The sequence below is a fragment of the Epinephelus fuscoguttatus genome, linkage group LG15 (assembly GCF_011397635.1).
Source record: "Epinephelus fuscoguttatus linkage group LG15, E.fuscoguttatus.final_Chr_v1".
Taxonomy (NCBI): Eukaryota; Metazoa; Chordata; class Actinopteri; order Perciformes; family Serranidae; genus Epinephelus; species Epinephelus fuscoguttatus.
Window position 1 is genome coordinate 7,398,383 of NC_064766.1, and position 987,255 is coordinate 8,385,637.

At 40.1% G+C, this 987,255-nt stretch overlaps 10 protein-coding genes across 22 annotated transcripts; 6 read left to right on the plus strand and 4 right to left on the minus strand.

Annotated features, from left to right (window-relative positions):
• The first annotated feature begins 45,997 nt into the window (after nt 1-45,997).
• astn1 (astrotactin 1) lies at nt 45,998-614,464 on the plus strand. 3 transcript variants are annotated; one of them, XM_049597470.1, is made up of 24 exons: nt 45,998-46,396; nt 140,937-141,118; nt 166,373-166,623; nt 167,041-167,183; nt 174,091-174,240; nt 198,693-198,842; nt 200,353-200,505; nt 207,116-207,283; nt 223,321-223,405; nt 228,912-228,986; nt 238,246-238,383; nt 256,205-256,355; nt 287,510-287,676; nt 298,976-299,170; nt 314,793-314,920; nt 360,137-360,241; nt 374,306-374,494; nt 540,994-541,271; nt 544,435-544,568; nt 545,132-545,283; nt 585,005-585,140; nt 588,098-588,198; nt 590,871-591,054; nt 610,432-614,464. In XM_049597470.1, the coding sequence occupies exons 1-24, from the start codon at nt 46,090-46,092 to the stop codon at nt 610,667-610,669; spliced, it is 3,960 nt and encodes a 1,319-aa protein (XP_049453427.1). In that variant the 5' UTR covers nt 45,998-46,089; the 3' UTR covers nt 610,670-614,464. The 3 variants fall into 3 exon arrangements, with proteins under 3 accessions (XP_049453427.1, XP_049453429.1, XP_049453430.1); XM_049597472.1 differs by having other exon boundaries at nt 200,356-200,505; XM_049597473.1 differs by lacking the exon at nt 198,693-198,842 and having other exon boundaries at nt 200,356-200,505.
• Nucleotides 396,658-397,219, plus strand: LOC125901668 (60S ribosomal protein L37a-like). The gene has a single exon (XM_049597474.1). It carries the CDS (start codon nt 396,658-396,660, stop codon nt 396,892-396,894), a length of 237 nt encoding a protein of 78 aa, XP_049453431.1. The 3' UTR covers nt 396,895-397,219.
• Nucleotides 614,465-615,943: 1,479 nt separating the features above from the next.
• Nucleotides 615,944-726,761, minus strand: pappa2 (pappalysin 2). The gene is made up of 27 exons (XM_049597469.1): nt 724,666-726,761; nt 717,400-717,632; nt 715,138-715,365; nt 714,352-714,950; nt 698,154-698,302; nt 692,201-692,340; nt 691,740-691,893; nt 690,202-690,394; nt 689,181-689,314; nt 683,418-683,600; nt 681,864-682,167; nt 677,032-677,160; nt 676,843-676,928; nt 669,825-670,021; nt 667,141-667,254; nt 660,003-660,138; nt 659,670-659,844; nt 657,561-657,626; nt 657,377-657,473; nt 656,356-656,533; nt 651,186-651,399; nt 648,866-649,034; nt 646,740-646,872; nt 643,822-643,943; nt 635,467-635,538; nt 621,141-621,239; nt 615,944-617,556 (listed from the first exon to the last, which is right to left on the minus strand). Exons 1-27 carry the CDS (start codon nt 725,654-725,656, stop codon nt 617,410-617,412), a joined length of 5,442 nt encoding a protein of 1,813 aa, XP_049453426.1. The 5' UTR covers nt 725,657-726,761; the 3' UTR covers nt 615,944-617,409.
• Nucleotides 726,762-735,108: 8,347 nt separating this feature from the next.
• cop1 (COP1 E3 ubiquitin ligase) lies at nt 735,109-753,432 on the plus strand. The gene is made up of 20 exons (XM_049598450.1): nt 735,109-735,817; nt 735,959-736,018; nt 736,762-736,859; nt 737,498-737,562; nt 737,690-737,809; nt 742,072-742,140; nt 743,168-743,227; nt 743,391-743,470; nt 743,723-743,786; nt 744,170-744,284; nt 745,196-745,331; nt 745,485-745,628; nt 746,219-746,327; nt 746,479-746,560; nt 746,660-746,776; nt 748,860-748,977; nt 749,499-749,623; nt 750,769-750,929; nt 751,655-751,699; nt 752,349-753,432. Exons 1-20 carry the CDS (start codon nt 735,468-735,470, stop codon nt 752,364-752,366), a joined length of 2,136 nt encoding a protein of 711 aa, XP_049454407.1. The 5' UTR covers nt 735,109-735,467; the 3' UTR covers nt 752,367-753,432.
• A 2,595-nt stretch (nt 753,433-756,027) lies between these two features.
• On the plus strand, nt 756,028-787,609 carry xrn1 (5'-3' exoribonuclease 1). 2 transcript variants are annotated; one of them, XM_049597913.1, is made up of 41 exons: nt 756,028-756,246; nt 757,402-757,634; nt 758,348-758,445; nt 758,833-758,942; nt 759,078-759,188; nt 759,278-759,363; nt 759,478-759,565; nt 760,430-760,598; nt 760,824-760,891; nt 761,229-761,366; nt 761,514-761,662; nt 761,875-761,964; nt 764,020-764,176; nt 764,341-764,460; nt 764,571-764,740; nt 766,408-766,525; nt 766,734-766,829; nt 768,427-768,530; nt 768,937-769,071; nt 769,785-769,947; nt 770,844-770,957; nt 771,663-771,761; nt 771,907-772,022; nt 772,384-772,530; nt 773,300-773,389; nt 773,895-774,030; nt 774,189-774,245; nt 776,158-776,290; nt 776,452-776,521; nt 776,747-776,942; nt 777,099-777,188; nt 777,300-777,371; nt 777,991-778,035; nt 778,271-778,351; nt 778,576-778,725; nt 781,057-781,183; nt 781,312-781,484; nt 781,645-781,755; nt 783,251-783,356; nt 783,704-783,885; nt 784,020-787,609. In XM_049597913.1, exons 1-41 carry the CDS (start codon nt 756,172-756,174, stop codon nt 784,371-784,373), a joined length of 5,127 nt encoding a protein of 1,708 aa, XP_049453870.1. In that variant the 5' UTR covers nt 756,028-756,171; the 3' UTR covers nt 784,374-787,609. The 2 variants fall into 2 exon arrangements, with proteins under 2 accessions (XP_049453870.1, XP_049453871.1); XM_049597914.1 differs by having other exon boundaries at nt 781,315-781,484.
• Nucleotides 787,610-791,225: 3,616 nt separating this feature from the next.
• On the minus strand, nt 791,226-859,332 carry col15a1b (collagen, type XV, alpha 1b). 5 transcript variants are annotated; one of them, XM_049597663.1, is made up of 44 exons: nt 859,166-859,332; nt 858,820-858,884; nt 827,942-828,129; nt 827,079-827,288; nt 826,513-826,665; nt 822,645-822,719; nt 821,978-822,076; nt 821,129-821,255; nt 819,233-819,267; nt 818,892-819,074; nt 818,752-818,778; nt 818,596-818,658; nt 818,000-818,077; nt 816,196-816,258; nt 815,961-816,110; nt 811,830-811,883; nt 811,410-811,445; nt 811,116-811,253; nt 810,876-810,935; nt 808,946-808,981; nt 808,744-808,785; nt 808,400-808,462; nt 806,443-806,478; nt 805,505-805,588; nt 805,331-805,399; nt 804,944-804,979; nt 804,522-804,584; nt 804,320-804,409; nt 803,780-803,815; nt 803,571-803,624; nt 802,784-802,840; nt 802,480-802,539; nt 801,838-801,882; nt 799,060-799,141; nt 798,931-798,956; nt 797,795-797,893; nt 797,467-797,611; nt 797,271-797,335; nt 796,850-796,981; nt 796,444-796,542; nt 795,324-795,398; nt 794,921-795,118; nt 794,533-794,648; nt 791,226-792,782 (listed from the first exon to the last, which is right to left on the minus strand). In XM_049597663.1, exons 1-44 carry the CDS (start codon nt 859,174-859,176, stop codon nt 792,560-792,562), a joined length of 3,846 nt encoding a protein of 1,281 aa, XP_049453620.1. In that variant the 5' UTR covers nt 859,177-859,332; the 3' UTR covers nt 791,226-792,559. The 5 variants fall into 5 exon arrangements, with proteins under 5 accessions (XP_049453620.1, XP_049453617.1, XP_049453616.1 ...); XM_049597660.1 differs by lacking the exons at nt 858,820-858,884; nt 859,166-859,332 and adding an exon at nt 833,464-834,142 and having other exon boundaries at nt 821,129-821,252; XM_049597659.1 differs by lacking the exons at nt 858,820-858,884; nt 859,166-859,332 and adding an exon at nt 833,464-834,142.
• Nucleotides 859,333-871,877: 12,545 nt separating this feature from the next.
• LOC125901767 (solute carrier family 12 member 7-like) lies at nt 871,878-916,681 on the minus strand. 5 transcript variants are annotated; one of them, XM_049597664.1, is made up of 27 exons: nt 915,873-916,681; nt 905,380-905,471; nt 904,665-904,796; nt 894,452-894,598; nt 891,324-891,378; nt 887,024-887,154; nt 886,805-886,929; nt 886,565-886,669; nt 886,049-886,260; nt 885,690-885,857; nt 883,804-883,902; nt 883,515-883,572; nt 883,247-883,421; nt 882,156-882,274; nt 881,952-882,050; nt 881,726-881,845; nt 881,451-881,555; nt 880,072-880,240; nt 878,900-879,092; nt 878,094-878,263; nt 876,560-876,691; nt 876,289-876,396; nt 874,893-874,988; nt 873,927-874,093; nt 873,666-873,680; nt 873,174-873,307; nt 871,878-872,953 (listed from the first exon to the last, which is right to left on the minus strand). In XM_049597664.1, the coding sequence occupies exons 1-27, from the start codon at nt 916,015-916,017 to the stop codon at nt 872,862-872,864; spliced, it is 3,363 nt and encodes a 1,120-aa protein (XP_049453621.1). In that variant the 5' UTR covers nt 916,018-916,681; the 3' UTR covers nt 871,878-872,861. The 5 variants fall into 5 exon arrangements, with proteins under 5 accessions (XP_049453621.1, XP_049453623.1, XP_049453622.1 ...); XM_049597666.1 differs by lacking the exon at nt 874,893-874,988; XM_049597665.1 differs by lacking the exon at nt 873,666-873,680.
• Nucleotides 916,682-936,429: 19,748 nt separating this feature from the next.
• Nucleotides 936,430-958,253, minus strand: LOC125901983 (cysteine-rich secretory protein LCCL domain-containing 1-like). Its single transcript, XM_049598050.1, has 15 exons — nt 957,999-958,253; nt 956,933-957,243; nt 949,862-949,980; nt 948,248-948,380; nt 946,642-946,757; nt 946,302-946,402; nt 944,189-944,356; nt 944,017-944,077; nt 943,456-943,522; nt 942,521-942,651; nt 942,335-942,378; nt 942,155-942,227; nt 940,404-940,473; nt 939,841-939,974; nt 936,430-938,274 (listed from the first exon to the last, which is right to left on the minus strand). The coding sequence occupies exons 2-15, from the start codon at nt 957,197-957,199 to the stop codon at nt 938,223-938,225; spliced, it is 1,536 nt and encodes a 511-aa protein (XP_049454007.1). The 5' UTR covers nt 957,200-957,243; nt 957,999-958,253; the 3' UTR covers nt 936,430-938,222.
• A 7,551-nt stretch (nt 958,254-965,804) lies between these two features.
• On the plus strand, nt 965,805-972,211 carry LOC125902335 (uncharacterized). Of its 2 annotated transcripts, none has more exons than XM_049598594.1 (3): nt 965,805-966,365; nt 967,232-971,316; nt 971,628-972,211. In XM_049598594.1, exons 1-2 carry the CDS (start codon nt 965,905-965,907, stop codon nt 967,704-967,706), a joined length of 936 nt encoding a protein of 311 aa, XP_049454551.1. In that variant the 5' UTR covers nt 965,805-965,904; the 3' UTR covers nt 967,707-971,316; nt 971,628-972,211. The 2 variants fall into 2 exon arrangements, with proteins under 2 accessions (XP_049454551.1, XP_049454550.1); XM_049598593.1 differs by having other exon boundaries at nt 965,811-966,365.
• A 10,167-nt stretch (nt 972,212-982,378) lies between these two features.
• On the plus strand, nt 982,379-985,223 carry LOC125902774 (uncharacterized). Its single transcript, XM_049599363.1, has 2 exons — nt 982,379-982,932; nt 983,179-985,223. The coding sequence occupies exons 1-2, from the start codon at nt 982,577-982,579 to the stop codon at nt 983,450-983,452; spliced, it is 630 nt and encodes a 209-aa protein (XP_049455320.1). The 5' UTR covers nt 982,379-982,576; the 3' UTR covers nt 983,453-985,223.
• Nucleotides 985,224-987,255: the final 2,032 nt, after the last annotated feature.

Below are 987,255 nucleotides of genomic sequence, written 5' to 3' on the forward strand. Positions count from 1 at the left end.
AGCAGCTGCCTTGGTGAGTCTGTGATGAATAAGTAAGTGGTTGAAGGGAGGCTGGAGAGTGGAGTGCATGTTGAATATGCTGCCCAGGGGCGTCGGGAGGGAAATAAGTAACAGCCTGTAATGGGAGCAAATGAGGTGGGCCGGATATTGCGATTGTTGTGGCGCAACCGCACATGTTAGCGGGAGGCGGCAGACAAAAAAAAAAATCGCTTGACAGCTCCTGGGAGAGGCTTTGATTGATGGCGACGCTCCGGGGAGTGTTTCAATATGAACTTGGTTAACTCGGAGCCACATGAAGCATTCATCACTAGCTGCCATGCAAGAGTGAGATGCTCACCACAAGCTAGGCAGCATTTTATTTAGAAAGGCACCTGGGGAGCATCCTCACAGGCGCAGCAGCTACCTATTTGCAGCTATTTTAAGGCTCACATCACCAAATCTCCAACACTACCTCAAATCAGAGTATCAACAACCTGACTGCTGCCAGTCGCTCTTTAAGAAGGATCCAAGGGCAGAGCATGTCCTATGTTGTATACATTGCCAAATGAGACAAATCTTTAATCTTGCAATTTATAAACAAAAAATGTCACTTGACTTCTAAAAGGATTTAAACTGGAGAGGGACAATATATCATATATACATATATATATCATACATACTTAATGTATCACGGCTTGTTCCATGTGGAATATATAAAATTACTTTATCACAAACATCGAGTAAAAATGTTCACTTCATTTTTGATGCCACCTGCACGAGACTTATGTGTTTCGATTCTCTCACTCTCCCCTGTGGCTTTCTCCCTCTCACACACACACACACACACACACGCACATGCACGCACACAAAGAAAGACCTTACAAACATGACACATTACACACACTCCTCCACCCATCCAGATCACTTTCTCCTGGGCCAAAGCACATGAGCAGGTGAGACATGTTTTTGTATCTGCACGGCTCCAGACTGCTATTATTTAGTAGCTTTTTGCAACCCTGGAGCACCACTGTGACCTGCTAATATTATGAATATATGGACTGGAGAGTTGTTAGTTTGTTTCCAGTTTACAGTGAATAGATCTTCATGCTTAACAGCCCCGCTGTAACATTTAACAATAGCATAAGCAGAGAAAGTGTGTATGTTTGTACCTGCAGGGCTCCAGACTGCAACTACTGAGTCACATTTTTGGACCATGGAGCACCAGTGCAACTTACAAATACTATCAATTTATGAAGTGAAGAGCTGTTAGTGTGTTTCCAGCTCACCAAATAAATCCTCACATTTAAAGGTGTAGTGGCAACATTTTAACTCTGTACTAACTGCAAACATCTGGCTGATGACCAGAACCTTTACGGTCACATCAACATTTCTGGTCCGATCCAAGCCAGGTACTTCAAGATAAAAACACCAGTGGTTCCGTGATTTATTTATTTATGATAATACTTAATTCAACTTTATCATAACATTATTTCATCTAACTTTATTATAACAGTACTTTATTTAACTTTATTCTAACAGTACTTTGTTTAACTTTATCATGACACCAGCCACTGTACCTCCTACAGTACTGTAGAGGAGCTTTCAAAATATGTCACAATTCAGCCTTAAAATATTTCTAAATTATTTCTAAGTCATATTGGTCATCCCTAATCTTGACCTTTATATTGACAATATTTACATCAATATGTCAATATGTCATATTATTATGTACCCCATGTACATGATCATTATTAGTTTTGGGGTAATAGTAGATGCTAGCTGGTAAACATTCTTTATACTGCAACACCATGTGTGCATTATGAGACAATAGGCCCCTGGGCACAGATATGCAAGGACCCATAACCTCTCCTACAGATGAGCAAGGTAAACAGTTTGTGGTCAGTTTGCCTCTTTTTTGTTGTTGATGTTGTTGTTCTTTTACATTTCTTTGTAGTTGTTACGTGTTTCTCAGAGGTATTTTGTGTCTTTTTTGATTGTTTTGTGTCTCTTTGTAGTTATTTTGTCCCTTTTTGCAGTTCCTTTGCATCTCTTTGTGGTCTTTTGTGTCTCTTAGTGGTCTTTTTGAGTTTCTTCCTGGTTGGTATGTTTTAATATGAGTGACAATTTGCAGGTGAAGGCCAAAGGGGCCCCCAGACACAGTGCCCTGGGCCTGTACCTCGTAGGTCTGTTCAGTAATCCATCCATGCATAACCCATATCACAATCACGATTAGTTGAAGCAAAGTTTCTGTATTTTTCAACCTGTAGCCTATTTTGTCGTGTTTTTGTGTCTAAATGATTAATGGGGACAACAATTTTTGAAATTGGTCCAGAAATTGAGAGAGAGCGCTGCAGCTGCACAACAGGAGGCAATGGAATCCCAACAGGCAGCTGTGCACCATCAATGTATGTCCACTAAAAGTGCTTGTTTCTGCCTTTTGACAAGAACAGATTATTATTGTAAGTGTCTGACAACATTATGAAAAGGATCCCTACAGACAACTGAAACATCTTCCTTTACCTTTCACTTGATCCAGTCTGTTTGTTATTGTGTCTAACCAAGTCTCGCTCAGCTACGCCCCCCTTATTATCAACGGGTCCTTACTGGAGAGGGTGGACAGTTTCAAGTGTCCACATCACAGAGGGCCTGACCTAGGCACTGCATACTGACTCAGTGGTGAGGAAGAGAAGGCAGAGACTGGGTATCCCCTCAAACACTGAGGAATTTCTCTTACTGCACCATAGAGAGTGTCCTGACGGGGAGCATCACTGTCTGGTATGGAAAGAGCACCCAAAGGGCCCTGCAAAGAGTGGTTCATTCAGCTGAACTTATAAAAGGCACTGCTCTGTCTAAAGGATATTTACACCAGGTGCTGTAAGAATGGCCAATAGCAATTATTTAAGATCCCAGCCACCCAAATAACTGCTTTTTCTGCATGACGAAATCAGGAAGATGGTACCTGTTACACCAGGCCAGCACTGAGAGGCTCAGGAAGAGCTTCTTCCCTCAGGCCATAAGGATCCTAAATGAACTGCCCATCGTTATATTCATTATTATCGTCTTTGTTAATGCACCAATTGAAGGCTTGATTGGGATTCCATTTCATTGGAATTGTGTCTGATGTGATTTAATGTGAGAAATGAATTGATTGATTGATTGATTGATTGATTGATTGATTGATTGATTGATTGAAGTCTAATTTTGAAGTCTTGCATTTTCGCCAATGTCTTCCTGCAACAACTCAACTCTTGTGTTCTCGCTCAACACTAGACTGACTGTTCTTCCCATTAGTCACTAAAATTAGTACAGACAGACAACACATTCTCACTCCAACCTTGTCACATATCAACATTTGGTCATGGACTTTCCAGGTTCAGATACAATGTGCAAGATACCCTTACATGTTATATGCATTGTCTTCTTCCAAAATACACTGTTGTTTTCACAGGAAATTTACTGTGTACATACAGTCTCTTTCAAAATAAATGCACTAAGTTGGTAAAACACCACAAATAGAAGTTTTTTTTCCCTTCAACAACAAAAAGCAAATGGTTGAGTTTAGGCAACAAAAGTGGCTTTGGCTTTATAAGCCTACAGGACATGAACACTGCTCTCCCAAGTAAGGGTCTATGTTTGTTGGACCCATCCATCATTTTTGTCCAGTGGAAAGGAGGCTGTAGACACAAAAACATGGGAAAACACAATCCAGGTTGAAAAATACGAAAGTTGCCCCTTAAGAATGGTTAAATAAGTAACTTGACACCAGTAATAATAAATAAATGGACCTTTTTCACAGAACTTTGACTGAAAGAGAAAATGTAAACAATGATGATTCAGTTCAGTGAAGTCATCAAGTAATTCAGTCCACTGAGTTCTCATGCACAATATCAGGACCCTGGAACTGGGGCAACTAAAGCCTGATTTATGGCTGGGCACTCAACAGTTTTGATGAGTGTCACTCGACAGAAATGACGTATTTTTGATGGTATTTTATGTCACGGACGTAGTACAAAGTGAAGTAGCAAGGATACATTACACAGTATTACAACAGTATTACATTGATAGTGATTTTGACATAAACTTTTTACTGTTGGCAGAACTATGGGCTGGTTCTAAGTAAGTGTTTCTGCAGTTCCCTCATGTAGTTCATTACCATTACAAAGATGTATTTCTAATGTCCTGTTTTACACTTGATCCTATTTTAGTAAGAATACTTTTTTTTGCTGATCTTCCCCCAATTCAATTTACTGTTAATGCAAACTTCACAGTCTTTCACTTTGACGGGTTTTTTTTTTGTTTGTTTGTTTTAAATTCACTGTTTAGCTACCATCAATGAAACCAGCTCCTTCCTGCACGGATGTCTCACATTAAAAGCTTTCCAGCAGCTCAAAGGGCATAATCCCTCCAAAGTAAAGTAGAAGGGATTGGAAATAATTAGTGGATGAAAACCATATATCTTTTAAAAAGAAAATCTGCAGATTGGTTCGTATAATAATAATTTGTGCTATAGAAATCTACATTAAATTCAAGTGCAGGTAGCGTACAGATAACTCCTAAATCCTACCCCCTTTAACTAGCAACTATATCCATTTCCACTTAAAAGAAACCGAGTCTAACACACTCCCTAAACAGTACATCATCCCATTCTTATTTAGCATGGAAGTGTGTATAAGTTTCCACACTAACTTCTCATGCAGTCAAAAAAGACTTGCTTCTCCAGTGAGCAACCTGCAGAAGAGAAGTTAGTTATATATGGACTGACATCACAGGAGGCGTCCAGGCCTGTTTGACAGAGCAATAAATAAATGGACGCCTGCAGCATGCACCCGAAGGTTTGCAGCTTGAGAGGGACGAGGATATTGGATGGAGTCTCAAGCTTGAACGGGATCAGATGTGCAGAGAAAGCAGTGTAAATTTAAATCGTGTTTCTGTCAAAACAGTCACAGCTCACAAAAAAGAGAAGCTATCCAGGCGTTGTTTTTATGTCTATTGACATGTATACAGGTGCGCGCACACACACACACACACACACACACACTGTGATGCCCCTCCCAATATCTTTGAGAATGTTTCATCCAGTCTCATCAGGCAGTTGGCTGACATGGGAGGGTCGTTACCTTGATTAGGCTCACCTGGGCTTCCAAGCTGTAAAAGCTGCCTAATCTGTTCATTTGGTCTCTCCCTTCCTTTCAGCTTACATCCACTGAGCATCTTTGGTTTTGGTTTGCACCTTCAACACCTCCACAGAACATCTGACACTCACTCACGCATGGCTTTCATGACTGACTTTGCTGATCTACACACTCCACTGATTATTAAGTTAATTTTAGTTTAATAAATTTGGCTTGTTTTAAGTAAATCTTTTGTGTGGACTCCCTAATTGTCACATACTCTGAGCCAGTTTGTGAGACACACACACACACACCAGTACTGAGGCAATTTCTGCAAACACACTGTCCATGTTTAGTTTCTACCTCTTATTATTCACATGCTTTGTTCTTCTTGGTGAATTGGTGATGCATCTGTTCATTAAAAGCACTTTAAATATAGATTATAAATATAGATTTGTACAACTGTACAAACAGAATTTTAAAGTACACCCCTCACCTCAGTTTATGTACATGCAACAGAGCCAAGCCCTCATGGCTGACAGCTATAGGAGAACATTTTATTGGCAGGATGAGCAGGTTAGAGCGAAACCATTTGCATTTTGTATCACTGCGAAAGCCAAGTGTGCTTGTTTATGTCTCCTCATCAGGTTATGCAGTGTGGGATTGCTCACTCCTGCTCTTGTCATACTTCCATTCCTCCCCCCCTTTCTTGAAACAAATGAGGGATTAAAGCAGAGACGTCTAGAACAGAAGACTGTGATGGGAGCAGAGCAAGAGGATGACAGCAGCTCACTGAAATCCACAGGATATGTATTTCTTTTGTGTCAGGGCTTAGAAAGTACAACACCCACTCAGTAGCTCAGCTTGATCTCTATTTTTTTTTTTAATTACTTGCCATTTTTTCCTGTGCTGTGATGTTAAATACTGGACAGCAGGGACATCTTCTCATGCATTCAATGGTGATCACAGCTGAAGGATGTTCACGTCTGTTTTAGCACATACAGGAATCTCTGATGGCTGTTATCTCAGATGGTTATGAAGACAGATGCCCTACCTGTGCCCCAGTGAAATGCCAAAACTTGAGAAATGGAGATTAAAGCAGGATGCACGATCAGATAAGTCCCTTATTTAAAGTGTTAATGGGAAAATCTGAAAATGTCTCCAAAGACTGGCAGAGGTTGGCAGATTTGTAACTGTTAAGGAATAAAGTGAAATCCTAACCTTATTTTGATCACATCACATCAAACATTTTTTGTCAGAGACACCCATGTTGAAAATAAAATCTTCTATGAACAATATGACAACATGAGCTTCTGTAAAAACACACAATGAAGCACACACAAGGAAGTCACACTGTGGATTGAGCACAGTGTCAAAGCAGTGAGTTTTAATGCAACTGTGAACTCAATTGTGTCCATTCCTATATTTAACTTCCTTGATGTCCTCTGACAGTCCCTTAAGGGTCTTGACCATTCAGCAATTTCTTTCAGTGACATTTAGGAAGGATTTCACAGCTGGAAAGATGGTCTTTTCACAAAACTGGGCTGTCTGTGCAATAGAAAGGTGCAAATACTTTTGAGTGTGGTGCCACATGACCACAGAAAACAGAGGGAAAGGGCTGTGCCATTTGTTTTTACTCAAAAGATAAAGAAAAAAACCTACAACTACCAGAATGCACTGTACCCCACTGGTTTGTATGCATTTGATTGTGTTGTCGATACAGTCTACCAGTTTCCCTCACTGAATGAAAAACATAGACTACCGCCATGTGCAGGTGTGGAGAATTATTTCCTCTCATGTAGGTGCAGGGCATACATGCTAACTGGCCGTTAGCTGTAGTCTTTGCCATGTGTTCAACTTTTCGGCAGAGACACATGCAATGTAAGGCGATACAGCAGGGAGCTTTCGCCACTACTAGTTCGGTTTGGTGTGTTGGGGCCTTAACACAGATTTAGAGAATTGTACTGACACAATATTTTTAGTAATATAACACTGGCATTGTTATTTCCATGCACATATGTATTTTCTGTTAGAATTGTAGTATCTGTCGTGCCATATTATTTGATGTCCTGGGTCTGTTATGATCAGTTAGGGGCCCAGGTCAAGACTTTATTATGGCCCAGGTCAAGGATAGATAAGCTAGGTTGAAAGGTTGGATTCCATCTGGTTTGTCTCTCTGTCACCTGTCACATTTTGTCTCAAAGTTCACAAAAACAACCAACCTATATAGGCAGGGTAGTTGGAGCTATTATTCAGAGCAGTTCATATTGGTTTCGAACCCTCTCTCAGGCATCCTAGGTGTTTGATTTGATGCTGTACTTCTTGTAATAAACCTTTCTAATACAAGCAAGATGGTGTCAGCGGAGTCTCCTTCATCACCTTCACATCATCGCTATTTAATAACACAATAAACAAAGTTATCGAAATTATAATTCATCACAATTTTAAAACAATTTTACAATATGTTGGCTTAGTACTGTCCCTTTTAGCATTAGTATTACATATGCACAAAGTAGGTCTACACAATATAAAATGTTGTTTATCTTATTATTTGTACATTCAAAGGAAATAAGCTTGTTTGAAAATGACAGCCAATAAAAATATCCTTGATTTAACAGAAATGTATCTTGATTTGTTCTTATTTCAGTTTTCTCCATGTGATGGTCACCGTGTAATCAAATTAATAAAAAAAAAAAAAAATCATTTTCATGAAATACTGAAAGGCCTTTATCTTACAACAAATAATTGTATTTATCATAAATATAATGGGTGTAGCTACCGTGAAGGTGCCCATTTGTTTGTGTACTTGGAGCCAGAAATTGTCATATTTTGTTGAGAGCAAGGGGTGGATCTGACTGAGAAGCCGAGGACACTATCTGCAGGCAGCCTTTCACTGAAATCAGCCTAAATAAATTGAAAATGTGTGAGTTATGAAAAGAAATATTCATCCTTTGCACAGTTGACATGAAGGGGGTAATTAGCTAAAGAGACCAAAACCATTTTTTTGCACCAGGCTATCAACGTGTTTTTTTCTGCTGGAAAGTTGGACTTGGATTTTAACATGGCGGTCTGTGGGGACTACCTGGTTTCTGGAGTCAACTTCAAGTGGCCATTCAAGAAACTGCAGTTTTGGGCATTTCTGTCCTGGCCTCATTTTTCAGCCTTAGAAGTAGTCTTGCCACTAGACCATCAGAGATCTCCGCCTTCTGATAGTCTGGGGACACTCCTTTCTAAAGTGTGTTTAACACACCGGCGAAAACGGCCGGCAACAAATCAACGCCTCTTGCATTTTTGAAAAGGACACGCCTTCTTGGAAATGTGCGCTCCCCCTTTTCTCGTCCGCAAGGAAACAAACACACAGAGAGCTTGAAAATGGATCCCGAGAGATTTAACTCTGTTTTATCAAACGTGTGCTCATCCGTGAAGAAAATATTTTTTTCCAGCGGATGTCTTAGTTACAACATTGTTGAGCTAACTGGAGTAGTTTCACGTCGTATCCAACGGGAGGCTTTTAACAGATAACGTCCTGTTGTTAGCTTTGTTGCTAGTGTTAGCTGACCCTGTCAGCTGCAGCCACTGATGCTTTCTAGACATCGTGATTTCCCAAAACTGAATAAATACCACACATAGCAACACAAAACTGCTTCGCTAGCTCAATCATGTTGCAACTAAGATATCCACTGGAAAAGATATTTTTTTCACAGACCGTTTAATGAGTTATTACCTATTACAGACACTGCTAACGGCTAACAGGGCTAACAGGGCTAACAGCTAACGGTTAGCCCAGCTAAACGTGCACACAGAAATAGTAATGTTTGTTCAATCATTGTGTTTATAGACTTTACAAACATCGGATTAGTCCAAACGGTGATACAGTGATGTGAATAAAAATGTGATATATAGGTTATATATAGCTAATATATAGCTAAAAGCTCTGCTGGTTTTCTACCCGGAAGTATTTGTAAACAACAAGGCGATTCCCTCTATAGGCCATAGTCCGACTGGACGGATGAGTCATGGCCTTGTAAAAGATTATGTTTGTTTCTTTTAGTTGGCGAGAATGTGTCGCCACAAATGCGACAAACATCCACTAACTTTGACAGCGTTTTCTGCGAGCACGGCTGAGCCATTTTGTACCGCTACACGTGTTTCTAGTGGGACTATGTTTATGAGCACAAGAGTTCAGCGAGCCACCGAAGGACCGCCCTGCAGATTTACTATTGGTTCTGCAACGTAGGGAGTTTTTTCAACTCTGAAATTGTATCCGCCCATCTGAACACAAAATCAGGGAGAAAGTCATCAGTCTTTAGTTAAGCAAAGCGTCTAAAGACTGACTTGTGAGTCTACCTTAGAAGATGCCACTTGGTGGCATAATGTGTCGTTTGTATTTGAAGTTAATAGTAGATCTAAATTAAATTAAAAATTACGCAAGTTTAAATGTCCAAAATCTGGCTCAGGGACAGAGGATGTGTAGCCAAAAACACAAATAGAACACCACTTTTTATTAAAAAAAAAACAAAACAAAAATAAAATAAATAAATAAAAATAATAATAATGGGGCGGCACGGTGGTGTGGTGGCTAGCACTCTCGCCTCACAGCAAGAGGGTTGCCGGTTCGATCCTGGGCAGGGGAGCCCTTCTGTGCGGAGTTTGCATGTTCTCCCCGTGTCAGTGTGGGTTCTCTCCGGGCACTCCGGCTTCCTCCCACAGTCCAAAGACATGCAGATTGGGGACTAGGTTAACTGATAACTCTAAATTGTCCGTAGGTGTGAATGTGAGCGTGAATGGTTGTTTGTCTCTATGTGTCAGCCCTGTGATAGTCTGGCGACCTGTCCAGGGTGTACCCTGCCTCTCGCCCGATGTCAGCTGGGATAGGCTCCAGCCCCCCCCCCTCAAGAGGATGAAGCGGTTAGATGAATAATAATAATGACTGATCTATCTTTAAATTTTTGTATGTTCCTTTCAGGCAGTAGAGTAACAGCAAAATGTGTCATCCAATAGAAATTTGGCTGGCAGGTGAGCAGAGAGATGTGGGAGTTGGCAAGATTGGGGAAATTTACCATAGTTCATTTATATATACTACGACCCACACTGTTATGATACAAAGCTGATTGAAATTCGGCAAAGTATCCCTTACAGTGAGTCATTTGGATCATAAAAAGGTGGAAGCTGCGGCAACTTGCAGTGACTCATCAAGTGACGCCAACAAATGTGCTCATAGTTGGTTATATTACTTTTTTTTCTTTTACTTTACTGTGTAAAAGTGCTTTCATGTACCAACTCTGGACCAACTCTCGCATGGGTGTATGATAGGCTGTACGAGCATGGGCTTTTTGACCAAGTAGCTCCAAATACGGAGGAAACCAGAGGAAATAATCTCAGGAACTACAGTCAAACCTCAAAGTCCCTTTTGAATATTTCCTGTATGTGTTTCCACCTCATCTGCAGAACCGTGAAGATTAGGCAAATTAGATCTATGGTGGATTAAAAATGATGGTTACATTTTAAAAACAATTTTTTACACATTAGAAACAGCAAGACGGATTAATCCTGTTGTTTGTATTTACTGTTATTGGATTCCGAGTTAGAAGCTATGAATGAATGAGTGAAAAGGAGACATGCAAAGGAGGAGAAGGAGACTGAAAACTAGATAGCACCTATTTCCACAGCAGACAATCTGATGGTTATTTATTTTCTCCTTTAGAACGCAACCGCCATGAAACAGTCAGGAAATAAAGTTTTATTTCTCTCCCTCACTCACTTTGATTTCTCATCACCACCCCTTTCTCTTATTCACTCCAACTTGCTCCTGTTGTCAGCTCATTCGTTCTCTGTCTCTTCCTCTCATTCTCTTTTGTTTTAAATGGGTCGCAAAGCAGACAGCAAAGCCTAACATTTTTTTTAACGCCAATGACCCACAAAAAGTGTTCCACCTATTATTTTTACTGGGGAACCTATTATTGAGCTTTCCTTTTTTTTTGTGAATGACGCAGTTCACGGGTTGAAGCAGCAATAGTGTCTGTGTTTCACCAATCAGGGACGGTCAGCCCTACAAACCCTGCACTTAAAGTTACTGAACCTTTGGAAAATAAAGTCAGGGACTTTTTGGCCTCCTGGAACAAGAAGTTTAATGTTGCCCCTCAACACATTCTCACTCCGATCTCGTCACACATTTAAGTTTGGCCATTGACTTTCTAGGTCAAGATATGATGTGCAAGGTACCCTGGTTGTTGACATTCTGGGACGCTGTGTCAGCTTCAGCCCATTACATGCATTGTTTTCAAAATACCCTTCAGTTTTAAGTAAATGTACAGTTTGCATACAGTTTCTTTCAAAATAAATACACTATGTTGGTACAATACTGGGCCTAAGTACATTTGTCATTTGTTCTAAATTGTTCATTTCCTTTGTCAATAGATAATGAATGATTAATCATTATAGCAATTTACCAAAAATGCCAAACATTTGCTGCTTCTAGCTTCTCAGATGTAATGATTTGCTCTATTTCTTTGTTTCACTGTAAATTTCTTATCTTTGAATTTGGAAATTGTGTGGCTTTTTGAGGTTTGTCAGACATATTCTCACATTTCTGAGCAAAAGTATATATACACAGATCATGAGATGATGAAAATAATAGTTACTGTACAGCGCTACAAATACAACACACTTTGGTGTTTGATAAAAAATACAGCAAAGCACAAGCATCCGAAGAAATGAACAGAAGGGTAAAAACAAAAAATTAAAACAAAAGCAATGTCAGAATTTGAACACAGTCAAAGAAAAAGTCAGCTCTTACGAAATGTAGAAAGTTGTCGGTGAGTCTGTGAATCTCTGAGCCTCAGGCAAATCATCCCTTCACCCTGGGGCTCTGATAGCAAAGACCCGTGAAGTCACCTTTGCAGTCTGGGCCTGCGGGCTATGAAGAATTTTCACTCAATTGTGAAAACTTTGTTGCAGTCAAACAGGCACAGATGTGGAAAAATAAATATATTAAATTTTATATTTCCTCCACACAATATGACATTTTTACTGAAATAAACCTGAAATCTTGCTCCAGTGATGGCTGTCACTGTGTAAGTTTGCAAAGTGAGTGAACAACAACTGTCTCTTCAGCACAGTCCACGAAAAACCAATACCCTCAATTCTGGAAGTAATTACTGAACAGCTTAAGGTAACAGCCAACACTTGGAGTTTGATTTCTGACTTTCCTTCCTGTTGTTTAATGCAGATGTATGTGTGTGTGTGTGTGTGTGTGTGTGTGTGTGTGTGTGTGTGTGTGTGTGTGTGTGTGTGTGTTTGACAGCTTTGAAAGAGTGAAGTTGCCCTGAGCACTACCGGGGCAGATCTGCAGGATCACAAAAACGTCTACGATTGAGTTCAGTCAAAGTGTGATGAGCACAATGTTAAATAATTCAAAGCTCGAAATGCAGACACACAAGGCTGCAATTTTGTTACACTTTACTAAGCAAGCAGCAGCAGTAAATTCTGCTTCAGTGTAGCTTTAGCTAACAATTCAAGTCAGTTTTGCTGGTCACCAGCTCATATAAAATTTGCATTAATGTCAATCTGTCTGCCTCCTGCATTTTAAAACTTGACAGAAAATAAATTACACCAAGTTATATTTGGGGTGTTACAGTTTATTGTCTCCATCAAATATTTAGATAGTTTCAAACTAGCTGGGTATAAGACTGAATTCTTCGTCCAGAAGTTAGGGGATTTTTATTTATTTATTTTTTTTGTGCACATGATAAAAATTATTATCATGGGCGCCAAAGTTAATCATCTTGTTGAAACAAATTATTTTCTTCTTGTGCGTACAACTTGTTATTATCCTGTGAATAAAAATATATATCTTGTGCACATAATGTAATTATCTTGAACAAGTTATCATCTTGTGGGAACAGATCATCATGCATATCACGCTGGTTCTTTATGATTAGGAACCAAAGCCCCGTTTCCGGCAAACACTTTCGGTTTGGTACCTTTGAAACCAAAAGTAACCCTTCAGACATGGTACCTAAACCCTTGTGTTTTCCACTGCAAACAATACCCTTAAATGTGGGCGGGGTTGTTGTCACTCACTACTCCGTCCAGTATTCACTGTTTTGCCTCATTACCAGTGACCAGATGGAAGTCTGCACCTTGTTCATGGTCCACAGAACGAGGTTGCATGCCGACATTTTCAGAACAAAATAAAACAGGCTGCAGTGAGAGTCTCTCTCCATGAGATATTTAAAAATAGCAGCTTTGTGCATTCAGTCCTTGTGAAGCAAGCTCAGGGGTTTAGTGTTGCCGTAGCCCACAGGAGCGCCGCACCGCAATACTTTGTGAGGATTAGGATATATGCAGTTCACACGATCCGATCAAAATTGATATATGTAAACGCTTTAAGGTCCACTGATTACTAAAAGCGTATATCATATAAAAACTAGAGTAATGGTCAAAGTTGTCATAGTGAAATTTAAGGTGTGTTGATTGATTCATGTCTTCACCTCATGCATCGAGTGTCATTACAAGTTCACATTCCACCTTAAAAGTTTCCGGCAGTCAGCCCAGTGAATTAAGTAATTTTCTCAGACTCCAGCTGCTGCAAGAGGCAGCAAAACATCCTTTCATTTTAAAGTTTCACTAATAAAACTCTCCACAGTATGAACAGTAGTTACATGAGCTTCAAAACCAGCCACAACTCAGCCCTGAGCAGAGTGACCATCTGCTATTGGCCAACAAGCAGACTGCAGTGTTCACAGCTCCATCTTTTAGTACCAGATCTGGGTGCTTGGTACCCCAAAAGAGGGGTGACCAAAAATGGTAACTGTACAGAACAGTTCCATTGATACCATCCACAACTTTTCACAGTGGAAACAGAAAGAAAGTGTACAAAACTGAGTGCATCATACTGCACGATGGAAACAGGGCTTAAATATATTCACATGCAGTCAAGAAAAGTGATTCACTGGATTTTTCTCATTTGCAGACAACCAATAAACGGATTTCAACATGTGAACAACAAAAGATACAGATGTTGGAGGATCACTGAGCAACAGGGATAGAAGCGACATCAGCCACTCCACTGACCCCTGCAACGATGTGCAGGCAGCATTAGAAAGAGGAGGGTGAGTGATGACAGAGAAATGCCCACTAAAAGGATGAGGACATGGAGAAGTGTCAGTGGAGGAAAACCAGATCGAGAGGGGGAAGAGACAGGCCAGTGATGATGCTGGACCACCTGACGAAAAGTCCAGGTGTACTGTCAAAACAATGTGGGTGACAATCTGCTGATGACAATGTGGGTTCTCTGCTGCGAATCATTATCACATATTCTGGTCTTGCCTATTATTAATTCCTTTCTGGCAGGAGATTCATACAGCTTTGCAAGAAGTATTCCAGGTGGACATTCCATTTAAACTCGAGACCCAATATTCAGGAACCCTGCCTTTGGACAATGTTGCCTCTAATGAGAGGATCTTAAGTGCAGCCAGCAGGAAAGCCATTACTAGAGAGTGGCTAAAACCAGCAATACCTACAGTTTATGATTCAACCCAGTCTCGCTTAGAAGTCTTCAAAAAACAGTGCTTGGTCAGTGACCTCCGGCATCGAACACCAACAAAAAAGCTGTCCTTTTATGTCGGCATGATATGCAGCCGGCCGCTATTTTCATTAATGGTGCCCTGTGGCGTCAGGACGAAACACAACGGGACCACAGTGAAAGTCAAGGCGGCAGAAGTACAAGAAGGACGGGTGGGAGGGGTGGTGGATGGGTCCAAAACCACTGACTTTTCAATGGGAGGCCCATTGTAAAGCTAAACCCTGTTCTTTTTTCCTAAACCCAACTACGTGTGTTTGCTATTAAAGGAGTAGTGCCAACGTAGTGCGTTTATTTTGAAAGAGACTGTCTGCAAACTGTACATTTCCTGGGAAAATGGAAATGTATTTTGAAAACAGACAATGCATGTAACAGGCAGAACTTGACACAACATCCCAGAATGTCACAACCAACACACCTAGGGTACCTTTCACATCATTTCTATATGTGGAAAGTCCATGACCAAACGTCTATATGTGACATGGTTGGAGTGAGCGTGGATTGGATGACTGGATTGACATTATATATGATATCTTTAGGATGGAACGTTCTCAATAAGACTTTTTCAGGACCTGCAGACTATATGCAAATAGTAAACACTTAAGACCTTTTTTTATAACGGAAGGAAAGTGGGAAAAAAGCACATTATTTGAGGTCCAAAACAACAACAAAGACTAAAGACTGAAAGGATAACTGATTTAGTTGATGAAACTGAGACAATGGACTTACAACTAAAACTGTAACTCCCAAACAAAAACCTTTTTGTGCTTTGCCTTGCCATTAGACAGCCCTTTACAGGAAACTGACATCAGTACATGATGCTTTCCTCGAAGCCACCAATCTCCATTGGCAGACACAGCAGTTTTATTCCACAGAACCCAATGAGTCGCTGGTCATCTGCTGCTAGGTAGCTAGTGTTATTGGGTGACTTCTGGAACTGGCCTACCCATGCCAATTATCTTGTCTCTCTGTCCAAACAAGAAGTGTAAGATCACTAACACACAATTCTCAACAAAGGCTCAGTAGCGAAGGACGCTGTGCAGCATCTTCCTTACTGCTCATCCCGCGCCTGCCCCTGGCCCAGCTGCTGCCTGCACAGTGCTGCTGCACAAAAGGAGATGATATAAACTCAGCAGAGGAGCCACAGACTGTGGTTATTCTACACATTTCATGTTTTTAACCCTGATAGTCTGAAAAAGTTGTTAGTTTTGTCACTAGTCAGGGCATCGGTGGCTTAGTGGATGGAGCAGGCGCCCCATGCACATAAGACTCATCACTGCCGCAGCAGCTTGGGCTCGATTCCAGCCTTTGCTGCATGTCGTTCACTCTCTCTCTCTCTCCACCTTTCACGCTTAACTGTCCTATCAATTAAAGGCAAAAAGGCCCAAAAAATAATCTTAAAAAAAAAAAAAAAAGCCACTAGATGCTTTTAGAAACAACATTGCTAAGAAGGTCTGAAAAGTTGCTAAATCTGGTGAGAAAGTTGCCGAGTCGGCAAGGCTGGCGTAGTTGTTGGATCATTATTGGAGCTGGCCAATGCTATGCCATGACTGGCCAGTATGCTTTTAAGGGGGGAGGGGGGGACTTTACAAAGGGTCAACTGGGAGGCATAACTACAGGGTAGTGCTCCGTTTATTTGGATTAGTGGAGTTGACAATATCACATGCTAATCTGAGAGGGAGAGGCTGCAGCACAGTGGCTCAAAAAACAGTAGCAGAAAATTAGCTCCAGGCTGGGTAAACTGCAGAAGTTACTATCTATCTGTCACAACTATTTATTTCCATAGAGTATCAGAGTTATCAGAGTTAATCAAAGAATAGTAATTGTAATGAGAAGGAAGATGCTTCCCAGAGTATACTCATAATCACCTGCGCAGAGTAATGAATGTGTTAAACTGCTGAGTGGTTGTGATGCCTCGTTTTCACTGCCACCTCTCTGGGCTCCTTTCTGAGTGTCAACACAATACAAGTGTGATTCCACCACAGTGAATACTCTGTAAATGCACTGAAGCCATCGCTTCTCTAATTACTCCAGAAATAGAAAATGATGGCACACCTGCTTTTCTCTCTTTACTCCCTCCCCTCTGAAGGCAACATTCCACTATAAACCAAACCAGAGGGCCCACAGAGCAAAAAATGAAAACAAAATAATCATTGTTATTATTGCTAATATTAGTCCTCAGGTACTAACATTAAAAGTGATCATTACATGTGTTAACATTTTCTTATCATCCTCCAAGCTGCTGAGTGGGTGTACATGTGTGACTGACTTCAGGGCAAACAGCAGCACAGAGCTAATCAAGGACAGAGTTGATTTTAGTTGAGTTAGTTAACTTCAGTTTGACTTGATTTTCCCCTTAACTTTTTTTTTTTTTTAACTCTTAATAATTATATTAAGACATCACAGACATCACAGGCATCATTTGTGCATGGCATGATGTAGAGACATCTAGTAACATTCCAAGCAGCCTTTAACTACTTACCATTGAAAATGATAAACACTGGGCTACCCATGGAGGTAGGTTAACACAGTGAAACAATTTTACTTTGAGAAACAAACGGATATATACTTGAGCACATTGTGACATAATGGGCCCCTGGGCCCAGACAAACAGAAGGCTCCAGGCAGCACCTAACAGCGAGACACACATGTTTTATAGATGTCAAGCCTCCTTTCGTTGTTGTTTGGCATCTCTTTGTAAGTGTTTCACATTGTTTTGTGGTTTTGGGTGTTTTTGTGGTCATTTTGTGCCTCTTTATAATTGCTTTGTTTCTTTTTCTCAGAATTTTGAGTCTCTTTGTGGTCATTTTATGTCTTTTTGTGATTGTTTTACACCTTTCCATAGTTGGCATCTCTTTGCAGCTGTTTTGCATCACTTTGTAATTGTTTTGTGTCTCTTGATGGTCATTTTTCGTCTCTTTTGAGTCTCTTTGTATTTGCTTTGCATCTCTTTATAGTCATTTTGTGTTTCTTTGTGGTAGTTTTATGTTGCTTTGTAGTCATTTTGTGTCTCTTTGTGATTGCTTTACCCCTTTCTCGAGTCCTTGTGAGTCATTTTGTGTCTCTTTATGGCTGTAATTTTTCATCTCTTTGTTGTTCTGTGTCTTTTGTGGTGTTTTGTGTTTCTTTGTTGTCATTTTCTCTCTCTATATATAGTTGTTTTTGCCTTCCTTTGTAGTTATTTTTTATCTCTTTGTGGTCATTTTCTGTCTCTTTATAGTTATTTTGCGTAGCTGTATTGTATCTCTTTGTAGTTATTTTGTGGGGTTTTTTGTGGTCATTTTGAGTCCCTTCCTGGTTGTTAAATGTGTCTTCTAGTGACATTTTGCAGGTGAAGGCCAGGGGGGGGACCTGGGCCTGTGCCCAGTAGCCCTGTTCAGTAATCCATCCATGGTTGCACAACTTTTGGGGAGAATGTGTTACTGCGTGTGTGTCCTCCAAGACAGGCAGGCTGCTGGCACTGCTGTGACTGCTGTCTGTATACTATCAAGCCTCTCTTGACATGATTTTGAAATACTTATGGGTGCTATGGAAAGCTTCTGGGAAATGTAGTTAAACAAGTGGCGGTGTAACCCATGTAAAATAGAGAGCAGAGGGTGTAATGCACAGAGCAGATCTGTGTACTCTAGCATTTAAATAAAACAATTTAATTTTGCCTGTACTTCAAAACGAATTAGTCAGTTAAGTATGACATTTATAACGTATGCATCAAAACCTGTACACTGTGGACCATGTAAAATAAAAAAAACATGTTTTTCCTTTTCCAATTTTTGAGCTCTTTGCATCTTTTAGTTCCATATTTATGCCTTTTGTTAATCTTCTTTACTCAGTGATGAATTTGTTCATTTAAATCCACTTCAGAGCTAAATTTGACTTGACTATGTGTAACAACGTCTTCCACTGTGTCCTCCTCACTTTCTCCCCCCCTCGCACTAAACTCTGGCTGCCTCAATGTCACGGCAGCAAGGCAAAGACAATTAAGGTGTATAAATATGTAAATATGGTCACGGCAGCTCAGCAGGAGGAACAGCGTAATGACATTTTCTGCCCTCGTTTGGCTATTCCCCAAGACACCTCCAAATTAGAAACCTTAATGACAACCAATAACGCACAGATGGTCAAACTCTGGGGGCACACCGGCCCTTCTGATGCTGCCCAGGCTCCTTGCGGCATTGCTCTTCGTGCCAACTATACACACGCACACATAGGCAAAGGGACACACAGATAAACACACGCAAACAGGCAAGCCAGCAATAGCATGCGGGGTAGCAGGGACACAAGCACATATGATGCAGAACACACATAGCGCACACACACACACACACACACACACACACACGTGTACATCACCTAGCCAGATGCCACCCGTGCCCATGGGGGTGATCATGGTCGTAACTAGAAGGTCAGGTCTTGGCAGAGCGTTTAAGGCCAGGCAGGGCTCTGCTTCAGTGTGTTTTTGCCGTATCTGTGCATGTATGTGTGTGTGTGTGTAGAGGTTATTGTTTGGTGTCTCAGGTAATATGTCCGGAGAGGCTTTGTGGCAGATGTCGACCATCCGTCTTGCAAAGAGCTGACATATAGAAACACTCCCCGTGGTCACATCTCAGGAGAGAGAGAGAGGGGAGGAGAGTGAACGCAAGGAAAGGAGTGTTTGTGTGAAGTTTATATGTGTGTGTGTGTGTGTGTGTGTGTGTGTGTGTGTGTGTGTGTGTGTGTGTGTGTGTGTGTGTGTGTGTGTGTGTGTGTGTGTGTGTGTGTGTGTGTGTGTGTGTGTGTGTGTGTGTGTGTGGCACAGAGAGAGAGTGATAGTTGAGACAGAGAGCGAGATGTTTTGGCTGGTTTCCTACAGTAATTAGTTCAACCTAGCTATTTGTTCTTCCTACCTCTATTAGATGGGAAAATGTTACTTCTGGGAGTAAGCAAGTTTTTACAGAGGGCAAAACACTGCAAAGGAAGTAGAAAGACTTGTGAGAGTTGCCAGACTCGGTCATAAAAGTCTAAAACAGAGATGCACAATAAATCAGTCAGTTCATTGATAACATATCAGGCCATGGTTGCTTCAAATATTTAGCGTATTATATGTCATACCCCTTTGATTCATGGGTTCTGTTGAATTTGACACTTGAATAATTGATGGACAAGATGTGTTTTTGATGACTGACAGGAGCACATGTCTCTTGATATTCACAAACTAAATGTTTTCACCTGAGTCAGTATATTGGGCCTCTTTATACCTGGTATTAACATACACCTTGGGTTACAGGATCAAAAACACTTAATACAACTGCATATGATCAGCAAGATGCATTGTGATCCGATCAATCAAACCACTTGCCAAGCTGGTCTCGAACACATTTGACCACATATTTCTGATGAGGAGGCATGGTGGTTCAGTGGTTAACATTGTCGCCTCACAACAAGCCTCCTGGTTTGAACCCAGGGTGGGGGGAGCCCTTTTGTGCAGAGTTTGTGTCAGTGTGGGTTTTCTCCGGGTACCCCGGCTTTATCCAACAGTCCAAAGACATACAGGTTAACTGGTGACTCTAAATTGGCCGTAGGTGGGATTGTGAGTGTGAATGGTTGTCTGTCTCTATATGTTAGCCCTGCGATGGTCTGGCGACCTGTCCAGGGTGTACCCCACCTCCTACCCCATGGCAGCTGGGATAGGAGACCCGTGACAGACAGAGGTGTAAATGGCAATGAATTTCAGTCGTCCACTTGTGTTGAGATCACCAAATGGCATGTTAATACCAGGTGTAAAAAAAAAAGGCTCATGTACTCTGGATACAGCTGTGGTGCTTGGTTGTGTCATGGCTCAACCGAGGTCTCCAATGTCCACTAATGTGTTAGAGAAGCTGAACGTCTTCAAGCAGTCCGTCCTTCAGCAGCAACGTTCCCAATAGAATTCAGTTGTTTTGTAATATTTTATGTGTTTACAAGGTCATTGAAAACATGTTTGCAGCTTAATTTTTATTGGTGTGGTAATAGATACTTTGTGCTTGCACTTTGCTGGTTGTCCTATCTTTTTTTTCCAAGAAAAATGAAAAATTAATAATACAAATAAAAGTGGTTACTTTATGTTTTATGGTTAATTTATTTTAAGATGTTTTATTTATTTATTCTCAGAGAAGGTGTGCATTGATAAACATCAATGTAAATGTTAGCCAAAGGGCTAATTCTTAACAGTGGTCATTTGGCCTGATGTTAAATTAGTCATTAAAACAATAAATAAAACACCCAACAATAAAATTAGCTAATTTGTTTAGCTACATCAAGTGAATTTGGAAGTACAACCAGCCAGCTTCCACATAAATCCACGCTAGCCCAGGACCTTAAAATCTGGTTTCTTCACATTGCAAGATCATCTAAGACCAGCCACTTGAAAAACTGATGAAACACTTAACGAAGAATTTCTACACAGCTTTTAGAAACTGTCTCAGAAATGTTCATCTCAGATCATCTCGAACAAGAAAAACACAGATGTGGAGGTCCTTGGCTGGCTCACAGGACTGATTGGATGTGCTGCCAATTTCTCAAAAATTACACTAGAGAGGGCTTATGGTTGTAAGATAAACACTCAGACAAACAAACAGTTCATGGGCAGCAGCATGCAAATGGCACGCTCAAAACTTGGAACATCTGTGGCCTTTTGTTATGTGATACAACTGTGCCTTTTTAGAGTGACCTTTAATTGTGACCAGTCCAAGACACACTTGTGTAGTAATCATACTGTTTAATCAGCATCTTGATATGCCACACCTGTCAGGTGGATGCATTATAGATTATGTTGAAAAAGTGCTCAATTACACGGTTTTAAACACATTTTTAAACAAGAGAACTAAGCCTTTTGTGTGCATAGAAAAAGTAATAGATATTTCATATGAACAACTTGGCATAACCTACTGTGGTGATTTTTTTTTTTAAAAAAAAAAGTCAGTATCAGTATTGGCAGAAGTTATTCTAATGTGGTGCATTTGAGAGCAAAATGAATCCCTGAACACTGTCTTGATCCTGAGAATCAGGTTCGTCAAGAGGCTAATTACAATCACATTTCTCCAGCAATCACCATCACAGGAGGTAGAGTCTCCAGGTGCCTCATTTCTGTTCCTCATAGTACGCTTCGTTTTGCATTTTCAAAGTGCGGCACAGAGTATACTGTACTTTACACAATCTCAAGTTAAAGCTGAAACCTTGTCGCATGTTTTCCAGTCGCTGGAGACTGAGGGAGAGGGAGAGATACAGAGACTGTACCTCTTCCACTCAGCCCTCAGGTACTCAGTTACCCATCTACCCTCCCCCACACACAAACTCCTCACACACCACGGTGATATCATATTATTCTGGGCCAGGAGGCCTCATTATACATGTGTTGATAAATTATCAATGGGCTGAACAAACTATCCAGCACTAGAATTTGTTTAAAAATGTACCGTACTCACACTATGATCTGAATCATTGCTGCTCATTACATCGTCTACCTGAGCAACAAAGCACAAGGTGTGATTCTAATAAGAAGTTACAAAGACATACTTGCTGATAGCTGTGCGATGGGGCATAAGCTGCACATACTGTACTGTGCACTGTAAATATCTGTAAAGAACACAAAACACATTTAATTGGCCTGTCAGATCAAAGCCCTCTAACAAATACTACTTACAAGAGAGCAGGATTACCAACCGTATATTTGCACAACAGTCAGTGGTTTTAGGGGTGAAAATCAAATTAGCGCTGTATAGAGAGCCTGCTGTGCAAGTCCAACCAGCACTCCTTTTCATCTGTCTTTTTCATTTATCCTGATGAAAGTCTTTCTCTTTTAATATCTAAATCCTCTTTAATAAGTGGAACAGTGGGAGTCATACATTTTGTTTGGCATATGAGAAAAAAAATGTAGCTTACAAAGCTGGAAACCTTGTTGGTGTTATAGTCATAGAGTCGTGCAAGGACACAAGTAGTTCATGAAAAGTCAGTTAATGGCAATAAACGTATTCATATATGTGGGAGATGGCAGGAATTCGCCATAATTTAAAGTATATACATGCACAACATGATTAGAACTCTAGTCTACAGTTTGCACTATTTATAATTCAAAAAGGACTTCTACAGAATCTCAAAGACATTGTCATTAGCTCAGCGTTTTTGATAAAAGTAAGCTTCATATTGTGGGCTATGTGGAGGTGGTAGGGTTTCTTGTTACCACAGCAACAAAAGTCAGCGGAGATATTCAAATCAAATGTGATTCAAATGAAACCAAAAGCACACAAAAGGTCAAACAAGCTGTCTAAATAGAATATCACTCCATTATGTCTCCCCAAACTGGAGAGAAAGCACAGCTCAACGATCCCAAGTATCGATTTCTTCTTTTATAATTGAAGCAGAAGCTCGAGTCAGGAAACACTGTGTTCATTTATTACACAAGACAGTGCTACAGCCAGACTTGACAATGCCCACTTGTGATTTCAGCTTTAAATATCCGTCTATCAATTTTGGCCTGTTTATCCTGGTCCAAGTTGTTGTGGTAACAGTCCAAATGTCTCGCTTCCATAACTACTTCCTCCAGCTTCCCCTGTGGCATCCCAAGGTGTTCTCATAATCCCTCTGGTGTGTTCTGGGCCTGACCCAGGGTCTTTTCCCAATTGGAAGCACCAAGGATACCTCCACAGGGAGGCATCCAGAAGGGGATCCTAATCAGACACCCAGACTCTCATGGCTGGTTCCTTTCAGTGCAGTCCAACCTCTGTCCAGCAGTCCAAGCTCCAGTCCTGAGGCTTCGTTCAGACTGACATTGACACTGCAGAAAAAAAAGGCTGCCCTGTCATTCATTTATTTTTGTCAAATGCCACTGTAAATTCAGGTGACTGCAATTAGTCACATTGCAACTGAAATGTTGATTGTAATTGCTTTACAGGAACACTATAAGAGTTAGGCAGATTTAGTGATGTTAAGTAGTGAGGACTTTAGATTGCAACCAGCTGAAACCTATCCCAATTAGAATATCTTCAGTGTTTTTCAGGAGGTTTTTATCATGAGCCAAATTATCTGCAGAGGTCTCTTACTCTTTAAAACAAACAGACCCAGTGTTTAAAATTGATTAAAACAAACACTGAATAAAGCATTACAAATTAATGTTTTTTCTACGCTGTTTGGCACATGGCAGACAGGCCGCTCGCGCAGCACCTGCTAATGTGTTCTTTTCTCTGATAACTTAAGCTCCAGACATTCTTTACTGGGGGCTAAATTATCTGCAGAGGTCTCCTTCTCTCCCAAACAAATGGACCCGGTGATTTAAACTAGTAGAATCCTGAATTAAACATTTCACGTTTTAAAAAAATGCATTTTCTGATGCTCCTTGATGCAAAGGGGCTTTAAACTACGGCGGCGGACAGGAAAATGTGAATGGCAGGGCAACATGGCGATCTCCATAGATGAGGACCTGCTCCTGACAAAACTGGCTCATTCTAAGGTAACAAATGATTCTTATTTTCAGGTGATTATACTTTGAAACAATACTTATTGTTTTATATTTCATTTCTGCCAGAATATCTCCCTAATCCACACTGGAACCTTAAGTGAAAGCACATCCACAGATTTTACTATGTGGATAAGTTGAAGGTGCTACCAGTTGTGCTCCCAGGAATTTTTCCCAGCGGTGGCCAGATGGGGCCACTAAATAACTTGTGGTGGCACACCGAAACCAAAAGCCATGACTGAATTTCACTAATTCTATTATGCTGTTAAAGTATATCAGCAAGATGAAAACTAAGTCAATAGGGGAATTAAGGTGTCACATACTGATATACTTTTTCTTATTTCTGATACAGTTAATAGTTTGAGTTCCACACTAATCCTGTTTTAATGTGCTTTGTATCTTTATATTCATATGTTAGGCAATTCATCATTCTTCAGATATGCCAGCTGTCCTTTTCCTTAGCAAGACAAATAGACAGCTTTAATTTGAAAGGGTGCATTGAATTTAAGGAACAAAACATCTACAGGGAACCAGCCTTCTCACATTTAAAAACACCACACAGAAACTTTCAATTATCTTTTGGTTATTTTTGCGAGCAGGGGGCAGAAGAGGGGCCAGCAATTGTATCAGGATGGGCAAGGCCTCCCTAGTCTCCTATTGGCAGCACCATTGGATGCTACAACAAAAACGCAAGGTCTTGCAGCCTTTCCTGATCATATTTTATTGTCTCACTGGTACTTTAAAATAGCTCATACTTCCCAGGTGCAGCCAATGGTGTTGTTTAGACCCAGGACAGTTCAGGAATGAGACTAATTTTGGTCTCTAATTACTTCTGTCACTACCCAAAGCTCTGAACCATAGGTGAGATTTTGAATGTGTAATACATCTATTGCTAAAGCAAGCTCCGAGCTCCACTTTCATACTTGGCTCCCTCCGCTCACAACAATCCAGTGTAAAGGCCTGGTCAAACCAACAAATGAGAGAGGGGAATTCATGGAAAATAAATCTGTGAATTTATTTATTTGAGTTCAACTTTGTTGATTGATAGAGCCATCGCAAGCTGTCCCGGATGTGCTGACCTTTGACAGAACAGAAATTGCTTTTGTAGCTTATTAGCTTTGCTGCACCATAGTTTATTTGACCTACTCTGTCAAAGTGTAAAATGCTCTATAAATGAGGAATAGTGAGTATCATTTTGGCAACTATTATAGATTTAGTCTTGAGACAAAAATGCTTACTTCATCATTTTAGTCTAATTTTAGTTGATGGATATCCAAAACCACTTAGTCGAGGAAAATTTTAGTCAACTTTTAGTCATTATTTTTTCTATGTTGTTGGGGTTTTTTTATTTTTAAACTAATCCAGTGAGGGTAATTCATGTATTTGAAGAAGAAATGCTAAAAGATTAATTGCATTGAGTTAAAGAAACTAGTGGAACAGATTCTAGACATGAAGTGAAGTTATGACTTTTGCTCTTTGTTGTTATTGACAAGTGCTAGCATGCTGGCTAGTATTGGAACTGTTAGTTAACCAGCTATGGTAGCCTGGCTGCTAGCACTAAAGAATGATAAAATCCACATAGGGTGGGAAGGAGGGGAGGTGGTTAGGTCAAACAATACAAGACTTTCACAAAGGACACAACAGTTTGTGTCCAAAGGTGAATGATGTTTTAATGTAATGTTATGTACCTACGTACTTTTGTCTCCTATTAAAACCGAAAGTCAATTAAGCAATATCACACGAGAGGGAGTAATGTTGTACTGTGATATCGTCACAACTGTGATTCGGTCGTAGACACTCAGCCTGCGGCCTCGTGCTGAAGACAATCACAGCCGTGACGATATCACAGTACAACATCAAAAGCTTGAGTGTGATATTGCTTTTATACAACAGTTCAACAGTTAAATAAGCAAGGCTGATTAAGAAATGATGAAAAATGAGGACAAAATAGATAATTTAAGCATTTTATTTGTCTTCCGCCAACAAAAATAGTTCCCTCAGGACTCCGCTGTCACCGTTGCTATGTAACGCAGACATGGTGCGCCAGGCACTTATCTTTATACACATTTATCTGCACATTTCCATTAATTGTACAGCTGGTGAAGTAAGTCTCTGGTGACTGCATGGTGGACTGTCGCTTCACAGGCACAGCCGACTCTGCCTTCTGATCTGACAGTACAGTATGTTGCTTTTCTCCAAGTCATTGAGCTCCGCTGATGAAACACTGACAAACCTGGATGTGTGCTCAGATGGATTCAGCTTCTCCTCTCCCTCATCTTCCTCTGATGACCATTCATAGTTCAATTCAAATCTTATTTTAGGAAATAAATCCATATTTTTGGCTGTTTGACAGTGGATGAATTAATTAGCCTACAACACAACTGCTGACCTAACTGACACTAACTGTCAGTTTTGATTTGATTGTTGATTGCAATCTGTGAGGCGGAGTGATACATACACAGTGAAATAACCATGATGTTGTACTCCAATATCATCACGGTTTTACTGTCTCTCGACCAATCAGATTGCAGGGCTGGAACTAACTGTTGTATAATGTCGTTTAAATGTAACATTGTGCAATTTAAGGTCAGTCATCGTGCATGTTACTCATATGATGTATTTACATCACGTTACATAACAAAGGTACTCATTTTAACCCAAAACATTAGCTTTTTTGTAATCCTAGTTTTGTTGCCTGTACCTTACTAGGGCAATGTCCCAATATAACCATGGGATGAGAATGGGTTGCACTCACAGAACTACAGAGAGAATTTTTTTTTTACAGATGAAATTCTCTGTGCTAGTCTGGTGTGACTGCACCTTTATGTCTGCATTAGTGCTACTGCTGCTTTCATTCATCAGTAATATGTACACATGCAACAAAGCAGGCTGTTCTCATGCACTGTTTGTAGGTTTTCCTGCAAAAAGTAACGACAAATTTATATATATCACACATTATCATGAGCCAGTAATTTGTACATAACCTACGTATTTTGGAAGGCTGCAGTCCTGCCAAGTGGTCCTTGTCAGGAGGGTGGGGTGGTGGATGGATCACAAAGCAAAACACAGGACTTTCCCCAGGAGACCAGTGTTCGGAACTTTTGGAATTTTGAGTCATTTTAAGGTACGTCATCACTATGTTTCTTTCCCTAAACTTAACCACGGTAACTTTAATTGCCTAAACCTAACCTCTTTAAATCTATGATAATACAAACTGTCGTGTGTACAATTTCATAGGCTATCATATAAACTGTTCTAGGAGGATACATCCAATATAGTGTTCTGTGTCACTGAAAGCATCTGTAAAACCTGCTTGTAAGTCTGGAGGGAGAAAAGTCAAAGTCAGTGTTGTGAAGTTCATGAATATCATTTCTTATTCTCTGACTTCACTAGAGGACATTAAACATTCAGATGATCTCCCCCTCTGGCCCAGATGGGTCTGTCACTATTAGATGATGTCATAATGATCCGCTGATCATATTTTAACTCTGTACAAAGTGCTCGACCTGTTCTCCAGATGATGTCCTAAAATACAGTTCAGATCAATCAGTGTCGGAAATTTGCATTTCATCAACAGATCTGATGAGAGAGTTGGGGTGTCTTTTGTCTGTCTGGCTTGACTGTATATTTGGATCCAGAATACATTTGGATACAGTGGATTACTATTTCTGCTATTTGGTTAACTTCATCAGTTTTTATATTTAATAGTCAGATAACATTTTAGGAGGATATTTTGTGTCTGTGCCCACAAAAACAGTCAAGTTTTATTTTTCATGGAATGCTGTTCAAAAATAAAACAGCCCCTGCTCCCTGCTCATGTCTTCATCAAAGTCTGGTTCCGCTGGGATGAACACCAGCATAGGAGCTGGGAGCATCAGCTGCTGCCCCCAACATGGATGCAAAAGACAAGGGGAGCGTCCCTGGAGGTGATCCACGTTGCTTGACAGAAGAGGTCTAATATTAGCTATGCAAGGGGAACCTGACCCTGGCAAGCGTCTTAAATGGTTTGTAGCCTTGTTGTTTTTCTCGGTTCTGGATCCTGAGAGTTTGGTCAGAGCATGAAATGACTTCTTTGTTCTCTGCTGTATTGTGAAGCCTCTGACACACTCCTCTCTCTTTTCTGTATACACTGTGCTCTGGGTCTTGTTTCCATTTCGGTCTTGGGCTCATGTCATCTTCATTAATCTTTTGAACAGCTTTGTTTGCCATGCTTAAGGCATTTCTTACAGTTTTGTCTCCCTAATGACAAAAGCTTTGCATGTAAGACATCCTCCTTTCAAGTATGGTATTAGCTTTTTCCCAGTGACCTTTTCTTGTCCCAGCCAGATGTTTTCTGTAAAGAGTAAATGGCATTTTCTGGTGCTAAAGCTCCTGTGGATACATTTGTCTTGTTCTTTTGTGGTGTAAGTCAGATCAGTATCAGTCATGTTGAGTCATGGTGCATGCTCTTGTCATGCTGTCATCTGGTAGCCTCACTGATATCATTCCACTGGTGCAGTACTTGGTGGCCTTCATATACAAAATGAAGACCGGTGTTTCAACTGAGAGGGAAAGCACAAGTGGCAGACAGGATTGATACACTGAAAAAGAGGAGAAAATCTGCCAATTGGGTAAGCAGTTAGGTAAAATGACACATTTAGTGAAACTAGCTTAAAGTTGAGGCTATTTCAAAATACTATCTGTCCCTAAAGGAGCTTCAACGACATTCACTACAATAGTATAGCAGCAAATGACTGTTTGGTCAATAAAAACATAGTGGAATAAGGGTATCCTGAGCAGAGAAAGCTTCCTCTGTGTGTCTAAGACTGTGGTGGAGATATCAACTTGTGCATGTTAGTGTTAATGGTCCTAAGCTAGCTAATTGCCGCCACTTTGCACAGCACTCATATGGCAGTTAGTACTGATATCAGGATGTCGTCTTCATAGAAGCATAGCGCCGACCCTCAGGTCTCCCCCAATGAGAAAAATCTTAGTTCTTTCTTTTTTCTTTCTAACAGTACTGTAAACTAATACATAAATAAAAATTGAAATTCAAAGATTAAATATAAGGCATAAAACTTAAAAAATCCATGCGTAGGGTTCATGAAGTTGTATTATAACTCACACAAACTTAGGTAATAAAACCCAAGTCAGTTATTAAGGCTCAACCAACTTGTTTCAAATATTTTTTTCTAATTAAGCGCAGTGATCCGGCTTAAATCCGCCTAGATTTTACCTCTAAATTATAGATTCTTGTGCTTGCTTACTTAGAGATCCCCTTAATGAGTATTTGATGTGGATGTGTTGTGTTGCGGCTCCAAATGCTACCATGTAGTGTGCCAGTGTCAACCAGACGCATGAGTAGAGTGACTCTTTTCTCAGCTTTACCAGTTGTATTTTTGCCAGACCAGCTTGCATCTCTGAAGCGTGTAAATTCCCCTTTTTTAAAAAGCAATTTGGAAAAATTGCTAAGGGAAATTGACAGTGGACACCTAAGAGGTGGCAGGAAACAAGGTGGGAGTTTGAGAGGGGGGCAAAAAATGATATGCAGCAGAGGTAGGCAGCTGGAATCAAACTGGAGATGTTGCTATCACAGTATGGGGTTTGTGCTTTAACCACTAGCCCACCTGGAGGTTTCATATTTTGTGACAATTGATGTGAATATATTGTGACATGATGCATTTCATTTGTCACTGGATTTGCCTTCCCATACATAAAACAAACTACTTCATACCTCATGGTTTCCAAATACAGACAAGAGATCTAATGACACAAAAACATCATTTCTGCCAATACAATTATGCATATGATGAAAACAGTAAAGTTAAAGCAGTGGCTTTTTAAGGGTAATTTACTCCATCCATCCATCCATCCATCCATCCATCCATCTTGTGCACTAACAATAGCAAATATTTTAATATAACCTAATGAATCCATCCATTATCTATTGATCGTATAAATTTTCAGAAAGTGGGAAAACAGCCACATAGTCATAAGCCCCTTAACACAAACTCTTCAAGGCGGAAATTTCATGCCGTTATGCTGCCTCGCCATTCTATATTAAAGGTACAGTCACTTCATAGGGAGGGCAGAGTTGTCTTGCCTTTAAGCCGGCATCTGAGGTAGTAGCAGCGATTCAGCGATATCTGTATAAACATGACAGTCAGCAGGACAAGATCATGGATGGCATGGGTCTGTGGATATTCTCATTTATCCAGGTCAATTCCATTTTGGCAACAATTAAATCGTAGGCAACTGGACTTTGATTTTGTCTAGAAGATGTTTCGCCTCTTATCCAAGCTGCTTCATCAGTTCTCAACGCATCGGTCTGACTAGTCCTCACTAGTCTGACAAACAGTGGAGTAAGACTCAGGTTTTTAACCTCTGTGGAGGTGTACACCCACCACCCTCATAAGACAATACTTCGTTGTGGTGGTGGGTGTACACCTCCACAGAGGTTAAAAACCTGAGTCTTACTCCACTGTTTGTCAGACTAGTGAGGACTAGTCAGACCGATGCGTTGAGAACTGATGAAGCCGCTTGGATAAGAGGCGAAACGTCTTCTAGACAAAATCAAAGTCCAGTTGCCTACGATTTAATTGTTGCCAAAATGGATGGCATGGGTGTGACATTTTGACAACATGTTATGGGTGTGACCCCCTGCGGGAGATTTAAAAAGTAGCCGATAGCAGTTTGCAGCTAATTCAAAGAAGAAGAGCAGTGGCTGAACAAATGTCCGCAAATTGGGAAAATAATGAGATCCGGGAGCTCCTTGCCCTCAGAGAAGAGGACAAGATCAGCCACCATGTAACAGGGATGTCAAATGAGTGTTATTGTTATTGCCATGTTACGCCATTACTGCCAATGCATATATTACATGTCACACTAGAGGGCAATGCTGTTGTGTTACATGTCATGCCCATCATAAGTCTTTTGGTTCTGCGATGCCGACACCTATCTGAAATCACACACTGGAGCGGCATGATGATGCCGCTCCAGTGTGTGATTTCAGACACTGGAGTGGCATGATGATGCCGCTCCAGTGTGTGATTTCAGACACTGGAGTGGCATGATGATGCCGCCACTGTCCGGTTCTGTAATGCAATCTCTGCGTAAAAAGTGACTCAAAAGAAGCTTCAGTAACTCAAAACGTATTCAACATTTTTGGGAAGAAAATAGCTACTATGGACGTGACAGATGTGCATTGCATCACATCACACTGTGCAAACCCATCTAGTTCTTAGATGTTAAGATGTCTGACATAAAGCATGACAACCATGCTATCCAAATAAAGAACTTAAAGCAAGTTTGATCATCCTTATAGAAATGGTGCATGACAAGATTTACCATCCTGAATAAGAAAAAATAAGTTTAATCATAAACATATGAAAATGAACGTACATATGGCTTTTATGAATTGTCCTGTTTTCAGTGCACATGCAGCCACTGATACAATAAGTCAGAGAGCAGTCAGTTTACTGTAATCTCTTTGTTTAATCCTATAATACGTATTATAGGATTGGACAATAATCCACGCTTGGCATGGCAAACCAAAATATGCCTTTGAGTGAAAAAGTATCTCCTGCCAGGTACTAGTGGTTCACCTTTCAAGTCCATTTCCACCACAGACCCATTCTGTGCAAAGCGATGCTATTATAAAGCAGGAATCATGATGGAAGAAGCTTCAGGATGACACTGTAACAGGATCGGCAGCAGCAGTGATGCTGAGGCTGCAAGTGCTTTTCTGCATGAATACTTCAAGTGTCTCATTGTGAAGAAAAGCTCTCCAAATATTTCCCCAGCCAGGGGTTTACACAGTATCTGTTTCTTATGGTAATTTCTCTAGTCGACCAGTCTCCGGTTACCATGGCAATCACTCACTCTGCAGGCACTGGTTGGTTGTAGAAGTTGAGCTAACAGTAACCAGCTGACACTCACACTCTATGTATACAAAAATGGCTAAATAACGGTAATGTGTTAAACCAACAGCACAGAGGAAGGTGGATGTTTTCTGAGTTGGTGAAACGCACATTGAAAGTAAGCTTTTGTTATTATAGTCAACAATATCATAACATTAAGCTAATATGTGAATGGTATCTTTCATATTAATGTTGCACACAATGTGTGCCTGTCCTTGTTAGGGCTGTTAGAGACGTCCATTTAGTCAAAGTCAAACAGCCTCTCTGTTTAGCAGACCCAGGCCTGTGTCTCATGTAAAACCAGCTCCACTGATTCAGTGCTTTTACAAAACTGCAGAGCACAGCAATAACTTACTCATCTGCAGTGTCACATTCAAACCTAATTTTGAAAGATCTGCTGACTAAAGGCTAATTCCAACATCACAAAGCTGTGCTTCACTGTGAAGAAAAAAAAAGAGCTAGCAGTTTTATTTTGGTCTTATTTCCTGGATGTACATGCTTCTTTTCAGCCCAATCTAATAGAAATACATGAAATGGACACAAACGCTGAACAACCAATTACGTGGTGGTGGGCATGAAATGTGTTAAGACTACATGCTGGCAACACAAAAACAAGGCCAATGCAAACTCAATGAAGATCTTTTGTTGTGGTGCACACACAAATTATGTACGAGCTAGGAGTCCATGTAGGCCTGGTGGAGGGCTTGGTGGATAGGTCAAACAAACATGGACTTTCAACCAGGAGCTTGCTCTTTGTGTCACCTGTCAAAACAAACATCAACGTAGTTACGTGACTTCACAAACTTTATGCAACTACAACAAAGTACTTTTCGTAGGTCTTTACATGATTACACAAAGGACATAAGTTTATGTCACTTATGTCCCATATGCAGTTGTTTTAACTAAAGCAACAATCTTTTCCAAAATCCAACCAACTATCTAGTGTTTGTCTTTCCCTAAACCTACCCATACTGCCACAGTTTATAATACAGGGTTCCCACAGCTATGAAACTCTGGAACTGGAACTGGAAAAGTTATGAAATTAGAAACTCTGTTTTCCAGGCCTGGACATGGTTTGGAATAAACAGAATGTTTTGAAAAAGTTCATAAGTTCATAAAGATTCCATAACATGTCTAATACCACACCAGATATGTTCTTGTGTTACTAAGTAAAAATCTATTACTGCGCTGCGTGACCATTGAATTGTCACTAATATCACATTATCGACATTGGTGTGTGCAACTAGCCGGCTGCGGGAATGTCTAATGAATGAGTGAAGTTAGCAAGCACTCACAGTTTGCTTTTCCCCAAATACCTGGGAAGTGCATTTTTAATAAAGTATGACTTTTGAACGAAATTTATAATGCATGGCACTGCACCAACATGTTTGACGTTGGAAACATGTTGGAAGCTGCTTTGGTCATGCTAAATATAAAGCATAGGCTAAGGACTACCAAAAGTCTGCTCAACAGACTGCCAGCATCTGAACATACGCCACACCTGGCCAGATTGCTACGACCAGCACGGCAAGCATCGCTATCACTGTAAGACAACTTCACCCACCACTCAACCAATCCATTGCTGCATCCAATGATCTGCCAACCTATTTTAAACTAAATAAATGAGTCATAAATGGGGTAAAATTATATGCAAAACTTATGGAAAAGTGTTGAAAAAAAAAACTGTCTGGGAACCCTGATAATAGACTTTGCAATGCTGTTGTTTTTGTGTTGCCAGCATACAATTTTAACAAATTTTGTGGCACCACCACATAACATGTATTTAAGAGTTTATGTCCATTTAACATATTTTTGTGTGAGACTGTCTTATTCTTTTTTGACTTTATTTACTTGATTCATCAATATAGGGTCATATTGCTATAAACTGTGTCCAGCGTGTCTTAATTGATGTGTTAATGTTTATGTGCCTATCAAGGTATTTTGATAGGTATCCCCTGTAGATCAAGACATTTTCTCCTGGAATTAGAATACTCACCATACAGCAAAAATGAGAGAGAGGTGGAGTGCTGCACTTTGGGTCAGACCAGTGCGAAAAAAATATATTAAAAATCAGGTGCTCTTCAGTTCAGGATGACAAAATGAAAAAAAACAGAGAGAGGCCTTCAAAAAAGATGTCAAGTTGGCCACAGAGAGGCAGACTGAGGCACTCTGATGGTGATAGGAGTAAAAATCCTTTATTGTAAGGGATACCAACGCGTTTTAATCGGCATGGTCTTCTTTAGAGTAGTGACCATACAGCGTTGTAAGTGTGTGTGACCTGCTGAGCCACACAATATACAAAAACAGCAATCACTTTCAGTTAATCATAACATAGTGAGCAGCAACTATGCAAGCAGAGCAGCAAAGTCCTGTACGGGTCCATTTTTGAAAACTTGCACCCGCCCATACCTGTTAATAAAAGTCCCATGACCTGACCTGCACCTGTGATTAAACACACACAGGCTACAGTTACTCACATTAAACTGGGTTCTCCGTTCATGAATTACAAATCCAGTGGAGAAAAAGTCTAGTCACTGGTTGCGCTCAGTGCCGGGATGGAAACATTTTAGCATGCTCCTTCCACCACCATAAAACATTAAAAGGATCCTTCTTGTGTGTCTTGAACTTGATGTGGTCTGCCTCCTTATCCTTGGGCTGCAAAGTTTCATCGCTGGAGTCCTCCGCTTCAGTGACAAATGTGACGGCAGTGTCAAAGGTTCAACTTGTATCAATGACTTTCAAAATAAAAGGAATTGGAGCTTGATAATTGTGATTTAGATGTCAAAATATTACACATATACTGCACATCTTTTTCATTTGTTTTATTCTGAAAAGTAAAAAAATGCATTTTTGTTCTCAACCACTCCCACCCACATGCAGTTCATTTTGACCCATACCCCTGAATTTATACACATATATATATCTTTACCCAACACAGCTTTTTGTGGGTTATCTGACCTGGTGTAGGACTCTGTAGAGCGGTCTTTTTACATCTGTTTAAGAGATATTTTGCAGGTGAACTGCACCTTTAAGGTTTTATTGTTTGTTTAAAACTTAAGTATTTTGTTGCTCAACCAACCATACCTTAAGTATCGTTTAGCCGTAACCATAATCTTTGCCTAACTATATTGTTAGGCCATTGTTACTATGTGTAGATACTGCAGACAGCAATAATTCTAAAAACTTGACAGTGATGGTTTACATACTGTAGCCCTTTGTCTTTAGACAAAAAAACATCATTTTGGACTTCAGACTCAGTATACCATATACCCATGTCTGATTATCCATTTAAGTTTGTTGCATATTCTTGATTCAGTTTCCAATAGGTGTTATCCAGATATGATCAAACCAATTCACATCACAAAGGGACAAAATACTACTTCTGTTTTTTTGTGCGTGACTTCCGGTCAGCCGCTTTCCCTCATGCTTTCCCTTACTGGAGCTAACAGTGCAAGCTATTTTTTTTTTCAATTTTCAGTTGTTTATGTTAGTCAATCAGTTAGTTAGTTAGTCTGTGTATTTTGTATAGATAACTGTGCCCACGTTTCCGTTATAACAGAAATTTATTCTCTATAAATCACACGTCAATCATAAACTATGAACCAAAAAAAGCACAATCTATCCCGAGTGAGACAAACTGCTTGATCCCCGTCTCCAGTGTACCAGCAGAGAACCTGCAGAACCGCATCAGCGAAAAAACACACCGGGCTACACAGCGTCTCTACCTGAGCAGCTGAAGCTGCGGCTCGCACCCTCGACACACGGACGGTGCTTCTGCATGCCAGCCAAACGTGTGCTCAACTGTGAGAAATAAATATGTGAGGTGTACACTGCTTTTCTATCTTTTTTTCCCTTTTCTTTCTTTCTTTCTGTACACTCCAACACAGGACGGTTGTTTTTATTGACTGAGTTGACTGAATTGATCATTAAGCCATACTGATGTGCGGATCGGCTCTGATAGCACCTGAATCAGCATGTACATCAACCATCCAGCTGTTACAACATGATTGAGCTAGCAAAGCAGTTTTGTGTTGCTGTGTGTGATATTTATTCAGTTTTGGGAAATCACGATGTCTAGAAAGCATCAGTGGCTGCAGCTGACAGGGACAGCTAACGTTAACACTAGCAGCTAAGCTAACATCAGGATTGTCATCCGTTAAAAGCCTCCCGTTGTCGGACACGACATGAAACTACTCCAGTTAGCTCAATCATGTTGTAACTAAGACATCCACTGGAGAAAATATTTTTTTCACAGGCCACTTTGTGAGTTTAGTGAGTTATTACAGACATGGCTAACGGCTAACAGCTAACGGTTAGCCCAGCTAATCTACAATAGCTGCACACAGAGGAAATACTAATGTTTGTTCAGTCATGGTGTTTATAGACTTTACAAACATCAAATTAGTCTAAACGGTGATATAGTGATGTGAAAAATGTGATATATACATATGTATAGCTAAACTCAGCAAGGTAAACAACAAGGCGATTCCCATTTACACAGTGGTAAGGAAGTGTTGCACAAAAAAACGGAAGCTTGCTGCGTTCTGTTTTGCCTCCGTGTTTCCGTGAAAAATAAGGTGGATAGAAGTCTGCAGATTGAACTTAATCTTAGTGAGTGGTGAACAATTTGCCATTTGTAACAGCCAACATCTCTGACAACAGTTTTTATTGTAAAGATTGTAAGAATTGCTTCTGATTATGGTAAAGTACAGTATAAGCACAGATTACTGCAGAGGATTGTGGAGAAATTGGAGTAAGCTTGGACTGTATATGGTTTTAAATCCATAAGTAAGCTTCAGATTTAGCTCTCTGTGATGAAAATAATGTGTAATATTATTATTTACACATCACCAAACGTGGTTGCTAGCGTCCAATCACTGCACCCTCTCACCCACTGAGCTCGCAATACACAAATACACATAAAGTTACACGTACAAGTACACAGGCACATGTAACCAACAATTTCAGGGCAATGCAGTCCTCCAGCAGTGGGTTAAAAGGCTCTACATAATCTCGCCCGCTTTGTCTGAAGTGGCACGTTTATATCAAGCACTGAGCATTTTTTAGAGGCTGTAACTGTAACTGCTGCAGGATGATTTGAACCAGTTATTGGAGCTTCAACAGCATGATGACAAAGGCCTTTTCTAGGCTGTAATCAACTTTGCAGCCCACGCAGAGACTGAGGGGCGAGCAAGCTGAAAAGATGAATCTGTTTGCTCCTGATCACAGAACAAGCCATACAGCGGGCCAAAGCCTTGCTAGTTTGGCAACGGGAAGTGTCTCAAGATTAAACAGTGAGATCTTTCTCTTGATCAGGCCCTCAGTCTGCCCTCCCCGTCGTCGCTGCACCTGCTAGTCACAGCCCCTGATGTATGTGCTCTCTTCTTTCCTTCCCTCTCTTTCTCTCTCTCTCTCAACTTTCACTGACTGTCTTTCTTCTCCCCCTTCTCTCCCCCCATTCCACCCTTTTCACCGCTTTTGATTATCGGCGGCGACCCAGAACTCATGCGAGCGAATCTGTCGGAATTTCATCTCTGCCTCGCTTGCAATCACTTTCGCATGTGCACACTGTCTCACAATCTCTGCGCGCATATATTCATTTTCTGGTCTCTCCGCACACACACACATGCTCAGAAACCTATTTTGTCATTCTCTCTTCAAGTCTTTCCCTCTTCCCTTTAATCATAAACACTGGAACTCTGCATAATCCAGACTAGAGCCAAGCTGCTCACTCATTTTCTCTGTTTATCACTGTATAATATATTGAGGAGACACTTTTCCAATTCCACAGCAAAAGTTGACGTTAAAGTCATTTTCATCGAATTAAGGACGTTTCAGGTGAGTAGTTAAATGCAGCCTAAAAATGAAATTAGTGCTAAATACCTGTAAAGTAATTGGAGAGGGGGAATAAGATATTTAAGGGATCCCTGCAGGGAAAAGCGCTGGAGCTAGCACTGACAGAGAGATCAGAGGTCTCTGTAAGGTGCAGAACAGTGCAGGTGAAGATTCAAGGACACTGCAGAGGGGCGGATGTTTGACGACACCGGGGCTTTAACCTGAGCCCTGTGGTTGAAGGACAGTTTGGCCAAAAAGCAAAGCCACGTTAGAGCCTTTAATAAATAAAGAAATTAAAGGGTAAGGCTGACATTATTCTGTATTTTTCTGACTGTCAACAAATCCCATGGAAAGACCAAAACCAACAATGCGTTACCCCCTCTCTCAATGCTTTCTGACTTTCCTACCCATTATGTGACACCCAGTCCCAACATAGATGGATTACTGTATGGGCAGGGTGGGCATGTGCTCAGGGCCCTGGAGCCAACAGGAGCCCTTGGCCTTAAGAATTATTGTAATCTTTTTTTTTTCTTTAAAGGTATAAAGAGTTTTTGTTTCTCAAATATTGGTGTCAGTGTGATTATGAAATTGTTTGAATGTAGGCCATAGGTCAAATGTCAATTTATCCTTTGCTAAGCCCACCACCTTTGCTTTTCGTAGCAGATAGTACGTCAAGCTATCAGAGCTAGCATGGAGCTACTCCCTGCTGCGCTCCCTGAAGAAATATTATACATTTTGTGACAAAATGAAAAAGTGATTTCAGAAAGAAGCAGACAGAAGGGTCTACAATATGCCTATGAAGGATGTATCCAGGATGTCAAACTCACTCAGTGGACAAAGCAGGTTAGAAAAGACAACGATAGAAGCTAAAGTCTCACCTACAAATCACAGTGTAAAAGTGAATCACCGCATGACCTGGCAATCAAGACAAAAGACAATTAAATTAAAGGGATATTAAACCAGCTTTATGTCATGTACGGTGTGTGGATTCCCCCCTTGAGGCCAGCACCTGAAAGGCAGGCAGGGAGCTACTGGGAAAGCCAAACATTGTTCATCTGCACACACTGCAATGACACATCGCTGGTTGAATAATTTTCCTTGTTCCCCTCCTGTTCCAGTAAAGAGGAGTAGGTCTTTGTTCACTGCTACAATTACTAAAATGTAAAAGCAGCATGTGTATACATTTAATAGGCTTTAACCTTAGTATCTAGCTAACTAGCTAACCCTACACTTTTCAGGTTTTGAGTTTGGTTTTGGAACAGAGGAGAGAAGTCTGTCTCCTTCCATGGTAACTACTCCTTTCTGCCTCCTGACCAAACCCTTCACTCATGTAATTATCACTGCATCCATCTGCCTTTGGAAAATGGCCATTACTCTGTGGACCCTTTAGTCAATCAATATGAGGGTAATGTAAGGTCAAGTTGTATAGAAACAAAAAAGTTGCTTTCATGTTTTCATTTATTGGGGGTGATTTTCAGTCGCTGATTGATACATATTCAGTGCTCCAGTGAGCATTTTGAGCAGCAGGATGGTGCATGTGGGATTAATTTAAGGTAAACTCCAGTGTGTTCATGGTAATAAAGGAACATGTCACCCAGTGCAACGAAGAAGATGTATCAGGCTTTGAATACAGGGGCCATTTTTGATGTGGGATCAAACCATTGTTATTTTTTGTCTTTTCATGGGATTTGTTGTCATGAAGAAAAATATAGAATACCGTCAGCCCTATCCTCCAAACTGTAAAGAGAAGTATCATTTTTCAGTTGATGCTGACACTGTGTGTAAAAATCTCCCAAATGATCATTTAAAAGTTCCTCTGGGGCCTTGAGGCACTGTACCAGAAAAGTTTCATTCTGTCCTTATCTTTGCTGTCACTTATTTCTTCTGGACTGTCCAACAGCAGAGAGGCCTTAAAGTACAAAAGGGCAAACACATCCGGAAGCAGAAACTTTATGAGTACACTTGATCTTATTTGAATACTGATGAATTTCCCTTCACCAGTGTCTTTACGAACCACCAGTCCACCATAAATAATGAATGTGTGATAGTCTGGGCACTGTTTGCTCCACTTATTCTCTTCAATCACTGCTAACTTTTTAATACTTTGCTGTGGGTGACTGGGGCCAATCCACTTGCTTGCTCTTTTTTTTTTTTAGCTCAGATCCTAAACATTGCCCTATTTTGGACAAAAAAACTGGTACTGATGAGAACAGAAAAACAGATAAATTGTGGTTAATGGGAGACCACAGAGCTGCTTAAATATTAAATGGAGGGACAGTGGTGACACAGAAAACACAATCTTCTTTTCCTACAGCTTTGGCATCCAAATCCAAATGGCAATTGTCTGGTCAACAAAATAGTCAAGGGATTTAGAGTCTAAAAGCTCTCTGCAAATTTTATCCCAGAGCAATTTCAATGGAATTCTACTCTGTATTTGTTTGTTGTCCATTTTGTTGTTGTCATTCAAGTTGTCCACAAATAAGCCAAGAAAACATGCAACAATAGTTTCATTTTTGCCATTTGGAAAATGCAGCTCTTAAAGCTACACGAGTAAGTTTAAAGGAAAGAAGATTCCCTTCTCCACATAGTGTCTTCACCTTTTTAAAGCCCCCTTCCAGACATATTTAAAAGTGTATTTATATTAATACTAATATTTTGTTTAACACGGTCTTCCCCAAAAAATCTGAGAAGGGGCTCAAAGCACATCAACTCTTTCTCCTTCACTGAGAAATTCTGGATCTTGGCTCCACCCTGCCCACCACTGCTTCATGTGGCAGGTTTCACGTTCTGCAGTGCTATGCACATGGGTAGTTTTCCTTTTAGGCTTTTTCCTTCTGAAATCTAGTCATTATAAATCAAACCACATTTTTTTTCTTAACCCTAACCAAGAAATCCCTTTCTGATAGAAAGCCCTCAAGAAAAAACTTCTCCCAAATGCCAGAGCTGCTCAAGCTAGGTTGTCTAGTGAAAAAGCAGTACGCATCAACATGGATAGCATTAGAGTTAGAGGAAGCATCTCTGTACTGACAGTTTCACGTGTCTTTGCCGTGTTGTGTCAAAGTCTGTTCCCCCATCGATATTTGTTTTTCCTGTTTTAGACAGCAACTTTCTTTTGTATTAGTGACGCACATAATCTATGTTTGAGTCTCAGATCTTAGGGTGGCGCACAGACATTGGCCCCTTCAGTAGAGGAATGTAAAAGCACCTTTCTAGTAACAAACTTTGCACCTATACAAGTCAGTATACAGTCAAGGTCAGACATATTATGGCAGTGGTTGTCAGCTGGTGGTTCGAGGTCCAAAAGTGGGTTCAGATTTATTCTGGATAGACCGCAAGTGACTTGTGAATGTGTCAAGTTTATAAAAAACACACTAGTACAATGTACAGTACAGTGAATTTCTAGTACAGAGATTTATTTTGAAGTGTTGTTTCCTGCTGTAGAGTGAGTGACTATAGCAGTAGTAACATACAGCTACTCGACAGAGCCAGCAAACTAGCACGATGACATGGGCAAAACAAGTATGATGCTAAATACATTAAACTCTGTGGACCTTAAACTAATGACCAAGGAGAAATCTGGACCTCGTGGCTGTACGTGTTTGGAACCACTGTTTTAGGGGACATAAATGTAAGATCAACACATTTTTGAGTGTAGGGGGACTTTGAGCTTATATTAATAATAATGATTTAAATAATAATATTTTTTCTTATGTCAAAGTTGTGTTTTCAGCTTGTTCTGCTGCTTCAAAGTAGCAAAAATGGCAAAGTAGCTCTAAGAATGGCCATGCTGGGTGGTTAGCGCACCGCTTGGGTCCATACTGAAATATATGGATACAATGTCTTTTGTAATCTTCCATGACAAAGAGAAGAAAATGTTAGTCTGTTCCGAAATGCACAGCAGCAATGATGATGCTCACAGCAGAGTGGAATTTAAAGTAACCACATTGTATAATTTCATAACTCAGGTAGCTGCGGCACCAAATGCAAGATGCTGTCAGAGAGTGGGAGCAGTGGGAGGCATCTCGAGTGGTAAGAGGCAAGAGAGCTAATGTGGCTTTCCATTTTGCCTCATCATGTGGATTTTTGCATTGGATTCAGTGTGTAGGATTTTTGTGCTTCAAAATCTGTATCAGATGACACTTGGTGTTGTCATCAAAATATGAATATTCAAATGAGCATTTTAATGTAAAAGTCTCATTTTGCCAAACAAACTGTAGATTTTTTTTCCTCTTGACTTTGTGAATTAGTTAATAGATGGGGTTTTTTTTTGAAAAATGTTGACCACATAATTCATTTCCATATCTGCAAACTACTGGAGACCATTTTCCCATCACAGAATTAATGAGTAGCATTTACAGCTCAAAAGCTGCATGGAACAGTAGATTAGAGACATGAAGATAACACATTTCCATATATGACATCATATGAACACTGCATAATTTCAGCTGTGGGTGTTACTGCTCAGCATTTAATTGCTCAAACCAATCAGAACATAGATCCTAGCAGGGACACTGGGATTCATTAGGTTGGGCAGTAAACAATGTCTGAAGCTCAGCTTTATATCCAGCAATATCTCTGTGTGAGTTAACTTCATCCATAGCAATCACATTCAGCTTTTTTTCAATACAGTCTAGATGAATGCATGTTCCATTCAGCCACCATCAATCCTGACTACAAATGCATCTGACAGTGCTGATGCATGACACCTTACTTAAATCATTATTAAAACCAAGAGGCATGAGTGGAACTAATGGAAAGAAAGCTCTGCATACTGGGTTCTCTCACACTGCAGTGTTCATTGTAGTTTAGTGCAGTGTAATGTATGCTCTGTCTCTGTTCATTTACATCAATTATTTCTGAAAAAGAAGGTATCAACAGAGTCAGTCCTACCATGTCTTGTTCACAGTCCTTTGTTGGATGATCAGCTGCTACAACTGCTACTGCTACATTCTACACCATCTTCTATTCTGGAGAAGGGCCAGTTATTTCTCTGAACTCAAAAGACTCATCTGAGGTGCATGGCTAAGGTTTAATCTGTGACAAAACTTTCTAAGTGCAGAGTCTAAAATATAGATTAACTTCCTAATTGACCTTTATTTAAACATATTTTATTTCAAGAGTCCTTGCCAAAGTGGCAGTGCAATTATGTTCCAAGAACCAAGACCAGCAGCAGAGTGAGAAAATTTAGAAAAAAACTTGAAATAATTTAACCTCATTTAAAACTAAAAGTAATTCAAAACTTTTTTTTCATTTTCACAGGTTGTAAGGCCAAACAGCTGCACTCAACATCTCCCTGACTCTCCTATTAGCTTTGTTGCTCTTGTTAGGACAGGACAAATTACACTTACACTAATACACTATTATCCAAATCAGAATCAGCTTTATTGGCCCAGTATGTGGACACATATAAGGAATCAGACACAGGTTTTTTTTTTCATTGCTCTAAATGTACTCACACAAAACTGACTGGATGAGTATGTACAGTATGTGCATGTATACATGTCTATATACTTTATACAGTGTGCAGGATTTATAGTGACAGTGACAGTGCACGATAATTACATGTTAAAATACAATGCAGTTTAAAATGCAATGCAAAAAAACTAGACTATAATAGGAGAAGGTGGATGTTTGGTTTTGCAATGACTCCTCATTAATATTACAGAGTAAGGTAACCTCATTTATTTAGTATAGCCCCGCCCTCCCTCAAACATGAGAGGAAGTCTTATGAGCCAGAGCAACCAAACACACCTGTGTGTGTGTGTGTGTGTGTGTGTGTGTGTTCTTGAACTTGCTACATTGTAAGGACCAAAACATAGCACCAACAAAGGGAGGACATTTTTGGACAGTAAGGACATTTTTGCCAGTCCTCCTTCTTCAAAAGCCTAAGGGTTGCGACTTGGTCTTAACATTCAGGTTAGAATGGGATTTAGGTTAGGGTTAGGATAAGCTTTGGGGTTGGGCATTTAGTTGTAAAGTTATGGTTAGGGGTGGATAGAAATGCATTATGTCAGTGAGGTATATATATATATATATATATATATACACTGTGTGTGTGTGTGTGTGTGTGTGTGTGTGTGTATGTGCATTAAAGTTTGTCAGTGTTAGAACATTGTTATATGTCTTCCTTAAAACAGATTAGCAGAACTACACAGAAGAACATATGACTAATGAAGGTGGAGAATTAGCTCAAATACATTTGCTGAATTTTAATTGGCTAAATCAGGGGTCTTCAGTGTTTTTCAGGCAAAGGACCCCTTAGCTGAAAGAGAGACAGAGCAGGGAATCCCTACTAAAATGACCTACAATAACATGTAAGGCATCCTAAAGATGGTAAATATGATACTGAGCTACTGAAATAATGATTATTGGCAGATCCATATATTTATGTATCCTGTTTTTTTCTAGGTGGACGATTTTTCATAGTGTCTTGCTCTAAAAGCTACAAAACAATCCACTGTACCTCACAAGTCTCTCCTTTCACCTGAAATAATAATACAGCTACTTGACCAATATGTTTCAGTAATACATAACTGTTAGCTAATGACAGTAGTTCGCCTTGCTGTTATGGACAGGTGCCGCACAGGGATCAACCATTTGCTAGCCAACATGATTGCGCAAGGATTTACGGGTAACAGTTAGCCTATCATCTATGTTGTGTACCGTAAATTAAATGTTTTTTGTTTGTTTTCTACTAATAATCGATTTATCTTTACCAACAATATGTTGGATTCAACGTAATGTGTATTTTCAGATATATTTTAATTTTTGAAAAAACAGAAGAAAACATAAATCAAAACTTAAATTATCAAACAATAATTTGGCAGCCCCCTGCCGTAACTCTGAGGACCCTGTAGGGTTCACAGGCCCCCTGTTGAAGACCTAGGAGCTAAATTAAAATGTTTATCTGATCAGTTTAATAATTGTTTGTTGAAATAAACTGCCCTTTTTAAGTAACTTCATATAATTAATTTAGTTCACATTTAAAATTAGCCATATTATAAACTCTACAGCTAGCTGTAATAGCCTTATAACAGTTTTTGTGTTAAATCATACATTTGAGTGTTTCAGTTCATGACCAGCTTGTTTAATTTGTGTTGTTTTATTTGTGTTCCATAAAGTTATTGAACTGTAGTGAGGTATGTTATTTTTTGTTGTTATTCAGATCATCTGCTCGGTCAGTGATAGTGAAAACAGGCATGCATCATTAGGTGCTCTAATGACTGAGTGACTGGGCACTGTGGAAGGAAGGGTGAAACTGCTGTACTGCAAATGACGTTGAGTTAAAGTAACTGCAATTTCGTGTGTGTGCATGTGGGCACACAGAAAAACTGTGATTGTCAACAATAACATATGAATGTCAAATTAACATTGTGTTTTCTTTTTAAGCTTGGTATTGGTCAACCTGTGCTTACCTACGCAGATGATAGCTTTAATTTACAATGAGTAAAAGGCCATTGAATGGATAATGGGCTATGTGAAGCTATGGGATATTACTTGTTTTCAATGACGTTTGTTGAACATCGGGATTGAGTTTAAGCCTCTGTCTCATTAACTTCAGAACAAATAAACTCCATCTTTATCTGCATTGCATACATTTCTTTTATTAGCATCCCTTTTAAAGTTTTCCAGTGCAAATTTAAAATCATCCGGCCTGTCTCCCTGCTTTGGTGGCGCTACATTCTGTGAATTTTACATTCAGCTTGTACATCTACACCATCAATTAGGCAATTATGCATGCACCCAGTCAAGTGTCCACCCAATCACAGGGGTCAGGCAAACTACTGAAGATGCTGGTGTCGCTTGGAGATGATATGCAAATGTGTACGAGGGGGCATTTGTACAATTAAATTAGAAATTGTGATGCTTTTGGTGATGGGACCCCAAGGGCATTCTGGGTGCATGTCCTGTTGGCAATCTATGCCCAGCCATTACAGAGCCATTTGGACAGTTTATCGATCAATTACAGTAAAAGGGTCAACAGCATTAAAACGCACGACAACCACACACAGTCAATGTTCAGTGTTGTATCTACAAACCCCTCGTGACTGATCATATGTGAGACACAAGGAGCGTTTGTTTTCACCACGGTGGGAGCCCGCTGGTGTATCCCCCCCCCCCTCACTCACTCCGCTGCTCTCTCATCCGCCGGGCTGAGACACCGAAGCAGCCTGCGAGAGAAACAGCGAGGAGGAGAGAGGAAACGGAGCGACGGAGATGGCGAGCATCAACATGGGGCCGAGACCGCTGCTGCTTCTGGGGCTCGCGTGGCTCCTTCTGGCCGTCTTAGCGCCTAATGTCCGGTGTCTAAACGGCGACGAGGACCAGAGCCAGGACACCGAGTGCAAGATGAAGAGCGTCACCGTGTCGGCGCTGCCGTTTTTGAGGGAAAACGACCTGAGCATCATGCACAGTCCGTCGGCCTCCGAGCCCAAGCTGCTGTTCTCCGTTAGAAACGATTTTCCCGGAGACGTAGTGGTGGTGGACGACCTGGAGAACACCGAGCTCCCGTTTTTCGTCTTAGGTGAGTCTGTGAAACACCGACGGTCTCCGCGGTTCATTAGCTGCTAATTGAGCGGATTAAAACCCCCTCACTCTTTATTATTACACCGGAACATCTGTCTACTAGCTTAGGCCTGGCTCCATACCATGTTTTCACTGCTTTGAAAAACACTATACTATATATATAAGACAACCACAGTGACTAACTAGCACAGTTAGCTGCGTTTATTTGTCATAATCAGTCCGCCAATGCTTGATAATTGATTTAGCGCCTGTTATTGATAACATTGGCGGGCTAAACTAACACTTAGCACTTATAATTGCAATAATAGGCCGCATAGCATCCTCATGCTAACAACAGTGTAGTTTTTCCTCAGTTTCACTCATGTCCAGCATTAATAGGCTACATGTGTAAAAGCAGCGTCGCCTTCATGCTTTGTATATTCTCCCTAATGTTAGCTTACACACGTGGCGCCGTTAGCTACATGCGTAGGGAACTACTTGATAGTTTTCAGACTAGCAAGTATGCCGCCAAACTACTCTCACTTTACTACAACTTTTACCCTCATCTCTTTCTGCTGTTATGTGGTCGCTTTGTGCTCTCAGGGTCATGTATGTTCTGCAGCTGATAAAAAGGCGACAGTTCACGCTCTCGTGTTGGGTTTTTGGGCTTTAGAAAGCCAACACTGGTAAAGTTTAGAGCAAAACCAAGTCCACACTGACTGGACATCTTGCTATACGTGGATAACAGAGAGTTTGGCAGAGAGCAGTAAAAGTTTGCATTGTGGAAGTTAGCTGGCTGCTGTCCATGGTGCTGATCTGCCTCTGCTGCTGCTGCTGCTGCCATGAGCATGTCCCTCTGCTACTGGGAGCACTGAAGCTCACTGCGTGGCTCTGTGTGCTTTTCAGTTTAACATTTATACACCAAGTTTTGCCAGCTTTGTGTTTTGGATGTTTATGTGAAGGTTTAGTGTTGTTACTGATGGCTCTGGGCCTGATTGTACAACTATGTATTGTTCTACCAGCCCAAGTCGGCAATCAACAGGGTAGAAGTAAAAAGCATGGCGAGTATGTGAACGTGTGTGTTTTGGCTGTTAGATCTACAGAGCTGTTTCATCTCTTTGTTGTCACTTTTCAGAGCAGTTGCTGTTTGAATTGTCTTGTCATACATGCATTTCCATGGATACTTTATTTTCCTGCCTGCAGTGCCTTTATATTTGTGTCAGATGTGTATATGCAGTTTTCACCTCGTGGCTGAGGAGAGAGGCTGCAGTTTGTCACTTACTGTATACTCAACCCTACACATAAGCATTATTTCAAGGTAGTCAGTTGCTTGTAATCAGGAGCATAGATGGCACACATGCTCTGCAGACTTTCTCATGAATAACATATCATATCGCTGTTTAATCTGTGTGGAATTTTTGAGTTTTCTCAAGTATATTGGGGGACATTTTTTATTATCTTTGTCAGCACACAGTTAGAGGCTGACAGGAAATGAGAAGAGAGAGAGATAGGGGGATGATGTGGAAATAAAAGGTCTCTGGCTGGATTTGAGCTGATTACATGTCCAGCATCTTAATCCCCAAGACCACCAGGACAACCATGGACATATGACTTTTCAGCAGGCATAGTCATATGTCATGGACATATGACTTTTCAGCAGGCATACAGTATTAGGAATTTAATACTTTAATTCTTACAGTATTCAGGATTCAGAAGAGATAATTTCTAACTGGCTTAGCTTAAAATCAGCCACATTTAGGGTTTTATCCAACCTCACCAGCTACAACAACACATGACGCAAACTACAGCATTACTTCTGGATATAATTCCAAATGAACATTCAGCACGGAACCGATGGTGGATCATCAGAGCAGCTAGTTATGGATGACAATTCATCAACCCATGTAAAGCCTTAATGTACAGAAAACTGAAAATTATTTTAAAGCATGACTTACCCTTGTGGGACACAAATTGGACTGGTACTGCAGGTTTTTAGCATCCAATCTGATGCCTGAGTTTGTACCAAAAGGAAACTATTTTATGGATAACCTAGTTTTGTTTTCACCCATTATTTTTAATTAGCGAAATATGCTAACTGCTCAATACATAGACACACAACAACAAACAAGTGATTTAATTAACATAAAGTAATGATAGCTGATATGAGCTGCTACCTGCTACCTGTTTGTCACTTTAACTGGCAAAAGTGATGGTGACTGGTCCTTTGGGCCGCACTCAGTGTCTGAACTCACTAATGCTCCCAAAAATGTTCACACTTCAATTTTCACTCTGATATGCAGTGAAATGCTCACAAATGCTCAACTTTTGGGCTGTTTACACATAGATAAAATGTAAAACCAAAAGGACAAAACAAATCATATGAAAAACAGACATTTTGCCACGGTTAATCCTTCAAACCAGAAGAGTGCTGCTGCACCGTCACTAACAGAAAAGCCTACAAGAAAGCCTTCCTTTGCATGTCACTGTTTATGCAAGCTTGTTTATTATTCGGATACTTTTGCAATATAGTGTTATAGAATTTTTTGGTGGCATGCTGTGTCAAATGTACATTCATGATGACAGTATTAGCTCAAGGATGTTCGGCTCCTGGTCCTGTTGCTTTCTGAAAATGTGATACCTTGAAAAGTATAGTTGAATAGCACTGCTGTGTTGTAAAGGAGAGCAGCACTACAGCACGAGCAGGCTGAGGACAAAACTCCTATGGTACAGTGATAAAAGGATCAGTCTGATTTCCAGAAATGCCTGAATCAGTGTGATACTGAACCCAAGCTACTTGGGACATCTCTAATTATTTTCATTTTAAGTTTGTCAGTTCATGTAGTCGTTGTTTAGACTGAAAAATATCAGAAAATAGTAACAAATTGTTTCACAATATCTTAGATTCCAAGATGAGGTCTTCTGATTGCTTATTTAATGTGACCAAAAGTCTAAAACTCAGAGATATGCAGTTGCCAATGTAAAGCCAATGTAAAACAAAGAAAAGAAGCAAATCTCCCATTTTAGATGCGGTAACGAGCAAAGTGTTGGCCTTTCTGTTTGACAAATGACTTAACTGAAACTTTTGATACTTGACGCTAAAGACACATTTAGTTTGGTACTTCAGAAGTATTGAGGTTCCATACCCAGCTCTAGACAGGAGAAACTGTCAGACTTCAAAGCAAGAAAAGAGAAAGTCCTGGCAGAATTTGACATCAGTGTTTCTCTTTTACTGGGAGGAAGAAGAATCACTTATTATGTGTCTTGCAAACATGAGTTACTTTTCCTGCCACTGTCACAACAGATACATTCCATTGCAATCGTCAGTACTTTAGAAAGCACTGCAGTATGTATAAAATAATCCCAGTCCCTATTTTAATTAACATACATATGGATTTTGGGAATAGTCCTATGATGGCCCCTAATGATGTTTGCAGTATTATCAAGTGTTTACGCCATGGTGCCGTGGTGACTCTTTGAATAGTTTGAATAGTTCATTTAACGGCCTAATTTAGACAACAGTTAATTCATTATGGGGTGGAGGGAAATAAGCTAAGGCAAATGCACAGCACAACAGATCTCTCAGGACTGGTGTTGCATATTAATGAGTCTGAATTTGTAGCTGACATTTCCTTACGTAGCGTTCTACTCTGGGATGGAAAACTTTTAATGAAATTTCACACTGGGGAGCCCAACACAATTTCGCATTCGTAGCGTGCAAATAGCATCACTGCTATTCAACTATAAACGCTGGAGCAGCTGCACCTTTTTTTATTTATTTGTTTATTTTTCTTTTGTTTGTTGCTTGATTTTCTTTGCTGTCTGACAAAACCTCTGTTGTGAAATAAAGGGGTGCCAGCTCTGAATTACAAACCAGAACTTTCACTTATTGTATATACCGTATGTCCTCTCAGAAAATCAATTTACGTTAACATTGTGCTGCTGTATTGATAACAAGCAGTAATTACATTTAAACCAGTGTTCCAGCAGCACTGTGATAAGATGCCTGCTGAATGCTGTTTGTGTAAGCACAAAACTCTTCCTAGCTGGTGTTAAGGATCCAGTTGTTGTCGTTGTCTCACACTGTCTCTCTCCGTGGCTGTTTGAGTCTGCCATAGCCTCGTTATGATTAATGTCGTACGTGGTTCCTCTCAGCATATTTCTGTTTCTTCACCAGTATACCTGGTGTGTGGGACATCATGCCACTTGCTGGCATCTGCGTATCTGAGCATTAACACATATTGTAGGCCAACTCAGCAGCAATAATGTAGCAAATATAACAGCAGCACAGCTTTCTTTTAAGTAACACAGATGATCTGATTAGGTTTGGGAGCACTTTACTGTATCTGGTTGCAGCTTCATGAGGTAAATTGGCAAGACATTACTTAGGTTTAAGGGCCTTACTGGATACAGCACAGATCTGTATTTTGTCAAAGTTGTTGCCAAGTGTCTGACAGTTTAAGATACGTGATGTTGAACTGAATTGATATTTCACCCAAAATTGGTCATTTTAGAAGTTAATACCTACCCTGTTCAGTGGGGGTGCAATGGTGCATGTATGTATCCAGAACTGTTTGGTACAGGTCATTCAAAGTTGTCCCTGACTTGTTTTAGTTTGGTATGCCCCTTGAACAAAGTAATTACTATACAGTCCTGTGGTTGTTATCCAATCTAATGTCATTTTACTTCTCTTGGCTTGAAAGTGAAAAATTCAGGAATGCTTTGGCTGTGTGTCCAATGAATAGGCTGTACAAAATAATGGACGTAGCTACTGTGATGTCACCCACTGGTTTGTGGACTCCCACTTCAAAACCTCGAGTGTGGCATTTTGCCCGTCACGATCTTGGTTATTTGGAGCCAGAAGTGACCATATTTCAATGAGAGAATTTACAACCCGTACTCTTGTCATGAATGTTGAAATGAACTACAGAGACAAAAACTGTTTTTTGTTCTAGGCTTTAAACATGTTCGTTTCTGCTGTGAAGTAGGGGTGTGTGATACGGACAAAAAATAATATCTCGATATTTTGGGGTATTTTGAAGATAACGATAATTAGATGCTATTCTTTTAAGTGTTTTTAACAGCCTGAGTTATAGCTCATTAATTGTTTCTCATGGATGATATTAATGAAAAAATGTTCTTAACATTTCTTGCTGCTTTTTTACCTGCTCTCTCTGTTTGACTCTGGTGACGGCCTTTTGTAGCGTCAATTCCGGGTCCATTTGCAACTGTTCAGATAGGCGTTTGTCCCGCAGACTCACCATAAGCCTGTCCCTCACCATCTCATCATGTGGAGCCCCGTAACCGCAGTGCTCCGCCAGGCAGTGCAGCGCCGTAATTAAACTGTCGGCTGTCTCGCTCGTTTCTTGATGCGCTGATTAAACTTTACTCTCTCAAAGATCACATTCCTTCGATTCTCTTCTGCTTGCGTCTCCAATCCAGAAGCAATGCGGAATCTGTCGAAGCGTTTAATCCATTTAGGCCAGTCTTCAGCCTTGAAGGTGAACTTTTCCGGCGGTGCCATGTTGCCGCTTCATTCAGCTAACTGTGGCTAGGCTAGGTAGCTCCATAGACGGTCTTCTGGTACTGCGAACTTTAGCCTGACAGGCTGGGACCTATCACTACAGTTGACCCACGTCTTCCGAAGGTAATGTTTGTTTAGCAGCAGGCTAACCTGCCAGGAAGGTCCCAGTGAGAGATCATGTGACCACCTAGGTGTACTGCGGCGTGCTGCTGCACGCAAGTTACGTAACTCTTGTTCGGTGAATGTGTGAGGGTTCAACCTGGTTTCAATGTGTGTTTTCAGTTGTTTTAGTGAAGTAATTTGCATACTCGATAACGTAAATTTGCACATCGTTAAAACAACAATGACGATATTATCGTTAACGATATATATCGCCCACCCCTACTGTGAAGTTGGGCATTTTAACACAGGGGTCTATGGGGATTGACTCACTTCTGGAGCCAGCCTCAAGTGGCCAGTAGAGGAACTGTAGTTTTGGCATGTCTGCATTGGCTTCATTTTTTAGCTTCAGAGGTTGCAACTTTGTCCAGCGATGACTGCTAGCTAAACCATGCAGTTTAGACAATGCAAGGTGCTCCCATTTCATTGAGATCCCCCTATTTGGGATCATAATGGTCCTTCCTTCCTTCTGGTTGGTTTGCCCTAACCAATCAATAGCGATTAACGTATCTGCCCTTTCAGTGTGATTTTTATCCAACGCAGAAGCTGTGGTAATAGTTGCTAGAAGCACTACTTGTCTTTCACAATGATTTCAGGAATTAATTGATTTATGGGAAAATTATATTTCCTGACAACGTGGGTCCAGTCTTTTGAATCCACCCTCACAGCTGAGTTCCAGTTCACTGATTTGTTTGGCGTCATGACATGAAACCTCAGGTAAGATAAAAAACAACCAATCGGGATCAATTAGCCAGTCAGAGGGGGAATAATGGGACTGTCAAGGTGTTGTCAAGCCTTGTCAAGCAGTCCGCCAGAACAAATAAGGAGTAATAACAACAATGGCAAGTGCTGTAGACAAAGTAAATGCTGCTATCGGTGCTATTCCAAATCACCATGTCTCCTCAATATCGCTTTACATTGTAGTTTGTTTCTACTTTGCTGTGCTCCACTCTTTAGGTGTGGACTTAAAATGACTTTAGATTCAGGCAGATACCTTGGTCTCTAGTGATTGCTTTGGGGAAATTGAACCCCGCTCCCCCACAGATATCAGTTGGAGTGGACGAAATGTCAGACAGAAGATAGAAACAAAGTGTAACAGAATTATATCAGATAGAATTGTAAGTTGACAGTTCTGTCTGGCAAGGCATTTCCTCGACTTAGTCATATATTCATAATTGTGGCCCCTTTCACTATGATTTGTGCTAACTTTGCATTATTGCATTAGCCACCTCTGTTGTAGAGATTCAGGAAAACACTCTAGAATGTGATAAGGAGAAAATTTTACAAATAAACTTTCAAAAACTTATGTCTGATTTTTCTTGACTGAAAGTAAATACAGAAATCGGTCCCCTGAATTTGCGATTGTAGCTAACTGCATGGGGATTTATTGGGCCAGCTTGATGGCTAACCAAACTATCTGGTGTTTATGTGTCAGGCTGTGGACTGCTGTCAGTTAAGCATAATGTTCTCCTTGAAGATGTAGTTGAAGATTTCTCTATGTTATCGTGCTTCGAGGAATGGAAAAGCTTTGTGTCTGATAGAGCAATGCAAAAAAGTCTTCTCTCAATGGACTGTTTATTGCTCCTGATACTCTCCAACAGTCTGTCAGACTGTCAGTCGGTAAAAACATAGACATTAACCATAATATGCTCAGAGTGCCTCATCCCTGCTATTTCGCAGTTATGTTGGAGCAGCACTTACATATTGTCAAGCCGTCATTGTTAATTGTGAGGTGGCAAAAGGTATCAAAACATCCACAGAAGGTTGTAAAAACAGCTGCAGTGTTATTCACTTCATCATCCAACCATATGCTTACAATACATTGGCTTTTACATTGACATAATTTTATGTTTTTCACATTTACTTTACTGATTTCTTTTAAAGTAGGATTTTTGCTAAATTTTGTTTCAGTTTCAGATCGATAGTTTTGATAGATTTGATAGTAAAAAAAATTGAGCATCACTTGCGGGTTTTGACCTCTTCAGTCAGTTTGACATACAGCACTGTAGATTATCGCACGGTGGGAACTGCCCATTGGTTCGACAGCCCATTGTTCCAACCATATTAAACTCATTGTTCTGAACTCCGTTCCGAAATTATCATGATGCCCTGTGGTTAAGGTCTGTTTAGGTTTACTCACAAAAACCACTTGGTTAGGGTCAGGAAAAGATCATGGTATGGATTAAAATAAAAAAGAAAGTGACAAATACATAAGCCGTGAGCGTGCTTCGCCTCAAGCCGGTTGTGGCGCACCATACGCCCGCCGCAAGCCGTTCAGCACCGCGGACAGTCGGCCTAATGGGATGTCGAACCAATGACATGGACCCTCGCACAGTACCCCTGATACCAACAGCAGTGAGTTCCTCATTGTCCTCATCCATGTCACATCAGGGCACCTTATCCTCAGCTAACCCCTAGTAATTATTTGAGTGTTTGAAGACCTCAGCGAGACAGAGATACAAACTTTTTAAGGGATGGTCTCAATGTTCTAGTTAGAGGCGAAACCATAAAGCTGTATGCCTCATTTTGGGAAGAGAAAAAAGAATCTTGTGATGAGGCATGCTGAGGTTCTTTTATTTTCTTTAGCCAATCAACCTCTTTGAAGTAACATCATTTAAAAAGTGTATCTGGTTTTAAATGTGCTTGTGTGTGTGCATGGTTAGTTGGCGGCAATTTAAATTCCACATTTTTTTTCCCACCTTTTACAGTAGCTCACATTTTTCTCGCCAAATTGCTTCTCTGTGAAGCATCTAAGAAGCAATTTGAAAAGGGGAGATTCCGTGACTGACAGTAAATTTTAGCTGCAGGACTGCAGCCACTCGTTAGTGTCAGAGGAGCCCGGCTACGTTATTAGAAATTTACCCTTTTGGCGTTGTGCCATAAATTGCGCGGGAGGTGAGGTAATAAAGTCGCCCTCTGGGAGAGACTCGAGCTGTATTTGCTCTGGCAGTGATTTGCACATCTGGGCCGGAGGCTTGGAAGGTAGTCAGCCCTTAACTGCCTCCCATTCAAATCATCTTTCTGGAACAATAATTTGGCTGGTACAATTCAGATCCATTCCATGCAAAGTTTGACATTGTTGCCAGTGGAGTAGCATTAGACTCCACTGGTGCTTGTACTTTACATGTTACCTTTGAGTCTTGACTGCAGTGTGCTCTTTGTGAAACTGGTATATTTAATAAAAATCTAACTACAGCAAAACTGACAGGAGCTGCAAGTTGTTTCAACTTGTTATTGTTTCATGCAGTGAAAATGTTATTGACCAACCCTGTAATGTGAATTATCCTCAAATGACCAAATTGAACACTGTTGATGTTGTTGGCGAGACAGATGCAACCTGTTAACCAGAGTATAAAATAGCTGCCAATTCAGTTTATAAAATGTCAGAAAGCAGTTAAGGCTGGGGTGGGCAAGAATATGGAAAAGGCAAAACAAAAATGGCAGAATTTGAAAAAAACACCCTCTCTTGCAGCTGTCCCCTCTCTGTCTCAACCCCCTCCCACTAGATGACCAGTGGCATATGCATGTGTTTCATACAGTAACCCAGTGTTTCCCATACATTGATTGATTTAATCTTATTTCATTGGACAGTTGCACACACCTTTCAGCCTTTCCTCCTCCCTTTGCCTTGCTCCACACCGCTGTGGACTGCTTTGCTGGCAGGAGAGCAGGTAGCATCTCTGGGGCTTCAGTCAGCGACTGTGACAGCTCAAATTTGGCCAGTGCTACACCCCCAGCCCAAGTCTTAATTGTGTGACGGCAGCAACAGAAGGTTTAGTTTAGTTTTTTTGGGGGGTATGGACATCACAGTAGCATTGGAATTGTACATCTATGCACCAGAACCAGATGCACTGTGTTTAATATTTGAAGCGAAATGCTAATTTGCAACACCTGTTCACAGGAGGCTTTTAATGGTTGAATTGGTCAGACAAAAAGAAAATGCATCCACAAGTCCATACTTTTCATACTATAGCCACCTAGCTAATGATAGTGTCAAGATAGTGTTGGCATAGAATAAACCCATGTGGAGCACGTCATTAAAAATAGTGCCCTGAGCTCTTTTTTATGAAACACTCTCCAGTGCCCTGACGACGCTTCTCTGCTGAGGAAAAACACCTTGTGGACACAGGACTTAAAGCCTGAAGTTTTCTCTCAGATTACTTGAATAACAATATTCTGAAAGTTAATTATGGGATTTTTACCCAATAATGCCTATGTAAAACTGCCTACCCCAGATTTAAAAATTAAAAATACTATCATTTTCATTTATCTGAGCCCACGATATCATGTGTTTAACAGTTTAACTGGGAGATATAAGCTACTTTTCACTTTCTGCTAGCTGTCAGTTAATCCACAGACAACTACCTTGGTAGCTACTAGCTACATGAGGTGATGACCATGCCTTTGGGTTTTTTGAACACTAAGAGACAGTCCACTCTCTGTCCTTACAGATATTAAAATATAGAGTGGTTCTTCTTCCCTCAAGAAACCATCTTTAGCCCAGTGTAAACTGTACAACTGAAAGAAAATCAAAATCAAGTGGAGATTAAAGGTTGTTTGTGTGGGCTTCCACAGGACTTAGAACTGTCGCTGTCTTGCAGAGCCCAATGTGTCGTCTTCTAAAATACTTATTTTGCCTGATTAGCAATCAAGAGCATAGAGATGATTTTTTTAATAGTATGTACAAACAAAGAAAAGCAAAGATTCCCACATTTGAGAAGCTTAGAAATATTGCTTTTCTGCCACTTAAGCATTATTAATTAAGTAATCATGTCTACTCAACATGAACATCAGTTATTGATAGCAGCTTATGGACAGCAACAGTCAATGTTCCACCACACCCAATCATACAGATTATATTATGTGTTTCAGCCTGTAAGACATTACATTCCCATAGCACCATCATGAAGACATGCAGGTAGCAACATTTGAGTCCTTTCTGTTTTAATGAACTCTGACTGCTGTCCAGCTGAAGTGATTACCTAAGAAAAAATGTTTTGGAAATCATTATCAATAATTGGTGGGAGGAGTTCCACAACTCAAATAGTAGCAGTTACTACTTGTGAAAAGGAAACCTCAGCATGGTGTTAGACAATGGGCTGGAGCTGTGTTCCCCTGTACAATTTAAATTGCCTTCATATACTCCTATCACAATGAATATGTTACAGAGAAATCTAATCACTGTACATGTATGTGTCAGGGACACTTTGCTGGGCTTAGTGAGCACACAACTCATTTAATAATTGGATTTTTGCACTGACTGAAATGCTTTTTCTCTGCGTAGGTGAGTTATATAATCTATGAACAGCTACAACCAAGTCAAGGTTTTTGGTATACAGCCTGGGATATAGCTTGGTCGTAATTTCTCTTGATAATGTTCTACTCACCAACTTCCTCGTTGTGAGTGTGTGTAAAAAGGGTCGTAGAAAAAATTGAATTTGTCTTCAGTGTGTTGGATTCTGGGTTTATGCCAAGACAAAATTGTTGTTTAATCACTTAGAGGATTGACAGAAAATTGATTGCCAGCTATTTTAATGCTGTCATCATATTCTTTGGTTCCAACTTCCAAAATGTGAGGATTTGCTACTTTTCTTTGTGTTCTGTTGTTGTGAATTTAATGTCTTTTGATTTTGTAATGTTGGTCAGACAAACCAAGAAATTTAAAAACATCACCTTGGACTTTTGACATTTATCACTTTGCTTGGACTTTTCATAGACCAAAGCATCAATCGATCCGTTAACAAAAAAATAGCAGAAAATGAGGATAATTATTAGTTGCAGCTCTACACTGGATAGATCTACATGTCATTCAGGCATATTGTCATCTTCTAAACTTTCTGCAAGGCTTGGTTTTCATCATTAAGGCTATGTGACTATGTAAAAGCTTTTATCTTGCTCCAGTCCTGGCCCCGGGGCGCAGCTTAACTTTAGGGTTGAGCTTGAAGGTTTGCAAACAATGAGGTGCGGATATGAGGATGAGGATACTTGGTGAGGTAAGATAGACAGTCGCATGTGGGTGTTGTAAAACAAACACAGGAAAAAAATGTAGTTTGGCTTCTGTTTTGGACCCTTATAGTCTACAGTACTTAAGAATATTACGATATATATCATGTACTGCGATACAGCCTAAAAAATATTGCAATGCTATTTTAAGACATGTCGCCCAGCCTTACCTTTAACGTCTGAAATACTGTAAGAGGTAAAATAAATAGTATTGTGTTTTCAGCATGCTAAGGCTCAATTTTCAAAATTTTTACATATGAATGAATTTCAAGAAACACATACTTTGTCCTGTTTAATTTATACGCACCCCATGAAACCTAATGCATCCTCCTAGACTTTATATTTATCCATGCGGTGTGATACAACTACACAGTGTGTCATGACATTGTGGTGCAGTTCCAGTTGTGTTTATGAGGATGAGTGTGGCAAAAAATAGGCAGTCAGATGTGGTTGTACAGTTTACTGCTTCTCAGATGGTTCCTCTGTCATGATTGTCGGTTTAGCACAGCTTTGTAGTGTGTCCATTTCCATTTTTTTTTGACTAGCTTTGTTTACTGATGGGTCAATAAGGCAGGCAAGGGGTCAAGCTGATAGTGAATTTTAAGGCCACAAGACATCTGAGGGGTTGTGAGATAATAAACAGGATAGGAACCAGAATACATCATTGTTTTTTCCACACAAGATTATGTTGATTATTTTCAGACTCTTCTCTAACCTTTACTGTTACTCCACTGGATAGTTTAACCTCTCCAGCACTCTGAAAAAAAAAGAATTTGTATGTTTGTAGAAGTTTTTTGTTTCTGAAAACTCTCTTCTTTTTTAATCATTGCGCTGACTGCATTTCTCATCTAGAGTATGTTCACAATGAATGAAGAAAGAGGATTAAGTCAGTCATTGTAATTTGTTGTTCGAGATCATTTTAAAATATATCCACTTTTCTGAATTCTGATCTAAACTCCTGTTACGACGCTGAAAGCTTAACGTGCAAAGAGTTGTTGAGATTCTGTTCCTTCACTTCAAATTTGTTAATTTAACTTTTTATAACTTTTCTGCTTTTCACATGACAGTAGAGCACAAAAGTTGATTACAGCATATCACTGACAGGTCAGCACATTCTGTAATGTTCTGTCATTAGGGTTTGCAGGATGAGGATTTTAACAGTTGGTAGTTGAAAGGCAACGACTTTTAGCCCGGTCATTAAAAGTGCTAATTAGCTGGCTCATGAATAAACTGCTGCTTCAGGTGTTTCCAGCCTTTTATCGTACTCTCTGTGACTAATGTAATAGCACCACAGTACACAGGCTTTGTTTGTTTGAAGCTGCTTTTAGCTGTTTTTCAACAGTTGGCAACAAGTGATTTCTAGTTGTCATGTAAGATGACAATGAGAGGCGTGCGAGGCAGTTTAGCAGAAGTGGTGCCACCTGTCTGCTCGGGGCAGTTCACTTACTTTTGGTGTTTTTGGACTCTTTTCATGGCGCAGTGGGTGCAGTTCCATCCAGAAGCTACACATAAATCTTTATGTTTGTTAGTATTGCCTCTTTATTGTTGGTATAAATACCTCAAGTAGGAGACACATTTATATGCACATCAAAACTGCGACTTTTATGTGATCAAGGCAATGATGTGAAAATGTGCTGAGATTGTTACCAGCATATGTTATCCACTTGTGGAATAACCCATTTCCATACTATACACAAATACTATGCTGTTGACATGATGACCACTTTAGTTATATTAAAATGTTCTATTTAAAAATGACTGTGCTATAACAGTATGGGGCCATATGAAATCTCATTTATTTTTCCCAGATTTCTTTTCATTTTATTTATTTATGGGGGCCAAGCTCAGTCCCATCTCTGTGGTCAAACCAGGCGATGCTAACATTGGAGACACAGGCAGAGCAGAGCAAAGTCTCATGGACAGCTGACCCAGTGTTCCCCCAGTGTCTGTGGCCCTGCTAGTGTGTGTAGAGGAGCTGAGCCCTGCCCCCAGTGAAACACCAACACAGAGAGTAGAGGACAGAAGCAATGTGTCTGTCAATGACACCAACATATAGCAGCTTGATGTGCTGTGAAACACACTTAAAATGGTGGGGAAACCCTGATTTTTATAAACCGCATCCACATATTGGCAAATTCAACGATAATCCGCATTATACTGTTGATTTCATTTTTATTATCAAATCATAGCGGCCCTATAAATGCATATTATACATGTGCTGTGCTGGTGGCCATAACTCAAACTGAGCCTCCAGAATGATACTGCTAGTTGAAAAATTCAAAATTGAATTTTTTTTCCAAGAACATATGGCTTGATTTTTTGGCTTTTCTCAGCTGTACCCAACAAGCCCTGAATGGCTCATTAATTTCTTTTGTCCTGGGTTGCAATGGAGGACATTGTGTCCATCCACACTACAGTCAAAAAACAGGTTAATATTTCGGTATATTTTGTATTGTCATTTCCAATGTTAGTGCGCATGAAGGATTGTGCTGTACATTCAGGAGTGTGCTCTTGCAAAATAAGAACTTTTTTGGCTGAAATGTAGGAAAGCTATTCCACACAGTTTCCAAGTTTGCAAATCACCACAGACATATGAATTCAGATGGTAACTTCCTGTGGATACATTGGTGAGGTAGAATGCACAACTCCATGAAAAAGCTTCACAGTATTCTAAGTTTCTCCTCTCCCTTTGCATCCATAAACTCCCTCAGGACTGCTCGACTGTGTCCTCACCAGAAATTCCAGTGGGAATATGAAACCTTCCAGGTGTACTCCTGAAACTTTACAAGATTTCTCTGAGTCATGTATGTGTTATGCCTGTTTATGATAATAATGTTTGTGGCAGCATATAGCTGTAAATACAGTCCTTTTCAAATAGTTCAGTGTAGGATTTCTTTGAAAAGACACATCTGTGAATACTCCCTATAGAAGATGAGGCAAATAGCCCAGAGTTCCCTTTTATTGTCTGTGTTCCCTCCCTTGATCCACCACAGCGCTTCATCTTGTCTTGGGTCATGCCCAGTACACTTCCGGCAGATCTCAGTTTGTGCCTTGATTCACCACAATAGAATCCTTACTTCCTTTATTGCCCTGGTCTGCCTTTGTTGAGGATAAATCTGCTATTAACATCAAGCAGAGATCTTGGTTTGTTTTGTTGTTTGTGCAAGGCAAAGACAGAGGACTGTGGAGGAGAGCGCAACAAGAAAGGACAGAGGGAGAGCAAGGAGATATAGACGGAGAGAGAGAGACTGTACGGCACATAGCTGGTAGTGAATGGTTTCCATGGCAACATGATCGAGTGCTCAGACAGGAGTTTTAAAGAAAGGTGGCATTTTTGTCATCACAGCAGGACAAGACAGGAAAGAAGGAAGGAAGGAAGGAAGGAAGGAAGGAGGGAAGGAAGGGGGGAAAGGAAGGAAGGTGAGACATTTGAGGCACCTTTAACTTCACATAGTGCTTCTGTCTGAATAGTGATAAAATAACATTAAATTATTGTATTGACTTGTATTGTCCAGCTTAAGGACAACTAGGGCTGTCCTAAATACCAGTTTTGGGGGATCAAAGCTTCAAGGGGGGTGAGGGGTGGAGGGGAAGAGAGACGAGAGGCCTTTTTTTTTAAATTAAATATTAGTATTCAGTTGTTGCATGTAAAATAATGTGACAAATTACAACGTATCCTTATAGAACGGTTCGTATGTTATCCTCGGAAAATGCACACACAACAGGTAGCATGATATCCCATGAATTAGCGCACCATGGATGATGTTACATCCTTAACATAAAATCATGTAATTAACGTAAAATTACAGAGGTTAGGCTTAGGTGATTCAAGTTACTGTGGTTAGGTTTAGGGAACAAAACATGTGAGGACGTACCTTAAAATGTTTATACGGTCCCAAAAGTATGTCTCCAGGGGAAAGTCCGTGGTTTTGTGACCCATCCACCACCACAGCCTGCCTCCTTACAAGACCGCTCGGGACTGTTTCCTTGTTTACTCCCGTCAGCGCATTGGTCATATGATTGCAGCCTTCCGAAACAAATGGGTAATGCCCAAATTAATAGCTCATGATTTTGTGGGAAACGTATACATTTGGATGAATTACATTTCATGTGAATACATACAACAGTTTATAAGAGCAACCTGCAGTTAGCCACTTGCATTGAGGTTGCTGTCATATTAGCCATAATTGTTCAAAAAAGAATACTTTATATATTTGGTCATCTCTCTAAATTCTGAAATTATTCTAGTAGGGTTGCAATGGTATGAGAATTTCACAATACGATAACCATCTCAAAAAATATTGTGGTGTCACAGTATCACAGTATGACAGAAATATTATTACTTATTATATATTATATTATTATTATTATTATTATCAGTTACAATGACACTTAAAGGGAAATTTCGGTTTATTTCAACCCGTGTCCTATCATCTTAAATTTGGTTCAAGTGACTAGTGACATACAGATAATAGTTAGCTGTTAGTCTAGATACAGCTGTAGTGTCAGACCTGTTAAAACGTAAGTGAACGGACATCCCTTCAAGTGCAAAGACCGCCTCATATCGTTAGGATAAATGTCAGAGAACATATAGAAAACGACATGTAAACGTGTTGTCTTACCTTACCGGTGTGCTGCCATGTTTGTTTATCCCTCTAGCTCTGCTTTCCAAAGCGCGGCCGAAATATCGCGAGAACAAGCAGCGATCTCATAGCGTGCCTGAACAAGCAGCAACAGCTGGAAGGCAGAACCGGACAGTCGCCTGAACGGAGGAGGAGGAGGAGAGAGAGAGGCGCAACAGGTAATGTTAGAGGACGAGAGAGGAGGAATGGCTGCCACAAGGCTGCGTAGCTCTGGAGATTGGTGGTGTACCTGTGAATGCTGTGCCCCAGTGCCCACAGAAGAGGAATGCCTCTGTTGCAAGGAATGGGACCGGTTGCAGCCTTATTTTCAAGGTCTGGATGTGACCGAGGACGAGACGCCTCCACCTGGAGTAACGTTAGTATCCAGCTGGGCTTTATCTAGAGCTGGCGAGATATATTTCGGCTGTGCTTTGGAAAGCAGAACTAGAGGTATCTGGAGATGGCGAGATATATTTCGGCTGCGCTTTGGAAAGCAGAGCTAGAGGGATAAACAAACCTGGCAGCACACCGGTAAGGTAAGACAACACGTTTACATGTTGTTTTCTATATGTTCTCTGACATTTATCCTAACAATATGAGGTGGTCTTTGTGGAAAAAAAGCTTGTTTAGTGGACTAACTTTGCACTTGAAGGAATGCCTGTTAACTTACGTTTTAACAGGTCTGACGCTACAGCTGTATCTAGGCTAACGGCTAACATGCTAACTATTATCTGTATGTCACTAGTCACTTGAACCTAATTTAGGACGATAGGAGACGGGTTGAAATAAACCGAAATTTCCCTTTAAAGAAACTATAACAGAAGGGTTTTTCTAGAAACCATTGAAACCATTTTTAATTACAGTATCTGTAAAAAAGTCTCCCCGTTGACAATGACTACAATAAAGGTGAGATTTTCAATACCGCCAAGAAGCAAATGTACACAGTATGACAATCATTAGTTTCAATACTATCCTTGACACTGGTATATAACTGAGACCCTGTATTCTAGAGACTTGACTTTATAACATCTTGCCAGTGTATCTGTAAGCCTGTCATGGATTGTCAAACTGGAGTCCCAGAACTAGGCCTTTCACTAAATTTAAATATCCTTGTCTGAGAATAACTAATAATTAACTTTAAAACATAATAAATTATGTTGGATTACAACTACTTATCTTATGGGTATTTGGGACTTTGGGGGTAGTGACATAGATAAACGAAGCATTCGAATACTGATTAGGACATCAATGACCATGGCAATGATTGACGTTTCAAAGCTTCAAAGCATTCGGGTCAGCCTTAGGACAACTTAGTCTCAGTTACAGCTTTTCACCCTCATTTTAGTTCACTAGTCTCTCTCCATAATGCCACAATCAAGTTGACAGTGCATCAGAAGTGAAGAGATAGAGGAGAACAGAAAGAGTGCAACAGAAAATGACAGAAATGACAAACTAATATCCAAATTAGATTGTTTGGATTATTAATTTTTTCTCAAACAATGTCAGCATTGGTTCCCCTGTTTTTATGATTATTACTATTATTACTATCAATATTATTATTATTAGTAGTAGTAGTAGTAGTGGAAGTAGTAAATTATTTAGTCAGATTTCATCAGTCTTGCTTATGTATTCTCTGATCAGTTCTCAGTTTGCATCAGATTTTTTCCAATTTTAAACTGTATTTTGTGTTTGTGTTTAGACATTTAAAACTAAAAAACAGTGGCTTCTTTTGTCAAGTTAAGTGAAAGCGTTTTGTAGAAAGAACATGATTATATTCTCAAAGTAAGGTATTGGAATAAGTGTCCTTCTGGTAATGTTAGGGATGGAGTTTAATGGCATTTTATCAAATCCAAATCCAGCATGGAATTCACTCGTGGAATTTGAATCCCTTTAAATCCCTTACTGAATTAAGTTTTCTAATTAGATTTTCTTTCAACATTTGCACATACCCAACATTATAAATAAGTAAAATTCAGAGATCTGTAGTCACCCTCTGGCAGCTGAGAAGGCAGAAATTGTTCCGAGTGGCAGCCTTATTAATGTTCACAACTTGTAGCTACAAATCGTGTAAACAGCATAAGGTATAAAATGTTGATTAAATGTGTCAGGCACAGCAAAATATCAGGTGTTGCCAGCTTCATTTTACATAATTTAACATAATTTTACATTATACAATATTGATATAATATGCATGGCACTATAACTGGCTGACTCTCCTGAAGTTGATGCAAGATGATGTGGTCAATTATTTCTCTACAGATCTTTAGATTTAGTCACATTTAGTCACATAGTTTGTTGGTCTTGTTGAATTACAAAAACACACAGTCCACCCGTGGTTGTATAGTGATGCTGCAGAGTGGTGGTTTTTTACCTCCAAATAGCCTTTGACTGACTAGGGAACATGTTAATGAGACAACAAAAAGTTCAGTTTAACTGTTGTGAATTAATAAGCCATAGCTGATGAAGTCTGCCACTGGTGACATTTTAACTAGCAAAAGCAATGGTCAGCACCACCTAAAAATTAAATATTGTTTTTCCTTTTCTATTATTCTGCTACTTTAAAAAAGGCGAGGGTGCAAGGATGTTTGCCAAGTAACCTGTTAGCGATGGAGCTCAGCCAATTTGGGCATCTGACCCAAAATGAACTGGGCTAACAGAACCCAACCAGATATTAGGGATGCGTGGATTGTGAACTTCTTGGCTGTTACGAATAAGGATGTTCCTGGGGACTAATTTCCCTGTCGACTAAATGAAAATTTTAACGAAGACAAGTCGACCAGTCTGTAAACAAAACACTCAGAAAACAGTCAAAATGAAGCACTTTTTTTTTTTTATTTGAAAGATTGTCCCAAAAATATTGTGTGCATTAAGAGCCCTTTGAAGCCTTTAATCACAGTCTTCAACAACCATGTTGGATTTTAAATGCCTCTTTGCGCCGTGCGGTATGAATGTGAACATGAAGGCAACTCAGTCAAAAGTTAACCACTAAAGTTAATAAATAGCCTCTGAAATATGGGGCACAATGAACCTTGCAGATTATCTGACAGAAATGATAGCAGTTCACTTTAAAGTTAATAAAACAACATTTAATTTATAATTAAATTTCAGCTGAAATGAGAGGCATTTTGCACTGTGCAGTATGAACGTAAACCCTGCACATTGACAACAACTCACTTAATTGACCTTCACCTATTACTCATTTCTGATAAATAGAGCTTGAACGCATCACAACGTACCTCAATGCAACCTTGGTCAGCTGTTAGTTCTGGCCACCGGTTGCCAACAGCTAACAGCTAATGTTAGATAGCTCTGCTGCCAATTTGAACATGGCTTTGTTGTTCACAATTTAGCATTATCAGGGGACAAATAGGGTGTATCCCCTGATGCCCGACTACTCGCTTTTGTCCTGAGGACATCAGGTGGAAGATCTCTGTTTGCCCCAGACATGTTTTCTGTTGTCCCTGTGATGACAGGATGTTGTTAGTCTCGAGCCCTGCTTCTTGGCCTGGGCAAAACTGATGTGACACAACAGAAAAACACTGGCCATTGCCATCGGTGAAAGTCATCTTCTTTGCTGATAGGCCTGTGGCAGTCAACAAGGTGAATATTGGTGGATACAGGCTGATGAATCAGTGCATCCTCAGTAGATATCCATTTTAAAACTTACGTATTGTATTGCCACCAATATTTATAAAAAAAACCCCAACAACACCAAGTCACATCTTACCGAATTAGGTCCATGCTTACGGCTGAGCAAGCCGAACTTCTAAAATGAAACACTGTCGAACACAAGCAGCCATACAAGAACAGAAAATAATCTAACAAAATGGTGTGAACATTGCCAGACATAAGAGCGAAGACATTCATTATTTATTGAAGTACCAGCCTTAGTAACACATGAGTAATATAGTTTCTTCCTAATCTTAGCACTGCTGCAATGATGAAAAAAGTGGAAAAATTCCAAGATGAATCTGATTTCCAAGAACGTCCTTTACTGAGGAAAAACAACAAGCACACATATAAATCAGCAAAAGACAACAGCAGAAAGTTACACTCAAATATATATCCATTTTTGTCGCTGCCTTGCAGCTTGTTGATATAGTTTTCAGAAATGGTACTGCTGCCCACATGTGTTTTATTAGGCTGTCGGGCTGGGGGAGATCAAGGGAGAAAGAAACTGTAATCTGTATGCAGGCTCACAGAAGCCAGTGGGAGAGGGTTAGGAGCTGGACAAACAGTCAGGCACTGGCTAGAAATATTTTTCATCCTTGTTTTAAGATTAGGGTGGAGTAATTTATGGCGACCCATGAACAGGCCGCCTTCGAGAGTTCTTAGAGCAAATAAAATGAAAGATTGAGGAATCTTGTTATTATGTACACACACAACTATGGGGAAATTCACCCATATAAAAAAGATTGGAAAACAGATTTTCAGATTAGTTTGCGTTAAGAAAGCATGCGGGGAAGATCTTATGGTGAGAGCAGCAGACTAGTTCCTCGGTTTCCCCCTCTGATGTCCTGATTTCATCACCCTGGTAGAAGCAATACATCTTAATTTGCTACTGTCATCACAGGCTGGCCTCGATCTGTCAGTTTCTCAACCTCGGGGAGAGGTGTTACACACAAGAAGGACATCGGTTCAAAGGCAATACGACATCCGTTTTTTTTTTGTTTTGTTTTTTTTTTTCTAGAGGGCTGGTTAGTCTTAGGTTTGATTGAAGTCTGTACAGTTTTGATTCTCCTGATGTTTTGGAATTTGTTTGGAGTAAAATCTCTGCAGTGTTGGACCAAGATAAACTTTGATGTCAGAAATGCATTGTGAAAAAGCTGACTTTGATCATGAGTTTAGTCAACAAAATCGAGAAAAAAAAAAAAACCCACAAAAAAACCCCTGTGTAATCCATTTTTCTCCACAAGAGACATTTTATGTGCTTATATGTTATATCAGCCTAATACCAAATACCATTTACTAATTTACCATTTTGTTCCAACTTTGAGCATTTTTTTTTGTATGTCTTGGTCTTGGCACGTTTCATCAATTATATATTTCAAACAAGATCTGGCTGTTCTCACAAATTCTTAGTAGGTTTCCCTACAAAAACCATTGCACCCAAATTTGTACATATCTCACATATTTTGAAAGGCTGCAATCACGTGACCAATGCGCTGATGGCAGTAAACAAGGGAGGACTCTCAAGTGCTTGTAAAGTCTCAGGTTGGGGTGGTGTATGGGTCACAAAAAAACCCGGGACTTTACCCTGGAGTCACGTGTTTGGATCTGTGTGAACTTTGAGTCATTTTAAGGTACATCCGCATCATGTTCCTTTTCCTAAACCTAAGCACAGCAACTTCTATTTCCTAAACCTAACCTCCATAACTTTAGATTAATTACATAACTGTACATTAAGGAACTAAAGTTATTTTCGTGGGGCACAGATTTGTAGATTATCATACGAACCATTCTATGAGAGTACGTTGACAAGATTGATGATTTGACTTTATTAAGAAATTTAAATTCATGGCTTTATATTTCTAAAACTTACTCACTTAAAGATGAGAAACATGTTTTTTAATGTTTGTGATGTCACCCCACTGATGCACATGTGTAGTAGACTACACAACGCAAACAAACCTAGAAGCTAGATGACTTTTTGGCTCACATGTTCTGCTTTCTCATAATGCATCCTTGGGCTAAACTTACTGAGCACCAGCCTTTTCAGCTTGCTCTGTAGCTAAAGCTAAGTTTTCTCATAAAAGTACACCAGCCCAACGTGATTTTATTCCTACTTGTCATATTTTGAATCCTGGGCAGAAGCCCCAGTGTTATTATAATGATGGCAGGGGCAGCCATTGCATTGTATCTTGATGCAATAGGGATTGGTCAATCTTGACACAGACTGCGTCAGTGGTTAGTCGTGTGATTCACCTCATGTTACTAAGAAAAGGTTGGCATCTAGGTTTAGGCAGTACAGTACAGTACTATTGGTTGGGGTGAGGAAGTGACTAATGATTAATGCAACTAACAACTGGCGTGACAAAATAATTCACGTTGACGTTTAGTTTCTCACGGGACTCGGACACTGGTCTCCGGGGACAAAGTGCTTGTTGGATCTGAGCAACATATTTTGATGCCCTAGGACTGAGACCAGGCTACCCATCCAGTGCATGTAATTTTAATCACCCACGACCTATACCGTGCACTAGAAATGTCAGTTTCGGTTTATTTCGCTTTCGACAGCCTGACACCCATTAACCGATAACTAAACAGTTAGTTTTTAAGGAAAAAATGCAAAATGACTCGGGAAAAACAAGAGGCACCAGGGCTCGACACTCACACTTGTCCATGGCAAGTAAACTCTGTGTTTGGACAAGTGTAATGCGTCATGCAATTGTCCAATCGGGCAAGTGAAAAATAAAATAAATGTTATGAGAGAGCGTACTGTATCGTTGAAATGGAGCTTCCCCAGCTGAGCTGTGTGCTCGAATCTGTCTCTCCACCAAGCACTGAGTTGGACTGAGAAAAATCTGACATACTGGGCACTATAGAATGTAACCCTGGGGTCACAATGTCATACATGAAACAATGTTATTCATCTTTTTTGAGCTCAGAAGCTAACGCAACTGCTGTGCCATTCCAACAAGGGCTCTGGTGCAATCATTTCCCTCTCAGTTTGCCATCTGTGATTATCTATGCATTTTTCCATGTTGAAAACAGGTATTGTTGTTGTTAGCCATCCCCCAGAAGTTGCATCATGCCACAGTTGGCACAATGTGGAGTGTGTGTGTGTGTGTGTGTGTGTGTGTGTGTGTGTGTGTGTGTGTGTGTGTATGCAAAATAACCTATAGACCACCATGAGTCAAAATATTTTCTTGGTGTTTAACCAATTAAGGGTTAACCATTGACATCCCCACCGTGTACCAAGGTTCTGTATAACATATTGAAGTGCATGAGTCTTTATCAAGGGTCACAAATGGTCATACATTATACATATTTTACCTCATTAGTCAAAGTTTATTGGTTATACTTTGTTAAAGTCTATAGTGTAACACTCTTGATCATCTCAGTTGTCTCAGTTATATATTACAGGCTCAGCAAGTAGTCTGACATTTTCCAGTTCTTTTTTTTTTGTGTGTGTAGTTTACTTGCTTGATATTTGTAGCTACCTACTGGCATATCTCAGTCTCCCTTTGGCATCTCCTGACCTTGTTATGTCAGTCTCTCAGTCTGAAGCGAGGGAAATCTGGTTGCTTAAGATCAATCAGTCAGAACCCAAAATAGGGCACAGACTTTTTCCTGTTGGCTCTCAACACAGTAAAAAAAAAAAAAAAAAGTTAAAAAATATGTTTATTGGAACCCAGGTCAGAGGTGAAAGACGACCATTTTTTATCCATTCTTTTTCTCTGTGGCCTTGATATGTCAAGTCTGACTTGTGCTTTGATTTGAAGTGGAAGCTGAACTAAAGAGTTTTAAGCAGGTCATTTTCATATTGCAGTTTTAGTTTTAAAAAGAAAAATTCCAACAGATTTTGGCTTTTCTCATACAACCAAACCCTTGTAAAGCTGTTATATAACTGTTCTCTATCATAGGATTCTGTTTTATATTTGATTTTTTTCAGTTTTTGATTGAGCCCTGTGGCAGGCTTTTTCACAGAATGGCCTGTGCTCCTGAAGGCTGCTACACTGTACATTATCATCCCTCATAGTAACATTCGTTGGGACTGCTGCCTAATTGTCAACTAAATGACATAGATTATGACGGGCATCACATTATCATACACATTCAGCGTTAATAAATTACCACATTATCAGCCATGCATGAGAAATGTTCTGATAAAGGAGCTGTCTCCTTTCTGCACCCAGATAGGAAGATTAAAAACTTGCTGTTGATCAAAGGCCGTATCTGATTGGTCAAATCGTAAAATATGCTTAAGTTCCTGACATGTTGTTCTTAATAACCCAATATTTGGAGACTTTATTGCCACAGCGCCGTCGTACAATTTTATCCGTTTTAAATTGGCTTGCAGTTAAGAAATGATTGTCCTCATTAAGCCCTTAATGTGTGAATGGAGTGGATGTATTACCTCATAAAAGTTGATGGAAAAGTTGGCAACAGGATGGGAAAAAAAAAGTTTTGGATGATTCTTGGAGGGCTTTATTTTAGTGAGTAAGGCACAACTGAAGAGGTGATTCCATTTCTCTCTCCACCCTTCCTCCCACTTTGATACTGCACACGGTATCAGACAGACAGCGCTCTATACTTTTCACAGGAAGCCTCTTTCTCCCCATTTCTATCCACTTAAGCTGCTGCGAGGAGCAAACAAAAGAAATGTGCAGTAGGGGAATGTCTCACATTTCCTTCTCACCTTTTTTATTCTGTCAAGTGCAGCACAGCTACATTTCCAGTGAGATGTCTCATGAAGTCACCTGGTCGATCGTGTCAAAGGGGTTGTAGCATCTGGAGAGTTAAACCACGTGGATAAATGGGAAAATTATTTTTTTGCACAATGTCAAGACTAGCCCGAGGCTGGCACCAGGGCTGTGCCAGACCGCTGTGAATGCAGCGTGCATGCCAGCCGCGCCATGTTAGTGAAATATTTACATGGTCATGAATTTTCAATTTTGCCAGCTATTGCTCCCTTGAGGAGCTTATCACCTATAAACCATGCAGGTGGTAAAAATAGAACCCATTTATTATAAAATGGACAATGACACAGAGGTTTGGGGATAAAGAGGGGCAAAAGTTTAACAAGGCCTTGTTGAAGCACTGCCATGAGCTAAATGTTTAAATACACATTAATGCAGTACTGTAAAAGAAACTGAGCCAAAAGTGATTATTACATCTCACTGTGGCTGAGTTTGCAACTAAATCACAATTTGTGACCTTTCAGATTTCTTTCCAAAGCAATAGATTATGCGCAAAAATGTAAAAGTGTTGAGTTTAAGCAGAACACTGGCACAGCTAGTGCACATAGATGCCCTTATCTAAGATCACATAATAACAACTTTTATCTTACAGAGATGTCTTATCTTTGCAGAAAACATGAGGCAGTAATAATGTATTGCAATGCAAATTCAAGGTGCTTTATGTAGGGGTTTGTCAGACTTTATCACAAGGTTTACCAAACGTTTGCTATTCCATAAACATTTGCACATGGCAATCAGAGGAATTAAATAGAATCAAATTTTATTGAATTAAAAGGACTTTAATCATCCCGAGGAGGGCACAAGAGTTCAATAGATAAGTAGCCTCTGTTACGAGGCTACTCTTCTCCAATTTGTTTTACATCTGGGTCAACTAAATGTTTACCAGAGGGGAATCACTTGAAGGTTTGGAATAACTTGCATTTTGGGTCACAGATGCCTGTGTTGGCCTTCTGAAAAGTGTGTTGTTGTATTTGGTAGGCACAGACACTAGACGGGGATATTGGACGCATCCTGACAAAACTGTGTGAGCTCCTCTTATTGTGATTAGTAAGAGATTGGTACCAGCAAATAATTAAAAAGTAATAATACTCTAAAGAGCAGTTGTAAGATGTTGTCGTGACATGGGAGACTAACCTCAAATGAGTTAAAACTGTAACTAAGTACTTATTAGAGCTGCAATGATCAGACGATTAATGGATTAGTCAATTGCCAAAATGAATAGGCAAATGTTTTGATAATCAATTAATTGTTTTGGTTATTTTTTAAGAAAAAATGCCAAAAAAAATCTCTTGCGTCAGCCTCTCATATAAGAGTATTTGTGGCTTTTCTTTGTCATATTTAACAGTAAATTGAATATCTCTGGGTTTTGGAATGGTTGCTCAAACAAAACATGAAAAGTGAAAACATCTTACTAGGCAATCAATAGATGAATCCAGTAAATAGTTCAATCGATAATAACATTATTCATTGGATGCAGTGCTTTTGCTTTCTCACCATTTCAACTGACTGCTGTGGATCATTGTAGGCCCAGTCGCATGCTGCTGAATAGTTGGCAATCAGTAACATGTCGCATGTGATCTTGTACATCCTCATTTGCATACATAATACAAACAAAACAAGGAACCACTCCAACCAGTGGTCAAAAGCTGAATACCTATAATGATTACATAGTATTCATCTCAAACAATCCTGAATATATATCTAACAATGCAATAAAAAAAAAAAAAATCTAAATAAATTACAGCCTCAAATAGTAATTTCACATTTTCAAGTGTCTTGGTCACAGTTTTTAAAAACAAAGTAATTAAACATTTTTTCTCAGTAATTAAATCTTATATTTATAAGCAAAAAATTCACTTTGGTTCCCCCCCTTAGCTTGTGGTGGCTGATAAGCCAAGCTACTAAACTTAAGATATTGCTGTGTAACTGATTTCATTGAATATTTACGCTGACTTTATGACTCTTACTTTTGCTAATGTTGCAACATGTTTTAGCATGACACAGATGAACATTTCATTTGTAAATTACAAAGGCAAAAAAATAAATGAACACGGTGTGGCACACAACAGCCGCTTTTCAGCAAAAGCTACATACTGGTATTCTCGTTTTAAGGGAAATACAATCTGGGTTGTCTTTGCTTCATTGACGTGTTATCAGCCTTTCATAGTTGTTGTGTTGGTGCCATTTCCTTGTTCTTTCTCAGCTCTACACCGGCGTCTTCAGCATTGATCAAATTACTTTTTGGTCTTCAGTAACTGCCAAGATGGCAGCAAGTGGTAAACTCGAATCAAGGCTGCACAATGCTTATTTAGAAACTGAGAAGTGATGTCTTTTCTAGTTGATTAGCTGCTGTTGGCTCACTAATAAGGAAATAATCTGTTTGTATTCTTTTACTTTTTCACCATGTGGCATTGAGTATGCCATTTGTGTTTCTTTGGCTCCTTCATGTAAGATTTATCAATTAGGACAATTGCTCTCTCCCTTCAGGGCAGCACGTCTTCTGAGAAGAGATTGTATGACTTCACCTTTACCTGCGTCCTCCTTTGGGCTACCCTGTTATCCTCATTCTTTCTGCCTGTCAGTCCCTGTGCTAATCAATGGCAGAGCTGCCTGCTGCTGTTATTTCCAAATAAAAGTTAAGCATCAGCCTCACATCTGTCTGCCATTCATCTTCACCCAAGTGATAGTGGCAGCCCAAGTGGCTGTGTACTGAAAGATATATTTATCACATACTATATCAAGGATATAACATATGCAAACAGAGCTCAGCAGTCTGTGCGTAGGAGGGCTCCGTCTTGTCAAGCACGCCTTTCAAGTTGCTTACTACTTGCAAAAACAAAGCTAAAGTAGCTGGAAGTTTAAGCAGCCACCCAGCCAGAAGGGAGGTGGCGTGACTGAATATGTGTGTGTGTTTTCAGGCATTCCTTAAATAGGGTGTGACGTTAAGCTGATGATTAAACCCCTCGAGGCTGACAGGTGAGGGTAGCAAGAGACAAGCGAGCAAGGTAGCAAGAGACAGCTGACGTGAGCGAAAGGAGAGAAGGTGACAGAGAAGGAGGATGAGGAGACTGAGGACAAGAAAAGATGGTGAAAGAAAGGTCAGCATGAGAGAGGGCAAGAAGTTAGGAAGGGAGGACAAATTTGCATCGGGAGGAGACTGAAAGACAAACAGACGGAGCGTGAGATGAGCCCGTCGATCTATTAGATAAGTGGCAGTAATTGTCGGCGAGTCTGGACCCAGGAGCTGCTGCTGATGAAGCTTGGCTTTGTTTGGTGCACTTTAATGTAATTAGCCTTAAGATACAGTCATTCTCGATATCCAACTGCTGAAACGTTTCTTATTTAGGGACTGTTTTGTTTTTTATCAGCGAAGAGGGGCGGCTAGGGTGTGACTTTTGTCTTTTTTTTTTTTTTTTTTTTTACCTAGACCCTCCATGGAGCAACAAATATTTTTCCTTGAGCCTTTCTGGGTGATTTGGGGAAAATGTACAACCCTTCAAACAAATTATTTGACATGCCTCCCTGGTTTAGCACCAGCCCCTCCCCACTCATAGATAAAAACAGCCCCTTACTGCTGCTGTGCCCATGAGCAGAGACACCAAACCAAAGCATTTAGCAGCTATCCAGAGGTGAAATGTGTACAAGGAGGCCTCTTGCTCCATGTAATGGGCCATTTGACTGAAGCATTCCACCAACGCCTTAGATGGTATATTACACTGCACACACTTTTTCCACTACAAAATTGTGCTGACCTTCAAAAAAGTGAATTACTGTATCCTAAAAATACACAATGGAAGTAACACATTTAATCATGCTGTATTAGAAGGGCCTACCGTGCACACAGCCCAGAAAGCTGAAGAATAACTTATTCGCCATGCGTACTGGGAACTTTGTTGGTAAAAAGCAAGAGGCATGATATATTTCTTTAGCTGTCTGAGGCTTGGAAGACTTCCGAGCTTTGCGGTGGACCTGGGCACATTTCTATTTCATTTCTTAGCAAAGCAGCCTGCTCCTCTTATGCTTTCTGCACACCTCCCGAGTGTCTTTTTCTTTGTTCTCCCCAGGCCTTTGCTGGCTGACCAAGAGTGGGCATCTTTCCCTTCTCAATGGGACATTTGCGCCAACTACAAGCCAAGTGCTGGTATACTTTGGCAGGGGTTAGAAATTTTTCACTCACTCACTGTTAGTTTTTTTCTCCCCACTTCCCCTGGCCACAATAGCCAGTGTGGAAACATCATTTGAATATTAATGATCTCCCTCATGGCTTTAGCCAAAAACATGATCCTGCAAAGATAGACAGCAGAGAGACTGGGCGTACAGAGGAGTGTATGAACAAACTCGTGTCATCATTATTGAAGTAGAACTATTCTTATAAATTACTTTATATGTTTGCTTGCCTCCCTTTGCACTTGATAAAGTCTGAAAATCATAGACTAAATATAAAGATGGGCTCCCTCCCATTGTATAAAAATTAAGCCATATTATCCTAGATATGAGTGCTGTAATCTTGCATTGGTGATGTCATTTGGAGCCAGAGTCTGTGTACTTGTGACTGGGAAATGCACATCTGCTGGACTCAGCACCATTGGCAGGGTTTCTGTTGGTGCAAGTCCACATGCTCTGGAAGATTTCAGAGTTCTGGACAAATGTTAGAAATTCTGGTCAAATATTATCTGTGTTTACTGAGCCTAAAAACAATTGACTATCAGACTATATAAGGCATGATCAAGGTATCTAGATTCATGATATTTGATATAGGAAAAACAAACAAACAAAAAAATCTTCCAGATAAATGAGTCTCGTCAACAGACTCACATGCATAATGCTGTTTTAAAGATAAATACATCTTATGCTAGCCAAGGTTCATTGGGGGCATCAGGTAACACACTTTACACTGTGTTTTGACCGAATGCGCACTGGCAACAAAATCAATGTGACTGCATTGTTTGGCCTGAGCTGAACATTTGTCAGATGCTCTGTTTTCATTTATTCCTGTTGTTTGCTTTGAAAGTGGCTGGACAATTGACGGCTGATTCCTGAAGTTAAAATGAAGCTTTTCAATGCAAACCTAAATAAGGCTGTTTGGAGGAAGATTGCCAGGAAGCTTAAAGGTTCTAGTAAATGACCATCGCTAATACTTGCTAAACCTTGGGCTACTGACACATCTCAGTTGCGTGCACACAAACTGTCAAACATAGCTGTCAATCATGACGTCATACCCCCTTTATTGAAGGTTTTATTGATTAAGTACTTAAGAAGAATTAGTTTGATGTGTACTTTGGTTTTTTAGTTTGGCCCATGTCCCATCCACTAACATGGAGGGGGCAGGGTTCATGACCTGTACTGCCGACAGCCATCATGTTGTTTATCTTTACATACAGTCTATGGTCAAAATCTATGTTTTATGTCCTTGGTAGAAAGTAGTTGTAATGTAAACTGTTCATAGTGACCTCTATGGACAATCCAAGTTTGTGCATGGTTAGATATGACTTGTAGTGTAATGTGGGTTAAGCAAACCTTTCAACAAACTCAAATCCCATGTTTCGGCTTGCCGCGAGCTACCAGGATGCTCAGATGTGTCAGTGTTATTTGAGTTTTACCATCTACAGTTCAGCAGCAGTGAACTCACTGCAGCGGACCTAATGCAGCATGTGTGTGTCACCTTCACACACTTGCCTTACGACTGATTGAGCCCTCTAATGTGTTTCAGCTCGAGTTCCACTACGTGAAATAGAAGATTATGCTATCCAAATGAGCTGACAGTGCTGTATTCCACTATGCAACTCTAAATTGTTTTCACTTTACACATATTTGCACATGGAGGCCACCCTTGGGGTTACAAATTTAATCACATGAACGTGATGGAATATTTGGTACATTAGGCACGTGTGGTAAAGCCATAAACAAAAGAAATGCATTCTTTTATGGTTTATATAATATTTTTGTCATCAACTCTGTTTTTACAAGCAGTTGTAGGCTGTTACAGCCTGTTTGAATAAAAAAAGGAAACATAGACAGGCAATAAAGTACTTGCTGACATTTTTATTTTACTGACGTAATAATTAGTAAAACTGCAGTCTTTCAAAATCACTATTTTATATGGGGAAGTGTGATGATGGCAGTAGGCATGTTTTTTGTTTTGCATTACACACAGAAATCTTTTAAATTTTATCCAAGATTTTAACACAATATGCTTTTACGCTTTCATTAAACAGAAATTCAATAATGTTAAAGCTGTTAGCTTTGCTTAGCTTCAGCAGATGCAGCACAGGCAGTAGAGAATGGATATTCTCTAGAAAAGGGAAGATAACTTTAGTGGTGATGGACCCTCTAAATTGGGATCAATAGTGTAATAAAATGACTGTACATTTAATTTAGTTCGTCATAAAAGTGGAAGTTGCTCTTTAAAGGTGATCTTATTCCAGTCTCTCCACTGGCCTTCATAGTAAAGTGAGAGTTGATATAATTTGGAAGAATGACTTTTCCAGTATAAAAGGAATAAGTATATTGTAAATCTGAATATCTGATTGATGACAAATTTTATTGATTCATTTTATATAACAATAATACTACTTCTGGAGTCAAAACAAAACAAGTCAAATAAATACAATGTCTCAAAGGATTCTGTGGTAAAAGAAGCAGTAAAAAGTTAAGGAGTAGAGTGTTTTTGTATTCTGCTGTAAAGCGATGCAGGGCCAGCTGGGTGTAGCTTTAAGCACTGTATGCATCCATACAGCTGTGCCTGCAGTGTAAAACAAAAATGCTGAACAGCCTCACACCTCCAAGCACATTATAGGTCAATATTTAGAGGATGCTCACGAGGAAGAGAGAATTTATTTCATTGATTTCCAAGAACCGTATTTGCAAACTGATGTTTTTCTTTCCAGTGGAGCAGGAGGCAGTGCACTGTAAGATGGCTGACTCTGAATTGGTTATTTGTAGCAGGCAAACAATGCAGCAGACCATCAGCCAGGAAGCTAGCTGTCAACAGCAGTGAATTCATGTGCTGAGCTGCCATAATGGCAGTAAAACAGAGTGCCCTGGTCAAACAGCACTTTCAAACCCAGAATAAGACATTTTATGTACATCCTCTATACCCTTGTCTGTTTTCTGACACTCAGCCAATGATCTGATACAAATGAAACGCCGTAAATGCTTTTGTTATAGGCTAGAAACTTAGTGACAATCTAAGCAACCTTTTAATACATGCAAGTCTTTTAAATAAAATATAGACATACTGTATTTATTTCTGTACTCAGTGAAATAAAAGAAAAAAACTCTACTCTGAGTTTTACTGTGCTGGTATCAATGTTAAAAAATGAAGGTCAGGCTTGGATTACAGGAGTATTAAAATTCTCAACTGCATCTTGCAGAGGCAGAAATTTCATGAATGATCTGTTCGGAAACAAAAGAAATACCAACACTGCAAACTAAAAATAAGAAAACGTCAAGATTATCTAGCCAGAAGAGTTACACTCAACCTTTAGCTTTCTTTCTTTTCACACATGCAAACTCTCACACCCTCTCTCACACACTCACACTGTCTCCCCCGATTGTCAAGGCGTGGGGTGAATCAGGGGTAAATCAGGCTGAACTTGCTATAATCCAAACTGAGCCTCAAGGATAATGCCACTGCAGTTTATTTCCCTATCACCATTAATGCTCATGGAATTCCAAACCCACCAGTATTTGCCACAGTTAGAAGCTCTGACTATCTGCACTGCCAGATTAATCCCAGAGTTCATTGGCTCTCATTGTTTTTAAAATAACATAAAAACTATCTCTGTAGTTTGTTGCTAGCACCACTGACTAATACGATGCATTATAAATGACCTTCATTATGTTTTCTATCATAACATTGTAAAAAACAAACAAAAAAAAAATAATAATAATTTTAATGAGATGCACAACAGTCTTCATCTCTTCTTATTTAGCTATTCCTTGCAAAACATTAGAAGAGGGTAAAATGGGGATTCAAAATGGTGAGTGAGTGGTTTGGGTATGTACAGTGATCCATGGTTTCTAAATGTGTGAGGTTTTAGGGATAGACAATTATCTTGACCTTCATTGCAGTATGTTATTACCAAACATAACAATGAAAAACCACAAATATGTAGTAAAGAGAGAATATGGGATGGACAATGAGTTCTAGGATTGCCCAATGGTCAGCATTCCATAAATCTTAGAAAACTGACCTTTATTACAATAAATGCAGTCAGAGAGGGAAAGGGGGATACATGATATTCTCTGGGGACACACAATGGTCTTGGGATGCGCAGTAGTTTTTAGGGATGCACACTGATCTGAGGTTTGGGGATGCAAAGTGGGTGCACAGTGATCCTGCAAAGTTACAATGAGCTAAAGGCTTGGAGACGCATAGGGGTTTTTGGGGATGCCGAATGGGTAAGGAACTTAGATACTCAATGGCCTGTCTTCAGTCTACATGAAATTTTTCTAATAGCACAGAATAGCATACATAACAAGTCCTCAGTGCAACAGCATGCTTTTGACAGCTACATTTGAGATTATGGGAAGCTAAACTAAAGTACAATAGCATCACTGTGGCTAATATATCAGCAGGTTTAGATTTTTGTTTGGCACAATAGTAACAAAGTCATATTGTCCTTTGAGAGACAAATGCACTCTTGGCAGTTGTGTTTATGTGGACGTTGTTCAGATAACAGAGGCAAAGAATATACATTTGTACAGTTATAATAAATGCACCAAATATTTCTTCTTTTGTACCTTTGCCCTTCCATAAGAGACAAGAAGCATTGTGGTAGGTTTGAAGTCCCCGAACATGAGGTATTTGGCTGTGATGGACTTTGCAGTGAATCTGTGGCTCATTGGTAGAAGGTTAAGTGAGCATCTGCTGGTCTCAAAACATATGGCCATTAGGCCGTTTGAATGCCAGCGCAGAAGAGGGTGGAGGCCATTACTATTTATCTACCAGGACCTCATAATATAATCTGTCCACAGAATTAATAAAAAGGGCTAGAAGGAGCCGTCCTGATTGCATCAACTTTCAGACAGACGAGGCATGGCTGTTTCCAAACAGATTGGTTTTTGAGAGTCCGCATGTAGCTGCCTCCTGATTCTAATCTCCCTTTAATTTATAGATTCATGTGTATCATTTCCTCAAGTGAATGTCACATCAAGCAGGAGGCATGACATCTATAATTCAATAGGACTTATCTGATATCTAACAGGCAGCTTTTGGAGAGACACACATGTTCAACGGAGAGCTGGGCAGCAGGCAGGTAGATGTGACTGTATTCACAAAGATGCATCTACATACATATACTCATGCACAGTGACAGTGCACAAGATGTATAGGCCTGGTTTTGATCAGCATATGATTTCTGTCCTCCATTCACCATCCTTGTTGTCATTGTTTCTGTTAGATTTACAAACCTACTCTTTTCTGATGTGCCATATGTGCTAACAGATGTTATCGTCTTGGCCCAGAGGAGGAAGACAGACGACCTGTCTTCACAACTGAAGCTGAGAAATTGTGTTTTTCTTTTTTTTTTGGGTGGTGGAGCAGCACTCACATTTACATTCCACACCACACTTTTCACTCCAGCTGCCTGCACAATAACAATGGCTTACTCTCCCTCACTGTCGGGAGGCTTGTTTTTAAGGGGGGAAGAAACATTTCAAGTTTTTTTGAGGTAAGGCGACTACCGGCTGAAGGTCTTAACTGAAAAGATACGCCTTCATTTCTGAAGTATACACAAACACAGCTCGCCACACATTGTCAAGTCGAATATGGCTCCCGGCAGCTACGACAGAATTATTTTTATGGATCAAATTATCAACAAACATAAGAAAGCACTCTTCTAAGTCCCCGCGGAGCTCTATTAATATGCCACAATCTCCCAGCATTCTTTCCGGACAATATGCCAACACTGCAATTAAACCGCAGCCTGCTTTATTTACAAGACCATCGCGTTTAATTAATGTGCCTACAATTCAGCAGCCCAAGCACCCCTCAAGAAAAGAAGTGCCGCTTTGCTTAATTACTGCAGAAATGAAATTTTAATAAAGCTAACAGAAGAACTCGACACGCAATCAGGAAGCCATTAAGTAGATGAAGGTAATCCAGCAGGACTGGAGTAAAATTAGAAATCAGCTGTGAAACAAAAAGCAGGGGAGCAACAAGGCCAAGCGCTCTGAAATTGACATTCGATTAAAGCTTGGCGAGATGTACTGATCAGACACTAAAAGCATTGTTTTTTTCAGAGAAAATTTCAAAGAGGATACGTAACTTCATCTACATATTTATCTTTAGATCTAACGACTATATCTTCAGCTTTATTTTCTCTAATAAAGCATGACAACAATATGATCACCAGAAAAGTTATCAGCACCACTGAGAGTATCACCACTTCTTTTATTTTATTGCTCTTTTGAAAACGTAACACATCACACCTAACAACGTAGCATCATCTGCTATGATTTGTATGATGTGGCCTGTTAAAAGTGGCTGTGGCAGCGCCGCTGCTGCTGCGTATGTGTCGATTAGAGCTGGTCAGGACTTGGACAAATGAGAATTTATATGTGCAATATGACAAATAACAGACATAATTAAGATGGATGTGGAGTTAGTTTGGCTTGGGCTGTCACAGTGAAACAAGCATTCCCGCACAGGAGAAAGCAAATGTGTAGCATGGTAATCATCATCTTGGATGCGAGTCATGCTTTGGCCCCCAGGATAGTATTTCTATAAACTCCACGCCAAGGATAGGATGAATTATTTGTGTGAAAATAAGCAAACAAAACATGTTTTTTTAGTTTCTTTATGAGGACAGTCATAACGTGCTCCACCGTGATGCAAACAAAAATGGGAAAATGCATATAAAAATTTTTTTTCATATAAACTGTAGCCTGCACCGCATGTTGCTTGTTAGAAAATCACAAAAACAATTGAAAGGGAGGCTGATTGCTGAAGGCACTGTGCCACTGTTGTCTCTCAGCTCTGCCAAACAGTAATTGTGAGTCATTATATGTGAATGTATGGCTCTATAATGACTGTAGCTTTAGAACCGCAGCAAATGTCTATGCTTAGTCACTGGCACTGGCAAAGTTACTTGCATTGTGACAATTTCTATGGGGCTTAACCAACATGTCAGGAAATAAAGCGTCTCAATTAAGGCAATGCTCTGCATGCAATTAACAGGATGAGGGATTCATTTCATGTAGTTTGCAGCATTAACGGTCTAGTTTGTAGGATTTAGTGGCATCTAGGGGTGAAGTTGCAGAACTGAAACTCCCCCTGTTTACCAAGCATGGGGAGCGTACCTGTGTTCCCCGGGTTCTGTGTTCCCCGAGTCCTATGTTCCCCGCTTTGTATGGGACCCCAAAAGGGTCCTATGTTCCCCGCTTTGTATGGGACCGGGGAACATAGAACCCTTTTTAATAATAAGGGTTCTATGTTCCCCGCTTTTCCCCAAAAGGACCCGGGGAACATAGGCCCTTTTTTTTTTTTTAAAAAAAGGGTCCTAACCCCTAACCCCTAATCTTAACCCCTTTTCTCAAAAGGGTCCTATGTTCCCCGGCAACAGTGGGGAACATAGAACCCTTTTTCTTAGAAAGGGTTCTATGTTCCCCAGTCCCATACAAAGCGGGGAACATATTTCCTTTTGGGGAAAGCGGGGAACATAGAACCCGGGGAATATAGGTATGACCCCCCAAGCATGTAGATGAACTATGGTGGTCGATGCAAAAACAACCTGTACGGCCCTATGTAAAGCAAGTGTTTGGTTTATCTGTTCCGGGCTACTGTAGCTCAACATAGCGGACTCCATGGAAAAGGACCTGCTCTGTAAGTAGATGTAAATGGCTAATTCTTAGGTTAAAAAAACCCCAACAATTCTTATTTTTAGGTGATTATAAACTAATGAAAGCATAATTATCAATGTTGCATTCCATTTATGCCAATAGATGCCCCTGAATCCTACACACTGGACCTTTAATGTGATCACCATGGTTGATAACAAGACCAGCCACTAATGAGCACAGTAATGTTGTAACATTACTGTCAGCGTGCTCATAGTTAATATTAGCATAGTTGTTTTGACCACAACAGTGCAAATAACATAACACAATCATCTATTTATTGTTTTATTTTATTAAATTGACATAATTTACCTATAATTGTTTTGAATCTATCAAATTTGTGAAATGTTCTGCTGTTTAGCAAGTGTCTGACAATGAATAGCCATAATTATGGTTCTAAAATAATTTCTTCAGCTTTCACTCAGGAGCAAAAGTCAGCTTTTAACTTGAAAGAAATTATTTTAATCATTGATACTACTGATATGAAACTTTTCATGATGATAACAGTATTACCCATATCGTCCAGCCCGTAGACATACTAAGTATTAACATCTGCGATTTAATTTTCCTTCTGGATTTTATCTCTAAAAATGGAATACATATAAATTAATCTCTTGACCATATGTTTCTAATTTACCCTTAGGAAGCAAATGATTATAATTATATGATAAGTGTATGTTAGCAAGCTGTAATGACCACTTATTGAGTGAGACCTGTTTACAATGTCGTCATCATGTTTCTTTTCAAAAACATAGCCATAAGGATATGACACCATTCATGGGATGCTAATTCATTAGATATCATACAAACCATTGTATTTGGACAAGTAATTTTACAGGTGAAGATAAGACCTGGGAGGGAAGTTGCAAGCTACAAAGCAGTATATGAAGTAATTCAAATTAGCTTCACCAATACTATCTGCAACACTGAAGTGATGTACAGATCAATACATAATTTAATAATATAACAAACACTATTCTGAAATAATGTTGACCTTTTTAAATGAGTATTTATTTAGTATTGTTACACTGTGATAATGTCAGAGTACTTCTCCTATCACATATTTGGCTGTGCTGACTTCAATCAGCATAAAAAAAAACAAAAGTAAACTTTCAGACGAGCTGTGTTGCAAAATCCAATTTGATCTAAAATTTTGCCAGAGTTTAAATTGCTCATTGTGAGACAGCATTTGATGTGTTTCTTGAATGAACTGTGTCATCTCACTGTCCAATTAGCAATCAGGCTAGCTGCTCTCTAACTGGCATTAGCAAGCTTGGCTGGCAGGCTATTCTGGCTGGCTAATGCTAGCATGGTACCCATTAGCCTGCCAGCCATTGTAGCTCGTCAGCAAATCTGCCACTATGTCATCAGCACCACCTATTTTATATGGACATTTGAATACATTTTGCCCTGCCATTTGCTTATCTCAGTTGAGGAGGGAAAAATGTTTTAAAGGAGGGGCAGAGGGTTTTTACACATTCTAATGTAGAATGAGGTCACCGGGAAAGATTCTTTGTTTCCCAAGAAGTTGTTAAAGATAAAGAAATGCTGCTTAGATATTTGACAAAGGAATTTCACCATTTGCAGATGCACATAATGCACATTGTGTTTTCACATACATATCCACAAGGAAACTTTAATGAACTTAATAAATGAGGACGGATTTTGTTCTAATTCAGGCATCCTCTTTAGAATAAAGCAGCTGATCTTGGTTGTCTGTGTCATTCCTCCCTAATGAGCAAAGAGGACACCAGCAGCCTGTGTGAATTCAAATTATTTACGAACCTATTAGTCATACTGATCCTGTTTTGAACAACTATAATTGCCTGAAATAATGACATTCTTGCTTGCAGGACCTCACTGTGGGTAGAACAGCTTTTCTTGATGAGGTCAGTGAAATATTAAGGTCAGTGAGCGATACTGGTAGAAAATGAAGGCAGAGCTTGAGTGAAAATCAGTGCAATGGCATACAGTACAAAGAAGAGTGACAGGGAATTATTGAGAGAGAAACACATGCAACCAGAGACTGAGTCAGTCAGAACCAAGCCAGTGCAGAAGCATTTTCTTAACTGTCATCTTCAGTGGTGGAAAAAGTATTCTGATCTTTAGTAAAAAAGCATAACCTCGATGTCAAAATAATTTGTAAGAAGTAAAAGCCTTGCATTCAAAACGTAATTACTTTTTATACAAAATGATTGTTAACATTCAGAGTGTAATTGGAGGTGATATGGAGGCAATATTTTGATGTTTTGGCTTGTCACAGTGAAGCTAATTTTAAATACTTTAATACTTGCATACTGATAGGTAGGTTAATATGGAACAATTAAGCGTATATTATAAGCTGATCATGTGTTTTTAATTTGAAATCTTCTGCATAGTAAGTCATAACTCTAGCTCTCAAACAAATGTAGTGGAGTAAAAAGTTAGAACTTTATTTATGCCGAAGGAAATTCAGTTTTATTACGAAGTAATAAATTCAGGTTTATTACTTCACACTTGTGTAAAGTGACACAAAATGGTAAACCTTAAATAATTTGATGTACCTTAGACATTTATGTACAGTACTTGAGCAAATGGCAGAGTTGAAGCGTCAGTCCATGTTACACCTCACAAGATAACATATTCTTTAAGGACCTTTTTACACCTAAAGTCTAAACCAAGGTTTGAATTTTTTGTTACATTGTATACATATGATGTGGTTAGTTTTGGTTTCACATTGCAATTATGCAAGCACACTAAAGAACTCTCTCTATGACATACCTTTGTCCTGTCGTCATCACCTACATGAGCTGATACTTGACATTGATCGGTTTGAAGATGGACTGTCCTGTCCTCTTGTAGCCCCTCTCTCATGTCCTCTTGATGGTAATTGAAACGTGTAGGAGCTTTTGTGAAGCTATTCAATCAGACTCATTAAAAGGTTGTTTCCTCACTCTGCATGTGCTATTGCAGTTTATTTTGTTATGTTGCCTTATTACCTGCGATGTACATTTACCATCACTTGACAGCTTTACTGCTAATTTCTCATTTGCTCCGATCACCAGCACCTCTCTGCTCTGAACACAGCCACCATCACTTTCTCTGTCGCTAAACCACACACACACTACGAACTGTGGTGCTACATTACTCTTATCACATGAGGATAGCCATCCACAACCTCCTCTAATTGGCCCGCAAGTCTGAAAATTCCAAAAATGTCTTTACATCAGAAATGAACCAAAGCATGGTCCAATTTGATCCTTATCAGACTAAGGTTCGGCTGTTTGGTCCAGCAGAGGTTTCACACCTAAAATTTAGGTTTCAGATAAAACTACAAAGTCCAAAGTCCAGATTAAAGGAGGTAGGTGTGAAGGGGCTCTAAATGAACTGATAATTTGTAGAATGGGACATGAAACACCTAAATAATGATAATGATAATGATAATAATTTATTTATGTTGTCGGTTAGTGTCATGATTATGATTTTTTCCATTTCCAATTTTCCAAATTTTAATTTTAGATTCAATGGTAATTTTTTAACAAGTTTGTGAACTTGTGAGGTGAAGAAAATACAAGAAACACATTTAATAGAATACAATCCACTACAAAACGGCCACAATAAAGTACATTGTCAAAAGTGACCATGCAACTGTGTCAACACAATAAGAACTAAGGGCCATTTCATAGTTTCTATGTACGTGTGTTCCAGAGGGTCCACTTTGGTCCCTGTGTAGTAAACGTGGACCCCTATGTGGATGTCAGCGTGCAGCCCATTGTTTTCTGAATGTATGCATAGCAAGTGCACTGACTGCACATGCTCCAATCTCCTGCTCCACACTCTGGTCCAGAACACTGCGGCCCAGCTGGCCGCATATGGCTCACGACGGGGAAGTTAGTTTTAAGGTGTATGTTTGACAGACATTTACTGGAGATCCAGCAGTGTCTTCTTACTTTCACCTGATGTTGGCAGTACCCTCCTTTTTACTGCTGGGGGCTGACGCAGATGCTAAATTGTACTATAATTAGATCGGTGTGCGTGACCACGTTACTGCAGCTGTTCGCAGACGTTCAGTGCAGAAAGTAAGTCCAAGCTTTAACGCAGTAAAAACAAAGATTAGATAATTTGCAGTGTATTAAATTGTACAGATATTTGTATTTTTCCTGTTCTGCTCTCTGTACTGCAGAGGTTATGTTTTTGTATAATACCATCAAATGCTGACAGTGCATTGGCTCCACAAAAATGCAGATCACTGGCACAGTTAGAAAGAGAGAGTTCACCAAAGTTGAACTTGATGCTTGACTTGACTATGAAATTGGTTCTAACTTAGTGTTCTAAGCAGTTAAACCTTTGTTTGCCTCCACTGAAGTGTTGCAACAGGGTTAATGCTTTACACTTGTTGAATGAGGAATAATTTACTCTTCAGTTATGCTTTTAGAGATGCTTATTATTTGTCATTATTGTCATGTAATGCAGAAGACACACTGTTGTTTGCATAATTAACTATTTTTGAATGGATAAATAACTAGTACTGATATGTGAAATTCAATTTCAGTGTTAGACAAAAGCTATGTAAGTCAAATTAAATCCAGAGGTCTGTGACAATATGTGTGTTAATTAGCTCAAGTCATTACTGTGTATATAAATCAGGCAGATTGAAATCTTCCAAATGCATTGACCATATTTGAGTAATGCTGAGGACTGTTGTTATTGACTTCAGCCAGGAATGTTTCCTAATTCAGGGCCAGTGTAGAAAAAGTCTTACAAATGAGCATTTGACATACACGATGCAGAAAAAAAAAAAAAAAACATTTACTGAGTTGTTTCTGCCTATTGCAGATAAACATGCCTCTATTAAAAATCACTGCAGCTAAAGTCTTGAGGCTCAATGAGGAACAAACGTGTGTGCCTGAAAAGGAGGAGGTGGAAAAAAATCTGCAGTGTGGTCATGGTCCTGACTTCTAATCTTTTACTGTGGGGAGCTCAAATTGAATACGAACTCGTTGTTGCCATATCAAAAAAGAAAATACAAAAACCTATGACACTTGGTTGATATTATAATGGTTATAGCCAATAGGGCTTGGGAATGTTTTTTGACCTGCAGCTGTGTACCGCAAGTTCTCTTTATGTTGCAGTTTATATATAGTATGTATGTGCTGGAGAACACGGTCCTATTGGTATTCTACTTGTTCTGAGCAGCTTATTAAAAGGAGATTTTAAATGAACAGCATCATAATTCCCTCATGCATGTAATGAAAGTCACTTGATAGGTTTAGTCACAGGTGACAGTTAATATGCTGGTGTTGTGTTGTTTGGATTTAGTGCCGTTATCTACACTGGTAAAGTTTTCTGTTGAGAAACTTTGTCGCATTTGAACCAATGCAATTAGCTGGAAGCACAGTTGTTTACTGAAGTTTACCTGTGTGCTGTGTGCACAAAGAAAGTCAATGAAAAACATAGTCTCCTTAAAGCTTATGACTAACTACCTTAAATGAGCCAGTGAGATGCTGCAGTGAAACTTCTGGAGACAGAAAACAAATGCACATAGAGAGAGCACCTGTGGTTGACGCCAAGGCCGTAGCCATGGAGTCAATATTTGGGGGGACCAAATATGTCAGTGGGTCTGCCCCTCTTCAAATGAATTTAAAACTTATTATCTTTTTGTATTATATTATCATAGGCAAGCTCGTCCTCTGCTGCTAACTGCTAACAGCTACTTCTTCAATCTCCCGCTGTAGGTTGCACGCATAACACATTGTCAAAAACATCACACCCCTCCTGCCCATGGTCCTGTCTGCTGGCTCTCCTGTTAATATGGACACCATGTCAGTACTGTTACTACCTCCTGTGGCGGCTTAAAGGCGATACAACTCTGTCTCTGCAGACCCAGATTGTACTGTATATACAGCATGGTGAGGCAGAATAATGGTGTGATTTGTAACACCCTTTGAGCAGGCCCTTGGTGACAGAAATTTGAATTACAATAAGCTATATTGTATATACAGTACCGTACTGTACTATAGTGTATTTGAATTATACATGGTACAGTAGCCCAATTTAATTGGTAAAGTCATTTGAAAAGTGTATGAAACAACTGTACTAAATTTTGAAACTATCAAAATAATGAGGGAGAAAAAAAACATGGAAACTTGGTTATAGTGATCCTTCACTTATAGTGATCAATTTGACCCAGACAAACGTGATCACTATAAGAGGTTTCCACTATAGGTTAGATTTCCCTGTATGCAATGACCTGTCTCACATTGGAATTTACCATCATTTCATAACTGCATAATTCAACACCAAGTAAAGAGAGTTTTGAAAGTTCATTTGTAATGGAAATTATAGTAGTTTATTTAGCCTGTCTTTGACTTTGTTTGATTCTCTTATTTGTTTCTTTTCAAGCTTTTGTCTGTTACTGTGTGGCTCCATATTTTTATTTTTCATTACTGAGCAGGAGCTAGGAACGTTGAACCTTTGTCAGCATTGTTTGCTCCCACGTCTGTCTTATCACAGATGTTCATAACTGAGATTAAAGAGGGCTGCAACTTTTCTTTTTTTTCTTGCTTTTGCTACTTTTGCTCTTGCTTTTGTGTATTATTAATTTTTAACCACAGCACTGCTGCTATTGACTTTCTGCTCCAAGTCTGTCATTGTTTTTCACTGTTTATAAGCTGCGGAGCCTGTAGCCAGCTTGTGTTGTGAAAACCAAGGTTGTATACAGTACATTTGTAAAAATGAGAAAAAGTCGAGAAGTTCAGTGAATAGGCATGTTGTGTCCTCATCAATCAGAAGACCTAAGGTCGCTCAACTGAAGAGCTGTTCAGTGTTTTTATTTTTGGAAGTTAAGACTGAGCAATGTCTGAGCAACAGCAAATACTTCGGCAGGAAAATCAGAAAGCAGAAAGCTGATTGATAATAGAGGTAGCTATATATGTTAGGAATATCTGGACATTTTTGCGGATTTTTGTCTAATGCAAAAGTGTAAGTCTTTCAATGGGTGCGGTTACATGATGGCTTCTCATTCGGAATGAAATAAATCTGAATGAAATAATTCGGAATTAAAGTTTTTCCAGGTAGTTTACATGGGGAATATTCATTCCGAATGAGGGTTTACAAGGGAGATCAGTTTAATTGCCTTTTAATCACCTTTATTCAGGTCCGCGCAAGGTTTGGGGCAGGGAAGATTTCTGATTGGATAGGGGGCGGGCCAGATGTTACGTGTTTACGTTTACCAGAAGAAAACACTGTAGTCCCCGTTCTGGATAACAAGATGCTGTTCCCTTCGCTGTGTAGATGATTCAGAAGCCATATGTTCCATTTAACCTGAGTAGTGTTGTGACTGGATGTTGCCATTTCAGAGTTACACAAATTATGTGCATCTATGTGCAGCACATTGTTCGACTGCTGTTGTTTTAAATGTGCTCTAGAAATAAATTCTGACTCGACTTGACTTGACTTGACTTGACTTGACAACGCCGTTCTTAGTGCCTTTTTCAGGCATGTTTTGCTTATATTCTTGAAACAGCAGTATGACAACAACCTTGTTCTGCTAATGCTTCGTCTGTTGAGGAGGAGAGGGGAGGTAGAAGGTCGAAGAAGGGAGATAGAAGACCGTGCTTTGGCGAATGGAAACCGGTTAGTGTATACAAGTGCGAGAAATTCTTTCATTCGGAATTAGAAACGGAATATTCCAGCCCCTTACATCGGATTGAATTTTCAATGGCATTGGCCATTTTCATTCCGAATTAGGTGTTTGTAAGATCACATTTAATAGGAATGAACTTTCATTCTGAATGAAAAAGGAATTAAAATGTCCATGTAAACGCACTCAGTGTTATAATTAACAGTTCTTGAACTTTTCAAAACTACTTTTCTAAGCTGAATGTTTTTGCAAATTTACCATCAGCATCTCTTGTTGGCTGAATAGCTACAATGAGTCTGTTCAGTTATTGCCTCCTTTTACCATCATCTCTCTCTTTAATTTACTTTTAGCACCCTGATTCTAATTGTTCTCCAGCAGTCTTTTCTTCTCTCAGCGACTGAGCAGTTGCACATCATGTCAGAGCGGAGGGAGCGAGCAGACAGACATAAGCTAGCACCTCCCGAGAGTCACAGCCAGTAAATATTAGGTTAATTGCTCAAGCACATTAGCACTTGTTCCTTATGGTCGTCATTGACTTCCATTAGCATCAATTAAGATTAGCTTTCCTTTAATTCAACAAGACGAGAGGAGACTGGGTTATGTCGCTGAGAGGAGTGGAGCTCCGCTTCCTGTCACTCAGTGGAGGCGAAGAGATGTGAACTGGTGAGGCAGCGAAATTAAAAAAAAAAAAAAAAAACATTTCAAGGACACACTGAGGAGTCATGAAGCTTTCAACACAGATTAGCAGTATGACTTCATTATATTTGACATGCTATATTGCAGTATTCATAATTTAGATTGAACAAATAATTCAGTGCAAATGTTGAACATGCAACAACTTCACAATGTTGATTAACAATCCCTCAGATTTTCATCGTGCCCTAAAACAAGAAAACAAGAAAAACAACAAAGAAATGTTTGTCTTGCATGCTTTCATGGTGAATGTAGAATCCAAAAAAGGCGAACATTCTTAATGAACTGAAGTCACTGCGGACCACATTAACATAAACATTATATTAACATAAGCAAAGTGATGTCAAAACACCTGTGTACAAACTCCAAGTCTTATGCACAGTACTTCACAAACATATGCACTATAGCTGTGTGTGTGTGTGTGTGTGTGTGTGTGTGTGTGTGTGTGTGTGTGTCCCCGCAACTAATCTTGCACACTACTGGAGCAATTAGCCTAATATTTAGTGTGCATGTTTATGACTGTATGCTCAAAAACCTCTCATGGTTGGAAAAACCTGTTTCATTGACTGCTGACTCCTCTTTTCTGGTAACCAGTTAGTAGGTGCTGCAAATCCTCAACAAAACAGCAAAAAGCCTTTTTGGAAATCAGCTCAGCAGAAAACAAGAAGCCTTACTATCTGTTGCCACATTTTGGCCTTCGCCGTGGCTCAAAAACTGACATTCATAGAAAGATTTGGTGTCATTTTGAACTAGAGCATCTGCAAAAATAATTCCACACCTGATATGTTATGATCCACTAAAATTAGGCATAATTTGAGATGAAAGAAAAAAACAAAAACTATAAAAACAAATTCGCCACCATCTTGATCCAGGAGTGGACAATTCACAGGTATGCTGTCCGGACTGGCCAAGATCAGAACTGGAAAGTTGCCACCTGGCCGAGATCTACACTCTACTGAGTGCATTTTTCTACTTTATTAAATTTATGAGTTTACTTTTATTAAACTGTATTTTACAGAGATGACACATACTACACTTTGAAGACTGATTCTGATATGAGAATGAATATATGTACATATATTTGATCTTTGTTCAGCCAATATTATAAAAGAAAGTGATTTGTATTTCTCCAGCAATTAGATTATTGCCATATCAGACACTTTGGATAGTATCTGAACATTTTCAGCAAATATGACTTAACAGCACAATGGATATATATATATATATATATATATATGTACTGTGAAAGTTTAGTTTTACAGATAGTTTTTAGTGGCTAGAAAAAGGTCTTGGGGGTTGGGTGAAGTTGCACTGTGGAAAGAAGTCTGACGACCAATAATTTGACCTCACTTGGCCCTGCTTCCATATAAACTTTGTGTTTTGAGTAGGAAGAAGTTCCAGTGAAGACTGAAAAAAGTTCACAGTCCATATCAGTCCTGTCACCTAATGTCACCATATACCATATATATATAGTATATCACCATACTCAAACATTGCAGATGTGTAATTTGGCTCTCAGTAGGCAGATTGCCACAGTGACTTAGACAGATAGAGACAGAGAAAATGTGTCTTTTTAGATATGACACTGATTTGTTAAATAGACTGTAAATTTAAGAAGTTCATCTCTGTAAGGCTCTTAATTATTCACCTCCAACTCCCAACCGTTTTTAATCAGGCACCTACCAATCGTCGTGATATCTTCTCCATCCTACTTCAATCTGTCACTCAGCGTACTAGATGCCAAAACTCTGATAAGTGGGAAGGACAGAGGGTTGTGACATTGTAGGTTACACAGGAGGCCAAAATATCTTCCTGGGCAGAAAATGCGTTTCTGTTTGACTCATGTTTTTTTTTTTGTTTTTTTTTTTTTATTGTGCTTTCCCAAACGAAGGCTATTAACAGAGATCACATAATTACATTCTATCAGTGAAGAAAATCATGTAAAATAGAGTGGTCCTGTGCACATTGCTTGAAGGACTAAAAGATGTTTAATTTTATTAAAGTAGGTGACTCATGGCTCCTTTGTCGTAAGCATAATTGGTTTTGACATTTCGTCACCCTGAGGGCTTTCATTTCATCTCTTTAGCAGTTGAAAACAGAAAAGTAAATTGGGATTCTGGGCTTTGACATCAGGGGAGTCAGTCATGTACTGTACATGCATGACTCTTTCCCAATGAGAGATTTCACACATTTTGCCAAGATGCCTATTGTGGCCATTCAGTCTTCTTGTGTGACCTGAATGTTTCCCTGCTGGCCTTTATTCTCCTCAAATGTTGCTAACTTTAACTGCAGTGTATTGGGGAATATTAATTTTATTCTCTCTGCATACTTTAACAACAAATGATTAAAGCTTATGCTAACAACACATGATAAGCACTAGCAATATTGGCAGATGCCAGCCTTACACATGCATGTGTGTTATCGATAGACCCTCTGTCCTGCCAAATGCCAGGAGTGTCCAACTGCTTGACCACCACCTGAACATCTGATTAAATACTGTGTAAGGTGAAAGGGACAGGTGTGTGTTGGTGTTCTAATAACAACAGCTAATTTGGGCTGCTTATCAACACTGTCAGCAGTTGGAGCTACAGCAGCAAGTGTGACACAGCTCATGGAGGATATTAAAGATGCGTAACACCTGGCCACATGCACCAAACTAATGGGGGACATTTCACCTCCAAGCCAACTACCAACTTAGAGCAAGGCAAGAATGCGCAAAATTTTAAACTGCTGAAAGTCTGAACTAACACTGCTATCTTATAATCTTCTCGTGTCAATTTTAGCAAGAAAACAGCCAAGCCAAAGCCATGTATTGGCGCCATTTGGAATGATTTTCAGTACAGTTTGTGTTGTCATTATTTGCACTTTTTGACAGCCTTTGCTTAAAAAGAACAGATCTTGTATTTTGGGATCTAGACCTTGAATTATCTCTGGACATATTTTGACCCTGACCAATTCCTGGATTGAGACAGTGATTTAAGATCACAGTCTTGAACAAACAACAAACAGTAACTGCCCTTTCAGACACAACACGACAACTGCACCACTGTGGAAACCGATTATTTCCAGTGGCTTCCACTGCACCAGAACACACTAAGCTAGTTAGGTGTGCACATCCCAGTTAGTTCAAGCTTTGGGTTGAGAGCGAGCCAACAGCAAGCGGTTGTGCTGATGACTTCTTATAGCCAATGAAATTCCCCCCAAAAAGGTATTCATCTTGATTAGCTTTCTTTTAAGAAAGACCATTGTAAATATAAATAAAAAATAACCAGATGGTTCATTTATTGTCTTAAAATGTCAAAAATGTAGTCTTTCTTATTAATGTAGATTTTCTAATGCTTGTTTTTATATACAAAGGTGTTCTAGATAGACATTTTGGTCTTGATCGATTTGTTTTTCCTTGAAAATTACACATTGGGTACCTGGTTAAAACCTCTTTAAAAAAAAAAAAAAAAAAAAAAAAAAAGTCCAGATAAACCCTTACAAAAATGTGTAAAATATTGATTTTCTGTAGTATGTTATCTTCTTTGAATTGTGGCCTCTTGCTATGGTCCTATTGTGTTTTCCAGCTAATAAGTCCACTTATAGTAAATAGTCTGCAGACATCTGTTTCAAAGAATGTTTTCAAGCAGAAATAACAAGCTTCTGCTATAGTGTGTTCAAACTTCTATTACGTAATACCAGTAGCAATGGCTGTTGGGAAAAAAATGAAAATTAAATTGCCACCTTTCAAAAGAGACCATGTATGTGCATGTACTTTAAGTGGGTGAGAAATGCTTTCAGGTTTCTTAGGATATGCCTTGGATAGGCGTTTTAGGCACATTTTACAGAAATTGTAAGGTACTGAAAAACTGTCAGTGGTGACTGCCCCAAGTTTGAAAAGCTCTTTTTGCTTTAGCTTTGTCTGTCTGTATTTAGATTTTAGTATGTTACATTTCATTGTAAAACGTCTTGCGACCGTAACGGAGATAGGTCAAGGTCTGACAGAAGTCTACTATTTTATAGATAATCCATGACGACCATTTTTCATGTAGATGGCTCGATAGATATATGATTTTTCATACCTGGTCATTTGAGGCAATTCATAGGTTTCTGTTCATTTCAGTCCAGTAAATGAACATCTGCTTGTGGAGACTTAAGATTCAAATAGGCCTATATGCCTAGTATGAAATAAGGTATTGTCTTTGATTATGGATTTCGTGACTTGTCAGAAGCAAGTTTATGAGCTTTGACTGCAGAGAAGAACTGTCTGTATTATCAATGGACATGCATTTATTCACAGCAAGGCACTGAACTGATGTCAAAATATTGTTCACGTTCGGCATAGTCACCAATGATAACCCGTAGCTGTGAATCATTAATTTTCTTTGTTATAACATTTCTTGTTTTAAAAAAAGATATGCAAAAGAACAGAAAGTTCAAATTTTACCCTTGGGCCAAGAGCTGCTCAGGGCAGACCGCATTTTGGCAACAATAATCTTTAATTTTGCTGTAAACAACAGCTAATAACTCAAAGTTACCAGGAGGTCAAAACCAGTTCACCTATAGTTCACAACCATACAAGTGCTTATACAAAGAAATATTGAAATAAAGTGTTGCATGTGTTGCATTCATGAGATTTTATGAGTTGCATTAGTATGATCATGTAAAATATACCACAGTCTTTTCTTGGTTTTAGAGACTGCATTATAGTAATGTAATTTTCCAAACTTAACAGACTGTTCTAGCTGATCTGTGTTTGCCTTTACCCACTTGTTGTGTTTTTCTATTGCAGCTTTTGGCCACGCCCAGTCAAACAATACCGCATTTTGGGAGCTGTAGAGGAGTTATGACTAGTTACTCCTGATGAAAACCCAACGTGTCCTTATTTTGCTGCTTCACAATAAAAGCTTTGCCTTTATTAGCTTAGTTTAGCTTAGCTTTCAAAGCTAAACTCCATCGACTCAAGACAAGCCATCATTGGTTAAAGCACACCTTTAAGGAGGTAGCCCTGTTGTAATTGAGGCGCTAATCCCTTTAGTGCTGGGCTGACATGCCGAGTCAAACCAAGCCAGCACATTTGTAAAGAAAAGACCCTAGTAGTGTAAATTTTGTATGAAAACACCAGAAATCAACACTTTAATATAGTTGCAATATCAAGATTTAGGTGTTTGGTCAGAAATATTGTGGTACTTGATTTTCTCCGTGTTGCCCAACCCTACTGCTGATAGATATTGCTTGATCCAAATGAATCGTAAACCATTTTTGTCAGACATTATTATGTGTTATGCAGTTATGCAGTTGAAACCAAAGACTGTTATGAAAAATCTTGCGCTCATGGGAAAGAAGGAACTCCTCACTCCAGTCATCAATAGAAAAACCTACAGCAAGCTTTAGATAGCGCCCTATCACCGCCCACTTCACCTTGCAATAGTAATGACTTAATAAACCACAGAATCAGATCCAATGTGGAAAATTCACATTCCAGAGCAGCTCAACTATGATGTAGCCTCCAGCAAGGCTCTGAAATCCCAAAAAAAGGAAAACTGTGGTTGTGCTGAGCAATTTAGTGAGAGTAAAACTGAAGAATTAGATAACTATCTGTTGCTATAAGGGCTAGAAAGTAGCCGAAACAGCCTGTTCTGATGAAATAAACCTGATTTTCACTTTCTCAGATGCCTCATTAAAACTGTTTTTCTTTCAGTCAGAAAGTCCCCCTTATTAGTATCTCACTCATCTGCTGTTTTGTTTATCATAATGACTTTGCTGATTAGCACTGTTAACCAATCCGCAATTAGCATTTGCAGATGTATCATAATTGAACGTGTGCTCACATGGCAAAGTGCTACAGGCATGAAATTACCTTTTAGATATCTGCAGCTTCAAACACTCGGCACACATTTTGTTTGGAGAATGACAGAATTAAAGCATCGTTTTAACAGCAGGTAGGTGCTATCTCCTCGATACTTTCCACTCATTCACACTGCAGTCTCTTTTAAAGACAGATAAACACACATAGAACATCATGTCCTCACTACAAACTCTAAATGAGAACTGACCCTTGATGTGATCATGCAGTTTGTTGCTTTCATAGCTCCTTTACTGTCAAATGATTGTAGTTTGAATAGCAGAAAAATGTGATGAAGTGGATCCATTAACTAATTACCTAAGGTAGTTTGAAATTCCATTCTTTTAATTGTTCGTCAGGATTGCTGGGGTGTTGTGAGACAGTGAGGTGTTTCAGGCAGTCAATCAACCGCTGTCCAAAAAGCAATAAAGCAGTGCTTCGCATTGATTTGAGGTTTGAAAGCCCTCTGAATTGATTTGAAGTCTCTGAATCGATTAGAAACAAGTCGAAGGTCTGTCATTGAAGATTTTTTGAAGCGACTACCTACAGCCCATGGTTTACCCAGCTTAAAAACTCTGTACATGCCCTTTTCATGATGGTCTGAATATAGAAAATGTTCTGGAGCTTTCCGTTCTGCAGAGCTAAACAAGAAATAGGAGGAAATGGTGTTGTTGCTGTGATATAAGCATGTCATTTTTGTTAGCTAATGTACAAGAGTCCTCAACACAAAGTATCCTGAGGCTAAAAGTGGCAGAAAAGAAGGAAGGGGCATGTTGGGCACATGTCTGATCTAAGAGTAATGGAAAGAATTTTAGTGCTTAGCTCCTAAGCCTCAGAGAAGGTAGAGGTAGTCTAAGGGTCTTTTCAAACCTTTTGCTCATTTGTTCTGGTGCGAACGAACAAATTGAGTGGGTGAATTGTTAAACTTGAGGCGTTTACCACTCAGTTTGGTTTCTTTGCACACAGAAAACAATTCTGTCCAATTGTTAATGCTGCTCATTGGTTAGATGTGTCTGGGGCAGGACCAGAATTTAAAGAAAGGGAAGAAGGGTCTGAAGACAGTCCTATTTACTCAGATATCATAAAGGCAATGTACTTCATTGATAGTTCCGGTCAGACCTTGACTCATACTGTGGCTATCTGCTAGAAAATGCTGATTTCACTTATTTACATCCAATTCAAAGCCCATTGGAGCCATTTAGCTTAGAGTACACCCTGTAGCTGGGTCAGATTGAGGTCAGATCATATTCCCACCACAAATTAGCAGATTTCATCTATCTATCTATCTATCTATCTATCTATCTATCTATCTATCTATCTATCTATCTATCTGTCTATCTATCTATCTATCTATCTGCTGCTCTGTCTATGCTCCTGTGTGTTGATGAATATTTTATTTCCCATTCACTGACAAAAACCAGTTACCTGTCAATCAATCACTGTAGACATAATGAGTTCATTCATTAAAAATGTTATCATCCATAGCAATGGGGTCAACCCCACCCCTCCTCTTAGCTTTGGAGTTCTCTCAGTTCCCCAGTGAAAGCAGCTTTCAGCTGCATTGGGAAAAGGTCTTCAGAAGAAACTGTTGGAACTTTATCATCATTTAAGTGGACTCTAATCTCTGGTAACAGATACTTGCATATGTATGCAGAATCTGTGGTCAACAGGACAAGATTTAGTATCCAAAGTCTTTCTATTTGTAGTCTAATTGTAGTCCAGCTAGCATTAATCCATCACGTTTGAATGGCAGGTAAACAGTCTGTTCAGGGAGGCAGAACACATTTGCCAAAATAGTTTGGCAAATCAGTCCTTGTCTGATGATGAGATAGCTTTATACTAGCTTGGATAGAGATAAGCTTAAATTATCAACTCATGGAAGATTAAGTCTTTGCCCGGATAACTGCTGGCTACATCATAGCAGCTCTAGAACTATAATGGCTTTATCGTCCTCAGACAAAAACCGATGGGTTCCAATGCTGAGAGGACTACTGGAAATATAAGATAATTTTTGCAGGCTTTTTGTTGGCTCCACATGAACCTGAAGAGTAGAGCTTGTCGAGCTAATTGGCTGAACTGTGGGCAGAATGTGTGATTTGATGAAACATCAAATCTTTGCTGAAATAATTTAACTCAGATGAAATGAGTGTTGGGTTGTAGTCAGTATGCACTGATGGGAATAGAATATTGCAATCAGTAGACGTGTTTCTCAAACTAAGTTGGACAGATGTGTTACGAGTGCATGCATTTTATTTTGGGTGGCCCCTGTGGGAATTCAACCTCTGTCTATAGCAGTGCTGTTGCAGCAAGGCGCTTCAGTGTTTCTCTTTTATTACTCACTCTTCTTTGATGACTCTCCCACAGCAGAGTGTCAGCGTGCTGGCGGGGGAACAGGTTTAGGAGCTGGGAGGATTTACTGTCATGGTGCAGGGGACAGGTTGTATGGATCAATTCTCTCAACTGCTTATTTACTACAGCAGCATCTTAAAACCAGCCCAACTACGTCAGCAGCCAAGTCTAAGGGCGGAAGAGTCCTAAAATATCTAGGTGCAGGGATATTGTTACTTATTTTACTTTTGCTAAGATCCACTGTTTATTTTATTTTATTTCATATTGATAAAAATAAAGAAAAAGTAAACTGTAAGAAATTGTGCAAATCAGAATTACGATACAAAATACATTTATAAACTATGGCACATTTTGACACTAGAATAATAATGCCAAGAAATTGCATAGCTACATTCAAGCTTGACATTTTCTGAAAAATTAGGTAGGAAAGAAGGTAAGAAGACTGATTGATGGTTGGTGGGTTTTGTTAGCTTTGGACAGAGCCAGGCTAGTTCTGTGTTTCTAGTCTTTGTGCTAAACTGAGCTAACTGGGTGCTGACTGAAGCCATCATGTTTAGCGTACAGTGGTTTCAATCTTCTCGTCTAACTTTTAGCAAGAAAAAATAAGCAAAAATCCCAAATCCCAGACTATTTCTCTTTTTTTTCTTTTTCTTTTTTTTTTTTTTTAAAAGGTAGGCTGGATCTCCCAGTGGTTTCACAGCAAACACTTGTTTTATATGATTTGAAATACATGAAATTGAAATTTTAGTGACTGCAAATAAAAAGTAAATATAGTCAAATGTATGTTACGAATAAGGTATACAAAATTATATATATATATATATATATATATATATATATATATATATATATATATATATATATATATATATATAAATATATATATATATATATAGGCATATAAACAAAACTATCGGTCTACAGTGAGGGGCAGTCTCCAAGGCTGAAAAATTAAGCCAACATGGAAGTGCCCAAAAGGCAAAAATTGTAGTTCTTTAAATGACCATTTGAGGAAGTGAGTCAGTCTCAATAGACCTTGTGTTAAAATGCCCAACTTTACTGCAAAAATAAACATGTTTACAGTCTGGTACAAGAATTAGGTTTGGTCTCTATAACAGTTATGACTACTGCATGTGGGATGAATGTTTATGTAACTCACTCCTTTACATTTTATTAAGACTTAAAGGAGAACTATTATGCCTGTCCTCTTTTCTGACCTATAAATGTTGTTACAATGTTGCATATTCATGTTAAACGATGCCAACGCATCAAATAATGAGATTCGTGCATTTGGAAGTGAGCCCTGCAAGCTGTTTGGGATGGCTCTGCACGCTGTGTTTTACAGTCTTTTTTTAAACAGTGTAGTTGGTGTGACTTTAATGCGTGCCGGACTTACTTATTTGGGCTTGCCCAGGCATGCTGGCAGTGCTCGGCAGCCCTTCGGAAGTCCTCGGGAGTGTGAACAATCACAGCGGAGTGGGCTCGGCGGGAGGCGAGGGCTGGGGGGTGGAGTAAGACCGTTTTCTCAGGATGCAGGAAATACAAGGAAGCAGTGCAGCGAGAGGCACAGCGTCCTGAAAATCTACAAAGCTTTGTGTGCAGGTAATTGTGTGTAGCTGCTCTATAGGTGTCCAGAAATCAAATACAAAGGCCTGAAAATGAGTATAATAGGTCCTCTTTAAAGTTACGCATACTTAAGGGCATGGCTGCTTTGAGTGACAGACTGTCACAATAGTAGTGTTCTTGGCTTATCAGTCAGATCCACCCCTTGCTCCTCCGCAGCTCCACCTCTTCTGGTTCCAAAAAATCAAGATGGCAATGGCCAACATAATGAACTCAAGACTTCAATCAAGGCAGTCCACAAACTGATGGATGAAGTCACAGTGGCTACGTCCATTATTTTATACAGTCTATGGTCTACAGCCATGCTAGCAACTCTGTGAGTATGTAGCCCTGCTTTACGCTAAATGCTAATGCTAGCATAGCAACACACTTACAATGAAGATGGTGACTTGCTGATGCTTGGAATTCATTTTGCTAATTTGCACTAACACAAAAGTATAGCCAAGTGTGATGGGAATGTCTTTTTTGAGGGTATTTGGTCCGGAATCAAAGTACTGGACAAATTAAAATTTTGACCATCCAACAGCTTTTAGATAATTTAAGTATCAGGGTGTCCGTGGGGTCTTAAAAAGTATTAAAAGTTGATAAATCAAATGTCGGAAAATTAAGGCCATTAAAAAGTATTAAAAAGTCTTAATCTCGATTTTATGAACTATTAAATTTTCTTGGCATTCAAGCTTTGACAAAAAGTATCCATGAATGTATAATTTATTTTCCTCCTCGCGACTATTACAAACAACGATGTGTAGGTAGGCACACTTGCACTGCCATTGGTGGGGGGGCTGAGTGAAAAAAAAAGTTAACTTAAAAATTATGGTGAAAAGGTTCTTGCAACCCTAGAATTAAGATAAAAATATTCACAAATGAAAAAACACTTAACACTTAGTTTAACTTTTGATTTAACACTAAAAATTAAAACCCTTGGCGCGCACTGCAGCACAAGCAGACAGATCTGCGACTCAGAGCAGCATGTGTCACTGACACCAGACTCAAAGCGGTGGAAAATGTCACCATCAGCATATTATTTTACATCAATAAAAAATATTTTATGATTATTTTGAGTCACATTGTTGAAAGAATTTAGTCGTCTGTGTTCAAGCAGGATAATAGCTCCATTCGTTGCACAGCGGGCTTTCTATTTCCTTGTCGGAGATGTTTTCTTTTTTGATTACATGATAGCTATTCTTACTTAAGTCACCAGTAAAGAATACCTTTGCCCATTTCAGATAACCTGTGGCAATAATAATAATATCCCTGTTTTCTGATTTACTGTGGAACTTTTTTAGGCAATTCATGCAACAATCAGACCAGATGACTTCTTTACTCGGCCTTATGGCGCCGGCCTTTATTTGTCAAGCAACCAAAAACAATCAATCAATTAAAAACACAAACTGAAACTGGAAAATGAAATCTTATATGCCTAACAGACCTTGCTTCTCGTTCTTTCAGTTTACATATGGCTAAAGGGGAAAAAACAACCATAAACGGATGGCATGATAGGTGTTGCGTTCAAGGTCCCCCCAAAAAACGGGATAAAAAAAAGGCTGAATATTCTTTTTTTTTTTTTTTTTTTTTTCCCACAATCGAATCCCGTGCCATCGAACAAAGCTTTGAAGCTTTGAAGCTTCGAAGCTTCAAATTTTTTTTGGGTCAGCCCTAAATCCCACATGCAAAGGGCTAGCCATAAGTTTTCAGCAAGTTGGCCTTGAATAGCTGATGTTGAGCTGTAGAGTTGTGTTACTTGTTATGACCTAAGGTGTATTTTAATAAACCTGCCTTTGGTTTAATTTATTCTTTCAAGCTTAATTTCTTTTCATCTTATCTGAGTTCTGTTGTATGTTTGTGCTCCATCGATTTAATTGCAAAATACAGCTGTTTAGTAAGTTAAAGATGCGTTGCTGCTAACGACAGCTTGAAGTGGCGATGAGGTCTTAAGTTTGTTTTGGAAGGTCTTAAAAAAGTCTTAAAAAGGTATTGAAATTAACCTCAGGATTCCTGCATCTACCCCGAGTATGTATGACCAAAGTGCTGGTCCAACTGATAGACAGCGCCGGCATCCCTAGAGCCATGCCATAATTATGTTTAAAATAAAATGAGTTTTGAGGACTAAGTTGTGACATTGAGAGCTCTCTTTGACACCTTTTAATCCAAGCTCAGCACAGACTCAAGAACACTCATTTAATATCTCAAAGGTCCAGACGTTTAATCCTTGTTTGAATCATAATATCCACCTAGATTAGAAAAAACAAAGAGCTGGATTTTACTTGAATTTCTATCTGCACCCATGTTCCAGTCGTGTAGCGGTCACGATCAAGGTTTTTGCTCTCAATTGTGGGAAAGAGCTGATAGCCACAGGGTGGTTCTTAACTCGGTTTATGCTTATGCAACGTCAACTCTCTCTTCCATAATTAATACAACCTCTGAACTTGAAAGTCAATTTGCTCCCATAATAATTAACATTCACCTTGGCCCCTCAGCAGGGGTCAGGTCCCACACAGATGAACCTGACATTTAGTTCAAAGGAATATTAATGTCAGGGATGTATAAAGCACAGGGTCAGTCTGGCAAATAGATGTCAGCATGCATGTAGCTGATCTGAAAAAGTGACTGAGGATGAAAAGGTGACAAATTAGATTCCCCCAAGGGATCCTGGATGAAACCTTTTTTTCAGAAAGGTTCTCTGTGTGATCATGCACAGATATTTTAGGAAGCAGAGGGAGGGTGTAGAGATGACAACCGACTTTAATGCCATACCCACCGTTGAAAGTACCAAGGTCCAGACTTTGGTATTTTTTCTAATACGTACAATTAAAGTTGTGAAATAAATGCCAAAAAATAACGTAATGTTGATGAGGCAAAGACTTTATACAACGCCAACATTACGGACCTGCTCATGTGATCACCATCATTGCTTGAAATTAAGTTTATATACAACAAATTTCAAACAGCAAATTGTTTTTTTCAAGGAACTGTAATGCTGGGCGAAGTACATTTTTTATTGACATAATGACGGCATTTAGCTTACTAACTTAGAAGTCACAAAAATGTTGATACTGAATGTATCAGCAAAACGTTCACTGCAGTCTTGCAATATACTTGTAGTGACTACCGCATTACTTTTTGTATTATTACCTTTTTATTATCATTTACCAACAATCACGTTTTTTTCCTCACCTTAACTTAGGTGCTTTTGTTGTCCAAAGCTAACTACAGACAGGAGTTTGGATGCAAGCCCGAGATGTGTCACAGTCCTGTCTTTACATGTTCACCATCCACCCTGACCACTGCCCTGTTAATTTAGCACAGCACATGAATGTAGTGTTACATGACCTTGAAAAAAAAGTCTCTGAACATATTTTAGGCAGTGATTACATTCTCACCTCCATATAATTATGAACGCAGTTTTAGTCATCAACATACATCATTTGTAGGTGACAAGGTTGGTTTGTGGGTGTGTGGTGCAGTGCGTGATCTTGTTGTTATTGAAAAATCTCCTCTCAACAAAGTGGTTCCAAGATATGTCAACAATTTGAAGAAACTGAACAGGCAGCTGAGAATGATGGACTGCCTGTACTTCATTCATTCCGAGACATTATCTAACGAGTAACCCCTGCGCAGTTGTGTTATGTTGAACAGTGGCCATCCATACTGATGCCAGCTTATAAGTTTCAATTTCACCTTTACAGCTATGTATTTTTATTTATATTGCATGATTATCTTAGTGGAGGGTGGTAACTTTTACATATAGAGTGGCAAGGTTCCTCCTGCAGTTGCTTCCTGTACAGAATGGCATCATTGCAAATTTAATTATTCATGTACTGTGTGTGACCAACCACAGGTCCTGCACAGATACTGACAGTATGTTGTGCTGTAGAGGGGCCTGACTCATTGTTTATGGCCCTCCATCATTATGGCTCTGACAAAAGCTCATCGAATGCATCACACAGTTTGTGTCGGCGTCAGTCCATAGCTGACATCTGAGGATGGATCTTGTGTTGTGGCGACAGTGCCATTTTCCACAGAGATCCATTTGTGCACAAACAGATGTACTATTTGCATAATTCATCAGCAGCTTGTTTTGTGGATAGATTAAGGTAATCATTGGTTACAAGTAAATCTGTCTACCTGTACACAGTAAGGGGGGAGCATTTGCATGATAAAACCAGATTCGTCAAAAAAAAAAAAAAATAAAGCTGAAGAGTAAAGCTCACTCTGCATCTCCATTTCCTTTACATTTATTCATTTGTGTACAGGATTTTTGTCATTGCAGAGTCCAGTGATTTAGTGCTGCAATTCCATAAGGTTTGGAGACTGTTGAGAGAGAAAAAGGAAAGAATAATCAAGATAAAAGCACCAGAGACTAAGATGTCCTAATTTTTTAACCCTATTTGCAATTAGTATGAATCTTCATGTGGATATAAAGACATATAAGGATGTGAGGAAAAATCAATGTCAGTGTAGGTGTAATGCATGTAGAATGTATTTGAAATGCTATCAGATCAGCCAGACATTTGAAGGTGGTATGGCTGCATGTGTAATTGCAATCTGTACAATGTGATGTGACATTCTAGACAAAAAATCAACCCAGCAAGATAAAGTCTGCTGAACTCTCTTTTTTTCTATGATCTCAAGCGGCCTATCAAGAAGCTACATGCATGTCCTTCCAGTGTAAGGAAAAAAATAAGTGGATCTCATACAATCAGCATCACTTCAATAGACTTTTGAAGGCTTGCAATGATGTATAAGATGTTCAAGAATTTTATGATATAGAAATGTTAAAGAAACTTATGAAGGCTGTTGTAGAGATCCTTAACTACTATAGTCAGAGCAGTATGAGGTTTACAGCTGCCCACCAAGCAAGACTGCTATCAAAATGTAGCCTAACGATACCTTGACCACCTTCTTCTTTCTCTGACCCTCACATTACATGTTGTAGAAGTCCCTCAAGAGTATCGTATGTAGCTTCCCTTGACCTGAGATGCATAATGTCTCCCAGTTGTCTCCCAATAATGTTTTTTACTAGAACACCTGTTAAAGCCCATGTCTTTCACACTCCATGCTAGAGGTCTTCACAGGTCCAAAATGACAGACCTGAACCCTGGACCTAGGTAATTTGTTCCGTCATCTGATTGGTGATAGACCAGACCCGGTGCATGTCCACCTGACAAGCCTGGTAATAACAATTACCACAAAAAACATACAACATACAAAAAACATTGCATGCATACCACATACTGTTCCTACTCATCTCAATATAAGCTGTATAGTGTTTTTCTATTGTCTCTGAGTCTGTTGTTGTGATGTGAGCTGCTGTCATGGCTTAATTTCGCCGGCTTGGGAATCAATACACTACGTGAGTTAAATGTACCATCCTCTGATTCACGCTACACACGAATGAAATAGTCTGCCACAAGTAATGCACTTTAATGCCCTAACTTTTTGTTGTTGCAAGGAGGCCCAGACAGAAAATGTGCTGCTCGGTTTAACTTCTAAATACTTACTTTCTTGTAGCTTTGCTCCTCCACTCCACTTACCTGTGCTGCTGCAGTTTTTTTTTCTTTCAGCCTAGTCCTCACGCAAGTTACAAACACACAGCGCTTATGTGTTTCTCTTGCAATCAGCACTGACCATCAGTTGTTTAGGATCCACTGGGGTATTACACATAATAGGGTTTTCCCTGGGTTTTTTCGAGACCGAGGTGGCAAAAGCCTGTGGTGGGGGGCATCTTGACAGTTGTACTTTTAGATACGGTCACCCCTCTATTAAATATGAAAGGAGGCCCCCACATGCTTGAGCTTTACACTGCTGACTTGTATAATCAGAACAGACATGTCCTGTGATTTTCAGCCTTCTATGATTATATTTACCCTTTACAGCAGGCACATCCTGACAGCTGAGAATACTACTGTCAGGTATTGTCCCCCCTCTATTAAATATGAAAGGAAGCTGAAAATCAAAGGAAATGTCTGTTCTGATGATACAAGTCAGTGGTCCTGAAATGTGTGTTTCTCCTCTATAATACACATTCTACATCTCTGAGGCGACGTCTTTCCACATACGGGCTTCCTTCCCCTTTCAAACAGGGCAGAGCTCTGTGGGAAACAGTAGGAGAGACACAGCCTGAGGGGGAACCGGGATCTGACACAACACCAGAGGGAGAAGCAGGTCCGTGGAGCTGTGCGCCAGACGAAAAAACAAGTGTGTCGCACCGAATGTGCACCGCTACAGCGTTACTTTGGGTTGTGAGCGCGCATGATGCATGTCTACAGTGAAAGTAATGGGTTTGTGCGCGCAAAAGACGCTACATCTGAACGCCCCCATGCACCCCCCTTGGCGGTGGCCAAAATTTCCTAGGTGGCCCGCCTTTGTCTTAGATAGGCAGGGAGAACCCTGCATAATGATAAACAGATCCAGGACCTGATTGACCATAACAGAATGTGCACCCAAACCTGTACAGATCCCAGGCCAGGTCTTGGTTTCTAGAGTCCATGTAGAGCTGTGAAGACCTCTACCTCATACCACCAACTTGTAACCACAAAGACATCATCTGGGTTTTTTTTTGTCTGACTGTAGACGTTCCTTTCTGAGCTACCAGTACATAGGACGTAACTTCATGTGTAAAATCAATGGAATGCCCCTTTAAATCACAGTATGCAGTTTTAAATAAACAACATGGAATTAAATGGGTATTAACATAAAAAGCAATAGAAGACAGATGAATATATTTGTTGAATGTAATTTATTTTGTTAGGTAACAGCGGTGTTATGCAGGAAAGTCACGTTCTTTTCTGTGCATTCTAAATACAGCTAAGCGTGTTGAGAGTGTGACTTTGACACAGTAGGGTGGTATCTTTGTGTAAGGTATTACTGTAGCAGCATGCCGCCATGCAGCCTTTGTTACCACCATGCTCCTGGCCAACGCCAATTGAGCAAAACAGAAGGCAAACACCAAATACAAGCTTGTTGGCAATTTGTCGTGGGATGGAGCTTTGCGTGTGATTTAGTTGTTTGCTTAATATGTTTAGACATGGTGGGTCCATACTGAATATGAGCCACGGTACAGATTATTATGAGGCCGGTGATTAGTGCTGCACAATGTTTGAATTTAGATTGGGCACAGGGATGGCTTTAGAGTAGCAGAACACAGGGTAGGAGAGTCGGATGATGATGATTATATTGGAGCCAAAATGTTCCTCTACCCCACATTTCTGATCAAGCCAAGATTGTTTAGCCCTCGTGTCATTCTGGGAGATTTGTGGGTATTTTTCCACACCGCCTGGCATAAAGCAGTTTTCTCCTTGTGAGACGGTCTGCAGGGAAACGTGAAACACTATTTTCCAGAGAAAAATACAGTTCTGAGGATCCCAAAGGCTTCATTCATGCTGCTGGCTTATACGATTATTTTCCTTTTTTTGTCACTTTCTAACCTGAAAAACACAACGTATAATTTTTTATTAGCGAATGATGTGTACTTAAATGCACAACAGACCTGAGATATGTTGATCATGTTGATTTTATTTATATATATCCCATAATAAGAGGTTTGTCACAGGTGGTTTTACAGTCTGTACAGCATAAAACATCCTCTGTCGTCTCAGGAGAGAGGCTTTTAGACAACAATAATGATTGAGAAATAGTCTTTTCATATGACACACATACTAAACTGAACTTAATGATCACAAATAACTACTTTGCCCTACTAACAAGTATTGCGTATGCATCAAAGTCTGATATATTATTCCTCTGTGCCGTAGAGCTCCATCGTTGTCCAAAAGAAAAAGAAAGAAAGAAAATCAAAAACACATCAGTGAGTCACACTGTTGCACTGGGTGACATGTTCCTTCATTAGCGAGAACACACACAGTGTAGCATCTTTTGACTCAGTCCCACATACATCGTGCTACTGCTGTAAATACCCATGGAGCCCAAATGTGGATTAATATGCAGCTGAAAATAGATACAGGAATACAAACAGTGCATTTGACAACAAGTGATGTTAACAATGCAACAGCTAGTGTCCAAACGTACACTAAAATTCCTGTTTTTAAAAAAATGAAATCATTTGTTTGTGACCTGTTGGTTCAGAAGAAATGTACAGGATTGCGGCTGGGTGCCACAGTCAGGGGAGAGTGATCAACGACAAACAAGAAGTGCAGACACCCCCCCCACCCGTTTCTGTTGCCCACTGGTTAGCAAATCACCGCAGCTTAGCACTGTGCAGTACCCAACGATGCTCATACACTGTTTATGGCTGGTAACGCTGACCTAGCCTGAGGTGACAAGACGGCCCATTAATGCTGTTAGCTCTGTCAGCAATGTTGCTGTTGTTAACACTGCACCGCTAACCGCTATTTTGGCTCAGCCACCTCCATGTTTGCTTGTGACATCCAAGGTGACAGCCATGTGCATTTACTGAAAGTTCAACAAACATGAAACATAATTTGTGTATCTGCCTCATGATTTAGATCCATTCTATGGTTTAATGGGTTCTTCCTTGGCCATACTACAGCCTTTCACCGAGTCGCGTGAAAATCGGGTCAGTGGTTTTTCCATCAAAAACTAAAAACATGACCTCCTTACATATCCTTGTTTTTGGTCTTTTAATAGGACTTACAGACGGTAATAAAAGTTTAGAATACGGACAGTCTTGCCCTTAAACCTTTATTCATTCTTTACAAAAAGTCCTACACTTTCACACCAGTGTGTTATTTTGCAGAGGCCTATATCCTGGGTCTTTACCTAGATATTTACCTGGGGGTCAAATATGTCTGTAAATACACATTAACATTAAGCCAACATATTATTAGCACAGATAAATTGACCTATTCGCACTAGTTAGCTTACCTTTACGTATTATTAGAGCATATTCGCCAATAAATTTATCATTCCAAGTGCACAGACTTTTTTTTTGTAATTTTTTTGAGCAAAATACTCTGATACACTATTATTTTGGTAGAGTTTTTAAGATCTGCAGGAACCATTTACTCATTAAATAGGCAGTATAGTGTTAGTTAGAGCAGAGCACCAAAGTCACACCTGAGCTGCTACATTCATGCATTGCAATCAGTTTCTCTGTCATTAGCTGTTTGACACCAGCTGACTAATAAGTCCAATAAAATTAATGCAGGTGTAGAGGACAGTCATTGAGGCTTCTTACTGTCATTATGTTCATGTCATTGCAACGCTGTTAGTTGCTGCAGTTCCGTCCACGGCCCCATCCTCCCTCCTCCCCTTGTGGTTTTGTTATTGGTGATTTGACTTAGATGTAATGTTCATGTACTGTATGTTATTCTTTGAAAGCTCTCTGAAAGAGCAGAGCCTTTTTCACCAGATCTAACTGCATAATAATATGCAATAAACGATCAGTTCCTCTGTGAAAGCCTTGGTAACTGAAATGTAGCATCCAATCTTATATGAGATTACAAGAAACTGTCCAAAGTAGAAATGAAGGGAAATGCAAGAATGAAAAAGGGAATTTATTACCACTGGAAAGTGCAAACAAAAATGATGCATAGATAGCAGTTGCTGATAAAATCATTGCCAGGTTTTATTTGCATCCTGAGGAATGAACAAACGTAGTGAAACATCCAATCAAAAGGTGCATATGGAGATAAACAATGCTGGGTAATGAATATTGCAGATAATGTGGTGTCCATCACACCTAAGAGATATTGCACATTCACTTCTGCTTGCTGTAGTTTTCTTATCACAACCATTTAGGATCCCAACTGGCAGCACGGTTGCTCAAGTCAAAAGAAATGTGATAAATAGCTTTAACTCTTGATTTTGCAAAGGGTAAAAGTAAAAGATTTCTTTTACCTTGACTTGAATCCAATTTCACAAGGTTCACATTCAATCTGACTTTAAATGCAAATAGGACTGCTATCATAAGACTCCTCTCAGAAAACATTCTGCACATGCACCGCCATATCCATCACGTCCAGGCAGGTAAAAAATGCTCTTCAAGCAAGCAGCGTAAACTAAGCTATGATCCACTTGAAACACAGCGAACGTCAGATCGTCTCTCTTATTACAGCCTGTCAGACTGAGAGAATGACTCTGATCCGCCAATTGCCGCTCGTCAGCGCAGTTATTGAAAATCACCTTCAATTTGCTCCAGATACCGAGATTGCGAGGGGCAAGTCGCCGTGTTCCGTTTGATGTGACGATCACTCCGATCCTTCCTCGAGACAGGACAGAGGGAGTCAGGCATGATGGGGGGAAAAAAGTCTACAGAATCAGACAGTGTGGAAATATAAAAGGCTGAGATAACGGTGCAACCTTTGAAAGTAGAACATGACTAGAGGTGTATGCATGCTAGTATACATGCCATGCATAAAATTAGGACCATTCCTACGGCTTAATTGATTGCAGAATCGTGGACAGAGAGGATATTGTGCCCAGAAATCACACCACATCAGGTTTAAAGGGCTCTGATGTTTCTAATATACAGCTCGAATGATTTCTCTGTACTGTCTGCAGTAGCCGTGAAATATCTAATATCAGTGACAGTAACTGTGTCAGAATGTAATGCATCTGTCTAGGTATTAAGGTAACCCTGCGTTTTGTTATTCTGCACGTAAAATCACATTGCATGCTTTAGAAATTGCCTGTATGAGATGGTGCTTCTTCATTTTCAGTCTGACACCTCATCTTTGTTGCTGCTTTGAAAGCTTTACAGCCAGCAAATAAACTGAGAGTCATCTTTGTTTGTATTAGGGTTTTGTCCCAAAAAAAGGAGATTTTTTTTCTGACCCTCGTTGGAACCCTCCTACTAAAACTTTTATGTATTCTTGTGGCACTGTAACCGATTCGCCAACAAAGAAAAAAGAAGGAATAGAAAAACCCTGCTGCGGGCTTGTGCAGAGCTTCAATCAAAATCCTGGAAGCTAGTTGACATGCAGGGTGTGGAGGTCCCTGCAAAGTTATTGAACTTCTTTTTCTTTTCGTTTTTTCCTTTCACCAGCAGCTTTTTATATTACCTGGCAAAACTTCTCTTTCTTTTTTTTCCCACCCTTTCTCTGTCCAAAGCCGGAGCCTGCGGTTTGAAAGGCTCACTGTCCCTAGATTAGGTTCTGCTGGTGTGTATGATCAATGAACCGGAGCCGGCTCGCGGTCAGAGCAGCGCGGCGGGGTTGCAGCTACATCCCGCCAAGTGGCTGGATGGTGATAAGTTCATTGTTGTGCCTCCTGCGTGCCCCAGATAAGCCCCAGCACGTCGGGAGCTCGCCACAGCAGCCACAACGGCGGCAGCGGCAGCCCCAGTGTAAGCCGGTTACGGCTGGTCAGACTGCAGCGTTCTGACAGATTGTCATTCCCACCTCTCAGGGTGTTTAGTGCTAATTTACCAGCCTGATTACACAGGCAAACAAGTTTGCCGCATTTAACACATGCTGCTTGGATTCTCAAAAGACATTGATGGCACACTGTATTCATACACCAGTATAAAAGTCACACGACTTGTGTTTACACACCCTATAAACAACTTAATGTATCCAGGAAACAGGCAGCTCGAATCCTAAAGTGGATGTGAAAATCAGGGGAGGGTTAGCAGATGAGAAATCCTTTCCCCACACTAACACAACTTTTGCTGAAACTCTGGAGGAGCTATCTAAAGTCTGAGAAAATAACGCTGATGGTGATGTCATCTGGGTTTTCTCTGCTTAATATTGGAGACTATAAATTTAAAACAAAGGCCTGCCTTACTTATTATAACTGTTGGCATGAAGTTTGACAGACATGACATGGAAGACCTCAGGAAAAATGCTGTTTAGTTGGATTAAAGGACATGTAAGACCCAGCTTTCTGGAGCTTGATCCATATCAGGTACTAAGGCCCCGTTTATGCTTCGTATTTACGGTACTCTTTGGAGTTTTTGGACCACTAGTAGCAGCACCATAGAGCAATGTTTTCACATGCACATATTCGTTGTTCTATTGCAGTGCCCAAGGACACAGCAAACGAAATTAAATTCATATTATTCCTATGGCTGCAAATATTGGTTATTTTCATTATCTATTAATCTGTTTTCTTGTTTAATAGATTAATCATTTGACATTTGAAAAGATCAGGGTTTCTCAAATGAGGGTATGTGAAAAAAAATGTTTAATTACTATTTTAAAAAGATATTAGTCATGCATTATGCCTAATATAATTATACTGTAATAAATTCAATACAAATATAGATGTACATTCACTAAAACGCATTTTATATTAAATATTTGTTTTTCCAATGTAATTATTAACTGCTAACTGTCACAACAAATGCAGTAACGTTTATGGTTGTGCTTGTTTAGTGTGTGTTTCTACGAAACATGTTTTGTATCTGTCAGAGGTATCTTTGCAAAAAAAGAAAGAAAGAAAATGTCGAAATGGGTTACATTATTAGATGAGCAAAGCTGAGAACCCTGCCAGTTGTTTCACAGTATTCATATACAAACATATACCTGAAATATATACCAGATGTACAGATGGTGGTAATGCTCTGAGAGACAAAGTCAGTGAAGAAGATAATTACTAGCCAGTAAACATGGATGTAAACAACGGTGGAGAAGACTGGGTTGTGCAGATGTTTTCTGTGTTAGGAAGTGCACTGTTTGTACTTAATGATACGTGTGTGTTGGAAAGTAGCAGTGAATGTAAACAGTAACTTTGTTAACAAGAAGTGTGGAGCCTAACATTTAGATGTGGTATTAATACATGTTTTTGTTATCTCAGTTTTGCCTGCAATGTGATCGCTTCTCCATATGAAAATGTGTTAGGCACGGCCGGCAGGCTTGGCGCATACCCAGGTCAAGGGAATCAATGGCATAGATAGGTGTGTCATCCATCTTTAAATCACTTTTTGCAAGGTTAACTCCTGTTACTTCATGTAGCTGCTGCTGAGCAGCTTGAGCTAACAGGAAGAGGCAGAGTTAGGTGACACTTTCACTTTCCAGACTGTGGTCACGCTGTACGGATTGCATTTACACCTGATCACAATGCATGCCAGACCACCTGCTTCAGGTGTGATTTGGCAAATTCAATCACAATGCAGATTGCCTTGTAATTGAGGGTGTAAATGAGTCTAAAAGTCAGGATATCTCAGCCTCTGCTGCACTGATGACTCTTGAAAGTCTCCTAACTTTGTGGAAGTGCTATACAAAATGTCTGAAGTACCTATTTTACCAGCACTTTTTAAGAAGGGATACTCAGTGAATGGGCAACAGCATATCATCGGAAAGGAGCATGGCACAAAGTCAGCTTTACCAGCATGAATAGATTTAGGAAGAAATAGATTTGCACCTTCTGTGAAAAGGTGCAAGCTTTGACTGTGAATGCAATATACTACCACCGTTTTTTTTTTTACAATGCAGTCAATATGTGTTAAAGCCTGCATTGCTTTTTTTATTGGAATTAGGAATGTTGGGCCTTTATTTTTGAGTGTGTAGAGCCGCCACACTCAACAGCTTACATTGTTATTCGATCCATACAGCATTGATGTTTTGTCTAAAGCCAGCCTTCCAGTGGCTGGCCATGCCTAACTGCAGCGAGGGGGCTCAACTGACTCCAGAGTCATGGATTATACAAATCGCTCTGCTTTCCTCATATCTTTGCTTTTTACTGAAGTGGGATAACACAGAATAGATAGAACAATGCATCAGTACAAGGGTTAGAGATTCACTTCTCTCCACGGGCACAGTATTGTGTTAACTTGCCCATGGTAAGATGCTCAACTCTCACTGCACATTAATAGGTAATACATGTGCTGTATCTCAGAATTGTTTTTATATAATTCTAAGTGTGTGTGCACATACATTTACAGTTTTTATAATTTATGTAGAATAGCAAATAAATGTAAATGATAGATTGGTACTGACTATATTACCCCTCTAACAATGGAAACCATTACACAGAGTGTTTTGCCTTTTTGAAGGCATATGTAGCAAATGGCACTTTTTTTTTAGAATGAGCTGTTTATTTAAGTATAAGGAGAAGGTCCTCATTTATAGAGATCACCATGTTGTGCTGCCATGTTTTTACAGTAGCCCAGAATGGACAAACCAGACTTCACATTTTTACACCAGCCACTGTAGTAAGAGGCCCATCTGCAACAAGTATCATCAGAGTTACACCAGTTTGTAACATGAAACTGCTTTATTCGGTCTTTTTACTGGTGAAATCACCAGGTCTGTTTGTTTTGGAGAGGAAGAGACCTCTGCGGATAAATTGGCTCCTGCTAAAAATCCCCTGAATGTCTGGAACCTCCTGAATGTCTGGATCAGAAAAAGGCGAGCCACCTGTCTCTGACATGCCAAACAGCTTCAGAGAAACACTGATTTGTAACATAAAACTGCTTTATTCTTTATTTTTTACGGGGTTTAACCACCTGTTTTTTTTGTTTTGGAGAGGAAGAGACCTTTGATGATAATTCTGCTTCCGGTAAAAACCTCAGTAATAGTAAACACTGCAAGAATTCTAGCCGGGAGAACTTTTAGCTGGTTGCAATCTGCAATTCACTGCTAGATGCCACTCCAATCCCCCGAAATCTTACACAATGTTCCTTCAAGCACCATTTTACAAAATATGAAATAAAGTTTTCGGCCCATGAAAGAGGTAACCTAATAGAACACACACACACACACACACACACACACACCAAATAACGTGGTAGGCACTTGGTACGTTCTGATTGTCTGCTTCCTGCATTTAAGCATGCATCTTTTGCTCAAGCCTGCCAAGATGCCCCCCCCCAGCAGCAGTACCCCCAATAGTGGTATTTAAAGAATCAGAAATTAGACTGGCTTAAGGAAAGTTATCCAAAGACCAGACAGAAGTTAATTTAATGCGTGTGCTACAAGTAGAAACTAATGAACAGCCAAAAATATTAAGTAAACTAAGAGTATGCTGCATGAGACAAAACAATGTAGCCTAATCATTTATCTGTTTGCTGATGTGTGTGCTTGAGGTCAAAAGGTCAAACTTAATGAGAAGACACTGAACTATTAGTGCAAACCATACAGAAAATGGAGGTGTGTGCAGGAGGGTTACCGACATTTAAATCAGACGTGTGGCAGCAGGTGCAGCCATCTCTGGAATCACTAAATTCAATTTATCCTGTCTGAATTTTAATAAGAGTTATTAAAGCTTTGTGCGATGTAACTGTGGAAGACAGTTAATTGCATTGATAATTAGTTTCACTATTAATATATAATCCTGAATATTAATAGTTTGAATATTAATTTTGTGACATGGATTTCATCCATACTGCCCAGATGTAATGTAAATATGACATTCCTGTCCAGGTTTAAGAAACCGTTAAGTCTGTATTGGATCAGCAGGTGCGGTAGATATTACACGACAGCATCTTTCTGCCCTGCTGGAAGTCAGACAAACAGTCCCTTTGGCCGTTTGCTCTATCAGTTGTCGTTAGCTTGAATTGCTGTGGTTTCATGGTTGCCCGTGTGTGTCTCTCAGCCTCATCTTCCTGGCTTGGGTCTTACTTTCATCATCTCTATTGGTTAGGACAACATTTACTGACTAGCTTTATATAGATAAGTTAATATGATTTAGCAACATACAGTATGTTTGGTAGACAGGGATGAACTGCTAGGGAATGCAGTGTTTTTTCACAATCAAATACAACTGAGTTTGATTAACTGAATTCATGCAGTTTTATTAGAACTGACTTTTCAGCAGTGTATTATAAAAGAGACAGGACTGTAGCTACCACTGAGTACACTGAGGCCATGCTATTACTGCTGGGGGGGGGGGGCAAAACCAGACTTGTCTGTCAAATACTCATTCATGATTATTGACTCCAGTTAGTTGAAACTGGTCACCTGAAAAGGGAAGAAATTGTTAAAATTTATGAGCTTATGCCATTTGTAAGAAGAGGAAAAAATAAGTTGTGCCGCTTCCCACCACAGGGGTAATACATTTAAAGGGTTGCTTACCATTTTGGCTGTTGCCATCTTGTTTATTTTGAGCCAGAAGTGACTATATTTGGGTGAGAGGCTAGAGAACCTAATGCTAGCTGCTAGAGTTAGCAGAGTTAGCACACTGCATTTACAGCTATGGTTATATGTGCTAAAACTGATGCTAATGCTAATTTTCGCTAGCAAAAAACAGGCTTAGAAGCATTTTATCCACCAGAAAAACTTAACATCCAAGTCTTTAGAGGGACTTTTTTTTTTACAACCACACTCTGAAGACTTTTTTAGGCAACCACAATATTAAATTTCATGAACTGAAAACAAACGGAAATAGCAACAGTTACAGCTACAGATACTCTGTGAATCTGGGGTTATGTCATGGTTACATTGCCTAACCAAGGTTGTGGCCATGTTAGGGACCTGTGAATGAACAGAACCCACCTGTCACTCAAAGCAGTCACGACCTTTATTATGTGTAACTTTAAGCCTTAATCACATTTAAACAGATGAGTAATATAAAAATGAATTGGTCATACAGTTGTCATGAATAGGTAAATTAGCTATGAAGACCAAAATATTTTTTTGTACCCGGCTGTAAACATGTTTACTTCAGCTGTCCAGTTGGGCATTTTAACATGGGGCTCTATGAGGATTGACTTGCTCTTGGAGCCAGCCTCAAGTGGCTTTTTTGAGGAACTATAGCTTTTAGCACTTGGCTTTATTTCTAAGCCCTGGATGTTGCTGCTTGTCTATGCCTCATTGGAAATACAAGGAGCCTGGGAAAATCATTGTTTTATTTGTTCTGTGGCTCTGGATGAGCTTTGTTTAGTCAGAGAAGTCGGTTTAGGCATAGGGTTCGGATGCAGCCATGCCATTGGGTTTTATGAGCTTAATCCATACAAAGGGATATAAATGTGGATATCTCTCTTGGTCATTCTTTTTCAAATCTGTCCCTTGTGTTGTAAAAATAGTAAGGATGGTCCCACAAACAGTTTCTGGTCCAAACTGAAGTGGGCAAGTTCACATTGTGGCATTGTGGTCATCCGAGTTCTGGTACCCAGACATTAGAGAGAGCTAGGAGACATTGAATTCCTTTAAATTCAGCTATGTACAACGGACTTGTTTGTGCCTCTAGCTGAGAACAGATGAAAAAAAGTCGAGTATTGGCCCAGGCTTTGGATTTATTTTGCTATGCTTGGCTTTCCAAGCCTCGGGTATATCTGGCTACAGATGTCAGCATCAGTCTCCTGACACCTGAAAGTCTTGCATTGTGTTGTTGTCGTTGGTTCAGATTAGATTGTCAGCTCTAACCCACCATACCTCAGCTTACGTGGATGAAGACAGAAACATTTACAGGCCTTGGTGTGGTTATTTGGTGGAAAATAAGATTGAATGGTCTGCAATTGACTGGCGGGGTGTTACCTTGCCTTCTACTCAGTGCATACCGGAAATGGCTTTACTCCAGAGTTCCACAGGAGATTGTAAGTTTAAATTCATGTACCCTTGCTTTCATGTATGGGTGTTCTGTTGTTTACTTTAATGTTCTAGCTGAAAGAAAAGAGGGAAACAAAACAAAGCCTCGGTTGCATTTGTTCATAATATTATTTAATTAAGTACTTTACTGGCAAAACTGCCAGCGTCAATGAAGCCTGAGGTTCTTGCTAACACTGTATATTCTTTGGAACATGATGAAGAACAACTAGTTATTCAGGCAGTGCTGAGGTACTTGTGCTGCTTGGCAGGCATGCTAAATTGCCTTTTGGGAGCGCCAAGCAATCCCCATGGAACACCATGCGTAAGTAGTCAATGTGACTTGAGTAGCAGGGTCACTTTAACTGTTTTCTCTCAGCCATTAAACTTTTCTCTTCTCAAGTGGGACTGCAGGGTACTTGTAGTTCTGCCTGATGAAAAATGGACAGGTAAATTGGCAGAGTAAGCTACTGGAAAATATTCAAGTAGAATGGTTTGGTAATACATGAAAGTAATGCCAAAAAATCCTGCAGTTGCTCATTTAGAAAGAGTCTCAGGACTTGTGTGGAGTTGATGTTGGATGAAAAAGTGTCTCAGACAACTGGTTACAAGGTTATATTTGCAAGCAAGCCTGTGGAGAAACAGAAGAGACAGGACAAAACAATGCATGAAGTATGAACAACATATGAAAGCTGATCAAACAAGGATGTGAGTGAAATGGGGATTAAGATCTTTTCCACCATCAACACACATTTCTTCATCTCTTCCACATGGAGATTAAGCTGTTTTCCATATCCGTGGCTCCGCAGAAGAACAAATGGGTTAACCAATGAGACGTAACAGAAATCGTAATTGCTATTCGTCTCAGGATAGCAAATGGCTTTGGTGCTTGTTTGGTTCGTTGCACCGCGCGTGCCTCCTTTGCGGGGGCTGACGTGCATGTTGAATTAAGTCAACATCGAGGTGAGACGACTGCATTACAGGCGAGTGGCGGCCCTGTTTGAATGGCTGCTTCGTTAATCTCATTCTACATGGAAGCGACACTTGAATTCATGGTACAGGTTGACTCGGTGGCTCTTTGTTCATGGAAGAAGGGGAAATATTATCCATTCACCATTTGGGAGGTGTGTTTTTGTGTCATTGGGAGTCTCATTTAAGGCTACATAATGCAGCACAATTGTCCTACTGAGAGCTAAAGACTTGAGAAAATGTGTTTTCATGTTGTTGTGCTTATTTAAAGGGTTGGTGCACCCAAGTTATATATTTCTTGTTGTTTATTGATTGCATGAAAAAACACCCCTTTCAAATAAAAGTGTGCCTGATACTTTGGATTTGCTAGAAATACCAAAACAGATGGCTTATATAAGCTAGTTTTCTCAGAACAAGCATCTGTAATTCAGCCTTGCAAACATCAGTGGATGAGGGGTCTTTGCAGTGCTAAGTAACTACTTATTCCACTCTGTATCCTCAGCATATAAGAACCAAAAACAGCTATAGCTGCAGAGCAAGCAGTCCCAGCTTTATTTTATTTGCCTCCACATACAGTGATGCATTACGCCTCGACACCTTTCATTTAAACAGTTTAGCAACCTGTCGAAACCATTCGTGAAACCTCTAATCTTGGCAACAGTACAATCCATCTGCTTCGCCTCGCTTTTAATGGGATTCATCGGTGTGGTTGCTTTCGCAGAAACCGTGCAGGATGTGTGACTTTCCATGAGCTGAATTTCTAATCACAGCCAAGTGGGGTCAGTCTTGTTGAATCTCATCAAACTGAGCGCTCCATGTATTTTACACGAGCTTCTGGCAGAACCTCCTGTGATCTCAGCTCACCTTGAAGTGGACCGTCCTCCCTCTTCCCCACCCCCGTCTTCCACACTCCATGTCCCATACATAATCATCCGACATGAAATTTTAAAAGAAGAACTCTTCAAGCTACCACAAATTACCATTTTCCTGCTGTCTTGGTTAATATGTGGAGTCCCATGTTGGCTAGCTTGTTAGGGTAAGGACCGACTGTGATTGATTGCGCTGTTTCCTACCCTCATTCATGTAGAAAATTGGCAAGGCCGAATGACGAACACCTTAAAATGAGCCCAGACGTGTTCCATGGGGACATGAGAGTGTTTGTGTGTCTGTGAATGACTTCTGCAGCTTTTGTTCAATTCATGCCTTTTTTGTTTTTCACTTTTCCATTCCTTACACGCAGTGCCAGCGGTGCTCAGATGTTGAAACAAAAGATGCAGCGACCCAGCTGCGTCGGTACCAGACAAATATCACGAAGAGTACCTGTTCACTCTTTTAAAATATTTTCTCCAGGCATTTTTTCTTTCACCTGCCGAAGTGTTTTATTAATGAGCCTCAGGTCTGTTGTAGCACCGACATCAAGGTTTCTCTCTAATCGTGCTGTTTACTTGCTGGTTTCTGGGAAATATCCTCAGAGTCATCATGCTGAAGAAATTGCCATAGAAGTTTTTCCACCTCCGCTTGCAGCGTCTCTTATTGGCAGCACGGCTCTGCCAACTGTGTTGTGGATGCTGGTGGTGGTGGTAGGCAGGTCTTTGATAAGGATTCTAGACATGTTTGGGCTGCTGCTTATACTTGCCTGTGTGGTTCACAGATTGGGAACTGTGTGTGGGGGCTGGGTGGTGGGGGGTAGCAGCAGTGGAGGGTTCGTACCCTGAAGTTTGAATTTAGATTCGACCTCCGATCAAAATCCCAACTCAAATGTTTTTCTTTCTCTCCGCCTCTTCATCCCATCCACCTTCTACTCCACCGCTCTCCTCATATACTCATCCCATTACACTAGCTTCGATTTTAATGCCCCCCCCCACCCCTCTTTCCTATCTTTCCCCTCCCTCCTCGCGCTAACCAGAAGCTATGACTGAGATAGGAGAGGTAAGAGAGGGCAGCTTCCCCTGACACCGCATGAGGATGTGAGCAGAATAGCTTCAGCCTTCACCCCCTCTTAGCACCACACACACATACACACATACACACACACACACACACTCTCACACACCTCTCTCTGCTGCTGTTAAATCCCAGTACAGCCACACTGCTCCACGGCCATATGGTCTCCTCCCCCCCTCCTCCCTCTCCCACTGGGCAAACAGGCCTCGGAAAAAACAGACCTCTCTCAGACCGTTGTTAAGCTGCTGATCTCCCTTAAAACAAATCTGTTTGTGAGTGTCATTACTTCTGAAAGCGACTGACGATGTCATCACATTAAACTCGCAGCCATTCACGCATGCTAAAATTTAAAACAGATGCGCACCCTCTCGTCTTCGCCTCTTGTGTTTGCTTTCACTTTGCATTGTATACTAATTTAGTAAGACACAATGCCTGCATGTCTGAAAGGGGCAACAAAATGATATGTAAAAATCATAGACTGTAAATAATTATGGAAGTAGCCACGGTGATGTCCCCCCCTGGTGTGTGGACTCCTGTTTTGAAGCCGTCTAGTTCGGCAATGTTGCGACTGCCACCTTGTTTTTTTAAGCCATATTGTGTGTATTTGAACAAGAGGGTGGAGAAACCCTAATGCTAGGTGCTAGCTTGGTTAGCACTGTGCATTTACAGCTATGGTTAACAGTTATAATGCTAATGCAAATTTGTGCTAATTAAAAACAGGCTTTAGCTCCTTAAATCAAAGTGTACTTACTGGAAAAACTAAACAATACAAAACGAAAATTATTTTATATATAATATTATATTATATAAAAATCCACGCCCCCTACAGATGTCATAACTGTAGAAATAAGCTATAGATATCAAAACAATGTTTTGGAACCAGGTTATAAATTTGTTTATTCTGCCGTAAAGTTGGGCATTTTAACACAGTCCATAGGAATTTACTTGCTTTTGGAACCAGCCCCAAGTGGTTATTTGAGGAACTACAGTTTTTGAAACTTAAAGCCCTGGATGTTGCTGCTTGGCAAAAATACACCCGTCTAACCAAACTAAATTACACAGTGGGGCTGGACCAGAGAAGAGCATGCTGTTAGGTTCAAGTCAGACACTTTATAGATTCACCTTAAATGCCTGAATTACATTCTGTTTGGGTATTGGCACTTACCCCCTAACAGGAAGTTACAAATCGAAATGTAAGAGTGAAAACAGCAGTGAGAGGGCCCTCCTGAGAAAGTCAGACTCAACAATAATCAGGCCTTTAGACTCTCTAATTCACTTCTTTGGTATAACATTTTGCAAAACAGTCAAATTGGCAATAAGAAATGTTTGTGTTTATTTTTTGATGTCACATTGCAGAATTTCTGGGCAGTCTTCAAACTAATAAAAATATCACAAGCTTTATGTGTTATTTTTTTCTATTTAAGACCAAAACTGAAACCAAAAATGAATATATCCTACTAACAAGAGTTGTGTGTGTATCCAAGGCCTTATATATCTTATTCCTCTGTGCCATGGAGCTTCGCTGTTGTCCAAAATCTATTAAAAACACATCAGTGAGTCACACAGGCTCATAATGACATGTTCCTTTTTATTTTGAACATGGACAGTTTATTTCAAGTCCATCCCACGTATGCACCATCCTGCTGCCGTAAATACTAGAGCATGGTATTTAGTGTTAATCCACAGCTGAAAATAGCCTCCAACAAATGTACTTTGTTCGAATGTTTGTGCCCTGCTGTTTTAGGAAATTACAGAGCCTTTTTAAAAGATGAAACTAAATATTTGTAACCTAGTTCTGAGTATTTACATACTCAGTATGGACATTTAAATAGCCTTGGGTGTGCTACATAAATGAAGGCAGGTTGGAAATAATTGACAGGCGTATAAATTCCCCTTTTAGTCCTTTTCACGAGAAAAGCTAACGATGAGAAAAATATAGAATAACATCAATAACCTTACGTTTGTTTAAAGATATCTTTGGGGGCATTTTGCCTTTAATTGGTAGGACAGTCAAGTGTGAAAGGGGGAGAGAGGGAGAGAGAGAGAGAGAGAGAGAGAGAGAGAGAGAGAGAGTGAGTGACATGCAGCAAAGGGCCACGGGCTGGAGTCAAACCCAGGCCACTGCGGCAACAGCTTTGTACAGTATATGGGTCGCCTGCACTATCCACTAAACCACCAACGCCCCAGCCTTATGTTTTTAAGGTTGATGTGTTAAAGGGACAGCTCACCCCAAAATCACAATTACATTTTTTTCCTCTTACCTGTTGTGCTACTTTTTAAGATAGATTGAGTTGCCCAGTGTTAAAGATATCAGCTGTAGAGATATCGACCCTCTCTTTAATATAGTTGAACTAAAAGGCACTCAATAAAATACTTTGAAAAACTCAACAGCAATGTCTCTTTCCAGAAATCATTACCTGATTTTTCAAAATAATCCACAGACCTTTCTTTGAGCAGCTTCATGTAGGAACTATTTTTTCTTTCCACTGAAGTGTACCTGCCAGCTGTAACACCGCACAGAAGGAAGAGTGCACCTGCATAGTTCGGTAGAGAATAAATAGTTCCTACGTGAAACTGCTCACAACAGGGTCTGTGGATTATGTAAAGGAACAGGGTCATGATTTCTGGAAGGAGACATTACTGTTGAGTTATTTAAATGTATTTTTATTTTGGTGTTCTGGGCACCATAAACTGATTGCAATCTAGTTCCATTATATTGGAAAGAAGGCAGACTTCTTTACTGCAACGACCCCTTTGGATTGTGGACTCCAGTTTTGAGGCCTCCAGTTTGGCATTTTGGTCGTTGACACCTTGGCCTTTTGGGGCCAGAAGGGGCCATATTTAGGCAAGAGGCAGACACTGTGGAGGAGGGAGGGGTTAATCTGACTGAGAAGCCAAGGACGCTATCAGCAGACAGCCTGTCACTCAGAGCAGTTCACCCCTAATTATGCATAACTTTAAACCTTAATGTAAATGGATTAGTTGTATAAAAATTCATCCCTTTCACAGAAGTCATGAAATCAAATTAGCTCTTGATACCAAAACATGTTTATCTCAACTGTATAGTTGGATAATTTAGCACTGGGGTCTATGGGGATTGAATTGCTTCTGGAGCTAGCCTCAAGTGGCCATTTGAGGAACTGCAGTTTTTGGCAATTCTCATTGGCTTCATTTTTCAGCCATGGAGGTGCTGAGGTGATCTGCTCACTACATTACACAGCTTCATACTAAAAGACAGACGCACAGGCACATACACAAAAAATGGAAACTTTTGAGTACTAGCTTGATAGCATTATTTTTCATCAAACAAACAATTGTATTTACATTCTAGCAAGAGTAGATACATTGGGTCTATAATAGAGGTATGTGCATTTTAACCTCGGAATTCAAGTGTTACATGTTTCTAGGGCAGGCATATCCAAAGCAACGTATTCATAAATTACCACACAAATGTATCACATGTTGATTAGATGCCCTCAAAATCACAAAGTGAAATAATCAGACTTTTATGTTGTTTTTACTCAGAACAAAGCAAATTAGAACTTTCAAAAACAAAGAAAAAACAGAAGATGCCACATCATTGTAATTTTCAAAGCAGCTACATTCATATGTAATTTTAAAACTCAAGCAAAGCAGCTCACCCCCTGAAATGACTGTGTAGCAACACTGGATAGGCCTCAGCTGCGTTTTGAAGACAAAAGAATTAAACAGGTGTCCACAGATAAAGGGTGGGATGAGAGGGTTTTTTTCTCCTCACGTGGATTGTAGATAGTGAAATACACATATTAAGGTTTTAGCAACAGGTGGTGTAAAAGAGGAGTGCTTGACAAGAATACAAAAAAGAGAAAGGACAACCTTTGCTCTTTATTGTGCTGTTCTGAGATTCACTTCTATATGTAGTTGTGTATTGTGAAGTTGTCTGTGAAAATCAATATCCAGACTTCAGTAGTTATTCAAGATGTTTTCACATTAAAGGCCCTTAAAACTCGCTTTTTTGTTGTTTTTGGGGGGGTTTTAGGGAGCTTTATTTGTTTTTATTTATTTATCTTTTTGAAAGCAGCTGAACAGACTGCATGCTGTTTACAGATGGAGCCAAATTAAAATTCACAGCACAGTGCATCATGGCCCCGACCAGCATGTTGTCAGGCTCGGGAAAACTGGTTTCTCTGCTGGGTTGAGTAATGACTCAGCATAAGATAAAACACCTTGAGCTGTATAAATCACTGCATGTGTCTGCCCTCTGTGTAGGCTGATAATCAGCACATGCTGAAATATGTTGTAAGGTGAAATTCAACTTACAAAGTAACTCTTAAAATCCACTTAAAGTCAGAGGATCAGAAACACACCACTCATACAGTATGTGCCTATTCCATGCTCCATACAAATTATATGCAGTGTTTGAATACCCAAATAAGTGACAAAACTGAGGGAATAGGTGAACATTTTGGGAAAATCCTTCTTGCTTTTGTTATCATTAACTTAGCTCCACGATGGGAGATGCAGGTAACTAACGGTCAGCGAGCTTGCTGTATCTTAATTTTTTTCAGTGATGTTACGTGTCCTGTGATGCTAATGCATTAAAAATCTTAAAGGACGCAGCTAACTCACCACTATGATGTTTACATAATGTTAATGTTTTACTTCAGTGGCTGCCATTTCCTTACCGCACATATCACGTCTCACGTGAGACCAGCTTTGTTGTTGTTTCCTGTTGTGTTTATAGTCTCAATGAGTGAAAAAAATAGATTAAAACTATTCTCAGACTGAAAAACAATAAGCTTATTTCTGAAAATGTTGAACTATTAAATTTATGCAGTAACTTTTTTACATTTTTATGGATTAACCACAGAAATTGTATTTCTATGGGATTATCACACATCACATCAGACTAATCTTTTACTGTGTAGATGATTGTGGTGCTTTTTATACTCAGCTCAAGATGTGACAGTTGTTTCGTGCTTTGTACATAGGCTGTATGTAAAGATACATACAGTTTGTGGTTTTGTAAATAAAGTTGTCAGATTCGAGATTTTTTTAACTCTCAAACTACAAACAGAAGTGTAATGAATAACAATTTATGGTCAAAAGGGGTTTAACTTTTTTTTAATAATGGCCAGACACAGAATTGTTGGAAAGATGGATAAATGTAGCTTTGTAGAAAAAAAATGTGTTTACATTTATGCATTCATTTGCATTGCAATTCATTCTTACAGGATTCAGCAATGGCTAAATATTACCGCTAATAATAAAAACCCATGTTGATAACACCCCTTGGAAATCAAAAATGAACTGAGAGATTTCAGACTGATTTAAGTCTAAGAGTTGGTCAGCCTGTTTTCAGTCTTTATGCTAAGCTAGGCTAACCACACCTTGACTCCTGCTTTGTACTGAGCACACACAATTATTTATATTGATCTTATCATCTAACACTGAAAGAAGGCAAATAAACATATATCCCAAATGAAGTAGATATAACTTGCATTTTATAGCACCTGTCAATGGGCCCAAGTATGCTTTACAACACAAGAAGATGAAGGGAAAGTAACGATAGTGGTATTTGCTGAGGGTAACAAAATTAACTGAATTCTTAAGCCTTGGTGAAGAGGCAGGTTTGAAGTAGCTTTTTGAAAGTGTTCATACATAGATGCAGCATTTTTGATTTGTGCCAAGAGAGGATATTCTTGTACATGGACGGGTTAGTGTGCATACTACACTAAAAGTGGAAATATGTTGCTTCTTGTAGGTTGGTATATGTTGCTTATATGTGGCTACTTTGCACCTGGATTTTAGCAAATATTTGAACAAATATGCAGAATAACTTCTTTATGTAGGGATGTTTGTATAGATGGATTGTTGTCTTTCTATTTTTATATTCAGTCACCTTAACTGGTGATATCAATGGGAAGTTAAGAGACATAAGCAGAAATCAAGCAAGCAAAAAAGATCCAACTCACAGCATATACTGTGTACTATTGTGTGTGGTATGGCAAAGAACACAGCTTCAGTTTATCTGCTCGATGGTATTAATATTCAGTATACTTTTTACTTTATGAGGTGTTGCGTAATCATAATCTGAATAATCTCATATCCCGTTCAAAAGAATCTCAAATACAAAGCTGAGATGTGCTGATATTACAGTATGTGCTATATTGTGGCCTACCTTATTGAGTGATAGTTTTCATGATCCATTCGAGCTTGGTTTCCATGGTGATATTGAGATTAGTTTGTCCATGCCACACATACAAACAGACATTTGCAGGAGAGGGATATCAGATAGACAGTGTATTGCAAATGAGGCCTTGACCGCACCTGTGCTCCTGTGAAACTCAACAGCGTTTGCTTTAATAATCTAATGGAAATTCTGACTTACAGATGATGTAAAAGAAACAAACACGTTTTTTAAAGGTCACAAAACATATTCTGATCAACATGTAGCCACTAAAGATAGGAAACGTAGAAGTTTTATTATAAAACATGAAGATTTTATTATGTGAATGTCATCCCCTAACCCTCTGTCGAGGCTAAAACGCTGTGTTTACTGTGTGAAATGGATACTTCACAGCCCCCTCAGAAATCAGCCTCACTTTGGTGTAGTTAGAGGACAGGCTTGAAGGACAACCTCCATGTGTTCACATTAGAATAATGATCTGGAAATTAGTACCCTGTCTCTCCTTCTCTTCCTTTCCCAGCCGCTGTGCTCTCAGCTCAAGAATGTCGTGTTCTCTTTAATAGTCGTTTATTGCTGCTAAGTTTTGGGAATTCAGAATCAACAACTGCAAAGTAATTTCTGCTTATCGCCATGCCCTCTGGTGACCGCGCAATGTGACGATTGTTATCGTCATCTCGGAACAGAGTTCAGCGAGAGAAAACACTTGTGGCTTTCCAACCTCTGTGAGAGGAAACGCAGACACAAGCTGCATTTTGTGGTGAGATTTGAGACTTAGACGTTTTCTATTAAGTTTTTAATACTGTGAACATTATCATGTATTTATACACATGTTTATATTTGATTAGTGTTAATGTATTAGATTTGTACTTGAGAATCTCAGGGTTAACTACACTTACTACTTTCTATTCCTGTTCTACCCCAGATGCATTTTGTCCCTCTCCTCCTGATTCTCCATTGGAATAAATGAGCTCGTCCTCTATAGTGGTCATCTCTTTGAGGTGGCTTCCTCTTCCCTCATCTTCCTGTTCTGTTATCACCGTTTATCATCAGTATGAGAAAAGCCATCTAATTCGTAACTTAAGGTTTGTAACATCGGCTGCTTAAAGATGCAGCAATCAAGAGATCAAGCAGCTCATCTAATGTTAAAAGAAGATTTCAGTATTTTTGAACTTGGGCTGTATTTTCCCATGTTTTTGTGTCTAGAGTGACCAATGGAGACGATAATTTTTTAATTGGCCCAATATTGAGAGAGCTGCAGCGGCAAAACAGGCTGCAATGTAATCCCTACAGGCAATTGTGCACCATCAATTTATGTCCACTAATGGTGCTTGTTTTTTGCCACTGAGAGGCCCAGACTGTCATCATAAGTGTCAGACAACATTATGAAAAGGATCCCACAGAGGAATCAATCGTTTTTCTCTACCCTTGGCTGATCTGGGCCGTCTGTTATTATGCAAACCAAATCTCGCTCTGACTTTTCCACATTTTCCAAATCAGCTAAATATTAAGCTATGACACTGAAAATCTTTTAGATAACAGTATGTTAAGCTTTCTGTACTCTAACACTCTAACAAACTCTTCCTGGCACTTCTCCCTCCAACTCTTACTAATGTTTCCACCATTGTTTTTCTTGCGACAAGTCACCTCTCATGAGAGTTCATATGACTTCTCCAGAGCAGAACTTTGTCACAATAATATGCAATCAGCAAAAGTTAAGGAAAAACGTTTCATTTCTCTTTATGTAATGTTGTCAGTTATTTTCTAATAACAGAGCCCGTCAGTGGCAAAAACAACCACTTTTAATGGTAGTAACCTTACAGTGCATAGACATTGCGTTGCTCATATTGGGATTACATTGCAGTCTGTTGAGCTGCAACACTTCTCTCAATACTGGACCAATTTTGTAAACCTGTTTTCTCCACTAATCACTTTAGACACAGAAAGATGTGAAAACAGGGTCCAGGTTGAAAAATACTCAAGTTTCCCTTTAAGTAAGAGCGACAGACACTGAGCCAGCTAGCCTTGAACATGTCTTTGGACTGCTGCTTTGCCGTAGTAATGTTACCATTACATGTTTGAGGATCTTGAGGAGTAACTTTCTTAACATTGACATCACTGGCACTGCCTTGTACACGGGGTAAATTGGTGCAGCATTCTGGCCAGTCCCCCCATTGCACATCGGTGTAAATATTGGCTGGAATTTGTTAGACATTGCTATACACGTGCAGGAATTGGTGAAATTATGTGCAATACCCACAATGCTGCACAGAAATTCAATCACACCCAAGATTTATAACTTTACTTGGACTAGCTGCTCTACTTGAAATGACTTAATGTCCTTAGCTTTTCACTTTACTCACAGCTGATGTCGTCTGTTGGTCCGACATCTGCCAATCACGTTGCATAAGCAAGGCAGAAAGTTGCATCTCTCAGACAACCAGTGATCTCTCTGATTATCAGATTTAAATGTGAAGGTTGTTACGTGGTCCTTCAAATATAGAACATGCACAGATTTGACTCAGAATGCAAATGATTATTTGTCACAGGAATAAATAACCAAGGCAAATTCGATCATCTTGTTAGGTTATAAAATTAATTTGAAAGTGTGGATGAAAATTGATGAGATTTTATTGATACAGATCCCATGATTGATTCTGCTTATCGGTCCAATCCTCTTGTTCAATTTTGTGTGTGGAAAAAAGCAGGCCTACACAGGTCTTCAGCGTACGTGCAGCTGTTTCATGATTTCATCATCTAAAATGAGAATATTTGTCCAGCATTTGTTTTCGTTTAGGTTTTCTTAGTGTAAGAAAAATCTGCTAAGCCCACCTTTGTGGCACTAATGTTATCATAAAAGGACATTTATTCGCAATAACGGACATGCATTCTGTTGGGAAATGGTGGCACTCATGTGGAGAGTGTCAAAAACATAGCATTCCTGGATTTTGAGCCCATGTTGAGTAGAAGGAGGTTTCAACATATTGCTGGTGTTTCCACCCTTACTAGAAATGATCATTTTGAAGACTAGTAGCACTGTTTCTTTTATCATGACTCCCTTATGTTGCAAGTTTCCAGCAGTGTTGAACCATGTGTATGATGTCATTGCTTTGGGCAACTGTCAGAAAAACATGCTGGCATGCATAAAAGGAATAAATACGTTCGGAGACATACAATTCTGATGGATTTTACAATTTGGAAGTCATGAATTAAAAAGGGTTAAAAAGGGTTAAAAAGGGTTCATTTTTATGTATTTTATTTCTGATTGATTCAATCCACATTTTTAAATAGCATGCAATTTTGTTAAAGACACATAATGACATATTTAGGACCTAGGACATAAAGTTAAGCCCTTGCTACTTCATAGCTAATGCTAAGTTTTAAAACTTAAGGTATTTGTGAATTGAAAAACAATGGCTTTTCTACCTTGGATGATATTATATAGGGGCTGCAGCTCTTTTGATTTCTAATAAATTAATTGGAGAGTAACATTGTGAAAGTCATTGTTTGGTCAGATTCAATAGCAGTTGTTGTAGAAGATACTCATTTATCTAAGAATGTTGATAGTAAAGCCCAGGAACAGGCTTCACATTATCTGAGAGACCAATTAAAAAACCGTCAATGCGAGATTGCAGTGAGTTGCAGCAGCTAGTGGAACGGCAGCGAGCCCAAAGGTGACGTCAGGACTCCAGCCTCTAGTCACCTCTGTAGTGTCAGCAGAAAAACTCGGAGACAGAAAACTTATAACCTGAACAAAACGATTCCACAATCTGCATGAAAAGATACCACTGGCAGTTAATTATCGAATGGCTTTTTTTTGTAAAACACATGAACTGACCACTTAATATATCATTGTAGTGACAGTAGGCATAAAAAGAGCCTGGTGACATTGTTAGCAGCAAGCCATAGCCTGAAAGTCTCAGAGGGCCTGTATGAATCTGTTGCAGCTCCAGTTTAACACTGAGCCCCTCGTCTTATCCAGAAGCACTCTCCAATAAGATGAATGATTTTATTCCACCACTGACACTTCACTGTGATGTTATTGCCTGAAACAGAACAAAACCTCCCCGCTGGGTGCTAAAATCTGACAGCGTTATATATATTGCAAGATTCAAAAAAATGTGCACGGCATGTCGCTAAAACTGCACCAGGCAGACCACTTTACCCTAATTTGTTTATTTCTATTATGTTGCATTAATCTTGCCACAATAGGTACGAAATTCCTATATTATATTATAAACCCCCCCCGTGTGGATTTTCTAATTATATCAGTCATGCTTGGATAAGCAGAAGTCTTCTTGTGACTTGGAGTTTTCCATCTCATTTTAAAGCAAAGTACGATCTATACACATGTAAGCAAACCTGGGACAGCCACAAAACACACCCTGAATTCCTGGTAATCTATCACATTCTGGCAGTCCAAGTGCTCTGTCAATCAATTAGGGAATGGAAAAATGCTTTGTGCTGTGCTCCGCGGTAGTCAGGCCCACTTGTTTACGCTTGGATTAAAGATTAGGCTTTCAGAATGCTTAAGATAGATGCTATGTCAATTTAATTCTAAAGGAATTGAAACTCCTTTAAACTAAATGGTTCAAGTGAATCTGCATTCAGAGGAGGTACACTAATAATGCGGCCTAATCAGATTACTTTGATCCATTTTAATGCTGGTAGGTGGCCACTTTCTCTTTTCTATCTCTCCCTTTCCACCACTCCCTTAATCGCCTCCGCATTTTCTTACTCCTTCTTCCTCCCCACCTCTCCTTTATTTTTCTCCATCTCTCTGTCTCCTCCTCCTCCTCCCTCCTACCTCTCTGCTGGGTGGTACTGTACAGGGTCCCGTGCAGCAAGGCGGCAGTCTCATTAATCCTGCTCTCATGGCAAACTAGTCCCCAGGGGGAGAGAGCACACTTTTTAAAAAGTGCCCTGTCACACTCTGGCACATCATTTGCATTTAGGTTAAAACCAGTCGGGACTCTTAAATCTTATCTATGGGCAGAGGGAACTCCCTCTTCACTGCGGCATGAGGGCATCAGTTATTGTCAGGCCAAACCTTGTTATACACACACACACAGACACACACACACACACACACACACACACACACACACACTGCTGTGTCACAGGAAACGCATTAAGTGTTTTGGTTTGTAAACAGGTTATAATCTATATAAGGGTTATGGCTTTTTTCCAGCATGCAAGTGTTTCCTTTGCCAGTAATCAGTGTAATGGGCTGTCTGACAAAGAAGGTGGTGTTCACTCACACAGCGGGAAGTGAAGTGCTTGCCGGGCTTGCATTGTAATCTTATGTATGTGCAATGTGTGCACAAAATATTAATGGTGTCGGCTCTTACCATGAATAGTTTAAACCAGGTAAGTGCTTACATAGAAGGTGCACACAGATTAGGCTCGCCATTTACATATAAAGCATTAGTTAGCTTGCTACTTTAGCTTGGGGGATTATATATATTTTAAAAAACTATCAGGACAAGACGGCTAAAAGTCTACAGCCACTATAGGTCACAGCATGTCTGTGATGGCTTTCAACTAGAACTAATATTAGCATTCTAGCATGACGGTGTTAGCATGCTGAGTTTAGCAGGAATTATAAGCTTGTTGGTGATGAACCTTGACAGTGGACGAGATCAGGTGGCTGAAAAGGAAGGCAGAGGATCACTCACATCCTTAGATCTGATTCTGATTTATTACAATATTATCAAATATATAGGAAGCATATATTGGTTTTGTTCGCAGTCTCCAGTCTCCAGTTGTTTTAAATATGACAGAGTAATTTATTAAAATGCTTTACAGGTAATCTGTAATTTCTGTTCATGCTTTAACCTCAATTTTACATAAATCCTCATGTACATCAGGATCATATCAGTTTACTGCTGTGTATAAATCAGCTGTGCAGACCTGTCCCCTTCAAACTACATAAATAACTTGAAAACAGTAATAGTCAAACACAGAGGAGCGAAATACAAGACAATAGCTGTCATTAAAGATCAGTCAGCTATAATCAGGGCTTCACATCTGTACAGTTGTTATTTTAAGAATCATCCTGCTTAACACAAGTGTTTGTGTTGCTTAATACTTCAATAATTAAAACTGTTTGATGTTAATATGCACCAAACTATATATAGTTTATGATCTGTAATCAAGCTGCAACCTCTGGGGCTTAAAAATGAAGCTAGCGGAGAATGCCAAAAACTGCAATTCTTTGAACGGCCACTTGAGCCTGGTTCCAGAAGTCAGTTAGTTTCCACAGACCTCCATGTTAAAATGCCTAAATTTTCAAAAGAAATAAGCATGGAGATCAGCAGTTATTGATTCTGTGCAGGCCTGGCTCATCTCGAGCAAGCCTAATATTTAATACACTACAATACCATCTGAGGATGATCGGAATGTCATTAGTTTTGCAGGTATTTGCTTGTAAACCAAAGTATCAGACATATTTTGATCTAACAATGGCACTACATGAAAAGTCAGGGAACCACATTTTAAGGTTCATCCTAAGGGCAACATGAATGTCTGTGTTTAAGTGTATGGCATTACATCCAATAGTTATTGAGATATTTCCCTCTGAGGCAAAACTGTCAACCCCTTCGCCTGTCGGGTGCACGCGACGGGTCCGACGGACACGCGCTGTGCAGGCAGCGTCTGGCAGGCACAGAGTCCTCGCTGCAACCCGGCTTGTTGTCGTCGATGTGCATGCCTGCACACATTTCTGTTGCTGTAATATGGCCAGCGCGGCTGCAGGAGGATCAGAGCAGCCAGTTTTGGTCAAAAATGATAAAGGAAAAAGCGTTCCTTGGAAATATTTAGTGAAGTGAACACAGCACGCTGCAGACGCCAGGTACAGCCCCTCCCCTCACTAGCAGCTGAGCAGCTGGTGTCGCCAGCATCAAAGTAAAATATAACTTCTAACGTTAATGTGGGAGCTAAGCAGAAAACTTTATCAGTTATACCCATCTGTAACATTAATAGACAATGTTAGTTTAACAGGACAACACAATTATGTGTGTCTGAAAAGTCACAGATTGAAGCTGAAAAACATTTGGTTTCTCCCGTAACCCCTGGTTCTAGGATCACATAGTGAGGTAGAAACAGGAGCATCCTGAGCCTAAACTACCAACTCTATTCGATCAGCAACGAAAATATACTGCCAATCAGGGTTGCGTTAACCGGATATTCTCGGTCATTGACCATTTTTTTTTACAACAATGACTGGAAAATTTAAAGGCCGTCGGTCATTTTGACCGGTTGCAATTACCACCCCTGCCCACTTGGCGGCAGAGTGCACAGTCAGTGGTTTAAGTGGCTGCCGTTTTCACACTGCAGAGAAAAAGTCATTCATCTGCTTCATGTAGCGTTGTTGACATAATGGACTGAACACACCGGACGCGGAACCGAGGCACGGCACCCAGCAGCGGAGGCAGTTTTCAGTCGGTGCCCATGTTAACCTATCTGACTGTCCACACAGGCTGCTGAGCAGAGCGGAGTGCCCGTGGAGTAGAGGCAGCGCTTCAGTTCGGCGTCTGGTCTATTTTTCACGGGATCCGCGAGTGTTTGTAATTTAAAATAACACAACAGTGCATAATCGAACACATTTTTCAATACCACTTCATTACAATTTTAATTTTGTGTCACCGAGCCTACAGGCATAACTACACGCGTCCGGTGTGTCCACGCCCTGGACACACCAGAAGCGTTAGTGCCATCCGGTGTGTCCAGGGCGAAGCCTAATGGCACAGGTGTGTGGATGTCTGTTCATCTTTTCGTTCATATCCTTATTAATGCACACTTTATAACTTGCTTGTTGGATTTATTAAAAACGAACGAATGAAAACTAAATGTCTTTACTAAATATCTTTTTTATCATTTAAAAACGAAAATTAAAATGACCGGTAAAAATAGATTATGACCGGATTTTTATGACCCTGTCGGTCAAAATGACCTGCGACAAAAAAGTCTAGCACAACGTCTGCTGCCAATTCACCAGAAGCACAGAAAATAAACAGGGCTGTAGATAAATACATTTGTATGGACAGATCTTGTTTCTGGTTGTTATTTATTTTGGGTTTTTTTTTTGTTGTTATCATTGATGTTACTGTTCTGATCTTTATTTAAAAAAAATGACATGCCTCTTAATTTTTTGCTGCTGTATCAAAAATGGTATCGAGTATTGAATATTTTCCTGGGTATCGATATCGAGTTTGAAATTTTAGTATTGTGACAACCCTACTAGTGTGTTTAAATATTTAGCTTTAAATATATGTGGAAAATGATTGTTTGTAGATGTTTACTGGCAATAAATTTAATCATGTTCGGGATGAATTTAATATTTGGCACAATAAGGGAAAAAAATCAAATTGTCTAGCATTGCCACAGTCAAGGGATTCTCAAGAAATAGATTAAGAAGCATTTCAAAATTATTCAGCATGGGTCCAGATATCCCACCGGCTCATAAAACACTAGTCCTCCATTTCCCATAATGCAAAAAAATCCCAGTCTATACACCCATGTCTTTCAAACAACACGCTCCTAGGTTGTAACACAATACTTTGATCCTTGTCTGTCATTATATGAAGGCATGAATTACAGTCAACAGACGAGGCAGTCCAAACAGGTGAAAATAGTTTAAAGTCCTGCATCAACTAAGTCCCACTTTGTGCAGGTGCAAAGCTGGTGTATCTCGATGCATGTTCCAGAGGTTTTGCACACTGTGTAAAAGCCTGTGATCAGCAGTAAAATCTTGCTTGCAACTACATCTTCGGCAGTAATCAGTGTAATGTTCTTGTGTAGCTTGGGGTTAGCCTGCATTTATATATAGATCTCTACACAGGATTTTGTAGTGATAAGTAGGTTTTGTGTAGAGAGAGCTGGATGTCTTTCATGCTTTACCTCGATGCTGCTCCGTCGCCTTCCCTTGGCTTTCCTGTCCTTGTTGTTCCCGTCCTAATTCTCATCTCCCATGCTAACACAAGTGCCTTAACTTACTGCTTGAGTCACTCAGTTCTGGGCTCTTTCTTTTGATCAGGCCTAATCCTCATTATTATTTACAGGCCGTGATTTCTCCCTGCAACCATCGTTGCGCCGCAGCACGAATCAACCGGCACATAGTATGGACTTTGATCAATTATGGACTATTCGCTAATGGACTGTGTCCCTTCAGTGCTCTCCCACCATCCTTTTCTCTGCATTGTGCTTGCACTCTTTCTCTCTTCAGTTCATTGTGACATTCGTGTGTAAAATGAGCTTTAAATTATTTGATAGCTTGTATACCAGCAGAGCTGGCACAATATATTTGGGTAATGGATTTGTGTACAGCACTGGGTCATGCTGGCAATTAGTGTAATAGTCTATTTCATGGCAGAGAGTTCAAAGTCATTCCATAAACATTATAAGGATGTGCACTGTGTACCATCCTTCACATAGCGCCATTAAATAGGACCTGATCTGATCTGCAAATTCCTAATTAGCAATGTGATAGGGAATGATGGCCTAAGCTATCAACAATGGAAACTGTAAACTAGTAATAAACAAATGCAAATACACTAAATAGCTGTTTCCTTTAAATACGCAAGTAAAAGAATGTAGCATATGCGGAGAGACAAATTTTAGCACGTTAACCACTTTATAGATAGACTAGATAGATAGAGTTAATTGTCATTCAAATCCACACTGTCATACGATGCACATAACAACCAAATTCCGTTGCATCTGACTCTCTGAATAAAATATGGATAAAACTATATATTGTAAATTCTTAGTTTCATCATCTGTTTTCAGCTTTCTGATGATACATTTTCAGATAATTGATTGGGTTTTTAAATGGTTTATTCACCTTAGAGTTTTGTCAGGACCTCTTTATTCTCCATTTTATCTGTAAATTTCAAATCACTAAGTTTTGCTAGTATTGCATGGTGATGATTTGAAAGTTACAGAAAAATAAACTTTAGAATTTGTTTTACCTTCCTCATCTATCTTCGTGTAGAATTCTTTTTTGAAGCATTTGGGAACCTTTTTCAATGTCACTAAATTGATTTGAAGAAAATGTCTCCCTCGTGTTTGCACTTGACCCTCTCTTTGAATGAGATGACAAAGCTGCACCAGCAGCCATTGACATGCACATCTTTGTTGATGCATAGAGAGATTATTCTGCTAAAAGAAGTACTTGTGTATACAGCTTATCATTGTTGTAATTGTTGTAAGGGAAGATGAGGTGAAGTGGTGGAAAACAGAAGTGTGTGTGTGTGTGTGTGTGTGTGTGTGTGTGTGTGTGTGTGTGTGAGACTGCGTGATGGACCAAAAGAACATAGTCAGTGTTAAGTGGCAAGAAATGGAGAGGGTACGATGTGTGGGCTGTATCTAAGTATACAAATATGTTATGTGTAAAATGTAAGACTCAAAAAGTAGATTTTTATGGTTGTAAACGCAAAACACAATTTAAAGAAATAAGAATTTTTTATACACTACAATTAAAGTAGATGACAGATGACATAGATGATAGTCAAGGACTGAAACATTTACTGCTGCATTATGAGCACCATTTTTGTGCACAGATAAGAAAGTAGACTATTTTTGTACTGATCCCAGCCTGTGGACCTTTGTGTGGCTTTCCAGCCCAGTTACATTGGTGTGCAGGTATTTCCTCTGCAGTCCTTTGTTGTTTGTCTGTTGTACTGACACACACAAGACAAACTTTTTTGTTGCCCCAGGTAGGCACAGTTTCACATCAGCCATAACACTATACAGTACAATTGACATAATTTCCATGTTATGTGAGACCTTTTGATATTTTTTACGCACATAATGTTTATTCTGAAAAGCTGTCAGCTAAGACTGCTTTTGCTGCTTTTATTTCCAAAGAGAGTTGTCTTAACAGAAGGTCATGCTGAATTCCAAGCAAGGCACTGTAAAAGTAAAGAACTTATATTGGTTCAAAGTGCCTCTGGAACAGAGCATGTAGCAAATACCTGTTTAGATAAAGTCCCACAGTTCAGCAGGATTGCAGAGGTGTCTAACAGACACTAAAAAGCAGATATGAGCGTGAGTGACCTCATGAATTACTGTAAGAAGTAAGAAACGTACTGGATCCGTGAGGGTTTTTGTATGTGAAACAGAAAGAAATCAAAATACTTTATTGAACTTAGTATTGCCTTGTTGAAATATGTTTGATACCTGCTTTATCTGCGATGACACTGGGGATGTAATGGTGCACAAGAGTCACGGTTCATTTCATATCCTAATTTTGAAGTCACAGTTTGGTGTGAGTTTGGAACAATGGAAAAAAAGGTACATCTCTTTTCATTTACTTTAAACATACAGTAATGTTGGTGCAGTATTTGACTCACACGACAATCAGTTTGTTGTACAAACCTCAGCACACCTCAGTGGTTGAGCCTGAATACACAAATTGCTAGAGCTCCAATAACAATAGGCAGAATCGATTGAATTTGCATTTCTATGTTAAATACAATAGTTGTTTCAACAGCATTTCCATTTCTACATTTCAATGTAGAATTGAGACGTGCTACACATTGAAATATAGTACTGAAGGTCTTGAAAATACAGTTGTGCATTACCTGTAAGTCTGAAAGACCTTTTACCCATATTTAGCTCAGTTTTTAATCTAGATGTCTAGATGTATCTTTTGACCTTCAATAACCACATCACTGCTCACTGGGTATTGCTGTAAGTCCAATGCAACTATGAAATCTGGCCAAGAATATCTGTTCCGTTCCAACAACAGTCTATTAGAGTAGCTTGTTTGCAGAGTTGGAGGTGGGATTCAGTCTGTAGTCTTGGTTGTACTTTCTGTGATCTCTGTTTCGATTTATGTCTTCCAGTCAGCGCTCTTACCTCTCATGACTTATGAGCCTGATGCATCTTTGCTACTCTTCAAACTTACATAACAGAGAATCACCCATAAAGCTCTGTCATGCATTTATAATGTTTTCCATTTCTGCACCGTGTGTGTTTTGGCGACGTACATCACTAATATTTCAAACAGCAAGGAGTGCAGTGTCTGAGGAACTGAGGTATGACACAAAGCACAATGCTTCATATGCTCCGCTGCTTCCATAAAATCACTGTTTACTCATCTTTATCTTTGGAGTTTCATCTCTTCTTGGGATTTTGTTCTTCCTATCATGGATTTAAACTCTTGCAGCTGACAGGGGGGTTTCAGGTATCAGCAGCGGTTATGGTTTGCACTGACTATTCATCAAATACAATTGGCCACCATTTATTTCTACACCCTAGCACCCAAAGATTCCTCTTGCTGTACAAAAGAGTGAGGCAATTGGAAACTGTCATAATTTTGAGCTAAATGCTTCCTGACATGCTCACAATGGTAATTTTACCATGCTAATGATTAGCAGGTGCAACATGAATCATGTTTACCAGCTATGTTTTGAGTGTCGGCATGCTAGCAGTAACTAGTCAGCACTGAACACACAAGTACAGCTGACCCTCTAGCGTGACCCCATGGTGATGCAGATTGAAAAGTCAGAGGATAACCAAAGTCATCTGGATACATCTTCATGATTGTCTATACAACATTTGTACAAATTTATCTTAGATAAGCGAAAACTTTGACCTGCTGGTGGCACTGTTTAAAAAGTTAGGGGATCATCAAAGTCATTGGGATTCATCCTCTGGGGAATATAGTTACCCATCAAATGTTATTGCGATCCATCCCATTGTTGAGATATTTCAATGAAAAATAACAAATGTCAACCTCGCAGTGACACCAGAGAAAATGTCAGGGATCAGCAAAATCATAACAGTTTGTCCTCACAGGACCATGAATGTCAGCACAATATTACATCATAATGATAAACAGAAATGCCACCCTCGTGGTTGCACTTGAGGAAATGTCAGGGATCATGAAAATTGTGAGGATTTGCCCTCAGGGGATAATGAATTTCAGTACAAAATTAAATGGTAATCTATGAAACAGCTGTTGAGATATTTCATTAAAAAAAAAAACAAATGTCAACCACATAGTGACACTACGGGAAATGTCAGGGATCATCAAAATCATAATGATTCGTCCTTAGGGGACCATGAATGTCAGTACAAATTTACATGGTAATCTATTGAGCAGCTGTGGAGATATTTACATGAAAACCAAAAATCTGAACCTTGTGTTTTCACTCGAGGAAATATCAGGGATCCTGAAAATCACAGTGATTCATCTTGACCATGAGTGTCAGTACAAAATTGCATGGTACCCTATCACGATGCAATATTAAATATTTATTAATATGAAACTAACACCATGAGATGTCTGTCTTGTCTGTCTTTCTCAAATTCCACTGGATTCACTTTCTGATTTTGGCCATTGTGGTGAGGAGATTTGTAACAGCCCCTCATTAAGTCCCCTTTGTTTGTCTGTTGTTTCTGGCAGAGATCTCTGGGAATTCAGAGGATATCCCTCTGGTGCGCTGGAGGCAGCAGTGGCTGGAGAATGGCACTCTGCTCTTTCACATCCATCACCAGGATGGCAGCCTGAACCTGCCCGAGCCAACCGAAGACCCGGCCAACGATTCTGCGAAAGAGGAGCTCCGCATCCTGCACATCTCTGTCATGGTAAAACTCTCTACTCTGGGGCTGACTGACAAAGCAGCTTAAAATGGAAACTGCTTTGACGTCCAATATTACAATATCCTTTTTTTGACATGCAGTCAAAAGAACTTTTTAATTGGCTAAAATCTTTCATTTGAAAAATTAAAATGATAAAGGCAAGAAATTGCTTTTCTCTCTTGCTGTTTTATTGAGATGGATATGGAATTAAATATATAAAGTTATTTTAATGTTGAGTTATTTTCCCTGAAGCTGAAACATTGTCAGAGATATCATCTTTGAGATAAGATAACATATCCCTTCCTCTTGTTTTTGTTTCCCTGTGTATTTCAAATGAAACAGCTGACTGCACACTTTTTCTCGGAGTAAAGGTTTTAGGGAGCAGATAAATCCTGTGGATGTCTGTCACGGTACAATAGCTGCTTTAGAGGCAAAAATGCTTCATTTACAAAATGTCTCTGTGTCTTACATTAATCTTACGGATGTAACTTTTCATTGTCCAAATGTATAAGATATTTCAGTCAAAACCTTAAAAAAAAAAGCTCTGCCGCTGTCACTCCACTGGCAGATTTGTTTAGAATGGACACATGTCGAGTGCATGGCATGCACTGCAGCCTGTTTTTCAGCAGCTTGCCACAGGGCACAGACATGTTCAACACAGCATGTGTATGTAAAGACATGGAGGAAGCGATGGACTCTTGTATTGAAGCAGTAGGTTTCCTAGTGATTAAAACATGAAAATACAGTAGATGTATACTTTTCCCCTCTTTATGTCACAGAGACATTAACTATAGGCAGAAAATAATTCTGTGTTTCTGTGTGGAACATATATTTATAAAGTTCCACATTTTGGTTGCAGAATGTAGATTTTCGCATGCCTGCACTGTATCAAACCTTATCTGCTATGTCGACAGAGTAGGAAATGAATCCTTAGATCTCGCAGCTTTCTCCTCTTGCCTGAGGAAATGTATATTTATTAGATCTTAGATATGCCACACCTACTCCCAGTGCCCTTTTCCAGCCCAAAGACATTACAACTGTGCTTTGATGGATGATTTGTATTTTCAGTCATTGAAAGCATATTATAGCTGCATACACAAATGATTAGTCAGCTTGGGAAGACTTCTGCCAGCAGCTACATCTGCTGAACAGAGGAGGGGAGCTGCACTTCGACACCCGCTGAATGTCACCGACCTTGGGACCTTGAAACAAATAACTGTCCTTGACTACCCTCTGCCTGTTTTGCATGTATTAGTGAACATCAAGCCGATCCACTGGGCACACAGGCTTGAGTGGTGACAACATTTTTATGTGGAAATGAGCTAGCACTGAGGTTCTGCTTCTTTCCTCTTTGATTTTCCTCTAATCTCACGTTTTTTACTCCCCGCTCTATCTGCGTTTCACATCCCATCAACCTCAGGTCCGTGTCTTTGTGCTCCCTGCTCTGTTAATTCCTCATCCTGAAAGAGCTGCGGCGGCAGCGCTGCCACAAGGGTGTTTTCACGAAGGTGTGGGTAGAGAAGGATTAGCATGCAGATATGAGCAGACCGTGACAACAGATGGAAGTGGTGTTGCCGCTGCGCTGCCCAGGCCCCGCTGCAGCTTGCCACCCTGCTGGAGGCCCCGACCTATAAATCCAAAGCCGTGTCACTTGTTCAGCTCCTTGTGGATACAAAAGGGTTCTGTGAAGGCTGCTTTACGGGCTTTTTAGCTCAAGCGCACACCTGTCACTGGACCTCTTTCCATTGTATGTCTTGGGAGACTGCAGGACAGCAGCAGTCAGCACAGGTCGCAGTCTGGGAGATGTGGGAGAAAACAGTGGGATACAGCTGTGAATGTCTCAAATGCTTGAGGTCTCAACATCTTACGAAATCCTTCTGGTATACTGTATGTTTATGCAGTAAACAGCAGGGAAGAAACAGGAGGAAAACAGCATGAGACAAAGGTGATTTCAGTTTAGATCAGCTTGTCTATAAGTAATATTAACACCTAAGTCATGTAAAAAAGTACCGGTAATTGCTAAGCTCTGGTGGCATTGCCACAGCAAAGTCAACAGTGCAACCTGTCTGCAGGTGCTTCTACACAATGATTGTGTAAGTTTATTGCAAGCCACTCTGTCCATGATGAGTCTCATAAATCCTTGGTTGGACTGTTTGATATCAATTTGTGGCTGTCAGGTTTTGCAATGAATCTTAACACTACCATGTGAGTTGTCAAACATGTACAAGAGCAGAGGCATGTCATCTGTTTTGCCTAAACTTGAGTAAAAAATGGCGCTTCCAGAGTGGCATTTCATGTGGCCTGTTGATTGGTTGGTTTACAGAAGTAGGTTTTAAAAGCAGACTGTGTGAGCATTTATTCATACATTTCTGCCACTGTCTGAATTTCCCTACAGGCTTTCTGTGGTTGCCAAGGTTCCAAATTGGACGTAGGTGGAGGTGTCTCACAGTGCAATCTGGAACCATTGTTTTGGATTGACGACCAAAGATTTTACCTCGTTTGTCTCATGATTGTCAACTTTCATCTCAAATAGCCCCAAATTGCTTAGTGTAAAAGGGCCTTGATTCTGACAGGGTTGTAAACAAACCAACAGATAGTCTGAACGCTTTTTAAAGGTTGAAGAGAAAGCATTCCAAGAGTCAGTTATAATCCTTATTGCATATAAAAACTGTCCATGCACAGCTATGGCAACAACAATTGGCCAAAGTGGAACCAAAAAGTCTCGTGTTTCTTTCTGTGTCTGAACTTTTGTCATCAAATAACATTCCCAATTGTGATCTGCTTTGGCCTAAAACCTGAACTTCTTTGAGGCCAAACCGGATTGGTGCCGATTTGGATACTCAAACCTGAACCAAGACATCAAGCTTTATTTTTTCTTAATATACCTGACTTAGTTTGTCGACACTCTCTTCTCCTTTCCCCAATAAGTATGCAGATGTTTGCCGTAGAAAGAGATATAGGGAAACATGTCCAGTACCTGAAGCCTTGCAAAACAAAATGGCCTTCATTATTACTGATTAATGTTCCAGTTGTTTTCTTGATTAATAGAGTTATTATTTAGTCAAGGGCTGGGAAACATAATGATATTATATTGATATTGTGAAAGAGACTAGACTTTTTTTTTTTTTTTAACATATTATAGTATCATAGGTTTTGTCTTTTCAAGGCTGCGTTACAGTAAAGTGATGTAATTTACTGAACTTACCAGACTGTTGTTGCTGTTCTCTTATTTAACTTAATCCACTTAGTGATTGTATCCACAAAACTGATCACTGTTTATCAAAAATGTCATTTTGTGAATATTTTGAGAAATAGTCAACCCTACAGTATGGTCGCAATTTTGATATCACAAATAGTGCGATATTTGACTTTATTAGTCATTGAAATGTCAGAAAATAGTGAGAAAATACCAATCAGAGTTTCCCAGAGCCCAACGAGACTTCTTTAAATGTCTTGTTTTGTCTGACAGTTGAAATCCTAAATACATTTTGTGAGAAGTGATATAGAACAGAGAGAACAATAAGTCCTTACGCTGGCGAAGCTGGAACCATCAAATGTTTGGTGTTTTACCTTAAAAAACTTACTTAAACAATAAAAATAAATGCTGATTAATTTCCTCTTGACTGACAACTAAATAACAGCGCTACATTTAGGCATCTACATTCCAAAGTTGCTAGTTTTTAAAGTGTTGAATGAAATCCTGCCTGTCCATTAATATTTCTCTTGTGGACTGTGTTTTACACCGCTGTCGCCATGTTTTTATCAGACACATGAAATGGACTTGAAATGGTCCCAGGTCTGCACATCCCACCCAGCTTGGTTCAGCCAGGAAGCAGGATGTCCAATCTGCCACAGTTCACTGCATGGCCACCGTGCCCACCACGAGACTGTTTATGCCTAATGGATGAGTTGAGACTCCAGCATTTTCAGGCATGAAGACAAGCCAGACTTATTATTAGCCTAACCCTAAAGGGGAATCAGGTTCAATGAACTGCACCAAAGTAGGTTCCGAGGCCAAAAACGTCTGGTCCTCCAGCTAGGCTTACCTGAGATCTACAGTTGTAGTGCATTTATTAAAGGCGGTACTGATGATGATTTAAAGAATATTTGAAACAAGACGTGAGTCATTTTCAACAATTGCACTCTTGTATTTTTGAAGCGTATTGTTCTAAAGTTGGAGTTTTCCTCATGCAGGGTTCAAAGCTTCTCCCCGTGCATTCATATCCAACAAGGTGACTACAGTGTCCTCCACTGGCCGTGGCTGGTCATCCATAATAGATGACTAACCTTGTGTATGCCTGTACCAACACCAGATGAGGCACTGGCAGTTCAAACGCACGTCCTCAACTTCAGCTTGAACCCTGCAGGCAGAGACGGCTGCAAAGCAAATCCCAACACTCCAGCCAAACAAAGACAAATAAAACCACCATACTGTATATTTAGAGCATCAGATATTCAATGTGGCTTGATTAGTTTATCCATTGAGACTCTTAAGCTCCAGTGTATCGTTGCTATGCACAATTCTCCCCCTTTAATTTCCAAATTTTAATCAGCTGCTGTTATGCCACAGCCTCAATGGATCAATCCAATCAGCACATACTGTACGGAGGCATCCAAACTAAACCAAGTCAATAACATTATATGAAAGACTAATACAATTTTTCAAGCTTAGGGGTAAGATTTGATGTTTTCTGAATTTCTTTTAGTGCTATTGTTTTTTCCTCAGAGGCCATAAAGCAACTTTTTAATTTCAGCAAACATCAAAGTGAAACCCAAACCAAAATGTAGACCTCCTATGACAAAAAGTCAACAAATAGAGAGGTAAAAGGACATTGTCCTGTTCTCAGCATACAGTAGAGGCACAACTCTCTATGATCATCATAAATACTGCAGGTCTGGCCCACATAACTACTCACAGTGTCTGTTTTGCTGGATGCTGAACAGTTGGGACAATATGGCCCGATTTGGTTTACCTCAGCTGTGTTAAAGCTCTTGTGGTACAAGTTTGCTGTGGATCAGTATTGTGAAACAAGCCCCTCACTGTGCTCACTCAACCCAAAAGGTGAAGAGCAGTGGAGTCTGTCAGAGCCGTATGGTGTCTGATGTTAATGGCAGCAAGTACTGCCAGGCTGCTCCATTGTTTTAGTCTGCTTTGCGCTGCCTGAAATAGGAACTTCAACAAACAGATTGTAGGTCTGCAGAGGAACGTAACACTAAATCCACTCTTTGAGTTAGTACATTACATGTACAGTCTTTTATTGTCTTATCCATTGATGCTGGTTCCTTTTTATAGTTTCTATCAAAACAGACATTTCCTTTTTTAGAGAAAATTCAGTAATTTTATCTGTTAGACATAAAAAACATTGGACTTACTTTTACTGTTTAAAACTCAGGTAAAAAAAGGCAGTGTGGGCTAATGAAACAAGAGCTTCTCCTGGTTGAGAGAGACTTTAAACCACGAGGTACATAATGAGACTACACTTCCGTGAATTCTCTGGATTCAGACATTATATACTGATTTAAATGGCTGAAATGTGTTGCTTGAAGGTAACTTGGTTATTTTTCAAGCTTGGCCCTTATGTCTATTGTTTTGTGTCTCAGTGACTAATAGGAATAACGATTTTTGAAACTGGTCCAGTATTGAGTGAGACCACTGCAGCAGGCAGCAGCAAAACAGGCTGCAATGTAACCACCTGGGACTTATGTACTGTCTATTTACTTCCATTAAAAGTGTTTGTTTTTGCCGCTGTAAGGCTCCCATTATATGATATCCTGCATATTTTACATCTACAGTAACTGGGTGAATTATAGGTTTATTTCAACCATGCAAGGGGTACTAATTTTTGTAATAGCAGGATATATTTTTTTCTGTAAATTTTGAGTGAAGTGTGTTTTACAATGTTAAAATTACTGTTGGTGATTTCAGGGCTGTTATTGGCTAAACAAAAAGGATCTTACTCTTTAACAAAAAGGTCTATGTTTGTAGGGATCCTTTACACAATGTTGACAGACACTTAGCCATGTCGCGCCAATTTGTGTTTCTCTTATCAGTTTAGACGCGCAGTGCCAGGCCGCCCGCACTCAAGTGGGTAGCTGTGGCGTCTTGCCGACTGCAGCCAACACCCGCCCGGCCCATTTCTCCCCCTCAAACAAGCCGTGTGTGTTGTGAGACTCCTTTCACCTCTGTCTGCAGGAGACCAGAGAGAAAGGTGTTTCCTAATTTTGCTGCTTCACAATAGAAATTTTTACATAACACAATAACGGGGGACTTTTATTTTTAAGACTCTATAGGAATTAACATATGTTTATTTTCGAATTAGCGAAACTTTATTAGCAGCTTTACTTCAATTAAGACAAGTCTAATAATACAGCTGGGTGGAAGAGTAAAATTAGAAACAGCCACAGTGAGGTGTTGATGAAGAGCTGCAGACAGCAGGCTCTTATTACACTTCTGCAAACAGCTCACCTTCAGCAGATAAACTTCCTTTACCTGCCCTGCTGTGGAAAAACACATGCAGTAAAAATAACAGGGGACTTTAGCAGTGGATCAGCTTGCAACTGAACATGTAGCCCACTTAGACGAAAATACTGGAATATATATAGTGTATTGTCATTCAGCCTGAAAATACATAGATATAAATTTTTGTCCATATCGTCCAGCCCTAATCTGAGCCTGCTGGCTGCAAAAACAAGCACTTTTAGTGGATGTAAATTGACAGTGCAGCCTGTTTTGCGGCTGCTGGCTGCAGCCATCTCATTCAATACTAGACCAAATTTCAATCATTTTGTTCCTGTTAGTAAAATAGACACAAAAACAGGGAAAAGATCCAGGTTGAAACTTTTCCTTTTAGGACAGGAGGAGAGATAGAGGAACACTGGAGCAAGGATCTGACAGAGAGCTTTGAGTGTCAGCGGTCGCTGGGTATTGTAGGATGGGGTGGTGTGTGGCTGTGGTGAGCGTAAGTCACATCTTTAAACAATGTGAAGTGGGAATGTTCAAGCTAAAACAAGTTGCTCTTAAAAGATCTGCATATTAGCATTATAGTCATTTTTAGATATAAGCATATGCAACCCTGTCTCCTAGAAGATGTGTTTTACTAAATACTAATTTGCAACAGGAAATATGTTTTGAAAGTAACTCAATGATGACCAGATTGGACTAGGTTCTGTGTCAAAATAATGAGGAAACATCTCTTTTAAAATAATCTGCAAACTATGAATACTGACAGCCTCTGGGAAGTTGAATATTCCTTTGATTTACTTTAGGCCAACATTAAATAAACAAAATATTCAGAATTTCCTTGCAGTAGGAAGAAGGTTTGGAACAGCACTCAGATGCTGAGTAATGTGTTTTTACAGAAAATAAATAAAATATTGGTTAATTGAATAAATATAAAATATGAAAAAAAAAAGTTTTCCAAGAAAGATCTATTTTGGAAGATGGCCATTTTATACCTATTTCAACATTACATTTTACATTTTCTATTCTAGAAATATAGATGTAATTAAAAACCTTCTTATTTGCCCAACAGCACCAAAGAGGAGGAGGATGTTGCTCCTTCAGCACAAAGGCTCTCAAGCTTTAATGACAGATGGAGGAAGAAATGAAAGTCAGATATATCATATAACAGGAACTAACAGAGCTTGTGTTATGACATGCTCCCTCTGGGCCATGCAGGTCTGTGTGGATTTGAAAAACAAATACATGGATGGCTTTTCATTTTATTAAATGATAGCTTCCAGATACATGTGTCAGATACAGTCAGCTCAGAGCATTACATCTTGATGAAACCCTCTATCTGTATAGATGAAGCAGTGAAATTTGAAAGATGTTTATCAGGATGCTTTGGTTCCTATGGGTGTACACATATCTATGGCAAAGAAGCAGGGCCGTAGCCAGGATTTAAAGAAGTCCAGTGAAAAGTCATTACATTCAGTTTCAGTGTGAGTCTACAGCAGTTACAGTGGTATCACTTTCTGCTGTACCACAGTACAATTCACACTGTGATCATTTCACAGTGATCTTTAAAAAATGCCGAACCAATAATAGGAGCAAGAGTCACAGGGATTCTCACACACACACACACACACACACACACACACACACACACACACACGAGGTGTCAGTCACTTTATGGGGTGAGATGGTCATTGTGACACAGCTTGGCTCGTGGGATATTGACATTCATGTGGTGACCCTCCTAAACCCGTGTTGATAGCATTGATCGTATAAACCTTAAATCAATGCAGCCACGACCACTTGTAAAGCGGTAGCCCCGGCTGAATCCCAGCCTCCAGAGCAGCTCCCCGAGCATCACAACATGGCGTGTTTTTGAAAAGCCTGCCGAGCGAGACAAACCAATCCATAGCTTCCCTATGGGCTGTGAGAAAGGCACACAGCCCAAGTGCCTGGCCTGTTTGTAGTGCTGAATCTCTGATGCAGACAACTGAGCACCATGGGTTGTTTTTTTTTTTAACAAAAGCACAACAAAATAAAAAATCACAGTTTTGCAGAAATACAGACCTTCTTACATTAAAGCTGTACTAATCAATATTTCTGTTTTAACAATGAATCAAATAACTATTTAAAAGTCGTAGGTTGATAGAATTTTCTTTTGACTGGAGCATTAACGGTTGCTAGGAGCAATTTTTCATGAAAAATAAGAATTATTTCCTCAAGTCAGTTTTTGACAACCTAGACAAGTGTGTCAGTCCCATAGACATCATTTTTGTGGCCATTTTTGTGTCACTGTTTTTAATGGATGTAGCTAGGTAGGTAGCCAGCCAACCAATTCTCGTTCACAGGTTGACAAATGTCGAAGCTTTGTCAAGTCCCTTGGTATTTTATAGTGCCACACAGGGCACATTTTAGCTTCTCTATAGCCTCATTTCCACCAAGCAGTCCGGTTCATTGCAGCGACTGTGGCTCAGAGGTGGAACGGGTCATCTGTAATCGGAAGATCAGTGACTAGATTCCCAGCTCCTTCTGTCCACATGTAGTGAAGAATCCTTGGGCAAGATACCGAACCCCAAATTGCTCCCGATGGCTGTTCCATCAGTGTGTGAGTGCATGTGAATGGTTACTGAGTAGCAAGAAAAGGTGGCACTTTGTATGGTAGCCTTGGCCACAGTGACTGTGTGTGTGAATAGGTGAATGTGACATGTAGTGTAAAAGCACTTTGAGTGGTAGGAAGATGAGAAGAGTGCTGTGCAAGTGCAGTCCATTTACCATTACCATTCAGGTTTGGTACATATTGTGTAAAATTGTGCAAAGTTGTGGATGGTACCAACAGAACCGTCCCCATTTTATATATATATGATATGATATGATATGATATGATATGATATGATAGATAGAGGTATGACTCTGCACTCCAGCAGCACTACACCCCTGCTGTTCCTCGGGAAGGACTCAATGCACAAACCTGGGCCCGTATTCACAAAGAATCCTAAGACTAAAAGTAGCTCTTAGTGACGTCATTCTAAGAAAAATCTTAGAATTCCTCGAATTCTAAGATTTTTCTTAGTATCTATCTTAGTATCTTAGTTTATCTGGTAAGATAAAAGTTATTCACAAAGCATCTTCAGCCTTAAGAGTGCTCCTAAAGTGAAAAACTGTTAAGAGGAGGGAGGAGGACTTTTAAGAATCCTAAGAGTGTCTTAAACAGAGAAGATGATGGAAAGACAGAGAGGAAGGAGAGATATTCTCTGTATATTGAACGACAGTGATTTAATAAGACGCTACCTTGATCGTGCAGGGATAATGTTTGTGGTTGACCTCATCAGGGATGAGCTTACTTTTCCCACCCAGCGTAGTAGCCTAACGCAATAACGCCCGCTTTGGATTGCAGCACGTACCAGCGCTTCTCACACTCATCACTTGTGCGTAAAAGGAGAGGGAACGACGCATTGATTTGTCGGGCAATGCGCTCCCAAGTCTACCTCTTCCCTTGTGCTGTGATCCCGGGACCGAACTTCCCTCTTAAAACACCTTTGTTCTCCTCCACGAGCTGTGCCAACAGCAGGCACTGCTCTTCTGTCCAGTTCGGCTTTCTTGTTCTTTTTTTCTCCATTTCGTTCGTTGTTTTGGTCATTCTGCCAAATCAAACTGCTTTTTACAAGGAGGCCAGCAATCACAGTAATTGCTGACAGCTAAGTCTGCGTCCACCATTAATATCAAATAGATTAAGTAGTAAAATTACCAGCATGGCGAGTAAACATAACAATAAGCAAATCAATATAATAATCGGCATGTGAATGAGGTACGTTCAAACATTTTGAAGCTGTGTAACAATTAATTTAATTTTGCTGAATTTCATCATCATGACATAAAATCATTTTCACGATTACACATTTCTTAATACAGTCTAAGTTCTATGATCGGTTGATTTCACTTTCCATTCATTACTAGGAGCGCATTTGTTTTTTTTGTTGTTTTTTTTCATTTTTCCTTTTTGTGACAACCAATCACAGCTTTTAGAAGACTGCGTTATACCTAGCAACAGGGTCAACCACACCTCCACACTAAGATAAAAGTTTCTGTCCCCTCCTTGCTCAGAGTTGCTCTCAGAAACTTCCTGAATCACTCTTAAGCTAAGATTTCTTGCTAGGAATTTTTAGGCTAAGTTAGGAGCTCTCTGAGAGGACTCTGAGAATCTTTGTGAATACGGGCCCTGCTATTTTTAAATATCCCATGGAAAGGGACTGTCACTCCAGTAAGTCCATAAAGGTGTACCAGGGCGCCTTTGGCATCAATATAAAGCAGAGCATTGATATTTGACCATCTGGGGTTGAGAACTGCTGAGCTAGCTATGCAGTAAGGCGACACACCCATTCTTAATCCCACCCTCAAAGAGAAGATGTGGGCAGCAACCCAGAGGTCTGGAACTAACAGGGAGTTTTCACTACACTCTGCAGTTCCCCTCAACTTTAAGAAACATGTTAAACTGTTTTAGCACATGGTTTTGGCTTGCGAATTCCAATGTCATCATCCTTGTTTCCAAAAGTAGCAGGCAGCTGTTTGCAGCTTTTGTTCTTTCTAAGGTGGCAAGAAGCACTACTCTGTATGCTAATGCCAATGTGCAAATTAGTATTAGTTTACTAATATGTTTATTTTGAAGGTATACTATGCAGGATTTTCCTAAAACCAATTATAGACTCATTCAGAAGTAAGTCCTCTCAATCATGACTTATGACCCACTAGAAGTGTGTGGTGGTGTATTTTTCTGCAGAGACTCTGCTCTCTGCCTCTATTTTCTTATTCTGACATATCTTCTTCTTATGTTGTTATGTTTGAGACCTTCCTGGGCACAGTGTGCAGGTGAGGTTGGGACTTTATAAAAAGATAGCGACCAGGTGCCAGACTGTACACAGCAGGCATCCAAGAAAAACCTGTGAAAATCCTGGGTGCAGCGCTGAAGCGACGCAGACAGCGAGGCGAAACGTCAAACAGCCAAAGCTGGGGTTGGCTTTCACTTGTGCTGGCAATACTATTTACAAACAGTAGCCAACAATTCCTGCATAGTATACCTTTAACAATTTTATAAAGTGATAGTATGACAAGGTATTTTGCTTTCAGCTTGTTTGCAGCCCTCAAGTTGCCAAGTAATGCAGCTTTAAACTATCACCAGGAGTGCACGCACAGTGTGTTTAAAACTTGGATGCTCATGTTTCTTTTTCTTCCCTTGTAGCTGAGCTAGCTAAATTGCACCACTGTTTTCAGAGTGCTCCCATCTTTCATCTACTTCCACATGTACGATATACGCTAATGGAGCTCAAAGTAAACAAGCACAGTCTAACATAAAATACCATCTATGTTTTAAGGTTCAGAACAGTGTCAGAAAACTGGGAGGTCACAGGACCAGACTACACAACCATGTCTACATATCTGTGATGTACCGGAGCATTTTTCTGTCAATGTGTTTCCTCTGCTCTTGGGTCTGTGTTGTGCTTTGAGCTGTGTCTCAGTGAGCACGCAGAAAAAGTCAGTCGGACTTGATGTGGCGCCAGCATCAAATCATTTCCACTCTGTGTTGGGATTATAGCGAGGGTCAGTGTCTTATAAAGCAGACTGCATGATTTTAATAAATCCAACTTGCACTGGAGCTGAAATGTTTAAATGCTGTCCGGCTGGTTTGTTGTTCCTTTGCATATGTATAGGACATGACACTGGCTTTACACTGAAAGAAAATGAACCATGGGCTTTCAGCTTCAATTTAATTTATTTCCAGACAACCCTGACTGAAAGAAAGGACAGAAAAGAAAACATAGCGTGCAGAGGCAGCTGAGTATACAAATGTTGCCTTTCACTCTTGTTCCATTTTCTGGCTGCTGCCATACCTGCATGATAATGTTTTGCTTCATGGCCACTCGCACCACTAAGAATAAATGGACATCTTTCTACTGCCACCTTTTGTCACAACGTCTACCTCAACCGTGTTTTTCCTACTTCCTCTTCAGTTAGATAATATAATCAGCAGTCCCTGTAGAGTGGTCATATAACATACAAGCTACATGTTTTTCAGATTTGAGTAATGAATAAGGAATAATACAAAAATGAATAACTGAATTTCCAAATGTGCATGAAAAGGCTCCTTTCAGGTGATTATCTCCTGCATTTGCGTGACATTCTATTCCTCAGGGACAAGGCGTTCTGTCGTATCTGAACCCAAGGACTCAATAATCATCACAATCCCATACACTAATAGTAATTGAATATCACAAGGTTTCATGCAAAACACCTAAGCAATTATTTTCCTCGCATTCTACCGTATATTTCTAATTTTCTGAGTATTTGTAGAAACATAGTGAATTGCTAGCTCTCATTCACTGCCACCAAATGAATTAGTCACACCTGAACGAGTGCAGAAATTAGTTTTGGATTTGTGCAGATGATACTTTGGGAATGATAGTCGTTTGAACTGGTTTAACATTTGTGCCAAGGGAGATTCAGAATATGAATATAAGCACAGACACATGCAGAAACCAGCTAAATTGAAGGAAAGAGAAAGTGTAATTTAACATGACAGAGACAAGCATTTAACATAATTGGGGTTATTAATGTATAATTCATGTAAATCACATATGGATGCTCTAGCAGTCTAGCATAGTATGGCATATTGTGGCGTAGTGAGGACGATTCAAGGAGCTGAACTTCTAGACAACTAGAAGAGTTAGTTGAGTGCAGATCCCCGCCGGGTGTGTCTGGGGGCGTGTAGGCTGGGAACAGGGAGTGCAGGACAGGCCGTGTGTCCAGCGTGTAAGCATGACAGTAGTAAAATGTAGGGGACACAATATACAGGTTATATTATCAAGGTGTAACCACAGTAGACATGCTATATGTAAATAAAGCTTGGACACAAAAAATTCACCAGCCTTAATGCTGTTCCTAAAGTGGTAATAAGATTGTCACTATGAAAACAAGATTCCAAACTGAAGCAGTTGTTGATCACTTGTGGTCCTGACCAGGAGGGAGCAAAAAGAAGCACTTTCACTGGATGTGAATTTCAAAAATTGTTGCTGTTTTTGTGTCTCATTAGTCAGACACAAAAAAAAAAGGAAAACAGGGTCCAGGTTGAAAAATAAGAAAGTTTCCCATAAAGTGCCGAAGTAGAAGTGTGCTCGAGCTTTGAGGTACATGGCTACATGTAGACTGCAGCTATTTATACGGGGCTGTTTTAGTTTTCTACAAGCGGCAACGCATCCCATCAGAATAATATGTAAGCTGTTAAAATACAGCCCTATAAAAATTCTACATATAGTGGCTTTAAAGGCAGCACAACCCCTGATGATGCACTACATTAAAAAATGTGATTTTGTAATGTCTTTTCAGCTCTTTTAAACAGCTGACTCCAGTGACTTCATTTAACTCCTACAGAATAAATGTTTACGTGACAAATGTCGCTTGCAGTTTTACATTAATGCCCTCTCACCACACAGACTCAAACACCATCACGGCTTCATGCTATATTAGCTTTTATGAAATATGCCAAATTGAATCAAATGATTCCAACGGTTCCTGTCATTAATACTCATTTCCAGTGAAGAAACCCTTGTGTGACATGTGTGAAATGGGGATGTGACTTTCACATCTGTTCAATGTCAAAATCAGCACTGGATCATAACGTCTGTTACTAATAATCCTCACAACATGAGTTTTATTTCATTGTAGGTATTAAATATTATATTTGACAGCATTAACCCTGGCTTCATGAGTTAGCATTATACCAAATGCATGAGAGCATTCAGAGTATGAAAACTGTCAATTTCCATTATTAATACTTGATATCAAATCCAATCAGTAGCCCTTTGGCTATGATAAAGAATATCATATTCAAAGCAAGAAACTTCCGTTTGCTATCTCAAAGCTGTCAGATACCCTCGATCTTTCCGCCTTCCTGCGTCTTAATGCTTCGCATCCAGAGACTAAGTGACAGATTGATAGCTCAGCTCTAATACCATGCCTGCTCTGTCAGACTGAGAAAGGCCATGTCTTCTCTCTTCCATTCAGGACTTACATGACAGGAGTGTAAGTCATAAGGAGCACTAGTGCCATTATAACATCATCCTCATCCGTTAGTAAGTGGATTATGGGGCTGGAGCGCTGGCATGCTTTGATGTGTGGTTTGGTTTTATTGGCTCCATAAGAGGACACAGTCCACTTAGTCCTCACTTTGATTCCAAGTAATGTCTGACATTAAACAGTTTTTTCCATTTGGTCTGTATTAGCCTCCTCCATGCATGGGCGCTAATGCAGGTTGATGGGTTCGAATTACATTTGTCACTGAGGTTGATTTGATTGAGAACCATTTGAAGTACTTGACTTTTGACATATTGTTCCAGTTTACTCAGGGATGAATGAAACAATGGTGCTACTTAACATTAAATCTGCGCTTTAATAGTTCTATATTATTATGCTCAGTTATCAAATTTAAAAATTCCTTAATGCTACTCTGTATTTTAACAGATTAGTAATAACAGGAGCAACAATAACAACATTAAATATTAAAAAGTGAATCATGAATTTTTGGGAAAAATGTGTCATAACTATCAAATGTGAGAGTAAAAGAGAAGTGATGAAACACGCATCTGTCTGCAATTCAAAAAACTGCATTTCAATCAAGACAACCACCCACCTACATGATTACCCTACAACCCCTGCAGCTCTGACAGATCATTGCCCTAGCATCCCTCCCTCTTTCCCCTTGACTGTCTACAGCAGGTGATTTTTAGACACATTTCTCAGTCATTCATCTCATTTTTAATCAATACAGATGTCCACAGAGGCTGCATTGTTTTTCACTCACCGTTACTGCAACCCAGCAACTGTCGGTCACATGCTTTTTATCTCTCTTTAAATTACAACTCAAAACAAAAGTTATATGTACAACTGTTTAGGCTACAATCAGAGGCATTCATTTCCATCATTTTTGCTGTCAGAAAGAATGAAAGACATCAAACAGTTGTCTTCTTGTTTTGTAGATTTGAATAGAAGGGTGTTGCCTAGATCCAAGTGAATGTGATCTTACCTTACCTCAGGGTAATGAGGGGCAATGTGGACTGGACCTAGAATCCGTTGATTGGATAATGAAGGGACTGAACATTTCAATTATTCAGTGGGAAAAGTGTATTCAGCATTAGTTTGCTTTTTAAAGCTGGATTAATATGTTTGGGTTTTTTTGCAACTGAGGGGGGAGAACACATATTTGACATATTAGGGTCTTGTAAATTTGATATTGCTGACATGTAAGCAAACTATTGACTGTATACCGAGCAAGCGGAAAGGGAGTAACATTAGCTTTCATTTGTTGTGTCCCTTACCCATGTCCAGTATTCACTCCTCTTGTAGCTCTGTTTCAATCAAGCCCCAGCCTCTGGAGCTGAAAAATGAAGCAGATGTGTAAGTGCCAAAAAGTGCAGTTCCTCGAATGGCCACTTGAGGCTGGCTCCAGAGGCAAATTAGTCCCCATAAACTCCCATGTTAAAATACCCATTTTTACAGCAGAAATCAACACATTTACAGCCTGGTGCAAAAAAGTTTTTGTTTCTAATTTCAACATTTATGACAACTGTACCATGAATTTTCAGCGTACTCACCTGTACAATTTATCAGGACTAAAAACTATGCATATTCAAAGCTGTCTGGCAGACTGGCTGTCTGTGAGGCATTGCTACAGTCTATGTGTTAAATCAACCACTACTCCTCCATTAGCTCCTCCCTCTCATTTCACCAAGATGGCAACAGCTGAAATGCCAAAATCGAGGCTTCTAAACAGGAGTCCACGAACCAATGGATGTTGTGGTAGCTATGTCCATTATTTTTGTACAGTCTATGGTTTTGGTTCACATCAAGTCCCAAGAGAAAAATCTGGCTCTTAAGCTGCTTAATGGTCTACCATATCAGCTAACTAGCTAACTTACCTGTCCGCCTAAAGTAGGTTTATTGGAGCCAAAAATAGCTGCCTGTTACAGCTGGAAACGATATTGATTGGACTGGTGAGGCTGAACTAGGGCAGGGTATTGATGGTTTAATGACAGAGCTGGGCCGTTTCGATGTTGGTGTAGGTTTGTTGGGACCATTTAATCCCTCAGTTTTGGATGTTATTCCCTGCTGCTGCTGCTGCTACTGCTGCTGTGTAAGCTTGTGCTAACAGGACAGTTGTTGAACTGACTGTTCGCTGGGAGACAGCAGCAAGAGGAAGTTTGCTGATCTGGCATTGATCAAGGCTGGCTGGCTGATCAAGCATTGTTTGACTGGAGATGTTTCAATGCTACTTCAATACTACGTACTGGGTTACCTCGGTTGATACCTTAATGGTTATGAGTACTGATACTCAGCCCAAGGCTTAACCAAAACAGTGAAGAGATGAAAGACCAAAACACTGTGTGGAGCTGAGGGCAACTGTAGAGTTTAGTGGAAATCTGTGCACTTGTCACTACGAGCAGCCCCTTTCACATCACATTAGTCATGTAAATTCTAGGGATGCACCAAAATGAAAATTTGTGGCCGAAGCCGAAGCTGAATATTATTAAACGTTTGGCCGAATACCGAGTACCGAATACCGAATATCATTGTGTAGTTTTTCAATAGTTTTTGCAGATGAACTCCTCCAGATTAGTGTTGTCACGGTACCAAAGTTGGGACCCACTGTGCGATACCAGTGAAAATATCATGGTTCTGAGTAGTATCACAATACCACAGCGAAAATGAGGCAGATGTGCCTTTTGTCATTTATGAAAAGATAAATCACTTTTCTATAATACATCACTGATATTTCAATGGAATAAATTACTTATTGACTTATTCATACTTCAAAAACAGCATCAATCAGTGATTAACATAGGGGTATCAAAATAAAATAAATAAATAAAATAAGAATGAGGTTTGTGGGCCGTTACTTCCAGAAAGAGTAATGTGAATGGCTCGTTTCTCCTCTGACACGCCACATACCTGTGTTCGGCTGGCTCGGCCGTTCAGGTACTTCTGGGCAGTCCACACGCCAAGAAGAGGATATTATTGGAACCGACTTCTCCGCCACCGGTAAGCCTGTGGCCGCCGTATTTGACAGGAATACATTACTGTCTGTGTCTGTGACCCCGTTCAACCCACAACCGGTGGGATTCGCCTTTTGTTTCTGCTGGTGGTTGAAATCTGTAGGCTGCTCACACAGCGTGCTGAATGATTTAAGCCTATTTTGCTCGCTCAAAACTATTTTTAGTCGCAAATGCGAGTGCTGTGACGGGCGGATGGCCACACTACAGACATTTTATTCCGCCCATCACGGCACGCCGTTTGATTGCGTTATCAAAACACGCCGCTATTATTCAGCCCTGCTTTTAACTTATTCCACTGAATACCGAATGTGTGTTTTTTTGCAATATTCTCCATGCAATATTCGGTTTTCCGAATATTCGGTGAATCCCTAGTAAATTCAAAACTACTGATGGTGCAACTTCAGTATTAAGTGTGTTAATGAAAACATAACTCGTATGTAAATAGACTCAGCTTCATATTGTTTATTGCATCTTAAAGGATGATTGAAGACCATATAACTGTGCACTCCCCAGGGTCAGTTCTCTGGATCTGGAGTCATATAATGTTTTATATTGTAGGTAACATACTACTGTACTTAGCGTACAGTCACTGCTTTATTTGAATAAAGGACTTCATCAGTGACTTTCAAAGTGCTGAAAATCTAATCGTTCCAAACCAAATTACTCAGGTCTCCTTTTTGACCACTGTGCATGCAGATTTACTGCATAAGTGGCCCATATCATGGTGTCATTTGTTAATGTCCTTGACTATGCAGATTGAGCAAACAACTTATGCAAATAGGCCTCTACTTTTGCCAATTTAAATTAATGTGAGCAACTGAAACCCCTATTTTTATTCAGCCTCACAATTCCCAATATGTTTGTAAAGGGATTTTTTTATGTAAATTACTGATTAAAATCCATTTTTCATTTCATCATTTCAGCTTATCTTTCCATAACTGTGCTTGTTTGACTGAAATGACACACGGTTTAATTCTAATTGTTTTTTTCTATCTGTTTTTCTAAATCAGTTTCACTTAAAGGGACAGTTCAACTGATTATCAAAACAACATATTTTTCCTCTAACTTGTAGTGCTATTTATTAATAAATGTGAGCTGACGAATGTTGGAGATTTCAGCCACAGAGATGTCTGTCTTCTCTCCGATATAATGGAACTAGACCACATAGAACAGGGGCCAGAGTAAGTGTTTGGGAACTGAACACACTATTTATTAAAGTTTTGAAGTGAAATTCTTTTCCATTTTTGCTTTATATACGACTTCAGTTTGCCAACAGTTTGGAGTCTCTGTTGTTTTTCCGCTTCAAAATCCATCATGTTCGATGGGAGGCAGGTCTGGACTGCAGGCAGGTCAGTCTAGTACCCGCACTCTTTTACCATGAAGCCACGCTGTTGTAACACATGCAGTTTGTGGCTTGGCATCATCTTGCTCGAATAAGTGGGGATGTCCCTGAAAAAGACATCGTCTGGATAGCAGCATATGTTACTCCAAAACCTGTATGTACCTTTTAGCATTCACGGGCATTCAGTATTGATTTTCAGCCTTGTCCCTTATTTTTCTAGATTTTTTGTATCTTCTGATGATATTGTGGATCATGGATGTTGAAATCTCAAAAATCCTTGCAATTGATTAGAACAATTGTGAGGAACTTTTTTTAAATCTGAACTATACCTGCCAAGATTATTGCTTGGCATTAATTGGTTACTTTTTTCATACCAATTTAGCCTTGTATCTGTCAAATCACATTAAAAAGGGAAAATAGGGGAACAATAGAAACATTTATACACACCTGGCTGGAGGGAGGACCTACACAATTCTTTTCTTTTGTTCTTATTTTAACTGTGATTCTCGGACTGAGAAGGATTCGCTCTCTTTTTAAATCCGTCTCTCGTGGCAAATCCCTGCTGTCTTTCACTTTTTGTGCTGTCACCTTGACATTTTCATAACTCGTTTTGACATTTTCCAAATTGCACAATGTATCTGATTTTGATTTCAGTTCTCAGCTGGGTAGCATCAGATTAGGGACGAGGATGTGGTAAATTGCACATATTGTACATGTAACATGGGGCCCAAATTACAACATGTCTGCGGGTTATCTCATCATTCTTGTCACTTTCTCTTAAATATCCCTTCCAGTAACCTTAAAAATGCAAATAATGGGACTAGATTTAAAAAATCAGTTAAATAAAACTGCCCACAACTCTGCTCTATATGCCTTTATTCATGGTAGAGATATGGTCTGATATTCAAACTGACAATCGCTGTCTCTCCTGTTTTTCTACAGGCTGTGTGCTTTTGACTCGCCTTGACTTTGATCCATATTCTGCTTCCTGGCAAGATTCTCTGACACTGTTCTCGCCTTTTTTTCCGCTCCCTCTTTGACTCTCCCCCGTTTGCCGTCTCACTGTCTCTTTTTCTCTCAGTTTCCGTCTGATTCTGTCTCTGTCCCCCCTGCTAACCTGTCCTCAGGGCAGGCTCAACGCCCTTCATCTGTCCATCTTGTACACGCTCCTAATCCTCAACACCCTCAGGTGCTGGTGTGGATGCTGCCGCATCACTCAACCCCGCAAACCGTCTCATAATGCATTAAAATCAGTGAAAAGATGAGTGAAGTGAACACGGTCATGTGACCTGACCTAGTCATCTGGTATCAGTGCGTACTAGAGTACATGTTTGAGCTGATATTCAAAGTTACAATCAACTTTATCTTCCATATTTCCACAGGCTTCAAGCAGAGCAGTTGTCCTCATGACTTTTTGCTCAAGCCAGAGAGACAAACAGTCTATCATACAAGTTTTAAACAAACTTGCAGCTTAGTCAAACTTATTTGGAAAAGAAAACAAGGTCAAACTTTTTATTGTAAACATCAGTCAGACTTTACAGACTGACTTACTGGAAACATCAGATTGGTCCATCAACCATGGGATCATCGTGTTTAACTAGTTATCTTTAAATGTTATAGTTACAGCTGAAAATGACAACAGAAATGAACAAGTTTGCTAATTTTACATGTCTCGGCAATTGAAATCAATTGCCACTTGTCTACCTAAAAGTACCTGTCTAGGTTATCGTAGTTTCACGTCGATTCGGTCTATAGGTAATGGTCTGTGGTTGTCAAAGAAACAACACACTTTCTGGCACACAGGTTTCCCATCTGCACAGCAGTCAGAGATTACATCTATCAGAGCAAGCAATGGAAATAACTCACTCCAATCACACTCCAAGAAATTTTCTATACATCCTTCATCTTAGACAGCTGATCCTGAGCCGGTCAAAAGAACTAACATCTGACTGTATAGTGACTGTATGCTCAGGTTAAGGCATCTAGTGGGACATGAATATCTGCCATCATCTGATTTTACAGTCAGTATTTTAGTGCCCTTTGGCTTTGTCATACCCGGAATACACAGAAAACAAGACAAAGAAATGTCAGATGTCAGTGTAGACATACCTACGGACTGAGCTCTCTTTGATCTCTCCATGCACCACGGCTTGTCATCTCCATGAGGTTGCCAAGCAACCAGTGGAGGTTCCAGGAAGTTACTGCACCCGGCCAAAACATAGTTCATCACATAACCCCTTCATTTAATCACAGCTTGTAATTTTAACACTTTGATTTTTGTAAGGATTCAAGAAAAAAAAAATTGTCCCTGTTTCCAGCCTATGTGCTAAGATAGGGATGAGTGAGCAGTTGAATCATATGTTTCCATATCTGTGCTCTGAGTGGGTGAAGTTTAAACCAGAAGGTGTGGCTTAAATAGTAAGACCTAAGCAGAAGTTGTTATTTTAAGACTGAAATTGATTTGTGTTGATCAGAAGTTGCTATATTTGTAATTGTATAGAAAACAATTTATAGAACAGCCTTGGAATCAAGCTTCAGATTATTTTTGATCACAAGAGTAAGAGAATTATTTAGCTACCGCAGTTACAGTTGTCTTTCATTGACGTTTTGGGCTGGTTTCCCATAGATATATATACATAGATGCCGCATTCAACGGCGCTCGTCATTGGAGTGATACGTCAACGCGGCCGCCATCTTGCCCAGGTGGAGCCGCGCTGCCTAATGCATGTATGTCTATTGAGGCAGGAGACTATTTATGATTAAAATCATCATTACTCGCTGAATTCTCAACCGATTTTCATGCGGTTTGGTTTGTTACAATCGTCAGACATGTAGTTATGATACAGGATACTTGAATGAAGCTTTTCATACCAAAATATTTGATCTTATGTAGATAAAGTAACAGTAATAGTTGTACAACACATTTAAACTAAACTTTCCCCATGTAATAAATATTCTTTTTTCTTACTAGATGTACAATGCCCACCACAATGTCATTTAATTATTAATTTTGACTATAAATGTTTATTCACATTTTAAGTCACACAATGTGCAAAAAATAGTGTATCAGCAGGGTTGTGCCAAGCTGCAGTGTAGTTACACATTCTGATTAACAAATGTTGGTTTTGTACAAGTGAAAATAAATGATTTAGAGCTGCATGTTTACACAAAATTTTGCTTTAATCTCATATGTATAACACCACAGTGCTCATGGGAGCCTGGACACAGAACTGTTTACATTATTAGGTCATATTTACAAAAAATACAGTGTACAGTAGCTAGTATTATTTTTAGGAGTCTGCCCAGTCCTGTCGAAGTCCTCAGGTGTGAAGTGACAGCTGCAGATGACTGAGGAGTCACTCGGGACAAAGTCCTTTCTCCTCACTGCTGCTACCCATGCCCGTCTCCTATCTGTGTTTTTTGGGAAACTACACACAAAATAAGTGTGTCAGAAAAACGCAGTTCCACATAATTTGTAGTTACATTCAGGCCACAAGTTAACTACTAACGTTATACTGCGTTATGTCACGTTGGTGCCATGAAACAGATAGTTGACAATTTGGAATAACACACACCGACATAGCTGTTTGACAAAGCATCATACTTTTATGAGTAATATTATATAAATGTTAACCTTTTTTCTTTAAGTTGTGTGACATAGCGTTAGCTTAATTTGGCGTTAGGACCAGATCAGGACAGTTACTTTAACGTTACTTGATTAACGTTAGCTTAAAAGAAGGATCACTTTTTGAGATATATATCTCATTAAACATGTTCGTAACAATAAAATATTGTAAAACAACTTCTTACCTGTGGAATGTTATTCCCTTCTGCTTGGTTTTAACACTTCTCTCGTTAGTACACCCAAATGCAGAGCAAAAATGTGGCATTTCTGCCGAGTCTGACATGGGTCTGAACCGGTCAGAGCACCTAGGCAAGATGGCGGCGGTATTGACGCAGCCCACAAGCCAGGGTGCGGCATCTATGTGTATATATCTATGCTGGTTTCCACTGAGTAATAAAGGTATGGTTGAGCTGTGTGTTTGTTTATGTCACGTCACTGAGGTGCGCACACACCCTCTGGAGTTAGTTAATGAGGTGACACGATTCAGGTGGGTGAGCGCGGCAGAGTAAAATGTTTTGCTGTCATGTCATGAGGAGTCGCCCTGTTTGAAAGTGCCGCTGAAGAGGATGACAGCCACACACAACCAGCCAACCCACAGACTATTTGAGAGCGAAACCAGTTTGTTTTTGGCTCCATTTTAACTACAAAAAACTGAACTAATGGGAAAAGCCAGGACGGAGCTCGGAGCTCGCCGCTCACCTGGAGCGCGGCCAGAGCTGGCAGTGCCTGGACTGACTGACCAGCCTCTGAATGCACCTTGCCTGCGGACCTGGTAAGCTGGCCTACCTGTATTATTTCTCGTGCCTGGCAAACCAGTCCGCTGTTCTGTTTTTTCCTCCATTTGTTTCCTTCAATGACACACTCCAGTCTGTGGAGCGAAGCCACAGAAAAAAGACGTAGCGAACATATGCGCGTGGGCATTTCATGAGAGAAGTTGTCAGTCTCGTCCGATGGTGGATTGGCCATCGGGACGCTCGGGACGAATCCCGATGGGCGGTCACCAAGTGAGCCGGTGGGGCTGGCCCGGTGAGACTAGTGAATGTTAAGTTAGTTGCTAGCTGTCAGTGCTACAATGCGCGTCCCCCCCCATGTTGTTTGTTTGCTGTGAGATGTTCAGATGGAATGTAGGTGTCAATCTTGTGTTTTGATGCTTGAAGGAGGAGATAAGAGCGGCCTCCTCCAATACGAAAGAGGCTCTCGTTTTTCTTGAAATCTGATTGGCTCAGCCGCAGTCATCAGTCATTACTCATGGCAGACCAGGCTAGTTTGACCATGAGACAGAAAACATGGATAAAGCCGGTAAAAAGAAAGGGTGGCACGGAAAAACCTCGAATAAAATAACTTAAATCTTTACAAGAAGAGGCAGCAAAGTGCTCCAAAATAACCGACCTGTTGGGCCGCGGCGTTGGTTGACGGGCTGGGGCTGCTGGTGTTGCTAACGACGGAGATGGAGCTGGAGCCGACAGTGCCATTATAGCAGATGTATTAACATTAGCTAACGTTCCTGTGTGTGTAATATGCAAGTTTGGCTTTGGCAAATTGCGTATTTCTTCTAGGTGTCCGTTTTAAGAGGCCAACTAGCCTACTAGGTATTGCAATAAGTCACTATAATTTAAAGCTGTACTAAAAGAAAATATGTGCTTGCTTTTCTTCCTGTGGATTCACGCAGTTAATGTTAGGTGGTGCCAGTCCCAAGGACAATGAAGCAAGCTGAGGGACAGACTAACCGTGATGAGGAGGAGGATGAGACCAGAAATATGACAGGTGTTACTTCTTATTTGCAGGTTATACGTTTTGTCATAAAGGCTATTTTGGTAATAGTTACGTTAGGAGTAATTTTGTGAGAGGTTTGTCTCTTTTGATTAGCCTGTTTGGTGAGTAGTTAACGGTAACCATGGAAACTTTCTCAGTAGAGGGGATTTGCGGAAGTGATTTTGGGCGCAATTAGTTGCGCAAGCTTAAGAAGGAAGATTTGCTTGCAGTAGCTCAGTATTGTGAGGTGGATATCACCCCAGAGACTAAAAAGCCAGAGATTGTGGAAACCCTCATTTTGGCATTACATCTGCATGATCCCGTACAGGAGAGGGAGCGATCAGAAAGGAAAAGAAAAGAGGAGCTATAATCCCCCTATCACTCCTAATATTGTTCAGTCCCTATATTTTTGGTACTTGGTAAACTTGTATTTTCTGAGTATTTGGCTCAAGCCTATGCTAAGCTAAGCTAATTGGTTGTTGGCTCTTGCTACACACAATATCTATCACACAGACATGAGGGTGTTATTAACCATCCAACTCTCAGGAAGCAAGTTAATACATGTAACTACTCCGACAAAAAAGATGGGAACCATGCCTTTAACAGTCTGGGCATTAACCTCAGTACTTTTCAATGAGGATGTGGTCTATAGCTGCTGACCCTTACATTCCACATGGCCCTAAAGTAGAAATTAGTAAAAAGCTGTTTTCTGAATATTTCTTATTTTGTCTCAAGGTGAAATGACCACGCAGTAGCAGGAGAGCTGCTGTCATTCAGAAACACTGTAGGTGTTATGCACTAAATTGCATCTGCAACCTCTTTCAGATTGTGCTGTTGGCATCATGACTTTGACTTTGATCTGTATTCAACTTGGCAAGATTCTGTGAATCTGGTCTCCCCTTTGACTTTCTCTTCTCTCTGTCTGTTTTTTTTCTTTTCTCCCCCTTTTTTTCTGTCCCTGCTCCAAATGCCACCCTCCTCCCCTCAGGGCGGGATGATCGCCCTTCTGCTGTCCATCCTGTGCCTGGTCCTGATCCTCTACACCCGCAGGCGCTGGTGTAAACGTCGTCGTATCCCTCAGCCCCAAAAGAGCGCCAGCGCCGAGGCAGCTAATGAGATCCACTACATCCCCTCAGTGCTAATGGGAGGCCAGGCTCGGGAGAGCTTGAGGAACTCCAGGGGTCAGGGGCCAAACTCCAGCGGTACCCTCAGCATCCGGGAGACACCGATTTTGGATGGGTATAAGCAGGGTTTGGATGGAAGGGGGATGAATGTAATCTGAAATGGTTAAACCCAAAAAAAAGAGCATGCAGTGGCTGAAAGTCAACAAATTGCGTTAGCAGAATGAAAAATATGTGGATGTGATTGGTTAGTTCACATTTTACACTGGCAATGGGATGTAAAAATTGTTTGAAATTTACTTCCTAGGAAGCAGCTGATATGATGCAACCTGTACACAGCACACTCATTTTTAAGTGCAGTAGTCTGCAATTAGTTTGGAGGATTAAGATTATAAAATGGCGTACCTTATCAGTACATCCTGTCAGAGTTTGAAATCTTGACTGCTTCATCAAGCATGTTAGCTGCTTGTGATAGTTATTCTAATTAGGTAAATCAAGATAATGTAATGCTAATTGATTTCCACCTCACCCCCAGGTATGAGTATGACATTACCGACCTGCGTCACCATCTGCAGCGGGAGTGTATGAATGGTGGTGAGGAGTTTGCCAGCCAAGTCACCCGTACCCTGGACTCCCTCCAGGGCTGTAATGACAAGAATAATATGGACCTAACACCTGGTAAGATGACTGACTCACAAACAGCCAGGTCAGGAAACCAGCAAACAGCCTTTAAGCTGCAATAATCAATCTTTTGTTATGTTAACAATGAATCAGGTAGACTAGATGTAATGTTAAAGGGTCACAGGTAGTGAGAAACACACAAAGGGAGCAACAGGCAGCGCATACCCAGCAGCAGACAGCCAAAAACGAGGCAGAAAAAGTCAGCAAAATTCCTTAAAATTTCCCTCAGGATTTTGTGGAGAGAAAACTAGAACTAAAAGGAGAGTGAGTATTGGACTTACTGACATTGTCAGGTGGCCAGACCCTAAATGAAGGTAACGTTTAGAGCCAAACCACAGACAGACAAAGTTAGCAAGAGGTGATATGTCAAATAGCTAATGAGCCAGATAAGTCGCTAAGTTTTAGTGGAGACAAAAACCAGTGAAGATGTCAAAGAATGAAAAGCACAAGTAAAACTATTTTTTAAAGAATGGCTCAGTGCCATTAATACCTGTTTACCGAGTCAAGCCATGCCACACCATTTTGTCTTTCCATTACCATTTAAGATGTGCAGAGCCATGCTGAGCCAAGCCAGAGATGAACCATCTCTGGAGTAGGGCCAAAAGCACGCCCAACCACCTCCAATCAGGTAGCAGTGACATTTCGCGGACTGCAGCCAACCCCACTTCTCTCCCTGAGACAAGCCTGTATGTTGCAAGGATCAACTCAATTATCTGTGCAGGACAGTCTTTGTATGTTCAGCTCTCAGTACTTTGTAGCCACTAACTGCATATTTTGGTTTGTACTTAAGATATCTGATTTATTTCACTGTTTCATGTTCGCTTTCAGCCATACACGAGTCTATTAAGTTACTGCTAATAAAAACCCAATATCTCCATATTATGCTGCTTCACAATAAAAGCTTTTACATAGCAAAGTAAAAGGGGACTTTAATTGTGAAAAATCCAGAGGAAATAAAATGTGTTCATCGCCAAATTACTGGAACTTTGTTAGCAACTTTTTTTTCAATTAAAACAAGTGAACTAATACAGCAGGTAGGAAGAATAAAAGCAGAAACAGCCACAGTAATATGTTAGATGAAGAGCTGCAGACAACAGGCTCTTACTGCACCTCTGCAAATGCTTACCTCCAACAGGTAAAATTCTTTTACCTGCCATGCTGTGTAAGGAAAAACACTCACTGCAAAATAAAGGGAGAGTTTAGCCTGCTGCTTTGACACATCATCACTTAAGACAAGCTGCCATCAGTTAAAGATATAAGCAGTTAGCCCTGTTGTAATGGAGACGCAAATCCCTGCTGCACTGGGCTGACAGGCCAAGTCAAACCAAGTGTCCCAGTAAAAAAACACAGGACTTTCACCTAGGAGACTGGTGTTTGCGTCCCCCATGTGAAATGATTTTTTTTTTCTTTTTATGTGTCATGTGAGATACATCACAAGCATCATGTGACATAATCATGAACTTACTTGTTATGTAACAAATATAGTTGTTTTAAGCCAAACAGTGATCTTTTATCTAAACTTCACCAAGCAGTTTTGTTGTTAAACGTAAAGAAGTTTTGGTGACAAAACCTTAATTTCTTGTGATTACAGAAATTGATTTTGAAAAGACTGGAATGGAATGAGCTGTAATTGACATGCTGTCCCTGAGCTTGAGCGGAGTAAGAACATGTGGATATTGACATTCTTTCATGTTCTTTCATGGCAGCTGTTTTACACTACAGCAGTATGACGAAGAACATGACTGAAAGACTGAAAGAGAGCTCTTAATTTGCTGTGTGTCTGCTGGATATAAACAGATAACTTTTTGCCGACATTGCCACAGTGGCTTTGTTTGTCACTGCTAACAAGTGATTACCCCCCCCCCCCACCCGGAAAATAATAACCCATTTTTACTGCTCACCACCATTTGTGTTATTCATCTGGGATATGCTGACAACGAAATATCGCTAATAATGCATTGTCAGCATAAAGTTTGTTTAATCAATGTACTAGGGAAGGATACCGAGGGAGTCAAGTGCTTCTTATTTTTGTGCTTATAAAACTTTATAATCATTTTAAATTACAAGCTAACTAGATTCTTTGGCAGAGGCTTTCACTTATCTCATTGATAGCCTCATTTATTTTCCTCCTACATAGCCATACATTTTTTAAATAAAGACAAAGTAATAAGACAGTATGTCAAAAGTTTACGTTTGCTGGTATTGAGGAAGACATAGGATGCAAATTGTTTTCCAAGCAGGGAACAGTATAATTACATTAACACAGTTGCAGTAATTTAGATAATCAGTGTGAAAACAAAGAGAAGTAATTGGATTTTTAATTAAATACCTTTAATATGTGTTATTTTCTCATATAGGTGGGAAGTAATCATCTGAATGAATGTAGACTAATGGGTAAAATTTGAGTTTCACAAATATGAAGGCTTCAAACACTTTGTCAATGTAGAACTTTTTTTTTTTTTTAAAGAAGGGGACAGCAAATGAGGCACTTGTTCCATAGTTTTCATAACCAGTGTAAGAACATGAGATGTGGGACTGACGCAGAGAGTATACCAGACATGAATATCAAACTACGAGTATTATTTCAAAGAGTTTATTCCTCACACTTGAAATAATCAAAAGGCTTATGTACCTGCCAAGAATTAGTTCTAGAAGATCTTATTTTTCATAATCAGTGGACGTTGGAGTGGAGCACCACTCCCATGAAAATTACTGTATGAAGTGGAGCAGGTTTGATGAAGGTATACCCGCTGAATTTCAATTAGCAGCAGATTCATTCACTGCGTGGATTTATCAAGAGATCGGCACTCTCACACGGTGTTCTTATAAAATCCAAACAGCCCCTCCCCAGGTGATAGAAGCAGAGTAATCCTGTGCATTATGCATTTAAAATGGTTAATGCAATGGACTAGAGAAAGGGGAAATGCAGACAGCAGGCCATGCATGGAATATTGAACAATATAAACAACAGTAGAGGTCACTCAGAAAATGGTGTTGGAAATTTGGACTGAAAGAACAGAGATTTCAGGAAATGTTTTTTGCCTGCCCAGACCTTACTTGTAAGAATAGTGGGATAGTTATGAATACGTAAACAGGTGAAAAAAAATGCTTGTTGTCAATCTATATTGCTTAATTCTTTGTTGCATTGTTTGTCTTATTTAAAAGTTACAATATAGAGAATTGGGGGCATATAATTACATTACAAAGACTTGAAATACACTAATTGAATAATTACTCAGGTTTTTTTTTTTTGTCATGGTTGGTAGGTTTTGTCTTAATTGCATTGCCTTTTCATTGTACCACTTTTTCAAGCTCCATTCTCCCCTAAGGTTGTGCATAAACATTTTCTGTAAGGAATCAGAGACAGGCGGCACGGTGGTGTGGTGGTTAGCACTCTCGCCTCACAGCAAGAGGGTTGCCGGTTCAATCCCGGGCGTGGGAGCCCTTCTGTGCGGAGTTTGCATGTTCTCCCCGTGTCAGCGTGGGTTCTCTCCGGGCACTCCGGCTTCCTCCCACAGTCCAAAGACATGCAGATTGGGGACTAGGTTATTTGATAACTCTAAATTGTCAGTATGTGTGAATGTGAGCGTGAATGGTTGTTTGTCTCTATGTGTCAGCCCTGCGATAGACTGGCGACCTGTCCAGGGTGTACCCTGCCTCTCGCCCGATGTAGCTGGGATAGGCTCCAGCCCCCCCGCGACCCTCAAGAGGATGAAGCGGTTAGAAGAAGAATCAGAGACAAACAAGACTGAGAGCCTGCAGCCATGCTAGCGGCTCTGTGAGGCTGCACAGAGGCACTTTGGTACTTTGAGCTAAATGCTAATATCAACATGCTAACAAACTCACAATGACAGTGCAAAAATGCTTGACCTAAGAAGGTATAATGTTTACCTTGTGCATCAACTTAGTTTACCTAGGCATTCTAGCTTTAGCATTAAAGACAACATTCAGCTGAGTCTGAGTTGGAATGTGGTTAGTTTGTTCAGCCAACTCACCAAAGTGGCTAAATTCATCCTGAGAGAAGCACTATGTGTACCAAGTCGCACTGGGATCCATCTATTGGCTATCGAGACATTTGACTCACAGCCATGAATGTGGACCCTATCGTAGTGCTAGAGAAAAGGTCACCAGAAACCTTCTAGAGGGTCCCCCCGAAGTTGTGTTATTATGGATCCCACTGCTTTTCTCGGCAGGACACATCACAGGAAGTATCCAAGTGCTGTATTGGCAAGATGTCCACGGTAGGCGAGACAATGCAAAAGTACTGATTCTGACCAAAGCTGTGACACTTTTTCAGACATCATCACAGGAAGTTTAATGCATTACAAAACATATTTTATAAAATGTTCATGTATGTTTAGTGTAAAAATCTGAAGGTGGTCCAGAGGCTGAAGAGGCAGTCATTGCGGGTGAGAGGAGGACCGGGGCCTGTAGAGCATGATGGAGGATCCACAACCGTGGGCATGGATTCAGCAGACCACCTTCCCTCACTCTGGTTCTCAGCATGATCTGCGGGACCTGCCTCTCCTTTTGCCCACTAAGACTACTTCCCCAGCCCCAGTGAATCCTCCAGCATGTTCTGCGGGCCCTGGCTTTCCTCTCCCTGGCTACAACTGCCTCTCCAGCCCCGGTAAAACCTCCAGCATGGTCTGTTGGCTCTAGCTCTCCTCTCACCGGCTGTGAATGCCTCCCTAGCCCCAGTAATCCTCCAGCTTGTACCATGGACCCCGGCTCGACTCTGAGCTGCCTGGTTCTATTTCACAGCCCCTAAGCAGCCTTCACCAAGCCCCACTGACACAGGCCTTGCTCTGTTCCTCTGCCAGAGAACTGGTGGGAGAGTGAAAGGCTCAGGGAAAAAAAAAAAAAAAAAGTTTCATGCTCTAACCAATCACGACACGCTAGGGCAGGACTTGCTAAGAAAAACAGTGAGGTTCCCTGACGCTCACGTTCCTAGCTGAGAAATTTTCTTGTTGTGTGTCACGGCTAAAATAAATGCTTTGTTTATTGACTTAAAAAATAAAACCTGGTTATTACATCAAGTGCAGGTGATGCAAGCCTGTTGAAACCAGCATTAAGGTTACCCCTGTAAAACCAAGCGGAACAGATTGTAATATACTGTAATATGGACTCTGGAATAGAACTAAAAACACAAACCATGTTGTAAATGCTAATGTTTGATTATAATAAATTGTATGTACCTAAAATGATATTGCCTCAAAACGTACATGCATTTATAGATATTAGAAATAATAATAAAAAATAATAATACGTCCTGTCGCATGCTGGATACACACAATCGGGACGTGCTACTTTCTCATTACATTACACACTGAACTTTGACCCTCTTGCTTTTTTATCCATTATTGTGGACATAAAACAAATACTGTCATCTGTTAAGCGGCTCGTTGATGTGAAGAATGGTTCGCTGCGCGGAGCATTGTGCATCAGAATAGCCACAAGCGCACGTTGGCTTGCATACTGCAAAATCAGACCGGATGTAGTAGAGCATCCTGGAATTTTTGGCATACTGCATTTCACATACTATGTATTGGGATATATTAAATCTTTCTACTATGGGTATTGGAAAGCAAAGATATTTTCTACTTTTTTTTTTTTTAACTCCTTCCTGCTCAGGATAAAAATGTAACAGTACATTCATTCATCTTCTAACCGCTTCATCCTCTTGAGGGTCGCGGGGGGGCTGGAGCCTATCCCAGCTGACATCAGGCGAGAGGCAGGGTACACCCTGGACAGGTCGCCAGACTATCACAGGGCTGACACATAGAGACAAACAACCATTCACACTCACATTCATACCTATGGACAATTTAGAGTTATCAATTAACCTAGTCCCCAATCTGCATGTCTTTGGACTGTGGGAGGAAGCCGGAGTGCCCGGAGAGAACCCACGCTGACACGGGGAGAACATGCAAACTCCGCACAGAAGGGCTCCCACGCCTGGGATCGAACCGGCAACCCTCTTGCTGTGAGGCGAGAGTGCTAACCACCACACCACCGTGCCGCCCGTAATAGTACATGTATTTCATTAACAATCATAAACCAAACCAACCAAATACAACAAGCTGATCTTCACCAGTGCAACTACTGATCATATTAAATGCTCACATTAAGTTGCTTCCTCCCCCCCCCCCACCCACACTAATGCCAGAGCACTTTGCTCAGCCTGTTGCTCCCGCAACCTGGCCTCGGAAAAGTTAATGAAAATGGATGGATGGATGGACAGACTAATGTTAGATACAAACGTCTTTAGATAGGGCTGAAGATAAGGTCATGCCCAGCTGTACGAAAACATTTCCCTTTTTGTGCAGCTTCCTTGGAATTTTATTTTACTTATATCGAAGGATATTGAATGAAAAAGAGTTTAATTAACAGCTAAAGTCGGAACCTTCTCAAAACAATAGGAATCATTCTTGGGGGACAATTTCATTAGAATCCACAAAATAGTTGTACAAATATTTCAGTCTGGATCAAAGTGGTTTCATTACGAAAATCTTGTTCTATAATATATTTTTTTATTGTTTTCCTGGAACTTCTTCTCTTAATATTTACCAAAATAGATAATTTCATCCTCTGAGACTTAAATGCGTTCTGTATATTCCCTTAATGAGTTTTAATTTCATGCCAGCTTTTCTCACTCTTTAATTTTGGCTGTTTGACTTCTCCCCCAGTAAACAACATGCTGGATGTGTTTCTCTTAGCATTACTATACTTAATGCTTGCTACATTGTGGTTTTAAAACCTTCAACATGCAGCCAAGAATAACACATTTTTTTTTTCTCCCAGTGGCTGTTTCTCATTTTACAGAGAAAGCTTTTAGTTGGTTCCTCTGCCTCTCCTAGCTTTTATTTCCCAGTGTTTGTAATTATGTCCCACTTCTCTGCAGTGAGTGACAACACCAAGCTGGCCCTAATGAACAAATACAAGGACAACATCATTGCCACGAGTCCCATTGACAGCAACCACCAGCAGAACACCCTGCTGCCACACAATACCTCCACCAGCCAACGCAAACGTCTCTCCAGCAACACCCGTGGTGAGTCACTCTTTCCCATACATCCACCCTTTGACAGAAAAAGAAGAAAATAGATCACTTTAAACGCCATCACTCCACGAGTCTACCCACCACCAGCAGCAGCACAGGAGAACATTGTTATATTTTTATATACAGTACAGACACTGTGATTGTCGGGTGAAAGCCTGGTGGCTTCAGCTTCAAAGATTTACCCCAAGTTAATTTTACAGGCCATTTTATTTTATGAAAGACATTCAAATTCAATTAAAAAGAAAGAAAATTATAAAACACAACAGACCTTAAAGTCAAACTGAAATTTGAATTCTCCTTGGGACTATAATGGCATAAGACTTTGCATTTTTCTAAAAAGGATAAAACAGTTGCTGGTCATATAAAAGTATTTAATGCCTTGTCTACACAGGAGGCGTTCCGTAATCAGCACGTTAGCAGAGCAGCAGCTTTAATGATACTTCATTGTACACACAAGATGAGTTTAGGCTCAATATTGACTGTGAGCCACCTGCATTTTTGCAGCACTCAGAGCACAACGATCACTGTATGCACATAAAACTAAAGAAAGTAGATGTCAAGCTTAAATATACATTTTATTATTTTTAATCAATAAAGCTGCTGTTATGCAGACTTTGTAGACAGCTGTATTGATTGACAGAGAGAGGCATATCTGTTCCTCAAGATGAGAGATGGACGACTGAGAAATGTGGTTGGACTGCCTCCTGCATAGACACACAGTAAGTCCTGAGCCTCTGGGTGGGCATTTTCCAGAGCTGGACAAATCATATTGTTGGGTTTATATTTCAACCAGAGGTGTTAACATTGTCACTACATATTATTGTTATTATTATTTTTTGTAGATCCTATTTTATTGTTTGAATACCTGATAAGTCATTGGCAGGCAGTGTTTAGGGATGCACTGATTTATCAGCTGAACATCAGTACTGGCCAATATTTGCCTTGTTGACTGCCATTGGCATATTAGCAAAAAAAGATGACATTCACCAATGGCAGCTGCCGCTGTTTTTCTGTTGTGTCACATCAATTTTGCGCAGACTGTAAAGCAGGGTTTGGGAGTAACAGTGTCACATCTTCCCGGAGACAATAGAAAATGTGTTAGAGACAAACAGAGATCTTCACTGGGACGCCTTTGGGACGGAAAGTAGAGATGCACCGAATATTTGGTAACCGCAATATTCGGCCGAATATTGCAAAAAACCACAAATTCGGTATTCGGTGGAATAAGTTAATAGCAAGGCCGAATAATAGCGGCGTGTTTTGATAACGCAATCAAACAGTGTGCCTTGACGGGTGGAATAAAATGTCAGCAGTGTGGTGATCCGCCCGTCACGGCACTCGCATTTGCGACTAAAAATAGTTTTGAGCGAGCAAAATAGGCTTAAATCATTCAGCACGCTGTGTGAGCAGCCTACAGATTTCAACCAGCAGCAGAAACAAAAGGCGAATCCCACCGGTTGTGGGTTGAACGGGGGTCACAGACACAGACAGTAATCCATTCCTGTCAATTACGGCGGCCACAAGCTTACCAGGCGACGGAGAAGTCGGCTCCAATAATATCCACTTCTTGGCGTCATGCCTGCCAGAAGTACCTGAACAGCCGAGCCAGCCGAACACAGACCGTACGTGATGTGTCAGAGGAGAAACGAGCCGTTCACGGCCCACAAACCTCACCGCACTTTAGGGACTGTTCATTACTTATGAAGGGACTGTCAGGGGAGGAGGGTGGCTGGTTGACTCTTATTTTATTTATTTATTTTATTTTTCATCCCCCCCATGTTCATCACTCATTGATGCTGTTTTTGAAGTATGAATAAGTCAATAAGTAATTTATTCCATTGAAATATCATTGATGTATTATAGAAAAGTGATTTATCTTTTTATAAATGACAAAAGGCACATCTGTCTCATTTTCGCTGTGGTATTGTGATACTACTCAGAACCATGATATTTTCAGTGGTATCGCACAGTGGGTCCCAACTTTGGTACCGTGACAACACTAATCTGGAGGGGGTTCATCTGCAAAAACTAATGAAAAACTAAACAACGATATTCGGTATTCGGTACTCGGTATTCGGCCAAGTGTTTAATATTATTTGGCTTCGGCTTCGGCCACAAATTTTCATTTCGGTGCATCCCTAACGGAAAGATGTTGTGAACTCACTATGGACGCATCAGGGCCACACCCTGTTGTTTCTCTAATAATGCAACATTGTAAACAACAAATCCCTGCTAAAATTGGCAGTAAGAGAACTAGGTAATGTTAGCTGTTAGCAACTGATCGCCTGAATTAACAGTTAGGCTTCGCAGAGGTTCCATAATGTAATGATGCATTTAAGCTTGATTCAGTAAAACTGAGTATTGGGCAAAGGTACAGTATAATGTGATCGTGATATGTTTAAATTGAATCTTGTGACAATCATTTTTTTGTACGTTTTCACAGCAATGTAAAAATACATATTTAAAAAGAGAAAATTATGGTTTATTATATATAATAGAATAGCCTTTGAAGCACTAATTTTTTTTGATGTTTTTCATATAAAGGGAGGTTATATTAAAGGTTGTTTCATAAATTTGTACATTTTAATTTGTGCTCATTCAAAGAAAACTTTAACGACTTTTAGAGCTCAATGACTTTAAAACAGTTAAGTTTAATTTTTAAACTGAAAATGTTTTTTTGGTGCAAGGGGAATAAACAATAACAACAAAAACATAATAAACAACAACAAAACAGACTAGACTATCAGACAAATTGTTATTTTATACATCAGTATATCACTCCAGAATTTCTACTAGTGATAGTAGACTTTTTTTCACGGGTCCAGATTTGGTTATTGCAAGTTGCTTTACTTTTGACCAGATTCTCAAAGCATGGCACAAGTTAACATACACTGTCACAGAGGAGCTACACAAGAGCTGAAATCACAGGCAGCAAACAATGGGTAACAACGTTGGCTACCAACTGGTTCAAACCCTAAAGGAAGCCTGCCTGTTAGGCTGTTTTGAATGTAATTATGTAACAAATTATTTTTAGTGCATAGCTACACAAGTTATTCCAATCAATAACAGTATCGACACTGCTGGTCAGTACTAAAAACACTCACACCTAATGGAGAACACCACCATGGTGACATGCTGATTTAAATTTCAGTTTGACTTTCAGGTACAAATGCTGCCTCATGGAAACCCTGACATCTGATTCCTACTTAATCCAAGTTTCTTCGCCCAGCATCATTGAAAATCTACTCAAACACTGTGGCACACTCAAAAATAAATCGTTGCAACTGTGAAAATATTTTCATAAAAATGAGGCGTGAGGCGGCGGTATTAGGTGTTCAACCTGCAGCAGCATCATGATCAATGCCCAGCTGCACATATCTTTTATCTACAAAAATGTATCTCTCTCAGCTCCATAGCAGGCAAGAAATCATGGAGAGACAGTGAATACCACCACACAGGGTTAGTCACTGACAACATCATGAATGCCCTTTGGAAAACTCCCAAGGACCCTGAGACATTTACAACTCATTGGACAATTATTGTATTAATAATACATAGAAGAATGCAAGGCTTTGTTAGAGAAAAAAACAGGATACCTCAGGTCTTTGCAGGACACTGAGGGTAAACCCAGAATTATAATCCATGTCATCCTGAGAGATGAATGCCTTTCAAATAATGAATCAATGGCACTGTTTAGAGTGACTGTGGTGTGAATGTGAAATCTCAAACATATACATCTCTTTGTTCATTGTGGTCTTTTTGTTAACATAAATCAAACTATTTCTTTCCATATTCCCCCTGATATCAATATTTATTTGTACTCACCACTGTCATCGTCACGATCTCCCAATTCTTCTCATGTTCACCTCTGCCTGTCCAAGCTGTGAGTTGACCAGAGTGTAGGAGTTGAGCTATATGACCAGAGATTGCAGAAAACAGGAAATGAAAAGAGAGAGAGGTTACAGCTGATGAAACGGAGAGACATTATCCCATTATGATAAACAAGAGGAAAAAAAGGCAGCGACATTTTCAAAATGTCATTTTGGAAATTTTCCGTTGACCTCAGACCATAATTCACTTTCCTCCACACTTGGCTGCACAGATACTTTATTCTCAGCCCAATTAAAAACAGTTCTGTGGTGTTAGTCGCTGCGGAGAAGCTTCAGAAATAAACTTTATGTCTAGCAAAGAGTACGTAGTGCACAGTAAATCAGAGGTCTTCTCCAAAATGTCAGGAAGGACTGTGATTGTAAAGCTGCGACACAGGCACGGAAGCGAGGTATCCATCTGCATGCCCCGGCCATATCCCATGCATTTCTTCAAGCAATGATTCATTCTAGGTATGTTTCATTCATGACTGGTGGAAACCCAACATGGCTCTTGGGACATTTTAGTTTCTTGATTCAGGTGGAAGCAGATTTTCTTTCTGTCTGACCTTCACTCGTTTCAGTGCACACCTGCAGCCACCACGGCTTTCCAGCTATGAGAGCTCAAATCAGAGAAATAGAGAGGAGGAAAACAACATTCAAGCAAACCCTTTTATCAATAATAGAGGGTGAGAATAAAGAGTGAATGCCCCAAACACCCAGCAGAAAGCAACACTAGGCACTGCTGGCAGCTCCAAATGGCGGTATTGGAATATTAAAAACTTCACTGCCCAGAAATGCTGTAACATGGTTTCAGTCAGCTGCAAGCAACACAGCAATGTTAATCTTCCCAGTTACTCTGTGAGTCTTTATACCAAAGCGATGAAAGAGTCAAAAAGTCTAAGGCTGTGTTCAGACATTATTCCTGCATACCCCACCCCCCTCTTCATTCATTTTAATGAAACCACTGTGTTGGCACAGCAGGGGTCCACATAAAAACGTAGGGTCACCTGGCAATGTCATCTGGTTATGTGCTGCATTGGCCAATCAAATTTTTGCAAGCAGACATATCTAGTGATTACTTTGGAATATGAATGACGTAATTCTTGTGTTTGCCCTTGCTTCCAATACTGTAAAATACTGCATTATAATATTAATGGAGGGGGAAAGAATTTATGATTTGATTTATTCCAAGTTTCAGTATGTATACATTTTCTGACAACAGCCCCTTGTGGCCCTGCACATTAAGATTGTCTCTTTGAAGCGAAGCCTGACATAGTATGAAGTTGTTATGGTACTGCAAATCCTCTTGAGGAGATCAGGACGGATGGTTGTAGTGTTGAAAGCATCAACCTCGGAGCCCTCTGTTCACATAGTGTATACCAACAGTAAACATTGTTTCTTATAACAAATACTGTAGTTTTAGTTTCTAAGCAAACCTAAGCAAACTTTAATCATTTAAGTGTCGGATAAAAACCATGAGTCATAGTCATAACAGTGATATGCATTGTAAAAGAGACTGGCAAACACTGAAACTCAGTGATGTATTTTATAAAAGACAAATTAAACTGTTTTCTTTACCTTTTACTTGATCTGGTCTGTAAACAAGTCTCAGTGAAAGACAAGTCTTGTTATTACCAGTTTTCACATTGTTGAAATCAGCTAAATATTCATCCATGACAATGCAAATCTTCTAGATAACAATAACCCATGATTTTTGTACTCTAACACATCACATTTTTTCGTGGCACTCCTCTCTCCTACTCCGTGACGTTTTCAACATCAACAACACGTCAACCTTTTGCGAGATTTTATACTTCTCCTTGTGCAAAACTAAACAAACTGCATCAAGCGTAACGTTAAAAAGAACGTTTATTTTCTCTATTGGGTCCTTTCCACACTTATAATTACAATGGGAGCTTGTCAGTAGTAGAAACAGGCACTTTAAATGATCGTACCTTGACGGTGCCAAATGCCCCGAGTGGTTACATTTCAACCTGTTTTTGCAGCTGCTGGCTATAAACCTCTCACTCAATACTGGACCAATTTCAAAAATTGTTGTCTCTTAGATACAAAAATAGGGGAACATAGGGTCCAGGTTGAAGATTACAGAAGTTTCCCTTAAACGCATGACTCTTTAAAGTCAAAGGCCTACTAATGCGGATGGGCCACCACTGGAATTTAACTAAAAAAAATCTATCTCAATTAAGGCTGGTCACACAAGTGCTCAAAATGGCAAAATTTGCCTCAAAGGGGCCAAGTAAGCGTGATGATTTCAACATAATAATTTATGTGGCTGGTTGCTGACCAATAGCAAACTGCTCTTTATAGTAACAGAGCCAGAGAGTCTTAAACTGAAGAGGTAACCAAACGAGCAAGTACAAGCTAGCAAGCTTGTCAGTGCAGAGACGTATTGTGGCTGACTTACGCTAACATGCTCTGCCTGTCAGGCATATCAGCAGTCACCCTATCAGCTGTACTAATTCACTTACTACCTTGAAGTATGTCTCTATGTAGTCAAGCGTCCATTCAATTTCAATTTGATTCTATTTATAAAGCTCCCCCAAAAAAACCCTTTAACACCACCGATTTCTTGAAAATGCACAAATTATTTTTTTTGCTCCATTTCCTGGTGTGACCAGGGTGATGGTAGTAGTGGTAGTAGTAGTAATAGTAGTGGGGATGCTATTGCAGCCAATGCTTTATGTTTAGGTAATAGGGACAAAAATTAAGTAGGTCTGGGGGTCTTGGACCTTTTGATATCCATCCATTGAATACTGGGCTCAAACAATGGCTAACTGGTCAGTTCAGACCAGTTTGGTTACAGGGGGTCCAGGTATTTAGTGATTTTTGTAGGCCAAATACAAATCACTTCCATCAAGTAATGGCACAGATCCCATCTTTGCATCCCAGAAGTAACTTGGAAGTGTATCTGTGCCAAACGCTTTTTGTTGTATTTCTCAAGTAGTCCTTTTCTTATGTCTGTTTTTTTTTTTTATCTCTCTTTCTATGACTGCATCTGTGAGAGTTTGAACCAACCCTTGGCCTGCTGTGTCCTCTCCAAGCCAGCCAACCCACCGACACTACAGCTCCACACTCAGAAATTCATTAATCTTGTTACATTTTCTTTATGTTGACTGCAAGAATGCAGAGTATGATAGCAGGAAGTAACAGAGAAAAGAAATCCCCGCACACTCATTATATTTGTCCTATCAGATGTATCAGCTTGGTATATGAAAATAGATGGGTTTGCTTCCTAATGCACTCAACTAACTGACACACACACACACACACACACACACACACACACACACACACACACACACACACACACACACACACCAATTTTGAAATTTCAGTGCTTCCAGGTACAGGTTAGTGTTCTCCAAAGCCAGCTGCATCGAAATGAGGCTGTCTAAGCAGGCAATTAGATCTGCTCGACACAGTTTTTTGAGTCGCTGTTGTTGGTGTTTCCAGTCAACTATTTTCATCTTTGTCATAAAATATGCACAGACAGAGCTATTGTTGCCCTCGGTGGACAACTTCTGTGCATGTGAGAGGAGGAGGCAGGTAAGGTAATGACGCTTTCCCTTTTTGCTGAAGATGCCCAAGTGCCTCTCTTTACTCTATATGTCAGCACATTTAATGGACTTCATGTTACTTCAAAAGCAACTGAAAGTACTAAAGATGCCAAATGGGAGAAAGCAATGTCAGATAGAGCGAAGGGAGAGAAAGGAGCAGTCCCAGGCCTGTAGGCCCCATCAGTATTTCATGATTATTACTGCTGAGCAGGTGTATAATTTATTCCTAATTAGTTTTGGACCATACAATGTAATGATGATGATGATGTCTAAATTAGTGGATAAGGTTAATGTTGAGTTATTGTACTTCTGCATACATAACAAAGGCCGCCTCATCTTAAACCCCATTTGGACAGGATTTATTCCTCTGGGCGAGTTGGGATGATTTTAACACTACCTGCACTGGTCATTGATTTTAATAGGTGGGTAGTCATTTACCCACACTCCAGTACAGTTGCAGTTACTACAGATTTGTGTGAATGCGCTTGTCCTGCTGTCATTTAAAGACCCATATTTTAAAGAGGATGTCTGTAAGAGGAGCTACTTTTTGCCTTTTTTCATAGCTCAGTGCGAAATTAGACTTCTGTGTTAAAATGACGTCAAAAAAGGTTTTGCAAATGTGATCGATGGAAACATGTTAACACCAACATGTGGGCCTATTTGGGGATCAGTGTGACAACAGAAAAAAAAGTACACCCCTCTAAAAGCTAATCAAATGGGCAGTTATGATGTATTTGTATTCTCTACAATACAAAGGCCGTATTTGTTCACATTTGGCAAATCTGCACTATAAAAAGCATGCTGAATTAGCTATTAGCAGTTCCTGGTGCAGTGTAGCCATAGATGCACAGACAACTATTACTAGGTCAGTTTTGATACTGAGGAAAAGTTAAAAACATGAGGATTCTCAGACAAGTTCTTATGTGTCTTCTTCTATAATTTCTAAATGGATTTATGGACATTTATTTGCGATAGACAACAACATTTATGAGATTCTCAGAAACTATAAGTTGCACTGAATGATATCAGTGTGTATTTCATGTCTATGTGTTAACATATGGTTAACTCTTCTGCTCCCCCTGTGGCGGGTTTTTGGTGTCTCTTTTGGCTTTGCCCTGCCCCTACAGACCATCTCCTGGAATTCCCAAGGGTTAAAGTGCTGCCGAGATTAATGAGCTAAAATGCCAAAGAGTACTATGTTCTGAATGATTGTGGTTCAGCTTCTGAGGAAGACGGTTATTATTGTCCTTGTAGGTATTTCAAATGGCAAGCACATTTATTTACATAGACAACAACATTTATGAGATTATCAGAACTATACAGGTGTAATCCTGTAATGATATAAGTAGTTACACCTCTGGTTTTATTGATATCAAGTCAAAATGTGTGTTATTTCCCAGGGTAACATTTGGAATAGGGGGCGGCACGGTGGTGTGGTGGTTAGCACTCTCGCCTCACAGCAAGAGGGTTGCCGGTTCGATTCCGGGCGTGGGAGCCCTTCTGTGTGGAGTTTGCATGTTCTCCCGTGTCATGTTCTGAATGATTGTGGTTCAGCTTCTGTCCAAAGACATGCAGATTGGGGACTATTATTGATTACTCTAAATTGTCCGTAGGTGTGAAATGTGAACGTGAAGCTGTCTGTCACTATGCGCTGACCTGATAGTCAGCACTGTCCAGGTGTACCCCGCCTCTCGCCCGATGTAGCTGGGATAGGCTCCAGCCCCCCCGCGACCCTCAAGAGGATGAAGCGGTTAGAAGATGAATGAATGAATGAATGAACATTTGGAATGTTACCTTTTGGAATGTTGTGCAACTGACTTATGTTATTTCCAATCTCAAATACTTCCAGTGTGTGGATTTAAATTAGAAACCTTTCATATAACAACTACAATACTTTTGCTGCTTTAAAATGCAGGTCAATTCCGTAAAGTCTGTTGGAGTGTTGTTTCATTTCATCTTAACATTCACATCTGTTTGTTGTTGCAGTTGTTGTTGTCTTTAGTTATTTCCTTAATTATATATCATTGCTCCACTGGAAATGCAACATTTACTCCCACTGCATTTGTTCCATATTATTTAACATCAAAGTCAATGCAATAATAGAGTAATTAGAGAATATGATCCGCTGACACAGTATAAGGAGGATGACTTACCTTCTCTCTGAAACGAAGCAACAAGTACCATCTGTTGTCGATGCTAACAAACCTTGAAACTCGTCTTTCATCCTCTGTAGTTGGTCCTCTCATTTCTGTGTAGGTTCTCTTTTCCATTCTTCCCTCTTTTGTCTTCTGACAAAAGTCTGTGTTGTTGTTTGGTATTGAAGTTAGAATTCTCCTCTTTTCTTTTATTATGTTTTATATTTTTAATTATTCTTTTATATTTTGGGTTCATTATTTCTACCATATCAAACTCCCTGCCATAGTATTATTGGCATGACAACAATCACCCAAAATATTGTCTAGTCTTCAACCTCTAAAGCGGAGACAATGGTTTCTCCTTGCAAAGTTCCCACACCAGCAGTTAAATTTTGCAGATATTTTGCAAATATTTGCAAACTTTTATGGTCCTGCAATAACGTCTACAGTTACTGTGAAGGAGAAGATCTGGGAGTGTGGCAGTGTGTCAAAATATCATGTTTTTGTGAATTACAAATTATAGAAATGTATTTTGACTGATGTGTCCTGGATTTACATAATATATACAAGGTGTGTACTTGCAGCATTCCATGCCTCTGGCAGGCGTCTTCTAGGAGACGGTGTAAATGAAGCATCACTGTTTCCAGATCCCCCCCCTTGCTGTCAACCTCATCACAAGCATAGTTGTTTGCTGCTGAGATGGAAAAAAAAATATTGTCACATATTGTACCGTAGAATTTTTTCACACTCCCAATAGTTAATTAAAACAAAGACTGAAGAAAGCTGCCAAATCATTATTGTAAGCTCTTTGAGGAAAATACTTAACCCCCTTGGTTTTAGATTGATTCTTCTGCTGCTCAGATGTTCACCAATTTCTTTAAACCTAAGATGTACTGTTCATAAACACAGGTGGTAGGCTTGACTAAAACATTTGTAGCCAAAGGTATTTTCTGGTACACCAAAAACTAAAAAATAAGCCACAGCTTTAAACCTGTTCATGACAAGTTAGAATTCAAGGATCATCACTTGTCATTTGTATTTGTTATAATACCCAAACCCACTGTTAATACCGTTATAATTTCCACTCACTATGTAATGTGATGCTTCTACAGTGCACTGCAGGCAGGTAATTGATGTATCAACAATACTGCTGTCTGTATAACTAGATCGTATTCTTTGTGGACCTTTCCATACAGAGCCCAGCAAGTGTCATGGAGGGGAAAAAAGATGCACATTACTTCTACTGCTTCTTAACAAAGTAAAACAATAGATATCTTACTATATCTTACTATATAATGACGAAAACTCTGTCTGTGGGTGTGTGGGTGTGTCTGTTCCACGTTTTTCTCCTCACTGACTTGGTCAATCCATGTGAAATTTGGCACAGTGGTGGAGGGTCATGGGAGGATGCGAATGAAGCAATATTACATCAATTGGCCAAAGGGAGGCGCTATAGCAACTGGTTAAAATTGCAAACTTTGAATGGGCATATCTCATGCCCCGTAAGTCGTAGACACATGAAACTTTGCACAGAGATGCCTCTCCTCATGAGGAACGCATTTGCCTCAAGAACCCATAACTTCTGGTTATATAGATTTCCGCCATTTTGAATTTTCTGAAAAACACTTAAAATCGATCTCTTCCTAGGAAGTCTGACCAATCTGCATGAAACTTGGTGAACATAATCTAGGGACCAATATCTAAAGTTCCCTCTTGGCAAAAGTTGGAAAACTAAAACTGAGCTTCTATAAGGCAATGAATATTGCAGAGGGCGTGGCTCATCACATAAAGGTGTATAACATCTCAAGGGTTTCACCGATCACCAAACAACTTTGTAGGCATATGACCACACATAATCTGAGGGGAGCCCTCCATTATTGACCCCATCAAACAAAATGGGGGCGCTAGAGAGCTAAGTTCTTATCTAGGCCTAACTGCCATATCGATTTTTACTAAACTGATGTAGAACAGGATGCCTCAAGGTGACTGGAGAAATTTAACTCTAATTGGCAACTGGGTGGCGCTATAACAACAGAAAAATGCTTAAAAATGGCTAAAATGCGACCGATCGCTGTGGCTCCGCCTGTGGCCCAATGTTTGTTGTTGTTTTTTTCTAATTTTTGGTATGACTAAGTCATGGTATGGTATGCTGTACATGATCACGGAAACTGTCAGTGTGTCATTCTGTCTGTCCCACCTTTTTCTACTCACTGACATGGTCAATCTATGTGAAACTGCACATAGGCATTGAGGATTGACATACTGTAGGTAGAAGGTGACAAACCTACCAATGGGTATGGACTATATATAATAAAAATAGGCAAATAATAATAATAACTTGCTTACCAAATTGTGCTGTTGTATTTCTTAATTTATTCACACAATTTAACAGCATTTTATTTCAGTAGTGATGCGAACACTTCATTGTCATGGGGTTAATTGCTTTTCATTATTGTTAACACCCTGCCATACTGCAGCAGAAGTAACTGTTTTACGTTGTTGTGGCTACAACAAAAATGGTATTGCGGAGCCTACAAATACTGACTTCCCTCCATTTTAAAAATATTATTGATCATAACATTCAGTGTATTTGTCCACCCCTTGAAATCCTTTTTATTGTTGTGAATATGCTACTAAGTATGTTTCCGAAAACAGTAATGCAGTGTTTTGGATTGATGCAGTTTGCTTTGTAAAAATTGGTTCATTGAGCACTTTTCTTTTTTTACTTGAAAGCAACTTTAATTGATTCAATCCATGGGCATCCAAATTACAGACTTTCTTTTTCCTCACTGTTCATCCTGCTTTGTATATGTAGAAGTACGTTAAATAGAACATCTTTTAAGTCATCTTAGTGCACGTAATTCATAGCTTTGTTCTCAGAAGAAATTGGTACTTTAAATATGTTATTTTTTATTATTTTCAAGTTTTGTAATTCTTAATGTTTTTAAAACCCAAGGAAAAAAAATACAAAGAATCAGTCGCACAAAGTCGGATTTCAGTATTGCACATTCAGTAGTGCATTTGCATTTACCACATTTTGCTCCTTCGCTGTCTCTTGCTGGAATCCTTTCCTCAGCTGTCCTGCATTGTCAGAGAAACTTGTTTTCTGTAAAGTCAGTTGATTAGTGTTGTTTTGGAGCAGGAAGCTCAACTTTTGCATCCTGAGGTCATACACTGCCAAAGAATTGCTGCGCTTGATCTGTGTCTTTGTGAGATTCATGTTGCTTCTTTAATTAATATAACTGATAATGGCTGTATTTCTAAGTTGTTATCATTTGCTATTCCTGATACAAGTGCTGCTGCTGATTTGATGCTGTGACATCATTATCTTGTTGAATTGTTTGTTTATGTGTCCACCTCCTCTTGCAGGACAGATTGTCATTCTGGTGCATTACCCTCTCTAACACTCGGCTCTAATACCCTTCCGTATTTATAGAGATGTGGAGCACTGGACATAATAACTTTTTTTGGTTTATAAGAAGTACTTGTGCCTGCTGTGCATGCTGAGTTGCCGGTGAGCATCATGCAGTGAATGCTTAGAGGGGTCTGTCTTGTTTTCATGGAAGCAGTGAGCGCAGCACCTTTGGCTCCAGTTTAATAGTGAAGGCTGACGAATACCTGCTGTGTGAGATTTAGTCCTAATTCCTCAGGAGGCACTTTCATTTTCAGCTGTAAGCCAGGCAGGGACACAGCATTATGTTTCAAGTGCCATTCTGGTAGAAATGTTAAGGAAAATGTAGACACCCCTGCTTCTATGATCAGACTTAACTACATGTAAACATCATGCTCAACCTGTGAGCTATGTGATACTGTTGAAATCATCTAATTTGATAAACAACAATGTCGTAAACCTTCATAGTTAATGTTGTTATGTCACCTCGTGCACTTGTTAGATTTTTTTCGAATGTCTTTTGCTGTAATTGTTATTTCAGTCATTTCCAGCTGCAGAGCTCTGTGATAGGTTTTCTTGCACTTATCTCAGAGGCTGTAAGGTACATTTTCACTTCCGAAAACAATTTTCCCCTTGTTCATCACAGAAAGATTACATGCTGTTGCACTTTGAACCACTCTAAGTTATTCCAGTGTAGTACTTTTACATTGTAGGCAACAGTTCTTTTATGTTCTCTCTTTTCTGAAACTCACGCAGCTTCAAAGCTGTCCTTGACAGCTCTGCACCATTCAGGTATTTAGAGATCCACTGAAAAGCTTCATTTTCTGAAGTAGTGAACTTAAAAATCCAAATTAAATGGCTCCCAAAAAACAGGTGGTTTTGTTGGGCTGATCTCGTTATTGAGTTGAAGTTGCAGGTTTTTGATCAGTTTAATAGAATTGAGCACGGACAATAACTTAAAGCCAAACATTTAACCTAAGGACCCTGATATAAAGAGGCTGAAAGTGGCACGTGTGCACAAAACAAAAAGCATCAGAAAAATCTGTTTTAGCTGTAAAATCACATAATAATTCTGTCCATGGTGGCTTTAAGGTGGGTTGGAGGTGGGCAAGTCAAACATAATGAACTGACTGGCAGTCTAATTAAGTCTATAGCCATGATTGTGAGGATGTACTTTGGCACAGTGGTGCTTTGAGCTAAATGGTAATGCCAGCATGCTAACACACAGTGACAATGCTAGCATGCTGATGTTGAACAGGCATAATGCAACCCAAACACCAGAATAAATCTAAGCATGGTACTTTTCTGCAAACCACAAATGCACTGCATTTGCACATTGCTATGTAGAGAATATGTTTAAAATGTATGTCTCTTTGTGTTCAGCGGTGTTGTGGTTAATACACTGAACAAAAATATAAACACAACACTTTTGCTCCCATTTTTCATGAATTCAAAGATCTAAAACATTTTCTATACACACAAAAGATCATTTCCTCACAAATATTGTTCACAAATCTGTCTAAATCTGTGTTAATGAGCACTTCTCCTTTGCCGAGATAATCCATCCCACCTCACAGGTGTGGCATATCAAGATGCTGATTAGACAGCATGATTATTGCACAGGTGTGCCTTAGGCTGGCCACAATAAAAGGCCACTCTGAAATGTTCAGTTTTATCACACAACACAATGCCATAGATGTCGCAAGTTTTGAGGGAGTGTGCAGTTGGCATGCTGACTGCAGGAATGTCCACCAGAGCTGTTGCCCGTGACATCATCCAGCATGTTCACCTCCAAGATCGTCTGAGACCAGCCACCCGGACAGCTGCTGCAACAGTCGGGTTGCATAACCAAAGAATTTCTGCACAAACCGTCAGAAACCGTCTCAGGGAAGCTCATCTGCATGCTCGTCGTCCTCATCAAGGTCTCGTCGTTGTAACCGACTTGAGTGGGCAAATGCTCACATTCGATAGCGTCTGGCACGTTGGAGAGGTGTTGTCTTCACGGATGAATCCCGGTTTTCACTGTTCAGGGCAGATGGCAGACAGCGTGTGTAGCGTTGTGTGGGTGAGTGGTTTGCTGATGTCAACATTGTGGATCAAGTGGCCCATGGTGGTGGTGGGGTTATGGTATGGGCAGGCGTATTGCACAGAGATATCGTGACGAGATCCTGAGGCCCATTGTTGTGCCATTCATCCATGACCATCACCTCATGTTGCAGCATGATAATGCACGGCCCCATGTTGCAAGGATCTGTACACAATTCCTGGAAGCTGACAACATCCCAGTTCTTGCATGGACAGCATACTCACCGGACATGTCACCCATTGAGCATGTTTGGGATGCTCTGGATCGGCATATGCGACAGCATGTTCCAGTTCCTGCCAATATCCAGCAACTTCGCACAGCCATTGAAGAAGAGTGGACCAACATTCCACAGGCCACAATCAACAATCTGATCAACTCTATGCGAAGGAGATGTGTTGCACTGCGTGAGACAAACGGTGGTCACACCAGATACTGACTGGTTTTCTGACCCCCCCAGACCCCACCAATAAAGCAAAACTGCACATTTCAGAGTGGCCTTTTATTGTGGCCAGCCTAAGGCACACATGTGCAATATTCATGCTGTCTAATCAGAATCTTGATATGCCACACCTGTGAGGTGGGATGGATTATCTCGGCAAAGGAGAAGTGCACTAACAGAGATTTAGACAGATTTGTGAACAATATTTGTGAGAAAATGGTCTTTTGTGTGTATAGAAAATGTTTTAGATCTTTGAATTCAGCTCATGAAAAATGGGAGCAAAAACAAAAGTGTTGCGTTTATATTTTTGTTCAGTGTATTTAGTAAGGTTTAGGCACAACACTCGGTTAGTTACAGTTAGAAAAAGTATTGTCTTTCTGTTTAAAATATCTGTTTTTTCCCCACTGGAAAGGCAATGATGTCTTGGTAAAAGACAATGACTTTTCTTGACACTATCGCAGCTGGAAAAGAATAGTTTATCCCCAAGGGGAAATTCAATGTCTGTGGTCATATACACAGAGGCCCGAAATACACACACACACGCACAAACAGGACCTATACATGCATTAATATTTGGGGGTTCTGTGTCTTCCTCAAGGGCACCCCGGCAGTGCCCAGGAGGTGAACTAGCACCTCTCCAGCTACCAGTCCACGTGACATATTTGGTCTGGATGGGAATTTGAACTGGCAACACAAACCCAAGTTCCTATGGACTGAGCCACTGCCGCTGACAGCAGCACAATCTCAGTAAAAATCAGCTACTTTTTGGCACTAAACCCAGTGGAAACAGCAACAGGTCACCAAAAGCCACTGGAAATGCAGCGATGACTCCTTAGAAATGTGACTTATCCGTTGTTTGCAGAAACATATAATTCCAGCATTTTCTTCTGGCAGCTGGGCTGTATAATGTTACAGTGTTCACTGCATTAGTTAATTGTGTTAACAATTAACAACAACAAAAAACAGTACTGGTAAATGGAAACAGCACTCAGTGAAAAAGACCAACAAAATCATTTTGATACATCATCTGGGAAAAATGAATGTATATACAAGGTTTTTGGTAATCCATTAATTGTTGACACATTTTTGTAAGATAACTGAAAGTGTTGACCACTTGGTTGTGTTAGAGGAAAAGTCAGTGGATCCTTAGGATGTGTCCTCTGGGGACTATGAATATCTGTGCCAAATTTGATGGCATTGATCTGATAGCTGTCAAGACATTTCACTATAAAACAACAATGTCAACAATATGGTGGCGCTACAGAAAAAGTCAGAGGCTCATCAAAGCCAGTAGAATTCATCCCCTGTGGACCATGCATGTCTATACAAAATATTGCTCTTCGTTAAACTTTTGCTTGGACAAAATAAGCAATCTGAAGATGTCACCATGGGGGGTACAAAACTGATATCCCCTTATGTTTTGACATTCTCTTTAAACATTATAATTTGATCATTAATAAAGAAGGGGAATGGTGGAATAAATGCTAATCAAAATATTGAATAATTTTCAGTACAATTAAAGTCAGACTGATATAGATTACACTGACACCAACAGCAATCATGGCCCACAAAACTGCAAACCAGAATCCAAATATTTACTGAATCCCGGCTAAAGCTTTACTTCAAGTCTCACCATTAGGATACGTCTTTCTTCATTAAGGGACTGTTTTGATTAAAAATAATTGTAAGTGCTCTCGAATGGATTTGGACTCGCTCAGATGGATCTGAGGCACTTACCTTATTAAAGTAAAAACAAAATCATTGTCTGCGTTTTGTATGCCTATGGACTACACAAAAGTGTCAGTTTTATAAATGGTGTTTCTGGGCTCCTGTCATCGATCCTGCCAGGATGTGACAGCTTCTTAATACTGGGTGATTTTTAATATCCATATTTGTTGCTCTGACATTTTTGCCTCTGACTTCTTTAGCTGGGTTTATTCATTTTACTGAGTCTGTACTCTCACTGGGCCCACTCAGTCTAGGGGACACACTCTTACATGATCTGTGTCCCAAATCACGGATGCTTTCTTTGAAGTCTGCGTTTCATCACTGAAGATATTTGAACAGACTGTCCTATTCCAAAGTCTTATTCAAATGTTGCCAATAGCTGTGCCCGTAGACACATCTCCTGCTTTCGGCCCTTGGTATACCACAGTCCATTCAAGTGAAGTTTAGGAATATGGGACCAAATCCTATTTACCAGTTGTTTGTAGTTTAGGTGGTCATGGGTCAGATTGTTCTAAAAAGGTGCCATGGGACTTGCTGTACTATTCTATTGGCCATTTGAGGCAAAATTGTTGGTGGTAAACTTGGAATCTTTCGGTTGTAGGGTACAACATTAGAAACACAACATTTTATTTGGTCTCTGTAAAGCCAGTGTCTCATTTGCGGTGTCTCGGCTAGCCCATTAGCTGTCTGTCGTCTGAAGGCAACATCTTCAAAGGCTACAGTCTTTAAAGTGGAGATGGCTTTGCTAGATGTGGGTTCTTGAAAAGCAGAAGACTACTGAGTCACTCGTTTACTTCCATAATGTTGTTTTCACCGTCAACAACCTCTCTGCATCAGGAACTTGTGGGAGAAAACAGAATCATCCTGTGACTCACTGTTTTTCCACTGCTCACATGGTAACTCTGTTGCGCCATTGTCCTAGATTACATTTAGATTACATTTCAGCTACAGTGTAGCTTATGATGTGGCTTTGGAGCCTATGATTACCACAGCTATGACTTACTTACACACCAGTGGGAGCTGTTATGCCAGGTGCTGGCAACATAGACGGGTCGATTATGTTTTTCGGGGTTGTCCATCCCATCTTATGAGAATGTGTCAGACCTTACGCTGGTGCAGGAGGCCCTGGGTTCCTCCTGGTGCAGGACAATGCCTGGCCTCATGTGGCCGGAGTGTATAGGCAGTTCCTAGATGACAAAGGCATTGATGCCAGTGACTGGCCTTCACGTTCCCCTGACCCAAATCCAACTGAGCACCTATGGGACATTGCATATCGGTGCATCTTACGCCGTCAGGTACTGACACAGACTCTTCAAGGGCTCACAGATACCTTGGTCTAGGTCTGGGAGGAGATCTCAACAAATTATTCAATGTCCATCATCAACAACAAAAAAAAATTGTTCATCAAAATCGGATATATTATTTAAGTGATCCCTTCATTTTTTTGAGCAGTGTATATATTGTACAATGCCTATAAAAATATTTACCCCATTGGATTTTTTCCGCTTTTGTTGCTTTTATACATTAAATCATGGTCAATATAATTTGGTGTTTTTGACAAGAATTTGCAAAAAACAGCTTCTATCATGTCAAAGTAAAAACAGATTTTCACAAACTAATGTCAATTAAAAATATATAGTGTAAAATAAGTTGAAGCTGTATGGGAGAGTGGCAAAGAGAAAGCCATTTTTGAAAAAAAGCTCATCTGAAATCTCGTCTACAATTCACCCAAAGGCATGTGGGAGTCTCCAAGGTCAATTGGAAGAAGGTTCTTTGGTCTGGTGAGACAAAAATTTAGCTTTTTGGCCATCAGACGAGATGCTATATTTGGCGAACACCAAACATTGCACATAACCACAAACACACCATCTTCATCATGAAGCATGGCGGTGGCAGCATCTTGCTCTTGGGATGCTTCTCAGCAGCAGGCCCTGGAAGACTTGTAAAGGTAGAGGGGAACAAGAATGCAGAAAAATATCGCCAAATCCTGGAGGATAATCTGACTCAGTCTGCCAAAAAAACTACGACTTTGGAGAAGATTTATTTTCCAGCAAGACAACCCCGAGCATACAGCAAAAGCTACACAGAAATGGTGGAGTGGCCAAGTCAAAGCCCAGATCTCAATCCAATCGAAACTTTGTGGCTCGACTTGAAAAGAGCTGTTGACCTGAATGGGTTGAAAATTTATGCAGTCATTTACCTTACCTTATATATATATATATATATATATATATATAATATATATATATATATATATATAAATTATTTTATATATATATATATATATATATATATATATATATATAATTAATTGACATTATTTTGTAAAAATCTGTTCTCACTTTGATAGTAAGGAGTTTTTTTTGTTTGTTTTTTTTTGCAAATTCTTGTCAAAAAAGCCAAATTGTACTGACCATGATTTTATGTACGTATAAAAGCAACAAAAGGGTGAAACATCCGAGGGGGGGGGGTGAATACTTTTTATAGGCATTGTATCTCTCTCTCTCTCTCTCTCTCTCTCTCTCCCCGACCATTATGTCAAACACTTGGCAACTCACAGCAACGTAGACTCAACAACAATGTAGACTGATAACTAGTCCCATAGGTATGAAGGAAAATATATATCTTTTTAATTTGGGGGTGATCTGTCTCTTTAAGTCAGCTGGCTTGTTATAATTTTGTATTTATTGGAACATATTGTATGTTTGAAGAAGTGGCTCTGTCTTCCCCAATCACTGCATGGAGGTTTTATTTGTCTTCTTTTCACCGCAGTGTTTTAACAGCACACTGAATAATGTTCCAGAGGACTTTGTTCCCTGCCAGTAAACATTTCTTGGGGGAAATTGTGCAGTGAATATTGCTTTATTATCAAATCAGTCGTGTGAAATGCTGCTGAAACAATGGTGTCATCAGAAGAGCCTTCCCACTTGTGAAGTAAAGCAACGGCAACATCTGTGCTGTCAGATAGTCATGGCTGCCAATAATATTTACACTATGCATTCATAACTCCAGCGCATATTGTTCTAAAACCAACAATATGAAAAGCTGATGAAGTTGCTGTCATGAAAAAGTCCTTCTCGGTTCGTCACATTGACATTGCTGCCAACAGTGTTTTCATTCCCCTAGTTTTTTTCGTTAGGGATCTTCTCCAGTTTAATCAAACGCTGCGTCTTGGTTGGGGATTTTAAAAGCTCTTGTCACTGAGCAACGTTAGCATGAATTTTGTTTCAGTTCACATACTGTATATCCCGCTGAGGCAGCAAATCTTTGCTGCTTTGATGGATTTTCCCCCTCACTTTGTGATTCGCAATCCGCTAACACTTGTAAGACAAGCTTCAATACATGCCCTCTAAATATAGCTAATGCCTCAGCTAAAACACACTCAGCTGAAATGCATTACAGACAGATTGAATTGTAAGAGCAGTTTTTGTGGCTCATCCTTAAGATCACATTGTAGCTTTAAATGACAGGCTCCATTCACTTGCCTCCTACATTGAAAAAAGCATGAGACATTTACTATCTCACCCAAATGTTAAATGGAGAACGATTAAATGGTATGAGTGGGATTATCTCCCCAAACAAAGCTGTGCATTCCCCCATTTTATTTTTATTTTTTGCATTTATTCTGCATCCTTTCCAGTGGAATAGAATTGTTAATGGTTTGTGTATTTTTCATGAATGGCAATATGAAAAACAGACACACTGAAAAGACAAGAGTCATGTTGGTATTGTCCAGCAAGAGACCACAGCCAAATATGTGTCATTCGTGTTTTGCTGTTTATGTCGTCCTCATGTTTTTCATCTTGCATACTGTATGTATGTCATCCACTGTTTTCCATCAATACTATCTAAATTGTTTTATTTCTGCAGCCTTCCCCAATGCCACATACCCCATTTTCTCCTAAATATTCCTAAATAACAAAATATCAGATCAGACCTACAGTACCGCCACCTGTGTTCAACATAAAGCTTGGTCAAGGTGCCACTGATAAAAAAATATTGAGAAATACATTCTGTTTAAGAGTAGATAAGACGGTACTTTCTTTATCCTGAAAGGAATGTCCAAGATCCTTCAAGATAGTAAAATAAATATCCATAGCAGCTCTGAAAGGTGTTCAAACAGTAATTTCATTAAAGAATCAATCTTATATGATTACAGTCATTTATTAAACATATGTCATATATCAAGCAAAAGCACTAAACAATAAGTGGTTCCAGCTTCTCTGATGTGAGGTTTTGACAGTTTTCTCAATTTTATTTCATCATACATGTTATTTCTTTTGGGTTTGATTGACAAAAACAAGCAATGTGAAAACATAACTTGGGAGTTTTTGCTTTTCTCTGGCTGAACAATTAACCAACAGCTGAATTACAGTTCAGTCTATATTGACATTTTTGATGTTATGGATGTTAAAATAGAATAGAATAGAATAGAATAGAATAATAAGTATTTAGTCGTCAACATAATAAAACCAAAACAATTGGTAACATGATAGCCATAGTAGATCATGATTCATGTTTACTGCTATCTAGTAAAGCTGCAACTAATAATTGATAACTGGTCAACAAAATTCCAGAAAAAAAAGTGAAAATGATCAGATTCCTGCTCCTTGCATGTGATGATTGTTTTGCTATTTTACTCCCCTCACAATAAGCTGAATATCTTTGGGTTGCAGACAAAACAAGCCATTTGAGGAAATCATCTTGAGCTCTGGAAACTGACATTTTAAAGACAAACAACTAATTGATCAGTCAAGGAAATAATCAACGGAATAACTGATGATAAAAATAATCCTTTGTTTCAGTTCACTTTTCAGGCAAGCAAAAATAACTTGATTGCATGATATAAGATTAAACACAACTGTCAATATATGGTATATTTGTCTGTCTACATATATTGTAATTGTCAAAGAGGAAAGTGTTATGTGCTTTAAACAGTATTGTAAAGAAATGTCAGAAGCGACATATCATAGGACTTTGCTGTGGGACCAAATAGAGACAAAGGGGGGAGTTATATCATTATGAAGATCATAAATCAGACAGAAGTTGGAAGTTTAAAACAGTTTGAACGAGGGAATGAAGCTGTCACTTGCAACTAACAACCAGACTGTACAGCACTCCCATTTAAAGATTAAAAAAAAAAAAAAATGTATTCAACCATGTAACCTATTCAGGTTAGAAGACTGATTAAATATTTCTCAGCTTGTGCCAGTAAGAGGTTGTTTGCAGGAGCTGTTGACACCATACATCTGTATAAACAAAGAGCGTTTAATTTACTCTTTCTTGCTTAGATATTTCTTTATCTATGTTTCAAGAGTTAAAAGACCTCTGTTTCCATGGAAACACCAGGGACAAGTACCGAACAGTTTATAGAACACTATTACTAATTCATAGTGCACTGTTATTAATTTGTGACAACACAATATCTGTGGTATATATACTGGGTGCGGTTTTCCACTTGGGTGTCGTGTGCTAAATCTCAGCCATATATTTGATTACTTCAAAGTCTCAGTGAAACGGAAAATGAAGGCAGTGTGACGATTTTGTAAAGTCAAAGACAGAAAGAAGCAATGAGTTTTTGTGTTTCAGGCAACTTAGATGTCAGCGCTCAGTTGAACCAAAAGTGGGGGAAGTCATTATAAGATAGGGAAAGTTTTTAATAAGGAGAATCCTCTTTGGTTTTCTTTTTCTGAGCCCTGTTCTTTTTTGATGCAGGACTCAAACACGGGTTGCAGTAACTATCCACGTTTTACTAACAACACAGAGAAAATGGTGAAATAGACAATTTGAAATTACAACTGATTTTTTGTGAAAAACAAAGAAACAATCCCCATAAACTGAAGTAAGTGCCCAATCACACCAAAAAATAAAGATGCTTTTAAAGTTGAATGATTTTGTGGCCATATGGATAGTAAGTTAACACAGTTAATTTATGACAATGCATTTGTACCATCCATTTCTTTGAGAAGTTTATACAGTGGAAGAACAGAGCTACGTGAAACTGGATGGAGAATGCCGCTAATATGATATAGTAGCTTCATCCATTGTGACCTTTCCAAAATTTTGGGTTGTCTCAATTCCAAGGCCAGTAATGTCAAGAAGTTTCACTTGGTCGGTGACTTAAATTTGCATGTCAAAGGTCACTGAAGTTGAACTCAAAAGCGTGTAAATTTGTGCTACCTTCATGAGAAAATACACTGGTTTTAGCTGTTCAACCAAAATAAGTTAACTTTGGTTCCAAAAATGTGTTGTTTTAAATGCTGATGTAACCAAATCCACATAGTTCAGTCTCAAACAATCCCAAACTACTGAAGCAGAAGCATCAGTATGTCCTAAAATAACAAGTAGGCAATGAAATCAATGGTAGGATTTTGTGCAATTATTTAAATTCTAACCATCCATTTATGCAACAGCAAAAAATGTACTGTATTCTTAAATGAAGCCCTGATCTTTGTTCATCACTGTTTTATGAATATGAAACTGTGTATAGTCATTTTCAATGGCATATTCCTCCCTCATGTGTCTCCTGTTAGAGAGAATTCAAATTTGCTCAAACTCGCATATTCAACTCACTTTCTACATTATTATATCACTTCTCCTTCATTGAGGGTATTTATAATATCCACCGTGAAAGGTTCACTTTACAAAGCAAACCTTGCCAGATTTTAATAAACGGCTCAAGGTGAAGTACAATTTGCTCAAATTGCATTCTCCCAAGGACTTCTTCAGCAAAAGACCATTCACTTACAAAGCACAGATCAAAGGCAAGAAGCTGAAATGTGTGGACGCTTCTGCATCTACCTCTGCTGTAAAAGTTTTGTCTGGCTTCATTTTCTATGAGGACGTCATGACAGCCAAGTCCAGGATCTATAATATTGTCCTCTTGTTGGTTCAGTAAATGAAATGGCTCAACCAAAGCTAAAGTTGAATTGCTCAAGGGGGAAATGTTGTCTTCAAGCTTTTCTTTAAATGATACATCAGCTTTTTGTTTGGCTTCCATCACCATTAGCCTACATTTCAGTTATGGCTTGAAGAAAACTTTTCTGCTCTAATCTGTTTCCATGCTAAATCCAGCATCTTTGGGTCTAGCTGCCCTTTTCCTGCCATCTCTATGAGGCCAACTTGAGGACAAAATTCCCCACCATTGGTCAAGAACTCTTGTCCTCCTCATTGTAGATGTTTTTTTTTTTATTTTTTTTCATGTGTGAATCCAACAGCGGGTTCAACTTTCTTGAACCCAGACGGTGACTCTGGAACGGAGGCAGACAGCGAGCCTCAGCTGGCCTTTTACACCGATCCAAACCGCAGTCGTCGGCGGAGTCGAGGTATGAGAAATGGTAACGCCAACAGCGCGTGGGGCTCAGGGGGTAAGGAGGACTCATACACCTACAGACAGTTTATCCCGCCGTCTGATGGTCTTACCATCGTCACGACGCATGACAAGTAACCTTTACAGTGCATATAGCAGATGGATGGCTCCAGTAGTGTGTGTGCTCGTGACTCCTAAAGGAAATACATGGAATTTGTGTACACAGTATGCACATAAATGTGTGTTTAACAGTGGTTGTGAGCATGTCACACTGATCTCAATGCATCCGCATACAATCTTGTTGACTGAAATCAAACAAGACGATGAGATCAGAGGTTTCCAGTGCAGAATATTTTGCTATGGATTGCATTTGACGACACGAAAAACACCATATTTTGAAATAATATTACACCCAAATATTATTTCTGAGGAGGATCCTGTGCAAATGCTGTCAAAGTGAAGTGGTGCAGCACGCTTTATCTTTCAGCATGCCATGTCCTTGCAGCTTTGATGTACAGTAATGGGGTGTGGAAGAGAGACATAGGAAAGAATAAATAAATAAAAAATAAAGAGACAATGCCCTCAAAATAATAGCTGCTGTCAGAAGGCGTTACAAGCCTTCACAGCGCCTCTAAGCCAATTATTCCCCCGTCATGTGCACAGGTGTCACAAACATGGCGATGCCTCCAGAAGTGTAGCCAACACCTTTAATTAGAGCGAAGCTTAAGAATAGAATAAAGTGGCTGCAATGCTGCCCTAACTATGTTGTTTACATCCAGAGGAAAGGAATGATTCATGAGGCATGACGGGAGTATTTCTTCAAGTCGGAGGAATGATGAGTGGTGAAATTGAAATTGAAAGGTGAAATTATGCCCCACATCCAGGATTTCTGGGTAAGTTCTGAACTAGCTTTATACATAATACGATAGGTCAGCTTTCTACTTGGGCTTTTGTTTAAAGGATCGCCTTGGGCAGCTTTTGAATGAGAAAGTTCTGCCTGACTAATTTAAAAGTGACAATATAATCTAGAGTTATTCTGCTTGTGCAAAAATCAAGGTCACTGTGGGTTTTTTGTGTGTGCATGTATGTATGCATGCCCCTGTGGGTCACGTTTAACACTTTCTGTGTTGCACTCTGGAGTGAAAGAGATAAGGGAAGCATTCTCGCCCTGGCAGAGAGGGAGAGCGGAGGAAAGAGGGAAGGTTGCAAAACAACCTCTGAACCACTTTCATTTAGGCCCATGTCTCCTTTTCCCCCCACATCCCTGTGTGGATGTTAATACCCTTCAAAGGTAAACCTTATTTCTGTGCCACCGAGCTATGCCAAATCTAAACCTCCCAAAGGGCTTCAGGTTTTTGATCCAAAGGTCCTTTTCATGGGCGCTAAGCCCATTTTTTGGCTTGTTTGTAAAATGACTCCCCATGTAAGCAGTGTGTGTGTGGCTGTGTGCATGTATGTCTATGATATGCAGGGGTTGTGGGGGAATGAAAAACGGTCACTGCTTCATATGTCTCTATCGTTTGTTGTTCCCACCACTCCCCGCTCCCTCCCTGTGCATTTGTTTCCAGCAGCAGGTTCCCCGCGGAGCCCCATCAATAAGACCACCCTGACTCTGATCAGTGTCATCAGCTGCGTGATCGGCCTGGTTTACTCCTCTCATATGTCCTGCAGCCTCTCAGTCCGGGTAATCCTACATGTGCCGGAGCACCTCATTGCTGACGGTAAGGCTTTACACTCAGATTGTGGATGGAGCCTCTGTGGGCGCTCAAAGCCCCAGGGGGCTGAGCTGGCATTTTTCCGCCGCCCTCCTGAGAGTTCAGCCTGCTATTTCTCTCAAACGGAGTGCCTGCGTTTTGCGGTCGAGCTGCCGATTTGCTTTGCACTCTCAAAGACAAAGGTAAATGCCAGGTCGACCACCCCCTCCCTGGGTTTCCCATGTGAGACCACACAACAGATGTGCCCTCAAAGCATCAGAGCACATTGAGGCCAGGTCGCAGTGACCACCCGCAGCAAACCCTCCATCACTCTTCCCCTTGTACTTTCTGATATGTTGAACCACCTCGCTAATGAATTTCAATGTAGCACCTGCAGAAGAAAAAAAAGCACCGTGGGGTCCAAGCACTGGCTCCTGCTTGCTCTCTGGCATTTTTCAGCTGTCACAGAAGTGAGCTGGCAGTCCAGATATATTATAGACTGTGACTAGGCTCACTCATCTATCATCTGGAGGTCTGATTTGATTCGGAGCGCTGCTGCTTTCCGGTGGTAGACGCTGCCCTGCCAGGAAGATATTAAAATTCCAGGGAGGCGTCCAGGGAGGGAACTTTGAAAGGAGAGATGAAAGATGGGGAATTCGCCTGTTGAATTACAAAACTGGGATCGATTTAGAATGTTTCCATAAATGTCTCCACAATCTCATCAGACTTGATTTGATGTCATGGTGAATCAGATGAAAATCTGGTTTCTACCACTGGGGAAAGAAGCTATTAATGCCAACAGCTGGGCATGTGTCTGCCTTCAAATACTGTGAGGGAAACCACAGAAACACAGAGTCACACCTTTTTCCTTGCCTTTCACATCAGGGAAAGTAATCATATTGAGATGTTTGTCTCTTTACACAGGATAACAATATCTACTGCTGTTCAAGATGCATAACAAAGGATAGGACAAACTTTTCTTGATGACTAACCAGGAGTCTTAAAAGGAAATTTGGCCAGGGTTTGTCATTCTAAATTGTATTTTTGTAGAAACAGGTGTTGTACTTCCATCTGTGTCTTGTCTGGGATGTGTCAAAAATGCATCTCAGACTATCATTTGGCTCGTCCCAGTGGCTCAGTGGTTAAAGGGGCATAACTAAGGCGTATCTAGGGACCTTTGTTGTATGTCATGCCTAGCTCTGGTCAAGGACCATCATACTATCGTCCTGGATGGCCATCAGCCAGAACCTGAATATTTCACTCCATCTTGAAATATCTATTTTGTTGAAAATTCAAACTCTTAGTGAAAAACCTTAGTGACTCAACCTTCAGTGACAAGCAGGCTCAGAATCTACAGCCATGTTAGCGGCTCAGTGAGGCTGTACTCAGGCAAAGTGTTGCTTTGAGCTACATGCTAACATCAGCAGGCTACGACACTTCCAGTGCTAGTACTAGTAACAGTGCTGATATTTAGCAGGTGTGGCATGTTTACCAATATCAAAAGATAGTTTAACCTGTTAGCATGCTAACAGGCTAACTTGCACTGAACATAAAGCAGCTGAAGAAGATGGGTGTGTTGTTTTTATAAATTAATTTAATTTAATAAATTAAATTTTTATACAACCTGTCACCTTGATTCCAATTTCTAATACATTAATTAGCCTAATTGGATTAATTTAAATATAAAAAAAACATACAGAAAACATAAGGACTAAAAGTTGATTAAAATGTCAATAATTTTGCCGACTAAAATGTTTTGAATTTCTGACGACTGAAACTAGAGTAAAACTATGAAGGATTGAAATGACTACAATGTGACTAAATCTAATTAACTTTTTGTCTCAAGACTAAGACTAGTTGGCTGTCAGCTGTGGTCTTTGCTGTGTGCTCACATGCAACTTTTGGCTGAGACATGAGGCAAAGCAACAGTCCGCCTTTGTTGCCACCACTTCTTTGATGTTGGTGTGGTGCGTCTGGGCTTTTAAAACCACAAATGTGAACAACTCTGTGGTGGTGGTAGCTATAGTACTAGATGCAAAGTCACAGGATCACCGCATTCATGAGGATTCATCCTATGGGAACCACGAATGTCTGTATACAAAAGCTCATGACAGTCCATCCATTAGTTAGTGGAGAGATTTCAGTCTGCACCAAAACAGAGACTACTGTCATTGCCATGGTGCCATTCTGCTTGCGTGGCTGAAAAACATTAGGAATAATGACCAAGAAAGGTCTCTTTCAATAAATTATTACAGCAAGACAACTGCTGATGAGCTACACTCCAATAATACATCCTGCTCTATCTTTTAAAAACAAACAAACAAACAAACAAAAAAAACAGTTTGTTTTGACCATAATGGAAGAGACCTCGCTTGCTCAGAGTGAATCATGTTTTCATATTTTTCTGTTACTTTGCACCTGCCTGTCATTGTTTTTTTCCACCAGAAAAGTGCCTACAATCTGGTGAATTTTTATTTTCAACATTGTCCCTGTAACAACCTTTATGAGTCACTGAAATGTCAAGGTTTCATGAAATGGCCACCTACGACTGTAATGTGATGGTGCACTCTCTTCACGTTTCCTGTCCATCTCTGCTGTCACGTGTCAAAGATAAAATGCACAAAGACTAACAAATGAACACTTACTTCAAAGGTTTAAGTCAAAAACTTACTGCTTGAATGCTTTTCTTTTCTTTTTGTTGTTTCTGTTTTGCATTGTTTTAGTGTTTCAGTTATGAAACATTTTCTACTCATAAATATCTCATGTAATATTGCTCAATTTCTGCACAACAGCCCTATTCAGACTCTGACTGAAGTGCTGTACAGTGGTGCTTCAATCGGCTATTAAGCCTGGTGCCCACTCCACCTGTTCTAGCTCTGGAAGTCCTCCAGAGAGATTCACACTTGAGGTGATGATGAATATCTGAATTAAACTGGCTCTAGTTTCATATTCTATTAACTTTTTTTTTCGTCAGAAGTCAGTTAGTACATTATTTTTTTTTCATACAGCCACAAATAACTTATGTTTAATATTAGAATCCATTTCATGATGTGAAAACAAAAATACTGCATATCCCCGATTGCCAGAGACATCAAATAGGACATAAAATGTGCCATAAAAACAGAAACATTGCTGATTGGTGTCTCAGGTCTGAAAGTTTTTACGAGCAATTTTACGACCCTCCACAATTAGACAAACAAGATGTGCCGGCCATTTGCAGTGTGTGCTCTAGTTTTAAAGGGATCATCAAAGGGGATGGCACTAACTAGGGCACACAGAGCCTGCCAAGAAGTCATTAAATATGCTTGGGTTAGCAAATGCCCAGTGCATCCCATGTTTGCAAATGGACAGGGCTTTGGTCAATGAAAGTTGCTGCTAATTTACAGAGATCACACAGTGGATAACTGTCGGTGTCAGGTATTACAGTGACACCTGCTGTATTCGGTGTCCACAAGCTGTGTTTTGGGGGCGTGGGGGTGGGGGTGGGGTTGGCTGGTTGGATTTCAAAGTATTGCATATTTTTCAAGGCTTTAAACTTTCCTCGGAAATGCAAAGTGACTTTAGGAGATATCTTCAAGTTTTCAAGTGTATTCAGCGTAACAATTTGATATCAACTTTTGAAGTAGTACTAATATCAGATAAATGTATATGCAGTTCTTGTCTCATTTTCCTCAGTTAAAGGGACCGTTAACTCCAAAACCTAAAAAACACATATTTGCCCTCTTACCTGTAGTGCTGTTTATCAATCTAGATTATTTTGATGTGAGTGGCTAAGTGCTGGAGATATCAGATATCGGAGATGTCTGCCTTCTTTCCAAAATAATTAGAACTAGATGGCACTCTGCTTGTGGTGCTCAAAGCACCAAAAAAAAAAAAAAAAAAAAAAAAAAATTTAAAAAGCTCAACAGCAATGTCTCTTTCCAGATATGGTGACCTGGTTACCCAAGATAGTTCAGAGACCTCGTTTTGAGCAGTATCATGTAGGAAATATTTTCTTTTCACCAAACTACAACAGCCAGCTGTATCACTGTGCAGAAGGAAGTGAGCATCTACTCACGCACGAGAGGCTCGTGCTCGTGACAGTGCTAGATGTTAACATTAATGCTTCCTCCTCGGCTGAGCTGTAACATTAGCTAGCTAAGTGGTCCTAGGTGAGCTAGCAGCAGATGCACACTTCGTTCTGCGCGTTGATACGGTTGGCGAGTGTAGTTCAGTAAAAGAAAATAGTTCCAACATGAAACTGCTAACAACAAGCTCTGTGGACTATCTCGTCATGATTTCTGGAAAGAGACATTGCTGTTAAGTTTTTCAAATTTATTTTTTGGCGCTTTGAGCACCCAGCCCGTTCTCATTTCCAGGTCGTCAGATACTGATGCTTTGTCGGGAACTGTAGGCATTGTGGCACAGAGGCAGTATAAGAATTATTTTTGCGTTGAGATGCACAATATTTGGTGCTAAGAGCAACTGACGTAGTTTATATGCGAGAAAATCTGCGTAAGGTTGGAGGGAGGCATGATGGATGGATAAAACAAAAGCAGATTTTTATCCAGGTGATCACAGTTCATTTTGCGTACCAATAGTCATTGTTCGAAGTACTGTTGCATAACTTACGTAGGTATTTGATGTAATTATGTCATTGATGTGAACCTAACCTAGTAGTTTTGTTGTAACCACAACTCAACTCAACTCAACTCAACAGTGTTATTACAGGAGCCAGCTGTGTGTCACATACAGACACTGAAAGGTGTCTTGTGAGTCGGTAACGCCAAAAGGGCATGCCATCTAGTTCCATTGTATTCAAGAGAAAGCAGATGTCTCTGTGGTGGATATCTCCAACACTCTGCTACAGTCTAGACTGATAAATAGCACTACTGATAAGAGGAAAATATGTTGTTTTAATTTTTGGTGTGAACTGTCCCTTTCAATTTATCTTTGCTGGACAAATGCCTGGATTTTAAAATCTACACTGGAAACAAGCAACAGTACACTATAGCTCATCAATATTGTCAAGATTCCAACTCTTTATGGTCATGCGTTTCTATTCACCCCTCATGGTGGCTGATACAAATATGGCTAGTAAACAATATGAAACAAAATGTTTATTATTATTTTATTTTTATTTATTTTTTGTCAAAGCATAAGAATTTAAATTCAAAGGGCCATTAAAGGCTGTTCACAGATGCAGCAGATGTGGTGACCTGACACTGGAATGCAACAATAATACCATCAAGTCCCTTTATTTATGGCACAAGTCCCACTAATAATGCATGAGAGGATCAAGATGGAGGTGTGCTTTTTTGTGCATGTAGCTTGGGAATTCAGGGGGAAACAGCTTTGGAACTGTTAATTTATTCGTAGCTGTTGATTCTGCTGCTAATAATCATACAAAAATATTCAGTGACATTGTTGACGTGTTTTTATAAAGTGAAACTGCAGAGTAGTCTGAACAGTTTGAGTTTGAGGAGTAAATTTTTTTTACAGACCCTCAACTTTAACCAAGTTAATATCCAGTCACAGTCACCAGGGCGTGTAGCCAATTTAATCTGTGTGTGCCATCACCCTAAACATAATCAAATTAAACACACCCTGTATGTAAAGTCATTGGCTCAGCAAGAAATACATGAAAAGGAGAGAAGTCCATAATACAATTTCCCACTGCACCAACGGGAAGGACAAAGAAGACGAGGTTTATCAGTAAACCCGCAGCCAAACAAAGGCCTTCCTTTAGTACATACAGTAAGCAGTCCAAACTACACTAACATGATTTATTTATGTTTGACATTGTGTGAACCTTCACCATTATAATCCTTGCAAATATTTATTCAAACGCCATGGGAAATGCATACACAAAATTCAAACCTCTTTTTTCTTCACTGGCACGTGTTTGGCTGCAGGGCAACAAAGTGGCTGCCTGTGGTTACTGATAATTACCAGCAGAAGTGTTAGTCTTGTTATTACAGGTATTGTTTCATTAAAATGTTTCTCGCAGTTTGAATATTTTTATCTTTTAGTTTTAGCTGTCAAGGTTTGTTGTCTTGGTTGGATCTCAGCCCTTGCTTTAATGATAATACATGCTAATAATTGGTTTTCAGATACCACAGTGGTAGCTGAGAAGGTTGTTTGAGGTTTTTAATGCAGTGTTTGTAGGAATGGGTTCATCTTGAAGCCAAATAAATCCTCAACTGATATTCCTGTGATCAAATATTTATTTTCTGCTTTTATCAAACTGTTTTATTTTGAAGGTTTTCTAACTCTAGGATTTAAGTTTTCCTCACCTCTAAAGCATCTCTTGCCCCATTTCAGCTTAGAGTAATAAAATAATCTGCTCGCTGTCTTTAAATCAGCTGCAGGTATTTGAGTTGCAAGGTCCAAAATATCTTGTGTCCTTGTCCTTCTTATTATTTTAATATTTTTAATAATTGTTAAAGTGACACTTGCCCAAAAAGGCAGTTATTTGTTTTTTGATGTGAGCTGTTTTGTACTCACTGTCTTTTCCTTCCCTCTCATACTTTCCTTCTTTTCCACCCTCCCACCATATATTCATCCACCTTCCACGTCCCTTTATCCCCTTTCCCAATTCTCTGTCTCTTCAACCCCCTATCCATCTCTCATTTCTTCCCTCATCCATCCTTCTCAGGTTCAAGGTTTATTTTGCTGCAGGGGAGCCAGTTGGATGCCTCAGACTGGCTGAACCCAGCCCAGATCTTGTTGTACTACCAGCAGAATGCCAGCGGGCCCTGGGTTAGCGAGCTGTGTGGACGACGCCTCCTGGATCCCTGCGAGCACCAGTGTGACCCGGAGACAGGTGAGCCGAGAAAACAACATAAACAAGTATCAGTTCTGCGCTCTACCTGCTCAGATTGTCACCTTGGAAACCTTATTAATTATTAGTTGAAAGGCACAAGGTGTTTGCTCTCTCGCTTGACCAGCCTCCATCACCACGTCAATGGAGGATACAGTTAGATTACAGTCATTTTTAATGCTGGCTTTCTTTTTTTTCATGCTTGCAGCTTAACCAGTAATCATACAGTAGGTTTTTACTCGGATCCATAGATACTATTATTACCTTGGTGGTTTAGCTGCTTTTACATAATGACGGGCTTCATTCTAAACTGTGAAAAAGTGTGAAGGAAATGTGACTAAAAGTAAACACTATGGTAATGGCACCATCATCAGCCCAAATAACAACCTGTGTAATTCTGACTTAGATTGGCCTTCAGACAAACAGCAATGGCCATTAAGGAGAAGAGGAGTAAGATACAGAAGTCCTTGACCTATAGGAGGGTGATGTGCTGTAGAGGGTGACATGGGAGTGGATTTTCAGTCCCGTCCCATCCCACTCCCACAAAAATAATCCCATCCCGTCCCAATCCCATGAAAAAGGAAAAAAAAAAAAAAAAAAAAAAATTATATATTCCCGATTATAATTACATTACATTGTGGTGACAACATTGTCGGGATTATTTCCAGAGACAATGTTACTTTGAGTTAATTAAACACCACATTTCTGCCTGGAATTACAGGGCATCGCATTTTGCATTTGCATTGTTTTAAAGAAGTTGTATATAAATGTAATGTGGAGGATACAGGTCTGGCCTGCACTGTTTTTTTATTAGCAACCCTAGCAGAGACTGTAAAAAACAGTACATCACTTCACACACAGCCTACCCTCTATGGTGGACTCACCACTGCTGGGTGACGGAAAACGCGTTTGTGATTTTTCTTGGGAATGTCACCACAGACACTCAGTTGACAACTTCTTAAAGAACAAAAACATTTGTTGGTCTAAATCTGTAAGAATGCACAATATTATTTGCAGCAAAGTGCCTCATGGGATCAGATTAAAAAGATTAAAAAGTGAAGGAAAGAAAATATGAGAGAATAAAGTCAGAAGCATCAATGTGCAGGTTGCAGGTGGATATTTTTACATTGAGAACATACAGTAACTTCTTTTTATTATTAATGACTCAAGGGTTTGACCCATAATTAATCGACCAAAGGATTATGTTGCAAAAAGTTTGTTCTGTAAAACAGTGAATTAGTAGTGGTAGACATTTTGGTACACAGCAATGCCTTCTTCCACATTTCCACCCTGATGAAATCTATGGACAGTCAACATTTGACAAAACAGACGACAGCAAAACTTGGCCATTAGAACCAGTTTAGAGGGTTCGTGCTTTTAAGACTTTGGCTGAGTAATAAGGGGTAAATGCTTGGTTTGCGGGACACATATTTTGTCTGACATATTACCAGAACCAAACTAGACATGCACGCACAATTTGATTGCATCAAGCAGTTGAATGTCAAGCATCCAGTAACCACACCCCCTTTCTCTTTGCATGTCTTTGCTGCCATGTTCATTTATATTGTGAAGTATAGCGTATCAGCCATAATACCTGATGTCCATGGATACTGTTTTCATGGAAATTGGGGATATTTCTAACATAAAAGGCAGAGAAATCTTTGAGAAGAAAATTGATGAGGCCATTACTGATATAAAATCAACTAATTTGTAGTGAACAACAGATACAGAGGAAAAATGTAGCAGCAGTCTTTTGGTGTGACAGTTATTGGCAAAAAAAGTGAAATTGCACATCTTCAATTCATCAAATGTGTTGGCTTTAATTATAAAAAAATAACTCTTTGTCTACATCCTAATATTTTTCATCCATCAAGGCCATACAGTTTTGAATTTTAGAATTCAGTGAAAAACGGGAAGCTCTGTCTTGCTGCATGTGAAACTGAGGGGACAATTTAAGAAAGCAGTTGCCTTTGCAAAGCTGGCTTCATGATGGCAACATGGAGCACGGTTTCATTGTGTATTCACTAGTTGCTTGTACACTTGATGTGGTAAGAGACAGAGGGGGAGTTTGCCTGTCCTGCAAAACCCCTCCAGAAGTTGCAGTGTTTATCACTCACTGTGGCTCCTCACCAGTGAATCTTGTTCCAGTGCCCAAAACACAGCCGCAGCCAGTCAGCGGCTGCATAAAGGAGCCTCTTTAATTGTTTACAGGTGTGACCGTGCCTGTGGCTCATCACACTGCAGGGCCTGAAATGGAAAATAGATTGTCTGGAGTACTCGACCTGACTTTCCCCAGGGGAGCTGTCTGCGGAGCTGATCAATTAGTTTGCATGTCTCCACTGTCAACTTCATTTGTACTCGAGGTAACAGCAGGGAGTCTGTACACAGCATCTAGTTTAAACTGGATGGGTTTTCTGAGCAATTTAGAAAAAAAGGTAATAGATTAATTAATTGTTGCAGATAAACTATAATGGAAATGAAAAGCAGTATGTGCATTGCTTTTGTCTCGAGCTACTGGAGTGGAAAAATATTTTCGGACTGAGATTTTGCAAAGGTTAAAAAGTAATTTGCCAAAATGTGATTTACCTGTCAGAGCTCCTTCAGCTAGTGTGTAATAGTAGTGTAATTGTTTTTGCCTGAATTGATTAGGTAACAATTGAATCCAAACTATCAAAGTATTTACTCGAGGCCTAACAGTCCAGCACATTTTACAGCAAAAACACAACAACAACAATGAGGTCCCAGCAACAGTTTTAATGACAGGAATAACAAGAATAGACAGACTTCAAACTGAATACCTATCAATAATAAAGAACCAATCACAGAAGAAATGAAACAGCTTGTCTGATGGATGTAACTGGGTAATTATGTCAAAACAGCTCAACCAGAGTAAGGCAGAATTAAAGATTAAATCAGAATTATAGTTTAATTAAAGTTCAACTCATAAAAGCCTTTATTATTTGGATAGAAAAAATCTGGTGGATTATCACAGTTAAATAAATTATAAGTATGAATTTTACTTTCAGAACTAAAATACACTTCCATTTAAAAGTTTGGAATCGCCTGCCACAAAAGCTTGACTGGTTACAGTCAGATGGCTGAGAGGTCTAGTCTCTTTTTGAATTGTTTTTCATGCTTATAGGTTGCACAAAGTCCTCTTTATAAATGTATATTATTATGTATGTAGGGTTTATATTGTACATAGAGAACAAAACACTGTACAATGGTTCAACCAGACTGAATGGGCAGAAAGAGACAAAGATCCCTCTGTGCAGCAGTTCAGTAAGAACAGAAGAAATCACCAGTCATTGCTAAAAGAAAGTGGAAGCTTGGCATCAAAATGTGGGCAGATTTCAAAAGGAAATGTCAAGTGCACAATAATGCCAGTAACAAGCTGGAATTAACAGTTACCACTTTGCCATAGCAAAGCAATTCTTCTTCTTTGCACCATTGGAATATTAGCTGAATATACTATGGACTGCAAATCACAGTTTAAACCTTTTCAATCTAACCACTGAGAGGACTACAGAAGGCCAAAAGAAATATGGCTTACAAAATATTTTGAACCCTATCACACCTTTGTGTTACAGTAATGCGATTCCAAACTTTTTATCAGTAATATTATATTGTAAAATAGCCTCAGCTCTGCTGCCTTTAGTTTGTGTTCTGTACTTCTCTACCTTTGCACATCTGACATGGCTCCTCTGGCAGCAGTTTCTACTGAGCTCTATCTGCTCATACAAACTGCTGTAATGTGACTGTGAAGTCACATTTTGGTCAGGGGACGGCTGACTAGGCTGAAAAACATGATGAATGTGATGTTAAATCAGTTTGAGCCACTCCTCTCCTTGATTTGGTTTCCTTAATTAATCAGTTGTGACACATATGCGATCTAATATAAATGCACTTAGTTCTTCCAACTTCAAAAACATGAATATGTGCACTATTCATATTCAGAATATGTTCAAATTCAGTTGGTAACATATTTAGTATTTACTTTAAAAAGACTAATGCTTTGTTATCAATTTTACTGTGTTCATTTATTATTTGATCTACTTTATCTTGAGCCACCATGTACACCAGTTACACTTCTTGTTTCTTACATTATAAAGTTTATGTTGGCTTGGAACAAATATTGGAATAAATCGTTTTTGTTAAATTAGAGGTAGCAGACTGCATTGTGGTCACTTTTCACTGTTCTTCATGCATCTTCTCAGACCTCAGATGTGATAATGTGGTGAGACCGCAGATGAACACCACCTCAACTGTAAAAGTAGGCCCACAATTTGTACCTGTATCTTAAAAGAGAACCTAAGTCACAGGTAGTAAAAATGGCCAGAGCCATGAAACATAACTCCCGTTGTACAGAATACTCTTCAACTTTCCCCCTGGCATTTCCAAGTGGTGTTGTGTTCACGCTGCTGGTGGTATTTTCCTTGGAGGTGAGCAACTGCCACAGATTTCACAGTTACTTAAGTTGTTCTACCATCTGCCATTTCTGCCACTGGGAATAGTACCTGCGATTCTCAACTTCCCAAACATTCTGTTGCTGCCGTTACACAGGCTAGACTCAATGCTGCTTGGCCCATTTTAACCCCTGGTTGTGTGTTACTGTGCATGTGTGTGCACATGACTGTGCGCTTGTGTTTGGGGTACAGCGAGGGCCCAAGGAAAAAAATATTTGCACAGGGGCCAATCACAATTCTGTTATTCTGTTAGCCACATTTCCTTTGTAGCCCACATGACATGCCCCGACAAACTGCACCCACTAGTACAACTGAAACAGCACAATTGCTATTATTTGAACCCTTCCACAACATGACTTTGTAGTGGATAAATATGAGGCTAATGCAACAATAATTTACTTTATAATTCATTACACATGAAGACATGATTTACGTTATTAGTAACAAGATTTAAGCCAAACCTTAATCGTCTTTCTTTTATCCTAACACTTCTTTGCAACTTAGATTTTCCTTCAGGGCTTCCACTCCAAGAACAAGAGGCGAGGGGGCCTGATGCATCCGCCAGAGCTTTACCTATTCAATAGCTACTGGGGAGAGTAACTGCAAAAAACTTACATGGATACTCTTTAGTAACTGGTGCTAGCTGCTGATTGCTACCAGAGAAAACAGAGGTGCTATCCTCTCCCTGTTTTAGGAGTGCAGTGGTTGATGCACTGCCTTTGTGCCGTAAATCAAGCCTTCATTTTCCCAGGGCATCGTACCCAGTGACAGACAGAATTACATAGTGAAAATGAGACTGATAGGGAATCAATCTATACACAGATGGTGTCATTATTCTATAGCCATTCCATTGTGCAATTAAAATGTACTGCATAATTAATAATTGAAAGCAAAAAAGGTGTCTATTTCCACTTTCAGTGTGTGTGTGTGTCTGTGTCTGTGTCTCTGTGTGTGTGTGTGAAGCAGTGTCACACAGCGTGTGGGACACTGAGGTTCCAGTGCAGGGCGTTTCACACACGGTTTTCTGCTATGGATCTGTCATCAGATGTTCACAGAGGCTTTATTTTTCATCTTTTCTGTAACATCGCAGCTGATAGTTTTTATGTTTAATGTAATTGACCTTTATTTGACTCCATACACAATGACAATCAGGGATCTGAAAATATACATACGCATCCCTACTTTCTCACTCTGCATATAGTTTGTTGTGCCTGGTAAAGTAGCATAACACTATAGATGGATGAGTGATGGCTCTGAGGGAGGGGTAGATGTTCTGTAAGCTTGATGGCATGTCTGAGATGACTGATGGATTATACTTGAGGCATGTTGAGGAAAAGCAGCATGTCAATAACTTTTGATTGATGCTACATCATATACATTTTTCTTCGTGACCTAAAAACTAAAAAAAACAAAAAGAAGTGCAGAGTGAAAAGTAAATCCAGCTTAGCATAATACTGTTGTACTTTAGCATTTAATCTTTACAGGACTCTATGATTATTTTGCTCACAATTTATATCTTTGCACTTGTTACAGTGTTGCATGCAGATGCTGTCAGCTGAATATCTAAACAAGTGATGTAAAATTCAGCTGGGGTTTTGAAAGCAGTGGCTCGGCTGTGATTGCTTGACCGACAACCCTTGGCTGAGAGATGACACATGATGCATGCTTGGTAAACACTCAAGTCTCATCCTAAAGTATGTGGAGAATCAATTTGACCTAATTGTGATTACAGAACATGTTCCTGAGATATGAAAACAGCAAACATGAGACACACCAAAAAAAAGAAAAAAAAAAGTTGTAGAATATTATATGGAATACTACTGGAATTAGGGCCATGTGCAGCTACTGTACATAATGTTTTATTCAAGCCACACACCACATTCAAAGGCCACATGATGAGAACAGCGTGCTGATAAAACAGAATTGCAGAGCATTTTGTTGTTTAACAAGCTCTTTATCGCTCTCTCCGCCAGTGAATACATTTTGATCTTCCCTGACTCCAAATTCACTATGAAGAAAATGGGAGCCTGTGAAACAGAATAATATAATACATCTTGTTGTTTTAACAAGTCCTTTAAAAGTCTTTATTTCTGCAAGTACATCACACTCCACAGATGTCACCAATACTCGTGTGCATATATTTTCAAGGGGAGCCACCGTGGGGTAATTATACACAAACTTTTATTGTTCAAGTGTCTTAAGTTCATGTTTTTAATCATTCTGAAGACATGAATACGGTAATTTAAATCCTGTCATGCATAATTTCTCAGCTTTTCAATGTCTTGATCAAAGAACAGATTCAAAGAAAGATGCTAAATATGACATGTTAACTGTCCCCTTAGAGGCGCTGATGGTAGACTTCTGCCTCAACAGCTTCTCACATATAAAAATAGCCCTGGCTTGAAGAAATAAAAGGGTGGTGCAGTGCATAACAAAGGCTAAGAAACAACAAAACTTTAAATGAGTTTCTTCATGAAAAATGCCTTAAATTTTCTTCTCATCAGATAAGTCTTAAATGAGGATCAGCAATCATGTTGTTTGCTTAAATAACAATCAGCCTGAAGGTATAAGGAGCGTTTTTTTCCTTGATTTTTAAACACAATTTTAGGACTCAGATATTACAACTATAAGTTGGTCCTACCTGCTTACATTCATATCAGAATAATGGTGTCATAATTGTTTATACAACCTTAATGAAGAAAAGAACAGAGTCAGAATGAATCATTTCAGTGTTACCTGGTGTCTCGTAAATCCGCCAGTGCGTCACTCAAAATTCGAGTGCAAAATCTCACATTTAAAGAGGAGAAAGCGTCTTCCTTGTTTTTGCATCCATTATTCAGCAGCCTAACTCTCCCCTGGGCAACACAGAGTGAGTTCTGAGACCTTTAAATGAATCAAAAAAAAGCTGGGCCAGTGTGTCTCATGCCTGCCTTTTTCTTGGAATAATTTTCAAGACTCACCCACACACCTAAATCCACACTGTGCCCATTCCTTTCAATGATGTATGGACCAGCAGGACTGGCAGCAAGGCTTCAGTAATTGCATTGTATTTTTCATATGATGCATCCGTAATGAAACCGTTCTGCATACGTGTGCTTATGCGTGTGTGTATTTGTGACAGTGGGGGTGAGTGAAAGTGTGTGTGTGTGGGCTGCAGGGAGATTGCGAAGGTGCTATAGATAGCCTAAATCCAATCCAAATTCCTGCTGGAGGAGATACTGATGAAAACCGAAATGTGCTGCAACAATATCTGTGCTGCTCCTGGAAGACATTAAACTAGATGCTGGATGTTTTAACACATGGCTCTTCCCTTCCTGCAGAGCCCTAAACCCGGCTGCTTTGGGGGCTGATGTTTACGGGCTGCTTTACCACCTTGTCCCCGGGGTAGAATGTGTATATAAACCACAAAGCGGCACGTTGTGTCTCTGGAGACACATGTTTCCACATCATAACATGCTGGCTTGATTAATGTGACTGCATAATAGATCAGTGTGTGGATATCTGCCTGATGAGCTGAATAATTTTGCGCACAAGTGACACAACAGTGCATGAAGAGAAATGTACATCTAGTGTAGCCGCTGCCGCCCACACAACAGATCAATGGTTTCAGGCTATTTACAGGCAATTTGTACATATTGCTCAGTCTGGTCGCCCTAAGTACACTTCAGTTCTATATCTTTTAAAAGGTGAGAAATAGCTGGGTGGGATGTGATATAAAAAAAATCAAAAAAAAAAAAAAAAAAATAAAGGGTGAGACTGAGAAACTGGCTCAGTGCCCGTATATTTAGCAATTAGGGAATGAAACACCTTGCAAGTGTAAAACAAGTTTGAGCTGAGTGCCGTGACCTCAGAGCGCGATGAAACGGCAATTAAAGCAAGACGAGGCGTTTAGCATTGTTCAGCAGCTATGCAGCACATTTAAATGAAATGCTACAGCCCCTGTCATCTCTCTGCTGCTCCAGCATTACTTATTTATTTATTTATTTTTTTCTGGACACAATTTAGGCTGTCATTCAACATGTAAAGTTGCCTTTCTGATGTCAAACATTTCAGCTCTTTCACTGCACATTTAACAAAGCAGCAAAGTAGCAATTATGTTGAGAGCTACGAGGAGGCGTTTTTCATTTCCTGCGGCACATCATTCAGGTGATGTTTCAGGAAAAACATTGTGCATTTTACATACATAATTACATAGGGTTGGGAGGGCACAGCATCTGTTTGAATAATGTAGCGAAGCAACTGTATAACATAATGAACTCCACCTTATTAGCAACAAGTAAGAACCATAAATATTGGATGAATATTGGAAGTCATTACCGACAGAGATTAGATTGAGTTTAAAAGTCTAATAATGATATATTAGCATTATTTGTGTGTATTCTTGGGGCAAACAAGCATTTTTTGAATAAAGATCCTTAAAATTTGGATATTACATTTGTACTTTGCAGTTAAAAAAACAACCTTGTCAGTGCTCTCTGGTGGACAAACTATGTATGGCACCTTTTGTAAATGATCTCAACCTTTGATTTTTCTGTACTGCAGTTTCTTGTCACTTAGCATAGTGGTTCTCAACCAAAAAACTACTTTGCCTTAAAACAGATTTTATTGAGTGTTTTTATGAGAATCAAAGTATGTGTGCGCATGAACACAGATAACGTGTTTCTCCAGCGGTGCATCAAAAATCCACAGTCCATGGAGCACATTGGACAACACCAAGGTGCTAAACTAAATATAAGTGAGCAAAAATGTCATAATAAACAAAGTATCGTTTATTTACATTTTTCTGATGGGCAATTGGATTGCCCTAAAGATGCTGGCATTGTACATTTTTGCAAACCACAGGTACATTTGTGCATCATATATATCCATGTTATATCCATGTTTACAGTGGATATGTTTAACTTTATGTGTCAACCACGCTGTGACTGACATCTGATCAGCTTTAGGCACAAGCTACTTGGTTATGGTTAGAAAAAGATCATTATTTAAGCTTAAAATACCTGCTCATGGTGGCATAATCCCCACTGGAAATGCAAGGATGTCTCAGGAAAGAACAGTCACTTTTTGTGGCACTATCCCCGATGGATAGTGACTTTGCAATATCTCGCTGGAAAACAACCAGTTCTGTTGTTTGTTGGTCTGGAACAGTGGTCTGCAGCTTGACATGTGTCTCGCCTAGGTGACACGCCATCCACTAAGTCAGCTCATTGGGGCTAATGAACCTGATCATTCCGGGTGGTCCCAACTGGAAAGGTTTAGAACCACTGACTAAAAGCCATTTCTCATCAGTGGGATGGTAAATGCAGCGTGGGAATATGGCAAAATCTGCATGCAAATTTTCTGCATGACGACAATGCACGCCAGGTTCGGTGTAAACTCACCACGCTGCCGTTCTCTGTTTCCCATGTTATGTGATTGAGGCCCAATTAGGGGTAGGCGATATATATCGTTAACGATAATATTGTCATTGTTGTTTTAACGATGTGCAAATTTACATTATCGAGTATGCAAATGACTTCACAAAAACAACTGAAAACACACGTTGAAAGGTTGAACCCTCACACGTTCACTGAACAAGAGTTACGTAACTTGCGTGCAGCAGCACGCCGCAGTACGCCTAGGTGGTCACATGATCTCTCACTGGCACCTTCCCGGCAGGTCAGCCTGCTGCTAAACGAACATTAGCGAGACAACATGGCAACACCGCCCACAGATGCTCCAGCAGCTTCAGAAGACATGGGTCAACTGTAGTGATAGGTCCCAGCCTGTCAGGCTAAAGTTCGCAGTACCCGTCTACGGAGCTACCTAGCCTAGCCACAGTTAGCGAAACGAAGCGGCAACACGGCACAGTTTCAAGTCTCCCCGCAGGAAAAGTTCACCTTCAAGGCTGAAGACTGGCCTAAATGGATTAAACGCTTCGACAGATTCCGCATTGCTTCAGGATTGGCGACGCAAGCAGAAGAGAATCGCAGGAATGTGATCTTTGAGAGAGCAAAGTTTAATCAGCGCATCAAGGAACGAGCGAGACGGCTGACAGTTTAATTACGGCGCTGCACTGCCTGGCGGAGCACTGCGGTTACGGGGCTCCACATGATGAGATGGTGAGGGACAGGCTTATGGTGAGTCTGCGGGACAAACGCCTATCTGAACAGTTGCAAATGGACCCGGAATTGACGCTACAAAAGGCCGTCACCAGAGTCAAACAGAGAGAGCAGGTAAAAAAGCAGCAAGAAATGTTAAGAACATTTTTCCATTAATATCATCCATGAGAAACAATTAATGAGCTATAACTCAGGCTGTTAAAAACACTTAAAAGAATATCGTCTAATTATCGTTCTTCAAAATCCCCCAAAATATCGAGATATTATTTTTTGTCCATATCGCACACCCCTAGGCCCAATTAGTATCCACTCACTAGAACAGAAGTCTTTCCAGATAGAGAATGCCGAAGGGGCAAGCATTAACTAAAGAATACATGAAAAAATCTTCTGTGGCTAGCTAAAGCAAGAAACATGAAAAGTCTAACAAAAACCGGAGTTCACGAAACTTACTTAGAAGACAAAACAAAGTCTGTTCACACTGGTTCCTTACTGAACCACTGTAGGGAAGATAAGAATATAATTAAAAAAGAATATAAAAAAGAATATAAGTTAGATTTTTTTTATGTAAGCCTTAAGCATAGCTGTGTGCTAGCCAACACAGCATGGACCATTACTAATTTAGTATATGGCATGGTCATTTTGAATCAGTCGTTTGGCTAAACTGATTAAAAGTTGATCATCTAAACCTCTGTGTTTCTTCCCTTATTGAAAGGTAATTATTAGGTATTATTATTAGAAAGGTAATTATTATTATTATCCCTTATTTAAAGGTGATTACTATCTGTTTTTGTCTTTATCTTTAAAAGAATTCCTTCATTTTTGTTTTCTAGACTCTCATGCAAACCCTCTTTAGATCTCGAGTAACTTGACCTAGTCCTAGAACTGATATGGACTCAACTGAAGAGCGCACAAAGATTCTCTTGAATATAAGTGAGCTATCAAGTATACACTGCCTCCAAAAAAACAAAAAAACAAAAACACAAACTGCGTCAGTCATATCTTTTTTTTTTTTCAAGTAACATGAGCAAGAAAATCAGTAACTCTGATTTCCTTCAGCCTGGCAGGTACTGACAGTTGACCTTTTCCATTAACGGTGGTGTATAAGACCAGGGCCTGTGCCCTTCACTTGCCTCCTATTGAGCATGAGCAGAGCATGTTGTACACGTTACCCCTGAGTAACCCTCTAAACCATAGGTGAGGCCCCATCACTCATACTGAGCAAAGTCAAGGCCTACAATTCTCCTGGGAGCTGACAGCAGAACAAAAAGCTGATGCTTCACTGTTCTTTTGCTAAAAGGCTTCACTCATCAGGAGGATGCCAACACAGAACATACACAGAACCCCTCCACCACTCAGTTGTTCTGTCCCATTGCTGAGGCATTGGACATTGCTATTTCTCTCTCTCTCTCTCTCTCTATTTCTGTATCTCTCTCTTTTTTTTTTTTTACATTTATCAAACAGATACCAGTAGATTCTCAGTGTCTGCATATCAAATGATTCCACTTTGGGTCCTGAACCCGGGGTTACAAGCAGTTTTAGATCATCACTGTGCCTCCATTTGTAGGCAGTTACAGTTGAGCAGTGTTGCATGTGATCCTATTAGCAATTGCCCCAAAATGGTGCCTTAGGCCTGAGTGCTAAGTGGATTTTGGGAAATCACAGTCCCACACAAGCTTTACTTTAGTAAATAATGACAGTGCCAAGTGTCTATTCATTAGACTAATCACTGATCTAATCACTTCCCATTTACGTAGAGGATGTCATTCAGTCAATGGGACCAGCCAGATAACTGTGAAAAATACAAACTAAGTCTATTAAACCCAGACATTTGGAGTAAGGATACAAACTTAATTTGTGTATTTACACTTAAGGATGTCTGGCAGTCCTTTGTTCACTGTGCAATTAAGCTCCAGGAACTAAAAAGTTAGGAACTACCAAGAAACCTCCAGTTGTGTTTGTGTTCCCACTACGTTTCAGGAACTGTAGAGATGGTGCAAATTAGATGGGCAACATACTAAAACATGATTTAAATTGTAATTTTTGTGGGTGATAAAACAACAGCAAAGAACCATTGTTATTCTGTTAGAAGTGGAACAATAGTTTGCAATACCAGAACATGATGATGGCAGTGTGGAGATGAAAAAATGACCAGTTGGCTCACCAAACAGGAATGGAGAACTGTCGCTCTTTTTAAAGTGTGTTGGTGTTCTTGCTGACTGCAAGATAAGAGGAAAGCTGGTTTTAGACACAAAAAGTTTTTCAGGATATGCTGTTTGGCCACAAGGAATAAGAGAACAGGCAACAGCTCTGTGTGAGACACCTCAGACAGAAAATCGAGTTGCTCTTATTTTCTTCCAAACTCTCTCCTTTCTGCTTTTTTCTTTGCTCTGTTTATTGATGGAGTCATACAACTAAGGATATCTGGGAATGTTCACTTAAGTTCAAACATCTTTAATCCTAGTGGTCCTTTTTCCCTCAATTTACAGTCCTGTGTGTCTTTTTTTTTGTTTGTTTTGTTTTGCATTCACGCTGTCTCTAAATGTTGCCTCATTTTGAAAAATGCAACTGAGGCACATAATTGGTCCATGTAACACTTAACAGTTCAAATAATCTATATAAAATAATGCCAATTAGGAAATTGGAAAATTGAATACAATTTTCTTAAATGTATTTGTATTTGTATTTGTGTGTTGGGCTGCCTGATTTGCCAACTGCTTAGCCAGTCAGACGTAAGGTGAGTCTGGCACTCCCTCTCAAGGAGTCCAACAAATACAATTCTTTGATTTTCAATTTTTTAATTTTCAGTTTTCTTCTGTGCAACAAATATATAATATCTAATTAGAAAAAATAGAAAAAAGTCTAAGTCATATATTGATCTGACAAACCTAAAATACAATTCACCACATTTGCTTTGGAAGTTTAAATTTGTGGGCAACTAAGATGCTTGTAGATGCTTTTTTGTTTTGTTTTGTTTTGTTTTTATGTGGACATACATATTTCCTTTAAAAAAATATTTACACATTTAAGAATTTCATTCAATTTACTTTTCAAAATCTTCAAAAAGTGCTGAAGAACTAAAACATGTAAAAATTGGAATTGAAGGTTTGGTGTAGAGCCCTGCGCGGGACTGTTTTCTTCATTCCGCTCCTGCCCGCTACCGCTGAATTTCTGACCATTACTGTCCGCAACCGCAACGTGTGTGTTACACTCCCACCCGCTCCCGCAATGTGTATGTCCACTCCCACCCGCACCCGCAAAACTCTGAGAATTTATGCCTGCACAGTAATAGAGATGCTTTGATTTTGTGTCTTCTCCCGTCCCGCATGAGAAAACATGTCATTTTATAGACTACAAAGAGATCCATGGGGTTGTTTGTTTCGTTTGCCTGGTCTGCATGTCTTTTGATGCACTGGTCAGGAATAGCGCACCTATTTCATTGTTTTCATTTAATTTTTAATGAAATAAAGGCTGTTTCATATTCTGTTCTCCTCCTCTGTATTTTATTTATTTTTCTACCTTTAGTTAAGGTCTCTTTTCTAAGAGAGACCTGAATAAGAAACATTAATGAAAACACAATCAGCAGATAGACAACACTACACAATAAATTTAAATATAACTTTGTTTTATCAAAAACTTTGTACCATCACAAGGCACATAAAAATAGACTGCTTTGCAAAAAATACAATATGATAAATGACATGAAAAACAGCAGTTTTAAAATTATAAGCCAGATGTCGTAGGTATTCTGTTTGAGTCTTTTTAGTTGCCAAACTATTGTCAAAGCTAACTAGTATTATGCTAGCTACCTGTGAACATGGTAGTGCTAATCAGCCACAATAGCCCAACCAATTATCCAGGTCGCTAACTGACATTTGGTGAGTAAGCTAGCTCATTCGCTTACCATGCTATTGAAAATCTAGCGGTAAGCCTGTCATGATAACACATTTTGCTGGGCGATTAAATGCGTCAGAAATCATTGTGATAAGTGATAATATTTCGTAATATTGTGCTTTTAAGACCATTTTTATTATTGTTGTAATTTTGCTGTTTTTAGACCATTTTTTAAACTATATATAGTATTGTTGTTGTATTTACTTAACAGGAATATTTAGGAATGCAAAAAAAGAAAATTTAAATATCCGAAATAAATAAATAAAGACCTTTATAAATACAAAAAAACAGACTGTCAGTCCCTCACTCTCAGGTGTGCAGGTAAGTTGGTCATATTCGCTCTTTTTGTTGAGATGGTTTTAGAACAAACCCGGCACACCGGCTCATCCAAATTACTGGGCTCCCCTCTGTCATTTGGTTTAAATCCAAAACACTCCCACACGGGGGCCGTGGCATTTGGTTAGGAACAAGTTCCCTGTCTTTCTCTTACACTCTCCTTTTTCTCCTCCTCGTCTCCCCCTCACGAAGATCGCGCGCGCGCGCGTGCGTGCGTGCGTGCGTGTGTGTGTGGCCCATAGCCCCACCTCCCCCACAGAGACTGCCAGACGATGCACGGCAGTGAACGCTCTTGTCGTCCAGTCTTTTTAGTGGAGAGAGATGAGGAAAACAAACACGCATGAATATGTCAATTAATCACGGCCGGAAAAGTTACCGTCTCCCTTTAAATTCACCGTGCAATTAACCGACTTATCGCATATCGCGACAGGCCTAGACTAGCGGTCTTAAAAACTGGTTCAAACAAACGCTAAGAAACATAAAATGCAGCTGTTTCTCCGAATAATAATGGTGTACTAAGTAAGAACTTTTCACATATGTGAGTGCTTTGAAAGGTATGAACAAATTTACGAGCTGACTGTAGGCCTGTAGCTGTAATTCAAAGAAGCTGTTATGCGTGTGCTTGTATTAGGTTTATATGTGGAGCCATTATTGGAGAAGGTCTTTGATTGGTTGCGTTGTTGCTAGAAAAGAAGAAACAAGTTGAAGACACCACAAAGTAAAACGGGCCCTTTTTTAGGCCTGCTCTGCTAAAGGGCCAGAACCTATTATGCAGAATTAGAGCCATGGATTTTTAACAACCACACATACACACCACCACCACCCGCCCAAAAAATACAGGTTATGGCAGTGTGCCAGTGTTTCACATGTGTCCTGATCAAATGTGTCAGAAAACCATCTGATGGTATGATGCACAGCAGGGAGGACCATTGCTTTTATTAGTTGCCTTTGGCCATTAACTGACATTTTTAGAGCAGCTCCTTTGAAGCGCCCCTGCTGGAAAACTTTGTGAGCTTTTGAAGTAATTTGGACAAAAATATGGCTCAAATAGCTGCAAATAAAACATGACTACATCATTAAAAATATGAGAGGATTGAGAATCCTCTAACTGCCTTAAGAGGCTAATCTTTGGGATAGCTCTCATGGAGTAAAATTAAAGGAGAGGAGCAAAGGGAATTCTCCAATGAATTAAAAAGAGCTTGACTATAATGAAAACATGATTGAATCACTGCCTTCCTGTTTGCAGGAGAATGCCTCTGCCTCGACGGCTACATGAAGGACCCGGTCCACAAGCACCTCTGCATCCGCAGCGAGTGGGGGCCCAATCAGGGGTAAGTTATGATAATCACCTACTGATGGTTTATGATTGCTCATTACCAGGCAGAGGGAAATGGTGGAAAAACAATTTACAACAGGGAAATCTGCCTTCACATCACACAAGGCCATTCATTTGGCTGAACAGATAAATCAAAAAGAACGGTGATGCTGCCAGTGTCAGTTAATATTCTGAATCAGACAAAACTGCTGGAGCACCTGAACATAAAATATAGAGTTATTATACAGTTAAATACAGTCACTGTATGATGGTGCATCTACTCATGGACGAGAGGCTTGTGCTTGTGATAGCGTAAGATGTGAACATTAATGGCGTCCTTCTCAGCTGAGCTGTAACATTACCTAGCTCAGTAGTGCTAGATGAGCTAGCAGTAGATGCACTTTTCCTTCTGCGCAGTAACACAGTTGGTGGGTGTAGTTCAGCAGAAAGAAAATAGTTCCCACATGAAACTGCTCACAACAAGGTCTGTGGATTATCTTGAGTAATTGTGTAATGCTTTTCGGAAAGAGACATTGCTGTTGAGTTTTTCAAATGTATTTTTTGGCACTTTGAGCACCACAAGCAGAGTGCCATCTAGTTCCATTATACATGAGAGAATACAGACGTCTCTACTGCTGATATCTCCAACACTCTGCAATTTACACCAAAACAATCTAGATTAATAAATAGCACTACAGGTAAGAGGAAACATTTTGATTTTGGGGTGAACTGGCCCTTTAAAATTTGAAAAACAAATGTCACTAGTAGCAGCTTTTCCATGAGAGTTGATAGCAGAAATACATTTTTTGACTCTTTGGAGGGATTTGGAGACCATCTAACATGCTTTTATTCCCCCACATCCTGACTACTGTAGCCCTTATATTTAACTTGTGTGGGAGTCATCCATATGTGGCCTGCAGCTAACTCAAAATGCAGCAGCAAGGAAGAAAGACCAAATCTCCCCTTTGCAAATACAGACTTATATTTAATATTATTTTGTTTTTAAAGCATGGCATTGACTGGCACCAGAGTACATCTCTGGTCTCCTCAGTCCCTATTCTACCCTCAGACTCCTCGGATCCTCAGATCAGATATTCCTCATCATGTTCCCAGTCAAAGTTCAGTGACTGAGCATTTTTTCATCCCTGCTCCCAGACTGTGGAACAGTTTATGTTCACTGTCAGATATTACCCATCCACTGCCAATTTTAGATCTAAAGACCTACTGTTTTACAATTGCGCTTGAGTCCCTTTAATAATTAATATAACTAAAACATTGTTTTAAATCTGTTCTGTTCTACTTTTATAATGAGACAGACAGACTGCAAAGCACTTTGGCCAACACTTGTTTTTACAGTAAATGTCTTCCACAAATAACTTTTGACTTAATTTGAATTGACTTAAACATGTTAAGCTTAAGAAAGTAATTACTAAACCTACTTACCAAATCTTACTGCCTGGCTGACCACACTACATTATTGTGCTTTGTTTATCTATTTGTGAATAATTACAGGGGTAATCCGGCAATTTAATATTGAGTTGGGGGAACCACAAGAGACAGAATTTATTCGTTTATTTATTTTTAAGAGAAACATCAAAACTGAAGCAAGAGAGGCTGAGATATTCTAACTCCAAAGATCCTGAATCCTACAATAACCACATTGTAACAAACAACACTTTTTCCATTAGATTTAATTTCTTTCAAACACTGTAATGAGGGGTTTTTGTTATAAATTTGTAGTCTCCATACCAAAGCCATCTTTATGTCTAAAATTGTGCCTCTAAACCAAAAATACTTCAAGCTGTGGACTTAAAAGACAGTTGTGTGAAATTTAGCGCTACCAATAAATCACGTCCTGGCCTATGGTGAGTCAGTAAGGTTGTGGGCGCTTTATCATGCTTTTTGGTCCTCTCATCTCTTTGGGTGCAAGGTCACTTCTTCTATATTACAATAATGATTTCAAGTGATGACTTGATATCTTTTGGCATTGAAAAATGCTGTTTCAGACCCCTGTCCCAGGAAGTCATATAAACGCTTAATTGGGTTCACATCTGCTTGTTAAAAAGTCCTTGACATTTGGCTAACACCTCAGCCACAGTGCCAACCACTGGGTGACCACTCAGGGTGAATGTGTAGGGGTGCTACTGATCCAGAAACTGCTCATACTCACATCAAAAAGAGACAGTGTCGACAGTTCCCTCTGTGACCTCATATACCATGGGATTACTGTGGGATTAGTTATTTACTTAGTTTATTAGTTGTCTTTCCCCCCTGTACTTCCAGTTTTGAAGTAAATCAGACCATACTCTGCAAAGACACACATTTAGCAAATGTCAGAGATTGTGTTATACTGTTAATTCCATTGTATCTGTGCTTTTTAAAATGTAATTAGTGCATTAGTCCATAGTCATCAATCTTCCAATTATAGCAATGGGATTTCTATGTGATTAATGTGATGAAGTACCTCAATTTGTCAGGTACTTAATTGCCAAAAACAAACATTTCCAGCTGGCTATATTTTATATAAACTGATTTTCAATTAATCTTCCAGAGAATGTATATGCAAAATAAATGTATATGTACCTTGATATAAGCTTTTATCCAATAGACCATATTTTGTGAAAAGATAAATAGTCAACCCTACAATATCATTGAAATAGTGATATCACAGTATTTAATCAGTATTTTGTAATATTTGATTTTCTCCATATTGCCCAGCCTTAGGAGTGAGGAACAAGTGAAGTAGTTAGTTAATCACTTTTGTATCTGGGGTTTAATAATCAATAAAGCCCCTTTCCCACTGCACAAAAAAACCCAGTGACGCTTGCTTACATCTGGCATTTCATTGTAATGGGAAAGGTTATAATCAGCATTCACATCTGGGTCAGATGACTTTGCAGTAGTCACGGGTATTGATCAGCTCCAGCTCTGATCGGCAGTGATGGAAATAAACCATCTGGGTGAACTTGCTAATTTCAGCCCCTTTATCGGTGAAATGCAATGAGAGGCCACCACAAAATACTGTCTGTCTCCGTAGAAACAGTGCTTAAACACTGATCCAAATTTCAATCAGGAGAGACTCATTTCTTTTTTTTTTCTTAGTAAAAAGAATATTTATTAACATGTGCACATAAGAATGACAACTATGGAAAGATTTTGGCGATTAGACCCTATAGAGATGGTATGATTTAGGGAAGGTGATGAATCCATAGTCGAATAGGGAAGGTAGAGGAGGCAGTGGAAGTGGGACAGAGAGGATCGTAAATGGATGAGCTCAAAGAAAGTCTTCCTGATTGAACTTACTCTGAGCCCCATTAGTCTGCACAGAGTTTGAAAGAGAGAGAGGCCACCATGCTGCTTTCTACTGATTACTGACCTCTTTTTTTGGCTTGTCCGTGACATCAAACATGATACACCAGTGAAAAAAAAAGGCAAAAGGGCATACTTGTCTTCTGCAGAGCTGTGTACTTTTTTCCAAGGGGGCTTGCTGGTGTTTAAAAAACCTGCATACCATAGGCATTTCACCCCTAAATTGAATCCCAGCACCCCTAAAATTTGAGAGATTTTTTTTTTTTTTTTTGCTGAGTGTCCCTTTACAAGCTAGAAAAGTGTCAAAACCATACAGTACCTGGTTGCAACGTAATATTTTAATATTTTAACAACATAAACACAGCAGCCCCCCCCCCCCTTGTCTTGTGCTTGTCTTTCACAAATGTGGGAATGAAATTGCGTTAAAATGTACACAACAGTGAAATTTATCTTGCCTGGCTGGGCAGCTCTCTGGGCGCTCAGCACCCCTAAACCTCTGATCCTAGAATCGCCCCTGCTGCATACATGCACTAATTTTGGTAGAAGACAGGTTTAAGAGGCTGTTTTTTAACAGCTGTTAGTTTCAATTTAGAATTACAACTAATACTACAGAGCACTACTATACAAATACACTAGGTTCCGACTGGTCTGAATCAAACATGACCCTTGCTAACCCATTACAGCTGGCCAATCAGAGCCAGCTATTCCTGCTCTGTAGGTTGGACTTCATTTGATTTTAAGATGGCACGCTGCTCATCTTTACATGACAGCTAGTGCAAAATGGAACCTTTAAATGTTAAAGCAGGGAATGAATGAATTATGAGATGGCATACGACAGACAGAAACATAATTGAATGGAATACTACAAAATGAAGTCAAAGTGTTTAATTTTGCTGTTTCATTTTAAAATTAAATGATTGATAAATAATATCAGTGGAAAATGAGTCAGTGTTGAATTACATCTTGTCAATTATCTTTTAAATTGGTTAAAGTCAATCACAATAAAGTATATAGCAGTATATATAGTATATTATCTCAATGGCTCATTTAGTTGTCAAATATTTGTTTTATGTTGTTGTTTTATGTTTATATATACCATACTGTAATTGTGATGACAGGTTATAAATAAACCCTAATTAGATTTATTCAAACACATCTTGCGTTATCAGCAAAACTGATAAACTGAACAGCAGTTTGAGTTGTTTATTACCACCTTAAGACATTAAGTCATGAAGTGAAGATAAGTGGTACAGATAAATTATGATAGGAGAACTAAATTCTTGTCTACGACATCACCAGCAGGCAGAGTATGCCATTTTCTCTTTATTTCCACTGTGTCTCGTGCCAGCCTCAGTGCATGTTCACAATGTGGATTTTATTTGGTCTACATATTTTGAGACATCTGAATCTTCCTGTTAGCCCACCCAACTGTGCACCTCTGAGTCTCATTTCCCTGGTGTTCTCCTTGTGTCCCCATCACTGTGACAGAGTGGGCACCCTGGGGTGACTTAAATGTTTAATGACCACAGCCTGTGGCATGGAAGCGGCTCCCCTCTTCCTCGATGTTCTTTTTGCTTACAGTAGTGTAGGAGTTTGCTCAGAATGACATCGGGCCGCTGTCACTTCTCCTCCTTACACTCTCACTTTGCAGACTGTTTAGTCCCCGAGCTGCCACTCCCCATTAATCTCCATCATTCTCCCTCTCTCACTTCTGCCTCTTGGCATCAGTCTCGTCCCCTCGATGTTCCCCTCTCTCGCTCTCTCTCTCTCTCTCTCTCTCTCTCTCTCATTCTTCCTCTTTGTCTCTGTTTTTTCATGGTCTGCTCTCTCCATCACCGTCTGTCTCTCCCCCCCTTCTCTGTGTCTCTTTCTCCCATTCTGTCTCATCCTGTCATCCTCTCTTATCCCCTCCCCTGGTAAATAGATACGAGCCAAAGTCACATTGCATGTCAGCTGCCGCAGAACACATTTTTCAATCAGCATGTTTACACACAGCACACATCGTAATGCTGCTTGTGATTTGTGGGGCTCTGGGAGGCGGGAATGACTTGAAGTGAGACACTGAAACATGGCTTATGATTTTAAGGGGTTTAGATTAGGAGGATGGGTACACTGAAAAATTCAACGCTTCTCTCTCTTTGATTTTAACACACCGTTTTATTCTTCCCTCTTTTTTGTCTCTTCCTCTGATCTATTCTTTTTTTCCACGTCAGTCCCTGGCCTTACACCATCTTCCAGCGCGGTTTTGATCTTGTGATGGGAGAGCAGCCCTCTGATCGCATTTTCAGGTAAGTGAAACTTCACAAAACTTTGTTTTCCCCGACTGCTTTTTCCATGGTGCTGCACAGTGCACGGCACGCAAAAGATCGCACAGTCCAATAACTTGTTTTAATTCTGGTACACTAGCTTTGATTTCCTCTCTCTCTCATGACTAAGGGAGGATGTTGAGCTCTGGCTGCAGAGTGCCTTCTGTAGCTGCGTCTGTCAGTTTTAAAAGTCTTATGTAATGGAGTGAAAGATTAGATTTCCAAAGAGAGGCAGAGGCACTTCATTTTCTCTCAGGTCAGATAATCATTGTGTTCTGATTAATGTTAGAGCAGCATGTTTGTTAAATTAAATGGAAAAGAGAGTTCAATTGGCAGACAGCACTAATTAAAGGGGCTGCAATAACTTTTGTGAAAGTGTGATCACATGAATCGTCTTGTTGTCTTCCGCAGTTTGAGTGCATTTATAATCTATTTCTTTTCTATGATGTCCCACCTGCGTTGACCATGCTCCAGTACAACAAGTCAGAAAAAAAAAGATGCTGTTGGCTATACCAGTTTTAGCCAGGTTAGCCATTGTTAGCAATACCAGTTAATAACAATGCATTATGCTGTATTTTGTGCATTAAAACACTGAGCAACACGTCCACAGATAGAAGTTGCACAGCCCTGTGCACAGGACTGTTTTATTGAGACACAAATTAGGCAGAACAGCTTTCACTACTGTTGATGCACATAGCAGCCATCTTGGATTTTGAAGGCGGGGTTGGTTGGGTTCCTCCGACTTTGCAAGTCAGAAATCCAACTTAAGGGGGTGTTCCATGGATGTGCTATTAGATCCGGGTACTGGATCCCAAGGCCACACCAATTCGGTCCAATGAGAACTGCTTGCCTGGCATGAACACCCAAAAAGTTTGCTGCCATGAGGCCCACTAAATATGTACAGTAGTTTTTCTTCCGCTTGCCCCCACCAACTGGTTCCTGCTTGGCTCGTAGACTTTAAATTCGAAAGAGTCATAACCTTGGTTGCAGTTTGAGGTGTCTCTTTTATAATGGTGGTCATTGTAGAAAATGCTCTTTGGGCCACAGGTTTTTTTTTTCCACACCAGTATCACAAGTGGCCGCTGGGAAAATTGGAAGCAAGGCTGAGTGGCTGTCTTGGGAGCCTGGGGTGCTCTAGTTGAAATTCCTGATTAGGAACCTTGGATTTCCAACTTTGCAGTGCAAATGAAATGCACCATGAAACCAGAGTGAATATTAACCTTTTGTAACATGGCGAAAAAACACAACTCCAAAAGAACTCCAATTCTGCCTTGTGTTTACTGGATGAGTAATTAGGCAACTGATAGGTAACGAAAGTATTCGCTAACACATTCCCCAGTTCAGCTTTTAAAAGTGATTACCAGAACATCATTCGTGTTCTGCAGCTTCTTTGCCTGCCAACAAGCAGCCAAAATCAATAAATGCTGTATTAAGTAAATAACCACACTAACATTAAGTAATAAGTAAAAAAAATTGTCTTAATGTTAAACATTCCCAGTAACTTTTTTCCCAGTGTTTCATGGCAGTAAATGTGCCTTTACAGTATATGTAGTTAACAGGATTCCCCTTTCTTATGTTCACTGCCAGCCATTTTACAAAGAAACATACAACAGAAGACTTCTCTGTGACAGAGGTTCCTAACAATGTTTATACCTGCTTATTTTTCACCAAATGATTTGTTTCCTGGATTGAGAAAGAACAGATTTAACAGAGCATGTGCAACTGCCTTCATCACAAGTCCTTCCATGACAGTACACCAGCATAAACAGAAAAAGACAGTTTTTTACCATTGCTTACAATAAAAAGGAAACCAGTAGAGAGTGTGTACAGCTCTTGCAGCTGTTGGAATTGTCTTTACGTTAGGAACAGACAGAGGAGGCTGGCATCGCACTAATATCTCCAGGAAGTGCTTTGATACATCGCCCTCCCTGCTAGGATCTTTTCTGCAAGAAGCCTTTCACTTCTCACTCCGTCCAGCCGTGCAGTTTAAAATGTCTTTGTCCTCAGACTGCTCCCACCCAGCCATCCATCCTAATTTAAATCTTTCAGCCTCAAGCTTTGAACTTCGCCAAGCAACCCTGTCGTCTCCAGGCGCCGGCAAAAGACCTTGAATATCAGCGAGCGCTCAGAGAGCCACGCCACCATCATCTTGTTTGCCAAAGCACATATTACCATTAAACACAGGAGCAAATGAGGCAATTAGAATCACAGTGGTATAGAGGATAAAGTAAAACAAAGCAAACTCGAGGATGCATGCAAAAATTCTCCCGTGTCGGAGGAGATAAATGCTGAGAGTCAGCATTCAAACACACAGCGTTTGCCGTTCGCACAGTATTAACCGCGGGGTGTTCCTCTGAGGGCTGCAAACATGTTTTCCACTCAACAACTGTTTCCTCACGGGAACTCTTAGTGTTTTCCACCTCCAGTTTCTCTGTGGGTGAACCAAATAAGTCATATCGCGGAACACTAGTCCCTAGTTGTCCATTATAAAGTAGTGCTTGTTAAGTGGCTGCTAATTTGTCGTGTGGTCACCCATATACGTCATGATGCATCACAGGGAATTTCAGTACTCCGGCTGTACACAGTCCCATAAGAGACGGTGAAATAACATATGGGAGAGGTGGTAACAGCTTCCTGGAAAATAATATGGGAATATTACCATATTAATAGATTTATTATAACTTGGTAGAGCCAGTAAATGGAAGGACAGCAGCACTTTGATCCACAGAAAACCTGACTTTGAAACAAAAGGAGTAATTGGGTGGATGTAATTAAGTGTTCCACTTCTACAATGGTTTAATCAGTCTGTTCTTAAATTGACTGGTAATGCATGCAGTTCTCACTATCTTCTGCCCTTTCCTTATGCTAAGTTAGCAATTTATTAAATGCAAATTAAACAATTGTGAATGAGGAAATGTGTTTAGTCTGCATAAAAATGGTTGTTAACCATTTGATCAACAAGTTCCCCTCTTTTGTGCTACAAGTATTCATGCATAATTCATCAGTGCTAATAATGCAATTCAGCGTGCACTGTTTAACTTAAAGTTGGAAGTATTACATTTCATCTGCAGAGTGTTTAAAAATTGATGATCTTCATTGACTCACAAATAAAGAATTGTTTTAAAGCTCCTCTTCCAGACATCTGTTGTTTACAGATTTATAGCTGTGTTTTGTCTCAGGGGAAACTCCTATTGGCCTTTTTTGTCAGGGTTTCTCATTTTGTATGCATTGCGTCCATTAGCACACAGTGTCCTTCTGCTTCAAGAAAGAGTTATGCAAAAAGGATAACTTTGCTCAAAGGTAATATAAATACCCTCCGAGCAACTCGATGCCATTATTCTAAATCATTGATGCAGCGAAAACATTCATCTTTGAAAAGTAGACATTTTGTAGTGACATGGTTGTTTTTACACAACAGGAAGACTAGACCTTGATGGAATATTAACCCTAAAGGGGGGCTGCATCAATTTTACACATGAAGATCAGTTTGTTTGTCAGCAGTAAAGAATTTGTTCGCTCTCTTGTGGAAAAGCAAAGTCAGTCTGTTGGTCAGTCTGTTGGTTGATCGACTTTGATCTTATCTGAATATCTCAACAGTAGGAATGTACACATTTTTAAATTATGGGCCTATACTGGTGTTTGAAATAACAATTTTGCCAACAGTCAATACCAATACCAATTTTTTTTATATTATATATAATACACCTTCTTGATTCCCTCTCTATTTTGTACTGCTGTGAAAACATAAGCAAATTTGTCCTTCGAACAACTGTAATTATTCTCACCAAAAGCAGCATTTTACAAGAATACATTGAACACATGATGAGAAGTTATAATTTACCTTTGTCCAACACTCATTTGTACAGAATAGAGCTTGAGCACATCATAGTGTGACTCAGAGAAACCTCTGTGAGCTGTTAGTTGCTAACTGTCAAGTCTTGCCACTACCTGCTAACAGCTAACTTGTACTAGCACTCCTCTTTCACAGATTTGTTGTTCAGAATGTATCATTATCAGGGAAACAATAGGATACGTTCCCTGAGGCGTCGATAGTGAGTTTACTGTGCCCTTTTGTCTAGATGGCGTCCCAGGGAAGATCTCTGTTTGTCCCAAATGTATTTTCTATTGTCCCAAGGATGCCAGCAGCTATTAGCCATCTCGTCAAACAACAGTGTGAATACAAACCATTTTGTCAAACAGTCATTAATCTTCTTGTACCTGTTCATTAATTTAAGCTTAGGTTTTTGGCTGCTAGTCTGGAGCCTTGCTTTTTAGCCATTTAGCCGATGCATAATTGATGTGACACACCAGAAAAACATTGGTCATTTCCAGCGCTGAATGTCATCTTATTTGAAAATGGGCCGTTGCCAGTCAACAAGGCGAATAACAACCAATACCATTGTGTAGCCAATAAATTTGTGCCTCCCTACTCCACATTGATTAGATGGATTGCCATGAAATAATGAACAGACATCGTGGATCCCCAGGAGATGAAGCATAATGACTCTGGTGATTCCTTAAGTTTACATTCAGTGCCACCAGCAGGTCAAAATTTTAACTTAATTATCACAACATCTTCTGAATGGATGGTGACAAATTTATGTAAAATGTCTTGTCAACTACTGTACAGGTTTGCCACAAAATTTAATGTAGACATCAATGCTTTGTGAATGATTAGTAATCACTTTGTTTGTCAGGTCAAAATGACAATTTGCCCAATATTGGGCCAAAACTAATGACACTCCCATCAGCCTTGGCTATACTTTGTGTTTTGTGCTAATTAGAGAATGTTAGCATCCTAACATGCTAAACCAAGGCAGTGAACATTATAAACATTATAGCTGCTCAACATCAGTATGGTAACATTGTCACTGCAAGCATGTTAGCATGCTGATGTTAGCATTTTGCTAAAGCACTGCTGTGGCTAAGAACAGCCTCAAAGAACTGTTGTGACTGCAGACTCCTGAAGGATGTCCACAAGGAAAAAGATAACTGAAACAATGACATTCTGTAGACAGGCACAGACTGCTGCTTTGGCTGTGTTGGCAGTAAATTCAGATGGACTTTGGCTTTCATTGTTTGTATCAGTGTTACTCGGGGAAGCACAAATGATGTGATGGTCACAGATATTTATTCTAGCTGAAGTTGCTTGTTATTATTTAGGGAGGAAGAAAAGGCGTTATTGGGCGGCACGGTGGTGTGGTGGTTAGCACTCTAGCCTCACAGCAAGAGGGTTGCCGGTTCGATCCCGGGCGTGGGAGCCCTTCAGTGCGGAGTTTGCATGTTCTCCCCGTGTCAGCGTGGGTTCTCTCCGGGCACTCCGGCTTCCTCCCACAGTCCAAAGACATGCAGATTGGGGACTAGGTTAATTGGTAACTCAAGAGGATGAAGAAAAGGCGTTATTGACATGTCTGTTTCTTCAAATAATTAATTTCACTTGGATGGCCGCAAGATAAAAATGCCCATTCTGTTCACAACATAGGAATTTGAATACATGAACTAGACATTTCATTTATTGCACATTATTGAAAAGTGAACGCTATAGTCTGTGCCCCCCCCCATCAAGTCACACACAGCAGGAAGCGTGCTGAGTGCTCAGGAGGCGTCAAGGGCTGGTGTAGCGTACATCAAAATGACACTCAAAACATGTAGTTTTAAGCTGTATGTGTTTCTTTCCTCAATTTGAAAAAAAAGCCCAGTCAAATTATTGAAAAAAGTAACAAGAAAACAGTTTTTTAACTTGTATTTCAGTTAATATTCATCCACTTAAGATGTAATATGCTGAATGTGTCAGCCATAGGTTTCATGGAATTTTGACTGATAAAAAGACCTGGGAAAATAAAAGTCCCCTGATATATAGTACAGGCCAAAAGTTTGGACACACCTTCTCATTCAATGCGTTTTCTTTATTTTCGTTACTATTTACATTGTAGATTCTCACTGAAGGCATCAAAACTATGAATGAACACATGTGGAGTTATGTACTTAACAAAAAAAGGTGAAATAACTGAAAACATGTTTTATATTCTAGTTTCTTCAAAATAGCCACCCTTTGTTCTGATTACTGCTTTGCACACTCTTGGCATTCCCTCCATGAGCTTCAAGAGGTAGACACCTGAAATGGTTTTCCAACAGTCTTGAAGGAGTTCCCAGAGGTGTTTAGCACTTGTTGGCCCCTTTGCCTTCACTCTGCGGTCCAGCTCACCCCAAACCATCTCGATTGGGTTCAGGTCCGGTGACTGTGGAGGCCAGGTCATCTGCCGCAGCACTCCATCACTCTCCTTCTTGGTCAAATAGCCCTTACACAGCCTGGAGATGTGTTTGGGGTCATTGTCCTGTTGAAAAATAAATGATCGTCCAACTAAACGCAAACCGGATGGGATGGCATGTCGCTGCAGGATGCTGTGGTAGCCATGCTGGTTCAGTGTGCCTTCAATTTTGAATAAATCCCCAACAGTGTCACCAGCAAAATACCCCCACACCATCACACCTCCTCCTCCATGCTTCACAGTGGGAACCAGGCATGTGGAATCCATCCGTTCACCTTTTCTGCGTCTCACAAAGACACGGCGGTTGGAACCAAAGATCTCAAATTTGGACTCATCAGACCAAAGCACAGATTTCCACTGGTCTAATGTCCATTCCTTGTGTTTCTTGGCCCAAACAAATCTCTTCTGCTTGTTGCCTCTCCTTAGCAGTGGTTTCCTAGCAGCTATTTGACCATGAAGGCCTGATTGGCGCAGTCTCCTCTTAACAGTTGTTCTAGAGATGGGTCTGCTGCTAGAACTCTGTGTGGCATTCATCTGGTCTCTGATCTGAGCTGCTGTTAACTTGCGATTTCTGAGGCTGGTGACTCGGATGAACTTATCCTCAGAAGCAGAGGTGACTCTTGGTCTTCCTTTCCTGGGTCGGTCCTCATGTGTGCCAGTTTGGTTGTAGCGCTTGATGGTTTTTGCGACTCCACTTGGGGACACATTTAAAGTTTTTGCAATTTTCTGGACTGACTGACCTTCATTTCTTAAAGTAATGATGGCCACTCGTTTTTCTTTAGTTAGCTGATTGGTTCTTGCCATAATATGAATTTTAACAGTTGTCCAATAGGAAAGAAAGTGGAAGAAATTCCACTAATTAACCCTGATAAGGCACACCTGTGAAGTGGAAACCATTTCAGGTGTCTACCTCTTGAAGCTCATCGAGAGAATGCCATGAGTGTGCAAAGCAGTAATCAGAGCAAAGGGTGGCTATTTTGAAGAAACTAGAATATAAAACATGTTTTCAGTTATTTCACCTTTTTTTGTTAAGTACATAACTCCACATGTGTTCATTCATAGTTTTGATGCCTTCAGTGAGAATCTACAATGTAAATAGTCATGAAAATAAAGAAAACGCATTGAATGAGAAGGTGTGTCCAAACTTTTGGCCTGTACTGTAAATACATGTGTAATTATGAAATAAACATCCAATAAATTGAATAAAGTAGTCCTTATAAAACAGAAAAACAAAACAAAAAAGAACCAAAATAAAATGAAAAAAAAATTGACTCATTTATATATTTATTTTCTTATGCATTTATTTCAGGATTTATTTCATAGCTACCTGTATTTATTCAGATTTCTTTTTTTGTAAATGTATACATTTATTCATTTATTTACTTATTCCATTATGGGCGGGGTTCAGACTGTTCATAAAACCAAGTTTAGTTAAAAATACAAAAATAAAAGAGAGAGTGAGATGGAAAGTACAGTAGAAATATATACTGAACACAAATATAAATGCAACACGTTTGTTTTTGCTCCCATTTTCCACAGGTTTAAGTTAAAGCTCTAAGACTATATGCGCCCAAAAGATTTATTTCTCTCAAATTTTGATTGCTAATTTCTTTATATCCATGTCAGTGAGCACTTCTCCTTTTCCAAGATAATCTATCCATCTGACAGGTGTGGCATATTAAGACGAAATTAAGACGAAAAGGCCACTCTAAAATGTGCAGTTTGATCACACAACACAATGCTACAGATGAGTTTTGAGGGAGCGTGTTACTGGCATGCTGACTGTAGAAATGTTTAGCAGAGCTGTTGCCTGTGAACTGAAAGTTCATTTCACTACCACAAGCTGCTTCCAGTGTTGATTCCATTAATTTGGCAGTACATCCAACAGGCCTCACAACTGCAGACCGCATGTAGCCACACTAACTCAGGACCTCCACATCCAGTATCTTCATCTGCAGTATTGTCTGAGACCAGCCACCTGAACAGCTGATGCATTAACTGTAAGAATTTCTACACAACCTGTCAGAAACAGTCTCAGGGAAGCACAGCTGTGTGCTCATCATCCTCACCAGGGTCTTGACCTCACAACAGTTTGTAGTAACCAACTTGTGTGTTTGTGAGGCTGGCAGGATGTACTGCCAAATTCACAGAAACACCATTGGAGACCTCTCATGATCCTGAAATGAACATTCAGTTCACAAATGACAGCTGTGGTGGACATTCCTGCAGTCAGCATGCCAGTAACACGCCCCCTCAAAACCTGAAACATCTATGGCATTGTGTTGTGTGGTGAAACTGCACATTTTACAGCAGCCTTTTATTGTGACCATTCCAAGGCACACCTGTGCAGTAATGATGCTGTTTCAGTCAGCATCTTAATATGCCACATCCGTCAAATGGATTGATTATGATGGAAAATAAGACTTGCTCACTAACACAGATTTTAACAAAAAAAGTCTCAGGTCTTTGACTCAAACCTTTGAAAAATGGGAGCAAAAAAACAAAAGTGTTGAATTACATTTTTTTTTGTATATTTCATAATCAATTATATGCCATTATTAAATCAATTTGATGTTTTGAAGGCACAACAATTCCATTGCCAGTGAATATTCGGTTAGGAAATACAACATTTGCCCAATTTAATGTGACCTCAAGTATAACCACACCTTCTGTGCGTCTTCTATCTGAATACAGATGCAGAGACAGATAATTTTGTTGACTGAACAGAAACTGATAAGAATGTCTCGCTACACCTCTACACAGCACAGCGTCTTTGATGAAACTTTCCAATCCTGCTTTAGATGGTCTTTTTTTTTTCTTAACAGATTTTGAGTGTCGTGACACAGTCGTTCTTTGTTTCCTCTGCTGTTGTCACTCGCATTCCAGTAACTGGACCTTGTTTCTTTGCTATTCTTTTTAAAAGCCAAACCTGTACCCTAACTCTTTTAATCCACCTCTCTTGTTCTCTGCAGATTTACGTACACTTTAGGAGAAGGAATGTGGCTGCCGTTAAGTAAAAGTTTTGTCATCCCCCCTGCCGAGCTCGCCATCAACCCCTCAGCCAAGTGCAAGACGGACATGACAGTCATGGAGGACGCGGTGGACGTACGGTGAGATGACATTTACTGGTACCACTTTCCACTAAACACTGCTTCTTTCTTGAGATGACATTTCAGAGACATGATGATAGAAGCTGCCACTAAAGAAATAAAAGGTCCATAAGGCTGTGAAGTAAAGCAGAGTTTTGCGGGCCACTGCACCGAACTGAGCACTGCTAGAGCTTTGCATTTCTGCGCTGAAATATTACCAGGTGCCTCTGTCCACTTTATATTTTACTGTGCCTGATGAAGCCTCACAACACAAAAAAGTACATATTGGCTTTGTGATAAGTATTTCTCCTGACCATGTTTTTAATTTGTCATCCTCCAGAATGTAGCTTCATCTCACTGATTTGTCTCCTCACTTAATCAGCGTTTGTTTTTATTTACTATTGTTGCAGTGAATCTTATGCATCCCTGTGGGGTTGATGCAGAGGTCTTAGCGGTCATGATTCAGAGGGTGATAAAAATCTAACATCTAACACAAAATCAATTATGAAGACGCAGATAAACCAGAGTAAAAAAAAAGAATGGGAAGAAAGAATTACTTAGCAATTCAAAGCCATAAAAAGCGTTTCGATTGTTAAATGGTTCATAACTCTGCTCTGTGTGCAATGACTGTGTTTGTGTCTAGGCTGCAGAGCGAGCCATAAGGGAGCCAAAACAATGCTGCAGTATTAAACTGGACTCAGCTGACAGCAGTGACACAATAGAATTACTTAGCCATGTAGCTTTCCTAGAAGAGGGGCGGGGCTTAAGGATGGGGATCTTAATAACAAGACAGCCTTGTTATGAAAGGGGGATGGAATTCATGGCTACTTTTTTTTTTGTCACTCCCTGTCCCTTTGTCTTGCTCTACTGTCAGGTCAAATGTTTCCTCTACGAACACTTTGTCTATGACTGGGTAATTTAAAAAACTAACTAACTAAAAAAAACTAATAACTGGATGTCCATGAAATGTATGAGAAAGTAAATGGAATTAGCTCTAAAGAAAAAGCCTGTTTTTCTGGTTTACAACTCGAGTGAAACGTGATCCCTTCAACTCTCTCATCCTGTTTATTTTTATTCAGACCTTCTTCCTCTTGTCTTGTCTTATCCACTGTTTTGGGTTTGGAATGATTTAACTGTAGTTTTGGGTACAGTCCCCTCTGTTATTTTACACATTAAATCCACCACAGACTCAGTGAGTTCAGTGTTGCCACTGGTGACATTGACAGTGGTCGAACATGCTCCGGACTCTGATTCACTCCATCTCTCACTTTACTGGCGGCATATGTCGGGAGTTTGGTCACATATCTTGACCTGAACAAGATGGCCTCATGGTCATTTCCCTAGAACTCTGTGCCTCCGAACAGCGCATAGCAATTGTATCCCCTTGTGGCGCAGGAGCAGGACAGCACCTCACATTCCAACTGTTACACCAATCTTTATTCACCATAAAGCAAAAAAATCCTTCCCTTCTCTCACCAGAATCCTCTGCTCAGTCAGATCAGTATAGAAAAAGAGTCATCTGGTTGAATGACGCTATCTAGGATTTAGCCAAGTTTCTGTGAAACAAAGGATATTACACTTACTGATATCCTGTAGAAAACTGAGGTGGCATGGAGGTCTTGCACTTTATTAGTCAACATCTATACAATGGCTGGCACGATGCTAGTTCAGCTGGTGCCCTTTCATCTTCATCTTTTCCTCAGTTTTCACTGATGTTAACATTTGAGTACCTCGACCTGGCTAGGAAGCAGAGTCAGCAGGAGTAGAGTTTACCGACTGGTGAGTTGAAATTATGTACAGAAAAGTGACTCGCAGCCACATGCCACCACCGCCCAATGTGGTGGCGGCTTGAACCATCCTCGCCTACATCACTCTGTCTGCTACCATGACTCTACACTCGTTTGCTTTGCCCCAACACAGACCTATTAAGCAGGTTTTGACCATGCACTGTGTTAACACTGGAAAAGTAGGCATACTAAATAACTTAAATTCTACAAATTCTTAAATTCTTGATGACACAATTTTCCCAAAATGCATTTTTAAAAGAAAATAGGGAAACTGCTGACATCTGTTGGCTGTCTAGTTTAATTAGCAGTAACATTCTTAAGTCACACTGCCACTGCCACTGACAATTGTCATTTCTTGTGTGTAAATGGTTATTTATGTTAATTTATTGTACAGTACAATAACTAAAACAAGCAGTATACTAGATTAATATACAATGTGTTAGGGCTGGCACAATATCAGATTTTTACCTCACAATTATAATGGCCAAAAAAGTTCACAATAACAATATTACCGTGATGTTTAAAGAACATAAAAAAAAAAGATAACAGCTTTAGGCAAACTTATCTTTACTCTGTCTATTGTGTGTTTTGTCTCTATTATGGGAAATGAAATAAAATCAAAATACGAGTCGGGAGGTGAAGAGAGTCTGTAGCTATAACTGAACAAAGTCCAACAAACAGAGCAGGCAACCAGATGCTGTGGGGGAGAAACACAATGCGATAAGGTAAAGAACAGACAATATTTAATAGGTGCTGGGTAATTAACACAATATTATTAACATGATTTCAACTTTTCATCTTGAAATATCACAGTTATTGTCAATTCCAGTGCATCACAACACCCCCAGACTGTTTAAGGTGGACTTCTCTCTGACATACATTGTTTTTGACTTCCATAACAACACCACAGTGCCCACCTTGTGACAATTTTTTTTTAAAAATATTATTTTCAAAAAACAGATTTTTTTTATATTTAATTTTTTGAATAATATATTATTTAATAATATAAGAAATATATATTCTAGAAATAATTACTGTCACAAATGTATTTTTTTTTCTTTTTCAGAGAATTAGCTAATTTTTCACATTTTTTTCAGATGCATAACATAGCTGCCTACATTAATGATAGGGCAGAAAAACAGTAAAGATTTAGTTTACTGTTTTTTTTTTTTGTTTGTTTGTTTTGTTTTTTTGGTATATTGATTTCAAATCTACCCCAAACACTTAAGCAACAGTTTATAACAATTAGTTTTTAATATCTTGAAATTAAGGAAAAGAAACAAAGTAAATCTGAACCACTGATATGAAAGCTTAAACCCAGCAGTTCAGAGCTGAACATTATCTTATAAAACTAACTGTAAATGATTCCAGTAGACCTTGTGTAAAGATCCAGCATCCTGGCCTTCCTTATTGTCCCTCTGTATGTCCCAGCTGCTACTACGCAGGCTGTTACCCACTCATAACCTTGCAACGGACAAACCTACACACTTTGAACCTATTTTACCCAGTGGTCAGCAGCATTAATCACCAAGAGCATTAGTGTGACTGCATGTGGTTTGACAGTATTATGTTGTAGCGTAAAGTCTGTGTGAACAGGATTAGTTTGGGAGAAGAGGTACGTTAATGTAATTAGTAGTGGGATTTGTCTTTTAGTGTATGCTGGAACATGCCCTGTCAACAAGTTAGTGTGCACAACCGTGTCAGATCCTGCCCTAATTTGCCGATGGTTATTTGCCCTGTGAAAATTATGTCAGGTAAAATTAGTCTCGCTCAAATGAATATCCCCATCATTTTTTCTCATTAGCACGTAGGCACTCAAGGAGTTTTTTTCTTTCCCTGCCAGTGGCTAATTTCAAGCCCTCGGATGAGTGAGATATGAAGTAGTCCTACAGCAAGAATGCTATGAAATAAAACTGATTAGAAGAACAGGATTTAATGCGACTGTCAGTGCTTAACGCATCCAGAAATATGTGCACTATGTTTTTCAAGCTCATTATCAAAAGGAGTGTGCAAGGTTTCTTAGAGCTGACCTTTGAAGGGACAATTCACCAGTTGTAACATTGAGATTATATTTCATTATATCTGCATATGAGTTAACAGTGACAACTGTGGTCATCATAACTAGTGATAAAACAAAAAGCATTTTTTCCACTAACACAATGTACTGAGCATGTAATGTTATTTGACTTTGATTAGAGCATTACATATATTTTTCCTCTGAACTGAACATTGAACATTACAGTTTTCACAGTATTACATGCATTTAAATGGTTACTTTCAAAACCCAGCTGAGACCAAATATTAGTGACAAGACAATGTCTTTATAGAACATTGCTAAGAAAAGTTGCAGTGGTGTGACCTAACTGGTTTCAGCTCAACTCAGCTTGCCTTGTCACAAGTGGCTGGTTTTAGAACATAAGGCACGTCACCTGTTTGAAAAGCCAATCAGCTTGTATCAAAGTCTACTGGCCAAGTCAGTAACAAACTTTCAGCAGACAGTGTGCTTACTTGCCCTCCATCCCCGCTGACAATGAATGACATAAGATAAATATATTCCAATGACTCTTTTTAAAAGTGTGTTTGAGATGAAGGTCTCTTCCGAACTGTAAAGTGGAGGCAATTTGAAAGTAAGTAAAAGTGAAAACTGAAGCTTAGCTGAAGGATGAGACTGAGCTTGAATACCATTCAGGAAAGGGCAAAATTTAATTGAATTAATTTGTCTCCTACATAGATTGATTAATTTTCAGACATGATTTTTTACATAGTGTTAGAGCCATTTCCCTTTTCTCATGTTGAACTCAGATGAATATGGAAATGTCTGGTTATTCATCAAATATTATCTGAATGTATATAGCATCAAAACATGAACAAGAATAGGCTACATAATCAGAGGAGTGTGTGTGTGTGTGTGTGTGTGTGTGTGTGTGTGTGTGATTAAAACTGCAGGTTAAAACCATTTCTCAGAACAGGGTGAAAGTGGAGAAATTAATTTATTTACCCTGTGACTCATAGCCATAGGTAATATGCTGACATCAAATTACCTACATGGTAATTTTCCCAATGTATAATTAGTGTAAACAACTGCAGATAGGAAGATCTGGGTTTGTTGGATTATCTGCGAGTGGCTTTTAAATGAGTAAAGGGACAATGGGAAGGTAACATATTTATTTTTATCTTAACATATTTTTTACATTTTGACATATTGATCCCATGACAAAACCAAAAAAAAAATAAAAATCACTAGAGTGTAGGGCATTGGTTCCCATTACTGTAGTCCAAAAAATTAAACATTAATACATATTTTATAGATTTCTCTTCTTTCTGTTACTTCCCCCATCATCTTGTGACCATAGACTGTATAATATAATGGACGAGGCTCCGGTGATGTTACTCATTGGTTTGTGGACTCCTGTGTTGAAGCCTTGGGTTCCGCATTTCAGCTGTCACCATTTTGTTTCTCTGAAGCCAGAAGTGACCATATTTTGACAAAATGGTGGAGCTGTGGAGGAGTGAGGAGTGGATCCAATTCATAGACAGCCCATTTCTTAAGCAGCATGCTGCTAAATATGTGTAACTTTAAGCATTAATAAAACGTAAACTGGACAGTTTTATATAAATTCACCCCCCATATAGTTGTCCCAAATGTTTATTTCAGCTGTAAAGTTTGGCATTTTAACATGGAGGTATGGGGGGACTGACTCACTTCTGGAACCAGCCTCAAGTGCCCATTCAAGGAACTGCAGTTTATGGCACTGGCTTCATTTTCAGACCTGGATGTTGCTGCTTGCTTGTGACCCCTTAATTTGTTTTAGGATCATGTGTAGGGATTAGGAAACACTGGGGAAAGACAATAATTATATTATTTGTTTATTAAAAAAACAAACAAACATTTTCCACACACAAATACACAGGACTGTCCTCCAAAATATAAGCACAGGTTGTTTTTACAAGCAGTAATTATGACCCATATTTATGTTTTTGGTCACGTGGCGACCTCTAGTGGCAGTAGCAGTAATTATGGGAGTAAAGGCCCTGACACACCAAGCCGACGGCTGGCTGTCGGTCAAAGTTGGGCTGTTGGTGAGCATCTGTTGCCCTAGTTTTTGCTGTGTGTCCCACACCGTCGGCACTTCTGCGTTGGCAGCTTTTCAGCCGATTGAGCATGTTGAATCGGAGGCGGAGCTTGTCGGTGAGAGAGATCACTCTGATTGGCTGTTCAGGTTTTATTTCCTCGCCCCTGTAGCGAGAGAATCTGCCTGTAGTGAAACCGGGGCTAACCAGTGCTTCCTCCTCAGGCTCCACTTCACTCAGCTGCCTGACAGACCCGCTGCTTCTTCACACTTTAATCTGAATAACAAACCGGGGCTAGCTGACCGGAGGGAAGCACAGCCAGTTAGCCTCCGCTAGCTTCCCAGCTAGCCCTGGCTCTCTGTTTGGATCCAACCAGAGCACCAAGCCCTGGTTTGTTATTCAGGTTAAAGTGGGAAGAAGCAGCAGGTTTGTCGGGCAGCTGAGTGAAGTGGAGCCTGCGGAGGAAACACTGGGACCATCTGGATGTAATAGTCTGTGGAGGTGCTGCGGTGCTCGGCTGCACAGATAGGAAACCGCTCGGTTGACAAGATGTACCACTCTCTCACTCCACTACTTTGTTTATCTCATGTATTCCTCGGACTTCCGGTTTCCCTTTTTGTGTTATTTCCTCTCACGCAGACGCAGAACGTACGTGCTACTTGGCCGTCGGATGTAGGCCGTCGGAAACTTTCTTTTTGTATTTCCCACCTCTTAACTTGAATATCTGACAAACATTGCTCTTGGAGATGATGCAGTATTTTTTGAAATATTTGAATCCTGTTTGGTTTCTCCTGCTGAAGTTCCCTTTGTTTCATACTGCATTACTGTAAATTAATTCCGCTTTGGGCATGGTTTTGCAATTTTCTACCCCCCTACTCTGTGTTTACACATTCCAATTCCCCCTTCTTTTTTAACATTTCATTTTCATTTGGCAGCTTTCTTCAAGACGTTGTGTAAATAACTCATTTCGCTCTGATCTGGGATCTGATGAACACTCTCTTCAGCTTTCCCCCGGGGCGGCAAGGAAACACTGCTAACACATCTCGGAGCTGTTGATTTACTCTGCTTTTGAGCTGCGTTGCCCCATGTTTGATGATCATTTGTCACTCTGTCTTGCTTCCTGGCAGATGGATAAATAGAGATGATCCCTGATCTTCCGTCCCTTGATTTGCTGGCTTCACGGCAGTCAAGACTGAAGAACCAGCCTTGGTTCTTGTTTTCGTAATGTGTTTATTAGAGCTTTTGTAGCATTGCCTTGAGGTTGTATACAGAAGATGATCTCTGTGGATATAAACATGTTTATTATATGTGCTTTTCTTATATTTCAAGTTGTGAGGCGAAACAAGGCACTAATTGAAAACTCAATATTCCATTTCTATTATATGCTTTATATGAAAGCTAATTGAGTGGATATTATAGGAAAAAAATATTACTGAACTTCAAACACGTCAAAGCAGTAATCTTTAGAAATACCTTTACATTAAAATCTTTTTTTCCCCTGTTCCTTGTTGATGCTAATTTCCACTTTTCACTCTGAACGAAATCACCAACTAATGCAAGTAAATTGCAGGGTATAACTTGCCATTTGAACCTTTGGTGTTACTTTTCAGTGGCAAATGGGCTGAATGAATGGTTCTTGTTTTGGCGAACATGTACTTCTAGCCCTCCCATTGTTAAGCTGCCCATTTTAATGGTGCCGATAATTGAAGCTTACATTTATTGCCTCTTTTAGCTGCATACAGCTGTCTCAGACAAAATGTTAAATATATTGCAGGTAGTGCTTCTTGCACAATCATGCCCTATATAGGTTGTCAAAATGATATGTTTACTTATTTACTTTCTATTTTAAATCAAATGTTCTTGTAACATTATAAACGTTTTCTCCTGCTGAAACTACTTTTCCAATTAGCAGATGGAATTCATTACTTTCAAGGCTGCACAACTGCATTTCACCAGTTTGGATACATGTTTACTAACATTTCTGTTAGAGCATTTTTAACTTTTGTTAAAAATGTTAAATATAAAGCTCATTCTGATGATTTGATGTGGCGATTGGGCACACATACTGCAGCATCAGTTAGGTCAGATTAACATTTTAATTAGATAAGTACACATGGACGCAGTGCCACAGCTGATTATTAGTTCGTTTTTAGTGGGTTTAAATCAGGAAGTTCCCATTATAAACTGTTTCTCAAGGACAATTAGTATTCATGACTAAATAAACGAACTCAAAGGAGAGGGGAAAAAAAAAGAACATCTCTAGATATTATTCATCAAAAGTTCGACACTCAAAAACTCAGTTAAAGAGATAGTTTGGATAATTTGAAGTGTGGTTGTATGAGGTACTTATCCATAGTCAGTGTATCACATACAGTAGATGGTGGTCGGCATGCCCCTAGTTTGGAGAAACAGCAAGAGATATGATATGAAAGCTTAGCAACATACTGCTGTTGTTGGTGGCAGCAGCAAAACATATTTTAGCCACCAAAAAAGTTAGCCATCATGAATATCAGTATCAGTTTAAACCTTGCTGTCAGACAGCCCATTCCAACTGGGAAGCTGTTGAAACCTTTAGTTCCCCAGCTATGCTTTCATTAAAACCACCAGCCTCCATTGAGGAAAACAGTAATTTTGACTTACTGATAGGGATGTCCCGATCCAGCTTTTTCCACTTTGGATCCGATACCGATATTACAGCCTTGAGTTTTGGCCGATAGCGATACCGATCCGATCCAAGCGCGTATTATACATATTCACTTATTTTGTTGTCAGTCATGTTAGAAAAGGTTTGATCAAGCGAAATTACTCTAACAAGAACAACTACTTAATCAGGTTAGCTAGAATGATCCACAACAGTTGGTATGAAAAACTGACCAGTTTATTGTTAACAGGGTTAAATAAACAAACTTTAAACTTGAACATTAACATTAAATAAAAAATATAGCTGGTTTGCTTTGGCTGCTTTGGCCCCTTAATAAATAGAAAATAAATCAACACAAGAAATCTTTAAAATGTCTAACATTGAAATTAAATTAGCAGCAAGACTCTACACACTTGTGCTTTGCCCCCCTAATAAATAATAGATTAACACCACAAGACATTGTTGGCATTTAACAAACAATGCAGCCTTTCCTTTTCAGTTATTTTAGTAGTGTCAGTGCAAGCCTGGTGCTGCTGTTTCCTGGGACCAACAGAGGGGACAAAAAACCACACACAATATTGTACAACTGTTTAAACAAGCAATAGTCCATCCATGGCTCCAGTTTCACTAATTGTGCCCAAAACAATGCCATCAGTGCTTTTTACTTAAACTGTAAGAGTGTAAACCAAATAGAAATATCACTCTCAAAAAACCAGAGCAGAAAACAAATAGTCAGTTAACTAAGCTGACCGCTACTCTTCCTACCCTTCACGTGTGTCTGCCGTCTGCACACTGGCCTGGTGGATTGATAGCAAGTGCTGGAGCGGATCACTGGAATGGACTGCTTGAATTGCAGAGCGCTGGGCTGGTCGGAAAACCTCAATCAGACTCCGTGAAAAACTGGATCGGAGTTCTTGGATCGGCATTTTTCCATGCAGTCTGATCCGATGCGATGCACGTTTTTTGCTAATATCGGCAGCCGATACCGATCCGAATATTGGATCAGGACATCCCTACTCACTGAACACACAAGCTGCTGGTCTACCACTGCCTTGATCAGTTAGTCAGTTTGTGTTGAGCCGAACTCACCCTTAAAAATGTCAAAGACGCTTAAAAACACAAAATTGCTGATCGAGGTAGCTGTAAACCATCAGCTTTTGTGTTCAACGATGTTAAATCGCTGTTTTTCTCAATGGAGTCTGGTTCAGAAGAGGGTAATGTAACCGCCTCAGTTTACCATTTTAAATTGATGTTTGACATTACATTATAAAGCTGTGAGAATATTCTAAATATAGCGTACACTTAAACTAGTATTTTTCTTTAGGTCTGACTTCTTTAGATGACTAAAATACATTTTGCTGTTGCTCCCGTCCACAACAGTACATTGCTTAGCTTCCATGCTGAACTCCAGCCTACTTCTCCAAACTAGGGCCATGCTGACTGCCATCTATAGTATATAATACACTGACTACAAATAAGTACCTCATACAGTATAACGCCACCTCAAAAGATCTAAACTATCCCTGTAACCAGCTTCATCAGAACTGTGTGGGTGAGGTTTGATCAGATTAGACCCACAGTGGTCAAACATCCCATCACCATTTCGGACAGTACAGTAATAGACTCCCTAGGATGATTGATTTTGGGTACTCCCTGACTTTTTGGCCCTACTTACACCTGATATCAATATGCACTTGGTATCTGGATCAGTCTGTATCTGTATATTTTATGTGATTAATGAGGTGTGTTACACCTTGTCTAAACAAGTTGCAGAGCAAAGGCAGCACATTTGCAGTGTAGCATCTTCAGTTCTCCAGCAGTGTGTATATGTGTCTGTTCTCAACACTGCTGTCTACTCAGATGCATTTTGACATCGCTTACAGCCCAATACACAATTACTGTAGTGATGTGCTTAAGATGGAAGATAATAGACTGACCATGCACTGCAAGTTCCATGGTTCACAGCAGGAACTGTTTTCATTTCATTTTCATTTCTCTCTCCCCTCATTTCCTGCCTACTCTCTACTGAGGACACTCTAATAAAGGCATAAAATGACAAAAAACATTGTATGTGTGCTTTCAGATGGGCATGAGACAGGTGACTGAATACATTTTGCATCCTGTACAGAGATACAAGCAGAACACATTGCAGTTATAATCATGTCAGATTGGATTGTATTGTGATGTAAATGCAGTCTGTACAGCTTGGCAACATTCTTGAGAAAAGAATCAACCAAACAAGTTGAGAGGTTATGGAAGCCTTTCCCTTTCCCAAATAAATAAATAAAAAAAGTTCTGACAACCTAATTTGCTTGTTGAGGTCCAATAATGTAAGTAGTGAAACCAAAACAATGACAAGCCGTGTTCATACCAGGTGTAAATGCAAAAGGCCTTGATCTGAGGCCTGAGGCCTCAATATTTTTCTAGGATCGTTCAATTTTGTGATAAAAGCACCAAATTTGGCAGATGTGTTGACAAATATATTTAGAACAAATCTGGATATTGGGGCAGACAATTGAATCCTACCTGCTCATGCACCCATCCCGTTATTTGGATCCACTCCAAAATGTAATGGCTTCTAAGTTGGACCATGCTACATGCCTCCACCAAGTTTGGTGAAAATCGGTTTTCATGTAATCCTCATCCAAAAAATGAATGGAAGTGAATGGGCGGCCATGTGTGGATGGCCCGTGGACACACCCCCTGAGTTGGATCAACAGCAAAATTTTATGTATTCTAAGTTGGCATGTTTTACATCCCTCCACCGAATTTTGAAAATCAGTCAGGCAGTTTTTGTATAATTCTGCTAACAAACTAATAAATTGGACAGCATAGCTAAAAAATTGTTAATTTTTGCGATAAAAACACCAAATTTGGTACATTTATAGCTTAATGTACTGGAATAGAACACTTTGGTCACCCCCCCCCCCCAAGCTGCTGCTGTTACCATCTTTTCAGCAACACAAATATAATTTAGTTAAAGTGAAAAATATGTTTCATTCGGAACAGGCAAGAGCTTTCGCTATCTTGCAGCCCACCAAATGGCTGTAGGTCTCAGACCAGAGATGTCATGAGCCCTTCCAATGCTCCATGCTTTGACAGGCCGTGACACCGTATCCAGCTTTGCTGGACATGGAAAGAAGGCAGCATGGTCAACATGGAAGTCGCTGCCAAAACTGACAGATGCACTACTGACGCTGGCAAGTGGACCAAAGGAGATCCCAGATGATGCAATGAGCATTATTAAGAGGTTTGTCATACTTCTCTTTGACAGAACCAGACACAAGAAGGAAGCTCTTTCCATGGAAAAAGTCAGTACAGCTGTGCTGGTTCTGTCAAAGGGAAGTATGACAAACCTCTCAATAATGCTCATTGCATCATCTGGGATCTCCTTTGGATGCTAAAAACAGTTTTTTAAACATTGTTTGAAGCTAAATGTGGCAAAATGTTGATTTTATTTTCAGCGTGAGCCACTTTACAAACGGCACCCCATAGAGGAGGACCATGCATGAATATCTATCTGTCTGTCTGTCTGTCTGTCAAAAAAAAATAATAGTGGATCGGATGCTCGATGCTAAAAATGTGGCCCATCGACATTATCTGCTTTTAAAATCCAGCCCAGTTGAAATTCTAATTGAATAGCCCTGACCTAAAGATTGTGTTGTTGCAGTTATTTTTGTGATGTTCTGACTTTTATTTTTATTTTTTAAAAAAAAGCAATATATGCCTGTAATATTGGTATTTCTTTTTCTCTCTTTCTCGAAAATAGTATCGAGTACCATCCTTAGTATCGGTATCGAGTTTGATATTTTAGTATCGTTACAACACTAGCACCCGTGTCAGTGTGGGTTCTCTCCGGGCACTCCGGCTTCCTCCCACAGTCCAAAGACATGCAGATTGGGGACTAGGTTAATTGGTGACTCTAAATTGTCCATAGGTGTGAATGTGAGCGTGAATGGTTGTCTGTCTCTATGTGTCAGCCCTGCGATAGTCTGGCGACCTGTCCAGGGTGTACCCTGCCTCTCGCCCGATGTCAGCTGGGATAGGCTCCAGCCCCCCCGCGACCCTCAGGAGGATGAAGCAGTTAGAAGATGAAGACAACACTAGCACTAATAGGCCAACACTGACTTTTGTTTCCACATTTATGTTTAAAATAGAAACGTTAATTTGAATAGCTTGCATGCTTGATTATCATGCAATTGACAGACAGTGTTGATATTGGCACTGGTATCAGTTGACAAGATATGTTTATAAATGGCAGTGGCAAGGCCATCCTACTCACTGTACCTTGCACATGTTTAAATTAAAAACATGAATATATGAACCTGTGTATTTTTTGAATAGCTTAGTACTGAATGCACAATAACAAGATTAGTTTATAAATGGTACTAGGTCCAGTTTAATATAAAACACAATTTAATATGTAATATATATAGTAGGGGGTCCCTGCTCCATCTTTCCATCAGTTTGGGGGTCCTTGGCCTGAAAAGCATTGAAGATCCCTGCTTTAGAGGGCATGATGAGAACCCCGATAGCAAACAAGAGCACAGTGAACTGAAAAATAACACCAGAAAACTAGATGGAGCACAATGAACTGAAAAGTAATACTGTTATAGAAAGCTACTTGAGCTACTAGAAAACACAGGGAACTAAAGGGGGTGCTGTACCAGCGGGACATAAGAGTTTTATTTTTATTTTAAAAGTTTTTGTTTTTTTTTCCATGGTTTGTTATATATTAACTAAAGGGGGTGCTGTACTAAGACATAAGAGATTGAGTTTTATTAAAACGTCTGTTTTTGCATTCTTAGTTATTATATATTAACAGAACTGTTCACTTTACACATTTTGCTTTATTGCACAATCTTTATTGTTTCTATGCAAAATTTCTCGATGAATTTGATGGCCTGAACTGTACCTGTAATTAACTGGACCTTTAATTACAGTAAAAGTGACTTTAGGACTCAAGCCAGTTGTGTTCCCCACCTCTGAAATCAAAATTTCGTCCCTGGCAATGAGCATGCTCTTGTGAAAGAGGTGTGGTTGTTAATTACGAGCAACATCATCAGAGCCATAAATGGAGTACTTCAAATGATTTAAAATTAAATGGTAATACTAATGTCCTGCAGGAATGTTTTGTTTTGGGGACAGCAAAATGTCCAACACATTCTCTCTCTAACCTTGTCACATATTGACATTAGGTCATGGACTTTCCATGTCCACAGGCAACGTGCAAGGTACCCTGGGTACTTTGATTGTTGACGTTCTTGGACACGGTGTCAAGTTCTGCCTGTTACATGCATTGTCTTCTTTCAAAATACACTTCTGTTTTCACAGGACATTTACTTTACTTTCAAAATAAATACACTATGTCCGTACAACACCGCAAATTGACGTTTTTGTCCTTCAACAACAAACACACATGGTTGGGTTTAGGCAACAAAAAACACACGGTTAGGTTTAGGAAAAAATTACAGAGTTAGGCTTTAAAATCTTACAAGACGCGAACGCCACTCTTTTGTGCCATTGAACTATAATGACAACCGGTTCTGTATTATGCCGATGTTAAAGGACACCCTTTTTTGTTGGTTTCTGATGCTGCAAGTCACTGCCCAAGTACCGGATTTTGACGACTTTGGAGTGAAACCGGGCTCAAACGTCATAGTCATCAGGATAAAAGGCTTAAAATATGTGTAGGTATTAACATATATATGAATGAAGTATAGAGTGAGGATTTCTTGCTATTTTGCTGGATGCTAAGCAAACTGCTCTGAATCTATCACATTAGAACACTTTAAAGTGCCAGACAGTTTGTGCTACCAAAGTAAAGAGTGAAAAAGTGGTTGTTGACTGATGAGTTTTATCTGACTGCAGTGTTGCATTTATAAAAACAGAAGCCAATTAACAGTGTGTTAATAACTTTACTAATGAACAACAATATCTATTTTTTTCATAACAGGTGTCTCGTGTTATTCTGAGCTGCAGTGATGGAATTAGAGTGTTAAATCAGCTATCACCCAGGGGGGAAAAAACAAAAGTAAACTGCAGCTAAAATCGTCATTATGTGTTTAGTGTTGTCAACAATCTTTTCCATTCTTAAAAGGAAATTAACCGCCTGGAACAATAAAATTATTCTACTAATGTATAAAAATATACTTTATTTTTATCTGTCACTGAGGACTTTTGTCCATGTCAGGATAGTTTTTTTCCCAGTTTTCTTAATTGGTCTGTGTTTGGGGTGCTGACAAGTTGTGATCCTGCTCTGGAGCAGGTTACCACAGTGATTTATCCCAGTAGAAAGTGAGCCAGCTTCATAGTTCTGAAAATCCGGGGTTAACCCTGAAGTGCCGCAATATCCAAAATCCTATTTTGTAGTACAGGCCTCTGATGTCATTCCTCAGATTACCAGTCCAGATACACATTACAAGTTAGTACGAGATGCATATGAAGTATTCATTTAGTGCTGCTGTCTCATCAGAGATTCCTCTTGAACAATAATCTGGTCCATGCAAAGAGTTTTAGACATTTCATTGCCAGATTTCCATTTGACTTACTGTTGAAGTTTGTCATCTCCTGGTGTTTCATCACAATATGCTTGGTTACTGCTTGACCATTTCATTAGAGGCACCATGAGAACAACATGTACACTGTTCACAGGAGAAAGACATGCTCCCAGGAGAATGTACCCTTCACATTTTGGACACTAATTTTTTTCTGGCCACATGGCTTTTCCTTTAGTACTTCCCTTGGGACAAAATGAAAATATTTTGGTTAGACTTAAAGAACTGCAAAATTTCCATTATCATGACCAGCACTTCTGTATTTTGTGATGTGATGAATGTTGTAGTAGCATGATCAAAGAGTAACCAAAAGCTGCTTTTTTGTTGTTTTCTGTGATATTTATTGTTATATTGTTTTCCATACAATCATCGGATGTGTCCTGACTGTAATTGCAGGTCAAAAATAATTCAGCATTTACACTTGCTGTGAGTTTCATCATCTGCCGAGGCTCTGTTCAATAGGTCCCCTCAGAATAAATGACAACAAAGCAATGGGCAATTATAAAAGAAAAATTGGTTTGTAAGATAACATCAAGTTGACTGTGAAAGGGAAGGAAACTCACTGTATTTTCTCATAGGAATAGAAGGGGAGTACGGGGAGTTGGGGAAAGAAAAGTGAATGCCTGAGAGGTCATCATTTGCTTTACCAAGACAAAGTTCATGGCAATGCTATTACACAAGCTCTTGTTTATCATCAGCAGCACTATTCCTCTGCAGAAATAGCTCAGTGATTTAGATTCTGTAAGAAAACACAGAGGTCCTCTCTGCTTTGTTCTTCATCTCCACCAATCCCAAACACTTACGCTGTCGTCCCTCTGTTGGATGATCTGCTTATTGACCTTGCAAGAGCTTTACAGGGAACACAAAAATCACAGAAACACAAAGTGACTGCTCGGAGCAAGGTTAGGGCAATGATTTCATGGTGCGGCTTTAGCTCAGAAGTCCCCTTCTTTGCATAGTAATTGTGCTGTGAAAAGTCATAGCTTTCCTCATGATGATTACACAGAATGAATTAAACATGCAGGTGTTTGTAATTCATGACAATAGATATCTCTTCATTAAGTGAAATAGAGAGCAGGGTGTCACAGAATGTCTTTCAAAGCAGAAGGTTGAGGGAGCACTTTGACAGGTGCACATTTTTTACCCCAGACACATGAAACATGATCTAAAGGAATGTGATATCTTAATCAATTTTAATGAAGGCAAATTGCATATTGTTGACATTTTGGCATAACTAATGAATACTGAATTTCACTCAGAATCGTCAGGTTGTTTAAAGGTGGTATAACTGACACCATGTGGGATATAAAGAAACAACTGTGCTCAAGAAAATCAAATTATATATGATTTTGTTGGCCACGTATCAGATCTCAATAAATGGCAATGAGGCGTTTCTGTTGCAGTCATATTATAAATTATACTCACTGGCCACTTTATTAGGTACACTTGTTCAACTGCCTGTTAAGGCTAATAGCTGATCAGCTAATCACATGGCATCACCTCAGTGCATGTAGGCATGTACACATAGTCAAGACGAGCTGCTGAAGTTCAAACTGAGCACCAGAATGAGGAAGAAAGGTGATTAAGTGACTCTGAATGCGGCATGGTTGTTGGTGCCAGAAGGGCTGGTCTGAGTATTTCAGAAACTGCTTATCTGCTGGGATTTTCATGCACAACCATCTCTAGGGTTTACACAGGATCGTCCAAAAAAACAGAAGATATCCAGTGAGCAGCAGTTCTCTGCAAATGCCTTGTTGATGCCAGAGGTCAGAGGAGAATGGCCAGACTGGTACAAGATGATAGAAAGGCAACAGTAACTCAAATAAAAACTCATTACAACCAACCAAGGTATGCAAAGGATCATCTGTGAACCCTCTGACTAGAGGGTTCACACAGCAAAATTGCTCATTTAACTGCTAAACAGTACACTAAAATATATTTATGAAAACATCTGAGATGAGAAATAGGCAATGCAGTAACAGAATCTTGATTCATATTTGACTAACATGATCGACAGCTATGTTAGGGACTCCTTGGCTCTGATTGGTATTTTTCAGTGTGCTGCAGTCTGATTCTAACAAATGCCATTAAGACGAGTAGGAAGATTTTTTGTTTTTCCACAGACGTGGATATAGTGACAGTTTCAGCAAATATGACACAGTGTTATTTTCATAAAACTTACCAACTGTATCTTTAACATCAATTAAAAATCTTGGTTTTCTTGAGCTCCAGTGGTTTCATTTCTCACCTTGCTGCAGGGTTGTAGAAGTGAACTCCATGATGTGTCAGCTCACCATGACATAATTACTGAATGTGATTATAGGTGTAACACTTCGGACTATACCAGCTGCAGTCTCTCAGCCGCCCAGCAAGCCTTATTAAATGGCCCAGTGTATGCTCAAAACTTAAATCTGTTCTCATTAATAATAACAGGTAAATGGAGTACATTTATATAGCAATTTCCTTGGCGACCACTCAAAGTGCTTTACACTACAGGCAATATTCACCCCATTCACACACAGGTGGCCAAGGATATCATTCATGGTGCCACCATCTCATTACATAATCACTCACACACACACACACACACACACACACACACACACACACACACACTCACTCAGAGCCATTGGGGTTCAGTATCTTGCCCAAGGACACTTTGACAACAGGGATGGAATCACTGACCTCTGATGGTAGACGACTACTCTACCTCCTGAGCCACAGCTGCCCACATGCACACGACTAAACAAGGCTCTCTTTTTTGTCACTCATTTCTGCTTTAACAGAGAGGAGTTGATGATCAGTTCGTCCTTTGACTCCCTGGAGGTTCTCTTGGACTCGTTTGGGCCTGTCAGAGACTGCACCAAAGACAATGGAGGCTGCAGCCGCAACTTCCGCTGCATATCTGACCGGAAGCTGGATTCCACTGGATGTGTGGTGAGTCATCTTTCTTTTATAAAACTCTGACTGGGAGCTGCCATACATTAGCTTCAGCAGCAGAACTTGACCTTTCCCTTAGATTTCTGTATAAATCAAACTCAGAGTACTCTACAGTAAACTACACAGTCTGCACAGATCCTTCTATGACTGATACAGTATGAGCTCATGACACTGAAAGGCATTACCTCAAACACTTGGCAGATAGGGATTTTTTGATGTGATGCCTACGTATATGGCCTCTTCACTATTAGTTCATTGTCTAATGTTATATGAATATTCTGTTATGACTATCAGTGTTAAGTCCATCTACCTTTATAAATATTCATATGAATATCTGCAGGCCAAGATGACCCATATCAAGGACAAGCATCAGACCTGCACTCTGTAATGTGTCTGAGTAGACAGTTTGACTTCGCCTCTTGTCTCATATGCCTCTTATAGGCCGACAACACATTCATTACCTCCAGGTGGTGCTTAGCAACTAGGAAATGTAGCAGCCAGGTTTGTTTTCGTCTCCATCTGTCGAGGACTCTAGCAATACCGTTCTAGTTATTTGCAGAATCTTAGCGCCGTCTGCTAGTGTTTTGCTTCTCCTAAATCCCCCCCTTCTATTGATAAGCTGTCATGCACCACCCCAACCCCCTCCCCAACAATTTAATTTCTTTTCAAGTACTTTGATGCACTTGAGTAGAGCCTTTCAGGTGGGCTGGGGAGATGCTATTTATGCAATCCAGTATTCTTCATCTTATCTCTTATAATGCACCTCTAGGAGAAGGAAACAGCTTGTGAGATGTTTTAATGGGAAAATGTTTCATTTGTAGATTAGAGTCTATGAATGTATTTCCAAGCAATAGTTTATGTATATGGTATGGTAGCGATAAGCACAGATGAGTAAAAGTTATTTTGACAGGTGTGTAAAACACATGAAGCACAATTACTTATCACTGCTGTGCTCTGTCATCATCATCTGACTTGAATCAGTAAGTCTGTAAGTGAAGGCTACGTATAACAGATTCTGTACACTGTAGAACGTCATTCAGGATTTTGAATAAACTACAAAGAGCCTGTTCGACTCATTACGTTTAGAAGGAAACATGATCAGCATAGAAACAGACTTCCCAGCATGCATTCTTTAAGAGTTACATCTCTCCAGAAACCCTTTGTTTTTGTAGTTTAAAGAAAACATACATGATGAAAATGTGATGTGTCTTTACTGCATGTTAAGATCAGTCATGGTTATTTTTTTTACGATGATGAAAAACAGTATTTACCACGATAAATGTTAGATGTAGAGCTGACTCTTGGCTGAGAAAATGAAAGCAGATCTGTCTGACTGAAGAGTTGTTGATTCTAGTTAATAATATTGGCCTGTGGACTGATTTTAAATGGCCTGTGGCTTATTGACCAGAATATTATATATGGCCAACCACAAAATATTGTTTAATCAAGAAAGATCACTTCGCATTTTTGGAAGAATTGATGTGTATTCATAAACAGATAACAGTAAACAAGCAAACAAAAGTTACATAACGGCAGACATTTACTGCTAGGTAGCAGAAAGCAAAGTAGGGGTGTGGCAGTGGTTCATTTTGTGTTGTGTTAAAACCACTAAGTGCTAGAACGCAGTGCTTTAATCTGTCTGCCCAATCTCTAAAGCCTGATTTATGGTCCTGCGGCGTACCTATGACGTACCTACGTCGTTGCCGTGATGCCGTCGTGAACCCTTCGACCTTCTCCGTCACTCCATTTCGTTGCGGTGCAATTCGCCACCAGAGCGGTAGGAGGCTGCGTTCCTTTCCTGAATGGTTATCGTTGTGTCTAGTTGATTCTTTGTTTAGCGTCCGGCTTTTCCGGTTACAGTGAACAATGGTGACTGAGAGAGAGAGAATCTTGCTGGAGTTGGAGTTGTTGGATGTCGAAGAAAGTATGTTAATACTGCAACATCTACATTGCAACAGAAGATGTTTAAAGATGGCAGGGATGGCGCAATCTGGAAATACGGAACCGGAAATACGTTGCTACCAAGCAAACCAATCACAGCCCTCTCGGTCTCCGCTGGGTCTGCGTCGCCTCGATGTGTAGTTACATTTTTTGGGAGGTGCACGTCAGGCTATGCCGGGGGCTATGGCAAGCCTCCTGCGTAGCCACATACCCTACGATGTAGGTACGTCATTGATTTAACGCAGGACCATAAATCAGGCATAAGACTGAGCCCAGCCACCCTACAGAAGAAACCAATAACAACCTACGTTGTCATTCTTTTGGTCACTACCCAAAGCTCATGACCATAGGTGAGGGTCAGAACATGTAGGACTGGTAAGTTAAGAGCTTCCCTTCTGGCACGCCTTGTACACCACAACAGTCCAGCACAATGCTTGCGTTACTGCTGACACTCCGCTAAACCACGTGTCAGTCTCGTGCTTCATTTATCCTCACTCGTGAACAAGACACTTGAAGTGTTTCGTTAGGGGCAGCAACTGCCTCTGTTCTAGAGGGAGAAATCCACCATTTTATGGCTGAGAGCCGTGGCCTCAGACTTGAAGGGAATAACTCTGATATCAACCACTTCACACTCAACTGCAAACCACTCCAGTGCGTGCTGAAGGTCACATTTTGATGAAGCCAATGGAACAATATCATCTGCTAAAAACAGAGACACAAATCTTGGGTCACCAAACTAGACATCCTCGTTCCCCCAGCTGCACCTTGAGATCCGGCTGCGCAGCTGTGCTTTAGGCTAAATGGTAACATCTGTATGGCAACATGCTCGCAATCACAGTGTTAAGAACTCCAATGTTTAGTTAATAATGTTTACATGTTTACCATCTTGGTTCAACGTCTTAGCATGCTAACATTTACTCCGAACACAAAATCTAGTCAAGGCTAATAGAAATGTCATTAGTTTTGTGATTATTTGTTTAAGTGTTGGACCAACTGCAATTTTCAAAAGTCAGGTGACCAGTAATGTTATAAGTATTTATTCTCTGCTGATCATAGATGTTTGTTCCAAATGCCATGGCATTACGCCCAAGAGTTGCTGAAATATTATATTCCAGTCTGAACTAATGTGGCAGACAAACATGCATATTAATAGATGAGTATCCCTTAAGCCACAGTTAAGTGTGTTAAAACTGCTTCACAACTGTTAACTGTAAAATTCAGCCCCCACAAGACCGTCTCTTTAAAGACTCTCTTTTTTGTCATTCTGTTGTTACTTCAGGTAGAATGTTGAACAGCTATAGTACAACTAAGCTTCATGAATCACCTGTTGGCACTTAGCTAATGCAATTATGCTTCTGAGCTTTTTGAAGGCTTGGTTGCACAGTTCACCCAAAAAAACAAATGCTAAGAAAAGCACCTTGTTTATTCCGTACAAGCTTGTAAATGTCACACACCAATGAATTAATGCTGCCTGAAAGTTCCAGCCTTTCACTGGCTGGTCTATCACAAATATCTTACTTGTCAGTCTAGCATGTTAGTAGGTAGAAATAGGACCCTGTGAATACTATCCACTATCTAAAATTGCTTTATCAGAAAGGAGTCCACTGACTTGCAACCACATTGCGCTGGAATGTGAGAGACCAAAATATCCATCCACTTGTTCATCTTGTATCAAGAGATGACAGAATGGAGATTTTGAGCCAGGGCTTTGAAGTCTCATGGGCATTTGCTTATGTGCTACTTAGTTAACACATTCACTTTTCCCCACTCTTCCCTCTTGAGGGATAGCACAATAAAAGTCTAGATATTTCGTAGTGATAGGCTTCCTTTACACATAATTACTGGATGCTTTTAAACAACAGCTTGTATTCTCCAGCATCTAGAGTGTGGCTTCTTTATGTTGCAGTGTGTTGCAAATCCTTGCCAAAAGCGTCAGTAAAAAAAATAAATAAATAAATTAAAAAAAAAAAAAAAAATCCAATTTCTTCTCCCTGAAATTAGTCTCACATGGATCCAAAAAGAAACAGTGAAAAGATTTCTTGCCAACGCTTTGAGGTGTCATGAGACTTTTCTTTTGCATTCTATTAATTATTTATTGTCCTGTTATATTCCCATCCCTGTGAGCATGTTGGAGAATACTGTGATATTTTTCTAAGAACATTTGTGAAAAAAAGAACAAAGTAAATGTCTGTACTTACTTACAGTACTTATCCTTTAATGTTTCTTTTTTTCCCCCCATCATTTTTGAACGTTTACTAAGCGCCACTGTAAACGCCAATGAAACAGAAATTCATCCAAAGAACACCTTTATGATTTCACACTTCAGTAGAGCCCCATTGAGAACGAGTTGGACAACATGTAAGACAAGATGGAAAAAGTGATGAGAGCATCACTGAGATTTTCAGAAAGACCTGGAAATACTTTTTAGAATAGGTTAGTTATAAAATACACTTCATGTAGAACAAGGAAGCTCAAATAAATGCTGTGGGAAACATTTTCCAAGTTTTGTTATTCGATCAGTAGCAATCTGTTACAAATGAAATCTATTTAGTGTCTGTATAAGCATGTATGGGCTATTACTTTGATCTACTGCATGGCACACCTGCCATATCAGAACACAGCAAATGTTCTTCATTAACCTAATGTAAAGGAACAACGAATTCTATGCCCTGTTTATGACATATCTCCCACCTGGATTTGCGCATATTGATTATCAAACAGACTGTCTGCTGCTAGTCCTGTTGCCCTGTGCACTTTGCAAGTCAACAACTATGCCTGTTACTTGTATACATGCATTTAAAGTAGGGCTGTTGATCACTTGGCTTTGATTAATTGTGAGTTATTGCTTTTTATGCCTCTGCACCGATATCAGCCACGGCGGGAAGCATCATGTTTTTAGGTGGTCCAGCCATCTCATTCTCATGCCCGACATGTCAAGAACCCCTTGAGGGAATTTCTTCAAATTTGGCACAAACAAGGGTGAGCTCATTAGAATTTGGTAGTCAAAGGTCACTGTGACCTATGTTTTCGGTCATACCTCAATAATTCATATGCTAATATGACAAAAATTCATATACTAATTGTGACCAAATTTCACACAAATGTCTAAAAGGATAAAATGTGATGACACTTTTTCTCCAAATGGTCAAAGATCAACTTCACTGTGACATCATAATGTTCTGCAAAAATACTTTTCTGGCCATCAACCTCATATCTCAGGAATAGAGGGGGAGACAACTGGCCAGATTATGAATTGGTGACACTAATCTTGGGTGCTCATCTTGAGACTGTGTTGATTGTATAGATCTTGGTGCTGCCAGATTACGTGTGTGTGTGAAGCATATATGTTTTAGAATATGTATCTTCTCTGCAGCAACATATTCATATTTGAAGCATTTTCCTCTGTCATTCATTCATTCATTCATTCATTCATTTGTTCTGCTCATGTCCACATGCAGCAAACAAAGTCACAATAAAAAAAATAAAATTATAATACACATTCCACAATCACAAAGGAGCAGGGAGAAGAGAACAACCCTATTTTACCAGCCCCTCTCTCAAAACACAAATAAATAAGAAATAGATGGTCTGTCAGTTACAGTCAACAACCAACAGTTACAGTAATATCAGAAGGAAACATAAATGATTTTTATTTTTCACACAGATAAGCTTGGATTGTTAGTATTTAGTTATACTAACTAATTTAGTTATCCAACAACATAACGGAAAGGAGAAATGAACGTCTGTGTTTACCTTTAGCTGGATTCGGACATGTTCCTCTGCCTGTTGCAATTTTAGTATGTTCTACCGAAGTAACACTGCTCCCTCTCTCTCCCCATTCGCTCTTCAATTTCAATGAGCTCTGCATCCGTGTACGTCCGTGTACTCCGTGTTCAAATAAATACGGGCGCTCATGAAATTCAAATGGCTCATCCATATCCAGTTTGTCAAAATTGGGTAAAAATTCAGCCATGACTACTCCAAACCGAGTAACTCTTCGCGTTTGTAAGGTAACTCCAGCGGTAACTTCCTGCAACAACTCAAATCTCGCGAGATGTGAGATTCCAGAGCCAGACTTTCACTCTCTGAGTGTTATGACTTGCCACAACAAGCATTTTTTGACCAACTGGATTTGGATGAGCAATTTGAATTGTCCGGAAGCCATACTGACTCTCACTCAACAAGTTATTCCTTTCAATGAAAGTATCTAATTTTTGTACAAACAATTTTTTGAGCACTCTAGAAAATTGTGAAAGCAAGGATGCTGGTCTGTAGTTACTAGTAAAGCTGTGTTCGTCTCCCATTTTAAAAAGTGGAACAACCTTTGCTACTTTCATTCTATTTGGGAAAATACTTGTATGAAAAGAAAGATTAAAGATATAACTTAACTTTTTGATTATACAATCAATAGTCTTTTTCACAATAAACATGTCTATCCCATCACTATCAGTTGATGCCTTATTTTTAGATTTTGCTACAGTGGATCTGATTTCAGTTTCACTGACCTCTCCAAGAAACATAGACTGCAGCATTTTACTTTTCCCATTCCACTGGGATTCTGTGTATTTGCCTGTCCCAGGCCCAACATTTACTAAACAAGAATTAAGATCATTCGCCGCTTCATCCATATTTTTTATAATCTCATTGTTTTCATTAATGAAATGATTAGGCGGACGTGTAGATGCAGTTTTATTTCGTATTACATTGTTTAAAAGTGCCTCTGATATTATTTATATTTTCTTTTCATGTTTTATTATAATTTTCTTTTTTGGCTCGTCTCATTATAATTGTCAACTTGTTTTTATAGTCCTTGTATTGCTTTTCAGCAGTCTTTGTTCTAAATTCTATGAAGTCTCTGTAAAGTTTATATTTCTTTTTGCATGCATTTTGAAGGCCTTTTGAAATCCAAGACTTTTTTTTATAGCTGCAATTATGTTTACACAGTATAGTGGGACAGTGTTTATCATACAATGATAGGTAGCTGTTCAGAAATGACTCATAAGCAGCATTTACCTCTTCTACATAAACCCCCTTCCATTCTTCTTTTAAGAGGTCATTTCTGAACCTGTTTATTGCTCCATCAGTTCTTACCTTTACATATCTATTGCACTGTTTCTCTTTGTTACTCTTTATTTGACAATCATATATTGCGAATACAGGTAAATGGTCACTTATATCATTTATTACTAGTCCACTTTGACTGGATTCTCCATAACATTAATAAAATATTATCGATTAATGTTGCACAATTCAAGGTTATTCTACTGGGCTTGGTGTTCGGAGGGTAGAGCCCTCTACTATACAATGCATCCAAGATGTCTGATGTTCTTTTATGTTTGGATACATTCAGGAGGTCAATATTAAAATCCCCACAAATTATATGTGTTTTACTTTCATTTAATTTGCCGGGGTCCTCCTGCTCCCTGAAGGGGCTGTCTGCCAGCCTGTTGAGTGCAGCGTAGACTCCAAGTCCAGCTCCTTGGCTGTAAGCAACATGTTGACACCGTATTCACGTAGTCCCTCTGCTGTGGATTGGGGGTTGTCAAACACCTTGATTTTTCCATTTTTCTCAAACAATTTCAGTTTTGCAGCAAAAATAATGTGTGACTTGATCTTTCTTGCCTGAAGTTGCTTCCTTCTTGTCTGTATTTTGCCCACTCCTTGAAAACTTTAGTCTTCATCAAAATATAACCTGCGTTCATTCACCCGAATCTCCTTCTTTGTCCAGGCGGCTTTAAGCACTTTTTGCTTCATAGTGTAGTTTTGGAAGCAAACTATTATTGACCTGGGACGGTCATCGTGCACAGCGTGCAGCCCTGTTGCCTAGTGTGCTCTCTCAATGTGGACTTGACCGTTTACACCTAGTTTCTCTCATATTAGGTTTTCCATAAACTCAATAATGTTATTTCCCTCACTTTTTTCAGGCACTGAATAAATTCGTAGATTCTTACTTCCATGTCTTCACAATTTTCCTTCCAGTTGTTTCTGAAGGCGCAGACTGTGGATAAGCACCTGGGTCATAGCGATTTCAGGGTCCTCATTTTCCCCACTTCTTATTTCTGCCGCATCCATTCTTGTTTTCAGTTTGCTAATGCCTTCTCTTAATTCATGTATTTCCTTCTTCAATGCTCCAAAGTTCCCAGCAGTTTCCATGCTGAGTTCTGTTATTTTTTGTAATTAATTCCATACCTTCAGGTTGATTTTCCTCACGTGGATTGTTTGCTCAGAGTCCAGCTTATCTCTGTCTTTCTTTTGTGCTTGTCGGCATTGACATTTTTTTGTTTCCCTTTCTTCCAAAGTTAAAAAAGGCTTTAACTCAATCACACGCTCCTTTGTTTCAATATTCTTTCAAAATCTGTAAATTGTTTGCAGTGCGTTTCAGGTAGCTCTAGCACCAACAGCAATCTTGAATTATCATGACTACATATGAGTCTGGACGAACATGGATAAAAACTAACTGCAACTTGACTGGTTCGTAGAGACATACAACCCTGAAGCTGCGATTCTAGTTTCTTTATAAGACTGAAGCTTGCAATAATGGATATTTTAATATGAAATCAAGGAATTGATTAGGAAGAAGATTTAAATTAAGATACCATTGTTGAATGAAATCACCTTAATTTGAACACAGATTCTTTCCTGTTTTACTGACTGTCAGTGCAAATAATTCCAGATTCCATTCTTTCTCGGTGAAGTGCCCTGTGACGTCCAAGTAGTCATTACTCACAGAAGTCCAATGATCCCCTGTGAAAACAACGTCCTTTGCTTGCTCAAGCATGTTCATCCTCCATGGCCTCTTGGCTTCATACAATGAGTGTATTCTTGACATGAGGGTTCCTCTCGAGGGTATATTGTAAGAGGTGTCTCCTAGTACAATTCAAATGATTTCTCTCAGCCAGTCATCTTCCTCTGTGTTAATTAGATGGCAGTTTTTAGCTATTAATTTAGCCCAAGCATTAGTTACCATCTCACTTACAGGTTTCAATACTTGCCCATGAAAATCACACTGCTTTATTGAAGATTGGCTAAGTGCCGTAGTTTCTGAAGAGTGTTTTGCTTTTCATTAATGTGTCAAAGATGAATTAATTCTGTGGTAGTTAAATTCAGCTTTGCAAACATTGAAGATAGTTTTCTTTTTTTTCCCCTAAAGATCTGTTGGGCAACTTTTAAAGAGAAACTTTCCTCCAAAACCTCCATCACTGTTCTTATCCGTCTTTAGCCAGTATGGTTCATTTGTCAGGAAATGTTGGATATGTTAGATATTTCAGATTATTCACAAAAATAAGCTTATTTTACAGCACTAGTAGTAAGGGACTATATTGCAAATTTTTGGTGAGTTATGATGAGTCTCTGCTGGGTTTAGCAGTTGCAAAAAAACCCCCACACATGTATTTTAAAGGAAGTTTGTCGAAGCCTTAACCTTCAACTGCTCAGCAAAGAGTCTGTGCACCACAACATGCTGAAAATAGGGACATCTAAAGAAAGATATTTAAACAAACCAACAAAAAAGCAAAACTGAATATTGTAAGTGGAGCAGGAATAACAGCAAACAGAGGGGATAGGAAGTGGTGTTTTTTTGCTCAGCTGCTCATTATACATCATGTTTACAATCTGCATGAACAGGCCAGCAATTGCATTCTTTTGATAAGACATCAGTTGCATTTGGCCGCCTTTACCTGCTTTTCTCTGTTCAGCCCTCTCTCTGTTTGTTTTCTTTTTTGCATCTTATTATGTCATTCCATTTCTTTTTCATTTTCTGTTTTTGTTGGTCATTTTGTTTTCTGGTTAGGCCATTAATGATATCAATAGTTTATGGCTGTATTGCGGTTTCCTGAGCAATAGACAGTATTTCCCAGGTGAAGTTGAACTGAGGCCTGAATAAATGAAATCATATTACTTCCTTAGTAGTTCTTAGTAGTAGCCATATTTTCTTAGCCTTGTGATCTCATCCAAGCCCTGGACTGCATTCTTCTGAGCTCTCCTTCATTTGCTGAATCTACCTAGAAGTCATTCCCAGGCGCAGCTGCTGCTGCCTTAGTAAATCAGACAGTAATTACAGCCAGATAGAGAGCACAAATTGAATGAAATTGGCAGCACAAATGTACCCTGCACTTTTATTTATGTAAATCTGGCCCCGGATGTACACAATTATCAATCACAAAGGAGATGTAGATTGGGAGAAGCAGGTGTGTTTAAGGAGTTTTCAACTGGGATGCAGATTATGTGGCTACAGGCTAATTCAGAAAGATGGACACACTGGTTGAATATTTGCTGATTTAATTAATTTTGATTTCTTGTCCTTTTAAGAATAGCTTATCACAGTTCCTAAATTGATTGGTATTCTGTTTGAATGAGACATGTGGTTATGCTGTTTGTCTAACAACCACCTCTTAGCATCATCGCAAGTCATTGATCTTCACCCACATACACACCTCCTCATCCTGTCCATCACCGCAAGGCGCAGCTCCCAGCTGCCACTGCATATATTACTGTGTGTTTTAGTAATTATCTTGTGACTGTGGAGCTTATAAATGAGCCTCTCATCCGTCTAATCAGGGTGGTAAACTGGCTGGGCCCCAGCGCTCTGATTCCACCCTAATCAATTAACACCTTGTCTGAGTCCACGCTGCCAGTAGCTGTCCTGTCTATGTTTAATATCTTTCCTTGTGTGTGAGTCGACTGATGCTGGCGGTCCGTGCTGACCGACCTGCTCCGTCTCGCTGATATATTGCACTCCTGGGGAGAGGCAGCGAGTGGCGCCTGTGGAAGTGAGAGCATAATAATCACAGGATGATTGTGAGATTAATTAGCTTCGTCTTGTCACTTTTCTCCTCTGCAAAATGGTGGAAAACAAGGATGTTGTTGACAGAGCAGATTGCTACCAGGATGGAATGATGAGATAGCTGGGCGCCATCCAAACAGCTCGTACAGTGTTTGTGGGGCTTGATATATAAACCTGCCACACGCAGGAAATGTGGATCATTGGTGCTGTTCAGGGCATTTTGTAACTGTTTGCTTACTAAGTGTGCTTTGTAGAACTACACTGTGGAGAAAGAAAGGGTTTTGTGTACAAGGTAAAGAATGCAACTGTGTGATTGTGTGTGTTGTAGCGACAATAAACATGTGAAACCTTGGGATTGATTTGAATGTTCCAAGTTCAGTAAATTACATCTTGTTTTCTTCCTGATGGATTGGACAGGATATTCACTCAGTTCCGTATTAACAGAATTGCAGAGGACAGTAAAGTGCTGTGAATACCAGGGTCTAAAAATACTTCATCACAAAAGAACTGCATTCAAAATGTTACATGAGTAAAATGCATTAGTGTTATCAGTGAAATGTATTAAAAGTATCAAAGGTAAAAGCACTCATTATGCAGAGTGGCTGCTTTTATATATTTATATATTACATTATCAGTTTTTATCACTAACAAATGTGAAATCATTTTAATGCTGTAGTTCTTCAATGTGGAGAACATATTAGATACACTGTACATAGACTGCGTCTATAAGAAGTACGGTACCTGCATAATATAAAAAGTAACTAATAACTGTATATGTCAAGTTAATGTAGTGGAGTAAAAATTATATTTCCCTCTTAAATGTAGTTGAGTATAAGTACAAAAAAGCAAAATATAAGTACCTCAAAATTGTACCTCAAAAATACAGTAGTTGAGTAAATGTACATAATTATATTCCAGGGCTGATTTTAGGTTTAAAAAGTCAAAGCAGATGATTTGCTACAACAGTGTTCTCTTTTAAAAGCAAACTAAAAACGTATTATTGCTAATAATGTTTTAGGAATTAGTATTATTATTGTTGTTATCTCCCCTTTTTTAAGAATAATGATAATGATATCACCCTCTCATTTTTTTGTTTTTATCAAGCCCTGATTGTTTTTTATATATGCATTATCTTATATGATATTTTGTTTGTCATGTATGATGTTTCTTAAGGACATTGAGTTTACGCTTGTCATATGAAATGTGCTATATGAACAAAATGACTTGACTTGCTTGTTAAAGTAATGGAAAAAAAAACCCTTCACCGACTGGCTAAAAGGGGCCTTCAGATCGGGATATTTAAAGGAGCGATATGTAAGAAATCTAAAGCAAATAGTCATAAAATTCTCCTAATATGTCACAGAGACTAAGGAATAATGTTCATATAACATACTGATCTCACCGACAACAATAGTACGGCCAGAATATTCGCATTTAAAAAAATATTTTACGGTCCGCAAATCATGTTTATGTTTTGAATTTGTGTTTTGGCCTGTTGCACCACCCACCGCCGTCTACCAGTCACGCAGTCAGTAGAGTCTCAGCATCAGTTACAGTTACGACTGAGCTACAGCAGCACGGCAAGCAGCATTAGCAGTGTCCCAGTACATAGCATTAGCAGTCTCCTCAGCTGTATCCCGGCAGCAGCGTTAGCAGCAGAGAAGCTGGACTTGCTCGAACGGTCCGCTGGAAAACTGAAGATCAAGGACGCGGCGACACGGCCTGCCACGGCAGCCGCCCGTGGGCAAACAAATCAGTCTCTAGCGTGCCGCTGTCCAGAAACCTCGAATCTGTAGGGGAGAAGGGACGGACACGACTCGCGGCAGTATTTTGAATTTGAGTGCAGTAACCGTTTTGGCCACATTCTTACATACAGCGCCTTTAAGTTTCAAGTTTGCAGTTTCAGTGTTATTGTTCGGAATAAGTACTCAAAAAGAACCGTGTGTAAAAACAGTAAGGTAAAAAACAATTTCTTTACATTTTTACCTCAAAGAAGGTCCTGTTCAGATTTCAGGTTTCTTGTGGATTTTATCCTTACTTTTGTTTCACTGTAATCTGATATCAGGAGGTGAGAAAATGAAAAATTAACATTCTTATAATTTGTGTGGATTTCACTGGAGACCATTAATATTAAGAATATACACTTACTGGGAATTCCCACTGGGACTGATTCGTAAGTGAGACATGAGCGTGGTGTAAACGACTTGTCATCCAATCCACACTGACGGCCTCTTCCGTAAATGTTAGCAGCAGCTCCCGGGGAGCTGACTGGACAGCAGCTAGCGGCTAACCTGCCTTCACCAAACTGACAGCAGAAATGTACCAAACCATAAGTAGTTCAGTAGTTCTCATGTCAGCTCCATGGGAAGAAATTAATAGTGTGTTTATGTATTGATTCATTGATTTTATTTCCCCACTCACACAGCAAGTGAGGAGAATCTGCCTGGGAGCCTTGATCAGTCAATGTAGATACGGTTCATAAGTTTAAAACACACATACCACAGGATAATTATGTGATTTAAACAGCTGTCTGCAGAGTAAGCTTTACTTAATGTGAGATAAAGGTAAATACAGACTTGAGGCGTAAAAAAATGCACAAGGTCACGGATTCAGTGTGGATTGATAGATTTAATTAAATCAAAGCCTGTCTATTCGTAGACAGAAACACCTCTAAAATGCTTTCAGTGTAGATTGGCCATGAGGAGTATAGTAGAGATTTCAGTTTGGAGTCTTGGCCAGTTTCCTGGCAACCTGCCTGTGACAACAAGGCTCTAGGAAGTTAGCATGTTTCTAGTGTTTCCAGTCTTTGTGCTTACCTATAAGCTAACTAGCTGCTGGCAGTGGTTTCATGTATACCGTACCAACCTGAGAGTGGTATCAATCTTCTTGTCTCAGTGTCTGCAAGAAAACAAATAAGTGTGTTTCACAGAATGCCACACTATTGCTTTAAAGGAAAATTCTTGTATGTTTTTTTTTTTTTTTTTTAACAAGTGTTTCTTGTCTTCTACGGCTTTCAAAATAAACTCAGAATTTAAATGAGTGATTTAAGACGCTTGTTCTTTTAGCCTGACTGAAGCAGTTGTAGCCAACTGGGGTAACCAGCTGGCTGGCCAAACTGGCTTTAGACAGAAACACCCTGAACATGTGGCTAATATCATAAAAGTGTATTATCTTTCTAATGTCCTTCTGTCTCAATAACTGTTGGGACAGTTATCTGCTTATGACTACAAATTACAACATATAGTGTCACACAATTCTACTCAGAACCACTCAGATTTTCTTGGTAATTTCTGTAAAAAAAATAATTAGTAGACCACAAAAACATTGAGTCATTAACCAAATGATTAGTGTTTTTTTTCCTACTACGTGTCACACTCAGCAATACCAGTTCAAACTAGATCATGTCACTTTTCATCCAAGCCCACACAGACCATCAGCACAATGCTAGGACAGGTTGCACACAAAATTACACAATCTAAGTACACATGATATACAGCACTACAGCAGGAGCTTTTTTAATAATAATTCTGGACAGCACCATACTGTATGCTGCAGGGTAAAGCACTTCTTCTCGCCACTTTGTATTGGCGTACTTCCCCTTAGGCAGCAAAAACCAATCTTGACCGGGATCACATTTTGGGACACTAAGCAGTGTTGAGTGGAGTCAATACCTGGCAGTGATATAGCTAGACCTCAGCCCTAAAGAGGAATAGGAGCACATTAGATTGTCACTACTGATGTTTTCTCTCCTCGGGTCATTGGATTTATGTGAGTGTGTGTTTAGACTCAGAGAGAAAAGTGTCTGCTGAAGATCAAGTACTCTAGGGGTTCATACTTATTGGGAAATTCCTGAATAAAATGTGGTTTGCAAGTACTTTTTATGATATTAGCAAAGTAGTTTTCATTTAATAAAACATGTTAGTACACTGTAAAACAGAAACACTGTTGTTTACATGGCATCTACAAGCAGTGCTGTAGGGTAACTGTGAGGGTAGAATAGTTCAGTTACAGACATAAATCTAGGAACACATAGTAATTCTGTTATGTATTCATGATATTGTTACCTTTACAGTATTCAAGACATTAAACTTGGCAGTTATTTATATGTACTACCAAGGGCATAATTCTCACCGGAGATGGCAGGAAAATGCCCCCCTCACTTTGCAAAATCCTGTTTTTGTTGTGCTCACATTTACAGTTTCAGTTTGATTTCTATCATAAAATCCCTATCAACAGTCTCCCTTGGATGCCCAGCTGATAAAATCTTGATAAGTAGGAAGAGGTGTGGTAAATGTCAGTATGCATATCTGCGTCACCATCAATCATTACCATTCACTCACAGCAATTAGGTTTTAGCGGCATTATCTAGGAGTGATTTTTGGCTCTTTTTTTTTTTTTTTTTTTTTTACCTCAGTGATTGTCTCTCAGGCAACATTGAGGTTGCTCTGTCTTAGAAATTTTCGAACCGTGAGGTTGGGAACTGGGAGAGTTGAAGGGGAACGTGTTCATCTCTTCAATGTTGCAGCAGGTAAAGAAGAAGATAGATAGATGATACATCATTGTGCAATGGTTTATAATTTTGAAATAATCAGTATCTGCAAAATAACAATTAACTAAAGTTGATAAATGTAGTGCAGTAAAAAGTATAAAGTTTCCTTCTGAGATGCAATGGAGTAGAAGTATAGAGTAGTATAAAGTGGAAATACTCAACTGAAGTACAAGTGCCTAAAATTATACTGAAGTACGGTACTTGAATGACTGTACTTAGCTACTTTTAACCCCTAAAGATGGGCGCAATTGTGTTGGTTTCTGAGGGGGCAACATGTCAGACTTTGAAAACCCTCCCTGCCCTATCTCATTGCTGGAGGTTACTTGCAGCCTGAGGAGGAAGACATGCAAGCATAAAGCCTGATTTACAGGCAGGGGTTGGAAACTTTTGATGAGTGTTGGTTGCCAGAAATTGAAGAGCTGCATGACTTTTTCAATTTGTCTTTTAGAAAAAGCTTTTAGTCTTGATTAAATGCCTCGTCCCTTTTACTAGCCTTATGTGGCTACACATTTGACAAATAAAGGCCTGTCTGAATTAGAGGCCTGGTGTGGTTGCTAAGCAGTTCATTTTTTCTTTTTTTTTTTTATACAAGTTCTTTGGAAGTATAGAACTGTTTTTTTGGCTACCTCAAATCATGTGTCCATTCCTTGATTACCCTGTAAGTTATTCATACTCCTTTGGTCCATTATGGTCCTCAGCTCAAAAGAATAAGAAGGGTTTTTCATATAAAAAGGATCCAAGTTGTGAGTATTGTTTTAACAGGATAAAGTGGTGTTGTGTCCGTATGCCAGATGCTGTAATCCTCGAGTGCCATAACTCGCACTTTCTCCGATGCGCACAATTTGATACCCAATCAAATTATGTGCTTTTTGTATTTGTGAAAATATGGCATTTTCATAGACACATCAAAATTTGTCTGGCTTGCAACTTGTAAGAAAAATGTCAAGTAAGACTCTTTTTCTGTCAAAAATGTTATTTGTTGTGCTACTGTATTTATGTCGAGCAACACTCATCAGAAGTGTCGAGTTCCCTACTATAAATCAGGCTTATTTTCTGGCCTGAAAAAGCATGTTGACCTGCGTTCAAGGGGAAAAAAAAAAAAAAAAGAGTCAGTATTTTTTTAAAAAGATGCAGTGTTCTTTGTTGTAAAGACATAAATACTATTGATTGATTGATATCAAGGAAACAAAGTATGATTTTGAGTAGGGTTAGCACCTTGATAATACAGCAGTTTACATGGCCTAGTTTTCCAAATGTTTGATTATACAACCATTATTTTGAAATTTCATCATCATGTGTATACAGTTATGTCAAGATTTGAAATGACATTCACCCGAATGTTTTTGCTGAACTTGACACTGTAGTATTTTTTTTTTTTTTTGTTCAGTGGTAAAATGTAGTCTCAAAACTATAAATGAACTGTGATAAACTGATGGAAAATTTCTGCAGTGTGGAGGTCTACTCAAATGTCTTCAACCATTTAGTGACCTGTAAAATCATGAGGCATTTAAACATTCAAAAAAAAAAAAAAAAAGAAAAGCATATTAACAGTGATTGCCAAATTATTCCAGTGAGGAGTTGTGAGAGTCCTTTACTCAGTTGTTTGTCAGTGCACACCATTGCTGTAGCAATCCCTGACCTGTATTTGACTTTGACTTTGTAACCTCAGATAATCCTGTTGAAAAGTCTGGTTCCCCATAGACCAAAGAGTGTCTGAAAAAAAAGCAGAAGTTACACCATCTCATTAGTTCATGGAACTTCAGACTTAAACTCCGACTTCAGCAGTCACTTTCCACACAGTATAAATAATGCTTGTCTTTTTCAAAGTAATATGTACCGTCTTTTTGTTAGCGATTCTGCACACAGTAACAAGGTTCTTTTTAAGTTAGCAAAGAAAGTTTTTCTCACCACTAATTTACCGAGGGAACCTTCTCTGAAATGGAAAATCTCACATTCTTTAAGTCCATAAAGATCAATAACTGACTCATAAATCACTTTTTGAAATACTTTCAGGGTAGACTTATTCTACAGTTTCAACACAGTATTTTGATCATTAAAGTTTGAGATGAAAAGTGTCAGATTTAGTGACACTGATGTTACACCATAAGCTCCAGCGTTCAGTAAATGAAAAGACCTTGGGTCATGGAATATGATCTTTCTTTTTAAGAAGGGTCTTCAGTTGCAGCGTGCCCATTTGGCCTCAGGCACCTTCCCTGTTGTGCGTTTTGCACTTTGCTGTGAAGGAGGTGAGAGAGGTTACTAAATGTCCAAGCTTTTCTGCACTCAGCTTACTCACCATAACATCCACAGGAGACCAGAGTGAGGAGCTAAGCACTCTGGGATAAGCTGACCTTTGACACGCACTGCTTATCTCATCACACTGGCCTGCGAAAAACTCTCTGAAGACAACTTTCTCTATTAGGAAACATGAAAGGAAAGTGGAAATGTTGGAATAATGTTTTAGGCTACAAAATGTGATTTCTCTAACAGACCTCTTCAGAATAGATAAGTTTCTCTGTGAACTTGACACAAACGCTCCTGTGGGCTTCTCAGTCTGCACAGCAGAAAAACCTTCTGGCAAATATATCATTCCAGTTCTCTATTTGATATATCAGTCAATACGCTTTTTAATGCTTGCATAGACCTATAACAGGCTGTTTCATTATAGCTTGAAGTTATACATGGCCTTGATATACTGTTCATGGTTACATAAGTATTGCAAAGAAAAAATAATGTAATGTACTGTAGAGCAAAATACAGTTGTGTGTGTGTTTGTGTGTTTGTGTGTGTGTGTGTGTGTGTGTGTGTGTGTGTGTGTGTGCGTGTGCGTGCCTTTGATACCATGAAACAAACAGGCCATAGTGACGTGTCCTGCCTCTAATAACATATTGAATGTGTTTGTGATGGTGAATCTTTGCATCTTGCTACATAAAAGTCATCCAAACTGCATGACTAAATATGTCATTTGTTGTTGCCATCCAAAACAAGCAATATGAGCAGTTTTGGGTGTGATGTCCTATCAGCAGTTTGACATTGTTCGTCAGTTCCACCCCACAACATTTCAAATGACAGTTACAAACATGATTGATATGAGTAGGGTTGGGTACTGATCACATTTGAAGCGATACCGGTACTGGTTCCGGGACCTGGAATTCAGTATCATTTCCCCACAGTTCCTTTTTTGGGATACGAGCAAATAAAGAGAAAGAAAAGGAAATAGACCAGAATCTGAAACTGTCACTGAAGATCAGCGCTGTAGTGGCATTTTTGGCGAGCTGGGATGTCAATTTAGTGGCTGATGGAGGGGCCAAAGGAGCAGCCATGGGGCCCCGTAGCCACCTTCAGGTCAGTTCCACTTCATGGTTGACACCCATGTTAACCGTTGATAGGAAATGGGATCGAAACAGCAGTCTTGTACAGAGTAGCAGCCCAAATCCCAAAGTTTTTTGGCATATCTAGACAGAATCTAAATTTAATTTACAAATTTACATATGAAATGTGAATTTTGAAAACCAGATCCAAAGCACATTTGGAGCTAGTTTGAAATGCTATTCCAATCGGATTTCTAAATATGTGTCTCAGTCTTGACGCTCTGACTGCTCAAATTGGATCACTTGCAATGTGCCACACAATGACAGTGTCAAAACCAAGGTGATAGATGTGCTGAGCAGAAGGTCAACATGGAGAAGAGGACAAAAGTCTATGGACAGATGCTGACAGAGTTCTGCACCATAACTTGACTGTTTGGAGGGCAAAATGACTGACCTCCATTTCTTAAGTTTCTGCAGTTAAAAACCATCACCAGAGTAGTTTCATCGTCACCGATTCCTACATTGTTACCACAGCAACCTATGCTGAAAGGTTGATGATGTTTGGACACACAAATCTGATCTAATCATTACATCAATAGTAGTGTGTTATATGTGGAAAGTCTGTATTAAAGATCTGATTTGAGAAATAAATCTGATTTGCCCACAGTCTTAACATTATCTCAGCCATATACTTTGACCATCCACCCCCAACTCCTATCTAAAGGCAAGCACTGCTTGATGTTTGAACAGCGTCTGAAACCTCTTCCTCCTCCCACACCTGTCCAAGCCAACAGGCTGGCAAACACTTGTGTCACATTTGCCAGGTGGGAGAGTATACTGGGTTTGAACTTCCCTCTTGGACTTTCTTTTTTCATTCTTTACAGGACATGCCATCTGTACAACCAAATGCGACACTACAAATCCCTTTCAGGAAACACTGATCAAATGTTTGCAGTATTATCCCTGTATTTAAACAATATTATAGGGGCTTCCTACATTCTTTGACGGCTGGCTGTTCATCTTTTCATCCCCCTTTACCAACTGTGGCAGTTCTGGTAAAGCTTAACACTGTTGCCTTCCAACATGATTGGATGACACTTTTTACAAAGAGATCTCGTTGCCATGTTTTGTTGGGGACATATCCCCAACTTAAGAGGTTTGGCAGTGGTGTAAAGGCCTCTGTATGTGCTTGTCAGATCATCTGACAGCATCTGAAACCTCCTTTCCGATGGCAAAAAGGTGGGGGCCATATTCAATAGTTTGTAACTTTCTAAAACAGACAAATGAACAACCACCCACACTTTACACAATGATAAGTCAGATGCGTGGATGGGTGAAAGTAGCCAAGATCTGAACCCTCTCAAGCTCTTTTTCCCCATTTCTCACACATGTTCTTCCATCACTTCAAAGGGACTGTCTGAAGGTGCGTGCTGTTATCCCCATTTGCATCCCCATTCATGATGGTGAAACTACAACGGCACGCAAAAAGGTGCATAATTCTTGGAGAGAGATCAGGGAAGCAGGAGGAGAAAGCTCTTATGGGCTTTTCACTTTTTAGAACAAGCATTAGAACTTTTGCTTTATGCCTTTGGAAGTGGTTGGAAGACAAGTTGGGGCCAAGTTTGCTTGAAGCATACTTAGGCCTTAATAACGGCATGCTATTGCCCTGTCTTCCCTTTTCCGCCTCTGAGAGTCAACAGTCATTATTCGCACAGCCAAATGGTGTCCTTGTCAGGTCCACGTAAACATAAGTTGCTGTAGGCCTTTCAACAAATAAGATATGCTGTCATTTTCTGGTGAGGCCAATGTCTAAATGAAATAAAACAACATAAACAGCTGAATTCTCCCAGGCACAGACATAGAAACATAATAAGGCAGTGCTACACGGTTGAAACCCTTAAGCTACTTTTGATATGACCTTTTCACTGCACATATTATAGACAAGCCAGAGACAAGTCAACATGAAGTCATTAAAAGGATTTTAATATACCATACATGTTTTAATGTTACAATAAAAGTTGAATATGTCGGAAAATAAATTATATTGAAATATCTTTTTTCATTTACTTGCCATTAAAAAAACATTGCAGACTATCCATCATCACAGCCAAGTCACCAGAGGAAAATGTTGGCATGATAGATTACTGCAAACCGCAAGTACATTAAAGTTGTACATTTCATTGGTATCATATCAACATTTCTAAAATGATATAGAATATGAGCTGACATTGTCTGGGAGGTTAAGGGGATGGTGGACACTGCAGACCACTGTTTGAGACCAGCAAACAACATAACAGATAGAACAGGATAGTGCCACTAAACAGGGCTGCTTAGCAAGATAGTGCTGTATTTTCTGCTGAGATAGTGCTACAAAAAGTGGTTTTGTTTTCAGCGAGATATCACTGTGTTTCCTGCTGGGCTAGTGCCACAAAAACAATTTTTTACCATGACATCCATGACTTGTCCAGCTGTGATTATGCCACAAAAAAAAAACAGAACCATGATCTTTTCCCAACTATAACAAAGTGGTTGTTGTGCCTAAACCTAACCACACATTAACCACAGCTTTGTTGAAATGGAAAATTTCAATATGTCAGCTACACAATAACTTTACAGTGCCAACATCTTTTTTGGCCATTGGGTTGATCATCATCTTCATATAATACATGCTGTAACATTTATTATTACTACCATTATTTCTAAAGTGGCTTCACAGTAAGTGAAAGACTTTCTTGAAAAATGATTAAACCAGATCAAGAACAGAAAATGTCATTTATTCATTTCAGGTGGTAGTTCCCAGAACACAGTTAAATGGATGAAGAGCTTTTGTAATGTCTTGATCAGAAGCCTTTGAGGAATGATCAATATTTTCCTAGACACTGAGTTACCTTGCATTACCAGTCCTCTATCATTGTAGTTCTCCACCAATCTGCCTTTCAGACAAATTTCAAAAGTGCATTGCTTATCCAAGTGCTCTCGCAGGGATTTGTTGCTGTTTGGCAATGGCACAGTACTGATTCCCTTAAGCCTCAAAAGCACTGCAGGAATTTATCTCCATTAAGAAACAGGATTAAAAGGCATGGTGGTTCAAGGGGTTTTCCAGAGCAGGCTTTGTGCTGCTAGCTTCTTCTATAGCAGTGCAGACAGTACTCTCACTCACTGTCCGGTTATTAAATGGTCTAAGATAAATGGTGATTGCTTTGCCTTCAAAGACCCTTTTGCTAGTGTGGATGGTCATTATCTAGTGTCCTGTGCATCGTTTGGAGATGAAATATGCCCTTTCCCGTCAGTTGCAGATATATACTGTAAATGCCACACTGGCGGTTACATTCCAACAAGATTAACTAGGACACACTGATCAGTACAGTCACTCACAGTCGCCTACTAAAATAGTGGAAAACATCCACAATCTGCAAGGTATCTACCTTATTCAGTTTTGGAAAGCAGATACTCTTTCACCATCTTCCCTTTGAGAATATTGTCAGTTGCTCAGAGGCTTTATAATGTGAATGTCTGACCTGAGATTGAAAGGTTGAATGTCCACAATTGAGACCTGTGAAGGTCTCAACCGGTGTTGGCTACTGCACACATCTGAACACAGTTCTCTACAGCAATCATTCAAAGGCTTTTGAATTGTGCAACATAACATTTTGACCTGCAGCAGGCAACAATACAGAAGCTTGTCAGTTTGAAAAGATGTTGATGTGTGCCACCATTGAACCCACAGTCCTGGGTTCTTTATGTCACTTTTTTATTTCATGTTGTATCTGAAGGTGCTTCTGCTTCAAGTCCACAGAGCTTTTGAACTCTAAATAATGCAGGATGCTTTGGATGGGAGGCAGGATTTAAAAGTTCATATTTTTCCTAACCTAGAGGGTTTGAGTCATAGTGAAATCGATAGCGAGGTTCCCAACCTTTTCATGTTGTAAAATGCTATTACACGTCAAATTCCAAGTGAGAGCAAATTATCTTTAGCTCAGAAACGTCACATCGTATTTGTCACATTATGGATAACATTTTAGACGAGACTGCATGATTCAAATAATGAAACAAACACAAATATTCCATTCTTTTATGTGAATAGATCACCCAGAAGCTAAACTCTAGAAAGCACCTGTGTTCGCTCCCTCCACCGGAGCCTGTCAAGCCTTTCATGTTAATCTGGATTATTTCCTCATTATGTCAGTCATGCTGACTCATTAAAAGTATTCCACCTGTCATATCCACTGACTCGGGAAGAAAAAAAAAAAAAAGATAGAGAGAACACAACCAGGAGAAGTTTTTAATCAGATAAAATTTTGAAGGATTTGGGGACTGTTCACTTGGGGAGTGGTTTTATACAGAGGATTATCAATGATTTACCCAGGATTATAGACCAGATTTGTGGAAATCTCAAGTGATAACAATCCACAGACAAAGACTCTGGCAGGCACATATTCTTAATGATTATCATCCTATGGACAGCTGGAAAATGGCCCAGAGTTATCAGTATCTCACCATGTCGGAAGCCTATTATAGCACTCAATATCTAGAGATATCTGTAGTTGGCAAGCTACACTGCAGCGACCCGTCAATACAAATTCTTCTCACTCTGCACCACGCATCCACACATCCATTGATTGCACTGAGTTTCAGTGATTTAAAGACTCAGATGTGTTAGAAGGCTCAATGTCTCATGTTTTCTTTGCATTACAGGTAATACATTTGTCACAATGGCCACCCCTCACAGAGTGACACAATCAATATCAGTTTATCAAGGGAGCAAGACCAGAGAGCACTCTTTCAACATGTGTCCCCATTCTGTACTGGTGCCACAACAAATGTATCACCGGTCCAGAGGTCTTTATTCCATAAGGTAGCAGTTATCCATTAGATCAGTCATCTCCCAGCACTTTTAGCACATGCATTTTAAAACAATTGTTACAAGTTAAATATGCATACAACAATTTAAAAACAGTATATATCAAAATTCCCTAAGGGGTAAATAAAGCATATCATGTCAAGTCAAGTCAAGTCATGTCATATTGTATACTGTCAGTCCCATTTCTTTAATATTACAAAACATGAACATGATGATTATAACCAATTTTATCTGATTTGGGTTCTTGGCCTCCAAACAATGAGAAGGTCCAGTAGTGAACTGCAGTCGTACATTTCCCTTGTGTTACAGAAATACTTAAAGAAATGTGTTTCTTGTCATGAAGTTGAGAAGTTCTACAAACTGTAACTTTTCTTTATATAGATCTGCATATGTATGGAGAAACTGTATGAAATGAGAAGTTTTTGGTAGTCAAAGCTTTCTGGTCTCCATTTGTAGTCCAGGTAGTGCTGACAAATCACATTTGAGTGGCAGGTAAACAGATTGTGTGGAGGTGCGGAACACATTAGCCCAAATGCTGTTCTGGAACCCACTGGCTGTAATCCGATTTAGCTTTTTATCAGCATTTTCAAAATGTATCTGCATTCATATGAAGGTATCTGTTTATAGAAACTAGCCAAAATGATCAGTGCACAGAAGAGAGAATCTTGGCCTGGATATCTGCTCGCTACACCTGAAATATTGGCTGTTGCCCCTACAGCAGAGATACTCAACTCATGGCTCGCGGGCTAAATCTGGCCCCTGATAGGGTGTTTGGTGGCCCCCTAACTGTTTTCTATTTGACAATAAAAATACATTGATTTACACTGGGATTTTTTTTGCACTTTTAATATAAATACAGTGCCAGAGTGCACAAAAAATCAATAAAGCAGACAGCAGAGGAACCCCCAAATCTCCCATCAATGGTCTGGTGTATGCCTCAAATGTCCTTAATTCCTAGAAACACCTCTGCACATACCTGACCTGTGCAGGGCTGCTGCATCTGGCCCCTGGCCTCCTGTTATTTCGCAAAAGTGTCCCCTGGGTAAATCAAGTTGAGTATCCCTGCCCTAGAGATGTATCGTTGTCATGCGACAGCCAGATGGTTTTCAAGATCACACAAACGATTACAGATTGAGAGACCCTCCCCCTGAATCTGAATGTATGATGGCGATACACAAGTGGTAGACCTTTTATACTTAGTCTGCAAAATAGCAATTTGTCACTATTGATACTGCCCGTCACAGTCAGGCTAAAAGCTGCAAAAACTATCAACAATTGATAAGACAAGTGGTATTTTATCTTTTTACCACTTTGTAACCACAAATAAAGTCTCATTTAGCCATTTATATGCAAGTTTGACTTTGTTCTAGGTTGCCAAGATCATCATCAACCCTGATATCAATAAATGTAACCCCTGCCCTGTCTACTTTACATTATCTTTCGTCTTCATCATGTCTGTTTTCTCTTGAATTCTCCAGAACCTGTTATTTCCCAGTTCTCCGCAAGATGTCGTTGCAGTGTTCCAGCCTTTCTCAGGCACCTGATCACCACACCCACCTACACACCTGCTCTTCATTTCCTGATTTGCTCTCCAAGCATACTGTAGATACCCTCTTTCTAGCCATAGTGCCTTGCCAGATCATCTGTGTTGCTTCCATGCTATAGCTTTCCAGACTTTTCCACCTAGATCGGCCTATCACTGTGTGCCTGCATAACCTACTACCTGGTGTCTTGTGCCCTAGTTATTTGGATTTGTTTGCATGCTTAGACTGCCTTCTTGTTGCTAAATGTAAGCCTGCTGACCATAGTTTCTTAGAAGGTCAATTTGATTTGACCTGCTCTGCATGTGCATCTATTTAGTCCCTTTTTGAGGCCTCTCCCTAACATGAATAAATGCATGCTGCAGTAGCTGATTTATCTCACTAGCTAAAATAGCAATGGTAGCAAGCATTAACTTTGTCAGCTCTATCATTAATATACTGTGGCACTAGGAACATCTTCAAAACTTTGCTCCCTCCACAGTTCCCTTTCCCTCCATCTGTTAAGCTAACGATACTTAAAATCAAAATTACTTTTAACCTCTAGGTGCTGATTTGATAAGCTTCTGTTCCTGTAACCTATAAAGCATATGAGGAGGTGAAGAAATTGAAAATGCAGTGCCCTAAGTTATGCAGGGAGGAAGAAAGTTACCACTTAGTAGATTTCACTTTTTGAGTAGTTCTTATTGTAAAGGGTTTTAAGACCTAATAAATGCAGTGATTATATTAGTGTGTAATCTGGTAAGGTACCTCACCCACACTCCGCCGTTTCCACCTTTGGATCAGTCATATTTTAGCAAACTGAAAGGGGAACTACACCAATTTTCAAAACTTGTACATGTTATTCATCAGGTTCAAGACATTCCAAACATATTAGTAAACATGAGCAACTTGATTCCAAATCCAAAAACTAGAGTGCTAAATTAAAAAAAGCATAAAGGTATAATGTCTGGGACTGCTCCGTAGACATTGAATGGTAAATGATGTTCTACATGATGCTGAGAGCACACAGGGGATTGTTATGAGTATATGGGTACATTTTCAGTTTCACAACTGAGAACACTATAATAGAATAAAGCACATTTGGGTATAAAAAGGAAAAAAAAATGTAGGTCAGCAAAATCAGCCTCCCATTCACTGTCCGTGGATCAGCTCCACACTTCATACCCCGTGAAACCACAAGTGTCTACAAGAAGCCACACCACAAAGAGCTGGCTTGAGATTGCCAGCAGAAAAACAGAAAATGTATGCTTGAATTCATCTGTCATATGGGCTCCGATTGAAAGAAATAGACAACAAAGCAAATACTCATAGGACGTAAGGTGTAATGTAACCATACAGTACAAGTAATAAGTGTCAGGTTATAATAGCCATGCTCTTAACTTACTTGAACATGATTAAACGTCAGCTGGTAGCCAAGCAACTGATGAATAAGCCAGTTAATGTGAAGCATCAGCTGAAACCAAAGCATATGCTCCCCCTTTTCCAGGCCTGAACTAATGTAAGGCTCCATGTGAATGATCTAGGATACATACTGGGCTTTAACAGGCTAAAAGAAAATGTTGATCATACTAGATCTTTTGAGATGTACATGACAAATCAGCTCTATTGCATTTAAACAAATGGAGATCATTGCATTTTATAGTTGTTACTATTGACATCTGGACTCATATTACCAGTAAAGAAGGTATAATGTACCTCCACAAAGTTCGACTGGAATCCATTGCAAGCATTAGAGCTTTATTAGCCAAATGAGCCACCTCAGCCCTCTGATGAATACAGTGGGCCTAAATAATAAAATAAGCAGATGCTGATCCCTCAGAGCTTATGAGAAATCAGCTGCCTAGTCACTGTTCTGTGGGCGCTATGCCTTGTTAAAAAGCACTCCATCAAAGTTTCCTTTGAAGTAATAGCTGACAAAAAACATAATGTGAATTTGACTTGACAGGTCCCTGAAAAAAATTGCTTGGGAAATACTGAACAAGACTGTGGAAGGAGGGAACCGGGGTGAAGTCAGGTCTCACAGCTCTTTTGTGAAGTCACTGAAGTACAGAGTGCATTTCAATTAAGAAGTTGTCCACGGCTCTGTAAAACCGTCAGAATGCATTCGTTTTATTAATTTCTTTATCTATGGCACTCATTGCTGTTTCACACATTTCCAAACTAAAGAATTTCATTTCCGTCATCAAATATGAAGACAGTCCTCTCATAGATTGTATGGAAATTGGAATTTAAACCCGTAGTATTGCCTCATCTCTCTCACCAGAACAAGGATCCTTTTAAAAAGGTTTCATTATAGATGACACGAGTTGTCTGCCATTTCATCACTGCTCTTGTCATTCCCTGTGCCACAGTAAATAATCAAGTGGCAGTGCTATGGAAAGGCTATTTCTTTTCTAACATATACAAGATAAAACTTTAAAACTCCCTTGTAAAAACTGAGTATTGATTATGCAGTCAAGAATTTACCGACTGTGGCTGAATGTGTAATGAGGTAAGCTGGGGAAGCAGCACTGCACTATGCTTGCATTAAGACACAACAATGCCACATTACCTGGAACAGTAATAATGTTGATGTTTTCTGATACTTAAGTGCCGATCTTTGTGTGTGTGTTTTATGGCTGTGCAGATGGCAAGGTTGGTTAGTCTGCCCAACACTTTGGTCCATATTAATTTACTTCAACAACCATAGTTTACCATGGCATTTTGTGCAGATTTTTACGATCCCTAGAAGATGCAACTCACTATTTTCTGTGATCTCCTGACTTTTCCTTAAGAGCCACCATAACATTGACATTTTAGTTTTTCAGTGAAATATCTAACTGTTGGATGGATTAGGATGAAACTCGGGACAGATATCCATGGTGCTGAGATGATGTTCCCTTCCAGCTTTGGTGATCCTCTGACTAAGCCTGTGGCACCACTGGCTGGTTGACGTGTGGTTTTGACTGAAATATCTCAACAACAATATGATGATTTGCTGTGGAATTTGATACAGACATGCTCCCAACAGGACGAATGATACTAACTTTGGTTGGCCTGTTCTTAATCTATCAAGTCGGAATTTCAAATTGTTTTTCCTATGACCAAGGTACAATCTGTAGACTCTTAGTCTTTTTGTTATAGATATTGCTGAATGTCTCAATGGGAAATTCAAAATCCACTTCTCAACATCTTGATCACGTGTAACAATATTGTACGAGCAGGCTGTATGTACCTTACAGCTGAATCAATTAGATGGTGAAACGTAACAGAGGCAAAACATGCATCAGTGGGTCCGCACCAGTACTACACTAGCGTATGCTGCTGTACGCTGAGTAAGTTGAATAAGTTGAGTCGACACACCATTTGACTATTTTTTTAGCTGGCAGCGGCAAGACCGGTGTATGTATTACCACGACCACATGCTCCATACAAACACAAGCAAGTCAAGAAATATTGATGAGACAGAGAGCTGATATATGTCATTCAGTCTTACACAAAATCTTATTGGGAAGATTACTGCTCATACAGGCAATAATCTGTCAACTAGGTAAGCTACAATGGCCTTTTTCCTGTAGGTGGACATTGTTGTTTATTTTTTTTAGCTGACATGGTTCCCGCCCTGGCTCACAGACTACACTCCATTTAAACAGCTTTCCTGACTGTTGCAGTTATGTGTTAAGCGGTGCACTGGCACACTGAAATGGAGCGTAACCACTGTGTCATGTTTCATTCCTTTATGGCTGAACCAGTTGCATGGTGAAACGTGATGGTGTAAACATGCGTGTCATAGTCATATTCTAAGCTAGGCTACTTCTTGAATTTTGGTGAGGATGGTTGAGCATGAGCAACTGCAGATGGATACAATTTGACAGGCACTCCCTGGTTTATAATCAAGTAGATGGAAATATTGTGACTTCTGTGAAGTTAAAGGGGAAGGGACCTGGACATGAACCACACTAGATGCAAGTAAATTCATCTTTTTTTTTTTTTTTTTTTTAATTATGGATCATTACTATATTTTAATAGTGGCAAGTAATCAAACTGTGAGAAAAAACAAAACCATGTATAAAAGTCAAGAATTTGCTGCATCAAGATGCATTGATAATTGTTTACCAGTCACATCATAGCCCCAACCCAATCATCACAACAAATGTTTGGCAGTGTACATTTCTGCAAACCACTGATACATTACATTTGTACATTATTATGTTGTGGATATGTTGCGTTTCAACAGCGCTGTGGTTAATGAGTGGTTCAGTTCAGGCTGTTCGATTGTTTGGGAAAAGATCGTGTTTTGGCTTAAAATACACAGTTTTGGGGGCACAGTCCCCACTGGGAACACATTGATGCATTGGTAAAAACAACTGCTTTTTGTGGCACTATCCTAGGTGACTCAACTCGCATTAAGTGGCTAAAAAGCTACTGGAAACAAAGCAAGGGATAGTTAGAAAACAACTGGTTTTGTTGTTTATTGGTCTTAAACAGTAGTCTGAAGCTTAGAGGGTGTCTCATCTTCTTGGCTGAAAGGTTTGATAGGGGGAATTTGAAAATATAGCATATTTTCTTCCCTACACAACACAACCTTATAGCTTTGCCCTGGATGTTGCAAATGTGATGCCTAGATGTTTTTATTTATACCTTGTGAGCATGTTCTCTTACCCTGGTCTGGGGTAAGACGTTTGACCCACCATTAACTGCACAGCTGGGCCCTGTGTCACTTGTACAATGTGTGGTCTCGGTCCACATAAAGCCTGTGGTGATGGTTGTTGCTCCTGCTGCTAGGCCTCCTCTGACTTTGACCAGTTCACTTTTGCTTGATTTGTGCAGTTGCCTACTCCAACATAACCACCAGTTACCGGTAGCTTTCTCTGTCTGAACACAGGTGTGCCCAACTCAACCCACCTGGTTTAAGTCAAGCCTGGCCAAATTTGTCAACATAATCCTGGGTTTGATTTTGGTTGGGTTTGCACTAATTTCCCTTTTTCTACATAAATTAACAGACACTTACTTTCACTTTCACTGTGTTTGGTGCTCTGCTGCTCCCTCTCCTCCAGCTCCCCAGACAGAGTGCCCAGAGCCTCTGCCACAGGTGCTCTGGATAACCAAATTGTATATTTCAACAGTGTGCTCCAGCACTTGGGAGTGCCTATGTACTAATGCATTCCATGTCACAAATGCCTGTTACCGCACTGAAATATTTTAGTTGTTATTAGTTATTTTAGTTGACTTGTATTGTCAATAATTCCAGTGGAAGTTTGGCTGTTTGATTGGGCTTGGGCCCAAAACTGCTGCCTTGGTTTGGGCTCAGGTTGAAACGATACAGGTTAATGTAGGGTTGGTCCTATTTTTCAGGCCTGATCAAAGCTCTAGTGACCAGTAATGAGTCAGATCCCTCCCCCTCTCCTTGTGTGCCGGCCCTCCGGTCTATTCTTACACGTGTCCTATTATGATAAACTAAAAATAGTTTTTATAACACACTGCTGTCACATTCCCTAATCTGAGTCCAGCTTTCTCTGATTAGAATGCACACTGCTGCACAGTTGGGCAGAGACTAACAATATAATGATGATCAATTGATCTGAAGATTTTTCTGATAAACTTGTAAACTCCAAACAGTCTCCATTTTTTAAGACCCAGTGTTTTACATACTTCCTTGTTTGTCTGACCAACTCAACGCTGTCCAACATCCTACCATATTTTTACAGTTGTAAAAGATAAACTGAAACCAACCTTGCTTACCTGACATACTTGTTTATTTATAGTGATCAACTTATTGATAAATCGGTTAGTTATTTTAGTACTCTTAAGAAACTTTTGGATTGCATGAAATTTGTTTTTCACTTCCTGTGTTCTTTATTTGAACAGAGATAAAAGCCTGTACCATTGCTCCTTCTGTTGCCGCCTCCTGCTGTTATTTAGGCAGATAATATGACAATTTTACATGAAACATCTTGCCATGTGCGGCTTTACAGACTAAGCCCAGTGCTCACACAGGCTGCACTAATGGGAACAGAAATCTGACTGTTTACATTCTGTGGCACAGATGTTATCGGGTCTGTTTACCTGTCCCATCTGGGATTAGTGTTAATGTGGCAGCTTCTCACAGTTTAGGCAGCTCTAAGGATGTAGTAAAAATCTGTAATTGCTTACATTAGTCATTTAAAAACACTTGTGCCTCCCACAGTGCCCTCCAGGGTTGAGTCCTATGAAGGATGGGACCGGGTGCTACGACCACCACATCGGCATCGACTGCTCTGATGGTTTCAATGGAGGATGTGAGCAGCTGTGTCTCCAGCAGCTGGCTCCTCTAGAGGATGACCCGACACTCTACAACATCCAGATGTTTTGTGGGTAAGAAATAACAGATTCACACTTTATATTTATGACTGTTATTATTATATTTCATAACACACTTAAGGCTGAATACTGTCTTTTACATGGCATCTTGTCATGTGAAGGAAAGGTAATACCTGCACACTTGCCTGATGCAACAAAAGTTTATTCGAGACGTTTCAGTCGTTCTTGGATCTTTGTCAGGTCAAAGTTTATGAAAAACTGAAAGCACACCTGTATTTACACATAATAGATACCAACGGGCTGACAAGCTCTGTGATGGCAGGTCTGGTTAACCATCGTATCCACCCAGGTTGGAATAAATAAATTGGAATAAAACAAAATTGGTAAACAAAGGCCATACTACAAAATATCTAACATATATCTTCATTATATTAAAATTCATCATCCCATATATTAGTCTACATCACATAGGTTCAAAAATGTATTAAGTTAGAGGCCAAAAAAGAAGACATCTTAAATACATATATAGAAATTGGGTCTTAAACGGCTTTCTAAAACATAGCTAGGTCTAATTTAAATAAGGAAAAAAATCCTACTAAGGGAAAAAATGGTATGACAAACCAATATCAATCTCTACAGTATATTATTTTCTTGATTTGCAAATGGAGTATCTTGACTACTTGACACTTAATAGGCCATTTGAAATAATACGTTTTGAGTCATGACAAAAATGTCCCTAAAATTTCAACTGCAAAGTAAAACAGCTAACCTGTGCGATTAAATTCTTCAACATATAAATGCCCGAGGTTTTCTAAAGAGTCTTATTGTACAAGAACAAATAGCGTCTCCAACATAGTTTGGCATGTCTGGCGAGGCTGTCCACCACCTGCTAATGTTTGCTCACTTTTTTTTCTCTTATAACTTCAGATCCAGACATTCAGGAGGTTTTTAGCGGGAGCCAAATTAGCTGCAGAGGTCTCTTCCTCTCCAAAACAAATGGACACAGTGATTTAAACTGGTATAAACACTGATTAAAGGAACCTCATGTTACAAACCATTAAATTTGATGCTGCTGAGTGCAGATTGGCTTCTAACTACTGTGGCTGACGTGAAAACACAACTGGCCCTATGTGGAGCCAGTGTTTGTTTTGTCCTTTCCAGGCTCCTGTAGAAACATGGCGGTGCAACATGCCGGTCCCATAAACTAGGACCTGCTCCCAGGGGTGTGCCACATCATCTCATTCACAATAATACTAGTATAATTATTGATATCATAAGAATATTACATATATATATATATATACTCACTGAGCAACTTTGCCAGCAGCAGCACAGCATTTCTTCCTCTCCTTTCTTGCTGTGCACACACGGGAGTCGGTGTTGTCAAGTGATTTTGTCATAAACCTTTGGTAATGTAAACCTACGTGACACTCATGGCTCTACAAAAAACCTACATGTATGTGAATGTGCAATAATTACTGTAGCACAATAGCCTGTCACAGGTTACAGTGTGATGATTAGAGGAGAAATGGTAGAGCATAAAGGATTTTCAGCAACTGGGGTACCAGAAGCTCAAAACAAGAGTCAGTAGCAACAGCAAAAAAAGCTGTTTAGCATTGGCAGAGAAGATTTGGCAAATTTTTCATGGGTGCAGCCCACATACTCAGCTCTGCTGCTCATCCCACAAATACATGTTCTTTACAAATGTGGCACCATTTACAAGGGAAATAAACAGGCTTTCCAACGGTGTAAGATTTATTGCCAAGAAGCATTGTTACAACAAAGAAATAATCTACCAAACACAAATTTCCTTACTTGTTGTGCTTAGTTTATTTAAGCTCTAATACGTGTCTCCCTTTATTGCATTCACAATTATTGCCACTAACTCTGGAATAAATGGCTGGTCCACTCATGAACTGTAGTCACTTTGAATGTGTCAATTGTACACACATCACTCATGGTCTAAATGTGTTTCCTCTTACTAGCTAATTGCATAAAAACATGGAATGGTGTAAAACAATGTAAAACACAATAACACCAGTGACACAACGAAAGCACAAATAAAATGAGATTTATGTCCATGTCTGTTTCAAAATTCTATACCAAAACAATATGTAAGATTTTTTTTGCAAGTCGAGAACTTTAGTTTGAAACCAGTAGTACATGAATTGCATACTATTTCCGGTGAAATATTACAGTATGCAAACACTACACACTACAGTACAGAGTCATAAATATCCCACTGTAGGTGACAGTGTTTTTAATAGACAGCCATTAAGACAGCTCTGTACAATTAATAGTGCTTCAATTTAAGTGTCAATAAAAGATTGCACTATCCTGGGCATCAAAGTTTTGTAAATTATCTTTAAATTGTCGGTAAAGTTGAGGTTGGCACGGGTAATTATGATTACATGTCTCCAACCAGCAAGGATGCTGTCAGGAATTGACATGGTAATTACAGCTCAGTGCGACCAAAAAGATTTTATACTGTTTTTTTTTTTGTTTTTTTTTAGCTCTAAGGGGTTGTGATCTGGTGGCTATTAAGGCCATAGTATGTGATGCAAATCTCTCATCAAACCACTCCGTGGCCCTGGTGCCCTGTGGGCGCCCTCTGAACCCTCTTTGAAGGCACTTATATCTTTTTTCTTGGCATCTTCAGTGACATTTCATATACAATATACGCTTCATTTGTAATGCACATCAATGCCTGAATTTCTCAAGAGTCTTAGCACAGCAACATATAACTAAGGTGTTTCAATGGTACTTCCAGCCAGTACAGGGAGTGACCCTTAAAGAATTATCCATTAAAGACCAGAGTCTGGTGCTTGGTGTGTGCTATATTAACAACCTGCTCACGCCCAGTAGTGCAATTCAATCCTGAGATCCATATATATATACTGTGGAGGTAGATTTTCCATTTTCTCACTAAATTTGCTTGGTTAGGGCAGAGCCGAGCTCAAACTTGCCTGTTTAAACCAAATAAAAAATGCATCAGTGTCACACTAGTTTGAACAAAACAAACAGACTATTAGTTAGAGAGCACCCTTAGTGGAGTTTGTAGAGTAAGGGAGCAATTTTGTGGTGGTCGGTCCTCTTGGTGGCAGCTGACAGGCGTGGAATCTTTGACAATACATCGTCCTTGTGCAGCTCCCCTTTCTGTCCTAAACCCCTTAAATTAAGTCCAGTCCTGACCAAAGATTCACAATGAGACGAGTTGAAACAGGCAGCTACTTGCAATGCGCCATCCTGTAACATTTTGAATACCTGTCTGTTCACACCAATGCAACTAGATGAGATGGTGCATCAATTCTATGCAACAATTCTTTGTGCTTCTGTTCTGATTTCCAGCTTTTCAGGCTTATTTTATGACTAAATATAAATCGTAGCTTCTTAAAAAATGAATGAGGGCAGTGATAGCGAGATACTGGCTACACTTGCATTTGTAGTAAAAACGAGCGTTAGATAGACTGTATTCATAATCAATATGCCACAATAATATAGATAACCAGCAGCAACCCACCCCACTGTTTGACTGTGAGGATGGAAACAGAGGGCGTGGTGGGGATGGGGCATCTGCCTCAGGAAGCAAACACGCCATCTGCGGTCGTTTTGACTTGACCAGCAAACTTCACTACAGGCTGATTGGCTGTAGAAACAGGTGACATCCTTGATGTTCCAAAACCAGCCAGCGATTTGACTAGCTGAGTTGCAGGTGACACCATCAGCCGGCTTGAGTTGAGCTCCAGCTTTTGCACCTTTGCAACTTTTGTCAGCAACGTTCTAAAGCGGTTTCATGTCATCGTGAATCATTTGTCTGAACCGGGCTTTAGATGACCACATGTTCATACAGTAACCCAGTGTTTCCCATACATCGGGCTGCCAGGTCCCTGGGAGCTGGGGTTCGTGCATGCTGGATTCATGTTGCTGTGGCCGCTGACTTGGAATCCATCCCTGAAGCTGCCGCCTGATCTGTAGCAGCGGGTAGTGAGGATGAGGACACAGTGCGATTCAAGGCTCTAACCTTAGTTACATGAACCGGAACTCGCGGCTATGAGCCTTTGGCTTGCAACTTTCTCTGCAAGATTCTGCCATTGAATCAGGTTTTCACTGAAGGGATGTGCATGCACAGTTGACATTTGTAGAACAGGCAAAAGGAACGCTTTAGCTAGAGCACATAATGTAACTGTAATTACTGCCGCTGTTTAGCGAAACTTAAGGTGCTGTTGGCAGTGGCCTCTCTTGCGAACAAGAGACACAGCTCTTTGCAACTATTTCATCTTGGCATTGCGGCTCATTCTGTGTGTAAGGCAACCAGGAAACTGCAACGAGGAAAATAATACAGGAGCTAATGATACTGTACAGGTATAGCAGTAGTCTGTGGTGTAGAGGCTGGTAGCATCGAAGGTAGCTGGGAGCTGCGAGTTGTGCCCTGCTGTCTGAAAGCACCTCAATAGGCCATCGTTACAACAGGATATGTAATTATGTTTATAGCTCTTGTTTGTAAAACAGATCCATATGGAGGAAGTGTGCATGTATAGAAGTGGAGGCACACAAAAAGTTCCTTTGATCATGAAGCCTAATGTAACTTTGCATAATTCCCAGGTGAACTACACTGCAGACTGGAGTCTCTGTTAACAGTGACAAATGAGCTAGCTGCATTTCTTTATAATCAAGCTTAATAAGTCTGTAAAACCTGAATTAAAGTTTATTTTCTTTGTGTTTGGTTCTGAGGCTTTGACAAGCCTAAACTCCTAAGGGGAGCACTGAATACTTATACCACAGAAACTTTAAACACTGGGTACTGGCTGAAATTCTCAGCTGACATGTTTTATACAAAAGTGAGTAAAATGCTTGTTTACACCTGCGCAACTAAGTCCATTTTCTTTCTGTTTTTACTCGGGCTGGACGCTGTTACAAAGTCCAGGTTCTTCTTTTTTTTCCTAACTTTTGTCACACAGGAGACAAGAAGTTGACAATGCATTTCACCTCCTGCTTCTGTAACCTCAATCTTCTGGTTCAAAGAAGAAGAAGGTCTGTGTTTTGCCAGAAGTCCTCTATTACTCCAGCGGCACAGACATACTGAATGCACTTTTGCTGTCTGTGAAAACAGAACACAGATGATTGGACTCATCACGGTCCACAATGTCCACCTCTGACAAATAAAGGTCATTCAGACTGAAACACCTAGTCTGGCCTTGGTTATGACACAAGCTCTGTGACGAAATAAAAACATTAACTGGACTATTTTTTCCAAACCACCACAGAATGCATGTGAATGTTCTGTGCAGTAACTAAGAAACATTTATTTTCCATGATTTGAGCAGGTGAAATACACACTTTAACAAATATCTAAATAAATATCTAAACAAAGTGGATGCAAGTCTCTTTAGAGAGTGGTTTCATATGGAGCATGGGTATTTTATGGATAAATCTAATTTTATTATTTATGCCTGTGCTTTTCTGTCACACATCGATCACACATAGATTCTGTATGTGGACACATGCCTCATAATGTAAAGCCAGTAACCATAGCTGCGTACTTATGAAACTGATTAGATCTCTTCTCTGGACTGTCAGAACATGTACAGACTGATTAACATCTTCCCTTACACTCCTGTTCGTTATTTTGCAACCTATCATTGGAGTCTGGTGATCTCACATAAATGTCGTTATTGTGCCATGTAACTTCCGTCTTAGCAGAGGTCTAATTGGCCAGAATAACTGAAATGATCTACATGGTCTGCTAATCTTTAAACTAAGGACCATTTTGAATGTTTTCACTTGATTAAATGGGCATTATTGGTGGTTATCACCATTGTAGATATGGGGTAAAAGGGTCATGCTACACCAGCTAGTAGTTTCAGGATGCTGTCATCGGTGCATTAAATAGTTTTGTTAGGTCTGACTTTCATTTTGGATTTGGGAGCAAAGAATATGGCATTAGGTTTAGAACAATAAAACATGGTTTGGCTTAAAATAAGTACATTACATGATGTAGGCCATGTGACATAAACTGTGTGACATATACTTCATGTGGCACGTTAAAATAACTCAATGGAGAATACCGGTTTGACATGGGACACGAACCCCAGTCAGCTGGATGAAAGTTGGTTCCATCCACCACCTCGACCACTTACCAACACTGACATTCTCATTCTTTATGATAACTTTACGTTAGCTGTAGAGCCATGAGAGGGCCAACAAAATCAGTCCCAACCCCACATGAACCCACACAGATTCCTGTAAGCCCAACATGAGGCACGATGTTTTGAACCCAGGCCTTATTTAAAAACCCAAATTTCCATTGTAATTGTATTTATTTTTTATCGATATTAAAACCTTTATGACAAGCTAAACTCAACTAATGTCTTTATAGAGCTGATAACAGACATCTTACTATATAATGACGAAAACTCTGTCTGTGGGTGTGTAGGTGTGTCTGTTCCATGTTTTTCTCCTCACTGACTTGGTCAATCCATGTGAAATTTGGCACAGTGGTAGAGGGTCATGGGAGGATGCAAATGAAGCAATATTACATCAATTGGCCAAAGGAGGGCACTATAGCAACCGATTGAAATTGCAAACTTTGAATGGGCATATCTCATGCCCCGTATGTCGTAGAGACATGAAACTTTGCACAGAGATGCCTCTCCTCATGAGGAACACATTTGCCTCAAGAACCCATAACTTCCAGTTATATACATTTTCTGCCATTTTGAATTTTTTGAAAAACACTTAAAATCCTTCCATCCTAGGAAGTTTGACTGATCGGCATCATACTGCATCATACATAATCTAGGGACCAATATCTAAAGTTCCCTCTTGTCAAAAGTTGGAAAACTTACTAAAACTGAGCTTCTATAAGGCAATGAATATTGCGGAGGGCGTGGCTCATCACATAAAGGTGTATAACATCTCAAGGGTTTCACCGATCACCACGCAACTTTGTAGTTGGCATATGACCACACATAATCTGAGGGGACCCCTCCATTACTGACCCCATCAAACAAAATGGGGGCGCTAGAGAGCTAATTTCTTATCTAGGCCTAACCGCCATATTGATTTTTACTAAACTTGGTAGATATGTAGAACAGGATGCCTCAAGGTGACTGGAGAAATTTAACTCTAACTGGCAACTGGGTGGCGCTATAACAACAGAAAAATGCTTAAAAATGGCTAAAATGCGACCGATCGCTGTGGCTCCCCCTGTGGCCCAATGTTGTTTTGTTCTTTTTTTTTTTTCCCCCTTCTAATTTTTGGTATGACTAAGTCATGGTATGGTATGCTGTGCATAATCACGGAAACTGTCAGTGTCTCATTCTGTCAGTCAGTCATTCTACCAATGCGCCCCACTTTTAAGTCAATACATCATATTAACACTTTAACTCTCTGCCTTTCAACGTGCTACCTCAACTACTAATGTACAGTTTTAGCCCACTAACTATCCCACTATTGGCAATGGTACTACTGTACTTTCAATAAAGCAATCGTACTATCAAATTCACAGAAACGCTGTCTGAATACATTGCTCTTCTTAATGGGTTCAGTTGACTATTTAATCTGCAATTTCCTATGACCTGTATCCCAAACACACACCATGTGAAACTGTACGTAGGCAACTGTGCACTCAATGGGTATGGACTAGTTTATGACAAAATCTCACAAACCCAACCAACCCAATAAGTCTGCCTACCCAAACCCAGTGGGTTGGGTTGGGCCCAGTTTAGTTCAGGCAGAGAATCCAAGCTTTAGTCAGTTTACTTCCTCCACTGCTGCCCATAAAGAATCATAGCTGTTTAATGCGCTGGTAATGACATTTTCACTCAGTATACTCAGTATAGCAGAGCTCCTCTAACCCATAGCTATCATGCTGATAACCACTGAAAATGCCCATTTAACCGAGTGTTAACATTTAAACTGAAATGTGAAGGTGGTGTAAAGGCATATTCTCTGCTGCTAACAAGCCATATATCTGTGTTATCACCCGCATATACGACTACAGTTTGTACCTTTTTATAGATGTGGAAATCTGCCAAGGTCAAGTTTCTCTAAGTTTTACAGGAGAAGCGGAAAAACAAGGCAGTTATTTTTGATTATCTCGGTTGTGATCCTGAAAACAGCCGTTATCTAATTGAACACAACGAGCTGCTGTTTCTGGCTGTCATCTTTACATTAAACACCATGTTGCAGCCACAGCATATATACAAACTGCTGTTTTATTTAATTCACAACAGCATTCTGTTGTTGTCACTCTCCACTGTGCAGATGTGTCTAATCCTCCACTGGTCCCACTGGAGACTGGCATTAGCTTTGAGACATTTGGCATCCAGGAGAGAGAGCTTCTCTCCGTGTAAATCCCTGACAGATTATCTTTCTCTCTTTAACCCCCAATCCCCATTTTTCTCCCTCTACTTCGCCTGCCTTTGATTCATTTCACAGAGTATATTATACACCGAGATGTCAAAACATCATCAATATGAAAGAGCCTTGAGAGGACTCTCAGAGTTGCTCTCCTTTTTTTGAGATGGAGGATTTTGTGCCAGTTGAGTAGAATTGATTTTGCTGATTCTACACTGTCGAGTTTTGAGGTCTGAGTTGTGCATATTTTGAACCTGGTGAAAATGCAGTGGAAAATATCTCAGAATGATCATTCAATCATGAGATTTAAATCAATATTTCTGACTGCTCAGTCTGCTTGTAAATATGTTTATACAGTAGTAGCATTAAGAATTGTCTCACCCTAGTGTGAGATTGGCACACCTTTGCTCAGGTTGTTGCACATGTGGGCTGCAGCATGGCATGTGTTACAGTATAATCTCATTATCTGTGTTTATCACATAAAGAATAGTAATTATTTACAGTTACAGTTTTGAGGAAAATACATGATTTCAAGTCTCCTTACCAGTCTTGAGATTTTGATTTAAATGCTTGTTGAGGTTCTTCTTTTACTTCTACACGAACATGCCTAGTTATATTTAATGGGCACAGCTGCATAACTGTCCAAAACACTGTCAAGTCACGTTTGACGGTGTTTTGATATCAGACTGATGAACCTTAATGATCCTGTTCTCTGCTCTACACTGTTGCCACGTGAGCTAACATAACATTACAGTTTGTCTACACAGGATGCGTTCAGGCACCAGTATTGAATACAAGTCACTGCCATTATGGCAACGCACAGAGGCCAACCCAATGTAGGCGCACATGTAAAACAGGAAAAAAGACTTGATGTGTTAAAATATGCTTCAGTTCACGTTTACATGTGTTGTAGTGTGATTGAAATGCAAGTTGTTATGGGGCCTCTGTTCACAGCTATTCTGGTTAAAATAGAGTATGTTTTCTGTCATATACACCATAGAAGGATGACTGAAAAACCTGTGTTGACACGCTATATAAGTCACACACTGACGAGCCAAACTGGCTCACAGGTTCACATTGAGAACCTTTTTATCATATGCATATGATATATTGTGCTAAAAGTGTGACAAAAATTCAGAAATCTGTTCCACTGTCACCGCAACTGCCAAGCTACATATTGCCAAACTGGCAGACACTGACATGATGTGGTCAACCTGGATCTTTTTACATAAAAAAAAGACTAGCCACTCCAACAAAAAGACACTCCTATTATTCTCAAACATAAAAAAAGTTTGTTACTTTTTTGAAGATAACATTTTTGTTTGGCGGCACGGTGGTGTGGTGGTTAGCACTCTCGCCTCACAGCAAGAGGGTTGCCGGTTCGATCCTGGGCGTGGGAGCCCTTCTGTGTGGAGTTTGCATGTTCTCCCCGTGTCAGCGTGGGTTCTCTCCGGGCACTCCGGCTTCCTCCCACAGTCCAAAGACATGCAGGTTGGGGACTAGGCTAATTGATAACTCTAAATTGTCCGTAGGTGTGAATGTGAGCGTGAATGGTTGTTTGTCTCTATGTGTCAGCCCTGGGATAGTCTGGCGACCTGTCCAGGGTGTACCCTGCCTCTCGCCCGATGTAGCTGGGATAGGCTCCAGCCCCCCCGCGACCCTCAAGAGGATGAAGCGGTTAGAAGATGAATGAATGAATGAACATTTTTGTTTAATGTTTCATAATGCAGATGCCGGCTGGAGAAGGTAGGCATACTGGCCAAACAAGAGCAAAGAGTTCTAACAGAATAAATCTTAATCAACTGGCGACAGCTGTCCCTATAGTTTCACCACAGTTGTGGCACTCCTGTGATCTCTTTTTTTTGGTATAAAACTCAGTCCGAGCTATTTTAAATCAGTCTTTTTCTTATGTTGATGTTTTGACAAAATCAGTCATTTAATTGAGTTTTTAGTCTGCGCTCATGCAAATGCTGAAGTTCAAAGATGTCCACACTGATGTCCAAACAGGAAGCAGCTAACCAGGTAGCCAGGTAAACATAAAGGGGACACCAGGCAGGCTCAAGAATGTGAACAAGTCATATTCTTTTAGACTGTGGAAAATGGAAAAACTGGTGGACTTGTGAAATTAACAAAAGCCTGTGTTTAATTTGGCATGTATCTGATACACCAACTGACATTTGTTTTCGTGAGAAATCTTATTTTTGAATGGAAATGGTTCAGCTCTCATTCTCACGGTCTCCTATCTCTTGTAAATGATTTCACAATTGGCCACCAAACCAGCACCCCTTTTTTTTTGTTTTTAATTATACACTTTAACCTGAAAATGTTCTTATTTTACTCACTACATACTGATTATTTCCCTTTAAAGGAATACTTCAACCCCAAAATTCTCATTTGTATGTCATTTACTCCACCTGAATGTCTGAAGAAGGTCTCGTCACCATGGTGAATGGAGAATCCAAAAAAAAGGCAAACTGTATTGATGAATTGAAGTAATAGGGGTTCACTTTCAACAACAGCAACACTATATCAAAACATCCATTTACAAACTCTCACACAACTCCAGCAGTACAATCGAAGTCTCATTTATCCAGACGTATGCTCAGTACTTCCCAAACACATGCAATTTCACTAAAACTGTCATATTAAAACATCACATCAACAGTCTCACACACAAATGAGTAAAGTTGCAGAGGTGTTTTAGCAAAAATGTTCCTTTTTGGATTCTTCGTTCACTGTGGAAGTGTGCAAAAAAACCCCAAAGTTTTCTTGATGAATTGAAGACAACGTGGGGTATGTAACTGGCATACAATTATTTGGGGGGTGAAGTGTTCCCTTAAAGAACTATGATAAAAGAATTCAGGAAATACAGAGAAACAAACAAAGTAATAGACAACAAAGGCACAACAGTTTTATTTGAAGTTATATCACAGTTCACAGGAAGGATAAAAAGATGGGAATATATGAATCACTCTAATAATTCATGTCACTTTAGGTGCATCGAGGACTACAAGCGCGGCCCAGATGGGAGGTCATGCCTGCCGCTGTCCGAGGCCTGCACCGAGGGAATAGACTGTGGGGAGGCAGCGGACATCCCTGCTAACCAGACTGTGTTCGGAGACCTTTTCTATGGATACAACAACCACACCAAAGAGAGCGCCTCCGGACAGATCCTCAAGGCCACGTTCAGGTAAACACACAAGCTGTTTGTGAAGTGGAGCATGTGGGACATCATTCTGCCATTTGTATCTCAGCAGGGAAACAGTTTGGCAGGGTTTGGGCTTCTGGCTCACACAGTGGTGATATACATGATAGAACTGTTTCAGTCATCATTCTTTAAAGTGCTTTGGGTGAAAGAGTCTGAAGTGGCAGATGCCTCATATATATTACATGTGTCAACAGTTAAAGTTGGATATGGAGTCGTGAGTACAGATATGAGCCTCATTTACACCTGGTATCTGTGTGTGGATCTCTGATGTGGAGGAGAAACACATGTAAATGTACATCTGTACTGCAGCACTGGTTGCCTTGACCTGGGAGTGGCATGGTTGTTCACCATTCAACCAGCCCTATCTACTACATTTGCACATTTAGATTTTATTGCAGGCTGATACACAATAACAAGAATGCTGATTAAATCAGGATATGTACAGGTCTTGAAAGGGCTTTAAGCATTTAATTGCATTTACTGTAAAAAAGGCTTTAGAAAGTATTGAAGGTATTGAAAGTCTTCAAAGTTTTCATGCCCTCCTGCAGTAATGCTGGTTACAAAGTTAATATTATAGAAGATGTTATGCACCTTTAAACTGAACGCTGGGGTTGTTGTGACGGTGGATTGTGTGCGTAGGAGGCACAGATTCAGGTAGCACCATCAAACCTATAGCAATTACTGTCACCACTGCCACCTACAGCGGGTAGGAGGCTCATGGTGTCATCGTGGGCAAATGTCTAATACAGTATTTACTGAATTAGTTGATCCATTCATCCATTTTCTGCCACTTCTACTGATCAATGTTGTTTCAATTGAAGTAAGTGTATCAGTAGGAATTGTTATATACGGTGCTGCTGGGAATTACAGCAGATGTGATATAATAACAGATAATTCTTGGCCATATCTTTCATCATACTTTCAGTAGAAGTATTAAATTGCATTGTGTGGTTTGAAAAGGTCTCACTGGTGAACCCTCCAGAAATTCTGACAAGGTTTAAATCCTGTGATCAGATGTCATTATCGAAATGAAGACTGCATTTTAATTCAAGGTTTAAACAGTAGAATGACAGTTGTCCGGTATGAAGGACCAGTTTAAACACACAGGAATTCTAATAAATGCCAGAAATTTTCTCCAAAATTGAATCCTTCTTCCAGGGAGTAAGAGTTCAAAATATGTCAGTGAAAACTAAGTGGCTTCATCAGACATGTAGACATCCATCACTGAATCACAGTGCAGTGGTGCATTCAAGAGGTGGAGCATTGAGTTCATAAAATCATTGTAGTGTTACAACACAACAATGCTGCTGTGCTTCAAACTACAAAAACAACACTCCGAAATAGAACACATTTTCCTTTGCTGCCCAGGTCAGCACTTTATAGGTAGTTGTAAGGTCCAATAAAACCATACAAAGATATACTGCTAAGAGGATGTGCCGAAAAACAGTTGATCAAATAATCCCTTTTTTTTGGGGGGGGGGGGTCCCTAAACCTAACTGCCTACCCAGTGCATCAAAATACAGCACAAAAGGCTACACCCTCTAACCAAGCATCACATTTTGCCAACTTGAAATGATATCACATTGTTCCTAGTATGTATACTATATTTATTGAATATAGTACTGCTGTCTTGTTCAGCTTCACTCCTGTTCAGACAGTTACGGCGCATTGGATTCTACCCAACACACTACTGTTGATGATGGTGTTATTTTCCTGAGCACTAGGGTTAGGACTAGGGTTTTGTCCCTCACGGTGTGAGGGGAAAAAAAAAAAAAAAAAAAAAAATTCGCCACTTGGGGGCGCAGTTGACTCATTTAAATAAAAAACGACCATAGGACAACAGGGTGACAGTAAAAAATTGTTTCTTTTATTCCTTACAAATAAATTTTGCAGCTTACTCAGTCAGTGCAAACAAGGGTTGCCTCCTTTGTCTGGCTCAAAGCCAAAGTGTTGCCATAGTGGCGCATTCTTTGATTTCTTTGAGACAAAATTGTCCGCCATTATCGACTCCCTGTCACTGTTAAACAAACTCCAGGCTACAGTAGAGGCCTCGGCGTATGCGCACTCGCACCCCCTAGCTCAGTCCCCGCCCCACCCCCACCCCCCTCTCTCTCCTGCTCGCTGTGCGCTTGGCGAAGAGGCAGACACAGGTCCCCACAGACTCGGGCGTACTATAAGCGGAGCGGACTCCGTGTAAAAATGTCCGTGAAAAATCCCCGCAATGTGAAAAATACATGCCGAACAGTCTTTTGTGTGACACTGGTGCGCAGAGCAGAGTCCGCGTGGTTGTGCTTTGCGCGCATAGGGCTTGCGGATGTCCACTTTTACTGGACGGACCTCTGCGTAGTCCGCTCTGCGTACGTTCCACCCAAGTATGCGGTCCGGTAGGTCTCAAAAAAAAAAAAAAAAACCCTGTCCAAGACGGAGTACTGAACCTAATTGGTATTACCGAGAACCGACCCAACCCTACTGAGCACTATGCATCACAACCTTTTAGACCCTCTCAGGCTGATATAGTTTAAATCACACAATGGTAAAATACAAACAGTTGTAGTTCATACGTAATGCAGGATGAAAAGGCATATCAGACTGAACCAGTGTATTTAAAGGTTATTTCATTATGAGGAAAGGCGTTTCAGATAGATTTTATGTCAGTTCCTTTCCAATAAAAAATAGATAGTGATAGTAAAGCCTGCTTCTGTCAGGGGTTGTCCTCTATAAAACAAGAGACATTTCCCCTAATCTCAGGCAAATGCACTGAGGAGAAATACAAAAAAACCCCCCACAAGACCTCTTTGGAGAGGCTTATGGATATTCAGCCACACGGGTCCAAAGACGTATGCCGTATTCCTTTCATGATTTGCACAGGGTTTGATATAAATGGTAGAGTACTTTGAAGGTGGTTAATTATCACTGTCCGCATGCTGCAATCATTTCCACTGAACTCAGGAAGCCAGAAGGTCAGCAAAGTCATCTGCAGTCCAAGAATTTAATTTGGGCCGTGCACGGATTCCGCCGCCCGGAGGCAACTCACCCACTTAGGGATCCACCGCTGGAGTCGTAGAGAGGGAGGGATGGGTGAGGCTGGAAAGTTAATATCATCAAGAATCTAAGTCTCAAATGCTCTGATCTCATTTGAAAGTGCTTGTGAATGGAGAGCGGGGTCTCAGGCAGACTTTGAAGAGCACCAAATGCTTCCTGTGCAGATGAGGTGGTGGGAGACGAAGGGAGACTCTTTTGGGAGGCATGGTTAATGTAAGGCCTAATTATAAGAGATGGCAGCAAATGAATTAAAGCTGACCAGGAGTCAGTGTGCTGAAATTGATTCTAATTGGACCAGATGAACGTTTGAATGTAAAATGAACAAAAGTTACGGGAAGAGAGCATTCCAAATGAACACCAAAGATCCGTCAGGGGTTTGACGTCAGTGGTGAACTCAATCTAGGAGCTTTTTCAAAACTAAGAACACAAATGAAACAGCAGAAACCATATGTGACATGTGAAAAGCAGCCTCTGGCACTACTTGTGTGGTACGTGGTGGTAAATCTGTCCCCAAGGAAACTAAATGTCAAATTTAATGCCGCACAGCAACTGCGCTGCTGGTCTGTAGCGAATGGATGAATGCTGTATTTTAAAGATGTATCAGATTAGGCTCTCCAGCATGCTGCAATAACATTGAAAATATTACATGTTAAAAGGAGTAACTGTTAAATGGGCACTCCGCTGACTGAACATGTCAATTTTCGAGTCATGAGGGGTATTACTCAACCTGTGAAACTAGTTTAATGACTTGTGTGGCTGAGTTTTTCGAAGTCACAGAAAATTATTCAAGATATATCTCTTGAAACTTTAAACAGAAAGCCTGCATGACAAGCTTGACAGATATGAGCATTAACCAGGCACAGAGGATCTAAGAAAATGCACTATGGGGTTGCATTATGGGTATTAGTACAGGTTGAGTTTTTGACATTTCATCAAATCTGAATTCAGTATCAAACAGTTTGATCCAAGTTCTTTATCAGATCCTTTTTTGGTATTTAGAAATAACTTATTGTATCAGTTATCAAAACGTAATGATTCTTTAAGTTTCATATTTACCTTTTGTTGGCTCAGAAGGTGGAATTTTTTCCCCCACAATATTTTATTTAATTTTCAACTTCAATGACAGAACATAATACAGAAAAAATAAACACCTGACAGCAGAGAGATGCAGTCAAATCACAGACCTAAGGGATGGAAAAAACCCCACACATAAACAAGCAGAAAAAAGGTATAAGAAAAAGCAGCATTGCGTTAAGGCATACATATTAGCCACAAAGACATTAAGCACAGAACTGGGAGAAGGAAATACTATTTTTTTATGACAGCAGTCCACAAATGGTAGCAACAAATCCAGCACCTCTCCCAATTGTTGGAAGGCCTAATTTTGTCCTATTAAGTTAAAGGGAAATTGTGCAACATTTTCAGTTGTTTATTGGCAAAAATTGATGTCTGTATTCATAAATATGTCATCATTGGTATACTGTTACCTCCACCAATAATCTGACTTATTCTCGTAAAAGTCATCTGGGGGGTTCCATAACGTTTCGCCATCTTGAGAATACATCCACCAGCAAGGGACATACAGTCTGGCCTTCGGCGTTTTCGTTGAGAGCCACGCCAGCGCTGCGTGACTGAGAAGCCTAAACTGAGGAGCAGGAGGCGCTTCGCTACTACCCTGGCACTACTGCAGCATAACAAAGTCCCACTCTTTGAACATAATGCAGGATCATGCATATGCAGCATCACGGGAGACGGAATCCTCATCGCCAAGAAAGTGAAAAAGGGAATCAAAAAGGCAACATGACCAGCAAATTCAAAAAACGAGGGTCAACATCGGCGTAGCCTTTCCCAGGTGGAGAGAGCTGATGAAGGAGAAAGATAAACGGCGCTAATACCTGTTAGCGGCCAGCACCACTGTTAGGTGTTAGCGCTGCTTTAAGCTGTTAGCCGTGATTGCATTATCTTTCTCCTCTGGCAGCTCTCTCAACGTGGAAAGGATACCCTGATGCATCAGTGATGCGAGGAGGGGGATGAGGTGCCACTTGTCAGTCGTCAAAAGACAAGACATGATTGGTTTGTTTCGATTTACACCCACCCCAACAGTCCTACGCTATAAACACAGCCAGCATGGTGAGGAGGGGGTCTGTCAACTCGCGTCGCGTGTGTCTGTGTAGGAGCCTGAATGAATACTCCATGAAGTTTCGGATGACATGGTTTCATCAGTGTTATCATAGCTTTTTGGTACACAGCGGCTGCCGTTGTTGCAATACGCGTTTAAAGCAGTGTGGTGCAAGAGGGTGCTATCCGTTTGAATGCAATACATGATTTAAACGTTAGATGGGAGAAATTCCTACACACTGTGGCTTTAAGTTATTCATATAAGAATAGAACTTTGACTTTAAAATTCAGACTTCTGTGACTGATGCAATGCGATCAGCGAGATCATTTTAGTTGGGGAGACTCATTACACTGTTGATCTTGTTGGACTGCAGTCATGGTCCTTTAGTGGTGTTGCAGAGCGATTTGTCCTTTCCCTTACAATTTGTGCAAGTACAAACTAACTCTAACTTTGGCCTACTGGGTAACCAGCTGGTTATCGACTACATCAGTCAACTTTTCAGTACTTTTAAGGGACAGTTAAAAATCATGAATCGGAGTGAAATGTAAATGATATTCTATAATCTTATAACAAAATAAGCAGCTGTACAAACACCGGAAATAATTTCCTAATATGAAAAATAGATCAAGCCTTAAAATATGCGTAGGTATTAATATATGTATGCCAAAGGTACAGCATGATTACTTTTTGTTGTTTAGTTGGATGATGAAAAAACTACTCTGATTATGTCATTTAAAAACAGCTAAAAGTAATGCTAGGCTTATTCTGCTACCAAAGTAAAGAATGGAAACATAGTTAATGACTAATGAGATCTTTCTGACTGAAATATTGTATTTCTAGTAATGGGAGCCAGTTAATAGTGCATGGATTATTTTTCTAATAAAAGACAATCTTTTTCAGTTCTCATCACACAGGTGTTTCATGCAAGTCTGAGCTGCGGTGAGAGAGCCACACTATCAGCTATCACTGCAGGGAGAAAATAAACTTTGCACAATTAAAATGCAGCTAAAATCATCATCATGTGTTGAGCGTCGTAAATGATCTCTCCATTTGTTAGAAGCTCTGTTTTAAAACCAGAGTGGAATAAGAAACCCTGGAACAATAAAATGATTCTACTGTGTGATTGGAAAAAAATATCAAGTACTTTTTTTTTTTTACCTGTCACTCTGGACTCTTGTCCATGTCTGGCATGTCTGGATTTTTTTTTTCAATGATGTGATTGGTCAGAGGTCGGGATGTTGACAGGTTGTGATACAATCCTCAAACTAACCTACTCCTTAGCAGGTTCAGCAGTTCAGCATAAGTTACCATGGTAATTTATCCTGGGAAAAAATGAACCAGCTTTGTAGTACTGAAAACTTAAGGTTAACCCTAAAGTTGCCTCGCTAACTCCAAATCCTGCTTAGTAGTGCAGGCCTGAGGCAACAGCTAAGTTCCTCACAGAATGAATGTTGATTAGCCAGCGCTCATTATGTGATGCCAGTCATGTTTGTCATTTTGAGCCGTAGAAGTGACTATCAGTGCTAACTTTACCTAAATGTTTGGTATGCTGCTCTATGCCAATGGAAAAGAGTTTGATAAGAGATTTGTTACTTACAGAGAAATTGAGGATTTGATTCAAATTGACACCAGCTATCAGACTTCAGCCCTAATTATAGGAACTGTAGGATCCAGTGTTTTTGAAGCTTAACCCATGGTAGGGACAAAGGCAGGACACGGGGGCTTCTGCTACATCGACTTAAACCTTTTTTTCTTTTCTTTTTTTTTTTTTCTTTTAAGAATCTGTTTCTTGCAAGAGCCGTCAACTAAATTGCTGGAGCACATTTCAAATATAAAAAAGAGCACAAGGGAAAAGTGTTCTTTCCCTTTTTAAATGCTGTACAGTAGTTTTATTGGCTTAAATGTCATTCTTCTGTTGAGAAATCTCTGAGGCTTTGAAAAGGCTGTCCTAAACACTGGACTCAATGGCTGGATATCTAAATCACTCCCACTCCTTCCACTTTCTGTTAGACAGTAACACTGAGGACCAGGGAGTGTGCGGTTAACTGACGCTGTGTTAAATGACCTCTAGTCAGAAAAGCTTTCAAACTTTGTAAAATTCTGTTATTTCTCAGAGCCTCTTGAGGCAAAAGTGCAGAGTTACAATGTACAGCCTTCAACAGTCATTGACTTAGTCACTGATAACTATAATATGTAAGTGAAATGGCACTGTGGCCTGTGTCCTCCCATATCCTTTTTATATGTACTGTTTGCCCTTGAGTGAAAGCAAGCGAGAGAAATGGAGACAGAGGGGGGAGTAGTAAGGAAACCTCCATGTGATGTTCACTGGCACTTCGACAAAAGCCCCAACCCCGCTGCTCTGGAGTGGCACAAAGCATCTGTCTCCATCATTCTGTGACGATTAAAAGTCAAATTTGAATATTGTGTAATCATCAGTGAAGTTTTTTTTTCCCCTCTTCAAACCAATGCCATGATTTTTACTTTTTGAAGATCTGTAAAACACACTTTTACATCTTCTATTGCTCTCCTTATCCCCTACCTCAAACAAAATCCCCTCCTTGTCCATGGGAAATTGAAAATTGTAAACAGTCCCTCCAAACGTATGATTGACTGTAATGTTTTATTTATTTGGGAAAAAATGCCTGCATGGGGGGGGAAATGGATCTTTGTGGCCCCTGCAAGGTTTTACTATTTAGTCCTTCTGGAGCAACAACAGAAAGAGGGTGAATAAAAGGGAAGCAGCAAGTGGTATAAGCAGGTGCCCAGCGGCAAAATCCACATGCACATGGAAAAATAGCCAGGGCACTCAGGTGTGCACCCAGCTGCATGCTAACACTCTTATACACACATGGCTGCAGTCGTTGTGCGGACCCCTTGTCTGCTGGACAGCCAAGCCCTGTCAGCTACATCTCATGAGAGTGTCATTACACACACACGTAGAGCTGGTTTGATTCTCTCCTCCCAGCATGGCTTCCTCATGGTTCATCTTTCAAGCTCAGCAGCCCTGAAATTCCTCTCATGTTTTTCGGAAGCACACCCGGCCCTCCCCGTGCAGGAAGCTCCCCCTCCTGTTCACAGGCAGACTTGTTATTGTCATTTCAAGGCTTATTTATTTGATTTCCTACCAGGTAAAATCCAGTCGTGTCATTGTCATTGTCATTGGCAGCAGACTGGTGGGGGCATGAGATGATTCTGGTTACAAAGCAACATGAGATACGAGCGCCTGTGCCCGGGAAGGAGGTCCTATCACTGTGACATCTCAGGAGCTCTGGGCACGATACAATCTGTATTCATATTACAGAGCTCAGTGGCAGGGTCTCTATCTTCCTGTCTCAGCGGGAGCCAGTGGACACCAATAATGAGATGTTAAAAGCTAACCTCCTCTCATTACTCCTAACACTGTCCCCCCCCCCCCCCCCCTTCTCTTCCTCTCTATTCCTCTCTCACACGACAAGCTCGGAGCAGCTTTTAATGAATATTTTAGCGCCCTTTGTTCTCATTCTGGTGGCTGCTCAGGATCAATGATTAAGACCAGGCTCCCACCCTGGGAGCCTGGTCTTAATCATTGATCCCCCCCCACCCACCCACCTAAACTACTTTGTGCGGGTATCTCTTTTTTTGTTTTGTTTTTTCTCCCTCTTCTTCTTTTTTTTGGCTCACCTCAGTTTACTGTACCACTCCCCTCAGGAGAAATACACTGACTCAGTTAATTAAAATATGAAATGTGTCTGAGAGGGTGGGTTGGGAACTGGTTGTTGAGGGCCGTGATTGGTTCTTATTGAAAGCTGTGAGTTTATCTAGTCACATAGTCAAGGGGATCATCGTGAGCAGAAGAGAAACTTCACCTCAGCTCTCTCTAGAAGAGACTGTGTCTTTTTTTTTTTTTGGCAAGTTTTGGCAGTTTAACAAAAGTTCTTTGAACTGTAAGAGAGATTTCCCTCTAAGAAAATGAGTTATTACATCCTTACAGTGCCAGATGGCTGTTAAATGTTACATGTCATCTTCCAACAAAATTAACTATGAAAATTGTCAGACAAGAATACAGCGACAGGAACTCAATCAACCCCTTATTCCACATGGCGTGGATCTGAGAGAGAGAAACAAAAAATTTGAGCAAAACAACAAAGATTCACTCTAACATTCTTAATTTGTGTGCTTTTGAAATCTGAAAGCTGAAAACATGCATAATTGCTTTCTGTAGTAATTGACTTCAGTGTCAGTTAAGTCCCAGCTAACCTTGTTTTTCATGGCTCTACAAAGTAATTTTGGCAATAGGTAAATAAACTGTTTCAATGCAAGTTCATAATACATATACAACGTGTAACAAAGAACAGTAACACTGAATATTCCTCCATTTTTGGATAAGTACAGTATTCCCCTCCAGAAGCCAGATGAATGGTATAAACCACGTTCTGGGAAGGCACGTTGATTTATGCCTGTCACATGCATTATGTGTTTTCGAAATACACTCTTGTTTTCAATAGAAATGTACAGCTTCTGCTTGGTGCAAACATAGTCTTTTTTAAATAAACGTATTATGTACGTAAAACGCCTCGTTTTTACATTTATTTTCTTATGTTCACGCAACAAAAGTGCAACGTCATGGCTTGGCTTAAAATAAGTACGGTTGCTACTGACGTAATGTTATGTCATGTAACATACAGCATGTGACATACATCACTACCGTAGCATGGTACACATACTAGCACACTTTTTTATGTCTGGAGTTAATTTGTCCCATCCTCTACCCCTCACTCCCACCCGATAGGGACTTTCTTGCATTTTATACTATGTACTTGCCACTAGCATTTCAAACTGCCACCGGCCGATGAGTTTCATAACCCCACGAAAGATGCCTTTGTACTTCATAATCTCACATGGACATCCACTGACAGAGCACTGGTGTTTGACGAGTTCAGTTGTCACATGCTGCTTCAACAACTGCTGCCCGGTGCGTATCATACCACTGAAAAAGGTGCCCATGTGCGTCAGCATCTCATGCTGAGATCACTGACAATGCGGTGGTATTTGACGGGTTGGGAATGAGAATGGGCTGTATTATGTAACAGACACTGTAAATTAACGTTTCAACAAAACTGTGGTTAACATAAGGTAAGATTTAGATGCAAAAATCACTTGCTATGTTTGGGAAAAGATCATGTTTTGGCTCAAAATAACCTCTTGTGGGGGTACAACCCCAGCTGGAAAAGCAGCAGTGTCTCCATACAAAAGAACCACTTTCCTTGCCACTATCCTGGCAGGAATTGCAGCAATATCTCGGTAAGAAACTATCAGTTTTATGGTTTGTTTGTCTCAAACAGTGGTCTCCAGCTTGGCAGGTGCCTCACCTAGGTTTCAGCCCATCCACCATCCCCTTCAACTCCTGATGGCGAAGACAGCTCATATACTTCATAACTTTGTAAATGTTCATATGATACATATAAAACAGAAATGTAACAAATGTATCCATTATTTGAGGGCTGTTTCAAATGAGTGCTGATTTTTGATTTCTGATTTTAAATGATGATGATTGACATTCTACAGTGGCAATGGTAAATGGTATGTGTGATGAATTAATGGTATGGCTGCCATAAATATCCACAGCCCTGCACAGTGACAGCTGCTCTGCTGTTAGAGAACCAGATGCAACACAGTCTGTGAAAACGCTTCTTTGCTGTTCTGCTCATTGACAGGTCTGATCAGTGGTGGAGCAGGACAAGCACTGATTTGCAAACAGATGTTTAAAGAGATACTTCACCCACAAAATAAACATTTGTACAGAACTTCCTGACAATTTTATCTTGAATTTGTTTTTCTCGCATGCCTCAGTGGTGAAAGGAGAATCCAAAAAGAAGGTGGACATTCTTCATTAATTGAAGTCAAAAGGGACTAGCAAAACTACATCAAAACATAAATTTACAAAATCTCACACAACTCATTCAGCGTGCTCAGGCATGCTCAGGTTGTACTACTTGTATACAGAAGTGTTTGATATTGGACATTTTTTGCAAAAATGCATGTGTTTGGGAAGCACTGAGTATGTGACAGGATAAATTAGACTTGGATTATACTGGATGAGTTTGCGAGAGATTGTAAATGGATGTTTTGATATAGTTTTGCTGTTGTTAAATGTGGACCCTGGTTTCTAAAATCACTAAAGAATGTTCACCTTTTTTTGGACTCTCCATTCAACATGGAGGCATACAAGATAAAAGGTTCTTCACAAATTTAAGGTAATGCAGTAAGTAACTGATATAGAAATGCCAATTTTGTGGGAAAAATGTTTTGTAAGGCTATTTCTACAGCAACTCATGACTAACGGTGGAAGTGGAAATGAGACTTATATGTACACTTATTCATGCATACATGTGGCTTTATGAATTGGACGAACATACATCTTTGTGCGTACGCACAGTTTTAGTCTTGAAGAAGTGTTGTCCTGATATTGTGCGCTACCACCCACCCACATCAGCAGATAAACTTTGTTTCACACCACCAGCAGCTAAGCTTGCATTGTTTTTATGAGCCCGGTTTTCTTCTAATTACTCTCACACCCCTGGTCACGCCATGACCATGCAAATACAATGTCAACAGAATGATGGTATTTGACTTTACTGTTCAGACACTATTTCTACTCCTGCCAATGGCTGCTGTTGCTCTCAAGCTGTAACTTTCCCCAAAGCAGCAGTGTGTGTTTTGTAAATGGTTGTGTATGCCTTTTAATTTTCACAGCTCAGGCCCAGAACACACTACATGAATCAAATATTATATTATGCATGGTGTATATTCACTGGAAAACTGTCACCAGTGTGAACTATGAGGACTTTTCATGCTTGTTTAATGGCTGCTGCTATGTACTGTATGTCTTAAAGGCCCAAGGCTTTTATCGCAGATTTTAATAGAAAAACACTTGTCTGGAAATGGACAGCAACTGAGAAGAACATCCATTTAGGCTAATTGCAATGCTTGAGATCTTATTTGCTTAATTTAATAGCTGGTGTCAGATATGGTTACTGGAAAGAAATCTTCTCAGCATACAGGAAGTGGTCGTTTGAAATTTGAGAGTAAAATAAACAGCTGGAAACGAATCATTCATCCAAAGATGTTTCCACTCACTCTTTTTATCTTCTCTCGTCCCATGGGTATACAATTGGTTCAGAAACTCACAGACCAGTCATGTTGGTAAACTGAGCATGCTGGATGTAGTGTACTGATGGTATATTAAAGGACAACTCTACATAATCACCAGCTAGATTCATAGTTTTCTCCTGCATGCCTATCAATGACAATAACAGAGCTAGGTGCTGAGATGTGGAAATGTGCTGAGGTTGTGGGGAGACAATCAGACAGGTGTTCAGAATAAAGACAGGTTAGCTAAGCTGACATGGAATGTTAATACCCAAACCATCCCTGTAAACATCCATCACAGTTTACAGACCGACTCAGAGCTCAGTGAGGGATAATTAGTGACATGTTATGTGCACTCGCTTTTGGTTTTATCCTTTAAATGTTGGCAATATTATTTACAGATAGCAGTGACTGTTTTGGTGAGCATTGCCTCAGCTGGTTGAAATGATGACCAAATCTGTGCAAATAGGGCCCACATTATCATAAAACTAGAACTACTGCATTGTGGTAGTATGCCTCTGCAAACCACTCAAGTAGGGTTGGGTCGGCTCTCGGTAATACCAATTCAGTTCGGTAATCCATCTTGGACCGTTTTTTTTTTTTTTTTTTTTTTTTTTGAGACTGACCAGACCGCATACTCCGGCGGAACGTACGCAGAGCAGACTACGTGGAGGTCCGCCTGGTAAAAGTGGACGAAGAGCCTTGAGTCCTCATGGACTCAAGACTAAACTGATTAGATTTAGGTGGTCAAAGGTCGACAACTAGAGGGAATTAAAGAAATACCCTCTAGTTGTTTTATTAGATATCATGTCTCAAGAATGAGATGGACAGACAACCTCCCACAGTCCAAAGACATGCAGGTTGGGGACTAGGTTAATTGGTGACCCTAAATTGGCCATAGGTGTGAATGTGAGTGTGAATGGTTGTTTGTCTCTATGTGTCAGCCCTGCGATAGTCTGGTGACCTGTCCAGGGTGTACCCTGTCTCTCACCCTAAGTCGGCTGGGATAGACTCCAGCCCCCTCGCAACCCTCAAGAGGGGCATCTCCAGCTGGCCACCCGGAACTTTTTTAAACCACTTTCATCAGTGCTGTTTCCGGTTATAGAAAGCAGCTGTTTAATGAAAAATCTCCAATAAGCACACCATTTGCCGCAGTCTTGCCACCAAAGGGCAGACTGACAAATTTTGCCACTAGCTGGTGAACATAATGAAGCATCTTGCATTGAAAGTGCTACATTTTTTTTCCCCCCTCTGGGGTAGGTGAAGACCAAAACAGAAACCAAAATAAAATGAGGCAATTTACAGCTGATATGTTGCTGGTCATCAGTTCTATAGGACTATCACATGTCAAAGGCAGCAGCTTTAAGTGACAGTATTTAATAAAAAGAAAAAAATAAATAAAAAAACTTCTGGCTGCCTAATGCAGTCACTAATGTACAAGGTTGCTTAGTACTGTACATTTTAAAATGATGAGTCTGCAGTCAAAATAATCAGAGGACTATTGATCCCTACAGTAGTAAAATAAAGATATATTCTCATCAGCTCTAGTCCCGAGACACCTGAATGACTTAAGTTTCTGATTTATTGAAGCCATTCAGTTATGGAACCTTGTTGTGAACCTAACTGGCATTGAGACAAAGCATGATGGAGTGGACGAAATGAGTGAGTTCAACCAAGAGTCACTCACAGCAACAGACAAATGAGGACATCAGCTCTCAGACAGAGGATGAGTCACGTTGCAGCAGAACAAGCAACATAATGAAAAATGTCATGCATAATGTCAGACTTTGTCTCTTCAATAAGTGTTCCTGCATAATTATTACTGTGTATTGATTTTTCCTTAATGATGTGCCAGAAAGTGTTGCTTTACAATCTCCCACTGATGAGAGGCACACTTATTTATACATCTTTGATCTAGTCTGTCCTTCCAGCCGTCATTCGTTCATTACAGTAATTCTCATCTGACTTCTTCACCTTTTATCTTTCATATAGGTTGTTCAAAAGAATTCATATTTTAGAGGAAAACACTGTCCTGTATAAGTATAATAATAATACAAAAAAATGCTGCAGCAAGTACATAAATACAAAAATGCAATGCCATCTGCATCTACAAATATTAAAAAAAAAAGGTGATACAATATTTAGTATGAGGTTTAAAGAATATCAGTAGGAGCAAACCCCCTACTATTCATGGGATTTCTAGTCTGTCATGGGATTTTTAGAGTTGAAATCCAGACTTGGATGAATTCAGTTTCTTTAATTATTTGGTGATGTTACATGTTCTTACAAGGTTTTCCAAGTGAGTCTCATAGCAAGAATGTGCTACTGTACAATTTATAACATTTTGCAATCCACTGCACACATTCTTTTGGTTTTGGTGGTCTGGGAAACAGAGGTCAGATACACGAACCGCTTTGAAGGCTTGTGACTAAATCACTGTGCACGCAAGGAGAAAGGAAAATGGGTTTAGACACTTCGCGAGAAAACGTGATTCAGTTTTTCATCAAATCAATCATTGTGACACGTGCAAGCCTGATTTCCACTCCCACAGTCGCCATGGATGTAACTGCACTTCTTCTGCTGCCTTCTCCAGCACTCTTTAAACCTAACAATGAAAGGAACAGCAAAAAAGATGAATCATTTCATTGATCTACCCATGCCACATTGGTGACACATGATCATCATGCAAGGCTGTGGCTATTTATAGAATCCATAGTGTTGTTAATTCGTCATGTAAACCATCTCTGGCTTAACTGTATGGACTGTAAAACATTATGGACCACACTGTACACAGTCATAGAAATGGGCTGACAACTTAAATAATATTTTGTTAATCATATTTTGTCTCTTCAAAGTAGACTTGAGTCACAGACATTCTTACTGAACATTTGTTGATATGGTCCATGCATGGTTTTTGTGCATTTGGCCAAGATGTTGGAACAAACAGAACTAACCACATTTTAAGTCAAAGGACAGAAGCATGAATTTTTACATTAGAGCTATCGTGTAGCAGCGGGTGGCCTTCAAATTATCAGTAGAGCGGAATTTGGGGGAGAACATAATTTTTGCTCTGCTTAATTAACTTCTAATTTTAAAATGACACTAAAAGAACTTGACTTTATATCGTTAATATAACTTCTTTTATATATGCACTGTCCCTTCTTTTTATTCCCCTGTCATTATTGTTCCTCTTTGTTTCTTTGCATCCATCTTGTTTGCCTCTTTGCGTCTTGTTTCTCTCCACTCTCTATATTGAATGACTGAGTGCTTCTGCCTCTAAATGGGACCTCCCATCTTCTCCTCTCTCGACACCAGGCAGAAGAACTTTGCCCGAGGCATTGAGCAGCAGCTCCCAGATGGCATGGTGGTTGCATCGGTGCCAACAGAGGTCCAGTGCCACGAGGAGCTGTCGGACCCCGTTCCCGACCCAGAATACCTCACAGGTATGAGACCATATTTCATAGTTCACTCTGCTAGCTTGCAGCTGTGCGATACCACTTCATCACCGGCCTGTCGGAAATCCTCATTACTCAAAAAAAAAAAAAAAAAGTCAACTTCTCAGGGCTTGAAAACCAATGTGGAATGCTGTTTGTAGCCTAAGGTGTTTGCTGATACATCTGACATTTTAGTCGTCATTTATCATGTCTGGGCAGTGCGCCATGGTTAGGGTGAAAGTGGAAAGTTATCCGGTGCTACAAACTTCATTCATATGGGCCCCAGTGTGGATAGTGTAGACCCCTAATGGGTCCAGTGAAACCCAGGACCTGATTCTGGCTGGGTCCTGGCAGGGTTTTGTTTCAGCGGGTCTTACCTCTGTGTGTTAATGTTTGTTGATACAAGTTGAGTCACTAGAGGCTGTGATCATGTGTTTCATGTTAATCATACCAGAATGTATGTTTTGAGGTAAGGTTCCTTGATAATTGGTGGAGCACCCTGCTGCTGCCAGTGTTGGAGTTCACATGATTTGCAAACCTGTCTCCTAGAAATTAGCTTTATTTATGACCAATTTGCAACAGCAGATATGTTTGAAAAGAAATAACGCTGCCCAGATATTTTTTTATCACCCAAAATAGGAAATACTGTGAATAAATGTATTTGGGAATTGTCCACTGATACACAGCAATTGGTTAAGGCCCGTAGTCTAAGTATACTTAAATATAGACTTGGTTAAATAATGTTTATCTTCCTCTCTTTCTTATTTTGAAAATGTATTTTTGCACATTACATCTATGAAGGGTTTGGGTTGGGTTATTTGATATTTTGTACTATCAAGTTAGGTTACAAGTCAGGTTGCTGTGTTTCTTCGAAATATTATTTTAAACTTCGGCTTATATTGATTAGTTTTGTTCTTTTCTGACATTAAAGTTTGGTTGCTTGTCCTGTCAGGTGAGTCAGAAGTAAAGAACAATATAACACAGGAGAGCAGAAACTTCATGCTAATGATTTTGGACTGCATTCAGAGCTTTCACTTGCAGCCTCGAACTATTGACCCACATTGCAGACTTGTGCTTTATTGTACTATGTCAGCATAGTGCAGTGTTGTCAGATATCCAAAATCATATTCTCAGAGATCAAGCTGACCGTCGGCTTTTAAAGGTGAACACAACCTACATTAAGGATTCCCATACGTTATATGGATGGTCTAGGAAAGTTCAATCAGTGTTTTAAATATGAGCTGTTCTCTGTGAAAGCTAGAAACCAGAGAAGTAAAGCCTCTTTCCCATGGCACAAAAAAAAGAATACTGACACCTGCCAACGTCCAGCTTGTATTTAATGGGAAATGTTACAATTAGCATTCACTCCTGGGACAAATGACTCAGCAGTAGTCATGGATATCTATCTGCTCCAGCTTCGATCAACTTCAATCATCAGTGATTGGAATACAACACCCTGTAGGATGCAATCCAAGCAGCGCTCGAACATCGTTCAAATTGTAATTGCCACAAAGTTTGAAAGAGAGACTGAAGATAAGAGATATAATAAAGAAGTAACCACTGTAACATTTTCACTGGCCTCCATGCTGCTTTCTACTGTTTACTAGCCTGTCTGTGACTTCAGACGTGTCTCACCAGTAACAAACAGAAAGGCATATTCCTCTGCTGCAGAGGCCACTACACAGCTCTGGTCTACTGGCAGTGGGAAGGGGGTCTATCTCCTGTTTTTCACGGATTAGCATACACATGCTAATTTTGATGTGAAAAAAGGTATAAATGTCTCGGTCTAGAGCTAATCCATGGACAATGAATAGGAGACTGAATTTGTAGACCGGAGATTGCTTGTTTTCTCATCTATACCCAAATAAACTCTTCTATTGTAGTGTTTTCAGTTCTGAAACAGAAATTGTGCCCATATACCCAGAACATTGCCCTGCATGCTTTCAGTGTCAACTAGAGCAACTTTCCCAATTTATTGTCTATGGAGCAGCTCCAGACTTTATACTTGAAAATACAAATTTGAGTTTTAGCACTTCTGAATTAATAAATGAAATCCCCCATGTCCCCCCATCATGTCCATATACTCTTTTACTATATATAGTTTGGACACACTTTTCCATTCAAGTAAATGGGAAAGCGTGTCCAAACTTTTGACTGGTGTATATATATATGTTAGATATTTGTCGACGTTAGTGGCACAAGTCGACACCCCGCAGGAGGAGTCGACAAGTCGTGTGTTTTTTCCCTCTCTCTCTCTCTCTCTCTGTGCTTACGCTGATACTTTATCCTTGACTAAGTGAACATACTCGTAGTATAAGCGGAGCGGACTCCACGAGGAATGTACGCAGTCATTCGGGCTTTCATAGTCGAGCGCACTTCCACGTTGTAATTTCCTGTAAAAATGTCCGTTAAAAATCCCCGCGATGTGAAAAATACATGCCGAGCAGTTACTGGTGCCCGGTCGTAAAATCTGAGCTTTGTGCGCACAGGGCTTGCGGACGTCCGCTTTGAGTCCGCGCGGACCTCCGCAGAGTCCGTTCCGCGTACGTTCCGGCCAGGATGTTCGGGCCTTGACAGACACACATCACATGTGTGGAGATACTTCACTTTCCTCCGCCGTGTCAATGTGATGATGTCATCAAATGACTTGTCGACTCGACTTCGACTTTATTGACAGATAAGTCGACCTGAAAAAAAAATTAAAGTTGTTAATGCCCTAATATATATATATATATATATATATACACACACACACACACACATACTATACTATATAATTAGTTTATGACTTTGTCTTGACAATGAAAATGAATTACCTGCGAGCATCACCATTGTAAAGAATGATACTCCAAGTTGTCTGCTGTTTCTCTCAGTGAGACTCACAGGCAGCTCACACTCCTCAGCTCGCCAACTCAACTCAATAATAAATGTGAAGGGAGAATAGGTAGAACATTAGCAAAATCATTTTTTCAACTGGGAAGTGTGTGTGTGTGTGTGTGTGTGTGTGTGTGTGTGTGTGTGTGTGTGTGTGTGTGTGGGAGAGGGGGGCGGGCAGTGGGTGGGCTGTACCACCACTGTCGGGATTCATTAGTCGGTGGCATCAGAAGCCATCTCGCTGTTCTCTTCATTACCAGTGCAGCACATGGCAGCAATGTTTGAGCTTCCATTAACACAGAGAAAGAAAGACAAAAAGAAGAAGAAGAAAAATCTTGGCTTGCTATATATAAAGAGATTCCAGAAGGCCAAAGATGTGTATCCGTCCATCTGGATGCCTCATTATCTTCTGAGTTTGACCTCACTTTGTTTAGCATAGTTTTACAGTCTCAGTTTCTAAATGTTTGAAATTATGCAGAGCAATCATAGACTCAAGTGTTTGATTGACTAGTTGGATAGAGAAAAAAGCTCTGTAAAGAACCGTTCCATTTTGACAGAAGCTGAAAATAATATTTCTCTTACTATTTCTCAGTGCTGGCATTTAAGTTGTAGAACATGCAGGACTTTTATAAAGAGCAGGCAGCTGTAATGGAGAGGATATCCTCCCCTGCTCTGCCTGCATAAGTAATAACCTTTTTGTTCGTGTTTGGAGTGCGGTAGAGAGCACTACAATAAAGAGTGTAGAATTAATAATTATATTTCAGCATATTTCCTGGAGATGCTTCATTCAGGCAGCCTGCTGGCGAAGCTCGTTCCAGGCACCTGTGTAACTGCCTCTGAATTGCTTTACCATGTGGAAAGCAGCAGATTGCAAGATGGGTTTATCGCTTGTTGTTGATATAACAGCGTAGATACAAGGCCAGTCAGGACAGCAATTCAAAACCACATCATCCGAGGTTACGTCTGAGGTGATGGACAATCAAATGACGACGGAGCGGCAGCGGTTCCAACCGCCATTTATTGGAACTTTCAGAGGATATTAAAACCATCTAATCTAAATGGAACTTCTGCTGTCACGTCCCTGAGCCCCTGTCCTCCCCTCTGTCCCCCTTCTTTGTGCACAGCTCAAACCTTTTTATCCCTACATCGCCCCTGGGCCCACAGCGCACAGGGGCCTGAACAGAGGCCGACGCAGCAGCACTTCTCCTCTCGTGCATTTGTGTTGGGCCTTTGCTGCAGCAGCCGTGGGCTTTTATTGAAGAGTAATATCATGAATTGAGATATCATTTCAAAGCATCCAGCAGGGAGCCACAGAAGCACACAGTGTACTCTGGGGCACAGTGGTGCAGTTTTCACTCTGTTCCCAACCAATGCTAGAAGTGAACTGATGCTAGAGGGGGGCTTGAAAATTATAATGTGGAGGTCCACAGAAAAGGGCAAAGATGTGACAATCCAGCTTATATATGTAGAGACGTCACATCTGGACCTACCTCTGTTCCATTAGCTTCTGTGTGAAAAGTGTCCTTAGAGCTTACCGTCTGTATTTAAAGAGAAATAAATACCACAGTGCTTGCAAATAGAAACTGAAACCTTTGTGATTTGAAGTTAATTAAGTTTAACAGCAATTTGTTTGTATTCAAAAACCTAAACCTCTTGTGAATTTATCCAGAGCGGTAGTGGAAGTATTAAACATTGTAATTATTTCTCCATTATTTATTATATCTACCCTCGCTCTCTCTTCTAGCTGTTATCTCTTCAGTCTGAATAAAAACAGGACATTCAGTTTCTCCTCAGCTCTCTAAATGTATTATACAGCAAACAACATGAAGTACACAATATTCATCAAAAACTTCATAAAGGTTAGGCTGAGGCGACTGATAATGCAGAACTGAAACACATTTCCCTCACGGCTTAATATTGCATTTGAAGGTGAACATTTTAAACAGCCACCCACGTCCTATGTTTGTTTTCCCTCAACGTCCATTATACTATTATTATTATAACAGCAAGCAATTAATTCAATCGATCCATTGAATGTACAACAATACGAGAAATCTCCCATGTGTTGAAGCTGCAGATTTTTTTTATTCCGTTGATAGTGATGAACATAAAAATAAAACAATGAAAATTGCTTGACAAAAGATGCTTCACTTGAGGGTGCCTTAATAGCTTGTTTTTTGTTTTTTTTTTGTTTGTTTTTTTTTCCCTTTTCCCGGAGCTTTTAACCACATCTCAAGCGGATGGAGTTTGCTGATTTAAGATAGCTCAGATGTTGTCACGTGACCAACAGCAAACAAGCACAGTGGCAGCTAAGGTAATTGTTCACTGAGGAAGCCTGTGAGATGCTGGAGAAAACACTTACTAGCAATCATTTTATGTTTGTTTTTAGATTCACGTAACTTAGGGTTTCTACTAGAACATGTTTACATGCTTTAGTGGTCAAAAACATTTATATTCCTTATACCATCTGTGCTGGAAGCTATTTTGCTTTACCAGGATTATGAAAGCATGACACGGCATGCTCTCGCTCTCATTGGCTTGTACTTGTTGCCTTCATTGGTTGGGTTGGTTAGGTTTAGGCAAGAGTTGTGAGATTGGTTCAGAGACGCTAATTCACATGCTGTAACACCTGTATCCACTCTCTCTGAAATGCTCCGTTATAGTGCCCGTCTCTTTAAGCCCCCTGTCTAAAAAATGCCCACTCCTCTCTGATTGGTCAGTGTTTTTGGGTTTCTCACACCTTGGTATCATTGCCGCCACGGCATGACTGCAGTGAAGTTGGTGGCACTTTTTACAGTGTAAAATCACCAATAAAAACGTAAAAAAGACAACCAGACATGTTCCAGCAGGGATGTGATCCAAAACTGGGAAGAAACGACATTGGCAACCAAGTTAACACATATCCCTGACGTCAACATGTAGCCTCATGCTTCAACACTTGCAGTGGCTTGCCTGGAGCAGATGACCATAGAAAGAAATCCTACATAATTTGACGTCAAACTTTAGCCAGAGTAGAAAAAAAAACAGAGTTTACTTCTACATGCGTTTGCCGCAATATTTAAAACTTGTTTAAAATGAACATCCTTCATTGTAACACTTTATATGACAAAATATGATAAAGAATAATAGGTCCTCTTTAAATTATTTTGTCAAACCACCTTTTTTTTTTTGGAAAATAATGAATGTTCATGCTCTTTGTATGTTGCTTTCCATGAACACTTTTCCATCATGCCACAGTCTCTAGTTTAAGACTTTTAAGGACTCGGCAAGAGTTGCAGAAAAAAATAGTAAATTCAGATTTTACGTGTCTACAGCTGTTGTCTGCAAATATAAAGGATTCAGTTTCTGACAATAGCTCCCTAACACAGTGTTACGGCTATGGTGTTGGATGGCGTGAGGGAAGAAGGCACTACCCGAGAGCTGTTTTATATTTAAGATGTTTCTCAATAAACTGACAGTGTCCCACTGCCTTGTCAGAAATGATGTAAGTGTCATATAAATGCCTCATGAAAGCTGACAAGCATTCACTCAGTGCACTCAGCGGTGCTTCAGGCATAACAAATGTGTTACATAGTGGAGTTCATATTTTGGCCATGCACTTATTTTTATGCAGGAGGTAAACAGAGTAACGGAAACAGCTTATGATATAATGCAGTCAGGTACAATGGCTCTCCACACCTTTCATGTTCTGCTAAGTGTCCTTCAATCTCAGTTGTGAAGTTATTTTATCACTGGTAATCTTTGCAGCTGCATTTATTTCTGTGTTTGACACATTGTTGTGATTTTCCTTCGCCACATCACATACTTTAACCAGCCCATTACTGCTGCATCAGCCACCAAGGCAGCAACAATGTTTCCTGTTTCTTCCAGAAACTTGCTTTGTGCTGCCACAGAAACTTGTTTATGAAATAATGATTGATAGATCTCTGTTATAGCTGATGCACACATACTCCCAGTTTGTATTCAATGTATGACTCATGTGTACCTGCCTATTGTGATTCATAGGGGAGGGATATTGGATATACAGTCACTAAATTGCAGTTACAAAGAAATCTTCACAAACTGGTCATATTATTTTCTCCCAAAAGTCTCAAAAATTACAATGGCATTTACTGAGCGGAGGATATCTGCCATTAGTAGAGTGATGCCAAAGAGATTGCAAGTTGTACTGCACCAGCACAGGCTGAAAAAAAGTAATATAAGCTTTACGAGTTTTGATTCATAATTTTTCTGTGTTAATTTTGGCACCTATTTTAGACTTAGTCTTTCGACAAAAAAAGTGATGTTCTAGTCAAATTTAAGTTCTTTTTTGTTCATAGTTTTGGTCCAGTTTTAGTGAAACGAAAAGTCATTACATCGATTGTTGAGTTCAGACTGTTTACATACAACACAGCTACGCTCAAAGTACACTCCTCCACCTACAGTACCTATCAGTGAAACAGCAAACAAAGGACCAGATCTGAGCAGCAGTGGCGCCCCAGAATTTTTTCAAATGGGTAGCTAGATGCCTTAAAAAGACAAATACACAGCTTCAATTTCATTAAATTAATTGTAAGGAACAAAACATATACTGAAAACAAGCCTTCTCAAGTTTAGGGGAAACTCGTGGGTACCCATAGAACCTATTTTTATTTAGATATATTGATGTGAGGGTTAAAGGCACCCCTTTAAAAATGGCCATGCCAGGTGTTCCCTTGCCAAAATTTAGCCTAAATTTGGAGTGCTGTTATTTAGCCCCCCTTCTAGCAAGCTATGCTACTGTGAGTGGGCACCTTAAGTTATTTAGTTTGACAAGATAAAACTACCTTTGGATTAGCTTAAATAATGAGCATGCCACAGCCTCCTAAAGACAGTAATAGCAGCCTCCAATTATTTTCAGTGGGGAGGCAGCAATTCCCAGGGTGGTGGCCCCTGCAGCCCCTCTTTGGGAGCACAACTGCTGCTTGGAGTCTTATTGTAATCTACAGATGTGAAGTCCATCACATACTTGCATGCTGCTGCTGCTGCTGCTGCTGCTGCTGCCATTCAGTGGCTGATAAGCGGAGCTAGCTGCTAGCAGCACCGCTGCAACCAACAAACTCCACAAATCCATCCAGCAGCTGTACCATCCACAGTCTGACACACTTTATTGCCTAATGACTGCCAAATTACAGCTGAAAACTGATGCTAACAGCTAACGTTCCCTGGTGTGAGTGCTTTGTAGGCTAGCAAAACATCCTGGGGCTGACTATTTACTGGTGTTTACTTACGTGTTGTTGTACCTTTATCAGTGATCAAATTTAGCTTGTCAACAAGGGGGATCCCTCAGAAATGTTCTTACTTTGGATCCCCAGCTATGTCCTTGCTGGCTTTAATGCAGAACATAACAAATGCTGTTTTTTTGTTTATTTGTTTACTTTTTTTTTTTTTTTTAGCTTTTCAGTCTTTCCACTTATGTGGGATGGAGCAGGTTTCAGTTTCAAGCCCAGAAAGTCTTTGAAAGCCAGCTGGAAACGTGATCATTGACTCACTGGTACTGATCAACAACCCTTTCACCCCTGCATGGATATATTATGGTCATTATGTTCTACAGGGCAGTAACAATCTCACTTATTGGCCCTTTAAAACAGATGGACCGTCATACGCTCATTGGATTTATTCTTATAAACATTTGCTACCTCTCAGCTGTGTGACAGCAAGTTCTGTGAAGGCAGAGGAAAAACTTGTTTCAGCTTAGAAATCTTGGCCGGGAAAGTGGTGGCACCATCCACATGAAGTCACCTGGGGCATCTTCTCACCTTACTGCACCTGTTCTCTTGGCCTCCACATTTCCACTGAGCACACACACAGCCATCCAACGCAGTGCTCTCCTGCCCCAGCTCACTGGCTCACCGCCATTTCCACTCGTCTGCTGGCAGGTCGTCAGCGTTATCGCTGCGCCTGCAGTTAATTGCAAGGCTCAGGTAATTGTCCGTGGGGTAGACAGACGTGCAGAGGCGGTGGCGGCAAGAGGAACGTCTGTTGAGCCGCGATGAACGCATGCCACTCCTCCGTCCCTTGCTGATTCGGCCAGGTTCGGTTGCTATGGTCAGTGTATTTGTCACAATGTCAGCACTCCTTGTTCCAGCCCTCTCCAGCCCTCGCAGGGGTGAAATCATTCATCTTCCTATTCATCTCCGGGTTTGGAAGCCATTCATCACGAGGCCAGAGACCTCCATCAATTATTCCGATGGGAGAAAGAGTGAGGAAACGAAGGCTTTGAAAGGCAAATACATCTTGATTTAATTGGAAAGCAAGTATGCTCAAGGCTGCTAAGCAGATTTCCCCTAAGATGGAGCTTGAGAGGTAATGGCACAAAAGAGACAAGACAAAGGGAAAAATAAGGGAAAAAGAAGCCAAGTGTAACAAAGATGGAGGAAGAGATGATGAAAAATTTAGTAGATGAAAATCAGAGCAAAGAACAAATATCTAGGAGAACCCAGCAAGTGAATGAATGACAGGCATTTGTCTCTGCAGTCTCCAGGCAGAGTGTGAGCTGAGCCAGGATGAGGGAATCCATTGGTGAAGGTTAAAAGGGCAGTAGGGGGGGCTTGACCCATTCTCATCTTCCACTAGCAGCCATATAATGACTCTGCCTCCGCTATCTACAACACACACACATCACATCTGTGTCTTTGAATGGGTGTCTGTGTGCCCACGTGGCTGTATGCTCAGACGGATGTAGCACAACAGAGAACGCCAAAGGTGAAATAGTCGCCCCTGACAGTCACCACGGCTCTGCAGCCGATCCCCCGTCGTTTTTCATCAAAGCCACAGATTTCTGCTTATGGTTCGGAGAAACGGCTGACACAAGAGTTTAGGTGCTCAGAAGAGAATTTTCAAAAGAGAGAGACAGATTTGAAGAGTGCTGCTCTGGATATTTTTTGGAAGTTTATACATTTTGGGAGGACACTTTTTTATGTTAAGTTTTGTAGCTCAAGGTGTAATACCAAATCCAAGGTTGGATTACCTAATAGGCAAATGGGGCAACTGCCAAGAGGCCTGACCTCGGGGGCCTCAGAGTTCCTGGTTTCTCTTTTTGGTGTTACTGGGGTAATGTAATTAATCCCAAATTTTACTGGGAATCTAGGCCAGTACATTACAATAAAACTGAAATGTTAAGGGTCCCAAGGTGTCTCCTGTATTTTTATCTAATCTTTAGACCCTTTAGATCTTTAGTCTAAAGCTATGTATCGTTGATAGTTGTGCTGCACTGTGTGCCTCTTTGTGCTGGGGTTTAACACATAGTCATATGATCACATGGTGTGAACTGTTAGATAAATTTGTGATCCCAACCCTACTGACACACAGCAGACCTGGGGCAGGGTATCATTACAGTACTGGTCAGTTTCTGAGGCTCCGTGCAAAATGTAAGAATACGTGTATGGGGCCCTCAGCTAATTGTTACCCTGAGGTAGGGGTGGGCGATATCAGACGATATAAGACGGTGGATAAACAAGACGGTCCACTGCGAGTCAGTTTCCTGTATCAGTGTCACATGGGGTTTGTGACCACCATGCCCCTTTAGGAGACTAACAGCAGGTCCTGAGTCCATTGACTTCAGTGGGAGAAATGAACGTGATTACAGATTATGGCCGATTCTTTTGCCCCATAGTCACGGAAGCAGATATTGGACCCATTTATCACAAGCCACACATCTTCAGAACATTCCGACACCAAAATGGCAAATTTCAGATGGACAAATCAGGAGAAAATTTACTTTGTTCAAGACCTGTTTCTGTCTCAACAACACACTCTCGCGAGATCTGGCAATACGTATCTCCTCTCTGGTGCTGAAATCAGTGCAGTTTCACCAAAGATACTGGATTACTAAAAATATTTTTTTCCAGCGGATGTCTTAGTTACAACATCATTGAGCTAACTGGAGTAGTTTCATGTCATATCCGACAACAGGAGGCTTTTAACAGATGATGTCCTGATGTTAGCTTTGCTGCTGCTGTTAGCTGTCCCTGTCAGCTGCAGCAACTGATGCTTTCTAGACATCGTGATTTCCCAAAACTGAATAAATACCACACATAGCAACACAAAACTGCTTTGCTAGCTCACTCATGTTGCAACTAAGATATCTGCTGGAAAAAATATTTTATTCACGGACTGGTTATTGAGTTATTACAGACAACGCTAACGGCTAACAGTTAGCCCAGCCTATCTACGATAACCAAGCAAGGTTGGGGATACTCGTCTTTGATTGGTGGTTCTCCATTGTCTTTGAGTGGGCTACGGGGGACATCGTCTACTTAGGAGACCGGAAATGTATACCATTTCATACAATGGGGGTATATTGTAGGTGGGCCATCTTGTAGTAATCTAGTATTTTTGGCGATATATATCATTAACGATAATATTGTCATTGTTATTTTAACAATGTGCAAATTGTTATCGAGTATGTAAATGACTTCACAAAAACAACTGAAAACAAGTTGAAACCAGGTTGAACCCCCACACATTCACTGAACAAAAGTTACGTTAACTTGTGTGCAGCAGCACGCCACAGTACGCCTAGGTGGTCACATGATCTCTCACTGGCACCTTCCCAGCAGGTTAGCCTAATGCTAAACAAACATTAGCTAGACAACATGGCAACACCGCCCACAGATGCTCCAGCAGCTTCAGAAGACATGGGTCAACTGTTGTGATAGGTCCCAGCCTGTCAGGTGGGAAAGGTCATGCTGTATTGTGTTGCAGGGGAACAATTAAAGGGTTGCTCAAGTACTTGAAGCCTGCGTGGTTCATGAGTGGTTTGCGGTTATACCAATAAATAACTGAACATGGTGTCAGAAGTAAAGTCAGACGCGAACAAGAGTGCTAGTGACTTAGTCTGCATATAGCGACACACAAAAGTGTATAGTTTTAGGTCGGGAAAGTTCGCAGTACTGGAAGACCATCTACGGAGCTACCTAGCCTAGCCACAGTTAGCGAAACGAAGCGGCAACATGGCACAGTTTCAAGTCTCCCCGCCGGAAAAGTTCACCTTCAAGGCTGAAGACTGGCCTAAATGGATTAAACGCTTCGACAGATTCCGCATTGCTTCAGGATTGCTTCAGGAAGCAGAAGAGAATCGCAGGAATGTGATCTTTGAGAGAGTAAAGTTTAATCAGCGCATCAAGAAACGAGCGAGACGGCTGACAGTTTAATTACGGCGCTGCACTGCCTGGCGGAGCACTGCGGTTACGGGGCTCCACATGATGAGATGGTGAGGGACAGGCTTATGGTGAGTCTGCGGGACAAACGCCTATCTGAACAGTTGCAAATGGACCCGGAATTGACGCTACAAAAGGCCGTCACCAGAGTCAAACAGAGAGAGCAGGTAAAAAAGCAGCAAGAAATGTTAAGAACATTTTTCCATTAATATCATCCATGAGAAACAATTAATGAGCTATAACTCAGGCTGTTAAAAACACATATTTAAAAGAATAGCATCTAATTATCTTTATCGTCAAAATTCCCCAAAATATGGAGATATTATTTTTTGTCCATATCGCACACCCCTACCCTGAGGTCATTTATCTGACCACACACATACCACCACAATCTGTCAAGTATCACAGGAGTTACATTTATATCTGACAATTCTGCATCTCACAATGTATATTAAGCATCACTGTTCAAGGAAACCTTGTTCCTTTGTTGTGAGGCAAAAACCATGGATTACGAGGTCAGGGTGGTGAGTGCAATGCAAGACACTGGAGTTTGTGTCCCACTGCACCTTTGTATTAACGGTCTATTGTGTAGAATTCAGTGGCATCAAGTGGGGAGGTTGCAACATCTCCCACGTCCCAAGCGTGTAGGAGAACTGGTGGTCATCATGAAAATACAAATGTCCCTGTCTAGAGCCAGTGTTTGACTTCATTATGGGCTACTGTGATATAACATGGCAGACTTGCCCTGTACGTAGATACAAACAACTCATTCTGATGTGACAAAAATAACACGATTCTTAGTTTCAGGTGATTATACACTGATGAAATCACAGTTGTGAGTATTAACTTCAATTTCTGCCAATGTATCCCCCTAAATCCTGCACACTGGACCTTCAACTGTAAACACAATCTTAACCTAGGTTAACAAGTGTATTGTAATTGCCTAATCTTAACCATATTTTGTTTTGCCATAATACACAAGATTTTTCCTTTTTTAATGTTTCACATACATAAATACAAAGCAAAAGGGGATCAAAAATATAAAAACGTGCATGTGAGTGTGGTAGAAACCTTTACAGGCTTACACGAAAACCATACCTAGAAGACATTTACCATAACCATGCTGTAGTAGCTATGCACAGTTATTTTGGAAACTAGGAATTAAACAACAAAATAATCAATTTTGCCTGGTATTGTGGCCCATTTTTGCAGAAATTTGTCAAAAGTTTTTCATTGACAGATTACAATTCTACTTGATCCGTACACCCTTCTTGAATTTTACCCTATTTTATAGGCATCATGTAATATGATGGGGGGGCTTTGGCAACCTTCACACTTCCCAAAAAGCGTGTAGCACCCCACACAAGATCGCACGTTGATAACAGCACCGCAGTCTTGATTAAAACCACCAGGCAAAATTCAGTTTCTTGAAGTAAGGCTCTTTTCTTACTGACAAGATTTGTCTTCTTGCACTGCTGCTGATTACATCACAGGAGCATCTTGCCACTGGCACATCTTTTATTCTTGTGATTCACAGTGTTTGGTATGTATCTGTGTGTGTGTGTGTGTGTGTGTGTGTGTGTGTGTGTGTGTGTGTGTGTGTGTGTGTGTGCGTGCGTGTGGGTGTGGGAAAGCAAAGGCGAGACTTGCAAAGCTTTCATGATTTTCTATCATGCATCCCCATGAAATGTGAAATCTTGCCAAGAAAGTTTGTAAATCTAATTTCTGATATCTTTTCACACCATGTTTGAGGGTTTGAATATATATGGGCCCAGAAACACACTTGAGCTGAAATGTATGAAATCACTGTTGGATGAACTTCAAACTTTTTCTATTAGAATCTGACTTGACATTTATGCTGAAAGGTTAAGACGCAAAGTTAAATGCCAATTGTTCCAAACTCAGCTCCTATCCATTAATAATACATGGTTATTGGTCTGGATTGCAGTTTAGGGTAATGAATATCATTGTAATCAGTGCATTTTAATATTTAGAGCCTTGATTGGATTTGAATTGATCACGTAATCCGTCAGAAGTGAGTCTCTTTATTTCTTTTTTTCTTAGTCAGAGCAGGCCAAGTTTTCTTCATCAAGGTCATCCTTTGTGTTACTGTATTCCCCTGGTCTTGTCATATTCAACCTGGCCTCCCCTCAGGTTCTGCCCACGGCCTCTCCGCACACTACCCACGTTACGAGCCTTTAGATATGTCAGCACAGAGATGGCACATAATCTATATTTTATAAGGCCTTGATATAATTGGTGGCAGTGAGGGAAGGTCGTGCCTTCAGGGGCCTTCGTCTTTCTCCCAATGGTTTTCAAGACAAAATCCTCAAACAACAGTCCTCTAGTCAAGATGTGGATTAGACAAGATGAGGCAGATGAAGTAGTGAGAATGGTGCCACTGTTGTAAAGGGAGTGGAGATGCAGCGGGTGCTGGAGCGCAGCAATTATTCAGCATGTATTTACTTTGAAAAACATGCGGGGGCTATAATTTATTCAGCACATTTTGGAGCAAATTCTTAAGCGCGACAACAGTCATGGCTCATGGGGCTGATTTGGTCTCAGAATCCGGAAAACAACTGGCGAATTTTGGGGGTTTTGGTGAGATGAAAGTTATTAAATGTGAAAAGTTTTTAGTCAGTTTTGCGTCACTTGTCTAGTGATATAATTGCGATGCAGTAGAGATATAACCTTTTAGTTGTGGGTGCTGTATAGAGGACAAGCTCACTGCAACAGTTCTGCCAGCTTTTACAACCACTTCATTCTAATGCTGCATTTGTAAAATTGCCTCTTTTAAAACATTAAAACCCTGTTGTGTATCTTCCCCTCTCCTCTCTTGTTTCCAAAGTAGCTTTAATGAGATTTATTGACATGGATCTGAAGAAACAATATTACCAAAGCCGTAGGATATTACAAAATTGTATAATTCAAAACAGAAAGCAGTGGATAATGTTTTTTTGACTACTGGTGGTTTAAATTGAGTGACCTTCTCTCTCTCTCTCTCTCTCTCTCTCTCTCTCTCTCTCTCTCTCTCGTCTTCTTTCCTTATCAGTTTATATTTAACTCGTATTTATTCTATTATCTTTGCAAATGAGAGATTTCTTCACATAATCACATCAAATCAGTCGCCCAGCCATTTATGTGCAGCAGTATTTAATTTGAAGCATTTACTCATCTCTGTTAAGCATTGATGTGCTTATTGTTGCAAATTAATTAAATTGAAACAAAGACATATCCTGATGTTATATTAATAAGGTGAAGATTTGAAAATGAATGGAAAAAAATGAACACAGGGCAGTTCGTTTTTCACTTAAAGTTCCAATCAACTTCATCATCCTATTTTGGCAACCACTGATGCAGAGAGCGTAGAGCCAGCATCAAACCACACAAGACTGAGAAACATACAATGCAGACTTGCACCAATACACTGTACGTATACTGTGTTTCCACAACGGCTTCTTTGAGGCAACTTTGGATGACTGACACAGTTTTACCAGATTACATACAGTAACTGTTTATTGAGGTTGTATTGGCTATCACCTGAATCCACAGACTGTATATGAAAATAGATGATACGTCTCCACTAAGCTCCACTGTACAAAATGTAAGCCAAAATATCCCAAACATGGCTGCTGCCATCTTGCACTGGCAACGTCATTTGGAGCCAGAGTCTGCACAGCCGCAATCTCCGCAGTGTCCGACTGCCTGTCCGACCAATCATGAGCAGCCCCATCGATCATGAGCACACCCTTTGGCACACAGCCATCAATCATGATGTCAGACCCCCTTTTTCTAGCATCAAATAACTAATTAAACAAGGTGACCGGAGAAATGAACACCTGGACACACAACAGCTTGACAAGAACAACGTAAAATGACAAAAAACATCTTTGGGAAAAATATATTTGATATGAATTTTGAGGTTTTAGTTTGGCCCATGTGTCATCTGCTAACAATAGGGGGGGTGGGGTTTATGACCTGTACTGCGGCCAGCCATTAGGGGGTGATCAAAGGTTTTGCTTAACTTTTGGGGAGCTGTCATGTCATCTGTCTGTACTGTGATGTATTTCTCTGTGAGAATAGAATATAAGATCAGTGTACAGTTATAAGAGGGATTTTAATCAAGTCCTTCAATGGTCTGCTTACAAGAGGGCAGGCTTAGTGTTAAGCGCAAAGCTACAGTGGAGTCTACTTCTGACCCCATCGTTGGCTCCATACACACCTCCCTCACTGTTAGAAGAAGAAGAAGAATCCTTATAAATCCCTGAAGGGGAAATCTCTTTTTTCACTGTTGTCACACACACACACACACACACACACACACACACACACACACACACACACACACAGGCCTGTAATTCACATACCTGCACATTCAGGACTATACATGCTTTTAATGGAGGGACGGGGCTGCCCATGGACAAGTGACCAGAGGAGTTGGGGGTTTGGTGCCTTGCTAAAGGGTACCTCGGCAGTGCCCAGGAGGCAAACTGGCACCTCTCCAGCTACCAGTCATAGCTACCAGGTTCATAGACTTTGAATTGGGAAAAAAGTTATAGATGACAATGAGAGAGCACCCACGGAAATGCTCTGAGTATATCAGTACATTTTCTGTTTCAGAGCTGAGGACATTACAGTACAATAAAGCTCATTTTGGTAGAACAAAGAAATCAAACATTCTGTGGGTGCACAAAATGAGGCTCTCATTTATTGTCTATGAAGCAGCTCCAAACTTTATACTTGATGACATCACAAGTTTGAGACTAACTTCTCTGGTGTCTGGCTTTGGCAGAGAGTAATTTATGTTCACAAATACTGACTGAACTTTCTTAGACCATGCAAATAACATAGTGGAATTCTTAATTTAGGTGGTGTTCCCCTTTAAATGCAGACAGACAGCTTGATTTCTGACAATATGTTTTTGGATGTCTGACAATTCTGCTCTATGCTGACACACTACAGTAAAGCACAACTCTGCAATGCGGGTTAATAGTCCAAGGCTACGAGTCAAAGATCTGAATGCAGTCCAAATCACAAGCATGAATTTTCTGCTCTCTGGTGTTTAATTAATGTTCACTTCTGACTGACCCCGACAGAATAACCAACCACACTTAAAGGCCAAAAGATGAGAATACATATAAAACTGTACATCAATGTAAGCCAAATTTAATAATAATGTTGCTAAGAAACAAAGCATCCTGACTTGTAATGTAACTTCATTGTACAAAATGACCTTTCTATGAAATGTGTGGATGTAAAATAACTCAACAGCTTTGTGTTTGAGTATGAGTTAACATATATGACTAGGAGCAAATGTCATGCACCCAGTTTACCATCAGTTTCCAACTTCAAGGCATGCAACTTAGAATGCAATCACGAGCTAAGCTTGGGTGGGTGCATTAGATCAGATCTGTGGGGAGGTGATTATGAAATCTTGTTCTAGGTGGTGGATTATTTGTGCTAGTTTGATGTAGGGAAATGCAACCGAGGCCCACTATAAAAGAGTTTTATGACAAAGTAGTAGAATCTTCTATGATTGTTTTAATGACATTATCCCTGTAGTGTCCTTAAACAGCAATAGAGGCAGCTGTAAACATATGTGTATCCCTGAACTTAAGCTCCAAATCATGGCAATGAAATCCAGTAATAATATTAATTGTTGGCTAGTCCTCCCTTTAGCGCACTGATGATATTAAGTATAATTATAATTGCTTTAGATGTCTTTGTTTTTACCTTAAGTTGAAAGGACGCAATGTCACTGTCAACAACTGACTAAGTGCTAGCTGAATTGTTGGATTGTGGATTTTTCCTAATAATTTGGGATTCACAGACACATCACTCATACAACTGTAGTCAAAGTTTTACTTCCTGTCACGTATATAGTTGTCACAGCTAATATTTGTGTTCTTCCTGGCAGTATATATGAGTGATCAGCGTGCCTCTGTGTAAAAGTCTTTTTTGGAGATATAGATGTTGAATTGAGATTAAAATTATGCAAAAACAAAGAGGAATCATCCTCAGTGACACCTGCAGTACTAATTCAGGGCAGATGGAGGATAAACGATGAAATATCTTTATGATCCTGAGCAGAACAAGTCTCTTTATCAACAGCTCCTGGTCTGAGTTGTTCATCTTCAGAGGTTGGTGAAGGGCATCTACAGCCCATCATTTCACCAGCTTTGTCATCACCTCCCCTCCTATCCACTCCCCTTCACTGCCTCCTCTCTCCGCCCTGTGGGACAAAAAGTAAACAGTTAATGCTGACATAGTAGCTTCTATGCCTTTGTATGTTTCTTCAGTGTAATCAATCAGCCTCACGTGCATACAGTATAGTCAGACATGAACACACACTTATTTTCACACACAAACACACATGTAAAATCGCTACAAACCGCTGCAGCCATCACACCTCGACTGTGCTGTGCTTTGACCCGTTGATGTTACCGCACTTTAGCCACACTTCCTCGCCAAGGGGGTTGCAACAGTGCAACACTTCCTGTCACTTCGCTCTTCGTACAGGACTAGTTTTATGCTTTGGCAGTCTCCATGGGTCTCTTCTCTTAAGTGCTCCTGTGCTTTCAACTCCCCGCCCATCTCTCTGTCGGTCTCTCTTAGTATTTTTCAGTGTATCCACAATGTTGTTTGCATTCAACCAACTACAGCATGACTAGATATTCAGAAATGCTATACAGTAGTACATAAATGCATAACTTGAATGTAGCGTGCAACAAGAAAAATAATGTATCGAGACACAATACAATTGTACTTTCCCTGTGGATGGACTTGCTTGCCTTGTGCCTGGTTTTATATTGTTAATAATATTTTCAAAGGCGACAAAGTTGCATGATATTATTCCATGATTCATTGAATATTCTGTATTTATGAGCAAAAAATGAGATGGCTAAATCTTAAACTGACTTTTAACATGACTTACATCATTTCTTATTTTATTTTTATTTTTTTTTATCCAGGCTTCTGACATTCTCATAATGAAAAGTACTGCAATGGGCAGTACTTTTCTGCCTCATGGTCAGTCAATTAATTATTCACATTGTTGTTAGGGTAATAAAAGCCTCTTTGTGGCTTACCTGTATCAGGAGCTTCACAGAAACAAAACTAGGACCTTAAAAGTCCCTTTTGCCAAGCCTGTCTCCTAGGAATGACGTTGTGAAATATGTTTTGTAAGACTCTTGATAGCTGCCAGGATTATGTTTCCTGCAGTTTGTTTTTTTTGTTTTGTTTTTGTGTTTTTGGTATTGTTTCAGTCAGGAAAGTTTTACATTTGAGTGCCAAACAGGATAAGCCAAAGACCGTGGTTTTGGTGAAACATTGAAAAAGTAAAACACTGTACTTTCTGTGTTGACTTTTTCAATATTTAACTGAAGTCTTCTAAAAAAAAGAAAGAAAAGAAATAACAATCTCCTCCTTACCATAACCAGGAGCTTTAAGTTACAAGCAGAAGAGGTATTGTGTTTCTCTCAAAGTGTAACCACTGTTGATGAGGTAGTTGTGTAAAGATGCTTGAATTGTCGTAATAAAAAAGATGCAGAGGTGGAAAAGAAGGTTAAAAATGTAACAATCTGACTATTTTTGGTCATTTATTTTTACTTTAAATTTAAAAGCAAATCAAGTTTAGTTTCTCTCATCCACTTGCCAGCTCTGTTAATCACTGGTCCCCTTCTGTCTTGCTTATACATTCAAGCTATCAGCTCATTTGCACGCATTTTTCTCTCCCTATCTTGTTTTTATATGATTTGAAAAGGTGACAGCCTAACTGTTGAGCTGCTTTGGTAACACATTATTTGAAGGCGTGTACATCAGACTAAAATGACACCTGTCATGACCACGAAGGAGTCTTTAGGAATGTTTGTATGTGTTGTCATTTAAAGGGATAGTGCACCCAAAAATGAAAATTCAGCCATTATCTACTCACCTATGTGCCGATGGAGGCCCTGGTGAAGTTTTAGAGTCCTCACATCCCTTGCGGATATCGGTGGGGGAGTGGCCAGCACACCTAATGGCAGACGGCGCCCCAGACTAACGTCCAAGAACACAAAATTGAATCCACAAAGTATCTCCATGCTGCTCATCCGTAGTGATCTAAGTGTCCTGAAGCTGCGACATAAAAAGTTGTTTCAAAAAACGTCATATAACTGTTTTTAGCCTCACTGTAGCCTGTAGCTCTGACTGCTTCTCTGTGCTCTGCGCTCGCGTGTGCGCGCTTGCGCGAGACCTGTGAAAGCGTGAGCTTTGCTTACCCGTGTTTACATCACGTGACACTTGCACAACAGGGACACAGTTACAACAGTAACTACAGAGCTAAAAGGACAGCCCAACATGTCTGAAGACTTTGAAACTGAGGAGGAAGCATTTCTTTGTTGAGCCGTATTTGTTTGAGCCCGAGTATACAGACGGAATTCAGGCTACTGGATGAAGCAGCCGCCGCAGCTCATGATCCTAACCCTCAGTCAGCCGCAGAATACCAGAGTCGAGCATTGGAAACCCGGTGGTGTAGTTGGTTCAAATGCAAAGCAATGCCAACGGATGAGGAAAGTCTTTGCTGCTCAGACTGGGAATTGGCGATGCCTGCACTTGAGAATCTGGACATCAGTACTGACGAGACTGCTGTTCTTCAGAGACCGTGCATCACCGATCACCCTGAGCGCACACACGTGAGCGCAGAGCACAGAGAAGCAGTCAGAGCTACAGGCTACAGTGAGGCTAAAAACAGAGTTCACATGACGTTTTTCGAAACAACTTTTTGTCGGGGCTTCAGGACACTTGGATCACTACAGATGAGCATGTTGGAGATACTTTGTGGATTAAATTTTGTGTTCTTGGACGATAGTCTGGGGCGCCGTCTGCTATTAGGTGTGCTGGCCACTCCCCCCGCCGATCTCCGCAAGGGATGTGAGGACTCTAAAACTTCACCAGGGCCTCCATCGGCATATGGGTGAGTAGAGAATGGCTGAATTTTCATTTTTGGGTGCACTATCCCTTTAAGCTCATTTGGTCAATTATGTCAATTTTAATGTCCTGTTAAAGAAACTAATTATCCATGTATGACATTACATTAAACTGTCATGTGTAATTGGTTTTGACATTTGCTGTCATAAGAGCATTAAAATTGTGCCATTAATATATTTCTTGACCTCAACAACAGTGGTATAATTTTAACCAATATGACATCAAATATTCTTATACTTTCAAATGCTTTAAAATACCCCACACAAGTAGATTTTTTTTTATTTAGTGTATTTGCACATCTTCATATTTCATACTTCAGAAATAATAATAATAATAACTAGTCCATACCCATTGAGTGCACAGTTGCCCACAAACAGTTTCACATGGTGTGTGTTTGGGATACAGGACATAGGAAATTGCAGAATAAATAGTCAACTGAACCATTAAGAAGAGCAATGTATTCAGACAGAGTTTTTGTGAATTTGATAGTACGATTGCTTTATTGAAAGTACAGTAGTACCATTGCCAATAGTGGGATAGTTAGTGGGCTAAAACTGTACATTAATAGTTGAGGTAGCACGTTGAAAGGCAGATAGTTAAAGTGTTTATATGTTGTATTTACTTAAAAGTGGGGCGCACTGGTAGAATGACTGACTGACTGAATGAGACACTGACATTTTCCGTGATTATGTACAGCATGCCATACCATGACTTAGTCATACTAGTAATTAGAAAAAAGAAAACAAAACATTTGGCCACAGGCGGAGCCACAGCGATCGGTCGCATTTTAGCCATTTTTAAGCATTTTTCTGTTGTTATAGCGCCACCCAGTTGCCAATTAGAGTTAAATTTCTCCAGTCACCTTGAGGCGTCCTGTTCTACATATCTACGTTTAGTAAAAATTGATATGGCGGTTAGGCCTAGATAAGAAATTAGCTCTCTAGCGCCCCCATTTTGTGTGATTGGGTCAATAATGGAAGGGTCCTCTCAGATTATGTGTGGTCATATGCCTACGACGTTGCTTGGTGATCGGTTGAGATGTTATACACCTTTACATGATCAGCCACACCCTCCGCAATATTCATTGCCTTATAGAAGCTCAGTTTTAGTAAGTTTTCCAACTTTTGCCAAGAGGGAACTTTACATATTGGTCCCTAGATTATGTTCACCGAGTTTCATGCAGATCGGTCAGACTTCGTAGGAATAGATCGATTTTAAAGGATAACTTCGGTATTTTTCAACCTGGGCTCTATTTCCCCATGTGTATCTGTGCATATGATTCATAGGTACAACTCGTTCTAAAATTGGTTCAGTATTGAGGGAGGCAGATGCAGCCGAAGCCGCAAAACGAGCTAAAACGGTAACGGGGGCAAATGCGTCCCATATAAGTTTGCGCATTAAAAGTGCTTTTTTTCGATACTGACCGGTTCAGATCGCCAGTGCTATGAGTGCTATGAGTGGACTCAACTGTCAGTCAGTGTTGGAGCAGAGAGGGGGAGGGCTGCCCCACTTGGTACTGTAAGTGAGTATGTGTGTATGAAGTGTATGTTTTTTCGCCACTGACCGGTTCAGATTGCCAGTGGTATCTCTGTAAATAGCATACTAACTTAGCCTTTCCCTTACCTCTGGGCTGTGTGATGTCACGAGCTTTGCTCCACTGTGTCTGTAGCTCTCTCTACTTGTGGGACAGCCATTTTCTTGAGGAAGAGGTGTTTCAGGATTGGATGTCTTCTTTGGCTGGCAGTAGTCATCTTGGGAGAAGTGAGCACTGCAGACCCGATGGTCTGCAAGGCGCAGTGTCTGGACAGGAGTGTTAGCATTCATTTGTAGCACAACTTGTGTTCTTGTGTTCGGGAAAAAGGCCTGTTTATTTGAGCACTCCAAAAACTCCGGTAACACTCTAGGGGGTAGCACGTAAAAGACTAGGTCTGTGGATATTCTCATTTATCCAGGTCAATTCCATTCTGGCAACAATACAATCGTAGGCAACTGGACTTTGATTTTCACTAGAAGACGTTTCGCCTCTTATCCAAGCGGCTTCAACAGTTCTCCCCTGTTTTGGTCTGAGACACCACCTATCCCCCATTTACAATGCGGCCCTTGCTGCTGTACCTAAGAGATTGAACAACAAAGACTGCCCGAAACTAACCTCTAGTGGCTCAAAGAAACACAACGACAGTCGTTCACTGGTAACCACACATCATGCCTAACGACTGTTGCTCACCAGTGGCCCCACTCACTCCTAACGACTGTCGTTCACTAGTGTGACTCACCTGACCCAAACAATGGTCCAGTGAAACTCCACTAACAAAGTATTGTCTTATGAGGGTGGTGGGTGTACACCTCCACAGAGGTTAAAAACCTGAGTCTTACTCCACTGTTTGTCAGACTAGTGAGGACTAGTCAGACCGATGCGTTGAGAACTGATGAAGCCGCTTGGATAAGAGGCGAAACGTCTTCTAGACAAAATCAAAGTCCAGTTGCCTACGATTTTATTGTTGCCAGCACGTAAAAGACTCCGTCCTCTGACTCTTCTAGCGTAACACACACACTTCATACACACATACACTTACAGTACCAAGCGGGGCAGCCCTCCCCCTCTCTGCTCCAACACTGACTGACAGCTGAGTCCACTCATAGCACTCATAGCACTGGCGATCTGAACCGGTCAGTGGCAAAAAAAAAGCACTTTTAATGCTCAAACTTATACGGGACGCATTTGCCCCCGTTACCGTTTTAGCTTGTTTCGCGGCTCCCGGTTGCATCCGCCTCCCTCAGTACTGAGCCAATTTTAGAACGAGTTGTACCCATGAATCATACGCACACATACACATGGGGAAATAGAGCCCAGGTTGATAAATACCGAAGTTGTCCTTTAAAGGGCCAGTGTGTAAAATGGGTCGAAAACAGTGACATCAGTGGTCAAATTCTAGATTGCAGGGCTCACTCGCTCATCCCTCCCGTTGGGTAAATGACGGTGGCCTCGTAGGGACAAAAAGCCTTGCGCAGACAGCGACGAGGTGAATATTTATTTAGAAATCTTAACCATGTTACGATATTGTAATGAATCCCTCACGAGCAGGAGACCAGAGTAGCGTTCGGGAAAAAAGCCCATTTATTTGAGCACTCCAGAAACTCCGGTAACACTCCAGGGGGTAAAAGACTCCGTCCCAAACTCTGACTCTTCTAGCGTAACACACACACTCCATACACACATACTCGCTTACAGTACCTAGCGGATACCCCCTCCCCTCTCTGCTCCACCAATCTCCAGCCCGCACACTGACTGACAGCGTAGCCGGTAAACAGAGCTCAGCTGTTTATTTAGCCTAGCGATATCTCCGGACTATAGTAGCTGCAATGGACGACTTTGAACGTGATTTTGAAGAGTTTCTTGTAGCGGACACAGACCCAGAGCCATACCTGTTTGAGCCGGAGCATACAGATGAGGACCTCCATGTGTTGGATGCTGAGCGGGCGAGAAGAGAGGCTGAATGCACAGAATGGGATTCGGTGCTGCCATTGTTGGGGAGATATATCATCAGGAGGAAAGTGCCGCAGAGAGTGCATCACAAGGAGTGAAGTTGCGTCTTCTTTTCCTCGCAGATGACGGTTGGGGTTCATTCTCTCGTGTTGCGTGGTAAGTGTGGTCCATTCGCAAACTTTATAACTAAAAAAAACTTTTCACTACTCTCCATCGACGAACTACTAACACTCTCTGCTGTTTCCTCCTCCTTCTTCCTTCCTTCTGCTGTCTTCGTTGGTTCATTTATACACACGAAACGCATTCTCTGGCTGGCTGGATTGTCCGCTCGGGTTGCCTTACATACATGGCGGCGCAAGATGGTGACCTCTCTAAAGCAAGGCCCTTGCTATATGTATGTATGAAAGCATAATTATAAGGCTATGAAAACCAAACAAATTTTATTTTATAGTGATTACACACTTATATAAACACATTAATGGGTAGAATATTCAGATTCAGATTCAGATTTGACAATAAACCATGCCAAATATTACACACTGGCCCTTTAAGTGTTTTTAAAAAAAAATTCAAAATGGCGGAAAACCTATATTGCCGGAAGTTATGGGTTCTTGAGGCAAATTTGTTCCTCATGAGGAGAGGCATCTCTGTGCAAAGTCTGTATGACATACGGGGCATGAGATATGCCCATTAAAATTTTGCAATTTCAATCCTTTGCTATAGCGCCCCCCTTTGGCCAATTGATGTAATATTGCTTCATTCGCATCCTCCCATGACCCTCTACCACAGTGCCAAATTTCACATGGATTGACCAAGTCAGTGAGGAGAAAAACGTGGAGCAGACACACCTACAGAGTTTTCGTCATTATATAGTAAGATAATGATAATAAAAACTTGTCCACTATAGGATTACTTGTCAATGTCAATGATAATGGTCTCATGACAGCCAGTGTCAAAACCAACCACATATTTGTGTATGTATGTAATGTTAACACATTAAGTATGTGACAGATATCTTGTCAGTTATGATGGTTTGATGACAGTGTCATGTCAGTCTGATACACAACTCTAAATATGAAGTATTACCGCTGTTTTTAACATGATACAGACATTAGAAATGTCTTTTTCTCATTCTAATTGCACAATTCGAATCATTCAGTGCTTGCTGATTGTGTGAATACAGCTGTACACAAGTTTGGGACGTTTCGAGGGCCAGGACCTGTTATTGAAGAACTTTCTAGATTATGGTTTCTGGAAAATGTATGTCTGCATTAATGAACTACTAATGTTCTTGTACCTCCAGATAAGTCAAGTGGTTTAGTGCTTAAAATGTTATATAGTCAGTTGAAGTTATTGTTTAATTAATGTTGCAACAGCTCCAGATTTTCAGCCTTTATTGTTTCTGTTCTTTATAACTTAATTGTATTTTCTATTAGTAACTTCAGCAGGTCTGAATTTTTGGCTCTTATCTGCTGTCAGGAGGCCTTTTAATTTGCAGGAATTCTAATAGAAATAGCTTGCAGTGTAAACACAAGAGCTGTTGCTATAGCCATTTCTGTTTATAACCGTAACTCAAATATAGCATCTGAAGCTCAATTAAAATTCAATTTTGAATACAGACCCTCAATGGTAATCACGTTTAGGAAGGCTTTTAATTTATTCCTTGCCGCTGATTAATTGCGTGGAATTGCTCCAGCCATTTCCTGTGTTAAACGTCAGTTAATTAGGTGACAACGTGGAATGGGATAATTAATACTGCTGGGGGTCACAGGAAGTTACCGAGGGGAGGGGGATCAGGCTGGGGGGTCCCAGTGACACAGACCTGCCTGCCGTGTAGCCACCTGCAGCCCGTGTGGGCAGGGCGCTTGTTTTAGACCTAATGAGAGTCGAGGTTTGAGTCAGAATGCTCCTCTTCAGAGCTCATTTTTTAATATTTGAAAAAGGACCGGGCTGCAGTGACCACTCATGTGCTACAGCAGCACAGTGCTGGGTGGATAAATAATGACCCCTGTGATCCTCTGTAGAGCAAGCCTCTCTATCAAAGGCTTCTGAGTATGAGTTGTTTGTCTTTAGAGGAAGGTGAAGGGCATCTAGAGCCCATCACTTACGCCAGTTTTGTCTTTATCCTCCCGCACATCACACGGACACACACACGGACACACACACACACACACACAGAAAAACTAAAGCTTTGATTCTCAGCCTGAAGCTGATTGAGAGAGGCCTAATTTCTCCTGGGTCATATATAGTATGGACAGTTTATCTGTATTTTTTACATTTTAATTCCCATGGGATTTTCTCAGGCTGAATCTATGTGCAGTGTCTTTTTTTTGTCCTGTATGTCAGACCATGTTAGTGTGACAGTGACTTGTGTGCACAAGTATGGATTCCCCAGAAGGCAAGCTGGTTTTATGCCTCAGCGCCAGCGATAGCCTTAGTTGGAGGCGTAATGTTTTCAGGTTGTCCGTCCATTCATTCGTCTGTTAGTTCCATTCTCGTGAATGCAAAGCACAAGAGTGCCTCAAGGGAATTGCTTCAAATTTGGCACAAATGTCCACTTAAATTCAACAATGAACTGATTGAATTTTAGTGGTCAAAGGTCAAGGTCGCTGTCACCTTGCATCCATCTCATTTCCATAAACGCAATATCTCCACAACAGCTTAAAGGAGACCTATCATGGTTTTTGGGGTTTTCCCTCTTCTTTGGTGTGTTATATAGCATTTTTCTGCCTCTATAATCTCTGCTAAATGGTAAAAATATAAATAAAAAATAAAAGTCCAGGCTGAGAGTTCCTGACCTGCCTGAAACAGCTCGTTTGAATTTTCCACCTTTACTTCCGCGTAGTCATTTTATAACAAAGTTCAATTAGCATGGCACACAGTGCCCTCCTGCCGGGCCAATGAGCCGCACCCCGAAACACACCTGCTCCGAGCAGAGGCGGAAGAGAGAGGCTGCGGAGTTTTAACCAATGAGGAGCTGTTGAGGAGACGCCATGTCTAGGAGACACTACTTTCTTCATTTTGACCAAAAATTACCCTTTTTTGGACTGCCAAAGGATGAAGGAACAAAGAAGTGGTTGGATTTTTTTTTTTTTAATACAGAGGTCCAAGGACATTGTAATGAAACCTTAGTGTTCAAAATTGAGTTTACACAGTTGTATCTCATTACCTGTCATAAAAACATACTCTTCTTCAGTTCTGTGCCATTAGGGTCCATAGTCATGCCTGTAAACGCTGTGGATGTTCTGTGGGGTGTATGCCTTCAAACAGTCAGGCTCCAGGCCTGGATGGTGTATCAAACATGTAGGATGAACTGGAACCTGGTTCATTACCCCAAAACCTAATAGGTAAAAAAGACACAAGGTATACTGTTTAATAAGTAAGCAAATATAGACTCAGGAGACAACATCATTGCATAGAACAAATACTGATCCAGGAAGCAACATGTGTGTTACTATGAAACTTTGATTTCATATAAATGATATGGAGAAAGTGTGATACATTGGTACATTGTACATATTGTAGATTACAAACAAAAGGTGAAGATGATTATAAAATGCAGCAACATCTTAGTAGAATGGATTCAGTAAACATGACAGCTAAGACATCTGAATGTAACCAGTTATTTTATTCATTTGTTTTTGTATAATACAGAAATCTGTCATCTCAATCTGCTGTGGTAAAATTGATGAATTCAAGGGTTAAAACATTTGTGGTTTAAACGGGGAATGTGTTAGAAGCAGAAATCATAATAACTTTGGTATTATTACCCAACACGAGCTACATTAGTCTGATCATAGATAAGGCTGCTTAGATTAAAAAAAGAGTTATGCCTTACACCACGTCATATAACAGCTGAGTGCTGCTGTTGGTGTTTCCATGTTATGTAGTAACTGACTATATTGTTAGAAACCTTTTGTACTCTGCAGCAGACGTTTTCAACTTCCGTCAGTCAGAAGACAGATATACAGTTGTTAGCATAATGTCAGATAAGTAACAGTTATCATGTTACAGCTGAAATATAAGACGACTACAAAATAAAAACGTACCTCTGTGAAATGTCCAGCTCCAGTCTTTGTTGCGAAAGTTCTTCGGAGTCTATTGGCTCGTGTTTCTTTACTCAAATTGATAATGACGGACGGCCGTCAAAAAATAAAGATTTCTGGAAGTGAAATCACAAAAGGCAAGGGGCGTGATGTTTCCTAAGCGTTGCACCAATAAAAAAAGACTGAGCGAGCTGACCAATCAGAGCAGAGGCAGAGGTGGTATTTTTTTAATGTATATATATATTTTTTTTCTGACGATGTTGGCCAAACCCTGAGTTTATATCACACATATGACATAAACTTTGAGACTGTATTAAGCTATTTTGAGGAGGAGTATGGGTTCTACGGGTACTCCAGCTTCCTCCCACAGTCCAAAGACATACAGATTAGGTTAACTGGTGACTCTATAGGTGTGAATGTGAGTGTGATTGGTTGTTCGTCTCAATTCACAGACCTGGGATAGTCTGCTGACCTGTCCAGGGTGTACCTTGCCTCTTGCCCAGTGTGAGTTGGGATAGGTTCCAGCACACCTGCGACCCCTGATAAGTGGTTATGGAAAATGAATGAATGAATGTCCATGCACACTTGCACACTTAGCCAAGTAAACTAATGACAATAAGTTCTGAAAGTGCTAATTTAATGTAATATGCATTTGAAACTGAAAAATAAAAGTGCAGTTTATTTAATACATATTATTATGAAACTTTACAGTACAAAGGATAAATAAACACAGTGGGAAGTATTTCCAGTTGCTTTCCCTAATGTGAAAATAATGTTTATGTAAACTGAGTGTTGATTTACCTTAAACATACTTATCAATCAATCAATCAATCAGTCAAACTGCACATTTATTTTTGTACACATCTCTCTTGAAAAAGAAGTCATGATCTCAGTAAGACCACTTCCAATGGCTCATGAAATGCTTCAGTGGATCTGGCTCAGGTGGGTTGGCTGGGTTCAGCACAGCTTTGTGTACACAGTCAACATTCATTTCTTTTCATTTACTCATACCAGTAAATGTTGTATATTTTCAGATTTTAATTAGGCACAGAAAAAGGTGTTAATGAAAGCAAACTGTGTTGTCAGCTGTCTGTTCAACACATGCATCAGGACTGGGTTTATTTATAAAGAGAGGGGGAGACCTGCGTGGGCAGTGTTTAAATCCAGAAGAACGGGGCTTTTGAGGCAGGCAGCGTGGCAGTGATTCATAGTTCAACCCAAAGTCCCTCTCTCCCCAAGTCCCTCATAATTAAAGTCTAAGCATATGGCCCTGTGACCATGCAAGCACAAAGGTATCTGCTGAACTTTTTTGGCATCTTATTTTGAGTCACTGGCAACTGTGGTCCCATCAGCCTTTCTTCAGCGCAGTGGAAATGAAAAGCGTGTCACCTTGAGTTGTCACAAGCCACATCTGCCACCCTAATTACCATGTGCTTAGGCTTATTGATAATGTGTTTGGCAGTTCGGTTTGTAAGTGGTTAGCTATATTTGTCAGAAGAAATGGCTCCACGGACACAGCCATCCCTGCCGTACTCTATTTAGTCATTGTTACATTTATTATACATATGCTGTGATTTTGATCTCAAACAATCAGATGAGGTTAGTTAAAGGCACCAGAAGATAAAATTGAAGGGTCAGTTAGTATAATGATGCTGTGTGCAAAATGCCAGCATGAAAACTTGCAACTTTAACATGCAAATGCTCTCAAAGTGTAATGCTCAGGATGTTCACCAATTTAGTTCAGCATATTTGCATGCTAAAATTGGCCACTGTAATTAGCATGAAACACACAGAGCTTCGACTGATGTGAAATGTCATTACCTTTGCTAGCTTTTGGTCATTAAACCAAAGTACTAAGTAGTAGCATTAGATGAGAAGTCAGAGGATCATCAACATAATTACAATTTTTCCTTTGGGGAACATGAGCCAAATTGTTGCAGTGGATCTCCTAGTTGTCAAGATTTTTTACTCTGAGCCAAAAATGTCAACCTGCTGGTTTCTTTACCAACTTTTGTGCCAACCCATAAAGAACACGTTGAGATGTGTTAATGGATAAGGTTAAAAGTTTCACCTGCTGTTGGCACAAGTGTCAAGTCAATTCAAGTCCATTTTATTTAATAGCCCAATATCATAAATATTTACAATCTGTACAGCATATGACACCCTCTCTTCTTGGACCCTTGCTTTGGATAAGGAACAGGAGGAAAAAACAATGGAAGAAACCTCAGGAAGAGCAACTGGGGAAGGATACCTCTCCCAGGACTATTGTACTGATGTGCAATACATGTTGTGTGTACAAAGAAGACCAACATAATGAAATTACAGTATAGAAAATCCATGTGACAAAATGAAACATAGAATGTGAATATACATGAAAAAGATTGATCCAGGTTTGGACCACAGCTTTGTTGCCAATCAGCTAGAGCCAGATACACACCACCTCATCTCAACCACGTAAGCTGGAAAGGAGAATAGGCTACACAAACACACATGAAGTAAAACTGAAGCATCACATTTTCACAGACTGGAGACTGGAATAAACACAAAGGGAGATGGAGACAAGGGGAGAGGCTGACAGAGATCCAGATCCAACATGTGAAATGAGGCACAGACGGCAAGTGGAAACATCTAGGGGTCATTAGCATTAATAGGTTCAATCGTCTTTGGAACATGGATGTATTCATAACTTTTTTTTTTTTTTTTTTTTGATATTTTGGTCAAAGTTTGGACTGACCTACATTGCCATCCCTAAAGCCACACTACGAGCATGGCTAAAAATCCTCAGGACACATAACACATACTGTTAAGTAGTGATCAGAGTTCCAACATCCTTTAAGTGCATAGACTGTGTAAAAATAATGAACATAGCCAATATTATGTCACCCATTGGTATGAAGCCTTGACTTTGGCATTCTGTAGTCCACTCTGCTACAGGGTGGAGCTAACCCTAATGCCTACTTGGTTGGCATTGTGCATTTACAGTCTATAGTTAACTATTGCCGGTCACATAAATGCTGTTAGGGAGGACTAGGAATGACAAAATGGCCAGAGAAAAGAAGCCAGGAAGAGTCACAGTGACCACACTGCCTGGAGGGATAAGAGGATTCACATGACATAGCTGAAACCCCTTCTTTTTGCACTAACAGTAGTTCACAGCAACCCTAATGTCAGCTTTGGACATGGTCTAAATGTTGCTTCAGAGGCCACCAAGGACATTTTCTGGTTGAGCATGGTCCATAAGAACAGTAATGTTAGGATTAGTGTAAGCATTTTGCTGAGAGTACCTGCCTGGAAGGAGTTGAGCACAAGTGGTGAAGTCTTGTATTATGATAATTCTTCACAGTAATCTTTCTTTGCCTTGAATTATGGAAAGCATTTGGCCTAGGCTCTAACCTAACCATCCCCATGGTGTCTGCTCATCGTTTCTGAGCGCCAACATTTTGTTCCAGCAATTTTTTTTTTCTTTCTTATCAGAATTGTCTGGGGAGGAAATCTGTGCTGTGCTGTATTACATTTAGTTTCCCATTAGATTAGAGAATGGGCCTGCTGGATAACTCCTACTGTTCCCCCCTCGTGTTCTTTGCTTCTTCCTCACTCACTCACTTCCTTCTCTTTCCCACTAAATCATTCATTCCCAGACTTATCCGAGAGTGAAATGGAGCACAGGCCAGGCTAGTTAATGGGGTTCTATGAGCCATAAGATTACTTTCCTACCTGAGCTCATTCCTATGAATCTTCCTTAGAGAAGCAACTACAATAACAAACCACTTCCAGCCGTATGGCAAAGTTACAGGGGGACTGTTGGGTGTTGAGGTTTCCATCAGCTGTGTGCTCTCAATGTCGAGCATCACCAAGCCCTGCGCTTGTCTGATATTCTCTACCACTACTCCCGATGGGATAGAGTCACAAATGTTAACAAGAGAACTCAATTTACATTCCCTAAGAAGCCTAATTGGAGCTGGAGCAAAGATGATGGGAGGGCTTTTTTTTTTTTTTTCTCAATGGAGATTTTCTTTTGCTGACATTTTGGTTCACATTCAACAACACTCTCTGTGTTTCATTTCCTGTCCTACTCATAATATGACCTATTTAGCAGCTCCATAAAATTGAGTTGTCTCCTTTGTTAAAAAATTTATCAGCGCTTTGGATGCTTTTCTGTGACCATGTTACTGGCTGGGACCAGACTGACTACCGACACCTGGACTGACACCTGAACTCATTACTGTTATCACTCTCACTGCCATAGCCTATTTTAATAGTGTTATGGCAACAACGTATCTATTGGTCAGGGGTTAGTGGAGTAGGATTAAATTATATTTTAATAGTATATTCATCTTTTTTCAGTAGTAAGATTCTATGGATGGATGGTGTCGTATGGAATTTAAATCAGTGCATTTATTCAAGTACTGTAGCTAAGTGCAATTTTGAGGTACTTGCTCTTTAATAAGTACTCATTACTATGCAACTTTATACTTATACTTTACAACACTTCAAGGGCTGGCACATTGTGATCTGTCGGTTGACTGGTTGGTCAATATGCTCTTTGCGACTAAATTGTCATTGGTCGGACATTCACTTGTGTAACATTAATAAGGCCATGTGTCCACCAAAGCAATTTTTTCACAGAAAAAAATAGCAGTTGTTGTTCAGCACTTGCAGATGTCATTTGTGATGGTTGGTCTTTGTGGTGTTTGTCCCACCCCTTCTCCATTGTGTTTGGATGGCTGGTGATATTGATGAGCAAAGTGTTTTACCCAAAGTTAAACATTTTCTCTCAGATATCTTTCTGCACAGCCTCAGAGATCAGTTCTTCGCATAAACAGCAACTTCTTGCCATGTGCTGTGTCATTTGAACACACCTCCAGTTTACTTGTGCCGCTACATAATGCATGTTGCAGGAGTTCCAAAACCCCAAAAGATGTGGACAAAACACAATTTTGATCAGGAAAATGCCAACAAGTAAAGTAATAGTGTAGTTTGTGTTCTTCTTTACATCACTATACATTTAAATTTCAGCTCATGCTCATTCCCAGGGCATCACATACAACTGTTTGGTCAGTGGCCGTCAGTGTCTGATTCTGATGCATGAGGCCCCCCTAGCGTCTCTAAGAGACACACTGGGTTTCTACTGGCTCCAATGTCAATCCATCCGCTGTAATAGTATAAAGCAGTATTTACCGATTTGTGGGTTGCCGTCCAAAAGTGGGTCACAGATCCATTCTGAATGGACGACAAGTGACTCATAAACATGTCAAGTTTGTAAAAAAAAAAAAAAAAAAAAAAAAAAAAAATATATATATATATTTAAGTACAGTGAATTTCTGGCATAGAGGTTTAATTTTGAAGTGCCTTTTCTGCTGTAGAGTGAGTGACTTATGGGCAGCTGTTTAACAGAGACAGCAAACACATTTGATGACATGGCCAAATGCAAGTATGACGCTGAATATACAAAACTCTGTAGACCTTGAACTCATGACTAAGGAGGAATCTGGACCCTGTGGCTGGAACAGATTGGGAACCACTCGTATAAAGAATGAGTAGGGCAGGATGGTGGTGTGGTAGTTGGGTCAAACAAACACAGGACTTTAACCCAGGAGACTGGAGCTGTTTGATGTCTCGTGTGATACATTGAGTTTTTTTTATCTGTTATGTAGTAAGTTGGGAGTAAATGTGTTTTGTGTAAATGTGTTTTGTGTATTTTGAATAAGCAGTCAAATAAACTTCTTAGAGTTATAAAAGATTTTGTGGAGGGGACTTGCCCCCTGGGACTTTTTATATAATTACACAACAAAGTCATTCTGTGTGACAAGGTGCTGGAAAATTAGAAAATTCAGGTGCATGAAGAGACTGAGAGGAAAAAACTATCTTACCTTCATGCAGCTTAACTTGGGTGTTTTATCTTTCCATTTGAACAATGAAAAAGCAGACAGGCTAACAAAGATGGATCACTGAGCAAAAAACTCCAATAGTTGGGAATTGAACTCTGGTCTTCATTGGGGGATTCATAGAGGGACTGGAGAGTTTACATCCCAATGGACTACTTCACGCAGTCTTTCACAGAGCTGGAATATTGATTCAGTTTTGCTTTGATTTATGTAACTGCTATGCACCCTAAGCCTGGCATTGTCCTGCCTATAGGAGTCTAAAATCTAAAGCTTGTAGACAGCTCTGCCTTTATTCTCTGACAGTACACTCACCGGAGGAAATAAAACTGCTTTAAAAACCCATTTTCAGCTCTTATGTATAACATGCAGTTCTGTGCCCTTCATGAGTTTTACGCTTAATATTGTCATTATTCACACAGTTAGCCTTATTAGACTCCCCCACCATGCATTTAATCTGCATTAGTTTAACTGTGACCAGTGTAGCCCATTCTTTCTTAAACTCTACAGCTGAGGAAAAGTTTTTCTGAGTCATTTTGAGCTCCAGCATTGTTTAAAGGGGGTGAGATTCATGTCATTCCCATTGTAGACTTGTATGGTACAATACATGCATCCTAAATGTATGCATCATGCAGTAAATAACTGGAAATCACTATGTAAAGTAAGTCAGGTAACCAAGCAATGAACCTACTACGATGTGATCTGTGGTCTGCCAAATCCCTATAAACAGATATCTGCATATGAATGCAGACTCTTTCATCAAGGGGACGAGATTTTGTTATTGGAAGTTGCCGTTTGTAGTCCAAGTAGTATTGACCAGTCACATTTGAGTTTGCTTTGGCTGCATGCATGTAAGAGAGCGAAAGCCAGATTCTTTTCTGGACCTGTAAGTAAGACAAAGTCTTGGTCCGGCTATCTGGTGGCTGCACCTGAACCTTCCAAATATTGACAGTTTCCTGTAGACGTGACATCATCATGATAGCCGATGCGGATTGGGTCAGAGATGGAAATTTGCTGAACCAATTTTGAATCGAAAAATTAAAGAATTACAGAAGAAAAAGCAATGATACCCGAATTTAACCAGTCTCATCAGTTCTTCCTGAGAGAATCAACCACAGTGGTTGTGCTTAGATAGTTCACTGGGTAAAAGACACAATCTGTGATCCAGCTCCTATTCTAAAGGGTTAGACCACCAATTCAAAAATTAGGTTTGCATTAAAGCCTTGTTCCCAAACTGATTGATGGATACACACTAACACTAAACAAGGACTGAATCAGTGTAGGTAATGTTTTCTAATGCTGTTAGAGATTTGTTTAGAGACACAGGAGTCATACAGACTAAAATGTCATTGATACCCAACTGACAGATTTTTTCATCAGTAACAGGTGTGAATTGTGAATATAAAGTGTACATGATTATAAACAGTGGTTGGGCATTCAAATGTAGTAAAACCAGTCCTGTAATTAATCCTATGTATTTATTGGTTCTTTAAATTGTCCTCACTGTAAAGGAGATTGTTATTCAAGGTATTTCACATAATTTTGTGTGTAGTACTTTACTGTATCTAATGAACAAAATGTTAAACATGTTAGAAATACCTTTCAATATAATGCACCATAAATGTACAGCCAGGAGGCAACACACAAACTGCTAAAGTAGCTGCTAAAGGTAGTATTTATTACATGTCTGTTGTATTGCATTGCATTACATTACATTGCATCATACAGGTGTTTGTGTGTTTCTGGCTAGTTAGGGTATTTTTTATGTTGCAGTTTGTCAAAGAATTCCACAGACTGTTGGGTATCTCAAAGTGTTACTCACACTGACATCCATGCCTTTAGTAAATGATGCGTACGCTCACCTTATTACACTGTTAATTCATCCTGGTCCCAGAGGTCTTACTAGCAAGGTAATATTCCTTTTGCAGACCAAAAAACAGTAATTCTGTCCTCCAAATATCTGTGAAAAATCTATGGCATTCCCTGGTACACCCAGCCCCCAAACTACAAGGCACAGTTGTTGTCACCTCATCATTGCCATATGGAGTTGTTTGTAAAGACAAGACGAGATAGAGTAACAGAAATACTACTATTACTACTACCAATACTACCAGGCAATACAAGTAGTTTATGTTATTATTCAGTGTTTGAATGTATTTATTTTTAAATTTGTGTAGGTGGCATGTAAAATGGGGTGTAAAATTGCTTGTTAAAATAATGCATCAAATTCATCAGCTTATGGTATGTCACAAATTCAAAAATGTAATCATTATGTTGCAATGTAGCCATCTCTATTTCCATCTGGAATATGGTTGAGTTAACATATGAGGTCTCACTGATGAAGAAAAATGTGTACTCTTGTCAATCTTAATGTTGTTGGGGAAAAAAAGTAAAGAATGATAAACTTGATGAATCCCAGTTGTTCTTGATTATCTAAATTTAATTACAACACAAATCTGGTATGAGAGAAGCCTTTGGCACAGCACCTATGCCTGGATGGAGACAGACCAAAAACTTAAAGTACAGAACAACAGTGTTTCCCATACATTGACGAGACTATGGCGGCCCGCCATAGTTTAATTTCCCCCGCCATAGTCTACAAAAATCGGCCAGATATAAAATGCCTCTGGTAAATGAACAACACTCTTTAGTGCACCGGCTGGAGCGCCGTCAAAAATAGACCCGGCCCGTATATTTAGCGGGAACTGCCCATTGGTTCGACAGCCCATTGGTTCGACATCCCATTGTTCCGACCATATTAAACTCATTGTTCCTAAGTCCGTTCCAAAATCATCATGATGCCCTGTGGTTAAGGTCTGGTTAGGTTTAGGCACAACAACCACTTGGTTAGGGTCAGGAAAAGATCATGGTGTGGGTTAAAATGAAAAAGAAAGTGGCAAACACATAAGCCGTGAGCCTGCTCCGCCTCAAGCCGGTCGCGGCACACCATACGCCCGCCGCGAGCCGTTCAGCACCGCGGACAGTCGGACTAATGGGATGTCGAACCAATGACATGGACCTATTTTTAGCGGAGTGGAGCGCCAAGCCACTTCTAGGCTGCAGCGCTTCTGGTGGAGCAGCTTATATTGACTTGAATGGCCGCGATTAGCTCCAGCACCCACGCCTCGGCCAGCTCGCGCATGCGACAGATCCAGTGGGTTGCCATAAATGGGCCTGTCCCAGAGGCATTAAACTACCAGAGGGCTTTTTGAATTCTTCTTTTTGAAGCTGTGTAAAATGCTCTGATTCAGGGTGCCATACTTGCAAATCGTGAGGGAGGGAAGCAGTAATTTGTGTCTGTCTGTGTGTAATTAATTTGAGTCTTACCTTTTGTTTTCTTTTCGTATTTCGTATTTTGTATTGTTTTGCGTATCTGTAACTGTGTTTGTGAGTTAGAGAGAGAGTTTTAAAAGAATATTTCATCTGCACATGATTTAAAATCATAAAATAGCCCTGCAGAGGCAGATCAGTACGTTAGTCATTTTTCTTTTGATTGTTGAAATGTTAAACTACTAATCCTTAGCCATATTTTAAGTGTAACCCTTCACCATAACATACCACTAGTGTTTTAATCAGTAAAAATCAGGGCTGGACTGGCGTTTTTGGCCATGGCGGCCCACTATGATTGGTGATATGCCATATGTACACACTACGCTGTTACCAAAATTAAAATAAATCTCAGTTGTACCCTACGTGCCCTGGAACAGAGTACCAAGGCTAGAAAATCAGTGTGCTCATTCACTTCTCATATATCTATCAGTGGTTTATCCATCAGCGTACGTTAGTAGGCTACGCACATAGACGTCGGAACTAGGGGTGCGGGGATTTAAACCCGACATTTTTCATTAAGTTGGCTATTATAATTAAGAGTATTAAACCACAATTCTTGTTATTTGAATGACAGAAATATCGGATCTTAATGAATGGCGCAACACGGAAGCATGATTATGTAATAAAACAGTTGTTTATTTTAGGATCCAGGTGGTGAAGGGCTGTGCATGCACAATGTCCCAACTAGTGTTGTCACGATACCAAAATCTTTGTTTCGGTACCAATACCAATATGAATTTCGATACTTTTCGATACTCTTCGGTACTTTTCCTAAGGAAAAGTCCTTTTGGATACAAACCTTTAGAACAATAAATAGTAGGGGTGTAACGGTACCAAAAAAATCATGGTTCGGTAAGTATCTCGGTACGGACGTCACGGTTTGGTAACTCAAATGTTTCACCAAGTTTGTGTTGTCTCGTGTTGTCTCCCTTTGCGAGGCAGGCTTTCTCATCTTTTGTCACGTACGCCAGCTGCCAATGTTGATACAGGTGTTGTCATACACACCACTTGTGCAATATATGCTCCAATAGGAACAAGGAAGGCGTTTGTGTGCATAAATTAATTAAATAAATGAATGAATTGAATCAATTTAAAAAGTACCGGTGTTTTCCAAATGCAGTATAGTACCGTTTGGAATACTACCATGGTACTATTTTAGTACCTGTATACTGTGCAACACTAGTCCCAACAGGCGACAGCCCTCCATTCCGAAACCCCGACGTTCCGAACGACCCCCACTCCGAAATTAATTTCAAGTCCATATCGAGTTTCCTGCATCAAACACTGCTGCCCGCTCTCCGGCCGCACTCGCACATTTCTGAAACTCGTTACACTACAAAAGCTTGAAATGAACGTTCAACTCATTGTTTTTTATTGAAAATATGTCACTGTCTTCATTTATTATGTATAATTTCTCTAGCAGCAAACACATTCAAAGGAGACACTTGTCAAGTCTTTTATACGTGCGCTGTCTGGTGCTGAAATCCCCGCTGCAGCCGCCGCTCCTGCTGACAGCAGACCGGAGGAGAAAAAAAAGACATTTCTTTGCTCTGTGCTTTTAGAAAATAACCAGGGTTAGGGGAAGAAAGACCAACGGTCTGTACAGCAGTCCCACTGTGTTTGCCAGGGCATACCAGGCTGTGTGATTATGCACAAACATTGGTTTAACGCATTGGAGCAATTTCATACAATTTCGGACATTTAACGTGATAAACTAATTTCAATTCAACATGGTCATTTGCTTAGAGGATTCAGCTGAAGCATAATGAGTGTTATATGTCATTAAGATGAAGTATTTGCTTGTTTTGTGGTTAATTATGCACATGATCCGTTTGACTCCATCATGCGTCCCTGCAGACATGGGCAAAAGGGTCAATGCGCAGCCTCCGTTTACTTTGCGACCGTCTTGTTCATACAAACTTTGTAAACACGGTTGGCATATTCTGCCATCATAACTTGGCTCTCAGGATTCACCAGATTGATGCCTTTAAATCAAATATATACAAAATACAAAAACAAAGCACACCTCCAGACCCCCCTAGAAGGTTCGGACCCCCCGCCATAGTCTCCAAAAATCCTGTGGGAAACACTGGAACAATAATTTCTGCCTGAGCCTGATTTAGGGTTGGGCATTCATGTTTGAAGAGCGTCACTCTCCAGACATTGTAGACCAGCACGACATTTTCAATTTATGCTTCGGCAAAATGTTTCAGTTGTCTCCATGGAAAGTGGATACCCCCTGCATTTCTTAAAGGCCAAGTCTGTTTTTGTTGTGTTTAGTGAAGTGTAATCTGTACAGACCGCTGTTCAAATCTCACAAATATCCTGCTGAGTATTTGTTTTTAATATTTAAACTATATATCTATTTTGATCAGCTTTAAATATTTGTTAGCCGGCAGATTTTCCCACTCACTACAAAAGGATGGGAAATAAAATCCAAGACAAAATATGACGTTGTCCACAACATAACCAAATTCTGCACTTGAAAAATGAAAAAAATGTCCTTTCTGTCAAGCGACACTTGGTGTTGAGCTTCCAACCATAAATTAATCGTTATTCAGTTAAAGTCTGACATCTTTCAGATCCTCCTTTCATCATGTCAGTAGACAAGAATCATAAGGCCTGATCCCCATACGTTCCTGAGCCCTGAGCCCTCCGTTTTGGGTATTCACATATAAGGCCTGTTTCCACCGCAGGAATTTAAGGGTAATTTTACGGGCCCGGGGTCGTTGGTGCGTGTCTCCACCAGTCTCCACTGCAGGAACCACCCCCGAAGGACAGTTAACTAGTTAGCTACTGGGACATTGTTTCTATTGATTGGTGCAATAGAGATTTGAGCCTCTAAACATGAAATTTAAAAAATATGAGGGGCACAGATGCTTCTCCTCTCAACTACATGTCAGTGCACAAATTCTTATGAGACACAGAATCAAACATTTCTCTATGATCAAAGTCCATCACACTTACAATACAGAAATACTCAGTACATATTGAGTACCTCAAAATATTGCTTATTTCAGTGTTTGAGTAGATGTCTCCAGTTAACTCACCACTCAACCAAAGGTATAGCTGTTCTGACCAGAGCTGTGCAGAAACACCGTGAGGGTCATGGCGGTGTTACGTGACAGCCATTGGCTCCACCATCAACTGCTTTTAAGCAAGAAATGTTTATTTATTTATGTATAAAACATTTTCCCGATGTGTTTTTGTTGTGAAAGGCAATTAAATGCCCTGCATTTTTACAAAGCAAATGAGTTGCAGTACACAGCACAGCCCTGACCAAGCTGCTTCCCTTAAAGGCTCTGGCACCGACTGCATGGAGAGAGACTGTGAACTTGGGATGTTTGCAAAGTGAAGTTCAGTCAAATTAATCATTCTGTCAGACAATGAGAGCAGAGCACCCCAGGGCTAAAAGGGAGACAAGGCCTTTCAGCGAGAAGAAGAATATGCTGCGCTACTGTATATGTTTTGGGCTTGTTATTCATTTTCACTAAGGGAGGCGGGGGCTGGGGATGGGGAGGTTATGTAGTGGTGTGCTCTCGCTCTCTCGGCGCCGGGGAATATATCTATCGTTCCGGGGAGCCATTTCCCATAAGAGGGGATAAATGGATGTAGCTGAAGGTGAGGACAATGCAGGAACATCACATTTAGAGGCTTATTCATCAAGTTCATAGGTGGTGTCAGGCCTCTGCGAAATGTTGCATTTTCACAGCATGCTTGTAAAGGAACTGTTACTGGCCTTGCACGCATCCCAGCACTCATCATACTTCATATCTAATTTGTGTCGCCATGTTTAAGCTAAAAATAGATACTTCAGGATTGCATTCGCCCAACTTTAACTGTTTCATGTAATTGTACCAACTTCAACCAACTTGGACCAAGAGCAACTACTACTAAACCTTGTGTTAAGTGTTGTAACTAATATTTGAGTCTTTCAAATGTTCAGACTTAAAAGGACAGTTTACCCCAAAATCAAAGATACATATTTATAATCTTACCTGTAGTGCTATTTCTCAGTCTAGAGTAATTTAGCGTGAATTAACATGGAGTGTTGGAGATATCAGCTGTAGAGATGTCAGCCTCCTCTCCAATATAATGGAAGTAGATGACACCCAGCTTGTGGTGCTTGAAGCGCAAAAAAGAAAAAAAAAAAAATGCTGAAAAGTCAACAGCTATGTCTCTTTCCAGAAATCATGACCCAGCTACTCAAGATAATCCACAGACCTTGTTGTGAGCAGTATCATGAAGAAACTATTTTCTTTTTGCAGTACTGCACCTGTCAACTGTATCACTGTGCATCTATTGCTAGCTCACCTAGCACCACTGAGCTAGCTAATGTTACGGCTTAGCTAAGGAGGACAGCATCAATGTTTACACGTCACATGTCATGAGCAGTGCAGTACTGCAGAAAGAAAATAGTTTCTATATGAAACTGCTTGAAACAAGGTCTGTGGATTTTCTTGAGTATCCAGGTCATGGCGAGATAGGGCATTCGGCCTTGGCAGAGGTCTGCGCTCTCTGAGTGCCCTTCTAGCTCTTACATGTGCTCCATGAGCTTTTGCTTTACACGTTCTGTTAGGTTTGCAGAGCTGCCTTCACCTTTTTATTGTCTTACATTCATGTCTCAATTTATCTATCTCATACATGACTGGAAAAATCTCTCAAACGCACACACATGGTCTTTCTTTTTTACCTCTTGCTCCCCTCCTCCGTGTCTGTAGAAAATGTGTCTCAGTCACAAGCATTATTCAGATACCTTCTGTATGTGCTTGTGAACAGGGTAGGGGCAGTCATAGTGATGTATTGCTGTAATCCCACCGCTGCAGTATGACACGGCTGTCAGTTGCCATAGGAGACGAGATGATAAATTTTCTGCAGCTCAGCTAATGGTCCCATATAAGTGATGTTAATGTTAAAGGCCCAATCCTGCATTCTTATGCAACAATGAGGGGGTCCTGCCTCTAAGTGGAACAAATGAAGAGAGGCACTTTCACTAGCTTGGGTTTTATAATTTGATGTTTGTGATGATAAAATAATTTTATGTTTATAGCCATTACCAAAGGGGGGGGGGATTACTTATTCAGTCTAAGTCATGTTCACTAAGAATCTGTGCTCTATCACTCCATGCTCTATCTATAATTGATCGGTTAAAAAAGAGGCTGATTGGTCCTTTAACGCTAACCCATCTTAGAGCTGCTTGGTCTCTCCCACAGCAGTGCGTGATGGATGTTTCCTCATCCTCATGTGTCCTTTTGCAGTTTAATTTACATGTCCATTTGTTGTGCTTTGTCTGCCCCTGACTATGTGTTGCCATGGATAAGATGAGAGGTTATTGGTCGGTGGAGCAAGATGCATGTATGTTGTTCGATTGACTGTGTAGTGCATCAAAATGAAAAACGTTCGTACATGGGTGACTTCCTCAGGCAGAGGAGATGGGCATTATTGATTTGAGCAGGAGATAGTATTGGTAAAAGCAAAATCAATATACTGGGCTTCAAAGGAACACTATGTTAAAGCAACACGAGAGAATACTTATAGTATGGCAGTGTTAGCTTTTGCTTAACTGAAGAGTTTTTTTGGGTGTTTTAGGTAGGGTGATAAATCTTACTGAGATCTGCTGTGATTGAGAATCAAAACCAACAGCTGAATTCTGCCTGTTAGAAATTACATCAATGACACAGGTGTCTCTGAATTGCCTGCCCTCTCTTTGCCCTCTGCGAATGATTTTTTTTTAGACCATTTAAAAATTGAGAATGCCAATGATGTTATTGCACCTGCTTGGGTTTAATCATCCTAATCATGAACAAAAAAGCAACCCAGAGAAATGCTAAATCTGTGATAACCCAGAAAAGGGAATGGACCTTTACATATTTGAAGAGACATCAACGTTTACAATTTCAGGGCTTGACGCTAACTTTTTTCCCAAGGAGCACCTGTGCTCCTAAGTTGAAAAAGTAAGGAGCGCACAAAGAGCTTTAGGGGCATAATGTAAATTGATCAAATAATGTGTTTTCCGTAATAAACGTGATGCAAGAGAGAATCTCTTGGTCTTGTTAAACTACAAAACTATGTTGCCCGCTCGTATTCATAGAGTTGTGCTGTGTGATATTAATTAGTTTGCGCTGATATAATCTGCTGCTGGCAACGTTTGTCTTTTTAACTGCTTAACTTGGAGATTAGTGCTGGCTAAAATTGAGAGGCCTGCTACCTGAATCTATTTCTTATTGCTCATCTTAAAAACAAGGAGAGAAGAGATATGGCATTGGCTTTGGATCTCAGCGAGTATTTTATCAGTTTGGAACCCGATCTAGTTCACAGAAAATTGATCGCCAGCACTTTTGATAATTAGTCATCATTTATCATGTAAAAACAAAACAAATATTCACTAAAAACTACTTGAACAAATTCTCTTAGATTCAATCTAATTGATTTTTTTTGTCTAAATAGCTTTCTCTCTCTAAAGAGAGGATTGTTGTGTCTGATTGAGTTTAGGCTGTGACATCAATATAATCAGTCCTCATTATGCATTAATCACGCCCTTCTCATTGTCAGCGGGATATTTTACATGTGATAAAATGTGAATATTCTTAATAACAGAATATTGTGAAAGATTGGAGATTCTAAATTAAGACATTATTATGCTGTTATATGGTATTACAGCTTTTTCAGTCACTTCATGATCTTTGTGAAATGTTGACGAGGCATTAAGGATCTTGCATGCTTTCATTGTGTTTTTTAATGTTTTTATCAGACATGATGAACGGCAATGATGTGCCAAAGCTTCTCAGATTCAGACTCTGCCCCATTTTCATTTAAAATATACTGTTCTCCTTTGGTTTGTACTTCATCTGAATGTTATCATTTTCAGTGTCATGCAGGAACCTTGTGCTTCAAAGAGAATGTTGCGAAAAATTGATGAAAATTGGTTTTAGATTTGACACAATTTCCTAAGAGGAAAAAGTTAGAGGCGTCTGGTTGATGTGGAAATATTCATATTTAATATAAATGTGCTGTATATTCAAGTGAGATGTTGGCCTTCACTTTCATCAAACACTGAAGACTTCAGCCTGCCTTCGACTATATCACTATTTCAGAATAGATTTTATGTTAATGTTGCTATTTCCTGTGTGTTTTTCTGAAGATCCGGCTCCACTTTGATCTAACACCGGAGACTTTGCTTGCTACTCCCACCTGTCATCTACTATAATATTAATATTTTGCAAATATTCTTCGTGGTTCTTCAGGTAAAGTGGTAAAGCAAACAAGAATGAGATGTAGAGCCACCCTTTGATCTAGTGCTGAAGACTGCAATCTCCTCCTCTATAGGAGTAAATAACACATTAATAGTAAATTTTTCTGTATGGTTTAACAGGTATAGTGGTGAACTCCCCTGAGCCACTCTTTAGTTGAGCACCAAAGTCTGCTTCAGTAACAATAAATTTGTTTTTTGTGTATTATTGCAGGTATGGTGAACTACAGCGAGGTGTCTGGTTACCCCCTCGTTCAACACTGGAGTCTTCGTTCTGTGCTGTACCACGTCAAACTCAATCAGTGGGTCCTCTCTCAAGGTAAATCACTCTGTGCTCCTGGCAATTCATTATATATATCATTTGTTATTACTGATTATTTATTTATGCTGGAGGACGCCAGGCCTGGGCCTCTGTAGCATAAACTCTCACGTTCTCCATGGAGAAAAACACCACCGTTGGTGATCAATTATTTATCACATTGTAATTAATGTGACACATCAAGGTTAGCAGCTCATCATAACAGCTTGGGTACTTAATTTTTTTTACTTTTGATCAACCTTGTGATTAACAGGCCGACTGTCATCTATTGATTTGGCAGGCAAGTATATCTTGTGCTTAAAGTTACTGTAGAGATAGTCTTGCCAAGCTAGAGCTCATTTGGGCTGTGCCAGTGCTGGAGAAAGGTATGGTTGAAAGCATCATAATTTCACACATTTTTGGGAAAATGTGCTCTGGGTAGTTTCTATTTTTGTAAACTAATTTCAGTCATCTTGGGTGGCGTTAAGCCCCGGATGCAGTGACGGTGCCCTTGGAAAAATAGTGTCAGGAGGGAAGTGGTTTTGGTTGAGAGGAAAGTGTGCTGTCATTAAATTGGCAAAAGAAAATGCCACATAAAACATGAAAAGATGTTTCTGTGTTTAGGTTGCTTGCTTGGAGGTTTTTTAACATTGTTGCATTCAGCCGGGTGCTGTCTGTGTGTGATGGCGCATGACGGCATCAAGAGCTAAGCGCCACTGGACAACAACATAAGTTAAGGGAGCAAAAGGTCTGAGTAGGGTGGGTGGGAGATGTGGTGAATGGGTCCAGCAATCACCGACTTGGTGTAAGGCTCTGGAGGGCCAGTGTTCGCTTCCAGTTTTAATGTGAAGCCACACCCTTTGAGTTTTTTCTAAATCTAACCATGTGCTTTGACTGCCTAAACCTAAACACGTGTGGATGTTAGCTAAACGTAACCTCATGCATTTGCTGTTGAAGGAAAAAAAAACATAAATTCACACTGCTGTACCAATGTAGTACATTTACTTTAAAAGAGACTGTATACAAACTGTACATACACAAGTGTATTTTGAAAAGACACAATACACGTAACAGGCTGAAGCTGACACGGTGTCCCAGAACATCAACAGCAGACATGCTCAGGCTACCTTGAAGGTCACATGGCAATGTGGAAAGTGCACGACCAAGCGACGAAAAAACAAGAAATAGGCAACACAGTAACAGAATCTTGTTTTTGTAATACATGAAACAGTATAGCACCCACTTCCTGGTCACAAATTGTAGTAGTAGTTTTACAGTTTGATCTGAGATTGTAAGAGAGAAAAGGGGGGTGGCTGTCTCTCAATATATATCTATACTCTTGTGTCCGTGGTGGCAGCAGGTATACAAAAACTAAGCACAATCTGTACTTTGAGCAGCAGCCCTGGAGTCTGCAAAAATCCGCACAATGACACGAAAAGAAATAATTTGAGTTAACACATAAGCAAGGAGCAAAGCTGGCTCAAAATTGGTGTGTGTCCCTTTAGATAAAAGCACAAAAGTACTTGATCAAACTATAATTAAAGTGAAATAAAGTATAAGTACATATGCAGAACGGTCCATTTCAGAATAATAAATATTATATAATTTAAATATTAATATGAACTATATACACTGCCGGTTAGCAGTCAAGTCTTATCTTTATCCAAAAAAATACTTCATAATGTTTTTTGTTCATTATATTTTATATGAATAGTCTTAATCTGAAAAGAAACTAGGAATGAAAGGTGTCAAATAAATGAAGAGGGAAAAAAAGTACAATATTTCCCTCTGAAGTGTCGTGGACTGAAAGTATTATAAAATGGAAATACTCAAGAAAATTATAAGTACCTCAGAATTGAACTGTTGGAAAATAAAGTACAACAGACTATTTTTTGGCAGAAGTTCTTTGCACAAGAACACGCATTTCTAAATCTGTTCTTTTCAGCAGCAGTTTTATGGCAGTAAAGTTCTTGAACATATAAAGACCATCGCCACAGGGCCCATTGCTAGCAGTTTTGTAATGTGGCGCTAAAAGGTTCAAGTTGGGTCCATTATATCAAATTAAACCCTTGTTGAAACAGTCAATTATGGAGTGATTGTGGTGTTGCTGCTCAGCTGCACTACTTAAAGAGTACCCTGAAAGGCAATAAATGGGTCGGGGTCAAGTTCCCTTTAATCACAAATTAGCAAAATGTCACTTCAAAAGGGCACAAACTAAAAAGCTGCTCAACAAGCAGCGCAGCCAAACAAGAGAGCCACAGAACTGTAAGACACGATGCCCACTAACGTCTAATTGCAACCTCAACTCCTCTGTTAATTGTATAATAACTCATAATAATTTAATAGCCAGTAGATTCAGAGACACACATAGTTGCAGGGTGCTTATGAAGACGGATGTATCTAAATGAAATGAAAATAAACCAGGATAAAAATGAGTTTCTCTCAGTTACAACAGGAGAGCTGCTCTGGATAGCACAGGTCTTCAACAATAGACTTGAAGTTGGGCTTTCCAGGGAGCAGACAAACCCAGAGCCTAATAATGGGGTGCTAAAGTTAGGTTACTGCCTCACAGAGCAAATGCAAACACCTAGTCGTTAGTGTCAGTGACTGGAGGAAATGGATGTTTCCTTTTCTTAACCTGAAATAGAAAAGCCTTAAATAGATGAACAGATTGTATAATGGCGGTAAGGAGAGAAGTGAGAGTGTCAAGAGTGTGATGAGTGATGATAAAAGACCCGATGGGACATGTTATAACCTGTGCAGAAAACAAATTCATTTTTATGGCACGTTGTTCTGTGTATCTGTTGTCATACGTATCATTTCAACATTTCTAAAATGATGTAGCCCTAATTAGATTTATATGAGCTGACTTTGTGTCGGGAGGTGGAGGTGGAGGGGAAGGTGAATTGGGGTGGCAACTCAACCCACAAAGTTGTTATATACCACCACTTGCTCAGTGATTTCGTCATCAGACACTGACAAGAAAAAGCAGCTGTTTATGGTGGTATGGTATGCCCCCATCAGTGTATAATGCTGCCGGACAGCTTGAGTTTGAAATGCTGCTGCATAACAACATGATTTCGAGAGCTGGAAAATCCCCATCAGGCTTGTATGAGGGGAGGTAGATGGATCCAACAAACACTGGGCTATACACCTGAGAGCACAGTGTTTGTTCCATATATGAATGTTAAGCCAAACCATGATTTTTTCTCTACACCAAACCACATGCTTTTGCTGCAAAAGGAAATAGACATGAATATGAGGTGTTTTACAGACGTAAGTTACCTGGTTGAGCAGACACCGTACATTTCCTGTGAAAACTGAAGTATATTTTGAAAAGACACAATGCAGGTGTAAAGTGACATTGCATCCAGGAACGTCAACAACAGACGCAGTAGGATACCTAGCATGTCATATATAAATATTACAGTCCACTGGCCAAACGGCAATGGACCTTTTTCACGGCAGACATTTTGACACGTCAGAGTAGGAGCAACACAGGTGTGTTCAATGACACTAATGACAGCTGCGTTCCACTTAGGGGAGACCCTGGTATTGTCCATGGTGGCTAAATGTTACTAGCTTACTGGGACACTGAATGGAACCCAGCCATCCTTAATGTTATCAATTTCACCCGTGCTTTTTCTACTGACACAAGTCAAAATGTCTGCTGTGAAAAAGGTCCATATTTCACGAGTTGGGAGTGAGACTGTGTTGGACAACTATAGGCAAGACAGTGCTTGGCAGACCGCAGTTTAAAACCAACAAACAACATTTTTTTTAAAGGGACATTGTGTAACATTTTCAGTTGTTTATTGGCAAAAATCGATGTCTGCATTCATGAATATGTCATCATTGGTGTACTATTACCTCCACAAATAATCTGACTTACAATATTCTCGTAAAAGGAGAATTTCAGATTTGTTTGTACATTGGGTGGATAAGTGGTTTGGGGGGTTCCATAACATTTTGCCATCTTGAGAATACATCCGCCAGCAAGGGACATACAGCCCCAGCTTCTGCGTTTTCGTTGAGAGCCAGGCCAGCACTGCGTGACTGAGGAGCCGAAGGAGAGGAGCAAGAGGCGCTTCGCTACTACCCTGGCACTACTGCAGCATAACAAAGTCCCACTCTTTGAGCATAATGCAGGATCATGTATTATACAGCATCACGGGAGACGGAATCCTCGTCTCCAAGAAAGTGCAAAAGGGAATCAAAAAGGCAATGTGACCGGTGAATTCAAAAAACGGGGGTCAACATCGGGGTAGCCGTTCCGGGGTGAAGAGAGCTGCGGAAGGAGAAAGACAATACAATCGCAGCTAATAGCGGCGCTGGCCGCTAACAGCTGTTAGCGCTGTTAGCCAGCTGTTAGCGCTGTTAGCACTGCTGTTAGCACTGCTGTTAGCAGCGCAGTGATGCTAGGAGAGGGGTGAGGTGTGTGAGATTGAGCCACTTGTCAGTTGTCAAAAGACAAGACGTGATTGGTTTGTTTCGATTTACACGTGCCCCAACAGTCCTACATTGTAAACACAGCCAGCATGGTGAGGAGTGGGTTTGTCAACTCGCGTCGCGTGTGTCTGTGTAGGAGCCTGAATGAATACTCCATGAAGTATCGGATGACATGGTTTCATCAGTGTTATCATAGCTTTTTGGTACACAGCGGCTACAGTTGTTGCAATACGCGTTTGAAACAGTGAGGCGCTAGAGTGCACCATCTGTTTGAATGCAATATATGATTTCAGCGATAGATGGGAGAAATTTCTACACACTGTGGCTTTAAGGGAGACATTGGTGGCTACCAACCAGGTATGTTAAGCCCAAACATTATCTTCTCATAACCCATTTCTAATAACATACAAATGATGAATATCTGTGGTTTTGTGGAAACAGCCAATGCCAACATTTATTTTGGTGATTGGGCTGTGGCTTCATATACTTAAGCAAGAAATACATGAAAATAATTTAAGTAGTATGGGTAATGCATGTATGTACAGCATTCCCTCACTTTACAAATTTGAATTTTTGGGCCTTTAAGTTAATTGTTTTTAATGTTTTACTCTGCACTTTAAGTGACTGCAGTATAGCTACACACCCTACAATGTTACAAACAGTGCATCACTTACAGAGGAAAGTTTTTTGCAAGTTTGAGCACTTGCCCACTGAGGTGCTTAGAGTTGTAAACACATCTATTTCTCTCCGTTTCAGCCCTCCATCCAGACTAAAATGTTGTTTTTCTAAAATGGAGCTTTTCCAAAAACAGTCTCCAGAGTGTGTAAATCTTAAAACACCAGCTTGGTATATCAGGATGTCCGCAAGAGGCAAGAGGAGCTTAGTGAGTGGGAGGCTGTGCGCCAGTCTAACTTTCTTTGTGACCGTCCATTTTAAATGTCAATACAATTGCATCAATAGCGTAGTTGTTGTCATAAACCTGGATTAATGATGAATTGGTCAGATGACATTGCAGTTCTAAAATTGTGATTTTATCACTGCAGTGCAGCAGGTTGGCATTAAATCACTATTTCATACTCTGTTCTTCGTGTTCCAACCTGTCATAATTTTCTCTTTGGCATTGTGCAAGCAAATAAACAAACGACACAAGGAAGAAAATAAGATATTGCAGAGAAACACGTCTCAGGTCTGACTTTCTCATTCTCATATATGCTTCTTTCCACCCTGTCTGTTCCCTTATCAACCAGCACTGGTAGTTTATTACATTACAGCCCAAGCACACATGCTAATAAGAGCACATCCATTATTTACTGGAAGCATGTTCATGAAAGAGTGTGTGTGTGTGCAGCTGTGTTTTTGCCTGTCCCTGAGACATACAGATTATAACAGTTGTATCACAGAAAGGAGGTCTGTGTTCAGAAATATGTACGTCATTTCATTTTCCTTGTCTTTTTCTCTGTCTCTCTGATAGCCCGTCATACATCACAAAGCTTTGTATCCATAGCAAGACCAACATATTCTGACAGCGCCTGCCATGGAAACTTCACAGAATAAGATAACTGTGGATAGGTATTTAGTCAAGCAGTACTTCCTCTGAAGGCTGCTCCTGGCTGCTGACACATCCAGGATTATACTGAGTATTTCCCGACGGGTTTCTCAGTACTAAATGTATTATTCTATGGAAATATATTTGCTTCTTTTCTTTTTATTTGCCTCACTGGATAACTTGGGTTGTTCTGTTGGCAGTGTTTTAGGGTGAAGTGAAAACCTGTTGAAATATTACATTTATTCATTATGCCTGGCTTGAAGGAAAGTGTCGTTTAATAATTTGGATTTTTGTCATGTTTTAAGTGCATGCATTATTTATAAATCCATCATAAATAGTTTCCTTTCTGATAAGTGCAGCCACCCTACTGTAAATACAACCATGACACCTCTAATGCATTTCCAATGGTGCTGCTGTGGTTTGAAAGTGACTGCCATGTCTGCTGAGGATACAGTTTCTATTTTCCCTTCGCTCAGAAGCGACTCGGCAGCCTCCGTCTTCTTCTTCTTCTTCTTCTTCTTTTTTTTTACTCCCATTTCCCACTTTAGCTCATCATATTTCAACAGCCACCGCAGGGGGGGAGGCTACTGATTTTTACGTCTGATAGCAAAGCCCCCATCGCTCATCCTCACTGCGCTCTCTGTCTCTCACTTCAGTGGCCCCCTAATTTAATTTTCGAGGAGAAGTAAGAACGAGTGGAGCGTGAGTGCTGAGATATTAATACTGCTTCTCCTGGAAATGATAATGATAAATTGCTATTGCACTTTTGCTTTCCAATATTTACTAAGATAGTATCCCAGCGAGCACATGGTCATTTTGTTATAGTGTGGTCAATGTATCATATCAGACATGCTTTCTCATGCACTTTATGTTCTGCTTCTGCAACTTGTCAGTTGGGTTCACTCAAATATAAATAACATTATGAGACGTGTTCTTTGCTTGTTTTCATTTATGTCACCATTACCCTACCTTAAGAATCTACAGAGTTCTGTGCGCTGGTTTGTAGAAGTCCTTTTATCCCACTGTTGTGGGTAAAAACCTGTCATTTCAGCTTAGGTCTCTCCTAGGACACAAAGTCCCTTAGGGAGATTCGCTGTCTAAATTAACTATAAAAAGAATCCTTAACCCTGAGGTTTTTACTGCCACTTATTCTCGTCTAAATAAAGAGGGAAACGTTAATCTTTAACCTCTGAGTCGTTCTGATGTCTCTCTGCTATACAGCAGAGGCTGGTGTTGTCATATCCAGTCAGAAATTAGGTTGCCTGTGACAAAAGTGGCATCCTTCCCATATTTGCTAATAAAGATTCAGCAGGTTGTTGAAAGACTTTTAAGGATTTGAAAAAAAAATGCACAGTTGAAGGCAGATCTCTTCCTGCCAACAGTGAAACACTCATTTTGCAGAGGAAAACTCTTATAATCATTACCAAAAAAAAAAAAAAAACACAAATAATTATTAATCAACATCTCCCAGTATGATATAATCCATACATGGTACAAATCATGACACTGATTTCAGAAAGAGCATAAAACCAGGAAATGTTTGGTTTCCTTTTAACTCCTGAGAATGCATGGTGGGAACAAAGACAACACATTCTTATCGTAACTTGTCAAATACTAAAATCTGGTCAGTGGCTGGACACGTCAAAATATGACGTGCTAGGTACTCCTCCTGTGTCAGTTAGGGATGCCCAGGGATGGCATGTCAAGTTACACTCATTAGATGCATGGTGTCTTTTCAATATACTCTTCCATTTTCACAGTAAAAGTACTATTTATGCTCATAAAATGCATACTAAAGCATATTATATGTCTTTTCAAAATACACTTCAACATAGATAATAACTTCTACTTTAAGTTTACTTCCTTAGTTTTTGGCAACAAAACCACTTGGCTAGGTTTAGGAAAAAAACATCATGTGACACTCATGTAGCATGCTACACATACCAGCTCACTACATTGTTTTTAAAACTTTCCCTGCCAGAGTAATATTTTGAAGTTTCCAGCCACTGCCAGCATTTTTGATCATATTCACTAAACTTTCAAGACCCACAGAATAATTTGTTATATGAATATGTAAACAGTATATATATATATATATATATATATATATATATATGAAACTAAAGAAGAGACATTCTGCTTCTGTCACTGTCACCGTCATTGAGATCCTGTTTCATCCCACCAAACCCGTTTGCTTATTCGTCCAATTGGATTCAGAATGTTGATCAAAACAGGAATTGTGGGAGTCATCAACTTTTCCGTCAGCGGCAGCATTTTCCGGCAGTTTTCAAGCTGCTACATCTTCTTCCAGTTTCCAGCAGATCTTCTTCTGTGTTTGTTTTTGGACATAGCAGTGCTATTCTATTGTGTAACAGCACCCCCTATCTTATAAGAGTGAACACACGGATTGCCGGAATATCTCGTCAATGGCGGGGAAGTGTTGGGAATATTTTGTATTACAGTATTTTCAAAGATTCTGGCGGTTTCACGGTATATCACTTTATGTATAATTGGTATATCATGGTATTTTTAAATGTTTTATATATTGCATGACTGGGCCTTTATATAGGTTTATAGTGCCTTATTCTACTGTCAGAACTACATAGAATACTTAAAAAGACATTTTAATGCTATCATGTATATGCTGAAGTCTTTGCTTAGCACAGGTTTGCTTGGCCCCACAAAATCATAGAATAATGAAGGAATCAGAATTCCTGAAACTGTTGTAAAATGTAAACAGTTTTTATTGTGCAAACCGTACCGTAGTAAAAACAGAACTTAAAAGTTACAAGATTGTTTTGAAACAGTAATCAAAGCCTTCAGTATATGCACAATGACACTAAAATGTTGCATCAGGAACTGCCACTGTCCGATGCGTACCATACCACTGTTAAGGGTGCCCCTGTGTGGCCATGTCTGATGCCAATGGCCACTGACCAAGCATTGATGTTTGACAATTTGGGGGTGAGACCGGGTTGGAAACAAAAGAACGTTAGTCAGGAAATGTCTAATGTGATTGCACAGATATATGAAGAGACCTCAATACATTGTTGGAGGGCCCTGTTCATTCTTATGAAAGTTTTTCAGTGGTGTATGAGGCCAAAAAAGTCTGACTTCCTATGATCCAGATCTTCTGCATCATTAGGCCCATAGAGCAAGCGCACCATGCAACTAACTTCGTCAGATGAGCCAGCTACTTCCAGTTTAGCCCTCACCTAACTCAAATGGGGATGTATGATTTAATTATGCAGCTCTGCTAGACTTTCTGAATTCAGACTGAATTTATAGTAGTACAACAAGTCATTATTTGGGGCTTGTGACACTCAAAAAAATGTATCCAGTTATTAATAGACATCTTTTTCCCAGTGACAATTTATGGGGAAAAATTTTTTTTGGGCTCAGTGGCATCATGTGCAGGACCTGAAAGTTGTAGTTACATTGTTTGGCCACTATACTAAATTGGCAACAAAGTCTGGTGCACTTCTGGGGGACATGGATAACTGTAACAAAAAAAAAAAAAAAACAACACTTGAGTGGTCACTTATTCTCGTTCGTGAAGGACAACTGTTAGCAAAGCAAGGAAAAGAATTGTTGACATAAAAATAGAGACAGAGTTGCAAAACAGAGAAAAATTGTATAAAAGTTCTCACATTCTGTTTGAAATAGTGGATGCTTAAAGCTTTAAGAAAAGTGTAATCTGTTTTTTTTTTCCTGTCACAGGTATTGCATGCTGCGTTATTTATTTATTCACACCAAATCCTGTCTTCATCAGGTGTAATGAAATCTGTTATTATACACACGCTTATACAACTCCTGAGATAGTTTTAATTTCAAGAGGATTTCACTGATCTCATGTAAGCCTGTGCTTCTTCATGTCCGTATGTGGTCACTGTGGATACTCGGCACTGTTTGGTTGAAAGGGTTCATGAATAGTAAGCAGCTGGCTCAGATGTCCGCTAAACCCGTTTAAGACACTTAGTGCCAGATGCCTGACAGACACTGCCACTTCACCGACTGTAAATTCAAATACCTACAGTATGTGCAGCTGATCAAGTGAGACAAACCTGGATTAAAAAGAATAACGGAGGTCTTTAATACTTAAGTAGACATCTGTGTCCTAAAAAAGTTTACTGCCGCAAGAAATTACATTAACGACATGTCAGTAGCAGATTATTCTCATAGTCTCTAATTGATATAAGGTGACACAAAAATGTGGCAAACAGTGATTTAACTTTACATTTGATTCAACTCTGAACCATCATATGAGACAGTTTTATACGAAGATTCAAATTACTCTGGTCTCCATGAGTACAAACATTTAGCTATGCCAGAAGTATTGCTCTGCAGCTGGAAATGTCAGTCTTGTCGATCAGTCCACAACTTCCAGACTGATATTTTAATAACTGTCAGGGAGATTGCCACTGAGTTTTGTAAAGACATTCATGGCCCTGAGAGGGTGGATCCTAGTATATCTAGGGGAACCCTGACCTTTCCTGTTGTGGCACCAGCAGATCAAAGTTTTCACTTATCCAGTGGAATATCTCTTTATCTACAACTAGTCCATACCCATTGGTAGCTTTGCCACCTTCTACCTATGCCAATCCTCAATGTCTATGTGCAGTTTCACATAGACTGACCACGTCAGTGAGTAGAAAAACATGGTCACAGACAGAATGACTGACTGACTGAATGACTGACTGACAGTTTCCGTGATCATGTACAGCATACCATACCATGACTTAGTCATACCAAAAATTAGAAAAAACAAAACAAACAAAAAACATTCGTCCACAGGGGGAGCCACAGCGATCGGTCGTATTTTAGCCATTTTTAAGCATTTTTCTGTTGTTATAGCGCCACCCAGTTGCCAATTAGAGTTAAATTTCTCCAGTCACCTTGAGGCATCATGTTCTACATATCTACCAGGTTTAGTAAAAATCGATATGGCAGTTAGGCCTAGATAAGAAATTAGCTCTCTAGCGCCCCCATTTTGTTGGATGGGGTCAATAATGGAGGGGTCCCCTCAGATTATGTGTGGTCATATGCCTACAAAGTTGCATGGTGATCAGTGAAACCCTTGAGATGTTATACACCTTTATGTGATGAGCCACGCCCTCTGCAATATTCATTGCCTTATAGAAGCTCAGTTTTAGTAAGTTTTCCAACTTTTGCCAAGAGGGAACTTTAGATATTGGTCCCTAGATTATGTTCACCGAGTTTCATGCAGATCGGTCAGACTTCCTAGGAGGAGATTGATTTGAAGTGTTTTTCAAAAAATTCAAAATGGCGTAAAATCTGTAAAACTGGAAGTTATGGGTTCTTGAGGCCAATTTGTTCCTCATGAGGAGAGGCACCTCTGTGCAAAGTTTCAGGTCCCTACGACATATGGGGCATGAGATATGCCCATTCAAAGTTTGTAATTTCAGTTGGTTGCCATAGCGCCCCCCTTTGGCCAATTGATGTAATATTGCTTCATTTGCATCCTCCCATGACCCTCTACCACTGTGCCAAATTTCACTTGGGAGGAGAAAAACGTGTAACAGACACACACACACACACACACACACACACACACACACACACACACACACACACACACATATACACACAGATTTTTTGTCATTATATAGTAAAGATATGGATTGGCACATTATTTTGTACAGACATTTATGTTTCCCAGATAATAAATCCTGTAAGTTACACCTCATCAGGTTGTACCAAATCTTCGAAGAACTTATGATAATTTAACCTCTGGGTGCAACGGTCAGTATTTTGGGGTTTCTGGTGTAGCTAGCAGATATCCACATAACTGATATTCCAGCCAAGACTTCCTCTTCCATGGGCTGGTTACTGTTCAGTAATCTCTATAAACATACATATGCATTTGATTGCAGGTAATTTTTCAAAAAGCAATTAAAGCACAAAAAAAATAGCCAAAGGGTTCTGAGACTGCATTTCAGCTAATGCGTTCCACCTCTTTTGCTCACTACACAGACTGTTTAACTGCATGAAACCAAAGTCCGTTGTAAAATGATTGATTTATGTTATTTGGACTCAAGACTGACTACAAATGGAAACCAGAATGTTTCCGATATCAAAGTCTTAAAGCATGGCCTACAGATTTTGTATTCTTATACATATTTCTGTTTATAAAGATTTGGTTTTACCTGCTAAACATTAAGCCAATTCATGCAAGACCTAAGGTGGAAGTAAGTCACACATGCAAGTCATAAGCAAGTCTCATGTCTTAACCTTCAAGTCTCAAGCAAGATCTATGTCATTGTGGTGAAAATCAAGCAAGCCGAGTCCTTGCTATAAGTCAAGCAAGTCGAGTCAAGTCATACTCACAAACTCATAAAGATAATAAAACATAAACTGCACCCAATGGTGGAATGTAACTACACACATTTACTCAGGTACTGTAAGTACAAATTTAAGTCTCTTGTTGCACTTGAAACATATGAAAGTTGTAGCGTGGGCACGGATATCAGCCAGCAGGTCCTCCGCCACTGCAATATGTGCGTCATCATATTTTAAAAACAAAACTTTTCAACATCCAGAAAAACATACATGTGAAATTAAAAACAGTCAAACTTTCAAGTCATCTGCCTCAAGTCAAAGTCAAGTGTCGAAGTCATGAATACCAAGTCGAAGTCAAGTTTAATCCATCATCAGTGTTAGTCAAGCAAGTCTCAAGTCCTCAAATTTGCGACTCGATTCGGACTTGAGTCAGGTTATGTGACTTGAGTCCCCCACCTTTGTGCAAGACTTCTGACAATCCCAACAGGCTCAGCTCTGTGTATAATGCCTGTTAGCGAATGTTAGCATGCTAACACACCAAAGTACGATGGTAAACATTGTACCTGCTTAGCATTGTAGCACTGTCATTGTTAGCATGTTAGCATGCTGATGGGACATTTAGTTCAGAACACCACTGTGCCTAAGCCTCAAAATGCTGCTCCACACAATAAAAAATAATGTTACAGATGATTATAATGATGGGGAATGGATAGTTGGAGAAAAAAAAAAAAAAAACAGCCTAATCCATTAGTTACTAAGCATTTTAAGCTGACTAAGCTTGTCTAAGATATCATTAAATTATTTTCCCCACATCTACTGCTTGCATGGTATTTGTCCAACAACCTTCTCTGGCATTTTAAATAGACCTCACATTCTAGGCTTCATTTTTTTCCCTTAATTAAAGTGACCCTTAAAGCTATAGTGCGTAACTTCTGTCGCCTCCCAGCGGATAATGCGTTATTACAACTAATAAGCCGCGGCACTTCCATGTACACAGAGTAACACTCGCCAGTCGCCACACACCGTACACAGAGTAACACTTGCCTTTGTGGTAGGATCCACTTCTGAACCGTGTTTCGGCCGCTTCTCCGCCATGTTGCTTTCTCTTTCTACCTGCGCTCTACCTCTTGTTATGACACTCTCCACTCTTCCTCCACCTCCCTTCTTGTTGTGAGGAAGCATTTCCTGTGTGCCAGCGCGGGAATGTCGCCGGTCGACATGCAAACTAAAAATGATATATATTGAAAAATACTGCAAGATGTTAGAGGAGCCGATCGACTTAATCAGCATTGTGTCATCTCCTCTAGTAGTGGCTTGGGTGAAACGGACATTTACGGACCTGTAGAAGTTACGCACTATAGCTTTAATAAATGTAGCATGCCACTGAGATGATAAGAAACTTAAGGTAATATTATACATATTGTGGGATATGTACAGTGGGAATATACAGTAATTCAATGAAGTAATTCTGGAATTTTTATTCAGTGGTGTACAATAGTTGTCGTAGGGATTCCCTTTAGCACACACCAAGCAGCACCTATATTTATCTGTGATCCATGCAAAGCCTGTGAGGCTCTACAGCTTTGTGTGCCTCAGTGATAAGACAAATCAAAAAACCTACATCTTAGAAAAAGAAAAACAAAATCAGAGTGTACCAGAAGACAGGGAGTGGCAGAGCAAACAAAAGGCATTCCTGTATTTTTCCCCCTAACCCTGAACTCCCCTTTATTTATTTATTTTTTTTTATTCCTCTCCATTATTATAAATTTTTTTCCCCTCCATCTACCCAGCCTTCAGCTCGGCCATCCATTCTCTGGACGGGGCGACGCAGCGGAGCGACTTTGTCTCCATCCTCAGGGAGTTTGGGAATCACTATGTGCAGGAGGCGGTGTACGGCTTCCAGGAGTCCTGTACCATCTGGTACCCCAACAAACAGGTCCAGAGACAGCTGTGGCTGGAGTACCAAGACATCAGCAAAGGTAGGACACACACACTCACACACAGTGAGTGCTGAAGATATAAATGAATACATTTATAGTGATTATTGGCCTTGAGCATCAAGGTTCAGGTGAACATGTGTGTGTGTGTGTGTGTGTGTGTGTGTGTGTGTGTGTGACTGTGTGGGATGCATTAGTAACATTAATTCCTGCAGTTATTTATACATTCATTGACAGGACGGATTCATAATCTGTTACCCCCACAAAATACAGTATATTGAGGCTCATAATACTGAGTGTGTCGGTGTGTATGTGTGTGTAGAGGTTGACTGGATTATTCTGCTACAAATTTAGAATTGGCAGGACTCTTGATCATACTTCAGTTGCAGAGTAAATGCTTGCCAGGAGAAATACTTAAACCTCACATGGGACCTCTTTTAACAAAGCTCTTCTCTTGTTCCCTTTCTTTTTGGTGTTACCCTGTTGTAAAGAAATGTAATGGGCTCCCAGAGTGGCAGTCTTGCAGAAATGCTCTCGAGGCCCTTGTCTGAACCTTGAGTTTATTTTTCTTTATTTATTCTTTTCTGCACTCCATGAAAGCACCCCTCGTAGATTGTTTTGTAAGATCTTTTTATCAGGTTCAGGTGGTTATGTGGGCACCATAAACCATGCAAACACACACAAAGAACCACAACATTTCTCATTTCTATTTGACCTCCAAACTTTTTAGTATTGCCTGAAATGTGTCCCTAAATTACTGTAAGCTGCTGTTGGATGGATGTCTGATAAGATTCAAAATGTTGCAAAGATGCACTTTGGTTGTTTTGATTAGATTTTTTTTTTTCACTTCATAGACACACTTTAGATTTATCACTAGATGTTAGAGGTTATTTAACCACAGCACTTCTTCACAGGGATTTTATTTTCACGGCCACCACCCATGCCCAGCCCCCTCACACAACACTCTTATCACTAAAATTGACACTAAAGTGGTCTTTGAGAATTTATTGGTCTTTGAGAAAATTGAAAAACAGATCTAATATGTATGAACTAACATCAAATAAGCATAATGTAAATTTAGGCATAATGTAAATGTCTGTCCTCAGTCAGTTGTCACTGATTTATTTAAACTAGGCTATGTTGCTGTTTAGTTTTACAGATTAATATTTCACTTAAAATCCACAAGAATTAAAAAGTGCAGCCTGCTGCCTGTCATTTCAGATTTCAGGTTTTTCTGTGTGGTGAAATATGCCTTAAAGAAGACAAAAAAATTTTTTGCAGCACTCTTGGCCCATTCTCAAAACATCTTTGGGAGCTGCTGATTTAGTCAGAGTTCATGTGCAGCTGCTTCTGTTTAGATAACGTTTGTGTATTTTGGCTTTTGGCTGGTGAATTTTTTAAAAAAAAAAAGTCCTTGCTGAAATACGTTTATATTTCTAGAAGTAAGGTGTTGTAAAGGTATTGCACCCGTACTAAAACTTTTAACTAAACTTATTCCTGTAGAGTGCTGCAGGAGTGAGTCCTGAAACGTGAAAATGAGTTAGCATTTTTGGACTCCCAGTTCCCTGCTCTAGAAGTCAACGGGTTTTTGGTTAAATGCCTGAAATGAGGTCGGTGGTTAACACAAGTTCAAAAGATTTTCATGTTTTGTTTTGTGATATTAAATACATCAGTTCATTTTATTTATTTTTATTTTTTTATTTATTTAGAGGACAGTGCACATGATGAACATTGCTGTAAATGTGCCAGTGTTAGCCAAAGGCTAAATTTTTACCCCATTGTGAATCCTGAAGCTTTTACTTGTCTTAAAAAAGGCGGTTTCTAACAGGAGGCTAAATGAGACTACAGCCACTGGACTCAGCTTTACAGCCTTATTGATATGGCAGTGTTTAAGTCATGTGACTATGGTTTGATATGTTTTGGCCTATTGACTTTGTAATTCTGGCAATTGCATTTACACTTCAAAAGTCATAATTGCGATTCTGTTTTACTGATTAGTTATTATTTATCTGTTTTGTTTTGTCCCATTTTGTCCTGTTTGGTCTAAATTCCCGTCTCCACCCACTCCCATGTATGCATTGTGTGTCACTGATTTTTTGTGCTGGCCTTTGCACCAATTAAAAAAAAGGAATATTTTAGAAATATTAAAACAAATTGGTGTTAATTTGTGAAGTTTATTTTGCTTAGCAGAATGTACAAGTGTCATAAATTTTTTGTTCTCCACAGTTCATTTTCAGCACAATCCAGCTGGCTTTTTGTCAAAGGAATCAGGGCTATGATAACTTCCTGGTTGGCCTACAAGTAAACACCATCCACACAGTGCTCTATTGGCACTATTATTAAAAACTCCAAAAAACACCCAGCCCTATTCACTAGTGTGTTAAAAAAATGTTGAAACATGTACTTACTGAGACATCAGGCTTCATCACACCTGCTCTCTGTTGTGAATACAGCTGCACTAATAGCTCTTCATTTATGTTCATTTACCAAATGAAAGTGAAGCTGGCAATCGTACCTTTAATAGTCAGACAGCAGATACTTGTTCAATGACCTGTTTCCAAGAAAAGTCACAATAAACACTCGTGTAGCAGCAGTTCTGTTAAATGTCATTAGAAAGATTAAAGTCAGCCATGTAAATGGCAGCTACACACTTTCTGCAGTTTTGTTTAGAGAGATCAAAATATGTTGGCATGTTACATCTGTGCGTTATCTACACTATGTTTGTCACACACATTATAAACCGTGCAATGGCTCAACCATCTGTTTGAGTCTCACAATGAAGACGAGTGAGCATTGTAGATCATAGCGTGTGTAGCGTTGCACTATAATCAGCATTGTTCTATCGCGAGCAATTACAGTAAACTACACACGCACTCTCCAGAAGCACTTGAAGCACTTCTACTTAAGTGAACAATCAAAGAAGCAACGTCCCTGCTTTTTGTTTTATTACTCAAAATGCCAGCATATGTCAGCCATCCGTCTTTTTGTTACCTGTACTCGTTTTCTCAGCGAGTTGCAGCAGAGATAAGTAATAGCCCGTCTCTCCCTGCCGTTTCACCTCAATGGCTCCAAACTGTCCGCAGTCGTTTCCTTTGTTTGCCTCTGCCACTTTTCTTCCCCTCCCTTACTTTGTCCAAGGACACCCCTGCTGCGCTGCACTGTCCGCTCCCAGTTACCTCTGCGCTGACAGATGGCATTAGATGACTGAGTTTTCCCACCCTCATGAAAAGTGCATTACTCTTCATTTTCAGCAGCTTCTGACACACTGGTTGCAGACGTTGCTAAATGATTCAACACAATCAAAAACTGCCATGCTCCTTCTTTTCAGCTCCTTCTTTGTAAACTGTAACTTTGAGCCCCACACACACACACACACACACACACACAATTCATGCTCAATTTTTTGCTTGGATTGGTGGAGTGAACTTGCACTTTCTAACAACTTTTCTGCAGTCTTCCATATTATATATGTCTATACACATTTACTTACAAGTTGAGAGAAGTTTATATATTTATCATATATAATATATATATATATTTTATTATTAGATATGAGCCATTTTGTACACACTTACATCAGGAATGCCCCATCTGTGAGAAAGGACTAACAGAAAAACAGACCGCCAGATTTGTATTATTGGGACACATTTAGCAAATTTTAACATGAATAAAATTATAATACATTTCTAGTAACATTTAATTTTGTAAAACATGTAGTTTTATGTGATTTTCTGAAAAGGAACTGAAATGGAACTGTGTTTTTTGGGAAGGTTTTAGAATAGAGACTGTTTTCAGTTGCTATGCATTCAGTTAATGAATTCCAATGAATTGCTGTGTAACCTATTTTTAGTTGGTGCATAGCAGGTTGGCTGAACATGCAAAAATGTGACATTTCAAGCATATGAATTAACATGTTCAGAAAAATCCAAAGTAATTTGGCAATAAATTATTAATGCATGAATATTTACTTGCTGTGGGTGAGTTCTTAAAAGTAGGTTTCTCTGGAGCAGCTGGAAACTCAGCTACTTAACTTAATGAAGTTAAATAAATTCTCAGAACTTTATATTTTCCAGTAATTAGTGCCAAATTGTAGAGTTCTTTACAGGGGGATTTCTGGGAAATTACTTCAAAACAATGGACATATGAAATAAAGCATTGCCCAATTTGCATAGGAAATTAACACAAATCCAAAAGTCTGCACATTCAGTACAATGTCCTGTAAAATCACCACTGTTAGCACTGCTTGATTTATAAAAACGCAACACAATACTTCTCCTGTTCACAGTAAGAATAATTACTTAGAATCTTAATTAGAATTTAAAATGTATGCACAGCTACTTCTACTGCATCTTTCCTTTCACCAGTTTAGACCAGTCTATGGATGTAACAGTATTTTCTTCACCCTGCATTCCTGTTGTTATCAGCCCTCATGTTGAAGCAACAATAAAAACATCAGATTTGGACCGTGTGGGACTGGAAATCTGATAGTCTGAACTGGTGCAAAATCCATCCAGAATCTATTTTTCCTGACAAACAGAGAGCACGGTGATTACATTGTGCTGTGAAGATCTGGAATGATTCAATCTAAGTGGGTAACTCTTTCAGCCCGACCCAGGCCCATCCGTTTCTATAGGAAAGGAAATAGATTCCATTGGCAAAAACTTGGAATCAGGGTCATCTTTCTTAATCTCTTCCTGGCTTCTCTGAAACGTCCTGGCCTTTTGGAGGGAGTAATGAGCTCACAGGAGAGTTTGATGATCCATGTCCTCGCCCTTTGCTCCAAATACAAGATGTGCCCGACTCCCTCCATATTCAGTGAGGAGCCGGGGTGATCATTTTCTGCATCTTAGCTGCCTGGGGCACAGCTGCTACCTGAAGTGTTAAGGCTTATTTATGAATATGGTTAATGATTATATTTCAAATGGAAACAGATTTAAAGGAAAACGATGTACTTCACAGCATACTTTGGACTGCATCAGCAGAGAAACTAAAGCCTCCTGTTACAGAAAAGTTTGTCGGGTTCACCTTGTTTGTGTCACTTTAGCACCCAAAGCCCTTCATCTGTATGAATTGCAGATATTTGGTTTATATGATGAGGAAAATCTCATTCACAAAATCAAATATTGTGTGTGCTCTTTGGAAACAAAAGGAGAAAAGCTTTTGTGAATTTCCCATAAATACAAAACGACACTGTTGCCTAAAACAGCAGCTCCTCCAGCCCGGATTTTCACTTTAATACAAAATCAATAAAAATCCCAGGTACTGTGATATTTTGTGGCAATTGTGCATCAACTGTGAATTATAGCTCAGCAGACCGGAGCTCAGCAGGTGAAAGAAGCACATAGTACGCCATGGTCTGTAAAGTTAATTGAAGACTTACACCAGTTGTTTCCTAATGAGCCAGGAACTCTAAAGCAACACATAGTGACACACACACACACACACACACACACACACACACACACACACACACACACAGAGATATATGTACACAAACACAATGCCTGACTATCATGGATGTATCAGTCATGTTGTAGACACGGGGCCATAGCTCATTAACCGTGGTCAGTCTGTGTGTGTGCCATGTGTGTGTTTGGCCATGATGCCTTGTCTGGGTGATTAATAGCACTTTTCCCCCTGCACTAGGTTGAGATATGAGTTTCCTATTGTCAGACAAATGACCTCAATTACCACGCCAGAGATCAGACACAAACAGCAAGAAAGCCACTGCTGCTCCGTTCATGTTGCAACGGTTTATTACATCGAGGAAGCGCTTTTGATTGGAAAGTTAAAGCCCTTTAAAGTCTGTTACAAACAGCTTTAGTTAGTTAGCATGTGAAAATTCAGTTATTACAGCTTGTTGTAGTCTTCACATTGCTGGGATTGGTTGAAGGGAACTTTCACATAACCCTACCCTCATATTTACTGTAAAATTGACTGATGTGGTGCTTCACTTCTGTCACCAATCTTGGTACCCATTGGCTGTCGGCTTGATGTTGATAAGGCACCTATTTTGTGGGTTTTGTTGTAGCCAATTGATATTCAGGCGAAGATGTCCTCTTCTGTGCACCAGTCATTTTGGCTTATTTCAAATAGATACATGCAAATGAATGTTATCTTTTTTTTTTCAAGAGGTAATTCAAAACTTAATTGTTGTCAGACAGTAGTCGATGGGTTCAGAGATTGCGTCTAGGTCAAAGCATTCCACTCCTTTCGCCCTCCTCGTGGACAGCTTACCTGCCACTGAGATGTGATTGGTCAAGCCTGCTTTGACTACAAGTGACTTCAGTTAGCAAAATCTAGCCCCATGGCAACTCATTTGCCATAAACAGTGTAGGAATTGTACAATTCTGCAAATGATAGATAAGGTACATATGTACATTATTATATACTGGATACATTCACCTTTATGTTTCGTTATAAAGTTATAACAACCCTGTGGTAACGTGGTTTGGTTCAGGCACAAAACCACTTGGTTATATTCAGGGAAAAGATCATATTTGTGCTTAACAGCACAATCATGGCTTGAGAGGCCATTGATATCTCATTAAAAGATAACCACTTTTCATGGCACTGTCCTGGCTAGAAAAACAGCAACTGTTATAGCTGCTATACAACACCCATGTTTGATGGATAAAAAGCAGCTGGAAACACAGCAATATCTTGCTATCTGGTTTTGTTTATTGCTCTCAAGCAGTGGTCTGACCCACCATCTACCATCCCCTCCATCTCTGGATGACAAAAACAGCTCATTTACTATGTCAGTTTAGAAAAGCTGATATGATGCATACAAAATCAACGCTTTCCACTTGCAAATGGGCTGCCTGTTACTCACAGACTCTGCATACATATGTTTGACGTTATTTATATATTAGTTTTATTTCTTCTTCTATTTGTGAGCACAGTGGATAATTGGAAATATTGGACTTACATTCATCATGTGGACAGAGACATGACTCAAAGTGATTGCTAAAACTGTATCTAATCGCAAACTGTTAGGCCAAAAAACAATTTAAGGCAGTTTTAAACAATGTCATTTTGGTGCTGTTGTAAAATAAACTGATCTACAGCCTGATGTCTATCCAGTGTTGTGTAAGGACTTTTGCACTTGCTTACTGTAGCATTCCAAATTAGATTACTAAATTAACCAAAACAGCATGGAATAGTGCATATATTGGGTGACAAAGTAAAGGAAAAACATGAATACAATTTATTAGTGGAAAAAAAACAAAGATGTTTCCATACAGCATACATCATCGAATTGTTTGGTGGGTATTAAAAAGATGATGTGAATCATATACAATGGTCTTCATTGACACCAAATCTCAAAAATGGTGCTCGAGTAACTTGCAAAGGAGCGCTGAAGCTGTTCTGGAGTTTCCATCACATTAACAAGCCTATTTATGTTGTTTATTCTTTCAAGTTTTCCCATTTGCCTGTAGTTTTTTAAAACTGAATATTTGAAGTTGATCGATCAACAAAGTGCGCCTCAAAAACTGCCACCAAACGATTTAAAACCTCTTAAAATAGAGGCGATATCATACCAATCTCTCAAGATTATATGTTTCTATTCTTATAATCACACTTATGTCATCCTACTGTGTGGGCTGTTCAAAAATGTTTCAAACTGCCTCCAAACTTCTTTAAAACACTCCTTAAATGGGGATAGTACCAAAGGCATCTCAAAGTGCCATCAGAAACACATGCAGCGGCCGTGAATATGATTAGCCCTATTTAGCTCGCCTCATCTCTCGTTCAGTTAGTGAACTGTCACACGGGAAAAAAAAATTGTGAAGACCAGTTTGCTCGAAAATAATTAGATGCTTTGGAGTTCTGTCAAAACACTCCTACAGCAATTAAAATTTGAATATGCTTCAAAAACACCAAAAGGTGACATTATGGAGATTGTTAAATTGTTAAATGTCAGATCAAATTGAAAATACCATATAGGGACAGAAATATTAGACACAAGCAAAGGTGCGTCTGCAGCGATCAGACAGCAAACTGTGTCGCTGATACTTTAGTCTCTTCTTATTATATCAATCTGTCTTTCTTTATCTACCTATCCACTCTACCTCTGTTTTTTCTCTCTGACTCCGGCTCTCCTTACTTTCTTTCTCAATTAAATCACCATGACCTCCTTCCTCAACCTCATCACCCTCCCCCACTGAGTCAGGCGTCAGCTCTTTACCAACCTCCAGCGCAGCGTTGCATGCTGGTATGTGTGTAAGTGTGATCACCCTGCCAGCAGCCAGGTAAAAATAGGTGCCTTATTTATTCTATTAGGGCCTGTCATTTTAACAAAGAAGCAGCAAAGAAAGTCTCGCTCTGGGGCAATGAAGAGGAGCACAGGGGGAGGGGGAGGAGAGTGCTGAAGAAGAGCAGGAAAGACACAAAAGAAATTATTCGCAAGTGGCCCCGACCTCTGTGACCCCTCTACACCCGTACGCAACACACACGCCTCAGACTAGCACCGCCACCACCTGCCCTGCCTGGTTTGCAGCTGGGAAACATGCAACGCTCACTGCTCTATATATACTTCCCTCTCTTTGTCTTTGTTATGTGCATCAGTTGATTGTGGTGATATATAGAAAATTCAACTTTCAGAAGCAGCGTTTGTTTCGCTAAAATGTTGAGCTGAGCGATACGGTCTAAAATCTGGATCAGTTTATTTAGTGCTTCTATCCTGATGACAACTCTGAAAGGGTATTTTCATTTTTTAATACATTAATACGTGATATTTCCTTTGTTCTGCTGGCTTACTTACATATATGTGTCTAGGTTAATTACATTATGACCAGTAAAAGATTCTTAGATGCCTGATCTGACATGGTGAAATAAATATATGCCGAATAAAGGGCTTACAGCAGCAACATTCATTATTAATTGGAAATGAAGATGAAATTATATAAAGGGGTTAAGACACTACATGTAGAAAATGACATATAGATAGGAGTAGATACTGTGGAGGAGTTACCACTTCAATCTGACTAACAATGTGTTGGCAGGGAGGGATATTTTGACCTAACCAATCAGCAGTAAGTGGCATATACGTTGCCTTGATGTCACTTTTCAGTCGACATGGAAGCTGTCTTTGCTGTTGCTAAGAGCAGTAAATGTAATGTTTGTCATGTCGTTTGACGATGTGTGTTGATTTAAGAGTTGTTATTTCTGTAATATCCCACCTACAAAGCTTTGATTGGCTGGGTAGTTTTTCCCAGCAGGGAAACAGCGTTCAGCATGTGCAACAAAAAGCTGAAGAAATGTGGATATGGGCAGTAACTCATGCGCTTAAAGATTCTGGTCTGACTGACATTTTTACAACATGGGATTCAGACTATTTATTGAAAACTTCAATGACAAGAGGCAATATTTTACTTTCAGTCCCTCTGTATATAAACAGTAACAGTATATAAATGGTTAAAGTGTGGTTCATAACTCATTTTGATGTGGTTGTAATTAGACAACTTTATTAAGGTTTATTAATGTATTTACATGACTGTAACTTGCCCTGTGGGTACTCATAAGTGGAGGTTGGTGTATAAACTTGACTCGTAAAATGCAGTAATAAGAAATATTGTTTAATATTAAACAATAAATCATCGGGATACATTATAACTGCTGAGAAGTGTAGTAAAAAAAAACACAACAAAAAAACATCTTCTTACCTAAATGACAGAATGGGCCATTGGCCAGTGACTCTAAAAAGAACATTTATGACAGTTGGAGAGTACCATTGACAGCCGCATGTACTAACGGTGTCATTTTTTTTTAACATGTGGTTTACACTGAGACACAGTCATAATTATACAACAAAATTACATTGTCAGGTTTAGAAAAAAGATCATGCTTTGGGTTAAAATAAGAAAATGTGCTACATAGTTTAGGTGATTTTACATAAAGATGTTAATTACTAGAATGGCGCGCATGCCCAGTTCACCCCTGGGTGTTTACAACCGTTGCCAGCCAGGGGTTACAGGCTTCAGTTTTCAGCGAAACCTCCGTCTTTCAATGGCGTGGTGTTTTCAGAGGCCTCAAGCGAAGCCACCCAGGCTTTGGAGAGCGATGAGAGCCTCCGTCTGTTCATGGTTTTTTGTCTGGCATAGGTCCGGTGGGGGGTCTCGTAGGCACGGCTGCTTGCCAAGCCTGTGGCATTGTAGGGGAAACACTGCAACTGTCGAACAAAATTATTTGTGATCGATCAAAATCCTTAACAATCAGTCATCGTTAATCAAAAATTGATGCCCATTCCTATGTTGAATGATAAATTATCCCAGAAATATTTGTGATAAAACATGTTATTGTCATTTGAGACCAATTTATGCCATTGATACAACAATATAATACCATAATAATGTAACTATGTCCTTTGAAAGAACTTGTAAATTGTAAGAATATTCAGACATTGGAATATAAATAAAAAATAAAAAAGTTTTTAAAGTACAAAACGCCAGTTGAAGTATACATGTGTTGGGAATCAACATATATTTACTTCACACGATGGCACCAAATATGTTGGGGTCAGCACCTTAGGCTTCACACGGAGGCACCAAATATGTTGGGGTCAACACCTTAGGCTTCACACGATGGCACCAAATATGTTGGGGTTAAATTGGCTATCGGAAATAATTAATAATTATTATTAATAATTAATAATTATGTTAAATAATGTGACTTAATTAACATTAAATCACCTCGTGGGGCACCATTCCCGTAAAGGGAAAAATGATAGCCAGTTAAAGATATCAGTCTCATAAAATACGCTAAACTATTAATTTGGAGTTTGATTAGTAATTAAATTAATGACAACAACCAAAATTAACAGTAACGTCTGAAGGATTTTGGAGTTCTTGACGCAGCAGAGGTTGACTATTCATTCACTCTTGTGCAACATTAAACAGACAGCAGGCATGATTCCAAAGAATTATATTTATTCACAAACTAGCAAAGCAAACCAAAACACACAAATTCTAACTAACTATATACAAGCTTGGTGTGTATATGTGTGTTGTGTGTGTGTGTGAGAGAGAGAGAGAAAAGAGAAAGACAAAGGCGGGTGTGGTGATCAAGTAGCCGTTTGGCCTACAAAACAAAATGGCTGACAGCAGAGAACTACCAAAATGGCCAAATCAAGGCTGGCTTCCAGTTGGGAGAGGTGTCTGTCTGACCGTGTGGTCAGGACAAAGACAAAGGAAAAGAAGCGGGAACTTTGAGATGCCTGTTTGGGTGTAGCTCTGTTGAAAGCCTGTTTGTTTATGAGTCTATGTGAATGTTGTTGCAAACGGTCTGGGTTAGTGCAGAGATTATTTAGTTGTGTGCAAGAATCTGTTTGTGAACAGTATTAGCAAACTAAACACTTAGCTGTGGCGAAGCCAATAATCAATGACCTAACTGCAATCTATCACAACAATAACTCAGTAAACAGCATCAAAGCACATACAACAAGTCAAACAGTCTCGCTTAGCCTGTAAAGCTGTGATAAGCTATGCCCAGTTGTTACATTACCGATCCTTGAGTGGATGGAAGAAAGAGTCACTTGGTGGTGTGCTGCTTTGTTAGCCAGCAGAAGAAGGCTGGGAAGATGGTTCCAGGTGCAGTCTTTGTTGGGTCCTTTGCTCCAAAGGTTCTGATCCGAGGAAGTCGGTCGCTCGGGGCGGGGTCCTTGCAGAGTTAGACGCTGGGTGCTAACTCACTTAGTTCCTTGTTGCTGGAAAGCTGGTTGCAGACCTTGTGTTTGCAACTCTACCTTTCTGTTTCAGGTCAGAGAGTCTGAGATCAATTGCCCTCCCTTTAGTGGTTTGGGCTATGGAGCAGGGGTCCTGTTCCAGGGTCCGCTGGAAAGAGCTGGGAGCTGCTGAAGCAGCTGGAGCAAGAGAGCACTACTGTGGAAGGGAGCAGACCTTGTACCGATGCCTGTGACATCAGAGTCACATGTCCTGAAAAAGGTCTTGTCCAGTCAAGTTTTGGGACTTGAGTCTCACTGAGGTGTGATGTGAGACCTCCTGTGGGATGGGTGCCGCATAGCCCTCTTTGTTTGAAGACAAAGAGAATGCAGAGGAAAAGCCTTGAAATCAGTGTTGATTTTACCAAATGATAAATCTTCTGTGGTCCTGTGAATCCCAACACATGACAGTATGAATAAAATTTTAGTACCTTTATGGGAGTAGCCCAAAATTAACCAAATTGTATTTACTACAAAATTTGGCCTATACAAAAAACAAAGTGATGCCTCTTGTGATTAATGGACAAACTTAGCAAAGCTCCAGGAAAACCGCAGTTACCTCGATAATCTGGCTGGCGCGCTGCAGTCAGCCCCTGTGGATAGATGGCTTGGGAGCTGAAGGATGAAGTTGTCGAGGATAAAACTAAAAACAAGTGACTTTTTGGCTTGTTGTCAAGGGTTCGCAAGCTAACAACTATAGGGACTGTGCCTCTTCCACTCCAAAAGAGCAGCTGCAGGCTATCAGTAAGCTACGCTGCTTTATTTTTGCTTGGGACTCGGCAATTGCTGCATCAAAGCCTTATACTGACATCAGCACAATGATTGATAAGTCAGTAACATAATTATCGTGACAGGCCTAACAACTACCTTATATTGTGTTATAGACCATTTTGCAAATTTTTGACGAGGTTACTTCTACTCAGTGCTTATCAGGGGGACTTATGGTAAAGTGTTACCATTTGATACATTTGATGTATCTTCAAATCCTAGAAATAATTCATATCAGTACAGCTTTTCACTGATGACTGTTTTTATACATTCTAAGTTACTTGAAAGTGATTGACGTGGTCTTGAATCAAATAAAGGACAGGGCTAGTTTCAGTTAAGTTCTGTGCCACCCTGCTATAACATTGGTGGCCAGTGGATTCAAAGTTCCTGTTGTATTTAGTCTGCAGATTATCAAACAGATATATAAGCAGAAATATTCTTTGGCGTTCTTCTGGTGTGTTACCTTGTTTGTTGACTGCCCTTTGAGTGCTCCCACTGCTCCCATGTCAAGCCAGGTATAACACTCAGAAAATGTGAAATGTTTTCTGACCAAATGTCATATTGTTAGCCTTTATCCTAAGGCTATGGAGTGTACAATAAATATTCTACACGTTCACCGCTAGGTCATGGTCTCCAAAGGATCGTCAGAGTCTTGCACTTCTCTGCCAAGGCCACTGTGTTGTAATATTCTAGTTTGATATCTTTTAGAGTAGATCCCCAGTTGTCAGCGGTAGACTTTTCATAGAATGTTTTTGTGGATATTTTTCCCTCAACATTGTTGCCTGCAAGCATGGGTAACCAAAAGAAAAACAGCCTCTTTCTGTAGTAAAGCAGGTAGATATTGCAAAAGCTTGTTTTAAATTCCCATTAATAAGACACACAGCAGTCACTCTCACATGGAGGAATTCTGGAAAACATTTACCCCATATAAAGAAGAAATGAGTCATTGTTTGGCTTAACAAGTACTGTATTTTTACCCTCTAATAAATTCCTTATCATATCATGTTACCTTTTTTTATCACTGTATATTCTGACAGGCTGCCACAAGCTATAGTAGATATACACCAGGGACTTTTAATTCCAGTATCACTGTAATTATCACGCAATGCAATAATAAAAGAGGTCAGCAAACTTGTCTCATAACATAAACATGATATTTCTATAATGAGTTCAATAACCACAGAATACAATAACAAGATATCTCATCTGCAGAGGCAATATTTCCGCCGATGTTTTAATAGAATCCTTATCAGATCATTACTGATGAAATTCTAAATGACAAGACATGAATGTTAAACTCTCTACAGCAGAGATGTTATTGAAACTTGTTACACTTAGATCCATTGAGCTGGCTTTGCATATGAGTTTTAACACTGGCGACCTCACAGAACACTCATTCACAACTCACAAGTTTCAAGTTCATTTATTCATTTCTTAATTTATTACTAGGCTGTGCATATCTATATTTAATTTTGTTAAAATTGTATTTTATACTAAATTTCATATTTTTATAGAGTTAACAGTATTATCAGTTTCTATGTTTGATACACTACGGCAGGGTTATTCAAATGTATCATTCAGGGGGTTACATTTTCAGAAAGCTAAGGGCCCAAGGCCGAACATTTCTCTGAGTTGTTATTCTCATTATGTTTGTACACTTGACACAACACACCACCATATTTTCAATACTTTTGTGTCATGAGATCACAATTTGCGTTCAAATTTTCAATAACCTCTATTTACGGCCTCTCTTGCTCTGTATTGTCTGCTCTGTGTAAACAGCCTGTGGTTCAGTCAAAGTATCACTTAATTTTGTCGAGTGACTGGTGGTCTCAGCCGAGTCATTCATGTCTTCCCAGTCGCACTGAGGAATGCATTGGTTTATTTTTGGCAAAATTTTAAAAAAGACATGTAGAATAAGGTAATTTTGACACGATTTGTTAAGGTACCATCTGAAATTTAAAAAAAAAACAAACAAAGGAAACATTTCAAAACCAGTTGTGCAGTTCAAAGGCAATTGGGCCTAGGAGTGTAGGAGCACTCTGCTGGGTTGAAGGGTTTGTTGTGGCAAAATATCTGTTTTTTTTGCATAACTTCCTCTTTTTTATTGTTTTAATCTTATTTATTTGTAAACAGAACTGGTCGGCGGGCCAGTCTGGCTTGATGGGGAGGCTGAGTTGGCCTGCTGGTTGCCAGTTGAATAGGCCGGCTCCATGGTAATGTCATTATCGTACTGTATTAACTTTGGTTGTGCCCAAATAAAATACAAAAGGACTGGCATCAACATTCACTTAAAGTATATATATATATATATATATATATATATATATGCATTAATCTGTACATTAATGTGGTAAAGGTAGAGCTCATTTGAATTATTTTAGCATATAATGGAAATACTCAAGCAAAGGTACTTCAAATTTGTACTTAAGAGGGATACTGTGCTGATTATCAGCCAGCTTTATATCATAACAGTGTCAGTAGTATGTGTAAATGATCTGTGGTAAACTTCCCCTCATCTAACCAGTGCCAATATTTCTCTGCTCCTCTCAGGGGCGTTGTTTCAGCAAAAGCTAAGGTATGGCAATATGACATGACGTCACAGAGCTACTGATGATGGAGTTTCAAAAATACCACTGACAGCGAGCGGACGTTTAATTATCATTAGTCATGTGTTTAACTTCACAGAAAATAAAGAAAATCAATTAATTACAAGCTCATTTCTAGAAGATAACCAAGGGGTCCGGTGTATGAAACACAGTAAAACCAAGGCCAATTTGGTACAATACTGTATAGGCAAATTTATTGTGTCTCCAGAGACCGAAAATACAAGCTTAACATGCCGACATAACCCATATACAATCAGACAGGCTTCAAGACATCATTTAGACAGGCTGTCTACAGCAGCAGAGCAAAATGCTTTTATAGCACACAGATAATTCACATAACTCACGGAGGAGCGAAGTAATAACACTCGTATTCACTGATTATTGATATTATTGACCAATTTAAGTGCAATACAATGAAAACAACCAGCCAGTGCGCCTCACGTAAGATGACTACAGAACCTCTCTCTTTTTTTTTCTCCCGATTCCAAGGTATGGCAGCTGCCATACCTCGCCATACCTAAATGACGCCTATGGCTCCTCTTCCAGCAAAACACTGCCAGATGACACAAAATATGTCATTAATCTTTATCCCTCTCAAACATAGACCAGATCTGATCAAACATTAACACTAGGCAGCGCTGATCAAAGGTAAACAAAGATTATGTTACTGCATTGCCTATTTCTCATCTAAAATGTCCATTACGCCCTGTTTAGCTGTAGTAGTGAGAGTTTCTGAACAGGAAGTGCCGTACTGTTTTTCCTGCATAGTGAAAACAGAGACCGAAAACTGACATCATTCAGTAAAAGTAGGCAGCACAGATCAAATATAAACCAAAATTCTGTTACTGAGTTGCCCATTTCTCACCTCAGATGTTTTCAGAAACATGTTTTAACTTACTGTTTAACTTTAATATATGATATTGATACCAGCTGGCCGCCATTGTGTGAAATGGGCGAGTTTGCATTATGTCACCCACCAGCAGGAGTGGTGTTGCACAGTGTATTCTGGTAGTTCTCTGTTTTCTGTGGTCATGTAGCACCAAATTCAAAAGTATTTGCATCTTTGTACTTCCAAAGACAGCCCATATTTTAAGTGTATGTAGTGAAGGTAGTGTCTTGGCCTAATTGCTGCTGGCTGTTGGTTATGTAATGTGATGGTCTGCTGTGATTGTCTGTTGTTTAGTGATGTTCACTTGCAGTCTGTGCATTCATAACCTGCTGTACTATTGAATCAGTCAATATCAGTGCAGCTCTTTGACTCCTAAGCTGATACAATTGATATAATACAGACATACTGCTAGTATGCTAGTACTGCTAGTACAAGTTACAGTCTCTCAGCACACACTTTTGTTTGACTCCCAATTAGTTTAAACTAGACATTTAGAGCATTTGCACTATTTAGTTTTGAACTATACTATGGAAAGTATGATAAAGACCATTGATTTAAAAAAAGGTTCAGTACCAGTTATTTTAGATAGCTGGGTTGGAAAAACACATTTTGGTGGCGACTGTCACAAAGGTCTGCAGTAAATTGGTTGGATAAATGGCTTGTTAGAAAAGGGCAGCGATACGGTGAGCTTTTTAGCTGGGGCGAGCATTTTCTAAATCACACGCATTCATATTGCTGCATCAGGATATTGAAGATTCTTTTATGTTTTTTTTTTTTTTTTTTTACTGATGAGGTTTTTGCCCAACCTCTGTCAGCTTACTGTAACAAGACGAAGGTCTGGCAACATGAGATTAGAAATGAAAAGGCAGAAGAAGTGGGTACTTAAGCAATGAGAAAATCTACCAGCCGGACAGGACAGCCACCGGGACTACGTATACAAGGAAGAAAAGCTCCTCCTACGTGGATTTAATATTAAGGGTAGAAAAAAAAGAAAACATGTAACAGCACCAGGCAGTTTCATAAAGAAAAAAATAAGGAAAATAAGGAGGTTTCACATTTATAGAATGGCAATTATTTGTCTCTGTTTAACTTGTTTACTGTCTTGCAGGATGGTGATTTATACAATGCATCAACAACAAATTTGATACAGGGTCAACATCAGTGTGGCTGTGGCTGATGACACCAATGTGTGTCGGACTGTGGAAAAATTTGAGAGCCGGGGCTTAATATTTTTTTCCTGACCTCTTTTTTTCACTCCTGACAAACTTACTGTGAGAGACAGATGAGGTCAAGGAGTGACAGTAAAGCATGAGTCCAGTCCAGCCTTCAGGAAAAAAAATAGGAGAGAGTGGGGAGGGCAGAGAAGAAGGTGAAAGAGGTGAGGAAAAAATGAAGTCATTAGACAAAAGATGGACAGAAGAGCTTGTTGAAGAAAGTGCAGACTTCCCAAAAAAAGGGATTGGAGAGAGTTTTATGAGACCATAAGAGGGGGGAAAGACAGAGAGAAAGAAATAGAAAAAAAGAACAGATGACAGCAGAGGAGGCGATAGGAGCAGATTAAAAAGAGTAAAGAAGAGGTATGACAAGTTGGAGGAGGAACAGTAGAGATGTTGTGGAGAGGAGGTGAACAGTGGAGCAGCTGTGATTCGGAGGCAGCAGAGAAGATCTTAGGAGGTGTGGGTGGAGGTGTTGGAGGAGATGTCATCTGCCTCTTCGAAGCGGAGGCAGGGTGATAAATGTCCTCTGCTTGTTCAGTTCACCAGACAATTACAGACAGACATGGAGCAGATGTGTGCTAACTCCAAAACGTCTTTTCTGCAAGTGTGTGTCCGCGTGCGTTTTCAAATGTCTCAGCCTCAACGTGTCAATCTGCGCATTTGTTTATGTGTGCGTGTATTGAGAGCATGTCCGTGCTTGTGTGAGCTTTGTAATTGTAAGAAAGTTTGTGTGCGATTCTGCAGCAGAAGGATAGAAAAAGAGTCTCATCCAACTCGTCAAGTCTAACGAAGTGGAACTGCTCCAGCAGTGAAAGTTGAAGTCGGAGATGAGAAACAGATTGTCCGGCCGCTCTGCCACAAAACTGGTTGATATCGAGCCTCGTCAGCACATTCACAGACAACTCGGCTCACCAGAACAGACAGAGCCAAGAGTGTATCGGTTTACATGCAGCAGGATTACAGAAATCACATTACCACAGGATTATCTGAAAATAAAGACAGACAAAGAAACATGCTACTGGTGCTGAGCAGTCACTAATCACATTATAGATACTTTAAGAGATGATGGTGCTTCTTTACATAATGTAGATTTGCAGTAAGGCATGAGACTCTGGTGCAGAAAATGAGTTTAATTTTGGCTTGTATGAAATTTAGAGTAAGTTTTACCATCTTAGAAACTTTAAGACCATCTCCTATAACCTGTTTACCAAATTGCTTTGTCAGTCCAGGAAATGTGACATTGTTATAGCACAAAGAATATACATTTATTTAGGTCAGAAGATGTCTGGGACTTGAACACGAAAGACAGGGGTTTGTGTCCTGCATCCTGTGTGTTGCTTAAGTTGTGGAATGTTCATTTACTCAAGTACTGAGTAACAGTTTCAGTTGATTAATGATGGTTATTATAAACTGATAAATAATAGTCAGCCTTTTGTAATATTCATCTAAATTCATTGAAAATTCCTATCAAAGTTATACCCAAAGTGAATGGAAAGCTGTGCTCGTTCCATTTTAGCACATGTACATGCATGGTCTCATATAAAGGTAATGCTCTGAAGTTTTTTTCCCCAACAGTCAAAATCACTGTAAGAGCTTTTGTCACTGAGTTATATAAGTTTTAACCCAGTGGAATTTTATTTTATGTTTTTACCTTTGTCTGAATCTTTTCTTAAAATGATGACTAAAACAATGGAAAAGAATATGGGATTATATCATTATCATTGGCTATCAAGGCCATAGAAACAGTATTGGAAGCTCCTATTGGCCCAAGTGAGGTGTCAATGAAAAGGTCAGGTTGTTCCCCACCATTTTGGCAGTGAATAGTCCACATATTTACATGGAAATGGAAGAAGTTATGGATACTAGGTGAAGAAATATAAATGTTTGAAATGATGCAACAACAGTTTTTGGATATCTATGGATGTAATAATGTGTTGAGACTAAATATTTTGCTAGATTAAGTGTTTTTGTGGATTGCAATGGTCTGCATCAACTGCAAGTAGCATAGCCTTTGAACAATATGTTATATAAGTAGTTTATGAAGCACCAAGTAACATTAACGGGCCCTATCATGTATTTTATTGGTGATAAAAAAAAATAGTGATTATTTGTTCACTGTTGATGGTATCTGATTGTTGTATTGAACACATTTATGAAAAGAAAGTCCACATTACATGCAACACTGCACTCAGATAAACATAGTGGGAGACAAGAGTGATGGGATTACAAAAAAAAGAAAAACAACTCAGCAGCTACAACTCTTTTTCAAAATAAATTAATGATACAATATTGAAAATGTGGGGGTAGGGGTACTTTGGGGCCCAGTTTATCAGGTGTAACTTAACAATAGCCATTCAAATAATGTTTGTTAGTCATTAAGCAATAGTAAACTGTTATGACGATCAACTGCAACATTACAATGGCCACCCAAATACCGTTTATAGATGCTCACAGTATTTATCAACTATTTAAAGGTGCAGTATGTACAGTAGTTCTGGAGAAAGATAGTTAAAGGTTTCTACCGTTTTTTTTCCCCGTTAAAGGGGTTTTTTTGGGGAGTTTTTCCTTATCCGCTGTGAGGGTCTTAAGGACAGAGGGATGTCGTATGCTGTAAAGCCCTGTGAGGCAAATTGTGATTTGTGATATTGGGCTTTATAAATAAAATTGATTGATTGATTGATTGATTGATTGATTGATTGATTGATTAAATGTTGAGTCTCATTACCAGGTCATCAGATGCTTTGGGTTGGTAGCTGGACCGAATTGCCAACCCAGAGCATCCACAGTTGACCCATCTATGAATGCCATGTTTATATGTTTATAAAAACCATTTCTGGAAGTTTTACAAACCATTTAGTAATCATTAGCAAATATTTAATATAATGAATCAAATATTATGTGTGCAACAATAACCAGTAAAAATAACAAAAAATATCATTAACCATTTCATTGTTTTTAACCATAGAAGAACTATTAACTTAAGTTTGATTAAGTATCAATCAGTCATTTACAAATGAGAGATATTAAATGTTACCAAGTATGGTATCTAAATACAATTTTGAGTTAAAAAATAGTGTCTGCTTTATTGCAGCTCATCTGGTTGCCTCTGATCTTCAATGACTACCAACTAATCATTTATCAATTGGATTTTGTTGGACTTTTATAAGGTAAGGCATGGGTGCAAGATGGTCTTGATATTTTTCAGTGAGTCACCCAAGCATTGCATTCACAAAATACACTACAGCTTGAAAGTGTTTCCTTGCTTGACTGCATATGATACAGAACGTCCTCTATACTTGTAATACATGCATTTCACTTAAACATTTTCTTTTTCAATTAATAATTATGCTAACCTGGCAAGCAAGATGGGATTTTCTGAAGTGTACATGAATATGCCTCAAAGTCAACTCAAGAACCTTGAGAAGCAGAGCGTTAGGAGCATAAATATACATGATGTAACTGTAGGGCATATACAGTGCAAATGAGAAAAAGAACTGTTTGTTCTTAGATAATTGTGTGTCTTGCCTCAGGTCTGTGCACATTTCAGATGTTATGGTAAAGAAAATCATGTGTATTACAGTATGTTTGGATTCTTAAAGCAATGGGTTGTCTGAAGTAACAGAGAATGTGACCTATTGGACAAATCACAGAATCATTTTGTCTTAATTTATGGTTTTTAGACAAATACAGCAAACTGGACCCATCATCCAAAACATTAAAACCACTGACAGGTGAAGTGAATAACATTGATCATCTTGTAACAATGCAGTGTTCTGTTGGAAAGCCTCTGGTTCTGACATCCGTATGGTTTCCACCTGACATGCTCCACCCACCTGAACACCAGTGCAGACCAGGTGTATTTTTGTATTAAATAGTACTAAATTAAATAGTACATTCTACCTTTTAAGAGTAGACCAATCATCAAATTATTGTCTCAAGTAAGGCTCACTGCAGAAACTTTCATCATATCCTCATGGAATGATTCAATCAGATTGTGAAGTCCACGTAGTGCAGATGTGGTATTCACAGGCACCTACAGTTCTGCAGATAAGCATGGATAGTTATCCCATATGCTTGTGTGCTCACACTGATGTGCACGTACATCCAGAGACACAAAAAGGAAGGGCTGCCAGCCTTAAATCTGCTATCTACCAGACAGCTGTGAGTCATTTTACCTTGCTCAGCAAAACAGCCATTTTAGACAGGTTTATTTCATCAAAAGTGGAAGCCTAAAAGATATCATAAGGAATGAATAGTCTGTCTGAGTCAGCTTAGTGTTTGATAACTTGGGGCATTTGAAGTTTGGAGGGGAAGGATAGGCCGGGTAGGGACTTGCTGCTCCTGCGGTTTGAATGCAGCATTTCACAACACCATATCAACTCTTGAAAGACATCTTGTGTATGCAGAGCTATAATGTATACTTATATGTCAATATAACGGTGGATGCAATATCATACAGTACTCTTGCACTGCATGTCTACTCACACATGAATACAGTGCACACAATTCACAGCTGTTTTTGTGTAATTGAACTGAGATTATTTAAGATATGAGGTTTCTTTTTATTCGTAATTCTTAAAGATAAGGACACTCAAATGTGCATGTGTAATATTTGTTGACATAATTCACATTTGTGTCAGTCAGTTTAACATACTTACGTAATGTCTTGCACATTGAAGCATTCAGGTGAGACCATCATCACCAGAAAAACAACAGCTCAAATCTTCAGCGCTTAAAATGTACTACACTTACAAGGCTTCTTGCGCAACCTTGCCTCAGAGAAAATAATGTACCACCAGCAAAGCGATGCCAGACAGATTATGTTTTTTATCAACATCATAGGGGAATATTACAGAGGACCGCATGTGGGTTTTGTTTCTATGACAACATTAATAGTAGCCGGGTAGTTAACAATTACACAACAAACAACAAGCTTGCAATGCATACAGTGATAGAAGGGCAGCACTCCAGCTCTTTGGACCTATGTCTTTTCTGAAATGATGGTTAAGCGTTCCAAGAATATGGAGAACATTGGTGAATATGCCACATGCTATAGCATGTCACTGAGGAAGATGGTGGAGAATATTGAAGTCTCCCAGCATGCTAAATGTACCTGTTTTGTCTGCAGCAAAACCAAGATAAAGAGAGGGGCTGGAGCTGCCTGGACTTACAACACAAGTTCTGCTGCAACAGTCAAGTCCGTGGTTAGGAGACTGAAGGAGTCGAAGGACCAGTAAACCAGTGCAATGATCACTAGTGGATTTTGGACTTCTTCTATAATTTGACCAGCAACATCCACAACTAGATCGGTCTAGAGCAAGAAACAAGAAAACAAAAGGAAGTTGATTCGGGCAACAGATCTGGAAATAATCCTGGGAAAATTTGCCAGCTCTTATGTGGATGTCCACTCGATTAAGCACTAAATTCCTTGGTGCATGCTTTATTGACCGAGAATGCTGAGGTTGGACTGCAAAATCTGTTTGTCTTCCTGCATCCATTGTCGGGATTTGATGTGACATTAACGTTGTTAGGGGGAAAGAAGAACTATGGGCTATCTCAGCTTGGAATGGGTAGTCAGGGGGCTGCTCAAAAACAGATGTTCCTTGTTATCCTCATTCGAATTCAACTTTTCCAACAGCGAAAATGGCATCCCAAGATATGAGCGGAGAGGATGAGTGCAGAGAACAAGAACAATATACATGATACATTTTGCCTAACTAGGATATTCACCAGTACACAGCCAAAGAAATGCAATGGAGAAAAGCCGTTGATGGCCTCCAATGCCATGAGGAACTGAACCAGTCCACTGCAGTGAATTTCAGCTTGGGCAGTTTTTGTTGAATGCTGTTACCAACGCCAACCTTGAGAGAGCCTATGGGTGTGTTACAATGCATGGAAGTTTTACTCCTCACCAGGACAGAGGTGTCCTGAAGACCTTCTCCAGGATCCTGAATATAAACTGGAAAAGACAGCCAAGACCAGCAGAGCGTAGAGGGCAGTAGACTATTAGGCATTTTTGTCAGCTAAGGCTATGTTTCGAAGCTTATCTGTAATGCATCCTGGTGCATGTAGGCAAGGAAACCTCAGTTTTTGTCAGTCATTATTATATGCAGAAATTCTTTGTTTTAGTTTACTACATTTTGTACCATCAACACTGATTAGACATCCATATAAAAGATGGTGATTTCCCTTAACACATATGACAAGACACTTTGTATTGGCGGTGCTTGCATTATGTAGAATAACTGACTAACAATGCAAGGCAGCTACAATTGATACAATTTATACATTATGCTGTTCAGTCAGCAACAGTTGCATCAGTATGAATGTACAAAGAGGAAAGTGGAGATATCCTCCTTCCTATTATTGCTTTATATGCAGTCTAATTTTCAATAAAACAGTGAATTGGTATTTCTTAGTAGGAAGAGCACGCACTTTGCTTTTCTTAAACTCGAGTAAATTACGCAGTAAGACAGAGTCTGACATCCCTTCACCTTCACATCCTATCTAAGATACACTACTCAGTGAAGTACAGGCGGCGAGCCAGTTGTGATTCATTATGTATTGTAGCCCTCCTTGTGTTATTCAGTATTTTCTAATCATGTCCCACATGATCTGTTTCAGTCTAGCCACTCGAACATCCACTCTTCTCCACAGAAATTTAATTCCACTCTCAGCTAGTCAAGGTCGTCCCGCAGATGAAATTTAAACATTTTATTCTCCTTGGCGGGGACACGTGGAGGAGGAGATGGAGGAGTGGAGAGGCAGCCTGCCTGGCATCACCATCACTCTCCCTCCTTTCACCACTTTCTCTCTCTTATTATTCTTGTTTTTTTTTCTTTTGCCAGAAAAAGGAGCATTTTGACCTGTTTACTTTCTTTTCTTTTCCAAAGAGTGAGCTTTTTGTTATTTCTTTTTCTTCTTTTTTTTTCATTTTTTAATCTTTTTTCCTTCCCTCCTCTCCCCTCTGAGTCCTGCCTGCAGGGAATTCTCTGTTAAATGTTCTAACTCTCGCATTCTTCACACTCCTGCATTTTTCTGTCATCTTTTTGGACCTCTTCCTATCATTTCCTCTCTGTCTTTGTCTTGCTCATGAAGATTAGACAGCAGAGAGCAGGGAAATCATTTTACATTTAGACCTAAACTCTGTTGGTACTTTTTCGGGGATGGAACACTGCACTTTCTATGACACATTTGATGCAGTTATAAAGTATGTTTTAATGACTGTTATTCAAATTTAGGAACAACTAGACTACCAGTAGAGCATGACATGAATGACATGATCCAAGGTAATATGTAGTCTAATCTGTCATAATTTAATATGGTGTGGGCTTTTGAGAACTGATATATTACATGGTATTAGAGCTTGGTATACAGGGTCTACACACAATTTAAGTGAGAGCGTATCAGCCAATATGAGAGCAACATTGATGGCAATGAGAAAATAGCACAAGACACAAGCACTAAATTAAATGCCCAATTCTTTATTTATTCTGGTTCATAAGACCTCTACTTAGATTTAAGTCAGGTGGAGCTAAGCTGGCGATTATGTGAGCTCACCAAACTCAGTGTACCAATAGAAATGCTGAAGGTGTAAGTTGTCCTAAGAGAGTGAGGGAAATGTCAATTAATGCACACTACACACAAGACTTTGAAAAGGCTTTCAAAAGACTGAAGTCTGACATCCTCTCCCATCTAAAGCAGAAGGGCCTGACTACAGCCCATAATTTTAGGAGAGAGCGCATCTTAAGAGACCAACATGTTTGACACAGGGAGTGATGAATGGCTTATCAGCTGTTTCTGACAGCGGCGACATTCAAAGATGCTCACTGACGGCCCGACACTGGTGTGTAAGGGCCTTAATATGTGCATAGACAGCCAGTTCTCATTCCGAAGTCGTCAAATACTGCCGTCTGGTCATTGATTTCTGCATCAGACACCAACGAAAAACAGGCATCCTTCTCCGGTGGTATATTACGCCATCAGGAAGCATCAGTTCATAACGCCACCAAACAGTGTTTGAAACACCACTGAACAAGAAAATAATTTAAAGACCTGGGAGGGGAAGCCCTGTCCTGTTCAGCATCTCTTTCTTGGGAATATTGTAAGCTTTGCAGTTCCGCTTGTAGAGAAGCCAGACATTGATCATTGCGAGGCTGATGGTGTGCCAGAAGATATCAATGTACCAGCAGTGCGATTTCATCAGGAACTTGTATTTTGCAGCAAATGAGTCCAACAAATCAACACCACCTATTAGGCTTGGGCACCTGGACGAATATATCGCCAATCGCCCATCGGCTGAGTCCATCACGGTTGGTTTCATTTTTGGCGATTTTTTTGAGCAATTTTTTGTCATTTTATTTTGCTAAATTAATGGTCTGTCTCCACAGAATTCAACTTGGTACATATAGTCCATAATTACTATGTAGAGCACAATTCAAAGTGTGTGCATATTGGAACTGACAGCTTCACACTGATTTCCGACGAGTCTTTCACAAAACACGTCAGTGATGGCGGAGCTGAAAGTTATGGCTGGGGCCCACCGGGCACGTCAGCGGCGCGGCATGTCAACGACCGTCGTTGACACCACTGAAGCACTAACGACCCAATGACTTTATTGGCCTTGGGAAGACCTCCCCAGAGGTTAAATACCTAGGTTTTTCCACACCAGTTTGTCAGACTAGTTCCAGCCTAGTCAGACAAGCATGAACTGATGAAGCCTCTTGGATAAGAGGTGAAACGTCTTCTAAGACAAAACTAAGTCCAGTTGCATTCAATTCAGTTGCCTTGAGATAACTATGACCTGGATAAATGAGAATATCCATGGGCATAATCAATAGAACCTAATGACTATGTAGGTAGGGTTTTTAAAAAAACATCTGTAGGTTTGTTTTTGGGACAGCTAACAGTGATGTTGTAATTTTATAACAGTGGGCCTTTCAGGGTTAAGGAATATGACATTTTTACAGTTCCTTACATGTCCACAAAAACACATAAGACTAGAAGCACAAGATACAAGGCATCATTTGTTGACAATACTCCGGTCAATTCAGCAACAGTAGAATCCATAAAGATGTATTTGCATACAAACTTCATATTTTGGATTTTCTCACCTCAGTTCGCTTCCAGCCTCCATTCGCTGCACTGTTTTAGTGGGAGAAGACTGAAAATGCAAATCGTGTAAAATACTGAGATTTTTCACAAAAATAAGTACTGTTTGGTGTATCAGGTACACGCTAAATTAAACACAGACTCTTGTTCACTCCTTAACTCTTCCTCTTCATCAGGGGAATGGAGTTCATGTTCTTGGGCCTTCCCGGAGATCCCTCCATGTTTACTGTCCACTTGGTTTGCTGCTGCTTATTTGGTGCTGGAGAGAGGGTGGCTATTGGTTGCTGACAATGTTCATGTCATTGAACTTCAGTATTTGCATGAGCCAAGATTAAAGATTGGGATTGGGATATTGAAATAGCTTGAAAGTTGTTTGGCGCAAAGCCGGGAAGCATCCATGGAGTGCTAAGAGGTCAAGACAGTATTAAGTGGAAACACTGTAGGGTGTTTTGTGATGCATTTTTCAAGTTAGCAAGTGGCAATTGTTGAACTTGTGGTGTAATAATATCTTAGAATGTTTTACACCTTACCTTTGAAATACAAAGCCTTAGTCTGGCTAATATGGTTTGTTGAATAAAATCAGCTGCATTCTCTAAGTATTGTATGTCTCTAAGTTCAGTGAAAAAGGAAAGGTTCACCGACAGCTGAAGACTTCAAACTAAACTAAGGTCATTAAAGTTTTTAATGACTAAATGCTTTTAAAGAGCAACAGTAACCTTGACTGGGAGTTCTTCATTGATGCAGTTCCTGGTGGCACATTATTGCTGCTTCTTTTGAGTTGTGCTGACACAAACTACATAAAAAGGAAAGCCTTTTGCTGACAGAAGTAATGAAATGTCAATAAGACTGCACGTCATAAATATACCTCACTGCATCGTCTGTACACATATACACGTATACATATACTGCTTCAGATAATGACAAATTTCAGTCTTATTTGCGCAGATACAGAAGAATCCACAGTGCCTTCTGCATATTAAATATTAAACCCACGCTGTGTGGAGACGCACCAGTACTGAATTAAACTCTTTGTCTGTTGCTGTGCTCCCACCTCCACCCCTGCAGTACCACACCCCATCTTCATCAGTCAACCCAATTTTCTTGACCACCGGCTTCCTCCAGGACATTCCAGTGTGTCGACACTGATGAGTGAACAGGCCGTTTGTCCTGTGCAACATGGCCCCTCTGCTGCTCCGAGCTCCAAACTGCAGTATTTATGACTTCTTTTCTCATTTATAAACCCCCCTCTCTCTGTCCCTCCTTTCTTCTCTCAGCACTTAGTCGTGCATATTTACAGTGGTAAATCTGCTTTGTTTAATAAGCAGAGGAGGATGTCTGTTTGTTCCAATCGCAGCTGGAAATGGGTCATTCCAACCTGAATGGCTTCTTATTAGGTCCACCTTTTTCATTTTAATAAAACAAAAATCCTTCACAATTTAAATGTGACTTTGTTGTTTTTTTTTATGATAATGTAAAGTCAGTGTGTTTGATGGAGTTTGATGAGAAGCACTCCTATCATAGAATTGGCATTTCCTATAAATAGCATTAATTTCACAGTGGATTTGTACAGGCTGGCAAACTGCAAGAGTTTATTGGACCCAGCCTCCTCTTGCTTTCATTAACTAGGGATTAGGCAATCCCTGTCTGTGTACTGTGCTGGATAGTATGCACGTTCATTTATGATAGTGTATGTGTGAGTGAGTGAGTGTGTGTGTGTGTGTGTGTGTGTGTGTGTGTGTGTGTGTGTGTGCTTTGAAGACATTTTCTCAACTTACAGAGTCTAGCTGGTCTATGATTTAATGAGGACGTGTGACAGGAATATCTTTCCCAGAGAGACAGAAAACGGGAAGGAAAGAGTGAGCGAGAAGTAGAGAGAGAGATATCAAGGACAGTTGGAGAAATATCTGTAAAGTCAGCTGGGACGTCTTAGTGGTAAATCCATTGCCATCCCTAGTGTCTTCACAAATGTCTAAAAGCAGCAGCTTTGCCAGCTTTGTAATCTGCTTCCTGACTTGAGTCCATTTTAATTTGCAATCAAGGCACATTACTGAGCTGTGTGTGTGATGTTGCAAATTCTGCCTTTCTGTATGGGATTTGTGTGTATCTGCACACAAGTGAACCTCGGTAATATAATTGCTTCTTTTAGTTTTCACTGTCATGATGATCAGTTATAAAAAGCAAAAGCCCCACCACTTTTACACAGTCACATATTGTTCTCCTTTTAGTATGGAAGGATTATTAAAGCCAGGCTATGTCACTTTTATATAGGACTTTGTTCCTGTTTCAAATGGAAATCCATAAGCAATAATACACACCCTTGCTCATTTCCCAAAGATCTCTGTGCTTTGTTCTTTGACTGATGTTCAATTCTGCCATCTTTCTGGGAGAATATTAACTGTGGATAAAAATATTGCCACAGCACTCACTGCTGCTCGAGCTCATTACTTTGAGCACATGGTAAAAACTGGAGGAGACTCAGATGAGTGTGTCAACATTTTTATGAACTCTGATCCTAACCTCGGGTTGTAAGAGGACAGTGCTCAGAGAGGTTTTAATTTAAAAATCAATCTTAAACTGTAAAAGGGACAGGAATAGAAATCTGGAAGGTGAGAGGGACATCTGAATCAGGTATATTGGGCTACATTTACTACAGTATTAGTACCATAATGTCTTAGCATATCGGCAACCAAACCATTTCATGTAAAACCTTATTTGCATTCATCAGTAAGGTCATAAGTTTGTCGTTGGTTGGCAGTAACAGACTGCAAGACACATGAGAGCTACAGACTTTGAACTGCTACACACACAGACCTCACCAACTGCATTAGCTTTCGCTAAGATATTCATTCATTCATCTTCTAACCGCTTCATCCTCTTGAGGGTCGCGGGGGGGCTGGAGCCTATCCCAGCTGACATTGGGCGAGAGGCAGGGTACACCCTGGACAGGTCGCCAGACTATCACAGGGCTGACACATAGAGACAAACAACCATTCACGCTCACATTCACACCTATGGACAATTTAGAGTTACCAATTAACCTAGTCCCCAATCTGCATGTCTTTGGACTGTGGGAGGAAGCCGGAGTGCCCGGAGAGAACCCACGCTGACACGGGGAGAACATGCAAACTCCGCACAGAAGGGCTCCCACGCCTGGGATCGAACCGGCAACCCTCTTGCTGTGAGGCGAGAGTGCTAAGATAACGAGACCTAATCCTAATGAGTATCCTATCATATCCCTGGCAATGTTGGGGAGTAACATGTTGCAAGTAAGGGAATTTCCAATTAGTTACAAAGTAAATGTAGCTTTAATTAGTTAATGAGAAAAATATGTAATTAAATAACCGTTACTAATCAAAATGTTGGTTATTACAAAGGGGTTACAATCATATTATATTCTTTTTCAATAAAAAGCTTAATTGTAGAACATTCACTCTGTTGCTTTGCATCTTTTCACTGTGCAGGAATTCCTTCGTATGGCATATTTCCGGAAAAGTGGGTCAGCAAAGCAATGTTGTTCACGTCTTTGTTTTACATGCTAGGTAGCCTCCTGCATTTGTTGTTGGCGTTTTGGGATGGCGTGTCAATTTAGGCCTGTTATATATATTGTGTCTTTATCAAATACACTTCTGTTTTCACATCAAAGGTAAAGTTTCTGCTCATTTGAAAGTAATTTTCAAAATAAACTAACAACGTTGGTAAAACACTTTGTGTTTATGTCTATGTCCTTGTGCAACATATGCACGTTGTTAGATTTTTAAAAACAAAACAAAACATGGAAACATGGTTTGGCTCCACATTCATACAGGAAGCAAACACCAGCCTCTCGGGTGAAAGTCCGGGGATTGTTGGACTCATTCATCGCCCCTCCCGCCTGCCCTATAGGAACTTTTGTGGCCCCTTATATTGGTTCCGGCAGCATTTCAAACTGATGCCATTCAGCAGCATATTAAACTGCTGTGACAGGTGCTGTGCGGTCCACTGGCAGTGTATGGTACCACTGGGAAAGGTTCTGTCCGGCTGCGCTACAGACTGCCTCTTGTCTGCCAATGAAATCATTGTGCACTGCTGTAAGCAACCAGGTTCTGCCATGCCTTACAGTAGAGTGTAAAACATTAAAAGGGCCAATGTCAAACCTGAGGATACATCTAGTTAATATCACTGCAATCAGCAGCATATGAAAAGTAAGCAAACATTAATTAAATGTAATAAGTTACATTACTTTGATGAAGTAATTTGAATAGTTTGATTGCTTTTTACATTTTAACCAGATAAAAAGTAATCTGTAAAAAAAAAAAACGTAATTCAACAGACACTGGTCCCTGGTTAAGTATCACTTTTTCCAGTACAACAAAAGTCACATTCCTGCAATAGTGGCACACAGTGTGCGCAGCCCACAAGCAGTGTAGAGAAGAGGGGCCAAGTTTGAATGTTGTGAAACTTAAAAACCCCTGCATAAGTCTAGGATAACGCTAACTACAACATTTTTCCTGGCCTGCAACTTTATTTGCTGAATGAGATACCTTACAAACATTCATCATGAAAAAGTGCACTGCTGGTGTCAGTTTGCAGACGAGCTTCCAGCATAAATTAGTGTATTTTCTGTATTCTTTTTCCTTCTGTGCCCCTGCCAGCTCAACTGTCACTCAAACACAGGCAGCATCACACCCACTCAGATGCTTGGAAGCTGTTTAAAAAAAAAAAAAATCCCTGTGACATGCTTTGTGACAGCAGAAATGTTTGACTAATTGTCATTTAAAATGGACTCTAAAGCCCATAACATATATAGCATCACATATATTATGTTATCAATAACATATTTGACGGCTACAGCATCTCTGTCTGTGAGGACTTTGGATTGGCGGTTCAAGCCCACCAGGGGACCAGTCAGTGCAGAGTGTGGACTGGCAGCTGGAGAGGTGTCACCTCACCTCCTGAGCACTGCTAAGGTGCCCTTGAGCATGGCACCGAATCCTCCACTGCCCGGGGTGCTACATAGCAGCCCCATCACGCTGATGTCTGTCATGGAGGCATGTTCTGTGTGTGCATGTGTGTGTATTTTGGGCCCTATACGTGTGTGTAGATTAATGAAAATAACACAGTGAACAAAACTGAATACTCCCAAGGGGGGTTATCAAAGTAGTTCTTCTTCTTCGTCTTTGTCTTCTTCTTCTTTTCAGCTTCTTTTTTGTCTTTGTCTTCTTCATCTTCTTCTTTGTCCAAGTCTACTTTTCTTCTTCTTTGTCTTTGTTCTTATCCTCTTCTTCCTGGTTGTCAACATGTCAGTCTGAGGGTTGATCCCTGGTCCTTGCAGTCCCAAGTGTCCTTGGGCAAGACACTGAACCCCAAATTGCTCCTGATGGCTGTGCCATCCGTTTGTGAATGTTGATCTGACGAGCAGGTGCCATCTTGTATGGAAGCCTCTGCCACCTGTGTATGAATCTGTGTATGAATGGGTGAATGGTGCTTATGTTGTTGAGCACCGTGAGTGGTAGGTAAGACTAGAAAGTGCTATATAAATGCAGGCCATTCATTTACCGTTCTAGTTCTTCTTCTTTTTTCCTCTGATACCCTTACAAAACAATAGGCCAAGTGACAAATTACTGGGAAGTGTAATCTCACAAAGCAAGCCAGCAGATAGCTGGTAAACACTGGGTGACACCAGTTTAGTTTCATTTTCACTTCAAACAAAAGATAAAATGCCCTGAATGCAGTTCAAAAGCATGTAGTTTAAATGTAGGCAAGGCAAACAACAATGATGCTTACTTGTACTCTCAAAAACATAGAATATTTAGTTTCGCCCTGTCAATGGTGAGATAGCGTTCCATGAATTTAAAAAAGCCTATAACAGAGGAATGGAATGATGAATGATGAATGGAACTTTCAAACCTTAAACTTTAAACCTGCAAACCTTAAAAAATACAACCTGGAACAGTGTAACAAACTTAAATAATTACCCTCTGGCACAGATACAAATACAGCACATGAAGCATGTAAGACCTGTTGCATGATATTACGCACATAAATGTCAACAGATGGAAGCACATCAGATAAACAAGAAGGCTTTCCAAACACTTTGATATTAAGATTCCCTGGATAGATAAACATACGAGCTGGATAGAAATCCATCTGATTATTCATTATTGAACATGGTTTGGCGAGGAACTTTGCGAGTGTTTACACTGCAGAGATTGAAACATCTCATCACTACAACAAGCTGTATACTATGATTTATTTATTTCAAACTGCCATATAATGGAGAAACATATTTCTGCATGCTGTTGTTGACAGCTTCAGGCACATTTAAATGAATCTATATAAATATTAAAAGGGGGCTGTTACTGCAGTCTCCAGTGAATCATTGGAGCACATTAGAGAATCACCATGTAGCATGAAGCTGAGGTTAACTAGTTTTAGTATTCTGTGTTCTTTTTCCCTCTCAGCACGCTGCATGAATGGGGAACTTGACCCTACTGTTGAACACATCCTTCACTTTTTGCTTTAAACCGAGCAGTGATTAGACAGAAGACCTCACATACACAGTGAAGTGCAGACAAATTGGCAACTGGAATTAATTAGACTGTGTTCCACATTCAGCATGTAGATTGGAGGCATTGCTTGGCAGAAGAGATTGGCCGGGAGAAGCTTGCTTCTGTCGGGTTTGAATCCCGTGGACTAAGTGCGCATAAACATGATTGTCAGTATGTGTTTGAACAAGGTGGTTAACCAGTGGAGCTGTTCAGTGATAAACAAGAAAAGACTGGTTCTGGCAAGCACCTAGTTATAATACAGAGAACCTAATACAATTAGAGAAACATTTCCTTCTGGGCTATTGCACAGACAGACATTCTTTAGGCTGATTCATCAACTGTCACACTTTAAATGTATTACAACATCATTTCACAGACTTTTCAATCCATTTTGCATAATATAATTAGATTTTTGCAGCCCTTTTCATAATCAGCATAGTTGGTGTGTGTCATAGTTGAAAATATTGCCAAGTCAGTGCCTTGTGCACACGTTCCTGCCACCCGGCACATCTAGTTGGGTCCTTTGCTTAAGCTCCAATCTGTCATTTTCTTTCACTTTTTCCAACCGCAGTTGAAAAAAAAAGTGTCAGAGTTCCACCCTGCAGTTGATCATTCTGGATGCTTTTTAAAGTCAGCATTAGGGGCAGTGCCAGTACTGGACCTTAGGTTGGATGAAAGCACTCGTCAAGTGTTGTCAGTTTGAGTATGTGAAAATGATATCAAGATATTGATCATGGATATTGATTCTGAGAGCTTCTGAAGCACTGTTCAGCACTTCAAACAATTTTACTTGCCTATGGACAGACCTGATATGAATGCATGCATCCTGCATTAAAGAAAGGATTGCACGGGTAGCAAAAATAACAACAAGGTGATATAAAGGGAGTGGTTTGTTGCAATTTATTGGATTTCTGACAGCCATTTTTGTGTGGAAAATACTCTACTTATAAAAACAGGTGCAGATGTATGTGTCGGTACAGTAAATGAAAGCTGTGTTGGAAAAGAGAACTTTTAATTAGCTTGTTTTTTAGGAACTTAAGTGGCACAGAGGAGGTGTGCCAGATGAGTTCAAAACTAAAGGTGATTGGAGTCCTGGTTGTGTGGTCATGAAACCTGAGCATAAACTTGGTGTTTACTTAGCTCCTAATGAGAAATCTTTTACTTGCATTTTGTTTACATTACTTTTTCAGTATCGCTTCCCTTAGTAAATATTTTCAGTTATTTTATTTAATGAGCATTTTCATTAGCCGTGCTACAGCCATGGCTCTATGGAAAACAACAATCTGTTACATACTGATAATATAGTGTTTAATGGAACAATACTTACAAACCCTAATGGCAGTCCCATCAACCTTAGCTGTACTTTGTGCAGTGATAGAAGAAGTACTCAGATCTTTTACTTCAGTAGAAGTAGCAGTACTACAATACTCTGATACAAGTAAAAGCCCTACATTCAAAATGTTGAATAGACGTACAAAAATATTAGCATCAAAACATACTTAAAGTAGCAAATGTAAAAGTAGTCATCATGCAAAATAACACATTTCAGAATAATGCTTATTATATTATTGGCTTTAATCAGTGGTGCATTACATCACTTTAATGTTGCAGTTGGGATACTGCCAGGTGGCATATGAAGTGTCCCTTTGGGATCAATTAAGTATTGTATTTATCCATAGTTATAGACGAAAAACTGGGCAAACGGAAATTTCCATGTAAAGCTCGACATTTATTAATGTGGATGTGAGTGGAGGTAGAAAATGGAAGCACTCACAATCACAAGTACCTCAAAATCTGTACAGGACTTGAGGAAGTTAACTTAGATACATCACATCACTGACTGTTTTAAATGCATGTCTACAAATGTTAGCATGCAAACATACTAAGATGGCGATCTTGGTAAACATAACCTGCTAAACAAAAAGCATGGTAACATTGTGTTTCTGAGCATGTAAGCATCATGACCACTATGACATAGTGCTAGTTTTTACATCTACTTCACCAAACCTTGAAGGTTTGAGAAAAAACTACCTTCCTTGATTTGTTTTTTTTTTTTTTTTTTTGGCTGCAAGCATGGCTGCTTTTCTTTCAGCAACACATTTTGATTTTTGATTTTAGACAAATGCTTTCACTGAACTGCTTCATGACAGAACATGCCTGTCAAATGCCCCCAGTCGCAGATTGTGTAATTACACAATGCAGTGGTGAACCAGATGTTAATTGCAGGTGCACAGATTGAATAAAATGCTCGTTTACATAAATCTGGCCCTGGATCTCTGTAACTCTCACTGTGTCCTCTGTTCCATGAATGCCTGCAGTGATTGTCATGTATGTATGTAATCTTCATCCATATTGAAGAGACAATTTGTGAATGAATCACTGTCAACTTTGATAGGTATTACTCTCAGTCTTGTCAAGTTCTATATCATTTTTATTGTTATTTTTATTGGGTTTTTTTTTTTCTAAATAGGTATCATGATCTAATCTTTTTAAGACAAACACTGTTTTCTGGCTTACCCAAAACTCTTATCCTAATTCTGCCACTGGTCATTTTGGACAGATTCTTGACAGCAAGAGAACAAATTGAAAACTTGAGTTGAACTGTCAAAACTCCTGCTTTGTTCCAGTCAGCCCGCTAATTAAACTAAGAATGAAACCTTTTTGCCCACATGTTAAGTAAGTTCAGGACTGCAGATTGGCTCTTTAGGTATTTTAATTACCGCTCATATGGCGAAGGCTTCACGCTCCAGCAGCGTTTTTGTTGCTGAAGATTGAGATGGTCACGGATGAAAAATTGCTGAAGTTATAGAACGCAGTATAATGGATGAGTCACATGGAAATACGATGAGATAGTAGATTATGATGATGTGTGTGTCTGCAGCTGTGTGTGTGTGTGTGTGTGTGTGTGTGTCTGTGTGTCTGTGTGTGTCTGTGTGTGTGTGTGAGCGCGGTGGTACATTAAGCTGGTTCTGGAGATCCACAGTGCAAATGAAGAGTGATGACAATGCTGCACAGGAGGTTTCATCAGTGTGTGTGTGTGTGTGTGTGTGTGTGTGTGTGTGTGTGTGTGTGTGTGTGTGTGCGTGGTTGCTTGAGGCCATTCCCACCTCCCTCATTGCTCTTCACTCAAACGTCTGTCCTCTCTTTCTGTGTTCAAATTAAGCGACAACCTCCATGGCTGAAAAATGAAGCCAGCCCAGAAGTGCCAAAAACTGCAGTTTCTCTAATGGCCACTTGAAGTTGTCTCCAAGAGTGAGTCAATGCCCACTGACCCCTATGTTAAAATGCTGAACTTTCAAGCAGAAATAAACATGTTTACAGCAAGATACAAAGACATGGTCCCTATAACTAATTGCCTGTGGGGGTCCCATGGCAACCCCTATGCAATTGCTGTGAGAATGATTGGAAGCTGACATTACTGCCTTAAAGAGTCTGCGGCACACTCATTTTTTTAGGCTAGCATGTATATCATGAAACTAAACAAACTAAGCCATCTATTGGCACCAATCATGTCACGCTAGCTTGTTCAGAAAGGGGGCTAAATAGCGCCCCCAGGTTAGGCAGAATTTTAGCGAGGGAGCAACTGACATGGTCATTTTCAAAGGGGTCCTTCAAACTCTCATCTGTAGATATCTAAATGAAAATGGGTTCTATGGGTACCCATGAGTCTCCTCTAAATTTGAGAAGGCTTGTCCCCAGTTGTTCCTTTACAATGAATGTACTCCTTCAAATGAAAGCTGTATTTAAGTGTTTTCAAGGGAAAGGACAACCAGCCTATTTGAAGAAGAAGAAGAAGAACAAGGAATCTAAATGGTCTACCATGTATACAGATACATACACATTAAAAAAGGATTGTTGTGGACTTATAATGCTAACTGTACCTGTATTAGCCTATGCACACCAGATATTTAGTACTGTATGATAGGAAAAACAAAGTATATCAGTATGCGACTCTTTAGTTTTCAACTTGTCCATATACCTCAACAGCATTATAGAATTACTGAAATTCTGTTAGGGTTTTGGATTTAGGTGTGCCACCCCAAGATTTACATTGGCCCCATCTGGCCAACCCTATGAAGATTTCTGGGGGCTCCACAGTCCGTCCACCAAATTAGTGCCAGTACGCAGGTTTTTTAACACAGGAAAACACACTAAAAGTAGTCTATAGACTGCTTTCCCATTGCCAGAGGTCTGTACACAGCTCTGCAGCAGACGAGTATGCCTTTCTGTTTTTTTTTGGTTTTGGTTTTGGTTTTTCCTACTGACAGGCTGGAAAAGCTATGAAACTTTATGGTGGTTACTTCTTTTTATTTGACTCTCAGACTCTGTGCAGACTAATTTGGAGCAATGTGTGAGCACCGCTAGGTGGACTTGGACAGCATTTGGTGGTGGAGCGTCATTGCATCTTGCCAGTTTTAGGTGCTAAAATGAGTGCATTCACTCCAGTGCTGTATTTCCATCACTACCTATCAAAGCCAGTGCTGTGCTATACGTGACTACTACAGTCATTTGACCCAGATCTGAATGCCGGTTGTAATCTTTCCCATAACATACAAAAGCCACATGTTAACAGGTTTAAGTGTTTTTCTTTTTTCTGTGAAGTGGGCAAGGGGCTCCTGCCAACCACTTAAATTCAATTTCGGCTTAAAGGTAGGCATAGTTAAGGTTGCATCCAATTTGAGTAACAGGCTTTCTACATGGCATCGCTACACTCAATTAGTCAAATCCAGCTCCACCCTTTCATCCAAATATAGTCACTTCTGGCTCAAAAAAATCAAGATGACAGTGGTCAAAATGCCAAACTCGGGTTTCAAAACAGAAGTCCACAAACCAATAGATGACGTTAGAGTGGCTACATTGATTATTTTTTACAGTCTGTGATTCAAAGTTGTGGAGAGATGTTGTAGTCCTTTATTTGGAGAAAAAAAAAAAAAGAAAGAAATTACAGCTGCAGTGTTATTGTTCTGTCCCTTTTTGTTACTGCTGCAAGTTAATAGTTTCCTGTTTCCACAGAATCAGGGACAAAATCTCTCTCCTCCCGCATTATTGTATAAAATGGAAGAATTAGCTTTCTGCCCTGGGGAGTGTGTGTGTGTGTGTGTGTGTGTGTGTGTGTGTGTGTGTGTGTGTGTGTGTGTGTGTGTGTGACAGAAAAGAAAGCCTAGAAGCCTCAAAGTGACACGCCTGAATATGTATGTCTGCACATGTGTCTGCATGACTGTGACACATTTAAGATTTCATATATTTCACCACACACACACACACACACACACACACACACTCACAACCAGTTCTATCCCATCCCATGCTGCGTTGTGAGATAAGCCAAGGATGACAGTGTCAGGTGTGTACTTATGTACCAGATGGAGCCGAGGAGGTAACGTTTCATGTTTAACACACACATTCTACAAATATATTCAAATGCATTCATAATGTAAAGCCATGTTTCACAGTAAAGTTTTGTGTGTAGAGAAGCAAAATCTAGCCAACAGTAAAACATATAAAGACACAGAGCATATGGCTGCTTTGTGTCATCAACAGGGAATCTGCCTTGGCATTTTCACCATCGTCCCTGTGGTGAATGAAGGTAAAAAAAAATAAAAAATAAAATAAAAAAAAAGATTATATACTAACAATAGCATAGATGGCTCAAACCTGTGTTTTTTCCTTGTCCTATGACAGTCAAATCAAATCTGGTAAAGTCTTTAGATTTTAATATTTGGATTTTAACACCATGTTGACTGTTTTTGTCCTGTTTTTATTTTATTTTTTTTCCACCAGAAAAAGTTTAAGGTAACACAGCTGAGTCTGTCACTTTGTTTAACAAGGAAGACAGTGTGTCAGGCTTAACAACAGCTGCCACTCGTAATTCAGCTTTAATAGAAGGGAAAGACTGATTTAAGAACATGACATTTTTTGTGATTATTCAGATAAAAATAATCACAGATGTTAGTTAGTCCCATGATTCTTTTTTTATGTCCCCCTGTGGCAGATAAAATGTTTTATTTCACCCATTAAATCCTTTATTGACAGAGTTTTATTGGTTGTTCATTGTACATATGAGTTTTTGGCCTACATTTAATGTGTAGCATATTGTGCTGGCAAAAAGAGGAAATGTCAGTTATTTTACCAGTTTCAAGAGTTAGGAAGCCTTTCTGTTTCTTCTTGTTCTTCCATGTTGCCCATTTGTGGTCCAGGACACTCTAAGAGTCAGCTTATCTTTTACCGCTTGCATGATTTAACTTACCGACTGACCTGATTAGCAGTATTATTGGTACAAGCTATCATTTCCAGCGTTGGGAGGGTTAATTTTAAAGCACATTCCTTGACAGATTATTATGTACATGCTCAAAATGTAATGTGTACGATATTCCATTGCTCAGTTGAAAATACTCTACATACTTTGGATTAATTTTGGAATACTTTAAAATCATCTTGCAGAGCTCATTTGTCTGGGTCTTATATTTCCATGCTAGAAACACATTCCTGACAATGATGGTGTCCTGCCATTGCCATGTGGCAGGCGCACTGTGGTACACAAATTGTTGCATTTTTTTTATTCATTTATTTATTTGTATATTGTGTGTGGGAAATCCTGGCTTGATTTGAATTTATGGGGAAAAATGAATTAATTAATTTATTTTATTTTATTTTTTATTTTTTTTTTTTTTTTATTTTTTTTAGAAGTAAACCTTTCAACTAATTATTTTTTTTAAATACAGTAACAGGTTTTTTTGGAATCCCACTAATTTCCCATCATATTTTGAATCTTAAATATATAACGCAAATACTTGGCAAAAAAAACCTTTTTGTTTTTGTAATATACACAGTAGGCCATATATCAACATTTAATTAATTTAAGTGAAGAAAATTAAATGAATAAGTTATTTATAAAGATCAGATTATTATTCAATATCTAAACTTTTAAAAGAATCTCACAGGATAAGGGCACGGACACCTGCACACAAGCTTAATTCACTGAGCCTCCACTCCACTGAATTTATTAAGAGGAAGCACATTAAGTTTGTGTGATTGTTAAAAATTTAAAAACACATTATACAGAGACAGAATCAAATCCTACAAATATCAGGAAAACCCATCGCTGAGACAGTATTCACAGGAAATAATCTGCTGAAAATTTATCCAGATCTCTAATTTAACACAACCTCCTGCATTTATTTTATTCACTATGTGGGTTAACTGTACAGTTTAAGTACTGTGTTACCTACTGCACATGTGTGAATGATGCACATTTTGTTGTTATGGCTGGCAGCTGCTGCTGTTGTAGATGTCGAGCATACGTTTAAGTAAAGTCTCAAAATGTAAAGCTTGTCATTAGAGTTATTGAATTAACATTTATCAGTTGTTTTGTGCTGCTATTGTTATGCATTAGAAATATGAAAAAGCCATAATATGTCACTAAGTCAGGGGTCGTTATTTTACTCTGATAGAAAAGGGCTCTCTTAGTGAAAAGGTTGGGAACCACTGACTGAAAGAATACTTCACTCAAAAATGACCATTTGTATATCAGTTACTCAGCCTGTGTTAGGTTAAATTTGTGAAGAAAACTTCACAGTGAGTGAAGAATCTAAAAATGGCAGAAATGTTTGAGGGGGACTGCGTTTAAAAACATCAAAACTAAATCCACATATCCGACGACGATCCATAGACGACCCCAGTATTCATCAGGTTCGTATAGATAGTCTTGTGGAGTGGTGTGAGAAGAACTCACTTATTATCAATGCAAAGAAGACAAAAGAAGTCATTTTTGGTCTTCCATATTTTACACCTGTCACTATCAATAACACAAATATCGAACAAGTTGTTTCCTACAAATACTTAGGCATCCATGTGGACGCTGCTCTATCATGGAGCATACACATCAATTATATCTGTAGCAAAATACAGCAACGTATATATTTTTAGGAGACTAAGATCTTTTGGTACTAGTAAGCCTATTCTGTTATTGTTCTTTCAATCTATTGTTCTCAGTGTTATGCAGTATGGAGTCAGTGCATAGTATAGTTGTCACTTAGTGCAACTTAAAGCTCGACTGGGGAGACGGCTACGTATCTGCTCAAAGATTGTAGGCCAAACACTTCAGCCAGTTTTTAGAGCTGCATATAATAGACAAATGCTGTCCCTGGCAGACAATATTTTGTCTGACCCGACACATGTTTTATTTGAAGAATACCAGTTGCTGCCATCCAACAGGAGATATAGAGTCCCTATAGCTAGATCAAATAGACAGAGGAACTCCTTTATTCCTCAATCTGTTAAAATGTTGATTCAGTCAGGTTTGTCAGGGCAGGGGGGCATTTAATAGCCGCTAGGGTAGGGACCTGGAGGCACTGCAGCCACTTTGATGAGGTTACATATAGCAAGTCACATGTCTGATGGTTGTCTCATGTCATATTTTGTTATGCTTTGTCTGATGTGACATTTTGTCTGGTTGTCTGTTATATTATGTTGTTTTCTGTCACGAGAAACAAGTGTCTTGGACGCAAGAAAATTTTCAGAAGTGATTCTGACAAATAAAGTATTCATTCATTCATTCATTCATTCATTCATTCATTCATTCATTCATATTTATTTCTGACACTCACATAGCTCATGCAGTAAATACTGAGCATGTGACTGGATGTATGAAACATGGACTGTACTGCACAAGTTGTTTGGGAGTTTGTAAACACATGTTTTGGTATAGTTTCCCTCTTATAATACGACGTCCCTCTTAAACTTCAGTGCATCAGGAATTTTCTCCATTTTTTGGATTCTTCATTACCCATGAAGGCATGCAAAGAAACAAAGTTTTCCTCACAAATTCAAGGAAACAAGACATGGGTAAATTATATACAAATGATTATTTTGTGGGTAAAGCGTTCCTTAAATTACTTAATTTTGACTCAAAGCAGGAAAATCATAAATATTGTTATATAGAAAATGTATAGAAATGTTCGGAATGCTTTATGTCTGAAAGGGATTGGGGGTTGTGACAGTTTCATCTCTGTGTTTGTTGTTGTTAAGTCATTTCAAATCATCACCATGTGAGTGGCACGGTTTGCCACTCTTCATAACTTGTCAAGTGAGCTGCGAGACTCGTGAAAGAATTGAAGTGGGAAATTACCTCTTTTGCTTGTTTAGGGTTTTACATAATCATGAGGTTAAAAAGAAAAACAGATGCAGGCAAAAGATAATGATAAAATGAAGCAGAAAACTCTTCTCTGCACGGAAGCGTGTGGATTAACACATCATAGCGAACTCAAAGTCCTACGCTGAGGGCTTGTTTTATAGGTAAGGTATATACATAATTCTGTCAGTTCATTTTTACCACACATAAGCATGCAAAAAAAGGCCCAAAGCTCCCCAGCGGGATGAAGCAAGTGTGATGATAAAATCTGTTTGACTACAGTTACATTTCATCATTGCTTCTTTGTTCATGCAGCTGCGCCAGCATGGCCATTGAGATGTTGCGCTGCCGAACAGTAACTCCCATCCATATTTCTTTTTCATCAAAGCAAACACGTCACTAACCGAGCCCTGAATTCTATTTCATGGGGTTAAGTGTGTGTGATTAGGATATAGAGCACTTAGTTTTGCAGCGGCATTTCAATTAAAACACTAAATAAAACCACCATTACTAATCCTCACCACGTGGAGCCATTGAAAAGAACACACACACACACACACACACACACACACACACACACACACACACACACACCGGTAAATTAACTTTCACTTCCATATGTAAATTGAGGCTGCAATTAATTTGTTGATGAAAAACCATTCATCTTTAATTATTTCTTGTTAGGTTGGATGTGTCAACCTCCTCCTGCCAATTGCTTTTCAGCATCCGGATTTTGCAGGAAATCAACTTAAACTCAGTTGAACACAGAAGCTTCCACTGTCACACTCACACAGCCGTCACCTTAGCGTGCACACACAGACTTGCTCTCACACACGACAAAGTATACCCTGTTAGTACAAGCATGGTGTCATGCTACTAAATTGCCCCCTACAGGCCAAAACCACCACAGCACCTTTAATAAAAGAAGTAGTGTGACTGAATATACTGTAACAGAGCCTGGAGGTGCCTCAGCCAAATCCATTTCAATGGAATTATGAATATTAAATATGGTAGCAGTCGCAGACCTCCCCGTACCCTCCCTCCCTCCTTTTGTTTGCTAACTGAGCTGTATCAGTCCTGCTAGTTTATTTTCAGGTCTAATTATCCCTGCAGAATGCAATGAGAGCCGAGACTCTCCACTCTATTCTTTTGTTTAATTACGTCTGAAGATGAGGCAGGAGAGGGGAGGGCACACACTCGTCTCAAGAAGAGGACATTTGACTTCCCAGGGCTTTCCGTTTTGCATGCAGCGCACACTCTCAGTCTGAATCAGGCACAGGCTACTTTTTTTTCCGAATCAATTTTATTGGATAATGAATATTGTCGGTGTCCTGCAGAAACCTCGTATATCTAAAATTATACGTGTTGCTGAACTAAATGGTAACAGTCTAGCATTACAGGAATATTGTGGAAAGTAAACCCACTTAGAGTTAATGCACACGCCTTTTTTGCGGAATCATGATTTTCTCATTTTGGACTAGCATAAATGTTTCTGACAGAGATTTACAGTTTATATTATATGACAAGTTGGTCTTTTTTTCTGGTGGCATTTTTACCTTTAATAGAGAGGGAGAAGAAAAGGTACAGTGTACAGCATAGGTGTAGATTTGGGGGGAGGGACACGATTTGGGGGGAGGGACACACAAATTGATTCATGCTTATATACCAGAATGCTCCCCCCGCCCCCTCCCACCATGTGGAAATTAAACCCACACCCTTGATGGCAAGACATGAGAGGAGAGAGAAAACGGTTGACATTCAATTACTACATTACAAAACTACCATAATTACGCTGTCATTGTCATAACATCTCCCAGAGCCTGGATGCACCAACCAGTAGGCTTCTAGCAGGGAAAAGATTATTATTTGAGTGTTATAGATATCTTTGTAGTTGTAATTAGGGTCGGAAATTATTTTTTTTACTATCTGTCTTTTTTTTTTCTTGTCTGCCACTCAGAAATTTTATCTGCCACTTTTGAAATCTATGCACAAAATAAAGCAATAACATTTTGATCATTTGGGCATAATTCACTGTCATCTATCATATATACACACACACACAGAAAGTTACATGCATTATAAATAAAGTCGAGTGTTTGAATTACATCATAGTTTCCAGGGGGAGCCCTATTTTTCCAGGGTGGGAGGGTACTGTACACATGTACACCCATACATGAATGCACCTTTAAAGAATATACTATCAATAAATTTCAGTTATAGAGAGAATATTTAGCTTGGGAAACACAAACATCATGTACAGTAACAGGTGGGCATGTTAGGCGATGTATTGTAGTGCATGGCACACGCCACCAGGGGTCAGTCCTTTGTTATGGAACAGGCAGCTGAGCTGAAAAAGACGACGGCTGCAAGTGGTGGGGATAACACTACAGGACTAGTAAAAAAAAAAAGAAGAAAAAATGCCTCTGCCCCTGTTTGCAAATATTGCTGCATACAGCTTAATATTGAGATGACTTCTTCCAACAACAACAGCAGCTCATTAGTCACATGATTTTATCCAACACTTCATCTCCATTCAGCCCACCGATGCGTCTTTATCTTCCAAGGCAATTAGTTATAGTGGGCCCTTGAGCAAGGGCGATTTCCTGCCTGTTCAGTATTCTATGAGCCATAAGTATAAAAACTAATTACATATTAGAAACACAGCATTGTAGGCATTGTAGGAAATGTAAAGTTCCAGCTCGTTAGATGCCTTCAGTCTTTTTCAAAATAGATTTCTAGCACTGGTTAAACACTGCGTATCTATGTTTATTTCCATGTGCAACAAAAGCACATGGTTAGGTTTAGAAAAAAACAAATCATGGTTTGGCTTAACAGGGGAATTCTGGGTGAAAGTCTGGGGTTTGTTGGAGCTATTCAACTTCCCTTCTGCCTGCTTTATAAGGACTTTTCAGCTCCTTATATTACATTGTTAGTGGCGGCATTTTAAACTGATGCCATGTTTTGTTATGAACTGATGCACCTTTTTGCGGCAGTATGATATGCCACTGGGTACCGTTGTAAAGTGACGCTGCCCACCAGCATATTATACCATTGGGAAAGGTCCCTTTTTGTATCAGTGTCAGATACAGAATTCACTGACAATATACTGGCAGTATTTGAAGAGTTCGGAATGAGAACATGTTGGTCAAGAAGGTATTAGGGTATAAAAAAAACAGATACCTCTTCAGCCTAGAGTGTAGCTCAATCCAGTTATTTCCAAAGCTAAGTAACGTGTCTTTCTGTTGTTTGTTTTCCTGTCCACCAAAATGGCAGTTGGCCTGAGGATTTCACTGCCAACAATTTACATTTGGAAAGTAGGGTATGGTAACTTTAGACTTTTGATACACCACAGTCACTAACTACAGGTTATAACTTTGACCTACTGGACTTTACATTCGGGACACAATGAAGGCCCAGAGTGCAAAAAGCAGGCACACAAGGGTGTATCTTACACTCAGGATATGTCTCCTTCTCTTTTCTGAGATCCTGAAATCCTGTTTCTTGTTCTTCTCACTTTTATTGTTCACATCAGTTTATTACTAAAAACTTAAGTTGTGGGATTGACTTCTCACTCAGGAAATAGTGTATGTCGATTTATGTGTAATTGCACAGTGAAATAATACAAGCAGCAGAGAAGAAGAGGGGCGTTCGGCCACAGTGAAAGTAAGGACAGTGAAATGTTTGATAAAATGCTGTATGGTTTATACCTTTGTGAACTGTTGTCAGCCAATTAGCCATGGTAGCTCCTGCTGGTTATGTTTACAACCACACAAGTAAATTGATCTTGGGGATTCGGGTCTGGCTGCAGCTTAAAGGTTCCCTGCGGAGATTCAGATAAATAGACAGACAGACATATACCTTATTTAACCCTGGGGGCATATCACAGCAGCAGTATATGAAGGAACCACACGGTAGACCTCTAGCAGCACTATGTCGCTGTTTTTCTATCAGTCGTTCCCTTTTCTGTTTATCTTGTTTAGGCGCATGAGGATGGTGGCACGATACACAATCATACCACCGGTGTCACATTGATCTGCAGGTTGAAGTAACACACCGAGATATGCAGCAATGTGCCAACAAAGGCAAAGAAGAAGACTGCAAGCTACTGTAGTAAAAACAGATGTAAACAATGCAGGATTTCAAATACTTTAGAAATCAGCTTTGCAAATGTTTCATGAGGGAGGAAATACATCCAACACATTTGTTTGAGCTCAAGGACACACACAATGCAGTTTGGTGAGTAACACAGAATGCAAATATAACTTCTGTTTGTTTACATGAAAACTCCACAGGGCACCTTTAACAAGCAGCCACAAGTGCTTTGTAGTTTTCTGTGCCCTGGGTTTTGCATCACAGGCTATATGCAACTTGCTCTGACTCATTGCTAGAGGTTGTTGGGGCTTTAGTGAGACTGAAGAGAAGGCCTGCAGACATTACTTAGGGCTGGACAAATACATCACAACTTCGGCATGATTTTTGCTCTGTGTGACATGTGTCCCCACATCTGAAACCAACCCACACCCTAGCAGTTATGCATGAAGTGATGGTGCACAGAGCGAATGGCGGTGTAAACTGGGCATGTGCGTACCAGTGTAAACAGGAAGCACATTGACGTCTCAGAGATTGGTTGTTAGTTACAGAAAATACTACGCAGATGGTGAAAAGCAAGACCAAAGATTTATTTGCTTGGACCGACGATAACACACTAATATAAGGTGGTCAAGGTGGCAGAAAACCGATTGGGAATCGTTACAAAGCAATTACAATGACATATTAGAGGGGTATTAAGAACATTACCCATTGCCAGGGGAAGCCATGGCAATGGGAGAGGAAGGATGAAATCACAAAAGGTATGTTAATCCAGCAATACTGTTTTGACTTGACACATCATGACTGATAAGACCCAATCAGGATGCAAACCTGGGTGTCTGTGTCATTAATTTCAAAAGCCTCACCCGGACTAAAATGCAACCCTTGAGTATTCAAACTAAAACAAGTTTCCAGAGGTCTCTGTTTTAGGGATTCCAACATGCTGGAGTAGTTTGACCAATCACATTGGCTCCTCTCATTCCCTATAAAAGAAGCACCCTCCCCATCCTGCACAGTGTATTGTTGCACAGGGTCATCAAAATACCAAACGGGTGTGAGGGTGGGAAAACCCCATTGCGCCTTGGGAATATGCTGTACGCAATGCAGCTGCATGACATTAAAATTCATAAAGTTCTTCTGTCCTTCAAATATCAACCTGAGCTCTAGCAAGAGTACCCAGCAATGTTAGTGTATGAATGATACACAACAATGTACTACAAATATTAATAAGTTTTTTTTAAAATGCACAAGTGCTCGTTTTAGCAGGTAAACTGCTTGGTTGCAGTGTCAAAGGAAGGGTTGAAGTGTGGTTAAGTATACCACCCCATCCTCTGCTGCACTACGACTCTACAACCTGCACTGGCTCTAAATTGTGCCACTGAGTGTAAAATGCTGATGCACAATAGTTGCATATTAATATAATTTGAGGATTAATTGGTTGGTCAGCTCAACCAGCAGGGCTCTGCTGGCCTCGTACCCCAACCAGCCAGCAGAATTTGTGTGGTGAGCAACAAGGGCACAGTCCCTCACTGGCTTCCCACCAGTTGTGCAGCCCAGCTGTGTTGTTCCTTTGTACCAACAAGGCACTTTATACTCTTAATTTATGCATATGACTTACAACCAGACGGTGCAGGATTTTTGAGGTCTAAACTTGTATTGGTATTTGAAAATTTGAAAAATCTGATTATGATGTATTGGGCAATATGCCCCTGACAGTTTTCTTTACATAACCTGTATCTTTTTTTTTTCCTTTCCTTATAAATGCCGATGAAGACGTGTACAGGACAGAACATTTTACAGTTGACAAATTTACTTGGTGCTGCTCTATAATGGAAATTATAAAATGATGACATAGATGTAAAAAATATCTTTTCATTTCTGCACTTCAGTTTCTTGTCATTTATAAGCTAACATATACAATGTCAATCATACTTGTAATGTATCTGTGGGTATGACATGTCTGTTTTGTGGTCATCAAATAATAGGAAGTAACTCAGAGCAAAGAGCAAAATCATGTTTACTGTTCTGTAAATTATTCATCATTATGAGGAATTTCTACATAAATGAACGTGCTTGTTGCTTCTGTTCTTATTATATGCTCCTACACAGAAGAGTTGTTGTGTAGTTTATGCTACAGATGTCTTATTTTCAGTAGAAAGGTGGTCTAGAGGTCCACTGGCCATCAACTGACAACAAGGTTATATTTTTGATTTCTTTAACAGCCGGTGTAAATCCATCTCAACATGAAAGACAGTCATCTGTTAAGATGCGAATCACTGACACTTCACTTTGCCCTCTGCGGTATGTCTGACAGCTGTCTGAAGGATGTACATTTTAGTAATCAGTATCCAGAACAATTTCAGGAGATTGTTGCAATTCTCCACTTTATGAAACTGCTGCAGACAGATTCAGGATGGAGCTGCACCACATGCTGCGTAGCTAAAAGCAGCCGAACTGATGCAATGGTTTCCTCACTGAGCAAACAACAAACATTGTAGCTGTTATTTTACTGAAATCCACTGTGAACATCACAGAAACTGAATGCTCATGTCATCGCCCTCCAGTGACACGTTTTGTTTTTGACTTTCAGAAACTGATACAAAACATTTAAAAGGCATTTTAACTGCAAAAGAGTCATTTTCATTCATAGTGTGTGCCTAGTAAAGAAGCTTTAGTGTCAAAAGCTTTTGCTTACGGTAATTCTTGCTGCATGGGACATACTGTAGATATACTTGAAGAGTGTGACAGAAACATCTTGAGGCTGTTTGGGTCACATAATCCAGCAGGCCAAAATTTTAAAGACTCACTCATAACCACTGATATATTGTGTTTACAAATAAACAGTGTGTATATTCTACAGATGTGACCTGTAAAATCTTTTTTATCTAGCTTCATGGAAAATTACATTATATGTTGAACAGGCTGGATTTGATCACATATAGATAGTATTCCCTCTGATTAAAAATAATTTGGATTTCCTTTATTATGTCAAGCAAACAATAAAAAAAAATACAAGTTTCATTCGTGGTGTGTATCTCGCCCCATGACTTATGACAATCTAATATTTTTTCTACCTAAGCCAAGGTGTCCATCAGCATGCTTTCAGTCTCTTTTAGATAAGAGTCCCCCTACTGAATCCTAACAAGCTGACTGGCCTTGGACAGAATACTCAAATTCTGAGCTGAGAGATGGCAGCTGAGATCTGTGTGTGTGTGTGTGTGTGTGTGTGTGTGTGTGTGTGTGTGTTAGGGTGTGGGTGGGTGTGAGTGAGTGTGAGGTGTGTTTTGATTAGGTTTGAAGTTTGTCATTGACTCAAACTTGCGGGGTGGTACTTCCACTTCCACTCTGTGGCGGTGATCAGCGAAATCCAAAAGAAAAGAGAGAAAGCTGCTGCCTGCAGCTGTTCGAACAGACAGCTGGATTTAGTCAGAACCAAACTCATACAAAGGAATCATGTTTTCCCAAAGGAGTGCGAGAAGATAATTTGATGTAACGAGACAAAGACTTTGATCTAAATCATGCTGTGGTGCATCATGACTTCTTTTCATTCGTGCACCAACCTTGAGTGTGACAAACCGCTGCCAACTATGACAAATAGGTGTGTGGTTTTACCGTGATTAAAGAAGCACCTGGGTTGACAAAATCAAATTCCTCTTGTCAATTTGATTGTCTGTCCTTGTAAGAAAATGCACATTCATCAAAGGCTTTTACACATTGATTTTTGTATTTCTCTGATACTTCTTTTGCCTCCTCTCCAAAAGTTTTTTTTTTTTTTTGTTTATGAAGCATGAAGTGCAGTTCTTTCCTTTCGTAAATGTTAGATGGCTGTATGGACGACAGAGTTGATAGAATTTCTGATGAGATGTAATAAGATTATATTTCATTTTATTTAATGGAACTTCAAATTATAAAGATGGTTATACAAACCAACAGTTACCTCACTTACCTCTTATATTTTCTAAGTGGTGGCCGCTGAACCTGTTGTCTCGACTCCTGTCCGTTTATTGCTCATCAGCTGCACTCAGTTAGGCAAACCCAGGACGCTCGGTTACAATACAATAGAAAGCGGAGGTAACGATGAACAACATAGATGGAAAAACCTGGCCATTTTTGTTGTTTTGATTCCTCCAATCTTTTATTACTGATTCCGATTTTGTAAAAATAACGCGATCAGTGCCGAGACATCCCTAGCTGGAAGCTAAGATTACGCTGTTGAGAAAATTGAAAACGCAGCCTGTGGCTTAAATCATTTCACTTTACAATTCTGGGTCAATTTTGGTTAAATTAAGCAACTATGGTGCTGTGTTTTGATCTCATTGCTAAAGAGTGCCTCTTCTCCATGGCAATAGGGACTCTGTCAGACCAGAGCATGTAAGCAGAGTGGAGCAGTGAGGATTTCTGGTGCTCACACATGGAGCTGTTTGTTCCCTCTGCTTCTCTGCTCAAAGCCCCTCCAGGCCACTCAACTCAAATCGCCCACCGCTCTTCTCAAAAAAATTTGCAATTACAACATGAGCTCCACAAATTCTTCTAGTTCTCTCCCAGGCTATTTTAAACATATGATTTCATTTCATTTAAAAGAACACAACTCGTATCTATCTCTTTAAGCTGAAAAAAACAGTAAGTTCAAACAATAAAATTGTTTCTTTGTTACGAGTTCTTAATTCAGACACCTCTGCCATGCCAAAATGACAGACATAACATGATTTCTCAGATACAAATTAAAAAAGTTAAAAGTAAAGTAATCCAGGATATCATTTAAAGAAAAATGTGAAATGGGAATAGAGAATGGAGGGAAACACTTGTGGTACCAGTTGCACCTCCCGCTTCAGGACTCTATGGCAATATGCAAATATCGCAACTCTTAAATGCAACAGAGGGATCCTATGGCCATAAACTGTGTGTTTTTGTGTGCTACATGCTGAGTATCAATAAGCTACACCTGAACTGACCTGGACTGAAGTCAGTTTATGTGTCACATACACCAAATTGATTCAACAACTCCATGAGGGACAAAAAAAGCACTGTATTTTACTGAATTTTAAAATGAGTAACGTTTAAAAAAAGCAAACTAGTTATTTTGTGTCACCCAATTGCCAGAATAAATGTTGGCATTGTACATTTCTTCAAACAACAGATAGTTTGCATTTGAGCATTCTCATGCAGCAGATTAATTTTGTTTCTTTACATTCTACAATGCTATGGTGAATGTGTAATTAGGCTCAGGCAAAGCTACTTGGTCATGGTTAGGGAAAGATCATGTTTTGGCTTTAAATACCCACTTTTTATAGCACTATTCCAGCAGGAATTGCTGTAATGCCTTGGTAGAAACCAACCACTTAAAACCCCACTTAAAACACAATGATGGGAACCTATGTTTGTTGGCTAAAAAGCTGCTGGAAACACAACAATGTCTTGCTAAAAAACACCCAGTTTTGTTGTTTAGTGGGCTCAATGGGGGTCTGCAGTGGTTGACAGCCATCTCGCCTCACGCCATCCATCACCCCCTCCACCCTCCAATGACAAAGTCAGCGCATACTCAGTACTATATAACTTTAGAAATGCGCTTTGCAGAAACGTACAAAAACAGCTTTTTCTTCTAATGACTGGGCTGTTTAGCATTTTGCATGCAGTCAAAGTTAGCATAACGTCAGAGTCACCATAATAATAAAACCTGCATAGGTAATGTGTAGCCATTTCTCGAATAATTAGGAAAAAAAATCACCCTTTGCAGTGTTTCTAGTACAGGACTCTAATGCCCTGTTAAATCTAATTTACTAGCCCAGTTTGCTTTGTACTCTGTTCTGCACACAAAAATACTTTTTCGTCCTGACTTGAAAAGTTTCTCCTAGAACAATTATACATTTTTCAACACTATACAGAGGGTGACATTCTCTTAGTACCAGTTAGACTAATTACTGTCAATCACACATCAAAGACAGCACCCTGTTCTGACCTTTTTCTTTTTTTAATCTGTGGTGATATTTTAAAATTCAAACATCTGAACCAGGAAATAATGATAAAAATCTGAATAAAAAACAATGTAAAAGCATGCGGCAGAAATTTATGGCTTTTCTAAGAGCTGATGGTAAGACCACCAATACAGATGCTTAGAGTAATTACTTGCAATTCACAATTTTAAGTACATTTTACAACAGGTGCTTTCAGTTTTAAGGAAGTGAGCAATATAGCAACATAAAGACAACATAAGTCAATTTTATTCATGTTTAAAATCTACATGTAATAAATAATAATGTAGTTTAGGGAGTAACAAGGGATGATTTTAGGTACGATAAATGAAAGATGCTGTATGAAAGATGCGTTGTGTACAGAAATGTGGTAATGTTTGGATCAGTTTGAGCAGGCAGCAGTGCACATGCACACTCTGGAACTTAACACTCAAGATGCACATATGCAGCAGTGAGCACACCTACCTCCAGAGGCATGGGTCCATATCACTACACATTTGTTTGACAGTAGAACTCTGGCTGTTTGATATTTCTGAGGGTTTCTGTGCAACATCAACAACTGAGGCATAAATATTTCATGCTTTTCCCTCCCGCCACCGGAATTGTGATGAGCGTTGGAGGTCCACAGGGTTCAGTTACACCATAAAGATCAAACCTCTCCATGTTTCTGCAGTCGGAGAAACTCTTAGACATGTGGACAGCACCAGAGTGAGGGGATTGTAAAAAGCAACATGAGCTGGCCTCACCTGCTCTTTCTGTTCACTCAAAGTAGTTTTAGCCAACTTTCTACCAGATGCTGCGTGTGTGTGGGTGATAACCGGATTGCTGAAGTGTGTCAGTGTGATTGGAATGTAGAACCAGTGATGTGACAAGTTCGGAGTACATGTTCACAAGCTTTTCTGTTCATATCAGTTTTCTTTCTGCCTTCATATGTTCCTTACTTTACTAGTTTCAGTTTATTTTGTGATATTAGCAATGCAGAAAAGGCCTCAATACCCATTAACACTAAAGGGCAACAAACACAGATGTTTTACACAGGTCACACATTTCTCTGTAAACCCACACACCAGTGGCTTCACGAGTCACATCACCATGTCAAGAAATGCCACTCTGTCTATCTCCCAGCATTGACGCACATTGGTGCTTAAGAAAAGCAGGAACTTTATCACATTTTCCACACACACAGGTGGCGTTCTTCAGGGATTTTCAAAGACTGGCACAGATGCCCCCCCTAAGACGAAATATAGGCATTATAATAGTGCTTTATGAACTAAAATTCCCACAATGCTTTGAGGGATCCTCTTCAAGGTCCTGTAAAATTCATCTGAATTCCCTTACAATGCCTATCCAAGGCATACCCAAAGTAAATTGAAAGCTGTTCTTGTTCAACTTTTAGTACATGTACATGCATGGTCTTATTTGAAAGGTAACACTAAGACGGTTTTCAAATATGCCAAATTAGCTATTACCAGTTCATTTTTGCTGTCTATCCATGGATGTAGAAAGTATTACTGGATGACTTTGATACCAAAGAAAAATTAAAATGTGATGCTTCTGGAATGAATTTTTTCCATGATCTATTATTGATTTTACTTAACATTATTCATAATGGAGAATATGCAGCGATAATAATATTCAGATGTGACTGCAGTATGACTTTGGGAAGGAGTCAGATGATTGATGCAAATTGCAGCAATCCAGTGACAAGGGTTTTAATGTAGTAATTGCCTCCATGAGATTGTCTCAAAGATGCTGCTACTGATCATGGTGTTACAAAAACTTCCTGTTGTTTTTATGCACATGTCCCTTTTACCTCACATGTAACTTTGCCTCACGTTTTTTCCTCCATTCTCCCTTCGACTCTCTCATGCCGCCTCACAGTTGGATCATATCCGGTGTACCTTGACTAATACCCCTGTCTGTGCTGCACATCCAGTGTGTGTTACAGATGTCCCATGATGCACATGGCGAGCTTTGGGTTGTTGACAACAGGTTTTGGCTCAAGCTCATTACTGTCTTTTATACCATTAGTGTATTTATTTTATACTAGGGTGGTAGCAAAGAAGGAAATAAACATAGCATTATTAAACTGCACTGTACAGGAGTGTATTTTTCAGATCATTCAGTGTACATCAGCCAGATGGTTTCTACAAGGTGAAATTACCTTAAATCATAGCATCCAGGCAGTGTCATGTTAGTGTGTGAATGCTTAAAGAGAACAGAAGGACTAGAACTGTCAGTCGCAGTCGTGCATGGCAGTGGACTGTGGCAGCCAGCAAAACTGAGTCACACCAGTTGGTGTTCACAACGCCTTGAACTGAATCCCAGTCTACCCAGTCTGGTTGACCAAGCATGTGGCAAGAGCTAAATATAAATGGGGAAGAAGCATTTTCCTAACCAAAAATGGACACAAACATCAAAACACAGAGAAATGCTGTGAAAATATTTTGCTTCCAGACCTCTGAATAGTTGCCCACATCAGAATTATTTTCAGCAATTCAAGGACGTCTGATGACGTGCTCACTGATGGCTGTTTTCCGAGTTGGAAACACAACCAAGCCAGTCAGATCTTTGTAGGTGGAATTAAGAACGTTGATGTCATCCCCAGAACAAAAACAACCACAACAACAGTGGACCTTTGATCTGGTTGTGTACCTCTCCCACCCTTTGGATGATCTGAATATATCCATGCTTTTTAAATTCGAAAGTGTAGTTGTTTTTGACCTTTACCTTTGTTCCTCTGTTGTCCATGGTCAGTGACACCTCAGTAGTCGGTATACTGACAAGTTGTATTCGTGTTGTACCATGTCAGGTGGTTAGAGACAGTATATCTGTGCTCTATATCTCTTATTCATAAAGTTATTTATTTATTTACAAGTTTCATAGTGCATCTCTTGCTCTGTTCCCTCTGCTCTTTTTTCTAAGAGATCATTGTGAATGCTAAAGAATAGGCTTTGCATGTGGAGTATGCTGGTGAGTGGGCTGTTCACTGTGTGCTTGCTGGTAGTATATTCAATATGATATCATATGATGACCTACAATGCAGGGAGACCTTGCTGTATTGTACTGGACACAGGGTAACATGTATTTGTTGGCTTTTTGAACCCGTGTTGAGCATTTAAAAAGATCTTTGACCCTATGGGTCAAGGCCTTTGGTATATTGTACATGTAGTGTGGATACATGGTAGCAAAAGGTTATATAGTCCAACTTTTTCCAACTGTTGCCATGACAGACTTGAAGACAACAGCAGATGAAGCGCTCATGTGGGTTGCAGTATCATGGTATCCAGGAAGGTGCTCTTTGGTCAGGAGGTGCAGTACATGTTGAAAAAAACAAAATCCAAGGCAACTCTTCTCTGGTGCAAAAGTTAAAAGGCATTTTATTAAATGGCTAGTTCATGATGAACATTAAAAACACCAACATGTTTCAGCCATGCTCACAGGCCTTCATCAGGGCGTAAAGCTGCAGGGTTCACAGGTCAGGGATCTAGCTAAAGATAAAGACATTATAATTAGAAGAGCAGACAAAGGTTCTGGTATAGTGGTACTGAACAGGGACAAATATATTCAAGAAGCGCTCAGACAGTTAAAAAACACTGGGCATAAAGCTGCAGGGTTCATAGGTGGCCTAAATGAGGCCCTACTCAGACATGGGTGACTTCATTTCTAGAGATAACCTGCTGTTACCCTGACCACTGGAGGTGCAGATGCAGCCTGTTGAGCAAGAGGCGGAGCTCTAGGGATGGCTGCTAACATTTCATTTACAATGGCATCACCCAAATGTGTCAATTAGCAGAAGGAGATAATAACACTGGAAGGCCAGTCTTTCTCCCCACAGCATTCAAGTAGCCTCCCACCACAGATACAGACAATGCCAAAGAAATAATAATGCTAGTGTTAATCGCTGCAGAAGCCAACCACATTTGTGCATACTGTAACTGCAGAGTTACAGTATGCACAGTTTAAGACCAAACATGACCTTTTCCTAAACATAACCAAGTGGTTTTTGTGCCATTGTTGAATTGTTAAGTTTCAAGGTATTCGGTACACAATAAGATACAAATGTAATATATCCGTAGTTTGCAGAAATGTACTGTAAGTGCTGCTCTGTATAAAACAATGTAAGCTGCAGTTCAAGAATGATCAACAGTTCAGAATCTTATGATGAGCAATAGCATTACATTACTGATATTTCTGTTATTTTTCCTTATTGACAGTATGCCAGTGTTTGAGTATCTTAACTGTTACAGTGAGAATTGTTGCCAATGAGCCACCTACTGTTGACTTATATTTAAAGTTCAAGAAAATCTATTCTTAAAAAGACAGAGGTTTTTTAAAGTTCACTAAATACAAGATGTTTCCAAAATCAATGTGCAATCCTAGTAAATAATCCTAATCTCAATATTGACCAAAATAATAATAATTATGATTTATTCCATAACTGTGCAGTCCTAGGCAGAGGTCAGGACCAACTAGGAGATATACTCTGGAGCAGAAAGGTTGTTTTGTTCAAATTTGCTAGCTCAAATGTTTTTGAAACAGGCAGATGCTATTTCCACCCAGGTGTCGGTAGCCAACAGTGCTATTTATAATGCAGGTGTAAATAGTCAGTGTGAGTATTTACACACCAGGTGTATACTCCTGGGCAATCTAGCAATGTCAAAATGTGACATTAACACAAACTCGTCTATTTATCTATTTAGCTAAAGTTTGTTTACACATTGTACAATGAGCAGCTTTTGTCATCCTAAAATCTGAAAATAATAAGCCTGACATTGACTTACTCAGGACTTGAATCTCAGTCTCCTGTGTGAAAGTCCTATACATCTTACTCCCTCCATAGTCCCGAGTTTCCGTCAGTACATTTGTGAGTTTTTTCTCATAAATGTACCACATTAATCTCAGAGAAAATCTGAGATTGGCCAGCACTCACCCTAGCTATGACCTCTTTGCCCTAATCCTAACCAATTTAACCTCAACATGTCAACATGATAAGTACTAGCCAATCACAGCATACAGTGGGATCCATAATAGCCTGCTGTAGGGATGGGTCTTAATAGCCAAACAGCCGCAGTGTGAATGTTCTCACCGGGCTAAAAAATAGACCCTCTGTTTGTATGTGTAATTGTGAAGTAAGCCTTAGACTGTTAACATGTTGTAATGTAAAACTATTCAGACATTCCCTTAGCAATACCTTATAGGACTCGGTTTCATTAAAAGAGTTTGTGTTTGACAAAACCCTCATGAATCTGGAGTAGGCGTGTGGAGGACTTTGAAGCTGCGGTTGCTGTCAGCCCCTTCACCCAGAATCGGCCTCTGAAAAGCACCCCGCTCCTTTTTATAGGGAAACTGTCTGAAAAACTTAGCAGCATGTTTGCTGCTCAGGCTAAGTTGTCACTGTTTATTACTGCAAAAATAAACTTTCCAGAGAACACCTGTTCTTAGACGAATGGGAGCAGAGCAGATTTTTCAGTCTTCATTTTGATTAAACCTATTTTTTCCTTCTTTTTCACTGCAACTTCTAAGTTAAGAGCAAAACTCATCATCTCTGAGAAATGTAGGGACAAGTAGATTAAAAAAAATAAAAATGTCTTCATTCGGGACTGAATGTTCCCTCGAGAATAAAGTCAGCAACATGGCTTCAAAAATGCAAATCTCATCCCAACACGAGGTAGTACATCCAACTCATGAGTTATCTAATAGTCTGTCGGTGCAACACGGAGACCTACACCTTGTGTTCATCCACCACATCTCGCCTATTAACTAGTGTGATTAATTGCCTTCTCACACCACTGTGCCAGCTTCTGAATCAGATCACAGCTACAGGGCCACAGATTGGACAAACGCTGGAAGAGGATAGATGGGAATGTTAATGAGCAGAGTACCCGCCAGCCTTGCCACCTACCTACTGTCCTGATGAGGGAAATGAAAATGAGATGGAGAATGGTAAAAAATAAAGATAACATCACCTTACCAGCAATATACAAATTCAGCTGTGGTTTCACTGTGTGCTTGAGCATGGACCGCCTGGCAGTTTGGTGTATGGAGAGGAGATCGTGCTTAATTCAGTGCCTGAGCAGAATTTTATGTTGTTATTTTTTTCACTCCTAAATCAGCAAAAATTCCTCTTACTTTACTACACGTCCCCATATTTCACAGTATATCTAGAACTCTTTTGTTTGAATATGTCCTTGCTTCTTGAGAGCCACAATTCCCAAAATGTTTTATAAAACACACAAGACTAGGATAATATCTTAAGATTCTAGCCCCGACTCCCACATTAACCTTCACTTCTGCCTTTGTTCTTACCTGACACAGTGTGATATTAAACTATGTGCATTGTGATGCAATTTGCATGAATAAACAGATTGCAGAGTTGGTGTGTAATGACCTATGAGAAGGCTGTAGGCAACATAGTCCACGGTGAGATTTGGAGGAAGTCTGAGGGCATTCGATGTTGAATAATTAAGCTGCATTATCAGGTATTAAAATGTGCAGGCATTAATGTTTAATATATCTCCATATGATGCATGAAAGAAGGCTAATGATTCTGTAAGAAGGATCTTTGCAAGGTCAGTACTTATAGTCTGCTTATCCACTTTGTGTCTTTCAATATTGCAAACAAAGGTGCTGGAGACACCTACGCTCAGCCCTGTATGTAAGACAACCCTGATTATAAGAAACCTCCCCTCATACAGCTTTCTGGTTTAAGATGAAGCCTTTAGAAAGCTAAGAAATACTTAATGATAAAACAAAGCAGGCCTGCATACCATATTTAAATAAATCATCACATTTAAAGTGACGATACATACTGTGGTTACAGTAAATCAATCAGTAACTAAATAAACCAGCCTAGTGGTCTTTTGGGTACCATAAACCTGCTGACTCAGCTGTGATTTCACCTTAAAGCCCATGAAATGCAGTTTCATATCCCAAGTATTTCTCCCTAATATTAAATATTCATGAGTGAGTAAACAACAAGTTCAGAAAAAACCCATAGTTATTATTTATTAAGAGTTTAATGCTCAAGAACTTTGCTTTTTATTTTCATCAGTAGCACTGTGTTAGCGTGGATTAGTCCAATTTGATTGACCATCAGACTTTATTTTTTAAAGTTGCTTAATCCTGATTGGTGTATGGAATAAAATGGAACCTTTAAACCAGTGATAGGGGCACAGGCAGAAAACACAAATATACAGAGGGTAAAATAACCAAAACTGCACAAACACTGGCACAAAGCCGTGTTCTCACACAGGACCACATTGTTCATAGTAAGAGAAAACCCATGTTAAGTGCCTGTACTAAAGGCTTTGATCTAGATCATGGTTGCAAGCTTTACAGATGTAGCTCAGTGACAAGACTGAGTGAGTTGGATGACTTTATGACTCTTCTTCCTTTGTGTCCTTTCTTGCAATATGTTGTAGCTTTAGTTTTCATCACCACTGCTCTCAATTAGATCACCAAATGATGTATTGGAAGTAACTCACTTAAGAGAATCCTGTAACTGCCACTTGTGGCCACAGCAGCTGCTGGTCAGCAACGTATCTTCATACAACATTTCATATAATATATTTTTTGTATGACATCTTATGAAATAGAGCCATGATATCTCGCAATTAGTGTCTCCACTAGTTAGGTTAGGTTTTGAAAATGTATCATGGTTAGGTGAGACGACGTGCCATGATGTGATGTGACGTGCTGGTGTGACATGGTGTTATGTGCTTAAAATAACTCATAGTTGACTTTTGGTTTCACATGAGACACAAACCCTGGTCTGCTGATTAAAAGTCCTGTGTTTGTTTGACGACAGCCTGCAGCGCATAGGTCAAGTGATATCTTCTTGCTGCATGATTATGTGGGTTATAAACAAATTGTAGTGCATTATTTTTTTAATGTATAAGTAAGAACAGTGACTGAGAATAGCTTGTAGTCAGCAACAGCTGTATACCTTTATAATAATTAAGGGTGCAATCAGTGTTTTTTCAACCTGCATTGGAGGGATGAGACAACTATCACGCTGCTTGCTCTGTTGTAGACAATGGTCTGAAGTGTAGTTTCATACATTTCGCTGATAAACTGATAAACCAGTGCATTACACCAAATTATACCAAATAATTACCAGAAAAAGTTTCTACACTTAACCCACTGTCTGGCAGTACACACACTTTTCTTGATCACCCATCCTGCGTACTTCTCTTCATTTTTCTCTTCACTCTCATTTTTGGCAAGTCTATTAAATGACAATTAACATAATTGAAATAATTTCTGCAACTGGTGGCAGTTCACCAAAGCCATGCAGCTTCCATGTCTAACCCCGGTCGGAAGGAGGCTCATGAAAGAGACTTGGCCGCTGCATATTCACAAACTCGCTGTTGTGAAGATGCAAGTGTTTTGCTCTTGAGTTTAGCCAGTTCTCCTTTTTGAAAAAAGGGGCATCATGGCACAGCAGTGGTTGGTGCTGTTGCCTCACAGCAAGATGTTTCCGAGTTTGAATCCACCAGAGGGCTGCAACCTTTCCATGTGGAGTTTACATGTTCTCCCCAGGTGCTCCAGTTTTCTTCCCTCCTAAAACATGCAGGTTAGGCTATTTGGTAGCTCTAAATAACCTCAGCCCGGTGGTAGACTAATAAGCTGTCCAGAGTGTACCCCACCTCTTTCCTAAATTGAGCTTGGATAGGCTCCAGCAACAACCCAGGATATACACTGTAGGTATACAGCAGATAATTGATGGATGGGTTTCCATTAAAAAAAAAAAAAAAAAAAAGATGCTGTCTTATATTCAGGCTAATGCAGAATAAATCATCACAGTCCTCTCTTCCAAATGTCTCCTTTCCCTACAACCCCCAAGAAATACTTTGACACTTGTCCAATTTGGTGCCCAGTGGAAAATCCAGACAGTAATGCCAATGATATAATGACCCTGTAGCCTTAATAACTTTCTTTTGACCACAATGATCCAATTTCTAGACCTTCTCCTACCACCTTTTTTCTTACTACATGCAATTTACATTAATATGTAGACACTTAAGTTGAAGCCACATTTGAATTTTGTATGCAATTTTCCAATAAACATTCTGGGTAAAGAAAATCCTACACTGTCACTACAGTTCACCCCAAAAATGTCTGGTAGCCATTATTACAGAAGCTAGTTGGCACTGCCTCGAAAGTATTAGAACCCTTCTGCGGGTCAGGTCATTGAATTCCTTCATTAATCCCATGCTGCTCGTTTCTTGACGTTCCTGTGTGTCTTTTTTTTTTTCTCATCTCATCAATCCTTCCCTCCAACCGTCTTTACCCATCTTCATACATTAGCATATCCTTTGCTCACATTGACCCTATACAGTGCCATAAGAATCAGTTTTCACTGTGGAGCTCCCACAGAGCTCTTTTCTCTCTACTCACAGCCCGGTGCCGTTGATTCCCTCCAAGGCTTTAATCTTTTATTCCCTCTCTTTCCTCCAACCTGCATCCTTCCTTCTCCCGTTCACCTCCATCTCCCTCCCTATTTTCCTCTTTCCTCTGCCCACATTTGCATATCCCAGGTGTGATATCTTATGTGATCGATGTGCTCTTTTACCCTAACACTAAACTGTGTCCACCTTTATGTTTAACTGTTAATATTTTAAGAAAGCACTCGTCTTGCAACTGACATCCCTTCCTTCCCTCTGTCCCCCACAGTTTTTTTTTATTTTTATTTTTTTTAATCACCCTCGTGTCTTCTCTTTCTACTGTCTGAATTCCTTCATTTCCCTCCTTCCCTCCTTCCTCTCCTCACCCTCCATATGCTGCCATTTCCCAAGTGGCTGTATCTTGGGGCCGTTGGAGCCTGAATGAGATGAGACGCTCAGCAGGTCCTACACACAGTGGGAAGGGAAACTATCCCACACCACTGATTCACACGAAAGGCATTACTCTTCTATCCTCTCAACTTCCCTCCTCTCTTCATTCTACCTAAGCTCCTGTTGAAGCTTTCAGAGTTGCTCTAGCCTCCACGCATTTGCTGCACTCCCATGCTCCTGTCCACCGAGTGATATACATCTGTATGCCAAAGGCATGAGAGGCAGAGTGTGAGAAAGGTGGAGGATTATGCCTTTCCGTACCTGTGTGTGTGTGTGCATGTAGGTTCACACTGATTCATGGAGGAGAGGAGAGGAGAGGAGAGGAGAGGAGAGGAGACAAAAAATTGCTGTCGAGAAAAGAGAATCCTGGACAGAGAAAGGAGACAAAGTGAATCAAAGATGAGATAATACAAGAGAATAGGAAGGATGAGAAAAGAGGAGAAGAGGATAGAAACCGAGAAAGTAAAGGGAGGGGAAGAGGGGAAAAGAAAGGACAGAAAATTAAGGCAGATGAGATTAAAGGAAAGATAAGAAGAGGGGAGGAAAGGAAAAAAGAAAAGAACAGATGAGTACAGGAAAGTAGTGGAGATTAAATGAAAGCAAAGATAAGATGAAAGGTGATGAGTGGAAAGATAACAAAAGGAGAGGGTAAGAAAGAAAGAACAGACAAGCACAGGTAAGGAAAGGAGAGAAAAGGAAATTAGAGGAAATCAAGCAAAGCAAACATGGGGAAAGGAAACATGATGAGTGGGAAGGAGAGGAAAGGAAAGGAGAAGTAATGAAGGAAAGCAATGGTGTGGAAAGGAAACATAAAAAAGGACAGGAGGGAAACAGAAAGGAGAGGTAATGACAGGAAAGCAAAGGTGAGGAAAAGGAAGACAAGTAGAAAGTAAGGAAAGAAGAAACAGGAAAGGAAAGATAATGAAAGGAAAACAAAGGAAAAATGATAGTGAAATAAAAAACATAAAAGAGGAAAAGACAAGGAGAGATAATGACAGGAGAGCAAGAGCAGGGAAAGGACAGAAGACAAATGGAAAGTAAGGAGGAAGAGAAATGGGAAAGGCAGAGGTAATGAAAGGTAAGCAAAGATTGGGAAAGGGAAGATTAAATGAGGAAAAACCAGAAAAGGAAAGATAAAGGGTGGGGAGGGAAAGATAGAAAAAGAAAGGAGAGGAAATGAAAGGAAAGGTAAAATGACAAGTGGAAAGTAAGGAAAGGAAAGGAGACGTAATGAAAGGAAAGCAAAGATAGAGAAAGAAAAGATGACAAGTAGAAAAATTAGGAAAGGAGAGGAGACAAAATGGAAGATAAAGAGAGGAGAGGACAGGACAGAAAAAGGAAGGAAAGGAAATAAGAGGGAAGGAAAGATGTCAAGTGGAAAGATTAGGAAAGAAACGGAGAGGAGAGAGAAGTAAAAGAGTACCAGAAGAGGCGAGTAGGGGAGGGAGCAGTAGCTCTGAAACCATAAGTAGGCCAGTGGAAATTTCAGAGAAATTGATTAGCATTCAAACAGACACAGTAGGCTGCGGGGGGTGGGGGCTGTGGTGGGGGTGAATGAATATTTATCAGAAAATGTCTTCCAATAGCTGGCACATAGACACACCCAAAGGCTGTGGAAAGAGAGAGATAGAGAGAGAAAAGACTGAAACAGCAGGACGGAGCTCCAGAAGCACAAAGAGACAGAGACTCAGAGAGAAAAAGACAAGTGTTAGAGACAGACAGAGAGGACAGGCAAGAGAGTGACTGACACAGAGTGAAGGGTGTAGAGCTGAGGGCTGGGCTCAGTTAACACATCCACGGGCTTCACCCTACTGTTATCACACTGCTAGGTGAAGAGATAACAGGCTCCAACTGACTCCACTGCACATGATCTCTCATGGTGTTCATGCATATGTGTGTGTGTTTATTACTTTCACCTTGCCCAGGGATGTTTTGTTGTATTTTTCCTCAGCGGTATCCCTCGGGTGTGCCCTTGCATTAATTAGCAAGATTCAGCTGCACATGGCTAGATGGCTAGAACCAGAGCACAGCGGCACAAAAACCAGCTCCCCATCTCTGTTCCAGCTCTGACACCCTCAGGTTTATGATGATTATATGATTGATAATGATTATATATTTGAACCATAATAACTTATTATATTGTAGTTACAATATATATATTCCCGAGGTCAGATAAACAAAAACAATGCAGCAACTGCAGTTCAAAATGAGCCATTTATCTTAACTTAGCCTGCTTTTGTGTTAAGCGTGATAGTCAGTAGCCAGTGGTGTTTGCCTTATTTGTTCAGCTACAGTAGAGAGCTGCATTTTCTTCTCATTATTTTTGCAATAAAATTGGTTTATCTTGGCGCTTGATCCCTTATAGGTTTGTCTCACCGCCCCGTTCCCCAATACCCTCACAGTTCCCAGCACCTCTGCTCTGTCAGCTGAGAAAAAGTTCATATTCTGCACATTCTTTGAAAAGTATTGCTAGATAGTCACCACAGTACGATCAACCTGTGCAGCAAACCTTATTCGTCCTTCATGTTGTAAATAATAAAGTAACTCAAACCGCAAAACGGATCAAAGTAACTCAAAAATAACTTATTTGTCCAATAAGGATGCATGTGGCTATGGTGACATATATTTGGTTATAGTGAGATGTGTGTTTTAATGTAATAGATTCGATTTTTATTTGTCAAGTCTAAAATCTTCCTAACCCAGCAGTTATGTTTTGCATATTATGTCAGTTTGTATAATGGTAAAGAACAAAGCTGCAGATTGAAGGAAAGTATCATTTACTTTGATGATGAAAAGAAGAAGAAAAAACTTTAAAAAATTAGGTTATAGTGCAAAGTACAGACAAATTCCAATTCTGATTAGCTGTATAGGTATTACTACAAAGCTAAGAATAGAAATAACCATGTGTTTAGGAGTTAAACAGTGTGTTAATACATGAGGAAGTGGTTATGTTTGTAATAGTGTAATGCAGCAGCAGTAGTTTGGATACATGTCAGTGAGCCTGGTATGAAATTAACTCCCATGGTGATTCAGTACAAGGTATCTTCTTAACATTATGTTACAATCAATTACTGTATGCATCTGGTTCAGCCCGTTCTCATTCCCAAGTCATCAGATATCGCCGTGTCGTCAGTGGTTTCGGCTGGCTCAAAAAGGCACCTTTTGTGGTGGTGTGATACACTGCAGGACAGCGTCAGTTCATAATGCTGCTGGACGGCATCAGTTTGAAAGGCAGCCGATAAAAATGTCCCTATGATACACCGTCGGGCGGTGTCCGTTTATAATGCTGCCAGACGCTGTCAGTTTAAATGCTGCTGGTAACAACTTAATATAAGGAGGTGGAAGGTCCTAACCATGAGCTTTTGTTGTTTAAACCTTACCACATACTTTTGTTGCAGAAGGAAATAAATGTAAATACATAGTGTTTTACTGACGTTATAAGTTTATTTTGAAAAAGACTGTATGCATCTAACGAGCAGAAAGTGTATGTCTTGTGAAAACTAAAGTGTATTTTGACAAGACACAATGCATGTAACAGGCGTAAATGGACACAGCATCCCAGAACATCAGCAATAGATGCAGGAGGATACCTACCACGTCATATGCTGATGTTAAAGTCCACTGACAAAACAGTGACTTGTGATGAATTGGGATTAGATGGGGTTGCCTGGTTAATTCATTCATTCTAATAGCCAAAGGGCCCGAAAACACCAGACAGACATTAAAGAACTAGTGGTGACAAAGGCCAACTGTTGTGTTGGTGTACGTCACCTGTGTCTCGGCTAAAAAGTTGCACTTGAACACTTCACAGAGATTATAGCCAATGGCCAGTTAGCATGTATGTTTTGCACATGTGTGAGAGGAAATGACCAGCAGCAGGTGGCTGTAGTTTATATTCGTCATTAAAAAAGGGAAACCAAAAGAGTGACATGATGGATGATGATATTTACTGTGCGCTAGACAACAATAACACAGACAATTATGAACTGTTTCTGCTAAAGAGCACAATGGCTAAAGAAAAAATCATACCTAAAAGATTAAGTTTGTTTCTATGTCACATCCTCTTGAGGGTTTTTTCCCCTCACTTTCCTTTCTCTTCTTTTTTCACCGAGCTTAACTGTCAATCAGACTGATTTCATTCACCAATGGGCTTTGCCGGGTCGGGCAACATTTCAACATGCTGAATGGGCTGAGAAGAAAGTAGACAAGGGTAAACTAGTGCCAAAAGTGTGGGACATACTGCAAAAACTAGTGTGACCGATTCTCATTGACAACCCGACATTGACCTATGGCTGACCATTGGCTTGGTATGACAGAGCCCTAATAATTCATTAGTTCTAGGAAAAATTCTAAGGCAGTTGATGATATAGATGAAGGTAAAATTATGCATAGCTCTGAGAAGTTCCCTTCCACATTCTATTCTCTATTATTACAGGCCAGTTTTTTCTTTTGTATCTTGCCTTTTAAGTCAAATTCACATTCAAGTGCATCACATAAAGCTCACAGCTGATGTCAAAACTTATCTAACAGTCACTTTTTTGCCAAAGGTATTTGCTGCAGCACTGATTTTACTCCCTGAGGGCAATTGTTAGGAAAATGGTGTTTGTTTTCACATCAGAAGAAATGACCTGGACACCTGTTGATTGAGATGGTTAGGGTTTTTGCAACAATATGACAGTTCATTTTCATTTGAACCAAAGTGAGCAGTTGTGGCTGCTGCAGTTTAATGGAGGATAGATGAGGCAGAGATGAAGGGTAGCTACCGTAGAGGCTCAAGGCTGAGTCCTGCTCTGTAAAGTAAACACTAAGCGGGGGGCTGTTAGAGGTGAGGAGAGACTTGCAAAAGTAGATGCGACGTAGAAAATGTCCTCCTGCTTTCCTTCCACATCACTACTCATGTCACTTCTAGATGTTTAATTTCTAAGTTTCTGGTATTGTCCAGTATGGTTCCATGTTTTTAAGGAGCCAGTGTTACCATCTGCTAGAAGCTCATTTCAGCATATTTAGTTTTGGCCTGGCAGTGGATGTGTGTGCTGCCCATGTGGATGATGGTACTCGCCAAAGTCCAGTCTCTCACAGCACCACATTTCTCCATGTTTTACTGTCTTGGATGCCTCCATGTACCAAAAGTCAATACTGGTGACTTGTGTTCATTTTACTTTTTTGGTCTCACAACTTGATGCATACTCAGCTGTAATGGTGGAGCATGCATGTTCAATGCAGCCCAGGAGATAAGGGAATAACTTTGACCCTGCAATGTCACTCTGCTGCAAATGGAGGAAGTCGTGAAACCATATTGCAAGTGTAGAAGTCAGGTAGGTGGGTGAACATCTAGCATGTATGACTGTCTTACACCCTGGCTCAGACCAACAATTTTTCAGTTATAGTTATTGCTGGCTTTTTAATTGGGCCACGATCTTTCCCTTACCTTAACCATACTTTAAGTAGTTGCCATGTGCAAATTTTGCACGAAATGAATCGACTTCAAACGCTAAACAAGACAAAAGGCATTCACACACTTTTGTGCAATTAATTCACATGTCAATGTGTTTTTTCAAAATGTTGTTTCTGTCATTTAACAGTTTCAGTATTTTAACAGGGAACGCAAATATTATGCAGTGAAAAAAGCGTTGTCTTTTTGTGTGTGTGTGTGTGTGTGTGTGTGTGTGTGTGTGAGACCAGGGTCAATCATTTTAAGCTTTCACACTGCGAATACAGGCAACAATCACATTGAGCCTATGAGTTATAAAACAACAGCAAGGGAGGCTCCATAGTCAGAACCAAGATGGCAAATTTCATTACACCTTTTAACCTTGGCAAAGGCAGGGCATACCGGGTACACTCCTTACATTCTTACCTTTCTCAGTAAAAGCCCTTGTCGTAAATACTGCTGAGGTATGGAGCTACATTTGTTTCTTTATTATTCAATCAAACAGAGTAGAAGTTTAGGATTTGCAAAGTTTTGTTTGAAAATCATAAAGTTTTGTTTGCGAGTCTTTTTTTTTTTTTTTTTTTTCCATTTGCAAGTCAAAAAGTTTTGCGAGTAAAAAATTGAACCTGGTGGGGCCTAAACTGAAAGCTGTAAGACACGTCTCAATCGGCCAGTCTCAATCGGAATGACAGCTTGCAAAGCAACATGGGAGTTCTGTAGTTCAAGGGGAATTCAGTGCGGGAGCTGTGGCAAGAATCAATGAGCAGGTACGTTTATACGTAACTAATAATAGCAAGAATATTTTATTTGAACTGGTGCATGTAGATTGCTTTTGTTTAGCCAGGGCAGAATTATTCGACGGCGTAACGGTCAGTACCGTCGATCCCCGGGGTGTAGCAGTAATGCCGACTGTTGAGCGTCTCCAGTGAGAGAGAGGGAATTGTGGGTGTAGCCTGCTCTGGAGCGACGTCAAACCCACCAATAGAAACTCTTCTCTCATACATCAGTGTAGGCCCCGCCCATTAAGTGCAGTTGAACTTGCAAGCAAAACTTAAACTCGCAAGCAAAGAGGACTGATCTGCAAGCAAGACCTTTTAACCTGCAAGCAGAGAGTTCTGATTTATAAGCAAAATAATCATATGTTTTTACTTACAAACTTGATTTGTGATTGCAGTTCAAGAAATATGCTCTCGAAACAGTTTTATATGATTGCAACAAAAAGACAAAAATACCTCCATACTGAAGTGTTTACAAGAGGTAACTCAAATACAACCAAAGCATTTCGCTAAAAGGAAAATCAATGAAATAGCTTACAGTAGTTAAGGCTATGTAACAACTTACCTTAAAAAGACTGCCAGATGCTGCTTTGAGTCAAAAGAATCCTGGTTGTTGTTGCAAATTCACATCACTGCTGGCAAATCTATTTGCATCAAAACCTTTTGTTGAACAAGTGGCCCCTTTCACACATGCACTGTAAACCTCAAATTATCTTGACATTACCCGGAGGAGCTGCATGTGAGAACACAAATGTCGGAATCAGTTAGATTGGGCATTAAACAGACTTAACCCTGCCAGTTACCTAATATAAAGTCAGTGTGATGTCTGATTGAGCCCATGTGTGAATAGAGCAGGTACCTGTCCACAGAATTCACAGTGAGCGAGTGGGCATGTGGATGACATTTCTGTTATGCCGCTCAGAAAAAACTGGAAAAAAACAAAAATCCGCGGGTAAAGAAGAAGTGTCATTTACATAAAGGTGACAACAAGACTGTCTTAGTGGAGAGATGACAAGATTCAGTAACTTCTGTCTGTCAGGGCAGACGCTGAAGTCATCAGACAAATTTAAGGGACGGCAAGAGACTTTTGCTTATAACAAAATGTCTGTCTATGTGATGGTGGTGTAATCCGCATCATGTCCTCCCCCCTGCATGCTTTCCCCAGGCGCCACTCATCAACCAAACCTGATGGAGTATTTCCAGGAGGTGAGAACGCTTTTTACACAGACAATCGTTTGTTGTGTGCTGCGTGTGTGAAATAGAAACTCCAGACACTGTCCACATCTGATTCTCTGGATTTTGTCCAGAGTTCATATGAGAAAATGGCTAGTGTTTCAACTTTAGCAAATCAGCATTGCCAGTTTAAATAACTGCAGGTAAGTATTTAATATTTTCACGTTGTTTATTCATCATCAAACTATACCTAGACACAGCAGTGCTAATATCAGCATGTTAACATGCACATGATGAAAGCAAGTGGATGTTTAGGAGGACATTTATATCTTGTTTCCATCTTAGTTTAACATGCATGCCAACATTTTCTAGTACTGAACACAAAGTGCATCTGAGGCTGATAGGAATGTAATTAGTTTTGCAGGTATTTAGTCATTAATCAAAGTATTTAACACGATGGTGGCTTTAGAAGAAAAGTCAGGCATCACCAAAGTTATTACAGTTCATCCAGATGGGGACACGAATGTCTGTTCCAAATTGTATGATAATCCATTCAGCAGTTGTCAAGACATTTCACTCTGAACTGAAAATGTCAACCTGCAAGTGGCACTTAATAAAAAGTCAGGGGATCAGCAAAGGATTGGTCTGGAATATTTTTACATAACTGTGAAACAGTAAAGCCAGTTGTTTAGATATTTCAGCACTGAAGTAACAGACCAAGCAACCCAGTGACTTACTGTCCAACCTTCCACCTGTAGTCACACTGCTAGCGTGGCTGCAAAAAGATGCTGTCATTGAACATCATCCGAATCATCCAGCATTCTGTCTGGCAGGGTTGGTTCCACATACAGTAGCAGCTCCGCAAACAGGCTTGTTAGAGCCAGTTGAAAGCTCTTTTTACATGACATGATAGCCTTTCATTTAATTTATCAAGGGAACGCTGACTGAGCATACAAGCTCTTTCCTACATCACATACTATAGGCATTCATCTCTGGGGAAATTGAAGGCAAGGTATCACAGACCCTGTGACTTTAGTACAGACTGCAGTCATTCACTTTTTCCTCCACAGGTCTGGGGGTTCACTCTTCCAATCAAAATCCCAGTTCTCTAATCCCTTGGCTGCAGCTGCCTTACTTAGCTTGTCAATCCTAAAAGCTACTGAAAAGCTGAAATAAATGATCATGTCCAGGCTTTTACTGCTCGGAGACTCTCCGCTGTATCAGTCTTTGCAGCTCACCCTTACATGAAGTGACAATATCATATATTCCATACATTAAAATGGGCTTTCTACATCCAGCATTATCAGTCTAGATGGTTTTGTCCTTTCAAATCATTATCATTGAGAGGAGGAAACATTGGTTCCCTCATCATATGGAATTGGCTCTCTGATTAAATGAGCTTTCATCATCTCCGCCACACACCCCTCCTCCCTGTCTTTGTCACTGTGTGTGTGTGTGTGTGTGTGTGTCTGCAGTCAGATCATCTTCCTTATGAAGTCATCCGGTAATGAGGCGAATCACATTAGATGAATGGATAGGCTGACTAATCGCATAAAGCCTGTTAATTGGATGCATATTGTCATGGCTAACTGTTATAGCATCATAAAGTCGGCGGCACTGTCGAGGGTGGGGCTGCTCTGAGGTCGCGTAAGCAGCACTAACATGGGAGCAAATAGGCATGACAAATAAGTGAGGGAGGAACCTACGGGCCTTATGTTGTGCGCTCACGCTCTCTCTCCTCTAACTCATCATCCCCCAATAATCATTTTTAATTCCAGACTCGAAAGCGCTTCCTGCCTGCCACTTCTCCTCTCCCTGCCCACCTGGGGGAATTTCATCAGCCTTTTCTGCTTAATTACCTCAAAGACGCTGTCAATCTCACCTAATTATAACTCAATTCTCTACATTCTGCCTCAGAAGGGCGGGCTCTGAATTGAACCGTTAAAATCCAGTTTTCCTCATGACCTCTGGAACTCCCTCGCATAATAAGAGCAGATGTTACAGTTGTCCTCAAAGGGAAATCCTTCCCTAAATGTGGTCTCGTTGCGACCCTGAACGCCTCATTTAGTGTCTATTAGCATGGATAAATAGGCAATGCTCAAGGAACCATAACACTAAAACTCCTTCTCTGACACCAAAATTTAAAGCAATTTATGCACAATAGAACAGCCCAATACACATTTCAAAATTTAGTTTTTATGTTGGCAACACTATTTTTCAACTCTACTCAAAAATCCTGCATCTTATTGTCAGGAAGTCAAAAGAACTCTTGGATTATCTGTGTTTGTCACGACAGCATAAAGTGAAGATTATGAAGTAAACAAAGTTTAGTCACAAGTTTGTGCTAGAATTCTGTTCCTGGTTACATACAACAAACATTTACAAGATAAAGCTGGTGTTATTCCTTATTTTTGTCGTCATTGTCAACAAATCTTTAGCCTAGGAACCAGATGAATCTGTGACCTCCGTCCCCCTTCTATTCAGCCAGATTTCCAGCCAGCCTACCCCAGACCTGACAAGTCACAACCATTTATCTAATATGGGACAGGTTCGATACGATGATTGACAGAAGAGAGCCACAGATCCAGATTTGAAAAGTCACATGTCATACAGTGATTGGATGTAATTACATTTGGTCCACTTCATCCACAGAAACGCACCAGGCTGATGTAACTCACATCAAATTGTCAAACTAGGCAGCGCTGATCAAACTTGAGTTTTTCTCACCTCAAACATTTTCAGAAACACATTTTAGTGTACTTATAAGCTGTAACTTGAGAGAGTTTTTGTGACTAGCACCACTTTTTTCATGCTTTTTGTTGCTGTGATTGGTTGTAATTCCATCTAATTGCGTCCACAGTCATTTTTGACTGTGCTTATTGATAATGGCCCCTGAAAATAGAACATGAACTGAGATGTCCCAGACTAAGACCATGCCAGACGAACAAATCCCATGACAAGATCTAAACCAGCAATGTGTTATCTCATATTTCAGTGCTTCCACACCCTGTCTCAGCCACAAACCCGTTCATTCTTTTTGAACATGCAAATATTTAAAAATGGTTAATTTTCCATCATCCAACCATGATTGGTCAGGGTAGCCAGAGACATGCTCCTCTCACTTGTGTGAGTATTGCAAGAGAATGTTTACTGTGGCCACACATACTAACACAAACAAAGAGTAATGACGAAAGACAAAACTAGTGCAATCCACTGTTTGGATCCATGGAAAGTGAGAACCAAAAACACACCTGCAATTACCTCGTATTGTCATTGGTGCCACCAAAGAACAAAACAAAGTTATTTCCACCACAACCATGGATTTTACCAAGCCAAACCTAACCAAGCCTTAAACACAGCATTATTCTGACAAACGGTGATATATATTTTTCTGTCTGGATGTCATTGACATATTTTGTCATCTAATGTCACCTTTGTCATGGATTCTTTATTTGTATCAAATGTATTTTTTATTATTAATAAATGCTCAGTAATTTCCTAAAACAGCTGTGCACTGTAGTTTTAAACAAACGTTACTCAAGCAGGAGCCTTATTTCAGCAGCAGATTTATACACTAGTGAGTATTTAAAGCAGTGGGATGGTGTATGTGGGTTTGGCTGAAAATAGACTGCAGTGCAACAGTGTGGCTCATTGATGTGATGTAAATAGTTTTTTGGACAACAATGGAGCTTTATGCCAAAGAATAAGATATATCAGGCTTTGGATACACACACAGTAGGTGTTAATGGGGTCAATTCGTTGTAGGTTTCGATCTCTTCATGGGATTTACTACAAAGAGAAAAGAAGTATCACCAGTAATTTCTAGAGATGCAATCCTTCAACAAAATAGACAAATGTTGCAGGAAAATCATGGAACTTTAGGAACAGTTGTCCAGTGGTGAAGTTTTGACAAGCAGCCATTTCTGTGTGCACTTAACAGCACTTGCCATTTTTAAGTATACAATCAAGAAACCTCTACGACCTTTTTTGTTTTGTTCTGCTCAGGGTAGCAAAATAGCCCCGGTGAATCAAGTTTCAGCCTCATCTCATGTTAAATTCATAGTTTATTTTATGAGAAGTAATGCGCCTCTGTTTCATATGTTATATAAATGGAGTGAAATGGAGGGCTGACCTTCTGTGACTTGAGCGCGCAGTAGTTTGGATGGGAATTGAAGGTGGAGGTCAGTGTTGTGGATGAGCACATAGATTTGCCTTCAGCTAATAAATATCAGTGAGATGTTAACCATCTTTTAAAGAATATATCCTTTACCAAAACACTGTACAGAAACTTTGAGATTGTTTAATGGTATTATTATTTTTTAATACGATAAGATTAAAAAAATGTCACTTGGCCACTTAAAACTAGGTAATTCTCGCCTCTTTTTCACATAAGTACTTTCTTGTTCATCTTTTTCATCTCCATATCAAGTGTCCCTCAGCATCGTCGTTGGAAAGATGAATAGTTTTTAACCTTGGAAACATTGCTCATTTAAAAACAGTGGGCCCATCTCTTCAACACCACTTCTTTATCTCTTCAGCCTGTTCCTGCAAAGTCTCTGCAGGAAGTCTGCCTTGTAACTGTTTGCCCTGCAGCACGGAGGCACTAAGACCTGCATTAAGTGCATGAGCATACACACATGCAGTACATCCTATACTTGTGGCATTACACCTCTGGACAGTAAATCTTTTAATAATCACTCCAATCGCTGCCATGATGCATCTGTAAATACAGACTGATAGAATTATCTAGTAGCTCCATGTGACAGATTGAATCTGCAGGAAGGTAGAACTGAACTGACATGTTATCATACATAACCCAGTCTCTTTAATAGTTGCTGCAGTTGCCAGCACCCTCGAGTTCCAAGAATAAATTAGATCCTATGCTTTTGAGTAGCCTGATATTTACTAGGAACTGTATAAGATGATTTGTCTTCCAGTCATATTAAATTAAACCGATTTCATGATATCTGAGTATCATAACCAGCATGTTTTGAAGCAGTGGATGGAGGCACTGGGGGGACTTTCCTCCAGACAATCAAAAACAAGTCAATTGTGTTAGAGAGTGATTAGAGTTAAACTTGCATTCTTCTCACTTTGTCGTGAATGAAATATATGCTATAATGATACTGCAGCTATTGTGCATGATTTTCCATTTTTACAAAGAGGATAAAAACATCTTTGGACACTGTATTATTGTATCTACAGTAGACATTTCCTACAGTATGACATCAGTTGAGTGACAGCTGAGAGCCAGCATTGCCAGAAGACTTGATATCAGCTTTAATGATGCGTTGCTAAATAGAAAATGATATTGTGTAGAATGTTGATACAGGGCATTTTTCCCCTTTTATATCACATTGGCTTTTAGCGATGTGAGCTGTCTGTCCACATAGAACAATAAACATTTAGGAGGACTTATTGAGCTGTTAAGCTTAAGTTACTGTGGTGAGAATCAAACAAGTCAAGCTGAGTCCTTGCTTTAAGTCAAGCAAGACAAGTCAAATCATTGCTCAGGTAAAGCAATGCACAGGTTTTGTAGTGATGGATGAAGTTGAATGTTGGGGTATTGTCATCATCAACATAATCCTCAAATCTAAATGTTAATATTTTGGGACTAGTCCCCTCCATGAAAGCTGCCTTGTGCATTGTACTCTACTGGTCTGCCAAGTCCATGTAGGCCAGGTTTGTGGGCATTGCGCTAGAAATAACCAATTATGTTTCAAAAACATAACTTCTCAAAATCTAGAAAAATGCAAATATTTAATTTTAAAAAAGTCGGAGTCGTCGGAGTTGTTTGGAGTCATGTAAGTCAAGTCCCAGGCTCAACTTTGCAACTCATGTCAAGTCATGTGACTCGAGTCCCCAACCTCTATAAGTTTGTACTCTTCTTGAAAAGGAGTGCATCTTTCTAGTGTTGGTTGTCTCTCTTTGATAAATCTGAATGTGGTGGTGAAAATGACCATTCACAGGTAGCCCTGTGACTTTAACTCTCTGTACATTACATTGTGATTGACACAGGAAGTGCTGAAAGCAACATCTAACAATTGGCTGGTTGACTGCCTCTGTGTTTTTTGGAATTTAAGTTAACAAAAAAAGACCTTTGACCTCTCATTCTGTGCTACGTAAACTCTGTTTTTTACACAAAGGTGAGTTGATGTCACACAACATGTGATATGTAAATAGAAAGCTGTAAGGGTCATGGTTACAGTTTGGCTAACTGAAGATCAATGATACAATGTGTATAATTAAATAAAAAACAACATTTATCAACATACTAATCATCATAGCTAGATCAGACATTAGAAGAAACCAGGGCCATCATGTTTAATGTCATGTTTCCTGATACAGAGTAAAGATGTCCAGCACAACTTCACATACATCAAGGTGCATGGAGAAGGGAGACAGACCACACTTGTGGTATACATGCACGATGTATAATTTTATTGTTAGACCAACCTAACCAATGCAAGGCTTGTGGCCTTGGATGACCCTGAGGAAGGCAACAAGCCAAAACATGTTGGTCTGACAATGAAGTTGTTCTGTATACTACAAGTGTTGCCAGAGTTTTCCTTCCTCAGATGCTTCCTGATAAAGACACTGGTTTTCTGTTCTCTGCAGAAACTTTATCTGTTATATGCTGGAGCTCTCCAGTCACATCCTGTCTGTATTTTTAGATAAGCACCCACAGCGTTTCTTAAACTAGTTGCCAGGCTATATTTATGACAAACGGACATTTCCAAAATATATTAAATGTCTAATCAAATAAGGCAGCAGATTACACTGATCCTAGAATTAGTATTTGTTGTTCTGTTGGAGGGATATCAGACGCCTCTTAGTGAAAAGACAAGTTTCAATGAGCATCAGTTTCTTGTCTCTTTTACTCAGCAGCACAGACACGCAGAACGACATGAGCAAGATGAAATTTGCGAAAAATCAAAAGGCAGTAATGAAGAGAGCTCCGCTTGTATGCCTTTCTATTAGCAATCATTAGCAATATACTGGCATATTTTCAGATTTCAAAAGAGAGTGGAGAAATCACACAGAGCAACACCTTGCGAAACACGGACCATTTGGTTTATTTACACACACACAACCCCGTTGGGGGGATTAATTTGTTAGAAACAGCATGGTTCTCAGAGGGAGACACAAACAAACACAAACAGACCTGATTAGCACATCATGATTAATGATTTTGACAGCTAATTTTGAAACTCGCACAGAAACTGTCAGTCTGCGTGCGTGGACGTACGTGTTCGCGCATACATTGATCAAAAGTTTGTTGTGACTCACAGCTGTAAGATAACACTCAGGTTTACATTTTGTGAGTGATCAGCTTAATCTAAAGCTTGTAGGGGAGAGGAAGAGGATGTGAAGTCTTGATGAAGTGTGTGTGTGTGTGTGTGTGTGTGTGTGTGTGTGTGTGTGTGTGTGTGCGCGTGCGTGCGTGCGTGTGTTTATATACCATGCATAGTAAGAAGGATGGAGAGATGCACAATGGTTAATGCATTGACACAAATGAGAATATTAGACTACCTTTGCTGCTTGAAACAGCTTTCATAATAGCATTAAGGATAATAATAGTAGCAATGATATCAGTACCACAAACATTAGCAATAGTCATAGAACAAACAGCAAACAACTACGAACTGAACTTCTACCCTATACACTTTTTTCCCTTTTTGGCCAAATGTTCTACCTTAAAACAAATGGAGAGCTGCCATAGGGAGCACAAAAGGTGATCACTTTCAAAAACAAAGCTGCACCTGCTGATTCTTTGGCAGAGCAAAGCACTTTCAAAAGTTCAGAGAATGGTTTAACTTTTCAGATCAGCTCAGAATGACAACAACAACTTTTCTCTCAGCTGACTAATCCTGATGAAAGAGATTTTGTGTGTCATGCTCGATAATAGGGTGACCAGTTCCAACACCAACGGCAACAGTGATCGAATACCCAGAGCAGATATTTGTGGTTGTTATAGTTTAATATGTGGAGATATCTTTGCTCGCCATGGTCAGATAGTGTTAAATAATGTATTTGTTGCAGGCTATGGTGTAGGCAAAGGGATCAAACGCAACAGAGCAGCAGGAGAGTCGAGTGGCCTGTTTTCATGGAAACAAAACATGCATCACTCAGTCCTTTTTCCACACAGACCTGCCATGTGTATACAGCCACACACCATGTTTTAACAAAACATGCTGTGCTTGGCATGTGATTTAAGTTATCTGCAACAGCAAGTGCCTTCAGTGCATAATCCAAACTTGATAAAACAGCAAATGGTAACAGTTCATTTTTTAGATTAGGATTTTATATACAAAACATATGAGCAAAAAAAAAATATGATGGAACTAGCAAGAAAGCACTTTTTGCTATATAAGTATGCTTTTTATATAACATATTTCATTCCAGGTGAAGTCACTACACCTGAGCTACCATGGATGTCCCAGCCATAAACCCTATGTGGATAGTTTAAGGATAGAACATTATCAAAAATAGTAAAAAAAAAAAAAAAAAAAGACATGTAAATAATACAATAATACAACCAACAGTTATAATAAATAAGACATTAAAACCATAAAAAGACTACAATAGAATTAAATCAAATAATGTTTAAGCCAACAAAATGACCCAACAGGTGGCTCATAAGAAAATAATAAACCACATGAGTAATAATTGAAAAGAATTAATAATGAAATAAAAATATAATAATGAAGACCAGCAAGCCCAACAGTGTAAAATTAGTAATAGCCTGAGCGGATCGCGGCCACTCTAGACAGTTCTTGTACTTTCCAGCAGACGTGCAATAGCATATTTCAGAAGCATCCCAAGAGCTAATAAACATGCACACCTCATCTATTTTTGACTGAGCAATGGTGCCTTGCACAGAGCAGATCAATTTCCCCTGCTAACAGGCACTGTATGTGACTTACAGATAGCCGACAGTATAATTATGAGGATGAATGGGATTTTTTTCAAGTCATTTAAAAAAAAATTAAAAACAGAAAAAACAAAAAACATATGCGAAAAACAAAAAAGTCCCACCCATGTGTAAAATATATATATATATAGATATATCTGTATCTATATATATATATATATGTGTGTGTGTGTGTGTGTGTGTGTGTGTGCATATACATATATATATATATATATATACAGTACAGGCCAAAAGTTTGGACACACCTTCTCATTCAATGCGTTTTCTTTATTTTCATGACTATTTACATTGTAGATTCTCACTGAAGGCATCAAAACTATGAATGAACACATGTGGAGTTATGTACTTAACAAAAAAGGTGAAATAACTGAAAACATGTTTTATATTCTAGTTTCTTCAAAATAGCCACCCTTTGCTCTGATTACTGCTTTGCACACTCTTGGCATTCTCTCCATGAGCTTCAAGAGGTAGTCACCTGAAATGGTTTTCCAACAGTCTTGAAGGAGTTCCCATCAGGTGTTTAGCATTTGTTGGCCCCTTTGCCTTCACTCTGGGGTCCAGCTCACCCCAAACCATCTCGATTGGTTCAGGCCCTATTGGACTGTGGAGGCCAGGTCATCTGGCAAGAACTCCATCACTCTCCTTCTTGGTCAAATAGCCCTTACACAGCCTTTAAGAGGTGTGTCAGTCAGTCCTGTTGAAAAATAAATGATCGTCCAACTAAACGCAAAACCGGATGGGATGGCATGTCGCTGCAGGATGCTGTGGTAGCCATGCTGGTTCAGTGTGCCTTCAATTTTGAATAAATCCCCAACAGTGTCACCAGCAAAACACCCCGACACCATCACAGCCTCCTCCTCCATGTTCAGCAGCTCAGATCAGAACCAGATGAAATCCATCCGTTCACCAGCACACCCATCTCACAAACAACGGCGGTTGGAACCAAAGATCTCAAATTTGGACTCATCAGACCAAAGCACAGATTTCCACTGGTCTAATGTCCATTCCTTGTGTTTCTTGGCCCAAAACAAATCTCTTCTGCTTGTTGCCTCTCCTTAGCAGTGGTTTCCTAGCAGCTATTTGACCATGAAGGCCTGAAATTTGAGATCTCCTCTTAACAGTTGTTCTAGAGATGGGTCTGCTAGAAAAGGTGAACTCTGTGTGGCATTCATCTGGTCTCTGATCTGAGCTGCTGTTAACTTGCGATTTCTGAGGCTGGTGACTCGGATGAACTTATCCTCAGAAGCAGAGGTGACTCTTGGTCTTCCTTTCCTGGGTCGGTCCTCATGTGAGCCAGTTTCCCATCGCTTGATGGTTTTTGCGACTTTAGTTGGGGACATCATTTAAAGTTTTTGCAACAGGACTGACTGACCTTCATTTCTTAAAGTAATGATGGCCACTATTTTTACTTTAGTAAGCTGATTGGTTCTTGCCATAATATGAATTTTAACAGTTGTCCAATAGGGCTGTCGGCTGTGTATTAACCTGACTTCTGCACAACACAACTGATGGTCCCAACCCCATTGATAAAGCAAGAAATTCCACTAATTAACCCTGATAAGGCACACCTGTGAAGTGGAAACCATTTCAGGTGACTACCTCTTGAAGCTCATGGAGAGAATGCCAAGAGTGTGCAAAGCAGTAATCAGAGCAAAGGGTGGCTATTTTGAAGAAACTAGAATATAAAACATGTTTTCAGTTATTTCACCTTTTTTTGTTAAGTACATAACTCCACATGTGTTCATTCATAGTTTTGATGCCTTCAGTGAGAATCTACAATGTAAATAGTCATGAAAATAAAGAAAACGTATTGAATGAGAAGGTGTGTCCAAACTTTTGGCCTGTACTGTATATATATAAAGAAATCATGAAATATGATGCACATATGGGTCAAACAATCAGAGTTTTTCAAAATGTGTGGATGCGATCATATGGCCAAAACAAATTGATAAATGTACCTTTGTACATTCTGGTGTACAAGTACGATTAAAAAAAAAAAAAAAAGTCATGTATGAAATTGAAGTGCATTTCGGAAAGATGCTGCTGCAGATCTTAGACCATTCTGTTGGATGAATGTATTTTTAACAATTAAAAAACAGCTACAAACCTTTGATCTATGTTGTTCATAAGTGAACTTTTAACAGTATTAACTTTGTCTGTAGGCTACAGCACACCAAACTAGGAAAAATGAACACAACAGACAAAAGAGGAACAATTCAACAACATAGCCCTCTTACTTATGGTAGAAGCACAAATGTCACTGCCGGTGGAATTGTCCCTCCCAGCTCACTTACAGTCAAGATGACAGTGGCAATTCATCTTGTATCACAGATCAGAACAGGTCATTTCATGTATCTAGTTTATCTGCAGATGCTCTGATTTAAAACCTGTCCCAACTTCTGTAAGGATGTCCGTTTATAAACCAAGATGAAGGCAAAAATGTGCCCTGCAACAGACTGCAGTGCTTATTATTTTTAGCCAAGTCAATTTATGGAAAACTTGCAGCCCCTACAGGCTGGTTAAAAGGAGTGAGGAGTCAGCAGTTAATGACAGTATAAAACAAGTTTTTGGTGCACACAAAATATTAGGCTGATTGGTTCAGTAGTTTGTGTGATTAGCTGCGTACAGATGGATACAAAATCACACACAGACAACCAAATGCATGATCCTCTCCAGATTTACGCCTGGCGGAGATGATCATAATTCAATAACACAGTATAACATATAAATCCTAATCATGAGTGTTTTTTACTTTTTTAACTACTTAAAGTACATTTTGCAAATGATGCTCATGTACTTTTACGTCATACCATTCCCTTAACAGGACTTTTACACTTAATTACTATGGTAAAAAGACATACCACCTCCTAAGACTACTTGTTCAAAAGGAGCTATAGGTGGGGTATAACATTTTATGTTGCTGATAGATTTACAACAATAAGTTTGTAATTGTGTGTGTGTAGCCTGTTATTTTCTGTCTATCCTTGTATACTGTTTTTATCTGTTTTGCTATTGTACTCTATTTTTTACTGTGACCTGCCAAGAGACTACAGATGCGAATTAGCTTGAAGCTATAATCTGGTATGGTGCATCAAATGGTGACATTTATGTTTGAGCTGTACATTGTCCCTTTTAAATAAAGTTAAAAAATAAATAAATAAATAAATAATGAGGCCAAAATCAGCTTTTCACACCAATCCAGCTCCACAGGGGGCTTGTTAACATCAAATTGTCTCTAGGTGTTTACCTAAATTACATAGAATATAGATGAGTTCAAAGCACAATTATACTTCAATGTTTCTGCATTAGGTTAAAAGAAAAACACAAAATAACAGTTCTTCATTACAACGGAGCAGAAGAACTAATATAATATAGCACAGATAGTGATACTGCAGGGGCTCTTATATGAAGAAGTAATACACCATCCACCAGCATACTGTGCGTCAGGATTGGTATCATAGCTTGACAATGATATCTGGAGCTTCTGGGCGGCTCAGGAGAATAGACCTCATTGTGCTGCGGTGACGCCACAGATATGAACATGGCTCACAGTTCATATTGCATGCAGCACCGTCTTTCATTTTGTGTGTCGCTTGTTGTGTTGAAACTAATGCAAGCTGATAAAAACAAAATAAAAATTCTTGTCGTATTGATATAAATAAATAAGAAAGTGCGCCGAACAGATACTCACGCTGTCTCAACCCCTGCAGAGCCACATTACAGACTTCCTCAGCAGCTGTGCAGTGGTCTCTGTAGGTATTAAATATTGATAATGGTGATGCGCACATGAATACAGTATGCTTATAACCACTGGGGATGCTTGGAGACTTTGGAACCAGGAGATATGAATCTGGGCTAATAAACAGTGGAATTGTTTTATTAATTTATTTACTTTCAGAATAAGCCCTCTACATAGTAACATCCAAGCAGTCCTATCGTCTCAGCTGATAATGGAACTTATTGCTTTATGATCACGTTATAAAATGGTAAGATCGCCTGCTCTTTTTAAAAGACTCATTAAATGAATGTCAAGTTGAAAGCATAGAGCTTCTCCTTAAGACTTCAGTCTGCAGGAGAGATGTAGATGAGTGGGAGAGGAAAGGTTAATTAAGACATATATATGTTCAGCCATGACGCACCAAGAGATCGACTGTACAGAATTAAAAAGAATTAAATGTTAAAACGCCCAACATCCCAACATTTTCCTTTTTAGGCTCAGTGTTGATCACATGTATGTAATCATTGTATATATTATCTATTGACCAGTTACAGCCATTTTATTAATAATCAGTACTAACCACAAATGATATATTTCATTGAATAGTGTGCAGGGTGGGGTACCAAACTCTGTACTAAGGTTACCAACCAAATTACATTGCTACTACCATGACCGATTCACGTTTACTCAATCAGTGCTAAATTTTGGTACTTGAGAATGCATCTGGGTGAGAGAGTATTGGGAGATTGACTGCATCTCCCCCTGTGGCTTTTCTAGTCCCAGACAGTGAATCTTTTCCTTTATAATAATCACAGGGCAAGTGCACAGACTTAAAATACATCCCATATGGCTCAGGATTGTCACTTAAAGAAATGCCCACAATAAGTAAAAACAAGTTTTTAAAGTGTGGTTTGTGAAAAGCAAGGCCGGCCAGGGCAGGTGTACTGGTTGAATAGCTTGAAAGCCAAGACCCCACAGCAAGCGCAGCTAATATCTGGCCTGCAGCTAGCGCAGAACAATTGGTACCCTCTGTGGACATGAAACTTTAAGCATGACATAGACATACATCAGGTAATTAGCTAACTAGTTTGATAAGTTGTTGTTGGAGATATATAGGCTTTGTTCACTGTCGTGGTTGATGTTAGCACAGCATTTTTACTTTACCATAGTACAAAAGAAAGGTAGTGTTGGTTACTAGTACCTGAAAGTCGGTATCGCTTCAAACGTGAACAGTACATAACCCTCATGATGTGGTTTGGTGTGTTGTGTCAGATCAAATTAGATTAGATTAGATGTTTATGTTCTAATTATTATTGTATGAGTGTATTTTTTAAAATGGGTTTTACCCACCAAGATGAAGACAATGATATTTTCATATGGCAATGAAGTCAGTCTTTGGGATATTTTTTTCCACTCTTTAAAGTGGATGCAAGATTTAGATTTCAAAAGGATGGTCAAAATCTGTGCATTTGACCTTTAGTCCCTAGTAAAACACAGATATAGTTTTGTTTTTTTTTTCCCTCTCTAATGAGCTGTTCTCTGCTTGGTAAAGGTCTCCATCTTTTAAACTCCACACTCCCAGTTTGTAACACAGAATTTGAAGTCACAAACTCAAGCCAACATGAGTCTTCATCAGTATTTTCTCAGAAGCATTTTTCACTTTAGAAAACTATATCCAGACCGACAGAAGACATTATACAACTGATTTACCTTACATTTATTTGGAAGACACTTCTTTCCTACATTCACTTACAATAGCTGCTTATGTTTTTGTCAAGCAGCAACCTCCAGGGCTGAATATTGAGACCAACACAGAAGTGTCAAAAACTGTAGTTCCTCTAATGGCCACTTTAGGCTGGCTCCAGAAACAAGTCAATCCCCATCGACCCCCATATTAATACAGTTTACAGCCTGGTACAAAATGGTTTTGGTCTTCACAGTTTTTTTTAATAACTCACCAGTTTACATTTTATCAAGGCTTACAGTTATGCATAATCAAGGGCCTGCCGCTTTGAGTAACAGGCTGTATGCCAATAGTGTCCTCTGTTTCGCAGTCAGATCCACACCGTACTCCTCCACAGCTCCACTCTCTCGCCCAAATATGGTCACCTCTGGCTCCAAAAGACTGAGATGGCAACAGTCAAGATGCCAAACTCAAGGCTTCAGTGTGCGAATTGACAAACTAATGGGTGACGTCACTGTAGCTACATCATTATTTTTACAGCATGTGGTTTTTGTTTTGGGGTTTGAGAGGAGAGAATACATGTACAAGTAGCATTTTCCTAGTTCTACCTCACAAGCATCTTGCCTGAAAAGAGTACAGACTGCTGTGCAGTATCTTGGTGTCTCATAAACCCTCAAAAGTAGACTTCCTGTTTTTCATCTTCTATATGCCCATAACTGCTTACATTTCTGGGTTTTTTTTTTGCAGTGGTGCTATTGTCCATCTTAAGGCCCCTGACTGCTGTGTCCAGGCTTACACAGAAGGTCTTAAGTTACGCAATACCAGCCCTTTCACTTCCTTTGATACTACAGTCAGTTACTGCTTTGTAGTGGACATTTTAAATCTCCCCTTTTTGTAACTTCTTCAAACAGGCAGAAGTGCACACCACGCAGCACTGTCATGTCTGTTGATTTTGGGGGTATTGTATGCTAAATAAGTATTCCCAGGTTGAGTCAAGTATGATGGGATTCAGCAGCTCAGTAGGATACAAAGAGTGTGTGTATATGTGTGTGTGTGTGTGTGTGTGTGTGTGTGTGTGCTTGTCATTCTCTCTTTCTTTTATGTTTCTTTGATGTTGGAATGAAAACGGGTCCCAGCCTTGAGCATCCCGGTCCCAGTGCTGCATTCATGTGCACTTCCTCAGTATGATGACATTTATTCTAGGAAGGTGTTTTTCCCCTAGGATTTGAAAGAAGCAGGTTTGCCTCGTTTGTACTTGTGTTTCTTTGTTTGTTTTGACAGTAGAAAGAATAAGCAACATATGGGCCGTTTGGCAGATGCCAGGGCTTTGATTGTGATTGCGTCTTTGTGGACTGTCCTTCTTACTTTTAACACTGCAGCTCCAAAATCACCTTTAAAGACAAAGGGCAACTTTGACTGACAGTACGAATAATCACTAGGGCCGTAACGGTACATGTATTTGTGTCGAACTGTTGCGACTTTCGGTTCGGCACGACCCTGTACCGAATTATTGGGCGCAGGATATTATTTTATTTTATTTTGTTTTATTTTAATTTCGTTTTTGCGAGCCGAACCATTTAAAATATCTAGTTCCCCGACAGACATAATTGAGTGATGGACCGAGTCCAACCATAAATCTCCGCGTTCACTTTGTGCAGCGCATTCTCGCATTTTGACAACATGGCAAGTGAGCCTGACGAACCTGAAGACCCACCCACAAACCTTAAGTCCTCCGTTTAGGAACACTTTGGTTTCAGGGTAAAATACGAAGATGGAAATAAACAAGTGGACAAGACAAAAGCAGTGTGCCGACACTGCAGAACAGCGGTCAGGTATGTACTTGGAAACTCGTCTAACATGCTAACGCATCTAAAGCGACACCACCCGAGTTTGAACGTTAACCGCCACGACTAGAAAAAGCAATCTGGTGCAAACTACGTCATCGTCGTCATTTAAAAAGAAAGAGCGTTTCCCTGACCAAAGAAATAATCAACGTCATTGGAGTTGAGTAAAATTGTTTAAGCTGCACTTCAGATATAAGCATGTTTTGTTTACTGCACTTTAACAAAGTGGGAAAGCTAAGTAAGTTCCTAGTAAAACTGAATCTGAGCAGGCTTTAAAGCTGACCAGCTGCACTATACTTTTTATTTTAATCGAGTAAAACTGTAGAAATGTATATTTATATTTTTTATTCAAAAAATGTGTTAAAAAAACAGCAGGATTTTATTTTTCACTTTTATATTTCTATTTTCATTCAAACAATGTGAAAAAGCAGGATTTTATATATATTTATTTCATTCAAAAATTGTGTAAAAGAGTTAACTGCTGTGGTGGTATGTTTTAATAAGGTTACCAATAAGTAAAAGATATTTAATTGTTTCATTACTGTACCGAAAAAAACCAAACCATGACTTGTGTGCCGAGGTACGTACCGAACCGAGATTTTTGTGTACCATTACACCCCTAATAATCACCCATATTTAATCATGAACATGAAGCTGATGCAAATGCCACTGAAGCCATTTTGGTCATGTTGTCTAGGTTTACATTTTGCTTCAAGTCTTCATTACTTGGTTATGCAAATACTGGCCCACAGTCCCTCTTTTGACAAAGTTTTAGAGGTGGTGTACCACAAAACCTTTTTGGGAGAAGGCTACATGTTTGTGTGTCTGACTTTGAGACCTGAGACCACATTTCCTATCTCATCTCCTACCAGTAGCGAACACTGGCTTCTTATGAACATAACCACAATCTTTCCCAGGCTTAAACAAGTACTTTTGGTTGACTTGAGAGAAAGAAATAGCAGATCAGAAAATGCTCACATGAATATTAATATGATAGTCATAACGGTACAGCAAAATGGGTTCCTCGCTATGCTATTCACCCTTCTATTCACCCTTGAGACTTTACATGACATAACACTTGCTCTGGTCAAGTGACTATGCTGATGATGTACCAACTCTATATGGCACATCGAGTAACCTGTGGCCATTCCCTTCATGATGTCATGCATATGATTGAGTTTTAACTGATTTACTCTCAGCACAATTTGTAGTAGGCCTATCTGCCTAATCTCCATGGTTTCTACATGGGTCATTGGAGGGACATACAAAATGTACCTAACTATATTATGACTATATTACCTGCATACCCTGCATTGTTTTAGCTTTTGTGATCAACTACTCAACCAGGCTAATGACGTATTGTCCAGCAGTTCCCTTAACCTAAAATTAGACAGGCTGTTCTCGTGCACTGTTCATACATTTTCCTAAAAAAATAATGCACCACAATTTGTACATATTGCAAATGATCATGAGCCAGCAGTTTGTGTCTAACCCATGTATTTGGGAAGGCTGAGGTCACATAACAGGAATAAAGACAGAAACGATCCCTTGAGGAGTCATATTGTGGTATTGGGTAGGTCACAAAACACAGGACTTTCCCCCAGAACTTTCCCTAGTAGACTAGTGTTCAAAACAGTTTGAGCTTTGATTTAAGTGAGTTATTTTTTAAGGTACATCCAAGTCATTTGCAGGTCTGCTGTCACCATGTTTCTTTTCCTAAGCCTAGCCACAGTAACTTTACTTGTCTAAACCTAAAGACGCCCAGCCATTTTTCTTTTCTTAAACCTTACCAAAGGAACTTCACTTGCCTAACCCTAACCTCTGCAACTTAACATTAAGTATATATTGTCAGTCGTGGGGTACTTATTCATAGGATATCATTTAAACTGTTGTATGAGGGTACATCGAGTTAAACAATCTTGTGTGGCGGTAAAGAAATCTCAAGTTGTTTACTGATTTCTTCAGTATTCCCTCAGCACTCAGCTCAACAGAGAGACCCAGATCCATAGTCACTCCAAGTTCCCTGCATGTTGGAGTTGTTGGTCTTGAGATTCAGCCAAGGCCTAGCTCACTATCAAAAAAACTTTGAAACATGCCATTCGTAACCATTATGCTATCTACCCCGCTTTGCATATTTTAATATTTTGTCATGTTGTGGTGTCCTTCGGGAAAGGTGAGATCCCCCTAGCATGCACTGGGACAACAGGTTTACTGTTTCTGTTTGGCAGTGCTACTGGTATTAGTGTGCATTGTTAGTGACATTTTGTTCTTTAGTGTTTCCACTCTCCCCACAGTTCATCTGTGGTTATAACACTCAGTATTAGGAACAGATACAGTTCAAATGTGAGTGTTGTGATGTGTAGCATTTGTGATTCTCTTTCAGATGTGAGTGCAAAGTTGGTCTGTTGCTGTGTCCAGGCTTTACTCTGAGAAGTTAATAGAGCACCCTGTTGACCTGGAAAGTTCGACTCGCTGAGTTCCTCTGAAAGAAACCTCAGGCTCGCCACAGTGTGTGAGGAGAGACTGCCAGTGTGGAAGTGTAAATAATTACTTTTGCTCAGTTCAAAGATTCATAGTTGGTGACGATGTGGGTCACGCAATTTTTTCCTAAGCTAAGCAATCACATCACAGTTCAAATACACTCAAGTAACGTTATGTACAACAGTGGATGGACACTGTTCAAACCGCCATGTTGTTTTGCGCTGGCTCTGACTGTCCCCAGTTTAATAGTATGTCAGTTGGTTGGTGGCTTGAGCTGTTACAGTTAGTCCAATAAAAAACTAGCCAGTACACTGTTAAAGGGCCAGTGTGTAATATTTGGCATGGTTTATTGTCAATCTGAATCTGAATCTGAATATTCTACCCATTTATATGTTTACACAAGTGTATAATCGCTATAAAATAAAAATTTGTTTGCTTTTCGTAGCCTTATAATTATGCTTAGAGAGGTCGCCATCTTGCGCTGCCATGTATGTACGGCAGCCCGAGCGGAAGAATTCAGAAAATTCGGAAATTGCGTGTATAAATTAACCAACGAAGACAGCGGAAGGAAGGAAGAAGGAGGAGGAAACAGCAGAGTGTCAGTAGTTCGTCGATAGAGAGTAGTGAAAAGTTTTTTTTAGTTATAAAGTTTGCGAATGGACCACACTTACCACACAACAGGAGAGGATGAACCCCAACCGTCATCTGCGAGGAAAAGAAGACGCAACTTCACTCCTTGTGATGCACTCTCTGCAGCTCTTTTCCTCCTGATGATATATCTCCCCAACGATGGTAGCAGTAGCACCGAATCCCATTCTGTGCATTCAGCCTCTCATCTCGCCCGCTCAGCATCAAACACATGGAGTTCCTCATCTGTATGCTCCGGCTCAAACAGATATGGCTCTGGGTCTGTGTCCGCTACAAGAAACTCTTCAAAATCCCGTTCAAAGTCGTCCATTGCAGCTACTATAGTCCGGAGATATTAAATAAACAGCTCAGCTCTGTTTACAGGCTACGCTGTCAGTCAGTGTGCGGGCTGGAGATTGGTGGAGCAGAGAGGGGAGGGGGGTCCCCACTCGGTATGGTAAACAAGTATGTGTGTAAAGTTATGGAGTGTGTGTTACGCCAGAAGAGTCAAGAGTTTGGGACGGAGTCTTTTACCCCCTGGAGTGTTACTGGAGTTTCTGGAGTGCTCAAATAAACGGGCCTTTTTCCCGAACGCTCCTCTGGTCTCCTGCTCGTGAGGGATTCATTACAATATCGTAACATGGCTTAGATCTCTAAATAAATATTCACCTCATCGCTAGATAGACCTACTCCTAAAAAACTCGTGCGCAAGGCTTTTTGTCCCTACGAGGCCACCGTCATTTACCCGACGGGAGGGGTGAGCGAGTGAGCCCTGCAATCTAGAATTTGACCACTGATGTCGCTGTTTTCAACCCATTTTACACACTGGCCCTTTAAAAGGGTTAATAGCTCAGCAGTTATCAAATCATGATTGTTTCTTTGGGTTTTGCTGACTTTAAATGGGCTTTTTACCAGCCAGTAATATACGGTATATCACACAGGTGAGCTTTCGGATCATAAGTATGGATCTCTGACTGTTGTTCAGTCAGTGGGGATTGTGATTCACAAGCTTATCAGCAAAAGAGAACTTCTGGTTATGCTATGGACCTACAGTGTACCATGAATATTTGTGCAACACCAGCCCTGTCATTGCACAAGAACACTGATAATAAACAGTTGTGCAAAACCTTGGGTTATACTTTATGTTATGTAAACTTTGTTTTTTTTATGTTGCAATAATGCTTTAGATAAAATGTGGCTAGGTTTGTTCACAAAACCATTTGGTTATGGTGAGGAAAAGATCATGTTTTGGCTTAAAATAGCTGCTTTTAGTGGCACAATGCCAGCTAGAGAAGCAACGAAGTCTATAAAAACAACTTCTTTTTGTGGCATTGCCCCAGCTGGAAACGCGGTGATGTCATGGTAAAAAAAACATCTTCCCTTGAATGGCACCATCCCAGCTGAAAACATAATGATGTCACAGTGAAAAATCATTGCTTTTGGCCACTCTACCTTGGCTGGAAAATCAGCAATGGCACTTTTATTTGCACTATCCGAGCTGTAAAGGAGGGGATGTCTTGGCGAGAGGGAAAAAAAAACAAAACTGTTTTTCATTGCACTGTCTCAACTGGAAATTTTGCGACGTCTTGGTAAAAAATAACTTCTTTTTGTGGCACTATCCCCAGTGGAACACAGTGACAGGTCACAAATGTAACATACCCATGGTTTACAGAAACATACAATGCCAACATTTTCTTCTTATCACAGGGCTTGTTCAGCTCAGAGAAGGTGCATGGTCATGGCAAATAAACTTTGGTTAGGTTAACTAAAACACAAAGTCAGGGAAGGGTTATGGGTACAATCAATAAAACGGTAAACATAACTGCAGGTTTGTGTCAGGAAGCAAATTCAGAGTCAGTCAGACATGCTACATGCCCATCCACCGCCCTGGCTGCCACTCCCTTACTTTCCACCTCACTACATAGATGGCATACTAATTCCTGCTCTTAATACTTTCACTGGATGTGCAGCATGAGGTGTGTATTTCTCTGATATGGATGTAATTCCTGAGGATACTGGCCGGCACAATCCTTGGTTTTGTGTGGTCCCAGGGAAAGGGGCTTCACTGTGAGTAGCTAATTGGTGGTACTGTGTTTTTTAATGATTATTATCCCCCCCAAACACCATCCAACAAGCACTGCCCCTCCCATATAATCAACACTGAGAAGACACCAGATGTCATGTATCTGTCAGCGCCCAGCTAGCAGGCATGTTCACATCTCAGTCTCTCTCTCTCTCTCTCTCTCTCTCTCTCTCTCTCTCTCTCTCTCTCTCACACACTCACACACACACACACACACACACACACACGCGAACATACCAGTTTATGTGGAGCGATAAGCAAGGCAGTGAAAATGGCATTAAAGCGGGTTTTGATTCCACTTCTGTTCCATCCAGAGGAAACTTACCAACACACTCATTAACACACGAAAAGATGCATACACACATGCGGTGAGTGGTGGCCAACACAAGGATAGCAACCTGCTGAGAACACACATAATTTATTAACAAGAATCTAATCACAGCTTTAAATGAGTTCCAATGGAACTCATTAAGATGGCTGATGAAGATCGGCCCAGACAATGAGACAGCATGAGGGAAGGTCGAGTAGAGGATAGATAGATAGATAGATAGATAGATAGATAGATAGATAGATAGATAGATAGATAGATAGATAGATAGACAGCTTTTGGCATTTTTTTCCTTTTCCATCCTGTTGTTATTTGTGTAGAACATCACACAGGGCTGTGTACAAGTGAGAGATATGAAACACTCTCATTTTAATGTCTTCCCACTCATGTTTTTCATGTTTTTACAGAGGCATGTCAGGCGGTGCACAGAATGAGTCGCGTTGTGTTTTGCTCCGCTGAAGTCCTGGCACCGTCTCTGCTCTGTAATCCAACATGAGAGCTGTCAGGAAACGGCTGCCTTTTGTCTCTAAACTTTCCCGGCTTCCTGCTTTTAATGTGGAATCAGAGGAAAATGTGTCGAGTGATCCTCAGCAAAAAATTTGGTTCGATTTGTCTTTAAATGGCTGTTTGACAGCAGGTAATGGGCCATGTGTGTACGTGTGACCTGGAGAATCTGCGGGGAGTATTTTCAGACATTACAAAACGTCGCCTTTTTTTGTTTTTCATGTCAAAACACAGATATCTATTTTCACTTTTTATGACTCTTGAGTGTGCAAGGCATGCAAGCACACATGCGTTTGTAATTATCAGCTAGCAGGAGACTGACCAACATGTTTTCTCACATTGCAGCACAACCTCAGCTCACACTGGTTTCCAACAGTGTAGCAGAGTGTGAAGCCCCCCGGCAGGGTTATTTTCCAAGTCATCTAAGGATAAAATTATTTAAACAAAAAACATTCAAAGCAGCTGTTGTAAGCAATGAAGTTATTTTCTTGCTACCATCTGCACCTGGATGCAGCAGAGCCTTATTAAGCCCACACTGGCCCAGCAGGGAGTCCAGCTCATCTAGCAGTTCACCCACCCCTCCTTCCACTGCTCCTCCACTTCCACCAACAGCACTGTAAATTGAGGGACGCTGTAATCAGCGGTGTGACTTGGCTGGTAAGTGACGGCATCGATCGTCTGGGATTGAAGAGTCAGTCTTAATACCGGCTGGTTTCAGGAGTGGAGTAGTGTTGAGGCACGGGTCGCCAAAGAGGCAAGAGGGGGTTTTTATAACGAGGATGGATGGACAAGGCAGACGGAGGGAAAACTGGTCTCCGCTCTCATTTGGAAACGACCGCTTCAATCAAAAGACGCCACGGTTTAGAGACTTGTGATTTAACTGTTCAATCCCTAGCCGAGGCTAGAATTAAGGTTTGAAAAGTGTTGTACTTTTACAATGGAATTGCGTTCAAAGGTTTCCTGAGTGCTGTGCCCTTGAGGGAGCGAGTAGTTTTCCAATTCTGGGGTTATAAAATACAAAAAAATCAAATGTGCCTAGTGCCTTGTTTCTGAGGCAAAGTAAGATTAAGTATGAGGCTTCTGAGAAGCTAACTTAATTTCTAAAATGTGCATGAAGATAAAGACAGACACAGACAGAGCTCAGTGTGGAACAGTCAGATTTCTGGTGCCACATATCAACAGCTAAAGTGGCAACTGTGTATTATTTTGAAAATGAGCCCATAAAGCAGCTCTAAGCAGTTATTCTTTAATCATTCTATTCAGTCCGGTCATTTTAATAGATCTATTTGATTACTCTGTATTTAATAAGCAGCAGTATAAGTCAGCAAGGCATTAGCACCAAATGTTGTGGTAATATCCCATCCACAGTGTTATTTAACCATCAGGAGAGAGCAAGTAACATTCACAATATGGCCAAAATATGAACACCTGAACATAATGCAGGACCAGACCACTTTCATTCTCAGGGCATTAAATATGGAAGCGTGGTCAGTGGCCGTCAATGCCTGATTCAAAGGCAGTAGCTTCTGTATGTGATGTTCGCTTTCAGCTGACTCCAGTGTGAACCCATCTGTCCCAATGACGACGTATAAAGAGCAAGAAAGTCCGAGTAGAGTGGGAGGGAAGGAAGGTGGATGGGTGAAACAAACATAAGACTTAACCCCACTGGACATATATGTCAATGTATGTGGTATATGTTTTATCACATACATCACATACTGTAGATCTTGTGACATACATCACATACGTCACTTGGCATAGTTGTTAATGGTTCAGTACATAGGATTTCGGGGGATATATTAGCAGAAATAGAATATATTATTCATAGTAGGGCCGGCAAAATATCAGGGCCCGTATTCACAAAGAATCCTAAGACTAAAAGTAGCTCTTAGTGACGTCATTCTAAGAAAAATTTTAGAATTCCTCGAATTCTAAGATTTTTCTTAGAATTTTCCCTTGGTAAGATAAAAGTTATTCACAAAGCATCTTCAGCCTTAAGAGGGCTCCTAAGGTGAAAAACTGTTAAGAGGAGGGAAGAGGACTTTTAAGAAGGCTAAGAGTGTCTTAAACAGAGAAGATGATGGAAAGACAGAGAGGAAGGAGAGATATTCTCTGTATATTGAACGACAGTGATTTAATAAGACGCTACTGGCTTGATCGTGCAGGGATAATGTTTGTGGTTGACCTCATCAGGGATGAGCTTACTTTTCCCACCCAGCGTAGTAGCCTAACGCAATAACGCCCGCTTTGGATTGCAGCACGTACCACCGTTTCTCACACTCATCGCTTGTGCGTAAAAGGAGAGGGAGCGACGCATTGATTTGTCGGGCAATGCGCTCCCAAGTCTGCCTCTTCCCTTGTGCTGTGATTCCGGGACCGAACTTCCCTCTTAAAACACCTTTGTTCTCCTCCACGAGCTGTGCCAACAGCAGGCACTGCTCTTCTGTCCAGTTCGGCTTTCTCATTCTGTTTTTCTCCATTTCATTCGTTGTTTTGGCCATTCTGCCAAATCAAACCGCTTTTTACAAGGAGGCCAGCAATCACAGTAATTGCTGACAGCTGAGTCTGCGTCCACCATTAATATCAAATAGATTAAGTTGCTAGGAATTTTTAGGCTAAGTTAGGAGCTCTCTGAGAGGACTCTGAGAATCTTTGTGAATACGGGCCCAGATTTTCACTACACGATTATCGTGGCCAAAAGAATTCATGATAATGATGTCATTGCGTTGTAAGATAATAGCAAAAACATAAAGGAGAGGAATTATTTAAGAGGCACAGGATTATTTACACAATAATGTCATGTTTGAGAAGGTTTCGGGTTCAAATCCACCAGCAAGGTAGGGTCACTCTCTGGGTTCTCTGGCTTCCTCCCACAATCCAAATACATGCAGGTTAATTGGTGACTCGAAATTAGCAGTAAGTTTGAATGTGAGCGCGGATGGTCATCTCTCTATGTGTCAGCCCGTTGATAGTCTGGCCACCTGTCGAGGATGTACGTCCCCTCTCACCTAATGACAGGTGGGATAGGCTCCAGCACACCTGTGACCCTGTATCAGGATAAGCAGTTACAGAAAATGAATGAATGAATGAAAGTCAAACTTGTATTATTAACATGATGTCAGTATTTGATTTTAAATATTACAGTTATCGTCAATACTGGTATATACTTACATCCCTAATTCATAACTGTGTTTTCATTAGTTTCTAATCACCTGAAAAGATCCTGTTTTTGTAACCCACGAACAAGCTGTTTGTTCGTGATTCTCCTCCATGCTCAGCACATGGGAGAAGTGAAAGTCAGTTGAAATCTGCAACCTTAACACTATATGCCACTAAATCCTATAGACCTTTAAGTTATGTATCAAGTTATTTTAACACAAACCATCTTTTTTCTAAAACCAACCTAAGTAGTTTTGATGAAATCTATGTTTCCAGTGAACATAGAAGTTTATTTGAAAAAACATTATTAGTGTAACAAGGAAAGATTGATGCTGGAGGGGTGCCTACTTTGAAGCGTAGGGTCACTGATAAGGCAGCTGTATTTGACGGGTATGGAGTGAGAACGTGTTGGCAAGAAGTATAAATCTACTCCTCTTGGAAGGTATTCCACCATATTTTGGAATCTTGCTGCAGGGATTTTCTGTTATTCAGACACAAATGCATGAGTGAGGTCCAACACTGAAGTTGCGCGACAAGGCCTGGTTTGTAATTGTTGTTTCAGTTCATCCCAAAGGTGTCAGATTGAGTTGAAGTCAGGGTTCTGTGCAGACCAGTCTGGGCTGTGTGGTGTATTAAATAGCTCCATACCTGTTTGTAAACGGGTGAGAGAATGTTTGGGTGCATATGTGTTAATGTTCATGCGTGTTTCCATATTCATATCCGTCTCAGAGGTGGTGTCTGCCAAGCTGCGTTTAGCCATTTCACACTCCAGAAGTGTCCTGGGGGTAGAGGGGAAAAACACTCCCCTCCCACACACGTTCTGTGCATACACACAAATAAAAACCTGAGATTTAATCCTAAATGCCATGACAGTCTGGGGTTTTGTTGTGTGAACAATGTGTCAGTCACACCATAAGATAAGATAAGCTAGACCATGTTGTTCCTTTGTCTTGTTTTGTATTCAACAAATAGAAGAATAAATGAACCTCCCACCCATAAAAAATTGCCAAATCCTGTGACAATTTATACTAAAAGGAATAAATCAATCTTTTTTTCTGTCGTCTTTATGTCTGTTCTATTCTTATTCTGCCCCCATTGGCTGCTCCTTTGTAACTAATATCCTGGAATGAGAATAACCAGCTGCCCTCAGATACATGCTGATGCAAACCCACATGTTTTGACAATACAGACCTATATTTTGTGCTGTGACTGGCAAAGAAATCAAAAAAAAAAGTCAACCAATTTCCTACCTTGAAATCAAACTTCTTCAGAGGATTATGTGAGTACACCCAAAACTCCAACAGTCAAAAAAGTCTGCACGACTTCTTTGAGAGATGCCATCTCCAGGTACAGATCTGAGACAAAAATTCAACCTGAAAATAGATGCCTGTCGTGCACATCAGGCATGCTTTAATATAAGATGGCTAATTTGTTTGTTTCTTCCAGCAAGGTGCAAACGAGTTCAGGCAGTGCCGCAAAGCCTTTCATGCCTGAATGCCTAAATTAGAAGAGATCCATTTTTATTTATAGAGCTTCGTTTAGTGTAAACGTTAGATGTGCTTGGTTTGATTGGGTTTAATTAGAATGCAAGCGTTTGTTTTAGACGAGTATGGGTAGAAGGGTTGGTGGTGGGATGAGAGCTGCTTCCTCAGGTTGTACAGTGGAGTTGTAATCTGGGGCGGCAGCTGTGAGGTATTTGTGTCACTGTGCTGTGCACCGCTGTATTTCCTCTCCCCAGTACTGTTCGTGAGCTATATTCAGTTTTAGTAACAAGAAGTGAGTCTTTCGCTTGTCTGTGTGAGACTGTATCAAGGTGTGGTAACAGCCCATTTCCAGATTGCATATGAAATCATTCTCTCTGACAGCACACATTGCCAGCGGGCAAATATAAATCCAAGTGGAGAAGAAAGCATTGGCGCTCTCAGCTGAGCACAGGCATCCTTAGTAAACAAGTAGAGGCCCACCAAGTCAATTTATCCAAATCAATTCAGCATTCCTTTGAGCTGTAGATAGCTGATAAGAAGAAGTTTGGTTCGGTTGAAACTCCCTGCATTCATTAATCTTACCATTTTAGATAGAATTTTATTCTTATGTTTGTCATGTGTAAATTAGCATCTACATATTTTTGACATTGATTCTTCATTTGGAGGCTTTTTAAGCACCTAGGCAGGTTTATTCTTTGATGTATTTACGCACTTGGAAAGTCTGCACTCGATTGAATGGGCGTTATCAGTGGTTATAAGCCTCATACATACTGTATGAGTTAGAAGGTGCCTGTTACACCGGCACAGTCTTACTGAGATACATAAAATGGACATGACATCTTAACAAAGCGTTACACAGTGGGCACATGTGCTAAAATTACATGGTGGCAGCACAAAAATGCCGATGCAAAGTTTATTATGAGCAGTTGCAATATCAAACATGCCGTTAATGTGGTTAAAGTTGGAAAATGGTCACAGTTTGGTTAGGTTTAGGGAAAGAATGAACTTGGATAGGTTTAGAAAAAAATTCCGGTTATCAATTGTCATTGGGAGCATAGGCGACCAAAGTAATTATGGTAGCGGCATAGTAGTTGAAGTAAGGTGGCGTAGTGTAAAGAGCAACAAGGTCTGTGTAAAAACACAGGACTTTTACCCAGGAGATTGCTGAGCCTGTTCAGTGTGAAACCAAAAGTCAACGTTGACCTATTTTTTACTGGTGTATGTAAGTTTGTCATATGTTATGTAACAGACACACTTATTTTAACCAAAACCACGATCTTTTTCTTAACCTAACAATATAGTTTTAGAGCCAGTATAACAAAGCTGTGACTATTTTAACATGGTGATAATGGCCTTCTAAACATACGAGATGTAGCATGCCCCCTCTGTCTATAACACTTATTGAATGATAACAATTGAGAGGGATGATGTATTCTATAACCAACTTAATAAAACAATGTATTGTGATCAAACATACTTATCAAGATAACTGAAAGTTCCATCCCAACAGTGGCTGATGGTCTACATCTTTGCTAAATGTCACACAAATGAACGTCAAGTACACTTTTTATTTTCAGTTTTGAGTTAGAAAAATAAGCTTCAAACATTCAGGTGTCTTCAAAGCATTTGGGGGTTGTTTTATATCTGCGCAAATGTAATTGTAAAATGTTAAAGGTTCGGGTCTTGCTTCACACCAAGACTTCTAGTTTCATGGTGGTAAATGAAAGATAAGGCCGTGGCGGTGTGTGACTGGCAGGCACATCTCCTACCTGTTATCAGTACAGCCTCTGGACAGGAAGCACAGACTGGCAGTTATTATTCTGAGTTAAGAAAAAAAAATCTGAAATTGATGTTTGGATTGCTGCAATGACATGTAGAACTAAGATGGATGTGAATGAAGTCAAAAAGTATCAACACAAAGCTGATGACAGAAAAATATCATGGGGATGTTTTAAAGTGTTAGTGTGACATTAGAAATTAAGTTCCCTGTTTAGTCGCTGTAAACCCATTCATATATGTTCTAAGCCCCCAGAAATGTTGCTGTAATATCAGACAGGGCCTGAAATGATGAAGTAAAGCACTGCTGCATGTTTTTGATTTTATTTTTTCAATTTATGAGTCAGTACTTGTTGATGGCATTGCAACATTTCCCATGCAGTTCTGTTCAATAACATATCACCTGCAGCTTTCTCTTAGGTCTTATTTAAAGCCTAATATGTTATTTTAACAGTTACTAGATTATTACTACAGTGTTACAGAATCTTACATTAAAGCTAGGGATGCTCTGATCGATCACCTGCTTATCGGTTTCAGTAGATATTCAGTAGTAATATGCGATCTGGAGATCAGGATGGATGCTTTCTAGTTGCTGATCAGTTTGTCCGCTGCTCAAGACCAACAGTAGTTTTCCATGTCTTATTTCCTGGCTCCGGAGCGGAGTGTCAAAACAATAGGTGTTTTTGGACCAAACAGTTCTGGGGACCGCCAGAGAGGAACCGTCCACTAGGGAGCTCCCTGAGATCTACATAACTTCAAGGGCTGTAACTGTAACAGTATGTTACTGTTACAGTTGGTACAGCGACATTACTTTCAAAAATCACTTTCATATGCCTGGACTCTACCTTTGGTCCATTTGTCTGGTTTCTTTTTTTTTTTCTTTCTTTTTTTTTTTTTTTTTTTTTGTTGTTGTAACAAGCTGTTTGTGTTGTCTGTTGTTTCTGTGGCTAACAAAATGGCCATTCTCCTGCTGCATTGGCTCGTGTCCAACCAGTCACTATACACTTGTCTATGGCAAGCCGTTTTAACATTTAATCGCTAGACTGGATATTCATACTGATATCTGCGACATAATTTTGCCTAGTCAAAACTCTTATTCATTCTTGTTCTTATTTATACTTCTTATTTATTCTGAATTACAGATATCTGTAATTAGAGTTTTGACTAGTCAAAATCTAATTACAGATATCTGTAATTCAGTTTTGACTAGCAAGATTCAAACTATTTTTGCCATTCATGTGTATGGGGTTTGTCATTATGGATATCTCCAATGTAGTTGCGGATATCTGCAATTCTTATTACGGATATCTGTAACTGAATTGTGGATATCTGTAATTCCAGTTTGAGATATCTACAATTTAATTTTGACAAGTCATAATTCAAGTTCAAAATATCTTTAATTATCATCAATTGAAGATATCTACATGGTCCTTTCTAGAGATCTTGAATTGAGTTTCAGATAGTCAGAATGACGTTGTAGATAACCTGAATTCAAATTATGACTAGTCAAAATGACGTTGTAGATATCTGCAACGTCATTTTGACTAGTCAAAACCCCATACACATGAATGGCAAAAATAGTTTGAATCTTACTAGTCAAACCTGAATTACAGATAACTGTAGTTTTGACTAGTCAGAATGATGTTATAGATATCTTCAATTAAAATTCATACTAGTCACAATGACATTACTACCAGTCAAAATGACGTTGTTGATATCTATAATGGTAATTCCGGAGAGTCAAACTTAGTGATTAAATGTTTTAACAGCTTGCCATACTACTACATTGTTCCTCTTGTGCTGGGAGAGCTCTTACTCTGAAACAGGAGCTTAAAAAGTCTCTGAACACAGGATTTTAAGAACGACAATCATTTGTATGTCTTTGGGACACAACAAAAAAGGGGGTTCTGAAGTGCCTCCCATGTGATTTCCAACCATGATCTGGATGCCAAAGCAGGAAAAGCGAACAGTAGGTATTCTGTTTTGCTAATACCTCACTACAACTGAATTGTAACTCCTGCAGTGAGCAGCCTCCTCCTACCTGATCCACACCACATATCCACACACTGACTGCCTACGCATGGTGGAAGTGGGAGGGAACAGTGATTACATTGCATTTTTTCAGTTGACCTTCTAGACTTACTGTAACCTACTTGCACTGCACCATGGGAGCTCTTCCTACAGTAGCTCACTGTTCTGTCGTTTGAACAAACTCTGGAAAGGCATGTGGTTGACAGACTTTTTGTGCTTCTTTAGTCATACTGCAGAGCAATTATACTTAATTTTTGGCCTGTGGGCTGAATTTGGCCCATGAAAGTGTGCAGAGTGGCCTGCCGACCATTTTACAATTTACTATAAAAATAAATTGATTCACACTGGTAATTTTTTCTTTATACTCTGAATATAAATAAGGTACCAGAGTCATGGGCGGATTATGGGACAATGGGCCCCTGGGCACAGATATGCAAAGGGCCCCACTACCTCTCCTACATACGAGCTACACACACACAGACTTTGTGGTGGTTTTGTAGTCATTTTGTGTCTCCTTTGCATCTCTTTGTCGTCTTTTCGTGTTTCTTTGTGGTCATTTTGAGTCTCCTGGTCGGTGTGTGTTAATTTTTGCAAGTAGAGGGCAGGGGGGGTCCCGTGACACTTTGGGCCCTTGGGCCTGTGCCCTTTAGGCCTGTTCAGTAATCCATCCATGGTCAGAGAGCATTAAAAAAAGCATCAATGTAGAGCTTGTTTATCAAAAGAAAAGTGCCAGGGAAGGATCCCCTGTAGTCCTGACAGTGACCAGGTTAATTATTTATATATTAAATATTAATGTTTGTTAATTAACTGGCCCCTGGCCTCCTGTCATTTTGCAAAAGTGCCCCTGTGGTAAAGCAAGTTCCAAAGTGCTACTACAAAGCATTCCAACTGACATAAAGTGTTACACAACTATCAGCTACCAGCTACCACCTGCTATAACAAAACAAAATAACAAAAAACAGTTGATATTGACCAGCTTTCATGGCTTACAGGTGATCAGCAATTGGTATCGGCAGCAAAAAAACTTTAACGGATGATCTCTAACCAAAGCCTAATGTGCCATAAATTTACAGTATAGTGCATGAAGTGCACTTTTAGCCAGTGACATGCTTCAGCCCTGATGCACAGTATGTATTATTGCATGAGCTACGTAGCCCAATTATTCTGTGTTCTGTACAGGACAGATGACAGCGGCCTGAATGCTAAGACCACATTAAATAAAGTGATGTTTGATTAGGTGTGAATGTCGTCGGCATAAATGCACCATGGGGCTGTACACAATCTGTACATGTTCTCTGTCTTCCTTCATCATGGTCTTTATCTTTGATTTTGTCAACTTCTCTCCGTCACACCCTGCCTCTCTCTCTCTCTGTACTGTAATGGAAGAAGTGATTAGTACACTTAAACGGCATGAGAGACATCCAGAGCCTTTGGGTGAATTGTTCTGCCATAATTTCTTTGTTAATTGCTTCTCTAGGGAGGCATGGGAGTAAAGGAAGCCCCGGGGTAACTAAGTCTGCCACACTTACACACTGGCCTGCTTTTGGGAGACACTCACTTCCCCTCCTCCCTCACTCTGTCCCTCCCCCCCGGCCTCCCTCTGCCCATTAACTTGTGGCTTCCTCCTCATTTTTCCAGTATGGAAGTGGTATTGAAACCAGCGTGTGATTCCCATTTTCACCTTTCCTCCCACCCATGCATCACCTCTGTTTCACACTTTTCATTCTAACCTCCCTTTCTTTCAAGTGCTCTTTTTCTCATTTCTACTTTACGGTGATTTTTCACTGTCTCCCCTCCCCCCTCCCCCCCTCTCTCTCTCTCTCCCACCTTCCTTCCTACTTTGTTATTCCAGGGGTCTTTCCCGCTGTAGTTCTTCATCCCACCTTGACAGCAAAATGTACATTAAAGCACAGCCACATCCTCGCAACGCTGATTTATGGCACTTGACAGATAAAGTATCTTTGGGCACGCGAGACAGCCGTCATGAAGGGAATGAAATGCCGCAAGGTGGCAGGCTTCATTTCTGTCTCTGCCCTGCGGTGAATTATGCACCTTGTTGCCCAGACCGAGGGAAAATGGAAGTCTGAAACATAAAGAGCACATGCTGTATCTGATCTTACTTTGATGTGTCTACTCCAACTCTTTAAGGCTGTCTTTTAGGTGCAATGCTCTGACATGTAAATCCAAAACAATATGTTAAAGAATGTATAATAATTTATCTTGAGTTACAGATGTGTCTTTGACCAAGGACGTAAAATTTGGAAGTGACAGTAAAGATATGGCCCTTCCAATTTCCAGGGACTACCGAATTTTCAAAAATCATAATTTTGATTTAAAAAATTAGCCTATAACCACTGTTGTTTTCATTTTCTAGTCAATATATTTCATACAAAAACAGTTAACAGATCTTGTTCTATAATACAATACCTGCCCTCCTAAACCAGTATTGCTAGTAGGATCGGCTTTGCCATTTGAGAGGCTGTGGCTGCATCGGGCTATAAGAAGTGCCAAGGGTCTGTCAGCAAGGTGTGCATCACTACTACAGGATGCTTCCCTCTGTAAACCGTGATGAAGCGGCTGTGAGCTACATTTTATCAGAGGTGGAGTTAACATTTATGTTGACAATAAGCCATACAGGGTGAGATTTATGCCTGATGATCGGAAATGTTTTCTGTTAGTTTCAGGTTTCCAACTCCAATGAAGAGCAGAGCACAGACACCTCCATAAACTTTGTCTAATACAAAGAGTCCCAAAGGGGTTCTGTGTCTGTCAAATGGTCTGAATAATGTTATGCACAGCAGACAATAGAGTAGGTAGATTATGATTAGGTAATATTACGACTTCTTCCTAATGAAATTACGACTTTATTCTTGTAATATAACTTTATTTTCGAAATCTCAGGGGACACGTGGGTTATGTTTTGGATAAGCTGAAAAGTTTTGAACATGAGCAGAAATCTTGTTGAAACAAATGAGCTTTTAAAGTCCAAGGGGGGTTTCAAGTAATTAAAATTGATTTATCATTGACGCAGGTGTCACATTCACATTTTAAAAGGTTACTTCCCCAAACAACAGAGAGACTTAATCATGCAAACGTGTGTTTACTCAGCAGGGATTACATTAAATGACAAAAGTTGATCTGCAGCATAAATATTTGGATAGCAATACAAAATGCCTCCATCATTATATTCCATTATATTTTTATATTTTTAATTGTCACCTGCTGCCTAAACCGTGCTTTCTTCTACATGAAAAAAGACACAGTCATCATAGACTGATGCAGAAAAGGCATTATTGGTGCACAAATTCACCAGAATGCAGAATAAAAGTGTTTGATGCTCAAACCCAAGACCATCTGCTTAATATTTGTCCACCCCAAACTTAAAAACAAAACCTGGGACCTTGCTTTGGAACAACAACAGTTAAGTATGCCTGATTGGGATTAATTCTTTCTCAAAGTTCCGGTAGGCAAACATAGAACAACAGAAGTACAGGTGGGATCTGTCCTCTGCATTTATTCCCCTTCTTCCCTCACTGCTCAGCTCTGACTGCTGTTCTGTAGTCACAGGAGTATTGTAAGACACTTTTGCTCCAACCTCTACCCTTTTTAATTTTGTTTGCGGATAATTTAGTGATTTTAAACTGTAACCTTATTATGCACTCATTATAGGGCTCTCTGGGGCATTAGCTAATTGACTTTAATGTGATCAAGTAAAATGGATTTGGTTATTAAAAAAACACAGAAAAGAAAGGAATGAAAGACATAGGCAGTCACCCAAACATTTGTTGTCATCCAAACGGTTAGAGCTTTCATTTTGCTTCCAACTGTTTTTGTTGAAGTTTCTCTGTTTGTTTTTTTGTCTACAAAGGAAAGAATCATCAGTGATGATACACAGTCCTCATCACAAATACAAAAGCACTGGACAGTTATCCATGAATGAACACAAACACATGGATGAATAGAATTATGAGTGAAAGAGTACTGTCAGTGAACTGGACTGGCTGTCATTCGTGCCGTTTCCTCGTGTGCTCTCTCAGTCACACAGATCATTCAGTGGGTGAACTGATTAGGGATCAGATATGTGTAATCGCATGTACTGTTGTTGCTCGAGCCCCTTTTTCCTGACACTTAAATGGGATAGGAAGTAAAATAGCTCATTTAATTCTAGTGTAATGAAAGCTGCTGTTATCACTGAGGTCAAACCCAGTTAGTTTCAGAAAGGGCTACATAAACAATAATTTTTTTCTACATCTGGCTAGAATGTGTCTCAAGCACTTTTTAAACACTTAAATGCTTCTTGGATGCATTTACATTTAGGTTATTCGGTATCCTATATCAGGCTATTGAGGGTTCATGTGTTTGTGCTGAGCTGTCACAGATGGGGGGTCACGGTCCAGGGCATTCGGCCGCATGCAAAATACATGTCAGGTAGAGTGATGCAAATAACGTGGAACCAAATTTCACGAGCAAAAACATGTTGAGGTTAGCACAACAAGGAATTGGCATGCAAGTCAGTCACACTATGAGCAAATGAAATGAAAACCTGGAGCTGAATGACCTGCCTGCCACCTTCTTGTCCAAATATGGTCACTTCTGGCTCCAACATAACAACAGTCAAAATGCCAAATCCTCCAAAACGGCAGTCTACAATCCAGTGGGTGACACCACGGTAACTACGTCCATTTTTTATACAGTCTATTGTTCCTGGTAAGCTACTACAGCAATGAAAATAGAGTTGTGAAAAGACAGGGACGGTGTGTCTGCATTTCTTTACCATTGTACGTTACATGAATGGAAACACATCTAACATGCTAACATACTGTCAACAACATCATAGCAAAAAGCTTTCAAGCAACCTTTAGACACAAAAACAGAATGAGGCAAAACAGTTGCTATAATTACTGTATTGGCAAAAAAAGTTATCCTTATGCATTTGTTGTTTCTCCAACTGTACCAAACACACACAGAACCGTGACTTATGTACCAGTACAACCCTGATCCTATAGCTATGGGACTGCGTAAAGTGTAACTGATGTCTTAAGGGGGATAAGGCGGATGCATGGGTCAGTGAAGTGTGTGACTTTGACATGGAAAATCAGTATGTAAGTCCTGTTTCCACACTGACAGTCAACATTGTTTAAAATATCCTAAACTTAAAGTTCAGTTTCAGTCTTTCCTAAAACTTTACCAAGTAGATGGAGTTTGCCCAATTGTACTGGAAAACTTTTTGTCTAGTTTGGAGGACTTGGATGCAGAGTTTGTTGGGGCATAAAAAATTTAACTGTTCATGTAAAGTAAAGAAAGTAAAAAAAACAAATGGCTTTAAAGTCAATTCATTCCATTCATGAAATCTCTTGCTGTACAGCAACAGAACGATACGGATGAAGTGAACAATCTGACCCCGCTGGAAGACATACAGGTGTTAGAAGACACTTTCCTGCTGCTAATAGTGTTTGGACAGGTCAGTGGATGGGAATCCGAATAAGAAGCTTGTAGGATTGCTCTCCTTTTTGATGGAAGACCTCAACTTTAAATTCGACCTATCAGGTTTGACTGACTAAAATCAACTGCTTCATTTTTCAAATGGCTGTACTGTAAATGTACTGAAGCAAATTACGTTTGGACAACTGTCACTGACCATTCAGTCTTATTCTAAAGCTTTGTAAAATCCCTAAAGTTCCATAATCCATTTCCCTGTTACGTACTGCACGTCATTTGAACGATTGACACAGCAGGATGTCAGGGGAACATTGCATCTTTGAGGTCTTGAGCTTTTCATCAAACGGTCTCCACTTTAAACCCACTAATTGTTACAGAAGCTCAAGAGTGGTGTATGAATAGGAAATTGTCAAGCTGCTGAAATGACCTTCCCTATAGAAATACTGCTGGAGCGCCTTTGAGTGAGGCAATTACCGTCCACCAGCAGAAGATGGAGGCTGTAATGGTGAGCTCCAACCTGTGAATAAGTGTGAATGGGGTGCTTGCTTTAACTTCCCCAGGCATATGAAAGGTTAAATTGGAACATTTTTCCTGAGCATCCTGTGCACTAAAAATCTGTTCAGCATTTAGGACATGTGTGGGTGGCATGGGGATTCTTTTTGACACTGTTATAGGCGTTAGTCAATTTTCACACTTCAAAAGGTCTGGAACAAAAAGCTAGAACCGTGGGGTTGAAGGAGACCGGGTCGCTCCCACTGATGGAAATACCTGCGAATAAGTTGTCAGAACTGTTAGATGTGGCATTTACCAAAAAAAGGCATGTATGATAAACGACAGGGTTGCTGTGGTGATAACCTTCCATTGGCTTCTTCTATCCCAAAGTAAATTCTAATACGTTGAAATCAGGACCTTTTAATTATGCAGTTATGTACACAGCAAATAGGTGACCTTTGGGGAGGGTAACTGTTGTTTAGTGAGATGGCAGTGACCTTTACTGGTTACAGAGGGAGAGAGCATGCATGTATGAGAGCTAAGGGAGATACAGAGCATGCACACACATTTTGTGTTGAATACTGGGTGTTTATTTTATAAACCCTTTCATAAAATGAGGGGAAAACACTTGCATAAAATCTCACACATCTGCCCCCTCCACACACAACCAAAGCAAACCAATTTGCATATATTTACTCAAATTATATGTGTGATTTAATATATGCAGTAGCACTCGTAGTATCCGACCAACAATACTCAGCACTAGCAGTGATTCAGTGTAGTTTACCAGCACCTATAGTTCTGACCATCATGCCTTAGATTAAATATATTATCATGCTCACCAAGTTAATGGCTGAGATCTGAGAGCACAAAGATACTGCTAAAGGAAATCTAGTGGGGTAAGAAATGCTGTCATTTTTTAAGCAAAAAAAGCAAACAAACAACAACACCCATTACATAGCAGTTTGTGGACCAATTGCTTTGTTCAGCTTTAGACAACAATTCATTCATTCATTCATTCATCTTCTAACCGCTTCATCCTCTTGAGGGTCGCGGGGGGGCTGGAGCCTATCCCAGCTACATCGGGCGAGAGGCAGGGTACACCCTGGACAGGTCGCCAGACTATCGCAGGGCTGACACATAGAGACAAACAACCATTCACGCTCACATTCACACCTACGGACAATTTAGAGTCTCCAATTAACCTAGTCCCCAAATCTGCATGTCTTTGGACTGTGGGAGGAAGCCGGAGTGCCCGGAGAGAACCCACGCTGACACGGGGAGAACATGCAAACTCCGCACAGAAGGGCTCCCCACGCCCGGGATCGAACCGGCAACCCTCTTGCTGTGAGGCGAGAGTGCTAACCACCACACCACCGTGCTGCCCCTTTAGACAACAATATTTGACAATATTATTAGCAATTCCTCTACTCATCATTTCTCAATTAATTTATTGTGTGGTCTATAAATTGTTCGCAACTAGCAAAACAAGACCAGAAATGTCCAACATGTGGAAATAAAATAAAATCTTGTTTTGTCTGACCAGTTATTGACTAAAAGAGATTCATTTCAGTATAATTGAGGACTAAGACAAACAGAAAATATTAACATTTGAGGAGTTGAAATCTGGGATTTTTTTCCTCCCATGTTGCTTAAAAATAGGCATAAAATCTCCCAGATTAAATGACAAAATGCGTTGTTTGTCCATGCCCTCAAGAACAAGACAAAAGTGTTCTGTGGATTAGATAATCTAGCTAAACTGTTATTGTTGTTGCTTTATTGTTGTTGTTGTTGTTGTTGTTGTTTTTCTTCAGTGTTATTGCCTGAATGGTCGTGCAATGACTGAGTTTCTGTTGAGAAATTGCTTTGTTCCAAGATCTCAGCAATTTGCAGTCATTTTGGTGAAAATTATCATCAGAATATTGCCATAATCAAATGGAAGTGATGGCCAGAACTATTCAGGTAAGACCCAGGTTGTTCTCATTCCAAACTTGTCAAATGCAGCAGTTTTGTTAGTGGCCCAAACATGCAGTATCTGCTCATCCTGCACCGAAGCTACCTGGTTAGGTTTAGGAAAGATGATGGTTTGGGTTCAAATGATAGTCATTTTTGGTTTTATATGGGACATGAATACTGGTCTCAAAGGTAAAAGTCCTGTGCTTGTTTGACCCACCCAACCCATTCTCCCTATACAGACTCTCTCGCTATTCATACTATATCAGTTGCTCTGAGCATCTAATTTTGCTGCGGATGGGTTTACATTGAAGTTAGTTGAAAGCCCAAAGAGTCTTATACAGATTCTACAGGGTGCCTTGTGCATTGGTATCAGACCCCGAGGGATGTGACAGCGTTGGTGGGCATTGGTGGACCTATTTGACAATCTGAGAATGACAGCAGAATCATTCTTGAAGCAGATTCTTCTCTAACGAGACAAGAAACATACACTTTACAGGATGTACAGTACAGGCCAAAAGTTTGGACACACCTTCTCATTCAATGTGTTTTCTTTATTTTCATGACTATTTACATTGTAGATTCTCACTGAAGGCATCAAAACTATGAATGAACACATGTGGAGTTATGTACTTAACAAAAAAGGTGAAATAACTGAAAACATGTTTTATATTCTAGTTTCTTCAAAATAGCCACCCTTTGCTCTGATTACTGCTTTGCACACTCTTGGCATTCTCTCCATGAGCTTCAAGAGGTAGTCACCTGAAATGGTTTTCCAACAGTCTTGAAGGAGTTCCCAGAGGTGTTTAGCACTTGTTGGCCCCTTTGCCTTCACTCTGCGGTCCAGCTCACCCCAAACCAACTCGATTGGGTTCAGGTCCGGTGACTGTGGAGGCCAGGTCATCTGCCGCAGCACTCCATCACTCTCCTTCTTGGTCAAATAGCCCTTACACAGCCTGGAGGTGTGTTTGGGGTCATTGTCCTGTTGAAAAATAAATGATCGTCCAACTAAACGCAAAGCGGATGGGATGGCATGTCGCTGCAGGATGCTGTGGTAGCCATGCTGGTTCAGTGTGCCTTCAATTTTGAATAAATCCCCAACAGTGTCACCAGCAAAACACCCCCACACCATCACACCTCCTCCTCCATGCTTCACAGTGGGAACCAGGCATGTGGAATCCATCCGTTCACCTTTTCTGCGTCTCACAAAGACACGGCGGTTGGAACCAAAGATCTCAAATTTGGACTCATCAGACCAAAGCACAGATTTCCACTGGTCTAATGTCCATTCCTTGTGTTTCTTGGCCCAAACAAATCTCTTCTGCTTGTTGCCTCTCCTTAGCAGTGGTTTCCTAGCAGCTATTTGACCATGAAGGCCTGATTTGCAGTCTCCTCTTAACAGTTGTTCTAGAGATGGGTCTGCTGCTAGAACTCTGTGTGGCATTCATCTGGTCTCTGATCTGAGCTGCTGTTAACTTGCGATTTCTGAGGCTGGTGACTCGGATGAACTTATCCTCAGAAGCAGAGGTGACTCTTGGTCTTCCTTTCCTGGGTCGGTCCTCATGTGTGCCAGTTTCGTTGTAGCGCTTGATGGTTTTTGCGACTCCACTTGGGGACACATTGAAAGTTTTTGCAATTTTCCGGACTGACTGACCTTCATTTCTTAAAGTAATGATGGCCACTGGTTTTTCTTTAGTTAGCTGATTGGTTCTTGCCATAATATGAATTTTAACAGTTGTCCAATAGGGCTGTCGGCTGTGTATTAACCTGACTTCTGCACAACACAACTGATGGTCCCAACCCCATTGATAAAGCAAGAAATTCCACTAATTAGCCCTGATAAGGCACACCTGTGAAGTGGAAACCATTTCAGGTGACTACCTCTTGAAGCTCATCGAGAGAATGCCATGAGTGTGCAAAGCAGTAATCAGAGCAAAGGGTGGCTATTTTGAAGAAACTAGAATATAAAACATGTTTTCAGTTATTTCACCTTTTTTTGTTAAGTACATAACTCCACATGTGTTCATTCATAGTTTTGATGCCTTCAGTGAGAATCTACAATGTAAATAGTCATGAAAATAAAGAAAACGCATTGAATGAGAAGGTGTGTCCAAACTTTTGGCCTGTACTGTATATCTCCTGACTTATCTGCCAATGATAAGCATGAAATGTTTAACCACTCTTACAACTGTCCCAAAAAATATAGTTCATCCCCTCAAACAAAAGTCAGCATGCTGCCACCTTCCTGGGTTTTGGCTGGGTTGTTGTGAACATGCAAATCAATGAGCAACCCTGCCACATTTTATGAAATAATCATATAATAATTGTACAGCGGAAGACATTTTAAGCAATGAAATCACCTCTCTCTGTTGGGGATCTGTGGAAACAACTGGTGTGTGGGCACACCCTGTAAGAGCTTGTGCCATTCTCTAACCTGCTGCAGCTCTCTGACTGCACTTTGGCGGTTGGTGCCCTCCCTGCATGACCCAAATAACAAGGCTTTTATCACCCTCCTGGTTAACCTTTGAGGCTGATGATCTGTCATACACCCAGAGGCTTATCTCTGAGCCCCAGAGGTGCTGTCTGTTCCAGACTACCACTGAGATGTCATTACTGTGGGCACAAACTATAACACAGGAACTTAGCTTAATCATTCAGGAGCTACAATTTGTAGCAGACTTGAATCGACACATTGCTGCAGCTTTATTCAATAACCCATTTGCTATTTTAAAATATGACACCCCCAAGCACAAATCAAAACAGTCTGGATCTCTATATTTATTCTCATGTTATGGATCAGATTTTTTTCATAAAGTGAACTTTACTGCTTATTCTACATGTTTCAACAGTTTACAGAGTGGCTCAAAACATTAAATAATAAGACCTTAAACCAAAGAAGAAGACTCATCCTCAGTTCATATGGTGCAGTACGTGGTTGTAATTTAGAGTTATATTAGCTGTAAACAATTCTGTCATAGCTAATGAGGCCAGATTTAGCCCAAAGATCCCTTTGACTTCAAGCCTCAGAATCTTGAAATCCTGACTTGAAGTAGCTGTTCTCAAGCTTACATTGTCAGCAACAGTCACTACTGCAGATTTGACCCTGACAGGCTGAGGGGAAAGTGCTGTGGGAGCAGGAACATTTGAGGGGCAGAAACTATGCTAACTTACTAATAATTGACCGTCTTAATCCCTATTTGTGTAATTGCTGACAAACTAATGGATCTAATACGTGACATCATACAAAATAAGCATAATTAAAGCATTTTTCAATTGTTTTTTTTTAAGGTTTACTATGGGTTTTTTGGTTTGTTTATGTTTGTTTTGGTTGTTTTTTTTGTTTTGTTTTTTTTTTTTGTTTTTTGTTTTTTTTGCAGGTTTCTTTTTTTCTTTTTTCCCCAGTTTTCTAAGATTTGGTCCCTGTTTTGTTTGTCTCGGCGCAATAGTTGAAACTGTTTCACTAACCTTCAGGTGCCAGTACTGCCCCAACACAAAACACAGAAAAAGACTGCAAGTTAGTAACAATGGATGGAAACAATGCAGGATTCAGAATGCTAAAAGAAATAAAAAAAATCAGCTTTCGTAATGTTTTACAGGAGGGGAAATACATAAGGCATGTTTGTCAGAGCCCAAGGATACAAACAATTCACTTTGGTAATTAAAAGTTTGTAGGAGATATTTAAGAGATGCCGAAAGGGGGCTGAATGTCTCTTACAATTTTTCAGGCTCTATGCATCCAAGGGATTTTAAGCTTAATGACCATTGTGAAAACATAATAGACTATTTTGTGTAGGTGTGGTTTTTTGGTTATACACAAGTATGATGTTGTACTCCTGTCTCTGTGAGCAGGGCTAAGTTTTAGATGTTCAAGGTGAGGGTATTTTCTTCATGAGGCTATTATAACATTAGGACTTGGGTTAAGAGGAAATTAACGGGGACCTATTATGCTTTTCTGTATATGGTATTACGATGAAGGATGTTCATATTAGGTGTGGCCAAAGTTTCCAATAATAAGGTAAGCATATGTAAAATTAACCCCTGGAAACAAAGACTTACAGTGACAGTGTAAATTTATCCTACACTGCTTAATGAAGCTTCATGCTAAGATCAGGGAAACACATTAAAATGGTTGACAGTGTTGTAAATTTCCCCCCGATATCGGCTCATATTCCTGCTGTAACCGGTTGTGTTCAGACACTTTTCCTGGTGATTTTTCACAGTAGAAAGTGTCACTATTCTCCATTAATGTCATGCACCAGCTGCAAATACTCGGCTAATTTACAGTCAATTGGGAAAACATTTAATCTTGGTTGCTGATGTTATTTCTACCCGATTTTGAATGGTATTCCTGCTGCCATTTTAGCCCATTAAAGCATAAAAACATGTTCTAGTAGAAATCTTAAATACATGTATGAACTTACACATGAGTAGAATTGGTCCCAGAGAGGTTAAGATGTGGGTTAGGGATATAGCTTAACATGGAAGCAGAACGGTCGGTCAGTCTCCCCAGTGGACGGTCCTCCTACGAACGTATGTATAAAAATCTATGTGTTTGTGCGTGTCTGCACTCCTCCTTCTAGGTTAGCGGCTCATAATACTGTTAATCACTCTGGTCAGAAAGCAACCATTTAACTACCCAGAATTCATTCATCTCTCCATGCCCAACCCGTCTTACAGTGAGAGAAATGACGCCATGCCAGCACCTTTTCGGTTGCAGCCCCGGCTGCATGTTATGTTCGCCTGTCAACTGAAGTCCTTGAAAGACAGGCACACACATAAATGTGTAATCAAAAAAACGTCAGCCTATAGTACGATGATTAGTGCATACATGCATAGAGAAGGATGTCGGCACCTAAGTTACACACACAATAACATATTTGCGAGCACACACACAGGCACCCAGAAAATCCATTTCTCATCCTCAAATATACTCATAGGCTCACACATATGCTCAGTCTCTGGGGACGGTGGAGTAAATCAGTGAGTGGAGTTTCGGTGAGTGATGGTGACAGTATAGACAGGATAGATAGATGACGGGAAGGAGAAGAAGATGAAAACCGAAAATGGATTTCAGAAGTCCACGCATGTACACTACCTTCTGCTTTCTGTCATGTGTGTGTCTGTGCAGGTGTGTGTATGTCTGTATGTGTGTGTGTGCGACTCAGATTTCCATTGTCTATCTACTCTGACAATGGGAGGAGAAGTGCTGGCACGATAAGACAGTATGGTAAGGGAAACACTGTATAATGTGTCAGTCAACGTACACATGCATATAAATATAGTGTATGTGTGGAAATACATTTAAAGATGCTGCATTCAAGTGTACACACATGCACAGTGTGCATGCCTTGTCTGTTTCTATTACTCTGTCGCTTCCTGGCTCTCTCTCTCTCTCTCTCTCTCTCTCTCTCTCTCAGGCTGCAGGTGTCAGAGAGCCCAGCCATCTCCAGCAGGGCTCTGAAGAGTGTCTGTCAGCCAGCAGCTCTTCTCCTTCCATAGTGAACCACAATGACAGCCACATCATTACTACTATGGGATGTGTGTGTGTGTGTGTGTGTGTGTGTGTGCGTTCAACTTGAAGACATGCTTTACTCACACATTTGTGCACCCAATTGTCAGCGTGTGTGTGTGTGTGTGTGTGTGTAGGTGTATGTAGTCATTACTAAGCCAGCGTCCATCTGCTCCGTCTTGACAAAGTGGGAAGTTTCTGACCAACTCCTCTAGATGTATTATAGATCTCTGTCTAAGAGCCTTTCATGTCTGCACAAGTCTGTGTGAGTGTCTGTGTGTAAGCATGTGTGCGTGAGAGGTGCGAGAGAGAACAAAAAGGTCCTGGAATGATGGAGAGATGGAAAAGAAAGATTAGAAAACAAGTGAGGAAAGGGATGGAAGAAATCAAACTAATGATAGACAGACAACAGCAGAAAGTGTAACCAAATGTGTGAGGAAAGAGGGTGGCTGAAGTTTGAATGGATGTTGAGACGAACACAGTTCTCTTCTGTTTAAAGGACAGACTGATTGGCCACTTGATGGACTTTTGAAAGGACAGTTAGGGTTTTTGGCTCTCTTGAAAATTACAAAAATGGACAATTCCATAAACAGTGGAGAGATCAGAGCTCCATATTGGGTTTCAACCTTCACCAAAGAAGATGGATTTAAGTCTGAGAGGTGCTTGAGGACTTGTGTTGAGAGGTTTCATAATTTGCTGAATTTTGCAAGCCTTGCCATATAATCAAGTCATTCCTCAGACCACGACTATTCAATAATAAATTCAAATTGGCCAGGTTTTAACAACAGAAGATGTAAATGGGCCAGACATTTTCAGCAGCCTTTTCAAGAACTTGTTTTTTTTTAGCCTTTGATAATGAAAAGAAATACAAATGATGTTGTAAAAAATAGCAGTGCTTGGGAAAAAAAACATAACAAAGACATATCACATATCTGAGGAAACAACACTAAGTGCTGAAACCAATTTAAAAGGTGTCATCAATGCTATCAGTATATAGAACTGTAACAAGTGGCAATAACACTATATCTTTCAACCAGTATCTCCTTCATTTCCTCTCCCTGCTCTCTCTTTCTCACACACACACACACACACACACACACACACACACACACACACACACACCTCACTTCATGACATTTTCCTTTGCAGTTTAGAAAGTGACCTCAGGTGTGAACCATGATGGCATCAGAGGGTGTCTCATATTCCACAGGTTACACAGTGAGGATAGAGAGGGCAACAGTAGAGATATTAACTGAAAAAACGTCAGGAGAAAACAACGTGCGGTGGTCTCATTAATAGTTGGTCCATACTAATTTTGGGGATAAAACAAATATCTGCAATACCAGAACAAAAGTTTGCAGGTAATCAACCTAATTCCCAATTTTGCATCTACTGTTTACTTCCATTGTGCATTGTGCAACGTCCACCATTGATTACACATCCTTGATTACAATGGTTCTGCACAAAACTGGCGGAAACGCAGGCTGGTTCACTAAATAGTACCAAGATTCCAAGAATCCCAAATGGAAACGTTCAAGAACCAGAGCTTATTTGGTGGAGGGGGTATGAGAGGTTGCTTCTGAGCCAGATGTGGCCCATGGGCTGCCAATTGAGTAGGCCTGTCTCAGATTTTTAAATCCGATAAAATAGTTGACAGAAAAATGCTAGGGTAGAGAAACCTCAGGAAAAGCAACAGAGAGTAGTGGTTCCCTTCCAAGACAGACAGAGATGCAACAAATTTACATGTACAAAGCAGACAGAAGTAGCAGTAGTAGTGCAATAACAAGAGATTTGTAATCATACTGTATGCAACACCAGAAAGTGCGTGTGCTATAGTGATGCAAAAAATAGAAATTGTGGTGCAGCAGCATGGTATAAAATGAGAAACAAAATAAAAAAAAAAAAAAAAAAAGATTATAGTCAAACTAAGTGTTGAAATGTGGAGACTGACTCCTCACCAATCATGCAAATGGATGCACACTGCACAAAGCTCCAACTGTCTGCAGGGTCACCGCAGAGCAAAATCAGCAGCCAGTCCCTGCTTCCTCTCAGTGTCTTCTCCTGTCTCACACCTTGTCCACCCCAGCTATGTCAGTCTGTTGGCTCCAGCTAGAAGTTCATTCATTTGTAATGAAGCGCATGTGTTCTCCATCTGCACTGACAGCTGCAGTGCATCTAAGAAACATGTATTAGATTTATACATAGCATGAAGCAAATTCAGTGCTTACACCTGGGCGGTTGTGTTATGCTTGTGTTTTGGCCTTCAGATATCAGATATTTGGCTGTGTACGGTATTGGATGATAAGCTTGATCTTTGCTTACATCAGCTCAACTTGATGGTTAGCTACATATGACTGGCATGTTAAATATGACAGCTGTTGGTACAGTCACAAGCTGTTTGCTGCTGTCTTAATGCAGTGATGTTTCACAACTGCAGCCACCTGCTATCACCTGTCATTTTTTTGGCATGTACCATATACATCAGCTGTGTTGTCATACAGTATAGATGGAGACAAGGAAGTGTAAGCTTTTTTTCTCCATCTGCCTTTATAGTGTTGACATCACGACTCAAGAACACAGGCTTGGAGAGTGTTTTGAGACAGAAGCTAGATTTGTGTAAACTCTGGCTCTTATAAAACAAATTCTGCAGCTTGTTTTAATATAAACTGCAAAAAAAGTCACTATAAAGTTGCTTTTTTCTGTGTAGAGAGCATTTAAGTCTTATTTTGTCTTAAAAGTGAGCAAAACTTGAGAGAGCAGTAAGAAAATCCCAGCTTGCTTCCAACACAAATCAATTTATTTCAAGTATTTTTCAAAATCAAGTGTCAGTTGACACTTTATTCTGGTGAGGCAACGTGCCCTGTTCTCTCTTCTTTCAATACACCGATTTTATTTCTGGAAAACTGAACCAGCTTCACCTGCTTCCAATTCATATCAGCCTGTCTCATAAATGTATTCATCTGCTTTGCTTCATCATACTGACACCAAACAGCCAGAACAAGTGGAGAAAAATGTCAGTGTTTCATTCAAATGGCTCCTTTTTCAGTTGTGTTTAGTAAATCAAGGGTTTAGGACTCAGCACTGGACTAAATGACTTGTTAAGGTGGATATTGTGACAGGCAGTTTCATGGCTTGTCTGGGAGCATCGGGTCAGTGTCCAATTTCCTGATACAGAGCAGCTTAATACAGACAGGGCATCATCTCTCTGCTCCTTTCTGCTTTCTCTCTATCTGCTCCCCCATCACCCACATCAGGAATTTTCCTTTCATTTGCCCTATAGCTCACTCCCTTACTCTCTCCATCGCGGCACATCTAAATGGTTTGACTCTCCCTCTCTCGCTCCCTCTCACCCCCTCTCCTTTACAATTTCTCGCCCTCCGCCTTCTTTCCATCCATCTCTCTTTGGTAATGCATCTAAACTGACTCTCTCTTTCTCTCTCCCTCTGTCTGCCTCCCTCCACCCTATCCATCTGTCCAGACTAGTGTGTCTAAAAGGCTTGGGGGTGGTGTGCTGTGCCAAGCCGAGTGCACAGATTTGGATAACCGCTGTCTGGAGATATGTCTGAGATAACAGCTATAGTCACTCACTCCTGGCCTGGCTGCCAACCATGCGTGTGTGTGTGTGTGTGTGTGTGTGTGTGTGTGTGTGTGTGTGTGTGTGTGTGTGTGCACGAGATAACCCCAGAGCCTCTTGCTCCTGTCCCAGCCAAGAGTGGTTTACAGCTGATAGTGACAGCAAGGAAATTTCACGCATTACAAAAGCGGACACCTTGAAAAATAGATATAGTGCAGAGGGAAAAACATATGGAATTTGATAAAAGTTTGACAGCTAGTCCAGGGAAATATGGTAAAGAAATACAGATGATGGTACTGGGTAAAATATATGAAGACATGTGGACTCCGCATAAAGTGCCTAATATTGAGTTTCATCCCATTTTTTTTGCCAGCAGAGCAGCTTTTGTGAGCTGGAATACAAACTCTTCAACAGGGATGTTAGCCGGTGTTTATTCAGGTGCCTTCCAGCCAGCCAGGCTTTTAGCGCGTCTCTACTTGGAGGACCTCTTTTTCTATCTCATCTCACAGATGCTTCGTTGGATTTGCATCATATGACTGGAGAGGCCACAGAAATAAGCTGATTTGACTGTCATGTTCACGGAACCATTCATGGGCATCCTCAGCCATGTGGAAGGGAGAGCTGAAAACTTTCAAGTGGCAGTTCAACTGAGTCACCACAATGTTTGCACCGGTTTTCTCAAGAGGCCTTAAATTTGTGCTTTGAAAACTCAGCATGCACTTTCACCATTCAGCGATGTTTACAAGTGGCATGATGGATGCAGGTTCTTCTCAAGCACACTGGTGAATATCAAGTCAGCCGTTGCAGAGTGTGCATGCTCAATAAACCTCTCTCAGATGCGAGGGTCCTCATCAAATTCACACTTGGCAGCTGCCCATTACAACCCCAGAGTTACACTGATGGCTACTGAGCAGCTCCACTGAGGGCAGTTGGGATTAAAGACCATGGTGAAGGGCAGTAGATCTGATCCAGGTAATATTCCAATCCCCAGAACCACATTAGGATGGGAGCTCTTATTGGTCAGCATGAACAGGAATGATTAAAGCCAGTTAGAACTGTTTCAGTGTTTATATCACAGACTGCATATAAAATGATGCATCTCCCTTTACTCCCACTATACAAAAATTAAGGCAAAATATCCCAGATACGGCCACCACGTGCACATTAGTGATCTCCACTATATCAAGTTCCTGCCCATACACCTGTCCAAGCAATCGTGAGCAGCGCCATTGATCATGAACCCCCCAATTAGCACACCAGGCTGTCAATAATGACTTCAAACACCCTTTTTATAGCATCAAGTAACTAATTAAAACTAAAATGATCTGAGCAGTTGAACATTCAGCAGCGTGATATGAACTCCCTGAAATGACAGAATCCATCATTGGGAAAAATGTATTAACATGTACTTTCATCTTTTAGTTTGACCCATGTCCCATCCACTAACACATAGGGGCGGAGTTAATGACCTATGCTGCAGCCAGCACATCAGGGAGTGACCAAGATGTTTTGCCTTGATTTTTAGGGAGCTGTCATGTAGTCCATTTTTATTATACCGTCTATACTTCATAAAGGCACCTGACTGTTGTTTCTAAGATGAAAAATATTAAGCCCGTCCTTTAAAGAAATACTTAAATACTCCAAATTACCAGTTATGTATCAAATTCTCACCCCATGTTATGTTGAATTTGTGAAGAAAACTTTTCTTGCATGCTTCTGGTGAAAGAAGAATCCCAGAAAATGAACTGAAGTAAAGGGGGTCCACATTTAACAACAGCAAAACTATTTCGAAACATCCATTTACAATAATCCAAGTCTCATTCATCCACTCATATGCTCAGCACTTCCCAAACAGAGTGTCCTTTCCGACAGTAAACTGAATGAAAACTGAAATTTATTTATGCTCTCCTCAAAACCACAGATAAGTTTCACTTTTAATTCAGTTCACCAACAGTAAGGACTGTTTGTTTGGGAAGTGATCATACAGCTGAATAAATGAGACTAAGGCCCTACAAAGCAAAATGGCTGACAACAGAGAACTACCAAAATGGCCGAATCAAGGCTGCTTCAGTTTCGGGGGAGGTGTTTGTCTGACCGTGTCAGGACAAAGACAAAGGAAAAGAAGCGGGAACTTTGAGATGCCTGTTTGGGTGTAGCTCTGTTGAAAGCCTGTTTGTTAATGAGTCTATGTCAATGTGATTTGTGTTGCAAACAGTCTGGATTAGTGCAGAGATTGTTTAGTTGTGTGCAAGAATCTGTTTGTGAACAGTATTAGCAAACTAAACACTTAGCTTTGGCGAAGCCAACTAATCAATGACCTAACTGCACACTATCACAACAATAACTCAGTAAACAGCATCAAAGCACATACAACAAGTTAAATAGTCTTACTTAGCCTGTAAAACTGTGATAAGCTATGCCCAGTTGTTACATTACCGATCCTTGAATGGATGGGAGAAAGAGTCACTTGGTGGTGTGACTTTGTTAACCGGCAGAAGAAGGCTGGGAAGATGGTTCCAGGTGCAGTCTTTGTTGTCCTTTGTTCCAAAGGTTCTGATCCGAGGAAGCCAGTCGCTCGGGGTCCTTGTTAGACGCTGGGTGCTAACTCACTTAGTTCCTTGTTGCTGGAAAGCTAGTTTGCAAACCTTGTGTTTGCCAGAGAGTCTGTGATCAGTTGCCCTCCCTTTAGTGGTTTGGGCTATGGAGCAGGGGTTTGGGTCTCTGCTGTTTCAGGCCCAACCGGGAATAGGTGGGAGCTGCTGAAGCTCCAGGGCAAGAAGAGGGGGAGAGATCTGAAGGGAGCAAACCTTGTACAGATGCCTGTGACATCACAGAGTCACGTGTCGCTGTAAAGGTCCAATCAAGTTTTGGGACTTGAGTCTCAGTGAGGTGTGAGGTGAGATCTCCCAGGGAGGTGGGTGTCACATAGCCGTCTTTGTTTGGAGAACAAAGAGCATGCAGAGGAAAAAGCTTTTAAATCTCCAGTTACGATTTTACCAAATGAAAAGTCATCTGTGGTCCTGTGAATCCCAACAATAGCTAGCTAACCAGCTGACATTATGAGGCAGTATAGTTATACTAGCTGGCGTGTTATCGTAATGTAAAAAATCTGACAATTTTGCAGAACGGGACAGATGACAGACGCCAGATAGTGTGAGCTAGCTAGCTAACAAGCAACCTGACGACGGTAACGTTAGCTGTGTATGAATGTTTTTCCCCGTCTCTTGCTCAGTGGTAGCCATGGCGACGTCTAGCCCTCGCTGACAAGTCAGCATCTGAAATCCCTCGCTCCGAAGGGCTAGTTTCATACCCTCTACCCCTCATTATGCCCCCTACCCCTACACGCAAAAAGGAATTTGGACACCCCTACCCCTCACAGGAAGGCGCAAATGTAGGGGTAGGGCCAAGGAGTAGGGCTAAGGGGGGTATTGGGATGGGCCCTTGTGTGAGAGTTTGTGAACTGATGTTTTGATATAGTTTCACTGTTAGACACAGCCCTTATGACTTCAATTCATCAAGAATTTTCTCCTTTTTTGGATTCACTGTGCACTGGGGACATTTGAATAAAACAAAGTTATCTTACAAGTTCAGTGTGACACAGGGTGAGTGATTAATATACAAAGATTTGGGGGATGAAGAATTCCTTTATTTGGAGCTGAATTCAGCCCTGGGTTGCTGTATCTTATTAATCTGGTTTTGTAATCTGGGCTCGTTTACCCATTCTGTGTGTTCAATTTCTGTGATGCAGCAGGTAGCTACTATCACTGTAGTTGGCATGACTGGTCTATGTGTGTTTACTCACACTGATGTGTCTGAGGGCGTAAGCATCAATTTATGAACACAGTGACAGTGCACCAAATGACTTATAGGTGTGTATGGCCAAAATTTTAAATATGGAAAAAATCTCATACAAGATGATTTTTTTCTATATTTAGGTCTGTGAAATATTATACTTGAGCAGGGACATTGGAAGGAAGCCTGTCACACTGCACCACTTTCTTTTCTCATACAGACGAAGTAGTGCCTGTGTATTTAATTTTGGCCTTCTTCCTGTTGCTCTGATAGCTTCATGTTTTTGTTTTTGTCGTTGCTGTTGTTGTTGTTTTTTTTAGCAGTACAGCATGGCCCGCAACATACAAATTACGCTAATGTACCATATGTACACACAAATGACTGCCATTTAGCTAGTTATTGCATAAGAGAGCTGTGTTCACCATTTGTATCCACACAGACCTAGATGAGATGTTCTTGTAAGCATCCGCATGTTCATTAATTTCTCACCAAGAACGGAAAAGTTAGCCTTTCTCTGTGTAGTTATTTTGGTTCCATACATTTATATACTTCATAAAACAGAATTTATTCAACAGATTGTGTGTCTTGGCCTTTCCCACCATTATTTTCACGTTTCTGCTGGGTTTGCTCATGTCGCCCATGTGGATACGCTTTCTAAAATTGTGACTTGTCTGTCCAATTTGTGGTCGACTCTGTCAGACTGGTTCTGTTGCCAATGGTGTCTTACTGGGTAGGAAGGCTGTGAGACTCGTTCTGGCTTGCAAGGCTACTTAAAAACTTTATTCTGGAAACTATAAATTTCTGCAAAATCCAAACAGCTCACAACTGAGCTTTGCATAATTCAAATTATTTGACTACAATCAGTCGATAATGTTGTTTAAACTGAGAAGTAACTGAAATGGGATCACAGTTAATCACTTGGCACTAGACACACTGAAGCACTGCATGTGTAATGTCAGGGAGCAAACAGTGTTCGGGAACAGGGCTGATTAAAGCGTTTGAATAGGGCTGTTGACCAAATGGCCATTTAGACTGATTATTGTCCTGGCCTCTGCACCAGTGAAACATCATCATTAAATATGTCAAATAGACCATGAAACAGAACAGAAATAGGAAATGAACAAAAATGAAATGTTGTGTTTTCCTCAAAATAAGTTGTGGCACTCTAGTTTACAAATCCTAATAAGAACCATACTTTGGTCTGTTTCTGGCTCTATATCACTGTCCAACTTTCTCAACATGAAATATTGCCTCAGGATGGAAATGATGCAGTTCAAAACAGTGAAAAAGTTTTGGCCACGGGTAGTTTAACTTGTTTTTACTTTTCCCACTAACATATACATAGACAACAGGAGTCCAGATGCCTTCAGAGAACATTTTAATGTCTAAATATTGACATCTCTGGTTTACCTCCATTTGCTTTTAGCTTGGTAATGTGAAAGTAGTAAGAACTAGAAGAGTGCACACAGTGGAGTGCAGATCTCTGCCGAATGGCTGCATTCCAGCTACCGGAGCTGACCGTGGCCACTGTAGACGACGCACACGCCAAAAAAGCCAAAATGTGGCCTTCAGCAGACAGTAAGATTGTGGTTTTAGCCAAGCCGATATCCGGAAAACCGGCCAGTTGCGAGGAGAGAGGAGTCAGCAGTCAATGACAGTACAAAACCACCATTAAAACAGTTTTTCAGCAATTCTAAATCACTGCAACCACGAGAGGTCCTTGAGCATACAGTCATAAATATGTACAACAAATATTAGGCTGATTGGTCCAGTAGTATGCAAGATTAGCTGCAGAAAGACAGACACACACACACAACTGAACGTATGATCTCCCTCAGGCTTACACCTGGCTAAGACAGTAATAGCAACTGACAGTAAATGTGCGTGGGAATCCAGTGAGGGGTCACTGTGACTTGTAGTGACTCCTACTCTTACTAGTAAGTGGGGACATAAAGGGTAGAATCAAGTGTGAATAGGATAAAGCCTTAAAGCTTGTACACTAAATAATGAATAAATCTTCCATTGTATCTAAATATTTCAAACAGTTTTGAATAATTTTCTAGGAATTTGTCTTTAAATGAGAATGAATAAGGGAGGTGGTGAACTTCAATGAAGGAAAAATTTAAGTTTGTATTTAAAAACTTGTGTTGAATTAATCAGAAACAACATGGCATATTTTGAACTAATTGTAAAATCTTATAGGGATGAGATATGCACTGAAATGGGTCTACAAAATTAGATGATAAGGTTTATGTCTTTACCCAGATAAAGACCCCAGTTCCACTGACATAGTGGAATGGGAAAACGTCACCTTTTAGATACTTTTTGGTGTCATATGAAATCAGCTCTGTCAACTTCGGGTGCAACATTTTAGTGGATAAAGGTTAATAGAATCCTCTTCATGAGCTCAGTAAATTAAGCCACCCAGAAACTGAAGGAAAGGCATATTTTATCTGCAAAGAAATCTTGTCAAAATGAATCATTTCAGCTACTGGATAATTATTCTTAAATAACACATTTTGACATTTGCATTTAATTATACAGTAAATGAGTTTTTAGAGTTTTTCTAGGTCTGGAAAAAGAAGGTATTATTATTTGGAGTGCCAGACGCATTGTACATCATCTTTGATGAAAAAGCATGATTAGGGTTTTTTTTGTCATTATTTAAAACTAGTTATTTGACACCTCAGTAGTTAACACCCTCTCTGGGTGATAGCTGCTAATGACGTGTCCACAGAGATGCAAGCTGAAATTATTCACATGTAAACTGGACGCTGCCAAAAAGAGAGCAGAGAGAAGATAATGAGTATGTCTACATTTAGACAAAAGTGTGACTTTTTTTGTGGTGATTTTGGTGATAGTCCATTATCTATCCTGTAAGTATTCACATCCCACAATATTTCCCAAATTGCTGCATTAAAACACCCTACATCCCAAGCAGAAAAACACATTAATTGTGGCATCAGTACACCATGTCAGTTATGTTCAAATGTGTATCTGTTCTTTTTTACAGATGTTACCTGTCACTTCAACTGTAGTTTTAACTATGAAAATTCCCGAGATATTGTGTGTGATCAATCACCCAGTTAAATCAAGTCTTTCTCACAGGTCATGCATATTGCAAACTTCAAACTGACTCATATAGCTCTATTATATATAAATATTTCTGTAAGTCTTTTAGTGTGTAGGTAGTGCACTGTGTGAGGCAAGCCAAGGCTGTGCTTGAATCGTGTCTGTTAAAACTCTTGAAAAGTTTGTCGAAGGCAGAAAATCAAAGTCCAATAACTTGTCGACCTCACTACAAAAAAAAAAAAAAAACATTGCTGCCTTTGATACAGCTGTGAGGGTTGAAATGATTATGCTGTTTTGTCCTTAGCAGTGAAAGAAACTTTTAATATATTCTGATTGAATTTGTATACCACAGAGAAAAAAAAATCTCAGTTTTGAGTATTAGATTTTAACTGTTTTGTGAATTTATGGTTTTAGCAGCCTGGGGGGAGTTTACATTCTGCTATTAAAAACTTTGTGGTTATTTCAGAAGTTCATCCCATTATTAAAAAAAACACATTATGTTTAAATTCAAGTACTTTCGGGCCAGAAAATGTTAACCAAAGGAAAATTCTCCACTGCAGCTCAGGAAAGAAATACTGACAAAACACAGGGAGGTAATTTCATACTCACAAGACTGGAACTTTTCTGCTCAAAAAAGCATTCCATATTGTCCCAATCCCTCACACAATAGTGTTGGTCACAATGTAGTGACCAAAATTTGTTTTAATGTAAAGTTAAGGTTGCAGTGGTATACCACTTTGAAGGTATACTCAGTTATTTTACAGTGTACATGTTGTATCTATGCTATTGAGAAAATATATGCAACTGGACAGAGAATATTACCTGCTCACCTCTTTTCATCTTGACTGCCTGTCAGATGTTTTACACATACTTATATATAAAAAATGGCTTCAAGTTTCAATTAATATCTTGTGTTATTTATTCCTTTAAGGGCCATTGTAACTGATTATGATAATTGTCTAATACTGCATCCTGTTAAACCGTGATATTTTCCAAGACGCTTATCATATTGTGAAAATCTCAAACCATTGTAACCCTGTGTACAGTAATGTCAGTATCCTTTAAAGCTCCTGAACACTTGATTTAAAGTCCAAAAGATCTATTGTTAAAGTTTTGTGGCATCTAGCAGTGAGGTTACAGATTGCAACCAACTGAAACTTCTCCCGTGTGCCAGGCATGTAGGAGAACTATGTTGACTGACACGAACACGCGAGTGGCCCTTTTAATAGCAAGTGTTTGGTTTGTCCATTCTGGACTGCTGTAGAAACACTGGTAGATTCTGTAGAAGAGGACCTACTTTGTGTGTAGATATATGTAGCCCATTCTAAGGTAATGAAAACACAACTGTTTTTAGTTTCAGATGATAGACTAAAGAAAACATAGTCATGAATATTATTTTGTATTTCTGCCAATAGATCCCTCTAAATTCTACACACTGGACCTGTACGTAGTCTGGGGCCGTTAGAGGCCGTTTTGGTAAGGAACCGGAACCAGGGCGAGTGAGACAGGATCCGGAATTCGATGGATGCGCCTTTCCGTCAAAATAAAAGCACCAAGCTAATAAAATACGGTGAAACGTTTTAATTTAAAGAATATAATTTACAAGAAAAGCCCCAAGCCATTAAGTTAATCGATTTTCTTACACCCCTCATCACCCCAAATCGATGGTTCGCCAGAATTTAAAGTTTTACTTTGGTGAACACTTTTACTTCGATGAATTTGGTGAATTCTGGATACGCTCTCTAGTCCAGAACCAGAATCCAGACAAAATTCACTTTACGTGAAGAGCCTGGTGATGCGAGGCTAACCTTTAAGTAGTTCTCTGTACAACACATTCTCACTCTGACCTTGGCACATATCGATGTTTGGTCACGGACTTTCCATGAGGAAGGTCCATGCAAGGTACCCTGAATGTGTTGGTTGCTGACATTCTGGGACAACGTGTCAGGTTCTACCTGTTACATGCATTGTCTGTTTTCAAAATAAACTTCCGTTTTCACAGGAAATGTACAGTTTGCATACAGTCTCTTTCAAACTAAACACACTTCATCAGTACAACACGACGAATTGATGTTTTTTCCTTCAACAACAAACACACATGGTTACGTTTAGCCAACACTGACAATGATTTTTTTCATCAGTGTCTGATGCCTGAAGTCACTGCCCATGCGCCAGTTTTCGACGACCTCAAAGTGAGACTGGGTTGGAGAGATCATGTATGAGCTGATGAGAGACAGTCACAGCTAAATTTTGGAAAAAGGCATCCAAAGTTGGGTGGGCTTTCTGATAGCCCCCAGACTCTCTGCCTGTACGTTGGGGTTCACCCCAGTGGACGAAAGGGTTGCGTCCGTGCGCCTTCGGGTCGGGGAACGGGTCCTGACTGTTGTCTGCGCTTATGCGCCGAACAGCAGTTCAGAGTACCCGCCCCTTTTGGAGTCCCTGGGTTGTGCTGGACAGTGCCCCGACCGGGGACTCCATTATTCTGCTGGGGGACTTCAACGCTCACATGGGTAATGACAACAGGACCTGGAGGGGCGTGATTGGGAGGAACGGCCTGCCCGATCTGAACCCGAGTGGTGTGCAGTTATTGGACTTCTGTGCGGGTCGCAGTTTGGTCATAACTAACACCATGTTCGAACATAAGGATGTCCATCGGTGCACGTGGCACCAGGACAGCCTAGGTCGCAGGTCAATGATTGACTTTGTAGTCGTGTCATTTGACCTGCAACCATATGTTCTGGACACTCGGGTGAAGAGAGGAGCAGAGCTGTCAACTGATCACCACCTGGTGGTGAGTTGGATCAGGTGGCAGGGGAGGACGCCGCGCAGACCTGGCAGGCCCAAACGAGCAGTGAGGGTCTGCTGGGAATGCCTGGCGGAAGAACCTGTCCAGATGATCTTCAACCCCCACCTCCGGAAGAGCTTCGACTGCTCCCGAGGGCAGAGGGGGACATTGAGTCTGAATGGGCCTTGTTCCGCTCTGCCATTGTCGAGGCGGCTGTTGCGAGCTGTGGCTGCAAGGCCACAGGGGCCAGTCGCGGCGGTAACCCCCGAACCCGCTGGTGGACACCAGAGGTGAGGGGAGCCGTCGGGCTGAAGAAGGAGGCCTACAGGGCATGGTTGGTCTGTGGGTCTCCAGAAGCAGCTGACGGGTACCAGCGGGCCAAGCGGAGCGCAGTGGCGGCAGTTGTGGAGGCAAAAACTCGGGCGTGGGAGGAGTTCGGTGAGGCCATGGAGAAAGTCTATCGATCGGCTCCAAAGAGGTTCTGGCAAACCGTCCGGCACCTGGGGGGGGGGGCGCAACTTGCTCACACTGTTTACAGTGGGGGCGGGGAGTTGCTGACGTCAACTGGGGACATTGTCAGGCGGTGGAAGGAATACTTTGAGGAGCTCCTCAATCCCACCAACACGTATTCCAGTGAGGAAACAGAGCCAGGGGTCTCGGGGGCGGGTCGTCCAATTTCGGGGGCAGAAGTTGCCGAGGTAGTGAAGGAACTACGCAGCAGCGGGGCCCCAGGGGTGGACGAGATTCGCCGTGGATATCTCAAGGCTCTGGATGTTGTAGGGCTGTCCTGGCTGACACGCCTCTGCAACATAGCGTGGACATCGGGGGCAGTGCCTCTGGAGTGGCAGACCGGGGTGGTGGTCCCCATCTTCAAGAAAGGGGACCAGAGGGTGTGTTCCAACTACAGGGGGATCACACTCCTCAGCCTACCCGGTAAGGTCTACGCCAGGGTACTGAAGAAGAGGGTCCGGTCGATAGTTGAACCTCGGATTGAGGAGGAGCAATGTGGTTTTCGTCCCGGACGCGGAACCGTGGACCAGCTCTTTCCCCTCGCCAGGGTGCTGGAGGGGGCATGGGAGTTCGCCCACATGTGTTTTGTGGATTTGGAGAAGGCTTATGACCGTGTCCCCAGGGGCATCCTGTGGGGGGTGCTCCAGGAGTATGGGGTTGGTGGCCCTCTGCTAAGGGCCATCCAGTCCCTGTACTGAAGGAGCACGAGTCTGGTTCGCGTGGCTGGCAGTAAGTCGGACCTGTTCCCGGTGAGGGTTGGACTCCGCCAGGGCTGCCCTTTGTCACTGGTTCTGTTCATAACTTTCATGGACAGAATTTCTAGGCGCAGCCGAGGGGTGGAGGGTGTCAGGTTCGGTGACGGGAGGATCTCATCCCTGCTATTTGCGGATGATGTGGTCCTCCTAGCTCCATGGAACAGTGACCTCCAGCTCTCGCTGGGACGGTTCGCAGCAGAGTGTGAAGCGGCTGGGATGAGAATCAGCACCTCCAAGTCTGAGGCCATGGTTCTCAGCCAGAAAAGGGTGGATTACCCACTCCAGGTCGGGGGGGAGGTCCTGCCTCAGGTGGAGGAGTTTAAGTATCTTGGGATCTTGTTCACGAGTGAGGGTAGGATGGAGCGGGAGATTGACAGCCGGATTGGGGCGGCGTCAGCAGTGATGCGGACGCTTAACTGGTCCGTTGTGGTGAAAAGGGAGCTTAGCCAGAAAGCAAAGCTCTCGATTTACCGGTCGATCTACGTTCCAACCCTCACCTATGGTCACGAGCTTTGGGTAGTGACCAAAAGAACAAGATCGTGAGTACAAGCGGCCGAAATGAGTTTCCTCCACAGGGTGGCTGGGCTCAGCCTTAGAGATAGGGTGAGGAGCTCGGGCATCCGCGTGGGACTCGGAGTAGAGCCGCTGCTCCTCCACATCGAGAGGAGCCAGTTGAGGTGGTTCGGGCATCTGGTAAGGATGCCTCCCAGACGCCTTCCTTGGGAGGTATTTCGGGCATGTCCAAACGGGAGTAGACCTCAGGGCCGCCACAGGACACGCTGGAGGGATTACATCGCCCGGCTGGCCTGGGAACGCCTCGGGGTTCCCTCAGAAGAGCTGACGGAGGTGGCTGGGGAGAGGACTGTCTGGGCTTCTTTGCTGAGGCTGCTGCCCCCGCAACCCGGATAAGCGGAGAACGACGAGACGAGACAAGACGAGAAATGAGGCATCCAGAGTTATTCGCATATTTAAGGGTAAAACAGCCAAAACTCACCTTATCTGCAATTTTGATTCTGATTTCATTCGAATACTGCTAGATTCTGCTTGGTGCAGACAAAAAGGTGAGATCACCTTTTTCCAACCAGTAAGAGAAGTATGGAGAAAATTGAAAGTACTGAAATCTATGTTCACTAAAACTTTTCAAAGCAGTTTGTTCATGGATGACACCATCACTATAAAGAGAAAATAAGAATGAGAAAATAGGTTTTTAGTGTCTTTATAAAGCAAAACCAACCACCAAATCATATCGCAGGAACCAAGGGAAACACATCTTTTAAAAACCTTCCACTAATAAACCATCTTTAACCACTCTGCTGATTTGCTTAGACTTTTGCATGTCACTACAGCTACACAGCGACAGTGTCACCAATGGTTACACGGTGACACACGGATGCACTACAAACAGATTTGCTTGTGTTTGTCCGTGTATATTGATCTACTCTGGCTGCTCCAGCCTGGCTGCCAAGGCCTTTGCTCTCTGCATATTAACTATCTGTACTTTATCACAGACAAATTAGTTGTATAAGAGAGAGCAAGCAAAGAGACAGGCTCAATGTGAAAGTGTGGCCGTGTGTGTTTTGTTTGTGCATTTGTATGCGGAGCACTGCAGCAGTGTTTACTTGAAAAATATTTGAGAGGTGTCATCTGAGCTTTGGAAACTGTGTTTGCTTCTTGTTGCAGTCGCTGTACATACTGTTTGACAAAATGCTGGAACACAGAGGAATCAGCAGGCTGTTCACAGTGACCAAGAGTCAGAAACGGCAACGGGATCTGCTCTCCTAAAAATAAAAATCACGACATAGTCTGCTGGCTCTGTAACCATTAATGAGAAATAGACAGAGCTGTCCAATGTCTCGCCCAAAGAGAGACACTAATCATCCAAGTTCAGTCTTTACCAGGAATTAATTTAAAAAGGTAGAGCTGTAACATTAAGAGTTTAATGAAGCATAGTGGTCATTTAGACCATTATGGTTTTTCTGCTGCTATTGTTGTAAGTAATTGTGGATAAGGCAGTCTGTAGGTATGCTTTAATTAAGTCGTCATGGGCATGTGTAGGCTGTTACAGGCTGTTGAATTTCATGGAAGATTGAATATTTTTGTTTTGAAAATGACTGCCTTCCAGTCTGTAATATTGCAGGCCTATAAACAAGTAGATGTCAGCAGTGTTGGGAACAGTGTGTGCTTTCCACTGCAATCGGTGAGAGAGAAGTCAGTGGTAGTATCGCTTCACCTTTCTGTCATTCCGATAACGATTTATGCTCACATTGTTTATCCTACTTCAGTTTTCCCTAAAGAAACCTGTTTTAATGTTATGCTGTTGGCCTGATATTCAGTTCAGTGTATCGAAGACCACATTTACTTGGCATTGTTGGGGATCCTTTATTTGCGACTGGAGCAGCCAAGTTTGTTACAGCATGGATTCAAACATAGCAGATTTGTCAACTAAACATTCTGTGAACTATACTTCAGCATAGTATAAATATTGTTATAGTATTATTTTCATTTTGTACTTCTGTAATTTTGTGAAACAGTGTACATCATGGGACACAAGATACATTTCTTTTCTTTTATTTTTTTGTTGACAATAAAGTGGAATCAAATCAAAATCCAAGATCCAATTCAAGATTACCAATGCTGTTAAAGACCTAATTCTACCCTACCCATGTTATGTAACCATAAAACAATAACACCACACAATTTTTGCCTCTTTTTAAATGGAATATTAGTCATCCTCAACATATGTTGTGTTATGGCTTAAGAATGTTAACAACAGTTGCACAACAGTCAGATACAAAATAGGATGTAGGCTCTAGAGGATCATTGTTTTCCTTGGGAACTTTCACTTTCCTCTCTTATAGATTTTAAGGCATGGCTTGAGAAAACAGTGCATACAGCTGTTACAAATGAGAAAAAAAACAAAGCCTATGGGGAGTATGCTCCGGGACCCTCCTAGGTTTGGGCTGAGACCCAAATGTTAACAACATCTGGCTCTGCCCCTGAAAGAAGTTATAGTAGCTGTTTCTTATACCTGTTTTCCACCAAAATTAGCACATGTATGCAGGTTTTTTTTAAACATGGGGAAACCTTTCAATGCCGTTGTTTTTTTTTTGGGTATTTCAAGTTCAACATTATGTATGGATGGCCAATGGATGGAAAACAGGTTAGTTAACAGTAGAGAGCAGCATGGAGGCAATGAAATATGTGACAGTGGTTACTTTTTTATATCTTATTTATTCTGCCTCTCTCTTAAACTCCATGCAGACTGAATTTGACACAATGTTCGAATGATGCTTTGATGGAGACAAACACTATTTTGTTGTGGCCTACCATTACATTATGCCCACCTCAGTGTCACATTTCCATCACTGCCAATTGTAGCTGATTGAGCTGGAGTTAATTAACATCTGTTATTACTGCAAAACCAAAATTAGCACATGTATGCAGGTTTTTTTTAAACATGGGGAAACCTTTAAATGCCGTTGTTTTTTTTTGGGGTATTTCAAGTTCAACGTTATGTATGGATGGCCAGTGGATGGAAAACAGGTTAGTTAACAGTAGAGAGCAGCATGGAGGCAATGAAATATGTGACAGTGGTTACTTTTTTATATCTTATTTATTCTGCCTCTCTCTTAAACTCCATGCAGACTGAATTTGACACAATGTTCGAATGATGCTTTGATGGAGACAAACACTATTTTGTTGTGGCCTACCATTACATTATGCCCACCTCAGTGTCACATTTCCATCACTGCCAATTGTAGCTGATTGAGCTGGAGTTAATTAACATCTGTTATTACTGCAGTCATTTGACATAGGAGTGAATGTCAATTGTAACCTCTCCAGTAAAAATAAAAAAGGCAGATGCCAGCAGGTGTTAGTGGGTTTTTGTCCAGTGGGAATGGGGCTTTAGAGAGAAAAAGAATTTAAATTAAAGATGTATTTCTAAAAATAGTGTTTCAAATGAACTATTCAGATGATACCCAATGCATTATGCTGTTTACAGTGGTCATACCAAACAATTTTAAAGTCCCTAGCAGGGCATAAAACTCATAATGTCATCTTCACTGCAAGGCTGTGTTTGTAGGAAATTAGCACAAGAGAAGGAAAACAAATTCCTTTCTTGTCTTTATCTACATTGATTTCCATAGTCGTCTTTGATCCCTTGTTATTTTTTTTCCACACAGACTTTTCTAAACTATAAAACCGTAAAAAATTAAAAGGAGCAAAATCAAAGCATTGGGCGTCCTGTAAGTATTTGCATATTGCTTGACAGAGCAAAATGCAAAACAAAATGTCACCACCTCAATTTTTGCAAACTTCTGCATGACTTTCATTTCAGCAGCCTCTCCCTGATGATCATTTGTGCACTCTGTAATTGCGTTTATTTGAAACACTTTCAAAGACTTAATCAATGCCTGCAAAATGCAACCATTTAAAAGGCACTGTGTCTTCACTATTCACTACTGGCTGTGTTTTCATGGAGATTTCTCTCTCCTGGAATACACATTGTCCTCTGCTCATGAATCAGCTGTCTACGCTCCGTAGTTGGACTGACAGTGACTGTCATTAAATGACAGTTACACTCAAGTTGTGCCGGGTGTCTCAGCCTGTTAGCGAGCATTCATATGGTTTGTCAACACTGGAGTAAAAATAATTTAGTTTGAGTTTGATGGCTGGAGAAAGTTCATAACAAAGATGAATTTTCCCCAACTCCTCAAGAACATTTGCAAGCATGCAGAGCCTGAAATTCAAACAGTCAAACAACTTCCTCATATTACAATATTTTTGTATTGGCTTAATTCTTAACAGAGTTTCTATGTTTAACTCTTAATTCAACCTTTTGAGCTAAACTGACTTACTAAATTCTCCATTATCTACAGTTACAGTTAAACAATGAATTCAGATAAGCAAAATGTTTTCAAAAGTCATTCTTACTGTGCATCATTTCACACACTGATTTCTGCATAATTGTACATCTCTCATTCCAACTTGTATAATCTCGAGGCAATGACCTGCAGACTCCCTTCTGATAAGATGAGATGAGAGTTACTGTTTGATTGCATTCTTTCTTATTGATCGTTTTAAGGTTCACAGTTCATTTATTGTTGTTCTGCAACATAGAGTTGCCCTTTATGCTACACAAGAAAACCAACAACCAATAAAACCAATTTTGGAGGATGAGTTTAGGAGTCTTACAACCTGAGGATAGAAGCTGTTCTGTAGCCTGGCGGTACTACAGTGGATACTTCTGTATTGCTTGCCAGACAGCAGCAGGGTAGGTGTTGTCTTTTAGTCTCCTTTGGGCTCTGCGCAGGCACCTCACTGATATCACTACTGCTCTATGGATGGGTAACAAGGATGTTCTGGGCAGGTTTAATCACCCACTGCAGAGCCCTTCTGTCCTGGAGGGGCTTTTTTGTGTTTTTAAATGCAACACTTATTTGGTTTTTATGAGGAACATACACTCCAGTAAACATACTGTGATGTGTTTCCTAATTTGATACAGATGTTTTCCATTTTGTGTGCTTCTGTAGGTGAGACTTTTGAGGCAAACATTTGGCATTATAGCATTTTGTGTTAAGAGTTTCGAAAAGTGAAAACTGCCCCAGACGAATGTGGTCCAAAGTTTCACCTTCACTGTCTGTCAGTTATATAATTTTATTAATTACAAAGTTGTTTGGAAATTTCACCACTAAGGAACAGTATCAACTAAGAGTCTGGTTCTGCATTACAAACTTATCAATAAGGGCTTTGTTTATATTCTGCTCATGTTGTACATATTTCCAATTAACATTTTATCAAATGATTATAAACTACAAGAAATCCTAGTGAAAAAAAACTGGTGAAAAAAACAGATGACGTATCCCTTTTAATGGCAAGTTCACTGTGACAGGGTAGATACACAATGCACAATGAGGTAGGGTATAGTGTTAGGGGGGTCAGTAGGGACCCAACAGGAAATTTTAGCCCTGTGGCCCTCTGATAGGTAAGTTCGGCCATGCTGTTGTCATTTTAAAGCATTGTAACTACAGTTTTGTTCATTCTAGTGCAATTTTTTTTGCTCTTCTCGGGGTTGCACAAAAAAAAAAAAAATCACTAAAATACCAAAACAAGGTTGGCTTTCATGGTTCCTGAAAAAGTTTTTATTTTGGAGGTGTATTTTTAGATGATAGATTACTCGATTGCTAAATTTGCCTTCCCATGTCAATGTTGAGCACCATTTGTTTCCATGTGTGGTCATTCCAGATGCTAAAAACAAGGCTGTTTTTCTTTTATTCCATGAAACGTTGACATATTTGAGATAAATGGTCATTGCACAACAACATACCACAATACACTGGCACAGATTTCTGTACATTCATCATTATGCAATTATATTTCCTATCCCTAATAGTATCCTCCCACCAAAAACAAGAATCAGTATCTCTGAAGACTGTGTTTATTATTGTTTGTGTATGAAATTGTCATTTGATGACAGAGCAGATGGAAATAAGAGAATAAGAGGACTGGGGATGATGAGCGACAAAGGTCACCAGCATTGTGGATATAAATCAACTTTATTGCGGTTGCTACCAATGACTCCTCTGCTAATGAAGCTACCAGTCCCCACTAACAAGCTTAACAAATGTCTCGGATATCAGGCAGTAATTGCAGGGAGACTCTTCTATCTGCCTAATTACTGATATTTCCTGCTGCACCAATTGGACCTGCAGCACGCAGGGAGGGTGGTGGGGAGAGTGGGTTATTATATTCCATTTGCTGGGACAGCTCCTGCGGCAAGGCTGCACTCTCTGAAACGTCTTCCATAGGTTATTTATAATCACTAAGATGTGGTAGAGAGAGGTTGACGTAGAGTGGGAGAGAGAGAAAGAGAATTTGTTGAACACAGAGCAGAGAAGCAAAAATGGAGGAGAGGCACAGAGAATAGAGCTACAGTGGGAGAGGTGGAGGAGTGTGTGTGTGTGTGTGTGTGTGTGTGTGTGTGTGTGTGTGTGTGTGTGTTAGGGAGAAACTGAGGTCTGGCAACTCAGCCTCTGTTCCCCCTTTCACCCTCTCAAGTCCTCCAACTCCTAATCAATTTCTCATCAATACCTCTGTGCTGTATTATCCTTTCTTTCCTTCTTTTTTCTCTCATGACTTTTCTGTCTTCTTTCTTCCTTCTCAGCTTGATAATCAGGCTCATTTGCCACTTTATTTCATTATCCACTCTTATATGGCTTGTTTATGCCCTAGCCAGTCAGTAGAGAGTGACACATCCCTCTTGCCGCTATCATTTTCTGGCCAACATGGAAGCTCTGATATTTGTTACTAAGAACAGTTTATGTTTTTCAACATCGCAGTAGAAATATGTCAATTTAACCTGTACTTTATTCTCACCCAAGCTTGGAGCCATTTTTTCTGGTAATCCTTTCATTCATTTTCTGTAACCACTTATCCTGTTAGGGGTTGCGGGGGGGCTGGAGCCTATCCCATCTGATATTGGGCGAGAGGCAGGGTACACCCTGGACAGGTCGCCAGACTATCACAGGGCTGACACACAGAGACAGACAACCATTCACACTCACATTCACACCTACGGGCAATCTAGAGTCACCAGTTAACCTGCATGTCTTTGGACTGTGGGAGGAAGCTGGAGTACCCAGAGAAAGGCCATGCTGACACAGGGAGAACATGCAAATCTGCATAAAAACTGTCGTGTCCCGTCCCGATAGTTGTAAAATGCTCAAAAAGCGCCAGTTTGCAGCTTTCCAAGGGTGAACAGGTTTATTGGTAACAGATTAAAGTATCATGGTTGGGTATGAAAGGGGCATCCAGTTGTCCACAAGCAAGGATGGCCAATTGTGGAAAAATGCATGGGCAAACAGTCCAACATGTTCTCAACACATAATTACAAGGTATTTAGGGATTTCACCATCTACAATTCATAATATCATCAAAACATTCAGATAATCTGGAGAAATCTCTGCACATCAGGGACAAGGCTGAAAATCAATACTGAACGCCCATGACCTTTCACTCCTCAGACAGCACTGCATTAAAAAACAACATGATTATATTAAGGATATTACTACATGGACTCGGGAACACTTTGGAAAAACCATAGCACACCACTAAACACAGTTAGTCTTTGCATCTGCAAATGTAATGGAAGACTCTACCATGCAAAGTGAAAGCCATATGTCACCAACTCATCTGAGATTGACCGTGCTGTGGTCTGGCGAGTTCACATTTCAAATTGTTTTTGAAATCATGGACGTCATGTCTTACAAACTAAAGAGGAAAAGGACCATTCAGACTGTTACCAGAGCAAAGTTCAAAGCCATCATCTGTGATGGTATGGAAGTGTGTTAGTGCCAATGGCATTATGGGTAACTTGTTCATCTGTGAAGGCACTATGAATGCTAATAGGTACATACATGTTTTGGAGCAACATATGCTGCCATCCAGACGACGTCTTTTTAAGGGACGTCCATGCTTATTCTAGCAAGACAATGAGACATATTCTGTAGTGTTCCAACAGCATGGCTTCAGAGTAAAAGAGTGCAGGTACTAGACTGACCTGCCTGCAGTCCAGACCTGACTCCCATTAAAATTGTGTGGTACATTAAGTAGGACAATGGAGACCCTGGACTGCTGAGTAACTTAAGTTGTATATCAAACAAGAAAGGAAAAGAGTTCACTTTCTAAACTCCAACAATTAGTGTCGTCAGTTCCCAAAGGCTTATTCGGTGTTGTTTAAGAATAGGTGACGGCAGACGGTGGTAAACATGCCCTTGTCTCAGCTGTTTTGTTACATGTTACAGGCATCACAGTCAGAATGAGTGTATGTTTCCAAAAACCAATAACATTTATCAGTTTGAGCATTAAATATCTTGTCTTCTTACTGTATTTAATTAGATATGTGTCGAAAGTCATTGCATTCAGTTTTTCACAGTGTCCCAGCTTTTTGGGAATTGGAGTTGTTTTTTTTGGTTTTGTTTTTTTTTAGTGACAGAAATAGGCTTTAATAGTTTTTCTTACCATCTTGTTCATTTTTTTTATAGATCTTTCCTTGCAACCATTTTGATTCTCCCTTTGTTTGATTATCAGTATTCACCCTTTTATTTAATCATTTCCAGTCTCCTTCCTTTCATCCTTTCTTTTTTATTTTCTTGTTCTGTCATGACAACTGTGAAATATACTGACAATAGGAAGGAAGGAAAAACCTCTGGATCTCTGTTGGAGGTTTGAGCAGCATTCTTCCAAAATATATTCTCTTATATTCCAGTATTGGAGAGCTGTCTACTCCAAAATTTCCCATTTGTGTTCACTTAGGTTCAGAATCAGCTGTAAAGTGACTGTGAAGGCCGTAGCATCCAGTTCATACTCTTGCCCTGCATTGGCTATAATTTTCCAAAAGTTTTCATTTTTCCAATTTGACAACTGTCTGTAGATCACTATACAGTATATACTAAAATTTCAAGAGTTTTAAAGGTTTTGAAGTCAGAGACTCGGATATGAACAGTTCTGCATTTTAGATCACAGATATTACAAAGCTGCAATCCACAGTCGGAACAAAATATGTGTTTTTTACTGTGGTTCTGAGGCCACAAGGACACAGAAATACAAAATGTGATCTTATATCAAAGATTTATTAAGCTCCATTTTAATGACTTACTAGCAACAGTGCCATAAAAATCACACTGTGCTAACTTAAATGTCTAACTAAAGTGGCATGAAAAACCACAATGAATTGACTCTTCCGGCATGCTTTCACACTTGCCCACATCATTATCACATAAAGAATATAAAATTAAATTAAAAGAACAGAATAAGCAAGACAGATTCTCACATGTCCATCTCCACATACACTCACACTGTGCAAACTGGGATCAAATAGCATACATTATGGGCACACATGCTCAAACCTGTAAATTATATCTGACATTAAACTGCAACAATTGATTTGACTTGCTGTAAACCAGCTATGCACAAATTAGCAGTGACAGACAGTGAGCCCATTCTTCTCAATTTCTACAGTATGTGAGGTGACATGAGCTGTTGGAGGATAATTGCTGGAGAGGCGGGCTCCCTGGGGAGGTGTGTTTTCTCCTTGCTTTGATTCTACCTACACAGCGAGAGATTTTATGTTCAACCCTATAGCTTGTCAACAGCCTTCAGCAAGCTGCTTCTGAGCCTCTGTAATGAAAAGTGATTGAAACACACCCTGGATAAAAGTGATTCTCCTCTCTTACTGCTGTGAACTTTACACAGGTTTTGTCTATGTAAACCAGGGGATGACGCACTCGATAATTCAATATTTTCAATCCCCGCTCTGTTTTTTTGTCTTTTGTCTCAGTTCTTTTCACACACTTCCAACTCGTCTACTGTCACCTAATCGAAAACACACTGCAAAAATGGCTCATCAAATTTAAGTAAAAACATTTTAGATATGAGCAGTCTTTGGCTTGAAATAAGCAAATTTGGCTGTGTTCCATTTGATTCATTTTCTAAAACTAAATAAGGATGCTGGAAAAGGATACTCTTGTTTATTGTAATTAATTTCATTTGAAGCCAATTAATACTCAATACTAGGAGATTAAAGTACTTATAATAAGATTAGTGTTAAAGGGTCTCTGTGGAGTTTTAAGCCTCCAGTAGCGCAATGGAGCTGTCTTTCTATCAATGGGTCCTTGTTTTGTTTATCCCATGCAGATGCACAATGATGCACAAGTGATTTGCAGTCCTACCAATGGTGTCACTCTATTACACTTACCAAAAGGTGCTGTTTAAACACCAAGATATGCAGCAATGCACCAACAAAGACAGAGAAGAAGGCTGCAAGCGAGTAAACATGAATGTAGACTATGCTTGGTTTGAAATATTTTATAAAACTTGGTTTTGTAAATGTTTTATAAGGAAGGAAATGTACTCAACACATTTTTTAGACCTCAAGGATGCCAGTGTTTTTTTTAGTTGAGTAAACATGACTTTTGGTAGTTTCCAGTAAATTCCACAGAGCTCCTTTAACCTTGTGTCGAGACAACAGAACACATAAGAACTCATGACTTGCGAAGTGGAAGGCATGTTTGCTTAGCTTTGAGTCACCAGCTGGTGTCTGGTAAGGTGGCTCCAGTCATGGCATCATTGATTGGTGGGTTTTGTCCAGGCTGAAATATCTTAAAGTCTGGGTAAAGTGACATTAGAGGTTACTTTCTAAACACATTATGCATGTTAGAAAATACTTGCTGAAAAATGTGAATAGAGTGGGAATTACAAAACAGTGAATTGTGGAGTTACACCTAAAAATATTTTTCACTGTTTTTGTGTCCAGGATTTTTCAAATGGGCCTCAAATTGTGGCTCAATGACCAACTGGAGCCATTCTTTACATAACCCCCATAAAAGCTAACTTTACAGTGCATATCTCAGAGTTGTTTTGTGCTTTCTAAAAGAGGCAACAGATAGCATCTTTTCCTAACTATATCAGTATGAAAATAATGTGGGTTGCACAGGGTAGTGGCCACAGTAAAATCAGACTATCAGCGTTTACATAGGTTACTTAATGGTTGTGTAATAAGGTTCTGCCACCTGTGCCGAAATTTCGCGGAAAAAATCTGCTTTACAGCAGGGAACGCGTCATGTATTGCGAAATTGGTCAGTCAGCCAATAGTTGAGTCACGAGCACAATGGCAGACAGACAGAGTTTGGAGACAAGTGAAAAATGGTCTAGCAAAAGAAAACGAGCTCCTCTGAGGAGGCAAAGAAGAGCAAAAAGGAGAGGACTGTACTGTACTGGCTGCTAGTTCATTCCTAGCTAACCAGCATCGCAAATCGCTGCAACCAGGGACCGCGTAGAGAGTGTTGGTCGGCTGACATCCTCGTTGCCATTCTACAGCAGCCCTCGGACAGTGATACCCCCCTCCCTTCCTTCTGTTCTCTTCTCATGGAGGCAGCTATCCACGGACATCGCCCAGCTAAGTTACACCCAGCTAAGTGAACACTGAACTCTGTCTCCCATTCAATTTGAGCTCCAACTGGCCACATCATTTCCATACGGTACCGTTTATTCTAGAATCTGGACTGTTTACATGTGCATATTGGTATAATTCCACTGTGTCTACTGTTGTTTGTACTGATACTGTGCATTCTGGTATAATTTACTGTGAGTTGTTTGTACTGGTACTGTGCATTCTGGTATAATTATTTGCATTACTATTTGTTTTTTTCTTCAGATAAATCTGATAATTGTTGTTCGGTCTCTTTACTCATTTATTTAGTACAGTGTCCACATACTTTCTCATTCTACATATACATAGAGATATACTGGTGGCTTTACAGACTACGTTTTATTTAATTTAGAGAGTCTAATAGAGTCATATATTATTGATTATTGAGTCATATTATTATTGATTTTTGATTATTGACACAAATCAAGCGACACAAGATTATGTTAGCATAAAATGAACTTGTAAACATAGCTTAATAGCGCTAAAACACAGAAATTACCACAAGATCATTAAGGCTTACCTCTCCCACGGGGCACAAGAGCAAAAGGGGAGAGGCAAGGCAGGGGACACCTCTTTATAGGTGGAGTACCCTCAAAGGTGAATGCAAGAGTACAAAAACATTCTGCATATTGACTTGGGAGGCCTAAGCATGTCAGAAATTTTGTGGAATTATAGTACTCAACATTACAATTGTACATTTGTCTTGTCATACATATTACTGCAGTATATTTGACCCTGTTACATATAATAACATGCAAATGTATAGTATCTCTGGTTTGGAGAATTGCACAATGCCAGCATTTATTTTGACAATTAGGTTGTTTTGATCCAAGAACGAGTTGAGAGTATATGCCCTCTGGATGGTCTGTATCAGACATGTTCCTTGTAGAACTAAACATAACCCCAAATAAGATAAGTCAAGATTTTGAATGTAAATATAAGATTATCTCACTCATAAAAATGTTTTTTTGTAGTGTACTAACTGTCTGACATTTGTACTGCTCCGTCTGAGATTAACAGGGGCTGCTATGCGGATGATTTTGTTAAGAATGGTGCCATGGTTCAAAAGTGACCAGATGCCTTTCACACGACTTTTATCCTCCATTTTCAATTTCTCTCTTAGCTTGTTTGGATGAGGCGAGAGTTTAGTGGTTGGAGCGGTGTCAGACCCCGCCGTGAAGGTCAGCACCGTGTCCGATAAAAGTAGTGCGAAGAAAACTTTCCCTCCCTTGCCCTCTCTGTAATCTCCGTGTGAAGAAAATGCCAGCTGCCAGTCTTATTTGGAGAGATAAGGGCCTAGCCCCAAATGCACCTGCATGGCCACCCACAACAGAATAACAGTGAGAGAAGAAACATGTAGATGATAAAAATTAAAGACAAAAATATGGAGGGAAACTTATAAAAATATCCCAACACATAACTCCACACCGGTAGATCCCAGAGAAACTAGAACCAGGTGTAAACCATTTTATTATATTGTGTGTGTGTGTGTGTGTGTGTGTGTGTGTGTGTGTGTGTGTGCGTGCGCGCGCTGGCTGTCGAGTCTTCACTGTAACTCCCAGTTGGCAGGGTAAAATTGATGGCCCCTGCTATAGATTTTTGGCAGACAAGTCCCCCTACAACCATCTTATATCTTATTACCAACAGCCTCAGACGCTCAAATTGATCTTTATCGGTGTAAAAAAAAGAAATCCCCCACAGCATCGTCGACCTTTATGGTCCTCACCTTTCATTGGTGAATGTTTTTCTCCTGCGAGTGTTGTGTGTATGTGTGTGTGTGTCGTGCAAGTGGAAACTCCAGGAGGCGTACCAACAAGCCTGATGGAGAGTAATTTCTAGGGCAGTCACTGTAGTAAGCATGTCCAAGGTGATAGCCCTCCAGTTGTACTTAAATAGGAAGGGAATGGGATTTTTTTTTTCTTTTCAAAATTTGAACCACAACCTTTGACTGAGTTGCATAGGAATAATCTGTCTCCTAAACACTATCATTAACATAGATAAGTTGTCACAGCTTTGGGCTTTTTGTCGTTTAAGAGAAGAAGTTGTACTTTTGTTGACAGTCACATAATTTTCGTGGATTGCTTATGAGTGGGAGAGACGTTTGTTTCACCAGCTGCAGCACACTGATTTAGTGTTGACACATCACCTCTACAAGCACTCAGAGCATCATCTGTCACACTCATGCAAAGTGGAGAGAAGTTGAAGCAAAAACACTGTTGCACATTTTTGCAAAGATTTTTTTTTTTTTTTTCCACAAAGTAAGATTGTGTGGGGAAAAAAATCAATCATCTCTGTCTTATATTACCAAATAGAGCTCTAACAGCAAGTCTATCCCATTCCTCTTTGACTGAAACATACTGTAGAATCACTTTATTTGCACTAATTATTAGAATTATAATAGTGTCGAATAAGGTCACTGGAGTGAAATACATGGTGTTGTTAACAGCCGTCAGACAGCTCTCTAACTAGAAAAACCTGGACTCACAAATAATGACATATCCTCCATCCTCCTACACAGTGATCTGATCCATTGTTGTTATGAAAAGCATTGATTGCTGCAGCTTTAGGCTTCAAGGATCTGAAAGTTGACATTCTTTTATGCCACCTTGCATGATCTGTTGGTAATAAAGTATTCGAACTTCCTAATGCAGCTTTAAAACACTGCCATCACCCAATGGTAATAAGACAAAATGTCAAAATATGGTGAACTTAAATCTGTCTATATATTGATATCTTCTTCTTTTTCTTCCTGAAGTTTAAATCTTTTTCATGTCATCATATCTTCTCTTCCACAGAAGCCACTTTGGCTTTCAACTTCTTTTTCCCTTATCTTTCTCTCGGCACTTGATGAGTCACTCCGTACTCCCCTACACATGTAGAAGGGAAATTATCCTTTTAAGAGAATCTGCAAAGATCAGCCACCTGTATTAAGTGACCATCATAAATGTAGTCATTATGGAAATTACACTTTTTATATGACTGCTCTGCTATGCTTCGCCTCACCACTCTGAGCATTTCCCTGTCACATTTTCTCCTAGCTGTTACAGTAGTGTGTTTGTGTAAAGTGAGAATTCAACATTTTGGATCTGGGACCCATTTTACAGATTGGATTTATGAATAAAAGAGTATCTGCCGGTTGGATCAATGCAAGTATCTTTAATGAACCAAGCTATTGGTCAGAGGACCTTCATCAGGGTAACAAAAGATTGGATTAAAATGCATTTCATATCCAAATCGTATCTAAAAGTGATTTAACCTGATTACATTTACACCTGGAACTAATGTGTTTCTCAAGTGTCCACATTGATATGCACCTGTGATCTGATTGCTCTGTCCAGCTCAAACAACTGAATGGTTGCATGGCAGCAGGGGTATCAATTCAGTTTCATAGGGTCCAACTGGTAAGGTTTAGGCAAAACAAAACACGTCATCATGGTTATGAAAAGATCGTATTTTGGCCTAAAAGATTGGCTTCAGGTGGCACAATCACTACTTTTTTTTGTTTTTTGTTTTTGTTTTTTATTTTGGCACTATCCACAGGAGACCAGCACATTCTCACTCCGACCTCTCGTCACATATTGACATTTGGTTTCCATGTCCACATACGACGTGCAAGGTACCCTGGGTGCATTGGTTGTTGACATTCTGAGACACCATTTGTCTGCCTGTTACTTTGTCTTCCGTCAAAACACACAGTGTCTTTCAAAATATACGCACTACATCAGTACAACACCGTGAATTGACGTTCTTTTTCCTTCAACAACAAACACACATGGTTGGGTTTAGGCAACAAAAATTACGTGGTTAGGTTTAGGCAACAAAAGCATGTGGTTACATTTCGGAAAAAAGAACAGGGTTTGGCTTTAGAGTCTTATGGCACAAGAACACCGCTCTTTCAGGTGTAAGTTGGTGTTCGTTGGACCCATCCACCAACCCTCCCGCCCGCCTTAACTTTCACCACCTTAACTCTCATCCTTGTCCCATCGTGTTTCCCCCTTGATGCCACCAGGCGCCTTCAAACTATAATGGCAAGAGTCTTCTTATCATGCCGATGTTTAAGGACAGCTTTTTTCTTTGTTTTTTGACACTGCAAGTCACTGCCCAAGCGCAAGATTTCAACACTTCAGAGTGAGACACAGTGCTGAGTCGCTAAAAAACAACCTGTTTTGTTGATTGTTGGTCTCAAACAGTGGTCTGCAGTGGTTTGCAGCTGGCTACTATCTTGCCAAGATATTAGACCATCTAATATCCACATAGGTGGATTGCCATCCACCATCCCCTCCACCTTCTGATGACAAAGTCAGCTCATACCTCACTTTAGAAATGTTGATATGCTACCTATGAAATCTGTAGTTTGCAGAAACATACAATGCCGACATTCTCTTCTGGGGACTGGGCTGATCTTTAAAATCCATAAGCTTTCTTCCTGCTTGTTAGCAGCTTAGCTCAGGTAGTAAACTCAAGTTGACTTTTGGTTTCACATGGGATACAAACAGTGGTCTCCTGGGTGAAAGTCATGACTGCTGTATTTGACACCCTTGGAATGACAGTGGGTTGTATCTGTGAACACTGGCTGGATATTTTAACCTAAGTGCAAATCTACTAACAGCAGGGCTAGAAACTGGCTCTCAATTAAAACAGATGACTCATTCTTTTCACATCATGATACCTAATAAATAAATGCTGATTTGTAAACTGCCATTGCGATGAGGCTTTAGTTGTGATCATTAAAGGCTGTCAGTCTAAAAAAACAAGACAAAAAAAAAAAAAAAAAAACGCTTTTCTTACCTGTTTACCCGTTTCTTTTCTCCTTTCAACTTTTGGTGCACTGCTGCATTAAATCAGATCTGCATATACTTGTGACATAAGAGCAGTAGCTACTTTTCTGTCTGAATGTTGTTTCTTCAGAAGCCATTTGTGTTTTCAAAGGTATCATGGCCTTTTCGCGCCACCTCAAACACGATTTCAGCGACAGTCTTCACAGTACAGTAGCTCTGTGACCTTTTGTGTGTTCTCAGGCTGTTAGTGATAAGTGGGAGGCAATGAAAATCTTTGTTCATTATGTGTTCCTAATAATGGCTTTTAATTATGTATTGCATTCTTGTAGCATGGATGTGTCTGACTTTATAATTGTTCCTATTTCATACTGTAGGGTTCTTCAGATCAATTAAGTACAATTATATGTTCTTACCTTCATTGTAATTTCATTCCCTAGTCTACCATGATTTCGACATCTTACAGGTATATAGCTATATATACATTCAAATTTGTTGGCAAGTGTTTCTTTTATTTAGTTACTTAATTATTTTTTATCATTTATTATTGCCACCTGCCGTTAAATGGGGCAACATTTATTTGGAAGTACAACTGTGAATTTTTCCTTCTCATATTTTGGACATTTTCATGTTCATATTATACATGAAAGTACATTTTTAATTGTACATTTGGGTTTTTACATCTGACCTTTTGTAAATAGAGCTCCAAGCTCCAGTGCCATTTCAAATTAAAAGCCTGGATTAAAAGAAAAACACAAACACACATTGAGATAAAAAGCCATGTCCACTTCATGTATAAATGTAAAATATATATGAATGCAGTTAAACAGAATGTGAAATTGTAATTCCTGAATTAAACATTCAAACATTTAAAGTCTGACGTTCCTGATACCGTGTATAAAAGCAAGCACAAAGAACTGATCATCAGTCAAAAAGGAGGGAGGTAGTAACAGACATTCAGGAAGCGCCATTTCACTGAAGCAAACCTGGCCATTTCTAGTCATGCTTTACTTTATTCCTCAACCACCAGCAGTTTCTTCTTCTTTCACTTCATTAAACCTTATTCAGTGTATCTCTCCTGGATCTGAGGTTCATTAAAGCCTCCTAGCGCTCCTCACATAGATACATGGATGCAACAGAGAAAGACTGGAGACCACCATCAGCTAAGGAACATTTTGCTACACTACATTACTCTGGTCTTTAGTAGCAGGCGAGCTCACACCGCTTTGTATTCTAGCCCGCAACAATTCACAGATCTGTGAGAGCGAAGAGCCAGTGGTGTAATGTTTGACTGGGAAGCATGCAGCAGGAAAAAGTGATAAATCGCTCCTAGCCAAGATCTCTCAACATACCCACTGTGTTGTAGGTTGAACAGTAGATGGGGCAGAGAGAATGAGAGGAATAGGAGGAAAAGACAGAGAAACAAGAGAATTAAATATCACTGGCAGAGTTTACATTTACATCCCCACAGTACGGTGGATACTGGCTCACACTACTGATTTTATTTGCTCTGTTAGGTGTAAGGTAGCTGGTTCAGTTGAATGATTTGCTCTGAAGCAAAATTGCATGTAAACCAAAGTTGCTTGTGTCAAGATAAGTTGTAAGTTGTTCAGTGACAACCTTCTCAGCAACCTTTTGACTGCTGCTAGCACTATTTTTATGGGTCTATAGTTGCTGGCTTTGAGGTGGTCTCTGGATTTCAAAATAAGAGTGTCAATGGCTTTTGGTTAAGGAGGACCTTTTATGCTCATTTTAATGTTCATACTTGTATTTGGGGTTTCTACTAGAACATGATAACATGCTTTATTTTTCACTTAACACCTTATTTTCCTCATACTGTGTGTGCTGGAACACCTGTATGTACCCTCTGTCTGAAACGCTCTTTTTTAGCAGCTGTCTTGTTAATGCCCCCTCCTGAAAAAGCCCAGTCTGCTATGGTTGCTCAGCGTTTCCAGGTTTTCTGTACCTTGGTGTCGCACACAAATTTTTTCCCAAGTATGCATCCGGTAGTTCCCCCTTGCTGTGGTGCAACTGGGTCATACTCATCATGTACATGTAGACACACAAGGGTCACAGCACAAGAGGGCGGGACCAGGCAGACCTGCTTAGGTAAAAAAAAAAAAAAAAAAAAAAAAAACCTTGGACAACTGGACATGTTCTAGCAGGAATACAGTAAGAAACTGGGGAGAAATTTCTAACTCTGGCAACCAAGATTATATGTTTGACATTAGCATGTAGCTACATGTAGCAGTGTAGGCTATGTGATGTGACGTAACGTGTCCAGAGCAGATGATCATATTAAGAAGTCCGTCATAAGCCAAAGTCAGCTTGCAGCCAAAACAGAATACTCTGTTTTGCCTATTCTGAGGTTTTTACTCACAGAGATTACTTATACATTCAAACTTTGGCCACGGTTTATATGAACATCCTTCACTGTAACATTATGTGACAGATAATAAGGAAAGGTATAATAGATCCCATTTAGGTTTTAATCAATTTAATATTTCCTGTTTCATGCTTCAAGTTGACTTTTTTAATTTTGAACCAAGACTGCAATCTTTTTCTAAACTTAAATAAAGTGTTGAGTGTCACCATGAAAACGTTCATGATGTTTTAGTTGTTACAAGCATTTAATTTATTTCTAGAGTGGATATTTTTGGAAGCCAAACTAAATGAGTGGTTTGTCAGGTTTTTGCAGATGTATTTAATATCAACATTTTGCAGCATGACTTTTATATTCATTACCATTTCCTAAGAATGTTGTTTAAAAAAAGTATTACTTTACCTTAGAAAAGAACTTCAGGCTTCAAGAAATACCATTACAAGCTCAAGAAGACGCTAATGCCAACTTGATCATTTTCCATGAGGTTATTATTTGCAATTCAGCTTGCACAGACAAGGACAGACAATTGAAAACATGTTTAATGCATATTAGAACCAGTGATGGGAATAACGGCGTTATAAATAACGGCGTTACTAACGGCACTACTTTTTTCAGTAATGACTAATCAAAAAAGCCGTTACTCGGCTTTACTTCAGTTCACTGAAGCGGCTTTCACTCAGACCAGCTCCTTCTCAGCGGAGCTTTAAAGTGTTTCTTCTTTGGTGAGGGCAGGTGAGGGGGAAGCATAAGTGATGATGATTGGCTTAGGGAGAGGAAAATTTCATCATAAACCAATCAGAGGCAGAGTAGGGCCGGTATTCACAAGCAGGTTTGTCAGGTCCGCGACTTTAGGCTTGTGTTTTTGTAAAGTCGCTTACAAATATTGGTAGTCACAGGTTGCGTTTTTTTGGACTTGTTTCCAAAGTGGAGTTGCTTATTTGGGCTTGCTCTCTAAACGTCGCCTTTCTCTCTATATATCCATCTAATAAGTTATTTAAACGCATGATAGTATCTCGGACTGCAGGATGTTTCCACAGCCGCACTCCCTCTCCCTCACACACACGCGCGCACAACAATGGAGTGTAGTGTATATAAATGTACAATGTTTAATAATAATGATTTATTCTATTAAGTGTCAGTTTCATTCATTTAACATATTCAATGTTGAGTTTCATTACAGTTCCATTAAGGGGGCTGTCCAAGCAATTTGACATATTTGAACATTTAATAAAAAATAGTAACGCTATAGTTACTTTTCCAGGTAATTAATTACTTTTACAGTGCAGTAACCCAGTTACTAACTCAGTTACTTTTTGGGGAAAGTAACTAGTAACTATAACTAATTAGTGTTTTAAAGTAACTTTCCCAACTCTGATTAGAACATCCCAGGTGCCTTGTTTCTGTGCCACATGGTTGATATTCATGAAGACCTTGCTAGGAAAGCTGTAAAAAAAATAAAGAGACAGTAATGCACGAAGAAGGACGAGGAGACAAAGTGAAAGGTTACGAAAGTGAAGCTGATGTACAGAGAACATGTAGAGTGGCACACTGACAGACGGACAGCATTACTGGGCCCTTCAGCGTCCATGAAGGAGATGTCACTAATAGGCCTGTCAGGCCGCGGTCAGCAGCCCTAATCAGCACTTAGACAAACAGCGTCTGCTCACAGTGCGCCATGCTCCACATACTGCTTTAAACATAAAGCTTCCATCAAGGCTTAGCGAGCCTTGTCTGCTGATGCTGCTGCAGATAACTTGTCTGTGTGTGTTTGAATGGCCAGTTGTATAGGCGGGTTGGGAAGCAGGATAAGGCAGACTGAAGGGCCCTGCCCAGCTAGGCTTGACTGTGAAAGCCTGCAAAGGTAAAAAGGGTAGGAGGGCAGGGTAATGCTGCAGATGTTTCATTGCACTAAAGCGATGTTGAACTTTAGGAGAACTTTAAGTTGTGTAGTTTCCTGGCTATGATGTAAGATCAGATATTTTCAGATATCTTCTTTATCCGTTGATCCGTACCTGAGCAAGGGGAATTTTTTTTTCTGCAATCCATTCAATCATGCATGTCAAAACGGGTCTGGAAATCTCACTCTTAACACATTTATAAATCCTTTCCATCAGCTTTTATCGCACCTCCCTTTTATTAATATGCCATCTTTTCCACCCACGCAAAGAGAAAGAAATTCTGTATTTATGATTTTTTTTTCTTGAACTCTTGGCATTTCTGTTCATTTTTTGTACACGGTAATAAAATACCCATAAAAGCAGGTGAGTGGAAATGTGTCATGGCCAGATGGCAATATTTTACCAAAAGTCAACAAAGCCTGAGAAAATACGCCACCACTTTTCCTATGATAACAGAATCGCACCATGTTTTAGCTGTTCCACTGCACAGTGTATGAATAAAACTGTAAAATCTTAGAGGGATTTTGAATGCATGCCTGTCTGAAAACTAATAACCACAAACACATTTTATAGTTTGTTCTGTACTTCAATGCCAACCAAATACGAGGGTGAAATACAGTATGACACAAGGGCACTTTTTTATCTGGTTCTCTATTGTGTTACATGAGGATCCAGTGGGTTATTTATAATACTACAGCAGACCAGTAAAAACACAAATGTATCCTTAAAGCGCCTACAAGGAACTTTCATTTTGAGTTGATTTTGGCGACCCTGTGGACAAAAGCGGTAGTGTTTTGCCGGAATGAAGCCTACATCTCCCATGAGCTCTAGCGCGTATTGTCGTAAAGACACTTACCTGGCTCGCGCATGTGTTTTTTTGGGGATGAATGAAACAACAAGTTGGGAAAACTTTGCCCCCGCTCCTATCGGGGATCCCAGCTCACCTCTGCCACACCCCAGCTCCACCTCTCCGGCGTAAGCGCCACTGCCGCCGGGGTAAACGCAGCGGTCGGCTGGTAAGGCTGAAGGCCTGTTTGGCAAGCACTTCCACGGCTTCTTGGACTGAGCATGGAGCGGTGCCTCGCCTCTTTATTTCTCGGCACTCGCTGGACCCTGTCGACACCTGGCTGGTACCTGTTGTCGGCCCGGATGAGGTGTTCCAGCCCCGCGGCCCCTGCTCTCCTCGTCCCCGCTGGCGCGGGGTGAATCTGTGCAACCTGCGGCCTCTGTGTGTGGCTCCCCGGACAGCTAATGCCGTGGACCCGCCGGCTCCTGCCAGGATTGGGCTGGTAAATGCTAAATCGCTAGCGAACAAAACGTTTATCCTGAAGGATTTCCTGACTGACCCGAGGATTGGATTTTCTCTGTGTGACTGAGACGTGGCTGACTGTTGGTGAGTCCAGTGCTTTCACAGAACTTTTACCCGATGATTGCTGCTATTTTAACTCCCGGCTGACGTCGGGTCGAGGAGGAGGAATAGCGACTATTTATAAGAGTCACTATAAATGTAAGCAGCGAGGTAAGATGACGTGTGCCGTCTGAGTGCCGTAAATCGTTTCGTCCTGGAAGCGACCTGGGGCAGACCCGGACACAGTTTCCTAAATGTATGGATATACACTATATAGAAATAGCTTATCTTCACATCGATGGTCTCATTTGCTGTTGTAGGTCACGCACAGACATCAGCAGAAATGAGAGACTTTTGCATATCCAGTTAAAAGTTCCTTGTAGCGGCTTTAAATAAGCCAATCAAGATTTAGATTTAAAGCCTTTAAAAAAGATTGTTTCAAATCTTTAGGTACCTCTCTAATCAAAAATGTGTGTTTCATATGTTTATGTCTCCTAATATGCCTGACTTTAAGGACTTGAATCTTTGCAAAGAAAGATGTTTTCATATTCCTCAACCAAAGGGGCAATGTCTTTTTCACTTCCCAAAATCTGAGATTCAGACATACAGCTTAGAAGCTAGACTCAGTACATCAATAATATAAAAGCCAATTGCTAGTATGGAAAACATATTGACAAGGGAGCAGACTCCGACACAACACCAGTAAGAAACCTGAAACCTCCAGTGCAGACTGAACTGGTCAGAGAGCAGAGTTAGCATTTGCATAGTTTTGACAGGGAACATGGTAGAGTGTGCAGTTTTTGGATGTAAACTAGACCAATGTGAACACACTAACATCTGAGCTCATAGTATTATATATTTCACAACTCCTCACGCTTTGTCAGCCATTGCCCACTACAAGCTAACAAGCTAACAAACAACATAAACAAATAAAAAATGCTCACTTACCGTTCTTAGATGTGTTCTAGTCCTCGATTTTTGCACGCAACAGATTCCTCATCTGAGTGTGGGTATGATATGTATGTCTAATGCTAACACTAGCCATCTTAATGCACATTGCTCTTTCAGTGGTCAACCGGTCACTTTGTTACATGTAAAATCAATGTGAAGACACAATTAGATGCTTATTCCTGCTAGGTGGTGCCATGGACGTGACGCGAATGATACGAAATATGCAAATTTGGCGGCGCAAATGAAGTGAGAAGCGAGTTTGCGTCATATGCCTATTCGCAAGAGTTGAAAAATCTGAACTTCTGCGACCAATTAATTCCAATCAGCACTGAGATCCTGAGAATGTATCACGCAGGCGACGTACCTGTGGAAGTTCATTTATCGATACAGTGATTTCGCACATATGACGTGAGCTGTCACAAAATATTCTTACATTCAAATTCACACAAGTAACGTGATGCGAAAATTCACACTGCATTTGGTGTGAACACAACATAATGCTGTAGCAGCACTGGAGTAAACTAAAAGAGAAACCTATGTAAACAGTGGGTGTTGGGTGGGGCGGAGCCCAGGTCCAGAATTTCTCAATGAGTCTTTCGTTGTTGTTGTTGATCTGTGTTGGTTTTTTTTTTAACATTTCTTGTGGGAAAACTATGTTTAACAAAATATTAGTGATTTAATTAGTATTTTTGCATACTCAAAATGTGTCTGCAGGTGGAGTATTTCTCTTTAATATTAAATATTCATGATTTGAATAAGGGCAGCACGGTGGTGTGGTGGTTAGCAGTGTTGCCTCACAGCAAGAGGGTTCCTAGTTCAGTCCAAGGAGGGAGCCCTTCTGTGCGGAGTTTGCATGTTCTCCCCGTTTCAATGTGGGTTTTCTCCGGGTACTCCGGCTTCCTCCCACTGTCCAGAGACAATCAGTTTAAGTTAACTGGTGACTCTAAATTGTCCGTAGGTGTGAATGTGAATGGTTGTTTGTCTCTATGTGTCAGCCCTGCGATAGTCTGGCGACCTGTCCAGGGTGTACCCTGCCTCTCTCCCAATGTCAGCTGGGATAGGCTCCAGCCCCCCGCGACCCTCAAGAGGATAAGTGGTTAGAAAATGGATGGATGGATGGATTTGATAAATCAAAAATCACAGTTAAAGTCAGAAATAGCACTAGCTAATCAGCTCCATTAGAACTGTGTGGTAGTGGTTTGATAAGATGTTTGTGTTTTATTTTTTGGGGCATTTTGCCTTGAATAGACAATGACTGTGTAGACATGCAAGACAAGCCCCACAGTTCGATCACATTTGGTCAAAAGTGGCCTTACAACATGGGCAAACAACCCCACAACTGTTTTACACACATAACATGATATCACCTTTTTCCAACTGAGTAAAACACTCTAATTTTGGCAGAAAAGGGTATTTTCATGTCTGATCCCACTGCACATTGTCAGAAGCAGATTGAGAAAATATGTTTTCAGGGGCCTTTAAAATCTCAGTCCAGTGTTTTTGGGTGATTTTATTTGTGTGTGCAGCACAAACCACTGCCAACCGAGCCATTCCTTACTTTGAGCTTCACACTGCCAGTTCAGGTGGCACAGCACCGAGCTCAGAAGATCGCTTAGCATATCTGGCCTGCAGCAAACACACTGGACCTCCTGATGGTGTGAGGCGCATCAGTCAGCACCATTCACACATGAAGCCTCTACCAACTGCAGTGCATCCTTGTGAAAACTATTGAAAACACCCAGCAGCTAAACAAGGAATATTATTGTACCACAGCAGGCCCTGTAGTTGAATAATTCCTTTAGTTCCAAACATTGAAATTTGCCAGCATTTTTACCCTTTTTTTCTGATATATTTTATTCTTTCTGGGAGGAAAAAATAAAGCAGCCAACACGTCCCATTTATGTAAATAAGCTGCTAATGTGTATGTCTTCTGAAAGTATTATTTTTTTAATTATAAAGCTGTAGATCTGTTGAGTTATTAAAGTGCCATTTGATGCAAAGTAGCCATTCTTCAGCAGTAAACAGATTAGTCATTACCAGTAAATTATCAAGCAAATGACTATAATCTGTTTCCTCAGCTTCATTCTGAGTCCGTAATGCGAGGTTAGTGATAAATCCCAGGTTAATTAGCTGCTCCAACAGTAAATTAGCGATTTGTAAATTGATACGATGGGGAAATGTGTTTTGCTCTCTGGTTGAGATGCAGGTCAGCCTGTTAGCAGCAGGGTGTTAGTGTCTTTTTAAGGAGTACTTCAGCAGTGGTGGCCACATAGGGATCAAACTAAGGCCTTTGGGTAAATGATGACCTGTTTAATTACTAAATCATGCAATTATTTTTACCGCAGTGTCCCAGCTATCATCTCCTTAAGAGGTGAATTTAAAGGTAAGTTCTAGATGGTTGCATAGATATTTATAATATATTCCACTTCCTGGGAATTTGTGAGTTGGTGCTGATTGTCTTGTTGAAGTGGGTGATTGTGCTGCTGACACAGATTCACTTGGGAGTTCAAGTGTTGTTACACTGCAGAGCGTACACATGCTAATGCATATCCTGCCACCCTACCCACACGTTTATCTCTCTGTCAGTCATCTCAACTTATCAGTTTCTCTCAAAAAAAAAAAAAAAAAATAAAAAAAATTCTCACCGCTCCTGCCTCTCCCTCCCATCCACACAAACACAATGACAAACAAATGTCTTCCCTTTGCCTCGCCTTCTTTTGCTCATATCCTCCACGCAGAAGCAATCACGCTGAATCTCAGCGTGGCTTTGCAGCCGAGGGAAAGATGCACACTTTTATTTACAATTTGCTTCAGCTGGATACGGGCAGAGCGTCGCCCCTGCTGCCGTGAATTATCAGGTACAAGCTGCATGTGGCTGCCTGGGAAGGTGCCGCTTCAAATGCGCACACACGCACAGAAAAACTGCACAACACATCTAAGAAGATTTGCCTGTCACACAGATTTGTTTAAGCACTCTGATGTGTTCCATTTTGCAGGTTTGGAGTTGAGAATGTATCACACAGACAGACACACAGCAAACCCAGAGTATTGTTTATCTGCGTCTCGTTCAGTTTCCTCTTTGCTGCCTCTAATTCTGTTTATCATTTCTCTGCTCTACATACAATAGGCGGGATCCCACCAAAACTCCCCTTTTCTAATGCAGTTTTCCATCTCACTGCTTTCCCATTTACTAAGCTACTGCCTGCTTTGATTTCCGACATTCTCAGATCAGCAGCAGCTCATGATTATGTTCCATAACCATATAATGTTCATCTCGGCCAAGCACATTTAAAAGGTTAGGTAGGATTTGCCCTGCTTTTGTCTGCTGAACAGTGGAGCATGTACATTGATAGCTCCCATTTCCAAACCTTGCTGCCATGCCAGTGATCCACTAGCTCCATCTTGTGGCTGAAAGTGAGTACTTCTCAATTACTGGAGTCAGTGGAGTCACAGTAAATGGTCTTCTACACAGGATGGAGGAGAGATTGGTTCATGCTGGGAAATGCAGGGGCACGGAGTCAGGCATTTAGTTTAAAAGCCTCAGTTAAAAAATGAGGCTGATGGTGTCAGAGGGTAAAATCATAGCTCTTTGATCACAAAGATGAATGATGATTTAATGAGTCATCGTTTCACAAAGAAGTCTGGTGAAAGGCGATATAATGGAGAGGATCCGCGAGCTGGCAAGAAACAGGAAATGAAGGCTTTCAATCCAAACGCTGCAATGTATTAATACAAACAACATGTGAAGATCACATGCTCAAGCAGATCTCTCTCCCCCATGTCTCTCTTTTGTCTCTTCTCTCTATTATCTGTAAACATTTATGGAGTTGAAAGTATATTTTTTGTAAACAGGAGGACAGACTTGAGTCAGTTAGTTGCGGATGAACAGGAGTTAGCGCTCATTGGAGAGTGTGGGAGGAAATGGTAGATGGAGAGGTATTATATGAATCTGAATAGCCCTGAGCTCCATCTGTTGTGTATGATGAGTCATTCCACTTGGTACAGCATGGGTCAAAGCGGCACCAAATCCCCAGCTTCATACAGACAAACACACACAAACAAACCCTTGGATTAACACATATCCTAATACATGTTCACGCTGCAAGTTTCCCATCATGCATCTGTCCTGTGTCTACAGTTTAGTGACGCCTATTAGGTCTCAGCTGGTATCAAAGATTGGTTCTCAGGGCATATCCAAGCCTTCTGTTGTGATGAATATCTGAAAATGTTAACTCTCACCACTACTACAGCTGTACTTTACAGTGTTAAAAGAGTACTCCAAAGATGTAGCATTGAACTCCCATAATGTTTTCAGACTCATTTAAAAATAGGGTCGAAATCAATGCAGCAGAATCAGAGATATTGTCTTTTTTTAAGCACGCATTCTTCTTACTTGTCAAAACCTGTTGCCTACATTACCCAGGCCCCAAAGAACAGTGCAAGATTTAAAGCCAATTTTACATAGTGGCCAGATGTGGAATGACAACATACTGGTCCATCATGTGATACCATGGGGCCCAAAAAGACTTTTTCCCATAGGCGTACATTGTCAAAGAGACGTCTGTAAATTGGTGGATACGTTTTTTTGAGCATCTCAACCAGGGTTGAGTACCAAAATCGGGTGCCGTTTCCATATGTCCGGTACCTAAATGGTGAATGGACTGCACTTGTATAGCGCTTTTCTAGTCTTCTGACCACTCAAAGCGCTTTAACACTACAAGTCACATTCACACATTCATACACTGATGACAGAGGCTACCATACAAGGTGCCACCTGCTACTCAGTAACAATTCACACGCACTCACACATCGAAGGAACAGTCATCAGGAGCAATTTGGGGTTCAGTATCTTGCCCAAGGATACTTCAACATGTGGACTGGAGGAGCCGAGGATCGAACTGACTATTCTCAGAGTAGTGGATGACCCTCTCTGAGCCACAGCCAGTCAAAACATAAAACTGAGAGATCTGGGGAATTTCATACTGCAGAAGTAGAGCTTTTTTGGCTTCCTGCACCACTGAGCAACTTTCTTAGGAGTGAATGATACTCAATCTCCAACACCGTATCCAGTTCTCTTGAATTGATTAACCCATAATGCAACTCCATCACTCTGTTCCATCAGAGATTTGGGTGTGTTATGCTAGCAGTGGCTAATGTAGCCTTGAGCTGCTTTTGTCAAGCAGGTATGAGGAGCAGGCTACAGAGGTCTGGTAACCTTCCTGTTTTCTTACTCCACATTCACAGATTTTTCTCATTTACAAACTCGTCTTCGGTCCGAGTTAATGCAGACTCAAGTGACATCACATGACGTGATTTATCATACTTAACCCAGCTGCCCCTGGAGCTACAAAATACTTTATACAACTTTTTCCACATAGACAGTAGTCATTTCCAACACCTGTAAAGGGACATAGCTGTATGAATTTGGTGGAGTTCCCCTTTAGAGATTACTGTTTCTAAATCGCCATGGAAAAACTAACCATTAACTTCACCCTTATCTCTAAAATTTTATAAACCTAAATCAAGTCCTGAATTCAAGCTAAACATAATCTGGAAACTGCATCAGCTGATTTTTATTTTTTTTTTTACTACTTGCAGAGCTTTAAAATACAAAGTCTTATAAAGATGTTATTAGCCATTGCCGTCTTATACACCAGCAGACACAGAAGCAAGACAAATGTAAGTCTGTTTTCACTGTCCTGTTAGCTCATTTTTGGGCACCACCAGCCCCTAAGAAAACCTGGCTCTTATGCTGCTACATGTTCAACTCCCTTCAGTGACTAGTCACTAACTTTGTCTGTCTGCTCATTGGTCCTGGCCAAGTATCTTGATTTGGTTTATTGGTTTATTAGAGTTATGCACTTAAAAAGTTCTCTCTTAAACTTGTTTGCATTCTGTTTTTGAAAGCAGCTGACTGCTGCTGTGGAAAACACGACTGATGGGAGCCGAGTTAGAGAGCCGTAAATCCAAAACAATTAGCCAAATGATATGAAATAGTGTTGTAAAGCTGAGTAGAACTTCAAAGGTGGGTTCATCTCTTCAAGTAACACCTCTCACATTGCAAGTAATCATTGGGCATTAGCTGATATGAAAACTGTTGAATAGAGGAGCTTTAATCTTAACTTTCATGTAAATATTAAGCTACAGCTTCAATGCAAAACCCAAGGTTCAGGCACAACTTTACCTCTTTAAGAAGTAAGGACTGACCAAAAACCCTTTACAGCACTTTTATAACTGAAATATGTTTACACAAGCATACAAGTATTACACGCTCAAGCTCACATAGGCTCACAAAAAAAACTCTATGCTCAAACCCCTTTGGTCATAAAGAGATCATATTTGCTAGTGACCCGCAAAGATTGGTTCCAAAATTATATTTCTGGAAGTACAGTACAAAGCAAAGGAGGAGGATATGGAGGTTGTTTTTCTGTATCTTGTCTTGTCAAGTATATGTTTCATTTAATGAGCTTGGTGTTTGCATTTATGTGTGTGTGTGAATTTTTCGAGGTTTATTCTCTTCAAAGCGATATACATTTCATTAGGCACCCCTAAAAGCGTGTGTGTGTTTGTGTGCGTGGGTTGAAGTTGACGGCAGTTTACAGGTAGATGCTTAGATAACCATGTGAATTCACCTTGTAGACTTTAAGAGAGCTAAAGAATGACAGAAGAAAAAAGGTGGAAATGAGAAAGTGAGTTAAAGTGACTAATAGGGAGAATGCAAAAGCAGAGAAAGTGCTGGGAAATGTGATAGAAGAGAGAATGGTTTTCTTGTTTTTAGTAGGGAGGTGCAGAAAAGAAATGTTATATTACAGCTCTCCTCCCCCACACCTACCACACATGTATTTGCATTGTGAAAATAGGTGTGACCGTGCTTTTTACTGGGGGAAGAGAGAGAATTGGAGAGAGGCAATGCTGTTAAAAGAGACAAAGAAAGACTGAGAATGACAAAAGGGGAAAAATGTTAGGAGAAGTGCAAAGAAGAAGATGGTGCTCTCTTGTTTTCTTTTGTGTGACAGAAAAATACAGCACGAGTATTAGAGAAAATAACATTCTTACCTCGCAGCAACAACCCATTCAGAGTAGTTGGAATTGAGACATCCATACAGTACAAAGGAAACCATACTATCCTTCACCAACATGCACACGTACCCCTTAAGACATCACATCCAGCTTTCCTGTACAAAAAGATTTATGTCCATTTAAAGGCCGGATGAGTAGCCCCTTTTTTTATTTGGGATTCCTGGTATGATTGTAGAAAGACTTAATAGGCCACTTATCAGGTGATGGACAAATGCTCAGCATCACCTCAAGACGAGCTTTATCACATAAATTGATATTCATAAAACAGTACAGCAGCCTGTCAAGAGGTAAACATTCATTAAGCAGCTACTGACCCAAGGAGTTTGATACTCCACCAGCTCTCCAGCAGAGGAGCTGGCTGGGGGAGTCTAAAGTGACTCTTGATGTGTTTCTGTGACACTCTATGTGGTCAAGAGAGGCTTTTCACAGAATGTTCTGGAGGGCCATTTTCTCTTGATGATGGAGGGAACAACAGTCATTTGCAAAACAATAGCAGTTGTGTCCATTTATGAGAAAAACAGAAACACAAGTAGTAACTTGTGTGTTATTACTGAATGGTGTTAACAAGATACAGTTAAATAAAGTAATATCCAGTGTTTGTAGTGTTACCTTGTTTTGCCGAATTACAGAAAATGGCAGAAAGTTGTATTTTGAAGTTACAAATGCAGATCATGCCAAGGACCTTGAGAGCAACAATGTTACAAACCTAACATCTGTATCGCTACATCCCTGTCTGGGATCTTCCTCTTAAAAGATAAACAAAACAAAAAAAACATTGATTTTCCTACGAAAAGTAATACACCCAAATTTGTACATATTTTACATAATCATGAGCTAGTAATTCGAGCATTACCCAGGTATTTTGGAAGGCTGCCATCACTTGACAAATGTGCTGATGGGAGTAAACGAAGCAGTCCTGAGCAGTCTGGTAAGGAGGCAGGTTGGGATGGTGGATGGGTCACAAAACCACAGACTTTCCCCCGGGACTTTTTCCAGGAGGTGCATGTTCAGAACCATGTAAATTTTGAGTGAACTTTCAGTCATAACAAGGTATACCCTCAACCTGTTTCTTTTCCGTAATCTGAACATAGTAGAGGGTTGTTTCTTCATGTGCTTTTGACTCTTTGTGTCTGTGGTGGCAGCATTAATAAATACAAAAATGCAGAAGTAAAGCATTTAGTTTGAGTAACAGCCCGGGAGAGCAAGCATAACATTGCCGGGTGACATGTTTGGCATCATTTGCCTCGTGGTGGCATTTCGCTGCAGGAAGAGGAAGAATATCTAGGCACTGTTAGATGGAGGGAGGTTTAGCACAGTGCTTTTACACATACTACATATAGTGTTTTGATGCAAAGCTGGTTGAAAATCAGCAAAGTATCCCTTAGATATGCATATTTAAGGGCGGTGAAGCTTGAGTGACAGGCTGTTTGTGAGGCATTGCTACACGCTGAGTCAGTTCCATCCCTCTCTCCTCCACATCCCTCATTCTTGTCCGAACATGGTCACTTCTGGCTCCAAAAACCAAGATAGCTGCGGCCAAAATGCTGAACTTCTAGTTTCAAAATAGGAGTCCATAGACCAGCAGGTGACATGATGATGGTCATGTCCATTATTTTTATGGTCATACCAGACCAAGTGAAGTTGTAGTTGTAGTATATGCTTTAGCATATGTCTTTTGAATTCAACTATTGGTTTGTAAGTGAATTAATGAGCAATTTCTTCTTTAAGAGCTTTGACTACATACATAATACATCTATGCTATGTAATTACCCTAAGTTCTACCCTAAGTCACTTGCAGGGGGCCAAGTATGATAATATGCCGTTGCGTATGTTTGGCCATCAGGTGTCTTCAGGCCAGGCTGCTCGTCTATTTTAATATCCCCCCGTGGTCCCAGCTGACACTGAACTAAACCAAAACTAAACTGAACTAATCATTGCCAATCTTCTTGCCCTAAAAGGCACCCAGCTGTCCTAATATAACTGCCACATTTAATTTCCATCTGCCAGGAGGTGGCAAGTGAAGATAGAATGATGAGAGCTGATTAGTGGGAAGTGAGCCAGTTTGACAGGGATAGATTAAAGTTTGGCCGGTCAGGAGTGCAAGGACATTGACATCCTTGGCAACATACTGATGAATAAGTCTGTGAATGCAAATATTTTGTGCACATGCATCTGTACACTCACACAATCATACAGCCGGGTTTTAGACTGGTTTCCTTTCTTCCTAGGTGTTTTCTCATTGATTTAGTTCTACCCACCCACTTACACAAACACAAGCCCTAATCTTCTTCTTTATTGCCTTTGATTAGTCAGGCAGAGTCACGGCCTACAAAGTGCCTCTACTTAGACATTTTATGCTCGCACACGCACACACCAACACCGCCCAGAGGTCAAGATGTGTGAACGTCCAGACTTTGATTTCGTTCTCCCCTGATGTGAGTCGCCCCTCTATCAGACCTCATTTACCTGCACATTCCACTGATTGGTAAAGGCTTATCTGTCGATTTGTCTCAGTGACCCAATCACAGGGCCTCGAAGCTGCTATCATTGTCAAGGACATGAACAAGATGCACACGCATGCAAAGAGGCTCACAACCAGAAAGGGAATAACAAATTATTTTTATTATCTTGTATGTTCTGATTTTGTTGTATGTGTGTACAGATATATACCTATACGTGCACAAATACAGCTATTTATTTGGTTTCCAGTCCATTAATGGATCCTGAGGCAGCGGTGTGATCAAAGGAGACTTCCATTTATTACACCTGACTGTAAAAAGGTAGCTTTGGTATTTTTCACTCCGGCCCCTATTTAACAAAGTGTCAAAGTGACTTATGGGAACATGTATTTTTTAATCAACCCAGTGTTGACTGGGAAGGTTGCAGATTTTTATTCTTGTCTGACAAAAGTGTCGGCAATGAAAACATTATGAAAAGGATCCCTACAGAGATAGACCTTTTTGTTAGAGAGTAAGATCCTCACCAGACTCCATTTGTACAAACAATAATTTTATCATGATGAAACGCACGTCATTCAAAGTCAACAGAATGAAAATAAAACTAGCAAAAGTCATCTTGGTTCTTGTTTCCACTGTTCCAGCAATCACTTCCTCTGGTTTGGTTGAAATAAAGCCTTAACTGACCCATTTAGATGTGAAAATATGCTGGCTCTATACACAATAAAACAACTGTTTATTTATATGGAGTGTGGTGTGTTTGGCGATGGTGATTTTCAGGCTGTTTCTGGTTAAACAAAAGGGATGTTACTCTTTAACAAAATGGTCTATCTCTGTAGGGATCATTCCAATAATGTTGTAAGACACTTAGAACAACAATCTGAGCCTGTCAGTGGCAAAGAAACACTTTCAGTGGACATACATTGTCCAAAATGTCCTAACTGGTTACTTTACAGCCTGTTTCACAGCAGCTCCCTCGCTTAATACTGGGCCCGTTTCAAAAATCGTTGTTCCCATTTGTCACATAGACACACACACACACACACACACACACACACACACACACACAAAATGGGAAAATAGGGTCAAGGTTGAAAAATTCTGAAATTACCCTTTACATTTCCTAGGTTGGTTGTAATTTGTCTTTGTTTAGCATATCAGATATTTGTAGGTTGTTCTGTGCTCCTGCTGCTCCCATGTGACATTTATTAGAATTTTTCTTTAATCTGTACTTGGTCTGGTCTAATTGTTAATTTATGCCTTTTTTGGTGCTTTTGGGGACCATTCCAGGCCGCCAACGTGTGCTTGGCTCAGGGTCTCGCTTTCTTTTTGTTACATTCCATGAGCCTGTTTTTTTCCCCAAAATGTAAGTCCCACAGATCTGACCCAGGGGCTTAAATATGAATGGGTTAGAAGCTTGCTTTTTCTGTTTTTTCCTACAAAGAAACAAAAACTTATGCCATTCCAATATTTTAGAGACACTATAAACATATACAAACTAAGCACATAGGGGCTAATTTCGTTCTTACTGCCTCTTCACTGTTTGAAATATCGTCTTACTTGTAAAGTAGAACTCTTTACAGTCATAACAGGAGTATCATCAGTTAATTCAACCTCACGCAACCTGAATCACCTCACTGTCAAAGGAATTATACTGTATTTTGCGGAGTGTTTTTTGCGGAGTAGACTCTAAAGAAACTTTATAACCCATTCCTCAGCTGAATTGAACTTACTGGAACTTGTTCATTATGACATGACTTGGAAAACCTGTAAAACGGAATGACTCAGTAGGTGTCAAACAAAACAAAGTGTGTACATCTCAGAGATGTGTGGGAGATAAAGTGTAATTAACAAGGTGTTTAATTACCAAAACACACACAAAAGTAAACACTGAATATTGTTATTGTAGTACTTAGATTCTTAATCTCTTTTTAATGACAAGTCAGTTAGTACACACACATACACAATACCTGTAAGCATTTAAATACGCTCATTATGAAACTCCATGGAGATATTCTGATGCTGCCTTTCTGGCTTTTGTTTGTTGCCTGCTTAGTTGTGTTGTTATCGTCAAAGTCAAACAGAAGTGTATTGTTTTTAATAAATTTTTAAGTGCAAAAAATAATGTACAAAAGAGTTTGGCCTTAAAAAAGTTGGGCGGGGGTGTTAATGTGGGTGTATGAGAAATGGAGTTTGTTTTTAGGTATTAAGTGTGAGGATTTGTATGTTTATCCCAACTTACATAAGTAGAATAACCTTTTTTCAGATGACTCTTCTTACAACCGTTACAGCTCAAAATACACTGATACCAAAAGGTTTCACAAACAATACATCTGTTCCATCGAATGAAAAGAAAGGGAAAGTGAAAAAGATCACCTCAAAGGAGTTACAAAACAAAAAGTAAATATTTAAGCACAGGAATTATTCATATTATATTCAGCTTTCATTCTTGTGCACATGTGTTGGTCCCTGAGCTCGTGTGCTCGCCCATGGCTCATAAACCTGAGCTGTATTCCATCAAAGGCAGCTCGCACAACGAGCCTATTCCCTAATTGGTGCTTGAGCTTTTAAATTGCCTGTGTTTTCTCACAGCCAAGCAAGTCTCCCAAAATGGTAATCTGAGCAATTCCCCCTTTTAAAAGAGAGAAATAGCATCAAAGTTCAGCATTTAGCATGTTTTCCTGTCTCAATGCTCTCTAGGTTCCCTTGCAAGTGTACGTCCCACTCTGCCTCAGGCGAAATAACACTTTTATTGGGAGTTTTTGATTTGCATTATACAAAAGTTAAACTCAACAAACTTTTCCCAAAGGGTAATAAAAAGTGCCACCAGGTTCCCGATAAAGGTCTTTGACCAAAACTTTGCATCTCTAATAAAGTCAGTGCTAATGGTGTGTGGGAGCTTTACTTTCACATGATTTCTCTTCCTATGTATAGAAGGCCATTTCCGCCAATGTAATGAAAAAAATGTCCTTTAAGTCATTATAATGTGAAAATTTCTCCAAAAAATGACCAAGTATCCCAAAATAACAAGCAGTTATCTCAAAATAATGAAGTACTCATCTTAGAATAATGACCTAATATCTCAAAATAGAGGAAGTTTCTCATTATTTTGAGATCAGTTTTTTTTTTTTTTTTCAGCTTTTCATTTTTTTTTGACATATTTATTCATCATTTTGGAGAAAGTTTCTCATTATTTTGAGATAATTAAGTCATTAATTTGCAAGTCATTATTTTGAAATGAGTAAGTTTTATTTGTGATAAACTCATTATTTTGAGATGCTTAGTCATACTGTTGAGATATTTATTTTAGTTTCACATATTAACTCATTATTTTGAGATGCTAAGTCAATGTTTTTGAGATAAATAAGTCATTATTTGGGGATATTAAGTCATTATTGTGAGATAAGTAATTTTTTTGAGAGAGTTTCTAATTATTTTGCGTCATTATTTTGAGATAAGTACAGTGTTTTTTGGGGGGGTTTTTTTGGTTTTGTTTTTTATCTGAGAAAGATTCTTATTATTTAAAGATACGAAGTCACTAATCTAAAATAAGTAAATCATTATTTTTGCTATACCAAGTCATTATTTTGAGATAAGTAATTTTTAAGTAACACTTTAAAAAAAAAAATTTTTTTGACATTGACATTTTTTTGGCACGGTGGTGTGGTGGTTAGCACTCTCGCCTCACAGCAAGAGGGTTGCCGGTTCGATCCCGGGCGTGGGAGCCCTTCTGTGCGGAGTTTGCATGTTCTCCCCGTGTCAGCGTGGGTTCTCTCCGGGCACTCCGGCTTCCTCCCACAGTCCAAAGACATGCAGATTGGGGACTAGGTTAATTGGTAACTCTAAATTGTCCATAGGTATGAATGTGAGTGTGAATGGTTGTTTGTCTCTATGTGTCAGCCCTGCGATAGTCTGGCGACCTGTCCAGGGTGTACCCTGCCTCTCGCCCGATGTAGCTGGGATAGGCTCCAGCCCCCCCGCGACCCTCAAGAGGATGAAGCGGTTAGAAGATGAATGAATGAATGAATATTAGCTCATTATTTTTGGGAATGTTTCTTATTATTTTGAGATAGGTAAGTCATGATTTTGAGATGAGTAATTTTTTTTTTTTTCTCGAAAGTCTCTCATTGTTTTTATGTATTAATTCATTGTTATAAGAAAGTTTGTCATCTTTTTTATTTAAGTAAGTCATTATTTTTGAGAGATAAGACGTTTTTGTTTTGCTTTTGTTTTGTTTTGTTTTGTTTTGTTTTGGGGGGTTTTTGGTGTTTGTTTTTTTGGTGAGAAAGTTTCATTATTTTGAGATGCTAAGATGAGTAATTATTTAGCAATATTAAGTCATTCTTGTGAGATAAGTAATTTTTGAGAAAGCTTAATGATTTTGACATACTTCATTCTTTTGAAGTATTTTTATTATAATATTATTATTATTATTATTATTTTGAAAGTTTCTCATCATAATCACTTCCAGAATCTTTTTTTAAATCACTCATATGGTAATGAGCATACATACCTTTGCACATGTCCAACAACTGTGTAAAAAAAATAACAAATATGAAAGCTAGGCTTTACGGAAGCCCTGAAAGGCAAGGTGAAAAAAAAAAAAAAAACGGGGCAATGTCAAAGTTTATCTCGTACGTACGGGATATTAAGTCATACGTATGAGATATTAAGTCATACGTACGAGATATTAAGTCATACGTACGAGATATTAAGTCATACGTACGAGATAAGTCGCAATTATTTTTTTTTTTCACTTTGCCTTTCAGGGGCACTGGCCCAGTTATTTTGGAGGGGAAAAAAAAAATGAAACGACAGGTTTTACCTTCTCAGTTACTTTGACTACAAATACCTGCTGTAAACCATAATGGGACAGAGAGATTTCTCCATAAAATATTTATATGACATAATTCTATATAGAATTATGTCATATAAATATTTGTAGTCATTTGTAGTCAAAGTAACTGAGAAGGTAAAACCTGTCGTTTCATTTTTTTTTTCCCCTCCAAAATAACTGGGCCAGTGCCCCTGAAAGGCAAAGTGAAAAAAAAAAATAATTGCGACTTATCTCGTACGTATGACTTAATATCTCGTACGTATGACTTAATATCTCATACGTATGACTTAATATCCCGTACGTACGAGATAAACTTTGACATTGCCCCGTTTTTTTTTTTTTTTTCACCTTGCCTTTCAGGGCTTCCGTAAGGCTTGCTGTGTTGTGGAGTAAAAAGTATCGTCCCACCATATATTTCTGTGTTTACTAAAATAAAAATAGGCACATTTGTGTGTAACTTATCGTAAGAAAAAAGCAAGGGAGAGACCCTGGCTTCATCTTACTGGTTTATCCTGCATCTGTCTCAGTTTCTTGATGTTTTAAAGAGTTAAATCAAGCATCCTAAACTGAGCAGAAGAAATAAATCATTAAGGTCAATAACAGCCTGTAACAGCAAAGTCACATTAATACAATCTAAATGTTTCATTGTTCAGTACAGGCCTTTTCATTCACCTTCTTGGCTGGAGGGAACCCTGAACTCTTTGTAGCTGTAGCAAATATTTACACCCCTGCTCATGTATTCTGCCTGTGATGTAGAAAAGCTAAAAAGCCTCCAGATTGGAGATATGGGAACACATTAATGCTTTGTAGTTTTGCCATGTTGCTACAGAGGAACAAAAATATTCTCTCAGTTCAGTTTTCTTTCATTCCCTTACTCCCTAATCTCATTATTAGGAACATGTGACTTCATCTATCTAGTTTATATATGTGAGTAACAATATCATAAAGCTGCTTTTGCGTCTTTAAAGCACTTTGTAATTATGTCTGGAAACACAGTCAAGTGAAGCGCTAACCAACCAATTTCCTTTCTGTCTATCAGGTAACTCACCTTCGGAGGAGTCCGAGGAGCGCGACAAGGAACCGAGGACGCTGACCTACCCTGCATACATCGCCAGTCTGCTGGACACAGGTGCAAAGCGCATGGCGGCCGGTGTTCGCATGGACTGCAACAGCCAAGGCCAGTGTCCACGCTCCTGTCACCTCTGCCACATGAGCCCGAGGGTGGTGCAAGGGAGGCAGCAGTCCGAGCCTGTCCTGCTGCAGATCACCAAGGCCGCACCCATCTATGAACTGGTGTCCAACAACGAGACCTACCAGGTGTGTAGTGTTTATTCTTAATTATCTGGGACTGTCTAATATTTGAAAGCACCAATCTCTTACAGAATCCATCCCGCATTTCTGTGATACCCTCAAAATTGGTGGCTGCATCTTCTCTTATCCTTTTTGACTGGATTACACATTTCCTGTGAAACATTAAAGGAAACATTTATTGTCTAATGCCCTAGAATGTAAACTTTTCCTCCATTTCCTCATCTAAGCAAACTTCACTTGCAGCTCATATCACAAAATAAAAAATCCCAGCCTCCATATGTTTGTGACTTTATGTGGGCGATCCATCAGAGCTGATAAACCCCGCAGTTTCGTTATGAAAGAGGTTACAGAAACAGAGAAGTCTTTTCCTCTTGGGGTATATTGCCTTACTCTGCAGGCGGCATGCTGTGCTGTACTGCCGTACTGTGCTGTGACTTATTTGACTCCATCGATACTGTGCAGTACGTCGTTACCTCTTCTACTCCTCCAGCAGGAAGAGAGGTCGATCCGGTGCTTTCCATGCTCCTGGGGGGTCAGACTTTCATCACAAGTTCAGCCAGATACAGCCGCTGTTATTGACAAAAGCTGTTTGGAGGTTGCTCGTGTTTGACTGTGCAACTGGCGGTATAGACACGATGCACAGGAAACATTTAGAATATTTAATATTTATTTATTTATTTATTTTTTTGTTAAAGCTTACATGTGTCATTATAACATATAACTGCTGGGAGTATGTATATAGCCATCTCTGATCAACTGATATGAGGATTATTTTGTTAAAAGCGCTAGTTTTGCTTACCTAGCAGTAAAACAACAATACAAAAACAATCTCAAGTGATCGTGAACGTTATGCTGTCTGTAACATCATCCAGCATGACTGCTTTGGTGATGGGTCAGTGACGGTCTGGGGAAGCATATCCTTGGAGGGTTATACAGACCTCCATGTCATAGCCAGTGGTACCCTGACTGCTGTTAAGTACCAGGATGAAATCCTCAGATTGATTATTAGACCTTAAGCCGGTGCAGTGGGCCCTGGCTTCCTCCTGGTGCAGGATAATACCTGGCCTCATGTAGCCATAGTGTGTAGGCAGTTCCTGGAAGACAAAGGCATTGATGCCATTGACTGGCCCTCTCGTTCCTCTGACCTGAATCCAATTGAGCACCTATAGGATGTTATGTATCGGTGCATCCAATGCTGCTAAGTACCGCCAGACTGTCCAGGAGCGCACTGATAGCCAGATCCAAGTTTGGAGGAGGAGATCCTCCAGGACACCATCTGCCAACTCATCAGGAGCGTGCCTAGACATTGTTGGGAGTGTATACAAGCACGGGGGGGCATACACACTACTGAGGCACATTATGAGATGCCGTGATGAAATTCACGCAAGTCGGATCAGCCTGTACGTCAACTCAACTGTATATGAGAATGCCAAATGTACAGCTGCATATCAAATCTACAAGTTCAAGTCAAACCTACAAGTACAAATACTTTTGTGCCTCATTTCATGCTTCCTCCTGAATAGTCAGTGGAGATGCTCAGATTAACACATTATTTGACGATAAAAAATCTCAATTCACTATCCAATCACGGAGACAAAATATTTGTACTTTTAGGTTTGATTTGTACTCATAGATTTTATTTGTAGCTGGAAACCTGTTATAATCAAATATACCCGATGTATCACAGCTTGTTCCACGTGGGATGTATTAAATTACTGTATCGTAAACATTGACTGTAAATTGTCAGGTCGTTTTCTTAAAGTCACCAGCATGACACATGCTTCGGTGTTTTGTCTCTCTTACTGTCTTCTTTGTCTCTCACTCTCCAAGAGACACACATGAGGAAAGTCCCATAAACATGATATGTCGCACCAACTCCTCTGCCCATCCAGCATTTTAGTTCTCTACGGTAGTTTAGAGGAAATATCGAGATATATATCGTGTATCGTGATTTAGCATAAAAATATCACCATATTTTTTTCAACCCGTATCACCCATCCCTGAACTAAGCACAGATTTGTAACTGCAAAATGCTTTTTTATAACAATAAACCTTGTGCAAATCTTCTTTTTGCACTCTGACATTGGAAATTTTTTGTGCAGATCTTTTTATTTATTTGTAAGCAAATGTTATTCACAGCTACAGATCTACAATAGGCTTTAAATATTTTTTTATACACGTCCAGACATTTGAATTCTTTTGATCAAAACATTTTTACACGTCTTCACACATTCAGATATGGTTATACACAGCTGGTTCCCTGTGGATTTTTAGACCTCTAGTACAGTAGCGAGTCCTTGTTCTGTTTGTTTCGTGCACGCCCACAACGCGATGCCAATGCGAATGTTTTCACACCACTCCACTGATCTGCAGGTGAAGGTAACACACCGAGATATGCTGCAATGCACCAGCAAAGACAGGGGAGATGAAAAACTGGGAGCTAGTAAACATGGATATACACAATGCTGTATTTTAAAAAACGTATAAAACCAGCAGTGCAAATGTTTTATGAGAGAGGAAACACATGTAACACGTTTTTTAGAGCTCAAAGACACATACAATGTGTTTTGGTGAGGAACATCAAATGTAAACGTAACTTTTGTTTGTTTACAAGAAAACACCAGAGGGCCCCTTTAATATCATGGCCAATGTGTGCATAATGTCCTGTAGCAACGGGTGTTAATGCACTGTACTTGCCCCATGTGTAGTTTCCATCCCTGACAGTGGGTAAAGAGGAGTCTGGATGGACATGCATCTCAGATTTAACCAGAGGGCTCTTTTGAACACCACCAGTTCTCTCCTGTCTATAGGATTTCTTTTTTAATAAAATAAAATATTGAATAGCAAGTTGTAACATGGGAAATGGTGTCCAAGGTATGTCTCAGGTTAAGGCATGGACCATAAAGTTGATACCCCCTCACCTTATTTCCTTTCATCTCTCTACTTTTACTTATCCAGAAAAGCCTCAAATGCCCCAAAATAATGAAAAACATGGGAAATGATTAAAGGAAAGATTTTTTAATATCCTCATTTGAACTAAAAGCTAATATAAAAGAGCTGATGTGGGAATCCAATTTCCCACTTACTATTTACATTCCGTACATTATGTTCCAATATGACATGTGCTTTAAATTTAGGTTTGTTTTTGTCTGTCTCTCTCTTTTTGTAGGCTCTTCAGGAGGCGATGATGAGCATGCTGTGGTGTTCGGGGAAAGGTGATGTAATCGACGACTGGTGTCGGTGTGATTCCAGCGCTTTTGGCACAGACGGACTGCCCACCTGCGCCCCACTTCCCCAACCTATGTTAGTAACTTAGAACAATATTACCTCCAAACACATACCATCCATCATTTTACTGGCAGAAATCTATCTCATGCTGCAGTAATCTCAAGTAAAGTGCCATAGGGATACATGTGTACACAGAATTTTATTGCGACTAAGTATTACAGCCATGGATGGATTACTGAATATTACGTGTCTGTGCCCAGGGGACCATTGTCTTATAATGTATCCATGATTATCCCGACCATTGATTTATTGCTCTTGTCCGTTTTGGGAGTGCTAATCAATGAAATGCGCTGCTGCATTGATTGGAAAGCATTAAAATCTCTGTACACACGGGTCTCAGTGCTACATAGCTTTAGATCACAGCTCCAGAGTAAGCCAAGTCAGACATCAGGGGATAAATGGCTATATTTTCTGTTGACAGAAGTGTTTTTGACATTGCAGGATGCGTTTTCATTGGGTTGCAGTTTTGCAGAACGCAAGGGATGATGTTAGCTGTCAATTACAGTAATGAGACCAGTTTGCTGACAACATCTTTCACTCAGCGGCGTGGTTTTGCATCTCTGTCACTGTGTTGCCAGGCTGAAACTGTCTTACACCTACGAGCCCAGCAGCTCATTGGTCATCATGGAGTGGAACCACACGGAGCCACCAATCGGCGTGCGGATCGTCGATTACCTCATTAGCCAGGAGAAGGTGACAGAGAGGACCGACCACTCCAAAGTTGAGACAGGTACATCGGCCCAGAACTGCCCACATCAAGAGTTTGGCTATTGATGATAAACAAGCATCAACAGCTGGAACGTTGTGAAACAGGCTTATATTGCCAGGCAACCAGTGATGCCAGCTTAAGTGGTGGTTAGTGAAACAAATGAAGTCATAAATATGTGTATTCCAGACTACCTAGATTTGCTTTAGATATTCAAAAACTCGACCATCCACTCGCTGGCGCTTGCAGTGAGCAAGTGCAAAAAGAGGTTGTTCTCTTGGATTGGTGTCATTTGGTGTCTCAGCTCACTCCCCGTGTTTTCAGTACTTACTGAACCAGCAAGAGGGACTGTTGATGTTTTGGATGTGTACCACTTTGAGATGGGTAATGAGTAAGTAAGTTGGCCTGGCTTTGTATGGGCAGCTGTTGGCCAGTGTTCATTATTTATGCTGGCTCAAACCATAAACCCACCAATTTGTCAGTACCATGTGGCCACATAAGCTTAATTTGTTTTATCTAGTCTACCACCTGGAAGAAATCTCACTCCAAAGGTGAAAAAGGAGGGGTTTCATTATATTGCACATCTGCAGTTTGCAACAAGGGCTCACTACAGGGTAGCAACATCTTGGTATCATAGGAGAAGCTTGGAACTTTAACTTTTGTGTGTGCCCTGAGGTTTGGGAAACACATCACTTCATTTGTTTTAAGGCCTATTTTAGTTGTAGTTTTTAAGGCCTCCACAAGATGGTGTACACCAGTAATAATAATACTGTAGTATTTATTTACGGTATTTAGTTTGTTGATCAGACTGAATTCTGCTTTGCGTCTTCACACTGATTTCATAAAACAATAAATGTACTGTATTTATATATGCATTGTTATCTAATGTACTTCTGTAGATGCATTCACTGTTGCACAGGAGTCTTGCAATCTTTTAAACTGGTAACGACAAATTAACCATATAACAGTATGATGTTCATTTACACCTAAGTGTTCCTCACTGTAATTGACAACACATCAAAACCAAAGTGTTAAAAATGTTACAGTAAATGTTCTTTGCGTTTTTTTTCAAGTATCTTTTCAAAGGCTTTTAAATTTTCTCACAGTTTAATCCATATGGATTCAATGATTTGCTTATTAAGGTATGTTTTCCCTCATGTTTCCACTAAAAGGAGGAAATCATATAAGCAGCCCCGGGAGCAGCAGGAGCGTGTGCAGCTCTGTCATCCATAACAGAGCGCGCAGCTTATTTGGCTCGAGCTATATGAGCGGAAGCTGGCAAAAACAGGGGCAGTTTATTTAAGCAGTAATGACCCAATCCATAACGGAGACTGTTACAGTTCCCTGTGAGTACCAAAGTTTGTTGTAGCTTAATGAGAGAATAAACTGTATTAGTCAGAACAGTGAGGGTCATTAATCAATGCAGAGGACTCAGATGGGAGAGGAGAGCAGGTGAGCACTTTTTTTATTAGTGCTGTTATAGTAAAAATGAGCTATAGGTTGAGTAGTAATGCTCTTTTTAGCTGTGAGGGGTTTTATATTCTTTTAAACTTTGTACCATATATTAAAGTGTTTATTTAAGTCAGAATTTTGGAGCTCCAGCTGCCAACAAAAGACACAGACCACTCATTCTATAGGAAAGGACTAAACTAATGCATGTCAATGGTTCTGTGTAAACCCTGCATACACATAAGGGAAAGAGGGGTTCTTGAATCCTGCAAAATCTTGAATTTTTCCCAGTACAGCAGTGTAGATGCTCATTTCTTGGATGTTACCGAATGAAAAGTAGTTACAGTACTTTTACTGCTGAGAGACAAAAACAGGCATAATATTCTTAGTCATTTTGACTGTGCGGTCACAGTATTTGTATTAAGTTTGTAACATGTAACCTGCTCTACCATTCACTAAACATTCATAAATCTGAAATGATGTGAACTGTGCTGCAGACTGTAATATGCATGGTGGAATAACAACACATCAACCTGAACGCAGCCTGACATGACATCCTGCTGTGTGTGAGCAGATTGCCCCCTACTGATAACACATTTAAGAGGGTGCAACAACAGGTGTGGTTGGGGCTTTTGTTGGTGCTTCTGTCACCTGGCCAAAAGTATGTTGAACCCCTGACTTGCACCCAGGTCCCAGGTTCTTAAGTCTTGTGGAAAGCTTTCCCAGAATATTGGAGGCTCTTTGGCAGCCCAAAGCCCACGGTATAACCCAGGGAGATTATGTAATGTATGAGTTAACAAAACTGTGCCAAACGTTGGCTGAGCATTGCTATGGAGGCTCATTATTAATGTTGAATGATGTTTTGATGCATCATTAGGTCCTGCAGTAGGTATCAGCAGTTGTGTAATGTAACTAAGTACATTTACTCAAGTACTGTACTTAAGTACAAATTTTACTTACTTTAATTATTTTATACTTTTACTCCATTTCAGTGGGAAATATTGTACCTTTTACTTCACTACATTTATCTGATAGCTTTAGTTACTAGATACTTGGAAAAAACAAATTCAGAAGTTTATAAAATATGATGTTTAGTTATTAGTTCATCTTCTCAACAAGTCCACTGAAACAATGAGTCAATTAGCTGATTGATAGAAAATTAATTGGCAGCTTTTTAAATACATATTTAAGTCATTTTCTTTTCTTTTCTTTTTTTAGAGATGTGTTTTTTGGGTTTTGGGGTTTTTTGTTTGTTTGTTTGTTTGTTTGTTTGTTTTCACTTTTCATTCTGTAAGTGTATTTTCCTGATTATACTTACTTACTTTTTACTTAAACTTTTACTGACTGGGTATTTTGACAGTGTGGTATTTGTACTTTTACTTAAGTAAAGGAACTGAATACTTCCTCATCTACTGGGCGTCAGGCGGGGGAGAAGTCATCCATCATAATATGAGTAATAATGAAATAGTCGGCGGCTAATATAATGTCAGCTACCTGATGAAAACCAGACAGACTAAAATTTTGTAATCCAATGCACCTGTCACACATTGAGGTGTGCAGCCATTTTGTATGCCACTAACAGCCGTTGCCAGAGGTATTATGCTTTCTGGTTTTTCGTATGTATGTCAGATTCTCGTGAACTAGATATCTCAAGAAGGCCCTCAGAGAATTTCTTCATATTTGGCACAAACATCCACTCAGAATGGACTGATTAGAAATTGGTCACTGTGAAAGGTCACTTTGACCTCAAAAAACCTGTTTTGGCCATCATTCAAGAATACATATGCTAATTATGACAAAATGTCACTTAAATGTCCCATACGATAAAATTATGAGGTTGTATCCAAAAAGGTCAAAGGTCAACTTCACGGCAACATCACAACGCTGCGGAGACACTTTTCTGGCCATTGCTCAATGCTGTAATTTAGGAATAGAAGGGGAGATATTTGGTCAGATACTGAATTGGTGACACTAATCTTGGGTGTCCATCTTGAAACTGTGCTCATTGTATAGATCAGCTTTGCTGCTGGGTTGATGATGTGCGTGTTTTAGAATATGTTGAGTCTCCTGCCTAGACATCAGTACAAAGTTAGATGTTTATTGCAAGTAAAACACAACTTGTAATAGTAAATACATTTTGTTGGATATTCCCCCATTTGATAGAGATTCAGTAGTTTGTTTTCAGTTTTTGTGTAAAATTTTCACTAGAGGCATTTTTGAATGGCAAGCCTGGATTTTAGTGTGTAAGGCCTGTGTTGTTTTACAGTGCTGAAGCACACCCAGCAGATTTCAGAGACAACATTATTATTTATTCTTACGCACCATGTCACTGCGTGGCTTGGTTAGCCTTCTTTGGGACCCCAGGACAAAAATAAGTTGCTGTTAATTCCCTGCACCTCTTCCTCACTGCCCTTGTGTACAGTATTCCTGTTCTAGAATATCATCATATATCAACGTTTGTTTTTTGATTGAACAGAAAGTATTGTAGAAGCACAGAAAACTTGATTTTCACACAGGGACTTCCTTCATGGTTAGGCCTCATGATCAGGTTTTAAAGGCATCACCTACAGGAACATATCATGTCAGCTGAGACTGTGCTTTAGTGTTTCCGAACAAAACTGAAGTTACAAACACATTCCCACATGAAACCTGGGGCTTTTGTGGCCCCTGGAGATGTGAGGCCCCTTTGCCAGAGTGGTAATCCAGCTTTACTGTCAAGAGTCTTATGCTGGAGCAAAGACATGGAAAGTGCACCATCAGTGGAACTTCAGTGCTAATGTATGGTGACTCCAGGAAGACAACGGCAACTTTAATGCAAGGGGAGCGTTTTGACGAGCAACAATGAAATATCGCTTTAATGGCAAATGTGACCTTTCAGTTGCTGTTTTGGAATTTTGGAACATAATTTCTTCCTGTGCCCTTTGAACAAATCGTCTGTGTCAGTTCACCATTACCACTGTGTTCCATGGCCTAACAAAACAAATGTTTGTCCCATCCCCTAATCTGTGCTGTCAGAGCGATAAACAGAGAAGATGAAAACGGTGGATGCTCAAGTATCCGGCATGACTTTCTGTGGTTGAGAGAGCATTTTGGGGCTGCAGTGGCTTGATATAATGTTTACTTAGACTCGAAGTTCAAACAAAGTTCTTATCAGGCCACAGAGTCAATCTTTCAGGCATCAGAATAGTACTTTGGTACAACATCAAAGTTTACAGTTTTTGGAAAGAGTTAATCATGATCAGACATATTGAAAGAAACGTAATTTCTTCATGACGCAAGAGGAACTGCTGCAATCTCAAATACAGATTAAGTAATTTTAGCTAAAATGACCTGCTGATGTCTCTTTGCTGTTATCAGTAAGTGGTTGATACAGCGATATAGCAGATAGTGAGGAATATTCCAATCGCATAAACAGTCTTAAAGCAAAAGGTCTTGTATCTAACAAGATACTGGAACTACCATGGAGCTTATGGCAGTGTTTTCATGGAAATTAGCATTGGTACTGGGCAAGAAACACAGGAACTGTGGCACAGGAATATTCCACTCAGTGGATTGTTTCTGTCATGCTGAGCTTTTCCAGTTTACCGATTCTGTTGCACTCTAAATAAGACAATGCATGTTTCCATGGTGTCATGCACTTTAGCCATCCTCATTAAACTAATGGAGGTTACTTTCTGACACAAGAAAACGTCTTTACTATCCCTTCAGCTCCACATCAGGATAATTTCTTTAAATCTTCCAATCAGATCAGGAGCTAATCACTAGCTTTTTCTGGGCCCTTTAAGGATGGTGTAGATATTATGCTTCGTACTTGTTGGAAAAACAACGACAATAAAACAAACTCAGTCACACCACTTGCCTGGGAGGTGTAATTCATCACTGCAGAAGAGAAGCAGGGGATGAATTTATCAGACTGTACTTGTATGTTGCCTGAAACCCCATGTTGTTCATTCTCCTCTGTAAGAAAAAAGCTGAGTATACAACTATAGTAGGTATGCTACTTGAGCATTTTTTGGATATGAGGATGCCTTTTATGTATAAAATGCACTTTAATGTCTGCCTTAGGATGTTTCCTGCTACTTTTAGCCTAGTACTTTTTCTGTTTTACAAAAGGTCAGCAAGCATGTGAAATTCTGGACCCTATTTGTGATCATAAATAATGTATCTTTATCTGTATAAATTTGAAAATAAAAGTCCCCAAACTTGGTTTTATAAAATCAAATATTATCCAGAACCTTTCTAGAATAAGGCACTCATACATGTATCATATAAGGGGACATTTTGGTATTGGCACAAAATCTTAAAATTTTAGTCTTACACTCCTTAAATCTCTTCCACTTAACATTTCAGTGCTATTTCCCACCCAACAAAAAGGGTATGTACGTTACTATGTTATTATCTATAATGCTGGACTATGCCTGGAGTATTTTTTCTGATGAAGTGAGGAGTAGTACGTGAGAGATTAGCATCTGGTCCAATACAAACAAAAGACCTGCACCTTTCTGCAGCAGCACATTGATGCTGGCGATGAATCAAGTCCACCCTGAATTGCAAAAGACCTCCACATCAGTTGAGGGCTGTTTAAAGTGCAGGGCAGCTGTTTTGACTTTGGGACCATACAGAGCTATTTGTTGTTGTGCTGTTGGTTGCAGTGCAGACAGGATCCAGCATCCAAGTTTCTTCCCTTTGGATGAAGTTGAAGCGCATCAAAGCTTCTCCAATGGGGAATAGCATTTAATGTGAGGTCCTTTTTTGGAAAAATACCAGAAAAAGTTTTTCTTTCTCAAAGAGAAAAATGATTTTGCCTCTGAAATATTAATACCAATTTTCTTGACTGTAAAACTATTTTGAAACTTCTAATGGAGTCCTCACTCTTGAACTGCTGTGCGACAATATTTGCATTTCTTTTGGGAGTTTTGGAGTTTTCTGGGGTCTCAGACAACGTGCACCTTTTACATCACAAGTGTGCAGGGCTTGCAAACATGTTTTACTGTTATTGAGTGTGTAGGGGAAACACCTCTTTGAGAATATTTGCACTTGTAATAAATTTTGGGGCACCACCCTCCTAATGAGGGTGGTGCCCTCATTAGGAGACAAATTAATTTGTCAGCACGGTTATCAATAATGAATCAATCTCAATATCTGGGTTATGAATTCTGTATACAGTGACCTCAACTCCTGTCCAAAAGATATATACACAGACAACGGCTTGGCGATAAATGAAGATTTATTTAAACTAAATAGGTAACAACTGATTAAATGAATAGCAAATGACGATTATAAGACACAACACAAAATTACAGTATGTAAATGGAATGAAATGAGAAGTAACACTCGTGTGAGTTACTTAGTTTGGCGATAGTGGGAGAGTATATTAAAATAGCCTATATTATAAATGGGGAATGCAGGAATGCGCAAAACCATTCACTTAGACCTAATGAAACTTAAATTAAAATCAGGATAATTAACTAAGCCTCCTGCTCGACCTCACTCTTCACCGCACAGCGGCTCACTCAAGTTATGGAAGTTTTGGCCTACTTTTAGCAGCGGGGATCAAAGGTGAAGCTCCTTTAGGGCCCCTGGACTGTTGCGCCGCAGCTCCCAGACTTTCCAGCAGAATGAAAGTTGTCTCACAGCAGGAAGGGGAAAGCGGTTGAATTTGCAATGTCCTGTGGGTGCTCATTGGGCTGGTTCATGCTGGAGAGGACCACTGTGGCAAGTGGCTGGCAGCCAGTTCCGATGAATCTGGAGCGAAGAGGTTGGTCGGCAGGTGCTGGTCTACTTCGTTCTGGTTACTCGCTTATAATAATAGTAACAACAACATCGCTGGCCATTTGATATTACTGTCAAAGTTATTATTACGTGCAAAAATGTTGAAAAACACTGGAGATAAAAGAAAACTGGATCGATAAAATTTAAAAGTTCATAAAAACTCTGCTCGTGAGCACAAAAGAGTTAAAAGTGTAATAAAGAAAATTACACACTGCAAAAAGGTAAAATGCGAATAAGCACAGCAGAACTCAGTACGAATAATAGGGAATAACTAATAAAAGACACAGGGCAAAAAGAAAATAGCAGATAACTAAAACGTAAAAGACACTGCTAGAATGAACGGAAAAGCACAAGAGACAAAAAGAACAATAGAGAGAAAAAAACAAGAGACTAAGAGACTGAGCCGCCCCAAGCGCACGGGTATTTGACTGGCCAAAAAGTGGGCGGCCTTAATCAGGGAGGCTTCCCTCGTGATGAAAAATAGATCACCATGAGATATATTCAAAGGAAACTTGAATGCTTTCCTGATACGAGGTCGTATACTTTGATATGTTACGCGCGAGGGACGCATACTCTTCCCACTATGGTCAACATTAATTCTTAACATCCAATTAAACATACAGATTAACATTAAATCAAAATACACTTATTATGCCATGGTATCAGCTAGCCTACGTCAAATACACGCACTGTAGATTAACTCAATGACAATATATAATGAAAAACAAAATGAAGGAGCACGTATTCATGCAACAAGTTGATTAATAATCCCCAATTATATCTTCATTCAAAATATATAAAGTTAACTTCCTTGCGGTAACTCTTCTTAACTCCGCCACAAGATGGCAGTATGGCTACATGTTAGAGAGTTGAAACTAATATTGAATTCTGCAACTTATCAATCTTTTGTTTTAACAGGGTTGAAGCAAAGTATCATTCAGATAAAAACATGATCATGTGCGTGTACAAGTCAGGATATATCAAACGGCCAACATAGAGGAACAAGAAGAATAATCTCACTTGCAGCATACATTTCAATTTTATCACACAGAAGCATTTGTTCAGCGAGGGGTAGCGTATGGTGAAATTTACAAATCCAACAGACACAGGCAACTTCAATCTTTATTTGGAGTCAGTTTCCATCATTTATTCACACTCTTCTTTTTAGCTTTATTTTTCTTACATCCTTCAAGAAAGATCTGGCTGTTTAGCAGCTAAATGCTCTACTGTGTTCACCAGTTAATCACTTTTGTTTGACTGCACTTTGTTACAGGAAAGATAGTGTACTGTGGGTTGATCAGGGCCTTTTTGCTACTGCTGGAAACAGGGCTGATGAGAGCCAAGAAACTCAATCAACTGAATTTGTGGGCAAGAAACCAAAACAAGAGGCAAAACGACAAAATAGTCTGTATGGCTGTAAACAGTTGCACATTTCAAAACACGGTTAATCTTGTGAAACAAAACTCCTTGGTTAGGTTTAGAAAAAAAACATGGTTTGGCTTAAATAAAGTATGTTAATTACTTAATATGTAAGGTTACAAATCTCATGTGACTTACGTCCCATGACATTGTACCACATTGAACGTTACATTGTTAAAATAACTTTATGTTGACTTTGGGGACCCATGGGACATGAACACTGATATCCTGGATGAAAGTCCTTTGTTCTTTTGACCAGCCTGTCCTCTTCCTCACATCGTCAAATAGAGACTCTTTGTCATGCCCCTGGGGATATGATATAGATGCCAAGGGCACCCCTTAGCATTGTTATGAGACACACCACGCTTCCAACTCCAGTGTAAAACCATCTGCGGCAATACCTGATGCTAAGAGCAACTGACATACAGTATAGAAGGAGGAAGAGAGTCCGCATAGAGTGGGAGGGAGGGGAGGTGGGTCAAAACTTTTACCTAGGAGACCACAGTTTGTGTCTAGTGTGTAACAAGTCAATGTTGTTTTAACACAATGTTACCTAACTTGGCTACTTACATGCTTTGTGAAACCAAAAGTCAGTGCTTTTTTAATATAATGTTACATAACTCAGATATGGTCATCACACATTGACGTCACCCACATGATGTATTTATGTCATGTTGAGTAATAAATGTACTGATTTTAACCCAAAACAGGATGCTTTTTCTAAACCTTACAGAGTACTTTTTTGCCTAAACCTAACCACAATTGTTTCACAACATTAACTACATGTTATAATTTCACTGTGCATCACATAAGCCCCATTTCCACCGCGCAGTACGGTACAGTACAGTTCAGTTCGGTGCCCTTTTTTCTGTTTCCATTGTGAAAAGTTGTGGATGGTATCAATGGAACCGTTCCATACCATCCCCATTTTTGGTACCCCTTTTGTTGGGGTACTTAGCACACAGATTCAGTACTAAAAGGTGGAGCTGTGAACACTGTAGTCCATTGATTGATTGGTCAATAGCAGATGGTCACTCTGCTCAAAGCTGAGTTGTGGCTGGTTTTGAAGCTCATGTAACCACTGTTCATACTGTGGAGATTTTTACTACTGTAACTATAAAATGAAAGAATGTTTTGTTGCTTGCAGCAGCTGGAGTCTGAGAAAAAAATAATTAAATACTGGGCTGACTGCTGGCAACTTTGGTGGAATGTTAACTCGTAATGTTACGGCCTATTTCCACCAGATGCATGTTGGTTGCGTCCGGAGCTGATAGGATTCAATTCTAGTCAATGTGTGTGTTTCCACCGGCTGCGGCTGTGCTGCGTTCCGGCTTTGTCTCAGCTCCGGCACTCCGGAGCCCTCCGCAACAGATATGCAGGACTTCTATTTTTGCCAGTTGCCGGAGCACAACGCAGCAATTCAGCACAGAGCAGATCGTGTGGGGCAGGAAGCCGTGCACAGAAACAAAATAAAACATCCGGTTAATTTTCAAAATAAAATACACAGTGTTCACGGTGGATCATATTTCCCTGCACTACACCTTGAAAACTACATAATGGGCAGAGGCAGGCCTGAAGTCAACAGGTCAGAGGTTTTCAGATGTCATTTCACCCTGTTGACACCATGGACGAGGAGATGTTAATCATGGCAGTGCACCGAGATGTCTTCTGGCAGAGCGGCACCGCACCGCACAGCAAATGCAGCCGGTGGATACTGACAGATGGTGGAGCACGCAGCAGATAACCAGGGCTGCCGTTCCGCAACGGACACGCATCCAGTGGAAATCCGGCGTTACTCAATGCATGAGCTGACAACGTGAATCCATCAGCACAACTTAAATTCACTGTGACAACTTTGACCATTAGTTTTTATATTCATTTTATATATATTGATATTGATTGGGAGAGCATATATACAAATCTTCACTCTGAAAAAAAAAAAAAAAGCATGGTGGAGCGTCCTTCCTGTGGGCTCCGGCAACACTAAACCCCTGAGCTTGCTTTAGAAGGACTAAATGCACAAACCCTCTATTTTTAAATATCTCATGGAGAGAGACTATCACTGGAGTTTTATTTTGTTCTGAAAAAGTCAGCATGCAAACTTGATCTGTGGACAATAAACGAGGTGCAAACTTCCTCTGTCTCACCAGTAATGAGGAAATACAGTGAGCGTTGGACGGAGAAGTGACTGACAACAACCCTGCCCACAGTTAAGACTAGTGTTTCCAGTGGAAACGCTAGGGTCTTGGTACCATGTCTGTATGGTTACTTTTAGTTTCAAAGGTACCATACCGAAAGTGTTAAGTGGAAACTGGACTATAGAGACAATAAAGGGTGTCTTGTATGTCGCTAGGAGGCACTAAGGGGCATGAAAAAAGTTGGTATTTAAGGACCTGGGAATGAGAACGGGTTTGTTTGATCTCAAGCACTGGCAGTTGAAGCAGTATGTGTCATCACAGACTATGTACAGAGCTCAAAGAGGTCACAGTAGAAATTATTAATTCATATTTGGCCAGAAACAAAGTGCATGAAATAGTTTGGCCTATATCACAAAGTATGGCTGTGAAATAAAAGAGTTCCCTGATATAGACAGAGGATGATGGAGAATTAGATGTGACCCTCTTTATGCAAATAAAAGTTTGCTGATAGCTATCCAGACGTTTCCAGCCACTGGAAAAGAATCCAAACACATAACTTTCTACTAAAGAGCAAAGAGTCAGCGCCACGTCCAGAAAAAGCTAGACTTGCAAATATATTTGAACCCCTTTACCTTCCTTTTCGTCCACCGGACACCAAGACGATAACGCATAGGTCAGAGAATTATACAGTTTACTGAGATCGCATTCTGTAACTTCTGGGTGTTGAAGTTGTCAAAACTTTTAACAGCTCCCTCTTGGTGCCATTTGGACTCTCCGATGTGCGAAATTGCCTGGCGCGGCTCTAATTACACTGAGTGAAAGTTATCCAGTGCTTAGTTGGTGTGGCTCAGCTACATTAGAGGGAAATAGAAAAACACACATACTGAAGGAGAGGTTTGATCAGAGCTTCCTACCTATGTATCTCGTCTTTAGCAGATGATTGATTTGGTGACCACACCCTTATGTGAACACAGAGGCAAAGGTGGCTGGGCATAGATGTTGTGTTGAGTTACGAAGGAGAGGGGAGGGAAGGGGGGACCACCAAGGAGAGAAGAGGAGCAAGGGAAAGAGAGAAGGAAACAGAAAGACAGGAGCGAGGTTGAGAAAGATGGAAAGATCTGGAAAGCCGGCCGTACGGTGTGGTTTTGATTTCAGCTGTCAGTCTTCTGTCATCTTGGGGAATCAGTCTCACATGAGCTGATGTATAATTCTCCACAGATCTCTCCTTGGCTGCTTCTCTCCCCCTCTCTTTGCTTTTCCTTCACCACTCCCTCATCTTTCCTCTCATCTCCTGTTCCTCTTCTCCATCGCTTCTCTCCCCCTAAAATTCTTATCTCCTCTCTTTTAATCTTTTTTTTCCTGACCACCTCCTCTTTTCTCATCCTTTTCATCCCATTTCTTCTAGTTTGCCCCTTCACTGGCCTCCTCCTTCTTTTCTGGCTTTTCCAACTACCTTTTTCTTTTCTTCCTCTTTCTTTCCCCCCTTTTTCATGTTTTCCCTTTTCCTCTCTCTTTATCATCCTCTTCTCCTCAATTTTCTTCTTTTCCCAAAAGGCATCAAGACAGGGTAAAGCACAGGTCAAACAGGATTTGTTGGATGGAACATCCACACTATATCAGCATAAAGTTAAAACATTTTCAGGCACTCATCATAGCACCCAGAAAAGGGATGTCAACGGTTATCATTAACTGGTCAACTGCCGAAAATATTTCTGACGGATTAAACATGTTGGTCTGAAGAGTAATTCTGCTACTTTTCAGGTTACTGCATCACCAGACCTAGGATGTGCAGCACCACCATGGTCTGGTGGGAGCTTACGTTAGCTAGTGGTGCCACTCATTCAAAGATTACCAATTGTTATGTTGTCCCGACTCAACATCGTTGCTGTGAAAACATTGTGCCCATCCTCCAGTCTCCCCCCAGGTTGCGCTGGTGAGTATGCAGATCAATTTAATTACTGTTAGTGCTGTTGGTAGTGACAACAGGCTAGTGCTGCTAATATGCTTAACAATGCTAAGGGGGTCCTGTGGCTTAAAGTGAAGCAGCTTACTCTCTGGGGCTACCTGGAGGGAGTCCAGATGATGGCCACCATGTTTCCACAACAATGCAATTCTGCTAACTGTACCATGTTAAAAGTGGTAATCTCTGACGCAGGTGGTGTTCTCAACAGGGCGAAAAATTACAACACAAAACGAACTGACCCATGTGAGTTGAAGCCCAAACCTGGCATTTCCTGACCTGAGCCCGAACAAGCCATTCATTCACATTCATTCCGCACGGCGCAAAGTGTCTCGTACTTCAGCTGCATTTAAAATCAGATATGGTTGTTGAAGATTGTGATTAAAGGCTTCAAAGGACTCTTAATGCCCACGAGACTTTTTGGGACAATGTTTCAAATACTTAACAATAAAAATTGTTTTCCCTTTTTTAGACTGGTCGACTAGTCTTTATTATAATTTCCATTTAGCCAACAGGATCATCCCTTGTAGGAAGGACAGAGAGCCCTGCTGCTCCCTCTGTTTCTCTACCTATTATTTTAAAAAGAGAAAAAAAATTCCACAGCCTGAGCCTTAACAGCCAATCAGCGCATAAAATAAAAGGCAAGATATTTAGTACACCAACCATAAAAACTTCACCACCTTAAAATGGACAGCACTTTGAAATGTGGCGCAAAAGCTCACTGAGTCAGTGGAGCACCAGACAAAAAGAAACAGCCTATTGTATTTCGTGTTATTTTTCTTTTTTTTTCTTTTTTTTTTGTTAAATGAATAGGTTAGTTAGCAGTTAATAGATTAAAATTAACCGAACTTGACATCACTAGCTCAGGAGGAGCTGTAAGGCCATTAAAGCAGTTTTTTAGCTTGACTTCCGTAGATAGAAGAGCTATGAATGCAGCTGGATGGACCCAGGCTGCAATTCACAACATCATGTTTTAGAGGATTAAAAAAATTAGGATTTATGATGGATGTATTGCAGTATCTTTGCACCATCTTTAATGATTCTTTAACAGGCATTGATGTAACTGCATAATGTGGTAATATAGATCAAATGGAATCCCCTCCCAAGATAAGTGACAAGGAAAATCAATCAACGAGAATATATGGACTTGTTTTCTACGATTGTGGACTTATATCAGTGGAACATATTTTAAGAAACAAATGTCTTGCCAGCTTACTGTGGTTCTGGTGATTAGAATCAGGCTCTGGATTTTAATACTGTGTAGCTTCAGTGAAAGCTGTCAACCTCCCTGAACTTTAAGATAAGTGAATCTGCTATCTGCTTTAATATCTTCTTTCTTCCTCTCTCTCTTCCTCTTTCCAGCTTTCAAAATTTGATATTTAACTTTTTCTCTTAAAGCAGAGACAGTAAAAAGAGCAAGATGTCATAAAATCAGGTCCAAATGTTGGATTGTGAAAATGGGATGGATGAGGAGACAGTGGTTGTACTACATCCAGAGATAGTGTCTGTTTTTCTATGTTTTTCCCTGTTACATTAGTTATCTTACCTCTGTGTATCTTCCCTTGCCCCTCTACCACCCACGCCAGCTTTTAGGGCTGGTGGAGGAGAAGGGGAAGTTAAATTGATATATAAGAGCACTGGAAAAGGGTAGAATCTCTACATCAATTGTTAGCACTACGATTTGCATGTCAGCCCAGTATAAATCATTTCTTTTCACACTTCTACCACTGCTCTCGAAAACCGTTTGATGCTACTTCAATATCTGAAATATTATTTCTTCCCCGAATTTAATCCCCAAATGGCTTACATGATAAATTCCAGAAGGACAGTCAAAACAGAGCATCCATTTACGGGAAAGATCTGAACAGACACTACTGATCATCTGTGAAAGAAACAAAAAAAAGACCAAATATCTGCCCTTCACTTTCTCTGAAGGTTCATTAGAAACAGATGTCAGTGTATCCCCCACTTTCTACAAAACATCCCTAAAACTGTGTTGTTTATACACAGAGCATGTACTTGCTACACGGTTGTATTTGTGTATTTTTAATCCTGTTTGTGGTTATGTAATGTGAGATAAGTCTACATACATACAGCTGATGATTATAGTGTCCAGGACTCGGCTAGATCTGGGGCTGACAACAGCTTGTTTGTGCAGTAATCTCTCCCTTAACAAGCTTCAGGCACACAAGGTGAGATCATAGCGTAAGCGAACACATACACACACGCATGTGCGCGGTCCCCCGGCACATGTGTGGAAGCCTCATGAATAGGAAGTCTGCTTTAAGTCAGGGCACCACTCGGCTTGACCAGTCTCGCTGTGAAAACAAACATCCCCTGAGCTGTGAGCAATCCAATGATGTAACAGCTTTGATCGCCCAGCGAGGGCAAGGTTTGCTCAAGGGTCAGTGGAACACGGATTCCAATCAATAAACACATTACTCACCTATCTACATCACACACACATGCATACACACAGACAATGGGAGGTGACCGGAACATGTGTGTCACCCCCAAACCTAATCCAGGCTGAGCTTCCTCTTTGCAGAAGTCACTTCCTTTGAGCTGCCACTGCTTGACCCTTCCCACCTGCTTTCTCTCTGCTCCAGAGTTTGCAGCACTGTGTCATCTTTAGCAATCAAAAGTCAGTCCTTTTGTTTTTGCGTAGCTGGGTGTAAACACAGTGAGTGTAATTTCCCCAAATCTGTGAAATTTTAACCCCTAACACTTTCTCCTGCTTTTCTGAGTCTAGGCTGCAGAAAAAGCAGAAGCCCAGAGTTTCCTTTAACAAGCCATGTGGTAGCTCCACCTCATCCTCACATTCTCAGGCTAGACCAGTTATAAAATCCCTCAAGCATGTTTTGGGTTTGCCCCCAGGTCACCCTCTAGTTGGTTACTCCCACAGGAAGGTGTATATAATGCATCCAAATTAGAAGCCTTGACTACCTCAGCTGGCTTCTATCAGTGTATAGGTGGTGTGGTTCTACTCTATGCTTGCAAACAATATGTACGCCATACCTTGTTCTAATGGTGACTCCAGACACTCTACAAAGGAAACAGATTTTTTATCCTTGCGGGAACAAGGTTTTGATTGTAAGGCAGAAATCAACGCGATATCTGTAGATCTCTGGGCATTGCATCAATCTCCTAGTCATTCTTCCAGCAACTTACCATCATTCATGATCAGGACCCTCAAGACTGGAAAAAACAGTTTGGAAAAAACAGTTCCTCTTGGGCTGCAGTAGTTGAGGAAGAGCGGGCTATTGATTCCTGGCTTCCCTCAGTCCGCATACTGAAGTATCCTTGGGCAAGATACTGCACCCCAAATTGCTTCCATGATTGTGTATAGTTAAATGATGAGCAGGTGGCACCTTATATGGTAGCTTCAGCAGCAAGTGTGTGAATGTATGTTTAAATGGGTGAATGTGACAAGTAGTGAAAAGGCTCATTTATACTCCCTGTATGTACAAAAAAAGATACGCCCCTTTCAAACATTGTAAATGTCAATGCCCTCATACTTTCATGCGTTCCTTACGATGGCATAGATACAGCCAACAGATGGCACTAGAGGACAGAGTCAAAACTTTCACACAACGAAAGAGGCAACCGTGGAGGAGGTCGTAAGATTGTACCTTTAAACAGAGGCAGCATTATAGATGGTGGTGGTCTGTGCAGCGATCATATACATCCCAACATGCGGACAGAGAATTCTTTTTACCATATTACCGATACATTCTGTTCCGCCATTATTTAAATTTCTTAATCATTTCTTACGTGTGCAAATACTGATGAAATGAACACAAAGTACTGGCATAAGGCTTTGTCCGTCTCCATCTACGTGCCCAACTGTGAGCATAAATGAGCCCTTTAAGTGCTTTGAGTGATCAGAAGATTACAACATTGCTATACAGGTGCAACTCCATTTTCTGTATTTTAACCCAGATATAGCACACGCCACTCTGACCCTTCTAGCTACTGCATGTCCCAAACTGCCCCTACAGTGCAGGAAAAGTTCCTACAAAGGTAGGACTTGAGAATCTTCTGAACAGGAGTCCAGTTTACCCCTACTGCACATTGAGCTTTATGAAGTCTAGCAGCTTCCCCAGTCATCTGATCCAACATACCACAGGTGGTCATCAGTTGACAGCTCTGCATTTCTCTTTACTGAAGTGTCCAAGACAAATGCTTAAGATGTGATGTTATGACTGCAAAGTTCATTATCAATCTTTGGCCTAGTGCTCCACTGCCACGTTCACTTGTGAAGTACCTCACAGTTTCACAAGATGTTGGTTAGCCCTTTACTAGTGCAATAACAACATAACAAATACCACTTGGTTTTATGATTCCAGGTTTCTCCATCTTTGCCAACCCTATGAAGGGTCTCCCTATGAAGTCTCAAGTTGGAACCCTCCCTAGGTCGCTGCCCAGTGCTTCCAAGCAGGCTGGGTACTCTGAACTCCTGTTCAATGCATAAACAGATGGGAATTAGAGCTTTAGCTTTCTCTGCAACAGTCAGCTGGAGGTGACTACTGGGTATCCTCACACCACCCAGTGCTTTTTTTTCTTGGACAAATCCAAGTTCCTATCAACTAGTTTGGGTCCAGAAGTAAATGTGCATGCAGGTGTGTGCAGTAGTACAAAGTCAGAACTACACATGCACCTTCCCAAAAGAGAGAGGACATTCCATGTTTGTGTCGTCAGGGTTAAATCCACCAAAGCATACACTTCTGCCCATGCCCACCTTCAAACACCCTTCCCTGGCCTACCTTCAAACACCCTTCCCTGGCCTGTGTCAGGATATGTCACTAGGCACTAATTAACCATGGGAAAATCTACCAGAGGTTCCCTGACAACACAGTGTTGCAGGGAGCCTTTAATTACATCTAATGACATCAACTGATGGGGAATTCATGATTGACATTTGACATATTCAAATGTTTTCATGTACTGTATCTGTGTTAAATGTTAAATGCTTTAGGCCATCAGTAGCTCTGTTACTTTAAACAGAGAACCAAGACTGCTGTATTCTTCCCCAAAGAACTGAGATCATGTTAACGTAAGGAATTTGTGTAATTTTCTTGCTGTGTGTCATTGCTACAAGTATCAAGGGACACTGCACCAAAACTGTAAAGTAAAGCCTCTCTTATGCATTCATCTTGCTCTTTTGCTTCCCTGATGTCATCTTTAAAGAGTGATATAAACTCTTTCTTTGCTAAACAATAGAGTAATGAACAAAAAGGTTAGTTTGATCACGAGGAAAAGTTGTGGCTGAGGTGCAATATACGATGCTGTGTAAGGCCATGTTACCTCAAAATACCCGGAATTTAAGATTTAAGAGTTTTATCAATGAACCTTAACTGTATCCTTTTAATTGCCTGTGTTTCCATAAAAGATGTATTTGAAACCTCTTCTGTAGGAGCTCCCTGAGGTGAAAGAAACAGCACCTCATCTTTGAGGAATGCCTTCCCGTCAGCGTCTCACTTTGTCTGCTGGGCATCCGGATGAAGGAATGACCTAATACATACAAAGACGCATGTGCACATACACTCCTTTTTGTATCTGTTTCTCCTGCTGGCAATTGACAATGTTAGCTTACACTGATTCACACTTTCCTCTGTGTTGGGCCTGAAAGGCCAAACTACAAGGACAGACGGATGACGGGGCAGTACTAAAAGACTTCATCAGATGCAAAAGAAATATCAATGCAGACTGTGGTGACAACTGTTACCAAGCTAATAGTGTTAGGCCGTCTTATTGTTTTATCACATATACATCAGCTATGTTATTTCCTACAGCAGCTTTGAACTGCCAATCACAAAGGGGGTACTTTGGCTGAAACCTTTATTGAAAAGCTGATGGGCCTCTTTGGGCATAATCATGAAGAAGATAAATGTAGTATTATGTCAGAGGCTAAACCACACTGGTAAATCAGTCTTTCTGGCATGTGGTCATGGAATTATTGAAAAACATTTCAGTAAAAGCATTCCGGTACTGTCTGATTCACCTCCAGCCCCGCTTATATCATTCTCCATGTGGATTTGTTACTCTTCTTGTAAATACCACACACAACCTTCTCTGTTGCCCTCTACAAACATCTTACAGTGCATGTAAATGAACAGCAGAGCGCACTGTGCTTGTATGCTCTGAAAAGTAAGGCCTTGCATTACATTTAGCTTGAGTGTTAGTTGCCATGGTGTGAGTGGATTCAAGCAAGCTACAGTGGATTCAAGCAAGCAAATCCTTACTGTTGGAGGGTAAGTGTCCAACATCGCCCAATCAAGGTTTGACAGCTTAGCCTCACAACCAACCTTGAACCTTGCTCTTAATCCAGACTGGAAAGTGCCTGTGTGTTAGAACTGAGGTACTTTCACAGTAGCTAGTGCTGCAGCACTTACCAGGTGCTATTAGTGGGTGAGGATGGTGAACCTCACTGAGGACATAAGTGAAGCATATGAATGCTGGATTTATGAAGAACAGAGTGAAATATACATAGATAGATATAACATAGATGAAAATAAATAGGAAATGGATCATGTGGTCATCTCTTTGAGATGAATTAAGTAAACAAACTACGATGATGCCCCCAGTGATGTGAGTGATGGAGCCAATCAGAGTCTGGAGCTTGTTGCAGGACATCATCATCAACAATACCAATGACATCAGTGAACTCACTGAGTCTATGGTGGATATCATTTGAAAAAAATAAATAAATAAATAAATAAAAAGAGAGGCAACTGTACCCAAAACTTCAGTTTACTCATTCCATAACCAAAATCCATGTACTACATTTAAAACTGTACTACTATTAAAATCACACTGCAGCCAGTCTGGAAACATGGACAATTATGCCTACAATGTTAGAAGAGGCAATATAGGACAATGCACAGGTTGAAGAAGCTAATTGGATCACATTTCAGTGGAGTTGTACCTTGTATGCGTTCATCATGTTACCATTGATAGATTGATTGATGTCTGTTGAGCTTAGATAAGATTTTCCAAACAATATCTGGGCAAAAAGGGATAAAATATTTAAAAAATGAACAAACTACAAACGATTTGTGTTTTAAGTTACAGCAGTAGCATGTAGATCAAGGGGTGGCAAAAGGCATTTTTGGACTAGAGGAACCTTTTTGATAGCTTTACGAACATAGTTCTGAAAAACCACCTTTTTATTGTGTATGCACCATAAGAGCTAGGAATGGTCATAAAGGGATTTCTTTAGCTCCTATTTCAGAGCGGGTACTCTACCAGCACAAGAGGAACCTTGACTGATGTAAGTGTGTGGTCACTGAGCCAATGCAGCACAACTGAGCCAGCAACCACTATTTTTAAGAAAAACCCATTAGCCATGTCAACAACAGAAATCACAAAACACAACAGCTTCTAAACAAAAAAAATGAAAAACATGGACAGAAAGTGACACCCAGGCTTTTCCTAAGCATATACATATATGACAGCAGAAATACAAAGCAGTGTTGATTTATTAAAGCAAAACAGGCAAATGCGAGTTTACGTCACTTCAGCATTCTATTGGTGGTACAAATGCAAACTGCAGAAAAGTTTTTGGAAGAGCTCCCAAGCAGGAAATTCCTCTCAGGGAGTCCCCAAAACTGTTCGGTCTGAAACATGTAACATTGGCCAGTCACGATTCCAGCACTTTGGTGCAGAGTAAGACATTTTGAGGGAAAAAAGATAAGTGAGAGTTACTTGTAAACAGTGTGTTTACTTTGGAACGAGATGCACTGTGTCTGACCACTGGTCAAAACAAGAAATAGATAACCCATTGATATTCTCAGACACTGGTCTAAGATGGTAAATGAATGGACGCACTTGTACAGCACCCTTTAGTCTTTTGACCTCTAAAAGCACTTTTACACTACGTGTCAAATTCATCCATTCATACACTGGTGGCCGAGGCTACCACATAAGGTGCCACATGCTACTTGGTTTAAACATTCACATGCACTTACGTACCGATGGTAAAGCCATCGGTAGAAATTTGGGGTTCGGCATCTTGTCCACTTTGACAGGAGGACAGGAAGAGCCAGGGATCGAATCACCACTCTTCATATTAGTGGACAATCCACTCTACTTGCTGAGCCCACTGGGAGCCTCAGCCTAGAGTTTAGAATTTTCATGATCCAACTTTAATTGCCAGTGAAGAAAAAAATAATGGATTGTCAAAAGTAAAGAAGGATGTATAACCACTAGAGACCTAAACTAACCATTGCACCAACTCCGGCCACCATCCACAAAACTAGCTGTCCTTTTATCAGCACAGCTTCTTTGGTGCTGAAAGGACAGCGGCTGACTTAACTGTCTTCACCATGATCTTCACTGTCTAATATAAGGAATACCACCAAAACTACTGGATTAATGGACAAAAATCCTTTTTACAGGCATTGTTTCTGAAGCCTCAGTGAAACCGAAAAGTTCAATGTCAAACTGTGGGCCTTGATGGATCGTTGTAGAGTCAGTTCACAAGTTCATAGAAGGTGGGAAATCTGCGTGATTTGAATGACTCATTTTGGGGATTGTGCTTCACTCGAGTCAGTGTGAACTGACACATTTGTAGAAATAGAAGTTGGTTGCGTGAGAGGAACGGCTGACGGACAGCCTAAACACTCCAGAAGCACTTAAAAAATGTTGTGAATTGCTCACAAGAAAGGGGAGCTCAATCGAGACAGCTTGTGAGCGGAAAGACAGCTAAAGAAAGAGCGAGAGGGAGAAGAAAGTAAGAGTGATGAAAGAAAGCAGAAATGTCGAGAGAAGCCAAAACCGTGACCTTCCCCATATAAACCAGATATACCGTTATGTCGACATGCAGGTTTAGTTTTACTGTTTTGTAAATGTTCAGTTGTTCACAAAGTATGACGGACATGCGCGTGTTATGGACTGTTGTATCTGCCTTTGTCCGAGGTGTTTCATTCCTTTATTGACCTAATTGGCTAAATGTACAGTTGGCATGCAAGGCGCTCTCACAGCAACTGATATCAATTTGGTCAGACGTACTACTATCAAATTATAAAACAATTTATCGCCTCTCTGAAGATGTAATGTACTATGAACTACGCTGCTGTGACATAAATGGCAGCTCGGCAGCATTCATATCAATCACAAATTGTGAGAAAGAAGTCAGAGATTGGAGGGCTGTTATTTCTTTTTCACGCAAGGCTGGTTTGGGAGTGACACTCGAGCCATCCTTCCCCTTTTTGTCATCATCTTCCTTATCTTCTTCCTTGGTCCTCCACAAGTACCTTTTCATATCAAATGGGATGTATTTCTTCAAAAGGTAAAAACAGTCATCTCTGTGTGGCCAGTCCTCATGGTCTGGTAGTGGTTGTCACCAGCGTTGACGTGCCAAGAAACAACAGTGAGGGATTTGTCGATGATCTGTTGTTGTTGTTGTGTTGCTGGTCTCTTTTATTCAATGGAAAGGTAGACAACCAAGTCCAGATGTTATTTGTTAAGGCTTTTGCCAATTCTGTGTGTGTGTGTGTGTGTGTGTGTGTGTGTGTGTAGCTGCCAATTACAGCTAGTTACAAGGAAGCTGTCTGCTTTAACAGAAGTGGATGAATTCCCAGGCAGCCCGTAGTGAAACCTGTTATAAGACAGAGAGAGGAGAACATTTAGGCTGAAGTGTTTACCATTACAGGCAGTCTGTGTGTGTGTGTGTGTGTGTGTGTGTGTGTGTGTGTGTGTGTGTGTGCAGTGGTGCGGCACCATAAACTTCCCATTAGCTCTCTCCCACTCCCTGCCTCGCTCTTGTTTTGCCCCTTCCTCTCAGTTCATCAGGTTCATGATGTGTGCCTCTCTAAGCCTGACTTCTGCTTTAGTGGATCACTGATTATACTGCAAAACATGGTGCTATCATAGCAAGAGAGAAAAAGAAAATAATTAGGCTTCAGTTTGCATTCATGTTTTGGGTAAGCATAACATTATAACATAGTAAAATAAAACTCAGTTGCCATTTTTTAAATCATATTTGTTGCACTATTGTTTTAGACAGCATTGCATCTTGGAAAATGATTTGCTTGTGTGCTTTGAGTGAGATAGAAACGTTGATATAAATCCTATGTCTGTGCGTTCAGTACAGAGCTGGAGTGGTTAGCCTAGCTAAGCCTAAAGATTGGAGGCTGTTGAATCAGCAAGCTGGGCTTTTTCCCATGTTCAAAAATACCTAACAACACCACATTGTTTCATTGTTTAACCTCTGCAGAAAAAGGAATGTAACTGTGATTTGTCATCACAGTGAGGTTGCCAGGTTTGGTACCATGATCATACCAGTACAGACAACAAAACCAAAACATACTCTCTACTGGGCAGATGGATAAATTGGGGAAGGTTGACCAAACAAGGCTACAACACATTCATTTATCAGTTTTAGGTATTTTGAACTTAACTTTTAAGCTAGCTGTTATCTATGGCACTGCCATCAGTCTTTATGCCAAGCTAGATTGCATAAGAATAATGGACGTAGCCACTGTGACATCACCCATTGGTTTGTTGACTCCCACTTTGAACATGGATGTATAAAAAGACCTGGGTACAGTATTGGAGGTGTGGCCTTGTTCACTCCTGTAAAAGTGGCTTAGTGACATATGAAGCCAAAAAAGCTCTATTCCACAGTATATAATTACCTGGAATTTCTGCATCATGGGACCTATACAGCAGAATAGTCTAACTTCTAGTTTAGCCCTTTGCTAATGTCAGTAATGTCAGTGGGGATTAAAATGATTTAATCATGTGGCACTTCTAGACTTCAGAAATGTAATCAGATGGAACTGATCAAATTCCAATAATTAAACTAGTCATTTCATGAGGGTTGTGATGCTCAAAAAAATTATCCACTGATTCACGTACTTGCACACTTTTACAATGTAAGTCTATGGGAAAAAGTCTTTTTGGGCCCTGTGGCATTACATGATAGACCCGGACATTGGAATTCCACATCTGGCCACTATGTAAAAGTGATTTCGAAGCCTGGCGTTGTTTCTTTGTACGTGGTTTTGAAGCCCCGGGTTCAGTATTTTTGCCATCGTCATCTTGGACTTTGGAGCCAGAAGTGATGATATTTGGACGGGGGTATTGTGCTGTGCAGAAACGAGAGGTGGATCTATGACTAAAAACAGCCCCGCCTTTAGTTATGCATAACCTTAAGCTGCACAAAATTTAAATGACTGATGTAATATTTTCCCCCAATACAGTTGTCATGAATGGGGAAATTAGCTATAGAAACCAAAATAATTTTTTGTACAGACTGTAAACATGTTTATTTCTGCAAGAAAGCAAATTGGAGTATTTCCTAAAATGTTTCAGAGGAACAGCATGTTTCCATTTTTAGCACGGATGTGTGTTTTTATATAAACACTGGTTTCATGTCAAAATAATGGTTTTGTTAACTTATTTTGGAAGTGCCTTTTCAAGAGCTATGAGAATGCCTGGCATGATAAAACAACACTTGTGACTTAAGATATATATGGAAGTGAATCCATTGACTATGTTATTTAAGTGTGGCCTCTTTTATTTCGATATAGTACCAGCTGATGGCTGATAGACATTAAGATTCCACAGTAAAAACATTATCATCTTTAAAGCACCTGTCCTTTCCATTAAGAAGCAGAGAAAAACAGCAGTGGATTGGCTGGAAGGGTCTATGCACACACACACACACACACACACACACACACATAAATGCACACTAAGGGTCTGCACAACTGAACTGACGACAGCAGGCAGGACTTCAAAAGGTGAGACATCCCATAACTCACATCAGTGTCTTGGCAATCCTTGATTTTTCCAACAAATCATACTTTAAGAATGCTGAGGGTAAACAACTCCAGCTGAATGACAAGTTCCTCAGAGTTGTGGCTCTCCTGCTGTAAAACTGGGTCTCCACGGTGTGTGTCATCGTATTGCTTTGCGTAGAACATGTTTTTCCATTGCAGATGGGACTCTGTGTTACTTAACCCGATAATAATCCATTAGCTTTAAACAGATGATTAATTTGGTGGAACCTTAGGTCATATTTGGTATTTTGTGCTGAGTGTTGTAATTGTGTTTCCATTGTCGCCTAATCTTATTTGCACATATGAAAACTTGAGTGTAAATGTTGAAAATTCATACACACCTCAAATTATCCCAGAAAAGTATTAACGCTTGGCTGAGGTGGAAAAGTTGCTGTATCATTTAAGCAAGATTTGACAAATTGTGATGGCAACAGAATGAAGCAGGTGACCAAGTCACTCCTATTCACTCTTTTACTTATACATGATGGGTGCTCGATAGTTTTCTCAATAGTGAGCAGTAAATTGACATTTTAGACATTTAGACATTAGACATGTCGCTAGAGGATTTGATGACCCCATAACTCTGGATAGATGATAATTCTAAAACTTGTATAATGTTTCTTGAACACCTGAAGGCTCCACACATGATATAATGCTAAAAGACTGAGGCTAAAGCTGCATATTGCATGTTTGGCTAAAGTGTAAACTTTCTTGAGTGAATAGTGTCAATACCCATGTTCTTGATGATGGGAAATCCTCATTTGGATAGCTGTGTTTGATCTCTTATACTCTTGTGATCAAAAATTATCAAAAGAGTTTGAGCTACCACCTATGAGCTAAGCACACAGGTGCAGCTAATCAGACTGATGTCAGCAGGCAACCACATCACTATAGCCAGCGAAGCACTTACATTTTGGAGTGTGCAAATCACCACAGACCTGTGGATTAAGTTAAAGGAGCTATATGTAAGAAATCTAAAGCAAATAGTCATAAAATCCTCCTAATATGTCACAGAGACTAAGGATTGATGTTCATATAACATACTGATCTCACTGACAACAATTGTACAGCCAGAATATTTGCATCTTTTGCAGTCTGCAAATCATGTTTATGTTTTGAATTTGTGTTTTGGCCTGTTGCGCCACCCACCGCCGTCTACCAGTCACGCAGTCAGTAGAGTCTCAGCATCAGTTAAAGTTACGACTGAGCTACAGCAGCACGGCAAGCAGCATTAGCAGTGTCCCGGTACATAAATCGTCCGGACCAAAAATATAGAGCGTGGACTGGTAGCTGGAGAGGTGCCAGTTCACCTCCTGGGCACTGCCGAGGTGCCCCTGAGCAAGGCACCGAACCCCCCAACCGCTTGGAGCGCCTGTCATGGGCAGCCCACTCTGACATCTCTCCACTTAGTGCATGTATAGGTCCAGTTTGTGCACGTGTGTGTTCGGACCTGTGTGTAATTGACAACAGAGTGAAAAACTGAATTTTCCCTCGGGGATTAATAAAGTATATTAAAAAAAATAAAAATAAAATAAAAAATTAGCAGCCGGCTCCTCCTCAGCTGTATCCCGGCAACAGCGTTAGCAGTGTCTCGGTACATAGTCTCGCCACCAGACAATCAGAGATCTCCGCCTTCTGATAGTCTGGGGACACTCCTTTCTAAAGTGTGTTTAACACACCGGCGAAAACGGCCGGCAACAAAGCAGCGCCTCCTGCATTTTTGAAAAGGACACGCCTTCTCGGAAATGTGTGCTCCCCCTTTTCTCGTCCGCAAGGAAACAAACACACAGCTTGAAAATGGATGCCGAGAGATTAAATTTCGTTTTATCAAACGTGTGCTCATCTGTGAAGAAAATGTTTTTTCCAGCGGATGTCTTAGTTACAACATTGTTGAGCTAACTGGAGTAGTTTCATGTCGTATCCAACAACGGGAGGCTTTTAACAGATAACGTCCTGATGTTAGCTTTGCTGCTAGTGTTAGCTGTCCCTGTCAGCTGCAGCCACTGATGCTTTCTAGACATTGTGATTTCCCAAAACTGAATAAATACCACACATAGCAACACAAAACTGCTTCGCTAGCTCAATCATGTTGTAACTAAGATATCCGCTGGATAAGATATTTTTTTCACGGACCGTTTAATGAGTTATTACCTATTACAGACACCGCTAACGGCTTACAGGGCTAACAGCTAATGGCACATTATGCACACAGTAGTAGTACAATAGTAATGTTTGTTCAATCATTGTGTTTATAGACTTTACAAACATCAGATTAGTCTAAACGGTGATACAGTGATGTATGGTCACACATATGGTCACAGGGATGTAATGTGATACATATATATATAAAAAAAGCTCTGCTGGTTTTCTACCCGGAAGTATTTGTAAACAACAAAGCGATTCCCTCTATAGTTCAGCCAGATGAGTCATGGCCTTGTAAAGGATTATGTTTGTTTCTTTTAGTTGGCGAGAATGTGTTGCCGCAAACGTGACAAACATCCACTAACTTTGATGGCGTTTTCTGCGAGCACGGCTGAGCCATTTTGTACCGCTACACGTGTTTCTAGTGGGACTATGTTTATGAGCACAAGAGTTCAGCGAGCCACCGAAGGACCGCCCTGCAGATTTACTATTGGTTCTGCAACATAGGGAGTTTTTTAAACTCTGAAATTGTATCCGCCCATCTGAACACAAAATCAGGGAGAAAGTCATCAGTCTTTAGTTAAGCAAATCGTCTAAAGACTGACTTGTGAGTCTACCCAGTACATAGCATTAGCAGCCGGCTCCTCAGCTGTATCCCGGCAGCAGCATTAGCAGTGCAGTACATAGCATTAGCAGCCGGCTCCTCCGCTGTATCCCGGCAGCAGCGTTAGGAGCAGAGAAGCCGGACTTGCTCAAACGGTTCGCTGAAAAACCGAAGATCAAGGACGCGGCGACGCAGCCCTGCTACGGCAGCCGCTCATGGGCAAACAAATCAGTCTCCAGCGTGCCGCTGTCCAGCAACCTTGAATCTGTAGGGGAGGGGACAGACACGACTCGCGGCAGTATTTTGAATTTGAGTGCAGTAACCGTTTTGGCCACATTCTTACATACAGCGCCTTTAACTACAGGGCTTGCTAAATGCATTGCAACTGACTGCAGACTTGCATTTGCAGTCCTCTGTGGGATTAATCCTTTATATGAGTAGAGAAAAACTACATTGGCTTAGGCTGATAATGTTAGCATTTTGTAAAGGGGGGGGAGTTGTAATTGAGCCAATTTTTTTAACGTTTGCAACTTTCCTAATGCTGTCATTGTTGACTTTATATAACTCGAGGAAAACTCTGCCAGCTGCTAGGCTAATTTATGTAATGTAAAATGCCATAGGTTTGCCATGTTGGATTTGTGGGAAAAATTTGCAAAAAAATTTCCAGCAAAAGTGTTTTGTCCGTGAATCTTGTACCTCCCGCCACAGGTGTCCCTTGCTACCCTTTGTCATAGGCCTATGTTTTTCTCCTGTGAGTCAGTTGGTCCAATTAGGTCCTCTATATTTGACACTTTTACAGATGTACGTCCAAAACATACCCCCAAACCCTGTATCACCTTTGTTTAGAGTAGCTCCAAAGGCGTCCCTCTCAAACAGCCATGCCCATTTGCATCCCTCCTAGCCTGCCATCTAATCTGATGGAGGGTCAGGACTCCATCATCACACGCCCATTGGGGCCAATGATGTAATAGTGTACCTAAAACTAGCATAGCCAAAACATAGCATAGCACAACATGTTTGAGAGCTGGGTTTAGCATGTGGTCAATTACTATTGCTGCTATTATTAGTATTATTGAATATATATCATCTACAGCCAATTGGAGCCAAACTAATTTACCCACTGCTGTTCCACATAAAAACCCTAAAATCTGAAATTCGAGTCTGACTGTGGCATGCATGAAAGTGCAATTTCATGGATGTTTGTCTTACTTTCCAATAGGTTTGTGGGCTCGAAAGCTTGTGCAAAAACAAGCAGATCTGTGCCTATAGCTGTAAATTTTACAGAATCAACCATTTATTTCACATAATTTATATCATTTTAGTTCAACATTCACAGTATCTCCCAAAGTGGCTGCCTGAAATCTTTGATTCCCACCCAGGAACTATCTAAGCAGATTTACTGATTTTGTTAAAAGAACAGATTTACAGCCCATACCAACTGAACCTTTTAACAGGCTATGAACCACATCATCTCAGGATGAGCCGGCTGCCCTGTGCTGTAAATATAAAATGCAGGATCATGTTCCTCAGATAGTGGGAAGCACAGCCTCTTAGACCAACTGAGAGAAAATGCATTTCAATATGTTATGAAAAACTACTCAAAATGTGCTCATTTTTTCTTGCCAGCAGTCACTTCCAAGATGGGATAAATCATCAGACCTCCATTTCCTTTTCTGATTCAGAGTGTCTTCAGCTGCTGTTTTGCCACAATCTTTAATTTGTTCACTATATAAAAGAAATATTTCTTTTTTGTGACATATTCGATCTCACTTAACAACACTTAACATCAAGACTTGAAAGATTTTAATAGATAATAATTGCTTTGGAACCCATAAAAAATGTCTTTTCCTTTTTGTGCTGAGAGTCAGTAAATCAAGGATATCCGTTTCCTGGAAAAGTTCTTGGGAAGGTTTTTGTATCAATTCAGAAGATGTGCAATCATAATGAGCAGTTTGCAACCTGGGCAGAGATTCACAATGATAAAATGGCTCAGGAATTAAGCCTATAAATGAAATAATCTGCAAAAGTTCTGAATTTCTCACATTCTGTTTTCTCAAGAATTTTCAAGTTCATAGTACCTGTCACAAGCTGGCCAAGTCAGCAGCCGTCAAGGTTGAAGTACTGCTCTGATTTGCTTCCAGAATCAATTTCATTTTTTTAAGCTGTCTGTCAGCAATCAGTGCACGAGAGAAACATTTTGTTTCTATGTATTTTTTTTTTTTTTTCACTGGTGTTGAGTCATGTCCATAAATGCCATGGCAGCACACAGTGTTCACAGAGTTACACGTCTCGTTTGAGTGAGATATTTGTTATAGTCAAGTTAGGTGCACTTTCTGTTCTTCTGGCCAGCAGGCCACCCACATAAAGCATTCCTTTCGCCATGACAGTGCACAGCGGGGTTCCTCAAACTGTTTTCACTGGGCTAGGTACCACAGTTCTGCTGCTTCAGGTGGTTAACAGGCAGGAAAGATGGAATTGACAGAAAAGATTGGATAGATAAAGAGTGGATGGCAGCTCTTGAACCCGCAGAGTAATAATGTACTGCGCCTTAGTCCACCGCAGTGTGAAGTGATCCAACTGCTCTAAGGTACTTTCATATTTTCAGACACCCATATCTGCACCAATGCTGTGTTTTAATGAGCTTATGACTTTGAGCAAGGGCTTGTTAAAGGGTTCACAGACACTCGGTTTTAAGCCAGTCTCCTCCTCCAACTGCTGCTCAACTTAACAACATGTGAGAAAAACGGTTTGGGAGTGAGAGCAGACAGGGATTTGAGTATGTGATAATGGATCATCCATCTGTACTTGGCTAACAACTTTTTAATCACAGTCCGTTTGACACTGCCAAAGGCAAAGTACGTGCCTTGACATCAGTGATTGAGGTGAGGCCAAACATGAAATATGGTTCACGAGAGCAATATAACGAATTTTCTGGACAGGAGGAGAATTCCTGTGTATCACAACTTGGGGTCTTATGTTTGTAGCTTTAGCTATTATTTTTGGTTAACTTTGTATTCAGCAAATCTCTGAGATCTGAGAACACACTAACATTGCAGCAGTGAAGTCCAAAAGAGCAAGAAATTGCCAAGTATTGTAAGTCAAAGTTGAGCCAGGAGGCCAGTCTGTAAACTGTGATGGATGTTTGCAACAAACTGGGTTGGGATGAAATCTGATTGCTCATCTCTGTTCTGTCTTTCTAATAAATTTGGCTAATCTGGGTTTATTTACAACCTGTCTAGTACTCTGATTACTTGGGTTTCTCTCAGAGCAGAGGTCGGTGTGGATGGCAGGGTGTGCAAGGTGTCAGACTGTGACCCTAGAGATCATCTCATCTCCTACCACCAGCCGATTATGGTTTCTTTTCAACATGATCATGCTAATACAAAGTTTTAGCAATGTAATTTGTTTAAACTGACATACTGCATATCTTGCAAAGTTACTGTATTTTTTGAACAAGACGCCCTGTTTATGTTTCCTTCCTCCCTGCAGCAGAGGGATGTGTTCTGCTAGTTGTCTTGTGTTTTCTAAATCAAGGCCCGGGCCTCTAACTCAAGAGCTCTATTCAGACGGGATTAGTTTTACATAGGGACGTGGGGTAAAGTAATAATTACCAGAGATTTTAGTCCTGTCCGAATGTGCCATGTCAGTAATCATTACTGCATGATGTCAGTAAAGATTACTGCGACTTTTACCTTCTGTAAAAGGGTCCCGGACAATTACCTCAGGTAATACTAATCCTGTGCGAATAGACCAGCAGTAAACATGTGTGTTAGGGCTGTCAAAAAAAAAAATCGAAGTTAGAAATATATTTGAATATATATATTTTTTTATAAGTTCGAACCTAAATTTGATAATTCGAATATCATTAATAATTAATTAATACTATCAATAATGTTGTACATCACGGGGAATCCCGTTCGGATGGAGATGGCTCGCGCACGAGCCGGGCCAGAGAGGGACGCAGCGACGGAGGGAGAGGCGCCGACGGAGGAGCCCGCTGCGCCAACACCACCCACTGCGCTGTCCGCGATGTGTGACCTGTTCGGGGAGACATACAGGGAGAGTGTTGCACCTGCTGCCTCCCTGCCTACCCTTTTTGAAGAAGAGATGAAACGTTACCAGAATGAGACACTACTACGAGCCGACCAGGATTCACTCTTGTGGTGGAAAACTACGCACTGAAGTATCCAAACATGGATACACTTCAGTGAGGTCAGAACAGGTGTTTTCATCCGAGTGTCATGTTCATATTGCGCCAGCAATAAGCATCTTATTTTTTGTGTTTGTTTTTTTTTTTGTAAAAATGAATAAATAATAATAATAATAATAGTAATAAATTCTCTACTCTACTAAATCTCTACTAAATTAATTCGAAAATATTCTCAAGTTCATGGTGCTTTTGACAGTCCTATCATACGCACATGATGGCAGGAGGGCACGGCGGTGCGTGAATGGAATTACCCCTTTTTTACTGATATTTCTTATCTCGTGCGAATTGGCCATTAATATTACTGACGTCCTGTGGTTAAGTGACATTACCTCACGTGCCCATGTAAAACTAATCCCGTCCGAATAGTGCTAAGGACACACCAAACTGACTTCAGAGAACTAGCAGCAACGAAGGCCTCCTGCTGCGTTGCCTGATGTCAGGGGGCCACCTGTGTCTAAGTCACCTGTGTCTTAGCCAAAGAGAAAACCATTACAAAGATTACAGCCGTCAGCCAACCAGTGCGTACATTCTGTGCCTACATCAGAGGAAATAACTCTCAACACCAGCAGGCAACTGTAGTCTGTATTTGTCATTCAAAAAGGGAAAAGGGAAGACTGTCTTGATGCTAGTTAGCCAGTTAGCACATTAACAACACAGAACAGAACAGAGCATATTTACCATGCGCCAGTGAACAATATCACAAACCGTCAAGAGCTCTATGACTAAAGAAAAATAATCTTACCCTATGTAACAAGTTTGTTTTGGTCTCACACCCTCTCAACTTTAGTGATTTGTTTACTTTCCTCACTTCCGTTACTTTTCTCGTGCAATGAGCTGAATTGTCAATTAGAGTGATTTCAATCACTGATGGGTCCCGCCGTCGCTGATTCAACAACAAAAGGCAAACGTGAGGAACACACTGCACCGACAGGGGAAGCAGATGCTTACCAGTGACCCAACATTGATCGACGGCCAACCGTCAGGTTGGTGTGTCAGGGCCTTCAGACTGTTGAAGCCTCATATTAGCTTTAACTAAACTTGAGAATCCCCCTTGAGAATTACCATGATTAACAGCTGTCCCATTTAACATGGCATAAGTAATTAGCTAGCAGGATTTATGTGAAGACACACCACACAGAAAATAAACTACTCTGTTCTGTGGCAGTATGGGGGCCCAAGGCCAAAATGATGTAAACTATGGGTTTAACCAGGGCCGCTGCTAGCCATTTGGGTGCCTTACGTGTAACACACGCACACACACACATACACAGCGCTCAGTCCTTGTCTGCGTCTGTGTTGCTGTTGGCAAGTGTCAGTTATATGTGGGGGATGCCCATGTAATAGCCTGTATTAATGGCAAACGAACCAAACATCCTCTTGACATTTGCAAAGGCATTGCAGGGGCGTCGTTTCAGCAAAAGCTAAGGTATGGCAATATGACATGACGTCACAGAGCTACTGATGATGGAGTTTCAAAAATATGAACGTATATAAAGCTTCACTTTGGTCTTTGACCTGTCAGAAGTACATACTGTGCTATTGAAAACTGTTTCAAAGGACATGAAGCTGTTTCTCACATTCATAATACCTCATGTCTGCATGTAATGCACAACTTGGTGAGAGCAGTGAAAACATCTGACCTATTTCAGCGCATATTTCAGCACCACGGACAGCGAGCGGGCGTTTAATTATCATTAGTCATGTGTTTAACTTCACAGAAAATAAAGAAAATCAATTAATTACAAGCTCATTTCTAGAAGATAACCAAGGGGTCCGGTGTATGAAACACAGTAAAACAAAGGCCAATTTGGTACAATAGTGTATAGGCGAATTTATTGGAGTGTCTCCAGAGACCGAAAATACAAGCTTAACATACCGAAACCCCACATACAATCAGACAGGCTTCAAGACATCATTTAGACAGGCTGTCTACAGCAGCAGAGCAAAATGCTTTTACAACACATAGATACGGTAACTCACATAACTCAAAACTCACGGAGGAGCGAAGTGGAGAACAAATTGATTCAGTAACACTTGTATTCACTAACACTCGTATTCACTGATGAGCATATTATTGACCTATTTAAGTGCAATACAATGAAAACAACCAGCCAGTGCGCCTCGAGTAAGATGACTATAGAACCTCTCTCTCTTTTTTTCTCCCGATTCCAAGGTATGGCAGCTGCCATACCTCGCCATACCTAAATGACGCCTATGAGGCATTGGCTATATTGGTGGTTGGCAAAACCCTGTCAGCAAGTGGGACTGTGAAAACCGGGGTGTTCCCTCCAGTTGATACTGTACTATGCAGGATACACACTGAGTAATGACAGGAAAGTGAAGTTTAGGTCAAAAGGGGGCGAGAGAGAGGGAGCAAGAGAGCTACATGGCATGAACAGAAAGTCAGACACAACCCGACACATAAATCCTTTTATATGTTAAGTAATCATGTATATCATGTTGCCTAAAATGGTCTAATGGTGCCTGTTGCAGTTGTGCTTCATCTTGAATTTAGATAGTTCACCATTATGATTATGATAATCATTAGCTGTTTTAGTGCCCCCTCTGGCACTTGATAGCCTACGCTTAGCATGTCATGTATGTGTATGTGGCAGCAGTGCTGTGCTTAACACTAAACATGCCCTGAAGCTTCAAGGGTCATAAGAGGTCAACCCGTTTTAATTCCCGGGGCTTCCAATACAGCAGCCTAGTCAGTGGACCTTGGCTTCTGTTACCAATGCACAAGACACCTTACAACATCAGAATGAGACAACCTGGACTTTCAACAGAACTCAACTGTAATCTCGTCTTAACATATTAGAAAGAGCGTGAAAGTCCAAACTTTAACAGTTTTGTTGCTTTAATTGAAAGTAGTTTTGCTTGTGAAACCTACATTTCCTGTGAAGACCGAAGTTTATTTTGAAAGAAAATGTAACATGTAAGGAGCTGAAACTGACACGGGAACCGGCACATCCAAAATACAACACTAGAGTGGTACCTAGAGTGTCATATTTTGAAGCATAGGGCCACTGACTAAGCTACCATATTTGTAGAGTTGGGAGTGAGGACATGTTGGACAAGCAAGAAGTAGCCCACTTATTTGAGTCTGTATGGAGATGACATGCAAATAATGTATTATCATAGACTTTAAAACCCTAAATGTATCCTTCAATTGGCAGACCACAAAGAAAAGCTTGAAAGGTTTTAACAAACCAAACAGCCATCCTTGTCATCTAAAGTGGATGATTTGTTGAGTTCAGTACATATATAGACACAATACAGTACAGGCAGCTCAATTACTAACAGCCCTGTTCAAAAAGCACTACATTGTTCAGCTGCAGTGGTCATGAGGTGAAGTAAAAAAAAAAAAAAAAAAAGGCTGCCAATCTATTAATGTATCCAGCCCCTCGAATCAGCACTCTCACAGTGAGATGTGACAGAAAAGCAAACACAGGAAATTGTTTAACCCCTTTCTGTCCTGTGTTTTTCTTGCTCTCTACTACAGCTGAAAGGGAAAATAATAATAAAAAGCTCCATGCTGCTTTCTCCTATTTTTCCAGCCACTAAAGAAATTGAATTTGTTCCACGAATGGTTAAGAAAATGAGTAAATCCATTCCGAGTTACACCTAGACTGTTTTTATTAGAGGTTTAAGTGTGTGTTATTTAGCCTCATAAAGGCCTGCAGTATGAGACAGTTGTGGTAAACACAGCCAGTGCAAAATACAGTAGCTACTATTCTTGCAAAGCCAAATTGAATAGCTTATGTTGCTCAGACAGACTGTAACTGTATATGAAGATTGATGTGAGTTGCAATTTCCCATTTGGAGTTCAACTTGCTCAGATAATAAGAGAATTACTCGACATATTTCCAAACTGTGTTCTCCGGTGAGGTTTCAAACACTGTTTCCTTTTTATACGTCTCCTTACACGCTAGACAGACATTCCAACCGGCTTTGCAATTAATATGCTAAGTGGTGCAAAGCCTCACAATGTCACTTTTCATTTACATCTCCAGCACTGTTTATATCTTTCACTCGTGTGTCAGTCTCTGTGCTGGGTAAACAGGTCTCTCTGACAGCTGCTACACACCTTTTTTTCATCCTCGGGTTCTCTCTCCATGACTCCGTGGCATTTGGCCTACTGTTTACCAGTTGGTGACACCGGCCAGGGTCGACAGGGAAGACATAGGTGACCACCTCAGAGCATCCATCACTCACACGTACACATATTTACACACACACGCAGGCACACAGAGAGGGAAAGCTCTTGTGGAGGAAAGGCGCAGGTGACCACCTCGGGGCGTCCATCACTTCACGCACATGTTGTATAAATACACACAGACAGGCGCTGCTTGTGTAGCAGAGGGTCACAGATGACCACCTCAGAGCACCCATCACTTCACACACCTTTGCACACACACACACACGTAGACTTGGCTTTTCCAAGCAAAAGGTTTTTCCCCTTACAGTGAAACACACACCTCGGTGGCCAAATGCCCTTTTGACGTATGCAGTGCCAGCTGGGAAAACATAGCTCGGTGCATGTGTCACCAGCAGCCTGGGCAGCAGGAAAGAAGTCCTGAGGAGGAGGTGATGGAGGAGGGGGAGGAGGAGGGGGAGGTGGGGTCAGAGGGTTGCTTTTCTCTCATGTGAGATTCTCAGGTGAATACAGGTGCTATTGCTAATTTAGTGGTGTGATGGTAGATTGGTATACTGTACCCTCCACCTCTTCAGCCTAAGTGCTTCATTACATGAACAAGTCTTGCATTCAGAATTTTACTAAAGTAACAGTACAGATGAAATAAAAGTTACATTATAATAAAGTTTAATCAATATTCATTATATATTTTTCTGCCTCCTTGCTGGGGACAGACATGGCTGGAGGCATCATGTCTTCAGGTGTCTACCCATCCCATTCGTGTAAATGCAAAATCTCAAGAACACCTTGAGGTGATTTCTTCAAATTTGGCGCAAACGTCCACTTGGACTCAACCATTCTGATTAGATTTTGTCCGTCAAAGGTCAAGGTCACTGTGACCTGTTTGTCATATTCTCGTGAACGTGATACCCCAAAAACACGTTGAAGGCAGTTCCTCAAATTTGGCACAAATGTCCATTTGGATTTAAGAATGAACTGATAACAATTTGGTGGTCAAAGGTCAAGGTCAGTGTGACCTCACAAACATGTTTTTGGCCATAACCCAAGAATTCATATGCTAATTATGATTAAAAAAATTCCCAGAAATGCCTAATAGCAAAAAATGATAGCATGATTTCAGTTTACATCCAAAAGGCCAAAGGTCAACTTGACTGTGACATTGATTGTTCTGCAAAAACACTTCTCTGGCCGTTACTCAACATCATAACTCAGAACAGAACAGAAGTGGAGACATTTTGTCAGATATTGAATTCGTGACTCTAATCATGAAACTCTGTTTATTGTACAGATCTTCTATGCTGCTGGGCTGAAGATAATATTTAGAATATGTAGCTTCTTTGCAATAACATTAATATTTATAGCATTGTCAACTGCCATGTCTACATATGAGTCTGGATAGACATGAATGTAAAATGTAACTACAACTTGACTGACTCACAGAAACATATAACCACAAGACGGTAATTCTAATTTTGTTATTGGATTAGAATTTCTGATGCATGTGAACAATGTTCAGTGTTGTAGGTGGCCAGCTGGACCTTTAACCACTTTATATACTATTAGGTTTAATCTGTAATGACTGTAGACTGTAACAATAATGGATGTAGATACCGTGACCTCACTCATTGGATTGTGGACTCCCATTTTGAAGCCTCCAGTTTGGCATTTGGTTGTCACCATCTTGTTGTTTTTTGAGCCAGTGGTGACCATTTTGGGCCATGAGGCAGGCGCTGTGGACGAGTGAGGGGTGGGTCTGACTGAGAAGTTGAGGACACTTTGGCAGACAGCCTGTAACTGAGAGTGGCCTGCCCTTAATCATGCATAATTTTACGACTTGATAAAATGTAAATGGGTGAGTTGAATAAAAATGAATCCTCTGCACAATAGAGACTAAAACTGGATTTGGCTGTACCAGGCTGTAAACATGTTTATTTTTGCTGTAAAGTCAGGCAATTTAACATGGGGGTCTATGGAAACTGACTGGCTTCTGGAGCCAGCCTCAAGTGAGCATTCAACACCAACAGTTGGTCTCCTTTAAATATAAGTATTGGAGTAAAAGAGTACGGAATGTCCCCATGAAATGTAACGGAGCACAACTATAAAGCAGCCTGAATTTGAAATGTTCTAAAGTACAGAACCTCAAAACTGTACAGTATTTAAGTAAATGTGCAGCTTTACTGTGTTTTCCACTACTGGTGTGTTCACAGGCCAAAACAGAGAGAATAGACCAACTTGCTTGTTAAAAAAGGTTGGATGGAGCCTTTGCACCTGTTGAGGTAACTGTGGTCTGACGTTGATCAACACTTGTGAAACCCTGTGGTGCCTCGGCTGTAACACTGTAAACAAACATTACGCCATAGTCATCATCTCCGTCTGGAGGTGCCCTTCCTCTAGTTAGCTTGCAGCTATCATTCTATCATAGTTTCATAATGTGTATGGTATGCTCATTTATATTTTCAGCCAAACTTATGCACAATGAGCTAGATCCTAGCTTGCAGGTATGGAACAATAACAAGGGAAGGGATTGAGTTGATGTTTTTTTTTTTTTTTTAACAGCACATCTTCCCAGGGAACTAAACCTATTGCTGGAAAGAAAGCTCTGCCTTAAAAGCTAAAATCAGAGAACAAAAATCCCTGTTGTGCAGTTAATGCCATAGGCTATTTGAAATATTGTAGCATGACTGGCTGCAGGGACTTGTGTATCTGTGTATTTTGGGAAGGTTTACTGTAAAACCCTCTGCCCAGAGGTGGGTATGCTACATATGCTACATCCTTGCCTTGACTCTACTGCTTAAAGCTTTTTCAGATAGTGTAAAAATAGTATTTAATTTGATTTTATTTATTTTACAAGATTTTTGTCATACGTAGATAAAGCTGATATTAAAAACTACCCAATAATTCTTTGCCCACAATTCCTTTTTTAATCATGTTGCACATGTAATCTAAAAATAGTGTATTGTAAATTTGTTTTACGCAAGAGCTTCACTTCACCTTGATTTTATTAGGGGTTTTTTAAGGTTTTGACACCTACTTAGTGCGTGTGTTGTTTTTATAACCTTGTAGATGACGTCAAAGACTTTTTTTTTTTTTGAGCCGTCAGACAGTTGCAGATTATGGAAAAGGTGTGGGAAGTAGACCCAGAGGTGAGAGAAAACTTTTAAGCTAAATCTCTGCTGGGGAAAAGTGGGTGGACAGTGAATAAGTAACACTTTTCTCTCTCAGCATCGACTGTCAGGGTGCCCTTGAACACCCATCTGCAAAAGTAAAGTTAACTGAATGGACTGTGTGACACTGAGCACGCTGTTCTTTTTGCCTTTTTCAGAGTAAATGAAACTTAATGGCTGAGTCCAAAGGTGTTTTTTCTTTCCTCTAAGCAGGTGTGAGCAATAGCCTGGTTACTGCTGTCAAATGTATCTGACCATGACTGTATCTCATCATTCAGACAGTAAAATCTCACTGTCACACATGTTTGATATCTTTTGAAGGGAGACATTCTCACCTCCAGTTGACAGACTTTCTGCTTTTACAAAACAAAATAAAAATCAGCACTAGAACTTTGCAAAAACAGCACCTGACATTTTCACTTACACAGACCAGCCCTACATGTACATATTGTACTTCAAGTCTGTGTGTTGTGGTAGAGCGGAGCATCTGGTTTACATTTTGTTAAGGTGTCTGTTTACAGTGCAGCAGTGTCTCATGTCAAGTTGCGTTAATCTAGACAAAACAAGCATATCCCTGTACTGTATATACTTTATTTAGCCCTTATCTTATCTTAATGTACCTTAAAATATTTTAATTCACTAAATCATACACAATATTTACATTTACTCAACCTTCTGATCTTGTAAAATGCAGTCCTGTTGCTAAGTCCAAATAACACTTAACTTGGACTTAAATTTAGATATTTATAACAGATTTCAAAGCAAAGTTACTGTTTGTTGAAAACTAAAATAGCAGGCAAGAAGTCTAAAGTTGTTTTGGGTACATAAATCTTACATTTCAAGTAGTCTCTCCTCAAACTGTGCATGAATCGCTTTCAACTGAAGTCACTGGGTGAATTATGACTTCTCAACACAAATGTGTCTGTCTCTCTGCCACAGAAACCCTTTTGAGCTTTGTGGATGACATCCTGTCTGGGGCCAGGTCTCCATGTGTGATGCTAGGGGATATCCCCAACCTCCTGTCCTCCTCCATCAGCATGATCATTCGTTGCCTGGAGCCTGACACCACATACATGTAAGTCACTCTCTTTTTTTCCTCTCATAAACATGTAAACTAAACAACATGATGTAAAGTAAACATACCCAGTTACTAGATCTCAGTCCAAATTAGTTCTAGAAGAAGCTTCTGCACTGACAGATATGTTTAGTTTTAGGGTAAAGCAAATCTTTGACTTACTACTTGACTGTTTTGAATGTTTAAGTATGTATTGTGTTTGCGACAGAAAAAGTTTCCAAATTAAGTATCATCAAAACTTTTGACTATGCATAGAAACAATACTTGCATTTCAGTGTGTTGCTGCTAAACACTATTGTCCACAATGCACTGCACATAGGAAATGGAGTAGGTTATCTTCTCACAGCTGGAGAAGATTAGAGTAATTGTGAATGTGGTGAGACAGCTCCAGAAAGGCCATTGAGAACAAACAAGAAATCATCTTTGGGAAAATATTTGCTTTTCTCTGTGTGAAGTTTAATTGTCAGTGTCATTCAAAGTCACCATTATTTTAATTGACATTTTATGTTGCTGACAATGCATCATTTCCTGTCAGAATAAAATGCTGCTTTATTGTATACTAACTGCAAAAACATCATATCATAAAGTAGTAAGTACTAGTAGAAGTAGTAGTATGTACAATAAGTATGTAGTATGTAATTGGGACACAGTTAAAGTCTATTGCCACAAACAGAATGTACCAACAGCAACTAGCTGTACGTAGCTAGCAACATACAAACGTTTCTGTGCATTTGTGAAGTGATTAGCCATGCTAAAGTTAGCAAAAAGACAGCAGGGGGAAATACAGTAGCTAGCCTAGCTCCCAGGTTGGTGTGTTTAGCACATGTAAAAAGCCAATCAGCATTCACTTTGTACTTGATGCACATTTTTGCCTTGTTCTATTTGCGCAAATTTGACAGCTTGAATTTTTTAGTTGACTTTATGTTTAAAAGTATGGCCAGTTTAGAGTTGCCAGAATGTGATTTGTTTTCGTATGTTTGTTTTTTTTTTGTTTTTTAGCTATCTTTTATAAAAACCCTCAACACTTCATTCACTTAGCTATCTGTCTTGAACAAATAAAGGCAAAATTTACATTGATCTTCTTATTTAAGTCAGGGTAAGACAGCAAAATGTGCTCCTTCAAGCATCACAAACACCAGAGTAGGGAAGAATCAAGTGGGATACACTGTAAGAAATTTCTCAAGGGAATTTCTTCACTTCCCAAATGATCATTTCTATATTAATTTCTCACCCCATGTTGCATTGAATTTGTAAGAAAAAAAAAAAAAAAAAAAAAAAAGAATTCTCGCCTGCCACAATGTTCAATGAACAACCCAAAAACGGAGTAAAATCCTTGATGAATTGAGGTCGTAGTGGTCCACACAGCTTGTGCAGTATAATCCAAGTCTTATTTATCCAGTCATATGTTCAGTATTTTTGCTAAAACCTTACCATTTTAAGACACTTTCACATAAACAGTCTTGAGCACAGATGAGTAGTGCGCCTGTGTAAAACATGAAGTAGTGTTTTAAATATTACAGTTTTAGTGAAAATGCATGTGTTTGGGTAGTACTGAGCATACGTCTGGATAATTGTGACTTGTGACTATACTGTACGAGTTGCGTGAGACTTTGTGAATGGATGTTTTGATAAAGTTTTGCTGTTGTTAAACTTAGACCCCTATGACTTCTATTCATCAAGACTTTGCTCCCTTTTTGGATTCTTTGTTCACCAGAGGTGTGCAAGAAAACAAAGTTTTCTTCTCAAAATCAACTTAAAATGGGGTGAGTAACTGCTAAACAAATTATGATGTGGGGGGGTAAAGTATTCCTTTAAACAGTATCTTTACTCCATGTAACTTTCAAATAGTTCTGTATTCAGTCTGTGTATGTGCAATGTAATGCAGTAACAAGATGTAGCGCATACACACAGATACACACACCAGATGCTCAGATGCTCTCATACACATGCTGACACTTATAACACAGATAGCCTGCCAAGAGGGAAGCTACACACACTTTGTAGAGAGGAAAAGAGGTAGATTAAGGTGGAGTGAAAGAAATGGAGAAGTAAGAGGCAAAGTTTGGGGTAGAGAAAGAAAAAGGGGGAATGAGTGAGAATAAAGATGGAGCGTGAAAGCAGTTTGGATGTATATGGGCTGAGAGAGCAGCTACACATGCCCTTTTAATCCCCAGCATCAGTGGGGCTCCTGCTCTCTCCATCCTGTCTGGCAGCTCATTCATCTCTTGGAGCTGAGGCCTCGTCGCAACCTTCAGGGCGCCACACGCTCCTTATATTTTCTATAAAGACAGAGCTTCTACAAAGCTTGGGATTGGTGCCTTATAGGGGGAAATGTATTGTGTGGGGAGAACTATGTATACGCTGTTATGTAAGCATGACACGGAAAACACACTCTGCAGCTGCATCAAAAGCCTTTGAAGACATATTGGAAAAGTTTCAGTGTTTAAAGTCTGTTGCTCAAAATATATCAAGTCTCTGTTTTCAGTGAAGTATGCGTACCTGTAGTCCAGTATCGTTTTTTATCTGTAAAATGAGTGAAATCCCTCTGAAATATCCTTATATATCTCCAGGCTGAGGATAAAAATGTAATGCAGTTTTTCTTTTCTTCAGCTTTCTACCTTGTGATACTGTTTCTAAACCTTTGGAGCTGCAGGTGGATGCAGTTTGTGTTTTGTTCACTAGGTGGTGATATTCATTCAGTGAAGTGACGGGTTATTAGCCCTGAAAAGGAGTGCTTATTGTCAGTCTGGCACAAGTGAAAGTTCTGTATTGATAATGCAGGCTCTCATCTCCAGCAAAGAGAGTCTGTACCTCTAATTAACATCTGCATAAAATGATCATGTGATGTTGAGACAGTAGATTCATCAATCTCCATTGCTGGGAATCTATATGGTTTTGGATCACTCACAATCAGCAGCAGCTTTTCTAAACAGTTTCATGTATGTTTATGCATCTAGGTTCCGGCTGTGGGCAGTGGACAACACAGGGCGGCGTTCCAGTCCAAGTGAGGTCACAATCAAAACTCCATGTCCAACTGTGGATGACGTCAAAGCACAAGGTAAGCGATGGGGCTAAAGTCAAAGAAGGTGAATCATCTTTCAGTAGTGATCACAGGTGGCTCACAGAGATGAGTTTCATGTTCCAACACTGTATAAATGCTTGAGGTGACTGTGACACAAAATAAGTTTAACATCTACATTTTTCTACATTTTTGTTCAGGCTTTGTGTGATTTAATATGTTTATTGTATTAAAGAGATATAGTCAGTCAGAGATGACAGTGAGGAGATAATGTTTCTCAGTTTTCTATTAACCAGATATAAGTATAGCTGATTCAAAGGACAGACATTTGCTCTTTCTGTTTGCAGGTATAATTCAAGACCTCACAAAACAGATGTTAAAGATCAGTTCATAGAGCGAGTCATAAAGTCACAGAGAGGTAGTTTTCCTCTCTGGAGTAGGACTGTTTATAGACACTAAACTACTATTCCATGAGGATATTGACTATAAAAAAATGTTATTCCATATAGTAAAAAATTAAAGAAGACTGAAAGTTGAAATGTTTTGCCACTCAGTGTACTAGAGAGAGATTTATAGCAAAGATGTTATTGCGGATCCGGTTCTGATTTGAATCAGCCATTGCGAAAATGCTCCAACCAGTGAAGTGTGATACTACTGGCTCATGCTGTTGATTTTAATGCCTGGAAACACATGAATGGTGTGAAATACAATATGCCCAACCCGTGGCTCTGTTTTGAACAGACTTTACTGGCATTGTTAACCAGGACAGGTGATTATAAAACAATTCCCCATCTGAAGAAAAACTTCAACCACTCTGGCTTTAGATGAATATGCTAATGATTTATTTATTAAAATTTGTTATTAAAATCAAGATGCGCATGTAGAGTGACATCTGTCTTAATAATCTAAATTGCAAAGTGGGGCTGCAGCAGAAATATAGAAGGGTGAGACCCCACAGATTTGTTCTATTGTTCTAGTATTTATTTTAGGGAAAAGTTCTTCCCCAAAAGGAGGTAGCACTTAAAATCCTAACAGTGTCTCTAGAGCTGCAACGATTAGTCCAGTGGCTGATTTGTTGATTGACAGTAAAGTAATCAGCAACTATTTTGATAATCATTGAGTCATTATTTAATCGTCATTGTTCAAGCAAAAATGTCAAAAGTCTCCAGCTTCTCGATTGTGAAGAATTGCTGCTTTTCTTTATTATATGATGGTAAACTGAATTTTTGGGTTTTGGACTGTGGATCTGACATACAAGACATTTTAGGACATACTCTTGGGCTTAATGAAAAGTGGATCTGCATCTTGCACTTTTTCCTGACATTTTACAGACCGTATGATCAGTCGAGTAAGTAACTGGAAGATTAATCAAGCAATCTGATGAAGGACAGGAACACTAACAACCAATCAGAATTCATCTGAGTTTACATGGTGTCATGTTCCACGTAGCAGAAACCATCACATTAGGCTCATGCTCAAATGTACTTATGGCTAAGATGGACAGGGGAGCTCCAGAGTATACTGAAGGTCCATCTCTGGAGCTGCTGTCCGCCCATGTACCGGCCAAGTAGTGTCCTGGCCGAGGGGAATGAGGTGGAGGGACCATGCGGTAAGCTAGTTAGCTAATTCAGGTCTATGTCATTGGTCCGACAGCCCATTGGTCCGATGGTCCGCGGTGCTGAACGGCTCCCAGTGGGCGTATTTCTGCTTTGATGGTGCGCCGCGACCGGCTCTGGGTCAGCTGGGAAAGGCCTGAGGCGGAGCAGGCTCACGGCTTATGTGTTTGTCACTTTCTTTTTCATTTTAACCCACACCATGATCTTTTCCTGACCCTAACCAAGTGTTTTTTGTGCTTAAACCTAACCAGACCTTAACCACAGGGCATCATGATGATTCGGAACAATGGGACTTCGGAACAATGGGTTTAATATGGTCGGAACAATGGGCTGTTGGACCAATGGGCTGTTGGACCAATGGGCAGTTCCCAGCTAATTCTTGACCTAGTTGTAATCTGATAAATGGTAAATTCATCAAATTCAATGTCCCATATTCTTATGAGACAAGTGCTGACGTAACAGCCAGTCACAACCGGGCACACAGCAGAGTGTGCCACCATCCATCCATTCTAGCATCAGCATTTTATCCGAGGCACACTGCCAAACAGTCTTTGGCGCCGATACAATTCATCTTGTCCTTACTGATGGTTTTATTTGACGTTCACCAAGATACAATCAAACTGATATTGACTCATACGATGAACAAAATTTGTCTCCAAAGACGGCAGCTCGTAACACGGGGTTAGATTCTCCTTACTCCTTTCCTCTTTTTGAAGAATGTTGTGAACCCATATCCCTCTGGTTTTCGATTTGTTTTTCTACATCCATTTTTCCAGGCCATCGACACAGCTTGAGCACATAGCGTGTGCTTGGTGCCATTGTTTACAGAACGTTATTGTTCATCAGTGTGTATGCTCACATTGAAATTGTTATAGTTACTGTAATAGTTATCATTCTTGGTGTGGACAGCCCAGACAGCAGCACGGCAGACCTATGTCCAGAAAAAGCTGAGAATTCAACACAAACCGAAAAACGTTGCTAATTACTGATATCCTTTGTGACTACACACTGACATTAAAATTGTTCATACACATTTTCACTTATAGCTGCCATGATTCTATGTGAAGTTGTCTATGATTGTGTTTACCCTTCCAGAAATAGCCGATAAAATCTACAACCTGTTCAATGGTTACACCAGTGGGAAGGAGCAGCAGACGGCCTACAACACTCTGATGGACCTGGGTGCTCCCACGCTCCACCGTGTGCTCTACCACTACAACCAGCGCTACGAGAGCTTTGGAGAATTCACCTGGAGGTGTGAGGACGAGCTGGGACCCAGGTACAGTTTTTATCATTTGACCCCCCCCCCTTTTTGTGTCTTGAAAATAAAATGATCAGAGTTTTTCAAAGAAAGACAATAAAGAGAAAATAAAGATCAAAAATGTGTACAGGGTGGAAATTGATTGGACATCTTATAAGCACATTTTGCTTTGACACTGCAGTAGGTTAAAAGGGAAAACAAGAGAAACGGTAAGACTGTCAAATGTTTGGAATTCAGTTTGTATTTCAGATGTGCCCACGCCTCTGACATGTAACCTCAGATCAGAAATATGCATTCCTTCCAGTAAACTGATCATCAACTTTATGGTCAATTTATCAGAAGGACCCGACATATACAAGACTGACTCAGGACAGCCCTGCAGCTCTGTCCTGAGTCACACTTTTACAGAATACCAAAAGACTGAGCCATTTTAACAATGTGTTGACTGTGATCACTGCAATCAGTCTCTGAAATTACAGAGATGTGTGTGTATGTCTGTGTGTGTGTGTCTGTGTGTCTGTGTGCACATTTGTGTCCTTTCTCTGTTTATGAGTTGCCCTCCCACCAAGAAATTGCAATCTGTCATACTGAACATTGAACAATAACAGTACAGCCGGGCTGCTAGATTGAAGAAAAGTGGCAACTAGACAAAAGTCTGGCTTGGTTTGGTGTGAACACCACTTGTCAACACAATTTGAGCACAAGATCTTTTCAAACATGAAATGGTGACCAGCAATGCCAAATATGTAGGAAAACCCGGACACTAGATTAGCTACTACAACATATGCTAGATTTGGACTGGACCAAAATGACATATAGGCTCCACTGATAATTACTTTACCCACATTAGTCATGTAAAACTCTTCCCATCCTGATGACTCATACTGTACTGTGTGTTCCAATACCCATACTACTATACTATTAGTATGCCAGAGGAAGATTTAGTATGTCCCAATACATAGTATGTCAGATGCGGTGTGCCAAAAATACCAGGCTGTTCTACTGTATCTAATCACATTTTGCAGTATGCAAGCCATCATGCTTTTTGGGAATGTTCCGACCCTCAGTCTTCTGTTCAGCAGAAGATACAGTATGTCACATCAGCTGAACCACAGACAGATGACAGCTTGTTGACAGCTGTCAGAGGCTGCAATGACAGATGACAGTGCACTCAAGTGACTGATGAGCAGTCGAATAGTAATAATCAGACTATCAATTGTTTAAAGGTCCAGTGTGTCGGATTTAGGGGCATTTATTGGCAGAAATGATATATGATAGTTAGGGCTGTAGTCTCCTTGTCGACTGGTCGATTATTTGGTTGATATGCTCTTGTCTGACCAAATTCTCATTGGTCGAATAATTGCCGTGTTACTTTCATAAGGAGAAAAGTGCTACATCATCAATAGCTTTCCAGAATTAATCCATTATTTCCTGCGGCGGGGGGACAGGCTAAGTTACCTGTGAAATGGGAGTATTTTCAACAATTATATTTGCTTGGAAAACGTGTTTAGTATAAGACAGTTGATTGGTCAGTGAATCTTGTGAGTTGTCATGGAGCCAAATTGAGTGCTGTTACCTTTGTTACATGTTGCTGTTGTCCCTGGTTTTATATGAGAAGAGGAAAAGATCGCTAGACGCTAGGCTAATTTACATAATGTAAAATGCCATAGACTTGTGCTAATATATTAGCACTTTGTATTGGTGGGGGAACTGTGTCCAGTGTCCAAGTGTTTGTCTGTCAATACTGCGATTTATAGTGAAGCCAGTTTGCGTACTTGTGTTTGAAATTGTCTCTATTAAGCCATATTTAATGTGTGTTTCAAATCAACTAAACTTTACAGCACTTAACACAGTCCTCCACAGCAGACTAGTGTTTTGGAGGTGTAACTACAGAGTGACAGACACACCACTGCAGAAGTAAAAATAACGTGCAGATTTTTTTTTTTTTTTTTCCCACGACTAATCGATTAGTCGAAGATTATGTACGACTTCAGTCGACCAACATTTTCTTTGGTTGACTACAGCCCTAATGATATTCATAACCATGTTTCATTGCTTTAGAATGAGGCGTTTACATCTACATATGGAGCAGGTCCTCTTTCACAGAATCCACCATGTTGTTTCTACAGTAGCCCAGAACGGACAAATAAAACACTGCCTCTAGATAGGGCCATTCACATTTTTGTGTTTTTGCATCAGCATCCATAGTTCTGTTACACACTTGGCACATGGGAGAAGTTTCAGTTAAAACTACATACGTTGCAAAGTAACAACAGCAGAGCACCCCAGGTTGACCTGTGTTTTGACTGGGTGAATAATGTTTTGTTGTGTCTCCAAGGTAACGGATATATGAGCAAGAGGGTCAAAATTTTCAAGGCATAATTTTATGAGAAGTAGTAAGGGCAGCTGGAGTACCTGCTATTCCATAAGCTACAGCTTCAGCTACAGACTCACTCACAATCTCAACTAGATGCAGAAGACTTGCTTCATAACATCATGTGTGCTGATCAAATCATAGCCTGTATTACTAAGCTGCTTGGCAGGTTTAAAGGATAGGGCTTCTGATATTCCATATGTTCCTTATTGACCACAAATCCCATTAAAAGACCAACAATGATGTAGCCTACAAACATGTACTGTGTGTGTATGTGTGTATCAAAGCCTGATGTATCCTCTTCCTCTGTGTTATAGAGCTCCATTGTTGTTGAGAAGCTAATTAGAAATGCATCAGTGAGCCACACTGTTGCACTGGGTGACATGTTCCTTCACTGCAGTGAACACAGCCTCTGTAGTTTATTTTGATTCAATCCAACATACATTGTTCTGCTGGACATGCTCGTGTAGTGAATCAAATGTGTATTGATTCTGTTCCTCAACATATACACCTGTCCTGTTGTGTGTTTGCAGCTGTTTTCAGAAATTATTTAGCATTCTTAAAAAAATGAAAGATTTATGACCATTTTTTACAATTTATGTCTTCATAGAATGAATGGGTTTGGGGCTGAGTGCCACAGACAGGTTCAGGAAGTAAGAAGCTATTGAGAGACAGATTGAGGGCCAGAGTATACTCTATCAGAACTCAAGTTCTTGCTGCCTGCTCTCCAACCACATTGCAATCAAAAGTGTTACTGGCTGTTCCAAACAGCTACACTTGAAAGTGCAGTGAAAAACTGGATGTCATGGGGCTACTTTTTTGGATGGAAGACATTTATAGTGGTGCATTTGGTTGTTCCATGAAAAGTGATAGAAGCTGTTGTGTTAAGAATTCAAACCCTGGATCCTATCTGAACCTCCACGTAGATGGCCAGTCACAGAAACTTGGAAAGTTACAGAAATTGTCAGAAAGGTTCGATTTGACCATCTGACGAAACGTTCTTACTGAGTATACTTGCTTTTTTTGACCCTGGGCAAATCACACACACCCGCACATGATGCACTGCAAGGCTTGATCACATATTTGTAACATGACTGTTCAACTGAGCTTCAGGAACTTTATGTGAATGGGCCAACTCACAGAGGCGACCCAATGAAAGTGGTGCATTGCAAAGTAAAATTTAGCCCAAAGTTCATTTTAGAACATGAGCAATATGCTTGCTCATGCATGTCATGCATGACAAACACCCGTACCTAATATTTTCTAAAGCACTTTTCACACTTGGTGGTCTATCCCTAAAATTTTCAGGAACATTTGCCGCATTAGGTTATGTGTGAATGGGAGAAGGGATCAATATTCAGGGAAACTTGTAGCACTAATTTCCCACCTCAAGACCAAGTGACATTGCAGGAACAATGGTGGTACAGCAGTGTTGTGAATGAAAGCAGTAGCATTGCAGGGACAAGCTCATAAAGGATTATGTCCATCTGACAAAAGACGCTTCCAGATGGGGTGAGCAAACCAATCACGACTCCACTGATGACATTTGAATGAGCTATTTCTCATCCAGATAGGTCATAAAAAGCATTACTGGACTCACAAATATATTGAATATTACATTCATTATATTGCCACTCGACAAAAACAGCTCCTATTCCTGAAAATAAGAGACATCTTCCGCCACATACATGTATATCAGACCTTGCCCCATTTTCTTCTTCCTCTGCCATCATCATCTGCTGGACTGTCCCTTTCCCAATCTACTCTGGTATTGCTATGGCATGTCTGAAAAGGTGTAAGGGTGAATTGTTCCTCAACGTAGTGCTTGTGTGTAAATAGCTAAACTCACTAGCAATGTCTGAAAGGTTATGACAGTAATTTACTGTGAACTATGTGTGAAAGAGGGTTATGTAAAGACCCACACACCTTCTTGACTCTCTAGAAATGCAGCGATTTTATAACTTTCACTCCCAGATCGACACACCTCTGCTACTGTACTCTGACTGTGCCTTATGTCTGATGTGTGCTACAAATGGTGTTAATATGACACCACGCAATTGAGTCAGTACTGCTGTAATTTGTTCCAAAACGCCTTCTTTCCCAGCACAATTACAAACACTTCGTACAGTGGCTCACATAGCCAAGTCTCCACGGGATCAGCCCATCCAAAGCTCCACGGTGTCCTACTCTCATTTTGTTTCTCAAAGGTGGGCAGATGTTTGACTCCCAGCTTCCAAAGTGCTGTCTTTGATTGTAGGAGGTTGTTTGTGTGAATTAGAGTTACGGGGGAAATTCATCCAAACTGACTGTAAGCTGAGTGAGCTTAACCTCTGTGACATCACCGGGTCCATTTAGTAACGCACAACCAGGGAGGGCCCCAAATTTCCCCCCAAACTCCGGATAAGTACCCATAATGTAAAATTGTAGCTTAATGTTTTATAAACAGAGCCATGTGTCTGATGTAAAATATACCTATAAACGGCAGTCTGTGGTACATGCTTTCACTTTGGCAGGTGAAACTGATTAAGCAAGGCTCCCTTAATTCTCTCTGTTTCCCTCTCTGTCTGTGGGTTCCCTCCGCCCTAAATGAAAGGTTGTTTTTAATAGGGACCATGCTGGAAAGAGTTGATGTAATTGAGGGAGTTGCTTCTGAAGTGTTCCATTAAAATACACTTAGATTAACAGCCCCCCAATTTAGTTAAAGGGAGGGGTGATTAATGTTAATAAAGGCACCTCAGAGCTGGAAAAGCAGAAGAGAAGTGCATTCAAGGTGAGGCCTGGCAACAGGGGAAGGAAGTATAAACATGTTTTGTTTAGCCAAGTCATCAAATGAACATTAGACTTTCCTATGTATCTGGTTCGGTGCGAGGAAAGACTCTGAAGCCGAAGCGGGGCTGTATGCTGTCTATTGTTACCAAGTGAGCGAGCAGTCAGAGAGGTTAATGGCCTCACAGCTCCACTGCTGTGTGTCTAAGTTTGCTGACAACTTCCCCGCGGCGTCAAACACTTTGTTTCTCTGACGTTATTCGACCACTGGGAAAAACAAATGCAGCAGATAAATGGCTGCCAGGACAAAAATACTACTGATATCATTTAATGGTCACTCAGAGTTCCTGACTTTTCAAGCACGCAGTATTGATGTTGGCCTGGTTCTGCAAAAAGCACCTAAGATCAGTTTGATCATTGTCATTCATTTGAACAAAGACTGACTGTAACAGTGGAGTCTGATCTAGAGTTGCACTTGTATTCGTATCTTAGCATGAATAAACATGGTCATATTAGGATAAAGATTGTATCCTTAAACATTTTTCTAAGCCAGTGTTTTGTTGGTATAAAGTTTCACAGTGTAGTCAGGCTGGTAAACACTGGGGATGTGGCGAGACACTACTGTTTATTCCACCCACTAAATCATTAGGGTTCCAAGCATCAGCGCTGGAACCTTGTTGTTTCTGTTGCTGTTCTGTGATGTCTTCATCTTGGTCTTGTAAGTCTTCTTCCTACATTTTCTCCTCTTAATATTACCTACAGCCACAATGTCTGGATGTTAGAATCTGAATCAAATTAAATATAAAGCACCCAATATTTCAGATAGATGTGGATCCTCACCCACAACGTGCCCACTCTAGCAAGTATTACCAATGCCAGGTTGTTAGAATGCTATTCAGGGCAGGCTATGTAGCAAATCAGAGCTGGATTCTCACGTGATCTTGTGATTCTGGATTGATCTTGTGAATCTAGCTGCCTCTCAATGTAATGTGGTATGGGCAGACATGGAGAAGGAGAGTAAAGTAATTGTTAATACAGAAACCTGTAACACTTTAAATTATTGTTCTCAGGAACCTTAAAACTTCCACTTTGGAAGAATTTTAGTTTTACTGATTTGAATCTTGAGTTTTTAGTTTGTGTTGTCTCATGTGATATGGTTGTTGTTTTTTGTTTGTGCGGAAGTTCCAAAGAAGAAGAAGAAAATTGTCAAATGTGATGACATAAAGTAAGATTATTTCAAACCATTTATTAATTGAATTTACTGTATTATGATATATACGTTACCATGATATAACATTACATATACCATGATAGAAGAAGTTTGCCAGAATCTGTGCCCAGCCCTGGCACTGATTCTTATTTATTATAAACAAATTTACCCATAACCCCTTAACCCCTAAAACTTAACAGAATTAAAATGAATATGAAACCTTTTTGTTTGTTTGTTTCTTGTGTAGCTCAAAGGCTACAACTACTACAACTTGCACTTCGTTGCGCAAACCTGTATTGTAGAATTACCATAAATTACTGGACCTTGAACCTTACTATCTTTAATTGTATTTTGTGTGGATTTATGTAAATTCTTTTAATTTTCTGTAATTCCTTCCACCATTTTGGATTGTTAGAAAATGGAATCTTAAAGAAGTACGTAAACTGCAAATTGATCATTTGTATATGAATTACTCACCATAAAGGTTGTAGTGGTATACTGGTTTAAAGGCATACTGTGATATTAAAATTGACACTTATCATACTGTGTGCATTTGCTCATCTGCGATATTGAAAAATTTGCAACAAGACAGAGAATCTCAAATTTATTTTAGTTACTTTCAAAAGGGAGACTTTGTACAGAAACTCCCTTTAAAAAATAGGGTTGCTATGGTCAGTCTCAACTTTATTTTACTTTTAACCCAAACTTTCATTTTAAAAAATGGTTTCAAGTTTCAATTATAGTAATAAAACGTTTGTTCAACCAAAAATAAGCCATCTGTTTTTATTCCTTTAAGGGTAATTTTGACTTTTGACTAATAATGATAATTCTATAATACTGTGATACCGCAATATTTTCTGAGACAGTTATCGTACTGTGAAAATCTTATGCCGCTAAAACCCTTCTCACTGTGTTGCATTGAATTTGTGAAGAAAACTTTTTTTCTTGCATGCCTCAGCACTGAACGGAGAATCCAAAAAAGGCAAACATTTTTCATTAATTGTAGTACACATGGACAACAGCAAAACTAATAAAAACAGTTTACAACCTGTCACATAACTTGTGCAGTATAATCAGAGTCTCATTTATCCAGCCATATGCTTAGTACTTCCCAAACTCATGCATTTTTACAAAGACATCAAGATTTAAAACATTAGTATGAATAGTCTCATGCACAGCTGAGCAGGGTGCCTGAACATGTATACCTTTGAACACTGCTCAAGTGGAGCTCGTACCCACACACATGCTCAGGCACACTCAGGGAGCTCTCCTCATAGGCCAAAGGGTTTTAAATCATAAAGTTTTAGCAAAAAAATGCTCCTTTGCTGTCTTGTACGCGTCCCCCATTAACTTTTATTTATGAAGAATGTTCGCTTTTTTTGGATTCTCCATTCTCTGTGGAAACATGCAGGAAAAACAAAGTTTTCTTAACAAATTCAACGTAACACGGTGATAAATTAATATCCAAATGACAATTTTGCAAGTGACGTATTCTTTTAAGACAGTAGTTGATTCAGACCAAAAATTAGAAAAGTTACATACTGAACATATAAATGATGACATCAAAGCCATGTGACATTACCAGCCTAATTGCAGTTGGCCAATCAGCTGGCACGTGGTATTTATAAACAAAATGGGGACTCAGTCAATGCTCCTAGAAGTCTAAAACTCCACAGGGAACCTTTAAATAACAAACACTACAGCAAAATCTGCCTGGAGACCAGACGGTTGTTCTCCATAACATCCCCTCTTTCACTCCCCTTTGTTTGTGGTTTGCTCTTAAATCACCATTTCTTTGGCCACTTGAGAAGGAATATACCTCTCTCACCCAAACAACACAGATCTGTGGTACTGCCGGCAGTAAACAACAGAGCAGACAGGCTCCCCTCTAACATACACACACATACATCCTCCACATACTGTCGATGTACAGGCCACAGACACACACACAGTTTCATCTTCTCAAATCAGCTCAATGTTTTCTGAAGAGAATTCCTCAGTTTCCTTGTCACAAACCATGAGGACTGAATAAGATTTTCATTAGCTCGTCAAAACACAGATAACAAGAACTCTGTTCGGGCTCTGACTCAACATAAACTCATATTAGCCAAGTAAGCAATATCTGGAAACAAATGAATGGACAAATGTGGCTTTATCTTTCTCGTGGCAGCAGTTATCCAGATCTGTTGTTTGTAGAAACATATCAAATCTCACTGACGAGACCCCTTGGCATCCTCCGGAGGACATTTTTGTTGCCTTTTTCATGCAACATCGCGTGACGTTTTAACTCGAACCATAAACTAACTGAAAGGCTGTCTCTCCAAGCCTTGACACTTCGTCTCCCGAGGGCCAGACCTTGTCATCGCCAGGGGAGTACCCATCATTTCAGGCACGCCGCTTGGCTGCTAGATGTTTTGGCTGGGCTGAGAGAAAATCCTCCATCCCTGCCGTTTCAGTCCTGACAGTGTCCTTGGTTGGACTCTGTGCCCCTTGATGAACTGAAATATATTTGATCTTTTCCTATTTTCTTTCTGTTTTTACATGACAGTCTCTCTAATCAGACGAGTGCTTGCGATAATAAGTAATTGTTATGGTTGGAATTTCTCTCAGGAAATCATAATCATAATCACAGCAGACTGTTTGCTTTGCTCTCTGACTTTTTATAGTTGAGAGAAGGACAAAAATACACACAGCCAAAGCAAAAGTGCCTTTCAGCTGTTCGTCCAACAGTGATTTATTAGTTGATACTGAGTGGTGAACAGAAACATAAAAATATTTGCATACTCTGATATAAATTCCCAGCAAAAATATCCCATTATCAATATCAGCATACAATGTTATCATGAGTTTACTTAACAACTAAAAGTTCCTCATCTGTTCTCACTAGGAAAAATCAGAAGTGTTGCTCTGTCTGATTCTAGTCAAATATAATATACAGAGAGACTTGAGGGTTTTTAGCAATTAGTAGTGACACCTAAACCATGCAGTTTATAAACCTAGAATACAATCATGAGCTGCAAGGATTAATGAGGTGGTTTTGATTAATATTTTCTTAGAAAGTTTTCAAGAAATAAAGTGGAAATTCTCAGATTCCAGCTTTTTAAAAGCTGAGCACACCACAAAATGAATTTTTGTCCAAAAAAATTGCAAGGAAATTTAAGAAAGACAGATTTTATGGATTTGTATGGGAGAAAAATGATTTAGATAAACCTCAATTTCTGCAGATTTTTGCCTTCAGAAATATAGGTTTGACCAATGAAATCCTTTGTTTCAATTGAGGTCATAACTCCAAGTCATATCTAGCTTGCTGCCCAGGTACACTGCTACATGAAGCACCATGCTAACATCAGGGAAACATGTACAGGTTGCCACTGTTGTTAATTTCTCCCAGATTGTGAATCATATTACTGCTGAAAATTTTTGATTTAAAAGTTTTTTTGTAGGGGCGGCACGGTGGTGTGGTGGTTAGCACTGTCGCCTCACAGCAAGAGGGTTGCTGGTTCGATCCCGGGCGTGGGAGCCCTTCTGTGCGGAGTTTGCATGTTCTCCCCGTGTCAGCGTGGGTTCTCTCCGGGCACTCCGGCTTCCTCCCACAGTCCAAAGACATGCAGATTGGGGACTAGGTTAATTGATAACTCTAAATTGTCCGTAGGTGTGAATGTGAGCGTGAATGGTTGTTTGTCTCTATGTGTCAGCCCTGTGATAGTCTGGCGACCTGTCCAGGGTGTACCCTGCCTCTCGCCCGATGTAGCTGGGATAGGCTCCAGCCCCCCGCGACCCTCAAGAGGATGAAGCGGTTAGAAGATGAATGAATGAATGAGTTTTTTTGTAATAGAAAATGCCACTATTATCTATCCATTACAGTAATTCCCCTGGCTGCAAGTACACTGCTACATTAAGCTACATGCTAACATCACGGAAATATCAAAACTTTGTCGGCAGTATTTTTTTTTAAAGTTCTCCCTGGTTTTGATGACATTCCTGCTGGAACATGTGGAATTTTGAAGATTTTGGTTTAAAAGCTCTTATTGGTGATTTTTCATGGTAGAAAATGGCGATACACACTGTTACAGTCATGCCATCGCCTTCAGTTATGGTGCAGAGAAGGAAACGCTGGCCATTCAGAGCAACCTAGGTCTTTAAGCAGGGGGGCTTAAAGAGACAGAGTGTCTCATTCAGTGACGATGAATGCAGATGTTTCAGCACAGACAGTATGGGAAAAATCAGTTTGTTTGTTTTTTTAACATTACAGCACATGAACATGTTCTAGTAGAGCCTCAGAATACTATGAATCTGACTATGAGCACAGTACATCCCCTTTAAACATCATTCTTAGGAGACAGGGTTAATTTTAGCGATTTTTTTCCTTTATTGAACAGCCATCAGAAGAGAGATGACAGGAAAGCAAAATTACAGTCAGTCTGCTTGGGTTGAGCAGGGTCCAGTTCTATTGTTGCAGATCTTGGATCTGTGTTTTAGTATGTCTGTTAGGTTGGACCCAAATAGACTGGTTATGTTCTCTGACCACATGGGACATCATAATCATTACAAGAGACAAATGTCTTGCAGTTGTCTGTTTGGGTAGATTTTAGTTTAGGTCTGAGTATTCTCAGTCTTTTTTCTAATCTGGTCTGTATTTTTGAAAATGATTTGTGCATATCAGGTTTGGTGGGTTTTTTGTTTTGACTGACACTTTTAAGTGTTTTTGTGTGTGTTAGTGTGTGCATGTGCGAATGCAAATTTGCCAATGCAAGTGTGAGCAGGTCTGTATGTATACAGTATATGTGTATTGCACATTACTACGTACATGCCTCTACATGCCTGCTTGCATGTGCACAGTCAAAACCACACAAGAGTTTGGGGTGAGATATTCTCCTTAAGGGGCACTCATGCTTTATCTTGGAGACCATTTTCCACTCCTATACATGCACAGGGATTTATGGTGACAACCGTTGCTATTTGGAACCTGCGAAACGTTCCTCTGCTCTCCTAAAAAAATGAAAGCATAACAAACCACATTTTTTTTCTTTATTTAAAGCAAATAAATATCCCGACTTCCTCAAACCACTGAAATCTGTGGCAAAATATTGGGAACATAAAGAGGTTTCAGAAAAATGATATGAATGACAGTATGGCAACACAGCACCAGTACCAACACAAGCGTTCCTGTCTGTAGACAGGCTGACCGAGAAGACTGACATCATTAGAATTGTTATTTCTTTCTCTGCAGTTTCCAGAGCAGAAGCATTAACTGAGCCTGTAGAAGTTGCTGTAATGGCTTTGTCCTTGTGCATATGCAAAGGGGATGCTGTCCTGCTGAGCATCCCCATGTGTACATATAACATTCAAAATACTCTCTGATTCCAAAAACAACTCAATAACGTATGCAAAGTACTTGTAATAGCCAGGTAACTGCAAAGAGGATGTCGCTTCTCATGTATCTCTACATGTAAAATAGTTTGCAAATTAGAGAGGAATGCCAAAAACAACACAGAAATATGTTGGACTAAACGTTTTTTGCCTATTTGAAAGGAATTGTGGCCTACTGTGGCATACAGAATACAGTCATTTCCAGAAATAACACTAACACATACCAGGAAATATGGTGATGTGCTATATGTTTATAGAACAGCATTTGATTTGGAGTCAGTAGATGAAATACTGTAGAAGCCACAGACCACACAGTGTCTGTATTGTTACAGTGTGTCGGTCAGTGCCAACTTTAAGTTCAAAACACCAAAGAATTGCGGCTTATCGACAAAATCTCAAATATAAAAAGAGACTTTATTTGATTGGGTGTTTGACAAGAGGATATTCCTTCGCCATAGAGACTGGGACACACAAGATATAAATGAAAAAACATCTTTTCTTACTTACTTTTGATGGTTGGTTTTATGTAGGATCAAGATCCGGATCTGGAGGAACTGCAAATCAATCCACAACGGACCATGTGTAACTTATTACATTATGTAGTGATATACTCTCTTGTGTTTAAGCATTGAAAGTATAATTGAACATGCCAACATAGTTATTAGTGCTTGTGTGTCTAGTTTCAGACCTCCTACCTTAAATCAGACTAATATTTTTACCTTTAAACCTAATCTAACTTCTGAAAGAAGAAAAAAACATCCTTCCTCTTACAAATGGAAAGTTCGTGAGCAATAGAACGCACCATTAATCATTGTGATACACTTCGTAGTTTTGCTGCTACAGCCATACTTGTTCTGGTATGATCAGTAACTAGTGGTGGCTAATGTTTGCAAACTTTCAGTCTGTATAGTTGTGTAATGAACATTACCAAGTCGGTGTTCCAGCATGCTCCTTGCAGCAACCAACACGCACTCTCCTCACTGCCAGTTTATGTGTACATGCTCTTTGATATCATTGATCTCCATCACTGGGAGTGGGCTCTGTGGGGGGTCCATGTCATTGGTCTGACAGCCCATTGGTTCGACATCCCATTAGTCCGACTGTCCGCGGTGCTGAACGGCTCGCGGCGGGCGTATGGAGCGCCACGACCGGCTCTGGGTCAGCTGGGAAATGCTTGAGGCGAAGCAGGCTCACGGCTTATTTGTTTGCCACTTTCTTTTTCATTTTACCCCACACTGTGATCTTTTCCTGACCCTAACCAAGTGATTTTTGTGCCTAAACCTAACCAGACCTTAGCCACAGGGCATCATGATGATTTCGGAACGGACTTTGGAACAATGGGTTTAATATGGTCGGAACAATGGGATGTCGAACCAATGGGCTGTTCCCCTCTGTGGGTAGAGTAGAGAAAGAAGAAGAAAGCAGATAGTGGCTATCTGTCACCACTGAATAGCACGTGTGCTTTTTATGCCTGCACAGGGTGAGAGCCGGGACCAGAGGCATTATGCTTTCAGGTTTTCTGTCCGTCTGATTCTCGTGAACGCGATATCTCAAGAACACCTTGAGGGAGTTTCTTCAAATTTGGCACAAACTTCATGGACTCACTGATGAACTGATTAGATTTCGGTGGTCAAAGGGGCTTCACTTATTGATCACTGTTCCACAGACTCTGGTTCCAAATGAGATCGCAAGCGCAAAATGGTAGCACCCATATCTGGGATATTTTGGCTTCATGTACAGAGGGAGGAAGTGTAGACCAAAGAGCCAGAGACCCAAGAGAGAGTCATCAACAAGAGCCACACAACAGGCATGTGCTGAGGCTAGAGGTTTGTAGACATGAGCTCAATGCCAGAAGCATGCAGCTAGCTTGAGTTTGCTATCAGGTTGCGGACTTGCTGCCAAATGAAACCAAAATGATCTGTATGAATAAATACTACTAGAGGTTAGGCTCAAAATATTATTTTGGGGGGGGGGGGGCTTACTGGGTGGAGTAGGCGGCCCATGCATGAAGGAAATGTTCTAGCCCTCTATCCCTCCCCCCCCCCCCTTTCACACTTGGACTGTCCTACCCAGTAAGATCAAAAAGACAGAAAAATAATTATGTATGTGTATATATATTATTAGCGCACCTGGGAAAACCTGTTCTCTGTCCGTGTCTCTCAGGCTCCATACTGTGACCAAAAAACTGACCATACAGAAAGTGCAGACTACCCATGTGTGAGTGTGTCCACATACACAGAGATCCATTCTATTTGAACTGTTTTTATTTGGAGTTTCCATAACAAAAGACCACAATAAATACAATACAGACAATAATGACATGACCTTCAGTATTATTGTTACAGTATTACATATTAACACACACACACACACACACACATACAGTAAAAGGAGAAAATTAATTAAAATAAATACATAAATAAAAAGAATAATAATAATAATAATAAAAATAAAATAAAAATGAATAAAGATTATATATATATAATAGTTATGTGCATGAAAAATACAGAATAACTTAAAAGGTCTCAGGTAGGGGTGGGGGTTCAGGAGGTATTCTAAATTGCTAGAGGGGAATTCTTTCTCAAAGTAATCCAGGAATGGTTGCCACATCTTAAAGAATTTCTGAGTGGAGCCACGTGTGGTAAACTTAAACTTCTCCAGCTTAAGGTGGGACATAACACTCTTAACCCAATGTGTGTGAGATGGAGGTGTAGTCGCCTTCCACCTGAGAAGGATGAGGCGTCGAGCTAAGAGCGAAGAGAAGACTATAGCCTCTGACTGAGAATTTGGAAATGTTACTCTTTCTGGGGCAGTTCCAAAAATGCCAGTAATGGGGTCCGGCTTAATAACTTTCCCACACATATGAGAGGATGTTTAAAAAATGGAGGTCCAGAATAATGCCAGTGCTGGGCATGACCAAAACATGTGGAAAAGCGTGACAGGTGCCTGATGGCATCTCACACATGTTGGGTCTACATTTGGATACAGTTTGGCGAGTCTATTTCTACATAAGTGTAGACAGTGAAAGATTTTAAACTGTATTAGGCCATGGCGAATACAAACGGAGGAAGAGTGAATCATCATAATTGCAGAGTGCCCGGACTCATCAGATATCTCACCTCCAAATTCCTCCTCCCAGGAACCCTTTAGGCGGTCAAGAGGGGGTTTCCCCATGTCTTGAATAATGTCATACAGTCTAGAAATCTGTCCTCTTAGACATGGGTTAATATCAAGGCATTTTCCAATACCATCCAAAGGGGGGGGAAGAGGAGAAGTTCCTGTGAGTGAAATCTCAGATCTGGAGTTACCTGAAGCGTTGCAGCCGAGGGATACACAGAGATCCATTCTAGCATAAAGTGTGCGCATTCGCACCAATATCTGCATTAATGTCCATTTTTGAGTATATCGGGGCCTTTGGGTGAGAAAAAAATCGCACTTAAAGGTCCATTTAATAGCTCTTCTGGAGCTTTCTATCATATCACATGATCCTCATCAAATATGGTTTACCCATCTGTCATGAAAATGCAGACTTTCAAATTTCCCTTTTTAAAGCACTTTAAGGGCAGAGTTTAAACTTAATTCAAGACCTTGGATGCAACAGTTGAGAAAATAACTTCCCCACATGATAAAACGTGATACATTTACTGGCTTTCCTGGAGTTTTTAGTCATATCACATCGTCTTCCCTGAAATGCAGCGTTTTCTTTTCTTTCTTTCTTTTTTTTTCTTTTTTTTTGTAATATGGGTGAACTCATCCTTTAAAAGCAGGGTTAGAAATTAGCAGGTAAAATATGCAAGTGGCTGCTAGATTTGCTTCGCTTACAGGCCAAAAAAACAATAGTAATCTATTGAGTGGCTGGTAGATTTTGGAATCAGTCAGCCTCTAGGGCAGGTGGACAAAAAAGTTAATGTCTATCCCTGATGATGAGCTCATCAACTCTATTACTTTCGCTGCCATCATCTCACTTTTCAGTGTCATCTTTTTTTCCACTCATGAAAATAATCATTTACATTACAATCTTCATCACCATCATCATCTTCATCACCATCATCATCATCATCATCATCCTCCTCACATCAGCACCAGATCTACCTCATGACTACCAGGTGAGTGAGTGTCCATGATGATTAGTGGAAGTCTGTATATTTGGGAATTCACCATCATTTGTTTTCACCTGTACACTCTGCATTCCAAGCTGATTTGAATTGATGCATTCAGGAAGGAAACCAAACAATCTGCTCAAAGTGCTGTGCATGTGAAAGGGAAAACTAGAGAATTAGAGCTACAAATAGGTAAAAACACTTAAAAATAGACAGATGCTCTTTGTTGGTTCGATCAGTAGGGTCATTAATTTCCTCTTACTGGTGCATATTGAATGTGTAGCCTGGGTGCTCTGATTTGTCATCAGTTCATCAGTATAATGTGCTGTGGCTCTGGTGACTCTGGTGCGTCCAGCAGACTTGTGGCTTGGCAGAGTGGGACAGTGTGCTGTAGAAGTGCTGGTTTGGCTGAAGAATGAGGAGAAAGTGTGTGTGGAATGAATGAAATCTTCTCCTGCTGCCATTTTCTGACTTTAGACAAACACTTGACAGGATTTCACGACAAGGGCCAAACAGGCTGCATCAGGATTAATGGTTATTTATTGCGTTCAGTGTCCCTATGAGATGTATTTATGTGAACCCTGTGCATCATATTACTAATGGAGATGATTTTTCAGCTGGCCTGGTTTGGCCAAAGCACAGCGTCAAGCATTTCATAGTCTCTCCTCTGCCTCTTCACAGTATTACAGCCATCACTTAGCCTGTTTTCCTCCACAGGACCAGCTCTTGACTTGCCACGGCCATTCACTTCTTCATTCATTCATTTTTCCACTGTTTTACTTCCATCATTCCTACACAGACCTTCAGCAGCCACTGTGTGCTTTGGGTCAAAGTTGGAATGTGTCGGTAACAGTGCACCTTACCCTGTGAGCTCCTTCAGACGAGAAGCAGTGGTAGATGGGTAGGTTTTAGGTTCTGTCGTACAGTGATGTCATTCTAAAACAACAGCAGGGCTACAGTGAGATTTATGAACTGTAGACAGTCTAATGTGTCTGAAGGCTGATTTGCATCAACACTGAGATTCCACCTTCTCTCAGATGCTTGGCATCAAGTGTTTCCCACAGTTCATTGTATTTCTAAACCTTTACAACCAATGTAGAGGATTGTGCTGTTTTTATGTTGTGGCTTTCTGTCAAAATCAAAATATGGCAGTACACACACGTGCCACAATACAAGCACGAGTAGATGTGGTAATGAGACAGCTTCCTGCCAGCTCCCTTTTTGTATTTGGATGACTTTCTATGTGACAAAACAGGAGGGGAGGTGCAGTGGCAGTCTGGTGGTGCAGTGCAATTTGGTGTCAAGAAAGACTACAGTTCACAACATTTATGGGCTGGTACAGTCAGAAAGGCAAGCATCTTATGGCTATCACCTCTTCTTAAAGGTCCAGTGTGTAGGATTTAGGGGGACATATTGTCAGAAACTGAATATTTATAATATATTAATTTTCATTGTGTACCTGTAATTGTGTTTTTGTTACCTTAGAATGATATCCTTCACTTGGATAGAAATTCTACCCAAGTGAAGTTTCAGCTAGTTGCAAGCTGCAGTCATCACCGCTAGATGCCACCAAAGCCCCATAAGTCTTACACACTGCTCCTTTAACTGGACATGATGTGAACGAATAAATATCAGAGGCCGTATTCACGTACATTCAGAGAATACTCTAAATACTCCCAAAAACTTTAAGTAAGGAGTCTTTGCTCAGGAGTGATTCAGGAAACTTCTCAGAGCAACTGTGAGCAAGGAAGGGACATAAACTTAGCTTAGTGAGAAGGTGTGGTTGACCCCATTGCTTTGTGTAATGCTTGCTTTTAACAGATGTGATTGTTTGTCAGAGACACGCACTTTTGTGAGCTTGCAAGGTGCTGTGAAAGTGTTGTCACTGTTAGTGAGACAGACCCAAGTCATCACTGCTGCACTGTTGCATTTTTCCAGTTTTCCAAATATCTTAGTGTTGTGAATTTTACTTCTGGCATTACAATGATATTGTGTTAGGTGGGAAAGGCGTGCATACCCCTAATTACTGTAGATCAACCACAAGTATTATCCCTGCACAATGTAATCTATGGCATTTCATTTACTCACTGTATTCAGTGTTTGGAGAATATTTCTCTGACCTCTATGTGTTCCCACCATTTTCTCCTCTGAAATTTTAAGCCTCTTAAAAGTCCTTCTCTCTACTTCTAAAAGTTTTTCCCCTTAGGTGCACTTTTAAGGTCTACAAGTCTCTGTGAATAACTTTTATCTTTACAAGACCCAGTCTTAACTTTCAGGGGAAAAGAAAACATCACAATTCTAAGAATTTCATCACTAGGAGAAACTCTTTGTACTGGGAAGCTTTGTGAATACGTCCCCAGATTGTTTCAGTTTTTCCCAATGAAGAAGTTCTGCTCCATGTATCAGCAAACAGGCTAAGCAACTTGTTGTTTCTTTGAAAAAACACTCACCATGGTTCTAGTTTGGTGAAATTTGGGCACTTGCTCCACCTTCAACCTATTTTTATTGGTCAAAATCAAAGACCATGTGTTAAGATGTACAAGATGCAGTCTTTATACAGTCTATAGTCAATCAATGTTGATGTTCTTGACGTTTCTGTTTTCACTCTTGTCAGCAGTGTACATAGATGAGGAGAGACTCATTTACGAAGTTGAGGAAATGATTAAAACTTAAGAAAATGACCCAAGTTATAAATAAATAACTGAGAGACTTACACATTTGCATGGAGTAAACATCATGACAATAAAAAAAACAAACAAAAAAAAAAAGAATCATATCCCCCTCTTCGTCCTAAGACATTGCTCATAGTATAACTGGAATCAGAATTCGCTCACTAGCTGTATGATAGGACGAGGTATAAGATCATCTTTCATCTTCGCCCGTGACTTAAATTAGGATGAAGATCATCTTAGCGTTAAGATGCTTTTAGGACACAAGGTCCAGGTAATCAGCACAAACGGCAAGTTCAGTCAGAGACACATAAGTCTCTGCTTTTTGTGGGACCTTTCAGAAAAAAAATAGAATCAGTAATAAATACATGAACATTAAATGTTTTCAAATTTCAAATGAACAGCACAAAACAATACCACATGAGGAGGAGGTCAGGATGGTGGATGGAGCTGCAGTAGGATATGGGGTTGAAATGAGACTCACTGAATGCGATGTTGACCTGTATTAATATGAATGGACTTTTTTAGTCACACAGCTGTGGATGAGCCAATGATTATGAAGCATGAATCAAACGGCTGATGCAGATCAGCTAATAAAAGTGTGACTTGCACTCTGCCTGAATTTAAACTGTGTTTCTTGTGTTTTAAACTATTTTTGGACACTTCATATGACAGAGGCACAACCATGTAGTAACCTCTGATATCACATTAAACGTACATGCATGTGGATGTTCATGCTGTGCTGCAGACCTGTAATAAGAAATGTCATTTATATTTTTTACATTCCATTTGGTTTTGAATGAATTCTGCTCCTACTCTCTTATTTTGACAGGTTTATGGATGCTATCAAGCCCTTGAAAGCAAACTAAAACACATTTTAATCATTTCGCCACTTTGTCCCAACAGGAAGGCCGGCCTCATCCTCTCCCAGCTGGATGAACTCTCCCCGTGGTGTAAGGGTCTGCTTCAGGAGCCGAAGATCGGCCTCCGCAGGATGTCCCTCAAGTTCCTCTCCTGCCGTTACACTGACACCAAGGCCTTTGGGTTGAACTGGTCGGACATGGGCCAGGACGTGCATAAGGCCTGTGACGAGCAGACACTCACTGTCATGTACAATGACTATGGTGAGCCCAAGGAGCTGTAAAATGATTGAAGGGTTGGATGTGCACAGGAATACAGGAGATTTGTCAAGCCCAACAAAGAAACAAATAAAATGCTGGTTTCACATTTGTTTCCATAAGCTATAAATGAAACGCCATATACTCTTATTGGCCTCACCATTTTAACGGTTAATATATTTAAAAGTCTCATCAGAGATTCCAGGTAGGAGATGATCTCTGAAGCCTGATAATCATCTAATAAAGTGGGACTCTGTTGATTCATACCTCCTTCTGAAGTCCATTCCTCCCTTGCAATGATTAGTAGAAAGTAACGCAAACTTAACACATTCTGCAGATGCTTCACAGTAAAACCCTTCCTTGTTTCTTTGCCTTTAATCATCTGTTATTTGTTCTTTTTGATTGCTGTATCACTGCATAATAAATATACATATTTTCTTTACAATACATCAAAATCCTATAGATGAAGTATGTAATGCAAGTGAAGCTTAAGTAAAGCTTTAGTAGTCAGAGGGTTGGCCGTTCAATGACCAGCTCCTTCAGTCAACATGTTAAGTGTCCTTGCAGAGAACACTGAATCCCGAGCTGCTTCTGATGGTCAGGCCAGGACCATGCATGGTCGCCCACCGCCATCAGTGTATGAGTGTTTGTGTCCATTAGTGAATGAGAAGCAAATTGTAAAGTGCTTCAGTTGAAATATAAATGCAGCCAATTACTGTGAAGCAGCTGCAGGCACAAGACAAAAGTGTTTACTTAGCCACCAAGGCGAACTTTTTGTTAATAAAGGTATGTGTTTAAATTTGAAATGTTTTTAGTGTAGAAGTATTGCAAGGTAGGAATGGACAGACCTAAAAAGCACCAAAACACCAAAAAAGATCATAAATCTTCTCGAAAATTGAAGCACCTTTTACAGCACACCATGCTAACTTTCCCCCTTTTTTTTTTTTTTAATTGTAGAATGGCATGAAAAATTCCATCTCTAAATGAAATGTAATGCAATTAGGGTAAAAGTAAAAGTATTTTACATTTTGTATTCAGTCATGACATTAAATGCAACTATCTTAGTTAAACAAATAGCTTAAAGGAACGTAAAGGAACCAAACAAAGACCATGCATTTTATTTCACTTTATTTCTTTGTTGGACTTTATTTTCAGTCAGATAATAACAGGTCAGATCTGGGATATAAAGGGTTACACATCAGCTCCTTTGTGCCTGTTTAAATCCAAACTTAGTCATATCTTTGGAAATTTGGGGAAAAATGACAAAAGGCAACTCGTGATGTCAATCAAGTGGGCAAACTGATAGTGATTGTGACTTTTTAGGCAGCCATCATCCATCCCACAGCCTGGATAGAGCTTGTTGCTTCTTTGACCTGACTCCTGACCCAAAGTCAACACTTTGTTCTCGTAAAGTTTACATGAAAGATGGATCCAGGAGTTTCTGGGTCTTGTAAAGATTTAACATTCACTGGAGCTTCAGTTTCACTGGTACATTCCAACCATCGGTAAATATTTTACAGCTTCTGATGCTTGTTGTATGCATTCATTACAAACAACTGCAACACACCCAGCAGGTGAACACTTCATGGGCTAAAACGTCATGTATCTCTTTCAGCTGTGATTTGGTATTGGCTGCTGTATTGTGCGGAGTTGCTTAAACCATTTATGAACTATCACTTCTCTTTTTACATATTTTGAATGAAGTCGTCAGCCTCATGAACTAGTACGTACAAACCTGGTTTTGTTTGTTGTTATTCAAACTTCAACTTAAAAGGTCAATGCAGTGCAACATATTTAAGGAAAATGTCATGTAGCGACGCTGGGAAAAAAGCCAGTATTTTATTACTCAGTTCAAATGTTATCAGCCCATCAAATAGCTGTTATCAAATGTCATCTGGAGCATAAAGTTGAGGTAATATGGCCCCACTCTGCCTCCTTTATTCAGGTTTATTGTTAAGCAGCAACCTCTGGTGGCTCTCGGAATTATGACTGGAGCAAAGGAGGAAGTCAGGTGACGTAGCATAAGAGCGATTATGTCCACATAGTGAGGTGGTTGGGGTTGATGGATCGGTCAAACAAACACGGGATATTGACCCAGGAGACCACTGTTCATGTCCCATGTGAAACCAAAAGTCAACACTGATTTATTTTAACTAACGTACATCAGTTATGTAACATACTTAACTTACATACGTAACTCAAGTTTTGTTACAAACATCAACCACCAAACCATGATCCTTTCCCAAACCTAACCAAGGCAACCTGGTCTCACAGAAATGCATAAAATGGCCTCTTAATACCACATTGCGTTGTGGTGATACGTAATGTATCATGAAAGTTTGCATAGCGTGAAGTCCAGAGTGGCAGATGGGTTAAACAAACCTAGAACCTTCATCCAGGAGACTGCTGTTTGTGTCCTGTGTGAAACAAAAAGTCAGTGTTGACTTCTTTTTTACTTTTGACTTTATGTACTTAATCCTTTATGTAGTTACGTGACGTATTTACGCGACTTTACAATTTAATATAGAACTGTATGTGACTAATGTAGTTATTTTAATGGGAAACAGTTTGTTTGTTTTTTTCTAAAAGCCTAAGCCTAACTGTGCTACTACTATGTAATGCAGTGTAAATAAGTGGTGGTTATTTCACATATTTTTATGAGATCAGTTGAAGCAAGGTTATGCACCTTTGCATCATCTGGGGAACTGGTACATGCGGTTTGCCTTTTAACAACTGATAACGGCTATTTCATGGGTTGATAACATTGGGAACAGGTGCATTTTAGTTATCCATGTTTCTATGAGAGAGTTGAGGTAGCATGTAAGAAGTCAAAGAGATTTTACAGGAAAGATAGAAGACAAATAAGAGAGGATGTCTCCTGGGAGTTATTTTAGTAGTATAGACATTCAAAACAAACTTGTACATAGCATTATCATAAAGTTTTAGCGATATAACCTGCTGAATGTAGTATCAATAGTTTGCATTTATAAGTAAAGCTGTTATAAAGGAGTTTTACTAAAACAGGCATCACAGAGGAAGTACACAGATCAGCTCATTTTATTTACATGTTCTGTAAAACTGCCAAACCATTTGACAGTATTTTCCTTTATCAATTTAACATATTTCAAAATCTAACCAATCAACGCTGTTTAAAGTGATAATTCGGTATTGAAAAGGCAAATTAACAGTGTCTTAATGTTTTCAACTGCTTCTCTGTATGTTTAAACTTCATGCAATAATGTCTTTAGAGAGATTTATCAGACATTCTCATTAATACCGTGTGTTTATTGTGAGTATATTTCTACTTTAGTTTGGCCTCTATTTGTTCTGTTATCATTTTCTCATTGTGCAGTGGCCATGTTGGAGATTGATGTCAAAGAAATGCAAATGTATATTAGTTGTTGATTTTTAACAAATCTCATATGTGAATACTAAAATGAACACTTGTAGATTTTTGTATAGGCGGCAAAGTATTTCATAAATGCATCACATTATAGCACAGTACAGTGTTTTTCTTCTGTATATACATGTACAACAGGTGATATTTTACAACATTGCCATGTGCTTTAGTAGATACAATATTGTACTGTTATATCTGCTGTGTAGCTTAGTCTAGCGATTGGATTAATGAAACTGGATTAGACCTTTGTCATGAACTGTAAGTGACTGGTTGGTTAAAAAACTATATATACAAAATTGGTAAAATGCCAAACTAACTGAAAAAGGCAACAACATGGAGAGCTCTTGACCTTTGAGAGAAATGTGAACCAACCATCTACTATCTGCATGATATTATTCTGTCTATACTGTCTGTGGCTATCATACACTTAACTTTTTCACTTTGATCTTTGCTACTTCAAAGAACAATAAAGAATATATTATGAAAAGTGGCTGTGTAGAAATCCTTAACCGTTTAGAATCCAACAGAGCCCAGAAGAAATCTCTTCTTATTTGTTTGCACTACTTTCTGGTGCTCTAAAATGACTTAATTCATGAACATGAATTTGTACTCTTGAGGCGTACTTTGGAGTTCAAACTTGGCAAGTTCAACTCTGGAGTCCACGCTCCTGAGGACAGGGGGATGCAGTACAATCAATCTGCAACTGGGGCAGCAGTTCGGCTAAAGTGTTGACACTTTAACACAACTGTACCTTCTGATATAATGATCTGAACAAGAAGGTTCACTAGCAGACTTTTCCAAAGAAAAAATAGCTGACAGTAAGATGCAGTGAAGAGATATGCCTGTTATCCTATCTGTAATGTATGTTTAAAACATTTATATAGACCCCGTTTATTTTTCATTTCAATATATTTGTTAATTTGTATTGAAATGTGAAATAACAACATGAACTTCATCCTACAGACAACTAGCGTGACAGCAACAAATATGGGCTTTTTATATCAAACAGCTACAGGGGGGTTAGAGCCTGAAGTAAAGGACCAAAAAGCTAAACGAAAGTGTTCCCACCGGGATAATGACGGACATAGACCAGCCAGTCCTCTCTGCAGCCGGTCTCACACAGCCAGCAGGCCCTCACATGTCAAAAAAACATCTGAACAAATGTCCAAATAGGAGTTTGTTGGATTTTTTGAATTTTTACTTTCTTACCTGAAAAAATACCAAAACTCTAAAGCCTTGTTATCATCACTGCGTGGCGCAAAATGCATTCTGGGATACTTGGTGAGCCCAATTCCAAACAACTCAGCTCCCAGAGTCTCAATAAAACCGGCAGAGTAAGAACATTTGGACTGTATTTGGCTAGATGTAGACTTTGAATTGGAACAGTGTCTGGGATGTGAGTGATGATGTTTTACAAGTCCATGGACACAAGTAGAAACAAGAATGCAGATTGAGAAAGGCCTCTGTATGACTGTTAAGTTTCAGTAGCAGTAGGAACTTAAGTCACAGGTTGTTGTTTCTACTGTGGTCAGTTAATGAGGAATACTCAGACTATCAGTAGCAGATGTGTCAAAATACTGAATTTATACCTTCACATTAATATCGTCTGTTTCTCTTTTTGTTATTTTGGTGAACTGCCCCTTTAAACTTGCTGAGGAGAATGTCCCAGTATTCATGTGTATTCATTTGTGAGTCATACAAGACATCATATGGCTAAAAGTTATACAGCAAGGCCAAAAATAGACAAAACTGTGTGTGCGTGCGTGTGTGTGTGTACTGTCAAGTCAACCACATGTTGTTTTAACATTGTAACATATAATTTGTACATGGATAGAAACCCACAAAAGACACGTCTTCTGTGCATGAACATAAATCAGACCAAGAAACACATTATAAGGGTCGATATAAAGTTGCTATTTATTTCATATAGAGTATAAAGTACTGTAAAATATCACAAAGAACATGATTACACTTTTATAGATACAATATGGGGTACTTCATCATTTCTGGCTAATGGATACCAGAACCTGACATACAAACATGCAAGCAGGAGAAGTTTGAAGTCTGTGTGCAAAAGATATGCCTAGGCTTCCCAAAAAGTCTTTTTTTATCTTAATGTTTGTCTTTATCTTTTTGGTTTATCCACTGCTGTGCCGACTCCAACATTCCAATTTCAAGTGCGTTTTTGTTTCAGTGGAAATTCAGCACAGTCGATATCTGACTTTCCCATTTAAATTTGGACGTAATTGTTTATGATTACAAATATCTGACATAATCTGTATGACATGTTTTTTTTGGTGAATACAGCTGAACACATAAAATACACTTTGGGGAGCCCTGTGCACGTGCTGTAGGGTACACATAAATGTCTGTATTATTGGATCTGTGATATAAATAGAGTGTTGACTTGTGCGACTAATTCATTAGATATGTTAGGTGATCCAAATATATTAGTCTATACATGTTAGTCTTTACAGATATGTATCCTTTTACATTTCTAACAAGCTACGTGTTGTAGAAGGATTTGATGATGAAGGTTGTGACTAATTTTATTGTTTGGGATGATTTGTTTTGGTCTGCCAGGCATCAGGTTTTTCTGAAGTAATGTTTCTGTGTCGTGGAACAGAAATCAGGTGACTCTTTCCCTCTGCCCACTTGACTTAAATTTGACTAGTCCTCATTTGCTTTTGAATAGCCATCAGACGAGTTAAAAAACTGAATTATTTTGGCCTCAGTGTGACATAATGGCGAAACATTGAAATAGTTCCATGGGATGCTGATGTTTCTCCTCTAACTGGGTGCTACAGTAAACACAGTTGGTAGCAGTAGCCCTTGCTGTAAGGGCTGTGCATGCACTGAAACAGTTTTCAGGCACAGCCAGTTCTTTTGGTTTCTTTATCCCAAGACTAATCAAGTCCAGAAAAGTACTTGAATCCATTTACAACAGTGATTTGATCCAATTATGATGACTTGATTTGTACAGGAGTGGATAAACTGCTTTCTAACCCTGTTTGAACTGGACCTCAGCATTTCCTCAGTTTGGGTCTCATTTTTTAAATAAGCTTTTCTGCTCCTACACAAACCCAGCAGTGAAGATGACCCTTCTTAACAGGAAGACAAAACAATATACTTACGTGTGGATGTTTGTGGACATTTTTAAACCACCATGACTCATATGTGATGCTTTTTAACAGTTAAGATTGCTGATGATAAAATAAAATGTCTTTTTACTGGATGATGTCTGACTTCAATTGCGTTCTCTGCATTACAAATGTTTAAAATGTAATATTTTTTTTGTTTGTTGTGGCATATAGTCTGCGGTTTGACTCTGTTTAACACAAGTTCAGCCTCTTTCATCCCTCCATCTTATTGCATTCCTCCTCCAGCTCCACCTCCTCCTCCTCCTCCTCCTCCTCCTCCTCCCAAGTTCTTGGCTTTGCTCTTATTCTCCTCGGCGTCCGGATCACGGCAAGTGCACTCGTCCTGGTTGCAGTCGGCCCCAAACTGAATGACCTGTCGGTAAACAAGCACAACTTTGAGCGCTCAGCTTCCCGGAGCCACTATAGATCTTTCAATCTGTGGCTGGATTCAAACAAAAACACAAGATGTGTCTGTCTGGTGCAGATGTCATTTTTAATGGATGACTAAACCAAGAAAACACACATTCCATTTGGTTGGTTTCCCTGTTTAAGACTTCCTGAGACGGTCTTTGATGAAATGATAAAATGCTGTGCGTATATATGGCCTGTTTCAGTGTAAGTAGGTGGAACTAAAGCCTAAAGAAGAAGGATGAAAAGCAGCAGAGTAAAGGGAAATATTACATCAGGACTTTCAGTAAAAGCAGAGTCACTGAAAAATGCACTAGTTGAGGAGGCTTCCCAATAGGATTGTTACATTTCAACTGTAGCAAAGAGCACGACTTTGAATGGCAAAAACAGACAATAAAAAATACATTTGCTTGAACTGACCTAGCAGCTAGTGAAAAATTTTGCCCCCACTTCTACACTGTTTGTGCTGAAAGGTGAGTACCGCTTAGTAACCCGAGCGTGGTCTTAGTCCACTTGTTGTATTTCCTCACAGTTTCAAAGAGAGCTCCAACGGCCCCCTGGAGGCCGATAAAGCGCATGATGTCAAATGGTTCAACGTGGCCTTTGAATGGCGAGAAACCTTGAGGGTCTTCAGGGGGAAAGGAGGGAGGAACACACCGCCGTGGAGGTGAACGGATGAACACATGTTAAGAATCAACAACAAGAGGCTGCCAGCTCTTGTCTAGGAAGCGAGCCATCACCACAGGTTGCAAAATAAACTCTGGTGCCCCGCGAAGCAGTCTGTTGCAAGAAATGTAAACATTCGCTCCTGGAGAGAAGGAGTGAGAGGAAGATTGAGAGAAAGAAAGGGAGAGGGAGAGAGGAGGGTGGGAGGTAGAGAAAGAAAATAAGGATGACTGCAAGCAAGGCGAGAAGGAGAGTGGGAGGTAGCAGCTTGTCGGCCTTCACTGCTGATTGCACTCAGTTTTGGAGGGAGACGGGGGTTGATGGCAGGGTAATAGTTTCGCTGAGGGCTCTCAACGAGCTGCAGAAGGCCCAAGCTTCACTCAAAATGCCAGCAGTCCCATTTAAGATGAATTGGCGCGGCCATTAAATGTTTCCTTAACAGCTCCATCTTGATTCATTGATGCAGGCGCAGAACAAGCCAAGCAGTACTCCACCTTTGATGCCTCCTAACAACCTTTGGAAGGAAAGAAGGGGCTTGTTTTTGCCTCATCCAGAGAAACAAAAGCCAACCCTTTTGGCGGTTTCGGAGTGTTTGGATTTGCTGCCTTCCCGCTGTTTACTGCAATATATTCATGAACAGAACTCATGTGACAAGAAAACGTTTTAAAGTGATGAATTCAACCTTGCGTGCAATCAAAACCAAAAGCTTTAAACTTTGAAAAAAATCATGTCTCGTTGTCTTCCTTCTGTTCACTCTTTGCTGCTTTTACTACTTTGGCCCTGTGTTGGACTAAAACACAGACTCCAGTTAACAAATCAAAGGAAGATTGTGTGTTTCCATAGATGGTGTGGCAGCTCAGATCTTTTCTTCTGGAGTTTTCCCCTGTTGGCCAATGACTGAATCCCACCTGAATCATCTCTCGTGTATCCCTCCTCCCTTGTCATCACTACAACTACCCCAGTAAATAAAACCAATACTGCCTGAGCTCCATAAAAAGGAGGCAGCTGGCCCCATTAGACTGATCCAGACACAAATAGATATGAATATTGATTCAAATATTTGATGTAGTTCAGATGCGGGTTACTTATCCTGCCAGATACTGGAGCAATCTGTGAAGTGGCCATGTTACTTGGAGAATGAGGTTAAAATCGAACTCGCCTCATTGTCATCTGTGTGTGTTTATAACTGGTATTTGATCAAGACTGTAGCAAATAGGCATGAAATATTCCAACTCTCAAAATGTTCTTGTGTGGCAGCAGGGGAAACTTGCGATGTGGGTCACGCTGTGTTAAAAACCTGTAATTTCCTACACCTGCACAAGTCGAGTGGTGGGGAAACAGAGAGTTCTGTAAACAAACCACCGCTCTTCATCACCCCCCCCTCTGCTTCATCGCTCTGCTGGAGCCGTGGTGGCAGTCAGGATGCTGACTCTCACAGCGGTTTAGTTCACTTCCTCAGAACGACCCCCGCTCGCTGAGCTGCTGTTTTACAGTGGCCGACTAAACTGCAGACCGTCAGACACCTCGCTGCTCCCACTCTCATACCCTCCACCTCCACCTCTCCCTGTAAAAGAGCAGTTAGTGGCAGTCTGGCAGCTCATTTATTACGATGGCAGCTACACACTCGCTGAACTCCTTCTCCTTTTAGGAAAGAGCTGCCAGTGAGTCATGGTGTGCTGCGGACATGAAGGAGACAGCCGGGACTCGGCCAACTGTAGGCCGTAGGAATTAATAGGCAGGGCCCCCTGAATGAGTGTCATGAATATGTGGCTGTACAGTAGCCAAATAGGGTATAGTGAGGAGGGGGGGTTACTTCCCAACAAATGTCTACATGGGAGAGAAGTTCTCATGAAAGCACAGAAAAATAGGAAAAAAAGATGTGTTTATGTAGAAGCAGTTGAGGGAATGAGTGGCCTGGTTTCCACCACTTGCCCGACCTGGGCTTGCTCATTATTATTCATACCATTCCTCTTAGCCACCCAATATATACAGCAATCATTTAGAGCAATTAGTGTAATGTGATGCATTTGCATTTGTAGCGAGCACGAACAAGCTATCACCAGGGAGCGTGTGTTAGGATGGATAAACATTAAGATATCCAACATATTTATCAAACTGATTAGGCCCGCATTAAATGTTTTTGGTTTTAAAATTAGATTAAAGACCTACATCACACTGCAGAGCTGCAATAGAAAAACATCTCCACTAAAGATGCTTTGGGTTTTTCAGGACCACCACTACCTGAAACTGTTTGAGAGTAAGAGAGGAAAAGAGAGAGAAAAGATATTATGTCCATAGCTATGTGTGTTCTGACGTCCTGAACCCTGACTAGTCCCGTCTGCAGTGGAGCAAAGGCTTAATATGAGAGGTGAGAAAGTGTATGGCTGCATGGGGTGGTGAAAACCTGCTTATTTACCATCTGAGTGGAAAAGCTGGAAGGCACAAGTCTCCTCTGTTGTTTTAAGTACAGATGAGGGAGACTAAATAGTCGCAGTCGTTAACAGGAGAGAGGGGAAAGTAGCAGGGATCTGTGTTTGTTTGCTTAGTGGAAGTCTCCTGCGTAGTGGCACGGCGCTCGTGCCAAAGGAGACGGCTTTCTACTACTGTAAACAGGAAGAATCTGGCTTTGAATCCTGCTTCAGCTTCTAAGCTCCATCTTGATTGCAAGATGGAGGCCTGGAGTGAGCCAAACAACACTTTGCCACCTTTTAAACAAAGCGGACAGATATTGTAAGTAATATCTGTTGAAAGAATACTCTCCAAAATATATTTATATTATTAAAACAAAAACAGATGGTATAAAAGCGATGGAAATTAGTCTTTCTCTTCCTGTGTAAATATGGCAAACAGGAGGTGTAGCGCTGGAAATGTCTGTTTGTGTACCTTTCTGGTGGAGAGTGTGGACGGGCAGCAGTCTCCTCCATCATACTGGCAGTAGGCCCGGTTGTTGATGGTGTCACACCAGCCATCCCCTCCAAAAGGCTAGACACAAGTTATAAACAAGAAACAGTGTTAATGTTCTCCCCGAAAGATCATTTTACCTCACAGCATGGAGGGCCGGGAAGGCCAAAAGAAGAAGAAGAAAAAAAGGAGAAACATCTTCCCAGAAAACAGACTTTCAATAACTGGCAGATATTGTCATACAATTAAATTGTTTGAAACAAATGTCAAAATAAATACTCGCTCAGCATTTAGCCCACTCCAAGTTGCACATTCAGTCCTTCCAGAGAGTCAGCTGCATGCTCATTGGCTGCTCTGACAAAGGTTATGCAACAACCAATGAGAAAGGGGGTGACTTCTGTTATTAAATAAGCTGGAGGCAGGTCAATTCAGTGCACAAGCAGGTCAGAGATTTGTTTAGCAAAGATATCACATGCTGTACTGTTTATGTGGGGTATGCCAAATTTACTAATCAATAAGTAATAATGCACAGTATGGGCTCTCTCAATCAAAACAATGATGAAAGAGACTTTAATGACATCATGAAGTAGCATGGGATCATGGGAGTTCATTGTTCAAACAGCCCCATTTCAGATGAAGATCTATGTGACACAACTCAGGCAGAAATCATGTTTATGGACGAGCTAATATGTTAAAGTTTTATTCAGGTTATGTTTATTCACCTTATGTCATATCATCAGACCCAGAACTCAGCAGGTTTCCTGCAGATTTTAGGAATATTGATGCTGCTTCTAAACTCAGGATGTTGTCACTGTCTCCTCCCCCTCCTTGTGCATGTGTGTGACAATCGTGTTGTATTCAGTTAGCATTAAAATCAAAGTTAGTGGTGTACTATGAGGCAATGTCAAAAATAAGATTTACTGTTAATAGACTGTTAGTAGATTGGCAAATTAATGTCTGTTCTCTCTGCTTCATATTGAACCCATCCATTCTAATGGCATTGTGTTGATTGACATTTCCAACAAATGTTAAATTTTTTAAGTATTCATGATTAAATGAATTTCTGATTAAGTTTTTACTATAATCTACTAAGAAGTCATTTTAACCTGCTTAAGGTAATTCTAGGTATCACATTAAGAGAAAAAAAAATTCGGCAGAATTCCATAGATTTTCTTTTTGGATTACTGCTAGAAATAATTACAAAATCTGCAGATTCTGTTTGGGCCTACATATCATTCTAATGAAATTGCTGCAAGTTAACTTGCTAACTTACCATTAGTATTAGATGAGCTGACTACCCCTGTAGCTTATGTTATGTAGAAATTAAGTCCTGGCGTAGCTCAGCATTGATATCCATGGTCAAAACAATCATATTAAAAATAACTTTGTAAGGGTGTTTAATGTTGTAATGTTATAACACTGCCGTATGAACTAGCTTGCTGGCTGGCTGGAGCCACTTGTCATAGTAGCACATCATAGAAAACTGGACCGATATTGACATATCACATAAATAAACTAGGTCTCTTACTGTGCACCAAAATGGCACACAATTCATAAAAACACAAGGCTGTGTGGTAGAAGAAAAGCTGCATTACTGTTATTGAGTATAATTCTGACATTGTGATTTACAACAAAATATCATCTAGTGTTTCCCATGTTTCCCTGGAATTTAAAGCAACGAGAAGGGGTGAAAAGGACATGGCAGCATTGACAGGCAACCAAATGAAACCCACCATTACGCTGAATAAAATTACAGATTTCTCTAGGCTTTCAACATTGTTGGAAAAATTTGGGATAATGTTCCGTAAAACTGCAATTAAACCCCAGTCTCTTTTACTAGCCCCGTGTGGCTACACATTTTGACAAATACAGGCCTGTCTTAATTAGTCTCCAGGTCTGGCTACCAAGCAGTTCATTTTTATAGAAGTTCTTTGGATATTTAAAACTGGACCGTGGACTACCCACTTGTGCCAACATTAGTTAGCTGTTCAGATCGCACATGTGAATATAAATGTTTAAACATTTATATATATATATATATATAAATGTATGTAATGTAAATATATGAATTTATATATATTTTTCTCTTATAATGAGCATAAAATATGGTACCAATTGAATTCATTTGCAGCCCAACAGTGAACCTCGAGCAGATTTAACAAGAGCACACTTCTCTGTGACGTTTGTTTAACGTGTGCGTTAGACGTCTTCTTCGAGTAAAACTTAATTTATTACTGTGTGATACACATTGTCCCACTGAAGCTGCATGTGTTGAACCAGGAGGCTCTCAGAAAGAGACGTGGTAATTACAGCTCAGTGCATTTGAAAAGATTCATACTAGTATGAATGATAGCACACATATTGTAAATGTAGTGCATAGTTAGTATTTTCATAATATTTAAAAGCTGAACATCAAAGTGACTCTGGGGTACGTAGGGTTTACACTCCACAGGAGTAAACAGCTAATACTAGCTTCCAGCTGTCTCTCAAAAACTAATTTTCACACTTTGGCCGTTTTACCTGTGTCTGAGTTATAACAATAACCATGTAAAGGTACAGTGACAGTGACAGGAGATATAGAGTCCCTATAGCTAGATCAAATAGACTGAGGAACTCCTTGATTCCTCAGTCTGTTAAAATGTTGAATCAGTCGGGTTTGTCAGGGCAGGGGGGCATTTAATAGCCGCTAGGGTAGGGACCTGGAGGCACTGCAGCCACTTTGATGAGGTTACATATAGCAAGTCACATGTCTGATGGTTGTCTCATGTCATATTTTGTTATGCTTTGTCTGATGTGACATTTTGTCTGGTTGTCTGTTATATTATGTAGTTTTCTGTCACGAGAAACAAGTGTCTTGGACGCAAGAAAATTTTCAGAAGTGATTCTGACAAATAAAGTATTCATTCATTCATTCATTTCCTTGGGAAAAAAAAGCTGACAAAGTGAAAATAAGTAGCTGGTTCCATCACTGTGTTTCTATGGAAGTTTCTTCTATTAACCACATGCCGCTTCTTATGTCTCATTCCCTTTGTTGTGATTGGGCAAAACAAAAGGAGAAAGAAGAGACAGATGGAGCAGAGGAGGCATGGCATTACATGAGGATCAACTTAAAGCTTCAGAAGGTCTACATTTGCCTAACATAACAGCTATCCTTCATGTAGCCACATGCTGTTCAACTATGACCAGAATTCAATAGTTTATCAAAGAATCTCATGTTGACAGTGGACACATAGGGAGAGAGGAGGAGTGAAGGAAGCTGGAGAAAGCGCAGGCACAGGTGATTTGGAGGAGGTGAGTGAGAATGGTGTGATTTTTGGAAACTATGATAGAATAAAATGAAGTAAAAATCTATCATTACTCTTTTTGGCCACCTTACATCGATGAATAAGCACACGTTCACTAATAATCTCATATTTGCTCCAGATGATTCAGGGAGAGAAGGAAAGTGAAGACAGGGCAGGCACGGGTGGTTTAGAGGGGGTGAGTGAACAGACACATTTTTGGATACCATAATGTGTAAGAATATAATAAAGTATTAGAATTGGTGTAGCTACTTGGCAAATATTGTCTACATCTACATTTAAAGGCCCTGACACACCAAACCGCCAGACAGTCGTCGCTCAGTGCTGGTCCGTCGGTAAGCGTCTGTCGCCCTAGCCTTTGCGGTGTGTCCCACACCATTGGCCCTCGTCGGCCCTTTTTGGCATGTTGAGGATAAAGCATACTGAATTGGTGTCAGAGACGACAGAGCCTGCCGGTGAATTAAATCACTCTGATTGGCCATTCATCTCACCACATGAGAAGTGGAAGTGAGGAAAGTAAAAAAAACAGCTGAAGTCAAGAGGGAGTGAGATTGAAAAAACTTGTTACATAAGGTATGATTATTTTTCTTTAGCCATTGAGCCCTTTAGCAGAAATGTTTCGTGACGGTTTGTGTTAATGTTTACTGGCGCATGATAAATATGCTCTGTTCCTTCAACACTGGATTGGATTGATATTGTGCTAACTGGCTAACTAACATCAAAATGGTCTTGATTTACCTTTTTCAATGACACTTAAAGACTCCTGCCGTCTTCTGGTATGGAGAGTTATTTCCTCTCACAGAGGCGCAGAAGGTGCGTGCTGGTTGGATGTCAGCTGTAGTCTTTGCGGTGTGTTCACCTGCAACTTTTTGGCCAAGACACAGGTTACATGAGGTGATGCAACAGTCAGCTTTCATTGCTGCTAGTTCTTTCATGTTGGTTTGGTGTGTCTAAGCCTTCAAAAACCAAACAGTTTGGGGATTCATTCAGGTCTCCACGCCAATGGTGACAGCTCGAAGAAGTAAATTAAACATAATTTTAAGTCCATGATCATAACAGCGGGCGGCACGGTGGTGTGGTGGTTAGCACTCTCGCCTCACAGCAAGAGGGTTGCCGGTTCGATCCCGGGCGTGGGAGCCCTTCTGTGTGGAGTTTGCATGTTCTCCCCGTGTCAGTGTGGGTTCTCTCTGGGCGCTCCGGCTTCCTCCCACAGTCCAAAGACATGCAGATTGGGGACTAGGTTAATTGATAACTCTAAATTGTCCGTAGGTGTGAGTGTGAGCGTGAATGGTTGATAGACTGGCGACCTGTCCAGGGTGTACCCTGCCTCTCGCCCGATGTCAGCTGGGATAGGCTCCAGCCCCCCCGCGACCCTCAAGAGGATGAAGCGGTTAGAAGATGAATGAATGAAGAAGATCATAACAGCTCAATTTCTCATGTAAGGTCACAGAAGGCATTCACTGAAAATTGTACCCCCCAGCCTTGATAAACCACCTGAGACCTGCTGCACAAGTAGAAATGGCTTTCACTTTTGGAGCCTTTTTGAAGAGACATGGAGTGAAATTTGCTTCTCTTGGCATTCCAGGATAAACAATGTGACAAACTGACACTCATTGAATTTAATTTAGCAAGAGAGGTTTACTTTAACAGCTCATTTAGCTGACCTTTTATTTAAACTAGGGCAGACAGAGTAGACAGACAGATGTCATTTGATTTGAGTGTTCAGTTATGCTTCACCTTACTAAGAATATTGATGACAGTTCCTCAAACTGTTTTTTTTTCAGTGCTCTGGCTAGAGTGGGAGTCCTTCTGGATAAACTCTGAAGTGGCACGCAAATTTGTGGAATTTAAGTTACAGAGAATCTCAAACACGTCATGATGAAAACCTTTTTAATGTTTCAGTCAAAAGCTTGAGGGTTTCCCTGAAGTGCCAGCAATATGAAAACAACTGCTGTGTGCCAAAGATACTTTTGGCTTTCTCCGATGAGCTGATGGAGTCATTTCAAAGACTTAGGGTTCTACCTGACCTGCGCAGGGGGAGAGAGCAGCTGCTGAGAAGATTTCTGCACTTCAAAGAACTCCCTACTTGACAAATCCCCTTGCCTTTCCCAACTAAACTGCCATGGCATAAATAAATCTATTTAATCGTTCTGTTTCTGAGTAAATACTTTACCAGCAATTGCACCAGATGCCTCACCCAAATCACTACTAGTGTGTGAGCATTACCTTTATAGTTTAGGACAGTCAGGCATAATGCTGACCTGCTTAACCTCCTGTCAGTTTTATTTGAATTTTTCATATTTCCATATCACAGCTTCAAAAGTGAGGTCAGCAATTGTGTACTTAGGTTTTATTACTATCATGGTGTACCTTGTATCCTCACGGGTGAGGATGTGGAAAAGGGAGATTAGCTGGCATTGTGCTGTGTAGCTCCATACAAGCCACTTTGTTTGTTTCCCATTTAAAGAACACCAGATAGTTTTTTATTTTTTGAGAGAAGGTATTTGCTGTATTTGACAAAAAATGTGTGTTGGATTAGAATCGCTGACTGCACCTTTAATGTGGGTTTGAGCTCCATTTCACATACATGTCTTTCCTTGCTAATGACCGTTAAAATTAGTGGACCCCACACGTTACCCACATGAGGTTAATTTTGAGGTCAGGGATCATGCTGGGGTTAATTGTTATTTACATTCCCCTCCAGGCAGCATATACCTAATTCCACAGACCCATGAAGAGTATTAAACCAGCCAGAGCTGACTGTGCACCTTCTTTCCATATGGGTAATTAAAAGGTCAACTGGCTTGTGTATTACCATTACACAGTAACTCCCTTCAAATCAGTGTAAAAGAGATATACAAAGCAGCAGCAGCCAACCCCACACCTCGCTAACATAAATATTCCACCTCTTAGCATTGGCTATTTCTAGGGGAACATGTGCTGTCATCAGCACCAGCCAAGCTCTTCATCAGAACATTATAAAACACAGATATGTCAAGCAGCAATATATTTATTTTTCACCTCCTACCAAGTATCTGTATCATTCTTTTAATAGCAGACATTTTATCATCTCCCCCTCCTTCGCCCTGTTCGCCACTCTTGCCCAGAGCTCTCTGAAAACAGTTGGGGGAGTGTGAGGTTTGCCCTTTTCTCTTCTCTCTGTGACTCAAAGTGTTTTTCCTTTTGATAGGAAAAACAGACCTCCCTTGATCAGTTCAAGGGAGGTTTGTATATGTGTGTGTATTGATGGTGGTTGTAGTTTGGGGTCTGGGGATTGTAAAACACAGTCAACCATAGAGTGCCAGGCATTATGGGATGTAAGCCATAGAACTTGAATCATTAATCATTGGCTATATTTATATGCTCAGACGAAAAAACACCGTGAGAACTAGGTTAAAGCATATACTGTATAAGAAACCAAAAACAAACAAAAAAACCCAACATAGCCACTGTGACGTCAGTTGGTTTGTGGACTCCTGTTTTGACACCTTGAATTTGGCACTTTGGAGGTCCCCATCTTTTTAAAGTCAGAAGTGACCATATTTAACAAAATGTAAACAGCTAAGTAATATAGAATCCCCCCCTCACCCATACAGTTGACCTAAATGAGGAAATAAGCTATAGAGACCACAACTGTTTTTGGTACCAGGCTGTAAACATGTTTATTTCAGCTCTATAGTTGGGCATTTTAGCATGGGGGATCTATGGGGTTTGACTCACCCTTGGAGCAAGCCTCTAGTGGCCATTCACAGAATGGCAGTTTTCTGCACTTTTCCTAGTCTTGTCACCAGACCATCAGAGATCTCCGCCTTCTGATAGTCTGGGGACACTCCTTTCTAAGGTGTGTTTAACACACTGGAGAAAATGGCCGGCAACAAAGCAACGCCTCTTGCATTTTTTTAAAAGGACACGCCTTCTCGGAAATGTGCACTCCCCCTTTTCTCATCTGCAAGGAAACAAACACACAGAGATCTTGAAAATGGATGCCGAGAGATTTAACTCTGTTTTATCAAACGTGTGCTCAGTCCACAAGATTGTGGAAATGAAGGACTTACAGCAACTTTGTTTAAAACTTTTAACACAGTCGGACTATGTATACGAGCACAAGAGTTCAGCAAGCCACCGTAGGACCGCCCTGCGGATTTACTATTGGTTCTGCAATGTACAGAGTTTTTTTTAAACTCTGAAATTGTGTCCGCCCATCTAAACACAAAATCAGGGAGAAAGACATCAGTCTTTACTTAAGCAAAGCGTCTAAAGACTGACTTGTGAGTCTACACTTTTCCTGTTCAATGGTGCTAAAAGTTTAAAGACAATCTACTTTCATGTAAAATAAAATGATAGAAAATGGACAGGTCTTTGGCAATAAAGTTGTTTTTTTTTTTAATATCTTCATTTATAATTGAATCTTTCCCAACATGCAAATGGGCCATTTTTACATTTTACTGTTCCTGTTGACCTCATTGTTCAGCCCTGGAGGTTGTCAGTTAGGTTAAGGTAGGGATGTACTGTGGTTGACATGTATAAGTGTGCATTATAGAGAATACAGATTAGGTCTGTAATCCTATCTAATCTTATTTCATCACTTACCATGTTTTTGAACCATGATTGTGGCTTAAGTGTGTTATAACCTACTGTGAAATCGACTATTAGAACCATGTTAAGTTGTGACTACATGACTGCCACGGTAAGGATTTTGCATATTTCAGTCAAGACCACTTTATTCAAAGAAAACTTAAGTTCCATTTGCAGTATTCTGTTTGGCAGTATGGCTCTGTCCTGGGGCCTCTCTGCCTTTTCTAAGCCTACGCAGAAAGCCTAAGGCAGACAGAACACACCTCTCTACCCTTCATGTGCAAATAAGGAAAGCCTGAGGTAGAGAGAGCAAACCTCCCTGCCCTTCCATGCACCTACATTGAAAGCCTAAGGCAGGGAGAACAGCAGCAAAGATGCAGCAACAGTAGGCAGGCCAAAGCAGTTTAAAAAGGGCACCCTGAATGAGATTTGCCAATTGGTAGTATAGCAAGGGATCATGTGACCAATCAGCTGATGCCCTTCCATCAATCAGCTGCTCAGCTGATGTAGATGGGATGAGAGCTGAGCTTGACATCGTGTCCTGCCTGAACTAACGCTATGCTCGCTTTATGGTTGGAGCATTGGACTGAAGACATAGTAAAAAGACAAGCTCTGAGGAGCACAATTTCTGCTGTGTCTGAATTATACAAATAGCCAGTGGGCTACTTGTAATCTGGCTTCCACAACTAACTGGTTGTGGAAACCAGATTATTAAATGGTAGAACTGATATTTTCCATCTCAGTTTTGGTCAGACTTTGGATTTAATTACTTGCAATCTTGGCTTTCATCCCACTTCAATCTTGTATTACTTTCCCAATTCTGGTTCTTTACCATGCACACGCGTGCAAAAAAGCCTTAAGAAATTCGGTTACCGTATACACAACCAAGCAGCCAGGTTTGACTAATCTGGCTGCATCTGTCATAATCCTTTTTAAAGGAAACCAAGTCTTCCTTTAACACGCTTAAAAAATCATGTCACTGCCAAAAATATGTGAATCATCAGATGACTTAAGAGCACATAAACACATGATTGAAGTTCAGTCCCAGCGCTTAAAAATGCCACTCACTGCCAGGTTTCTGCCAACTTTTGCTGCTTGTATTTTCATTTTAAACATGATATGTCACCAGGTCACCTGTAAAACCCCCTTTTCACGGAAGAACCACTTCTAACACATGTTTTCCAGCAATGGTCTGACTGTATGTCCCTGTGCCATCCGCTCAGTAGAGTGCATGCAGTTTACAGAGTAGGATAGGTAGGTGTGCTCTATATTTCCACCTGTAAACCACTGAAGAGCTTCTATTGTGAAGACACTGAGGTTACAAACTGAACACCACTAAGTCCCTGGTCTATGCAGAAAGATATGGGCAGTTTTGCAGTCAAGGTGAATCTTAAATCTCACAAAACATATCAAGGTTAGCAACCCAGTCAATGGTGGCATTCTGCTTTATGAAAATATAGTCGTGTACATGTCCTAACTGTCGAAAGCTTCAGCAACAGTTTTCTGGCTTCACTCAAAAACCACTGCACCAGTGGGTGGTTCCAAGCTCTAAAGCAGCCAGAGTCTTCAATACCAGCAGTAACTTTTGCTTCAAACACCCCCCTGGATTAACACATTCTCAAAAATCTCTTGCAGGACGTACAGAACTTGCTGGAACATGGGTTGATGGTTCTGGACTTTCACCCGTCCTTTAACAGCTGCCAGGTAGCCCTATATATCTTGGATTCCAGGAGAGGCTAGAGAGTTGGTACATTTTCCCGATGGTAACATCCTGATTAACTCCCTGTGGAGATTTTACAGGCAAGTCCAGCTGGAAGATTCAAGGGAGACCACAGGGAAGACCCAGAACATGCTGAAGCCCACAAACACAGCGGGACTGGAAGATGTGGCAAGGGCAACACACATTTGGAATACCTTGTTTAGCCTGTTGCAACCGTAAATTGTAGCCGGAAAAGTTACTGAGTATGGATGGATGGTTAGCAGGGGAAGTGTTCTCTTAAAGATGAATGATCTTAAAATAAATGTGTACTGTCAACCACAGAACTTGTACTCAGTGTACAGGGAGGAAACATATTAAGGAACATAGTTAACAAACCTCCTAGCTAGCGAGGCAAGCTATGGCCACATAAAATCTCTCATTGCCATTGGTTATTTAAAGATGTTATATGTGCTCACATTCACACATTTCTATCTTAGTTGATCAAGAATCCTTGACTTTCTTGGTTAGCAAGCTTTGTATTAGGAAACCCTTTCCCAAATGATTTGGGACCTGTGCTTTTTACACCATTTGTACTAATAATTGGACTTTAATTTCACTAACTGTAAATTTACACCCCCCCCCCCCCCCTCCCCACACACACACACACACACACATACACACACACACACAAAAATCATAAATTATTCTGCTGTCTAACAATTAGGGCTGTCTGAACTAACAACCTTTTCTCTTCTGGAAGCATTTAGTCCAGAGACTCATTTGGTTATTTGCTTTGGTTGTGTTTGTCTTCAGTTAAAACCACAGCATGTGTTTCAGAATAAATTACATAAAAACAGAGCCGTACATAGGAAAAAAAAAAGATTTCTTTAGCAATAGTCTAGTTTTGCAACTGTAATTACAGCAGGTGTTGGTAGAATGTTGAGTTCACTGTCAGTCCACTTTGTCTTCAATACTCTGATCTTCCATCAAAAGCAAACAGCTAACATCCAGCCTGTTTGAGCCAGTGGAGAACTTTTGTGTCAGATGTGTGGCAGAGGTTATGATCAGAACTGTTTTATTTGTGTACATATGGCCTCATGCAGAACTGTTGTGATATAAACATTACTATCCCTAATCCTCAATGGGAAACTTATTATTACCTGTCTCAGACTGGAAAGCTGCTATACAGTGCTTCATGATGTGATCAGGGGGATTAACACAGCATCCACCAACCAAATGGTTTAAATAGAGTCTGTCCTCGTTGGCTAAATGCCTCATATTAACTGATGCATGAGTCAATGCATATAATTGGCTTTCTGGTACATACGCTTATCAATTTTTTTGTCCTTATTGGTCCAGCAAGCATTTTTTATCATGCTGAAAACATTCTGAGAAAGTGTGAAGAGCATTCTAGTAAGAAACCGCAGATGCAACTCTGTCTAAGGCACCAAAGTAGATAAAACCATTACAGAACAGTCTTGGCCTGGCAGTTGTACAAGGGCTGCTGTGCTGATAAGAATCCTTAGCTGACTTTTACACATCTTGTCAAGCAGGTTTTAACGTAGAATGGAAAGACAGGCAGAATAAGAGAAAGATTGGGAGCAATGGCATCTGGATGAGATCTGGCATAGAGCATATGCAGCACATGTGGTCTGGTATAATTTACAGTGTTGTCATGGAGGAGCGGGTTATAAGCAACTGTTTTGCCTAGCAACATTCACGGGAAGGTGGAAGGGGAAAATGTAGTGCTGGCAGGTAGGAAGAATATTTTAATACCGTGAGACATCAACAGTTTATGTGTTCCATCGGTAGTTCCAGCCTTTTCTGAACCCAACATGAGTGCCAAATAAAAACTATCTGGGTTTAAGATTTTAAATGATTTACTGTCACTGCTAAAATATTACTGAGCAGAGATGGACGTTAAATTGTACCTAACTTTCAATTATGATACAAACTACAACACACAGAATATAATGAAACTCAACAAGCCCAAAAGTCTGAGGTCATGCTACAGCGGCCTCTAGAGGCCGCAGTGTTTTTTTTCCCCACACTATGAAGGCACTGGAAGGAACAGACAACATACTGATCATTGTGCTGCTCCTACCACTAAATGATGCTGGTGACAGTTACTACTACTAATGTTAGCTTGAGTGGGAGGCTGTAGGACACAGCTCACATAGGTAATGATGACAGGGCGTGGACATGTCATATATTGTCCTTTACTGGGCTGGTACAATTGCACTGTGAAACCAAAAGTAATCGGATCAAATGTGAGAAAGAAGGGATCTTGGTTCAGCTCAGTCCATAGGGAGTTAGGTTGGGAACCAGAAGGTCACCTGTTCAAGTCCCCATCCAGACCAAATATGAACTGATAGCTGGAGAGGTGCCAGTTCACCTCGTGGGCACTGCCTTGAGCAAGATACCAAACCCCCCAACCGCTCACTCTGACATCTCTCCATTTAATGCATGTATAGGTCCTGTTTGTGCATGTGTGTATGTATATGACAATAGAGTGAAAACATTGAATTTCCCCTTTAATAATAAAGTATATAAAAATTTAAATTAAAAAATTACTGGGGGACCTCATGTAATTTACCTCTGTAAACCTCTATCTTTCATGTGTGCATGGGATAAGCAAAGTCCATTTTTTCCTCAAACCTACTGACATCAGATATGATGTGCACAGTCATTTGTAAAATTACTCTACACAACACAGAAACACTACAGCACTAGTAGCAATGATGTACAGTGTTTAATTATGTTCTTTTTAAAAAATGTGGGTCAAACAAACAGAACCAATTCTGCCACACATTCTCACTGCATCCATCTCATCATCTTTTGCTCCTCTGATGGATAATGCTGTCAGAACTTTAATTTATAATTAATTTGTAATTGCCAGTGCTGCAGCCTCCATAATTCTTGACTGGGAAAGAGGTGTAGAGAAAACAAAAAACCTGTATACAACCCCAAATCAATGAGATGCCAATTCCCATGGACCTCTGTGTTTGGGAAAATTTGGTAGGTAATTTGCAGAGGAATTTTTACTTGATTTGAAGTAAAGGGAATGGCAAATTTGCACTGGATTAAGATCACAGACGACCTCCACAATTATTACAAATTTACTAGAGATGCCCAGGTAATACTAGTCTCCAACACTTTCGTCTTCCAGTATTCTCAGGAACCAAAGTTGTGTCAGAGGAGGAAATTTTGAACCAACGGTGGTGCTTTACCAGTAGTTAACAAATTCAGTAGAAATCATCTTGCTGTAAATATCCATACCAAATTGTGTACAGGTGGGATATGATCATTTGGACAAATTTAAAAGCACTTTGCTTTTCTAGTGTTATAGATAGTGACGGCATCAGCTAAGCAATGATGAAGATGAAGATCTAGATCTAGTTATGATATCTTTCATTGTCAAGACTGGAACAAAAGTGACTTATTGATGATTTAGTTTAGTAATTGACTTGCTACAATGTTTTACATATGATCCATCTCGGTCAAATATGTAGTTTGTGAAGTTGTGTACAAATTAACTAGTTAAACTTTACTGCTTAAAATATCCAGCTGCTGTTTCCAGTAAAAATCAAATTTATTTCCTTTCTGAATGTAAATTCACAAATAATTCAGATTGTGTTACCTTGTCAATAAGCATTAAACGTTATCCATCTCCCTTTGTAAAACAGTAAGAGTTCCAGCACACACTAGATAGAAGTTTTTGAACTAGCCAGAAAGATTTTAAAGCCTTGTGTCAGCCTAAATAATTCATCTTAATCTAACATAATGCAGTGATTAATTTATTTTCCTTTATCAGATAATCCATTAGTCTTGGCAGGCCTAACAACATTTTACAAAGCCAGAATCACTGTAAAAAAAAAAAAAAAAAAAGGTCTTTGGACCGATTTGAAAAGAATTCTTGTAAAGCTTTAAGTGTGAGGAATAAATATATTTTTCTCAGAGATTTATCATCATGAAATGTGAAGCACATTGCACACTGGCTCTGGTATCTTGAGTAGTGATGACAACAGGGATACAGAGATACAGCATGTTTTGCCTCATGTCTAATATTATTGGAAAAGTCTGTCTAGGGCAGTAAATGTAATGTGGTAATGCCCAGATATGGTGTAATTGTCTTAAGGATTTAGTATTCCCTGTCACGACACTAAATAAAATATCTTCGATAATTGCAGGATTGAAGCCAGAGTGAGAGCTTCCTTACCTTGATGCTTTAAAAGCAGACATAAGCACATAATAGACATGAGAACCAAATACCAGTACTGCCAAATGTTTGTAAAAACAGAGGCATCAAGACAAGAAGAAAGAGGTATCAAACACTATTTTCACAAAGCCCATTGGTGCTTAGTTACAATAAGTGGTTTTTATGTGCTGTCAGCTTGAAGGACAACAGTGTATCATGGAAACCACCAAATGTGTGGTACAAAAGGCCCATGCAGCCAAAGCTATTTTGTTGACTCTCACTTCTTTGAACTTTTCTCTTCTCACCACAGTAAAAACATCAGATCTGTAACAGGGGGAAAAAACTCAACTCAGGTATTCTCAGCTGCAGTAAATACTTTTCTAGACCTTGGCCAGATATAGTATCAGTGGAGACTAAAATAGACACTCATTTAACAGTTTCAAAGACCTTGGTGTGCGGCTGATATCTGGATGGAAAGTATTTGCACATACTCGTGTATTTGATGCAGGACTGCTTGGCTGTCTGGACTCTTACCTCACATGACTGGATGCAATGGATGTGTTGAGGGTCAGGGTACCACTTCATCATCCCTGTGCAGACTATGCTCTGGAAAACAAAGCATGTAAGAACAACGATTGAGCAATGCAGTCACAGGAAATGGATAACCACTATGTTTGCCATAGAAAACAATATCACACTCAGTCAAAAAAGCATTTTTGTAGGAGTTTTGTAAGCCAGAGGCTCCAAAGTAGTACAAGTTAAGGTAAAGCCATTGATTTAAGCTGTTAAATGGCCACAGATAGAGGATAATGCCAACCACCTCATGGACCACATCGGTGAGATTAAAACATCAAACCACCAGTCCATCCATTTTGAAATCTCTTCAAAAATGTTCCCCTATGTGTGCTGATCAACAGAGGATATTTGTTCTCTTATTCTAAAACTGGAATTAACAGTTAAAGAACATGTTAACATGTTTTGTAACTTGTTAATCATTGCAGTTGAAGTTGGGTTTTTCCAAGGTTCTAAAATTATTTTCAAGCTCAACTTTGAAGACAAGAAAAGCTCCAGAACAGCTACTAATGGATCTTGTGGTTAGACTGTTTACCAAATCCTACTCCATGTTTATTTCAAATTCAGTGAAATGTGTGAGTGACTCAAAATCTACCACAGCAACATTCATGGAAATCTGAGAGCTGTGTAATATATTATTTAGTATCCTGACACAACAATTCAACATGAAATGCAACTTGTATACAGCATGTATATACAAGGGGGAAAAAGTCATCAGGGGTGAAAAAGACTCCTCCGGTTAATTCCAGAATGAGGATATAGGAAAAAAAATCTACCCTAGAATTAATGTAATCTTACTGCAACAAAATGAATGTAGTGTTGTGGTTGTTACTCATTACCCCTTTTGTGCCAGGTACACAGAACAATCTTCTTTATAAAAAAAGCACTGAGCTTTTTTAAAGTCATTCACTCCTTCATTAAACTACCTTTGAATGGGCACAAATTGAATCACACACATTTATGAAACAACCTTTAAAACAGTTTAACCTTCTTTCACAGGCATAACATCTTTTTTTCATAACTGCCTCAAAAATATTTCACAATCCCCTCTCTAATATCTATTTTATGTTGCTAAGAAAACAGCAACAAATTTCTCCTTCAAGCAGCTGTATTTATTCGTTTCTCTCACAAAACAATACAAGATTAATTTGAACACATCATGAGAATGTTATGATTTACCTTCACCTCAAACTCATTTTACTGAATAGAGCTTGAACCCATTATGGTGTAACTCAGTGCAAGCTAAGTGAGCTGTTAGTTGCCACAACCGGCTGGTAACAATGACACCTAATGTTACCTAGTTGTTACCTGCTGCTGATTTCAACACAGATGTGTTGTTCATAATGTAGCAGTATCAGAATGTTACCGATCTATTTTCTGATTGGCCTTCAAACCACTGAGCACTCTTGCCTAGAGTATTCTATTTAAAATCCCTGCTCATCCTCAGCTCTGGCAGGTAGTGAGTTTATTGTGTGTGGGGAGATTTCATAGCAGTGGCATTAATGACTTAGCAGCAGTGCAAGGGAAAATACTGGTTAGTGTTTGCTAAATCAAAACAACTCAACCTAATCAGGCTAAAACACAGGATTGACACATCATCATATAAGCCAAGTAAGGTTATCATAACGCTACTGTACTCTTGCAGATAGACAAAAACTGACCTCATTAACTCCCTTTGACTCTGTCCTTGCGACCCCAAACTCCCCACCACCCCCTTTTCAAAAACTCATTGGATCTACACGAATTTCAAAAACAAAGGTGTCCAGTTTGCACCACTGTGCCCCTGTATGCTTAGAGTTTAGGATTTCAAAGACAAAACAATCATTTATCTTCATAATAGTTTGGACTACATAAACAGGGCTCCCACAGTCATGGAAAACCTGAGAAAGTCATGGAATTTCTTGTTTGCCAGGCCTGGAAAAGCCAGGCAATTAGTGAAATCATTAAAAGTTTTGGAGGTCGTGGAATTTTGCTGTGTTTAACAAAATTATTTGTTACAGTAATATTCTGTGGATAACTTTCCACGTTATTTAACATAAGTGCTACTTTATTTTCTGTAGCTGTTGGCGTAACATAGCATTGCTCTGCGTAGTTAAGCATTGATGTGTGACGTTTTGTTTACCATCACGTAGGTTTCTTCATTTCTCCCTGTGTCCTGTCTCTTCCTTAATGTATGCCAATTCGCTGGAAGTATTTTTGAATAGAGTTTAATATAACGCCTGACAAGTAAGGCAAAAAAAAAAAGTTGTGACTGTGATTTAACACATATGGTTATGATTCTCAAAGTTTGCACACCTGCTATACTTTTGAATGTACAGCATTTTTAAGATTGAGCAATTAACATGGGCAGCCCCAGGCTTTTTTTTTTTTTTTTTTTTTAAGCCTTTAATTGATAGGACAGATGAGCGTGAAAGGGGAGTGACATGTAGCAAAGGGCCACAGGCTGGAGTCGAACCCAGGCCGCTGCGGCAACAGCCTTGTACATGGGGCGCCTGCTCTACCACTAAGCCACCGACGCCCCAGCCCCAGGCTTTTCAGTGGTCCCCCCTTTAGTTTTGTTTTAACTGCTCTGAAGGTAAAGCCGGGTAGTTTGAAGGTTTGTCCTTTTTTTTTTTTTTTTTTTTTTTTCTTTTCAAACAACTTAACTTACTTGCCAACCTAACTGTCAACTGTGATTCCCTCACCATGGAAGCTCTACTGCTCCATGTCCGTGGACTGCCTATAATGGTATATCTAACATTTGGAGTAAAGTGTACCATACAGTTCTGTTCGTGTTATGTGAATGGTCATGGAAATTTTCATCATGGATCCTTGAAAAGTCGTGGAAAACTTTTGTCAATGAAAATGTGTGAGAGCCCTGAATACAGTTATAGTACTTTTCTGCTGTCCACTAGCACTTGACCTCCCTTACCATGAACTGTAATATAAGAATATAAAAATTCTGATTGCAGACTTGCACTTATCATATTGTCTTCATGGACATATGCAATACATCATGACACATTCAAGCTTTTGCTGCCTTTTTGCAGCGTTTGTTTGCATGAAAACGTTGTGATGGAAGAAAAATAACAGTTTTCTACAACTTAAGTGGACACAAAACTCCAAATTTTGTGGTGAAATTTGGGTGAGGCTGTGGTCTTCTGTCATTTATTTGACCCCAGGAATTTACAAGGTGGTTAGCAGATAGCTGATTGACTAACAAATATGGACAGAGAAAGTGGATCCTCCCCTGTGATTTCCTGTGCTGCCTGACCCAGCGAGGGAGACCTGATTCTGAGATTGGAGATAACACAATGCCTCGAAATCACAAGGCAGTGTCAGAGATATGGCGTAAGTAACCAGAGCTCCATCCAACTATTTGACCTTGGCAAGGGTGGATTAACTGGCTGGCTGGCTGGCTGACTGACCACCCAAAAGTAAGGCGAAACTGGAGCAGTGTTTGCGACAGCATTAACGTAGAAGCGATTTCTGAGATATGATATTGGGTAATATGACCCACCTTTAAAGCAAAACAACAGCGCTGTAACTCAGACCCAAGATCTTACATTCCTACGAGTTCGTTCACAGTGACTTGTATACACTGTGTGTGTATTTCCTAAAAGGCTTGACGTCAACTGGAACCTTTACTCTTGCTATCTGTCTGTGATTTCCAGTAATGCAAAAACACTTTAAGGATAACGAACAAGAACTCACATGAGGTGGATTTTGTTGTGTGATAGTGTGTGATTAGCTGGTGCAGCTGGGAATTGAAAAAAGTTTAACCTAAAAAATTTGAAAGATACTGTCTTGCCAGTGCTTCAGTCAAATACCTGATATGAAACACATTTGCACATTGTGATGAGTTCAAAAATCTCAGCTGCAATTTGACAGAAGGATTCACATTTAGGCATTCTCAGTTACACAGAGAGACTTTTGAATTTGAGATGATTTCTATTAAAAAAAATCAATTCTGAACTTGTAAATTCTTGCACATTGCACATTTTGTTTGGTACTCTCACTGCAAAATATGTCAATTTAGCTGTAAAAATATGACTTAAATTGGAAAGGTGTTGTTTAAAACATTTTTAAAATGCTAATAGTGATGAGATGATTCCAATTTCCACTGCAATTTTCTGTAGCCTGCACAGAAAATGTGGCAGATCGTTTCAGTAGACTCAAGGACGTGACCTGAATCCAGGAAAGAATAATAATTGATCTTTATTAGAAAGAGCTGGAAATGATCTCACCCCACTGACCAATTTCACAGTGCATTTCTTGATGACTCAAGAAGATTTTTTTTCCACTTCAGCTTACTTACTTTTGGAACTTCAATAATTTAATTCCAGTGTGACTGGTGTTAAGGGGGCCTTTGTGGATGCCTTGTGCTACAGCTAATGTAGCTCAATTTAAGACTAACTGAAAGAAAAGTCATCATCTCCCTTCATCTATTCTTTCACATAATATTAGCTCTAAACTACCAAAGCATACAATAAACCCTTTGTGTCATGTTGTTATTGGTGAAGCACTTTTTGCTCATTTTAAAACTAAGCTTGAAATGTTTCAAGTCCAGACAATGTTTGTCAAAGTGGCACCCAAGCAGCAACCTACAGGGCTGAATAATAAAGCCAACATGGAGGTGCCAAAAGCTGCAGTTCTTCGAACAGCCACTTAAGGCTGGCTCCAGAAGCAAGTCAGTCCCCACAGACGCCCATGAAATAAACATGTTGACAGCCTAGTAAAAAAAAACAAAACAAAAAACAGTTTTGGTTTCAACAACTAATTTCCGGCTTCATAACAACTGTATCGGGTGTGATTTTTTTCATTTTTATAACTCACCCATTTACATTTTATTAACATTTACATTTATTAGGCATTATTAAGGTTGGGGCGGCTTTGAGTGACAGGCTGTCCGCTTATAGTGTCCTCAGCTTCTCAGTCAGATCCCCCCTCGGGCCTTCACACCTCCACTGTCTTGCCCAAATATGGTCACCTCTGGCTCCAAAAATCCAAAATGGCATCAGCTGAAGAGCCAAACTCGAGGCTTCAGAACAGAAGTCCACAAACCAGTTGGTGGCAGTCTAAGGCTAATGAAGACCGAAGACCGGCCTGTCCAATTAGCGGCCTGTGGGCCACATCTGGCCCAGAAGCAATCCCCAAGTGGTCCAGTGCACATAAATCTGATATATGACAAAATATGTAAACTGGACTATATAGGATATAGTGTATAGAGGTAGCTAAGCCATCTCACTTTCTTCTTAAGTCTGCTAGGAGTTGCACATGCGTAGCTTTCCAAGGTGGACAGAGCTACGGGACCTGAAAGGATTCAAAACTAATGCCGACTTTGGCTCAGTTTAACTCTTTTCTTTTCAGCTTACTGTTGTCAGTTTATGCCGTTGCCAAGCACACTGTTGTTGGCAATGGAAGGATGGGCAGTTTTTTCTTGCTGGTGTTTGTTTCCCAGCCATTATATTTGCACAATGTAGCAACCCACTGAACATACTGAGCTTGACTGAGTAAGAGAATGTGCATGGAGGGGGGATTCGTAGTGCTGAATATGTCTGACTAAAAATATGAATATTAAGAGTTCTGAAGGTATCGGGTAAATAACACAGCAAGGAGATGTGATTTTTTTTTTGCATATATGCATGGCAGCAAATCATCTAGATTGTTTTCTAGTCCCCCAAATGAGTTGTCTTTCCCTTAAACTACAGTGAACTTAGCTGTGTGCCTCAGTGAGTCAGTCTGGAGCAGTAGCTCAGTGTATGCTATGCTGTTGTTCAGACCACCAGATGTTTGGATGCATTATTCATTCTGATGGGTGTTTTTGTGTAAAAATCTCTGCGCTGTTTGTCAACGGATCGCCTTTCACGGCGCTCTGGGCTGGTCGCATGGCAGCAAGTGAGCAAAACAACAACTGTTTTACGAAACCTGCCAAGAGTTTCCAAATGGTAGCAAAACCACAACCCCTTGCTCAGTTGCGGTTATTTAAACCAATCAAGCTATCTCATTTTTCACCACATCATGCAACATGAAACAGCTTAGCAACAGGTGCAACTAGTTGTGTGAGCTGATCTGTATAGCACCCCTCCTCTAAGCTCTGTTTTTTATTGAAATGGATCAAGTGAACACTGATTTGAACCATATAAGAATATGTATATATACTTACTTACTTACTTATACATACTACGACTCCTGCTAACTGCAACCCAGGAACCCACTGGTCTGACAACGATTTAGCCTCTGGGGGCAATGGCCAAGAATTAAGGAGTTCCAGTGTGGCCAACAGATATTGGGATTACGAATATCTGGGCAAGACTTCCTCTTCCATATGCTCGTCATTATGCTTCGGATGTGAGAATGGAGTTGGATACCATGATTACATGTTTGCAAATGTGTTCCACTCATAAACTATAAAATAAAGATGGACGACATGACAACTCCCTAAAATTGAAGCCAGAACATCCCAATTACCCCCTGGTGGCTGACTGCAGTATAGGTCATAAACCCCACCCTCTCCATGGGTAAAACTAAAAGATCAAAGTAAACATCAAATAAATTTTCTTAAAGATAATACAATTTCCTCTGTTATTTAAGGTAGTTCGTATCACACTGATGTGTGCTCAAGGGTTTGTTTTTCTGATTAAGTTTGTTTTGATTAGTTATTTGATGCTATAAAACAGGGGTTTGACATCATGACTGACAGCTATGTGCGCCAATCCGTGTGCTCGCAATCAATTGTGCTGCTCACAAGTAGTCAGATGGTGGGTACTCTATACCTTGGAGATCGCCGCTGTACAGACTCTGTTACTGGCACGTCACTGGCGCAAGATGGCAGTGGGATGGCATATTTGGGATATTTTGGCTTAATTTTTGTACAGTGGGAGAAAGTGGAGACGCATTGTCCATCTTTATGACTGGTTCACACTACACAACATTTCTGTCCGTTCTGACAGTCACTATGTGACATTATGCAATTGTGACTATATACGATACTTGACTTTTACACTCCCACAGACTGTTTGCATGCATGCATCCAAAACAGGCAGGCACCCCATGTACAAGACTGTTGTCCCTCCCTCTATCTCCCCCCTTCACACTTAAGCTGTCCTATCAATTAAAGGCTAAAATGCCCAAAAAATATATCAATAAAAAACCTGCTCAAATGTGATTGGTCAATAGTACTCACTACAAACGATACACAAACAGAAACCAGAGCACTTCTGATACCAAAATCTTGGCCAGTTGCGTACAGTTTCATATGCAGAGATTAGTTAAACAGCACCATAAAACTGCACTTAAGCGACCAATAGTAGGTAGTATGAATTTTCCGATATACAATATCAGCACAATGGACATGACAAAAAGCTATTTCTTGGATTAAGTGCCTGAAAAATCCTCTGAAACAGCATTTAGAACATGATGGGTTAGATACAATTTAAAGCAACAGTCATCTACAGTTCTGCCGGTTGAAATTCAAGGGCACACACCACTAATTTTATATGTAAAAGTCAATTTATAAGTTACATGGAGAACCGCTCAGCCTGTGAAAACAGATATATATGTAATGTTTGTCAAGTGTGAGAATTACTCAAGTAACATCACATGAGTAATCTCAGGTTCTGATCTCAGGTCAAAAGCTTTGAAACTGATTTATTTTACAAACTCAGCTCGCTCATGTTTACTAACTTCATGGAAGTGCAATACCAAATTGCCTGAGTTACTCCTTCATACTAAGAGGAAACAGTTGTTGTCTGGGAGGCAGTAACTTAATCTAAAATGGTATGGTATTGTTTGAAAAATGGTCGGCAGTGATGTGAACTTCTAAAGAAGGGTGGGGCAGGTTTCAGAGGTTTTACAGACTGTCAGCCTTTAAGCTGCTGTTGTAAAAGGCCCAAACTCTGTTGGTATGTCAGCAAACAAGCAGTCAGCAGAAACAGTCAGTGTACAGAAGAAGAGATCAGAGATTTGTTCCTCCAGTATGTGTCTCCTATCCATGTTCGTGTATGTGTGGCAATGTTATTTGTGTAACAGTAATAGAAAACACTCCCCTTGGTTGGCTGCTTTTGACTTTGTAGAATAAGGATGGGTTGTTAGTGGTGTTTAGTTTTGCTTAAATTCAGTTTATTAAATAAAAGATAACTGAACAGATTACAAAATACCTTTTGGTTAAATCACAGTGTATATATACACAGATTATTTTAATTAGGCATAGGTTACAAAAAAATGCACATTATTGTTTTCACTTGTGAGTATTTCAGAATTGAAGTGACCTTAAGTAAACTCAAATAGAATCGCTGCAGACAGAACAAACTTGACCCCTTTCCTCAGGCGTCTCACCTGGACTTTGGTGGGTAGCATCCAGTGCTGTAAAGAGTCAACTGTAGTGCCATTGGGCAGAACCACTGGGTCACGCAGATCCATGTCCAGTGCCACAATGCATGTTGGGTAGCAAACAGCACCTGCAAGGAAAAGGAAGAAAATAACTCAAATCAAATAACTCCTACCTCTAACACTCATTAGCATCTGATGAATTTATTCATGTTCAAACATTGAGGAAAAAACAGACCACATAACTTCAGACCACACCGTCATCTGTCATCTTTGGTCTGGACATTTGGCAGCCACCACTAAGGGGGCTTCAACTGTTTGTTTGTGTATATATGTATGTGTGTGTGTATGTCTCTTGGTTCCTCAGGAGTCTGGTATTTACTAACAAAGCTTTTAATAACAATCCACCATAAATTCAATCTAATTCAACTATAACTTGACAAACTCTCCATAACACGTGTATTGTCTGCTTGCCAGTGTGTAACATTATAATTTACTTTTCAGTTGGATGCTGCCAAGGTACTATAGCGTTGGCTGTTCAAGAAACATTAAATGCATAAATGCAAAGTGCTTAAGCATGCACTGTGCTGATTTAATTTTACACTGGGCACCCAAATGTAGAAAATGCTTCCAAACTTCATTTAGTACTATATTAAGTAAGTAGAGTATGGAATTTACTTATATTTACATTGGGTCAGTACAATGAGATGCCTAAAAATGTCTCTCTCAGATTTACACAGTACATAGCACTCATGCGTGAATTCACAAAAGGATTGTGCGGCTTTTGTGGCCTCTAACCCTACACATGCAGAGGGTGAAATGCACCTCTAACTGCACTGCCAAGCGAATAGCCTCTCGGTTCTTCTGTGCTATTTGCATGTATTTAAATACTATGCATACATTTGGCACAAAATTGGCCCCTTTCTATGGAAATTAGCCTCAGTGCAAAAACAGTCCAATTCACAAAGATCAACGCTAATAGCCACATGCACGCACAGTAATATTATTTGTATCTTCAGAGAGGTGGTGTTAACTGACGTGCATTGACACACTGGGATATGAAATCCCAAATATGGTTTCTCTCTGTCACATTTAAATTCCTGGCCTGAAGTTTTGAGGAATGCACCCTGTTGGTCAGGAACTGCAGCTCACATCTGAAAATTTTAAGGTTTTTTTCTCCCTGCGATTGTTCTGCCCAATGTGCTCCTGGTGCAAAGGCAACATTTATACTTTGCCACGTGGATAACTGCATCAGATGCATATTGCACTCAGCTGCAAAACTTTGTGGGCGTATATAATACCATTAGCACAAGGGGCCTCATTCACTAATAAATGCCTAGAAATGTTCTAACTCCACGCATAAATGAGTGCACGCGCAAAATTATTTTCAGATTCATGACGCACGTGCACCGGCCATTTTGTTATGTTAGTGCATCACAATTATTCTAAATTGACAGGCATGTGCCCGCTGCAAATTAGCATAATGCCACGCCCCCTTTTCTCTATATAAGGAAATATGTTTCCTCAATGCTGTATCATGGAGAAAGTGGTGAAGTTGTTTCTACACACACATTAAGGCAGTGACACAAAAGTGTCAGTCCGTCAGTGAGCGTCTGTGAATGTCTCGCTAGTTGTTGGCCATTCGCTAGTGACTCATTTTTCAAAAACACGGGCTGCAATATCTTCCAGCAAGGTTAGATATGCCATCTTAACATGTGCTTGGAAGTAAATCTGAATATTTTATACACCCTGCATGCCTGTTAATCATAATAATAATTTCAAGGCACCAAATATAGTTTGGAGTAGCCAATATTACAGGGAGAATAAATACAAATAATGAAAACCATAACTTTTTAATATGGCCATTCTCATACACTCCATTGTAGACTGATACGCTCAGTTGAATATTTATATTATGACAATAATTGATGAGGATGAAAGGGTGTCAAATGTATTTGTCAATTAAAGGTTTTTAATATTGTCTATAAATGAATGTGGTTCAAAAGTGTATGTTTACATTTTCTGAGACAGCCAGGTCTTCATCATTTGGGCGCTTGCATGGTCTGAGGCAGTTCTATGTTTGTTTGCAGAGTACAAACAATTTCAGGTAAGAAAATACTGATGAATCCCACATTTGCGCTTAAAACATTGGTATGCACAGTTTAAGCACAGATTTGTGCATACACGCTGTTTGTGAATGAGGCCCATTTTTTTGTAAATCGGACCTTGAGAAGGGGCAGCTGCAAGTTATGCACAATTCATCGTTCTATCAGCACCTGCAATCCATTCTTTGTGAACTTGCCAGAGTGTGTGACCTCTTCAAATTCTGCACAAAAATTCAGTATTGTAACAACAAAAAATTTTAGTTTTTTTTTAATTTGCATTTGAATACAGATCTGCATCAAAATACACACAACAGAGAGCCATGGGATATGTCTACCAAATGAAATAGCACTGTGGTGTCATTGACCACGCTTGTTTACCACCATCACTGTGGGACAAATTGGGACAAGAAACGTTGTTGTTGTTGTTGCTTTCATAGCTGGGTAAATAAGACATGACTATTTGTTATTTTAACTTCAGAGGTTATAAACCAAGCCTTTTAGTTTTTTACCTACTGTCTTCACTTGAATCTGGACTGAATCAAAGTATTTGATAAGGTATGAGCTTGTCAACCAAAAAATTTCAATAGTGGAGGAGGAATGGGTGTGAGAAGAGGAGAAACAGCATAAGTGTTGACAAAAAGATGCTCTGCTGCCAATGATTGCTTCGTCTGCTCATTGGAGTAGTGTGCAACCAGACAAGCCAAAGCCCAGGCAGGCTACTGTGTGTGGCTTTATTTTGTTTGACAGGAGGAAGAGAATATAATCAGCACTGTTTATTTTTGATGGATTACACTCTCATCCCTAAAGGAAGGTTACACTCACCGACATCCATCCCCTGGTCACAGCTGTACTCTACAGAGTTGAGATCGGGAGGAGGAGAGCATGATCCCTGGAGCTTGGAGCACATGGTGAACTCTGCGGTCCATTCACCCTCCTTAGTGCAGCGAATCTCCTTCTGGAAGCACACAAAAATATTAAAAGTCATTGTGGTCATCAATGAACTATGTGAGGCCTACACGTTTGCTCCACACACAGCTCAAGAGAAACAGTTTGGGAAAACATTAATTTAGTCAGTTTAGTTCCAACCATAATTTGGTAATCTATTATTATTTCACATTGTTTAGCAGTTACATGGGTAAACATGAAGTTCTCTATACAGACACGCATGAGATGTGAAATGAATACTTTCTTTCTCAAATTAAATGAAATCCTTCTTCATGAAAACCACTTTAAATGCTTTCATCTAAAAATCTTTTTAACACACATATTAAATGTGGCTTCAATAAAGAGATGGCACCCAGTATAAGAACACATATTTTAGAACTAGTTTGACCATGTCTGGGGAAACTTGGTGGAAGTGCGCTTTTTAAAAAAAATACATTTACAATGGCAGCCATTGTAGGAGTTCCCTGATGCTTCATTTATGCCGCATGAGTGCTGCTGGGCTATTCAAAAAATGACTCCCTTTAAAGTCTGGAATAGAAACACAACAGCAGTGCAGCAACACGAACACGACAAGGTGTCAGTGATGCATGACTGCAGCTAAAACCACAGCTGCTGGGCATACAGTTTATGTGGTGTCTGTTGTCCTGAGAGGAATGGCTGTAGAGGATCATGTCTGACATCAAACTAAACTTGATTTTATTTTTGAATGCAGACTTAGACCATTTGGATCAGTATATTTTATAAAGAAGAATGTTGATTTAAATACATTAACTCACTGGAAAGATGTTAAGGTAACTGGATACATTTTCACAGTAATCCAACCCTTTAGAACTTTGCCTCTTTTTTTCTGCGTCATGACCAAGTTTAATAGTATCCAGCATAGTGGACTTGAGTGTCTGAACTTGTCCAATTGAATATTAACTTAAAGGTCACATGACTGTGTTGATAATGATGTGACTAAAAATAATAAAAAAAAAGACTGTCCTCACCACACAACCCCAGTGGTAGTTTGTACAAGCAGCTTATGACAACCCATATTAACGTTTATTGGTATGCAGCGACCTCTAGTGGCCATAATAATTGTGACGGGAGCAAATGAGAAAGTTAGGTGAAGCAGTATAAACAAGCGACAACGTACTGGGCTGAACAATGAAACCAACGCAGAAGGGCCAAAAACTGCGGTTCCTCTAATGGCCACTAGAGGCTGGCTCCAAAAGTGAGTCAGTCCTCACAGACACCCAAAATAAAATGCCCAACTTTTTAGTACAAAATAAACACATTTAGAGCCTGGTATGAAATAAGTTTTGTTCTCTATTGCTAATTTCCCCATTTGTGACAACTGTACAAAGACTGAAATTATATAAAAGTCACCCATTTAATTTCTATTAAGTAAAGTTATGCATAATTAAGGGCAAGGCTGCTTAAATGACAGGCTGTTTGCAAGACGTCACCACAGTCTGAGTCAGATTCACCCCTTGCTCCTCCACAGCTCCACTTTATCATTAAATATGGTCACTTCTGGCTTCAAAAATCCAGCGATGGACAAGATTCCAAACTCGAGACTTCAAAACAGGAGTCTACAGACCAGTGAGTGATATCACAGTGGCTACATCCAATATTTTACACAGTCTATAGGTATGCAGAACAACAAAGTCTACATAGGGAGGAGGTTAGGTGGATGGATGGGTCAAACAAACACAGGACTTTGATCCAGGAGACCACTGTTCATGTCACGTGCAACCAACAGTCAAAGTTGAATTCTTTGAAATAATGTAACATAATGTACTTATGTTAACCTATTTTAAGCAAAATAAAACATTTGCTCAGCCTAACCAAGTGGTTTTATTGCCGAAACCACTTTAAGCATGTGTTCGAAACTGAGACCATTAAGTCATATATGTCATTTTGGGAAACACTGTTGAATGATCTCTTGTGTTGTTTAGGTATGAGGACGTGTTGTCTATTTGACCTGAGGAATAGATGGACAGCTGTGGAAATCTTACATTTTCTGTGGTATCTGGGCACTGCAGGGTGCAGAGGGTGTCATAGTACTGGCCACTGGTGCAGGTATACATGCCCTGGAATACATCAGGTAGGGCTGGGCAGGATATTGGCTCACAGTTAGTCTCCTCCCACTGCCCCCCCTCCAGGCACTCCAGCTTGAAGTACTTCCTAGAGACAACGGGAGCAAATGATGGCATCCAAATTACATTTGAGGAGTTCATAAACAACTAAAACGTTTCAGTTGCATGCATAATTGGCAAAAAACTGGTGTTAGGTGGCCCGTCTGTAGCCAGTACTGTGACACTGTTTTCTTTCCATAGAAATATCAAGTTCTTCATTGCTGGTTCATGATCAGTCCTTGACTGTTCTTTTACCAGAGAATGTTTCAGAGATATGATCAATCTGACAGATGAGTTTAGAACAAAATTAATATCCAATGGTGACTAAAGCCCTATTGCATGGGTTCTCAAAGGTTTGATGACTGAGTTGCCAATTAAGGGAGCCAGCATGTGACTGAGGGCTGCACAGGAAAAGTGCAAACATAATATGTCTTCCATCTCACTTGCACATGCAGAGTTGTCCACCAAAATCACTAAAAGCACTTCTATTAATGGCAGAACATAATTACCACGATGCTAGCAAGGTGCCACTAGTTGCCATGCAACCATCACCTTTCTACAAGTTTTCATTCCTAACCTGACAGACGCTTGTTATGGGGGCACAGTTTGATGGCCAAGAAGTGTATTACATGTAAGCTATTGAAAGTGACAGTATTGAAATGGACTGCAGATGATAATATATATGTTACTGAGGGCCGCCACTGGCCCGTAGACTGCACTTTGAGAAACAATACCCTACTGTGTTGGATCTTTGGTGAATGAGAGCACCAGAGTGGACACATTTATTACAGAAACATTGTGGATATTGAGGTTTATTATAAGAAACTCCCTGTAGAACCACATGCACTCTATACCCCTGCCCGCCTCGCTATTGTCCCATTTTACTTTTACTGTTTCAATAACAAACACATACACAGTGCTGAGGACTGCCCATTCCATTGTAAAAAAAACATCTCCGGTGTGATGCATGTAGCGTGTAAATGCAACAGTATGTGTTTCAATATAAATTTATGTGGGTACATGTGTAAAAGGTAAGAGTAAAAGTCCTGTTTAAAGCTCTTTATTAGCTACTGCTGTTCACGTTCACATGTTGGACTAATAAAGCATCAGGGGTTATTAAAATGTTTACACATATATGTTTGAGAAAGCGTAACTCATAAAGATACCCAGCTGCAAATTGATCTCTACATGAGATTTTTCACTGTACTGGATGGAAATTTAATGTATACAAAACTATAAATTGTATATTTATTACTGGCCTCATATGATAGTAAAAAACAGCTTGTTAGATATTTGATACACTGTGTTTTTTACTGCACTTCAAGACAGCGAGGAGAATACACGACTTATACGACTATATACAGTGAAATGTGTGAAGACTCCGTCTAAAGCAGGATATAAACTTACCCTAGAGGCTGTCTCTCCTTCTATTAGGAAACCCTCATCTCATTAACAACATGTGAACTGTGTTCAGTAATGAGCAGTTACCCAATGAACACAATTGGCTAAGTCCTGATGAGGCCCAGTTAGCAGCGGTACATGTTTTATTGGACCCTGATGTGAGCTTTTTCCGAAACAGAACATAGTTTAGCAGACGATGGACCGAAAAATGCCTCTTTAAATTGTACCCATCGATGTTTAACACTTTGCCCTTGAGGTTTGGGTGGTCATGTGATGCACAATTGAACTTTTTTTTTTTTTTTGCTTAAAATACCCAAATCAAAATAAATAAAATAAGTAAATCCTAATTTTATCAAGCAGTGCGTAATGGGAATCTTGTAAAATAAAGGAAAAGAAGGAATTTCCTCCATTACGCAGGGAGGCCTGTGTGATAAAACACTGCATTTACTTTGGTCTGCTGTCTACACAGATTTACTAGTATTTAAAGGCACTCCACAGCTCACACTGTGTGATCCATTGTTCTTGCAGGGTTTTTATGTCCTTGTACATAAAAAGAAATAATCTGCCTGAAAGAATTCATCTCAATGATGATTTAAAGGTGTCGATCAGAAAAGAAAACTCACTGGAAAGAAACAAAAGAGGAGATTATACAGTATTTGCCTTATTTACGGTGCCATATACTGCTATTAATACAGACATTTTTCATTTAAGTGATGCTAGTATAAATGCCTCTCAAAGCCCTGTCAGCTGTAGTACTATTTTCTGTCCACTGAGCTGCCAACAGTCCCAAAACATTTACCTCGGTGTCTTCTTTTTGAGGCTCCCGACTACATAGAAGCCTGGGTTGCATTTGTAACGGCAGACAGAGCCAACATCGTGCCCTGAGGCCAGACAGTCTGCTGTTAGCAGCTTGGCATCGGGTATGTTTGGAACCTCTGGACACTCTATCTTGCAGTAGGCCTCTGGGAAAGACCACAGACCGTCCTCCAAACACACCAACCTGTCACTGTCACCTGAGGAGGGGAGAAGGTGACTTCAATTCAACAGGGTATCAGAGTACATTTGTGGAAGAGGAAGGAAAGAGTAGCTAACACGACTGTGCTAAGAAGAAAAATACAGTTGGTAGACAATATTCCATTTTTCTATTTCTATCTCTATTATCCGAAGCCTGTATAAACCTATATTGATGTATTCAATTTGTTTTGTAATGCTATTTTGATTGATATGGTTGTATGACGTTCATAGAATCTGCTTCCCGCCAGTGTGGAATGATCAGAAGTTAGAGTTAAAGAGATATTCGGAGTGAGTTTTCACTTTTGGACAGATCTACAACATTTTGCCATCTCCTAAACCAAAGTGCAGATTGTATCAGACATTACTTTTCTTGAGACTGAACAGTAACCACTGTGAGATTTTCTTCAGTGAATTATTAGAAAGACGTGACTGGGAATGAGAGCAATGGGACCACAAGCAGGAAACAACAAACATGTTTTTCTTATTCTTTTTTTAAAACAATGGAAATGTTTCTCTGTGACATGCTAAAGTGAAGTGTAACCATACTAAGTATAGAAGATTCACGGGCTAATGCACTACATCAGCCCAAAATATTTCCATTAGGAGACGTGCTGCAGCTACTTAAATGATGCCAGTTCAAAAACACATACAAAAAATGTCCTGCAGAAAGCCAAAATAAAAACATTACAGCAATAACACTGCAAATGCAGAAACTATGCAAAGTCAAAAATACATCAACAACAGTCAACACAACAGAAGTGCTCCAGGCCTCCAGGGGGAGTGCTGAGTAAAAACAGCTTGATTTTTTCTGCCCGCTAGAGAGAGACAAGATGAAAGAATGAAAGAGTGTTTGTTTTTGAAGCAGGAAGAAAAGTGGAGCAAAGCAAGGTCCCAGGAACAGTGCCAGGCTTTGAGGCCAATTTATCATAGTGGCCAAAAGTAGAAATACACTGTCTGGGTCCGTCACCTGATGCCATGGGGCCAAAAAATTTTTTTTTTCATAGACTCACATTGAGAAAATCAGTCTGTAAATCAGTGGATACATTTTCGTTAGCGTCACAACCTAACAAAATGACTTGTTTCACTATCCGGTTGGTTTGATTACATTTTAGAAAGTCTAGAAGAGTTCATTCATTCATTCATTCATTCATCTTCTATCCGCTTCATCCTCTTGAGGGTCGCGGGGGGGCTGGAGCCTATCCCAGCTGACATCGGGCGAGAGGCAGGGTACACCCTGGACAGGTCGCCAGACTATCGCAGGGCTGACACACAGAGACAGACAACCATTCACGCTCACATTCACACCTATGGACAATTTAGAGTTATCAGTTAACCTAGTCCCCAATCTGCATGTCTTTGGACTGTGGGAGGAAGCTGGAGTGCCCGGAGAGAACCCACGCTGACACGGGGAGAACATGCAAACTCCACACAGAAGGGCTCCTACACCCGGGATCAAACCAGGAACCCTCTTGCTGTGAGGCAACAGTGTTAACCACCACACCACCGTGCCGCCCCAGTCCTGAAGAGTTATATGATTAAATTGTTTTATCACTCAGCAACTTTCATAAGAGGAGAATGCACGAGGCTCTGCCTCCAATGCTGTGTCCAGGTCTCTTTATACTTCCATAGAGTAAAGAGAAATCATAAAAAGTATGTCTTCGTTTCTACATTTAGCCTTTGTCATTTATAAAATTCTAAAAGAGCAACAGTTTAACATAATCAAAGTGTGTGAATCTGTTGTTTGTTTAGAATTGTATGGTCTCTCTCTGTCTTGGCTCAAAAGTAGAGCTGTTTTACTCAGTGCTCCCCCTAGAGGCAGAATATGCAGTGTTTTACTGTTTGCATTTGTTTTCGGGGATTTGTGTGATTTTGACTTGGCATTGCTCCTGTATTTGTAGCATGTTTGCTATTAATGCATTGGTTTTGTCTTTCTGTAGCACAGTTTTTTATTTGTAGCACCATTCCCTTTTTGATTTCTGATTTGGATTTTCTTATGTATTTTTGAATAAGCATTGTGTCTGACGCTGCACCACTTTAGCCCTTATCATCCACCGTACTTTAGTAATGTAAGTTACACAGCAATACATATCTACCTATATCTGTATGCATACCAGATCCAGTGAGGCTGTAGCAGCAAAACCCCTGGAAACCCCTTAATGCGTTGCTCATGGAATCATCTTTCCATGTCAGAGGAAAATTTCTTCCTTTGAGAGGTGCGTAGCCTTTTAGCTTTACTAAAAAATCAGTTTATAAAGGTTATATGTTCTGTTTGATACAACTCAAACCCAAAGATGTACATGGGAAAAGCACAAAGAGGTTATGGATTCATTTCTGTCCCACTAAACATTCTGGTTTCGTTTCATGGCTCTGTCTTATACAGTTATGAGAAGGAGACTATATCTTCAACGTTGCCCAAAGCTAATATTTTCTATGTATGGCCTCACATGAAGCATATGAGTGTTGGTATGTGTGGAGAATCATAACACCCTAAACCTTTCACAATTTTTAATGGGTCTATAAAATGTAATGAATCTTTAACATGGCATCACATTTTTATAAGCTATTTAAACATTGTGCTGTGATGATCAAAATCCATCACAGCTGTACTGCTGTGTAGTCTTGTGAACTGCACAGTGTGCTTTAACTGCTGAGTGATGCATGATGGCCTTCAAACATATTTCACTCAACCAAAAGCCACAAATAGAATTATTTCTGCGCAATCTGTATTTAGATCATGAATACATGGGTCTAACTGCTGACTCTACTACAACATTTGAGCGTTCACTGTGGCTTTCCGACCACAAACAAGTGTGTGGACATCACGTTTGTTCCATCTAATCACTTCAAGAAGCATACTGCATTGCGTAACTTGCATTACCAAAGAGGGGTAATGCTCTTTTACTTTAGTGTGTACCTATGAATCTCGGTGTGTGTGGTAGTACTCCTAATTATGGCTGCCACGGGCAATATTTGTTCTGACTCATTATGGTGCAAGTCCTGTTTTTATAAACATTGTGGACATCTGAGTAGAAGGCTGTGTGTGTGAAGGGAACTGGAATATGCCGTGTAGATTTCTCTATCAGTTTACATCCTGAATTTCAATAGCTTCAATCCACATTCAAAGGCCATAAAGCAAACAGAAGCACTGTGAGGAGCGAGGCTCATTGAGAGAAGGCATGGTTGTGATTTTGTAAATGGCATTTCCACTCTGATTTTATTGCAGCACTGTAGATTAGTTCCCCTTGTCTTAGCTGTTTTTCAAACTAATTTGTTTTAAACACTGTCTTTAACTATAACACGATGCGCCCTGTAAAAAACAGGCCTCCAATTTTAAACCGTAATTGTGTAAAATCAAAGTTTAATGTCCATTTCATTTTATGGACTTTAAACAATTGTTTATTGAGTGACTGGTCCCATTGTTGACCTCTATTATTAAGTAATGTGAATGATTATGAGAAACTCAAGAAGTATATCGTCAAATGAGGTTCCTCGAATTCTAAATGGCTCTTTTGTTGGTTTGATTGAAACTCATAGAATTTTGGTTGATCTCATTGGAAACAGCAGCCCATAAATAATAACAGTATCATAATCTTGAGACATTAAGGCAAATTGTTTTGGAAACTTTTGAAAAATAGTAGGGCTGTCAGCATTAATGTGTTGATCGTGATATGATTAAGATCTTAACATTAGGCATTATATTTTATAAATCATGTTAATCGCGTGCTGCTCCTTTGTCCCTTTGATGCACCCTTGCTTGTAGTCAAGCTGCCACAGGGGCTTCCTGCAGCCTGCTGCCGCAGAGATGGAAAATAACAACACCACTGTGCTTTTGAATGCCACAGTTCCCTTTAAAAAACTCCCAGACAGCTCAGTTGACAAAAGTTCTATGCAACTTGGTGGTGCAGCTAATCAGACTTCAGCGGGCAACTGCATCACCATAGCCAACAAAACACTACTCTGAAGAAGTTAACTACAGTGCTTACCAAATGGGTGGAAACTGACTACAGACCAGTTAACATCATGGGAGACTGAGGTTGGCATGTTGTGAGCACTGGTGTAGCAGTGCAGCACTGATATGAAAGAACTAAATCTAAAAATCAAGATTATGAAAAAGTTCTTTGCATTCATTTAATTGCAAAGTACTTCAAAACTGTTTTGAAATGCAAAATAATTCAAATTTAACAATCGTGATTGACTATTGAAATTCAGAGATTCATTGCAGTTTTTGTTTGACAGCCCTAAAAATAGATTCGTCTTTGCATGGTTAGCCTGATAAATGTGTTATTAAGTGTGACCATGTATTTTACAGTTGTTTGTTCATAATCCATTGATGTTGACATTCCCTAAAGGAGCTGTATGTGAGAACACAAATGTACAAATCAGCTGGATCAGACATTAACCGTACTTTATCTTCTATCCTCCTTCCTAGTATAAAGTCTACGTAATGTCCAATTGAGGCCATGTGTGAATAGCATGGGTCATTTTTCAGAGAACTCACAATGAGCAAACATGTTAATGACGTTTCAATTTTGCGGCTATTGCAAAACCGGAAGAAAAAAAAACATTCGAGGGTGAAGAAGAAGGGTCATGTCAAAAATGTCAAACTGCCGGTGTGAGCTAAGGCCAAAATTGGCAGACAAATTCAAGGATCTATTTGAGGTGTCTTTGATTATGACCAAATTACGACCCGCCTACAGGACAGCTGTACCCTGGTGCCACCTCTTGCCAAAGAGAGGTAGATGAAAACGCTTTTGACAAGGACAGTTTCCTGTTGTGTGCTACACGTGTAAAAGGGAACCTCCAGATAACGTCCAGAATTCCCCGGACATTGTCCAAAGTTCATATAACAAAATCGTTCAAGAATACACTAATAGCTAACTAAGAGACTAGACTACGAGACTAGAATAAAGCAGACTGGACTAGAATAGGGTAAAAAAAACAAATCCATGACTTACCTTGTAGTATAGCTGGTGATCCACAGGTGAAGGAGCATTGTTTGCCAAAGGTGGTTCCCCAGGGACAGCTGAATATGGCATGGTAGACAAGAGACTGATCGGGCAGGCCGCAGTCTACAGGCTGACAGCTAACTACACGATCCCACGAACCGTGGAAACACTGCAGGTGTGCTTCTCTCTGAAAAGAAGGACAGAAAGAAAGAAAGAAAGAAAATTTCAAGAAGGAATAGGGAAAAGTGGCCAACAAGCCCTGTAAACATGCCTTTTAAGGTTTGATGATACAGAAAAACAAGCCACCTGTCTTTTCAAACATCTTACTAATTATACAAAATATCACTAAAGGTAAATATCACTAAAGGTATTTATCAAATCGTCTTTGTTAAGTATTAAAAATGTAACCACAAAATTTAAAAAAGTAAAACTGATTTAACGAATTACCTATGAGATCTAGCCAGGACCGTAACAATCAATCTAATTAGCCTATTCAAGCCTTTGCGTTGCCCCTCTGTAATGTTTAGAAGTGATTTTGTTGATTAGTTCCCTAAAACACATCTTTTAGAGTTCATACATTTACCCATGTGATTCCTAAAATTCTGTCTGAATTCTGGAGACAGTTTCTTGGACTTCCTCTTTGACATGCCATGTCATCTGTGAAACTGAGCACATAAAATCTGTTTGGTTTCCTTCATCACTCCAAGGAGGTGTAATTGAGTTACCCCAGTATTTTTGGAAGCAAAAGTGGATGCGACCACAAATGTTGAGTGAGTAAAAGAAAACAAAATGTTACAAATAGTGGAACAAATTATTGTAGTACTACTCTAGAATTTGTTGGATGAAAATACGTAAAGCCCTATGTCTGTCATGTTTGTCCTTCTCCTGAAACCCTGGTGCTGCCCCTCTACATCTCTGTTAAATCCCAACACGAACCCAAATCTTTTATGCATAGTTTTTATCAGTAAATAACTGGAATATAACTTATAACTGATGTGATTTCAGCAGTGCAACACATAACAAAGTGTACCTGGTGTGGTTGTGTTCCCCTGCTGTTGAGGACAGAGATACTGAAACCACGGTGACACTGAACAGAGCAGTGAGAGGACTCCCCTCCTCCTGTACACCTACAGAGACACACTGATATATAGATAGTTCTTTTGTTTGTTGTTTCAGCTCTCTGATTGTTCAGTGTTTCATTTCAAAGGGCCTACCTGACAGAGGCATGCTCTAACTGGGGAGGACTGCAGCTGTCCATCTGACACGGCTGCCGCAAACAGCTATTTCAGGGATGGAGAGAATATGGGAGAGGGAAAAGGAGAGGAATGAGAGGCAGGGAGAGACAAGCAACTAGGAGGCTTCACTGTTTCCAGTTAAGCAAATTCAGTCACATTAAATGAATACCCCAAGGGTTAGGGAGACTGTCAGTTTTGAAATTGACCTTTTATGGTAACAGTTCACCAAAAAAAAATATAGCATACCATCCTGTGGATCTTGCTAATGCCGAGACTGAACATGTATCCTTTATACATCTTTATGTTTAAAGAAACTGCAAACGCTTTTTCCTACTATAGTGTACACTGTAAAGATGAACTCCACTGCCCTGGCATTACCCTTCTCAGTTCATTATCGATTACCAAGGGTATTATAAACACCTGCTGATCAAAATGCCTTACGACACATTTGGTTTATGCTTGCCGTAGTGTCCCAGACGTAAGGGTGCTCAAGCCAAGAATGACAAAAATTATGTATAAGCATGAAGGCTCCACAAGTTGCCAGTCATTGCATCAAACCTTAGGTAAACGGTTGTGATTGGCCTGACCCAGGCCAGGTCGGCTACAAATCTGTCTGAACTAGGGGGCAAGATGTACCTGCCAGAGCAAATACACATGAGCTTGCAGACCTGTGGGGTTCCAAACTAAACTTCACCAATTTCACATTTCAAAGTCTGATTCTAGGTCTTGGGTAATATTACTGCATATGTTAATAAATATATAATTAAAAAAGTTTAATAAGTCCTTTTGTCACTCTAAAGGGGGCTGCGTGAAATCTGATAAATTGCCTCATGTGATGTCACTTGAGTCAGCGTGAGTTGAGCTGAAGACTACAAATTTAAAAATCTGGAGTTGTGGAGTTAGAAAGAAGTGAGGTTCTTTGTAGTTCGCTCCATCTCTCTGTTTGAGGCTAGTAGCTCAATTAGCCACACAACCCGTCTAGAGCTCTGGCTAAATGGTTGAGTTGCATTGTGGGTAATGCAGGCACCTGGTTTTGACAAGGAAGATGAATGTGTAACGTAAAATAGACATTATGTCTGGTTCTGCTGCATCGATTTTCAGACTTTTAAACTGTCCATTGTGAGTGTGACAATGTTAAAGGTGTGCAATGCTAAATCAATGGAGTATTTTTTCTTTTTAGCATGGACTACTGTGACGGTACACCAAAACAATTCTGTTTTTCTATTTTTAAAACCAGTTTGTCAAACTCCCAAACACTTGACATATTCCTTTGATAATACGCATTTTATATATTGTTTTATGTTTGAATTTAGACTCAAAATTTTTCTTTGCTTAAATGAGAATATGAAAGGTCTAGTGTGAACGATTTAGGGGAATATATTGGCAGAAATTGAATTTAATATAATAACTATGTTTTCTTTCATGTATAATCATCTGAAAATAACACTGTTACCTTAGAATGAACCATTTATATATACATCGAGAGTAAGTCCTTATCCATGGAGATGCCACCATGTTGCACTGCCATGTTTCTACAGTAGCCCAGAATGGACCAACTAAACAATGGCTTTAGATAGGGCCATTCAAGTTTTCACGTAGGCCACCATAGTTAAGAGCCTATCTGCGATGAGACAGTCAGAAAAACACAACATGAAACTGCTTTGTTCAATTTTTACCAGTTTAAATTACGGGTCTGTTTGTTTTGAAGAGGAAGGGACCTCTGCAGATAATTCAGCTCCCAGTAAAAATCTCCTGAATTTCTTGATCTTAAGTTATTGTATTAAAAAGGTGAGCACGCATTAGCAGCTGCTAGACTAGCAGCTTATCTTCGACAATGAACAATGAACACTAAAGGAATTCTACCAGGGAAATTTGAGCTGGTTGCAATCTGCAGTCTGCACTGCTAGATGCCACAAAATCCCCCTACATCTCACACACTGGACCTTTAAATATTTCAGGCACTGTATGACATAGTTAGTGACAGGCTCTGTGTGTGTGTGTGTGTGTGTGTGTGTGTGTGTATGTGTGAAAGCATGCGTGTGTGTGTTAAGTAGGTAGATGTGGGAGAGCCCACCCTCTGATGCGCACCCGGTCAGGGCGAAGGTGCTGAAGTGGCAGGAAGTTCTTAGGGCCACGCCTCCGACTGCCACAGACGGGGAGGAGAAGAGGAGAATAACAGCGGCCGTGATGAAGAAGGGTCTAGAGAGGTCGTGGGTCACATTCACCACCAACGGGTTCCGATGGCATGAGAGGTCGTGTGTGCCTAGGCAGATGGAAGGGTTTCAAGTAGTCCTTTACTTTGTAACCTTACCAACAGTCTTTTATACTTTGTTGCCCATTCTGTGGTTTGATTTTATCACATAGACTTATCTTACTTTAAAAACAACCCAATACATACAAATTAATATGAGTAAAAAGTACCTAGTGAGTGGTTCTTGCCAGTTGTATCAGACAGGAGGATGGTGGCTGTCCTCCGACACTGCTCCCCAGACCATGACCCATCTGAAGCCAGGTACACCATCACAGAGGCTGCCACTCCAGGATAGACAAATCCCACCTGTCATTGCAAGAAAAACAAAGAAAAAGTCCTAATGTGAAGTTAGTATGTTGACCATAGTTGATGTATACATCCATCAGTAGTTTCTATTCAATTGTCAAGCAAATTTTCAGTGAACCTTTGAAATGTCGCAAAAAATGCAAATTAAATTATGAATTTGGTATATCATTTGTGAACAAAGCACTGTTTGATCAGAAGTTGGCGGTATTGGCTACGCTCTACGCAGGGCTGTAATCCAGAATTAAACAGAGTAGAAGAAGTAGAAGCTGTGAACTGGAAACAAAAAAGTTGCCTCGGCCATCTGACCCATCAACAAGGTCTTCAGGAATCTGTTTTAATAGGGCAAGTTTTATTTGTATTTAATTCTGTGAAGAGTTTACATGTTCTTCCCATGTCAGTGTGGGTTTTCTATGGCTTTCTCCCACAGTCCAAAGACATGCAGGTTAGGTTAACCAGTGACTCTAAATTGGCCATAAGTGTGAATATGAGCGTGAACGGCTGTCTGTCTCTATGTGTCAGCCCTGTGATAGTCTGTCGACCTGTCCAGGGTGTACCCTGCCTCTCACCCAATGTCAGCTGGGATAGGCTCCAGCGCCCAGCAAGGCAAGGCAAGGCAAGGCAAGGCAATTTTATTTATATAGCACCATTCATACACAAGGCAATTCAATGTGCTTTACAAGAGAAAAACATTAAAATAAAACATGCAAAACCCGCAACCTTTAATAGGATAGTGATAGTATCTAATCGTGATTATGGATAATGAAGGTTGAATGAAAGCTTGAGTTTTCTTTTACGTCAGCTACTAAATTGTTGTTTCATACCAACAGTGGAAACAGCTGGTCAGTCATGTAAGTTAAATTGTTAAGTTAAATGTTTGCTATGTCAAAACTTATATGACTCTTTTCAACAAAGGCAAAAGTACAACTCTATACAGCTTTTCTAGTGCAACACTTCAAAATGTACATAAAAATACAGGTCAGTCAGGAACACTTTAGTCAAAGAAAACTTTATTTCCATTTGCAGAATTATATTTGGCGGTATGGCTCTGTTTTGGGCCCCCTCTGCCTTTCCTAGGGCCTACGCAGAAAGCCTCTTCCACGCACCTTCGTGGAAAGCCTAAGGCGGAGAGAGCACACATCTCCACCCTTCCATGCGCTTACATAGAAATCCTTAAGGCAGAGAGAGCACATCTCTCTGCCCTTCTACGTGCAAACGAGGAAACCTGCCTGCTCTTCCGTGCACCTACAGGGAAAGCCTAAGTCAGGGAGAGCAGCTGCAAAGACCCCCCCCCCTCCAGGAACAGAACAGAGCCAGCATCAATGACAAACGGAAATGACATTGATAAGTCACACACAGCAAGGAAAGGAGGAGCTGGGGTGGAGGCGTGCTGCAAAGTGGCTTACAGGGGAAGTAGCAACAGCGGGCAGGCCAGAACAGTTTAAATAGGGTGCCCTGAATGAGATTTGCCAATTGGTTGCACAGACAGGAACCATGTGATCAATCAGCTGCTCCATCAGTTGATTGGTTGTTTGAGATTAGCTGATGCAGCTGGGATATGATCTGAGCTTGACATCGTGTCCTGCCTGAATTACAGTTTTTCTCAATTGCTAAAACACTAAACACTATTGTCTGAACCAAATGCTTAGTTGCCTGAACCCACTGATTGAATCAGTCACTCTTTTGGCAAAACCATAAGGACTTTTCACCTGTTTAGACACAACTTGCCAAACACATTTTCATTGTGATGCACCTGTGTTGCATAATGGTGAGCACAGGTGGCAAAAGGCAAACACAATTAAAGCACAGGTGTCACCGGTTGAACACAACAACTCAAAATTGATCACACTTGTGGCTAATGATGCGAGGGAACATATATAAGCCAATTCAGAGAGCACTGGTGTGTGAGGCACTACAATGGATAGAAATCTGAGAGGAGGAGTTCGTGTGAGAGGAGGTCGAGGTGGTCGAGGTGGTCAGCGAAGACAAAGAACAGTAATATCTGATGAAATCAAAGCTACTGTGATTGATCATGTTCTTGTCCATGGTATGAGCATGAGGGAGGCTGGACAAAGGGTACAACCAAACATCAGTAGATTCACTGTGTCCACCATAATCCGAAGATTTAGAGAAGAGAACAGGTAATTACCTTTTTTGACATTATAGTATGTAAATGTTGACAGTAATGACTGTATAACTATACTATATACTGTACCACAGTATACTTAAATATATGTTTCAGTACATCACTGTGCCAATGTACTGTAGAATTGTAATGGAGGGTTAGTCTAACTGTTTGTAGGCCTAGTATTCCATGTATATTTTTGTAACTGCATGTTCTCTTTTTGTAGAATTGAAAGACTGCCACATGGGGGTGGGAGGACAGGTATGTTCTCCCCACACCAAGAGACCCTGATTGTCGACATGGTCCATGAGAACAACACCATTAAACTGCGTGAAATTCAGCAGAAGATCATTGAGGACCATGTAAATTTTGAGGGTATCAACAGTGTCAGCCTCTCTACTGTTGATCGTGTCCTCAGGCGCAACAGACTGTGCATGAAACAGCTGTACAGAGTGCCCTTTGAACGCAACTCAGACAGAGTCAAAGAGCAAAGATTCCAGTATGTACAGGTTGGTATATATCCAGACACATTCAATGTTGATTACTGTAAGTAGTGATTTACTGTAGTGGCCTAAATCACTTTTTCTGTATCACTTACAAAACTATATCTATTTTTACAGAGTTTTTCAACTGGATGCAATGGAAAGACCCCATGAAAACATCTACATGGATGAAGCTGGGTTTAATCTCACCAAAAGGAGAAGGAGAGGCCGTAGTGTGATTGGCCAACGGGCCATTGTTGGTGTCCCTGGGTAGTGTGGTGGCAATGTCACATTGTGTGCTGCCATCAGCAATCATGGGGTTGTCCACCATCATGCCAACCTGGGGCCCTACAACACTCACCAGCTCCTCATTTTCCTCAATCACATGCGAGATGCTCTGTTAGGGCAGCAGGATGAGCATCCCATCTATGTTGTTGTTTGGGACAATGTGAGTTTTCACAGAGCCCTCCAGGTTAGAGTGGTTCAATATGAACCAAGGTTTGATCAATCTTTGCCTTCCACCGTACTCCCCTTTCCTGAACCCCACTGAAGAATTCTTCTCCTCATGGCGGTGGAAGGTATATGAACGCCATCCTTACACCAGGGTAAATCTCCTGCAAGCCATGGAACTAGCCTGTGGTGACACAGGTGTGGAGGCATGCCAAGCCTGGATACGGCATGCCAGGGGTTTTTTCCCCCGTTGCCTGGCCAGACAAAATGTGGCCTGTGATGTGGATGAAGTCCTGTGGCCTGACCCAGTACGGAGAAATGATGCTGTGGCTGAGTAATGCACTTCTCATTTGTATATTTTTGTACTTTATTTTTACGTAGGCTTACTGTATACAAGTGCTAAAGCACTTGTGCACAAGATTTCTGTTTGTTTTTGTACTGTACAAGTGCTACGAGTAAATGCACAGGATTTCTGTTTTTTGTACTTTTTTTTTCTACTATGTACAAGTGCTAAATGCACAGGTTCTTTGTTTTGCAACATGCATTTAGCCTACAGTGAACAATAAACATTTATTTCTACAGCTTCATGTCCTGAGCATTGTGTTTTCTATTTTTCTATGTAGTGTTTAGTGACTGCTCAGTAGTGTTTTTAATTTCGGGGCACGATTTGACAGCATAGTTCAGTTCTGAGCACAGATTGAACTGTTTTGAGGTGAAAGTTTGGTTTTGCAAGAAGAGTCTGAGGTTTTATGAATGTAGCTTGAAAATTGGGTTTTGTGTTCACAGTTTAGAGAAAAGGAGAGCAGCTTTCCAGAAATGTGTCTTAGCAATCGAGAGAAACTGTAACACTATGCTCAATTTTTGGTAACACGGCAAATGTGGGCCCTATTTCCCCATGTGTATGTGTCCGTATGATTCATAGGTCCAACTCGTTCTAAAATTGGTTCAGTATTGAGGGAGGTGGATGCAGCAGGGAGCTGCGAAACGAGCTAAAACGGTAACGGGGGCAAATGCGTCCCATATAAGTTTGCGCATTAAGTGTTTTTTTTCACCACTGACCGGTTCAGATCGCCAGTGTTATCTCTGTAAATAGCATACTAAACGTTTCCCTTACCCTTCACTTGCTCTGGGCTGCGACGTCATCTCGCGAGAGCTTTGCTTGTTGCCGGAAGAAAACAAGGAGCCATGCTGAGCGCCGCTCCGAGGGGCGCTGGTTGTCCCGGAGTACAGCTGAGAGTTTTACTGCATCGATTGAAAACAATGGTTCATGTTTGTGCTTATCCGAATTGCAAGAACAGGATGTCGCGCAACACGTGACAAGTTGTGGCTAGTTGTGCTACAAATGGATGCTAACACTCTTGTCCAGACACTGCGCCTTGCAGACCATCGGGTCTGCAGTGCTCACTTCTCCCAAGATGACTACTGCCAGCCGAAGAAGAGAAGACATCCAATCCCGAAACACCTCTTCCTCAAGGAAACGGCTGTCCCACAAGTAGACAGAGCTACAGACACAGTGGAGCAAAGCTCTCGCGAGATGATGTCACACACAGTCCAGAGGTAAGGTAAAGGTTTACTATACTATTTACAGAGATAGCACTGCTGATATGAACCTGTCAGTGGCGAAAAAAAAGCACTTTTAATGCGCAAACTTTTACGGGACGCATTTGCCCCCGTTACCGTTTTAGCTCGTTTTGCGGCTCCCGGCTGCATCCGCCTCCCTCAATACTGAACCAATTTTAGAACGAGTTGTACCTATGAATCATACGCATACGTACACATGGGGAAATAGGGCCCAGGTTGATAAATACCGAAGTTATCCTTTAATGTGAGTTAATTTTTTTTCATTCTTGCATTATACCTTCAACTTGCAATCAAATTGTTTATAAATAGAGAAGACCTGACTGACTCTAGTTAGATTCCTGACTCAGCTTGCTTGTGCTTCCTTATTAACATAGTGGTTCATGGTTGTGTTCTTGGTGCTTGACCTTGGTGCTGTACTAGCAGCTCCTTCTGACTGATCAGTGACTTGCACAGTGTGAAATAGAGCTTTTGTGAGATAGAGACAGAGATTATGTGAAGCTCTTGTGGAGCTCCCCGTGGCCGCTAAAAAAGTGGCGGATAATGCGTTGTGTTATGGTAGTAGCACATGTCTGTCTGGAGTCCTCCCCTGCTATTAGTAGTGACAAAAAACTGGGCACTACAAATTAGGAAAACAGGGGATTCAACATAAATAAATGAAATAAAATAAAAAAAAGTCTGATGTAGATTTGTCAGGGGGGCCACTGAGTTATCACAGGAAGAGCAAGGGGTGGGTGCTGGCGCATTATGCTGCAGGGCCGCTTTTGTAATTGTGTTAAGACTGAAATTCAATGTAACTGCGGTGATTCCAAGTCAACCCTGGCCTCTGTTTCCTGTGATGGGACTCCAACTATTCACAGCCACCTGTCAAGCCTACAGACTGTGAGTGTTTCATACTCAAAAGATGGATTTTGGAGTATCACTTTTAGAAAATGTGGAAGGGCTTCCAAATGTAGAAGCAGAACCGTTAAATGAGACGAGGCCTTTTAGAGAGCTGGCAGAGATGGATATGATAGGAAGGCTGAGGAACGCTTTTCAGATAGAATAGAGACTAGATATTTAAGGCGAGGGAGGCCTTTCAGACACAGAAAGAACACTTCAAGGAAAGAGAGGTGTTTCAGGAAGAGCTGGCAGATATGGGTGTTATCATGAAGGCTTTTCAGACGGTGAAAGAGTCTTTAGGGTGAAGACGGCCTTCCAGAGAGGTTGCAGAGATGTGCCTGATAAAGAGAGCATCCATAAAGGAAGCAGGGGATGGAAAGATGAGTCATTCAACAAAGAAGTGGAAATGATGAGAGAGAAAGAAAAAAATGAATAAATGAGTGTGAGGAAGGAAAGATGCAGACTCGTGACTGTTAAGGACCCTATAACCCAGAGCACAACGGACGAGGTTTTGAAGCTATCACTCAAATCGACAGCTAGCCTACGCTTAGTCTGGACCTGCAGAGTTGATTGTGGGAACTGTGGGTGTGGAAAGAGTAAATAATGCAAAACGACTAAATATGAGAACCAGACACAGGTCTGGAATGGAAAGCTAGGTCCAAATACAGTGCAGTACACAAACATACAGACACACAGACATCTATGTGAAGCACTGTTGGCTGGAGAATAATGGTGCTGCAAAGACAAGCAGGGCAATTAGGCATACGATCATGCCTAATTGCTTTTGTAATTCTCTGCTGACACTGACAAAAAACACAAATATCATCAATTCTATTCTATTCTATAATCACAAACAAACTATTAGCTAATGATAATGTAAAATTTGAGAATCAATTTTAAATGATTAGATAATTAATGTTTTTGTTGCTCTGCATTTTCTGAGGCCATAATAAATTCTGATTATAGATAATATATTCATTATGATCTATTTATGATTATAAAATTACTGTTATTCCTCCAGATGCCAGTATTTGAATAACTTGTGAACCTTTTAAGTATTTAATTATGAATGATGAATTAATTGTATAACACTTCCACTATTAGTTTAACTGGTCGTTATTGAGTGATTCTGTTGATTAGTACGCACTGGGTAAAAAATAGCACAGAATGCACAAGTGCAAAAAAAGAATAAGTATAGGGTTAGTCACTGTAATCATCTACAGATCATTAGTACCCATAATTCACAGTTGTCCTGGAAAATGAGTAATTAAAGTAAAAAATGAATCGTATGAATAATGCAATTGTTAGAACATTAGGAATGTGTGCGTGTGTGGAGCTTTAAAGCCAGCAGACTGTGTAAGAGGCCCTTCAACCCCATTTAAAAAAGTATTGGAAAGTGCTGGAAGCTGTTGAAGACAGAGTAGCCACCCACAGACACTCGGAGGAGGGGAAAACAGATACGTGCATGCACACACACATATTTCGTACCTTCAGCCAAAATGAATGTTCCAGGTCATTATTTGTGTCGGACTGGGCTGTGCAAGGGAACCAGGTGTCTGCAGGCACTTTCTCACTCACCTCCAGGTGCTGGTACCTGCAGAGCTTCACACAGAACCAGGGAAATACACACTAATTATATGGTACATAACTGTAGGTAATTTTGTTTATAATCCATAACATGAATTGTATCTTAACCAATCTTGTTTTACTGTCCGAAAGACAATGTGACCTTAGCTGACCTTTAAATGGGACAAATATTTTATGTAAAAACTTTATCTTTTTATCGGTTTTATTGGCTTCATCACATATTCCACGTCATGGGGTAACAATGGAAGGTTCATATAATCTTCATATAATCTGAATTACAGGTTTTGTGCTAATTTCATCAATTCTACTTGCCTATTTTGTGCCTTGAAAAGAGCCCAAAGTCTCTACTAGCGAAGCATTTGACAGGCCATGCTGGCTTTATTCATGACACTTTGATTTGTTTTGTTTATTGCACCTTTCCTCATACGGACATTGTAGCATGAAAACTCCTGGGAGATTTGCCAGCTCTGATGTGCTGGAACCAGTGTGTCTGACACCGACAATCCTCCCATGATAAAAGTGGCTTAAATCATGTTCTTGCCCAGCTGAGCTACTCTGCAACTGACCTATTGTGTTGAACAGCAAGGGTGATGTGAGCACATTTCTAAAACTGTGACATAATTTGGAAGCAGTGATGGATCTCATGTAATTGCAGACGTTTTATGGGAGATGCTGGAGCTGGAAAATGATCGATGTATTTTGTACTAAAGTTGTAAAACGAAAGAAGGGAGCTGTGCTGTACTCAAAGCTGCTGTGCTGTCATACAAAGTCCTGCCAAAATGTCCTCTAAAGTTATGTGCAAAGTCATTCCTTTTCAGGCTTGTCCTACCAACCACTGCTCAGCTTCCGTCTCTCAATACAAAAATACTTTTTTTATTAACCACTGATTCACCATCTCATTACATTCTTGCAATTCAATTCTGCCGTGTAGCTTTCTTATCCTTTTTTAGTCCCTTTTCACATTTGCTTGTTAAAAACAAGGCTCTTCTCTTCTCATCTTGAATTTTAGGTTTATTAATTTTTATGGAGTTTACTGTATCTGCACTCCATTAGAAGTCCTGAATTTAATGTGAATTCTCCAGAACTGATGGAGAAAGCACCACTCGTTATCAGGTCAATATTTCAATATTTCCCGATGTAACCAGTCGGGACTATGACATTTACAGCGGTACAATGGCCCTGCATCAGGGCTGGCAAAGCTCAGCAGCAGAACCATTCTTTCTCTTGACTGTAGCTTGCTGTTAGTAGAAAATAAAGTGCAATCTAACTAAAATGGAAGGAGTCTCTGTCTGTCTGTCCTTCGATTTTCTCAACAACTGTTCATCCAATCGACTTCACACTTGGTGGGCATGTTGCTGAGGGCCTAAGGAAGCGCAGTGTAGAGTGCAAGCTCTTGACATCTGTAGGAGATATTTAAAGTATGGCATTATGTACACATTGTGTAGTGTATTGACAGGGGACCCCTATTAACTGTTAAACCATTGAATGGCACGCTGGGTACAGCTTGCTCTGCATTGCCCGCCACAGCACACTCAAAAACCAAACCCTCAGGAACAGCATCTGGCTTTACAGCCATTCTGACACAGTGGCCAAACTATGGAATTACAACTTCCAGGTCCGTCGCTTGATTCCATGGGACCCAAAAAGACTTTTTCCATAGACTTACATTTAGAAACAGATGTATGTAAATGAGTGGATACATTTTTTTTAATGTCACAACCTCTGCAAAATGTTTTTTGTTTTTTTTTTGCTATTAGAATTTGATCCATTGGGTCTGAAGACATTTCTAATGTCTAGCAGAGCCGCATAATTAAATCTTTTTTTATCCCCATTCAGTTTAGTTGAAGGTTGAACCAGAAGTTAGCAGCTCAGCTGGCAGAAGTCTCTCTCTTGCACTTGCTCTATGAGCCTTGATATGGAAAATATTAAGGTAATTTGGAACTCGGAAATGGATGCCATATCCAGTTCTATCTATACATCCATGTCATGAACAGATGAAGAGACGGAGACCGCAGACGTTACAGTGTAGCAAACTCAAACAATTCAAGCATCAGCAATGCAACTTTCAGAATGAACACTTTTGTCCCAGGAAAATAGCCTGGTCCTAAATAGCTATCTGTGAGCAAAAGGCCCTTATAATCTAGCATTGCCAGGGAACACAACTATGTCATGGCAGGACCCAAGGAAGCAAGTGTGGAGTGAGAAGTGGTTTGGATGAGCAGTTCTCAAGAAAGCAGAGAGCAGCAGTACCCAAGGTTAGGTAAATTCCATTTTCTGAACAGGCACATTTTGAACAGGCTCTGGTACACCTCCTTCTGGTTCTGGATATTTCCCTCTATGAGGATTTAGGTGGTTGATCAAGTATTGCTATTGGTTGCAAGCAGGAGCATTAATAAACTGGGTCAACTTTACGGCCAAAATGTCAGGCTGACCCAGACCAAAACAGTACAGAGATAAATACGTACAGAAATGCAGCCAGCTGCTAACATTGTTGCTCCAGAGTTGAGGGTTTCCACAATGGCCTCCATGGGGAGTTTATTGTCATCTGGAAGTCTTTTATGTGCCCTGTGGTTCGTACTTCATACCTTGGTAAGTGATGGCTCCCCAGTGACAGCATGGGCAGGACAGAGGTTGGGATCCTGATGAGAAGCAGTGGCGGTGGATGCCCACTGGTCTGTGTAGCCCAAAGGTGTGAAGTAACCACAGTCCTGAACACTGGAACCCCGCTCAAACTCCTCACACACACCATCACCATCAAAAACATAACACTGACTGGGTTCACCTTGGGAGATGGAGAGGAGAATGAGGCAGGAGGATTTATGAAAAGATATAAAGCCTGGTTTCTTAATCTGGCAGGGTATACACTCATCCCCCACTGTTAGACTCCCATCCAAATCTATTTGTCAGTGAACCAAATCTGAGCAAATCTATTTTGTATTTTCATTGGCCACTTTTAATGTTAGCCACGTCAGCTCAACCATATCTGACTCTCTGTGCTGTCAACAGACTGTAAATTATGGTAAGAAATGAACTTTGACTTCAATTAATTATTGAAGATCACAATCATTTTGTAATGTTAATAGGCAATAAGAGAACCTAATATGTGGCTTGGCCAGTTAGTTCAATCCCAAAAGCACCTCAATGGGCCATGGGTATCTATAAGTCACCAAGTAACAACAGCAGCATTATGTGTTACAGAGAACTGTCAAAGCAAAGATCATAAACTGTTCCAAGTCAAGTAGAAAATAAAAATACAGACAGGAAGATTGCTTTTGCTATTATTGTGTCTGCTAATAAATTTAGAATTTTGTTTTTTAGCAACTCAACTTTTACCAGCTCTCAAGAATTCAATAACAAGGCAAGGGGAAAATAAGTCAGCAAATACCTGTCCATGTGGGTGGAAAGTGGCACCAGGGTAATAATACTTAATTCAATGCAACATGATACACATTTTTTATGGCATTTTGTCACTGTACTGGACAGTTGACAGTAAAACAGGAAAGAAGGTGACAGAGAACGAGGGCAGCCTCTTCTTTGTCACTTAGGCAGCCAGTTGATTCTGAGGGTGTTGATGGACAAATATGCTCTTTTGGAGATGTTTCTGCATGACTGAATTCATCTGCAGAGGGAATATCAGGAAATACATTTTTGAGGGTTTCCACTGAATTACATGATCATTAAAATGCCATCCTAACAAAGACTACTGACCAACTTTTAAGGCTTTTCATGGTATATGAAGATATGTTATGTGTTACGGAGGATTTCCACCGCATCTCATGGTCTTCATCAGTGGGTAGAGTGCTCATTTGTCATGGACACAGTTCAGTGAGATGCAGAAGCACATTTGACAGTTTGAAAGTCAATGCTGTTGTTGACTTTTATGGATCTTCTTGTTTTTCATCCTTAGTCTGTTTTAATCAAACTAATTTTTCCAAGAAGCCAAGAATAAACTTTCAAGATCAAGTTTTCATGTACTGTTTCAAAGTGGTGCCTCCAGAAATTTTTCAACGGGGTGGCGAGATGGCGCCACTGAAAACTTTGGGGTGGCACACCAAAACCAAAACCAAAAGCCATAACTGAATTTCAGGAATTCGATAATGCTGTTGAAATACATAGGCTAGCTGTTTCTAATTGTCTTATATGCATAGACTAATATGGGTACAGTTAGCATTTTGAGTTCCATAACAATCCTGTTTTCTTGTATGATGTATCTGTATACATGTTAGGCAATTCATTGTTCTTCAAATAGGATGGTTATCATTTTTTCAAAAAGACATATACAAAGCTCTAATTTGAAGGAGTACATTGATTGTAAGAAACAAAACATTTACTGGGAACAGCCATCAGACTTGTGGGTATCCTTAGAACCCATTCTCTATGGATACCCATAGAAAAGGTGAGAGTTCAAGAGACCCTTTGAAAATGGCCATGCCAGTTGTTGCCAAAATTTAAATACATTTTGAAGCATTTTTAGCCCCCTTCCCAACAATCTATGCCAGCATAGTAGCTACCAATGGATGCCTTAGGTTGTCTTGTTTCACAAGATACCATGACCTTCACTTGCTTAAAAAATAAGTGTGCCACTGCCTCTTAAGGACAATAATGTTGGCATCCAAGTATTTTCATCAGGGTTGGCCAGTGGGGTGCAGCAACTATGTCAGAGTGGCTACAACCACCCTGGCCCCCCTTTGGTGGCACCATCTCTGTCTTGATATTGTTTTATTTCGTGCACGTTATCTGTCAGCAATGTTCTCAATCTAGCTCTGCGGTGATGGAAAAATGTCAAAGACGCTTTAAGATTTTAGTAAAAGGTAAAAACAATATAGTATATGGTAAAAAACATATGGAAGTAAAATGAAATTAAATAGGTAAATGGAATGTGCTCCTTAGCCTTCAGGTCCTGCATTTTTTTCTGGATCAAAGTGCATAGGAATCTCAGATTTTACTAAGGTTGCAAGTGATTCATTCATCTTCTAACCGCTTCATCCTCTTGAGGGTCGCGGGGGGGCTGGAGCCTATCCCAGCTGGCATCGGGCGAGAGGCAGGGTACACCCTGGACAGGTCGCCAGACTATCGCAGGGCTGACACATAGAGACAAACAACCATTCACGCTCACATTCACACCTATGGACAATTTAGAGTTACCAATTAACCTAGTCCCCAATCTGCATGTCTTTGGACTGTGGGAGGAAGCCGGAGTGCCCGGAGAGTACCCACGCTGACACGGGGAGAACATGCAAACTCCGCACAGAAGGGCTCCCACACCCGGGATCGAACCGGCAACCCTCTTGCTGTGAGGCGAGAGTGCTAACCACCACACCACCGTGCGGCCCAGGTTGCAAGTGATGATATATGAATTAAAGCAAGAAAAAAAAAATGCTATACTTACCGTAACACAGTTGCACCTAAGCTATGAGCAGTGAATGTATGTGTAATAGAGTAAGGGTATTGACATAATGTGCAACAGCAGTGTATCACAAAAAGAGTGGGAAGCATGAGTCAAACAACAACTTGTAATGCGGCGGCTATTCATAAAAAGGGCGGACAACATCAAGACACTTCAGATGTTTGGCCTCATTAACATCTGGACAGCTGCAGAAGTTAGACAGACAGAGCTGTGTCAGAGAGTCAGCGCCGCACAATTGGCTTCAATTAGTCGACGGAAACATGTTTCTGATAAAAGGCAAATTGGGCCTACACAATTCAATGCCATATTGTCACCCTGAGTTCATTTGGCAATACTACACTAAGTGAACTCACCAGACACTCCACCCTTGCTTTGAAAACACCTGTGAAAATGATTAAGTCTTTTTAATTCCAAGTCTGTGTATTTATCAAGCCTCACAAAAGAGGACGACTTGACAATCTTTGACTTAACTATCTTTGACCATCTGTTTTTTATTTGAGGTCCACATGCTGTAATCATATTGTGCAATTTAACCTTTATTTAATCGGGCAGTTTCAAAAAAATAAATCATAGAATCTTTAAAAAAAACAACAACCTGAAAGTGACACTTCTTTAAGAAATCCAGCTTGTCCTTTGACGAGATAACTATAAAAGTAGTTGGTCTGGTTACTGCAGATCTATAGTCGATTCTATAAATACAACAAAGCAAGGCAATCTGGCATAGTCGGAGTTAACTGGGTCAAGCAAATGTGGCAAGAAAACCCAAACAAATATTCTGTCTATGACTAAGAAGTACAACTGAATAATTGGTTTTAAGTGTTGCAATTTGTAAAAACCTGTTTTTGCCAAATTGTTTTCCTTCCTAGTCATGATGTCTTTTATTGTAAAACAAGAGATGTAATAGCTTCAGTCACGACATGGCTAGCCCTAGTTGGGGGGGGGGGTGGGAGGGGAGATCAGTCTCCGCTTGTTTCCCCCTGACAAGCTCTCGTAACACAAGCCCTTACACCACACATGACTAACTACAGTACCATCCAGCTGCTTGTAAAAACAATACATGGCCTAAAAAGGAAGCAACTAACATATTGTCTCATCTCAGCTGACCTGTCACATCTTCTTAGCAATTTTTCGGAATATTTATGGAGTCGGATGTTATAAAAGCCATTCTTAGTTAATTTAGCTTCTGATGACTGAGGAGCGTTTCGGGCGAACATTCCTTTATACAGAGGATGAATTTAAAGGCTGTGGAGGAACACCACATACCACAACAGTAGAGCTGATTTCTCATGTCATTGTGGCTAATGCCTGCTCTCATCCAGCCCAAGCTCTTCTATGAGAAACAGAGGCACTTGAAGAGACATGGACTTGCAAGACGTGACAGACTTGCGATTTATACGAGGCTGTTAGGAGAGGCGTCACAATATAACACAATATTCAGTGTCAGAGGAAATGTAAGCAAGTATTCATCAATAAAATGCTATTATGACTAAGTGACATAATAAAATCATGCATGAGGTTCAAACTGGGAATGCTGTGTGTCTGGCTTTACTCCACCACATTGCACTTTTGAGGGTCAAGGTCAAAAACACATGTTGACAGAGGCAGTCTTCAACCTTCTGTTTACAATAGAGTGTTTTGGGTAAACTCCCCTCCGTGCCGTGTTGTGAGGCTTCTGTTGTGGCCTGTCTGCATGCTACAGACTGGGCGAGGGTGCAGACACAAAGCACTGTTGTCCTGTTGTGGAATCACAAATGATGGGGGCACCCTCTGCGGCTTCTTTGTTTGTCTTCTGCCATGTTATGCTGCATGTTTTTGGTCCTTTTTACTGCATTTTTAACCACCTGGCCGAGGGTTGACTGAGCAGCATTTCCCTTGGCTCTCAAAACTGTGTATGGGATTCATTTACAAATGGATTGCAAATTCTTTTGATATTTTGCAAAGAACTGACACAAGGATGGTCTGTAGATCAGTGTAAGGCAATAACTATTGTTCTGTACACATAATGGAAATGTGGACAGTAATGTGACTTAAAGGACGTTTATAAGATATTCACAGCATTTATATAGCAGCCAAGAATAGTGGCATCCTGGGCAGAGACTGACGTCACGCTCACTCTGTGTGTTCGCTTTAATCTGAGGTTCTCTGCTGTATGTTGTGATAAATGGTCCGGCACGTATATTTTAGCTCATGTCACCTAAAAAAAGTCTTGTTTGTGTTTAAGGAGTCGGATGTTCAGTCTTTCCTGTAGTTGCTTTTGTGTGTGTGAGAGTGTGTGTGTGTGTGTGTGTGTGTGTGTGTGTGTGGTTTAAGTCTAGATTTTACTAGCATTTTTTACTAGCATTAGCATTATCGCAGTTAACAGTAGCTGTAAATTAACGATCCTAGCCAAGCTAGCAATGAGCGTTAGGTTAACCTCTACCCTCTCTCATCCAAATATGGTCACTTCTGGCTTCAGAAATCCAAGATGGTGATGGCCAACATGCCTTAAGGCTTCAGAGGGGGAGTCCACATTACCAAGCCTATGATCCTAAACCATGGCAGAGGAAGTTTTTAAGAGGATGTGTGTCTGTGAAGCCGAAGACAAATTTCCATCTGAGTGGACAATAATGATTTGTTTTCTTTTCTATCCCACTGGTTAGCGAATTGCCGCCACTTTGCACTGGCTCATACGTTGATTAACAGTGATATCTAGTCTTTGTGGAAGCAGATTGTCCACCCATTTGGTTTGTCCCCGGTTAACACTGTTAGCTCTGTCAGCACGGTTGCTGTTGTCAAAAACTACGTAAGTTGCACCATTAACTGCTACCTGTCAGCTCAGCCACCTTCATGTTGAGAGCTGTATGTAGACAATTATACTACTATTGTATAGAGCTCCAGTAAAGGATCTCCAAAGAGCATGTGTCAGCAATAATACAGCATTACTGTAAACAGTGTGGCTCTTTATGCTCATTTGGATACAGATTGGAGGGAAAAACATAAACTAGGGCATACATAACATAAATAAAATAGAGCCTGTGGTTCAGAGTTAAAGAACCGTAACAGGTGAATCTGTTTTCAGTAACTAAATCTTGAACATCCATCAAGTTGTTTTCTGGCAGCCACATGAGTCACTGAGCTCCAAATCAACTGTTTCTCAATGTTTCTCATCTTACCACTAATCTTTGGTTGTTAATTCTCAGAACAAATCATGCCTTCTTGCCTAAACCTCACCAAATGTTAACCTGGCCTAAACCCTTACCACAGTTCTTTCCTAATTCTAAGCTTCTTGTTGGGTGGAAAAAAAAAAAAAACTTTGCCAAGAAAGGATGAGAAATGATGAGCCCCCTCCCCCGACCCCCTCTGCATGATTTGATTCTGGCGGTCAGAACTACAAGGTGGCCTCCAATCACTTTACTATGGGGTCATTGTACAACAATTGTCAGAAGCAAAGGCTTCCACAGCTGGTTATGATCTCTATCACTGGGGAGAGCTGGCCGACTGTTACAGATGTGATTTGATAATAAAAAACGTATTACTTGCTTTTGATACAGCACATTAAATAAAATGAAAAAATGAACAATGTCTAAAACACAACTGTTATTGTGAGCTGTCTCTTGCAAGTGTCCGATCCCAAATCACAACATGATACAAATCAATACACTTCGTTTATCAATATTCCCAGGCCTGTATGAATTGCTCAAAATCTTATAAAGGCCAAAACGTATTTAATAAAGCAAACATGCCTGACATGTGTTTTGAGGCTGAAGAGTTAGTGCTGAAAAGTGTTTTTCTGGTGTTCCTCTGCCAGCCTAAATGTCAAATTGCTTCAGATTTCTAAACAAGACTTGAGACTTAGCAAAGCAAAACCTTACTTTTCACCCTTCAGCTCATCTGTTTCCTCTTATGTTGCGGTGATGCTACATTAATGGTTTGTGGAATCAGTTCAAGCCAGAAGCTTTTATGTCTTGTAAATTAAATTTGATTGTCTTGAATTTTTTTCTTATTACTGCTGCATGCACAAATGAGAGATTTCTCCTCTTTTACACTAAAGGGTTTATATGGTGTTCATGTTTCACATGTATGAGAGGGCAGAGTTGGTGGCTTTGATGTTCGACGATTAAAAAAGTGTTGCTCAACATGCCTTTGGTTTAAAATGCATGTGTGTGTGAACCCACGATGGAACAGATACACATTTCTTTATAATGGCACTCACTCACCATTACAGTTGAAGCCCATCTCCTTGTGGCATTTCTTAGAGCAGCCATCGCCATCCAACAGATTACTGTCATCACACTCTTCTGTCCTACAGAGAGAAAACTATCATCATCATCACCTTCATTTCCCATGTCATCTACATTTCCAACGTGTAATTAGACATGCTAAAATATCCACTGAAGTGCACAAACCCCTCTATGAGGCCATCTCCACAGTAGGACTGTCCATGGGTGTAGAGGAGAGGTGAGGAGGGATCGCTGAGGAGACCGTCTGCTTCCACTTGGATTGTGTACTGGTACTTGACTCCTTGCCTGACCGAGCTAGAGAGGAGAGGAGAAGAGAGGAGAGGAGAGGAGAGGAGAGGAGAGGAGAGGAGAGGGGGAAAATGGTTTCGTGATTGCTTAAAATTAAAAAAAAAAAAATTGGCATAATAAAATAAAAATACAAGGTTTGTTATGTTCTTCTGCGGAGTAGTAAGCAAAGATTTTACTGCTCTGTGGTACAAACTGATCATATAATTTTTACAGGCTTGTTGATCGATACCAATGACTCATTCAATACTTGACAAAATAAGGAAGAATTATTCCTGATATTGGTGCCAGTGTGGTACATAATGACCTGTTTTTCTTGTACCATTGCTTACTTTGTGCTGTGTAGAGAGGACGCCTTGTATTTGCCCCCCAACAAATCAATTCTGCATTACTCCTGAAGTATTCTGCAAGCAGTGGCTCATGGGATCGCAGCAACAAAAGTGGAACTTGCTCTCACAGTGGCTTCTAACTGTAACCTTGCAGTATCCCGTGACCTTTAAGCCCCACAGCAGGATGTGTGTGTAACGATGATACCTTGGCTCCAGTGTCGGGACTATTGATCTGTTTTGGTGGGCTGTATCTATAAAAAGAGCCTCCTCTCTGTGCTTCTGTATCTGCCTGCTGCCAAAGTTAACCAGGAGAAGCACAAATCACTCAGTATTTGTCCGGTTTCTTCAGACTCTACAAATTTCCTTTATTAATTATGGATCAGCGAAGGAAATGAAGAATTCCCTATTTATCTGTGTCTATACTGTATCTATGCTGTATCTCTGTTTGGATATACATGTATCCTCCAAACCCCTGCCACAGGCTTTCTCCCTCTTTGCTCTCAGAGGCCTCTTCATGATAATTATGATGAGGTTTAGGTCATCTTTTCCCCATTCCACTGTTGCACTCCGCACTTCCTCCCAAAATGCCTCATTCCCTCTTAAACTATGAACTTAATTAACAAAAATCATTAAGCAATTTAGTTTTTCAGACTGAGCTAACAGCGTGCCCCCAAGAAAACTTACTTTAAATCTTCAGGCTGGTACAAAAAAATGTGTTTAAACTAAATAGCTACAATTACTAATTAGACTAATCACTCAATGCCAGTATTGTAACATGAGCAACAGTTTGGAAACATTGAGTGTGGAGATGTAATCCAAGCAAAAGAAGATGTTTTGCAACACAAATTATTTTTTTAGATCCTGGTATGCTTTAAACAAGCTAGTTCGAGCGGAGCGGCAACCTCCAGAGCTGAAAAATTAAGCCAAAACAGAAGTGCCAAAAATTACAGTTCCTTGATCAGCCACTTGAGGCTGGCTCCAGAGGCAAGTCAATCCCCACAGAGCCCCCATGTTAAAATACCCTTTGTAACAGCAGAAATAAACATATTTTCAGCCTGGTCTCTATAACAAACTTCCCCCTGCACAAGGAGTGAATTTTTTATATAACTCACCCATTTAAATGTTATTAAGGCTTAAAATTGTGCACAATTAAGGGTGTGGCTACTTTGAGTGATAGGTTGGTGCCGTCCAAGTCGCTAACATAGCAACAACGTTGGTGAAGTAACATAACCATGGTGTAACTCCGTAGCCACAGCTGTCGCTATTTTACTGTGTTTTCAGTTCATGAAAGTTAACTGTAATGTTTAGGTCACCTAACAAAAAGTCTTTTTCAGCATTTGATTGTACTAAAAGACCCTCTAAGGAGTCGGATGTTCAGTCTTTCCAGTAAGTACCTTTTTTTTAAGCATGGTTTTCACTAGTGAAAATTAGCTTTAGCATTATCACACTTAACCGTAGCTGTAAATGAACCACACTAACCAAACTAACAGCTAGCGTTAGGGTTTCTTTCACCCTCTCATTTTGGTTGAAATGGTTTTGGTTAACTGTAACAACTTACCCGTCTACAGGTTTAAAGTTACGTATATTTAAAGGCAGAGCCGCTTGAGTGACAGGCTGTCTGAAAGGTATCAATACAGTCTGTGAGTCAGCACCATCCTCTCATCCAAATGTGGTTATTTCTGGCTCCAAAAATTCAAGATGGCGATGGCCGAAATTCCAAACTCGAGTTTTAAAAACAGGAGACGACAAACCAATGGGTGAGGTTATGGTAGCTATGTCCATTATTTTAAACAGTCCATGGTTCGAACAAAGTTTTGTGAAACCACGTCTGAGGGCTGTGTTTACAGTCATTTCAAATGGCCACTCTCATTGCTGGGCCTGACGTCAAAGAGAGGGGCGAGAGTGAATCTATGAATGAGAATAATGGTACACACTTTGGATTAGTCTTTCTTCAAAGACATTTATGGTGTTGCACTCGATTGTACACAAAAAAAGTGATGGAAAAAGTTGTGTGAAGAATGACTAGAGACAGAAGTTCAAATCCCGCATATTTTCTCTCCGCCACACCTGGTTAATGCTGCATGAAGTTGGCATGATTGTTAGTTTCAGACAAAAACTGTAGGAGGCACCACCCCTTTTCCAATGTCAGAAAGATGTAGGCGAGAGGGTTAGACATCAACTTGTCAGATGGTCAAATAGCTTCGGAAACCCCCTTCCCCCTCACCTTTCCGATGTTGGATTGGGGGGCTGTGTCCAATCATTTCTGTAACTTTCCGAACAATGTGACATTCACACCCACTTCACGCTGCGATTGGCTGGCTGTGCGAAGGTGAAAAGGAGCCAGGGTTTAAACTTCTCCCTCTAGCTCCCTTCTTTCATTCTTCACAAAAATATTTGTGGTACTTTTAGTGAACGAACGAGTGCAACACTGTAAATGTAATCCAGGAGACTGTCTGAAAATGTGCGGCATTATCCCTGTATTAAAACAATATCTGCATCTCTGCAGTCCCTGTAATGGCCTTGTGTTCCCCCTTCAGACAGTGTTTCCCACTGCTGTTGGGGTTAGAGTTAGTTAGGTTCAGGCAAGGTAAGGGGAAACACATATCAATGGGGAAACAGACTTTGACAGAGTGGCTGTTCCAAACAACTATAAACGTTTTTTGTCTCCAATGTGGTCGGACATAAGTCTCAGGAACTAGTTCTGATTGTTTTTGTACAGCAAACATTATTCATTCATTTGAAAATGAAAATGATTTCCTTCAATGTGCAGTGACAGACTACCTGATTAACAAAGATGTCAGTTGTGTTTTGATTATTTGAACAGTTCCTCTAGTCCTCGTCACTCAACTCTCCCTGTCTGTGTTCTCCTCAGTCAGCCTGTGCTGACCATAGTGCGAGTTCAGCAGGAGGAAACGGCTAAGGACCCGATCCAAGCAGTCACTGGTGTTTATGGCCTCTGCTGCTCACATTTTGTTTGTGGTCCAAAAGAGAAAAAAAAATATGCCTCTGCTTACTTTGCTTCACCTCAGCTGTGTTGTCGTCTCCCCCGTCCCCTCTTACCTTTCCTCACCGCTTGCTTCTCACCTACAGTATCTTAAGTTTCATTTCTTTCCTTCAAACCTCTGCTCTTCCCACATCTCTTTTGTGTCTCACATACGCTTATCTGTATCTCTTCCAATTCCCTTTGTCTCCCCCCCCTCTTCTTTTTCATCTTCTCCTCTCTCTATTATCCCGCCCTCCCTTGCTCCCTCTCCCTTCTTTTCCAAACTCATTGCTCTCGAACACTCTCTTCTCCTCACATCAACCCCTCTCTGCCCTCCACAGTCCCACATAACTCAATTCCCACTGGTTCTTACATCTTTTTGCACTTAGACACAGCTTGTGTAACGTAGGAGACATGTTCCCTGAAAAATAAACTGTTTTTTGAAGCTGTGTCCACCTAACATCCGCCCTGCTTTGTAAAATAGCAACAGCTTCTCAGCTATTGAGAGTGCCCCAACATTTGAAATCAAGCCCCAAATCATCTTCAATCATGTGACACAACTGTCATATCCTGGCAGCTATTTAGGAAGGTTAAAAAAAACTGGCTTGTGGCTTTACATTTAGATTCCGGTAATCATTTGGACACCCCAGAATACAAGATGGGACACTGTACAAACTGATTCGACTTAGCCCCGAAATGTCAGCATGCTTTTGATTGAGTATATGCTTGTTGAAACAGATTTGGATCAGTAGCCATAGCTCGGCATCCCCATGTTGGAAACAGTTGCGGAGCTTTTCAAACAGAACCAGACCCAAACACTTTTGAGAGACAGATAACTGTGGATTAGCAGATCTGAGGACACACACACACACAGAGACAGAGGTTTGCTGTGGGACTTTAAGACCATATTAGCCCCTAAGTTACTTTTTTTTTTACCCTCAGTCTTATTTTCCTCTGAGCTGCTGATGTCTGCAAAGGCCGTGTGTGTGTCTGCATGTGTTGGTGTGCGTATGTACCCAGCATTTGCGGTTGGCACAGCCTCCAGTCAACAGTTATAAATATTCATCTACACCTGAGAGAAAACCAGACTCGGGAACTTGCCTCAGGTGGAGTCTTGGGTATTTTCGGATGGTTTGGACAGAAAATCAACACACCTGTCAATTCCCATTACGCACTGTGGTTGCCTGTACCTGTTCAGGTTATTCTCCAGCTGGGATCACTATTACAATGTGCAGCATGACTTTAAAGGTCTAAGTAAAGGCCTGAGTAAATCAATGAAATTTGCTGTTAATGCAAAACAAAAACTTTTTACCTCACAGTTCACTGAGCCTTAACTGAAGTAAAAGCAAATAAATAAAAGATTTAGCCTCAAGAAACATGTGACAACATCCAGCATCTACCTGTCAGTGAACGTCTGTTGGGTCTGAGGTGAGGGGGACTTGCTGGTGAAGGCCGGCTGCCGCTGAATCGTGTACATCAGAGGCTGGCAGCCGGAGCACAGAGGACTGCCGGAGCCTGAGGACAACATGGCAGCATCGATCTCCAACTTCTCATCAAAGGTGCAGAGTTTTATGGCAGAGACGGCGGTGTTGTGGGTGTCTAGGCGCAAGGTGAAGGGCATGTCGCAGAAGACATGCTGGGGTCCGAGGTTGATGCTTTTCCCTGTGTCGGTTATCAGCTCTATGTTGGCTATGGCTGGGTTGCCTGTGACAAGGTAATACAGACAGACTGGCTTAATATGTCAGCTGTTCCACACTTAGAGTAGCAACGGTTACATCTGGAGGCCAGGACTTTGGAAGTAAAAGTCTCATTCATGTATTCATGGACAATAGTATCTGACTACTGGTTTTCTAGCCTCTCTCTCCTGGCTCAAAATAAGTACAATATGCAAATGCTTGAAATCATATAAGACACATATTATGCTCATTTTCAGATTCATACTTGTATTATGGGTCTCTACTTGAACATGTTGACATGCTTTAATGTTTATAAAACACTTCCTTTTCCTCCTACTGTATGTGCTGGAACACCTGTATTCACCCTCTGTTTGAAACACTCCCTTTTAGCAACTGTCCTGAAAGCCCAGTCTGCTCTGAATGGTCAATGTCATTCAGGTTTTCTCTATCTCTGTGTCTCTGCACTGTCATTGCAGCCGGAGAATGACCGCAGTGGAGTACACCAGCACTTTGTAGCATGAAAAAAAAACAGCAGGAACATAATCAGAAGTTGGGGTGAAATTAACAACACAGGCAACCAATTTTACATTTTTCCCTGACTCTGGCGTGCAGCTACATGCAGCAGTATAGGCTACATCATGTAAACACTTGCAGTAGCGTGCCCTGGGCAGATGACCATATATAAAAATCTGTCACGCACTGACATCAGCTTGTCGCAAAATTAGAAAAAAATGACTGGAAACAGAGTATTCAGAACAATCTGAAGCCTGAAATTTTTATACACAGGGAATACTTTTACATTGGAAACTTTGGCCACATTTATCATGAAGATCAACACTGTAACTCTATAAATATGACCAAGAAAACAAGGAAAAGGTTCCCTCCAAAGGTTAAAAACTGTATGTATATATATATATATATATATATATGAACTACTGGATGTGAGTGCCAAGAAACATTTCAAACATCTCCATAAGCAGCAAATTTCATACTAAGGGGGAGCTCAGTAGCTCAGTGGGTCCTTGCCACAGCAGCCTATGTCACCTCACCCCCCATGCTTAATCAGTCCTATCCTAGACAAGACCTATACATGCATTAAATGGAGAGATGTCAGGGCTTGGGAGCACCAGTCCATGCTCCATACTTGGTCCATATGGGGACTTGAACCAGCTTCCCACGCCAAGTCCGTATGGTCCGAGCTATTGCCACCAAAAATGTTTTGAACACTAGTGCTATCTGACATATCTGACAAACAGATGGTATTAAGTTGTTACTTACTTGAAGAGATGTAGGTGACCCAGAGGGTAAGCGCGTGTGGGACAATAGGGTGGAGGAACCTTAGTGTGAGGGTGCAGCCCTCTGTGTCAGGACATGGTGAGGTCACATTAGTGTCGTAAAGGCTGAGCTCAGGACTCCAGGCCTGGAGGCTGGGATCACAGGGCTGCTCCACATCAGGTGGGCCTGGGGTTAAATGACATCACACACACACACACACACACACACACACACACACACACACACACACACACACACACACATTTGTATTCATTTGTATTCTCAATGATTCATTCATTGCATTACCCTAAAGCTGGGAACACACCATGTGTAGCTCAATCATAATCCTGATTCAGCTATGGCCATCATTATAAAGTTTGGTGAGCCTGCAGCGTCCCCCACAGAGCAGAAGAACTAACCACTGACAGTGATAGATTGATTTATTCAGACATTAATATGAACCCTTCTCTCACCCAGTTGGTTTAACACACTGGACTTGCTTTTCCTTGTAAACCTGCTGTGTAAATCTGACAAGAATTTGTGTGGAACATCCTCTCCTCCTGAGTGAAGCTGCTCTTTGCCCAGCGGTAAAGGACTGTGGTTGGACTGTAAAGGGTAAGGCATGAGTCTGAATAACTGTGTTACTGGCAGTGAGTGCATGTTTTTTTGCGTGTTTTTTTTTTTTTGTATGCAACGAGGATAGGGGTTGTGTGTATGTGTGGCAGTCTATCATTAACCTGTGTACATTTGTGACTCATGAATAACTCTGACTTGCTACCTGTCTAACATATCTTTCATTAACCTTTTTCATAAATCTAGAAACATATTTGTTTATGTCAAAGTATTTACCACATATCGCATGGCTGTATTGCTGGACCTGAAAACACATTTTTCCAATCAACTTTACACTATAAATGAGGGGATTCAACGTTAACACACAACCTTCTGTCAAAGTTAGGACACTTTTGGTTATTTCAACTGAGAAATATCTGTATTTCATGTCTGCCAGTGCTCTTCTCGCTGGTTTGAAGTAGCTCAGTTCAAAAAAGGTGATTTTTTTTTTAAAGATTATTTTTTTGGGCTTTATGCCTTTAATATACAGGACAGTGTGAAATGGGGAGACAGAGAGAGTGGGGGGACAACATGAAGCAAAGGGTTGCAAGCCAGAGTTGAACTCGCGTCCGCTGCAGCGAGGCATCACCTCTATACATAGGGCGCCGGCACTATCCACTAAGCTACCAACGCCCCAGTGTTTTGTTTTTTTTTTTTTTGCACCCAACAAAATTTAGTATTATTTGAATATGACAGCTGTGGGGTGGCCTTATGTTGCTAGGTAGATGCCACTGTGAATCAAATCTGATCATACCCACACAGTCCTGATGACGCAGGTTGCTTAAGTTTTAATAAATAATACCTCCAGTGAGATATTTTACTCTAAAATGTTTTTCAAGTTTTGTCCACCTCTATGTAACAGTGACCAGTTTAACCCATTTCCCTATATTACTTTTAATAACTGCCAGCAAACTCATTCTCATTAGAAACAAGAGAGAGCAGAATTTCCCAGATGAGAAAGAGTCATGCCCCCGTATTTAAATCATGGCCCACATTCAAAAATGCAGCAGTAACTCTATTGCACCAGGCAAAATGAGTTGTTAATTGTTACAGTGTTAGCGATTAACACAATGGAATCACTTTACGCTAGTTTTATTATCAGCTGTGTCCCAAAAAGCCACATAAAATCAGGATGTTAAAGAGGTGTTACATATTTCACACCCGCTGTGATCAGCCATCTGTGGAAGCTCAAGGGGTCGCCAAACTGTCAGAAAGACAAAGAACGCCAAGTAAATAAAGTCAAGACTGGTCTAAATAGGCATAAAATTACCCAATAACTGTAAATTCTGTGGGCTGCTGAAGTTTCTTAGCACCCTAAATTTTCACAACGTTTGGAGTACTAGACATGCTGATAAAATGTAGATTATAATACATGGTCATGAGTCTGAAAATAAACTCCTTGCACAGGATCAATCATTTCTCCTTTACGTCTAGCTGCACAGAAATATGGAAGAAGCCCATCCTACCCACTGCTAAACAAATTTACTTGTTAATTTCTTCTATTAAGTTCAGAAAACGTCACTTTTTTGGTGCAGTTAAAGGAGCTGTATACGACATTCACAGCGTTTCCATGATTCAGTGTCTGATTCAGGTTGTCTGCACATGGCTCTCATAATGGAGGTGTCTGAGTTTGCAGCCAGCAGCTAACGGTGCTAACAGCGTGCACAAGGTTAACAACGGCAGCAGCAACAGACAGAGCTAACAGTGTAGAGTAGGGGGGCGTTGCGCTTCTGCCGAATCTGGGTTAAGGTAGCGATTAGCTAGCTAGTGGGATGCGCACTTTTTTTCCACACATCTGTTTCAAACTGGAGGGACATGCTTTAAAAAACAAAATACTGCAAACAGAGAGGCAGAAGCTCGGACTACAACACACTCAGAGGTAGCATGACTTAATTCTCTGCTCAGGATGTCTTTACTCCACTATATCTTTACATAATAAAGAAGTGTTTGCTGCTTTATTAATGCTCTGAGTGCTGTATACAGTACCTTTAACATACCAAACTGTTTGCTAACATGTTTGCAGTAATGACTTTAGAAGGTGATAATATGTTAAGTGTTTATTTCTGGTTCCACGGCCCCCATGTGGCCAAAATTTGCATTAATGCAGCTTTAAGATTTCAAAGGCATGATCAAGCATGTGAATTGTTGTGAATTGTTTGCATCCCTAAATTGTTAGAAGTATTTTGTTAATGAAAAAAGCTGGAGGAGAATAGTCATAGATTTTTATCAAATTACTGTATCACTAGCACGGCACTGTATGTTCTGTATGACATAAAGTAATGAGCTATAATGAGTTAGGACAACAATTTCCATACAGTGAAATATAACAAATGGTAATCATTACAATCCTTACAAACCTTCAGTTGTCTGTATACTGTATACAGTATATTAATACAAACTAACAGTGTATATACATGAACTCCTTCTGCATAGCCTCTTGTAGAACCCAAAGCACACATACCACATTGTCATCACATTGTTTTACTCTTGTACTTATTTTCTGATGTTAATGTATTCTTATTATATTCTTGTGGCGGTTAGAGTTAGGGTTATATTTCTTTACAAATTTAAAGTTTAAATATTGACTTAGTTCTTCTGGTTTTCTGCAAACTAAACACTCCCCATTTTCATATTTTGCTATTGTTATGTTTAATACTTTTAATATTTTTGATGTCCTTTCTTCTTCTTTATTACTTAATTTATATAGACTATTACTTTACTGTAGCCACAACTCATTTTCTTCACAAGTATTATGCATTTCCATCTTTATTCGGCTTAGAAATGTGATATTAGAATTTCGTTACTCCTGTACAGGTATGGACTTTTCTATCCGTCATCCCCTCCTTCTACTCTCTGCAAATTGCAGTCCAGTGAACAGTCCAGTGAACACCATGATGCACCTAGTTTCTCATTTTGAATTATAAACAACTTTAATGCTTGGCGCAGCACATAAACTAATGCAATCCTTCTCAACGGGAGAACAGGCTCCTGTATCAGGCTGAGGTGTTTTCTCTCAGCCTGAAAACTCAAACCAGTCCAGACTGTGGCACAGGAAGCATTTTCAGGAGATGTAAAAGGATAATCTTGCCAACAATTCCAAGCAACAGTGTTTTGCCATTAAACTTGTGCTTTGTGTTGCCAGCCATGATATCCGCATTGAATTTGTCCAATTTCCCCTCTCCCTTTCCCCCACTGAAGGCGATATTGCCCATCTCCGTTGGCTGACAAAGTGACCCCGCGCATCATCGTCTTTAGAAGTGGGAAAGAGTGAAAAGGGAGCCAGGGTAGCCAGCAGACTGGCTGTCTCCTCAGCTGTGTGCATACCACTGTTTAGAGTAAGACTGTAATTGACTCTTTATCATCATTATGATCCCGCAGCGAAAGAGAGGGAGCCGTAATCCCCCCTGTTCCTCCTTGCCGCTTGTTTTCAAAGCATAAATTCCAGCAGAGGATTTCCACATATTTGGGTAGAGTTTCCACGGAAGAAAAGGAAAGTGTTATTGTGTTCTTGAGGTATTTCGTTCTTTCTATCTGTACATCAACTTTCTTTCTCTTTGCTTGCTTGTTTGCTTCCTTGTGTTCCTTTTTTCTCCTTTGTTTCTTTCCCCTCACCCTACATGTCCTGCCAAAGGAAACCGGGCTTCTGCAGAAATTATGATTGGAATAACAAGGACCATGTGCTTACATGAAGCGTAATGTTTCAAAGTACAGTGCTACAAGATACACTTTTTTTGGCCTTTTTGTTTATGACGGAGGTTCAATGTTTGAACAGCACCCAAACATTACCCAGAGTAGACGGTTTGCCTAATAATCCTTGTTCTCGCTTTGGCTAAAACAAGACAGAGACAGAGAGAGGTCTGTAGCTGAGGGCAATTATCATTTAATGATTTTCTGCTTTTTCCTCTTCCAGGAGCCATTAGCCTTGCACGCACCTGAAATTTACAGGGAAGAGACGTGTGTGTGTGTGTGTGTGTGTGTGTGTGTGTGGGGACGGGAGGGGGTTGATCTGCTCTGTGGAAACAAGAGACAGAAGTAGAACTCAAGGACACAAACTTAAACCTGAAACCGCCACATTCCTCACTGTCAATAATCATTGACAGAGAAGAGGGTATCAGGCGAAGCACTCAACTTAGTCAGCCGTGGATTTTAGGAGGAAAGACGGGTAATCAACAATTTGCTTCCTTACCACTAGCGGGTTTTATTTCAACTTGGCCATTATTTATTTTAATGGATTCCAGTGGTAGAGAAATAATCTATTTGGATCAAGTAATTCATCACTGACAGACACCCTCTGTCTGTGTATCATCCGATCTATCAATTATTCCATCTAATCTAGCAAAGGAAAAACACAAGAACAAGTCAATATTTTCCTTCTTGGGGGGTTTTGTCAGTTTCAAAAAGGAAAATGATTGCATTTTTTTTTCTTGTTTTTATCTTGCAGCGGGTTACTGTGCACTTCAGTCCTGTGTTTATAACAGGCTACAGTCCATCTGTCATCCCAGGAACCTGGTTATTATCTCTTATTAAATTTTCCAACATTTTTTTTTTAAATTCTTTAAAGTTTGCTTCAGTTTTCTATTTAAAATATGCTTTCTTTGAATCTGTGTGCTCCTGCGAATTAAGTGCCTGCTGCAGATCAGACTGCGCATGCCCACAAAGGAGAAACGGTACAACACAAAAACAGAATTAAGACTTGTTCTTTGGTTTTGGTTTCTCTGTTTATTAGATTACCCATTCAAGACGAAAAACAAGAAAACATGCAGTCTTTTTTTAAATTTTTTTAAAGCCTATAAAACCCAAAAAACAAAATATTGACTCGTTCTTTTGTTTTTAGTTTGCCAGATAAAATGGAATAACTGAATGATCGGATGATACACGGACCACCCTCGACTCAAAGTGTTGACAATTTAGTTGTGGCTTTACATGCAGCTCCAACAACCTCTCGCATTGTGTTCTGTTTATATTCACATTGATTTGAAAAAGGGGTGCATGTACAGTATGTTGCAACAAGAAAAGGGTGACTATTCTGAACACTGTTCTGTTTTTTGTTGGTCAGAAATATATAAATATTCATCCTTCTTTTACACACTTTTACACACACACACACACACACACACACACACACACACACACACACACTGTTTTGTGACTGACCAACTGCCTCCTCGGGTGTCCAGTAGCCTGACGTGTCACAGATGCGGGGTGAGGTAGCCTCAGAGGCGTACTGGTGGAAAACACCATCTTTCTCACAGTCTCCACAGTTGATACCAGACACATGGAAGGAGGAGCTGGGACAAAAGGAAACAGAGTTTCTTAATATGAAATATTTCATTTTGTTTGTCACCTGTTACAACAAGGCAAATGTGTCTCTATTAAGACCAGACATTTGTTTTGTTTTTTTATGGAAGCTGAAAGCAGCTGTGCTTGGGATTATATATCTCAATGCTGTTATCTTGAGATCATAAGTTAATTATTTCATCATCTCGAAATAACGAAGCTTGTTTTCTCACAATATGGAGTTCATTTATGTCAATTCCCAAGAAAAAGAAAGGCAAATTTCTCAAGAACACACAATAATTTGTACCTAAAAACAACTTTCGTTTTCTCAGGAATACGGGATAATTATGGAGAACTAGAAAATGAGTGTCTGGTTTATTTGATCACACCTGACATCAGCCTTCAAAGTCACTGTCATGACAGTTGGTGAAGATTCATAACAAAGTAATAACTCTGCCTGTGTTGGACCTTGATTGAAGTAAAGTCTGATGCATTGGTCAATAATGCAAACTCCTTGAAATGACATTTGACAAGACACCGTTCATGTATGCTGGCGTGGCATTCCTGATCTCTGATAAACGTAAAAAAGTTTTGCAATAAGTTAAGTTAGGATTGTCTTGTTATATCAAGATAATAAAGCTCATTTTCTCAAGATAACAGATAATTATCTTAAGATAATGACATTAAAAAAAAACCATTGCAAGCAAAGCCTTTCCCAGCTTCAGTAGTTTTTTACTTTAAATCGACAATGGCAGAAAGCTGAAGGATACCAAGACCAGGGCAGACAGGCAAAAGTAAAAGGAATGAGTTGCAGTAAAAGGTCAAAAATTACTCTTTTGTTGACTTGAGCTGTCTTGAAGAGTTACATAATTAGGATTAGGAACCCATGAAATCATACCTCTGATAAAGTGGGCCCCTTATAGGAGGTAACCAATAGATAGAGACTGAATCCGGACTTTGGTCTGTCACTATGGGAGCCAGAGGGATGGGGGCAGGTTGCTGGTCCGTCAGCCACTTCTGGTAGACCAAGTCAAGGTAACAGTGCATCCGGGCCACTTGGTTGGGAGTGAAATGGTTGGTGCAGTTGTCATCTGATGTGATGCAATGAAAGGAAAAAGCCCAGATTGGAGTCGCAGATCATGTTCAAACACTAGCTTTCATCTAACTTCTTTGTTAATCATATGGTTAGAAATAATTAGGTTTATTGCAGACATGAGAGAAGGGTCAGGGTCAGGGTTAGGGTTAGAGGAGCTGAGATAACACCCTGTAAATGCAACAGCAATGTCCTTTATAAATCTTTAGGAGAGCATTAAAGGAAATCTGAGTTTATCAGGCAACACTCAGATCTAATGCTGTAGCTCAGGGGTTATTTTGGATGAAAATTACCATAATGATCATATCATTCTGCTCTAAAGATACATTGACAAATGGGTGATTTAGGGACAGGTTGTCTTGAGCAAAAACTGTCATTCAGATGACAAATATATCTGCATATAAATGCAGATTCTGTAGGCAACAGAAACACATTTTGGTATCTGAAGTGTCTGGTTTTCGTTTGTAGTCTGTAGTCTGAGTGATATGTATCAATCATGTTTGAGAGGCTTTGATTGCATGCAGGTAAACAGTCCTTGTAGAGAGCAAAAAAGGCGGAACGCATTGGCTGAAATGCAGTCTTGAAACCAATCCCCAACCATCTGAGAACACTGTAGCTTTTTACTGGCATTTTTTTTTAAAAAAAAGTTTGTATTCATACGCAAATATCTCGAGATAGAGTTCAGCCAAAATGCGGTCTTGACCAATTTCTCATGTCTCAAGTTGCTAAGCGGACTGTAAACAATGACCAGCGCATGGAGAAGGAAGTCTTAGCTCAGATATCTGCTGGCTACACTGCTGAAATATTTTCGATAATACAATGTGGATACACTAATATTTGTTATTCTGACGCTGTTTTGAGAGAAAATGATGCATATGATGCTGAAATTGGCAGAAACTTCAAAAAAGTCTTCACAAAATAAATTTATAAAGTAATGCAAGTTATTTGTATGAAGTATGCACAGTAGTTGTACCTGCTTGTGTTGCTGTGTATTACACATGTCCAGAGAAACATTACTTTTCCATAACAGCCTCACATCTGTCCACTCGATCATATCATTTCCCCAACAAATGATATAGATTAAAGACTGTTGTAACCAAGAACCATGTGTTTGTATTCTAGCTGAAATCTGTCCTGCACAAAAAAGCACTGCTTCTAATTATGCAGTCGGATGTTAGACAGTACGTCTGTTTTATGTCCTCCTTCATAACTATTCTGATAATGTACAGTGTATATACAACAATGCTGTGTAACTGACTTGTTCTGCGGGTCACTGATCATTTTCAACATGTCTGACAGCATGCCTGCAAGTAAGGAAACTGAATAATGTTTATTCATGGTACCTGTGTAACTCATGTAATTGCTATACGGTGTGTCTTGGTACATGGTGACTCCACAGGTATCATTGACGGCTCCAGGGTCGTGGCAGGCTTTGGATTTGGGTGTTGGTGCAGTGTCAGCACACAGATCTCCTGTCTCCATGGATGGGGTGGTCTCCTGCAAGTGCATATGACAAAACAAATAGCAGATGATCTCAGAGAAAGTGTGGACACTTTACAGACAACAGACGAAGAACAACCCCTTTTATATTTAGCTGAACGTATATAATTCAAATGATTAAAAATATCAGCAGGTTCATATTACGCATGTGGCAAGTGTAGACATAAAGACTGAAAAAGACAGATACAGAACAATAGAAATTTGATGAGAAAAAATTCCCAAAAAGGAAATGCAACACAGCTTTGCATCATGAAAACATCGTCCTATGTAGTATTATCAAGAGGAGAAGATTTAACAGTCCTACCTGACATGGGTCATCGCAGGAGTCCCGCTCGCTCACCCCCTTGAAGACATGGTACAGTCCAAAGATGTGGCCCATCTCATGGATCATGGTGTTGTGGTGGCCCATAGTACCAAAGTAGGATGGGTTCAGCACCATCCCACCTGAGGACAATAGATCAAATTCACAGTATGGGTCATAATATTATTATTATCTAGATATTTTTCACGTTTATAAGACAGTCCATCACAGCAAATACATTTCTAGTGACTGAAAAGTGAGAAAGGGCATGTGAGTCTTCACGAGATGCAAATCTAAAATTGCTCTCTCTTTCAGATCTGCAACACCTCATTCCACCACTTTGATGTGATGGAATGATTCGTAAAACTGTTTTTCAACAACTGAGCCAGTTCAGTGCCCTTTGGCAAGACAATAAAGGAAATCCCCAGATTCAGCTTCTGTTCTGCATCTAAGAACATGAAACCATGTTCAGATGCATTACATAAGACTGCACTGTAGGTAAAAAAAAATGAAAAAAATTCAAAGCCAAGGAGGGTTAATATTCCAAGATAAAACTCTGAATTTCTGAGATTAAAGCCATAAATTTGTGAGAAAAAAAGATAGGAAATTCTCTTTGATTCATTGTAAGAATTTTTTATAAGGTTTCAGGAGCACAAAACAAATCAACTGATCCCAAACAAATGTGGTATTTTCTGTGAAAGTCCAGATCCTAGCTACCACCTGTGTCTATCCAACTCCAGGTTTAAGCCTATACTCTGTGCCACCACAGCAAGCTGGAATCTCCAAAAGAGAAACAGACCTCCATGGTAAACGACTGAGCTCTGTGACATTTTAAACCAATTAGGAATGAAGTAAAACTTAAATACTTTAATCCCAAAACAGGAAATAGGATAAGGTAAGGTGGCTACGGGTGGACATGGGTCGTTTTTGCCTGCTTTCAATATAGAGGAATGCTCTGCCGAAACCTTGTATTCAACACTTTGCCTCATTTTCCTGATAACTGGCAACTTTCACCACTGTTTTATCTTTTACATGAGAAGTTTAATGGCCTTGGAGCCAACATGTGCCACTGAAAGTGCACTAAAATATACCTACTACTCTCAACACCAAAGCCACTAAAGATGATCAGAAAGAAAACATCTAAATCAATAATATGGACAAAGATGCATTAATGTTATGAACTTCATACATTACATATATATAGAAAATAAACCACCAATATTAAAAGACTGATACTAGGCTGCATGAGTCGGTTTACGGTGCAGCAGAATGTTTAAAGTAAAGTGCTTTGAAGGTGTCATACAGTAGGTATCATAAGTCCATTTGCATATAAAAAGGTGGGATATGAATTCTGTGTGACCCACACTTAACACAATGTAATGGTAAGTAGGCAGGCTGGATTCAGACAGACAGATCATAATGAGAAAACAGAAGGAAAATCAGACATCCTGTCTAATCATGAATGGTTGCTTGGAAAAGCATTCTTTAACAAGCCTGCGTGGAAGAACACAGTGCATGGAAAAATACCATTGTTACGTTTCCATAAGCACACTAAATTACTTTTCTAATAATGATGATAATGACCTCTCTACATCCGCTCTGAAGTACAAGTCTGTGTACTAACATGCTTTTTGCTTGGATCTTGTGTGTATCCTCTGCCCCTTGCTTAAGGTTATGATTTAAGTGCTGTTTATTGGTCTGTCCGTTAGGGGAGACCAGGGATAGCTGTAACATGGGTGATAGCACCTCCAGTTCCTCCAATCAGAAACAGGCTAGAGTAATGAAACTCACTCTGCACATGCTCAGTTAGATTGCCCTTTTGCTTACAAAAAAGGAGCCACATTTGAAGCTTCCAGAGTAAGGATGTCAATGTGCTCAAACAGCTAACCACTGAGAATAATTTTGACCAGTGACTACACTATACTACTACTCGCAGCCGAGTGTGAAGCGGCTGGGATGAGAATCAGCACCTCCAAGTCTGAGGCCATGGTCGTCAGCCGGAAAAGGGTGGATTGCCCACTCCGGGTCAGGGGGGAGGTCCTGCCTCAGGTGGGGGAGTTTAAGTATCTTGGGGTCTTGTTCACGAGTGAGGGTAGGATGGAGCGGGAGATTGACAGGCGGATTGGGGCGGCGTCAGCAGTGATGCAGGCACTTAACCGAAGAGGGAGCTTAGCCAGAAAGCGAAGCTCTCGATTTACCGGTCAATCTACGTTCCAATCCTCACCTATGGTCACGAGCTCTGGGTAGTGACCGAAAGAATGAGATCGCGAGTGCAAGCAGCCAAAATGAGTTTCCTCCGCAGGGTGGCTGGGCTCAGCCTTAGGGATAGGGTAAGGAGCTCAGACATCCGGGAGGGACTCGGAGTAGAGCCGCTGCTCCTCCACATCGAGAGGAGCCAGTTGAGGTGGTTCGGGCATCTGGTAAGGATGCCTTCCGGACGCCTCCCTTGGGAGGTGTTTCAGGCATGTCCAACCAGGAGGAGACCTCGGGGCCGCCCCAGAACACGCTGGAGGGATTACATCACCCGGCTGGCCTGGGAACGCCTCGGGGTTCCCGCGGAAGAGCTGACGGAAGTGGCTGGGGAGAGGACTGTCTGGGCTTCTTTGCTGAGGCTGCTGCCCCCGCGACCCGGACCCGGATAAGCGGAGGACGACAACGACAACGACAACGACGATGACTACACTATATTTTGCTGCTCTTCAGTTTACTGCACTGCACACTACCCGGATCTGGTCGGAGACAGACAGCCGGCTCACCACATTACCAACAGAAACATACGTAGTGCCCACCCTCGGGTCTCCAGTGGTCAGCCAGCCTTGGCCACTCTGCACTGTGCACCAGCCAGGTCAGGTGGGAGCTAGCTAGCAGCAGCGCTCATTCTGCGATTACCGCTAGTAATGCCGTCCCAACCTGACAACATTGCTGTGGAAACACTGTGCCCACTTTTCAGTCTCCTACTGGGTCACCCCACCTCACAATTGAGCTGCCTATAATCGCAAATGAGTGGCGTTGTAAGCTAACTTAGCTCCCACCTGACCCAGGTGTTGCGCAGTGCGGAGAAGCCAAGGCTACCGTTAGCTAACCAACATAGAACAAACAATAGGATACAGGCACTAAGTTTCTGCATGCTAATGCAGCTAGCTGGCAGTCTGTCCGCAAAGACCTTCATACAGATTGTGCTTTAAATTGCAGTGCTAAAGCTCACAATGAGTTAATGGAAAGCCTATTTTATCTCACGCCACTTTCTGTTTTTCTTTTTTTCCTTAAAAATTAATTGGTTAGTTACTGGTTAAAGGGTGTCAAAATTAAGAGAAACTGACATCCCTATTCCAAAGAAAGTTTTTTAGAAAAAGTTTTTTTTGTTTGTTTGTTTTGTTTTGTTTTTATTTAGGTAAAAATTAAACTTCTCTATCAGTGTATTTTTTTAGATACTGTTCTGAAATTAAATTTCTAATAATCCAAGCAAGTATAATTAGAATGAGTGTTTTTAAGCTAAAATTAGAATTGACAAACATGTTAAACGAGTAGTCAGGCTTGTTGACATGAGATGAAAACATGACTAATGATACAATTATGCCTTGTTACAAATGTCCCTGGTCTCCCCTAGTTGACAGGATATCTCAAAATACGTTCACAGATCTCAATAAAATTTGGTAGGAGGATTGTTCATGCAAGAGCAAGAGATTTGTTTTGCTGTGGCTTTTCTAAAATGTTTTTTAACAGGACAAGATGATGCATTGTTGGATATTTTTTACTAATGTACCTCTCTGAACGAAATATAATTCTGTCAGTATTTTCATGCAGGCTCAGGTGCAGATTAAGACAAATCTATATACTTTATACTATTAAAGAAAAACAACAAAACAAATTTAATTAGAAAATGACGGACAAATAAAAATACAAATGATTAACAAAGTATTCCAAAGACAGCAATTTTAAAATCAGTTACGGTTTTGGGGCTATGGTGAATTCTTACAAAAATTGCCTAAAAGTGGAGATACATGTTTTCTGCAGCATGCTGATAATCGCGGAATCAAGAACAGACATGACAGTTATTGGTTTTCTAATTAGAAACAGCGTGTTCAGTGGTGGAGACTTTGAACAATGAAGACATTAAATACGAAGACACTAAACAACAGGGCCTCCGGAGACGACTTGTCATCTGCTAACTTGTTTTTAAACAGGGACAGATGCTGAGCAACAGAAACAAATGTCATGTGGGAGACATTCAGCGGAGGACTAAATTCAACAGTTTAATTCGAAAATATAACATCTACTCTGGCAATAAGACTGGTGGCATCAAATCATCCCCATTTAAATTAATAATTATCCCGAGTCCATACGTCTACAGAACAACAACATATTACATTAGATAATAATCAGTTATATTTGATTCTGAAGAAACAACAACAAGGTATGCTATTGCCCCAAAATTGAACAGCTGGACACTAGAAAAATAATGAAAAGTTTAAGCCTAATTTTGCAGTTTGATACACTGTGATCACAGGGAGCTGTGCACTGTGTGCTCCCCTTGCCTGAGATGTCCAGCTCCTCTGGTGGTGGTGTGAGCAAAAACATGTATATTATATTAATATTCAACTTTGATTACATATAGTTTGGCAAAGAGCTTTGTTCTCCCCTTTCACAACAAATAAGTCAAAAAATGCAAAGAAATTTAATCTTAAAACAGAAATAGGAAAGATCTTTTGCATCGGTGCAACCAGTTTTCAAGATCAATGGTGACAACATTTTCATATGCTAAATGCCAGTGCAAATATAAACCTTTTTATTGTTTGTTTAATAATGCAGGTGTTTTGCTTCGATTATGCCGTGTGAGCATTTTGGCACACTTTCATGGTAATTTGATTAATGTATTGTGGACATAAGACGTCACCTGTATTTTGCTGATAAGGCTACAACTAACAATTACTTTCATTAAATCAGCCACTTATGTTTTTGATTTCTCAATTATCAGTTGGGGTTTATTAAATTTCTAAACACCAGATGCCTAGGAAAAGTTTCCAGAGCTCATAGTGACATTATAATCAAAGTAAACTGCTTATTTAATCTGAGAGTCAAAAGTATAAGTATTATAAACCTAATTATATGGAACATTGGCTTAAAATATTAATAATCAATTAATTGTCAATCATAAAATCAATCACTTTTGGTGGAATTAATCTAATCATTCCATCACCAGTTTATGCAGGGTAAAACAATACAAAGCACCATTGTTTAATTTGCTGTTTCTTTAACTTAGTCATACTCAGTATCCATTATATAATGCATTCGTGACTGTGAGTAAATAAAAATCCCATCTGCTATTTAACAGCCTGTTTTCGATGCAGGGATTCACCAAGGTGCTGGAAATGCTACAAGTAGCAGCACTGCACAGATTGTGTTTGTTATGTGGGGACATGAGTTCTTCCAGTGAGATAAATGCTTCCACTGGAGGTACATCTACCCCATGAGTCTCCTACTTTGGATTCCACTCACTACTTTGTACTAGCACAAGAAGAAAACAAAGTGCATAAATAAATAAAGAACAGCTGGCAAGTGGGCATGGGTGGCAACAATGGTACAGAGCCCACACTGCCGTTTGTTTGTTTGGTTGTTGTTGGGTTGATTAGCCTTTTCCAGTGGAAAGGGCCTAATGATTGGAAGAGGAAAGAGGCAATGTGCCGGGAAAATCTCTGCCAGCTCCAATTGCTCTCCCCATCTCGTTTGGCTATCGCCAAAGCAGACAACAAAGGATGGCGGGCAAGGGAAGGGATGAAGGGGTGAATAAAAATGAGAAAGACAGAGAAAGAGAAACAGGATTAAAGAAAGAAAAACTAATGACAAAACTGGAAAAGGAGGGGGGAATAAAGAGGAAGACAGAAAACAGAGGAATAAAGACAGACGTAAGAGACGTGACGTTTATGTTTAATACACAGTATGATGTAATTTAACCTACCTTGGTGGGTAAGAGCTTCCTTTGCCCATGGCCAGGTTGCTGCTCCTGCCAGCTCTTCATGCACTGAGTTGCTTGCAAAGAAAACATTGAGTGTGTCAGTGCCGCTCAGGTGAAGCTCCTCCTTTAGCTCTTTCACACTCATGTAGGCCCTGTGGAAATGGCAAAAGAGAAAACATGAAAATATTATGACACCAATATCATAATTTTCAATATAGTTACGTTCTACTAAACATTTATAAATGCCTAGTAGACTTAACAGGTAATACCAGAGATGGGACCAAATTATTGTTTTGCAAGTCACAAGTTTCAGGTCTTTGCACTTAAGTCCAAAGGCAAGGCCCAAGTCATGGCTGACCAGCCCAAGTCAACTCCCAAGTAAAGACAGACAAGTTCTGATTCAAGTCCCAAGTCCTAAGCTTTGAAATTTTCAGTCTTAAACAAGTCATAATGTGCTCTTCATCAAATGTAATGGCATTTTAACAACAAAATTATAATGTAATCAATTCACAATAATCATAGATGCTTTTAAAAAAGTGTACTTGTTAAAACCAGTTTGTTAAATCTCTGTCTGTAATGTTCGACCATTTGCATTGCATTTTGCACACTGTAATGCATCTTCGTTGACCACCACGTAGTTATGTACTTGAATAAAATTACATTCTGTGCAATTTTTCATACTGGTGCTAAGTAACCTAACTTCATTGTTGTCTCCTGTAGGGTTGCTATGGTATGAGATTTTCACGGTACGATAACCCTCTCAGAAAATATCGCAGTTTCAGGGTATTACAGAATTTATATTATCAATCAGAATGACCCTTAAGGGAATGAAAACAGAAGGGTTTATTTTTGTAATGTTTATTACTATAACTGAAACTTGAAACCATTTTGTTAATGTTAGTAGGTGTAAAAAGTATCCCCTTTGAAAATAACTAAAATAAAGGGGAAATTCACCGTCCAATTACATTTTTTTTTATATCATAGATAAGCAAACGTACACGGCATGAAACCATCAACTTATCACAATATACCTAGAGGTGGAATCCGACTTACAAGGTGGATCTGTGGAATTAAGCGTGACTTGCTGGGTATGAACATTAGTAACATAAGCTAATTCAGGAAATAAAGGGAAATTGTGTCATTGCACATTCTTTAAATAACATACTTTTTAATCTTTAGGTTTGGAGGAAGGTATCCAAGTGAAGGCACAAGTCATTCGTGTCAAAGTCCAAGTTGAGTTGTAAGTCATTTTGGATTTTGTCAAATCGAGTCACCAAATTGGTGACTTGAGTTTGACTTGTTTCCAAGTCATGTCACTCAAGTCCACACCTCTGGTTAATACTACACAGTAATTTAATATGCAAATAATGTATGACCATAAGCATTCATAAAACTGAGTGGAAACAGTGAATCCAAAGTTATACGTGTCCTTGGTAAATCAATGGATACAATGCTCCACACTGCACACTGCATGAGCAAAACCACGTAGACACTGGCCCGAACATACTCGGGCGGAACAAACGCAGAACGGACTCTGCGAGGAATGTCTGCTGTTATTCGGGCTTCCATAGTCGAGCACACTTCCACATTGTAGTTTCCTGTAAAAATGTCCGTGAAAAATCCCCGCAATGTGAAAAATACATGCCGAGCAGTCACTGGTGCGCGCGCGGTCGTAAAATCTGAGCTTTGCGCGCACAGGGCTTGCAGACATCCGCTTTGAGTCCGCGCGGACCTCCGCGGAGTCCGTTCCGTGTATGTTCCGCCCGAGTATGTTCGGGCCTTTACTGTAATGAAAATAAGCCTGGTTATATAACGTTACACCAGATATACTGAATGAGAATACTTTTAGTTTGTGTGTACAGACCTTAACATCAAAAAGCATTTCCAACATTTTTTGGTAGGTCAGTCTTTTACTTTTTAAAATAAAATTAGCTACATAGGTTATAGTCTTTAAACATAGCGTATTGTTATGCTAACGGAGTTTATGTTCTTATTACAGAAAAAGATAAGTGAAACAACAATCCAATTTCAAAACATAGTACATTAAAGAAATATTTCAACATTTTTAAAAAATATGTCCGTTGCCTGTCTTACCAGAAGTTGGAAGAGTTTGAGAGCTTGGTTCAGGACATATTTAGCTAGCTTAGCGCTGGTAGCGGAGAATGCTGCTGCATTGTGTTCTCAAAAAAAGGGGAGGAAATAGAGAAAAATATACCTTTCAACGGTTTCAAAACTGTCTGTATTAACTCATTAGCCTACTTGATTCTTGTTAACTACATCCACAAGTCACAGCTGTTTCTTCAGAGTTAATGTGGAAAGTTTGCTAAGCTACCAACAACAGTACAGGACAGCTAAGGTGCTGTTTAAAGTTGTTCCCCTGGCCTAGCTGTTGTGGGTCAGTGGTCAGAAATGCCTCAGCCTGCGCAGTTAGGTCACCCTCAGACCACAGTTTCCTTCTTGGCCCAAGACAGCCCTGGTCCACCCACACAGGTGTTTTCACTTATGCTGCCTGATTAGACCTCTGCTAAGGACAATGCAGGCAGGTTTGAGTGTGACTGATTAGCATCTCCCGTATGTTTAGTTGCATCTGTTAAGCCTTACTTAAAGGGATATACTTCAGTTGTTTAATTTCTAAAACCACTGGTTTAAAGTTCTGCAAATTCAAGTTCAGAGTTCAGTATAGTGTAGTTACAGTATGGTAGGATATACAGGCCGCAATGTGTAAATATTACAGCTCTAGAGTAAGACAAGTGTTAGGGTACAGTTACACATGAGTGAAATTAACACCGGCAAATATTTGCCTCCCATTCACCAGTATTGCAGTCTCCATTCAGCAGGTATGGAATATAAGAAAATGGAAAATGTACCACTGACATCATATTTCCTGGTATTCATTAGCAAGCTAGCTAATATTAGCTAGCTAGCAAACTAGCTTTCCATGTGGGTCACAACCAGTGCTGCCCACATTGAGACGAAGCGAAGGGAAAAATTATACATCGCTCTCCACTGACTTAGTATTGCGTGAAGGTGCCTTCTTGTCATTAACGTCTGGTAGAAAACAACACAAAAATACCTAAAAGCTGCTTTGTGGTGAGATGCACTAATAACATGGTAAAGAATCCATAACTAAGTTACTATAAGCTGCCGAACCAAAAAAGTGAGCTTTTAAGCAATAGGGAGTGAGGCGTCAGCAGGAATATATGGGAAAATTGTGGTATCCTGACACTCATTGTGCCTACATGCAGCAAGTACTTCACTAATTTGGCCTGACAATCTGTAGACGCTGAAGTTATGTAAGGCCTGTGCTGTGTCTCAAATCGCGTATTTCTATACACTTACTATTTTGAGTGCATAAGTGCATTCACACTGAGAAGTATGGAAAAATGCAGTGCACTATGAGTACCCGGATGGTGCAATCAAATCGGTCAAAAAGTTGAGTGTGGAACTAAGGACATTTCTCGCTAGCTAACTTGCGGCCGTCATTTCCAGTGAGTGCACAACGGCCATGTTTGGTTTGAGACAACACTACTACTGTCGAAATTTGCGCACAACGCCAATAAGTACATAGTGCACATAGTATACTACATGGAAGTGTACTTACGGAAGTATGTGATTTGAGACACACCACTGGTTTTAATTTTGTTAGCTTAAATGATGATCTTGTATGTCACTACTGGCCATTCAGTGGGATCATTTCTCCAAGATTAGCAAGGTAAAGTGAGGAGGACACTGAGATCAACAGACAATATTAGGTTTGTCAATGTAACATTTTCTCTCTGGTAGACATAAGGCATTAAAATAGTCCTTTGACATGCTGATATCTAGTTTCTAGTGAGCTACAGCCATTTTGTTCACATTTCAGCCCTTAGTTGCATAACGTGGTGACTAAGTTCCCAGTGGCCACTTGCGATATTGCAGCAAAAAATCCTCTGCAGCCCATAAAGCATTTTCCCCATAGACTACCATTGTAAAAGAGATGTCTGCTGACAGGACACCTCAAACTGCAAACATGGTCAATTATGATTCCTTTTGTTATGATTTTTTTTCATGGATGTTCAATATTTGTAAAACTTTCCTTGAGCCAAAAAAAAAAAAAGATTTAACAATGTGATATCATCACAATGTAAAGTCTATGAACTGAGTGGGAATTTGTGGGCGGAGCTAGCAGGAGAGAAACTACTGCACATATTCAGTCAGCCACATATATTTTTGGTGTATGCACAAGGTGAGCAACTCCACTGCACATGCTTAGAGTTTTTATGCTAAGCTAAATAATCCTGCAGGACAGTCTTCACATCTATCCCACAGACTGAGGGCATATAAGTGTATTTTCCAAAGAGAATTCCTTTAGGTGTGGAGACAGTGAGACATAATTTCTGCTCAGGCTGGTTCGTGCAGCTTAATATTGTGAGAGTGAATGTCAGAACGTGTATTCTTGGTGCAGGGCATCTCTTTAGCAGACGACAGTTTGCTTCAATCCGTCAACATCTCTCTCTGCCCCCTGTGTAGCTTCCAATTCATAATTGTTTGAATTGGTCAGGGTACTTCAAACCACTGCCCCCCACAGCCCACCACCCCCCCACCTCTTTCTCTCTCTGACTGTGATAAATTACCCTGGCGGCACTTTGATGTGTGAAGCCGACTTTGTTTTTCCCTGGCTGCGGTGATGTCACATGTCATTTCTCTCCTTTGCTTTCATAGCTGGAAAGCTTTTGCACCCATCACCATTAGGCTTTACTGGGTCTGAGAGCCTTGCAGTGGGGTCTCACTGGCTGCCCAGTTCGTGCATGCCAGACAGTTAGGGCTTTTAGCTGAGCCTCCTATGGTTTTCTGGAGCACTACAACCACTTGATGAAAAAACAAAATCTGGCTGTTAGTGTACAGGACTCTGTGTGTCTGTGTGTATGCATTTCTTTGCATCTGCTTTATGTACGGGGTAATAAATACCAACAGCACCAAGTCAACCTGTGGTGCATCAGTATAGTGTTGGGTCAAATAAGTTCATATTTACAAAAATACATTCAGTTGAATGTATGAATCATACATAATTTTGTTTGCAAAGTCTTGTTTTCTTTCATCTCACATAGGCAAAGCTTTGGATTTAAGTGTTTTTCAGTGATTATAACGTAATGGATTATTGTTTCATGTTGTACTTATCAAGCAGGGAGGTTTTATGTGATCAAATTCAGCTGTGAGGCTAACTTTGTTAAAATTACTAAGCCATATTTTAATCTTTACCTCAGCCACTTCAAGTGTATTTGGATGATTTGTTTTATGTTGGTTTCTTAAAAAGTAGTAAAGGTTTATGCTTTTGATCAAGCTCAGCTGTAGGGCTACATTTACAAATATTACTTAAACATGCTTAAATCCTAAGAGATTAAAAAGTGTTCGTTTATATCATCAGAAATATAATTTGTTTGATTGCTTGTTAAAAATACTTCAGCTTTGGCTCAGCGCTGCCTACATTGTTCCAACAGCCTGAAGGATAGTCAGGTGAGCTTGTGACCATAACATCTCAGCTTTCAACAGGGAAAAATCTAGATGGATGAAATGACAAAGCAGCAATCCCTGTTCTCCCATACACTACATTCAATGTACCATTAAGTGAGGCACTTTGTCTATAAATGGGTCCAAAGGTGTTACTCAGCAGCCAAGAGTCCTGCATGTGTGTAATCCTCGCCCGAATGCAAGCCCTCCCTGAGTGCATGTGTTGTAGCCTACTGTAAATAAGAATGTGTTTTCTCAGGCACTTTGCCTGCCTAAATGAGGTTTAAGATTTAAGATGCTTCAGGGAAACCCTGCTCTCGCTACATTACTGAAGCTGGGTTCAGCCGAGGCTGCGTGCAGTATCCATCACCCCGGGCTGTGCAATTACAAGTGACAGAAAGTTGACCACTAAAGAGTTGACTCTTCAACTTCTGAGACTCAGAGGATGCCTCGATGGAAGTCTAAGTCAGACCTGGCAAAAAATAAATGGCTCTACATGATTGAAGTGAAAACCATGGTTATGAATTAACAAAATTACCATTTGTGGGCGAGTCAAACACAGCGTGAATCAACAGCAGAGTCAGCATTAGCACTGTCACAATATAAAACTGTTGATGTGTGTCCACTTTAAATATTATTGTTGACAAGTCAGTTACTTTGAAACCTCAAGAATCAGGAGACGGACTCTAAAAATATCACACCAACAACAGTCAAACATTTTAATATATTATATACTTTACTGTGCACTTAACTTGCATTTGTGCAATGTTACATGATGATATAAAGTAAATACAAAGCATCTACAATCCAAACAGTTGCTCCTAAGGGCTTGATGAATGCAGTGCTAGAAGAAGATACCAGCACTTACAGGTAATATATTAAACGTCACTTTTATTGCTTGAGTGCAGACTCGTTTGGTGCAGAAGCGTACAACCACACACTGAGAACTAGGGTTAGAGCTATTGGTTTTAAGGTATGCAGAGATACAAAAGTAGACGGTCATCATACCGTGTACATTTGCTTATTTATGATGTTGACAAGAAAATGTAACTGGATGGATAATCTCCCCTTTATTTTAGTTATTTTTAAAAGGGGAGACTTTCTACATATACTTCCATTAACAAAATCATTTCAAGTTTCAATTATAGTCATAAAACATTTGTTCAACCAAAAATAACCCTTCCATTTTCATTCCTTTAAGGGTTATTCTGACTGATAATAATATAATTCTGTAATATCATGAAACCGCAATATTTTCTGAGTCGGTTATCAGACTGTGAACATCTCATACCGCTACAATCCTACTGAGAACCAGTTACCTACAACCAGCCGCCCTGAACAGCAATTGTCCAATCATTAAGCCTCGGCTTTCTCAGTAGGTTGAAGTGGTGTATGTATGGGTAGAAAGTGAAGTTAGAGTGATACTCTATCTAAGGCCTCATTTACACCACAAGCGATGCGTTCACAAAGCAGTCGCGAAGCGGTTCCACAAGTGTAGCGGCAGCACATGTGTATTCACACCAAAACCGAACAAACGCGTCGCGCAGCGGCCACTGCTGTCCCGTCAAAATACAAACCACACCCCAACAGTTGGTGGCATTAGCGCACCATGTTTGCAAATCTCCAATAAACCCCAAAGAAGAAGAAGTGAGTTTGGACCCAAAGCCCAGATTGGACAGGTTCGCGCACCAGTGATTACTCCAACGCATTTCATACATATTATGTTGTGGGGTTACAGAAAAAAAAGCAATGTTCATGGTAGCTCATCCACAGTGTAGTATTTTTCAACTGTGAGAAGCCAGTCTTGGATGCTTTTAGCATTTGCAGAAACGTTAGCAGCTCTGTCCTGCTTTTTATTTGATTTGGGGAAGCTTACACCTGAGCAACCCATGTATACTGTATATAGCCATCAAATGCACATTTAACCCCCATTAACAGAGCTATCATTTTCAGCCAGCTGGAAACAGTGAAAAGTCAGCTGGAGCTGGAGCTGGAACTTACGATGGCTTAATTAGGTAGCTAGCTACAGCTGATAAAAATCTGCTAGCAACAGTTTACATTGCTACCAGCAAAACCTGCTAAAATTGAAAAGCAGCTTTTATCTACTTTTTGCCTAAAATCAAGGACCTATTATTTCAAGAATTTCTACAAATTTTGATGGTAGTGTTCCACTCCATAGGCTGTGGGGTGGACATAGCATCCAGGTCTGAAAAGTAAAGCCAGTGTGAGGTGCCTTAAACTTTCTATTGACTAGTAGGAGACGACTGCACTGGTTGCAAACATAGACTGTGAAAATAATGGAGGCAGCTACCATGATGTCATCCACTGGTTGGTGGAGTTCAGCATCGCCATCTTAAGTTTGTTGGAGCCATAAGTGACCATATTTGGCCAGTGCTGTGGAGGAGTGAGGGGTGGATCTGACTGAGAAGTTGAGGAAGCTATCAGTGGCCCATCATTAATTATATGTCATTGTGAGCCTTAATAAAATGTAAACAGGTGAATGATATAAAAATCCACCTCCTGTACAGCTGTCATGAATGTTGGAATTAGCTATAGAGACCAAACTGTTTTTTGTACCAGGCTGTAAACGTGTTTATTTCTACTGTAAAGTTGGGCATTTTAACATGGGCGTCTATAGGGATTGACTGGCACCTGGAGTCGGCCTCAAGTGGCCATTTAAAGAACTGCAGTTTTGGGCACTTCAATTTTGGCTTAATTTTGTGGGCCCGGACGTTGCTGCTTGGTTGCAAAAACAAGTGTGCCTGTACAGTCTAGGAAGAAATGGTCCTACTTCTCACTATGACCAGGTGCGACAATGTCACAAAGTCTGTGTTTGTGTCTGCATGTGGGTGTGTGTGTGTGTCTGTGTGTCATAGCGGCAAAATGTGGTATTGTGGTAATGTGGTATTTTGGAAGGTGTTTCTGTTTGTCTGTCCGCCTGTCTGTCTGTGAACAGACTTTGTAAACACGGTGATGTCGCAATCGTTAAAGATGAAGTCATGAAATTTTACAGGTATGTAGTTGAGATTAAAATGAAGCTTGTTCAAAGATGGGTGTGGTCCAAGCAAGGGGGCCAGAAGTAGGGGGGTAGGAAATAGGGACGGGACCACTGGCCTCCCCACTTTACGCCCCTGGCTCACTAAACTTTACAGGTGTGTAGCTGAGATCACAATGACAGCTGAGTTCAAAGATGGGTGTGGCAAGGGCAAGGGTGCCAAAAGTAGGGCGGTGGAAAGTAGGAAAGAGGCTATCAATAGTGTCCTCAAAGATGGCGGCCACGAAAATGCTGAACTTTAGGCTTCGAAACGGTAGTTCACACAACAATGGATGACGTCTAGGTGGCTATATTTACTTCTTTATACAGTCTACTGAGCTGCCGTTATCTTTGCAAACTGCATGTGTCATGCAAGAACAAAAAGCTTGACATGTATAGCAACTTTAACTGAGGAGGATGGGGCTTAGCAAATAGTCAGTTCCAGTATTATGGCCTCGTAAACTTACATGCCGTGGCTCACACTCACTAGCATAGAAAACATAAGGCAGGCATAATCCATGGATCAATTGTAAGATGCATTCACTGTTCTGGGAAACATTGCAGTTATGTTTTTATTAGTGAATAAAACATGACCACAATAAAACTTGACCTGAATAAAACTTAAGATTCACGTTCACGTAAAGCATCAAACAAGGTTGGAACGGGATAGTTCTTTCAGGGGAGTTGCCTGGAGCTCTTTGCACACAAGTGCACTGTCCAGGATTAACTAACAAAAAACTTTCTGCGAATCCTGGACATGTGTCTCAGCATAAATGGACGTGATGTCCCCCACCACCCCATCACTCCCTCTCCACCCTTGCCTCTCTCTCTGTGTCCATCTTTCCCCTTCCCGCTCAATTTCTTTATTGTAATGCCAGAATCTGCAGTGTACCTGGCCATCGCTCTAGAACTGGCTCTCAACAACAAATTTGTGTTGTGACAGCAGCTGGCTTCAAAAACCTCTGGCCCTGTACTGGCCAGCAGCAGCTGCACACATATAGGGTCCCACAATCTGAATACCTGGCCAAGAGCTCAGAGAGAAGGAGGGGGGGGATATCAAAAACCCAGATCCCAAACATAAAAATTGGTTCAGTGCTCTACAAATGCCAGCAAAATGTCATCTTCACATTAATTGTCTCTCCGCCTGAGAAAGTTGTGAGTTGGGATCCAGGGACACACATGCATGCAGGCATGTTGAAGCACTCGCACACATGAGCATTTTCAACAAGCTGAGGTCAAGACCTTTCCAGAGGACCTACACTACTGTTAGTCTACTGGGTCCACTTTTACTACACTCTGGTTTCCTGTGTATTGGCTCTTCATGTTGTTTTAAGTGGGGGGTCAGGAGCTTATAGACAGGAACTCTGGCAAGATTCACTGCAGGAGTTACATCACTGCGTAGAAGTACACACATACTGTGACTTTTGAGTTTTGCTTTCAAAATCTGAACAGCAGAGGCCTTATTTATGGAAGTCTCTCATGCAAAAACATTCTGCACAAAACCAGATCAAATCCAGAGCCATGATTTATAAAAGCGTGCTCACATCAACATCAACACATTACATTGATCTCTCCAATCCTCTGTCATATATCAAACTAAAACGGATTCCAGTGATTACCCAAAGGTAAGTGTGGTGGATATATTTCCATTTGTTCTTTGGAATATCTTTTGCAATAACCATCAAATTAAAACAAGAATAAATCACAGAGCATTTTATATAATTGAGGCCAAAGGACCAGACCCCTGTTTGTGCAAAACAACAGAGCAGAGTGCTGTCTGCTGTCCAGCTTTTTTCATTAGTGTCCATCTCCTCTCTGCAGGGTAGAGAGCTCAGGCTGAGCAGAGGGAACATCTGACCATAACAACTACCGAACCAAATTTTTTTTCCTGTCTGTCTTGCAGTGTCCATCCCACCAAGCTCGTGACAGGACAACATAAATTAACATTTACTTATGACACACTTGAAAAGCTTCCTGCATATAGCTAAGCAATGAGACCACACGCATGCAAGCCAACTTTGTCTTTTTTTTTTTTTTGTCTTACTTTTACCTAACTTTAACCTGTGTCTTCCAGGGGGAGTCAACCAACCACAGTCTCCTTCTGTTTGCCATTTGGAGCTGTTCAGTTCACCTTGTCTCCTTCTGTTGGCCATTGAAACAGTTTGAAGTTAGGATCCTTGCTCAAGGGCACTTAGTGTTTTAGGCTGGGAAAGTGGAAGTAGCTATAAAGTCCAAGTTACTTCAAGTATTTCAGCTGTGGACCTTCTGGTCACAGGCATACTTTGCTAACCTTTCGGCTGCCACTACATCAGTAGAAACAGCCATAAAGGATCCTTGGAATAGGAGGTGACCGTTGCCCTTCGAACACCTTCCTTTCTTCTTTTTCACCAGAAGAAAATAAACATAGCAGTGAAGTGTTTCGTTGTACTACCTCACTACTTCATGGAAAAATAGAGGTTGTTGCTGGAAATGTTACATAATTTTGACAGGAGCTGCGTCACTCAAACACTACTGGAAATGTAATTAAATCAGTAGCATCCCCCCAATGCCACAAACAAGATAGCTAAATTTGTATTTTTACTTATTCAGGTTTTTAGCACATCCAATGGTCACCTGATTATATTTGAAACTGTAACTTGGACAGAGGGATGGAAACCAAGAACTAGTTGTTGGTACCTCTTCCTGATTAATCTCTACAAACAGATAACTGCATGTAGGCAACGAGACAAGATTTTAGTATCAGAAGCATTCTGGTTTCTGTTCATAGTCCGTCTGTAGTCTGAGTCATACTAACCAATTACGTTTGGGGGGCAGGTAAACAGTCTGTGTGAAGAGGCCTAACACACTGGCCAAAATTCAATCTTGGAACCCATCGGATACATCCTGACAACCGTTTATTGGCTGCTGCCCACAGAGGCTTAACGTTGTCAGATTGATAGACGATGGGTAAGAAAAATATCAATAATTTTCTGTTGGTATTTGATCATTTATTCGCTTGACAGAAGGCATTTTCCCCCTGTTAAAAAATTATTCATTATGTATCTAGCCATCCACTTGTCGTAGTCTAACAACTATAAGTGACCATAGTCAAGTCATTTCTTAAAGAATGTGAGAATGTTTTCTGCCTTCCGATATCGTTTTTTATGTTTGTAAACACTGTGTTGCCTTCACTTTTTTGTTTATATAAATATGATCAGAAACTAAAGGATTTGGGAGTTGGTCTTGAAATGAATGCCAAAGTTGTAATTGTTGATTTTAAGTCATCTGTGGTATTTGAATTTGTTATACCAATAGTGGAATAGCGAGCACGAAGTCTTGCCTGGTTCCAGGTTTGAATCAGAGTCCAAATAAGGTTTGAGTTGACTGATTTGTCTGGTATGGTGACATGAAACAGCGGTTCCTCAGTTAAAGTTAAAAAACAAAACAAAACAAAACAAAAAAACGATCCAATAAGCGCCACGGGGTCTAAAACCATTGTCAAGCTGTTGTCAAGCGGTGTGTCGGAACCAATGAGGATTAATGGTCAACAATGGTCCATGTTATCAAGCAGTTCTAAATCAACATGTCTTTTCAATATCACTCAACATCATAGTTTGTTTTACTTTAATTCACACTGCTCTTAAAAATCTGGTAAAACAAGTATGTTGGCTATGTACCAGTGTGCACTTAAAATGACTTTAGAGTCATATGGATAAGTTGATCCTCCATGACTGATTTCCTTAATCAATCATGGAGGATCAACTTATCCATTCTGGCACAATGTCAGACTGAAGCTGGAAACAAAGTTTTACAAGTCCGCTATTCCATCTGATATCAGGCAACACTGGGTCCACATAATGTTTACCAATATCTGACTCTTCTATTCCAAAAGAAGCCATAAATAGGTTGTTATTGACAAGTATTACACAAATATGTAGTGCAGTTTACTATTAAAATGGCTTTTTTGATAGGTGTGAACTAGAGATACAGTAAGTTATTATATACACTAGTTGAGTCCTTAAAAGATATGAAGATGGAAATTTCAACTTTTTGCTTTAGTTGCAAGGTTGGGATTTGAATTATGGCACAAGGAGTTGTAACAACAAATCCTGTAAATTGGTAAAGAGAGGTCCGTTTGACCAAAGTATAAATGGAAAAAATAGCTATTCTACTGGTTTAAAAAAAACACATTAATACATCCTTGTGTTAAGCTGTCACATTTTGTCAACTTCAGACATCAAGCGCTAAACATGTTCCCATGTTCTGTTTCCCTGTGGCCGAGTGTAAAGCTTGAGGTTACAATTTGGATTAAGGATGGGGTCTTTAAGAACTGGGGCCGACGACTTCATGGCGAGACTTCATGCAAGCTATTTGGAACTCTGCATGAGCCTGTCTGTCAGACCAAATGGAAGGCAGCAGGCTGCCGCTCGAGTTGTTTAGTAAAAATAAGTGTGTACTTTGGCCTCTTCACCCACCATCCCCACTTCACAGAGCTCTCTCTAAAACCACTGGGGAAAGTGAGACTACCAATTTGTCCATGTAGCATGTTGAGCTGCTCATTGCACATCCCTGCTGAAGCACAATGCAGCGTGCTAAGGCAGATATTCACCTCATGGGGAGAAATAGTCCTATTAGTGGCCATTTAGGCGTCTTGCCTCTGGAAAAACATGTCTCTGCAACGATGTAGCCTTTTACATTTTCCTTCTGTCTTAATATGAATTGATATGGGCTATATTGATGGACTGACCATTATATATGAGTTGTAAAAGATAAGACCCTGGGTCGGTTTTTGCCAACTAATGTGTCCTTTTTATTCATGTACAATAATGATCATTGCTACCTAGAATTTTCATCACCATAAATTCTCAAATCAAGGCTTAGTCCCTAAATTACCTCAAGGGCAGAGAGTACTAGGCCTTTTTTCCTTATTTCCCTGCCCTCTGAAAAATGTAAACTCAACATTTATCTAAATTAACTTGGTAAAATCATATTTCCACAGCATTATTGTATGAATACAACAACATTGTGATATCACACCCATCAATCTGCTACTGGGTTTCTGTTCTCTTACATAAATATTGTTTTAATGGACTTTTTTTCCAGTCGTATCCAGTATTATACAATTACTGAAACTCAACACTTCCTGCACAAATGTGTCCCATTCAGAGTCTTCCAGTGGTTCTTTGGGCATAATCCCTTTCTTTCCTAACTGGCTTTGAATGTTAAAATAAATCTTATGTTTAAGTTTCATTCACAGTAGCTTAAAGGGATAGTTCTCATTAAAATCCAAAAGACATATTTGTCCTCTTACCTGTAGTACCATTTATCAATCTAGATTGTTTTGATGTGAGTTTACTATTTCTTTCTCCTGAACTACACCTACATGTCACCGCACAGAAGGAAGCGTGCATCTACTGCTCACCTAGTACCACTGAACTGGCTTAGCCAAAGAGGAAGTCATTAATGTTTACATCTTACGTTAACACGAGCACCTTCTGTGTGGTGATACAGTTGGTTGGTGAAGTTCATGAGAAAGAAAACAGTTCCTACATGAAACTACTCAAAACGAGGTCTGTGGATTATTTTGAGCAACCGGGTCATTATTTCTGAGGAGACAGTGCAGTTATTCCAATGTATTTATTTTAGCGCCACAAGCACAGTGCCATAGAGATGTCTATTATATTGGGGGGAAGCAGACATCTCTATAGACGATATCTCCAACACTCAGAAACTCACACCAAAACAATCTAGATTGATAAATAGCACTACAGGTAAGAGGACAAATATGTGTTTTTGATTTTGGGGTGAATTGTCTCTTTAAAAGATTAAAAAAAACTACATGTTGGAGCACTTGGAAGTCATTGAATTAAATAGGGATGCACGATACATATCGGGCTGATAATGGGACATTTTTATAATTATGCATTATTCCGATAATTAAAGGGCCAGTGTATAAAATGGGTTGAAAACAGTGACATCAGTGGTCAAATTCTAGATTGCAGGGCTCACTCGCTCACCCCTCCCATCGGGTAAATGACGGTGGCCTCGTAGGAACAAAAAGCCTTGCGCACGAGTTTTTCAGGAGTAGGTCTATCTAGCAACGAGGTGAATGTTTATTTAGAAGTCTAAACCATGTTACGATATTGTAATGAATCCCTCACGAGCAGGAGACCAGAGGAGCGTTCGGGAAAAAGGCCCGTTTATTTGAGCACTCCAGAAACTCCGGTAACACTCCACTCCGTCCCAACCTCTGACTCTTCTAGTGTAACAGACACACTTCATACAAACATACTCGTTTATCATACCGAGTGGGGACCCCCCTCCCCTCTCTGCTCCACCAATCTCCAGCCCCATACTGACTGACAGCGTAGCCGGTAAACAGAGCTCAGCTGTTTATTTAGCCTAGCGATATCTCCGGACTGTAGTAGCTGCAATAGACGACTTTGAACGGGATTTTGAAGAGTTTCTTGTAGCGGACACAGACCCAGAGCCATACCTGTTTGAGCCGGAGCATACAGATGAGGACCTCCATGTGTTTGATGCTGACCGGGCGAGATGAGAGGCTGAATGCACAGAATGGGATTCGGTGCTACTGCTACCATCGTTGGGGAGATATATCATCAGGAGGATATATCAGCAGAGAGTGCATCACAAGGAGTGAAGTTGCGTCTTCTTTTCCTCGCAGATGACGGTTTGGGTTCATCCTCTCCTGTTGCGTGGTAAGTGTGGTCCATTCGCAAACTTTATAACTAAAAAAACTTTTCACTACTCTCTATTGACGAACTACTAACACTCTCTGCTGTTTCCTCCTCCTTCTTCCTTCCTTCCGCTGTCTTCGTTGGTTCATTTATACACGCGAAACGCGTTCTCTGGCTGGCTGGATTGTCCACTCGGGCTGCCGTACATACATGGCGGCGCAAGATGATGATCTCTCTAAAGCAAGGCCCTTGCTATATATATATATATATATATATATATATATATATATATATAAAAGCATAATTATAAGGCTACGAAAACCAAACGAATTTTATTTTATAGCGATTATACACTTGTATAAACATTATTAATGGGTAGAATATTCAGATTCAGATTCAGATTGACAATAAACCATGCCAAATATTACACACTGACCCTTTAAAATCATAGCTGAAAAATAGAGCCGATAATATGAAACCAAACTGCTTTCATTGACTCAACAAGGGCAGCATCTGCACACCTGATACAGTGGGTCATGGTACATGTACCTTTAAACTTTGTTTGCAGAGAGGAAGAACAACAACTGCAGTACGCTGTCAGGAGGGTAAAACATGTCACAGTGTGGATGTCTTTCACGGTTCCAGAGGAAGACAACAGTCTTCCTCTGTCTCCCTCTCACCGTTAACTATAAATTTAATTAATTATGTTCATCTGTAGTGTAGGGTTATATGGGGGCGGGGGTATTGAGGGTAGGCTATTTGACAGTGCCCCAGAAAATCTCCCTCTTTTTCACAGCCTAATGTTAAAAGCTAAAATACCAAAATGTGAAATTATCGGCTTTTGTATCAGTTATCGGCCATGAGAAGCAGTTAATTATTGGTTATCGTATCAGTTGAAAGAATCCATATCTATGCATCCTTAAAATTAAACCAATATTTCTGTTACAGAAAGAAACTTAGATCAGCAGAGTGGTGTGACGTGACTTTAGTCTATTAATCTCACCTGTCAGGGGACTCAGGATCGAAGCAGGTCTTGAGGACATCAGTGACCTCGGGGTCACAGCAGTCTCCATCATCGTAGTCATAGTGTATGCTGTTGCACTCCATGTTACAAACTCCGTCCTGTCTCTTCCAGTTGTAGCAGGGCCCCAGTCTAAGGCAGTCCCCTCCATCGTGGCCTGTCCTCGGGTGGTCGCACTCAGGGTCACATTGGCGGTTCCCAATCTTCCCAATTCGACAGTTGCTGAGGATGAACCGCTGTCTTAAGCTGGAATTTCTGACACTGTGCTCACTCAGATCCAGGGTGATGTTGTAAGGGTTAAAGGCCTCGGTTAGAGCCCGGTGCTGGAGCTGGATCTGGGCTTGTGACACGGTGGGATTTTCACCATCGTCGTCAGAGAGGTTGACGATCCGGTATCGAACTTGCTTGGTGGCACGGAGCTCCCAGTTGTCGTTGTAGCCAGAGATGATGTCAGTGTTGTCGCAGGGGGTCAAGCCACAGGGTGGTGGGAGGAACGAGGAGACAAGTTCTTGTTCAGGTACAGGAGTGGTGATGATGGTCGGATGGAGGCCAACTTTGTGTGGAGTCCACAGCTCTTCCACCTTTAAGATAAAGGCAAAATTAATATAACAATGACTTTCATATCCAAACCAAATTCAATATATTACGATTAAACAAGTAATGCTGATAAATAATGCTTTATAATTTATAAGAGTTTATGATGATGATTGCTCAAAAAAAATCATTTCTACAAAGACTGAAAAACTGAAATTAACTATAGAGGGTTACATTAGTGAAGTCAGCCCACATCGCCAGCAGCGGCTCGGTTTTGTCAATTTGAAGTGGCCGCTTCAGCAGCTCCTCGTGAGAGCGGGCGTAGCCCCACAAGACCACACCCCCTATGTGGCCCCTGAAGCTGTGTCCCTGATCTGATTGGTTACTGCCCAGGAAGAGGGTTCTGCACGTTTTCATGAAGGGACTGTAGAGATTCCCCAACTGCAGACTGCTCTCTCCCACCTGAGAGGAAAAGCAGAGGAGAAAGGGCAGCCAAGAAGAGAGAAAGACGCAGAAACAAATGTATCTCCGTTTCATTATGTTACAGACATAATAAATGTTTGATGGTCAAATCCAAAGACAATTTCCTTAATTTCATAGTAAAAAGAATATATTAGCAAGTCAGCCAGGGTTTACAGCTGCTGTTGTGGCAATGTCACTTGTTGAGCTCTCCATCCTGCTGTAAACAAAATTAAAGCATACTACATGCTGACTGCTGTATTCTCTGGCCCTGTTTACACCTGGTATTAACATGCACCTTAGATGATCGGATCACAGGTGAACAACTTTAACTACAGGTGTGAATGCACCAAACACCCTTAATCTCAATGTCTCAGACCACATTCAAAGGTGGTCTGGCCACATTTTCTGAGCAGTGTATACGCTAATGTGACCTGGGCCACATGGAAGGACCACCTACTCAGCTGACCTCATGCTTAACTGACGCCCTATTGGATAAGAAAACTTTCTGTTGGTACTGTTACAGAGATGCAGAGCTGAAGGGCTGTCTCTAGAGCTACTCTACTCTCAGCTAAACAGTCAGTTCATCATCTTCCGCTTGGTACAGATATGCAAAGGTGATTCCTGGGTAATATGTATGTTGATGCTGTCTAATGTAAAGTCTCTATTTGACCATGTAATGACATGATACAATACACAATAGCTATTTTAGCGGCAAAATCACTAAGGCCTGTAAAAATATAATGCACAGGGGCCCATCGTTACTATTTTATGCTACTGGGTGCAAGTATGTGTAAAGCACAATAAACCTCCTGCTGGTTAAAAACAACAACAACACATTTGGTCTTTGCAAACAGAAATCATTTATGTGTTTATTTGCATTTAGAGCAGGGTTTTCGTAGCCTATCACAGGTGGCCACTCGAGACACATGCAGAGACGCATTCTAATGGCAGGTGTGAACAGATAGCCTTAGGGGGCGGTCACACCTACAAGGGCTAGAAACGAGATGCCAGTAAAACAATTGATTCCCTATGATACAACACGTCTGACTGGTTTTTAAGCATTTTTTTGACGAGCATCTTTCTGGCTTCTTTTTAGACGCGCGTTCTTTTTCTGGCGTCTTTTTAGACGTGTGTTTAGAGACGCTTAAAGTTGAAATAATCTCAACTTTTGGGCGTCAGGCGCCAGTAGCACCACCAGCAGAGCAACGGCAAGTGCCCTCCTCCGTCTTGGGTCCATTTTCAATGTTTTGATCACCCGGTTGCACACGCACCCCTGCACTACAGGCGCTCCTCATAAGGAGCGCTCATTGAAAGGGCATTTCAGGCATTTCAAGCATCTTTGAAGCATCCGCGTTTCTAGTGCCACCTGTAGATGTGATCGGCCCCTTAGAGTTGTCCACTTGTGACCAGTTCACCCAAGATGAATGTTAATACCAGGTTACAATACCTGGTGTCAACCAGGCTGACACTACAATAGCCTGCGCATTAATCAGGTGTCCTGTCCTCTGTCAAAAGAAAAAAAAAACTGCTTGCATGTGAATATTATGATGCACTGATGATGGATGGTTAATGGGTGTGTTTGTTAATCAAAGTTAGATTATTTATAAGTGGAGGACAGACCAATGAGAAACTAGTATAGCATCTCAATGTGTCTTACTACCTTTGTCTGCAGTAGATGATGAAGAAATGAGCAGTATCATAAAAGCATTGAAGGTCATCCTTGACCTTGGATGTGGTTTGACAAAACAACCAAGGTCCACTTTCAAGTTTTTCCTAAGCTTTGAGATGTATCACTCAGACTTCATCAGATGGCGTTGGGTCATGAGGATGGCATAAAAAAACATTCTTGACTTTGGAAATAGTTGAAGATCAGGTGATATGGGTGAAAGCCAGTACGTGGATGTTGAGTTGGGACTGCTTTGTCAAAATACTTTTATTGCATTTCAATGATCAGCAAGTTGAAAGTGAAGAGGTAAATTACCAAACTCAACCAAACTATGAACCAAAGTTCAACCATACACTGAAACCACATACCTTAGCTCCATCAACATACAGGGTCATGTTGTGGCCGTTGTAAGTGACCATCAGGTGAGTCCAGGCACTGGCTCTGTACCGCTGATGGCTATAGACAGTGGTGGCTTTTACAGCTCGGTCTGTGCGAAGCGTGAAGTAGAACCGTGCGTCTTTGGCGCCAGCAGGTTCCACAGTGCGGATGCCTACCGACCAGCCCTTCTCACTCAGTGAATGGGAACAGTTGTCAAAAACACCTACGGCAAAGGGGCAAAGGGGGAATGGGGAAAAAGTAAAATATGTTATTTTGAAAGAGCACTGGTGGAAAAAACATGCAAATATTATCCTGCAAAGGACAGTAAATTTACAAATGGTCAGTGCCCTTGGGGAAATTGAATAAATAAACACACAAACAAGCAATTTTTCCAAGTGATTGCAGTCCTGGGGACAACAGAGAAAGAGAGATACTGAGAGGCTGAGACACACAGATAGAGAGAGTAGAGAATAGACAGAGCCAGAGACAGCGGGAGAGAACAGAGAGGGGAAGGAGGACGGAGGTATTTCACTCAGCCAAGGCAAGGCCCTGATGTTTCCATCTGCTGTTGCAACAGACACACAGATCCACATCTGCTCCCCAGATGTGTAACACTGGGACAGCGAGGGGTCAGGGAACCCCTTCACCCTCCTCAACGCTGTATGTGCATGTGTATATGTTTACATGCATATGTGTGCGTGAGTGTGTAACACGGGCAACTGTAGCAAAATATCCCCAAGGAGGTGAGCCAGTTTCATGGTTAAGCATTTAATTCAGTTAAGGGAAGCAGCGGTGAATTAGATTATACTGTACTACCAAATGTAATTACACTAATACATTACTATCAATCTGAACATATCTACAGTAACATATGAAAAGCTAAAAGTGCCACATGTTGCATTTTATCATGAATAAATCATCAATCATCATTTGGAGACAAAAAGTCAGGCTATACATACACTGCATTGCCAAATTTGTATCAAAATACCATGTCCTGGGAAATTTGCTGAATTGCTTTACATTGTACAGAATGCTGCGGGTACTTTATTTGATGGCACATAAGGACACAACATGAGGAGGGCTTTATTTGAATCAAACTTGAATTGAGCTTAAGTCTTATGTTTCATGCGAGAGCAGATGATGATGGTGAAAAAGCACCGCCAAAAAAGTGACAGCATTTTTTATGCAACAGGAAACAACAATGTTTATGGCAAATGCGGTCTTTATGTTGTGAGGCATTTGCACTACCACACATTACTTCAAAGCTACCATTCATCTCCACCATGGTCTCAGTTGTATACTATACTATAATTATAATATTGAATACAGTTATATTTTTAAGCTGCATTGTATTTGATTTTTGAGGGTTGAGTGTCACTTAAGGGCAGCATAATTTGCAGAAAACACAACACTGACATAACATCACCTTTTAAATAGTGTCAGTGATATCAATTTTTTGATACTCAATATCTGAAACGGTTTTTATACTCTTTTTCCGCAGTATGGTTAAAGCCATACCAGCTGCACTTTCTTGTTCTCTCTCATTGTTAATGTGTACTACAGTCATTCTGCTGCTCTATGCTCCTAATCAAGAAAGGAAAGTTGTCATTGTCATGTTATGGCCTTGTTGTTTTTATCTTTCAGTAAAATTTTCAAATTGTATGTATGGTATCGAAAATGGTATTGAATATCGATTTTGTTCAAGGAATAGTATCAGTGTTAGAAATTCCAGTACTGTGACAACATTACTTCTAGAGCTGTTATGGCGAATATTTTAGCAAACAATTGTCTATTTGCACATTCAGCAGACAGGGAGCAACACTGGTCTTCTAGGTGTCATGCTTCTGGCACTTAAGGTCAAATATTCACTCTTAACTCTGTTTTAGTTTCCAACAACTCCTGAGGGGAATATCAGTCTCTGTAGCTGCTAAATGCTCCACTATGTTCACCAGCTAGTTGCTAGCTTTGTTCGTCTGCTGTTTCATGCTGGGCAGGAGGCGTACAGTATCAGAGCTTCTTTGCTGAAAAGAGTGGCTGCTGGGAATAGAGAATAAGGTGGATGAGAGCCATGAGAGTGAACCAAAACATCAGAATTCTGAAACAGAAAACCAAAACAATGAGCTAAAAGACGCTAAAATGCTCTGTAAAGCTGAGGGCAGCTGCAGAATTGGGTAATAATTTTCTGTTGGTTTTTCACTTTGAGGGACCCTGTCCACATCACATATAGTCATTTGATACATTGTTAATATAAAAATATCTATTGGTGCAGCTTTAAAATGCTACATGTAGACGCATGGGCTATTATATGTCATTTAAATGCCATAATCATCACCAAATCTGGATAAATAAAGATATGCAATCTTCATTATTGTCACCATTCATCTCTTTTGTCGTGATGTTGTACTCTTAATTAACCCTTTCACACATAAATTTAACTGCCCTGGTCAAGACTTTTTAAAGTATTGTTATTTCCATGGGAAAAAAAACATGCATTTTTCTAAAGGAGTTACTCACATGTCCAATTGGGGTGACAAAGTGTGTTTGAGTGTTCAACTGAATGCATATAAACCAATGAATAAAATGATACATTATGCGAAACTATAAACTGCATGCTGCAAGTTTCGATGAACATTTTCTACAAACTGCAAGTAACATTCTAATAACATCAACCCATTCATTTACAGCCAAGAAAGTTACTGCAGATAAAGTATTTTCAAGAGCAACAAAGTTGCAGTGATAACACTAATAAAATATAACCAGGGATGCATGATGTCCAATTTAGTGGACAGATGATTAATCATAATTTTTTCCCAACATAAAATCAATACGTGGAAATTTTAACAACTGTATTACTCCTGAGCTGTTACTTTATGCTACCTAATTTTAATTACCTGCAAGAATATCCTATTATCTCCTAATATAGAGGGACTGGCAAGATGTTCCTGAGCTGTAAAGCATGTCTTGCATTTTGTCAGCCATCTTGGTTTTGAAAGAATTGTGTTGCACCTACAACACCTAGCCAGTGAGTGGCAGTGTATGACATGACACTTGGGTCCACTGTAGTGGCTTATATGCAACTTCATGAAAATGGCTTTTAAATAGCTGTCAACTGCAGTGTGCACTATGTGTGAAAGGGTTTTATGTGGCTATTATTTTTCTCATAGATAACATATTGAAACATAAGACACCACAGTACAGTAACAATTTTATCATGGCAAAGCTAACGACATTATATTGGGCAAGGCCTGCAACACAGAAAACACATTTGAATTCTCAGTGATGAAAAACATGAGGTGGTCTACAGTTAATAAGGCCAGGCGTCAAATTTTTTGATACCAGTCGCCTAAATTTAATAATGAAATCTGGTTTTAAGAGCCAAGTCGTTTTTGCTTTGATTATGTGGCTGTATCACCACAGGGGACTCTTTTAACAGGGTTTCAACATGCCTTTTTAACCTTGTACAGTACAGCACTCTTGTTGAGTTTGCTAGAACTTTACTAATATATTGGCCAATGCTGGCCAAAACCTGTCATTATTATCAGCCCATGCTATCATGTAATACATTCGTATTGCCATAAATGTTGCCCAACATGTAGTAAAATAATTGCAACACATTCAATAATAATGAATCACCTACGGAAATGCAGAATCGCGGTTACCATGACATAGTTTATCAAATAGTGTCCTGTGAACTCTCAACATTCTGTAACACACCCAGTAACATAATAATAAAGGATGCAGTGTACTAACAAATACATTTATAAGATCATCACTGACCATTAGAAATCAAACCAATGTCAGTGTCACGTCTGGCCGAAACAATGGGAGTTTGTTTTTCACTGTATTTGTCAGATTCCTTCAGGACACTACAAAGAGAAAGGCCCATGCCACAAAGTGCCGCCCTCACATAAGGAAGCAATGAGGGGGAAAAAAAGTTGAGTAAAGGAGTCGGATCTTTGATCAGAGTAAATGTGAGCGGACGTAACAGTTTGTGGTCTCCCTCACTATCTGGACAGCTGTGGTGCTGCACCATAGCGCTTTTATCCTCTTCAATTTGTTTGATGTATGTGTTGTTCTGTCAAATGTGCAGCTTTTCCAATGTAACATTCTCGATGTTGGAAAAACACTGATGTTCATCTTCATGTGAGGAGCATGGTTAAATGAAGGTTTCATAGGATCAATAAATGTGTCTGCAGCCGCTGCTCACAATCAATGGAAACCCACAGGCAAGCTAACGATGAGGAGAGAGACTGAATGAAAAACAACCTGGGGATTTTCACAGTTATGTAACCACGTATTTATTTTGAGACTCTGTCTAGAATGAAATTACAAGTTAATTTGTTAATATTATTGTCATCAGATCACTCACTATCGTTTATTGTTGTCACTTCTAATAGAGGTTCACCTGTATTTATCACCTGACTCTGGTTAATGATCTTTTTATTTGCAGTTAAATAAAATACAGGTATTAAACATCACCGTTATCATTAATAATGTAATAAAAATAATGAGCATCTTTATCATATTCATTGTAGGATCTTTAATGTGGCCAGTGTCATCAACCACTGTTATCATCAGCACCAGCCATCAGTATGTCTACCCGCATCACAATAATTATATTCATCATCACTGCAGTATGAGTATCCTATAACATTGTCATCATAATCACATTATTAGTGATACTATCCCATACTACTCATTATAACTGCATTATTGCTGACAGTATTATTACCCCATTATAGTTATCATAATTATTATGGTTGTCAGCAGGGGTGTAACCAGAAGGGGGGTGTATGGGGGGTCAAGCTAGTGCAATGAGGGCTATTTGGTTGTTGTGGTTATTATTATGGATTTGTTTTTAATTTCTTTTTGGCCATTTGAATGTACATGCATGTTTGGTTGTAAATAATATAATTTGGTAATAAAACAATACATAAAATGACTTGTTTGCCATTTTATTTCTAATGCTGAAATATTTCAGCAAGCATGACAACAGTGGTATCCTCTTCTTTTTAATAGAGAATAAGTTATCATCCGTAATGGGGCTGAGCAATATATGAATATTATATCGATATATATAGCTTAGTCATTATTTCCACATTACTGATGATTATTTATAAAAAATCTTATTGCAAAAATATTTTGTGAAAGCACCAATAGTCTATCGAGAGGAGCCAGTTGAGGTGGTTCAGGCATCTGGTAAGGATGCCTTCCGGACACCTCCCTTGGGAGGTGTTTCGGGCATGTCCAACCAGGAGGAGACCTCGGGGCCACCCCAGGACACGCTGGAGGGATTACATCGCCCGGCTGGCCTGGGAACGCCTCAGGGTTCCCTCAGAAGAGCTGACGGAAGTGGCTGGGGAGAGTACTGTCTGGGCTTCTTTGCTGAGGCTGCTGCCCCCGCGACCCGGACCCAGATAAGCGGAGGACGACGAGACGAGACGAGACGAGACGAGACGAGACGAGACGAGACCAATAGTCAAACCTACAATATTGTCGTAACATCGATATTAGGGTATTTCATTAAAAATACTGTTATATTTGATTTTCACCACAATACCTTGTCCTGATCCGAAGTGTGTAGGATAGGTACTAACTTGTATAACCACAGCGAAGTGTGTTTTTGGAGTTTATTATTGGACATCCCAATACATATGCTGTCTCTTTAGAAGAGCATCCAATTCACTCAGACATACAGCCCGAAAAATACTTGAGGGTGATACCAGTATTTGGTTTTTTTTTTAAATGTAATAATAAAAAGTAGGCAGTAGTATTTTTTTCAGTTGACGTAGACATTAGGGATGCACGATATTGGATTTTTTTGCCAATATCCAATATGCCACAACTCGACCGATATTGATGTATCCACTTTTTCCCTACCCAATTTTAGTGATCATCAAGTGTCTTCTGTAGTGGAATTAACATCATACTATGCATCATGATGTCCACCAGCAGATGGAGACATGAAATAGAACGCTTTTCAATGTATGTAATAGTCAGTCATTGTGCAATATAAGAAAAAGCATGTTGGCAGATTTTAAAGCCAATATCGGCCAATACCGATCATGTGCCGATATCATCATGCATCCGTTGTAAACACGCAGTCTCGATACCAATCCCTTAGATCTTTTTTTTTTTTTTTGGTTTGCTGAGCTGATACTGAGCAGGAAATTTTACATGAAAGCTAAACTAAACTTTTCAGTGCTCTATGGTGGACAAACTGTGTATTGGTTACACATCTAAATTACCTCAAACTTAGTAACTTAGCATTTGACACAATTTATAGTTACTCACTGGCCAACACATATATTGATACTGATATATCTACAATAAGCTACTATCAGCCGATATATCAACCTGGCTTGGTCTAGCTCTTCTTGGAAGTGCACCTGTCTTACATGTGAGCAGTCAATAGTGCTGACGGTTGTCTGACTGTCAACTGCGTCATAGGGCTTCAGAAAAAGGTGTTCACACAACAAAAATCAGAGTCCAGCATGACATCTCATGTCTTGTTTTGTCCACTCTACAGTCTAAATCCCAGATATTGAATATACAATCCTAGAAAATGTGTCATACAAAACTGAGCAAATCCTCAGATTTGGAAAGCTGAAACCAGAGAATGTTTGGTATTTTTGCTTAATAAATGACTTGTATGATTAGCTGAACATCAAAACTGATTATTCATTTTCTGTCAGCCAACGAAGCCATTAATCAGCAGTGTCATCATGCAGTCCTTATCGCTGTGTTTTCTGTCATCACTGTCACAATGTCTGTAGTAGAAACCAAACAGAGTAAACCTTGAATAAACTCTGTTTGACCTTATTCATGAACAGCAGCCTCCTGAGACCAGTACCTTTTTCTTGGAAACCATTTAGCACAAACACACACACAGCACAAGATTGCTGTTAAAAGGACAGACCCAAATGCTGTTAGGATATAGTAGCCTATAGCTGTCACAAGCTATTTGACACAACATACAGCACCATAAGCCTTGTGTGTCAGAATGAAATCTAGGCTACTTAAACAGGGGGCGAGAGAACAAGCAATAGCAGGCAAGCAGAAAGAGGCTGGAAACATAAAGTAATTACAGATGCTGGATATGCAGACATGTCAACCAACAGGATGATAGGACTACATATCCTCACACAGATAAATACACAAACACAGCCTCCAGCTCTCAGGTGAGATGCCAGAGATGAGTATAAACTATACATCACTGCCTATGATGCAGATATATATGGCCAGTTTTCACCCACCTGCTATGACTGCAGGGTTGCTCTGCCCTCCCTCAGGCTTCACCCACAGCTCCAGGCTGAATTTGGCCCTCGGCAGCTCCACCCCTGCATCCGCCTTCAACCTCAGCTGCTCCCGACGCCCGCTGAAGTACAGGGCGGTCATCCAGGAAGGGGGCACCCTCGGCACGGGACTCCCCCAGGGAGAGGAGCTTCCGACAGGCAGGCTCGCGGGCGGATCCGTCTCCTCCACCTCCCCGGAGTAGTCCTCGGTACTGTCCTCCACGGTCCCGGTCGAGGACTGTTGGTCTCCATCTTCCTGCTGCAGCCTGTGGAGGACCTGGAGCCCCATGGAATCTGTTGCGCTGTCGGGGAAAACTTTTTCCCAACTGGAGTTGCCGTCTTCGTCGTAAGGAAACGTCCCGCCGAGGCTGCGGGTGAACCTGGGGTGGGAGCCGCGCGAGGACTGCGCGTGGCCCGTGGAGGAGGCGGTCTGCCCGGCGTCTTTAAGCAAAGACATCCCGGGCGGTTGTGTGGTGTTTTCACTGACATAATTTGCCTCTCTATTGTCATTTTGGGAGCGTTTCTCAAAGAGCCGCCCGGGCAACGTGACATATCCGTCCGCCGCCCCCACCGCCACATCGTCTGCGTCTCCCCAGCCTCGCCTGTCCTCCCCCGTGGGAACGACCCGGTGCACCCCGGTGTCAAACCTGCACCCTCCTGCACAAACCGCGGGAGCGCTCTTAACAGTGTACGGCTCTCTCCGGCTCGTGTGCGTCCTCGGACGAGCCGCTGGAGGGCGGTGTTGGGACGGGTAGAGGGAGCGGGGTTGCCGCCGGGACCTCCAGACGCCGGAGACGGTGCAGGGTTCACCTGCTAGCCTGGAGAGCTCGCGGTCTGCCCGCCGGGCCATGGCGCGTTTGTACCGGCTGAGTGCATCAGAGCGAACCGGGCTGAGCAGCCACGTGTTAGTGATGAGGACGAGGAAGATTGTCAGTAGTCTGATCAACAACATTGTCTCAGGTCAGGGAAGGTATTTGGCAGGGTTTTGTTGAAGATAAAGAGGAAAAAAAATGTTGCACTATAAAGTCTGCCTCAGGTTTCCAGGTCAGCAGCAAGAGGTCTCACACCAGCCTGTGGTTGTTAGATTTATTTGCGTACGTTTACCCAGCAATAAAGACACGTCTGTTTAGGTTGCCGGTTTAGGAATTAAAATTAATTAATTTTGGTAAACAAATTAGGAGTAATCAAATATAAACGATCAGTGCATTCCAAAGGGATCAAACTGATATGTCACATTCAAAGTTTCTCACATAGACTTATTGCATACTGAGGTTCTTGGTATGTGTTTGGTATTGATTTTGAATAAAGCAGATGTTTAACAAAATCACAGAAAACAATCAGATCTTCATCTAAATCCTCTCTTGGCACAGCTGCTGAGGCTCTCCACTCTCCTGCACTTTGCGCGGACCTTTGGAAGTGAAGCTTTACCTCCTTTCCATTCGTGCTGCAAAATATCCGTAGTCTCTGTCACTTTGTTTACAGGGTTTAAAAAAAAAAAAAAAAAAAAAGTCCAACTATTTCTGTGTGCGTTTCAGTGAGCCTGTGAGGTAAAGAAACTATTTTTAAACGTCACCAGGCTGAAATAAAAATTTAAAAAATCAACAGGAACAGAATTATTTTATTACTGAGGAAAATGTGGATGCAGTTTCCCTTGTTACAAAAAATATTTTTTTAATTGCATGAATAAATGAGATCATTTCACTCCATGCTGACTTTGCACAAAGCCTCCTTTACCTGACCACTGCGGCATCATTTAGTGCGTCCTGTTCCAAAATATGGCTGCAAGGTGAATCAGAGTAATAAGAAGAAAAAGTCACTCCAGAGGCAAACTGGAAGTGCAGTGCAAAGTGCCAGACCTAAAATAGCTTTCCTACTTGTTGAGCAGAAGCTTTCCTATAATTTCTGAGAGAAGACATAAAAATATTGGTCCATTAAATCATGGCTCGGCGTCTGCGCGTCAGCTCCTCTTGGTTTTGTTGTGCGTCTGTGTGCGCTTCAGAGAGACTTGCTGCTCCTCTGCACCGGTCCATGCAGTAGTAGTAATATCCTCCTCCATTCACTCCTCCATCTCTCTCTCTCTCTCTCTCTCTCTCTCTCTCTCTCTCTCTCTCTCTCTCGCTCATTCTCTCGAGTCCAAAGGTTTTATCAGGGAGCCCCTGCCCGCCCTGACATCACCGGTAGGGGAAGTGTGTGGCGGTGGAGAGGAGATGAGGGGAGGGGGGGGGCCGTCCCTCCCTTGCCTTACACTTGTGTTTTACAAGGGAAATCCTCTCCTCTCCTCATTCCCCTGTCCAGTCATGAGCTGTACATCCCTCTGATGCAGAGGGGCGACAGGAAAGGGGTTGTAAACTTTTTTTATGCATTTATTTTCCTTGTCCTGATCTCATCCATCCACCCATGTCTTGTGAGGGGAAAAGAATTCAGAACCTTTACTTTAGTAAAAAAATAAATAAATAAATAAAAATAGCAGTACAAGACTGTAAAAATATTCCTCTTCAAGTAACAGTTGTTAGTAACAGCGAAATTCAGAAGTATGCATATGTACTTAAATTTTAAGGATTTCCATTTCATTGCACTCCACTACTTCTCAGACTGATATAGCCTATTGTATTTTTTTTACTTTATGTATGTGACAGCTTTAGTCACCAGCAAGAGCATAGGTTTTGTTTCAGCGCATGGGCAACATTTTGAGCATCAAAAGGGGGCAAAATTTTGAGCATCAAACTTAACTCACTTAACACTTAATATCCTGAATTCTGGTGAATTTTTGTGCATCAGTTTTCCCTTTTCTGCATCAGTATATAGTGGGTATGTCTTCAATTTCATCAAAATAAAAGTCCCCTTCTACTTTTATGTTTTTACCAGAGGGGGATCAAATGCACATGTTCTAAATTCTATGCCTATGGTTACTAATTACTCCGCAGATTACAAGTTTACACGCAAAACATGTGATTCATCTTGTAATATTGCTCTCTGTAGAAGGGCATAGTAATATGCGTTAAACTACCCACTAAACAGAGTGAAGAATAGTTGAAATTAGCTCATCCTCAACCAGCTACAACTGTAAAATGCCACTTGAATGCATTGGTAATCATTAGCCCACTGTTATTTCAACAGTATACAGATAATATATCATTTTTTTTCTGAATTATGAGTATTTTTACAATACAGTCCAGCTGCTTTTACCTGAGGAAAGGATTTGAGGACCTCTTCAACCACTTGGAAATGTTGTAAAGCAGAATTGTACATGTAAGTATTAAAAGTAAAAGTACTTTTTAATGCAGAATATGGCCCCTGGGAGTGTTATCTTGTTATGCAGTTCTTTTACTGAATTATGGCCAACTGATGCATTTATGTGTAAGCAGCATTTTCATTTTACTGTTGCAGGTGGTCACACTGGAGTTACTTTATATTACTTAATAAACTGTTTGGTAGTTAAATGCAGTGAATTAAAAAGTACAATATTTGCCTCTGAAATGTGAAGTGGAACTATAAACACTTACATGAAATAGAAATACCTCAGAGTACAGTGACTGAGTAAATGAACTAAGTTACTGTCCACCGCTGTCTGTGTCTTCCTAACAGGAGGCTCTACTGTCAGCCTGGCAACAGATGAATGATGGCGGAGATGGCTGAGATGGGGGTGGAGGGGTGTTTGCTCCCGCTACAGTAACATAAGTGTGTTTGATCTCTCCTTTGCTGCACATACACACACACACTCCAAAGTGAAGGAGGTGAGGTTTGAGTAACCCTCCTTCCACCCCTGTTTCTCTTTTTCCTCTCCCCTTCCCTCCCTCCTCCCTCTTCTCTTGATCTATCCATCTCACTCACTCATGCTCTGGCTCTCTTCAGTGGTACAACACGGACAGGCACAACATCTGTCTCGCACATGAAAAGGGTTTTTGGTGAGCTTTTTATCATCCAAATATGCTACCTGCTTTGTGCCGAACTCTTCTTCTCATGTGGACAGAGCCAGGGTAAGAAAAAAAACAGTGATTGGAAACATCAGGTGAGAGGGGGGAATATTAGCAGGGGAGGTTGAAGAGAAATATATTGAGAGATTTTATGTAATAATGGCACAACTGAAAGTGCAAGTAATTATATTATACTATACTGATTGAGCTGTGAACAAATAAAAAATCAAAAAAAGTAGTAGGCAAATCATACAAAACCTCAACAATCTGTCTGAGCACATTTTATATCATAGATATGGTGTATTGCAGTATTATTCTCTCTAGGATATTAAAGGAATTTTATACTTCTTGCAGTGGTGCCCCAAGAAATTTTCTAATTGGGGTCGCTAGATGGGACCACTGAAAATCTTAGTGTGGCACACTGAAACCAAAAGCCATAAATTTCAGGAATTTGCTTCTGCTGTTGAAGTATGGTTGAAAACTATGCCATTGTGGAGGGTTAAGGACACACTGACATATTTTGGTTTCTCATTTTACAGTTAATGTTCCTAATTGTCTGATGTGTATAGACTGATACCACTACAGTTAACATTTTGAATTCCTCAAATAGACTGGTTGTCCTTTTCCTCAAGGTCCAGACACACCAAACCAACATCAAAGAACTAGTGGTACTGAAGGCCGACTGTTGTGTCACCTGTGTCTTGGCCAAAAAGTTGCACTTGCACGCTGCAAAGACTACAGCCAACTAGCATGTACATTCTGCCCCTGTGTGAGAAGAAACATCTCTTCATACCAGCAGGTGGCAGTAGTCTGTATCCATCACTCAAAACAGGAGACAGGAAGACCGACAGGATGGATTCAAGATGCTAGTTAGCCACTCAGCACATTAACAACACAACTTGTTGAAATTACAGTTACGAACTGTTTCTGCTAAGGGGGTCAGTGGCTAAAAAAATAATCTTATCTCATATAACAAGTTTGTTTTGATCTCATGCCATCTTGAATTTGGCCATTTGTTTACTTTCCTCACTTTCTTTTCTCTCTTCTTGCCGCCTTGAGAGCCAACAGTGCAAGACACCCCACAAAAACTAGGGTGACAGTTGAGGAAGTTGAGCAATTTGAGAAAGTACATTGATTGCAAAGAACAAAACATTTACTGTAAAAAGGGCTCCTCAAGTTTAGAGAAGAGTCATGGGTACCCATAGGACCCATTTTTGTTCAGGTGAGCATTCAAGGGCTCTCTTTAAAAAAGGCCAAGCCAGTTGTTCCTTCATCAAAATTTTGTCTAAATTTAGAACATTATCCAGCCTCCTTCCTGACATTCTATGCCAACATGGTTGCTACCAGTGGATGCCCTAGGTCTACTTTTGCAAGATACCACTATCTTTGTTCTAGTGTGCCACAGCCTCTTAAAAACAGTAATATTAGCCTCAAATTATTTTCACCAGGGGCGGCCAGTGAGGGGCCATAGCCTCCACAAGCCCTCCCTTGGAGACACCACTGGCTGTTTCACAAAACAAATTTTAACTCAAAGTCAACTAAAGTCTGTTCTCTGGAGCTTTCGACCGAGATTTTCTCACCCACTTATGATGAGTCCATAAAAAGATGGACGCTCCCAAAAAAGCAAATAAGTGGACCTTAATTTTTCCAAGGTCAGAATACTTTATTTCGTTCTATAAAGGAAGAGTATGCCTTTTTTTCCATACATTCTGTAAGCTCACAGTCAGTAACAGCCTGTATGGTCACTCATAGTCACATAGCACAAATTTCGATTGAACACTGGAGGAATTTACCAGATTTTTTTAATCCTGTCATGCTTAGCCAGCAGCAGAGGTGACCCTGCAGAGCACGATGTAAGTGAATCTACCCCCAGTAATACCCCAAACTGAGTTTTGCACCAATTCCTGTATTATCCACTTTTTCATGTGGTAAAATACAAACAAAAACATGCATTTCAAGAATTGCAGAACCACTTAGTATCCTGACTGTTTGTCTCTTTAAGCCACACTGTGTGTTTTTGTAGTTCATCATATATGAATTAATATTTGGACTCATGAGCAATACCTGGAAAATTGCTTCTGGCATCTCATACAGGCCTTCCTAACTCAAAAGACAGGTGCACTTACTGTCTCCAGACACTGCAAACAAAACCTATAGTACTTATCTTGAATGTGCTATAAATTTTTATAGCTTCAATATACTGTCAGCTTTTGTAGACTTCTTTTACATGAAGTTTTTAAAGGGTCCATCATTTTGCAGGATTGACTAATGCAAGTGTGTTTATGCTTATGGCATGCAGACAAAGTCATTCATGTTTTTTTCCACAATGTACTCACTCATTATTTACCATCTAAGAAATAATTTAAAAACAGTGGCCACCACATGCAGCCGTTCCTGTTCCACACCTTCTAAAATACATCCCCATTTTCTCCGCCAGACCCCACTATTTTTGTCAGGCTCAATTTGCAAACAGGGCCCTGGCTCGAGGCTGGAGATGGAGATGGAGGAGGAGGCCGCTGGCAGTTATGGCAGGGGCCCCCGAAGGGGCAAAAACAGTTCCTAAAGAGTGGGAGGCAGGAATTCCACAATCCTAGCCTGACTGACCGAGGGATCTGCCTGCTAAACATTCAGCTTTTTCTGCTGGCGAAGTGCCCTTTGAAATCCAGCTGCAACTGTGTTGGGGGAAAGAAAAAAAAAAGAAACGAGAAATAGGAGGGGTGGGTTTTAGAGAAAGCAACAAAAAAGGGAGGGAAAGGGAGGATGAAGGAGAAGAGAAAGAGAGGAAGAGAGTGATGTGCAGTGTGAGGTAGAGTGTGTGTGTGTGTGTGTGTGTGTGTGTGTGTCTGCGTGTGTGTGTGTGTGTGTGTGTGTGTGTGTGTGTGTGTGTGTGTGTGTGTGTGTGTGTGTGTGTGTGTGTCAGAGATTCTGAATGGGCGTGCTCCACCGGGGCCTCACCCCCCGCTGTAAGGGACCTCCACAGATTATCCTTCATCTGAGCTTGTCGGTCTTGACCCCACCGACCCTGAGGCCCGCTCCCTGTCTTCCCTCTCTCTCTCTCTCACACACACACACACACACACTTTTCCCACTCACTCACTCACTCACTCACTCACTCATTCGTTTCTCCACACACCCTCATTATTTTCTCCGTGTCACTCACTCTTTCTCTCTTACGTCTCTGCTGCTCACTAACCTCCAACGCACCAACACTGCTGACCCTCCAACTCCACCCCACCACCACACACACATTCCCCAAACACACACACACTCAACCTGGTTCCTCATGCAAAAGAAGGGGGACCCAATGGGAGAAAATCCAGGCTGATGTGCAGGACAAATGAGGAGGGGAAGAAAGAAGAAAAGGGGAGAAAGAAAGACGGCAAGCTTTTCACCACCGCTGGTATAAAATAGAAAGTGGGGAGGGAGAAGGCTTGAGGGGGACAAATGCAACACGGTGTATATACAGTACTGCAGGTGTTTGCCTCAAATGATCTTATTCAGAGTCAGTTGTTGCATGTACACAGAGTATTTAAGGTGTTAAAGTTATAATCTAAAACTGATAATTGTGTGTCATTATATGCAAGTTGCACATTTTAAAAAAAAAAAAAAAATGTATTCTATTATTTATTTATTTATTTATCCTGCCTATTAATCTGCACACGGGCGGATTATGAGACAGTGGGCCCCTGGGCATAGGCACGCAGGAGGCCCCACCACCTTTCCGATAAACACACAGACTTTATAGACCTTTTTTGTGTGTGCGTCTCTTTGTAGTTGTCTTGCATCTCTTTGTTGTTATTAGTATCTCTTTGTAGTTGTTTACCCCTTTTTATAGTCGTTGAAAGTCCATTGTCTCTTTGCAGCTGTTTTACATCTCTTTTTATGTCTCTTTGTAGTTGTTTTGTATCTCTTTGTTGTCATTTAGTGTCTCTTTGTAGTTGTTTACCCCTTTTTATAGTCGTTGAAAGTCCATTGTCTCTTTGCAGCTGTTTTACATCTCTTTTTATGTCTCTTTGTAGTTGTTTTGTATCTCTTTGTTGTTATTTAGTGTCTCTTTGTAGTTGCTTACCCCTTTTTAGTTGTTGAAAGTCTATGTGTGTCTCGTTGCAGCTGTTTTACATCTCTTTTTGTGTGTCCTTGTGTGTTGTTTTATGGTTCTTTGAGGTAATTTTGCCCCTGGGCCTGTGCCTGGTAGGTCCATTTAGCATTCCATCTGTGACTATATGTTATCACTTTAAAACTTAGAATTTATTTAAAGATATGGAGAGATATGTCAAAATGTAAGAAAGAACACATATTTCCCAATTTGTGGTTTTGATGAGCATCTGTATGATTCACATTTTAATATGCTTTAATGTATTTAATGCAATTAGACTGAAACGTGCAGAAACATTGAGTATCTTTGATATTAGCACAGACTTTCCATATCTTTATTTCATTTTTCTTTTTTAATCACATATTAGATTGATCCCAGCAGGACTGACCTATGCAGCACAGAGAAAGACATCTCACTGTACACGGTGGTCCTTTTCAGGGAAATTAATTTACTCTTCAATGCATCCAGTAATTTTCCCCTTGCCCAAAACCTTACTACACATCCTAAGTGAGCTCCATAATGATACATATAAACTTCTTCCACAAACAAAAACATGGGAAAATCCATGTTGCGCGTGCCTACATGGAGGACCCCTTTATTTGTCCATGCGGAGGTAAAAATGGAAAAGCAAGTAGCAGACTGGATAAACTGTGAGCGTGAATACGTTAGTGCTCCTTAGGTTTTATTTGCAGAGCTGCAGGTGGATACTTGAATGACACGACACTGTTTTTCTTGGCCTGGTGGCTGGCTGCACTTTGTGAATGTGACCTACCTGCTTGTTTTTGATGTAAAGGCAATATCATCTGAGGGGAAAAAATGACAAACATGAGGAGACACTGTGTTTCTCTGGTAGACTGAAATCATAATATTTAGAGAATATTCCAAAAGGAAGGTGTGTGTCTGTGCTGCTCAATATGCTTAAAGGAGCATTTGATCTCCAAAGACATAATGTTTATCTATATAATTCTATAATTTCCTGCAAAGGACATTTTTCAGCCTTCTGGTGATAATTTAGTAACTATGTGCATATTTATATATTATATTTTCAACTTATCCAGAAGTATGTTGAATAATATTGGATTTCTAATAAAACTTCAAAACTTCATCAAAAATGTACTGGTCTTTTTTGTTGATGTTATTTTTCTTAGTTTGCTGATATATTGGCCTTTATTAAATGCAGTATATTTATTACAGCATACAACATAATAAATGGAAGGCCATTAATTTGCTTTTAATTTGAGCCCATTTTGTCGTACAATTGTATAGTTTTGTAATGGCTGTTGCTGTTGTTATTTATCCCAAATTTCAACTGGGAATTTGGCCAAATACAGGGAGCATGGATTTAGATTTGTTTTAGGTCTAAAACTATTAGGGGCCGCTCATTATTTATGAGGGGGGAGTGGTGGAGCAATAAGGGGGAAGCATGTAAAAATAAAATTATAAGGCTCTGGGGAGAGACTTCTATTTATTATTTTGGCTTTGGGGAGGGGCATACAAAATTAAATGGTTTTATTTTGTTCTTATATTACCACCGATTTTAAAGAAAACATGAATGTTTTCTTTAAAATCGCTGAAATTCCACCGTTCATCATAGCTAGAAAAAAAACAGAAATTATAGTTTGGTTTCCAAACACATCATGTGCAACCAACACATCCACAAAAAAGAAAATAATAAATTTAAAAAAATGATAATAATAAATAAACAAATCTGAGTTTAAAATAGTGGTATGTTATCAAAATAATTTTATTATACGTTTCATTTCAAAGTTGTACAAACTGACCAGTATGCACAATGAGTGAAAAACCAAGGCTAATTTCAACTCCAGGATTTTGTCAAAAAACAAACAAACAAACAAAAAAGAAACAAGTCACAACCCAGCCACACCCCTCCTCAGATAAGTAAAGAACAGTCCCCTATGCTACTTTTTTTTTCTGGTCACTCAGTATATAAGACAACTATTTCACATTTGGTGTGCTGCATCAATTTCACTGTATTGGACTAATTATCTCTAACGAAATAATCTCAACTCAAATCCACTCACTGACTTTCTGGGGGCTTTTAACAGCATCAGATGCCATTAAAAGTGCAGTAAAAGCTTGTAGACATTTGATGTGAGATGATTTTGTCACACATATTATTTCCAAGGTCAGGGGCGAACCTCCTTGCTCAAGATTTCATATCCAGTTCAGTCACATAAAGGAGAAGAAAAATACTAAAAAATATGATGGAATCCAGTTCAAAGGCACCACAAACAACATGTTTACAAATTGCCATAGAGTCTTTGCTGATGTAAATCAAAGTAAATTAGGTCGGCTTATGTATTAAAATTTACTTAAGCGCAGCTACACTCCTTCTCACTAGGGGGCAGTGGTTGAAAGCCGGGAGCGCACTGGGCACCTGGGTAATCGAGGAAACTCAAGAGATTCTTCTCCGTAGCTAACAGTAGCTAGCCGGCTAATCTCCTGCACAACGCAGTTGTGGTTGTTTTATTTCCCGTTTCAATGTCCGTGTGTTTTTGTCCTTTATATAACAGTAATTTTCTCATACGCCGTGAGTGACAAAAGTGAGGCAGACACCGACGGACAAGTTTAAATACGCTGGATGTTTGGCCACTGTTGCTTTCTCCCAGGATGCTAGCACATAAGCAAACCAGCTAGCTAGCCAACCTGCTAAAGTAGCCAAATAGCAGCAGTGTCCGGATGCTTTGAACAGCAACGCAGCGGATTTTGGTGGAGTTTCTAGTCGGCCTTGCATGATGTCAAGCAACCGGCCACAGCAAAGCGCCGGCGGGGCGAGTTCAGTGCCCAGCACAAGTAGCAGCAGCAGCAGCACAGGAGGCATTGGGAACACGAACGGTGGCGGTGGGAGCAACGCCGTCACAAGTAATGGTAACAATTCTGGAAATGTTGTGCCCTCCCGGACAGCCAGCGAGGGCGGCTTGTCGGTGCCAAGTTTGGCCGCCGTGCCGTCGTCCCGGAGCGGGTTTGCCTCTCTGAGCAGACCCTCTGCGTCCTCAGGCAGCAGAAAGAAATCCCTCCATCAAGCACCCCTTTACAACGGCCTCTTAAATTCATACGAAGATAAAAGCAACGACTTTGTCTGGTTAGTTTTCACTGGAGTGGCCGTGAAAGACCGCTTCTGGAAAACGTCATTTTCTCTATGTTGTAGCTGCTGGATGTAGTGTTTGTAAAGTTTGAAAGCTACTGACATTCACTTAACACGGCTTTTTGTCTACTTTTCCAGCCCAATTTGCTTCGAAATGATCGAAGAGGCACACATGACAAAGTGTGGGCACAGTTTTTGGTAAGTGTTCAGCTTGAGCTAAGGCAGTGGGGAAGTTATTTATTATCACAGCAAATGATTCGAAGTTTATTTGAGGAGCTGCTAATGCACCCAGCAGAAGAAACTGTGAAAATAAAGTAGGCTTGTCAGATATAACCACTTGTGTCATTTGTCAGACTTTTGCTCACAGAAATAACCCTGCACATGCTGCACGTGTATTAATTATGCTTACAGGCAGGGACAGGGGAGGACAAGTTGAATCTCCTCCACCTATTAAGCATTTTGCTCAACTACCAAACAAACCCTCTACATTATTAAAAGTAAAAACTTTTGGTTTACAGTCTCACTTCAGCAACCCCAAACCAGCCTTTGCATCATTCAGAAAAGCCCCTCTTTGTCCTTGCACATTTTTTCACAATATTTTTTTGATGATTTGAACTGAAAATGTGGCCTGAATGAGCAAATCTTTGTGTGCATGTAGATGGAGTGACCACCAACGTCAAACAGGAATTGAAACAAAAAATAGTGCAACAAGAGGATGAAACATTTTCTAAAAAAATGCCCAAACGCAACATTAGAGTAGAGAAGTCAAACTTGTATGTGTTAAGCATGGTTTTGCGCTGGCATTTCAGCACTTTAAGGACAGTTGGGTATGGATTAACTTAATTACTAGCACCTCATACATTAACAGTATTCTCTTGTCCTCATTTCCTTGTGCAGTTTCAGTCGTTGCCACAGTATTCAGTTGTTTCTCCCTCCTGCAGTTTCAAGTGCATCCGACAGAGTTTGGAGGACAGCAACAGATGTCCAAAGTGTAACTATATTGTCGATAATGTGGATCAGCTTTACCCAAATTTTCTTGGTAGGTATTTTTTAGTCAGAAGGTTGAGGCTTGTAAATGTATTAAGTGTTGTTTAGGTATTTTCTGCTTTCGCTGATGTGAAGAAAACAGCTTTGAAATAGAAGAGCTGTAAAAAAAAAAAAAAAAGAAAAGAAAAGAAAAAGTTCATATTTGAATGGGAAGACACAGGTAGCATATCCAGTGTACTCTACAATATATTGATCTTACAATTAAAGCATGAAATTTATTTGTTTTACATTGAATGATAAATTAAAGGGGAAATTCTGTGTATATTTATATCAAATGTAACATGAATTGAAGCTAGAAATTAGGGTTTGCAAAAGTGTGAACACACTCTGTATCATCAAGAAATATTTGATCAAATACATGAATTATTCTGCTTGGAGGTGGAGTTTATGTTCTCCAATCCTAAACAGGACAGACTCTAGCAAAAGTGCTGCGAAAGTACACTAAAAGTAAATAACCCAGCCATTATGGTAATAAAACTGGTAGTTATAGTGCTGTCTCTATTGTTTTTACCACAGCTCGACTGGCTCACCCAAAGTATCATTACTTTGCTATTTAAGTCATAGCGCTTCCACCTTTGTCATTTACCCTTTCTCCACCACTTCCTCCACCCCCACATCCCCATGTTACAGTAAATGAACTGATCCTGAAACAGAAACAAAGGTCGGAGGAAAAGAGACTAAAATTGGATCATCCTGTAAGTCCAACACAAACACACTGTAACTGCTTTGGTTCTTTCTACCTGTGAATCCTGTGAAAGTGACACTTTAATGTTCTAGTGAAACATCTCTTCCTTATAACTGATTGGTGTCTCTGACCCTCAGAATGGGTCTAGGTGGCAGGTGTTCCAGGACGTGTTGAGTCCTGACCAGGAGAACTTGGACCTGGCAAATGTCAATCTGATGCTGGAGCTTCTGGTCCAGAAGAAGAAGCAGCTGGAAGCGGTAAGTCAGGGTATATGGCTGATCGCACATGTATTTCATTTTCTTTTGTGCCAACCATTTCTTGCAGTTCTGCCTGCATAGCTCCACATAGTGATGGGGGTTAACCATTCATGAGAGTTATGTTTTCACCACAATAAAGTGACCACATGATTGTGATGGATCAATGCCAGTGGGTTACACTGAAAAACAGGTGACAGTGAATCCAGGGTATCTGCAGGTTTTGAAAACTCTTAAGAAGCATTAAATTCAATTCCCTCAAAAAGGCCTTAGAAGTGTAAAAAAGTCTAAAACTTCATTTTTAAAGGTCTTCATTTATTCATTTTTTTTGCCTGCAGTAGACAGACACACTGGTGCAACAATGAATTGTGCAGGCAGGAGGCTGTTCAGTCCAGTTCAGTTTCATGCACTGTTACCACGGCTAGCTACAGTAGCCAAGAAGCTCATTGTCTTAAAATCGGCAAGTGTCAATTTTACCAAAAGTTATGGAAATATTTTATACTATATTTTAAACTTTTAATTTTTCTAAAATTAAGTGACTATTCATATGACTAGATATCGTAACAACAGGAAGTACTGACACGCGTGGACACATGATATAAATGTAAATAAATTCATGTACTTGAGGGTTTCCCACACATTCATTTATTGTGGTAGCCCCCCATGATATCGGCATTTGCTGCCACAGATTGATTTTTTATTTTTTGAGCTGGACCGCTATTTAAACTCAAATCATCTTGTTACAATGTTGCGATGTTCTGCTGGGAAACCTTGGGTCCTGGCATTCATGTGGGCGGCACTTGAAACGCTGGACCTACCCAAACGCCATTGTACACCAAGTACATCCCCTCATGGCAACTGCACTCTTGGATGGCAGTTGGGGTCGATGCCTTGAGCTCTTCATCACATTCCTTGCGCCATTCCTGAGCAGTTTTTACATACTGCTGCTGGGCCACTGCAATCAGGTAGTGCTGTTTGGGTGGGTGGAGTGCATCAAGTGACATCCACATGAATGCCAGGACCAATGGTTTCCCCGCAGAACATTGCACTGTAACAAGATGATCAATGTTATCTCGAAAATATATAAGACATTAGAATATGCTAAATAATATAAAAGATAAAATAAGATAACAGGAAAACGTTGCTCTGCTGTGTGTCACACTGTGCTCTGTCTCTGTCACCCTTCTCCTTTTCCATCACAGTTAGTTTTGTAGTTAGGTCACTTTGAGACAAGAAGATCCTGTTTGGAAAAGTTTATAGCCTGTCATGTCATGTTGTGTACAATGATGCAGCTAAAAAAAAAAGTGCAGTGATTCAGCTGATAAAATGTGATCCGACTCGAGGGGCTTTTGGCTGATGCTTTGAATCAGCAATGTTTACAGAGGAGAACTAGTCCTGTAAATGTGGTGGTACACGAGAGAGGAATTTCATCTTCCATCAGTTGTAACATATCGGATATGTGCGAAGAGATTCTTTAGGTTGTGTTTAAAGACACAAGATTTAGTAATGCTTGACACAGTCATTGTGGCAGAGGCAGGGTACGTGTGTTTACCGGATCACACTGACACTGAGTAAATGCAGTAAAACCTGGTGCACAGTACTCTTTCAGAATAGTCTCGAACATCCCCTTTTTTCTTGTCTTGACAATGCTTGTGTTTTGAAAAAAAGTTGCAGGAAAAGAGAAGTATGAACCACAACCTATCCTGTTGACTTCTGTCCTGTCACATCAGCACTCTCTCAGAGGGACAGCAGACATAGAGTTTAAAAATCTTAACCAGTTTTGAAAATAAGTTCCCTCACACGTGAAGTGAACTATGATTGAGTATCTCCTTTTGAAATGCACTCACTATAAGATTAGTGCGTTGTTTACATGGTAAAGATAGCCTTCCAAAGGGAGCTCTCTAACACCATATCTTTATTCCTTTCTCCTCCACACACACCCAAACACGTGTATCTGTGTATTTGACTGTCGATAAATAACAAGAAATTGTATAACTAAATGTATGTTTGAATCAGGTTCTTACACACATTCATGAAAGGAAATTCTCCACAACTCTTTTTCTTAGTGTCCGTTCAAGAATATCTGTCAACTACAGTGGCTGCATGGTTGGCCATGATTTTGCGTATAGAAACACAATCATCAGGGTTTGATCAGGCTTCTTATTTAGGTACAACATGATCAATCGGTGTCCTCTTGGATAGTATCCACAGAGGTAAGTTTGCGTAAATGACAACAGTCTTTTCTCGGCCTCAGTGTAGTCATCCCAGTCAGTTTGGTTGGAGCATGATGATTGAAGGGAAACACTTTTAACAGGCACATTTTCACACATTTCTTAACTAGCATATGTCAAACTGAACTGGTTGCAGGCTGACGCATTAATGTTACAAATCAAATGGTGAGATTAAATCATGGCTGTGTAGACCACAGAGTGACTCCGACACAGTCACATGGGATCAGTGTCATCCTCTAGTACAGGAATAGTTGCAGGATTCGTCAAATAACACATTTAGTGAGTGCAAGGACTGAGAGTACAAGGGTGTGATCACCTTTTGTTTGCAGAAGTAACATATTTGACTGCTGTTCTAATGTTGTGTGTGAGCACGTGATGAGGCACAGTTATGTTGAAAACAGACTGATGCACTGTAAGTTTTCTTGACCGATAGTCCAGCAGCAGTGACAGTCTTCAAAAAAACAGATTAGTCAAGAACGTATGTTTGTGGTGTCTGTGAAAAGGCAGGTTGGCATTCATACTATTGCCTGTGGGTTTGTCAGAGTCTGTGTCCCATGGGTGCTGTCCCATTGTGTGTGGCTCTGGTTTTGATACGTAAGAGAACAGTCGCACGTTCTTTTTTTTTTACATTAATTCTAATAGAAATGTGCTATCAGTATTTTAAGATGGATATCACTTTCTTCTAACTGTGGGATCTAGAATATGGCAATCAAACATTTTAAAATGACCAATACCAATGTGTCAGCTATCTCACAGCTAACACAAGCCAGATTAGTACACTGAAGGACTCATATTTTTGGATTAAAACAAAGGAACCAGGTCAATGTTTGTTTTCTATTAAGTTGCTGGTAGTACTACTCCTCTCTGACACTACCTTCCACTGCTCAGGTTCCTTGTCATTCCTCTCATATTTGTTTTTGTGAATGTGCTGATCCTGATTCAGATGTGCCAAATATGAAACTGGGGTTATTCAGTTCATCTTCCTGGTGGAATTGTTCATCTAGCCAATTGGCGTCAGTGGCTGCTTTTATTTCTTTCACAGGACCTATTCTTCATACATTTTTGGTTAGCGTGTCTTCTTATTGGAGCCAAATTATTTGTCTCAGTGCAACCTGATGGGACTTGTTTGTTGTGATTATTAGGAAATTTGAGATCTACATGTAGTGATTACTCTTAATAGGCTGCAACAAATTCACACTTTCTGAGGGAATGTTATTGTTTTTCCAGATGTTTGTTGACTGTAATTTGCAGGTGTATTGTAGGTGACTTGAAATACTGGCTTTTATTAGTCATGTATTAACAATTGTTGCTAATAAAAATCCATTTTTCTTGGTGGGGTTTCACTGAAGACTTTGCCATCATAGCAAACCTTAATGGAAATAACAGCAGTGGATGTTGTTGCTTACCTTCTTTGGTGTTTTCATTAGTTTAGACTGTATAAAAAAATGGCAAAATACAATTATCCGTCCAAAATATGACCTGACTTCCTGTTCTTGGTTCTTTTAGTTATGTTGGACATTTGAAGCATGGCAAGACTTCTAGCCACAGTTGTCAAAAAGCATCTTGCAACACCCAAAAACCCTCGAGTTTGGAATTGAAGTCAAATTGCATAACATCCTTGCTCCTAATAGTCTGTGTCTCATTTTGATCATTCTTTTCATCACAACTGCGCTTTAGTTGGCAATGCTCTCAAGCTGAAGTGTCAGGGATGGAAAGAGTACTAGAATATTGTATTCCAGTTAAAGTCCTTTAACTTTAAAGAAATGGTACCCAAGTGAGAGTAAAATTACTTGTGTAATAATTAAAGTTGTTCAGTTAGAATGCATTTAGTGTAAACATTACAGTGTTATAAAGATATTAGAAGCAGAATGAAGATGTAGAGAGACCAGAGCATCAGGGTTCAATATGTTTTTCCCATTGGCAACTAAAATGTTTTGACATGATCCTACTGTGTCTTCAGAGAATAAGCAAAGGTATTCTGCAGCTTCACTTGTAGTTATGTGAGATTATGTTTGATGTCTGTTTCTCCACTAGGAATCCCAGGCAGCTCAGAGACAGATCCTCATGGAGTTCCTTAAAGAGGCCAGGAGAAACAAGAGAGAGGTACTGTTGTTTTTATATTCAAATTATAATCGTACACAGAGGCAGAGCTGGCGGGAGGGGAGGCGGCTTCTGGCGCTTCAGCTCCAACGTGTTTTCCCAAAAGTCCCGAATCTTTTAGGTTTTACAGTACTTTCACCTTTGTGTTGCTCGGATAATAATACCTTCCCATGTTGTTTATCCCACTATGCTATTCCCTAAAGAATCTAATATAGTAAATGTTCTTCTGTCCGCCTAATATTCAATTCAAAGTATTGAAGACCACATTTACCTGTTCGTCTTGTTCAGAATTCTTGAATTCTTCAATTACAGCAGCCCAGATGTTTTTGGATGGATTCAAATGTAGCAGATTTGTTAACAAAACATTTATTCTGTGAACTCTACTCTGGCATAGTTTAACAATAATAAGTCCTAAGATGTAATGCTGTTTATGCCAACTTCCTACCCTACTTGTGTGATGTAACTTAAAAGTAGTAACCTCACCCAGTTTTTGCCTCATTTTAGGTGGCAGGAGTGAAAATTAGTCATCTTAAACATTTGTTGTGTCATGGTTTCAGATTGATGACGACAGCTGTAGAACAATTAGAAACAAAATATGATGTATGCTCCACAGGATGATTTTTTTTTTCTCCTTGTCCTGTTTTCCCAAAATATGTACATATTTTCTGGCATACTAATATCTCAAATGGCATGAAAAGTAGTGCATATATACTGTAACTGTGACCTAAATCTGCCTGAAGAGCATGTCCCAGGGCCCCCTGAGGTTTTGGCAGAGCCCCTGGCTTCGGCGCTGATAGTACTGCTGTACAAAGATTGGTCTGTTGGAAACTCAATGCGATTTTCAAAAGAAATATGAAACACTTTTGTATTGGAGAAAACTCAACTTTGTACAAGTAAAACACATGAACAAAAGCATAAAGTTTTAATTTCTAAGAAGATGTTAAAAAACCCAAACAAATAAATATTTCATGAAATAATTTTAAAACTGACCACATGCAGGCGTATTCATGTGTTTCTGCTCTGTCAACAGCAACTAGAGCAACTACAGAAAGAGCTCAACTTTCTTGAAGATGACATTAAGCGTGTCGAGGTAAAGTAACAGAACATATCGCGCTCCTGCATGTGTTATCTATCTCTCATGGAGTGCTAGAGAAGCAGTACACATGATTATGAAGTCATATTATATTGTGAAATGGCAACAACTGGAGCAAGTCGTCATCACAGCTTGACATGTGACCTGTGCAATTTTCCAGGAAATGAGTGGCCTGTACTGTCCAATGATGGAGGCAGAGTGCACGGTGCCTAATGTTGAAGCTCCCTCACCAGCGCCCAGGTACGGCTGACCTCTGTTCTGACAAATTCTGCCTGTACAGCAAATGAGTCCTCCGTCATCACAGTACAACCAAACACATGTACCTTTTTTGTTTACCAAAACAGAAACCTATTCTCAGCACAGATCCTTATGTAGGAGCGTCACAGCTGATAGCAAACATCATGCATTTAGTCTAGATGTTATGGGTTCAGTATCACTGTATAGTATACCTCACGTGTCTGTATATTTTTTATTTGTTTGTTTTTTGAGTAGCTGCAGTAGTATTATTGAGCCACCAGACTACAGCCAGCCTCCAGGTTTTGGTGGAACAACCCAGGTAAGGCAGAAAAACATGCATACACACATGTCGTTTAGCTGCCTTGAAATCTATTTCTAACCCTCTTTCAAAGTTTCATCTTTCATCTTGTTATGTGGCCTGTAATCTGTTTGTTTGTATCTCTTTTTTGAAAATTTTTATAATATGGATTCAAGCTGCTGGTTTTGCCTTCAAAGTAACACGAGAAAAAGTTCCATGGCTGTTTCAAAAAACATCAAGATCTCACAGGTTTTTGAGATACTGTGACGGTCAGAATCGATATTAAACTGTCAAATTAGACTTAATTTACATCAAAACTAAAACAATGTGAGCTTCAACAGAATACATGTCAAAATGAGTTTAGCACTGACTTGTCTCATAAATGCTTGGAATTCTTTTTCCAGGGTAAAAGACAGACCTGGTACAACAGCACTCTTGCGTCAAGGAGGAAGAGGCTGACAGCTCATTTTGAGGACCTGGAACAGTGCTACTTCTCCAACAAAATGTCACGTATCACAGGTAGGGTTGGGTATCATTTATATACCGTTTGATTTGGTACCGGTACTCAGTTGTACCTTTTTTGTGTGTTTTACTCTCTCTGTAATTACAAAGATATAATTTCAATCAAAATAAAGTATATCAAATAAGTACAGACAAATTTAACATGTTACTAATAACATGTTATTAGGAATAAGTACAGGCACAACTCATAACTCTTGGTTGCGTTTATTCAGAACATTTTACACACCACACAAAATAGAACCCACTATACCACCCTCTACCCTCCCAAATCCATCTCCACAACTTCCATTGAGTTCTGAAAAATATAACCACACTTAGGACTGCTTTCGACTTGAACAAGCTGCAGGGGTGACAAAGCATCGTTCTTTCTTTTACTCTCTCAAAATTTCAATCGGTACTTGGTATGACCAATGATATACAGCCGGTACCCTTGAAAGAACAGAGTTTGTAACCCTGCTCTAATCACAGGTACAAGACCTGCAGTAACTTGTGGCCTCATTCTCTCATAACAATAGCAATTTGTCTAGAAACATCTGTAGGCAGCTACGCATCTGTTGTTTGATTTTGTACGTCACTGGAGAAACTGGACTATATTTGCACAAAGAATAAGGCTTCAGTTCTTAGAACTGGATATTCGCTTCACAGGACGGATGGTAGTGTCTGCCTCACCTCTGTGTTACTGCTGAAGTTACTATTTCCAAAATGAAGACCACATTTGCTCAAACTTCACTGCTTGCTGTTGCAGAGATGGTGTTTCTGATTAAAAAATCTTAGGCACAAAGCAGAAACCTTCAACATTCAGTGTGGTTATATTTGACCTCTTTTTTTCCATAACATGCAGTATATATGGTTCACATCCCTGTTGCTCCTTGTGAACAGTATTTTAATAGTGTGTCTATTGTGTCCAGATGAAGGCAGGAATCTGAACCAGCTGGATGATTTTATGGAGTGTCTGTCTAAGTTTACACGCTACAACTCTGTGCGGCCGCTCGCCACCCTCTCTTATGCCAGTGACCTGTATAACGGCTCCAGTATTGTCTCCAGGTACAACTTGTTTATGATCCCTTAAGACTCATGGTGTGTAGAATTGGGTGGCATTATGATGTTTATTTCCCACTGTGATGAGTAGAGGCACAAAAATGTTTTCTAACAGTATAATCTTTATCAGCACTGACTGTATTCTCACCTTTGTTTCAGTATTGAGTTTGACCGAGACTGTGACTACTTTGCCATCGCCGGTGTGACAAAGAAGATCAAGGTGTTTGAGTATGGCACAGTGATCCAGGATGCTGTGGACATCCACTACCCTGTTAATGAGATGACCTGCAATTCCAAAATCAGGTAGGAGACATCATTCCTCCCCACAGGAGCAGGGACGTGCAGGCATCTTTCAGATCATACAGTGCAGTCTTTAGAGTGGTTCTGATCTCCTTTTAGGCCATGTGAGAAACTCTTTGTACACACATTCAGCAAAGACACTGCTGATGATGCTGGCCTCTACAGCACTGCTTTCATCATTCACTAAATAAAACGTACTTTTATTAGCATATGGTGTGACAGAAATCCCCATATTTCTATTTTGTCAGGGTATGAGTTGTAGTGTTGTGCAGGCCTGTACTGATCAGACTTATGTCTCAGATTTGTAAAAACTTAATCAAAATCATTCTAGAATAATGGTCCTGGGGATGATTTCTGTTCATTCCAAACATGTTTTACAGTGTCCCAGGGGGAATAGGACACCGTTAGTCTCGAGCCCCGCTTATTAGCCTGCGCAAAATTGCTGTGACACAACAGAAAAACTGAACAAGAACATCTGATACTGATGTGTGGGTGATAAATCGGTGCATCCCTAGATTGAAACACTTGACAAATGTGACAAATTGCAAACTTGAATCTTAAAGTGAAAGTGATTCTAACCCTGTTTGTTGTAGCTGTATCAGCTGGAGCAGCTATCATAAAAACCTTCTGGCTAGCAGCGACTATGAGGGCACTGTCATACTGTGGGATGGATTCACCGGCCAGAGGTCCAAAGTCTACCAGGTATGAGACTCAGGTCTTAGAGCATCGCTTTATTTGTGATAAGGAGTCCAGTCTTTATTTGAATTCTCTATATTGGTAAATGCACATTTGACTTCATGAATCACTGATGAAATTAGGCATTTTATCAATTTTATCCTCTGCTCTCTTTAAGGAACACGAAAAAAGGTGTTGGAGCGTTGACTTCAACCTGATGGACCCTAAGCTGTTAGCCTCTGGTTCTGATGATGCTAAAGGTAACTGAGGAATGCTTTCCCTGACATATGTTTAGACACAAAACATCCTCTGTCTTTCCAGCTCATGGTGAAATGATCTCATGTGTTTTTGTGTTTCAGTTAAGTTATGGTCAACCAATCTTGACAACTCTGTCGCCAGCATCGAGGCTAAGGCTAATGTCTGCTGTGTGAAATTCAGTCCCACCTCCAGGTATCATCTGGCCTTCGGCTGTGCAGGTAAGATCAGGATTTGTTTTAGGTTGTGAGTGTCAGATTCCTCATCTTTGTCCAGTAAAATACTGTTGGTAGACAGTAGTGTTGACTCTGTATCACCATCATGTTTCTTATGCATATAATACAGCACTCGACAGTGTGAGCGTTTCACTCGCATTTGTGATTAAAAATAGGCGTGTGCAAACGGTAAAAAAATATTTAGGGGCACATGTGCACATAAAAAAATCAGCTGAAGCAGCCTATATTTTTGTCAATAAAAAAATATGATAATCTAACCGCAAATGTCAGAGCAACTCCAGCCGCCTTTCCTCTTCCCTGTGTGACATGGTTATGGGCGGTTTTCCAAGCCACTGTTGGCACAATGAATATAAGTCCCACTGTCGGCAGTGTGGAAATAGGTCAAAATGTAGCGGAGGAGACGGACCGGGTCAAGTGCGGACCTCCGGGGAAGCCCTCTCCCCTCTCCCCTCTACCCTCTCCCCTCTCCCCTCTCCCCGCAGTGAAGGACCGTTCTCCAAGTTACCGCTGCTGGGCAGCATGGAAATAAGTCAAAGTGTGGAGCAGACGGACCGGGTTAAGCGGCGGACCTCCGGGGAGGCCTGCTCCGTTCTCCCCGCAGTTAGGGACCGTTCTCCATAGCCAGGCTGTCAGCTGGGTGGGAAAAAGTCAAAGTGTGGAGCAGACGGACCGGGTTAAGCGGCGGACCTCCGGGGAGGCCTGCTCCGTTCTCCCTGCAGTTAGGGACCGTTCTCCATGGCCAGGCTGTCAGCTGGGTGGGAATAAGTCAAAGTGTGGCGGAGAAAAGGGACTGGGAAAAGCAGCGGACCTCCGGGGAAGCCTGCTCCGTTCTCCCCGCAGTTAGGGACCGATTGCCACAGTACCGCTGCTGGGCAGGGTGGAAATAAGTCCTGCAGAGTTTCAGAGGACCTGGAGAATGTTTTAGGATAGTAATAACATTATATAAGATCATCATATTACAAAGATAATATATATAAGATAATAACATTAAAGACAAAATTAAATTGCAATAGGCCTACTTTTTCAAAACTTGATGATTTTACCTTTCTGTACATTTTGTATACAAATTCATTAAATAATTTTGCTTGTAAATGTCTATTTGCATCACGTTTATCACGGAAAACACATTATTTGATCAATTTACATCGTGCCCCTAAAGTTCTTTGTGCGCTCCTTACTTTTTCAACTTAGGAGCACATGTGCTCCTAGGGAAAAAAGTTAGTGTCAAGCCCTGTATAAGCAGCTTTACAAGTCACTGTACACAGTCTCAACTTCCAATCAGTTGAGTTTATTTCAAATGTTAAAAGTTCACTGGGGGAAAAAAAATGATGAGAATTTGTCTCTTCAAAATCATAGGCAGAGAAACTTGTTTTTCTCTCATTGCAGTGTATTAGTATTATTATTGCAACACTCGATGGGGTGCACTCACCCCACACCACTGCAGTTTGTCCTTGTGATCTCCAGAATTTCTTTTGTGGTTTCACAGACTTTGGTGGTCCAGACAAACTTCTGAAAACTTTTTTTTTTTTTTTTTTTTTTTCTTACTTTCCCAAAGGAGAAATAAGAATTTTGAATATTCTCCTGTACACAGAAACAATCCTTCAGGTGACTTATGCTGGATAAATGGAGAGCAGCACACAAACTCTGTGTTATCCAGCGGTGAATTGCCCTGGCTTATTTACGCCATTCCCTGTGTCCTCTGAGGTCCAAGTCTGGGAAAGGAAACCCCTCCTTGACCTTGAAGTTGTTGGTTTACTGTCTGGAGAGAAGCTCAGACATTGGAGTAATAGCCAGCAGGCACAGTGTACCGTTCATTCAAAAACAAGAACTGATGGAGAACACATAGCTTGTAAGAAACATTTTAGCAAATGTCAACAGAGGCATTGCACCATCATTTCACCATGGCTGCCTGCCTTGGTGGTTACTGCATACCACTGACGCTAAGATTTGTTTCCGGTTATGAAGGACACCTAACTGAGCAGCCTTGCATACAACAGCCCCTCCCCACTCTTTTTGAATGTTCTGTCATTTCTTCCGTCTGAATGCTTGCCTTTATTTTGGTTTGCAGACCACTGTGTCCACTACTATGATCTACGGAACACTAAGCAGCCAATCATGGTGTTCAAAGGCCACAGGAAGGCTGTGTCCTATGCCAAGTTTGTCAACGGAGAAGAAATTGTTTCTGCGTAAGTCAGTTCAGTCTTATTTTTAGCAGTATTGTGCTGAAATTATATTTTTGTATGTACAAAAAAGTTATCCATCTTTTCATTTCTTTTTGTCAAATGAGTGAAGCTCTTTGGCATGAAAGTCCACCTTTCTAATGTTAAAATGTTTTAAACCTATCACTAAACCTTACCTGTTGGCAACATGTAGGTCAACCTAACTCACTCGAATAACCATATTCCTATGTTAAATCTACCTCTGCATGGGACCACATATATACTACTTAACTTTACTTACTTGCCTGCAATACTTCAATAAGAAAAAGATGATTTGTTAAAAAATTCTGTTAAATTTGTTTAAAAAGCATTTAATTAAGTGCCCGATACTTGTAGACACCATGTTCACTGATTCCATACAAAAAGTATCTATCAACACAATTGATAATCTTCCATCTCAGGGTAGTGAAAAACATTTCTAAGAAGTCATGTCAGAAAATGCCCTACAGTTGTGGACTCATTATATATTTACATCCTTTAATTCACAGCTCAACGGACAGTCAGTTGAAGCTGTGGAACGTCAACAAACCTCACTGCCTGCGCTCCTTCAAAGGTCATATCAATGAGAAGAATTTCGTAGGCCTGGCTTCCAATGGAGACTATGTCGCCTGTGGTAAGCATTGATTACAAACAGTACAACAGCTTATAGTTTGGATGGGTAATATATCAGATGTACTTGATGTATTGTGGCTTGTTTCACGTAGGATGTATAAAATGACTATCATGAACATTGAGTATATATGGTCTTTTTTTAAGCCATCTGCATAAGACTCGCTTTGGCGTTTCTGTGTTATGGCTGTCTCCCTTTCACAGACACACACATAAAGAAAGACTCACAAATGTAATATGTCACACACACTCTGCCCATTCAGATTACTTTCTCCTAAGTGATAGTGTGAGCAGGCGAAGTGTGTTTCATGTCTGCGGGGCTCCAGAACGCTACTATTAGTTGCATTTTGTGACCATGGAGCACCACTGCAGCTTGCAGATATTAATAAATGAACTGGAGAGCTGTTTGTTTTCAGCTTACAGTAAATAAATCATCATGTTTAACGGTGCCAAGGTTACAGTTTAATTTAATGCCTCTGTACCTGTAGGACTCCAGACCACAACTATTTAGTCACATTTTGTAACCATGGAGCGTTAGTGGGACTTTCAAATATTATTAGTATATGAACTGGAGAGCTGTTTGTTTTCAGCACGCAGTGAGAGAATCCTCACATCTAAGGCGCTGTGGCAACAGTTTAATTTTGTGCTAACTGCTAACCGCTAACTGTTGACTGGAAGCTTTAAGTTAACAGCAAAACATTAAGACGTCCGACCCAAGATGAGCAAAGTGCTTCCACTTTCATTAACTTACTTAAATTATTTAACTTTATTATAACAGTGGCTACTTTATTGTGACTAGTTAATTTAATAATTTTGTATTTTAGTAGTCTACAGTACTTGAGAGGAGTTTTCAAAATATTGCGATATATATTGTGTACCGTAATATAGCCTAAAAATATCAAGATATTATATTTAAGTCATATTGCTCAGCCCTAGCTTATAGCTAATATGTTGCAAATGTATCTGAAATGCAGTATTTCCTTACTATGTGCTCAGCAGGGGCAGGGGCACTGCTATAGTTTTATTATTTATTCTTTTAGGAAGTTACTACAGCAGCCTGTAATTAAACAAATGCCAATCTAACAATTGTCAATCTATTTTAAAAAAAATCACCTTTTCTGTGTGTGTTTTTTGTGTGTACTTATACAGGCAGTGAAAACAACTCCCTGTACCTGTACTACAAAGGACTTTCCAAGACACTGTTGACATTCAAGTTTGACACAGTGAAGAGTGTCCTGGACAAGGACAAGAAGGAGGACGACACCAATGAGTTTGTCAGTGCGGTCTGCTGGAGAGCCCTACCTGATGGAGTGAGTTCACATTATTGTTACACTTGTTGTTAATTTTATATGTGCTGTTCATATTTAAATGCTGTACTAGATGGACAATCACAACAATGGTGTACATTATGTCACCGCCTGTTGATGTCATTGTTAACTTTAACTCAAGTACTTCAAGTCCTCCTTTCTGTGGTCATTGTGTGCTGCTGTGTAGTCCTGATATGGCGCGGCATCACTGTTGGGGGGGGGGGAAAGTCTATCTCCTCTTTTTTTGTCACTGAAAACAGTATTTTTAGTTACGTTTGTTTTTCTTTTTTACTAGATTTTGTTTACATTTTTCATCAACAATATTACATTTTGATATAGTCACAGCTAGTTTTCAGTGACGTTGGTGCCGTGTCCTTGTCATCTAATCTTAGTCAGGGAATAAAAAGGTCGTTGACAAACACATTTGGTTCAACTTTTTGTGAACGAAATTAACGCTGCGCGTCTATTATTGCTATCTGCTGTTAATAAGAAGATGGCGTTAATGCACACAGTCTCTTGTTGAAACGGAAACGTGTTTTAGCCATGATAAAGGATCAATTACACATGATGTGATATGAGAATCTTATTTCCAATTCACCTTGCCTTATTACACAAAAAGAATGAAATTTTATATCACATTTTGTTAAACAAACTGTAATATTGTCCTAATAGATGATTAAATGTTACCAACACTATGTTGTGATTTATTATTATACTTTGTTTTTCAGGAGTCAAATGTACTGATTGCTGCAAACAGTCAAGGAACAATCAAGGTTTGTGTTTTGAAAGTTATACACAGAACATACTAATAACTTCAATAACTTGAAGTTTTTGCAAGTTAGTTGCTAATTAATTTTCTTTCAGTCGGCCAATCTTTTCAGATCTAATACAAAAGGAACCTTCTTTTTTGCACGTTTGACACTGTGTTTTAAAAGGCACATTCGAAATCCAAATGTAATGCCTCTGACATTTGTCAGAGGTCAAAATACGCAGACAATACTCTGTATGTGAAGTGTAGTTTCTGGATGCTTTGAGCACACAAAAAGCCATTCACCTTTGTTGTACAGGGTGGCAGCAGAAAATCCACTGACAGATATTTTAAACCCCACTACATCAAATTAAAATGATCTGTATGATGAGTTGTCACAAGGGATGAGTGGCAAAGAATGTATTTTTAGGAATGTAATGTGTTTTAGTTTGTTGAATCAGTGGTTTTGGGGGTTACAGGTCCAGTCTACTGTTGAGGCCACCTATTTAAAAACAGGAGAGATGCTTCACTCAGTCTGTAGTATTGGACTTAGAATTTCCCGCTGTGCTGCACTTTTGTTAACAGCAACAACTAAACTCACTGTTTCAACACCTTGATTCTAGTGACAGTGAGCTACAGATAACATTACAGTTCTATCTTCTCTCTCCACACAGGTACTGGAGCTTGTCTGATGGCGCACCATATCATCAGTGTGTGATCGAATCAGCCTCTGTTTGTTTGGTAGAGGATCAGTCTGATGCAGGAGGAGCCCAGGCTGCCTGCTGAACAAGGATATCCGACAACAGCAGGAGAGCTGATATAAACTGAACCTGTCTTATTTTAATGAGCTCCAGCAGAAAGACTGTGGACCAGTACATCAGTATAGCAGGAGAAGATGTGCTGTCTTTTTACAGCAAAGAAACAAGGACCTTGCTCGGGCACAAATGGAACAAGAGACTTTAGAAAACATTTTAGTTTCTTTTCAGTAAAGTTATATCGGCTACTATAGAACGCCTCTTTATGGTTTTAGGTCAAATCAAAACTTGTTCCTTTTTTTAATTGAGCTGCTCCTCTTGAGGGTACAGCCAGCCAAACGCTACTAGTGTGATGCATTTTTCCTTTTAAAGGCCAAAGCACAAACAAAATGACATGCAAAAATGATGTCTTCACATGAAGCTTTTAACCCCCCCCCCCATTGTTTGTCAACCACCTGTTTTTCCCCCTTTACATGTAGTTTTTGTGTTTTTCAGATTGGGAGAAATCAGTTTTAATAAATATGACTTGAATTTCATTCTGTCAAGCGTATCGTTAGTTTCTTTTCCGGCTTACAAGTGTAGAATGTGAGTAATTGTACGGAGGTCAAGGATCATGGAAATGTTGATGTTTCTGTATCTGTCGGAACAAAATGAGATTTGATGTGTTTTCCTTTGATCACAGCAATTCTCATGTAACTTAAGGCATTGTTCTGCAGTGCTACATCGAACTGGATTATTTTTCCACGTGTATGTGAGCTGTTTGTTGCTTGTTGAAAAATGAGAACCTCAGAATCAGATTTAGTTCTTTTAAAGTAGCAATGGAATTACTCTTCGCATACTGTACATCTACGTTTTTAACTCCACACAGACTGCTGTCGGTTTCTGTGGAGGGGTGATCCGTGTTGACAACATTGACATTGAGAGGATTTGGTAAAACACCGCCAAGACCTATTTTATGATAACTGAGTGAGAGAGGTGTTTTGTATTTGTATAACTGAATAAATTATTTCAAAACAGCCTTGTCCCATTTGTTTTTATTAGATATTTTTGGCATTTGAAGCATTCTCTTAACAGAGTTTTGTTTACAGATGGGTCTCATAAGGGGTGGTGAACCTTGTGTGAAAAGGTGATCCATTAATTCTACCAGAGCGCCACTAAATGTCGTGTTTACTTTTTTATTTTATACTAAATGTGTGACACCTATCACTGCAAGAGCCTTTTGCTATAGCTCTCTTACTCTGGAAATTTCACACTGTCTACTGTAATTTCATAATGAGCAATGAAAACAAAAGATTGGTGGTCTCAATAGCACGACAGGGAGACTAAACATTATTTTTTAAATTTAAATTACATGAACAAAGTCTCACAGAAACGTCAAACAGAAAATAAAAAAATAAATGAGATACTATCACAATTGATTAAATTAATTCCACAGCAAATATTTTGTTCTTTAATGGCTAATCAATTATATCATTAACACAGGCCTCAAGATTGTGAAGCAGCAGTAATTGTATATTTTTCTTTATGTATCTTTTTATCATGTAGCGTACCTTTTCAACTCATTTCTAATTAATTAAGGTGGTTATGATGATGTGTTAATCATTTATAACGTCTGTCTATGAGTGAGTCGTGTCCAGTTGTGGCTAATGTAATGTGTGTAAGTGTGTGTGACTGGATTCAGGAGGCGTTAAACAGTCTTATTGCTATGGGGACGAAATATCTCCTGAAACGCTGTGTTCTGCAACGCAGTGAGATGAGCCAACTGCTGCAGCTGCTCCTCTGTCGCTCCAGGAGGCTGTGGAGAGGGTGTCTGCTATTGTCCATTAAAGCATTCAGGTTGTTGAATGTGCCCCTCTCCACCACAGTTCTTAGTGGGTCCAGTCTCCTGCCGAGCACTGAGCCAGCTTTTTTAACCAGCCTGTCCAAACACTTGATGTTTTGTCTGTCAAGCTGCCTCCCCAGCACACTGCAGCGTAGAAGAGTGCACTTGGCATCACAGTGTGATGGAACATGGTCAGCATCTCCACACACACACATCAAAGGACCTCAGTGTCTGTAGGAAGAACAGAAGGCTCTGTCCCCTCCAGTAGAGGGCATCAGTCAGTCTCCTTGGTTTTGGTTGCGTTCAGGTGGAGACAGCGCTTACTGCACCAGTCCCTGAAGGCATCCACAAGGTCCCTGTACTCCCACTTCTGATAGCTCCTTATACAAGTCACAATAGCTTTATCATCAGAGTATTTTTGTATGTGGCAGGACACTGAGTTGTGCTTAAAGTCTGCTGTGTAGACTGTGAACAGGAACGGTGCTAAAACAGTTCCCTGTGGAGCACCAGTGCTGCTCCTGACCATCTCGGAGACACAGCTTCCAAGCCTGACATACTGAGGCCGCTCTGTCAGGTAGTCTGTTATCCAGGAGGTCAGGAGGCGATTTACTCCCATCCCCTTCAACTGGTCTCTCAGTATGGGGGGCTGGATGGTATTAAATGCACTTGAAAAGTCAAGGAAAAGAATCCTAACACACCTCAGCTCTTCCAAGTAGGTGTAGGCCCGATGCAACATGTAAAGAACCACATCTTCCCATGTGCTCCTGATAGGCAAACTGGAGGGGGTCTACTGCATCAGTGATCTCTGACCTCAGGAAACAGAGGACCAGGTGCTCCAGGGTCTTCATAATGTATCATGTTAAGGCCACCAATTGATAATTATTTAACTTGACCAGACGCCCGATTTTGGGCACCGGTACAAGACAAGATGTTTTCCACTGCACTGGGACTATGCCTGTTCGAAGCCTCCTGTTAGAGCCACTGAAGGGGCTCTGCTAGCTGGGCTGCACAGTCTTTCAGGAGCCTTGGACTCGCCTGCTGTAAAGGACAGTGGTAGTTGGCCATGGGTGGTAGCTGTATCTGTAGCCTAGTAGTGGGGGAGGGGCTACTTCCAGGTGACAGTGCAGCAGGAGCAGCAGCAGCAACAGGTGACACTGTGGAAGGGGAGATGGATGCAGGGGTTGGGTGAACACTGCCTCCTCCATCAAACCTGTTATAGAACAGGTTGAAGTTGTTGGCTTTGTCCACATCACCATCCATAACCTGGCTGTTCTTCTTTGAATAGCCCTTTATGTTCCTCATTCCCTTCCACACCTCTCTGATGTTGTTCCACTGCAGCTTACTCTCCGCCTTTCTTTTGTAGTCCACCTTTGCCTGTCTCAGTTTCCCCTTCAGCTCATGCTGAACCCCCTGAGCCTCTCTGTCCCCCTTCTTGAACGCCAGCTGAGACCAAGACTGCATCTCATAATTTAATTGTAATTTTGAATTTATCAGGTTAAAATTGTGATATTAAAAAGTTTATTCAAGAAAATGTGTTAAGTAAGAAAAAAAAAAAGAAGGACTTTTAAATAATGTTTTGGCTAAGTAGCCCATTGTTTGGTAAAAAGGTTTTTTTATTGACTTGTTTTTCTCATATTTCATTATTTGTTTATTTATTTATTTATTTGGCGGGATATGCTTTCTTTAGGGACGAGGAAGATGAAAAGGCCATCAATAGGAAACAAAAAAAGGAACTACTGTTTTCAGAATAGTGGCGGAAGGTTTTGGCAGGCGGACCACGGACAACTAGCTAGTTAGCGGCCGCTGGAAACAAAACCGGATTCTACTGAAGTTCTGATGTTACCCAGTTAAACCTTGGCCGTATTTAGTTACTTGGCTGTTTACTGATTTCATCTAGAGGTCGAAACTTTCGTGGTGAAGATGGGAGTACCGAAGTTTTACCGATGGATTTCAGAGCGCTATCCTTGTCTCAGTGAAGTTGTCAAGGAACACCAGGTAGGAAACCATTGATGAATATCGTTAGCTTCTCAAGCCACTGTTACTGATAGCCGCTGCGTTAGCTTAGCTATCTGTTGGCTATCAGCGAGCTAAGTATAGCGGGCCCTGGAACTTTTATCCCCCGTAGCTTCACAATGTTTCACCCGGTAACAGGACATATCTCTTGTCAGTCCCTTTTGACTAAAAGGACTCCATCGTTTCATTAAAGTCAACATAGGCGCAACGTTATTTATAAAATTCCAACACAAACCCGCTTGCTATTTTGCTACCTTCTACGTGTGCACATTAAATGTAAACGTGAATATAACTTAGTAAATGCGTTACCACCGGATAGTTTAGGTTTTTGTTGGGAAAGAACATTCCTCACAACAGTCAGCTAGCATTCACTCACATTCAGCTGGCTGTTCAACTTCACACTAAGAAGAAGCTGCCGCTAGTTACTGTTGCCATCTAGTTTACAGTCTCCCTGCTTTGCAATGTTTGTGAAGTTGTTGAAAATGCATTCATTATGTGGTCAGCTTGTAGTTGATACAACAGGGGACAATGTGAGTTAACCCTACATGACTTAGTTATTTAAGCTCAGTTATTTGGGCAGCCTGCATTGACTTTAGTGACCTAGTTCCCTGTGTAGTAAGACGGATAGTGTTTCACTGCTTGAGCAGCAGTTTCATCAGCTGGACGTTGCTCGGTGTCACTCTCATTGCGTAAGCCAGCTTTGATAAGTTTGATAAGACAATAATAAGGACATTTTATATCGGAGGACAGTGGATATGCAAAGTAAGCTGTATACCCTGTTCTTATAGTATAGGTCAGCCCAGTTTTAAAAACATTAAGGACATTTTGCCCCTGTGTTACTAAACCTACATGTCACCTTGATGTGTCACTGGAGAGAGTATTTTGGTGTCTGTGTCAGGCTGTAGGAGCTCATTAAAATGCTTCTGGTGACTGCCAAAGATGAGTTGACCCTTTCACTATTGGCTTACAAAATGTGTCATGTGAAGGATACCCCCTTGCGGACACACCAGCATATGTTAAGACAAAACAAAACAAGGACATCCAGTCAAGGAATATCAATAGATTTTACAAATTTGTCACTTTACAGGAATCCACTTTAACAATTTTAATTTTTTTTATGTTTCTTTCTCTTTTCAGATTCCAGAATTTGACAATCTCTACCTGGACATGAATGGGATCATCCACCAGTGTTCCCACCCGAACGACGAGGATGTCCACTTTCGCATTTCCGAGGAAAAGATTTTTGCTGACATCTTCCATTACCTGGAGGTGCTCTTCAGGATCATCAAGCCACGCAAGGTCTTCTTCATGGCGGTGGATGGCGTGGCACCGAGGGCAAAGATGAACCAGCAGAGAGGACGGAGATTCAGGTAGAGATGGATATGGTATTGAAGAAACACGAAGCAATTCTTTCTGACTGTTTGTGTACAGGGTGACACCCAGAGTGGGTCAGCTGGGGTCATCTGACCTTGCTCCATGACCTTGTTACAGACCTGAATTTAATGTTGGTATGTCTGTCTGGCTTTGTTATGAAAGGGTGAACACAAGTTCCTGTTACAACCATAGGGTTACCAAAATGTTATTGTTATTATTAAATGATTATGGAATGATTTTTACCCCATAGTAAAATATATAAACTTGTCGCCCTCTCACCACTTAACACTTCTCTATTTCAATGTCAAAGACAATTGAACATGATTGTTAAATTTAGGTTGTTGCAGTAGCTTTTCTTGAGGTGACCAAATAAAGAGATGGAATTTTATAAAGATTTGTGTAAGTGTAAATAATGGCACATTCTCTTTTGGTAATCTGATCAAGATGACAATTCTGTTTGCAAATGTATTTATACAATGTCTGGTATAATTCTGTGGTTGAGCAGTGATGTTGGTGGTGCTGCCTAATAAGGCAGAATGAGCCTCAGACTAGAACTAAAACGCAACATTTGCTTTGGTAAAAAACGAAGAAACCAGACAACAGGCAAGATAACAGCCCAAGACTGTGAGTCTGACCTGCTCTCTTTTATATATGCGTGTCTGTGTGTGTGTGTATGTGCGTCTGTGTGTGTGGGTGGCTGTGTGTCTAGGTCCGCCAAAGAAGCAGAGGAAAAGATAAAAAAAGCTCTGGATAAAGGAGAGGTGCTTCCCACAGAGGCTCGTTTCGACTCCAACTGTATCACTCCTGGTAGGAATGCTCATGAGCTCTAAACAAAATGAACAGCACTCATTAGGATTTAGAGAAGCAGCTACACATATATATATAACCTGTTCATGTCAGGGTAGGGAAATCATTTCTTTCTGACTTTCTTCATTAATATGTTTTTTCTTCTATTTTTTTTTCTATGGTTTTTAGCGAAAATGTGTTTGGGAATTCAGCCATTGTGGGTTTAGTTTTTTCTGTTGAACTATGGGCCAACCACATTTTTCTCCTGTATTGCAACTTGTTATTGTCAGTAAAATTATGTTGTTTTTAGAATGGATATATTTCATACAATCCTAACATATTAGATGTAAACATGCCTGTTCTCAGAAATTTGGTAGCGACTCCTTTAATCACACATCCTTCTTCCAGGCACTGACTTCATGGCAAGACTCCAGGAGCAGCTCAAGTATTTTGTCCACAACAAGCTCACCACTGACAAGCTATGGCAGAATGTCAACGTCTACCTGTCTGGTCATGAGGTGTGTTAAGAGAACGGCCACTGCAGTTTCAATAGCAGCATTTTGGCACCAGTGTTTGTGCTACTGTTTAGTCACTGTGATTCTGTTACAGCTTCAGTATCGCCTGTACCAAGTCTGTGTTTCTCTTCTTTACAGACCCCAGGAGAGGGAGAACATAAGATCATGGAGTTCATTCGCTCTGAGAACGCCAAGCCCGGTCACAACCCCAATACCCGACACTGCCTATATGGCCTGGATGCTGACCTGGTAGGGTTTGTGTGGACTTAGATGAGGGTGTTCATTACTGATTAAACTCTCTGTGGATGCTCACACATGTCTTGCTCTCTGTGTTGTAGATCATGTTGGGTTTGACCAGCCATGAGCCAAATTTCTCCCTGCTCAGAGAAGAGGTCCGCTTTGGAGGAAAGAAAAACCAGAAAAGGTTCTTTTCCTTGACATTTTTTTTTGTATAGTTTTATTTCATATCTTTTCTGTCATTTTTTGTTCTACCAGTTTGATTTCTTTCTCTGAAACCTAGTGTGATCTTCTCTTCTAGGATAACAGCTCCAGAGGAGACAACTTTTCACTTGCTTCACTTATCTCTGATGAGGGAGTACATAGACTATGAGTTCTCGGCGCTCAGGGTGAGAGAGAGTCGCACGCACACACGCACGCACGCACGCACGCACACACACTTATGCTATTAGTATAATTATAAAACTATACTTGATTTTCATGTCAGGGAAGGTTTTACTTGAAGATTTTTTGTCTTTAAAGGGACGGTTCACCCAAAGTGAACAAAGACATGTCTGCCCTCTCTTCAGTATTATAGAACTAGATGGCACTCAGCTTATGGTGCTCGAAGCACTAAAAAATACATTCGAAAAACTCAACAGCAATATCTCTTTCCAGAAATCATGACCCAGTTACTCAAGATAATCCACAGACCTTGTTATAAGCAATGTCATGTAGGAAATGTTTTCTTTCTAATGAACTACACCCACCAGCTGAATGACTGTGCAGAAGGATTAGTGCATCTATTCACGGATAAGAGGCTCCTGCTCGTGACTGCTCATAAACACTAATTGCAGCTGAGCTGTAACATTAGCCAGCTCAGTGGTGCTAGGTGAGCTAGCAGTGGATGCACGCATTCTTCTGCGCATTCTTGATCCGGTTGGCGGGTGTAGTTCGGTAGAAAGAAAGTCGTTTCTGACATGATTTCTAGAAAGAGACATTGCTGTATTTTTTTTGACTTTTTGAGCACCACGAGCTGAGTGCCATCTAGTTCCATTATATAGTAGAGAAGGCAGACACCTCTACGGACAGTAGCCCCAACACTCGGCAACTCACCAAAACAATGTAGATTCATAAATAGAACTGCAGGTTTGAGGAAAAATATGTTTTATTTATTATTTATATATTTGGGGTTAAGGGTCCCCTTAATATATGCCACTTTGCCGTATGGCATTTGCTCTGTATTCTGAATATGTCTGTGGGTGTTTTTACAGAGTCATCTCGGTTCTGCTTATGACTTGGAGCGAATAATAGACGACTGGATTCTAATGGGGTTTCTAGTGGGAAACGATTTCATCCCTCACCTCCCTCATCTTCACATCAGTCATGATGCTCTGCCGCTGCTGTACAAGACCTACATCAGTGCTCTGCCCAGCATGGGGGGTGAGAGACACACACGCACACATGCACAAATAAATATTGTACCATCACACTCATTTTAAATGAGATTTCAAATGTTTCGTGCAAATACTGAGCAAGAGTGATTAGTCTGTTTAAGGTATTGTTTGTGCCGGTCAGATAGTTTGTACATGTCAGCTGTGTGTCCTGCCTCTATGATGTATATCACACACATAAAAACAACAAACTGAATCCTGTTTCCTGACTCAGGTTATCTGAATGAGAACGGCCATCTAAACCTCAGAAACTTTGAGAAATACTTGGAGAAGCTTGCTGAGGTGAGACAATATCACACCACTGTCTATATGATACATACAGGATCCCCACCCCACAGCTTGTATTCAGACTTTCTGCACTACTTTTTATTCTTACCTGCACTGCTTACTGTGTTCTACTCATTGAAATAGAATCTCATTCTATTTCTATGATTCTGCTGTATATATCCGAGAGCAGTGGTTCCCAACAGGTCCATCCACAGGGCCCACATCTCTCCTTAGTTATTAGTTCAAGGTCCACACAATTTAATATACTCAGTGTCATGCTTATTTATGTCATGCGCCATAAATAATGGTTAAAATATGTGACACTGTTCCTTCCTTTCCGACATTCCTCCAGTTTGACCGGGAACATTTCAGCGAGGTGTTTGTGGACTTGAAGTGGTTTGAGAGTAAAGTTGGTAACAAGTATCTGAATGAGGCGGCCGGATTGGCAGCAGAAAAGGAAGCTGCCAGCAAAGACACCAACGAGAATGAGGTCTGTTCTTATGTCAGAATATTTATACACACCCAGGGATGCAGTGACAGAAATCCCAATATTCATTCAATTTTATTTACAGTTTCAGTCATGTATCCTTGTAAATAATAACTCCTGTAATTTTGTTATATGGGTGTGTGTGTGTAGGATTCTGCCCTCTCAGAAAGAGTGATTGGAGAAGGAAAAGGAGCAGTAGGAGACGATGAGGAAGAGGACGACGATATGTTTGAAACTGAGTTCAGACAGTACAAGCGCACCTACTATATGACCAAGATGGGCGTGGATGTGGTGTCTGAGTGAGTGTACACACACACACACACACACACACACACACACACACACACACACACATTGCAAAGAAATAAAAACACTTACAACAGGAGGCAGAGCTCCCCCATATGAAAACATTCTATTTAGGGCTCACAGATTATGGAAATGTGTCTGTAAGCATTATGTACCACTTTAAAGTCAGATGACCCGAAAATATGTTTTTTATTCTCATTTGCAGTGACTTTCTAGCCAAGCAGGCCAAGTGTTATGTGGAAGGTATCCAGTGGATTCTCCACTACTATTACCACGGGGTTCAGTCCTGGAGCTGGTGAGAACAACTTCTTCATATGTCACTTATCCTCTGCTCTTCCTTTCCTCTTGTTCCAGCAGTCTCAGGCAGTCAGATGATTTATTAAATCCTCTTGTAAAGTGAGGGAGTATCAGATAATAGTTATACTTTCATATATTTCAATCAATCAATCAATCAATCAATCAATCAGTTTTATTTATACAGCCCAATATCACAAATCACAATTTGCCTCACAGGGCTTTACAGCATATGACATCCCTCTGTCCTTATGACCCTCACAGCAGATAAGGAAAAACTCCCCAAAAAAACCCTTTAACGGGGAAAAAAAACGGTAGAAACCTCAGGAAGAGCAACTGAGGAGGGATCCCTCTTCCAGGACGGACAGACGTGCAATAGATGTCGTACAGAACAGATCAGCATAATAAATTAACAGTAATCCGTATGACATAATGAGACAGAGAGAGAGAGAGAGAGAGAGAGATGCAGGTAATGACAGTAGCTTACAACAACATTATTGAAAGTAATAATATTATAGTTATAGTTCTGGCTACTGTGGTACAATATGTTGATATAGTATATATTAATATCTGGCAGTATACATGTGTGACAATAGTCATATGTGTATAATAACAGTAGAAGTATGACTAATGACTAATGATGGCAGCAGCAGCAGGAGGCATCTGGCAGGACCACGGCAGCAGCACAACCACACACGTCACGCTGTCCAGGCACCGCTGTGATATGAGTTAATCTGAGAGACAGTGGAGCACAAAGGCTCCGGAGAAGAAGCCGAGTTAGTGACATCCAGAATGGCCGAGTTAGCAAGATGCAGTAATAGAATACCAGAGAGAGAGAGAGAGAGAGAGAAGAAGAAGAAGAGAAGGTGCCCGGTGTATTATAGGGGGGTCCTCCGGCAGACTAGGCCTAAGTCAGCCTAACTAGGGGCTGGTACAGGGCAAGCCTGAGCCAGCCCTAACTATAAGCTTTATCAAAGAGGAAAGTCTTAAGTCTAGTCTTAAATGTGGAGACGGTGTCTGCCTCCCGGACCATAACAGGAAGATGATTCCACAGGAGAGGAGCCTGATAGCTGAAGGCTCTGGCTCCTGATCTACTTTTGGAGACTTTAGGGACCACGAGTAACCCTGCGTTCTCAGAGCGCAGTGTTCTGGTGGGATAATAAGGCACTATGAGCTCTCTAAGATATGACGGAGCTTGACCATTTAGAGCTTTATAAGTTAACAGTAGGATTTTAAATTCAATTCTGGATTTTACAGGGAGCCAGTGCAGAGAAGCTAAAACAGGAGAAATATGATCTTGTTCCTTAGTTCCTGTTAGTACACGTGCTGCTGCATTCTGAATTAGCTGGAGAGTTTTTAAGGACTTACTAGAGCTACCTGATAACAGAGAGTTACAGTAATCCAGCCTAGAGGTAACAAAAGCGTGGACCAATTTTTCTGCATCTTTTCGGGTCAGGATAGGATATTTCTGCACAGCAAGCCCAGCTTTAGTGAAAGTTACAGTCTTTCAAAAGAACAATGTAAGGATGCACTGATTTATGAACCAGACAGTGGTATTGGTCATTATTCGGCGTGTTGTCTGCCATCAGCCATAGAGTGGCCCAGGGATGATGTTTTCCTGCAGGCTGAAGCAGAAGTTAGCATTGTACTGGCTCCCTCCTCAGCATATGGGATTTTTCCGTTAGACTTTGGATTATTGCACAAAATAAGCTCTTTGGCAAACAAATGTTTATGATGCTTACATGTTTTGTTCAGCAACATAATCTTCATAAATGAACACACCACTGATTACGGAAGCCCGGAGAGTAGAACCACTCCTAGACCATCCCTACCATCCCTAGAACTGTGCCTTTGAGCCAAAAACAAATCAGAAAAAGATAGACTGTTATGAGTCATTGAATCATATAGTTATGAGAAATCATTTAAAAAATATTCCTTTTAAGTCAAGGACATTAATATGAGCATTTCCCCCCTTTATTGCCTTCCCTGTATCTGCTATCTTCAGTTTGTTCTTTTCTTAGATCAGCCTTTAAATAATGTGTGTATGTCACTCTAGGTACTACCCCTACCACTACGCGCCCTTCCTGTCTGACATCAAGAACATAGCAGGGTTAAAGTTGACCTTTGACCTCGGGAAACCCTTCATGCCCTTCCAGCAGCTGTTGGCAGTCCTGCCTGCTGCCAGCATGGAGCTGCTGCCTCAGAGTTACAGGGTAACACACTCCCACACACACATATGTACAGTATATGCACTTATTTGGTCCAAGTATCACAGATAAGTCTACATGTGGAACTTATTTATTTTAAAAGCAGCAAATTTTAGGGGGTATGCAAGATCCAAACCTGAAAATGATCTCATATATTTTTGACATTTCAGCACCTGATGACCAGTGAAAGCTCGCCCATCATCACATACTACCCTGTTGACTTTAAAACAGACCTCAATGGCAAGCAGCAGGAATGGGAGGCTGTGGTTCTCATTCCCTTCATAGATGAGGTATATACACACACACACGCACACAAGAAAAATCATGCCATAGTTAGGTTAAAAAAAGCAGTCTCATTGACAGTTTAACTATGTGTGTGTGTTGTGTGTTTATGCAACAGAGGTGCTTACTAGCAGCTATGGAGCCCTGCAATCAGAAGCTGACTAAAGAAGAGAAGGCCAGGAATCGTCACACAGAGTGTGCAGTCTATGCATATGACCCTGAAGCAGACTTTACATACAGCTCCACCCTGCCTCAGCTGTTCCCCGACATCATCCACTGCCATGTCAGGTAGGTACACACACATCCCCACCAGCCCTGACACTGATTTAACATGAACTTAAATAGTCTTTGTCAAATGATCTTTAATATACCCACCCAGTAGGATACACAAGATCACGAGGAGAAAGTAATATTTTATATATTGACTGTCCATTTTTGCTGGTGAGGTCCGCTGCTTCTTGGCATTGTAAACAATAAATAAAATTTGGTACAATCATTCTGCGGTTATACTGCTGTGATTGGATGGTTTCACAGTACCACATCCATCAGTGGAGGACAACAAAAGAAAATGGCCTGAAATCATATGAGGCCATTTTTAATGACTTTATAGCGTCTCTTGCTTCAGCTGAGAAATGTGCTCAAGCAGCAAGTTCACTACATTCTGCAAGCTCTCCTAGCTTTTAGTCTAATAAATACACAAAATAAACTCACAAAATGTCAAGAAAGGAATTATTGTACACCTGTTTTCCTCACTGAACACCAAATAAACAACTGTACACCTTCTGAATTCAAGTCTCTCTTTCAACAAAGTAAGACCAGCTTAATTGCTTTAATTCATAGTAAAGACATTCAAACTCAACAGAAACAAGCTCACCATAATGGTCTCAGTTTTTCTACTGTTCCAACAGTCACCAACTCTAGTTTTGGAAATAAATCCTGAATCTAACAAGTTAGACGTGAAAATATAATAACTGTACAAGCTGTTTTCCCTCTGCCTCTCAGCTGCTCACTTAGCAGTGGCTCTCACTCGTTCTTTGGTGGCAGCTTATTAAAGGTCCAGTGTATAAGATTTAGGTGCATCTATTTGCAGAAATGGTATATAATCTCATGTTTTTATTATTGTATAATTACTTGCCTTGTTGTTTCTACAGTAGCCTTGAATGGACAAATCAAACACTGGCTCTAGATAAGGCCATTTGTGCCATTCATGCACGCAATCTGCAACCTCACTGCTAGATGCCACTAAATCCTACACACTGGACCTTTCAGTTCAGTCAAAAATAAGATGGCAAACATTCCCCCCAAAAAGCAACCAACAACAGCAAAACAGAGATGTACTTAGCCAGTCGCCAATATGTTGGTCCAAATGTCTAGTCCTGAGTCCTTTGTAAACTATTTTAATTGTCCCCCACTTTTGTTTTAAACCATGATTTTGCACCTTCTTGTTGTACTGCACTGTTACATGCACAGTCCTGCTGTGAGGAGCTGCTGGCTGTGTGCCAGCCAGTTGACATATAAAAGCACGTGTCGACAGTATTTTCGTACTGCACTCTCACAGCCAGAGGGGGTAGACAAAGGTCAGCACCACAGAGATGCAATTTCTTATTAGTTGTTACTGCAGGCCACAGTGCTTACAGAGCAGCTCCTCACAGCACCAAAAACATCAACCCAAATTTTCAAATAGGTGTTTTTTGGATAAACTATTCACATATTGGGAAAGCAGATGCTTACTTCCTTGCATGAAAAAAAAATAAACTCAATAACATTTGTTTAAGCCTAATATCAGCTATTTGGCAAGTAAAGGATTACAAAGCAGAGTTTCTTCTGCTCTAAAGCCAAAGTAAAATTGCAAATGTTGGCTGTTGTCATGTTGATTTCACTGCACATGTTCACTATAAGTTTGCTGTATTGTGTTTGTTTGTTTGTTTGTTTGTTTGTTTGTTTGTTTGTTTCAGGAAAGCAGACATCCCTATGGACGCCTGGCATGTACCATTGGACCACGTCAGCAGGCGCGTTGACCGCTCAGCTCTGTACTTCTGTGGCTTTCCCACACTGCAACACATCAAACACAAGGTTTGTGCTTTCACATACAGACATGATGTTGATGTTAAAAACTCTAAACCACAGCACAGGGTCTGATGAAGTTCATTAGTAATAGCTCATGTTTATTTATCATGTGGACTTCTTGCAGGTAGAATACTTAAAAACTTTTTCTTTGTCTCTTTCACCCCTCTGTCTTTTCTGCTTCTCTCTCCTGTTTATGGGCTCACTCATTTTTTAGTTCTTCAAGAAGAAGAGTGGGGTGGTCGTGTTCCAGCAGAGCAGCAGAGGGGAGAACATGATGCTGGAGATCCTCCCCAGCCCAGACGGAGAAGCGGTGAGCTTTCGTGTGATTTTTAGAAAAGAAGAAAAAAAGAAAAAAATGCCAAAAAGCAGACTTGATTAAAGAGCTTCTATTTTTCTAAATGAGATGTCTAAAAATGTCAAATTAACAGAATAAAAGGCTTTTTGTTTAATGATTAATAATGGCATGAAGTTGTTACATCATTATTGCTGCAGTGCTAATTCTTACTCAGCGTCTCCATCTGATACTGCAGTAATGCAAGGCTAGATGGGGCTCTTGAAAAGTCACAGGATCCCTATAAAAGATTACTTTTACTAGTTCTTATATCAACCTACTTATGTCTGCAATTTTATGCTGCAAATAGTTTTATGCACTTTGTGATCTTTTCACATTTAGGTTATTGTGTATTGTCTTGGTCATAAGCAACATCTACAAAAACCAAGCCTCTTATTATGATATACAATCGACGAATTAAAGTTTTAGCCTTTATTTTAAGGGAAAATCTGGTGTTTCTCAACCTGTTGCCCTTTTTCCATGTTTTCAAGTGACTAATTGGAGCAACTGTTTTTGAAATTGATCCAGTATTGAGCAAGACAAAATAGGCTGCAATGTAATCCCTGCAGACAATTGAGCACTGTCAATGTATATCCACTAAAAGCGCTTATTTTTGCCACTGACAGGCTCCACCAGCATTATCCTATCCCGACAGAGATAAGTCTGTCTGTTTAAGAGTAAAATCCTTTTTATTCATCCAGAAACAGCCATTCATAAAAGACACAAAACACTGGAAAATTGGTCCAGATTCAAAAATACCAAAGTTACCCTTTAAGAAGGTAAATATGATACATTTTGAGTATCTCATCAATTTATTAATCTTAAACTCATCTATAAATGCCTCTAATGTAATCAGGCACACAGGGACCTTGTGGTTCCACTCAGAGTTGCAACCTCAGGAACTGGATGGTGCCCTTATGTAAATCTTCATTTGGACAAACTGCTTTTTTTGTTGGGAGGAGGAACATGTGGAATTCTTTACCTGCAGAACTTAAACTGGATCCTGACTGATAGCGTTTTAAACTCAAACAGGAACAGGTTTCGAAGAGAGATCAGTCATGTAGTCATGAATAATCTGGTGCTTCTCATTTCATGGTGCCTTAATGTATCATAGTGTGTGTCTGTATTTTCTTGTTGAGTCATGAGGTTTTCTTCTTAATGTATGTATGTATGTATTGTTCAGCTTGTGTTTTGTCTATTGCGTATTTGTTGTTGAGTTTTATGTATTTTAAAGGTCCATCTAGAGGCAGGCATTACAAAGTAGCTTAGGCTATAAATGCTGTGGTGTGTGGCACTGGTTTATGCTACGCACTTTCACCCTATACAGAAAAACATTGAAATTAAATAAAAGATAAACACATGGACAGGACTTGGGCTCCTCAGCAACACAATTTAGATTCTGAGAAGTTATTTAAACACCCGTAAATAATGTGAAGTACTTTTCACTAGTTGAAATTTGAGTCTGAGGAAACGTCTGCAGAATTTTACAACTGCTTTGAATTTTTCAATTTCCGTTCCACACCATGTATTTCCAATTTATTGTCTCCCTCTCGTTTTTTTCCCTGTGCCTCTTAAGATATGTGATGATGCTGCTGCTAAAGTACTGGGGAAATCAGTGTTCGTCAACTGGCCACATCTAGAGGAAGCTCGCATCATCGCTGTGTCAGATGGAGACGTAAGGTAGGAATTTGTACCAGGCCAGTGTGCTGAATGTGTCTTGATTTTGTTTTTGACAATTTTCTCAATCTGGATCAGTTCTATCCATGTATTATTTATCAGTGTACGAATTTATTGCCCCATCTTTCATAAGAATCTTGTTAATATTATAGAAAGCATTTCATCAGTCAATAACTTGCATGGAAGGATTAGATACACCCACATGATAACAGTGGATACTGAAATAGTGATCCTTTTCAACACCACCACTGGGGGGCGCCAAATTCTACACAAAGTGGCTTTAAAATAAGAGCTGCTGAAACTTCACCTGCAGTCACCAAATGTAGCATACATGTCTTTTTGCCACAGAGTTTGTCTTTGTATCAGTGAGTCAGCTATGACAAGAAAAATCTTTCCCGCTGTTTTTCAGGTTTTCTTTAGATGAACCACCCGGTGTCCAGAGAGTGTATGACCGGCCCTCCACTCCTCCTCCCACTAAAGTCACCTGCCTATCTGACAAGGAGCAGAAGGACTGGGTGAAGGATGTCCAAGGACTTACAGAACAGTATGGCACAGTTTGAAACATTTTCACAGCAATATTATTAAGAGACCCTTAATACAGCTGTGTTTCCATAAAGTATTTTTTATTGACATTTTGAAGTATCACATTAGAAAAGCTGCGCCGAAAGTGCAAAATTTGATAAAACTACCTCAGTTGCACAAAAAAGTTGGTTAGGTTGAGGTGGTTTTTGCCTGTGTCGAAAACTAGTTGATGTGCAAAATGGGATATGAAAACACCTTTGCCAAATAAGTTGTGCTGTAGCAAAGTTAGCTCTGGTGACTGAGCACTGTCAGGGTCTTCCCACATATTCCTGACATGAATGGTCGATGTAACCTCTTTATTTTGTGGCTTGCAGCCTCTAGTTCTTCTACTCTGAATACTGGCAGGTTACAGCCATGTGTAAAGTAGTCTGACAGAAATGCTTTGTTGAGCCTAGTTTATCTGCTCCAAGCCATTCAATTTAAATGCATAATTAGCTTTTCATTTTTGTGACATTTCTAAAATTTGCTTAAAATTTGTTTTACAATTGAATGGAAACACAACTGTTGTAAAACTGCTCACTAGAAGGTTTTAAGTTCCTTGGCATTAAACCCAACAACAACATAATTGGTAGGTTGTGTTCAAAATTTTCCTGAGATTCTGATAAAGCGTGACCTCTCCTGTCGTTCTGCCTGTGTTTATGATTCCTTTTTTAAAGTGATTTTTCTTTCTTGCAGTTTCTTGAAGAGGAAAGGCATCGTGGTGAACGAGACATCAGTGGTTTTGTACGGCCAGCTGCTGACTGGAAGGAAATACGTTCCCAAAGCCAATGGAGTGGTGGAACTTGAGAAACAGTGGGCCAAGCAGGTCCTCCCTTTCGCCTACCAGACGGTGGTTAAGGTACGTGCACACACATACAAGAAGGGAAGTACACAGATGAAAGTCATTGAAACAAAATCACTTTTTTTCGGCAAGGCTAGGCGGGGTTAATGCTGCAGCTACACCAATCGCCACCATCCATGTATTGTTGTTGTTGTTGTTGTTGTTATTCCATGCAGTTCCTCTTCTTCCTTTCCTTAACAGCAGACTAGAGTGCTTGTAGGAATATATAATTCACTAACGTAAGGTTAACAAAAAACATTTTTTTTACTGAGTATTTAACGACCCAACTCATCTCCATTGAAAAAAACATACACACTCACAGTAACTCTCGAGCCTAGCCAGAAGACATCCAGCCAGCATGAGTATGTGTGAGGCTTGGACATATTTACTGCTTGAATGTCCGTGGACAGCTGCAGACTTGTACTGGTTGTATGAACGCGGCTCCATGTAGTGAGAGTGCAGTGTGTTTGTGTGCTTTTGTGTGTGTAAAGAGAGGGAGAGCAGCTGGTTAGTGTCGCATGCTGATCCAAACTCCTTCCGTTTTCCTCTGGTTATCTTTATGATAAGTTTAAAATGACTGACTCATAATTCTGGTACCAACTAGCGAGGGTAGCAACATTTAATCCTCTAGTTGACTTATCTGGCATAGCCCCAGCCCTCATAGGTGGTTACCACTGAAGTCAGGATAGGGTTGACCTTTGGAGTTCTGTCAACATGGTTAGCTTCTAGCCGCCAGCTCAGGCACCTCCATGTTGAGAGCCGTGTGAATCATAGATATGCTCTAAATATTGTACAGACCTCCTTTAATATTGGTCAGAAAAAGAACTGTAACATCACTGATACAGATGCACATTCATAACATGAACATCTTGTTAACTGATGATTCTGAAGACTGTTATCCTTCATCCTCTTAGGACATCAAGGCGTTCTACTCGTCTCTGAACTGCTTCAAGAGCTTAGACGAGCTCTTTCCTCCAGCAACCACTGTCTTCATGGTGGGGAACCCTTACTATGGAGCCATGGGCGAGGTACGTTATCACTTTTCTGCTTGAGTCAGAAGAAGCATCACTGTAATAATGATAATAATAATGGACGTTCAAACACAGGAACCTACAAGCTTTTTTTTCTTCTTTTTTTAAACTTTCTAAAGGGCAAATAAAGCTGGATTTGAATATAAAATAATGATGTTGTATGCACAGTATTGGGCTGTAAACAGACATTTTGATGAAAATCAGTTGTTGGTTTGTCTTCTTGGTACTTAATAAATGAACCACTCTCTTCTTTCACAATTCTGGTTGGACATCAGGAGTGAGAGAAGTTTGGGTCCTTTTTCAAACTCATCCTGAAATAGAGTAATAGTAAAATGAACTTTAATTAATAGTACTGAATAATTGCTAAAATATAAATATAAACAGACATGAATATAACCAAAATTTGAAATACAAACAAAAATAAAACAGAATTATCAACAAAATTCCTTGTTGTTTTACATCTGAAAGCTTAAGTAAGAAGCATCAATAAACAAGGAGCTTGGAGGTACTCTCTCCTGTAATGACATGATGGCAACATGATGTTTTTAAAGCTCCTCCAATAATAATGCTTTTAATCTACCAAGATTTCACAAGTGTTCTTTTGGTTATTGTGTATCATTTGTGAAGAGCAACACGCCGGCTTGTTGGCTCATTGAAATGTCTCCCAGTTAATCACCATCTATTTTATTACTTAATTAACAGGTGCAAGACTCCAGTGATGTCATTAAAGAAGGCCGGGTGCGAGTGGTCTTCAACGTACCGCACGAACCACAGCTGGAGCCCTTAATCCAGAATCAGCATGTAAGAAACACACACACACACACACACACACACACACACACACACACACACACACACACACACACACACTTGTTGTTTCTGGGAGAAAGTCTCATGCTCACCTGTTTGTGCCTGCACTATATGCCTGGATGTGTGTGTATTGTAGAAGTACTGCGTGAAGTACTGTCCTGGATACGTACTGGCAACCCGTCTGGGCATCACCAGCTACCTTGTCTCCCGCTTCTCAGGAAGCATCTTCATTGGCAGAGGCTCTAAGAAGAAGTAAGTGTTCAGTCACCTTTCAGAAACTGGTGAAAGCTAAGATGGACAGTGTTTATTCACTTAGTATTCTGACATTTACAACTTGTTTTTTAAACTATGTAAATTGTTAAGAATTTGCCTGTGTAAATCTGGTGTGAATTAAATCTGACACATTGAGATGGCTACCTTCACTCCCCCAGATAGAAACCTTGTATGTTTAAGAGCTGCATTTTTAAAAACCTATTAGTTAATCTGCCTATTTTTGTAATGACTATTCTGCATTTTGCAGTGTGTTATGGTTTTGTTTGCTCCACTGGTCAGAACTCAGTTTTTCCAGCTGTCTCTTTCTCTGCACCAATATTTTCTTCTTCACTGTTCGCAGTCCCTGTGGGGAGCAAAAGGCTAACGTGGGCCTGAACTTGAAGTTCAACAAGAAGAATGAGGAGGTTCCTGGATACACCAAGAGAACTGAGAAGGAGTGGCTCTACTCTGCTGCTGTGGAGGAACTGCTGGCCGAATACCTGGACAGGTAAAAGAAAAGAAAAAGAGTGTGAGATCACTTAATGCTGCCGTTAGAAAGTTCATCATTCTTTAGTTGTTTTAGTTTAGTAGCAGCACTGATGCCACATTAACACTGCATGCTGTATCATGGCTCTACTAAACTGGACTTTGTTGGTTTTCCATTAGAAAAGTACATGGTACTTTTTTTTGGTACTATTTTGGTCGAGGTTCCAAGCAAGCTGATTTGATACTAGGAGGTGGAGTTAAAACACTGCTGACCACTGATAGGTCAGAGAGTATAGTCATTTGCGTGACATGGGACATTTGGCACAAACCAGCCATTTTTAAATAACCAAGCTACTGTCAATAGTGTGCACAATTTTTTATTCACTTGACTCAATTTTTCAAAAAATGGCAGCCTGCAGATCTACACTGTACAACTGACAAAGTGCAAATGTTCCTCTGGTTGCTGATAAAGGAATTCAGTGAGTGTCGCATTTAAGATGATGTCATGGCAGTTTCACGCAACGTCGCTATGGTGATCAGCTGAGAATCCTGCCTACACTGAGGGTATACTATCTGCAGTGGATAATTAAACAGAGAAAGGGACCTTATACCAAAAGTGTTGACTCACGCAGTGGAAATAAGGCATGAGAGTCTCTTTGCACTGAAATCTGATGACTGATGATAACTTTGTACAGTCAAAAATAATGTGTGAAAAAGCTTAGTCACTCATACTGTGAAAAGATGCACTGTTCAACATTTTAATATGATGATTTTTTTTAATTCTTGTCTAGATTCTCTGAGGTATTCAACACAGTGTCCAGAAACAGTCACGATGATGTTTTCTATGAAGATGACATCTGGCCTGATGTGGACCAGAATGGGTAAAACACACACACACACACACACACACACACACACACACACATAGTATTTAATGTCTTGATTTTGGGCACATGATTCAGTCACAATATTTTTGATGAATATATGATAAAATCCTTAATATTTTCGGGGCGTCGGTAGCATAGTGGATAGTGCCGGCGCCCCATGTACAGAGGCGATGCCTCACTGCAGCGGTAGCAGGTTCGATTCCAGCTTGCAACCCTTTGCTGCATGTCATCCCCCCACTCTCTCTCTCTCTCTCTCTCTCTCTCTCTCTCTCTCTCTCTCTCTCTCTCCCCCCATTCCACACTGTCCTGTCGATTAAAGGCAGAATAAGCTCAGGAGGATTTCCTCTTGCTCCAATATTATATTATTATAATATATTAAATCTTGTAAATATTATTTAATATTTTCAGCACACACAATTTGAACAAATTCTAAGTTCTCAATGAACTGAAACAGTGGTGTATTTGCTGATGAGCCCTGATACTGATGGTCACCCCACAGGGCGGAGAAGGTTGCTGAAATCACTTCGTGGTTGAAAAGTCACCCAGTGAGCTCCATCGGCAGGACGTCATGTGACCTGCAGGTGCTGGACTCTGCCATTGTGGAGAGGATTGAGGACGCAGTGGAGAAAACCAAGGTGACTCCAACACACTTAATTCAGGCTCAAACTACAGCATATTTCCTCCAGTTACCGATATCAGTAGTTCCCTCTGTGTGAACACACTGTCCACCAATTCACACACCTCTCTCTTTATTCTCTCTATCTCTGCGTCACTCTCACCCTCCTTCTTTTAGGTGAAAAAGAGCACCAAGAAAGTCCGTGTGACAGTCAAGCCCCATCTCCTCTTTAGGGTGAGTACATTTTGCATGTATTTGTCATTACTTTAAAAAGCATACAGTGGTGGAAAAAAGTTTTCGGACACCCCATGCATTTGTGAAATATTGCATTAAGAATCACTCTTAGGTCTTCAAGTGCAATTTCTTTTAGTACAGTCACAGCCAAAATACTAAATAAATCCTAAAAAAGCCATTAAAAACTTAAAATTGATTGGTTCCATAAAAATACATAAGAAATTTTGAGTATTGGGTCATTTTGGTACCAGTGATGAAGGTCGTTCTTTTTATTAAAAGACACAATTTTTGTTGCCAAGCTTCGTGTCTGCATAAAGCCAGCACATTTGAAAGTTCTTCAGACACAAAAATGGCTAAAACAAGGAACCTAACGCAGGAAACACGCCTGAAGATAAAGATTCTCAGCCAGGAAGGGTACAGCTGCCGCCAGATAGCCAGGAAGTGCAGATGCAGTCCTTCAGCAGTTGGATACACTCTGCAGAAATACAGGCGAACCAACAGCTTGGAAGACAAACCAAGATCTGGGCGTCCAAGGGTTTCTTCAGCAAGAAATGACCGCATCCTGATCCGCATGTGCAGGCAAAACCGCTGAATGACATCACAGGAGCTTCAGCAGCAGTGGTCAAACCAAACTGGTGTCCAGTGTTCCACCCGCACTGTACGTGGCCAACTTTTAGATCATGGCTTAAGGTCCTACAAGGTTATCAAGAAGCCCCTGATCAATGAGAGACAGAGGTTAGCCTGGCGTCGTTGGGCCCAGGCACACAAGAACTGGACAGCCAGGAATTGGAAGAAGATTTTGTGGTCAGATGAGTCCAGTTTCCAGCTTTATCTTCCTCCTACTAATGTGAGGGTATGCAGAAGGCCAGGCGACATTATCTCCAGCATGTACAGTACCTACTGTCAAGCATGGTGGAGGCAGTATCATGGTTTGGGATGCATGAGTGCTGCTGGTGTTGGTCATCTCACTGTCTGTGATGGCACATTGAACTCTACCAAGTATTGTACCATTCTCGAAACCCACATGCTCCCTTCTGCGCTGCACTGTTCTCGAGGTAAAACTGGATGTTTCAACAAGATGATGCCCCTTGCCACACATCCAAGGCCAGTAGAACTTGGTTGCAGGAGCACAGTATCCAGGTCTTAGAGTGGCCAGCTCAATCCTCGGACATGAGCCCCATTGAAAATCTGTGGTGGATTATCAAAAGGTCTGTTTCAAAGCATAAACCAAAGAATTTAGAAGAATTAAAAGCAGTAATTCAAGAATAATGGGACAAGATTACCCCTCAACAGTGTGAAAGGCTCGTGGGGAACATGCCAGCCAGGATTAGAGCTCTACTACGTGCCAATGGCAGGACTACTAAATATTAATTTGATGATGTGATGGTTTATTTATTTTTTGTTCAGTTTTGAACACATCCTCTGTTATTTGTTGACTTTGATACCGACAATGTTGAGAACTGACATATTGAAACTGTCAAGAATTTAGTTTTGTTAGTTTTTCTTGTAAACAATAAACAAAAAAATATAATTTATATTTGTTTGTATCTGTCTAATGCAGCCACACCTTTTGAAACACAAAAAAGATTTTTCCACAAATATTTCATGATAATATTTGAGATTGTGTAAAATTTTAAGGGTGTCCGAAAACTTTTTTCCACCACTGTATGTGTATATTACATTTCCTGGTGGGCATAAGATCGATGGAAATTAGATTTGAATGACTCAGTTTTGCATGTTGATACAGTGTGGACACACTCAACTAATGTGAACAAATAAAGTGATAAAGAATATTTAAATATTTCCATCAGGGTTCAAAAATTTATTGTAATGGAAAGGCTAGTTTAGGACTGTACAATAGAGAGTTTTTTTTAATCACCCTCGTGATGTCAACTTGTGTGTGTGTGTGTAGCCCTTGGAGCAGCAGCAGGGAGTGGTTCCAGACCCGGATTCAGAGTATCGCCTGTTTGACAGAGTGATCAACATCAGGGAGAGCTTCACCGTCCCACTGGGACTCAGAGGAACCATCATCGGTATCAAAGGAGGTGAGGACACTTTTGTCTCTTTCATCATATTTCTACATACGGTTATGAATTCTACCAAAGTCTCAGGACTTTTTAAAGTTACTATGACAAAAAAGTAACAACATAATTAAGTAATAATATAATTCTCACAGTTTATATTGTGTATGGGTTTGTGTCTTCAGCGGAGCGCGAAGCAGAGGTTCTCTATGAAGTGCTTTTTGATGAAGAATTTGCCGGAGGTCTCACCATCAGGTAATTGCACTAAGTGAAGCTGCAGTTTGATTATTGCTGCAGCAGTAACTCTTTTGTTGAGTATTATTTAGAAGCAGGTTTTTTTTCCAAGTAAATTTCTTAAATTTCTGACAGAATAGTGAATAATATGGGGAAAAAACTGTGGCGTGTAATAAAGGTATAAGTGAACGCCTTTCACTCCACACCAGAATGGTATCTAACCAGACATGACTCATTTGTCCTCAGGTGTACGTCCCCTCGTTGTTACCGCCTCCCTCCCTTCGCTCTCATCAACCTTTCCCACGGAGCCAGAGTGGATCACTCCTCTCACAAACTCACCGCTATCGTCAAACCTCAGCCGGCCGCAGCTGCAAACTTCAACTCTCAACGCCAGCTGTCCGGCCTGAACCACTCTCCACGTTCACCCTTTATACCCACACAGGTAAGAGAAGAGCCCCATCCAATGAAAAACTGTTTTATATTCCTGATTGTAATTAATAAAACAATTAGAAATGTTGCCTCTCAGGAGGCTCACCAAGCTGGTTTACCTCCCTTTCACACAAACTCTTTTCGTCTTTTCACCTCTCCACTCTTGTAGCATAACAACAAACAGGGTGTGGTGAAGGCAGCCTCGCAGGGCAACAGGAACTCTCCCTCTAAGGGTCCCATCCAGAAACAACAGGACAAGGTAACCTCAGGGTCATCTCTATGTAAACTCCTCTCACTTCTGTTGGCCCTGTAACCATGTGACCTTACACACATACATTTTCTAATCCTGTGTCTGTCTCTGTATCTTCAGGAGTACAGTAATGTGTGGCAGTCTCTGCAGAACTCTGGGCCTCCTCTGAAACCTCCTGCTCACTGGCAAAATGTACGTCTGTGTGTGTGAGAGTGTGTGTTTGAGGGATTTTTTGAATATTATATAAGAAAAGATTGATTCGCTAGCATAGTGCTGACCCTCTGTGTCACTTGTTACACTTGTTTCACCAAATGTGCAACTACCATGGTTAAGGACTCACAGTTTGGTACAGCAGAAAAAAAACAAATGCATTTAGTCTTGAAAGTGTCAGACAGACAAAGTCCTCTTGCTGGTGACTGAGGTATAATTGGTGTTCTGTATGTTTTAAAACCGAAGAATGTTTCTTGTGTGGCGGCTGTATATGTCCAAAGTACACTTGTGTTGACAAATGGAAATACTAATCACAGAGTACTTTTCTGGTATGATTTTAAAATGTTTCTGTGGGATTTTGAATGTATGGAGCCTCTGTATGTTCATGGCAACCCAGCTTTGTGTTGGGGACTATAGAAGACTTTAGTAAGAGAAAATAGCCGGTAACTTTGACATGAAGCAGTTCAAAGTTAGCAGTTCAAGGTAATGTGTTGGTGGAGTGTGGGAGATCCTACACTTGTTTTTGAAACACAGTCATGAAGATGTCACTGGGTGTTAGAGCAAAAATTAACAGAACAATCTTGTGTGTTTCCAACTCTAGGAAGGACTTTCCCAACAGGCAAAGAACCAGCACTCTAACAAAGCTGTAAGTACACACACACACACACACACACACACACACACACACACACAAGCAGAAGCTGGTGCACTAGAGAGAGATCTATAGATGATTTATGTATATTTGTGCGTGTGTATATAGTGAATTTTGTTGGTATGATGCTGGATGCAGATCTTTGCTTTAATGTGTTTAATGTGTGGGCTTGTTATATTTATAGAAAAGCGTGAATGTGTGGAAGGAATAATGTGTGTGTTATTTGCAGGCCCCAGCTGGTGGCATCAGACTGTTGAAGAAAAATGAAGATGCCAACTCCATTTTCCCCCAACAGAATACAGCCAATAAGGTACACACACAAACAGACACACTTTTAATCTCCTCTCCCCAGCCTGGTTCTTTTGAACTGTAAAGGACAGTGCAAGGCTCTCAGTTTTGCAGTGTCACCCAGTGGCTTGCTTTCAACCACAGTAGTCAGAATATTGTTTAGACATTTTTAAATTTGTCTACAACAGGTAAACTAATGTCTGCCCACTACCTGTTTTTCCATCTCTTCCCGTTTCTCTCACCTAGGCTACGACTGAGTTTGAGGAACTGATAGCCAGTCTCAAGATCTCCAAAGGCAGCCAACAGACCCCGCCCCCTCCTGCTCTTGCTCAAGCACCCACCAGCCAGTCAGATGGCCAGTCAGATGGCCCGTTGTCTCCGCAGTCTTTCGCCATGGTGAGTAGCTCAGACAGAGTTTGCTCAAGATGACGGTGGTCTTGTAATGCATGAGTAGGGTAGATATTTGTGATATGTTAAAACCGCTAAAAAGTTGTAACACAACTGCCTGTCATAGAAAAACAGGAGCTGAACAATTTGAGGAAAAATTTCGATTCTGCAGAAGAACCACAACTACAATCACAACTTGTTCACAGAATCAGAAAGATGTAGCTGCTTGATGCTCATGTCCTCTCAGGGTGTCTGTGGTTTACACTTGATAACTACTACTGAACGTTTAAAGGGCGGTTCCATCTGTATTCTTTTCCTGTTTTTTTATGTGAAAACACCCACACAGCCATTAGCAAAAGCAGTGATGTAGTTAAGAGCAGTAAATAATAACTAAAAAGATTTTTGGAAGTGTGGTTGTATGAGGTACTTATCCATAGTCAGTGCAATATTTTCACCACGTCACCTTGCTGTCACACAGCCCTTTCCAACAGGGAACTGAAGCCACTATATTTTTCTCTCCTCAAAGTCACCTGACTCCAAAAACTGTAATTTTACCTCACAGAGCACTGCATCATGTTTTTGTTAAGCACATTTTTTTTTCAACCAGCAGCAGGCTAGTGTGTGTAATCACAACAGGCTTAAATGACTTTGTTCAAGCCTCTTCAACAATATACATGGCCATGTGTTCTCTTCCTGCTCTGTCCTGATTTTAAAACAGTTTGGCCTTAATAGCTTTTAAGCCTTTTAGGCAAGGTGGCTTTATTTATTAACACAGAGGTAGGTTTAAGATGTTGTACAGAGATGTTAAAATAACCAGTGTCGAGCAAACTACTTGGAAAATGTGGTGAGCTAAGCTACCAGTTATTCTACATCAAAGCTATGCCCAGAGAAATGTAGCAAGCTAAAGTACGAGAAAATAGCAAAAGTAGCTGCTACTTGCAAAGCTACTTTTTTCTTTTTTTTTCTGTTTTTTTTTTTTTTTTACTTTCTGTCAAATCAGCATAAACAGGCAAAAAATGTTTGTTTGAACTGTTTCCTATAAAATAACAGACCTAAATAAAACTTTCTTTTTTTGAGGACTTTGTGACATTTGAACATGTCCTCCAATAACATGACATCATCAGTTGGCCTATTGCTCTATTTCTCTCTCACTCCTCTTCCTGCCTGATGCATTTCGCTGTCTTGGCCTCTTCCAGCAGGTGATCTGGCTCTGTCAGTAATTCAAAAACACAATTCCAAAATCTGTTTTTCACACAATAAAACAATAATAAATAACACACTTTTGGGGACATTAGAACATGAACATGTCACCCTCTCTCTCTCCTCTCTTCCTTCTTAATACTGTTCTCTGTCTCTCAGCTCTTTTCCTGGCCCTTGTTGTGTCTATTTCTCCAGTGTCCACTGCAAATCTACAAAATGTATCCAGTTTATGGGCAAAACATGTGAGAGATGTATCAAGAAGTGCAGTGTAGCCAGTCAGAGGCAGAGTGGGACAAGTCTTGCCAAGAAAAGCCAATAGCGTAGCAGCAAGCAGAGTAAACTGAGGGATTAGTATGTGATGTCATGTGGAAGTGCCTCCCACATCTAACATGCCTTGGTGTTGCACTGGAGTCAGTCACATTACTTATCTCCAGTTTTAATACCCTTACTTTTATCCAGACCTCTGCTGAAACAAAGCTGCACTTCACAGCTTTTCTTTAGAAAAATAGCTTGTATTTTTTGTGGACATTGCCACAGGACTTGATCAATTAATCAACTTTGCCACTGAAAAGCTATTTGACTCAGAAAGGAATGAGGTTACCACCATGCTACTGAGAAATGTAGCTAAATTAATTAGGTTGCTACTTGTAGTGATGCTACTGCCCAACACTGAAAATAACACAATACAAAACAACAGCTCAGTTGAATAAAAAGATTTAAAATGATGATAATACAATTATAAATAGGCCTTAGGTTATAAAAACCTTCAGTTTAAAGAGCTTGAGAACAATAAGGTTCTCTGTCAAGATTTCGAAAACTTGAATGGTTGGGGCTTTCCATCATGAAATTGGTTCCATCGCTTTGCCGCACAATGATTTACTTGAATACTTTCTGATCATCATCAGTGTCCACAAAAACTGAACCTGGCTCATTTTAGTTCCTTGAAATCCTTAAGAACATGCGTGTGTGTTTCTGTGCAGTGTTTTGTTTTTTATTTGTTGTTTTGTTGTAAAGTGTCCTCGGGTCCCTTAAAAGGCACTAAAAAACTAGCTATTATTATTGTCATCATCATTATTATTATTATTATTACTAGGACAGGTTAGGATAATTGAACTGTTAGTGTGTTGTTCGTTTTTCTAGAAGGGAACTCTGATGCTGAAGGAGATGCTAAAGATTGACGGCGCTGGAACAGGAAGTCCCTCATCCCAGGAGGCAGCTAACACAGTTAGTCAGCAGCAGAGCAGGAGAAGATCATCCAAGAAACTAGGTATGTATAAAATTACTACACCACAGGCAAATGTACTGCGACCAGGTTTACAAACCCAGAAAGTGGAGTTTCTGTCTGTATACAGTGTCAGCCATGTTTTTATTTCTCCCTCTCATCCCATTTTCCAGCAGCAAATATGAACACCCCCCACAGTGACGCAGCTGTGATAGCTTCTCCCACTCTGGCGGGATCTCCCAACCTCTCCAACGCTGTGCTGACCAGCAAGGTGTCAGAGCTGGCATGTGTCTGTGCGGGGTTGGGAATGGCACCTCCTGATTTCAGCTTCATAGGCAACAGACAGGTAACACAGTGCAGTGCATGTTTGTCTTTTTAGCAACATAGAATTTAGTTCTGTTTTAGTGCTTTATTTACCTGCACGCTGTAGATACATGCAAGAAACCTCAGCCGATAAGTGTGTCTTTGTCTGTGTGTGGTTGCTCTAACATCCTCTGTCTCCACAGACAGTAGTGTGTCAGGTGAAGCTGTCCAATGGGTTGATGGTTCACGGTCCCCAGTGCCAATCACAAAATGATGCCAAGGAGAAAGCTGCCTTCTTTGCCCTCCAAAGACTGGTACAACACACACACACACACACACACACACACACACACACAAACATTACTGTTTCTGTGTATGAGAGACTGTGAGAATGTTTGCTTGCAATAGCAATAGTTGCACTATTTGTTCCTTTTTTTGTTCTAGTTTTAAAATATTAGCAAAGTTCAACTATTTTATCAGGCCACCCAGTATGTTTGTGCCTCTGCGCTTGCATTAGTCATGGCCGGAGGAATTATATCCTATGTTGTCTGATAGTTCTATTCTTGTAAATGCGATATGTCAAGAGCACCTTGAGGGAATTTCTTCTTCTTTTTTTTTTTTTTTTTGGGCATTTTTTGCCTTTACAGATAGGACAGTTAAGCATGAAGGGGGGAGAGAGAGAGGGGGGTAGTGACATGCAGCAAAGGGCCACAGGCTGGAGTTGAACCCAGGCCGCTGCGGCAACAACCTTGTACATGGGGGCCTGCTCTATCCACTAATCCACCGATGCCCCAATTTCTTCAAATTTGGCACCAACGTCCATGTGGACTTAATGATTTACAGATTAGTTTTTGGTGGTCAAAGGTCAAGGTCACTGTGACCTCGTCTGTCTCTTTCTTGTCAACATGATGTCTCAAGAACACCTTGAAGGATTTTTTTTCCCAGTTTTGCACAAATGTCAACAATGAACTTTTTAGATATTGATAGTCAAAGGTCACTGTGGCCTTGCATCCATCTCATTCTCGTGAACACGATATCTCTAGAACACCTTGAGAGAATTTCCTCAAATTTGACACAAACATCCACTTGGACTCAAGAATGAACCAATTCGAATTTGGTTGTTGAAGGTCAACAGTCAAGGTCACTGTGACCACACCAAACATGTTTTTGACCATAACTAAAGAGTTCATGCACTAATTTTGACAAAATTTCACACAAATGTCAAATAGGATAAAATAATTAAGGAATGCCATATTTTATCCAAAAGGTCAAAGGTCAGCTTCATTGTGACATCATCATGTTCTGCGAAAACACTTTTCTGGCCATTATTCACCGTTATATATCTCAGGAACAGAAGGGGAGACATTTGGTCAGATACGGACTTGGTGACACTAATCTTGGGTGTCCACTTTGGAACTGTGCTGATTGTATAGATCTTTTGTTCTGCTGGGAGGAAGATGTGTGTGAAGCATCCATGTTTCACAGACATGGATGTAAACTGTAACTGCAATTTGACAGGTTACCAGAGGCTGTATCCCCATCTCTTGGTACCTCAAGAAAGAAAGAAAGAAAGAAAGAAAGAAAGAAAGAAATTTAGCAGGTTGACAAACATTACGTGATCATTCTGGATAATATTTAGCTATTACTAAAGCATGGTTTTAACACGGCTGTCCAAAGAAAGGGAATGTGAATGTGCATAAATAGATGTTTGTTTATTAGCAGCACACCAGCATGAGTGCTAATCTTTCCGTGGTATTATTGTTCAGATCTACAATTAAATCTTCTTCGTCTGCTTCCTCTTATCTCTAGAACTCAGTGGGATCGGGCTTCCCTATCCCACCTGCTCTGTATCCAGGAGTGGGCCAGATACGACCCCCACCCTTAGGAGCCATGAACCCTGTTTTCAGCCAGCAAGGTCAGTCTTCTCTCCTTACATTTTAGATGAATAATCTGTATTAGATGGAGCAGCTGTCATCAGCAAGATTACTTTCAGCATGATTCCTCATCGACAGTTCCTTGTCAGTTGTTTATGGCATTACCTAGAGGTCAGAACCGTTTAACACAGCTTTTACAAATACACATTTTTGTGAGATTATGGAAATTCTTGTTTCAATTTGTCTTTTTATTTGTCCCTTTATTTGTCTGTTCCCTGTAATTGGAATATTTTGTCATGTGAGACTTTGTTGAGGTAAAGAGCCATACAAATAAATGAATTTGAACCTTTATGTGCCGTCATCTCATGAGTGTGCTCTTTTTCTTCAGGTGGTTTGCTGTTGCCTCCACAGGGTTACGGCCCTGCACCTATGTGGGGAATGCCGCTGCCTCCTCACCACCACCAAAACCAGCCGTTCTACGGAGCAGCAGGAACCTTCCCTGGTGCTGCCCGACCCCAGCCTGCAACGACACTGCCCATCGGCTCACACAACCAGTTTATCCCGTTACAGGTAGACTTATCACATATGAACAACTTTAATATTTGTAGAAATAATTAGCTGTATTTCTATTTTGTGTGCCACATTTTTTTATAATGCTGTGTCATAGTGACCCATGATTTCTGTTTGTCCTCTAACCTTAACAGGTGACTAAGAAGCGAGCCTCAGCCAACAAGAAGAACCAGGAAGCTCGAGAGTTTTACAGCGCTGCCCACGTTGTGAGCAGAAACCAATCACTGAAGGCCCAGAACCAACCCTTTGGCCAATCACTTGCTCAGAGTGAGGGCGGCAAAGTCGACCAGCCGCACCAATACGCCGCCAACAGCAACCCCTCCCCGTCCAGTCCTGGCCTAGGAGAAGCCGTTTCCACGACGTCAGCAGCCCTGCGCACGCCCCCTCGACAAAACGTCCCAGTGACAGGCCACACCCCCGGCTCCTCCTCCAAGAGGAAGCAAAGAAAGCTGGCTGTCAACTTCGAGGCGGCTAAAGTCTCTGAGTAATGAGCTTGTGTGTGTCTGTGTGTGTGAGAGGAGAGAGAGAGAGAGAGAGAGAAAGAGAGTGTGTGTTTAGTGTTTTTAAGCTGCTGTTTTAAAGCCTGACTCAGCATCTCTGATCAAAACCTCATTGATGTGAAAGTTTCTTATTTTTACGTCATACATTGCAAACTCTAGCGAACTCGATTATTCCCACATTAACATAAATCACAATGAGACAAAAATATACAACAGAATTCCATCGTCCCTTCATGTCTTCTGTTGAGATCAGTTATGCCAGTGTAACCTGGTTATTGTAGTTCCGCATTCCCTTCTTTAAGCTTGTTTTTGGCCAGTTAGCTGTACAGTGTGCTTAATGGTTCAGAAAGGAAGGTGCATTCTGGGATGCAGCCAAAGTTCAATTTTTTCCCCCTCTTTGGGTCTAAAAGAGATAAATTTAGTAGGCAGATTCCTCTTCTTAGCAGAATTGATAAGCGTCTTATTTATTTGAATCAGAATATTAGTGCTTTATTAAGTCCTTAATTGAAAACTTTGGCTTATTTAAGCTCTCTTTTTATTTTTGTAACTCTGCTATTAAATCTGTCAGCTGTGTTAACATAGCACACACCAAATAATTCCTGAGGTCTCAGAATCTGTCAGCAGTGCCGGCCTGAGCTAAAAAAATACAGCCCAAGTTGTAATAAACACAAATTGCAAAATAATGACAAACTTGCTCAAAATAATGAGTTAGTGGTCATTATTTTGAGAAAGTTCACAATACTAATTATCAGGTCATTATTTCCAAAAAAGTAAGTCATTATTTTGGTCATTTATTTGAGCAACTAGGTCTTTATTTTTAGAGAGTTTATCATGATGCCTTAGAGGATTGTTTTTCATCAAATTGGTGGAAATGGGCCGCCATATTGATTGATGTAGACAGAATAATCTTCTGACTACAATTAATTATGAAAAAAAAAATTCCCATGGTTGTTTATTGAGCTTGGTCTGATTGTATGAAAGTTCTAGTGAAGTGAAACACTGCCTTAAAAATGCATCATATTCATTAAATATGCATTTTAGATAAACATCCAAGTGGCAAAAAAAGACATAGTAAAACCTTAACTTAAGTGCAAAAACATGATCATTCATACACTACTTTGTTCTGTAAGTGTTAGTCTGAGCATCGATACAGCCCGTAGAATTAGAAACCATTGTATGTCTTCCAGCCTCTTACAGTGTCAGTCTTAGCACCGTCCATCTACCCCTCCTCACAGTGTCGCTTTGGTTCGTTTACAGCTGAGAAGCAGGAGAGTTTTTATTGAGTTGAGGTGCTGTTATTGCCTTAGTTTTAGTTGTGGACCCCACAGCAGGCTCCACGGCAGCGTAGACTGAGAACACATAGTGCAGATATGTCAAGATTTATCACACTCCTGGTCACACAGTGCAGATAGTCCTCTTCAATCAATGAATCTTGGTTCTCAGGGACACGTACACTTCATACTCTAGCTTCAGATTTGCACTGCAGTGGCAACACCTTCCTGCTTCTCCCTCTGAATACTCACAGACATACTAAGTTATTTACTTGTCTTTAGAAAGCTAGTTTGAGGGCACATGATGCTGCATATTTGTATCAAAATACATCCACGTTGTCAGGTTTGGATCAGTGGTGTTGGTCAGGCCAACATAGATGATCTATTTTAATGTTTGCCCTTGTTTTGTGATCGTTTCCCATCAAGTTTGACAGCCTTTTTATTTCCGTCAGTCTTTTGACGCCTTGCTGCATTTTTGTACCTTTTTTATGGTTTGATAACAACTCGGCCAAAGTAAAAAGTTGAATGCGCACTGTCGTTCCACAGTGCAGAATTATGATATGAGAAACTATTGGATTATTAAATACACACCACATGATGATATTGCCACTGCAGAGCTGTTGTACACCAGCATATAACCCAGATTAAAATTCCAACAAGTGTTACAATTGCCAGAGGCTTTTTTTAATTTGTCGGTTATTTTTTTTATAAACTGGACCTTTGGAGGAAGTTGTTTTATTGGTGCAAAATACAAACTGACTCAGATTTGTTGAGTTCTGTTGGACCCACAGGGACCTTTACACTGCCAGATTCCAAAAGCAACCTAATACAAAGTCAATCAGCTTTTAAAATGGGATAGCGGCAGTTTGTGGCTGATTTTACACAGGTGCAAAAAAACATTTATTTTTAAACTGCTAAGATGAGACATTTTTCATGTACTAATTATGTACTTCTGACATTTTATTTGAAATACAAACCAACATTAAAGATTTTAATGGATTGTGTGAAGATTTCTGACCGATGTTAAAATAGTTTGTATTTGTCAAAAGTTTCAATTTCACTGAGATATTTTTGTATAAATAGTTCTAAGTGAGGTGTGTGTTGTACGTTTGGAGAACCACACACAGTTGATAATTGATGAGCTTTTGTTACAACTTAATTGTCCTGATTAAGTGCAAAGAAAAAAGTAAGCATTGATATACTGACATCAAACATAGTCCAATAAGGATAGAAAATAAAATTTTTGTATCTGTGTAAATGCAGCCAAAGAGCACTGTAACTGTTATGTAATGAGTACTAATATATTTAAAACATTATGTAACCGCTAAATTCAGCGTCACTAAGATGCTATTGGAACTTTCCTCCAGGTCTCAGTTGGCGGTTTATAAGACATTTGGCTATTTTGAAATTCTGGGCTTTCTTGTAAACCTCTGTGCACATCTGGACTTATTTACACTAGCACACACACACACACACACACACACACATATAATCTCCCCATTTTAAAGATCTTTCTTTTCAAGCTATGGATTTTATGTATACCCTTTTTATAGATGGTCTTGGGGTCTTTTCTAAGCTTTCTGAATAATTATCATTTCTGTAATGTCTATGGGAGAGCTACATCGATAGAAGCAGCTGTAGCGACTCATAAAGTGTCTTTACTTTGTCCTTGTCTTGAGGCACGCAGGCGTACAGTATGTTTGTAGTGCGATTGTTGTTTTATTGCTGATATCCTTACGCCGACCCCGAGACTCTAGTCTGTAAGGCTCTGGTGCAATAAGGGGACGTTTTAAAACATTTTGAAAAACGAAGCACACCTGTTGCATAATATGTTTTTTTGTTTGGAAATAAAACGAAGTAGAGTATTCTCAGTATGAAGATATAATGACTTGCTTTTTTGATTCAGGAATGTGCTGTACATATCGATTTAATAAAGTAAATCTTTTGTTACAACGTGGCTGCCTCTTTTTGGTGTCAAACTGTGCTCACTGCCAGATCTTTTTTTTTCTGATAATTAAACAAATACATTAACAAACAAAGTATTTTTGGATATTTCCCCTTTATTTAATACTATGCATGAGAACAACCATAGACACATTACAGCAAAGGCAAAGCCCTTGCATTTGCAGTATCACAAACTGGACGTTCATCATTCCCATGAATGTACGAAGAGAACTGGATACAGTGGTGGAGGCGATGCCCCGTTCATTCCTAGGAAAGTTGTTCAGTGGCGAAAGTGCCAAAAAGTTTATTCATTGCAGATAATATGATTTAATCATGTGGCTCTTCCAGACTTTGGAAATGTAATCAGACCAAGCGGAACAAATACAATTGGTGAAATGAGTCATTTTGTGGGGTTGTGACACTCCAAAGAACGTATCCACTGCTTAACAGACGTCTCTTTCACAATGTAAGTCTATGGGAAAAAGGTTTTGAAGCCCCGTGACATCACATGATTGACCTGTTATTTGAAGTTATACAGTTTTTTTTCTCTATGCCCAATTACTTTCAAAGCTTGGTGTTCTTCCTAAGGACCTGGACGTTCCTGGGAAACCGCAAGCGGCGCACAGTTAGGCCCAATCCCAATACCCCCCTTTGGCCCTACCCCTAGCCCTTGGCCCTCGAAATGAAGCAATGAGGGGTTGTGGTTGAAATCTTTCCCTAGGAACTGGGACACCACTCACTATGTCTGAACTTAACTTACATTCACGCATACTTAACTATTTTAAACAAGAAGCCACGAGCCATCTACATTTCTAACCAGCATCTACAACATAATGGTAACATTAGGGAGAACAGGCTCTGATTGGAGGGAGAGCTAACCACGCCCACTTAGGAGACTGGAAGAGTAACCGTTTTCTTAACATTGGATAAGCCTATGGTGGGGTATCTCCTCTATCCAATATCTCTGTTGCTACTAACTTACAATTAGAGTAATAAGATGTATGACAGGGGACTTCTGCTAGCTAGCTAACAAGCTAACATTACGAGGCAGCATAAATATACTAGCTGGTGTGTTATCACAATGTGAAAAATCCGACAATTTTGCAGAGCAGGACAGATGACAGACGCCAGACAGTGCGAGCTAGCTAGCTAGCTAACAAGCAACCTGACGACAGTAACGTTACCTAGCTGGCTAGCTTTCTGTCAACTCCAATCTAGACATCGTGAATAGCAATAAAAAATTGTTATACCGTACTCTACACAAATACAGTTATTTGAAAACGTTTTTACGAAAGTTCCATGTTTATTTGCGAAATTACACGTACATGTATGAACTTTTTTCCTTGTCTCTTGCTGGTGGTAGCCATGGCGACGTCTACCCCTCGCTGGCAAGTCAGCATCTGAAATCCCTCGCTCGTTATGCCCCCTACCCCTACATGCAAAAAGGAATTGGGACACCCCTATCCCTCACAGGAATGCGCAAATGTAGGGGTAGGCCAAAGACTAGGGCTAAGGGGGAGTATTGGGATGGGCCCTTCCTGACATGTTTTCCATCACCCAGCAGTGGTTGGTCTGCCAGAGAGGGTAGGCAGAGCTAAAGTAAGAGACTTGCTCTTCAACTTGTTACCATAGACTGTGTAAAAAAAAAAAAAAAAAAAAAAAGGGGATGTAGCCTTAGAGTCTGAAGAGTAAAGCCAACATATGGAAGAGCCTTAAAACTGCACTCTCTGTAATGGCCAGCTGGGAGCGATGCCACTCGTTGCAAAAAGACGTCCAATTGTGTATAAGTCATTGAGAAAATGAGCCTACTTCTTCATTGATTTAATACCTCAGTAAAATTTCATTTATTTGAATCTAACAGATGGAATTAAAAAGAGTGGAAATAAATGTGTCCTTATGAATGTCCTCTGATATAAATAACAGTAGTCCTTTGAAAAATGTCCTTTAATAAATATAAACCTATTGATTTATTTAGTGCATTCCATTGATTCATTCATATATTTACATTTATTTATATGTTTATTCCCTCATTTATTTATTTCAAAGTTATTTCATAGCCATATGTAGTTTTTTCATATTGACTTCAGTGGCATTCAGTAAAGGACAATAAACAAGTCACCACATTAAAAAAAACAACATAAGACATATTTATTCAGTGAGCACCAGTCAGTCAGTATAAACGTTCTCTTTCCTCAGAAGCTCAAGTTTTGTTTGAACAGTAATCAGAATCAGACATCAGGAAAACTACATCAGACACTTTGACCTCTACAAGCAGAACACTGGAACTACATCTTGATCAGGGCTTGGTGAGAGAAAATCTTAAGTCATTTAGTGTGCGTCATACAAAACCTACCTCTATAGAGTAAAAAACAAAAACATTTGGACAATAACAACACACATATATATACACATGTTCCAACTTCATCAAAATCTGAAAGTGAACTCGCTAGATTTTCACACTGTGTCCTGCTACTGTATAAATTAATGAAAATCACACATTGATTTAAACTCTAATGCTAACGCTAAAGCACTGATGTTAATGTAGATAGAAGGTCAGATCACTTTATTGCAGGCAGCAGGACTAACGGTCAGCAGAAAACAGGAGGGAAATAGTCCTGATAAAGACAATTAAGCTTTAATATTGGAATATGGGATGCCAATTGGTGATGCATTAATTTGATAAATAAAAGATGTAAACAAAGCCAGTGAGTCAACAGGCTTTCAGCACGGGATGCCACACTGTGATTACAAATGAAGGTTTCAGTGTTATCTGTATCTCCTACATTTGTAGCCTGAGTAAGCTAAGTGTCCCGGTAAACATGCCTCGGTTCATTCATTTATTTTTTATATCTTGCACGACTGCAGTGTTTTATATTTGTTGAATATCTGTAGCTTCAACATTAGAGAGAAGCTCCTAGTGGTAAAATGTTTTTGGTCAACTCCAGCCAGTTTTTTTGGCTTTTCAGTGGCCTGAAAAAAAGAATGGAGTAAGTGATGCTGTGATTGGTTGACTTTGTGGAGAAATGAGGAAGTCATTTACATACAGTGTATTTACAGCTACAATGTGGCAGTAAGACATGGACACTGATGTCTGGCATTAAGAGGAACAATCAAATATAAAGTCTGACCAAAGGAATATCTCATTACATGTGTACAGTATGTTTTTCAAATGGTTCACATTATGCTCACACTTAAAGGTAAATCTGGTGTTATTCTGTGTTTCCTGTTATTAACAAAACCCATTTAAAAAAACAAAACCAAATTGATCTTACTAACAAGTGTTGTGTGTGTAAGCCTGATATATCTTATCGCTTTGCCATAGAGCTCCATTGTTCCTTAAAATCTATTAAAAAATCATTCTGCTGCTGAAAATACTACAGTAAGGCAAATGTGTAACAATCCGCCCCTGAAAATAGTCCCCAACAAATGCTCTGCTTCCTGCTGTTTGAGCAATGTTTGCAAAAACCTACAGTGCCCAACTGTATTTCATTTAATTTCATACTATTTCATACTATATATTTGTAAAGTATATATATATATATATGTATGTATATATATATATATATATATATATATATATATATATGTATACATACATATATATATATATATATATATATATATATATATATATATATATATATATTTGTGAACTGTTTTTAAAGATTGTATTAGTAACCAATCTAGGGGCTGGGTACCAAATACTAAAAGATGGACTAACACATTCTTAGTTTTGACAATAGTTGACAATAACAGTAATACAGAATGTTGTCCGCCTTATTAACTAGAAATCATCATCCTGAATGACTCACATCTGATTATTTTATTTCCTGTATAGCCTGAAAGTCTGTTCTACAGTTAAAATACAGCCTGTCTCTTCACTACAACTATTGTAGCTTTGATACACAACATTTGGGTCTAAACTACAACACTGTCATGTTCAGAAATGAGGTTGAAATTTGTAAAAGGATGATGTTTACCCAAAACTCTGTTTCATAGAAGACAATAAAATCACAAGAATCCATAACAGTATTGGTAAAGACTACAATAAGCTGTTTCCCTGCAGAGGAAATTGAACCTGGATTCATACTAATGATTTTGCAAGTTTTAACCTAGTTACTACAAATCATAAATCGCCCTCTATATTTTACATCACAGCGAACTGTTTTTATGAAAATAATTTGGCAGAATTGTTTCAGGTGTTGAATCCATCACAGTAAACATTGAGTCTACATTACTTTTGTCAGAATATGTTATTGTTGTGAGGTAATGCTATTAAAGTCATGCACTTGTAAAACCAATATACACTGTGCAACAGTAACATGCTGAAAAAAACATAATGCAGACTTGATACTGTAGGGAAATGGATGGAAACCAATGGCTGCATGGAACTGAAGGGAAAAAAATAAAACTATGACATACATTTGAATTTATCAGCAATAAGGTAAAGTACAATTGATTTGCTTGTCTGTAAAGTTATTCAGTTCTACTCAGATCAGCTGGTGTCATTTTTCACTTCAACAACCCATACTGTAAATGTCCTGTGTAATGATGCTGCTCTCTTACATGTCCATTATGAATATAAATAATTCAAATCTAGACTGGGACGGATGCATGGCAACATTATGAAGTGTTGGGTTACACATTGGAGCTAAAGATTAAACTATACAAAGTGAAAGGAACTCAAATGTGTGTTGCATGTGTTCATTTTTCTTAGTGGACACACCTGCTTCTGCATGTTAAGATGTGTATTTTATCTGCATGTATGAACAAAAGTGCCCTTTGTCTGTATACTTGAATGTAATTTCTACGCAGTGATATATCATCATGATGTGTGTATGTGCCTGCATGTGTTCAAATTCAAATTTTTCGTGCAGTGTGTCACATTTTCTACTCTGCACTTTCAGCATGCCTGCATGTGTGTTTATGTGAGAGTGCGTGTGTGTTTCCTCTGTCTCCTCAGGTCGTCTTTTGATGTGTGTTCCCCACATATGTGTTCTCTATACACAGCACTATGTAGTGGTTGGAGCAGGAGCGGGTGTGTTGTCCTAACAGACGTCCTGTCTGCAGCAGCGCAGCCTGGCCCGTCACCGCCATGTCAGCCGTCCTCCATGCCTCGCAGTAGTTGGTGGTCAGACGGATTCCCACTGTATTGGAGCCGTGCCATACCAGCTTCTCTGGCCTGGGGGAAGAGGGAGAGAGACTCAGTGAGTGGAGTCTGCCACTGTGCTCAGTCAGTGAAGAGTGGGAAAGAGAGGCTGAGAGTGATGAAGTTGCTTCATTCTTCCCCAGTGGTTTACTTGTGGTTTACAGGTGGTAAATTTAAAATATATAACCACAAGATCTGAGGATATTTTCACGTCATCTATTACTGACTGTTAGCATGTCAGGTTAATGCAACACGATGTCTACACTCTCTGTTTCCTTCTCCTTCTCTCTGGGGCATTGTGTTCCTACTACAACACATGACACACACTGGCAGGTGATTGGTACAGTCGAGAGAGAGAGAGAGAGAGAGAGAGAGAGAGAGAATATTCTTACAAAATTAATTCCAATTTAATCAATACTATAAATTACTAATGTAAATAAAGGTTAGAAAAAAATGATTTATTCTACTTGCTAATAAAAACTGAACAAACCCCAACCCAACCTGAGTCTGTTGGGACCTGTGAGCTACAGATTGAGCAGCAGAACTCTGGTAAGTGTTTAAATCTGACACTTTTTAGACCTGTGATTGTGGGACATAATCTCAATACACTTCACACCCCAATATTCACTAATTATCTCCCCCAAATAATGTATAAATTCAGACCATCTTTCATTCTCCCACATCGTGCATAAAATGCCCTGCTGTGATAGATACTTGTTTTACCTCGTCTGTCACCAATGCATGCTGTGTTTGTGTTAATGTGTTTATAACACCTACACAGTCTTGCTGCCATCTGTTATTTGTACATTTTTTTGGGGGGGGGGCAGAAATAATTTTGCACGTCATCCTCCCTAATCTCTGGCTCCTCGTTTCCTCTCCACTTTCTGCTGGATCCTGTCTTACAAAGGCAAATGCCCCCAAAATACTAACTAACTAATACTAACTACTGGCAATATCACTACTGTCCATTTCAGTGACAGCTGCTGTCCATTGTTATAACTGTTGTCGTAATTTATTTTGTTTGTGTGTGTTTTGCTGCATGTGTTCTCTGTGCGTGTTCTCTGTGTTTTCTGTGTGCAAATAGGTGTGTGTCATAGCCCGGCGAGGATTGGTGAATTTGATCGGTGCTTGTTCCTGATTGGCTGCCGCCAAGAGCATTCAGGTTTTTAAAGGACAAAGATGGCAGTTGCTTTGAGCTAGCAGGCAGACGTCACCTTCCTCCTCTCCCAACCGGCCACACATATTGTTGTTGCAGTAAATCATTATTGTGTTAAAGACTGTTAAATCGTAGGGGTGGACCGCCAGTTTTGTTACTTACCCTTTTTCTCCTGTTTATTTAGTTAGGGAGGTAAGCTTTTTGTCATTTGTTTTTTTTTTTGTTTGGTTAGGTTATTTACTTACTCCCTGGGCAGGATTGTTTTTGTTTGTTATTTTGGCCTTAGTCCACCCTGAAGTTACTATTTCAGTTAATTCTGTTATTTAAATATTGTAAATAAATTCGCACTATTGATCGTTCCATACGTCTTTTTCATTGTGGCTACTTGGGACTTGGGGAAGATGGGGGCCTTTCATGTTGTGTCCCAGACACCCCTAGACTGGGCATAACACCATGTGGACATGAGATCTATGGTCTGTCTGTAAAACAAGCTGTCTTTTGTTGAGTTATTTCCAGATCGATTGTGTCTCATGAAATCATCGATTTGAATGATTGCTTCTAGTTTCTCTTCTCACAGATACTTTCCTTTACTTGTTCACACAGGCACACACACACACATTCACTCACCATGCTGAGTCAGTCATCACGTTGCGTCCATCAAAAGAGTAGATGGGTGTGGATGGGTTAAATGTGCCTCCATTTCCAGAGAAGATGGACATCCAACTATTGAACAACACTTCACCCTAAGAGGAGATGAGAAAAGAGATGGATATGTCATCAGTAAACATATCAACTCTGATGACTGCTGAGTGTATCTTTAAACCTGTAGGAACACACTGGGTGACATGCCTTAACTCCAAGTTATGAAAGATGTATGAAAGGTCAGAAATACTGTGTAAGAATTGTGACTGAGAAATACAGTGAAACACATAATCAACTTGCTTCCATTTTTATTAAGATTAATCTGCATTTTCTTTAAATGAAATTTAAAATGTTAATATAAACGTCTCCTTACCCTGAGGTTAACCACGGGCATGTCTGTGCGGTCCGCCTTCCTCACAATGGTTGCCAGGTCCTGGAGGTGTGAGGACAGGAAGGCCCTGTAGGTGGCTGTTAGCCCCATAGAGCGAGCCTGCTGATAGCACTGGAAGTCTGCCCCGCGGATGCCACGCATGTCCCCTTTCAGTGGGGCGTTCAGTGCTACCAGATGGAGCTGGGAAAGAGAAAAATGCAGAGATTAGGAGAAAATATACTTGGTTCCAAATCTGACACGTAACTCATCACAGATCAGTCAGCTGTGCCAGAGTTAGGCTGGCGTTGAGCCAGGTGACTTTGACTACCTGGGTCTGACATGTGTATTCATGTATGTATATGTCAGTAGGTGTGTGCAAGTGCATTTATGTGTTTGTTACACTCACCCCAGGTACAGCATTGAACGTCTGTGGTAGGACATTATAGCTGGGCTGATATCCTCTACTGCCCTCTTGCAGCTCCTTTTTAACAAGAACATGAATTAGTATGTTTATTAAGGTTTTTAATATGTTTAAAGATGTTTCCAGAGAATCTTCAAAAGTCCTTCCAGGATTTTGTGGGCATTGTTGTGGCCTAAAATATGTGATTTTACAACAGCTTTTTTTTTTTTCTTTTTTTTTTCTTTAAATGCAATGTGTATTGCGATATTTTTAGATGTTTTTTTGCAATTAAGTTGCAAAAATTTGTTCCAGTTTTTTTTGTGTTATTTCATTAAAATTGAAAGCAATTTGTTAGGGTAAGAATAAAACTGCCCTATACTGAATTGATGATTTATTCTACATTAAAGTGCCACTCACCACGCATATTTAATCTAACTCACCGATTCTTTCAGCAAGTGCAATAGATCTGAATGCAACAGCCCTCGTCATGGTGATTTGTCTGGTCTGTTTTCAACATGTTCTCTGGGTGTGTTTTGAAGTAAAGAAGTGTTAATCAATGTTGTTTGTGTTTCACCAATTTGCATTAGTCATTGCGATTGCAACATTACAACATCCTGGAGGGGCTGCAAAGATGTATGTACTACAGTTTAATGTCATGACTGGATCTGCTTTTTATCAGATTTGGTACAGTTCCCTGCTGTGGATCTTCTTTGTGTGTGTGTGTGTGTGTGTGTGTGTGTGTGTGTGTGTCTTATGAGGACAGTACCCATGTCCTCACAAGTCACACAGTGTAGAAATACTTAGGACGTCGTAACTAACTCCATCCCACTTTTTGTCGGTATGTCCCCATAACTCGTTACACCTGATTTTGTGTGTGTGTGTGTGTGTGTGTGTGTGTGTTGGTACAACCTGTATATGAGGACATTTCATTAGTACTCGCACCACCTTATGAGGACATCAGTGACTTATGAGGACATGAGTACTGTCCTCATAAGTCACTGATGTCCTCATAAGGTGGTGCGAGTCCTCAAACAGTGTAATAGCACTTAAGACGTCGTAACTAACTCCATAACTCCACACCTGACTTTGTGTGTGTGTATGTGTGTGTGTAAGCGTATGTGTGAACCTGGCTGTGGATTCTGTGAGGTCTGCTCCATTCTCCAGGTCTGCTGAGGGACTGAGACGCAGCTGAGGCAGAAGGTCCGGAAGGAATCAACTCTCCTAGCTGAAAAAGGGACACACAGACTGAATCTACTTAAGAACCACGATCCCAGATCAAACCCACTTTTTAGAATAATGGGGCTGAAGATGATGGCACAAATGTGACATGGAGACCATCTAAATTACTGTGCTGTATGGCAGATCAAACTTAAAATGTCTCTTATGATCAGGCTGCATTTTTGAAATATTTTCTTTGAAAGATATCTATCTTATATGCTTGTACACTGATAATAAATGATGTATGATAAAGAAAAGGATTAGAAAGTCCAAGCATTGAACCAATCACACATGTCTTTAGACACAATACATACCTGGATCTTGCGCCAGCCATTGGGTACTCTGATGTACAGCTCTCCTCCCTTCTCAGACACGTAGGCCAAGGTTCCCTCTGCTGCACGGTGAGTCTCTCTGCTCAGAGCGTGGCTCGTCTTGTAGGTAGACACCTGAATATACATAACATCATAATATACTAACATTATTTACTAGTAATGGTAATTTTGTTAACTTTACAATTTCTAGGTGTCAATATTAAGGCAAAATTACGATGAGAGCTCCCGCAACCCTGAACAGGATAAACAGTTACAGATGATGAATGAATGAATGATGAGTGCTTCAGAACATAATTATGTTAATATATACTGTATATTTCTTGTAGTGTACAAGACAGCCCTAGATAACTGAACCACCAGCAGATCAGGAGTAAGATGCCTTGCTCAGTGGCAGGTATCTTACCGGGTTGGCATATCCTGGAGATCCTGGTGGGCCGGGAGGACCAGGAGGGCCAGGGATGTTGACATCTAATGATCATAAATACATTAACCGATACAAGACAACGACACCAGTCAGCCTCATGTGTAATGCATGAGATATATAACTTTTATGGATACAGGGTGAAGTCTACATCTCTCTCACCTTCACACACACATACCTGATCCATATGCAGGTGCAGTTCCTGGTGGTCCAGCAGGGCCAGGGGGCCCTCGGGGACCAGGTCGTCCGAACCCAGGGGCTCCAGGCTGGCCCGGAGAACCAACAGGTCCTGGGGGACCCACGATGGATTCACCCTTTGGACCCTACAGGACCATATAAACACACTCATTCCTCTGCTAACTCCTCACTTCATTTTCATTTCGTTGAGATGACTGTCTTCACTTATGTAAAGCTCATGTGATCTGATACATTGTCTACACTGGCTGATCATTTCAATACCTGAATAATTACTAAGTTACTAAAATAGTATTATTTTTAGAACTTACCACAAGTCCTGACCTCCCAGGCAGTCCTGGAGGACCAGGCAGACCTTCGTCACCCTTTTCTCCCTTCTGACCTGGGTATCCCTGATCACCTCTAGCACCCTAAGGGATCCACAAACATACTGAAGATCAATAACTGTCAAGATCGGATCTTGCTCACATTCGGATAATCCGCTCAACCAGACCACATGCCGACTTGCAAAAATAGCGGCATGCATTATCTTTTTTTTGTGACCATTTGGAGGCAGCAGACAGTTATGATATGTAAGCAACAGTGGCGTGTTTACACATCCAGCATATACACACCTACATATACAACAATAGCATTTGTTGTTGGTACTCATGTCTGTGACCACCTGATGCTTTAGGTACAATGTTAATTCTTGTTTGGTTCTGTTTTGTTTGCATGGTCTATATAAACCCCTGAGGGAAATATGTGGCTCTTCAGATGCAGTACTATGTTCACCAGCTTGTCCCTAACTGTGCCTGCTGTTTGCTACTGGGCAGGGAGTGGTTCATAGCTGAAAGAAGCTGCCTGCTGCTGGAAATGAACCAAAACAGTAAATATGAGAGCGATAAAACCAAAACAATGAGCTGAGAGATGCTAAAATGCCATGTAGAGCTGAAGGCAACTGCAGAGACAAGTGATAATTCTCAGTGGGTTTGTGATATGTGAAGGGGTACATTAACAGTCATTTGATCTATTGGTAGTATAAAATATTAATCAGTGCACCTTTAACTAGGGGCGTAGCAATCCATCAGCTTTATCGATATAATGAGTCAATAACCAACAATCCAGTACCATCAATGCAAGGTGAAAATATCCTTACCTATCATCATGTGAAAAACTGTTTTTTTGTACCAGGTTGTAAACATCTCCCATAAAGTTATGCATTTTAACACGGGTGTTTATGGGGATTAAGTGGCTTCTGGAGCCAGCCTCAAGTGGTCGTTCAAAGAACTGCAGTTTTTGGCACTTTTAATCCCTGGAAGTTGCAGCTTGTCCCTACCATTACCATGATACAAATCCTAACTCCTGAATAATTTAAGGCTTGGACTGGACTGATGCTTGACCATTTGCCATTTCTTTCTGACCCTATTAGCATTAGATATATTGTGTATGATGAATCAGTACTCACCACAATTCCATCTGGAAATACAGGTGCTGAGATGAAAAATGAAAAGGCATAAATGATACAAGTTCCGACAGACATTTACCATGAAAAAGTCAATGGCAAGAAATCAGATGTTTGATGTAAGCATCTTACAAGGTGTGCCTGGCTCTCCAGGAAATCCCATATCTCCTTTTTCTCCTTTAGGTCCAACTACATCTCCCCCTGTCACTGACTCCTACACACACATACACATACACACACACACACACACACACACACACACACAAACCACAAGCACACACACATTGATTAACATTACATGCATGTTTGCAACAGCAGGCATGTGCACATGTAGACATTGTACAGACTGCTGAACACATACATTGAATTCATTTTTAACATCTGTTAAGAATATTAAAAACTTGGGTTATAATAAAAAGAAGACACAGATGCAAATAGTTAAAACATGACTGTCAGCACTGCAAAAACACCTGTTAAATACACGGGATGTGTGCTTGAGACAGCAGCACGTACAACCCTGTCCTGGCTGCGGTAAGATTCAAAAAGTTAGATAGCAGGGCCGAAACAGGTGTTAAACATGTTTTGACAAAACCGATCTGCATTAATCCAAACTGTTGCTATTTTTTCATGCTTTACAGTAAGGTATTGTCAATAACTCCGTGGACACCCCTGCCACACCACAACTTGACCACAGCTGCTTTGAATGAAACTAGGCGCCCTTACATCACATTTATAGCATCTTGCAAATATCTCAAAAGGAAAATGACATTTACAGAGTGTTAAAACAACGTTCCAATGGAAGCAATTTGCTGCATACAATCATAAGAAAAAGATCAAAGATAGCCATCAGCTTCCTTGTCATCAGTGTTATGGTTCACAATACTCAAACTACTGCTGGGCAGTATATCAATAGTGATGTGAGACTAGGCATCGTCTTAGATTTTGGACATTGTAATATTTTAAGTTTTGTCTTTTCCTGGTTTAAAAGGCTGCATTACAGTAAAATTATGTAATTTTTTGAACTTACCAGACGGTTCTATCATTTGCCTTTATCCACTTAGTCATTATATTCACATAGCTGTTGATCATTTTAAAAAAAAAAACTTCTCTAAATATCTGTAAAAGCATCAAAAGTCAACCCTACATTATCGTCGCAATATTGATATCGAGGTAGTTGTTTAAGAATACTGTGACATTTAATTCTCTCCATATCGCCCAGTGCTAATTCAAATGTGGTCAGTGGTCAGTAATAAAGTATCAATACAAAATGAATACATTTACTGAAAACTTTCTGACTACTCGCCCTGTTTACATAAGAAGTTAGACAGTGGTGGGAAGTGAGAGATTTAAAAATGTGTGGTTGGTCACAGGTTCATGACAGTTGCTTTAGGAGTTTCAATAATTCACCAGGAATTAAGACGTAATGAGATTTAAAGTGTAACTCGTGGGTCAAATGTATAAATCTGTAGTGTACTGCCATGATTCCCTTATATAGTCAGGGGAAAGTTTAGAGATTCGTTTTCATGCATTTATGAGGGAGCCTGTCACCACAGCTAGAACCCAAAGAGTGACATTTGAAGAAAAAGGAGCCAAATTCCAATCAGAATTCTTCCCTATCATGTTAAACCTTCATGGTAGATTTTAATAAAATATCTCTGTTTCCAGAAATGAGCTGTTGGCACAATTTGAGAATTATAGTTAACTGCAGTTTATTGCAGTTTACACATTTTTATAACTGCTGATTTATGATAACGGAGTTCTACTGAGTGAAACATGACACCAAATTTAGCAGCAGACCTCAGCAATATCTATAATATAAAGTAGAAGTAAACTAAATAACTTCATTTTAGATATGAATATGAAATAAGTACAGTAAATCAGTAACACATTCTCAGCCTAGATGACTAAACACATAATTAAGGGTATGCTGCTAAGTTCATTTTATAATGAGTAATTTTCTAATGTAGGTTGAGAATGACGTCAAACAGGGAAATAAAGAGATATAATGTACTGACGTTGAGCGACAGACCTGATGTTACAGGTTCATTCTCTTCCTAAAAATACCCCTCCACTCTTGAAACTTTTTCCATTTTATTATTTCTTATTTATTCATTCCAAGCATGTGAAAATGTAGTTCATATGTTAAGAGTAGAGTGTGCAAGAAAATACAGGACAAAATTATGTCACTGGATTTTAAGGTGGATGGATTACTTAAAAAAAAAAAAAAAAGATTTACCTTCAAAATGATTTGGCACAAACTCTGATTAAGTTACACAGTAAAAGTATCCATAATATCAATAATATCTTCTACTTCCTATCAGAGGTTTACCCAGCTTCCTCTTCCCTGACATGGAGGACAGTAAGGACAGATGAGGCAAGCAGGATTCAGACTCAGACCCCCTTTAACACCTGGCATTAACATTCATCATGGGTGATCAGATTGAATTTAATGAACACACTGTCTTGGTGTAAATGAATCCAAGATTCTCCAAAGATGGGACAAGCCACATGACATTAGCAGGTGGCTTCTGCATCTTTATTTTATATCTGGCAGCTAGTTACAAATAATTCTGCATGTAGATCAAACCACAAACCTGTCATGAAAGATAATTGATGAATCGTGTATAAAATACATGTTGAGATACAACATGCATACAAGAGGAATGTTAACGCCTGAAGAAATGGGACCAGACCCACAGACAACTAGTCTTTTTAAGGATCATTAGGACAGAAGCAGAACCAAGAGGGAGGAGAGGAAAATATAAAGGAAGGAGGTTAAAGATGGGGGAATGCTGTTTGTAGCCCAGACCAAAGAGCTGCCATGCTGCTACACCCACACACCAACAGAACCACCGGATGGTCCCATTTCAAATTGAAACAGACCAATCAGATGGTCCCACTCAGACTTACTCTTCCATTTTTGCAGTGCGGTCTGGGGCGCACCGGAAACACTGTCTTTAAAATTCAAAGAAGAGCAGCGTAATCAGACTAAATGAGTCAGGTCAAACACTGTACTGTAGATGAGCTTTACACACATGAAGTAAGACAAAGAAAAAAATACTCTTTTTATACAAACTGGCTTCAAATCATAGTGGTGCTCTACAAACTACTCATACTTCATCACAAGCCAATATGTGTTGTATTTTTATATGATTCATGAGATTACAGCATCTTTCAAATTATTTGAATGGCCTGTAGAAAAACTGGACAATCTCTGTGAAAAGAGTTAATGTCATAATTTTTCAAATTCTAATACACATCCACATGCAAATACAAGGTTCAGTGCTGTTAAATGGAAGTCAAATCTGTTACAATAATGCTTATCATCAATAAAAAATAAGTTTCCTAGATTTCTAGACCATTCAAAAGCATTTTGGACTTGTTTTACGCTGTGAAACAAGCCTTTAAAATATTGCAATGTAAAGTGCTGGCTGTGTATCATCATCATCCTCATCATCCTCACGATCATCATCATCATCATCCCAGTCCACAAACTGAAAATGGCAAATTTAATTTAAATAATTAAATATAAAGCCACAGATGGAAACTTACTCCTTTCAGCCCAGTAATTCTTCCTGGAAGTCCAGGTGGGCCTGGAGGACCTGGAGGTCCCTGTGAGAGAGTATTATGATATTAGTGTCACTGCACATCATCTCATTTATGTCAGTGCACAGTCAGCGCACAGTTTCAAAGTCAGGAAAAAACTAACCTAAGGGACAGTCCATAAAGTTAATGTAAAGAAAAGGACCACCCCACCACCAACATCCAAAACAAGACTGAGGCATGCTATGAATATATCTGTCTGGTAGTCAAATTATTGATTAGAGTCACACAGGTCGTTTCCTTTTTCTCTTACCGGTAGGCCAACAGAATCTCCTCTGTCACCTTTCCTCCCAGGCATACCTGATCGTCCCTACGGGAAGAGAAAGAATGAAACGCATCAGTATTTGTAAAGGACAAAAAGGCATGAGGAGCTGCTCTCCTCCAGGTTTAAACAGTTCTGGGTGCTCTAGGGTGCTTTGTTTAATGTTTCCACATGTAGATATGGATATCATATATTTTTTAATGGGATGAGTGTGTGGCCACAACCATTTTGTGCAATATATAATTTCATTACAAGCAAACATGTGCCGACCATTAAATTCATTTTTGTTTCTTGACAGATATGATGTGGCAGGTTCCCCACTCAATCAATCAATCAATTTTATTTATACAGCCCAATATCACAAATCACAATTTGCCTCACAGGGCTTTACAGCATACGACATCCCTCTGTCCTTATGACCCTCGCAGCGGATAAGGAAAAACTCCCCCAAAAAAACCCTTTAACGGGGAAAAAAAACGGTAGAAACCTCAGGAAGAGCAACTGAGGAGGTATCCCTCTTCCAGGACGGACAGACGTGCAATAGATGTCGTACAGAACAGATCAGCATAATAAATTAACAGTAATCCATATGACACAATGAGAGAGAGAGAGAGAGAGAGAGAGAGAGAGAGAGAGAGAGATGCAGGTAATGACAGTACTGAAAAGTTATCTGTAATTAAATTAGTGAGTGAATACAAATAGATAAAAACAAATGAACAAACATGATTTCTCTTGGCATTAAACTAAACTATACACACAACAAACTCAAGGTACTCACTGGACGACCGGGGAAGCCATACTCTCCTTTTTGTCCAGGTGGTCCTACTGGGCCCTGAGATAAATACAGTGATGTACATAAAAATCCATCATAGTTCCTCACTCAACAGTTTTCCGCAGTAGTTAATAATAAATAGATTTGTGTGCAGTTTGTCATGATTAACAAATATGAGTTTGTAGATATTCATGTTCTATTTAACATGAACTCACCATCCGTCCGGCAGGCCCAGGGAACCCACGGTCACCCTGTGAAACAACAAGGCAGTACAGCACAATGTGGCATGAGATTTACATTAATGGCAGTAATGGTAGTGTTTTCAAAAATAGCTTGTCTCTCTATCTGTGGGTTTGAATGAGTTGTTTCTGTAGAATAACTGACAGATTATTGCGATCTTCACAAAAGATTTGTGAAGATTTGGACCCAGATTTGGTCCCCGTTCAAGCCTCTAAAAGCTGAGCTTCATTGTATGTATAACGCTCAGGATGTTGAGCGAGTCCAATTTTTGTTGTTTCGATCCTTGATGTAGACCTCAACGTTTTACTGTCCAAAACTGACAGTCTGTGTTGTAGGGATTATGATGGGGGATGTAGCATGAAGGGACCAGAATGTAAAACTGTGTGTGACTGTTAAGGTTTCAGAGGTTACATGATTAGATGCAGCATCGGACTATCATTGACCACTGCAGTAAGCATCAGTTACTGGGTAAGGTAAGATTGAGTCGGATGGGTAAGGGGTCATTTGTGTTGTACCTTGTTGCCTTTGGGCCCCATGGGGCCTTTTGGTGCTGATAAGAGGGATCCGTCAGCAGCAATGGTCACCCCTGGCTCTCCCTTCTCTCCCTGTTGGTGCAAAAAAAATCAGAAATTAAATCCAGAACATTTACAACACTGATTTTGTATACAAAAGTGAAATGACATTTGCCATCATCCACATTCTGTTTCTAGTTCTCACCTTCAACCCTAATGGCCCTTGGGGACCCTGAGGGCCAATGTCTCCCTTTGGTCCCCTGGGGCCCTGGGGACGAATGAAAGTGTAGTGAGGAGGTAGTTTGGAGGTTTAATGCGGATGATTACATTTTAAAAGGAGCTTTGTACAATTATGAAAAAACTGGGTCCCTGATTACCAGAGGACTAAAAATTCTATTTAAGTAGCCTTAAAGGGAAAACTCTGTGGCAATAACATACCTACCCTGTTAAGCCCAAAGACAGCAAAAGCAAAGTCGGAAAAAAAGTTACATTGCTTTCAAATAACTGTTGCATCTTTGTTCATAAATTGCAGAATACTCATGCACACAGTTTAGCAAATTTTCAGTGAATTCAGTCAACAGGTGATACAAATGCTCAGCATAAGGTAGTGTTGCAAAATGCTCTTACAGGAAATCCAGCTCTGCCAGGCAAGCCTTCAGGGCCCTGCAACATGCAGACAAAACACACATCCACACATAAGCATGCATACGCAGGCATAGTATATACAGATGCAAGCAAAAGTAATGGTGCTCATACACAGCGTCATCAAACACTTAAACAGCCAAAGCACTTCAAAAATGCTGCTACAAAAAAGTATAGGGCTTTATTGTAGTTCAAATATATGTATTATGTAACTGATTTAGCCCTCTGAACTGATGTCATATATGTGAGTAGTGCTTATCTATTTGTTCCCCTCATTCTGCCCTTATTGTTGTGTGTATGCATTCAAATATTTGCAGAGGGAAGCAGGTGACATCTTAAAAGACAAAACATTAATAGCTTAGTGCTATGCACCATGGGCCCTGGTGGTCCTCTGATCTCTGTGAAGTTGAAGATCCCATCTGTAACATTGAGGAGCAGCAGCTGTAGACAGAATATGCAATAAGTCAAAATGAGCACCGTCAGCATGTTTTACACATTTAGAAATTTGTAAAATGCACTAAACAGGGTGTTTGTGTGTCACCGTACATCTGACAAATTGAAGATAGGTCCAGGGGGTCCAGGAGGCCCAGGTGGTCCTGGGATACTGAGTCCATCAACACCTCTATCACCCTTTAGAAAACAAAAGAAAGAATAAGTAGTCCGTTATAAAAATATAAGTGTGAATAAAGGGTAGAATCAAAGGCAGAGGACAAAGCCGCAACCAGGAATATGAACTTAATAATGCAACCAAGAAGTTGAAAGGAAAGTTTATGGAAACCTGCAATAACTGATTTTTTGGCCACTTGGAGCAGCAGATACAAGTTGACATTTCATTACCTTTTAAGTTGATCTGAAGAACTTGTAAGCAAACTGTCGCTTATTTACACATCCATCAGCAAAAGGGCAACATGATCATTAATCAGGAGGTGTGCACTAGCCACCCGATGAATGTAAGTCCAATATTACTCCTTTTAGCTCTGTTTTTGGTCTCTACCAACTCCTGAGGGAGAAATCTGGATCTTCAGCTGGTAAATGCTTCACTATATGTTCATCAGCTACTCTCAAACTGTGTCTGTCTGTTGTTTGGTGCTGAGCAACACTGTGGGTTTTAGAGCTTTCCCACTGAAGAGAGCTGTCTGCTGTGGCTGAAAAACAACACAATGAGAGTGCACCAACACACTGAAGCATTGGGTCAGACAGCACAACCAGAACCTGAAACTCATTAAGCTCTGTGAAGCCGAGGGGAGCAGCAGATTAATGTGATAATTCTTTGTAGCTTTATCATCATGAGCAACCCCTTCCACTTTATCACATTGTTTTTACATTGTGATTTGGTACATTGCTATTTCAAGAATATATATTATAGCCTCTAGACCTCCAGCATCAAACAATGTAAAGAAGACGGAACAAACAATACATGCTGCAGTAGACTCTATGAAGTATCACTTAATATCCACATTTTATGTTTTGTTCAGCAACCCTACCTTGGGTCCTGTGTCTCCTTTTTCCCCTTTGGCACCCTGTTTGTAAAGAGAAATAAAAGTTATTTACATGTTGCTAACCATTTTCTAGAAACCATATTTTGCCTTGGAGGGGTCTGAAAATAGTTAATTTAAATTATTTTAATACATTATCCTTCTCAGCCTGGAACAGGGATATTCTTTGTGAACAGGATCGACCATAGCCCCTACAATATTAACCTGTTCAAAGATGGCTTACGAAAACATTCATAAGCAAATGGATGTCAGTGATTTGCGGGAGAGTTTCACATTTTAATATATTTGACTGATGAGATGTATGAGCTATGAGCTACCAAACTAAAACTTACTGATTAGCTCCCAATTTAGTTAGCAAGTTACATACTAGCTGCTACTAGCACTTTAGCCAACTTCTTTGCTACATTCAAGATGTTTTTGAGAGTTATTCCCACAGGACATTCTTGATTCTGATAACTAATGTGATGACTATAGGCTAGTGTGCTGCTACTGTGTGCTGTGTTGGGCAAGTTGCTTGGGGAATATAAGCAGTGGTGCCCCCATAATGTTTTCATAAGGGTGGCCAGATGGGGCCATTGAAAATGGGTGGTGGCATACAAAAACCCAAACTAATAAGCCGTAACTGAATTTAAGGGCATGTGCTTAAGCCTGATGCTATTGAACTAAGCTAGTTGAAAACTATGTCAATGTGAAGAGTTAAGGAATCGCATAACTGATATACTTTGGCTTCCTTTTTTACAGTTAATTTGGCTTATTTGATGTCCATAGACTAATACCACTACAATACAGTAACATTTTGAGTTATATAAAAATCCTGTTTTAATGTGTTACATATCGTACATGTTATAAGTGATTCAGTACTCCTCAAATAGGCTGGTTGTCCTTCATTTAAAAAGACTAACAAACAACTTTCATTTGAAGGACAACATTGACTGAAAAAAAACAAAACGTTTACTGGGAACAAGCCTTCTCAGGTTTCAGGGAGACTTGTGGGTACCCATAGAACCCATTTTCATTTAGATATCCTGAGGTAAAAGTCCAAGGCACCCCTGCAAAAATGGCCGTGCCAGTTGTTCCCTCGCCAAAATGTAGTCTTACTTCGGAGCGTTATCTCGCCCGTTTCTTAACAAGCTACACCAACATGGTGGGTACCAATGGATGCCTGAGGTTGTCTAGTTTCAGACCGCAGCATTTGGCAGTAATATAGACCTCCAGTTGTTTTCGCCATTGGGGACCAGTGGGGGGGCCAGCAATTGTATCAAAGGTGCTGTCCTTGGGGACACCAATGAATATGAGCTATTGAATCAAAAACATTACTATTATTATTCAATAGCAACAGTAAACATTCACCATTATTACCTATTTTTTTTAGGCCCCTGCTGTGTCACTGTGGTTTGACCAGCAATAACACATTGAGGCTGCCTACCATCAACAGCTAATGCTAACTTTAGGCCCTGCTGTGACCGATTCACTGAAGTAACATAGTCCCATCCAGTTTCAAAGACTTTCCCAATGCACACGTTAGCTAGCTAGCTAGTTAAAAAGATGTAGCTAACATGTAAATGAAGGTGGAGTTATTTGTAGGTTTATTATTTTCCTCATTGGTGGAGGCTAGCTATTTACCTTTGCTTCTAGTTTTAAGCTAAGCTAACACTAAACACACCTTGGATATCTGAAGGCACAGAAATTAAACTGATGTCCAGATGAGTCCAAGTAAGACAACAATCATTCTTATTTTCCAAAATGTCAGACTAACAGAGCAATTTACAGATTTATAATTTGAAATTACAACCCCTTACAGTATTACTCATTGCTAAAAACACTGGTCAACCTTAACCAGAGCCATTTCAACTGTATGAGAGAACAAACTACTTTGCACCTGATAAATGCAAATGAAACATCCAGAATCCTTAACACTCTTGTTGTCTAAGCACCTGCTACTTACCCTAGCACCAGGCAGTCCAGCAGGACCTTGAAGACCAGTTGGTCCTGGGTCCCCTGGCTCACCCTGCAAGGACACACAGAATGAACACAGCCAGGTAACATAAAGAGCTTTCGCTGTTACATGTTTTACTAGAGCTGCATACACAATATGTGGTGCTATTCATCTTCATAAATGATGAGAAATTCTCTTCAGTGGTATCCCTCCCTGTTACTGTCAATACATTGTAAAGAGTGAGAAAATAGTGCAAAAATATCTAGTAAAGCCTGATAACACCAGAAAGAACTGAATTCCATACACTAAATGACAAAAAAACTTAAAGCAGTGTCAATTCAGAGTCAGTTTACCTTCACTGAGAGCCCTGGAGCACCTGTGGCTCCATCCTCACCCTACAGAAGACATGAGAGAGCATCTTCAACTACTGAGCATGCAAGGGCAACACTTCTCAGAGAGACAGCTAACGCCAGTGTTGTTAGCTGTTAAAAATAGAATACCAGCTACCCTCTGCAAGTATAATATACACAATTAATGGATTTTCATAAATGTTACCTTAGGTCCTTGTGGGCCAGGTAGGCCAGGGGGACCCTGGAGAAAACAAAACAGAAAACACTTACTGTATATGAAACAATATACACTGTCTACCAGTGGCGTCGCCTGGCCTGGGCATCCGGGGCTTTAGTCCCGAACGTTTTTTCTTAAGCCCCGGATAATTCAACTTCAGAAGAAATAATGATAACTGTACATTAACGAGCCACTAAAGAAGTTGTAGTTTTCCATTTTCAGTGAATGCATTACAGGATGACGTCGAGACTGGTTAATCAGAGAGAGGGGTTGCGTGAAGCATCCATGTTTTATTGGCTGATAGCCTCGCGTCACCAGGCTCTTCCGGTATCTAAACCGTTGGCGTGCTTGAGGGAGACGTTTTAGCAACAACACGAAAGATCATGGATATAAGAGGCCGTTTACACGTGCACAGTGATTTTGATAAACGGAGACATCTTCCTTCGTTTGTGCCCTTCGTTTACACGCAAACGGAGATTTCTCCTCTGAAAACGAGTCTTTCTAAAAACTCCGGCCAGAGTGGAGATTTTGGAAAACTCCGGTTGCGCGTTTGCATGTAAACTGAGATAAATGGAGTTATAAGCAGCCGACGTCACAGTATGCGCCGTAACTTGCGCCTTTGTCAAAAGTGCGACCTATGTTGCTATGGTGACAATGGATACATGGAAGGTTTGAGCTTCTCGTTACACTGCCACCTACAGGTTTGGCATGCTTTTGTGTATATATACACGGGTAAGTGTAAATGAAGATCTTTTTGAAAACGGAGACGGTGAAATGTCCGTTTATGAAAATAGCCGGCAACGTGTAAACGGCCTCTAAGACGTTTTTTCAAAAACAAGGAGGCTGACTCGGCTGAGGCTCACGTCTCCGGGGAGCCGTTACCAGAAACAGGTAAATGAATAATTTAAATTCTGTTTATTCCTTCAAAATTATGTGAAACGTGTAGTGTTAGGGGGGCGTGCCGGCGGAGCTGCGGGACAGTCCTCCCCGGTGATAGACGCTCTTAGGCGGGCTGAAAATCCCTGAAGGCTCGGTACGGCTGGCGACTTTTCCCACACATAAATTCAGTGATATTTTTCTCACATAAGTTACCAAAGATACCGCACACAACTACGTAACTGTTGTTATGTCCTTCTAACGTTGCTGTGTGGGTTGAAGTGTTGGCCTTTTTCTTTTTATTGTGAAAGCTGAGCTTTCACAATAAAACTCCCGAGGACTTCCGAAGGGCTGCCGAGCGCTGCCGAGCACCTCTATCTCATTTTGCCTGCATGTATACAGTTATTCATGTAGATATTTGTCAATGTTGTTATTGATTAGGCTACTCATATATTGTTGCAACATTTAAACTCTTTACTACCATCTCTTGTATTTCATAATTAAAACAATATAATTGAGCCCAGTGAGTGCCACTTTAGCAAGGAAGGAAAAATAAAATACCAAAAATTAAACTGACTCATGTAATGTGCATTTTTTGGGGAAAATATGGCTCCTGATATAGTCTGTAGGCATCATCACTCAACTTTTTCACATGGTCTGGTGTTAAAAAAAAAAGCAAACTAAAAATCACAAATCATGTAACCTCTAACATTTTTTAAAAATTGAGGGGGAATATGACTTGGCTTCAGTCAAAATATTTACAAAATATTTATTTTTTTGGCTTTAATTCCTGTGTTATCTATAAGTACATCATCCTGTTTCTATCAATATAATATAATTTTATTTTGACACATTTTGAAGTACATGTTGGCAGTATTTGGCTGTAGACAAGACGCAATAAGGCTCAAGAAAGCATAGAGCTTTTTTCCCAGGTAGGATCCCCTAGACTTCCCTTTAAGGTTCTGGGCTCAGCCCCCAATGTTCTCAGTCCCAAGAAACGCCCCTGCTGTCTACATAAAAAAACACACACTCTGGCACTGACCTGTGGGCCCCTGACTCCAGCTCCAATCAGCATGTCACTCTTCCCAGATCCTTCCATATCCTGAAAACAAAACACAATCCGATGTTAAACATCAAACTGAAATCTTCCATGTGGTGAGGAAGATGTCATCCTTTGCTCAAAATGAAACTGTTGTCTCCTTCTTGGCTTATTAATTAAAGTAGGTCTGTATGGAATGGTCAACAGCAATCATATGTGTGTGTAGATCTTTGGTATGGTTACCTCTACAAAGAATTTGGTTCCTGGAGGTCCAGAGGGACCAGGGGGTCCTGGGGGACCTGGTGGGCCTCTCTTCCCTGGTGGACCATTTGGCCCTGGAGGCCCAGAGGAACCTTCTGTACCTACAAACCCACAATCACCCTGCAGAGATGAAGAGAAAAAGCTATCCATTGACATTTGTTTGCCCTTCTTAATAACAACCAGAAATGTGTTTATCTGGTGGATAAAATAGAAATACACACTACCACATAGTGTGCAGTCGATGTTTTTGGCTTACTCTATGTAGAGTATTATTACCTTTGGTCCAGGTGGCCCAGGTAGCCCTTGGTCACCCTATGAATTTATGAATGTAAATAAGCAAGAAAGAAATTAGTATTACTAATCCATACACGATGAAACATATCCATCAAACAAGATTAGATGTGTGTATAGTATAGAATATCAAATTTAATAAATCTTTAAAATCACTGACTTTTTCCTCTTCACTATATAATTAAATATAAACCATGGTCATCTGGCTTAGTCCAGTGGTGCCGAAATATGGTAATTTAAGAAGCATCTGGTAAGTTGACGCTTAGAAATAGTTTCACTTTCTTTCCTGTGGATATCAGCCACTTTGCGCTGAACCACAACAAGCAAAAAGGTTATAGGTCTCTATGACTTTTATACAGCCAACTGAGCTCCCAGGCCATTACATATTTATCTTGATGATCACACCTTCTTTCCCATAGGTCCTGGTAGACCTGGAGCTCCATCTCTTCCTGCTGGACCCTGGACACACAAACACAGACAGACACGAGTACAGGCAGACAAATATAGAGTGATGAGTCACAGAAAATATGCTAACATGGGAAAAAAGCATGATTTTATGCTGAGCTTTTCGTTGACCCTTCAGCCATTCCAATAGGGACCAACGCCAAATCCAAAGGTGACAGCCTGTCAGTCTAAAGGAATACTGGGTCAGTTTCCTTAAGTGATAAGATCACCCATGACAACATTTATCTGAGTCACCTCAAGATTGTTGATGCCAAGACATCATGCTCACACTTTAGTTTGTTGATCGATTGTTGGCTTACTAATGCCACAGCCAAATTAGACCAATTCTACTGTTGTGTCAATTGTTCATGTTCATTTTATTTCACCAAATTACACTTATATTTATCTCCCATTCAATGTAGCATGAAGCAGTGGAGTCAGCAATCTTAAAGGATGACGTTGTTGTCTGTTTTCTCATCACTTAACAGGAAAGCTGAAGTTATTAAAAAATGTAGTGTATTCCTTTAACTAAGCAGCATCAGACCAAAGTACAGCAATTGTTTCTGTGCATTTTTTGTACAAACTGACAACATAGTGTATCAGAGGCCTTTCAGTGAAACACTCAGTTCCAAGGCACACTGACAATTGACTGCTGACACATGGCTCATTAGATGATCAGTGACTTAATGTCTTTACTTATACCAATCCACTGGTGGGGGCAGAGGATGGCAATAATAATCAGTCTGCCTGTTGATGCTTTGAGCATTTTAATCCAATGCAGGATATCTTGAGGACTACTGTGCATCCTGCCAATACATTTTCTCTTCACATTCATAATGTGTAGAGGGTGAATCCTACAATGCAGCAACCCCACAACTTCACTCAAAATCATTACTCAACCAACAGTTTGGTTTAATTAGGGAATAATAATTGGATTTCTATTAAACTGCCTGTGATAAGAAATACTTATACAAACAAAAAATGCATTTCGCACATTTATAGAACCCAGAGGGTTAACTCTTTTTCATTCTGAACACTCAATGAGCATGCCTGTTACACTTTGTTTGGGCCAAAATGCAACCTACTCACCAGAAGAAATGTTGGCATGGTACGTTTCTGAAAACCACAATTATGTTACATTTACATTTTTTTGTGCACAAGATGAATATTTTTAAAGAGTCGTAGTTTATGAACTACCTTTGCCATCAGGTGATGGAGAGGACTATAGATGGTGTGACACCTAGGCCAGATGCCTGTCAAGCTGCAGACTGTTGCAGATCATTACTTATGATCAACAAAAATTAAACCAATTGTATTTTAGCGAGACTCACCTTTGTTTCCAGTGGCCTTTTTAGCCATGAAACATGCAACCTGTTGTTGTTTTTCTACCAGGGATATTGCCTCGAAAAGCAGTTGTTTTTTAACAAGACATCGGCAGCTTCTTTAGCTGAGATTGTGCCACTAAAACCAGATTTTTTAAGCTCAGACATGATCTATTTCCAAAATAACTAAGTGGTTTTTGTGCCTAAACCTAGTCACACATTAACTACAGCATTGTTAAAATGTTAAGAAATGGAAAGTTTCAACATATCCCTTTCATAACATACAAATGTAACATATTCGTAGTTTGCAGAAACGCACAATGCTGACATTTTGTCTAGCAATAGGGTTGCCAAATGTCAACAGGCGGATAATGATAACATTTGCTAAGTACATTCCTGAGAATAAAACGCTTCATAGGCTTTGGACTAGCGCCACTCTGAGGGACTAATGTTCCCTTTTTAGCTTTAGCATGGGTAAGGCTCTCAGAAAAACAAAGTTGTTTGCTTCATCCAATATGTTCATACAGGCCGCCTTTAGTGGCCTTGTAGTCTTGCTTTTATATCCTAACCGGAAAATTCAGAGGCTGTTCCAGGATAATTTGTAGAATTAGGCAAAGTGTGAGTTATAAATAAATGTACTAACTCAGTATTACATTTTGTGCACATCAGTGTACCTTGGTATTTGCACTGACTGGGAACTGCCAGTATACAGCAATATACAAAAAGAGAAAACAAAACAGATCAGTAAAAAGGCAGATTTGTTTCTTTACCATGTTGTATAAAAAAGCAAAATGGCAGCTCAAGCTGAGGTTATACGGCAAGTTTGAAGTCAGTTTCCTTCAGTTTATTCACTTTACCATGAAAAGTAAAACTTCGTGTTGAAATGTTTCATTTGGGAATGACAACATTTGAACTCAAAGTAAATGAACTGAAGCTAATTGAGAAAATTCCAAGCTGATCTTGAGTGTGCAAGCAGTAACATTGGCTGTTGGAGCGACAACCAAGGGGGGCAAAGAGAGCAGTGACACACACACACACACACACACACACACACACACACACACACACACACACACACACACACACACAGAGCACTTGAGCCAGCTAGGTAAAAATAATTCCAGTTCAGCACCTGCCAGCCAGCAATTAAGACAACATGGTTAGAGGTAATGTACAGTTTACAAGCCTGAGCATTGAGGTTGTGAATGTAAGTTGGTGTTTATTGCTGGTGTAATTGTTTCAACAAGATAAAAGGACAATTAATAAATGAAGCACTATGACTGTCTCAGATTAACAATTAATATTGTTTTATATTATATTGTATTGTGAATGCTGTCTCCTCAATACTCGGGCTTTTGGCTGTCATTCTGCCTTTTATTGTTTGCTGGTTAACCAAGCAAACAAGGAAAATATACCTCTCCTGAACCCCAAGCAGACCCAAAGTCAAGCCCAGACCCAGAGGCAAAGCTGGATTCAGAGCCGAACCCAGCACTGAAACCAGAGCCGAGGTCAGAGGACAACTCTGAGCTCGAACCTGAACCGTCAAGCCCAGAACCACTAAACCAATCGTCAAACATCTGGAACAGAGTGGAGACGAGGAAAAGATGGCAGGAGTGGAGTGTAACAATGAGGAGGGGGGCAGAATAAAGATTGATGAGAAGATGAAGGAAAAAGAAATGGACGGGGAGAATAATTACAGAGGGTGATAGGAACAGAGGCAGAGGGAGAATAAAAGACAGACTGGTCATTCATCATGACACACATAAATATTGATCACTACATCAAGATTTAAGAAGAAACACAAACTAAAGATGAATTTAATTGGAAATGGGAAAGAAGTTGAGGAAGAAGAAAGACAGACAATAAAAAATGATAAAAAAATAGTCGGAAAAACAATGCAAGTAAAACACAAAGGCAAAGTAGTCACATATAAATAATGTAAATGAAAAGATAGTAAAATAGAATTCTAGGATAATTCTGGGATAATAATTTCATTCAGAATACAAAATTGTGAAGAAAAAAAAATCAAAAGTCAAGACTTTATTGGGAAAGCAAATACAGATTGCAGTCTGAGGACACATAAAGCCAATACTGTGCTGGTGTTATATAAATATGTTTAAATTTGACCACTGCCATACTGACAATGTTTGATTAAGTATTTAGTGTTTAGTTGGAGTTGGAGTCATTAGGTTTTAAAACTGTTTACTTAAAGGTCCAGTGTGTGGGATTTAGTGGCATCTAGTGGTAAGGTTTCAGATTGCAACCAACTGAAACAACTCCTGTGTGCCAATCATGTAGGAGAACTACGGTGGCTGATGCAAAAACACGAATGGCCCTATCTAGAGCCAGTGTCTGGTTTTTCCTGTCTAAGTCTACTGTAGAAGCAACATGGCAGACTCTATGGAAAAGGACCCGCTGCATATGTAAATATAAACAGCCAAATCTAAGGTAATGAAAACATAGACATTCTTATTTTCACATAATTATAAACCAATGAAAACATAGTTACAAATACTGTATTTAATTTCTGCCAATATATTCCCCTAACTCCTACACACTTGACCTTTAAATTGTGACTAATGCGATGTGTTTCTGTAGGTCCTATAGGTCCTCTGCATGCCTGTATGAATAACTGATTGATAAAACAAGACTTCAGAACAGTTAGATGGCTATTCATTTGTAATTAAAATAAACCCATAAGTCTGTAGGTCTTATAAACGTTAACAGAATTTAACAGTTGAACTGTATGTCTTTCATCCGCGTAACTTACTGGTACTCCAGGTTGGCCTGGGATCCCGTCTCTGCCAGAGGCACCAGGTGGTCCAGCATGGCCTGAAGAGGGGCCTTCAGCAGTGTCAGATGATGACATGGGTCCAGGGGGACCAGGAGGTCCTGGAGGCCCTGGTGGACCAGGATGACCCTGGTGGAAAGAGAATGTGTATTATTTCTACTGTGTAAATTAAACCATCAGACTGTTCCATCTATCTCTGTGGACTTTGTCTTACCCTGATAAGTTCAGTGTCACTGTCCAGGTCCTCAAACCCAGAACCAAGAGCATCTGCTCCATACTGTAACACATATAAACACAGAGTCTTACACATACACTGAGATGTTTGTGATGCTTTAACCATCATGTCCTACATTTAGTTCGCAAACTAGGGTTGATCCACATCTGCATTTACTACAATTTAAAGCCTGGATATACCAGCATGGTATCCTACCAATGGTATTGTGGCCTTTGCTGATGTATGACTTTCTATTGTCCACTGTGCAGGGGTTTGAGAGAAGAATCAGCTGTCACCTTCAAAGGTAGTTGGGGTTACCAAGGAGCTTGAGCAGCACCACTCTACATGTTAACAGGAACAAGCTAAGGCTTCTCATCAACAGCCTTAGTGTGGAGTTCATGGTAACATGTGCAAGGGAAGTTCTTCAACACAGGGAATCCAGTGACTCAAAAGTCTCCCAGGCTGGAATTGAGGTGAGAAAGTAGAGGGCCCAGGAGGCAGTGGACCAAGCAGAATAACAGCTATGGCATGGAGTGCTGGAGCTGGATTAGGCATCACTCCAGTAACTGACTACAGCAAAGCCAGGGGAAGTAGAAGCTGCAGTCCAGGAGCTGTGTGCAAGCCAGACAGTGGGGTTGCAGCAACAGGGTGCGTGGACCAGATGGAGCAAGCAATAGACAGAAAGGTCTTGTGGATCGAGCTGTGGTAGGCTGGACCCTTCCCCAACAAATACCTCATCCAGTCTGTATACGATGTTCTGCCCAGCCCATGCATCCTCTTCTGTTGGTGAAAGGTTAAATCTGCCATTATGCCCCTTGTGCCAGGGAAGAGGAACCCTGGAACACATCCTCAGCAGCTGTCCTAAAGCACCTGCAGAGGGTCACTATCACTGGTGACACAGTTGCTGAATCCATCTGTAGCACCATTGACCAGCTCAAATGTCTTATCTTCTCATTTGGCTTAGATTCCTGGATAACATCTCAGAGACTGCCCTCAGACCAGACATTCTGCTGATCTCTGAAACATCTCAGCAGGTAGTTTTGCTGGAGCTTACAGTGCCGTCAGAGGCATGGATGAAGGAGGCAAGTAAAAGGAAGAAGGCGAAATATGCCATTCTGGGGGAAGAATGCCATAGATGGGAGTGACTTGCACAGTGCATGCCCATTGAAGTAGAAGGAAGGGAGTTTGCAGGAAAATCACTGTGGAAAGCCAACAGTCTCCTGGGCATTACTAGGGCACGTAAGAGACAAGCCATCAGCAGAGCTTCAGAGGCCGCATTAAAGGCTTCAAGATGACAGTGAAACACAAGGGACAAGTGTGGTCAAATGTTTCTTGGACAAAGGCTGGGGATTATTCACTCCTGGTCGGGTCATCTGGGTGATGGGGTCTGAAGTTGAAAGATCTAAAACCCCAAGTGACACCAGGAACTATCACTGATGATGTGTCGAAGTGCATCATATTATATATGTTAATACCATGCTGATTTCATTACTAAAAATAACAGGATAATTCCAACAAAGAGACAGTTCACACTACAAATAAGTTGATTCACAAATGGAATTTCTTTTCACTTTTAATGTAAGTAAGGTGCCAGGGTGAATAAAAAGTATCAAAATTGAGCTTGTCTATCAAAAATTGCCAGGGCAGGTTCCCCCAAAGCCCCAACAGAGGTCCGGGCTAAGCCATGAATGTCCCTAAGTCCAAGACCTGCCCCTGTGAACACCTGATCTGTGTGGAGCTTTTGGTGACTGGCCCCTGGCCACCTGTCAAGTTGAGTATACCTACCATAAACTGTGATACTCACCGGTACACTGCGTGATCTGGGGGGTCCAGGAGGCCCAGGAAGGCCGGGGGGGCCTGGTTGACCAACTCCTGGTTCTCCCTGTGAAGAGGGAGGGCAAGAGGAAGAGGAAAGAAGGAAAGGATCTGTCCTTAACAATTTATTTGGCGACATACAATAAAAATGATATTGAACTGAAAGGTCTAGTGTGTAGGATATAGTGGCATCTAGTGGTGAGGTTGCAGACTGCAACCAACTGAAACTTCGCCTGTGTGTCGAGCTTGAAGGAGAACTACAGTGGCTGATGCGGAAACGCAAAAATGCAAAAATGTGAATGACTCTAAGCTGAGCCAGAGAGTTTTGGTTTGTCCATTCTTGGCTACTGCAGAAACAACATGGCAGACTCCACAGGACCAAACTCTGTACGTAGAACTGCTCATTGTAAGGTAAGGAAAACAAAACAACTCTTAGTTTCAGGTGATCATAAACTGATCAAAAAAGTAGTCAAGAATATTAAATATAATTGTTGCCAATATATCCCCCTAAATCCTACACACTGGACCTTAAAGGTTACCAGTTTTGTTAAGTTAATAATTGCAACTTGTTTGTTTTAGCCTTACCTTCTCTCCTTTAATTCCAGCTTCTCCATCCAAACCTGGAAATCCCTGAGGTCCTCGTACACCCTGGACATAAAAACATAGTTGAATTTATTACATGTGATATGAAATACAACTGATATGACAGAATAAAAGCTACAGAGAAAATAAATAACTTACTGGATCTCCTTTCTCACCCTTGCTTCCCTGTGAAGAGAGAGAGGGCCTGAGGATCAGCACTAAATCTTATCAACTCAGAGGTTTAAAAAACGATGGCAACGCAAACACACACATGTTCTCTATCTAGTTGGCACACACACCTGCTGTCCATCTCTCCCTGGCAGCCCTGGGGAACCAGGGGATCCTGGTGGTCCTTTTGTCCCTCTTGGGCCAGGCTGAGCTTTCCCAGGTAGAGGGGTGGGGCCTGGGCGACCGGGTGGGCCAGGTGGCCCTCTGGGTCCAGGATCTCCACGCTCTCCTTTTAACCCAGGCCTGACCTGACCCTGGAAATTCAAATTACATATCATTTGTATGTGTAAAGAACACAGAATGTAATTAAAAATGTTGTTGTGCAGAGTATTTAAAATGTCATGTTTTGAACAACATTGACAACAAACTAAAGATGTAAAAGAGAGGTGAGAATGTCTGTGTGTGAACTTACATCTCTCTCCCCTGGCTCCTCTGCCCTGTGTGGCCCTGTACACAGCATATGACATCATCAGCAGGTTGGACCAATGAGATTCTCATGAGGTAACACTATCAATACAGTAACTTGCCACTTGTCAAACATCACACAGACAAATGGACTGCAAATATTTATTGCTATGAAAAGGTCAAGGCATGTTCTTATACCGCAGAAATGTTTACACCTGTATTCTTATGATGATGAGCCTCGTCCTAAATTGAAAGTATGTGCCATTTGATCCTAATTAGCATAGGTAAACGGCCCGCCAATCCCCATGAAAGGAGAGAATGCTGGGTGGTGTGCACACAGAAATTAAAGAAGAAGAAGAAGAAGAAGAAGAAAAGTTTAGGGAATTAAGTCAAGAATGCCCAACTGAAAACCTGTAGAGGGTGTAGCACTGGACTCCAAAGATAAAAGAATTAGAATAACTGCCCCAGTGCTGAATGCCTCTGGAAACTAGTCAAGTCGCATTTACACTTTACATCCATGTCTGTGAAAACATGAATCCTTCACACACATCTTCCCCCAGCAGCACAGATTTATACAATTAACATCATTTCAAAATGGGCACCCAAGATTAGTGTCACCAATTCAGCATCTGACCAAAGGTCTCCCCTTCTGTTCCTGAATTATGATGAATGGCCAGAAAGGTATTTTTCTAGACCATCATGATGTCACAGTGAAACTGACTTTTGACCTTTTAGATAGTAAATGTTACTTCTTCATCATTCTATCCTATTAGACATGTGTATGAAGTTTTGTCATAATAAGCCTATGAATTCATGAATTGTGAGGTCACGGTGACCTTTGACTTTGGACTACCAAATTTTCAGTTCATGAGTCCAAGTGGATGTTTATGCCAAATTTCAGGAAATTCCCTCAAGGCATTCTTGAGATATTGCATTCACAGGAATGAGACGGATGCAACGTCACAGTGATTTTGACCTTTTACCATCAAAATCTAATTAGTTCATCATTGTGTCCAACTGGACATTTGTGCCAAATTTAAAGAAATGACATCAAGGTGTTCTTGAGATATTCTCACATTAATGAGAATGGGATGTATGGATGTGCAGAAAACTAGAAAACATAATGCCTCCAGCCACAGCTGTTGCCAGTTCTGAAATGGAGATGCTTCTGCAGAAAGCGAACGGCGAACAAGCTTGTCATATATTCAGTAGAGTCAGGAGTAGATATAAAATAACACAAAATAAGATGCATGGCATGCTATTGCTAGTTCACTGAATGCTGTGTCTGAGGTAAGGTTTGATCTTTAATCTGAATCCAAAAAAACATAACTGCCAAACACAGACAAGAGATGCCTCCTCAGGGCAATATCTGCAACACCAGATACTGCAGCAGCAGTAAATTTGCCATTGTCCACTGTCCTACTTTGAATCTTTGAATCTATAAGCTTGACCAATCATTATTTTTTTTTTTTCGGATGTCATGGTTACCATAAATATATCTGGTGGAAACTGAAGTGTAAGTGCAGCATTTATTTATTTTATTTTAAAAGACTATAATGCTTTGTAAAATAATGAAAATAATTATTGAAACATATTGTAAATAATAAAAATACTATTGTAAGTTAAATCCTGTAATATTATACGACTGTAGAATTGAAGAAAAGACACTAACTAATTATTCTGTACAAATGTTGGCACAAAATGTGTGCTTATAGATTTTGCTCTTGACTACGAACAAATCCCAAATATGAAAACACTGGTGATTGTCAGAATCTTCGTGCAAAACTGCGCAAGTTACCTATACATTCGTCACCAGGAAGTTAAACCACAAAGTAGAAATGGTTGATGAGCTACTAAAGACAGACAGAAAACATAAATGCTGTATATTGAGGTTTAATCTGACCTCTCATCTGTGCGTCTTCTCTGGCCTGTGTTGGGGTCAGATGACTAGAGTACTCATCAAGCTCCACCTCGGGAGCCTCAGTGGGTGGAGCTCTGGCTGGAACACTGTCCTCCTCCTCCTCCTCCTCCTCAGAGAAATCAAGGAGTCTTAATTAGAAATTGTTGTATCACATATTGTACAAGTAAAACTGAAAATGCTGAATCCATGTAACAGGATCTGAAAGAGGATATCAAATATAACATTCGGTGCTGCTTAAGGTCTCTGGACCAGACGAGACAGAATCAACCATGGCTTAAATATCTGCTAGCAGTTATTTAGCTGCTGAAGGGCAGTTTCCTTTGAAACTTCAAAGTCAGTGTTGATTTCGGGATGTTTGGGGTCAAAGTGACTTCCTGGTTGTGGGAAAATAAAAGTTGGTAATGGAACAGAGAAGAAGCACACACGTTCACACACACACGGAGGAGTGATGTTTTAGGGTCTTAATGATAAGAAGGGGAGTGTGCGCCATATACAGCAGAGGACATGAAAAGCTAACACACACATGCACACCCTAGCAGAATAAATGCAATTGACATTACAGCATTTAGAGCCCTTGCAGCTGCCTTTTAGACCTTTGTTGCATAGGCACATCTGAGGGCATCTAAAGAAACCACAACTTTAAAAAACTATTTTCTTGCAGTCATTGTTTTACATTCATATGGAGATCCTAAACTTTTTGAACAATATGACACTTGTGTTTCCATTTGATGTAATGACACATGCTGCAGCCAACCAAAACATGACACCACCTGTAAGCAATGTTTAAAAGAAGTTTTTCAGATACTTGTTCTCAACACTTCATCAACCTACATGTGCTCTGCCGTGTGTTCTTTCATGAGTGTTCTTCATCACTTCCTCCTCTGTCTCTCTGTCATCCAGAGCATCATCTCCGCTGGTGTATCCCGAGGCCTAAACATTGAATTATATGTTAGTTTGAGAAAACAACCTTATAGCAAAAAAAAATAATGTCAACCAATGATGATGCATGATCTCTCCTAAAAATCCAGTTGCTGTCTGAGGTGTTAAAGGTATACTATGCAGGATTGTCAGTTACTGTTTGTAAACACACTCGCCTGCAAAAGTTATAGTAAAAGCCAACTCCAGTGTCACTCTCGCCTGGTGTTTTGCCTCACTATATTTGCATTTTTTTTTGGCCCTGTGTCTCTTAGATGCCTGCTGCTTATGGTCTGGCACCTTTTATGTATAAAGCCCTGGCATCCCAAACACAGAAGATAATAAGAAAAAAAGAAAATATCATGTAGAGAGTGGATTAATTATGTAATGAATGAAGTACTTCCTAAGCTGTCAGGTTACTGCTACAGTTTACTCATTTGACCACTCGGGTAGGTAAGAGGACTAATCCCCAGTCACTAGGTATTTTTGTGCAGTGATGTCCTCTGACCACTAGAGGGTACTGTTGATTAATGTGAATGTTATTTGTACAGATCTCTACTGTGCTTATTTATGTGTTTCTCACATAAGGATCATCATCTTCACATTGCTCCTCAGCTGCTCTCGGATCATCTTTTATCACCAGCTGTTGAATGGATCCCTGGTGAGAGAGAGTGGGAGACAGAGATGAAGACAAAGACAGCGGCAGAGTCAGAGACAAGAAATCAGGAAACACTTTAAACACACCTAAACTGGGTTATACAGGTATAAAAAGCTATATTCACAGTAAATAAATGATGTGTGCTGTAAAGACAGTGAAAGGACTGAATTTGGCTTTTCTTTCTTATTACAAATAATAAAAACAAGAGCAACAATATAATTCTTGATATGTGGAATTGAACCACTGTACAGTATTCAAATACACTTTTTAATTACTTGAACTTTAACGTTTTTATGCTCTAAACATTCAGGAGTTGTAAACAGACCTAAAGCCTAAAGTTGCTTGTAAATGTTAAATGTGGTGATATAAACAAATTGAAAGCGACAAGTCACCCCAAAGTCAAAATTACATATTTTTCCTTGTACCTGTAGTGCTATTTATCAATCTATATTATTATCAACCAAACTACACCCACCAACTGTATCACAGTGCAGAAGCAAGTGTGCATCTACTGCTTGCTCACCTAGCATCACTGAGCTAGCTGACATTAGCTTAGCTGAGGAGGACAGCATTGATGTTTACATCTAGTGCTGTCAGGTGAATGAGCCATGACTTAATGTGGGCTACCTTCTGCACAGTGATATGGCTGGCAGGTGTAGTTTGGTGAAAAGAAAATAGTTTCAACATGAAACTGCTCACAACAAGCTCTGTGGATTATCTTGAGTAACTGGGTCATGATTTCTGGAAAGAGACACTGCATTGTTGAGTTTTTCAAATGAGTGCCATCTTGTTCCAGTGTATTAGAGGCAAGCAGACTTCTCTCTGGCCAATATCTCCAGCACTCAGCAACTCACACCCAAACAATCTAGATTGATTAATAGCACTTCAGGTAAGAGGAAAAATCTGTAATTTTTATTTGGCGGTGAACTGTTCCTTTAAATGCTCTGATGCTGGTAAGCCTATTTTGCTAACCCAAACCTTGTGTTTGTTTCAGTGAAATTCAACTTGGCTTTTTATCTCTCTCTATAAACAGAGGAGCATCACACAGACACAATGAAGTACAGTCCACTTGTTGATATCACCATAGAGACTGGATTTCCAAAGATACACACACACACACACACACACACACACACACACACACACACACACACACACACATGCACATAGAGACACATCCACAAAATCAGAATCACAACATGGCAGTAATAGCTCTGGGTTTATAAAGGTCTATGGGAAAATGGAGAGTGATGTCAGTTCCTTCATTTATAACACTCACACACAAACACATACTGATTGCAAAGGGCTCCATGCCACCACTGCTCCCCTTTGAAGTCCAAGACAACAAACTAAGGACACACACACGCACACACACACACACACACACACACACACACACACACACACACACACACACAGTGTCCCAGATATTTCAGACTGGACATGGCTGCCGCTGAGCATGCACATATTCTGTCGTCATGCTTCAGATAACCCGTTCAGAAAGTCAGGCTACACTGAACAAAGCTGAATAAAGTGGCAACGGATGCGCCTCCGCTCGCCATGGCAACAACAAGTGCCGAGCAGCTCGTATTTATCTTTTATGAGCATCAGTGAGTTGAAAGTGGACTGACAGTGATTCCAGTAATAATGTCAGTGTGAAGAGAGTTGTACTAGCTTCACTCTCTTTTGAATATACAGTATGCTGTCACTCCTGCTGACTGAGAGACTCACACATATTTCTTTTTTTTCCTAACTGGAATGTTGCTTAAAGTTTAACCTCACTAAACCATTATACTTGACATGGCAGCAGACTCAAAGGCCTGAGTCAAGCCCTTGATCTGACCACAACTGAGCCTTGTTGATGTATTTGACTTCCTCATCTGCCATCGACTTACTCCCCCGTCCTCTCCTCCCATCCATATCTCACCCCTCTCCCTTCCTCCTACACCATCTCTATTTTTTCCTCCCTTCTTACTTCCTTTCTCTCTCTGATCTTTAGAATTTTATCCAGTAAAATCTGTAACAGAGCCAGGACAGAAGTACCACTAGAGGTGGTCATGACATTTTGATTCTGTTTAGACCTGGTTGTATCAGTATCTGGAGCAAGTTTTGGAAAGCCAGTCATCAAATTTCACTTGTTTAATCTGGTCTGGTAATGTTCAGTAAGCATGTGCTTGGGTTGGAAGCATCATCAGTGGTATTCATCACTTATCAGGTGATTGGCTCCTGTTCTGAAGGGTGTTCTGTCAAGGAGGCGTCCACATAATGATGTTTCTTTGTAAATATGAGCTGAAAATTGTACATTAGTTGCAATTGTAACTAACTTTTTTTTTTCATTGAAACAAATAACATAAAGGAACACACAGCACAGTACACATATACATATCTGGGGGTCATGTAGTCATGGCTAAGCCCCCCTCTGGCCCCCTATTTAGACTTGCCATTAGCATGTTAGCTGATTCCCCCAAACAAGTACCATAACATACACATATACAATACATACACACTCCCACACACATCTACCCAAATTATGAATTAGATAAAACAGGCAAACACACACACACACACACAAATATGCATTTTAGCCACAGTGTGTAGTAATTTCTCCCATCTTATGCTGAAATCATATATTGCATTCAAACGGATACAACAGTAGCCGCTGTGTACCAAAAAGCTATCATAACATTGATGAAACCATGTCATCCGATACTTCATGGAGTATTCATTCAGGCTCCTACACAGACACAAGTTGACAAACCCCCTCCTCACCATGCTGGCTGTGTTTACAACGTAGGACTGTTGGGGCGGTTGTAAATCGAAACAAACCAATTAGGTCTTGTCTTTTGACAACTGACAAGTGGCTCAACCTCACACACCTCATCCTTCTCCTTGCATCACTCCGCCGCTGACAGCTATTAGCTGCTGTTAGCCACTACTACTCTGGCACTACTGCAGCATAACAAAGTCCCACTCTTTGAGCATAATGCAGGATCATGCATATGCAGCATCATGGGAGACGGAATCCTCATCTCCAAGAAAGCATAAAAGGGAATCAAAAAGGCAACGTGACCGGTGAATTCAAAAAACGAGGGTCAACATCAGGGTAGCCTTTCCCAGGTGGCGAGAGCTGCTGAAGGAGAAAGGTAATGCAATCACAGCCCTGCCTCTGTATATTTCTCCCTTAAAGTTGGGCACTTTAACATGGGGGTCTGTGGGGATTGATTTTCCCCTAGAGCCAGCCTCAAGTGGCCATTTGAGGAACTGCAGTTTTGGCATTTTTTCATTGACTTCATTTTTCAGCCCTGGAAGATGCTGCTTGGCCTTCAACCCCATAAATTCAAAATGGGTAATGGTGAAAACTTTCACACACAGCTGTTTTGGGTAGCTTTCATCTGTTTTTCTTTTCCTGGTTGAAAGGCTTGAATAGGAAACGGGAACCACAAGTTTCTTTTATATCCTGCCTGTTGCATTCATAAGATACTGGACAGTATTGTGTGCAAGCATTTCCTCAAAGCATAAATTGTTGGGAAGTTTCCAGAGGAGACGGACTGAGGGCAGAGAAGATTTCAACTCTTTTACATGGTAATGAGAGGCCAGAACACACACCTCCACACACACACACACACACACACACACATACACACACACCAAGAAATGTAATCCTGAGGCCAACTGCAAAGACAAACTGCACACTGATATTGACATAGGCTCCTACTTTTTCCCCTTTTCACAGAGAAAAAAGATGCAAAAACACCCACAGACACACCAACATGTAGAGAGTTTCTTCACTTACCACAAACACGTCAAGCCCCGTGCTTCCTGCATTAGCTACGAAAATGCCTGAATTGTGTTGGAAGGTAAGTCTTTCTGGTTTCCTATGAAAAGTAGCCCTCTCGGCCTCTCCACAGTCCATGTAGAGACGCACCTCATCATGCTCCACCACCACCTTATAGACAGATCAGATACACCCATTCAGTATAGAGTTTTGTCATGGAATTTCTCTCTGTTGTCAATAAAATGGCTTTTGCTTTTATATTTTTTGTTGTTGCAAGGATTCAATTTGATTTGATGCCTTTATTTGTGTATATTCATTCACAACAAAGGCATGTTCCTTTCCTGGAGAGATATTCCCTTTGTATGTATAATGTAATAATAAATAAATACATGCATTTATACGGCACTTTACAACAATAAAGTAACTATTAAAGGAGAGGAGCACAAAATATACATGTAAGTCAGTAAAGAAAATGTGCAAAAACAAACAATAATAAAGATATCTACTAAAATGTCTGTATCAGCTGATTATGTCCCTTTGAGCCTGTACTTTATCATATAACACATGCAGTACGCAATGCTCACCGTGAATCGCGTCCACTGATCGGTCATATCTGGGACACTGAAGGAAGCAGCTTTGTGGCTGTGGGACGCCTGCTCTTTGTCAGTGTAGTACAGTAAGATGCTCTGGAGGCCACCACGCACCGGAGTGAGAGCCAAACCCAGCTTCACCACCTTCTGAAGGGCATCTGTGATGGCGAACAACACGCCTCCTTTCTGACTGGCTGGACGCACCTAAAGTAAATACGAGGCAGTAACATCAGAGGTCACTAAAGCTTATTGTCTTTGCATCTTTCTACCAATAATAATGACATGCATCATAAGTTAAGGAAATAAAAAATAGAGGAGGAAACTGAGGGTGGATTATCAGACAATAGGCCCCTGGGCACAGACAAGTCTCTGTGTGTCTGTTTGCAGCTGTTTTGAATCTCTTTGTTGTGTTTTTGTGTCATTTTCTAGTCGTTTTGTGTTTCTGAGAGATCATTTTGAGTTTCTTCCTTGTCAGCAATCGTGTCTTCAAGTGACATTTTAAGGATGAAGGTCGGGGGCCTAAGACTTTGGGCCCCTGGGTCTGAGCCAGTAGGCCCATTCAATGATCCATCCATGAAGAAGGTAAAAGTACAAATATCAGGGAATAGAGAAAATACAGGACCTGGGCATGAAGTGGTGCATTATCATCAAAATTCTACAAGGTGGAGACATAACATGACCTCAGCTGGCCACAAAGATTGTTCTTCAACATAGAATAAAAGCCATGCCGTATGCAGTACTTTACTACTTTACTATAGTATACTTAGTTCGAATTTTCTGTTGTCTCTTGACCCTGGTGACGACTTTAAGTAACCCAACAACAACAAAGGTTGAAGGGTTTAATTCTCTCGTGTTACCGTGACAATGATGGCAAAGTCCCTGTAGAATGACCCTGGCACAAAGGCCTTGGTGAGCCGTCCGATGTTGGCTTCGGGCCCGAAGTTGTAGGCTGGTAAACCCTCATAGCCAGGAGTGAATGAGACAGAGGGTGGGAGGGGGACGCCGATTAACTCCATCAGGTCCAGATGACCTCCTGAGCCTCGCTCTGACAGAGACAGAGACAATGTAAATGTGTGTAAATGGAAACAAAGAAGGAATAATGAGTGGGAACTTGTTTTTCTTGTCAGTGGGATTACTCAACAGAAACCAAGATGCACAGAAGCTGTTCTGGCAGATTTCTGATCCCCAGTTCAAACTGGTTTCCTTTGTCTATTACCTGTGTGTTGCTGGTTCACACAACACATTAGAGTAAAAAAGGGATGTGCCAGAATCATCTTGACATGTCTTTAATTTGCCTTGATTTGATCTCTGCCCACGCCTCGCTGCTCTCCCTCACATGGACATAATCCTCCAAAACAGAAATGCACACACAATGAAAGGCAATTAGAGTATTTAGTGTGTATGTGAAGAGATGGCTTCACATTCCCTTGATTCCCCCCACTGTGGAGTCTGTCTCCCGTGGTGACTAACTCTCACCTCAGCATTCCAGCCAGGATCACCCCTGCTACCTATATCTGTCATGCACACACACACACTCACATACACTAATAGAAATGTATTTGCATATGTTGCACACACATCAAGTACAGATCTCACCCACATGAACACACACAAAGCCCAGACCAGACAGGCAAACATCTGGGGGTCTCTAATTCATCAGCCTGACCAACTGGAAACATACCTGATTAGAGGGTTTAAGGAGTGTGTGTGTGAGGGTGTGCTTCTGTGCACCACTCACACCACTACAAATGAAGCTCTCACTATTTAAATGTTTATTGCTGCAAACAGGTGGGCATTCAAGATGTGCAAACAAAATACACACACACAAACACACCCAAGCTGTCACACCTCCAGGCCAGATGTGAAGCCCTCAGTGCCCTGTAATGACTGAAAGGAACAGACTGCTCTGAGAGAGCTCATGCTGCAAGCAGCGTGCTGTAACTTCTTATTTCTGTACTGTGAGAAATACATTTGAAACTGCTGGCCGACACTGCTGTTGAAATCTCGTCTGAGACTGACTTGGCAGCAGTGACCTGATGGTGAGTACCAGTCATGACTTGGACAGCAGCCATTTCAAGATACAGAAGGACCACGGGTCCAACACATCATGGGTTAGTGAGAAAGGGCAGAAGACTGGAAATCTCAGCAGTCTTAGGGACAATATGATATATTTTTTTTTACATCATTATCAAATTTAATGTTAAAGTTTTGTGGAAAAAAAATCTACAAAGCATTCAATAAAATGCTAACACTTTGAGCCTCTTTTAGCTCATTGTCTTGACTTTCTGGACCTTGTGGACTCAGCTTGTCAACATTTAACAAAAAATGCTTTTAAGTTTTTTGGCTAAAGGGGTTAACTGTGTAACAGAGGGATAGCATAATATGCCTTCATTTCCTGTCCAAAACCTAATATTTAAAACAAAAGACCATAAATAAAAACCATTTGATAATAATTAGCGTAGAAATCAATGCGACAAACAATTTACAATTTAATAATAACTTAACTAACTTAACTAATTAATCTATCTTTGTTTGTTCTATCTTTGTTGAGTTTTGTATTGTTAGGTTTTTAGCTATGATTTGAAGGAAACTGCTTTTTTAACATGCTGTTTTCTCTGTTTTTTGGCATACAAAAATCTATGTTAGAACAAATGTTAAGCAGCAGGAGGCTGTGCAAAATCTGATGAACCAAAAGTAGCTTAAACAGCAGCACCAAACAACAGAAAGATTACATTAACAACTGGTGAATATAAGAGATAATTTAACAGCTCAGGAGCCAAATATTTCCCTGAGGAAATGTTGGAGATCAGACCAGAGACAAAAGTGGAGGTCTGATAGATGTGTAAATGGGTTTGCTAGCAGACGTAACAACTTCATGAGATGTCAATAATATGTCAATGTAGCATGTCCAGCTTGTTGCCAGAGTGGCTGAAAAATTGAGTGACACAGTTTTATGTAAAATAATAAAAATACCAACATTTGTTAAAATGCATCATTTCAAGCGAAAGTTCAAATTTTACTCTGAAGAATGAAGGTATTAAATGTAGTGTAAGTAAATGCACAAAGGTCATTTTTATTAACAAAGCATATTTTAATCTATAAGAGATTTATGATTGAAAATGTGTATGTAAAATATGTAAAACGTGCAGGGTTGTAGCACCAAATTCTGGGCCCTATGCATAAGCAGGGTTAGGGTCTCATTTTCTTTGTCAAGCATCTTTTTTTTTTCTTTTTTTTTTTTTTTTTTGGTTACAAATCCAGTCTGCTTTCTTTTCCTTTCTTCTTTTTTGGGAACCCTGATTTCCCTTTCTTAGTGAAAGACTTGACAGTGTATGTTGGTGCTCCATGCAGTTTAAGCAGTCACTCACTCAGCTCTAGCTGAGTTTAGAGACAAATCCTAGTGCAGGGACAGACTAAACCATTTTGGCCCTTTAAGGGGTGAGAAGGGCCATTTTTATACGAAGTTTAGTCTTTCTTTGGTGGTGTGGTGGTTAGCACTGTTGCCTCACAGCAAGAGGGTTCCTGGTTCGATCCCGGGTGCAGTCCCAGGTCCCCGGTGCGGGAGCCCCCCTGTGCGGAGTTTGCATGTTCTCCCAGTGTCAGCATGGGTTTTCTCCTGGTAGTCCGGCTTCCTCCCACAGTCCAAAGACATGCAGGTTGACTCTACCCAAAGGTGTGAATGGTTGTCTTTCTCTATGTGTCAGCCCTGCGATGGTCTGGCGACCTGTCCAGGGTGTAACCTGCCTCTTGCCCAGTGTCAGCTAGGATAGGCCCCAGCCTCCCCCCGCGACCCCCAAGAGGATAAGCAGTTAGAAAATGGATGGATGGAGAGATAATTACTTATAAATAAAAAATTGCAAATAAAATCAAAACTTTTTATTCAAGGCTTTTCAAGGTCCCCCCTCCCATTGGGGCCCCAGGTAATCAGGTTATAACACCCCTGAAAATGTGTAAAATCTTATTTTGAAATGCAAATTGTAACTATAGTGATCAAATAGAATAAGTGTGGTGGAGTAACTCCTGCATTTTTTCCCTGTTAACTGAGGGGGAGTAGAAATATAGAGTTGAATATAACGAAAATAAAATAAGTAAATAAGTAAATAAGTAAAGTGTAACGTTTCAGCTTTAGTTTGAAGATAAACACACACACGCACACACACACACACACACACACACACACACACACACACACACACACACACAGGCCTATACGAATGAGTAACAACACCAGGAAAGTATGTTGTCAAATCCAATCTAATGACATCATGTGTTATGGATTTCAGAGTAAAAACTTTTACGTAATTTACATTTTACACAAATGGCTTACACAAACATATCCTATTTCTGATTATATTTTTTTTATGATTTATTAATTACTTTATTGATTGATTGATTAAAGACTCCTATAAACACTTGAGTAAATATTTTAATTGTTCATTTGTTATTTAAGCAGAATATCAATAAGAGGGTTACATGTCAGTCAGCCATTTAAATAGTATATCAGTCATTTAGTCATTAGTCATCGCATTAATGTCCTCAGTCATCAAATCAAAGTCTGCCAGTCATCTGATCATGTCACATTTTTCCTCTCTAACTCCCTCCTCCTGAACCTAATCCCCGTCATGTTGGCCACATGGATGCTTGATCAGCTTGCAAAGGCTTATAAAACCAATATTAACAACCCCCACATCGTTGCCACGTATAACCTTTTAAACCCACCTTGACCCCGCTGTGCCACACAAAAGCTTCCTGCTGTTTGGCCCACTCCCTCTGGATTTTTCAGACTCTAAAAGATTTAACGCAAAGCACATCAGGGTACAACTGTGTCACATACCAGCATGCTACAGAAAGAATAACAACTAGGGCTTCTGTTCTGATTTGTGAGACATACTGTAGCCAACACTGGGGTATGAAAGAACGTTTAAGACATCAGATGTGATTTAACAAAAAACTGAACAACTAACCCATCATCATTAACTACTGAACCACAGACTAACAATCTTAAGTTAGTCAATATGAAGGCTCAGTTATACTGAGTTCTGTCTTCTCAAACAGTTTTCCTTAAATCATGTGTTAACATGGGTGTAATCCCCACACACTCTGCACTATTTTCTTTACTGATACTCAGTGTTAACAGTTGCTCTTTGTGTTGTGGGCATTTACAGTTGAATACTTGCAGTTTGTGAGTTGACGGCATCTTGTGTAAAAGGTGCACTAATTGATATTTTCACAATAACAATAGATTAAATCACTGTACTGTATTTGAGGTTGCTTGTAGTCATAAAACCACAGAGAAATATCACCTGATTCTGCAGTTCCTCTCGGCTCTATAGAGCATTTTAGCATCTTTTAGCTCATTGTTTTGGTTTAACCACCTGCAACTTTTCTGCCTTGGTTCACAATCATCAACACTGTTCCCAGCAGCAACAGGCAGTTACACCTCTAAAACACTGGTCAGGGTTTCTATGATGCTGTTTTGTGTTTCGGTGAAATGAAGTTTGATTGATTCAACTAACACACCTAAAACATACATAAAACATGGCTTAATAGCAGCTATTAAACAAAAGTATAAAAAACGGCTCCATTATAACTCACAAGGTTCACAGACAAAACAATTTTTCTTTTCCCAGACATGCATTATCTTTATATACAGCATGCTCACATTATTAGCATAAGCATATACAGTAATATTATACACTGCAGAAATCAGCCTAACCGCAACAGCATCAATAAAGGTAACATTACAAATCTCAGCTTAATTATAACTCACAAGGTTCACAGACAAAACAACTGTCCCATAGCCTACTAAACACGATTTCCCCACATATACAACATGCTGATCACATTAGCATAAGCCTACGACATTTCCTGTGGCATTAATTTAGCCCAGTGGCTTGTGGACTTCTGAAGCCAGAATAAATCAGACACAAGCCTAAAAATACTATTCTGTGTGGGCTTTATTGTCTTTACAATTCATTGTTTCTTCTATGTGAGTTAAAGTAAATACAAACTTTGTTTCCACTGAGGAAAATGGTTTTCAGTTTACAAAAATATACAGGAGATCTGTGCACGTCAGGCTACAGTGTAGGGTGTGCATCTATGCAGAGTCAATGCCACAGGTACGGCAAAATTCAGTGCAGAAATATACATCCCGCTTCACATGAGAGATGACATGTACACATTGCTTCTTTTTAAAGGGTTACAAGCCTATAGGTTTGAAACTACTCATTAAACTGCTGTGGGAATCTAACCTCTCTAATCTGTAATACTAAATATGAAACATTTGCAACTCACTCTAGAGCTAGAATTCTGTCAATGGGAGAATGTAACTATTATAATTTAATTGGCCCTCCTCTTCAACATCCATATTAACACTCACCACTCTTCCAGTGTTTTAGTGGTTTGTACTGGGCCTTGGCTTTGCCATCTCCAGCTGCGTTCTTCTCTGGACGTAACGTCCCGGGTTCTGCAGTGCTGTGGCCAAAGATTGACACTCCTGGGCTGGGTGTGGGAGCCAGCACAGACCCCTCTATCTGAGTGCTACCCTCTAGAGCTTTCTCTGTCACCCACTGTGTTGTCCCTGGGGTGTCAGAAAGGCCCAACGAGGTGATGGATGGAGCAGTGATGGAGGGAGGAATGGAGGTAGGAGGAGATCTGGTGCTGGTTTTAGGGCTCAGCCACGCGAAACGCCACCACTGGGCTTGCACAGGAGAAGAGAAGAGGAAGAAGAGAGCAAGACAGAGGCGAAGGGCTCCCATCCTCTGACTATGTCTTGTATGTATGCACAAACACGCCGATCCTATTATCTGCAGCTACCAAAAACTACACGTGCAGCAGACGTGCAGACGTACAGGCAGGGCAATGCTAAGTCTCCAGCAATGAGAGGATGCACATGCAGGGTCCTGCAGTGTGTCAAAGTAAATCTCAGTAGTCCAGGAGTTCCAGTGGTGCAAGAAATATTCAAGTAACGAACTCTCAGCTTCTTCCTGTCCTCTCTGGTCCTTCTCCTTGCTTTTCTTCTCCTCTCTCGTCACGTCCTCCCTTTCTCCGTCCGTCTCTGTCTCTTGCTCTGTTTGTAACTCCCTGACATCTCTCTCTTTTTTCCCTCTTCTCCTCCTCCTCCCCCCCTGTGTAATTACTGACTCCCCCTCCTCTGGCACTTCACAACACTGCAGACTTGATTTTCTCTCCCTTTTTTTCTCAGACAGGCAGATTAGAGAGTTAGTTAGTTCACTACTCCCTCCTCCCCCTCCTCTTCATTCTCCTCCTCCTCCTCCTCCTCCTCCTCCTCCTTCTTTTCTCATCTGTGTGTGTGTGTGTGTGTGTGTGTGTGTGTATGTTCTCTGGGTTGCACTTATGGTCTCCTTGTCCACCCCTCATGCCACATGTACAGCATGTCAAGTCTAATACACAGGCACACACCAATTAATGATGAGGTGCATCATTCACAATGCTGCTATTAGGTGTTTACCAGCTAATACAGCAGAAATGTATAAAAGGAAAGCACCTCAAGTACATTAACTAAAGTCAAAAATAAAATGAAATACCACTCTCTCTCTCTCTCTCTCTCTCTCTCTCTCTCTCTCTCTCTCTCCCTGTGTCATATGGATTACTGTTAATTTATCATGTTGATCTGTTCTGTACGACATCTATTGCACGTCTGTCCGTCCTGGAAGAGGGATCCCTCCTCAGTTGCTCTTCCTGAGGTTTCTACCGTTTTTTTTTTCCCCGTTTAAGGGGGTTTTTTGGGGAGTTTTTCCTTATCCGCTGTGAGGGTCTTAAGGACAGAGGGATGTCGTATGCTGTAAAGCCCTGTGAGGCAAATTGTGATTTGTGATATTGGGCTTTATAAATAAAATTGATTGATTGATTGATTGATTGATTTAAAACCTCAATGAGTCCTGAGAACACTGTGCAGGCAGGGAGATTACTTCATAAGGGCACTGGGGCAAGAGTTTTCCCTCATTTCTCATGGGACTTATTACTTTTTCAGCTACACAGTACTTTTAGAATAGTGTGGGAGAGAAATAATATTTAAGAAGCTAAACTAAGAAAATAAGTTGTTTATTTGTATTAACCAAATGGCCATACAGTGCACAACAGGAGACTGAAGTTTAGAGATTGGAAGTGGAATTATGCTTACCATGTTCCATAAACAAGTGATTTACTGCTCTGTAATTTTACTATTAATATTAATTTTAGGGCGGCACGATGGTGTGGTGGTTAGCACTCTCGCCTCACAGCAAGAGGGTTGCCGGTTCGATCCCGGGCGTGGGAGCCCTTCTGTGCAGAGTTTGCATGTTCTCCCCGTGTCAGCGTGGGTTCTCTCCGGGCACTCCGGCTTCCTCCCACAGTCCAAAGACATGCAGATTGGGGACTAGGTTAATTGGTAACTCTAAATTGTCCATAGGTGTGAATGTGAGCGTGAATGGTTGTTTGTCTCTATGTGTCAGCCCTGCGATAGTCTGGCAACCTGTCCAGGGTGTACCCTGCCTCTCGCCCGATGTCAGCTGGGATAGGCTCCAGCCCCCCCGCGACCCTCAAGAGGATGAAGCGGTTAGAAGATGAATGAATGAATGAATATTAATTTTAATTTTTATTAATTAATTTTTCTACCTAGATTCTATTTTCCCATGTTTTTCAATCTAAGTGACTAATGGACACAACAATTTTTTAAACTAGTCCAGTATGTAGAGAGAGTGCTGCAGGCGCAGCAGCAGCTGTAAAACAGGCTGCAGTATAATTCCTATGGGCAACTGTGCACCAATAATCTATGACCACTAAAAGTGCTTGTTATTAGAAGTGTCTGACAACATTACGGAAAAGACCCTATTGAGAAAATAAATGTTTTTCCTTACTTTTCGCTGGTCTGTTTGTTATCTTATGTAATTATGTCTTGCTCTACAAGAAGTGTGATTGCTGCTGCTGCTGCTGCTGCAAAAAACCCAAAAAACAAAAGATAATTTTAAAAAAAACTGATGGAAATGTAGGAGTTGGAGAGAGGAGTGCTGGGGAAAGGTTTATTGTGTTAGAGTACAAAAAGCCCATCTTAGTTTTGTCTAAAAGATTTTCAGTGTCATGGCTGAATATTACGCTGATTTTGACAATGTAGAAAAGTCAGCGAGATTTCAGAGCGAGACTTCCTCTTGGACAAGACTTGGTTACACACATTAACAAACAGATGAAATTAGCAAAGGGTAAGGAAGAATGTTTCATTTCTCTGTAAGGTATTTTCTGTACTGTTGTCAGACACTTATAATAACAATCTGAGCCTGTCAGTGGCAAAGACAAGCACTTTGAATAGATGTACATTGACGGTGCGCTATTGCCTGTAAACAATTACATTGCACCCTGTTTCGCCACTGCAGCTGCCACTGTCTCGCTCAATACTGGACCACTTTAAAAAACTGTTGTAACCAGTAGTCCCACAGACACAAAAACACAGGAAAATAGGATCCAGGTTAAAAAAAAATAAAAAAAACTTTCTCACCCAAGACAAGTAACAACAGACTGTCCTGTTCACAGACTCACACAGGAGCCAGTCACTGTGCTCTTAACAAACTGTGATGACAACTGACAGCCACTGTAATTAGCTCTAAAATCAGTGTGATCATTGCTAAGCTGAGGTTTGATGATGTTCACCAATTATAAGGTTTAACTCTAAGAATTAGCTTAAAGAAAGTCACCTGCCTAAAATTAAGATCAAAAACAAAAACTAAACACAAAAGGTTGAATGGAAGCATTTATAAAGTGTGGGCTTTCTCTCTGCTGCAGCTCACTGATCAGGCAGAGAGAGTGAGAGGCCCCATATTGGTGATGACAAAGGGATGCCTGTTCTGTCATATTGTGGAGGAGGATGAAGGATGGAGTGCTGCTGAGGATAACTGGGTGGAGGTGTTTGTTCAGGCTGATGAGGGGCGTGGTCACACTAAGCACATTTTGATGTGATTCAATTATAATAATACTCCTCTTGAGGAAAACTCTGGTGGTATGATGTCTGAATAAAGAAGTCTGCTTCCTCTTCCACTTAAAGTTAAGTTTGGTTGGGGATCAAAATGCAACCTGAACCAAATATAGGAAACAACATGTGGTAACTGTATACTAACTGTGTTCATTTAACTATGCTTGTTTTGATGTCTGTCTGTCCCCTAGTGACCACAACTGATCAATGCAGCTTGGTCCCTTCCTTACCTCCCACCCCCTACTTCCAACTCACCTGCTCACCACACCTATCTTTAAACTCTGACTGTCTGTGTGTCTGTGGACAGACTTTTGTCAATGCAATAACAACGCAACTGACCAAGGTGCAGTCTTGTCAATGTACTGACTAATGTGGTAATGCCCATTACAACAGGTTTCACCAGGACCACACTGTGCCATGGTGACACATACAGACTCACAAGGAAAACAATAGGCCTACCAGCCATTACGACATTGTTGCGGCTGATAATCAAAATCACTCTTAGGTGGGGAAATTGGAGCAGGTGAAGCTAAGAAGAAAAAAATGTGATGAGCCTTCTCTTGTCTTTGTATACATTCAGCAATAATAATAAAACCTAAACTCTGCTAACTGAGTAACACACTGGCACTGCAAGTATATATTCTCCGATATAATTCTGAAGAACCTGCTAGTCACTGCTAATGTCTGGACAGCTGAAGAGCTTATTACCAGTGTTTGCCTTTCCCTGATAGCATTCTCGGAACCCATTGGCTGTATTCGGCGTCTGACGGCGATACAGCCTCTGGGGGTAGACCCCCGATTTTTTGGCATTCCGGTTTGATTTGGGCGGAGGAGGCGAAATTCCGTTTCTGACTTCCGTTTATATATAAGTAAATATGCTGAACCATTGCGATGGATTCAGAGTTTGCAGTGACGCCAATTATGTTCCGCCTCGTTAGTTCACCGCACGGACCGTTTAACCTGGCAACAACTGCAGCTGGCTCAAACGTGATTGGTCAATATCACGCGGACTACAAACCGCCTAGCACTGGAAACCAGGGCTCTTCTGCTCTTCTTCCGGAGGCAAGATCTCCAGGGTTTGCCTGACTCTACATTCACTGAATGTAGAGTCTGTATATAGAGACTACCCTGATAGCAACCGAGATGAACAAGACCTCAGCCATTTAAAGACTGCAGCTTTATAGAAAAAGACTACACAAAATAATACATAAAAAATGTTTGGGTAGATTTGTTATATCCATCACTACATAAAATGGATAACATCTATTTCTATTTAAAACTAAAGAGTTAATGTCACTCATTAAAGTAAAAATAGTACAGCCAATCCCACACAGCATCAAAAGTTCTTGACTTGCTGTTTCAAATCCCTAGTAACCACCACAGAGATGCAATCAGAGCATCACACAATGCACGTATAACACGCTATTCACACAGCGATTGACTCGGTCATTGGGTTGGTATTTTCCGAGAGTGTGCAAGAGGAAATCTGATTGGCTGTTGACAGAAAAAAAGATCAGCCATGGCCCAGTTTTCTCAGCTGAAAGCTTGTTGACTGAACACACATTGTTTGTGTTTTGCTTGTGTCTAAGCTCTGTGGAAAATTATCAGGACTTGTTGATTGGATTGTTCATAATCTCAATATATGCCCATCACAAATTAAGATAAATCTAAAAACGTGCATCCCATGATATCAGAGATGCTCATAACTCCTCACTCCATTGTTCTTTCCCTCCCAGTAACTGCCTTACCTGGGGGGAGGCAGTTGTGGGTACTATCTGGATAAATCTGATCACTCTCTGGGAGCAATGCTGGTGAGAACACTAACACAGGAACAGTTGTGGGTGGAAAAGGATAGGGTGGTCTCTAATGGACCAGATGATAGGTTTAAGATTTAGAGAGAGGGTGAGGGAGGCGACCCCCTAGGGGGAGAGGCTTGATTAGTCATGGATTACCCAAGGATAAAAGGGTGATGGAGTGGGGGTGAGGATGGGTTGGAATAGTTCAGGATCAGAGATTGGGGGCAACTTTGACACTGCATCACAGTGAGACCTGGTATGTTATACCAACAGACACACACACACACACACAGATAGATCATAGCCCTCCAATTTCCTACCAACCACTGACCCTGCTCTTGGACCTTTTATGGATTTTGAATCTATTTTGATTTTTGATCTAAGGGGGTCTATTCTGACTATCGACTGATATGACAAGCTTGTGAGCACACAGTGTCCAGTTAAAACATCCAGCAGACATGAGGCAATACTTGCATTCATTTTTGAGTGTTGGGCTACTTGATGATTGAAATTCCAATATTTATCCTCCTTTTATCTCTTTTTTGGTCTCCAACACCTTCTAAGAAGAATATCTGACTCTTTAACAGCTCAGTGCTTAACCATGCTCACCAGCCAGTTGCTAACTTTGTCTTTCTGCTGGGTAGGTCAGGCTGTTCTCATTCACTGTTCGTACACCTATGAAAAGTAATGCACTGTATTTTCATATAACCCGCGTGATTGTGAGCCAGGAGGCTGTGACCATGGGACCTATGCACTGTAGGATGGGCCTGGAGGTGGACTCTCAGGAGTCGGCCCATAAATGGTTTATAATGCAATACTGGCATGGCTTGTTGACTTGACATGAAAAATACTCATAGACTGTCCTCCATGGTAGGATGGGAGCAAACGAGAAAGTCAGGTCATGTAGTATAAAGAGCAACAAAGTCCACTTATGAAGGAGGTTCAGATGGTGGACAAGTCAAACTAACACAGGACTTTGACCCAGGAGCCAAGTACGCTTGTCCTGTGTGAAACCAAAAGTCAACATGAAGTTGTTTTAAGGTGTTTATGTAACGTCATGCTGTCACATTTTGTCACAATAACAAGATAAAGTAAAAGTAAATCATTGCAAAACCTTGTAATGTTTAAATAATATAAAACAATTGACCAGCAGTAATTAATTCATGAGTAGTGCTTTGGATGTTAGGCTATTGTTTCTAAGCAGTGGTAGAATGTATAGAAGGTCACAAAGTCATTACCTACTAAACAAGGACCAATGGCCATGTTCAAGGGTATGAATAAAATTAAAGGATATTAGTGATCATTAACACAGCCTCTATTTGGCATTATGGTGTAAACAAATAACAAAAACAAAGTGGCCACTTTCATGTTTAAAAGCTGATGAAAAGCTGCCACATTCTATGTGTGTTTTCAGACCCTCTTTTTTCTATACATGGTGACCCCGTTTAGGGCCTCTGGATTCCAGGAAGAGTAACCCCTTCACCCTTCACCTCTCTCTCACTTCCTGCTCTACCTAGCAACCGCCCCAACAATAAACTCTAATTGGTTTACTGTCACAGCCAATCGCACAGAGATCCCATGAATTTATTCACATAAATAACAATTTAAGTGGCTTCAGGAGACAGAGGGGAAACCACAGGACCAGCTGAAATGTGTCCATATGACATTATGTGTCAGACTACATTATATTTTAATCAGCTGTGTTATACTTCAGTTATACTTTACATTATTATTGGGAAAAACCTCATACTGTCTGATGCAAAATCAGCACAACAGAGAAGACACAATTAGGTGGACACATAAACACAGGGCAATAAAAGGAGAACCTGTACCAAAGCCTTACACTCTGGTACCACCTAGTGGTCATAAACAGTAATGCATGAAGACTTGAGTGGAGAATAGCTCAAACCAACCAGCCCATGGTTTGAACTGAGTCAGGATATGCACATCACATCACATCACATCACATCACATCACATCACATCACATAGTTTTTTATTCTAAACATTGATATTGAATAAAAATTTGTCTGAAATGATGCATCTGTGTCACATGGTGAAAAGGTTGTGTCACAGCTCAGCTAATTAAAAGTATAAATGGTTTGGTGTACAAATATATTTGTGTTTAAGAGGAATTAACAGGAACTCTATGTGGAATATACAACAATGTAACAATGTAACAACAATGTAATAATGAGGATGAATGTATTTGCAATGACTAAAATGCAGAAATAAATCTTTGTACTATTGTACAATTAAACTATTGTACTATTAAACTGGACTTTCAACAGTATTACTTAGTTTGTAGGCTACAGCACAAATGTTAAGTGAAAATGACCAAATCACAACAACCATGGAGAGCTGTGCGGTGCAGTGGAATTGTCCCTCAGTGTCCCCTTTAAGTCAAGATGGAGGGAGAAGATAAAAAAGGGGATTTATTCATCATGTATATTACCTAACTTTAGTGGGTCACAACATTCTGGGTATGGAGTTAATCTGCAGATGCTCCAGTTTAAAACGAGACTGAAATTTTCTATTGATGTCAGTGTTTGAGCCACAACAAAGCTCAAATTTCTGTAACAGTCTGACTAGCTGTCCAATTCAAAGCTGTCACATAAGAGTGAACTCACTTCTGTTTTTGTGTGTTTGCAAGTCCTACGTGTGCGTTTGAGTGTACGAGTTGGTCCACTCTGCCAATTAGAGCGAAAGAGGTTTTGGCTCAGTGGCCAGTGTTTTGGTGCCAGAACAATACAAGAACTCATTTATTGGGCACTACAGATGCTAACAATGTTGTTTTAAGTTTTAGCTTTTAATGACTAATTAATTCATTTAGCTAAATTTATGCATTTGACTACGTCTTTAGATATTTTACTGATTCTGTCAAACAAGCATGGGATCATCTGTGCCACTCAAAGGGGCTTTTGTATTGTTTTTCTTTTGTGTATATGTGTGACTGTAAACTGTATATTTTACCATTCCCCAGTAGGTTTGATTGACACGTCCTCTTAACCAACCCCAAAGCAGAAATGAGTGTGGGTGGGCTGTCGAGGTCAACAGAGAGGAGCTGTTCTCAGGTAACGGTATTCCACACATTTTCAGACACTCACACACACTATAGCCACTAGGAAAGTGGTCAATGAAGCCTGTGTTGTAAAGCTGTTTTTCTCATGCACTTCCCCCTCCCTCCTTTCCTCCCCTCCTCTTCCACTCCTCCTACGATGTGTTTTTATTTCATATTTCTAGGCCATGTTCACTCAGGAAATGTTGGGTGTGGATTTATAAACTCTTATTAGAAGGAACAGCCAAGAAAGGCTGTTCAGACACTGAAAACCAAACTACCATCATATGGACTGGTGAGTCATGATCCACATTTAGTCTACTTCTGCTAAGAAAGCCACTGATAAGCATCAATAACATGACTATTTAGCCAGTACCTCCGCCAAAACCAGAATAAACTCATTTATTCATAATAGAGGTGGCTGCTTTCTTAACCAAACTGCTTCAGGAAGGTACTAAAAATGTGTGGCTGTGATCTCGGTGTGATCAAGTTAGACAGATATCAGGAATATAAAGCCCCAAATTTAAATTTCTGAACTTGCCCAGTAACAGAAAGAAGAATCTGAGAAAATCTGTGGAAAGCATGGGTGTAGTGGATGGCGTAGCAACTTAACTCAACTTTTCTCCCTTTTTTTTTTTCCACTAACGTAAATTATTCATTCATAACTTAGTTAGGAAAGCTTTGTTAGGAAAAACTAACAAAGTATCATACATTTTTGTATTTACATACATGGAGATCTTAGCTTCCCCCAACTTGTAATTTACATCTACATCACTGAGGGGCAGCAGCACTTTCTAGCTGTGCTCTCTGCACACAGTTAAGGTTCAGTGGTGATTGCATGAGTGGGACAGGACCTGTCTTTCTGATTGAATCCCCTTTGTGTCCAGGACGGCAGGTGGGAGACAGAAAAATTCCTGGAATGTCAGAAATGATGCACACACACACACACACACACACACACACACACAGTCACACACTCTTTTAACCTCTAGCTCAACCTCCAACCTCTGCGAAGACAAAGGGACTACCTGCAGGCAAAGGGGCGGTGTGGCCTGGATGTGAATTACAATCTATCAGTCCTCATCAGTTCTCTGCTTATGAAGTACAAACAACCAATCATTAGGGCCAAAACATAACAGTCTGTGTGAATTTAATGAATGGAGCCACTAAAGCCTGACTGTCACACCTTTTGTTGTCATGAGTAGTAGAATCCAGCCCAGTTGCCAGTAGAAAATGTATGTTTCTGCAAATCACATGTATGTTACATTTGTGTGCTTCATACGTATTATGTCAGCATTTCTTATGTGATGTAATTTTGATTTCATGTAAGATAGATAAACTGGTATTACAAGGAGGGGGTGGTGATGACATGACTATAATAGGCAGGAGGAAAGGCAAAGGTTTTTTTTACGACATAGACGTGGATGCTCATTGGGATGAGGAAATCAACTCTACCAGTCTGTAAACTACTCCCCTGCTGATTTCTATCTACCTAGCTGCTAGCTAGCCAGGTCACGGTTTTAAATGTAAACATCAACAAACATCATGGACAAGATGGAAAAGAAATGGGCACCACCCAAACTAGCATCCTGCCAGTCATTGTACAGGTGGATGACCTGCGTGCCACATTAGTTTCCATTGGCGTATCAGGAACTGTAATATCCTTTGATTCACTGAAATGTGACTAAATCTTGGAACAACCAATACATACATACAACCAATGCAACAGAGCAGAGGACTCTGGCGAGAAAGAAGGAGGAGTGTGCTTTACGGTGGCGAAGTGCAGAAAAAGATGCAAATATAGTGACGCGAATTGCCAAACAAGAATGTATCTTTCGCAGGCGAGCGTGTTTACAAACAGTAGCTGACAGTCCGCCACAGTATACCTTTCACAGTGTTGTCACAACATAAAATTAAAGCTTGAAACATAAAGAAAATAACTGACAAATTGAATATATTAAATGCACAACTGTTTGCAGAAACATACTTTGCTAACATTTATTCTGATGATTTAGGTTGTAATGACTGGCAGAAACATCAGTAGGAGCAATGTTAACCATCATCATTATATCCCTGTCATCTTTGTGATCATTATTAGGTGTAGTGGCCCTAGTATATAATCTTTAAGTATACTTATTAAAGGCTTTTTTTTGACCAATTCATCTTTAGCATGGGAACAGAGGGGGAGGGTGAGCAGAGGAAGGGAGGGACAGCAGATGAGAAAAGAAGCAGACAGGGGCTTCTTTAGAACAGAGGACAAGAAGAGAAAAGAAAACAGGAGAGAAAATTGGGAGTCAGAGAGGTTATCGGAAGGAGAGTCTGACCCCGGGGTAGGATTAACCCAATGAGTGACCTGCCCACACACACCCAAACACAGAGACACACACACACACACAGAAAAAGTAGCCAGAGACATGGATGCTAAACTTCGATATTGCATACATGGTCTCTCTCTGGATAAGATCTGGTCTTGTGAATCTGTGAATGTGTTCCACTGTCAGTCAGAGCTCCCATTCAAAGCCAGTAGAGCAGCAGAACTTAGATTGCATCGTGCTGAATGACAAGTCATGTTATACTGTGCGCTGGCTTGATCCTATCAAATAAACAAATTAAAAACCAGGCCTGGGCTGACTGACAGCAGACAGCTATCAGCCTCTGCCACAGAGGCCATGTACACATCCTCTTGTAAAACATGCCGTACTGGCAGGGAAGCACTTGGAGCAATTCGAGCTGTCATTCAAAAACATGTCAGGAATCTGAGAGGAAAGTGCCGCTAATCAGCTCCCCTGTGTATGTTAACTCTTAAATCAATTTCAGACCTGTGCACTTTTAATGAAAGCCTGCATAACTAACATTAGCATAGTTTTGGATAATGACTGACATCCAGCCAATAACATTAGAGAAGTCATGGGGCCAAATAAGCCTCAGATAGAAACACAGCTGATTAGACAACTCGGGAATGTGATCTTAGGTAAATTCAGCTTCATTATCTGAACAGATTCTTTTAACAGATGGTCTAAATGTTACTGAATAAACAGACTGTGCATGAAGGAGATGACTTAAGATGTTTAAAGGACCTGTGCTGTCAACTACCCTGCTGTAGTGTCCTTCAGCAAGAATCTCCGGGTTATGACCTCTGACCTTCCTGTGGAAGGCGGTTCTCCAAAGGCATCATTGTGCATGCACAGTGCCATGTTACACTACTATAAACTACCATATTATTGAATCAAGTTCATAGATTAGCTCCTAAATTAAGAGTTGCTCAAAGTGACAGAACCCAAAGAGAGTTATCCCCTTAACTCTACAACGCATGTTTGCATTATTCAGCTCAGAGTCTTGATTTTAAGGCCTGACACTTTGGGCTCTAGTTTCGCAGACCAGGTGAGGCGGGGGCGCAGCGCACTTGCGCTTCGCCAGCTGGGTGTGGCCAGGCGGATTTTGCAAGTTTGGCACACTGTGCGCCTGGCGCAGCTACTCCTCTTTCCCACCTCCGTCCCTCCTACCTGCGCAAGTTGGAAAGAGGGAGGAGAGAAGGCGTGGAGTGGGTTTTACACACATCACACCAATCAAATGAGCCCCTCTCTTCGCCCTTAAATGCGCCGCACGAAGGCGTAATGAGAGTTTACTCAATTTGCCATGGCAGAAGAGAGCAGCAGCGTCAGATGGCCAGACTTCTCCCAGGAGGAAACTGATGTTTTGGTCCAGGAGGTCCAAGCTTGCAGTGTCCGAATATATGGAACTACGAGCAGACCTCCATGGGCTGATGATGCAAAGGTAGCCTGGGAGGAGGTCACCACAATTGTAAATCAATGTTGCGTTTCTCTCGTGCACGCGCTCTCTCTTTCTCTCTCGCAGTCTCACTCTGTTTCTTTTCTTTTGACTTTTCTAAGATGACAGTTGCTGAATATATACTCCCTATCTGATGCTGTGGCTGTTTGTGGTTGGCTGAGAGGGATGTGAACTCATTAATTTGCAGCTTTATCAAATCAGGTTGGGTTTCCATTACGCGTGCCAAACGTTGCCAGTCCCCTTTGATCTGACATCAGATGTGACGGGACAGTCGATATAGAGATACATTTATGTGCTGATTGCAGATAGTTGCATTGAATAGTGGTTTTGTGGCTATTTATTACATCGTTAATGTGCCTGATATTCTGGAAACCTGCCTGTGAGGTTTTGGTGACGTGTGCGCACTGTCCGCCGGTCAGCCAAACTTCGGCTTGCACCGGCTGCGCTCCGCCTGTGCTGACAGTAGACCTGGTTTCAGATGGCGAGCTTGTAGTGCACCTTCAGCGAAGCCTTTTGGCACGAAACTGTCACTGCGCCAAGCCAGTGCACCTCGGTCTGCCAAACTACCAAACTGAGCGCGCCTCGGGTTGCGCTGTTCGAAACTAGCTCTTCGCGGGGTTCACCACCCTGTGCCACCCTGCGCTGCGTCGGGAAACTAGAGCCCTTAATCTTGGTTGTTTTTGGCTGATGCACTGTAAGCATCCATTTTCAGCAAAAAGCTCTGATAAAGCGTGCACAGCAGACTTACAAAGTTAGCAACTAGATGGTGGGCACCGTGGAGTATTTTAGCAGCGTAAGAGCCAGATATTTCATCTCAGATAAAGGGGGATTGTAATATAATGTGTGTACAGCTCCATTCCCCACGGCAGTGGCCAAAAAAACTCAACTGACACTGCTTTAAACCATGACAATGTAACTTTAGCTTTTTACATGTACAGTACATATACACAGTGTAGCCTACAAGTAGCACACGTGAAGAAGAGTCATGATGTCAGCAAACTGCACCAGTATTTATCTTGGTTTAGGCTATAGTAGCAAAACATACCAGTGAATTAAAGTGATCAACTGATCCTTTTGTTGTTCATGGATTTAAATTTATATTTTTATAAGTGAAGATTTTGTTAACATTTTTCAAAAGTTACATAATCTCTGGCTGTAATCCACTTTCATCACGTTTTAACTTTTTCTAAATGAAACAGCCATTTTTTGAATAAAGGCTTTCTATACATTTAAAGAAGAGTGCCTTGGATTTTCCTGTTTTTTTTTTGTTTTTTTTTTACATAATCTCTCCCTCCTTTTTTTTCTCGCTGTGACTCAGGGGCAACGCAAAAGGATAACAAAATGTCACTATATAAAGTTATTATGGTGAGAGTGTTGACTACCACTTACTGAGGTGGTCTGGGAAGCATTTGACCACATATCTTTTGTAGCATGAATGCTAACATGTCCTGATGTGTCCTCTGTAAGACCTACATTATCAGTGCAGGACATGGTGGTTGTTTTGGTGACTCTGGTTACCACTCTATAAATTGCCAATTTTACAATGAGTTGTACAAAGTGTTGCACAACTGTCCATCCTGTGGAAGGAGACGTACTAACACAACCGCTAGCAATGACTAGCAAGCATGCTAACATTAGTGTGGCAGTTCATGAGGTCATAAAACCACAACAATAAGTTATACAATGCTAAAACTCTCCACAGAGCTGAGAGCAAATACAGAGTTGGGTGCTAATTTTCTGTGGGTTTCTTGCTACAAGCATCACTTTACACATTACATGATGCCATTTAATCTATCAGTGCAGCTTTAAAGTTCAATTTAAATATCATGAAAGTAAGCTGCCAACTGTGAGGATCTGGTGGTCTGGTAGCTGTTAGACATGCAAAAAACAAATGTCTAATTTTACTCGTGAAATTAAGTTAAATTAGGCGTATGATAAGAAGCATGTGATTGTAGCATTGACTCTGCAACATGAGAGCTGACCTCTTAATAACCCTCCACACGTTATTACGGCAATAACCATTCGACTTGGTTAACACTACAGATGAACTTCTGACTTTAAACACAAACATGCACACACACACCACACACACACACACACACACACACACACACACACACACACACACACACACACACACAGTTCACTCAATGGCACACTGTAAGGCCTACAACATATTTGAGATAAAAGAATGCATTGTTTGGAGTTGTTAGTCGGTCAGAGGTGGACATCTGCAGAGGGACAGTTTCCATTACATCAAGTGTCCTGGCTTTCACACCATCCTGCCCCCCCCAACCCCCTGCCATCCTCCTACTTCATCCCCCGATATACACAATCACAGAGACAGAAAGAAAGAGGTCATCCAGTGTGCAGCTCAGCAATGTTTTTTTTCCTCCCAAGAAAAGTGCCTGCTGAGATGCAGCTGGACAAGGAGGGACAGTGTGATGGTCTAGACCGGCAGGTACACTGAAATGATGTCAGTGGTAAAATATGGTGTCCAGTGACATCTCTAACCCCATGTTATTGTCATTTGTTTGTTTTGCCACTTCATAAACAGTCTTCAGCTTTCAAATCACTGATTATATTTTCAAGACCTTATTTTGCTTCAAACCTCTGAGAACTATTTACTTTTATCAACCTTTTATGTAATAAATTGCTACTACATTAAATTTGAGAATACTATAACAGAGGTGGGACCAAGTGGTTTGGCAAGTCACAAGTCCGTCACAAGTTGTTGCACTCAAGTCCCAAGTCAAGTCCCAAGTCCTAAACTTTAAGTTTCGAGTCCTACACAAGTCATAATGCGCTCTTCTCAAAATCTAATGCCATTTTATCAAAACAGTAACAATTTATTTAGTTCACAAAAATCATGAATACTTTTTACAGTTTGTATTTATTTGTTAAAACAAGTATGTTAAAATGTTACTTAGCTGTTAAACTTATGTTAGCTAAGCATTATCTTGCTATGTTAATATTAGTCTCAACTTACCGTTCTTTATTGTACATTGTTTTGTCTTCATTTGTAATCTTTGACCTGCACATTTTTCATACTGCGGTTTGTTTTTTGTTGACCACTGCATAGTTTTTGTATGCAGACAAAATTATATTTTGTACAATTCTTTCCAACTGGTGCTCAGAAATGTAATGTTACTTTGTCATGGTTCTCTCGTATTACTGTACTCTCTGTGTAGAGGAATACTTATGACACTACTTTTTCGTTACTTTCACCAAAATGAGCTCAGAAGAACTGATGTTGATTTTAAATGGATGAGGATCATGTTGTTTAACAGCAGGTAATCGAAAAACAGAAGCTTCAGTTTATTTCAGTTCATTTCAAATCCAGTGCTGCACAGGTCTGACCCATTCATGCATTCACATACAGTGATTACCACTTTGTATTACAATAAAAAAAATGATAAAGAGTGATAAAATAGCCTAGGCCTTTTAAAATAAACGAATAGCCTTGGACACAGGGAGGGTCAGGCAGAGGATCAAAGTCTGATAATTATGAGATATAAATGAGTATTTGTGTGAGCCTATGACATGAAATACATTGAACAAATATTGAGGTTAGCGTAACAAACCGACTGGCCTGTCAGTCAGTTACTGTTACAAGTGCAAATTAAAACACTGGAGCTGGAAGACCCACCTGCCAGTTCCCAATAAAGTGATCAGCTATAGCAGCACCAGAGAGAGAGAGTTATGCATAAGAATGGGACTGTGTGCTGATGTTGCTCTGCAGTTGTAGGGAATGAGTATGGAAACATATCCAACATATACTAACATCACCCAGGCCAGATGTGCTGATCACTGGGACGAGGAAAAAAACAAACCGGAGGCCAACTTCTTATCCCAGCTGTTTTCAGGCAGCCTTAGGACACAAAAGCAGAATGGGACACGTTGTATGTTGTTATATTAATGGAAACACACTGAACATGACAACGTACAGTAGCCTACGGCATGATGCAGATGTGTTGAGCACCGGCACCCTTCTATGATGCAGTCTGTGGTGACATAATAACACACAATATGCATTGGATGTTTTTTTCTGGTGGCACTGGCGGAAGTGGAGCAGTTTGGATGAATGAAAAATGAAAACCATCAACAGTTTATTTTGGGTGGTAATGCTCTATGTGACACTGTAAATGTAATAATATTATCCGAAATTCTGTTGGTAATGTGTTTTATTACTTCATTACTGCTAAAACGTAATATTTTACTGTAACACATTACCTTTGTAATAAACGTTACTTTTGTGACTGGTATTAAAGTCCAAGATTAGTTGCAAGTCTTTTTTATATATTTATTTTTTTTTATTTTTATCAAATCTTGATTTCCACATCTTTGATAATTGCCATAAACAAACTAGAGACTGGCAGGTTTTACCAGCTTTAACAAATGTGTTATATATGACAACACAATAGATTTATTGCATCATGGCATATTGTATTCAAAATTGACTATAACAGTATTCTTGATATTATATCATAGTCTGAATATTACAGTTTAATCACATCTTTTGTAGAACCGAGGGACAGTTCTGATGTTCAAGAACTTAGGCTGATTTAATTAAGGTAGATAAAAACTAGTACTGTGTCAGAGCAAAGTTGCATTCTCACAATTTAAGAAACATTTTCCAGGAATCAAGAAAAGTTTCTACCAGTACTGTAAACTCTATTACATACAGTGTCCTCAAACAAGCTTACTGTAATAAGTGGCCAAGCCAGTCAATCAATTTCTCCAAATATGTGGTATCATAGATACAAGTTGCTGGACTATTTACATCCGCTTATGTCCTGATTATGCATGCATGTGAAACTGTGTGTGTGTGTGTGTGTGTGTGTGTGTGTGTGTGTGTGTGTGTGTGTGTGTGTGTGTGTGTGGGGTGTTGGTGGTGTTTGCTCAGCTGCAAGTGTCGTTCTCAGAGCAAACAACCTTTTAGAGCTTCTCGCATCGGCTCATCTCCTCCTCCAATACGAATGTTAATGAAACACATGGGAGGCACAGTAATGGGGAATTCTTTCACACATTTGATGTGAGCTGTCTGGAATGAAAGACAACCTTCACAGAAATGTGACAGGAAAATGTTATCTCATGTTCGCTCCACTGTCCCTCTGGCAGAGTACCATCTATTGACATGCACCCACTGAGGTCGCACCACAAAATTCACTATTGTTTGGAACTGGAGACGTAATATGCTCTGCAGTCTGGTATTTTTCCATTTGTGTCTCTGTTTGTGTATCTGTTGAGATACAACTCCTAAGAGGACCTGGGACATTTGTTTTATAGTGATGTTATCAGCATATTATGTCCTCTATTAGTCAGGTTAGTATCTACAATAACTGCCTCACCTTACATGCTTCCACCAACCAGTCAAGTTGCAGTTTATATCCATGTCTGTCCAGATGTATATAATATATGTAGAAAAGACATTGAGGGAATTTAATAAAAGGCGAAACATGAATGCTTCACACACATCTTCAACCTGGCAGTACAGAAGATCTATGCCAGGGGTAGGCAACCTGTGGCTCCGGAGCCACATGTGGCTCTTTAGCCCCTGTCCAGTGGCTCCTTGAGCCTTTGAGAAAAGAATTCTATGGAAATTCATTCTATGAATCTAAATGTTGCTGAACCTCGATAGCAGTGGCTGGTTAGCTATGGATGCCAAATCCAAAAAAGTAAAGGACAGATTTGTTTGCTCTCACTACCAGCTCTGCAAAATTTAAGTACCAAATAATCATAAATAGTGTCCTGCACAGTGTCCACCTTGTGGTAAAACATATTAACAAATGCTTATTTAGACCATAAGTATATGCTAATTTAGACATAATAGGCTATTTACCTTGATTATAAGGCTCAAACATGTTTTGCGGCTCCACACAGATTTTTTCAAATTATTCTTGGTCAAAAATGGCTCTTTTAATGGCAAAGGTTGCAGACCCCTGATCTATACTGTCAGCACAGTTTCAAGGTGGGCTTCGAATATTACTGTAGCCTTCTGTTCTTGAGTTACGGCGTCCAATAATGGCCAGAAAAGTGTTTTTTCACATGATGTCACACGGAGGTTGACCTTTGACCTTTTTGATAGAGAATGTCATCACTTCATTATTTTATCCTATTAGACATTTATGTGAACTCTTGTCATAATTTGCATATGAATTCTTGAGTTATGGCCCACAAAGTGTTTTTTGTGCGGTCACAGTGACCTTGACCTTTGACCACCAATATCTAACCAGTTCATCCTTGAGTCCAGGAGGATGTTTGGGCCAAATTTTAAGAAACTCTGTCCCACATTTATGAGAATGGGACAGATGTGAAGTCTCAGTGACCTTGACCTTTGACCACCAATATCTAACCATATCATCTTTAAGTTTAAGTGGATATTTGTGCCAAATTTGAAGAAACTCCCTCATCCTGAGACATCGTGTTCATGATAATGGGACGTACAGTTGTATGTATGCAATTTCAGAAAGTCTGGCAACATCATGCCTTCAGCCATGGCTGTCTTTGTCGTATCCAATGTATATCCAATAACATATTTCTACAAAGGTACAGATGTGAGATGAGTCTGAATATGTCCAGAGGAAGAAGTTGTTTGCAGTCTCTGAATTCAAGTCTTTGCATTTATCAACAATGCCATGTAAAACTGCCTTGACATCATCTTCAACGTGATGTAGCATGAGTTGCTCTATCCATTTGGATCCTTTCAGTGGCAACCAAACAGAGGAATGTCTGCACTTTATCACCACAGTTTTGTGGTCTGCCTTTTTGTTAAATAAAAAAATTGCAGTTGCTATTGACAGTAGCTTGGCTAAACAATGGTGGGTTTATGCAGATGTCTTGTGTTGCACTAGTCATGGTTCTCTCTGACTAACTATTGTTTTAACTCCACCTTCTAATAATCGCTCAGCTCACTTGGGACCTTGACCAAGGTAGTACCAAAAAAAAGTGGTACCATTATGGAGCAGTTGTTTTGTGATTGGGTCCTGTTCATGTATGTGGGAATGAATATGGAGTGTTGGTGTGTTTTCCATAAAACTCCACATGGATAACGGGGCAAAGGTATTTTACAGTGATGTTAGTAGTTTAGTCTTTGAACAGACAGATTCATCCTTAAAGGTAGAGAGTGTTGGTGAGTGTGCGTTTGTGTAGTTGGCCTACTCTCCATCTGCAAACAGCAAAGGGACTATAATTTCAGTAGCCACAGACTCAGACCCAAATATGCAAAAGCATACCTGGGCATAAACACACAGAGAAACAGTGTACTTTCAGCCTTTTCCTTCACACCAGTTACTGAGAGTTACCTCAAAATGAGAAACAGTACAGTTCTCTCGTCACATTGTGAGTGAAGAAACCAGCATTGCAAACTTCCATCACACAGATTAAGGCCGCTGTTAAAAATTATGTTTAATTCAGGACTTGGCCCTGTTCATGTCAATGTTCAAAGGAACATCGTGTGAGATTTAGTGGCATCTGGCAGTGAGGATTGCAGATGGCGACCAGTTGAAACTTCTCCCATGTGCTTAGCGAGAACTTCTGGTTAGAATTCCCTCAGTGTTTGTTATTAAGGAAGTTTTTACCCCAAGGCGATTAAAACCGGTAAAAAACACTGAATAAATTTACTGACTAATTTTATATCTGATTCATTGGTTAAAGCAGTTGATTTTAAAAAATAAAGAAACATGCTCTAATTTCAGCTTCTAAAATGTGAATGTTTCCTGATTTCTTATCTCCTCCATGACAGTAAACTAAACATCTTTGGGTTGTGGACCAAACAAGACAATTGAGGGTGTGATCTTTGGCTTTGGGAAACACTGATCGACAATTTTTCACCATTTATAAACCAAACAATAAAAAAAATGTTAGTTGCAGCCCAAGTATCAACATGAATGCTTGATTTTCCTCCAGTAACACAACTATACTGAATTAGAGCTATTTTAATAATACATTTAAAAAAGTCTCTTTTCAAGCAAAACATACCAAATATTTGCTGGATTTCGCTTCTCAAATATTGCTATTCTTTGTCATACGGGAAAGTATCCTGAATAACTATTCATATAGGCATTTGAAGACCTCACCTTGGGCTGTGATACCTGCATTGTTCAGTATTTTCTGACATTTAAAGACATGATGAATTCATAAATTGAGAAAACAATCAATAGATGAATTGACCCAAATACTTTATTTGATTTGACAACCTGGTCTCACCCCAAAGTCGTCGAAATCTGACCAAACGTGATGAGGTGGGAGTGACAATGTGTTGGATATGAAAACTAAGTAGCAATGCTCTGTGTATTCACATGTAGAGCAGGCGATAACAACGCATGTAAATGTCTCAAAAAAACAGCCAGAAAGTGTGCACATAAACAGAATGTTAACACTCTCTTCAAGTAAAGGAAGTTTTAGATCCTCTGGCTTATTTAAAAGACTTTCTTTGTATGGTTCTTCACCCAAAGCATAGACAGCGAGGAACAGATACACAATGAAATGATTCATGGTCAACTTTGTAGACAGTAACTATGGAAACGGTGTACCCAAACAACAACAACAACAGAAACCAGTGACATTTCAGTGTTTCCTTTCTAAAACCATTACAGAGATCTGTAAAAAAAAAATCAGGTCAATCTAATGGATGCTTGTGATATTAGTTTAACTTTGTCTGAAAAATCAAAACAGCTTTTCCTCCCCTCGGTCTGAATCCCAGCACAGTCTCTTTTCCTCTATACATAATGGGAACTAAGGTTAAAGAATTACATCATCTCAGTGCACATCACATCATGGAAAACTGAAGGCCATTTTTAACAGGAAGTCATAAGAAACACTCATTCTTATATTCAAGTTTCCAGTAACTGATTTTTTTTCCCCCATTAAAATCCCATTGAGCTGACCGTTACACACATACAGCAATGACACCTTTTACAGTCGGCCCATTGTGCCCAACTGTGTTCAAATCAAAGTCACTCTGGCTGAATGAACACATTCCAGACAGGACGCCGCTGCAGCAAGGGCGTTCAGTTTTCTAATATACTGAGGACCTTTAGGTAGAGGCTCTTTCATACAGCTCTATGACATTCTCGCTTGCCAGGTTTTGAGACCCATAAAACAAAAATGGAGTTTGGTGGGAGTTTTATTCCAGCAACTTCAGAGACCAAATAAGGTCAAGAGTGGAAGCAATTGAAAGGGCTACAGGTACAACTGAAACTAAAAACGTTTTTGACAGCAAACTTGTTTTCTAGAGGTGAATGGGTTCATAGAGAAAACCATCAACAACTGATGGAACAAAAACATGGCTGATATTGTGGATCTCAATGGGAAAATAATGTGACAAGTTTTACAGTACAGTGGAGCGCCTCGTCCAAGACAGACTCCTACTGGGCTCACCTCAAAATCATTTATATTGGCTAAACATGAAATCCTTTCAGAGCAACTCAACCAACGGTAAATGGAAAGTGAAGGTTCCTGGAGGCAGGAATAAGAGTATTTTTGGGGGGACAGGGTGAAGTTTGGAGAGCGGAAACCGGTAAGATGAAACGTCCTTTTTCAGCTAGAGTTCTGTGTGTCTGGAAATGTAGATACTAATGACCTCTAAAAAACTGAACCCACTAAAGCCATGTCCACATAAATATGTCTCCATTAACACGAGCGTTTTAGCATTGTTTCAGAAATAATCTCTGTCCATAGTAACACACTAGATGTACAATGATAATAATAATAATAATGATAGTTTCTGGCTTTTGGTTTTACTTCTACAGTTTGCAACCCATTGAATATGCAAAGTAACATTTTCCTGCTGGCCCCACCCACAAGTTCCCATCAGCTTATAGCCTTAGCAGTGATGCCGCCACAAATTTTTAAATTGCTTTTCTCAGCTCGAGGAAAGTTTTACAAATATACAACCTCCTTGTATCAAAAATTCTTAATAGAAAGAGTCATAATTGACCTCCTAAGCTGCTTTCCTGTGGGCCCAGCAAATGCATATCACATGACCATCTATGAACACTGGGTATGCACATCCAAACGTAAACAGAAAGCAGGTTGTCAACAGGTTGATTAGTTGCAGAAAATTCTACGGAGATAGCGAAAAGTACAGCGGAGAAATAAAGTGGGTGTCGCTAAAGAACTATACATCACCGGAGACAGCCACTGCAATAAGACAGGAGTACCCACACAAGAAAGATGAAATCACATAAGGTATGTAAGACCTAGCTAAAATGTTTTGACTTGACACATTATCACTGATAAGACCTCTTAGGAATTGAACATGGGTGCCCCCATTCTTATTTCCAGAAGTCTTTTTGTCTGCCTGTCCAGACTAAAAGGCAACCCCAGTTTTCAAACTAAGATGGGGTCAGCAATATTTTCAATGGTCTCTCACTGGACCTACCTCATTGTACCAGAGAACACAGCAGAGCAACCTTGTAGGTGTTAATATATATTTCATATTAAAGCTAATAACCAAATCAATGCATCCTGTATTTGAAAGAATCAAGAAAAGAAAAATCAAGTATGACACATGGATCCCAGCTAACTGAAACACATGTGACATACCGATAGAAAACATCACTGTGGCTCATATAGAAGGCCCCAATACTTTTTAGGTGTTTGAATGGGAGATTGATTTATGCAAAGCCTAAACATTGTCATACTATGTTTAAGTTATGAAAACACAACAGAGCTAGTAAACACAAGCAGCCAAAATAAATGGATTGCGTCCAGGAATCAGTGATCGAGTCAAAGTTGTGCTTTGCTCAAGGGAACACTGATATTCCAAGCTGGTGTTGGGATTTTAACATATGATTTTCAAATCACAAGACAGTCTCTCTAACCATCAAGCCTGTGGCAGTCCACACTGAACACAGCTGTGTTCTGTGTGAAAAATAAAACTCTTCTAAGTCCTGTAGAAACACACGGATCCTGGATTCATTGTAACTTAAAAATTTTTTTTTAAATAAAAATGTATTTTTGTCATCCATTGTAAAAAAAAAAATCACACATGCTGACATACAATTGGCACAGGGACAAATGTGTTCTCAACATCCCACTTCAAAGCTCTGTGCAAACCGACCCACACCGTCCTCTCTGATGTTCTCAAGCACACAAACAGCAAGTGCAGGGCAGCCATTACCATACAAACTAAACACTTCATTTCTCACCCTGGTGCAGCATTTGACTCGTCTGCCACTTCCAGCTACCTCATTGTACACACACACAGGATGTAGAGGGCAGAGGAAGCCCGGCCTATTGCCAAACAAACAAACTATCTCTCTCCTACAGAGCTGTATAAGAGGAGCCTCACAGCAGGAAATACTCAAAGAAAACCACAGCAGCAGACAGAGGTGTGACAATAGAAATGGAAAGGGGACTGACCCCTTATTAGAGGTCTCGTAATGGGTCTGTGGGGGAGTGGAGTTTGATTGAGGAAATTTGAGTTTAGCCATTGCTATTAACCTGATTTAACTGATTGGTAACATTTTACCTTAGTTATTTGGCGTGTTGTATTTCACTGCATCCGACTGTCTTGAGCAAGTTTCACGGCCCAAACTGAGCAGCTCTTTAGCTGTTCACCCAAAAAAGTGTCATACTGGAGGACTGCTCAGCACTCTATCCTCAAATTTGATCGTGTATTTCATTTTTAGTGCTTAAATAAAGTTCATAGTTCAAGATGACTTTAGTTGGGTTCCACATACTGTACATGCATTTAACCATCTAAGTCCACAATGTCAAATGGGTCTACAGTGTGTGGTGCGTGCAGCATTTTGAGGACAACATTAGACCCCAAAAGGGTTTTTGACCTTGACCCACAAATATTCAACATGTCTCTCGATATGTTTATGGAAAATTTAGAACAGCCTTGAAAACAATGGATATCGGAAATTAATTTGATAAGAAATTACACTGTTATTACAAAGCGATTGACCATTTGCTCAGACTGACCCCACTCAGTTGCGCTTGTCAAGGTTTCCTTTTCCTTTCTGAAAAATACCCAGGTTTCTGGTAGGCTACTTTGACAAAGGTGGCAGATTTACCTGGCGTAATAATAATTGTAAATTTCAAAAAACTAGGCAGGCAGAGGTAAAAAAAAAAACAACAACTAAGTTTGTTTGTCCAAAAAATGACAACTGTTGCTTGCAGATTTTATCCACTGTAACTAGCTAGCAAATTAGGCTAATCTCAGCTTCATTAGATGGCTTTTGACTTTTTAGAATCTTGTAAAGACATCTCAAAATAATGTAGTATGAAATGCCCCTGGCCTTAGAGTATTATAAAAGAGTATTGGAGAGTATTATAAAAGAAACCACCATCCAAAGTCTTTATATACCTGAGTATGATTCTTACAGCCACACCATGCACACAGCTTCAACATGCTGAAAAATCCAAATTTGGAAGACCTGCCATTCCTGGTAATAGCTGCTAAGCTATGATAGACATTCACAGTTCAGCCGAGAGGTTTGTCAACAGAGCAAAACAAAGTTTACATCCTCACTTTAAAAGCAATCAAGCAAATTTCTCAAAGGAATCTAACATTGTGACACACAATATAAAATGCACTGTAAAAGACTCCATAATCAATGATGTACATGATAAACAAATATTGTTGATGTTAAACTATATTTTGCTGCCTGGTTTTCTGAGGCAATCACATGAGCGACTATAACACTGGGATTATTAGACTTAAGTCAGATGATTCTATATGGTCAACAATTTAGCCTTTAGCTTTAAATAGAAACTGGCGTGCTGCATGATTTGCTGAAGCAATCACATGAGCAACTATAACATCTGGATTATTAGACCTTATGTCTGGTGATTCTACGTGATCAACAATCTAGCCTTTAAATTTAAATGGAAACTGGTATTCACTGCCACAAGATGGCAATGAAAATATTATACAATATAATATATGATGCTCAGTAACAGAATTAATTGCTTTATATTGTCACAACATTTTTTGGTAAGATTCGAGGAATAGTTGGGGCTTATCATTGACATGAGGGAGAGCTACTTTAATAAAGCATCTTTTGCATCAATGCCAAACTGTTTTAGCCCTCATATTCTCCTTTGGAGGTTCCACCACAGCTGTATGTCTCTTTACAGTTACAGTGCTGGGAAAGAGCTGCAGCAACATGAATCTTACCTTCTATAACCTGCAGGGCAGTGGCCGGCCAGCACAGTAGGACTAGATGCAGGGCAAGAGACCACCTGCGGAGAGACATCAGTCACATAATGTAAGTTGGGTTTGGTGTAGGGTTAGGCAGACTTTACAGGGTAAAAAATGAGTTTAAAAAGGTCAGAACATTCATTTTAATAACTTAGGTTTCAATGTAGAGCTCAGAAAGCTAAAGAGAGGTTGTTACATCACAGGTCTACTCTGAGGTGTAACTGAAGTCTGAAAAAGTCTGAAATGGACGATAACGTCAATTAAGATCAACTCTGATTTCTTTACGTGCAGAAAATGTCGAGGTAATATTTAATTGCCTTACCCTTGAAACATTTTAGCAAGTAAAAGAATAAAAATCCAGGTTTGGAAGTGAACTCCAAGTGCATGTGTGTGATGAAACTCTGTGGTCCCTCTGCCTCACTGCAGACCTTAAGTCACACTGCTGCTCCCTCTCTGTCTCTCTCTGTGTCTCTCTCTCCTCTCAGTACAAAGGCTCTCTCAGTTCTGAGCTGAGTGACTCTCAGACCCACTGAGTTGGGAAATTCGACTCCCTCGAAGGAAAAAAAACCTCCCCCCTTACTCACTCACTCAGTGGACCCTCTCTCTTCCACTAGTGATAATATGATGTGCATTTATGGTCATTTAAGTTAAATCTATCCATCTGTGAATATCTTTAATATGTTAGTCGTTCCTACCATTTTATTTCACGATCGTAGGTAAGAATAAATTGACTGAAAGTTGAGGAATTCCAAAAAGAATGAATGAAAAATAGAAGTGTGTAGTAAATAGCATGGCCACATTAACCTGTAAGATGGCCTTGGGATAAATATTTGCTGTTCGGTCCCCTTTGACATCCCACTTCCCACCTCATGTGTATTATGTATGCACCCTGTGTATGGCCTTTAAATTCTCATTGGTGCAAACAGGAAATTAGAAAGGCTGCCCCCCACAATGGTCAACGAAAAGTTAACCAACCAGAAAGGTCATTAGTTAGCATGATTTCATTGGTCGCTTAATTGCAGAAAAAAACAAACAAAAAACAAACCAAACGTGAAACTCTACTAGAAGCTGTGCCTTGTCAAAATAAATCAAAACCTATATGACTGGACCATGTGAGAATTTAATCTGAAAGGAGAGACACAGGAAGTGGCCCCGCTCAGCAGTCAGACAGGAGTCTCGTTAATTTAAATTGCTGGTACCTGCGGTTATTCCACAAGCTAGTTAATAACATGTTGGACAGGAAATCCAAAGTGTGGGATCATTTTGAGAAGGTGAAGGACAAACCCAAGGCAATAACTCTGCATTCGTCGAGTACGAACACGACGCATCATCTGAAACATGTATGTAGCCACATGCCCAATCTTTATTGCTTTGCCAACAGGCAGCGCACTCAGTGTGTGACGTGCACTTGTAGTTCATTAGTATGGTTTTGTGTTTCTCTGTAATGTAGCACAGTGTTAACAGTGTTACTAAGACTATTCTTCCTCAGACCTTAAACTCAAACCATTGTGTTGCCCCACCCAAAAAATATAATTTAATAATTAAATTAATATGGTAAACATGCAGGTGACTTGTCGGCTAATGGCCCTAAATGATGACTGTTCAACTAGGAAATTCTTAGTTGGGGGCATTCCTGGAAATTACAAATGGCAGCTTCATTAAATGTCAAAGAACCAGAAAACAATTAGTACTCCTTTGGATGAATAAACCACATAGTCCAAGGTTTTCTGTGTGTCACTTAGTTTGTGACAATTTGAATAAACTGGCTTTGTTTGAGGAATATGCACCATGTGAGTCAAGTCAAGTCAATTATAGTCCAATATTACAAAAAACATCTCACCAAGATTCACTCTGCCTGCTGTCCTTAACCCCCCTCAGGCTGCATTCAGGTGGTGCAGACTGCACCAAGATAACACCTGGGGGTAATGTCTCTGAAGTAGATTTACGAATTCAATTGGTGACGCTCGACCTGTGGAATAAATACAGTTCAACACACAGCTGACTAGGAACTCATCCATTATTTATCGTTTAAAAAAACAGACATGGCTGACAGTAGTCTTACCATTTTTCACATGTTGATGGTGTTCCATAGGAATTCACATGGCTGGACAGAGTTAACACCTGGTGGTGTTGAAGATGTTCTAGGACTTCCAATTGTGCTGTTAAATGGAGGCAGGTACAGTAATTCAATGATCCCAAATATTTTTAAATTAAAAAATAAATAACATGCCTAGTTTCAGATTAGAGAAAGTTCCATTCAGGACTGCATTTTGTTTGAGCCAGTCCAGGAAGCTACTACATGTGTGTTTATTAATCCAATCTGATGCTCTACATTAAAATGAGAGCAGTTATTTGAAGAAATTAAGTGCAGTGATGTTAAATTACTGTCACTACACCTGGCACTCTGCTGCTCCATTTTCTTGAAGTGTCCACAGTACACTCTGCCTCTCTGAGAGTGTGGTGCTCTGAATAACTGAATGGTACAGTGCTCTGAAAACAGATTGCACTTAGGTTACTGTAGATAGTAAGCTAGTTAGCCAGGCGTGGTAACCTCATTGGCTTGTGTTAGAGGAGAAAAACACTGTCTAAGCTATTCTTAAAATTTTAACTTTTGTGTTTTGGAAAAGCAAAAACAAAAATTTAAAGATATTACTATACTATACTATACTAAAAAACTTGTTGTTTGTATGCTGAATATTGTTTTTACTCTGACACTTTTTTTTAGTACTTTTGTGCTATCTACAACTAATCTGCCTACTTAAAAAGTCCTTCAGGCTATAGCTCATTTGTAGCTACATATCTTAAATAGAGGTCATTTTAATTTCTTATGACCCCAGTCTCAAATGTCTACAAGTGACAATAACATATACATATGTATATCAAGCATCCCAAAATATAATTAAAATATCTTAAAATTTGAAGTGAAATTCTGACGAAACAGAACCACAATTTGAGTTTGGGCTTGTCATAATTTAATTGGAGATATCTGAAACAAAGAAAGTGTTAGAGGTATCTTTACATAAATTCTCCATGCTTTGTACCATGCAGAATTTAATTAGAGTATTCTTAAATTTGAACTGAAACAAGATTACACATATTTTGTATTAATATTTTGACTATGCATAAATGAACTGCAGAACTGATGATAAATCAGCTTGCCATGTCCCTGTACAGACTCATATCTGTGTATAAGCCGTAAAATAAAAACTCCCATTTCAGTCCACTTGCAAACACAGACACTTACTCTGAGTTTTTGTGGAGGGTGCCCCTTGTAATAAATGGGTGGGTGAGGACTTGACTAGGGATGACCCTCTCATGGGGAGCGATCTGAAGCATTGCCTTCAGCAGGTCAATGCACTCCTCCTTCTCGTCAGCCCCCACCATGTTCAGGTTTTCCGGGGGCAACTAATGCGGGAAAGAAATGGCAAATCCAAAGTAAATTTTCTGATTTATAAAGAAAGAATTGATTAAAGTCCATCTTTAGCAGCTACAGCACAATCAACAGAAACACCTACCATCTCCAAATCATCCAGGTTATTCAGGAATTTCAAGAGCTTGCCCCCAGGTTCCAGCTTTACCAGTCAAGAAGAAAACTAAAACTCTTTCAGCTGACCCCAGGCTCTTACCCTCAAATCACTCAACCATTTTTCCATTTTTTCCATACTAACTGGCAACTACTATGGCTCTTCATTGCTGACAACACAGAGATACCGTGTGATACGAATGTCATTATCTTACTATATAATGACAAAAACTCTGTCTGTGGGTGGGTCTGTGTGACTGTTTCATGTTTTTCTCCTCATCCATGTGAAATTTGGCACAGTGGTAGAGGGTCATGGGAGGATGTAAATGAAGCAATATTACATCAATTGGCCAAAAGGGGGCGCTATAGCAACAGATTGAAATTGCAAACTTTGAATGGGCATATCTCATGCCCTGTATGTTGTACAGACATGAAACTTTGCACAGAGATGCCTCTCCTCACGAGGAACAAATTTGCCTCAAGAACCCATACCTTCCGGTTATAGTGTAAAAACACTTAAAATCAATCTCTTTCTAGGAAGTTTGACCGATCTGCATGAAACTCGGTGAATATAATCTAGGGACAATATCTAAAGTTCCCCCTTGGCAAAAGTTGGAAATCTTACTAAAACTGAGCTTCTATAAGGCAATGAATATTGCGGAGGGTGTGGCTCATCACATAAAGGTGTATAACATCTCAAGGGTTTCACCGATCACCACGCAACTTTGTAGGCATATGACCACACATAATCTGAGGGGACCCCTCAATTATTGACCTGATCAAACAAAATGGGGGCGCTAGAGAGCTAATTTCTTATCTAGGCCTAACCGCCATATCGATTTTTACTAAACTTGGTAGATATGTAGAACAGGACGCCTCAAGGTGACTGGAGAAATTTAACTCTAATTGGCAACTGGGTGGTGCTATAACAACAGAAAAATGCTTAAAAATGTCTGAAATGCAACCGATCATTGTGGCTCCCCCTGTGGATGAATGTTTTTTTTTTCTTCTAATTTTTGGTATGACTAAGTCATGGCATGGTATCAATCAATCAATCAATCAATCAATCAATTTTATTTATAAAACCCAATATCACAAATCACAATTTGACTCACAGGGCTTTACAGCATACAGCATCCCTCTGTCCTTTGGACCCTCACAGCAGATAAGGAAAAACTCCCCCCAAAAAAACCCTTTAACGGGGGAAAAAAACGGTAGAAACCTCAGGAAGAGCAACTGAGGAGGGATCCCTCTTCCAGGATGGACAGACGTGCAATAGATGTCGTACAGAACAGATCAGCATAATAAATTAACAGTAATCCGTATGACACAATGAGACAGAAAGAGAGAGAGAGAGAGAGAGAGAGAGAGAGAGAGAGGACAGATGGTAATGACAGTAGCTTACAATAACATTAATGAAAGTAATAATATTATAGTTATAGTTCTGGCTACTGTGGTACATTATGTTGAAAGTATATATTAATATCTGGCAGTATACATGTGTGACAATAATCATATGTGTATAATAACAGTAGAAGTATGACTAATGACTAATGATGGCAGCAGCAGCAGGAGGCATCTGGCAGGACCACGGCAGCAGCACAACCACACACGTCACACTATCCAGGCACCGCTGCGATATGAGTTAATCTGAGAGACAGTGGAGCACAAAGGCTCCGGAGAAGAAGCCAAGTTCGTGACATCCAGAATGGCCGAGTTAGCAAGATGCAGTAATAGGATACGAGAGAGAGAGAGAGAGAGAGAGAGAGAGAGAGAGAGAAGGAGAGAAGGTGCCCGGTGTATTATAGGGGGGTCCTCCGGCAGACTAGGCCTAAGTCAGCCTAACTAGGGGCTGGTACAGGGCAAGCCTGAGCCAGCCCTAACTATAAGCTTTATCAAAGAGGAAAGTCTGAAGTCTAGTCTTAAATGTGGAGACGGTGTCTGCCTCCCGGACCATAACAGGAAGATGATTCCACAGGAGAGGAGCCTGATAGCTGAAGGCTCTGGCTCCTGATCTACTTTTGGAGACTTTAGGGACCACGAGTAACCCTGCATTCTCAGAGCGCAGTGTTCTGGTGGAATAATAAGGCACTATGAGCTCTCCAAGATATGACAGAGCCTGACCATTTAGAGCTTTATAAGTTAACAGTAGGATTTTAAATTCAGTTCTGGATTTTACAGGGAGCCAGTGCAGAGAAGCTAAAACAGGAGAAATATAATCTCGTTTCTTAGTTCCTGTTAGTACACGTGCTGCTGCATTCTGAATTAGCTGGAGAGTTTTTAAGGACTTACTAGAGCTACCTGATAATAGAGAGTTACAGTAATCCAGCCTTGAGGTAACAAAAGCGTGGACCAATTTTTCGGCATCTTTTCGGGTCAGGATAGGCCTAATTTTTGCAATATTACGCAGATGAAAAAATGCAGTCTGTGAGATTAGTCTTAAATGAGAATTAAAAGACAAATCTTGATCAAATGTTACTCCGAGGTTTCTTACGGTTAGTGCTAGAGGCCAGAGCAATGCCATCTAGAGAAACTATGTCATCAGATGAAGAGTCTCTAAGTTGTTTGGGGCCAAGAACAATAACTTCAGTTTTGTCTGAATTTAACATCAGGAAATTGGTGCTCATCCAGGTTTTTATATCTTTAAGGCAGTTATGGAGTTTAGTTAATTGATTACTTTCTTCTGGCTTCATCGATAAATACAACTGTGTATCATCTGCATAACAATGGAAATTTATAGTGATTTCTAATGATGTTACCTAAAGGAAGCATATATAGAGTAAATAGGATTGGTCCGAGCACAGAACCTTGCAGAACTCCAAAACAAACTTTAGTAAGTAAGGATCATTCATTATGAACGTCAACAAATTGACAACGATCAGATAAATAAGATTTAAACCAGCTTAGTGCAGAACCTTTTAGGCCAATTAAGTGTTCCAGTCTCAGCAGTAGAATTTGATGGTCAATTGTGTCAAACGCTGCACTAAGATCTAATAAAACAAGTACAGAGACGAGTCCTTTGTTTGAAGCAATCAGAAGGTCATTTGTAATTTTAACTAGTGCCGTCTCAGTGCCATGATGCACTCTAAATCCTGACTGAAATTCTTCAAATAAATTATTATCATGGAGAAAATCACACAGCTGGTCTGCGACTACTTTCTCAAGGATCTTTGACATAAAGGGAAGATTAGATATTGGTCTATAGTTGGCTAACACCTCTGGATCCAGGGTGGGCTTTTTTAGTAGAGGTTTTATTAAAGCTACCTTAAAAGACTGTGGTACATAGCCTCTTAATAAGGATATATTGATCATATCTAATATATGAGCGTTAACTAAAGGTAAGACCTCCTTAAGTAGCCTTGTTGGGATGGGGTCTAAGAGACATGTTGATGATTTAGATGAAGAAATCACTGCGGTCAATTCTTGAAGAGAAATTGGGGAGAAGCAATCTAAATATATGTTAGGTTTTACAGCTATGTTTGAGGTTAGATAGGTACTATCTGAGGGCAGGAGGTCATGAATTTTACCTCTAATAGTTAGAATTTTGTCATTAAAAAAAGCTCATAAAATCATTACTGCTAAGGGCCAAAGGAATACAAGGCTCAATAGAGATTTGACTCTCAGTCAGCCTGGCTACAGTGCTGAAAAGAAACCTGGGGTTATTCTTGTTTTCTTCTATTAACGCTGAGTAATAGTTTGCTCTGGCATTGCGGAGGCCCCTCTTATAAGTTTTGAGACTGTCTGCCCAGATTAAATGAGATTCTTCCAGTAGGTATGCTGCACCTAATCACGGAAACTGTCAGTGTGTCATTCTGTCAGTCAGTCAGTAATTCTGTCTGTCCCACATTTTTCTACTCACTGACGTGGTCAACCTATGTGAAACTGCACATAGGCATTGAGGCTTGGCATAGGTAGAAGGTGACAAAGCTACCAGTGGGTATGGACTAGTATGTTATTATTATACACAAAAGTAAACAAAACATTCATTTTAGACCTGTTGAATTTTTTTTTAGGAAAGCGACTAATTCCTCACCTTTCTAAACGCTCTAAAGTTGCTGTAAATAAGGCCTTTAAATATTTGCTTTCTCATTAGATGTAAACTGCAAGTAAAAACAGTGCTCCTTTGAACGGGATGGGCATGCCTTTGGCTGATTGGTAAATGTTTGGTTTTGCAAAACTGAATCTCAAAAGAAACCATTCAGATGTTTTACAAAGACAATTTGCTCCCAAAAAAGTCTTTTGACTCAGACATGGAATTTAGGCATCACCAATTGTTTTCAGTGCTTTAATCAGTCAGACAAGAAAATATTTTTAGACAATTGTAGTCACACCCTGACACTGCCACCCTGATCATACCGATCACAAACACTGATATAAAAACACCCATTAGTCTAGAGCCCTATTCGCACGGGACTGGTAGTATTACCAGGGGACCTCATGTGATTTCACATGATGTCTTTTTAAAATGCTGATTTAAAGTGAAAGCAAATCAGTGTGGATGTTGCCTAGTACCTAGAGTTGGGATGGGAAGTTTGACCACTTTCAGGGAGTTTCTTGAAATATGACACTCCCCTAAAAACATATATAATACTTGAACTTTATAACAGATTCAAATAAAATATCCCTGGCTATCATCATATTAGTCTGTATGTTTCAGGATAACAATGATTGGTCCCTTTGTCCTTTGATAAATACAAAACTCCGATTGTATTTTAATTTACATTTCACAGCAGTGCACAGAATCAACTAGCCCAGCTAGTGCTGGGAGACAGATACAAAGCTTCAGGGATCAACAAGGTCAGAGGGAGTCTCAGTGAAATTATCCATGTGGTGATGTTAACACACAACTTAGCAGATGTTGGAATGATAATGGCTAAGGGAGAAAGAAAAGTACCCTCCCTTTCCTCCTCCTCCCCCCTCATCCTCTGCCCTCCTCTGTCTTTACAGACCTCGCTCCCTTTCCTAATCCACTCGTAATTTCCATTTTATACTTTTCTCCCAGATTAAGCTCTCAGATAAAAGAGAGAAAAGAAAATGCAGTTCAGCCAAAGTTTCCGATGTTTAGGTCAGTGGGAGATGTGGGAAGATGAAGGCTGTGGTCAGCTTCAGTGATAATAAAAATGTTGTAAGGAGAACCTGTGAGTAAAGAACAGTAGGCCAGTGACACATAGACTAAATAAAAACTGAATGTATTTCACAATGTGAAAAAAGAACATAGAAAATATCAGGATAGACTTTACAGCTAAATGCTAAGGTCAGCATGCTAACATGTTCACAGTTACAATGCAGGCATATGTGTAACTGGTATAAAGATGATTATTATCTTAGTTTACATTCGCAAGTAGCACTTTACGCAAAGCACAGCCAAGGCTGATGGGAATGTCAAGTGTTTTGCAGGTATTTGGTAATGAACCAAACTACTGAACAAATCCAAATTTTGATGTGATGGTGCTACAGGAAAAGTGAGAGGATCACTAAAGTGATCAGTTCATCCTGAGGGGGGACATAACAAGGGCTAATCTTCAGCCACAAAGTCACACAACGCACAAAGTCTATCTAAACAATATAACACTGTGGGTCTAATTTAAATAATCTATAGCGAATGGTCTACAGTCCAAAGCACAGTGGCACCCCCAGAATTTTTTCATAGGGATGGCCAGATGGGGCCACTGAAAATCTTGGGGTGGTACACCAAAACTAAAAGCCATACATAAATTAATTTCAGGAATTCTATGATGCTGTTGAAATACATATGTCAGTTGAAAACGATGTCGATATAAGAGTTAAGGAACTGCATACTGATATACTTTGGTTTCCTATTTTACAGTTAATGTTACTAATTATCTGATGTGCATAGACTAATACTCATTCAGTTACCATTTTGAGTTCCACACAATCCTGTTTTTTAAACAGAGATTCTTGTATAGGGCCGGTATGAAGTTCCTTCTTTATGCTGCCTTTGCACTTTTACACAGAACCAAATGACAGCGGCATCATCCCACTCCAGTGTGTGATTTTAAAGAACATTCCAGCAACACAAATTTAAAATAGGTATGACGGGTGTGACATGTAACACAACAGCGTCAGCCGCTAGTGTGACAAAAAACATACAGGTCAGCAATGTTTTTTACTCTCTAACAATGGCATTAAGATGGCAATAGCAATCATTTACCATTTCTGTTACACTTCTTAGCTGCTATGACCACCAGCTACTTTTTTAATCCCTCGGTGGGTCACAGACACAGCACATTATCACAATGTCACAGCAGTGCTGCCCATATTTCCTTTTTGCCGGCTGTCCTCCTCATGCAGATATCACTTCAGCACTGTTATTACCTTGGTTCCTGGCTCAGAGGCAAAACAACTTCGCTCCCTCATTCCACAATTGTGCCTTATATACCGCACGGTGAGGTGGAATAATGGCATGAACTTTGCTGTTTGCCATGAACCTTGAACCTTGAATGGTCAGTGTTAAAGTGGCTACCGTGTTATGCATATGTGTTTTAGGTGATTCATAGTTCTTCAAACAGTCTGGTTGCACTTTTCCTTAAAAAAAAAAAGCCTTTAATTTGAAGGAGTACAGGGATTGTACAGAACCAAACATTTACTGGGAACAAGTCCTCTCAAGTTTAGGATAGAATTTAGAGTTTAGAATCCATTTACATTCAGATATCATGAGGTTAGGGCTCAAGGGACCCCTTTGACAAATGGCTGTGCCAGTTGTTCCTTCGCCAAAATTTAGCCTAACGTTCGAGTATTATTTAGCCCACTTTCAATAGGAGGGCCAGCCATTGTATTAAGGTGGCCATTTCATGCTGCAGAAATTGAGCTTTTTTGGCTTCATGCACCACTAAGTAACCTGAATGAATGGAGGCCTGCCTCCAATACTGTATCCAGTTGTCTTAATTCATCCTTGATCTCGCATAGATGAAGTACAGTACAGATGGCAGGCCTGACAATTCCATTTTCAAAATAAAATAGCAATTGAAGTAAAAAAAAATAACTGAGGCCTGTCTTGTTGAAAAAAACACACCCATGCCTTGCTATGGTACACACGTACAATAGCACATAATGTCGATGAAGAGATGTTTTTGCCATTCATGCAAAATCATACTGCACGCTGCACCTCTATGCATATGAACTTGCAAAGCAAAATCTAGATGGCAAAAAATCTTGTAAAAACTTTGGGTGATAAAACCTCCCACATTTGCAGTAAGCCAGTGTGAACCCATCATTTTCCCCTCTTGTTTTTTACAAGCTCTGTGAATTGTTTCATATAGTGACACTTGTGGTCATTGTGGTTTTTTTATGTGGATCCTGGGCACCATACCATGTTCCCATTGGGGAAACAATAAAGTGTCAAATTAAGTTAACTGTTCTCAATTTTAGCCAAAAGACAGCATGTACTTTAACATGAGCGTAAGGATTACAGACAGCACAGAATGTAGCAGAGTTGTAGTTCAGACAGTGATCAGAGCATCAGACCGAGATCCTTGTTGTTGTTGTTCTGTGCGTGCTGACCCAGCTAACCGCTCTGCGGGACAAACAGGAAGCCATTTATCCAAGGCCAAATTTCCCAAAAGCTTCTTACTGCAGCTCCAAGATTGTCTTTGTTCTTTTGTGAGCCAAGAGACAATGATGATTTTAGGATTAAATTGATTTTTGGAAAATGAGCCTGGGCCAGTTACGTAAGAGATGACAACAATCCAGCTCAGCTCTCATCTGGGTCAGACAGGAACGGATTCCATCGAGCAAGAATGTATCACCTTCTGGTTTATGTTACTGTTATAGGAAATAAGTGATTTTTAATAAGAGGGCAGTCAGATAAATTACGGCAGTCTATATCTAACCAACCAGTCACTCGGCTTCATTTCCTCCTTCATTTCCCTTGTATACTGGCATCCTGCTGTGATGTTTCCTGCCTTTTGCCTGCGTGTCTGTGGATGTATGCTTCATGTCATGTTATGGGAGTTTCCATCCAAGTCTGAACAAACACAAACACTCGCTGTGGGCCAGCTCATTATGTGGGTCACATCCTATAGGCACAAATGGACCCCAAACGCTCTGATAGAGGTGAACATAGTGTATATCTTCTCTGGTTTTGGCCAGAAACCCTCACATATAAAACAAGTTGTTTACAGCAATGCATCTATTGATCGTGAAGTAGGGTTATTAGTTTCAGTTAATTTTGCTTTTGAGCATGAAACCAATCAATAACTAACCAGTTGATTAAAAAAAGAAGCGCAAAATAATGTGAAATACATCAAGTCTTTCCTGTAATTCAAGCTCAAAGCACTTTCCATTTAAAGTGGTAAAATCTGAATGTCTTGCCTTTAATTTATTTATTTTGTTGGCTTTGCTAATAGACAGCCAGCTAACTACATTAACATGTGGAAACACAGTGCCCACTGCCCAACGTTAGCTAACATTAGCCTTGGCTAACAGGGAGGAGCTAGGTAGCAGCGCCTCATTAAACAATTACCGCTGGTAACTGACTGCTGTAAAAACATGGTAGCCACCCTTTGGTCCCCTCCCATGTAGCCCCGTGAGTAAGAGGCTTCATTTTGAGCCACAAAACCCCTTTAGCTTGGATAACAATGTTGGGACCACTAGCCGTGTTGACAGTTACCAGCTGATTGTGTTAACAGAGCTAACAGTGATAACCTTGTCAATGCTAAATGAGGTTTGCTGCTCAATATTTAGCTCACTCACCTGGGCGATCTGGGGGGAGACTGGAGGGTGGGTACAATATTTCCACATCAGTGCTGTTGAGTGGGGATGGCAGCAGTAATCGCCAAATGAGCGACACTGCTAGCTAGCCCCAACCAGAACCTGTTGGTGCACAGTGCAGTTAAATTAAAAAAAGTATTATCCACCTATTGACCAACATGCCTAACCAGTCAAAAACATTCTTGTCAGTTAACCGATAAAGACATTCCCTATTGTTAAGTCAAAGTGACAACTAGTGGGTCTTTTAAACCTAATATTCTCTAAAGGAGTTTAAAATTATGCCTGTGCATAACATGACATTTTCACCAGGCTTGTTGGCAAGATTTATTGTTGACACTGTTATTTGATGAATAATAATATATCTTGTAAAAATATCAGGTGAATGATTGATAACGGTTAAAAACCTGCTTTCCAAGGAAGCTCTCAACTAAGGCCTCCTTACATTTCCAGCATATTAGGATATAAGTCATTTCCACTCACAGAAACTAACTAAACTGGAAAATAATTTAAAGTAAAACTATCACTCAACCTATGTTAAGACCGGCACATGAAGTTCAGTGGAGAAGATACACAAATTAAGACTTTTTCATATGACCCCCCTAAAGTATAGATATGGTGGAACATTATAACTGTCGTGTAAAGTCCAAAGGATCAGTGACTTTTCTGGACAATGTTTCATGTTGTATCTTCATGATTAGTCCTTCTACAGGGATGCACAGATACACATATAAAACAGTGTGACTAATAAGTGCTCCTGTATTTGCACACTTAAAACTCAGAGTTGCAGACTTTTTTGGTTTGTTTAATAAGATTGTCTTTTTTGTTGAACTAACACACAACATACTGTACTTAACTAGTAGTAATACTAAATGAAAATACTACTTTATAGTTGCACTTGCACCCTAACATTTAGCTCCATTAAAAACAAGACAATCACATACATCAAAAACTAAAATGTAGTAAAATGCTAAAATCACTCTGTTGCATTTTCAGTATCTCTTCCTTTTTGATCACACTTGACACACTAATGTTTTCTACGACAACAAAAACAATTACAATCAATGCTGCCACTTAAACTGTCCTGATTGTAATCAATGGGACTTTGGCTTTAACTTCGAGTATAAGGCAGTGATATGAGGGAAACATGATAATATGTAATATAATGGCTTAAAAATATGTTCAACTCATCCCATGATTCCAAACTCAGTGCTTGTCAATTAAAAAGAAAGAAAAGTTTCATCAACGGTACTGAAATAAATAAAGTTGCTATGTTAGCTATGTTAGCATCCCTCATTGAAACCAGTGAGCCAGTTTCCAGCTACCACCATCAGTGAAATGCTAAAACTGACAACAAGCTGTAGTTTGTGTTCTTCCTCCAACAAGTGCCTGGCAAAGGAATATAACATGTGAAATTGAAAGGACAGCTCTTTCAGAAAATACAGCCTATCTAAGGAAAGGACATCTCCACAGTGCAACCACGCAATTTTCATTTTACAGTGTACAGATGTGCCAGAGATAAGGAGCCCCACGAGGAGGGGATGTAGAGAGCCCTCTGTGCTCCCAGACGATGCACTGAGCTCAGGCTGTGCTGCAGGTAGACTCCCCTGTCCTTCCTAGCAACCATGGTCCTTCTTTCTCATGAGAGGGAATGTACTATACTTCCTCTGTTCGACATCTTAGTCCATGTCCCATAGTCCTCAGGGGTTCTACTGTCCCACAGTGTTTCCTTCCAGTGCACTTCCAAACTATTAGGAACCGCTTGGTACTAGGAGTAGATGGTAATGACCTCCCGACCTCCTCCACGAACTAAAAGGACGCGGTCGAGACCATCCATCAGGACCTCCAGAAACTCCATATCTGAGACACACATTCTGGTTAAGGGCATACTGCACATTAAAGTAAACACATGCCGCCATTTTCAGACTTGCACAACATTAAAGCTCATGAACACACCAAAAATTGAATGAATAAGTGCATTTCCCAAAAAAAACTGAACTACTCCTTTAATATGCCAACATTACTTTGAGTGACTGAGTTAACAATGTGACTAAATGGCTGATTAGCTGAAAAAGGATACAGTTCTCATCCCCTTTTTTGTTCTTCGGTGGGCCCGGCATGTTAAGCAACACCAGCTGTGACTCACGGGAATTCTTGAGCACCACCTCGTTCAGCCTCACAGCTGTGTGCATCCTCCGCACGTTGGACTGGTTGCTATAAAAAAACACAGACATTATCAAGAGCATTGGTTATCTTGCCATTCCTTGCAAAATCAGAGGGCAGGTTCAGTATTATGCTCTAAATCAGCATTCTACAGGAAGCACAGTATGAGTGATTGCGAATCTGATGATGTTGCAGGCAAATACAATACACACACACACACACACACACACACACACACACACACACACAGACACACACATGCAGCTTCCATATTTGTCATCATGCAAACTGAGCTGGTGAGCCACTAACAAACAAGCATGCCAGCACAGACATTATTCTCACACGGCACATGCACAGAGAGTTCGTGCACATGCAAACAAACAAAAAAAAAAAAAATGAAGTGACTTACAGATTCTCCCATTCACTAGAGGAAGGGAGCAAAATAAAACAACATATCCAACATTAATGCAACAATCTGAGTTTATCAGGTACCTAGATTATTTTATTATTATTATTGATCATCTCTCATATTATAGTAATATAAAGGAAATAAATAATGTCGTTTAATGTTGAGTTAAATCTAAATAGAACATCTGACATGTTGGGCACTAAAACAAAAATCAAGGAATGTGTCTTTAAGATGTTTTGCAGCAAAGCTGGATCTACTTACGGTTTCATATTAAATATGTCTTTAACTCCTATGCTTTCTCTGTGTCTGTTCCTCTCATTGACCAGTTTGTCTTTGGTCCAGGTCATGTGGACACGATCAGGTGCGGCACCTGCAGCTTTGTCATTCATAGAATGAGACGCCGTGTTCCGGTCGTGGATCAGCTGGGCCTAAACATATGACAGGTCAGATGATATACAGTCAGTTTGGTATTTTTAGACATGTCATGTCCTGTTTCTATTCTAATTTCTAATAATAAAACATTGGACATTTACTTCCTGGTAAGCTCAAAAAGATCAAACTCTGGAGAGACACTAATATTATGTTACTGCTTCTCTCAAAATAAAACCAGTATCGGTATGTTTATTTTTTTCTTAGTATTAGTAGACATTTTAACAACAGAGCAACAAGTCATTGCAAATTCATCATTTCTTTACATTGATGATGGACATGAAAATATGACCAGAAGATGATATGAGGACAAATCAGGTAGATGTAGTTATTTTTAGGTCAGTAAGGTGGCAAACAGGTTCATGGTGATGACAGAACATGCAGGAAAAGAACACAGAAAACATGAAACTGTCTTTAACAGTGGACCCAGAGAACCTCCTGCTCTGTTTCTTGATCTCCTTTAAAGACAATTTCTCTGAGGGAGTTGATATGCAGCAGCAGGCTGTCTGAAAATAACTGGACTAAGTCTCATGTCAACCACAAGTACTGATAGTGTGGGTCACATTTATTTGTCTTCCTCTAGTGGCAGCTTTTGGTACCTGCTAAGTCAACACTGACAGAACAGTGACACACTGAGGCCAAACATTTCATCCCTGAGTTCAACCGCTGATGACAGCACTGTCTGAAAGATTGCAGTTGTTATGAATGGATTATGATGTGAGAAAGGATGGCATGATAAATGGAGGGATCAGTGGCATCATGGTTGGTTACTATGAGCCGTTTGGTCGACGTGGCTACCTCATCCTCTGGTATGCACTGTGTGTTGAGAGAAAGGACACCCGAACACTTCTTCCTCTTTATGGAGCCACGCGATACATCTGTGATGCTCTGAATCTGAGCCCATTGTTCAATGACAAAGCGGGGTTGGGGGAAGAGGTCAAAGGTCAACAACAGCAGAACAGACCATGAGGAATTACATTATGCCTTTGTCTTTGGGTGGGGGATAGCTGTATCTGTGTAGCGCATCTTCAATACAATTTTTATAACGCTGTATATAATTTTTATAGCATTTTTGCATCATGTTTTAAAGCGGAAAATATGCTAATTTCAGGTTAATACTTTGTCATCATTTTTCCCCAGCTGACTCAACATTGTGGAAGACTCCTGTTTATTTCTGTAAACTGAAAACCATTTCCCTCAGCTGAAACAAAGCTTTTATTTACTATTATTTCACAGATAAGAAAAAATAAATTGTGAAGACAATATAGCCCCCACAAAATAGAATTTTAAGTCTTGTGTTATTTATCCTGGCTTCATACGAGTAAAGGAAATCTCAGCTAGCGGCTAGGCTAATTTATGTCAAGGTAAATGTCATGGGCATATACTAATATTATTAGCATGTTGAATTTGTGGGGAAAATGTGTCTAGTGTAAGACACTTAATTTGTCAGTGAATCTTGTGAGCTGTAATTGAGCCGGATTTTGTAACATCACCTCTGTTAAATGTTGCTGTTGGTCCTGGCTTCATACGAGCAGAGGAAATCTCTGCTATCCACTAGGCTAATTAATACAATGTAAAATGTCATAGGCTTGTGCTAATAATGTTAGCATGTTGTATTTGCGGGAAAACATGTCTAGCTAAATACAAATGCTTTTCTGTGAATCTTGCGAGTTATTATGACACCAATTTGTGTACTTTTATGTACTTTGTGTAAGATGTGTTTTGGATCAGTCAAACTGTACAGCACCTCACAGAAATGTCACTGCCAACTAGTGTTGGAGTTTGGAGGTGTAACTGAGTGACACAGACACACCAGTCTACAAGTATATTATGTATTAAGGAAACGTCTTCAGGTTATCATGTTGTGACCATAGGCCTAAATGCCATGGGGATCAATAGTTTCAAACATACAAGACCTGTCTGAATCAGGGAAGGCAACTTAATTGGAACTCCTGAAAGCCACTGATTTGAAATAAATAAATCTAAAAGTCAAGATCAATAATACATTCCTTTGCATTCATTTGATTCTTACTGAAGACACTGAAGACATTGCTTTACCTTGTTAATATGGACTTCAAAACTGTTTTGTAATGATATAGAATTTAATTGTAATTATGCAATAAAAAATGCAATTGACTGCAAAAAACAATTGGAATTAAGTGTTTAATCAAGATTTTTTTTTACGTCACATTACCTCTCTCTCCCTCTCAGTGCGGGACAGCTGCATCTGTTTAAGCATTTCAGACCTCTGCTCCATCACCAGCGTCTTCTCATAGGTGAAGGCTGAGATGTCACTGTCATGCTAAAGGGACATAAAGAAAACACTTGAAGTCATTTGCTCATTCAGAACAAATTAGAGTGACAAGCAGCCTTTCTATATTTTGCTCAAGTAAGACTCAAACTACCACTTCGACCAACCATCATTATGAACAAAAATGAGTTTCCTTAATTGTTAATAGTCTCACCATCTCCACCACCTCCACCTCCGCATCAAGGCGAAGATGGTAGAGAAACATCTGGAGGTCTTTCTTCATCTGGATGGAGTTGTCATCCATTTGGGCCACCGTGAAGATTCGCATTTTACACTTCCTCCATACCTACACAGGTAGGACATGTATCAGTATCAGATGCATGTTACACAGTTAAGCTGCTGATCTGAGTGCAATAAATCGTATCTGTGACCTTTACTTCAGAGGGACATGCGAGCAGGAAATTCTCAACAAATAAGCAATGTAAAGAATAATGACATCCATTTATTTAATAATATGACTGAAGCCTGGTACTACAATGAAATTGTGCGTCACCGGGCTGTGTTTAGCAGAGAATCCATCCCTACTTTATGGCACAAACAGAAGCTGCTCTAGAAAACAAGACAGGGCAGCTGTTTATGTACAAATGGTGCTAAAGTTTTAGAGTGTGGAAATGAAAGGCTGCTGAAATAAATCACTAAATGTTAGGGCCAAATGTTAAGGCAAAGAAGAAGATTAACCAGGAATCTTATAATGACGAAAACTCGGCCTGTCTGTGTGTCTGTTCCATGTTTTTCTCCTCACTGACTTGGTCGATCCATGTGAAATTTGGCACAGTGGTAGAGGGTCATGGAAAGATGCGAATGCAGCAATATTACATCAATAAGCCAAAGGGGGGCGCTATAGCAACCAACTGAAATTGCAAACTTTGAATGGGCATATCTCATGCCCCGTATGTCGTAGACACATGAAACTTTGCACAGAGATGCCTCTCCTCATGAGGAATAAATTTACCACAAGAACCCATACCTTCCGGTTATATTGATTTTCTACCATTTTGAATTTTTTGAAAAACACTTAAAATCGATCTCTTCCTAGGAAGTTTGACCGATCTACATGAAACTTGGTGAACATAATCTAGGGACCAATATCTAAAGTTCCCCCTTGGCAAAAGTTGGAAAACTTACTTAAACTGAGCTTCTATAAGGCAATGAATATTGCGGAGGGCATGGCTCATCACATAAAGGTGTATAACATCTCAAGGGTTTCACCGATCACCACACAACTTTGTAGGCATATGACCACACATAATCTGAGGGGACCCCTCCATTACTGACCCCATCAAACAAAATGGGGGCGCTAGAGAGCTAATTTCTTATCTAGGCCTAACCGCCATATCGATGTTTACTAAACATGGTAGATATGTAGAACAGGACACCTTAAGGTGACTGGAGAAATTTAACTCTAATTGGCAACTGGGTGGCGCTATAACAACAGAAAAATGCTTAAAAATGGCTAAAATGCGACCGATCGCTGTGGCTCCCCCTGTGGCTGAATGTTTTGTTTTCTTTCTAATTTTTGGTGTGACTAAGTCATGGTATGGTATGCTGTACATAATCACAGAAACTTTCAGTGTGTCATTCTGTCTGTCCACTGCATAGTTTTTCCACATGGTTATTTAGTCACACACACACACACACACACACACACACACACACACACACACACACACACACACACACACAGTCACCTTGTGTTGACTAAGTAAAAATGGCAGCAGCATGAGCAGTCCACCATCATGTACAATCCACCACACATCAATGGTTCCCTCACTCAGACGCTCCTGGTTACTGGGGAAATTGTCGATGTTCTTAGCAACCAGCAGAGCCTGATGAGCAGCTGTTGTCTCTCTCACTGTCTCTGCAAAGAAAAAGAAAAAGAGAGTAAGTAATGGTTGAGCATTTGAATTTTTTTTAGGTCAGGGCTGAGGGATGCAGCTTCATAAAAGTTCTGTGTCTCCCTTTGCACTGTTCCCCTGTATCTTTCCCTTGAGTCTTTCCCTTTTCCTCTTGCAGAGATAAAAGTTCCCTCTACTTGTTGCTGGATTGCCAGTCAGAGCTACTTTATGCCAACAGCTTTATGTCTTCAAACCACTGAAATTCCATTCCAGGAAAGTTCTTAGTAAAGTCTGAGAGAATCCACTATTAGAAATTTGGGATATCTCACCTTGAAATTCTTTAATATGGAAGCAAATACAAGACATAAGTATTGACATTTAACAGCCACTGAAAACTTAATACTAAAATGTAAACATCACTGAAGTGTTTAAATGTTTTACTTTAAATCCAATTCACCTCTGTATAAATATATATATATACATATATATATATATATATATATATATACTGTATGTATATATATGTTCAGGTTGTTTTAGGTTGAAAAGTTTCAAATAAATCTTCAGTCAAAATCTATTTGAAATTTTCCGACTTGAAGCTGAACTGACCTGATTTATTTTGTCACACACATCCTTCATGGTGCTTCTGTGTAGTTTACCTATGAAGTTCCTCCTTGAGGAGTCCCGGCCTTGTCCCCAGCCTGTTGGCCAGGCCATCAGGACTGCGTTGTGTTTCATCCCTCCCAGTCCTGCTGACTGGATGAGCAGAGAGAAGCCGTCCCGTAGGTTGGACGACACCACCACATGAGAGAAACCCTTCATCTTCTCTGCAGTCATGGCCGCTTTCAGGTTCTGCAGGGACCAAGTGGAGCAAAGACAGGTGACGAATGTGAGACAGAAAACGGTACAGGATAAGCAGTGTTTCAGATGATGAACTGTGCAGACTATTTTGAGGTGCTGTCACTCACTACTTGGGTAACACGCTGGCAGCCTCTTTTCTACATGTTACTTTTAAAAAGGATTTCACTTGGAATCATGGTAGTTGTAAGGTGAACATAAGCAGCATTACCCGGTTGACCAATGATGACTTGGTTTTGATTGTGGTGTTGTAGCGTACATACATAACAAACCATCTATCATTCCCAACTCCAGGTTGAATGTTACCAACTGGCACCTTTATAAGGTGACAATAAAACAGCCTTGGGATTTCAGCTGGTTTTTGCTGGCCCGAGTGGCTAAGGAAAATCTATCAATGCAACTTAGAGAGTATTTGGACATTATTTACTTATGTGAAAGATAAGAAAACAAGTTACACCATATTTAATCATTTCCTAATCCTAGCTGAATTATGAGCTATACTGCAACCAGCCACCAGGGGGCGATTGAGCTGTCTTGGCTTCATCTTTGGAGCACTGTTGCCCGTCTTTGTTACTGTTTGTGGGTACACATATACAATCTCATGCAAGTCAGTAAGCTTGTTCAATACAACTGTTTCTAATACTCTGGCCCCTCATGTCTGTACATAAGGAGGACAAAAACATTTACATCACCTCTAAATAGAAAGTAGTTGAGTGCAACACCACCATTTACTATGAATTCGGTTGCACATTTTACACATTTCCAACAATGTCACAAATAACTGATTAGAATCTTTGTAAAGGTGGAATTTATGGATAAGTTGTATAAATTTAACATGTAAAAAAAACACACCATCTTTAATAGTACTTCTAAACTTTAATGCTGGCATACATACATTAAACCTGAGATCTGAACACTGGAAAATCATGCATATAATAAACAGGCTGAGCAGATGACAAACAAACTGACAAACCTGCTCTCCAGTCTTGGCATCATTCCCCCGGGTCATAAAGGTTCCCTCTAGGACTGAGCTAACGATGGTCAGTCCCTTTCCTGCTTTAAGCTGCGTAGTGAAGGACAGGAGACGAGGGTGTCTTACCGTCAGGTCAGGGTCCAACTTACACAACACCAACAGCTGAGGCCTAAAAAAAGAGAGAAAATGTTAACTAGTAGAATGAAAGTTAAAACTAGAGTTACCACCCCACAGTTGTATGCCTCCACTAACCCGTCAAGTTGCAGTTACAGTTTACATTCATGTCTGTGAAAACATGGATGCTTCACATACATCTTCCTCCTGGCAGAACAGAAGATCTATATAATCACTACAGTTTCAGTGTGGTCAACTGACCAAATATCTCCCCTCCTTCTACGAGAAATAATGCCCATAAAAGTGTTTTTGCGTGATATTGTTATGTCACAGTGAAGGTGACCTTTGACCTTTTGGATATAAAATGTCATCATTTGTCACTATATCCTATTAGACATTTGTGTGAAATTTTGTCATAATTAACATATGAATTCCTGAGTTAGGGCCAAAAACATGTTTGTGTCACAGTGACCTTCGACTACCAAATTCTAATCAGATCATTCTTGAATCCAAGTAAGGGTTTGTGTTAAATTTAGGAAAATTCCCTGAGGGCCTTCTTGAGATATCATGTTCAATGAGACAGATACAAGGTCACAGCGACCTTGAGCTCTGGCAATTAATTTCTAATCAGTTCATCATTGAGTCCAAGTAGATATAAGTGCCAAATATAAAGAAATTCTAAGTGTTATCGAGATATGGTGCTCACAAGAATGGGATGGACAAAACGGATGGACGTCCTAACAAATAGACAACCAGAAAATGGCACAGAGGCATGAAAAGAAGAAGAAGAATTATTACCATTAAATTTTTAATCAGTTCATCCTTGACTAACAGTGGATGTTTGTGACAAATTTGAGGAAATTCCTCTGAGGCTTTCTTGAGATATCACATTCACAAGAATGAGACAGATGCAAGGTCACACTGACCTTGACCCTTGACCATCAAAATCGAATCAGTTCATCGTTGAGTCCGATTTGACATTAGTGCCGTCATTAGTATCGTCAAAGCATACTTGAGATATCGCATTCACGAGAATGGGACAGCCATTTCTGGCCACGGATATCTACGGCACAGAGGCATAAAAATAAGACTTAAAGATATAACATATTAATGGAAAGTGTGGCAATTTTACAAATCAAAGTGTGTTCACATGTCTTAGGAAATACCACTATATATATGAAAATGCCTTAGATCTCACACAAAATACTTGTATTTTGCATGTCACTTTCCCTGGTTTCACTAAGCAAATCTCAACATACACTCACCTCCAGTTTTTGGTGTGTAATGGTGCTTCCTCCAGCCGGATGAGAGCATAGCGTGCTGCATTTAAGGACAGACCTCTGATCCCGTCTCCCCATTCCTTCACTGCCCTGCAACCAAAAGGTCCACATAGGAATGTTTCACATTTCTTTTCCAAATGTTTAAGAATATAAAAGATATTCAAGTGTTTTATCCAGTCTTAGTGGCATTCAAGATGTTAAGCCTTCTATACTGTCTTGACAGATCTCTCGATCTTCTGACCTTAACCTCCCAGACTCACCCTCTGTACTCAATGTACTTGTAGATACAGCCGGCTATCACCATGGCAACCAAGGCGTAGTACCAGGAAGAGATGAACATGAGAGAGAGACACAGACTCATCCCTAAGAACGATAGGGTCCTGTAGGACACACATACAGTGCAAATTATTACATGATGAAGGACCACAATCTGTGGTTTTGGTCAATGCGGGATCTGTTTTGGCTTGAGCTGGAAGCTGTTCTTACCAGTGATAGAACTTGAAGCGAGGTCTCCAGTTGGGGGTACGGAGCAAAGTCTGAACAGCACAGGCCAGATTAACAAACAGATAGCACATGAGGAAAAACCTGAGCAGACACAAACAGAAAAGATCAGCAAAGAGAGAAAGGAGTGTAGTAAAATGTGCATCACTGAGACAGACTGAAAGCAAGTGGATCATTTTAACCACTTACATGGAGAGGATGGGAGCCACAGCATCCAGAGAAGCAATGAGGATTCCTATCTCACAGATCCCAACAGTCAGCAGCAGAGCCCAGGTGGGCTCACCATTAGCCTTCCCATGACCAAAGACCTGAGAAAGACAGAGACAGAGAGAGGTGGTCCAATACAGTACTCCATAAAAACACAAATACAAACACACTCTATCATCAACACCAAACAGTATAGTAGATACACTGCAATATCTTTTTTTATTATCCGATTATTATTATTTAAAACTCCATATTCATTCAGATTAAGGCATAATGATGACATGTCAATTTCTTTTCTCTTGTGCAGAAAGAGTATCTGTTCATGGCTCACATGAGATGTATGGTCCACTTGTGAATTCACTGGTGAATGCCAAACATTCTTTTAAACACTCACACGTTCCACTTAAAAACAACTTTATTTGCACGAGTGTTTCTTAAATGAGTACCAGTGTGTTTTGCTAACAAACACTGGTTGTAATTTGTTCACGAGTACACCCCACGGGGCACGTTTAGGTCAAATATAACATTTTCACTGCGTAGTAGAATCAAATGGTCTAAAGTTAAATACATTCTATTGACTTATCATCAGTCAGTGGCTTATAACCCTTTTCCACAAGAATTAGTAAACATTGGAAAACCATAGACTGTATAACATAATGGATGTAGCTATCGTGACGCCTCGAGTTCGACATTTTGGCCATTACCATCTTGTTGGTTTTTTTTTTGAGCCAGAAGTGCCCATATATGGATGATAGGGTGGCAGACAATTGACTTCTTTCCCATTGCTGGTAGACCACAGCTGCATACACAGCTCTACAGTAGACAAGTATGCCTCTCTGTTTTTTTTCACTGCTGTGTCACATTTAATGTGACAAAATCGCTGGAAAACAGGGTTAATAAACAGTAAACAGCAGCACTGAGGCCAGTGAAAATGTTACAGTAGTTACTTCTTTTTATATATATGTTACTTTATCAGTCTGTCTTTCAAACCTGATGCCGACTAATTTGGAGTGATGTTCATGCATAGCTTGGACGGAGACAGACGAAAAACAAAGATCTTTTCTAACACTGACCTGTAAGAACGGGATGATGCCATCCCGAGCAATGGCCTGCAACAGGCGGGGTGCACCAGTGAGGCTCTGAAGCCCTGCCCCACAGCAGGAGAAAAATGAGCCAATCACAATGACCCAGGGTGACGGCCAGGCCAGAATACCTATAACCGGATTCTTCTTTACTGAGTAACCAAACCTGAAACACCCAAAAGCATACATATGTTATATGTATTGTATACCAGGATTGTGTACCTGTGTGAGACACACCAACGACACATTTTACACTTACTTGTCTCTTAGCACTACTCCTTCAATACAGGCTCCAAATAAGACCACACAGGAGATGTCTACCATAGAGTTAAGGTGAAAATACATTGCATCATGTATATACTGCAGTAATAAATCTGAAGTGACAATACACTACACATAAATACAGATGTAACTGGCAAAACTCTTTTTCCTTTCCATCATTAACTGATATACCTCCCACACATGCATTATGTCGAAAATAGGTTTATACTGTACTGTGTATATACTGTACAAGCTGCACACACACTCCAAAACAGTGTAGAGGATACAGATGAAAGAAGTGGTGAGAATAGCCATTATGGTCCCTATTGGGATGGACCTTTGGGCATCTCTGAGGTCACCAGACCTATTAGAACCAGCCATTATACCTAAAACAAAACACAAGATGTAAAAGTTAGAGTCAGTTTTAGAGAAAGTATTAAATACACTGTACATGGCATTCAGAACATTTTCATGGTAGCAGACAGCTTTTTGCTATGTAAAGCTATAGTGGAGTAATGGCGTCCTGAGCAGAGAATTAAGTCACGCTCCCTCTGTTTGTGTTGTAATCCCAGCTTTTTGTTTTATTGTTGTGGAAGCTGGTCCGGTCACACACGTATGTTATTGCATGTGAGTACCTGTGTGACACGCCCTTGGGTGTCTCTATGTGATGCAGCAGGCTTTCAGCTAACTCCAACGTAAACCTATCCATGGCAATACCTGATACTCAGAGCAGCTAACATAGTATGAAGAGAGAGAAAGTACATGTAGGGTAGTTGGGAGGGAAGGGTGGTGGTTGGGTCACACAAACACAGACTTTCACCCAGGAGGCCACTGTACGTGACCCATGAGTGCTTATACATCCATGGTTTTTAAGTTAGTGCTGTTTTTTACAGTATGTTACGCAACTTCCATAATACATCATGTACAGATGTCATTCAAGTGATGCGTTTACATCACGCTATATACTCATTTCAGCCTAAAACATTATGTGTTTTCTAAACCTAACCAAACAGTTCTATCGCCTAAACCTAACTGCGACGGTTTGACAACTTTATCCATGTGTTAAAAGTTTCATGCGGGAGACAGCATGTCACATACAGACATCTCACAGAGACCCCAGAGGGTGCCTTTGGCATCAGAATCACACGCCAAAGGCAGGAGAAAGCATCAGTATTTGACAGCCTCGAATGAGAATGCATTAGCATGTCCCATGCAAAAGCGTAATGCCCACGCCCCGTATCGATACAACAATGTGAAAATGTTTTCATAAAAGTACCTGAGTATTACAGTAAATGAACTACAGTTACCACAAAGCAGTTACATCCATGTCTGTCCAGACTCATATGTAGCCATGACAGTTGACAATGTTTCAAATATGGTTGTTACTACCAAGAAGCCACAAATTCTAAAACATGGATGCTTCACACACATTTTCATCCCAGGCAACACAGAAGATCTATACAATTAGCAGATTTTAAGGTGAGCGCCCGAAATTTGTGTCATTAATTATTCAATATTCAACCAAATGTCTCTCCATCTGTTTCTGAGCTATTAAATTAAATAATGGCCAGAAAAGTGTTTTTGCAGAGTATTATTATGTCACATTGATGTCAACCTTTGACCTTTTGGATATAAATTGTCATCATTTTACACTTTTAGACATTTGTGTAAAATTTAGTGTATAAATTCTTCAGTTCTGGGCAAAAAACATGTTTTTTGAGGTCACAGTGACCTTGACCTTTGACCACCAAAATCTAATTTGTTCAGTGTTGAGTCCAGGTGGACATTTGTGCCAAATTTGAGGAAATTCCCTTGAGGCCCTCTTGAGATATTGTGTTCACGAGAATTAGCTGAGTTAAGTCATGATGACCTTGATTTTTTTCCACCGAAATCGAATAATTTCATCCTTGACTCAAAGTGGACGTTTGTGCCAAATTTATAGAAATTCCCTCAAAGCATTCTTGAGATAACGTGTTCATGAGAACAGGGCAGACACATGTACATACAGACAGATGGACAGACAAACCGAAAAAACTATTGCTGGCGCAAAGTCATAAAAATGACATTAATGTAGCTAATCAAAAGTACAAGTACTCATTATTGAATATCCTATCACAATCATTACTTATTAATATAATCTTAAATGTTAATATTTGTTTGGTGTTTGATGTACCTGTGACAGAGGGGAAGTATATTCCCACCAGCAGAGTGAAGTAGGTAGTGATGTCATTGAAGACATAGGGCTTATTGATGTCATTGGGCGTGTCTGGGGCCTCTGCTGAAGGCTGGCTTTTCTTCTCAATGTACATACCAGCTGGATTATAGTCTCCCCACAGGTTGTCTAAAGGAAACCCAGAAGAAAGCATCATCAGCTGGTGTGGATAAACATCAGGAATCATACTCTGGGTCAATGACCATCTTGTGTACAAAGTCAATCATTTAGCTTGAAGGTGGCGAAAGATGAAATAATGGTAATACTAGATTTTAGCTTCATGGAGAAACCTTCAGAATACTTCCTATTCTCCTTCTCACCTTTGATAACTCCGCTCAGAAGCCCAGGTATGGCCCGTAACTCTGTCAGGTTGTTTAGGTTGAAGTATTCATCACAGGTTGCGTTGGGATATTTACTGTTACAGAAGAGGCTCCATAGCTCTGTGATCACAGTCTTGTTTTTCACGACCTCCGTCTTTGCACATGTTTCAAACATTTCATTCTTCAGAGATCTGTTTCCTAACAGACAGACGCTGCAGAGGAAGAGAGAAAAGTGTAGTGTAGTTAGATGGAAGCTGCTGTGTCCGTTGTGGTAGATGGAGTTCTGGCTCTCTGGGAAACATGTCCAGCTGCAATGATACAGACTTGAGCTTCAGTCTCAGCAGAGTGTGATGAAACCCAACAACTGAAGTGCAAGAATTTCTCCTTATCTTTGCTTTTGCATCAGAATCAGGCACTGGAGATGTAACATTTAGCAATTTGTTCATAAAAATATTTCACCATGAAAAACATGTCAGTGCTTAATGACAAATGGGTACTTATCTCTTAGCAACTCACTTAAACTCTGGAGGTTCGATGATCGTCTTGATGACTCCCGCATAAGTGGCCATGATCGAGAGAACAACACAGGCCAGAAACACCAGAGCCAGTTTGTTCACATACCTGAAGACAGAAGGGGAGTACATGTAACTCTGTGTGTGTGTGTGTGTGTGTGTGTGTGTGTGTGTGTGTGTGTGTGTGTGTGTGTGTGTCTGTGTGTCTGTGTGTCTGTGCATGTGTGTGTTTGAAGATACTTACTTTACCCCTACAAACACTACCAGAGCCATCAGGAGCAGGCAGCATGTCCCATAGACACGCATATTGTTGGACATTGCAGCACTTTCACCTTCTTTAAACACTGTTGCTGTTGGAACAATGTACGTCTGGCAGTGGGGAGACAGTAGAAAGAGAGAGAGAATGTGTTATTAAAATGCTGTTGACGTGGCTGACTTCTGATCTGTCAGAATGCTAACGTACCAGCAGAATCTCTATGGTGCCCAGTATGTACATGGATCCAGCGAAGGTGGTTCCAAGGTAGAAACAGAGACCAACTGCTCCTCCAAACTCTGGGCCCAGTGATCGGGAGATCATGTAGTATGAGCCACCAGCTTTGGAGTAATGAAATCAGTCAGTTAGACTACACAACTTTATTTTGGTAATACATGATAACACTGTATTTGGCATTTTAACTTAGAGGGACATTGTGTAACATTTTCAGTTGTTTATTGGCAAAAATTGATGTCTGCATTCATGAATATGTCATCACTGGTGTACTATTACCTCCACCAATAATCTGACTTATTCTCATAAAAGGAGAATTTCAGATTTGTTTGTACATTGTGCGGGTAAGTCGTCTGTGGGGTTCCATTACATTTCGCCATCTTGAGAATACACCCGCCAGCAAGGGACATACAGCATCGCCTTTGGCGTTTTTGTTGAGAGCCAGGCCAGCACTGCGTGACTGAGGAGCCAAAGGAGAGGAGCAAGAGGCGCTTCGCTACTACTCTGGCACTACTGCAGCATAACAAAGTCCCACTCTCTGAGCATAATGCAGGATCATGCATATGCAGCATCATGGGAGACGGAATCCTTGTCGCCAAGAAAGCGCAAAAGGGAATAGAAAAGGCAGTGTGACCGGCGAATTAAAAAAACGAAGGCCCACATCGGGGTAGCCTTTCCCAGGTGGAGAGAGCTGCTGAGGGAGAATGGTAATGCAATCACAGGCGAGGCCAGTCGCTAACAGCCTCATCCCTCTCCTCGCATCACTGCGCCGCTGTTGGCTGTTAGCCGCTGTTAGCCGCTGTTAGCGGCCAGTCGCTAACAGCCTCATCCCTCTCCTCGCATCACTGCGCCGCTGTTAGCTGTTAGCCGCTGTTAGCGGCCAGTTGCTAACAGCCTCATCCCTCTCCTCGCATCAATGCACCGCTGTTAGCTGTTAGCCGCTGTTAGCCGCTGTTAGCGCTGGCCTGTGATTGTATTACCTTCCTTCAGCAGCTCTCTCCACCTGGGAAAGGCAACCCCAATGCTGACCCTTGTTTTTTTAATTCGCCGGTCACGTTGCCTTTTTGATTCCCTTTTGCACTTTCTTGGCGACGAGGATTCCTATTATGATGCTGCATAATACATGATCCTGCATTATGTTCAAAGAGTGGGACTTTGTTATGCGGCAGTAGTGCCGCTGGCCACTAACAGCTGTTAGCGGCGCAGTAATGTGAGGAGAGGGATGAGGTGTGTGAGGTTGAGCCACTTGTCAGTTGTCAAAAGACAAGACATGATTGGTTTGTTTCGATTTACACCCGCCCCAACAGTCCTATGTTGTAAACACAGCCAGCATGGTGAGGAGGGGGTTTGTCAACTCGCGTCGCGTGTGTCTGTGTAGGAGCCTGAATGAATACTCCATGAAGTATCAGATGACATGGTTTCATCAGTGTTATCATAGCTTTTTGGTACACAGCGGCTGCCGTTGTTGCAATACGTGTTTGAAACAGTGAGGCGCTAGAGTGTGCCATCTGTTTGAATGCAATATATGATTTCAGCGTTAGATGGGAGAAATTCCTACACACTGTCGCTTTAAACTTTGGATGGGGAAGACATATGGCGGCATATTCCTGCCACGCCAGGCAAAAAAGATCACTATCAGGTAATAACTTGAAAGAAAATGTCTTTTTATAACAAAATGTTTTTTCATGTTTTTACAAGATATATAGATATTTTTATGTTATAACTTGAAAAATTTCTTGTTATAACAATTTGTTATAATGTGAAACGTTGCATGTTATTGTTAACATAAAATATTTCATGTTATTATTCAATACTGATCATTTTATTTTTATTTATTTAGTTAGTTTTTTCTGGCGTGGAAGGAATACATTTCCACAGTGACATGACCCCCACAATTTTCAAATTTTCTGTCTATGTGAAAAAGAACGTTTATCATAAGTTTACAATAATAACTAATAATAATAATTATAATAATAAAAGCTTGCATCTCAGTGCAACTCGAGGGTGCTGGCAGGACACCAGCTGGCGCGGCAGTTCATTTTTGTGAAAGTCAGACGCCGCACACAGGAGTGAGATGGCATATCCTTCTTCATTCCAGTGTGGGCGCTGGAATGACCTATTTCACATTTTGTACCACTTCCTCTATCCACAATGTGGCACTATGGAATGCTTTAATGATACGTCATGTTTTTGTACATCAAATAAAACCACAGCATGAAAATTTCAGGTAAACCAAAACACAAGTGTCTGAAAAGACGTACTTCTTGTTGCCAGTAGGTAACGCTATGTGCATGACTGAATATTGTCATATCCGTGTGAAGTGTGGTGTAGATTGGATAATTTAAGCGAAAGTTATAGGAATTTCGTGTTTCATGGTGAGATATCAAAACTTGATGCTTTGCTCAACGTAGTCTCGCGTGACCAGCCTCCCTTACTTCGGAATGGGAGTCCGGGGACATTTGTCTTTCGTTTTGTAATAGAAATTGGCGGGGATACCCAGATCACGTGACAGCGTTGCCATAGGTGCGGCACGTGTGTTACATGTAACAGAGACATTGCGTCTCTGCAATATGGCTGAATCAAATGAAATCATATCCATTGTAATCTCTTCTTGCAATGCACTGAACACTTCCTTTTCTGTTGTACTACGGACAACAATTCGGGGAACAGCAATTCCGGTGTAGGCAGGTGTAAGGCAACGTCAATCAGCCGTTGGTCGAGGAAGTACCGAAGTACACGGATTTGGATCCAACCACATCACTGCCGCTGGGAGTCAGCGCTAGTTCTATTACAACTTTCCTATGGGAATGTCCACAGACGACAGAGTCAGCCAGCATGCTGATGTCATCGGCGTCTGTGTAAGAGACTGCGTTCAACGCTGTCTAAATCTTCTAATAGCTTTTGATCACAAAGTTGTCTAGGTGGTACACACCAGGTTTGAAGTCAGTCGGATTATATCTGCAGGAGGAGTTTGTTAAAATGCGAAGCATAGAAAAAGCCAAAATTGACCATGACAGGGCGGCAGTTGCTCAGTCCATAGGGACTTGATTTGGGAACCGGAGGGTTGCGTGTTGCGTGTTCAAGTCCCCGTCCAAAATATGGAGCGTGGACTGGTAGCTGGGGAGGTGCCAGTTCACCTCCTGGGCACTGCCGAGGTGCCCCTGAGCAAGGCACCGAACCCCCCAACTGCTCGGAGCGCCTGTCATGGGCAGCCCACTCTGACATCTCTCCACTTAGTGCATGTATAGGTCCAGTTTGTGCATGTGTGTGTTCGGACCTGTGTGTAATTGACAACAGAGTGAAAAATTGAATTTCCCCTCGGGGATTAATAAAGTATATAAAATTAAATTAAAAAAATTAAAATTAAAGATTAAAATTAAAAAATGACATGAAACATGTATGTACCAATTTGTGTACATGTCAATGAAACATGCCGCAAGGGCTGCTGTTTAAAGGGCATGGCCATTTTGCCACGCCGATCAGCAAAACTTATATCATGTGTCCAGGCCTAGACTATAAAGGAGCATTTCATGTGTAATATTAATAATAATATTAGTAATAGTAATTCCCTCAGCTTCAAGAGGGTCCTCGCACTGCGAGTGCTCAGGTCCTAATAATAATTTGGGGGGTTTAAAGAAATCTCTGTGAATATTTTCTAGTCATTGAGAGAAGTTTCTGACCCATTGTCTAAGCTTGCATATATCTACTTTGAGAATTCTTAGGTTGCTGCATTTGATTGTCTGGGAGGCCTGAATATAAGTTAATTTATCCAACAACCAACAACCAAAAAAGTGAAGATTAGAGGAAAAAGTAATACAGTTATTGCAGTTAGAATAAAAACAAACAACATTTTGTGAAGCAGAAATTTATATTTAGCCAGATTTATCTTGTGACCCCAGGTTGAGAACAGTTGCCCTTCACAACAGTATAACTACCATGTTATTTCCTGGTTCTTTTATAAGCACACAAATAAATGAGTGTGTTCTTATGTGTTCTGTCTCAGAGCATTGCCTTTACTTTCCCTATAATTACTTTTTTTCATTCACCACAGAAATGCTGTTGAACAAAGGGTGAAATGTATTTATTCATGTTTCCATTCTTTTTGTTGTGTCATGATGCAATCACCATAACATATGCACAGGAGGGTACATAAGGCCGTGATCAGTATGAATTACTTTAGCAGTGGTAAATGAAAACACTACACTGTATCCAAGCCATTTTATGTAAATATTGCCAGTGGAATAGAAAAAAACGAACAAAACATTTCATAATGTACCTGGGACAACTCCATTGGTTGCTATGGCGCTCATTGAAATGGCTGTGAGCAAAGTCTGTGTGGAGAGAAAGAGGACAGATGTTAAATTCTGAACAGAAGAAAAGAGAGTGCAGGGTGCACTGTGTTATTTGTACAAAATTATATTATAAATTATAATAATTTAAATAAATTTCACATGGTAAACTGTCATTAAATATTGCCAGTGCTTTGTTCAAGCTTGCTCAAAAGGTGTATTGTTTTATCTTTTATTTTATTTTATTTATTTTTTTGCTCATTTAAAAGTCTAATATACCAGTCATTACTGTATTGGGCTGGTTATAATTTAAACATTTTGTAATTAAATTACGGAAAAATAATTTTTGGTGATATTTTGGATCTTGGAAAATAACATAATATAATATTAAAATATGTTTCTATTACAAAACCCTTTTATCATTTTACAAAAGAGTGAATGAATGAACCTTATTTAAATAGCACATTTCATAACACAGATTGCAGCACAAAAGTGCATTACAGTTCATCAGCAAAAACAACAAAGACATGTTTAAAACAATACACATACAAGAGGAGGAAAGATTTTTGAAAAAAAAAACAACAACCTGAAAACAGACTTGAATTTATTTTTCCAAGGTGAAGGTAAAGAGAACTTGTGGGATCACTGTAAGGACAAAGCTTTATGCCCGAAGATATCTAGAAAAATTTAAAATCATATCTTTGAGAATATTAAAGGTCATCATCACAGTGGTTTCTTTTTCAGGTTCCCTGTCATATTAATCTCTTTTTTTACCTGTGGGGAAAAGAGTTTGGGTTCAAGGCCAGGTGAGAATCTGGAATGAGAGCGAACCATCATAACAGTGGTAGTCCCAAAACTTCCTTTTTCCTTGTTCCTTCACACTTCAAGATTATTTTGCAACCAAAAATCACCTCTGACATTAGACAGCTGAAGTTTTTTATATATTAAATTTTGCTGTACAAGAATTTTATTGAAATAAAATCATCCACATCCTCCCACAGTCCAAAGACATGCAGACTGAAGACTAGGTTAATTGGTAACTCTCAATTGTCCGTAAGTGTGAATGTGAGCGTGAATGGTTGTTTGTCTCTATGTGTCAGCCCTGCGATAGTCTGGCGACCGGTCCAGGGTGTACCCTGCCTCTCGCCCGATGTCAGCTGGGATAGGCTTCAGCCCCCCCGCGACCCTCAAGAGGATGAAGCGGTTAGAAGATGAATGAATGAATGAGTTCACTATCTGATTAAGTTTACTGATAACACTTTTCACAATCAGAGTTTCATTGAGCTTTACGGTTAGCATTTGAAAAAGATAAGCACAAACTGTTGAGTATTTGACATTTTTTGATACCCAGTGCTATGACCAACTTTCCGTAATTACTTGAGCAGGTATTGCCATTTTACATGTATACCCAGCCCTACTGATTATATGGGACCTACTGAAAAACATAACCATGGATGGATCACTAGCTGGGCCTACCCAGCACAGGCCCAGGGGCTCACATTGTCAGGGACCTTCACCTGCAAAATGTCACTCAACAAGATAAAACAACTACAAAGAGATGCAAAACAACCACAAGAAGACACAAAGTTACTACAAAGAGATGCACAGGAACTACAAAGAGACACAAAATGACCACAAAGAGACACAGAGCAATTACAAAGAGACACAAAATGACCACAAAGAGACACAAAATGACCACAAAGAGACACAAAGCAACTACAAAGAGACACCAAATGACCACAAAGAGACACAAAATGACTACAAAGAGACACAAAATGACCACAAAGAGACACAAAGCAACTACAAAGAGACACCAAATGACTACAAGGAGACACAAAATAACCACACAGAGACACAAAATGATTACAGAGAGACACCAAATGACCACAAAGAGACACAAAATGGCTACAGAGACACAAAATGACTACAGAGACACCAAATGACTACAAAGAGACACCAAATGACCACAAAGAGACATAAAATGACTACAAAGAGTCACAAAGCAACTACAAAGAGACACCAGATGACTACAAGGAGACACAAAATAACCACACAGAGGCACAAAATGATTACAGAGAGACACCAAATGACCACAAAGAGACACAAAATGGCTACAGAGACACAAAATGACTACAGAGACACCAAATGACTACAAAGAGACACCAAATGACTACAAAGAGACAAAATGACCACAAAGAGACACAAAGCAACTACAAAGAGACACAAAATGACCACAAATAGACACAAAGTCACTACAAAGAGACACCAAATGACTACAAGGAGACACAAAACAACCACAAAGAGACACAAAATGACTACAAAAAGACACCAAATGACTATGAAAAGATACAAAGCAACTACAAAAAGACTCAAAATGAACCACAGACACAAAACTACAAGGAGACAAAATTACCAAAAGTAAAAACCATAGACTGTAAAACAAAACCACAGTGACATGTGTAATGACTGAAAAGAGATGCAAAAGAGCAACAAAAGGAGGCTAAATATCATTTGAGTCTATGTGCATTGCTCTTGTGCAGGAGAGGTGGTGAGATCTTCTGCATGTCTGTGCCCAGGGGCCTGTTGTCTCAGAATCCTCCTCTGAATATAACAGTCTCCTAAAGAGCACCGTTTACATCATATCTTCAGCCTCGGTCTCTTTGGTCTAAAGCATCAAAGCCTTACAGGGTGAGTATATATTGTAGGAGGGTGTTGGGTGCAGATTGTTCCCATCACATCACATGAGTGCTGAGCATTTCAGTTCAAACAATTTAAACAGTCAGCTCTCTGTTTGGCTGGGAAGCTACTGACGTAAGAAAAGCAGTTGTAAATAAGACACAAATTTTCTGCTTGTTTTGAGACATGGCATTGTCCCATTCAGGCATTTATAAAATTATAAAGAACGCCTAAGAAGGACTTTGTTTGTTTGTCTTTCTTTCATTCACAGATGCCACCAGTCACACTTTGTTCAAAAATAGTGACACTGATGCATTGCATTCCTCTTGTTGTTTTTTTAAGTGTGCTTACTATACTCAGTTTGGTGTCGTACGTCGTCCTACTCATTGTGTCACTGTCAGCAGAAAGTGCTTGGTTGTCGGGTTTATAAATTACTCACACAGATGCAGCACATGGAGACGATGGCAAAGGATCCCAGGATTCCTGCTGTGCCAACGATCCAGGTGAGACGCAGAAAGAGAATCACTCCCAAGATGTTCTGCATGCAGGGCAGGTAAACTCCGATGAAGGTTCCCATTTGAGGGACCTAGGGATGGATAAACACACACAAACATGCAGATAAGAATCAACAGGGTGAACAGAGGTAAGGAAAACATCAATCAAAAAACAATATAAATTCTTATCTAAGGTCATGTCCTTTTATTTTAGGCAGCTGTAAAGCACAGTGGGTTAAATACAATTCCAGCATGACTGGAATATTTCCTTATTTATTCATTTTACAGAACTAAAGATGTGCTTCTGACTTGTAGTAATGCCCAAAAATCATGTAATCTGCGCCAGTAATTTGCGCATAACCTATGTGTTTTGGAAGGCTGCGATTATGTGACCAATGAACTGATGGGAATAAAGAAGGAAGCAATGCTGAGCGGTCCAGTAAGGAGGCAGCTTGAAGTGATGGATGGATCAAAAAACATAGGACTTTCCCCCCAGGAGTTTCCTTTAGGTGATGGATGTTTGGAATTGTGTGAGATTTGAGTTCATCTTGAGTCATTTTAAAGTACGTCCATACTGTGTTCCTTTATCTAAAGCACAGTAACTTTACTTGCCTAAAGCTAACCTTCGCAACTTTATGCAAATAACGTAACTTTAGGTTAAACATCATTTGTGGGGCACTAATTTGTTGAGAACATGCGCATTTGTCCCTGGCTTCTTAAAAAAAACAAACAGTAGCAAAAGACATTTTTTCTGACAAAATTAAAGCAAAAATTATATCATAATTTGATGCAGAAAACATACAAATTGGTGCATAAAAATTCACCAGAATGCAGAATATGTGTTTGACGCTCAAAATTTTAGGACCCCTCGCCACCCCCCATTTCATATGTATCCCTCCAATGTTGAAATAAAACCTAAGCCTTTGTGTAGTGATGAGTCTGAATAAGGACATTGACTTGAGTGAGACAATGACACATTTCATTATTAAAAACATGCTATATGAGAAAAAATGTTAAAGAAAGATGGTTTAAGATATTTAAAAGATGTACTATACTGAATAATAGTTTGTGATGTTTTTTTTTTCCACAAAAAACACAACATCTACCCCGTCTACATCCTTAACAAAGCACATAAATACACAAATACAGCTCATTTTAAGGAAGTGTAACTGCTGGACAGACAATGTCAACTACTCCACTGAAAAGTCAGCTCTCTGAATGTGTATGTGCAGTGGATCAATCAATCAATTTTATTTATAAAGCCCAATATCACAAATCACAATTTGCCTCACAGGGCTTTACAGCATACAACATCCCTCTGTCCTTAAGACCCTCACAGCGGATAAGGAAAAACTCCCCCAAAAAACCCCTTTTACGGGGAAAAAACAGTAGAAACCTCAGGAAGAGCAACTGAGGAGGGATCCCTCTTCCAAGACGGACAGACATGCAATAGATGTCGTACAGAACAGATCAGCATATTAAATTAACAGTAATCTGTATGACACAATGAGACAGAGAGAGAGACAGAGACAGAGAGAGAGGGAGAGAGAGATGCAGGACAGACGGTAATGACAGTAGCTTACAACAACATTAATGAAACTAATAATATTATAGTTATAATTTTGGCTACTGTGGTACAATATGTTGATATAGTATATATTAATATCTGGCAGTATACATGTGTCACAATAATCATATGTGTATAATAACAGTAGAAGTATGACTAATGACTAATGACTAATGACGGCAGCAGCAGCAGGAGGCATCTGGCAGGACCACGGCAGCAGCACAACCACACACGTCACGCTGTCCAGGCACCGCTGTGATATGAGTTAATCTGAGAGACAGTGGAGCACAAAGGCTCCGGAGAAGAAGCCGAGTTAGTGACATCCAGAATGGCCGAGTTAGCAAGATGCAGTAATGGGACACGAGAGAGAGAGAGAGAGAGAGAGAGAGAGAGAGAGAGAGAGGAAGGTGCCCGGTGTATTATAGGGGGTCCTCCGGCAGACTAGGCCTAAGTCAGCCTAACTAGGGGCTGGTACAGGGCAAGCCTGAGCCAGCCCTAACTATAAGCTTTATCAAAGAGGAAAGTCTGAAGTCTAGTCTTAAATGTGGAGACGGTGTCTGCCTCCCGGACCGTAACAGGAAGATGATTCCACAGGAGAGGAGCCTGATAGCTGAAGGCTCTGGCTCCTGATCTACTTTTGAAGACTTTAGGGACCACGAGTAACCCTGCGTTCTCAGAGCGCAGTGTTCTGGTGGAATAATAAGGCACTATGAGCTCTCTAAGATATGACAGAGCTTGACCATTTAGAGCTTTATAAGTTAACAGTAGGATTTTAAATTCAATTCTGGATTTTACAGGGAGCCAGTGCAGAGAAGAAAAACAGGAGAAATATGATCTCGTTTCTTAGTTCCTGTTAGTACACGTGCTGCTGCATTCTGAATTAGCTGGAGAGTTTTTAAGGACTTACTAGAGCTACCTGATAATAGAGAGTTACAGTAATCCAGCCTTGAAGCGTGGACCAATTTTTCTGCATCTTTTCGGGTCAGGATAGGCCTAATTTTCGCAATATTACGCAGATGAAAAAATGCAGTTTGTGAGGTTTGTTTTAAATGAGAATTAAAAGACAAATCTTGATCAAATATTACTCCGAGGTTCCTTACGGTAGTGCTAGAGGCCAGAGCAATGCCATCTAGAGAAACTATGTCATCAGATAAAGAGTCTCTGAGCTGTTTGGGGCCAAGAACAATAACTTCAGTTTTGTCTGAATTTAACATCAGGAAATTGGTGCTCATCCAGGTTTTTATGTCTTTAAGGCAGTTATGGAGTTTAGTTAATTGATTGCTTTCTTCTGGCTTCATCGATAAATACAATTGTGTATCATCCGCATAACAATGAAAATGTATAGTGATTTCTAATGATGTTACCTAAAGGAAGCATATATAGAGTAAATAGGATTGGTCCGAGCACAGAACCTTGCGGAACTCAATTTTTTTGCATCTTTTTAAGTCAGGATAGGCCTAATTTTCACAATATTACGCAGATGAAAAAATGCAGTCCGTGAGGTTTGTTTTAAATGAGAATTAAAAGACAAATCTTGATCAAATGTTACTCCGAGGTTTCTGTGGAGGTTTCAAATTCCCACAATGCCACAAATTCTGCAAGTTGCATATTGGACCACAGTTGCCTAGTTGTGATGTCACAAAATCAGCTTGTATGTACATGTCTTAAAACTTAACTTTGAGTTGAGAGCACAAAAACTTTGAGGCGTTGACTGTGACTCTACACATGCATCGCTCTGCACAGTGAAGCAGGTGAAGAAACAAGAAGCATTTTCTAGTGGAGGGAGACTCCACTTCACAAGTTTATAGACTGACGCAACACAGATGTTAATGGATTGAAGTGGGAGTCTGGGAGGTTCCTTTCTATGCTCATTTAAATTGAAATAAGAATCAAATTGATTAGATCAACAATCATTTTCTACATCTTTCAGTTAGAGTAGATATGCCTGAACAACCCAAATAGAAGACAATCAAAAATGACACTGAAATTGTCCTTTAGAGACATAGACCAGAAGTTGCTGTCCTGACTGCAATTTATATTTTCCTCTCAGTGTAATTTTTTTTAATTTTATTGCTACATATTAAATCTCAAACATCTCTTCCGTGCTGTGAAAAACTTACACTGAATATTTTATCTTTTTTCCAAAAGCAAAATAAGATGATTTTTGAATATATTAATGAAAAAAGGTCCTTGCAAATTCAAGTATGATCCATGGTACATACAACAGCTTTAGGTACAAAGTAATGCATCCTTTCCTGTGCTGTGTCTCTTCAGCATCTCACTAGCTTCCCCAAAACCGTTAAGTGTACGTACCTTTTTTCGAGTTACAAACAATCCATCCTGTGCTTTCTCCATTGCACTCAGTGGTCTGTCTAAATAATGTGAAGTGCCTGATGTTGATCTCCAGATCTCCCACATCTTCTCTCTTGTGTTACTCTCACTTTCTCTCTTGTCTGCTTTTCTCCTCCTCACTCTCTCTGCATAGTCAGTCAGATTCTTTTTGGTCTCAGATCTCCCCTCAGCGCTCTGTATCATTCAGGGGGCGGGTTTCACTGAAACATCATCAATGCCTCCACACAAAGCTACAGTCCAAGGTCCTACTGTGTCTCACTCAGAGACAGAAAGACTTAAAAAGAGAGGAACATTGTAATTGGAGCCTATTCCTGATGGTTTCATACAATTTAGATTCCTACTTATTTTTCTACTTTTTTTGTGAATTGGGGGGGAGTTTAAATAGTGGTGGGTATTTTATGAGCTGATTCTAGTATTGCTTAGACTCAATATGCTTAAATCCAACTGCCTACAAACAAATTCAGGGCCAAACTGTAATCCTACCAATGTGGAGAAGGCTTTGAAAGAGCATTTAGACTTTCATGTGAGGATGTATTATTTTGCAGAAAACTTAATCAGAAAATTTTACAGCTTTTCTTTTTGGTGTCTGGTAAAAATCTCAGTATCTAAAAAATCAGGGCTACGGTCCTGGTTGCTCCAGCACAGCTGATATCCAGGGGTTAAAGCTGTCACCAGATTCCATGTGCTCAACTCTTGTAAATTTCTGTAGGATAAATTAGCAAATAAATGGTACTTTGTGTGATGTAAAATAGCTTTTTAAGAGACGGAGCCTTGAGTCAAGTCATATTTGCTATACTGTTGTAGGCTGCTGCTGTGTTCTTTATTCTATGTAAAACCTCTGCAGTCCACAACCCTCAGAACAAACAAAAACCAGTCCCATGTCATTTTTTCTGGGCTGGGCAGCTCTCACTGTCTTCATGAGTCTTCTATACCAACTCATACTCATTCCTAGGTTGTAAAATATGGATGTTTTGTCATGGCCCTCTGTGTATCATAGCGACGCTCAGGGAAACCTTTAGCATCTTTTTGTGAGGCAGTACTAAAATACATTGTAACATGTGATGTTGTGAAACAGCCGCGGTTAGGTTAAAGCAACAAAACTACTAAAGATAATGCTTTGGGTTAAAATAACTATATTTGTTACATAGCATGCTGTCAGTGCCTGATGTAAATTCCATTCCAACATTACATTAAAACAACACCGACTTTTGATTTCACATGGGTCATAAACTTCGGTCTTGTGGATGAAAGTCCAGTTTAGTTTGACCCATCCACGTATTCTCCCACCCTACATGCATTTCTTGCTTTTTATACTACGTCAGTTGCTCTCAGCATCAAGTATTGCCAGTGATAGGTTTTGCATTGCCTTATGTCACTTGTGCCTCAGCCAAATAGTTGCACTTTAATACAGCGCAAAGACTACAGCCGATGGCAAACCAGCACATGTTTTTTGTGTCTGTGTGAGAGGAAATAACTCTCCACACCAGCAGACAGAGGTAATCTGTATTCATCATTCAAAAGCCTAAAAACTGGAGGACTATTTTGATGCTAATCAATCAGTTAGCATATTGATAACACAATCAAATGTTGAAAGAATAGAGCATACAGAAAGAACTGTTGAAAGAACAGAACACAACCCATCATGAAATGTTTCTGCCAAAGAGCTCAATGGCTGAAGAACAACAATCTTACCTTATGTAACAAGCTTGTCTAACTCCCTCTGGTCTTTGTTTACTTTCCTCACTTCCATTTCTTTCCTCATGCGCTGAACTGGACTGCTAATTAGATTGATTTCATTCACAGATGGGCTCCGCTGACGCTGACGCTAAATTAACATGCTAAATCAGCTCAACAAAAAGGCTGCCAAGGCCCAGTGAGGCCAACAGTGTGAGACACGCTGCAGCTACTAGGGTGACAGATGCTGACCAAAAGCCCAACACTGGCCGACTGACTTGGCATGTTAGGGCCTTAAGGATACATTTGGTGTCAATATCACACAGGGCGTGACAAAGTGGCAGTATTTGATGTCTTGACTCAACTTGACTTTGACTTGATATTAATGACTTCAGACTTGACCTAGACTTGAGACAGATGACTCCAAGGGCTTGACTTTTCCTGGTTAAATATTTGCATTTGTCTAAATACTGTTAAGTTTTTGGGACATGATTGGGTGATTTCTAGTGCTACACGTGCAAATCTGGCAAGCTACGAAGGCGCGGCAGACCAGCAGAAGCCAATACACAAGACAGCTATCATGAAGGGATTTAGTCCAAAATGTATAAAATCTGAATTGAAGCATTATACTGTCGATGACAGAAGTAAGACGAGAACAGCAGTATGCAAGGTCTGCTGCTTAAAAATCACTGACACGACTACCACAATATCCTACATTCACAATGAAAGGTACGTGAATGTGTCTTTTTTTAAGTTGACTTATTAGCTTATTGGCTGGTCAAACATTAGCTAGAATCCTCGCTAAAGCATAAAAAGTGGAAACAGGGGAAAATGCTTGTCTGACTGTCTGAAGGTAGTGAAATCTGACTAAAAAAGCTCACTTTTTAACACATTATGAGTAATTTGTTTAATCTATACAAAAGCCTGTGAAAAATTGTCAGGTTGTGGTTTTCACAGGGGAGTCTGTGCTGGGCTGCTTGGATGTTGGACACAGTCACTTCTTGTTTTTTAATATGTTAATGAGTAAGCTTTAAAGCTATGGGTTGGTGTATGTTGTTAGGTTCAGAGTAATGCTGCTTCTCCCTGTTTCCAGTCTTCACGCTAAAATAGAGCTCAGCATTTCCTATTTTATATGAACTGACTGATATGAGAATGGTGTGAATGTTTTCATCTAACACTCTGCAAGAAAGCTGAAAGTGTATTTACCTAAATGTAAAACGATTTCTTAAATTTTTTTATTCTTATCCATGATGACCAACCCTAGAGAGACTGACTTTAACAGAGCCCTCTCTGACCCCGTTTATACATGGAGACAGTCCATTTATTCCCACACGCAACAGATTTTACAGACCAGGTGATATTTGAATCATACACATCTCCTTAAATACATATTAACTCTGCACATCACCCCGGACTGGAAACAAAGATATTGTGAAAAAGACAGTCACAAGTGGCCTTATGCGAATATTAATGACATGCAGCTCTATCTTTCTGTGTGTAACCCTAACACTATGAGAAGCAGGTGTGCCAGCTGGCTCAGAAGAAAGGAAACACCTCCACTCTCCACCTCCAGCTGGCTCTAAAACACAACCTCCCACACCACAGACACGCTGCAGTTCTCCTCTCTATGAGGACTGAGGGAAGTTCACTAGCCAGACTGAAACACTGTTTTTCAATCTAGCCAACAGTGAGAAGGTGACTGGCGGAGGACACAGTCTGCTACACACACTCTTTGAGCTGCACTTTGTATGTAGCAGAAGAAAAGTGTCCATTCTGATCTCAACATTAACATGAATATTACCAGTCATTAGGGGAATTTCAGGTCATTTTCCCACGCAGAGCAGGCTGTTCATACCAAACACCGAGTACAAAGGAGATGTTATTGGTCTTGTGACTTTGCTCAAAGGTTGATAGAAACTACAGTTATCAAGATACTATCAAAGAAACAATATTAGGTTGTTTGAAAAGCAGTGATGTGTGTGCGACTCTACTGTATGGGTGCCCGGAAGGTGTCACATCATTAGTCAGTTAAAAGTTTATGTGGTCTGGGTGTAGCTCACCCAATAGAGTGTGTACAATTGAGGCTGAGTGTTGACCGCAGTTGCCTGGGCTATTGCTGCATGTCATCCCCTCTATCTCTCCTGCCTTTCCTGTCTCTTTCTGTCCCCATCAACATAATACAGAAATGTTGGGGGGGAAGCAGTGTGTTTGGTTTAACTAGTGATGTATTTTGCCTTTACTAGGTGTTTTTGCTGAGCTGCTCACTTCTGCAGTTTGAGTCACTGTGTCACATGAACACTGAAGTGATTCAGCCATTCACTGGTCAGAATATCTTGTGTCTCACTATCTGCCTAAAAATACCTCTGTACTCCCCTTATCTTGGTACCAAACCAACTTCCACTTCTTCTTAGCCCTGTTTGCTTTATTCACCAAAGCTTTCACAGTGGCTAGTCATCTCAATTTTTCAAGTTCAGAGCTGAGAAGCACCCTGACAACTGTTGTGGTACTGGACCTGCAAGACATCTAAGATGTGCCCGATGAATTCAACATTCCACTCCAGAAAATGTGCTAGTGCTTGCAATGTATATTTATATTTCTTTCTAGAGGTGAAACACTCAATCAGTTATTGTTGAAAAACTGAAAATTAATCTGCAACAATTTTCATAATCTAGAAATTTGAGAATTTTTGAAGCTGCCACCTAAGACCTGAGCATACAGGTGCAACCACATCGCAATGGCCGACAAAGCACTTGTGTTATTTTGGAGTGTGCAAGCCACCACAGACCTGTGGATGAAACTATTTTGGACAAGTTAATTGCAGCGCTTACTAAATGAGTGTAAACTGACCAGTCCAGTCAACACTGTGAAAGCCTCTGGCGATGCAGACCTCCTGCTTATTTCTGTAAACAGAAACCATTTCCCTCAGCTGAAAGAAAGCGTTTTTATAACTTTATTTCACAGATAAGAAGCAATAAGCTGTTAAGACAATAAAGCCCTCACACAATGGCATTTTAAGTTTAATGTCTAATTTATACAGTGTAAAATGCTTGTGCTAAGAACGTTTGCATTTTGTATTTGTGGCGAAAATGTGTCCAGCAAAAGACAAGTGCTTTGTCTGTGTATCTTGCAAGTTACATTGAAGCCAATTTGTGTACTTGTGTTTGAAATTGTTTCTATTAAACCATATATAAGGTGTGACTTGCGGGTGTAACTGCAGTGGGACACAGACATACTGCTACACAAGTGTATTATGTATTAAAGGGACGTCCTCAGGTTGGCATGTTGTGACCAGTCATACGCCTTACCATTGCAGGGAACAATACTTTCACCTGCATGAATCACAGGGAGCAACGAAACTGGAACTCCTGAAAAGTGCTAACACTTTCACATTAACCAGAGATCAGTGGACATCAGAGAGTAATCAAAATTATATCAGAGAAACGACACTTTCTCGAGTGAAACAGTGTAAACCCCAAACCCCTAAGTCATGGTTTAAAGACTATACTGTTGTAGGAGCGCAGCACTGATTTAAAATAAAGAAATTGAAAAGTTAAGATCATAAAGTAAATTTGATGGCATTTATTTGACACACTGGTAAGAACTGCTTTACCTTGTTATTAAGGAGTTAGAAACTATTTTGAATTGCAAAATAATGGAATTTTAAATATGCAATTAAATTGGGATTAATTGCCATTAACTATTGAAATTCAGCGATTAAACACAGTGAAAATATTTAATCACTTTATAATGCAATCTATCGGCATACAATAAAAGGGGTCACTGTCCTAATATTTTCTTAATATACTGTATCATCAAGACTGATGTAATATATGGTTTAAGAAAATAGGAAGAACAAACGTGAAAAGAAAAAGTAAGATATCAAAGATAAAACTGGCCCTCAAATACATCACAAAGATCCTTTTCATGTTGAACACTAGTTTAGTGGTAATACCCATGTCATCAGTTATAGTGTGTATTTGTCACACAGAAAAGACACAAGTCCAATCTCCAAAATCCAAATCTGAACCACAAGGATTACCCGGCAGTTTACTGTATGTCTTCTGCAGCACAAGCAATACAGAATCTATTAGATCATAAAGATCTTACAAGATGAAAGACTTAAAGAAACTGGCACGTCTTTCTCACAATACAGTCCATTCTTTAGATATGTTTACAAGCTCCTTTATCTCCTCTTGACATCATCGGAAGGTCAAAGTCTGCAGTAAACAGTACTCAAACTGTACAGAAAGCCGAGAGACTGCAAAACTGAGAAGCTGGGGTTATATTTGCAGAAACTCATTTACTGCCTATACCTTAAATCAGAAGTCTACACTGTACACAGTGCGACAATGATAGCAGAATGCATTTAAAGGCGTATGAGATACCAAACAGATCCTGTACTAGCACCCTTTGGATTACTGTCCTTTACATTAGAAGAATCATGCCAGAACTGGTTTCTACAGCAAATATGCTGGCTGCTTCAACATAAGAACAATTCCTACTGAAGATCACATAGTCTCAAAAACTTTCAAAAATTTCACTGTCTCAGAAAAATAAGTCCGTACCATGACAGCGACCCTTCTGACCCCATCCTCATTCTCTGCCTCCTCATGCTCACGAACACCCTGTGTCAGGTTGGTGTAGTTGGCCAGCTTGTTGAGCAGAGATGATACCATGGGGGTACTGTCCATTTCCTCCTGCAGAGATGGGGAAAAAACAAATAAAATTAAGCATGCAAATTCCTTAAAACCTTAAAACATCTCAACCAGAACCAAGAGGCGTCACCACATCACTCCTGTTTTAACTCCCTAACGCGGCTTCCCTTTATGTTTAGATATGATTTTAAGATCTTACTACTTTAAAGGCTCTTTGCCTTGCTGTGTTTCTGCCCTTTTAGTACCACATGAGCTTGTACATAGCTTCAGGTCTTGATTCAAAGGTCTTGTATCTGTCGCAGCTTGGACCCAAGGCTCTGGAACAACCTGCCCTGGGAAATACTTAAACCATTTTTTGGACATACTTTTATCAGAGCACTTAACCTGATTTTACTTGAGTTTATATGTTATTTTACTTGGATTGTTTTTTATTTTCTTAATTCTGCTTTCATCTTCTTCAGTCTTTGGAGCCAGCAACAGTCTGCAACATAATAACATAATCTTCCTGTACCATACAGAAGACATTTGCTGGTTGGAAAATGCAGCTTTTTTTTTTTTTTTTGTTACATGTGCATAAAATACTTAAACAATCATAGACAATGTACATTTGTCATTTTTGTCTCACCTCAAACAAGGCCATGTTCTTGCCTTCGTAATAGTGTTCTTGGTCATCATCTGAGTTGATGAATGGACTGGACTCTCTGTGGCTGTCATCTCCTAGTGGGGTACACAGGAAAAACACCCATGCTTTTAGTTGCACACTATTGATAGAGCAGCAAGAGAACAGAGGTTTTGTTCTTGTGTAGTATCCTTAACAGTTGAGGCAGTTCTGGATTGTATTACAAGCAGTGATGAACTATACTACTGGTCCTGGTTGTGTCGTAGTAGTGACAGTAGTGGGACCGGATGTAAGGGTGATAAATACATCTCCAAGTGGGTAATTCAAACTATTTAAGAAGCTTAAATTACAACCCATATTTTGTAAGGTGGCGAACTCCAGTGACCATATTAATTATTACAGCAGAAAAGGAGGAAGTCATGCAGCGTAGTATATAAAGCGACAAATTCCACTTTGGGAGGGAGGGGAGGTGGTCAAACAGGCACAGGGCTTTCACCCAGGAGACTGCCGTTTGTGTCTTGTCTAACACCAAGTTATGTAAAGAACATAATGTAGTACCATAGTAGAAAGCATAGGCTACGTATTTTTTCTAAACCTCACCTTGTAGTTTTGGTGCAATGGTATTATGGGCTGTTAGGGACATTATTCAGAATGACCATACATATACATGTACTTTTCCCCTTGCATACACATATAAAACCAAACTCATTGACAGACTATACTGAGAACCTCCCACACACATCCCAGTGAAATGTTTGGGTCATCTAGACACGACCCAAATGGAGCCCTCCACAACCACAGCAGCACCAGTGTTGCCAGATTTATAACAGTTATTGTATTTGTCCAATAATTTTGCTCTCTGTACAATATCCAATCAATAATGAAAAAAAGTCATAATGTACGATAATTCCACACATTCTCATCCCAACCTCATTATATATCGCCGCTTGGTCATGGACTTTTCATGTCAACATACGATGTGCAAGGTAGCCTGGGTGCGGCTGTTGTTGACAGTGGGGGACACCTGTCAGATTCAGCCTGTTACATGCATTGTGTCTTTTCAAAACACACTTACAGTTTCACAGGAAACGTGCAGTTTGCATTCAAAATAAACGTACTATGTTGGTACAACACCACAAATTGCTGTTTTTTTTCCTTCAACAGCAAACGTATATGGTTGGTTTTAGGCAACAAAAGTGCATGGTTAGGTTTAAAAAAAAATTAGAGTTTGGCTTTACAAACATATAGGAAGCAAGTACAGGCCTCTTGAGTGAAAGTCGGTGATTGTTGCACCCATCCACCACCCCTTACAACCACCCTACTCGGATTTTTCACCCACTTAACTTGCGTTCATGTCTGGCCGCATTTCCCCTGACGCTGTCAGGTGCCATTACACAGTAATGGAGCCTAGCTGTGTATCATGCCAATGTGAAAGGATGGCTTTTTTCGTTGGTGTTTGACATGGAAGTCACTGCCCAAGCGCCGGTATTCAGTGACCGGGTTGCAATTAGTATTTGGTTTAAGTCTGTGCTGTCTCATTTTAATTTATTGCCTAATATGATCAGGACAGTCAAATTAAGATTCTACGTCTGTGTTTACGCTTCTCTTCTAACATGACCTCCTTCCAGCCAGTCATGCTTGGTGTAGGCAATGATGAACGTGGCTCAAAAACTTTCTCACCAAGGTATGCTGCGTTCAAGTCAAGTTGTCTTGAATGCACAAGCAAACCCAGTTATTTATTTATTTAATTAGCTTAGTTCATGACCTTAGCAGTTCTCATGCAGATAGGCAGCCAGTTGTGCTGTTATTTAATCTAATTTTGCAATGTTAGGCTATTACAAAAATCAAAGATACAATCATTTTAAGTCTCTGGCACCATAACATTTCCCATCTGGCAACACTGGGCAGCACACCCTGTAAAGCTAATGTTGACATTAGCTAAAACTGCTACAGCAGTCAATAGTCAAATTTTGTGAGTTTATTCTTGTCAGACATGACTTATAGTTGGTCAGTGTTGTCAAAAGAAACCTTACAGAGAATACAATGCCACCTTTGATTAATCTTAATTGTCTGAATGAATAAAAACGTCATGGTATACTTTAGCTGATAAATATCTGTTTTGAGAAAGGTTAGATGAGCGGTTTGCCCTTTATATGGGCTAGTTTTTTGTACATAAATAATATATTATGATGGTAAAAGAAAGCATAGATAATAGTATTTTTTGTCTTATTTCATTATTAATAAACCAGGCTACATAGTTTGAAAACTTATATAGATGCTGTCAGATACCTCTTGATTTGTGTCAGTCATTTACCTGATTAAGGATGTTGTTTTTGCCTGTGTAAAAGCCTCGTGGTATGGGACCAGTGAATCATTCAGCATATGGCTTCACCTGTAACAGCCCAAGCGACTGCGTACATATCAAAGCACTCCATACTTCATACCACTTGTGTGAGAGCTTTTTGTTCTAAAACTTTATGATAATAGAGTTCCACACTGCTTATAGAGGGTCAGGGGTCAAGACAACAGACAAGTTAAGCCTTTTGCCTTTTGCTACAATCAGCTTTTGTAAGGACAAAGCTGCACAGAGTATCCTTACATTAAGATATGTCTTTCAAACTGCTTCTCAATCTGGTTTCTTTTGCCCCTGGTTGTCATGCAATGGTCTCACTTTATTAGGTTTGGTATTTATCACACTAGATCACACTGTTGTCAGCTCATCTTTAGAACCCAAGGCCTACTAGTGATTTGTAGATCACTGAAGAGCATTTAATAAGAACAGGCACATGACATTGTGTGGATTGAGCCGGGAAGTCCCTCAGCGGGCACCGAGCCCAGTATTTCTGCACACTGGTCTGTTATCAGTGTTAGCTTGTGGCATTCTGTGGCCACTTTGTATCCATGACACAAGGGAATGCAAAGACTGAACAAAGGGAATGGAGAAGTAGGATGACTTCTCTGTCTTTGTTTGCAGAGAGATGAAAATTCATCTCAACAGACTATGTCACCGATAGTTTATGACACATCACAATGTGGGCACAGTTAATCTCAAACAAAAACATACTGCATGTTGGATAATGACAGTGTGTCAGGAGCATGGCAGTATGTGAACATCTGCATATTCCTCCAAAGATGTCACACTGAGAGACATCAGAAAGCATTTGTTTTCCTCTTCCAGGAGCACGGGGACATTTTTATATAACTGTACACTGAAAAACATATTGGAAATACTAAAGAAACAAACAAGAAAGAAGCTGTAATTAACTGTCACATTGGTTAGCGAATACCTACAGATTATCTTTGAATATTCCCCTCAGTGAAACCCCCAGGATGTAAGATGTAGTGTGAAAACAACTATAACATAGTAACTGCAGGCATAAGCTAACTTGTTGATAGATGTTTTGGCATTGTGATGAATTATAGACATAGCCATGCAATCAATACTGGGGACCATATCTGTCATCTGCTCTCTCTCTGTTGTAGATGGTATTTCAACTAGCAAAACACACAATAGTCTAACTCACTAGAATGTCTCTTCTATAGCATGCTTAGCAATATGCAGAAGTACAGTAAAGTGCACGCACAGCTGGGTCCTTGAACATGGTCCCTTGTAATGATGTTACAGAATTGCTGAGCTGTCTGTTGGACTCTGGAGTCAGACTAACACACAAACATATATGTGCATGGATGGATTCCTGAAAAGAGGGCAAGTGTCAAAATACCTCATAAGACACATAATGACCTCAAAGAGACCCAAATGTGTAGAGCAACACATAAAACAACCACAAGGAGATACTATATGACTATTAATAGACACTCAACCACACAGAGATGCAGAATGACTACAAAAAGATGCAAAACAAACACAAAGTCTGTGTGTCTTGCTCCTGTGTAGGAAAGGTGGTGGTTCCCTTTGCATGTCTGTGCCCAGGGGGGCATTGTTTCATAATCCACCCATGTATATGTGTGCACCTTCACTAAATGTTAATTCCCTAATATTGACCTTCAAAACCAACCACTTCACCTAAACTCTCACCTTTACAAAAGTGTATTCTGATTTATAGCTATGTCCTGACTTTATCCTACTGTTCCACAAGATCCACATTCTTACAGAATGATGACATCTTGAAAAAGTGTCTCTCTCATACTCAAACATAATTCTTTCATTTGCTTTCACAAAATCCAACAGTTTGAAAAGCTTCCCATGCAGTAACTGTGTGAACCAGCGGATGTCCATATCCGTTATACGCATCAGCAGGGTGTCCTGAAGGTTCATTTCACAGTGTGCATCACAACAGATACAAAATAGACTTGTACAACATGTTAAGTTGAGTCACAAAAATAAGTAGAGGACTGTGTTGGTTGTCACATTCATTAGATTTCACTCCCTAGGGAGAGTGTTAAAAAATGTCAGTACTGAAATTTTCAGAATTGGGTCAGAGGTTACCTACAAGGTCATTTCAGGAGTAAGGCACTTGACACTAAGGTGAAAGGACTTTTAGTGTTTCCGTGTCAAAATGTAAAGATCCAGCTCGTCTGTGTTTTTCTTTTGGCTTTCACACATGCGGGTTAATTACAAAACAATTATCACAATCAAAAAATACAAAGGGATATGTATAGATTAGATATGTTCAGATATAGTTTCAACATATGGTTATTAGCTTAGTTACTAGTAAAATATCCCAGTCGGGAATGCCTGTTCTATTCTCTTTGGGGTTGGTTGTCACATGATTTTTCCTGTGTATGTTCTCTCGATGCATATGCTGGTTATGTTGTTACATTACCGTAAAGAGTTTCAATGAAAATAAACTTTTTAAATTAAAGTTTAAGTTTGCCTATGTACTTTTATTTTTCCCTGTTAAAATAACAGGGACAACCAACCCCATAGTGTTTGACTACCAACCTCATGATGGAGATGGTTGTCATAAGCACACAAGACGTATGTGACAGTCTTTTGAACACAGTAAGTTTAAAGAGAGTAAGGATGCAGATTTTAAGGGGTTCAAATGAGAGTAAAAAGAGCGAAAAAAAAAAAACCCATTCTCCCCTACTTCTGTATCTCCGCTGCTTTTTGGCTTCTTTTGGTAGCTGATAAAGCATGAAAGACCATTTGAGTTGGTAAACATGATGAGCCTATTGAGGACACCTTACAGGATTTCTGGGTATTGGAGTTTAAAAGTTTGTTACGGCTGCCATTTTGAATTATTAGAGCGATGGAGTGCCAAATGGCTGAACCGGCAATTAGTCAAAGTCTAAGTTGTATAATGGGTCACAGACGTGATAGTTCATGTACTCTGCTGTGACAAACACATAACTCTAACCATGCACACCCTATACGGTTCAGTGAGTGTCAAACTGGCTTGTTGAGGAACTACAAAAGTGACAATCCAACTAAACAAAAGTCACTAAAAATAAACTTCCTTTAAAATCCCTGCACTGTTGGCAGTCAGCCCACCCCACCAGGCTAACACATGGAAAACAATGCTACATATGATTAACATCCTTTTCCGCAGCACAGTTGCTAGAAGTGCCTGTGTTCAGTGTCCAGGGGAAAGGACATGACGATAAAGGAATCAAACTGCACTTAACAAACAAAACACCACTTTTCACACAAACTTTGGGAAGTTTGTCTCATTGAGCACCTTATACCTAGTAGAGTTGGAAGGCTATTCTCACCCTGAAGGGTAGAGACAGAAGTAAGTGCAATATGGTGTTTATGGTTTTAATAGGCTATTTAAAGGTAGATAACTGATTACTACATATTTAATACCCACTCTGCAGTTACTATAAATAGTCACTGAGGATTTTAAACAGAGTTACCAGAGCAGTTTGACATTTTGGGAAATACCCTAATTTGCCATGGGAGTCTGGTGGTGGTTAGATGAGAAGATCAATACCATTCTCATGTCTATACAGGAAATATGAAGCTACCTCAGACAGCCAGTTAGCTTAGCTTAGCAAAACACCTAGAAACAGGAAAAAAGCTAGCCAGGCTCTGTCAGTGGTTACAAAATTTGCCTACCAGTCGGTGTTGTCAACTTTTTTCCAATGAAAGTGGCTAGCACTAGCTCTGAGAGTCGCAAAGACTCCCCAGATGACTCAGTGCTGATGGCGGAGAGCCGTGGACCGCGGATACTCTAAGCAACGTGCATTGGAATAAATTACAATATATTTCCTTTTTTTTCCCTAAAGGTCTGAATAAGTAGCTAAATTTGTTTATAGTGGCCTTTTAGAGATAACGTCGCTCAGGAGGTCTGCAAAATAGCAAAATCTAGCAAGAAAGTTGCCAAGAAGGCAACCTTCCTACCAGTACCTTCAAGTCTGTTTACACTGGACAGAGCTAGGCTAGCTGTTTCTCTGTTTCATGTCTTTGTGCTAAGCTAAGCTAACGAGCTTCTGGCCATAGCTCATATTTACCATACAGACTTGACAGTGGTATTGATATTTTTCTCTCTCTCTCTCTCTCTCTCTCTGTAGCATTTAATAACCCAGTGTTGCTTTACTCCATTCTCTGTTTATTAGAATATTTAATCAAAATTTCTTCATTCATGTTTGTCTATGTGCAGTTTGCCATAAAAAAATAGCCTATATTTGACCTCAGATCAATTTTAAACATCATTTTTTAATTAATTTTAGTGCATCTTAATTTAAAAAAAAATAAGCAACCCTAAAGTGAAAAACTTTGGATTATATATATTTAACCCAACTTCGATTTTTGCCTTTCTTTTAATATATAGAAAAAAGGTTTCTTAAGACTTGTAGCACCTTAGAACATATGTGTACAATTCTGCAAGCAGTATCCTAAGTGGAACAATATGAAACATGACACTGGTCGTAGGAAACTGCTTTGGAAAATGACTATACTGAGATGTTATTGTTTATACATATGACATCTTGTCTAATCAGCACTGTGAGTACATGTGGGTGTATGACTTCTTGAACACTGCATGTTTTGTTACTTCTGCCTTAACAATGAAAGACATAAAGTGTGAAAGTACCCACTGTACTGCCACTGATAAAGAGTCAAATTATAGTTAGCAGGGTTGCCATCAAAGGGATAGTTTGTTTTAAAAGTGTCTTTTTATTTTTTTCCTAAAGTGTAAGTCATTTTTCTCATCAAGTACAGTTTACTCATCACTCATCACTCTATCATGTCTTTAGAGGATATCTCTAAAATCTGAAAAAATAACCCTGATGATGTCATCAGGGTTATTTTGGCTAAGGGTTTAGACACATTTTTAAAGGGTAATTCCACCAACTATGCACATTAAAGTTTGTTTTTAATGTGTTTGGGAAATAGTGCATAAAGCATTTTGTGGCTCCAGAGGCAGCTGTGTGAAACATTTATAAAAACTAATTGATCAATCATGTGATGTTACTTATCACATGTATGAAAATCTGAGGGTGTGGTGTTAAAAAGAGGAGAACTTTTATCTATCTTTGTAGCCCACACCTTATCTATGCTTGAGGCTGGCAGCTCAAGGCTATATTAGCTGCTACTAGCACAACACACCCAAATCTCTAACAGTGCTATATGCATTCCAGTGGGCAGCAGGTTTTGACAAGTTGTGCTGAACAATTGATCATATTTTCATGGTCATCGTGATACGAGAATGCATGATCAACCCCATCAGGGTCCAAAATTAACACCTACAAAATATACTACATTTTCTGCTTGACAAGTTAATCTCAGAAGGCTTGTGTTTTCATTTAAGGTTGTGTTTATGGTTGTCCTGTTCTGTCTGTCTGTGCTGGAGGTATGCCAATTTATTTTTCCTAGGATAGCGTAGACATGACCTGCCTTACTTTGCCTCTGATATGCTTACACTGACATTCTTACCATAACCGATCTCACTCCTCTTACCTAAACCTAATCAACCCAACCAGCAAAGGCAACAAGTTTTAGCCAGTCAGAGGGAGAGTAGGGCAAGGCTTTGCAATCCTAGGACAAGTAAAATTGTGTTACAGACTTCATAGTACATTCAAGCGCACCTTGTAAACTCAGTAATCCATTAGTAATTAGATGCTACAGTCATAACAATATACAATTCATTTCTTCATAGGCAGATTTTAAAAATTCTATTTAAAAAAATCATATCAAAATTGTTATAAGCAAACCCCACGATATTTTTGTACAAGTGGTACCTTTGTGATAATTTTCAGCTTGTTTCTGCAGCAACATGCATTCATTTTGGTCAGTAAAATAAGCATGTTCAAAATAATTTTATTTCTTTACTCAGGTGTTAAACACTGATGCCACCTTTTGCAGCATTATGATATGTGGACGGGCAGCATCAGAGCATAACACTCTCAATTGCACCTGTCACTGCGGTATGATACACCACTTTGAAACTCAGTTTGAAATGCTGTTGATAATGACATCATATAATGAGCTGGAAAGTCCCTGTAGGGTAAGTGGGACAGTTGGTGGATGGGTCCAACAAACCCCTGGCTTTCACCCAGGAGCTGAGTGGTTGCTTGTAATGAAGAGCCAATCCATGATGGGTTTGTTTTTTTAAATAAACCTGACCATGTGCATTTGTTGAGGTCTGAAGTAGATTGTGGCATCCCAGAAAATCAACAGCAGATGCAAAAGGATAAATTGTAATATTTAGATGTGAAAGTCCACTGACACAGCGGCGATATGTGATCACTTGGGATGAGAACATGTTGTGTCAGTATTTGGGGTCTGTGTTAGCAGTGTGTCTATTAAAGCAGAGAGCCTTAGGAACCATATACACACACACTTTAATATTTGTTTATTAATTGTGAGCCATATTGCATGTGTAGCATACTGTCACATGACGTATATGATGAATGTAGATGATGTTACATTACATTAGAAACAAACATACTTATTTTAACTCAAACCATGATGTTTTTTTCTAAACCTAACCATGTACTTTTGTTGCCTAAAACCTGAGAAAGTAAACCTTAAAACGAAGTTCCTTTACTTATGTTCTGAGTTTCTTTTGTAATGTATACAGTCTGTATAATGAGTAGAAATTGTACATTTCCTGTAAAAATGTGAGTTTAATTTGGAAAGACACTGCATACCTGCAAACCTGAATTGACACGCTATCCCTGAATGTCCAAATCTGAAGCTGGAGAGGAACCTAGCCCATCATATTTCCATGTGGATTTTCAAGTTGGAAGTGTGAATGTGTAGAGTGGCTAAACTAAATTCATAATCCAATCACTGATGAGACAAAATAAAATAAAAGCATTATGTAATGTTATATAGCAGATAGTCTGAGTGGGCGGAAGTTCGCTGCAGAGATCAGCCTCTCATTGGGCGGAACGAGCCACCCGCTGAAGTCCCGCCCTACCACCTCCGGTTGTGTAGCAGTTTTCAACCGTTTTCAACACATCCTTTACTAACTTTTGCAGTGTTTGATCTTGCGGGGATGTAGCCATTTTTCTGCCATGGTTCGCGTCCTGTAGGCGATATTTTTGTGGGCGTGTTACACCCAAACCTGTTGCCCCCCGGCAATATTTTTGCAAACGCACCGTTGCTGTGGCACCGCCCAGAACGATTGTGATTGGTTGAAAGAAGTACAAGCAGTCGGGGCGTTTTTTTCTCCAATCTCACAGTGAGAGTCGGCCCAGCCAGACCTTTCTTTTCTTGAGAAAGGTCTGGTGAGCGAGACTATATAGCCGATATCTGTAGCTGCCATCTCAGCTTTTGACTCCAGTGCAATACATTATTATTAGTAGTAGTATTATCAATAATAACAATAACAATAACAATAAAAATAATAATAATAATAATAATATCAAGGCTGAAATAGATGTAGAAACTACATTTTCTGCAAGCATTTTGTGAAGATTATCCAAAGTAAGTGTGAATCATCTGCATTTTTTAAGTATTGTGTACTGTGGGTCTGTTGGAGGTAAAATAATCAATCTTAAAATGTGTAAAATGAGGATAAAACAACATTTCTAACTTTCTATTGTTACACAGTTTGCCCATCTTAAAATGTTACACCCACCTTTTTTGCTACATCTGAGCTCTCTGCATGTTCTATACAGCCCCACACTACAGTCATGATAAAGCAAAGAGCCCAAACCACTGATTTACACATGGTGAAGTAACAACAACACACAGTTCCCCCTTACTAGCACACCTATCATGCTGCCCTGCAAGTTCTAGCTAGCTGAATCACGTCACTGAAAAGCTGAGTGTGTGTATTTGTTTGTTTGTGTGTGTGTGTGTGTGTGTGTGTGTGTGTGTGTGTGTGTGTGTGTGTGTGTGTGTACAGTATGTGCCTGCCATAGCATGTATGTGGCTGCTTGTGTCAGCGTGTTTCCGTTTGTACTTGTTCAATTACACAATGACGCATGCAGTTTAACAAACACATACATTTAACACATCTTTCACCCAGTGCATGCTGGCATACGTTCCAGCTCCCACATGACCCTCAGGAGAAACAGGAGGATATTCAAAGCAGACTTCCCTAAGTGTATGAGCATGTTTTTAATGTACACTGTATTCCTACCTGAATGAGATCCTCCATCATCCTCCCCAAATATTTTGCCCAAACTGGCTAGTTTGCCGCTTCCAGCTGCAGCCGCGCTGTTGCTGCCACTGTTGCTTCCGCTGTCTGCGTCCTCCACTGGCACTACAGTGAAGTTGGTGGGCATCTTGGCTCTTCAGATGTCCAGAAGAAAGCAGGAAGGGTTGTCAAGTGACAACAACCAGGTGGGCACTAGCTGCTGAACTTTCCCCTCCACAGGAAAAGGAAGAAAAGATCCAAAGTGAGTCAAACCAAGGCCTTGGTGAGGCAGCTAAAGCTTTAGTTTGACCTCCACATGGCACTCACTCTATATCTTCTGTTTCATTTCTTTTTGTAATGGGATCCAGTGTCCTCTAAACTCAGGGTGAAAGTGTCGCCTCCTGTTCATGAGTAAGGCCAAAGTCCTGCAGAGTACCTCTTCACTCTCTCTCCTTGTTCCTTTCCCTCCCTTTTCCCCCCACTGCTTCAAGACTATTGCCCCATGTGACCCTCTATTTACCATATGAAGAGAGTGTGAGTCAGTACATGGAGAGCCCTACAGCTCCTCCCATTACTCTGACTGCCCCGCTTCTCTCACTCACACCTTAGTAGAGCCAAAAGGTACATACAAACTCTGGAGTATCTATAAAAGTATCCAAAGTGTCTATAAAATCCTCCTTGGCTGAAAACAAAAGAGTCTGCTCATATTTAACACGGATAATCCAAACACAAACTTCTGTCCTTTTGCCTTTGATTTTGTTTCCTCCTCTCCCTTCACTGGTAGTTTCCGTCTCTGGTTTCCTCCAGGTAATGGGTGTTACCTTTCCCACAGTGCATTATGGGTAGCAGTGAAGTGTTGAGCATAGAAAGACAGCTCATGCTCACATGCGCACAAGCATTGTGCCTACAAAGGAAACAGCTTGGCAACCTTGGAAACTGACTTTCCTTTGAATTCCGGGTAACATGAGAGATAACAAAGGACAGACCCAGGAGAACAGGACTGAGCTTTGAATAACAATGGACACAAGTAAACATGAATTGTTTTTAGCTTGTGGGTTCTTAATGGCAACTCTTAAGCAAGGTTTTCTCAAAGAGCAGGGACATTTATCTTGATGTTCTGTAGGCTTTAAACAAAACCTCCTTCAGGAGAACACTGAGTTGGCCCACTGTGTACAGTCTTCATCAGTCACTATTTATCTGAAGCATTTATGCTGGACACTTTAATATAGTGTTATAGTAAATATGACCAGACTTGATTTGCCATTTTTGTTGTCATGTTGAAACTTACTGTAGTAGACAATGAATAGCCAGTGACAATAAACACTGTTTTATTTTATTTATTTTATTACGCTTTTTCTAGAATACTTCCACTATGTAGACCTGTATGTTTACTGTCTTTTTTTAATGATTTTTTTTTATTTTATGTATTTTTACATCATAATGTGTCATGGAAAATCTAACAAATGAATAATAACATTAAAGCCCCTACAAGGAACTTTCATTTTGAGTTGATTTTGGCGACCCTGTGGACAAAAGCGGTAGTGTTTTGCCGGAATGAAGCCTACATTTCCCATGAACTCTAGCGCGATTATTGTCGTAAAGACACTTAACTGGCTCGCACATGTGTTTGTTTTGGGGATGAATGAAACAACAAGACAGGAAAACTTTGCCCCCGCTCCTATCGGGGATCCCAGCTCACCTCTGCCACGCCCCAGCTCCACCTCTCTGGCGTAAACGCCACTGCCACCGGGGTAAACGCAGCGGTCGGCTGGTAAGGCTGAAGGCCTGTTTGGCAAGCACTTCCACGGCTTCTTGGACTGAGTATGGAGCGGTGCCTCGCCTCTTTATTTCTCGGCACTCGCTGGACCCTGTCGACACCTGGCTGGTACCTGTTGTCGGCCCGGATGAGGTGTTCCAGCCCCGCGGCCCCTGCTCTCCTCGTCCCCGCTGGCGCGGGGTGAATCTGGGCAACCTGTGGGCTCTGTGTGTGGCTCCCCGGACAGCTAATGCCGTGGATCTGCCAGCTCCTGCCAGGATTGGGCTGGTAAATGCTAGATCGCTAGCAAACAAAACGTTTATCCTGAAGGATTTCCTGACTTCCCGAGGATTGGATTTTCTCTGTGTGACTGAGATGTGGCTGACTGTTGGTGAGTCCAGGGCTTTCACAGAACTTTTATTTATAAGAGTCACTATAAATGCAAGCAGCAAGGTAAGATGACGTGTGCCGTCTGAGTGCCGTAAATCGTTTCGTCCTGGAAGCAAGCTGGGGCGGACCCGGACACAGTTTCCTAAAGGTATGGATATACACTATATAGAAATAGCTTATCTTCACACCGATGGTCTCATTTGCTGTTGTAGGTCACGCACAGACATCAGTAGAAACGAGAGACTTTTGCATATCCAGTTAAAAGTTCCTTGTAGCGACTTTAACCGAATATACCGGGAAGTGCAAGAAAGTATCTACAGATGACTTTGCTGCTGGGTTCCTCGGTAGGTTGTTGTCTTTAGCCTTAAGCCATATTTTACTTTGCCACCTGTTTTCACAGCTGCAATATCGCTCATTGTGTATCACAGATTTATTATCCCTCAAAAAAGGCTACATAAACACAAATATGTTTTGTTCCTGAAATTCTTACTTCCTGGTATCCTGGCAGACATATCTTCCCAGCTCTCTTTGAACACAGACATACAGTGTGTCTGTAAGATTAGCAAAACCATAGTCTAAGTTTATAGCTTATGTTATTCTACTTTGGCTTAGTTTAGTTGTAGCTTTGCATAATTTAGAACAGTTTAGCTAAACTTTCCCCTACTTTCCCCTAATACTACAGAATAATTGTAGCACTTCTCTTGTGGTTTTACTTTGGTGATAGCAATACCCCCAAATGAAACTATCTGATATGACAAATATGTAAAAGCAAACAAAGACAGAAATTTCTGGGGGCATGATCATGATTTTTTTTATTGGAGGGGTAAAGAGACTTAAAAGGACATAAAGGTTTTGTTTTTTTTTGCCATTTTGCAGTATGTCAGTGTGAACTCTAAGTCATATATATCTATACTAGTGTCACCAAGTCACATTCCTGCATATTTACTGTGACTGCTGCTGCTGCGGTCTGTGAGTGTGAGTGTGTGTGTGTGTGTGTATATGTATGTGTGTGCTTGGCTTAGGATTCAGTGTTAGCTTTACTTGGTCCATGACACTTTCTTTACTTTGGATCTTAACACTCTCCCACTTTTCATACACTGGTAGTGTTTTTGTCTTCATTCCTATTTGTTGACAGAGCAATCGAGACACACTTTAAACTATATCAAATGCTGATCAATACCCTACAATTTTCTGAATAAACTTAATTCAACTGAGCAGAGCGATTTTGAAAAACTGGAATGTAGCACCATCTCCTGCATTTCTAAAATACAGGCTGCCCAGATGTTTGACCAGATGTTTGTCTTTGAAGACTGAGTATTCGTCCCCAGGCCTATTTCAAAACTGCTGAGCCATGTAATAGTTAATATGAAATATAGTGTGCCGTGAAATGTAGACCTTAATAAACAGAACTGGACTGGAACAGCAGAGAAACCAAACATGGCTCGTGTTTAACCTGCAGACACACCTTCTACAGCTGCCCTGATATCCGATAATCTCCCTGCCACAAAAGCTGCACTGGATACCACAAGAAAACTGCTATTTGTTCAGCTTTGTTTAGAAAGTGGTGTACAGTGGAGCTTCCCTCCTCAGCCATAAGCTTGGTGGCAAAGAGCTGAGCTTTAGAAAATCTGATGTCTGTATTAAGTTTTCATTCTTATTGACCCTCTGACCTTCACTTTAACCATTTATTTTTGTGTGTGTGCAAGTGGCTCATGTTGTTATGACTCCTCTTCTAATCTCCGGTTTTTAAATAAGTTCGCAATCTTCTTCAAATCATACTAAATGAATTAAAAGATAGTGACATGGTATGCAGGTGTAATGCCAGCAGAGGGTGCTGTAGGTTCATGGAGGCTCAACATTTAAGTTGACAATGAATAGTAGAAACTGAGAGATGTTCAGTCAATGTCCAACTCACAGGGAAGGATATTTATAGTTTGTAAGCAACCAGTGGGGGAGTGACAGCAAATAGGTTTTAGTAATGGTTTAGAGCAGGAGGTACTAATAAGCAAAGATACAGTCTAGAGGACTTGTGACAACAAGTATCCGCACTGTTGAACTTTCCTTCAGCAAGGCGCTTAATGTTTTGTGCTCACCATGACCTCTGACCTCCCTTTGAAATGTGTTCATATTTACAAGTATGCACATTTGCGTATAGAGGTGTTTAGCAAGATGCAAAACCTCCAACTACCTTCTGTAAAAATGCCAAACATTTCCTTGCTGGAATCAGCTTATCATTGGTGTGATATCACTTGGCCCATGACTGAACTACCCAAGCTTCTCCTTCGTGGACAAAACTGCCCTTTTATACTCCTCAGATGGCTTAAGTGTGAATGTTGAAAAAAAGGGAAAGCGAGAGTTCGAGGTGAAATCAAATCCCTTCAGCAAACAGCAAAAAGGTCAGTGCTGACGCAGACCCGGGAACAGGCTGCCCTCCCTCAAGACTATATGCTTAAGTGGCTAGATTCTATTTGTAGCATTTTACCTGTTTACTGACTCCCCCAGTCCAAAACCAGGTAGCTGTGCAAACATACTGGAGGGTTTGGACGACCTCTTGTGTCATCACATGGGGAATAAATTTCAACTGCCTGCACTGTACTGTCAGACCGCAAAACGCAATATCAGGGCATAAGGACCCATGTCTATCAGGGCAGGGATGCACTTTTTATTCACTTGGTGGATTGACTTATGTATCCTAAATGTTGTAATTACTTTATGTGAGAATGTAACTTAGAGTTTTTAATACTGAAAGCAAATGAATTGCAGTGTCCCTCTAGATAAACATTGTGGTGTTTTGTTGAGCATTGCATAACTTGCAAGCTATTAAAACACGTGGTTTGAAACTAAACCTTTTCATTTAGGGTTTTATGGTTGCTCAAAATTACACAAAGTAATAGTTGAAAACTTGTACTACTACTACTACTACTATTCAGTAATAAGCCGATTTATCCACAGAGGTCTCTATCTCTCCAAAACAAACAGACCAGGTATTAAAACCAGTAAAAACTCTATAAAGCAGGTTTACATTATACATCAATGGTTCTCCAATACTATTTGGCATGTCGGAGAAGTGCCGCTGGCCCAGCACCTGCTAAAGTGCACTCACCTTTTTTCTCTTATATCTTAAGAGACAGATGTTCAGGAGGTTTTCACCATGAGCTGAACTAGCTGCAGAGGTTTCTTCTTCTCCAAAACAAACAGACCTGGTGATTTAAACTGGTAAAAACACTGAGGAAAGCTGTTTTATGTTAAAAATATGTTTTTCCGATGCTGCTTGTCACAGAGGGCAGGGATGGTTTTTGCTATGGGCAATGTGAGCGATTGCCCAGGGCACAATCTATGTGTGTGCCCTCCAAAAAAATACAAAAAAATGAAAACAAAACTCACCAGTTCTCTAGACTACCGCTCATTTCCACGTCAAGTTAGTGGAGTGGGGGCTGGGGCGCCCCTATTATCGCGTTTCAACCAGCAGCAGAAAGGAAAGGCGAATCCTGGTGGTTGTGGGTTGAACAGGGGTCACAAACAGGAATACGGCGGAGGCTCATAGTGCTCTGTGGCGCAAGATAACGGCTTACCTGCGACAGTGAAGTCCGACTCCAGGTCCAGTAATTTCCTCTTTCGTTGGTGTCATGACTGCCCAGTAGTACCTGGACAACCGAGCCGTGGCGGCACACAGGTATGTGGCGTGTCAGAGGAGAAACGAGCCGTTCACATTTCTCTCTTTGTGGCAGGTAACTCCCCACAAACCTTACCGCACTTTAGGGATTGTTCTTTACTTATGGAGGGACTGCTCTTTACTTGTCAGGGGAGGAGGGTGGCTGGTTGATTTTTATTTTATTTTTTTTATTTTATTTTGATCCCCCCCCTATGTTAATCACTTATTGATGCTGTTTTTGAAGTATGAATAAGTCAATAAGTAGTAGTTCTTCACACTGGACCTTTAACTGACATCTGACAAATATGTTGCAGGAGAAAGGTTACATTAAAAAAATAAAGAAAATAAAAGAGGAAAGAGTGCTACTAACAAGGGTTTGTCAAAATTGGTACAGTGATTTCAGACTAGTAAGTCCTGTGGCTCTCCAGTAGCCGGCAAGTCAGAAATCCAGTTCAGACCAATCATGTGCAACAAGGTGAAAACGTTTTACAATCTTGCAGAGAAAGGTTGCAGTGGTGTGAACTGGCTGGTCTGAACTCGACTCAAGCCGGCTGATGGTGTCACCTGCAAATCAGTTGGTCAAAGGGCTGGCAGCTGGTTTTAGAATGTAAAGCTCATCACCTATTTCTACAGCCAGTCTCAGTGGAAACAAAACTTGTATTTGCTTTTATTTCAGAGATAAGAAACAATAATTTTTGAAGACAATAAAACCCCCACAAAAATATAATTTTAAGTCTTGTGTGTAATTTGTCCTTCAGGGATTTATATTTAGGTATATATCCTGGCTTCATATGAGCAGAGGAAATCTCTGCTCGTTGCTAGGCTAATTTATACAATGTAAAATGCCATAGGCTTGTGCTAATAATGTTAGCATGTTGTATTTGTTTGGAAAACGTGTTTAGTATAAGACAGTTGTTTTGTCAGTGAACCCTGTGAACTGTAATGGAGCAAAATTATGTAGCGTTACCTCTTACCTTAAACATTGCTTTGGTCCTTGTTTTTATATGAGAAGAGGAAAAGATTGCCGGCCACTAGGCTAATTTATACAATGTAAATTGCCATAGGCTTGTGCTAATAGCATTAGCATGTTGTATTTGTGAGGAAAATGTGTCCAGATAAAGACAAGTGACTGTGAATGCTGCAGGTTACAGTGAAGCCAATTTGTGTTTGTACTTGTGTTTGAAACTGTTTCTATTTAGCCATGTTTAAAGTGTGTTTAGTGTGTGTTTTGAATCAACTACACTTTACAGCACTTCACAGAAATCCTCCCCTGCCGACTAATGTTTTGGAACTGCAGAGTGACACAGACCCACCACCGTACAAGAATAAATGCTCACGATGGCATAGGCGATGTGGCTTAGGACTAAGGCTGCAGCATAGGGTCTGCCACACGAGTATAAATCGTGCTTAACTTGGCAATAGATCATTTACCATCTCTGTTACATAGTGACTGAGCCCATCCTCTGCTTGGAGAGCAACGAGCTGCTAAAACTCACTGTTTTCCCAATTTGCAGATACTTTCAGCAGCTGTGTCTCTTTGAGTTAGCTGCTAACTGCTATCAGCTACCTTTTAAAACTCCCTTGGTGGGTTGCATACATAACATGTTGTCAAAATGTCACACCCATGATCCCGTGTTTTTCCTTTTACACAGACATTGTTTTGGCACTGTCACTACTTCCGATGCCAGCTTGAAGGCAAGACAATGTTCCCCCTTTCTGTGACTGCACCTGTATACAAAATGGCAAGGCGGCATATTGGCATGAAATTCCTGTATTGTAGAGGCAGTGTAAGGCTGTTGACTTACTGGAGAATTACCCTAATCCTAACTACTACTGGCATAACCCTAACCTTGACCTAAACCTAACCTACTAACCTACACACACACACCATTTTATGCTTCTTTTGTTTATGTCTTTGGCCATTTCATCACTACAAATGAAATGCAACTGGAGCCAGTATCACTTTATCACTATCCTCACTCATATTTTACGAGGCTACAAATTATATTCAGCCACAAAATAAGCCTGAGAGAGAGTTCTTGCGTAGAAATGATACAACAACTCATCTAGTTGTATTGGTGTAGACCGGCAGGTTTTTAGAACGTTGCAGAACGTTGCAGAACGATGCATTCGTCTCATCACAAATCTTTTAGTCTGGACTGGGCTTAAAAACATAAAAGGTCCCATTTTCTCTTCAAATCTAATACTGACACTTTTTGTGGTAAAAGATGATTTAATTTGGGGACCAGTTCCCTGGGGTTCCTCACTGAAATTTTATGAGAGTGTTTTTAACAATGTAGTATTTGTGAATAGAGCAGTAAGGACACCACTGCTGGCATATAATCCTTTAACCATATTTCTAAAAATTTCAGCTTTTCATTTAATGTAAATTGGCTATTTTGGCCAAGCAGTACACTGTATAGTTACATTGAAGATCATATACAGTACCTACCTTGTCCTCACCCTTCATCTTTTTTTAGGGACATGCCCACTCTACATACAGCAATGCCCAGAACACCCAGTAGTATTTTTATTTATTTCATCTCCCACTTTCTCAAACTCTCAGTCCTTTTCCCACACACATATGCAGTCTCACAAAGACTAGATGTCATGGTGAAAAAAACTAAAACAACATATTAATGAATTTCATAACTATTACGGTGAAAATAGTCTGGTCGCCGGTGTGTGTACTCAGCCTGCCATAAGCGACAGGAGGGCACCAGGCGAGCATGGCCAGCAGTCAGACAACTATTTTTGGTACAAGTGGAAAATTTCTACAGGGATTCTATGGCGGTGGGGACCAACAGCATAGGATCAGGGGGTAAGAAGAAAGTCTCTGAATCTTGTGGGACTGTGGGAAACAGTGACCCTCTGCCACACTCTGCTGGCACTGGAGGTCTGCATGTGGGTTACCAACAAAACAGGAGGACAGGGAGCGCTGCCAAGCCCATAATTTGAGTTTGGGATGAGTATGTGTGTGTGTGTGTGTGTGTGTGTTTGTGTGTGTGTGTGTGTGTGTTAGTGTTTGTGTTAGTGTGTTTGGTGGGCAGTAGGTGTGGAGCTCTGGTGAAGCCAGATTTCACCATCCTCAAAATGCTTTCAAGCTGCAAAAAAATAAATCTTCTTTTTTTTTCATGAACTAAGTAGTGCAATCTGCAAATGGTGAAATCATGTCAATGATCTTCTTTATGTCAGCTTATTGAAATAAAACAGACAAGACTGACCAAACACTGCCCCTTGAGAAGTGTAGAAGGGATGGACAGAGGAGAAAAGACAGGGGCTGCTGGCAAAGGGAATGAAGGATGGACGCAGAGGAAGTCTGTAGGTGGAAAATGAAAAATGAGGAGAGGACAGTATGAGGATTATGAAAAAAAAGTTGGGTGGAGTGAGCTTTGGGAATTAAAACTTTCACACCTCGAAAACGTTTCTGCAATAAGTCAGCTCAGGCTGCTCAGATGGCCACTATAGTGTCATAGGAAAGAGGCACAACGTGGATGTAAAGAATACTGGAACCACAGCAGAAGAAGCCAGGCAGTTGTAGTTTTATGCAGGACAAGAAGAACAGGAGACTGTACCAAAGATTAGATGTCTGATTACCTGCACTGAACTGTGACGGGTTACTGTATGCAGTCCAATAGAAGTGTTTGTTAAGGGAGTTTAGAAACAGTCCAGCTCAGTGAGATATCTGCCTTGAATATATTTCTGTCACCTGTCATCACCCACTCACTTACAGAGTGGGCAGAGCATTGGCAGTTACCCTGCTTCCGACCTGTAGGTGCAAAAATGAAAACACTCATGGTGTTTTGGATACTGATTTAACTCGAGTAAGTGGGTGTCTCAATACGCTCATAGATTTTCACACTTTATATATCTTTGGGTGCTTGCATTTTGAAATGCTGCAATTTGGAAAAAGTCAGGAGTTAAAATGGATGGATTAGCAGGAAATTTGCTACAGACATTTAAGGTCCATAAAACATGGCTTTGGTGATCTTCTTTGGTTACTGTGGACATTTAGGTCCAGAACATTACCTTGATATCTATAAATCTGTTTTCTCATATAAACTCAGGGCAACATCTGGAGAATCATGTGTGGGCATTGTCTGGAGTTTCTCTTTCACACATGTAGCACACAACAGAAGACCGTCTGTGTCAGAAGCATTCTCACCTACTTGTATTTACTCCATTTGATTTAGGCGAGAAGTGGCACCTGGGAAGAGTGTGCAGGAAGCAGGGCATGATGTGGATTATGCCACAGTCACGCAGCTGTTTCTTAATTTGGTCATGGGCAACAGAGTCTCTTGCCATTCCTTAAATTTGTCTTATGATTTTGGCGTCAGCTCTTACTGATAGAAATTCCTGGATCTTATCATATCTTTGGTTAGACTTTTTCGTTTCTGTCTTTATGTAAATGACTCTTCTTCTTCATCCTTGGATGTTTGTTTCCTTCTGGTGTGGTGGGAGCTGAAGAGTAAAATCTGTTTAACATTCAATCCAACTGATTTGGATGTTTGCGTTCTCACATAAAGCTCCTCCGGGTAATGTCTAGGTAATTTCAGGTTTGCAGTGCACGTGTGAAAGGGGCTTTTGTTAAACATCAGTGGATCATGAACAAACAACTATTATATAAATGGTAACACTTAATAACACTACTATCAGGCTAACCATGGAAAGACAAATCTGTTTCTCAGAAGTTACCAAAAAACTTTGTGTCTTCAGTGATGCCCTGACTTTTTCCTTAAGCACCACCATCAGGTTAAAGTGTAATATCCCAGCAACTACTGGATGGATAGCTATGATATTTGGTTCAGATTTTCACCTACCACTGTCAGTTTTGTCCAGTACCATAGTTTTAACCTGGTCTGATTACCAGGTCATCAAAAACCAACACTTTGTCATGCCCCTTGGCATCTCAAACCAACATACAAGGCTCCCTTTAGCATTTGTATGAGATGCAATTGGCTCTCAGATAACTCCATTAAAAAAAAAAAAAAACAGTCCAAGGCAATATCAGACTGTCGGAGCACTTGCTGTAAAGAGCGACAAAATCGGCTTGGAGAGGAGGTTCATACAAACAAAGGACTTTCACCCATGAGACTGCTGCTTGTGTCCTGTGTGAAACCAGATGTCCACACTGACTTATTTTAATGTAAGGTTAAATAATTAACATGGAAAAATGTACTTAGGCTACATCACGTCACATGACTATCTAAAGATGAACACTATAGCCTGATTTATGGTCCTGTGTTAAATCAACGACGTCGCTATGTCATAGGGTATGTGGCTACGCAGAAGGCTCGCTGTAGCCCCCGGCGTAGCCTGACGTGCACCTCCCCAAAAATGTAATTACACGCCAAGGCGACGCAGACCCAGCGCAAACCGAGAGGGCTGTGATTGGTTTGCTTGGTAGCAACGCATTTCCAGTTCTGTATTTCCAGATTGCACCATCCCCACCATCTTTAAACATCTTCTGTTGTGATGTAGATGTTGCAGTATTAAGGCCCATTTATGCTCAACGTTCAATACAGATACGGATACGGACAGAGCCGTCTGCCCGTGCTCAGTGTTCATTTCTCTGTGACCGGAAAAGCCGGAAGCTAAACAAAGAATCAACTAGAGACAACGATAACCATTCAGGAAAGGAACGCAGCCTCCTACCACTCTGGCGGTGAATTGCACCGCGACGAAATGGAGTGACGGAGAAGTTCGAAGAGTTCACGACGGCGTCACGGCAATGACGTAGGTATGTTGTAGGTACGCCGCAGGACCATAAATCAGGCTTAAGTCTCTGCTTTCTCCTGTTGTATAAAAAATTAATCCATTATATTGCAGGTACGGCTGCTGCCATTTCGCACCTGGGACGTAATTTGGATCCAGAGTCTGTGAAGTAGTGATCTCTGTGGTGTCAAGTATAGCATGCACACCGATTGACACACAGCTGTTGGTCATGACATCACACATCCTTTTTTAAAGCATCAAATAACTAATTAAAAACCTAACTTATTAGAAAAATGAACATATACACCAGCATGATTAAGAACTACCTAAAATGACAGAAAATAACATATTTTGGAAAAATGTATTTCTCATCTGCTGACATGGAGGGGGTGGGATTTAAGACCTATACTGCAGCTAGCCACCAGGGGGTCATTGAGATACTTTGGCTTCATTTTTGGGGAGCTGTCATGTCGCCATCTTTAGTATACAATCTATGTGCTTAACAAAGATGGTGGACCTGAAACTTTACCTGCTTCTCACTGTGAACATGGTAGCATGCTAAAGTTAGCATGTATTACAAAGCAGCAGCTCTGCCAACCCTTAGCCTTGTTTCAATGGTAATAGTAACCTACTAATATAAATTCAGATTCTAAAGTTGAATTATGCTTATTTATGGATGACATAAAAGGTAACCCTTATATACTTACATACAGACTTTTCTATATTTGGCACCAACCGATACCTACTGTCCTTTAATCCACTTTGTTAATCCAAGAACTCTGCGATAGAAATGGTCCACCAGTAACATTGATGTTTTTGCCTTTTGTGATGTCATTTCTTGGAGTATCTTCAAATGCTTCACATCTCAAAATCTTAACATAAGCTAAAAGGTTATGTAAGTCAGTATTTCTTATAATTGATTAAAGTATTGAAATTGTGTCATTAGAAAAATATACAGAACTTTTCATCAGATATACTTAATATAGATATAGATATACAAAATAAAAACACAAAACATATCGATCCAAATAATTTTAAACTAGTCCATACCCATTGGTAGCTTTGTCTCCTTCTACCTATGCCAATCCTCAATGTGCAGTTTCACATAGACTGACCACGTCAGTGAGTAGAAAAACGTTGGACAGACAGAATGACTGACTGACCGAATGACACACTGACAGTTTCTGTGATTATGTACAGCATACCATTACCGTGACTTAGTCACACCAAAAATTAAAAAACAACAACTTTCGGCCACAGGGGGAGCCACAGCGATCGGTCACATTTTAGCCATTTTTAAGCATTTTTCTGTTGTTATAGCACCACCCAGTTGCCAATTAGAGTTAAATTTCTCCAGTCACCTTGAGGCGTCTTGTTCTACATATCTACCAAGTTTAGTAAAAATCGATATGGCGGTTAGGCCTAGATAAGAAATTAGCTCTCTAGCGCCCCCATTTTGTTTGATGGGGTCAATAATGGAGGGGTCCCCTCAGATTATGTGTGGTCATATGCCTACAAAGTTGCGTGGTGATCGGTGAAACCCTTGAGATGTTATACACCTTTATGTGATGAGCCACACCCTCCGCAATATTCATTGCCTTATAGAAGCTCAGTTTTAGTAAGTTTTCCAACTTTTGCCAAGAGGAACTTTAAATATTGGTCCCTAGATTATGTTCACCGAGTTTCATGCAGATCGGTCGAACTTCCTAGGAAGAGATCGATTTTAAGTGTTTTTCAAAAAATTCAAAATGGCGGAGAATCTGTATAACTGAAAGTTATGGGTTCTTGAGGCAAATGTGTTCCTCATGAGGAGAGGCATCTCTGTGCAAAGTTTTATGTCTGTACGACATACGGGGCATGAGATATGCCCATTCAAAGTTTGCAATTTCAGTCGGTTGCTATAGCGCCCTCCTTTGGCCAATTGATGTAATATTGCTGCATTCGCATCCTCCCATCCCCCTCTACCAGTGTGCCACATTTCACATGGATTGACCAAGTCAGTGAGGAGAAAAACGTGGAACAGACACACCCAAAGACAGAGTTTTCGTCATTATATAGTAAGATAAGACATAGGAACATGAATAAAATTTTAAAAACACATTGGAAGTTATTTGAATTATGTACATTAGTTTTTTTTTTAAATGTGCTCATTTTTACGAGCAGAGTGCAAAGGCATTGTGATGGTGTAATCATTCATGCCTCTGGTCCCACTGTGCATTTTTGCACCACACCTAACGTAGCCCAATGATGTCATGCTATGTGCACAATGTGATGACATGAAAGACAGACAGAATACATGTTCTAGCTATAATGATTTTTATTTTAGATCAATATATACGGGATTATGCAAACACTGATCATCCACAGTAATTACGGGGAAAATCCCCGGGGAAAGTCTGGCATAATTACTGCAAAAAGTTTGTACCACATGTAAAGTAAGGTAACATAAGGTAATGATGACAGGGAAGACAGTGGCCTTAGCTTTCTGCTGCAAAAAGGATGAACGTTCTAGCTGTAATGGTTCTTATTTTAGATTGATATATATTTAGGATTATGCAAACAACAATCTCCCACAGCCATTACGGGGAAATACTGGTGTAATTACAGGGAAATACCACATTTGCATGGCACCTAAGGTAACATAAAGTAATAACATGATGACAGGGAAGACAGAAGCCTTAGCTCTCTGCAGCAAAAAGAATACATTTTCTAACTATTATGGTTCTTATTTTAGATCTATCTAAACAGAATCATGCAAACAACAATCTCCTGCGGCTGTCCACGGGAGGTCTGTTTTTAAAGAGTTAAACAGTGTGTCTTTGATTATCCATATTGTCTTAATATATGGGAAAAATAAAAGTAACTATAAAGTAACTCAGGGGGTTACATGTGTTTCAACTCAATAAAGTACATGAGCAAACTCTTAAAATCCCCTTAGAGATCTAGTCACTCAAACAGAATGAGTTATACAAAAAGATTCTATAAGGGCAAATTAAGTGACACAAAGACTAAGCAGATATGACTTTGTGACTTTGAGAAGAGTCCAGGTCTGTGTTGTGTCATGAGAAAGTGGAGTGAAACAGTTCACAGTTATAAATACACCTCAACCGACAGAAAAGCCAGCAACGGGGAGGTGATTACCATGTTTCACCACCAAAACACAGCTGCTAACTATGTTAAAATAATAACGATGTCTAAATCTATGAGTGGTGGAGGGCTGAGAGGAGGAAGTCCAACCACACACTCAAACACCAGCACACACACACACACACACACACACACACACACACACACACACACACACACACACACACACACACACACACATTACCTCTTATCCTGTCCACAGTGATTGTTCGCCCACATGCATGGTGTGTGTCCACCCAGGAGTTAACCACCTGAGGAGCCGGCTATATAGCATGAGAGTGATTGCACGAGTCATATTTAGAAAGTGCCTCACTTCTACACATGTAGGGCACATGCAGAACTACACATTCATCCACAGAGGTGTATTCCTACATAAACATGCACACACACACACACATATGCGCATGCACACCGGTGTGTTACAGGCATGGCCAGCTGTGTCCAAATTTCAGACATATCTCAAAAAGCCTCATAATTACTACATCCATTTGACATTTCTGTATTTTACTGACCAACACACACAATCAAAAAGGTTTTATTGCTAAAACTGGCAACACAGAAGTGTGTTGTTAAACCTACACAAATACCAGCCATGACTATTTATTCACTTGCTATGAAAAGACACATACTTTCCCTTGAAGCTTAATGTTATGGATTAAGTGTTCAAGGCTTGTAACTAGCATTATTTAAAGAATTATGAGATGACAGCTATGACTGTAAGTATAGAATATAGAACTAAAGTAGGGTGACTTCGTTTAGTTTGGTTTGAGAGTTAACATTTTGAAGGTTTTGGTCCTGAGGCAGATTTACTGAGGCATTCAATGTATGCAGTGGCTTGCTGAGAAGTGTGGCTCACAGAGGGGAGAGCACGTCCTCGAACTCGGTGGGAGCCCTCTCAAAGATGCCAGATTATACTGTGTTAAGTTCAACACATCAAGGTCAAGGGGCCATGTTTCCTTTCTTGTCGGGGGGCTCAGAATTCCTAGCAGTGCACCTGGGCCCCTTCAAAAACTGCATACTCTGCCATGTTCCACAGAGCACAGACACACCGTGGCAGTGCTAGGCATTGTTTGATAATGCTTTACAATATATGTGTTGTATAAGCTAATTACATGGGTACCGTTGATCATCCACTTACCAGTGGCGGTTCTAGCCTAAATGGCGTCCTGGGCGACACCCCCCTATCTATCATTATATTAGGGGGGCGCTGCCCTAATATAATGGTAATATAATATAAAAACATGAAAGTATCATAAACGTTTGTTTGCCACAAAGCTTTTTTTCAGCAATAATCCAAAATCCAATGGAAAAATCCCACAGGTTTTGACGAGGGAACCAGCGCAATGCTAACTTGCTAACTACAGAATACATCATCCCTGGGGCACACTACAGGTCACTGTGCAAGCAGCTTTTTACTACCCATACTTATGTTTATTGTAAGGCAGTCCTCTCTAGTGGCCATAGTAATTAATACAGGAGAAGAGGTCCCTATCGGGTGGATGGCAGGGATGGTGGGTGGGTCAAACAGGTACAGGACTTTTACACAGGAATCCAGTGTTACCAGCCCAAAGTCAATGTTAAATTCCTTTAATACCGATGTAGCTTAGTGTGCTGATATTTGTAGCATACTTCTTTATGCACAGATGTATGTAATGTGACGAATATAACATGACAAATGTGACGGTTGTCACTGTAGATTAAGTTAGCAACAGAAGTACTTATTTAAAGTCGATGCTTTTTCTAAACCTAACACATAGTTTTGTTTATAAACCTCACAACAAAGTTTTATAGCATAACGCTGACCATTTCCTAACATTAAGAGCATGTTGAAAGCTGCAACCATTTGGACGGTAATGTATGCTGCTTTGGGGACAGTCATATATGTTGTTTTGGAAGTCAGAGGAAATTGACCTGTTCTGTTGTTCAGATATGACAGTGTTGAAAAACTTTAGAGAAATAGTTTGACATATTCTGAAATATGCTTAGGCTAGCTGTTTCCTCCTGCTTTCAGTCTTTATGCTAATCTATACACTATGTGTCTCTTGGCACTAGCTTTATATTTAACAGATAGATATGAGTGGTTTAGATCTTCTTATCAAACCCTCATCAAGAAAATGGATGGTTGTATTTCCTAAATTCTTGAACTTTTTCTTTAGGAGGCCAAAATCCTGAAAACCACTGTAGAACCTTTGCCTGAATGACAGCCTGGTTAACTGAAAAGCCTGCTTTTCTGCTGTAATGAACTGCTTGGCTAAGTGGGTGGCTATTTGTCTGACCAAACCTGTCTGACTGATAGAGTTATGACACACAAACTGAATTTCATGCTGATGAAGTGTTGCCTGCCGACTCTAAGTACTTGGAAAGGCCTCTAATTGACTGGCATGCTGGCTGACTGACTGTTTTGTGACTGACAGGCTCGCTAACTGACAGCAGCAGTTCACAGGGGTCCTGTGCCAATGGCCGCCTCTGCAACAGAGTCCTGTGAATTTTGACAGCACTGTGATGCTTGCCTTTTTTCTCCAGGAGACCTGGCCCAAACCCAGTTAGCATTTTCAGCCTTGGTTCATATTTTCTTTATGTGATATACATTTTCGGGGTAAATCAAGCCATATCACTTTAGGTTGTATTGACTGGACTGATAATCACCTTTTGATATTTTAGTGTCCTTGTCTAAATGTTGTTTTAGAAATGCTCTACCATGTTTGAACAATACTTCACCTGCAAAATGACCATTTTTTATATCAGCAACTTACAAATTCACTTTCATTGAATTTGTGAAGAAAACTTTGTTTTCCTGCATGCTTCCACAGTGTGGGGAGGATCCAAAAAAGGCGTAAAATCTTCATGACCATTTAGGGACCATGATCATCAACAGCAAAACTGAAAACATAGGTTTACAAACTCTCACACAACTTGTGCAGTATAATCCAAGTCTCATTTATCCAGCTGAATGCTCAGTACATTCCAAACACATGCATTTTCACTAATGTGTTTACCTTCACATCTTCACCTATAAGTAGCATGCCCTCACGCCAGAATTCCACTGGATGCGTGTCTGTTGCGGAACGGCTGTGCTGGTTATCCGCTGCCTGCTCCGCCGTCCGTCAACACCCACCGGCTGCGTTTGCTGTGCAGAGCGGTGCAGCTCTGCTGGACAGCGGGAGTCACGAAGACCCACGAGATCTCGCATAATCGCGCAATGTAACAAGATGTAGTTTTTATAAACAGAACCACAAAACCAGAGGAGTAGTAGGAAGACATCTCGGTGCACCTCCATGATTAACACTGTTTATTTTGTTATGGTGTCCCTCTGGGTTTTATAAAGTAATGGTAAGCGTGATTGTGTGTTTGCCTTATGTGGGTGTGTGTCTACTGTAGAACCCCAATTCCAAAAAAGTTGGGACACTGTGTAAAGCATCAGTAAAAACAGAATGTAATCATTTGCAAATCTTTTTCCACCTTCATTCAATTAAACACAGTACAAAGACAAGATATTTAATGTTCAAATGGATAAACTTTATGCACTCATTCTGAATTTGATGCCTGCAACACGCTCCAAAACAAATAGTACAGGGGCATGTTTACCACTGTGTGACATCACCTTTTCCTTAAAAAAAAAACAAAAACAAACACTCAGTTAGCCTGAGGACATTATTGTTGAAGTTTTGAAAGTGAAATTCTTTCCCATTCTTGCTTGATATACAACTTCAGGTACTCAACAGTCCATGGTCTCCATTGTCATGTTTTGTGCTACATAATGTGCCACACATTTTTAATGGGAGGCAGGTCTGGACTGCAGACAGGCCAGTCTAGTTCCTGCACTCTTTTACCATGAAGCCACGCTGTTGTAACACATGCAGATTGTGGCTTGGCATCATCTTGCTAGAATAAGCATGGATGTCCCTGACAAAGACGTCGTCTGGATGGCAGCATATGTTGCTCCAAAACCTGTATGTACCTTTCAGCATTCATAGTGTCTTTACATATGAGCAAGTTACCCATGATGCCATGGGCCCTAACACTCCTCCATATCATCACAGATGATGGCTTTGAACATGGTTTTGGTAAAAACCTGGATGATTCTCTTTCCTCTTTGGCCCTAAGGACACAACATCACAAACATTATACCACAAACAATATAATGTTCTGGATGTTGTTGATATATGGCTTTCACTCTACGTGGTAGAGTCATAACTTGCATTTGTAGATACAGAGATGAACTGTGTTTACTCACAATGGTTTTCCAAAGTGCTTCCATGTAGTGATATCCTTTATATAATTATTTCAATTTTTAATGCAGTGCAGCCTGAGGGGTCAAAGGTCATAGGAATTTCTAATTGGTCGTCAGTCTTTTCCCCTACATGTCAAAATTTCTCCAGATTCTCTGAAAACTTTGATGATAATATGGATTTCAGATGGTAAAATCCCTAAATTCCTATGAGAAATGTTGTTCTTAAGCTGTTGGACTATTTGCTTGTGCAATATTTTCACAAAAGGGCAAACCATGTGCCACAATTGCTCGTAAATGACTGAGTCTTTCAACGATGCCCCTTTCATACCCAATCATGATATCATCACCTGTTACCAATCAACCTGTTTACCTGGGGAATGTTCCAGGTGTGTTTTGAGCATTCCACAACTTTGTCAGTCTTTTTTTGCCCCGTCCCAACTTTTAGGTTGGGACTTGTCTTTATACTATATCCAATTAAATATAAGTCCAAAATGATTTTCAAATCATTGCATTCTGTTTTTATTTACATCTGACACGCTGTCCTGACTTTTTCATAATTGAGTTGTACATGTGTATACTCTTCTTTGTGTGTGTGTGTGTGTGTGTGTGTGTGTGTGTGTGTGTGTGTGTATGTGTGTGTTAAGGGGTGACTGGCGGGGTCTTTTTAGCTGTAGCCTGACCACATCTGTGCCAATCCAGATGAGGGAGCGGAAATGCATCCCGGGAAGTTGAGATCAGCAAAACACAAAGCTGGTCTTTGTCTGTATGGCGCTGCCACAGCCAGTGGTCCTGAGCACTTAAACATCAGTTCACTGAGATTCAACTGAAAAATGAGAGGTGATATAAAACACTCCAGGAGCACATTTCCAGCAATGCCTTAAAGTATCACCTTGGTTGAAAACGAGGTGAAAAATGAAAGATGAAACCTTTAAAACAGAGTGCAGATCAGGCTGGTGGTTAGAATTGCTTATTTTTCTAATCGGACTTTGGAACTATGATGTTGCTTCAGACTCTCTTATTCCTAGAAGACCAAATGTTGTGAATCTCAAATCCAAAATCAGCAGTCCTGCACTGAGTGGTGTTATTTTAGGCATTTGGATATACAGCAATAACAAAAATGAAATCTTTAATTGGATTGACAGAGCATAAACTGTAATGACATATCTACTGTTTTGACTGAACTGACAACTTATTTGGCCTTTACTTGAAACATGCCAAGCAGACTGGTAGATAAGATCTCCTCCCTGGACCTGAAACAAGCAGCTTTCTCTTCCTCTGTGTTCCCTGCTGTTCCTGGAAACACCCACAGCTTTCTAGAAAGAAATTTCACTTGAAGGTTTGATCCGCAGCTGAATTTGAGACTTTGTTGAAACGTTAATGCAGATTCCTCAGGCTATCTGGACGCTGTAGGGACTGATATTGAAATACTGTGGCCACTCAACCATATGTCCACAACCATATGTGAAAACAAGTGTAACATAATACAAGGTAGACTGAGGAGTAAAGTCCAGCCTGTAACTCTGAGTTAGCAAAATTTAGGTTCAGTATTTTTCTGAGTTGGTGGTTGGTTTATGATGACTCTTTATACACTGAGAAATGACACACTCACACAATTTAATCTCCAAGTATTTTAATTGTGATTCTGCCATGCACATTCCTGGCCAGCCAGGGTCCATTTATATAAATCTATAAACAAAAGCTGGGAAATGCAGCATAGAATAAAACAATATGTTACATACACAGTATTTACAAACATATGAATATACTAAAAGTATTGTTTGTCCTTTATAAAAAATAAAAGCTTGAGTGACAAATACATGTTAGCAGAATCAGTTTCAGCATCTACTGCTTGCTGCTTGTTTGACTTTGAATGGCTGGCAGTGTGTTAGAGATATTAATGAAAAGGCAACAGCAGTGAGCATTTCATAGCAAAGGGTTCAATATTATTTACAACGTTATTATGTACAAAAATATACAATCTGAGTTTTACTGCCTGCATTGTTGCTATAAAGTATATTACCACTGTGACAAAACACTTTTTTTTGTTTTTTTTTTCAATAACTATAACTGTACTGAAAGAAGTACACAAGGAAGATAACTTTATATTTCTCTACCTTTGACCCCATATTTTATTTGCCTGACCATAACCATACCTTAAAGGGATACTTTGTTGATTTTCAACAAGTCTATGCCGCCATGGTGTGGGAGTCACTTGCAGATGAATGGTATTTGGTTTACCCCTGTCCCAAAAGTGCCAGTAACTCCACACTAGAAACCAAAAATCTGCTGATGCTGATGCATTATGTATCATTTCACATCATCGATGACTGCTGGTGTGTGGGCGGGGAGCTCAGGGTGCTGGTGGCACAGGGAGCGCCTTAACACTGTTCTTTTGCCACACTTTCAACACCATGGTGACACAGAAGTGGTTGAAAATCAGCAAAGTATACCTTTAATATCAATATAGTAATTAGACATAAATATCCAAACAAGAATATGGACATTTTGAAGCCTAGTTTATACACTTCAGAGAAAATATATCGTTTTAAATACTGAAGATCAAATAACCCAGGTCCCACACGTTAAAAACAATCCAGGTAAATTAAAATGATAAATTCCACTAATAAAAAGAGAAATTCTGCACATACAAAGAAAATGATAATTTGAAAGTACAACCTAGATTAAACCAGTTGAGATTAATTTATTCATATTTATGAATTTATTTATCTGCTGTATTTAATTTTGCCCCAAAATTATTCATTATATCATATCTATTTATTTGTGATTTAATCATTTGTCTGGTTTGGTCCTCCATAGAAATATACAAGATTGTATTTTGGGCAAGTATGATAAAAACAAACGCCCAGGGAGTTAATTTCAGCACAGATGGCCTGACTAAATAGTGTCTAATCTTGTTCCCGCAACATGTCTGAACAGATTTTATGACTCTGCATCTGTCTGCCCCATTATTTACCTGGTGTATGTCTACATAGAGCTGAGGCATACATCTAAAATTACTTTGGTCAAACCTCTGATGTTACATTTTAACCTTCATGATCTGAAACTGTGGGAAGCATTTGGAGTGGTGCTAAATCTGGTGGTGTGTATTCAACCTTAAGAAACACTGTTAAAAAAACGCATCATGATATCATGGTAGTCCAATGTGATTATTATGGTCAGCTATATAAATTTAGCAAAGACGTAAGGCAAAAGACATGTAGGATCATCATTTGCCAAACATCCTTTGCTAAGCTATTATTGGACACTGGTTCACTCATGACCAAATTTAGAGGGGAAGCCTTGAGTAAAGCCATGTTACACTGTGTCAGTGTCAGAAGCTGAAAAGCTGAATTATTGACTGTAGGAATGAATGTGATTACGGGTTGTAAGATGATAATGAGTAGGTTTGCTGGATGTGAAGTGGCCATGTATGATGGTGTTCTGTCCTTTGAGAGTGGTTTTTCAGATGACTGCAAACACTCTGAAGGCTTTTCCACCTGTTGGGTTCACTAGGCTGGAAGAAGAAGAGCAGGGGGAGAACAGAGATGTGGTAAATGTACGTGTTGTTTTTCACATTAATAACATGTATTGTTTTCAAGATGGATTCTAATATTGACTAGTCACTGAAATTTGCTCATCACACTGACTGAGGTAATTGCACATAAGAATTTGGACTTGTATAAAAAAGTCCAACACAACATTAAATAAATTATACACATATTGAAAATCTGTGTATTTTTACATAGCTGAGTGTATTTATTTTTATATATGGCCATTGCTTAGTCTATATAAACCAACAAGTCTTCCAACCCATACGACCACATTAGTCGTACATTCATACCTCTCATCCAGTGTCCCCTAAATTAGCACCCCTACTGGTGGATGTTAGAATAACTCATATAACTGATAATAGTCAGAGTTTAAAACATGTGGGTAATGTTAAGAAATGGTCACAGTTGCACTAGTCTCTTGTAGCCAGACCTATCTCCTAAGCAATGCGTCAACGCCAGAGAAAGGTCTGGAATCACCCATTATCTTTCTGCAATAGGCAAAAAACTCTCCAGCATGTTTCTGCTTCCTTAAACCAGTCACAATTGTCTTGGGTGGCACTAAGCCCATAATGCAGCAGCAATGCTCTTGCAAAATATAATCAGGGGTAAACTTGTTTTGGTGGAACATTTGGATGTGGTGAAGCAAGCGCTTATGTTAAAATGGCTCCACCAAAAAAACATTAACAGTCAAATGTCACTGTGTGATTCAACTTCTAGTGATAGAAAAGAGAAACTTAATTTGATAATTGATGCCCTAGAGGTGAGCCTGCCTATACTTTAGCTCTGGAGGAGCTCACTGAACCCTTTAAAACCACAGACAGTTTGCTGGGTGAAATGGAACAGATCGGTACATTGTGCATGTGCAGTGGTGCATGCAGCTGAAAGGGTAAAAAATGATGTGACAAATCAATTAAGACTGGTCTTGTAACAAAACAGATTAACATTCGAGTCCTGTGAGACGGAGTCTGGGCTTGCAACAATTCACCAAAACAGACATGCCTTTTTGCACGTTTCAGATCTTTGTCAAAACATGCCATTTTCAGCATGACAGTTGTTAGCTCGGGGGCTGTTGTTGTTGGGATTTGGAAACAGTAACATGCAGATAGCAGACTACAATTGCACTAAAACTACAAGTTTTGATTTAGAAAAAACATCATGATTTGGCTTAAAATTATTATGCTGGTAACATTACATATTTCACATGACATACATCATGTGAAATCATGTGAGTGACATACAGTGACACACTACATTTTATTGTTGTAACTCTACTTTGACTACTGGTGTCCTACAGGACACAAACACCAGTCTCCTGGTTGAAAGTCTGGTGCATGATTGATCCATCCACCTCCACTTCCACCCACCCTCAGCGGACTTTGCTCCCACAGTCACTACTACGACCACTTGAGGTCGATGCCTGGGACCCTGGGAACATAGGTCTTAACCTCTGCTTGTTAAAAACACTTTGTGGTTGTATTTTGGATGAGTACAGTCTTATATAAACACTGTGCATATGATTTTTTTTTTACCTCTCTGAGGTGATCCCATTCTGGTAACTGCCACTGTACTGCTTCCTTCTGTCTACAGGCATTACATCGAGGTACCCTCCTGACTCAGTCTGGATAACTCCTGCATGAATGGCTGCTTGGCAAATACTGGATTTCTAAAAAGAAAAAAAAACAGGTCTTTACATCAAATCATTCATATAAGAAAAAAATATTGAGAAGAATTTCCCCTGTTCTCCAGAGAATAAATGCAGAGTCTGCTGCTAACATTTATCACCATCATAAAATCATCAGGATTCAAATGGGTCATCTACACATGGTGACATAATAAACCGAGAAGATGACGTCTTTTATGTATTTAACTATATTCGTGCAATTACTGGTTGAATATTATTTGCACCAGAGTTAGCTAACAGCTAATTTTCTCCCGCTGTCCCTAGGCATGCAGATATAAAAACAACAACAGAGTAACACCCACTCTGTACTGATTATGAGTCAAAATGTCTACTGTAAAATAGGTCTATAATTCCAGTAAAATCAATGAAAAGCTGTGATGGTCAATTTATGATAATGTTGCAAGAACTTACATCTGAGTAGTATTTCGTCCCAATGACTCGGGCTCGACTGTCACGCAGACAGTTCCTGGGACAATACAACCTGAAGAAAAAGCCAGAGCTCACTTTAGGTCCTAGGATATATCAGTGCACACACCAAAACTACTTTATGCTGTTTCTGTATGAAAGGCTGGAATAATCTCATTGGTGGAGTTATCACTGTTTAGGAAGAGTTATAGTTTGTTAATAAAGAAAATCATAAACAGCAAAGCAGGTAACCAGGGCTTGGCATTACTTTTTTTGCTCAGCAGCCACTGTGGCTAGTTGTTTTCCAAAGTTACTAGCCACTTAAGAGTAACAACCAACACGTTTGCTAGCCACTATTTTGTTATAGGGGAAATTCTGTTTAACTGTGGTGTGCTACAATTTTCTTGAAGAACTAGGTTTAAACTCTTGTCACTGTAAGAATAAGGAGCATTTCAAACACATTTGCAAAACACTAAACAAACACTTTCCCAAAAGGTAACAATATACTATAAAACTGAAAAGCATTCAATGATAATTGAAAATAAAACAGTGTGAGAGTTACAATTAATTCCAACTGTAAATGCCAATGCCTTCAGTAATTGTGTTATCCTGTGCTGCTTTTGTGTCTACAGGCTGCTCAAAAGCACCCAGGTTAAGGAGTTCAGCCCTGGTTGCTTTTCCCTTGTCATGGTGACAGACACATCAGGATGATGCCATCAAATGTGCATTAGCATGTTGGATGTGTTTCTTTTCGCAGACCCTACAATGGCAGAGAAACACGGACACGCTGTTCCTGTGTATACACAATCCTCTCCATTGCTGTTAGCTGACCGGACACCTGCAGACAGGTCTTCCTGCTCCAGTGTTTCATTTGCTTTCACCATGTGACTATTGACTCACACACTAGTCTACTTGCTGTGCTAATCTCAGCTATGGATCAGACCTCCAGGAGGTGTCTGGCACTAAAGCCAATTTTGGTAGTGGCCAAACAGGGGTACTGCAATTTCTGGGGGAATTACATTGAGAAAGAGATGTCTATAAATCAGTGAATACATTTTTTTGAGTGTCACAGCCCTTGCGAAATAATTCATTCCACTATCGAGATTTAATCATTTTGATCCTATAACATTTGGAAAGTCTGAAAGAGCAGCAGAATAAATTATTTTAACTTTATTCAAGTTAGCGGAGTGCTAAACTAGAAGTCAGCCACCCAGCAGGCAGAAGTGCACTGATCTGCCGCACTCGGTCATCTTCAGCATAGTGCGCCTGATCCCGTGGGCCAAATGATGCCTAAGTAGTGCCAAACATCATGGTCATTTTATAGGAATGAACAGGGCCCCACCACCAGTGCTGTCTCCAGAAGTCATGGATGTACAGGGTGTTAAAAGTGACAGCTAAAAGTTTCCAGGCGCAATTTGCGCTTGTTAACTCTGGCTCTGCATTACGTGCATCACATTTGGCAGGTGCTACTGTCACAACCTGCAGGTAACCTTTGTCAAGACATGACACATGGCATTTAAAAAAATATGTAGTTATTATTGAAGTTAAAAGGTTAGTAGGGTAGCTAATGGTATCTTAACTTACTCCAGCTTTAGGCTATTGTTGTTACTTTACGTTTAATATGGAGGATCACATGGGCCACATAGCAAACCTCTTTTAGAATGACTATGACTCATCGGCTGAGTTGATTGTGGTTTAATTCAAACAGTGAGGTGTTTTCAGTCTCCTAAGTGAATAAGCTTAAAGTAGAGTGTTACCTGGGGCAGTGTCGTACTGGTTTCTTGAAAGGGCAGAAAAGTGCAACGGTTGTTTCACATGTCACTGCCTTGACTGGGGGAGAAAAAGGCACAGCAAAGGGACCTCACAATTATTCTGTATACAGACAACATGTTACTGTATCTGTTACCTCATGTGAAAAATGATTGTATTCTCCTTACCAGGCACTGACTCTACTTTGAAGGAATTGGCACTTCTGTTTTTCCTGTGAATTTGAAGAAAACTGTATCAAGTTATGATCTGTGCTGCATAGCCATGCACCATCAACTCCCATAAATGGGGTAAGTTTTTTCTAGACTGTATTAAACACTTTTAAATAGAGACTAAAAACAGAGACTGATTCATACCCAATCGACTGAATACCATTCTTGTATGACTTGGTGAAATGTTGCTTTCTGCCCAGTCTGGTCACATCCAGCCACCCTCCATCATTGTCAATAACACCAGAGTGTAACCCAGCTCCACACACACTAGATTGCTGCAGTAAATGACAAAGACATGAATGTTAATGCACAGTAAGGTACTATAGACTGCATCACAATGTTTGTTTACAATAGAAATCTCCCATGTTGGGTACATAATATGAAATGCTGCTGAGCAAATGTCAATTGGTTAGTTTTTAGCCACCTAAAAAAGACCCACCTTAGAAATCAATATCAGTTTAAGTGAACGTTATATTTTAAAAAATTTCATCGCTTTACCTTTTTATTCTGACAGGAACTAAAGCTGTTATCTCAAAACCACCACACTCCAATGACAAAAACAGTAATTTTACTTTGCAGAACACAGGAGTGGATGCCTCTGTCAGATAGCATGTAAGGTAAAGTGGTGAAAATATTTCAAATATAGCATATACCCAAACTAATATTATTATTAATTTTTTTAAGTGGGTCTTATTAAGTGGCTAAAATATGTTTTACTGTGGCCCCCGTCCACAGTAGTACATTGTTAAGCTTCTATGCCGGAGATTTAGCTTATCAAAGATGCTAGCAAAGCAACACAGTACAAAAAAATAAGCACAGTTCAAATTTCAGATAGCTTGGAACACTATGTTTAAGTATATCTCTTTAAATGTTACAATTACAGCTAAAAATAAGTTTGCCAATTTCACACATCTCTGCAATTGAAATCAATTTTACAACAACAACATTATGGTGATTCAGTCTACAGGTTGAAAAAAACAACAACATTAATTTTCCATGGATAGGCCTACATAGGGAAATGTAAAACATTTCAAAATGATCTGGAAAAAAAAATTAAGCTGTCCCTGGTGACCACTCACCATGTCATAATATCCAGTCCCAACTACTTTTCCAGGCCTGTCGCGGCAGCCAGGTGGACACTCATATCTATGGACAGAAACAAAAGTTATCTTTGTAGATCAAATGTGTCCCAGAATTTTCATACACAGTAATATCCTCCTGAGACCCGAACTTTTGTTTGGTATGCATTTTTAATTTCTCCTAGCTATTTGGGATTAGTAGGACCTGATAAGAATAAAAAAACTAAACATTGTCAATGATAATAAAGTCCCAGTGTCCTCAAACGAGCTTATGATAAATTCCCATTGTCCTCAAATCAGACTTTTATCTCAGGATGAGCTGCAGACTGACTTGGCAGAGATGGCTGCCATTTTGTTTGTACATGGATTAGTGTATTGTGGTCTTGACACAAAAGAGTGTCCACAAACAATGACAATAGGACAATGTTAAGCAGAAGAATGAAGTATAAAGTGCAGGAAACCAAAAACGTGATGTCTTCATACAAGGACACAAGGTCTCAGGAGGATACATATGTGACATCCCCCTGTTGTTGCTGCGTCACCACATTCCTGAGCATTCACCTGTTACAGGTCGTCCCCTTGCACTGATCCCTCAGCTTAGTCTCACAGTCAAGCTGTTGACCTAAAATAACAAACAAGAGCTTTTCACAACCTCGTTTTAGAAATAGTAATAATGGGTACTCTTAAAAGTGCACAGTTAGGAAATATGTAGTATTATATGAGCAGTCCTTACACATCTGCTCTGTGCTGACAACCTGGTTTCTCTCTAGATTGTCATTAGGTGAGGGGTTTGGCGTCTGGGCCCTGGGTTGGGGCTCCCTGTCCCTCACTGGTTCCGGTTCAGGTTCAATGTAGTTGGTCTCCTCAATCTCAGGAGCCGGACGCCTGTCAACACCCCCATCTGAAAACATGGAAACCAGACTGTCATCTAGTTGTTTCACTCAATTTGATCATTTTCTTTGTCTTACATTGATAGAAGTTGTACTTGAAGTATGTATTATAAATGTATATTTTGATGTACAAAATGCTATACTGGGCACTTAAAAAAAACAATCTTGCCAGTGAAGGGAAATATCCATAGGGTAGCTGATACTAAAAAAAACAGGGTAACAAACCCTTTTCTTAAATAACTATTAATAACTATAACTACATAACTATTAAGACTTAAAGGGCCAGTGTGTAAAATGGGTTGAAAACAGTGACATCAGTGGCCAAATTCTAGATTGCAGGGCTCACTCGCTCACCCCTCCCGTCGGGTAAATGACGGTGGCCTCGTAGGGACAAAAAGCCTTGCGCAGACACGAGTTTTTCAGGACTATCTAGCGACGAGGTGAATATTTATTTAGAAATCTAAACCATGTTACGATATTGTAATGAATCCCTCACGAGCAGGAGACCAGAGGAGCGTTCGGGAAAAAGGCCAGTTTATTTGAGCACTCCAGAAATTCCGGTAACACTCCAGGGGGTAAAAGACTCCGTCCCAAACTCTGACTCTTCTAGCGCAACAGACACACTTCATACACACATACTCGCTTATCATACCGAGTGGGGACCCCCCTCCCCTCTCTGCTCAACCTCCAGCCCGCACACTGACTGACAGCGTAGCCGGTAAACAGAGCTCAGCTGTTTATTTAGCCTAGCAATATCTCCAGACTATAGTAGCTGCAATGGACGACTTTGAACGTGATTTTGAAGAGTTTCTTGTAGCGGACACAGACCCAGAGCCATACCTGTTTGAGCCGGAGCATACAGATGAGGAACTCCATGTGTTTGATGCTGAGCAGGCGAGAAGAGAGGCTGAATGCACAAAATGGGATTCGGTGCTACTGCTGCCATCGTTGGGGAGATATATCATCAGGAGGAAAAGCGCTGCAGAGAGTGCATCACAAGGAGTGAAGTTGCGTCTTCTTTTCCTCGCAGATGACGGTTGGGGTTCATTCTCTCCTGTTGCGTGGTAAGTGTGGTCCATTCGCAAACCTTATAACTAAAAAAACTTTTCACTACTCTCTATCGATGAACTACTAACACTCTCTGCTGCTCCTCCTTCTTCCTTCCTTCTGCTGTCTTCGTTGGTTCATTTATACACACGAAACGCATTCTCTGGCTGGCTGGACTGTCCGCTCGGTCTGCCGTACATACATGGCGGCGCAAGATGGCGACCTCTCTAAAGCAAGGCCCTTGCTATATATATATATATATATATATATATATATAAAAGCATAATTATAAGGCTACGAAAACCAAACGAATTTTATTTTATAGCAATTATGCACTTGTATAAACATATTAATGGGTAGAATATTCAGATTCAGATTCAGATTGTGGGGCGGCACGGTGGTGTGGTGGTTAGCACTCTCGCCTCACAGCAAGAGGGTTGCCGGTTCGATCCCGGGCATGGGAGCCCTTCTGTGCAGAGTTTGCGTGTTCTCCCCGTGTCAGCGTGGGTTCTCTCCGGGCACTCCGGCTTCCTCCCACAGTCCAAAGACATGCAGATTGGGGACTAGGTTAATTGGTAACTCTAAATTGTCCATAGGTGTGAATGTGAGCGTGAATGGTTGTCTGTCTCTATGTGTCAGCCCTGCGATAGTCTGGCGACCTGTCCAGGGTGTACCCTGCCTCTCGCCCGATGTCAGCTGGGATAGGCTCCAGCCCCCCCGCGACCCTCAAGAGGATGAAGCGGTTAGAAGATGAATGAATGAATGAATGAATGAATGAAAGATTCAGATTGACAATAAACCATGCCAAATATTACACACTGGCCATTTAATAACTAACTGCAATTTTTGCTGGGTTCAAGGGAATGTACAGTAAGGAGATAAAACATGGCAAAAGACCACAAAACCCACCTTTGTAGCAGAGATTATCCCTGCAGCCTCCACCATAGCTTGCTGGACAGGCAGAACAGGGAGTTCCATATTTGTATGGAGCGTGACCCCACCAGTTGCCCCTGAAAAAAAAAAGAAAAGAAAAAAAAATGAAAGGGAATCTAATTTATTTGAATGTGTTTATAAGCAAGAGATGGAGGTGTATTATATTGAATAAATCCAATCTACTGGAAATTATAGTCGTTTTATATTCATGATATTGCATTCATTGGCAGCAGGTCTCCGCACCACTCTTACTAATTTATTTTAATTTATTTTGAAGAAGATGTATCACATAGTATTGAAACAAGCAAAAACATACGGTGGGGAGTAGTTGCAGACCAGATAGACAGCTTTAGCCCAGATCATTCCCCACACGTTCATGTTGTAACACACATTGATGGCACAGCCGATACGATTGCTAGTCGCCCACACCAACTGAAAATTGAAATACACACAGACAAGCAAAATAAAACGCAGTACCTGCAGTAGAAAATGATTTAACATGGTTCCATGGTGTCTTCACAGTAAGCAATAATGATAAACATTCAGAACTTGGAAGAACAGCCTTGTTTTTATCAAACTGATCTGATAAAGAACTCACATCAAAGTATTTCTTAAAGAGACTAAACATCCCCCAATAAGTGTTTTAACTAACTAACTAACTAACTAGAATTACCGCCTCACAGTTGTAGTCCTCTGTGACTCACACAGACAGTTTACATCCATGTCTGTCCAGATTCATATGTAGCCATGACAATAGACAGTGCTTCAAATATGGATGTTTCTGCAAAGAGGCTACAAATTCTAAGCAAGTATACTTCACACACATTTGTAATCTGACAGCACATAAGAGCTATACAATAAGCACAGTTTCAAGATGCACGCCAACGATTAGTATCTGAGTTAAGACATTGCATAATGGCCAGAAAAGTGTTTTTACAAAACATTATTGTGTCAAACTGAAGACGACATTTGACCTTTTTGGATATAAAATGTCATCACTTAATCATTTTAGGGTTTAGACAATGAATGAATGATATATTGTCATAATTAGTGTATGAATTCTTGAGTTATTGCCAAAGACGTGAGGCCACAGTGACCTTCACCTTTAACTATGAAAATCTGACCAGTTCATTGTTGAGTCCCAGTGGATGACTGTACCAAATATGAAGAAATTCCGTTAAGGTGTTCTAAAGATATTGCATTCACAAGAATGGGATGGATGGATAGACAGACGTGTGGTCGGAAAAATGCACGGACAATGGACAGATGTAAGGACGGATGGACAGACAATTGGAAAACATTATAATCCCGCAATGTCTGTCACCTGCGCAGGCATAGAAACTCCTGTGTGGGTATGTATGGATGTGTAAAGACAACTGGATAGAGCACTGAAAGCATGGCCCCCTTTTCAGTGGTGTATCAAACCAGAAAAGCTTCATTTCTGCTGTATAAAATTACCTGTTTCCTCCGCATCGTGGGTCTCATACAGCAAGAGCATTAGAGACTTATGCTGTCTGAGTGGCTACCTTCCAGTTTTGCCCTCTGCTAACTGGAATAGGCATTAAAGGATTTAATTGTGCGTCTCTTGTAGAAATATTATCAGATCTAATGGATCAAATCCTGATAGTGAAACAGTTCATTTCACGGGGGGATTTTACATCCAAAAAACGTATCCACTGATTTACAGGCATGTCTTTCACAATGTTAGTGGATGTGGAAAAGTCCTTTTAGGCCCCATGGCATCATGTGACGGACCTGGACACTGTAATTCTACATTTGGCTGCTATGACAAATTGGCTTCAAAGCCCACTGCTGTTCAAGGAGGCTTGGTATGGTTGGCTGTTCCATAATAGAGTTTTAAGTAAATCCCTAAAATTCCAGAAAGCATGAACTCTTTAAGAGGAAATACAAAAAGCCCTTACCTGAGTGTAGTGAGTGCAAACAGGTCCTGAACATCTGAATGGGCAGTGTGGGTTACACTCCTGGGAGTAGGGATAGCTGTAGTATCTCACCTCATCATACCAGGCCTGGACATGGTAGGTAGGGGGGCGGTCTCTAAAGTCACACAGAAGGTGTTTATACTGTATCCTTCCATTATTATTACAAAAAAAGGTGACAATAAATACATTAAAGACATGTCTATAAAGGCAATCTCAGATAATTTGTTGGCAATGTCTGTATATAAGATGTTAAACTGTTGAGGCTTCCATGAGCGAGGCACTTCGCCTAGGGCTGATTTTATTAGACCAGGTTCACAGCAGACATTTCATCATGTCATAGCAGGAAAAAGCACAGGTTGAAGACATTAACAAGGGCCACTTTCAGTTTCGGTGAGCCATTTCCAGGCTCCTGGTATTGTGCATGCTTGCTGCCTGCCATAGCTTAATGAAATACTTAATGAAACTCAGTCATCATTAATGTTGTTAGTTACACCTGTACTTTTCCTGCTACAACGAGCATTATTAGAACACACCCACAATTATAGTTATATAAAAAAAAATATATAAAATTAGACCTTTTGACAGTTCTGCGAAATGGTGTAATTGGCCACAATAAGTGAAAACACCTGTGTGGATGTATGGTTGGCATGGGCTTTAATTTAGCGATGCGATCTGGGTGATACAGACAGTCAATTTTTTAAAATCATACTTCCTTAATAAAAGATACATCTACTGAATCATTGAAGCTGCATTTGCATTTTAGCCACTTGGGGGCAGCAGAACAAGCTGAAAAGTGAATATTGCCATATTTAATCTTTAAGAAAATATAAAGGTATGTCATACTGTTGGGACAGCCATTTTGTGAGGAATACACCCTGTGCCTGCTATGGCGTTTACCCGCTTCTTACCTTTTGTATTTTGTTTGGTTTAATAGGCTAATTGAGCCAAAAAGAGGAGTGCCACCTTACCTTTGTGAGTATGACTGTGCTCCTGCAATTTGCAAGCTTGTGAATTAGCTGATCCTGCCCCCAGTCACTGCAGATCTCACATTAAGCATAGGCACTCAATCCAAAAAGAAGATCATTTACAATGTGTGGGCATTTCAGTGAAGGTAGTGCATCTAAGTCTGTAATCCAGTCTTGGGCTGCCAAGTCACATGGATCTATGTTGTTTATCATGATTAGTTTGTTGTTTGTTGCTTGGCTTTGCGATTCAGTTTCAACAGTAGGGTCCCTCTTTTCTGTCTCTTTTCCCCTCTACAGTACATCAGATTTGACCGACGTAACTTTCAAGTCAAGCGAAACAAAACAAAGCACCCTAGCAGGCACATTCCTCACAAGATGGCACCCCTGTCCCAAACTTTAACACAGAATGACATCAACTTCCCATTCCCTATAAAGGCAGATATGTAAGGACACAGTCATTTATTTACGTATCTAGCAGACCTGGGAAAAACACTGGCAAACATTTATTTCACACCGAAGTGGAGAGGGATGTTGCATATTGTTAGAAAACACTATTATTCTTATCATAATACTGTAATATAAACCATAATTTAATCAACACAGCTCCCTCCACTTCTTTGTACATACACACCTGCCCCAGTGGGCTCCAAGGTTTTGGCCTATTTGCGTTAACATGTGGCTCGGTCCATGTTCCCATCGACAGGTATGTGCCCAGTGCTCTGCGCTCCTCTCTAACTCATAATCCCAAACCTGCAGAACACACACAGACACACACACACAGAATAAAACACACATTTTGGGTTAAATAGTTGTTTGCCTTTGGAAAAATGAAGGTTAACTCTGAAGGTCAGCTCAGGTAAGCAGCTAACATTTTTTTCAGCTGGTAACTAAAGCATTTTCTCCTGGGCTTAAACTCAATGAGTCCAGAGCCGTTTTGTGTGCAACAGATGTTTGCAGACCTGAAACTCCACTCTGGATTGCCATTTAAGCAGGCAAAGTGGCCACTTACCATAGTTGTGGCTTTAATTGCTAGTCATTACATTTTTCAGATATCTCATCATTCTCTTTGAGTGAACTAAACTACCATAAATCCCACTGACACTAATCTGAAAGTAACCTTGCATACTCGAGACAAAGTGAACCTGAGAGATGAACCTGCTCTTTACTTTAAGGTACAGAAGCTATACGCATGCCTCTCACAAATTTAACACAGTGTAGTCAAAACTAGGCCTCTCCTATTGAGCACACACATTCACTCCCTGGCACACACAGACACATACATGAGAGAGAAGGGAAACAGAGGAATCACCACCACCACCACCACATCAACTTGCAGCTTTGTGCTACTATTCAGTGTGGCTGTTTCATAGCTTGTTTCCAGTAAGTTTTGGTCCCGTAAAACAAGTGTAGACAGAAAAAGCTACCAACACAGAGAGTCTCTGTTTGGGGGCTTGATGCCATCTTTACTGTAAAAATTTGACAAAATTAAACCCAATTGAGGTCAAAATACCTGAAGACTGTTATGAACAAAGTAGGGAAGTAGACCATGGATACAGGATTGAACAATTCAAATGTTGCGGCAAAGTTAATTTACTGTTGACTTTGCTGGGGAGAAAGAAAAATAGGTGCAGTGTGCTCTGCTGCTGGCATACTGTTTGGTTGCATTATGGCTATCACACATCAAGACTAATAGAATAGTGCTTAAGTGTGGAGTTGTAACTGCTCTGATTGACCATGATGTGTTCCATATGTTTGGTAAGGCTAATACATTGTGCATACTGTTGCCCATTCACTGTTGAGCTGCTTACTGTTCAGGCCTCATTGGAGAAGGGATATTTTGACTCTTTGCTCCTTTGGCCACAATCCAGCTGTGGCAGACATACCAACATCAGGTGAAAAACTGCTCTAACCCTCTGAATGGTTGACATGTGATACTACATTATTCCATGGTTATTGCATTATATTGTAGCTGCTAGGCAGAATTCTGATTATTTCAATTTTGGTGACCTTATTTGTATTTAACTGCATTTAAAAGACTGCATGATTCTCTAAGGGTTAAGCTAATTCTGTCACATTACATTTCACCCAAAAATGAAAGTAAAAGTCGATTCACAACAAAAAATTGTGAATCAAAAAATTCACAACAATCACAACAGGAAACACATGCTTGCCTGTTTAGCGGGTTTCACTTCAAAGTAGATGGGACACAGACCAAACATTTGCAGGACATCAGTATGATGTAACCTTTATTGGACAATCATAGCCCAGTAGCTGCATGGATGGGCATGTTGCTACAGGTATCATCAACGCGTGCAATAAAATATGATCTGAGAGAGCAGGTTGAAGTAAAGATCCATGAATTTAGGGCTTACCAGATGGTGCCATGCATTGTAAGAGACCATTTTGAAGCCTCAATGGTCTGAAAAATTACCCTGGAAATCCAGAGTTCTCGCTAGAGCACAATTTGAATTTGCTCAGCGAGTCACTCTGGCAATCAGTAATGATGTTCATTACCCATGCCTTTGTAGCCGAGCTGCGCCAATCACATCGGTGTATCTGATATAGGTGGGCCAGAGGCCAGCTAAACAGATGACAACAGTGCTGTGACGACAAAGTCCGGAATCAGTCAGTAAACACTGCAAGATGGCTACGGATGAACACCATTTGTTTGAAACGGCTTTGGCCGCTACAATGAACGAGTTAGACTTGGCTTTTTCTCTAAAACAGGAACAGAAGATGGCGCTCGAATCTTTCCTTTGCAATAAGGATGTTTTTGCTGTTTTGCCGACCAGATACGGCAAGAGTCTAATCTACCAGTTAGCTCCACTGGTAGTGCTCTGGATACGTCACCCCGTGTATTGTTCTGATTGGTCGTAGTGTTATCCAATTGCGTGCAGTGATATTTTCAAATGCATGCTTGGTGCCGCCCCTCGAGCTGGGCCATTTGCATTACTCATAGCCAGACACTAAATCTTTCTAGATTTGGGTCTGGATTTCCGGGCTACTGAAAAATGCCCTATTGGAGCAAAAGTCCATTTCTCTGCCTCTGATCAGCTTACTCTGATATTCTTACCCTTACCCTAACCAGTCTCACTCGTCATGCCTAAACCAAACCAACCCAACCAATGAAGGCAACAAGTACTATCCAAAGTGGGACATGCCTTTGCCATAGTAGGAAGTTCAGATGATGCCATTCTGCATAATAATTAGCCATGCGCTTCTCTTTGGGAGAATTTTGGAGCACTGCAACTTTGTTTTTGGGATTCTGGACTACTGGAGCTTCAGAATTAGGCTGTGAAGCGGCAGAACAGTGAGTTGTCCCCTAACAGACAAAAGGAACTGCAGAGCAGTTTGTAATACTATGAGGATTATCATGGCACAGTGATTGTGGTGACCATACACTGTATAATATAGATAGATTACATGACAGCTCCTGCAAAATGAAGTCTAAACATCTCAATCACTCCCTGGTGGTTGGATGCAGTACCCTCTCCATATTAGTGGATAAGACATGGGCTAATCTGAAAAGTAGTTGTACACATCAAATACATTTTTCCTAAAGATTGTTCTTATAATTATAGGTAGTTCTTATCACCAGGATGTATGTTTTTGTGATGCTTTTTCTGATACATTTGTTTTAATTACTTATTTGATGCTATAAAAAGGGGTTTGATGTCATTACTGGCAGCTGTATGTGCACATTGGTGTTTGTAATCAATGGCACTGCTCACAATAGGTCTGACAGGTGTATGGGTGGGAAGTTGATACCATGGGCCTTGCAACTGGGCAGCTTCACCAGTGCAAGATGGCAGTAGCCATATCAGGGATATTTTTGCTTGTACGATGGGAGGAAGTGGAGATGCGCTATCCATACAGCCATTAGTGCCGACAATCATTTCTTCCTACATCTTACAAACTGTATATTGAATGAACTTCTCCCTCAAGCTCTCATTTTTCATTCTTTACACAACTAATTCAAGTCACTTTTTGTGTCCAACATGGAGTGCAACACCATAAATGCCTGTGAGGAAGTGTGCATCGTAATTCCCATATATGTACTTTATCGTGGCTTGCCTATGACTGCAGATTTTGCAGCGTGTGGCTGCTCTGAACAAGTTAAAACACTTTTGCCTTTGTTGGACAACACTTTGTAAAACCTAATTTGTTTTAAGCATATTGAACCCTTAACCCGACTTATAAAGCAAAACTACCCACCTACAAGTGCCATGTGTCACTACTGTTGCAGGTTATAATGAAATTGGAGTTCTGCACGAAGCTTTCACTGCAAACAATCTACAGCGGATACTAATGATCTCTGCCAGCTCATTATTCTCTCCGAGTCCTTGTTATTCTTCACCCTCAATTATCCAGCAGAGAGGAAGATGGACTGCCCGCCAGCCTTTGGAGAAAGGTCACGGTAACAACTACCAATCTCCTTTTGCATTCCGAAGAGCATTAAGTTCCCAAAATACAGAGCTGTTTCCAGCCATCTGCAGGACCACCTCTGCTACAGAGCTAAGTGCAAGATGTGCAGTCTTTAGAGTGAATGTTCCAGATACCAGTATTGAGGCATGATACAAGAAGACATCCTTTACTTTGGGAATCTAAAGTATGCAACATGGTTCATGTGTAATTTAATGCTTGTAATTCAACTTACAGTTTAGAAAGTGGCTGTGATTATAGAAACCTGTTAAGAGGTCTCTTATTCTCAGGAAAATCTGCAGGGCAAGAAGTGATTTAGATGAACAGATGCAATAGTGCTTTGAAAGGCATTTGCTGGATTTTGTATGAAATTAAGAAGTCAGAGCTGCAGTGAAAGTGCAGCCCTTTTGGCCTCCAAATCCTGCAATCTGAAAACCAAATACTTTGCCCTCATCAGTCCCCAGCTTTACCACATCATTATCATCAGTAATAGTATCCCTTGCTAAAGAAACACTGGATTAGTGTACATAACATACATTTACACTACTGTGCCCCACGTTTCAAACGGCGGGGCTCAACATGTTTGAAATAGATTCACCGCAGTGGCACCCAAAATGAGATGTGTGGAGGATCAAACAAAAGATAACACAGGCCTTGGCCAGGGTTTAACTGAGCTGCGATGGATGGAGAGAGGTGAAGGGAGAGCGGGAAAATGAAGCAGGGTGAAGGAAAGCCTGAGGGAAAGCTTGTGAAGCTAAGGATCAAGAAGGCACAAGGGCCAGGCAGGGAGAAAGACACTCAGTAGGCGGAGAAATGGAGTGATAGAGTAAGAAGATGTAGAGCAGGAAGGAAAGGAGGGAGGGCAGGATGGTTGAGGTAGAGGGCAGGACAACACTGCGGGGGTGAAAGCTGGATATGGGCCAGGGTCAGCGAGGGCGGGCAAGCAGGAGGCAGGAGCTATAGCGAGCCAGATGGTGGCTTTGGATTGCAGATCTTGTTCCCTCTGTTTTTCCTTCCCTGCTCTGCTGTCTTGAGCTGACAGAACTACAAGAAAGTGCTTTTCTCTGAGAAAGACATATGACTTTAGTGTCAAACCTATCTGATTTGGCCAGATTTACCAGATATCAACCCTCAGAGAGTTGTGTCTCTAATCTTTTATTTGATAGTGTGAATGTACTGTATACATGCAGTCACAAGGGAAGAAATGATCCATTCTGACCTATGTTTTCATGTTTGCTTCATGTAAAACACAAGGTACTTTTAGTTACTGTTGCTATGCTGATCAAGCTGTCTGTGCCAACATGGTGCAATTACAGTGTACAATGATATTAGATTAGATTACAATGATGGCAGATTTATTACTCAAAATGCTTACATTTTCGGAAGAGTAGGTCCTTGATTTCACACAGAGTACAAAACAGCTTCTCAATTATACCCGATGAGCCAGTTTTACCAAAAACTGGCGACTGTAGCTGGCAGTTTTATCAGCTAGCTAGCTAGTTGAGCTAACATTAGCTCTATAAATTAGTTAAAGGTCCAGTGTGTAAGATTTAGGGGGATATATTGGCAGAAATGGAATATAATATTAATAACTATGTTGGCATTAGTATATAATCACCTGAAACTATGAATACGGAGTGGGTCTTTGTCAATGAATTTCACTGTGTTGTGCTACAGACAAACCGAACACCGACTCTAGATAGGGCCAATCACGTTTTTGGCCACCATAGTTCTTCAACACACTTGGCACACAGGCAGTTTCAGTTGGTTGCAATCTACAATCTCACCACTAGATGCCACTAAATCTTACACACTAGACCATTAAAACCTGTCTATAGTTGTCCTATTAATGTTTCCAGACTTGTATAACAAGGATCCTGCATTAAATGACAACGGCTAAAGCAACATGTCCAGGCAAAAATAAGCATCTTTGCTAGGTTATGATCCACAACTGTATGTAGAAAACATGGAAATAAAGAAACTCCATTGTTGTTGTATTGCAGTGTAGAGCTAGTAAGTCCTAGCATTATAAGTACAATATGAATATATGTACAAACCTACAACCATATTGTGAAACGCTGGCGTGTTAACTTCCCCAAATCCAATAGAAGTAGGACAAAGCTAGGCAATTAACGTTAGCCCAGACTTTGATAGCATCTAGGACTGGCTTACACACAGTGAGGAAATACAATACGGTAGATGTGGGAGGCACAGTGGTGCAGTGGCACCACCTCACAGCAAGAGGGTTCCAGGTTCTAACCCAAGGTAGGGAGTTCGAACCCTTGGGTGGGGGAGCCCCTCTGTGCGGAGTTTGCATGTTTTCCCTGTGTCAGCATGGGTTTTCTGTGGGTACTCTGGCTTCCTCCCACAGGTTAACTGGTGACTCTAAAATGGCTGAATGTGAGCGTAAATGGTTTTCTAACTCTAAAATTAATGATGTGCCAGTCGTGAACAGGGCTTTTTCATACCAGTAACCCTACAAACAAAGCTGGCCCTTCCCATTAAGTGATAGAAGCAGTTTTTTTTTCATGAACACAAGATGATAACAAAAAATAAATTTAACTTACTTAATAAAAACATACAACATTTCAAGACATTTTTTCCAATGAGTAGTAACAAAACAGTAAAATTAGTGACACGGGCGAAATGGACAAATCAGGTGGGCCAAGTAAGTATTTTACTGTCCCCCTACTGTTTTGGTGGTAACTGACAAATACTGTATTTACTGTAGTCTATTTAAAGATAGTGTTGCTACTTACAGGTCTCACTTTAGTCTTTACATGCGTATTTGTATATTATGCATGTTTATACCAATATTTACAATACACAATTTTGTTCAGTGCCATTTGAATACAGAGAGACCCCCAAACCAAATCCTGCTTGGGGCCCCCGAAAAGTCTAAGGTCGGCCCTGTCCACAATCTAATTAAACTACTAAACTGGTTTATCTAAAGGGCTGAAAATGACACCACTTATAAAAGTCTTTTAATGCAGTGTACTTCCTAAAGACCAGTGTGCTCTGCCTCAGCATGTGCCCCATTATGGTTGTAAGTGTCATCGGATGTGCTTTAGCAAACTGTCAGTCAGAATGAACTCATTTTGCATCAGTTCTCCAGGAATTTAATTTTGTCTCTTTATCTCTAACTAAAACTGGTGGCAGGTATTTATTTAAATTAAAAACAGGAAAGGTATGAAGGGTTGAACTTTTTTGAATGATAAGATGTATTCAAGTGTAGATTTACCTACACTATATGACAGACAGCTGTGTCCTCAGAACTTACCATGTACTCCATGTTAGACGCAGGAGGATGGACCTGACCCCGCAGCTTGTTGTGCAAGTCCAAGATAAGGTGCATGTCTCCCTCGCTGATTGCCCTCTTCCCTCTCGACCTGGCCTTCCACCACTCCTCATCCTTGTCCCTGTACTGGTCCAGAATGGACTCGAGTTGTGTGGAGTTGGTGAGGACCATGGCCAGGACGGTTTGGCTCAAACACAGCAACAAGCTCGCCACTCTAACCAAGCCCGGGAAAGGAAGAGACGTCTTCATGATGGGGAAATTACTGCAGCTGAATAAAGAATACTTTTTGTTGTCTGCAAAACAGAGAGAGTGCAAGTTTAAGTGGAATAGCTGGAGTATAGAGTTTTTTTTTTCATGCAGCAGTTTAATATGTGATGTTGAAATGATGCACAGGTCTGCATAGAAATTTAGAAGAACATGGACTCTGAAAATCCAGGCTTGACATTAACATTTACATCAGTGAACACACTCATTTTCTCCCTTTTCTTCAAGCTTACCCACACTACAGCATGTTTATGAAGAGCCCAAAGACACTTTGAATCTGTCTTCTGTCTCAGTTTGAATAATGCTGTAATTATACTGTAGGAGACTTCACTTCAAACAGGAAGGCTACTACAGCTTTCAGCAGCCTGAGTGCATCTGCAGGTCACTGCATCACCACACACAGTAGGACCAGTGTCAACTGAGTTTTCACACGTTATGTTACGGAGCACGAGATTTGGTGCGCATGCGCAGCAAACAAGCACTGGAGGGAGGCTTTCAGCATTTTAATTTTTAATATAAAATCAGATTAAATAATACCATACATCTTTAGATAATGATGGTTTTTTAAATAGTTCCAACAACTTCCATAATAGACAATATTGTGAAATGATTCTAGGAATATATTTGAAAGACAAAACGTGATAAGATCGCTTTAATCTCACTTGTTTGAAACAAGAACACACACACACACACACACACACACACACACACACACACACACACACAGGTCCTAAATAGTAGAATAACCATGTTTATTGAGCAGTAATGTGTACTGTAGGTTTACCTTTAAATTCCGCCAAAGTGGTCAAAATACTTCTCAGGTGCAATATTCCAGATGCCACAACCCTTTGAGATTATTGCAGAGTGACAGTTTTCCAGTCCAGGGAGCCTGTAATTCCATCCATCACATAAAATGAGTGCAGGCAGTCAGTTCTCTTTCCCACTTTACATCCACGCTGCTGGAAGAGAGAGAGCTCAGAAATGTCTATAGGTACCTGCTGAATTCCTCAGCTGGCTCAGTACGCTGCTTGCTGCATGGGACCGCTGCTCATTTTGCGTTTATATGCCAAATTTGCAACGCAGAGGACCACGCCTCCACAAACCCTCTTGCTTCCCCTCACACTGCACCCCCACCTTACACACACACACACACACACACACACATCTGTTGGAACTCCAGGGTTGATCTATTTGAGGAGGCACCTGATCGCACAAGAGGTGACGTGAAGGTAAACTTGTGGATGTTATGAGAGCAGCCCACTCCTGTTACAAATATTGCACATTTTGCTTTTTCCAGGTTTTTTTGTTTGACAGGAAGACACGGTCAGAACTAGTTATTGGCAGCAGAAAATAGCCAACAGTTAAGATACAGTATACATGTCCAAGGAACCATTAGGCCGTATAAAGCACCTTGATGAAAAACCACAATGTCTGTAAGGATTCCTGGGGGTTAGGAGGACAGCCTGCAGTCATAATATTTCTTTTATTCTCATATTGTATCACTATACAGTCATTTCTCATGGTGTCACTGTGTGTCTTCTAAAGGAACACAGTTTGCAGTCATACTGTGTCCTTGCAAAAAAACAGTAGAAAATTACAGTAACAATCATTGACATGAATGCATCAAACATCCCATTCATGAGCATCTGTGGGTGTTGTATTCCTTTCCTTGAGGGCTGAACTTGTCTGAGATCAAATCAGGTCTTTTGCTGTCTGTGAGAATGGCGGCAGCAGCAGCAGCGGCCAGCAGGGTGGCCAGTATTCCCCTGCGACACGACCACAAAGCACTGATTCATCTGCCTTTACATACACTAGAACATTTGTGAAAGTTTGTGGGCTGTGTGTGTGTATGTGTGTATGTGTGTGTGTGTGTGTGTGTGTGTGTGTGTGTGTGTGTGTGTGTGCGTGCGCGCTCTCTCCCCACTTTCCCTGCTTCCTCTACTCCGACACGTTCTGTTTGTGACTGTCCATCAGCACAGAAAGGACAGTTTATTTTGAATTATCATTGAAGTACAAGAGCGAGGCAAAATGAGGAGAAATATACAAACTAGCAACAGCAAACAAACATTGGAATAAAATGTGTGTGGAAAATTGATAGATTGCATACATTTTTGGGGGCTTAAGAGTGGATGGAAAGGGGGAGAGAGGGGATGCCATGTAGCAAAGGGCCACAAGTTGGAATCAAACCTGGGCCACTGCAGGAAGGACACAGCCTTAATATATGGTGCACCCTCTCTATGAGATAAGCTACTAAGCACCCGGAGTCTACTAATTTATGAAAATGATCAGTAGGTTTCGCTTTTATAGGAAAATACACAGTATGATTAAACTACTCTCACAGAAACTCATCTATTACTGTAACATCAACCACACCAAAGTAAATGTCCATCACAACTTCCCAGACCAAAAAAGGCAGTAAAGAAATGGATTGATCATTTGTCAAAACAATTTTTGTTAATTTTCTTTGTTGATTGACTAATCAATTAATCAATTAATAACTCCAGCACCACTTCTCTCTCATAATTCTACATTCTAAGTTGTGTCTACTTACACAAAATGAGTGATATCCCAATGACTGAAACATAAAAAGGTCTGCAAATACATTTTTTTCCCCAAACAGTTGGCACAAAAAAGCAAATGGTTTTAGGAATAGCACCTTATTAAACATCATGTGTGCATAAACAGCATCAGCAGTGCTCCTGGCTCAGCTTGATGACAGGATGCCTGCAAGGTTGATAATATATTATACATTCAGCACAGCCCTATATGCCATTCACTAGCCCTATATGACATTCACTAGTTTCATCATCATTCCACTTAGTTAAAAATTAGGTTATATCAAAATTATTGAATGATTATTTGTGATGACTATGTGCACTTAAGTGCTAAACAACACAAGCTCAGTGGTGATCATAAACTATGAATCAAGCATATTTTCAGCTCTACAAACACTGAAGACTATTTATCTCTTCCATAAGCATCTGCTGCCCCCTCTTGGATAAAGAAGAGACTTTCAGTCAAAAGTCACTTCAGAGAGCCATGCATGCATCAGTGATGTTTGCGCTAAGTCATGGCGTCCATTGCCTTGTATTATTAAAACAAACAAAGTCAAGAAAGATATAGTTACAGTCAGGGGAGATGCTGCACATATATTCTTGTTGGATTGAAATAGTTACACTATGTCACCAAACTCAGTATACAAGCAAGATATAACATGTGAGAAAGTGACCTCTAGAATTGCTTTCAACGGAGCCAGGCTAGCCATCGGCTGCTGGCAGTAGCTTCATATTTATTTATATATTTATTTTCACATAAGCATACCAATTAAAGTCGTCTCTAAGGATTCATTTTTACTGTCAAGATTTTCATAACTATTTTATAATTTTGTTGATTTAATTTTTTAATTTTTTTAATTAACATTTGAACATTCTGTTTTCTTTTATTTATACTATATATTAATGGCAGTATGGTGGTGCAGTGGTTAGTACTGTTGCCCCACAGCAAGAGGGTTTCTGGTTAAAACCCTGGGTGGGGGTTCAAGCCCTGTGTTCTCCTTGTGTCAGCGTGGGTCTTCTCCAGGTACTCCGGCTTCCTCCCACAGTCCAAAGACATGCATGTTAAGTTAACTGGTGACTCAAAATTGTCCGTAGGTGTGAATGTGAGTGTGAATGGTTGTCTGTCTCTATGTGTCAGCCCTGTGATAGTCTGGCGACCTGTCCAGGGTGTACCCTGCCTCTCGCCCAATGTCAGCTGGGATAGGCTCCAGCCCCCCCGTGACCCCCAACGGGATAAGCAGTTATGGAAAATGAATATATATTATTGTTTTATTATTTAATAATGAAAAGATTGTGGACAAGAAGCAATAATTCCAAGGGAGCATAGGAGGAAGTAGCCAACATAAGATCAGTCACATGGATGTTAAGTTAGTAGATAATTGTCCAATCTACTGTTAAATTTGGGAACATTTTAATCTCTTCGCCAGACTCTTTGAGAACCTTTTTTGTTTTGACCTTTTGTTGCTTACTGTTGACTTGCCAGTACCCCCAACGTGCACAAGGGCCTGGTCATTTTTTGGTTCCAATAAAGTGGGTTATTAATTTTAAAGAAAAAAAAAATACTATGAAGGAGGATTAGGGCAATGTTAAACACAAAAAATTTCTTAGATTTTGAAAATAAAGTCACAAATCTACGAGAAAAAAAGCCATAATATTATGAGAACGAAATTATAAATCTACGAGAAATAAGTCGTAAAACAACAAGAATAATGTCAAAATAATACAAGGTTAATTCTCGTAATTTTAGGAGAAACAAAGGTCACAGATTTAGACTGAAAAGTCGGGTAACATACAAAGTGTGTACAAAGCCTTAGGATGCAAAGCAGAACAGGATTGTGGGTAAACTATATATAAATGAAAACACATTGAACATGATAACACTCAGTACGACATCACCCAGATGTGTGATCACCAGCAGCACCCTTCTATGATGTGGTCTGTAAAATGACACAACAATCTTCAGGGGATTTTTTTTCTGGTGGCACACTGGCAGAAGTGGAGCAGTGTGGCTCAGTGTGGATGAATGAAAAATGTTACGTGATATTGTAAATGTAACGATATCACCTGAAATTATGTGTTATATTACTTCGGTACTGCTAAAATGTATATTATTGTCAGCCCCAACACTGTTTGTATAAACTTGTCACTTTTTATACCATGTTAACCAACTTTTCATTCTTAATCTGTAATTTTTTTTCTCCTAATTAAGAGTGTAATCTCTTAATATTTTGACTTTATTCTTGTAGATTAACAACTTTATTCTCATAGACTTACATCTTTATTCTCAAAATCTCATTTTTTTTCTTTAACATGGCCCTAATCCTCCTCCATAGAACACACTAAATAAAAACAAAAATTGTAAATGTATTCATTTTAACAGCGTTGATACTGCCTACTAATAAAATGAGGAGATGCAACCACCTCTTGTAATGACCAATAGTGTGCTCAAGTAGTGTCTTAAAATTTTATTTGAAAATGTCAGACATGTTCGTTGTAGCAGTGATACCCAAATATCTAAAGGACCTTGAAACAACTCTAAATGGGAGGTGTGAATATTGTGTGAATATTGTGGGTATTTATAGGAATTATTTTAATTCTTTGACAAATTTTAGCTCGTATTCAAAGACCCATTACATATCATATTGCCTCACAACAGATATAGTATAAGAGATATGATATTTGGTATTGATTTAGATGGATTTGTTACATAAAAGAATAACTCATCGGCATATTATGACACTATGTGCCAAAAGTTCTAAATGCTGAACATTTTTGAATATTTACAGTGTTTCTGTATTAGTTTAACCCAAAGTTAATACAAACTCAGCCACAGGTGAGTCAATGGAATATTTCATGTTCTTTCTAGTTAGTTTTGAAGTTCTGAAGTTACACTAAAAGTAACTGTTTGCTGCGCTCCCTCACATGCCCCTAGCACTGTTGGGTAAGCATTACTGATAACAACAAGGTTGTGCATGCATACAGCTGCTGCACCTTTGCCCCCTCCCGGCAAACACTGCTCAGATGACAAAGTTGTGCTGATCAGAAGGCAAACATTGCAACATGCAGAGAAAACTGAAATGATGAAATTCAAGTAAAAACACAGTTTACATCAACTCTATTGAAAATCTCTGGAAAACAGATATGTATCAGTGTCTGTTTCTCCTTCTAGAGACTGTTAGATTTCATTGTGTTTTTGGTTGTGAAATGAAATGAAAATGGTTGTGTTTGCCGACAATCACTTTTCCATTTTTCTTGTCCTTTCAAAGTCCAAGAATGGTCTGTCTAGCAAAGTCTTCAAAAACCTGTAATCCTTGGAAGTAATTCTCAGAGTTGCACCATGGAAAAGGCCATGTATGTTTTGTTTTTATTAAAAAGAAGTACACTGTTTACCATCTGCACCATCTTAGTTTAGCTTTGTTAGCATTGCTAACATTTACTAATTAGCAGTTTACATAAAGTAGCCTACAGCTGGGGCTAATGTGAATCTCACTTTTCCAAGTATTTAATGATTAACCAAAGTAGTGGTCAACTCATTCTGAGGGAAAATGTGTACGTTGTCTACATCGCCTCACGTCGCCCTGTGTCAGTTGCATTTGAACACACTACAAAGACTACATCCGATGGCCAAGTAGCACGTATGTTCTGCGCCTGCGTGAGAGAGAGTGGAGTGAGAGAGTGGTACATCCTGTTGGCCGAGGGGTTTCCTATCTGTGCAGCCGAGCACCACAGCACCTCCACAGACTATTACATCCAGACAATCCTGGTGTTTCCTCCGCAGGCTCCACTTCACTCAGCTGCCCGACAAACCCGCTGCTTCTTCCCACTTTGTGGGGCAGCTGAGTGAAGTGGAACCTGAGAAGGAAGCACCAGTTAGCCCCGGTTTCACTACAAGCAGATTCATTATTTCCTCGCTACAGGGGCGAGGAAATTAAACCTGAACAGCCAATCAGAGTGATCTCTCTCACCGACAAGCTCGAATCGGCCGAAAACTGCCGACGCCGAAGTGCAGACGGTGCAGGACACACCGCAAAAACTAGGGCAACAGATATGGGGTGCCGTTTGTAAAGTGTCTCACGCTGAAAATAACATCAACATTTTGCCACATTTAGCTTCAAACAATGTTTAAAAAAGTATTGTGATTTTTTTAACGTCACCTTTTACCACATTTACAGCAATATTTGTTAAATTAGAAATATATTAAATAGTTAAATCTAAATATTAAATGTGGCACCTAAATGTTAAATGTTAAATCTAAATCTAAATCTAAATGTTAAATCTAAATATTAAATGTAAATCTAAATGCTAAATCTAAATATTAAATCTAAATCTAAATCTAAATCTAAATGTTAAATCTAAATGCTAAATATAAATATAAATCTAAATGTTAAATCTAAATATTAAATCTAAATCTAAATCTAAATGTTAAATCTAAATGTTCTGGGTGAAACTAAATATTTAGCTAATATGCAAATTCACACTGCCGGTCACCGGAAGTACCAAAATAAAAGCTCGAGATGGTCAGACTGTTTATAGAATCAAATAACGAATTAAAACCAACTTATCGGGGGAAATGGACACTTGAACATACATTAGCGTGATAATAACTACCTAAAATAACAAGAAACGTGTTTGGAGAAATTTTATTTGACGTGTACTTTGAGTTGTTAAGTGTCCCTTCGGAGGGATTAACAACCTAAGCTAAGCTAACAACCGTCAGTTCTTAGCCCCGTTAGCAGTGTCTGTCATGACTCATTAACGCTTAAACGGTCCGTGAAAAAAATATTTTTTCCAGCGGATGTCTTAGTTACAACATGATTGAGCTAGCAAAGCAGTTTTGTGTTGCGATGTGTGGTATTTATTCAGTTTTGGGAAATCACGATGTCTAGAGAGCACCAGTGGCCGCAGCAGCAGCAAAGCTGCGACATATACGACATTATACTCCAGTTAGCTCAATCATGTTGTAACTAAGACATCCGCTGGAAAAAATATTTTCTTCACGGACCGTTTAGAGTTAGTGAGTCATTACAGACACCGCTAACGGGGCTAACAGCTAACAGTTAGCCCCGCTAATCTACGATAACCATGTTATTAATTTCAGACCGTGATAGTAATGTTTGTTCAGTCATAGTGTTTATAGGCTTTACAAACACCAGATTAGTCTAAACGGTGATACAGTGACGTGAAAAACGTGAGATGTGCATATATATATGTTGCTAAACTCTGCTGGTTTTCTACCTGGAAGTATTTGTAAACAACAAGGTGATTCCCTCAGAAGGGACACTAACAGCTCAAAGTACACATCAAATAAAATTTCTCCAAACACGTTATTTTAGGTAGTTATTATCACGCTAATGTATGTTCAAGTGTCCATTTCCCCCGACAAGTTGGTTTTAATTCGTTATTTGATTCTATAAACAGTCTGACCATCTCGAGCTTTTATTTTGGTACTTCCGGTGACCGGCAGTGTGAATTTGCATATTAGCTAAATATTTAGTTTCACTCAAAACATTTAGATTTAACATTTAGATTTAGATTTAGATTTAATATTTAGATTTATATTTATATTTAGCATTTAGATTTAACATTTAGATTTAGATTTAGATTTAATATTTAGATTTAACATTTAACATTTAGGTGCCACATTTAATATTTAGATTTAACTATTTAATATATTTCTAAGTTAACAAATATTGCTGTAAATGTGGTAAAAGGTGACGTTAAAAAAATCACAATACTTTTTTAAACATTGTTTGAAGCTAAATGTGGCAAAATGTTGATGTTATTTTCAGCGTGAGACACTTTACAAATGGCACCCCATAAACAGATGCTCACCAACGGCCCAACTTTGACCGACAGCCAACCATCGGCTTGGTGTGTCACTGTGCATGTCAGTGTGCTTTGGCAAGATGAGGAACTGATCAAACATGAGTGCAAGAGACAGGCACAGAGAGTCCCATATTAGAGGAAGCAGCTAAATAATTAATTACAGGTTGGACGTCATGATCCCTCTCTGACTTTATAAATGGTGTCAAGGGCCAGCCTGTCAGACACACACAGGCAGTGCTGTGTACTTGAATCTCTTTCACAGGGATTGTTCTTAGTCAGATCTCTTTCTATTGAGAAATTTACATCAACATGGGGAACACACACTGGCGTGCTGAGGACGCAGCCCACATTGCCTCTATTGCTCGAGACATCTGCCCTTTTCCGAGCTACAGCCCCAGTCCTCTTTTCACAGACATGCTCTCCATCAACTCATCCTTTCACCTGAGGAGTCACTACACGGCAGTGCAGTCCTCCCTGACCCCCGTGCAGCTGGAGGACTTCACCCAGAACCTGAGGACCACTTTTGGCAGGGAGGGCAAAGTCACTCTCGGTGGGGTGGGGGTAGTGGCCTTGTCCCTGGCTGTGCTGTTTGACACCCTTGCCAGACAGGCCAGAGGAGAGTGGGTGCCAGACTCAGGGCCGATTCCTGGTTTATTTGTCAAAGACCCAAGAGGCTACTACCCACCGTACATCTACACGGCCAGTGAGTACCTGAGGCTGGTGCCCCACATTGCAAACAACCCCACCAGGATGATGAAGGAGACAGAGAGGTAATGTGTATTTATTTAAATGTGCTCTTTAAAATCAGTTTGTCAGTGTAAAGGTGTTGACACACCAAACCGACATCAAAGAACTAGTGGTGATGAAAGCCAACTGTTGCGTTGTCTACGTCGCCTCACGTCGCCCTGTGTCAGTTGCATTTGAACACACTACAAAGACTACATCCGACGGCCAAGTAGCACGTACGTTCTGCGTGAGAGGAAATAACACAAAAAGGGAAACCGGAAGTCAGAGGAATGCATGAGATAAACAAAGTAGTGGAGTGAGAGAGTGGTACATCCTGTCAACCGAGGGGTTTCCTATCTGTGCAGCCGAGCACCGCATCACCTCCACAGACTATTACATCCAGATGGTCCCAGTGTTTCCTCCGCAGGCTCCACTTCACTCAGCTGCCCGACAAACCTGCTGCTTCTTCCCACTTTAACCTGAATAACAAACCAGGGCTTGGTGCTCTGGTTGGATCCAAACGGAGAGCCAGGGCTAGCTGGGAGACTAGCGGAGGCTAGTCAGGTTAAAGTGGGGGGAAGCAGCGGGTCTGTCGGGCAGCTGAGTGAAGTGGAGCCTGAGGAGGAAGCACAGTTAGTCTGAACAGCCATTCAGAGTGATCTCTCTCACTGACAAGCTCCGCTGCCGATTCAACATGCTCAATCGGCCAAAAAGCCGCCGACGCCGACACCCAAGTACCATCGGTGCCGGACACACCACAAAAACTAGGGCGACAGACGCTCACCGAAGGTCCGACTTTGACCGACAGCCAACCGTCGGTTTGGTGTGTCAGGGCTTTTAAGTCTTTAGTCAGTATTGTGTCTACTCTATGTGACATTGTGTGGTGTTATTGTCTGTTAATTTCACCAAGGTACCTCCGGCGGTTAAAAGCTGATGACCAATCTTTGGACAAACTGGGAGAAAACCACACATTACAGCTAAATGAAGACATCACAGCACTCAATGTGATTCTGGGACGCGCTTTTGCATTCAGTTTGAAGCTTCACCTCCTCCGATTCAAAAACATCACAAATGATGAATTTCTTTTCGATGAGAGAATATTACCAGATGATATGATCTTTAATCTGAACTGTGACCCAGAGGCTGCTGACAAAGAATTTTTGGCTGAAGTGCAAAAATCTGACAACCACACCCAAGAAGCTTTTAAAAGATGCAAGCCAGACAGTGATATACCAACTACATGGCTGCAGCATTTTGCCCATCTAGTATGGCTAGATGCCATCTACGTCCCCTTGTATGGAAACACACATAAATATGCTTCATTGATTGCACAAAGAGAAGATTTTGACCTGAAGGCCGATGCACTCAGAAAATGGGTTGAGTAGCGTACTGCCCAAGACAGCTGAGAAGAAAAGGGGGTGGCTGTCAGCTGGGACACTTTTTCATCAACACAAAAAATAACCTTCCATTACTTGGACAGTAATAAAAGCAGGTCTCTAAAAAGATGCAGGTGTGTGATTACAATTTATCAGTTTTTTTGAGCCCAAATGTTAAGGGCATGATTTTGTTAAATGTACAAGGAGTGCATTTTTCTAAAAATCCGCATTGATTTAGACATCTAAATATATAATATTGAAAAGAAAAACAGTGCAATCTACTTTTGAACACCATTCATTTCAGTGGCACTTATTAGCTCAATGTGACAACCATAGGCTACATGTAGCATATAGGTTTATGTAGGCTATTTAGATTGTTTCATTTTGCAATAACAAAAGGTCTATGAAAGAAAAAAGTTAAATTGTTGAACTCTACACACTGAAAATATGCTTAAGGGTTGAAGTGAATGCCAATATGGCGTTCATGCATTTATAAACATGACCAAATCAGGGACTAATTTTGTTACAAAGTTGCATAATTGCTTAGAGTTGGTTCATGTTCTTATGGCAGCATTTACAGGCAGACCAGATAAAATGCCTTGCGCAAGAACGCTGCTCTTGATTGGTCAGAATTTCCATGTGGGAAAAATCCAGGAAGTGAAGAAAACACTGACAAAGAGTACACTTGCAAGATAAATTTGACACTTTCTAATGTCACATTGGAGAGATAACTACAGGGTTTTTCAGCACTGGTCATCATGTGTCATATTGCTTGCATTGTTCTCTTTAGGTAAACCATACAGTTTGAAAACAAGACATGGCTCCAACTAGAAAAAAATGTTTTGATGCATTGGATGCGCCAAATATGCATATTAAGGCAGTACAGGAGGAGGCGCACACTAATAATCCTCGGGGACTGTAACATGCTCATGCTTGTTTAACCCAAACAATATGTAATGCGACTGCAGTCGGTTCGAACTGAGGTTGGGAAACAGTCTCACCACAAATTAACTGCTGCACCACTTCTTAAAGAAGGTCTCGGTTCAGTTGTTTTTGTGCGCACTCGAGTGCAATTGTTGTGTTCACACCTGCCCAAATGAACCACACTTAGGGGGCAAACAAACTTGAGTCGGTTTGTACCAAACCAAACACGGCAGGTGTGAAAGCACCCTCAAACTCTTAATAGGCTAAACATACCATAAAACAGAGACTATGGGTTATAACCTAAAGCAAGTGCATTAAAAACATTTCATTTATATTAACTGTCTTAGCAGTCTAAATCCCAGGCTAAACATGACTCAAAGCATAACATGGGCAACAGGATAAACCAAGTGAATTAGATTATTCAATAATGAAAAGCCTCTGTCTTGTTTTTGTCTAGGTTTTGTTGATTTGTAACAAGGAAGGAACTATAAATAATACCGTCAACCACCTACAGGTAACTATCCCAACCATCCCAGGGAGAACAGACACAATTTGGACTCCTGTGCTAACTACCAACAAAAATTCAGACAGCTAACGCTAGCATCATCTAATAGACTAGAAATTCAGCTTTGCAATTGTATGTTTTTGGTATGTGGGATAACTACATTTTTTTATGGTAGAAGAAAAATAAAACAAATAAAAAAATTACTTACATGCTGTAGTTTTCAAAACTGTGACTAAAATGTGAGGAAAAGTCATAAAGTCTCCACTTTGAGGTTGAAAGTGAAGAGAGTGTGGCTGAGTATAAGCATTATGAATGGCATAGGCATCGTTTGGTTTTTCTGACTTGCTATAAAGGCGCTAACCCAATTGACCCCCTGTCCCAATTGACCCCAGTCTCCCCTAAGTAAAGTGGAACATCAAACCAGTGGAATACATAAAGCCAGATTAGCTATTGATAAATGTGTATGGACATAATGCAGGATAGCATGGGACAAAGGAGTTGTGATATATTTTGACATCTGATATAGTTTTTCTCTTTTTCTTTGTTAATCTGCTTGTTTGTTTGACATTTGCGACCATTTTGTTCTATGTGCATTCAAACAGGAAATAAAGGAAATGTACAAAAAAATGAATCAACATAGTTCCCAAAATGTTGAACTTTAAAAAATATTCATAGTGTTGTTATTTTAGTTGAACCTAAAGTTAATACAAACTCAATCAGGTGAGTTCAGGGACCTTCCAGTCATATAACCTGCAGTTATTCTACAAGTAAACTACCATTATGTTTGTTAGGCTTAATCACAGGCCCCTATCTATCACTGTTGGGTAAGACTTATTGACTTATTAAGGTTGTGCATACAGTCGCTGCACCTTTACTCTTTCCTGGCAAACATTAGATCAGATGGTGAAGTTGTGCACAAAAACTGATCAAGATCAAGTAAAAAACAGTTTACCGTAACCCAAGTGCAAACATCTCTGGAAAACAGATATGCATATGTGTCAGTGTCTTCCTCCGTAGACTTTTGGGTTTTGCTCTGTTTTTGGTTGTGAAATGTTTAAAAGGCACATTTCACTTCCCACACTTTTTGTCTTTTCCAGGTCCAATAATGGTCCATCTGGCAGAGACTTTAAAGCCCTTAAAATACTTCTTAGATTAGCACTGTGGAATACATGTATGGGACTTTTGTTTTTCATTTTTTATGACCATGATATGCAAATACTTGTGCAATGTTTACCATGTTTACCATCTTAGTTTAGCATATCAGTAGCTGAGGCTGATAGGAGTGTGAAATTTGAAAGTATTAAGTCAAAACCAAAGTATTGGTTAAATATACATTTTTTTCCAATTCAGTGATTACCATCTGCACACCTTATTTGACATATGTGTCTGTTGGTGATCTCTAACCTACTTTATCTGTCTGCTGGACGTTTTTTTTCTTCTTCTTTTGTAATTTTCAGCCAGGCAGTCAGTGTGTCACTGTGCATGTAAGTGTGCTTTGGCAAGATGAGGAACTGATCAAACATGAGTGCAAGAGACAGGCACAGAGAGTCCCATATTAGAGGAAGCCGCTAAATAATAATTAATTACAGTTTGGATGTCATGATCCCTCCCTGACTTTATAAATGGTGTCCAGGGCCAGCCTGTCAGACACACACAGGCACTGCTGTGTAGATGAATCTTTCTTGCAGCGACCGATCTTTGTCAAATCAACTGACAAATTCACATCAGGATGGGGAACATGCAATGCCCTGCTCAGGACGCAGCCCTCCTGGCCTCTGTTGCTCGAGACATCTGCCCTTTTCCAAACTACAGCCCCAGTCCTCTTTTTGCAGACTTGCTCTCCAGCAACTCATCTTCTCACCTGAGGAACCACTACACAGCAGTGCAGTCCTCCCTGACCCCCGTGCAGCTGGAGGACTTCACCCAGAACCTGAGGACCACTTTTGGCAGGGGGGGCAAAGTCACTCTCGGTGGGGTAGGGGTAGTGGCCTTGTCCCTGGCTGTGTTGTTTGACACTCTTGCTAGACAGGCCAGAGGAGAGTGGGTGCCAGACTCAGGGCCTATTCCTGGTTTATTTGTCAAAGACCTGAGAGGGTACTACCCACCACATGTCTACACAGTCAGTGAGTACCTGAGGCTCGTACCCCACATTGCGAACAACCCCACCAGGATGAGAAAGGAGACAGAGAGGTAGGTGCTACAATTGACACAGTCACTGTATTTACATGTGTGAAACAGAGGAGACTTGACGGATAAAAATATGCTCTGGGTCTGATTTCAGATCAAATATTGAATTTTTCCACATAGCTGAATTTCAAATAAAAAAGTTAAACCCCTGGTGTGTTGTGTACATGTTAAGCACATGTTAAAAACAAAAACTGTTTGCCACAGTTGAATGCATGTACAATATTCTGTCAGTTTGTGTATTTTTACATTTCTTTGTGTGTGTGTGTGTGTGTCTGTGTCTGTGTATCTGTGTTTCTTTTTTCTTTCTTACCAAGGTACTTCAGGCAACTCATGATTGATGAACGAACTGTGAACAGAGATCCATACCTTACCAACGATGCCATCTTAGGGGTCAACGAGTTGTTTGGGAATTTATTTGAAAACAGTTTGCACGTTCACCTCCTCCGTATTACCAACTCTACAGTTGTAGATAATATAATGAAGTCTGTTAGAAACACTGAAATAAGAGGTAATGCAACTCATGTCAGCAAATCCAGAAAGAGACGTTTGCCTCCCCCTGAAAACTCAGTTATCTTCAACCTCAACTGTGATCCAGATGCAGCTAGCAAAGTTTTTTTGGCTGAAGTGAACAAAACAAACGACGTGCAAGAGGCTTATAAACGATGTCTACCTTCCAACATACCAAAGACATGGTTGCATTTCATTGCCAGGCTAGTCTGGCTAGATGTAATCAACAACCCCATGTTTGACATAAATAGTTTAAAGGAATCACTGGTAGGTCAAAAAGAAGAAGATTTTGACCTAAAGGCCAATGCACTCAGAAAATGGGCAGAGTAGTTCACTGGTCAACTGTCCAAATGCAGATGAAAAAATGAAATAAAAGTTTATCACACTGTAATTGTTGTCATGTTGTTATTAGCATAAAGGAAACAGCTTGAAACAGCATTAAAGGAATACATCACACACAAAATGACCATATGTAAAGCAATTAGCTTGAATGGTTAAGAAAACTGTTTTCCACAGAATCCAAGAACTCAAAATTCATGATGAATTGAAATCACAGGGGTCTGCTGCATCACACTTCATCATCCATTTACAAACTGTTACTTAACTCCTGCAGTATAATCTTGAGTCTCAGTTATCCAGTCGTATACTCAGCACTTCCCAAACACAGGCATTTTTGTGAAAACCTTAAAACTGAACTGAAAGGGAAGATTATCTTTGCTCTCTTCAAAGGCAGACTCCAAAACTAAGGGTTTTTTTTTTTCCAGCAAAAATGCTTGTGTTTGGGAAGAACCGAGCATACAACTTGATAACTGAGACTCAAGATTATACTGCAGGAGTTAAGTGACAGTTTGTAAACAGGTTTTTTGTTCTTAAATGCAGTCCAAAATCAATCAGTAAATCAATATGTATAGCTTTTTTTGTGGAAGCATGCGATATTTTCTGGCTGAAGTATTTTTTAAAAAGTGCTCAAAATTGTAACAAAGGAAACAAAGATGAACAAAACTAAATGAGAAAAAACAAAACCCAAGCTTAATAGGGTCGGAATAAAGCCATATTGGTTACTAATGATAGGTTTGTGGACAATAAGCAAGAATAACCATTTGATCAGTCACATGGTTTTGAGTTGCTAGATGATCGTCTGGTAACCTTTTATTCTGCTTATGAGACTTCAAACTGAGACTTCAGACTGCAAACCTTTTTTTTTTTATCTTTTGCTACTGTCCAATTTCGTAAAAATATTACAGCATTGCAATACCAGCTACTGCCTACTATGAAGGTTGCAACAGAATAATTATTAGCTTTAAAATCTGGGAAATTACGAGTGTTTTCTGTGTATGTGTCATTAAATATACATATTAAGTCAGTTCTGTTTTCTGAAGGTGAAAAATGACACGTCATGGGTAACAGCTGACAAAATCTATATTTTGTTTCCAGTCTCTCGACTCTATAATTTGTAAAACTTTGATTCTTAACGAATTGAAGTTACAGGCGATTGTGTTTAACAAGAGCAAACCTTTGTCAAAACATCCATTTATAAACTCTCAAAGAAGTCTCTTTTATCCACAAACAGCCTCCTTTGACAGGGAACTGAATTAAAGTGCTCTCTTCAAAGCCAGACTCCTTTGACAAAAACAATAATTTTACCTTGCTGAACACAGAAACTGCTGTGCAGCAGCCCCCCCCTGTTCAATACGACCAGATAAATGAGTCTTGGATTACACTGCACGACTTGTATGAAAATTTGTAAACAGATGTTTTTTTTAATAGTTTTGCTATTGTGAACCTGGATCCCTTTTTAGCTCAGTCCACAAGAATTCTCTCTATTTATGGATTCTTTGTTCACTGGTGGCATGATGGCGTGCTGGGTGGCCTGCTGACAATTTACAACTAGTCCATATCCATTGAGTGCACAGTTGCCCACACACAGTATCTCATGGTGTGTGTTTGGGATACAGGTCATCGGAAATTGCAGATTAAACAGTCAACTGAACCCATTAAGAAGAGCAACCTTGAGGTGTCCTGTTCAACATATCTACCACGTTTAGTAAAAATTGATATGGTGGGGGCATCGGTGGCTTAGTGGTAGAGCAGGTGTTCCATGTACAAGACTGTTGCTGCAGCGGCCCAGGTTTGAGTCCAGCCTGTGGCCCTTTGCTCTCCCTCTCTCTCTCTCCCCTTCACACTTCGCTGTCCTGTCAATTAAAGGAAAAAAATGCCCTAAAAAATATATTAAAAAAAAAAATCGACATGGTGGTTAGGAAAGAAAGAAATTAAAGAAATTAAGAAATTAGTTCTCTAGCACCCCCATTTTGTTGGATGGGGTCAATAATGGAGGGGTCCCCTCAGATTATGTGTGGTCATATGCCTACAAAGTTGCGTGGTGATCGGTGAAACCTTTGAGATGTTATACACCTTTATGTGATGAGCCACGCCCTCTGCAATATTCATTGTCTTATAGAAGCTCAGTTTTAGTAAGTTTTCCAACTTTTGCCAAGAGGGAACTTTAGATATTGGTCCCTAGATTATGTTCACCGAGTTTCATGCTGATCGCTTAAACTTCCTAGGAACAGATCGATTTTAAGTGTTTTTCAAAAAATTCAAAATGGCGGAAAATCTATATAACCGGAAGTTATGGGTTCTTGAGGCAAATTTGTGCCCATTCAAAGTTAGTAATTTCAATCGGTTGCTATAGTGCCCTCCTTTGGCCAATTAATGTAATATTGCTTCATTCGCATCCTCCCATGACCCTCTACCACTGTGCCAAATTTCACATGGATCGACCAAGTCAGTGAGGAGAAAAACACAGACAGTTTTCGTCATTATGTAGTAAGATAAAAATAAATTGATACATGCTCTTTTTTTGTTCATTGTATGTAAGTAAGGTGCCAGATTGCACTAGAGCTTGTTCATAAAAATAAAGTGCCCCCCGAAAATCTGCAAACAATTAGAACACCAGCACTCGTAGAAATCTAATTTATTCAACAGGGGCATAAATGCAGAGACAGATGTGTTTCAGTTAAAAAGCCATCATTTACATGACAAAACAAGACGGAATGGCAAATTATATGTACACATGTGAGGTTCGAACCACAGTCAGGTTAGAGAACACAAAATTGAATGATGGGATCCATCTGTGTATGAATGAGGCACCCAAAATTAGCCTCTCCCAAATAGAAAGAGTTTCCACAATAACCATAAAAAACACCAGCAGCCAGTGTCACAGGCTGAGGTGTAAAAAAATGTTTTAAAAGAGAGTATAGGGGACACATAGCATATATCATACCAACTGAACACCCAGATTCTTTCAGCATCATTTCTGTTTTGGTTGATTTGCAAAAAGGATAGCTGAACCCACCAAAAGAAGCAAAGAAATTACTGACCGTGGGGATGGTTTTCCTTTTCTTTTTTTTCCTTTTTTGTATATACATATATAATTTATAGATTTTTACATTTTTACACAAACAACACAACTATAAGTCACCCACCTCCCACCCTCGCAAATGGACAATACAAAAAGACAAGAAGACAAAAAAGAGCAAAAGAAAACAAAACGAAAAATGCTCTTATAGGCAGTACGATAAGCAGAATGTTCAGCACCAACTACAGAATGAATGTCTACAAAATGAGAGAAGTTAAAATATTCCTTTTTGCCACGGTGCCGTAGCGTTGTTTCGACCTCTCATTGTTCCGACCTCTCATTAGTCCGACGTCCCGTTGTTCCGATATGTGATTATACTAGGCTATACTGTATTTGTGTACCATAGAGGATTAGCAACGCAACAAAAGTAGGCTACTGGTCGAGATACAAGTGTCATAGAGAGGAGAGAATGAAACACCATAACCTCCTGTAATTAACTCTGGGGTCGGGGTTGTGTGGGGAGCTCTCCGCGGTGCTGAACGGCTCCCGTTGGGCATTTTTCTGCCTTGATGGTGCGCCGCGACCGGCTCTGGGTCAGCTGGGAAAGGCTTGAGGCAAAGCAGGCTCACGACTTATGTGTTTGTCACTTTCTTTTTCATTTTAACCCACACCATGATCTTTTCCTGACCCTAACCAAGTGGTTTTTGTGCCTAAAGCTAACAGACCTTAACCACAGGGCATCATGATGATTTCAGAACAACAGGACTTCAGAACAATGGGTTTAATATGGTCCGAACAATGGGATGTCAGACCAATGGGCTGTCAGGAAAATGGGCAGACCCCTTTGCCACAAGCATGCCATATTGTCTTTTGTTGCAAGTGGGACAGAGCTAATGGATGTCGGGTTCAGCCCATGATGGCAATGCTTGGGTCTGGTGTAATATCACAGTTATATGCTTATAAAAAGCACTTAAAAATATCTGACCAGAACTTGTCTTGCTTGGGGCAAGACCAGAAGAAGTGGCCCAAGAAAGTGGCACCGGCAAGATTATATTTCATAGTACGCACAGGAACATGCCACCCGCTTAAGGGGTATTTATTCTTGTGCAGCAGAACATACCCGGTAGCCTATGGATGTGGCCTACGCTGTTGTGAGGATTTATACTTTTGCGGTGGTGTGTCTGTTTCACTCTGCAGTTGCACCTCCAAAACACTAGTCAGCAGTGGGGTTTCTGTGAAATGCTGTAAAGTTTAGTTGATTCAAATAAAAAAAAGCTTAATAGAGACAATTTACAACACAAGTGCACAAATCAGCTTAACTATAACTCGCAGAACTGACAAACACTTGTCTTTTGGTGGACCCATTTACCCCACAAATACAACATGCTAATGTTTTTAGCATAAGCCTATGGCTTTTTAGATTTTATAAAATAGTCTAGCAGCTAGAGAACTTTTCCTCTTCGCATAGGAAGCCAGGGACAACAGCAGCATTTTACAAAGGTAACGTTACAAAATCCGGCTCCATTACAACTCACAAGGTTCACTGGCAAAACAATTGTCTCATACTAAACAAGTTTTCCAAACAAATATAAAATGCTAACGTTATTAGCACAAGTCTATGGCATTTTACATGGTATAAATAAGTGGAGATTTCCTCTGCTCATATAAAGCCAGGATAAATCCCGGAGTATAAATCCCTGAAAGATAAATTACACACAAGATTTGAATACTATTTTTGTGCTGGCTTTATTGTCTTCACTACTTATTGTTTCTTATCTGTGAAATTGAAATAAATAAAAGCTTCATTTCCACTGAGGGAAATGGTTTTAGCTTACAAAAATAGACAGGAGGTCTGCGCCACTCCGTGAGTGGGCAACTAGTGAAAATTAACATTACTGACATAACACCACCATAAAACTCTAATTAGACTGTCGCATGCATTTCAAAGAGAAGCTAACAGACCAAAAACAGCCAGAAAAATAATAGAATAAAGCCCGGAGAAAGGTACAAGCATTTAGCAGACAACAGATTCACTCATTTTGCAGCAGCATCACACGGCAACAACATCAACAGTTAGGTCTAAAAAATACACAGCAACAATATGTACAAAGCCCAAACCAAGCTGCTACAATAAACAATAAAAAGGCCAGATGGGAAAATCAAGTTGTATTCCTCCCTATTAGAAGTTCATTCTGTGTCTCCCTGTTGCAGCAAACTCCTGTAGAATGGCCTCCACATCAATTCTAATATCAAGGTGATCTCGGGACTCATCGCTCTGCAAAGTGGGTGGATCCTGGACATGTAGCTGGCTGCTACTCTTTGTTGTTGTAAAGTTAATGCTAGCAGCAGTAACATTAGCAGACTCGGTGCCCGTACTGCTGCTCTCTGCATATTCTTCGCTTCTGACTCTTGTTTGTTTTCTTATATCAAAAGCCTGAAAAATGCTTGGTTGTTCGTTTACTCTTTTTCTAACTACTTTTGCTTGCTAACACACAAGATAAGTAACACAATATTGCTAGCATCACAATTGAGCGCCAAAAATGTTTGTCATACACTGACCTCTGGCAAGTGACGTGCACTAATCATTGGCATTCAAATATATTTGCGTCATAGTGAGTGAACACAGCCAAGAAATGCATCCCAGGGACATTCATCAGTTAAAAAGAACCCAAAGACACAACCTGCTGCTTTTATCACAGTTTTATTTTCAAGATAAGATGATAAATCATTGAAAAAAATGTATGCACAGTGCTTACAGGATTACGACTGCAGGCGCCATTGGCCCAAGGTGCCCTCTGCTAAATTACATTTTGGGCAAATTGTAGAGACTGAGGCATAAAAGAAGTGTAATGTAGCACAGGAGTAGTGCAGCCTGTGAAGCACTTGTGTCTGGAATTTATGGAGCATCTGTGAATGTCTTTCAGTTAAGTTTCTCAGGTTTCAACACCAATCATAATGCCAAGGTCTTTCTCCCAGGCTTCCTTCAAATACTGTGTGGAGACAAGACCAATAGACAAGTCTCTTCGAGTCAGGGGTCTGATTCATAAACATATACATTTCAAAAGGGGATGGGACTGACTCGAAATTTGATATACTCAATCTCTAATCTGGAGATAACGGAAGAAATGTAAACTTGGGAGTGTATGTTTTTCTTTCAACTGATCAAAGGTGGTAAAAGTGTTGTTGATATTAAGGTCTGTTATAGTGATAATGCCTTTATTTTTCCAAAGTCTAAATGTATTGTCAGTAAGAGGGAAAGGCATGGAAAACTGGAGTACAGGCTGAGGTTTCAGGCAATTTGAATGATTTCCTTATTTGATACCAGATTCTTAAAGCACTTTTGACCATAAACTCATTGTTGAGGATGCTTTTCAGTCCTTGGCTGAGGACAAGATTAAGGTGATGTGCATAGCAATGCACAAAGACTGCATTGGGGGGCAACTGCTCATACCTTCTGAATACTTTTCGACAGGCCAGAGAACACACCAGAATTTTCAGTGTGCTCTGCTAATATGCTGTCACGCCCTCTAAAAGATTATTCTTGTATTCCAAGATGAGCCATCCCATCACTGAGGTGGATTTACACATCTCTGTTTCATCTTCACATTGTAGATGCAAACGTGCTCCCTTGTCAATTAACTTGTTCATTGGCACAGACCAAAAAGCTTCAGTCTACTATTCTAACAATACTATCGGTAGGGTGACCAGGGTGACCAGGTCCCAATAAACCAAATGTGGGACAAGGAGTAGGTTTGTGAGGGACAGTGTGGGACACCCACCCCCAGCACGAAGTTTAGTCATCAGAGACTAAATACATTCATCATAAACTATACAGAGTCTACTGTATATTATCACTGGACTGTTTTAATTATTGAAGTATTTAGCAACACAGAGACTTGTGGTCAGTGAGATGTGAGGATTCTTATAATAACATCTGTAGCCTACAGATGTGAAGCCCTGACTGTATCAGACTGATCTTTAATGAAAGCTGTTGTCTTGTATTTTTTTTCCTCTGAAAATATGAACCTTATAGTCAAACACAGTTTATTCAGCCTATGTAGTTGAGGGGACAGGTCAAACTGATATGATGCTGATTTACAGGAGAGTTCATGTCAAATGGAGGATAAACCATGAACATAAACTACAGATCACCTGTAAAGCATTTTAATGAATTCATCTATCATAATTAAAACAACTGGAGACTGAGAACAAACTGATACATGGGTCTGATCACTTTTTTAATGAATTGACATCATTCCAGACAGGATGTCAGTGTGTCTGTGACTTCCTGTATGGACTGAAGGCTGCTGGAAACTGTCTGGCTGCGTCCGAAAGGCCAAGTAGTATGGATTGTAGTAGACCAAATTAATATGTAGTATGTCCGAAACCGTAGTAGGGAGGAGCAGTATGCTACCACCCCTACTAAACACGCCTACATTGTAGTATGATGGCAGAGCATACTGCAGGGCTACTACTTACCCAAAATGCACCATGGGCTTCTTCTTCATCTTCTTCTTCATTGTAGACGTTGCACAGCATGTTACCGCCCTCATTAGTCTCCTATTTAAATGCAACGTGGTCGCTGCCTGGTAAGATTCAAAACATCATGGCAGAGCAACGGCAGCCGGCGACTGGAGCAGCACATCAATGCAGATGTACTACACGCACACTTTGTTACATTATTTATATATATATATATAAAATCTGTTTGACCATTTCATGTATAATGTCGCATTGTTGTGGCTGCACAGGTCTGTATGCCCCCTTCGTTATGTGCAACAAGCTAAAGATTTAAGTTGCATACAATTATCAACACACACAGTTTTCATTGGTCAAAAATGTATTTCTGCTATTATGATTATGAACAAAGTGGTCTGTTTTATACCGGTATTAAGTTAGTTTGATACTGGACATTCACATTCTTGACATTCAAAAGACAACAACAAACAACAATAATAAAATAAGTAATGATAATAATAAATACTAGTACTGTTAAAACAAATGATGATTAAGTTTGACATAATGAAAGTACATCATGGCAGAGCAGTTTTATTGGATGTCATTGTACTGTGTGAGGTGGTAGGTGTTCAAAGTGACTCAGCCTACACATATGACAGAATGTGCTGGTGGAAATGCTGTATCTAGATATTGATATTCAATGAACTAATCACTTGATTGACACATGATGTTAGCGTTGTGACACTTATGAGAAGTGATGATGGTTGACATCACCATAACAGGTTGGATTATTTCAAAAACAATATAAAGGATCTTCAAAGTGCAAAGTTTAAGTTTTTGAGTGTGGCATGTCATGTCATTGCTTACTGTGGCAGTGAATTAATTATTATGTGCAAAAGGAGGCATCTGCGAGCTGCCTCGCATTTTGCATATTGAGAAGCATGAGAGAGCTTGCAGACATGTTGCTGGTGGGTAAAGAGTGGCCAGCTTCATTTTTGGGCAATTTCAATAGTCACAGGTGCGTTCAGATTTTGGTGCAGTACCTCAGCCAAGCCAGCAGATGGGGTGCTTTTGTAGGCACTCCATCCGCTGGCAGAGCAGAGGTACTGCAGTACCTCTGCTCTGCCAGCGGATGGAGTGAATCTTTCAGTATGTCCAAATGGACCCAACTTGTTTAGTAGGTAGGAGTAGTATCTAGTGGTAGTATGTAGTAGTAGTATGCAGTATGCTAGTGGCCCTTTCGGATGCAGCCTCTGACTTCACCATGGCTTTTTGCCACCGCCCCCCGCTGCGGCCGCCTGCTCTCGTCTACTTTCCAGGCGAGGCACAGTTCATCTCTAATGAACCTATTGACACTCACGCGGCGCGAGTGTCATTAGCTAACGAGTATCACCTGTTGCTATCAAGGAGGTTGAAATAGTTGCTATATGGGGCGGGAGGGCTTAAACGCACAAAGCCCACGTGGGCTGGCCGCTGCATGCAGCTTCTTCTTCTGCAAGCGTGGGTGACAACCAATCATGCGGGACATGGTCTCAATTTGCGTGACGCGTGAAAAGAAACAGAAATGCTGTGCAGTCCCGCACAATGCGGGACATCTGGTCACCCAAACTATCAGTTAGTCATGGAACTCCACATTAACCAAGAGTACCTCTCATACCAGACCTTATTCAGCTTATAATCTTTTGTTTGATGTGGTCTAGCATTTTTCATCGTAGCTATCTGTGAAGGTGGATGTCAGGCAGTCTTGATCTTCATCAGTGTTGGGCTGTTATCATCCACATGATGTTCTTCGCCATTCCACTCTGTGACCATGCCTTTCTGTGTTGCCTCATCAATAGTAGCACTGAAAGGACATGACTAAAGACAAATCAAATTAATCTTTTCGATGTATCTTGCATGTTCTGTGGTTTTATATTTACCTGACACAGTGGAGTCTTGTTGCTTTAAAGAGGATGGTTCCAATATTAGACATTTGGTGAAGGCAAGGGACAACTGCGGCCATCCTTAAAAAAGGAGCGCTGATTGTCGGTTGGAAACAGGAAGCAAACAGCAGTCTCTCTTGTAAAAGTCAGATGTTTTGTTGGCCCTCTCTGTCTTTGCCTCATTTGGCCAGTCTTTTTTTATCCAATTAATATTCACATTAACACACATTTGCATGCACACAGGACACTTGTATTTTTTCACAATGTGATATACACAAAGACATGATAACCACAACATCTTTAGGTTTAGGCCTGTCAAGTTACTGTGGTTAGGTTAGGTTTAAGGAAAAGAAACATAGTAGGACAAATCTTGAATTAACTCAAACTTCACATGGTTCCAAACATTGGTCTTATGGGGAAAGTCCTGTGTTTTGTGACCCATCCACCACCCCAATCTGCCTCCTTACTGGACCTCTCGAGACCGCTTCTTTGTTTACAGCTGTCACCCATCAACATTTTACCTGGAGCTGGAGCTGGAAATGAACTATAAATGTAATACACACACTTGGTCCTAGATGGGTCAAGTGCTTGTTTTTCCCTTTTTCCCTTTTTCCCTGCTTTTTCTGTCCCTCTTTCTCATAGAGTTCCAAAAAAAATCAATGTGCATGTCAATGTGCTTTGGCAGGATATCAGACACATCAAATGGCAGACACAGAGTCAGACACAGTCACGTATGGGGGGAATCAGGTGAATAATTAATTACAGATTCTACATCATGATTGCACTGTGACTTTATTTGCGATGTCCAGGGACAGCCTGTCAAACACACAGAGCTAGCAGTGTTGTATAGTTGAAACTTTTTTTTTTTTTTTTAAAAGACTGTCAGATCAAATCCCTGACTGACAAATTCAAGATGGGGAACATGTAATGCCCTGCCGAGGGCGCAGCCCTCCTGGCCTCTGTTGCTCGAGACATCTGCCCTTTTCCAGACTTCCACCCCAATCATCTTTTCGTCAACATGCTGTCCATCAACTATTCACTTCATGTGAGGAAGCACTACACAGCAGTGCAGTCCTCCCTGACACCCAAGCAGTTGGAGGACTTCACCCAGAACCTGAGGACCACTTTTGGCAGGGAGGGCAAGGTCACTCTCGGTGGGGTAGGGGTAGTGGCTCTGTCACTGGCTATGCTGTTTGACACTCTTGCCAGACAGGCCAGAGGAGAGTGGGTGCCAGACTCAGGGCCGATTCCTGGTTTATTTCTCAAAAATGTGAGAGGGTACTACCCACCACATGTCTACACAGTCAGTGAGTACCTGAGGCTCGTACCCTACATTGCAAACAACCCCACCAGGATGAAAAAGGAATCACAGAGGTAGGTTGTGTAATGTGTAATGCATATTTATGGGTGGCTGTAGCTCAGCGGTAAAGTGGGATGTCTATGTCAGTAGATCAGTGGTTCAATCCCCAACTCCTCTGGGGATGTATCCTTGGGCTAGATACTGAATTCCAAATTGCCCATTTATTCATTTTTTTACATGCACTCTATACCATCAGTTTGTAATATTGAATATATTTAAACTACATCAGGTTGTGTGATTTTATTGTCTGTTGCACCCAGGTACCTCAAGCAGTTAAAAATTGATGACCAATTGTTGGACAAACTGGGAGAAAACAACACATTTCCGGAAATGGATGGAACAACAGCACTCAATGTGGTTCTGGGAAAGTTTTTTGCAGGCAGTTTGAAGCTTCACCTCCACCGCATCAGAAACACTACAGCTAAAGAGGTGTTCAGACCTAATGGCCAATGGCCATCAGCCTATTATATCTATAATCTCAACTGTGACCCAGAGACAGCCAACAATGATTTTTTTGTCAAAATGCAAAAATAGTCATTCTGTCATTCATAATAGTTATAACTGTCATTCATACCGGAGAAGCTTTGAAAAGCTGTGAGCCAAGAAGTGACCTGCTCAACATTGCCAGGCTAGAAATGGTAGATATCATTTTCCTCCTCTTTCAAGCAGCTAGATATAGGAGTACTGCTTCAATGATTGCCCATAGAGAAGATTTTGACCTGAAGGCTGATGCACTCAGAAAATGGGTAATGTAGTTCATTGTCCTATTAAAAGAAAAATTCAAAGTATATGTTCAAAGGAAAACAAAATAAAAGAAAGTGATCAAAATCAAGATCAGATACATAAAGTGGAACATGAAACTGGTGGAATCCATAAAGCCAGATTCTATCATGTTATTCTTTCAAATGAGTGCATTCATATATAGGGATAATTAAGTGTGTGGATCTGTGTGTGAGTGTATGTATGATTTAGATTTTTTTCCCCCTTGAAATATGTGAAATGTATTTATGCATTTAATCTGAGATTGTAATTACACTGAACCAAAATTTAAATGTAACAATTTGTTTTTGTTTTTTTGTATGTTTGTTGTTTATTTGTCTGATTGTGTTAGTGAGCACTTTTGAGCACATCTTCACAGAGATAACATCCACCTGACAAGTGTAGCATATCAGGATGCTGTTTAGCACGATAACTACACAGGTGTGCCTTAAGATGGTCTTACTCACTTACTTAGGCTTTTGTACTCCTTTCGAAACATAGGTCATTGAAGGATAGTTTCCAACCTAGATAACAATGGGGTGTTATTTTTTATCCACGTTACAGTTTACTAAAAAAAAAAAGAAAAAAAAAAACATTTTTGATTGTAGCTATCTGTGGAGTTGGACGTTAGGCAGTCTTGATGCTCATCAGTGGGCTCTTATCACCTACATGATGTTCTTCCCCATCCCACTCTGTGTCCATGTTTTTCTGTGACTCCTCAGTGCTGGTAATTGCCTCATTATCAATAGTAGCACTGAAAGGACATGACTAAAGATGGATCAAATAATCTTTTCAATGTACCTTGCATGTTCTGTGGCTTCATATTTACCTGACATAGTAGAGTCTTGTTGCTTTGAAGCGGGTGATGGTTCAATTATTAGACATTTGGTGAAGGCGTGGAATGACTGTGGTCATCCTTAAAAATGGCGTTGATTGTCAGTTGGAAACAGGAACCAAACAGCAGTCTCTGAATAAATGTGAGTTGGATTATACTCCACGATTAAAGTGATTTTTTAGACAGATGTTGTGATATAGTTTTACTGTTGTTAAATGTGGTCAGTAAGTCAGTATGGTCTGTGTTTTCCATGGAGGCTTGCAAGAAAACATTTTCTTCATGAATTTACGGTAACACCGCATGACTAGTTGGTTTACAAATGGTCATTTTGTCTGTAAAGTATTCCATTAAACAGAAATCCTTATTATAGGAGGTGTGCACACTTATTGCCAAGTTCTGCCTGCTCCTGGCACTCTGGCTCAACATGTTGTACCTACAATTAAAAACCTTGATGTTATTTTAGATTACAACTTTAAATCATGCGCTATGTTAAAATGCTAGCACAGTTGTGTTTTTTGAGCACGGTCTCACTCCGAAGTTGTCCAAAGCCAGCGCTTGAACAGTGACTTGCAGCGTCAGAAACCAATGAAAAAAGGCATCCTTTCACATCAGCATGATACATGGCTGGTTGCCATTATAGTTTAGCAGCGCCAGGCAGCGTCACGGGAAAACATGGCAGGACAAGAACAAAAGATAAGGTGACAAAAGTGCAAGTGGGGCAGGTGGGAGTGTTCGTGGATTAATCCAACAAACACCAGCTTTTACCCTAGAGAGCGGTGTTTGCGTCATGTAAGATTCTAAAGCCAAACCCTGTTATTTTTTTCCTAAACCTAACCACGAGTTTTTGTTACCTAACCTAACCATGTGCTTTTGTTGGCTAAACCTAACCGTGTTTTTGTTGCCTTAACCCAACCATGTGTGTTTGTGGTTAAAGGAAAAAATTTCAATTCACGGTGCTGTACCAACGTATTGCATTTATTTTGAAAGAGACTGTATGTAAATGTAAAATTTCCTGTGAAAATGGAAGGGTATCCTGAAAGAAGTGAATTTAAAACTGTCCCAGAACGTCAACAAAGCACCCAGGGTACCTCGCATGTTGTATCTGGACCTGGAAAGTCCATGGCCAAAATTGATATGTAACGAGGTCGGAGTGAGAATGTGTTGTTTTTCTCCATTTGAGAAATACGTCTAAGTTGAGATCTTGAGTACACGGCTTCAGGGTGTCAAAATTGCACTGCCAGACTTTAAACCAAATCACCTAAACATGTTAATATCTTCCCTATTTTAGCTTCTCTTCACTGGCTGCCTCTCCATTGTAAAACTGAATGTAAAATTTTAGTCTTGACTTTTAAAGCCCTGCATGGTATGGCACTGCATGACCTGCCTGATGGTATATATTTAGACGCTTTGCTTAACTAAAGACTGATGTCTTTCTCCCTGATTTTGTGTTTAGATGGGCGGATACAATTTCAGAGTTTAAAAAAACTCCCTACGTTACAGAAACAATAGTCAATCCGCAGGGCAGTCCTTCGGTGGCTCGCTGAACTCTTGTGCTCGTAAACATAGTCCAACTCGAAACACGTGTAGCGGTACAAAATGGCTCAAGTCGCTGTAAGTCCTTCATTTCCACAATCTTGTGGACTGAGCACACGTTTGATAAAACGGAGTTAAATCTCTCGGCATCCATTTTCAAGCTCTCTGTGTGTTTGTTGCCTTGCAGATGAGAAAAGGGGGAGCGCACATTTCCAGGAGGGCGTGTCCTTTTCAAAAATGCAGGAGGCGTTGCTTTGTTGCCGGCCGTTTTTTCGCCGGTGTGTTAAACACACTTTAGAAAGGAGTGTCCCCAGACTATCAGAAGGCGGAGATCTCTGATTGTCTGGTGGCGAGACTACGTAACCTGAGATCCTCCGATAAATCTCTTTTAGTTATTCTTAAGGCTAAGAACTGACAGGGTGTTTACTGTTTGGACTCCAATCCTTTGGAATAGCTTACTTCAAGAACTTAGACTAAAAGATGTACTGCTGTCTTTGAATTGTCTCTCAAGACTACCTTTTACCATCTGGCTTTTTATTAATTAGGGTTAGGTGTACTTTTGTCTTTTATTTTTCCTTTTCTATCAGCTGTTTATTTGTTACTGTGTTTGTTAATTGTGAATTATTGATCGTTCTCCTGCTTCCTCTGGCTTCTTAGTTTTGAAAAGAGATATATAAATGAAGTTATTATTTATCATTATTATTGTTATGGTTATTCAGAAAGGTTTTTAGCCAATAAACAGGAATAACCTGGAAGCATTGTATAAAGAAGCCAGCCTGTGATCAGTCACATGGTTTTAAGAGTATTGTCTGATCTACTGCACATTTTGGTAACTTCTTAATCTGTTTGTGAGACTTTTTGAGAACCTTTTTGTTTTGACCTTATGTCTGTTGCTGTCCAATTTTGTATTGCACATTACGGTAACAGTGTTGTACATGTCTTCCTACAATGGTTTGTTTGACTGTACAAATTAGCGACCCATGAATTACGTTACTTCCTCAACATAAAGTTATGTAATAACATAAAGTTACAAAGGTTAGGTTCAGGGAAAAGAAATATGGTGGGTGTCTTTAGGTTTAGGCCTGTAAAGTTACTGTGGTTAGGTTAGGTTAGGTTAGGTTTAAGGAAAAGAAACATAAATATCTTGAATCGACTCAAATTTCACTTGGCTCCGAACAGTGGTCTCGTGGGAAAAGTACTGTGTTTTGTG

Coding starts and splice junctions, on each gene's coding strand:
- col15a1b (XM_049597659.1), bottom strand. CDS start 833,842: ATGGGAGCCCTTCGCCTCTGTCTTGCTCTCTTCTTCCTCTTCTCTTCT. Junction 808,786..808,945: donor CTGGCCCACAAGGACCTAAG/GTAACATTTATG, acceptor TGTCTTCTGTAG/GGTGAGGATGGAGCCACAGG. Junction 792,783..794,532: donor GTGATGACTGACTCAGCATG/GTGAGTGAATGT, acceptor CTCTTCCCCCAG/GCCAGAGAAGCTGGTATGGC.
- LOC125902774 (XM_049599363.1), top strand. CDS start 982,577: ATGCTGTCCATCAACTATTCACTTCATGTGAGGAAGCACTACACAGCA. Junction 982,933..983,178: donor ATGAAAAAGGAATCACAGAG/GTAGGTTGTGTA, acceptor TGTTGCACCCAG/GTACCTCAAGCAGTTAAAAA.
- pappa2 (XM_049597469.1), bottom strand. CDS start 725,656: ATGTTGTTGATCAGACTACTGACAATCTTCCTCGTCCTCATCACTAAC. Junction 621,240..635,466: donor ATTGCATCCAGTCATGTGAG/GTAAGAGTCCAG, acceptor ACTTGTGTCTAG/CCTTTTGGAGGGGATGGCTG. Junction 617,557..621,140: donor CCACACTCTCCACCAGAAAG/GTACACAAACAG, acceptor GTTTACCGACAG/GTCATTCAGTTTGGGGCCGA.
- xrn1 (XM_049597913.1), top strand. CDS start 756,172: ATGGGAGTACCGAAGTTTTACCGATGGATTTCAGAGCGCTATCCTTGT. Junction 773,390..773,894: donor CCTGATGTGGACCAGAATGG/GTAAAACACACA, acceptor GTCACCCCACAG/GGCGGAGAAGGTTGCTGAAA. Junction 777,189..777,299: donor TCCAGAAACAACAGGACAAG/GTAACCTCAGGG, acceptor CTGTATCTTCAG/GAGTACAGTAATGTGTGGCA.
- LOC125901767 (XM_049597664.1), bottom strand. CDS start 916,017: ATGCCCACCAACTTCACTGTAGTGCCAGTGGAGGACGCAGACAGCGGA. Junction 905,472..915,872: donor TGATGGAGGATCTCATTCAG/GTAGGAATACAG, acceptor GTACCCCACTAG/GAGATGACAGCCACAGAGAG. Junction 883,903..885,689: donor ATACTTCCCCTCTGTCACAG/GTACATCAAACA, acceptor GTTTTGTTTTAG/GTATAATGGCTGGTTCTAAT.
- cop1 (XM_049598450.1), top strand. CDS start 735,468: ATGATGTCAAGCAACCGGCCACAGCAAAGCGCCGGCGGGGCGAGTTCA. Junction 742,141..743,167: donor CCAGGAGAAACAAGAGAGAG/GTACTGTTGTTT, acceptor CTCTGTCAACAG/CAACTAGAGCAACTACAGAA. Junction 745,629..746,218: donor ACCTGCAATTCCAAAATCAG/GTAGGAGACATC, acceptor TGTTTGTTGTAG/CTGTATCAGCTGGAGCAGCT.
- LOC125901668 (XM_049597474.1), top strand. CDS start 396,658: ATGGTTAAGCGTTCCAAGAATATGGAGAACATTGGTGAATATGCCACA.
- LOC125902335 (XM_049598593.1), top strand. CDS start 970,856: ATGGGGAACATGCAATGCCCTGCTCAGGACGCAGCCCTCCTGGCCTCT. Junction 971,317..971,627: donor ATGAGAAAGGAGACAGAGAG/GTAGGTGCTACA, acceptor TTTCTTACCAAG/GTACTTCAGGCAACTCATGA.
- astn1 (XM_049597470.1), top strand. CDS start 46,090: ATGGCGAGCATCAACATGGGGCCGAGACCGCTGCTGCTTCTGGGGCTC. Junction 174,241..198,692: donor TCTCTCCAGCAACACCCGTG/GTGAGTCACTCT, acceptor TGAATCCAACAG/CGGGTTCAACTTTCTTGAAC. Junction 299,171..314,792: donor ATCCTCAAGGCCACGTTCAG/GTAAACACACAA, acceptor TCTCGACACCAG/GCAGAAGAACTTTGCCCGAG.
- LOC125901983 (XM_049598050.1), bottom strand. CDS start 957,199: ATGAAGACGTCTCTTCCTTTCCCGGGCTTGGTTAGAGTGGCGAGCTTG. Junction 948,381..949,861: donor CTTGGAGCCCACTGGGGCAG/GTGTGTATGTAC, acceptor GTGTGACTTTAG/AGACCGCCCCCCTACCTACC. Junction 938,275..939,840: donor AATGGGATCACCTCAGAGAG/GTAAAAAAAAAA, acceptor TTCTTCTTCCAG/CCTAGTGAACCCAACAGGTG.